Below are 1046309 nucleotides of genomic sequence, written 5' to 3'. Positions count from 1 at the left end.
GCACCTAAAGGTACTTCAAAACTGAGTTAATCCTAATGCAGTTATTTAGCTGACGTGTTTCCTTTTTTCTCTCTTCCTGTCCTTTTTCTTTCTCTTCTGGGGTAAGGGATGGAGAGTTAGTATTTATAAAGTAAAGACAAAAGGAAAAAAATTCCCCCTCTGATTCCATGTCTCAAAGATAAGTATTTTCAACCACAAGAGATGTTTTTTTTTTAATCTAAATTTGCAACATAATTTATGTAACATTCTCCAGTTGGGGATTTCCCTATTGTCTGCTTTTGCAAACATCACCGCAATGGGTGTGTGTGCATGTATATCTTTATGCATTTTTTTGCTGCTATTGGTATAAGATAGAGTCCGTGAAGTGGAATTTCTGGATCAGATGGCCTGGGTATGTGTATTTTTTATAGATGGTGATAAATTACCCTTTTCTAAAGTTGGAAGATTTACACAGGTTGACCAGGCTCTGGAACAACAGTTTCCCTTGAGGGCAAGTCTTGCTGAGGAGGACAGAGAGTGATGGGTGCATTTTATTTAGTTATTAATTAAGTTTTATTGGATAGAGTTGCTTTACAAAGTTGTGTTAGATTCTACTTTACAGTAAAATGAATCAGCCCTACATGTACATATATCCCCTCCCTTTCGCCTTCCTTCCCATTCAGGTCACCTCAGTGCCTTTAGTGGAGTTCCCTGTGCTATGGAGTATGTTCTCATTCCTTATCTATTTTTTACCTACAAACTATTGATATTATGTATGGGTACATTTTTAGAATAGTTACTTTTCCTCTTCTCAGGAGCAAGAGGGGATTTTTCTCCTTTCACAGTAAGAATATGGTAGGGCTCATGGAGATAAAATTGGCAAAAGAGTGGGGGTTGCTTAAAATTGGGTCCCTTCAGAGCTTTTTCCTTTTCCCAGGAATTTCCCTGGTGGCTCAAATGGTAAAGCATCTCCTGCAGTGTGAGAGACCTGGGATCGATCCCTGGGTTGGGAAGATCCCTTGGAGAAGGAAATAGCAACCCACTCCAGTATTCTTGCTTGGAAAATCCCCATGGACAGAGGAGCCTGGTTGGGCTACAGTTCCTGGGGTTGCAAAGAGTCCGACATGACTGAGAAAATTCACTTTCAGAGCTTTTAACTCTCAAGCTTGCCCCAACTGAATCTCCAGAGATCTATCAATTACAGTGTTAAGGTTTCCTACTCTATTGGCTACAGCTGTGGGCTTCTGCGCCTAGTAGGTTATGCTCCTCTGTAGTTCCCCATCTGTCTTTCCAGTTTTCAGGGCAGCAGTTTGCCCCATGACCTCACTTCTTTGATGCATCTAAGAAGAGCCATTGATTTTCAGTTTGTTCAGCTTTTTTTCTTATTGTGAGGATGGAAGTGATGACTTCCCAGTTCTTTACATGTAAACTGGAAAACTCAAACCCTTTATCTCAAATCTTTAAGTTTTCCTCAGCTCAGCTCAGTTGCTCAGTCGTGTCCGACTCTTTGGGACCCCATGAATCGCAACATGCCAGGCCTCCCTGTCTATCACCAGCTCCTGGAGTTTACCCAAACTCATGTCCATTGAGTTGGTGATGCCATCCAGCCATCTCATCCTCTGTCGTCCCCTTTTCCTCCTGCCCCCAATCCCTCCCAGCATCAGAGTCTTTTCCAATGAGTCAACTCTTTGCATGAGGTGGCCAAAGTACTGGAGTTTCAGCTTCAGCATCAGTCCTTCCAAAGAAATCCCAGGGCTGATCTCATTTAGGATGGACTGGTTGGATCTCCTTGCAGTCCAAGGGACTCTCAAGAGTCTTCTCCAACACCACAGTTCAAAAGCATCAATTCTTCGGCACTCAGCTTTCTTCACAGTCCAACTCTTACATCCATACATGACCACTGGAAAAAACCACAGACTTGACTAGACGGACCTTTGTTGACAAAGTAATGTCTCTGTGTTTTAATATGCTATCTAAGTTGGTCATAACTTTCCTTCCAAGGAGGAAGCGTCTTTTAATGTCATGGCTGCCATCACCATCTGCGGTGATTTTGGAGCCAAAAAAAAAAATAAAGTCTGACACTGTTTCCACTGTTTCCCCATCTATTTCCCATGAAGTGATGGGACCAGATGCCATGATCTTCATTTTCTGAATGTTGGGCTTTAAACCAACTTTTTCACTTTCACTTTTATTAAGTGAAATAAAACTTTCACTTTTATCAAGAGGCTTTTTAGTTCCTCTTCACTTTCTACCGTAAGGGTGATGTCATCTGTATATATGAGGTGATTGATATTTCTCCTGGAAATCTTGATTCCAGCTTGTGCTTCTTCCAGCCTGGCGTTTCTCATGATGTACTCTGCATAGAAGTTAAATAAGCAGGGGGACAACATACAGCCTTGACGTACTCCTTTTCCTATTTGGAACCAGTCTGTTGGTCCATGTCCAGTTCTAACTGTTACTTCCTGACCTGCATACAGGTTTCTCAAGAGGCAGGTCAGGTGGTCTGGTATTCCCATCTCTTTCAGAATTTTCCACAGTTTATTGTGATCCACACAGTCAAAGGCTTTGGCATAGTCAATAAAGCAGAAATAGATGTTTTTCTGGAACTCTCTTGCTTTTTCGATGATCCAGCGGACGTTGGCAATTTGGTCTCTGGTTCCTCTGCCTTTTCTAAAATCAGCTTGAACATCTGGAAGTTCACGGTTCACATATTGCTGAAGCCTGGCTTGGAGAATTTTGAGCATTACTTTACTAGCATGTGAGATGAGTGCAATTGTGTGGTAGTTTGAGCATTCTTTGGCATTGCCTTTCTTTGGGATTGGAATGAAAACTGACCTTTTCCAGTCCTGTGGCCACTGCTGAGTTTTCCAAATTTGCTGGCATATTCAGTGCAGCACTTTCACAGCATCATCTTTCAGGATTTGAAATAGCTTAACTGGAATTCCATCACCTCCACTAGCTTTGTTCATAATGATGCTTTCTAAGGCCCACTTGACTTCACATTCCAGGATGTCTGGCTCTAGGTGAGTGATCACACCATTGTGATTATCTGGGTCGTGAAGATTTTTTTTTGCACAGTTCTTCTGCGTATTCTTGCCACCTCTTCTTAATATCTTCTGCTTCTGTTAGGTCCATACCATTTCTGTCCTTTATTGAGCCCATATTTGCATGAAATGTTCCCTTTGTATCTCTCATTTTCTTGAAGAGATCTCTAGTCTTTCCCATTCTGTTGTTTTCCTCCATTTCTTTGCATTGATCACTGAGGAAGGCTTTCTTATCTCTCCTTGCTATTCTTTGGAACTCTTCATCAGACGCTTATATCTTTCCTTTTCTCCTTTGCATTTTGCTTCTCTTCTTTTCACAGCTATTTGTAAGGCCTCTTCAGACAACCATTTTGCTTTTTTGCATTTCTTTTCCATGGGGATGGTCTTGATGCCTGTCTCCTGTACAATGTCATGAACCTCTGTCCATAGTTCATCAGGGACTCTATCAGATCTAGGCCCTTAAATCTATTTCTCACTTCCACTGTATAATCATAAGGGATTTGATTTAGGTCATACCTGAATGGTCTAGTGGTTTTCTGTACTTTCTTCAATTTAAGTCTGAATTTGGCAATAAGGAGTTCATGATCTGAGCCACAGTCAGCTCCCGGTCTTGTTTTTGCTGACTGTATAGAACTTCTCCATCTTTGGCTGCAAAGAATGTAATCAATCTGATTTCGGTGTTGACCATCTGGTAATGTCCATGTGTAGAGTCTTCTCTTGTGTTGTTGGAAGAGGGTGTTTGCTATGACCAGTGCATTCTCTTGGCAAAACTCTATTAGCCTTTGCCCTGCTTCATTCCGTTATCCAAGGCCAAATTTGCCTGTTACTCCAGGTGTTTCTTGACTTCCTACTTTTGCATTCCAGTCCCCTATAATGAAAAGGACATTTTTTTTGGATGTTAGTTCTAGAAGGTCTTGTAGGTCTTTGTAGAACCATTCATCTTCAGCTTGTTCAGCGTTACTGGTTGGGGCATAGGCTTGGATTACCATGATATTGAATGGTTTGCCTTGTAAACAAACAGAGATCATTCTGTCATTTTTGAGATGTATCCAAGTACTGCATTTCAGACTCTTTTGTTGACCATGATGGCTACTCCATTTCTTCCAAGGGATTCCTGCCACAGTAGTAGATATAATGGTCATCTGAGTTAAATTCACCCATTCCAGTCCATTTTAGTGTGCTGATTCCTAGAACGTCGACATTTACTTTTGCCATCTCCTGTTTGACCTCTTCCCATTTGCCTTGATTCATGGACCTAACATTTCAGGTTCTTATGCAATATTGCTCTTTACAGCATCGGACCTTGCTTCTATCACCAGTCGCATCCAAAACTGTGTATTGTTTTTGCTTTGGCTCCATCCCTTCATTCTTTCTGCAGTTATTTCTCCACTGATCTCCAGTAGCATATTGGGCACTTACCGACCTGGGGAGTTTCTCTTTCAGTTTCCTATCATTTTGCCTTTTCATACTGTTCATGGGGTTCTCAAGGCAAGAATACTGAAGTGGTTTGCCATTCCCTTCTCCAGTGGACCACATTCTGTCAGACCTCTCCACCATGACCTGCCCATCTTGGGTGGCCCCACATGGCATGGCTTAGTTTCATTGAGTTAGACAAGGCTGTGGTCCATGTGATCAGATTGGCTAGTTTTCTGTAATTATGGTTTCAATAAGTTTTCTTATTGACTCCTAAATCCCTATAAAATCTCTCTCAACAAAGTATATTGGATATTCCCCTGTTCCTTTTGTGTTTTATTTGTTTCCTGGAGACATTTCTCCTGAAGCCATCTATCCTCATTCTCCCATCTGGAATGAGGGAGTGTGTGTTAGTTGTGTCTGACTCTGCGACCCCATGAACTGTAGCCCACCAGGCTCCTCCATGAAATTTTCCAGGTAGGAGTACTGTAGTCGATTGCCATATCCTTCTCCAAGGAATCTTCCACACCCAGGGATCTAATCCAGGTCTCCTGCATTGCAGGCAGATTCTTTACCCTCTGAGCCACCAGGGAAGTCCCCCACCCATGCCCCAGTCTGGAATGCTCTGCCCTAAATTGGCTGCATCCTGAGATTTCCTTTTGCTATAATCCTACAAATTCCCTTTGTATTTATTCTGCCTTCTGTCCTCTGTTTCATGCAATCTACATTTTCTCTTTTTTGGGGTTTACTTCCTTGTTTTCATGGAACACATTTTTATAACTTCAGGTACCTGGAAAACACTTTTAAAAGGACCTTTAATGTCTGAAATGTCTATTCTGCTGTCCCTCGTGATTATTAGTTTGGTGGGTACAGAATTCTAGGTTGAAAATAATTTTCCTTCAGAATATTGAAGGTGTGGCTCCACTCTTCTCTAATTTTCAGTGTTTCTTTTGAGAAGTCCAAGGCTACTTTGATTCTTGTTTGTTTGTTTGTTTTTTCCCTGACTTCTGGAAGCTAGAAAATCTTATCTTTATCTTTAGGATTCTGAAGTTCTACAATGGCGTGCCTTACTTTGGCTTTTTTTTAAAAAAAATCATTATTGTGCTTCTCAGACTGATTTAATTAGAAATGCATGTCCTTAAACACCAAGACATTTTAGATTTTCTCCATTCTCTCACTTGGACACCTAGAAGTTGGATGTTTGATTTCCTAAATTTGCCTTATTTTTTCTTTCCTCTTTTCCAATGCTTTATTTATTTTTTGTACTGTTTTCTGAGAGATTTTCTTATTTTCCAAAACTTTTGCCAATTTAAAATTTTTATTTTTACTTGTTATCATATTCTTAATTTTCAAGGGTTCTTTTTTTGGCTCTCCATTGTTCTGGGAGTTGGTGATGGACAGGGAAGCCTGGTGTGCTGCAGTACATGGAGTTGCAAAGAGCCAAACACGACTGAGTGACTGAACTGAAATGAATTGTCCCAGTATTTATCCGTATCCTTTTCTTGTATCATAGATGCAATGTTTTCTCTTGATTTAAATTATTAATGATGGCTTTTGGACTCTTCCATGAGGAGGTCCCCTTCACCTGTCTGGTGCTTCCTGCTGCGTTCCTTTATATTTAAGAGTGAATCACTATTCCAAGGACGTGGAAGCAACCTAGATGTCCATCAACAGATGAATGGATAAAGAAGTTGTGGTATGTATATACTATGGAATATTACTTAGCCATAGAAAGGAATGAATTTGAGTTAGCTATAGTGAGGTGGATGAACCTAGAGCCTGTTATTCAGAGTGAAGAAAAAGAAAAACAAATATTGTATATTAATGCATATATATGGAATCTAGAAAAATAATGATGAACCTGTTTACGGAGAAGAGATGGAGATGCAGACCAGAGAATGGACTAGTGGACACAGCAGGGGAAGGGGCGGGTAGGACAAATTAAGAAAGTAGCATTGACATATACACACTATCATGTGTAAAACAGACAGCTAGTGAGAAACTGCTGTATAACACGGGGAGCCCAGCCGGGAGCTCTGTAATGACCTAGAAGGGTGGAGTGGGAATGGGGCCGGGAGAGAGGCTCAAGAGGGAGGGGATACATGTATAATTATGGCTGGTTTGCATTGATGTATGGCAGAAACCAATATAACATTGTACAGCAATTATCCTCCAATAAAAAAGGAAGAGTAAATATATGTATTTTATATTAATATATTAAAGATATTTTGTATTTGATATAAAATAAGATTTATATATTTATACATGTATTTATAAACATTTATACTTATGTATTTATATTTAATATAAATACATTTATATTAAATATATTTTATATAAATATATTATAATATATAATGTGTTTATATTATATACATTTATATATATAATAAATATATTATATTTTAATATAAATATATTTACCTTAAATATATATTATATATATAAAAGAATAAATCACTAAGAAGCTGTCTGGAATCTCTATGTGTATAGGCATAGCTTGTAACAGATGGAGTGTTACTACCAGGTACCCTGATGGAGTTCTGGAACTAGCCTGGGAGAGCATTGGGGGTCCCACTGCTGGCTATGCAGAATCTGATTTACGTAGTTAACTTTTAGTTCCCTGCTTCACCCACATTCTTCTCCATACATGCTATTCCCAAGGCAGTAGCCTCTTTGGATCCATTTCTCCAGAGAGAATAAGTTTCCTGTGGAGCTAGCAGATGAGTAGAGCCAGTCTGTACTTAGGATGGAAAGCTGGGATCTAACGGCTCCATTTTCAGCCCTCCAGCTGCCCCTCTCCTTGCACAGTACCTCCGCTCTTGATCTTTTCTGGAGTGATGTTAGGTACACCATCTTGCTTCTCATGCACCTCTCCCTCAGTTAATTCACTCACCAGCCCTTCATCTTCATTTCCTTCATGTACACTAACCTCTCTCAATTTTACTGAGATGGCTATGTCTCTCCTTGTTGTATTGGGGTGGGGGAGTTGAGGAAAAAAAGGAAGTAGAAACATTTTCACTCTAGCAGTGCAATGCCCTAAGTCCCTAATGGCCATGCTCTTTGCTGCTGGACATGAACCTGGTGTCAGCATGTGTTCAGTTGGTGTAATAAGACAGTTCCAGGCTAGAGAGGCAGTGGTGTTACTTAGGAGGATAAGGGGAGGATCTGAGCCTTTGGACTCCCTGCTCCACTCAGAAGAGTTGAAAGCGTAGATGCGTCAGGAGCACACAGAGCCCAAAACAGTGTCTCCAAGGTCTACTTCAGCCCCAGAGAGCTCAGCAGAGCTGCAGCTTCCCGGGAACACCTTTGCTGTTGTTCTGACTTGACGACAACAAGATCCTCCTGTAGAGCACAGGGAGCTATATTCAATATTCTGTGATAAACCATAATGAAAAGAATTATGAAGAGGAGTGTATATATACGTATAACTGAGTCACTGTACAACAGACATTAACATTGTAAATCAAATATACTTCAATAACATTTTAAAATATGCATATTTGTTGAAAAAAAAAAAAAGACTTCACAGAGCTCCTTTTTGTTCCCTTTCTTTTTAGTGATTTTTTGTCTACCACTCCTTGTCTTTTGCTCCTTCCCCACCATTCCAGCATTCTAGCTGCACGATCTTGTTTTTCTGCTTTTCTTAATGTCTCCATGTTTAATATTTTGGGACCTGAAAAGCCCACAATCAGCTGCCTTAGGTCACAGCTATGACTGTACGCTTACTTCACCTTTTTCCTGAAACTTCCAATTCTCCTTCTCCTTCCCCTTTCCTCTTCTGTGTACAAAGGTGTGCAGGGTTTCTCATCTTGAAAATATTTTCTCTGAACTCCGAGAACCCTTTAAGTGACCATCGTTTCTCATTCGCTCTCCTGGCCAGCTTGTCAGAAGATTATGTGCTTGTGGCCTTTATTTTTTCATCTCACACTCACTCTCACTGTAATCTGGCTTAAGCCCTGTTACAATCTAAAACATCTGTCTCCAAAATCTCCAAATGATCTAATTTCTAGGTCAGATGTCTTTTCTCACCAAGTTTGATCATCTTTCCTTTTTGAAAGGCTTACCTCCTTGGCTTGAAAAACACATTACTCTAGGCTTCTGGCGCACCCTGTGTGTTCTCTTTTTCTTTTAATTCCACCCTATCCACTCCCTACAAATGGAGATAAGGCTAGCCCTTGGCTTTTAGTTGTCCTTGGATTTTTTTCAATATATATATTTTTTGATGTGGACCATTTTTTAAAAGTCTTTATTGAATCTGTTACAATACTGCTTTTGTTTTATGTTTTGGTTTTCTTGGCCAGGAGGCACGTGGAATCTTAGCTCTCCCTGCATTGGGAAGTCTTAACCACTGGACCATCAGGGAAATCACAATTTTGATTTTTGAATGTCCTCATCCAATATCCTGGGATCAAAATTTCTGATCCTAATCTCCAATCTGTAACTGCCTTCTGAGCTTCAAAGTGATAACTCCAATTATTTGCTTAATACCTGGCTTACAAATTTGACTGACACTTCAAATTTAACATATTTAGCACTGAAGTCATCTTTCATCAGAAATTAATTACACCTCCTGATGTACTCAGGAACATCAATGGTGGTGTCGTTTTTATTTTCAGCTCATCTCAAAACATTTAAATCATCATTTACTTTCCCCTCTCACCTACCTGTCACATGCAATCAGTTTTCTTTTTTTGTATTGTCTCTCATCTCTCTTTTTTTTGGATTTTTTTACCAGGCTAGGCAGAAGCCTTCCTTAACTCATTATGTACTTTACTATAGTTGCTTTTAAAGTGATCTTTCAGGTTCTAGTATCTCCCCCTCAATTTACTGACAAATCAATTGACTAATATTGTCCCCTTTCTTAAAATAAATTGAGCCATCTTGCTGTTTGCCCTTGTAGCTCCACTACAAAACTTTTCTGTGGCTCCTGAGTTGACTGACCACAAAAGCCCTTACAGATTTGAAGTTAAGCTGCTGCTGCTGCTGCTAAGTCGCTTCAGTCGTGTCCAACTCTGTGCGACCCCCTAGACAGCAGCCCACCAGGCTCCCCCGTCCCTGGGATTCTCCAGGCAAGAACACTGGAGTGGGTTGCCATTTCCTTCTCCAATACATGAAAGTGAAAAGTGAAAGTGAAGTCGCTCAGTCGTGTCCAACTCTAGCGACCCCATGGACTGCAGCCCACCAGGCTCCTCCATCCATGGGATTTTCCGGGCAAAAGTACTGGAGTTGGGTGCCATTGCCTTCTCCGGAAGTTAAGCTACTGGATTGTAAATCAACTTAGCTTTGTTTCAATGACAAATCAGCAGAACAAGGATAAAGCAGGTGGGAACAGAGCCTTGTTGCATTCCTAGTTCTTTAGGAAGGTGCATCTGATACTTAGTGGCTCTGAAAACCCCTGTGAAATGAAGAACTTACCTTACCAGCTCAGCGAAGCTCATTGCCCTAGTCTCAGTGCCTTTTCCATCTTGTGGAGCTTGTCAGAGGTGTGCCAGGGGAAGTGGGGATGTTGGCAGTTAAACTATTCCACAGTGACATTGTTTCGTGTTCTTTTTCCTGTTGTAGCATCAGACTTATCTGCAGTTTTAGTAGAGTGGGCCTGGGCTATTGCCCCCTGAAATACACATAGATGCAGGATATCAAATACGGCCGTTGCTGTGACCACGTCTCCTGCCTGTGCTAAGACAGATATTACTAATCAATCTCTTGATTGATTAGTAGACATTACTAATCAAGCCTCTTTTGTAATCCGGGATGTGGCTCCAGAATTCTCAGCATGTGCTTCAGCCTCTCTTACTAATGGTTTCATTCATTCATTCCATAAATATGAGTGCAGCAACTATAATGGATAGACATTATTCTAGGTGTTCCAGGTACTGCAAAGAAAAAGCCCCATGCCTTTTCTCATTGGGCTTACATTCTAATTGAAGATAAAGGGAAAATGTAAACCAACAAGATAATCTGGGTTAGTCCTAAACTCGACAAGAAAAATAAAACAGGACAATGTGATTGAGAGTGACTGGGGGAACTACTCTGGACAGAGAGTTAGAGAAGGCTGCTCTCAGAATGTGGCTCTTGTTCTAAGACCTGACAGGAGAAGCAGGTGGTTCTGAAAAGCATTCCAGAGAGACATTGCCTTGAGGTTGGGAGCCAGTTTGGCTAGTTCCCAGGACAAACAGGAGGTGTATGTGGCTGGAACAGAGTAAAGAGTGGTATGACAAAAAGGCAAGGGTTGTTGGTCTATTTTGTTAACTGTTAACTGTTGCATTCCCAGTGCCTAGAATAGTGCTCAGCACAAAACAAGTATTTATTTAATGAGTAAAAGAAGCTCTGATGTGATACAATAATAAAACCTGTTAAAGACTCTATCCCTACCTACATTTTCAGCCCACTATTTCCTTCCACTGACAAATAGACTATTTTTTTTTTTTTACCATGAATACACTGAGGACACTTTTTTCCTTCCATATTTTGCTTCCCCATATCCTTACTTCCCAGACTTTTTGCAAGTTTTACTATGTAACCCCAGATAGTATCATGTCTTATCTGTGAAACTTTTCCAACCAACTCAAAATAGAATACTTTCTCCTTCTGAATTCTTCAAATACCTGTCATAGGTGTCATTTGTTAACACTCAATGTAATAAACTGAACATTATTACCAACTTTGTTTGTCCTGTTTCACTACTGTTGTTTTTAAGATTTTTTTTTTTTAGTGTGGACCATTTATAAAGCCTCTATTGAATTTGTCACAATATTGCTTCTGTTTTATATTTTGAGTTTTTGGCTGTGAGGCATGTGAGATCTTAGCTCCCTGACCAGGGATCGAACCTGCATCCTTTGCATTGGAAGGTGAAGTCTTAACCACTGGACTGCTAGGGAAGTCCCCATCACTACTGTTTCTGAGGACAGGGGTTGTCACTTGTTTTGAAGGCTTGAACTCCTTGTGGTTGCTTTGCCCATGGTGGTTGCTGAGAGAGATTGTTTTGATGATCTCAGTATCTCCTCAGAGAAGCTAGTGTCTGTAGCTGGTGAGCTGGGAGCCCCCCCATTGGGTTGATGTTTTGTTTGTGAGTCAGTGAACCCCTTTCTGCTCCCTTCGCAGGCAAGGGCTCTGCTGGTCCCAGGAGCAGCCAGGAGAAGGGATGGGATGAAGGATGTTAGTCACCTTGACGACTCCCTTTAGGCTGTTGAAAATCATCATCACGACAAAGGTCAGTAAGTAAATTTAAATTTAAAAATCTCCTCCAATCTGTCCTCTGTACCTCAGAAACAAAAAAAAAATCTCCTTTCCTTCAGTGCATCAATAACTTTACCTTCATATTCAAAGCACAGCAAGTAATTAATCTCTTGTTTGTGGGAGAACAAAGCATTGAATGAAACCCACATTTTAGATGTGAAAGAATCAAAATAAAACTGAACAAATGCAAAGCAGCAGCAGCAATTATTTATACTCCAGGAATCCAGAATTTAATAACCATGAACAGAACCTTGATAAACAGCAAGTTCTGGAAATAAAGTTTAATTATCATGCAATCTTTATCATTGGGTTGAATTAACTATCACCTGGGAACATCCTTCAAATACTGAAAGCTATGATGTTCAACTGGAGATACATAGGCTTTATGTACCCCTCAGAGAGAGAACTTCAAATGTGAAGCGTTTATTAGTCACCTTGGTTCTATTTTTTAATCACTGCTTTAAAAATCCATCTCTTTAAATCTCTCTCTCTTTCTCTCACTGTTGGTTAAATAAAAGTAGCAATAAATACAATCTGCCCTGAGCAAACAGACCATACATCAATAAGTGAACACTTAGCCTAAGCTATTTTCCATGAGACCCATGAAGCATTTCTAATTGAAACTTAACAAGCTACAAGAAGCAGACACTCTAATCATCAGTTCTAGAAGGGAAATGTGAGCCTGGGTGCAGACATAGAAGCTTTTTAATTTATTTGGAAGAGAGTGTGACTGTATGCTTGCATGGTATAATTTTTTTTTAATTGCTGGAGTGTCATTGTTTGTTATTTCACATTTATTGAAAACTGTAGATGCCACATGTAACAGAATAGTAATGTCTTGTTCCGACCTGATGGCTTAATCTTACTAAACCACAATAATATATGCTGGCTAGAGTTGGGAATATTTAATAAAACACTGGAATAAATTTGTTGTGCTTACATTTTAAGGAAATTAATTGAAGCACCTTCATCTGAAAAATTTAAAACTTTATTGATTTTAAGTTTGTATGAAACAGCAGTGCAGGGGTGATAACTAGGTAAGAATAGATGTACCTCTAAGAAGATCTGAGTCATTGATCATAGGAGCAGGTGTGCCATGATGGAGGCATACCTGCTCTGCGTGCACATTTGTTTCATTTGAGCGTCACAAGTGTCTAAGGTGGCAGGGCAGACATGACCATCTCTATTTTATAAATAAGAAGCCTAAGGCTTGGAGAGACTGTCCCACCCAAGATCGCAAAGGAGGAGGAGCCCAGAGCGTCCAGTCCCCAGTTAGTCACAGATCAGGTCTACGCAACCTCACAGTGTCTCCACAATTTGTCAAAAGGGCTCTTTGGTGACCGGAAAGGCGTCATGATTCTATTTTGTCCTCGAAGGCGCTTGGGCTAAACCCCTCCTCCCTTTTCTCTTCACTGATCAGGGATCCAGAGTCCGCCCACTCCACCGGCAGCTGCGTGCACGGTTTGTTCAGATAAATTACTTGCCAAGCTAGAGCTGAAAGCTGAAACATGTGACTATTCAAAAAACAGATGCAAAAGGACAACAGAGGTGAATGAGAACTACTCAAAGTCCAAACCTTGGCGGTTCTCTTTCTTCTGGAAGAACAACCAACAACTGTCGTTAGACATTCACCAAGTCATTTTGCACGATCCAATTAAAGAACAAGTACTGGTTTGAAATGGTTAAAACATAACCGTAAGAGGGAGATGAAAGCAAAGTTCAAGGGAGCCTATGCGTCTCCCTTGTCTTCCTCGAAGGCGTCCTAGACTGGGGTCTTGCGGGAAGCGCCACTCGGGCTGCGCACGTGGGGCGGCTCTTCACGCGAGCATCTTCCTTAGAGACCGCAATGGAAAGTCCACCTCGGGTCCTTCTCTCCCAACATTTCAAGTTCCAACATATTTCTCCCCACCTTGCCCTCCCAATACAATTTCGGCCAGTTCCTAATCAACTCCAGTCTCATCAGTCGTTCTTCTCTGCCTCCGAGTAGGGAGAGAAGAGAATAGCAGGTGCTTTTCCTCTGGGCGCACCCCGCTCCCACAGACCCCGCGCCGAACTCGGGAAAGTTGGGGTGGCCGCCTCCCTTCCCGGGCTCGGCGGCTTCTTCCAGGAGGGGCGCGGATGGGGTGTAGAAAGCGAGCTCGCAGGGAAAGTCCTGCAGCGGAAACATCCCTGGCTGCCCCTGGGCGCAGAGAGGCACAGGTGCTTTTTCTCCGACGTCCGAGAGCCGCGCCCGCTGCGCCGGGCCCACGATCGCGCCCCCTGCGCGGGCTCCCGCTCGCCCTTTGCGCCCCAGTCCCCCCTCGCCCTCCCCCTCATCCAGGGAGGCGGGGGGAGGCGCGGGGCCACAGGTAATCATTGCCAGCGGGGCCCGCGGGGGGAAGCGGGGGTGGGCGGCGCGGCGGGGCGCGGGCATAAAGGGGCGCGGCGCGGCGCCCGTGCGCCCGGCTCCCGCGCAGCATGCCCGCCCGCGCCCCGCCGCGCCGCCTGCGGGCGTTTCCGCCGCCGCCGCCGCCGCTGTGGCTGCTACTGCTGGCCCTGGGCGGTCGCCCCCTGCGCGCCGAGCCCGGCGACGGCGCGCAGACCTGGGCCCGCTTCGCGCGCCCTCCGACCCCCGAGGCCGCGGGGCTACTCCACGACACCTTCCCCGACGGCTTCCTCTGGGCCGTGGGCAGCGCTGCCTACCAGACGGAGGGCGGCTGGCAGCAGCACGGCAAGGGCGCCTCCATCTGGGACACGTTCACCCACCGCCCCCCGGCGCCTCCAGGCGACCCCTCGGCGGCCGGCTGGCCGTCGGGCGCCCCGTCGCCCCCCCCGCCCGCCACCGGGGACGTGGCCAGCGACGGCTACAACAATGTCTTTCGAGACACGGAGGGGCTGCGCGAGCTCGGGGTCACCCATTACCGCTTCTCCATCTCGTGGGCGCGGGTGCTCCCCAATGGCAGCGCCAGCGCCCCCAACCGGGAGGGGCTGCGCTACTACCGGCGTCTGCTGGAGCGGCTGCGGGAGCTGGGCGTGCAGCCCGTGGTCACCTTGTACCACTGGGACCTGCCCCAGCGCCTGCAGGATGCCTACGGCGGCTGGGCCAACCGCGCCCTGGCCGACCACTTCAGGGATTACGCCGAGCTCTGCTTCCGCCACTTCGGCGGCCAGGTCAAGTACTGGATCACCATCGACAACCCCTACGTGGTGGCCTGGCACGGCTACGCCACAGGGCGCCTGGCTCCCGGCGTCCGGGGCAGCCCGCGACTCGGTTACCTGGTGGCGCACAACCTCCTCCTGGTGAGTGCGAGGGGGCCAGGTGGAGGGCCACGCCGGGGAGAGGGCCCCTGGAGACGCCAGGGCAAGAGGGGTGTCTGACTGGGGGATGCCAATCAGAGGAGGTTCCATTGGAGCACACCTGTGCGGTTTCCTGGGGTTCACGCCCAGGGAGGGTGGGGGGCGCTGAGCTTCTTGGGTTTCCCAGGAAATCGTGGAGTCGAGAATGGGAGGGAAACCCCGCGGTGGGCGCGCCAGGGGACTGCCTTTTTTGAGGCCACCGTCAAAAAGAAATGGGGATTCGTTTCTCTCATGAGAAATGGGAGCGCCTTTCTCTTGAGGGTAGAGAATTCCTAGAGGTGAAATAGGACTAGGAGCGGCCGCCAGAGCACGAGGAAAGAAGTTTGCTTGGAAGCCACACAGACAGCATTGCTCTCTGCTAGAGTTTGTGGAGATGTCACGAGTTCAGTTTAATCCAATAAGATCTGTCTTGCTTGTGGCACAAGTTCACACTGCAGCAAACTCGAAGATGTTAAAATCGCATCTCCTGCAGAGCAGAGTTTCAACTGTCTTTCTTTGGAAGTTCTTTCAGTGGCAGGATTGAGAACTACATCCGCCAACCTTACTTAATCAGCAGGAGTGTGAAGACCCCTTGTACAGTCTTAAAAAAAGCTACCTAAGATACAGAAACTACTAAAGGGCGGGATAGATTGTGTACTACAACAACTGTATGTACGCGATGCTGTCTCCAGTTGGAAGGATTCCCCAGGGATGAGATTATTAGCCTGACAAAATTGATTTTAACACCCTTGTGCAAAAGGCTTAATACATTTTGGCAGAGGAGGAATTAATGTGCCATGATGACGACGTCTTCCAAAGAATTATTTCTCCCTTTTCTCCTTTACTTAGTCTTCAAGATTAGGTTCATCAATTTGAGGGTTCCTTTATAACGTCAGTTGTTTGTACACTTCTTACAGTTTTGTATCATAATAGAATATTTTATATGTATATGTGCAAACCTTTTAATAAATGGGCTTAAATGTATAACATTTGGCACAGTATTTTGGTGACTTCTGCATTTACTGGAAGACCTATTTTTAAATTTAGAATTAAGCCACATATTTTGAACAAAGTCAAGATGAAGACTCACTTCTACACACTTTTAATCGAAGCCATAGGTAATTGAGGCAGAACAGTTCCTGGGTCATTGAGTTGACTTACCACTCAGAGCTGCTGATAGTGTGTAATAAGGGCTAATTAGATTGTGTGTCAGCTCCAAAAAAACCTGCTTGCTACCACAGGTCATAAAAGAATGTTGAGTTTGTTTGACCAAAAACTTGTGATTTAGTGATTCCATATTGGCATATATATATTTTTCAGTAAGATACTTTAGAGCAGTGGTAATAAACGTGTTCAGTCTGTCAGCTCTTTGAAGGAATCAGAAGACCCAAACAGCACCTGTTCATGATTGGTGATAGAAAACTATGGAAAAAGCTTGTCCCTCTTTTGGAGAAAACATAAGCAAATTTCAGTTCATGTCAGAAACAAGAGATTTGTAGACCAACTGAAGGACCAAATAGACTATTCCTGCAAAATTACTATTGTAGATTTAAATCGTATGAGTTCTGTTTTTAGAATGCATGTAATAAACTCTGTATGAATATAAAACTCATCAATTGTTATGATAACCACTTACCCATTCATTTCATACATAAGATAAGGAACTGGGACCACAGGAGCTTTCTGGTACTCTGGCATATTAAATAGTCAACACGCTTTTGACTCTTGTGCCCACTTTTTGCCTTTTGATTAACTTCCCAGTTATATTTTTGTCTCCTTACACAAAAACTTGCCAAACACTAACCATCCTTCCCAGTGGACTTTGTGTTCATAAGAAATTAGTAACAAATGGACAGTTGCTTTTGCTGATGTTGCAAACATAATTACAGTTGCTGTAAAAAATTAATTTTGCTTTCACATATCTTTGGTTCGGAGTGTAGTCATTCTTGTATCTTATGAAGAAGTAAGTTGTTATGATCAAAGATGATATCTTTAATTATATCCTATGAGATATTTTCATTCTGATGTTAATATTCTTTCTTGGTGTTTGTGTTATGGGGAGGGGAGTATGGAAGTTTTGATCTTATTTGAAAAGATAAATCATATTCCCAGATTTTGGTAATGGAACATTTTGGTGATATTAATAGAACTTTTCAGCCAGGTTTTAGGTATTCCTGGTAGGGGCTACTGAGCCCTTAGCACATTTATTTACATTTGGGGATCTGATGCTGGTGAAGGATTGATCTGGCCAGCACTCCTCCCCTCCCCATTCTGTGTTTCCACTAATTTACAAGTAGACTAAGGAGATGCTTTAGGGAGACTGGAAATTTGACATCCCCCCCCAACCCTGTCTCCCCTCATCCCAGCACCAGATTCTTAAGAATCATTGTCTGATGGCCTGGAGGCATCAGACAGAGGCAGGCCAGACAAACTGCAGGATGAATAATGGGATGGGGAAGCTTTGCTCGGAATGGAGGTCTTCCTGTTTTTTGTGGGGTTTTGGTACTGAGGTCCCCTTGATAGAAATAGCCTGTATGTGTGTATGTATGAGAGAAAGAGACAGAGCCTGACAGAGCCAGAACTGACAGAAAAATTTCCCTGCAGAGCCCATGGAATCCAGACCGCTTTGCTCATCCAAATATAACCCGGAAAGAAGACGTAACTTCTCTCTAGCTTGAAGAGGGACTGCTGTGCCTTCGCAGCTCTAGAAAGATGGGTCTTAATGGCTCCTGAAGAACTAGTGTTAAGGCTGGTAGTTGGAGTCCAGCTCCAATGGTGCCTGGGAGTTTTTGTTCTGCCCATGGGATTCTGGGGAGGACCAGGACCAAGTTCGAGATGCACATGGGACTCCCAGGGAGTCTTGAAAATGTCTGTTCAGGGAACCTGTGACAAAAAGACAACTTTTTGGGGGGCACGGGGGATATTTATTTATTTATTTTGCTGTGTTGGGTCTTAGTGCGGCACATGGACTCTTAGTTGTGGCTTGTGGGATCTAGGTCCCCAACCAGAGGTTGAACCCGGGCCCCCTGCATTGGAAGCACAGAGTCTTAGCCTCTGGACCATAAGGAAGTCCCAAAAGACAACTTCTTTCACTTAAGGAGGTGGGGCTGGGAGGTACTACTTTGCGCATTAGATACAGTACAGACCTGCCTGGTTCTGAGCATCAGTGCTCCTGTCAGCTGATCTGTCTACAGCATCTGTCCAACTGCTCTTCTCTTTCTTGACACACTTTCTTAGCTTGGCTTCCAGAACCTCACTGTCTCTCCCTTCTCTCAGCTCACTGGCAACTTCTTCCCAGTTCCCTTTGCTTATTCCTCCCTGTCATGTCTCTAAATGTTGGAGTGCTGGGGCCTCCCTCCTGGGGCCTAAGCTCTAGATTTGAAGACTCTTCTTTGAAGACTCTATATCCTGATGACTCCAAATTTTGAGTCTCCAGCTAGAACTTCTCCCCTGAGAAATTCTTCTTCTCCTATATCTGAGTGTAGAAGAAGAACTTCTCCTTCTCTATCTGAGTGTAGAGCTTATCCTCTTTGATGTCAAATAGACATGCCACATTTAACATCGAAAAGCAAATTCCTGTCTTCCCCATCTCCATCATGGTAGCTTTGCTCTTTCAGTTGGTTGGACACCAAAGCTTAACTTCTTCCTTTCTCTTAAATCTTATGTTCAATCCATCAACCAATCCTATAGCTCTGCTGCTGCTGCTGCTAAGTCACTTCAGTCGTGTCCGACTCTGTGTGACCCCATAGATGACAGCCCACTAGGCTTCCCCGGCCCTGGGATTCTCCAGGCAAGAACACTGGAGTGGGTTGCCATTTCCTTCTCCAGTACATGAAAAGTGAAAGTGAAGTCGCTCAATCGTGTCCGACTCTTAGTGACCCCGTGGGCTGCAGCCTACCAGGTTCTTCCATCCGTGGGATTTTCCAGGCAAGAGTACTGGAGTGGGTTGCCATTGCCTTCTCCAGCCTATAGCTCTACTTACCTTCAAAATGTATACAGAATCCAGCCACTTCTCTCTTTATCTAAAACTCCAGGTCCAAGCCCCCATCACATTCTGCCTGGATCACTGGAACAGCCTATGACGGATGTCCTTGCCTCTGCCCTTGCTCCTTGCAGTTTGCCATGGCAGATATTCCCAAGGATATCATTATGAATGAACAGGATAAAGTCCCCTGTTTATTAAAATCACATTTTTTTCTTTAAGAACTAGCTCACATGCTCCCTTTGGCCCTACACTCAAATGCCATCTGTTCCTTCTGTGGAACCCACAGTGCTTCACTCTGATGCCCCCTACCACACTTTTTCTTTCATTTAATCATTTGCTTCACTAGCCAGGTAATTCCTTAAATGAGGAAAACACATTCACTTCATCTATCCTAAAATGCCATCTTGCCCTTGGTAAGTGCTAAGTAAGTGACTTCTGGCTATTTACCAGCCTGACTTTGCCCTTATAAACTCATGTTCCTAAGATCTGTTCTCTTCATCAATTTTCTAGCCACTTTCTTATGGGACAGGGAGTATTAAATCCTAATCAGATAGTAAGATCAGTAACTATAATGGTGCAGAATCTGACATTTTCAGTAAAAATTTAAGGGTCATCATCACATGTATGACTCCATTGTAAAAGTTTCCAAACAACTTAAAACTGTCTATAATCACTATGAAACATTATGACAAAGTTTTCAGAATGGGAGATGGGGGAATTCTCCTGGCTGGTTTTAGGAGCATGTATTGGAAGTGGCTTTGTTATCTGGTTGAGCTGTCCTTCCCCAAGTAATAGTGGAGGCAATTTATCTATTAGATACATGTTCGAATTATAAGGCTATGTACTTTTGTGAAGCACTTTACCAATTTTCCGCTCATTAAAATTTTTTGGTACATTGCTGGAATAATCAACTGAGTTGAATGTTAATGTATTTTATAGACTACTGAATTCAATAGTGTATTTAATCAGAAATGGTTAAAATATCTCCTGAAGAGCTTGACTCACTCTTCTTTGAATATCTGATTGAACACAATGTTTTTTGAAGGTCACAGTCAAGTCCAAGAAAAATTTAAGAATAGGAAAAAAACTAATAAAATAATTTCAAAATCAAAGTAGTGTTTAACAGTGTCAATTCTTTTGAGTTGAAGAGGGAATACTAAGCATTCAAATAATGCCAATGTGCATTTCTCAAGTACAAAATGACTAAACGCACAATCTGAATATAGTCGTTAGTCATAAAGTTTGCACACAGAAGTCTTCTGAGTTATCTTATTTTTTCAAACAACGTGATGTTCCAAGCCAGAATTTTAAAATTAATTTGTACAAAAAGTATGTTTCTTTGTAATTATTTCAGCAGCATTTGACTAGATTTTCAAATCAGTTTTGAAATCACCTACTTTACATAAAACATATTACCAAATACCTTTTCTGGATGTTTAAAAGGAATGTTATCTTTTTAAGGCATAAAGGAAATTTTAGGTCTAGGAAGAGAATAAAAAACAAAATTGGGAGGACGAGAAATAAAGAGAGGGTAAGTAAAAATGCATACGGTTTCTGAATCCTTCAAGATCCACATCTCAGGAAACTACAAAGTGATACTTGCAATCTCAGTTGCTCAGTTGTGTCCAGCTCTTTGTGACACCACGGACTGCAGCACTCTAGGCTTCACTGTCCATCACCAACTCCTGGAGCTTGCTCAGACTCATGTCCATCAAGTCAGTGATCTATATTTAAACAGATAAGCATAATTTAAACATATAATTATGCTTTATTTATAGAAGTATGTATTTATGTGATTAAAAATAATTTAAGCATATATTTAAACAGATAAGCATAATATATTTAAATAGATAAGCTTAACTACCTTTTATATGCTCTATCTTGATATATTCTGGGTACAGAGATAAACTAAAGTATCACCATAGCTCTTCTATCTTGGGATAAACTCTTATTTATCCTTCAAAGACATGACTCAAGTACTCCCCTTTTGTAGTAACAAGAGGCAGAGAATCATTTACTCATTTGTGGCTCTTTGAGGCCACAGACTGTATATCATATTTTTTTTAGCACTTATCTGAGTCCTTGGAGCAGAAGAAATACTGATACCAGTTTTAATGAATGAATAAACACAGATATAAAATAATCTTTACTTATTTCACTATGTCCTTCTTTTCTTTTTTGTAAATTGAATATCTGCAATCTGCTTTCTCACCCAGTATCTGGGAAGGAGTTTTAAAAAGTAAGGAAGAGCAAAGGAAACAATTTCTACCCAGACAGGAATGTGACCTTTGTGCATTTCCAAGGCAGATAATATCTCCATTTTCATCCAGTGGATGGGGGATAGGGAAGGAGGAGTATGTGACCTTGTGGGAGCTTCACCTGAAGGCTGCACCATCTCTCGCACTCACCTCCCATTGACAGAATTCAGTCACGTGGTGCAGGGAGCAGAGGCATATGCAGCTGCGGAGCTGTGTGCTCAGCAAATCAATTGGGAACAGGTCATTAAGGACAAGCGGTGATCTCCCCCACACTGTCCACCTCTCAGATACATTGTGAGAATTAAAACAAAATCAGGTATGTCAACATGTTCTGAAAAATGTAAAGAGCTCTACAAAGGTGAGGTATGAATCTTTATAGTCAATAAAAGCAAAAGAACTTGAGAAGTGATCCTCTTGAGCTGTTTAGATGAAAGGAATTAGACAAATGCGTTAGAAATTGTTGCCTCACTTAACTTCATTCGTAACCCTCAGCATTCAGTGGGACAGTCTTTGCAGTTATTTCAGCAGCATTTGACTAGATTTTCAAATCAGTTTTGAAATGACCTATTTTACAATAAAACAAGTACCTTTTCTTGATGTTTAAAGGAAATCTACTAAAATTTATGACTGATATAATTTGGTATATTGACTTAAGATAAATGTTTAGTCAACTTGCATGGCTCCAGTCTGAATAGATTTTTTTTTCTTAATAACATTATTTGCAGTATGGATGTCAGAACATCAGCCATGAACCAGTATCATTTATAGTTTGATAAAATAGTCAAGGTAAACTGAAACCAGTTTTATACATTAAGCCTTCCCTGGTGGCTCAGATGGTAAAGAATCTGGCTGCAATGCACAGACCCAGTTTCGATCCCTGGGTTGGGAAGATCCCCTGGAGGAGGGAATGGCAACCTGCTTCAGTATTCTTGCCTGGAGAATCCCCATGGACAGAGGAGCCTGGTGGGCTACAGTCCATGGGGTCATAAAGTCAGACACAACTGAGTGGCTAATGCTTTAAATATAATTTGAACAGACATTATTTCCATGTCTGTAAATGCACTATTATTTGATAATTAGAATAAAAAGGCAACAGAGGAATCTTAGGTCAGATTTCTTCTCTGGACCAACTCCTTGCAGTTGTCCTGGGATCCTCTGGCTTCTGCTCAACTGTTTCTAGCAAAAGCAACCCAGCTTCTCTGAAGTAGCCCACTTGATTTTATCTTTCATATTGATTAGAAACCTGCCTCTATAGAGGACTCACCCCTGGTTGTGTCTGCCTTCCTCGTGTCAAAAAATAAAACAAATTGTTTTTTGTGGAGACAGCTTTTCAAATATCTGAAAAGGCCACTATGTTCTTCCTAAGTATTTTCTCCTTTATTCACATTCTGGGTCAGGCCTCCAAGAATTAGAGGGAGCTGCCATTTAGTCAGGGCTCCTTCTTGGGGAGATGCAGTGGGAGAGACAGGAAGGTGGTTGAATTCTGAGAAAGCAAATGTGACCCTTGAGAGGCCTCTTTATCTTCTCACCCTTGAGGAGAAGGTGGGGAGGGAGAAGGAACAATTGACCTTTCTATTAATATCTCCCCAGGGGGGTGTGTCTTTGAGGAACAGTGCAGAATGGAGTTGGCTGTCTGTGGGACCTGCCCATGGCCATCGTCCTTACCAAGGGGCTGCGGATGGTGGAGATGACTGAGGACACCTGGAGTTGGAAGGGTGTTCTGGGTTCTGTGTCCTGGGGGCCATTGCGCAGCCACACCAGGTGAAGCAATGCCCAATTCATGCCACAGGATCAGTGGCTGGAGGGGCAAAGGGAAGGACGCGGAGGCTTCTCTTAAGATTCGATGTGCAAACCAAGTTTCAGCTGCCCCCAGGATTCAGCACATATTTCTTGTTCTGGACACTGGATCCTTACCCTACTGTCCAAGATTGCATTGACGGCTTTGGTTGTCACCTTCCTGTGGACTCAGATTGGTGTGAGGTCAGCTAAAACCTCTCAGGTTTTAAAATTTTTCCCTGTGTGAATTGCTCTTAAACCAGATTTTCCCTGTCATCTCCTTTTGTTGTTTATTTTTGAACTTTTAATCTTATTAAATTTCATCCTCAATATGTAAAGGTGAGAGGAGGATTATGACAGATGGTGAATACTTCTTAAAAATTGAACATCACCTAAATATATTAGGGTGAGCAGTTAAAGGAGTAGCAGTGCGCAGGTATAGTGGAATAGTGTTGGCCATTAAAAAGTTAATGTATGGTGATTAAAAAGTTGCTCATGGTATGTTAGTAAGAGAAAAATGCCATTTGCTGTATTATGCTTCTTACATATCTTAGCTGTGTGAGTGAGTGTGAATGAGTAGAGAGCATTCTCCAGTTGTCGCCCTTTACCCCAGCTTTTTTCCTGACATGCCAAGCCTAGATTTGCTATCCCTGCTTTCTGCTCCATAAAATTCTGTCCTGCCTGTCTTATAATATTTCACATATTTTATTGAAATAATTTGTTTCTTGGTCTTCCCCCTGCAAAGATCTCAGCTTTGTGATGCCAGGAGTCATGTTTATATCGCTTACCATTTGGGGGTGTTTCTAGATAGTGTTACAGGTAAATTTTTTTTTTCTTCTGATTGTCTGGGTTTTTTTCCCCTAATTGTTCTATAAGCAAAATGTGGTACTTTTGTGGTGGAGAAGTCATAAGAAATGTTTCTGGGAAAAGATGGCAGATTGAATTTACCCATTGAATTCTTCTCTCTTGAAACCCCATTAAACTTCAGTAACTGTTGGTTGCTCAGTTGTGTCCAACTCTTTGTGACCCCATGGACTGTAGCCTGCCAGGCTCCTCTGTCCATGGAATTCTCCAGGCAAGAATACTGAAGTGGGTAGCCGTTCCCTCTCCAGGGGAACTTCCTGACCCAAGGATAGAACCTGGGTCTCCTGCTTTGTAGGCAGATTCTTTACCATCTGAGCCACGAGGGAAACCCTTTAATAAAGTGACCATTAGCAAAGAAACAGTTAAAACAAAGAAAGGGGAATGGGCAAGAGGACGGAAGGAGGGAAGGAGGGAAGGGAGACGGAGGAAGACATTGAGTGGAGATAACTGTGGAAACAAAACTTTAAAAGCTCAGAAGCAGATGGTGGCGTATTCCTGACTCAGTGGATCCGTGCAAGCTGACTACTAGATTGGCTGTGGGAGAAGCCAAGAACCAATCCTACGATTGCAGATTCTCAGAGAATAGCAAGAACAGGTGCTCTGGAAAGGGTGCTGAAGGTGGTGCTAAAATGAGAACTGGTTGAAAGCTGTGTAAGAAACAGCTAGATTTCCGGATCTTATCCCCATCATCCCCACTGCTGGGCGTATGTCACTTCTCCACTTAAGGAGAAAACTCAAAGTGGATTTTCTGGAGTGTATAACATGGAAAGCATCTGGACTGAGGGACCTCAGGCATATTTGAGGGCATGAGCACCACGCTGGAAAAAGGGACTAAGTGAACATATGAGCCTGGAAGTGGAGACCCGCACCCCCTTTCCCGGCCCCTCTTTTTATTCCATCCCCAGCCCTTCTTGCCCAACAGGCTCTTGGAACATTGGCCATGTGACTTCTGCTCTCCAGGTAGGGACTGGAAGCATCTTCTCCTGGGAATCTGATGAGCTCATGTGGAAAGACCTAAGACGCTGGTCCTAAAGGTTCCACAACAAAATGGCAGAGACAGAGCACTCCACAGTGAAGCTTGCAGTCAACACACCCCACCCACATGTTTCAGCTGGGGTTTTTGTTTCTCATTCTTAAACATGAGTAGACAATTAGGAATCAGCAGGATCTGAGGAAAGTGTCTAACATGAAAGACTGAGACCCACCTAAATAGAGAGGAAAAAAAGCAACTTTGGGGGGAGAAAACTTGGAGGAAACTGAGACTATATGGGGAGAAAAAAAGCTAAAAGGAAAAAGACAGTCAAAAGATAAAAATTCTAGTTATAAAAATAAGGAAGTCATAGGATGTAATGAACAGCTTTGTGATTACAGTTAGTACTGTGTTGTGTATTTGAGAATGCTAAGGGAGGTTGATCCTAAAAGTTCTTGTAAGAAAAAAAACTGTAACTGTGTTTGGTGATAAATGTTGATTAGACTTATGGTGATGGTCATTTCATAATATAGGCAATCTATGTTGTGTACCTGAAGCTAATATAACATTATATGTGAATTATATCTCAGTAAAGAAAAATAAATTTTAAGAAACCTCAGTAAACTCTTAAAGAGTTAAGAGAATATGTTGCATCTAGGAAATAGGAATAGGATAATACAATAAAATAGGTGGGGGGAAAGAACACATGGAAATTAAATATTATAGCAGACTTGAAAAATTTAATAGATTGGAAAATACAGGTGATAAAATCTCTGTAAGAATAGAGCAAGGAGGCAAATAGATGGACAATTGTAGAATAAAAGTAAGAAAATCAGTGAACCATCCAGAGGTCCATCATTGAAATAACAGGAGTTCTGGAAAGAGAGGGGTGCAAAAGTGTTGTGTCTGGGGACCCCACTGAACTATGCTTCTCAGTTCTGTATACTTGCATCCCACATAGTCTGTGGGCTAGAACATGTGACTTGTTTTGTTCAGTGGGACAGTAACAAGTGTGACGCAAGCAAAAACTTGATAACTACTTTCACACTGAAGTTTTTCTTTCTGGATCACTCCCTCTTGAAAGTGCCAGAGATAAGGGCCTCTCTGTAGGCTACCAATCAGACCTTCTGGCTCTTATATCTCTCTGTAAGGACCCAATACAATATAGCAGGAACCAGTTCATTCTTCTCTTTTCATCGGAGTTGGAATGCCTGAATCATTGCATCGGGAGCAGCATTCCTCCCAACTAAGACATTCCCCCAGGTTACTGCTGGTGAAATACTTAGCAATTAGGGCACCATCTTGTGACAGAGGTCTATCTGCCCCCCTGAATATCACTCAGAATGGCATTCGCTTTGCCTTCTGGGAAATCAAGCCTCAGTTGGGTTTAGTTGGTCTTCTGAGAAGCAGATGTCAAGACAGCATTAGATGTGCAGGACATTTATTGATGGGCAACAACAGTAGAGTGAAAAGCGGGGGAAGCCAGAGAAGGCAGATGAGCCTTTAGGACATGATGGCTGTCTGACGCATGAGCGTGGGAAGGAGGGGGCATGGGATGAGAAGAGTCTCAGATGGCAGTATAGGTCTAAGAACCATCCAACCAGGCCCATGAGGAGTTCTGAGCCATCATTCTGAGCCATCGTTGGAGGAGTCCATGGCTTGCAGGAACAGGTCTGCTTAGTACCCCTGGCTTGTTTCAGTTATAAGGGAGTAGCCATTGAGAAGCATGGCCTCAGGGCCATTGCAGTGGAGGGTGACGAGGGTAGCAACTGGCGCAATCCGTCAATTATGCTTCTCATGGCAGGAGAACTGAGTGACACATTTTCACCGCTACCAAAAAAACCAGCAAGTTATGCCATTTAGAAGAAAGGAATGAAAATTATTTCCAACCAGATGTATTTACCTCTACCATCAGTCATTCATGAGGGTAGAATAATGAGATTTCAAGACATCCAAAGTCTCAGAAAATACATCTTGAATGCCTTACAGAGAAGTTATTGGAGGAAGAACTCCATGTAGCATGATATAGATCAGACGGAAGAAGACATGGAATGTTCAGAGCGGTACATATAACTTGGGAGCATAATGATGAATTGAAAAATCTGCTGTGCAGCAGACCTAAGAGCAACCAGTCTGGAAGAGGGGAAGATTCCAGAAGTGTGTCTCCAAGAAAAATACTGGAGGCCAATGTGACCTTGCAGAAGTTTGTGCTATTGGAAAGTGTGAGAAGAATTAGCCATAGGTGCAAAGAAAACCAAGGAAGTGAAAAAGCAATGCAATAATTAACAAAATCAAGGAAAAAAAAAATAAGAATGGAAACTTAGTCTTAATTACCACATTAGATGCCCAGCTGTGAGTCATAGTCCTGTTGGCAGAGTAACGTCAGCACTGAATATTATTCAACCAGATCCTGCTATATAACGAAATTGCCTGTGTGAGACAGCTAAATCCTCATCCACCCTATCAGGAAGTCAATGGATCTAAAGTAGGGAAGTGTGGAAATGTGCTGTGTGCTCAGTCGTGTCCAACTTTTTGAAACCCCATGGACTGTAGCCCTCCAGGCTCCTCTGCCCATGGAATTCTCCAGGCAAGAATACTGGAGTGGGTTGCCATTCCCTCCTCCAGGGCATCTTCCTGACTCAGGGATCGAAGCCGTGTCTCTTGCATCTCTTGCGTTGGCAGGTGGGTTCTTTACCACTGAGCCACCTGGGAAGCCCCTTGGAAATGTGTAGATATCAAAAGAAAATGTCATAAAAGTCATAGATGGCTACCTCTGGGGAGGTAACTGGGGACAATGGGGGTGGGAAGTAGGGCAGGAAACTGTGATTATTATTTTAAGCTCCCTAAAAATTAAAAAAAGAAATAATTTTTACCATCACTTAATTTTGTTGTTATAGCACATATTTGCAGCATTTCAGCCTGGAGAATTATTTTTGAATCAAGCTTTGAGGTATTTTCCAATTTTCAGATTAATGCTGTCTGAGTTTTTCATCCTTTCGATAAAATAATAAAAATGTTGAAAAGAAACAGGGCCATGAGCAAACTCCATAGGGTATTGTTAGTCACCTTCTCCCAGCTGGACTGTCTCCCACTAATCATGTTTCAAACATCTATCAGTGTTTGACACCTAACAACAAATTAGTAAATTTTTGTTTAATCAATAAACTCTTAAAATATGGCCCTTCAAGCACTATTCATATATCTACAGTAGTATCCTTGTATCTGTCCGACTTTTCTTCTTCTTGACCCCAAGAATATTCCAAGAAGATCTGACAGTTGTCAAAACTATTACATTGAGAGTCTATTGTGTTTTCAGACAAGCTATAAAACTGTAAAAAAAATTAATTGGGTGCTGGTTTGGCATTTATTTTATGAATCCATGTTTCTTCCTCATTTTCCTCTCTTCCTGTACTGATGTGCTTTTATTAAGCTGTTATGTAATTTGCTCATGGGTCTGTTGTTTCTGAAATGCATATTTTATTCCCTGTTAAAAATTAAGAACATTTTCAACCTTCAGGCACCTTATGCTTAGTGATCCCTCAAAGTTTCATAATTTCATAATTATAACTGCAAATCCTTTTGGTAGGTCCTTTTTGGAGATGATGAATTTGGAAAAGCATCTAATCTCCTGGAGTGCTTTCCTCGTGCTGTGATTAGGAATCCAAGTCTAGAATGTAGTCTGAGGATAGATACGATAGAAGGCCAAGATGCAACAGAGTCAAACATGCTGGTGACAGTAGTTAAAAGGATTCTCCAGGATAGATAAAGACAATCTAAGAAAGATCTGGAAGATTAGAGCAGGCCTGGTGGTCTTCAGGAGACACAACACAGGCATTGGATTAAGGAAGTTAGATAATTGAAACGATCAGTCAACCTCCCAACGCAGTGCTGCCGTTGAAATCAACTTTATTATGTTGAGGGTAATAAACTGATTTTTAGAAATAGATGTCTTTTGTACAAATAAGCTCAACCACTCGAATATCATTAAGCGTTTGTGCCCGTTGTACAAGTCATGTACTGTATACGCAGTTTGTAATCCTAGATTTTATTTCACATAGATTCAGTTCTGCTGAGCAAGCTCAGAGTAACATGGGGGTTGATATCTTGATGAATTCATGCCTGGCTGGGCGCCCTGCTGAGAAGTGTAATGCCTAACAGGGCAAAGAGGTTGTTTCACTCGAGTGAAGTGGGCTGATGTGGGGGAAGCTGTGGCCCTTGGGGTGCATGTACCCCAAGTAAACCTCTGTCAGGAGGGAGAAGGGATGGCTCTGCCAGATTCTCTGATTGTAAAAGAAGCTAGAAACTTTGAATTTTGAGTGAAATTTCTTGATTTTTGAAGGTCATCTCAAAAAAATAAAAGTAAGCACGACATGGGTTTCCCAGGTGACACAGTGGTAAAGAATCTGCGTGCCAACGCAGGAGATGCAAGTGACGGGTTCAATCTCTGGGTCAGGAAGATATTCTGGAGCAGGAAATGGCAACCCACTCTAGTATGCTTGCCTGGAAAATCCCATGGATAGAGGAACCTGGTGGGCTACAGTCCATGGGGTCAAGCAGCTGAGCGCATACACAAACCCTAAGGAAGTGACTGACTTCCTGGTAAATCAACGTAGGGTATAGCTTGTTCCCTATAAGGTGTTCCCATGCCTGTCATTTTGACCAGTTTTTAAGTATTTTTCTCTTAAATATGAATGGATGGCAAATCATCAAAAGATATTTAAGGAAAGTGCTCAACATGAAACAGTGAGAATAAAATACACAGAAAAACAAACCAGGAAAAAACACATTATGCAGGAAATTGAATACATGCAAACTGAAAAACGAAGAATCAGAGAATATTAAAACATTCTTGAACATCAACAAGGTGATTGTTGATATAAAATGTTTAGTAAAAAGATTGAAAGAGAGGAAAAGAAACGCCTCCAAAGTAGTACAAAACGACCAAGAACTGGAAGCATTAAAGAACGGGGAAGAGATTTAAAATATGAAACACACAAGTCCGACGTCAAACTAACAGGAGTTCCAGAAAGAAAACAAGGCAATGGAGAGCAGGAAATTAAGAACTAATAAGGAAAATCCTCCAGAACTGAAGAACACAAGCCTTTAGCTTCAAAGATCTTTCTGAATTCCTAGCACGGTGGATGCACGGTTCTATATAGGGGTTTAGAAAGCTGCCTTCTGTGTAATCTTTCCCAAGAAGCTAAGGCATGTATCAACAAAATTACAGAGTAAATGGGGAGAAGTCGGATCTAGAAAACTATGACTATCATCAGTAAGAAATAAAGAAAAATCCTAGGATGAGAGCAGTTCTAGACAGCATCTAGTCCAGGTGGAACCAAAAGGATTCAAGAGAAGGAAGAACTCTAAGTGAAAAAGCAGAATCAGTAGAATAGAGGATATGGTAGTGAATATGATGGAGAATCACAAAAACATTAAAACACATAGGAAATATTACACAAATTTAATAATGAGGTGATTATTTACTCAAGGGAAAACAAGAAGCTGTACAAGAGAAAGGAAATGTTATAGACTCCTATCTGGCTCTGCAGTGAACAATATTTATATGAGATCCTGGGTATGGTTATTGATTAATGATTTGAATAAGAGCAAACATTTGGGAGAATTAGGGAAGAAAATTGAGAGGTGTGAAAGTTGGCTTTTCATTATTATGAAGAATTATTAAATGTTGGAAGAAGCATATTATTTAGAAATATGGTAGTACTTACTAAAAGAAACAGCAAAAAGTTAAATGTAGTTGTCTGCAGGGAGCAGAAGTGGGAGTTTGAGATGAGGTAGGAAAGATGTTTACTGTTTTTCATAAGCCTCTGATTTTTAAACTACATGAATGGATTTATTTAATTAAAATAATTTTGAAAAAACCTGTACCACTGAATAATGCTTTAAAGTTTCTGAAATGCTTTTGTGTTTTTTGGGGGGTGGGGCAGGTAGGTAAATGAGTTGAGAGGCTCAGAGTTTAGGGATTTAAACTACCAAGGGATTGAACTGGAATCAGAACTCAGGTTTTCTGAATTCCTGTTTCCAGTGCTCACTGCCTTACTCCAAGACTGAGTTCCCTCCTTGTCCTCACATTCAGTGCTCAGAATGGAGGAGTCACCAAAGCCTTCATTTATTTGTTTGTTTATTTTTTGGCTTGCTGGGCATCATGTGGGATCTTAAATCTCCGACTGGGGATCGAACCTGTGCCCCCTTCAGTGGAAACACGGAGTCTTAACCATGGGACCACCAGGGAGGTTCCGAGTCATCAATGTCTTTAACCTTCATTAACATCTGGAGACGCATCACTGCTAATTAAAACAAAACAACACTACTAACCCACAGACAACTGTTCTCCTTACTATTGCTGTGTAATATGCCCAAACTTATTGGCTTTAAGAAAACATTTAATTTTGTGGGTCAGAATTAGGGAAAGGCACATCTGGGCAGTTTTTCAGTGGGCTGCAAGTCATTTAGGGTTTGACCAGGCTGGGCGTCCAAAATGACCAGACGTCGCAGAGCCTCACCAACACGGTGGTCTCAAGTTAGTTTAGACTTACTGTGCGGAAGCTGGCTTCCCCCAGCAAGCATCCCAAGAGAACTAGGAGGATGTGGTGCTGACTTTTGATTAGCCTCGATGTCATGCAGTGTCAGCTTCTGGCAGAGAAGTCACAGCACCCCCCTCCCCCCACTCCCCCCCACCCTGTGAGGAGTGCCAAGGTCACAATGTTGAGAGCCTTGGGGGATGTGCTATCTTCAGAAAAAACGTTTTGGCATAGCATCTCAGGCTTTCTAGCTCACTGTGATCTGCTGGGAATGCCTTTTTTCCATCTCCCCAGGACCTACACATCTTTCAATATATGGTTTATAAACTTCCTCCTCCACAGAGACTTCTATGATGTCCCTCAACAAGAAGCACTTTTTCTTTTCTCTGAATCCCTGCTGTATTTTTAATTTTTTTTGATGTAGACCATTTTTAAAATCTCCATTGAATTTGTTACAATATTGTTTCTGTCTTATGTTTTGTTTTTTTTGGCCATGGGGCACATGGAATCTTAGCTCCCTAACCAGGAATTGAACCCACACCTCCTGCACTGAACCACCAGGGAAGTCCTTCCTTAATTTTTTTTTTTTTTAAAGATCCTTCTTATGACACTTTCATTCTGGTGTCATCATCATCACGTTGTTTACCGGTGCTGCAATCTCTGCATATTCCCTGCATAATAACTTGCCTGTTGTGTAAATATTTGCTTAGTGAGATAATGATTCCATGATAATTCAAATAATAGTCACGAAAAAGTGCATTTCAATTCAGAGCTCTTTTTTTTTTTCTTCACCATTCTCATTTCTGAAAACGGAAAGAAACCAAGCAGTCTCTGAGGAGGAGTTACAGCAGGAACCGTACGTGGCTGTTTCCTGGTATTTATTGCTACTCTGTGAGAAATAAAGAAGATGGGGGAATGAAAACCATGTCATTTACAATTTGATTAAAAAGGTTTTCTTCTTTTTTTTTTTTCTTTTCCTTTCATGTTTAAGCCCTGTGGTTTTGAATTTTCCCTTTCGTCATAGAGGAAGACAGATCAAGCAGTTAGGATTCCAGTTCCCTGTGCTGGACGCATCCTCACTTCACAGCTGTTTAACATATCCGGCCTCAGCTCAGTCCCTGTCCCCTCACCCACTGCTTTCCAGCTGCAGGAAGGACTTGCTCTTGTGCCTTGGGGCCCTTTTATCTGGTTTTTCTCTCTGCCTGGAATGTTCTTCCTCCCCACCCCACCTCCAGATCCATAGCTCCCTCACCTCCTGTAAGCCTGTGCTCAGAAGCCACTTTCTCAAATGAGCCACATCCTGAACACCCCATTTAAAATGCTTCTCCCAGCACCCCAGACTTAACAGGGACCCCTTCCTGGCTCAAGAAGCGCTTCCTGGGAACCTGGAGGAGAGAGGAGTTCATCAACTTCGTAGGTATGGCAGATAAAATGCGTGAACACAAATTTTTGGGGTTTGGTTTTTAGCTTCAGAATAGAAGACCCTAGAAGAGCAATTAAAAAACAAAAACAAACGCACGACCTCTGGCATCAGAGTGGCTATTAAAGAGGCAGCCTGCGATTCCTTATGCAGCCCCCCCACAGAAGCTCATTCTTTGCATTTAGTAGTTGAGCAACCCTGCAGGGGCAAGAGGCTTATGTGTGTTAATTAACACCCTTGATGAACACTGGTAAATGAATCTGACCAAAGCCCAAGTGGACCTGCTTTTTTTGTGTGTGATAAAGAATAATCTTTGGGGATTATTTATGATCACACAGGGAGACTGCAAGGAACATTTTCCCTAGACTTGGAAATGGGGCAGAGGGATTACTGGTGTCCTCCTGAGCACCTGCCCAGGTTAATCCCGTTCTCTGATTCTCTGCGGGTAAAGAAGAGAGTGCACCTTTGTTAGGTTTGCAGTTTACTGTGCATCAGGGTATTTTAAGTTCTATAAGGGTAGATGTTAATGGAAAAGATTCTTGCCTAATAGGCAATCCATATATGGATTTTGTCTTATTAAGATGGAAAATGAAAAGATTAAAATGACGGCATAGTCAATGAAAGGGAAAGGAAGACTCTTGTGAGTGTCACCAAAAACAATCGCATCTCCTCTCCTTGGCACCAGGCCTCCCTTGTTTTCATACCATTTATCACCTATTTAAAAAAATTATTTACTTGTTTTGGGCTATGCTGGGTCTTCATTGCTGCACGCAGGCTTTCTCTAGTTGCTGCAAGCAGGTGATACCCTTTATTGTGTGCGCTAGCCTCTCATTGCGCCGGCCTCTTTGGCTGTGGGCACCGGCTCTAGAGCGTGGGCTCAGTAGTTGTGGCGCACAGCCCAGCTGCTCCATGGCACTGGGATCTTCCTGGACTAGGGATTGAACCCGCATCCCTTAATAGGCAGGTGGACCCCACAACCACCGAACCATCAGGGAACTCCCCACTTATCACCCTTTAATATTCTTTTTTAGTTCACGTTTGTTATGTTTGTTGTTTGCTGTCCTTCCTCCTCCTGAGATGGAAGTCCATGGGGGCAGATGTTTTTCTCTGACTTGTTCACTGTTGGATCCCTAAGAACTGGGCCAAGCCTATAGCTGTTGTTTAGTCACCAAGTCGTATCCGACTCTTTCCTGGTGTCCTGGACTGTAGCCTGCTAAGCTCCTCTGTCCTTGGGATTTCCCAGGCAAGAATATTGGAGTGGGTTGCCAAATAGTAGATGCTTCATGAATACTTGCAGAAGGAAAATATTCCTTAATGTAGATCAGTGACTTTCAAACTCTTTTGACCTTGGCCCCAACAGTAAGAAAGGCATTTCACATGTTGACACATGCACAACAGAGAGGTTTCACAAAGCACTACTTAGCCTTATGACATGTGGTGCGCTTTTCTTTTCTTTTTTTAAATATTTGTTTATTTTGGCTTCGCTGATCTTAGTTGTAGCACGTGGAATTTTCTATCTTTGTTGAGGCCTGTGGGATCTTTCATTGCCGCATCTAGGATCTTTAACAGTGGCATTCGAACTCTTGGTTGTGGCACTTGGGATCTAGCGATCACACCCAGGTCCCCTGCATTGGGAGTTCAGAGTCTTAGCCACTGGACCACCAGGGAAGTCCCCTCATGTTTTCAAATCAGTTCTATTTTATTTCCATTTTGAAAATTGTTGTGGCTACACAGAACTTGATTTCACAACTGGAATCTGTGGTATGAAAAACGTTGACCTAAAACCGTGTAGAAACTGCTGCCACGTAAGGCAGATGGGAAAAAAGGGGAAAGGGGGCAGGCAGATTACTTTCATTATTGGCTAAATATTTCCTATTTCTGTAATCTTATCCTGTCTCACAGTATAGAAGCCTTCATGACACATCCACATGTCACTTTTTCTTCAGGTGAAAAATGTTCTCTCCTGCAATAAAAATGAGTTATTTCCAAAGCAAAGAGCTAGAAATGAGCCTGGGAGCTGAGAAATGATCTTAAAGTCTCAGAGAGAGTCAGTTGGTTGGCATCTGCTGTTGATAAGTCAAAGCAGGAGAATTAGAGGAGCAGACAGAGGTAAATATTTAGAAAGTAAAGGTGACTGTTATGGAAAAAAACCCCACTTTTCTCAACGTTGTTGAAATCAGAGAGTAGCTGTTTCATGAGGGTATTATAGGATTACTTTGGTGATTAGAGTGATAGATGTTTATTGAAAAGAGCCTGGTTGACTGATGGAACTTCTGATGCTTTTGCTGATCTTGTGAATATATCCCTTATCTGAGGCCTTGATCTTCTTGTCGCTTTTTCTCATCTAGCCTAAGGTCTCCCCTACCTGTTCCTTTCTCAGCTCTCATTTTGTTGCTGTTAGAAAAAACAGATGCAAACACCAGGAACTGGAACTCCTCTGTGTCTCTGATAATGCTGTGATTAATGGACCAGACAGATTCTGGTCATAAGCCGGATATTTTGTTAACAGCCTAGCATCAGTGATTTAGAAGGATTTTGGTAGCAGCGTGATTTAGTGTTAAATAGAATGATTTAACTGATGTTGATTGGTTCTGTACAGATAAATTAATGAGGCAAGAAACCTAATCTCTGATTTATTGACATATTTTCCCAGAGTGAGTTATGAAATAATTTTTAACTTCATTTGAAGTAAAACAAATGAATAAGGCCTTTTCTGTAACCTACTTTGGAAAAATCCAGACAAAATGATCATAAGTAACAAAACTCCAAAACTACATCATGGTTTTAAAAAATCTACCTTGATCTCTATCTTGTCTAGATGTAAAAGCATGCCTTTGAGTGGGTTCTAATAGAATCTCGTTTGGTTACATGTATATTAAGGAATTCTATATTTGCAAATGACTAAGCCCAACTAAAACTAGGTTAAAGAGGAAAAGGAACTTTATTAGAAAGATGCTGGAACAAGTCACAGAACTGAGCTCCAAAGACTTTGGAGATCGATCTTGAAAAGCACCATTACCATCAAAGAAGTAATAACTGGGGAAAACAGCAGTAAGAGTGGTGGTGGTGATGGTGGTTTAGTTGCTAAGTTGTATCCAACTCTTGCTTTCTTGTGGACTGTAGCTGCCAGGCTCCTCTGTCCATGGAATTTCCCAGGTAAGAATACTGGCGTGGGTTACCATTTCCTTCTCTGGGGAATCTTCCTGACTCAGGGATTGAACTCATGTCTCCTGCATTGGCAGGCGATGCATTACCACTGAGCCACCAGGGAAGCCCAGCAGTAAGAGTGATCAGGATTAATGAGGGACTGCTTCTTGGAAGAGACAAGTCTAAACAGAAGGCAGAGAGGGATATAGATAATAGAGGAAAAAGTAGAATGTTGTTTCAGGATTGACAGATTGTCATCCAAGTTAGGTACAGGCCTGGATGAAGGGTGATGAGAAATTGACCTGAGAAAGTAACCAAAGAACCGAGTTGGGGAGTGATGAGGTACCTGTTGATAGGAAAGTGTTAATTTGTGGGACTGTATGGTTTGGTGATTGAGCTAGAAATTTTACTTGTTTAAGTGCCTAAGAGGGCTTCTCAAGTGGCTCAGATGGTAAAGACTCTGTCTGCAATGTGGGAGACCCAGGTTTGATCCCTGGGTCAGGGAGATCCCTGGGAGAAGGGAATGGCCTAAGAAGTACAAAATGAAGTCAGGCAAGCTCAGATGCTTCCTATATCCATGATTTGTGTGACAAGGTGTCAGGGAGGGTGACACCCTGAGGTGCTGGGCACAGGTTACGGCCTGGGTGATAGAAGCAGGTTCCAGGAAACTTTTGACAAACTGCACACAGAACTACTGGTTATTTGGGGGGATAAAAGCTATAGATGGCTATTTTCCAGAAATTATTTATATGCACTATTAAATGGTTATTTTGGAGGGAGGCGCCTTGAAATTCTATCTTAATGAACTTCAGTTTATAATCCATGAGGCTGTGCTGATAGAAGTAAGAGTAATACTTTGGTCTACAATCAGGAATATTAGGCTAGATGGTGTGCTTGTGTAACAGTGCAGGGTAGCTATGACTTTGAAGAAAAAGTCCTTAGATATGTAATTGTGATACTGTTCTTAGTGGTAAGAGGATGCCAAATGGGGGAAAAAAGTCTCCAGGGCTCCCTGAAATCTGTCTGCTCCTTTGACCTTTCTCGGAAGAGTGCACCTTTATTTTAGAACCAAAACAACATCTTGAGGGCTCTTCCTGGGTAGGTAGTGGGCAGAAACTAGCCATCAGAATGATTTACTTTGGCCACCTGATGCGAAGAACTGACTCATTTGAAAAGACCCTGATGCTGGGAAAGATTGAACCAGGAGAAGGGGACGACAGAGAATGGTTGGATGGCATCACCGACTCAATGGACATGAGTTTGAGTAAACTCTGGGAGTTGGTGATGGACAGGGAGGCCTGGCCTGCTGCAGTCCATGGGGTCGCAAAGAGTCAGACACGACTGAGCAACTGAACTCTACTGAACTGAAAGATTTTCTCTTTATGGCCTGTATTTCAGTTATTTCATCATTGGTCTCAGTCCATTTAATTAAGATTATTTGTAGGATTAAATTAATCCTTTAAGAATTATTCCATTTCAATGTTTTAAAAATTTAAAGAATGATTTTAAAAAGTGACCCATTAAGTGTTACCTCTGAGGTACATTTGAGTGATTAATACCATCCATGTTTTCTCCAACTTCAGACTTATTTACCCAGCTGCCAACCAGGCATCTTCACTGAGATGAACCCATGACCTAAACAGAACTTAACATTTGTTAAGTGGAACACAGGGTGCCTAAGCTGAGCCTTGGTTTAATAATAGATCAAAAGAGAAATTGAAATAGAGAAGTCTGTCACTGACAGGTCCTGGAGGAAGTACGTGGACTCCTTGAGGGACCACACAGGATGACAGAGAAAGAGAGAGAGAGACAGGACCCAGGACACATGCCTTTAAGAGGGTCCATGTGTGAGTGCTTTGGGGTTCCTGGGCCAGACGGGTCAATTCAAACCAAAAGCGGGCTTTTGGTAAGCACCAGGGGAGTCTCACCTAAGGGGTGCATATGGCATGTAGATGGTGGGAGGCAGGGGAGAACTGTTGATCACAAGGGCTGGTGGCGAAGTCATATTGGGAACTCATAGTAATTTGTGATTGTGGGCTGTTATCCAGGGCATGTGCTACCTTGATGGGGCTAGTGCACACAAGGTTCCTGCAGGACTCAAGGTTCAACAAAAGGGACGCCAAGGCAGAACACCATGAGGTGGCTTAGTTAAACTCTTGACACGTATTTTACCAGCAATCTGGTTGGGTCCCTTAGCCCAGTCAATCAACACATAAAACTAATCATCACACTTTCCAATGCTACAAATTTATACTACATTTTTCTAAAATAATTGACCACTAGAAAAACACTTTGAATTGTTTCATATAATTTAATCCTTGCCACGTTCCTGTAGGAGAACAGATGCTATTCCCATTTGTACAAAGAAGCATGAGACAGGGCACTCAGGGCTGGGGCGCTGGGACAACCCTGAGGGATGGGATGGGGAGGGAGGTGAGAGGGGTTCAGGATGGGGGACATATGTACACCCATGGCTGATTCATGTCAATGTATAGCAAAAACCACTACCATATTGTAAAGTAATTAGCCTCCAATTAAAATAAATAAATAAATAAAAAAGAAATACCTGAGGCTCACACTGGTAATGGGAAGAGGATTTGGGAGCCCAACTTAAGAGTCTTCTAATGCAGACTCCAGGTCATATCGTGTCACTGCCATGGGCCGAATTCCTTAGCAGGTGGAATTTCCTTTGCCTGCTGTGTTTTTCTTTTTGTTCTGTTGATCCTTTAGGGAGAGAAGGAATAAGCATTCATGGAGACCCTACCGTATGGAAACTCTGTTAGGTGTTTTACATAAAGTATTTCATTTAATCCTCATTATAGCCTATTAGTGGAGAAGGCAATGGCACCCCACTCCAGTACTTTTGCCTGGAAAATCCCATGGACGGAGGAGCCTGGTGGGCTGCAGTCCACGGGGTCGCTAAGAGTCGGACACGACTGAGCGACTTCACTTTCACTTTTCACTTTCATGCATTGGAGAAGGAAATGGCAACCCACTCCAGTGTTCTTACCTGGAGAATCCCAGGGATGGGAGAGCCTGTTGGGCTGCCGTCTATGGGGTTGCACAGAGTCGGACACGACTGAAGTGACTTAGTAGTAGTAGTAGTATAGCCTATTAGTGGAGAAGGAAATGGCAACCCACTCCAGTATTCTGGCCTAGAGAATCCTGTGAACAGAGGAGCCTGGTGGGCTGCTGTCCATTGGGTGGCACAGAGTTGGACACAACTGAAGCGACTTAGCATGCATGCATAGCCTGTGAGAGACACATGAATGTTAGTCTTACCTACTCAAGTTAAGGTATATGGTCAAAAGCACACACAGAAAGTGATGGCACAGGAATTTTATCTGCCATCAAATACTGCATATGCACTTTTCTATAGCCAAGGTCATTTGTTTCCTTGCTAAACCTCCTCTGAGCCATGTCAAAGCACTCAAGCTTAGAAGAGTGCTGTGTGAGTGTAGATGTTCTACTGTATGGCTCTGACTCGGCTACCTGCTAAACGGACCCAGATTGGGAATTCTTGGCTACTCACACTTCTCCCTGGCCTTCTGACTTTCCCCATCACAGCATTTATTCTGTGGAGGTATGTCTGTTAGGTTTAGGTCATGACTCTCTGTAGGCTTCAAACCAGCCAAATTAGGAAATTCCTCTAGTCTAACATTCTGCCTACTGTAGCCTGAATTTCTCCCTTTCTGTTCTGTTTAACTCTTCACTGATGAGATTTCTTGTCAGCTGGGAAGGGTAAGATAGGTTGATAGAGGTGAGGAAGACAGAGAAGGGTGGGGCACCTCACAAATCCAGCTAGTTCCTTGAATCACACGGGCAAAGGCCATTATTCTTCTGATCAATATTTTATTCTCTTTTTTCTTCTTAGCATATAGATAGCTGCCTCAGGTCATAAATAAAATATATTTCATGAAATGAAGAATAGCAGGTATTTACTAAGAAAATAAAAATGAAAGAATGCATTATTTGATTCCATTGAAATGTTTGGCTGAACCCGTAAGAATGAGGATGAGGCCATTCTTGGACACTTGCATTGAAATAAACAAAGAGAAAAATATTAAGGGCAAGGAAGAGGATATTTGGCATATGAGTGCAAGAGCTTCTTCAGGACCAGGGAGTGGAATGAAAATTGGCAAGTTCATTGGGAGAATATGAATCAAACAGAATTAGGATGGAGTTTCCTAAGAGAATATGTTAGGAGAGCAAAAGGCTGATAAATAGCTCTTGTATTTAGATACAAACAGGGGGAGTAAATCAGGAATTCAAAAGTAAGAGAAACTTAAGGAAGAAAAAAACCACTATTCTTTGTAAATATAAGGGAAACAAATGAAAATAAGATATCAGAAGTCAGCAAGGTCTTATGGGAGTCTACAGCTGATCTTATGGAGGCCAAGCCCATTTCATTGCTATAGGAAACTCCCAGCTGAGTGCTGACTGTGGACATCTGATTTCCTTGAAGCTGCATTTAAGTGTTTTTTGCTTTTGGCTTGTGTCTTGCACTCTGCAAGGGTTGGCAATAAGTCAGCAGTGTCCCAGAGTTCTGGAGAGTGGGCCAAGGTTAGATATTGGAGTTGGTTCTTTAATTTAGTGCACTGATTCTTCTTAAAGAGAAGAACAAAGATTGTGAGAACACGTGTTAGAATTTTGTTATGAGAGATAAATACAAAATATTAAATTGACTCCAACAACTTGTGTCAACTTGAAAACTCCCTGTCTCTTAGGATAAAAGAAAATATAATCCTATTTAGAAATTCCTGGTGTAATCACACATGTGGAATTGGTTCTTTTCATGAAACCTATTAATTAAAAAAGTACATAATCCAAAGTCAGTTAAGTAGTAAGATATTACAAGTTCTTATTCCATTAACTTTTCAAAGTATGAATAATAATAATACGTTCAACACTAGAAATTCATATTTTTCCATGGGCTGCTAAAAAACAATGACAATGATTCCAGTTATGGTAGCAGCTCACTGTGACCTGACTTACCTCTGGAATTATTTATTGGTTTCAGGTGACTTTTACATTGAGGGATTAGTCATTAGTTAGACTTGATGAGAAACTAGAACTGGAATTTCAAATATGTGTTGTTTTTCTGCTCACAATCAGAGATAAATTCACCATGGTTTTTCTCTTTATAGGCTCATGCCAAAATCTGGCATCTCTACGATACTTCCTTCCGCCCCACTCAGGGAGGCCAGGTGTCCATTGCCCTAAGCTCCCACTGGATCAGTCCTCGAAGAATGACTGAACACAGCATCCAAGAATGTCAAAAATCTCTTGACTTTGTCCTGGGCTGGTTTGCCAAACCCATATTTATTGATGGAGACTATCCTGAGAGCATGAAGAATAACCTTTCATCTCTTCTGCCTGATTTTACTGAATCTGAGAAGAAGTTCATCAAGGGAACAGCCGACTTTTTTGCTCTTTCCTTTGGCCCGACCTTGAGTTTTCAACTGTTGGACCCTCAGATGAAATTCCGCCAACTGGAATCTCCCAGCCTGAGGCAACTCCTTTCCTGGATTGACCTTGAGTATAACCACCCTCAAATCTTTATTGTGGAGAATGGCTGGTTTGTTTCCGGGACCACCAAGAGAGATGATGCCAAATACATGTATTACCTCAAAAAATTCATAATGGAGACCTTAAAAGGTAGGGTTGAAGACGAAATCCTAATTTCCTGTCAAAATCCACTGGGAAAACAATCCTTAAGATGATCTTAATAAACTGTGTGAATTTATAGTTTTTAATCAGAATGTAGAAATTCATTTTGGCAACAGTAGGAATGCATTTATATAGCACCTTTCTCATCTGGGGGCTTGAGGAACTTAATTTTTTAAGTGTGTTTCATAAATGAGAAATGTTATAATGTTTATGTAATTATAAAGGTTATAATGTTTAAAATTACTTGACTTTCAGAGTTACTACTCCAGATTTTTACATTATATTAAAGATTAAGTAAATCCCAAGATATTTAGATCCTTGTATACATTTTTCCAGCTTAGATTGCTTGTACTGAATAAAACACTTCGTATTTGTTTTTTTTTTTTAAAAAGGGATATCAATATTTTCTGGCAAAGAGTAAGTAGTCCGTATCTTTAAAGACTTAATTCATTTACACCATCAAGCACAGAGGTAGGTACTTAGGATAGAAAAGTAGAACGAGACACCTTGGCCCAAAGAGCACCCATTAGAAATAAGGGAAATCCAAATAAAAAATTTTTGAAGATAAGCTTATTTGTGAGGACATTTATTTGCAGAGTTCTCTAGGTTCTACTAGCTTCCCAGGTGGCACAGTGGTAAAGAATCTGTCTTCCAACGCAGGAGACATGTGTTTGATCCCTGGGTTGGGAAGATCACCTGGAGTAGGAAATAGCAACCCATGCTAGTATTCTTGCCTGGGAAATCCCATGGACAGAGGAGCCTGGCGGACTACAGTCCATGTGGGTTGCAAAGAGTTGAACATGAGTGAGCATGCGTGAACTAGGTTCTATCAGAGCCCTTCATCAGTGAGAAAGGTCATCAGTTTACTAAACATTAAACATTATACTTAATTTATTTCCTGAAATAGTAAAATCCCCAAATGCTCTTGAATCATGTGGCAAGTGCCCATCACAGGGTCACGATGCTCTTGTCCTCTTTCCTTTGCAGCCATCAGGTTGGACGGGGTGGATGTCATTGGGTACACGGCCTGGTCACTCATGGATGGCTTCGAGTGGCACCGGGGCTACAGCATCAGACGTGGACTCTTCTACGTTGACTTTCTAAGCCAGGACAAGAAGCTGTTGCCGAAGTCTTCAGCCTTGTTCTACCAAAAGCTGATAGAGAACAATGGCTTCCCTCCTTTACCTGAAAACCAACCCCTAGAAGGGACATTTCCCTGTGACTTTGCTTGGGGAGTTGTTGACAACTGCATTCAAGTAAGTCAGCTGACAAAACCAATCCGCAGTCTCACCAAGCCCTATCTCTAGTAAGTAGTGCTTCCTTATTAGGTTGTCATGGCACGTGGTCCATTCCTCAGGCCAAAATGGTTCCTTAGTGAGTGCACAAAAGGCATCATTTGGAATGCTGCACACTTCTCTCCAAAAATGTTCTTGGCTTCATCTTGCACTTTAAATCAGCTTCGAAAGGGAACAGATTTAAAATACATCCATCTTTAAGATCTGATAAGATAGTAAAAGATAAAATACTCTCTTTAATACCGTGGTTTTCAATCCCTTTTAAAGTAGTTGTTGAGTTCTTCCATAAACAAGATGTAATACAGAACTCCACACTATCTGAGATCTCGCTGGAGCTGCTGAGAAGGAGGCAGGGACATTAGGCAGAGCCCTCCTGAGGCATACCTGTGGAACCCCCAAGATTGTGGAAATACCCCCGAATGAGAGCCCTTGCTCAGTGATGCACTGATCGGAATGCCATTTCTAACAGCAGTTTTCAAATTGAAATGGTAAGGAAGTTCTTCAAAATGGTCAACCAAGTATTTATTGAGCATCCTCTATGCAGTTAGCCCTCAGTATCATTCTTCATTTTTTCAGCTTCAAAGGAATCTGTTTTCTAGGGTTTGATTAAATACTTTAGTGAGCACTTTTTGGAAGCTTCGTGTGTATCTTGTTAATTGTGGGAGGGAAGAGGGCTCAGTTAAGGGGAGTACACAGTGAGATGAGGAAGATATGATTCCTGCTTTCAGAGGAGTCTATTGAGGGGAAATGATGGGTCACAAATAGTATGAGTGTGAACAGAGCGTGGTGGCAAGTGAGCAGGGTGGTAGGGGATGGAGGTGTTGCTGAACAGAGTCTGTGTGTGAAAACAGAGACCAAGATAGAAACAAAGTTTGGTGTCCACAGACGAACAGAGCGTTTATAGCACGTTGGGTGCTTCTAGCCATTTTGTTGGTTCTGCAGGGGAGGAAAAATAACTTCCCCTGTACCCTTCTGAGTGTTTAACTGAGACCCCTGTAGTAAGAGATAGATTCACATGAGAAAAACAAACAGAAGTTTATTAGTATGTATACCTCATTTATGTATGGGAGATACCCTGAGAAGAATGAGTAACTCGCCGAGCTGGCTTAAAATTTCAGGCTTAAATATCATCTTAATAGGAAAAGGGGAGAAGTAAGTGATATTTAGGAAAGATGAATAGGCCCTTAAAAGAAGAGATGGGAGCTCTGATAGCTTGTGACAAACTTTGCCTGAATGTGATGTTGACTTCGGATGCCCTCTTCTGTGATAACAGTCAGGCTTCCCTCATTGGCAAAACTCCCACAAGGAGATTTATGACAATCCTTTTGAGTTTCTTTTGGAGGATTCATCTCTAGCAGATAAGGGAAATTCAAAGAAAGCCCTTCGCTTGCATTTGCTATTTTTTCAAGTGCCTGAAGCTCAAAATAATATCCTGAAGGGGCATTTTAGGGGTGGTGTGCCTTGACTTCTACAGTCGTATTTTGGGGCATCATATTCTGTTACCTTTTGGTTCAGAAGAGATATTTGAAGAGAGTGCTTGGATCTGGGAAAAGGCCTTCTAGTTGAAACGAGTTGCTGTTTCCTGGTAAATATCTAGTTGAAATCTTTGATTCATTAGGAAATAAATCAACACGATCCTTAATACTTTTTTTTCCCGCTGAGTCATATTATGCTTACATCTTATTCAGACCTCCAGTTAGTTTTAAGGACAGTCTCGACTTTAATCCCTTCCTTTGTTGTTGTTCAGTAGCTCAATCATGTCCGACTCTGTGACCCCATGGATTGCAGCATGCCAAGCTTCCCTGTCCTTCACTATCTCTCAGAGTTTTCTCAAACTCATTTCCTTTGAGTTGATGGTGCCATCCAACCATAGTAATCCCTTCCTTAAGATTTTTTAAAGATTTTAAAAAATATGAAGCATTTTAAAAGTCTTCATTGAATTTGTTACAGTATTGCTTCTGTTTTATGTTTTGGCTTTTTTGGCCATGAGACATGTGGTATCTTAACTCCCTGACCAGATATCGAGCCCCACCCCTCGCACTGGAAGGCAAAGTCTTAACCACTGGATGGCCAGGGAAGTCCCCCTTCCTTATATTTCAAAGGCAACCAAGAACGCTATGTTCTCAAGAATATCTGAGCCCAGTAGCTTGTCCTCTGAGCTCTACCTGGCTCCTTTGGGGTTTTCCTCTGTCTGCTCCGTCTCCCTCAACCCACTGCTATTTAGAAACTCCCCATTCTAACTTCTCTCCTGCAAGTGGGATCCATGGTGAGGTTCAAGTAGGATCTGAAGGGACAGAAGAGGTGCTAGTGGTGGAGGAGAGAGGAGGAAGGTGATCCCGCAGTCCATCCTGGTTGGTCCCTGAACCCTGTTCTGCCTCTCGACCTTCTGCTGAGCCCTGCTTCCTGCTGGGTCCTGGGCCACCATAGTCACTGAGGACTTGTGCTCTGTCCCATTTCCAACAGCAGCCCAGCCAGGGCTGTAATTCCCAGCTTCATCCTTTGTGAAGGAAGAGAAGGCTCTGCCAGTGTTTCTGTGCAGATGGTGTGAACTCAGGGAGCAGTGGGGATGATGTGGGGAGGTCTCTTTTACTTCTGCTCTGTTCCCCATCCAGGGATTGTGTTTGTCTTGGGAACTGGTCAGTGGTGAGAACATTTTAAGAATATATCCTGTTTCCTCCAGAGAGAAGAAAACTGATCAGAAGCAACAAGTATGGCAGCAAAGAGGAAGGGAGATGGGGAGAGAATTCCTTTTTCTGCTTCCTAGAAGCAGTTGTTTAGACTTTGATCCAGTGCCAGCCACTCATCAGCCCTGGGGCTTTGCTCTCGGGTTGCACCGCTCAGGGTCATGGCTACCTCTACCTTGCAGAGCCGCACAGTCGTCTCCTTTGCTGACCCAGCCAGACACAAACCACCATGACCATGAACTCCTCCAGAAGCTCTCTAGTGGAAAAAGGCTGCAGTTGCTATTTTATTCTTTCTGCTTTTCACCTTGAGCTTTGTACTGTTTTGGCAGTGTGCTTTCTAAGCTAACTTCCTAACTGACAGAACAAAAATGAGTTTTTTGTTAGGGAAGTTCTGATAAGTATATGGGTATGTTTTAATTTACAAGCGGATCTCTATATTTTTAATGCATTATATTAGAGTCGTGAAAATTGAATTTTAAACCACTGAAATTTATCTTTTCACTTCTGGCTAGTATTTCAAAAATTCCCAGTATGAATGATGCATGCATTTCACCTGAAAAAAATTTTAAATTATATCTCACCTGTCTGAGATGACACACCTGTCTGAAGTCTGATCTTAGGCTTATTCACATGGATTGTCATTGTCCTTGGACCTAATTCCCCAGCAAAGAGGTTTGTTTTTCCATAACCACTAATGTTCATAGTAAATACAGAATCTGCTATGTACTGGGGACGGAGAGCTTTTTTTAACATTGGCTACTATTAGGGAGACATTTCTTCCATAATATACTAAACACATAACATCATACCCTTCTGAAAGGTTCGACTTAATTATTTTTTTATTAATAAATAAGTCAAACAAATTAATGGAGATTCTATTGCCTAAATACACATTTATAAATGACCTGTATTTTAAAGAAACAGACTTTTTGCTCAGAAATGACACCTTTGTATCTCATGTTTGTTTTCGGATGGACTGAATAAGAGCTGTTGTTTTGGAACAGTTATGGTAGAAAAGTTACGAATTTTGTCAACTCAGAGCTCTATAAAAATAATCCAAAGAATTCCTTCAAGCTATGAACAGTTTCACTTCCAAAGAGCATGCAAATATTTTTCTTGCGAAGTTGAGGAAACATGATTTGTGGGTGCATCACAGTGGAAAAATACTTCTGACAGCATTCCCACAAATTAGAGGAAATGTATGCGGGGGTGATCTACACAGGACAATTCTCCAGAAAAAGCAATTTCCCTCTGACACGCTGTATTTTATTACTTTCCTTTATAAACACAGCACTGACCCCTCTAGAGAAACAGAAGCTTATTTCCAACGGGCCTGAAAAGTGCAAGGAAACCTCTGCTAGAGATTCAAAACCAAAGTTTGACCTTTGCTTTTATATAGAGGGTCAAACTCAGGAACCAACTCTGACAGGCTTATTTCTGAGGAGAAAACTGGCTTAGGTGGTGGGTCCTTGGGAATAAGAGCTTCCCTGATAGCTCAGTTGGTAAAGAGTCCACCTGCAATGCAGGAGACCCTGGTTCAATTCCTGGGTTGGGAAGATCCCCTGGAGAAGGAGTAGGCTACCTACTCCAGTATTCTTGGGCTTCCCTTGTGGCTCAGCTGGTAAAGAATCCACCTTCAATGCAATAGACCTGGGTTCGATCCCTGGATTGGGAAGATCCCCTGGAGAAGGGAAAGGCTACCCATTCCAGTATTCTGGCCTGGAGAATTCCATGGACTATATAGTCCATGGGCTCACAAAGAGTCAGACACGACTGAGCGACTTTCACATACACACACACCTTGGAATAAACTTAAATTTTTGTTTGCAAGTGGAGGGAGGATTTTGTGATTTTGACTTTGTAGTTTGTCCAGGTTTCCTAAATACTTATTTTCATTTTGTAGTCTTACAGATCAGAGACTGAGAACCATTGTTCTCATGATCATCACAGAAAAAGAATTTAGAAATTTTTAAAAGCTATTTTAAAATATCCCATTATACGTGGATGATTTCCACATTCTCTGTCTTTTTCTACCATCAGTCAGAGTGAATTTGCTAAGTTGTATTATAGACACTAATGCCAATAAAGGCAGTAGTTTTGCATACTTCCCATGTCCTTGACCTTTAGCAAACCTCCATTTAGAATGTGATTTTAAGAAACACAATTTAATTTTAAGTATCATTTCATTTTCTGACTCTCACTCAGGTTTTAAGCTTTATCATTTTTTGTCTGTTTTTTTTATTTGAAAGTCTCATTTCATTGGTGATTTTTTATTCTAAAAGAAAAATGTCCAAAATACTCTGCTTGCTTAACACAGACCAGAGATGTGTGAGGATTATTAGTGTTTGTCATCTGAAGTGACCTCCAAAAATTCAGATTTCTTAAAGTAACAGTTCCAGACTTACAGAGAACTGTGGGTGAAACCAATGTGCACCGAACAAAGTGGAATATTTTCTTCCCCAGGAACTTAACTATTTATGAAAAACAGTTTAAAAATTCAGCTAGGAAGGTTTCTACAGTATTTTTGCCCACCGTGCTGGCTGGTTTGTTGACAGAACCAGAGCCGCACCGAACGACTTTTCAGGACTGTCCAAGCGAGGCTAACGGTTCCTCTCCTCCCGCCAGGTGGACACCACCCTGTCTCAGTTCATTGACCCCAACGTCTACCTGTGGGATGTCCACCGCAGTAAGAGGCTCATCAAGGTGGATGGGGTTCTGACCAAGACGAGGAAATCCTACTGCGTGGATTTCGCCGCCATCCGACCCCAGATCGCCTTACTCCAGGAAATGCACGTGACTCATTTCCACTTCTCGCTGGACTGGGCGCTGATTCTGCCGCTGGGGAACCGGTCCCAGGTCAATCGCACGGTCCTGGGGTTCTACCGCTGTGTGGCCAGCGAGCTGGTGCGCGCCAACATCACCCCGGTGGTGGCGCTGTGGCGCCCGGCCGCCCCGCACCAGGGACTGCCGGCCCCCCTGGCCCGGCACGGCGCCTGGGAGAACCCCCACACCGCCCTGGCCTTTGCCGAGTATGCCAGCCTGTGCTTTCAAGACCTCGGCCGCCACGTCAAGTTCTGGATCACGATGCACGAGCCGTCCACGCGGAACATGACCTACAGCGCGGGGCACAACCTCCTGAAGGCGCACGCGCTGGCCTGGCGCACGTATGATGAGAGGTTCAGGCGCTCGCAGAAAGGAAAAATATCCATCGCCCTGCAGGCGGACTGGATAGAACCCGCCTGCCCTTTCTCCCCGGAGGACCGCGAGGTGGCTGAGCGAGTTCTGGAATTTGACATCGGTTGGCTGGCCGAGCCCATTTTCGGCTCCGGGGATTATCCACGCGTGATGAGAGACTGGCTGAACCAGAGAAACAATTTCCTGCTCCCTTATTTCACTGACGAGGAAAAAAAGCTAATCCGGGGTTCCTTTGACTTTTTGGCGTTGAGCCATTACACTACCATCCTTGTAGACTGGGAGAAAGAAGATCCCATAAAATACAACGATTACCTGGCCGTGCAAGAAATGACCGACATCACCTGGCTCAACTCCCCCAGTCAGGTGGCCGTGGTGCCCTGGGGGTTACGCAAGGTACTGAACTGGCTGAAGGCCAAGTACGGAGACCTCCCCATGTATATCATATCCAACGGCATCGATGATGATCCGCACGCAGCCCAGGACAATCTGAGGGTGTATTACATGCAGACTTACGTGAACGAAGCTCTGAAAGGTAAGGAGCACTCAGTACAGAGGTCTCTTGGGGGTTATGCCAACTGAGAACCTGATACATAGAAACTCTCAAACATATAAACAGACCGTCACCCACAGAGCAGGTGCTATCCATTCCTTGACAACACTGAAACAGTCCAAGTGTTAGCTAGTTTCCCCAAGGAAAGAGGAGTTTGACTAAAAGTGGAAGATGAAAAAATAACTCGGAACTATTCTAGGCTGCTCAGATCCCTGACCATCTCTTCTCCATATTAGATGGCTTCATAGCAGTCTTGCCTACTTGACGTACTTAAAGATTGAACCCAAGTACATCATTAAAGTATGTAAAACCTACTATGTTAAATGTACCTAAGTATTTGTCTTGATGGTTGCCACTTTGTCTTCGGATAAAAGGAGCTTTACTGATGAAATCTAATTTTATCGGAAGTAGTTTGAAATGGTATTGACAGTTTCTCTGATGCACCAGGGCTTGGTAAAGGCAAAATGTTGTGGGCAAAATATTTTAATAACTTTTCTCCTGTCCTTTTGTTTTTCTAGCCTATATATTGGATGGTATCAATCTTTGTGGATACTTTGCTTATTCATTTAACGACCGCACAGCTCCGAAGTTTGGCCTCTATCGTTATGCGGCAAATCAGTTTGAGCCCAAACCATCAATGAAACATTACAGGAAAATTATAGACAACAATGGCTTTCCAGGTCCTGAAACTCTGGGAAGATTTTGTCCAGAAGAATTCACCCTGTGTACAGAGTGCAGCTTTTTTCATACCCGAAAGTCTTTACTGGCTTTCATAGCTTTTCTACTTTTTGCCTTTGTTATTTCTCTTTCTCTGATTTTTTACTACTCTAAGAAAGGCAGAAGAGGTTACAAATAGTCTTGATATTTTTCTTATTTGAAATAATTATACACACACATCAGCTGTTAACATTTGCACTTCTCAGTGTTGTGAGGTAGATTTTATATATCTGACTTCTAGAAAACCTTTTCATGACATGTGCTAGGTTTTGAAATGAGCGTGATTGTAGAATATTGAATAATGTGAATAGTGCCTGAATTTGTTCTATTTCCAGGGGAGGTATGTTAAAAAAGATTGATAAGGGCCATCATTTCTGTACACATTCTATAACAAAGCATGAAGAATGGAGACCATCTTGTAATATTTCTATATAAACTAAGATGAAGAATATTTTTATCTGTGCCCATTCCAGTGTGTAATGTTTGCCTTGAAATCATAATTGCAAGTATTGGAATCAAATGTTTAGTCCTGAATAACCATTCTGAACTGCCATGATATGCCTAATGGTCTCTGTGGATCCAAGTTTCCCTTGAAAAAGAAGATGGCAGAATATATAACAGATGACAAAGGGCCCTAGGTTAGAACGTTCCTTTTAAAAGCAAGGTTTCTATCAAATACTGTTAGTATTAATTTATATATCTTTTTAATGATGTGCTTAGCAGAGCAAATTACAGAATTCTGTATCTTATGTAAGTATAAAATATATTTCTTTGTATTTTGAGACACTCTCTAAGCCCCAAGTTCTTGAGGGATTTGTGTCACTATCGAGGGCCTGCACATAGGGGACTTTTACTAAATGTATGCAGAAAAATAAGCATGAATTATGCAATATTGGGCCCTTAAGAAAGCATAAACCGACTGTGAAATGCATTATAGCGCAGTGGCTGGAGGGGACAGAAAGGAGGAAAAAGTCCTTGTTATGAGCAACACTGCAATTAATTTGATTATAAACTCTTTTATTTAGAGAAGACCTTGGAATGAATGAGGTGACCTTTTCTGAAAGAATAAGAATGAAACAATAACTCATTTTATGAGGAGTGACTCCACTTTCTCTTCTTTAGAATGTGCCATAATTTCTTTGAATTGAGTTTTGAAATTCTTAATAGGTTCCAAAGCCTTTGGTCTAATAACCCTGGAAGGTTTGTTTCTGTAATTGCTGAGGTCCATTTTACATTTTTTGCTGCTACTTCTGTGGAGCTAGCTTTACATGAGTTTTGCTTTGAACTTTTATACTGCAACGGGCTACTGATTTTTTAGGAAGGGCTAATCGGGTCTTATCCTTTAATGCCCCTTAAATAAATCTTGCTGATTTTCAAACAGGGAAGTCTATTACACTGGAGTTGAGGATGATTTTATAGATAAGCCAAAATGATATCAAGCAAGATAAACCAATATCATATCTGGTATAACTAATCTTGCTGACACAGGGTTCTAGTGAATTTAAAAAAACTGTACTGTATTATATATCATCTTTAGAGGTGGTATGACTTTTTTCCATGAAAGATAAGCTTTTTGGTGGTACTCTTTTAAAAATCGGGCTTACCATAAAAATCACAAACTAGGGAATAATAGTTTATTTTATGTGTATATTTTTCTGATTATAATAGTAATATATGCTCATTGTAAAAAATTTAAAATCACAGAAACTATATGTACAGAAAAAATATTACGTGTAATTTCACCACCTTGAGGTAGTCACTATTAACATGGTGTATGTATGATATTTTGTATAGTCAGATCTTATTGTAAATAGTTACGTGTTTATTAATTTTCATTGTGTACATTTCCTTTGTCATTAGTCTTCAAAAGCGTGATTTTTAATAGTTGTGGAGTAACTCCACTATGTGAATTTATCACAATTTATTTAATCATTCCTATTTGTTAGACCAGTTTCTTATTGTTAATTACTGTGAAATAATGGATGTTGTTTAAAAATAATTTTCCCGCTACAGTATTTAATTTCCTTCAGTGTAGAGAGAAGTAATCTTGTCCCTTGATAAAGTCTTGTAATAAATCTACTTGCAACTTTGTCTTCTTACATGATCAAATGACTAGATAAATTTCTTAAGGGTTTTTCTTTTGAGTTACTTAAACCACATAGAATATGATCTGAGTGGTGAAGAAAGGGATCTGAAAACAGGAGGAGTGAACTTCGAGGTTGGAATAAGGTAAGGGTGGAGAGGGTGCCCCAGGCTAGTCCCTATGGTTGATCTGAGAGGGAATTTCAGACAGTGAAAGAGAGACCAAAGAACCAAAGGGAAATGATACCTCAGCACTGCTCAACAAAGTTATCAGGTGAGCATCAGGCTAGCTTTGAGACCCTTTGGTCCTCAGTGGGAGATTGGTGGTTCCCCATGGGCAGCAAAGAAGAGAGGGCACCTCCCAGATGAGGCTGGAAACGGGGGCGGCGGGGGGTTGGGGGGGGTGGGGTTGGGGGGGTGGCAGTGGGAGGGGCTAGAAAGCCTTTCTAGTCCAATGGGGTGAAGAATCCTCATTTCTTAACCGGCTTCTCTGGGCCTTACATTTTTCATTAATGCTTTATGTTGATAAATTTTGGATTTTTCACTACTTTACATGTGTTTTAAAACATATATATATATATATATTTTTTTTTATATATGTATAGAGAGAGACCATTCTCTATATTCTATATATATAGACATTCTATATAGACTGTCTATATATAGACATTCTCTATATTCTCTCTCTCTATATATATAGAGAGAGACCATTCTGCATCCCTTAGAACTTTTTGGGGTCAGCTCTGCAGGGGCATTAGTGGTAAGCGTGGCTCCCAAGGTCTCTGGGCTAATTTCTGTTATATTTGCTTTTCCCCCATATTGCCCCTGGTTTCTTCCTTTGAACTGGCAGTGGGGTGGGGAGGAAATGGAGGTGGGGGGCCCTGCACTTATGCCCCGTTCATTTTGCCTTAGTTTGGAAGGATGGACTTTCAGATTCATTTAAGGTCATTTTTCATTTTATTTTTTGACTTGCACAGATAGTAATTAGAATCTACTAATGCCTCAGAAGCATTTCTTAAAAAAAAAAAATTTTATAGAGCCCTTCAACAGAGATATAATACAAGCCACATATTTTAAATTTTCTAGTAGTCACATTAAAATATAAAAAGACACTATTAGTTCAAAAGATGTGGGAAGGAATGATGGAGTTAATGAATGAATAGAATCAGCTCGCTGATACCACCTTTGTCCAGAGACTGATTTAGTAGGGACCATCTGTCAAGAAAGAGAAACTGCTGTGTATTAGGTGACACACAGCTCGGTTCTTTGTATTCAGAGGAGCGAATGATGACTTACTTGTAATAACCTTTGATAACCTGTCTTTCTAGGTGGCAAGGCAGTAAATAGCTATCCTATCATCACTTCTAGACTAATAACTAGATGAGAGGATTATAGCTCTTCATCATTCACACTGTCTCTCAACTAGTCAGTAACCTTTTTTGTTTGTAAGACTTGTTATCAGGTTAAATTCCCTTATCTGTAAATAAAAATAGGGAGCTCATTTGGAAGGAATCTCTTTACGTCGTCTGTGGATACTTGTAATCTCCTAGAACATGTAGCTTTTTGCTCAGACCCATTACCTTTATCAGTTTTTATAACCATTAAATATTGTTGGAGTTTTATTTGTTATAGTGCAATTCCTAAACCATTTTTGTTTCATACATTTGTGGTAAATACCCTTTGATATCAAGTAGAAGTCAAGAAAAACCACAAGGAACCTTGAATAAAGAGTGGAAATGCCAGTAACAACTGTGACAAGACACCTAAAACATGGTGAAATCCCGTTTCACGACATGACTGTGACATGGTGATTGATATTCAGCTCCTTTTTTGATCCAATAGATTAGAGAAGAAAAAACACTTCAACCTACATATTAATGGAGTCAGAAAAGTATAGGGGAAAGAGTCAGCAAGACCCATGTTCAAAATTCACTGAGCCTCAGTTTCCTCATATGTAAAATGGGAATAACCTGCTGCAGCACAGTGGTGAACATAGTAAATATTCAGTAAATAAAGCACCTACCCTAGAAGTATTTTTTCCTAGACTAATTTCACTTAATGTGAGTGTGGTTTCCTTCTCGTTAATCAGATTTTTAGAGCTCAGTAACATAAAACCAGGGCCTATTGCAGTCAAATGATACACCCAGAAGCCCTTTAGTTATTTTATTTGTGGCTTTGAATATACATCTTCATAGAAAGTCCTTGGTAAAACTAAACAAACAAAAATCAGTGCCCACATTTACTTAGTAATACTAGACTCTTTTCTTGGATTTGAATTTTACAAATGTTGGATTGTTAGAATCCTGAAGATGATTTGACAGAAGATGTTTCTATATCAGATTTGTTGTGCCATCTGCCCTTTTGAAATAATCTAATGACAGGCAAAACACTTAAATTTGTTTATTTGTTATTTAGTTGGTAATAATTGGAGGCCCATTAGCTAAATTTTTATGTGATTCAAAAATGTTTGGTAGAGTTTCGGATTTTGGTATAGTCTTCAGTATGTTTATTTATGGTAATGCTAATTAATTTTAAATGAGTTTACTTATTTGATATAAATTATTTGCAACTGAAACATTGCCCCTTAATTAATTGCTGGAATAAGCTGACTTTTTTTTCCTTTTGAAAGGCTCAATTGATTAGTTTGTAAAATTCGTTTTCCTTTCAATATTATAGCGGTTGTCTAATTATGGCCGTAAGCATAAATGTTGCCTAAAGCATTTCAGCCTGTTTTGATCTCCATCTATATGTGAATCAAAGCTTTAGCTAGTTTAGTTTTGAGTTGTTAGATTTGAAAGTTCTATAGTGTTTCAAGGCTGTTGATGTTTCATCTAAGACATGGAGGCTTTATAAGTTTTTTTTTTTCCCCTCTTTAAATTATGGGTATTATAAGTCTCTGGCAAGTAGTCCAAAGACTTCAAAATAAAACATTTCAATCGACAGGGGCAGTAGTGGTAAGCCACGGAGCGGTGAAATGGAGATATAATTAGAGCTAAAGATTGACGAGTCAGGTGAAAATATTCCATTAGCGAAGGACAACATGACCAGATTTTCTTCCAAAGTGGTACCATTCTAAAATGTCCTTATTTTATCTGTGCCTGTCTTGGATTTAATGAACTAACAAAACCAACACAGTGGGGGTTACTGGTTCACCAGACTGACAAGATTAGAGCTGCAAGCTCCTTGCAGTGCAGGGGTCTGGGCAGAAGTGGTTCATAGACAGGAAGGGAGGAGGTGAGGGAAGCCAGGAAGCCCATGAAGGCTTGCTGGATTGGGGAGAGCCTGTGGGTGGAGCTGGGCCTCAGAATCAAGGGGTGCGATTTCAAAATGCAGATGACTTTTACCACAGTTCCCACTCTCTGAAGTGCCCTTGGGAAGATGGCTGCAGCACCTGCAGTTTGGCAAAGGGGGTCCCCCGAGAGAAGTGGGTGCAAGAAGGTGAGGGAGACAGAAGGACAAAAGGACTGAGCCAGTAGCTGGGATGTCAGAACTCACAATGAGTTTTGGGTTCGTATCAAGAGGGTCATGTGGAGAAGCGATGCTCAGAGAAGGTTAGTCCAGGGTAAAGGGAAGGGCGTTTATTTACAAAGAGGCTGAAGAGTCTGAGAATGATTTCAGTGCTATGAGACTGGGCCCAGTGGAGGAGGGGAGGGATGCAAAACCAAGATGAAAACTGTGAGAGAGGTGATAGCTCATTGTGGTTTTGATTTGCATTTCTCTAATAATGAGTGATGTTGAGCATCTTTTCATGTGTTTGTTAGCCATGTGTATGTCTTCTTTGGAGAAATATCTGTTTAGGTCTGTTTCCCAGATTTTGATTGGGTAGTTTGTTTTTCTGGTATTGACTTGTATGAGCTGCTTGTATACTTTGGAAATGAATCCTTTGTCAGTTATTTCATTGGCTGTTATTTTCTCCAATTCTGAGGCTTGTCTTTTTACCTTGTTTATAGTTTCTTTTGCTGTGCAAAAGCTTTTACGTTTAATTAGATCCCACTTGTTTATTTTTGTTTTTATTTCCATTACTTTAAGAGATGGGCCATAAAGGATCTTGCTGTGGTTTATATCATAGAGTGTTCTGCCTGTGTTTTCCTCTAAGAGATATATATGGAATCTAGAAAGATAGTACTGATGAAGTTCTTTGCAGGGCAACACTGGAGACACAGACATAGAGAACAGACTTACGGATACGGAGTGGGGTGAGGGGAAGAGATGGTGGGTGTATGGAGAGAGTAACATGGAAGAACATACATTACCATTTGTAAAATAGATAGTCAATGGGAGTTTGCTGTATGACTCAGGAAGCTCAAATCGGGTTCTGTTGACTATGCCAAGGCCTTTGACTGTGTGGATCACAATAAACTGTGGAAAATTCTGAAAGAGATGGGAATACCAGACCACCTGACCTGCCTCTTGAGAAACCTATATGCAGGTCAGGAAGCAACAGTTAGAACTGGACATGGAACAACAGACTGGTTCCAAATAGGAAAAGGAGTATGTCAAGGCTGTATATGGTCACCCTGCTTATTGAACTTCTATGCAGAGTACATCATGAGAAACGCTGGGCTGGAAGAAGCACAAGCTGGAATCAAGATTGCTGGGAGAAATATCAATCACCTCAGATATGCAGATGACACCACCCTTATGGCAGAAAGTGAAGAGGAACTAAAAAGCCTCTTGATGAAAGTGAAAGAGGAGTGTGAAAAAGTTGGCTTAAAGCTCAACATTCAGAAAACGAAGATCATGGCATCTGGTTCCATCACTTCATGGGAAATAGATGGGGAAACAGTGGAAACAGTGTCAGACTTCATTTTTCTGGGCTCCAAAATCACTGCAGATGGTGACTGCAGGCATGAAATTAAAAGACGCTTGCTCCTTGGAAGGAAAGTTTAGACCAACCTAGATAGCATATTCAAAAGCAGAGACATTACTTTGCCGACAAAGGTTCGTTCTAGTCAAGGCTATGGTTTTTCCTGTGGTCAGTATGGATGTGAGAGTTGGACTGTGAAGAAAGCTGAGCACTGAAGAATTGATGCTTTTGAACTGTGGTGTTGGAGAAGACTCTTGAGAGTCCCTTGGACTGCAAGGAGATCCAACCAGTCCATTCTGAAGGAGATCAGCCCTGGGATTTCTTTGGAAGGAATGATGCTAAAGCTGAAACTCCAGTACTTTGGCCACCTCATGCGAAGAGTTGACTTATTGGAAAAGACTCTGATGCTGGGAGGGATTGGGGGCAGGAGGAGAAGGGGCCGACAGAGGATGAGATGGCTGGATGGCATCACCAACTTGATGGATGTGAGTCTGAGTGAACTCTGGGAGTTGGTGATGGACAGGGAGGCCTGGCGTGCTGTGATTCATGGGGTAGCAAAGAGTTGGACACGACTGAGCGACTGAACTGAACAACCTAGAGGGGTGGGATGGGGAGGGAGGTGGGTGGGATGATCAAGAGGGAGGGAGCACATGTGTACCTATGGCTGATTCATGTCAATGTTCAGCAGAAACCAACACAATACTATAAAGCTATTATCCTTCAGTTAAAAACAAACAAACAAACAAACAAAAATGGTGAGAGAGGCTTTAAGGTGTGTCCAGAAAGCCAGACCAACAAAGGTCTGGCTAGTCAAAGCTATGGTTTTTCCAGTAGTCATGTACAGATGTGAGAGTTGGACCATAAAGAAAGCTGAGTGCCAAAGAATTGATGCTTTTGAACTGTGGTGTTGGAGAAGATTCTTGAGAGTCCTGTGGGCTGCAAGGAGATCAAAACCAGTCAATCCTAAAGGAAATCAACCCTGAATATTCATTGAAAGGACTGATGCTGAAGCTGAAGCTCCAATACTTTGGCCATGGGTGCGAAGAGCTGACTCTTAAAAAAAAAAAAAAAAAAAAACCTGATGCTGGGAAAGACTGAGGGCTAAAGAAGAAGAGGGCGACAGAGGATGAGATGTTTGGATGACGTCACAGACTCAGTTGCCATGAGTTTGAGCTAACTCTGGGAACTTTGTGAAGGACAGGGAAGCCTGGTGTGCTGCAGTCCATGAGGGTCGCAAAAACTTGGACACAACAGCAACTGAACAAGAACAAGAAAACCAGAACATTCCTAAGATGAGAAACAATAGCAGGTGAATGGAGATGTCTCTGGGGAACAAGGGTCAAGCCAGTTCCTCAGCTGGGAACAGAGGCCTCAATGTGGAAGGAAAGCCCCAAACCCGATCGGAATTTCCTGGTTTCTAGTCCTGTTCTTCAATTTTCTTTATAACCTGGAGCAAGTCACCAAGTCCATGGAGTCTTATTGTTCTAGTATGTATAGAGAGGGAGTTATCAACACCAGTGGGCTTCAACCTTGGTTACACATTAGAGTCATGTGGGAGCTTTTAAACATCCCCAGACTGATTAAATCTGATTCTCTTGGGGTGGGATCTAGACAGAGGTATTGTTTAAAGCTCCCAGGTGATTAAAATGGAAAGTTTAAACTGTGAATCAGAAATCTCTGAGCTTGAGAGTGTCTCAACAGAAACCTCCGGCAAACAGGAACAGAAGAAAACAACAACAGTACCTCTCCAACTTTATTATTCAAGACAAATGACTAGGGATCATGATTATTGCAATAGAGGATTGAGATTGGGCTCAGCACCAAATAGGTGAAGAAGGCAGGGCGTCATGGTCATCAAGCAGGATGAAGGGGGTCAGGAATTTTGGAATTATCAGACCAGGAATGTAAAACAGCTATGATTAATATCCCAAGGACTCTAGTGGATAGAGAATACAACATACAGGGACCAATGGGCAGTGTAAGGGGCGAGATGGGAGTCTCAGAAGGAACCTCCAAGAAGTGCTAGAGATCAAAAACACTGGATCAGAAACGAAGACCGCTTGATGGGTTTTAAGCCCTTCTGTAAAGTAGACTGGACACAGTGCAGGAAAGAATCTAAAATGATGATACGAACGATACTTGCTTATGTCTTTATTAAATTTAATTTTTCTATTATATTGGGGTATAGTTGATTTACAGTGTTGTGATATTTTCAGGTATACAGCAAAGTGATTCGATTATGCAGAAACATAGATCCATTCTTTTCCAGACTCTTTTCCCATTTAAGTTATTACAGAGTATTGAGTAGAGTTCCTTGTGCTATACAGTAGGTCCTTATTGGTTATCTATTTTATATACAGCAGTGTGTATATGTTAATCTCAAACTATATCCATCCCTCAAACAACCATATAGGAACCTCCTCTCCAACATCTATTAAACCAGTTAGTAAGAATCCCAAACTCCTAATCTATCCCCCCAACCAAACTTTCCCCCTTGGTAACCATAAGTTTGTGTTTAACATCTGTGAGTCTGTTTCTGTTTTATAAATAAGTTCATTTGTATCATTTTTTTAAGATTCCACATAAAAGTGATATGATATTTGTCTTTCTCTGACTTTCCTTAGTACGAAAATCTCTAGGTTTATCCATGTTGTTGCAAGTGGCATTATTTATTCATTTTTATGCCTGAGTAGTATTTCATTGTATATATTTACCACATCATCTCTATTCATTCCTCTGTTAATGGACATTTAGATACTCTTGCCTGGAAAATCCCATGGACAGAGGAGCCTGGAAGGCTGCAGTCCATGGGGTCGCTGAGGGTCGGACACGACTGAGCGACTTCACTTTCACTTTTCACTTTCCTGCATTGGAGAAGGAAATGGCAACCCACTCCAGTGTTCTTGCCTGGAGAATCCCAGGGCCGGGGGAGCCTGGTGGGCTGCTGTCTATGGGGTTGCACAGAGTCAGACACGACTGAAGCGACCAAGCAGCAGCAGCAGGTTGCTTCCATGTCTTGGCTATTGTAAATAATGATGCAGTGAACACTGGGTGTATGTACTTTTTGAATTATTTTAAGTTTAATTAGGTCCCATTTGTTTTTTTTTTTGTTTTTATTTTCATTATTCTAGGAGGTGGATCTAAAATAGAGAGTGGATCCAGTCTTTCTATTTCTGTCAAGGAGTGTTCTGCCTATATTTTCCTCTAAAAGTTTTATAGTTAACTGGTCTTACATTTAATATGCCAGAGTGCTCTGGCATATTTCAAAATGGTTTCTTTTCTCCTATGACGGGGTCTGCTTGAAGCTTTTTGGTTGGTTAGTTTTTGGCTGCACTCTGTGGCATGGTCCCGACCAAGGATCGAAGCCGTGCTCCTGCAGTGGAAGCGCGGAGTCTTAACTACTGGACCACCAGCAAGTTTTTTAACTCTCAGAGTTGTCCACCCGGAACCTCTGGCAATTCGTGAATTACAGTTCAGGTTTTCTTACCCTGTACTGACTTCCCACTCCAGTACTCTTGCCTGGAAATCCCATGGATGGAGGAGCCTGGTGGGCTACAGTCCATGGGGTTGCAAAGAGTCGGACACGACTGAGCGACTTCACTCACTTTCATTGACTCCTGGGGTGGTTTCCCTTCATGAGCCTCTGCTTGGGAAGGCGTGATGTCCTTTGTTTGTCTGTCTTCTCTCTCCAGTTGGGGGCAGCAGTGTGCCCTGTGTCCTACCCTGTTTTATGGATCCCAGAACAACTACTGAGTTTTCAGTCTGTTCAGCCTTTTACCTGTTGTTAGGATGGAGCAATGACTTGCTGCCCATCATCACTAAAGAGATAGAGAAAGAAAGGATAGAGTCAGTGAAATGCTGTAGAGTTTATAAAGCAAACTGTGAGACTGTTGTCAACCCAACTGCAATACAATTGCAAAATATAATCCCTAACATCTCAGCAAAGATGGGCACAATTCATGGAAGATGGGCACAATTAAGGACAGAAATGGTATGCACCTAGAAGAAACAGAAGGTATTAAGAAGAGGTAGCAAGAATACCGCAGAAGGCAATGGCAACCCACTCCAGTATTCTTGCCTGGAGAATCCCAGGGACAGAGGAGCCTGGTGGGCTGCCATCTATGCGGTTGCACAGAGTCAGACACAACTGAAGCGACTTAGCAGCAGCAGGAATACACAGAAGAACTGTACAAAAATGATCTTCATGACCCAGATAACCATGATGGTGTGATCACTCACCTAGAGCCAGACATCCTGGAATGTGAAGTCAAGTAGGTCTTAGGAAGCATCACTATGAACAAAGCTAGTGGAGGTGATGGAATTCCTGCTAAGCTATTTCAAATCCTAAAAGATGGTGCTGTGAAAGTGCCACACTCAATATCCCAGCAAATTTGAAAAACCCAGCAGTGGCCCCAGGACTGGAAAAAGTCAGTTTTAATTCCAATCCCAAAGAAAGTAAAAGGTGAAAGTTGCTCAGTCATGTCCAACTCTGCAACACTATGAGTTGTAACCCACCAGGCTCCTCTGTCCATGGAATTCTCCAGGCAAGAATACTGGAGGGGTTGCCATTTCCTTCTCCAGGGGATCTTTCCAACCGAGGGATCAAACCCAGGTCTCAAAGGCAATGCCAAAGAATGTTCAAACTACCCCACAATTGTATTCATCTCACATGCTAGCAAAGTAATGCTCAAAATTCTCCAAGTGAGACTTCAACAGTCCATGAACCGAGAACTTCTGGATGTTCAAGCTGGATTTAGAAAAGGCAGAGGAAGCAGAGATCAAATTGCTAACATCCGTTGGATCACAGAAAAAGTAAGAGAATTCCAGAAAAACATCTGCTTCATTGACTACGCCAAAGACTTTGACTGTGTGGATCACAAAAAATTGTGGAAAATTCTTCAAGAGCTCGGAATACCAGACCACCTAACCTGCCTCCTGAGAAATCTGTATGCAGGTCAAGAAGCAACAGTTGGAACTGGACATGGAACAACAGACTGGTTCCAAATGGGGAAAGGAGAACGTCAAGGCTGTATATAGTCACCCTGCTTATTTAACTTCTATGCAGAGTACGTCATACAAAATGCCAGGCTGGATGAACCACAGGCTGGAATCAAGATTGCCAGGAGAAATATCAGTAACCTCAGATATGCAGATGACACCATCCCTATGGCAGAAAGTGAAGAACTAAAGAGCCTCTTAATGAAAGTGAAAGAGAAGAGTGAAAAAGTTGGCTTAAAACTCAGCATTCAGAAAACTAAGATCATGGCATCTGGTCCCATCACTTCATGTCAAATAGATGGGGAAGCAATGGAAACAGTAAGAGACTTTATTTTTTGGGGCTCCAAAATCACGGCAGATGATAGCTGCAACCATAAAATTAAAAGATGCTTGCTCCTTGGAAGAAAAGCTATGACCAACCTAGACAGCATATTAAAAAGCAGAAGACAGTACTTTGCCAATAAAGGTCCATTTACTCAAAGCTATGGTTTTTCCAATAGTCATGTATGGATGTGAGAGTTGGACCATAAAGAAAGTTGAGCGCTGAAGAACTGATGCTTTTGAACTGTGGTGTTGGAGAAGACTCTTGAGAGTCCCTTGGACCGCACGGAGATCAAACTGGTTCATCCTAAAGGAAATCAGTCCTGAATATTCATTGGAAGGACTGATGCTGAAGCTGAAACTCCAGTCCTTTGGCAACCTGATGCAAAGAGCTGACTCATTTGAAAAGACCCTGATGCTGGGAAAGATTAAAGGCAGGAGGAGAGGACAGAGGATAAGATGGTTGGATGGCATCACTGACTCAATGGACATGAGTTTGAGTAAGCTCTGGGAATTGGTGATGGACAGGGAAGCCTGGCATGCTGCAGTCTGTGGGGTCACAAGAGTTGGACACCACTGAGTGACTGAACTGAACCGAACATCTCAGCAATCTCTCCAGCCCTGGTAGTAAAGCACAAATCTACAAAGTCCACGAAGGATCATAGCTGTTTATATGATGGACTTTTGGACAGCTGGATCTGGTTCTCTTCAACATCCATCATCCTGATTCACCCTTGTGATTTTGGTAAAGTTAAGTGGAAACTGTGCATATCTGATGCATGTGAAGATCACTCGTGGGTATCCAGGTGGCTCAGTTGTAAAAAAATCTGCCTGCCAAACAGGAGGTGCAGGTTGATCCTTGGATTGGGAAGATTCCCTGGAGGAGGAAATGGCAACCCACTACAGTATTCTTACTTGGAGAATCCCATGGACAGAGAAGCCTGATGGGCTGCAGTCCATGGAGTCACAGACAGTTGGATATGACTGAGTGACTGAGCACACACACAAAGATGACTTGCACTGATGTCTTTAAAAGTCTTTAAGAATATCGTGCTACCATGAATTTATGTTTTTATCCACAATATTTTGGAATGCAAATGACAAGTGAGTATTTTATTTCTGAATACCGTTACATAATGTCAAGATCATCATAAAATGACTTTGCAAACAGTGAGCGTTCTCCGTGCATTCATAATGGATGTCTCTTGTTGGATGTCTCTGTAGCCTTCTGTTCATTTTCTTTTCCTTCCAATGAACTCTTTTGTTTCCTTTTCTCCAGTCAGTCGGTGGAGACATTCAGGTATGAAATTCTGTGGATTTTTTTCATTCTGGTATTTCTAGCATCTACCTTCATTTGGATACTTGCTGCCATTGTCCTCTTTGAACTTTTCACTTACATTTTTTTCCAGTAATCCCTACATGGTTTCCTGGCTTGTGTCCATTCTGCACATCATTTTGATTCGGTCACTTCTCTCTTCAAATACTTTCAATGTGTGTCACGGCTCCCCACAGTCAGCTGACATTTGCTGTCAAGTCTGTCTTCTCGGGACCTCTGGCTTGTTAACCCTCAGCCTTGCTGAATGTTAGAATCAGCACCCACCACCTCTTACCAGGACTCATGCGATTGTCTGATTGTTTCCATTAGATTAGAAAATGCTCTGAGCGGGGGACTGCGTCTTAGCTGACTTGTTATTCCCTAGCGTGTATATTAGTTGCTTGAGAAATATTTCTTACATGAATAAATACTTAATGAAAAGGGATAAAAATGCATTATAGGTGGTTATTTGAAAAGAGTTCACTTTTTTTTTCCAGTTACTGAGGCTCAGTTGAACTCTATTACCTGGAGTTTTGCCAATCAGACTTCTTTTTAGTAATATTTATAATGATAATTGGTGTTCATAGTGATTACCCCAGGGCTGTACAAAGTCTTGAAATGACTTCTCAGTTATTTAAAAGAAGATCATATTAAGATGTTTGTTTCTAGTTAACAGATTCATTATATGTATCATCATGGATTATCCATTTAAAAATAATTAAAATGTAATTAAAATTCACAATAATATCACACTGAACATTAATCTTCCTTTGATGATTAGTTCATTCAACAAATAATTAGCACACACTAAATATGTACACGTTGATAGAGTTATTAAGCAGGATGTTCTATTTAGTCAGTTCATGTGTATTGGAAATGCCTTGTGCTTTCGCTGTGCTAGATAATGGCTCGCTGTAATTGATGCACAGTGAGGTATCTAATCACTTTTTTCGGTAGCCATTAAACAAAATATGGCTCTTTAAAACTAGATTTCAGGGGCTTCCCAGGTGGTGCTAGTGGTAAAGAATCTGCCTGACAATGCAGGAGATGCAAGAGATGCTGGTTTGATCCCTGGGTGGGGACGATCCCCTGGAGAAGGAAATGGCAACCCGCCCTAGTATTCTTGCCTGGAGAATCCCATGGACCGAGGAACCTGGGGGGCTACGGTCTATAGGGTCACAAAGAGTCAGACACGACCAAGTGACTAAACAACAACATCTATTGGCCTATTACCAATTACCATCTAATGGTGGTTACCCTTTCAGTACTAGTGGTAAAGCTGAAAACACCTAAGTGTGAATTTCTTTTTAAATTCAGAATTCCTTTTTACCAAATCCTGCTGTTGGCTTATGCTTGGAATATGTGACCAAACATCAGGTGTTTGAAAAGGCTCATCCCCGTTTAAAAAAAAAAAAAGCCAACTTCAGAAAATGCCTGTTCTTTGTCTCTGTGTATATTACCTTTGAGTGTTGTCCCTTTGGAACTCTGCTGACAGGTGCCGTATCACCCAGTGGAGCAATCGCAGACATCAAACAAAAGCCATGTGTGTTTCTCGGTTGTATACACGGACACTCACAGCCTGTTTTCAGGTAAACACAGGGCTGATCACATGCCAACTCATGGTCACTCATACACACACACTCACACACCCTCCACACCCTCAGCTGATTCTGCAGTAGCTTCTCCCAGCTGTACTTTCTGAACGACCTTCCTAAACTAGATTCTGTCTCTGCTCCCCCATGGACTCTGTCAGAAAGCAGCAGTGAACATCCTCTGCTGCTGCTACTGCTAAGTCACTTCAGTCGTGTCCGACTCTGTGCAACCCCATAGATGGCAGCCCATCAGGCTCCCCCATCCCTGGGACTCTCCATATATTTTACCAAAAATTTGTTAGTCAAAGCTAGCCCTTTTGTCCTCTTAGGAACATCCCTGCTGTAAACTAGGAGACTGAGCCCTGCTTATCTAGAATTGAATAGTAATAATAAACATTTGTCAAGCTTTATCTTTAAAAGTAAGCCGTTATCCCTGTTTTATAAATGAAAGAACCGGGGCTTGCAGAGGTTAATCACCCACCGAAGGCTCACAGCAGGAAGGTGGAGGATTTGAACAGGCAGGATTATTCCAGAGCTTGCATGCTGAATTATGATATGGACTGAATTTATTTCCATCATGTGGTGAATGGCTGGAAGAATCCAGAACTTCCCTGGCCTGAGCTAATTAGTCTCAGGGAAAATGAGGAGCTCAGAAAGAGACAGCCACTAATTTAAGTCATTAGTAACCATTTAAAGTTAGGGTTCACATTGGTTTTCTAGAAGAGGTGCCAACTGATTTACAAGAAGAGAGATGATTGCTGGCTTAGAGAGCTGCCGAAAGCCTCTAGTAGGACAGACTGTAAATGGCAGGTTTATGAGACAAATTACTGACTAGATTGGCAATAAAAAGTGCATTAAACACTCCAGTCCAAACCACCAGCGGGTGGAAAACCAGAAATCACCATTGCTATGTGTCTGGATTGCCGGGCAGGGCCTGTGTTGAGAAGGGCCCAGTGCTCGGTTTAATGTTCTTCTGTGACTGTCTTAAAATCCCTAATATAATTTTATCTTTGAACTTGTGTTTTGTGAGGAGGCTGATGGGCCAGTGCTCCACATAGGCCACGGAGATGCGCCAGGCAGCAGTGCACAGAAGTCGGTGGTTGGGGTCCAGTGAACAGTCCCGGCTCCTCGCATTTGGCTCAGGACACCCATGGTGACTTGGGCAGTTCAGGGTCCTGAGGGAGTGGCCAGGACGGTACAGGGGCCACTTAGTGGCAATAACGGGGACAACAGCAGAAGTGGCAACAGGCAACGCTACAAGTCAGAGGAAATGTTAGAGGAGATATTGGAACAACACTATAAATCCACATTTAAAGTGAACTTGACTATTATAAACAGTGCTGCGATGAACATTGGGGTGCACGTGTCTCTTTCCCTTCTGGTTTCCTCAGTGTGTATGCCCAGCAGTGGGATTGCTGGATCATAAGGCAGTTCTATTTCCAGTTTTTTAAGGAATCTCCACACTGTTCTCCATAGTGACTGTACTAGTTTGCATTCCCACCAACAGTGTAAGAGGGTTCCCTTTTCTCTACACCCTCTCCAGCAATTATTGCTTGTAGACTTTTGGATCGCAGCCATTCTGACTGGCGTGAAATGGTACCTCATAGTGATTTTAATTTGCATTTCTCTGATAATGAGTGATGTTGAGCATCTTTTCTTGTGTTTGTTAGGAAACCAGAAGGGAAAGAGACACGTGCACCCCAGTGTTCATCCCAGCACTGTTTATAATAGCCAAGACATGGAAGCAACCTAGATGTCCATCAGCAGATGAATGGATAAGAAAGCTGTGGTACATATACACAATGGAGTATTACTCAGCCATTAAAAAGAATACATTTGAATCAGTTCTAATGAGATGGATGAAACTGGAACCTATTATACAGAGTGAAGTAAGCCAGAAAGAAAAACACCAATACAGTATACTAACGCATATATATGGAATTTAGAAAGATGATAACAATAACCCTGTGTACGAGAAAGCAAAAGAGACACTGATGTATAGATTAGTCTTATGGACTCTGTGGGAGAGGGAGAGGGTGGGGAGATTTGGGAGAATGGCATTGAAACATGTATAATATCATGTATGAAACGAGTTGCCAGTCCAGGTTCGATGCACAATACTGGATTCTTGGGGCTGGTGCACTGGGACCACCCAGAGGGAGGGTATGGGGAGGGAGGAGGGAGGAAGGTTCAGGATGGGAAACACATGTATACCTGTGGCAGCTTCATTTCGATATTTGGCAAAACTAATACAATATTGTAAAGTTTAAAAATAAAATAAAATTAAAAAAATAAAAATAAATAAAAAACCCACTATTTTAAAAATTAAAAAAAATAAAAAATAAAGTGAACTTGAGACTTATATGAAACACATTTGTACAGACAGTGAAATCTTCTAGAAAAATCATTCCTCAACAATCAGTTCTAGATGTAATAAAATGGACATTTTGACAAATTCATCAGAAATTTATCCCAATGTAATATCCCCAAATAATCCCAACAATGTCACAGCCTAAAAGTTACTCTTCATAGCTCCGGTAAGAGTTGCATAGGCAGAAAGGACCTCAAAATTGAAAACTGTCAAGAAGTATTTATAATCTTGTATTTTTAAGAGCAACCAATATTGCTTTCAAGTATATTTACTAGAAATTAAATTGCTGAAAGTAAAGATTTTGATGATCTAATAAATTTTACAGAAAAGTGAGCCAGAAAAAAGAAATCTTAAAATCAAGCTATCACACTAATAAAGTATTATCATGTATTATATAATATTATGACACCAAAATGTTATTTTGAAAAAATTTCTAAAATTTAGTTGTTTCTCATGTATCACTATTACCCCTACTGCTCTTCTGAAAGTAACAAAATATTTTAAAGGAAAAAATCCTTTTGTTTTAGTACCTTTATATGAGCACATTGCCCTGCTTTTTAAACAAGGGGATTGCGTTGTCATTTTGTACTGACTCCTTCCAGCATGCAGCCCTGCTCCCAGAAGAAAGAGGTGATATTATAGGAGAACAAAGAGGGTAAGGTTTTCTACCCAAAGTCCCAGGTTCTTTTTCATCCTGACAAAAAAATACAGCCCAAAGCAGAGGGATTGGCCAGCTTGGGACTGGGGTGAGAGTGAGTCAGAGGGACTGGTGAAACTCAGGCACCTGAAGGGCAAGCCTGGGTTTGGAAGCAGTCTGCTTTTTTTCTGGTTGCCACAGCAGCACGTTAGGTGTGGAGTGACGTTGAAGAGGAAGAAAGCCTGAGGAGAACGTTCTGCTTAGTCACTACTCTGGTAAAAAGTACTGGTATATTTTATGTTTATTTTTATTTTCATCCTCTTTTTCTTCTCTCCGGAATTAGAACTGGTTTACTCAGGGCTTCCCTTGTGGCTCAGCTGGTAAAGAATCCCCCTGCAATGTGGGAGACCTGGGTTCGATTCCTGGGTTGGGAAGATCCCCTGAAGAAGGGAAAGGCTACCCACTCCAGTATTCTGGCGAATGGAGAATCCCATGGACAGCATATCCATGGGGTTGCAAAGAGTCAGACACAACTGAGTGACTTTCACTTCACTTTACTCAGGGGAGGGGGATCACCAAAGAGCCAGGTGTCTGACCCTGGGCTTGAGATTTTTACATGAGCCCAGCTTTGCCTTTTATTGCAATGAGACCTTTACAAACCATCCTTCAATTTTCTCATGTGTGGTGGTGAAGGGGCGATGACAGCTGATACATTTTTGGTGACACTGTTTTGATTCATGCTAAGGAAGCAGCCGTTTTGCCTACTATTATTGCTTTTGTGTTTGTCAGAGCAAATGTCAATACAGGGAAAAAGACACATACTGTGTTGGTATTATTATAAAAGTGCTTTGATTTTGTTGATCCCCTGAAAGAGTCTCAGGGATTCTAGAACTCAGCAGACCACCCTTTGAGAACCACTGTTCCCTGGTGTCGTTTGGAGACCTCCAAACAGCTGATGCTAAGCTCTAGCATTCAGAGAGGGGCCAGAAAGCTGAGAGAGGAAAATAAGGGAAACACACAGGACAAGCCCTGACATGAAAGAATTAAAACTCGAACCAAAATATAGAAACATGGAAGAGTCGTCAGTCATATTTTTAAAAGACTTTCTACATGATTTATGAAAAAAAATGCTAATAAATTGAAAGAGAGTACAAATCAGTGTTGGGACTCGACTTAGTGGCCTACAAACTCAACTGGAAGTAATATTTTTAAACATAGAGCAAAAAATATAAGGAGAAAACAATCATGAGTTAAAAGAAAGACTGTTGGAGGATGTATTTGGAAGAACTAACCTGTGAATCAAAGAAGATCCAGAGAGTAGAAAAGGAACAGATGAAGAAAAGGCACTAATTAAACTAATAAAGAAGAAAATGTCCTTGAGATTAAGAAAGATCTGAAGGTGAAACTTGAAGCTACTCACCAAGTTCCAAGCAGAAGGGGCAAGAAAAAGAAAAAGTCCCCTAAGCTTGTCTGGAAAATTCTTCAACTACCAAGAATGAAGAGAAACCGTAGACAGAGATAACCAGCTACTTAAGGAATCAGCCCGCCGTATTGTTTTGTATGAAGCGCCTTAGCTGGAAGATGACAGAATGGCAGCAGAGAGAAAAGGACTGCGGCCCGGATTCCTGTATCCCCTCAAGATGTCTTTCCCCTTTCAGAACAGAGGAGTGTGTGATGTGCGACACTCCAGAAGATACATCTCTCATGCATATCAGTACCAGAAGAGACTACTAGAGGGAGGACTATGTAACCAAATGTAACCAAATGACTGCCATAGCCAATACTCTGCCACCCTCCACCTGCCCCACCACCAAAGACAGGAGAACATGAGAGAGAGAGGGGAGTGCTCAAAAAGGAACATCTGTGCATGCTCAGTCACTAAGCCATGTCTGACTCTGCGACCCCATGGACTACAGCCCATCAAGGTCCCCTGTCCATGGAATTCTCCAGACAAGAATACCTGAGTTTGTTGCCACTTCTTCCTCCAGAGGATCTTCCTAACCCAGGGATCTAACCCTCCTCTCTCGTGTCTCCTGCGTTGGCAGGCAGTTTCTTTATCACTGGGCCACCTGGGAAGCCCCAATGCACATACAGTTAAATTTAAGTGGACAGTAATAGACCAGGAATGTATGCTAGCTACTCCAAAGAAGAATTCTTAAAATAGAAAGGAACTATATAAGGGTAGGAGAAGGCAATGGCACCCCATTCCAGTACTCTTGCCTGGAAACTCCCATGGATGGAGGAGCCTGGTGGGCTGCCGTTTATGGGGTCGCACAGAGTCGGACACGACTGAAGCGACTTAGCAGCAGCATATAAGGGTAATTCTAATAATAATCTAGGATGAAAAGTACTGGACTATCTCAGAGAAATCTAGAAGTTAGGGGTGAATGGGGAGAAAAATTATGAAGCAAAGTATGTGAAAGATTTTATTTTGGTCTGGGTGAGGGCACATTTGAGAAGAACAGCAGTGAAAATATTCTAAAAGGCTGACCTTATTAGTTAGACTAGCTGAGTGAAGGAAGTAAATTAAATCTTTTTTTAAAAGAGAATTACAGAAATATGTGTTTTGTTATGAGGTCCTAGAAAGGGGATGCAAACATTTAAGGTATAGAAAGTTACGAAACAACAGCACTAACAAAATTTAAAAAGACAGTGAAAAGAAACCCAGCACCACCCCCCCAAATAGCAAAAGAAAAAAGAGGAGACAACAAAGTAAACCAAAGTGAGTAAAAAGTAAACATAAAAGTAGAAGGAATAAAATAAACTACAAAAAAAAAAAAAAATACGAGGATTAAAAACAAGGGAAGAGAAACGCTAACAGCCAGGAGAGGTCTGAGGGGCGTGAGAACTAAACAAAATGCTATGTCCTGGATGGCATCTTGGGAGAGAAGATGGACATTAGGAAGAAACTAAGGAAATCTGCTTTTGTTTTTAGCTTCAGCAAAAAGTGGAATTACCAGGCTCCAGCAGGTCTCACGACCCCAAGGACTGGGACGCAGTGGGGCCTCTGATTCACTCATGTGCTCTCATGAGCCAGGGTGTTTTCTTTTCATCCGTCTCTCAACTCTGCTTCTTTCTTGAATGTCTGCTTCAAGGCTTATTGATGTGGTTGGAAACCACTGGGTGGAAAACTGCCAGTGACGGTTCCCGATTTGTGTCTCCTCTTTAACAGGCCATTCATCCATTGAGTCAGTTAAAGTCACATAAGAAATATATATTGCATGCTTACTATGTGCCAGGCACTCTGCTGTGTTCAACTATGTTTTGAGGATAAGATAAAGCAAACGTTATCCCATCCTCGTGGAGGTTACTAGATAGTAGGATATTTCTTTATTTTGTATACAAATACAAGGTAATGACAAATAAGACAACTTCCAAGAAGAAAACGTTCTTTGTATTGTCAATGTTTCCCAATCGAGTCTAGGGTGTGAAGGACTTCCTGGGGAAAATGACATAAAACTGAGACCTAACTGTAAATACAAGTTACCCAGCCACTGGGGACATGTGTGGTGAACACCTTTATAAAAACTTGAAGACAGGCAAAGGGAGAGAGGTAGAAATTTAGCCTATTTCTCCTAAGCCTATAGCTATTGTAAACAACAAGGAGGAGTCAATAAATTCCTGTTTATTAAACACAGATTTATTTATGTATTGAATCCTAAAGTACATGTAGTCTTTTAGGGTCCATGTAACATTTACAAACACAGTTGATCATGTTTTTGACCACACAGAAAATCTTAATCTCAGTAAGGTAATTTGGAAAGCTAGGTAACATCATTGATTTCCTAAGAAAATATAAATTGTTAAAATTCAGTTAAGAAGTAGAAATTTTGAATAGCTCGAGAACCATAGGAGAGATTAGAAAAGAGATTAAAAATCTATTATTGAAGAAGTTAACAGAATTTGAGAATTACATAACTGAACACTATTTAAGCTTAAAGAGCAAACAATTCTGATGTAATTTAAAGACTGTAGAAGAAGACAGACAAGTTCTCATTGTATTTATGAGACCAGTCTTATTATTAATACTTTGCTGTTGTTGTTGTTTAGTCATTAAGTCATATCTGACTCTTTGCAACTCCAGCCTGGACTCTAGCCTGCCAGGCTCCTCTGTCCTTGGGATTTCCCAGGTAAGAATATTGGAGTGGGTTGCCATTTCCTTCTCCAGGGAATCTTCCCGACCCAGGGATCAAACCTGCGTCTCCTGCATTAGCAGGTGGATTCTTTACCACTGAGCCACCAAGGAAGCTCAATCTTATTGCTATAACATGCTAAAAATAATACTGCAAAAAAATCAATAGTACACTAGATGCAGAAAATTCTAAATGTGATATTAGCTACAATAATCCAGAAATGTATTAACAGACTAATAAACTATGGCCAAGTAGTTTATTGCAAGCATGCAAGGTTGCATTAGTACCAGGAAATCAAGCAATGAGACTCATTACATCAACAGATTAAAGCAGAAACATAAGTGAACATGTCAATAGATGTTGAAAAGCCATCTTGATAAACATTCAGCAGCTATCCTTAATAATAATTTTAGGAAGATATGTACAGGAGGAACTTTGGTAAGTAAGATAAAGTTTATAAAACATTGGCAAGTTTAGTTCAGTCGCTCAGTCGTGTCTGACTCTTTGTGACCCCATGGACTGCAGCACGCCAGGCCTCCCTGTCCATCACCAACTCCCAGAGTTTACTCAGACTCATGTCCATTGAGTCAGTGATGCCATCCAACCATCTCATCCTCTGTCATCCCCTTCTCCTCCCGCCTTCCATCTTTCCCAGCATCAGCATCTTTTCCAATGGCATCAGGTGGCCAAAGTATGGAGTTTCAGCTTCAGCATCAGTCCTTCCAATGAATATTCAGGACTGATTTCCTTTAGGATGGACTGACTGGATCTCCTTGCCGTCCAAGGGACTCTCAAGAGTTTTCTCCAACACCACAGTTCAAAAGCATCAGTTCTTCAGAATTCAGCTTTCTTTATAGTCCAACTCTCACATCCATACATGACTACTGGAAAAACCATAGCTTTGACTAGATGGACCTTTTTTGGCAAAGTAATGTTTCTCCTTTTTAATATGCTGTCTAGGTTGGTCATAACTTTTCTTCCAAAGAGCGAGCATCTTTTAATTTCGTGGCTGCAGTCACCATCTGCAGTGATTTTGGAGCCCCAAAAAATAAAGTCTGTCACTGTTTCCACTGTTTCCCCATCTATTTGCCATGAAGTGATGGGGCCAGATGCCATGATCTTCATTTTCTGAATGTTGAGTTTTAAGCCAACTTTTTCACTCTTTTCTTTCACTTTCATCAAGAAGCTCTAGTTCTTTTTCGCTTTCTGCCATAAGGGTGCTGTCATCCACATATCTGAGGTTATTGATATTTCTCCTGGCAATCTTGATTCCAGCTTGTGCTTCTTCCAGCCCAGCGTTTCTCATGGTGTACTCTGCATATAAGTTAAATAAGCAGGGTGACAATATATAGCCTTGATGTACTCCTTTCCCAATTTGGAACCAGTCTGTTGTTCCATGTCCAGTTCTAACTGTTGCTTCATTGGCAAATGTGATTCTAAATAACAGACCATGCAAATCACATTAATTATTGTCAGAAACTAGATAAGACTGCTTATTCTTGCCACTATTACTCAACATTATTTTCAAAGTTCTAGCAAACACAGTGAGAAAAGACAGTAAAATAATTTGTCTAAATATTGAAAAAGAAAGGAAAGAACTCTTTTTCTTGATGATACTGTATGCTTGGAAAATCCAAACGACATAAGAAAAAATACTTGAATTGTAACATATACAGGTATAAAAATACATCAAAGGCAAAAAATGACCTAAACATGAAAATGGGAAAAAATAATCTGTGGTTATAATAAAATGAAAAGAAATACTGTAAGAGAATAACTGTCCTGAAAACAAGACTCAAACAAATGGAAAATCATACTAACTTCTTAGGTGTATAGGCTGAAAATAACTGAAATGTTAGAGTTTCTCAAATTCACTATATACATGTATATATAATATTTACATATAAAATTAATTATGATATATACTGCAATTCCAATTAGAATCATATAACATTTCAAAATAATATATAATGATCTTAAAGCTTATTTGGGAAAATAAAAAGCCCAAGAATAAAATGTATAAAAAAGACTAATGAGTGCAGATATTAATGGCAACTATTAAGTCATTATAATCAAATAAAGCATTAAAAAATTATTTTATTGAAGTATAGTTGGATTATCATATTGTATTAATTACTACTGTACAGCAAAGTAACTCAGTTATACATATATATAGTAATGCTCAAAATTCTCCAAGCCAGACTTCAGCAATATGTGAACCATGAACTTCCAGATGTTCAAGTTGGTTTTAGAAAAGGCAGAGGAACCAGAGATCAAATTGCCAACATCCGCTGGATCATCAAAAAAGCAAGAGAGTTCCAGAACATCTATTTCTTCTTTATTGACTATGCCAAAGCCTTTGACTGTGTGGATCACAATAAACTGTGGAAAATTCTGAAAGAGATGGGAATACCAGACCACCTGACCTGCCTCTTGAGAAACCTGTATGCAGGTCAGGAAGCAACAGTTAGAACTGGACATGGACCAACAGACTGGTTCCAAATAGGAAAAGGAGTACATCAAGGCTGTATGTTGTCACCCTGCTTATTGAACTTCTATGCAGAGTTACATTCACCATGAGAAACGCTGGGCTGGAAGAATCACAAGCTGGAATCAAGATTGCTGGGAGAAATATCAATCACCTCAGATATGCAGATGACACCACCCTTATGGCAGAAAGTGAAGAGGAACTAAAAAGTCTTTTGATGAAAGTGAAAGAGGAGTGTGAAAAAGTTGGCTTAAAGCTCAACATTCAGAAAACGAGATCATGGCATCTGGTCCCATCACTTCATGGGAAATAGATGGGGAAACAGTGGCTGACTTTATTTTTTGGGGCTCCAAAATGACTGCAGATGGTGACTGCGCCATGAAATTAAAAGACGCTTACTCCTTGGAAGAAAAGTTATGACCAACCTAGACAGCATATTGAAAAGCAGAGACATTACTTTGCCAACAAAGGTCTGTCTAGTCAAGGCTATGGTTTTTCCAGTGGTCATGTATGGATGTGAGAGTTGGACTGTGAAGAAAGCTGAGAGCCGAAGAATTGATGCTTTTGAACTGTGGTGTTGGAGAAGACTCTTGAGAGTCCCTTGGACTGCAAGGAGATCCAACCAGTCCATTCTGAAGGAGATCAGTCCTGGGTGTTCATTGGAAGGAATGATGCTAAAGCTGAAACTCCAGTACTTTGGCCACCTCATGTGAAGAGTTGACTCATTGGAAAAGACTCTGATGCTGGGAGGGATTGGGGGCAGGAGGAGAAGGGGACGACAGAGGATGAGATGGCTGGATGGCATCACTGACTCGATGGACGTGAGTCTGGGTGAACTCTGGGAGTTGGTGATGGACAGGGAGGACTGGTGTCCTGCGATTCATGGGGTTGCAAAGAGTCGGACACGACTGAGTGACTGAAATGAACTGAACAGATACACATTATTTTTCATATTATTTTCCATTATGGTTTATCACAGGATATTAAATATAATTCCCTGTGCTATATGGTAGGACCTTGTCATTTATCCACTCTGCATATACAGTTTGTGTCTGTGAATCCTGAGCTCCCATTCCCACCCTCTCCCACCCTCTCCCTTTGGCAACCACCAGTCTATTCTGTTTGCCTCTGATTTTGTTTCTGTTTCATAGAAGGTTCATTTGTTTCATAGTTTAGATTCCACATATAAGTGATATTGTATGCCACTTGTCCTTATCTTTCTGACTTTCTCTACTTTGTATGATAATCTCTAATTGCATCCATGTTGCTGCAAATAGCATTGTTTCATTCTTTTTCATGGCTGAGTAGTATTCCATTGTATATACATGTAGCATATCTTCTTTATCCTTTCATCTGTTAATGCACATTTAGGTTATTTCCATGTCTTAGCTATTGTAAATAGTGATGCTATGAACATAGGGGTGCATATATCTTCTTGAATTACAGTTTTATCTGACTATAAATATAATATAAGGGTATTAGTTTTTAAAATAAATAAAGATGGTAGTGGAATTTGAAGGCAAATCCCAATCTAGATCTCACAATATACACTACTTTAATCTATTATGAAGTTGACATTTCAATTCAGTGGGAGAAGGAAGATACAGGCTCATCTGACCATCCATCTGGACGAGGATGGAAGTGTACACATCTCTCAGCATTTGTAGAAGTAAGTTCTACAGATAATTGAAGACTTTAAAGCAAATAATTAAATGTGAAAATAAATCAATGAATAGATAATGAATAAATTACTTATAGAAAGAAATCTAGGAGCGTATACATACAATGTAGGGATTGTGGAGATTGTTCTTAAGTAAGACAAAAAACCGACAGCTATAGAAAATGTAAATAAGGTCAGTGGGAAATTATAAAGTTAAAAATGTATTTGTATCACAGATGATTAAAATAAAGTTAACATCTTTAAAATACTGAGTTCCTACTAAGGAGCAACAGATAATAGAAAATAGATATGAAAGAATAATTTATCCAAAAGTAGGTATAATGGCCATAAACACATGGATACTCAAAATTATCAGTAATCAGGAAATGCAAATTAAAGTAACAATGCATTTTCCCTTTATAACCATGTATTTAATAAAAGCATAATAGAAGGATAATACCATCACTGTCTTAAGAGGTAAGGATGCAGAGGAAAAGGAACTGTCATACTTTGCAAATTAAATGTTAGTTGCAGTATGGCACGGAGAAGACAACGGCACCCCACTCCAGTACTTTTGCCTGGAAAATCCCATGGATGGAGGAGCCTGGTGGGCTGCCGTCTATGGGGTCGCACAGAGTTGGACACGACTGAAGCGACTTAGCAGCAGCAGCAGCAGTATGGCAATATCTTCTGAAAATAAAAATTCACATACAGTTGGATCTACCAGTCTCATTCCTAAGAAGCTATTCCAAAGAAATGAAAACATAATATAATTTCATAAAAGTATATGGACCATGATGTTTATTAGAGCATTGTTCATACAATTAAAATTCTGAAACAAAGAGAGTCTCCATAGAAGAGTGGTTGAATTGATCTTTGAAAGAAACTTTAGAAAAATTTCATAAAATAGTATGCAGCCATTACAAAGGATAAATTTTAGCAGAGTCTGTATAGTTGGGTAGGATTCCTATGAAGTATTTTTGAGTGACAAAAATCTAGTTGTGGAGATGTATGGTATTCTATTTCTGTAAATAATACTAATACGCAAGGAAAAAGCATGCCATGTACATATATGTGTGTGTGTGTGTTTGTGAATATGGAGATGTGTTTACAGCACTAGGTTGCTAACCCAGGAGACTTAGTGTGGTTTAGGAAGAAAGGAAGAAATAAATAAGGGTTGAGGGGCGCGGAGGAACTAAACTATTTAAAAAGCCAGCATGATCCCCATTTATGTTCTCTCTGTGGAATAATAAAAGTAAAAGAATGCCAGGCTCCAACAGTCAGGCTTTCAGTCCGTTTTCCTAAGACCTGACTTTGCCACCTTGCTGTTCTTGTGGCTGCCATTCTGTCAGCAGTTACGTTCCAGTTGGCGCGCTGGGGAGAGTTCTTTTTCATCTCTGCAGCCTAAGTAAACACAGGCGCTTTGCGTTTCTTTATCCTTCCATTTGTCAGGTGGTGTTCCAGCCACAGAGAAAGACAGAGCATTGCGCAGACGTTCTGTTGTGCTTGACTTTTTAGTGGACCTGCCAACTGTTGCCCCGACTTCATGGTATTAAATACTTTAACAAAACTAGAAATCTATACAAGGGAACTTCTGGAGAGCTAAAATTCTCTTAATTCCTGGAGTTACAGCATAGTGGGAAGAGAAGCAGGAATCGAGCCTGTAGAAGGCTTTGCATGATAACTCCCGACGCTGGGAATGCCAGTAAAATCCCTGAGACCAGATCTTCAAGGCCAGCCACTCGGGTAATAAAGAGCATCTGCAGGGGGTGTTACTGACATCTCCAGGTGGTCCTGCCTTACAGTTACTCCCTCCCTGATTTTCTTCTTCCTATTGGGTGGTTCCTTCTTCTCTGGGGCCAGCATTATCTCCCTGGTTTCCTTGACTTTTGTCTAATGATCTTTTTGAAGACCCACCATGTCTCCTTACTGATAGATCACATGGTTAGTTTAAACCTTTTGTTGTATTAACTACCCTTTAAGGCAAATGTACTTTTTAAGGACGCTTGATACAGATCTTGGAAGGGAAACTCAGGCTTTCAAAGCTAAATGGATGGGACGATCCAGACCACACTGACTGGTGAAGGGGGTAGGGTGGGGGGTGCTCCTTTCTGCTTACGGGAAGTGCTGCGTTGTTTTCCGCCACAAATGCTCTCCTAGCAGACTCGTACCTCACTCCCTCCTTGCCTGTTTGTAGCCTGAGCGCCCTGTGATGAACATTTTTTGTGTGTGTTAGAAAACAACTCAATAAATTACTTTGGTGTTCATACTAATGTGGAAAGATGGAGGGTCAAGTCTGAGTATTGGGGAATAAACCTTTCATAGTTTGTCCTCAAAGGAAAAAAAAAAAAAAAACAAACAAGCCAAATGCCCAAAAAACAAGCTTTAGGAATTTCAGGTTTCTCAGAAACTGCACTTGACATTCTGCTTAGAACTGTTGTGTTCCTGTAGAGATGGGCAATTATGGGGAAAGTATTTCTGGGAGCATGGCCACATTAAACACCAGCAACAAAAGACTCCCTGTGGGTTTTGCCACTTTGCATGACCCCGCCCCCCCAACCCGGCCTTAATCTGAATTTCAGAGATGTTCAAATACCACCGAGAAGAATGGCTGCCTCAGTTTTAAATGTGCATACAGCATGATGCTTTGAGCATCTGTTCTTTGAAACCTGCCGGATTTTGAAGCTGTGGTTATTGCAGGGACTCAGTGTTTGTGACTCCTGAGATGTCCACTCTTGAGGACTCTACCTTAATCTGTGGGCTCTGATATTTGAGGATCTGCAATCATGCAAATGTCCCCCCAGGAGTGGAAACAGTGATTCTCTAAAGCTCCTGGTGCCCTGCTAGGCACTGCCTGATGTCTCAGTGCTTGGATGCTGGGGGAGGCACCGGGTGGAGAGGAGGCGGTGAGATGATGCTTTCGGGGACCTGGAAGCCCTTTCTGAGGCTTTTTCCCCATTCTATATTCTCCCCAATCCCTCTGTTCCCATTTAGAGCTGTGACTCTAATCTGAGGACCAAAACCAGCCTCCCACACTGGGCGTGATCTCCCCCCGAGGCTCCACTTTGGGGCAGGAAATCAGTCAGAAGGGTGCTCGTTGGGCACAGGACAGAATTCAACGAGATGGGGGACGGGCTGCTGGTGGCCCATGTGTCCTCAGGGAGAGGCCACTGGATGGGGAGGGAGGCTCTGCAAGCCCACTGCCCCGATGCCATCTTTCCCAGGCAGGCCCATCCGACGGGCATTGCCAGAGTTCGCCCCTGAACTTTCCTTTCTTGTGGTTCCAAGACTGACCAGCTGTCCCTCTGGGCAGAACATTCCTCCTGGTTTTATAGAACTAGCTTCCAGTCACTTTGAACTGGGAGCCTTTTGGTTGTTTCAAGGTGTCTGTACTGTTCTGTGTGGACCCCTGAGTGTGTTTCCCAATGGTGTTTCCCCGCTGCATGCTTAAGATTGAAAGGTTCCCCAGTATAGGCCCGGCCCCCCCATCCCCACGCACTCCCCATGCCCCTACCGCCTCCCACAGCACTGGAAGGAATGCAGTTGACTTTCTTCACCCCTTGCTCTTCTTAATTCAGTCTCTTGACTATGAGGTCCCGGGGAAGATGTGTTCATTTAGTGTGTTTCCCTATTCACAGGAAGGGCTTCCCTGATAGCTCAGTGGGTAAAGAATCCACCTGCAATGCAGGAGACCCTGGTTTGATTCCTGGGTTGGGAAGATCTGGTAGAGAAGGGATAGGTTACCCACACCAGTATTCTTGGGCTTCCCTGGTGGCTCAGCTGGTAAAGAATTGGCCTGCAATGAGGGACACCTAGGTTCAATCCCTGGGTTGGGAAGATCCCCCAGAGAAGGGAATGGCATCCCCACTCCAGTATTCTGGCTTGGAGGATTCCATGGACAGTCCATGGGGTGGCAAAGACCCTCAGCTACAGTCAGCCCCCGACACAGGCAGACTTGGCTCCATGGGTTTGTTCTGATAGTAAGAAAATCAGAGCAAGACCAAGTGAGAGTCTGGAATTGTTCTACCTTGCTTTGGGAATAATTCAGTTCCTGTTTCCAACCCTGTGATTGTTTGGACTGTAGATCTGAAATAAACAATGAGTGATTGAGTTAATTGAATTCTGTCATTTCCTGTGATCTATTAAAACTTCTATTTTTGCTTAAAGTTTAAAACAGTGACCAACATTTAAAACTGAATGACTTCACACCTACTTAGATGGATAAAGTCCAAAAGATGGACAGTCACAAGTTGACAAGGATGTGGAGAAACTGGAATTCTTGTGTTCAGCCACTTTGGAAAATAGCTTGGTAGTTTCTTAAAATGTTAAACAAAGATATACTATGTGGAGCATCAATTCTAGGTAGCTAGTGGAATCACCAGAGAAGGCGATGGCACCCCACTCCAGTACTCTTGCCTGGAAAATCCCATGGATGGAGGAGCCTGGTGGGCTGCAGTCCATGGGGTCGCTAAGAGTCGGACACGACTGAGCGACTTCACTTTCACTTTTCACTTTCATGCATTGGAGAAGGAAATGGCAACCCACTCCAGTGTTCTTGCCTGGAGAATCCCGGGGACGGGGGAGCCTGGTGGGCTGCCGTCTATGGGGTTGCACAGAGTCAGGCACAACTGAAGCGACTTAGCAGCAGCAGCAGTGGAATCACACTAGCATCTCCCCTCCCCTATGGTCCAACTCCTATTTCTATCACATTCTATTCCTTAGAAGGAGTCACGGAATACAGCTCACACTCAGGGAGAGGAGAATTAAGCTCCAGCTCTTGAAGGCAGGGGTCACATAATTTGTGGACACACTTTTAAACCATCCTCTGAGCCAGGTATGGTTCTACACTTTTCAGGAGGGAGATGTTTACTGTTGGCAAGTTGATGCTGTAAGGAAGAAATATTTATGCTTTCCTTTTGTCTTCAACTGATATAACATCATCCATGTTAAGCATGGACCCATCCTTTCCTTCTCTTTATTCTTGCACTAAATATACCTCCCACAAGTCTTCATTGCTGTTGTTTATTTTTTGCTGTCCCCAATACATTCTGAAAATCTCCATACACGTTGGGTTTCAGACTTCCTGGTGCTGCTGCTAGGTGTTATGCCCGTCTTTTGAATCTGTTCTCGGTGTTTTGGTAATTTTCATGCCATTAGATATTATGATTACCAGGGCCCTTGAGAATGCTGAGATCTTGATCGTCTCTTATGGATGTTCCTTCCCAGCAGGCTCGGAAGGCTCTCTGTGCACAGGAACAAAGGCAGAAATGAATCAAAAGATGTCTTGATTAACAGCTGTGCAAATGGCTGAGAATTATCGTCAAGGGCAAGGGCTCCCTTGCCACAGGGCTGGCTGGGGAGCCATCCGTGTATCTGGTTGCACTTACTGGGACGGCTGCGTGCACAGAAGCGGGGAGCATGTAGGTCTGGTACCACTTGGCAGTGCTGTGATCATGTCCAAACAGGGTCACAGGGCTCAGTGATCACACTCTCATCCTGCACCGCCCCCCCGCCGGCAGGGGCTGCGAGGGGCTGGACAGAGGGGCCCGGCCGGAGAAGGGGTGTGTGTTGTCCCTACCTTGCACGCCCTTCACCGTTTCCAAGCCTGGCCTCTCCAGCAGGCCTGCCGTGTAGCTTGCTGTGTAGGCTTAGTGGGCTGCCATTTCCTATTCCAGGGGATCTCCCCAACCCAGGGATCGAACCTGCGTCTCTTGTGTCTCCTACATTGGCAGGCGATTTCTTTACCATCTGTGCCACCAGGAAGCCCTTGTGATGGAGGCTATTTGCAATTATACTCAAAATGTCACTCTTTAGAAGGTCCACTCAGCCAATCCCTCTGAGTGTTCTCACAGCCAACAGAGCTTCCAGACTTGCACGCCTGGTCCCTGAGTTCATCATCCTGTCCTAGAGGGACCCTCCTCATTAAGGGGAAAAGCAGAGCAAAGTTCAGGTCGCCTGTGCCTCAGTCCTGGTTGGGTGATTTCAGGAAAGTCACGTGTCCTTTCTGCACCTGAACTTACTCCTGTAAAAAATAGAGATAATGGTATCTATTTCACTGGGTTGTGGTGAGGTTGACGCCTGCTATATTGTATATACATGTATTCATGTATGTGAGTATGTATGAAATCTCCTTGTAAACAGCAAGACCCGGATGGTGCATGCAGCTGTCATTGTCTTACCACTTTTTACTTAGTGGGAAGTTTATTCCATGTCTGGTTGGTGATGATCTGAAGTAGGAAGACAGAAAGCCTATAGCATACAGGGCATCAGAAAGTTCCCCAGATGTTTATACTTCTAGGTTTGAAGTTCTGGTTGACTGTGGTTCCCTCTCATTAGGCATCAAAATTCCACTCGGAATTCTGTCCTGGGAATTGCCGCTGTGGGAGAGTCTCTTCCCCGTTTGCATGGCTCACAGGATGTCACCTTGGGTCTGTTTCCAATCTCTGCATAGCATCTTGACCCTGGAATGTGGGAACATGAGGAGGTGTTTGTTTTACACTCCCTAATCCTTGAACACAAATTACAAAGTGTTCTCTGCCTTCTCAGAGAAAGACTGTCCCCATCTTGTTCTCATTCAGTTTGGAGAAGCGACAGATGTTGCTGTGTTTAGGATTGGTTAAAGTTCCTTCATTTCATGTAAAGGCATGCTAAATGCTTGCTTTGTGATTATCTGAACCCTGAACGGCGACTGTCTGAAAAGTAAACAAGGCAGCCAAACTGCAATGCTGCATCACTGCTTTAACGTTCTTTATGCTTCGTACATTCGCTGCTGGCTTTATACTGGAACACCGCGAGCTGATAGAAAACTGAAGACACATCTGTTCTCCTTTGCCACTTTCAAGTTTTTTGTTTTTTTTTAAATAATTTTATTTATTTATTTTTTGTCTTCACTGGGTCTTCGCTGCATGTAGGGCGTGGGCTTCTCACTGTGGGGCACAGGCTCTCAGCACTCAGGCTTCAGTAGCTGCAGCCCGTGGGCTCCGTAGGTGTGGCTGCCTCGTGGCATGTGGAATCTTCCCAGATCAAGGCTCAAACTTGTGTCCCCTACACTGGCAGGCGGATCTCAATCACTGGACCACCAGGGGAGTCCTCAAGTCTTATTTGAGTCGAATGTTCAGTTTCATGCAGTTCTAGGAGAGGAACCCTATTCTGGAGTATGTGTTTCTTGTGGGTGGGGTCCCAGAGGGTGGCTCCAGTAGATCCCAGTGGTGGGCAGTCTCCTCCCCAGTAACTGCTCTTTGGAGAGCACATTTAATTTCAGACAACTGAATAACTTAATTTCTCCAAAATAACTTGAACTGCCTATCTCTATGGAAGTCAGCACACTCTACTTGTGGCTCAGATAGAATCAATAGCTATGCCTGTTTCATTTTTCTCTGTAGATGAGGGAACTGCAGAGAAACTGGAGGACCGTGAGTAAAACCAATGATACCCCCATATCTCCAGTAGTCTTATTTTTCGCTCCAGTGCCCGCCTTGTCTCCTTGTCTGGCATCAGAGGCTTTCTTTCCCGTTATAAGGATTCAGACATTAGCAGGTGGGTGGGAGCTACTTTTGGAATGGGCTTCCCTGGTGGCTTAGATGGCAAAGAATCCACCTGAAATGCAGAAGGCCTGGGTTGGATCCCTGAATTGGGAAGATCCCCTGGAGAAGGGAATGGCGATAAGGAGGAGCCTGAAATGATACTACCACATTAAAAAAAAGAAAAAAGCCTAACCCTGAAAATCACCTGGTCTTGTTCTTAGATGGTTAAAGTGGGTGGGCGTCCTCACCGACTTTTGTCCATTTGGAGTGTGCAGGAATCCAGCCCCCAGAAAGGCAGGGTCCCTTCTCCCTGGCTGGTACCTCTGGATATGGGCACTGCTTTGGGTTTTCCTTGGGTACAAAGTTCCTGACAAAGCTGTGCATTACAGGATTGAGACAAAGCGGATACGACACACCACTTTGGATATTTCTTCAGAAGTGCTTCGAAATGAAGGAGTTGGGGGTGGGGCGTCTCAGAGAAGAAAAGATGAGAGATGAGGTTAGACAGCTTTGTGGAGGGAAGAGAGACGGGGGGAGGGGGCGGGGGTGGGGGGGAAGGCAGGGGCAGGTGGGAGGAGGCTCCATGGAAGAGCCCTCCTGAATTCAGGCAGAGCTCCCACCCCTGACTGTCCGGAGGCACAGCACCCAGCCTCCCCAGAGAAGCCGTGACCAGGTGGAGGAACAATCCTGCCTGCTTTAACCACCTAAGAACACCAAGATCAGGTGACTTTCAGGGTTACTTTTCTTTTTTTTTTTATGTCATAGTATCATTTCAGGCTCTTCCTTAGTGCTATTCCCTTCTCCAGGGCATCTTCCCCACTGAGGGATCCAACCTGGGTCTCCTGTATTGAAGGTGGATTCTTTACCATCTGAGCCACCAGGGAAGCCCATTCCAAAAATAGCTCCCATCTACCTGCTGATGCCTGAAATCCTTGTAACAGGAAAGTCCCTCATGCCAGGCAAGGAGATAAAAGACTTCATTATGCAAATCTCCAGTGGAGCAGCTCCATCTGAAACTTATTCACATGAAAATATCCTCAACCAGCTTTTCAGCTGATGGGGTGACTGGTAGCCCATGGAGATAGCATAGGTGTCTGCCACCCCTGACGTGAGGACAGGCACGGGAAAGGGAAGGTGAGGAAGCCCTCGCACAGCTCTGGCACCACTGTGCCGGCAGGAACCGCGTGTGGCTTCCCGAGATGGCTCGGGTTTAGGGCACATCTGTGAGTCCATGGTGTCTTGATCTTCTGGGCCTTAGGGTGGAGCCACACGGCCAGCGCGCAGATAAAGTGCTGGGTCTTCCGCTGGCTGAGTTCCTGTTTGTTGTCAGCGCTGGTTGTTCATCACATCCCAAACCTGGGGACCTGGGCATGAGAGCGAGGTGGCCTGGGGTCCCTCCGCCCGTTCCCTGCAGAAGGTGAGCACCTCTGGGGTCAGGTTTGGGTCCGTGAGCTGGAACCCGAGCCCTTTATGGTTGAAGCTTTAAGTTGCCTCTTACTTGGTCCTTTCCCTGATGTGTGTGTCGTCTTAGCATAAGTGACACCTGGTGTCAGGTATGCTGTGGGATTCAGGAAGGCACTCGGGCAGTATCAAGGAGGCATCAAGGGGAGAACTGGGTCTTCTTCAGGAGCGTTCCTCCCGGACCCTCATGCCACTGTGGGGCCCAGCAGTGCACCGACAGGTCACGGTCAAGGTCAGCCGGGGTGGTGTGAGGACAGCCAAGCCTGTGAGCTCACAGGCAGGGGGCGCTCCTCTCGAGAACGCCCCTAAGTATCTGGGGGGGCTTGGAGACAGGCTCGGATCTGGAACTCAGAACGAGGATTTGATCATCTAGACCTGAGGACTGAGCGCTCCCGGGTGGACAGGCAGGCGTCCAGCACGTCTGCGGTGCTTGCGGGAGGCCCACCTTCCTCCCGGGGGTGTGGAAGAAGGGGCCCACACCTGCAAGCCTAGCTCTCAGAGGCGCCGTTTCCGCCCGTCACTGTGCTGCTTTTCCCTCACAAGGAAGAGGTCTCGGCAAACTGATGAACTGATCATTCCCACCGCTGTAATTGTAGCAGCTCCGGTGGAGCCAGAGGGAAGATAATCAAGCGCGTCCTTTTGAGTAGATCTTTACTCCAGGCCCTTGCTAAGTGTTTCCCTGACTATCTCATCTGTCTCCTTCCTCTAATTTTATTTTCCTCTGTGGAGCTCCCCTGGTCAATTATTTATCTTGTTTCTTGGCTGTTTTCTCCTCTAGACCATAAGTTCTGTGAGGACAGGGGTTTTTTTTGTTTTTGTTTTTGGTCTGTTTTGTTCACTGATTTTATTCACTGTTTTATTTACTGAATACCTAGAACAGTGTCTGGCACATCTTGAGTTCTCCACGCATACTTGCCGAATGAATGAACTAATCAAACTGTCCTATTTTCTGCAAGCAGATGTTCAGCATTTGCTAATTTCAGAAACAGCCACATTTAACTTCTTGGAAGACCAGCTCATGCGCCATTCTCAGTGCTATGGGAGAGCTGAAGTAGCCACATGCAGAATGTGAGTTATTTCACTAGCCTTGGAATACTCCACACTAGGTTATGACTTCCAGAATGGCTTCTGTCATCTTTATGCCCAGTTTTCAGATGCCCAGTTCATTTTAAATACTTATAGAATGGTGTAGCATAAAGTGTCCTAAAAGATGGAGTTTCAGAGCCAAGACATGGTCCATGTTCCTAAGAGCCCACAGTCTAGTGGGAGAGTTAGATTTATTGCCAAATGATGTGGTTCATGCAATAAGAGTACTATTAAGGAAGCAGGTGGATTTCAGATGGGTGGTCAGCAAAGCCCATGGAACCAATGATGCCCAAATAGGGTTTTGAGAAATTGGTAGGCTATCACATGATCAACAAGATGGGCAGAAGGTCCATGCCAACTCAAAGAGACGTGGAAGAGTGGCTTGGTATCACTGGACCATTCTGTGCTTATCAGGAGAGGCAGGGACCACACAACTGAAGTGAGCGTGGGTTGTACCTCTAGCTGTGGGTCCTGGTCACTCTTAATGTTTCAGATGCATCCTGCTGGTGGCTGGTGGCTGGGCACCACCACCTGGGCAGTTCAGAGTCATTGCAAGTCATTGCTGGGTGAACAGACTTACTCCACTTGGCCAGGGTCTGTTTTATCTCTTTACGTTAACTTTCTGCGAAGAAATCAGATGACTGGTTTTGTTTTGTTTTTTTTTTTTTTTGTGGCCAGATATCAAAAGACAGTGAAGTAGAACAGTTTCACACCAAAGAATTTCATGAGGTAGACTCATAATGAAGTTTGAATTCATATACTCTAGGGTCCCTGAAAGACACTGGTTGTGTGTGGCTGCTAGAATGACGACCATGTTCTTCTTTCACAAAGAGGAGGGAAAGGGACAGTGGGAATTCCTCCTTTTGCCTATGAAAGCAAAACTTGCAAGTAATGGGAAAAGGCATGAAGGAGAGGAGCAGAGAGCAGAGTTTGGATCATTTCTATGGCAGCATATGGTCTTTTGGGGCTGCTGTGACTTTTTTAGCCTTAGAGGAGACTGAGAGCTCCTGCTGGCTTAATGAGAGGCTACCTTTGTCATCTTTTAGAAGTAAAGCTTAGAACAAGTACAGTGACCCCTCAGTGTATGCAGGAGATTGGTTCCAGGACCCCCTTCAAGTACCAAAACCCAGGGATTACTCAAGTCCTTTATATAAAGAGGTGTTATTGTTCATTGTTCAGTCACTCAATTGTGTCCAACTCTTTGCGACCCCATGGAGTGCAGCATGCCAGGCCTCCCAGTCCTTCACTATCTCCCAGAGTTTTAGCTCGAACTCATGTCCATTGAGTCAATGATGCCATCCAACCATCTCATCCTCTGTCGTCCCCTTCTCCTCCTGCCTTCAATCCTTCCCAGCACTGGGGCTTTTCCAGTGAATTGGCTCTTCGCATCAGGTGGCCAAATTATTCGAGCTTCAGCTTCAGCATCAGTCCTTCCAATGAATATTCAGTGTTGTAGTATTTGCATATAACCTACAAACATCCTCCCATATACTTTAAATCATCTCTAGATTATTTATAATACTTAGCACAATGCAAATGATATGTAAATAGTTGTAAATACAATGGAAATGCTATGTAAATAGTTGCCAGTGCACAGCAAATTCAAGTTTCGTTTGGAACTTTCTGAAATTGTTTTTCAATTTTTTTTTTGGCGTACTTTTGATTCGTGGTTGGTTGACTCCTTGGACACAGCACCCGCAGATATGGAGGGCTGACAGTACTGCACAAGGATGGAGAGCCAGAGGCTCAGACTCAGGTTTGGCTACTCTTCATGTTCCAGTGGTGCCGCCATAAGTTGCGTCATCAAGTCTCAATTTCTTGAGCACTCAAACAAAAGGGAATGTAGCTAGAGCTCACAGAATCCTTCATAAAATACTTTAAAGGTGTTCTTACAACTTCCAGATGTTAGAACAGTGAGATGTAAAAGAAATCCCTACCCATCACTATAATGGCTTAGATACAGGTTAAGGCACCCAGACTGTTAGCCTCCCTGGTGGATCAGATGGTGAAGCATCTGCCCACAGTGCAGGAGACCCAGGTTCGATCCCCGGGTTGGGAAGATCCCCTGGAGAAGGAAACGGCAACCCATTCCAGGACTCTTGCCTGGATAATCCCATGGACGGAGGAGCATTGTAGGCTACAGTCCATGGGGTCGCAAAGAGTCGGACACGACTGAGCGACTTCACTTCTTCACTTACTGTTAGTGAAGGTCTGTTGATAACAATCTATACTTTTATATAAATCTTTACATTTGGGAGAGATTTGACTACAATACAGAGGTGTGAAACTCATGGTGAGCTTTTCTCTTTTCTTTTTTTTTTAATAGCATGCTACTTTATAGAGAAATCTTCTTCAGGAAGCAGGTTTTCCATTTATATAAAGCATGAAACTCAACATGTATTATAGAGAAAAGAGGGGTATATTGAATGTATATAAATTTATTTGCCTTGGCAATTATTTATTTACAATTGATGATTGATACCAACAATCGAGGTAAAGATATACATGAGGTATAAATATATTATTTAAAGGCAGTATATTTTATTTCCATTGGCAAGATAACAATGCATAAAATACTGTGGCATTTGACAAACAAGCTTGATGCACCTTTCTCCTTTTTTGTGTTGTTTTTAAGATGCACTGTGTTGTAGGCAGCAGGGGTGTACTTCGTATGTGCATGAAAAATAAAAAGGTAATTTGAAGAGAAGGGGAGTCAGAAATCAAATCACGTTGTTTCTAAGTGTCCTCGAGATCTCGGCTTCTCAGGGTGTGGTCTTTGCCCTGAAGCTGGTTCAGAATCCAGAATCTCAGGCCTGCCTGATCCTGCCAGAATCAGAGGCTCATGGTAACAAGATCTCCAGGTGATCCGTGTGCTGCTGAGGCTGGAAAAGCCCTGCTCTCGGTGACAGGACGCTGTTCATCCTTGTGCGCCTGTCACACCTCCTGAAAACACGCGGGCCCATCTCTGGAGTGGGACCAGCATTAAGCTACATTAAAATTCACTAACGATCCTGTCTATGTAATCTGGCATATGTGGTTAAATTTAGGATGTGAATTTGTTTTGCTCACAGAGCATTGCGCAAATGGAAAACTATGAGTTTGCCACCACCTTCTTCGGTAGGCAAGGAAACAAAAAAATTCCTCGATTACAATTCAGACAGTATGATTTTACTTGTACCATCCAGAACTCATTTATAGCATTTTTATTCCTCTCAATAAAAGAATTGCACAATGCTGATAAAAGAAAACATTACAATATAAAAAGAAAACACTCAGTTTTTTTTCCCCTCCAACACCAATTGCTAAATTATGATACCAATCTCTCCCTGAAATCAAACACAATAAATTATCTTCCTCTTTAGAGTTGCTGAATTACAATTAAAAAAACCCAACTTAAAATCCATCAGCGATTGGTTAAGGATAGTCAATTTGCTTAGTCCATACAATAATAAATAAGGTTCGGTCAAATGCATAGCTAGCTTGACTGACTAATGAAGAAACATGGACTTAACAAACCTGTGTATATTTTCTAAAGCTAACTGAAGAACACAGTTTTGGTCTTAATGTTAGTTTAAAACCCTGTCTTTCAGATTGCAGAACTTTAATGAGTAATATCTTAAGAGCATCATACGTAGCAATATTAGAACTCCCTGAAGCTGTAATGGTCCAGGACTCTTGAGTGACCAGCATCTCCCTTTATCTGGTGTCCAGAGTTAAATTCAGTGCAAGACGTTGGTAAGAAAATGTCAATTAACTGTGACCATTAAATAGGCCACTGGTCAAATAGAATGACATTTAAGAACATTATGCAATGTATCTATGAAACCTCAACAAAACACAGAGGCTCCCTTTGGCTGTGAATATGCCAAGGCTATTATATTCAGCTCTAATCAGCAGGGAAATACAGGTTCTGTTTCAGTCACTGGAGCTGACTCCAGTGGTCCACGGGCATCTGGCATTTCAGTGAAACTGTATCTGCCGGCCCCATGGCAACTGGTAATATAGTCTTAAACCTGGTAACGACTACTCACCCACTTCTTGGCTTTAAAGAGGACTTTTTCCGCGCTTTATCCAACGCCCCACTCTCAGGTTTTGAATGATACAAGCTGACAACACGTGAGAACCATTTAATGTGTTTTCCTTTGGTTGGCTAATCTTTGGTAAAATATCAGGGCGGACAACTTGTTTTCACACTTTGGTGTTAGCAGCAGATTCTGCTCAGCTTACAGGGCAGCGGGGACACAGGGCCCAGAGAGGCTTGGAAAGAACCGTGTGCCGAAAGGGCTCACCTGATCAGATGCACTCCTTTTCAAAATACGCAATTATATATAAAATTGACATTTTACATATATACAGTAAAGATAAAGATATACACACATATGTACATACGCTCTACATACATTTATTTACAGTTAATGATAGTGCTTCTTAGAAGCCTTTAAATAGCAAAATTAGGCAACGCACAAGGAATAATCGATTTAATTTTAAGTAACATAGATAAATGTTCTTGATTTTTAAAAATATTATATTAGTAGGGATGTAGCCATCTCCAGGAAGGCTAGGAAAAGTTCTCAGAAATTCTTGCATCTTCGACATTCCGACTTCTCAGTGCTTCTGCTTTTGAGCAGTAACCTTGTCAATCGGTCTCTCTCTCTCCCTTGCTTCCTTGCACTCACACTCTCTCCCACAGTTTGCTTCCGCTTCCTCTTCCCTGAGTTTGATGTCACACTTGGGAAAACTCAGATTTTAGTCTCTGGACCCTCAGCAATGAGGGGCTGAAAAGAGTTTCTAATCCTGGCAACTTCCGCCGCACACAGATGTCCAAAGCCTTTATTGTACCATTCTGGGGAGTGACCTCTGTGGGGACAAAAACGGGCAGGGAAGTGGGAAAGCCTCTTCCACATCACAACAGTCTGTCACGGTCAACATGGCGCGCCCGTGCCCGGCCTGTCAGCTCGCCTGCCTTCCCCGAGGGGCTGCTGCTCCGAGGACCTGCGAACCTCATCCTGTCAATGCGGCCCGTGAAAAGCCTTCCTGGCTAAGGGTTTGGTCTGTCTTTGCAGCATTCACCAGGTGCTTTCAAATGATAGCGTACTCTCAGGGACGAGTCTGACTTAATTCAAGAATTTACAGAGAAAACCCAGTTTATATCCACCCAGACCAAGAACTCAGTTTAGCATCATGAATGCATTGAAAAAGGTTGGATTTAAATTAGTTCCTTCTCATAGGAGGGCAACTGGAGGGAGCAGAAAAGCGTACAGGCTGGAAAGAAACTTAAGAGGACTCGTATTTCCTGAGCATCTGCTATGTGCCAGGCGCCAGTGCTGGCGTTCGCCCCGTGAGAGCAGCACAACACACGTGGGACAAACGGAAAATAAAGACGGGCATGGGCCCTTCTCCTGAAAGGCAGAATTTTAGCACGGCTGGAACGAGAAGTGAGGGGCATGATTCGTAATCATCGAGACAATGTGTTAATGGTCAGGAGGAGGAAAGGACAGAGCAGTAGGGGTCAGATGGGAAAGAGGGCCCTGTGCCTGCCACCTCCAGGAGCCCACACTCACCTCAGGTCCACCCTGCAGATGTGGGTCAGCCGCGATTTGCCCGAGCCACATGGCTCTATCAAGTACTGGGAGTCCATCACCGCAGCGCGCACGCCGCCCATGAGCTGGGCTTCCTCGTGCTCCACGGACAGGGACACTAGGGTGCACATTCCTTTGGGCAAATCGGTCTTCCAGGTCCTGCAGCGAAACAAACCCACACGTGGGAATTACGGCGGAGAGAGAAAGAAAACCCTGAGCACGGCGCTGAGGCTTACGCTGACATTTTCTTGCTCAAATTCCTAGCCCAGTTACTTGGATTCAGCTAATGGTTCTCACAAGTGTGTGTAAAGCTTATACAGTGCGGTTCAAAGCAGGGGTCTCATCCCTCTGACCCAGAGGTCAGAAACGACTTTGCAATTTTTAGAGATTCTTTCCAAATTCCAAACTGAGGCTGCAGAGACTCCTGCACATTCCGGAAGGGCCTGCTGGTCCCACCATTTGGGAATCGGGACTTGCTCATTCAATTCTTTCACCAAACATCTACTGGATGTGCAAGCTATGAGAAGCCACTGAAGACACAAAGGTCCAATCAGGAGGAGAAAGAGACCTCCAGAGAGAACTCTGAAACACGCTGACAAGCACAGTGATAAGGCTGTGCAACGAGAACTGAGATCATGCACACGGGAAGGCTTCCTGGAGGAGGTGATGCTCCACTCAAGTCTGAAAGGATACATGAGCTGACGATGCTCAGTTAGAAGAAAGCTCGACACATGTGGACTGCTAACTGCTTTCAAATCCTTGAGAGGCTCTTGAGTGGGAGAAGAAATAAATACAGTTGATTTGACTCCAGAAAGCAGAGATATGAAGGTGTGTTTCAATCCAGTGCAGAGAAGAGCTGTCTCACAATGTGTACTCTTCAAAAATGGAATGGGCTGTATGAGGAGTAGTGAGCTCATTGTTATTGGAGCTACTTAAGCATAGAAGGGGGAAAGTAAGTGAAGTTGCTCAGTCGTGTCCGACCCTTTGCAACCCTGTGGACTGTAGCCTACCAGGCTTCTCCATCCATGGGATTCTCCAGGCAAGAATACTGGAGTGGGTTACCATTTCCTTCTCCAGGGGATCTTCCCGACCCAGGGATTGAACCCAGGTTTCCCGCATTGGAGGCAGATGCTTTAACCTCTGAGTCACCAGGGAAGATATAGAAGCGGGTACCACTTAGGAAAAGGTTGTAGATGGAAGTCAGGAGCATCTCTGTAGCAACCATTTCTACCACAGGATATGGGTTTGATTATTATAATCTCAGTTATTAAGTCACAAATCCTATCCCCTTGCTTAGTTATCTTATCTATAACTTCATCTTCTTCTACCACACAAGAAACATATTACCAAGAAACTTGGGAATAAGCAAGCCCAACAAATTTCTTAGCAACTTCTCCATGGGTATGAGCATTCTCTTTTCATGCATGATGCTATAATTAAGAACAAAGACGGAAAGTTGTATAGATTTGTGGGGATAAAATGGAAAAAGCCTTCAGTGACTACCACTGGAACCTCCTGAGGAACTAGAGAAAGGGATGAAGTGAGACATGAACGTGGTAATCTTGAAAGGAGACCATCCATGGCACTTTCTACCTCTTGTATCACAACCACAAGGAATTCCTGCTACAAGCAACATGTCTGGTTCATTATTCATCTTCTTGGGTGCCGAGTTTTCCTTCCTCAGCTTCATGGTCCACCCACCCTCTCCTTCAAGTCTTGGATCAAATATCAACACAGTGAGACTCTGCTCTGACCATCTATCTTACGTATCACCCTAAGATAAGTAACCCCTTCATGGATCACAGCCTTGTGAGAGCTGGGCGATAAAGACTGCTGAGCACCAAAGAACTGATGTTTTTGAACTGTGGTGCTGGAGAAGACTGTTAAGAGTCCCTTGGACTATAAGGAGATCAAACCAGTCAATCCTAAAGGAACTCAACCCTGAATATTCATTGGAAAGATTGATGCTGAAACTGAAGCTCCAATACTTTGGCCATCTAATGTGAAGAGCAACTCAACAGAAAAGATCCTGATGCTGAGAAAGATTGAGGGCGGGAGGAGAAGGGGGTGGCAGAGGATGAGATGATTAGATAGCACCACCGACTCAATGGACATGAATCTGAGCAAACTCCGGGAGACAGTGAAGGACAGGAGAGCCTAGTAAGCTGCAATCCATGGGGTCACAGAGTCAGAAACGACTTAGTGACTGAACAACAACAGAAAAGAAATCCTAGTCCCCTTGCTTATTCTTTATTGACTCTTCCTAATAAAATATAAATCTCAAGAGAGCAGGACTGTGGTCTGTTCACAGCAGTATCTTGAGTCTCCAACAGTGCCTGGCACAAGGCCGGGATGGAATGGGACTCTAAAAATGGCAGGCGGGTGGCACTGCAGGAAGAGTGGGAGGAGGGCTGTTCCATGAATGGACTCTGGCCCTCAGCCTCCTCTAAGGGGAGTGGAGAGTGGACCATGGCAGGGCTCTAACCTACCAGTTCCCAGGGCTGCCATCCTGGAACTATTTGACTTCTTGCTTGCAGCACTGAAGGTGTAAAATTTAACTTCCAATGAGCTGAGTAATGTCCCAATAACTGTGTCAAGAAGCCATGCTTACAATTTCCCACATTCTCCACCAGCATCCCATTGTGGCTAAGATAAACATGTATATTTGGGTGAAAAAAAAAAATGACCCTTGAAATTCAAGGTCCTAAGGACCAATTCCAAAGGCAGAAATAGCTCATGTGAAAAGCAATCTTTAGTTTGCCATCAAGACTAGTTTAATAAAGAAACTATTTTAAATATGCATTTGGGAATTTCACCAGTGATTTTTTTTAATACTGCTAATATATGAGAAGAGATGGTATTCACCATCAGTTATCAGTAAAAAAAATTTTTTTACTTAATTATATTTTATTTGGGTTTGTCAGTATCCTCCATCCCCATTCTTTCCGATTCAGTACAGACTCACCAGCCAACATACACAGCTCCACTGTCCCACTGCCTACTGTTAGTCAAGCATCCCATTCTAAATCCAGAGAACAGGGGTCTGGAACTCAACTCACAAATCTATTAGAAGCAATATTTCAGCAGACGAGATCAGAGTCTCAAGCCTTCTCAGGCCCTGAAATCTTTCTGGACATTCGAGTGTCTCAGCATAGTTGGATCTTCAGGGCTGGGCCAAGGTTTCCATGCATGGGGATGACTTATAAACACGTATGGGCTTCCCTGGTGGCTCAGAGGATAAAGAATTTGCCTGCAATCCAGGAGACCTGGATTAGATCTCTAGGTCTGGAAGATCCCTGGGAGGAGACCAAGGCAACTCACTCCAGTATTCTTGCCTGGAGAATTCCATAGACAGAGGAGCCCGGCAGGCTACAGTCCATGGGGTCGCAAAGAATTGCACACGACTGAGCATAGTCTGAACGTGTGAAGTTATACAGATGAATTCTGAAGTTACACACACTCTGGATGGAGAGCCACACCACTGAAGACTTGCCTTTTCCAGGCGGAGAAAAACAAAATCAAGAGAAAAGCCAGTGAGATTCAATTTGCATAATTTGGCAGAAAGTTCAGCTGGACAAACAGCAGCTCTTCTTGGGACTCTGTTCTAAGGAAATGAACGATATTTATGGCCTAATAAACCGTATGCTCCATAATGAAAGGGGCCATAAGAGAGCATGGCAGAACTGTGAATTGGGTGAAAGAAGCAGGATGTCGGGCATGAATACTGCAGTCAGTTTTCACTGAGGGAAGTGAACTGAGGGCCGGAGCCAGTGTTCCCGGTGGAGGCTGAACTTAGGTGGGAGAATGCAGTGACATGCTTCCATCTGCAGCTCTCACCCTGCTTTTGGAGCAGAGGGTCAGGCTTACCTGAGAACCACGAAGTCCCTGGAGGGGTGGGGTGCCATGCTGTTCAGCACGTACTGATAGACTTCAGTCTGTTTGTCCAACGTTTCCACAACCTTCCACTGCACGAAGTCCTCGTCCCACAGGTGGCGCTCCCTCAACACGCGGTTCAGAACCACCGAGGGGGGCGCCTCCACCTCAGCGGAAGCCTTCCACAGCCTCAGCGGGGGCCCGTCTCCCACCTGGGGAAAGACACCCGCAGCGGCTGAGAGGTCCCTGGCTCTTCAGAACCTACCAGGCTTCACTGGGTGTTCAAGAAGCCTCATCGATTATGGAACTTGACAGTGATTCTGTACACCTCAGGTTTAAAATGTTCACCCTTAAGCTTAAGAAGAGTGGCAGTAAAAACGATAACCAGCAGCACACAGTGCTCCCTGTGTGCTAAGCATTGTTCTTAGTTTTTTATTTTCCATTTTTTAAAAATTAATTTTTATTGCAGTATAGTTGCTTTCCAGTGTTGCCTTAGTGTTTGCAAAGTGAATCAGCTATACGTATACACATATCTCCTCTTTCTGGGCTTCCTTCCTATTTAGGTTGCCACAGAGCACTGACTTCCCGGTGCTACAGGGTAGGTTCTGATTAGTTATCTATTTTATACATAGTATCCACAGTGTATGTATGTTCTCTGGTAGTGGTCCTGTTATTATGTCCGTTATGCAAATGAGAGCATGGAGGCACAGACAGGAGTGTGACTCGCCCAACGTCACACAGCTCAGGGGCAGAGCCCGGCCTGGGTCCAGAAGGGTGGCTCCACAGTCTGCTACCTGGTTACACAGTCAGACTCTGGTGCAGAGCTTTGACCAGTTCCTATGTGTGACAAGCCCTGGAGACAGAGGGGCCACCTTCGAAGCAAAACAAATTCCACGTTGTTAGATGTGGCTCTTTGGGAGTAAATTATTTTTCCAAGACCCAAGATTACCTTTTTGAAAGCAAGCTCTGTGCTGTCTGTGCTTGGACATGTGACCCATCCTTTGAACTTCTCCTTGGCTTCCTTCTGGAGGCCCTGGACAAGATGTTCCAGGTACGTGTGGAAAGTGGCCCCGCTGTCCTCCAGCTGGGCCCCCAGCTCTTCCAGAGTTGGCGGATGGATCTCAGCCTCCACATACGAGTTATGAGACTGGGCCACCATCTCAAGCGGGACCTGAACCAACGGGCACACAGAAGAGCAACACAGAAATGTTGAGACTGATAGAGAAAGTGAAGTAGCGTCACCGAAAACCACTGTATTGGTGACAGGCCGGGTGCCGCAGGGCAAGAGGTGTTTGTCTGAGATCAGTGACAGCAGTTGGGAGAAAGGGCTTCTGAAAGTCAGGAAACCCAGATCTGTTTGAGGCTACATTTATTATTCAGAACATCGCCACGACTTCCCATTCATCCTTTCCATTTTTCTTTGATTTTACTTGTCATATATTTTTATTCAGTTTGGCAAAACTTGGACTAGGGAAATTTAAAAAGTGCACAGACTTAAGGGGAACATCAAACATGACTCAGAAAACAGCTTTACCTTTTTAGCACACTTTTTCCTTTTGCAAATGCCAGTTTTGCCACAAAAAGGATGCCAGAAGTCTAGTTCACTTACTCCTTTAGCATGTCTGTGGCTGTATTCATAAGCTGTCACTGATTCAGAGTTAACCGCAATTGTTCAGTATCCCCCCTCCACACACACACATACATTGAATCTAATCAAGTCCTGAGGTCACATTAAATATACTGTAGTTGGCTGGCCCAGAACCTGGCACGGAAACTTGATGCAGCCGTTTTTATAAACATCATCATCATGGTAAACCCAAGTGTCTTTAACTGTCAAAGCCTCAACTTCGGGGTTGCCTCCTCATATTTCTGGGAGGCACTATTCAGTGTACCATTGTCAAAAAAAAAAAACAACTCAGAAATAAGCCATAAATGCAGTAACCATTCCAACTGTCTTATCGAGTTCCAAGAGCGATAAGGAAGGAAGACGGTTGGAGCCTTTCACTCACCTCAAAAAGTCTGTCACATTCCATGATCATGTGGGCCAGCCCCTGAGCCGCGGCCAGATTCTCACTGAGGTCCTTTTGATCTGGCTTCCCAGCGGCATATTTTTTCTGGATGACTCTGTAATTGAAGGGGACAACGCTCAGCGGATCCCAAACCCCAGAGCATTTCACAGGACCCAGTTCACCCCTCTGCTATCTCTTCATGCCTGGATGCCACCCAGATCCCAAACTTTCTCATTTCCAAATAAAAACAGTGACCACACATCTTAGATATCCCGAGGCAGGTTACGAGTCTGACAAATGGAAAACCTTGGAAAAACACAAGGGCAGGAATAACTGTTGGGGGAGAAATTAATTCATTTTTCCCCAAGTTTGAAATTACTTCACCGCAGGCTGCCATGCTTGGGCCTGAAATCCAGTCTTTTCAAATTGAAGATTTTGTAAAACACATACAAAACAGAATTCCAGGTTTTCTGAATCACAGAGAATACTCTTCAATGTTACCTTGGTAATTCTCTGACTCTGAGCCGCAACTCCAAACATTTTCTGATTATAAACGAAGTGCTAACAGATCCCCAGGTTGAAGTGCAACGCATGTATTTTTTTTTTTTTTTTTTTTAGTAGCCCTGGGGAATACCTGATTTGGGATTAGCATTCCCGTCGAGAAAAACCCACCTGGGGGAGCTTTCTTTCTTCAGTAAATTCAGGTGGAAGAGGGAGGGGGCCAGACACACGGCCAGGTTCATGGGCGTCATCTGATTCTCTTCCACTGCGTGGACCACGTCGTTGAGGAAGCACAGCAGCGTCTGCAGCACCTCCCGGCTCTCGTCGGCCAGCAGCAGGACGGCCGCCTGCACTGCCTGCAGCCGCTGCTCCTTGGGGACATCTGTGAAAAAGTGGGTGCCGGGCTGTCAGAGGGCCAGCTGCAGAAGGAGCCGGCAGGGTAGGGGGAGAGTGCGCTACCTTCCTGCGAACATGCTTGGGGTCCTTGGGGTCCTCGTCGTCATCAACAGTGACCGTGAGGACAGCTAGGAGCACAGAGAAATCATCGCTTTGGACCCGGTGTCAGAACCCCCAGTCTCACTCCAGAACTCACGGTCTTAACGACGAGGCTGGACTCCCAAAGAGCACGCTGTGCTGGCTTTCGATACTCACCTGTCTGCTGCCTCTTGCCCATCGCCCCCCTTCCCTAGCTTGTGAAGTATCTCTCAGGATGCCCAGGGCTTGTGGGAAGGGGAACCAGGTCCCCCCTCCTCTCAAGCCTTTCTCCTTCTGGGTGGTCCCCGTGGTGATGAAGGTGGTGGTGGGGCAGGGGGTGGGGCGGGGAGCCCTGGTCATGCAGGCTTGAAAGAGAATTGGCCTGAACAGTAAGAGGTAACTAAGAGGGAAAAATCCTAGAAAAATGGGTGCTCCGTGCTGCATTTTGCTGCCCCCTGGCTGTGTCTATCAGTGATCTTTTAGGACTGTTGCTGCTGCTGCTAAGTCGCTTCAGTTGTGTCTGACTCTGTGTGACTCCATAGATGGCAGGCAGCCCACCAGGCTCCCCCGGCCCTGGGATTCTCCAGGCAAGAACACTAGAGTGGGTTGCCATTTCCTTCTCCAATGCATGAAAGTGAAAAGGGAAAGTGAAGTCGCTCAGTCGTGTCTGACTCTTAGTGACCCCATGGACTACAGCCTACCAGGCTCCTCCGTCCATGGGATTTTCCAGGCAAGAGTACTGGAGTGGGGTGCCATTGCCTTTTCCGCTTTTAGGACTGACTCACTGCCTTATTCCCCTCACTGTGAAAGACACCATCAGGAGCTCACTTGAGTTAAGAAGTGTGAAGTGATAATAGCTTAGTCATGTCCTACTCTTCCTGACCCCACGGACTGCAGCCCACCAGGCTCCTCTGTCCTTGGATTTCCCAGGCAAGAATACTGGGAATGGGTTGCCATATCCTCCTCCAAGGGATCTTCCCCACCCAGGGATCAAATCCGTGTCTCCTGCATTAGTAGGCAGATTCTTTACCGTCTGAGCCATCTGGGAGAAGTGGCCTCTTCCCCACAGACATTGGAAAACTCTTGACACCAGAGTCTATCCTGGAACGTTGTTATTTCTAGTCTGGCTACTAGAAGTCACCGCAGGTAACTCAGAGCCTCAATCAATGTGCTGGCTACCTGACCCTCCATTCTTGTCCTGTCCGGTAGCTCCTGTTCACCACTTCTGGATTCATGGGTCAAATAAGCAGTTCTGATGGACACTGGCCCTGCAGCACAAGCTTGGCTGCCTGGGATATATTTGCTCTCTCTTTCTTCTCTAAGAAAGGCCATCTTCTGTTCAGGTTTGGGCTGTATTGTGCTCAGGGAGGTTGGGCCCTTCCCTCTGACCCACACTGGCCCAAACCAAAAATGGTAACCCCGTTCTTCTCTCCAGTGATTGATCTAGGGGAGAAAAATGTATACTTTCTGGCCTGTGGGACCAAGATAAATGTTAGGTAGGCGCTCCTGTAAATTTATCTCCCTGATAGAAAGAGACACATGCCTGAGGAGACCCCTTCTGCTGACCTCCTGCCTTTGGATGTGATTTTGGGAAGACATGATAATGTGAAGTTGTGGCCGTCCTATTGTGACCGTAAGGGGATAACCAAGAGAGGCGTACTTCAGCCATGGTGTCCCTGAATTAACCAACTCTGGAATTACTCAACTCCAGATTTTCTGTCTTGTGCGATTACATGATGTCTTTGTTGTTTAAACAACTGTTTGTTGGATCCTGTGTTTATAGCTGAGAGCATTGTAACTGGTCATCTCTCTCAACAACGCCCAGAGGTTCTCCAGTGATTAATGAACCAAATATAAGCCCTTTGCTCTAATGTTCAGTGCCCTTCCTGGGTACAGGCCTCAGTCTAACTTTTGGAGTCATTTGATGCTTCACTGGACAGTTACCCTTCTGCAAGCCAGACGGAAATCCTATAATCGCCTGACACATGTGCTGTTCGCTTCACTCAGCACGTGCTCCTTGTGTATCTCAACCTTGAGTTGTCACCTCTCCATCAAGTCCTTATTCCTCTTCTCAACCCCATTGGGTGCTTTTTGTAACTTATCATGGAATGTCTCCAGTTTTGCTGTATTACAGTTATCTATGTATGTCTTGTCTCCCTAAGTTGTAAGATGCCTAAGAGCAGAGTTAAGTCTTACTCATCCATGTTCTCTGCAGTGCTCAGCACAGTGCCCTGAACATAAGCTGAACTCAGTAAATGATGTCTGCTCAGCTAAAATAAACCCTGCTTTGATCTTTTTTTTTTTTTTTTTTTTTGCTTGTGCGTCTCACAAAGAGCTGAAAGCATTTATCTCTTGGAAATAATCTGGCTTTAACCTTAGACTGATGTCAACCATAACCCAAGAACCGATTTCATGTAAAGGCTCATATATGCTACTTCCAAACCATAAGGGAGGTTTTACTGAAAAAACACAGCTCAACCTCTTATGGCAGAAACATGAATTCCCTGTATTTAGGCTCCAGCAACCTGTATCACTAACTTAACCTACTCATTTTGACAAGATAATATTTATTTAGTGGGTCACTACTTTATCCTGTTTTGACAAGTGGTACTTGTTATAATCCTTTTTGATTGCAAACTCCTAAAATACATTTAGTACAGAATTCTCAATAAGCAGGAATCCTCTTCGAGTTGGATCAATTTCACGTCAAGGTCCATTTCATGCATATGTTGCTAAAAACTCGAAAGTCCACAGGCTGAGTGTTTTTTTCCTGAGGAATTGAGACTTGGACCATTAAATACTTATCGCTGACCCTTGAACAACATGGTTTGACCTGCACAGGTTCACTTAACAGGCAAGTGCTTTTTCCTGATAAATACATAGTCAGCTCTTCCTATACTTGGGTCTTGAATTTGCAGATTCAATGAACTGTGAATCCTGTACTGTGTTTATGACCTAAAGTTGTCTGAATCCTCAGATGCCCAATGGAGGATACGGAAAACTGACGGTGGGACCTGACTGTCCTTGGGGAGTCCTGAAAGGAAGCCCATGCGGATGCTGTGTAAACATAACAGTGCTGCTGGGAAAAAGCCACGTGTTCATTTCTGCCCTTAGCAACTACCTTTAGCAGGGTGTGCCTTTAAATCAATAATTGCTATTTTTAATTATTAATTATAGGGGCTTCACTGAGCATTATCAACTTCACATCACTTAAAAAGTTCTAAGTGAAAATATAAATTAGTTGAATTAAGCTTAAGCCTTGCTTTGCTTACTTATCACCAGTTAAAATGCATGGTATTAAAATACAATTTTCCCTTGATTTCTAGTCATTTTAACACATCTGGATTTCATATATACCAAGGAAATGCTTTCTTTTTAAAAACACCTGTATGTAAAATAAATTCTATTGTGTCCCTTTTCATTTTAAGTTTATTAAAATTACATTGAAAGTTAGTTTTTTTTTTTTTTTAAATATATCTTACACAAACCCCTATTGAGAGAAGGAAGGTTTTTATGTCAAAAAGTATTTTCAAATGCATAAAATACAGCCTGGAGATTTTCATATCAAAGTGTGAACAAAGTTTACTCCTGTAACTTTTATATACTTCATGCATTGCGTGTAGGGTTTCCCTGGTGGCTCAGTGGTAAAGAGTCTGCCTGCAATGCAGGGGCCACAGGATGTGTGGGTTCGATCCCTGGGTGGGGGATCCCCTAGAGAAGGGCATGGCAACCAACTCCAGTATTTTTGCCTGGAGAATCCCATGGACAGAGGTGCCTGGTGGGCTACAATCCAAAGGGCTGCAAAGAGTCAGCTACAACTGAGGCAACTTAGCACGCATGCATGTATTACCTGTACAATTAAAATTCAATCTGTGTGCTTTTTTTTTTAGGTGAATGGATGCGCTTTAGAACAGTTTGGGCACTGTACCACTTACACTGGTAGATGTGGAGGAAGGTCTCACTGAGCTTGTTGGTGAAAAGAGGCTCGGGAAGGTCCCGGAAGAACTGCTTCACCATGTCCGCCACGTCGTAAGCGGACTGGTCCTCATAGCTGACGTTCTCAGGGAAGTTCTCATTCATTTGACGTAAGGCATGGATTCGAGATTTCACACCTGATTTTCGAAAAAGACCCACCTGAAACAAGCCACAGGGATGTGTCAGTGAGGCTGCCTTTGGCCCCAGATATTTTCTTCCTACGGCAAGCACCTGGGGGGTGATGGGAAGGCAGTGGGACCAGGACTTGGTAAGCTGGAATTGTGGCCAAACTAGTCAATTGTAAATTACTAATTTAGCTACTCTGGGCAGTAGCAGAACATTGACTTCCTCTCCCACAAAATGAAAATAATAATAGTACCCCATCTTACAGGGCTTCGGAGAAAATAGATGTGATTGTGCTTTGTAACCTGTCAAGTCTTAAAACACCACCGATGTTATTATTGTTTTATTGTATTGTATTTAGTTAACAAGTAGTGATTAAATACCCATTATGTATCAGGCATACTTATAACTTCTTGGAGTCATCAGTGAGCAGACCAGACAAAATTCCCTGTCCTCTGGTTGTGTGCACTTTAGTAGGGGTTTTGAAAAAGTTCCGTCAATGGAAGGTTTGATAGATACCAGATAAGCAACCATATCCAATGCCCCTTTGAGGGAAAGGTTTATTGGGAATGTGTTCATGAAACAAAATAATATCATAAGCATGTATTTTGATTGAAAAGTCTTACTTCTATGCTTTTCCTTCTCCAGAATCCTTGTGACATAGGTTTCTCGTATGATGCACCTACTACTCTAGCTGGTGAGTTGTTAGGTATGTAAGTTATGGCTCTGGTGAGAATGATTCCTGAGTGGCTTTTCTTCAGACTTCAAGACATTGTCTTATGCCTTTTTTATTTTTAAGCACTTACACTCCTCTGCTTGACAAATAAATGGAGCAGTAGGGCACCATGGGGATGATGCCCCAACAGGGATGAGCAAGGGGGAGCAGAGCCCTGTGGGGATGCAGGGTCCTGCAGTGGTTTCCAGGTTATGCTGTAGGCTCCCCTCGAGTGGATCTGCCGCCACCCCAAAAGAACTGAGCTTCTCTGGGAGCCCAGGCTTACAGTGCATTAGTATGTCTGTTATTTTTAAATGCCTGCAGGGCACTGAGTTTCTCAAAACCAGTTCTTCAACCCTCCATCTGCACTCTTCTCACTCCCCAAGGGCTCCCTACTTGGCCCGCTTCCACGCTCCCAGCGGTCAGAGAGGTGGGCAGTGGCCGGACCGGGAGTCAATGCTGGCTGCTCTTCTCCTGCTCTGGAGAGTCACGCCTCCCTGGCTGCTCCGTGTGCCAGGCCGGCCTCGACCCAAGCTCCGGCGTCTGAGGAGAGCTCTCTCAGTTGCTGCTATAAATGGAGAGCAGCCCTCACTCTTTCGAACTGCAGTAACAGCAAGGGAAGAATTCCAAGCAGTTGGGGAATACTCAGGGTTTTGTATACGTCAGAGGCACGGAACACAGGGGAAATTATACACCACTACTTTTTGTGGCAATAAAGACAGAATCCTTAGTAATCCTTCTCTGCATTCTGAGGCTTACCACCCCAATTCCACAGAATTGGATATTCAGGCGGAGTGTCATTTAAAACATTAATCACTTTCTTTTTGATTCTTAAGGTTTGGAATGCCTAGAAAATGCACAAACGTTGCCAAGAAGAATCTAAAGAACATTTCTCTTCCTCTGGCGACTACTCCAAATTTCATCAAAAGGCAGGAGAAGAAAGCATGTACTGTCAAAAGAAAAGTTCAAGGTGTCAGATAAGTGATTATCGGGAGTGAGACCCGGCCTCAGTGTGTTTACATCTCTAATTCTGGAAGGAGGCCCAGGACCGGGCCTCAGGGCCGTGATACACGGGAGTTCTCAGAAGCCAAGTGCCCCGGAGGTGAATTCCTTAGTGTGATTCACAAACAGGGCTCCTCCTGTGAGTTGGGAGTATTCCATCCAAGAATTCCTGTTATTATTGTTTTTGACGGTGGAGAAATACTGATCGTGTTCTATAAAAAGAATAATGCTGACAACTGTGTGTGTGTGTGTGTGTGTGTGTGAGTGAGTGAGTGTGTGTGTGTGTGTGTGTGTGTGTGTGTGTGTGTGTGTGTGTACGTGGCGGGACCAGGTTCCTCATTGTCCTCTGTGCCTCGCCGGCGTGGATTCTGGTGCACGTGAGGTGCAGGTACACACACATCCCAGGGATGCTTTCTTTGTACTGTTCTGTCTCCAAGTTTCTTTCTAGTTTCAGCAGATACTGTTATTTCAACGATTTGAGACGTGTCTGGAGCTCTCCAGCCGCCGGGTCTGTGCTGCTTGTTCCGACTTCAGATCTCACAGGATGTCCAGAGGGTTGTCAGGTATTTATTTGTTCAGCCTCAAATTCTGACAGTAACCTTCCCATCCCACCCTTATCTTCCAGGGGACATGGGAAATATCTGTGGGTTCTGTGGATTTGGGGCGCTTCTGTTGGAAGTGCCAAAGGAATTTTTTTTTCTAAGTCTAATAAAAGTAAAGGTGGTCTGAAATCAGATTCCAGATGGAGTACTGAGGATGGCAGAAGAGGCAGATGGGAAGGGCCCCTGTCGTAAAAAATGGCACTGAGCTGATGGAACAAGTGCCCTCCTACCTGCCTTGTTGTTATGTGACCATGGGAATTTTCTATTGTTTAAGCCATTTGGGGGCAGGGCTACAGGTCCCTGCAATGGAAAACTTCCTGGTGAGGTAAGTAGAAGCTTTTTCTGGGACCAGAGGGAAGAGCTTTTCTTATCCATCATCGTAGAGCAGCCAGGGCTAGGGGTTCCCAGGATTGCCAACCATCACTTCCTCTTCAAAAAGCTTTCACAGCTGCGATAAAATGCACATTTCTGACTAATTTCTTTTTGTAAGTAAAAAGTGGAGGACCAAATAAACCACTGAAAATGCGTTTCTTCTAGGGACACCATGGTCATTGTGGCCGATGGGAGGCGACCCCAGGCCCTTCAGCTTCATTATGAAGAAGACCCAAGAAGTGTGAAATGTCTTTCATTCGCTTCTGTGTCTGTCGCTGGCGGCCCGGTGACCTGGGTAGTCACATGTGGACGCACCTTTAGTTTAATGCTCTGTGGTTGCCATTTTGAAATTCTTCGTAATCTCTATGCACTTTTCATTTTGCACAAGACTCCACAAATTACACAGCAGGGCCTGCTCTCAGGTACCAGAAAGTATGGCTCCAACATCCTCTCTTAATAGGGAAGAGTAGTGGTCAGCAATGCAAAACCCATTTCATAAGCTTCTCTCTTGCACGTCATCTCTCATTTTCAGGGTAAAAGGATGAGTGATGAGTGTCCCTCTGGTCTGGTTTTACTGTCCTCTCTCTTTGGTCTTCCACCTAAACACTCAGCTTTGAAAAGCAAGGACTCAACGTGTAATTTAAAAAGACAGACCCAGGAACATCTCATTTTATGACGTTAGGTAGGCAGCAGGTTGAGGACACTTGTGCTGAGTATGAAGTGTCTTCACAGCATAATTGGGCTTTTAAAACTTGCTACTCCATTAGAAGGAGAGCGTGGGCATGAGTGCTGCATTAGAATTCAAGTTTCATCTAAATAATGTTAAATCTCCTACTTGGCATCCTGCTTATGCTAATCCTTTCAGCACTTAATGATGTTTATCAGGACTTGTGTTTCCTCTTCTTTAGGGATGTGCGCCACTAATGAAGAAAGGTTGGTTTTATCCAGAGAGAGAAAGATGCCTGAGAGCAGTATGTAGCGGGTTCTTATGTGGAGCCTTGCAGGTTTGGCCACTCACTGCCATGACTCCATACTCATCAGGAGCTGGGTATAACTTGGGTATCATCTACCCTTCTGTGTAGCTGATTTAGGGCAGAAATAAAAGCTCAGCCAACAGAGCCTGCTCCTTTCACACACTGCCATGTCTGCAATGATTCATAATCGAAGGTAAACATCCTTATTTCATCTCCAGCCAACTGCTCAGGTGAAAATGGATACACTGTGTTTCAGCACGAAGAAGATGTTCTGTACTTGGGGATGTAGGCGGCCCTGTTTCAGGCCTCTGTCTGGCTGTCTTCAGTCCTTTGTGACAACCTCCTGTTTGAGAAGAATGCTTAGCCTGAGGGGAAGGAGTGGAGCAGGGAGGGAGCCTCCCTGTCTGGGGTGAGAGGCTGAGCCTTGGGACAGCCTGAGAAGGTGGTTGGAGGGGACCACGTAAAAGGAGCAGCAGAGAAGTCGGTCAGCGTGCTTCAGAGGAAGGGCACCTTAGACCCTTTGGTCCTGCACAGTCGTGGGGCTGGGGTCTCAGGATCCTGTGTAGACCTGAGTCTTCGATTCAGAGGAGGTGCCATTGGTGAAGGAAGAACACTTATCTGGCGGGTTCTCCTTCCTTGTTCTTTGGTCTCTCTTTGTTTTCGGATTCACTGGCTTTTATTTGCTTGAGTTGGCTCTTAAATCTCTAGGATAGTCTTTCTCCTGAGCCTGGTTTTCTTATTATGTTTCTCTGCTTTCCCCTCATTTCTTACTGTTACTGCCTGCCTTCTTTGCAGGGACCAGAGGGGGCCCTCTGTGTGCCCCCCACACTCTTTGCTGATGAAGGTAGGGGGTCCTTGCCAGCACTGAGTGCTTCCTAAGGGAGGGACTGGCTAAGGTGAAAGTCCCTTTGGCATCTGACAGATTCTTTCTTTGGACGGAGACAAGAGAAGGGCTGACTTGGTCATTGTGTTTACATTTACAGTCAGTATCCACGTCCACGAAATGAGCCTTTTTCTTATAAAGCTTTGCCAGCATACTGTTTTTCAGGGTAGTGTTTGTCCAGATTAAAAAAGAAAGACAGAAAATAGTTACAGGCCTGAAACAGAGACAGGGAATAAGCATAAGCCAGGGAGCAGGGGTTGATGGGGATTTGGCGCCACTTTCCTTCTCTCCATTTGAATGACTTTTGCTTCAAACAGGAGACTGGCATCAATAACAGCAGCAGTGCTGGTGATACACGTTTATTCAGAGTCTACAGAGGGCAGGACTGGTTTCCGTTCTACATAAAGACTATGCAGTGAGTGGGGTGGTGATATTACAACACATGTGTAGCCAGTCTTGTATAGGAAAAGAATTCAAAGTGACTTACAGTGATCTATAAATTAAGGATCACAGATGAGACCATCAGAGCAATAGGAAAATAAAGACAGAAAAGGAGAGCAGGAAGTAGGAATGAGGTTCACACACAAAATTCACGCATGCCCCCATGTTACATATATTAACTACAGGCAGAATGTGCATTTGGTTTCAATAATTCTCGCAGCCAATGTAGAGAGGAAAACATATCCAGCTGAATGAGCCTGGTGTACCTAATATAGACAGGTCAGTTATCCCCAAAATAACAATGCTTTCAGGTGCTGGGGGCTGAGGAAGAAAAATTCTTTGGTTCTTACAGAAAAGACACCACATGACACAATGAATAACACCATCAGCACAATCCTGACACTGAATCCATCAGTAAGCTGTTTAGGGGCACTTCTGAAAGTGTCCCTCAATGCCAGAGGTGGCGTAACCCCAAAATCACTGGGGACAAGCAATTCTAACGGGTGGTAGTGAAATGCATTTGTTAAAAACTTGGACCCTGGAGATAGATTTTCAAGCAAATGTTGGCTCCACCATTGACACATGGGGGCTAGCCCTGGGTGATATGGGATTGAATGAGGCAGTGAGCACAGGATACCTAATATCCCTGAAACATGCTGGGCACTTAGGAAAGGTTACAGTTATTGAGTGAAGAGTGTAGATGAACTGCAGCATTTGCTTTAAGCATTCCAGAACAAACCCTGTTTTCTCTTAATAGAACATTTGCTGATAAGCATTAGAGCCAAAGACTCGAAGAGAATCAGCCAAGAGGGGAGATGGGTCTTATATACCTTTATGAAAATTGAGAAGTTTGGAAAAACGTGTCTGAATAGCAGGCAACTCTCCACAAAACACAATCCTGGGTCTATACTGCTGCTGCTACTGCTGCTAAGTCACTTCAGTCGTGTCTGACTCTGCAACCCCATAGACGGCAGCCCACCAGGCTCCCCCAATTCCTGGGATTCTCCAGGCAAGAACACTGGAGTGGGTTGCTATACTAATAGTCCAATAAAAGTACAGTTGAAGCTTCAAAGTCCTGTGCTGAAGGGCATGGTGGCAGTGCTTTCAGGACTGCAAGAGATTAACTAGAGTGAAAGTGGAGTTGCTCAGTTGTTTCCGGCTCTTTGCGACCCCGTGGACTCTAGCCTGCCAGGCTCCTCTGGCCATGGGATTTTCCAGGCAAGAGTACTGGAGTGGGAAGCCATTTTCTTCTCCAGGGGATCTTCCCGACCCCAGAATTGAACCTGGGTCTCCCGCACCCATTGCAGGCAGACTCTTTCCCATCTGAGCCACCAGGGAATTCCCAGGGTATTGGCAAATGTTTGAGCCCACCTCTCCAAAAATTTTTCTCAGTAAAATACCCATAGACCTTCTACTTTTGATTAATGTGTGCCTTTGGTTAAAGTTCTAAAATTAAAAAAAAAAAAAAAATCTAACGCTTAACTATCAGCTTCATTGGATTGCTCCATCGGGATGTTACTCACAAATCAATTAATGTTGGGGCATCTGCCAAAGATGAGTGCTGTTGGTTTTAGACAAGTGGTCTGTTGCTTTTCTTTCTGCGAAATAACAGGCAAGCCATCCAGGCCATTTCTCAACAAAGCAGCCATCACCACCGCAACGGTAACAGCAACCACGTTTACCTCCACTGTGACATCCAAATATGCAAAAATGTAGATGTGCGTATTATCTGAATTAAGAGTGGGAAGGGAAAAGGGCATGAGGCATTGAGTTCAATCAGTGATGGCACTGAATGAAGAAGTTACTCCTGTTCTTTTCCACTGAAAACTGCTATTTGATTCATCAAGAGACCATCCTGATTCTAAGTATGATCTCAGCACTGGGGTGGAGACGACATCAGTTCATGAGTTCGGGTGGCTTAGCTCATTCCTGTCTACTTAGCTTAAGGCCAAGGGTAAATCAATGAAAAGTGCAAATAACCTTAGGTTGGCACAGATTCTTCACATGGTATTAAAGAGTAAGATGAATAGAAGCCATTATAGAATAGTTACCTGAAAATACCCTCAATACTCAAGGTTGCAATTGATCAAGCAGAAACATGGCTTTTATTTTGGACAGAATGTCTAATAGAGAAACTAATGAGTATTAATTAGGAGGAGCAAAAGCCTGGCCTGGTTAATCATAGACTAGGTTGCACTCTGGGCCATTCATTGTCCACCATTGAGGCGGCCCCCACAGTCCTGGAGACGGAAAATGGTCTCCAAAAATTTTGTTCAGCTTGAGCTTTTTAATCAACTCCACAAGATGAAGGGACATTTAACTTAGCTGATATTATTTTCATGTTTTACTTGCACATTTAAAAAATATATAAATAAATTTAAAAATATAAACAGTTATGGTGCTGCTTCAAAAAAAAACTAATAAAGGGAGATATAAACACCTAATTCTAGTTTAAAAACAAACAGGGATAAAAGAATGCTATGAAATCAGTGGTGGCATTGAGACCGTAATTAAAAGGAAATGCAGTAGATAGCTTTACTCCCAGTTTCCGGGGAACACAAATTAGCCATCACAGGTACAAATGATCAGTGTTAGCTTTCTGCAGTCACTCCAGGGTGTCCTTCAAGTTGCCAGTGAGGAAACATCCTCGCATGGCTTGATGAGGATGTCACTTGGTCAAATTAAACAGTGACCTCTAAAGATGACAGTGCCTTTTCTTTCGGAGGCGCATGTCTTGTCTGACCCTGGACAGATCTGATCTGGCTGGTGCTCTGTGCTGCCTGGCCTGTGCCTGGGGCTGATGACCCTACCTGATCGAGGCAGTTGCTGCGTAGATACCTCAGCGCTTGCTGGATGCTCTGTGGCAGGGGCTGCCCAGTTCTCTGGACGTGAACGATGAGGGGAACGCCAAAGACCGCCTTGTCTCGATAATCAGGAACTTTCATCCTCTTCATGAACTTTGGAACTGCCCTAGAATTCACAGAAACCAGGTCATGCACGCCTCGTGGAGCACACTGCGGGGAGAGGCTGTGAAAGCAAGAGGGAAGCCAAGCTTTTGTTGGAACATCTGACAGGCGCCGGGGAATTCAACATTTCTCCCTTGATTATTCACATTACATTGGAAGGACTGTCTGTGCCCTGTGCCTCTAACTGTTAAACAGGGTGATTCACATTAGCAGAATGGATTTATGGCCCTGCTTCTAAGTGCTTGACATTCCAGTTTAACTGTGACGGACACACTTCTTAAATGATAAACACTTTAAAGTCCCCAATAAGACAAAACAAAACAAAATTAAAAACTACATCAGAAAGAAGAAATTTGGTTGGGGTTGGGGGAGAAAGAAGAGAAGATAAAATATTATGTTAATATCTTCCCTTACTTTTCTAGAACCAGTTGTACTTTTTAAAGAAAATTTTAATGCACAAGCATATGTTGATTTGACCACACAATTTATAACTTACTTATTATATTTTATAAAATATAAACTGCCGATTCTTCTTTGTGCATAATATATAACATATGACAATCAGCAGCACATCTTACGTTTTTCCAAATCCATCAAATTGTCTAAAATCGGTCCACATTCAAGTTCCAACATATGCTTTTGTGAGTTCCTTATTCCAAAGGTTTACTGCATAGTCTTGTTTTTATTAGCCAATGAAATAAGAGCGGAACTGTATTTGAAGAGTTCAGTGCTCTCAGAATGAAGCAATGCTCTAAGCGTGGAGCTCTGCATTGGGCCAGGAGGTACAAGAAACAGATGTTTTCTTTGCAAACTGCCAGAATTACTTTATGGCAAGTTTATTTTTAATGTCTCTGTTCACAACTAATCACTCTTTACTTGGAGCCTGACTGCCTTCCCTGGAAACTGACAGAGAGCTACAAATAAAGTAATGCTTCCTGTAGGCTACATCTCATCCAGGCTTTGGCAGCCCAGGGATGGACACTGAGGAAGAACTCTGGGCAATTTTTGTTCCAGAAAACTGGCAGTGAAGAAAACAAACAGATTCCTCAGAACTCAGAAAGCAAACACTGAAGTGCTTGCCATCACACACTGAGCCCTGGAATAAATGGTCTGCTCCAAGGCGAATGGGCTACGCACCACGTCCAGCCGTGCTTGTTGGACATGGAGTGTTTCTCCATGATGGCCGTGAGGCGGAGCAGCGAGAAGCGCTGGAGCAGGTTCAGCTGGCCGGCTGTCTGTCCGCTGATGTGGGGTGATGCCGTAGATGGCTGTGGCTGGTGTGAGAGCTGGAAGCTGTTCCACCGGAGTCGCCTTTACCGGAAAGACCGTCAGAGAAGCCGGTCACAAAAGGGATGGGTTTTTCAGAAAACATGGGATATTACCGATTTTTAAGTAGCTAATCAAAATAATTTCCGAGCCAAGAGAGTTACAGAGCAAATGGAGCAGAAAGACACAAAATGCACAGAACAAACAGAAGAAACTATTTTGGAAGAAGTCATTATCTGTTTCATTGGTGGTGTTAGTTGCTCAGTCGTGTCCAACTCTACGACCCCCATAGACTGTAGCCAGCCAAGCTCCTCTGTCCCTGGGATTCTCCAGGCCAGAATGCTGGAGTGGGTTGCCATTCCCTTCTCTAGGGAATCTTCCCGACCCAGGGATTGAACCCAGGTCTCCTGCATTGCTGGAAGATTCTTTACTGTAGGTGCCACCATTAGGAGGCTTAAATAAGTGATATAATAAATGTTATATGTTAGTTTATTCCTAAATCCATTCCCACAGTGTTGAAAGCACCTGAGACTGTGTGTGTAAGAAAGAGAGAGACGTTCAGACAGACAGAGGCAGAGATAGAGATTACACACATTTGGGAGCTGTAGAGTACAGTCACACTCCCGTCCTGACTCCACACTCTGACTTGTGACAGGTGCAGATGAAGCTCTCCTGACGTGACTGTACAGCAGTGAGCCCGAGAGACATCACTGCCTTGGGAGAGACCCAGCAACACGTACAGTAGGGCTGTTCCTACTGGTTACCCCCTTCCAGGCCATTTATCTAAGGTGCTTGTGAAGTGATCATAGTAAAACAGCTTTTATGTGCTTTGTATTCTGCATTTTAAAGTCAAAATAAACATATGAAGTACTGCATACACCTTAGATCTCAGAAATTTCTCATAGAACTTTTTAAAAATTTAAGATTTGGCAAAAGAGATGCTTGGCAAGGTCATGGGAAGAGCCTGTGCACGGGCAGTGGGCCTGGTTATCAGTGCTTTGCACATAAGAAGCTCAATTTTTTTTTTTTTTTTTGCATAAAACCAAGATTGAAACAAATGTGAGTTAACATGGATTCAATCTGCACAAAAGACATACTACTGTTCAAATAATTCCCAACCACGTACATCGCTTAGACCAGTGTTAAATATTTAGAAGGTACTCTATAAATGTTTGTTAAACAGACCATAATTATTATGAAATGGATTTAAACCTCATTTCACAGAGCCATGCCACCAACCTGTTTGGCCTGGTCAGAGAGGCCCCTACTCCTGAGTCCCTCCTTTCTCTGACCCCAGTGGCCTCTGACTCAGTAAGAGATGCTCCATCTCTTTCCATGTCACTGGGTGTGGTCCGACCTTCAGAGACAGAGTTGCCTTCGAAATCCAAGGTGATCTGATTGGGAGAGGGGAAAGGGGAGAAGCCAGCCTCTCCGGAGCTGTGTGTCTGTGGTTCGGGTAACACGTTTCTGGACCAGTCATCCACCACCTCCTGGAGCCCGTTGACGTGATGGAGGATGTCATCCAGGTGAGGGAAGAGGTCATCCTTTTCCAAGTCCAGAAGGTCCCCGGTGCTGGCATACAGGTGGGAGCCGGGGACGTTGTCGTAGATGCTGACCCTACTCGCCCTGTGGCAGGACCCCACGAGCCTGGGCTCCCTGGCCCCCGGGCCGGGCTGTCTGCCCAGGGAGATACTCCCGGTCCTCCAGCTCGCCCCGTGGCTGTTGTCTGTTGGTGAGAGGCTTTCGATAGAGAGCGCCTTGGGGAAGGTCCCTGGCTTGTGGTCCTTGGGGACGTGCACCACCAAGTTCTCTTGCGAGTGAAACTCGTGCGCGTGGTGCTTTCGGTCTCCCGCGTCCTGCAGCGCTGTCCCCGCCAGCACGTCCAGGTCTTCTAGGTACATGCCCCCGCGCTTGTGGGCCTCCTGGCACTTCCGCTCCTTCAGGCCGGGCGTGCTCCCCCCGCTGCTGCTGTTCTCCGAGGGGCTGCTCTCAGCGCCCCACTTGGTGGCGCCAGGAAGCCCGGCACTGCCGGTGGCGGGGGGCGAGTTCTGGAGGTGTCCGTTTGGGATCTGGACGCACTGCATGGCCCTGAAGGACTCGGGCTCCTGCTGCAGCACGGGCCCGCTGATCACCAGGCCCCCGGGCCGCCCCTTGTGCCTTCCCTGCGCGCCTTTCCCTCGCAGCGTTTCCATGCGTTTCAGGAACGACTTGGCTCTGGCCCGGCTGGGCTTCTCATTCTTTGGGTGCAAAGGGTGCTGGAGCCCGTCTTTGGAGGACGGCAGGAGGCTGTTGCCCACCAGCGCGGCGTCCAGCATGACCGGGCCGTCAACGCAGTACTGCCCGGGGCCCTCGAAGGCCTCCCGGCCGACGCCGTGACCACCAGGCTGGCTGCGGCCGTCGCTCCCACCGCTGCTTTCACTGTGAATGGAGCAGACCTCGGGCTCGCTCAGATCCGTGAGGACGCTTTCACTGCTGGTCGTGTTTTTCATCCTAATGTCTCCCGACGACCCATTTCTGTCTCCTCCAGGAAACAGTGTGTGGAGGTCGTCCACGCGAGACCACCGGCGGCTGGTTCTTTGGAAAGTCCATTTGTTGCTGATGCAGAGATCTTCCTCATCAGAGTCGTCACCCTGGAAAACAGCAGCAGGATGCTAATAATGTACGGGTGGCGGGGGTGGAGAGGGCAGTCTGGGGAGCGTGGGCATGGTACCCCTGCCTCCTCCTTCCCTCCCTCCATGGGTGGACCCTTTTGCTGGTTCCTCCACCATCTTTATTGTCCTGGATGACCTCTTCCTTCCCAGAAGCTGGAAGATCCCTTTCCAACCCGTCCAGCTCTCTTCCCTTCAGTTTTCCTTCCTTCCTTCCTCTCTAAGAAGCTTCGTGGACCAATTGCTATTTCCTTCTCCAGAGGATCTTCCCGACCCAGGGATCGAACCCCGGTCTCCTGCATTGTAGGCAGACGCTTTACCGTCTGAGCCACCAGGGAAGCCTAATCATCTGGCTAGACAGGCTAAATATAAAACACCTGCAGTTCTCCCTTTTTGAGTAGAAACTTAATCTTGCCATAGAAGGCACTCACTTCTTTCCCTAAATCTCTTTACGGAGCCCTAGGACCATATTTCTAGCTTTCCTCTTCTGAGCCTCAGAGTCACTAGATCTCAAGCCAATACTCCTTAGTCTCCCAGACTTGATTCTTAGCATATGTTCCCATGTAAGTTAACAGCCAAATTATCTCCAAATTCCTGCAAGTGGAAATTTGGGAGCCATTCTAGAGATTCCTGGTGGAGGAAGGTCCCATCTCAGCCAGCACCACCAGGCCAGCCTTCTTGTTTTTAATTAGCCCTGGATCCGAGTGCCTTCCTGGAACACGGGTATCTGGGTGCTATGGCCCCACCATTTTCCCCTGTCATACACCTCACACATTTCTCTTACGTCTGGGTTCTGCCTGAATTTGTAGCCCCTGAGATAGGAGAGTCTGGATTCCCTGAATCCAGAGATGGCTTTGTTTATCTTTGCAAATCCCTGGGCCTGGCCCAGCACAGATGTATAACTAATTTCCTTTCCAGATGAACTGGATCATCCATTCCTTCCTTCTCTTCATTATGTGTATTACCAAGATCCGACTCTGAAATGGTTCTCAAATCTGCTCCCTCGTTCATATCTTCACTCTCATTCCCCAGTGTGGGCCCTTGGCACCTCTGGCTGGGTTATTACAGTGAAAACCGGGCCAACATCCTCTCCATCTAAACGGCTTTCCACAGTGTAATCCAAGTATGATCACAGGGTTTTCCGGTTTAGACACTTTCTGTTCCCCTTAGCTCTCCGAAGTCTGGGTATGGCATTTTCAACCTGACTTTCAACCTGAAGCTCTTTCGACCTAACTCCAGTGTGCTTTTCTTATGTTAGCGGTTCCTCCCCATCTTCTGCATTCTGCTCCCTGACCTGCAACTAGGCCCAACACCCAGCTCTGCGACAGGATCAAGAGCCTAAAGGGTTTATATTGTCCCCTGTCCTTCCCTGATCCCTGACCATTCTTGGGTACTCAGCTTCATGGGTCTCTTTGAAGCCTTCCTGACAGCCCCAAGGCAGTGACTATGCTTCCACTGTGCTCCTGTAGCATTCGGTTTAGATCTTTATAACATTTGTTATAATGCTATCTTAATCTCATGTCCCAAGCACCTACTCTCAACTGTTACAGATAAACTGAGCAGGACCAGGGCCTGCTTTTCTGTGTTGTATTCATATTTATATCCTCCCCAATGCCGAGCAGAGAGTAACTGCTCTCTTTCTCTCTATGTGTGTGTATGTATATATATATTAATTGGACTAAGTGTTATTTCACTTTACTTTGGCATCCGGTTCCAAGCCCTGGTTGCCAGTGCAAGCAGTACCAGTTAGACTTAGGTGACTGTCTGAAAGTTGCTTACTCTCTCCGAAGTGCATTTCTACCATTTATAAAATGGGACTGAAAATTGGTTCTGCATCATAGGTTTGCTTCGGGGATTACATGAAATAATGCACTGACCAATCCTTCACTGAGGAGTATTTTGCTTATTGGTTATTTTCTCGTGTTTGTTCAGTTGCGTCTGTGCTTCCTGTGCGTGTAAGATAGACGGCTTATCCATCTTTCTATATATCTGGCATCCACCTTAACTCCTCTGGACATCGCAATTATTAACTTCAAGGAAAAGTAAACAGATGCTCAGTCAGTGAATGTGGGATTCTTCCATTCTTATTCCCTGAAAATCTAGGTTCACAGGGATTAGACTAAATGACAAATTTGAACTTTCAAGTATAAGGTAGAAGAAAGTAGAAAACCATGGCAATCACAGAGAATTTCATAGCTGTGGCAGCATGGTGGGAAATTAGCTTTGAGTTTTAAAAAAGTTGCATAAAACTTTAGCGAAAGAGCTTAAAAAGTTGCCCAAATGGAAAAAGGGCAAGACTCTAGGATGAAGACTCAAAAATATCCTTTCTTCATAGTATTTTCTACCTCTTCTTTCCCTGTGATGGATACAATAAACCCTGACATCTGAGGGCCATTTAAATATCAGGTCCTGTGACAGTTTGAAGGTTGAGTTTATTGGATTTTCATGTCGTATTTCAGGAAGCTAGGAGAAGTTGATATTAAGTAAACATTCTGAAAAAAACCTTTTAGCAAATAGTTTCTGAGAAGGCAAAAGAAGGATATGCTTTTAAAGAAAATACAGATATTTTAAAATAGAAACTACAACATTTAGTGTTGGCTCCAATGAGCTCTCTAAAGCAATCCCAAACTTGGTTACTGATGCTAGCAAACCACATACTAGTTGGAGAAGGACTTCTTTATGTTGGTTTAGAAAAGATGCCAAGCCGGGCACTGCGGGCTAGGGATGGAAAGCCCACTCCTGTCTGCTGGGCTCTAAGACCTTATTATACTGGCTCTGGGCAAAAAGAGATATTTACAACCCAACCAAGGCATGTGAAAAAGTGGTAAACTCCTAGGGAAAAAGGCAAACAGTTCAGGGAAATTTTGCAGTATTTAGATGGTTTGAACCAAAACAAACAAACAAAAATCAAAGCAATAAAAAACAAAAATAAAACAGAGAAAAAAGGAAAAGATATCTATCTTCTTTAGTATGCAATTATCAGAGTACATCCAGAGGGTACTGACATGATTCTGTGTCTGTTTTTTCCCACTGGTGCAGGATCTTTGAAACTGATAGTGACATACAACTAGAAATATATTGTTTAGTTATAAATGGATACTAGAGATGCAAGGTAAAACACCATAAATATAATGAACACTGTGTATGTTGTATATGAAAGTTGTTAACTGAGTAAGTCCTAAGAGTTCTTATCACAAAGAAAAACATTTTTTTTTCTTCTATTCTTTAGCATTGTATCTCTGGGATGATGGATATTCACTAAACCTACTGTGGTAGTCATGATGTATGTCAGTCAAATCATGCTGCACACTTTAAACTGATACAGTGCTATATGTCAATTATACCTCAATAAAACTGAAGAAGGAAAAAAGGAAGTAATACAGCCCTGATAATAGTATATGGAACATACTAAGTGCTCAAAACATGCTAGCTATTCATTAAAAAAAAAAATTCCAGCACAACTCAAGGCACATATACAAATTACACTAAAGCTAAATAAATAAATACATAAATTTATGCTGTCACAGTTATCTTTATCCTCTGATTTTTTATATTCTAGTTTAGTCCATTTCATTTTTTTTTTAAATGTTGTTTGCAACCCACTAGATTCACCTGATAACCTACCAATGGGCCTTGATTCACAGCATGAAAAACACCAGTTTTAGTTTTTTATACACTCATGGCCCAGCAGATGGTTAGGGACATAGCAGACTCTCCAATAATAAATGTAAGGTGTACTCTTTAGGAGATGATCAGATTTCATCTTTTTTTTTTTTTTTTCTTTTTTTGAGGCTAAACACAAATAGTTTGTGATTATTTAGAAATGCAAAATGGAAACCTCTAGGAGTCAGATGTTTTTATGAGAAAAAGACACACCAAACTAACTTTATTCTCTTATCTCAACCATTTAGTAAACCAGGGAAATACTAGGGACACGGTGTGTCTGGATTTCAGCCAGGAACTGACAAAAGGCCAAGACACTGAACTGCTGGAGGCTACAGAGCGTTTTGTGAGTAGCTGGTTGAGTACCTCCACCAGAGAGGGTGATGGAAAGACTGAAAGCGAATGATGCAGGATGCCTTCAGGCCGTGTCCATTTTAAGAATAAGTTGAATGACTCAGAAGGATTCATGTTTTTAAACTGTGAAGATGGCACAGATTATTCGCTAGGTGATCTTTTTTGTTGTTGTTTATTTATTTTTAATTGGAGGACGACTGCTTTACAATGTTGTGTTAGTTTCTGCTGGGCAGTGAAGTGAATCAGCTGTAAGTATAAGTGTGTCTTCTCACTTCTGGACCTCCCTTCCACCCCGCCCCCATCCCATCCATTCAGGTCTCACTAAGTGATCTTAAGCAAGGCACTCACTCTGAGGCTCAATTTTCTCAGCTGTAAAATGGAAATGATAACAACGCACATCTGGCATGGTTTGCCAATAGAATCAAATGAGATTATATGTGAAAATGCCAGATAAATCTTAAAGTGCAAGATGAAACTAATTATTGTTCTTAGAGAATACTGATTTGAGATGCGTAACGATCTGAACAGAATTGAAGGATGGCCTGTTAATAAGATGAAATTTCATGAAGTTAAACACGAAGAACTTAACTTCACAAATCTATTATAGAATGTGTGGGATGAAACAGTCTTCGTTCCTATCAACAGTCTTGAGAGTTGTAGCAGATTTAGGCTTAATATGAGTTAACCATGTAATGTGGTAACCAAACCAAGACATCCACCTTAGGATATCTTACCAAAAGCATGGATCTCAACATTTGGGAGGTGCAGCCCCATTGTATTCTGCATTGGTAACATATATTAGGAACAATGGGCCACAGCTTAAAGTGCACAGGGAATGGGATATATTTCCAGAGCAGAGTAATCAGGTTGGCCAGTGATCTAGACATCACAACCTTCTATGAAGGATGATTGAAAGGACTAATGGTTTGGTTTAGGAAAAAGGAACTCGAGAACAGTACAACTCAAAGTGTGGCCAAGGGGCTGACAGTCCCCTAAGCAGTCTTCAGAGAGGTGAGTTCAGACACTGAGAGTAAGTATTAAAACCATTTGTCACCATTTGGCATGGCTGTGTGATCCAAGTTCATGATCACTGGACTTATCTTACTAAATGGGGCTGAGACCAGCTTGTGTGTTGGGCTCACAAGGTCCATGTTACATGTGACATTTCAAGATCAGTTTATCTAGCATAACCCAAAGTGTATAATGTACAGGATCCATTGTTTTACAGAAAGACTATTGTAGAAACTAGCTAGTGACGTGGATTAAAGATGAATTTTGACAATATAGCATCACTTACTTCATTTTGGTAAAAGTAAAAAAGAATAGCCAAAGCTTTTAAAAATTACTTTAAAAACCTCTTTATTTTTATTTTTTTAATGTGTATCATTTTTAAAGTCATTATTGAATTTGTTGCAATATTGTTTTTGTTTTATGTTTTGGTTTTTTGGGCTGCAAAGCATGTGGGATCTTAGCTTCCTGACCAGGGATTGAGCCTGCACCCCCCAATTTGGAAGGCAGAGTCTTAACCACTGGACCGTCAGGTAAGCCCCACTCAACATATCCTGTGAGACTGGCTTCTTTATGATGGTTAATATTAAAACAAAGAAGCATATGAGATACACATTTTCCCCTGTGAGTGGTTTCTGTCAATCAAACCTAAATTTGAAAGCAAACAGAAAACTCACCATGGGGAATACTCATAGTCATAGTGTTTGATTGAAATGTGTGTATAGACATTTAATATGGGGAATTGGTATTTCAAAGTAAACTTTTTGTTTAGTTCTGACAGCTGAACAACAGAAAAAAAGTTGCAAATGCAATCATGATTCTGCATATTAATTGCCTAAGTATACACTTTTAGTAAAAATATGAACAATTTTTGTAATTCTTTTCTGTTTCCTGTTATATTTGTTCCAGTTATATTTATTGGAATGCAATTTTGTATCTGCACAGTCTTTTAAAACATTTAGTCTTGTATTTTCTCTAGTACAATTCTTAGAGATTATCTAATGATTGTATCATTCATATTTCTAATATTATTTATGTTTCTAATAATTGTTTTGTAATGAATTTTACAGAAGTATCTTGGTCAGTGGCAGGCTGGGAAGTTTTTAAAAAATCAATCATTCTCTCTAGACAGTTTAAGAAACTTTGTTCTAGATTGAATAGAGGTCAGAAAACTTTCTGTAAAGGGCCAGATAGTAAATATTAGAACATTACAACTAATCAACTCTGCCTTTGCAGCCAAAAGGATGGGTGTGGCTTTATTCCAGTACAACTTTCTTTACCACAGCAGGAGCAGTAGCTTGCTGAGCTCTCATCTAGACAAAGAAGAAATCCATATTCTGTGCCTCTCCAGAGAGAAGAGTTGGAATCAGACGGGCACATTTACATCAAGTCAACTTTTAGCTTATTATATGAAAGACTTCCAGTAGTTAGGAGAAAATAAATTGCCTTGCATTTTAATGAACTCAAGTCTAGATATTTATAAACAGAGGCTGAGTGAATTGTTGGATGCTCTGAAAGTAAATCCTGTCCTGGATAGGAGGTTGGAAAAGATGAGTGAAGCGCTCTTCTCACTCAAAGATCCAGGTTCGAGGATATTCACACTTAACACTCTTCAATGTAAGATGTACTACTTTTTAGCCGAGGGAATGATGGAATGAAAAGTAACTTCTCTCATTTGCTCTGCTGTTTGGAGCTGTCTGGTGGTGTCTTATTTGACGGGACATTTGAGGTTATGAAAGGCAATGGGGGGGAGGGTGCAGGCGGAGGCTCAGACCGGGCCCCCTCACAACAGCTGCAGCTCCTTTGAAATGCCCACGGCATCGAGGCCAGGAGGTGCTGGCTGCAACGTGGCGATTAGTCATGGTTTCTGTGTTGCTTTCCACCTTGGGGTCATGATTTCAGAGAGCTTTATTAAAACCGTGACTTTAACCAGGACCTTCTTTGGAAGCTGCTCGTCCTGCCTCAGGAAATCTTGGGTAGGAGTCCTGTGTGTGTACACATCTCTCTCTTTCTTCATTTAACAGAGATCCTTATTGGAGTCTTTAGTCTCTGACTTTAACTTTGAATAGAACCCACATCACATTAACACTGACTGTAATGAGGGGATTTCAGTGTTGTCATAAAGCAAGTGTGAATTCTGTAGGACATAATGAAGGAACAGTTTTCTGAGAAAGAGTAGCTTTGCATGTGCCTTGGCGTTTTTAATTTAGAGGAAACTTCAAACTTCTTTTGGCTTTTTCTAAAAAAGTGAGAAGTCATAGCTGAAATTAATATATGCTTCAGAGACAAATGCCAAAAACAGACACCGCAAAGGGAAGGATTTTGTCTTTTTTAAACAAAATCTGACCATCTCTTTACACTGGAAACAGGAGCCCATATGAGCCCACAGATGTAAGAGTTGGCTACTCCACAAGTACATGGAAATTTAGATGTGTATCTTCCATTAAAGTTGACTGGAGCTGGGTGGCTGAGCCATCCTGTTCAGAAGCACGGCCCTGCCACTTGCCGCATTGCAAGGGGAGGAGCCTGAGGCCAGTGGTGGGCAACGGCTGGGTCCTCAGGCTCTCAGAAATGCGGGGGTTTAGTAAGTCTTTCAGTGAGATGCATGGCCAAGATTGAGGACACTCTACCTGCTTCTCATGGGGAAAGTAATCTTGAATCTTTAGAGGACTGCTTTTCTCTTCTGCAAAGTGTAAGGTGCGATTTCAGTTGTCCTGGAGCTTTACGAGTGAGTGGTATTTGATGTACAAGGAAAGTGCCTGCCTAACTAAGTATGAGGCTTCACCATTGTCATCTATTTCTGGATTTTGTTTTGTTTTTTTCCCCTGTCTTGGGTTAACCCACCAAACTCTTCAGAATTAAACAAAATCAGGTGAGAACCAAATTCAAAGCAGAGCAATGAAACTCATGACTCTTTTACCACAAGAGATCCAAAGGTAAATTTCCACGAAGACATTACATAAATTGTGGACTTGAGTACAAAAAGCAAGAAATATCCCTCTTCTAAAACAACAATAAAAATACCTAATTGTATATATTGCTGAGGAAGCCCTTCCGGGTCTCAGGCAGAGGGCCAGAAGCTCATGACAATACATTTCTGAATCTCTCTCAAGGGCCAGGAGGGGCAGAACAGCTCGGTTCAGATCCTGCCTGTGCCGTTTCTGAGTGGCTCTGGGCTTCCCTGTCCTTCGATCTCTGCATCTGTGACGTGGGGTTAATGATGAGCAGTGACCTGGCGTGGAGCGGGCACTGTGGGCACCTTCTCATCACACCACAGAGTGCTAAGAAGCACACACAGCCTTCCTGAGGCCCTGGAGGGAGAAGCATGACCGCATTCCCGGTGGTGAAGCCATTTGGGGATGACATTCTGGGGAATTAAACACGTCTGGGCCTCTGCAGATTGAAGGTGAGCATTATATTTCTGTTTCTTGGATTGATTAAAATAGGGACAAGCCCAGAGGAAATGCTACTGTCTTTTTTTTTTTTTCCTGCCAAACTAATTCCACAGTTAGTTAAAGCTCTTGTGGTGTTTGGTTCTCAAGTTTCACTTTCTACCTCTGATCATTTAGCCTAGTCCTAGTCTGTATTTAGTTTTTTTTTTTTTTTTTTCCAGTAAAATAAAGGATTGGCAGAAGCTCCAATACTCTGGCCATCTGATGTGAGAGCCAACTCATTGGAAAAGACCCTGATGCTGGGAAAGACTGAAGGCAAAAGGAGAAGGGGGTGACAGAGGTTGAGTTGATTGGATGGTATCACTGACTCAGTGGACGTGAGTTTGAGCAAACTCTGGGAGATGGTGAAGGACACGGAAGCTGGTGTGCTGCAGTCCATGGTGCTATGGAGAGTTGGACACAACTGAGAGACTGAACAATGACAAAGGGCTGGTCTGTGACTTGTGTAAGGAGCAGATCGTAGGGACATGTGCCACCACCAGGGTCTCCTATGTAGCTGCTTAGACCACAGCCACCAATATGCATCACGGCTAAGATTCACGAGTGGGTGGAGATCACTCACTGGATTTATTTATTTCAAAATTCAGGCCACGAGTCCCTGTGTTACAGTGTGGAAAGCCCTGTTTTATTCAAGTGCCTGCATCTGTGGGGCCCACAGCTAAGTAGGGGCTGTAAGGGTATATGCCACCATAGCCAACGTAAGGCATAAATTAAGAATGTCAGAATACCGAAGGGACCAATTTACAGAGGAGCTTCTGTGAAGGTAACATGGCCTAATGCATGTTATTCAAGCCTGTCCCACATGTGGGTTTTGAAATGCTGGTGATAAGGGAAGAATTCAATCACACCACTTGGTTGAAAACAAATCGTGTCGTTAGTCTTCGGCATTTGTGTTTGTGATACATAGCAGCTAAGGATCTGCACTGGCAGCCGGACAGACCAGCCACACAGGCGTGGCTGCGCTTGGTTTAATAAGAACCATGTGTTACAACCAAAACAACATCTGACCTTCCTGCTTCAAACAGTGTGTGTACTTCTCAAGGGCTCTATTCAGCCAGACAGCTGTTGGGACATTTATTCCCACATTTTTCATTTTTCTTTGACCCGGACAAATTGCCCGTGTTTTAATATATTCTCTGGATATTGTTTTTCACCATTTTACCTCCTTAGCTTGAATCTTTGGTTCCTAGCTCAAACCCCAAATTGTTTTGAAGGTGAGGTCAACCAAAATTCATTTGCGCTTTTTTTGGGTGCTATTTTAGAGCAGAAATTCAGGCTAAAGTTATTTTTAAAGATTTGGTTACTCGGGAGTGACTTAAAATCCATGGGCTGTAATGACTTCTCTGTGTAGACCAGAATAAAGAACACTTTCTTACAACTCAGGGATGTTTTCTCTGCTTCTTCAAAATATAGTGCGGCTTGACTTGTTACATACTGAAGATGTGAAATGAAAAAAGTAGCTAACGATGTTAATTCTGAGTTTCCTAAAAGGATCAATTCAGTGAGAAAGAGAGGTCTTTCAGCACAGTGGTTATGAGCCTCAGTTTTGGAGTCAGACACACCTGAAGTTGAAACCCTGCTCCTCCACCAGCTAATAGATCACAGGCAAGGGACTTAGCCAGTTCAGGTTTTATTTCCCTTCTCTAGAAAACAGAGACCCTCTGCCACAATGCATGAAATGCCATAACATAGCTTGTGGAAAACAGTTAAGTCCTCAATAAAGTATAGCTTTGTTTCAGAACTGAAATCGCCAGCCTTACTCCTACAGAGGGAAAAATGCCTGCAAAGTCCTATAAGAGAGAGGAAGTGTAGTGATTCGGGAAACTGAAGGACGCTCCCTGTGACTAGAGAAAAGGGCAAGGGGTGAGAATGGAGAGATGGGGTGAGTTCTGAATCCTGTTGTTACCCTCTCCCTCCACCTGCTCAACCACGATGACATGAACCAGCCTGACAATGATCACATCCTGAACTGCACTTGAAATAAAATGCCATAGGAAAGAATGAAGCAGAAGACACCGGGCATAGCCCACCCCATAGATTCTGTTTTGCATTCTCTTAATCTACAAATCACCGGAGAACTTGAGTCTAATATAGAGTGGATATTTACAGCTAAACAAACTTCTGAAAGATTATCATAAACAAGGCATTTTACGTTTGTATGCAAACCCTCTGATCAAAACTAAAGCAAAGTGAAACAGATGTTAGCCTAGGTTCCTGTCGGGCTGAATCATGATGCTTATGATAAGACGAGATTTTTGGAGAATAAACACATATTACGGTCAGTCATTTCAGAATTTCGCTTAGGTGTGTGTTGTTTTTAATTTGTGAACGCAGCTCGTCCTGCTGGTACAGCCATGGTCTTAGTAAGGTATAGTAAATTGCACCTACCTTTTTCCTTTGGAAGTTCACATCAAGTTTCATTGAGGCACACTTGTTCAATGTATTTAGTCGTCTAAAAGGAAAGAAAAATGTGATCATTGCTATCACTAATGAACCTAAATCTTTCCAGTTTGATGATTCTCATTGGTTGCCAGTGAAGCTGAAAGTGCAGAAACAACCAACTACATCCCAAGAAAGGACTCTACCAAGAGATGGTACATGATAAAGTGTTCCCTTTTGTTCTCCAGACCTGAGAGGACCTTCCATGAAGCTTACCAAACCCTGCTGCTTCCCTTTCCATCATTCTTGGAACCCATGGGAAGTAATTTTAAGCCATATTTTCACCAGCCCCTCATTTCATCTGCCACTTTGACCTCTCCAGTCTATCCTGCTAGTCCCCAAATTTGGATCAACTCAACCATCTCTCTTCTCTCTTGCTCTTGTGTATAAATGGGAAAAGAACTCACATTATAGTGCTGAATTATATATGCCATGAACTGAATTGTGTCCTCCCCAAACTCACAGTTTGAAGCCCTAAACCCCAATGTGATTGTATTTGGAATATGAAATGATTAAGGTTAAATGAAGTCATAAGGTAGAGCCTTAATCCAATAGAATTAATGTCTTTAAAGGAAGAGACTGATTCAATGGACATGAACTTGGGCAAACTCCAGGAGATGGTGAGGGACAGGGAAGCCTGGCATGCTTCAGTCCATGGGGTTGCCAAAAGTCAGACACATCTTGGTGACTGAACAAAGGATGAGACACCAGAGCACTCCCTCCCTCTCTCTCAATCAGCCATGGGAGGACACAGCAAGAAGGTGGCTGTCTGCAAGCTAGGAAGAGTTCTCACCAGAAACCAAACCTCACTGGCACCTTGATCTTGGACTTCCCAGCCTCCAGAACTGTGAGAAAATAAACTTCTGTTGTTTAAGGCACCCAGTCTGTGGTATTTTGTTTTAGCAGTCTGTGATGACTAGTACATAGCAATACTTACATTTTGAAATTCTCCCTCAGCTGGGCTCCTCAAATTGCTACCCAGCATTTATTTCATTTTTTTTCTCTCTGTAGGCATTCATTCTCATATCATGAAAAATATCACAATTCCTCAACAGACCATTGCCAGTGAGAAAATACAGCTTAAGTCATTAATTACTTTAACAGTTCTTTCCTTCATCATAAGAAATGTTCATATTCTTTTTAAAAAATATTTTTCTTTATTTATTTGACTGTATGGCATGCAAACTCTGAGTCGTAGCATGAGGGATCTAGTTCCCTGACTAAGGATTGAACCCAGGTTCCCAGCATTGGGAGCATGGACTCTTAGGCACTGTACCACCAGGGAAACGCAAGATGTTCAGATTCTTTTTCAAAGCTAACCCTTTATCCTGTGTTTGACTGTAACATCCACCACATCATGTGGGTTCTTTTTACTCTGCATAGGAATAAAGAGATATCAGCTCTTAAAATAAACTAGATTCTGATGATGGTTATCTTCTTTCTCTAGCCTGGACACCCTACCTGAGCTCCAGAGCTACATTTTCAGCTACTCACTAGTCTCATTCATCTGTGGGGTCCTCCTGGCCCTTCAAACTCACCTATGAAAACTGAACTCACTGTATTCTCTTCAAAACCTGATTTTCCTGTTTAAAGTCTTGTCTTGATTAACAACATCACCAGTAAGTCAAGTCACCCAAGCTAGAAAACAGAGTCATCTACCTGTTAATTAGAGCTCCATGATGTCTTTGAATTTTGCCTCTTCTGGGTCGTAGTCAGTCTCGTCTCATCTTTTACTTAGAGTCAGGAGACAGACAGCCTGTTAAATTGGTTTCACTAATGCTTCACATTGAAACTAGTTCTTTTGTCAGCTTCTTATCGTGATATTTACTTAAAATATTTAATAACTATCCTCATTTTCAGCCATCTCCAGTTTCCCCACTTACTAGACATACATTAGTGTCAACTACGACGGGCAGTTATGGACTAGAAGCTGGTCACCTAGTCTGAAGCTATCTTCTGCAGGTCCTTTGCTCCTGTAGCTGATAGCCAGTTCCAAATGTGTTAAGGTCTCTACCTAAGAACTAAAAGTGTTATCTGAGGTGCATTATGTACAGTTGATCTTTGAACAACATAGGTTTGAACAGTGTGGGTTCACTCAACACATTTTTTTCCAATAAATGTACTGGAGGGACTTTCCTGATGGTCCAAAGTCTAAGACTCCATGCTCCCAATGCAGGGGGCCAGGGTTCAATCCCTGGTCAGGGAACGAGATCCCACAAGTCACAACTAAAATCTGGTGGAGCCAAATGAATAAACAAATAGGAAAATTTTTTTAAGATTTGCAATATTTTGAAGAAAGCTTGCAGATGAACCAACACAATACTGAAGTAGAACAATGTTGGAGAATTGACACTACCCAACTTTTAGACTCACCATAAAGCTATAGTAATCAAGACAGTATGATAGTGGTGAAAGAAGAGACAAATCATCAGTGGAATAGAATAAAGAGCCCAGAAATAGACCCACACAAATAGAGCTAAGCAATCTTTGACAAAGGAGTAAAGGCAACACAGTGGAGAAGAGATAGGTGTTCATCAAACAACGTTGAAAAAACTGTACATCCACATGCAAAAAAAAGTCAGTCTAGACACAGATCTTATACGCATCACGTAAATTAACTCAAAATGGATCACGGAGTAAATGTAAGCACAAAACTGTAACACTCCCGGAAGATAACATAGGAGAATATCTAACTGACCTTAGGTTTAGTGATGACTTTCTAGATACAACATCAAAGGCATAATCTATGAAATAAATACTTGACAAATTGGATTTCATTAAATTAAAAACTTCTGCTCTGTGAAAGACACTGTCCAGTGTATGAAAGGGTATGACATAGGCGTGGAGAAAATATTCATAAAAATAACATCTGATAAAGGACTGTTATCTAAAAAACACACAAAACAACTCTTAAAATCAAAATAATAAAACAATCCAATTAAAAAAAAAAAGACAAAAATCAGGATACCTCACCAAAACAAGATACACTAGTTGCAAATAAGCGTATGAAAAATGCTCCACATCATATATCATTACAAACTTGCAAATTAAAACAACCGTGAGATACCATAGCATGCTTATTAGAACGACAACACTCTAAAACACTGTATTACCAAGCGCAGGCCAGGATGAGGAACGGCAGGAACTCTCACTCACTGCTGGTGGGAGTGCAAAACGGTGCAGCCCCTTTGGAAGACAGTTTGGCAGTTTCTTATAAAACTAAACACCTTCTTACTATACATTCCAGTAGCTGCACTCCTAGCTATTTACTCAAAGAGTTGAAAACTTAGTGCACGCAAAAACTTGCACAGGAATTATTTTTTAATCCATAAAGATAAATATTGTATTTCTGAAGGACATATATACTTAAAATATAAACCATTGTGACCCAACTTTTGCAGCCAACATGCCCACAGTAGCAGTGGGTGTGAGGTGCTACTGCACAGGGATGTTTAGAGCAGCTTTATTCATAATTGCCAAGACTTGGAAGTGACCAAGAGGTTCTGCAGTAGGTAAACAGATAAACTGTGGTACATCCAGACAATGGAATGTTATTCAGTCCTAAAGAAGTGAGCCATCAACCCATAAAGAGACAGGGAGGAACTTTAAATGCATATTACTAAATGGAAGAAGCCAATCTGAAAGGCTACATGCTATGTGATTCCAACTAGATGGGATTCTGAAAGAGGCAAAACAGTAAAAAGATCAGTCAGTATAGGGACAGTAAAAAGATCAGTGGTTACTACTGGTTAGGAGGGAGAGAGGAATCCCAGGATGGACAGAAAGGGTAGAGGATTGTTAGAACAGTGAAATATTCTGTATGATACTATAATGGTGGATACATGACACTACACATTTGTCAAAACCCATAAAATGTATAAGACTGGGAGTGAAGCCTAATGCAAACTATAGACTTTGGGTGACAAGGATGTGTCAATGCAGGTTCACAGTTGTGAGGTATCACCTGGGTGGGGGATGTTAATGGTGAGAGAGGCTGTGTATATGGGGGTACAAGTGGCAGAAGAGAACTCCCCATACTTTGTGCTTAATTTTGCTGTGTATCTAAAACTGCTCTAAAAATAAAACCTATTATTTAAAAATGTAATCTTTGTTTTATTCATTTAAAAGTCATTTTATTTCTTGGAATTTGAAATTACTGATGTAAAGCGATCTGCATTTCTTTTGCTCTGAATCTACTTTCTTATTAGTACTCAATTCTATCTACAAAATTGCTATGATTTAAGACATCTTAGAAATTCTGGATACAATTTCAAATATCATATGCGCAATTATTCAGTTCTTCCTCTCATGACAGATACGTTTTTCCAATCATCATGCCATATACTTTAAATATCTTATAATTTTATTTGTCAGTTATACCTCAATAAAGCTGAAAAAACCCAACTGATTTTTTCAGCTGGGAACAAAAGACAAAGAGGGAAAACACTCTTTATGGTGATCTGAGACTAGGCAGACATTCTCAGCATGGTGTAGCATCAGTCTGTATTTATCTTCTATAATGTAAACAGTGGCTAGACTCTCCAAGAATACAAAATGGATAAAACATACACCCTGGTGAGATGGAGATGCCTCTTTAAGGAGTGGCTGCTTCAGGTAAAAGACCATGTCATGTAACAGAAGGATTCACAGCCCTTTATCAAAACCACCATGAATTCTGCTATGACTATAGCCAGGCTGCATTTAGGACAAATATTAGCATCAGTATTTGTTTCCCTCAGACTTAATGATGGGGCTTCCTAGGTGACTCAGGCGGATTCTTAATTGAGAATCCGCCTGCCAATGCAGGAGACGCGGGTTCCATCCCTGGGTCAGGAAGATCCCCTGGAGGAAGAAATGGCCACCCGCTCCTGTAATCTTGCCTGGGAACTCCCACGGACAGAGGAGCCTGGAAGGCTATAGTCCCTGAGGTCGCAAAGAACTGGACAGACTGAGCAACTAAACAACAAACAACAAAAAGCACTTAATGGTAAGTAACATAAAACCCTTCAGAAAACCTGAGTTGGTCTGTCACTGGTGGCCTGGAAAACTATCCCTGCATGAACAGGAATTATAAAATGTGTTTTCTTTGCTGCATGAACAGTGTGTCTTCCACTGGATTAGAGCCTCTTTTGAGAGGAACCATAATTTATTCTTCTAATCCACCTAAAACCTAGCAGGAAATTTTATACAGGATAGTCTCTGTAGGTTTTTCTTTTAAACTGAACACACTTTGTTTACATTGGTCCAATCAGCGACTGGTTTTAGTCACAATAGACCTTGTATAGTCAGAAGAGCAGAACTATTCCCCACTGAATATGACAGGCTGAGAGCTGCACCTCATTTGCATCTCTAATGCCCAGCACAGGCTCTGGTTCAGAGAGAATCCACTAGGTAAATGTTTGCTAAGGAAATACTAGAACCTGGTAGGCTCTGAGGACCGACTGGCCTGACCTCTTTTATTTTCAAATGAGGAGACTAAGGCTCTGAGAGAAAACACTTGCTCAGGGGAACCATGCATCAGCTAGACAGCTGGACTTGGCCCTGTCCAGAGATTTCTCCACTCCAGCCTCCTCAAGGAGGATCCAGGAGGCCTGGGACATGACAGCCTATGTCCTGGACCTTGCACAGGCTGGTCAATAAATGATAGTTTCCTTCCCCTCACTACATTTTCCATGGAAAGAGGAAACCCATGACGCATATTGAAGCTGTGCAGTTTGTGCTTTGGGCAAACTGGATTTACGTGTTGACATAAGCAAAGCAGTTTGACCCTTTCAGACGGACCGCCCACAATGTCCATGGCTACCAGAACCTGTTAATTTCTACTGTTGTCTTCAGAAGGCTTTAGAAGGGTTCATGCATTAGTAAAGGAGAAACAGTCAGAAGTCTCATTTTAAAAGTGAAACTTGAAGTTCTGGAGGGAAAGTCAACAGGAAGAGAAGAAGCTGAGATACGACCATCTGACAGTGGGCACCACGTTCCAGGAACAAGTTGAGGGGCTGAGAATGCAGAGGTGAACCAGATATGGTCCCTGCCCGTGGGGATCTCACAGTCCTGAGTGGGATATAAATATGATGAACAAAAGGAAAAGCAATTAACTCTCAGGACACAGAAAGACAAAGCCTCCCAGAGGAGGCAGTATTTAAGCAAGGCGATGAAGGACGGAGAGAAATTTGCTGCCCAGATGAAAAGGACTACAGGCAAAGCCAGCAGTCATTAACTGGAGCTCTCTAGTCTCGGAAGTGCAAGGATGTGAGCAGGAATCACTGGTGGGATGGGCAGGGGTCAGATCACGAAGAACCAAAATGAAGATGTTAGAGCAATCTGCAGCAAAGGGGAGCTACTGAAGGAGTTAGGAGAGTAATGTAATGCCACTGCATGCCGGAGACAAAACTGGGGGCAGGATGGAGATGGAACTGAAGAAGAACAGATGGAAGACAGTTAACAGTTTAGGTCAGAGATGGCAAAGAGGAGCAGAGGGGAGTGGGAACAGATGAGGACTTGGCCACTGACATAGAAGTGTGGGGGCCGGGGAGAAATAGAGGGTGACTCCTGGGTTTCAGGCTTTTGTCAATGTGCCTGTGTCAGTTAACAGAGAAAACCAAGCAGTAGGGAGGGGCCAGGGACTGGGATTCAGGGAAGAGACATGAGGTCATGTTGGGATGCCTTGTGACATCCAGACCCACTTCGGAATGATCAGCAAGTAGAGGATATACACAGAGGATACATAATCATTAAACCAATCTTCCAGGGAGAATTCAGTGCCCTGGAAACTGCCATGCTAAAGGCCTGAGTGGAGCAGGAAGAGCTGGGCTGGGGGAAGGTGTAGTCAGAGACATGGGAGGTCAACAGAATCAGCTCAAAGTGGTCCTGGAAGCCACAGAAGGAGCATTACACAGAGAAGGGAGCAGTTGGTTCACTGTATCAAATATTTAAGAGTAAGTGATACATAACATAAAATATGCCTCTTGGGTTAGCAGTCATTGCAGGCAGCAGCTTCAGAGAAGCCTGAGTAGAGGGCTGAGCTGTGAGTGATTGCCGTGAAAAAGTGTAGCTCTGGAGGAGAGAGATTTAGGGCATTTGAGGAGAAAATGAATAATTGATTGCCACACAATATCCTCTCACAGGTAGAAGCGTTAAAATAATTTGTGAACTGACAGGTTATTTTCTTCCAGGTTCCAATGCAATTTAACAAACATGTATTGAATTCCTGCCCGGCACATGGCCGCAGAGCACCGGGAGCCCATGACGTACCGAACGAGATGTGGCTCCTAGCAGTGAGCACTGTGCAGCCTGCGGGGCGTCCCTCGCCTCCCCAGCTAAACCCGTGTGACAGTGGGGCCAGCGCGCAGCGAGCTGTGCCCGGGCTGCCCTGGCTGACGGGACACCCGGGAGGGGAAGGAGGGAAAGGCAGGCAGGGTGCCTACCAGGGGCGTGGGGACCAGAGGGAGATGGGGAAGGTGGTCAGGGCCCGGTATGAGCGGTGTCCCACTCGGTCACTGTGACAGAGCTGGGGAGACACAGAGAGGCCCTCTGCACTTGGCACATGTACGGGAGCAGTGGCGCCCTTTCCTTCTCCTCTTAGATGCATATTTTACCTTTAAACCACCAGACTCTAGACGGCTCATGAGGTCTTCCGTGCTGACTTAATGGTCAGTTTCCTGGGCTATTTTTCTAATACTCCTGCCAAAAGCTCAAGAGGAATAACAGGCAGGGGTGCGGGTTCATCTCTGACATGCCATTCTGATTAAAGCTGAAGCCTGAACTTCTCACCCTCCTCGCCAGGGTCAGAGGTGAAAGCTCTCCAGCCCCGTCTGCTGAGGAGTGCCCTGGGCGTGGCCCTCAGAGACAGTCGAGAACAAGTCACCTGGTCCAGGGCTCAGAGGTGAGCGTCCCTGGGAGCAGCGGCTCCTCCTTGCGGGGCCTGGGAAAGGTCCCCTGTCTGTCTGGGGGTTCACAGAACAGACTCTGCAGAGCAGGGTGGAGACCTCTGCCACACACACGTGTCCGGTGTGTTCTCGGCCAGGGCGAGGCTTTTCAAATACCACAGGCCATCCAGCCGGACGGCTTTCTGGTGTCTGAGGGGAAAGAAAGGTGTCACCGGAAGTCACAAAGGGCTGTCATCAGGCCACAGCTGAGCCAGGGGAGGCCATGCCTCCCCCTTGCTGAGCTGTTCACTCTGGCTGTTCTTCTAGCAAGTGGTCCTGGGACAGCAGAAATGCTGGCTCCTCTTCCGGCCCATAACCCCACAAACTGGCCCTGGATATCAGTGGAGGTGTGGGAGAGGGATGGTAAAGCATGGACTGATCTTGCTATATGATGTCGTTCAAGGGGGAGAGGATGTACATGTGGCACTGTATGAGTTGCATAATATATATTTTTAATTGACTTACAGTTGACAGACAACATCAGATAAGTTTAAGGTGTATGACATAATGATTTGATACTTGAAATGATCATCATAATAAGTTTAACGTCCATCATCACACATAGTTACTATCTTTTTGTCCTGTGATGAGAATTCTTAAGACCTACTCTTTCAGCAACTTTCAAATATGCAATACAGTATTGTTAACTATAATCACCATGCTGTACATTACATCCCCAGAAAATAATCTGAAATTAGTAGTAGCCTCTAATGATGAGAGTTTTGGGGAAGAGTGCAAGCTCCCTCCGCAAACTGATCGAGGACATCAGCCACAGTGGCCCACAGGTAAAGAGCTAAAACAAAAGAATAGGGGCCTCACAGGTGGCACTTGTGATAAAGAATCCACCTGCCAATGCAGGAGACACAAGAGACGTGAGTTCCATCCCTGGGTCGGGAAGATCCCCTGGAGGAGGAAATGGCAACTCACTCCAGTATTCTTGTCTGGAAAATTCCATGTACAGAGGAGCCTGGTGGGTGACAGTCCATGGAGTCACAAGCAGTCGGACACGACTGAGCGACGAAGCACACAAAAACAAAAGAACAGGTTTTCTTGGACTTCTTCAGTTTGTGGATTTCAAAGTTTAAATTCACATATGCCTGTACTAGAGAAGTATAGCTTCTTAACTTCCTTAGCTTTTTAGCTTTTCACAAAAATTGCATCTAATCCAGATAAAATTTCTCCTGTGAGAATTAGGCTGGGTTGAAGCAAGGGTCATACCAGAGATTTCTGAGAAAACTGAAAGAAAGCAAAACTGGGGGGGAAGAAACACTCACTCCCAGGTGCCGAGGGGCATCTCTCGGCTCCCCCTCTGCCTGCCCTATAGAAGTGGAGTCCCCCTTGGTCAGCCCCGGTCTTCTCCTCCCTTGACTGTTTCACTCTCAGGACCTCGTACCTTTTGTGCGTGGATGACATTGCATTTCTGTCTCAAGCTGAGGGCCTGTCCAGCTCCAGCCCCACATGCCCGGCTGCACACTCGACGCCTTCACTGGCACCTCCAGGCACCTCAGCTCACCACCCCTTCCCCCACCTCGAACTGGACTCCTCTTGCCTCTCTCCTCGGCTGTCTCCTGACTCAAGGAAAGGCGTCACCACCACACAGCTGCTCAAACCTGGAGGAATCTGGTGCCCCTGAACTCCGAACAACAACAGCAATAATAATAATACCTGTTATTCATAGGTTCTGGTAAGAATAAAATGAAGTCAATGTCAAGAACTTAGTATGCTAGTCAGCACATAGTAAACACTCCCAAAATGATAACCATGGTCATCAATTTTTTATGTGCCAAAGCAAGTCATTTTAAAAAAATATTGCTAATGTTTTTTACATAATGCAATACAAATAGCTAAACACACATATATAGAGAGAGATATAAACTCCTTCTTTAGCCTGCTATTCTACTTTGTAGCTTCTTGGGTATTCTTCCTAAAGTTATTTTGCATAGGTGGTTGGAAAAGTTTATATAAGAGACCATTAAAAAATGTAAAGATCAATTTTTAATATAAATTTATACACGTATATATGAAATCCCTACCTTTGACCTTTCTATATCTGTACTTGTCTTGGCCACCCCCATTCTATATAGACTACCTTGGGGTGAGGTTTGTGATGGAAAGTGGGGGTGGGGATGAAGATGCCTTTTCTGCACATGAATTAGTCAAATAAAAGAAACAAAAGTGAAAGTTCAAAATAACCACATCAAATTTCATGTGTTCTTGACTGAGTAATTCCTACTGGCCTTTTAGGGTCATTTTTCCAGGAAGTTCTCCTGGTCATTTTTCTAAAACGCTCTCCCCCTTAGCTCTCCTGCACCTGTACTTATAGCGATCACACCACTTGTCCACGTGAGTCAGAGTTTACTCAATTCTCCACCTAGGTACTATGGGCATTTGGGGACAGATAATTCCTTGTTGGGGGGCACACTGTGCCTTGTGGGAGGGAGCCGCATGTCTGGCCCCCACCCATTAGATGCCAGTAGTATCACCACAGTTGTGACAAGCAAAAATATTCCCAGGCCTGAAGACAGGATCAAACGCTGCCCCCACCTCGGACTGAGAACCACTTCAGGTGAAAATTCTGTCTTATTTGTCTCCATAGCAAAGTAAGGCCCTCAAGACACAGCCTTGATGAAGTGACCTTAAGGAAGAGATGACACAGTGCCACCACTCTCCACAGTGAATCAGTTCTGAACTCTTCACAAGAGAACAGAGTGTGCTTTAAACTCTTACTCTAATTATTATTATTTTTAAAAGTTGAGGTCCATGATGGCACAAATGCAATCAGAATTTCTAACCTTGGGACTTATGAGTTAAATTCGGAAAAATCACAAGGCAACATAGATGGGGAAGAATTACCTTTAAAGGAAGAAATTAAAAACAAAACAAAAAACACTCCAAATCGTGTTTCACAAAAAGACCTAAGCTTTCTTTGGAAAATGCCAGAAGCAGCCTGTGTGTCTTTGAATCCTAGCACTGCTATTTACAAGCCATAAATGGGCAAGTTATTTCATACCTCCGTGCCTCTGTTTCCTCATTTGTAAGATGGGAATAGATATTACAGTCTATCTTATACGATTATTATGGGAATTTAATGAGTAAATATTTATAAAATGCTTAGAGGAGTGCTTGCCAAGCACTTTGTGGCTTATTTATTTATTTATACTTTGGCTGCTTTGGCTGCTCAGACGCGAGGGCTTCTCTTGAGGAGCTCAGGCTCTACAGTGTGTGGGCCCCATAGTTACAATGCACAGGCTTAGTTGCCCTGAGCTATGTGGGATCTTAGTTCCTTGATATGGAGTGGAACCTATCTGTTGCATTGGAAGGAAGATTCTTAACCACTGGACTACCAAGGAATTCTCCAGCACTTTGTGTTTTGAAGAAATGAAATCACTGCTTACTGGGATTTGTATTTAACTTATAGAGTTAGAATTTCAAAGGTGGAAGTGACTGTGATTATTATGTAATCATCTATATCCTTCTCCCCATGATTTGTCTGTGGTTTCAGTTCAGGTAATTGTCACAAATTATTATGTGCCATAAATGAGCTTCCCTGGTGGCTCAGATGGTAAAGAATCTGCCTGCAATGCAAGAGACCTGAGTTCGATCCCTGAGTTGAGAAGATCTCCTGGAGAAGGGAAAGGCTACACACTCCAGTAGTCTAGGCTGGAGAATCCCCATGGACAGAGGAGCCTGGTGGGCTACAGTCCATGGGGTCACAAGGAGTCGGACATGACTGAGCGACTAAGCACGGCACAGAAACACATTATACAAAATATTGTATTTTATATGATATTCTTTAAGAGGAAATTTAAAAGTATATTATCAATTTTCATAAAAACCACTATTATTTAAAATTATTAATGTTATTTAATTTACTCAGATCAAATGGTGTGCCTTTGTGTGTGGAGGTAAACTGTAAAAATCATTTTTGTCGGCACTCTCGGGCACAGTCTCCCTCGTCCCGCATGATAACACTGCCATTAGTTGTTCTTTTAAACGCAAAGGGCAGTGACAGATGAACTGTAACCTTAGTCAATTCCATATCTTCACGAAACAGCACTGAGCAAGGTGAATGTCTTTGTTTTATACATGCTATAATGAGTATTTATTAACAGCATAAGTTAGGCAGATCTAACATTAAATTAGAAATTCAGAGATCACCTTGGGCATCAAAGCTCTATGTTATTAACAGCAGTCTGAACAAATACCCCAAACCAAAATGCGAACAGAACATGCTACTTCTAAAAAGTCTCCTTTGGGAGCTTTCATGTGCTGCAGTTTGCCTTAAAGGTGACAAACCTAGCAAGGTATTGCGACACCTTGGCTATGCCTATATTCTGATACTGTTACAGTTTCCAGTAGCTCATCCAGCTATTTTAGATTTGCAATTAGCTTTTCATTACTCACAGGGGAAATTATTTTTCAACTAAAAATTCAATCAAAAACCATCAAAACAGAATTATAATGTGGTTGCTAAGATAGCAGAGACTGCACTACTATTCTGACTGGCAGTAACAGATATTTACAGACGCCTTCTGTGCACTGGTGCTGGCAGAGTTGAGAAGCAATGGTAAGGGGCGATCACCATTCTGGAGGTTCACCCCTTCACTAAAGACAGCAAACCTGTCCTGTCTTCAGCAAGACCTGAAAATGAGAGCCACACACCCACATGTACCCAGTCAGGCATGAGCCCTCCCTGTCAGCAATGTCCTTACTACCATCTACAAATTTTTTATAAATCTATAAAAGGCTAATACTACTCAACAACTCTCAAAGTATAAATGGGGACCCAGGACATTAATTGTCTGGCAGGACATTAACTGTCTGTCCAAACATGAGAGAAACTTTCAGAAAACCAAAGGTGAATAAAGTTCTTGTGGGTTACATTTACAGTAGGAGACCTTCAGACCTCTGGTCTCTGTTTATCTACCTGCCAGAAGCCACCTGCCCTCTGGCTATGGTTCCCTGTTTCCTTTAGGATTCTCCATTGGCTCAGCATTTCAAATATGCATGAGAAATGTGGAGCCCACAAAAGTTTTAAAAATAAAACACGAGACCAGCTCCATCACTGTGTCTGCAGTGCACGAGGAAGAAAACGAATAAAATCAGAAGCCCTTACTTCTCTCTAGGCATCAATCATAACATACCATATAAGTGGGTGAGTGTCTAATTAACCACTCATCAAACTCAAAATTTTAAAAGTGCTGTCACTCCCCTCAGGCTGGAAGTCTTCCTTCTGCCTGCTTTCAGGAAATCTGTGTCTTGAAGGAATTCATAAGGAAGGCAAGGAAATTCCGTGTGTGTTCCTTTAGCCAACCTACCTCCATCTCTGCCTTCCTATTCCACTGGCGTCCTTTGATCCACCTGCTGAGACTATTCCTTTGGCCTCTGCTCTATCCACTGCTCCTATGCCCTGAGAATCTCAGCTCACACACTGCCGGCCAAACGCTTTCCTTATATCATAATAAGGATGAAACAGCTGCCTAAAGAATTACTCCAATGATAACCTCCTGCCACTCTAATGCAAGCTGAGCCCTTATCAAGGGCATTGTGGTATCTGGTGTTGTTGCATCCCTGCTCAGTCCCTCAGTCGTGTCCGACTCTTTGTGACCCCATGGACTGTAGCCCACCAGGCTCCTCTGTCCATGGAATTCTCCAGGCAAGAATACTGGAGTGGGTTGCCATTTCCTTCTCTGGGGAATCTTCCCAACTCAGGGATTGAAGCCATGTCTCCTGCATCTCTTTCATTGGCACATGGATTCTTTACCACTAGTGTCACCTGGGAAGCCCTCTACAATATACGGCTTTCTGATTTTTCTGGCTGACAGCTATTATTATTCACAACCTTATATCTTGAAATGATTCCTGTACTGGCTAATCTATAACATGTCTGAAAGGCATGTTTTTTTTTTTTAAGTAGACTTTAATGGAAAAGTCCAGAACTTAGTCAAGGGACCTTAGATCACATGCAGCAGTGAGCAGATAAGGATTTATCACCCACATGTTTGACACTTAAAGTGTGGCCCACTCAGCCACATACATCATCAAATTAACAGAACTGCACATTTAGAAGCAATGTTCACTCCTGAAATCCTGATTTAAAAATATGTAACAGATTTGTATTCTTGATTTATAATGTAATCTTTGATTTATATTTCACAATATAAATTTAAGAATCTATGCATAAATTACTAGAACTAATGACTAATTTTAGAAAGGCTGCAAAATACAAATGAACAATATATATATATTAGCAGTGAATAATGGGAGACTGAAATGATTAAAAAAAAAAACCCAGCACCTCAAAACATGAAATTCTTAGGTACCTTCAAGTATGTATATTACCCATATGCTGAAAATGACAAGTCAGGGTTAAATAGAAAGAAATCAAAGGAGACCTAAATAAATAGGACTGTGTGTTATGAATCAAAAGACTTGTCTGTTAAGATATCAATTATCCCCAAATTGATCTGTAGAGTCAACACAATCCAAATCAATACTCCAGAGCATTTTAAAAACAGATATCCATGAATGGTTTCTAAATTTATATGGAAAGGCAGAGGATCTAGAATAGACAAAATAATCCTGGCAAATAAGTTGGAGGACTTACACTATTGGATTCCAAGACATACACAAAGCTAAGTAATCAAGTGCCATAGTGATAAAAAGAATAGACACGTGGATAAATGGAACAGGATAGAAAGTCTAGAAACATACCCATGCATATATGGTCAATTGATTTACAATACAAGTGGAAAGGCAATTCAATGAGGAAAGTATAGGCTTTTCAACATGGCGGTCAACCAATGGGATACTGATAAGCAAAAGTATGAATCTTGATCCATACTTTGTACCTTATAAAAAATTAATGGATCATCACCTTACACATAAAACACAAAACTGAAATTTCTGGAAGAAAAACAAAGGAGAAAATAGTGACCTTATGTTAGGTAATATTTTTTATGTGTGACATTAAAAACATGAAAAAAATGAATAAATTGGACTCCAGTAAAACTTAAAACTTCTTCGAAAGACATTGTTAAGAGATTGAAAAAACAAGCTACATGCTGGCAGGACATTTCAAAACTCAGTAAAAAAACAAACAACAAAATTTTTTAAATGGGCAAAAGACTTGAACAGACAAAAGAAGATGTATCTTACAAAAGAAGATATATGAATGGCAAAGAAGCACAAGAAAAGACATTCAGCATCATTACTCATTAAGAACATGCAAGTTTAAATCATGACAAGGAAACACTAGACACTTATTAGAATGCTTAAAAACAGAGCTAAACAAAACCAAACAATACAGAGTACTAACAAAGGTGTGGAGCAACAGAAACTCTCATACATCATTGGTGGTAATACAAAATGGTATGGTCACTTTGGAAATGTTTGGTGGGTTTCTTATGAAGTTAAAATATACTTATCAAATACATCCCAAAGCCCCATTCCTAAGAAATTACTCAAAATAAATGAAAACTTATGTTTATACAAAAACTTGAATATGAATGTTTATAAGGGCTATATAATCACCAAGAAAGAAAAGAAAGAAAGAAAGTGGAGTCGCTCTGTCGTATCTGACTCTTGTGTAGCCCACCAGGCTCCTCTGTTCATGGGATTTTCGAGGCAAGACTACTGGAGTGGGCTGCCATTTCCTTCTCCAGGTGATCTTCCCAAGCCAGGGACTGAACCCAGGTCTCCTGCATTGCAGACAGGCGCTTTACCATCTGAGCCACCAGGGAAGCCCATATAATCACTCAAAGTGGTGACAACTCAAATATTCATTTGGTGAATGGACAAACTGCAGTAGTATATCCACACAATGGAAGACTGTGACTGATACACACAGCACAGATGAATCTTAGGTGTATTAAGTAAACTGAAGCCAGACTCAAAAGCCTGCATAATGTTTGATTTCACTTACATAGCATTCTGGAAAAGGCAAAACACTGGGCACAAAAACCAGATCAGTGGTTGCCAGGAGTTGGAAGCAGGGGTAGAGTTGATGACAAAGGAGAACCAGGGAGTGTTTAGGTGATAAAGCTGTTTCATATCTTGGTTGTGGTGGTAACTACATGACTGTAGGCATTTGTCAAAACTCAAAGAACTGAAAATAGTGAATTTTACTTTAGATATATATAGAACACCTTGACTCAAAGAAGATATAGATTTAAAAATTCCATTGAGATGATTTTAAATTGAATTTAAAAATTTAATTGCATAGATTTCACTTATATGTGGAACCTAAAAACACAAAATAAATAAATACATCTAAATAGAAACAGAGTCAAAGATATAGAAAGCAAACAGGTTGCCAGATGGGAGGGGTGGAAGGAGGAGAGAAATAGGCGAGGGAGATAAAGGGGTACAAATCTTCATTTACAAAATGAATGAGTCACAGGTATAAAATGTACAGCGTGGGGAACACAGTTAATAATTATGTAATATCTTTGTATAGTGATAGATGACAACCAAACTTACTATGGCGATCATTTTGAAGTGTATAGAAATATAGAATACTAGGAACTAACATAGTGTTGTAGGGCTAATATTTCAAAGACAAACAAACAAACTTACAGAGGAAAAAAAATCAGATTTCTGGCAACCTGAGGTGGGAGGAAGGGGCAACTAAATCAAAGTGGTCAAAAGGTACAGACTTCCAGTTATAAGATAAATCAGTCATAGAGATCTAAAGTACAAAATGATAAAGATAATATACACTGCTGTGTGTTTTGTATCTGAAAGTTAAGGGAGTAATTCCTAAGAGTTTTCACCACAAGGAAAAAAACGTTTTTTTTCCCTACTTCTTTAATTTTATATCTATATGAGATGATAAATGTTCACTAAATCAATTATAAACATTTCATCATGTATGTAAGTCTAACCTTAAACATAAACAGTGCTATATGTCAATTATATCTCAGTGAAACCGGGGGAAAAACAACAAAAGGCATAATTTGACAATCAAGTAAATATCTATAAGTATGCAAGAAAATGCAATTGGGAAAAAGATAATTAATGCAATACAATTAACAATAAGAAATATTTCTTTTAAAAGTGTCAAGTGGCTTCTCTGGTGGTCCAGTTGTTAAGAATCCACCTTGCAATGCAAGGGACACGGGTTTGATCCCTGATCTGGTAAGACCCCATACGCCATGGGGCAATTAAGCCCATGCACCACAACTACTGAGCCTGTGCTCTAGAGCCCGCAACCCACAACTACTGAGCTCGTAGGCTGGAACTACTGAAGCCCGAGCACCTGGAGCCTGTGTTCCTCAACAAGAGAAGCCACCGCAATGAGAAACCCGCGCACTGCAACGAAGAGCAGCCCTCGTTCGCTGCAGTTAGAGAGAAGCCCACGCAGCAATGAAGACCTAGCACAGCCAGTAAATAAATCAATCTTTTTTTTTTAAATGTCAACTGATTAGTAAAAATACTCTTGGTTAAAACTCAGAGGGAAAACTCAGGATGAGGTGCTGGTGGAATAGTTCTGAGGTGAATGAAGGCTTGGGGTGTGCATCAGACATCCTGAGGAGAAAACACTGCTTTTCCAATTCATTGCCTTTAAAGAATTACAACAAAACTATCCAATCCTCTTATAAATGCTCACAAATGGCATTTTGTGCTTGTTTGTTTTCGAGTTCAAATAGCCCATCCCTGCAATTTGTGATTTGAAGAGTTAGTTCTCTTCTCTTCACCCACATAAGCAAACCCACAGCAATGCTTTCCTTGAACATTCAGAGACCATTTCCTAACACGACTCTATTTTCTCTTCATATAGCAACCCTAGAGAAAGCAGCTATGAACACAGAAATATAAATATATGTCTAAAGAATCAGCAAGCCTATGATTATTTCACAATATTCTAACACACATTTGTCTCTCCTATCTTGACAAGTTTCCTCATCACTACTTTCTTCTTAAACTGCTATCTTTTGTACGTCAAATGCAGAATGTACGAGAAAAAACATTGGACTACAAGTGACGAAAACTTGTTTAAGGTCAGTTCAGCCCATTACTAGCTCTGTAGCCTTGGAAAAAGGACTCGCCTCCTGAAGCTAATATTTATTTCCAGCTCTGACTTCTCTCCAGGGCTTTAGTTAAAAAACCTCCAAGCTAATTTCCTACAGACACACATGACCTCACATGCACATTTAATTGTTCAGAGATATTTGATTGCATTGGCATCTTTCATTATTACTCAAATTACAATTGTTTTATTTGCTCATGTATGCATCAATTCTTCAATTAGATTTCTTCAACCAGATTATATATTCTTTGAGGGGAGGGAATTATTCATATATACATCTTTGTCTCCTTTTATCACCTATCACATACTGAAGGTGTAAATTATTTCTGAAAGTAGATATAATTACTTGAGCTTACATATTTCAGTTTGCTGATATAATCATTTGTCTTAAAAAATACAGCTAAGTTTGACATACTCATGGAGTTTAACAACGCCTTCTCTGACCACTCATATTCTGGTCCCTCATGCTTCCTCCTCCCAATAATCCACTCACATTCCATCACTGTCTATAGCCTCAGCTTGTTTTACATTTTTAAAAATAGAATTTAACACTCTCTGAGATAATATCTTCTTCTCCTCTCTTTTTCTCTCACTCACCATCTCTTTGACTCAATCTGTAGTCTGAAGCTTCATGCTGCTGCTGCTGCTAAGTTGCTTCAGTCGTGTCCGACTCTGTGCGACCCCACAGATGGCAGCCCACTAGGCCCCGCCATCCCTGGGATTCTCCAGGCAAGAACACTGGAGTAGGTTGCCATTTCCTCCTCCAAAGCATGAAGCTTCATACTAGAACTCAAATTCTATGAAACCAGGGACTGATCATGCTCACAGTAAGACACTTATAGCCTGGCATACAGTAGGCATTCAATAAGGACTTACTGAATTGTTGTTGAACTCACCCCTTAATACAGTGACAACTATTATAGACATTTAACAATTGAAAGAAACAAAAATATTTCACATGATTTACCTGTAAAGAGGTTCTACAAGGTCCTTTTCAAGAAAATCATGATCGTTCTTGACAGCCACAATGTTGATGGGAAATTGCGAATCTGAAAGAGAGACAACGGAGTTTATGAGGCTTGTTTTATCTGAATCAGCAACGATATCTTCAGGCCACCACATTTCTGTACTCATGGCTAATCTTAACTGCAGTTACTCTCCACTGACGGGTGTGTTGGTAATGTTTAGAGAGCAGGATGCTTACTTTAACCCCAATAAATGTTTTTAAGGATACAAAAAAACATGCAATATGAAAATAACCAAGTGCTTGACCTTGGATAGGATTGCTAAATGCCTGTATTTTTATCCAGGCATGCGTCAGTTGCTCAGCCTTATCTGATTCTTTATGACCCCACTGTCCATGGGATTTTTCAGGCAAGAATACTAGAGAGAATTGCCATTTTCCTCCTTCAGGAGATCTTCCCAGTCCAGGGATTGAACCCAAGTCTCCTATGTCTCCTGTATTGCAGGTGTATTCTTTACCTGTTATAGCTCATCGTTATCATAGACATTTGCCTGCATGGAGAACTTCTACACTCTCACCATCTACCTAAGGTGGAGGTTGCTGACTTCTCTCCTGATCAGTTCATGAGATACTGATCAGGATAGAAGTTTGGCAGATTTCTTTTTTGAAGTTTCCAAAAAGACCTGCAGCTCAATGGTCTCAAGTATTTTATTTTGTAGCAAAACCTTTTTCTTTTTTTAAAAAAATATTTTATTTACTTATTTTTGGCTGTGTTGGGTCTTAGTTGCAGTGAGTACGCTTCTCTCTGGTTGTGGTACACGGTTCCAGAGCGCACAGGCTCAGCAGTTGTGGTCACAGGCTTAGTTGCATGTAGGATCTTAGATCCTGGACCAGGGACTGAACCCTTGTCCCCTGCACTGGAAGGTGGATTGGTAACCACTGGTCCACTGGCCCACCAGAGAAGTCTCTGTAGCAAAATCCTGTTCCAAACTTGTAACTTTTCTGTAGAAGTATTTGTTCTAATTTTTATTACATTTATAAAAGGCATATGAATGACTGGGATTTTAATTATGACTCTTCCATCTTATAATCTTGTAAAAATCACTTAACCCTTTTGGGCCTCTCTTTCATAATCAGTGTGTCGGTAGTAGAGGGTGGGAATAATGGTTGCTTAGCCCAAAACTGTAAGACCCTCTTTCTTGTCTAAAAGGCTATGATTTTATGAAAGTTTTTATCAGAAATTCTAGACCTCAAAGCACCCTCATAGATATGCTCTCTTTCATCCTCAAAGAATTTAAGAGAGAGAAGTAGGCTTTTTTAAAATAGAAAACTGAGCTTCTAGGTGAGTAGGTGTGATTCACCAGTGAGTAAAAGTTAACTTTGTTGATTCTTTCCATCCTATGTGAATTTTATGCCATGAGAAACTATATCGTTCAGTGTACTAGATAGGCTCTATTGAGCCCTACAGATGCATGCTCCGCTCTTCTGTAACCCGGTTTGTGCCCAGGATCAGCTGTGTGGATGGCGTTCAGTGGGGTCCATGCCCACTGCCTTATTTTGTTTGGCCAATGGGAAGCCCCAGCTGGAGATGGAGGGAGGAGGGAGTGTGACATCAGGGCATTGCCCTCCTGGGTCTTCTTCAGGGGAGCTGTCATCACAGCTGAATCCTCTACTCCTAAGCCTACTCTGAGATCCCCTCTCCTTCTGGGTTCATCTCACCTTCCGTTTATGGCTTTGGGCCTAGGGTACAAGCTTTGGGCTGCTACAAGCTTTGGGCTCCTGAACTGTTCCTTGTGGTCTCCTATGCCCTGCTCACACCTCCATCATGAACGCTTTTAGGAATAAGGCCTCCACAGATTGTCCTGAGTGTGCCATCGCTCAGTGCTGGGATCCTGAGTAATTCACTATACATTAGGACTCTCCAAGAAGGAGATGCGTTGGTTATAACTTTAGGTGTAGACAAGATATGGGGCTTCCCAGGTGGCGTGGTGGTAAAAAAAATCCACCTGCTAATGCAGGAGACACAAGAGATGTGGGTTCTAGCCTTGGGTCAGGAAGATCCTGTGGAGTAAGACATGGCAACCTGCTCCAGTATTCTTGCCTGGAAAATTTCTTGGACAGAGGAGACTGGTGGGTTACAATCCATGGGGTTGCAAAGAGTGGGAAATCACTGAGTGACTGAGCAGTGCATATTAGTAAGATATAGGAGAATAAGTTTATTAACTGTCAATGAAAACATCAATGGAACAAAGTATGATGCTAGCAATAAAAACATTTTACTTCTAAAACCCTGAAAAATAACATCTGATTCATGTCACGTCTTAAACATTTTCATGTGAGGTAAAAATCTCAAGATAAATTAGCTTTGTTATTTCTAAGAAATTCATTTATTTTACTTTCAAGAAAAATGAGAGCAGTGATGAAAAAAACAAGTAAGAGGATAGGGAGGAAGTGCAGAAAAAAACTGCTGCTGGCAGAACACTGGAAGGAAAAGGTAGAGTTGTGATTGGTGGTAAAGACATGAGAAGCAGAAAGTGAGAAGCAAAAGAAAAGAAAGGAGAAACAGGGAAGGGCAGAAGGTGAAGCAGTCTCAGGAAGCGACCCTAATTCCTAAACTGGCATCAGTTTATGTCCTGGGCATTGCAAAGGCAGGGGGAAGGAGAAAGCCAGGAAAAAATGGTTGAGAAAAGACTTGCAAGTCAAAAAGCACCACAGGAAAAAATTTGAATTTATTCTCTTTATAAAGAGAGAAGAAAAGCCCAACCTACCCTCGTATAGCTGAGCATACTGCGGGAAGCCAGCAGCGCGGAGCCAGTCACATGCTTCCTTCGCCTCGATTTCTGAAAAACACAAGAAAAGGAAACGCGTTGAGTCTCAGGCCACCCACTGGCCTCTACCTCCTCAATCAATAGGAACTGGTGGGCACTGTGCAGGTTATTACAAAGCAAAATTGTTCTCCAGTAAGTCTGTACAAGAAGCCTACTCAGAAATGGGTGTAAAATGAGCAGGCATCACAAAGGTGCTTGTTTCATGTCTGCTAAGATTATCTTCGATGTCAATCCGTACGTATTTGGATAATAGCAAAACCACAGACTGCAGAACCTAGAGGCTGAGTTTTAGGCAGGGAAAAATGTATTATTTATACACTAGGGAACCCGAGGACTAGGGAGAAGGAGGAAGTACTTCCTTAAGCTCTTTTTTTTTTTTTTTAAACTTTCATAGATAAAGCTAAGACTATTTATGCTACATTCCTTTATTCTTTTACTCTGGGGATAATGAAAGAACGAATACAACTGGGCAGGCTTGTGAAAATGTATTTTCTCATGAAGAAAGCTATTACAAAAATCCAGTGTTTTATTATTGCTTTAGTTTTACTAATGCTTTAATTCCAAATGCCTTGTAATAAGATGTTCATTCATCAGGCACATTTGAATGATTTCAAGCTGCAGAGTGCAGCAGGCAAGAGAGAAGCTGATTATCTGGAAATGAGACAGGTGTTTGATGGGGCTGCTAGAATCTCCGAGAGCCAGCCTCAAGCAGTTGATATGTCCTTTGGGTGACCAGTTTTGGTGTGGACATTCCAAGAGTGCACAGGACCACCTGCCTGGAGAACTTTGGAGAGGGATGGGAGAGTCTCCAGTATGTGAACCAGGTCACTTTTTGACCTTGTGAATCCTGGATCATTTCCCAACCACAACTCTTAGATAAATACGAATGCAAGGGAAAAAGAAGTTCATCTGTCAGAAGTCTAGGTTCTCCAAACAAAATTAAACAGCTGATTATAACAGGTCTCTACCCAGGCCCCTTTCTCTGCTGTTGGGAGAGAGCCCGGTCAGGTCATTGCATTTTCATTTACTCTGACGTTCATTTCTCCCTGTAGCCAAAGTTGGAGAGTACAGGGTGTTCTTAGGTCGCTGCACTGAAACAATCCATGCTAGCATCAGCTGTGGGCCAGAGGCTACAGTCTACATTGAAAGCTCAATGTCTATGCAGCACGATGTTCAATGTGACAGAGCTATCTGATCCATGTTAGGAAAACAGACAAAGGCCAGATCATCCACAGGCTCCAAGGGAAGAGGAAAAACTTATAGGCCCACTGATTTGGTTGGACATGGGTTGAGATATCGGAGAAGGCAATGGCACCCCACTCCAGTACTCTTGCCTGGAAAATCCCATGGACGGAGGAGCCTGGTAGGCTGCAGTCCATGAGGTCGCTAAGAGTCGGACACAACTGAGCGACTTCACTTTCACTTTTCACTTTCATGCATTGGAGAAGGAAATGGCAACCCATTCCAGTATTCTTGCCTGGAGAATCCCAGGGACGGGGGAGCCTGGTGGGCTGCCGTCTGTGGGGTCACACAGAGTCGGACATGACTGAAGTGACTTAGCAGCTTAGCAGCAGGGTTGAGATATATCATTAAATTCAGGGAGACACAGTGTGCTGTGGCCCCCATCCCAGAGTCCCTGCTTCTTTTGGCATCCTCTAAGCCCTTGCCATTTGAGAGACTGACAATTTCTAAATCTTGAGTTTCTTCCTCTGACACAAGGATTTTTTTGCATAATTACTGCCAGCACTGACCAAATAGGTACACATTCCTGCCTTGTACATATTATTCAGAATTATCTGGGGCACCAAGCTGGAAACAAAAGCTCCAGAAAGCTTTTCTATGAGGAGGGGTGAGCCCCATGACTGCAGTTCAAAATGAATTGGCTGGATTGTACTGTATTGGCTAACTTGGGTTTTCCCTTTGAAAGGTACAAAGGGCAATTATTATAAGTCTCCAAAGTTGTATTTAAGACTCATTTCAGAGTCCTTGGGCTTCCCTGGTGGTTCAGATGGTAAAGAATCTGCTTGTAATGTGTGAGACCCAGGTTCAATCCCTGGATTGGGAAGATCCCCTGGAGAAGGAGATGGCAACCCACTCCAGTATTCTGGGAAATCCCATGGACAGAGGAGCCTGGTGGGCTACAGTCCATAGAGTCGAAAAGAGGCAGACACAACTTAGCAACTAACACACTGAGAGTCCTTATGTGAAGGCTTCCACTTTGATAACTACACAAGTATTTCAGGGGAAGGAGAAAACACACATTCTGACTGTTACACGGAGAAAATGTGATTACTCTTGGTCAAAGATAGGCTGCTGCCTTCTACATTTTCAAGCTTCAGATTTGCTTTCTTCTTCAATATACTACAGTACCTAGTGATGAGAAAATACCCGATTTCTAGACATGCTCTAAACAGTCATGAGTCAGCAAGTCTCAGAGAGGAAGCACAAAATTCTGTTACACCAAGTAGCTGAATAGCATGCCTTTTTCTACTTTATTTTTGCTTTTACTGTCATCGAAATGCAGTGTTAAGCAGAAGAGCCCCAGAGAGACAGACCATTAGGAACAAATGGGGGAGACTTGGAAGGCAGGAGCTCTGCTACACAGGAAGCTCAAAGAGGAGCAGGAAGTGAGCTCGTAAAAGAGCACACACTCCGCCGGATGCTGGGTAAGGAGGACGGAGAGCTGGGGGAGAGGCGGGCAGCAGGGTCCTCACAGAAAGACTCTCTTTGGGACTGAGACTCTGGTTGGGCAGTGAAACAGGGCTTGGGCTAGCCTGGGAGATTTTATTTACAAGGCTCTCTACATAACTTTGTTTTGTTTTTTTCATAAGAGCAACACAGATAATGAACTGAAACTCTACCCATATGTAAACATGAATAGTCAAATCTTAATCAGAACCCAGTTAAATAAACTGATTGTTTTCAATGGATAGACATTTTGTTTTAAGTCTTCCAGGCAAACAATAGAAAACTGCAATTAGTAAATAATAAGAAGAAGCCATGTCCCAGTCATGATGGATACCTACTCCTCAACCATCACTTCCCATACCCAACTTGCTGTTCTATATCTGGAATATCTCCCGAACACATTCCCCCTACTTTTGATATTTTCTGGGTTTTGTTTGCTTGTTTATTTTGGTTTTTTTTTGTGTGTGTGTATGTGTTTTTTTTTAATACTTCAGTTGTGTGCAAGGCATGTGGGATATTAGTTCCCTGACCAGAGATGGAACCCGAGACCCCTGCATTGTCAGTGTGAAGTCTTAACCATTGGACCACCAGGAAATCCCAACTCTTGATATTTCAGTTTAAGGGCATAACACACTCTTGTTTACCACCAAAGCAAACAAACAAACAAACAAAAATGGAGCATAATTAACCACTATCAAAGATGATTTTGCCCATTAAGTTGAGTTGGAGGAAAAAAGACATAATTTCTACTGATTCTCCACAGTGCCTTCTAACACCTATCAGCCAAATGCTAATGTTTCCCAGGGAATGTCACTCTGCAATGGCCAAAATGACTGGAGAATTAGGAAGGAATCATTATTGACAGTTGTCATCACTTCACAAATATCTACCTGAAGAGATATAAACGACATTTGAGGAGAATGTGAAAATCTCTTTTCTGCTGAGCTGTTGATAGCCAGCACAAAATTATATTGTGACGGTTTTGTTTGTTCTCCATTTGCAACCCACACTTGGTCCTGCAGCAGGTCCAGGGCTATCAGGCAAAACACCAACCGTCTCCTGCAGCAAACTTAAGTGTGGGGAGGAACCAGAGAATGCCCTTGACAGACTAGCCTATTGATCTCAGGCATGGTTACCGCACTGTTACTACAGAAAATTGTTTGGCTCGGGATCATGATAGGATTTCAATAGAACTACTGCAATTATTACATGTAAAAATAATTTCCGTTTTACTCTAGAGTATCTATTTTTGCCTGCCCAATGTCCTTCCCCCTTTCTCCAATAACAGAGCCTCTTCTGCTGGTTCAGGTGGGGCCGCCACTCCTGGTCCCCTCCAACCACATTCCTTGGCTCTATCGCCACCACCCACATGGAATGATCTGCTCCTTAAAAGAACCCCTGATGCTGGGAAAGACTGAAGACAGGAGGAGAAGGGGACGACAGCGGATGAGATGGTTGGGTGGCATCACTAACTCGATGGACATGAGTTTGAGCAAGCTCCGGGAGTTGGTGATGGACAGGGGAGCCTGGCGTGCTGCAGTCCACGGGGTTGCAAAGAGTCGGACACAACTGAGCAACTGAACTGACTAACTGATCACCACTGCCCACATGGAATGATCTGCTCCCTAAAAGGGCCCCATTCCCCGAAGTCCAAGGGGACCAAGGAGCTTTGGGATCTCACATCAACAGTTGTTTGGGGGCTGAAATCAACTGGTTGAAAAGGGAGGTATTCAGTTTTTCTATCGGTATAGCTTGACGTGCACAAAAACCAAGCACACTTTTTCAGTTGATAAATCCAGAAGATGGTGTGGTGCTTGGCACGCTCTTCCATCACATATCTGTGATTCTGCTTGGGGGAAGGTCACTTACTTTGCCTCAGCTGCCTTTCCTACATGTTTGGACCCTGACAGGACCTCCAACCAGAGTCAGACACAGCAAAGGGACGCTGTCCCACTGGCTGCCCAAGTCACTGACCATCGATGGGCATGAGCACCAAGTCACCGTGGAAACTGTTGTGGCCGGTGACACTGTTTCTGCAAAGTATTATCATGTTTCTTAGTTACACATGTTCAGTGTTAAAAACTTATCATAACAAGGAAAGGCACAATGAAAGACAAAAGTCAACCCTTGCCCCATTGCTAATATATAATTAGATACATGTTATTTGTCAAAATGGTAATGATGGTAATATCTTTGGTTGACTACTTTTTGCATATAAGAAAATACACTATGAATATTTTCCCATATCACGGTGTTGTTGGTAAAAAGATTGTTTTGAGAACAACACTTATTTTTTAAAATACCTGTTCTGTGAATACTGCCTGTTGAGCTGATGACATCAAGGTAGCCAAGAGGAAACAGTTCAGGAGGGCTTCGTCAACACATTCTGATTGTAGTGAAGGCTAGAAGTCTATGTGAGTTTAAAGAGATTTACAAGCTGTTTCTTTGATGTGATGTTTGCACTTTCAGGTGGACAAGGCTCCAGAGGGCCTAAGTCAGGAGTTATACTGAGTGCAGCAGATTTACCACCCAGGTTTGTAGGCCTCCTTTCATGCCACAAGCTCGCTCAATTTTTAAACTGGTGTTTCCAAAGTGCTCAGAACAGTGTGTTCTCCCAGCTAAGAATTTAAATACATTTTTTTGGTTTACATTACTCTTGACATAGAAAATACTTTTTCCAGAGCTAACCCAAAGGGATGCTAGTCTTTCTAAATGACCAAAAATTCAAATTAGGGCCAAATTAAATGGTATTGTCATCAGAAAATTAGCTGGCTAGAAGAAACCTGGTTTACCATGGAAAGTTGAGGGCACCTGTATTGATGTTGTTCTTACAAATCTCCTGGAATGTTGATGGACAAACTGACCTCAGTTTAAAAATGTCTTAAACATTCTTAACATTCATTCTTAAATACTCATTAAAAGTACTCAAGACAAGTGGGGGAAAAAAGAATTCATGGCTCTCCATGTGATTTTAAAAAGTGGGCTTGAGAACAGTGGTTTTTTTTTTTTTTTTTTCCATTTAAATTGGCTGACAGGGTGGGCAACCTGCTTCTGAAAGATTATGGATGACTCAACCACCACAAGATGTCTGCAGTCGACACAATTATCACTATTAAAGCATATCCAAGGTATTAACATTTCAACAGGCTCATGGCTGTTGGCTTAGGATTGTTTACATGGCTGAGTTAGCTTCATTAGTAACGAACCTCTTCAGACAAATGACTCCTTTGTCTTCAGATGGAATTTCTCCAGTGAAGTCCCTATTTATTGAAGCTGTATTTATGTGGCCATAGGCTAGGCCAGGGCTTCCCTGATAGCTCAGTTGGTAAAGAATCCGCCTGCAAAACTGGAGACCCTGGTTCAATTCCTGGGTCGGAAAGATCCGCTGGAGAAGGGATAGGCTACCCACTCCAGTATTCTTGGACTTCCCTGGTGGCTCAGCTGGTAAAGAGTGTGCTGGTAAAGAATCTGCCTACAATGCGGGAGACTTGGGTTCGATCCCTGGGTTGGGAAGATCCCCTGGAGAAGGGAAAGGTTACCCAGCCTGGAGAATTCCATGGACTCTATTATACAGTCCATGGGGTCGCAAAGAGTCGGACATGACTGAGCAACTTTCACTTCACTTTAGGCTAGGCCAGATTTGTTAAAACCAATGCCAAAGCATCCATCCCATCTATATAGAGATGTGAATGATGCAAGTATTGATATTATATAGCACCAGGCACTATGACCACAGTCCTTCTCCTGGGAGGGCTTTATAACCCTAATCACAGGTTCAGGAGGAACATCAAGTTTTGTAGTAGCAATGGACTTTGATTTAGATTCCCTGTCAGGGCATCAAGATGCATCTTTTTTGCATCCTTTGAATTACGTAGTGCATTTACAACAATGTGTAAAAGGCCTGAATAAGTCTTAAATGTACACCAAATTTAATTATTTTCTAATGTGGATAACACTTTATTTCTATGAGATTCCAAGTTACTAATCGAGTTAAAATACAGGTTTTATTTAGAATAAATTTAAGACTATTCATCTCTGAATATCCAAATCAGTGAACCAAGTGATAATCACTCATTTTATCTCCCTATAATTTAAGGCAACCTTTTTTTCTGATGTGTAGAAAAGTATCTTGCACTCAGCTAATAGATAACCATAGAAGAAAGAAATAGGAAGATGTATATATCCCCAAGACACCTAATAGTACTCTACTAAGATGGAGATTCATGGCTGTATTTATGTGTACTTTTTCCCTGAAAGCAAGAGTTACAGACATGCTGAGACACACTATTCCATCACCAATTTTTAACACTAGTCTTATTTCTCAGGTTATGAAATATCTTTGCAAGCTGGATTCACAGCAAATCTAGTCACTTAAAAGTAATTTCTGTCACAGTGAAAAAGAATCAGGCAAATTCTATATCTAAATAGGAGGTCTATTCTTAGTTACTCAAAAGTTGTTTTTAATCTCTCTTTTTCAGCCTTTTTTTGGGGGGAAATCATATAATATATATATATAATTAATTATTTACTATCAAATTTTAAGATAATTATAAATTAAATTATATATTAAAATACATTTAATATAAATCATACATACATTTTTATATAAATCATACATACATTTTATGTAATCATAAACTTAAAACTCTAAATAGAATTCTGTATCTATGTAGTTACAAATATATAATGAAAACACACACACACACTCTAAAATGTTCTTAATGGTCCCCTACTCTTTCCAGCTGCCAGGGAGCTTGCAGTTCTCAGCTGACTGGGAAATGTGTACTTCCCATCCCACTGATGTCTGGGTTGGCCATGTGACCCACTCTGGCCGATGAAACATGGGCAGAAGTAATGAATGGGAGTTTCAAGCAAAACTCTTCAAGAGCTATCCCCTAGTTCTGTCAGCTCCCCTCCCCTTCCCTTGACCATGAGGTTGGAACATCTCAGACAGAGGCTGTTCTTCAGCCTGGGCCCCGGAATGATGACACAGGGGCACAAAGCCACAGCCAAGCATCTGTGGACATGTAATGTGAGCAGGCAATAACCTTCTGTTGCTTTATGCTACTACAACTTGGGGGACAACTTGTTACAGTGGCATAATCTGACTTAGGCTAATTTAGCACAGCTGCCAGCTGCTCCTTTTTATAAATGAAGCAGAGGGATGTGCTGAGAACTTCTATTTCAACTTGATGCTGTTCCTGGACATCCATTAGTGTGTCAGAAATGAACATGATCAGATTGCATAAGAATTTCCGCCTCGAAGTCTGCTTCCCTGTTGATGGTGCCTGATCTCTGCTGCTACTGATGCTACTAAGTCGCTTCAGTCGTGTCCGACTCTGTGTGACCCCACAGACAGCAGCCCACCAGGCTCCCCCGGCCCTGGGATTCTCCAGGCAAGAACACTGGAGTGGGTTGCCATTTCCTTCTCCAATGCATGAAAGTGAAAAGTGAAAGTGAAGTCGCTCAGTCGTGTCCGACTCTTCAAGACCCCATGGACTGCAGCCCACCAGGCTCCTCCGTCCATGGGATTTTCCAGGCAAGAGTACTGGAGTGGGGTGTCATGAATGTTAAAATGTAAACAATTCTTTCACACTCATCTGTCACGTGCATCCACATGTGTGTGCACACACATTACAAACATACACCTTCCCCTCACCTATACACTTACACCATAGAAAATCAAAATTTCAGCAACTGAACAAGGGATATAAATACTATTCCCCTGGCTCATATTCCTAAGAGTATGGAAAAAAAAGAGATTATACCCCTGGCCCCTCCAATCAATCTCAAAGAAAAAGAAAACAGAAAATATATCTTCTACTAGCCAAATAGTTTCTGACCAGATTGTTTGGACTTGAGTTTTCCATGAGGCACAGTAGCTCCTTATCCTCGCCTCTCATTTGGTACAGACTGTTCCCATCAGGCGTGTGCGGTATCTCTCAGGGAGGCTGCATGCACACACAAGCACATGAACACCCCCAGCTCTTCGAGTTCGTCGAGTCACTGCCTACCACTAAATCCCAGGAGATTCTTGGAGATGGAATCAGTTATGCAACTGAAAATGCAATGTAGAGGAACAGAGAGCGGATTCAGACAATTACAGATAGGGTTGTAATTTGCCAGCCTTGGTCAAAGTGCCTCCATATTGACCCACCAAGATAACAGAATCTTGGGACAAGGGTATGGGATTCTGGAGATAGCTTCTCTCTCTTACTTGGCTTCTTTGGCTTCTCTTGGAAAGGTGGAGACTAAGAGTCCCTGGTAGCTGACCTGATGCTGGCTCTCAGGAACAGAGGCTCACAAGGTAACTACCACAAGGTAAGCCCAGCTGCTGGTATCAGAAGGGACCCTACATACTCTCTGTGTCGTGCCCGTGACTTTCTGTTCAGGGAAGGGTGACAGTTTTGGACAAGTCCCACCACCACTAGGAAGTCAGGTATCCTGGCCTTAGACTGGTATTCTTCTATCCTATATAGCTTTAAGACATTCTTTAAATGTTAACAAAAAATTATTCATGTCTTTAGGGAATCAAACCCCTTCTCTTATCTATTTTCAGACATATGTGGAGGTCTATATTTATAAAGGCTTATCTGCTATTCCAGCTGCTTAGCCCAACTCTTTTATAGCTGTGGGTACTCCAATTACACCAGAAGCTTTCACGATATCAGGGAAAACTGTACCACACAGGCATCAGAAGAAGCACAGATCTGTCTGGATAAAATAACTGCAATAACCTTTTTATGTCTTTTTACTCCTTGAAGGGCTTGCACAGCAAGATACAACATCACCAAAGCTTCTGACTCCCAGCTTAGGGCTTTGTGCAGCTCTGATATCTAGATCAATCACAACTAGTGTTTACTTAATTTAATCCCAAGATCAGATGTGCACAACTCAAGTGTAATTTCACTATCTGACTATATATAAAAGCTTGATGGTGTGTGTATGTGTGTGTATTTTATTTTTAAATATTTACTGGGATAAAATATTTCCTGAGAAATTTTCAATATATCTTTGCCAGTTTTCTGGAATGCTCTCTACTTTTATGCAGTGGCAATGGTTCTGTGAGTGATTTTCTAAACATGTATAATTTATCCCAGAAAATCAGGGCTGGATTCAAGAAATTAGGTTTTTATTAGGTCTTCAGCTACAGATTCATTTTCCTCCGTGTTCTTCAAGGCCAAATAGGCCACCGAGCTTAGAGGTTCACGCTCTAAATATTGGGATTTCTATTTTGCAAATCATTAATAGACACTGACATTATATATTCCTTACAGAAAGCAATTTAAAATGAATAGAGGGAGTTGAAATATTTTTACCTGATTTAAAGTAGGGGTAGATTAAGCTCCCAATTAAAGGAATAAAAAACAGCTTGTACACCAAAACTCCCTTTTTCATCAAACATAGTGATACATTATTGATTTGTATCACACTATAATCTACCACACGGCCTATTGATATTAAAGTCAACTGAAGTGGGACCCCCTCGTGGCCCAGTGGTAAAGAATCGCCTTCCAATGCAAGGGATGTGGGCTTGATCCCTGATGGGGGAACTAAGATTCTGCATGCCTTAGGGCAAATAAGTGCTTGCACCACAACTATTGAGCCAGTGCATCACAACTAGAGTCCACACAAGGAAGATCCTTAGTGCTACGACAAGACCAGACAAGTCGACTAAAAATAATAATAAAATAACAAATAAATGTTACAGAAAAGTCAACTGAAGCATCCCGTAGATATACCATGAATGCAATCAAATAGGCTTTAAAAGTAATATAAACTATTAAAAAACTTTAAAAGTTTAAAACATGATAAAAGTTTTAAATCCTCTAATAGTTCAATTTGTATAGTAGATAACTTCTAATTTTGAAGAATTCTTTGAGCTTTAGTAATTATTGTTACAAAATCTTAATTGGACCTCTCCAGATTTTAAGAACATAGTAGGAAATGGTGGAAATATGTAGTTATGTAAACACATGACTACTTATAAACAGAAGGGGTCTGGGCAACTCTAACTCTTGTACAATATAACTGTAATTTAATTACTTGACTAGCTTTGGTGGTGATGGTTTAGTCTCTAAGTCATGTCCAACTCTTGCAACCCCATGGACTGCAGTCCACCAGGCTCCTCTGTCCATGGGATTCTCCAGGTAAGAATACGGAGTGGGTTGCTATTTCCTTCTCCAGGGGATCTTCCCAACCCAGGGATTGATCCTGGGTCTCTTGTGCTGCAGGTGGTCTCCTGCATTGCAGGCAGATTCTTTACCGACTGAGCCACTGGGAAGCCCATACCTTTGAGCATATAACAATTTTTATTAATGATGGCCTTGACTAACCTGCTCCAGTACTCACTGAATTCTGGTATAAAAGGAGTATTTCCCTTAAGAACAGAGTTGAATAAGAGATAAAAGCAACTTAAAATTTCCTCTTGAAGGAAGTCAAACAGAAGAGTATAAAAATCTAAATCTAAGATTTGAAACACCTGCAAGAAGGAAGGAAAAAATGAAAGAAAAATTGCTTTCATTCTACCATCTAGAGATCAACTAATAGTTTGTTGGCACATATATAATCTCTCATTCTTTTAATATGAAGATGTGTACATGTATGCAATAAAATTGCAATCTGCTTTTTCAGTTGACAATGCCTTCTGAACCTCTTTCCATGCCAACAGATATCCTTCTTAAACATTCTACTTGGCTGAATAAAATTCCTACTGTAGCCATGACTTTAAAGAGCATCTTCTTTTATCAGTTCAGGCTTCCGTAATCACAGGTTAAAAACAATAAATCCAGTTCTCTGGAGGCCTTCATTCTAAATAAAGAATTTTGCCAGAATGTGCATCCTGGTAAATGTACTTCAGGACTTTTGGGTTGATATTTCTCTATTATTCTACATTCCGGATTAAGACACATCTCATATGGTTTTGATTTATATTCTCAGCAGACTTCAAAAAGGAAATTCCAAGTGGAAGTTTATTAATACACCAGAACTATGTTTAAATGATGCTACAGGGATGTCTTAAACTAACACAAGTCAGGAAGTTCAAAGTTGAGGTTAGATCCTGGACCACGTTCCCACCTCTTCCTCCTTGGTATTTGGAAAGTGGAGATTTTATGTAACAGCTACTCTGCTTGTCGCTGACCTCCTGCGTATGTATTTAGATAATTCCCAAGATGAATTTCAAAACTTTATGTAATTAGCATTTTCTAAAGGCTGTTGCTGCAGTTTCAAGGTTACATCTAAAAAACAAAACAAACTAAAACTCCCCATCTTGTTTTAATGATTAGATGAATATGTGGAGTTCTATGTGACTCCTAAAATCTTTTAAATAATCAAAAGCAAAATGTGACCTAATTTCTAAAACTAACAAATTCATCAAGAGTGTGTCTCTTTAGAACAAAATAGCTTTATTTTTGTGCAGGGTTAATGTTATTGCTTTAAAGAGGAGTTCAAAACAAAGATACGTTCTGATTTCATTCTGCTCTTAACTAATAGCATATCTATTACTTAAAGAAAAGATTCTTCTCGTGTTCAATACATATACTTCATTTCATGAATTAACTTTTTAAAAGAGCCTGTCAATTTGTTTAGAAAACATTCCTTTATTTGAGGGCATACGCAAGCTAACTGAATATAAGAGGTAACATGGCTTGCAGTGGTTAGAAGCACTGACCCCCACCCCCTCATTACCTTCATGTCTCTGGCTGGATTCATTTCAGCATGCCTATAAGAGGGTCTCAGGGTCAAATACCACCTGTTTCCTACATACAGATTCTTCTTATGATGAGAATCCAACAGTTCTCAATTCATTTTTTAATTCTATAGATTTCGTTAGACTCTGTTAAGTAATATATCACACGAAGCCTTGCTTCTCACAATACAATGCTGTTCAACAAGATGTAATGAGAATCATAAATGAAATGTGGCACTTTGAAAATGGTATTAATAGTCTCTACCAGCTGCTGCTTTCAGGATATGAACACCAGATTGGGAAAGACAGTCTTGTGATTATAGCCTATGATACTTTATGATTTGTTCACCAGTTAATAAGTAAAATATTAACAATTTAATATTTTTAATTTTAAAAATTAGCTTGATATGCGAGGCTCTCAAGGGCAAAGATATGTTTAAACATACCAAACACATCAGAATCCTGGGAAAGAAATCTGTCTAAGACACATAGTCTTCATTAAGGGATATGCTGTCAGAAGGTTATTTTTCCAAGTTAAAAAAAAAACAAAATGCAAAAAAAACTGAACAAATAAGTAAATCTTGAGCAAGCGATATGAGCTTCCTGTGGATTAACTGCTGGAAGAAGTTGAGGGTTAATGTGGAGCCCAAGGTCACTGGCCTCAGGAGGTCACGAGTCTCCCAAAAAGGCTTCTTGTCAAGGTCATTCCCACTATTAAAAACATCCCAGGTGTTTTTTCAGGGATCTACTTTGTAAGGAGTCAACTGGGAAACTAGTTTAAATACCATTCAGATACTTCAGTCCCCACTTACATCCAAAAGAAAAGAAATATTTTACTCAGGCTAAAAATGATTATAATGGATGTTTCATGATCACTCAAATTATACCCAATGGTGAAGAGAAAATTTCAAAAGCAGTCTTCTTTGAGCCTTTTGTTTTTTCAAAATAAGGAACAGTTAGTACACATTAACACACACATATTTTTTAAATTGAGATGAAGTCTGTCTTCTTTAGGTTAATGCATGGATTGAAGGGCCTGAATCCAGAGGTTTTAGAAGGAACCGAGGTCTGGGAACTCCTTTGTATGTAAACATTTTTAAATCAGTGCTTTATTTGCTGAGGCTACATACCTTTCATGGAATTCTAGGATCCACTTATTCTACCACTAAGGAACTTCCATTTAGCCCAAGAAAGACAAAAGTTATGTACCTTAAAAGAGGGCCAGCCTTTTCCTGCTTTGTTCCCTGAAAGCAACTAATTTTTCATTTTGGAACTTAGAAAGTTAAATAATTTATTTCTCTGTCTCTGTCTTCCTCTCTCTCTCTCTCACACACACACACACAAACAGGCATATAGGCACACATATTAATACAGTCTATAAACACGTCACAGGTAAAACTACAAGCATCCTTAAATAAATATATAGATTTGTGTATCCTCTTAAATTATAACATTGCAAGTACACATTACCAGATTGGAAAGCATATTTGCATGTCCAGTTCTTGGCCCAGGGCTTGGCAAATGAATGTTGACTAAAAGAGTGAATGACTATATTATGAGGAAAATATTTATAGCTTTAAATATTTACAGGCCAATAAACACCTAAAGCGTTTTTCAGATATTCAGGTCCCTCCAAACTCACAGGGCCTGTTGTAAATGTGGGAACGTGTATTGTGACTGTACTTTGCAAACTGTAAAACTCTATGCAAAAAAAAGAAAAATAAGGTATTATATCCTAGAGCAGCAACATCTGTGTAGATGTCAATGTTGCCGATGTTTTCTGAAGGGCGGGGCATTTGGCACAGTCCCAGAATGCACTGGGAGAGTCCTTCCTGCTGGCAGCCATCCCTTTCCCTTTCCTCTGCATGGAATCCTTGGGAATTCCAAGGCCAGAGATTACTGCAAGATTTAGTCTTGGAAGAATAATGGTGAGAAAACATTTCCCTGTTTTTGCACAAAGGAATCACTCTCCCCTTGTTAAGATCAACAAACCTGATTGGGACATATTCATTCATACTTGAGAACAATCAGACAAAACCACAAAGAACAGCATAACATTTTCAAATGTTTTGACCACGGTCTTGAGTGAGAAACATCCTACATATAGGCTTCCTAGGTGGCACTGGTGGTAAAGAACCTGTCTGCCAATGCAGGAGTCCTAAGAGACGCGGGTTCGATCCCTGGAGAGGGGCATGGTAACCCACTCCGGTATTCTTGCCTGGAGAATCCTATAGACAGAGGAGCCTGGCGGGATACAATCCATAGGGTCGCAAAGAGTGAGACACAACTGAAGTGACAGCACTCATGCACACAACTACAGAGTTTTGAGCAGGTACTCACATAACCACAGAATGAAACAAAGTTTCACAAAGTAATAATTGCACTTTGTACATATGCAATGCCACATGACATTTTCTGCTCTCTTCCCTTCTATTAAAAATTGCTATGAATACCCATTAGCTGACTTCATGACCCTCAGTTTAAAGAGCGTTGCCTCAGATGACACTGTTCTGTGAGAAGCATCTGGTTAAATCAATGGATAAACTGAGTCTAGTGCTAAGAGTCTGACAGCTGGTGGTCTTCCCAGACTCCTTCCCACTCATGAATTCTTTGTATTCTCAGAAATTCAACCTCAAGACCTGTTGAGTTCACCTCTTAAATGTACTTCTCAAACTCCAACCTGCCCACCTCCATTCTCTCTGCCTTAGTTTAGAGCCTCATCGTGTTCCCAGACTACTGCAACAGACTCCTCTAACAGGTCCCCCTGCTGTAGGATCACTCTCCTTAGGACTCCTTCGTGCCTCTCTGTCACCCACAGAACAAAGTCACAGCCCCGTGGCTTGGCCCACAGTACCGCCCCTCACCTGGCCTCTGCCTGCTTCCAGGGGCTCAATGCCCTCTCTGGGGTCAGCTGCTGGAATGGCAGGGAGTTTGCCCACCAGCCCCATGGTGAGGTCTCATGTCCCACAAAAGAGCTTGTGCTAATTCTTCCCTTTTGTCTGTCACATTCTTCCTACTTCTTTTTCTCGTCTTACTCTTCTATCATGATTCAGCTAAGACGTCACTTTCTGAATCCCAGGTTAGCTTGTCCTTTTCTGGACTTTTGTACATTTTAGTCCTTACAAGTTTAGACTGAAATGCTCTTGTTAACACATCTGTCTCCCCATTAGACTACAAGCTTTTCAAAGGCAGATGTTGCCTGATTCACTTTTTGCCTCTAGTGCCTGGCAGACTACTTGGAACCTAGTGTGTTTCAGGCAAACATCCTTCAATAAATCTGCTGAAGGAGAGGAGCCGAGAAGTTCTGTTTCTGTTTCAGTATCCCTTGGGTACCCATATTTCACCAACATTGCTCGACATTCATCCTAAACTGGAATGGACTGTTGCTCCTTTTATTAATTCATAGTAAACGACCCCCAGGTACTGCTGGTCAAAGGTTTTTGGTGACGGTATCTCTGGCTCCTGTAAAAAGCTCTCTTGCTTTCTCCTTTCCTGATTTGACTGAAGTAGGCTGAGGGGCACATGCTGGGTTGTCATACCTTCCTGTTTCATTCCATTTGAGAAGTCTGCTGCTACTGTTGCTGGAGCTGAGGATGGGTTGAATGCCAGCTCCAATCTTAATCAATAACAAATCAATGACATGAGATCTCATGCAACTTAGGTCTTCCAGATGACCTTCTAGAGAAGGAGGGCAGTTCTGGTGATGAGCAAAACGACTTGGGTCTCCTCAGGAGCAGATCTGACCCTAGTTCTGTCTGGATCACCCAAGATCTCCCTGGATATGTCCTGGCAAACAGCCAGTTCCCTGAGGCTTCCCTACTCATTCCTCCAAGGGAATCATTCACTCATTCCATGACAGCACTGATAGGGAAGTGGGCATGCTTTCAGTCAGAGTAAAACGATGCCTCTCTTGAAATGTAACCACACTAGAGTAGAGAAATGGAGTAGAGTAATCTCCTTTGTTGAAACATAACTACACCCAGCCATGACTATTTCAGTTCTCAGGAACAGAGGAAAAATGTATGATATACTGAGGTCACCTTCTTTTGGGCAATCGATTTAGTTGGGTCTGCCTGGAAGACACTCCCCTTTATCCTGTTTAGTTAAAGGTTTTCCTTCCTTGAAAATGTGGCTTGTTGGACACCTCCTTCAGGAAGCCTTCCCTAAACCCTTACAGCACTTATGCTCTCTACCCTTGCATGATCTCTGGCTATCCTGAATTGTTATGTGACTTATTATATGGAGCTGTGACTTCCATTTCTTTGTAGACTTAAAGTCTGAGAACAGTGAATTTGTAAACAGTAGGGACTCAATATAGATTTGTGGCTGTTATGGCTACTGTTAATAACTAACAGAATAACAAGCTCATATATGGACATTGATTGATTGATTGATGATGGTAGTGATGATTGCTAGCCCTTGTTCAATTTCTAGAGACAGGAAGGTAGCCAAGGGGAAAGGAATGAAATTCTTTAATGAATAAAGTAAAGGCAGGAGTAGATATGGGAAAGTTGAGATTGACACCCCCATCTCCACCCCGAGTGCAGCAGTGGAGAGCAGCACAGAGTAGATGCTCCCTGCAGAGGGTCTCTGAACAAACTTCATTATGTGTGTAACATTACACACTTCAGAGTAGCTGGAAGCATGTGAGAGAAACTCCATAACAAGGAAGGGCATTTTGTATACAGCTACAGTTCTGGTCCCTGGCACAAGGCTTTGGACTTTCCTCTATGTTTACATTTGTTGGACAAAATGAATTATGTAAATTGACAAAGAGCAGGCACTTAAAAGTTGGAGCTATTATTATCAACTGAAATGAGTACTTTTCACATTTTCCCACCGACATACTCAAATGGCAGAAGAAAATAAACAGATGTCCTCCATGAATTATTTGCCATTTCCACCCATAGAGAGGACTGCAAAAAGCTTTCCCTTGAATTTTAAGAAGACCAATGCTCCAAGATGCACCATCACGGACTTTCTGGGGCCCTGAAGGGACTTAGATGTAAATTTAAAAGGGAATTTCATTTTTAGAGAGATGATTTATCATTATTTTAAAATAATGGCTTCCCCGAACACTAGGAACTGTGGAATTTGGGCGAATTCCAACTCCATTTGAGACGGGACGACATTGCTGGACCCGTAAGTCTGACTAGAATGAACCGCGAGTCACACAGGCATTGGGCAGCTGACAGCTAGTTGAGCTAGATCACAGGACGGAGGCAGAATTTCTGCTCAGCAGTGTAAGATGCTGGTTTGAAAACAAAGACATCTTAAATACATTTCTATAAAAGAGTACAAGAGCTCATGTTCTGAAGGCAATCTGTGCATTTTGTTCAGGAACGCAAACAACATCCTTCAAGGATAACTTCAGAGATGGAACCCAAATTTGATCCCTCACTCTACTGCATAAAATCCTTCAGAACTCATAAATCCTTCCAAAGTAAAATGCAAACTTCTGAGGACAGCGTACGATTCTTGAGCGCAGCGACCTCGTGAAGGACTTGATGTGTCCTCCTGCGTCTCAATTGGGCACTGAAACTGCCACCTCCAGCCACTCCCGTCTTCTGCTCCTGGTAGGTACTTTCCCTAAGTCTAGAAAGACTTTCTCCCACTTGATCTGACTAGCTAAGCCTTATTCTTCTTTTCCCGTCTATTTCTTTAATTCTCAGCTCTAGTTTTACCTTCTCTGCCAAGTCCTTCTTGACCACCCACTGCCCACCACTCAAGTAAGTAAGGGTCTCCCAGTCGTCTCTCCTTGGCACCCTCTGTGTGCCTCTGGCCCGGTACTTACCCTGGCACTGGAATTTCTGGTTTATTCTGCTTTTCTGTTTCCCTCCACAGGCATGGTCTTTGTCTCCCGTGCCAGTACAGTGCCCGGTCCCCCAAAGGGGCTTGATTAACGTTTGCATTACAAACCGAGGAAACTTCCAGCACAGAGGCTCAAAGAAACTTAGAGCAAGGAGTAAATGATAGTCTCCCCCATGCTTCTGGCCTCTGACAGCGAGGAAGAACCTCACTGCTCCCCTGTGACCTGTGAAGCAGCAGCAAAGATTCCAAACCTCCACACTTCCTTCCCTACTGTTTTCATTCACATTTAAAAAAAAAAGAAAAAAAAGGAACACCATGGATTTGCACCACAGCCTCAAAGTACAGTCACCGGGAGAGAGGATTACCTTGGGAACAGAAAGAACCACACATTTTCTCATGAATCAAACTCTTAAACAGAACTAAAATGTAAGGTGAAGTATGTTCCACTTACTCACATTTCCAACAGAGTGTTTTAGTAGCGAACAGAACTCTCTCCTCGTCAAGGAAGCACTCAAGAATTACGTTAAAATTCCAGTGGTTAATCTTTTCTTTGAAACTTTCAAATCTTTCTTACATGCCCTTAAAGAACCTAAGTATATAGTTTTAAAACATTCCGCAGTTGACTACAAGTAGGAAAGATGATGTTTCTAAAAGACTTCCTCCTTCTTGGTGCAAAAAATACCCTTGTGTGTCCTGTAGGTACTCATGTTCATAACTGCTTTAAATTCTGTGCTTCTCTTCGCCGTCAAGTGTGGTTTCTATTTATAGTCTAAACAGCATATTTTTAATTACATGTTCCGTAACTGTCACTTACTTCATAACACACTAATGATATCAGCAAATTTGAAGTTAATGGTCCCAAGACAACAACAAAAAACAAAAACAAGAACAAATCCATACCTCTTAGGTTCACGAGTTCTAGGTTTTAAAATTCTCTTTGGCATAACGGTTTCTATTAGTAAAACCCAGACTGCACTAATTTAGGAATAAATTCTGCCAGAAACATCCTATGAAACTCTGCTCCCAGGATTTGCAATCATTCTTTTCAGGCTTCATATTGACACCTCCTTGTCTCCAATCATGCTGTGAAAATAAATGGGGAACGACTCACAGCAGTGCTTGGAGATGCTCATCTGGGAAACTGGGGGAGGCTCCTGAATGCTGATGTCACTGTCATTTCTGAAATTCCAGCCCTGGCCACTCTCCCATCTGGGCTACTTTTCTAATCAGGAATTCTCTCTCCCAGCCTTCCCTCACTACCCACTCACCTGACCCCTGGGGGAACTATGAGTCACTTCCTGTCCTTTCAACTTGTGGCTGAACTTCCTCTTCTGTAACTGCCTCAAACTGGGGGGGTTGAGATGAGAAGAACTGGAAGGCAGACAGAGGGCAGAGGAGTCCCTCTCCATCCATATTAAAGTGAGCTGCCGAGCACAGACGACTCTGGATTTCTTAGAAGATAAATGGTCATCATTACAGTAATGTCCTGAATTGTGCATTTTTACTACTTGATTTACCTCTAGGGTCCTGATTCCATTCTCCACTTTTCTGCTGCTAATTTGCAACTTCATGAAGGATGGAGGGTAGAAGAAATAAAAAGCAAATTCATCAATCTCACATTCATGAAAAGTCTGATGGTGCAAATCTGAGACCTACTCAAAAATAAGTTATTGGAAGGGCATCTGTTTCATTGAAACTAACCTCTCTATTTGTCATTAATATAAATTGGATGTAGTAAAAGTCTTAGCTTTCCAGTTCAGCTTTTTACTAAGAGGATATTTTTACTATGGTAAATTTTTTAAATTAAGAATTCAAAAATTACAGCAGAGATAAGCTAAGTATTTAACAAACATACGGGTGGAGGGTGACTCCCAGCCTCCCTTGGAGGTGGTGACGGAAGTCTGTGCAAAGGCACAGGGGTAGTGATTTACCTTGCCCTGTCCTCCACCCACCAGCGGAAGTACCAGTGCCCAGGAGACCTTGGAAGCTTGATGCTTTGTCAAGAAAGCCAAGGTTGGCCTGCACCAGGAGCAGAGTATCTTGTCCTCAAGGCAAACATACTTTTAGTTGGCTGAGACTGTAACACTTTGAGGATAGGAATTGCAACCTTCAGATCAGATCAGATCAGTCGCTCAGTCATGTCTGACTCTTTGCAACCCCATGAATCGCAGCACACCAGGCCTCCCTGTCCATCACCAACTCCCGGAGTTCACTCAGACTCATGTCCATCGAGTCAGTGATGCCATCCAGCCATCTCATCCTCTGTCGTCCCCTTTTCCTCCTGCCCCCAATCCCTCCCAGCATCAGAGTCTTTTCCAATGAGTCAACTCTTCACATGAGGTGGTCAAAGTACTGGAGTTTCAGCTTTAGCATCATTCCTTCCAAAGAAATCCCAGGGCTGATCTCCTTCAGAATGGACTGGTTGGATCTCCTTGCAGTCCAAGGGACTCTCAAGAGTCTTCTCCAACACCACAGTTCAAAAGCATCAATTCTTCGGTGCTCAGCCTACTTCACAGTCCAACTCTCACATCCATACATGACCGCTGGAAAAACCATAGCCTTGACTAGACAGACCTTTGTTGGCAAAGTAATGTCTCTGCTTTTGAATATGCTATCTAGGTTGGTCATAACTTTCCTTCCAAGGAGTAAGCGTCTTTTAATTTCCTGGCTGCAGTCACCATCTGCAGTGATTTTGGAGCCCAGAAAAATAAAGTCTGACACTGTTTCCACTGTTTCCCCATCTATTTCCCATGAAGTGACTGCAACCTTATCTGACACCAAATCCCCCCTTGTGCCTGGAAAAGAGCAGGTATCTGGCCAGTGTTCATTGAATGCAATGATGAAAGTTGGATGAGTCATAAGAGTATACACATGAAAAATCAAAATGCACAACAGAAGTTAATTCTGAGAAAGTTAATTCTGAGAAAAATTTCTGGCATGCTTTGCTCCTACGTGCACATAATCAACTTCACTCTAAATATCACTAGGAAACTCTTTTGTCTTTTATGCCCATTTTTGCTTTCATGGAAAGCACCCAACTTTCAATATGCACCACACACTAAGATAGATTGTGAAATAATTTCTTGTGAAAAGGATTCAGTTCAGTCCCTTCTCCTTGACGTACCCACCTCCTGCCACCCCTGAGAATAAACCCAATCTCCGTTGACTGAACAGATTTATTTCACTGCTCATCAGCTTTATAGAGTACGAGGCATTTAAAAAGCAATTTGGTGTTATCAAGACTTTAATGAGAGGATGCTGACTGTGGGAAGGTTTCCTGGCCTCATGTTCTCACCATGAAGAAACTTCTTGCCCCCATCAGACTAGTCCGTGAGAATGACGGGAGGTTAAGATACTTTTGCCTTAATAACAATAACAAAATCCACAGATCCCTTGCTGCTGCTGCTAAGTCACTTCATTCGTGTCTAACTGTGTGCAACCCACTAGGCTCCTCTGTCCCTGGGATTCTCCAGGCAAGAACACTGGAGTGGGTTGCCATTTCCTTCTCCAATGCGTGAAAGTGAAGTCGCTCAGTCGTGTCCAATTCTTAGCGACCCCATGGTCTGCAGCCCACCAGGCTCCTCTGTTCATGGGATTTTCCAGGCAAGAGTACTGGAGTGGGGTGCCATTGCCTTCTCCGACAGATCCCTTACATATTTGTAATTATTTTCAGGCTCAACCTGATTTCTAGGTTTAAGACTGTGAAGTGACCTTTGGTGTTTCCTTTTCAAACTAACTGTGACTGGATCCAGGGACAGATGTGTAGGGCCTATCAAGGAGGTACCAACGACTCCACATCTTGTATTTATGTTTCTTTTTTTGTCATTCAAAGGGGCTTCTTCTCTGGTGGCTCAGACAGTAAAGAATCTGCTTGCAATGCAGGGGACCTGTGTTCAATCCCTGGGTCAGGAAGATCCCCTGGAGAAGGGAATGGCGACCCACTCCAGTATTCTTGCCTGGAGAATTCCATGGACAGAGGAGCCTGGTGGGCTACAGTCCATGGGATCCCAAAGAGTCTGACATGACTGAGTGACTAACACGTTTACATTTTTTATCATTCAAAAATGTTTCATTTCCTTCCTTTTTATTGTTTAGGAATTAACATCAGGAATAACATTCATAAGGAAGAGATACATATTGAGATTTTAAAAATTCCTTAGTATATTCACAAGAGGTGAAAGCAGGCACATTTACAATTTGGTTGGAATCTCCAAAGTGGCTTTTATCATCTAACACTAGTATTTAATGACTAGATATAACTAATTTTTTTTCTCTTTTTTTGGCCACAAGGCTTTTCGGATCTTAGTTCCCCAACTGGGGCTCAAACTCATACACCTTACAGTGAAAGCACAGAGCCTTAACCACTGGACTGCGAGGGAGTTCTCTGGATATAACTGATCTTTAGTTATAAAAAAAATGAGGCAAGGGGCAGAGGGAGGAATGAGAAAGGAGGGAACTACAGCAATAAGCTATCCTCTGGCTGGCACCTAGATGGTGAGTCCAGCACTAGTATTTCAGCACCCTGGTATTTTATGACCTGGCTGCTGTGTACAAGCCTCCTTCTAACAAAGAAAGGCCCTGTTGTCTTTCCTATGTATTGGTGCCATTATTATGGATAGTATGTAGTTCATAGCTATTTCTCAAGTCATAAATTTTGACTCTGTTCTCAACTTTGTCTTTCTAAGCACAATTTTTTTTGCTTGGCTCAGTTCTTCTCCCATCTACAGAACGGCTTTCTGTGCCCTTTGCTCCCTGTCTGCCCTGTCCTAGGTAGTATTCTGGATTTCATCGACTAAAATGACCACCTTAAGCTTCACCTCTCTTTCAACTTCCACCCACTCTAAATCACTTTAAATACTACTGCAAAAATGACGATTCCAAATCTAACTCTAGATTTATGTTATTTTGAAATTTAGCTGCCCAACTCCCTCCAGGATAAAACAAGCTTCTCACTGTACTAGGTACCCTGTGATCACCCAGTAAGTTCACATTAATCCATGAGTAAATATTTGGCTAAAGTTCTTTGTGGCTAATGAATGCCCTGTTTGGCCTTCATTTTGCCTTGAGCTTGTTTTATTTAACAAATATTTTAAAGATTTACTGAGATAGGCATGAAAACAAAACCCCAAGTGTTTTTAAGCCTGCAGCTTTTAGGATCGCCATCATGATAGACCAAAAATAGAGGATGCAGTTGTAATATTGCACTCATTTTTCAATGTGCCCAACATAAACAACATACTGTTTTAGAAAAAAAATCCAAGCATTCAAAACAAACATGCAAAAAACTGTGTTACTTCAATACATTATTATACTCAAAAAGACTTTGGAATTTTGTAAACAATTTACAAGGTATGTTTAATAACTTATGACTTAAACAGTTACTAAAATGAAGCCATGTTTTTTTTCTTAAACTATATACATGATTTTCAACTTTTTAAGTGTATTTTTCTTTAGGAAGCTTTAATGATTGGCCCACCACTGATTGATAGTATTAGATGGTAAGCTAAGTAATTTTGAAGGCCTTGAATTTTATTTTTAAAAACTATTTGCTTAGTCATAGTCCATCCTGTTGTGTACCAGGAGGTTTATAAAAATTTCCTTTTAAATTTTTTTGGGAAAAAAATGTATATATTCAGGAAATTAGAAAAAAGGAGAGAGAGATAGCCTGTAGGAATCAAAGATGTTTATGGAATAAGTTTTTGCTCCGAAAGAGAGTCAAGAGATGCCAAATAAAATAATCAACTGACCAGCTAGTTGTGTGACCTTGGGCACAACACGGTGACCTCCCTGATCCAATCTTCTCACCAATAAAATGAGGTCCCTTTTAGGGCTCTAAAATGCTATGATTTGTAAGATGAAACGTTATGCTGAGAGTATCTGAAATCAATATCTCCTTGGTACAGGGTCACAGGACTCCAGAGAAGATAAAGCATACGTACGTTCAGGAGACACGACCCTAGACTCTACCCACACCCCTGCTACCTGAATCCAAGAAAACCAATATAGGAAAGTTGTAGGAAAGTTAGGGTTGGTCTAACACTTTGTTGCTAGGAAACCATTGTTGATGAGCTCTAATCCAAACGTCTGTGTGATTTCATACTGTGGTCTCTGACACAGCAAGCAAAGCATCCCGAGAAACCGTGGCCTCTGCGGCTGCATCTTTGTCCTAGACATTAACCCCAACTGGTTCCTTTTCTTCAATTTTATCCTTAAATGTACCGTTTTTGATCTCTCTCTGTCTTGTCATTCAATTCTAATAGAGACAAGAAGACAGGATTCTGACTGGAGGGAGATGAATAAAAGTGCATTTTTAAAGGCAGTCAATTATTATAAGACAGTTATTAAAATGTCTGGGTAAATGACCTCACACTGCACGCAGCCTGCAAATCCACCAGGCAATCTGGCCCTGGGTGTGTGCGGCCCTGAACTGCTGTCTCTGAAATGGAGTTATAGGAATATGTGGACTGGAGTCTCCAACTTCTCAGCCAGTCCCACCACACCTGACACCATATCAGGCACACAGTGCTATAGTAAAACATGCTTGGGCAACTTACTAAATAGTTATTATTAGAAAGGCCAAAAAAGAAAAAAAAAATTCTAGAGCCTATGAAGGCTTTTAGGCATTTTGTAGTTTGACTGGAGATAAACATTTGCCATATTTGGAGTATTTACTAAACAGAGAATAAGCTACTTACAGGCTAACACAGTATATTGGTAACTTTGCTTCCATTATTCATTAACCTGTTCATCATAATCGTCCTTACTTGTTATTGGAATTTGCATTCTTTGAAATAAATATTGTCACTAGAATATTACAGTGTTCAAAATGCATATTCATGAATGTTCTCCCTGATACAAATTATTCGAGGAAGGTTTATAGGGTCCACAGCCTCCATTCGATTCTGGTTTTAATTCTCTCTTATGATGCTCGAATATTGTGTTAGAAGGTATCTGCATGATTATTGTTGATACTGTGTGCCAGGCATTGATGCTAAATACTTTATGCTCTGAACACAATGGTTCACTTCATCCTCACAACAACCTCTACAGTGGTATTGTCATCCCTGTCTCACACAGGAAGGAACTAATGCTCAGAGAGATTAAATAATGTGTTCAGGCCACACAGTGGAAGCACTATGAGGCAAACCACAGGTTCTGCTCCAGTTTTAGTCCTCAGGCATAACTAAATGGGAATAAGTGATACCAACAGAAAAGCTCTTCCAAATCTTTTTGAAAAAAGGTAGGGTTTAAATTATAAATGAAAAAAAGCAACCAAATGAAAGAAAACATTCACTCACATAATTTCTCCATTTATTTATTCATACCTTAATAGCCATTAAATGCATATGTCATCACTGCAACAGAGAAGCTGAGGTGCAAAAAGAGAGGCGATGGTACTTAAACTGATGAAAGTGAGGATTGTCAGTGATAAGGAGGAGGAGAAAAGCTGATGCATCAGGCAATATTTTCCTCAAGGTTTTGACTTTCTTCGGAAGGTTCTAGGTGGAGACATTAGGGTTCCAGGCAGGCTGAAGTCTCCAGGAGCTTAGGAAAAGGTGAGGAGCAGAAACAATGAGGGCATCATACTGACAGCATTTTTACAGGCCATACACCCAGAGGAAGCACAGAAGCAGGTTTTTCGGGTGTGACCTTGCACCGTCCTGACACTCTGAGGCAGACATCGCCATCACCACTGTGGGGACCAGCGGCAGCAAAGCGTGCACGCAGATGGGGACAGGGCCGGGATTCAAACCCTCACAGCCTGAAGCCTGAAGCACTCTTCAGGGAGCCTCAATGCTCCAAGTGGCCCTGCTGCGGTGTTCTAGCCAGGCAAGCGGCAAACAAGGAGACGAAGAGAAGACCCTAACTTGAGGGGGCAGAACAGAGAAAGTACACAGAGCTGTAAAATAAATGAGGAGGTTTATCTGACAATCTGTACTATTAATTAAATTTAGCTATCTACCAGCCAAGTACTCTGAGGCTCCATGGTGATTATCAAGCCAGTCAGAATTCCTTATAGCACTGCTAACTAAGTGTGAGAGGGATTATGCTCTTTTCCCCCCCTTTCAGGGCTGACGCAAAAAGAAATTTCTTTAAAGTTGAGGTTTTCATGTTGTTTTTTTCAGTTAGTTACTATAGTCCAGAATTATCCCAGAGGTCTCAGGGATTGTTAGAGCTTCTTTTCACTCATATAGGGAAAAAGAAAGAAAGAATTCTTCCTAGGTAGAAGCAAGAGCACAGAAATACTTTTTTCCTGTCCCTTCTTGCCTCAGTCTGGACTTATAGTCAATAGACTTAACTCAGTAGAAAAGCCACAGGAATGGGGCAATGAACACAGCCCATACCTAATAACCTGATAAATAAAAAAAAAAAAATCAGATGACTTGTGAACCATAAATATACTTCACTTTTTAAAAACAGATTGCTCAAAAACAATGCTATTACCTTAAAATCATGTGCTAAATGAACTTTTGTAAATAAATCTTAAATATGGAGGGCTAGTTAGTATTTCATTTTGGGAATATTCTGCTATGAAATCCAGTTTACGAAGGAGATTAACTTTTTTCACTTTAAAAAAGTGTTTTGACTGAATCTTAACACACAAGAACCACTCCCCTCTCCAATATATGTATCTTGTAAATGTAGATTCTTTTATGGGAAGAGTACATAAAATAGGTTAACGAGCATTAATTTTTAGGTTCGAAGGCGCTTAAACATCATGTTAAGGATTCAGAATGCTACAGCTTTATTATAAATTATAATTTGTATGTTTGTTAGTACAAAACTTTTCAAACTTATAATGGTTTGTTGGTTTGGGGCAGAATATAGTACAAATTTAAAACAGTTAAGAATTAAGATGAAAAGAAAAATGGTTCTCACTTCCCAGATACAGGCTTCTTCAGAAAAAGTGAAAATGAACTTTTTTAAAAATGAGAAATGAATTATAAACTGCTCTTTTTTTTTTTTTTTAAAGGATATTATGTATACTGTTAGTCATTAAAAAATGACTGTAGAGACTGAGTCACGTTTTTCTGGTGACACAGCCCCCTCTTGTAAAAACATATACACATACCAATATGCTATGTGAGCTGCAATCTTGCAGTGACTTCAAGGAAAAACTTGTTTTTGTAAAAGAACTCATATGTTCCCATGCTTCTTCATTTCTTGTGCAAGAACTTTTCTGAGATTTGAGTAAATTGTGTTTTATTTATTTTCCTTTGTTCTTCCCTTCTTACTGGAAGAGAACATTATCTGGAGATAATCATGTTCAAGGAGAATAAATCATGACTGAGGAGATGATTTAAGTCAATGAACAATAATTAAAGCGTCTAATGCGGCCACTACTTTGGATATGGCAACTTAATTTTACTGGGACAACACGTTTTATTCTAAGGCATTATATGAACTCACAGCAAAGGGATGTTATTTCAGTAGCCTCCAATTTCATCTTTGCAGATTTAGTCTGTCTCTAACCCAGCTGACTGAACTTGAAGTTGTGTAGTGGTGGAAACACAGAGTGAAAATCCTTGGCCTGTTTCATCAGAGTCCCTGGAGTTTTTGTTTTTCTCTCTGCTTACTACCCCGTAACTCGCCAAATCATTATTCCTATTCACTGAACTATCAGCAAGCCTGTCTGGTGTTCCAGCCACCTGGAGCTGACAAATATTTTCCTACTATGAAGGACGCCATAGCAACCAGGCTTGTGGCATGGATACAAACCAGGCACAATGCTGCTACAATTTAAGGTGAGAAACAGACATATAGCACCCATATCAGTATTATCCCAAAGAATGTCTTGAGAACTCCAAATTCTTTTATTTTCTGGGACTAAGTGTTTTAGACACAAGATGGCAAATTACCTTAGCCCTAAGAGAAGGAAGGAAGTAATTAAGATAGCAAAAATTTTATGTTTCATTTCTTATGTTTTCTTATTTCTTATGTTCTTCATTTCTTACAGCCAACGCCACCTTGCACACATTAATGAACCTCTCTGAACCTCGGTTTTTTCATCTGTAAAATGGAGATAGCAGTCTTGCCTCAAAGGATGGCTGTGAGGATAAAATGAGCTTGTATCTGTACTGTGGTTGGCAGATGAGAACCATATAATAACCAACAGCTTGTGTCACTAGGTTAAGGAGAGGGGCAATGACTCTTTATAGGGCATGAGGGAAATGGTCTCCAAAATAGGATGCAGATGAATATATTAGAAATTTCCATTTGTGTCTATTTTAAATATTTAAGTATTTTTTGATATTTTAAGAAAATGTTATGCCAGGATTCAATACCAGGATTTGATACAAGGCGTTAGGCTCCCCAGGTGGTGCAGCTGTAAAGAATCCGCCTGCCAACAGGACATGCAGGATCCATCTCTGGGTTGGGAAGATCCCCTGGAGGAGGAAATGGCAATCCACTCCAGTATTCTTGCCTGGAAAATTCCATGGACAGAGGAGCCTGGCGGGTTATAGTCCCTGGGGTCGCAAAGAGTTGGACCTGACTGAGCGACTGAGCACACAGAGCACACACAACGCAGCCAACCCCCCCCCCCCCCGCCCCCGCCTTAAGCTGCAGGTCTGCTAGTGTATTCTGAGGGAGGGCGAGAGTCAGAGTACAGAAGCGGGGCACTGGTCCTCATATGTCCATGCACATTTCCAGTACTGCCAAGCGTCACGATGTATGGCAGCATACATGTACCTGATTGAGAAAATACGTGGAATACATTGCTTGGTGGTGGTCGTTTAGTTGCTAAGTTGAGTCCGACTCTTGCGACCCCATGGACTGTAGCCTGCCAGGCTCCTCTGTCCATGAGATTTTCCAGGCAAGAATATTGGAGTGGGTTGCCATTTCCTTCTCCAAGGGATCTTCCTGACCCAGGAATCAAACCCGGGTCTCCTGCATTGCAGGCAGATTCTTTCCCAACTGAACTACAAGGGAAGCACAATACATTGCTTACTTTTAATCAAACTAACCTTCATAGAATGGAGAAGTCACTTAAAAAGATTCTTGCAGAGAAAGTATGGAGAGAAGATGATATTAATTACTAGCATAAGTAGTCAACCAGAAAGTGACAAAGTTGAAATTTCCCTCCCTCCAGTACTGGGACTACAGCAGATCACATCTACAAGGTAAGAACGATGAAAATATGTTCAGACCTGACAAGAAGTCAACTGGAATAATTAAAATTCTCTAGAAGATTGTTCGAAATGAAGATGTATGCAACTGTTGATGATCTTTGGCCTTTATGATTTGAGATAATTAATAACAGTGGAACATGTATTTTTTATAAAAAATGCAGGGAGCTCCCTGGCAGTCCAGTGGTTAGGACTCTGTGCTTTCACTGCTATGGCCTTGAGTTCAATCCCTGGTCAGCGAACTAAGATTCCACAAGCTGAGTGGTACACCCCAAAACAAAAACAAACAAAAAAACACCCCCAAAACAGAAATTACAGATAGCTATACAGAGAATACCACTCAAAATCTTGTTATTTACAGGCGTGTACATTCGAGAGTGTGAAGCCACTATGCTTGGAAACATGGGGTAAAGATCTGGCATATTGGAGGGCCGTTTCTGATCACATGCTTCCCAACATTTTCTTCTCAACCTGGCCTACGCTGCATTTTTACCACACACTGGGGTAAACGACCAGGCTGCTGGAGCCAGATGGAGTCTTTGGCTACCCCAGACCCTGCTCAGCCAGCCCAAAGGCTGAGGGGATTAGTATCTTCAGCATCCCTAGATCCATTTAGAGCATACCCACATCCATGAGATGCACCTCAGAGCATGCTGATTGGAAACTCAGTTTTACTGACAGGTTTAAGCAGGGCTTCCCAAGTGGCACAGCTGGTTAAGAATCTGCCTGCTGAGGCAGGAGTCACAAGAGATGCAGGTTGGATCCCTGGGTCAGGAAGATCTCCTGGAGGAGGAAATGGCAATCCACTCCAGTGTTCTTGCCTGGAGAGTTCCATGGACAGAGGAGCCTGGAGGGTTAAAGTCTATGGGGTTGCAAAGAATCAGACATGGCTGAGTGCACACACACACACACACACAATTGTTGAAAATTACAACTATTTGGTTCTAACTGAACCAACTCTATACAAGAGGGAAGAGAATATTTTTTGTTTTTGTTTTAATATGGACCTCTTAAGGATCAGCCCAGTAAAAGTTGTCTGTATTGTGAGTGGGCTTATTGTGAGAAGTTAAATATTACATTATCTCATTCTCTCCAATCTAATGGTGGTTTAGTAGCTAAGTCATGTCTGACTCTTGAGACCCCATGGACTGTAGCCTGCCAGGCTCCTCTGTATGGGATTTCCCAGGCAAGAATACTGGAGTGGGTTGCTTTTGCCTTCTCCAGGGGATCTTCCTGACCCAGAGATCAAACCTGGGTCTCCTGTATTGCAGGCAGATTCTTTACCAACTGACCTACCAGGGAAGCCCCCTCCACTCTAATAAAGGAATACATTCTGTATGTTTAGAAATGTTCTGTCCTCTCTGTCAGTAAGCACACTCCTCTTTTGTATGTTCAGCATTCAGTACAGTGCTAATCACACAGTAAGTGCTAATATGTGTTTGCTGAACAGATAAACAACCAACAAGTAAGCTAAAAACACTGTTCATCAGTCCTTATATTCACATGCTATAGAGTTCTTTTCCTATCCCTCTCAGCAGCTAGATCAAACTTTGCAACTGATTACCAGTTCCCAGCCCTCATCCCATGCTACTTACTCACTCGTGGCTGATTTCACTTCTTCCTTTGATGAGGTCATCCCGACCACCCTACAAAACTGTCTTAACACCAAATACTTGGACCTGAGTCATTTGGTGTAAACCCACGCTCCCCCTCTCCCAAGCCCTCTTTGACCTTTTCCTTATTAGCCAAACCCACCAGTCACAGAGGGATGCTTTTGTTGAAATATCTCCCCGTTTTCCTCCTCCTTCTTCTGTCCAGGACTGGCTCAACTAGACAGTCATCTGAGCACCCCAGACTCACCTGCACCAGAGCCTTGGCCTTTTCTGTTTCCTCATTTGACATGCTCTTGCCTCAGAATCCACATATACTCTCTTCCATTCTCCTTCCTTTGCATCTTCATTTGAGTCTCTTCTTCAAAGAGACTTTCCCTAGACACCTTTTCAGAAAACTTAATCCCTCTTGCTCACATTCATACCATCTTGCCCTATTGTACTCATTTTCCTTATTAATTGCCACTAAGATAAACATTAACGTTGTTCCCTGTATGTCTTCTCCATTAGAACATAAGCTCCATGAGGGCAGGAAATGTTCTGCTATTTTGCTCACTGATATGTCTCCATAGCCTAAAATAGGGCCTGATGCACAACAGGTCCCTAATTAATATTAGTTGATGGAATGGAGGGATATGGGCTGTGGATGGACCCATACATGGTATCATTGCTTCCTCTCCAATCTACCCTTTTACCAGAACATTCCTCCCAAATTACAAGTTAAAAATCACCTGGTAAAGAATCTGCCTGCAATGCAGGAAACCCGAGTTTGATTCTTGGGTCAGGAAGATCCCCTGGAGAAGAACATGGCATCCCACTCCACTGTTCTTGTCTGGAAAATTCCATGGATAGAGGAACCTGGCAGGCTACAGTCCATGGAGTCACAAAGACTTAGACATGACTGAGCAACAAACACTTGCACTAAAAATCAGCCTCCTCATAAACTGTCAATAACCATGTGTGACTTAGGAAATAATATCTAAAAGCCTTCAAAGCTCTAACCCCAACTGCCTTTTCAGCCCCATTTCCTGATGCAGCTGTCTCCTCATACCCCCCGAAGTCTAGTCATGCTGACCACTCAGGGGAAACCCTGTGTCTATTCTTGAACACGTACAACACTTTAAAGTGTTCATGTTTTGGGACCTCCCTGAAGGTCCAGTGGCTAAGACTCAGCACTCCCAGTGCAGGGGCCCTGGGTTTGATCCCTGGTCAGAGAACTAGATTCCACATTCCACAGCTGAGAGTTCATGTGCCGCAGCAAAGACCCAGTGCAGCCAAATAACCATAAATAGTTAAAAAGTAAAGATAAATATTAAAAATAAAGTCTTTGTGTTTTTTGACATATATTCTTTTATCTATGAATGTCTGTTTTCTATTTTGCCTTAAATTAACATCTCTTTGTGTTTCCTGGCTGTGCTCAAATGTCATATTGTCCATGGAGCTCTCTGATTCTTCCAGCTGATTTAAATGTGTGCTCCATAGTGTATCTCCTTATGCCTCTAATTAGTATAAAAGTCATTCTCCCTTGAACTGTGTCCATATTTGCCCCAAAGACGGGACTATAATATCCCTGAGCAGGTGTTACAGGTCTGTCTGCTTCTCATAGCTCCTCACACTTAGTCAATGATCAATAAATGTTTGTTGAAATGCAATATGCAATGTTACTAGCTATGGATTTCGAGACAAGAGAAATGAAGTAAGATAGGGATTTAGATCCTTTACAGAAGTAATATACCAACACCAAATCAGTGAATGTCAGGGTGACTGAAAAAAAAAAATAAAATTATAGCTTAAACCAACACAGAGTCGGAGACTTTGGTAGTAAACTCTAAAGCTACACATATCTTATTTCTCTCTGCTGTAATGCCTGGCACGGAGAAGTCCTTAGTTTAGAGTTCGACACTCTGCTGAAAATAAACTGCTTTTATTTAGACTGAGCACCCACTATTGTTGTTTAACCATCTTGTGGTTTTATTCAAGTACTTGCAAGACCCAAAGAACAGCAGACAGAATGCCTCCACGTTACATAAGGGTTCTTTTCATGGAATAATTTATGGTTAATTCAAGGGTATCTCATGTGCGTGCTGGGTTTCTCCTCCCCAGACCTGCTCATAATGTGTATAGTGGCTCCCTGGTCAGGCCCAGTACAAACGGTCCAATGTGCAGGATAATAAGCACATGTGGAAAGAACAGTGGTTCTTAGGAGATTGTTCTAAATCTTTGTTCTCTTGCAGCGAGTACAGAACCAGTAATTCCAAGAAGCTTTTAGAGCATAATCTTCTCTGAGGCAGTAGAGTGAGCTTAAATTCTAGACCCACAAGCAATAATTCAGACAGCATCCAGCTGCCTTTTGCAGACTGTAGAGTAACGGGCCTCCCAGAGGTTCCTGTGCAGAGGCTGAAGGGGAAGGGCACTACTGCCTTGAACTAACTCCCTCCCCTCTGGCTTGCTGTCTGCACTCACGCCCTTCCTTGGTATTCTGTCAGAGCTTCCTGCGCTGGGGATTTCAGCAGCTGGCTCTCTTACACGCCTCTAGCTCAGGCAACCAGCCTGGCTCGACTCAGGCTACAAAACTGACCACCTTCACTTGGCGTTCAAAAGCTGCCACCAAGGTGTAAACTGCCACGCCAGGGTGTAGGCCACCACACCCAACTACCCTGGGAAGGCGCTTCTCCTCACTCTCACAGCTTAACTAAGAAGGAAGCCACTTCAAGGAGCTTTCCTGATTATGAAGATTCAGATTTCCTCCAGGATTTCCTCTCCACTCTTCCCTGCTCCCTCCACCCATGACCTGATGCTCTGACATTTACTCCTGGGCTGGTTGTGGCCCATGTGGGGATTTATTCGCCTGTTTATCAACTGGGTTTGTATTCATTTTGAAGTTGGCATTCCTTCACTGTTTACACAGGGAGTGCTCTGAAGCAGGGATTGCTTTACTTGGTGGGCAGTATGCCCAACAGGACCATTTAGAAATGTCTTTAAAGAAGGCATACGCTTTTCTGCCCTTTTTAAGACAAGGCGGCCAGGCCCGCTGGGGAAATGTCCTGCCCGTCAGCAGTTCTTTGCTCCAGCTTCTTTACCAAGAGCTTCAGGGAACGGCATCACGAGTAGGGGTCCATTTCAAGGATTATCCCAAGAAGTGAAAAAAAAAAAAAAAACCCTCCCTCTTGAACAAAGAGGTGAGTGATGGACAATAATCTCAGCAGCGAGGCCCTCAATCAGTTTATTGCTGAAGCTGTAAAACTTCTAAGTCAGTTCAGGGTTCAACTGACTACAGGGCCCTGATTTGAAAGGAGATTATTTCCTGTATTCCTGTGGTTTATCCTGATATAACTTGCAGAAACTATTATGATACAATGGCTTTACTTCTGCCAGTTATTCCATGTAAAAGGAGATTAAATGAGGGATTATAAAAGGCTTCCACAATTTACATAGTTTTCTTCATAGTCATTTAACACGTAGATTCAAGTTTTCCCTTTTTAACTGTTTTTTAACTTCAGTTCAAGAAAAAAGTTAAACCAGTTAGAATTTCCATCTCTCTCAGTGACAGTCTACTTCTTAATAAAAACAGATAAGACAGGCCTTTTAGGCCTCTCCTGATGCTAAGATTATTGTTTCTTTACAGAGTTTTAAAACTGGCCTCAGAGATTACCTTATTTTCAACAATTTCTAAATTAAAGAAACAAGGGAGAGGAGTAAAATTATAAGCCTGGTAAGAAGTTGTAAGGAGAAGGCAATGGCACCCCACTCCAGTACTCTTGCCTGGAAAATCCCATGGATGGAGGAGCCTGGTAGGCTGTAGTCCATGGGGTCGCTAAGAGTCGGGCACGACTGAGCGACTTCACTTTCCCTTTTCACTTTCATGCATTGGAGAAGGAAATGGCAACCCACTCCAGTATTCTTGCCTGGAGAATCCCAGGGACAGAGGAGCCTAGTGGGCTGCCATCTCTGGGGTCGCACAGAGTCGGACATGACTGAAGCAACTTAGCAGCAGCAGCAAGAAGTTGTAAACTTGATGGCTTCAAGTATATTCCTGGTTCTTTACAAAGAGTCTAAAAAAGGCAGCATTGAAGTTAACACAATTATATATAATTGATCGGGTAGACTGTGGATCATTAAAAACTTTATTATGATTATTAAGATAATGCTAGTGTCAATTGATTTGCCATTTTTCATATTATTTATGAATAATCTCATGCTGTCTTTGGAAAGCTTTAGCTACTGTGTTTGTTTTTTTTTTTTAAAACCACTTCCTTAAGGTAATTTCCTAGAAGGGGATTTACTGGGTAAGAAGGTCTTGATAAATGCAGCCAAACTGCTTCTCAAAAAGATGACTATATTTTCTTTTTAAAACATATCTGCTAAGTCACTTCAGTCGTCTCCGACTCTGTGTGACCCCATAGACGGCAGCCCACCAGGCTCCCCAGTCCCTGGGATTCTCCAGGCAAGAACAATGGAGTGGGTTGCCTTCTCCAATTTCCTTCTCCAATGCATGAAAGTGAAAAGTGAAAGTGAAGTCGTTCAGTCGTGTCCGACCCTCAGCGACCCCATGGATAGCAGCCCACCGGGCTCTTCTGTCCATGGGATATTCCAGGCCGGAGTACTAGAGTGGGGTGCCATTGCCTTCTCCGTTTAAAACATATCTAGTCACAAATAAATCAAGGCTCTCTCCTAATAGAGAGAATTGATTGATAGCTTTAATTTTTAGTTATGTGCTGTGTGCTTAGTCATGTCTGACTCTTTGCAACCCCATGGACCATAGCCCACCAGGCTCCTTTGTCTATGGAATTTTTCAGGCAAGAATACTGGAGTGGGTTGCCATTTTCTACTCCACTGGATCTTCCTGACCCAGGGATGGAACTCACATGTCTTGTATCTCCTGTATTGGCAGGCAGATTTTTTACCACTACGCTCCCTGGAAAGCCCTGTTTTTTAGTTAGCTAAGTGCAGTTAGTAAGATTCAGGTAGGACTAACTCGGTTAACAGTTTGTCTACTGGTGATGACAGACACCAGACTAAAACAGTCTATATGCTATCACACTGTAATGAGTACCCACAAATGGGTACTCAGACTCCATCCTGAAGTATACCATGAATGAGATAATATCTTCAGAAAGATACCAAAAGATTGACTTGTTCATTCATTCCACAGACATTATTTGATCACCAGCCACTTATAAGAAGAGTGCCCAGAAGGATGGTTTTGTTTGGAGTGTGGTGGTATTGGCAGCTGAGATTGGCAGGTCTGACTTCTGATGCCGTTTGCACTATCCTAACTTGCTCTCATGTTCATCACTTCAAAAAAAATGGCTTAAAATGAAAACACACTAAGGGTCCTCTCTTTTAATATTTTATATGTTGTTGTTTAGTTGCTAAGTTGTGTTCAACTCTTTGTGACCCCTGATATCACAGACTGCCAGGCTCTTCTGCCACAGAATTCTCTAGGCAAGAATACTAGAATGGGTAGCCATTCCCTTTTCCAGGGGCTCTTCCTGACCCAGGGATCGAACCTGGGTCTCCTGCATTGCAGGCAGATTCTTTACCATCTGAGCCACCATTTATATGCATATATATATGTATATATATATATACACATATATATGTTAGAAAATATTAGGTAACCTAGTTTGCACTATCATTCATTTCCTTGTATCAGGAATTTTAAAAATTATATATATTTAAGCATACTAGACCAAAGCAGCATTGCACCAATCTTAATCCAACTTCTACAACTTCAACCTGTTTGGGAGAATGCCTGGTATTTCACAATGCCAGAAACTGTAATGAGAAAATCAAAGGATAATTCCACATAAAGAAAAAAGATCAGTACAAGTATCTTCAAGAGTAGGCTGTTGCAAACAAAAGTACTACTGTGTAAAATTACAGAATCTTCTTTCCAGTTACCCAGAATTTTTCAGCTTTTTCAGTCTAAGGAAACAGGCAACTTCATAAATGACATATATACTAAAAAGTAACAGAGCAAGACACATTATTAATATCTTGCTGACATTTAAAGTGTCTCTGGAAATCAGAGATGGCTAGAATTATTCACTGTATTTTTAAGCAGTGAAACAGATTTCTTAAAAGGTTAGCTATCTTTCTTAAGATCACCAAAGTAGCAGCATAAGGGTAGTGGCTGAAATCCAAGACTTCTGACTGTTACCTTGGTCCTTGCAATAAATTAAAAATGTCTTCACCCAGTCTGACATGGGTATTGTTAGAAACTGGCAAATATTCTTTCACAAGTTAGAAAAAGATCTGGATGCTACCCTGTTACAAGTCAGCATATGTCAGCACATGTGAACTTAGCTCTCCGGAAAATACTGGCTGGCAAGCTGATATCCTCACACACGGATACGAGTCTATGTATCACGAAGAGTATGTTCCAGAATTTCAGAAAGACTGTCTTGTACACATCTCTAAAATTTCACTGCCTAAGCTGCGATGAGCCTAAGGAGAACTGTGTCTACTGGTATTTTCTTTCTCTTACTCCTCAAATCTAATAGGAAATAGGTTAAACTTCTGAAAAGACAGTAAGACAAATGTTCAACTTTCAGTTTCTGACTCCCCGCAATGAGAAAAGACATCAATGTGGCATTTATTATGAAACGGGTGGAAAGGGCCCTGTAGAAACCATATGGTTGCTCGTAATGGCACAATCTCATTCAAAGGTGCTGGGACACTAATGAGATCAGGATGTCAGGAAAAGCAGAAATAGATCAATACTTCTCCCCCACTTGTGGTCGCCCCACCATCAGTCACTGTGCTTGCCCTATGTAAATGAAATCAATCAGCAAGGATTTCTGTAAAATGCATGAAGCAGTTGTCTTCTGGACTCTCCCAGAAGATAAATGATTCCAGACGTTGGACTGCAGCCATGTTCCCACACATGCTACAAAGTTCTGACATCCATATTGGGCCATAACACTGAGTGGTTTTGTGAGTTTACAGCCAGTGCTTCCACTTCTGGTTTGGACTAGACAGTTGGCTAACGCTGAGGCAAAATAAGCCCCTTTTGCCTGTGTGAATTGTAAGAGAACTGCCTTTTTCTAATACAGGGGCTCCTGTGATCCGCCTCAAACCTTCTTGCTATTGCTCATATAAGCTTATGATTCCAAAGCACTACTGTAGACCTGTCCGGAACTACACAAATCTCAGCGTAACAAAACATATGACATGTGACATCAAATGCAGACTACTTAGATATAACATACAACAACACAAACAGCACAAGTCCAACTTTGTTCTAAAACTAACACCTTTGAAAATGTATTAAACACACACAGCAGGATTGTTTTACATAGCAGCTTATAAAGAAGATTAAGAAGCAGCCTCCTTTAAAAACTACATCAACACAATAACGTTATTAGGAAAGGCACGTAGAAGTTTAGATCACATTTATGACTATTTATGCAACTGATCCCAGGGAAGTAAAGATCCAATAGACAGCATTTTCTGTCAGCCTCTTAAATCTGAGAGATGGGTACTTTCTCACTAAATTACCTTTAAGGAAAGATTCCAGTAATTTAGCCCATAGTTCAAAAAAATAAGACAGTTCTGATATCAGTATCTCTAGTCTATCTGAGATAAAAGCAATTCTCTGAGGTTAAATAGAGTAAATAAGTATCTTCCTGTAACTTTCCAATTCACTTTAAAGTGAATAATCAAAATGAGACACTGATTTCCATATTAAATCAAGTTCTTGTTAAACAAGATTGTCTTTCTAGATATCAAGTTTACTACAAAGAAAACTTTATGTATCAATAACAAAAACTCCCAGTACAGCTAGGAAGTAACTGCTGTCTTACCCACCGCCAGGACCTCTTCTATGAAATACAGGCTCACTTTGTTTAAAACGTTCTTAAGGCTGTGCTGTACCTTTGAAACAAAACCACTCTCTTCTTCATTTTCTGCCTTCTTGAAAATCGCTTCTCCGAAACTGACAGATGGTGCGTCTGTCACTGAGTGTTTCCTCTTCGTTATCTCTGCCAGCTAATATTTCCCCTGTGCTTAGCTGCTGTCTGTGAGGCTGTGTTCCACATCATTCTAGCCTGATCAATGGTGTGCCTGGTTTGAGGTTGGTTTTGGCCCCGCCTCCAGCTCTAAGAGGAAAAAAACCCCCGAAAACTCACAGCTGGATTTCCTATAAATCCTCTCCTTCCAATCTGGCTCTGTAGCTATGGCACATACTAGAGGGAAAAGCTGCCAGTCACAAACCAAGAGGGGCGATCCTTGCCTGAGGTCCCCTTGTGCCAGTGCCCAGTGTGTAGGTTATATAACAAACCCCATGGTTAGCTGACCTGAAACTTCACAGGGCAGGAGGAAGCATTTTCACCAGGCTTAGGTTTTTCCATGCCTAGTGAGTCTCAAAAGAAGATGCCTGTGACTGAAACACACACACACACACACACGCGCAGGAGGAAGCATTTTCACCAGGCTTAGGTTTTTCCATGCCTAGTGAGTCTCAAAAGAAGATGCCTGTGACTGAAACACACACACACACACACACACACACACAGGAGGAAGCATTTTCACCAGGCTTAGGTTTTTCCATGCCTAGTGAGTCTCAAAAGAAGATGCCTGTGACTGAAACACACACACACCCACACACACACACACACACGTATTGCACATGACTGAATATTTTTTAACATGTTAAAATTATGAAAACTGATTCCAAGGAGAAAATGGGAAAAAAAATCCAAATAAAAGAGTATCAGATTGGTATGCTTGCACTTTTCTATCCTAAAACAGAGGTCATCATTCACATTTAGATGACACTGTAGCCCCTGAAAGACAGGATCTGCCGGTACTCATACTACCAATGAATTCTGTGAGTCAAGAGAAGGCATGGGCTGCATTTCAGGTTCGAGAGAGAGAGAAGACTGCTCCACCAAGTATAGTTGACCATGCAACACCAGTCTGCTCTGGAATCACTAGGGCATAGGGAGCACTTTCGGATTTACATACTCTGCACAGTCCACAGTAGTCAAACCTGACCAGGTAGAAAGGCTAAATGTCTACTGCAAATAGCCTCGTGAGTGCTGTTAAAATAAGGCTAAGGATTTGAAGACTGCACCAGGACCCAGAGTCAGAAGACCTGGATTCAAGTCACAGTGGCTTGGACAGTGGCCCCAAACAAAAAAGGCACAGGGTAAAGATCCAGAGACCAAACAGGTGATTTCAAAATTAAAATAAGATGATAAAATATGCTGTTGTTACTATTTCAACTTTTGTATTGTTCTTTCCAACAACAGAGAGAATATTAAATACTATTAATATTGAATCTGGCAAAGGATGGTACCAAACAAAATACCACTACCTGTGGTAAGGAAAGATAAAGATAAAAAGATTCTGGGAATAGCATTCAGGATACCAAGTGCATGCTCAGGATAACAATAACTCAGATTTTGAATATCTGAACTCTATAGTGAGGGCAGACGTGGTAAGCATAGGTCAGAATGGGGTTGAGTAGTAAGTCTGAAACCTTAGTTGTCCTTCTGCATTTTCACAAAAGAATCTGGGAACCATCACGTCTCATCAGTCTTTGAGTCCCTTAAGAGCACGGATATACACAATTGGTGTTCACTAAATATGTGAATGAGTGAGAAACTGAACTAGATAAGAGCCACTCACTGTAAACGAGGAATTGCAGATGATAGTGAGAAACCCAGCTTGCAGTTGGAAAATCAGGTTCTTCAAGGCTGAGACTCCGTGTGTGTCCTTCCAGTACTGTCAAATATGAGGTTGGGATTTGTGGGGAAAGCAGGTTTCTGGGTCACTCAAAAGAGAGGATCTCTGCTTGTGGACCACTGATCCGATCCAGCCTTCTACGCTCACCCCTAACCATCTCCCCTTCCTCATTTCTTCCCATGAGAATGCCATCTGCTGACATGAGTGTGTGTCAAGAACCAGGATGTTTACAAACATCTCTTTAATGAAAGTATGTGGATTGTTAGAGTAAATTCTTCCTAATAGGGGATGGAAGTCCTTGTTGGCTGTGGCTGGCAAGAAGTAAGCTTTCCAAATCCAGAGGAACTCTGCTCTGTGTGGGCTGTGTCAGGGGCAGCTGTGGACCCACCAGGGGCAAGGAAAGGCAGATGCGTTGGGTTCCTACTCCTACTCCGCCTGCCTCCCACTGCCAGTGTGTTTTTGAGTTCTTGACCAAATGCACTGGAAAGTTAACCTACTTTGATAATGGCTTCAGGTGTTTGATCTCTTTCCCACAAGCTGAAAGATTAGATTAATTTGGGGTAAGAGAATTTACTGAGTGTGAAGGTTTAACCTAATGAATCCTTTTGCACATCTATGATATGCAAGGCATTCTATGAGGCTTTCAGCAGATACATGCTTGCAGTAGCAGGTTTACCACAGGCAACACGAAAGATTACAATCCAAAAGAGGATATGAGAACAGCGGGGGAGGGAGAGTGCAGCTGGGGCGCAAGGGGGAGAGATCACATCGTTTGGGGAGTGGGGGGTGGGAGAAGCAGAAAACACGACTGGGGTGGTAGCATTCAAGTTTGGGGAGGATCTGCGTGGGCAGAGATGAAGGAGGACACGTGAAAGAGGAGGGCTCTCCCGCAGGAAAGAATGAGCCCAAAGGCACAGAGGCAGGGACAGAGCAAGCTCCGGAAATGATGAACCATCTGCTTCTGCTGAAGCACAGAAAACATATGGGAGAATCACGGGGGTATGAGACTCCCAAGGCAAGGAGGAACCATACTGTGGTGTGGTCTTGAGCGCCGGGAGGGGGTGTGGCGAGTTTATACTAAGTTCAACCAGCAGTCCTGAGCCTTTGGAGATCTTTGAGCATAGTGTAACATAGTCTGAGCAGTGAAATCAAGAAACACTATTTAGGACACCTGGAGTCACAGGCAAATTTGACCTTGGAATACGGAATGAAGCAGGGCAAAGGCTAATAGAGTTTTGCCAAGAAAATGCACTGGTCATAACAAACACCCTCTTCCAACAACACAAGAGAAGACTCTATACATGGACATCACCAGATGGTCAACACCGAAATCTGATTGATTATATTCTTTGCAGCCAAAGATGGAGAAGTTCTATACAGTCAGCAAAAACAAGACCAGGAGCTGACTGTGGCTCAGATCATGAACTCTGTATTGCCAAATTCAGACTTAAATTGAAGAAAGTAGGGAAAAGCCACTAGACCATTCAGGTATGACCTAAATCAAATCCCTTATGATTATACAGTGGAAGTGAGAAATAGATTTAAGGGCCTAGATCTGATAGATAGAGTGCCTGATGAGCTATGGAATGAGGTTCGTGACATTGTACAGGAGACAGGGATTAAGACCATCCCCATGGAAAAGAAATGCAAAACATCAAAATGGCTGTCTGGGGAGGCCTTACAAATAGCTGTGAAAAGAAGAGAAGCAAAAAGCAAAGGAGAAAAGGAAAGATATAAACATCTGAAGGCAGAGTTCCAAAGACTAGCAAGAAGAGATAAGAAAGGCTTCTTCAGAGATCAATGCAAAGAAATAGAGGAAAACAACAGAATGGGAAAGATTAGAGATCTCTTCAAGAAAATCAGAGATACCAAAGGAACATTTCATGCAAAGATGGGCTCGATAAAGGACAGAAATGGTATGGACCTAACAGAAGCAGAAGATATTAAGAACAGATGGCAAGAATACACAGAAGAACTGTACAAAAAAGATCTTCATGACCCAGATAATCAGGATGGTGTGATCACTGACCTAGAGCCAGACATCCTGGAATGTGAAGCCAAGTGGGCCTTAGAAAGCATCACTATGAACAAAGCTAGTGGAGGTGATAGAATTCCAATTGAGCTATTCTAAATCCTGAAAGACGATGCTGTGAAAGTGCTGCACTCAATATGCCAACAAATTTGGAAAACTCAGCAGTGGCCACAGGACTGGAAAAAGTCAGTTTTCATTTCAATCCCAAAGAAAGGCAATGCCAAAGAATGCTCAAACTACTGCACAATTGCACTCATCTCACACGCTAGTAAAGTAATGCTTAAAATTCTCCAATCCAGCCTTCAGCAATATGTGAACTGTGAACTTCCTGATGTTCAAGCTGGTTTTAGAAAAGGCAGAGGAACCAGAGATCAAATTGCCAACATCCGCTGGATCATGGAAAAAGCAAGAGAGTTCCAGAAAAACATCTATTTCTGCTTTATTGACTATGCCAAAGCCTTTGACTGTGTGGATCACAATAAACTGTGGAAAATTCTGAAAGAGATGGGAATACCAGACCACCTGACCTGCCTCTTGAGAAATTTGTATGCAGGTCAGGAAGCAACAGTTAGAACTGGACATGGAACAACAGACTGGTTCCAAATAGGAAAAGGAGTACGTCAAGGCTGTATATGGTCACCCTGCTTATTTAACTTCTATGCAGAGTACATCATGAGAAACGCTGGGCTGGAAGAAACACAAGCTGGAATCAAGATTGCCGGGAGAAATATCAATCACCTCAGATATGCAGATGACACCACCCTTATGGCAGAAAGTGAAGAGGAACTAAAAAGCCTCTCGATGAAGGTGAAAGTGGAGAGTGAAAAAGTTGGCTTAAAGCTCAACATTCAGAAGACGAAGATCATGGCATCCGGTCCCATCACTTCATGGGAAATAGATGGGGAAACAGTGGAAACAGTGTCTGACTTTATCTTTCTGGGCTCCAAAATCACTGCAGATGGTGACTGCAGCCAGGAAATTAAAAGACGCTTACTCCTTGGAAGGAAAGTTATGACCAACCTAGATAGCATATTCAAAAGCAGAGACATTACTTTGCCAACAAAGGTTCGTCTAGTCAAGGCTATGGTTTTTCCTGTGGTCATGTATGGATGTGAGAGCTGGACTGTGAAGAAGGCTGAGCGCCGAAGAATTGATGCTTTTGAACTGTGGTGTTGGAGAAGACTCTTGAGAGTCCCTTGGACTGCAAGGAGATCCAACCAATCCATTCTAAAGGAGATCAGCCCTGGGATTTCTTTGGAAGGAATGATGCTAAAGCTGAAACTCCAGTACTTTTGCCACCTGATGCGAAAAGTTGACTCATTGGAAAAGACTCTGATGCTGGCAGGGATTGGGGGCAAGAGGAGAAGGGGACGACAGAGGATGAGATGGCTGGATGGCATCACTGACTCGATGGACATGAGTCTGGGTGAACTCCGGGAGTTGGTGATGGACAGGGAGGCCTGGCGTGCTGCGATTCATGGGGTCGCAAAGAGTCGGACACGACTGAGCAACTGATCTGATCTGATAAAGGAGAGAGTGAGGCTTCTCCAGCGGCTCAGCAGTAAAGAATCTGCCTTCAATGCAGAGATGCAGGCTCAGTCCCTGGGTTGGGAAGATCCCCTGGAGGAGGGCATGGCAACCCAATCCAGTATTCTTGCCCAGAGAATCTCATGGACAGAGGAGCCTGGTGGGCTACAGTCCATAGAGTCACAAAAAGTTGGACACGACTGAAGCGACTGAGCATGCACACACACATACAGATGAGAGTAGGCAGACTGAAACACTTAGGGGCCTATTGTAATAATTTAAGCGACAGGTCATAAAGACTCAAATTTGAAGGATGAGGGTAAAAAAGGAATGGTTCTATAGGCAGTTGCATAGCTAAGAGAGTCAAAGGAGATAAGTCAAAGAAAATACTACCTTGAGGGACTTCCCTGGAAGTCCAGTGGTTAAGACTCCATGCTCTCAGTGTAGGGGGCATGGGTTTGATCCCTAACTGGATAAATGAGGTCCCTGAATGTCGAACAGTGAGATAAAAAAAAAAAAATACTACCTTGATAAATTTTTTTTTGGAGATATTTGCAGGCATGTGTAAAAAAAAAAAAAAACCCAACTTTTAATTTCAGTAATATTTGTAATCACTGAAGATTGCAAACTACCTAAATGCCCACCACCAGGAACCTTACAAGTAAATTAAGGTACCTTCATAGAATGAAATTCTATATGCAGATATCTAAAATATACATGAGGCACCACCTGCAAGGCAGGAGACCCCGGTTCGATTCCTGGGTTGGGAAGATCCCGTGGAGAAGGAATAGGCTACCCACTCCAGTATTCTTGGGCTTCCCTGGTGGCTCAGATGGTAAAGAATTTGCCTGCAATGTGGGAGACCTGGGTTTGATCCCTGGATTGGGAAGATCCCCTGGAGGAAGGCATGGTAACCCACTCCAGTATTTTAGCTTTGACAATCCCCATGGACAGAGGAGGAGCCTGATGGGCTACAGTCCATGGGGTAGCAAAAAGTTGGATGTGACTGAGCCTGTACACGCACCGGGAAGCTGAGGCAGAGTCCGGGTGATAGGCACCAGACTGCCAGTGGTTAAGGATTATTTGTAGAAGAGAAGTTATAGGCAGGGAGTAAATTTATGTCAAAGAAAGAAAAATACTGAGGAGTGGAATGAGCACTGGGTGGGACTCAGGATTTGAATTTTGCTTTCAGATTGGCACCTGTCTTCCCCAGAACCAGGTCAACCTAGGCACTGTATGACCTAGCCACATGTATGTGTGAGTTCTGCCCACAACCATCAACTGGAAGATGCCAGAAACCTGTCTAATCCAACTCTGCCTATATTCATGGTCAAAAGACCAATAGCCACGTGTCCCAGGTAAATTAGTACTTGAAAAGGAACACTGTCCATGTTTGGGACAAAAATGCTTTTAAGGATCAAACCAGGTAGCATCGTAAAGGGCATGACATCTGAAGCTTCCCATTTTTATCAAAATTCTAGGCATAAGAAGTCATCTACGTATTACAAGTAATTTCCATGCCCATGTGTAAGTACAATGCAAGTTCATGTAGGAAGAACAGCAATAATAATTAGGCCTGATCTGCTGGCCCTCAGTTTTGTAATTCTTAAGCTGGGGACTAATACTTCAATCACCAATTCCTTTCTTTTCAACAATAGGACATCTTTAGTGATTACATAGGAAAAATAAAGTCTAGCCTCACAGGAGGGGTGTGGAACCTCAACAGCAAATCCTGGGGGTCTATGGCTGCTGTGTGTTGTTAGAAAGGCACTGATCCAAAAGGTAATGGATATGACTCCTTGGGGATGTTGTTTTCTTCGGTGTACAGAGCCAGGACAGACAATTAAACATTTCTCATCAGCTCTGTAGAGAGGAAAACACACCGAGGAAATGGGGACGTGACAGAGGAACACAGCACATCAATGGAAGAGCCTTTCCTACTTAACGCGTAGACAATTTGCCTTGTGTGCAGAATTTGTGCAAAGCAAATTAAGAGTAGGATTTCGCAGCTGGTGAGGGCAGTATGGCTTCATGAATTAGAGTATGTTCTGTCTTTCATGCAGTGAAACAAATTACTTTATGTCCCAAATGCTTGGGTTTTAATCTTGAAACTGCCCGGTACAAGCAGCGTGAGGATGGACAAGTGACTTGAGATTTCTCCTTGTTAAATGGATAACAGTAAGGCAACTGTTAGGGGTGCTGTGAAGATCAAGTGGGTTAATACATGTAAAATGCTGGTATAAGAGCGTGGAGCATGGTATAAGCTTTCAATAGGTGTTATCTACCATTCCAGAGGGAGAAAGTAAAAATATAGGTGATTACGACTACACTTAAAAGGCTGATTCTGACTAATTGCAATTCAAGTAACAGAACCCTCTGTAAGAAGAGCTAATTGCAGTACTCATCCGTAATGTACTTTAAAACACTTGAGCATATATGGTTGGTGCTATTAATACATGTGTGTTGTTTAGGTTAAGTTAAAACCCAGGTGCTGTCAGCATCAGATAAAGCATTCAGAGTCTGAGACAATCTAGCTGGCCTTCTGACAAGGGAGCCTGAACTTCAGAATTGGCTGTTACAACTCCTCCTTTGTAACCATTTCCACATCAACAATCCCCAAGTAGCATTCTGAGAGTCAAAAATGGGTTTCAATTGGTGAAAATTGTTACACTGACTAGCATGCTTGGTGGGATTAAAGTGTCCAAGAAATATATGTTGACATTTCAGTGTAAAAACCCAGTAAGACCTTGATCTGAACCTCTGTTAATAATGCCCCAGTCTAAAGCCCTAAATAGGCCTAGACCTGTAATCAGTATGATTTGGTTGTAAGATTTTGGAAAGAGTAGTAGTTGATCCTTTTTTAATTCAAAACTTGCTTCTTTGACCACCCTTGTTTACCAAAAAGGACCTAAGAATTGTGCATGATCAATCTGATAATCTTAGTTCATGTTCACAACCATCACTTTTAGAAGATTATGTTTGCCTGATGCAGGCTATAAGGGTGAGACAATCTGTTTTTGGAATCTGGGTGTTTGCCTCAAGCTTCTTTTGAGTCTTTTATATAAGGCTGTGGTTGAAGCATCTAAAAGGAAAGTGAAGAAGAGCTGGAACTTCTTGAAACTTGTATTTATCGATTTATGTTGGGAGGGGTGTGTTTGCTTGTTAATAAAAGTCAATATATCTGACAGAATTTGGTCCTACATTGGATTGTCAATATGACTCAGTTGTGACTTTGGGGGAGAGTAGTTGAGACCTTCTTTTGCCTCAAAAGTTCTTCTTTGACTACTATTATCTGGCAAAAAAAATCTAAGAGTTGTGCAGGACCAATCTGATCATTTGTGTTTACTAATAAAGATGGTACAGAGCTCGGAACCCATAAGGCATTTAAGAATACCAGCAAAAGTTCAAAGTTTGCTTGACTAAAGAGCCTAGGACACAGATGCTTCTTTTGATCATATTTGCTTTAGATATTGAATTCTAAGTAATCCACCAATTTCTTAGCAAAAAGAAACTAGGAAAAAAACACATCAGAAATGTACTACTCATTATTTGCTTTATGCTATGAATATAATTATAAGTATGAAATCTTATAGTATAGGTTCTTATCCTGTAGTATATAGGTTCATTCACTATTAATAAATTTTTATTATCTTCACAAAGTAAAATCAAAGACTGTAATACATTCTGCTGCTGCTGCTAAGTCGCTTCAGTCGTGACCGACTCTGTGAAACCCCATAGACGGCAGCCCAACAGGCTCCCCCGTCCCTGGGATTCTCCAGGCAAGAACACTGGAGTGGATTGCCATTTCCTTCTCCAATGCATGAAAGTGAAAAGTGAAAGTGAAGTCGCTCAGTCGTGTCCAACTCTTCTCGACCCCATGGACTGCAGCCCACCAGCCTCCCCTGTCCCTGGGATTTTCCAGGCAAGAATACTGGAGTGGGGTGCCATCACCTTCTCCAATAATACATTCTAATAACTGATAAATATAACTATAGATATTTTCTTTAAAATATTTTAATTACATCAAATAATGCTCATTGTAAAGTTTTAAATAAAAGTCCCCTTTTTATCCACAATTCCTAATTCTACTTCCCTTCCTAGAGCTAATCACTATGAACAGCTTAGTGTCTATTTTCTGAACTTTATATATATATATATGTAATATACACATATAACTTTTCATGTATATATAATATATACATGGGCTTCCCAGGTGGTGCAATGGTAAAAGAATCCACCTGCCAATGCAGGAGATGCAAGAGATGAGGGTTTGATCACTGGGTTGGGAAGACCCCCTGGAGGAGAAAAATGGCAACCCACTCCAATATTCTTGCCTGGGAAATCCCAGGAACAGAGGAGCCTGGAGGGCTACAGACCATGGGGTCGCAAACAGATGGCCATGACTGAGTACACATACACACAATATGTATACACACATATTTCATATGTGTAAAATACACACACATTGCTACATATATGTACATACATCCATGTTGTACACCCATTAGATAATTATCTTTACATAAATAGAATCATATTATATGTATTATCCAAAGACTTACTTTGTTCACTTAGCAGTCTTAGAGATGTTCAAATGAACAAATGTAAAAGCTACTAACTTAACCCAGTGGAATACCAATGACTATTTAGTCAAAATCTGGTACCAGTGAAGCAAGGCCAAAGAAGTCACGCTGCTCTAGAATGGAGTCAGAAACACAACTGTACTTTTCTAGATGGGTCATTTGTCAGATCTGTCCCTTCTGTTCCTCTCCAATAACTTTAAACCCTGGACAGTGTGGAAGAACAGATGGATGAATGAGTGACAACACAAAACTCACATAAATAAAAAATTAATTGCGTGGATGAATGAATAAAGAAATTGTGGTATGTGTATACAATGGAATATTACTCAGCCATAAAAAAGAACATTTGAGTCAGTCCTAATGAAGTAGATGAACCTAAAGCCTGTTATACAGAATGAAGTAAGTCAGAAAGAGAAAAACAAATACCATATATTAACACATGTATATGGAATCTAGAAAGATGATACTGATGAGCCTATCTTCAGGGCAGCAGTGGAGATGCGGACAGAGAGAACAGACTTGTGGCCTCAGTAGGGGAGGGTGGGATGACTTGAGAGAGCAGCATGGAAACATATCAATTACCATATGTAAAATGGATAGCCAGAGGAAGTTTGTTCTATGACTCGGGGAACTCAAACCAGGGCTCTGTGAGAACCTAGAGGTATGGGACGGAGTGGGACAGAGGTTCGAGAGTGAGGGGACATACATATGCCTATGGCTGATTCATGTTGATATATGGCAGAAACCAGCACAATATTGTAAAGTAATTATCCTCCAGTTTAAAAAAATACAATAATTAAAAAAAATTGAGTGGAATTTGGTTCCTGTACTTGCTGTAGGTGACAGACTATCCCTCTAGCATGCCCACAGGTATCGGGAGTCTGTCTGCTTTTTTTATACCCCATTTTAAGCAGAAAATAAATACCACCTTCTATGGTTGAGTTTCTTTTACTTATGGCACTGAAAACGTTGAGCTTTCAGATTCGGATACTGAGTTGCGTGGATGCATGTGCCTTCGGAGCACGAGCAAGCAGCGGCGTGTGCTAGTCTGCAGGGGTCCTGCAGTCAGGCACAGGCAGGAGCAGGTGTGCACAAAGAGGGCTCTGTGACTACCCACAGTCTCTGGGGTCATGGAACCCATTTTCAGGTTGCAACTTGTGGTTTTCACGTTCTCAGGATACTGTGTGTGCCTCCAACACAATTTCAGTAGCAAACATTCCAGGTAATGTTGAAAACCAAACAAGCTCAAGTTTATGTTGTGCTCTAAAAACAAACTCTCCCCAAATCCCTTTTCTAGCATTTAACATCCCTAAAGCTCTGTTTGGAGAAAGAAATGGCAACCCACTCCAGTATTCTTGCCCGGAGAATCCCACGGACAGAGGAGCCTGGAGGGCTACAGCCCATGGGGTCCCCAGGTGTTGGACACTACTGAGCGACTAACACACAAACAGGTTTAAAAAAACACAAAACTATCATATAATTTCTACTACATTAATCCCTTTTCTTTTTCTAGTGAAAAGTTACTTTTCATTACAAAATTACAAATTTTCTCTTTGTTTCTAGTACATATTGTTTAACATGGAAAGTTCTGCGAAGCCTGTTATGTTTTCAGGTAGAGGCAGCCTACTATAATATATTCTCAGTTTGAAGTAAATCAAGGTAACTGGCTGGAGCACTTGGATTACTGACTGTTTTTTTCTTAACTTTCTTTATCTGAAAAGATTACATAAGAAAAGTCTGAGGCACATAGGCAGCAGGAGGGCTCTGAATGAACTGAAGGAGCAATGACAGCTGTACATGTAATTCAAATGGTAAGAACTTAATTCCACATCAGGTACAGTTTAAAAATGTCAGCACTGCCTTATCTATGTGATGCTCCACTGTACGTGTAGGATTTCTACTTCAATCCTTGTAAAATTCCAAGTTATAAACTTCTGGTTTCTATTACATAGAGGAAAAAAAAGAGTAATAGAGGCAAAGCTTGTCATAAAAAGTTAGCTGTACCTTGAGAAGTCCTACTGAAAATGGAGAAAATAAAATCATGCAAGAATAATTGGGTTCACCACTGTGGGCTCAGAAGAATATAAGCCATGAGGAAAAAAAAAAAGAATATTCATCTTGGCAGCATCTCTCTGACAAATCTGAGGCTCTGGAGAGCTGGCTTGCGGTTTCTGTTGCCAAGGAATGGAACCTACTTTGGCACTCGTGTGGTAGGAAGGTATGTGGAGTTCTGGCATCCAGCAGCTGAGACCAGAGAAAGTCAACAGGTGGGCAGAAAATATAAACTACCTGCTGGGGCGATGCCAACTTCACAAATAGTACACGGGATGATCCCGCAAGAATGGACTTGCCTCTTGGAAACTGGCACCAGCGTGCTTCAGGATTGTCTACCCTAATTCCATGCCTGTCTTTTCCTTTCACTCCTACTGTTAAGTAACCCTTCACCTTATTATACTGGTTTACGTTTTCAACGGTGTTATCTTTAATTCTAGGTGGAGAAATCCACAATTCCTGGGTGTAACACAGGAGCCCGCTCTAATTATGATGCTAATGGCGACAACCAGGGAGCCCGGTTTGGAGGAACAAAGCCCCCGTCACATGACGGGTCAGGCTGATCACTTTCTAAACTGGATTTCTTCCACTGCTTTGAAGTCACCAGTCATTGAGGCTCTGGAGAGCTGGCTTGCGGTTTCTGTTGAAGTCACCAGTCATTGCCTTGCTCAATTTGTAGGCAGCCCAGAGTTCTGACTTTTATTCAGGGTTACCATCAGAAATCGGATTACGGAATTTTTAATGCATGTGCATTATAATGCAATGAAATTTCAAAAAAAAAAAAAAAAAGAGTCTCGGATTGCTCTTAAACTTTGAAATTTCAGAACAAAAGCAGACCTAAGTAGATTCTGAAACTATCATGAGCAGCATCTTTTTAAACCTTGCAAACCAAAAGCACATCCCTCACTTTTTTGCTAATATCTGATTGCTTTCTAATAAGCGCTCTACATGATTTGATCTAAACCAACTTCAGAACTAACTTGGAAGCCTACTTATCTAAGAGGCTCAGGCGTGCTCGGATCCTAAACTGGTTCCTCATTTTGCTGTGATGCGTGGGTGGCCGTGAGCATTCCTGGCAGCTATAAGGCATTTGCTAATGTATTTGGCTTTTAAAGTTGTTAATCATACTTATCAACACAGGCAAGCAGTACTGGCCACAAAAGATTAGCTACTCTACTACAATGGTCCCAATAGTCCCAACCCAGGAACATCAGCACCAAGTGATAACTACCTCAGCCAGCTACAACCATCAATGACTTCAGAACTTATTAAAAACCTTAGCTTCTAATAAATCCCAGATTTTCTTTTCCATCACCGTAAATACACACACACACACACACACACACATACACACACACACCCCCTCCCCTCGCTAAGACCATTTGCAGTGCTGTATATTGTTTGTATTTTTAAAACAGCTAGGATGCACTTTAGAATACCACACATATTTTGAGTTTTAAAGTGACCTTTACTGTTAAGGGTTTCAGGTGCTACTGAACTCATACGAAAAAATGTGTATAATAATCAGGACAGAGACTGCTTTCCAGGGAAACTAAGCCTTGTTCAAATCCTTTGAAAGCATTAGATGCTAACTGCAGTTTTTCTCCTAGGCACACAAAACATTGTTTTATTTAGAGAACAAGAAAATAATTCACCCAACTCAGAAGTGAGTGCATCAGAGGATTCATAAATAAAATTAGTATGGGGGGGGAATAGATACCTAGAGCTGAGCCTGCTAGTCTCTGGTGAAATCTGGTTTTCACTGAAAGACTCTTGCATAACAGACTGCGTGCTCATCAGCAGACATATTTTCGTTAAAGTGCCCAAGTCTGGGGCATGGTGTTCATTCTTCCCGGCCCATCTTTATCCCACAAGGCTAATATTAGCATAACTTCTATAAAACAAAACCAGTAAAGGTTCATCTTCTATTTCAATTCTCAGAGAACTTTCTACACAGTGACCTTGAGGTAACCTGTGACCCATCCACTTTGTAATATATCATGGTTTATATATATATATATATATATACACATATATATATATATATATATATATACACACACACACACACACAACCAAACCCAGTAATGCTCTATTCTGTTGACCATGGAAAAGTTGGAGTTTGGAACCATGCTGCTTGAACATGATAACAGTCCTCATATTTGATGTCAGTTTCATCACTTGGGCTTCCCTGGTGGCTCAGATGGTAAAGAATCTGCCCGCAACGTGGGAGACCTGGGTTTGATCCCTGGGTTGCGAAGATCTCCTGGAGGAGGGCATGGCAACCCACTCCAGTATTCTTGCCTGGAGAATCCCCATGGACAGAGAAACCTGATGGGCTACAGTCCATGGGGTCATAAAGAGTTGGACATGACTGAGCAACTTATATTGTTGTTATTGTGTTCATCACTTGAAGACGTGGTTACTTCATGGTTTATATATGGACTGAACCACTGTGGGAAACAGAGATATCTCACTTTCTAGGTGTCTTCAAAGGAATGCAGAATACTATTTCCCTAAAGTGTCTAAATGCAGGCCATTCCAAAAACAGAAATGGACCAGATAGCTTCTTGGGATGAAGAACATGATCAGTAATATTTGACTAGATGCTATCCAGGTGGCCCAGTGGTAAAGAATCCACTTGCGAATGCAGGGGATGTCAGAGATGTGGGTTTGATCCCTAGGTCAGGAAAATCCCCTGGAGAAGGAAACGGCAGCCTGCTCCAGTATTCTTGCTTGAGAAATCCCATGGACAGAGGAGCCTGGCAGGCTACAGTTCACAGGGTTGCAAAGAGTTGGAAATGACAGCTGCTGAGCAGCCATCCATGACAGCCCACAAGACAAGAAATTTGAAAGATGCCCCCCAACTCCCTGCCCAGCTCATTGTTTTTGGTGACATGTGCAAACAGTAGTGACAAAGCATCTGCAGAGGTGAGGACCAACTGGAGACCTTCCCACTCTTAGAAACTGAGTCTTCTATCTCTATCATTTCAGTTAAGTTCAGTCGCTCAGTTGTGTCCAACTCTTTGTGACCCCATGGACTGCAGCACACCAGGTTTTCCTGTCCATCACCAACTCCCAGAGCATGCTCAAACTCAAGTCCATTGAGCTGGTGATGCCACTATCTATCTCTATCTATCTATTACTCTATCTGTCACTATCTATCTCTATGGTGCCTTGAAAAACTCTCTCCATCCAGCCTGCTCCTGCCAAACGTGTCACTTGTCAGGCTGGGCAATGGGAAGAGCAAGAATCACTTGTTTTCTGGACAAGAAGCCATGTGGCTGCTCAGAGGATACAGGGACTTTTGCAAGGGATGTAGGGCCTATAGAGCCATCAAAGTGACCTCAGGGTTTCTCCACTCACTGCTGTGCTGGGTGATGGTGCCTCATCAGGCAGCTCTTTCAAAACAGTAAGATTCAAGGGAAAATCTGAGAGAGAGAGAGAGAGAAAGCAAGCAAGAGAGGGCAGTGCAGCCCCACTGGGAAGAATGCCACTGAGTCCTAAATAAGAAACACTTTGTTAAAAATATTTTCACAAACTTATAAGCTTTTGCACAGCAAAACAAAACAAAACAAAACAAAAATGACAAAAAAACTATAAACCAAAACAAAATGACAACCTACGGACTGGGAGAAAATATTTGCAAAAGATGTGACCAACCAGAGCTTAACTTTCAAAATATACAAACAACTCACATAACTCAATATAAAAAAACAAAAAAACAAAACAACAACAACAAAACCCCCAAAGAACCCAATCAAAAATGGCCAGAAGACCTAAATAGACATTTCTCAAAAGAAGACATACAGATAGCCAACAGGCACATGAAAAGATGCTTAACATCGCTATTATTAGAGAAATGCAAATAAAAACTATAATTAGGTTTCACCTCACACCAGTCAGAATGAACATCATCAAAAAGTCTACAAATATGAAGTGTTGGAAGAGCTTCCCTGGTGGTCCACTGGTTAAGAATCCACCTTGCAATGCAGGGGACGTGGGTTTAATCCCTGCTTGGGGAACTAAGATCCCACATGCTGCAGAGCAACTAAGCCTGGTGTGCCACAAATAGTCTCCGTGCTCTGGAGCCCACTCGCTGCAACTACCGGGCCCAGAAGTCACAATTAGAGAGTCAGCGTGCTGCAGTGAAAGATCCTACGTGACACAACAAAGATCCGGCATGTCAAATAAGCAAATATTGTTTTGAAAATGCTGGAGGCCATGTGGAGAAGAGGGATCCCTCTATCCTGTAGATAGGAATGCAAATTAGTGCAGCCACTATGGGAAACAGTAAGGAAAACAGCATCTCAAAAAACTAGAAACAGACCTACCATACGATCCAGCAATCCCACTCCTGGGTATATATTTGGAGAAAACTCTAATTCAAAAAGAAGATACATGCACCCTAACGTTCATAGCAGCACCATTTACATTAGCCGTGACATGGAAGCAATCTAAGTGTCCACCAACAGATGAATGGATAAAGAAGATGTGGTGTGTGTGTGTGTGTGTGTGTGTGTGTATAGATATATAAAGTGATGGAATATTACTCAGCCATTAAAATGAATGAAATATTGCCATTTGCAGCAACATGGATGGACCTAGAAGTAACCAAATAAGTCAAAGACAAATATTATATGATTTCACTTATATTTGGAATCTAAAAAATAATATAAATGTATTCATTTATAAAACAGAAACGACTCATAGACACAGAAAACAATCTTATGGTTACCAAAGGGGAAGAGGAGGAGGAGAGATAAATTGGGAGTTTGGGATTAATTGGCACACATTATTATATATAAAACAGACAAACAACAAGGATTTACTATACAGAACAAGCAACTATATTCCATATCTTGTAATAATCTATAATGGAAAAGTAACTGAAAAAACTATATATATGTCTATGTGTATAACTGAAACACTTTGCTATATACCTGAAACTAACACAATATTGTAAATCAACTATCCCTCAATAAAAAAAATTTCAAAATTTAACATTAATTTTTTTTAATGCAAGTTTAATTAAAAACTACCAGCCCAGAAATTATGCTGGTAATTGCCCAGAAAAGATAAGGTACTTTCTTTTCCATCAAGAAGCTCTCAGAGTAGCAAGGGAGGAACTGATTATTTCTAAAAAGAAAGGCAAAGGATAGCAACATTTATTGAGTGTCCATTGCTATTTCCTTCTCCAGAGGATCTTCTCGACCCAAGGATCAAACCTGCGTCTCTTGCATCTCCTGCAGTGTCAGGCGAATTCTTTACCTTTAGCCCCTACTGAGTGTCAAAGCTTGGACAGCAGTATTCACAGTAGTCAAAAGGTGGAATCAAGCCAAGTACTCATCAGTGGATCAGTGGATAAACACAGCGTGGTATATTCGTACAGTTAAATATTGTTCGGCTTTAAGATGGAAGGATATCCTGACATGTGTTACAACACAGCCTTGAAGACATTATGCTAAGTGAAATAAGCCAGTCACAAAATGACAAATACTGCATGATTCAGCTCATTTGAGGTACCTGCTGCAGAGAGAGAAAGTAGAATGGTGGTTGCCAGGTGCTGGGGGGAGGGAGAGATGGGGAGTTGTTATTTATTGCGTGCAGAGTTTCAGGTCTGCAAGATGAAAAGAGGTCAGGAGATGAATGATGGTTGCATAACAATGTGAACGTACTGAAACATTACTGAACTCAATGTTTATTTAAAGCAATGCTTTTTCCCATAACCGATATTTCCTTATTTTGTTGAATAAAATAATTGAAAATTTCTGAATGTTCATATATCTACACAATTTAACATTCACTTAATACACTAAAAAGAGGTTATGATGGTAAATGTTATGTGTATTTTACTAAGTTAAAAAAATTGTTAATAATGTCAAGATGGCAACAGCATAACATTAAACCAAGGCTGGGCCCTTCTAACATGGGGCTCTGTCATAAACTTCAGGGCGGCGTGCCCATGAAGCTGGCCCCCAAGTCCTTGTCATGCTCTTAGAGTATTCACCACTGCTGGTCCGTATGGGGGATGTCCTCCCATTAAACTGTGAACTCCTTCAGAACAGTTTGATTCGTTTTACATTCCTGCATCATCACACACATATATATTTGATGCTAGAAGGTATGTATTATGTTCTTTGAAATTAATTCATATTATAAATGAAAAAATATAGACAAATTGTTTCATTAAAAAAAACAAACTTACAAGCATTCATAAATGAGGCTAATATATAACTAGCAGATACAGAACGTTTCCAGAAATACTTTCTGCTGCCTCTCCCTGCAGCATATTTAATGTCCTTTTCTATTGTGCGTCTGTTTCCTTTTCTTCGTAGTTCTCTGTTAGGGATGAAGAAGGAGTACAATATATATGCTAGTCACATAACATGTATATGGTAAAGCCCCAATAACATGTATATGGTAAAGCCCTTATTCCTCTGCTGTTTGAAATAAGATTTCAACCATGAGATTCCTCTTTGGCACTGCCTAATGTGGCAGAGGGAAGGCACTGGTGACCTGAAGAAACACGGCTCTCAGTCTAACTACTATAATTCTTATTTGTTCCCAGGTTGACTCTCACTGAGACTGAATTAATTTCGTGTTGATCACTGGTCCGTAAAACAGTGATAAATTAAACGATTGGTAAATACAATGACTTTCAAAGAGAGAGAAGGGTTAGGAATCCCATTTTCCATTTGGGGATTACTACAGAATTTCATTTCTGAAAAGAGATCACAGATTAATTTAGTTAAGAGCTGATAGTCAACTAAAAAAAAGAAAAACTTTGGTGGAAGTCATCCAACTTGTCCTAGATTACCCAGCATTTATTGGCAGTTTTGAGAGTCTGGGGAGAAAGTTATTAAAAGTGTTATCTGAGGACAATAGTTCAGACAATGCACTACAGGGTTAATAGAGTTTTCCCCTTGGTTCTGCAAGGACAGTGGTTTTTCATTACTTAGTTTATATGTCTTTTCCATATACATGATGCTGCCACATACTGAATTTTGGATAAATGAAGAGTCACTGTATCATTAGCTTAGAGGTTATTAAACACTTAGCATTTTCATTTCCTTAAGCGTAAGTATCCTTGATATATTTTTGTTTTATAAGATACAGCCTTGTGCTCGTCTCTTAAATCTTTTCCTTAATTAAAATAAAATCCCTTTATATCAGTATGTGTCTTCCTTCTAGATTCATTTTACCAAGGTAATTTAGATTTGTGAATATTTAGGTCTATAGTTTAATTTTACTCCTTCCTTTATCTTTCTATGACTAGTGGTAACGTTTGATTACAAATTTAGAAAAACCACATAACTGAAGTAACACTTGTTCCCCATGACCTGCTCAAGTTCCAAATAATTTATTCTTAGAGACTAATTTTATCTGTGCTCTTTCACTCTTTTAAAAACAAATCATTCTTTCAACCCAACTAACTACTCCAATTCCTTCACTTTTGCCTCATAAAAGTACAGAAAGTATATTAAAAGGCTACTGCCTGGCTATTGCCAAAAAGCGGTAGGACATTTAGATAGTAGTTTTCAAATTTAATTCTATTATCCAATTAAAAGAATTTAGTAAACAAACAATTGGACAATATGTGTAAATGTAATATCCAGCCTTCACTGAATAATTGATGCTTTTGAACTGTGGTGTTGGAAAAGACTCTTGAGGGTCCCTTGGACTGCAAGGAGATCAAACCAGTCAATCCTACAGGAAATCAGTCCTGAATATTCATTGGAAGGACTGATGTTGAAGCTGAAGCTCCAATTCTTTGGCCACCTGATGTGAAGAACTGACTCAACTGAAAAGATCCTGATGCTGGGAAAGACTGAAGGCAAGAAGAGAAGGGGACAATAGAGGATGAGATGGCTGGATGGCATCACCGACTTGACAGACATGAGTTTGAGTGAGCTCCAGGAGCTGGTGATGGGCAGGGAAGCCTGGCGTGCTGCAGTCCATGGGATCACAATGAGTCGGAAACGACTGAATGACTGAATTGACAGACTGAATACTCAGCCTAGTCTAGGTAATGTTTAGATAAAGTCTATTACTCTGGTCCATACTATAAAAAATACTACCTTTCATATCTTGAAATAGTAATTTTTAACCTTTTTTAGGTTTCAGGAAAGTTCCACTAAAGGTATGGATAGGTATATAATTTTTTCTCATAATTTCTGAAGTTTTAAAGAGATAAGAGGTCTCTAGATTAAGAACCCCAGCTCCAAAGAATAAACAAAAACAAACTAATTTGGCTCTTTCAACAAAGCAAACACCATTCCACTTTAATAGCTTTATGGGGGCTTCCCAGGTGGGGCTAGTGGTAAAGAATTCATTTGTCAATGTAGAAGATGCAAGGGTGGCCGGTTTGATTCCTGCAGGAGACACCAGGGACACGGGTTTGATTCCTGGGTTGGGAAGAATTCTTGCCTGGAGAATCCCACGGACAGAGGAGCCTGGTAGGCTACAGTGCCTAGGACTGCAAAGAGTCAGACACGACTGAAGCGACTTAGCACGCACACATAAAATACCTCAGCGACACCTCAGTGATCAGCTGCTTGTAGTCGGTCTCATCCACTACCTGTGAGCTTTGCTCAAGCCTCTGATGTGAAATCTCAAGTTGTCCCTCAGCAGATAGATACCCAGAGAGTCATCCTCTTGAAAGTTTCATCCCCAGTCCTTTCTGTCATAGTTCAAGGTCTGATGGACCTTGCAGTGATGGACTCAAAAGGATCTCATTGCCCTCATACACAGCTCAAATATGATCCCCAGTGGTTCAGCTCTATACAGATTAAAACACAGGGCTAATTTGTTCCAGAACTACATTCCATGTCAATACCTTGAAAATATTTTGCAAGTTTAACCCCAGAGGCAGTATGAATGCCCTCTTCCAAACAAATGAAGCTAGTCTAATTCTCAGGGAGAAGAGACAGTCGTGACTACGTATCTGGAGCTAAGGATTCCATTCCCCAAAACCACTCTCTCACCAGCAGAACTGCTTGGCATTGGGCAAAGCAATTCATTTCAAGTTCAGGATAAGGTTCACACTTCTAATACCCTGAATAAAGTACTCCAGGACCTTAAATACACTTTAAGGGAATTCCCTTGTGGCCTACATTAAGAAACTGTCTTGAAATCCAGGGGACGTGGGTTTGATCCCTGGTAAGGGAACTAAGATCCCACAAGCCTCAGAGCAACTGAGCCCGTGCGCAGCAACCACTGTGCCTGAGTGCTCTGGAGCCTGCGGGCCACATCTAGAGAGTGAGTCCATAAGCCAAACAGAAAGATGACATGGTGAAAATCCCACCTGCCTGCAACTAAGACCTGACGCAACCAAAGGAATAAATAAATATTTTAAAAACAATAAATTCATTTTAAGTTGGAAGTGACTGTGGAGGGGGAACAAGAAGGGAGGTAAGATGCTGGATGCAAACAGAGGTACCAAGGACAAATGTGGCATACTTCCCCAACTACCAGTTTTATCCAGGAAAAGCACTGCAAGGAACAGCTCATGAGCTGACAATCTTTACTCAGTGCAGGAACTGTGCTAGCAACAGCAGACAGAGTGATGATGAGAAACTTTCAGAATACAACACTGTATTAACTGATGGGGAGTTCAAGTCCCAGCAGCATAAACTTACAGATCCTTTGCAAGTTAACTTAAAATAACAACGGAATGCATAGCCAAACATGTGATAGATAGCAAAACTGAAGAGCATAGAGAAGTTTTAATTCCCTTCTGTGGGGGTGGGGAGGGGAATTATAGATAAAAGATAGGATTTAACTTGGGTTTGTAAGGGTATGAAGAATTTTACCAGGTGGGGGAGTGGTGGAAGGGAGGGGGTACTTCTGGCAAGGGGAATGTAAGAGCGAGGCTCATGGAAAACCACTGAAGGCTGAGAGAAAACCAGGGTGGATTCTGGTCTTTGGAGAAGGTGGGGGGTTGCCTCTGGACAATATTACTTCCCACTTGTGTTTTTATGGAGGCATATTATTTTCAACTCTCTTGAGATGAAACACAAATTATTAAACTTAAAATGTCAGAGATTTAAAATTCTTGATAAAAAATGAATTTAGAGTACAGTTGATTTAAAATTATTATTCGAAGTTAAAATTCAGCTGCTGTTACAGAGACTAAATAGACAAAGAAACTCATTCCACTTGCTATCAGGCAGCAACTGACAACTTGATGATACCCTATGGTTAAAGTCACCCAAGAATTTGATTTCACCATTTTTCTTATCTTCTATGCCTTCAAATGGACTACTATACTATTAAATTAAAAACCCGATGAAGATCATGTTTTGGGACTGTAGGCGGATTCTTCATGGTCTAAGACACCAGGGAAGCCCATAGGTCACACCAGTTTCACATATTTGAATACAAGATTTCTGCAGTTCCATGGCAAGTCCACTAGAGGCCTGTGAAGAGCTTCTTTCTCCGAACACAATCATAACCAAAAAGGCTAGATTTAATACTAGAAGTATTGATCAAGTATAAGTAAGACAAAGATGGAATTGATAGATAATCTCAACAATAAGCACCTTAGTGGTGGATAAAATCAACAAAATGTAACCCTCTTTCAAAAACTCCAGGATACTGAATTGTGAAACTTACAAAATTCCTAATACGGAACTGGAAAAGCAGAGTAAAAAGAGGTAGGGTTTGGAAGTCTTCGCCAACAGTTCCAGAAGGACAGCAGGCCCTGGCCAGCTCTGACTAGGTGGCCGCAGGCACTGAGTGGTGAAATCAGCCTTTATAATGACGGCCAGGGCCCTGTAAGGGCTTCTGAGGAAAGAGGGCTTTCAGATCTTCAAACACACACCACATACAAAAGGCATGCGACAAAACAGAGGCCAGGTTCCTGGGTGGGAAAGCGTCTGGGAAAGTAAACAAAGTAGTGATTTAAGACAGATGAGCCAGGCAGGGGCTTCCTAAACAGTGACTCCAAGGAAGCAAACAGAGGAAGACAGATGAGCGATGGTGAGAACACTGAGAGACAGAGTGAAACAGGCCGTTGGCTTCAGGGGAGAGAGGGCCACTTCAGGCAAAAAGCACGCAAGATGTACTCGGCACTGGAGGACAGGAGCAGGACTAAGCACGCGCAGCAAAGATTACTAGGAAGGGTGAGATGCCTCGCGACAGTCCCCTCGCCATCCTGGCAAACTCAAAGCAGAGCTTCACGCACGTGTCAGAAAACACAAACAAAACAATCAACCACACCACACATACGTGCGCGTGCGCGCACACACGCACGCACAACTTCTATTTACAGAAATGGCTTGTTTTTCACAAGGTTTGGTTAATTAACAATCAGGAAAGAGTTGCACAGGGTTTGAAGAAAGAACCCTTTGTTCGGAAAAACCTGTGAAAATATTCCCTCAGCAGCTTGTAACTTTCCCTACAGATCGCCCTGGCCCTGAGGACAGGCCCAGGTGCCAGAGGCCCCTGTGATCCCACACAGAGCACACATTCAAAGGCAGCAGCGTTCTTTGTTGTCCCCCAGGAGTTAAGCCTTAATGGGTTTACAATTCACCGGGCTTTTTTGGAGAGTGGCTTGGCGGTTGCTGCCTGCTGCCAGAAACGGAGCCGAGACAAGGCCTGGTGAATCCCACAGCTGTTGTGGCCGCTCTGTCGCAGGGAAGAGCAGTTGCCTGGGGCATTTCAGAGACATGCAAGAACACGGGGAGACTTTATGAACCCTGGAAGGGAATCTGCAAGCACTGTGAGCAGATGGTCAGTCCACATGGTGGAGGGAGGATTTCGGAGCTGTGGTTCCTCACTGAAGACCATGGCAAATGGTGATTCAGAGTCTTCGATAAATCCTTTGTGGGGAAAAGTGTTCAACTATAATGTAATATGGCTAGTTAGCTTCATACTGTCACAGTCCTGACTTCTAAACCTCAACAATCACCATCTGGACAGGAATAAGCTAGTCCATCTTACCTCGATTAAAAAGAAAAATAGGTATGGCACTTCTGTTGGAAACAGGGAAGCTATTCATCCTGGTCCACTGGGTTTCAGGAGATGCCTGCCTGAAACAAGCCTCCACCATTACTCCCTCCAGCCCCGACTTCAGGACAAATCTTCATCTTAAACTGAGACACATGGATGGTGGGACAACACTGACACTTCTGAGAGTGGTGACTTCACCATCTTTTGCAAGCTGTACTCACTTTGTTTTCTTTCCCCATCATCCTTCTGATCAAAGGCTGCTTTTTGATACATAGAATTCTCTTTTGCTGAAATCTCAACTTATTTCCTGTTCTCCTGTTGACTCATCTGAGAATCACATGATCTCTCCTAAAAGGCTATTTATTTAGTCAGTTATGAGACCCAGGGTCAGTCTTTACTCATTTTGTATCTGAATGACTTATTTCTTCAGGTCAAGCAAAGTACTCTTTCTTTAAGTAAATCCCTGAGAAGGATCAGCTACATAACCATGGAGGAGACGAGGACCACAAACTGTGAGATGCTACAAATCTGATGAAGGAAACAGAAACACTGGGGAGAGAATTCTAATACCTGAAAAGGGCTAAGACTGAGGTGTAATCAGAAAGCTGTGGCCATATAAGGAGGAGAGAAAATAATCTTTAACTCCTACTGGAGAGATCGGGACATTAGTTTTAAAGGAGATAGAATTTAAGATGGCCATATATAGGGTGATCTATCACTCCAGTTTTCAAACTGAAAGTCTTGGGTTGCATGAAATCCTTCAATTGAACATTCAACAGTTAGAGATGAGAGTTTATCTCAAGGGTTTGAGACGAGGTGAGGGCGAGTCTCAACAGCAGTGGGCAAGCTGCCCCAGCCCTGGAGGTGCGGACTCAGTGGCCATCGGGGCATTAGGCCTTGGGGAAGGGGGTGATATCCCGTCAGGCAGGACGGCAGGTGCCCGCCTCTCATTGTGCATCTATTTTGTGTCCAGCGCATTGCACAAAGCTCTGTGGAGACAAGGCTCGGGGCCTGGCACACAGTGGTGGCTGAGTGGCTCTCTCTAGACTGGACATAAAGCCCTATAGCTTTACAATGGACCCCTGCAATGCACACAGGCTGACTTTCCCAGGCCAGCATCACTACCCTGCAGGCATATGGGTTTTGAGAGCCCTGCACTAAGAGTAAGGAATTGAAGGAGAAGCAGATTTGGGGAGTTGATAAGATGTTGTGGACCCTGAGTATCACCTTGAGTCGATGGTATCTAATAAAAAACGTACAGTGTGCTGTTATATTTATTATCTCACTTTCGAGCTTGACACAGACCCACGAGGTAAGAAACTGAAAATTTGAAGATGGCCTTGGTCACACGGCTGTAAGTAGCAAAGCTGGGATTCACACTACAGATCACTCTTTCCAGGACCAGTGGCATTTCTCTAACTTTTTAAGTTGACTAAGTTTTATCTGAAATTTGAGTTGAACAACCGATTCAGTGTCATCTGAACGTTTATACTCTGTTCAGTCATCTAGTGGCTGGATAGTACGTCAAATCACATAGACTCCACCACCAATTGAAAAAGCAGTCACTCAATTTACAACCACTCGTCACCTCTCTTTTCCTCTAGAATCTTACAGTCACACTCAGGAAACCCCAGTAATGTAGATCAAGTGCTTAACCTATGAGGCACTGTGGATAAGACAAAGATACATCGAGTTACACTGATATACACATGTGACTTAAAACTATGTGTCTCCATAGAAACCTTTGCTTGGCTGGCTGTATCTGAAAAAATTCTCTTTAAGTACCTGGCGTGGGCCCCCTCTGAAATAGTGATTCGATCAAGCAGAGGTGGAACATCTACTCTCAAGGTGTAGACTTTGACTATTACCTGCTTCTTTAGGCTTAAAATGATTTTTTTTCCTGTCATTTTGTCCTCAAGGGGCTTTAAATTTTGTTCTTCCGAGAAGATGCTCCTGAGGACACCAGCCCCAGTTATTGTCAAAGGTACCTGCCTGTCTTCCTCTCTCTATAGTTCCATGGCTTTGAACTCATCACACTGTCTTCCCTCTTTCCCTCAAATGCTTTAGGAACTCACACCCCCAAACACTTGCATGACTGGCCATGGATTTCTTGTTAGTCAAACAGGACTGCTTGCTATGAACACACTTCCAAGGTTTTTGAGAAAATTAATTATGAAGCTTGAGGGAATCTGACGTGAAATAACAGGCCAGTTTCTTTTCTTTTCTTATTTCTGTTTTATGTTTTTTTCTTGTTTTTTTTTTTTTTTTTGGGGGGGGTGTGGCTGTGAGACATGTGAGATCCTAGCTCCCTAACCAGAGATTGAATCCCCACCCCCTGAACTGGAAGCTGAAGTCTTAACCACTGGACTGCCAAGGAAGTCCCAGGCCAGTTTCTTATGACTTATTGTTTAAGGAAAGCTAAGATACTGTGATGTTAGCTTTCTATCTCCACCAAATTAAGCTCTCTTTAGCCTAAGGTAAGTCACCTAATCTGATATATCAGTTCCTGTGTGTAAAGTGAAGACAATAATCTTTACCTAGCTCACTGGGACTGCTCAGTTTAATTATGACTGAAAAATGGCTTAAAAAAACAAACTCCTTTGTAAACGTGCCATAACAACAACTGCACATAATTTTAAGTAATTTTAATTTCAAATTTTACTACTCTTTTTGTGGTATCTTTATTCATTTATTCATTCATTCATTTTCTGATTCCTTCCCTATCCAATTCTGCTTTCAGAAATAAAAAAATAAATAATAGTAAATTTGTGTGTAATTTTCTTCATTTCCTGCTTTACAACATTTTAAGAATATTAAAGATTGTCAAAAAAAATACGAAAGAGCTCAGAAAAAGATCACCCTTGTGATCTCTGAGTCATCAGTAAGATGACTTTCAAAGTTCAACCTTCAAACTAGCAGCAGCAGCAGCACTTAAGACCCAGTTCCCATGGTGTCCCAGGAGGTGCCCTGGGGCACCTAGTAAACATACAGGGGCATCTCGAAATATTTTAACATTTCAAGGGACTCACAGCAATGCCAGGCATCTATCAGACACTGAGAAAACTAGTAGTTCCAGGTAGCTGACAAGGGCAATACGAGCTCATTTCAACATTCCTTTCCATGAGGCCACCATTTGCGAAGCTGGGTTTTCGACAGCTGCTGTGATAAAAAGCAAGTTCCCTGTTGAAAATCAATGTGGAATAGAGAATATGGCGGTGACATCCAAACTGATTCCAAGGTGTGAGAAGCTGTGCAGTCTCCACGAGTGTACACATCCTATTATTAACTAGTTGTGGTTATTAATAATGAAATTTAAAAATTATTTTTTCCAATTTAAGGGTATTGTTTTTTAATGCCTAAGTTGTTAAGACATAAATATTTTTTAAGTTGTTGGAGTCTAACTACTTAAAATGGAACTGTGAGGTATTTCTTTCCTCCCAGAAATAGGGTTGCCCCAAAGGTCTGGCAGCCCAACCTATGGGCACAGTGTTTTGAGAGAACCATGGACCAAGAAGATTTGAGAACTTGCTATAAATGCAAATTCTTAGGCCCCACCGCAGGCTCATTGACTCAGAAACTGTGGGGGTGGGAGGAAACCATCTATGGTTTAACCAGGCCTCCTGGTGATTCTAGTGCACACTCAAGTGTGAGAACCACCAAGGCAGGGCATGTCCTAAAAGCGAAGCTATGTGGTAGGGCCTGTGGATGTTCAATTTGCAAAGTAATAATAGAACAATCTCAGTTTGCATGAAAAAGTACAGAAATGGCCCAAATGGGGCAAACAAAACAAAATAAAAAACCAACATAAACCAATCTGCATAAAGACACACACACACTGGTATCTAGATATATACGTGTGTGCTCAGTCATGTCCAACTCTTTGTGACCCCATGAACTGTAGCCCGTCAGGCTCCTCTGTCCATGGGACTCTCTGTGCAAGAATACTGGAGTGGGCTGCCATTTCCTCCTCCAGGGGATCTTCCCAACCCAAGGACTGAACCCGTGTCTCCTGCATTGGCAGGTGGATTCTTAATCACTGAGCCACCTGAAAACCTGCCTATAATCTTTCTGCTAGCCTATAATTTTAAAATAGTGAAAACTTGCTGAATTTTGAATAATCTGTGCTTTACCTTTTTCCTGTGGTGTTCTAGAGAGTACACAATCCCTTTTGATTCTGAAAACCGAATCATTTTATCACTGAGTGTTTCCAATTGTTGAGAATGAATCATACGGCTTCCTTCAGAGGACCAGATCTAAGGCTACTCTTAAAGTCATGATCCAAAGTTCTTGACAGAAATTTGGTTTTCATTCTCCTCTGCCTTAATAATACCCTGCAGGGCACACCTCACACAAGCTGTTGGCAGTTCTGTGGAGAAGAGTAAGGAAGAACGATAGGCGAGGAGACCACTGGGGATGGTGAAAATGCACGGCTGTCGGAGCGTTAGAGGTTTTGAGTAAAACCTTCTTTACTGAGGAGCAGATCTCAGTATTTTATCCCAGTTAATCCCATTAAGCCTTTGTACATATGCAGAGATTTCCCAACTTTTGAGTACTAAAGCAGGAGCTTTCTGCAACAATCTTCCTTGGGAGCTCCCCTACTTCCTTAGCAAGATGCCCGCTGAATGTTAAGCATAGGAAGAAAGCTGTCCAGAGAGTGCAGGAGAAGTGAACCTTTGTTAACTTGACACCTCCTGTGTTGGAGTCATTTCGCTGTTTGACTTTGAGGGGATAGAAAGCAAGCCCCATCAAGGATCAGCTGGGCCTCCATTCCTCGATTCCAGCGCCTCCTGCTCACAGTAGCAGCTCAACAGATATCTTCAGCGTTCTTACACAATGTGTTGATTTTTAGGAATTAATTTATCACTATCTTCTGAAGTCAGCACAAATTCATTTGCTTCTCCCAAATATTTCAGTCTCCTCTTCAAAGTTTAATGCTTTCTGACCATTATTTCATAACAGAAATTCTTTCCTCCCTTGGCTATGCTCTTATTAAATTACCCTTCATTTTCTCGGCGTAGTTCTTCCTTCTCCCTCTTCTCATGCATATGCTTCTCATGGATGCATAACCTCTTCTCTTTTATTCCTACACCAGCCTTTATAGCCTCATCCACACCGAGAAATTCAGCTTTCTCCATTTGCTGATGACATCCAGACCCATCTCTACACTCTGGACCTCTCGTGAAATTCCACCTTCCTTTGTCCTCTTTACAAGTCCCAGATTTCCAACTACTACCTGATTATTGAATTCACCCAGGACCAAACTAAATTCATTCTCTTTCCCGGGAACTAGATCTGTCCTCTCGACAAACTCAGGATTTTTAATGGGACCGGCATTCTTAGCTAACTAGGTAAGAAAAGAGAAATGCATGGAGATATCCCATAACTCACGGTTTTCCTTAGCCCTCACTATCCATGCACTCATTAATTCATAAAACATCTGTATATTGAGTAGCTGCCAGATGAAGGCACTGGGTCAGTGCTGGACATTGAAGACTTAGTCTTTTCTTTCTGGAAGGTAAATACATCTTGTTTCTTAATATTTTATTCTTCCTTTCTGTTTCCACCATTAACATAGTTTGGAGTAGCCTCCCTTTCCATTGGGACTATTTCGATTGACTCTTGTTTTGATTTTCCTGTTTCCAGAATCTTCTCCAAGTAGCCCTATACCTTGGTGCTAGATAAATTTTCCTAGGTCACAGCACTCATATCAGTGTGATCCTTTCATCAAAACCTTCCAATTTTCCCTTAACCTCTCCACCCCTGCAAGGCCCACTTGATCACCCTTGTCAAATTTTTCTAGGGAAAAACCTGTTACCATCTCTCCTGATACTCTGGAAGACACTGTATCTTCTCTGAAAAGATTTTTGCCTTTAAAATAAACTCACTGGGCTGAAAAAGAGTCTTTTGTGACCCAAAATAAAATGAAACTTCCTGTCTGGCAAAAAAAAAAAAAAAAAAAAATCAGAGTATTCCAGACTCAGAACTGCTTCAATACCAATGAGAGCTTTCTCACAAAGTGAGATAGATCAGATTATGTCTTTCAGAAACATATCTTGTGTAAAGCAAACAGAGTAATTAATCACTAGTAATTACAAACATACCGGTAGAAAGTAGAAATACATTCTGAGACTAGCTCTTCCACTGGCTAGTTGTGGGTGACCCTGGATTACTTCCAGCTTGGATATTCTAAGACCCTGTTAAAATAGCATTCAGTTTTCTCTGAGTCACTCATACAGAGATACAGCACCACACAAAGCCCTAGGAATTCACCAGCGAACGCAACAGACACAACCAAGCTTTCTTGGAACTTTTCTTTGTTGGTCCAACTCCTGGCTAGTTTCAAAGACAAAGTCAGATGGTAAAACTGAAGATTTGCCTTAAGACTAAGGCAAATCTTTCATTTTTCCTGAGGCACTGTAACAGACTAAGATGGCTTAAGACCAAGAGATTAAAAATGGGGTCAAGTGAGGTGAAAGATTTGGGGAAAACGAATACTCAGCTCCCTAAAGATAAAGTGAGTGATAAAAAATTTTGCATTGGAAGAAGAGCAAAATTCATCTTCTTTTGGTTTGTTTAGTAAGGAACATAGTGGTTTTGAATTTTGGGATCCCAGGACTTTTTTTTTTTTGCCATGAAGGGAGAAAGGTTCAATTTTAGGAATTAAAAAACAGTGGAAAATCCATGAGCTCTAGGATGAGAGAATCTCACTTAAGATCCAGTTTTATTATTCAGTAGTTGTGGAACACTGAGAAAGTAACTTATCATCCCTGGGCTTGAGTTGATTAATTTGTGGCAATAATAATAATTAACATATAAGTTCATATTATGAGTCAAGTGTTATTCTAAGCACTTTACACACATTATCTCTTTAATTCTGTGAAAGTCCAATGAGAAAGGATGACTTTTTTTAATGTGGTTAAAAAAAAAGCACACAACATAAAATTTACAATCTTAACCATTTTTAAGTGTACAGTAATTTTAGTGTTATCTATACGAACACTGCTGTACAATAGATCTCTATAACATTTTCATCTTGCAGAACTGAAACTCTTCACTTATTAAACAACTCCTCATCTTCTCCTCTAGGCCCTGAAATTGGCATTCTACTTTCTGTTTCTGTGAGTTTGACTCCAGGTGCCTCACATAAGTGAAATCATACAGTATTTATCTTTTTATGATTGGCTTATTTCCCTTGGTATAATGTCTTCAGGGCTATTCTATTTTGTACCATATGACAAGACTTCCTTTTATGAGACAGAATAGTATTCCACTCTATGTATGTGTCACATTTTCTTTATCTTTTCACCTGTTGGTGAACATTTATTTTGTTTTTTTTTTTTTTTTCACCTCTTCACTACTGTGAATAATGCTGCAATGAACACGGGTGTGCAAGTATCTCCTGGGGATCCATTTTCAGTTCTTTTGGCTACATATGAAGAAGTGGAATTGCTAGATCATATGGTAACTATATTTTCATTTTTTGAGGAAATGCTATACTATTGTCCATAGCAGCTGCACTGTTTTACATCCCACTAACAGTGCATAAGTGTTCCAATTCCTCTAAATCCTTACCAACACTTGTTATTTTTTATAGTTTTGATAATGGTTATCTTAATAGGTTCAAGGTGATAATACCTCATTTTGTTTTTAACATGAATTTCCCTGATGATTAGTGCTGTTGAGCATTTTCCCATGTGCTGATTGGACATTTGTATATCTTCTTTGGAGAAATGTCTATTCAAGTCCTTTGTCACTTTTTAATCTAGTGGGTTATTTGTTTTGTTGTTGCAGTTGAGTAGTAGGAGTTTTTGATATATTTTGGATATATAGCTCAGAACATTTTACTGTTGGTTCTATGGGGAAATGTCCCTCATTTGAATCCACTCATTTATAAACTTACTTGTTAGTAAACTGATGATAATTTATCCTAAGATGTAACATGTCACTTCATAAAAGCAGATCAGACAGAAAAGACAGAACGGTGAGAACTCAGCCAGAACATAATCGTCATTTTCATTTACATCCTTGCAGGGCCACTTATGAAAGAAAAAAAAAAATCTCTCTTGAATGCAAAAGACAGCAGATGTGTTTCTAGAGTCTTGTGTTCCGAGAAGAGAATGACTTTCAGCCATAATTGAATCATTTGGGGCCACACTCTGTGGGCACCCTAAGGTGATTATGCTCAGAAAGGAGGCTTTCAGAATGTCATTTAGCAAAGGAAAACATGGCTAGATACCAGTAATAAACTAATGCCCTTGAGCTACTCATTTTTTATTGCAACCTAATTGAAACGTACAAATTGCATAATGCTCCCTGCTTGTGAGAGGGGCAGGACTGAAATTCAGATGATTGATTCTGAAATTTAGCCACTAAGATAAGGTTTCTTCTTCAACAGAAAATATGTCAGTGATCTAATTTCCAAGCAGCCAAGATAAGTGGAACTGTCATTCTGTCCTCCGATTGGAAAGGTTCTTTGTCTTCCACATGAAAAGAAAACTGCACAGATACATTTTTGTTCCTAAAATAGATTTCTTTTCTTTCATTCATTCATTTTTTAAAAAGTTATTTAAAGAATAGATTAAATTAACTGTGTTAAACTCAAGGGGCCAGATTCTACGTTTAAATGCACACTCGCGGTTACTGCATGCAGCAGAAGAGAGATACGGCCTAAGGACAGCGATTACATTTTATTTGCTATACAAGTGGGGATATTTGGAAGATGCAGGAAGGGGGAAGGGAAGGCCTATTATCCAGAGGAACAACACAAAGTGTAAACTCAAGCTTGGAAAATTCTTAAAAATTATAATTCCTTTTGTGTGTATGTTGGTAGAAAGGAAACTATACTATACTTGTAGACACAAAGGCTTTGTCTTTCTGAAGCAGAAGAGAATAAATCCCAGGGTTACAATTTAAGACAGAGCATCAACATGAATCAAGAAGAAGTGACTGAAGACAAATAAGTGTCTGTCTTATTTCACAAAAGAGAAATACAGAGGAGTTATCGTGCTAGCACTGGATAAAACATGAGCTATTCATTCACTTTGTTTGTACCTAATGCACCCAGAAACACGCACATGGATCTCTACTCAACATCGACTGGAATGTATCAGAGATCATGACCTTCTTATGTCTGTCTTTGTCTAAGTCTGTATGTCTATGAGCACAAAAGCATCTCGGAAAACTGCAGATTTATTGTAACAAACACATCTGTCTAAATTTGTGTTTCATATCTCAATCAGTTTTACACCTCAATCACCACCTTTTTTTGATTTTATTAAATTCTACTGAATATATATTTGTTGAGAATTTTCTGTGCATAATAGTGGGGCAGACAGGCTCAACAAAGGATCCAAAGACACAGTCTCAACCTTCACTCAGCTTACTAGACAAATAAGATAAAAATATTCATGACCATAAAACAAAAGCAGATAAGGAGAGAGAGAGAAAATGGAACATACAGTGGGATTTCAAAGATAAGAAAGATTATATCTATTGGCAAGAGTGTTAAGATTGCTTCATGGGAGAAGGGCCTCGAAGGACAGATAAAATTTCGGTGAGCAATGATGAAATGACAGTGGTGTGGTTAGGCAGAGTTAGTTATAGATTGGTCCAATTTAAAGGAATGGCTGGGAAAAGGCCCAGAAGAGAAAGTGCATCGTGGCTGAATTCGGCTGGAGCTGAGATGCCAGGAGGCAGAAAATTAGAATGGAAGGAAGCTCCAAGTGCACAGTGCATCCATGCTCAAGTGAGCAGGCAACAGGACAACACGAGGCGTACTGTGCTCAGATGGTGGGTAAGCACGTACAGATCCAACATGAAGCTTCCACAACATTGTTTCTAAGACAGTTACTCCACATGACCAGCATCTCGCTCACTTTTTGGAGCTAGTCTTTTTATAACATTTTCCCAAGGGACTCAAGTCTTTCCTGGTGGCTCAGTCCGTAAAGATTCCACCTGAAATGCAGGAGACACAGGTTCAATCAATCACTGGGTCCAGACGATCCCCTGGAGAAGGCACTGGCTACCCACTCCAGTATTCTTGCCTGGAAAATCCCATGGACAGAGGAGCCTGGCGGGCTACAGTCCATGGGGTTGCAAAGAGTTGAACACGACTTATCAAGTAAACCACAACCACCACCAAGGGACACAAACGTTCTACCATATATGTAACAGCAAGTTGCCAAACCACATGATCCAGTTATATATACAAAGGCTATATAATCCCTTACTAGTGAGCACAAGAGCCCTAAACCATACATTTTGTTGCCATCTCCCCGAAGGCATGTTTCTCAACACTGGTTGCATTATCACATAACCCGAGGTGCTTTAAAAATAATGATAGGCAACTCCAACTCTGATCACCCCAGCCAGTGGGCCCAGACACCCTAGGTATCAACAGCTTCCAGGTGATTCTAATGTGCTTACAGGGTTGGGAACCACTGACTGATGCAAAGGACTTTTCACTCCAGTAATTTACATGATATTCTGAGGGGTCCTGATATCACAGCACTTCAAGACCTGACAAGGCTAAAAAAAATTAATTTCGAATAAATGGACATATAGCATTTTAAACTTAGATTTCTATTTTTAGAAATAAGTTTTGAGTTTCAAATGAGTCAGGGCTAAGGTCAGGAAGAAGAGAAAGATAGGGAAAAAAAGGAAGAAGAGAATGCAACAGTAAATTTTTAATGACAAAGGAATTGTTCAGTTCAGTTCAGTCACTCAGTCATGTCTGACTCTTTGCAACCCCATGGATGGCAGCACACTAGGCGTCCCTGTCCTTCACCAACTCTCAGAGCTTGGTCTAACTCATGTCCATCGAGTCAGTGATGCCATCCAACCACCTTATCCTCTATTGACCCCTTCTCCTCCTGCCTTCAATCTTCCCCAGTATCAGGGTTTTTTCCACGGAGTCAGTTCTTTGCATCAGGTGGCCAAAGGATTGGAGTTTCAGCTTCAGCATCTGTCCTTCCAATGAATATTCAGGACTGATTTCCTTTAGGATTGACTGGTTTAATCTCCTGCAGTCCAAGGGACTCTCAAGAGTTTTCACACCACAGTTCAAAACCATCAATTCTTCGGTGCTCAGCTTTCTTTATAGTCCAACTCTCACATCCATACATGGCTACTGGAACAACCACAGCTTTGACTAGACAGACCTCTGTTGGCAAAGTAACATCTCTGCTTTTTACTATGCTGTCTAGGTTGGTCATAGCTTTTCTTCCAAGGAGCAAGCATCTTTTAATTTCATGGCTGCAATCACCATCTGCAGTGATTTTAGAGCCCAAAAGAATAGTCTCTCATTGTTTCCATTGTTCCTCCATCTATTTGCTATGAAGTGATGGGACTGGATGCCATAGATCTTTGTTTTTGAATGCTGAGTTTTAAGCCAGCTTTTTTACTCACCTCTTTCACTTTCATCAAAAGGCTCTTTAGTTCTTCGCTTTCTGCCATAAGGGTTGGGTCATCTGCATACTGAGGTTATTGATATTTCTCCTGGCAATCTTGATTCTAGCTTGTGCTTCATCCAGCCCGGCATTTTGAATGATGTACTCTACATAGAAGTTAAATAAGCAGGGTGACAATATACAGCCTTGACGTACTCCTTTCCCAATTTGGAACCAGTCTGTTGTTCCATGTCCAGTTCTAACTGTTGCTTCTTGATCTGCATACAGGTTTCTCAGGAGGCAGATAAAGTGGTCTGGTGTTCCCATCTCTTGAAGAATTTCCCATAGTTTGTTAGATGATACTAAAATTGAATGTCTATGACAATCCTGGGCATGTGAAAATGTGTTAGAGATTCATGCCCTTGTCTTCACACAATAAAACCCCTGACTTTGGTCTTTAGATACAGCATCACCTCCTTTTGGGGTGATGAATGGCAGGTCAGAAGCAGGTCCTCTGGTAGGAAGTTCAGTGACCCCTATTCTACACTAATCTCACCCATTTTTCTGTTCCTCTTATTTTTTTTTTTTCCGTCTCTCTTGCTGCTGCTTATTCTCCTTCTTCTTCTTTGCATTCCTCTCTGCTTCTGCCTTTTTTTGGCCCCGTATTTTGTTTTCTCTTCTTCCTTCCCTTCTTTCTTCATCTCTCCAATCACTTCATTTCTTCTTTACCAATACCTACATCCTTAACATCTCAATTACACAATATTTTAAATTATTAGTTGTATTTAATGAACAAGCTTGACATTTCTTAGACTTTAGGGTGGGAAGTTGAACATATTACCTAGTTCTCTTTAAAATATATTTTAAATAATAAAATGTATTATTTTCTACTTTATACTTTCTACTAATACTTGAGGCAGTAGTTTCTGATAAAGAAGAAACTTGTCCCCTTGTAAGATACTGCTGATAAAGGAGGAGAAATGAACACTACATTTCATAGGAAGCTATCACAAGGGAATGTTCTTCATGCAAATTCTCATGATAAAGGTTTGACATTCTACATGGCATTAACATGATGGCTAGTTTTATAAATTAAAATGAGAAAAACAAGTTGATAACAATATGACACCATTCCCTAAATATAGGGAGGATTTAGGAGTAGGGAAATCAACACACACCCAGAGATTATCACCAGCCACAGACAGCTGTCAATGAATTTCAGTCTCAACAAAACACATTATCAAATGACAGCCTGGTTGACCAAAGAGAAATCACAACACCATTCCATACAAATTCTTAACCTTATATATTCATTTTGTCATTGTTTTTCTGTCTGTAATGGATTTCTTAAAATGAAGTCAATCTATGCCCAGGATTTCTTAAGAACGAATCTCAAAAACATTTCTTCCAAAAATCCTTCCTTGACCTTCCCCCTATTTTCTTTCAATGATTTATTTTCTTATTTATTTCCTTAGCCGCCTACAATGTGCCAGGCACTTTGCTGGTCAGTTTCCCAACTTTCATTTCTAATTGCTGTAACAACCTTGTGATACAGACATTTGTAGCACCAATTTATAAATGAGAGAATTAAAGCTCGAAGATGTGAAGCAAACTGTCTGTATCACAATGTACGTAAGCAGAGCTGGTATCCAAACTCATATGTTTAATTCTGATGCCAGTGTTCTTTCCACTTCCTGTACCAGTCTCACATCTCTCTTCCCAATGCCATCGTAAACTGATCATCTGTCATTTTAGTATTATCTTATTGTAACTTTGCATGGCTCAATTTTGTCTTCTCATTTAGACTAAAATAGTAAAAAAAAAAATTTTTTTTTTTTAGAAAATCATATCCTAAACAGTGTAAACAGTAGACATTACTAGACATTGTTAAGGAAAATCAGCTACTTTGGGATATCTATTACCCTCCACCTCAGCTCACACATTTCAAGCTGAATGTTCACTATTCACTGTCTAGTAATCAGTGTTGCCCTTAAAATAGAAGAGTTCAGTAGAGAGTTAAGGATGTGACATGGAATTAACAACACTTGTTTTACAAATAAAGGTGGTACAGATAAAGCCTAAGACTGCATCCTTTTAAAACCATTGCTTCATATTTCTGGGGTTCAAAACTCATCTGAAACCTTTTGAAGTCATGTCTTCCAATTCTGTATACATTTTGAGATAAACCTAAATAAAAACTTTAAACTATTCCTATTTAATTTTAACTGTTTTTGACCCATTGTTCCATCCTGCTGAAATCTTCTTAAAATTCTTAGTCTGCTAATGAATATGCTTACTACCCTCCCCAGAAAGCCAGCAACCCTTGTGTACTGCTACTTCCCTAGTCCGAATCCCCTGGGCCCCTCAACCTGTACTCTGGAAGCACTTCTGTTATTGTTCAATAGACTGTCAGCTACTTGAGGAAAAGGTTGTTGTCTGCCTTGTTCACTAGTGAATCCTGGGATCTAGCACGGGGCCTGGCATGGTGTGGAGGCTCAGTATGTTGTGAATACATGAATGAATAAATGGGGAAAATAGGGATAGGAAAGAAAGTGAAAGTTGCTCAGTCGTGTCCAACTCTTTGCAATCCCATGGACTACAGAATCGATGGAATTCTCTAGGCCAGAATATTGGAGTGGGTAGCCTTTCCATTTTCCAGGGGATCTTCCCAACCCAGGGATTAAACCCAGGTCTCCCGCATTGCAGGCGGATTCTTTACCAGCTGAGCCACAAGGGAAGCCCAAGAATACTGGGGTGAGTAGCCTATCCTTTCTCCAGTGGATCTTCCCGACCCAGGAACTGAACCGGAGTCTCCTGCACTGCAGGCGATTCTTTACCAACTGAGCTATCAGGGAAGCCCAATAGGGATAGGACTGAGACAGAAAGGGAAGGAAGGCATCCTAGAGAAAGGAGAGAGGGGAGGACGGGTTCACAGACCAGCAAGATGTGGAGTTTGGAATCTAAAGTGCTTTAGTTACAAGTTATGTCATATCTCCAAGCCTCATATGTTTAACAGTAAAATGTCATAATAGCAACCTCGTGAGACTGACCTGGGAATGAAAGGAAGTGTGTGTGTATTGTGTGTGTGTGCTCAGTCGTGCCCAACTCTTCCACTCCATGTACTGTAGCTCGTCAGGCTCTTCTGTCCATGGGATTTCCCAGGCAAGAATACTGGAGTGGGTTGCCATTTCCTTCTCCAGAGGATCTTCCTGACCCATGGATCAAACCTGCATCTCCTGCATCAGCATACAATGGCTTGTTACTTCTCAATCACCTGGGAAGCCCGAAAGGAGGTGGTGGTGTATGTGCAAATATCTAGTGTCCAGAGTGTGACCCACTGCAGGTTGACAGGCTGCCCAGGTTTCCCTGGCTCTGCTATCAGGGCTGCCAGTGTGATCAAACAACAAGGTTACGTGATTTGGAGCCCTCTCGGGCCCCTGGAGTCTTTGGGCCTTGTCCTCTTTGTTTTGCCTCTCTTTCCAAATGAATCACTTCATCAAAATGAAACATCTACGAACACAGTATGCAAGGTTCGGATGATTCATCCAGCCCAGCTGCGGTCATTGTGAGAAAACCCTGTGCCTTCAAGACAGTTACAAAGACTGAATAGTTTCTGCGGGGTTTTTGGTTTCAGTGTCATTTATTTTTGTATTTTCAAAGAGGAAGTGTGCAAGACATCATTATGTCAGCAGTGGGCAAAAGGCTGGTAGACTCTTAATAAGTGGACATACATGTTTACACTTCCCAAAGTTTCTCTTTCTGTCAAAAGGTCTAACCGGCTGTTGGTATCTCTAGGTTGGGTTATTTCTTCCCTTGATGGTAAGCTTAATAAAATACATTTTTAAGTTATAGGTGGAATTTTGAAAGCCTGTTTCTGCAAACCTCAGATTTGGCACCTTATTTTGCTTGTCAAGATTTCTACTTAAAATAAATAAGTAACATCTAATCCTGGACACGGATTAACAAGTTAATTCCTTTCCTTTTCAAAATGGACCAATTAGCAAAACCCTATCTCTGCAGATTTCTGATAAAGCCTAAAAATCAAACAAAAGTTGTATTCATCTTGAAAGGGCATAGCCATAAGAATAATCACATATTAAATAAAGTATTCAGATCATTGCTATATTTAATATTTCCCATATGATACATGGCCCTCCCGTACCTAAAAAAGAAAACATCATCATCTCCTAATTCAATTTAGTCTGCTTAAATATATGATTTAACCAGACTTCGAGCAGCTTTGATGTCTCAGAAGCTGCCCTTTATTTGGAATTCCCTGCCTTTAATCCCTTCTTGGTTACCACACCCCCACGTACTGCCTATTTTTGACAAGGGGGCGATGAGAACATGGGTGAGGCTGGCTGGCGTGGCCTGAGGGCCTCAAGAGGCTCCTCCAGCAGCAGCGATAAAGGAACGCTAGACATTCCATTAGGAACACTGAAATAGCTGCCTAGCAGTCCCCTGTCATTTGTTCTAACCACACTGAGTGACTAAGGTTTTCACTCTACGGGCTGTATTTAGTTTTCTCTTCCTCACACTTTAACATATACTAAACAGCTGGTTTCAGCTTTGAATAGTTCTCACTTCATAAATCCTAATGTTTAAGGTCTATATAGAAGGTTTCTAACACACTATTGGAGCTGCCAGAAGAAAACCAATTTTGTCACTGTAAAGAGTACTGATCTAGCAGGTATGTATGCTAGGATCACATACATCACAAGTGATGTATGTATCACTTGGATCACAGGTGACTTGTTCAAAATCAAACAATGAAAGATCTCATCCAGAAGAACAGTGTCTGTGACTTTTTCCACATCAAACGATTTAGCAATATTTTCATCTGAAAGTACTTTTCCAATTAAACTGGATTCCACACACATCACAGAAGTTTACAGTCCTGCCAGCATGTGGTGTGATTAGGATTGTAAAGAGCAGAATGTGTTTCCTTTGCAGAGAGCACCGGAGAGACTGTTGGCTTAGAGAAGCAGGTCAGTGTCTGCCCACCTGTGCCCACTCTACTCACTAAAGAGAGGGTCTGGCCCATCCTGTTCAAATTTCACATAGCTTTAGGGACACATAAAAAGGTCATAGCCAAGTAGTTTTTCCACGAAGCCTAGATCACAGTGGCTTATGGTATCTCTAAGAACCAAAAAAGAATCCTACCTTTATATTCCAGAACACCGTATTTGTGCCCTGCCCAACCCATCTCCACAGTCCTGTAGACAGCATGGCTTCTGGGGTCTTAAGAAGATGTCTGTGGACAACTTACACTTCCTAATAGATGTCTGAGACCCTAGTGGAAATATAGCTACTATATTTCTTTTTTATGCTACTATTCTTATCTCACTCTTCAACTTTCCAAACTAAAGATAGATTCTAACACAAAAATCATTTAAAAAAATACTTTAAGCTGACAGACAGCATAAACATGGTTGATCATGTCCCAACTGGGTTAGAATGTTTCATCTGGAAAGAACAGAATTATCCCAGTGAACATACAGAGCTGAGGTGGAGTGCTAAACGAGTGCTCTGCCCACAACGTGGGCCACAGGACTTATTTGTGACCATGATGTTGAGCATGATGTTTGGATGTAACCAAAGTGCTGGTGGGCAAGGAAGATGCTCTCCTGAAGGATGAGAGTGTGCGTCCAGCCATGAGGTCAGAGTGGTCTTCTCAGCCAGCTCTGTGGACAGGAGGCCTTGTGTGCTTCCTGGGGCCCCACTTATGATCCACCAACATTTCAGGTAAATTCTACTGATTTATGTCAAGTGTGTCTCTGATTTGTAAGCATATCATCAAACTCTGGAATGAAACTTTCAAAATAGTAATAATCTAAAGATGATGTTTGGATTCCAACTAGACTGAAAGGAATAGAAATAAAGTTCTCCCTCCAATGGAAATGAGTTTACTGAGTGATGAACAAAACACAAAGGGTTCCTTGTTAACAGGTCTGCCAGAGTCCTCAATGGAACTGCACACCCTAAGTGGGCTGCCATTGTGTATGTTAGTCACTCAGTCATGTTCAACTCTCTGGGACCCAACGGACTGTAGCCCTCGAGGCTCCTCTGTCCATGGGATTCTCCAGGCAAGAATAATGGAGTGGGTTGCCATTTCCTTCTCCAGGGCATCTCCCTGACCCAGGGATTGAATCCAGGTCTCTGGCATTGCAGGCAGATTCTTTACCATCTAAGCCACCTGGGAAGACCCCCATAAGTTGCTGAGAAAGCACTAATTAGTGGCCCTTCTGCTGACTTTCCCCCAAAATGACATTCATAATGATGGTCTACAAGTAACATACTGTCCTTCATAATCACCAAAGAAACAGTACCAGTATTGGGGTCAATTTTTATATTGTTGATGTTGTTCAGTCACTCAGTCATGTCCAACTCTGTGATTCCATGAACCGCAGCACACCAGGCATTCCTGTCCTTCACCATCTCCTGGAGCTTACTCAAACTCATGTCCATTGAGTCAGTGATGCCATCCAACCATCTCATCCTCTGTCCTCTCCTCCTGCCCTCAGTCTTTCCCAGCATTAGGCTCTTTTCCAATGAGTCAGCTCTTCACATCAGGTGGCCAAAGTACTGGAATTTCAGTTTCAGCATCAGTCCTTCCAATGAATATTTGGGGTTGATTTCCTTTAGAATTGACTGGTTTGATCTCCTTGCTGTCCAAGGGACTCTCAAGAGTCTTCTCCAACACCACAGTTCAAAAGCATCAATTCTTAGGCACTCAGCTTTCTTTATGGTCCAACTCTTACATCTGTACATGATTACTGGAAAATAGCTTTGACTATACAGACCTTTGTTGGCAAAGTAATATGTCTATGTCTATATTTATATACTTATATATTTAATTTTTACATTAAAATATAAGTATATAAATATAGACATATAAGTTTGATTAACTTTATCTGATCTCTTTTCAATTGTGTTAGTTAACTAGGCCTACAGTCCTAGTTAACTAAAGGAGCTGAATATACACTCAACAAAAGCAAAAGGATTCATTTTCAAAATTAATTTTCAAACCTGGTTTCAGGGAGTGCCAAGGTCTGATTTGCACCTCAGGCCTGTTGCCAGCCCTGAGCTGTAACAGCTCTGGTGTTTGGACCTGAACAGGTGAGGGACCTAAGAAACTCCCCTGGGTGGATGATGTGTATTTCATCAACGGTGCCCCTGCCTGTCCGGCCTCCCCACGAAGGCTCCTGCTGGCCTGGGGAGGTGCCAAGGCTCCATTCAACAGCGCTTCCATTTTGTCAACAGGTTTCTTGCAGATCACTGCCAGTCACCTTGGCTCCATACTCTTCAACATGGTTTACTTACATTCCTTCTGAACCCATTAACATTTAAACCATTTTTTTGAAATGTAGGTAACATTTTTCTTTCAGGTTTTTAAAATCTTCTATTTCTGTTCCCATGGTAATTTCAGCTTCCTAACTTTATGGATGTGAGTTGGACTGTGAAGAAAGCCGAGTGCCAAAGAATTGATGCTTTTGAACTGTGGTGTTGGAGAAGACTTTTGAGAGTCCCTTGGACTGCAAGGAGATCCAACCAGTCCATTCTAAAGGAGATCAGTCCTGGGTCTTCATTGGAAGGACTGATGCTGAAGCTGAAGCTCCAATACTTTGGCCACCTCATGTGAAGAGTTGACTCACTGGAAAAGACTCTGATGCTGGGAGGGATTGGGGGCAGGAGGAGAAGGGGATGACAGAGGATAAGACGTCTGGATGGCAACACCGACTCGATGAACATGAGTTTGAGTAAACTCCAGGAGTTGGTGATGGACAGGGAGCCCTGGCATGCTGCAATTCATGGGGTTGCAAAGAGTCGGACACGACTGAGTGACTGAACTCAGTCGAAATGAACTGAACTGAACTGATTTGAACTTTAAACCACTTCTCAACTTACAATTGTTGCTGCTTTTGCATTTATCAGATCAGAATTAGTTCAAATGACTACAAAAATTCTCCTTAAGCCTAATCATGACAACCACATCAACAAATGTGATGGCAGAAATGAAATGATGACCTCTTGATTCCAACCCATCTATCCAGGGTGAGCCAGACTGAGATTTCAATAAAGAATAATTTGTTTATGTATTAAAAATTTTAAGTTGAAAGTAAATAGAGAAGTTTCTGTATTTGAGCCACAATGTTTGCAGTGAAAATAAAGAACTCAATCTTTATGCCAATCTCAAATATATTTAGAATATAAAATGATGGTGCTTAGAGACTTACTATAAAGCTAAAGGTTAGAGAATTTTTTTAAAATGACTCTAGAAGATGAGAAAAACAGATGAAGTGCTAAAGGTTTAAGAACAGTGCTAAAGGACAGATGAAGGAAAAGGTTCCAGACAGAAAATTAGTATCACCAGTTATTAAACTTGTTGATTAGAAGTGACAATGATTATACCATTAGAGATGTTCATTAAGGCAATCTGAACTCTGGAGCTGGAAGAGAGGTGCAAGGTCTGACCTGCAGATGTAGATGTGGGAATCGTCCCTTTGAAATTGGTAATAAAAGCCATGAATGGGAACAAAATCTTGGAGAACACAGAGCTGGGGCAAGGAATAAGATTTGCTAGCAAAGGCATCAGTAAAAATGGTCAACAGAAGCAGGGGAATACACTGCCAGTACAGTGCCAAGTCAACACAAGAAGAACTTTAATAAGTAGGCTGCTGCTTCTGCTGCTAAGTCGCTTCAGTCGTGTCCAACTCTGTGCAACCCCATAGACGGCAGCCCACCAGGCTCTCCCGTCCCTGGGTTTCTCCAGGCAAGAATATTGGAGTGGGTTGCCATTTCCTTCTCCAATGCATGAAAGTGAAAGTGAAGTCACTCAGTCGTGTCCGACTCCTAGCGACCCCATGGACTGCAGCCTACCAGGCTCCTCCGTCCATGGGATTTTCCAGGCAAGCATATTGGAGTGGGTTGCCATTGCCTTCTCCAATAAGTAGGCAGAGACCAGTAAACTCAAAAGCTTTTTCTCATTTGCTCTACCATGGACTGAATGCTAAGCACTGAAGCTTAGCACTGAATGTGACTAACACCAGGGCAGCTGCCTCAGTGCCTTAGAGCTCAAATATCACTGGAGAGGGATAAACCAAAGTGGGGTGGGGATGATGGGTTGATTTGAAAATAAAAAAAAATGTAGATTATCATTAAAAAATAACTTGTAGGTAACTTATATAATCTATGAGCATCACCAACAAATGATTTTACCCTTATTTTTATGGATTGAGATTATGTCATCATGAGAGTCATAAATTTTATTAAGAAGGATGTTGGTTATTGTTATCAGAATCTGCCAGTCTTTTTAGTTCCACACAAGAGGGCAACAGAAACAAAGCAGTGAGGCCAAATATCAGTTTGAACATCTCTGGAAATTTGCATTTAACAAGAAAAGATCATCATTGTAAATATATTTTCCAATTTGTAACAGCTGAGACTCATAAATGGCAATGGTATGGCATATAACAGCTGACAGATTATCAGCATGTGTTGGCAAGAGCCCTTTGGCTATTAAAAGATAATTAAAACTCACTATAAGCTTCTAGCTGCTTCATTTAGTCATTTTGTTTTATATGCATGTGATAAGACTGATTCATTTGAAATGAACAGCTCCCCTTCATCAGCTTCTCGGGTTAAGCTGGTGAGCAATAGTCCCTCATCTGCAAATATCTTTCCAGCTTCAAAATTTATTCAAAGCATCATCCTCTGGCTGTAGCATCGATGGTTCCAGTTACCAAGGAGAACTGGGTTCAGCCTTCATCTGGCATAGTTAAAGCAATAATTATTAAGCAATAGCCGACTCTATTTTGTCATTGAAGTAAATGCTTTCATAACCATCTTCTTAAAAAATAGATGTACCATAGAGCATTTGTTCTGTGTTTTCAATTAAGAAAAAAATAAATAAAGAGAGCAAGTTTTTTTAACTGAATTTCAGTTAAACTTGGAAATAGCTTAATGACTATGAAGACCAATAATACAGGAGCACATTATCTCAAGGGACCATGAACCTTCCATCACAGGGATTAGGAATTTTAAAAAAGGAACGTAGAGGAAGGCAGTAAAGGACAGTCTTTTTAGTATGCACTGTTTAGACTCTTTAGCTAAAAGGAGTAAGGATGGATTAGCACTGTTTCTAAGTGTGGGGTAGAATATTCTGAGAACTATTCTTGCAGGTTTCAATGAAAGATTTCCAACTTAATTCTATGTGTGTGTGTGTTTTTTCTACACAAGGACCAAATAGAGGCACATACACTTTTACAGCCAGACTGAATTAGAGGAGTGCTCCTGTGACCGGGAATTATCTGTGCAGGGTTATTACAGAGCCACGGCGACAGATGCAGGTCTCTGCTTCCACAAGGAAAGCAAGGTTTCTCCTTAATTTGATGTTCCAAGAACAGCCTGGGCTTTTGCATACCTCGAGGCTCATGAGATTTTTCTTCTGTAAACTTCTTTCTTTTCTATCTTTGCCTGGGTGTCTCCTTCAGAAGCCAGCTGGAGTACCCCCTTGTCTGGGGAGCCTTCCCTAAGCACTCAGTGTAGACTCTGTGGCCCCCACGGCATCCAGCGTTTATACATATGCTGTACTTGTGTCCTGTGCTGTAATTACCTATGTACAGCCTCCCTCCTCATGCCAACTACAGTGGAGAGCAGCAACCTTGTCTTGTCTTGCCCAGATTATAAAAGGAGCTAAATAAACAATACATAAATACGTGAGGGAATGGATAAGACAAATGATCTTTTGAGGAAGAAACTGGTAAAAATTTACACTATTCTCATTTTCATAGGGGCTGATAATATCCTCTTTCTGAAAAGAGGGTATTTGGTAGAAATTAAAAATTAATAGAGAAACTTATTGATAAGGAAGATATCCAGGCAAGAATATTTACAGAAACGGAAGGGACCTCTTCCAAATAGGCCTCTCATCATTTTCTCCATGATTAAATTTCACACTTGCTTTGGTGTCAGTCCCCATGACTGGATATAATCTCAACCTTGGAGGATATCTCCTTTGTCCTTATGTTACAATCCTTGGTCACATGTGCATAGATGTCAGTCAAAGAGCACATGGAAAGTGGTCCGGACACATTTTTAATAAGTCTCTGGGCTCAAGGCCAAAGGCCTCTCTATGTATGCTTAAGTCAGGGCCAAGAAATCACCAAAAAGTGATACCATTTTCGTTTGAGTTTAAAAATCATTTCTGATAGTCCACCAGAAAGAAAACAAAGAGCTGGTTTATCTTTGCCTATGCAGGCCCTTCCTAAGCTACGATGGCCTTCCTAATCTCCCCTTCTCATCAGCATCAGCTCTTTAATCAATGATAAATACCACCTGACCTCATCAATACTGGCTTTACTCTGCCAAAGAAACTTCAATGGCATCTTAGCATCACAAGCAAAGTCAACTATTTTTGCTCTTTGGTTTTAAGTAACACATCTGCTCTGCAGACCTATAACAGATTCCTGGTTTTGTTCTTTTCTGCCTTTAAAACAACAGTTTTCAACCACAGGGTCACAGGCACACCAGTGTGAGGTATATGACAAGTAATATCTACTACAAGATTGCTGCCACCCTATTTGCTAAGCACTTATATCAGGTGTTTTTGAACATCTATAGTTCTTAAAGCAATCCTCTGAGGTAGCAGTTATTACACCAATTTCTAAAAGGAACCTAAGGCACAGTGGAGATAACGTGTCCAAGGTCAGATAGCTAGTCCTGGTAGAGTGCCAATTCTACCCTAGGTCTTTCTGACTTTTATGGATTAAATCACAGTCTTCCACATAGTTAAAACATACACCTGATTTTAAGTATAAATTTGCTCACACTCAAAATCATCACTTTTAATAGCATCTTTCACATTTGTTGAAGGAACGAGGGAGGGCAGATTTCCGCCTAGGAGACTACCTTCCATGGTGCAGCCCCAGTGGCCAACCATTGCCAACAGGGCTCCAGTTGCTGGGACTGGTTTACTCTGGTTTCATTTTACGGTCCTCCATGTTATATGGTGTATACTCAAGTCACTGAGATGTGTTCCATTAAATGGTGTGTACTCAGTTTCTCAGTCGTGTCTGATTCTTTTTGAGCCCACTGTAGCCCTCCAGGCTCCTCTATTCATGGGATTCTCCAAGGCAAGAATACTGGAGTCGGTTGCCATTTCCTCCTCCAGGGGATCTTCCCAACCCAGGGACTGAACTCAGGTCTTCTGAGCCGCCAGCACTGGCAGGCAGATTCTTTATTACCACTGCGTCCCCCTGGGAAGCTTCCATGTTATATGGGGATGCTACCAAATCTGAGGCCTAGAGAGGTATAAACATCCACTTTAGTCTGTTACTACTGAACAGAGATTGAAAACTGACTTTGAAGTCTGACAGATACGTTCCTGAGACCAAGCCTGGACAGTGTCCAAGGCACAGTGCTCCGCCAGCCCATGGAACCACCAAGAGCCGCTAGAATTATTCAGATGCTCTCAGGTATATGTTTTGTACATTCATTCATATCCATAGATTGGAGCATTTTTTTATCTACATTTGATAGTCTTTACTTTATCAATACGTTTACAGAAGAATTCACAGGTTTGGATTTGAGATTCTCCATAGTATAATACCTCGGTAAACAGGATTTCCCCCTAACTGAAACTAAAGGTATTTCCTGAATAAACGTGGAATCAAGAATTTCCAGGAAGTCTGGTAACTTGAATCAAAGTTAAGACTTCTTCCTCTGAACTCCCCAGTGGAATCCTGTATATTTTTATTAGAGTATATCCCTGATGTGATTATTTAAATTAAAATTTGTCTGCCTTGCAAATCCCTATAGGGCAATGACTATGACCTCTTCATCTTTCAATGTACAGTCTTCAGAGAAAATTCGGGCACACACTAGGCACTCAAGAGATACTTGTAAAAGGAATGAACAAAAGGATGGATTCGCTCATATCTAGGTAATTTTACATTTAAATCTGTGACTCTCAACCGATGATGCTTTCTTTTGCTCCCTTAGGAACACATGGCACTGTCTGAAGACACCAGACATTTCCAGTTTTGTTTCTCAAATTGCGGGGAGGACTCCTCTAGTATCTAGGGGATAGAAACAATACATGCCTCAACATACTACATACATACGGTTGTCTCTCACTGCAACACATGGGATAGCTCCCATAAAAGAAGACTTATCTGGGCCCCAAATGTCAACAGTGCTGGGGTTGAGAAACCCCAAATTAGATACTGAAGATCTACAAAAATTCCATAAGCAGACAAGAGACTGCAGAAATAGGCAGGTTTCCTACTAGGAAAAATGCTGTGGCACCCAGTCAAATCACTTACAGAAAACATTCCACAGAAACACAAACCCAACTGGAGCTCACAGGTGGTCATTTTCATCTCATAGCTCATTTCTGTTCTCCCCACAGAAGCCTCAGCCCGTCTTTGGATTTTCAGAAGTCAGCGTTTGTATGCTGACCCATAGCCCAGAATAACCCAAAGAACGAGACTTTCATTCAGTAACAGTGGCATTATTTTTTATTGTGGGTCACGGCTTATAATATGCAATTCAGCTAAAAGAGAGAGATACGAAACATTCGAGATGACTGGCAGGAGAAAACTCTAAAAATGCTCCAGCACAACAGGGAACTAAAATGTCACAGGAAATTTTTTTCTTGAAAATGGAGTGGCTTATGAATGCTTCATTCTTCCCAGAACAGTTAAAACACTGTGTGGGCTGGGCTGCCTGAGTTCGGAAGGCAGGCCGCTTGTCCTTTGTTCTCTTGCTCACCTGTAGAAGGCTTTCCCTGGTGAACTGGGGCTCAGGAGCAGTGAGGAGATGGGAGCAGAAGATGCTTCATCTAAGGGAAGATCTGGGGTGAATTTATTCTCCCTTTGGAAGTAAAGAGACTGCTTCAAGCTCGGGACCAGAGACTAAGCAGAGACAGCTGTGTCTCTCACTGCAGATCATATCTGCCTGACATTTTAACTATCATCTGTTACCTGAAGACTCATTTGTCCAAGGCAGAGGGAAGCCAGCTCTCGCACTGACATGGAATGCAAAGTGATGAATGGGCCCACCGGAGAGGAGGACTCACAGCCAGGCATTGGGTGGCATTAATCAGGTGTCCCGTCTGCTGGGGGCCTGCCTTTGCCAGACTCCCCGTGCTGTTTTCTCTCCAGTTAGAGCACGGGGGCCCTAGCGGGCGGTGCTGGACCGCAGCTGCTGTTTTTAGCTTGTCTCTTAGATGTGACTGGGACTCCAGAGGGATAATGAGCGTTTCTTTTTTGACAATCTGTGGACGATCCAAACTTTCTGGGATTTAGATTAATTTCCTGTTTGGCATGTTTGCAGGATGAGAAAACAATTATCTCCAAAATTACAAGTAATTAGCTGTTTGCTTGTCATTGTAAGATAAGATCTTACAGCCCTCCCACAACACAGCCAGAACACACACACACACACACACACACACACACACACACACACACACACACACGGGTACCCTGTGCTTCAGTTTTTCAGTTGTTAAGTCTCCTTCTGGGAGGTTAGAGCACAAATGCCACTCATGCCTTATCCTATAGTCTTAACCAAGCCCATGTGAGCACCGCACCCACCTCCTGAAGGGGAAAGAAGACACGGGAGCACCATGTCCTTCACGGGATTTGTGCTTATTAGCAGAGGTGTGATGTACATCGCATTGCCCGGGGCACGAGAAAAGTGCGAACGACCACTCCCCGCTCCAAGTTTGCTCTCTCTAGGCAAGTGCTAGGCTGGCTGGAGTATCAACAGGAGGTGAGAACATGAGACTGAGTATCTCAAGATGGCTGTCGAATTCTGGCTCCATCACTGACAGGCTGTGGACCCTATAGCAAGTCCGCGAGCTCCTCTGAGGCCCAGTTTCCTTATTTTTATAAGGGAGATTAGAAAAATCCCCTGTAAAGCAGAGTTTCCCAGCAGTGGCAGTATTGGCATTTGGGGCAAGATCATTCTTTGGTGTGGGAGGCTCTTCTGTGTATTGTGGAATGTTCGGCAGCATCCCTGGCCTCTATCTATTGGAAGCTACTAGCACCTACGCCCCCACCCCCAGTTGTGATCATCAAACTATCTCCAGATATTGCCAGTTGTCCCCAGAGGGTAAACTGTCCCTGCTTGACGACCACTGCTATTAAAAAAAAAAAAAAGCCATCTTCTTTAATTTCTTAAGAAAACAGCATCCAGGAACTTAAATTCTATCCCTAAGGATTCAGGGTAGCATTAAAAAAAGAAAAAGCAGAAGCAGCAGCTCTGAGTAAAATGAGAGAACTCAGAGTTCTCATCTGTGGAAAATAGGGTTTCAGATAAAACTGAGAACCATTTGACTTCGCTTGGAGACCCTTCTCCAGCCTAACCTTGGAAATTCTGGATTTTGTTCTAATTCTGGGCAACAAGTCGGGGTGGAAGGATATTCTCCTTTGCACAGGGTATTAGGGCTTAAACAATTTAATGTATGTATGGAACAACGCCTGTAGCTACTCATGATGCTATCACAATGAAAGAACTAGTGCAATGCAGTATACACAGGAATGTCACTGAGGCAGTCTCTGCACACCTGGGGGCAAAACCACACTGCATGATGACTCTAGCTGTAGCGCTTCTTCCAGCTGTACAATTCAGAGCAACGAATCAATGCGCCAAAGGCCGGCCACATGCCAGCAAGAATGGCAGGAACCCAGACTTTGGGCTTCCCTGGTGGCTTAGCAGTAAAGAATCCGCCTGCAATGCAGGAGCCGAAGGAGACCGGGATTCAATCCCTGGGCCAGGAAAATACCCTGGAAGAGGAAATAACAACCCACTCCAGTATTCTTGCCTGTTGAATTCCATGGACAGAGGAGCCTGGCGGGCTCCAGGCTGTGGGGTTGCTAAGAGTCAGACACTACTGAAGTGGCTTAACAGTAGCACTAAGCTAAGCTAAGTCACTTCAGTCGTGTCCGACTCTGTGTGACCCCATAGACGGCAGCCCACCAGGCTCCCCCGTCCCTGGGATTCTCCAGGCAAGAACACTGGAGTGGGTTGCCATTTCCTTCTCCAATGCATGAAAGTGAAAAGTGAAAGTGAAGTCTACTTGGCCAATGTGAGTTACAAAACCTATCTGTGAATTCTTTGGTCCTCCTCCCACCGAGTAGTGTTCTTTTCCCTTGAACCTGGGCAGATCTTTATGATAGAGCAAAAGAGACCCTATACAGACTTTGAGGGTCATCAAGAGAAGGCACGTGCTGTTGCCTTGCTCTTCCTTGCAAGGCAGTCTCCATGCTGTGAGGAAGCCTAAGCTGCCGCCTAGAGAGGACACAGGGAGATGTTGCTGGCAGCCTCTGCTGAGGCCCCACATTTCAGGCGGTCAGTCCCGGGAGTGAAGGAGGCTTTGGATGATTCCAGTGCCCAGTCATTGAGTCATCTACAGCCTGCAAGTTTTTTCCAGCTAAAGTCACAATCTTAGATTGAAGGCAGGAGGAGAATGGGACAAAAGAGGGTGAGATGGATGGAAGGCATCACCAACTCAATGGACATGAGTTTGAGCAAACTCTTAAGAGATAGTAAAAGACAGGGAAACCCGGCCTGCTGCAGTTCATGGGGTTTCAAACAGTCAGACATGACTGAGTGAATGAACAACAACAATAAAGTCACAATCATCATGGAGCAGAGACAAACCATTTTTATTGTATCTTTTCCAAATTCCTGACCCACAGAACCTATGAGTGTAATAATGGTCATTTAATGCCACTAAGTTTGGGGTGGTTTGTTACACAGCCACAGTCATATACCTCCATGAGTTCAACCACTGCCGCTCAATGAATGTATTCACTGGGGAACTTGGGTCTTGTAGGATTAGCTCAGCCGGGGGTTGCACCAGAAACAGAATAGGTTTCCACTGTGCATGGTGAGGAGCTTAAGGCCACACACTCACCAGTGCTATCTAGAAGTCTGTCTTGTGGCCTGGAAGTTGTAGAGGCTGTGATTTTTCCTGTGCGATCCACGTAAAGAGCAGACTGATCAGCAAGAAAGGGTTTATGTTTAACTATCAGACGAGAATGTTAAGTGTGAACCCTGAAAGGAAGACACTCCCTTGGGAAGCCAAGAACCTTCAGGAACTGGTAATTGGGTCAGTAGTAGGCTGTCCTAGAGAATAAGCTGGCGCTGACCCAGAGTTTGAACCATGACCTCTAGTTTTTGCTTCTTGGGAGAAGTCATGGGAATAAGTGTGGCCATTACCTTCTGAGAAGAGAGACTTTGCCTGACTCACCATGATCTTTTGCCCATCTTGTTGTGTAGAGATAGTCATCTTGATAAAGAAGGAGAGAAACAGACTGGACTTGAGGGAAATGGTGAAAAGTTGTTTTCTAAACAGGGGTTAAGAGACTGAGTGTGTTGAAAAAATAGAATGTGTGCTTTCTAGCAGAAAATTCAGTATCATTTGCACATTATCCGAGCACACAAACTCTGTCCCCTGGGGGCTCTTTAGGCATCTCATTTAATTGGAATTTAACCTGTGGCTAGATTCAGAATAGGAACTACAATTCAGGCAAAGAAGTAAAACTTTATATTAATAGCTCTTATAAAAAAACCTCTATATGAGTATTTTTATTCAGTACCAGTGGGGTGCCTGCCTAAGGCTACTATGCGCGATTTCACACTTCATAAAATATTTAAACATCTTTAAATTACTTCTAGAACAGTTCATATTTGAAATTCTTTTTTTTTTTTAATAAAATAATGACTGACTGCTTAAGAATTTGGTATAAATGAGATCATGTGCCCTATAGACCCATTTGTTTATTGGGTTCTCTACAAATTAATCTGGTTTCAAACTATTTCGGCAAACTGGCCCAATATAACTAGTGTTTTGGTTTACTCCTGTTTCTAAAATCAGGCACTAAATTTTGTTTGTATTTAGGTATATAATACTCTTTAAAAAGCCTTTCTTTGAGAAATGAAATCATTCAAGCCAATTTGTAATGCCTAGGGGTTTGGTAGCACTAGTAGTAAACAATCCACCTGCCAATGCAGGAGACGCAAGAGCCACGGGTTCAATCCCTGGATCAGGAAGATCCCCTGGAGAAGGAATGGCAACCCACTCTGGTCTTCTTGCCTGGGACATACCATGGACAGAGGAGCCTGGTGGGGCTCCAGTCCATGGGGTCTGAAAAAGCAAGACACGACTGAGCATGCACACACAGGAGTTCAAAATTTAAATCTCATTATTGCATATATTAAATTCATTTCATATTAGTACTTAATTTTATTTATTCCTTACTAGTAAATCGTTGAATATGTATCAGAAAATAGAATAGTTGAATAGTCTTATCAGAAAATTCAATTAAAATCCAGGGAAACTTCCATTGTAAGCTGACCCAGAATTTACTGAGCAAGAGTTACTGATAATATAAATCACTTGACAGGTGTCTCCAAGTAGAATAAAAATTTCTAGTAGAAGATATAGTAATAAATTCAAACCAATGAATTCTTAACATAGTGAGTAGGGGAAAGACATGAAGAGATAAATTGGTAATTGGGAACATTAAAGTTTTAAGGGCTTGTAAATATTCTGCTATTCTGAAAAGTTACAGAGCTAAATCCTATGTTTATCATTTCTTATCACCACAGTTAAAGTCCTCGGCCGTCGGGGTAAGGTAATCACTGTAACAACAAAACTAAACTATAATGCTTGAGCTGTGGAAGAAGATAGAGTCAGCAAGCCCTGGGTTCAAGTCCTAGTTATTTGGGTTAAATGTGAACAAGTAACTTTAGCCTGTCTGGGTCTCAATTATTTAGCCTTTTGCTGACTCATTGGAAAAGACCCTGATGCTGGGAAAGACTGAAGGCAGGAGGAGAAGGGGACAACAGAGAATCAGATGGTTGGATGGCATCACCAACTCAATGGACCTGAGTTTGAGCAAACTCCAGGAGTTGGTGATGGACAGGGAAGCCTGGCGTGCTGCATTTCATGGGGTCGCAAAGAGTCGGACACGACTAAGCCACTGAACTGAACTGAACTGACAATAGGAACACCAACAGTACCTACTATTATGAGAATTAAATGAGACAATTATTTATCATGCCTAGACACAGTCTGGCCAAAACATATGCTCCTTGATTATTATTCGCTCTCTCCATTAATTCTGACAACTTCAAACCCATGTTCACTTACTTATCATTCTAAACGACTGTTTACAACCAACTACTTCTCTACTCAAATTCTCTCAGTAGCACCCCATTACCTACCACAGAAATTTCAAATTCACTGAAGTCTGGCCTCAGGGTTCTTTTCCAACCTTATCATCTCATTTCCTACAACCACTCATTTCACCAGATTTAGAATACATTTTTTTTTTATTAAAGTATGGTTGATTTACAATGCTGTGTTAGCTTATGGTATACAGCAAAGCGACTCAGTTATATATATATTTCATATTCTTTTACATTATGGTTTATTATAAGATATTGAATATAGTTCCTGGTGCTATACAGTAGGACAGACTACATTCTTCTTTTTTTTTTGGTAGTAGCTAATTGCCAGCTTTTTTTTTTTTATAAATTTATTTTTAATTGGAGGATAATTGCTTTACAATATTGTGTTCATTTCTGCCATACATCAACATGAATCAGCCATAGGTATACATATGTCCCCTCCCCCTTGAGCCTCCCTCCCACCTCCCATTGTATCCCGCCCCTCTAGGTTGTCACAGAGCACCAGGTTTGAGCTCCCTGCAGCATACAGCAAATCCCCACTGACTGTTTTACATATGGCAGTGTATATGTTTCAATGCCACTCTCCCAATTTGTCACACCCTCTCCTTCCCCAACTATACAGTCAGATGGACTACATTCTTAATTACTTAAATGTTACTTTTCAATTCATTCTGCTGCCCTATTTAGAATGAGTTCCTCTGATTTTTGCCAGTGGAAACAGTCTCTTTCCATAGCTCAGGCCCAATAACCTTTTTTCCTTATATTACAGCCCTACTGACAATGCACTCAATATAAATGCCTATGTTTTGATAACCTGTTAGTCATTCTTTTGAACTGTCTATGTTAACGATAGTTTATGTCTTAACTCATTTAATTGTAATCTCCTTGAGGGCAGTGATCATGCTTTATATGTTGACAATTTTCCATCACATTCAATATCAGCAAAGATTGTGCAATTGACTTTGAACAGTTATTTGTTGAAATACTAAGTTAGAGTCTCCATCAGTTACACTAATGGAGAGGAAGTGATACTAATTCCCAAAATGTAGCCTCTTTTAAATATTTGTGTTAGTTATTGCAATGTTACCAAAGATGATTTCATGAGAAATTCTCCACCAACCCAGTCCTCCCAGGGGGAGCACAAATGGGAGTGCCGCAGCATTAGAGGGGTAAGTGCTCTGTAAATTATGTACCTTGACTTTTTGAGAACTGAGAAGAGCAACAATGTGCTTTTCACCAGAAGGGAGAGTTCCATGTTCTTAGACGAGTTGTTCACAAGGAATTAATCCACAGTGGAATGGACCACTTTCAGTTTCCATTCTGTTTCCTTTTCAGACAAATGAACGTACATTGAGCCCTGAGTAAGTGCTTGCCTCTGTGATAAGCACTTTGCATGGGTGATAACATTTCATTGCATTAACAACTCCAGGTCATGGATGCTATTATTTTTATTCCCATTTTAAACGAGGATACAGCCATACAAAGGTCATAGGACTTGCTCAAGATCACAGAGCCAATCCATGCTGGAACTAGGATCTGAACTCAGGTCTAGGAAACACCAAAGCCCAGGTTTTCGTTCACTGCACATTGTACCTGCAAACTACACAGCCTCCCAGAGCCAAAGGAAAGATGTCTGAGAGAATCCTTCTCTGATAAATTAAGACTCTGAAGACTTCCAAAGTCCCATGTCAAGTTATTTGTATCAATCACAAGACACGATAATTTATTTAAATGGCTAATCGTTGAGCAGAGCCAGCTAGAATCAAGAAATGTGTTCTGCTAAGATAAAGGCCACAGAGAAACTTAAGAGCATCAGGAATCTGGGTGGTGGTGGAGAGGCGCTAGTCTCACCCTCATATGCAAGACGGAAATCCATAAGAACAGGCCCAAACATAGGAGCCGTACAAAGCAAGCCCCAACTCTTTAGTCCAAATAGGTCAGTTTTGCTGGAGCAAAGGTTTTAGGAAGCCTTCACAGGCTTGGTTTATTCTCCATCAAACATACTCCTTCCTCTTAATTCATAAATGCACCCCCCAAATGCCACTGTACTGAAGACATTCAGCCTTTCCAAGTAAAAACTACACATACAGAGTATTCAACAAAAAGAGTTTCACAGTGGTCTCAGCTTAGTAATTGCCCTTCTTCTTGGAATCTAACATCATAAGCACACTCAAACACTGAAAACAAAACAAACAAAAACTTGGTATCAAAACTACGGGACAATCCCCCAACATCTAGGGATATGTTGATAAATTGTGCCTGCTTTCACCTTTCTTTCCCAAGGCCACGCAGGCCAGGCTGTGCCGGGCAAGGTCCCAGGAAAGCACTCGGCACATCCTTCCTTCATCAGATAATCTGGGCACATGACATCAGGTTCCTTCAGGCTTCTCGGACTCAGGCAGTCTGCTGGGACCATGGTTAAGATCTTTCAGGCCTCCAGCTCGACAGCCACACCAGGCTATCCCGCCTAAGAGGACCATCCACACTGCCCATTAGCCTTGGCAGAAAGCCCAGTTTATACTGGAGATTCTTAACATGGAAAGCATATGATCTATGACACATTGACTTGTCAAAGTCCCCGAGTCTGTCACACAGTATCTTTCACTTCAGAAGGTTTTATTCTGCTCATGACAATGGGAAGTTATTCTGTAAGAGTGAATTAGCTGAGTAAAATATACGACGTAAAATTCTTGACATCTCAGAAAGGCAGAAAAATAAGAGAAAGTGGAGTTTAAAATGATCCTAATTAATGATATAGATTACCTCACAGCACATCAAATATATAAAAAGAAAATATAAAATAAATTTAAGAATTAGTATACCTTGTCTATTTGGAAAACAACTAAAAACAAAACAAGACCACAGAGTGGCACATTACTTTCATATCCTGGAGGGGGATATAAATTATTATTCAAGGAAGAGAAGCAAGTGTGGTGATGTTTTGTGTCTAGCTGAGGACTAAAGAGTTGGGGCTTGCTTTGTACGGCTCTTGTGTTTGGGCCCAGATTCAGGTCCAGAGATCCCTAACAGGTGCCCTGACATCACTTAGCCATGTCAGAACTGAGGATGACAACTTCTGTTTGAACTGATTTCACACTGATTTTTTTCCCTTGATAATATCGCTGAATAGCAGGAGCTGGTATATTATTCCCATTTGATAGATGAAGAAACTGAGCCACTGACAGATTAAATAAAAGTATCCATGGTCATCAGGTCACGACAAAGTTGTCCTAGAACCCAGCCTCCTGCCTTCCAGTTCCCCAAGCTTGCCCTACAGTCCAGGTTTCTCTTTTCACTGGAAACATCTCTATTCTACTTAAGACTCATGGTAGTCCTTTGCTCTCAAGATTCATTTTCGCTGTAAAGTTTTACAGCTGTACATAATTTGTGTGTCTGGTTGTTTTACCCATGATCTAGACTGCTTGTATTGAAGAAGCAGTGCGATCTATACTATGGGTTATTTCTTTAAAAACCAATTATCTGAGAAAACTTCAAATCACATGCAATCAACTACCAAAAAATTAACCTTTTCTCCTTAGAAACTCCCTTCCCTGAGCACTCGCACAAGCACAGTCAGTTCATCAATCTCTTTACGTAAATAGCAGTCATGCAACAAGGGAGGAGGTCTGTTTATTATTTTTGATCCTGTTTTTGCTTCTGGCAAAATTTCACAAACAGCAGAAGTTGGCAGAACATTGATATTTTCTTCTGACTGGCTACTGTTCTCCAGATACAAGTGCAGAGCACAACCGCGACTATTCTGGTCTGCAGGCCTCAGCCATGACTGAGGTCAAAACTGCAAAATCTGGAGGGAAAAAAAATCTCCATCCAGGGCTTCTGTTTGGAAATGGAGACCCTGGTTTAACATAGGCTTTCCTTCCAGTATAGAACTGATGAGTTAGAGGTCTAGAGTCCAGAGAATACCACAGGTCTGACCTATTTCCCACCTGGATTCCCACCTGCAAAGGCCCACGGTTAAGATCACGTGAGCCACTGAGCTCAGGGGGTCCTAAGAGTCCTGGGGAAACCTGCGGGCCTACAGCATCCACCCTTAGCACTTTCTAGGAAGAAGGGCGGCATTTTGCAGGATGGGAAGTAGGGAAAGGAGGTTGGGGGTTGAGGAATCTGTTCTTTCCCTCTATTATGCTTGCTCCTACCTAATCTTGCTAGATTCCTTGCCAAAGGCCAAATGCTGCTGCCCCAACGTTTATTTTGGACAAAGGGTCCATGATGAAGAGCAGCCAGCCCTCAACAGGGTGGCGGGAGGGCAGTTAGTATGCAGGATGATCATGAGAAATTGCTGCTGGTTTTGGAAGTAAAGTCCTCCAACAACTTGAGGGGCTGGTTGAGTCCGGAGCTGGGGGTGGGGGTGGGGGTGCGGGTGGTGGTGCAGGGAACAGACAAGGTCCAAAGTGATGATAAAAACAAAACACACTGCTTGGATCCAGGCAGACTCACTTACATAATTATAAGGGTGCTGGGGTTTTCCGTAGTGAATGACGTGGGCTTCAGAATCACACAGACTTGAGTTAAAAGCCCAGCTCTGCCACCTACTTACTGGGAAACTCTGGGAAAGTTACCTGACTCTCTGAATCTTTGTTTACTCATTTGAAAAATGAAGGCCTGTAAGTGTAAGGCCTTGAGTATTAGGCCTTCCTAGTAAATTTAACTCTCGTGTCTTCATGAAAATGAAATAAAATAGTAATATATGTGCTGAAAACAGTCTTGGGTACCTAATAGGGAACCCTCAATAAAAGTAGCTACAAGTATACTGTTAGTGTTTTAAAATTTTTGTAAACATTTCAAGAGCTAAAATTTGAGCCATAAAAGTTTTAAAATGTCATACCATCAATCCCAGACCCAAATATTTGATCTAAATGCATAGAAACATTAGTAAACTGTGTTGCCTCTCCATGACAAACCCCGACTTACACTTTTCTTTTCACTTGGGTGACCCAGTGGAAAAGTTCTGCTCAGCCCAGGAGGCATGGCTCGCCTGTACCTCGGGACACAGCTGCGTAGACTCCAACAGTCAGAAGGCAGCATGACTGACAGTTAATGAGCTGAAAAGAACCTGTCTCCATTCCACAGCATTCCTGCTTTATGGAACAAAACAGAATAGAAGCTGCAGTGTCCACAGCCAGTTCCCCCAAGTAACCAACGATGGGACACAGAGACAAGAGAGAGAGGAGAAACCTTGTGTGAAACAGAAATAGAATGGCTCCAAGAAACAGAATTAATTGTAGAGCTGGAGGTAAGGAAGTAATTTTACTCTACGTGGAAGAGGGAAAGGAAAAAGTTGGACTCTGAAACCATCTCTACCCTACCAGTTAGTTAATGTTTTACAACCATATTGCTCACTGCCAAGTTTCCTCATTAGATCAAGTGAGTCTATATTTATCGATAGAGTCCACTCAAGGAAATGTGCTTTGCCGTACAGCAACACCAAGTGAAAATTAATCTGCTTCCAAAGGAACAACTTGGGGAAAGGAGACTGGAAACATTTCAAAGTAGGAAAGTTGCATATGCATTTGTCAGGTTTCTGAACATGGCTTCCTGATTTGAGATGATTAGGACTATCTTACACACTTATTCAAAAAGACAATGCACATGTGACCGCTCCACAATCTCATGCATTCTACCAGTGAACACATTACAATTATAATAGCTTTTCAGGGTTCCAGGATGCCGTATGTAGACATCAAATATTTAATCTTACAAAACAAGGCTTCTACAAAGTTCAAGATTAACATTTTAGTTATGATATAAAAGACTGGACTAACTAATATTTCTATTCCGTTAGTTTGGGGGTACCAAAATGGAGGAGGACCTAAGACTACATGTAATCCATAAACAAATGAAGCAAAAGAATCCATGTTGACTTAGTCCATTCAACTCTTAAGGACAAATTTCAACAAAAGTTAATGATCACATTCATATGCAGTCTTTCACCATGGAGGAATTCAACAATTATGAAGAACAGCCCTCAGTGAAAAGGAATGAAAGCTTTAGATGAAATGGGCAATGAAGGCCTCTTAAATAACTTGTTTGAATTAGTTTGAGAAACAGAGTGCTTAATTTTCAAATTGCCAACTGGTCATTAGAAAGTTTATTTACATTTTACAGCATTTCTTTTCTATGAATTCCTCTGTGCAAAGACCACTGTAATACTGAAAAGTTTCTACAAAATTAAGAAAAATCTCAGTTAACTCGCAAGTGGTAGAGAAACCGCCTGCCAATGCAGGAGACATAAGAGACGCAGGTTCAGTCCCTGGGTCAGGAAGATCCCCTGGCAGAAGGGCATGGCAGTCCACTCCAGTATTCTTGCCTGGAGAATCCCATGGACAGAGAAGCCGGGCAGGCTACAGTCTATAGGGTCGCAAAGAGTTGGACATGACTGAAGCAACTTAGCAAGCACAGAGTTAATAGTTTAGAAAAATCACATGATGACAGGGGAACTCGTATATTACAGATAAAACCATCAGCTATGTAGAGATAACCATCTACAGACTGGCCAGTGAGGCTTGTCTAGAACCTTGCTCCCACCCCTCCCCACGCCCACCCTGACGACCTCCCTGGCCTTCACTCCAGTCTAGCAAAAGCACAGCCCCCCTTCCCCAGCACTGCTGCTCTCTCTCCTCTTCACAGTTTACCACCAAGTCGTTCCCAGAGCCAGGAACATTTCCTGCCTCTTTTATTGGCGGAAGGTGGGGATCAACAGACTTTGCTATTTATCTTTATGAGTTGAAACTCGGCCTAAACCCACCACTTCAGGTCAGTTCAGGGCAACTGAGAGAGTAACTGCTGTGCCCAGGAAACCACAACTGGAAATGACAATGTTTTTCATTATGGCTTAAGATAAAAAACAAAATAATAACATCAACCCCTCTGCCCCCCTCAACACATACATCTTTTGTTTCAGATTTTGCGGTGGACACTTTCTGAGGACACAAAAACTGGGGCAGTAGGTATGCCTGCCTTAGCAAACTTGGTATACAGGACATAATTTATTCATTTGCTTATAGAGTACCTTGAAGGGCCAAATGTACATGGATGTTTCTTACTATATTTTCTTATATTGAGCCCTAGTCTTTATATAAGAATGGTTGGAATGTGATTGTCATTGGAATTGTGAATCTTTCTTATTTCTTATAGTGATTTTAAATATTATAGATAATTTGGGGGTAGGCAGTGGCAACCCACTCCAGTACTCTTGCCTGGAAAATCCCATGGGCAGAGGGGCCTGGTGGGCTGCGGTCCATGGGGTCGCACAGAGTCGGACATAACTGAGTGACTTCACTTTCACTTTTCACTTTCATGCATCGGAGAAGGCAGTGGTAACCCACTCCAGTATTCTTGCCTGGAGAATCCCAGGGACGGGGGAGCCTGGTGGGCTGCCGTCTATGGGGTCGCACAGAGTCGGACACGACTGAAGTGACTTGGCAGCAGCAGCAAACTTTCAGAGGAAAATGATTTTATGACTACTGTATTTTTCTTTCCAGTGTGCCCTCTGGTGAATACAAATGTGTATGAAATGCCACTGTTCACTTATAGAGATGGAATACTAATCAAAGGTTCTTGGCATCCATACGCATGATTTTCAAAATTACCAGGAAGAGGAGAGTAGGAATGCAAGGAGAGAATGCCTTCTTTAGCTCAAGATACTGACATGTAGATTAGTTATTTGGTGACTGCCAGTTCCTTTACAATCTCCACTCTCTCCTCTACATGTTTTATCAGAATGTTAGAGACGTGGCAATGCAAAACACTGGTATTTTAGTCAGCTCTGCCTCTGTCAGACCTCTACAATTGTTAGGATTCCTATGGTTTGTGAGGGAAGTCATTTGAGAGCCTAGCCGGACATTTTGGATGTATTTCTATTGATTTCTTTTTTCTAACAGCATTAGCATGTTCTCTAATTTTAAGTCATTTTCTAACCATTCCATTTAAATTCCTTTTGACCCTAAGCTTCTCCCCAAAAAGAGAATTCATGTCTTTTCAAATAATAGTGTAAACATTTTCACAATAATCTGTGTCTACCCTGCCCTACACTACACCATTCTACAGTGATTGCCATGACCCTGTATGACTTTATGGCATAGGGATTTGGGCGACATGATATGGTCTAATTCTTCATGCCTTCTGTTGCAGCCTCTTGATATTCTGTGGATTTCTCTCAAAAAGCATCAGTCATAATGCAGATGTTAATTCGTTATCTCTTTGCCAGCAGGAGGAAAAAAAAAAAAACCTTAAGAATATCTGTAGTCTTCACGGAAAACTTGGTAAGTTGCTTATACAACTGTACCAAACAGATTTTACTATTAAAATGACCTATATCAGGTCACTTTATTCTGTCGTTCTGAGAGGGACATTATGTAACCAAGGATACAACTGGACCCTGAGTTAGAAATTGACTCTGAGCCACCAGGGAGAATTTGTGACCCCTAAAGAGTTTCCTGTTTCTTTCCTGTGGGGCAGTGACTCCACTTCCCAGCAGTAATGGAATATTCTGAATTAGCTGCTATAATGTCGGACTCTTTTGGAACTCAACTAGAACTTCGGCTTTATTGTAGGTTAGACAGATCCAGAGCTAAAAAGCAATCATTTCTCTCTTCTGGCCCAGTAGAATGTATTTTGTAGGGTTACTTGAAGATTATTTGTACTATGATTATAATGGTTAACTCTGCCCATATACCTGCCCCTTCAGTTTTCTGCTGGGCAAATGTGCAGAGGCCACCTAAGCAGGTTAGGATCTTCCTTTTTATTTTCATGAAAGATATCATCCTGCATTTACCCAGCTGATTTTTAAAGTATATGGAGTTGGTCTTATTTGAAAACAGAATACTTGCAATGTTACTCTGTAAGATATAATCTCAAATTATTAATTCATGCAAGAAATATGTTCAAAGAAAATGATCTGAATGAACCATCCGGCCCTGCACTTTCCTAAACCAGACTTTCTAAAATGTGTTCCTTGGGGAACGTGGGTTTCACATGTGTCACTTCCTGGTATCCAGTAAAAAAATGGTTTAATGATGAAATATGTGAGTTTAAACAAGGTTAAATTACTTTCTGCAGGGTTTCTCTGAGCCTTTCATAAATATGAATTTCCAAGAAAGGAAAGGTGATGTAGTTTTTCTCAAAATTACTTAACCACAAAAACTTCTTCCTCTTGACTATCCATCTGTCTAAGTATCCATCCATCCATCTATGTAACTAGAGTTCTCAGACACAGTGAAATTGTCTCCAGTTTCCATGCTATTTCTAGGTCAAGCCAGGGAATCAGAGGATTACATACTGAACCCCCTTGTTGTGAGCCGCCCACTCCATCCTCAAATAGTTTTACTGAATTAAAATTTATTGTTATGCCCCTACTTTCACTGTGGGATGCTGTAAGGGGTTTGCTACTGAATCCATTATAAGAATGTTAAAAAGCACAATGGGATATTTTTATGAGAAACTGCTCCTGTATATCAAGGGTCAGGGAAAGCTGTGCTGCTATGTTTTCACCTTACAGACATGGCAAATCTTCCCTGATCATGTGTTCCTCTTTTCTTAGATTAGGAAGGCTCAAGCTAAGCCTGCAGCATGCTTTTAGTAGTTATTCAGGGCCTTACATTATAAATTTTTATATAATATCTCTGTCTATCTCTTTTTATCTTATTAATTGACCTACTTAAAACTCAACATTCAAAAAACGAAAATCATGGCATCTGGTCCCATCACTTCATGGCAAATAGATGGGGAAACAATGAAAACAGTGACAGACTTAATTTTGGGGGCTCTAAAATCACTGCAGATGACGACTGCAGCCATGAAATTAATAGACGCTTACTCCTTGGAAGAAAAGCTATGACCAACCTAGATAGCATATTAAAAAGCAGAGACATTATTCTGACAACAAAGGTCCACCTAGTCAAAGTTATGATTTTTCCAGTAGTCATGTATGGATGTGAGAGCTGGACCATAAAGAAAGCTGAGTGCTGAGGAATTGATGCTTTTGAACTGTGATGTTGGAGAAGACTCTTGAGAGTCCCTTGGACAGCAAGGAGATCCAACCAGTCCATCCTAAAGGCAATCAGTCCTGAATATTCATTGGAAGGAGTGATGCTGAAGCTGAAACTTCAATACTTTGGCCACCTGATGTGAAGAACTGACTCATTGGAAAAGATCCTGATGCTGGGAACAACTGAAGGCAGAAGAAGGGGATGACAGAGGATGAGATGGTTGGATGGCATCACCAACTCGATGGACATGAGCTTGAGCAAGCTCCTGGAGTTGGTGATGGACAGGGAAGCCTGGCGTGCTGCAGTCCATGGAGTTGCAAAGAGTAGGACACGACTGAACAACTGGACTGAACTGAACTGAATCAACCTACATTTTTCCTTTTTACCAGATTCATCTTTTTTAAAGCTGAGTTGCATCTTCTCTGAACTACCTCAAATCCTTTAATGAGGTAGAATGTAAATTAATACATAATGTCTTTACCCACACCAAAATCATATTCAGATTGCCCCTGAGGAGACAAAAGATGATTTTCACATGATCCTCATTTCATTCAAAGATCTGGTGTGTAATGCATGATTATCTTCTTGTGTCTTCTTCCCTAGTCTTAGCACCTCATTCTCACAGCTAATGAGATGCAGGGACAGAGCACATGATCATCTGTTCCACTAAATTTCCACCAATGTATTTTCCTCTATATGGGCTCAGTGGTAAAGAATCCTGCCTGCCAATGGTTCAGTCCCTGAGTTGTTAAGATTTCCTGGAGGAAAAAATGGCGACCCACTCCAGTATTCTTGCCTGGAGAATCCAATGGACTGAGAAGCCTGGTTGGCTATAGTCCATGGGGTCGCAAAGAGTCAGACACAACTGAGTAAGCATGCTTTTTCCCTTATATATGAAGTTTACTAAAACCCACTTGTTTTCTATCTAAGTAAGTCTGGGCTGTCAATTGCTCAGACCACTCCTGGTGATTTTCTTTCTTTTTTGCCCCCCTAACTTGTGCTTCTAATTAGCCACAATTAGCTTGCTGGGGAAATGGGGAACCTTGTTTTTATAAGAGTTAACCAGTGTCCCAAATTTACTAAGAATTAAAGCACTGATTATAGGATGGGGACGGGGGAGAAATGAGGAAAAAATGAATCAATGAATTTCTGTTCACTTCAACTAATGTCACAAAATCTGCATCTGGGAAGGGTGTTTATAAGCTCAGAACTAATAAGCTCAGTGGAGTGCAGCTATGAAAGTCACAATTTGGTTAAAGTTAAACTCTCAAGTTTTATATGTGTACAAGCATATTGCTCTTTGATAATTTCCTTCTAGTACTTATTTCTTGACTGCTCACAGTTTTACTATGTGATGATTTTTAAAGTGTTATTCAAAGTTAATTGACTTAATTCACTAAACAGATTTTCCTGTAACTTCTGGTTGAATAGTGTCCTTTCTGTACAGGCCCTTCAGTCCACCAGCACAGAACAGAAAGAGGCTCTGATTTCATGAAATGTGAATTTCTGACAGTATTTTTTTTTAAAGAACTTTTGACCAGCACTCTCGCATGACTGACACATTCTCACTCCGTTTTCTGTGTTCCATCTGTCTTTCTGTGGGTGTATTCATCCTCTATTTCTGAAAGTAGTTGACTAAGAGAATGCTAAGCACAGAGAAAGGGCAATTCCAAAAAAAAAAGAAAGAAAGCCAGAGAATTATTTAATTTTGGCTGATGCTGCTCAGTTGGTGGAGGTCTCTTACACCAGGGATGAGCAATGCCACCACTTAGGTTGGGCAAATCCCCAAGATATCATTTGATGGGCAAAATTCCAGCATATCATTTGACTTGATAGAGGCATGAGAGCGAATACATCACTAATGCCCAGTTCTATTCCTGTGAACATAAAAATGGCAGTTTATTCTACTCCAGTTGAGTTCAGGTGCTAGCTCTAAAAATAGTCTCAGATAAAAAGTCAATAAAAGTGCAAGTCCAATTTTCACTAATTCTCCTACTAGTGAAATTTCTACATTCTACATTTTCTATCAAGAAAAGAGTTTTTGTGTGTGTGTGTGTGTGTGTGTGTGTGTGTGAGCATGGGAGGTATACAATTCTCTGATCCCTACAATCCTTGTAAGAGGCCAGGTATTACAATAACTCTATGGTACAGTCCAGGACTCCTGAGAAAGAAAGGTTTTACAAGTTTCTTTATAATTATAACTAACCTTTACAGTTAAAGCTTATACGGACATTTAAATAGTCCACAAGACTGGACATCCTAATGTTCCTAGTAAATTGATAATGAGAGAATTAAACAGGTAACAAAGAAGCATGCCCGGGTAGATGTTGAATGACACAATAAGGAAAGTGTAAATAAGCATTATCTTTCTCTTAAGGAATAACCTGTGATCACAAAATACTAGAATTTTAGAGATGAAGGGAACTTCACGTTTATTTAATTCAAACTCTTTCATTTTATGGAAGAAGAAAAGAATGGCCCAGAGAAGTTGTTACTTTCCCCAGATCACACAATTAATTAGCATCAGAAGTAGAATTAAAATCTGATTTCCATTTCACTATTTCCTTGACAAGATGTAGAAAAATTAGACGTCATTGATTTGTTCCACATTAGATTGCTGCTCTGTTTCCCTTTTGGCTTTTGTCACTCTGGATTTAAATTTCCCAGCTTTATGCACTCTAGTTCAAGGAGTTACTGACTCAACCACAGAAAGATCCTGAGAACCAGAATCACAGTCGGACCATCTCATTTCCTTGTCAAGAAATGAAGGCCCAGTGAAAGTCTGAAACTTGCCAAAGTAAAAGAATAAGAGAGTGTCTAAACAGAGCCTGCATCCCTGTCTCCTCTTTTTTCTAGAGTTCAGTGGACTTTATTGCAATCAGGTCCATTTCATGCTATTTAAGGCATTAACATATTTTTTACGTTTAATAGCATGATGAATTCTTTCAGAAAGCAAGTAATCACACTTATATATCTGCCTCAGTTTGAATTTTCCTAGTAAGGTATGTGTGTACAGACTTAAGCATGTGCAGATGTAGCAAATAAATTGTAACCATCTAATGACACAAAATCCCCACTCTCCCCTTCCATGGCCTAACACGCTCTTCCTCTACTTCCTTCGCATCCTCCCTCTTGTCCACTCCAAGTGCCTGCCTGTGAGGGAAAAAGGACCATTATTATTTCCATCCTCTCTCCCTATAACAATTTCCCCATTGATTCAGCAAGATTGTGGGGTAAGGATTATGAGCAATATGACTTACGTGATAAGTTTTTACTCTGCGAAACAACACTCTATTTTAAACATTGCTTCTCTTTTTAATTGGACTTAAGACTCCAGAACTAAAGAGACAGCTAGAGAAACGGTGCATGTATATTTTAGAGCATACCCTTTAGATGAGCAAGTTTAGATTCATCCTGGGTTTTAGCAACTCATTCTGATCCTATGCATCATCAAAGATTCCTTTATTTCCCTTCTTTGTTTTTCCCTCCCATGAGTGGATCTACTGTTGAATCATGTCCATGCCATTCAATGATTATCTCATTGTAATGAGGTCAGAGAGGAGCAACTTACTCCTGTTTGCACTGTTCCCAACAGCCATGAAAGACTATGTCTTCATGCCCCCAAACTGTATTAATACAATGCCCAATCTTTCTTGAAATGTCTATAGCAGAGCAATGAAAACCATTTTCGTGAAGTGGCTGTCATTTCAAGATACCAATAAGTGAGCTACAAAAACTAATGATGCTATTAATTTAATATGCACTTGATAAGCTTTAACTGAATGACTGTAGGCCATTAGTAAAATAACCAGACATCATGTACTGTTGGGTACTAACTGCTCAAGGAAGGTAAAACATATAGCACTTTGTTCCACCAGAGAAATAAGACCTGACTGGAAGTCTCATGATGATTCTATGATATGGTTCAGTGCTATATCCTGAGTAGAAAAGACCTAAATATACAATTCAGAAATCAACCACAGGTTCGGTAGTTTAACCCTCACTATAAAAACTAAAAAATGGTTTAGAGTATGATTGAGCATGGTCTCTACAAATACATTCAAATACCAGTTCTTACTATGTATAACTTTGGAGAAATTATTTAAACTCTGTGTACTTCTGTTTTCTCACCTTTAAAATGGGTATAATAATAGTACTCACCTACAGGGATTTACTTTTTGAGGATAAAATGAATTGAAATACATAATATAAAACTTTCAGAGCAGAACATGATACATTATAAATGTTCAGTCAATATTCTCTACTATTACAGTAAATCAATGTATTCATACAGTAAACCCAGTAAAATCATTTTGCTTCTGCTTTCTCAAAGTCTTATGATACAATTGCACATTGTATTATTAACTCACCACCTAACTCATTATTAACAAATAACAAGATCCTAATCATTGGACTGTTGGAATTCTTTCATGCTTTACCTATGATCCTAACTGTCACTTAATTTTTAGGCATTCATTAGCTTCAAATATTCCATTGCCCAATATAAAAAAAAAGTAAGAATGCTCAAATTTTCTAATTAGACAAAATGAAACACTGACACAGAATACACTTTCAATGATCATACACGTGTTCATGACGTCTCAAGTCCTTACTGGAAAAATAATCTTCATTCCAGAAAGAACATCAATAATTTTTAATGAAATAAATCACTATAACTTCATTTAAGGAGATTTACAAAGATATTTCAAATTATTTGTATGCAATGTTTCTAACATAATACACTTTATGAGCATGCTGAGGAACATTTACAGAGCACAGACTATATAAGCCATCAAACTGTCACCAAACATTTATTGAGCCCCTATGTCCATAATGATGATGATGTCTGGTAAGGCACTATTGTTAGAAATCTCTAAAACTAAAATGGAGCTGGCTTTTATTCTAAGCCTGGTGTATTTTTAAATCAAGCCACAGGGAAATGATTACTTTTGTTTCTATTCAACCAAGACCTGCACACAGAGTTTATGGAATGACATAATATCCTTCCTGAAATCAGACCGGTATGTAGGACCAGTATCCTTCACACATAACCAGTTCCTGAACCTTTAAAAACAAATCCTAATTTCCAAGGAAACAATCTCATCAAATGCTGCTCACTAGAATACATATTGTTCCTTTTGGAAACATTACAATAAGATTTTCATGATTACGAACCCCAGCTTCCCCTCTAAAATTCAATATAATCTTAAACTCATTTAAGTGGAAGTTGTATTTTTGTAATGGCTCTAGAAAAACCTGGTCAATTTATGTATCACCAATATAATAATTTAGCTATTTAGTTAGTCTACGAGGGGCTGGTTATAAAACTTCATAAACATATTGTATGTGTTTAGGTATGTGTGTATGTCTTTTAAATGGGCAACTGAAGTTTCTTAGGAATGCTCATCTTTCTACTCTACACAAACCTATCCTAAGATAAACAGCACATTTTAAACTATTTCTGGAGCATGAAGAGTTTTTGTGATTTTTTCCCCCTTGAGAATAAAAAGGGACACCTAGCAGCTTGTAATCAGTATCCTCTCCTGTCTGCCTTACAAAGCTGGTGCTTCTGTCACAAGATTTGTTTTGAGGTTAGCAGACACTTTTATCTTTTACCAGAAGAACAATATCAACAGATCAGTGGCAACTGCTGACATAAACGTACAAATAGGCAGAGAATGTGATTTTGGTTGTCAGCCCAAGGGCCTTAAGAATAGAATTTTAACTTTCTCCCTTCACTAACAGTGTTCTAAAGAATCTTGGCAGGGTGGAAGTTAGTTCTTCCCCCTCTCCTAATTAAATAAACAAGTGTCCAAGTTTTAAACGTGACAGAGTGTGAGGAACCTGCTGAAAAGTTCCTAAAACCCGTACTGAGGAAACCTGTCTCGTACATTAAGTCTTGGAGATTGATGGTTCACTGTCCCATCCTGAAGTTTTCTGTGGACTTTACCGTTGAGTTATGTGGCAGCTAAGTGCTGTCACTGTTTGCCTAAAACGGCAGCCTGGAAGTTATTTCTGAAAGGTATGCGCGCCGTGGCATAGAAATCCATATATTGTAAAGTGAAAACAGTCATTTTTAAAAACGGGGTTAGCATGAAAGAGAGCCCACAGAAATCAGAATTAGCAACAGCCTTCCGCTACCAGCGACTCACCTTGTTGAATTTTAGTCACTAGCTGATGGCGTGCTAGAATCCGGCTCATCCTGTAAGGAGAGCGTCTCGTAGTCTGATCAAATCGCAAATACATCTCCTGGCCCTCAGGTGTCATGGCATTTAGATAGTAGCAACCTGAAGCTGGGGTCCGGGGTCCCTGACTCAACATCCCGACAGACTTTCTTCTGCCCCCTCAGTCTGCCCTTGTGGCGGTTTCCGTCTGCCTCCAGCCTCAGTCACTGAGCGAGGCACCCAGCCCTGCAGAGCTCAACCGACCCAGCGATTTTAAAAAAAAAAACAAAAAAGGAGTGCCAGGAGCTACAACTCAGAATTCCAGCCCTCGGTTCTCACGTGACCTCGCAGACCCAATCGCAGGGAGGCAGGAGACGGGACGGGGCGCGCCCGGCCGCGAGCCCCGGGAGAGGCAGGTCCCGCAGATCTGATCGCGGCGCAGTGCGGGAACCCCACACGAGCACTGCCCTGCCCTGCCTGGCCCTGTCCTGCCTCCGAGTTGACGAAGCCCGGAGAAGCGGCACTCACTGAGAGTTCAAAGGAAAAGAGAGAGGGAGGAGAATACGGCAGTAGAAGAAAAACAATGCCTGGGCACGGGAAAAATCATTCTGGTGGTGAAGGTTAGGGAAAGCACGCTCGCCTTCTCCCGGGCAGCTGCAGCCCAACCGGGTAGGAGATGGGTGTGACAAACGACGTACGCGAAAAGCCGCTTCACATAAGCATAAAGCTCTGAGTATAAATTACCACCCTTCATTACAAAGAAATAAATAAAGCTTTTCCAGTGAAGAGTAAACTTGAGGTGCTTTAACGCCTGAGTAAACGCACTCCAGGCCCCTGACCCTTGGCATGGGAGGTTGAGAGCTCTTACGGAGGAGACTGGCAGAGGTCAGCGTCTTTGTTGAATATCTACCCCTTTAAATTTTCCACTTCCCCAATTTTTTAACCACCCAGAGGCAAAATATTGATATTTTGAAAGTACCTCTCACATTTAAGACACTGCCAGGAATCACTGTAAAAATGCAGATTCATGCAAAGCTTTTGTCACCAAGCTGCTTGGGATCAATAGAGAAGTTATGCAGAAGTGCTAATACAGGTTTACAGGAAAGGGGCCTCAAAAAGACACAAGAGCAATGTTAGAGGAAGCAATATTATTTTTGACTGAGGTGATGAGAGCAGGCCACACAGAGAAAGAGACCTTTGGGTGGGATTTGAAAAAAAAAATGGGTGGGATTCTGACAGGCAGAGGCTGAGGAGGATCTGTGCCCGCATGTGTGGAGATCTGGACCCAGAGTGTGTGTTTAAGGAAACTGCCAGTAATTCCACTTGGCCGTATCCAAGTATACATATGGGAATAATTAGCGTTTTCCCTCTATTTTTTCTCTCTAATATTGTTTGATGTGAAGAGGAAAAAAAAATCCATAGAAAACATGTTATCAAATTCTGAGCCTGGGGCTGAAGGAATAAAGTTCTTTGAAAAAGAGGCATATGGCCAAATTGTTCTTATAGTTGGCTGACTCAAACTTAAATATAGCCTGGCCTGGGATTTCGAATCCTAATAATGAAAAACTCTCAATCGAAAGTTCAACAGGGCTTAAATTAGGGCCTCAATTCTTGCTGTGTGTGTCAGACCTAACATCTTTCCCTGTGGAACCTTCTGCAATTCTGGGAAGCAGCTCATTTCGCATAAATATCTTACTAGGTAAAAGTGAAAGTCACTCAGTTTTGTCTGACTCTTTGTCACCCCATGGACTGTAGCCTGCCAGGCTCCTCTGTCCATGGAATTCTCCAGGCAAGAATACTGGAGTGGGTAGCCGTTCCCTGCTCCAGGGGATCTTCCCAACCTAGGGATCAGATTGAACTCAAGTCTCCCACATTTCAGGTGGATTCTTTACTGTCTGAGACACCAGGGAAGCCCTATTAGGTAAATGAACACCTTAATAAAGATCCCTAGGACCTTCACTGGAATATATTCTCTCTCATGGCAATTGTGAACCTCTTCCGATAATCATGCAAAGAGGAGGTAAGGGTCAGATTTTCAAGTCAGCATTGATACAGGAAAGAAAAGGAAGCTCTCATGGGTCATGGTGTTCTTTTTCTATTGTTATTTAGGATTTGATCAGAGTTTTTCTATTCCAGGGGATCTTTTGTGGACAGTGAAAGGGATCTAATATCTAGTGCCGCTTATGCAGGAAGCCTGGGCATGCATGGCAGAAAGGCTTAGCACACCACTGCAATATTAGATACTCTGGAGGTCCACTCCCCCAGCTCAGATCCAGCACTGGCTTCTGTCTGATGGAGATAAAGATGTCAGCCACCTTGTGTACACCTTTTGGTTTGATAGTCTAGTGCTGAGAACGTCCCTGCTGTAAATACCCACCAGTTATTACTTTTCAATGGGAGAGTACAGAAGAGTAGAGAGAGCAAGAAGAAAGGACCTTGCAAACCTTGAATATGTTCTGGAAAACTAAGCAAAGGGAAGGAAACACAGGAAATGATATATACTTGCTTTTGAGCTGTGGATAACACTTAAAGAAAGACTGACCATTCCCAGTACCAACCTTGTAGTTTAATACTGATGTGGCTGCATTTTAAAAATAAATAGGAATGATTCTTACTAAAGCACTGCAGTGTATCCTGGCCAGGTTACCATTTGAAAAAATCACAATGCTTCCTTTGCACAATAACAAACACATGAATACTGAAAGTCCTGAGGTGTTTTGTTCTGAAAACATCAAGATCATAAATATGTATTCTTTGATATATGTAAACAGATATAAAATGTGAAACATAGTATTTCGTAGGAGATGGCAATGAAGAACAAGAATTGAAAGCAAATTAGAGGAAAAAAGGAATCTGAATTCCCTGATTAAAAGAAAGCCAACTTAGAAGACAGCCCAATTTCTCTAAAAATCAGTCTTGAGTTTTAATAAAGGGATCTATGAAGGATCATGTATAACATCTTTGTTTTCCCTGTGTCACATCCAACTTATTTTTTTATGGTTAAAGTGTGTGAATGCTCAGTTGCTCAGTCTTTTCTGACTCATTGTGACCATATGGACTGTGGCCCACCAGGCTCCTCTGTCCATGGGGTTTTCCCGGCAAGAATACTGGAGTGGGTTGCCATTTCCTTCTCCAGGGGATCTTCCAAACCGAGACTGAACTTCTGTCTCCTGCATCTCTTGCGTTGTCAGGCAAATTCCTTACTGCTGCACCGCCTGGGAAGCCCATTGGTTAGAGTAGTATCTATAAATCTATACAACTGCTCACCATGGTTTTGCCATTTTGTGTGTTCAGAATACCATATTTAAGGCAGGTAAGTAACATTATTTTCTCATTAGTATCATTAATGTCTTATTTTATGCTAATGTATTGCTATGAATCCTAAGCTCTTTCAATGAATTCTTTTATCATTTGGCCCCAGTGTTAAAAGAATCACCACTGGGTGGGCAGTTCTGCTTGTTGTAAATGTAAAATCAAGAAACTGCTGATAATTTTTCCCTGGGCTGAAATGCCCTCCATGCATCTCGTGGACAGAGGTCTTCCTCTTCACTGGTGAGTGAGTGGGTGAGGACCAAACGAATCAGAGAGGGAGAGGGTGCTGAAAACCCAAGATGCTGGATTTCCTCCTTTCCAATTCCTTCAAAAGTGAGGAAAATGGATGGCACTAGTTTTTAGTTTTCACCTACTTTTCCGCTTTCCTAATTTGGTCATTAAGAACAATCTTCACTCAGACTATTCAGGGATGGGATAAACAGATCAATATTGGGAACCAACAAGAACAGTGAACAGGGGAATGGAAACAGGAGAGTGGCTAACAAAGCTAAGCACCCACTGGTGCTAAACCTTATGCACTTTACATGTCACATCTTTAATTAATCTCTATGGAAACTCTCTATGCTACCCTATTGATATGATTTTCTGGAAAAGGAAATTAAGACCCCCAGAGGTGAGCAAATGTTCCCGGTGACACAGCGACCAAGTGTAGAGCTTCTGTGTATCTCCAAGCTGATGACATTTTAACTCTTTCCACTATTACACACGAGGGACAGGAAAGGGAAAACTGTGGCACTAAAAGGGTGCTAGGGAAATTGGATAAGGAGAAAATTTTAGGAAGAATATACTGAAAATCATCTTAATCCTATTTAATTGTATGTGATGGAAATATGGGTATATGGTAACTAAATTCTTGCAGTGGTTGAGATCAAGGTGCCGTTAGAGTAATATACACAGCCCAGAGCCTTTAATTAGACCAGTGAGAACTATGGGCTGCTTCTGGAGTAACTTCAGCCTGAGAGCTGGAGACCCGCCCATTCCTTCCCCAATCCTACAGTGAAGAGGCAGCCTGATGGCCTCTCTGTTTAACAGCTCCTCTTCTGAAGGGTAGGCTGTTTGCCCTCTGCTTTCTACTCGTCCTCAAGACTAACTCTGCATATTGGCTGGCCTCTTCAATGGCATTTCTTCCTAAGGCAAACACTCCAAATACAGCCAAAACTCTGAAATTTGACTTCTAAACAAAACTTTTGGTATTTAAAAATTTTTAATCTTTTGATAGATGATCCCAGATTAGCACTCAACAGAATTTTGTGTACACGTGGCAGAAAGTGAGGAGCGCTTTTACAGAAGCCAGGAATGTCTCATTGTGCTTTCATCTGTCTGCTGCTCCTTCTGTTCCTTCACGCACATTCCAGCCTCCTCATCAGCCTGTTCAGAGGGCGCCAAGGCAGTTCTGCCAAGTAGGAAAATGTTTGAGATACAAGTGGTTGGTGGAAAGAAAGCAGAACCAATCTGGAGGGTTGCTTTTGAAACTACTTGAATCCAAAGGTTGTGGTTTCATGTCAAAGCTTCCTGTGGGCTCTCAGGCTCATTTCAAGAATTTCTACCAGTTGATTTGTGATGTATGTGCCCCATTTTTTGTCAATAAACCTTTCCAATATGCATACACCACATGCTTGATAACCAGTGCAGGCAAGCCAGGGATATTAACATTCACAGCCACGACCAGGACCATGCACAAAAGGTGTCATTCTCTTCTGATTCAGTTTTTCCACCTCTAGGCCATGTCTCCCACTTGAAGTCCAGATCTTATTGCAAAAACTTCTGGGTGGTAATGGATTTCCTTTTTTTTTTTGTCTCAGCCCTCGTTGCTCTCTTTAGTTAACTTCATCTCTGTAGGCCTTTCAGAGCACATTCTCTGCCCTCATTCTATCCCCTGGGAATCCAGCCATCAGATCTAGTTCATATGGCCAGCGATTTGGCCTGACTTGTCCTGGGCTCACTGCCTACACCCATCCATTTCAGCCAAACCAAAATTCTTTCACTTTTATAAGTTGTTTCAAAGATCTGGAACTGTGTGCTTTCCTACTCTTTCACCCTGTCAAAACCTACTGCCTTCAGAAACAGTTTCATGACTAATGCAAAAACTTTAGTATTAACAGTCATGTTAATACCTGTAAATATTGGTTATGTGACACATTAATTAGATTAGATTGTTACATGCTAATATGGAGTCCATTTGTTCATTTCAACTATTATGCACATAATGTTTTTATATCTTGGATTTGGAAAAGGTATTAAAAATCTTCCAATCCAACCACCCAATTATTACACAGGTCACGGTCAGATCAATGAATGAATGCTCTACCCAACAAATATGAAGTACATTACCTCACTGAGGACTACAAGCTGTTTAAGAAAGTTTTTGCTTATAATTTCAATCCATTGGTTCTAATTCTGTCATTTGGAATTAGGACAAATCTATTCCTTCTTCCATGTGCCTGTTCTTCAGATATTTTTAGAAAACCAACCTCTTATAAGACTTTCCTTTCATAGGTTAAACATTTTCCATCAAACCACACAACTTCTAACTATTTAGCAAGCTGACTGCTGTCTTTTGGATCTGCTCCAGTCTGTCAGTATCCCTTTAAAAATACTGTTCTTACCCTAAACTTAAGCTCTAGACATGGCCAAGCAGAATAGTGTATGGTACAGGGTGTGGATACCTCCTGCTCTCAGGGGGTTGTACTCTTGTTGATCTAGTCTGAGATAATGAGAGTTTTTATTTTTTTAATCTATATTTACTCAATCATTTATTTAGATGGCTGGATGGCATTGCTGACTTGATGGACGTGAGTCTCAGTGAACTCCAGGAGTTGGTGATGGACAGGGAGGCCTGGCGTGCTGCGATTCATGGGGTGGCAAAGAGTCGGACACGACTGAGTGACTGATCTGATCTGATTAATGTTAATTAATTAATTAATGCCTGCACAGCACTGCAGTAAGTATGAAAGATACAATGGTGAATGCGATGTATTTGTCCTTGTCTCAAGGGACAGTCTGGCAGGGAAGACAGAAAAAAAAACCTCACTACTACACGAATGTTAAGTGCTATGTGGGAGGCTGTCTCTATCACCTCAGACTATGTTAGAGTCAATATAAGTGGTGTTTCTGTGTTTTCATAAGATCTGTTGTTAAATGAGTGTTCTCTATCCTGTAATTAACAAATGACCTTTCAAACTTAAGAGCAGGTTTTTAAGCTTATTAGAATTACTGTTGTAATGTTGTTTAGTCAATAAGTCATATTGGACTCTTTGCAACATCATGGACTGTAGATGGCCAGGCTCCTCTGTCCGTCGAATTTTCCAGGCAAGAATACTGGAGTGGGCTGCCATCTCCTCCTGCAGGGGAATCTTCCTGACCCTAGAATCAAACCGTCATCTCCTGCGTCCCTGACATTGGCAGCCGGATTCTTTACCAATAGCGTCACCTGTGAAGCCCCAAGGAATTGAGATATTTTTAATTCCTGATTTTCTCTTCCAACAGTTTTCAGTTCAGTTCAGTTCAGTCGCTCAGTCGTCTCCAACACTTTGCAAACCCATGGACTGCAGCACACCAGGCCTCCCTGTCCCTCACCAACTCCCAGAGTTTACTCAAACTCACTGACTTGTCCATTAAGTCGGTGATGCCGTCCAGACATCTCATCCTATGTCATCCCCTTCTTTTCCCACCTTCAATCTTTCCCAGCATCAGGGTCTTTTCACATGAGTCAGTTCTTCGCATCAGGTGGCCAAAGTATTGAAGTTTCAGCTTCAACATTAGTTCTTCCAATGAACATTCAGGACCGATTTCCTTTAGGATAGACTGGTTGGATCTCCTTGCAGCCCAAGGGATTCTCAAGAGCCTTCATCAACACCACAGTTCAAAAGCATCAATTCTTCAGCACTTAGCTTTCTTTATAGTCCAACTCTTACATCCATACATGACTATTGGAAAAACCATAGCTTTGACTAGATGGATCTTTGTTGGCAAAGTAATGTCTCTGCTTTTTAATATGCTGTCTAGGTTGGTCATAACTTTTCTTCCAAGGAGTAAGTGTCTTTTAATTTCATGGTTGCAGTCACTATCCGCAGTGATTTTGGAACCAAACAAAATAAAGTCTGTCACTGTTTCCACATCTGTTTGCCATAAAGTGATGGGACCAGATGCCATGATCTTAGTTTTCTGAATGTTGAGCTTTAAGCCAACTTTTTCACTCTCCTCTTTCACTTTCATCAAGAGGCTCTTAAGTTTTTCTTCACCTACTGCCATAAGAGTGGTGTCATCTGTATATCTGAGGTTGATATTTCTCCCTGCAATCTTGATTCCAGCTTGTGCTTCATCCAGCCCAGCATTTCTCATGATGTACTCTGCATATAAGTCAAATAAGCAGGGGGACAATATACAGTCTTGACGTACTCCTTTTCCTATTTGGAACCAGTCTGTTGTTCCACGTCTGGTTCTAACTGTTGCTTCCTGACCTGCATACAGATTTCTCAAGAGGCAAGTCAGGTGGTCTGGTATTCCCAACTCTTTAAGAATTTTCCACCAGACAGCCAAAGGCTTTGGCATAGTCAATAAAGCAGAAATAGATGTTTTTCTGGAACTCTCTTGCTTTTTTGATAATCCAACAGATGTTGGAAATTTGCTCTCTGGTTCCTCTGCCTTTTCTAAATCCAGCTTGAACATCTAGAAGTTCACAGTTCATGTACTGTTAAAGACTGGCTTGGGGAATTTTGAGCATTACTTTACTAGCGTGTGAGATGAGTGCAATTGTGCAGTAGTTTGAGCATTCTTTGGTATTGCCTTTCTTTGGGATTGGAATGAAAACTGACTTTTCCAGTCCTGTGGCCACTGCTGAGTTTTCCAAATTTGCTGGCATATTTCGTGCAGCACTTTCACAGCATCATCTTTTAGGATTTGAAATAGCTCAACTGGAATTCCATCACCTCCACTAGCTTTGTTCGTAGTGATGCTTCCTAAGGCCCATTTGACTTTGTGTTCCAGGGTATCTGGCTCTAGGTGAGTGATCACACCAGCGTGATTATCTGGGTCATGAAGATCTTTTTGTATAGTTCTTCTGTGTATTCTTGCCATGTCATCTTAATATCTTCTGCTTCTGTCAGGTCCATACCATTTCTGTCCTTTATCGAGCCCATCTTTGCATGAAATGTTCCCTTGGTATCTCTAATTTTCTTTAAGAGATCTCTAGTCTTTCCCATTCTATTGTTTTCCTCTATTATTTTCACTGATCACTGAGGAAGGCTTTCTTATCTCTCCTTCCTATTCTTTGGAACTCTGAATTCAGATGCTTATATCTTTCCTTTTCTCCTTTGCTTTTCGCTTCTCTTCTTTTCACAGCCGTTTGTAAGGCCTCCTCAGACAGCCATTTTGCTTTTTTGCATTTCTTTTTCTTGGGGATGTTCTTGATCCCTGCTTCCTGTACAATGTCATGAACCTCCATCCATAGTTCATCAGGCACTCTGTTTATCAGATCTAGTCCGTTGAATCTATTTCTCACTTCCACTGTGTAATCATAAGGAATTTTATTTAGGTCATACTTGAATGGTCTAGTGGTTTTCCCTACTTTGTTCAATTTAAGTCTGAACTTGGCAATAAGGAGTTCATGATCTGAGCCACAGTCAGCTCCCGGTCTTGTTTTTGCTGACTGTATATAGCTTCTCCATCTTTTGCTGCAAAGAATATAATCAATCTGATTTTGGTACTGACCATCTGGTGATGTCCATGTATAGAGTCTTCTCTTGTATTGTTGGAAGAGGGTGTTTGCTATGACCAGTGTGTTCTCTTGGTAAAACTCTATTAGCCTTTGCCCTGCTTCATTCTGTACTCCAAGGCCAAATTTGCATGTTACTCCAGGTGTTTCTTGACTTCCTACTTTTGCATTCCAGTCCCCTATAATGAAAAGGACATCTTTTTTGGGTGTTCGTTTTAAAAGGTCTTGTAGGTCTTCATAGAACCGTTCAACTTCAGCTTCTTCAGCATTACTGGTTGGAGTATAGACTTGGATTACTATGATATTGAATGGTTTAATCTAGCAGTTTAATCCTGCCTGTTCTTTAAGGTAGCTAGTGAAAATACCTACATTCTAAAAGTATAAAATAAACAGTTAAGTGTGCTTGGAAAAAGGTAAAGAACAGGTGGAAACATTAAGAAAGCCAAGTTTACAGACACACACATCATACAACCCTGTATATTTGCAGGAAGTGGCTAAAAATGTGGCTTAAGACTCCTAACAGACAAGACAAAAAGGAAATGAGTCAATTATGAGATTTAATATATTCACAATATCAAAACAGGGCAGTTATTCAAGATAAACAGAGATTACCAGGTATTGAGAAACTCTAACCACCCCACCAGGGAAAATTTTCCTGGGTTCTCACAAAGAATCGGCATCCTCAATGATGCTGGATATGGGCCATGGTTTCTTAACTGACACTTCAATGGCAATAATAGTGTGATAACAAAGCACTATTTAGGGAAATTAGTTCTAGGATGGTCCCCATAGAAAACATGATTTTAGTATGCTAGCCTGTGATCTTTAAGGTATGTGTTGAATTGTATCACTTCCCTGCTTAAAGTACTCCAAGTTTTCTATTCTATCTGGAAAAAATTCTGGACTTCTTACTTGGCACATGAGATCCTATGCAATCTATTCCCAGCTAACCACTTCCACCTCATCACAATCTCCTCACTCGCCGTCTCTAGACTTGGCTGCCTTAGAGTCTTCTTTCTACATGTGCCACTCCTCAGCCTGGAATGTTCTTCATGGAGTCCTTCCTATTGCTGGCTCCTTTTCAGCTTGTAAGCATCAGTTTAAATGATGTAATCTCAGACACGCCATCCTGTTCACTTTTGCTAAGCGGAAGCAGCACCTCATTTGTTAGCTCTATGATGGTGGCAGTTGAGTTGCTAAGTCGTGTCCGACTCTTGCAATCCTACAGACTGTAGCCCACCAATCTCCTCTTTCCATGGAATTCTCTAGGCAAGAATACTGGAGCAGGTTGCCAGTTCCTTCTCCAAGGGATCTTCCTGCCCCAGGAATCAAACCTGGGTCTCCTGCATTGCAGGCAGATTCTTTACCAAACTGAGCTACAAGGAAAGCACTAGTGCTTTCTAAGTTTGTATTCACCTAGTTATTTGCTCGTTCACCTATGCGTTACTTCTTCTTCTCGGTAGATTGTTGTGTCTGGACCATGTTTCTTTCACACACATTCTATGTACCCCACCACAAGGCCTGGCACATAGGAGAAAATCAGTAGCAATTGGTTGAATAAATGATTGAGTAAGAAACTGAATAAATGATGATTAAACTTTGCCAAAGATAAAATTTAGAATGTCTAGAGGAGTAAATGTATATTTTTTAGGCAATCATTTTAGATATTATTGTTGTTACAACAACTTGGATTGGATAAGAATTGGACAGCAGATAATTCAAGGTTATTTCCCCCCTTCCCCCAAAAGAACCTGAAATACGCATATTTTGCTTTGTTAGTTAAAGGAAGGAGGAGGCAATGGCAACCCACTCCAGTACTCTTGCCTGGAAAATCCCATGGACGGAGGAGCCTGGTAGGCTCAGTCCATGGGGTCGCACGGAATCTGACACGACTGAAGAGACTTAGCAGCAGCAGCAATTAGGGGCAAAAGTATATGCTTTGAGCACCAAAGAGAGGACAATTTAAGGCCCCTTGTGCAAACCAGGGAGCCTGGAGGAAATGAGAAATCCTTTCTCCACAGAGAGAGGCTGTGAAGATCGCTCAGTCGTGTCCAACTCTTTGCAACCCCATGGACTGTAGCCTACCAGGCTCCTCTGTCCATGGGATTTTCCAGGCAATAGTACTGAAGTGGATTGCCATTTCCTTCTCCAGGGAACTTCCCGACACAGGGATCGAACCCCGGTCTCCCACATTGTAGACAGACGCTTAACCATCTGAGCCACCAGGGAAGTCCACAGAGAGAGGCTGAAGGGCATTAAAAAATAAAAAGTATCTTCATTAGCTTTGAATCAACCTCAAATTTTGTAAGCATGCCTCCTGTGTCTTCAGTTAAAAAGTTTAACACCATTGGCCCAAGTGTTCTTCGGGGACCCATTCTGCATCTGGGTTATCAACCACCTCTATTTCTTCATGCTCATAAACATCTTAGATAATTTTTTCAAAAATTATCGTGGAGATTTTAATTAATTTGTTGTCTGATATTTCTAGAACCTATATATTTTTGCCTTGATTGAAAATAAGTGTAATTGCTAATTTGGGGTATTTTTCTTTTCTTTTTAAAAAAATTGCTTATATTATTAAAATGGATCATTCAGTCCCTTAGCGGAATTTGTCTGTTATTAGAGACCTATCCTCATCTGTATCCGATTTGATTTTCTAATCTCCTTTTCTTATCTCGAACAAGAGTGGATATATTTCCTTTGTGTTGACTCAAATTAGAATCTGAATATGAAAGGGAAGGTTGCTCATTAAAGAAATCCTGTGATGAATCCTTTGGTACATTTTGTGTTGATGTTCCACAGTATCTGTTTTTTAAATGTCTGAGCCTGCCCACAGAGAGGCCTGTCATTATTAAGATGGTATGCTGGAACCAGAAGGTTCATGACTGAGATTACTTTGCCAACAAAGGTCCATCTAGTCAAGGCTATGGTTTTTCCAGTGGTCATGTATGGATGCGAGAGTTGGACTGTGAAGAAAGCTAAGCGCAGAAGAATTGATGCTTTTGAACTGTGGTGTTGGAGAAGACTCTTGTGAGTCCCTTGGACTGCAAGGAGATCCAACCAATCCCTCCTAAAGGAGACCAGTCCTGGGTGTTCATTGGAAGGACTGATGCTGAGACTGAAACTCCAGTACTTTGGCCACCTCATGCGAAGAGTTGACTCATTGGAAAAGACCCCTGATGCTGGGAGGGATTAGAGGCAGGAGGACAAGGGGATGACAGAGGATGAGATGGCTGAATGGCATCACCAACTCCATGCACATGAGTTTGAGTGAACTCCGGGAGTTGGTGATGGACAGGGAGACCTGGCGTGCTGAGATTCATGGGGTCCCAAAGAATCAGACATGACTGAGCGACTGAACTGAACTGAACTGAATCAATATACAGGTTGCACTGAATTCACAGGACACAACTGAGCGACTGAACTGAACTGAACTGAACCAATCAATGAGAAGAATGTCCATGAGCTGATCATGCACCCTGCAACCTTCATGCCTAATGTTGTCTTTAAAACTGTTTCCAGAAATCTGAACACAAAGGAGTCTAGGTCTTTTGAGCATGAGCTGTCCTGGATCCAGTCCCCATTTTTACATACAATTGCTTTCCATCTGGTATCATTCAACAGTTGGATACTAAAGTAAAGTTCGGAAATAACTACAGCCCACAAACTTAGGGCCATTTGAAAAGACCCTGATGGTGGGAAGGAGTGAAGGTGGGAGGAGAAGGGGATGACGGAGGATGAGATGGTTGGATGGCATCACCGACTCGATGGACATGAGTTTGAGTAAGCTCCGGGAGTTGGTGATGGACAGGGAGGCCTGGTGTGCTGCAGTCCATGGGGTGGCAAAGAGTCTGAGTGACTGAACTAAACTGAACAAACTGAGGGGGATTAATAATGCAATTGCACTACTTATATATTTAAACCACATATGACTTCTTGGATAAATTCAGCTCAGTACACTAAGAATATGATAGAATGTTTTCCCTCTTTATTCCTAATGTAAGACCTTTAATCTATACTTTAAAGAATGGAAAGTGGTGCCAGGAGGAGCAATGACATTAGAATACATCCCATAAAGAGAGAAGCACTAGGAATTTGAGAAGGTAGCAACATAGCTCTCTCAGTCAGTCAGTTCAGTTGCTCAGTCATGTCCGACTCTTTGCGACCCCATGGACTACAGCACGCCAGGCCTCCCTGTCCATCACCAACTCCCAGAGTTTACTCAAATTCATGTCCATTGAGTCGGTGATACCATCCAACCATCTCATCCTCTGTTGTCCCCTTCTCCTCCTGCCTTCAATCTTTCCCAGCATCAGGGTCTTTTCAAATGAGTCAGCTCTTTGCATCAGGTGGCCAAAGTATTGGAGATTCAGCTTCAACATTAATCCTTCCAATGAATATTCAGGACTGATTTTCTTTAGGATGGACTGGTTGGATCTCCTTGCAGTCCAAGGGACTCTCAAGAGTCTTCTCCAACACCACAGTTCAAAAGCATCAATTCTTCGGCACTCAGCTTTCTTTATAGTCCAACTCTCACATCCATAAATGACCACTGGAAAAACCATAGCCTTGACTAGATGGACATTTGCTGGCAAAGTAATGTCTCTGCTTTTTAATAAGCTGTCTAGGTTGGTCATAACTTTCCTTCCAAGGAGTAAAGGTGTTTTAATTTCATGGCTGCAGTCACCATCTGCAGTAATAGCTCTCTAGAGCCCTAGATATTGGTTTGAGTGGAACTTGGAGGTGATTCGGAAGACAAATTTCAGGACTTAGGGCTGGGCAACAAGAGGAAGGTCCTCTTTCAGGTTTGAAAGAATGATTTAACAAAATGTGCTTCTATGTAATAGTATAATTTAAATATGATTTTTTTTCTGCTGATGTTTTGTTTGTCATAGAAACAAAGCCACTAATTAATTCATGTTACAGTTTCTTTAACTCTTTCTTAGTAAAATAGTTCTGATGTATATTTCATGCCAGGCATAGTGCCAGGCACCAAATGCCCAAAGATAAATAAGACACTATCCCACTTCTCAACAGTATGATTTATCACAGGAAAAGTTGAAGGTAGTTACAGTTATAGGGCTGTGTTACAGGTGCTAAGAAAGAGGTGTGCAGAAGGTGGGAAGCGAGTAGGGTCAGCTGAATCAGAACAAGAGTAGACTCACACACAGCAGAAAAAAACTGTGCTAAGGCTGGCAAGATGCAGAGCTGGGTAAGAAGAAGGGGAAGACGATATTGGGGGGAAATACCCACGAAGAGAATAAAAAACACAGAACTATTTTCCTTTGCTAAACCTTCTTCTTCAATTATTGAGAGATTAATATCTCCCCCCTTTTTTTGGCTGCTCCACATGGCATGTGGGATCTTAGTTCCCCAATCAGGGATCAGACCCATGACACCTGTATTGGAAGGGCGGAGTCTTAACCACTGGACCATCAGGGAAGTTCCTCTTGAGAGATTAGTATTTCAAGTTGCTGCATCATAGAGAACTTTCTAAGTTCAAGTTGGAAGGACGCACCTTTCTACCAGCACTCCTCCTGACTCGTGTCCCCTGGTCTCCACCAAAGCTCTAATGTTGGGGGGATATCTCTCTGCTGTGGCTATTTCCTGGAGGTAATTGTCCTTTTAGCAGAAGGACTATGATGGATGATGGTAAGAACAAAGAGGCAAACTGAATTCAGGGGTTACAGTCTTGGGCCAAAGTTAGAGGGCTCTACTGGGAAGGCAGCGACAGCATGAAGTCCTGAAACTCCCCTTCAGGCGGTCCTCTGGCTTGGGGAAACAAGCTATCCTTTGTCTGATCATCTTTCAAAATTGGTACAATTCTACTTTTAAAGGCAAAGCAGATTTCTAAAACTGCATCAGTAGTAGCTTCCCTTGAAGGTTCCTTATGCTGATGCTCCTTTGAAATAAGGGAATAAAAGGGCATTGCTTGGCTTTTACGCCTGCTCTGGATGGCCTTCCTGGGGGTGCGGTGGGGTGGTTCTTTACGTTAGAAAGTATATGTGTGTGTCTGTGTGTGAATATATAGAGGTTGTCCTGAGATTTCTCATGTTCATATTTCTTCAGAGCTTGATGTTTATCAAAGCACACGGTGGCCTCTGGCCAACCTCTGAGAGCACATCATTATCACGCTGTGTCTTGTGACACGGACCTGTTTAAACAGACCAGGTACAACAGAGACAGCCGGGTGTGGTTACCTTCTCCGCATGCTGCTCCACCAAAATGACTCAACTCTAATCAATCACAGAAAATACTTACGAAGCACCAGAAATGTGTCTGCTGCATAGAAGGACAGAACATACCAAAAGCTACTCTCAATCTTTGATGAATTTAAAATACCCTCTTTTCATTCTCTGATGTTGGAGCTTTCAAAGGCTGTCCTTAGCCTTGGCTTATTTCTCAACACGAATTACCTTAGAAAATCTAGTCCCATGTCATTTTGATAATCAATCAAGTGTACTGCTGCAAATCAAAAATGTAGAGCACAAAATGGTGTGGTATATGCTATATTACAATTAAAAAATTTTTTTATTCATAGTAAAAAAAAAAGATTAGAAGAAAGCACACCAAAAATGTATTTATGACCATTTTTAGAATAGTGGAATTATGGGTCACATTTTCTATATATTCTATCATATGACTAATTATATTGCTTTTATAAAGAGGGGATTAAGTCTAACAATTCACATCAAGAAGTGTGGAGAAGGAGCCTCAGACTGAGCTTATTTCCAGTTGCCTCTGTGTCTCACAGATGGAAGACAGAGACAAGAAAAATCTGCACGGAAGAGATACTAACATGACTTGAACTTCCTTAGTGCCTCACATGATATCAGGCAAGACCCCAGTGTTCAAAATAAGAGAAAAAGAGAGAGAGGAAAAAAAGTCTATTGATTTCCTTTTCAAAAATGCCTCTAATATCCATTCCTTCTTGCATTATTGCTCCCACCATGTAGGGACCAGTCCTCTTGCCAAGATGATTCAGTCAGTTCAACTTGTGTCCCCGTCTTCCCCTGTCTCCTGAATACCATCTTGCCTGAACACCATGAAACGGTTAGCCTCTCAGGATTCCACTTCCGTTGTATTTTTCTCCTGTTACAGAGCACTAAATAACATCCCAGGTCTACCACTTACTGTTTTAGTCTCTTAAAGCCTTCCTTTCCTCATCTACATGGGTTTATATGGATACGTATTACTTATCTCATACACACATAAGGGGACCAAGTACTATATGTGATTATCAGTTTATTTCAACCAAATACACTAGCTGAAAAGGATTTGGTGTCATACTTTCTGAATGTTGCCTTTTGGGAAAGATTCAGTGGGAGTGCTAAGAACTACCAACTATGCAGACCCAGTCTCTTGGAATGGAAAACTATCTTTTCAGCTATTTTAAAACTTGAGAGAAATAATATAAAATAGTTTTACAATCATTTACCAAGAGCTAATATTTACTTCAGCTTTAGAGATTCACATAAGCATACTAAAATTCTCACCAGCCCCCCCAAAACAAGCAAAATCCATTTAAATAATATAGTGGTGACATTGGGAAGCAATCAGATAAAGTGATCTATTCACTTTTAACCCAAATACTTCCTGAAAACTTACTCGAGTGCTATTTTTACTAGAGAACTTAAAATTCTAATTTAAAAAAGAAACTATTAAAAACATTATCCTTTTCTGAGAATGGAGGAAGATAAAGTGATTTTAGAGTTAAAAAAGCAAAACAAAATAAAATTGGCCTATAATTTCTCAAATCTTAACTCAGAAGGTCCCTTGGGGGTCTGAGGTCAGGGCTCAGAAGTCATTCTGCGGTTCTCTTGAATTTTATATCAAGGCAACCCTTCCACACTGTACTTGTATCATCCTGCTCTAAGAAATTAGGTGAATGGACTCAAGCATTTGGAATCAATTTTATTCAACAATTATTTTTTGAACTCCTACTTTGTGCCAGACAATGTTCTCAGTACTGGGACTGCATCAACAATTAAGATAGACAATCTTAATTGTCCTAATGAAGCTTGTGTTGTAAACAATGAATATAATAGCATGGATATCTTTACTTACGTGAGTCATCAAAACTGGAGCTGTTTGCAAAATTTTGTGCATATTTTCGCTTTTCACCTTTTTAGAGCATAGGTCTTTGGATTTCATCAGATTTTCAAAAGATGCTGTAACTATCAAAATATTTTTTAAGTGGCTTTAAAGTATAGTTCTAGAACCCTTAGAACTGTGGCTTTGGAGTCAAATCAGCTTGTACTCAAAGTCAGGCTCTGCTAGTTATTTAATATATGAAAGTGTTAATCACTCAGTCATGTCTGACTCTTTGCAACCCCATAGACTGTAGCCCACTAGCCTTCTCTGTCCATTCTCCAGGCAAGAATTCTGGAGTGGGTTGCCATTCCACTCTCTAGGGGATCTTCTTGACCCAGGTCTCCCACATTAGCAGGCAGATTCCTTACCATCTGAGTCACTAGGGAAGCCCCTTTTTAATATATGGGCTTGGACAAATAAAAATTAGCTCACTTTTCTGCATCTCAGTTTTCACATCAATAAAACTGAAGTTAGGTCTCATGAGGCTCCTGTGAGAGTTAAATTCGATTATGGCCATGAAGCACTTGGCACACTGTGAGGTTACCACCCTCCTCCACGCTCCCATCTCACGGGTTTTGATCCAAAATATGAGTGAGAAATCTGAAGCAAGTTCAAAGACAGGATGGATTGCCTTTGACAGCTAGGAGGTTCTCATCCTTAGAAGATCTCAATTTCAGTGTTATCAGTCATAGTGGAGACATCATAGGTTAGCAAGGAAGGTCCTAACTAAGAGTTTATGATTCTGTGAAATCACCAATATTATATGTACCAAACAGATAAGATGCCTAGGCTTTTCTTTGGAGAGGATTTTATGAGCCAGTATATACAGCCAAACTTTGATTCCATGAGTGAAATAAATGCTTATTCTAAGCTATATGATAATGTTTGGTATAATTCTCTTATTATAACCCAGAGAGACAATACTCTTTATTAGAATTAAATTATCTTTGATTTGTTTACAATTTGATAACTTTTAAAGATTTTAAATTATAAACGTAGGCTCTTTGTTTCACTTGGTGATGCAACAACCCTTTAAAACAATCCTTTGAAAGGACCTGCCAGGCATGGCTTGGTTTTTCCCCCAGCTGCTCTTGCAGCCTCAACAGTCACATCCTCCTTCTTGCTCTGTGTTCTTGGGACAGTGGCTTTCTTTCCAGGGTTTTTGAATGTGCAGTTCTCTCTTCTTGGACTGTAACACCAATATCCTAGAGTGACATGAGCAACTACTGCTCAGCACACGTTCCCTCAGGGGTACTCTTCTTGTCTCCCTCTGGAGCACCCTGTACTTCTCTGTTGTGGCTTCTGTCATAGCTACGTTAGCGCCACTGTGATGTGTTTTTTTTTTGGGGGGGGGATTGTTTGATTAATACCTGTCTATATCCCTAGTCTGTACATGCTATGAAGGCAGGGACCATGTGTATTTCTGCTCATTACTGGATCACAGCACTTAGCCCAGTGCCTGGCACATTTTGGTAGAATGGAATGCCGGATGAAAGGCACAGGCACAGATGGTATTTTCACCCTGCATGTGAGAAAAATAAAGTGATTTGCATAAGGGGATCTGACTACTTGGTGAGGACAAAGCATGGGGACTGGGGGACCTAATGATTAACTGTTACTTTATCCCTCCTCCCTGACATCATACCTTTTCTTCTGCATTGAACTCTAACTAAAGATGTCTAATATACCTTTTACTTTAGTATGTTAATCTAGGTTTAAAGTCAGGAGTAACCTCGGAAAATCCAAAGCTGTTGATACATGCCAAACATCACTCCCAGTCAAGTTCTTCTGCAGGGAATTTCCACCTTGAGTTTCTTTTTCTTAGAAAACCTGGACTCATCCATTTATTTTAAAATTGTTCTCAGAACTGCAGCTCTTCTTTCATTCTTGTGTCTACAAGCAGAACACATCCTCAGGAAAACTTCTCACATAGTAAATAGAGGAAGAATTAGCAGAGGAAAGATTGATGCAAGCAACAGTGCAACATTAAGTCAAAGGAAAGTCACTGTGCTGCCCTGTGATGGTAAGGTCAGAGAAAAGATGACACAAATGCACACCTCCCTGGAGGAAGAGCAGAAGAGGAAGGTGATGGCAACACCAGCCACACTGCCTAACCGTGATGACATTCCATGCATCTGGCGCTGTACCAAGAGGCTCTCTAAAGGAAGAGCTGACTCTAATGTTAAGTGTAAACAAACACAGAAATTAAGGTCATTCACCTTCAAACCTAGCTGATTTGATAACTCACTTTTTTTAAGCATTATATGCCAGCCACCCTAAGTGTCTTACAAACTGTATCTCCTCTAATTCTCAAAAAATCCCTAGGAGGTAGTTAGTATTTTTTACTGTTTTAATAGATGAAGAAACTAACTACCCAACTATCTTGCTGACTCCTAACTCTTCTAGCTCCAAGAGTTTCACATGCTTAGAATTTGTAAGTTTCACATACTTAGTTTCCAGAGTTATCTTTTAAAGTATTTGTTGTTGTTAGTTGTTAAATCATGTCTGACTCTTTGCAGCCCCATGGACTGTAACCCACCAGGCTTCTGTGACCATGGGATTCTCCAGGCAAGAGTACTGGAGTGGGTTGTCATTCCCTTCTCCAGGGTATCTTCCTGACCCAGGGATCTAACCTGTGTCTCTTGCATTGGCAGGGGGATTCTTTATTGCTGAGCCACCGGGAAAGCCCCTCTAAAGTATAGTTCTGATATATTATTCCTTCCACAGTATAGTTCTGACATATTATTTATAAACATCAAGAGGTCCCCCATTGATAAAAGGATGGAATCGAAATTCTTCAGTCATGGTGGACTCCCTTCTTATTGCCTGAAAAAGGTCTTGTCTGTGATGCACCTCTCTTTGTTCCCACTCATTTGTCAAGACTTGACTCAAGGCTGCCTTCTTTGGGAAGACTTTCTAGGCCATTCTTGCACTCAGTTTCCTCTCACTTCTGCATTACCACAAAAGTTATTTCTAAAATAGCCAGTGGGTACTTCACTTGGATATGCTTTTTATTATCTAATTACTCTTATATTAAAAACTTCCTGAAGACCATAATATGCCATGAACATCTCAGAACATTCCTCTTTCCAGTCTTATGTATGGCTGCCTCAGAGAGGCAGTGCGATGTGGCAGAAAGAGCAAAGCTTGGGACCTAGGAAGACTTCGGTTCAAATCTTGGCTACTCTTACTGGTTAGGTGGGCTTCCCTGGTGGCTCAGCGGTAAAGAATTTGCCTGCCAATGTAGGAGATGTGGGTTTGATCCCTGGTCCAGAAGATTCCCTGGAGAAGGAAATGGCAACCCAATTCAGTGTTCTTGCCTGGGAAATCTCATGGATAGAGGAGCCTGGTGGGCTACAGTCCATGGGGTCGCAAAGAGTCAGACACAACTTAGCAACTAAACAACAACTGGCTAGGTGGCCCTAGACTTCACTTATATCTCTCTTAGCCTCAGTATCCTCACCTGCAAATTAAAGCATAATGATGTATATCCTGGGTCAGGAAGATCCCCTGGAGAAGAGATAGGTTACCCAATCCAGTAATTTTGGGCTTCCCTGGTGGCTCAGCTGGAAAAGAATCTGCCAGCAGTGCAGGAGACATGGGTTCAATCCCTGGGTTGGGAAGATCCTCTGGAGAAGGGAAAGGCTACCAACTCCAGTATTCTGGTCTGGAGAATTCCATGGCCTGTATAGTCCATGGGGTTGCAAAGAGTTGGACATGACTGAGCGACTTTCATTTTCAACCTATGCCACTATAGGTAGTAGAGCTCAAGAAATTATTACTAGAATTTATGATTGATGGACAATACAATAACTGTTAGCCAGATTCCTAAAGGAGCCTGAATTCACACAAGGCTTATTACATTGAACACTGGTATTTATAATAAGTATCACGACTATCTGGCACTTGTCAGGGAGAAATGAAGGAAGAAGAGTCTACCATACGCCAAAGACATCCAGGGAAAACTAGTCGTATGAGTCGAAGTGGTAAAGTAATGCAAAGCACAGGGCACATGCAGTAAGAGGACTTCCAGAAGCCTTCTGTGGTTGAACCATCATTCCAGGTTATGTCTGATAACAAAGTTTTCATACTGAAAACCTTACCTAGGATGCTAGGGCAGCAGGAAGCCTCAACAGATTCTAATCCTTTGATACTCAGAGTGGCATCAAAAACTAGCAACGTGGGGTCATCAGCTGGGAGTTCGCTGGAAATGCAGAATCTCAGGCCCTGTCCCAGATGTATTAAATCAGAACCTGCATTTTAACAAAATTTGCAGGTGGTCCATGACTCATTAAAGCTTGAGAGGCATGGTTCTTTCTCATATAAGCCCCTTTTTCCATCAATAAGGACAATGAGTTTGTGGACTTCCCCAGGTTGTGAAACCTCCTAACTATAGACACAGGCACTGGGCGAGGGCCCTTGATTTTGAGGGTTTTGATCTTTCTGCGGAGACACAGGTGTCTTACAAGGTTAGGTGAATATTTTAGGCACCTTATTTTTAATATCATATCACAAAAAGTAAAATCATTTTTCTCAAATATCTTATTGATTTAAATGGCCTTTAGTTCTAAAAAGGAGCTAAATTCTTCTGTTGGTACTAAAATAGTTTAAAGCCTTAAAGGAATGTGTTTTAGTACTTAACATTAATTCTATGATTAAATTCTAAAACTCCTTACTTTTAAGTCTTAAGAAAAACATTTATCAGCATTCCACATGATTTTAAGAAAATCACCTTAAAAATAACTTGTTTTCCCTGCAGACATAAAGATAAGAATGCTGTATAATTTTTAAACTCCATGTCTCTGAATCAAGGTATAACTTTGAAGTAACAGTTAAAATAAAAAAAGAAGTCAGTGCTCTCATGAACATCTACACCTGTTGAAATTCTACCGGTCTCTTCAAGATCTCGGAGAAGGCAATGGCACCCCACTCCAGTACTCTTGCCTGGAAAATCCCATGGACGGAGGAGCCTGGAAGGCTGCAGTCCATGGGGTCGCTGAGGGTCAGACACGACTGAGAGGCTTCACTTTCACTTTTCACTTTCATGCATTGGACAAGGAAATGGCAACCCACTCCAGTGTTCTTGCCTGGAGAATCCCAGGGACGGGGGAGCCTGGTGGGCTGCCGTCTATGGGGTCATACAGAGTCAGACACGACTGAAGTGACAGCAGCAGCAGCAGCAGCTTCAAGATCTACCCAAAATATTATTAAAATTTATAAATTTTACTTATAAAACCATTGTGCCCCCTACAACAAGACATGATCTTGACCACAGTGAGCCCCTAAAACATTTTGTCCTATTTCTCTTTGGCTCCATGTTTTCTATCATAGCTATTCACTTTTCAAATTTCCTCTATAAAAACTTAAAATGAAACATTTAAAACTTCATCAATTCAGCAAATATTTACAATAATCTACTATGTATGTGAGTCTAAGAATACAGTGATGAACAAGATTGAAATAGTTACTATCCTGCCTTCAATAAGTTTCTATTGCAGTTACATATTAAGAATGCTGACTGCAATTAGCTGACAACATAAAGCCCAGGAGAGCTTCAAGTTATTTCATCAATACACTGAAGTTGTTAGTCTCAAGCCTTCGGTGTCAGATTGACCATAAGCATCACGTAGGTTTATTATCCATTTCTTCACCAAATATTTTATCAGTACCTACTGTACCCCAGTCACTAAGTCCTCAAAGAAGTGAGAGATGATGATTCAGCGTGAGTTTAAGAGAAGCGTTCCACATAAGCCTGGGGATAAAGTTAGGGATAGGTGGAAACTTACATCTTTCACTTTCTGTGTCCTCTACAGTGATTAGCACAACACCTTAAACCAAGTAAACACATAATTTCTTTATCAAGAACATAAAATTTACCTTGTGGTGTAGACAGCAAATCAGTAGTGAACGTCCTCATTGGTAAAACGTATCCATGTTGAATATAATTTTACTAGTGGGAATATTCATTAACTCAACTATTTACTTATAGTGAGTACCTATTATGTGCCATGCACTATATGCTAAGCAGTAGTGTAAAGAAATAAGATGCAGATCTCCCCGACATGAGGGAGAAAATAAGTAACTAATGAAGGTTCTTTCTAGCAAGTAGTAAGTACATTAAAGCACAGGATTCTACGGAAATACTCCGGCAGGCCTTGTCATCCATGAGCAATCTAGGGAGGGCTTCAGATCCAGTTTAAAGGTTGGTATATATTCTTTCTATATTTATCTTAGTGGTAGATGTGCACCTGGGATAGACATTACAGCTCCACATTTTATGTTCATTTATTTGTGCTTATGCCACATCTACCACATTTCCCTTTGGGAAGCACACATAAAAATGTAAACCTCCTTGGTTACAAGCTACCACCAATTATTCATTTATAATCAAATATTTAAAATGACTGGTAAAAGAGCAATTGTGGTGCTTCTTTCTTAGGCAGTTTTATCAAAGGGATCGTTCTTTGCAGAAGTTTCTGGGCAGACTTCCCTTGTTTCATTCCGGCATTGGGTTTCTTGGCCTTCAACACAAAGGGACTATATTTGGAGGGACAACAGTCCTGCTCCACAGAGCTTTACAGTAGCAATTGATTCAAGAGATCTGGCAAAACCCACTCTATTGATAGTCTCTGGAGGAAGAACAATTAAATCACAGCCATCTCCTCCTACGAAGACTGTCACTGTCTCTAGAATTAGTTCATTTCCCAATTAACTGTTCTTTATTTCTTCCTTTGATTATTCTAACTAAAATATTCCTGAAAATGTAAGTGAAACACAAACAGTGCATGGAGAAAATAGAGCAGGAGTGAGCATGCTTGGAATGGATGCAAGAACATAGCTTATGTCAGAAAAGCATCTATCAATTTGCACATCTGCATTTCTTGAAGGAATTAAACTTGAATCCTATCAATCATCTGTTTACTTTTTTTTTCAATTTTTTAATCAAATATCTTGGCAAAACATGGTTTGTCTTGTAGGATTACCAGCTTCCTCTCACATGGCGCCTGATGGTTGTCCCCAGTCTGTGTGTTGTGAGCCTCCTTTGGGCTCTGAGGTCAGCAAGACCACCAAGGATCTAACATTGGTCACTTTGCCAAGCTTTTACCAAGTACTTAATTCTGTGATTCTCTAATAAGCACAACTTCCTGCAGACGAAATACTTATCTCAGACAGCAATTTAAATTTAATGGGAACCACTGGTTGTATACTGGGCTTCCCTGGTGGTTCAGACAGTAAAGAATCTGCCTGTAACGCAAGAGACCCAGGTTTGATTCCTGGGTGGGGAAGATCCCCTGGAGGAGGACATGGCAAACCACTCCAGTACCTTTGCCTGGAGAATTCCAGAGACAGGGGAGCCTGGCAGGCTACAGTCCACGGGGTCACAAAGAGTTAGACATGACGGACTGACTAACACACACACTGGTGTGTATTAGACATAGTGCTGACTTTCAAGAATTCAGTCAGTTCAGTTCAGTTCAGTCGCTCCGTTGTGTCTGACTCTTTGTGACCCCATGGACTGCAGCACACCAGGCCTCCCTGTCCATCACCAACTCCCAGAGTTTACTCAAACTCATGTCCATTGAGTCAGTGATGCCATCCAACCATCTCATTTTGTGTTGTCCCCTTCTCCCCCTGCCTTCAATCTTTCCCAGCATCAGGGTTTTTTCAAAGGAGTCAGTTCTTTGCATCAGGTGGCCAAAGTATTGCAGTTTCAGCTTCAGCATCAATCCTTCCAATGAATATTCAGGACTGATCTCCTTTAGGATGGACTGGTTGAATCTCCTTGCAGTCCAAGGGACTCGCAAGAGTCTTCTCCAACACCACAGTTCAAAGGCATCAATTCTTCAGTGCTCAGCTTTCTTTATAGTCCAACTCTCACGTCCATACATGACTACTGGAAAAACCATAGCTTTGACTAGATGGACCTTTGTTGACAAAGTAATGTCTCTGCTTTTGAATATGCTATCTAGGTTGGTCATATGTTTTCTTCCAAGGAGCAAGCGTCTTTTAATTTCATGGCTGCGTTCACCATCTGCAGTGATTTTGGAGCCAAAAAAAAAAAAAAAAAGTCTGTCACTGTTTCCACTGACTCTCCATCTATTTGCCATGAAGTGATGGGACCGGATGCCATGATCTTAGTTTTCTGAATGTTGAGCTTTAAGCCAACTTTTTCACTCTCCTCTTTCACTTTCATCAAGAGGCTCTTTAGTTCTTTGCTTTCTGCCATAAAGATGGTGTCATCTGCATATCTGAAGTTATTGATATTTCTCCCGGCAATCTTGATTCCACTTTGTGCTTCATCCAGCCCAGAATTTCTCATGATGTACTCTGCATATAAGTTAAATAAGCAGGGTGACAATATACAGCCTTGACATACTCCTTTTCCTATTTGGAACCAGTCTGTTTTTCCATGTCCAGTTCTGTTGCTTCCTGACCTGCATACAGATTTCTCAAGAGACAGGTCAGGTGGTCTGGTATTCCCATCTCTTTAAGAATTTTCCAGAGCTTGTTATGGTCAACACAGTCAAAGGCTTTGGCATAGTCAATAAAGCAGAAGTAGAATTCAATAAGTTTTCTTAATATAAAAGTTCTATCTGGGCAGTTCTGATCTAAAAGAGCCTACATTACTGTGAGTTCAGGCTCATGGAGGAAGCCATGACTCTTGGAATGATACACTTATCCTTCTTTCTTTGAACACTTCATGAGTCTTAAGTGAGATTAGGGATTTGTGGATTCAGGTGATGGATCAGGGGATCAGGGCCCTAGAAGAAGCTGCAGAGCTGAAGGAGGGAAGTTAGAGTCTTCACAATAAAGGCAATAGTGAGAACTGGAGTTGTGGGTCAGCTGTCATAAGGAGACATCTGACCAGAGGAAGGCAGAAGAGAAGATGGTGCATGTCTACATTTACAAAGCACAGGCAGACACACTGAGGCAGACAGTGGGCAGAGAGGGAGGAGATCCGGAGGGAACAGTCACGGCCAACTGTTGTTTCATTCGAAAACACCGAACAGTGATGCTAAAAAGCGCTGGCAGGCAGCTGTGATAAACTGAAATAATCATCCTAGGCTTAGGACCTTTGTCAGAGTTTGTTTTAACTTTCAGAACATTGCTTTAAATTTCAGAACATTTGTCAGAGTTTATTTTAAATATGCAAGTTTTCATTGTGTGCAATAATAGCAGAAAAGACAGCCATATGGAGGTATCAATATTCTCAACTGGGAATGGATGAGACAGGAAGAGACTCTTTGGAATAAAAGGTTTCCCTCTCAGGAGAGGATTGAGGATGGGGACAGTTTATACTATTAAGCCCTGACCAACCTATTCCTAATTTTTGTATTTTTCTTCTATGCACCATCACATTTCTAGTAACTGACAAACATTATAAATTATCTACCTTGGGTTCATTTCTTAGAACCTTCATGTGGGGTGCACTGATATGCTGTACTGCAGAGAAGGAAGGGGATGTATGTGGAGAAATAATACAGACTTGTTAAGACCTTTGACTTCCCAGTCTTTGGACAATCAGGAATACAGAACACACAGAGAACACCATCTCTGCTTGTTTCAACTGCAAGTCTAGATGGCAGCAGGCAGCTGTCACTCACTTAGTTCTTGGGGGAGCATGTTGCTGGATGCTGGTGGTTTTTCTGGGTATAAATCAGTTAAAGAGAAGATTACACGAAAGGAAATCATTATGGGATTGAAATAGGGAAATACAATTTTTAAAAATACCTTCCTAGGATCACAATAGAATGCTTTGCACCCTCCAGCTTTCCTCTCTGTAAGTGAAAGTTATACATCTCTAAGCTGTAATTCAGTACCTCTGTACAGACTGATAAATAGCAGTAATTACATCATTGCAGGCACCCTAGGAGGGCAGGTTAATAAAATACTGCCAGTTCTTTTGTGATGTTAAACTCATATTGCTGGTTCTTTTTCTTTCATATTTATAAAGAACAAAAACCAAATGAATATGAGCATTCATAAAATGTTATTAATATTCTGAATTTTTCAAAAATAGAATATTTCCTTATTTCATCCTGAATAAAATTAAATATATTAGATATAATCTTTCAGCTGCTATTCATTGTGTATAATACTTTTAGAGAAAGTAGGATGTAGTAGAAAGCAAATGGAATTTAACAAAGATTGGGGCTCAAATCCCAATTAAGTGACTTCATCAGCTGGGCTCTTTAGAAGCCTACTTAACCTCTCTGAGCTTTTGTTTCCTTATTTGTAAAATAGAGATATGAAGTATCTACCTCATAGCAAGATTTTGAATTTTAATTCAGAGAACGTGCTTTGCTAACTGTAAATATTAATTGTAATATTACTAACATGTTTCATCATTTGTAGCCTAAAGTTATTCATTTCTTCATTCATTTAGTTTAAAAAAGTGGACTCCTTTTAGGCTCTGGGCATACAAACATGAAGTAGGCTCAGGAACAGTAGGCAGTCATGACAGGAAATGAGGCCAAAGGTGGCACCAAGTCATGGTCTCAATGTAGGTGGAAAATAACAGGTAAAAAACATTGATAATAAAGTGATTTTCTTTCATGTGGATTATCTTATGAAGTTCTATGTAAAAGAAGATAGTGTGATCATTTTTTTTTTACAGTCACTGAAAAACACTTTACTATGAGGAAAAAAAGAAAAATGCTATAAGATTTGTCCACTGTTGAATATGCAGTTACCCATCAGAACAAATGATTGATGGTTTTCTTTAGAAAGTTGTGCTTGAAGCATTGCATGAAATATCCATGTTTTGCTTTACAAAATATACATAAAAGCTACAATAACATCTAATCAATAAAACATTCTTACTGCTTATCTTACAGTTTCCTTTGCTTCGACTTAAATTCTGAGGTTCCATAATTTAAGTCCATGCATTTATTAAACAGAAACAACTCATTTTGCCTTAAGGATAAAATGCTCTATTCCTTTTTCCCTTTTTCTTTTTCTCTGAATGGCAATCATAGGTTCTAGATGCCACCTAGCTGGGGAAGATAGTCCTTCAAGTTGGAATTCCCTTATTAAGGGCATTTTCCCCTAAATTCCTATCTGGAGAACCTGTATCATGTCTTTCCTACTTCTTTTGTTTTTGATCCTTCCCTTGCCTTCACCCTACCCTATCCTCTCATTTTCTATGACTCTACATGTCAGCATCTGTGCTTGACTCATGGTGCAGGTAAAGATAAAGAGATGGCATCACTGAACAAGAAGAAAATGAGAACCCTGTCCATTTCAGTGTTTTGGGCATGCATGTATGTTACACTTTTTTCTATGTAGACTTGTCCCTTCCAAATGAGTCAGTTTCTATAGCAATGACAATTTATTGGAGTAGACATGTGGCAGCAAGACTTTCCTCTACAAATCAAAACAAACAAAAGCTTGGTTTGGTGAGTATGTGAATGACTGTTACTGGATTCAGAGACTTAGTAGGTAAGAGACACTGTTTACACTATGCTTTCTGGATTTTATCTTGGAACATCTCATTCAGATCAACGTGACAACAAAATCTGTATAATAAACAACCAAAATTCCATGAAGAGTGATCTCTTGAGCCAGATTTATTAGAATTCTACGAGAAGTCTTTTCTTAGGTAATGACATTCTCCATTCTCCCTTAGCCAACTGAGGTGGGTTCCAAAATATTTAGATCCCAGTTAGTAGAGCTGAAGTTTTCAACCCAATAATTTCTTTTTAATCACCTAGTAAGGCAATTATCTTTGTTGCTGAATATTTTCAAAGTACTGTAGGTTATCTGGAAACACGAATAAGTAAGAGATGTATAAGCACTTAGTAAAAAGAAGTATAATTTTAAAAATTGTTAGGAAGATTTTAATTTATCATAAGTTCATTGTCCTACATAGAGGGGTTTTGGGGGGCAGGGATGGGTGCTGGGGCTGGAATTTTTTGTTTGTTTTTTCGTTGGTTTCTCTCTCTCTCTCTCTCTTTTTTTTTTTTTAAATAAACAAGGCATTTAGAATGTAGAATCTGCTACCCCAATGGGAAATTACATTACCATGTAACATAAATAAATTCTTCAGTCAGTTTAGTCTCTCAGTCATGTCCTACTCTTTGTGACCCCATGGACTGCAGAAGGCCAGGCTTCCCTGTCCAGCACCAACTCCTGGAGCTTGCTCAAACTCATGTCCATCAAGTCAGTGATGCCATCCAACCATCTCATCCTCTGTTGTCCCCTTCTCTTCCTGCCTTCAATCTTTCCCAGCATCAGGGTCTTTTCAAAGGAGTCAATTCTTCACATCAGGTGGCCAAAGTATTGCAGTTTTAGCTTCAGCATCAGTCCTTCCAGTGAGTATTCAGGACTGATTTCCTTTAGGATTGACAGGTTTGATCTTGCAGTCCAAGGGACTATCAAGAGTCTTCTCCAACACCACAGTTCAAAAGCATCAATTCTTTGGCACTCAGCTTTCTTTATAGTCCAACTCTCACGTCCATACATGACTACTGGAAAAACCATACCTTTGACTCAACAGGCCTTTGTTGGCAAAGTAATGTCTCTGCTTTTTAATATGCTATCTAGGTTGGTCATAACTTTTCTTCTAAGGACCAAGTGTCTTTTAATTTCATGGCTGCAGTTACCATCTGCAGTGATTTTGGAGCCCAAGAAAATAAAATCTGTCACTGTTTCCATTGTTTCCCCTCTATTTGCCATGAAATGATGAGACCGGATGCCATGATCTTCATTTTTTGAATGTTGAGTTTTAAGCCAGCTTTTTGAATGTTGAGTTTTAAGTCAACTTTTTCACTCTCCTCTTTCACTTTCATCAACAGGCAAGATCTTTAGTTCCTCTTCACTTTCTGCCATAAGAGTGGTATCATCTGCATATCTGAGGTTATTGATATTTCTCCTGGCAATCTTGATTCTAGCTTGTGCTTCATCCAGGCTGGCATTTTACATGACGTACTCTGCATATAAGTTAAATAAGCAGGGTGACAATATACAGCCTTGATGTACCCCTTTTCCTATTTGGAACCAGTCTGTTGTTCCATGTCTGGTTTTAACTGTTGCTTCTTGACCTGCATACAGATTTCTCAGGAGGCAGGTAAGGTGGTCAGGTATTCCCATCTCTTTAAGAATTTTCCAGTTTGCTGTGATCCACACAGTCAAAGGCTTTGGTATGGTCAATAAAGCAGATGTTTTTCTGGAATTCTCTTGCTCTTTCTATGATCCAACAGATGTTGGCAATTCAATCTCTGATTCCTCTGCCTTTTCTAAATTCAGCTTGAACATCTGGAAGTTCATGGTTCATGTAGTATTGAAGCCTGGCTTGGAGAATTTTGAGCTTTACTTTGCTAGCTTGTGAGATGAGTGCAATTGTGCGGCAGTTTGAACATTCTTTGGCATTGCCTTTCTTTGGGATTTGAATACAAACTGACCTTTTCCAGTCCTGTGCTCACTGGGAGGCCCACATAATAAATTCTTACTTTTATTAATTAAAGTTCACACGAATCCAGGCAGAAGCTACCAAACCCCATTGAATATTTCCATTTGTATGTTCCTCAGACATCTTGATTTGGGGTCAGTAATCCTAGAATCTGTGCTTCCATCTTGCTATGGCTTCATGCCTAAAAATCTTTGTGCATGCTGCTGATCCTTGCCAGAGAATCCTTCCCTCCTTCCATCTTTGGTGAATTTCTGCTTATTCTTAAAAATTCATTTTGACGGTCACCAGTTTTGAAAAGCATTTTGCAACCTACTTGTCCAAACTTCCACCTTTATCTAATTTATTAGCTCCCCACAGAACACCAAGAAAAATTTTCAGCTGTCCAGTAACTGGATTCAAACCCGGGTCTGTCAGAATACCAAAGCTGGTGTACTCCTCTGATACTAGTGCTTAATTGCCATTTAATACCTAGTAATCAAGTTAAAACTAGAAGTTGTTCTTTTATAATCACAGTACCTGGCCGTATACTCTGTTTAGAATGTATGTGATTACTAAGAATATTTAGCTTATATCAATAGAATGAGACAGAGGGAGAGCCCACCCTTATACTGACATTACAAAGGTTTATGTAAAATCTGAATGATGTGTGTAATCTATAACATCCTTGGGAAGAAAGAACATAAAACACTTTCTAAAATACTTTTATCAAGCTAGAACTCAGCTCCCCTTGGATAACCCTCTTAGTAATGCAAATGTGAAACAAGAACTACAGAAATTTGATTTAGCACCTGAAAGCTCCTGGTAAACTGCCCTTCTCTACTTCATCCAATTCACCAAATCCTTCCATTCAGCTGAAATCTTGCAAGAATATTCTGTATGATCTAAGCTTCTGATCAACCTCCTTCAGAAGAGGTTGGGATTCACCAACTGTATTTGTATGCATATACCAGTCTTCACATTTTATATGCACAGAGACTTTCTTTAGGGACTTTCAAATGGCTGCCTGAGGCAAGAGAAGAATATCCTTAAAGACTCTTATGTGTCTCAGTGATTATCTACCAATAGCAATGGCATTTATGGACTCTTTATGGTCCCTTCATAATTAAGTGAAACAATGTTTACAGATTTCAGGGACAGTGTACTTTAAGACACATCATCCCAGACTTTGAGATTTAATAGACTGGGGGAAGGATTTTTAAAAACTGAAGTTATCTACCTTTTAGTTTTTTTTGTCATTTTTATATTTAAAAAATGGCATTTTAGGGATTTCCCTGGTAGTCCAGGGGCTAAGACTCTTGCTCCCAATGTAGGGGGCCCGGGTTTGATCCCTGGTCAGGAAACTAGATCCCACGTGCCACAACTAAAAGTTCCCAAGCCATAACTAAGACCTGGCACAGCCAAATAAGTAAATACAAATAAATACTAAAAATGACATTTTAAAATCAAAAAGAAGAAAGGTCAAAACCTTATAGTAAAGGAAAAATGATCAGTTAGAGGCCTCATATAACATTTTCCCCATGAAGTCATTAAATTTTCATTGGACTGTCATTCAGGCACCAGTATTTTGACGGCAATGGCTGATGCACCCAGATGGTTGTACATTTATCTTTAAAGTGAATGCCATGGGCTTTTGTGGTATCTTGAATCCTATTTAACATGTGGCTCTTGAAGTTAGTAAGTGTACCCCTTTAAAACTCAGGTTCATAGAGGCATTGAGCTTTGGTAATAAAATGGAAATAATTATCATGACGTACACCGTCCATAGGGTCACAAACAGCTGGACACAACTTAGTGACTAAACAACACAACGTTATATAAGATCACATTTATTTTAGTACGATTTATAAGGGTCTTCACACTCTACCTTCAGCCCTTCTCTCTAACCTGTTCTTATTTCAGGCATCCCCTGGACACAAGTGCTCTCTCTCATATGTGGTCCCCCATCAGATATATGTCATTGGACCTTCTTTCCCAAGAAAGCATCCAGTCATCCATCAAAACACAGAAGTGACTCCTCTTTTGTAAAGTTTTCCCAGTCATTTGGTTACAAAGCATTGGATTTTTTTTTTTTTTTTTTGATAAGCAACATAGAATACCAGCAGCCTTGGTTTTGTTGGTAATTTAAAAAATAATAAAAAGAATAATATAAAATCGACACTTTACAGTGTGACTGTTGTGCGCCAGAAACTATCCCAGGATGGGTTTTTCACTATCACTAGTCTTCATATCATTGTTGTATGAGAGGTATTATAATCACTGTTTTATAGATGAGGGAAAATAAAGTCCAATGACTTAACTAGTCACTTGCATAAGATCACCAAAAAAGTAGGTGATATTACTGGAGTTGAATTCAGGTGTTTCTGACTCCAAAGCTTGTGCCCTTTCCAATACATTGTGATCCCTCTGAATTGGATCTCAAATTACAAGCATCAATAGTGTTATCAAGCATATATTATAGCACCCCTGTGAGATTTACGTAGTACTTTCACTTCTTCACTTCCTCTCTGTCCTGAATAACCCACTTCTCCATGTTTTTGTTCCTACCACCCCAGCACAACCTCATTTCTTGTGGTCACCAACGACCTCCATCTTGCCAGTTCAATGATAATTTCTCAGTCCTTATCTTTCTAGACTTCTCAGAAGGTTTTGACACTTTTGGTCACACCCTCCTTCCTGAAATTCTTTATTCACTTGGCTCTGAGATATCACACTCTCCTGGTTTAGTGCCACTTCAGTTCATCATAGGGTTCTTCCCCTGTTGACCTCTGAGACTATAGTGCCCCATTCCTTGCCCTCCTCTTCTCTGCTCACAGATACATATCCAACAAAACTGAAAACATATGTTCACACAAAAATATGGACATGGATGCTCACAGGAGCATTATTCATCATGGCCGAAAAGTGGAGACAATCCACATGTCCATCAACTGATGAACAGATAAGTAAAACGTGGTATATCCATACAATATTATTCAGTCATAAAAAAGGAATAAATACTAATCCATGCTCCAACATGGATGAACCTTGAAAACATCATGTTAAGTAGAAGAAGCCAGACACAAAGGCACCCACTATATCATTCTATTTATATGAAATATCCAGAACAGACAAATTCATAGAGACATAAAGTAGCTTAATTGTTGCTAAGGGTTGGGAGAATGAAGAAATAGATGTGACTACATATAGGCATTTTGGGGTGATGAAAATGTTCCAGAATTAGATAGTGATGATGGTTGTACAACTTGGTGAATGCACTAAAAATTATACTTCATAAGAATGAATTTTATGTGGATTATATCTCAATTAATTATTTTCAAAGAATGTGATCTTAACAGTAATTAGATTATCTCCTGTGATATTGGAAAGGCAGCACAATGGAAAGAGCACTGACTCAGGAGACCTGGGTACCTACCACATTTCTACTACCAAGATCACTGTGATGGTGAGTCAGTCATGTAACTTTTCTGGTCTTTAGGGAGAACTTGTAAAAGAAGGATCTAGATTCAAAGATGATCTCTAAAGTTTCCTTCAGTCCCGTAGCTCACTGTTTCTAAGCCTATAAAACACCCTCAACAGAGAAAAGATGCATATTTCTATGCTTCTTATTATACTTCCCCAGTATAGATGAGGTGCTACAGCCTGAGCAGGGAGAGCACCCCTTTGGAGGAAACAGATATCCAAGTTGAAAGCCCTACCTGCCAGCTTGCTAACTGCCTGACCTGAGACAAGTTATTTCATCTCACTTCACCTCAATCTCCTCCTTTGTAAAATTGTGGAATAGTAGTGCCTACTACTATAAATATTAAATGAGCTTATACTTTAGAGAGCAGTCATCATGAAGCCTAATAATAGATGTTTAAAACAAAACGAGGTGAGGACAGCTTTTGGCTACATCTAAGAGCAATTGTTGAATATCTAGATTGTAGCAAGTCATGTGGAGAAGGCAATGGCACCCCACTCCAGTAATCTTGCCTGGAAAATCCCATGGACGGAGGAGCCTGGTGGGCTGCAGTCCATGGGGTCGCACAGAGTTGGACACAACTGAAGCGACTTAGCAGCAGCAGCCAGCAGCAGAGGTCCTGATACTTATTTAACATGAGAAAATAGAGTCAGCTCTGTTGAGTGAGATGGGCCAGGATCTCTTACTCTAGGGCTTTTTTTTTCCCTCACAGAAGCCACCCAGTGTGGAATCAGGGCACCCCACCACCTGCGCCGGGATCAGGGCAGCACAGGCTTCTTAGAATAGCGTGAGTGGGGAGTGGGAACTAGCATGAGAAAAGGCATTCTGAATGGGACCCTAGTGTGTCAGGTCCTCCTCCCAGGGCTCCTCACATGACTTTTTCAGAACCTGGAAATTCCCAAAGCATATTCATACTACACATTTAATGTATGTTTCTCCAGATCACATTTCTACCCACAGACTTAAAAAATGAAACTGGACTAGTGAACTTTGAATCGAAGTGTCACACCCTCCATCGTTTAGGTGAGTGAACACTCTCAACAGTGTGTTCTTCCATAAGAAACACATTGTTTAAAGGTGAGTCACGAATTAGTCGTATTTCTAATTGTGGAGGTATAGAATAACCTCTAGATTTTTAAGAGCATTTAAAAGTTACACAACTTTATGGGGATCATTAAACACTGGGTGTTTAAAATAATATTTAATATATTTAATCTGCTGGAAATAACACTTCCATTGTTTAAAATGGACTGACATTTCTCTGCAGGCTTGTTCCTTCCTCTGTGCTTTTCCTTCCTCTGTGCTTTTTCTGTGTGCCCAACAAGACTGATTCCTACAATTTCTATTCATGAATATAATAATAAATAATAAAGGCTGGCACTTTAAGTATTAATACGTAACCCTGTTCCATCACCATCCTCTTACATATATTAATTAATATCACACAACAAAATGATAATCCACCCTATTTTATAGATTATAAAATTGAGTTTGAGTGGTGATATATCTTTTCTCCAGCCACACAACTGTGAGAAGGTACTAGCAGACACAGAACCAGGGCTCCCCTCCTCTCTGGACCTCATCATGGCCACAGACCTCCCTCTCCAACCAAGTAAAATTTGTCTCTTTTCACAGGCCTCCTACAAATGATCTTTGCTGATTGGAATTTGCTTTCTTCTTTATTCTTTCGGCATTTATACACTCAGTTGGTAGAACATTCATTTGTGATTTTTGGCAATTTTTGGAATTTTTAAAAGCATCATCAAATATATTTTGTGTATCAGGCAAACTTTTTATTTATTTATAAAGAAGAGACTCTGTTTTCTCTCTCTCTCCTTGTTTATTCTGCTATGACCTGTGAGCAAAAGAATATTCTCAGTAAAGTAGGTGCTCAGCAGATCCCATCAATTCACCACTCATTAATCACAGTGTTGTGATTAGCATGAGTGCAGCAGCCTAACAAATATTCAGTCTCATTTTGAAATTGACTTCATTTACCAATTTCATACCACTACTCACCACTGTATTTAATATCCTCACTTATATTACTTTTCAAATCTGATGACAATGAACAAGAATGGCTTAAATTTCTTCATAATGTACACAGTGTACGAATAAACTAAAATTAAGCCCCAAGTCTTAGTAACAAGAGTCTTCAAAACAATGCAATCAGTAAAATCTTGTCCGACAGGTGGAAGGAGCCCTATGTCTGTGGTTTATGCTGTCCTCTGCATAGTTGGCTGAGAAGTTAAACCACCAGAGTGCATTAGAAAATGTATCTTGTATTTTCATTTCCTAAGAAATGAACCAGAAATTATATTTTGCAACTTGGAAAGGCGTGTTTTCCTCAAATAAAACTTGAACTCTTACATCTGCTCATAAAAATGTAGAGCATCTTAAAATATGAACAAATGCTAGAGTTTTAGGAATGACAGAGCAGCTGCTGCATATGCAGATGTGATGCAAAGGCTGTGGAAACATTATTCAGCTATTCAGAAATAGAATCTGAAAAGCCTTCTATTTTGGTACACAAGAGTTGATTTATTTTCCCTTTTTTAAACCAGTTCTTTAACCAGAAGTTAAAAAGAAGAGACTGTCATATTTAAAACCTAAATCGATATATACCATGATAATACAAGATAGCTCACGTTTCTACTAATCTGAACTAATATTCCAGTTTTTGAAATATATACAAAGCCACCGTAGATACTAAATTAAGCTTGCCATGCCATTATGAACAAGCAGTATTATGATTTTCTCATGAGACACAGAAAACAATTTTTTTTTAAGAAACAGGTGGAACAGAGACAGGTAAGAACTGTAACAGAATAAGAGAATTCAGAGGGAAAATGAGCATCACGAACCAGAGCCACCATGGTACACACAGAGAAAATGTGAAGGGGGTCTCCCAGGAATGTGTGATGCTGTGTTCACAATGCCCACCAGCTTTGTCCCCTACTGATTCTCTGTCTCCATCCACTCCAGTGGCCTTCCAATTCCTGTTCTAACCCAAGTAGGTGCTTTCCTGACTCGGAGGCTTCACAGAGGCTACTCCTACAGCCTTAAATGTTTTTTTTGTTTGTTTTTCTAAAAAACACCTTTCTGCTTAAACATTTATACTGCACTCTAGAACTTAGCTCAAAATGCTGTTCCTCAAGGAAGCATTCTCCAACCCTCCAGATGCTGTCAGTCTCCTTGCTACACTCCTACAGCACCTTTCCTTCTGTACAGCACTTTCCACAATTGTAATTAAATAATTAAAAGTGCTATTTGTTGTATAAAGTCATTGTATCCCCAGACAGCAAGTTTTAGGAGATCTTTGTTTTTCAATTGTCAAAGTTCCCTGCCCTCAAGGACAGTGCTCATACCTTCACCTCCAAGCACTATCTCTGATCTGCCTTCTCAGTTTCCTATACTCTCAACTTGAAACTCTGACCTTCAATTAAGTTAGTGCCAGGCAACAGACCACTGGACCCCACAAAATGGCTCTGGTGAGAAACACCCTCTTCCCTTGCTCCTTGGACCAGTCTGATTTCTCTTCTAATGTTATTCCCTTTTGGTCTAGTTTCACAGTCTCTACTGAGAAGAAAGTAACAACAACCAAAGGGATTTGCTTGCATTCCCTTTGGAAACTTCATAAGGCTATTTCCACAGTTGACGATCGCTTGGACTTTGGTGGGGAGGGAAGCTTTTTTTTTTTTTTTAAGTGCAATATTTCACAACAGCTGAAATAATTTTCTGCCAAAGTCTGTTCTAAATTCAGCATGTGTTTTCTCTGTATGTACAAGGCAGCCAAAGGTCTAGAGATATAATGTGATATATGAATTTAGCACTTCAATATGCAAAAACAGAACAGATATTTTTATATACTGCTAATGATAATAACAACTACTGACTCTAAAGTAAGCAAATCTATATTTGTTTTCAAGTTAAGGGTGTTACTTGAGAATATTCGAAAACATTTGCTAAAGGGGTGTGAACAGTGTAGACTCTCATCAAAATCCATCTGTCTGAATCTATTAACTGGCATTTCCCCAGCTGGGGCATTCCTGCATAACAAAAGCTCCATAATTATGTAGAAGGTGAGGGCTGATACCTAACTTAGACACTGGATTTATTTTATCCAGAATTAAAAGTTCTAAAAGAGTTTTGTCAATGTGTGTCTTTACGACTCAACTATATCAAACACAAAAACAAAAGGTGATATTGAATAGAGAATTCAAGTTCAAGCTTCAAAGTCAAGGTATTTATCAAGACTATTTTCTCTACTTAAAAAAAGGATGCTCCACAACTTGTTCACAAAAACATCTTGCAAATGCTCATGTAAACTCTTCAGGGAGAGGTATGTGCTGTTTCCTCACCTTCCTGTCCCCTACTGATCTGACTGCTGTCTACTTTTCACTCAGTGTTTAATGAAGACATATGTGATTTTTCAAAATGTGTTTTCCAGGGATTAATACATTTGGATTACCTAAATTAAACAAAAACAACTCAATTTCCATCATATTAAAAGGTTCTGTTTTTATGTGTCTATTGAGCACATTAAAGGTAGTAATAAATACTTGCAGATTGATCATCATAAGCCTACAATGCAGGAGACCTGGGTTTGATCCCTGGGTCCAGAAGATCCCCTGGAGAAGGGAATAGCAACCCACTCCAGCATGCTTGCCTGGAGAACTCCATGGACAGAAGAGCCTGGTAGGCTACAGTCCATGGGGTCACAAAGTGTCGGACACGACTGAGCAACTAACACTCTCACTCTATCGATCTCCTATATCTATGTCAAGTTCACGCCTAACATCTTCCCTTCTGAAAAGTGGAGTGCTTTTCTAGGCTCTGCAGGAAATGTTATTCTTACTGGCTCTGGCTGGGTCTGTCTCACTGTCATTAATTTTTTTCTTCCTTGTATATCAAAAGTATATATTATATATTTTCTCTTTGTAGTAAGTAAACTGAAAGGATTCGGAGCCTAACATCAGAAAGTCTGCCGTTAGTTTGTTTTGAGTATCGTAGGCTACTTGTCACTCTCTGAAAACATCATGGACACAACTGAGCTTTCAGGGCAAACAGTCGTACTTCCTATTGATGCTGTATCGTGAACGTTCAACTTAACTCTTATCTCTAGCCTTTATTCAACCCTAAAAACTGACATATCAGGATATAAGGCCTCAGTAGCTCCAGAAGAGAATGGGATGAGGCCCTTTCCCAGACACTCTGCTTGCTGTCACCAAGCAACAGCTCTGCCCATAGGCACCACCTGGTTATGCTATACACAGAGAACAAAGAAAATGAATAGACAAAATTCAAAATTAATATAAAATCGTGATATGAGCTTGAATCCCTTTCTTCAGAAAACCTAAAAATGTGAGATACTTTGAAGACTTTTAATTTGAATCCCCTTCTCTTGCCCGTCCTGTTATGAGCTGGATTAAACTACAGATGCTACATGCCAAAAGGACAGGAAAAGGAGCGGAGGAAGAGCCAAAAAACGTGTACACTGCCTCCTGAATCGTCCTCAGTCCTATGAAGTCTAACATTGTCTCTGTTATTGACAGCAGAGGAGTAAAGCTGGAAGAATACGTAATTCAATAACTCGTGAGATGGGCAAAGGAGATTTATCCCCATCTTCCTCTCCTCCAAAAACATAAGCACTACATTTCAACAGAGTTAAATATAAGAGCTTCCTTTCAGAACAACTGTAAAAATCACAGGATGTATAAAATCATTTTCGTTGGTAAAAAGAATAAACAGGAAATCCCCTGCATCCCCACCTGGCATTACTCTAGCTGCTCCTTGTGCTGGAGGAGTCTTGAAGAGATTTATCACACCAAAGCTTCTGTGGGAGCTTTCTTTACCCAAGCACCACTTTGAACACTGAAGTTTTACAGAGGCCATCAACGTAAGAGGTTAAATTTGAAATGAAGTTTCATTTTGGTGTATTTCAGTCAAGTAGAGTAAACCACACACTATTCTTTCTACTGAACTCATATCCTATGTACTGAACTTAAAATAAAACTGTTGCCATTGATTTTCTTCCTGTACTCAGGCATCTAGAGAAAAGAAAGGAGGCCATATTTAGAGCACCCACTATGTGATAAAATGGTGTCTTTGAAGTGTGTCCCACAGATTTAGACCTTCACAATTTTCTGGAAAGCATCTTAAAAATGCAGGTTCCTGGATCTTCTTCTGACTTTCTTGCCAGTGGATCCCAGATTATGTAAGTTGAAAGAGCACAGGGACCTTCTCCGTGGTCCAGTGGCTGGGACTCCACACTCCCAATGCAGGGGGCCCAGGTTCAATACCTGGACAGAGAACTATTAATAGATCCTACATCCTGCAACTAAAAGGTTCTGTGTGCTACAACTAAGACCCAGTGCAGACAAATAAGTAAATAAAACATTAAAAAAGAAAAAAAGGGCATCAGGTGATTCTTCTGTACTGAAACTTGGGAACTAATTAAAATGACTGTCTAAATGCTTTCACATAGGTTATCTTATTTAGTAATTTAAGAATGTATATACAAAGTAGAAATAGACCCACAAACATAGAAAACTAAATTAGGAGTTTGGGATTAACACATACACACTACTATATATAAAACAGATACCCAATAAGGGAGGTCTTTGTCATTAGGATAAAATAAAATAATGCTTATTAACACAATCAATGGCACGTGTGTGCGTGCCAAGTTGCCTTAGTCATGCCCGATTCTTTGTGACCCTATGGACGGTAGCCTGCCAGACTCCTCTGTCCATAGGGATTCTCCAGGCAAGAATACTGGAGTGGGTTTCCATTTCCTTCTCCAGGGGATCTTCCCAACCCAGGGATTGAACCTGGGTCTCCTGGAGTTCCTGCACTGCAGATTCTTTACCACTGAGTCTCAGTGTAGCTGTTGCCCTTTTTACTAGGAACCCCATGCTGCTGCTGCTGCTGCTGCTAAGTCGCTTCAGTTGTGTCCGACTCTGTGCGACCCCATAGACGGCAGCCAGGCAAGAACACTGGAATGGATTGCCATTTCCTCCTCCAATGCATGAAAGTGAAAAGTGAAAATGAAGTCGCTCAGTCGTATCCAACTCTTAGTGACCCCATGGACTGCAGCCTACCAGGCTCCTCCATCCATGGGATTTTCCAGGCAAGAGTACTGGAGTGGGGTGCCATTGCCTTAGTTATGACAAACCATTGCAATGGTTTCAACCAGAGTGGAAATTTCTTAATCATTTTGGAAGGTTGACCAGAGGGAGAAAAAAAAAAAAAGTAAGAGGAACAGGGTAAAGGATAAATGGGAGTTTTCTCTGTTTCAACGATCTCCCTAAATTGAGCTCATAATTGCCTTGAGGTCATAAGTACATTATTAATATTTCCCACATTCCAAATTGGGAAGTCGGGTCACAGTAAGATTTCTCAGGGGGCCAGTAAGTTATCAGTGGAGGTAGGAATCAAATTCAGCCTTGTTTTCAGTTGGGTTCTCCAGCAGTTCACTGCCTTTCATATGCAGATCATTCGTTATGCAATAATTTAATTCAATGCTTTTCATAAAGAATGTCACAGAAGGGCTGCTTCATGTGTGTTACTTTGTTGTTGCCCTGGTGACATTTGAGGAGCCCTCAGGCGACCATGGATAGCTGAGGATTCCAGAGAGCAGCTCCATGTGAACAAAAAGGGTGAGTGTTCCAATGCAGCTGTTCAGTGGAGAGTCTCAAGTTGTGCACCATGAAGTAGTACTTTTCTTCTGGCTTTTTTTTCCCCCTCTTGCCTCTAGTCAGCATGTTAGATAAATCCAGCTTTACATGAGCTTATGCATAATCAAAGAACTCAACTATTTTTTATGAAATTTTATAAAACCTTTTTAACCATTGACCTAAAACCATTCTACATATATACTAAAGGCAGAGAGTCATCAGATTTCTTATAAGAATCACTAATAGTTGGAAGCTCCTTAGAAGAAAATATTTTATCATATTCATTTTTGTGTCCCCTGTTCCAGGCACTGTAATTTTGCATAACGTGGGACATCAATAAATGTTTATGAATGAATAAATACAGCCTGTGAGATCTGTTTCAGATCTATTTTCAAGAGGGTCCTTTTAAAGTAACTACTGCCCAAAAGCCCTATGAAAAATAGATCAAGAACTCACATTACTTTCATTGCAGAAATTATAGACTATCAAGTGTCTGTAATACATATACCATGTATATTTCAGACACTCATTTTAACGTTAAATCTGAGTAACCGCACCGAGATTTGGAGTGAAAAAGCCCCAGTAAGTGAGGCTGAAAACTTGGGAGTTCACAGGAGCTGTTATAGGTTCTGCTAATTTAACAGAAGCCGTCTTTAAGAGCCACAGAAGACCTTAGGTTCTCTGCAACACCCAGGCAAGCAAAGAGGCTCTAACCATTAATCAAGTTGTAAAGCAAGGCAACTTAGAAAAGACAATATAAAATCAATAAAGGGGAGGAGGGTTTGGGGGAGAATGCGCATGTATGGCTGAGACCCTTTGCTGTTCACCTGAAACTATCACAACATTGCCTGTTAATTGGCTATGTGTGTGTGTGTTAGTCACTTCAGTTGTGTCCGACTCTTTGTGACCCCATGGACTGTAGCCTGCCAGGCTCCTTGTCCATGGGATTCTCCAGGCAATAATACTGGAGTGGATTGCCATGCCCTCCTCCAGGGGATCTTCCCAACCCAGGGATCAAACCTGCGGCATTCTGCATCTTCTGCATCACAGGCAGATTCTTTACTGCTGAGCCACCAGGGAAACCCTAATTGGCTATAACCCAATACAAAATAAAAAGTTAAAAAAAAAAAAACTAATATGATCAATAAGAAAAAAGGCATATTTTTCCATTAAAAAATCAATAAGAGCTTGTGATGCTTATACCACATGCTGGTGGAGAAAGGAAAATGGATTCACAAAATCATGAAGTCCTGGAATTAGAAAATAATTTATAGGCTGTCTATCTGATACAGCACTGGAAATCACACATGAGATCCACAAGTTTGTCATCTGGCCTCTTCCCACCTCTCCGGTCTTCCCTTCACCGGTTCTCCTTCCTGACCCATGGCCCCAGCAATACTGATTTTTGCTGCTTCATGCCTCTGTTTCTTTACATTGTACTTGCTCCTCCTCTTCCTTAGAGTATAATTTCTCTTCCTAGAGAGATCTTCTCTGACCACTGGATCCAAACCAGTACTCCCTTGCATTCTCCAGGTCCTTCTTTATAACACTTAACATCTTATGCATTTGTTTACTATTTATTATTATCTATCTTCCCCAGTTAAATGGAAGACCAATGAGGGGGCTAAATTTGTCTGGTTTGTTCACCACTGAACAAGTAGCTGGGACAGTATTTGCTGTAGTAGACACTTAATAAAAATTTGCTGAATAAGTTTAGGGCTTCCCTGGTGGCTCAGTGGTAAAGAATCTGACTGCCAATATAAGAGATGGAGGTTCGATGGCAACCCACTCCAGTATTCTTGCCTGGAAAATTCCATGGACAGAGGAGCCTGGTGGGCTACATACAGTCCATGGATTTTCAAAGAGTCAGACATAACTAAGTGACTGAACACCCACAAGTAAGGTGAATGAATGAAAACCTGGAGTCAGTCTCTGTAGAAAAAAATGAAAAAGCCATACGATTTAGAGGATTTCACCCCCCAAACCTATTTTATCTAGTGTTATGATTTTTATTAATGGTCAAGAAGGAACATTTCCATCTTAAATGAAAAATTAATATTTAAATTTCAACCATATTTTCTTCATTTTCCCCAGCTTAATATGTGATAACAACACCTGTGTTCATTTCCTTTAGCTGTAAAATGAAAAATGCCAATTGCACTTTGGAAGGATGCTGGAGGACTGGAAAAAGTTGTTGTTATTGTTCAGTCACTAAATCATGTCCAACTCTTTTGCTACCCTATGGACTATAGCCCACCAGGCCCCTCTGTCCATGAGATTCTTGAGGCAAGAATACTAGAGTGGGCTGCCATTTCCTTCTTCAGGGGATCTTCCTGACCCAGGGACAAACCCATGTCTCTTGAGCTGGCAGGTGGATTCTTTACCACTGAGCCACCAGGGAAGCCAGGGAAAGGTTTGTTGCTTAAACCCACAAAGCTGACAGGTGTGCCAAACACCTTGGGGTGGGCGTGGTTCATGATAGGGCAGGCAGAGTTTGAGGCCACCAGAAGTAAACTCAGCACTGGAGAGGGAGCAATCATATTCTTTTAATGTCCTCCAGTTATTGAAGCCATGAGTCAGGATGCCAACAAACACTTATATCTCATGGGAAAGGCTTTGCTCCTGAAGGTAAATAAGGCACCATCATTCCCTCAACAAGTTTGTATTCTAGACTGATTTCAGATACAGGAATTTTGCTTATGAAGGGTACAGTTACATTTGAATGCACCGGCAAACCCAAAAGTCACTTGCTGTGACTTGGAATCTAATCTTAAGTTTATGGCTAATGAGATATGTGACCTGGAAGAGGTTAACTGAATCTCTTCAAGGTTCAATCAGCTTGTGTGAAATGAACAGCCTGGACAAGATAATCTGCAAGCTTTCCACGTTCTCTAATAGTTCATGATGTCTTGAGCTAAATAGAAAGAAGAGAATGTTGGCCTAAATTTGCTCAAAATATTGAAGAGTTTGAATGAACAAGTATCATCTCTATCAATATCAGTCCACCTTTTTGAATCTTGCTAGGAAACTCCAATACTTTGGCTACCTGATGTGAAGAACCGACTCACTTGAAAAGACCCTGATGCTGGGAAAGATTGAAGGTGGGAGGAGAAGGGGATGACAGAGGATGAGATGGTTGTATGGCATCACTGACTCGATGGACATGAGTTTGAGTAAGCTCTGGGAGTTGGTGATGGATAGGGAAGCCTGGCATGCTGTAGTCCATGGGGTTGCAAAGAGTCGGACATGACTGAGCGACTGAACTGAAGTGAGGAACTGATTCACAAAATAAGAAAAGGCATTCATTCTTTTATTTCTTCAACAACTCAGTTATTTTACCATGTGGGTTTATAGTAAGAAGTAAAAGATTTTCCTTAATGTCAGACAAAGTTTCTCTCAGTTCAGTTCATCAGTCGTGTCTGACTCTTTACAACCCCATGGACTGAAGTACACCAGGCTTCCCTGTCCATCACTAACTCCCAGAGCTTACTCAAACTCATGTCTATCAAGTCGGTGATGCCATCTAACCATCTCATCCCCTGTGGTCCCCCTCTCCTCCCGCCTTCAATCTTTCCCAGCATCAGGGTCTTTTCCAATAAGTCAGTTCTTCCCATCAGGTGGCTAAAGTATTGGAGTTTCAGCTTCAGCATCAGTTCTTCCAATGAATATTCAGGACTGGTCTCCTTTAGGACAGACTAGTTGGATCTCCTTGCAGTACAAAGGACTCTCAAGAGTCTTCTCCAACATCACAGTTCAAAAGCATCAATTCTCTAGCACTCAGCTTTCTTTATAGTCCAACTCTCACTATTAAAGTTTCTCTAATTTAGGACAAAAGAACTCTTGCTGGTGAGGCAAGAACCAGACAAAGAATTCAGCAGAGTGAATGGAAAGGCACAAACTTGAAGTTGAATGAAACTGCACTTTACTAGCTGTTTTGGCCTCGGCTAAGTTTCTTCACTTACCCCATCCTTAAAATGGGGATGATAACCATGACCTCAGCACGTGGCTGTGATGTTTCACAGGATGATGGGGGAGAAGCACTGAATCAGGGCCTGACACGTAGCAGATCCTCATGGTCTTCCCACCCACCAAAGGGCACTCAGCTATGGAAGGGGGAGATGGTGACCAGGTGGGAAGGACTTGAGGAAGTCCTTGAAAGTGAGTAGGATTTAGGTAGGCAGAAGGGAGATAAAAGGATTGGGACTGGAAGACATTTGTGTAGCTTAAGGCATGGAGTCTGAAATAAACTTTAGGGCCATTTTTTAGTTACTGGTGAGAGGAGAGTGCCAGGCAGGCTGCATACACACAACAACAAAGAAAATCACCTAGGAGCCTTGTTAAAAATGCATACTACACACTCCATCCCACCACCTCCCCCACACATGGTGGTGGTTTCATCGCTAAGTCGTGTCCGACTCTTGTGACCCCATGGACTATAGGCTGCTAGGCTTCTCTGCCCATGGGATTCTCTAAGCAAGAATACTGGAGCGGGTTGCCATTTCCTTCTCCAGGGGATCTTCCTGACCCAGGGATCGAACCCAGCATACATACTCATATACACTGTCTCCTGGGGATGATTTTGACTGCTCAGGTCTGGGAAAAGTATTTTAAAGAGGTTTTCCAGTGATTCTGATGCTCGGTCAGGTTTGGGAGTCACTGGGTTGAATTAACAGCAACTGACTGAGCTTACAGAGCAGAGCTCACGCAGGGCAGCAGGAAAGTGAGCCCAAGGGCAAGCTCGAGGATAGGAGCCTGGATTCAAATAATCCCCTGGCCCTCTCTGACCTTGGGACCATGGACAGTCACACAGTATTTGCTCTGAAGCCTAGGTGTCAAATAAGAAAGCACATGAAACCTTAGCACAATGCCTGGCTTACAATTTTTATCCTCATTTGTCTCATAATGTAGTAGAAATCAGAGCACCCACCCTGCCTACCTTAAAGGACTTTGCTGCTGCTGCTAAGTCACTTCAGTCGAGTCCAACTCTGTGCGACCCCATAGATGGCAGCCCACCAGGCTTCCCCGTCCCTGGGATTCTCCAGGCAGGAACACTGGAGTGGGTTGCCATTTCCTTCTCCAATGCATGAAAGTGAAAAGTCAAAGTAAAATCACTCAGTCGTGTCCGACTCTCAGCGACCTCATGGACTGCAACCCACCAGGCTCCTCCGTCCATGGGATTTTCCAGGCAAGAGTAGTGGAGTGGGGTGCCATTGCCTTCTCCATAAAGGACTTTAGTGAGAACCTATTAATTTTAAGCCACTATTAGAACCCTTAGTGGAAAAACACAACTGTACAGTGTTATACAAATATTCAAGATCATCATTAATCATCATCATCATTATCATGGGGACCCTGTCTAGGATGCCAGAATGCTACGGTCAGCTCCCATCTATTAGACCCATTGGTAACTTTGAGGTGACACTGGGGCATGGCTGGGGAAATGGTTCTGCTTTGTCACTACAACACCCAGAAACAGTCATCCCTTCCTAAGTGCTAGACTGTGATTGGGGTGTGGGTCTTGGAGTCATCAGAATCTCACAGATCTTATAATGACCTGTAGATCATTCGAAATGTGCCCCTCTCATAAATCTATATCGGAGAAGGCAATGGCACCCCACTCCAGTACTCTTGCCTGGAAAATCCCATGGACGGAGGAGCCTGGTAGGCTGTAGTCCATGGGGTCGCTAAGAGTCAGACACAACTGAGCGACTTCATTTTCACTTTTCACTTTCATGCATTGGAGAAGGAAATGGCAACCCACTCCAGTGTTCTTGCCTGGAGAATCCCAGGGACAGGGGGGTCTGGTGGGCTGCCGTCTATGGGGTCACACAGAGTCGGAAACGACTGAAGTGAGTTAGCAGCAGCAGCATAAATCTATATAACGACAAGTAGTAGTTCCTTAACCTCTCCAAGCCTGGGTTTCCTCATGCATAAAGTGGGGACAATATCAGCACACAGGGTCACACCATACAGCTGGGTAAGCTGTGTGTGCCCTACACAGAGCAAGCAGCCAAAGGGGGCCAGGGAGGTGGACATCCCAGCCCAGGGTGCACTCACCTAGCCATATGCCCATGGGGCTGCACTTTCTAAGAGAAGGCAGTTTCTAATAGCTTTCTCATTCTTGGCCCGGAGTGGAAGGTTTTTTCTAAATCACAGCAAGCTTCTCTGTGTGCTAACAGGGACCCTGGGAGTACTTGCTCTGAAGCCTGGGCATCAAATGAGAAAACACGTGAAGCCTTAGCACAATGCCTGGCTTACAATAGGGTCCAATTCAGGGTAGCTGAATCTGCCTACTTTTTTCCTATTCAGGACTACACAAACACATTCTTGTTTGAAGTAGCTCAAGAGAAATGAAATGCACACACTCTTCTTTTTATTCAATTGTGCAAATACTTTACATTAAATAATGAACCTAACTTTCAAACACAGAAACACGTCTTCTTTTGTTTTTGGTTTTCTTTTTTTTTTTTACATCATTAAATGGGGACTTCTAGACATAGCAAAGGAGGCTCTAACCTATGCAACGTTATGAGCCTAGACTCCATCAACTTTAGTATTCTTCACAGAGATAGATGGACATCCTGATAAAATAAAATGTTTGTGGATATGTGCTGGGAATCCCTGGTGATAAATGATAGGCTTTATTACTACCTCTCCTAATTTCCTTTTCTTAGTAAGTAGTCCTAGGTGAAATCTAAACGGGAAATAGCCTTAGTGGTTTTAATAGCAGTGGTTTAATGAATAACCTATTATGGATATTGTAAATAAATTTTAAATTATGAAACAGATGAATTGTTTTCAAAAACAAGCCATGGATCTGAAAGTTTAGCGTACCACGAATGGGCAATTTGTCCCAACCTCCTATTTTACCTAACCAATACAATACTTTTAAAAAACTATTAAAATATTTGCTTCAATATACATAGTAACAAAATATAATCATTATAACTCTGCAAACACCAGGGGTAAAATTATTGCCTTATTTCATAATAATGCTGCCAGAATCAATGAATAATAAAAGAAAACAAATAACTTCTCTTTTGGGAGATCACCTTCCCAAGAGCATGGGGCACACAACCTATGGACTGTAGACTGTAGATGCTCCGGGAAAAGCTTGCAGGCTCCTCCCAGATCTAATGTCCTGTAATTTTACAAGTCAGTTTTATCTTAAATAATACAAAATTATCAATGAGAGTGAACTCACCAATCAAGACATGACTATACAAGAGACTGGCTTCTGAATGCAGGATTAGCTACATCATTTGCTCTACCCAGTATAAATAAAAATGTTGGCCCTTCATTCAACAATGATTAATAATTTCAAGATTGTAACAGTAGAGCTTAAACCAAGTGTGGGGCCAGTCTGAGCACTGGGCCCTGCCTGTGTGTGTTTCAGGGAGATTCTCCTGGTGACTGCAGGCCCTGGACTCCTAGCTTGTTCTCCTCCTCGTTCCTTTTCCAATTCTGGCAGATGTAGTTCCAATAACAGAAAGTAGCATTCCAATAACACAAAGTACCAATTAAGTTGCTGCAGTTGATGGAAGTTAGGTAACCAGAGAGGCATGGGAAATGACATCGGCAGGTATCCTGGGGTATACTTCTGGGCTTCTGCCCTTTCCTAGTCTATCGAAACATCCAATGAAATCCAGACAGAAAAGGAACTAAGACTCAGGGCATTAAGCTTCCTTTAGACACACAAGCTAGTTTTATAGACTCATTGATCTTTAAAGTTAAATACGGCCTTAGAGATTATCTAGTCCAACTTCTCTCATTTTCATTAGGCCTCCATCAGATTCCCTTTAGGCCAAGGACATGGAAATGAATCTTGGTTGCACAGCTTTAAAGCTGATGGTATTTTGATGAACAAACTGTAATTGATGATCTTTCAGAAAGATAAAATGTGAGTATAATGAATGATTCATGCTATAACACTAACAGACTTGCACAAGATGCTGCCAACCATACTAGCAACATATGTACTATTTGATTTATTTTTAATTCCATTCATATCAAACTAATCTTTTAGCTCTTTGAAATCCCTAAAATGGGATCTAGAATGGGTCCATTAAATATGGAAACAAGGCAGATGAATCCAGGTATGAAGCGAGTGGGTGGTTTAAGGCTAGAGCAAAAAGCATCTCTTGCTTATCAGAAAACATGTCTATTCTTCACAGAGGATGCATCTATGCATCTATATCCATCTGTCTATTTATTTGTCTTGTATTTTTTAAAATAAACTCTTATACAATGTTAATTAAGGAGTCAGACATTATGCTAAATCCTTTGAAAATATTAACTCATTTAATCCTCAGGAGAGCCCTATGAGATAAGTACTATGCTTGTCCTCCTTTTTAAAGATGGGGAAATTTAGGAACATCAAGATTATTTATCTTGCCCAAGGATCCACTGACTAAATGGTGGGAGCAGGATTTAAACCCACGTAGCCTTGCTCCAGTAACTGCTCTTAACCAGTGGTCCCCAGGCTTTTTGGCACCAGGGACCGGTTTTGTGGAAGACAATTTTTCCACAGATGGGGTGAGGAGGGGATGGTTCAGACAGTAATGTAAACAATGGGGAGCAACACATGAAGTTTTGCTTGCTCTCCAGACCAACGCTCACCTCCTGCTGTGTAACCCGGACAGAGGTACTGGCCTGCAGCCCAGGAGTTGGGGTCCCCTGCTCTTAACCACTATACCCTGATGTATGCCAGTAATCTTTCATCATGCCAGAACACCACTAACCCCCACCCTCCATTACATTGTACACAACAAAAGTAAAACAACATGGCTTCAAGATACTAGGAAATCTATGTTCCCAGCATTGTAGCCATAGCTATGCCAAACATTTATATCAACACTATGGCTGAACTGATGCTAATTTCACAGATGTTAATTACCATTACACAGCTGTGACTTTATACAAATGATGATATCTCAAATAGCTTCAATCCTTTTTCCACCACTACAGTGTTCTCTAAATGGTTAAGAGTAATTTTTCATTTGTCATTGTTGCTTTGATTTAGATTCAAGAATTAGAAATCAAATACTTACCATAAAGCCGCTCTTCTTTCTTTCCAAAAAGAGTAAAACAGCCTATAAGACAATGGTTGAAATATGTAAAAGCTTCTCTTTTTCCCACTTATCTTCATTCTAACAATTGCTCCTCTTTAAACCTATTGCTTATGAATCTTTTCTTGGGACTAAAATAAAGATGCAATTTATTTCCAAGACCATGGGGACAACTCCTCTTGGCTAAGATACGTGCAATCCATCATGTTTTTCAAGAGGTCTGCAATGAATGCAACTCAGCATCAGCCAAAAAAGAGAAGCCACCTTTGTGATGTCATTGTGACAAACCATACATTCTTATGCGGCAGTAGATAAGTTTAACTTACACAGTCACACCTTCCAGTTATTAAAATATTTGTACTTTAAGGACATTATTCTAATGGCAATTATTAAATTTCAGTGGAAAACACTTTTAAAGATCCTTCAAGAAAACTGGTCGTGTTTTCACTTTATCCAGATGTAGAGAGGATAAGAAGCATATAAGACTTCCAGTTAAAATCACTGCTGGTAAATATATCACTTTTCATGAGGTTGTATAATTATCTCTGTGGTCCATTTAATTTCATATATAGGAAGGAGAAAGAAGTATTCAACAACCATGGTATGCCATGATGAAATATAGATTAAAATATGCTCCACTACACAAAATAACAGAACCATAAGGTTCTGAACATTTTATCTTAGATAAAAATGTTACTAAGGAAATATTCTGCCTGAGAAGATAAGATAGCTTAACACAGCAGGTTTGCAAATACAATATTGTGTAGTCATGGTGCATTCTATACTGTCCTTTAGCATTTTCTGGAAGCCTGTTCTATTTCTGGTTAAACAGATGAGTTAAGTGATTTGGGTGGCATAATAAATAAAATTTGTGTGCTTTGCCAGGATAAAACCACAGTCCTGAATTAATATCCTGCACTACAGTCCCAACATGCTTTGACAAGGATGCTATTTAATGGCTCAATAAATACTTATTGACTAAATACAAACGTGACAAAAATGTTTGTCCTTCAACTCGATTGCTTTAGGACCAAACACTCAAGGATTTTGGGGGAAAAAAAATGGCACCCACCCAGGAACATTGCAACACTCTTCAAACCATGCTTGTTTTCATTTTGCAATATCCCTAAACTTGCAAAATAGGCTTCCCTAGTGGCTCAGATGGTAAAGAATTCGCCTGCAAAGCTGGAGACCTGGGTTCAATCCCTAGGTTGGAAAGGTCCCCTGGAGGAGGGCATGGCAACCCTACTTCAGTATTCTTGCCTGGAGAATCCCCATGGACAAAGGAGACTGGCAGGCTACAGTCCACGGGGTCGCAAAGAGTTGGACACGACTGAGCGACTAAGCACACACACAAATTTGCAAAAGGGAAGAATAGAAATATACTGTTGGATAAACCCCTAAGTTGTTTTGTTCAACAGAAGATTAAAAAAGAAAAAAAAAGAATATATATTAATTTCATTAGATGTGCTCCATGTCCAAGTAAGTGACCAGCTTGGTGACTAACAAAAATGGTATCAGATGGTCTTCTTAAGGAATTTTGGCCAACTGGTAGGGCTCCTGTCTCCTATTCAGAGAAATCACCCACAAATAACTAACATGGTCCTTTCTTTGCTCCAGCTCTAGGAAGAAACCGTTACTTCCAAGGGTTAGGCAGCATATTGTAGATTAGGTCATATTTAAGTTATCCTCATTAAAAAAAACACAAAAACTTAAAGACTTGGTTACCTATTTTTCTCTGAGAAATTTCCCTTCAATCATCTTTATTATGGAAAGACCATAATTGGTAAAAGTCAGCAAATGATGCAACCTTAGAAAATTCAATATAGTATAGAATCTTTCTTAAAAGCTAAACTTTGATTAGCCTATTCCTAGATAAAAAGATATTGGAGAAATCACCTTTCCAATATAAACTTCTTACCCCACCACATATGGGGCCAACAAGTCACAGTAACCATAGAAGTATTCCTTCTAACACCATTTTTATCTAATCAACTATATTTTAATTTTTATGGGGGCAACCTTAAGAAGTCTTTCTTTTAAATGTCATTTAAAATTTACTTTGCAGTATCATTTTAAAATTAAAAACGCATATTTTATTAATAAAGTGAGATATATTTTTATGATTATTTTTTATTCATCAACAGTTCTGGGATCAAGTAAATCTGTCACTAAAGATTATTTAATATATCACTACTATTATTCAGTCACCAGAAGGTTGAGTTTAGGAACAGGGCTGCTTTTTCTTATTCTCCAGAAATTTAGCACATGTATATGTACATACAGTATGTACAATATGTATGTACAGTACATACAGTACATACATATTGTGCTCTAAATAAAGGATACTCTAGGACTTGGTCCTTGGCATCTCCTCTTAACTATATTCTCATCCTAAGTAACCCCATCCAGTCCAAAGGCTTTACTCTATAATAGTCATATGCCAATAACTCTCAGATTTCTATCTCTGTATTTGACTTTTCTCCCAAAACTTTCCTTGTACATCTAAATCTTTGACATTTACTTAGGATATCTAATGGGGCTTCCCAGGTGGCACAGCAGTAAAGAATCTGTCTGCCAATGCAGGAGATGCAAGAGACATGGGTTCAATTCCTGGGTCAGGATGATCGCCTGGAGAAGAAATGGCAACCCACTCTGGTATTCTTTCCTGGGAAACCCCATGGACAGAAATGGGCTACAGTCCATGGGGTTTCAAAGAGTTGGACACAACTGAGCGACTGAGCACACACACACACTGGAATCTAATAGGTATCTTTGCTCTGCTGCTGCTGCTGCTGTTGCTGCTGCTAAGTCGCTTCAGTCGTGTCCAACTCTGTGCGACCCCATAGACAGCAGCCCACCAGGTTTCCCGTCCCTGGGATTCTCCAGGCAAGAATACTGGAGTGGGTTGCTATTTCCTTCTCCAACGCATGAGAGTGAAAAGTGAAAGTGAAGTCACTTGGTCGTGTCCGACTCTAGCGACCCCATGGACTGCAGCCTACCAGGCTCCTCCATCCATGGGATTACTCTTCATCTGGCTTATGCCAAAAAAAAAAAAAAAAAGTGTCTCTTGCAATTGCAAGATACAAATATGCCACGTGTCCCTATCTCAGCCCATGGCCTTACAAACCTAGGGGCTCTTGAACCCTCTCCATCAGCCTCCAACTGAAAATGTCAACACTGTCATCCTACCTTCAAGACATATCCCAAATCTGTCCCATTCTCTCCATTTCCATGACTGTCACTCCCACTCGTGCCACTGTTTCTCTCTCACCTAGACCACTCCAGTAGTAACTTATTCAAGTCCTGTCTCTCCTCTGTTTAAAATCCTTTGCTTATTGCTCAGTCATGTCCAACTCTTTTGACCCCATGGACTGTAGCCTGCCAGGTTCCCCTGTCCATGGAATTCTCCAGACAAGAATACTGGAGTGGGTTGCTATTCCCTTCTCTAGGGGATCTTCCCAACTCAGGGATTTAACCCAGCTCTCCCACATTGCAGGCAGATTCTTTACCCTCTGAGCCATCAGGGAAGCTTGCTTATCACACGCAGAACCGAATCCAACCTCCTTGCCCTGGCAACAAAGCCCAACTTGATCTTATAGCTTGGCTCTACCCATACCTCTGACATGATCTCCTACCACCTACTTGTACCACCTTTTTTCTTATGCTCCAGGAAAACTGGCCTTTTTTTCCCCCTGTCCCTGTATAATAACAAGCTCATTCCAACTTCACTTAAGCAAAACTTCTGTTAAGGACTTAGACTATGATCTTGCATCAGTACTAGACACAGACTTTTGTGAGTTATCATATGGTAGTTAACACAGGTCAGTGACTCTGAACCTGGACTGTGCACTGGAACCATCTGCAGAGCTTTAAAAAATACTGATCCCTGGACCCTAAGTGAACTGAATCGGAGTCTCCGTGAGGCACTGAAACATTCGTGTTTCTGAAAGGCTCCAGGTCACCCTGTGGGTAGCTAAGGCTGAGAAGAACCCTGGCACAGGTAATGTGCTCTCTTTCTCTGATTTTCATTGTATATTTGCCTGACTCAGATTTTTTTTTCTTGTTTCCCTTTTCAAGAGATGTTTAAAAAGTAAAAACCCAACAGAGTAGGATGGGGTGTTCTTTACAGTAAAGTGAGAATAAAAAGGAAAAACACATATAAAACAAATGAAAAGGATCAGCTAGTATCATCGTGATCCTATACTTCTTGCTATCATGGAACCCCTTTAGATTTTAATAAGGAACATTTTTATGGCCCGTGTTCTATTCTTGATCCCACTCTGCATTAAAGACCCAATCTCATGTTTACATCACATCACAGGATGCTGCTGTTGACTTTGAGGATGAATAAACCTGTTTTAACATGACAAGAACTCACTGAAATTTGGTGGAATTAGCATTTCTAACAAAACTCAAACTTTTCAGTGCTTTAGGTTAGTTTTATTTTGAGCAGCAATATAACGTCCTGTGTCTAAGAGAAATGATTTAGAATGAGACAATGAAAGAGATCAAAAGACTTCGACATCAATTAGTTTACAACCTACCTAAATATTGTTATGTGAGTATAAAGGAATCAAATATATGGATTACATCTCCATCAAAACAGTTAGGTTTCAATAAAGGAGCAGAAAGCTTCAGAAAACTCATTTGGATTTTTTTCAGACCTTAGCTTTTGAGAAGTAGTTCAAGCTGCTTGCATGAGTACTTGGTCGCTTTAGTTGTGTCCAACTCTCTGTGACCCTATGGACTGCAGGCCACCAGGCTCCTCTGTCCATGAGATTCTCTAGGCAAGAACACTGGGGTGGTTGCCATGCCCTCCTCCTGGGGACCTTCTTGACCCAGGGATTGAACCCGGGGCCTTCTCTGTCTTTTGCATCACAGGCGTATTCTTTACTGCTGAGCCACTGAGGAAGCTGCTTACAAAGACCAAAAGCTAAAGGGTGTGCTTCTGTCTAGAGAATTTAATGATGCTATAAAGGTCAAGAACTGTCATCAGTGGTGGCTGATTAGGGAACTGGAGAGGCCAAAGAACCTGTCACTCATCCACCTTGAAGAAACATGCATTGAGGCTTTATGACATTTCTTTCTTGTGGCCTTTGGCTTCTTGCAGCAGTAATAATGGGCTGAGCACACACATAAGGGCCCCAACAAGGCAGATATATGGCTGTTTGTTTGTTTCAACTCTCTATGAGCCCATACACTGCCCAGCCCAATAGGATGACTGGGGGGCAAGCACTTGGTGCATAGGGTTCTCCTCGTCACTGTAGAGGGAAAGAGTAATTTTTCCAATTAATTTACTTATTCTTTTTAAAACTAATTGCAAATGACAGAGAGACTTGGCAAAAGGAATTGAGGTCCATGTGTCTCCGTAAGGCCCATGGAGAGGCAGTGTGGTATAACACAAAGTGGGCACAGGTGACCTTTGACTTCTGACAACTTGAATCAGAACACTTGTTTGAACACTAACTAACTTTGTCATCTCAGGAATAAACAACAATTACCACCATTATTACAATGATCAATATTGAGATGACAGGTGAGAAAAACTCTCATTGACCCTTATGAGGATTAGAGTCTTAGGTAATTAAGAAGTACATGTTGGCAAAAACACCACAATCTGATGAAAATCTGGCAGCTACTCCAGAACTGCAAAGCCCAAGCAGAGCTCCCAGTATCAGTTCTTCTTTACCAATAATGCCTTTGTATAATTTTGTAATGAAGTGAACATATTTGAACATCATTCAAAACCTTATCCTTCTATCAGCTTCATTATTTGTATCATTGTGACGAGCATTAGGAGACTCTTTCCACACAGAAATCGACAGGCTTCAGTATGTTTAAACAGTTCTACTACTTCTTATCTTTTTGTCACATTGACAAGGCAGAACTTTCATGAAGAGAAAAGTGAGTTAGAATAAGGATTTCTTGCCTCAGGATGTTAAAAAGCAAAAGAGAGCATCAGATACCTTCAGAATGCTCCAGACAAAAAATACAAGTTTGTTATAAAGCACTTTGAATACTGTTCTATTGACTAAGTGTAATAGGAAGAAAATTTTAGATGGGACTTCCCTGGTGGTCCAGTGGCTAAGATTCCATGCTCCCAATGCAGGGGGCCAGGGTCTGATCCCTGGTCAGGAAACTAGATTCCACATACCTGCCACAACTAAGACCTGGCACAGCTAAATAAGCAAGTAAATACTGAAAGAAGAAAAAGAAGAAAATTTTAGGGAAATTAAAGAAGTACCAGCACAGTAGGAAAAAAAAAAAGCCAATAGCCCCATCACATCCCTTGAGGGGGCAGATTCTCTCTGGGGTACACTCATATAGTTGGTTATTATGACACTGTGAAGTAAACCATATAAAGAAGGCTTTTACAAATGAAAAACACTTTCACCTAGAATTGATGCCAACATTAATAACGTAAGTATTTCAGTGCCTCATAGCCAAAGTTCCATATTTTAGCTACCTTTGCAAGAAAACCCAAGAAAATCAATTTGCATCTAAAAGCTCCTTCATGGAGTTGGCTTGGTTTTGTGGCAGGCATCCCAGCTCGCTTAGAGAAGCAGAGGTTGAAGTCTCTTCACAGGGGATTGTTTGGTCCCAGTTGAATAACCTGCTGGCATCTGCTGTTAGCAGAGTGGTAAGCAGATTATGGGTGAGCAGATATTAATATTCTGATTAAACATTTTAAAACCTCACACCACTATTTAAAAAAAATAATTACACTACTCTGGGAAAACTCTTACACTTAACCATTCTGAAGCCACTTTTAGTCTTAATGTCTATATTTCATTATCTTAAAAATCTCTACCTATTGCTTACTTTCCAGAATCAAAACTTTTTCTCTCCACTGCCCTAACTAAACTGCAGTGTCTAAAATCAGTGTGAATATATGACTTCCCTGGAAAATCGCAATGGTTTTCAGACTTTACATTATGCTCTCTTCCTTCCCAGATCTTTTTAAACAGACAAGGCTGCAGTCATCCTTGGCCTCAGCTTCTATAAAAACCCAGTACAGCCTTGGCAGCCCTCCTGGAAAGACTTCTTGTTTCCTGAGGATCCATTGATTTAACAAACTTAACAAACTTAATAACAGAAGCTATGAAGGAGACATTTGCAGTAAGCATTCTGCAGTAATGAGCAACAAAATTTACTAGACCACAATAATTTCTCTAACACCATCCATCATGTAGATTATACAATTTAGCATGATAACCAGGAAAGTTATTAATTGTTATTAATTGAGGTCTGCAGTGAACATACAGGTCTTAAAAATCAACAGTAAAACTAGTGAGTTACCACAACTTATTTCTGGGTTCAGACTGCAAAGTCTGTTTATTTCTTGGGTGCTTACTAAATGGGGCCACTGTATTGGAGAGAAACTATGGGATGACCAGTCTATGCTGACACTACTGAATGTTGGAACCATCTATGATCCCCACTTCTAATTTGACCAGTTAGGTTGATAAAGATCCAGCTCAAGGAGACACAGACTTTGGGCATCTACTCGAGAATGCTGTCAGACTGATGGAGATATGTGGCTGCATGGGAGAAAGGGCAAAACATCTTGCAAAGGACTTCTATAGCTCTTCGAGAGAAACAAGGGGGAGGAGCCCAGAGGAGGTTAACTCTTCCATCCCACCCTTGGCAGCCCTGCCCTTTGTCCAGGCGTCACCCCTTTTTCTTCTCCTGACTTCTCTTCCACCCCTGTGGTCACTGGCCCACTCAGGAGATGCTGCTGGAGACAGAGTAGGCCAGAAGATCCAGAGACTCCACTAACAGTCAGCTCAGGGGGCCCTTCCATCCACATGCCCTCAATTCCAGAAATATCTTCCAGCTGCTAACACTTGGGGAAAGCAGTCCTAAATCCTACACTGCCTGGGGAGGGTGCTGTGGAGTAGGGTTTTCTTCCCTTATTGTGGCAGGTATGATGTGGTGACTGACCAGACCTAATGCTCCAGCATGGACTCTGAGAAGGCTCAGACCACTTCCTACATCCCTGGCCCTACAAGGTGGTAGCTCCAAGGAGCATGCCCAGAAGAAAGACCACAGCCAGGAAGCTGGAGAAAGAGCTAAGGAGGAGACTGGCCTTCTGACCGAAGCAAGGATTCTTAATGACCTCTTGGCTCGGAATAATCACCTCTTCTCTTCCTCTGATTCATGAGCAATGGATTCCAAAAGGGAGGCCCCTCTTTCGCAGCCCCAAAGTAAGGAGAACCTGATCCACAGCTGGACAGAGGTGGTGGGCAGCTATCAGCCAGCACCAACCACTGTCCATCTGTCTTTCCCCAAATCCTCTACCCCGTAAACATCTGTCTCCCAGAGCCTTGGGTATGCTCCCTGGCCTTGTCTGACTCCTCCTCCCACACAGGCAGTAGACGCGTCCCTCGTGGAAAAGGCGAAGCTGGGAGAGGAACCACTCTCCCGGAGGGCCGCTTGGGCTGGGCACTCATTCATTCACTGGGCTAGGGCGGGTGGATAGCGGCGGAGCCGGGGCCAGCCCAGGAAAAGCGGCCACTTAAGAAAGACTCCCCAGGTAACCCCCACGCCGGCTTCACGCCGGGAGCGCAGCGCCCTGCCAGACTGTCAGCGCGCGCGGGGCGGAGCCCACACCCACCACCAAGTCCAGCGCGCGCAAAGACTGAGCGCGGTGAGCCTGGGCGCTCCGACCCGGTCCAGCGAGGGGCTCGGAAAACCTGTGTCGGAGCCCAGAGCTGCGGCGGGACGGTGGGCCGGGGCGGGCGACGCGGGCCGCACCTCCTCCTGCCCCCGCGCAGTCCCGAGTCTTGGGGCCACCGACCTGCCAGCCGTCTCTCCCGGACGTTTTTCCACAGCCGATCCCAGGCTCTGGCAGTGGAGTCCCGCAACTGCTCACTGATTGACCGCCTGAGCTGCGTTTGGAGAGGTTTCCGCTTGCCGGTCATTTTAGATCCGTCCTCATAACGACCAGCGGGGCTTGCCACCGCCACTCCCGCGTGGCCCGCAGCTCAGACTCCCAGCGACTCGGATCGCCAGACGCGGGACTCACGCTGGGGTCCCGGGACCAGCCGCGGGCGCGACATGGGACCTCCGCCTTCCCGCGCAGCGGCCGGGATGCGTCTCCACTGCGCGCGCTACGCAAGGGCACCTCTGCGCTCCGTCCACTCCTCTACTCTGTTCCCACTTTCCCTATCCTCCCTCCCCTCGGCTCGGCGCTCCTCAGCTCCCGTCCCCTCCCGTCCTTCCCTCCCCCTTCTCTCCGGGACGGTCTGGCGCCCCACTCCTTCCCCCAGCGAGCTTTTTCTTCCTCCCTCCCTCCCCTAAATCTGACAGCATGGTTCGGATGGGCCCCCAGTTACGGAGTTTCCACCCCTCTTTTCACTCAGAGACCAGGGGCTGAACCATATTCTTCCCATTTCTCGATACTTTGCATTTTTCACTCACAGAAACCGCCACCATTACAACCATTACAAAAATTTTACACTAAGCCACAGCTGGTGCCGAAAAAGCTCATCATGGTTTTCCTGAATTCAAGTCACTTGAAATGGGCTCCTCAGTTTGGCCTTTATGGAGTTAGATACTGGTGCTCTAACAGAAGTCTTTTCTGGTTTCATGAATGAAATGATCTTCAGGCTGCAATCTACAATCAAACTAAAATTACTTATTCATTGCATAGTCATTGAGTGTGAGGAAACTAATCTGTAAATATTAAAGTCAAATCATGAGAAGCCTACATAAAATAAACTTGCATATTCTGGTAAAGCATTAAAATATGTATACAGTTAGAAAAGTAGGTATTATGAGGAAGTGAAATGTGAAAATAAAAGCGTTTTAGCCAATAACATGAAGTAGGCTTATAATTTGAAATCAACCCTGATTCTTGCAGGGACAAGGCAGGAAATATACCGAATCTTTTAAGAAATACCTGAGGAGGTGGTGTCCAAGTCATTTCTCTGGGCTCTAAAGCCTGCCTCAAAAGGTGAAGACAAGCCTCAGGGTGTCCTCCTCTTCTCAAAGCTTTGCTTTTAAAGGGCTTGGAGGACCTTTATAGAATGTAATTAAGACATCTGATGTACTCAACGATGTGAGATGTGATGAATGTCATACATCTCAAGTTTGGCTAGAGAAACTAAACTATTTCAAAACAGAATTTCTGAATTATTTAAACAGTAAAATTGCTTGAAAATCAATTTACAAAAAATACAAAATTGCCTTTGTATCGGATGCTAAATAAGAACAAGAATTTAGTCAGCTGTTTTGTTTTTTTTTTTAATTCAGATGCTCCATGTGAAATCTGAAAATTAAACTATCCAATCCTCTCTCTATTATATAAATTGCTATTGACTTAAGGAGTAGAAATTAGCGGCTTCCTAAAGTTTCCATCTGCAATTCTATACTTTTAGTAAATATTCCCTCCACTAATTTATACTGTTGGTAGAAAATGGGGGGGGGAAATGATGTTTAAAACCATTTTTATTGTCTTATATTCTCTTATTTTAAATATTCAACAATGTTCTCGACTGAAATACTTTGGAATGAGCTAGAAGGTAGTGGCTGAGCTGAGCTTTTCTGTGCCATCCTGGTAAACCTTTGAAATGATCAGCTATGAAGCAATAAGTCATGGATCAGAAACAGACTTGAAACTATGGCGGCCAGTTGTAAACTAATTCACATTGCTTTCTGGACTCATGCCAAATACCCTTTTGATTACATCCTCTGTTTTGTTTGCATGTAGTAGTAAGGAAATGCTCAGCAAGAAGCAAGATTTGTGTTATCTTAAAGTGACTGCTGTACAGTATAATGACAAAACGTTTCACAATTATGTTCCCAGGGAAGCGGCGTATTTAACTTTTAAAAAAGGATCTCTAATTGAATCAAACAGAGGCAGTCGTTGTTACATTATATGCACTGGAATAGAACAATACAAGGAGCATTCCAGCCATTTCACTGATCATTTAGCTCTAAAGATCCTGGGCCCTTACTTATTGATACTTTCTACTTTAATACATATTTTATATTCAGATGTCATCGATTAGGGGTTTTCTTTTCAGTGACTAATTTGAAGATAAATTCTGGCCTTGCAGATTTGTTTAGTTCTGTCTGTTGAAGGGGCCATGAATTCAGGACTGTGCAACAGAAGCCAAATGAAAGACTAGAGGGATATTCCCAGAACAGAACAGGTGCTACACAGCACAACAAAGTTCCCTGACTGCCCAGCTGCTGACCCTGCTGGAGGGAAGCTTACCACTGTGCAGATGCAGCAGCCACAAATGCAAGCTTTCTGAACTCAGTGGGGCTACTTGGAGACCTTTATACAGGTCCTTGTCTGTGGGGTCACACGGAGTCGGACACGACTGAAGCAACCTAGCAGCAGCAGCAGTATCCACTCCCATTTTCCAGGAGTCCTACTCCAAAGCTGAACCTTAAAGATTACCCTGCCTCCTGGGGTCTTCACCTTGAGCAGATGACAATACCACCTACTTCGAAGAAAAGAAATCAAGCAAATCCTTATTCCTGTTGTTGTTGTTGTTCAGTCGCTAAGTTGTGTCCAACTCTTTGTTACCCCTTGGACTGCAGCACACCAGGCTCTCCTGTTCTTCATCATCTTCTGGAGCTTGCTCAAACTCATGTCCATTGAGTTGGTGATGCCATCCAACCATTTCATCCTCTGTTGTCCCCTTCGCCTCCTGCCTTCAACCTTTCCCAGCATCAGGGTCTTTTCCAATGAGTCAGTTCTTCACATCAGGTGGCCAAAATATTGGAGCTTCAGCTTCAGCATCAATCCTTCCAATGAATGTTCAGGACTCATTTCCTTTAGGATTGACTGGTTGGATCTCCTTGAAATCCAAGGGACTCTCAAGGGTCTTCTCCTGCACCACAGTTTGAATTCTTTGGCACTCTGCCTTCTTTATGGTCCAACTCTCATATTTATACATCTGCATGGAAAAACCATAGCTTTGACTAATATGGACCTTTGTTGGCAAAGTGATTAAAAAGTCTCTGCTTTTTAATACACTGTCTAGGCGTGTCATAGCTTTCCTTCCAAGGAGCAAGTGTCTTTTCATTTCAAGGCCACAGTCACTATCCACAGTGATTCTGGAGCCCAAGAAATAAACTCTTACTGCTGCTACTTTTTCCCCTTTTGTTTGCCATGAAGTGATGGGGGCAGATGCATGATCTTAGTTTTTTGAATGTTGAATTTTAAGCCAGCTTTTTCACTCTCCTCTTTCACCCTCATCAAGAGGCTCTTATGTCATCTGAATATCTGAGGTTATTCATATTTCTCCCGGGAATTTTTGATTCCAGTTTGTGATTCATCCAACCTGGCATTTCGCATGATATACTCTGCATGTAAATTAAATAAGCAGGGTGACAATATATGGCCTTGTCGTACTCCTTTCCCAATTTTGAACCAGTCTTTTTCCACATCCAATTCTAACTGGCTTCTTGACCCATGCACGGGTTTCTCAGGAGATGGGTAAGGTGGTCTGGTACTCTCATCCCTTTCAGAATTTTCCACAGTTTGTTTTGATCTAGAAAAATACAGAAAGTCAAAGATTTCAATGCAGTCAATGAAGCAGAAGTAGCTGTTTTTCTGGAACTCCTTTACTTTGTCCATGATCCAGTGAATTTGGCAATTTGCTCTCTGGTTCCTCTGCATCTTTGAAATCCAACTTGTACATCTGGAAGTTCTTGGTTCACGTTCTGTTGAAGCCTAGCAATTTGATCTCTGGTTCCTCTGGACATCTTTCTGTTTGTTTGTTTACAGGCAGACCTTGAGCAATGTTAGATCTGTCTGATTCAGCAGTGTGTCCTCAGCATCTAGATCACCCCTTGACAGTTGTGCTCAGTAAAAACTTAGAGAATAAATGAGTGATTTTTCTCTGATACTATATATCATTTACTTTGCTAATGGATATTCCTGAAAATTTACCTCTAAACCTACGCTTCTGACTCTATGTCCTATGTTAGCAAAGTAACAAGAGACAAGAGAGAATCTTGAAGACATTCTGAACCTTTTCTCTGTCTCTCCATCCCCATAGTTACGTTCAGGTTTTCTTCTCCCCCCGCCCTCCACCCCTGCTGAATTTCAGCATAATGAGCTTCACATTAGAAAGCTACTGCTTTCACTCGGTTCTATGTCTTTATACATTTCTTCTGCTTGAACACCTTTCTTCTGATTTTTTTCTTCACTCAACCTTTAAGAGTCAACTCAGATGTCACCTCGTCCTGGAAGCCTTCCATGAATCCTGGTGGGTGAATGTTCCTCCTCTCCTGTGTTCCTCCAGCACCTTGGGCCCATCTCCAGAGAAGCACACATCACAGAGCACCGTAGGGGGGCAACTGTCCACTTTCCTCACAGCCTCCCCACTAGTCCTGAGTTTCTACAGTGGAGCTGATACTTTTATTTCTGAATCTCTTGCACCTTTTCTAGTGAACAGCACATAAAGGCTCATTTACTGACTAAATGAATTTAACATTATAGTTTTGGATGACTGGTTATTACTAGAGTCTGTTCCTTAGTATAAATACAAGTCTTAATTATGCTTGTGGCATCATTATCACTCTATTTACATAAAGTTTATTAATTTTAAGCAATTAATGTTGTTGAAATTAGTGTGTTGAAATTAGTCCTGAATATTCATTGGAAGGACTGATACTGAAGCTGAATTCCTGAAAAAGAAAATCAGCCCTGAATATTCATTGGAAGGACTGATGCTGAAGCTGAAACTCCAATACTTTGGCTACCTGATGGGAAGAACTGACTCCTTGGAAAAGACCCTGATGCTGGGAAAGATTGAAGGCAGGAGGCAAAGGGGACAACAGAGGATAAAATGGTTGGATGCCATTACCAACTCGATGGACATGAGTCTGAGCAAGCTCCAGGAGTTGGTGATGGACAGGGAATCCTAGTGTGCTACAGTCATGGGGCCATAAAGAATTGGACATGACTGAGCGACTGAACTGAACTGAATACGTATTGATGGTTATAGATTTTTAAACATAGAAAAGTATAAATAGAAACATTAAAAATATCTTTAATATTACCAGAAAGAGTTATAAATTTTCCTTTTCAGTTTTCTCTTTAGAACACATAAAAATTAGAATAACTTTTATATCAAATTTTGAAAATTTTCTCATTTAGCATTATATTGGGAGCATTTTCCCAATTTATTGTTGTCTTTTGAAATATAGACTTAAATGAATATATAGAATTTTGTTGGATAGACATAGCATAATTTATTTTTAAACTTTCATCATTTTGGACACTTTATTTCAAATTTCTGAAATTACAGACAATACTGTCAACAACTTTGGCAAATGGGGAAAAATTTTTTTTTCTTTCTCTTCTTCATGCTGTATGATCAAGGCCTGTCACCACTGTCACCCCCAACCATAGGTAATAAGCAGGTACTGCCACCTATCCTCCTATACATATGAAGCCAGTATCTCTGAATTCTCTTAAATTCTTATCTTTTCCACTTCTTCTCCCATGTTCAACTCATCTGTGCCATCACCCTTATGCCTAAGAATGGAGAAGGGCAGTCTACTGTTTACTTCAGTATTTTGTTGTCAGAGCCTTTGTCCCAAGCCAGCAATCCTTTGCCAGGAGCCTATGGTCACAATCCATTATCTCCTGTTTCTCAGCTTTTCTGTAAGAAACTGCCTGGGTTGCTATGACCCACTGCTGCCCGCCCCACACGCCCCAAACCCCCGCATAACAGAAGGGTGAAGAGCTTACGGGCCTCTCCCCCTGCACATTCCCTCCCCAGGAGAGATGAGATATAGCAACTGTTCCTTCCATGCTCCCTTCAGGCTACGTTTGAAATGAAATCTCGTATTATCTATTTGTTCATGAAAAAAAACCCAAAAACTGTTTCCAAAAGATCTAGAGAAGCTGGCGTTCATTTTGGGTCCTGAGCTCACAGTCACCAATCTGTGCTTGTCCCATTAATTAATTAAAACTTCACTGAACTATTGTGGAAGCAATATTTAGTGTTAGCTGTAAGCTCCAATCAATATCTTTGGCTGTGCTTAATATCTTCGTGATGTAGACTAGTAAATGCCTGAAATTTTCACCGTGTCTCTAGCTGAGTCTTGTTCTTGTTGTCCACTGTGACTGTCTCACCGTGTCACCACTCTCCTCAAGGCCCAGGCACACTTAAATTTTGTTTTTTCTTTTGCTTTATTGTGATAAAATATACCTGCTGCTGCTACTGCTGCTAAGTCGCTTCAGTCGTGTCCGACTCTGTGCGACCCCAGAGACAGCAGCCCACCAGGCTCCCCCATCCCTGGGATTCTCCAGGCAAGAACACTGGAGTGGGTTGCCATTTCCTTCTCCAATGCATGAAAGTGAAAAGTGAAAGTGAAGTCGCTCAGTCGTTCCCAACTCTTAGCGACCCCATGGACTGCAGCCTACCAGGCTCCTCTGTCCATGGATTTTCCAGGCAAGAGTACTGGAGTGGGGTGCCATTGCCTTCTCCGAAAATATACCTAATATATAATATATATCATTTAATTCTTCATAAGTATACAACTGAGTGGTATTAAATGCATTTACAGTGTTGTATGAGCATTACTACTGTCTATCTAATACTTTATTTCATCTCCAGTAAAAACCCTGTACTCTCCTTTGCCCTCTCTGTCTTCACCCCCTGGTAACTTTTATTCTCCTTTCCGTCTCTATGAATTTGCCTCTTCTAGGTACCTCACATAAGCCATGAACACTTTCTTCCTTCCCACCTTCCTGTAAACACTCTTCTGATGCTTCACAGAGAAAATAGAGAAACTGGCAGCTCCTTGAATGCACACACTCTCTGGCCTCAGGGCCTTTACACTACTTCCTCTGCCTTGACACACTGAGCTCCACAGAGTAACAATTTCATGCCCCCATTAGGTTGTGATCCCCTTGAAAGTAGGAGGTAAGCTTTTAATATCTGTGTCAGTTCAGTTCAGTCACTCAGTCGTGTCTGACTTTTTGCAACCCCATGAACCACAATATGCCAGGCCTCCCTGTCCTTCACCAACTCCCAGAGTCCACCCAAACCCATGGCCATCGAGTCGGTGATGCCATCCAACAATCTCATCCTCTGTCATCCCCTTCTCCTCCTGCCCTCAATCTTTACCAGCATCAGGGTCTTTTCAAATGAGTCCGCTCTTCCCATCAGGCAGCCAAAGTATTGGAGCTTCAGCTTCAATATCAGTCCTTCCAATGAACACCCAGGACTGATCTCCTTCAGGATGGACTGGTTGGATCTCCTTGCAGTCCAAGGGACTCTCAAGTGTCTTCTCCAACACCACAGTCCAAAAGCATCAATTCTTCAGTGCTCAGCTTTCTTCACGTCCAACTCTCACATCCATACACGACCACTGGAAAAATCATAGCCTTGACTAGACAGACCTTTGTTGGCAAAGTAATGTCTCTGCTTTTCAATATGCTATCTAGATTGGTCATAACTTTTCTTCCAAGGAGTAAGCATCTTTTAATTTCATGGCTGAAATCACCATCTGCAGTGATTTTGGAGCCCAGAAAAACAAAGTCAGCCACTGTTTCCCCATCTATTTTCCATGAAGTGATGGGACCAGATGCCATGATCTTCGTTTTCTGAATGTTGAGCTTTAAGCCAACTTTTTCATTCTCCTCTTTCACTTTCATCAAGAGGCTCTTTAGTTCTTCTTCACTTTCTGCCATAAGGGTGGTGTCATCTGCATATCTGAGGTTATTGATATTTCTCCTGGCAATCTTGATTCCAGCTTGTGCTTCCTCCAGCCCAGCACTTCTCATGATGTACTCTGCATATAACTTAAATAAGCAGGTGACAATATACAGCCTTGATGTACTCCTTTTCCTATTTGGAACCAGTCTGTTGTTCCATGTCCAGTTCTAACTGTTGCTTCCTAACCTGCATACAGGTTTCTCAAGAGGCAGATCAGGTGATCTGGTATGTCCATTTCTTTCAGAATTTTCCACAGTTTCTTGTGATCCATACAGTCAAAGGCTTTGGCATAGTCAATAAAGCAGAAATAGATGTTCTTCTGGAATTCTCTTGCTTTTTCCATGATCCAGCAGATGTTGGCAATTTGATCTCTGGTTCTTCTGCCTTTTCTAAAACCAGCTTGAACATCTGGAAGTTCATGGTTCACATATTACTGAAGCCTGGCTTGTAGAATTTTAAGCATTACTTTAATAGCATGTAAGATGCGTGCAATTGTGCAGTAGTTTGAACATTCTTTGGCACTGCCTGTCTTTGGAATTGGAATGAAAACTGACCTTTTCCAGTCCTGTGGCCACTGCTGAGTTTTCCAAATTTGCTGGCATATTGAGTGCAGCACTTGCACAGCATCGTCTTTCAGGATTTGAAATAGCTCAACTAGAATTCCATCACCTCCACTATCTTTGTTCGTAGTGATATTTCCTAAGGCCCACTTTACTTCACATTCCAGGATGTCTGGCTCTAGGTGAGTGATCACACCATCGTGATTATCTGGGTCGTGAAGATCTTTTATGTACAGTTCTTCTGTGTATTCTTGCCACCTCTTTTTAATATCTTCTGCTTCTGTTAGGTCCATACCATTTCTGTCCTTTATCGAGCCCATCTTTGCATGAAATGTTCCCTTGTTACCTCTAATTTTCTTGAGGAGATCCCTAGTCTTCCCCATTCTATTGTTTTGCTCCACTTCCTTGCATTGATTGCTGAGGAAGGCCCTCCTATCTCTCCTTGCTATTCTTTGGAACTCTGCATTCAAATGGGAATATCTTTCCTTTTCTCCTTTGCTTTTCACTTCCCTTCCTTCACAGCTACTTGTAAGGCCTTGTCAGACAGCCATTTTGCTTTTTTGCATTTCTTTTTCTTGGGGATGATCTTGATCCCTGTCTCCTGTACAGTGTCACGGACCTCCATCCATAGTTCATCAGGCACTCTGTCTATCAGATCTAGTCCCTTAAATCTATTTCTCACTTCCACTGTATAGCCATAAGGGAATCCCCAGTGGAATATAGTGCCAATACATGGTAAGTGTTCAATATATATTTATTGAATGAATACAATTTGGAGATTGGGGTTTTAAAGTGGCCGGGGAAACTAGGTGTGCCTGTGTGTTTGTTATCCATTGAAATGTTGAAATATTTAGCATTAATCCATAAAAAAGATAGAAATTGATAAATATGCACACACAGGTCCAAGTCACAACTGATAAAAGAACCAAGAATGACAGGACATTTAACATTACTATAGGTAGTTGTTATTAACCATTTAGAACATTTTATCAAGTTGGTTAATTACTTAGGATTTTTTTCCTCCCAAACTTGAATTTTACAGTTGAGAAGACTAATTTTGTCATAATTTAATGTCCTCTTTCCACCCAAACTAGGGTTGGAGTCTAAAGTTTTCAGAGTTAAAATTTAATTGCAGTCATCCATATCACAAATATACAGTAGAAATGAACTGGATTATCCTTAATAGGTAGGAGTGTTCTGTGAAGTTAACATGCAAGGTAAACATGTGACTCTCTGAAGAGGACTACAGTATTGGGAAAAAAAAGAAAAACCATATCCTATCTGGGGAAAAAGATAATATTTTGATTGATAAAGTATACGCTATGCTAAGTCACTTCAGTCGTGTCCGACTCTGTGTGACCCCATAGACGGTAGCCTACCAGGCTCCCCCGTCCCTGGGATTCTCCAGGCAAGAACACTGGAGTGGGTTGCCATTTCCTTCTCCAATGCATGAAAGTGAAAAGTGAAAGTGAAGTCGTTCAGTCGTGTCCGACTCTTAGCGACCCCATGGACTGTAGCCTACCAGGCTCCTCCGTCCATGGGATTTTCCAGGCAAGAGTACTGGAGTGGGGTGCCATTGCCTTCTCCGTGATAAAGCATACATGGTTTTAAAGAAGAATAGGATAATGATTAAGAAAAAGAAAGAAGCTATAGAGTATGGATAAGATCTGAAGGACAGAAGTTAAAGGACAGAAACCAGAGGAACAAAAAGGGACTCCAGTAAAACACATCAAAGTGTTGGGCAGAAAGAGAAGCTGCTGGAATTATATTTGGAGAGAAGCAACTGCAAGAGGTAAAAACCCTGGAATAAGAACCAGTTGGGCACCTTCCACGTAAGCGTGAAGTGTCACAAAACAAACTGATTTAGGTTCAACTGAGCCTCAAGCAGGAAGGAACTGAGTTCCCTGGAGAGTGAAGAGGGGGATTCCTAGGAATAGAAGAGGGTCTGGGTGTTGTTGCAAACAAAAATCCATAGCCTCAGAGGATTCTAATAGAGAAATCTAGAGGTTAATGGGATTTGAGAAACAGAGGTGCTGGAAAGGATTGTTCAGAGGCTTCAAACTGGGCAAGGGACACTGAACGATATAAACCCACACTCTTGATGCCCACCAACCATATACAGCTGGCGTCTGGCATTTCACTCCATTGTGACATTGTGAAACTGTGCATTAGAACAGTTCCTCATGCTGGACGACAGCACTTAGGGCTGGAGATGGGAGTCCTACCAAGGAAGTGAAGGTAGGGTGACAAGGTTGGAGACTCCCCTGGGTTTGCTTTCGGTGCAGCCAAAAGTAAACCCAGGATTTTCTAGCAGATGAAACATCACATATTTCATCAAGGGGTTTTGTAGATAAATCATGGGAGAGCTGAATACAAAATGCAATCCCTCAACTTTCAATATCTTGAAGAATAAATTGTGTTCTCTGGAACCCTTGCACATGAAGTATAATTCACTGAAGGTCAAATGTCTTACCAGGAAAGCTCTGTTTTCTCTCTACTCATATTTTTCTTGGTATAACTAGTAAACATAATAATTTTCACTTGAGACATTAATTATCCCTGTTCACAAATCTTGTTACTTTCTCTTTAATGACTTTATGTTATTTTAGCCACTTTCATGTTCTTAAATAACACCTTCATTTAAGATATTAACGGTATACCATACAATTCACCTATCGATTATTTTAAGCAAATGTTTTCTTAATACTATTGGTTGGAGATGTGCATCATAGGGTTCTATGGCTTTTATCCCTGTGTATAGCATCATAGACACAAAATAGTGTAAATTCATTTAGTAAGCAAGTGTACATATACTTTATATGCATATGTGCATCATGCGTGTGTACTCAGTTGTGGTCGACTCTTTGTGACCCCATGACCTGTGACCCAAGAGGCTCCTCTGTCCATGGGATGTTCTAGGCAAGAATAGTGGAGTGGGTTGCCATTTCCTCCTCCAGGGGGATCTTCCTGACCCAGGGATTGAATCTGCATCTCTTGAGTCTCCCTTGGCTATGATTTTATTAAAAATACTTGTGAATAATATTTCCTAATATTACATCATAGTTATCTTAAAAAAAGACAGGATAAAGGATAGAACCCTGACACAGATACTGGAGAGATTTAATAAATACTTCTAAGACTGATAAATATGTTTGTTTTCAGATTTACAGATTTACAAGATACAATGAATTCTTAGGGCAGAGTTATCTCCAAAACTTTACTTCATTCTTCCAAAAAAGATTTCTTAGAAATAAATATTTTAATGTCTGTGATCCTAACCTTAGTTCTGTTATTATTTCTGTAAGGTCATAAAAACCTAGCAGGGCACCTGCTTTTTATTTTAGGTTTCTATTTTCTCCTTTAAATTTCCTAAGCACCTGCCTAAACCACCTAACCAAGCTTCCCTTCCTTCACCACCATTCATTCTTGCCATATGACGCTGTTAGGTTTTCCCTTAGTTCACTTAGCTTTTCAAACACCTGCAGTTCAACAACAAGGATAGTATTGTCTGGCTTTTTCATTTAGCAATGAGTTGATTTACCTGTCAAGATAAACTTCACTGTACATATTACTGGCTCTCTGGATTAATGCCTTATAAAACAGCACATTTGCACTGTTCTATGCCCTTCCTAAGCATTAAACACTGATTTCATTTGATAGGCCGAATACTATATCAACATTTAGTGAAAGGAGCTTATTGCTGGGGGTTCAAAGATGAACTGTTATGAAAGTGAACCTTTTGTATTCAAGCTAAATGTTTATTTGTTATAAGGGACCTTCAGCAGTTAGGACAGGAGTTATCCATGTCCTGTAAAAGAATATTGTATAGGTATATAGTAGTCCAAGTTTACTTTAAAAATACATTAAAATAAATATACAGCTAAATGATTAATGACAACATTAACCGCATGAACACTCATCATCCTCTGCCACTATGTAGATAAATATATCAAGAAAAAGGGAAATGTAGAATTTTCATCACATCAGAGACGCACTATATCATTGTCCAAATGACTTAATTTTTTACAAAATGAATGTTAGACATAAAAAAATAATGTTTCCAGATCCTCTTTTAATTTATGTCTAATAAAGCAGATATATGGGTAATAATACCGAGCTGAGTTTTGAAACCTGAAGACAGTTCTCTGCCTTAAACAGTTAATCAACGCCACATACAAACTGGCTTCAGTTAAATTCAGTCTAAGATAGCTGTGATCTGGTTAACAAATAAACAAACAAACAAAAAAGTTACAATTATTTCTTCCCAGTGGTGAATAACACCTAAAAAATAAAAAGGACAAAAATGTTTTAAACTAGTAAAAGCAATAATAAATCTTGCTTACAATATTAAAAACTATTCTTTATGTCTTAATATCCATTTGGTTAAATCTTGAGTGTTGTATCCTTAAATTTACTAATTTAACCTGTTGTAGTTCTGCTTTCTTCTTGGTGGGAAGAATATACCATGGTGAAATGGCAGCTAGGCATGTATCTAATATGCTTTTACCTTATTGTGCTATGGAAGCCAATTCACAATGATTTGGTGAAAGACTCAATTGGAACTCACAGGATTTTTTTCCTTGCCAATATTAAACATTTTAGTGAAATGTGGTAAGTATTTCAAATTGAACTATATTTAAGAAGGTTTGTTGTGCTATGTGAATTTCAGAATTTAGTAATTTCTCACACTGTGGGTAGTTCCTAATGAATGCATATCAACAAAGATCTGTTATTTTCAGATATATAACCATTTGGGAAAAGTGCCCAAAGGGCCCAGTAGCTGTAAGAACTCTCCTCCCACTTCTGATAACAGGGCTTGTGATTTCCTTCCCCTTCCTCCTTCCATCACTGCTGTTTGGTATTGCTTATGTCCCCAGTCTCTCCCTGAACTTCAAATACTTCTTATTTTAGGGGAGTAAACCCTATGAGTAATCCCTTTCCCTACTTCCTCAAGGCACCCCTCCGCCAGCTCTTCTTCCCCATGTGTCCTGGGTTAAGCAACATCTAACCAGTTTCCATCTCACATCCTGGCCTAGCTTCTGTAATACAGAAAGACTCCTTCGATTAAGTGGTATTTGTAAAAAATGTAGACAAATCTAATGGCCTCTTTGTATTCAAATACTATAATTAGTCACTCAACAAGTCATTCAGTCACTCAACAAGTACTCATTGAGTACATCCTGAATAACAGACCTCGGAGGGGTCCATGGTGCAACTGTCCGTCCCTATTACAGGCTTTGAAAATGAGGAGAAATAATGAGAGTTTAGGAGGGAACAATTTATTCCTGTTTCCTGCTTACTATTAATTAGCAGGAAAACAATAACAAAAATCTTTGTAAGCTTCAAGTTTAGTAAACATTTTATTGTGTGTGCTTAGTCACTCAGTTGTATCCTACTCTTTGAGACCCCATGGACTGTAGCCAGCCAGGTTCCTCTGTCCAAGGGAATTCTCCAGGCAATAATACTGGAGTGGGTTGCCGTGCCCTCCTCCAGGGGATCTTCCCAACCCAGGGGTCGAATCCAGGCCTCCCACATTGCAGGCAGATTCTTTACTGTCTGAGTCACTAGAGGGCTAAAGATTTTATTAGCCCTCTAGTATGTTCTGGACTATGTGCTTGGCTCTGGAAAAAGCAATATTAAGTGCAAAAGACCCTGTGCTATGGAGGGTCTTAAATAAGGGTGTGGATTAGGAGAGCTCTGAGAATGAGAATGAGTTTATGTCTTGGACAGAAATGAGGTGCTGGCTGTGGACCTGAAGGCAGTCGATTAAGACCAGAGCCAGAAGAGGCATAGTGAGGAGTGAGCTCAACATTCAGAGTGTTTTCGAGGGGTTTCAGTAGGCAGGAGTTTCTAGGTTCCAATCAAGGGACCTCCTGGGAAACCCCCCCGCCCCCCCACCAGTATTCATTGCTAGAGATCCCATCACAGTCTGCCCCTTCCCATCATCACAAACATCCCCTATTGGAATCTCTGACCAAGACCTTGGAACCACCAGGGGCAGGCTTGGGAAGTGAGTGAGGCTGCCAGATTTAGAAAATAAAAGTGCCAGGTGTCCAGTTAAGTTTGAATTTCAGATAAACAGCAAGTAATTTTTTATTAGAAGTATATCCCATGCATTATCTGTATTTGTATTGGTCTGTATTTTATCTGGCAACACTAGAAATGAGATAATATTCTTGTCTCTGTTGCCCCATCAGGGTGACCCAGACACAAATTCAGAAATACTTTCTCCCACTTGCGATTCTCAGCTTCTCAAAGCATTGAGGCATTTAGCAGGAGTCTTTGTGGTTGTCTTTCTGTGCTGTAACAGATGAAATCCTACACATATACAATGCCCACTCCAAAAAGACTTGTATGTTAATAAAAAACCTTTTCTAATGGATACTTATTTATCTGTCCTCAGCAAAGTTAATGATCTGGAAATAACTCTAGTGGTTCAAGGCAAAAAAATAAAAAATCAACTTGAGACCATCTTTACTGAGTACATATTTGTCTTCTGATCAACTACCACTTGTTTGAAGCTTGTAAACAAAGAAGTATTTAAAAGTTTACTTTCTCTTTGTTTAAAGAATTGTGTCTATGTTCATTGACATAGACATACATAATATATTAGGTGAAGTTTATCTTAAAGGCAGTTGGGAGAAAAATCTCCCTTGTTTTGGGAACCACTTATCATTAATGGAATAAAGAGTCACTAGGCTTGGTAAATATTAACCAATATATTTGATAATATAAAACAATATTTTATAATAAGAATCAAATATAATATAAATAACATATTAATAATATATAAAATATAAACATGTGTGCTCAGTTGCTCAGTCGTGTCTGACTCTTTGTGACCCCGTGGACTGTAGCCTGGCAGGCTTCTCAGCCTGGTATTTTCCAGGCAGGAACACTGAAGTGGCGTGCCATTTCCTACTCCAGGAGATCTTCCCAACCCAGGGATTGAACTAGTAAATATTTAATAATTCAAGAGATAGCAATAGATTCATAATCTTTTAATTTTTCTAGAAGCTTGTGATTTTTATATTCTAAAGATAAACGATCATGACCTCAGCTTACTAGAAATGGATATAAGTTACAGGATAAAGTGCATAATCATATTGTTCGTGGCCTTTATTTAAGGTAACAGGCTTTGTCTTTTTCAATCTAGTTCAGCCACTTGTAGAACAAGTTATAGCTTCTCTGCGTCTCTGCTTTCTCATCTGTAAAACGGGGATAAATCTCTACCTCACAGGACTGTAGTATCGATTAAATAAGGTCATATTTATAAAGCATTTAGAACAGGGCCTGGGCACATGTAATTGTCAATTACAATGAGCGCTTTCAAATTAATTGATTACAGATAATTATACTTACCACTCTGACCCTCCTAGAAGAGGAAATACATTTTACTAGCTACTTTTGCTGAATTTGCTAGTTCTCATTCTTAGCTGGGTTTGGGCAATAGGGAACAATGGTTTGCATACACAGTTTCAGAAGGACAGCAAGAAATTAATATACAGCCAAAATCTGCTAATACCACTTAAGTTGAATTTCATTTTCATCATACCTTTCTCATTCTTAGCTGGATTTGGGCAGTAGGAAACAATGTTTTTCATACTATAATTACTTTCAGCAATAAGAAATTAATATACAGTGAATATCTGATAGGATCATTTTTAATATCCTAGGATTTATCTTAGTGTTTAGTTATAATTCAATAGATTTCTTGGAGTTTTGTGTAGCATTCACATGAAGAATGCAATTATTAGATAGAATTAAGAAATTACTAAGAATATTAAGGAATAATTAATTTCCTTTAAAAATCTCTCAAAAGGTTTAGGACCAATTTGCATCACCTCTAAATGAATGGGTGGAAGATGTGCTAACAGATTTCATATAGTCATTCTTTGTCAGTAGAAAGAATTTCATTATCTGTCAGTTCTCTCCTTTAACGTCAGTGCTTTCATCATCTGAGCAAAGAGAAATTTTGTAAAGCTAACAGTCTTATCTGTCTTCACCTTCACTGGTATCACAAATACTGTAGAAAGCTCAGTTCTGTTTTTTTTTCTTTTTCTTTCTCTATAAACTTTGCTTAAACATCTGTGAAACACTACATCCTCTCTGAAGAACTAATAAGAAAGTGTTCCGTCCTTGAGTCTGTGTATGTAGACAGTGACAATTATGTATTTCAGACTGATGTCATGGAGAATGTCACACTAGGTAGCATTTTGTAACCTTGTCAAATACATTCACATTCTATTTTTAGCATTCTTCTTTCAATAGTAAAGTTAGGATTCAGAAAATTTCAATATTTAATAAAGGAACATCATGTAGACTCCAACACTATGCCTGATTTGCTCCAATTAAAAAGGCAAGAATTGAGGAATATAGTGGTTATCAAAAGGATCAACTGAAGGAAGGCCACATGCAATAATAATAAGGACATTGAACTGAAATGCTGCCCAGCCTGAGTCTCATCCTGGCACTGCTGTTAAGAGCTATGCCATGTTAGGTCAGTCCCTTAACCTCACCAGTTTTCATTTGCTTCCTCATTTATGAAGTGAGAGAAACAGAACAGATATCCTCTTAAATCTCTCTTCTAAAATCATGCAATTTCAGGTAAATGTTTAATACCCAACATATGAACTCCTCCATTGCAATTAAAGGGTTTAATATAATACCATATTGCTTTTATTCCAGAAGTGAAACTAAGAAAAGTACTCACAAAGTTCACTTCTGTTTCAATTCCAACTAAGGCTCAGATAAATTGACTTAAAACAGTAGATCTTGTAGGAACACCTGCCACATTTGAGACTTAAGACAAACCAATCAGAAGAGGGAAAGTCCACAGATTTCCTGATCTAACCCTCTATTTCTTTTAATGTAAACAGCCAGATAAATCACTTAAAAACACCGGTTAGTGAACAAATCAACAGTAGTGCGGGTGGGGTGGGGTTAAGCACTAAATGTAAACAGTCAGAGGAAATTATGTAACCTTTATATATCTGAAAGGGCACAAAAAGTTCTTCCCAAATTGGATCGTTTATCATAAAGTCAGGGGTTTAGCAAATAGAGTAAATAGAGAGTTATGATGAAAGGCTAAGTATGACCCTCTTTAACTACCCACACATACTCTTTCAAGACACCTACTTATGTGCATAAATGAACCATTATTAGTTCTTATGTTAATCTAGTTGTCATTGAACTATAGTTACTCTGTCCTTATGTTTTGCACCAGGAATACTAAGTGTTTGACTCATGCCTTTGAAGCTGTTTCATAATTTAGAGTAAAAATGACCCCAGGAAGGCAATCTCTTATGCCTTCTTAAATGACCTTCTCTTGTCTGACCTTTTATTGTAAAATATCAAGTAACCCTTTGTTGGGATGCCCCACTAGTTACTCAATGGGGTTTTATGTAATCCTCTCAAATTTGAACCAACTAGAACAATCAGAATTTCCATTAAGCTACAGAGGGCACTAGATACCAGCAGTACACAACCAACATTACTCTATAGCCTTAAGACAATTGTGGTAGAAAGTTCTTGAACTGAAAATGAATCACGGAGCAGAAAGACCAGAATGCAAGTGAGTAAAAGAACTGGAATTGTTAATGGAACTATTGTTAGTAAAAAAAAAAAAAAAAAACAGTAAATGCAGTTCAGAAATAATAAAGAACCTATCACTCCTTTTTTCTTTGCCATGCTACAAATATTCATCAGCTTGTCGTATCAGTGATGCATCTGATCACAGTAGGACCAGCAGGAGTCAGGCTTCAGGGTACATTCTGAATTTTCATAAACATCCTTTCAGTTCAGTTCAGTCGCTCAGTCGTGTCCAACTCTTTGCGACCCCATGAATCGCAGCACGCCAGGCCTCCCTGTCCATCACCAACTCCCGGAGTTCACCCAGCCTCACGTCCATCGAGTCAGTGATGCCATCCAGCCATCTCATCCTCTGCTGTCCCCTTCTCCTCCTGCCCCCAATCCCTCCCAGCATCAGAGTCTTTTCCAATGAGTCAACTCTTCACATGAGGTGGCCAAAGTACTGGAGTTTCAGCTTTAGCATCATTCCCTCCAAAGAAATCCCAGGGCTGATCTCCTTCAGAATGGACTGGTTGGATCGCCTTGCAGTCCAAGGGACTCTCAAGAGTCTTCTCCAACACCACTGTTCAAAAGCATCAATTCTTCAGTGCTCAGCTTTCTTCATAGTCCAACTCTCACATCCATACATGACCACTGGAAAAACCATAGCCTTGACTAGATGGACCTTTGTTGGCAAAGTAATATCTCTGCTTTTCAATATGCTATCTTGAAGAATAAAGGTTGGTCATAACTTTTCTTTCAAGGAGTAAGCGTCTTTTAATTTCATGGCTGCAGTCACCATCTGCAGTGATTTTGGAGCCCTCTCAAAATAAAGTCTGACACTATTTCCACTGTTTCCCCGTCTATTTCCCATGAAGTGATGGGACCAGACGCCATGATCTTTGTTTCTGAATGTTGAGCTTTAAGCCAACTTTTTCAATTTCCTCTTTCACCTTCATCAAGAGGCTTTTGAGTTCCTCTTCACTTTCTGCCATAAGGGTGGTGTCATCTGCATATCTGAGGTTATTGATATTTCTCCCGGCAATCTTGATTCCAGCTTGTGCTTCTTCCAGCCCAGCATTTCTCATGATGTACTTTGCATAGAAGTTAAATGAGCAGGGTGACAATATACAGCCTTGACGTACTCCTTTTCCTATTTGGAACCAGTCTGTTGTTCCATGTCCAGTTCTAACTGTTGCTTCCTGACCTGCATACAAATTTCTCAAGAGGCAGGTCAGGTGGTCTGGTATTCCCATCTCTTTTAGAATTTTCCACAGTTTGTTGTGATCCATGCAGTCAAAGGCTTTGGCATAGTCAATAAAGCAGAAATAAATGTTTTTCTGGAATTCTCTTGCTTTTTTCGATGATCCAGCTGATGTTGGCAATTTGCTCTCTGGTTCCTCTGCCTTTTCTAAAACCAGCTTGAACATCTGGAAGTTCACGGTTCATGTATTGCTGAAGTCTGGCTTGGAGAATTTTGAGCATTACTTTAATAGCGTTTGAGATGAGTGCAATTGTGCGGTAGTTTGAACATTCTTTGGCATTGCCTGTCTTTGGGATTGGAATGAAAACTGACCTTTTCCAGTCCTGTGGCCACTGCTGAGTTTTCCAAATTTGTTGGCATATTGAGTGCAGCACTTGCACAGCATCATCTTTCAGGATTTGAAATAGCTCAACTGGAATTCTATCACCTCCACTAGCTTTGTTCGTAGTGATGCTTTCTAAGGCCCACTTGACTTCGCATTCCAGGATATCTGGCTCTAGGTGAGTGATCATACCATCGTGATTATCTGGGTTGTGAAGATCTTTATTGTACAGTTCTTCTGTGTATTCTTGCCACCTCTTCTTAACATCTTCTGCTTCTGTTAGGTCCATATATTTTCTGTCCTTTATCGAGCCCATCTTTGCATAAAATGTTCCCTTGGTATCTCTAATTTTCTTGAAGAGATCTCTAGTCTTTCCCATTCTGTTGTTTTCCTCTATTTCTTTGCATTGATCACTGAGGAAGGCTTTCTTATCTCTTCTTGCTATTCTTTGGAACTCTGCATTTAGATGCTTATATCTTTCCTTTTCTCCTTTGCTTTTTGCTTCTCTTCTTTTCACAGCTATTTGTAAGGCCTCCCCAGACAGCCATTTTGCTTTTTTTGCATTTCTTTTCCATGGAGATGGTCTTGATCCCTGTCTCCTGTACAATGTCATGAACCTCAATCCATAGTTCATCAGGCACTCTATCAGATCCAGTCCCTTAAAACTATTTACTTCCCTGAAAATTCACTTTTTCGAGTAACATTCTAATTCCCAAATGTCTTTGATCATGGGACAGCTCCTACCCAAAGACAGGAGTTGAAACTTTCATATGACTGTCTCACAACTAATTTCTCATCTGTTTCCTGTCATACAACACTAATTAATTTTCAAAGCCTCCCAATGGAGGTGTCAAAATTCTAAATTTAAGGACAATAATGGGAAATTTTCAGAACATAAAGCTTTGTTTATATACTCTAGTAGAGTTCAAACCTGAAAATGTTCACAATTTGAAGTTCATCAATCTCATTGGATTCATCCCAAATGATTTTAAAGCAAAGTCAATTTATACTTAGTTTCATTTTATCATAAACTTAAGGGCAGTGATACATCATTAATTAAGCATCATTTATGAGTAAGTTTAAAAATATGAATATTTATCAAACACCCTTTGAAGATACTGTAGAAGGGATATAAAAATAGTTCACACTATCAACAGAGTGAAAAGACAATCTGTGGAATAGGAAAAATATTTGCAAATTGTGTATCTGATAAGAAGTTAATATCCAGACTATATAAAGAACTCTTATGACTCAACAACAAAAACAAAAACCAAACTTGGTTTGAAAATGAGTGTGTGCATGCTAAGTCACTTCAGTCTTGTCTGACTCCTTGCAACCCTATGAACTGTAGCCTGCCAGGCTACTCTGTCCATGGGATTCTCCAGGCAAGAATACTGGAATGGGTTGCCATGGCCTTCTCCAAGGAATCTTTCTGATGCAAGGATCAAACCCACGTCTCTTACGTTGGCAGGCAGGTTCTTCATCAATTGTGCTACCTGGGAAGCCCCAAAAAATGCCCAAAGGACTTAAATAGACATTTTTTCAAAAATATACACCAGTGGTGAATAAGCATATGAAAAGATGCTCAACAATCATTAGGGAAATGCATATTGAAACCACAATTTCATACCATCCCATTAGAATGGCTATTATTAGAAACAAAACCCAGGGGCCTCCCCGGTGGTCAAATGGTTAAGAATCTGTCTGCCAATGCAGAAGACACAGGTTCAATCCCTGGTCCAGGAAGATCCCACGTACCACAGAGCAGCTAAGCGTCTGCATCACTACTAGCCCATGCACCTCCACTACTGAAGCTAGTATGCCTAGAGCCCATTATCCTCAACAAGAGAAGCCCCTGCTGTGGCAACTAGATGAAAGCTGGAATGCAGCAATGAAGACCCAGCACAGCCAAAATTAAATCAAATAAATAAATAAATCTTAAAAAAAAATAAAGCAACAAAATCCTGGAAATAACTAGTACTGGCAAGCATATGGAGAACCTGGAATCTTTGTGCAGTCCTGGGGGGGAAATAAAATGGAATGGCTGCTATGGAAATCAGTATAAAACTTTCTCAAAAAAATTAAAATTAAGAAATGAATTACCATAGCAATTTTACTTCTGGGTATATGCTCCAAGGAATTAAAAGCAGGGACTTAAACCGACATTTGTACACCCATGCTCATCGCCGCATTATGCACAATGACTAAAAAGTGGAAGTAACTCAAGTGTCTATCATTCAATGAACCGGCAAACAAGATGCAGTCTGCACATACAATGGGATACTATCCAGCCTTAAAATAAAGGGAATTCTGGCACATCCTACAATGCAGACAAACCTTACAGAAACTGTGCTGAGTGAAATAAGCCAGAAACAAATGGACAAATACTGTATGATTCCACTTATATGAGGTACTCAGAGTTGTCAGATTCAGAGACATAAAAGAGTGGTGGTTGCCAGAGTTTTAGGGGAGAAGGGAATGAGAGGTTAATGTTTAATGGGTATGAGTTTCAGTTTGGGACTATAAAAAAGTCCTGGAGACAGATAGTAGTGGTGGTCGCACAGCAATGTGAATGCACTCAAATTCCACAGAACTGTGCACCAAAAATGGCTGAAATTTTATGTCACCATTTTTTAAATTGAAGTATATTCAATTTATAATGTTGTGTTAGTTTCAAGGGTACAGTAAAGTGATTCAGTTATACATTTATATTAATATTTTTAATTGTTTTCCATTATAGGTTATAATAAGATATTGAATATAATCCCCTGTGCTATACTGTAGGTCCTTGTGTGAATATTTTACCACAATAAAAAAATAAATGGTTTGTACCCATATTGAGCTTACAATATAAGTGAGGAAAGGAGTGTGCATATAAAATTAATATCTGAATACCTTTAATATAATGTAAATGAAATAATAAGACAGTAGAAATTAAATACTATGGTGTTCAGAGAATGCAAAGACAGCAGTTGTTTCAGGAAAGTTTTATGGAGTATATAGTGGTTGAGGTTAACCTTTGAAAGATTAATACAATTTCATTGAGTGGAGAAGGTGGGAGCCGGTAGTCTACAAAAAGAGACCAGTATAAACTAGGTATGGAAGCCAAAATCTTGGGGTGTGGTTTTAAAACTGTGATTCTTCCCAGTTAGATTAAAGGGCAGAGTAGTGCTTCTCAAACCTTACTGTGTACACAGATCACTTGGGAATCTTGCTAAAATGTAGATTCTGATTTTACAAATCTAAAGGTAGGGTCCAAAATTCTTCATTTCTAATAAGCTCCCAGGAGATACCAATGCTGATTTGGGTAGCTCAGGTCTTGAGTATATATGCCTAAAATGTAGATCAGTCCAAAGCTGAAGACTTGGAAAATTAAAAGTCTGTTTCTGTACTTCAGAGTTAATAGAAAACCAATGAAACTCTTCTGGGTAGGGAAGTCCTATTACTGGAGCTGTTTCTTAGGAAGATTAATCTGTCAGCAATGTGTAGTGGGGCTAGAACGGGTAAAGACAGACACTGGGGAGACAGGTTAGAGGTCCATGAGAACTATCAGTATTAATGACTACTAAGAGGGCTTCCCAGGTGGTGCAGAGGTAAAGAATCCACCTGCCAGTGCAAAAGACTCAAGGGACATGGGTTTGATCCCTGCATTAGGAAGATCCCCTGGAGTAGGAAATGTCAATCCATTCCCATATGCTGCCTGGAAAATTCCATGGGCAGAGGAGCCTGGCAGGCTACAATCCAGGGGGGTCGCAAAGAGTCAGACATGACAGCACAAAACAGTAAGAGGCTATTAGTAGTAACCAGGCTAGATGTGGTGAAGCCTGAAACAGGCAAGTGGGAGTGAAGGTGCCAAGGGTGAGACATGGTGAGGGGACAGTGCAAAGGCAGATGTGTGACCTGGTGTCTGACATGCAAAGGGATATATGAGGAGGGAAAGTTTTAAAGTACCAATGGCTACAGTAAGCATACAATCAGGTTTCCCCAAGACATTCCAACTTTATGCCTGTCATCCCAGAAAAATTATTAATAGTGGCCACTTCCGCCCTAAAAATGCCCTGAAAGTGAAAGTTGCTCAGTCGTGTCTGACTTTTTGCCACCCATGGACTGTATAGTCCATGGGATTCTCCAGGCCAGAATACTGGAATGGGTAGCCTTTCCCTTCTCCAGGGGATCTTCCCAACCCACAGATTGAACCCAGGTCTCCTGCATTGCAGACAGATTCTTTACCAGCTGAGCCACTAGGGAAGCCCCTCAAGTGCCCTATATTGGGTAATAAATAGTATAACCACCATAGCATTATGTTCAGGTGACTAACAGGATGTAAAGGAGAGTTAGGCTGGTTTGTAGCGGGTAGAAATTGGGTGATAGTCATTCACTTATTCAATGTTTACCCAATGTCAACTATGTGCCAGGCATTGATCTAAGTGCTGAGGATACTTGAGTTTAAGTAAAAATGATAACACCCACAAGGTCTGTCCTTGTGGAGTTTATGATCTTGTGGAGACCAACACAACCCAGAGGTGGGGGAGGGAAAGAGCAAGCTAAAGGTGCCCCCAAGACTTACACCAGGGGTAGTATCAAGCATCAAGAAAGAGGGGTTAGAATTTGAAAGGGAGGTAGATGCAGGTTTAGATATAGATATGGAAATTTATGGAGGGATGAAACTTTGAGAGTAAGTGGGATGCCTCCCTGAAAATAGACTTGAGGAGAAAGAAGAGACTGTGGATAATGCCTACACTGAGAGGATAGACAGAAGAGTCCATGAGCCCATGGAGAAGCATTCAGAGAGGTAAAAGAATTTCCAGGTATAACAGAAGCTAGGGAGGTAGGGAGGTCAAGGGCCCTCTGGGTAACAATACCACAAGTTCTGAGAAGTCAAGGAGACAAGGTCTGAGAAAGGTGGGGAAGGGGGAGGGTCTGCTTTGGGAAAGAAAGCACTATGCCCTGGGAGGCAATCCATGAGATGCTACATGATATTCTGCATATGAGAAAGAGCAGTATGGAGAGTCTTAAAGTGCCAATTTATTCTTAGATGATAATTTGTTGATATAATATACGTATTTCTCACTGCCATTTTTTATTGTTAATAAAAACCTTCTTGTAGTTGTTGTTTCTGAAAGTTTGGAACAAGATAAAGCAAAGCTCCAAGCATCTCACTTCTCATCAATAACTAGGGCATAATTTTTCTCACAAGATTACTCTGAGAATGGATTATAAATGGCACTTACATGCTTTAAAATTTTAAAGTAGCAAACAAGAGGCATATTCTAGTAAAAAATTCAATTTTACTTTATATCTTTTTTCTTATATGAAGGGACATTTGGGAAGAAAGATTGAAAGTAGTAAGAGGTATGTGTGTGAACCTAAGGATACTGAATGAAAAATACTGAGCTTTCTCTGAGAGGTAAAAGCTAATTTATCTATCCAGAATTGTCAGTACTAAGACCATGCCTAATAATCCCAGTAGTTTTGGACTGTATAGTCCACAGAGTCCTTGCAAAGGGTCGGACAGGACTGAGCGACTTTCACTTTCACTTTCACCTGACCTCTTAAGGTACACTCCCCTCCACCTCACTCCACCCTGCCTGCTGCTGCTGCTGCTAAGTTGCTCCAGTCGTGTCTGACTCTGTGCGACCCCACAGACGGCAGCCCACCAGGCTCCCCGGCCCCTGGGAGCAACACATCACAAATACAGTACTTGAAGAGGATGAGAATACATTCTATTTGTGATACTTTTAAGGAAGATGCTACAATATTCCTGGATAATTTCTATCAGAATTGAAAAAAACTACACTTATCTTTTTAGCTTTCTCCTTGTCCTATGCACAGTGGTTGGACTGGGACAGAAGAAAATAGAAATTGATTGAATGAGTAAATTAGTAATGACACATCTAAAAGCCAAATGAATAAAGAACTGTTATTAAACCATTCCCAATAGCGAATACAATTCTGGTAGGAATGTGTGGTAACTTCTCAGTGGCTCAATGACTACTTTTATAGCTCTGGATCAATGCTGGGGGTGGTTATTATTTGTTGAGTGAAGCAACTGAGTGAAGCTTTATTTTGATTGGTGGGGCGGTGGGTTACTTAGTGTCTGGCGGTACATCCCTGGGGGTGTTTGGACTTTCCTTGGCTATCCTACTTATAGTTCATGGAGTAGATTCCCCAGGGAAGAGAATGGTTACACTTAAAATTCAGGATGCAGGCAGGCATGGGTTAGCACAGCATTCCAAACCCTCTCCGCTCTGGCTCAGACTTTCAGGTTTGGCTTTGACTCCCAGGACCAGCCTGAGCCTCCACTGCTGCCACGCTGAGCTCATTACTCCAAACATACCAAATGCATTCCAAACTCTGCCCATTCTCCTTCCTGACACGTAAGTAAATCTTACCTTCTGAGGTCAACCTAAAGCTCTAAATCCTCTACTATAATTTTACCCCCTGCTCTGGTTCTCAAGGAATAATTCCATTCTCTGAAACCTGTGTTTATTATTAGATACACACATTTGACACTTAGTAATATGCTATGTCAATTGTCATTTACTTGCACCATCACCCAGATGAAATATAAAACTAGATCAGTCTTCCTTATAGAGTACCCACGAGAATCGAATAAGACAACACATATTTAAAGCATCTTGTAAAGTAGCCCAAATTAAAAATATGCCCCAGAGAATTCCCTGGAAGTCCAGTGGTTAGTGCTTCCACTGTGGAAGAGAAAACTGGGCTGGACCCAGATGGTGAATGGCCTTATAGGCTCAGCTCAGAACTGTAGACGTAATTGCAAAAGCAGTGAATTGGCAATAAATTCTAGGACCAAAAATATAATGACTTTTTCCTAATTTTAGATCACCTACATGAGAATATAGGAATATTAGGTTCTGAGGAATGTGTAGTGTTTCTAGAGAGAAAAAAAGGTCTCTTCCAATGAAATGTTTGGGTGATAATAAGTACTATGTTACCTCACAATAATTTTACAATTTACATTAATACAAATTTATTACACATAGGATGCCTACTTAACTTTGTCTAATCTGCTGCTGCTGCTGCTAAGTCGCTTCAGTCGTGTCCGACTCTGTGCGACCCCATAGACGGCAACCCACCAGGCTCCGCCATCCCTGGGATTCTCCAGGCAAGAAGCTTTTGTTAATCACGGAACTCTTTTGATTCTTGTTCCCATAGAACACCTATGAAACACCTCATGTGAACGTGAACGTGAAGTCGCTCAGTTGTGTCCGACTCTTTGCGACCCCATGGGCTGTAGCCTACCAGGCTCCTCTGTCCATGGGATTTTCCAGGCAACAGTACTGGAGTGGATTGCCATTTCCTTCTCCAAGGGATCTTCCCAACCCAGGGATTGAACCCAAGTCTCCCGCATCGCAGACAGACGCTTTACCGTCTGAGCCACCAGGGAAGTCTAAACACCTCACAGTTGACCTATACTCAATAAAGATGGGCCCCAGCAGTGGCTGTATGTGTACAGGATACATATCCCTTTTTCAGAGAAGCATTCATGAGAGAACTCTCAGAATTTTAGAAATCATAATTCCTCAATTATTCAATATTAAGACTCTCTTTTAAAATTTTCTCAAACATTTTCAACATTATTTTTATGGAATATAAGTAATTTATTTCTGGATATGGTTTTACCTAATGATACATCAAGGTCAAAGTAGGGGACACAGCTGTCCTCTCTCGGGTTTATCCTATTTCCTATACAGAGACACCTGGCTTGTCTATGACTACAGAGGATTGTAGCAATCACGTCGAATTCTGTAAGTGTGCAGACTTTCCCAGCCCCCATGCAAGTGCAGAGACCAGGCTGCGCTGCAGGATCATAAATGTAGCAGGCTATACTTTATGGGCACTAAACCATGTGGAATACAAGTGCCCTTAGCAGAGTTATCTGAAGTTCTAGGTTCTCTTGGGTAACTGTAGGTCATTTACCCTAAATTTTAATTTTTATTTCTTCTGAGAAAATCAAATTTCAAGTTAAACTCATCCAGATACAGAAATTGTGCCCTCGCTCCCTGGGCCTTCACAGAGCTGTCTCCTACCCCTTCCCAACTACCTCTCTTTCACCTCCTCTCTCCCCACAGGCAACTCCTATTATGGCTTCAGCTGAAATGTCACCTTTCCTACCACCCTCTCCAGACTGTTAACTCTTGGAATACTATTTATCTTTTCATACTTTGCATTGACACAAGCTCTAAGTGTATAAATTGGCTACAACCTAGACCTCATTTTTAGAATTTAGGCTGGCTTAGATTTCATATTCGGAGAAGGCAATGGCACCTCACTCCAGTACTCTTGATGGGAAAATCCCATGAACCGAGGAGCCTGGTAGGCTGCAGTCCATGGGATCGCTAAGAGTCGGACATGATCGAGCAACTTCACTTTCACTCTTCACTTTCATGCATTGGAGAAGGAAATGGCAACCCACTCCAGTGTTCTTGCCTGGAGAATCCCAGGGATGGGGGAGCCTGGTGGGCTGCCATCTATGGGGTCGCACAGAGTTGGACACGACTGAACCGACTTAGCAGCAGCAGCAGCAGATTTCATATTATACAGAAATGCTAATTCACTGATAGCTTATTGATATAACAGCTTAATTTTTCTATTTGTGAATAAGTAGTTGCTATTAACATTACTATTAGTGAACGATCTAAATTAACATTACTATTGGTGAACAATCTAAATTACCTGCCTTTAATTGTATTCCATGATATCTAGCTTCTTAAGTAATACTCTATGTGTAATACAATTCTTAGTGATGGCAGTTATACACTTCAGTACTTCTAGCCTCATGTCTTATACTCACTATCACTTAACCACACTACACATAGTTTGTTTCTTTAATTTATTCCATAAATCACTCTTCCTATTCCTTTTATTATTCCTGTGGATCTCTTCAAACTTCTTTCAGTTTATCAGTCCCTTTGTTGCTCTGGAGGATTAAACCAAAGCTACGACTCTGTGTGTTTAGAACTCAGAGGTCTGAGCTGGGCTGAAGGGTGAGTGAGATCTAGCTGGATCTTCCATAATGAAAACAATAATATTAAAAAACAAAACTCAGGACATCAAATGTTCAGAACACATTTAGGTTTCTTCATAAGACATGTAATATTTCTCCCACCATTTCCCTTTGGTTGCCCCAGAGAAATGCCACACGCTTAGTGAATGTTTCCTTTGAGGTTGAGTTCCCATGGAATACTACCTTACATGGAGAGGAATCTGGCAAAGACAAGTGGAAATCACATGTGGTTAGAGTTTCATTTGAGAAAAAAAAAAAAAAAAAAACTAGAAAACCCTCTTTCTAGTCATACCCCTGTTCCACTTGCCTGGTCCCTCTGTTTTTCATGAGTTTGTTTTCCTACCAGAAGATTTCTCCCAGTGGGGGTGGAGGGCTGCACAGTTTGGACAGTTAAAGTACGCAGCAAGCAGCTTGTTCAAGGGCATATCATTAGATGATTAATATGACCTGACGGACCAAGACAACATAGAGGCTAGAATTCAAACTATGACTGTGTGGTTCTACTTAATGTGTCACCTGCAAGATAAATTAGCCCTGGGAGAGCAAGTTGGCTGGTGAGCCCAGCTCTAAAGCTGAGATGGTGAGTGTCTTAAGAACACTGCCTTGCATGATGCAGTCCAATCATAGACCACGATCAGATGAAAGGAACACTGAGATTGACTACACACACAAACATTTTGAATCTGACAACCAGTAATCACAACTAGATGGCCCTTCCTCAAGCTTTGATCCCTGCTCTTTACCACTTTGTGATGACTGAAGGGAAATAATTTTCTTCAGTTTTCTGAACCAATGGCTAAAGAAATGCAGTGTTGTCAGCCAAGCCAAGAATCAGGGAGTGTGTGTGTGCATATGTGTGTGTGTGTGTGAAAGAGAGAGAGAGAGAGAGAGAGAGAGAGAGAGAATGTTAAATCAAATCACATAAGACCATTCAGCATGGCTTGTTAAGCACTGACCAATCAATACTTCAATGCCCCTTAAGAGTATGTTGAGTCTATAGGCCAGAGAAAGCAAATGCTTTTGAATCAAGTGAATTAATACTAATAAGCTCCTAACAACTTAAAACATCTACCAGTAAGTAGCACAAGAGTAAGTAAACCTGTAAGTACCAACAGTACAATAGTGATTTAGCACAAAAAGAGATGTTGGATATCCTAATTTGAACTTTTGAATAAGAACTCAAAACACAAAGCGTTAGAACTAAACTAATGGTCAGTTATTACATCATTTTCTATAAGGATGAAGTCCTCAAATTCTCTAATCCTTTCATCTCCTGTGGCACCCATATCCTGCCCTCCCCTTAATCCTTACTCCAGACACCTCTACCCCAAAAGAATCTTCTGGGCTGAGGGAAGACTTGATTTAGTTGCCAAGTCCTTTCTGACTCTTGCGATCTCATGGACTGTAGCCCACCAGGCTCCTTTGTCCATGGGATTTTCCAGGCAAGAACATTGGAGTGGGTTGCCATTTCCTCCTCCAGGGGATCTTTCCCACCCAGGGATTGAACCCATGTCTCCTGCATTGCAGATGGTCTCCTGCATTGCAGGCAGATTCTTTACCACTGAGTTACCAGGGATGACACTCAAATCCTATCCTCTCCTTAAGCCTTACTCCAGCCACCTCTACCCCAAAGAGTCTTCTGGGCTGAGGGAAAAGAGAGGTGCTCTATGGGAAGACCCAAGATTATGAACCATAGCAGAGGGCAGGTGATCTACATATAGAATCAAAATAATGTCAGAAGAGAAAGAGGCTCATCCCGAATCATTGCTGGCTTTATAACAGATCCTCTCTACCGACGAGAGCTGCCTTCCTTACTCTTCTATATCAACCCTTTGAAAATTTTGAGGTTGGAGACTGGTTGAGAATAGAATGGCATTTTTTTTTACTATCTTCTCTGCAAATCCTTCTAGTATCTTGGTATGGAATTGGGGCGAGGGGTGAAGGGACCTAATGTTTTGACCTCTACAGGACAGAATCTTGGCTGAAACTGATTACAAGGGTTCTGCATTATCACAGAGTTACAATGAACAGAAACATCTAGTCAGTGCCCATGTTATGCTGGAGATTCAAAATGAAAAGACATGGTCATCTGTCTTGGGGAGCTGGCAGTGGAGGAAGCACTACCCTCTCCTCTGCACTCTGTTCAAGTGGTCTTTGCTCTCTAAATGCTCGAGTGTGTCCTGAACCGTGAAGCTGGAAAAGGGAAAAGCACATGCGTGAAGAGTCTGAGGGGTTAGAGTTTAAATGGTGTGTTTCTGTAAGGCTGGGACTGTGATGAGTTTCTCTTGCCCGACCAAGAGAGATGCCAAAATCGGGAAGTAAGCAGAGCCAATGGGAGGTGGAAGTCAGGGACCAAGAAGGCTCAAAGGATATCTACTGGGTTGCAGAACAGTAGGAACTGGAAATAACTATCAAGGCTGGGAGTTTGAGAACTAAAGGAAAACTTAGCAAAAATAGCTGAGTTTAGAGTAAATGGGCTGAGATGAGTGATGGGCTAGAATAGGCCATTGTTTGGGGCTTGCCCTAACTTGCCAGCAGGGGTGTAATATTGGAGTGGGTGGCCAGAGTCAAGGGGCAAGTGTAACCACAGGGCTGGTCTTGCGTGAGGAACACTGTGTAGGCTGGGTAGGGGGAGATCTTGAGCCCATGTGGTTGTTACTTGAAGCCTTTAGAGATAGGGCAGAGGCTGAGCTCCTCAGTTGGGGAAGCTGCTTAAGAGAACTCAGAGACTACTGGTGAGATTCCTACTTTCCTTCTGGGTTGGTTTTTTTAAATTCCACCTTTTCTTCAGAACTCAGTTAGCTACATCTTTCCTAGAACCTTGCTGTGATATCTGTTTCCTCAGAACTCTTACAGGAGCTTGGAGATTAGTAACATGCCACCCTGCATTGCCAATTTACCTTTGTAAACACACCCTTTCCTTTGACTTTCTGAAACATAAGGACCTGAAATAACCTCCATGGTTCTCTGCCCTGTGGCCTGGCAGCTGCACTGACATTACTCACACTGGCAGGCTGAGATCTGCCACGGCCTCGGAGATCAATCCTCATATCAGTAGCCTTCCAACAGGTGTTTAGCATTGTGCTGGTCTTGCTGCTGGTGATGCTGGTGTCCCAAGCTCCCAGTACCTTGCTGACTCTTAACACTTTTGTCCATATTATCGGTCCTTCAGATGGAAGAGACTCTGCTAAAATAATCCTTGCTAAATTAAGTGCATACAACTGGTATATAAGGAAAAATGACCCCACTGGTTAAACAGTTCTGGAAGGAAAAGAGGTCCTTTCCCCTCTTCACTCACTACAGAGAACTACAGCAGAAGGAACTTCAGTGGAGGTAGGCTGAGGACCCTTCTGGTGAAGGAGACAGGAAGGTGAGCTAGCCAGGGCAGACACAGATTGCATCATCTCCATCACCTACCATCCCTAGCTCTTTAGGTAAATATTATACTGTAATAAAGTGAAGTGAAGTGAAAGTCTCTCAGTCGTGTCTGACTCTTTGCGACCCCATGGACTATAAAGTCCATGGAATTCTCCAGGCCAGAATACTGCAGTGGGTAGCCTTTCCCTTCTCCAGGTAATCTTCCCAATCCAGGGATTGAACCCAGGTTTCCCACATTGCAGGCAGATTTTTTGCCAGCTGAGCCACAAGGGAAGCCCAAGAATTTTGGAGTGGGTAGCCTATCCCTTCTCCAGGGGATCTTCCCGACCCAGGAATCAAACTGGGATCTCCTGCATTGCAGGCGGGTTATTTACCAACTGAGCTATCAGGGAAGCCCCTTGCTGTAATAAAATGGGTATGAAAACTTTTTACTCATCATGTAAGTAATGACAACAGAGAATGACAACAATGAAACACTTCATTAATTCCCTTGAGAAATTAATCATTCTCTAATATTCAAATCATATGTTGACATTTAATTACTTACAGAGTTATAAATGAAAATTAAAAATTATTTCCATTAAAGTTATGTTACATGACCATATAGTCTAATAGTCATGTCAGTTGTAGGTAAAATCCATTTCTATATTAATCTCATTTTATCTTCATTTTTATTGTTCGAGTGTAGAAAACCTGGCATTCATGGTTAGGAAGAATGTCCTAATTCTTGAGGTAATTTTGACCTCAATATCTTCAGAAATTTGGAAATAATTCAAAAGGATGTTTAAAGTTACATTGTTAAATATCTGAGTTATTTCCAGGTCTTATTTTAAAAGATCAATCGAAGAAACAAAAACAACAGTGATCGACCCTTCTGTTGTACAGGAATAAATAAGGGTATGGAGGTCACTTTCAACAGCATATATTTCAAACTGTGAATGGAGCCTGTGAAATCCAGATAGAAAGGAAGGTGTTAGAGGCTAGAAAAGATAAGACACTCAGAAAAATCAATAAAAAGCATGTCTGAAAAGCTTACTTTATGAACAGTACTTCACAAGCTATTGCTAACAAGCACAAAAGAAAAAGAAGACACAATCTCTGGGTCTGATAATTTTATAAAAGCTAAAAGAACTGCTGAGCTCAATTTAATTTCCAAAATCAGAGCCAAAAAGCATACCCTGGCTTTGGTTACACGGTTGCTTTGTCCAGCATTAGCTCCAGAATGACTGACAGAGATCAACTGCGGCAGGGTTTGCTTTACTGTCAACCACGTGCTTCAGAAGAACTCGAGTTTTGCTATTGAACACCCTGTCCAACTAACTTGGGTAGAACAAGTTGAGGATTCCAAAGGTGCCGGTTTTGTCCCTTTTTACAGTGCGAGCCTTATTTTGTTTTACAATGACAAATGGCACTTGCATACACAACCTTTTCATAAATTTGTCACAAAGCAGAAACAAGAGGATAAGATGGATCAGAGTAAATCAATTATTGAAAATAGAGGTCAAGGCACATACTTTGCTTGTGCCAGGAATGTTATGCTCAAGAATGAGGAGGGGGTTATTATTTCTGGCCCAAGAAGCAAGGGAGTTTCTGTTTCAAGCACTTTAGAGAATAAACCAGACTAAACCATACAGCTTTAGTTCTGGTGAAAATTATGCTGGTGGCTAGGAAATCCTCTCTAACACCAAGATGCAAGAGTTCTTTACATTTTATATGCCACTTAAAGTGCATATTGAAAATCTGTGATCCTCTTCCACCTAAATGAGTATATGTAGAATATTTTCAGGTGTAGTTGCACAAACTAGTCTCGTCTGTATTTCTTTTCCAGTATGTATCCATTTCAAATGACATATCATTTGAATTCTTTAAAGCAGTCAGCAGGGTATGTTTTTAGTTCATGTGTGTGTTTGTGTATGTGTTACAGAAAAGTAGATTTTAACCCCTCTCAGTGATAAGAGAATATCAGAGTCTAGGTTATAATAAAAATACAACTAGAAAACATCATTAATAATGGTTAAGAACATTTACAAGGAAAATTCACTATTTCATTTTATGTGCAAATAAACCACGCTATCTTAAGATGTGGAAAACAACTGAGATAAATTTTAACATTGTTATTGCTTGCCTAGGTAAGGAAAATCAGAACCAACATCATGCACAATTGGCAAAATTATTTTACTAAAATCTTGACTGATTGGATTTTGTACAATTTACTTTAAAGTCAGACTCAAGGTTTTGTTTCCTTTGTTTTACAAGCTGGAACATTATTGTAACTCAATGTTGCAACAGTAGTGACTCTTTAGCAAGCCAAGTGTACAGAGTACTTACAGGATTGATACACAGGCCAAGCACTCTTCATATTCTTTAATATATAATTTGGAAATATTTCTTAAAAACCTCAACACGTCTAGGAAGGTTATTATAGATGTGATGGTGGTGGTGGTTCAGTGGCTCAATCGTGTCCAACTCTTTGCCACCCCATGGACTGTAGCCCCCAGGCTCCTCTGACCATGGGATTCTCCAGGCAAGAATACTGGAGTGGGTGGCCATTTCCTTCTCCAATAGATGTGACAGAATTTATTATAAATGACTTTTAGCTGGACTTTACAAATGATGGAACAGGGAGTATTTTGGTAGAAGTGCCCAGGACAGCTCAGGGAATCAGCATGGAGCACATACCCTATGTTGTCAATTCTGGGTCAATATTTACTGACCATCCACCGCCAATATCTCTATCCTGAACTGGGCTGTAGGAATCACTCAATGAGACTGCCAACAGCCTTTCAGAGCACCACCTACCCACCATGTGAGAAGGACTTCTTGGCAAGATACCAAAGAAAAATCTCAATGCTAGTATGATATTTTGAAAAGAATCCAGCCAACTATAAAATAACTAACTTCTGAAAAACTTGATAGTGTAATATCTTAGAACACTATTGCTCTAATGGGTCTTACTTAGCATAGTGTTCCACTAGACAATATTCTAGGATGGACCAGTTTTGGCATCACGTCACCAAACATATCAACTGTTTGGATTCTGTTGTGTGATTTTTTTCCTCAATATTTTGTATTGCAGGAGGAGAAAAAACACAGAGAAACTGCGTTGCTCATGATTACATAGACATCCCTATAGACCAGTAGTCTAATTCACTATTACTTGTCAGAAAAGTAAAATGCCTAACCCTAAGCATCCTGTTATATGCTCTGCTTCTCCACCGTTATTATTCCTCCACCTCAGTTGTGTTTGTTGATGCACATTCTTTGCTCAGTGCTCATGCCCAGGGACTCCATGTCAAGCAGGCTGGAAGTGTGGACAGGAAATTATTATACAAAGTGAAGGACTCATATTGCCTTTGAATGTGAAGGGTCCCATGCTCATTTAGCCTATCACCATGTTTGGTCTGATGTGGTAGAATGAATGCAGTAATCGAGTTTTGCATTTACTTAACCACATTATTATATTCTGTTTAATTAAGAGATATCAAGTCTTACTGTCACCTAATATGCACAGGCAGGAACACTTTTTTGAGTACTGATTGGGAGTCTAATCCTTTAAGTCTCACATGGGCTATCTTTCCACTGACTTCCATTTAAATTTTGCTGGCATGATAACACAGGATAGAGTCCTGAGTAAACAAAATGTAGAAATCAGGCTTTGTTTAATTATTCCAAAGCCCTTTGTCTCTTACTTGTAAGGTACAAAATGGCAAAGGCTCTTGGCAGATGCCTAAGAGCTTTTATAACTGATGTTGAGATCAGCTGAAACAAAGACTCATTTGTTGAGTTCTAACTTCAGATGCTGGCCTGGCTTTTCAGAGGTAAACCTTAAGTGTTTGCTCTAGGATATGGATAAGAGTTTTTTTTTTTTTTTTTTTAATTGACTTGCCAATCCTTTCACAAGGCACTACTGCATATTATGAAATATTTCTTACCTAAACATGAGAAACAAATTTAAAACACAACAGTAACATATGCCTAGAAAGAGAGGCAACCCTAGGGAGAAGATATTCCTGGGACTCAGGAAGACTTGCTAAAATCCAGATTAGAGTAAGCATTTGGAGATGAAGAAATGAATTAATTAGCATTTATATAAAGGTGGCAAAGTGATCACCAATAAGGAAGGCAGCATGGTGTAGTAAGCTGTGCACAGGCTTTGCAGTCTGTAGGCAGTTCTGCCTTTTGGTGCTTGGCCAAGTTGATTAAACTCTCTGAACCTCATTTTTCTTTTATAAAGTGAGTCTACCTATCTGCCTTGAATATCTACCTGCCTCTTAGGTAGAGAGTCAAATTAGATCATGTTCTGAAGGTGCTTTGTCGACTATAAAGATCTATACAAATGAGAATGCTAATAAAATAATATCTGATAGGATAATCACTATCAGAGTAACAATATTTGCTAACATTTAAATGCTGCTGTGCTATGTCACTCAGTAGTGTCCGACTCTTTGCAACCCCATGGACTGCAGCCCGCCAGGCTCTTCTGTCCATGGGGATTCTTCAGGCAAGAATACTGGAGTTGCCATGCCCTCCTACAGGGCATCTTGCCAACTCAGGGATTGAACCCAGGTCTCCCACATTGCAGGCGGATTCATTATCATCTGAGCCACCTTATTCCATCAGACACTGCTTTACAGGAATTATCTCAGTGGGCTGCATTTTATTTTTATCCTCATTTTACAGAAAGGAAACAGAAGGTTGGACAGGTTGAATAACTTAACCAAGGTCTCCTTGGAATCCACATTTGTGCTTTAACATCCATTCTGAATTGCCTTCTCCACTATAACCATTATGAATGCTAACTGAATTTATTTAGGGATGATTTCTGTGTTTTCACATTTTACATTAAAGTGATCTTTCTTGTCTGACATTTAATTGACTAGCCCAACTATGAACTCAATGGCATCTAATACATGTTTTCTATATGCAGCACACTCGTAAAGGTATAAGGAAATAATTAGCAAAATAGAAAGTTTGGATTTATATTCTAGAGTGACAAAACTTGCATGCAGAGGGAAGGTTGTAGAACATTTAAAAATAGATATAAAAACCAGTGCAAAATTATGTGGGCTGGATTGTATATAATTAAATCCTAAAGAGTGGATTGCATGGAATCCGTGCAATCATACAATCCTAGTAGTGCCTTAATTTTTATGACCAGTTATCTATTTGAAAAAATTCTTTTCTTACACTATTAAGAGCCTAATCCCTGGGATGATAGTCCTATGTGTTGGTCTCTAGTGCTATGAGGATTCTGGAATTGTACTCTCCATTATGGTAGCCACTAGCTACATGTGGCTATTTAAAGTAAATTTAAACTAAGATACGACTTGAAAATTTCACTTCCTCTATCCCACTCAGTTCAGTTCAGTTCAGTTGCTCAGTTGTATCTGATTCTTTGCAACCCCATGGACTGCAGCACACCAGGCTCTCCTGTCCATCACCAACTCCCAGAGCTTGCTCACTAGCCATATGTCAAATACTCAGTAGCTACATGTGGCTTGTGGCTATGGTACTGGACAGTGCAGATGAGTCTCCACCATGGAAAAAAGTTGTACTGAGCATCACTGCTCAAGAACATACAATCAGTAAGTATCTTTCTCTGCCTTAGTCTGGTGGAGCCTACAGAAATGTCAAGTTATCTATGTAATCACATCAGAGGATTTTTAGGTACATTTAGTTGTGGAAACTCTTGGAAAGAGGTGGGACTTAGTGTTGATCAACAGGATGGAAAATTGAGGCATCAAAGTTGGAGAATTATCTGAGTCCAACTCTTCTGTGCTCCTTAGTAAAGTGCAGGACTCACCAGTACCATGTTTATATCACCTGTGCAGAGATGAGAAGAGTGGGCAAACAATACTGGCCAGAGTGGTCAGAGCTGTTCAGAGAAGGCTTTTTGTTTGATATGGCCCAAACAAATACATGGAAACTTGAATGGCCTTCTGATCTGGTTATGGTGTAAAGTGATTTCAGAATGGTAGAATCTCTAAGTGAGACAATAGCAGGAAGCCGTGTTGAGATTACAACTAGGTTCAAATTGTAAGGGACCTATATTCCCTCAAATGTTTTGACATTATCTATTAGGCTGTAAGGATCCATCAGATGTCTTCAAGCTGTGGAGTGACATGACTGACACAACTTCATTTTGTAGGAAAATAACTATGGCAGAGGTGAGGAGGGTGTTTAGGTTACAGGTTGAGAAACAGCTTCTGGGTTTCCCCTTAGTAGTGTTATTGTGCCTAATCACCAGTTATAATACCTCATGGCTCAAAATAAGAATGACTTCAAAATTAGCTACAATTTTTTTTTTTACATTAAACAATAATGACACTAAAAGGACAAATCAGTCCTTTGTTAAATACATACTGGTAAGATGGATCATTAGCATGACCTGGAAAATTCAATCTCCTACTGAATAAATGAGAAAAATTTGAAAAGCAGCTTAAATCCATTCTTGATTAATGGATTTATATTTATAATGTTCTAAATTGGTTTGAAAAGATTATGAAATGAAAGAGTTGAAATAATGAACAATTATCAGGCTGGAAATAAAATGAGATGGATAAAATATGAAAGATGAGAAAAGATGAGAGCAGAGCCTGAGCACTCTCACTGTGCTAGTGTTTGGTTCCTTTGGGGAAACAATTTGGTAAACTGAGTAATACACTCTTCCTTCGATTTTTCCTGATCTACTGACTCAGTTCTGAGTTGTCAAAATAAGTGAGGCTATCCTGGAAACAACTTCTCCTCTGATCAAACCTCAGACTGAACCCTTGGTTTATGGATTGTGAACCATTCTGTCTAGCCCCAGGATATGGGTGTCCAATCCCCTAACTAGAAGGAGGAAGCCACCAGTCTTGGTAATCAGTCTGAGACCGGAGGTCTTGATTTATGAAGGAAGAAAGAGATACTTCTGTTCAGGCCTAAAAGATTTACTATTATGTACATTAGAGCATCAAAGAAGTCAATCTGACATTTCCCCAAAGGTTTAGATGAATTGCCTTTTCAAACAAGGGGGAGGGAGCAGCCACTAAGGCCTTTGTAATGCCTCCCTTATAACTATATATATTACTTGAGTAGCCTTGGTGTAGACAGCCTCACCCTGTTCAGTTCAGTTCAGTTCAGTTCAGTTGCTCACTCACGTCGACACTTTGCGACCCCATGGACTGCGGCATGCCAGGTTTTCCTCTCCATCATCAACTCTCGGAGCTTACTCAAACTCATGTCCATTGAGTCGGTGATGCCATCCAACCATCTCATCCTCTGTCATCCCCTTCTCCTCTCACCTTCAATCTTTCCCAGCATCAGGGTCTTTTCAAATGAGTCAGTTCATCTCATTCAGGTAGCCAAAGTGCTGGAGTTTCAGCTTCAGCATCAGTCCTTCCAATGAATATTCAGGACTGATTTCCTTTAGGATAGACTGGTTTGATCTCCTTGCAGTACAAGGGACTCTCAAGAGTCTTCTCCAACACCACAGTTCAAAAGCATAAATTCTCTGGCGCTCATCTTTCTTTGTGGTCCAACTCTCACATCCATATATGGCTACTGGAAAAACCATAGCTTTGACTAGACAGACTTTTGTTGGCAAAGTAATGTCTCTGCTTTTTAATATGTTGTCTAGGTTGGTCATAGTTTTTCTTCCAAGGAGTAAGCAATTTCATGGCTGGCAGTCACCATCTGCAGTGATTTTGGAGCCCCCCAAAATAATGTCTCTCATGTTTCCCCATCTATTTGCCATGAAGTGATGGGACTGGATGCCATGATCTTAGTTTTCTAAATGTTGAATTTTAAGCTAATTTTTTCACTCTCTTCTTTCACTTTCATCAAGAGGCTCTTTAGTTCTTCTTTGCTTTCTGCCATAAGGGTGGTGTCATCTGTGTATCCGACATTATTGATATTTCTCCTGGCAATCTTGATTCAGCTTGTGCCTCAACCAGCCTGGCATTTTGCATGATGTACTCTGCATATAACTTAAATAAGCAGGGTGACAATATACAGCCTGACGTTCTCTTTTCCCAATTTGGAACTAGTCTGTTGTTCTATGTCCAGTTCTAACTGTTGCTTCTTGACCTGCATACAGATTTCTCAGGAAGCAGGTCAAGTGGTCTGGTATGCCCTTCTCTTTAAGAATTTTTCACAGTTTGTTGTGATCCACACAGTCAAAGGCTTTGGCATAGTCAATGAAGCAGAAGTAGAAGTTTTTTTGGAACTCTCTTGCTTTTTTGATGATCCAACAGATGTTGGCAATTTGACCTCTGGTTCCTCTGCCTTTTCTAAATCTAGTTTGAACATCTGGCAGTTCATGGTTCATGTACTTTTGGAGCCTGACTTGAAGGATTTTGAGCATTACTTTGCTAACATGTGAGATGAGTGCAATCATGCAGTAGTGTAAACATTCTTTGGCATTGCCTTTCTTTGGGATTGGAATGAAAACTGACCTTTTCCAGTCCTGTGGCCACTACTGAGTTTTCCAAATTTGCTGGCATATTGAATGCAGCACTTTCACAGCATCATCTTTTAGGATTTGAAATAGCTCAGCTGGAATTCTATCACCTTCACTAGTTTTGTTCATAGTGATGTTTCCTAAAGCCCACTTGACTTTACATTCCAGATGTCTGGCTCTAGGTAAGTGATCACACCATCATGGTTATCTGGGTCATGAAGATCTTTTTTGTATAGTTCTTCTGTGTATTCTTGCCACCTCTTCTTAATATCTTCTGCTTCTATTAGGTCCATACCATTTCTGTCCTTTATTGTGCCCATCTTTGCATGAAATATTCCCTTGGTATCTCTAATTTTCTTGAAGAGATCTTTAGTCTATCCCATTTTATTGTTTTCCTCTATTTCTTTGCACTGATTACTGAGGAATGCTTTCTTATCTCTCCTTGCTATTCTTTGGAACTCGGCATTCATGGGTATATCTTTCCTTTTCTCCTTTGCCTTTAACTTCCCTTTAGTTGACCCTGTTAACATCCCTAAAAGGCATCTTTAGACTGTATCTCTGCTTCAGAAAAGTATCAATATAATGTTCTGTTATTCTGTCCCAGTTTATGTATGCAATTAGTTTTAGCTTTATGCAAAAATATATGCAATTTAAAGCTTAATTATTTTTGAAGACTGTTCCATAAATTGTTGAAAATAAACAAACAAACGAACTAAAAAACACAGGGACATCTGCCTTTATCATGCAAGGTAACTGGTACTGGGTTTATTATCTCATTGTAAACAAGAAAAATTGGACAAAATTTATAAAATCAATGTTTCAAACAATATAGAGGATATAGTGTAAGCTTGCAATCCCTGAGAGAATGGAACCAGGTAAGTTGAGCTCTACAATCACCCACAGTTTTCTTCTTGGAAACACTGTCAGGCTTGTCCTGCTTTAACAATTAGTACTAATATTCATCCTGAAACAACTACATATCCATATGGGAAAAAATTAACCCTGATATTACCTCATGACATTCACAAAAATGAATACAACATAACAGCTAAAACTATAACACTTTTAGAAGACAACATAAAATCAAGATTTTTTTAGGATAGGAAAGGAATCTTAGAACACAAAAACATGAACTGTATGAAATTGAATAAATGAATTTCATCATCAAAATTAAATTCCTCTTCTCTGAAACAAAGTGTTAAAAAAATGCAAGCCACTGAGTGAAAAAATATTCAAGGTATCTATTTCTGAAGATACATATGCAGAATACATAAGAACTATTTAACTTACTAATTAAAAAGACAGGAATCTTAACAAAGATCAAACACAAAGAACAAATACTAAAAGCAGCAAGGGAAAAACAACAAATAACACACTAGGGCATTCCCATAAGGATAACAGCTGATCTTTCAATAGAAACTCTTCAGGCCAGGAGGGAATGGCAGGACATACTTAAAGTGATGAAAGAAAATAACCTACAGCCCAGATTACTGTACCCAGCAAGGATCGCATTCAAACATGAAGGAGAAATCAAAAGCTTTACAGACAAGCAAAAGCTCAGAGAATTCAGCACCACCAAATCAGCTCTCCAACAAAAGGTAAACGATCTTCTCTAGACAGGAAACACAAAAAGGGTGTATAAACTCGAACCCAAAACAATAAAGTAAATGGCAACAGGATCATAATTACCAATAATTACCTTAAATGTAAATGGGTTGAATGCCCCAACCAAAAGACAAAGACTGGCTGAATGGATACAAAAATAAGACCCATGTATATGTTGTCTACAAGAGACCCACCTCGAAACAAGGGACACATACAGACTGAAAGTGAAGGGCTGGAAAAAGATATTCCACGCAAATAGAGACAAAAAGAAAGCAGGAGTAGCAATACTCATATCAGATAAAATAGACTTTAAAACAAAGCTATGAAAAGAGACAAAGAAGGACACTACATAATTATCAAAGGATCTATCCAAGAAGAAGATATAACAATTATAAATATATATGCACCCAACATAGGAGCACAGCAATATGTAAGACAAATGCTAACAAGTATTAAAGGGGAAATTAACAATAACACAATAATAGTGGGAGACTTTAATACCCCACTCACACCTATGGATAGATCAACTAAACAGAAAATTAACAAGGAAACACAAACTTTAAATGATACAATAGACCAGTTAGACCTAAGTGACATCTATAGGACATTTCACCCCCAAAACAATGAATTTCACCTTTTTCTCTAGGGCACACAGAACCTCCAGGATAGATCACATCCTCGGCCATAAATCTAGCCTTGTTGAATTCAAAAAAATAGAAATCATTCCAAGCATCTTTTCTGACCACAATGCAGTAAGATTAGATCTCAATTATAGGAGAAAAACTATTAAAAATTCCAACATATGGAGGCTGAACAACATGCTGCTGAATAACCAACAAATCACAGGAGAAATCAAAAAAGAAATCAAAATATGTATAGAAATGATTGAAAATAAAAATACAACAACCCAAAACCTGCGGGACACTGTAAAAGCAGTACTAAAGGGAAGGTTCATAGCAATACAGGCATACCTCAAGAAACAAGAAAAAAGTCAAATAAATAACCTAACTCTACACCTAAAGCAACTAGAAAAGGAAGAAATGAAGAACCCCAGGGTTAGTAGAAGGAAAGAAATCTTAAAAATTAGGGCAGAAATGAATGAAAAAGAAACAAAAGAGACCATAGAAAAATCAACAAAGCAAAAAGCTGGTTCTTTGAGAGGATAAATAAAATTGACAAACCATTAGCCAGACTCATCAAGAAACAAAGGGAGAAAAATCAAATCAATAATATTAGAAATGAAAATGGAGAGATCACAACAGACAATACAGAAATACAAAGGATCATAAGAGACTATTATCAGCAATTATATGCCAATATAATGGACAACTTGGAAGAAATGGACAAATTTTTAGAAAAGTACAACTTTCCAAAACTGAACCAGGAAGAAATAGAAAATCTTAACAGACCCATCACAAGCACAGAAATTGAAACTATAATCAGAAATCTTCCAACAAACAAAAGCCCAGGTCCAGATGGTTTCACAGGTGAATTCTACCAAAAATTTAGAGAAGAGCTAACACCTATCCTACTCAAACTCTTCCAGAAAATTGCAGAGGAAGGTAAGCTTTCAAACTCATTCTATGAGGCCACCATCACCCTAATACCAAAACCTGACAAAGATGCCACAAAAAAAGAAAACTACAGGCCAATATCACTGATGAACATAGATGCAAAAATACTTTAAAAAATTCTAGCAATCAGAATCCAACAACACATTAAAAAGATCATACATCATGACCAAGTGGGCTTTATCTCAGGGATGCAAGGATTCTTCAATATCCACAAATCAGTCAATGTAATACACCACATCAACAAATTGAAAAATAAAAACCATATGATTATCTCAATAGATGCAGAGAAAGCCTTTGACAAAATTCAACATCCATTTATGATAAAAACCCTCCAGAAAGCAGGAATAGAAGGAACATACCTCAACATAATAAAAGCTATATATGACAAACCACAGCAAACATTATCCTCAATGATGAAAAATTGAAAGCATTTCCCCTAAAGTCAGGAACAAGACAAGGGTGCCCACTCTCACCACTACTATTCAACATAGTTTTGGAAGTTTTGGCCACAGCAATCAGAGCATAAAAATAAATAAAAGGAATCCAAATTGGAAAAGAAGAAGTAAAACTCTCACTGTTTGCAGATGACATGGTCCTCTACATAGAAAACCCTAAAGACTCCACCAGAAAATTACTAGAGCTAATCAATGAATATAGTAAAGTTGCAGGATATAAAATCAACACACAGAAATCCCTTGCATTCCTATACACTAATAATGAGAAAACAGAAAGAGAAATTAAGGAAACAATTCCATTCACCATTGCAATGAAAAGAATAAAATACTTAGGAATATATCTACCTAAAGAAACTAAAGACCTATATATAGAAAACTATAAAACACTGGTGAAAGAAATCAAAGAGGACACTAATAGATGGAGAATTATACCGTGTTCATGGATCAGAAGAATCAATATAGTGAAAATGAGTATACTACCCAAAGCAATCTATAGATTCAATGCAATCCATATCAAGCTACCAATGGTATTTTTCACGGAGCTAGAACAAACAATTTCACAATTTGTATGGAAATACAAAAAACCTCGAATAGCCAAAGCAATCTTGAGAAAGAAGAATGGAACTGGAGGAATCAAGCTGCCTGACTTCAGGCTCTACTACAAAGCCACAGTCATCAAGACAGTATGGTACTGGCACAAAGACAGAAATATAGATCAATGGAACAAAATAGAAAGCCCAGAGATAAATCCATGCACCTATGGACACAGTATCTTTGACAAAGGAGGCAAGAATATACAATGGAGAAAAGACAATCTCTTTAACAAGTGGTGCTGGGAAAACTGGTCAACCACTTGTAAAAGAATGAAACTAGAACACTTTCTAACACCATACACAAAAATAAACTCAAAATGGATTAAAGATCTAAACGTAAGACCAGAAACTATAAAATTCCTAGAGGAGAACATAGGCAAAACACTCTGACATAAATCACAGCAGGATCCTCTATGACTCACCTCCCAGAATATTGGAAATCAAAAGAAAAATAAATAAATGGGACCTAATTAAAATTAAAAGCTTCTGCACAACAAAGCAAACTATAAGCAAGGTGAAAAGACAGCCTTCAGAATGAGAGAAAATAATAGTAAATGAAGCAACTGACAAACAACTAATCTCAAAAATATACAAGCAACTCCTGCAGCTCAATTCCAGAAAAATAAATGACCCAATCAAAAAATGGGCCAAAGAACTAAACAGACATTTCTCCAAAGAATATATACAGATGGCTAACAAACACATGAAAAGATGCTCAACACCACTCATTTTCAGAGAAATGCAAATCAAAACCACAATGAGGTACCATTTCATGCCAGTCAGAATGGCTGTTATCCAGAAGTCTACAAGCAATAAATACTGGAGAGGGTGTGGAGAAAAGGGAACCCTCTTACACTGTTGGTGGGAATGCAAACTAGTACAGCCACTATGGAGAACAGTGTGGAGATTCCTTAAAAAACTGGAAATAGAACTGCCATACGACTCAGCAATCCCACTGCTGGGCATACACACCAAGGAAACCAGAATCAAAAGAGACACGTGTACCCCAATGTTTATCACAGCACTGTTTATAATAGCCAGGACATGGAAGCAACCTAGATGTCCATCAGCAGATGAATGGATAAGAAAGCTGTGGTACATATACACAATGGAGTATTACTCAGCCATTAAGAAGAATACATTTGAATCAGTTCTAATGAGGTGGATGAAACTGGAGCCTATTATACAGAGTGAAGTAAGCCAGAAAGAAAAACACCAATACAGTATACTAACGCATATATATGGAATTTAGAAAGATGGTAACAATAACCCTGTACGTGAGACAGCAAAAGAGACACAGATGTATAGAACAGTCTTTTGGACTCTGTGGGAGAGGGTGAGGGTGGGATTATTTGGGAGAATGGCATTGAAACATGTATATCATCATATGTGAAATGAATCACCAGTCCAGGTTTGATGCATGATACAGGATGCTCGGGGCTGGTGCACTGGGATGACCCAGAGGGATGGTATGGGGAGGGAGGTGGGAGAGGGGTTCAGGATAGGGAACACATGTGCACCTGTGGTGGATTCATGCTAATGTATGGCAAAACCAATACAATATTGTAAAGTAATTAGCCTCCAATTAAAATAAATAAATTTTAAAAAGTTGACAAAATATTTGAACAAACACATCACAAAAAAGGATTATTATTGCAAATAATCACTTAGCACTTTAAAAAATGTTCAATAGCATCAGTATCAGGAAATTGCAAACTAAAATCACAATAAGATATCAGTGCACACAAGTGTTAGTGACGATGTGCAGCAACTGAAACAATCATGTATTGCAGGAAAGATATAAAAGAACACAAACACACTATAAAGTGCCCTGGTAGTTTTCATATACACTTAAAATATAACTCAGCAGTTTCACTCTTTGATATTTACCCAAGAGAAATGAAAACATATATCCTTACAAAGACATTTAAATGAATGTTCAGAGCAGATTTATTCATAATAGTCTCAAATAGGGAACTCAAAAGTCCATTGACAGGTGAGTGGATACACAAGCTGTAGAGGATGTATAGAAGGAAATACTTCTCAAGAAAGAAAAAGGAACAAACACCTCATGAATGAAAAAAACACAATTGATCTCCAGAACATTATGTAAGAAAGCCAGAACCAGGACAGAACATTCTATGTGATTTTGCCTATATTAAAGTCTAGAATAGGCGTAATTAATTCACAGTAGAAAAAGGCAGATTACTGGTTTCCTGGGGCAGCAACTGAAAGGGGGAAAATATCTGCAAAATGGCACCAGGCAACTTTTTGGATGGTTATTCTTGATTGTGATGGTGGTTACATGGGAGATACAACTGTCAAAGCTCATCAAGATGTATACTAAAATGGATGCTTTTCAGTACATGTAAATAGTACTTCAGTAAAGTTGATTTAAAAAGAAAAGACCCACAGGTTACAAAATAAGATTAACATGTTCTATCAAAATGACCCAGAACCAATCTTAATCATACACACACACACACACACACACACACACACACACACACACGGATGGCTCTGCCAAGCTTTCTCAGCTCCCTTTCCCCCATTTTCTCTCATGGGACTTTTCTTCTATAACATCCTTGCAAGTTTAATTTCAGCTTGATGTCAGTTTCTTGGAGAACCTTAACAAAAACACAATCCAATATTTGATCACCTTATATAGCAATCAACACCTACTGATGACTCCTCTGTGCTTATGTTTATCCCTATTAAATTTAATCATATTGGTTTATGGCCCATTGTTACAACACATCAAGATATTTATGGATCATGATTTAATCATTTTTTACATCTGTTATATTTTTCCACCTTTTTGACATCAAAAAATCAGTGAGTAGTTAATATGACTTCTTTGAGTTCTGAATAAAAGTATTGGACTGGAATAGCCAAATGATAGATCTTTTAGTCATGCAGTCAAAATCTTTAATAAGCTTAACAGTACAAAGAGGTTCATGTTTTCATAAATTGAATAAATATTAGAAAATTATAGGAATAGTAAAGTATATGTAGCTAGAAGGTAGATAGTATCCTTATACTCAAACTGTACATCTTCTCCTATAGCATTTTGCACACAGAAGGTGTTTATAATCATTACCAACAAGATAGCAATGGCATCAAAAAATGTAAAAAAATAATATTTGAAACAAGTGATCTTTTGTAGTTTGCTTTAGAAACAAGTTGTTTCTAAATTTTAGGGTAGAGAGCACAGCATAAAAATTTTAGTTCTTAGAACAGCAATAGCTACCTATTAAATGAAATAACTTTTAAAAGCAATGTAATTGAATTCCCTGAAATAAGGACTTAGTGGTTTGCTTCACTGTGTATTGTGATTGTTTAAAAAAAAAAGCACTTAGCTTTAATTCTTTCATAATAATGGCAAGTTTTGTTTGTGTTTAGATTAAAAATGATTGTGTGGGAGTTATGTGTTTTCTAAACTAATTGTTTTAAGAATAATTTGTTCAGAGGCCAAGGGAATGCCTGGCAAGCAAGAAAGAGAATAAACTATTCTGAAAATTCATTTTTATCATGGCTATCCATCCTCATAGTAAAAATACTTTTTATACCACACACTTCAGAGGATTTATCTTTCATTAGCTCATAGATTTCATGGGATTTTTAAAAAAAGAAATGCAATAGGCCAGAAATAAACATTTTGTGATCAATTTTGTCATTAATAAGAAGCTGAACCTAGACATGATTGCAAGTGTGTGCACCATTATGGTGAAAATAGTCATCATGCTGAAGGTTGCTGTTCCTCAACAAAGTTTCAGTCTAGTTGGGTATCAAACTACAGGATACAGACTGCTGTTTTCTACTCTACACTTTTAGAATTCATGAACATATTAAATATTTCATAAAGGGAACCAAAGCACCCATTAATCTCCATTTGCTATATGGATAAGAAAATCATAGCAGCTCAGTGGTTCAATTTTCTATGTAAATTCTGGTTAAAACTTTTCTCCTTTTGCTCCCTTGGATTCTACAGTTACTCTAAGTGTGATTAATAGGGATATTCTATTACATGTTTCTTTTCAGACCTCTTGAGTCATAAACAAACTTTCATCTTTAATTAGTTTAATAGCTAGTGTTATTGATGAGCAGTAATAATCAGAAGAGACTGATGATTGCTGGGTTTTCATAGCTGAAATAGATGATAATTAGGTATGTTTTTCCTATATAGAAGAAAATATATCTTATAGCTCCTGTGATACACATGAAGAAACTATACAAAAGTACCATAAAAGACATCTTGGTAAGTAGCAGATTCAAACAGGATAAAAAGGAACTGGATATCAGCTGACATAACTCTTTCCTCAACTGAATTATTTCTTTTTAAAGTCTTTTTTTTTAAAAAAACAAAAGTCCAAAAAAGGATGTGTTTTCCCATAAACAAAGAAGACTGAAGTAAAGTTCTCTTCTGTTATTTAGTTGAGAGAGAGAAAGACTGACTGACTGTCTGATAGATAAAAATCAAGAGCCTTAAGCAGAAATGGTACAATGTTTTCATACTGGCATGAGTACTTGTGATGTTTGGAATCCATGGGTCAGGTGACTGGACTAGGTAGTGATCCAGAAAGAGAATCTGAGATATGTCCCTTGAGCCACCTGAAGGCATGACTAAGAACAAGTCACTCTAAACAATAAAGTAAGCATGAGGGCTAAGAAAACACCAGATGTGGGCACTGAGCTAGAACTGAACATTTTGTGAAATGACAAGGTGTGTGCTTTCCTCTAACCAGACAGAGATGAGAAGAAAATGTTGCACCCTGCTGAGGGGCTGGGAGGACGTCAGAATCACTTCCGGGACATTTTTCAAGCCACATTTTTGCCTCAAAGAAATTTTGGCAACCTCCATCTCTCTCTCTCTCTCTCTCTCTTTCTCTGTCTCATTCTCATACACACACACACACACACACACACACTCACGCACACACACACACACACTACTCAAATTCTACGGATTTGACTGTTCACTTCTGTGAACGTGACAACTTACTGTGAGTCGAATCATCAGTATCTGTGTTTTGTGTCTCACTTATTTCTCTTAACATAATATTGTCAAGGTTTTCCATCTTGTAGCATGTGTCACAATTTCCTTTATTTTTAAGGCTGAATGTATACACCACATTTTGTTTATCTATTCATCTGTGGACGGACACTTGGGTTAGTTCCACTTACTCCTTTGTTTTAAAGTAACTAATATTTAGTGAAACAAAAGGATGACAACATATACCCTTAGAATGGAGTTTATTGTTATGTTCTATTTTTTAAAAATTTTAAATTAATTATTTATTTATTTGAGCTGCACTGGGTCTTCGTTGCTGTGTGAGGCTTTTTCTCCAGTTGCAGTGAGCGGGGTTTACTCTTTAATTGTGGTGCACAGGCTTCTCACTGGTGGTTTTCACTGTTTCAAAGCATGGGATCTAGGGCATGTGGGCTTCAGTAGTTGTAGCACATGGGGTCAGGAATTGCAGCTTCCAAGTTTTAGAGCACAGGCTCAGCTGTTATGGCACATGGGCTTAGTTGCTCCACCGCATGTGGGATCTTCCTGAACCAGGGATGGAATCCTAGTCTCCTGCATTGGCAGGCAAATTTTTTACCACTGAGTCACCAGTGAAGCCCTTACGCTCTCTTTAAACTTAGGAATTAAGCCTATTTCCTGGAACTAGATTATCTGACCATGGCTTATATGATCTTAGGCTATTTTATCTCCCTCTTCACCCCCCACTTCATTCACTTTTCTCTGGCTGTTTTTGCTCTTCATCTAATAGGCCAAATTCACTCTTATCTCCAGGCCTTCACCAGTGTTGTTCCCTCTGCTTGGAATGTTTCCTCTCTGCAAGTTTCTGGATAGCTCTCTCCCTTTCCTCAAATCTCTGCTAAAATGTCACCTAATCCAAAAGCCTTCCTCTGACCAGCCTCTCTACCAGCATCAACCAGCCCTACCTCTCTTTCGCCTGTTATTTCCATAACAGCCATCACCCTAATTCATATATTGCCTTCTTTTTAATCACCTACTTTTCCTGCTAGAAAGAAAGTTCTGTGAGGTCAGGACTTGTTGTTGTTGTTTTCATACTGTATCTCCATACCTAGATCTGTGTCTGGCAAATAAGAGGCTCTTTTATTTATTTGCAGGCATTATTTATATATTTCTTACTAAGTGCCAGGCACTGCTCTAAGTCCTTTACAAATGTTAACTCATTTCATCTTTATAATCATCCTAAGAAGTAGGTGCTGGGACTGTCTATATTTTACAGGTTAGGAAACTGAGGACATAGAGATATCAAGTAACTTATCCAATGTCACCCAGCTGGTATATGATGGAGCCACAGTACAAGTTCAAACAGCGTGGTTCTTTACCACAATTCTGTGAGTGAAGGAATAGAGAAAGTGACTCTTAAATTACAAAATAAGAGGGAAGGGGTTGCAAATTTTCTCCTTTCTGTTGTGTGTCTTCATGTTCTTTCTAGATGACAAACTATACTGTGAAATATAGATTCTACGGGGCAGAGGATGGACTAAGCAAATTTCTTTATTGCCTTTCCCTTCTGCTAGCAGAGAAAAGCCTTGGCACATGAATTTCCATTTTTCTCCACTCTTGGTATGACGTTCAGGGCTTGGTTATGGGCAGTGGAAGTTAGCATAGCGCTCTCCTGACTAACCAAAAGTCCAATTTGTTTCAGTACCTAGAGGTTGGGACATACTAACACCCTTCTTGTAAGAATTAATCATTTATATTAATATCTACCAGTCTTCACTGGAAATGCAAATACCTTACCAAAAAGGGAAGACACTTTGGAATTTCAAATTCCCTTTATGCTATACACCAATATCAACCTTTGGAGCCACGTTTTTTCCAGTTTATTCTCCTTACAATTTAATTGTTCCTGTTTTTCTCATTCAGTGTAGTTTCTCCTCTCTTCCCTGCTGTGTCCTTCACCATGTAGCTTTTATTTGATATAGTGTCTCGGAATTTCCCTAACGTGCCACTTCAGTTGAACCTGGAAAACACTGAGGTGATTACTAATTCATTGCTGTCTTCTGCTAAGTGCTTAATGCAAGCTTAATAAAAATCAATAGCTGTGTGTGCTTTCCCCTGTAGGAATATTCTTGTGATTTATGACTAGGTTCGGTAGTTGTCAGATGATTTATTGAAAATATTCTAAGATAATCTACCACCTCCATTTTATTGGTGTCATGGACGATGTTAATGGTCATATAAGTGGAAGTAGAAGCAGGGAGCAGCTGGAGAAAAGCAGGTACTATACACTCTCTTCTTCAACAGGCTTGTTGTGAGCAAAGAGCTAATGATGTGGAATAAAGACATCTTGCCTGATGTGAATAACATTCCAAGAAAATTAGAATTAGGATGTTAAATGCATGTCTAAGCACAAGGCCAAGGATATAAACTTATGTAGCCATCTGGCTTTATCTCCTACCTGAAAACTCCTTATTTCTGATAATAAAGAAGGACTTGTAATGGACCTCCCCATCTGCAGCACCACCCAGAAGGCTTGACCTTCTGCCCCCTCTGTAGTGGAGGAGACCCTTGCTCTATAGAGGGAGACCTCTATGCAGGATGGATAAACCTCTGTTTGTGCTAAGACAGAACTGCTGCTGCTGCTGCTGCTGCTAAGTTGCTTCAGTCATGTCCAACTCTGTGTGACCCCATAGACGGCAGCCCACCAGACTCCGCCATCCCTGGGATTCTCCAGGCAAGAACACTGGAGTGGGTTGCCATCTCCTTCTCCAATACATGAAAGTGAAAAGTGAAAGTGAAGTCGCTCAGTTGTGTCCGACTCTTAGCGACCCCATGGACTGCAGCCTACCAGGCTCCTCCGTCCATGGGATTTTCCAGGCAAGAGTATTGGAGTGGGGTGACACTGCCTTCTCTAAGACAGAACTAGATCCTTCCAATAAAATAATTTCAACTTTCTGTTTTCAACTATCCTCACAAACAGTATGGCACAAGGGGGTGGTAAACTGCCTGAGCTCAATTTTTCTAGATCCACACAGAACACCTCAATTCTCTGGCACAGAGCCTCTGCAGTCTGTGTTCTGCATGGGGCTTTGCAGGAGGTGGCATCTCCCAGCCCCAATTCAACACACGGACAGGACATTCTGCTATGCTAAAGGAAGAATACGGTTCATTTTCTTTACAACTCCTAGAAACATGATGTTTCTTTCTAGCTAGGCTTCCCTAACTCCAGCTGCTTTGAGTATCAAAACTGCCTGTAAACATTTAGTGTTCAACAAGGTTTTTCAAAGGCGAAACTCTTTCATTTTCTACTATTATCACCACAATACCTACATCTTCAATTAGTTCATGGCAACATCTGACTCAAAATATTTGAATTCTTCAAAATATTGGGACATAGGAGTATATATTATATTATTTATACGATTAGCAATAACTTGAGTAAACTGTAGCTTTTAAGTTCAGAAAATTCCCAAACAGTACACTCCTATCATTCTCCAGAATAGAAGGCACAAGGATGACAGATAGCAGGCCAAGACCTGCCATCACCATTGTCATGGTTTTCTCGTTTGTTTTCTTATTTGTCAGAGCTGGACTGATTTACTTTAGATGCCATGATTTTTACTGGGATTTCAGCAGATTGTTTACTCTTCAAGACAGCACCTTGCCTTCCCTGACAATGCACTTCTACTGTAATATCCTCCTCTTGATCCTTGTAAGGTCTAAGCATCCTGGCAGGCTGCTCCACTGTCAGTGACCAGGCTGATGTTCTGAAGAAATGCAGGGGAGGTGGGAAGAGCCTCCCACTCAGAAACAAGCTAAGAGAGCTCTTTATTTCAGCAGGCACAGAAAGTGATATGTTTCACTGGAAAGAAATTTTTTAAAAAATAAAGAAGCACTATTCTTTGTGAGTGTTAGCTGAAGAATCATTCTGATTCTTCTCTATATTCTTTAAACCAGGAGGCAGCTGCTAGCCTCATTGGTGCCTTAAAAATTCCTTGGTCCAATTTTGCATTCTGTACTGTTTTAGGTGACTTACAAAGCAGTTGGCAAATGGTTAAGGCCATTCCATGGGTTCTGTATTACTGAGGACACCACCTGTACAGCCAGCTTTGGGTTAGACTCTCTTCAGGTTTCAGTAGAGCACAGATGGATACACCATCTCAGCACAATTTTGTCAGTCAAGTGATAATAATCTACATGCTGTTTGTAACAACAGTCTCCCTGGAGGTCAGCAGAGGATGCTGGAGAGCTTTAGGGAAAATCTCAGTGGGCGAGGGTGCAGTGAGAATAATAACAGGGGCCAAGTGTTAATAGATCTTTAACTTCTGATGGCCTTCGACGGGGTGAGTGAGCTTCACTCATAAATTCCGAAGAAATAACTCCACCCAAAGCTTGATTCTGAATTTCCAAGTATGCACTCACTTTCCTGCAGGATCACCTCTTACTGGGTACACTGACTCACCTTAACTGAAAGTGTAAGTCTGGAGGAATCTGCACCAAGCCCAACATGTGAGTACTCCCCCTAAAAGCAGGGAGGGGAAAGTAAGCAAGAGCACTAGAATAGGATGAAGAGTCTGGGAAATTGGCATCTTGTCCTGGCTCTACCACTAACCACTCATTTGTGACAGTAACTCTAAGAAAGTCACCCAAGCAAGGTTTCAGCTTCCTTGTCTATAGGGTGAAAAGGATGGACTAATAATCTTTTATCCAGCTCCAGCATTCTCTGAATCTAAATAATTGATGATCAATCAAATTATCTTCCTGAGGATTTCTGTGAATTTTATATTTGGATCTCTAAGAGGTAAACAGAGAAAGCCTAAGAGTTTGGGAAGCAAAAGCAAGTTAGTGATTTACCTCCAGTTTTATCCATTTATGTGGAATCTTGTAGAAATAACATTGGAGTATTATAATACAAATTGGAGTCATAATATTTAGTATTTAGAAAAACCAATATTCTGACGTTGCTCTTAAAAATGCCAGGATAACTTTATATTAAAGATAACACAATATATAGAAAACTGTAATTAATCTTAACTATAAACATAGGTGCAAAAAACTAAAATTTAAAGGTAGCAGATATTCAGCAATATATTAAAATAATAATATTTTATGTTGAAACAATAAAGGAGAGCATATAAGAACAAGAAGAAAATATGAGTGAATTATGCTGTAATCTAGGTATGTGGACCTGTTTTCTACATTTGATCCAAAGTTCAGATGCAATATAAGAAAAGACAGATTCAACTCAAAGTAAAGCATCACAAGTAAAACAAACTTTTACATGGCAAAAACTCCTTGATGAAAGGCAGGTGACAAATCAGGGGGAAAATATTGTTAATATATATTACAGATAGAGGGCTATTATCCCTAATATATTGGAAACTTTCAAAATTCAAGAGTAGAAAAAGACAAAAAATGGACAAAAAGATGGGCAAAGGATAGGAATAATAATTCAAAAGACATAGAAAACACAAAACAACCATTATACATATGAAAAGACACTTATCTTCATTCACAATAAGAGAAATGTAAATTTAAAGTTCACTGCGATATCACTTTCACCTACCAGACTGGCAAAATTAAAAGCTTGAGAATATATTCACCTGGTGAGGCTGTGGGACCAAGCACTTTTACATATTGCTTGTGTGAATGTAAATAAATCAAAGCATTTTGACCAAGCAAAATTATTCTAATTTCAAAATTCAGACTTATATTGAAGGAAGTAGGGAAAACTACTAGACCATTCAGGTATGACCTAAATCAAATCCCTTATGATTATAGAGTGGAAGTGACAAATAGATTCAGGAATTAGATCTGATAGACAGAGTGCCTGAAGAACTATGGACGGAGGTTCCTGACATTGTACAGGAGGCAGTGATCAAGACCATCCCCAAGGAAAAGTAATGCAAAAAGGCAAAACGGCTGTCTGAGGAGGCCTTACAAATAGCTGAGAAAAGAAGAGAAGCTAAGGGCAAAGGAGAAAAGGAAAGATATTCCCATTTGAATGCAGAGTTCCAAAGAATAGCAAGGAGAGACAAGAAAGCCTTCCTCAGTGATCAATGCAAAGAAATAGAGGTAAACAATAAAATGGAAAAGACTAGATCTCTTCAAGAAAATTAGATACCAAGGGAACAATTCATGCAAAGATGGGCTCGATAAAGGACAAAAATGGTATGGACCTGACAGAAGCAGAAGATATTAAGAAGAGGTGGCAAGAATACACAGGAGAACTATACAAAAAAGATCTTCATGACCCAGATAACCACGATGGTGTGATCACTCACCTAGAGCCAGACATCCTGAAATGTGAAGTCAAGTGGGCCTTAGGAAACATCACTATGAACAAAGCTAGTGGAGGTGATGGAATTCCAGTTGAGCTATTTCAAATCCTGAAAGATGATGCTGTGCAAGTGCTGCACTCAATATGCCAGCAAATTTGGAAAACTCAGCAGTGGCCACAGGACTGGAAAAGGTCAGTTTTCATTCCAATCCCAAAGACAGGCAATGTCAAAGAATGTTCAAACTACCACACAATTGCACTCATCTCACACACGCTAGCAAAGTATGCTCAAAATTCTCCAAGCCAGGCTTCAGAAGTACATGAACCATGAACTTCTAGATGTTCAAGCTAGATTTAGAAAAGGCAGAGGAACCAGAGATCAAATTGCCAACATCTGTTGGATCACCAAAAAAGGAAGAGAGTTCCAGAAAAACATCTACTTCTGCTCCATTTACTATGCCAGAGCCTTTGACTGTGTGGATCACAACAAACTGGAGAATTCTTAAAAAGAAGACTGCCTGACCTGCCTCTTGAGAAATTTGAATGCATGTCAAGAAGCAAGTTAGGACTGGACACAGAACTACAGACTGGTTCCATATAGGGAAAGGAGTACGTCAAGGCTGTATATTGTCACCCTGCTTATTTAACTTATATGCAGAGTATATCATGAGAAATGCTGGGCTGGATGAAGCACAAGCTGGAATCATGATTGCCAGGAGAAATATCAATAATCTCAGATATGCAGATGACACCACCCTTATGGCAGAAAGTGAAGAGGAACTAAAAAGCCTCTTGATGAAAGTGAAAGAGGAGAGTGAAAAAGTTGGCTTAAAGCTCAACATTCAGAAAACTAAGATCATGGCATCTGGTCCCATCACTTCATGGGAAACAGATGGGGAAACAGGGAAAACAGTGAGATGATTTATTTTTGGGGGCTCCAAAATCACTGCAGATCGTGACTGCAGCCATGAAATTAAGACACTCCTTGGAAGACAAGTTACGACCAACCTAGGCAGCATATTAAAAAGCAGAGACATTACTTTGCCAACAAAGGTCCGTCTAGTCAAAGCTATGGTTTTTCCAGTGGTCATGTATGGATGTGAGAGTTGTACTATAAAGAAAGCTGAGTGCAGAATTGATGCTTTTGAATTGTGGTGTTGGAGAAGACTCTTGGACTGCAAGGAAATCAAGACAGTCTATCTTAAAGGAAATCAGGCTTGAATATTCATTAGAAGGACTAATGCTGAAGCTGAAACTCCAATGCTTTGGCCACCTGATACAAAGAACTGACTCATTGGTAAAGACCCTGATGCTGAGAAATATTGAAGGCTGGAGGAGAAGGGGACGACAGAGGATGAGATGGTTGAATGGCATCACCGACTTGATGGACATGATTTTGAGCAGGCTCCCAGAGTTGGTGATGGATAGGGAAGCCTGGGGTGCTGCAGTCCATGGGATCGCAAAGGGTCGGACACGACTGAGCGATGAACTGAATCCTGAATTTGATCAAGCGACAAGAAATCCCATTTCTGGAAAGTAACCTTTACACACTTTTGCCATATGAAAACACATATGTTTAATATCATGCTTTTCAGCATTACTTGTATTTGCAAAATTTTGGAAAGTACCTAACAGCCCAAACATAAGAGATAAGTTGGTTAAACTGTGGTTCATACACACAGTGGAGTGCTATGTAGCTATTTAAAAAATAAATTAATAAAGAATCTCAAACTGATAAGAAGCACTCTCCAGGATATACTGTTATGTGACACATGAAAATACAATACAGCAAAAATAGAATGCTAATTTTGTGGGAAAAAAAGAAGACAAAAAGTTCACATGTATTTGCTTCATTTTTCAAAAACAAAGGGTGAGTTAACCAGAGAGAGTGCTTTATCATTTGGTAAAGCAAATGGAACAAAATTTTTTTTAAATGATAAAATATTAAAAATTGGTCAGTCTAGGTAATGGTTATATAGTAAATCTGTCAATGAGTATACATGCTTTTTTGGACTATTTTTGGAAATTTCCTTTAAGTTAGAAATTTATTTCAAAAAGAAGAATATTAATAATAGTGTAATAATCACAATACATTACCACCAGTGAAATTATTTCTCAGAATGCAGAAACGTTTTAAATTAGGAAGTCAACTTTTAACAATGATAAAACAAATTAAAAAGGAAATTAACATTAATATGAAAAGGTCATTTGATAAGACCATGCAACTATTAATTAAAATGCTAAGATAATAATAATAAAGATTAAAATTTGATGAAGAATATTTATTGAAACTTAACAGGAGATTTACTCTAAAAACTGAAACACATTTAAACCATTGCAATCAAGTCAGAAATGCAATAAGACAGAAAAATAAAATATACTAGTATAAATATTGGGGGAGGGGAGATAAAACTAGCCATTTTCCCCCCAGATACTGTGGGTTTTATCTGCCTGTAAGAGAAAAAGATTTTACTTTCAATAAAATAAAATGACTGAAGAGTACAGAGTTAACTGAACTAGACTAAGCCCTCCTCAGAGCAAGTCTGGAAAGAAACACATCAGTTCTCAGCTCGGGCTATCTTATGTACATGAGTCCCAGAAGGTTCAATGGGCAGAGGTTGGGAGTAAAGGATCATTACAATGTAATTTGAAAAAAGAGGAGAGAAAAAGTTCACCAAAACCATATATAAATGTATGTATGTGTGTGTGTGCACATGCTAACTCACTTCAGTCATGTCCAACTCTTTGCGACCGCATAGACTGTAGCCCACCAGGCTCCTCTGTCTACGGGATTCTCCAGGTAAGAATGCTGGAGCCGGTTGCCATGCCCTCTTCCAGGGGATCTTCCCAAACTAGGGATCAAATGAGCCTTTTTAGTCTCTTGCAGTGCCAGGCAGTTTCTTTATCTCTAGCACCACCTGGGAAGCCCACATATGAGTGTGGGCAATATGCATTAAGAAACTAGAAGGTGACAGGGAAATTAGATCTTCATGATCTTGAGTATGTCTATAACATATTCTTAAGAAGAAGAGTTTTATAGTAATACATTATTATGCATTCATTTCATCTAGACCAAACCACACACAAAAAAGGTTTGAATGTTGGGTAGACTGCAAAGATGGCTGGTAATAATCCCACCTCACCTCTTTTGGGGTAATCTGTCACACAGCAATAGGTATCTGAGATATGTTTAAAGGTATGTGAATGCTTAAAGAGAAAAGAGAATATTCTAACAATATAACTATCAAAATTGGTTGCTTCACAGTGGCAGTAAGAATGAAAGAGGGGATGATTTACTTTTACTTTATATATCTTACATTACTTCTCCAGCTTGCCCAAGCATATATTATTTTCTAATTTGAAATAAATCAATTAAAGAAAATTTTTACAAGAAGAAATAAAGCATTCGATTTAGGTTTCTTCTGTTTCTTTTTTTTTTTTTTTCTTAGAATTGGGCCTGGAAAAGTGTCTTCCTCTTATTTTATGGTTATTTACTGTTATTTGCCGCAGCATTACACAGACCTTAGTTTCCGATAGCTGTGTATAATACTGGTCCCATAAACATCTTTATAAATCAATTATCTTTTAAAATAAGGGCCAATGCATGTGCATGGAAAATGGCTGTGGACTGGCAACTAAAATATTCTTAATCTTTTAAAAATATGCTATAAAAACTATGCGAAAGATATTAACAAAATCGATTTAAGAATATTTTTAGTAATGCGATCTGTAAAATACATTTTTAAAGTGCATTAGCTCACAAAATATTTTATCAACCTGTAAAATTTTTACTAGCTTTCTCTGTTCTTAACAGTGATATAGCAATGATAAGTCTGCAGGAAATTTATCAGGAGCATGAGAAATGATGTTTTCACTGTGGGTTGCAGTTTTCGTTTTATTAACTTTTATATTTATTGAACTCTTGATATCTTTAGGATCTTCCTGGATTTCTTATAGGCCCTAAAATTCCTAGCCAAGGCTATGTTCATTAATTCATTTCAACAGATTTAAACTTACAGTGTCTATAATATGCTGGACACTGTGCCAGGTGCTTGGAGAAAGAGAATGATAGTTTTCTTTAAAGCAGAAGAATTGTCCATAACTAGATAATGATCCGTATGACAAATAAAACATTTAGAAAAACTAAATAATGTGCTGCAGGTAAAGCCACAACAACTAGACAAAGTAGATTCCATTTAAGCTGGTATTCAAGACAGCAGACAAAATGGGAAGCTGCATTCAAGACAGACAGCAAGAATGGACGTGTGGAAGAGCACGGTATGATCGAAGAAAAGGTAGATCGTAAGGACGAAGGAACCTGATGGACAGACAGTAGAGATGACAGACAGAGCACAGTACTGCAACTAAGTACATAGGCTCTTTTTCAACAAGGGTGTCAAATCAGTAGAGGAAAGATAGTTTTTTCAGCAAGTTAATGCTGGAACAATTGGATATCCACATGGGAAAGTCTGGAGTTAGACTCCTTCCTTAGACCACACACAAAAAATTCCAAGTGATCACAGGCCTAAATGCAAGTGCTAACACCACAAGACTTTTAGAAGAAAACATAGGAGTAAATTTTCATGAACTTGGGTTAGGTTAGGCAAAGCTTTCTTAGATATAAGCAACATAACAAACAGAAGCAACAAAAGAAAAAATAAACTGCAACTCATCAAAGTTTTAAAACTTTGTATTTCAAAGAACGTCATCAAGAAAGTGAAAAGACACCTCACAAAATGGGAGAAAATATTTGCAAACCGTATACCCGATAATGTCTTGTACACAAGAATATATTTAAAAAGTCCAAAACTCAACACTTTAAAAAGACAATAACCCAATTTAGAAATGGGCTTAGGGACCTCCCTGGTGGTCCTGGGGTTAAGACTCTGCAATTCCACTACAGGGGACACAGGTTCAATCCCTGGTTGGGGATCTAAGATCCCACATGCCACAAGGTGTGGTCAAAAATAAATTAAAAAATTTTTTTTTAATTTAATGGGCTTAAAAATAATTTTAAAAAGCTTAACATACATTTCTTCACGGAAGATAATGCAAGTGGCCAATAGGCATGTGAAAAGATGTACAATATCATTAGTCATTAGGGAAATACAAATTAAAACTACAAATTCATACTCACCAGGATGGCTATAAAGTCAGATAATAATAAGCATTGGTGAGGATGTGGAGAAATTGAAACCCTCACACATTGCTGGTAAGAATTTAAACTGATATAGTCACTTTGAAAAACAGTTTGGCAGTTCCTTGAAATGTTTAACACAGAGTTACCATATGACCCAGCAATTATAAATATGTACGCAAGAACAATAAATACATGCGTGCATGTTCAGTTGCTTAGTTGTGTCTGACTCTTTGCGACCCCATGGACTGTAGCCTGCCAGGCTCCTCTGTCCATAGCATTCTCCAGGCAAGAATACTGGAGTAGGTTGCTATTTCCTCCTCCAGGGCATCTTCCCAACCCAGGGATCGAACCTGCGTCTTCTGCATCTCTTGCATTGGCAGGTGAATTCTTTACCATTGAGCCACCTGGGAAGCCCGAAAAACATATGCTCACACAAAAACATGTAGATGAAGATTTGTAATAATATTAATCATAAGCCAACAGGTGGGAAGAATCCAAATGTCTGTAAATTGATGAACAGATAGATTAAATAAGGCTTATCCATACAACAGAATATCACTCAACAATAAAGAGAAATGAAGTACTGATATGTGCCACAGTGTGGATGAACCTTGAGAGCATCATGGGGAGAGAGTTACAAGGCACAGGAGACCACATATTTTATGAGTCCATTTATATGCAATGTCCAGAATAGGCGACTAGAGGGTAAGATTGAGGGGAAATGCAAAGTGACTGCTAATAGGTGTGGGGGGATTGTTACTGGAGTAATGAATATGTTCTCAAACTGATTGTGGTGATGGCTGCACACCTTTGTTATTACGGTACAAACCATTGAGTTGTACACTTTTTTTTTGAGTTGTACATTTTGAATGAGTGAAACATTTGGTACATAAATTACATCTTGAGTTATTTTTTTAAAATCTATATCCTGTTTAAAAATAAAAGCACACACACTAGTGCTGGATCACTTAGGCTGGAATCTATGCTTTACACTGAACCAGTAATGAAGCCCCAAGCTACTTAGTTTCTCTGTATCCAGTATCTTCATCTGTAAATGAGTGAGTACTTTCAGCTAAGGTCTCAAGGGAAATTTTCACAGAGGTAGAATTTGGCCTGGCCTCAAAGACAGTGTTTTTATAGATTTTGAGATAAAGACCTTTAAAAGGAGGAGAGAGGGACTCCCAGCTCTGGAGGACCCACTGTGTGCTAGAGTCTGTGCTATGCATTGTGTACATTACATGATTTAATGCCCTCTGCTTTGTACTTATGAAAAAAGCTGACTCCGAAAGTAAAGTGATAACATGACAAAGTAGGGGTTCAACTGCAGGCCCAGAAGCAACTGTGTCTGGCCTGAATGATGTTTGTGAGGAAGGAAATACAGACAGCTAGAAGAGGGACTGAGGTGTTGTCTGACAGCGTGGGAAGGGAGTAGGGGTAGGTTGCAGTCAGACTGTTAAGGAACTCTGATGGCCAGACAAGTTTTCTGGATTTCATCCTATGGGTGATAGGGAACACAGAATTGCTTATTTTTTTTAAAAAAAGGCCATAAGGAGTAAGGATGTGGATGTATTTTACATGTAAAAATCTAAATTCATCCTGTATGTTATTATATAACTCAATTGTACCTTTCAGAAACCTTACAATATAACTCAAAATAGACATAGTCTAACAAGCATGTGTTTACTGAATTTTCCAGAAGAGAAATTGGTTTGCTTCCACAATTGGAAGATGACTTTCATAGATGAATTAAAATCCTATCCAAGGCTGAGTTTGTTAATTTGAGCTGCTGATTGTTATCAAATGTCAGATTGATTTTGATGTGAATTTTAGAGCTAAGAACAGATAGAATAGAGCTAAGAATAGAAGTTTTAAAACTCACTGAAATGCTCAAAAGATGAACAAAAGTTGTGGTCTCACTTTACACAGGAGTTCAGTGAAAAGGAAAACTACCATATATGTAACTATTTAAATGGAATAGCGGGTTTGCACTGTATACTCATTCATTCAGAGGTGTTATTTTTTTTGACTAGAAGCATGAAATTTTGCTTATGCCTCCTACTTGGAAAGAGATTCTTTCAAGGCCATGAATTTAAGCAGGGTGTCCAGCAAGCATCTGAAGTGTCTACAGACTGTTAGAACTAGCATGCCACGGTTGGCACCAGGCAGTTGGAGGAACAAGTTGCAAAATATACTCTCAGTCCCAGTCTACGTGGTATCCCAACCTCAAGTCATGCTGCTAGATTCGTGCCTGCATGTGGAAAGTCAAATGCACTGATGTGCTTTCCCTCCAAGCCAATGATTCTTAGTAAAGATCTTACATTTCCTAGAAGCGTGCATTTGGGGAAGGAAATGAAGGAGTGCATTTTTGTTTACTGCAATAATTAGGAGTTTCTAAAGAAATGGGAATACCAGACCACCTGACCTGCCTTTTGAGAAACCTGTATGCAGGTCAGGAAGCAACAGTTAGAACTGGACATGGAACAACAGACTGGTTCCAAATAGGAAAAGGAGTACGTCAAGGCTGTATATTATCACCCTGCTTATTTAACTTATATGCAGAGTACATCATGAGAAACGCTGGGCTGGAAGAACCACAAGCTGGAATCAAGATTGCCGGGAGAAATATCAATCACCTCAGATATGCAGATGACACCACCCTTATGGCAGAAAGTGAAGAGGAACTCAAAAGCCTCTTGATGAAAGTGAAAGTTGGAGAGTGAAAAAGTTGGCTTAAAGCTCAACATTTAGAAAACAAAGATCATGGCATCCGGTCCCATCACTTCATGGGAAATAGACGGGGAAACAGTGGAAACAGTGTCAGACTTTATTTTTCTGGGCTCCAAAATCACTACAGATGGTGACTGCAGCCATGAAATTAAAAGACACTTACTCCTTGGAAGGAAAGTTATGACCAACCTAGATAGCATATTCAAAAACAGAGACATTACTTTGCCAGCAAAGGTTCATCTAGTCAAGGCTATGGTTTATGGAGTTGGACTGTGAAGAAGGCTGAGCGCCGAAGAATTGATGCTTTTGAACTGTGGTGTTGGAGAAGACTCTTGAGAGTCCCTTGGACTGTAAGGAGATCCAACCAGTCCATTCTGAAGGAGATGAGCCCTGGGATTTCTTTGGAAGGAATGATGCTAAAGCTGAAACTCCAGTACTTTGGCCACCTCATGCAAAGAGTTGACTCATTGGAAAAAACTCTGATGCTGGGAGGGATTGGGGGCAGGAGGAGAAGGGGACGACAGAGGATGAGATGGCTGGATGGCATCACTGACTCGATGGATGTGAGTCTGAGTGAACTCCGGGAGTTGGTGATGGACAGGGAGGCCTGGCGTGCTGTGATTCATGGGGTTGCAAAGAGTCGGACATGGCTAAGCGACTGAACTGAACTGAACTGAACTGATCCTGCCTTTTATCATACACATAAGTCTGTTATTACTCATCTCAACCCTGGTTTTATTCTAATTCCATCCTTATCTCCACTCCTTCATATTCCTATACCTCTTCCATCAAGTGGCTTCTTATATTCTTACCTTTTTTAAAATCCAAACCTATTCATTATAAGTATCAGATTGCTTCATTATACCTTTTAATATCATCAAGCTGAATATTATAAATTAAGTACACAATCATTTAACTTTCTTTTTGGTTTCATTTATTATAGTTAAGTTATCATGTTGGTTTTTGAAATTATATGAATATCTCATCCATAAATTTCCTTTCAGAGTAGTAGGCTGGGTGTACTTATTCATTATGTAAAACTTATTATAAATTGTTACATTAAGTGGTCATAGTACTTCTACAATAATTACATTATTATAATTGAAACTTATTATAATTGTTACATTAAGTGGTCATAGTACTTCTATTACTGAAACAAAACACTTCTCATATTTTATATCTGAGGAAACAGAATGTGACTTATTCAAGATAACTAGTAAAGAATGAGCTTTGATATCTTAAAAGTTAGAACATCTTGACTTCTCCTTCTTTTTTTCGATTTATGGCCTTGTGTCCACCATTAAAATGCTTTATCATGCATCATTTGGGTACTCAGTAAACACAGGTTGTTGTTTTAGGTGAATATGGGAACTTTGAACAGATCTAATTATTATTAATAATAATAAGGCAAGTAATTGCCACCATGCACTGACCACATGTAGGCATCAAACTTAGTACTCTCCATCTGTTATCCATATAACCCACATAAAAATTATGCCCGAATGTATATTAGTAAAATGAGGCTTATTTCAGTAACTGAAGTTCAGTCAGTTCAGTTGCTCAGTTGTGTCCTATGCTCTGCAGCCCCATGGACTGCAGCATGCCAGGCTTCCCTGCCATCACCAACTCCCAGAGCTTGCTCAAACTCATGTCCATTGAGTCGATGATGCCATCCAACCATCTTATCCTCTGTTGTCCCTTTCTCCTCTGGCTTTCAATCTTTCTTAGCATTAGGTTCTTTTACACTGAGTCAGTTCTTCAAATCAGGTGGCCAAAGGATTGGAGCTTCACGATCAGTCCTTCCAGTGAAGATTCAGGCCTGATTTCCTTTAGGATTGACTGGCTGGATCTCCTTGCAGTCCAAGGGAGTCTCAAGAGTCTTCTCCAACACCACAATTCAAAAGCATCAATTCTTCAGTGCTTAGCTTTCTTTATAGTCCAACTCTCACATCCATACATGATTACTGGAAAAACCATAGCTTTGATTAGACAGACCTTTGTTGGCAAAGTAATGTCTCTGCTTTTTAAGAGACACTTTTTTTTTTAATGCTGTCTAGGTTGGTCATAGCTTTTCTTCCAAGGAGCAAGCGTCTCTTAATTTCATGGGTGGCAGTCACCATCTGCAGTGATTTTGGAGCCCAAGAAAATAAAGTCTCTCACTGTTTCCACTGTTTCCCCATCTATTTGCCATGAAATGATGGGACCAGATGCCATGATCTTAGTTTTTTGAATGTTGAGTTTTAATCCAATTTTTTCGCTCTCCTCTTTCACTTTCATCAAGAGGCTCTTTAGTTTTTCGCTTTCTGCCATAAGGGTGGTGCTATGTAGGACCACCCAAGATGGACGGGTCATGGTAGAGAGTTCTGACAAAACGTGGTCCACTGGAGAAGGGAATGGCAAATCTCTTCAGTATTCTTGCCTTGAGAACCCCATGAACAGTATGAACTGAGGTTAATAGGCATGAAAATGATTTGTTACAGCATATGCATCTATTAACTGACAAACAAAAAGATTGAAACTTTTTCCAAATGATTTGTCTGGAATACTATATTACTTACCTCAAAGGATTGTTACAAACATAAAAATGCACAATTATTTCATTCATTCATTCATTTGACGAAAATTTATCAACAATCCAGGATGTGCATGTGCCAAGGAAACAAAAAATGATCAATCTTGGTCTGATCTCAAGGACCTTGCAGTAGAATTAATTGACTGTTACAGGAGCCATGACAGGGAGCATCATAACTTGTCATGTGCTGGGTTTACTCTGCTTGGGGGAGTAAGGGAAAGTTCAACAGAGGGATTAGCCTCTGATCTGCCTCTTGAATGTGAAGAGGAATTTAGCAGGTGGGGAGGTCAGGGAACATCTTGTTTCTCCAAGGAGTGAGAGAGCAGAGTGTGCTCAGTGGACAGCATGGGAGATTAAGGTGCTGGCCAGCAAAGGAGCAGAGGGGCCACCATGTGTCCAGAATGGAAGGTTCTGATGCCGGGTGAGAAGAACCACAATTGCCAGCTCTTGGTGATGGTGCCCATACATTAATGTGATTTTGGAATCTCTGTTCCTCTCTTAGAGGAGGATGTTAACAAAAGATATACACATAAATTTGAGGGCTGTAACTGAACAGTATTCAACGATTAAATTCTGTAAAAAATAATATGGGGCAAAATATTCTTATTTTAAAGAATATGTTCAACTTTTTGGATTAGGACAATGTTTCATAAAAAGTCCCATATTTTCAAATAGATAATTTCAGTGCTGCCTAGGGGAAGGGGCAGCTTCACAAAACACCTGGAGCCTACAAGAAATCATTTAGACCTAGCAGTATTTCCAAAGACTGAATAATGGCTAGAGATAAATATACATCAAAGTTATTCATCTGTAGTAATGGTGCAGTCAATATGATTGAAAATTTTCCATGGGACTATATTTATTTATAATAAAAGTGCAGTGAAAATAATGGTGTGTGAAAGATGCTTTCAAGAGTATATATTTGAATACAGCATACTTATATAAGGCAATTTCAAAAGCAAAAGTTATGGCTGCCTTTTAACTCTGGTATTTTCCTTAATGCACTATTTACAGAGATTGCAGTTTTAAGAATAATAAATATAAACATTGACTAATCTCAAATCTATTTATAAGATGTGGGTATATTGTAAAACTGCAAAATGAAATAATACTTTATTTTCAACATTAACTTTATGTAAGAAACCAACATGCTATGCATAAAAGTAGAGAGATCCATTTTTATTAAAAGTAGCAAATAAAAACATAAAATCATGCTGTTATTAAACAGAAATTTTTTATATTTTCCTTTCAGTTCATGAAACAAATAGGGCATAAGGTGAAAAGGATAGGTTTTGGCTTAGGTCTATTACTTGCAATAAATGGTACTGAAAAACAAAATGCATTAATACTTCAATGCTCCTGATGGAAGAAATTATCCAGAACAAAGAAAGATTCTCTTAACAAGATATTATTCTTTCCCTGTTGCCAACAAATAAGTTTCCAAGTGCTGTAACTGCTTTTCTGCTTTCTGGTCATGGTCTCCTCTATTCCAAGTCTTTTACCCTCTAGAAGAATAGGCCTAATTTTCAAAGAAACAACAAAGGGGAAAATCAGGTACTGATTTGCCTTTTGTCATTTAGGATTTGCTCAAGTCTGGCTTCTTCCAAGGCACTATGGAAGCAACAACAGGGTCTCCCTTGGTGGTCCAGCGGTTAAGACTCCAACACTTTCATTGAAGGTGGCACAGGTTTCATCCCTGGTTGGGGAACTAAGATCCCACATGCTGCATGGTGCGGTCAGAAAAAAAAAAAAAAGAAGAAGCAACAGCAGCAGCCCTAAGATCAAACCTCTTGGTTTGCTTCAATTTTGGTCTCCAGAACTCATTTTTTATAAATGATTACTATTACTATTTATGAGGGAATTTTAAAATAAAATTTCATTAAATATTTGAAACAGTAATTTTTCTTAGATTTTAAGGATCCTCCTGTGTCCTTGCCATATTTATATTCTAAGTTGCAGAAATATAAATATAACAGAAAATATCCACATGTTTTGATCACTTTATGTATTGTTTATTCTCTTCCTCACAAACTGTGAGCACCTTGATGGAAGGCACTGTCTTGTCCTTCTTTGTATTCATTATGTAATGAATCATAATGCTTATTCAATTTAACTCAATAAATTTATGAATACATAAAATACAGTGGTTGAGTTTATGGATGGACAAGCAGTAGCAACTAACAACTCCCAGTCCCCACCCCCACCCGACTATACTCCTTGAGAAGTATTTGTTTAATGAAAAACATGGACAGAAGAGCCTGGAGGGCTACAGTCCATGGGGTTGCAAAGAATTGGACATGATTGAGAGACTAACTATTTGATTTACTTTTTTTTACATGAGCTTAAAAATCAGATAGAATCAAGTTTAAATTCCAACTTTGATACTCATTGAGCAATTTAATCTCATTGATCCTTATTTTTTATATGTGAAAACTGAGGACAATACCCCTTATGATATAGGGCTTCTTGAGGATTGAATGAGTGAATATTCATAGATAATCTATCATAATCTGGAACACAGTAGGCACTCAATAAACATGATCCTCTATTTCCCCCTAATACCCCAGACTTAATATTCCAGTTCTTCAAACTGGGTACCTAGCAATGTGCCAAGAGTGTCACAAAGCAGCTGGATAAACACAATGGTTTTCCTCCTGTATATATGTTTTTCTATGGATGGTACATAATTGTATCAATATAAAACAATTGTTCAGGGATTCTTCTACTCATCAAATGTTTTTGAGCATCTGTTATGTAGCAGCAGCCTGCTGAGCACAAGGGATAGTCTAATGGGAAGAAAGAAAGGAAGGAAGATGGAAGGAAAAAATCAAATTCCGACAAGTGCTGTGAGGGAAACAAAGAGACTGCAGAGATAAAAACTGGGGTTGGGGGAGCCAACCTCTTCAGATAGAGTGTGCAGAGAAAAGTTTTAAAAGCAGTGGATGCAAGTTGGATGATGAGAAGACAGCCATGCTAAGTGCTGGGGGACAAACATTTCAAGTGGAAGGAGTAGGAACACGAAAGTCACCTGAATTCTTCAGGTAAAACAAATGTCATCTTTGCTGGTTTGACAGTTTCCCTGACTTCCTGCTACATGGGAGTCTTTCAGATACTTAGGAAGCACTGCCCTGGAGAAGACTTTGAACACCAGCTGCAAGAGGTAGGAATGGTGGATAAAAACCACTCTCCTTTCCCTCGGTATTTAAGTTGGCAGCTTCCAAGGGCTATAACTAAGCATCCAGAATAAGCTGGCACAACTCAAATATGGAGGGAAAGAATGTGAACTAGATTTATATAGCTCTTAAGCTTTATGTGGCACTTGCATTTTATGATAAAGATTCATACAAATTAATATAAAATAAAACCAAGTTTCCTCTCCGCATACACTGGATGCTTTCCTTTTGCCTCATGTGGGCATACTGCCACAAATGGTAATGGCTTCTCTTTATATAGCCATAGGAAATCACAATTTGAAAACGTATTAAGTGATTGTAACTTTCACTAGTCACACATTTACTGACAAGCTCTGGTTTTGCTAAAGTAATCTTAAGAGAAGGAGATTCGAGTTGGGTAAGTTTCTTGAAGGAGGGATAATTTTATCTCATTTATCTTTGTGTTGCTAAGACCTTGCACAGTGCTAGGGACATAGTAGACGTTCATTACTCTGAATTAAAATGAAGCTATAATTTTCAGTTGAGATTGGTGAGGGGCACTGGGGATTTCTCGCTCTTGGGCATCTGTCACTACAGTTAAATTCCAGTGAAATGGAAGAATGTGAACATTCCATAGCATATGCTTCTATTCACGGTCACTGGATTTGGCTGCACTTTTGACTACCTGCATATTCTGCATCTCTAACACCTGGGAAAATTCTTTTTGAGACAGTCTTCATACTCTCGATAATGGGTCTAACAAAATGCCGTACCACATGAAGCTGAGGGGGCAGAAAGTAATTAAGTGCTTCCAGGAAGGAGGAATACTTATAGCCATGAAAATCCCTCTGAGACTGTGCTTAGAGGAGCTGTCCCTGCTACCCTAATGAAATTATGGAGAAAAAAATGTAAGCAATTTCTTCAGATGTGACCTTATTTTCCTTAGGTTTTCAAATGGTTTTCTAAATGGAAGAGAATTTCTTTTCTTTTTTACAATCTGGAAGCAAAAATATATGTTGTATGAGAAAAACAGCATGCCAGTGCAAGATTCAAAATTCTTGATAGTGAGCAACACTGGAATTTGGTCTCCTACTTACAAATTTGAAGAAAGAAAAAACACGCCCCATGAGAAACTGAATTTAAGGTCAGATTAAGTCAACCATAACCATATGGGTTAGCATTTAAACATTTATATTAACTTTTCAAAATGAAAAGTCATTAGGGAAGTCATACCATAGTATGTACCACTCATTTCCATTTTGACTTTTTATCTCACAAAGGTCACAGTATGACAGGCACAAACTCAGAATTTACTCCATTGTTATCATAGCAAATGTTTCTTCTATTACTAGGCTAAAATATTTTGTCCGGTTGGACAGTTTAAACTCCTTTAAAAAGAGTGTAGTTACTTGGCGACACCGTCTCTTAATTTGTTAGTGAGTGTAACACTGACTGGCCTTAGACCACTGCCTCCTTGTGCCTCCGCTTCTATTACACTGGGCTCCCCATTTATCCCTTTCCAGTGACTGAGACCAGAGGAAAATAGAGATCATACCATTCTAACACACAAGAAAGAATCATAAGGAATCACCTTACAAGGACAAACAGTGAGGTTGAGTCATGGCATGTCCTTCTTCTATGTCATGTTATATCTTATGTCCCTATATACTCAATAGCCTATTCTGTCTGACCTCCATATTGCATTTTGGTAAAGCATACAGATAGAAGCTCTTGAAACCTCCAGTCAAGAAGCAACAACGGGAAGCCAAAAACTAGGGGAGCTGACTTCACATCTTACAAACAGCAGGAAAGAATGACCGCTAAAAATTTAAATTGTTAATTTAATTTGAAAAATGAGATTAAAAAAAAGAGGGCAGCTGTGATTGAAAAGCCCAAACTTATGGATGGTTTCACATTTGCATGGAAATCTGAATTAGGCTTCAAAAATTCTCCTCTGATTTATGTGTGCAGAAAAATTGTCCTCAGACACCCTTCACCAATACTTCCTATTCCCAGAGCACTTTGCATAAATATTTATGTGAAAACTGACTTGACTCTTTTCTAGATTCTGCTGGCTTGCTTGCCAATGCCAATGCTTTTTTTTTTTTTTTATGTCAAGATGAAACACTAGCTGGCAGAGTAGATAAGCAGCTAAAAACTGAGTCTCTGGTAGACTGAACCCCCACTGCACGATACCTGGATACTGAAGGATAAGCTGCACATCCAATCTGGTACTTTTATACCAGATCACAGCCATCAAAGCTGAAATTCCTCATTGGAGATTTGTTAGAAAAGTACTTGTCATTTCTGGCCAGAAGTTAGTGGGAGTTGTTTCTTATTTACTCTCTTGACTGTAATTTTGTATGATGGAAAATATCCTTTAACTATAACAAGTTGGGTTTGCTTATGATAAAAAGAAAATAAATCTATCACATTTTAATTAAAACCTTAGCACGCTGCTTATTTGTGTAAATCCCCCATTTCGTGATTTCTGGACTGAAACAGTCTTTGCTGACGTAAATGCAAGATCGACCCCTTGAGCTTGAGTTGGAATTTTAACAAAAAGTGATGAAGCACAGAGTGTTCTACTTAGGGCATAGTTTACAATTTGGGACACATTCATAAGATTTTAAAAACAGGTGTTGCTTATATCCCACTCAGGTGTCAGGTGGTTGAGGGTTATGTACCATTAAGGTCTCAAATATAAAAATGCATGCATGCATGCATGCTAAGTCACTTCAGTTGTGTCCGACTCTACGATTCCACAGACTGTAGCCTGCCAGCTCCTCTGTCTATGGGATTCTCCAGGCAGGAATACTGGAGTGGGTTGCCATGTCCTTCTCCAAATATAAAAATGGATATGGACAAAATTGTGCATGCTTGATGCTATAAGCACTTCACAGAATGGCAGGAGCAACTCTGTTTGGTGATTCTTGGCACAGTTGGTGGGGCCAGCACATTATCAAGGATATTTTTGTGATGCATTTCCAGCCAGTCACTTTGCCTGGTGGTCCAGTGTGAACGTCTCCTTGCAAGTCTCCCCAAGAGATAGAACAGTAGATGACTATATCCAGAGACCTTTGCAAAGCTGAGGCTAATTTAAGCTGAAGCTGACATCTTGGGTTTTTGAATAGGAACTAAAAGTTTTCTCCAACAGATTAAAGAAAAAGAGGCCATTGAAAACAAAAATAATGATGGTTACCAAAAATCAGGGCAGCAATACAGTATTATTTTTAGTGGCACTATTTGACAAATTTATTTCAAAAAAGGCCCTAAAGATATTAACTCAGAAACAAGAAGTTTTAATTTTTTCATTGAAGTTTTCCAGAAACACATTATCTTCCACATGTGAAGAATGTGGATAATGGAATCACACGAAGTTTTTGAAGTGGTTTCCTTTCAAGTGTAAACATTTAAATGACCATATGAAGTAAGGACAAATGAGAAGATTCAGAATGATGTGTCCACAATGACTGGTCAAATAAAGAACTGTTCAAATAAAACAACAGTTGCTAAACAGATGGTAAGAAGTGATGGTTCCAGGGAGTTTTTCTTATTTTATGTAGTTATTGAAATAAGAAAGTCAATAAATTAAGATGCACTTTGATTTATGCATTACATAAATTTTGATTTACGTATAACATTTCCAAATATAGCAGATACAACAATAAAAATTGCTACTTTTCTTTATTTGTCAAGAGGACTTAGCAGTTGTTTTGGTACAGCTGTTATTTTCTTACTACTTTTTCTATAGTACATATTTCAAGACAAAGTCTGGTTATGCAAAGGAATTTCTTTTTTAAATTTCCTTAATTTTTTCACATATAACAGTATAGTACTAATAGCTTCAGATGTATAATGATTATTTTTTGCTATATATATATATATATTTGTATATATAGCAAAGTGACTACCAAAAGAGATATATTTATGCAAAGTAATTTCTGCATGTATGAATTAAACCCACTATATGTCTGCATGAAGACAAGGGAAAAACTAAGTGAACTGATCCAGTCTTCAAGATGTAGAATACACTCAGATTTAACATCATACTGTGACTATCAATTACTCTGCAAGACATGTGGTATGCTTAAATTTATAGCAACTAGGCAAGGCTCTTTAAACAACTTTCACAGACAATCAGTAAAACAGATTTCCTCAAAGAGACTTACCTGCTCTCTCTTTGCTTCGTTTGTCAGAGAGCACCTGTATTAAAAAAAAAAAAAATCAAGACTCTCTTAATATTTCAAATTTATGCTGCCATCATTAAGAATATCATCGAGTTTGAAAAAAAATCAGATTGTAAAATTAGAACTGAATTGCCTTCAGAAATGAAAGTAAAATGCCAATTAGGGTAATGCATGATTTTAGTGTGCACAAAGAATCTGGAATAATAAAAGTAATACTCATTGACAAGGAAGATGCCTGAATCTTATTTTTCTCAGATTTATGTACTTTTCTCAGGCTTATGTCAAGATTTACACTATACTATGCATCCATTTAGCAACTAGAGGAAGACTGATGTCTAGTTTTTGTCGTGTACTCTGCTGTCCTCATGTCACCAATAACCTCCAATAACCTCCTTCGTGCTAACCAGCAACAGTACAAAAACTGAGCCAGCTGAGCACTCCTCCCATCAGAAACTTGATCCTTCTGGGCTCCTGTTCTCCCACAGTGCCTGCTTGTACATTTCTAACCGGTCCTTCTCATTTTCTCGGTGGATTCCCTTCTTGCCTGGGATCTTTAGGCATATTGATTTAATTTACTTTTGTTTTATTTTGTTTTTCAGACATGTTGCAGGGCTGGCTTCTCTTCTTACTTTGCACTTTTTCCAGGGTGATCTCATCTACTTTCCATCCATACTCTGATAACCTCCAGATTTATATCTCCAGCCCACGTCTCTTAACTTGAGCTTCAGGCCAATATAGGAAACTGTTTATTGGACATCTGCATTTGGAGATTTCAGACACCACAAAACCGTGTGTTCAAAGCTCAACATTATCCACCCCCTCACATAGATACCCAACTCCCAAACCAATTCTTTTTCTGTGTTCCCATCTTAGCGAAAGGCAACATAAACTGAACGTATGTGTCCCTCCTCAGATTGAGTTGTTGAAGCCTAATCCCCAGTGTGATGGCATTTGGAGGTGGAGCTCTAGGAGGTAATTTGGTTTGGATGAGGTCATGTGGTTGGGTCCCCCACAATGGAGCTGGTGCCTTGTAAGAGGATGAAGAGCTCAGAGTTCTGTATCATGTGAGGACTCAGTGAGGAAAATGGTGATTTGTAAAGCAGGAAATGAGTTTTCACCAGATACCAAATCTGTCAGTACCCTGATCTTGGACTTGAAGACTCCAGAACTATGAGAAATAAATAATTGTTGGTATGTTGTTTAAGCCACCAAGTCTATGGTATATTTGTCATAACAGCTCCAACGGATAAAAAACAATCTATCTACCTGGTTGCCCAAATGGGAAACCCAAGGATCATCTTTTTGTTAAATTCTGTTGATGCCTACTCTCAAATCTTGCTTGAATCCATCTACTTATTTTCATTTCTACTTCCACCTCCTGGGCAACATTCAGGTCATGCTTAGATAATTGCAATAGCTTTCTAACTTCTAGCCTGACTCTAGTCTTATCTCCCTCCAATCTATTCAGCACCCAGTGTGATGTTTCTAAAATACAATTTGATCATGTCACTTTTCTAATTGGAGCTATCCAATTGTTCCCCAATGCCCTAAGAATAAATAGAGTTTAGAGGTTAAGATCTTATGCCTAGCTGCATGACCTTCAGAAAGTTTTTCAATTTCTCCAAGCCTCAATCTCTTCAGGCAAATGGGGTTGCTTTGTGTGATGTGCTGAGCAATAAGTATGGCATAGAAGAGACATACAGTAAATATTTATTGATTATTTTGAAGGAACTTCTTAAAAACAGAGACTTACATTTTGTTAACTCTTTCAAAGCATAATGATAATTTGAATAATATTCTTTGAGAGTCAAGGATGAAAGATGCAAAATGTTGATGCAGTTAGAGCTTTTTCCTCAATATCACAGTTCCTCCCACCCAATTCTTATTCTCTCTCATCTTATTTTATGTCTCCATTCACACTTACAGTGGGTAAGAGCAAATTCACAAGAAACTTGATGACTGACAATGAGAAGAGTCAATTTTCCCAAGGACATTCACATTTTAAAGGGCACCATCTGATGACAAACACCAAGTACTGAATCTCTAATGATAAAACTTGAGATAGTGTGAGACAGAGGAGGAGAAAGCTCTCTCCACATTTCTCAAATAATATCAAGTAGGTGACTACTTCCTGCTCTAAAGAGAACTCAGTCAATGAGAATAGTGCATCATATTTAAATGTCTCACTTGATTTGGAAGCAAATATATCTAATGACTATTTGACTTGGAATAGCAAGTAAAATAAAATTATGAAGTAGATAAGTTTTGTTACATGAACATAATAAAACATTAATAATTATTTAAAATATCATAATAATATTTTAATAGCCATTCAACATAGAAATAACCCAGCAGGATTCTTCAAGTTCAACTGTTGAAAAATTCTCAGTTATGAGCTAAGACCAATTCCTGCAGAGAAATGTCAGCTTGAGGGCTTAAAAGGGAAACAAAAGTAAGTAGACTTCCTCATCTAGTCCTTGAGATTGAGTGCTAACAGAGCTACTCACACATTAATAATGACAATAATAATAATAATTAACATAAGAAACTAAAAGTCAGATTACTTGATTCCAAAATAGATAAATGCGATAGGGATTTCCAGATAAACAGAAGTACTCAACAAATGTATGGTCAAGTATTATTTAGTTCTAAATGTAGAATGATGCATTAAAAGGTGCAGAGCTTGAATCTGGTAAATATATGTGCTTGTGTGCTTGCTAGGTCACTTTAGTCGTGTCCAACTCTTTGGATCCTATAGATTGTAGCCTGTCAGGCTCCTCTGTCCGTGAGATTCTCCAGGCAGGAGTACTGGAGTGAGTTGCCATGCCCTTCTCCAGGGGATCTCCCTGACCCAGGGACTGAACCTGTATCTCTCACGTCTCCTGCATTGGCAAGTGGGTTCTTTATCACTGGCACCATCTGGGAAGCCAATTAACTAATTTTAATTAATACTAAAAATATTAATGTTGTCATGATGAGAAAAAAGTAGAAATTAAATGCCTAAAATTAAAGCAACAAAAATTAGTGTTATTGAAAATAAAATAATGAAAAATATTACTAAATTTTAAAGACATTGGAGGTATTTGAAAGTGAACCCCTAATGCATGTTAACCATTTCAACAGTACATGACAAATTAGATGCAGAAGTATAGCTATGGACACTCCTTTCCCAGGAAAAATTATGAGACAAATATTAAATATACATATATATATATATATTTCCTATGCTATGTCAGCTCTAAAAAATTTATAAATGTGATGGTGAACATACATTTCTTTATGGATATTCAACAATATTTTCCCATAATCATTTTCATTAAAACTCACTAGGTGACGGGACTGGGGGGAGGAGGGAATGGGGAGCTGCTGTTTAGTGGGTATAGTTTTAAGATGAAAAGAGTCTTGGGGATGGAGGATCGCACAACAATGTGAATGTACTTATGCCACTGAAGGGTACACTTCAGTGGTTAAGATAATAAAGTTTATGTTTTATGTATTTTTCCACAATTAAAAACACACAAAGAAATCTCTAGATGCACATAGCCTATTGCTACTTGTTATGTTTAAACTCCCACTACCTTACACTTCAAACCCCTCTGTTTGGAAATCCAAATAGAATAAATCTAAGATCCAAAATATGACTTATGCGCAGATAATAAAAGAACTGCTACTAACCTGGAGATAATTATTTATACTCCCTAAAGTCATCATGAGATTACAGTCATCTCCAGAAGCATGAAGAAGGAAGAGAAAAGGAGGTGGGATAATGGCATTCACTGATGCCAGAGCAATTAGATGAAAAATCCCCAGGCAACAAATGGGTTATTTCTCTGGATATTTTATTATTTGTTGAGTGTTTAGCCAACATATAGAAACACTCATGTCTAGCACTATGCTGGGTGTTTAACCCTTTCTCTTTGTGGGATAGATGGCTAAGGGCAGGTAATTATCCCGCTGGAGATTCAGGAACACTAGAATGGTTAGAAGTGTAAGCTGGAATCAAGATTGCCACAAGAAATATCAATAACATCAAATATGCAGATGACACCACCCTTATGGCAGAAAGCGAAGAGGAACTAAAGAGCCTCTTGATGAAAATGAAAGAGGAGAGTGAAAAAGTTGGCTTAAAACTCAACATTCAAAAAACTAAGATTATGGCATCCGGCCCCATCACTTCATGGCAAACAGATGGGGAAACAATGGAAACAGTAAGAGACTTTATTTTCTTGGGCTCCAAAATCACTACAGATGGGTGACTGCAGCCATGAAATTAAAAGACGCTTGCACCTTGGAAGAAAAGCTATGACTAACCTAGACTGCATATTAAAAAGCAGAGACATTACTTCGCTGACGAAACTCCATCTAGTCAAAGCTATGGTTTTTCCAGTTGTCGTGTATGGATGTGAGAATTGAACCATAAAGAAAGCTAAGCGCCAAAGAATTGATGCTTTTGAACTGTGATGTTGGATAAGACTCTTGAGAGTCCCTTGGACTGCAAGGAGATCAAACCAGTCCATCCTAAAGGAAATCAGTGTTGAATATTCATTCGAAGGACTGATGCTGAAGTTGAAGCTCCAGTCCTTTGGCCACCTGATTTGAAGAACTGATTCAGTGGAAAAGACCCTGATCCTGGGAAAGATTGAAATCAGGAGGAGAAGGGGACAACAGAGAATGAAATGGTTGGATGGCATCACCAACTCGATGGACATGAGTTTAAGCAAGCTCTGAGAGTTGGTGATGGACAGGGAAGCCTGGTGTGCTGCAGTCCATGGGGTTGCAAAGAGTTGGACATGACTGTGTGACTGAATTTACTGAGAATAGTTACAATTATCTCATGGATACATCCTAGTAATGTTCTCTGAAGTATGTTTGAGTCACTTGCCTCATCTGGTGAGATTCCCAGAAGGTGTTAAGTTTTTGATACTGGTAAAGCAATAGTAATTATAAAGCCATGTTCACACAGACAGTCTAAGAATAACATTTTAGGAATTGGTTTTATGAACATGTATTTAGTAGACAATTGTTTTTTGGAACAAATGTATGAAATCTGGATGAAATGCAGATATGCATCCCTTGTCACACAGACAAATATGCAGATTAAATGAATAGAACAACTCTGCTGCTGCTGCTAAGTCGTTTCAGTCGTGTCCGACTCTGCGTGACCCCATAGATGGCCTCCTACCAGGCTCCTCTGTCCCTGGAATTCTCCAGGCAAGAACACTGGAGTGGGTTGCCATTTCCTTCTCCAATGCATGAAAGTGAAAAGTGAAAGTGAAGTCACTTAGTCGTGTCCGACTCTTCATGACCCCATGGACTGCAGCCCACCAGGCTCCTCCGTCCATGGGATTTTCCAGGCAAGAGTACTGGAGTGGGTTGCCATTGCCTTCTCCGAGAACAACTCTAGACAACCATAAAAACATCCAGATAATTTTTATTGGGAAGCAACGGCCCTTGGGGCTTGTGATGATCAATCAAGTCAATAAATACATTGACTATTATTGTCCAGGTGAAACCAAAAACCTGTTTCATCACCTGCTGTTCTTGAAATACAAAGGGCCCATTTGTTCCTAGTGCCCTCATAGTAAGCCTTTAAAACTAAAAGCAGCAGATAAAATCCCAAAGTAAATAAACTCTTACGAAAACATGTAAGCCATTTTACTATTTGCTCTTTACTTTGTCCAGAATACACCTGCTGTATTTCAAACTCAGTAAACCATATTTTGCAGTGACCCTGATTTAAACATTACAGAATAATGTCTAAGTAGAAATGAGCTGATAAAGCTAATCACCAGATTACCACTGGAAAGCTGGTTTCTTTAGACAAATATAAGGGATATATTATATACTGACTTTGGCTCAAATAACTTAAGACTCGTTGACTATGAGATAGCTGGTTTTATATCTCAAAAAAACAAAAATCCTTTTCCTAATCTCCCTCATGTTAGCTCCTTAAAAGATCATGCACAAACTATATGTAAAAATGAAAAAGAAGAACAAATATTTTAAAGTATTATAATCTGCGATTTCAGAGCTATTTCAAGGAGACCTAAAAGTTTCAATCGCAGTATCAGTTCATGAAGAAATAAGATGAAAATTTAATGGTCTTTAATTGCCATACTAAATTTTCATTATTGACTTTAATTTTGATTTCAAAATACTCCAAACAAGGCCTTGTAGAGAAGTTTCCAAAATTTTTGATTTCTGTAAAAATTCTTTATAGTGATTCTTACCGAATTGTCAAAGTTATTCCTCCCCTGACTCATGCTGAGAAAAGGCTGTAGTAATTCTTTGTGGGACTGTGGGAGAAATAGAAACCAACAGATTTCCTCACAAATAACTGCACTATGAAAACTAAAGAAAAAGCTGCTAAAAAGGCTAGAGAGAATGTATAATTCAATATTTACTCTTTGTTTTCATTTGATCTTCACTCATTTCTTTTACACCTGAGATATAGAAAGTAATTCTTGTTTTAGTGCTATATGAAAATTTCAATACATCTGAAACATAAGAGTCAAATGAAAATCTACTTTTGTGGATTGAAAAATATTTTGATTCAGCCCATGATGTATAAATCTTTCTACTTCTAAATGTAAATTTTGGTATATGTACAATAGGATTCAGATACTTGAACAGAAGTAGTCGGTAATGCATAATTTCAGACATTTAACCTAAATACAAAAAAAAAAAAAAAACCTTTACTAGTTCAGTGAGTATAAAATGATGCTATTTAATAAACTATGGCATTTTAATAAGCATGCCTGACATCTGGTACTGATAAAAAGGATTTTATATTTTATAGTTAATATTTAAATAAAAAACATTACTGTAGTTTTGCTATTTATCACAGGCCACAGATGGCACAGGTCGCATTTGGGTGGCTTCATTTCCTTTTTGAATAGTTTATATAAAGACGCCACTTGTTTTCTCTATTTCTGTGAATGCTTTATATAAGGTTTGGATCAAGTCCCAGAAATGAATAAATGAAGGAAGAAAGGAATGCATCAAATGAAAATGAAGTTTCTTAATAACAAAACTGATTATAGAATTTTCCTGGAACAAGTTTAGTTAATAAAGTTCATTCTAAAACAATGATCCAAGGAATTTGCATCTGGATAAATATTTGAAGTAACTTTTCCAGAACTGCAAAACCCCATAAGAACCTCTAAAAGTTCCATCTTTTGAACAACTGTATTTGCTCTAGGCAAAGTGGACTAATCCTTTGATTCAAGACAGGTTTGTCAGGAGCCTATGGAAGCAGCAGCTGAGCCTGATCCTGCTGAGACAGTCAGGCTGCTCTGGAGCTGTCCAGATGCTCTCCTTGTCTCTAGAGCATGCATCTTCTTGTCCTGCTTTCTCAGACTTCGTGTGTTCCACTCTTTAGATCCTTTGGTGAGGGTCCTGCTCCAACTTGGACATTGAACAGTGGTGTCCCTGACTCTTGACCCCAACACACCGGCTCTTGACCCTTTCCTCTAGAAGATGTCACTGGCATCTGGTCCTATCATTTCATGGCAAATAGGTGGGGAAACGTGGGAGCAGTGATGGATTTTATTTTCTTGAGCTACAAAATCACTGCAGATGGTGACTACAGCCATTAAATGAGAAGAAGATGGCTCCTTGGAAGAAAAGCTATGACAAACCTAGACAGCATAATAAACAACAGAAACATCACTTTGCTGACAAAGGTCCGTCAAGTCAAAGCTATGGTTTTTCCAGTAGTCATATATGGATGTGAGAGTTGGACCATAAAGAAGAGTGAGTGCTGAAGAATTGATGCTTTTGAATTGTGGTGCTGGAGAAGACTTTTAAGAGTTCCTCAGACAGCAAGGAGATCAAACCAGTCAATCCTAAAGGAAATCAGTCCTGAATATTCATTGGAAGGACTGATGCTGAAGCTAAAGCTACAATCCTTTGGCCACCTGATACGAAGTGCTGACTCATTTGAAAAGACTCTGATGCTGGGAAAGATTGAACGCAAAAGAAGAAGAGGGTGGCAGAGAATGAGATGGTTAGATAGCATCACTGACTCAATGGACATGAATTTAAAAAAGCTCCGGGAGATAGTGGAGGACAGAGGAGCCTGGCATGCTACTGTCCACAGGGTTGCAAAGAGTCAGACATGACTTAGTGACCATTATAACAGCAACAAATCAATGCAGTAGTATAAAACATACATCATATAATTTTTCATTAAATTTTGTTATAATAATTGAAAATCAATGAGTACACTTAACAAGCATTTATCAGATGATAAGGACAGAAATATTATGTTATGAGACAAATAAAAGCTCTGAATGCAAAGTCAGTGGACTAACCTGTAAGAACTGGGAGTGTGAATTAATTAGCTTAAAATCCAACATTTTTTTCTCCTTATTGGTTGAGAATTCTTGTAATCATAAAAAATGTTTGGTTTTATGATTTACCTTTGAATTTCCTAGCCCAGTACAATATCACAGACCTAGTAAAAACTGCAATGTCTTGATCTGGTTATCTAGATTTACAAGAGGCATGATCCACCCTAAGATAATTGGTAAAAGTAAAAGACTCCAAGATTTGATAATCTAGAAGAGTAGGTAAGGTGTATGCTGCTGCTGCTAAGTTGCTTCAGTCATGTCCAACTCTGTGCGACCCCATAGATGGCAGCCCACCAGGCTCCCCCGTCCCTGGGATTCTCCAGGCAAGAACACTGGAGTGGGTTGCTATTGCCTTCTCCAGGTAAGATGTGTATATGTATATGTATATATATATGTATATGTATATGTGTATATATATATATACACACACACACACAAACCCCAATAGAAAGCTATTCAATGAAGAATTTAGTATGACAAAGAATGAACTGATTTTAATAAGTGCAATTAACACTACTTTATGTATATCTTACAGATATTAGTGAAAGAAAATTCACTACATTTTCATGTGCTGTTGAAAATCCAGCTGGATGAAGATGAAGTTGAGTTCTCTACTCTGAATGAGATCACAGTCTAGAGCAGAAGACAGCCCCAAAGGGAAAAGATTGTGATCGTTTGGAACAAACATACCAGTAGAGGTGACTATAAGAAATGATGGTTGCTCAGAGAAAGGGTCTCATATAAAGAATCAGGGGGAGGTTTGTGTAGAGGGTAGTATTTAAGATCATTCTTGATGAATAATTTCACTGGGAAAATAAGGCGGAGAGGGGAATTCCAGACAGAAGGGACAACATGTACAAAGGAAAGAGGCAGAGGGGAGGGAAGCATGAGTCTTTGGGGAAATACTGTAAACTAATTATAGGGAAGAGTGTAAAACAATGGGGTTAGAAAGATAAGATGGGTAGATGATAGAGGAATTTGTATACTATATGAAGTCCTTGGGAATATGTATACTATATGAAGGCCTGTGGGTGATAAGGACTCCAAAACTATAGGCTTTATAATGGTAATTCCCAAAGTGACACGAGGGATGCACTTGAGGAAGGAAGAGTTTGGACACAAGCTCAAATAAAACCAAGACCTGCTGAAACAGAAGGACATGAAATAGACTATCTGTGATGACGCGGTCATTATGAGTAATATTTAGGAGGGGATGAAGAGCAAGGGAAGTGAGAGAGAGGGAGGGAGAGAGGTCATCTTGGGTAGTTTTCAGGTTTTGATGCAGGTAAGGTGGTTCACAGAGGTGTCATGCTAATGAAGATGAGCAATAGGGGAGGTGGTCAGGGGTTTGGAATATAAGGAATTCTACTTTTAGACACATTGAATTTGAAAAGACTGAGGGACACACAGTGGGGGCTGTATAAAGAAGCTGGAGTCCAGGAAAGTGGTCTGGACTGAATGAACACAAAATATCTGTGAGAATTCCAGCTCTGAAAGAAGATGAGCTGGTTAGGGAAAGTGTGCTTATAATCAAGAATAGGAGAGGCAGAGACAAGAGTCTGGGGGCATTGCAGTATTTACTACGCTGAAGGAAATGACGAGACGAGGGTGATAAAGAGTATGACAAAACGGGAAGATCTTAAGCAGGAGGAGTAGGTAGATTAATAGAAAGAAGTTGAAAATTAACAACCCAGAAGATTCTAAAACTTGGTAATTATGAAGTGATCTTGGCTAGATCCAGGGGATAGAAATTTGAACAGGATAAATTAAGGAATACAGGGGAAATAAAGTAATCTAATCCCAAGCAGCTTGATTTAGAGAGGTTGAAGGATGAAAAAAGTGCTAGTCTTGGAAAGCAGTTTCTTGGAGGGCTTTTGTAAATTTGAAGAGATTTTAGTACCTTTAGGGCCTGAGGAGGAGGAGCTCAGTGAAGACTGCAGTTGCAGTTGTAAGGGAGCAGAGATCCTGAGGAGGGAGCAGGCAGGCAAGAGGGAGGGAGGCGGGTGCAGGGCCTGATGGGGAAGAAGACAAGGAGGGTGGGGGCTGACAGCGTGGCTGAGGTGGACCAGCACGGGGACAGCGGATGAAGTCCGGGCAGCGAGCGGTGGCGCACCTGAGGGGCTGCAGGTTCTCGAGGGATGTGGAGGTCAGGACGAGGGAGGTCTGGAGCTGAAGAGGAGGCACAGGGGAAATCTATTTACCGATGCAGAAGCAGCACAGTGTTTCCTTCCTGCAGTCCTCAGACTACAGTCTCATACTCAGATATATTTATACTTCATATAAGTATAAAACTATGCTGTAGCTATTTCACAAATTTATCTCTCTTCTCAAGCAAACGGTGGATAGTGGAAAATTATGACGCACCTTTCTATTTCTTTGGAGGCATTACGGTACTGTATATCAGAAAAACCTGGGGTTTTGAGATAGACACATTGAGTTTGAGTCTTGAATCTGTCGGTGACTAGTTATACGGTTTTAGGCTACTTTTCTCCCCTGGCTGAGACTTAGTTTGCTTATCTGTAAAATGGAGATAGTAACACAGTCCTCATAAGGACACAAGGATTAAATTTAAAAATTGTGTGCCATCTCTCATCCATGGCATCCAGGACCAGATTGGACACACGATAAACTTCATTTGTGCCTTCTATGAGGAGCCTGGAACACCTATGTGCATACATGAAAATATCCTTCTCTTTCAATTACTATATTCACTTTCATCTCTAACTTTGAAAATACTGCCTTCCATTAAAGAAGGTATGGAAAAGCCGCCATTCCATCACACCTTAATTCTGTCCTTTGGTGATCATACCTTCCTCCTGACTGTTAGGTGTGCTCAAGTAAGGAATCCAGATCAAGAGTTTGGTTTGGCTCTTACCACATGGCAGGCCTCCTTCGGCAACATCCCCTCCAGGTTTGACTGCTTTGTAGGCCTATTTGCCTTGGCTTTCAGGCTTGTTTTTATAGACCAGTCCTGCCAACTTTTAAGATTACACAAGATTATAGTGGCATATTTTATTTAATGCTTCATTTTCTTTAGAAGAGTGGTTTTTGGTTTTTTAAAAAAACAAACTCCTCATAAGCCTGATGACTTGCTCAGCTGAATATAGGCCAACTGAGAAGAATTGGGTCACCAAGTTCTGGACACACAGCCCTGGAAAATGTCAGGAGTTGGATGGTCTACTCCTTTGTCTGGACCCAGCTCAAGTATCTTCCTGAATGAATCCTAAGTGCTTTAAGAAATAAAAGTACTCTTAAGAATCTGTTTTCTTCTAAGTATGGAAGAAGCACTGGTGATACTGGTTTGGGGGGAGCATCCTTTTCATTTTGAATTTGAAAACCACAGGACAATCAGTAGTTTAAGGAAATGCCAATAAAAGATGAAGTATCAGTTCAGTTCAGTTGCTCAGTTGTGTCTGACTCTTTGTGACCCCATGAATCGCAGCATGCCAGGCCTCCCTGTCCATCACCAACTCCCGGAGTTCACCCAGACTCACGTCCATCGAGTCGGTGATGCCATCCAGCCATCTCATCCTCTGTCGTCCCCTTCTCCTCCTGCCCCCAATACCTCCCAGCATCAGGATCTTTTCCAATGAGTCAACTCTTCGCATGAGGTAGCCAAAGTATTGGAGTTTCAGCTTTAGCATCAGTCCTTCCAATGAACACCCAGGACTGATCTCCTTTAGAATGGACTGGTTGGATCTCCTTGCAGTCCAAGGGACTCTCTCAGGAGATAATAATAATGTAGTATTGCTATTTTATCTGTGTTAATGGAGAACTGGGACTTTAAAACTATCTACCAAAATCTAATTTGACATCATCTTTAGATATAAATAACTGTATAGACACTTTGCGGTATGCTGTAATTTAAATATTAAGAAAAGAAAAGCATTTCCAAAAAATGAAAAGTTAGAAAAACAAAGATGAGGGAGGTCATATTTTTGGTCCAGCAATTTGGTCCTCAACAGCAGGAAAAAAAAATGGCCTGACTCCTTGCTTCTCTGTTCCTGCCAACCTCTGTGTAAAGGTGCTCATGAGTAGTGAAAAGAATAAAAGGAATGTAGCGGGAAGAAGAAACTTAAAAAGCAAGGCTGGTGAGTTAATGACATGAAACCCACATGGTATATAGATAGTCCTTAAACAACTATAGCTGACTTTTTTTTCTCATGTTGACTTAATGCCTGGTCTCCTAACTTTAAGGGCTTCTGACTTGCGGTGGCTGGAAATGTGCTGGTTGGATCTTCTGCTCAGGAAGCAATATCTCCTCTAGATCCACCACCTTCTTGGTGTTGAGGCCATGCTTCCTGCAGGCTGCTCCCACCCAGTGAGTGAAGCTGGTGGGGGTACTAACACAGCCCTTTCTAGTCAGAGGCAGGACACTTCCTATGCACGACTTTGTTACAGGACTTCCCACTGGTCTGGCCAAGCCTTTCTCGGAACTACACTTGGTCTGCAACCCCTCCTTCCCGCTCTCCTTCTGTAAGTGCCAGACCTCCAATATAGTAGGGAGGCTACTCCCAGGTTTCTCTGATCCTGTTCTCAACAAACCCCTTGCATGGTTAATCCTACCTTGGCATCTGCCTCTTGGCAGACATGAATTAACACATTCATCCAGTATCTTTTATTTGTTTTACACTCACAAGTAGGCATATACACAGAAAAAAGTTGAAGCAAAGAAAGATTTAATAAACTGCCAAAGGAGATATGATAACTCAAACACCAATCTCTGCTTCATCTTGAGGCCTGAGGCTCCTGAAGCCCCACAGTCTTTCACTTAACCAACATTTATTGAATGTCTCCTATATGCCTCCTACGGCTCTGGACCCTATCCTAAGAGTAAAGGACTCCTTTGAGTGGCATGCTCAGATTCGTGATATAATAAGATCATTCTGTTGCAAAGCATAGAAGTAACTCAAGGGAACAAGGCCAGAGGAGAGGAGGCCAGTTTGGAGGCTGGTGCAGTCATCCAAAGAGAAAACGGTAGCACGTGTGAGAAGAGCCCCAGCATAGATAAAAGAGGTGGGGAGACATTTAACTGGAAATTTTAGTGATTCAACATATATTTACTCCAGATCAGCCCTGCCCTTGGCTACACTCTGGGAAGACAGGAAACAACAGACACATTCCCAACTGTTCAGAAGCATTTGAATGACTTCTGGTCAGAGACGTGTGTGTGTGTGTGTGTGTGTGTGTGTGTGTTTGTGTGAAGGAACTTTTGCTCAACTCAGTCACTTAAAGCCCAGAGATATAATGGAAAACAGGAGGCGGGGGGACCTCCTACACCAATAAAACAAGAAAATGGCCTTGTGCCTAAACCACAGACTATGACACACAGAAGTCAATTACAGTGGGAAGCTCTGCCAGAACGAGGGTGCTGAGAGTGGCCCCAAACCTCAGACTCTGAACAGGATGCAGACTTCCCCGAAAATAAGTGTCACAACAGTAGAAGGTCTGACTAGTGACCCTCTGATTAGGACAACTAGTACAGGGCAGTTTGGGAGAAGTGAGGAGTGCCTTGGGTGATGTGTCTGTCCTATGGACACCCTGGTCTGGATTTCCCTTGGAAGGGCCCTTCTGAGTACTGAACTGTGTACACACCATGTTTATTATAATTATTCTTAATCTTGTGATTTTTCATTTTTACAGCTTTATTGAGGTATAGATGACCCAGAAAAAACTGCATAGATTTAAAGCATACAGTGTAGTAACTTTGGACATATGCATGTATCTGGGAAAACATCATCACAATCAAGATGCTAACCATCTACTCTCCAAAGTTTCCTTGTGCCCCTTTGTAATCATCTTTCACACCCTCTCTTGCCTCCCACATCCAGTCGCAGACAACCTGTGATCTGCCTTCTTTCACTATAGATTAGTCTGCATTCTTAAGAATTTGATATAAATGGAATCATGCAGTATTTACTGTTTTTCCTAGCTTCTTTCATTTAACAGAATGCATTTGAGTTCCAGTCCCTTTAATTTTAGCCATTCTAATAGGTATTAATTTTTTGTGGTTTAAATTTTCATTTCCCCAATAACTAATGATACTGTCACTTTTTCATACTTACTTACTTTGAACAAATTTCCTTTGAATCATCTGCCCATTTTTAAAATGGTTGATCATTTTTTCATCATTGCCTTTATGCTGCTGCTGCTGCTGCTAAGTAGCTTCACTCGTGTCCGACTTTGTGCGACCCCATAGACAGAAGCCCACCAGGCTCCCCCGTCCCTGGGATTCTCCAGGCAAGGACACTGGAGTGGGTTGCCATTTCCTTCTCCACATTGCCTTTATAGAGTTCTTCATATATTACGTATACAAGTCTTTTATCAGATAAGTGATTCGTGAAGATTTTCTTTTAGTCCGTGGCTTCTCTTTTCATTCTAGAAGTTCTTAATATTGAAAATGTCCAATTCTGTAACGGATTATTTATGGTTTCAATCTAAGAAATACTTGCTTTACCCAAGGTCAGAAAGATTTTTCACTTGTGTTTTACGGGTTTAGATTTTACATTTGTCTCTGATCCCTTTTGAGATAATTTTTGTTAGTAGTAAGTCTGAACCAAGGTTCCTTTTTTCACACATGAATATCCCATCATCTCAGTACCATCTGCTGAAGAGACTGTCTTTTCTCCATTGAATTGCCTTTACCCTTTTGTCTGTCTTCTTTTGCATTACTTTATATATTTTATGGTGCCATTTTAACTCCTCAATTGGTTTATAAGCTGTAACTCTGAATTTTGTAGTTGTTGTTGATTAGGTTCTTAGTCCTTAGATTGGGGTTTACAGTTTACATCTTTGACTTACTGGTCTACTTTCAAGTAGTATCACATCACTTCATGCATGGTACATAAAACTCAAAACACTTCTCCGTATTCCTCCTCCTTTAGGACTGTAACCTTCATACATTTTATGTCCACATCTGTTATAAACTTCCAAACACAATGCTGTTGTATTTGCTTTAAACAATTATTTTTAAAGAGATGGAGTGAGTGATAGTTGCTCAGTTGTGCCCGACTCTTTGCAACCCCATGGACTGTAGCCTGCCAGGCTCCTCTGTCCATAGAATTCTCCAAGCAAGAATACTGGAGTAGGTTGCCATTTCCTTCTCCAAAAGAGATGGAAAATATTTTAATTGCACTTACCTGCATATCCATCATTTCCCACACTCTTCATTCCTTTGTACAGATCCAGATTTTCATCTGGTATCATTTTCCTTTAACCTGGGGACTTCCTGTAATATCTCTTATAGTATAACTCTGCTGGTAATGAATTCTATGATTTTTTTAATGTAAAAGATAGTTATTTGAAAGATATTTTTTCAAGGTATGGAATTCTACTTTAAATATATTATGCCATTGGCTTGCATTGTTTCCAAACAAAAATCTGAGGTCATTTTTATTTATTCCTTTGTATTAAATATACCTTTTTCCTCTCTGATGGCTTTTAAGATTATCTTTTATCATTGGCTTTAAATAATTTCATTGTAATGTGTGTTAGTGTAATGTGCTTTCAGTTTTTTTATGTTTGGAGTTTTCTGTTAGTTTTGTGGGTCTGAAGTTTTCATTAAATTTTGAAAAATTAAGGGACTTCTCTGGTGGTCCAGTGGTTAAGACTCTGTGCTCCCAACAGTGGCTAAGACTGAGTTCTCAGTGAATGAGGCCTGGGTTCTATCATTGGTCAGGGAACTAGATTCCACCTGCTACAACTAAGAGTTCGCATGCCACAACAAAAGATCCTGCATGCTACAAAGAAGATCAAAGATTCCAAGTGCCGCAACTAAGCCCCTACACAGCCAAATAAATGAACTTTTTTTTAATCTGGAAAAGTTGCTATTCTTTTTGCAATTTTTTTTTCTGTTTCCCCTTTTCTCACTTCCAATTACATGTATATTAAGCTGCCTAAAGTTATCTTGTAGCTGATTGACTTTTAAAAGAATATATTTTATTTTTTAAATCAATTTTAGATGTATAGCAAAGCTGAGTGGAAGATAAAGAGTTTTCATATACTGTCTACATAAACACATAACTTCCACCACTATTGACATCCTCCACCAGAGTGGCACATGTATTAAAACTGATGAATTTACACTGACACATAATTGTCACACAAAGTCCATAGTTTACCATAGAGTTCAATCCTCGTATTGCACATGCTATGGGTTTAAATGTATGACATGTATTCAACATTGGAGTATCATAAGAGCAGAAAAAAACTTCTCTGTTCTGCCCATTCATTCTCCCCCCTCCCCTAAGCCCTGGTAACCACCAATTTTTCACTGTTTGCTTGTTTTTGCCTTTTCCAAAATGCCACATGATACTGCAGAGCTTTTTCAGATTTACACATTCAAATTTCCTCCATGTTTTTTCATAGCTTGATAGCTCATTTCCTTTTAGCACTGAGTAATAGCCCATTGTCTGGATGTATCACAGTTTACTTATCTATTCATCTATTTTTTCCATCTACTGAAAGATATCTTCAGTTCAGTTCAGTTCAGTTGCTTAGTCGTGTCCAACTCTTTGCGACCCCATGGACTGCAGCATACCAGGCCTCCCTGTCCATCACCAACTCCCAGAGATTACTCAAACTCATGTCCATTGAGTTGGTGATGCCACCCAACCATATCTTAGTTACTTCCAAGTGAATAAAGCTGTTTTAAACTTTCAGGTGCAGGATTTTCTGTGACGTAAGTTTTTAACCCCTTTGGATAAATACCAAGGAGCTTGATTGCTGGATCATATGATGAGAGCGTGTTTAGGTTGTAAGGAATTGCCAAACTGCCTTTCAGAGTGGCTGTACAATTTTCCATTCTCACAAGCAATGAATAAGGGCTCCTACGGCTCCATTTCCTTGTCAGTGTTTTGAATTTTGGCCACTCCAATTAACATGTAGTGGTATCTCATCATTGTTTTAATTTGCATTTCTCTGATGATGTCTGATGTAGAGCAGTTCATATGCTTTTGCCACATGTAGATCTTCTTTGGTAAAGTGTGCTCCCTCCGCATTCTTTTCTCTTTGAGTTTCACTTTTGATAGCTTTTATGTTTTCAGTTTCACTCACTGATTTTTCCTCTGTAGGGTTTCAACTATTAGTCAAATGCAGTGCATTTTTTTTTTCACCTCACATATTCATTTCTAGAAGTTTATTTTATAAATGAACTTTTATAAGTTCATTTTATATATATTTTATGTCTCTGCTTAACATACTCAATCTTTCTTCTAGCTTCTTGAACACATGCAATGTGGTTATAATAGAAATTTTAATGTCCTTGTCTAAGAATGCTATCATCTGTGACATTTCTGAGTTTGTTTCTATTTATTACTGTTTCTCCTTATTATGAGTCACATTTTCCTACATTCGTGATAATTTTTAATTGGATGCCAGTCTTTGTAAATTTTTCCCTGTTGAGAGCTGAGTATTTCTGTATTCCTATAAATACTCTTGAACTTTGTTCTGGGATGCAGCTAGATCAGTTGGAAATGATTTAATCACTTGTTTTTACGCTTTGCTGTGTGGCATCAGACTAGCAGCCTTTACTCCGGGGCTGGTTTTTCACCACTACTTAAGTGATTCCCTTTGAGTACCCTACTCAATATCCTGTAAATTACAAGGAGTTTTTTCTCTCTGGCTGAAGAGAACACAAACTATTCTGAATCCTGGGTAACTCTGAGATTGCTATCTTGAATCATTGTTAATGGTTCTTCCGCTGTCCTTGGGTGGTTTCTTCACCTGCATGTGCTGATCAGTACTCAGCTGCAGATTTGGGAGTAGTAGAGAAACTCTCTACAGCCTCTTAGAGCCCTTTCCTTCTGTGAAGCTCTTCCACAGTATTTTACCTTAAATTCTAGCTGAACTGGCCTCCCTGTGATACCAACATTTTCTTATAAGTCAGGGAGACAGTCAAGGTCCTACTTGGGTTCCCCCTCCCTACACTGCAGCCTAGAAATTTTCCTTAGACAGTAAGCAGGGGCAACTCTATGGCTCATCTTGTTTGTTTCTCATTTTCCAGGGTTCACTTTTCTGTGCTGTCTAATGTCCAATATCTGAAAATCTTTCTTTTATACATGTCATCAGTTTCTTTAGTTGCTTCCAACAGGAAGGTATATCTTGTTCTTGTTATTCTATTGTATCTGGAAGTGGAAGTCCCAAACTATTCTTGTAAAATTAGTTTCTATCATCTATCTATCTATCTATCTGTTAAGAGATTTATGAAAGGAAGGTCAATAGTGTTAGCAAAGGTTGTTTCCAGGTCATGGGCTTGGGGTAATATTTTACTTCTTTGTTTGTGTTTTTCTTTTCCTTAATTTTTAATGTTGACATACATAGCTTTTACTTTTTAAAAAGTTTGTGACATACATCTCATAAATTCAGAAAAGAGAAGAAATTAGGACATATTGAGGGCCTGCTCTGTGCTCAGTTCAGTTCAGTTGAGTCGCTCAGTCGTGTCCGACTCTTTGCGACCCCATGAATCGCAGCACGCCAGGCCCCCCTGTCCATCACCAACTCCCGGAGTCCACTCAAACTCACATCCATCGAGTTGGTGATGCCACCCAGAAATCTCATCCTCTGTCGTCCCCTTTTCTTCCTGCCCCCAATCCCTCCCAGCTTCAGAGTCTTTTCCAATGAGTCAACTTTTCGCATGAGGTGGCCAAAGTATTGGAGTTTCAGCTTTAGCATCAGTCCTTCCTAAGAAATCCCAGGACTGGTCTCCTTTAGAATGGACTGGTTGGATCTCCTTGCAGTCCAAGGGACTATCAAGAGTCTTCTCCAACATCACAGTTCAAAAGCATCAATTCTTCGGCACTCAGCTTTCTTCACAGTCCAACTCTCACATCCATCCATGACCACAGGAAAAACCATAGACTTGACTAGACGGACCTTTGTTGGCAAAGTAATGTCTCTGGTTTTGAATATGCTATCTAGGTTGGTCATAACTTTCTTTCCAAGGAGTAAGCGTCTTTTAATTTCATGGCTGCAGTCACCATTTGCAGTGATTTTGGAGTCCAAAAAAATAAAGTCTGACACTGTTTCCCCATCTATTTCCCATGAAGTGATGGGACCAGATGCCATGATCTTCATTTTCTGAATGTTTAGCTTTAAGTCAACTTTTTCACTCTCTCACTTTCATCAAGAGGCTTTTAAGCTCCTCTTCATTTTCTGCCATAAGGGTGGTGTCATCTGCATATGTGAGGCGATTGATATTTCTCCCGGCAATCTTGATTCCAGCTTGTGCTTCTTCCAGTCCAGCGTTTCTCATGATGTACTCTGCATAGAAGTTAAATAAGCAGGGTGACAATATACAGCCTTGACATACTCCTTTTCCTGTTTGGAACCAGTCTGTTGTTCCATGTCCAGTTCTAACTGTTGCTTCCTGACCTGCATATAGGTTTCTCAAGAGGCAGGTCAGGTGGTCTGGTATTCCCATCTCTTTCAGAATTTTCCACAGTTTATTGTGATCCACACAGTCAAAGGCTTTGGCATAGTCAATAAAGCAGAAATAGATGTTTTTTTGGAACTCTCTTGCTTTTTTGATGATCCAGCAGATGTTGGCAATTTGATCTCTGGTTCTTCTGCCTTTTCTAAAACCAGCTTGAACACCTGGAAGTTCACGGTTCATGTATTCCTGAAGCCTGGCTTGGAGAATTTTGAGCATTACTTTACTAGTGTGTGATATGGGTGCAATTGTGCAGTAGTTATTGCTGTTATCCCACCCTACATACATATTTACTACATATTAGGCATTGTGTTAAGCACTTTGTATGGATTATCTCATTTAATCCTCAGAATAATACTATGAAGAACATATTATTACTATTTCTTTTTTTATATAGAAAATGAAACTGAAGTTTATGTGGTTCAGGAAACCTTTGCTTCACAAGTAAGACTCAGAACCAGGAGTCAGCCCTGAACTGCCAGATCCAAGGCTCATCTCTTAACCAATACACCAGGATCTTTCTCACTTATAAAAATATAAACTCCAACTAATATGACATTGTAAATCAATTGCATTTGAATAAAATAAATATTTAAAAAACAAATTCTGGTAATATTAAGAATCAAGAGTTACAATGCCATGGTTTCTGTGTCTTTGCACCTTAAGACGGTAGGTGTTGTGAGAGTGCATCAGAGGGAAGAAACACTGAAACCATAATCACAGAAAACTAGCCAATCTGATCACATGGACCACAGCCTTGTCTAATTCAAGGAAACTAAGCCATGCCATGTGGGGCCACCCAAGATGGGCGGGTCATGGTGGAGAGGTCTGACAGAATGTGGTCCACTGGAGAAGGGAATGGCAAACCACTTCAGTATTCTTGTCTTGAGAACCCCATGAACAGTATTAAAAGGAAAAATGATAGGATACGGAAAGAGGAACTCCCCAGGTTGGTAGGTGCCAAATATGCTACTGGAGACCAGTGGAGAAATAACTCCAGAAAGAATGAAGGGATGGAGCCAAAGCAAAAACAATACCCTGTTGTGAGTGTGACTGGTGATAGAAGCAAGGTCTGATGCTGTAAAGATCAATATTGCATAGGAATCTGGAATGTTAGGTCCATGAATCAAGGCAAATTGGAAGCAGTCAAACAAGAGATGGCAAGAGTGAACGTCAACATTCTAGGAATCAGCGAACTTAAAATGGACTGGAATGGGTGAATTTAACTAAGATGCCCATTATATCTACTACTGTGGGCAAGAATCCCTTAGAAGAAATGGAGTAGCCATCATGTTCAACAAGAGAGTCCAAAATGCAGTACTTGGATGCAATCTCATAAACTACAGAATGATCTCTGTTCATTTCCAAGGCAAACCATTCAATATCACAGTGATCCAAGTCTATGCCCCAACTAGTAATGCTGAAGAAGCTGAAGTTGAATGGTTCTATGAAGACCTACAAGACCTTTTAGAACTAACACCCAAAAGAGATGTCCTTTTCATTATCAGATCAGATCAGATCAGATCAGTAGCTCAGTCGTGTCCGACTCTTTGCGACCCCATGAATCGCAGCACGCCAGGCCTCCCTGTCCATCACCAACTCCCGGAGTTCACTCAGACTCACGTCCATTGAGTCAGTGATGCCATCCAGCCATCTCATCCTCTGTCGTCCCCTTCTCCTCCTGCCCCCAATCCCTCCCAGCATCAGTCTTTTCCAATGAGTCAACTCTTCGCATGAGGTGGCCAAAGTACTGGAGTTTCAGCCTTAGCATCATTCCTTCCAAAGAAATCCGAGGGATGATCTCCTTCAGAATGGACTGGTTGGATCTCCTTGCAGTCCAAGGGACTCTCAAGAGTCTTCTCCAACATCACAGTTCAAAACCATCAATTCTTCGGCACTCAGCCTTCTTCACAGTCAACTCTCACATCCATACATGACCACTGGAAAAACCACAGCCTTGACAAGATGGACCTTTGTAGGCAAAGTAATGTCTCTGCTTTTTTGGCCCATGTACTCACTGAGATACTGGTTAACATGGAGTTCCCTTCACCTTCAGTATTGATGAATAATTATAAAATTGGAATAACTTACATTTCATTCGACAAATGTTTAAGGAATGGTGTTTACTAGGTACTTCTACAGACATTGCATACATGATTGTGAAGTGGAAACACTGGTGAAGAGATGATACTAGAGGAGAGGGGACAGAAAAAACCTAATAAAAGTTTATAAGTATTAGTTGCACGTGAGAATCTGTGTGACAGTAAAGGCAGGCATTTTTATCCCACTTTACATAGAAGGAAATTGAGATACCTGTTTTAAGATTAGTCTAATCCTATACAAGGAGCTAATGACAGAGCCAGAAATAGGACCCTGGTCACCTGACCACAGCATCCCGAATAATCTATTCCAAGCAAGATGGAAATGAAGGGAAGATGATGTTCATAAGACACCAGCTATACTGTTTTTAACAAGTCAGTGTTAGGTTGATCTAAAAATATACAGGAAGTGTTTCTGTTTTTCCATAGGAAAAAAAGAGTATGAAATTGCCCTCACCCTATAGTCACACACAGAGAAGCAGAGATCTGTCTTCAGTGATGTGTTACAATGATCCTTCTGTGTCATTCAAAAATAGAAACCAGCCATGCAGGGTAGCAGCTGCTGATTCCTCAAAATGCATGACAGTGATGGCTGAATCACAATATTTCATGCTTAGCTTCTAAGTACACAGATCAATTTAAGAAAACTCTCAATTCTTTTTTTATTTGGGTTCTGCTTCTAGAATGGGGAGGAATATCTCCCTCAGGAGGTTATTTCCATTCTAAAATATAACATGTGCACAACTGTGTTTCAGAAGTGATTGATTACCAGAGTGGATACATTCACCATTCAGTCACATTAGCTCCCTGCTTTTTTTGGCTCTGTGGGGAAAAAGGCACGTGACCATCGGATTTTATGCCTATCTGTAATGAAAACATGTTTCCACTTTTTAAGGTAAAACCCAATGACCTTCCTCTGAAATATTCAAGGATTTTTTTTGAAATAGACACAAATCTTTGTGGCATTAATAAGCCAAGCAGCATTAGAGACACTTCTAACCCAAATTTACTGTTTTCTACATAACTAAAATAGGAAATGAGGTTAACTCTACAGAAAGAATAGTCTTTTATTGTGGGTTCTTTACATAAAGCCAATTTGCAGAGAAAGATTCAATATTCTATACTGACGAATTCATTTTTAAAACAAAAGGCCAGAAAATGAATTTATATTACATACTCACCTTTAATCAAATTATAAAACAGATCCTGCCTTTATTTTTTAACCTATAATCTCGAGTGGATTGAGCCAGTCTTTTTTGTTGTTGTTTTTGTTTACTTTTTATAACAAGTCTTTTTTATTTAGAACTTTGTCATTAGCTTGTCATTATTTTCTAAGTTCAATCATTAAAAAATAAAAACACATGCCAGAATTTCTCAACCTTGGCACTATTGACATTTGAGGCTGCAACTATTTTGTCATAGTGGTGGGGTTGGGGTGAGGAGCTGTCCTGAGCATTGTAGATGTTTAGCAGCATCCCTCATCCCTATCAACCAGACACTGGTAGTAGCGTCCCCTAAACTGTGACTTGTATCAGTACAAGCCAAAATGTTTCCAGGCATTGCCAACTGTCTTCTAGCAGAAGCAGAGAAGCAAAATCACTCAGCTGAGAACCATGGGCATATACTAATGCTTTTATATAACTCAGTGCAGCTTATTGCTCAGTACTGAAAACTAAGACATGAAACAATTCATCATGCAGCAAAACTGCATCCAGGAAATGCCCTCAGCAGCTCAGCTTTCTAGTTCATTTAGGATAGTGCAGAATCACGTGTATGTGAAGGAAGGAGCTGGGGCTCTTTGAGTGAGAAGTTGATCTAACACTGCAGAGAATAAGTATAAACAAATTATTCACCCTGTGCTTTCCCTACAGTCCTGGGGTTCAATTTAATCCTGGCCAAGTCCATTCTGTTTCCTCTTCCTAGAATATCTTTGTCGTTATGCTAACTTCTATTTCTTCTTTATAGTTTATCTTGTCATTATCTGATTGGAAAATGTTGACTGTCTCAGACTGAATTAAGAGCTCTGTGCTCCAGCAACCAATGCTTGCATACCTCTGCCATAGCAAAAATAGCAAAGTACTGACTACATTTGTTTACCTGGTATAGCTTCTCTTAGTTCATGATTAGTTCCTAGAGGGTGGGGATCATATCTTATCTTTGAATCTCTACATTTAGCATAGTGCCTGATGAATATAATATAAGCCTATAATATACATGGTGGCTCAGAAGTTAAAGCATCTGCCTGCAATGCGGGAGACCTGGGTTTGATCCCTGGGTTGGGAAGATCCCCTGGAGAAGGAAATGGCAACCCACTCCAGTATTCTTGCCTGGAGAATCCCATGGACGGAGGAGCCTGGTGGGCTACAGTCCACGGGGTCACAAAGAGTCGGACACGACTTCACTTTCACAATATACATAGAGGCATACTATTAAATGAATGAATGGCATTCCAAACATCATTATACTAGCATGTAATAGCTCCTTTAGATTTTTATGCAGGCTGTGAGAAGGAAGTAGAAAAATCAGAGGGAGGTAATTTGATCCTAAATAATTCATAGTCTGGTAAGGCAAACTACACCTTTGTTTTGCTAACAACCTAAGCAGTATGAAAATATTTATAGTCTATTATATTGTAAACACATTGACATTATCACTTAATCTTCATAATGACCCAATGTGGAAGGTACATTATTGCCTCCATATATTGTTTATGGTGAAACTGAGGCTCAAAGAGGTCTGTAACTTGCCTGTAGTGACTGACAGAGTTAAAACTTCACCCTTTTAGACTACAAAGTCACATCATCTTTCCTGATACCTGACAGGCTCTTGTTCTGTGAGTGTCAAACTACTGAAATTATTGGTGAGGACCTAAAACTTTCAAATGTTGTTCCTGGGGTACCTTATCAGAAACTCCTAAAAGAATTTTGAAAATAATTATATGATACTACATGAGTTTGAGCAGGCTCCAAGAGTTGGTGATGGACAGGGGAGTCGGGAGTGCTGCAGTCCATAGGATAGCAAAGAGTCGGACACGACTGAGTGACTGAACTGAACTGAACTGAACTGATACTTTTTAAAGTTGCATATCTAAAAATTTTCACTATACATTTAAATAGCAGTGAAGGATATAAGTCCTGTAATATCGTAAATAGGGCTCCCCCAGTGGCTCAGTGGTAAAGAATTCACCTGCAATGCAGGAGATGCAGGAAAGGTGGGTTTGATCCCTGGATTGGGAAGATTCCCCTGGAGGAAGAAATGGCAACCCACTCCCCAGTATTCTTGCTGGGAAAATCCCATGGACAGAGGAGCCTGGTGGGCTAGAGTCCATAGGGTCACAGAGTCGGACGTGACTGAGCAACCGAGCAGGCATGCCCACACATATTGTAAATACTATACTTTATAATGAAATTGTGACATCACTCTTTTCAATGCGTCCAGTGGAATCTATATTCCATAACAATTCGATTTCCACCATTGCTCACTTTTAAAAAATGAAGTAAAATAAAAGGTCAAATAACAAATTGGGAAAATAATATTTGTGGCATATCACATTCAAAGGGTTTATATCTAATTAGGTGCCTCTGGGACTTCCCTGGCAGTTCAGTGGTTAATACTTTGCCTTTCAATGCAAGGAATGCGGGTCTTATCCCTGATCCAGGAGCTAGGACCCCACATGCCTCAGGACCGAAAAAAAAAAATACTCACAACATAAAACAGAAGCAATATTGTAACAAATTCAATAAACAACTTAAAATGGTCCACATCAAAAAAATCTTTAAAAAAGAAAATATTAGGTGTCTCCTAATGGAGGAAGACAATGCAATCTATGAGGTAATCTCACCAAAAAGTATTGAACCACAATCTATTTATGCTTCTAGATCCAACTGCTTACCAATTTACAGGAAATACAGAGAACAAAGGAAAATGCTAAATGCAATCATCAAAGTCCAGTCTGTATGAAGCTCTACAGAATTTTTTCAACAATAATTTGATAAGGAAAAAGTTGAGAGAAAGAGAGAAAAAATAGGGGAAGATAGAATCTATATTTTAAGAGACTTAAGAGCTAGAAAACCAATTTTACTATGTAGACTTTATTTGGTTTCTGATTTAAACAAACTTAAAAAAATATGGATTGGAAATATAACCACTTGGTATTTGATGATACTAAAAATTACTGATAATTTTAGGGGTGATAATGATATTGTGTTTATGGTTTTTTTTAAGTCCTTATTGCTTAGAGATATATATTAAAATATTTACACAGATGTGTAAAATATTTACACAGATGAGTTGACACAGATGTCTTAAATTTGTTTCAGAATAATATAGCTTGGGGAAATAAATGTGTGCCAGATTATAGATGAAACAGGATTGGCATGAGTTAGCTGGAAGACAGTTACATAAGTGTTTATTTTTACTCTTTCTAATATTTTATAGGTTTGAAAATTTTCATGATGAAGAAGTGAAAACATCCATCAGCTGGAAATATTATAGTGTTTCTTTTCCTTGAGATCTACCCCACCTACCCATCCTAATTGTATCCTAATGTAAAGAGAGATCAATAGAAAGCTTTTTATTGAACACATTCATATTTCTGAAGCAAAAATAAATATACAAACACAGGTTTCTAAGTTTTAAATTTTTCATTTTAAAATTTCTCTTACAGTGATAATGATGGTATTAAAAGTATCTCCTAGGTTTTTAAAATTATTGATAATATGCAATTGATTAAAATTTAAAAATGGACATTAAAAACACTGATGAATAACTGTCAAAGATAAAAGTAAAATTTTATTTAAATTCATCTTTTCATATGACGAGTGAGGAAAGGTTTTGGAGACTTGGTTAAGGAAGGCTTTGTATTTTTAAATGTCCCATTGCTTGGTGCACCAGACAAAATTCAAGCAGAATCCATTTTGAAGTCTTGCAATACTCTAATAAGGAAAGGCTTCAGATAAAAATTTGCCCACTAGTTTGTATTTTTAAATTTTCTTTTTCTTTTCTTTTTTTGGGGGTTAAGCAAATAGTAAGAAACTAAATAATCAAACAATAAGAAAGAAAATGCTAACCTTACAGCTGACCAAAGGGCGTACATTGATTTGGGGATATTCTTGACCACTATCGTGACTAGAGTCTGGATTTGGATTAGATAAAAAACCTCCTGGATGCATTTTCTTATAGAACCATCCCAAGGGATCCTTCCTAGCAGGTAAGTCACAAGATTCTGAAGTGAGTCAAGGTTGTGAAGTCCTTGGCTGGAGGGCTCAATGATGATCCAGAATCAACCAGAACTACCTAGAGGATTTTTAGTAATAATATGATTTTGGAATGAATTTTAACTGTGGATGAAAATCTAGAACAACTGTGGTATTCTAAGACTGTCTGGTCCAGACTAGAAGCCAATTAAAATTAAAACATGACATATATATATTAAGTCCCAGGGCCAAATAAATAAGTGAGCAATCAGAAAGAGAGATGAATAAAATTAGAGCTTAAAACATTGATAACTAATTTTGATCATATCTTAGAATGTTTAAAAATTACTCTAAATTATAGCTATACATAAAGTACATGTGTTTCCTTAGTAAAATGGAGTGAGACATTTACCTAAACAAAGGCAATTCTAAATATTTTAGAGTTATACACGATGTGTACATTATTAAAAAGAAATCCAACATGGCAAGTTCCATATTCCTTAGGATGTAGTCATTTCCAAGTTGAGGGGTTGGGAGTTAGGGAAGAAAAAAATCAATAAATAAAGATAATTAACCTCATAAGATAATACTTACTAGATCCAAATTTATTCAAAGCATAAATTTCACTTAAACCTCAAAAAATCGGTTTAAGGAGACACTTTCCTCCAACTCTGGTTTTATCCCTTTTTATTCCTTTTACTATTATAACTTTTGAGACAAGTAGAAGTAAACTATTTCAATATAGGAAGTAGAAAATGGCAGATTCACATATTGCAGATCTCTAATATTCTAAATGAATTATTATGAGACATTTGTATATTAAAACTATGGATATTTACCCACTAACTCCAACTTGGTAAGTTGCAAATGCAATTAGGGAAAATGCATTCAGATTGCCTTAAATTAAATGAGTGCCAAAAATAAGCAGATGACTAATAATTTTATTACTATTTAGTTCTTCTGAAATTCAAAGGCATTTTTAACTACCAAAGTGAAATGATCCATGATGTTACAAAAGGTAAGTGAGATGAGTTTGAAAAATTAAACATATTTGTATTAGAATACTTTTGACTTTCAAAAAGTGCTCCAGAAAATTAGAAAATTGTCATTAGGTATAACATAGCCACAATATTTAGTTCTGAAACATAAAAATAATGCTTTGTTGGCATAAATTCATTTTAAAAAGAAATAAGGATTAATTCTTTGAAAGGAAAACAACATAGATTATAAAGTCCTGGAAATTTTTTTGTGCTGTATGATAGTATTATAGAAATGGCTGAGTCTCACTAATTTCCTTAAATAGAGCTCAGAAATTGGTCCTCTAAGGGCACAGAATCCCCATTATTCACTTAAACTGAGATCAAAGGAGGTAATAGATATGCAATCACTTTGAATTTTAAGAATGTCGATACAAATATAAGGTACTATCATTATTACTATATAGTTAAATTCTCATACAACCTTTCAATTTCAAATTACCGCAAGGATAAAGAAGGTCCCTGCAGAGATGAGAGAAGGAAACAAAGGTGACAGTAAAATAAAATGAATTAATTATCAGGTATATTTTGGTGAGTCGGAACTAATAAAATGTGTAAACATAAAATTAAGTGTTCAGTTTAGACTGCTGAAGATGAAAAACATTCATCGTGGGCCCTTGACTGCAACATTATAAATCATAATCAAAGTGTTCTTCGGTGATTTCAGTCACACTTTAAGATCAGTCCTGACCTAGAGCAGTGCTAGGGACAGCACTAGCTGTCAAAATTTGGACCGGAGACTCCTGACCTCAAGGGCCACTAACAGAAAGTGAAGGGCTTTGCAGTTTAAGTGTGGTTGTCAGGCAATGAATGCACAAGGGCTAAGGTGGCACCCAGAAGACCAGCAGCTGCTTAATTGGAAGCTACAAATTCTTTCTTTTGTACATAATAAATGCTTTGCATCTTTCCTTATCAACATTTGTTTCCAGGTATGTGATCTGCTTGGCTTATGTCTTCTACGACTCTGTCCACTGACACATTTCTTTACCTCATTATAGCCACTCCTCTCCCCTACCAATTCCTCTTCCAAAGTATATTCTCATGTATTTTAATACTGCCTGCTTCCTGTCTGCCAGAAAAAGGGGGAATGCATTCAGATCAGTACCTCCGCAATGACCTTTTTTGGCTGAAGTAGGATAAGCAGTTCATCTTTGACCTTGGATGGATTCCCTCCATGTAGGTAGTGCTGTCTGCTCTATTGCACCATTGGAAACCTTTTTCTGTGAGGGAACCAGTTATTCAAAGGCATTTTTCTAAACTTATCACTAGCCTGGAATAAACATTTATTATTAAAACAACAACATTTAAAAAGTACAGTATCAGTCTCTGTCATATCATTTTGTGCAAGTACATGATAAGTCGCTTCAGTCATGTCCAACTCTTTGCAACCCTATGGACCATTGCCTGCCAGGCTCATCTGTCCATGGATTTCTCTAGGCAAGGATACTGGAGTGGGTTGCCATGCCCTCCTCTAGGGCCATGTCATTTTACCACTTATAAACTCTGTGACCATGGGCAACTTAGCCTCCCTAAATATGGTTTCTAGATCTGTAAAATGAAGAATTTAATAGTCCCTGCCTCATACCACTGTGGGGGGATTCAATGAGATAATCCATTGAGAGCTCTTAGCATTGTCCTAGCACAAAGTAAAAGAAATCTTAGCAGTAGCTGCTGTTGCTGTAGTTATAGTAGTAGTGGTTGCTTTCTATTTTGTCATCCTTATATATATAATAGATATGCTTTTTAAAAGCTCCTGGGATCTAGTTAGTCCAATTCCCACAATAATAATTTCATATATATATATATATATATATACACACACACACAAATAATTTGGGGGTATATATAGATACATAAAAAATAATTTAAATGTTAGAAATCTACGAAGTTACTTTAGCTACGTGCCTTATAAACAAAAGGAGCAATTAACATATTTCAAATAGTCCATAAAAAGGAATGAAAGAAGTTTCAAAACATGAACCTAGGGCAATGCTCTACAAGGGGGAGAGAAATTTCTGAGACTATAGGATATAGGGGAGTGAGCATCTTGTGAAACGTTTCATGAGATGTTGGTGTATTCACACTCCTAGAATGCTCTTAATTTGGGCACCTTTATAACCCTTTCTTGCTCATAGGTGTTAACCTTGGTCTATTGTGATACCCTTGCCCTCTTTAATATATAGTTCTTCCTTTCAGTCGGCTTCCATGGTGGCTCAGATGGTAAAGTGTCTGCCTGCAATGCGGGAGACCCAGATTCGATTCCTGGGTCGGGAAGATCCCCTGGAGAAGGAAATGGCAAGATGGTAAAGCATCTGCCTGCAATGTGGGAGACCCAGGTTCAATCCCTGGATTAGGAAGACCACCTGGAGAAGGAAGTGGCAACCCACTCCAGTACTCTTGCCTGAAAAATTTCACGGGCAGAGGGGCCTGGTGGGCTACAGTCATGGGATCACAGAAAGTCGGACACGACTGAGCGACTTCACTTTCACTTTCCTTTCAACCATAGCCACTTTCCTCAATTCACATACTTCTCAAAGTTTATACTTGTTAATTGTTATTCATCTGACACTCACCTTTTGTAATCTGGCTTCTGACTCCATCACTCACTGAAAATATTCTCTCCATGACCTCTCAGATATGTCCTCCTATTTGCCAAACTCAAAGGTCTCATCTCAGTTCTAGTCACCCAGGAATGCTTTAAAATGTCTACCTCTCCTTCCCCTTTAGTCATAGCTTCTTCCTTGGCTTTCATGCTACTGCCCTCTCTGGGATTCTACTGTGTCTCTGGTCGCTCCTCTTCTTCCTCTAGCTTCCCTTGCCCTCCTCTTCAATGTAGAAATGCCCTAAAGTTCTATCCTTAGTCTTCCTCTTTCTCATTATTCTTTCCTATAATTACAATAATCTCTATTTTAAAGACCCAAACTACCCAATCTCCACCTCCATCACTACAATTCCAGAGTGGCATGCTTACTGCCTCCTTAAGGCATCCCTCCACTTAAGGATGACCCCCTCTGTACTTTATTTTTAATTATTCGCACCTGCATTAACCCTAGCCTTCCAAAGTAGATATATCCATATTATATTTGATTTGCACTTATATCCCAACCCCATATAAATTCAGCCACCAAACCCAATTACTTCCATGTCTGCAATATTTCATTTCCAGTATCTGGTTCTTTCTCCCTCAAAAATCTTCAAAGGATCTCAACTGCCTCTAGAGAACAGAATGAAAATTCTTTAGATTAAGATTAAAAGATTACCAGTACTTGGCAAGAATCTTTCTTTTTTACTTCAATCTCCATTATCTTTCTTTGTGAATTCTTTGCTTTTTCTCCAACTATTTCCTGATAACATCAATCACTTTCAAGCTTTTGAATCTTTGCCCATGATGTTGCCTCAACTTGGAATATCCTTTCCTTCTTTCCATCTACTGAAATCCAACTATCTTTCATGTTCAGATATCAGCTTGGCTCTGTAGTCTTCTCTGATACTGACTCACAGAATTAATCATTCTTTACCCTATGATCATAAAGGATTTTGTGTTAACATGTATTCAAAACTTCAGGTCATGCTTCCTTAAATATTCTCTACTTGAATTTCAGACTCACATTTAATTGCCCAATAATCATCTCACTGCATTCATCCTCAAGTCCTTCAAATTTAATCCATTGCCACTTGAACATAACCCTTCCTGACTGGACTTGGTGTTCCTCCTGTGCTGGATGTCATCCTTGATTCTTCCATCTCCCCTAACCTCTCACCTTATGTAATTGATAAATGTAGATATCTGAAAACAACTAACCCATTAAAACTTCTTGTTACACTTTCTTTTTATGAAGTATTTCAATTTTAGTTGAAAGTACCAAGTGATTTACTTACTCATCATCTTCTAGGGCCAAAATTTAATGTGTTGATTTTATTAATCTGAACAGCATTGGCTTTGCATTTAAAAAATTCAAGAAACAGCCAAGGGTCATGGGGCTAATCACTTCAAATTACTTTTCTTTCCTAATCTCTACCCACTTTGCTAGTTTTCCTTATTTGCATGAGGATTCTCAGAGAATTATCAGATCAAAAATATGACCTACCACATCCCTTCCTTTTTGAAGGATGAAAATAATTTTTGAGGTCATTCTTGAAATTGGAACATTGCTGAAAAGAAAAAATCAAGTGGATTGATAATTTTGAGCTTAAGGAGAAACTCTGGGTTAAGCAAAACATGGATGTGTCATGAAATAACAACATTGCTCATTAAACATCCTGTTAAAACAGGATGTTTAAACTTTCATTTAAAATTATCATAGCAATAATTTTATCTGAGATAAATTATAACTTAAAGTTCAACTTTAATTATAATTGACTTTAATGATAACAGTGTGAAACCTTATTTCACAAGTTTGGGTATTTTGTTGTTGTTGTTGTTGGAATTTGAAATAAGGAATTTCAAATGCACATTTTGCTCTGGATTAATAATCTGAAGTCATATGCTGGTAGATGCTAGTTGGTATTAACTATGCCACATGGACAGGTGACATGCTTTTGATATATTAAAAAAATTTCCCAGTGGCAGATGGGCAGGCTGTTTTGAGTAAAAGATTAAAATGAAAGTTCTATGCTGAGGCTAACTAGTGACAGAAACAGACCTTGGACATTTTTTCATTGTATTCCTGGTGTCTGTCACTACATTAGGCACTCAACAAGTATTTTTGAATAAATGAATGAGAGAAGGTTGAGTCAGCTTAGGGAACATCAATAAGACACTGGAAATAACAGTGCTTTGATTAAGAGCTGAGGAGTCAAAATAATTTATTAGGAAAAATCTAAGAATTTATTAGAAGAGGAGATGTTCTAATCTAGAGAAATGTTTAGTTTGTTTTACTTTTTAAAATCCAATGAAAGGGTTTAGCAAAAATTTCCAAGAGAATTAATTATATGGTATGTGTAATCAGTGAACTGTGAGTTATATTTCTATGTCGAAGTTTTCTTTGGAAGTTTAAGAGAAGAGTTAAAAAAATCTGCCTGCAATGCGGGACACCTGGGTTTGATCCCTGGGTTGGGAAGATCCCCTGGAGAATGGAAAGGTTACTCATTCCAGTATTCTGGCCTGGAGAATTCCATAGACTGTATAGTCCATGGGGTCGCAAAGAGTCAGACACGACTGAGCAACTTTCACTTTAATCAGTATAAGAAAGCTAGCCCCACTCTGTTGTAGACTATACTCACCAGGACATCACACTACTAAGGTTAGCTGCTCACCTCAAAGGTCTCTTTACAACTGGGACAGAAAGAGCTACAGTTCTTTTCAGAACTCCAGCCCATAGCACAGATGGGCTGGACATAGCAGACATTTCCTCCTCATACAGACTCAGACACTGCCTTCTCAGTGTGGCATTCACCAACCACCCAACCTAGAATTGCAAACTCTCCACTTCCCCTAGCTCCCTACTGTTTCTCTCTTTCTCTCTCTTTTTTTTCCCCAGAATACTTACTGCCATTTGACATACTACATATTTTACTCAACCTTGTTTGTTGCTTTCTCACTCCACTAGTGTGTACTAGGAGGGCAGAGATCTTTTCACTGTTGTATTCCAGTCTCTAGAAAAGTACCTGGCATTCAGTATGCCTCCTGCACATATTTGTTGAATTGAATGACTGAACTAGTACTTGGAAGTCAGTCAGTTCAGTCATTCAGTCATGTCCAACTCTTTGCAACCCCATGAACTGCAGCACACCAGGCTTCCCTGTCCATCCCCAACTCCAGGAGCTTGCTTAAACTCATGTCCATTAAGTCGGTGATGCCATCCAACCATCTCATCCTCTGTCGTCCCCTTCTCCTCCCGCCTTCAATCTTTCACAGCATCAGGGTCTTTTCCAATGAGTCAGTTCTTTGCATCCGGGGGCCAAAGGACTGGAGCTTCAGCTTCAGCATCAGTCCTTCCAATGAATATTCAGGACTGATTTCTTTTAGGATTGACTGGTTTGATCCCCTTGCAGTCCAAAGGACTCTCAAGAGTCTTCTCCAACACCACAGTTCAAAGGCATCAATTCTTTGGCACTCAACTTTCTTTATAGTCCAACTCTCATATCCATACAGGACTACTGGAAAAATCATGGCTTTGACTAGATGGACCTTTGTCAGCAAAGCAACGTCTCTGTTTTTTATTTTATTTTAAATTTAAATTTATTTAATTGGAGGCATGCTGTCCAGGTTGGTCATAGCTTTTCTTCCAAGGAGCAAGTGTCTTTTAATTTCTTGGCTGCAGTCACCATCTGCAATGATTTTGGAGCCCGCCCACCAAAAACTTGGGAGAACAAGGTTTTTGGAACAGAGTACTTGGAAGAACAGGGTCTAAGGTACGCCAGATACCCAGGTTATGGGGAGCTGAGCAGTAAGAGCCCTGGTAGAAGCAAATATCAGAGTGCATGGAAAGAACTTATAAACCAAACTGTTGGAATTTAAGGCCTTCCTGCTCTATCTCCCCTGGCCTTTGCACTAGTTTTCTCAATGTATTTTCAACACATTGCATTGGGTCATTGTCTACTACCAGTAAAAAGGGCCGAAGCTAGACAGTGGCCAACAGGAATGAATGGTAGGATTGTAATCCCAGTAAAACTGGCTAAAAGTTTGGACAAAATAGCTTTTTGATTGAAATGGAGACCTAGCTTGGGTTCTTCTCTCTATAGTTAGCAAAATAAGGGTGACCAATTGGCCACTTAGGACAGCTACCAAATATAGAACTTACGTAGCGGTGGTATAGTGGTTAGTTACAGTTCAAGGTTTTCTCTGCTGCTACACCAAAAAAAGAATAATTATCCCAAACCACTTAAATACAGTAGGAAACATAAAAACAAATGCACCCCAAGAGGGTAAGGACTCTCCTTAGGGTTCCCACGACATATCTTCCAAAATCAACAGTGTGGTTTAGTTGAATGTTATCAAAGCTCACTAGCCATACATTCCCAAGACATGACTCAGTGATTCTCTATTTCCTGCCTAAACTTCCTTCAGCTCTGGACCTCACTGTGAGCTGGCTTTCATGTGTAGCAGTGCAGATATTTCTAGCTCAGCTCATGTAGACTATAAACGCTGTTCCGAGAATGAATACACAACATGTGAGACTAAAATGAGAAGTCAATGTATTTCCCAACTTTCTCCACTCTTGTCATTGTACCTGCCAATTAAAAAAATATTCAGGACTCTATCACTTCAGGTTTTCTTTGATTATCACTTAAAACTTTCAAAGAAGTATTTGTGTTTTAGAGAACTGCTATGAAAATGCCAACTCTAATCTAAATTGCTCTATACGTGGTACTATCTGAGAAACCCTCAATGATAAATGATAAACATTTACAAGGGCAACATGAGCTAATATTAAAGAACTGAAAAACTTGAACACTGTCTTCATGTGACTCTCTTACTTTCTTGTTAGTCTTGAGTAAAATATTTAAATATTTATGTCTCAGTTTTCCCATCTTCTAAACAGGATAGAACTGCTTGCTATGTATGTTACCTTTGAATAAAGCTGATAGAAAGGAGGAGAAGGTTATGGATGGTTTTTAATTGTTTTGTATTATTTTATCTTCTACCCTCCTCCTGTAATAAGTGATTTAAGTCAGACTAAGAATGTTTTTACACTTAATATGTTTTATTATTTTTAGACAAGGATATTTTTGAAGCAATTTTTAAAATAAGAAATTACAATAACATAGTAAATGCACATCCATCTAAAACAGTGCATTATTATTGTTACTAACGTGTGTGTGTGTGTGTGTGTGTGTCTGTGTGTGTGCTTAGTTGTTCAGTCATGTCCGACTCTTGCAACCCCATAGTAGCCTGCCAGGCTCCTCTGTCCATGGGATTAACAATGATAATTATTATTATTAAATTACTTTTAATAGTCAGTTCCTAAAATATATTCATGGTATAAATTTCCTTTGGGTCTCATTTTTAACATGCAAATCTCTCCCTAACATATCATCCTACTTGATTATGCTATTTCCCTATTCTCATACACAATATTAATATTATTATTCAAGTATTTATTCATGTCAGACACTTGCTGCTGCTGCTGCTAAGTCACTTCAGTTGCGTCCAATTCTCTGCAACCCCATAGATGACAGCCCACCAGGCTCCTCTGTCCCTGGGATTCTCCAGGCAAGAATACTGGAATGGGCTGCCATTTCCTTCTCCAATGCATGCATGCATGCTAAGTCACTTCAGTTGTGTCCAACTGTGTGTGACCCTATGGACAGCAGCCCACCAGGCTCCTCTGTCCACAGGATTCTCTAGGCAAGAATACTGGAGTGGGTTGCCACTTCCTTCTCTAGTCAGACAGTTGAGTCATGTTAATTCCTTTGTCCGAATCATCTGTATGCCCAGACACATATGATATGGTTTTAAGTGTTAAGCACATAAATGACTCCCACGTTTGTTAACTCTCTTTGTACAATACCTAGGACAGTAGCATATACAGAAAAGTGCTTTTAAATTTCATAACTCTGTTGCTGCTAATATAGTTTCTGCAGAGTCATTGCTGTTTTTAAATACAGAATAAATGCGAGCCATTTTGTCTCAATATCAAATGCCAAGTTTCAAATTCTATTATTTTTTTTTTTTTTGATTTTTTAAAACTAGATGTAGTCTCATTTCAGGATAAATTTTGGTCATGTGATAATCAACCATATTTTGCTGCTATTATCCTACAAGTATCATTTTTCTCAAATAAACACAATCTATATAAAAAATAGATGTCTTCTGGGAGAAATCTGTTTGGGCTTATTTTCACTCCAGACTTCCACTGTGGTTATTCTTTTATGACAGGAAAAATAAATGTTGGCTTTCCTTAGAGATTCTGAGAATAAAAAAAAAATATGCTTAGCTTAATTAGAATGACCTCAAATGAGTGCCATCATATTCTAAGACTTATAAGCTTCCAAAAGCATTCATCTAACTGCTGTCCTGGAAAAATTGATTAAGGCACTCTTTCATGCCCATATATAGTTGCTGATGTTATGGGCTGGACATTCAGATGTAACCAAAAACATACAGTCTGCTTCCTTTCCGTGAGGACTAAATGCATGGTTTGTTTCCTGAAAATTGTCAGTCGTCTTGAGGAGTCCCTACAGGGCTGTTCTCAGCCTGACATTTCATTTCCACTGTTAGCCAACAGTGCAGCTGCCACTGTGGCAACGAGCATCCCACCCCCAACTGCAGCTACGCCTGGGCTTTATGTCTATTACCTTGGGCCATCTCCATCTTGAGAAAGAAGTGTGAAAAGTTTTCCAAGATCATAAAAATATTTCGAAAACAGGTGGCGATACCAGTTTGTAGTGCTACCTCACAGCTAAATCACAAAGTCACCCCTCCTATCTATCTTTACATCGATCTATTTATTTACCTTGTCTCTTCAATAGGAAAACATTTCAAGTTCATTCAGTGGTCAACTTAGTTGATGTATTTGTTTTATGTATTCTCAGTTGTAAAGCCCTACTCTATTTAGAGTAATTACCATATTTCACATCCATCAATACAGCCAGGTATTGCTGTATCTTCTCACAGACCTATGAGTCCCACTCACTATGAAGAGGATTGAGCGTGGTGAAGGTGGAATTTAAAGTGTAAGGGTTCCTGGAGTGTATAATGCTTCAAACTCTGAAATTATAAATGATTTGGAAGATACACAGTTATTTTTGTGGTTCTAGTATGTTACTTTGGTACCATGGGAGTTCATAAATACAGATATACAAGGCTCTATGATATGAAATGATAAGTCCTTTCCCCATGTGCATCAGTAACAACCAACTTTTTAGTAGAATAATATTATATGTCATTAAAATAGTGTCCAATAAAAAAGAGGTATGGAAACAACAGACTGATTTCAGTAAAACCAACTAGAATGCCACTGTTAACTTCCACGTATTGTAACAGAAGTTTTAAAAGGATCTATTTCTCTGGAAACAGAGAAAAATAGCAAATATACTCTGAGTCTGGAGTCAACATAAAATATTTACAAGCACAGCATGACACCTGATATGCTTCAATTGTGGGAATTTAGAATTCTCCTTTGCTATGTTTGTGCTGGGAAATGGAATGTTGTCTCCATGTTGATGAACAGTTATAATGGAAATGATATGGGCTGGAGTTACATTAGAGATTCTTAGAGTCCCTTTATTTCAGCATATTTCTATGTGTAATGAACCCAAAATTTAAAAATACTTGCATTTTTGTGGTAGTTAAGAGATAAGGTAATAGGACTTCTATCATACTGAGAAAAAGGTTAGACTTGCTTCAGGTATAAAAGATAAGCAGTAAGACTGAATGAATCTAAATGCTTTCTAAGAAAGAAATTTTAATAACATAAAATGATAATTTCAAATAAAATCTTTGTAAGACGAAAGACAGATAATTCTCATATTAAAATGCTGAAAATTACAGAGAAAGAGAGAGGAATTAAAAGTAACAACTACATACAGCCGTGACCTAAAAGTTAAGGTAAAAATGATGTGGAGGATATTCATCGTGCTTTCTGCACATTTGCATATGCAGTGCTTTGGAAATACTAATTAACTGAGAGTAAATTTGTAATAGTTCTGAATTCTCCCACCACAACTAAACTATTTGAAACTGTATATTGCAGTTCAAACCCTGGCACATGAATTACAAATTATTGGGTCCAGTACTCTTATTTCTATGGATGAAAGAAGTGAGGCTAAGAGAAGTTGAGAGATTTGAATGAGTTTACAAATTTTTGATGAGTGAAAGTAAGGACATGGTTGAGGCTTCTTAAAACCTTGGCCAGCCATCTCTGCAGACCAAGTGGTTAGTTCATGCTAATTTCTATTATTTAACATTTACAATTATTTATGCTGCAATAAAAAAAAATCAAGGTAAAGTAAGCATTTGAAAACCACTTGAGAAAGGAAACAAGATGGACCATTTTCCATAGTACTGTATGAAATGCATATGTATGAAATTTTTTCTATGCTGTCTGGGGTCCAATTCATATCATTTAGCTATGTGTTTTTAAAATTATCAAACTTAATAGCACCTGAACAGAAGATTTTAGAGATGATCAATGAAAAATTCTGCTTGCTGCTAAATAAATCCATTCTGGGTGCTCTTTGGCTCGTTTATTTCTTTAGAAACGATCGATTGAGTGCTTAATGAATGCCTCAGACTGTGATGACTTCTTCCAACATTTTGTTTATATATTTAGCAGTAAAAGGAATCAAGTGCTGCCAAGTATTAATAAAGTAGAACTGACTACAGCAGGGCTTCTATCACGAGGGCAGCTTCACTCACAACAAAGTTAAGCAGTGAGTTGGAAAATTCTAACCATAATTCTAGTTTCTAGCTTCATGATATGAAGATATTAATTTTTTAACAGTTAAACTTATAGAATGAGAATAATGAACTTGTTTAAGGTTATTAAGTGATGCTTCAGTATGAATGTTATAATTATAGGATGCTTGCTCTTTAAGGAACACTATATTGACTACTGAAAAAAACAGTATGATGTTATTAATATTACGCTAAGAAAAATAACAACAAAAACGTTACCATATCACACTTCCTTCTACTTAATTCCCTTCCAAAGTTTCTATATATTCTCTTAGAAGATAAATTATATCAGGAGGATGGCAGCAAGAGCTGTTCTATTTGAGATATTGCTAGAAAGGTCCTACTTCTGTGATAAAGCCCTTCGATTACAACCTGCATCGTGGTCTGCCTCAAAGAAAGCTTGCTTCTCAAATCTGGCTCATGACAGCCAGGGTGTTCAAACCGAACAGAGGAAAACCAACACTCCCATCTTAACCAATGTGAATCTACAGTCAATGCTTGTTGCTCTTGTAAGTGTGGAAAGGAAAGAGGAAACGAATATTGAGTGCCCTCTATATGGCAAGTGGAGCATTGTTTCATATTTATTATACCATTGTAGCATTTGTACAAAATGTCCCCAGTTTTCCATGAATGGAGAAGCCAAGTTAAAAATCCAACATTAGTTAGTTGGCAAATTGTATTATAGCTAGAATCCAAACCTAGGGTTTCTCTATTTCTGAAAAAAAAAAAAACAACAACAAATTCCCTTTGTAATTAAATAAAAATATAAAATTTCATACTGAATGAATTCACAGATGTTTTTTACAAAAGCCACAGTCATTTCATAAAGATGCAATTTCATACACAGTAGGACAAAATTACTACAAACCAGAAAAATTGTTTATGGTTTTGCATACTTACAAAAATAATACCCAAATATTAATATCCCTTAAAATTATTCTTAAGGCAACCTAGTAGGGTAGAATAGGGTGGGAGGAGGGAGGGATGATCAAGAGGGAGGGGACATAAGCTTACTTATGGCTGATTCACATTGTTGTATGGCAGAAACCAACACAAGAATGCAAAGCAATTATCCTCCAATTAAAAATAAATTAAAAAATTATTGCTAAGGAACAAAACATTTTAAATAAAAGTAAGACAATTTTTAAATTTTTCTGGCAAACAAGTTTCCCAAGGATCAATATTTCCTGACTTCTGTTAAATCGACACTTCCCCCACAACTCTCTAAGGAAATGCAGAATATTTCAAGTCGAGTTTGACATGTATCACCAAAAATGACAAAACTGGAGTATTTCCCAGTGGTTAAAATTCTGTGCTTTCACTGCCGAGGGCACAGTTTCAGTCCTTGTTTCAGGAACTAAGATCCCGTGAGCCATGAAGTGTGACCAAAAAAAAAAAAAAGACAAAAATGGCAAACAAAAATCAGTGGATGAGCCAAAACAGCAGCTCAATCTCATGGTTCTTTTACAGTTGATCTCAAAAAAATGTCTTTATTTCAATTCTTACAAGGCTGAAGTTTTCAAAGTGTGGTCCACAGATTCCCTGTGATCTCTGAGATGGCTCATGAGGTTTGTGAAGTCAAAACTTTTTTTTTGTCTAACAATAAGATATTATTTGCCCTTTTCACTATGTCGATACTTGTACAGATGGTGCAAAACACTAAGTAAAACTGTTGATACCTACAGACTCCATACACGTCAATGCCATGGACAAGCTAGGGAAAAATACCATGCAAGTTTCACTTGAAGATGACCTTGATGAAACAAAATGAATTATTTTATTAAATCTCAACCCTGAGTATATATCTTTCTAATATTCCCTGTGACAATATAGGGCTTCCTATAGATAGGTGGTGCTAGTGGTAAAGAACCCACCTGCCAATGCAGGAGACACAAGAGATGTCGGTCCGATCCCTGACGTGGGAATATTCCCTGGAGAAGGGCACAGAAACCCACTCCAGTGTTCTTGCCTGGAAAATCCCATGGACAGAGGCGCCTACTGGGTTACAGTCCGTGGGGTTGCAAAGAGTTGGCCATGATGGAGCATAAATGCATGCATGCATGCATATTTTAAATTAGAACATAAATTTTTAATTATTTTTATAAATTTATTTCAAATATAGAAAATTTCTAATTTATAATATAGTAGATATCTGTACTATTGCCTGGGAAGTCCCACGGATGGAGAAGCCTGGTAGGCTGGAGTCCATGGGGTCGCTAGGAGTCAGACATGACTTCACTTTCACTTTCATGCATTGGAAAAGGAAATAGCAACCCACTCCTGTGTTCTTGCCTGGAGAGTCCCAGGGACGGCAGAGCCTGGTGGGTTGCCATCTGTGGGGTCGCACAGAGTCGGACACGACTGAGGTGACTTAGCAGCAGCAGCAGCAGATATCTATAGTTATAACCCATATAAACAAAAGCTCTGGTCCTTGATAACTGTTTTAAGAGCCAAAGGGTCCTGAGACAAAAATATTTGAGATTCACTGTGCTATAGAAATACTATGGGTTTAATGATTATATGATGATATATAACTAAGAATGAATTGTGTTTAGTATTTGCCTTTTTTCCTTTAAGCTGGCTTAACCGATGTAGGGGACATGGGCTTTAAAAATTATTTTTTATTAAGCTATACATGTTCAGTTCAGTTCAGTCACTCAGTCATGTCCAGTTCTTTGCAACCTCATGGACTGCAGCACGCCAGGCTTCCCTGTCCATCACCAACTCCCCGAGCTTGCTCAAACTTAAGTCTCTCAAGTTGGTGATGCCATCCAATCATCTTATCCTCTGTCATCCCCTTCTCCACCTGCCTTCAATCTTTCCCAGACTCAGGGTCTTTTCCAATGAGTCAGTTCTATGCATCAGGTGGCCAAAGTATTGGAGTTTCAGCTTCATCATCAGTCCTTCCAATATTTGAACACCACAGTTCAAAAGCATCAATTCTTCGGTGCTCAGCTTTCTTTATGGTCCAACTCTCACATCCATACATGACTACTGGAAAAACCATAGCTTTGACTAGATGGACCTTTGTCAGCAAAGTCATGTCTCTGCTTTTTAATATGCTGCCTAGGTTGGTCATAGCTTTTCTCCCAAGGAGCAAGTGTCTTTTAATTTAATGGCTACAGTCACTATCTGCAGTGATTTTGGAGCCCAAGAAAATAAAGTCTCTCACTGTTTCCTTTGTTTCCCCATCTATTTGTCATGAAATTATGGGATCAGATGACATGATCTTCGTATCAGGTGGGCAAAATATTGGAGTTTCAGCTTCAACATCAGTCCTTCCAGTGAACACCCAGGACTGATCTCCTTTAGGATGGACTGGTTGGATCTCCTTGCAGTCCAAGGGACTCTCAAGAGTCTTCTCCAACACCACAGATCAAAAGCATCAATTCTTCTGCGCTCAGTTTTCTTCACAGTCCAACTCTCACATCCATACATGACTACTGGAAAAACCATAGCCTTGACTAGATGGACCTTTGTTGACAAAGTTGCTTTTTAATATGCTATCTAGGTTGGTCATAGCTTTTCTTCCAAGGAGTAAGCGTCTTTTAATTTCAAGGCGGCAATCACCATGTGCAGTGATCTTGGAGCCCAAAAAAGTAAAGTCAGCCACTGTTTCCACTGTCTCCCCATCTATTTCCCATGAAGTGATGGACCGGATGACATGATCTTAGTTTTCTGAATGTTGAGCTTTAAGCCAACTTTTTCACTCTCCTCTCACTTTCTGCCATAAGGGTGGTGTCATCTGCATATCTGAGGTAATTGATATTTCTCCCGGCAATCTTGATTCCAGCTTGTGCTTCTTCCAGCCCTGTGTTTCTCATGATGTACTCTGCATAGAAGTTAAATAAGCAGGGTGACAATATACAGCCTTGATGTACTCCTTTTCCTATTTGGAACCAGTCTGTTGTTCCATGTCCAGTTCTAACTGTTGCTTCCTGACCTGCATACAGGTTTCTCAAGAGGCAGATCAGGTGGTCTGGTATTCCCATCTCTTTCAGAATTTCCCGCAGTTTCTTGTGATCCACACAGTCAAAGGCTTTGGCATAGTCAATAAAGCAGAAATAGATGTTTTTCTGGAACTCTCTTGCTTTTTCAATGGTCCAGCAGATGTTGGCAATTTGATCTCTGGTTCCTCTGCCTTTTCTAAAACCAGCTTGAACATCTGGAAGTTCACGGTTCACGTATTGCTGAAGCCTGGGTTGGAGAATTTTGAGCATTACTTTACTAGCGTGTGATATGGGTGCAATTTTGTGGTAGTTTGAGCACTGTTTGGCATTGGCTTTCTTTGGGATTGGAATGAAAACTGACCCTTTCCAGTCCTGTGGTCACTGCTGAGTTTTCCAAATTTGCTGACATATTGAGTGCAGCACTTTCACAGCATCATCTTTCAGGATATGAAATAGCTCAACTGGAATTCCATCACCTCGTTCTTCGCTTTCTGTCATAAGGGTAGTGTCATTTGCGTATCTGAGGTTATTGATATTTCTCCTGGCAATCTTGATGCCAAGATGCATGTATACATGTAATGTTGTACAAATTTAAGATGTACTAATGTGTTGGTTTCATACGTTAATATATTGCAGTTTGACTACCACCATAGCACAAGGTAACATATATATCAGGTCACATGAATATCATTTCTTTTTTGTGGTAAGAACCCTACCACGGAGCAGTAGGATCCCATGAGGACAGTGTACTGCTTCCCAGTTTGAGGTCCACATGGCTTAGGAAAGAGACAGACTGCTGAGAGGAAGAATCCACAAGGGCTGAAACCTGACTGATGGGCTTGACTCTGAAAAAAACCTATTTACGGAGAATTCAGGAAATAAACAAGTCTGTCAGGAGAGACAGCACATTGCCAGAGAAAAGTCCAGGTTCACCAAATAGCCCTGAGAAAGCCCACTTCGCAAGGTAATTCCAGCCCTCAAACCTGCACTAAAAAGAAGGGAGGAACTAAAATGTTACAGCTGTTAGAATAAAAGCCTCCCCAATGTCCATCTGCCATGAAGCTATGCAGGACAATGGTAAAGGGAGTTCCTCCCAGAAAGGAGGGAGAGAACAGCTAGATTCTTGAACAAAGAACTCCATCTACTGCCAGGCCATGTCCAGCATGAGATGATTGTGATGAACCTGAGATCACTATTTTAGGCGTTTCCCCTCTTTCCCCTTTTCAAATCGAAGTTTTATTGCAGCAATAGTGTTTTTCTTTTTCTGCCACTGCCTATTGGTAGTATTAAATGTATCATTTAGCCAAAGGATGCCAAGCCATGAAGAGCTACATTTAGACGCAACCAAGAAAAATGCTGTGACTTAAGAGATTTCACAATCAAAGTTGAAGGTGGTAACTGGATGAGCCTAAGAGTTGTCTTCCATTAAAGTGGAGGGAAAGACAATATTCCTGGTAGAGGTTATACTTGCGTTGTATTAGCCAGGGTCATCTTGAGAATTTTAAAATGGGAAAGAAGGTATATATGGATGATGGTCAGACAAGGGATGGAAACATAATGGGGGGTGTAGTTAACTTGGGTTTATCCTGCCCACAATCTGTTTGGGAACAATCTCTTCCCATTCTGAATGCAGGTGGTTTGAGTGGGGCCAATCACACCTCTGGGCTTCCCTAGTGGCTCAGATGGGAAATAATCCACCTTCAATGAAGAAAACCTGGATCTGATCCCTGGGTCAGAAAGATCCCCTGGAGAAGGGAATGGCAATCCACTCCAGTATTCTTGCCTGGACGATTCAATGGAGTTGCAAAGAGTTGGACACCACTGAGTGACAAATACTACTAGCACTGCTAATCACACCTCCTGGTTCTACGAGTAGGTGCATCCTAGGAGTTTGACCAATTAAGTACTCAATTTATTCAACCATACTGACTAAGTCCAAGGATGGTCACATGATCTAAGCCAGGCCAATAAAAGCTCTCCTTGGAACTTTTTGATTTTTTTCATTAGGAATGCCAGCTGCCAGTACACAATTTTTAAAAAGTATTTATTGAATTTGTTACAATATTGTTCCTATTTTATGTTTTGGTTTTCTGGCCACAAGGCATATAGGATCTTAGCTCCCTGATGAGAGATCAAACCCATACCTCATGAACTGGACAGTGAAGTCTTAACCACTGGACTGCCAGGGAAGTCCCTAGTACACAATCATTGCTAGTCATTTTTTTTCTACATTGTAGGGAGTATCTCCCTGATAATGAAGCCAAAACCTAATTTGGTAAAGCGGAGAGAGAAGTGAGGCTTATTTTGAGCTCCTGGATCTAACCATATACCTAAAGTTAGACAGATAAGTTCTGGCTTTTCAAATTATTTGAGTCAGGAGATTCCTTTTTATGTTTATATGGTTAAGCTTCTGACAGTTTCAAGCGAAACAATCCTAACAAACACAACTACATAAAATTATTTAAACATGTTTTTTATTCTTTCAAAGAGAGATAATTGAACTAAACAATTTCCTTTAAAAAAAGAACTGATATACTTCTGGATTCCAATATGTATTTGTTACTTTAGCAAATCTAGCATCTCAGTAGACAAACCACTGATTAAGGAATCAGTGGAAGAAAAAAAAAATTACTGTAACTTGAGATGGTAATCAGTTCAGTTCATTTCAGTCACTCAGTCGGGTCCAACTCTGCAACCCCATGGACTACGGCATGCCAGGCCTCCCTTTCTATCACCAGCTCTCAGAGCTTGCTCAAACTCATGTCCATCAAGTCAGTGATGCCATCCAACCATCTCATCCTCTGTCATCCCCTTCTCCTCCTGACTTCAATCTTTCCTAGCATCACAGTCTTTTCCGATGAGTCAGTTCTTCGCATCAGGTGGCCAAAGGATTGGAGTTTCAGTTTCAGCACCAGTCCTTCCAATGAATATTCAGGACTGATTTCTTTTAGGATTGACTGGTTTGATCTCCTTGCAGTCCAAGGGACTCTCAAGAGTCTTCTCCAATACCACAGTTCAAAATTAGGTTACTAAGGTCACAAAAATTTCTATTAGAGGATAATCTGCCTGGACAAGGTGATGAGTGCCAAGTCATTTTTTATATCCTACTTACATTCAGAAAAACTTTGTGTGTCTTTGCAATAAAAGGCACTATGTAATAAAACCACCAAAGCAAATTAAAAACAAAAAGATCCAAACTACAAAGTGAAAAAGGAAATAGTTGAACTGAAAATCCCAGGTTGAGCTTCAAGTGCATGACTTGTATCTGAGCCTCTGAAGAGGCAAAGCAAAGTGAATATTGAAGTTTTATGTCATGTCTTAAAGGAAACAGTTCATCAGAGAGAAATTATCTTATTTCTAGTGTTAAAGTCTAGAAATAACTTATTAGTTTTTCAGACACTGGCACCAAATTATATAATTGAATCTTTAACAGAAGCTTCATAAAAAATACAGATATATTCTTCTATGGCTATTGGAGAAAAAGTGAAAGTCACTCAGTCGTGTCCAACTCTCTGCAACCCCATGGACTATATAGTCCATGGAATTCTCCAGGCCAGAATATTGGAGGGAGTAACCTTTCTATTCTCTAGGGGATCTTCTCAACCCAGGGATTGAACCCTGGTCTCCCTCATTGCTGGTGGATTCTTTACCAGCTAAGCCACCAGGGAAGCCCACTGGAGAAAAAACTGACCCTTAATTAAAGCTCAGATGCCTTAGTTAAATTACAAATCTACAAAGGCAATTCAAGAGGGAGGTTAAAAACAAAAAAAAGATAAAGTATATATATTCTCTTGTTGTCAAATGGCTTGATATTTGAGCAGATTTTATCAAGTATTGGTATTATAGTGAAAGGCAGGTGAGCATGGCATGTCCTTTAAGACCACCCCCTCCAACAATCAGCAGTTGGTTCATAAGAGCTTGGAATAAAGTTATACAGCAAAACACTAGAAACTAAAGACTAAGACCAATCAAAAAAAATTATAAGAAATTAAGGGCCTAAAGCAGATTGCTGACTAAAAGGATTATCTACATACACATGTTTTACAATGAAAATCAAAACCTTACTTGAATTTCTTCTAAAATGAAGAGTAAGAAACATTCTAAGAACATGTAATAACGAGGTTTCAAAAAAGACAAGAATTAGAGTCTTTAGAACAGAGATTGTTTTCTACTTAATACTTCCTTTTCACTCTACAACCATAGCTGAAGTCAGGTTCTTGTAAACTTAATTTAGACTTCTGCATTACCTTTCTCTCTATGTTTCCTACTTGTGAATTTAGTTGAATTACTCTTTGTCATTAAATTACTTTGACCATGTTGATCAGTTTCTTATAAGACCTATTGTGTTTTCTAAATGCTATAAACTGAAGACTACATGTTACACTTGCAAATCTTTCTAATTTTTAAAATCTTTCTGTTTTTTTTTCTTTCCTCTTATTTTTGGCCTGCTTTTTAAATTCCATCATCCTTGTTAATGCCTCCCATTCTTCTTGGAATATAATCTGCTTTCAAGCTAGCCACAGTTCTTTGGGCTATATGATATGGATATTTATTATCCTGTTGCTAATATTTACACAGAGAGCAAGGAACTCCTCCTCACCCCTCTGGAGGGATTAGGACTGGAGGAACACTTTGGTCCCTTTTTTCCTTCCTTATTTAATCCTCCCCTCTAGAGAAGGAGTGTCTTATCTCAGAAGCTGGTAAACTACAGCCCAGGGCCTGTTTTTGTATAGTCCACATATATTTTCATATTATAAATGGTTGGAAAAAAATGAGAAGAGTATTTCATGCCACATAACATGTATATAAAATACAACATTGTATCTCCTTCAAATTTATATGTTGAAGTCCTAACTCCTGGTTCTTCAAAATGTGGCCTTAATCTGCTTTTGTGCAGATATCATTGGTTAATGCTGGTTATATGGGAATTGAGTGGGCCCCCTGATCCAATTTAACTGGTGTCCTTATAAAAAAGGGGAAATCTGGAAAGGTATATGTACACAGGGAGAACATTAGGTAAAGATGAAGGCACAGATCAGGGAGATGCTTCTACAAGTTAGGTAACGCCAAAGATTGTCAGCAAATCAACAGAAGACAGAATCAAGGCACGCAGCAGATTCTCCCCCTCACAGCCCTCAGGAACCCACTCTCTCTACACTTTGACCTCAGATTTTCAGCCTCTAGAACTGAAAGACAATACATTTCTGTTGCTCAAGCCACACATTCTGCAGTACTTTGAAGTCTTAGCAAATGAACACAACTGCCATTCTCACTTATCTACACATTGTCTATGGCTGTCCCCTGCAACAATAGCAGAGCTGAGTAGCTGCAGCAAAGACTGTAAGGCCTCAAAATCTAAAATGTTTACTATCTGGTCCTTTATGGTAAAAGTTTGCTGATTCTTGGATTTATCTGATTGATGAGGTAGGGGAAAGGGTCACTAGGCATACACAGCCCATTCTCCTTGTTTCTTTCGAGAAGTGACTGGTGACCCTTCCTCAGCCCTTCTCTCCTCAGCACAGGAGGCCTGGGAATGTCCAGCTGATCTATCTGGGACCAACAAGTGAGTTCCATTCAGGATAAAAGGAAGGTGGAAATACGAAAGCAATTTTAGGTCTAAGACATGGTCTCCAATTTAGATTTATCAGTGACAACACTTTTATTATAATCTCTTTCTGACACCTGTATATATTTCTCAGGTGATTTCATATCTGGAGGAGAGAGTTATAATGGTTCATTGGCCCCAACCAAACCTCAGCTTCTTCATCCTCATAGCAAGAGTGTTGGAAATCTCATTTCCTTCTTGGAGTTTCTCCAAAAAGGAAGTGAGTGCCGATTTATTTTTTAACCTGGCCATATCCTCTCTGAATATGCAATTCTCATGACTCATTCTTAAACTCTAAACCACATAAAACCACTTGCACTAATGGTCACACAAAGTTTAGATGACTTTTCTTTTTAACACTAAGACACTATGAATTTATGTATCTGCATGTCCCTTTACAGATCTAAATTACTCTAACCTTCCTCAGATTTTGAGCTCTTGAGCAGGTTTTTAACTTGAGGTCTGGGTTGATTAATAACCAACACAGTGTTCTGCTAATTAATGTGGTTTCCCTCATTAATAAATAAGACCCTAACAATCCCTTGCCAACAGTGTTATTATACAGACTCATAAGGAAAAGATGGAAAAGATGGTGATGATAAATACGAGCTACACAGTTTGAAAAATAATTTTTAAGCAAAAATTTAAAAATCTAGATATATGTCTGAGAAAGAAAAATCAGTCACCAGTCTGTCATCCAGAGCTCATTAGTTTACTCAATTAACCCACTGATAATTGTAGAAAATACCTATTACATACAAATAGTCTCTGATGTCCTGGGGCATGAAAAACAAGCTAAAATGAACAATTGGTGAAGGACCCTGACATTCAGGCAGAAAAATCTGATTTTGATCTGATAGATATTCATAAAGAGTAACTGAGAAAATGGAGTGTTTGGGAAAATCATTTTAGCAGTTAGGAATGTAGAGATCTCAGCTTGATAATCTAAACTGTGGACTTGTGTGACCAGTGGGAAGGAAGGGCAGGGTAGGCCCCACAGAGCCTGTTGGCTGCAGGATCTAAGGGTATTCAGGGAGACAACTCATTCAAAAGGAAGACAGCTTTGTTTGAATTCTGTGGGGGCTTGATACCTGGATGTTTTTAGCACTTATGGACCTCCAGGGACAGGGGGATACAAAAAGGGAGTGAAAAAAAAAAAAAAAAAAAAGAGCAGTTTCCTTAAAGACTCTGTTGAGGGCAGCGTTTAATAGCATTTGTAACAGTGGATGCTGGGGTGGGGCAAAGGTCACTCTCCCACTCAAGGGGTGATCTTTCAGCTGGAACCCTGAGCCGCGTTAGAGAACAGCCCAGAGCTGGACCAGACAAGTGAGCGAGCACAGTGCTTGGGCAGCCTCAGTACCTTCGGAGAGTTTCAGCTGCGCCACAACATGGGCGTGATAGATGACATCACGGACTCCAAACTGGATCATAGAATAATAAAAATGGTACTTGCCACCACCGTGTAGCCAACAAGTCAAGTGCCAAACATGAGCTTCTACCCGCCAACACCGTACCCCCACCAAGGTTTCTAGGAGAAAAAAGACCCTAAGACTTGTTGGCAGAAATTGTAGAGGTGGAGTTACAATAAATGGGAGCCTCAAAGCTCACTTTCAGTGTGGTATGTATGAGCGGCTACAATGAGTGTGTTGCTTCCGGGCTGCATGGCCTGGAAAACACAACTGACAAAGTGGAGGAGGCGATGTGGTACTGGAGTGCTGGTTGTATTAAATATCAGCTGTGTGACCTTGGCCGAGTCATTCAAAGATTCTGAACTTCAGGTCTTGCGTCAGAAACATGGAATCGTTCAAGTGTTCTGACAAGGTTATGGTGCAGCTCAAATGGACTTATGTGAGAGCAAACCCTATTGTTTATTTAAAGTGCTATAATTATCATTACAGGGAGTATTTGCAGAACAGGCTATTTATAAAAGGGTTCTGAGTGCACTGATTTCCAGCTGTCACCTGATATAAAATGCTTTTGCATCTTCCAAAGCCATTTTCCAAATAATTTTTCTCACGCAATTGTCTCGGCAAAATCTAGAGGCACTTGAAATGACTCCTTTTAGGGTATGTCTGTGTACCACTCAGAGACACAACTGAGAAAATACAGCTGTAGCTGGCACAGAAGAAATGAAGCATAGAAAAGCCTTTGGGGCAGTAGAAAGTGGGGACCATAAAAATATTGGCCTTATTTTAACATTTCTCAGAGTACATGAGAGTCAGTAGGTGATCTTGTTGGTAGTGATTGGTCTGCTGGGAAATCTTAACTTTAAATTGCCTGCCAATCTCTATTTTGGTGTCCAAGAAGAGCCATTTATCACTTTTATGAAGCCACTGAAAGCCCACATTGAGGGGGAGAAAAAATAATTATCAAGTAGTATATGCCCTCCCACTAAATACATAATGAGAGTAATGGGCTGAAGTTTCTAAGGATGGGCAATAAATGTTTTGATAAAACAAATCTAAGATTGCCCCCAATAGAAAGTTAGCCCTCCCTTACCTCCACTAACTCTCTGCCACCTGCCCAGGGGAGCAAGTTTCCAAGATTTAATGATGCGCTGGGATGATGGATTTTCCATTAGATGTTCCTAATAACTCTTCTCCACAGAACAGTCCTTTCTCTAGCCAATAACAATAAGCCATGTCTGTATGTGAATTTCACAATTAACAAAGCATTTCATACAGATACAATTTACTTTATTGCAGAAAGGAGATTTGAGGGTTCACTTAACCTCAGGGAAGCAGTTATACATTTTACTTTAAGGACACTGAATCCCCTTTTTTGTTAGGTTTACATGTTCATAGAGTTTTTAAGAGTCATCACCTTCGGAGTTCACCTTTACTTCCACTCTTGTGCCAGGGCAGAGCTGTTTTTTTCATTTACCTTAAGGAAACCAAGATCATTGTTGAATGAACTCCAGGCTCATCCTGCAATTCATGGTAAACCCTGATCCCTTTATATCTACCTGAAGTCTAACTCAGTAAATTCTACCCTAGTCTTCCTTAACCAGTCTATTTCTTGAGGATAATTGTCCAAAGTTAGGTAATTCTCTTAATTATTTTCTCTCATTATTTTGTTAATGCTCTCTCTGACTTAGATGTCATAAGAACTTTTACTTATTTGTAACAATTCATTTATAAATAAATAAATGAAGTGATTCAGATCATCATGTCTTTCCTCCTGGCTATTTCATATAGCTCCTCTATCCACCAGATCTCTTGAAGTGTGACTGATCTGAATGGAGACACACTGCTGATGCAAAATCTACAGCAGATTTAAAGGTCTTAGATCTCAAGAAGAAAAGTAACATTTCGGGGTAATTTTTGTGCATTGATTATGCATGACACAGGATGCTTGGGGCTGGTGCACTGGGATGACCTGGAGGGATGGTATGGGGAGGGAGGTGGGAGGGGGGTTCAGGATGGGGAACACATGTACGCCCATGGCAGATTCATGTTGATGTGTGTCAGAACCAATACAATATTGTAAAGTAATTAGTCTCCAGTTAAAATAAATAAATTTAAAAAAATAAAAAATAAAATGACAACATTTTAATACACTGGTTTCAATAAAACATATTATTAAATGAATTAATTACACTTGTTCCTTTTACTGTTGTTTTTTTTTTTTAAGATGCTGGAAAATGTAAATTTACATACACGGGTCAAATTATACTTCTATGGGCAGCACTAACCTAGAGCTTTTAACTTTACATTCTAGGTCTTTATCCTTCTTCCCCTCCTCCTCCCTCATGCTTAATTCAAGCCCAAATCTCCTGACCCATTTTCCTTTTCTATGGCACTAACATTCCCACTGAAGTAACAACTTTGTTTGATTACCTCTATCTTAGCCAAAGAAGAGTTTCTCAGCCCACATGTGATGGGGGATAGATTTAAGTACTCACTACCTCTCACAGCAAGTATCCTGGCCCTAAAGTCATTCTATTAGAAAAAAAATTTTTTTCCTTATTATGGAAATAATGTCTGGAGATTTAACACAAGGTAGGCAGAACAATGGCAGACTAGTCACAGGTATTCCTACTGGTCCTGGAAAGCAGAACTGACTTCCTGGAAAATCACATCCAGAAAGATAGTTCCACAGGGGGTGAAACAAATTTAGTCCTGATATTCAAGGGAATGCACAAAGATTCCTCTGAGAATGTGGAGTTAATAAAAATGGATGGTGAAACTGGTTGTGTTTTTCTTGAAGGAAGTTCACAGGCAGTATCAATCCAGCCCAAGGGAGCAATGGGGCTAAATATTTTCCAAGTGCTTGCTATAAAGAGCAAAGCTTATTTTCTCCATTGTGGTCTGTCATTATTTTTACACTTCTGATGTTTTTACAGCCAAATCAATCCACACACAGACATGTTTATAATAAACCATTACAAAACCCTGATGTTTTCTAACTTACAATGACCAGAATATAGAAAGAACCACTTGCCCTATCTTCATGTCTTCTCCACCTTCTGCTTCCTACCAGTCATTCTTTCTTTCTCCAGCCTTAAGTTCTGTCTGGGATCCATTAAGAAAACACTTAAGGCTTTGAGAAAATCAGTAAAAAGGCTGGGGGAAAGCAGGGACCCTTTAAGGGGCTGGTCTCCAGAGTTCTGCATCCCTCACCCATCTTTGAAATAGCTTTCTGTGCATTGCTGGATTTGTTTTTATCCCACTGTGTTATACGTCAGAATTACACCCCCACCACCCTCACAGATTTATACAGATTTATTTGGGTTAAAAAAGCATCTTTTTTTTAAGATAACACCTCTTTATTTCATTTATTTTGGCGGCACCATGTGGCCTGTGAGATTGTACTTCTCCGACCATTAATCCAACTGGAGCCCCCTGCAGTACCTCTGGACTACCGGGGAGGTCCAAAGAGAGAATCTTTTAAAAATGCAAAATATTCCTGAGAGTGTTAAAGGACTTTCAGATTTTTACCTATTGGTGTGAATTATTCAATCAAATTGTCTCTCTGCTCCTTCACCCCCCACAAGTGATCAGCAGCCTTCTCACTGCTGGTCTTCCTCAGTGATAAGCACAGAAATCTAATTTCAAAGTTAGGGAACAGAAAACTGCCTACATGTGGCTCCTCCTTAAATCTGCCAAGATATTAATATTTTAGCAGTTAAAAGAGCCATGTCAAGTCTTTCAAAACACTTTATGGCCAATTCACAGTGTTCTTTCTTGCAGAACACTGGAATTGCCTCTTGAATTTCCTCCAGTAAAATATAGTGAAAACTAGGAAACTTCATCTTTGCTTCATGAAAGTAGGAGGCAGTATGGGACACCAGGGTATGGTCCTATGATCTTAACTGTGCAGAAGGAAATTTCATCTTTGGCTGCAGCTGTTTGGAGAGGGTAGGTGATGGCCTAGTTCACTAACTTAATCACCCGTTCACTCTCCAGGAATAGTTTTGTAGTTACTAAAGAATGCGTACCTCAGGACACACTGACATTTTTGACCAGAAAGTCACAGTCACTTCTACACTCTGTGTATCTTTATGGAGACTTTCCTGGACGTTTAAAGTCCTTAGGACTTTTCTATGTTGTTTATGGACCAAATCCATCTAGATCACCTAATCAATGGCTGTGCCAATAAATGCTGTCTTTCATGGGTCACTTCACACATGCCCTACTCAAAAAGCCACAGAAAACATATCCTCGAAGATTAAAATGTTCTTAATCCCTGTTCCAAGTTCATAACACAGAAAATCAAAAGTGGAGAAACTTTGAAAAACTTAAGAAATCATTATTTTTTCCAGTTTTAGAGGAGATGATGTATTAGTAACACTTCTAAGCCCTACATCCAGGCTGCCCAACACCAAAACAGCAACCCTCACAAGGTTCTACACAGAGTAGGCACTGAGTAATATTTGCCAACTGACTCGTTCTATGTACTTTTAAAATCACTACTGTGAAATGCACATCCTGTCTTACTCGTAAATGTATTTTCTCTAAATGCCATCTTACTACAGATATCCACTCATTTTCAGTTGCCATCTGGTGTGCAACTCTGGCCCAGGTGTATATATGACATAGGTTTGCAGAGGGAAGGACTTATTACCATAGCCCATGCTGCTATCCATTCAAGCCATAGAGGAAATGTGTGTAGTCAGTAAAAGCTATAAAACAAACCAAACGAAAGCCATGAATTTTTCAGATGCGTCATGTTTTAAAATACTTTTCAATAATTCAGAGGAGAAATATGCTTGGTTGGTAGCTGGGGTGATCTCATGGGCAGACACATCTCGCCAGGGCTTTAGGAATGCAGTGGCCACATGAGGCTTGTGACTGCATATTTTCAACTCCACAACTGGGCTGTGGTCCTGAAACAGATGTCATTTTACACAGATGTGGCTCTGTATGTACTAGCTCCAGTAAATACTTTCTAAATCCGCAGGGGACAAAAAGGAAGAACCTAGAATAGTTAGTCATAGTTAATCATGAAATACAACATAACTACTAGTGTCTTATTCTCTAGGGTGTTACTTTTTTAAGAACAATAATGAGCATCTACTGTACATCTGCCGGACCACTATTTACATACAGAGAGTCCCTGGGAATTACTGCCTTAGTCTGGTGGCCAAAATAACTCTGCTTCCCCATAGCCGCTGCTATGAGGCTATGTTTCACACGTCCTTCTCATCATTCCTTTGACCATGCAAAAATCCTCTGAACTTCCCCACTGCAGACCAAAGCAATGATCCATGGAGTAGTTACGCTAGAAACGATGGCAGGGAGGAAGGAAGGAGAGGCTGGATATCTCCTGCAGCATCATCAACTGAGGCTTCTCCTCGCTTCCATTTCTATTGCTATGTCTCCTCCAACTAAGGCACAGGATCACGTCAAATCTCTAGCCCCTGTTCCATCCCAGCTCTTACACAGCCCCCAGCTATTTCTTAATTCTTGCTTAGCTTGTTAGCTTCCAGGAAATTCACTGAATACAGGTGGCCTCCAAAGTATAGATAAACATTATATGAGACCCACCACCTGTCTTATCTCCTTCCAACATTCTTTTGGGAAAAATAAAAAAGTATTCAAAGAAGGATTTTATGTGGAGCCCCTTTGCTCATAACCTCACAACTTCCAATGGAAACCCTTAGAAAACTTGCAAACCGTCATCCTTGCAAAATACTTTCTCATTCGTCAAGGATTGAAAGATGTAACAGTTGAAAATAAAGAAGGTGGCAGTGGAAAAGTTAGCAAGATACCCAAACTCCAATTCTCTCAGAGGGAAAAAAAGAGGGTGACCAGAAATCTGACCTGGGTAGGAAAAAATTCCTCTAGAAATGTCTCCTAGATTGAAAGTCTTCACCATGACAATGCTTCAATTTTTAACATCCTGAAACCCAAAACTTGTTGTGGTGTGAATGTATACACATCTTCCTTTCCAGTATTAAAACTCTGCCGAAACATTAGCCTAAATGTGTCTGAGTAGCAACTCCTCCTATTACTCCACAGTAGAATAGAGACCCTACTGAAATAACTAGAATATACTACAATCTGAACATTTAACGAATGCCTATAATTTTCAGTTACTGTGCTAAGTAAGCACTTAGGTTGCTGAGACAAGTGACACAGTCTGGACTCAAACTGCTTCAAGGTTGGTGAAAGGAAAAACAAAGAAATACATAAGTAACATTATTGTGACAACTGCTAGAAGAACAGGACTCTTCCTACAGACTGAGTATTGAGAACCTAGCAAAGGGAATCAATGTGATGAAGACAGAATTTTAAGTTAAAGGCATGAATGATTCAAGTATGAAGAATAAAGAATCCCAAAGTAATTTGATGTGGCAGGAATATTGAGCAAAAGATGGAGTAGACAAAAAACAGAGAGAGAGACATGAGAAGTGGGCAGGGCTAAATCATAAAGAACTTTGTCTAACATGCCCAGAAATTTGAGTTTCTACCCATCACCCCACCCGCCCAAAAAACTGAGGACATAGAAGGATTTTCCCAAAGAACAGAGATATGATCAGATTTAACTTTTTAAAAGGTCACTCTGTTTGTATTTTAGATAATGGATGAAGGGTATATGATACCAAAGACGAATTCATATGCATGTTAAGTCACTTCAGTCATATCCAACTCTTTGAGACCCTATGGACCACAGCCCACCAGGCTCCTCTGTCTATGGGATTCTCCAGGCAAGAATATAGGAGTGGGTTGCCATGCCCTCCTCCAGGGGATCTTCCCAACCCAGGAATCAAACCCACATCTCTTGGGTCTCCTGCATTAGCAGGCGGGTTCTTTACCACTAGCGCCACCTGGGAAGCCCCCAAAGATTAGTTAGTAGGCTGCATTTCAGATGAGAGATGGCTGAATCAGAGCAGTAGCATTAGGGATGCAAAGGAGATGAGTTAACACTTCATTCGAAATGCAGGCTGGAGAGGACATGGTGACAACGAATGTAAATTTAAGAGAGAAGAACAAAACTAGGGTGACTCCAGGTTTCTGGTTGAATGATGAGTTGACTGAAAGTGTCTTTCACTATGATATTAATAGAAAACAGTAAAATTCAAGACTGAGTTTGAGGTGCACCGGAACATGTAGTTTAAGATGCCAAGACATCCAGTCAGGCACAAGTGCCTGGGGCTCAGGAGGGAGATGAGGATATAGACACTGGTTATGGAGAACAGACCCAGTGGAGCTGGCTAGACCCCACCCCACCCCACCCATACTTCCCTGCCCAGAATATAACTCCTTGCATCACCCTGTCCTGTCCCTTCTACCCACCCACAAGTCTGGGAATTAAGCATAAATCAGAAGCTGCTTGTGAGTCACTGGCTTCAGAAATGGGCTTGACCTGCTCATGTAAGGTGACAACAGAGATCCAGAATAGCCCCAGAATTTCAACTGGTTGCTGTATGGCTTTGCTTTCTTTTAAATACCATTCTTAGCCTTGGCAACCTGGCTATCTGAATTTATAATCTGGTCCCTGGATTTTCTGTTTCTGTCAACCAAACCTGGACTGTCCCCTTAGTCAGGTCACAGTCTGCACTAGCCCATATGATATTTTCATAAAAATTGGGGAAAAAAATATCCTCTTTGGCTGGCATTCACCATCTCAAGGACTCACAAATTGGGGACCAGGAGATACCTTTGTGCCAATTAAAAAAGGTGACACTTGCACAGGGCATATCATCTGTATGTGCAGCTCTGAGCCAACTTCAGACTGAGATATCTGACCCTTTGTTGATGATGTTTATGCTTAGTTTAAGCCCTCAGCAGTTCTGGTGTCTCACTTATACTGGCAGCTACCATGAACAGCTTTCTTCACTTTCCCCCTAGGCACATGACATCTGAGATGAGTAGACAGAAATAGTCCAATGAAGGTAGAGGCCCATATTCCAAACTTTGGAAATGTTCTATTAAAAGTATATAGAAGTCTTGACAAGCAATAAAGGGTTTGACATCTTGATCCTTCATCCTTTACACAGCCTTGTGGGAAACCTGCCTCAGGCTTGCAGAGGCCTTGCCCTCAGTATTTGGCAGCCAGGGCTACATTTAGAAATGAGGACACGTTCCTCAGACATATTCCACAGGGTAGTGAATCTGGCACATCTTTATGAGTAAAACTGTTCTGCAGCCTAGCCTGAGAAAGTAAGAAGATTACAGTAAGTCAGATGAATAAATGTCCATTGCATTGACATAAATCTCTGTGGAAAGATTTGTCTCCTATCTTGGAAAAGATCTAGCCAGTGGCAAACTTCCTCTATTACGGGGGCCTCTGAGTTCATGACATATTCAGAGGAAACAGAAGTGAGTTGACTCTTTAGAAAGTATTCCCTAGAAAAGGAAAACAGCAGCGAAAGTTTTCAGAAACTTGTTTATCTACTCAAAAATTCACAGGTAGAACAGCAAAAAATGTTCTTCTGCCCAACTGACTCCTGTTTGCATGCTGCCCACTTATATGTGAACTTGGAAGGAATGCCTATGGCACATATTGATGGTGAACAAAAGAAAACAGAGAAAGATTTTTCAGAGGCAATATAAATCCCAGTATTAATATCTGAGGCTATGTATTCCTTTTCTCCACCACCTATGTCAGTGAGAACTGGCCGAGGACTCAAATTATATATTGTTCTGAATGGGCCAAAATATGAAATAATCTCAGATTTCTTACTTAATAGCTTATAAAGTTATCCTGTCCCTGTCTTAAATTAGCTAATGGAAATAAATTACCTGTCCTGGGATAATTAAGAGCTTACTGTAAAAACAAAGTAACCAGAATGAAAAAAAAAAGAAACATTAGAAAATCAGCTAAGATGGGTCCCAAATGCCTCTTTAATAAATTACATTCCCTTAAAAGGCAACAACCCAATGGATTATAGCATCACATTAAAGATAATGGCTTTCTCCTTTTTAACGTCCATTGTTAATCTTAAAAAAAGAAAATCAATAGATTTGTAATAAATCCTTTCTTCTTGGGCTGAGAAATGCTCTAAGAAAGCCTTGAGAAACAGTTTAATATTCTCAATCAGTCATTCTTCATCAAAAAGAAACAAAATGTGGATCACAGTAAACATAATTAAAGATGTGCTATATTTTTCTTTTCTTTTTTAAATTAAAATTAATTGTTTATTAAAAATATATTTTTCCAAGCAATTTTAGGTTCATAGGAAAACTGTGTAGAAAGTACAGAGATTTCCCATATACCCACTGATGGAGCCCACACACATACAGAGTCTCCCCCATCAGAGGGGTACCTTTATTACACTTGAACCTGCATTGACACATCAGGGCTTCCCAGTTGGCACAATGATAAAGAATCTGCCTGTCAGTGCAGGAGGTGCAAGAGACGCAGGTTTGATTCCTGGGTCCTACTCCAGGGAAGGTCTCCTGGAGAAGAAAATGGCAACTCTCATTAGTATTCTTGCCTGGGAAATCCCATGGAGAAAGGAGCCTGGTGGGCTATAGTCCCTGGTGTTGCAAAGAGTCGGACACGACTGAGTGACTGAGCGCACACACACACACACATTGACACATCATCATCTACAGTCCATAGTTTATCTTAGAGTTCACTCTTGCTGTAAATTTTATGGGTTTTGAGAAATGTAAAATGACCTGTATCCACCATTATAGTATCGTACAGAATGGTTTCACTGCCCTACAGATCCTCTGTGCTCTACCTGTTCACCCCTCCCTCCTCCCTAATCCCTGGCAACAACTGATCTTTTTACAGGCTCCATAGTTGTGCCTATTCCAGAATGTCATGTTGTTGAAATTACATAGTATGTGGCTTTTTCAGATTGGCTTCTTTCACTTAGTAATATGCAATTTTCCCCCAAAGGCATTACAAAATTCCCAAGGCAATGAATGATGTGGCAGAAAGGCAAAAAGCATACCAGACTCAGGTATTGGTTTTGCCCCTTTGGTTAAGTTATTTACTTTTCCAAGACCTTGGTTTGCTCATCTGTGAAACGAGGATAACATTAATACCTAACCCACAGACTTCTATGAGTTGTTAAAATCAGGTTTCTTTCCTTAAAAAAGGGAGTTAATAATGCCTACGTTGTAGGGTTGCTGTATGGATTAAAAAGGCAATGTGTGTGAAAAGGTTAGCACCGGGACAGGAACATATTACACATTTAATAATAGTAGCTGACATATCTCATTTTAATGTGTGCTGAATACTTTCTCTTTGACCTTCTAAATCACTCTCTGCTCTTTTCCGTCGTCCTTTGTGGGACACAATTGCTTAAGAATGCATTAAGTGAGTGCCCTTCCCTCCTGGTTTCCTGATAAGTTCAATATAGAAAGAAAAAAGGTAGAAGCTGGGAGAGAGATGGATGTTTTCTCCCTCTGCCTATTCTCTATTCTCTATCAAGCTGGAGTCTGGCTGTGGCTGCAATCCTCTTCAAAGGGCAAAGATTCTGCTGGGCAACCATCTTATAGTTGCTTAGTTCAGTTTAGTCACTCAGTCGTGCCCGACTCTTTTTGACCACATGAACCACACCACACCAGGTCTCCTTGTTCATCACCAATTCCCAGAGTTCATCCAAACTGACATCCACTGAGTCAGTGATGCCATCCAACCATCTCATCCTTTGTCATCCCCTTCTCCTCCTGCCTTCAATCTTTCCCAGCATCAGGGTCTTTTCAAGTGAGTCAGCTCTTAGCATCAGGCGGCCAAAGTATTGGAGCTTCAGCTTCAACATCAGTCCTTCCAATGAACACCCAGGACTGATCTCCTTTAGGACAGACTGGTTGTATCTCCTTACAGTCCAAGGGACTCTCAAGAGTCTTCTCCAACACCACAGCTCAAAAGCATCAATTCTTTGGCGCTCAGCTTTCTTTATAGTCCAACTCTGACGTCCATACATGACTACTGGAAAAACCATAGCCTTGACTAGATGGATCTGTGTTGACAAAGTAATGTCTCTGCTTTTTAATATGCTGCCTAGGTTGGTCATAACTTTCCTTCCAAGGAGTAAGCATCTTTTTAATTTCTTAGCTGCAATCACCATCTGCAGTGATTTTGGAGCCCAGAAAGATAAAGTCTGATACTGTTTCCACTGTTTCCCCATCTATTTGTCATGAAGTGATAGGACCAGATGCCATATTCTTAGTTTTCTGAATGTTGAGCTTTAAGCCAACTTTTTCACTCTCCACTTTCACTTTCATCAAGAGGCTCTTTAGTTCTTCACTTTCTGCCAAAAGGGTGGTGTCATCTGCATATCTGAGGTGATTGATATTTCTCCCAGCAATCTTGATTCCAGCTTGTACTATATCCAGCCCAGCATTTCTCATGATGTACTCTACATATAAGTTAAATAAGCAGGGTGACAATATACAGCCTTGACGTACTCCTTTTCCTATTTGGAACCAGTCTATTGTTTCATGTCCAGTTCTAACTGTTGCTCCCTGATCTGCATACAGGTTTCTCAAGAGTCGGGTCAGGTGGTCTGGTATTCCTATCTCTTTCAGAATTTTCCAGAGTTTATTGTGATCCATGCAGTCAAAGGCTTTGACATAGTCAATAAAACAGAAATAGATGGTTTCTGGAACTCTTGCTTTTTCGATGATCCAACGAATGTTGGCAATTTGATCTCTGGTTCTTCTGCCTTTTCTAAAACCAGCTTGAACATCAGGAAGTTCACGGTTCATGTATTGCTAAAGCCTGGCTTGGAGAATTTTGAGCATTACTTTACTAGCGTGTGAGATGAGTGCAATTGTGCAGTAGTTTGAGAATTCTTTGGCATTGCCTTTCTTTGAGATTGGAATGAAAACTGACCTTTTCCAGTCCTGTGGCCACTGCTGAGTTTTCCAAATTTGCTGGCATATTGAGTGCAGCACTTGCACAGCATCATCTTTCAGGATTTGGAATAGCTCAACTGGAATTCTATCACCTCCACTAGCTTTGTTCATAGTGATGCTTCCTAAGGCCCACTTGACTTCACATTCCAGGATGTCTGGCTCTAGGTGAGTGATCACACCATCGGGATTATCTGGGTTGTGAAGATCTTTTTTGTACAGTTCTTCTGTGTATTCTTGCCATCTCTTCTTAATATCTTCTGCTTCTGTTTCTGTCCTTTATCGAGCCCATCTTTGCATGAAATGTTCCATTGGTATCTCTAATTTTCATGAAGATATCTCTAGTCTTTCCCATTCTATTGTTTTCCTGTATTTCTTTGCACTGATCACTGAGGAAGGCTTTCTTATCTCTCCTTGCTATTCTTTGGAACTCTGCATTCAGATGCTTGTATCTTTCCTTTTCTCCTTTGCTTTTGGCTTCTCTTCTTTTCACAGCTCTTTGTTAGGCCTCTTCAGACAGCCATTTTGCCATTTTGCATGTCTCTTTCTTGGGGATGGTCTTGATCTCTGTCTCCTGTACAAAATCACAAACCTCTGTCCATAATTCATCAAGCACTCTGTCTATTAGATCTAATCCCATAAATCTATTTCTCACTTCCACTGTATAACTATAAGGGATTTGATTTAGGTCATATCTGAATGGTCTACTGGTTTTCCCCACTTTCTTAAATTTAATCTGAATTTGGCAATAAGGAGTTCATGATCTGAGCCACAGTCAGCTCCTGGTCTTGTTTTTACTGACTGTATAGAGTTTCTCCATTTTTGGCTGCAAAGAATATAATCAATCTGATTTTGGTGTGACCATCTGGTGATGTCCATGTGTAGAGTCTTCTCTTGTGTTTTTGGAAGACGGTGTTTGCTATGACCAGTGCGTTCTCTTGGCAAAACTCTGTTAGCCTTTGCCCTGCTTCATTCTGTACTCCAAGGCCAAATTTGCCTGTTACTCCAGGTGGTCTTGACTTCCTACTTTTGCATTCCAGTCCCCTATAATGAAAAGGACATATTTTTGGGGTGTTAGTTCTAAAAGGTCTTGTAGGTCTTCATAGAACCATTCAACTCCAGCTTCTTCAGCATTATGGGTTGGGGCATAGACTTGGATTACTGTGATATTGAATGGCTTGCTTTGGAAATGAACAGAGATCATTTTGTCATTTTTGAGATTGCATCCAAGTACTGCGTTTCAGACTCTTTTGTTGACCATGATGGCTACTACATTTCTTCTAAGGGAGTCCTGCCCACAGTAGAAGATATAATGGTCATCTGAGTTAAATTCACTCATCTAGTCCATTTTAGTTTGCTGATTCCTAGAATGTCGACATTCACTCTTGCCATCTCCTGTTTGACCATTTCCAATTTGCCTTGATTCATGGACCTAACATTCCAGGTTCCTATGCAATATTGGTCTTTACAGCATCAGACCTTGCTTCTATCACCAGTCAGACCCACAAATGGGTATTGTTTTTGCTTTGGCTCCATCCCTTCCTTCTTTCTGAAGTTTTATCTCCAGTGATCTCCAGTAGCATATTGGGCACCTACTGTCCTGGGGAGTTCATCTCTCAGTGTCCTATCTAACCCTGACCAGACTTTGGTAATTAATCTCTTAAATTATCTCTTTTGTGATAATTTAAAAATTTCTGTTGCTTCCTGTCAGACACATATTTTCCCTTATGTTTACTTGCAAAATTACTGTTACTCTTTTACTTTGTAAACAACCAGTGAATCATAAAATCCAAAACCATAAACAACCCTATAAACTCTTACATGTTATCCCTAATATCCCTCTATATCCCAATACTGTTCAGAATTTTATGAAGATCTACTTTTGGATTCAAATATAAAATGTGAAAAAAGTTTAGAAATTTAAGTTATAAAGATTAAAAACTGTAAAATATTTATAAAAAAGGCTAGTCAATTTTTTATTTATTAAAAATATACCAAACACAACAGCAAAAACAAATTCCTGGGAATTATTTAGCTTGGTAGAGCAAAGACAATTATTTAAATAAAGTGAACTTAGTGTTCATAAGTGATGTTTTACAGATGTATTCCCCAATCTGATGCCTCTTTGCTGGAATGCTTATCATTGAGACGTGTACTATCTTATTAGGGAAAAGCTTTATAATAGTAATTCAAGGAAATCTTCAACTGCATCAGGAATTTTCATTAATAATTAAGAAATTAATTGAAGTGTATACAATCCCCTGCTATAACTCTACATATCACAATGGACTACCAATTTTATCTTAAAATCACAGAATGCATTTTTTTGCAATTTTATAAATATTAACTATATATGTTTTTCATTACAAATCATGTTACAATAAAAAGAAAGTCAACCTTTATGTTTAACTTAAAACACAAAAAGTAACAGAGAATGTTCAAGTATGGCACTCTCTTCACTGCATGAGTGGGGCACTGCACTACACCCGGAATATTCTGTAAGAAAGCTACTCACTTGAGTTTTTGGCCGAGCTCCAGTTGACATTTGGTTTGGCACACCATCAAGATTCTGAATGTTTGCAGTTTTATTTCCACAAATTCCCTCCTTCTGATGATTTTTCTAAAAGATTAGTCTTCAGGTTTATAGAATTCTGTAGAAAACATTTTTAAACAAGTTTTACACACATGAAGAATTATTCTTAGGAATAATTCAAGTGAATTATTTAATAAAAACACATTTTTAAAAAACCAGGATTGTTTTGAAAGCTAACATAAAATGTGAGAATATTCCTAAATAGTAATTATTTTTCCAGAGATATTTATACTTAGGCTCAGTAAGATCAACCCTGGTAAAGCCTGTGAACTTGTAAATATAAGTTTATAAGTAAATATAAGTTTAAATTACCAAGGTAATACATAGTACTATATTGCCATGTATTTTAAAACTTTTTAAAAAACAAAACCAAAAGTTTGTTAAAAACTTGAAATAAGAGGTGGCTCATTTAGAGCCACAGTATTCTTTTAAGCTTTAAGATCTCAATTTATATATTTTGTACTGAAAGTGAAAGTGTTAGTCACTCAGTCGTGTCTGACTCTTTGTGAGCCAATGGACTATGTAGCCCATTAGGCTCCTCTGTCCATGGAATTCTCCAGGCAAGAATACTGAAGTGGGTTGCCATTTCCTTCTCCAGGGATTGAACCTGGGTGTCCTGAATTGTAGACAGACTCTTTACTGACTGAACCACTAGGGAAGACTTATATTTTGTAACAGCAGGGAACAAATTATAAAATTTTATTTTCAAAGGTTAGGTGTAGAAGTAAAACGAGTGAAGTAAAGTTGTCAGCATAAAGAGAATCCTAAACTTTTCAAATACAGAATGAGTTTCTTTTCCAAAATGTTAGATTAATTCTTATTGGTGTCAAGTTTTCCTTCACTAATTCTTTCCATCACCTGGAAGTCTGCCACATCTCTCTGTGTCCACTTGCCTTATGTAAGTTACCTAGAAGCCTCTACTGCAGTGTCCTGTCCTGGTTTATTGCTTCTGGAAAAAGGACCAATGTTTTCAGAAGAAGAAAAGGTTGGAAATGTGAATTTTTCACTTAACTAAAAGTTTAGTCACTGCTCATCAGGTTGTTCTTCAGGGTGGAAAATAATGTATCTAGAATACACTGGCTTATGTGTAAATATAGCACTGTCAAATACTGACTATATAAACTTTGACTTAATTTCCTCAAATCTAAATTTAATCACCTATAAAAGAATACCTTTGACTTCTAGTGAACACTTCTTTGTGCCCGGCATATTTGGCCAATGGAATGTGAGTACAAAGGAACATGCCAAGTCTGAGCAGAATCTTTAAATATTCTGCATGGAAATTATAGTTTTCTTACTCTTGATGCTTATAGAAATTCTACAGTGGGGAAAAGAAATACAGTGATGAGAATAATAATGATATGCTGTGCTAGTAATAATATGGTTTACATATTTACATTTTGGGAAGAATTCCCCATTTGATATTTTGAACAGAAATTTACTAACTCAAAACTGTCTAAGAAGAGTTTAAAGGACATAGAAGAGTGTATACACATTATACCCTTGAGAAAAGACCATGAAAGATCTAATGGGATCTTGTCTTAATTCACATGCACAGTGATTTTAAAAGGTATGAAAGTTATTAAATTGGGGGAAAAACACTGACAAATTAGAACACATTGGACAGGCAGTCAGGGGTGCTGGCAATACAGTGAGTTGACCAATGAGTTGGCCAATAAGAACTACACTCTTCTATTGATAATGTCTATTTCTGCTGGCAGGTGTGGACAGTTTGACCTAGTACCTAGAGTAATAACCACTGGGGGTTAATTTATAAAATGAGGATGATGCTGGCTCCTGTTTCAATAGGGTGCTACATGCAAATGAAAGCCCCTTCAGTACTGTTATGGTGGCTGTTGTAACACAGCCTCTTTTTCTTTGAGAAGTTAGGGACTGCATTTTATTCAGGAAAATCTAACATCTGATGACAGAATATTAAGCACAACAGCCTGTGTATGATACTTTCATATGGACTACCTCATTTTTTTTCTTCTTAGTAATTCTGTGAGGTAGGCCCTTGTTGGTTGAATTTTATAAAAATAATTCCTAAAGAGAACAAGTTGCTTGATTAGGATCACACAGCAACTGAGAGTGCTAAGATCTCTTGATTTCTTCTCAGTTACTTCTTTCTCCCTCCATATTTCTCTTTGTATCTTGGCCCAGTCTCACTTCCACAACCTCTCCAGTCTAAATCTCAGCAAAGGTCTGTTCTATCACTGTCTTCGGTCAGCTAGATAATGGGTTTGGGCTCCTGTTAGCCCTACTGAAGACAGATACCTATGAAGACAAGGAAATGGGGTTCTAACTGCAGGAAGGAATTAACCACTAAAACCCAGCTGTTTTGCAGGGTTCCTATGGCCCAGACATGGCCACTTACAGCACTTATTGAAAGTATGCTAGCCACTTTATAATTTTGAAGCTTGTTATAAATAAGATTCTTTCATAAAATTACATTTTCTTAGTCCTGTTTCTTGTATATAGTAATTCAGTTGATTTTTTAACCTGATGATGTTTCCATAAATATTTGTAAGCCTTCTGATCAGTTTTATATATTTTGGGGGGATTGTCTTTGTACTCTGACACGGGGGACAAATGGTAATTCTGTTTCTTTACCATTCCTCATATTTTCCTTTCTTTTATTTTCCTTATAAATAAGCTAGGCCTCCAGTCAGGGGTGGAAAGAGAAGACATTCTGCCTGATTCTATTTCTGATTTTAAGGAGAGTGCTTCCAATATGTCATCATTTAACCATGATACTGACTGTACTGGGTTTTATTTTTCTAAATCATGCAGTTTTTCTTTTTATAAAAAATTTTTATATGAAAGGATGCTGAATTTTACTGAATGCATTTTCTCCATGTATTAAGATGATCAAAATTTTCTTCTTTAATCTCTTAATTTATAAATTACATTAATCTTACCATGTTAAACCAACCATGCACTTCTGTATTATATTATCAAAGTACCCTTCTAGTTTTTAAGATTATTTATCATAATGAAGGTTGGAATTTGTCAAATGCCCTTTTGATAACTAGTCTTATCAATGAGCCATAGTAATAGATTCATAATTATTAAACTATCCTTATATTCTTGAGACCAACTGTACATGGTTGTGGGAAGCAGTTCCTTTTAATTTTTTTGATTTTCATTTTGGGAAGAATTTCTTTGGTCTTTTTGAACCCATATTCATTTTTTTGTCCTATTTTGTGTCAAGAAAACACTGGTTTCATAAAATACATATGCAAGTTGTGCATCTTTGTAAATAAGATATAGAAAATTTATATTGCATGAAAATTATCCATTTTTTGAAAATCTCAAAGAACCCATAGACAAAACTGTTTGACCCTTAGAGGTGGTTTGATAACTTTAAAGATTTCTCCTATTGGTTTATGGTCTATTTTGATAAGTAACTACTGAGTGAATTTTGACAAAAAATGTTATTATATTGTCTATTACATGAAGTTTTTCAAATTTATTAGCAGACCTATGTAGACTCTTGCACTTTGAAAATCATACTGTATTTGATATTATAGCCCTCTTGTTTCTGTTCTATTTATATTGTCTAGATGAAAGAGCCTAGAATTTAGGTTAAACAGACTCAAGGTAGATAAGCCAACTCACTTGTTAAATATCAGCTTAATCACCACTGCCTCTGGGAAGCCCTTCATCACTCCTGGCAGATATTTTTGTGAACTCCTATATTTCCCCAGCAAAACATTTGCCTTGCATAATTATTGTAATTTGTTTAATGAGCACCTTCTATGTTAAACTGTGAGCTCTAGGAGGGTAAAGAGGAGGTCTGATTAATTTCCCACCAAATACCTAGCACACTGTTTGAATCAGAATGAGTATTAAATAAATCTTTGTTGAATGAACAATACTTTTTCCCATGTCCTTCTCTGCTTGTCTATTCATAAAATCATAGTTATAATGGGTTTTTATTGCTACCATGCCAAGAGAGGAGAAGAGTGATGAAGTGTGAGCTCTGGAGCTAGAGTAATGGGTTCAAAGTCAGGCTGTGCCACTCACTAGCTGTGGGACTATAAATAAATATTTCTTCTTTGTATTTCTGTTGCCTCAACTGTAAAACCATAAATAAATAATTTTGCACTCACTAGATTGTAGGGAGTTTATATGTGTGAAACACTTGAAAGTGTGTCTGGTACATAGCAAGTTGTGAATTAATGTTAGCTATTGTTATGTTAGTACATCACAGGTAAATGAATGGATAAAAGAATAAAACTGCAAAAACAGAGAAAATACGATATGTGCTCTGCCTCTGGGCTGTTCTGAGGATCAAGTGATGTGAGTTTTAAATAATGACAAGCATTTGAGGTGTTTTATTAACATCATTACAAATGGGAAGCCCTAGTGGCTAGAGGAACATAACTGTTTTCTTTGGAAAAAATGGATAAAGGCAAAGAAATACTTAATTAGGTTTTGTTCCTTACTGGAATTTATTTTTATCCTCTACTACAATACTTTAAATACATAGTTTTAACAGTTTAATATTTTTGTAACTACAACATAACCAAACAAGAATTTTTCCTGAGACTTAGCTTTTTGAGAAATAATATCTGACTCTGAAATATTTTTTTCCTGGATCTTTATCCATTACTTACCTTTTATAGTTCACATTTTATTTAAACAATGTCTCTTTGTTTTTCCTACTTCAACAAGAAAACTTTTAAATGCTATCCTTGTAGTATTTTCAAAGTTTCCTATGTATAGGTATTAGCCCTAGAATATTAAACTTCATTGATGTAATAATCATTGAATTTTTTCTGCTACATACAACCAAGCCATGACACAGGATTGCAAAAAAAATAAATAAATAAAAACCCAAATAATAAAATTATCTTCCTAATCTTTGTTTGAATTTCATATAAAGAAAGTTTAGGAAAAAATTCCTAAGATAAGACATTTACGCTTATGCAAATATAGCAAGGAATGAGGTGGTTCACTGCTGCTGATTGTCCAAACTGGTGTAGCATGCCATCCTTTAATTTCTTTATTTGCAAAGAAGACTCTCACTAGCTAACTGACTTAGAGATTGAAGATAATTAATTTGATCTTTTTTGGAGGAAAGCACAACGTTTATAAAGAAACATCCATTTTAAAAACAACTAAAATATTTTATAACACTTAAACTATTAATATCTAGTTGCAACAGCATGTATAAATCATGTAACATGAATTTTGATCCCAAATATAAATGGTCAAAGCTATGCATAGGCTGAAAGTTGCCCTTGCCATTTATTTTTCAAGTAATAGATTAGTTCTGTATCTCAAAAAAGCTTGTGTAATTAACTTTCAAGGAACACTAAGAATACAAAGAAGAAATGTAAGCACATGTGAAAATTTTCCCAAGCTATGTAATTTGTATTAAATTTATTTTTGACAATTTTTGTAATCTGTTCTTCCCGTAACTGAGACTAATTAACTTATCCTGCTAAATGACCAAGAAAGACATTTGATTCCAGATCTATCTGAGAAATGAGAGACCTTCATTTTTCATATTCCTAAAGCTGGATACAAAGAGTCCCTTTCTCCATCAGAATAATGATAACTATCATTTATTTAGTGCTTGTATTCAGTGTAGTGAAAGCAGGCTGCTGGCTAAATTCAGGTCCTGATTTCTGTGCTTACTGTGGTGACTTGAGCAAGTTACTTAAATTCTCTATGCCTCTGCTGTCTCATTGGATTAAAATGGGAATATTAATAAGATCTACTCATAAAGTTTTATTTATTACTTCCCATTTAATTTTTGGCCCATATTTTACCCAGAGTATTGTCACAGCTTCAAGATGCCAGAGTTTTAACTGCATTGTATTCTCTGTGAGAGCTATGACTATACCCTTTCTGATCAATCACCACAATGCATCAGCAACATGAACAGACTAAGAAGAAAGCACCATACTAGTTGAAGAACTAATACGTCTCTTTTAAATCCTGTGATATGATCCATTAAAGATGGATAAAAGTGACAGAATAAAACATGAGATGTGTGAACACAGAAGACTCACATGATGCACAGTTCTACTTAACATAGTGACGTGTAAGACAAGCGTTTGTAGTCTCATGGCCTTTTGTTTGTTTTTCCACTTGTACATAGTTGATTAGGTAACTGCATCTTTTCCCTGCACCCAAAGGCTTTCTTAGGTAAAGTATCTTTGGAGCTAATCAATTTCCGGTCTCTTCTCATTCATTCACTCATATGCCAAGCACTGTCCAAGTGCAGTGAAAACAAAATAAACACAACATATTTCCTTTAAGAGCTCTAGTCTATAGAGAAAATGTCACGTAGACAGATAATATTACAGGCAGGGATTTAAGACAAAGTATCATATAAAATGATATGAGAACACAGACAAAAGAGTAAATAATTCTGCCTGGGGAAAAGGAAGAGTTCATAGAGGAAATAACCTTTAACTGAGTTTTGAAGGAATACTACTAGTATTTCAGAGAGAGGGAATCCCAAGGGCATGAAAACACAAAAAGAATACAGCATACTCAAACAATAGTAAGGATTTTTATCTGATTCCATCTATTGATGCCTAGGGGATATGGAAGCAAATGATGTATGAAAATGAAATGTGGTCCTCAGATAAAATGCTACATATTAAGGAATTTGACTTTTGTCTGTAGGTAACAGGAATCTTGTGGATTTTTGTTTTTGTATTATATTTTACAAGACTTATACTAAGAAATATAAGGAGATTATATAAATATCAAAAGATTTTAAACATGCATTATAGACATCAGTATCTCATCATTTCTCGTTGGAGTTTAACTCTCCCTTGCCGCTCTGCTCCCTCCTCTCTGTGGTCAGTTTTTCAAAATAATATTTTTATTGTAAAGGAAAGTACAAATATAGAAAAGTACACAAAACAGATGCATAGCTTAATGAATTACTCAAAGGTGAACAATCTAACCACCATTGGGTCAAGAAGTAAAAGTGTCCCTGAACTTCCTCTCCACAATGCAAAACACCTCTAAATACTCCACACCAACTGCAAGCCCATTCTTCCTTCTGTAAGGAATCATTATTTGTTTACATTAATTTCCTTGCATTTTTCAGTTTCAGCAGTCAAATATGTACCCTATAATGCTAGTCTTGCTCCTTTATATATTTTTTGGTATGTTTTTTAAGCCTCGTTTAATCCAAAACTTATTTTTGCTACAAGTTATCTGTTGAAAAACCTAAGAGTTTTTCTACATAGTTTTCCAGTCTCAATTTTACAAACTGTATGTCTTTCTGGTCATGTGATTACCCGAAGTTGATTCTCTAGTAGATTTCTTTAGAAAGGGATAATGAGCCCCTGTGCCGTTTTTACAAGTCAATTTTGCTAGATACAAAATGCTTGATTCACTTTTTTTTCCCTTGAGAGTATTAATAAGATAAACTTATTTTCTATGAGCATAAATTGTTGCTCTTGAAGTCTGATAATTATCTAATTGAAATGTCTTGTAAATCATGTGTTCTTTTCTTCTTTCTAGATAGTCAAATATTTTATTTTTCTTTAAACCCAGTACACTACAATATCTTGGTGTTAGTCATTGTGGATCAATATTCTTAAGTATATAATGAGTAACTTCAAATCCTTATTTTAGAAAAAATTTCCTGAATTATAATTTTCAGCATTTCTTCTGGTTCCTTCAGTTTTATTCTTTGATATCTTGCTCTTTTTCTCAGTCCCTTTTTAAAAGTTACCCAAAGTCCTTTAAAAATTACCCAAATTGGCTTAGCCAGTAAAGGACCTGCCTGTAATGCAGAAGACACACTGCTGCTGCTGCTGCCGCATCGCTTTAGTCGTGTCCGACTCTGTGCGACCCCATAGACGGCAGCCAACCAGGCTCCCCGTCCCTGGGATTCTCCAGGAAAGAACACTGGAGTGGGTTGTCATTTCCTTCTCCAATGCATGAAAGTGAAAAGTGATAGTGAAGTTGCTCAGTTGTGTCTGACTCCTAGCGACCCCATGGACTGCAGCCTACCAGGCTCCTCCGTCCATGGGATTTTCTAGGCAAAAGTACTGGAGTGGGGTGCCATTGCTTTCTCTGAGAAGACACACGGGGGACATCTATTTGATCCCTGGGTTGGTAAGATCCCTTGGAGAAGGAAATGGCAACCCACTCCAGTATTCTTGCCTGGGAAATCCCAAGGACAGAAGAGTCTGGCAGGCTACAGTCTATGGGGTTGCAAAAGAGTCAGACATGACTTAGCAACTAAGCATAACAAAAGTCATAAAAAAACGTTTTAAAAGTTTTAAAACTTTGAATTTTACTCTTGAGCACTCTTAATACACCTGCAGTTGAGTTGTGTGTATAGTGAGATGTGTGTACAAATTCTTTACCTGAAAACACAGGGTAAAAGTTTGTTTTTGGGGGGTTACCAAAAAAAGCTGTGCTTCTGAGAAATCATTTATTTGTATCTCATGAAATTATAAATTAATTTGATTTATATATGGTGTCTGACTCAGACCTGAGAAATGTAAAAGTATAGCAGTGGCCACATCAGCTTAAGGCAGCAGAGCAGACAGAAAGAGCCATGTTAGGAGCTCTTTTACACACAAGCAGGCCAAGAAAAGACAAGTGGTCTTACTAACCATACGAACATTGACCAGAGAGATAAGCCAAAATATCTTTTGGAAGTGGAAGTGTTAGTCACTTAGTCATGTCTGACTTTTTGCAACCCCATGGACTGTAGCCTTCCAGGCTCCTCTGTCCATGGGGATTCTCCAGGCAAGAATACTGGAGTGGGTTGCCATGCCCTCTTCCAGGGGAATCTTCCCAACCCAGAGATTGAACCCAGGTCTCCCGCATTACAGGTGGATTGTTTATCATCTGAGTCACCAGGGAAGTTGGAGAAGGCAATGGCAACCCACTCCAGTACTCTTGCATGGAAAATCCCATGGATAGGGGAGCCTGGTGGGCTGCAGTCCAGGGGGTCGCAGAGTTGGACACAACTGAGTGACTTCATTCACTTCACTCACTTCATACTTTATCACTGGAGAAGGAAATGGGGTCGCAGAGAGTCAAACACGACTGAAGTGACTGAGCATGCACGCACACACACACACCAGGGAAGCCAATGTCTTTTAAAAGAGATTCAATGCAATCCCTATCAAGCTACCAACTGTATTTTTCACAGAGCTAGAACAAATAATTTCACAATTTGTATGGAAATACAAAAAACCTCGAATAGCCAAAGCAATCTTGAGAAAGAAGAATGGAACTGGAGGAATCAACCTGCCTGACTTCAGGCTCTACTACAAAGCCACAGTCATCAAGACAGTATGGTACTGGCACAAAGACAGAAATGTAGATCGATGAAACAAAATAGAAAGCCCAGAGATAAATCCATGCACCTGTGGACACCTTATCTTTGACAAAGGAGGCAAGAATATATAATGGATTAAAGACAATCTCTTTAACAAGTGGTGCTGGGGAAACTGGTCAACCACTTGTAAAAGAATGAAACTAGAACACTTTCTAACACCATACACAAAAATAAACTCAAAATGGATTAAAGATCTAAACATAAGACCAGAAACTATAAAACTCCTAGAGGAGAACATAGGCAAAACACTCTCCGATATAAATCACAGCAGGATCCTCTATGACCCACCTCCCAGAATATTGGAAATAAAAGCAAAAATAAACAAATGGGACCTAATTAAAATTAAAAACTTCTGCATAACAAAGGAAACTATAAGCAAGGTGAAAAGACAGCCTTCAGAATGGGAGAAAATAATAGCAAATGAAGCAACTGACAAACAACTAATCTCAAAAATACACAAGCAACTCCTGCAGCTCAATTCCAGAAAAATTAACAACCCAATCAAAAAATGGGCCAAAGAACTAAATAGACATTTCTCCAAAGAAGACATACAGATGGCTAACAAACACATGAAAAGATGCTCAACATCACTCATTTTCAGAGAAATGCAAATCAAAACCACAATGAGGTACCATTTCACACCAGTCAGAATGGCTGCGATCCAGAAGTCTACAAGCAATAAATGCTGGAGAGGGTGTGAAGAAAAGGGAACCCTCTTACACTGTTGGTGGGAATGCAAACTAGTACAGCCACTATGGAGAACAGTGTGAAGATTCCTTTAAAAACTGGAAATAGAACTGCCTTATCACCCAGCAATCCCACTGCTGGGCATACGCACCGAGGAAACCAGAATTGAAAGAGACACATGTACCCCAATGTTCATCGCAGCACTGTTTATAATAGCCAGGACATGGAAGCAACCTAGATGTCCATCAGCTGATGAATGGATAAGAAAGCTGTGGTACATATACACAATGGAGTATTACTCAGCCATTAAAAAAAATACATTTGAATCAGTTCTAATGAGGTGGATGAAACTGGAGCCTATTATACAGAGTGAAGTAAGCCAGAAAGAAAAACACCAATACAGTATACTAACGCATATATACGGAATTTAGAAAGATGGTAATGATAACCCTGTATGTGAGACAGCAAAAGAGACACAGATGTACAGAACAGTCTTTTGGACTCTGTGGGAGAGGGAGAGGGTGGGATGATTTGGGAGAATGGCATTGAAACATGTATAATATCATATAAGAAATGAATCACCAGTCCAGGTTCGATGCATGATACAGGATGCTTGGGGCTGGTGCACTGGGATGACCCAGAGGGATGGTATGGGGAGGGAGGTGGGAGGGGGGTTCAGGATGGGGAACACATGTACACCCGTGGCGGATTCATGTTGATATATGGCAAAGCCAATACAATATTGTAAAGTAATTAGCTTCCAATTAAAATAAATAAATTTACATTAAAAAATAAAAATAAAAGAGACTAACTTACCCAAGAGATACACCTGAAGGAGAAAGCCACTTGAAAAGGCACTGGGGTTTCAACAGAAAGGATCTTGGTGGGGTGAAATCTGATGTCTACGACTAAGTGCTGGTTGAAGTCCTCAGTGGTCACTCAGGAAAAAGGACAATATTTGAATACTGTAGTTGGAAATTCCAGGCAGAAGAATCTAAAGAGCGTTCTTTAAATATCAGAGTCCCCAGACTGTCAGTTCCAGATTGTCACAACAGTGGCCATGTAAACCTGAGTCTTTTTCTCCAATCCTTTTAACAGTGGTCCATCCCTGGAGGATCAGACCCCAGAGCTTGCACACTGCGTGAGGAAGCAGTGAAATGAGAAAGAAACAAAGGAGAACCCAAACACTGCAAGTCTCTCAGCCTGAAACACTCTCAACACTGAGGATAAGCTTCAAATAAGGTAAGACTATGCAGTTGTGAGATTACGCATGGCCTGGAGATTCAGAATAATTAAGTGACACTTCTTGTGTCAAAAGGTGACCAAAGGATGTTTTTGTTTTTAATAATGATTGGAAAATCTATGAGACCCACCATGGAAATCATTTAAAAGGTGAAGAACTAGTCCATTCTATAGAGTTGAAGGTAGACAGAAAGAAAAAATAAAGCTTTCTTTTCACCTTATAAAGTTATTTCTGTTCAGGAAAAGATTATATTTGGTAAAAAAACAAATTAGTTTATGCTGACATAGATTGAAAAAGGTCAGGAATAACAAGATTAGGTCAATGTTAGCTTAAAACCATGGTCCTTGTTTACAATTGGAAAGTTTGATGTCAATCAAAGCTTCAAACTCCTGAGTAAACTTGACCTGTTCCATGGAGAACCCATCCTGATCTGACCATAAGGACTATTAGAGATGGTGTGTAGACAACTCTTGGCACATACTAAGCCCTTAACAAATGATGGCTCTTCTTATTCTGCCCTTCTTTGCTATACAGTCGAGACACACCACCTCACACTTGATCATAAGGTGTTTCCCATTGGGTGAGTGTCTTTTTTTTTCTCCAACTGATATCAAAATTATTAGAATACTGGTTAGAACTTTGAATCTAGAATTTTTCAACAATAATTGATGACTGATCAATAAGTAGATATAAGAGTTAGGACATCACAACAGAAATGTTTTGGGGTAGGCCAGGCAAACCAATAAGCAGCCCTAAAATTGCAACCTTTTGTTAGTCAACTTTTCACTTTTTCTGTCTCAAATTTCTCATTATTAATCAAATGTCTCTTTATTTTATGCCTTGAAGTCTTCTATTATTAAACATCAGGACTTTAAAAATTATGTTATTTTGTGGTATCAGACTTTTGGAATAAGACTATCTTCTTTGGAATGGTACCCAAGTTCGGTGAGAGCCATATGAATTAACTGGATAACAATACTTCTGTCCGTGTAAAGTTGCCTCGAAGCAATATACGAATATTCTGCACAAAGCATGGAAAGAGTTGGTGAAGAAGTAGAAAGTTACAACAGAAAAGAAGGGCGTTTTCTTTTTAGATTTAAATGTAATTCTACATGTAGACTTTTGAATTCAATGTTTTTAAAAGGTCTCTTGCTCTTCAATTACTTTAGTTATGTAACCTTTGTTTTAAAGATGCTTACAACTGGAAGTTTTATTTTCTTTCATACCCATATTTTGTGATCGTGTACAATGTTATATAGGAGAAAAAGAAAATGGGGATCTTCCCGACCCAGGGATCAAACCTACATCTCTTAGTCTCCTGCCATAGCAGGCAGATTCTTTACCACTGTGCCACCTGGGTATATATTTTTTCTAATATATTTCCTTTAGACACAGAATTCACTGCTGAAACACTGCTAAAAATGGTTACAGAACATTTACATGCTCTTTGGATATATTTTCCTTTTTAATCTAGTCACTAAGTGCCTACTACAAGCACCATGAGGGTAGGATTTGGATCTGTTTTAACATTACTTTATAAAAACAATCTTAAAAAAAAAATCTTGTTTCATTATTCCATAAGCTATGGCCTTCTGTTACGCAAACTATTCATTACATGTGAAACATTAACCCCAAAGACAGTAGGGAAAACTAAAATGAACTGTTTTCTCCATGAAAGAAGACATCATCCCTTTCTCATCTAGTAACTTTTTCAAATTCTGCACAGAATATAAGGAAAAGCAAAAATCAGTTTCCATTACTGTATATAAATCTGAATATGAGTAGCCAAAAGTTTTTTAACAAGTAAAAAAAAATAACTGGAAATTTTAGCTCCAAGTATTCCTTTAAATGTTGATATTGGTGACCTAAAAGCAGTGTAGGTTAGATGATTAAGTATTTAATCATGATAAAAATTAAATATTGATGATTTAAAATAAGTCTGACTCTTTGCGGCCCCATGAACTGTAGCCTACCAGGCTCCTCTGTCCATGGGATTTTCCAAGCAAGAATACTGGAGTGGGTTGCTATTTCCTTCTCCAGGGGATCTTCCCAACCCAGGGACTGAACCTGGGTCTCCGCCATTGTAGGCAGATGCTTTACCATCTGAGCCACCAGGAAGTCTCAAAAAATAAGTTTAGGAAGTAAAATTTATTTTTGAACTGTAACAATTCCATATTAATACATCTATGTAAAAATAATTTGCATTTTAAGTTTTATCAGAGAAAATTTTAGGCAATAAATTAAGGATATAATTTTTTGAAAAATTTAAAGCTTCAAGAGGTAGATAAACTGAGAGCAAATGTCAATTATTTTGATTTTTTAAATAATTCAATTATATGGTAAAAGGATATGACAAAGGTGTTCTTCAAAGTGTGTGTGTTTGGGAGGTATCTTAGAATATATCATGTTGTTTTGTACTAATGTCAACTTTATCTTGACTATATAAAGCTTATTCTTTTTCTCACCACAAAAACTGAGGTAAATACATTCTATCCCTCAACCCTCAATATGACTATTTGTGCTTTGGGGATAAAGGAAATTTTGAACCCTTATTTATGACTTATTATTTCTCTACAATAACCCTATTCAGGGAAATGAAGGGTACATTTGTTTTACTGATTCCATCTAAGCACATTATAAAAGGCAAGATGATGGCCAGAAGATCTATACTTAAATTATTGGAATGTAACAGGACTGAGAAATCCCTTATGGAACACATAGAGATCAGATCTGACACTCTAGCTCGACCTGATTAGGATCTAGAATAAGAGTATTTAGTGATTTTTAAGACATTAATAGAGCAGGGTTATGGGAAAGCTAGTCTAGATTTGGCATTTCATTTTCTGTGTGCCTGTAAGTGAACTAAACATATGACTGTTCCAAAGTAAATACAAATAAGTTTACCGATTATAGAAAAGATACAATTTAAAAAAAGGAAACCACAGTGATACAATTAAATAACTGCAAATTCAAACATGGAAAACAAAACGGTGCAGTATGACAGAAATGGTCAATAAGATGATAAAATTGTATTGTCATTACTTCTTTGTACATTTTTAAGTAATTAAATTAGAAAATTTAATCTATGTGATAATTTGGATAATTTTATGATCATAACTATGAGAATTAAAAAAATCTGTTCCAAGCTACATTTGTTTATTCTACTATTAGGAAAATGAAAACAAACCACTAAATAATAAAGCAAATCAGCCTCAGAAAACAGAATATTCAATTTTGAAAGATATTTTCTTATCATGGGAGAATCTCCTACTGGGTATGAGGATGTTATGAAATTACTCAGTCCATTCTTACTGTACAGCCATAATGCTCCCTGGTAGGACAGGAATTAGGTACACATTAGGGATGGGTATGAGCAGATATGATAAATATTGAAGACAAGGCTCTGTATTCAAGCAGTTTACAATTGTCTGTCAAGGCTCTGTATTCAAGGAACTTACAATTTCCCTCATAGTTCAGTTCTTAAAGAATCTGCTGCAATGCATGAGATCTGGGTTCAATTCCTGGATCAGGAAGATCCCCTGGAGAAGGAAATGGCAACCCACTCCAGTATTCTTGCCCAGAGAATCCCGCAGACAGAGAAGCCTGGCAGGCTATAAGTCCATGTGTTGCAAGAGTTGGGCACGACTTGTCGACTAAATCAGAGGTTAAAGCATCTGCCTGGAATGCGGGAGACCCGGGTTCGATCCCTGGGTCGGAAAGATCCCCTGGAGAAGGAAAACGGCAACCCACTCCAGTACTCTTGCCTGGAGAATCCCATGGAGGGAGGAGCCTGGTAGGCTACAGTCCATGGGGTCACAAAAAGTTGGACGCGACTGAGCGACTTCACTTTCACTTTAGCGACTAAATCACCACCACCACCACAACTGTCTGAACTAGAATCATTTAAAGAGCAGAGTTAAAAGGGAAAAGCTGGAAGATAGTTCTTTTAATGAACATTCAACTACAAAATAAACTAGTTTTCCTCTTTAAAGTAAGTCCTCCACCAGCATGCTGAACAGAACTTCACTCCATTGTTTGATAACAGCCTATTCTCTAATCTCTGGATGAATCAAGCTAATTATTAGTACATTAGAGCAGAATTCAAGTTCTATTTTATGACACTGCTTTAGTTCAGTTCAGTTCAGTTCAGTCACTCAGTCGTGTCCGACTCTTTGAGACCCCATGAATCGCAGCACGCCAGGCCTCCCTGTCCATCACCAACTCCCGGAGTCCACCCAAACCCATGTCCATTGTGTCAATGATGCCATCTAACCATCTCATCCTCTGTAGTCCCCTTCTCCTCATGCCCTCAATCTTTCCCAGCATTAGGGTCTTTTCAAATGAATCAGCTCTTCATATCAGGTAGCCAAAATACTGGAGTTTCAGCGTCAACATCAGTCCCTCCAATGAACACCCAGGACCGATCTCCTTTAGGATGGAATGGTTATATCTCCTTGCAGTCCAAGGGACTCTCAAGAGTCTTCTCCAACACCACAGTTCAAAAGCATCAATTCTTTGGCGCTCAGCTTTCTTCATAGTCCAACTCTCACATCCATACATGACTACTGGAAAAACCATAGCTTTGACTAGACGGACCTTTGTTGGCAAAGTAATGTCTCTGCTTTTGAATATGTGGTCTAGGTTGGTCATAATTTTCCTTCCAAGGAGCAAGCGTCTTTTAATTTCATGACTGCACTCACCATCTGCAGTGATTTTGGAGCCCAGAAAAATAAAGTCAGCCACTGTTTCCACTGTTTACCCATCTATTTGTCATGAAGTGATGGGACCAGATGCCATATTCTTAGTTTTCTGAATGTTGAGCTTTAAGCCAACTTTTTCACTCTCCACTTTCACTTTCATCAAGAGGCTCTTCACTTTCTGCTCTAAGGGTGGTGTCATCTGCATATCTGAGGTTATTGATATTTCTCCCAGCAATCAGTACACTGTACTGGTTTGTTAGTAACACAAGTCACTTGGAAGTCACTCATATTAGAGCTTCTTTAAACCAAATTTTACTCTAGGTTATTCTAATAAGTTTCATTCTAGGTAACAAACACTATTTCAGGATTTGTTAAATGGCAGCAAGAGAATGAAACAACAAAGTCTTGCATTTGAACACTAAGTAAAAGTAAAACCATTTCAAATGAACAGTTGGTCTTTCAATAATTGGAAAAGCTATACCTACACAGCTGGGAGGAAAGATATTCCACTATTTTTGCATCCCAGTGTACTGGTGCAGTGCTCAGTATTTAATAGAGGTTCAGTCAATGTTTACTGAATAAAATAAACTACGTGATGAGCAAAAATCTGCAAATATTGTGGATTCTTAAACATGGCTGCCAGACAGGGAAGTTATGGCTTACCACTTCCCCTTGAAGTTAAAATTACCTTTCTCCAGAAAAAAATTGTATAGGTAATAATAGAACCTATCATGTATCAGACATTACAAGCAGTATCATTTTTTTAAGCCCATCTTTTTTTTTTTTTTTATCCTGGAAAGCAGACATCTTCTTGGTTTTCAAATTAGGGAAACTGAAGCTTAGAAAACTTAACTTGCTCAATTTCACCCATGGAAGAAGTGGTACGATCTGGGTTAAAGTCTGGTCATTCTGGCCTTTCTATAGCACAAACTGGGGGGCAATGTATATAATTATTACTCGAAATTACAGTAAGAAATCAAATCCATTCTCTGTCAGGGAGCATATATATGTGTGTGTGTGTGTGTGTGTGTGTGTGTGTGTGTGTATTATTATCTATAAAAAATAACAGGATGCACTTCTTCCTGCCTGACTGTAACATGTACTTGTATTGTGAAAGCACCAATGGAGAGAGACTGAATTTACAGCTATAGCACAGTAACGTTTGGTTTGGCATGGAACAACAGACTGGTTCCAAATAGGAAAAGGAGTACGTCAAGGCTGTATATTGTCACCCTGCTTATTTAACTTCTATGCAGAGTACATCATGAGAAACGCTGGACTGGAAGAAACACAAGCTGGAATCAAGATTGCTGGGAGAAATATCAATCACCTCAGATATGCAGATGACACCACCCTTATGGCAGAAAGTGAAGAGGAACTCAAAAGCCTCTTGATGAAGGTGAAAGTGGAGAGTGAAAAAGTTGGCTTAAAGCTTAACATTCAGAAAACGAAGATTATGGCATCCGGTCCCATCACTTCATGGGAAATAGATGGGGAAACAGTGGAAACAGTGTCAGACTTTATTTTTCTGGGCTCCAAAATCACTGCAGATGGTGACTGCAGCCATGAAATTAAAAGACGCTTATTCCTTGGAAGGAAAGTTATGACCAACCTAGTAGCATATTCAAAAGCAGAGACATTACTTTGCCAACAAAGGTTCATCTAGTCAAGGCTATGGTTTTTCCTGTGGTCATGGATGGATGTGAGAGTTGGACTGTGAAGAAGGCTGAGTGCCGAAGAATTGATGCTTCTGAACTGTAGTGTTGCAGGAGACTCTTGAGAGTCCCTTAGACTGCAAGGAGATTCAACCAGTCCATTCTGAAAGAGAGGAGCCCTGGGATTTCTTTGGAAGGAATGATGCTAAAGCTGAAACTCCAGTACTTTGGCTACCTCATGCGAAGAGTTGACTCATTGGAAAAGACTCTGATGCTGGGAGGGATTGGGGGCAGGAGGAGAAGGGGACGACAGAGGATGAGATGGCTGGATGGCATCACTGACTCGAAGGACGTGAGTTTGAGTGAACTCCGGGAGTTGGTGATGGACAGGGAGGCCTGGTGTGCTGCGATTCATGGGGTCGCAAAGAGTCGGACACGACTGAGCCATTGAACTGAACTGAACTGAGAACCATCATCGGAGAAGGAAATGGCAACCCACTCCAGTACTCTTGCTTGGAAAATTCCATGGACGGAGGAGCCTGGTAGGCTGCAGTCCATGGGGTTGCTAAGGATCGGACACGACTGAGCAACTTCACTTTCACTTTTCACTTTCATGCACTGGAGAAGGAAATGGCAACACACTCCAGTGTTCTTGCCTGAAGAACCCCAGGGACGGTGGAGCCTGGTGGGCTGCCGTCTATGGGGTCGCAGAGAGTCAGACACGACTGAATCGAACTTAGCAGCAGCAGAACCATCATAGTTCCTCATTGGAAGGAAGCCAGGGCAGAAGACAGAGTCAAGCAAACCCTAAAGAGAGTTAAGAGTATTCTTTAGGAAGCCATCTGTAGCTAGAGGATATTACTTCTAGGAGGCCCTAGAGACACCTCCAGAAGCAAGAAAGCAAGTCACTGGTGTGTCTTCTGGTTGTCTGATGTGTGGGGACAAGAAGTGGTGACAATGGTACAGAAAAAAAGAGTACTACCTTTATTAGCATCATTGAGATTCTCAGAATAAAGACATTTATTTCTGCCAGTAATAGACTTAAAAAAAGTAGTCTCACCCCTATAAACTGTGATCTAGAAAAGCTGGGTAAAATATAAAATATATCTTTTTGATAGCATCTTGAAAGGACAAGATCCTAAGGAGAAGGTGCAGAGAAGTCTGCTATGTTCATCTCTGCTTTTCCCCTTGACTCATTTGCTAATTTGAAAGTTATTCCAGAGTCTGAGAAATCACTCATAAAGAGTGATTTAGAAGCAGGTAGCTTAGAAGCAGGGAAGCCAAGAGCTTTCAGGAGTCCCATAGTTCTGAGAAAATATAAATTGGACTTTAGAGGCAACTAGGAAGGAAGATGGTGACTGTAGCCATGAAATTAAAAGACGCTTACTCCTTGGAAGGAAAGTTATGACCAACCTAGATAGCATATTCAAAAGCAGAGACATTACTTTGCCAACAAAGGTTCATCTAGTCAAGGCTATGGTTTTTCCTGTGGTCATGTATGGATGTGAGAGTTGGACTGTGAAGAAGGCTGAGCGCCGAAGAATTGATGCTTTTGAACTGTGTGGTGTTGGAGAAGACTCTTGAGAGTCCCTTGGACTGCAAGGAGATCCAACCAGTCCATTCTGAAGGAGATCAGCCCTGGGATTTCTTTGGTAGAAATGATGCTAAAGCTGAAACTCCAGTACTTTGGCCACCTCAAGCGAAGAGTTGACTCATTGGAAAAGACTCTGATGCTGGGAGGGATTGGGGGCAGGAAGAGAAGGGGACGACAGAGGATGAGATGGCTGGATGGCATCACTGACTCAATGGGCGGGAGTCTGAGTGAACTCTGGGAGTTGGTGATGGACAGGGAGGCCTGGCATTCATGGGATCGAAAAGAGTCGGACATGACTGAGCGACTGAACTGAACTGAACTGAACTGAGGAAGGAAGAGCCTTTAAAAACACCTCAGGCTTTCAGTTGGGACAGAAGAAGGGCCACCCTAGGAGTAAGAATGAAGCTGAAATAGGCTAGACCTAACAGACTGAAAGCCATTTAAGCTAAGGTGTTTTGCTCTGAGCCTAGTTTCCTAACAGAAGCAAAAGTAAAATCTTCTCTGGAAGTAAAAAAAAAAAACATGACTCAGAGCCTAAAATTTTTCACAAAGACAGCATTCCATTAAGAATTTCTGGGCATACTAGGAAACAGAAATAAGAAAAGGGAATAGAAATAAGATCCATAGATGACCTAAATTTTGAAGCTATTAGGCCCATGTCAGAATTTCACTAGAGAACAATAATCTACAAATAAGAATCCAATACAAATTCTGAAGTTGAAAACTATGACTCAATAAACTAAAAATACAATTTAAGTACATTTATAATAAATTAAAAATTTTAAATTCATTGATAATGAAAGACATGGGATACTTAAGAATAAATTTAACAATATATGTGCAAGACTTCTATGCTGAAAATTACAAAGATCAAAATAAATAAATAGAGGGAGAGATATGACACAATCATAGACAGAAAAATTCAGTAGTTTTAAAATGTCAATTCTTCCCAAACTGATCAACAGATTCACCAGAATTCCAACCAAAATCCCAAGACTTTTTAGAAATTGAAACATCAGTTGTAAAATTTATATTAAAATGCAAAAAACACACAAAAACGTAGAATAGCCAAAACAATAATGAAAAAAACAAAAGGTGGGTAAGTTGGCACATGGATACATCATGCTTATCAAGGGAACTGAATAGACTCAGAAAATTAGTTGATTTTTGACCAAGGTGCAAATGTGATATCCAGCAGAGGAAAGGAGAATCTTTTCAACAAACGCTGTTGGAATAACTGGATTCTTATTTTTCAAAAATAAAGGTATCACCCCCTATTGTTATATTAATACAATATAGAAAAATTAACCTTCAGTGCATTCTAGGCCTAAATGTAATATACTGTGAATATTAAAAAGATAGTAAGAGGGCTTTATTTACAACTTTATGCTAGGGAACTTTAGTATTTGGACGATATGTATAAATTCCTAGAAAAATACAACCTGCAACAACTTTTCTTCAAAATGTTGTTAAGAAAATGAAAGGTTACAAATTGGAATAAAAATATTCACAACACACATTTTGACCAAAAAAAAAAAAAAAAGTATACAGGGGAAGGAGAAAGGAGAGGTATTATTCAAAGGGTACAAAGTTTGCTAAACACAATCACTAAGTCTTAGAACTCTATTGTACATATAGTCCCTACAGTTAAGAATGTTGTATTAAAATTTGCTAAGAGGGTAGAGTTTATGCTAAGTGTTCTTATCACTTAATAATAAAAATTGAAAGCAGGAGGAAATTTTTAGAGGTGATGGGTTTATTTATGGCATACACTGTGGTGAGTTTTGCGGATGTATACTTAACTCCAAACTTATTAAGTTCTATATATATACATGTACACATATAGGTGTTTACATAAACATGTACAGCTTTGTTTGCCAATCATATCTCAACAAAGAAAAAAGATGTGTTCATAGTATGCAAATAACTCCTACAACTTAATTACAAGGAAACAAACTCAATTTTTATGGGTAAAGTTTTCAACATACTTCACAAAAATGAAATAACACTATATACCCATTCAAATGGCTAAAACTAAAAACAATCTCAACTGTTGCCATGTGATTGAAAGATTCATCATTCTGTGAAACTAAAGGAAAGATAAAGAGGCAGATGCAAGTAGACTAGATGGTGGGAAGATGAGAGAATTCTTGGCGAGGCTCACAACTCTTTTTCCAATAAGGATGAGGCAAAATCACTGGTTGAGGAGAAAGTTAGTGATTCCAAAAGTGTAGAGAAAGAATGAGATACTTCGTTTAAAGCGAGCAAAATAACTACAGAAAAGAGTAGGAGAGACCATTTGGATGAGGTCACATTAGTCCACCCAATTGTTAAGCTGCCTAGGTGTAAGTACAGGCAAGAAAAGATAAACACGTGAATTCATTTATGATCTGGGTTTTGCCAGGAAAGCAGAAGTCAGGGACAAAGAGTTGAGGATATTCGCAGGGAACTGGCTTTAATGCCACTATTTGTGAATATATACATATAGCCAGAATTAATTAATAATTCTTTACAATGAAGCACTATGCAAGTTACTAGTATAATGGTGGCAAAACTAAGCATTGTCTCAATTTAAGGTTGGTTATATACCAGACACAGGGAAGACTGGAATGTACCGAAAGTTAAAATAAGCAGCTAAATGCAATATTTCCAAAACTGAACCATATAATGAACTTACTCCTTATTCTACGCATTCCATTTGAGGTGTAAAATCTATCTTTCCTGTCTTCCTAATCAGGCTTTCCACATCTATTTGCTTTAGCTCTGACCTTTTCATGGTCTTTACCTAATTTTATCTAAAGGAAGGCTAATATTTAAATATTAGTGTTTCCATTACTTCCCACTCCATCTTGCCTCCTTCTCACACTATTGGTGATGAGTCTTCAATGATCCTGTGGTATTGCCCACTTTTTGGAAAAAAATTTTTTTTGGCTTTTCACATAAATATAGTATCAAGGTACTCCTCAACCCACAATTGCTCTCTTTACAACACCTACAACCAAAACCATAAAAAGGTTTCATCCAAAAATTGTAAAATGGCTACCGCAGGCTATCTTTCTTGTATTCCCCAGTCTGTTTCTCTCAGTATAACTGCTGAAAAGTCTCTATTGCTCTGGCTTGCACAAGTACTTAGTTTTTATGTAGGCAGCAGACTGGGAAGAATTCTGAAATACAAAGTTAAAAGTGTTTACCAAAGCTGAAGAAATTTCTTGGAAGAACGGAGTACCTTGCATCTGACACTTTCAGAAACAGTCTAAAATTAAAATTGGGTGGGTTCACACAGATTTTATTTTTGCAACCTTCTTGGTTGTTTCCATGTTGCATCACAAAACAAAGGCAGTGAACTCTCACAAGTTTACCACGATCCGTCTTTTAAGTGGTTTGCCTCTGACTCGTAATATTGGAAAAGGGACATGCTGTTCCTTTCAAACACTTAGCACGGACAGCCTTAGTTTAGCTAAAATTTGATAAAGACCAAGACCACACCATAAAACACAGAATATGAAGTGTTTTTGACAGAAAGGGAAAATAAAGCTAATTAATTCCTTAAATTCTGAAGCACTGCTAAAAGACCAAAAGACATGCCTCCTTACATAATAAGAAGCGCTCTTATGTTCCTTATGAATAGTGTATTTGCCTGCATTCCTTTTTCTTAGTGACACCCCTACCGCCTCAGGACTGGTGCTTAAAGACACAGTGGGTGGGTCAAGCCGGTTCAGGAAGACATTTAGAAGGAAAGGCTGGGCCCATCCCAGCATTGGGACCGCGCCCAGCAGGCATTTGGCTCACATAATACTCTAGAGGAAAATACAGCTCGAGTATACCATTAATTTTCCACGAAGATTTCCAGAAACCTGACTCACAGCCAGAAACTCAAACCCTGTGGGCAGGAAGGAAAAAAAAAAAACCTACTACACCACCATTTCCGCCTTGCCGGGCCAGCAAACGTGCAAATATGGAGAAAGACGTACGGGCTGCGCATACGTCCTCACAATGCGCAAGCGCACGGCGAGGCCCCGCCCCCTCGCGCTCCCGCCGAGGCGCGCGCACCAGAAATCAGCCCCCCACTAGCGCCGCCCGGGGCTTCCGCCCCGAGGCCTGACGGTCGCCGTTCGGTTCCGGTTCTAACCCCGCCCTCACGCGGTAACCCTCCAGAAGTCTTAATATCCGGGACCAGAGGCTGGCGCCAGCGCGCACTTCCGGCGACGGACGCAGAGGAAAGAATCTGGTGACGCTTCTTCCCTTCTACCGTGCCGCCCAGGCTCCGGCTCTCGGTGCGGCAGCGCCATCTGGTGCTGAGTCTCTCGCTGCCCGCAGAGGGGGCGCGCGCCCTTCTCCCGGAATCTTCCAGAGAAAATGTGGCCTGGGCTTTCGTCACTCGCCCTCGGAAAGGGAGAGACCCGAGCTTTCGCCCTGCCGAGTTCTCACGCAGGAGGTACTTTGTAGGACTTCGCAGCGGAAGCGACTTGTACGTGTTAGCTATAAATACCGAAGATGGAGAGGAAGCTGAGTTCCTTCTCTAGTTTTAAGTCCAGAAAAACAGAACGTTTTTTTTGTTTCCTCATGACTTGTTCCTGAATGCCTCTCAGGCATTTTTCTTAGTTATCAATTCATTAGTCCCAAGACAAGAGTCCCCTATTTCTCTCTTGGGTGGGAAGATGGCACTGACCTTGTGGCTTAGACTGCTCTGTGCTATAAAAGCTTTTGTTTCCTTTTGCTTATTAAAACTGTTGTAAAAACATGCAGCATGTGTCTGGAGCCCATGAGTAAGTGGGGAATTTGCTATGAAAACAGGCTAAAGGGATTTCAGAAAGGTAGTCTCAGGAACACCCCTGGTGTATGTAGGTTTGTTTGCCTGGCGTGTTTCTATGAGATTAACAGAAAACGTCATTTCTCCCAAGTCAGCAAAATCAACGTAAATTCTCCCTGAATGATGCTTGGAAACCTCGATTTTCCTGGAAGTGTGTAGACCGGATGATATATATGTAGGTAGTATTGGGTGGTTCTTCTTTATTGGAATGGTGTGGTAACCGAGTATGGGAGTGCTCGTGAAAGCTGGTGAAGCAAGTTTCCTATAGACTCCAGCTCCCACTGTCTAGACTGCTCCACCGGGCGTTTCTCCTACTCGTGGTTCTCAAACTCACTAGATATCCGCTCATTAGAAGTCCATTGAAGGCTTATTAAACCAGATGGGTCTTAACCCTAAAGTTTTTAACTGGGAACGTCAGGGGGTAGAATTCTATTGGGTTGTCGCAATGTTCCTTCCAGTTTTCCCTTAAGATGTTAAGGAAAAAACCCTGAATGAATTTTTTTGCCAATCTAATATAATAGCTCTGATAAATTATCTGGTGATACTTAATACTTAGGTCCTTGGTACTAGGATCACACCTGCAATAATTTGGAGTTAAGGTTACTTTGTCAGCACATGCAGTCATGCTCGTTTGGTTGGATGCTAATGATACCAAAACTGGAGAAATCCATTGCTGAAAAGTAATGAACTAAGCACTAGATCCAGAAAATTCCACATAAACGAATATTCACAGTTAAAGCCGCTGCTGCATATAAATGTGTTCTATAAATTATAATGTGATAGAGGGTGCTGTGATACCAGGTATACTAAATATTTCAGTGATTTTTGGTGGAATTTCTGCCTTTCCCATTAGCTATTAAAAGTCAGTAAATCAGAAATGACTAGAATTAAGGACAAAGTTGATATACCCTAACTTTCTCATTTTGCTTTTTGGTAGACACCAGGCTTTTCCAAAGTCCTTTAGCATCTTGCCAGATTCTTTTGTTTTTCTAAATCCTCTACCAACTCTATTCCACCCATATTGCGCTGTTTATTCAGTACAAATATATACAATGTTTTCATTTGTAAACATGGTCATCTCATTTGTGAAAATTTTTTCTCTTCAGTTAATTCTGTCAAATCAGGACTATGTCACTGCATTTACTTTCAGTGAAAAAAAGTGCTGTGCACTGTGAGTTTTATCCTTGCACATAATTGAAATACAAATATTTTTAGAGAGGTTTTATGTTCAAAGCTGAAATTATTTCTAAAACTTTTAAAAAGTTTAGAGTGTTTGCTCTGATGTTTGATGAAAAATAACTGATATACCCTTGATTTGCAAATTAATATTGATTAAATATCAATGATTAAAGATCTTTAATATTGATTAAAGATCAATGAGGACTTCCCTGGTGGCTCAGGAAAGATGGTAAAGGATCTGCCTGCAATGCCGGAGACCCAGGTTGGATCCCTGAATTGGAAAGATCTCCTGTAGAAGGGAATGGCAACCCACTCAATTTATTCTTGCCTGGAGAATCCTGTGAATAGAGGAGCCTCGCCAGTTACTGTCCATGGGGTCTCAAAGAGTGGGACAGGTCTGAGCCACTAACGCTTTCACTTGAAAAGATCAGTGAAGACAACTGAAATGCTACTTTGGCAATAATTCAGTAAAGTTTTTATGAGTCAAAAGCGATTTTAATAATGGCCTTGAAGTAAATAAAGGAATGAATTCATTGTGAGCACACTGCATAGAAAACTTCTTGATACAACATAGGTTCCTGAAAAAGGACTAAGGCTATTGCTGTGGAGTAGACTGGTGAGGAGAAGGAAATGGCAACCCAGTCCAGTATTCTTGCCTGGAAAATTCCATGAACAGAGGAGGCTATTCTAATACTAAGAATTAAACAAGACTTAAATTGTTTTAATATACATTGTACTATACAACTGTTAGTCTATCTTCAGTTACACAAAAAATAAATGATGACCCTTAGGGTTTTAAAAACATAGTTAAAATGATAGCTAACTCAAATTTTCCAAAGAAGAACCAACATTTTCATACAATGAAATAGCCAGTAAATCTCAAAATGTGGATCCCAGCATGACTTCAGCATCACTTGGGAATTTATTAGAAATATAAATTCTAGAGCCAAATCTCGACCCTAATGAATCAGAAACTGAGGGGAGAGCCCAAGTTTTAAAATGTAAAAATCAGTGTTTTTTTCCTAAGTTCTTCAAGCTAGCCTGATGGGTGTCAAAATCTGAGAACCACAGAATTAGATAAGATATTGAAAGTTTAAACAAAAATTCAAGCCTCTTGGAATTAAGAAATAACCATAGTGTGTAAAAGGAAACAAAGACTACAGAAACAGATTTCTCTGAATGAATACTATGAAACTCCTCTGTGTGAAGAAGATACTGTGCTAGACGCTTGAGGATTATTAGTGAACAAAGGGGTAGAAATACAGCTCTCACTGAGTTTTCATTTTAATGGAATTATGTAATGCTGCTCTAAAAATATTCTGGCTAGATTTTTTTTATTCTATGAGCAAGACTTTTATTAAATAATTTAGAAAGTGGAAAAGGAGAAATCAAAAGGAAGACTACAGTAAAGATAAAAGCAATAATAGTAAAAGTGTTAGAAAATGGGGAGGAAAAGGTAAAGAAACCACAAAATAGTAAATGTGGAACATCCCATAAAGAGTAGAAGTGATGGAGGAGTTATAACATGTAGAAAACATGTTAAATGTGTACATATAATTTATCGCTATCAAATTTGAAAATCATGAAGTGGATGATTTCTAGGAAAATAAAAAACTACTTAAAAATCTAATGGTATTCTACCAATAGCATGAAAATATTTTTTAAAGTTATCCAGTAATTACTTCCCCCAGCAAAGGATCCAATTCTAGGTAGTACTGATGAAATCTTTTATCCTTAAGAGAAATAAGTAAAACCACATATAGAATATAAAGAAAATATAGAAAGCTACCCATTTCATTTTTTTACTTAAAAAAAATTTTAATTGAAAGATAATTGCTTTGCAGGATTTTTTTTTTTTTTTTCTGTCAAGCATCAACATGAATCAGCCATAGCAGATTATACATATGTCCCCTTCCTCTTGAACCACCCTCCCATCTCCCTCCCCATTTCATTTTACTAAGCAAATAAAATCAGCCTACTAAATCCTTGAGAAAAAAGCATGAAAAATACATACCCACTCTTACTTATGATTATGCATATGTGTAATAGCACATAGTTTATTAAAAGAATAATTTACCATGGCCTGAAAGGGTCTGTTCTTTGACTATAAGTATGACAGTTTGTATTACTTTTCACAAATATTCATTCTCCGTTCCCCACACTGTTGAAGGAGTTTATTTCTATGCCTCATTGATGCTGTGCTTGACCATGTGACTTGCTTTGGCCAGTGGAATCTGAATGGTTGTCAGATTAGCCATTTTCAAGCACAAGCATTAAGAACAGTTGCATGATTCACTCAGTCTCTCTGTATTACCCCCTCTGCTATGATTACTCTTGCTCCTTCAGCCTGAACACAGGGAGAAGACAGTGGAGCAACCTCCAGTCAACCTGCAGGCTGTAACAGAGCTTGCAGTCCACTGCCTTAATATAACATGTGGTTTGTTTGTTTGTTTGTTCTGGTTACTGCAGCAGAAGCTAATAAAGATGTTTCAGTATCAAGGAATGTATTGGTATCACATTGTATCAATAGGTAAAATAAGAAAATCCTGTATAATTTTATTCATTGTGTTTACAAAAGTCATTTGGGAAAATTCTGTACTTAATTCTTAAATATTTTTCCAAAAGCATAACTTAGAAGGCTAATTCCTTCATATGTTAGGATGTCTATTTCAAACCAACACCCGTTTAACCTTATTTAAAAGTAAAATACTGTCATTCCCTTTAAAAGTGGGATACATAGGGAATTCTGCTCTCACCAGTTTTACATTGAAATGTCCTGCAAATTCAAGAGAATGTAATAGGAATGTAGTGGGTGAGAGAAAGTATTATTAACAGAAGATATGCTAGTTTAACTTGGAAGTTGAAATGACTTACTGAAGATGGTTAATGATGCCTGTTGGGAGAACACGCCCTTGCTGCTATTTATTAACTAAGTGACTCTGGGCAAAACTGATCCTCTCCTTACTTCACAGATATCTTCACTTAAAAACTTGAGAGAAAGATATTAGGTCTTAATATCAGAATTCAGGTAAAGGGTTTTGTTGACTGTGATACTCCATCTTTAGTTAATATTAGGTTCATTTTTATAGTCTGACTTATTTCTGAAGACCCACATTTGGAGATAACCATGTTTCTTCCTCAGAAATGTACATGACACAACTGTGGCTGTGGAACTTTGCCAGACACAGGCTTCTTAACTAGGGAAGGAAGAACCATCAAAAGTAGTAACAAATGAAGGTTAATATTGTCATATATTTGCAGTTAAGACTGGCATTCTGCACAATATAATGGGCTTTCAGTATATAAGATTTCTGATAGAGAAATTCATAAAGAAATGGAAGTTGTAAAATCAAGATTCTTTGTTGTTCTTGTGGAATAATAATGGTTAGGTATTCGTAAAGGATGCTGTCAATGTTTATTCATCCCCTTCCTGCCTCCCTTATCTTTTTCTTTCTGTACTTTTATTTCTCACTTTTTTGTTCCCATTAGGAAAATTTCTTATAAAAAAATTTTAAATATTCTGGGTTTATGGGTCTGTCAACTTCCACATGCTTACATTATATTCCTTGGTAATGAGTTAGATATTTAGAGTCCTACTTCTTACTTGAAGTAGACATTTGGTAATTGATCATGTGAAAAGAGAAACAGACTTATCAAAGCAACACCCAGCTAGATGAAATCATCCTGCCTCTCATTCAGGTCTGTAGGGCACCATTGAGTATATAAGTTAACATGAGATAAGATATCTTGTGTAAACAAATCCTAATGTTGCTCCTTTAGCCATAGATACAAGTGTATAAAATAGGATACTATGTTGCTCTTTTAGAACTTTAAATAAACTGAACTTGATACTTTAAAATTCAGACTTGACTTTAGGCATTTTACTGACTTGTGATTATTTCCAAGAAATGATTATTTCCAAGTAGCACAGTAATTCTCCACAAATCTAGGCGGGAAAAAAATCTCCTTTTGAAATTTCACATAATATTCCTCAAAAATGTTTTGAGACCTGTAGCCATTAGTTTTATGAAGAGCTTATTCGGGGAAATGGTTTCTTGCTTTTTTGAAGCTTATGAATTTAAATTTTTCATAAGATTTACTATTTTATTATTAGGTGTACTTCTTGATGATATACTTGATGAAGTGATGGCATCCAGTCCCATCACTTCATGGGAAATAGATGGGGAAACAGTGGAAACAGTGTCAGACTTTATTTTTTGGGCTCCAAAATCACTGCAAATGGTGACTGCAGCCATGAAATTAAAAGACGCTTACTCCTTAGAAGGAAAGTTATGACCAACCTAGATAGCATATTCAAAAGCAGAGACATTACTTTGCCAACAAAGGTCTGTCTAGTCAAGGCTATGGTTTTTCCTGTGGTCATGTATGGAGGTGAGAGTTGGACCGTGAAGAAGGCTGAGCGCCGAAGAATTCATGCTTCTGAACTGTGGTGTTGGAGAAGACTCTTGAGAGTCCCTTGGACTGCAAGGAGATCCAACCAGTCCATTCTGAAGGAGATGAGCCCTGGGATTTCTTTGAAAGGAAGGATGCTGAAGCTGAAACTCCAGTACTTTGGCCACCTCATGTGAAGAGTTGACTCATTGGAAAAGACTCTGATGCTGGGAGGGACTGAGGGCAAGAGGAGAAGGGGATGACAGAGGATGAGATGGCTGGATGGCATCACTGACTCGATGGACGTGAGTCTGAGTGAACTCCAGGAGTTGGTGATGGACAGGGAGGCCTGGCGTGCTGTGATTCATGGGATCGCAAAGAGTTGGACACGACTGAGTGACTGATCTGATCTGATACTTTCTTCAGCATGGTCATTGTCTCATTCATCTTTGTAATCCTTAGTACTGGGCTTGTGTCTACTATATACTGGGTGCTCTGTAAATATTTTTTTGAACTGCTGTTATGTTCTTTATTGGAAACTCAAAATGGGATGCTTTGGGAAGGTTCTTTATATTGTTATGTCTTATTTCCCCAAAAGAGCACCTACATTTTTCAGCTAAAAGAAATCTCATTTAAGCACAAAACATGACATTCAGATACACCTTAGCTTTGGCAGGATTTGAGTACAATTGGAATACAGTAAAGCTAGTGAAGTCACTCAGTCGTGTCCAACTCTTTGCGACCCCATAGACTGTAGCGTACCAGGCTCCTCCATCCATGGGATTTTCCAGGCAAGAGTACTGGAGTGGGTTGTCATTTCCTTCTCCAAAGGATCTTCCCAACCCAGGGATCGAACCCAGGTCTCCTGCATTGTAGGCAGACGCTTTACTGTCTGAGCCACCAGGGAAGCCTGATCAGAGAATAGAGGAGTTAAGGTACTTCAAAATATCATGTAATTGGTATTATGGACTAAATGTGTTCTCCCTGAAATCATATGTTGAAGCACTAACACCCAGTGTGAGTGTTAGGTGGTGAGGCCTTTGGGAGGTAATTAGGTTTAGATGAGGTCATGATGGTGGAGTCCCCATAATGGTATTAGCGCACGTAAAAGAAGATGAAGAGACACCAGAGCCTCTTCTCTCTGCCATATAGGGACACAGGAAGAAGACAACCTTTTATGAACGTGGAAGAGAGCCCTCACCAAGAACCAAAGCTGCTGGTGCCTTGATCTTGGACTTCCAGCGTTCAGAACTGTGAGAAATTCATGTCTATTGTTTAAACCACCCAGTCTATTGTATTTTATTCTGTAAGCCTGAGTTACATGTGGGCATTATTTTCATGTTCTGAGAGCTTGATATAAACTATTAATAAGACAGTCACTCACATTGTAGGTAATATCCTGAGTTGGTATATATTTATTTACCTGTCTACTCAACTGCATCATAATGTAACATTTTTGAAAGTATTTTATATATAAATTTTTTCTCTAACAGAACTTTACCTTGGTTTACAAACTTAAATTCAAATTTATCTTTAAAAATGTCAAAACAGTCTCTCTATAGACTGTTTCAAAGCATAATATTTTAGGGAAACAGAGGAAATTTTTTTAAAGGGAAAAGGATTAGCCTTCAAAAGAAGAAAGGCCTGGGTTGGTTTGTTTTTTCCACGGAATCTAGTTGACTGAAAAAAATGGGAAATGCCACCTGAAAATGTGGGAGAACTGAACATAATAACGTGGGAATATTGGACCACAAGAAAGGGGTCCTTTCAGGCATCATTAAAATTGTTGCCAGGTGAAACTGAACAAATCTTGGCAGCAACAACCCAGAGAGAACCAACCCCTTTAGAGAGTATGTAAGTAAAGAATCATTTTGTGTACACAAGCTATCCACCATTGAAAAATTCTTAAAATCCCTGATTACTTGTCTTAAATATTGATACATATGTATTTCAGAATCGGTAATATTATCAGGTAAGTTTTAGCTTTATATTTTTATGCTTTGGTTAGAATGAAAAGATTTGGGAATACCAAATCAGAGTCCTTCAAATAAAGCCCCACACAGTTTAAAGCAATCTTGTGTTTGGTTTGAGTTCTTTCCGTCTCTCTTTTGCAGTCTGTTGATAATAGTTCCACAGGCTTGCGTTCTTTGTATGGATGGCATATTTTTCTCAGTGCCTTCAGTGCAGGCATCAATAAGCTTTAGAAAAGTGTTATTTCTCTCCAAGGCCACTGTTGATGCCACTGCATTAAAAAATGCTTAAGAATCTTGTCTTTGTGTTACCTTCTTACCTCCTTAACCTTTTTCAGTTTCTTCTTTGAGTTTGCTATAGAAGTTCATAGGTTTGTAAAGTTATTAATCCAGATAAACTTGGAAGGATTTATTTGTGTGTGTTGGGGGCTGTCTGGATTTCTGACAGATAGACGTTAGCTTTGCACAAAGATTAAATCCTGAATGTTGTTAATTTAAATTAAAAAAGAAAAAACTGATCTATAGAATTTAGAGTTCAAAGTGAAAGTTAAAGTCACTCAGTCCTGTCCGACTCTTTGTGACCCCATGGACTATACAGTCCATGGAATTCTCCAGGCCAGAATACTGGAGTGGGTAGCCTGTCCCTTCTCCAGGGGATCTTCCCAACCCAGGGATCAAACCCAGGTCTCCCACATTGCAGGCGGATTCTTTACGAGCTGAGCCACAAAAGCCTTTGCAAAAAACCTGAACATTTTTTTTGACACACTGATAAAAAATTATTTACTGAGTTCTTTTGTTTGTTCTACAGCTGTTTGCACCCAAATAGAAGGTGTTTTTCCTTTGAAACTGTGTATGTAGTCCTTGTGATTACTGCCAGAGATATTCTTTTTTGTTATTTTTAAATTTCAATTCTTAGAAATGCCTCTTTTCCTCCATTGCATTTTTTCTATTTTTAAAATGTCTTTGTGAATGACTTTAGATGTGTATTACAAATTGGACTTCAGAGGTCTGTGCTGGCGTACCTGACTGAAAGTCTTGATTGCCTCTTCCAGTGTATCAAGTTTAATTAATAGCCATGAAAACTTCAGACTGCTCTTCATTTTAAATTCTCCTAAATGAGTTGCTTTTCAGTGGTGCTAGCTAATCCCTTGTAATCCAAAGTCATCAAAAAATCATATGATAATGCTTTTCGTATAATACAGAAATAATTTACAGCATTAGTCAAACAGTTTCAAAGGTGTCATTATTTGATAATTACCCCACCCCAGGGCCATTATTGTACTACATAATGTGACTAATGCTCTGTCATTTTTTTCTGCTGAAACTACAGCCGCAAATTGAAGAGTAACACATTCTGGCCTTTGGTTTTCTCAGTCAGCCTGAAAAAATTGGTTGTCTTTTTCAACTTTAGCAGCTTAATATCTCACTTCAGGTTTTGTTGTTGTTTTCTTTTTTAATTCATAAATATGTGATGGTAACAGTGGAGATAACATTTCCACTGCTATCTGAGAATAATAGATGAGTTATATTCTTGAATGCTGTTTGGTTCCAAACCTCATTTCCTTGTTACGTTTTAGCTATGAGATCTAGAGCCAGTGTAAATTTTGGGATTAATGTACGTTAGTGGTGATTTTTTTAAGAACTATGTCCAAATTTAGAAAGTCAAATCTTCATATTTATTTCAGCTGTTTCCTATGGGATTGTTTTTTTTTTTAACTGAGAAAGTTCTGTCATCAGTGATTTTCTTAATAACCATGCCCCCAGGTGACTCACACCTTTGTTTATTCTTCAGTGTGGCTACATATACCTTTTAGCATATATGGCCTTATTTATTATTCTCTTTCCCTAGAACAACCTTTTTCCATTCCCATGTGTTCATTGTCAACACTTAAGCACAGGCCATATGGCACTTCCTCCATGATATCTTTCTGGATTCTCCACAAAAAAACAATAAATCTCTTTTTTCTTCTGAAATTATATGGTATATACTTTTAACTTCTCATGCTCAATAATTAGGAAAAGTACACCTAATTAATAAAATGTGTACCTCTAATTCTCCAGAGTTCAGGCATCCTGTCTTATTCATTCTGGAGTCCTAAAAAGCTATCACTATATATTTGTTAAAATAAATGAACTATGTATATAGCAAAACAATGTTACTTTTATGGGTAAAAGGATAAATTTAGCTCAGTTGACTCATTAAAAAAATGAAATCATGTTTTGCAAATATACTATATGATTAAAAATATCAATAATTATAAGTAAAATTGTATACATTTTAGAGGATTTCCTAGCATAATAGTTGGAAGTTGAGAAGACAAAAACAACCAAGGAAATCCTTGTAACCAAGAATCACACTGAGCATAAGTGTTGCAGAAGCTGTTAAAAATGAACAGGGTAAAATACTGCTAAGATTTTTTCCCCCCACTTTTTTTTTAACAGCTTTGTTGCTTTTGGTCAAGTTAAAAGATTTTTAAAAGGTGTATTTTGATGAAGTAGGTAATCTATTTGGTGATGTTAAATAGAGGGCTACACCAGTAAAATTTAAAGAAAGCAAATTACCCATGGATTCTGGAATCTTTGCATACCACTGTGATCAATGACCTGAACCTCCTAACCTGGGGATGGAGAGCACATGAGACCGTCAGTTGCCTATAGGCACCTGCAGATTCTCACTCAACCCAAGATCTGCCTCAAAAGCAAATCAAAGAATTATATAATTGATAGACATCATTATTGGCAACTCACAGCCAGGGATTTAATTCAAGACACCCTAGCTGTTCCCTTCTCTTTCCTTCTCTAATAATAACCTTCTTAGTTATTCATCCTTCAAGACCCAAATCAATGCCATTTCTTGGGAAGGCTTTGCCATGTGCAATAAATTACTTTCTCCTTTGTGCTCTTAAAGCACTTGTCCCTATATCTATTATAGAATGTACCACAATTCTTACAACTCCTCATTAACTGCCTAGATAGGGACTAAGTAAAAGAGATTGTAGTACAGGTTAAGCCACTAGCACAGTTTCTGTTATTTCTGAAGACCTATATAAGAAAAGATTTTCCCCTTTCAGTATAATCATAGCACTTCATTTTCTGATCAACATTCTATCCTTTGTTTTAAGGCTGCTCTCACTTTCATTTCTGTGGAACCTGCAAAGGAGAGCTGTGGAAGCTCATATTATCAACGGCATGGTGAAGAGTGCCAGAACCCCCATGTCTCATGAGAATTATTAGTCAAAGTAACCCGGGAGAAGTGAGAAATTTGCCAGGTCAGTGACACCTAGTTTCCCAACTGGACATCATTAATACAATTAGGCACTAAAAGGGGCACTGCCCTCAGGTACTACCTGTTACTAGGCAATCCTTGCAGTATCTGAAATTCCATCCATCCACAGTCTGTTTCTCATCTCCTGTACCTTATAGAAGGCCTGCAGTCACTTACCATATTATATAGGTTCTAGCGTGTACACTAAATAATTTTGTATTTTGTTTTAAGTTTTCAGCTTCTTCTCAGTTGTCTAATTTGATGGTTCAGTAATTTCTTATTCTTCTACATCTGAAGTAAGCCATTGAGTGCCCTTCCAGTATTTCCACAGTGCATTTCTTGTGCTTTACTGCACTGATCAGCTTTTCACAAACTATTTAAGCTTCACTTGGTCATCATTTAAAGATTTATTGCTGAAGCAGAATGCTTACACCCTGCCTGCTACCTACAACAGCCAGTAATATTTTTTGCTCCAAGAAATAAATATGAAGACTTTTAAATAAAACTCCTCTAACAAATATTCTGGTAAGAATAATAAACACAAAATAAGATTGAAAATGGCTAAAATGTAACTGGAGAGCACAGTGAAAACTGAGGACATCTTTGTGAAAACCACGATTAGTGACCCAGGGAAAATCACGTGCAGTGTAAATAATAAACTGTGGCAAAATACTATACAAAAAAGATGTTTGTGACTCAGATTACCACAATGGTGTGATAACTCACGTAGAGCCAGACATCCTGGAATGCAAAGTCAAGTGGGCCTTAGGAAGCATCACTATGAATAAAGCTAGTGGAGGTAATGGAATTCCAGTTGAGCTATTTGGAATCCTAAAGGATGATGCTGTGAAAGTGCTGCACACAATATGCCAGCAAATTTGGAAAACTCAGCAGTAGCCACAGGACTGGAAAAGGTCAGTTTTCATTCCAGTCCCAAAGAAAGGCAATGCCAAAGAATGCGCAAACTGTTCCACAATTGCAGTTATCTCACACACTAGTAAAGTAATGCTCAAAATTCTCCAAACCAGGCTTCAATAGTATGTGAACTATGAACTTCCAGATGTTCAAACTGGATTTAGAAAAGGCAGAAGAATCAGAGATCAAATTTCCAACATCCGCTGGATCATCAAAAAAGCAAGAGAGTTCCAAAAAAACATCTACTTCTGCTTTATTGACTATGCCAAAGCCTTTGACTGTGTGGATCACAACAAACTGTAGAAAATCCTCAAGAGATGGGAATACCAGACCACCTGACCTGCCTCCTGAGAAATCTGTGTGCAGGTCAAGGAGGAACAGTTAGAAGTGGACATGAAACAACAGACTGGTTCCAAATTGGGAAAGGCGTACGTCAGGGCTGTATATTGTCACCTGCTTATTAACTTCTATGTGGAGTACATCATGAGAAATGCTGGGCTGGATGAAGCACAAGCTGGAATCAAGGTTGCCAGGAGAAATATCAATAACCTCAGATATGCAGATGACACCACCCTCATGGCAGAAAGTGAAGAAACTAAAGAGCCTCTTGATGAAAGTAAAAGAGGAGAGTGAAAAAGTTGGCTTAAAACTCAGTATTCAGAAAACTAAGATCATGGCATCTGGTTCCATCACTTCATGGCAAATAGATGGGGAAACAATGGAAGCAATGAGAGGCTTTATTTTTTTGGGCTCCAAAATCACTGCAGATGGTGACTGCAGCCATGAAATTAAAAGATGTTTGCTCCTTGGAAGATAAGTTACGACCAACCTAGACAGCATATTAAAAAGAAGAGATGTTAGTTTGTGCCAACAAAGGTCCATCTAGTCAAAGCTATGGTTTTTCCAGTAGTCATGAATGAATGTGAGAATTGGACTATAAAGAAAGCTGAGCTCCGAAGAACTGACGCTTTTGAACTGTGGTGTTGGAGAAGACTCTTGAGAGTCCCTTGGACTGCAAGGAGATCCAACCAGACACTCCTAAAGAAAATTAGTCCTGAATATTCATTGGAAGGACTGATGCTAAAGCTGAAACTCCAATACTTTGGCCACCTCATGGGAAGACCCTGATGCTGGGAAAGATTGAAGGCGGGAGGAGAAGGGAACAACAGAGGATGAGATGGTTGGATGGCATCACCAACTCAATGGACATGAGTTTAAGCAAGCTCTGGGAGTTGGTGATGGACAGGAAAGCCTGGTGTGCTGCAGTCCATGGGGTCACAAAGAGTCAGACATGACTGAGCGGCTGAACTGAACTGTGGCAAAATATAACTTAAGTGACAGTAGGTAAAACTTCATGAGGTGGAATCAGCTAGAGACTATAAATCAACAGGAGAATTAAAGCTTGGTAATACTTAAACAATATGGGATTTCATAGAAATAGTGGTCAAAGGGGAAAATGACCAAGCTATAATTGATAAAACTTAATATGGACAAATCCAGGAATCAGATCTTCATTTAATTTATATAGAAAAGTGATAGCAATAGATCATTCCAGAAAAATTGAAATGAAAAAAGACAAAAGTGAAAATGGCTCAATTGCATTGTGTAGAGAATTGATCTGTTGGCTAAACTAGCTTAATAAAATTTGCTCTGACATATTTTTTCATCAAAATCAGCATACTTCTGACTGAAATATTTATACTTACTAACACAGGGTCAAAACATCCCCAGTGTCAGAATAGCTGTGTCAAATGCTCTGTGCACATTTCATGCTGGGAGTCCCTTTTCTCTTAAAATTGCTGATGCTTCGCTTAGAAGTCTGTGTATAGGGCCATGCATCACTAACTGTTAATAAGATATTAAAATGTGTTTATGAGCTTGCATTTCTTTAGGAAATGAGATTATTTTTAAAGATATTGTTATTTAGGAATTTTCTGATTTTACCATCACTTAAATGAATATTTGAGATACTTTAAAGCTTAAGGTGTTAGGGAGAAAATGCTTGGGAAACTAAACCAACTTTGTTGAACAGACATTATTAACTTAGAGGTGTTATTCCTGAATAGTTGTTCCCAGTCTCTTTGCAGTATGGAATCTTTTATCATGATGTGTGTTTTTATGGGGACTCCTGCCATCTTGCTTTCATACTTATAGTAAATCATCATAAAGACAGAGAGGAATTTTGGGCTTGCAGAGAGGGTAGTAAATAGGTATGAAAAACCTTGGATGAACTTTAGAAATGCCAGTGTTGAGTGAGGGCCTGATTTGGTAGCAGTGATAGGTAAACTACCATGTAGCTCACTGGGGCCAAATGACTTTTGTAAAGTTCTGTAAGGTGATTAGTGCACTTCTGGGACAATTATTTGTAATAAAACTCAAGAAAAAAAAAGAGCTTTGAAGCTTTTCTTAAATATTTCCTAGGGATAGCAAGCATTTAATAGAAATACTATATACTAGAGGTCAGCTATCAACTAATTTTACTTGTTATCCAGTCTAGTTTTGGTGTGGTGTCCCCTGTCTGAACAGGGCTGCTATCCAGCAGCAGGCACTAAATGATTGAGTAAGAATTAGTTTCTTGGGTTGTTGAATATATCAGAAAGTCCCAGCATATGAATGGGGAGATTAAAGAGTGAATACACTAAATCTATCAGTTCGGTCGCTCAATTGTGTCCAACTCTTTGTGACCCCATGGACTGCAGCATGCCAGGATTCCCTGTCCATCACCAATTCCCGAAGCTTGCTCAAACTCATGTCCATCGAGTCGGTGTTGCCATCCAACCATCTCATACTCTGTCATCCCCTTCTGTTTAGTATATTTGTAAGGCCTGGACATAATTTATAGAATTTTCATGTAGCTATATATTTATCCAAGGGAGATTTGTTAACATATTTCAAAAATATTCATTAATATATATATATATACACACACACACATATACATATGTATGTATATGTGTGTGTGTGTTTATCCAGCTAGTGATGATCAGTTGTTCCCTAATTACTGTATGGTTGCTTTCATATCAGATCAGATCAGATCAGTCACTCAGTCGTGTCCGACTCTTTGCGACCCCATGAATCGCAGCACACCAGGTCTCCCTGTCAATCACCAACTCCCAGAGTTCACTGAGACTCACGTCCATCGAGTCAGTGATGCCATCCAGCCATTTCATCCTCTGGCGTCCCCTTCTCCTGCCCCCAATCCCTCCCAGCATCAGAGTCTTTTCCAATGAGTCAACTCTTCGCATGAGGTGGCCAAAGTATACTTTCATATATGTCTGTATAAAATTCAGAATAAACTGAAGAAGAAATATATTTGAGCTTTACTTTTGGACAGAACGATTCTAATGACTTATTAAGCTAAGGAATTGAGTTTTCCTATATATCTACCTTATCATTTTTTAACTACCAATAACCATTACTGTGTTAATAGAAATCACAATTGTAACTGGGTAAGAGAAAATGAATATGGGAACTTCCCTTTTGGTAAACTAGCCATTCTGGTTTAACTGAGTGTAAACAGCACCAGGCACTAATAATTGAGTAAGAGTTAGTTTCTTGAGTTGTTGAATATATCAGAAAGCTCCTGAAAGACCTAAGAACCTCGGCTTCTAAGAATAAAAGAAAAAAACAAAAACTCATGCTTCATGAAAAAGCTCCTGGGTGAACAGATCAGGAACATAAGCTATCAGTAATACTAGCTTAACTATCTAAAGGACTTAGAAAAAGCAGCCCAGGGTGGACAACCCAAAAAGGCTGCTGAAGCATCCAATGTGTCAGGTAAAGAGACAGTATCTGAAGGTAACACAGCAGGTCTTCCCACCCAGCAGGTCCCAAAGTCAGTTACTTACAAATCTTGATCTTCTCTGTTTGACAGAAGCATGCTTGCCTTTTCATCTCAGATCCTAATCTTCATTGTTGTGCATGCAAATCTGTTTTACATTATTTTAAAAAGAAGCTTATTTAGCATTAGATCTAGAAATTTTACATATTGAAGGTGGGGAGAATATTAAGTTATATACATGGTGTATTAAATGATTGACTTAAATATAGTGAATAATCTTGTATATGATGTTATATCAATGTTATTCTTTATCAAAAAGCAAGAAGAGCAATATGCTGCTTCCCATTCATATCTCACTGGTAAAAGTGTAAAATGGTCAAATACTTTGAAGAACAGTTTGACAATATTAAATATGACCATGTGTGCTAAGTTGCATCAGTCTTGTTCAATTCTTTGCGACCCCATGGACTGTGTCTCACCAGGTGCCTCTGTCCATGGGATTGTCCAGGCAAGAATACTGGAATGGATTGCCATTTCCTCCTTCAGAGGATCTTTCAGACCCTGGGATCGAACCCACGTCTCTTGCATCTCCTGCATTGGCAGGTGGATCCTTTAGTACTAGTACCACCTGGGAAGCCCTAAATATGACTGTTCAGTTCAGTTCAGTCTCTCAGTTGTGTCCAACTCTTGGCAACCCCATGGAGTGCAGCACACCAGGCCTTCCTGTCCATCACCAACTCCAGGAGTTTACTCAAATTCATGTCCATCGAGTCGGTGATGCCATCCAACCATCTCATCCTCTGTTGTCCCCTTCTCCTCCTGCCTTCAGTCTTTCCCAGCATCAGGGTCTTTTCCAGTGAGTCAGTTCTTCACATGAAGTGGTCAAAGTATTGGCGTTTCGGCTTCAGCATCAGTCCTTCCAGTGACCGTAAATATATATATAAATGTCATGACATGAGCTTATGCAAATTCATAAGAAAAACACCATTTCCAGGAAGCCTTCCCTGAATCCCCTGTCTGGGCTGATTAGGTAAATTATTTATGAATAAAGAAGAGCTTATATTTAAAAATAGGAAGACATTTTGAGGATTTAATACCTTTACATGATGATTAAGTCATGAAGTTAGAGGAAAGTGGCATTAAATGAGAAAGTCAATAGAAGGCTATTTCAGCATATAAAGGTAACATCTCAATTAGAAGAGGAAGATTTAAAAAAAAGCCTGCATCAGTCAGGAAATGATAATTACAGCAAGTATTTCATCACAAATTTAAAATTTAATGGATTTATATTATTTGACTTTCAAACTATAATATACAGTATGCATATACCAACTATTTTTTGTCCTGTATTTGGTTATGATAAAATGGGAACAGAATAAATTATCAACTAAACTTTGAGGCAGAGATATTAATTTTCCTTTTGATTTAAGAGATTAGAATACAGATAAAATAAATAGAGTTACTCTTCTTATGTTAAAATTTTGCTATCCAAAGAAAAAAAAGCATGTGGCTGGTTTTTTCTAACCACAAGTTTAAAGTAAAGAATATTCTGTTTTATTGGCTCTTTAAGCTAGGCCTCCCTCTAGGTGCATCAGTAAAGAGATTAGTGAAAGAGTATGGGATAGGAAGTGACAGTTTCTAAAATCCAGCTACCCATTCTCAAGCACATGTTACATTATTTGAGGATATGATTTTTCTATCAATTAGATGGTAATACCATTCATCTTGGCACAAAATAAGCAAAATTTTGGATTGTATCAAGGTATCAATAGATGATTTAAACTTATAGTTAATGTTACCAATTTTATCTCCATATAAAAGCATGCTAATGACCTCTCCCCCACTTTTCTGAACTAGAGTATTACAATGTATTAAAAGGGAATGTAGAGGAGCCATACTTCAAACATTTATAAGAAGCATACCTATGTAATTATGTAACAACTCATCACTAAATGGATTACTTTTTCTTCATTTTTGCCCTTATCTAATTTGTTTCCAAAATGTTTACTGAAATCTCTTCATGATGCATATCTTTCTTACTTATTAGACCGTAGGCTGTTGACTTAATTTAAGGGAATGCTCCTGACTTAGATTCCTATGAAAGAGTTTCATAGAGGGGCAGCTGTGGGAAAACATAATCCCAGCTATTCCTCCTCTCGCACTTTCAAGATCTGTTACCTCACACATATTGAGTCCTCCATTAAAAGCAAGGGTTATAAAGCCATGGTTGGGAAAAAACAAAAACCATCATGCTGGGTTTTGTTCAGAATTTGTTTTGGAATTTTCTTTGAAGCTTTAACTGAAAGATGTTTAGAGAGACATGGCTCAAGGGAGGATATATAAATACTGTCTTCTACTGTTCCTGTGGTAGTAAATGATGTGCTCCCATTAGATGATGCTTCTTAACATCATTCATGATGTTCCCCCAGGCGTCCAGAGATTTGGAGGCATTGCACTGCACCTTGCTCTTGGTATCTCTAAGGAGGAATCCTTTGGTGGAGGTTCCAGTCCCCACAGATTGGCAGAATTTCTAGTCTGATGTCTGATAGCTCCTTCTGTGCACTTTTTAAAGTTTCTGGGCATTTAATAGATACATAAGGGAAGACATCTGCTTCTCTCTGAAGAGCTCAGATTCCATTCTGATGAGTATTATGAATTAAGGAATGACAAGTAGAATTACCTTCATTTTTGGTTGGCTTGGCAATTAAAATTCACATTACATCCCATCACAATTACCCAGGTGAGAAACTCTTCACAAAATGAACCAAATTCTTTCAACCCCTAAAATCTTTATCACAAATTCAACTTATTTTAGGGTTATTTTGCTTTTGAGAATGAACAAAATTTCCAATGTATTGGTAGTTAAAAATTAAGTGTGGTAGCTGCCTATAGTGCTTGTATCTTTCTGCATATTTTGTATTATTTATTAGTTACACAACTCAGATACTGAGCTTGCTCCCCAGTCAGAGAGACCTGGGCTATGCTCCTTGTTTATACTGTACCACATTCTTGCCCCCTGTTGTCAGCAGTAATTTTGTGTTCAAGTTCACTAACTCTCAAACAGAAACTTGAAGAGATTCTAATGCAGGGAGTGGTACGTTATACACTTTCCCTCTTTTCATGAGAGAAAGATGCTATGCAGGAGTCCAGAAATGAGACGTTACGTGGTCTGTAACAAGTGCCTGCCAGCCACAGAAATAATCCGCTCACCTTTTGTAGTGTGACTATGTGTTGTGAGAAGGGTAAAATTTAAGAAGACCTAGAAATATTCTTCTTCTGGGAATTAAGAGCATGGGAGCTTATGAGAACAGGGAAGGTAAAAAACCCAGTGCATAGATGGTTGAAAAAGAAAATAACAAGAGGGACTATTAGATTAATGACTGGAGGGTCTTAAGTCAGCAGCCTAGGAAATATTAATTAAATTTAACATCATAAACAGAGATAAATTTTTGTATATTTGCTCAAATAAACAAGCAAAGTGAAATATCTCATTTTTGCTTCCCTTGCCTGCAGAATAATTTCCTAATCTTCAGTTTTAAGTTGTCCCTAGCTTATCTTTCTGGATGCTAGGTTTTCTTTCATATAATGCAACTTCTTCAAATGACTCTGGGTTATAAACCACTTCTCTAAATACCTTCTCTACTATTTTCTAAATGTAAACTTTAATGTACTAAATGACCCAGGACATATATCCCATTTCTACATTATTGTAACAAAGAATCATGGCTTTGTAGCTTCTGTTCTTTATTCCTTTAGGTCTCTATAGTGAAAAGTGATGGTTATGGGGGTTCCTGTTCTAATTACAAGAATAGACTACTACAGCTCCAGTCAACCCTTGAGAAGCCTAAATAACGCATTTATGTAAGAAACAGCTCATTAGCCATAAAAGTTAAAAGTATAAAGTACAATGTGTATCTATATATAAAAAAAGTGTTAACATTTAAATTCACATAAAGGTTATAGAGTTCTCTGGGAAATGTATGCTCAAGTGAAGTATCTGATACTGTACATGGTAACCTATTTACTTATAAATCTTAAGTGAATGTCTGTGAGGTCAGTACTTCATTGGATCCATGCTTTATATACACAGTAAGTCCTAAAGAAGAGTTTCCCAGGTGGCACTAGTGGTAAAGCATCTGCCTGGCAATGCACAGGATGCAGGAGACATGGGTTTGATCCCTGGGTCAGAAAGATGCCCTGGAGAAGAAAATGACACCCCACTCCAGGATTCTTGCCTGGAAAAGTCCATGGACAGAGGAGCCTGGCAGGCCACAGACCATGGGGCCCCAAAGAGTCAGACACGACTGAGTGATTGGGCATAGAGCACAAGTCCTAAGGGGAGCTTACTGATCAATTTATTCTATTGAATAAATAATATGTATTTTAAGAGTTTCAAAAATACTTTGAGATATATTTTATTTTTCTTTATTTTTCATATTTTTTCTAGGGAGTTTCCTCTTTTGCCCCCATAATAAAAATCATGTAGACAAAGTATCTATTCAAATTAGCAACTTTAGCCTCTTTTTCTAAGATAACACCAAATTAAATGGAAAATTTTGCCTCTTGATCCATTGCCTGTTTTTGTTGCTTCATGGTCAGAATGCCCTGCAGTAGCACAACAGAAAGAAAAAAAAGAAAAACTTTGAAGGAATCTGAGCCTAGAAAGATTTTAGGTAGCACTTATCAAACAGCTACAAAAATATGTAACACCTTGTAGAATTTTTATATGAAAAAGAAAACCAACAGGATGAAAGGATTCTGATGCTAACTTTTGAACTAACATGAAATAAATTCAGTTTCATGGAATTACAAACCATTTCCACAGTTAAATAGATTGCACTTAATTTTGGTTCACCTTTATTAATTTTCTCTCCCCATCTAGTCTGGAAAAGCTTTGAAGGGAGGAATCCTATTTTATAAAAGATAAAGATACCAAATAATGAAATTAATTTATATATGTGGCAAATGTAAATCTGTCACGTTATAATTATGCATCCTACAGTTTATCTTGAGGCAAGCAAACAAAACAACATATACATGAGTTAATTCTACTCAGCAATAACAATTTTATTTCACCAAAACAACAGGCTAAAGTCGGTTTTCTCCTGAGCACTTTAGGAAAAAATAGAGTATTTATTCCACTATAAAAATCACAGAACATTTATTAAAGTCCCCGTAAGACTAGTGGCTGAAAAATCGGTCTGTCTTCATGTACGCAAAAACCCTTGGTTTTCCTGAAAGTCACTACATGTCTCTGATAACAATTATGGCAACAGATATTAGGCATGTTTTGAAGTAAATAGGTATTCTGAGACATCTGGAGTAAAAGAAGATAATCTATGAATTTTACATTATAAGAATATTAAATATAACTGAAGTAGATTGTTCTTTATATTAGTTCAACGTAGGAAACTGGATTCAGAAAATACCTATATTTAGGACACCCTCTGGCCTGGCTTTTTACCTTTCTCTTAACCACCAGTGTCCTGGAACCCTGCTGTTAGGCATCTGTTTCCCAAAGCATATTGTATATAACATTGGTGGGCAAGAACAATAGTTTTATTATATATCTAATCACAAACTGGAATCAAGATTGCTGGGAGAAATATCAACAACCTCAGATATTCAGATGAAACAACTCAAATGGGAGGAAGCAAAGAGGAACTAAAGAGCTTCTTGATGAAGGTGCAATAAGAGAGTGAAAAAGCTGGCTTAAAACTCAACATTCAAAAAACTAAGATCATGGCATCCGGTCCCATCACTTCATGGCAAATAGAAGGGGAAAAGGTGGAGGCAGTTACGGATTTCCTTTGCTTGGGCTCTAAAATCATGTGGGATGGTGACTGCAGCCATGAAATTAGAAGATGACTGCTTCTTGGCAGGAAAACTATGACAAACCTAAACAGTGTGTTACAAAGCAAAGACATCACTTTGCCAACAAAGGTCCATATAGTCAAGGCTATGGTCTTTCCAGTAGTCACGTACTGTTGTGAGAGCTGGACCATAAAGAAGGCAGAATGGCGAAGAACTGGTGCTTTCAAACTGTGGTGTTGAAGAAGACTCTTGAGAGTCCCTGGGACAGCAAGGAGATCAAACCAGTCAATCTTACAGGAAATCAACCCTGAATGCTCATTGGAGGGACTGATGCTGAAGCTAAAACTTCAATGCTTTGGCCACCTTATGTGAACAGCGACTCATTGGAAAAGACCCTGATGCTGGGCAAGATTGAAGACAAAAGGAAAAGAGGGATGAGATGGTTGGATGGCATCAATGATGCAATGGTCATGAACTTGAGCAAACTGCGGGAGATGGTGAGTGATAGGGAGGCCTGGTGTGCTGCAGTTCATGGGGTCGTGAAGAGTCGGACACTACCTGATGACTGCATAACAACAAAATATGCCTTAGAGTAACAAACTTCAACACAGCTTGATGAAATTTTGTTGAACCTTTTTCTTTGAAAGGCATTTATAAAGAGCATTCTTAGTGATTTTGTTATCTTTTAATGCTTTAATAGCTAACTTGAAACCATTAGCAGTCTGATGGCACCTAGATGTACTGATCTTTAAATTAGTTCTTTCAAGTTGTCACTTCAGTTCAGTCGCTCAGTCATGTCTGACTTTTTGCCACCCCATGGACTGAAAGACGCCAGGCTTCCCTGTCCATCACCAACTCCCAGAGCTTGCTCAGACTCCTGTCCATTGAGTCGGTGATACCATCCAACCATCTGATCCTCTGTCATCCCCTTCTCCTCATGCCTTCAATCTTTCCCAGCATCAGGGTTTTTTCCTGTGAGTCAGTTTTTTTGCATCAGGTGGCCAAAGGATTGGAGCTTCAGCTTCATCATCAGTCCTTCCAATGAATGTTCAGGACCGATTTCCTTTAGGATGGACTGGTTTGATCTCCTTGTTGTCCAAGGGACTCTCAAGAGTCTTCTCCAATACTGCACTTTGAAAGCTTCCAAGTTCTATTATTCAGTAAAAGCAACACCCAGCATCTCTGAAGGATTTCACATTTTACAAAAGTCCTTTCAAATACATTTTATCATTAATCCTTATCACAGTCCTGATTAGTACGCATAATTATTTTCATTTCTTAATTACAGACACTGATTCTTGATTACCTGATTTGCATAAAGTATGACAAGTGTATGCAGCACAGACCTTGGATTCAAACTAAACTGAACCAAGTCCACCTACAGGATATTTGGTCATGACGCTGGCAGTCATGATGGTGAAAGCCTCTACTCTATGGAAAAATAAGCTCAGAGTAAAATGGGCAGAGATCTCTTCAAGAAAATTAGACATACCAAGGGAACATTTCATGCAAATATCGGCACAATAAAGGACAGAAATGGTATGGACCTAACAGAAGCAGAAGATACTAAGAAGAGGTGGCAAGAATACACAGAACTGTACAAAAAAGATTTTCACGACCCAGATAATCATGATGGTGTGATCACCAATCAAGAGCCAGACATCCTGGAATGCTAAGTCAAGTGGGCCATAGGAAGCATCACTGTGAACAAAGCTAGTGGAGGTAATGGAATTCCAGTTGAGCTATTTCAAATCCTAAAAGATGATGCTGTGAAAGTGCTGCACACAATATGCCAGCAAATTTGGAAAACTCAGCAGTAGCCACAGGACTGGAAAAGGTCAGTTTTCATTCCAGTCCCAAAGAAAGGCAATGCCAAAGAATGCTCAAACTGTTCCACAATTGCAGTTATCTCACACACTAGTAAAGTATTGCTCAAAATTCTCCAAACCAGGCTTCAATAGTACATGAACTGCGAACTTCCAGATGTTCAAACTGGATTTAGAAAAGGCAGAAAAATCAGAGATCAAACTTCCAACATCTGCTGGATCATCAAAAAAGCAAGAGAGTTCCAGAAAAACATTTACTTCTGCTTTATTGACTGTGCCAAAGCCTTTGACTGTGTGGATCACAACAAACTGGAAAATTCCTCAAGAGATGGGAATACCAGACCACCTGACCTGCCTCCTGAGAAATCTGTATGCAGGTCAAGGAGGAACAGTTAGAAGTGGACATGAAACAACAGACTGGTTCCAAATCGGGACCATTACGTCAAGGAAAGGAAAAGGAGTATGGGAAGGAGTACGTCAAGGCTGTATATTGTCACCCTGCTTATTTAACTTATATGCAAAGTACATCATGAGAAATGCTGGGCTGGATGAAGCACAAACTGGAATCAAGGTTGCCAGGAGAAATATCAATAACCTCAGATATGCAGATGACACCACCCTCATGGCAGAAAGTGAAGAGGAACTAAAGAGCCTCTTGATGAAAGTGAAAGAGGAGAGTGAAAAAGTTGGCTTAAAACTCAACATTCAGAAAACTAAGATCATGGCATCTAGTCCCATCTCTCCATGGCGAATAGAAGGGGAAACAGTGAGAGACTTTATTTTGGGAGGGCTCCAAAATCACTGCATGGTGATTGCAGCCATGAAATTAAAAGACACTTGCTCCTCAGAAGAAAGATTATGACCAACCTAGACAGCATAGTAAAAAGCAGAGACATTATTTTGCCGACAAAGATCCATCTAGTCAAAGCTATGGTTTTTCCAGTAGTCATGTATGGATGTGAGAGTTGGACTATAAAGAAAGCTGAGCACTGAAGAACTGATGCTTTTAAACTATGGTGTTGGAGAAGACTCTTGAGAGTCCCTTGGACTGCATGGAAAACCAACCAGTCCATACTAAAGGAAATCAGTCCTGTATATTCATTGGAAGGACTGATGCTAAAGCTGAAACTCCAGTACTTTGGCCACCTGATGTGAAGAACTGACTCATTTGAGAAGACCCTGATGCTGGGAAAGATTGAAGGCAGTAGGAGAAGGGGACGACAGAGGATGAGATGGTTGGATGGTATCACCGACTCAGTGGGCATGAGTTTGAGTAAACTCTGGGAGTTGGCGATGGACAGGGCGGCCTGGTGTGCTGCAGTCATGGGGTCGCAAAGAGTCGGATATGATTGAGCAACTGAACTAAACTGAACTTAAGGTGGGCTTTCAGTTTTCAAAAGGTTTTCCCCTCATAAATACTACATTATGAAATATCAGCTGTTTAATATTGTTGTACTTAAAAAATCAAGAGGCTCATCAGGTATGAGAAGGGAAGGAGTCTGTGTGTTTTCCTGTATCTAAATTTTACCTGAATAAAACAAGAAGGGAATTATTAATAACCAATAATGCAATGAAGCAAAAGGATATAAATAATCACAATTATTGATAATAACATAAGCTCCAGAGTAGAGAACCCAGAAAAGACCCACACAGATTTAATCAACTGATCTTTGACAAGGGAACACAAGTGATTCACTGAAGAAATGATAGTCTTCTCAACAAATGGTGCTGGAACAATTGGACATCTGCATGGAAAAAATATATAAATCTAGAAATAGACTTTACAGCTTTTGCATAATTGACTCAAGAAGGATCATAGACATAAATTTAAAACACAGAACTATAAAACTCTTAGAGGGTAACATATAAGACAATCTAGATGACCTTGACTTGTATGATGACTTTTTAGACATAACACCAAAAGCATAATCCAGGAAAAAGTTAAAAATTCAAAACTTGTGCTCTGTGAATGACACTGTTAAGAGAATGAAAAGATCAGCTAAAAATAACTTGAAAAATATATATCTGATGAAAGACTGATATTTCAAGTAGAGAACCTTAGCATGCAACAGTAAGAAAACAACCCAATTTTAAAATGTCCAAAGAACTTGAACACCAAAGAAAATACACCTTGACAAAATTTCATAAATATATGAAAAGATACCCAACATTATCTTCCAAGGGGATCACAAATTAAGCCAATGATGACATGCAACTACATACCTGTTAGAATGGCTAAAATTCAAAGTATTGACAGTACTAAACAGTGGTGAGGATATGAAGAAAGAAGAACTCTTTTCCATTAATGGTGAGAATGCAAAATGGTAAAGCTTTGGAAGACAGTTTGACAATTTCTGACAAAATGAAACATACTCTTACCATATAATCTTGCAGTCGTGCTCCTCAATATTTACCCAGATGGAAAACTTATGTCCACACAGAAATCTGCATGCAAATGTTTATTTCAGCTTTGTTCATAATTGCCAAAACTTGGAAGCAACCAAGATATACTTCAGAAGGTGAATGAAATAAGCTGTGGTGCATCCAGACAATGGAATATTACACAGCATTTAAAAGAAATGAGGTACCAAGTCATAAAAAGACATGAAGAAACTTATGTATGTAGTGCCAAAGGGAAAGAATGCAATTTGAGAAGGCTACATACTGTATGTTTCCAGCTATATGACATCCTGGAAAAAACAAAATAATGGAGACAAATGAAAAGATAACTGGTTGCAAGGAATTCTGGAGGAAAGATAGAGCCATGAATTGGTGGAGCACAGGTGATTTTCAGAGCAGTCAAACTATTCTGTATGACACTATAATGCGGATATATATCATGAAATTTTTGTCAAAATCCATAGAATGTACGACAGAAAGAGTGAACCCTAATGTAAACGGTGGATTTCAGTTAATATTCAGTTAATATGTTCAGTGACTAATCAGTTGCAATAAATGTACCACATGAATGAAAGATGTTGATGATAGGGAAAATAGTGTTGGGATAGGGAAGGAGGGAGACATGAGGTATTTGGGAACTCTGTCCTTTCCACACAGTTTTTCTGGAAACCTAAAATTGGACTAAAAATAAAGCCTATTAATTTAAAAATGCATTTTAAAAACCACATGTAAAACCCACCCCCCCAAAAAAAAGAACTCCGCATTTATAAAAGAATGTGAAGGAGGTAGATGAGTTGTAATAATCGAAGGAAATCAGTTTGATTCAAGGCCAGTATGGCCCCACTTTGTACCTCCAGAAGCAAGATAGACTGTTGTTATCATGACCTTAGACTTAGAAAACACACACACACACACACACACACACACACACACACACATATAAAATGTCCAGCACCCAGGGGAATACAAAAATTATCGAAACTATCATAACTGAATACTTCTTAAGCCCAACTCTTAAGCTCAACTTTAATATTCATTCAAAAATTACAATTGCAGTGGCCTTAAGGACATATTAATGTTCTCCTGTTTAATTTTGAACTTGCTAAACAAGTTTAAATAAGTTAGAATTTGATATATTAAAATACATCATAAAGAAAAGTGAGAAAATTTTCTAGACAATTTTTTTTAATGTTAATTATTATATTTATTGCAGCTGAACACAGTTTTCTTTTTGATATTCAGAAGCAATCAATATTTTAAATATGTTAAATGTGTTTAATACAATACAATATTTTATGGCATCTTTAATCATTTTTTTAATATATGTAATATTTTGTAGTCAATTTTTTTATGTCACTACCTTTGATTAGAGCTAACATAACATTAAATGTAATTCATTGAACATGGCTAGGGGTGGGGAGTGGAGGTAGGATACAAACCAGTGTGACTGAAAGATTATTATATATTTAAGTGGATAGATAACGTGTTTTTTATACAGCCTGAGAATTGCCAGCTAAAATGTTGTGTGGGTTACTTGTTAAAATTACAGATTCTTAGTCCTGATAGAATTGTCATAGTTGTTTAGTCACCAAGTCATGTCCATCTCTTTTGCAACCCCATGGACTATACCCCACCAGACTCCCCTGTCCAGGCAAGAATACTGGAGTGTGTTGCCACTTCCCTCTCCAGAGGATCTTCCCGACCCAGGGATCAAATCCGCATCCCCTGCATTGGCAGGTGGACTCCCCACCACCGAGCCACCAGGAAACCACCATTATATTAATAGACTCAGTCCTATGAAATCAGAATCTGCAAGTATGGAGTATGGGAATTTGAATTTCTAGACAATTTTTAAATTAGCTTTCCCTCATGCCCATTTTCTCTGTAATTTAGCTTTTGAGAACAGAAGGCTATTTGTTAGACTATTTCAGTATTTATCACTCCTTCATTAGAATTCCCATCCCAAAATGATTATAGAAAAAATTTTCTGAGGATAGTCACCCAAAGCTTTCCCCACCATAATCCTGTAGGATTTGAAAAAAATTTGAAAAACTTTCTAATCAGTGTATTTTTAGGATATCATTGGACTCCCAGTGGACCCAAGATCAACTCTATAGCTGTTTTGGTAGTTAGTTATTGTAATACGGTAACCCTGTAACAGATTACATAAAAATAAAAGTTTACCAACAGTATCCTTTTGAATTTGTTAGGTCTCAGTAAGACTTTTATTTCCATTGCGTTGTCAAGGTATTTCAGTTGATGTATTTTTCATCCCATTTTACATATATAGTACATAATTTCAAACCATGAATATTTATAATACCAAAGTAACTAACTTATGGAAGGAGGAATTTATTATTAATTAACTCAGAAGGAATTGATTATTTTTAAAGTTACAGTACTTTATGGTAAAGATAATAACATTGAAAATGAATGATTTGATGAATAACTGCACTTGAGTACAACAGTGCTAGGCACATACATATAAATAGGTAATTGAAGAATGGAAGACTGAATGAGTGAACAAATATGTACTCCTTAATAGGAGAGGCCAAGAGGAGCTACCCCACGTCCAAGGTAAGGAGCAGCGGCTGCGCTTTGCTGGAGCAGCCGTGAAGAGATACGGCACGTCCAAGGTAAGAGAAACCCAAATAAGATGGTAGCGCTGAGAGAGGGCATCAGAGGGCAGACAGACTGAAACCACAATCATAGACAGCTAGCCAGTCTGACCACACAGACCATAGCTTGTCTAACTCAATGAAACTAAGCCATGCTGTGTGGGGCCACCCAAGACGGATGGGTCATGGTGGAGAGGTCTGACAGAATGTGGTCCACTGGAGAAGGAATGGCAAACCACTTCAGTATTCTTGCCTTGAGAACCCCATGAACAGTATGAAAAGGCAAAAAGATAGGAAACTGAAAGATGAATTCCCCAGGTCAGTAGGTGCCCAATATGCTACTGGAGATCACTGGAGAAATAACTCCAGAAAGAATGAAGGGATGGAGCCAAAGCAAAAACAACACCCAGCTGTGGATGTGACTGGTGTTAGAAGCAAGGTCTGATGCTGTAAAGAGCAATATTGCATAGGAACCTGGAATGTTAGGTCCATGAATCAAGGCAAATTGGAAGTGGTCAAACAGGAGATGGCAAGAGTGAATATCAACATTCTAGGAATCAGCGAACTAAGATGGACTGGAATGGGTGAATTTAACTCAGATGACTGTTGTTTATCTACTACTGTGGGTAGGAATCCCTTAGAAAAAATGGAGTAGCCATCATGGTCAACAAGAGTCTGAAATGCAGTACTTGGATGCAATCTCAAAAACAACAGAATGATCTCTGTTCGTTTCCAAGGCAAACCATTCAATATCATGGTAATCCAAACCTATGCCTCAGCCAGTAACACTGAAGAAGCTGAAGTTGAACGGTTCCATGAAGACCTACAAGACCTTTTAGAACTAACACCCAAAAAAGATGTCCTGTTCATTATAGGGGACTGGAATGCAAAAGTAGGAAGTCAAGAAATACCTGGAGTAACAGGCAAATTTGGCCTTGGAGTACAGAATGAAGCAGGGCAAAGGCTAATAGAGTTTTGCCAAGAGAACACACTGGTCATAGCAAACACTCTCTTCCAACAACACAAGAGAAGACTCTACACATGGACATCACCAGATGGTCAACACTGAAATCAGATTGATTATATTCTTTGCAGCCAAAGATGGAGAAGCTCTGTACAGTCAGCAAAAACAACACCGGGAGCTGACTGTGGCTGGGATCATAATTGCCAAATTCAGACTTAAATTGAAGAAAGTGGGGAAAACTAGACCATTCAGGTATGACCTGAATCAAATCCCTTATGATTATACCTATTATATCATACCTATCAAATCCTTATATGATTATGTGGAAGTGACAAATAGATTTAAGGGACTAGATATGATAGAGTGCCTGAGGAACTATGGACAGAGGTTCATGACATTGTACAGGAAACAGGGTTCAAGAACATCCCCAAGAAAAAGAAATGCAAAAAAAGCAAAAGGGCTGTCTGAGGAGGCCTTACAAATAGCTGTGAAAAGAGAAGCAAAAAGAAAAGGAGAAAAGGAAAGATTTACCCATTTGAATTCAGAATTCCAAAGAATAGCAAGGAGAGATAAGAAAGCCTTCCTCAGTGATCAATGCAAAGAAATAGAGGAAAACAACAGAATGGGAAAGACTAGAGATCTCTTCAAGAAAATTAGAAATACCAAGGGATCATTTCATGCAAAGATGGGCTCGATAAAGGACAGAAATGGTGTGGACCTAACAGAAGAAGAAAATATTAAGAAGAGGTGGCAAGAATACACAGAAGAACTGTACAAAAAAGATCTTCACGACCAAGATAGTCACGGTGTGATCACTCACCTAGAGCCAGACATCCTGGAATGTGAAGTCAAATGGGCCTTAAAAAGCATCACTATGAACAAAGCTAGTGGAGGTGATAGAATTCCAGTTGAGCTATTTCAAATGCTGGAAGATGATACTGTGAAAGTGCTGCATGCAGTATGCCAGCAAATTTGGAAAACTCAGCAGTGGCCACAGGACTGGAAAAGGGCTGTTTTCTTTCCAGTCCCAAAGAAAGGCAATGCCAAAGAATGCTCAAACTACTGCACAATTGCACTCATCTCACACGCTAGTAAAGTAATGCTCAAAATTCTCCAAGCCAGACTTCAGCAATACATGAATGATAGACTTCCAGATGTTCAAGCTGGTTTTAGAAAAGGCAGAGGAACCAGAGATCAAATTGCCAACATCTGCTGGATCATCGAAAAAGCAAGAGTTCCAGAAAAACATCTACTTCTGCTTTATTGACTATGGCAAAGCCTTTGTGTGGATCACAACAAACTGGAAAATTCTGAAAGAGGTGGGAATACAAGACCACCTGACCTGCCTCTTGAGAAACCTGTATACAGGTCAGGAAGCAACAGTTATAACTGGACATGGAAGAACAGACTGGTTCCAAATAGGAAAAGGAGTACGTCAGGGCTGTTTATTATCACCCTGTTTATTATCACCCTCCTTATTTAACTTATATGCAGAATACATCATGAGAAATGCTGGGCTGGAAGAAGCACAAGCTGGAATCAAGATTGCCAGGAGAAATATCAATAACCTCAGATATGCAGACACCACCCTTATGGCAGAAAGTGAAGAGGAACTAAAGAGCCTCTTGATGAAAGTGAAAGAGGAGAGTGAAAAAGTCGGCTTAAAGCTCAACATTCAGAAAACGAAGATCATGGCATCTGGTCCAAAAACTTCATGGCAAATAGATGGGGAAACAGTGGCTGACTTTATATTTTTGGGCTCCAAGATCACTGCAGATGGTGATTGCAGCCATGAAATTAAAAGACACTTACTCCTGGAAGGAAAGTTATGACCAACCTAGGCAGCATATTAAAAAGCAGAGACATTACTTTGCTAACAAAGGTCCATCTAGTCAAGGCTATGATTTTTCCAGTAGTCATGTATGGATGTGAGAGTTGGACTATAAAGAAAGTTGAGTGCCAAAGGATTGATGCTTTTGAACTGTGGTGTTGGAGAAGACTCTTGAGAGTCCCTTGGACTGCAAGGAGATCCAACCAGTCCATCTTAAAGGAAATCAGTCCTGGGTGTTCATTGAAAGGACTGTTGTTAAGGCTGAAACTCCCAATTTTGGCCACTTGATGTGAAGAGCTGACTCATTTGAAAAGACCGTGATGTTGGAAAAGATTGAAGGCAGGAGGAGAAGGGGACGACAGAGGATGAGATGGGTTGGATGGCATCACTGACTCAATGGACATGAGTTTGGGTAAACTCCGGGAGTTGGTGATGGACAGGGAGGCCTGGTATGCTCTGGTTCATGGGGTCGCAAAGAGTCAGACACGACTGAGCGACTGAACCAAACTGAAACTTAACAAGGAAAGATTACTGACATTTATTGAGTATCTACTAGGCAGAGGCATTCATTATCATGAAACACCACAGTCAGTTCTCATACAAGCAATTAAAGATGAGAAAACTGAGACTGAGAAAGGTTAAGCTGATTGTTCAAGGTTACACAGCTATTAAATAGCAAGGTGGAAAGCAAACTTGGAAGTGTTTTTGACCCTTATTCTCATATTTTATTTGTTCTATATTGCCTTAGAGAGTTGACTATGGAGATGTGAACATTTATGAATGAATGAATTATGAATTTATGAATGAACATTTATGAATTCTCAAATATCGGTTAAAAAAAGCCTTTTCTTCTCCATGTTTTGACCTCTGTTCTTTGCCCAGTAAAAGAAGGTTGAATTAAGAATATGCTAACTGTCCTTACATAACCTCAGAGAGCCCTGACCTCTCTGGTTCCACACAGCATATGGATGCCAATGTCCAGAGTGCCCTGAGATGGGCCCCCAACCTAACTTCTTTCTCAAGGAAGTTTCTAACTAAGCTATGAGAAAGAATTTCATTTTCAAAGAGAAACTTGTTAACCTACATCTATTTCTAATTGATGTAAAACAAGAACTGGGATCACGTTTCTCATATCTCTAACCTAGTTTCAGCCTCCACCAATTCAAACTTTTCCTGGAAAGGTCAGTATAGTGGGGATGAGCAGAGACTTTTCAGCATCACCTCCTCTAATCCACTCCTTTTTGCCCTGAAAGTTTTCTGTGAACTCTGTTTTGAGATGCCGTTCAAATTTCATTAATTTCATAGACCTACTGACACCAGAAAGATTGTTTCAGTTGCTTTGTGTTTTCTTTTGCTACTTGAAGTCAACAGAATTTACTTTACAAAAACTATCACTGTTAGTCAACTTTAATAATCATAAACCTAGTGATAGTCACATATCTATTATAATCCAAATGGGCACATGGAAACAAACATTATTATTGGTGTGAACCTTTGAACCCTGACTAACTCATGCATTAAGAGTTGACATTATGTGAAGGAATTATCAATGGAAAGATTGTCCTACCGAAGAATCTCTAGCTGACATTCCCATTTAGGACCAAAATGTGCCTTATTTCCCACTTTTCTTTCAGCACTGGGTGCTGAAGTGGCTTCTTAGTCTTTGCACAGCTTTATCTCAGACTTTTGATGGCTCTAATAGTTGAGTCTGTACTTCCTTTACATTTTGACAGACAGGCTTTTCTCTGTTTTTATACTTCAGCATCAGTCAACCCCTAACCATGATAAATAATAACCTTGTATGCTCCTTGTTCTCTTTCCTGATGTTTAGGAAAAGGCATCATTAACCCTTGACGTTCAAGAAAATACACCAATGCATCTATTTCCCTGTTACAGCCCCACTAGAGTGAATTTCAGCAACTTATATCTTCAAACCATATGCCACTGCACCCAAATGTGGATTAATAAAATGTGGCACATACATAGGATGGAAGATTATTTCACCTTAAAATGAATGAAAGTGTGGTATACACTGCACAGTGGATGAACCCTGAAGACATTATATTAAATGAAATAAGCCTGACTCAAAAGGACTAATACTGTAGGATTCCAATTATATGAGGTACTTGGGTGACCAGATTCATAGAGACAGAAGATAGAATGGTGATTGGAGAAATGGAGTGAAGGAGCCAGTGTTAAATGAGTACGGTTTCAGTTTGGGAATATAAAAAATGTTTAGAAATGAGTGGTGGTGATGGCTGCACAATAATGTGAATCTATTTAATGCTACAAACTGTACACCTAAAAATGGTTAACATGGTAAATTTTATGTTGTATGTTTTTACCACAATAAAAAGTAAAAACTTAAAAAAAAAAACAAATAAAAATACAACTGGAAATGACTAAAGAAATTTAAGAACGTATATTTAAGAAAAGCACTTTTGTTATTCAGTCAATAAATACTCTATTTTTTAAAGATAAGAAAGGGAAGAGATTAATATATTAAACCTTATTTTAATAGGTCAGAAGTGAGGCCACAAGAGGTTAAAATTCTGAGTTAAGAAAACAATATGGCAGAGCTACAACTAGAACTCCTACAGAACTAGGACAGCTACAACTACAACTGTGACTCCCAAACCAGAACCTTTCTATTCCCACAGAATCAATTCCCTTTCTTTTTGTAATAGCTGATATTTTTGATACATAGTCCTTAGAATAAAGGAAGGATGGCTAAACTTCTGGCAAAAATATTAGTAGGTTTCCTTAGTATTGCATTACTTACAGCTGAATAATGTTCCCAGGCCTGCTGCCCTCTTGATAGTCAGAATAAGGCATCTTGACCAACATGCCATTTAGTGGAAGAGCCAGATGTTAGATGAGCACACAGACCAGTTATCTGGTCCTTGTAGTCTTGTTAATTAGTTGGTAAATCAGACATCCAAAGTTGTGCAACGTATTTTGGTGAGGGATGGCCACAGTGTACTTATGATCATAATGTATGAATTCTAGCATGTGCATTGACCTCAGGGAATTTCCCCTCTCCCATCCTATCTTGGGTGAACTTGCTCTGACATTAGTTCTCACTTGAGACTTCTGTCAATCACTCAGAATTTGTGCTTGTGACAGCAGTGATGCTCTCCACTTCTCCCTATTTGATTAATTTTCATATAATATTAAACACGTTCCTTGTAGTTAAAATCTTGCAGCACTAGAGTCTTCATCTGACTCTTGATCAGCAGTAATGGAGTTATATAAAACTGCCATGTCCAGAAGCCAGGCCATCATGTGAATTGCTTTATCATCTTGTCTCTAATCCTAACGTCAGCCCTGCAAAATGGGCTGGATTATTTTCATTCTGAAGATTATAAAACACTCAGATTAAAATGGTTTTATCTGATTCCTTATAAACAACTACCTACATACCCTTGAATTCTTCTGCTTCTCACTCATTATAGTCATTGCTGGTTCTTAAACATTTCTTTAGTGCTCCTAACTCCCAGATATCATTCAGATCTTTCCTCTACACTACACCTGCCTAGACTCAGGTCAGTTCAGTTCAGTCGCTCAGTCGTGTCTGACTCTTTGCAACCCCATGAATCACAGCACGCCAGGCCTTCCTGTCCATCACCAACTCCCGGAGTTAACCCAGACTCACGTCCAGCGAGTCAGTGATGCCATCCAGCCATCTCATCCTCTGTCGTCCCCTTCTCCTTCTGCCCCCAATCCCTCCCAGCATCAGAGTCTTTTCCAATGAGTCAACTCTTTGCATGAGGTGGCCAAAGTACTGGAGTTTCAGCTTTAGCATCAGTCCTTCCAAAGAAATCCCAGGGCTGATCTCCTTTAGAATGGACTGGTTGGATCTCCTTGCAGTCCAAGGGACTCTCAAGAGTCTTCTCCAACACCACAGTTCAAAAGCATCAATTCTTCGGTGCTCAGCCTCCTTCACAGTCCAACTCTCACATCCATCCATGACCACAGGAAAAACCATAGCCTTGACTAGACGGACCTTTGTCAGCAAAGTAATGTCTCTGCTTTTCAATATGCTATCTAGGTTGGTAATAACTTTCCTTCCAGGAGTAAGCGTCTTTTAATTTCATGGCTGCAGTCACCATCTGCAGTGATTTTGGAGCCCAAAAAAATAAAGTCTGACACTGTTTCCCCATCTATTTCCCATGAAGTGATGGGACCAGATGCCATGATCTTCGTTTTCTGAATGTTAAGCTTTAAGCCAACTTTTTCACTCTCCACTTTCACTTTCATCAAGAGGCTTTTTAGTTCCTCTTGACTTTCTGCCATAAGGGTGGTGTCATCTGCATATCTGAGGTTATTGATATTTCTCCCGGCAATCTTGATTCCAGCTTGTGTTTCTTTCAGTCCAGCGTTTCTCATGATGTACTCTGCATATAAGCTAAATAAGCAGGGTGACAATATACAGCCTTGACATAGTCCTTTTCCTATTTGGAACCAGTCTGTTGTTCCATGTCCAGTTCTAACTGTTGCTTCCTGACCTGCCTAGACTAGTGCTTCTCAAATTTTAATGTGAACCTTTAGTATTACCTCCATATCTGGCTAAAATGAAGATTTTGATTCAGTAGGTCTAGGGTGGAACGTGAAATCTTGCCTGTCTCATGTTTTTTCAGATGCTGCCAGTGAGACTGATCCTCAAATCATAGCTTGAGAAGCAAGATTCTAAAGCTGTGCTTCCCAGTATGGAAACCTTTAACTACATATGGCTGTCAAGCATTTGCAGTGTGCTAGTCTGAAGTGATCACTTTCGCGTGTGTGTGCTCAGTCATGTCCGACTGTTTGCGACCGTATGTACTAAAGACCCCCAGGCTCCTCTGTCCATGGAATTTTCCAGGCAAGAATACTAGAGTGGTTTACCATTTACTTCTTCAGGGGATCTTCCTGACCTAGGGACTGAACTTGCATCTTCTGCATTGCAGGCAGATTCTTTACCACTGAGCCATCAGGGAAACCCAGTCTGAACTGAGATATGCAGCAAATGTACACACTGGATTTTGAAGACTTAGTCTAAAACAATGTGAGTAAAATACCTCATTTATATTGATTGCATGTTAAAATACTTTGAACATGTTGGGTTAAATGTAATGCATTATTAAAATCAACATTGCCCATTTGTTTTTTTTTTCCTTTTAAATTGACTCCTGGAATATTTAAATTTGCACATGTGGCTAATGTCTTTCCATTGAACAACACTGCTGTAGAGAATCCTGAATCTCCTCCACTCATTCAAATGTCTCTTCTTTAAGACCTGGATCAAGTAACCTTCCTCTAGTGTTTTCCTTATGTTCTCACCTCAGGTGACCTCTCCTACTCTTCTAGCTCCCAGGGCCCATTTGTCATTTAGCACACACTGCCTTGTGTTGCCTATATCTTGCTGGCTAGGCAGTGAGTTCCTGAAATTCCAAGCTTATATATCATTACTTATTAGATTGTATCTTATTCCTCTTTGCTTTGACAACCCCTAGAAAAGAACCTACTTTCTAATAGATTTTCAGTGGTGGCTGCCGAATAAATTAGCCCTAAAAATCTTCTGTGACTTTGTGTGTCTCAAAGTGCTAAGCATTATGCAATTAAAAAAGAAAGGTCTAAATTAAAGTGTGAATCAGTTCCAGCCAACCTCAGTGCAATGATCAGTGTGTTCTTGGGGCTGCCTGACCTGCTGTCCTCTCTGCTAAGAGAATTCTCCATAACTGTAATAGAAACCTAATCAAAACATAATTAGGAAGGCAAACTACTGTAAAAAGCCATCATATAATGCATTCCAACAAGAGATTGGGGGATTATCTGCACCACTGGTTTCCTCCTTTAGGATAATTAAACGTTGATTGAAAGAGAATTGCTTAAAAATAAAGAAGGTGACTGCTTCTCTTCAGTACGATTGTCATAATTGAAATGAGGAATTTGAGAAGGCCCTTGGCTAGAAGTAAGGGGCATGTTCCAAATGTTATGTCAGACAGGATTTAAGAAGCATTTACTCATCTTCAGTTTGAGGTTCAAGGATCGTTGCCTTCTAATGTACTTCCTGGTAAACATTCATTCATTCATTCGTTTATTCTTCACTCACCCACTTTCTCACTCACTTATTTACCCCTTCACTTAACTCAACAGGCTTACTTCTTCACCCAGCAATCTATGGAGCACCTACAGTAAGTCAGGTACTGGTGAACCAGGATTCATGAGGCAGTTCAGTGCAAGAGACAGACACCCATAACATCTTAAATAAAAACGAGCTTTCAGATGATTCTCTTTCCCTGCTAATTTCTGAACTAGATCTGGTACCTTGTTTAATTTTCTGACCAACCATTCATACCCCAGTATCACTATGCAGTTTGGAAAAAAATAATTTTATGTCCTCAAAGCATTTTGAAAGGGGCATTAAACATATCTAGTCCCAAAGATGCTTTGAGGACCTACTATTTTTTTTCCAGACTACAATTTTTTAAAAAAGGTCCTTGGCACTTGTATACTACTACTACTACTAAGTCATTTCAGTCGTGTCCAACTCTGTGCAACCCCATAAATGGCAGCCCACCAGGCTTCCCCGTCCCTGGGATTCTCCAGGCAAGAACACTGGAGTAGGTTGCCATTTCCTTCTCCAGTGCATGAAAGTGAAAAGTGAAAGTGAAGTCCCTCAGTTGTGTCCAACCCTCAGCAACCCCGTGGACTGCAGCCTTCCAGGCTCCTCCGTCCATGGGATTTTCCAGGCAAGAGTACTGGAGTGGGGTACCATTGCCTTCTCCGGGCACTTGTATAACAGCAATATTATGGAAAATAGTCCCTTAATACTTTTGTGTTCATTTCATTTTTAAGACATGCCTGATTCCTGTCAATAGCATCGTCCTCCAAGAGCTTTCTGCCTGCTCTGGTCTCAGTTGCCATAGAGCTCAAGAGGTTCTTCTGCCCCTGCAAGGCAAGGGCAGATAAATTAGTCAGAATCCGCATCTCAGAGAACTCTACCTGTCATTCACTGCATCCATCCACTCTAACTTCTGGGTGTAAGGTCCAGCTAATAGTACCTGAAGTGATATTGTAGACTACTAAAGAAAATTCTTACTGTTGGAACTTTATTTATAGAAAAGGAAAGAAATGCCAGTTTGAGAACTAATTTTCCATTAAAAAATGCTTATTTGCCTGTGTTATATGCATGTATCAGTGGATGAGATTGTATGACCTCTATTAGAATGTAAGTTCTTGCAGGGCAGGAGTCTTGTGTTTTTCCACATGTAGTGCTCAGTAAGGTTTTACACAGTGTGCTCAGAATGGTTTTATAAATTGAAACAATATCTATGACACATAAGCTAGGCATGATGGAAGGGAAAGGCATTAATATTTCTGAGTCTCATTTCACCACTGTCATCAGGACAAATTTAACAATTCTTTCTCAGAAAAAAAAAATCTATTTGATATCCCACTATAATCATATTCTTTGAGAAAAATGATTCTGTTCATTTTTCAGGGGCTACACATGGCTGTGTATTTGAGGAGCTCCCTGTAGCCAGGCTTCATATGACAGTCATTAATCCAGTGATGACTTTGGAACAGGAAAAAATTAATTTCTTGCCCTGAGATAGATGGAGAAAGAAGAGAAACATAAAAATCTATTATTTGGACAGCTTTAAGCTCTGACCTACTTAAGAAAGCTAATGCAATAGTGATGTTCATTCATTAATTAAAATTCTTTCAGCGTGCATTTTATATTAATCATGTATTTTATATTCATATTATGCATTAGGCTTGGATGTCCATATTACTAACACTGATAATTAAAGATCTGCCAGAAGCCTGCTTTTTAGCAACGTAGTTTGGAATCATAGGAAGCCAATATCTGGCATATAATTTGTTACCTATACTGAAGATTTTTTCCTCACCCAAATTTAATCAGAATTAGTTCACTTTATTTTAGTTAAAAAGCAATGAAGCCAAGTGGTTTGAGACTAGTGAACAGATTTTTAAAATTCAGCTTTAAAAGATTCTTTTTTTAGTTATTCAAGCATATAAATCAAATCATCTTTCGTATTCAAAATATGAAAATAATTATTAAAATTTGTACCAGTTTTCAAGCCATTGTTTTATACCCTATATGTTTAATTCAATTTTTTTTTTGCCATAATTTATCCCCAAATCTGAAAGGTTTATTTCAGATCTGAGATCAGGAAGGAGTCATAAGATGATTAGAAAGAAATATAGTGTGGCTTAGTAGACTGATGATGGGATAGAACCCTAAGGCTTCATGCCCTTGCCAGGGATTAACTATTTACAGGAAATGGGAGACCCCAGGCATCAGAGGTGCAATTGTGAGCCCCGATAATCTAACACTTTGGAACAAGAATGTCTTTTGAGGACTTAAAAGAATCATTTTATAAGGGGAGCAAAAAAGAAATACTTTAAGATCATAGGGCTTGTTAATAGCTAGCTCCTGATTCCATCCCAGGCCACCTTTTTGGCACCAGGGTACGCTGAGAACTTGAAAAAATCGAATACATTGAAAAAGTTTTGTTTGTTGAGAAAATTTTTGACAAAATTCAACAGATGTTTATTGATTACTTTCTACCAAGTGGAACTAATACAGCCCTAACTCTGAACCCTTTCAAAAAGTTCTGCCCTGTATATGGGCTGGAGTCTATTGGAAAGAGAACTAGATTGGGAATGGTTGGGCTCAGAACATTATCAGGAGAGCCAGTGGGACTACGGAATGGTGCCGGGCAGCTGATAGAGGAATGGGAAGATTCCTGAGATGCTTGGCAGCACAAGGGGTCAACATTCCAGGGCTGAGGATCTGTTTGTGTGTGTGTAAACCATGACAAGGACGTTCACCAAATTGTGGAGTGGAGGATGTTAACTTTTCTTAAACTCTCAAGACCTAACCTCAGCTTTTCCACTTCCTCTGCACTCAGGGCTTACCTGTTGGCTTAGACAGTAAAGAGCCTGCCTACAGCGTGGGAGACCCTGGTTCCATCCCTGGGTTGGGAAGATCCCCTGGAGAAGGAAATGGTAGCCCACTCTGGTCTTCTTGCCTGGAAAATCCCATGGATGGAGGAGCCTGGAAGGCTACAGTCTGTGCAGTCGCAGAGTCGGACACGACTGAGCGACTTCCCTTTCACTTTCACTGTACCCACAACCTCTGAACTCTCTCCTCTGGAATAATTAGACCCACATGACTTCCAACTGAAAATTCAGCCCCATGCCAGTCTTGCTTAAGTCAGGAAAGGATTTAAGAAGCCAAGTTCAATTCCAAGGGGCCACAGCATAAGTTACTACATTCTCTGAACTTGAGCTCCAAATACTAATACCAGTCTTCTTATTCCAAGACTACCCTCTCTTAAACTGCCTCCCAACCCCCACTGTGTGTCTCAGTCTCTGGATTGAATTCCTGTGTCAGATACATTTGCCCAGCACATCTCATCTCTCTAGAGATGGGATCAGTTCCTTTCTCCTTTATCCAGGACTGACAGAATCCCTGAAGGTGGTAATTGCCTGGGCTCTTCAGGTAGCAGCTGCTTCCCTAATTTCTGTGATGTCTTTCTATCCAACTTTGAAGATACCCACTATGTTCTGAGCCTTGCACGGGTTTTAGGTTCGACAAGACCTACCTACCAAGTTCTACGAGAAGTCTTGTTTGAAGTACTGACTCTGCCAAGGCTCTTTCCACCATAATTAATTATCCCATTTCTGGTTACATCACAAGATCCCACAAAAGGTAAAATAACCTCTAGGGTATAATTTGCTTAAACAGTAAAATTTAGTTTGTTTTCCAGCAGACCTTACTAAAATATTAGGGTTACTTTTTAAATCATTTATTTTTAAAATTTTGGTAAAATATAAATAAAATCCAAAATCACTGCATATGGTGATTGCAGCCATGAAATTAAAAAACAACTTGGAAGGAAAGTTATGACCAACCTAGACAGCATATTAAAAAGCAGAGACTTTACTTTGCCAACAAAGGTCCCTCTAGTCATGGCTATGGTTTTTCCAGTAGTCATGTATGGAGACTACATATATGGAGATATGAGAGTTAGACTATAAAGAAAGCTCAGTGGCAAAGAATTGATGCTTTTGAAGTGTGGTATTGGAGAAGACTCTTGAGAGTCCCTTGGACTGCAAGGAGATCTAACCAGTCCATCCTAAAGGAGATCAGTCCTGGGTGTTCTCTGGTAGTTCTGATGTTGAAGCTGCAACTACAATACTTTGGCTACCTGATACGAAGAGCTGACTCATTTGAAAAGACCTTGATGCTGGGAAAGATTGAGGGCAGGAGAAGAAGGGGACAACAGAGGATGAGATGATTGGGTGGCATCACCAACTCAATATACATGAGTTTGAATAAACTCTGGGAGTTGGCAATGGACAGGGAGGCCTGGTATGCTGCGGTTCATGTGGTCGCAAAGAGTCGGATATGACTGAGCGACTGAACTAAACTGAAAATAAAATTCAGAGATTCCCTGGAGAATCACATGGTGAAGAGTCAGCATGCAATGTGGGAGGCAATGTGGGAGACCCGGGTTTGATCCCTGGGTTGGGAAGATCCCCTGGAGAAGGAAATGGTAACCCACTCCAGTATTCTTGCCTGAAAAAGCCCATGGCTGGAGGAGCCTGGCAGGCTACAGATAATTAAATGAGATAATTATCTCATTTCTGGTTACATCGTGAGATCCCACAAAAGGTAAAATAACCTCTAGAGTATAATTTGCTTAAATAGTAAAATTCAGTTTTCCAGCAGACCTTGCTAAAATATTAGGATTATTTTTTAATTATTTAATTTTTAAATTGTGGTAAAATATAAATAAAATTTTGGAGAAGGCGATGGTACCCCACTCCAGTACTCTTGCCTGGAAAATCCCATGGGCGGAGGAGTCTGGTGGGCTGCAGTCCATGGGGTCATGAGGAGTCAGACACGACTGAGCAACTTCCCTTTCACTTTTCACTTTCATGCACTGGAGAAGGAAATGGCAACCCACTCCAGTGTTCTTGCTTAGAGAATCCCAGGGACGGGGGAGCCTGGTGGGCTGCCGTCTATGGGGTCACACAGAGTCGAACACAACTGAAGTGACTTAGCTGCAGCAGCATAAATAAAATTTAATATTTTAACCATTTTAAGTGTCTAGTTTAGTGGCACTAAATACATTAATATTGTTGTGCAACCGTCACCACCATCCACCTCCAAAACTTATCTTCCCAAACTGAAATTCCATACCCATTAAACACTAACTCCCCCAGCCCCTGGCAGCCACCATTCTACTCTCTGTCTCTATGAATTTGACTGCTCTATGAGTCCCATATGAGTGGAATCATATAGTGTTTTTCTATATATGACTGACTTAGTTCACTTAACATAATGTCTGCAATCCATGTTGTAAAAGGTAACTAAATTTCCTTCCTTAGTAAAGATGAGCAATATTTCATCACATGTACATATAGTCTTTGTTTTGTTTATCCATTCATCTGTTGGTGGTAACTTGGGTTGCTTCTACATTTTTGCTGTTGTGTGTGATGCTGCTAGGAATTTGGGTGTACAAATGTGTGTCAAAGTACATGCTTTCAGTTTTTTTGAGTGTATACCCAGAAATGAAGTTGCTAGATTATATGGTGATTCTATGTTTAATTTTTTGAGGAACCTTCATATTATTTTAGAATTACTTAAAAACTCTGACATTGAGTAAGAACATCTTGCCACCATCTCCTTTTTATATTAACATATATATGTATAAATATATGTGTATATATATGGTGATGCACAGGGAGGCCTGGCGTGCTATGATTCATGGGGTCGCAAAGAGTCAGACATGACTGAGCGACTGAACTGAACTGATATATATATAATAAAATCTTCAATAAACATAAATGAGATGTGCATATGTAGATGAACTCTAAACAAATGACTTAATGTTTGTCCTTAAGAACAGATTCACTCAGGGGAGCTAAATACCAATTAAAGCTTATTGCAAAATAATAGAGCAGTAATTTGGAAAAGTTTTTTTGTGTCAACATGACACAGATTTTAGCAATTATGGAGTGGCCAGATTTAAATCCCAGTGATTTAATCACACCCTAAAATACTCTACGAATTTTTGCAAGACAGCTCTATTAAAACCAACAAACACAGCTTCTAACTGGCTTTCTACAAATTATATTGAAACTTAAATGTTAGAACAGCCAATTCTTTATTCATTTCTCTCTGGGATTTGTAACCTGAGTTTGAAATCAGATGCTCTTCCAAATACTACCAAATTGACTGCAGGGACCATCAGCAAATCATATAATACGTGAATTGATAGTGTGTTCTAAGCTGTGATTTACTAAGTTGATGGCTACTGTCATTATTAGGGGTTGCCTGAACATGGAAACAGCATATATTTATCATAGAAATTGAAAAGTTATATTTGTTTCAATCATCTTGTTTTAAAGGCTAACTGTTGGTCTCTTCATCATGGTTTATGTCATTAACTCACACAGTGATATAAATGGCATATATGTCATTACTGACCATTGCTATGCTCCTGTGTTTCTATATATTGATTAAGAGAATTATCAAGACTCTTCCCATTTAGTCACACTATCTTTATTCCACTATGTGGTGGGTGGAACAGTAGGCACTGGTGAAATGTAGATAAATAAGATTTGATCCTTGCCTTCAAGAAGCTCAAACTCTAATCTGAAATTGGATTAATGTTAATGGCTCTTAGTTGGTAGATTTAAACTGTGACATGTCTTACTGACAGAAAAATAAATGAGTGAATACTGCTGTTTATTCTGCAATTTTTCCTCAATAATGTGCCTATTGGTCATGTCATCTTTACCACTGAAACCCAGCCTCTAGGGCACTCCTCACATGGCCATCAAGGAGCCCTTGATCTTTTCTCCCTGGGTTGGCATTAATGTTGTTTTTTGTTGTTGTTGTTGTTCTCTGAAAACATCAGTTATTTTATTAAAGTTCTGCCCAGTTGGAAACCCACAGCTATCTCCCACTTCTTGGAGAGGGAGAGCAGGCAGGCAGAGGGGAGCCCAGGGTCTTCAGTGAGGAAGTGAGGAGTCTCAATTTCTTCCTGCTAAGCTCTTTCTTCTACTGCTAGAGATTTTGTACCTATAACCCACTCACACGGCTTCCTTTGAACTTAGTCCTCCCTAGAACTATCACATAGAAAAACATGGTTTGATGCATGTCAAATTTCCTTAGGAACTTTTGATTTTAGGATAGAAACAAAAGGATAAAGGGAAGAGGTCCAAATTTTATATCAAGCTCTATCCACAAATGTCTCTGAAGGAAAATATTATAGCTGTGCCCTTAGGCTCCTAGTCAAACTCAAATGATTTTAGTGTCTTTTTGTTAATGTCTTTTTGTTCATTCATCTATCCCACTAAAACTGTCTTATATAATGATTTGCTTATGTATTTATCACCCCTGGTTAAAACCAAGGTCCTCAAGTGTAGAAATAATGCTGCTATCATATAATGTGAGAGAAGAAATCATAACTTTTTCATAATTTCCATCAGTAACTTCTCCTCCTTTTTTTGATATAAACATAACTGATGTTTTCTCAGTCTTATGTAGAGAATGAGTAAAGACATCTTCAAAAAAACTTTGCCAGTTTTTTAATTGACCTAAAACATATAATCTAAGTAAAAAAAAAAAAAAACTTCACCAGAATTGCAAATATAGCTTCATAACAAATCTCTTAGCTCCAAAATTTATTTCTTAAAATTCTAGATAGAAATTTTGGAGGTGCCATCAGGGGATGGGTCTTTTTCATCTTTGGTTCACTAACTTGTAAATCCATGCCAAGAAAGCAGTAACCCTCCTTAATGTTTCCTGAGTGATTCATGATCATAAGAAATCTGGATCTCAAGAGCTTTCTTTCCTTTATAACAAGTTAAGGAAATATTCACAAACTGTCATGATGTAAGAAAGTTTCTGGCAGTGATATCTGCAAGGAGGGAGTTTCAAAACGTGGAAACTTCAGAAAAACATCATCCAGTTGTTTTTCTTTCAACTTCACTTCAGAAACAGCCCCATCTTTGATCCTCTTGTGCTTGTTTTTATTTCAGACATCCTGACCTAAACTAAGTGTATGTTTTGCTCCCGTTAATTTATTTGAAGGGGCTTCCCAGGTGGTGCAGTGGTAAAGAATCCACCTGTCAGTGCAGAAGATGCAAGAGATGTAGGTTTGATCCCTGGGTTGGGAAGATCCCCTGGAGTAGGAAATGGCAACCTACTCCAGTATTCTTGACTGGAAAATTCCTTAGAGCCTGGCAGGCTACAGTCCATGGGGTCACAAAGAGTTGGACACAACTAACACACACACACACACACACACACACACACACACACTATTTGAAAAGCAGCAATTAAGGAAACATTGATGTCAGCCTTGAAACATTTCACATGTTCTGTGAACTCCTTCTGCAATGATTACACTCATAGCACTGGAAATAGACCCTTTCCTTTAAGGAGCCCAAAAACTTCCAAAGAAAAACACCTTGAACTCTTTTCTTTAGCTTGGTAATCTGGTGCGAAGTTTGAGAATTTCAGCAACACTCTTAAGAAAGATTCCTATCCTTTTTTTTTTATTTTTATAGACACTTCTCTATTTTCATTAGTTACTTAATAACCTTGTTCATCAGTTTCCTTATTAATAAGTAAAATCTGCATTCCTGGAAGCTCAGATGAAGATAATTGGCTCTACCCTTCTCATTAAGCCTTTGGAAGACACTGTGGACAAATAATCTTAAATTACTCTGCCTTGCCAACTGAACATTTCCTATAAGCAGGTCTTTTTATGGAGGAGTTTTTATCAAAAACAGCACTTTTAAAAGGCAGTGCACAGTGCCTGCTGAACTAGCAATGAGAGAGAGACAGACACAGAAAACCACTGAGAGAGAGAGAGAGGACTCATCTTTTAAACAGAATACCAGCTAATAAGTGTGAAAGGAATGGATAGAACTAAGAAAATCACCATTTTACAACTGTCAGTATTAATACATGATTCTGGCAAGATCAGGATCAGCAATAGATGCTAAAATTATCGGCTTAAAAGTTAATGTGGAACTAAATCACATAATCTCAAAGTTTCACAATTAACATTACTTAAAAATACCACAAATGAAAAATGTACCTTTATTATGAAGAGCTTAATCACCGTCTTAACTAAGTGATCAAACAGCCTTACCAGTAGGGAAACCACTTGATTTTGTTATCACCTGATTTTGTTTAATGTGATATAATAAGTACACAAGATCACTTATGTAATTTTCTTGGTAAAAATGTTTAGCCTATATCATTTCATAAAGAAATAATATACAAATTTAGGATGTGGCACTTTCCAGAAAATACTATTCTGGACTCAGAAAAAGTCAGTGTCATGCAAAACAGACTAGAGAGAGGACACTAGAGATAAAAGTGATCAAGAAGACCAAACCAAAAAAAAAAAAAAAAGGAAGATAAAAAAACAAATGTATAGTGCAAATCTTAATTGGATCCAGTATGTTAAACATCTTAACATACTGAAAGAGTATTAAGACAGTTGGAGAAATTTAGGAGACAAAGGCATAAACAACAGACTTTTGAACACAGTAGGGGAAGGAGAGGGTGAGATTACTTGAGAGAATAGCATTGAATCCTGTACATTACATTATGTAAAATAAATAGCCAGTGGGAATTTTCTGTATGACACAGGAAACCCAAAGCTGGTGCTCTGCGACAACCTATTGGCTTAAAAGTGGGATGGGGAGGGAGGCGGGAGGGGGGCTCAAAAGGGAGGGGACAGATGTATGTCTATGGCCTATTCATGTTGATGCATGGCAGAAACCATCACAATATTGTAAAGTAATTATCCTCTAATTAAAAAGAAGACAATTGGAGAAATTTAAATATAGGCTGTATTAGATGATAGTCAATTTACTTAATTTTCATGGATAGTTAATAGCATTTTGGGTGTAATAATATATATCATAAGATATATAATATAAAGTATTTGTAAGTTGCTGTTTCTCAAGTAACTAAATGTTGTTGTTTAGTTGCAAAGTCATGTCTGACTCTTTGCAACCTCATGGACTGTAGCCCTCCAGGCTCCTTGGTCCATGGGACTTTTCATGCAAGAATATTGTCGAGGGTTGCCATTTCCTTGCTTCCCTGGTGAATCAGAGGTTAAAGTGCCTGCCTGCAAAACAGGAGACCCGGATTCTATCCCTGGGTTGGGAAGATCCCTTGGAGAAGGAAATGGCAACCCACTCCAGTATTCTTGCCTGGAGAATCCCATGGACAGAGAAGCCTGGTGGCCTACAGTCCATGGGGTCACAAAGAGTCGGACATGACTGAGCGACTTCACTTACTTACTTACTTACTTCTTCAATGGATATTCCCAACCCAGGGACTGAACTTTCGTCTCCTGCTTGGAAGGTGGATTCTTTACCTCGAGCCACTTGGGAAGCCCAAGTAACTAAATAGTTAAGCCTAAAAATGCATATACACATACGTACAAAAAAAGCAAATGGATAAAATGTTAATTTGTGAATCTAGGTGAAGTCCATGTGCTATTCATAATCTATTTTTGCTCTAGGCTTAAATTTTTCTAAAGTGAAAACTAGGGAGAAACAAGGAAATTATAAATAAACCCTTGGCCAAATCATTATAATAAGTTAATACTGTAATAAAAATTATAAATCAGCCTTTTAAAAAATTATTTTTTCCCCCTGGATCTTCCATGTAACAGGCCTGAGAGCTTAAATGAATTCCTTAACCTCTGAGTGAATTTTTCTAATTTATAAAATGGAGACATGTTGCTCATTAAAAAAAAAAAAATAAAGAGATCAATGCTATCCCTCAACTTGTGTTTGAATATTTCCTCCATGTATTATGTTATGAAAGAAGAAAATACTCCCATTATTATCATTCTCCTCTCATTTATTTCCTTTCTCAAATAAAATGGTCACAAAAGGAAAAAAAAAGTCACTGGCACCTTTCAGTAAAATGGAAATTCTACTCTTGTCTTTTAGTAGACAATTGTCATGTTGCATCTCAGGAGACAGTGGAAGATTGAAGGTAAAGAAACTGGAAAATTATTGTTGCCCTGAAGATCACTTCTATTTGTTGCATCATTATAAAGAGTAAGGATTAAACTCAATTAACCATCTTTTCCCATGTTTGAAAGGATGTTTTTTACTCTGTTGTAGCTAGTGGACCTTGATTTCTGTTGCTAGGAAACCTGGATGACTCTTTTTAGTCCTCATGGAAACTGTACTTGTAATCACTTTGGCTGAGTATTGGCTGTTGGCTAGATGCCAGCTCAAGGAAAGTTCACCTCAAACCCTTGCAAGGTACTCTAGTAGTGGAAGCTGTGCTAGCCCTAGGGGGCATGGTGGAAGTGCTTCAGGGGCTTCCTAGGGGTGGGCTAGAATGGCACTTTCTTCTTCAACAGAATTATTCCACTTTGATCTGCTTCAGTGTTAGACTTAATTGGAAGAAAGTGCTTTATTGGAAGAGAGAGCAAATTTATCTATAAAAAAAGCCCTGACCTAATTTACCAAAAAACAGCTTGAATCTCTGAGAAGTGACTTGCCCAAAGTCGCGCAGCTCATAAACACCAAGGCTGTGGATTAAGCTGCTGCTTCTGACTAAATTGCTTTACATTATCTCACACTTCCTCTTACTAGGACTGAATACACAATATAGCCACACATACAATAGCAGTGTTTAAAGATAATATGAGATATCATGAACAATGATCCATGGTAATGGATTTGTGAAGTTTGACAAATGGATGATTTTGTAAAACAGTGCTGCTGCTACTGCTAAGTCGCTTCAGTCGTATCCGACTCTGTGTGACCCCATAGATGGCAGCCCACCAGGCCCCGCCGTCCTTGGGATTCTCCAGGCAAGAACACTGGAGTGGGTTGCCATTTCCTCCTCCAATGCATGAAAATGAAAAGTGAAAGTGAAGTCGCTCAGTTGTGTCCAACTCTTAGCGACCCCATGGACTGCAGCCTACCAGGCTCCTCCGTCCATGGGATTTTCCAGGCAAGAGTACTGGAGTGGGGTGCCATTGAGAAAGTTTTCCAGCTATCATTGTTTCTTTTCTGTTGGCACAAACTGAAAGTAGGGGAGGGAACACAGCTATACTAATTAGAAAGGCATAACAAAACTTTCAGCATTGATATGATTGTCCACACAGAATAGTCTGAAACTTATACAAATTATTGGAACAAATAAGGAATTTTGGATTTTATCAAGATAGTGTATAGAATATGAAAATATCATTTTCTTTTCTATAAGTGAGCAACAAATAATTAAAGTATATAATTGTAAAAGATATAATTTATATTAACTAAATTAATAAGCTATCTAGAAATAAATCTTAACAAAAATGTTCATATTTATAAAGAAAACATTTGTGAAAGTTTATTGAAAGATATAAATGAAGACCTTGTTAAAATCCATGTTTTTGTGTATGAAAAGATTATAAAGACATCAATTTTCTCCAAATTAATTCATAAATTCAATATAATTGCAGTCATGTTCTCACCAGGATTTCCTGAAGAACTGGACAAGCTGATTTTGCAGTCTTATGGAAGAGTAAAAGGTCAACAAAAGCCAGGAAAATCTGGAAGAAAGAAAAGTAGGGGAAGGAAAAAAAGGAAGATAAAGATAAAAATTACTTATACTAAGACTTTTAACAAAATTATTATAGTTTTAAAAGTATAGTATACTGGTTTAGAGATAGAAAAAGTGATCATTGAGAGCATGAAGACATTAAAAACATACTCCAGAGTAAACTTGGGATATGACAGGCAATGTTGTAAATCAGTGGGAAGAGGGTAGAATTTTCAACAAATTGTGTGGGCCAATTGATTACATACGGAAAAAAATAACATTAAACTTCTTTTTCATGACATACAAATTCACATTCCCAAGTGGCTTAAAGACAGAAAAAAAAAAATTTAGGAAAAACATGGAAGATGTATATACTCAAAGACTTAGGTTCATGGGAGTAGAGGGTGTAATAAATATGTTGATAATTTAAAGAGAGAAAACGTAGAAGAAATTTCAGTATGTAAACCTAGAGTTCTTTTTTTATAAAATCACAAAATACCAGTAAATTATAGAGAAAAAGATGAATACATCTAACTACTTTAGAAAACAAATTTAAACTACATTAAAAGTTAAGAGAAACCGTAAACAAAGTGAAAAGGAAAGTCACAGACTGGAAAAATCTATGGGAACCACTTATAAACCCCAAATTTATAAAAAATCTCTACAAGGAATTCCCTGGCTCTCTAGTAGTTAAGACTCCACCTTCCACTGCAGGGGAATGATGGGTTTGATCCCTGTTCAGGGAACTAAGGTGTCACATTCCAACTGGCATGACCAAAAAAAATTTTTTTAGTATGAATATAATTCTTGTAAACTCTTATAATACATCTTAATGAAAAATTAGAACTTAAACATTCAACTATTAAAAAAAAAAAGAGAGAGCTACAATAACACAGTAGAAATGTAGCTAAGGGGCTTCCCAGGTGGCGCTAGTGGTAAAGAAACCGCCTAATAAAGCAGGAGACATAGGAAATGGGGGTTGGATCCCTGGGTGGGGAAGATGCCCTTAAGGAGAGCATGGCAACCCACTCCAGTATTCTTGCCTAGAGAATCCCATGGACAGAGGAGCCTATTGGGCTACAGTCCTTAGGGTCACATAGAGTCGGACGTGACTGAAGCAATTTAGCATACAGGCAGTGTAGCTAAAAGCTTATTAAGAGGCAGTTTAAAAGCAAGAGACACACATGAGCAATTGCATATGAAAAATGAAAATACACTCAACTTCACTAGTTGAGCTCAAGTTTACTAGTTACCAGGAAATTGAAAAATAAAACAGTGAGCTGCCATTTGAGGCTATCAGATTAGCAAAACATAATCTATTGACATCAAGTTTTGGTAAATACATGTTTCTGGAGGGCTTGTAAATTAGTACAACTTCTTAGAAAACAATTCTGCTATCATTTGATTAAGTTAATTATGGTTCAGCAAATGTACTTCTAATTTATTGAGTGTTTACTTAAATAAATACTAGATATACATGCTAGAATCAATGCATAGCAGGTTGATTGTATTCTTTGTGATAAAGTGGGGAAAATGCATGCCCTTGAATAGAAGGCTAGATTTATTTTTTTAATTTGAAGTAATATTAAATAATCTTAAGGCTAAATTTACCAGTACTTGGAATAATAAACTTCAAAAACATTAGTTTCAGTGCAAAAGTTAATCTTAAAAGATAACTGTATTATTCATGTAAATTTAAAAAACACACAAGATCATTTTTATATACAATTTTATGAATAAAAACGTGATAAAAGTCCTAAAAACCACGTGGGAACAATCCATGTTAACTTCAGGTGGTACCTCCTAGGTAGGAAAGGATGAAGATGGAGATTTACTGTATCTTAAAATTATGTTTCTTTTAAAAAACAAAACAGAATAAAACAGATCTCTTTCAAATAATAGTAACACATAGAAATCTTGGGTGATGATTACATGAGTGTCATATGATTCACTGTATAGTTTGGCTATATTGTTCATTTGAAACAGAATTATTCATTTGATTTTGGCTCCTAAAAAGGAAGAAACAGGAAGTGGAAAATCATTTACACTCAAGGACATAGCCCTCGTCAGTTCTGCTGAGCCTGGACTGAGCTCAGGTTTTTCACCAGAGGACCAGCCGGAGCCCGGCCATTGGCTGATGATGTCTGTCAGGAAGCTGCATGGAGAGGGCCTACTGAGGAGACCACTGAGCCCTCTGCCTCTGCCCCTGGCAGCTGAGCCCTGCCCTTCTCCTCTGGGGAGCCCTGGAAGGCTTGATACCAGAGTGAGTGAGAGGACCCAGCGGTGGCACAAAGATTCGTGGCCAGATACCAGGACACACAGGAAGTTACAAGAGAAAAGCTTTCTGTTTCAGCTCCACCCATTGACCTTTGGTGGGTGAGTTTTCAGTAAAACAGCAACATCTTCTGAATGCTCGGAGGAAAGGCTTTATAATCTGGGGGTAAGACGCAGCTTCTAAATACAATTGATGTGGCTTTCCTGCCTTCGTTCAGGCTATCCTTTTTCCACCACATAATCTTCCCATTGTCCACACTGATTCCTGTTTGTTTTGGCAGGGTTAACTGCTGGCAGGCCTCCTCCAGCTGAGCTCCTCATCCTCCACTGTGCAGGGGTTACTGAAGCAAGAGCAAGCTTTCCCTCAGTCCCCGGAACAGGAGCCAAGTGTGACACAAATTGTGAAACTTGTTTCTGGTTACCAGGAAAACTTAAAGAAATCCTAATCAAGCAAAAAATTGACAAAAATCTTTCCAACATTTGAACAAAAAAGGTATTTTTCAGGTCTTAGATTTATGGAAGTCAGTTCTCCAAACCCAGCCAGACTTTCAAACCTCCTATTCTTTGCACTATGTTATTTAAATACACTGTAAATACCCTCTGTTGCTCTAATACCAGGTCCATATTGTGCAAGACGACCATGGTCTGAAGACCTTGTTGAATTTGAAAGAGGCAGAAGTTCCGTTTCTGGCGCATAAACTTGAATCAGGACTAGGGTAAGAGTGCCAAAGAAGTCCACACTCTGACAGCTAGACAAGCAGGCCATTTATTTGGAAAGACTTTGAATCCCTTCCCAGAGCAAAATGCAGCCCTTTATACTCAGCAGGCTTGGAATAAAATCGTCTTAACTGACTCGATCAGTGTCCTGAATTTTAGGTTGTAGGAAAATGCAGCTGATAACTTGGAAATGAAGAAAGAGTGGAAAACTAGGTCCTGAAAAGATGATTTCCTCATTAGGGTTCCTGCCATATTTTCTAACTTGTGTGTTGGGCGAGGATTTATATTGTTTGTTGAAAGTACTATCTCTGTGACAAAACCCGAAGTCTGGGAGGAAAACATAAAAGGAATGAAGAAAAAATGGAAAATATGACACCTCCTAATAAAACTTATAAAACCCACATTCATCAGTCAAACAACCAGATTTACTGAATAAATATTGTATGTCAGGTCCTGTAAATACATATGACCAAAATAAATAATGACTAAGACACAGTCCTTGTCTTTAAAGAGTTGTGGGGGGAGTGGAGGTGCAGGCTAGATGATAAAGGAATAGTGATGATCCAATATGTGTGTGCCCCAACAGTGGTGGTGAAGACACTTACTTGACTTTCCTTGGGCAGAAACTTGCAACAATAACAAAAAAGCACAAATTTAGTATGTGAATGATATCTTCCTACGTGTACTCTTGTTCAGTGTACAACCGGAATAGTTTGCCATGATGATCCAGCACTACAAGATGGAAAAGAAGCTGAATCAGAGGAAATCAGGCACAACTTCTCTTGAAATGTCCCTGCATCCACCAAGCCTTGGTACTTGAATGCAGAGACCAGATCATCCTTTAAAACTTCTCCAGGGAGCATCAGTCCAGGGAACCCATATTCTTATTCTCCTATCTAACCCTCTCCTAGAGGGGCTTCCCAAGTGGCGCTAATAGTAAAGAACCTGACTGCCAATGCAAGAGACATAAGAGAGGTGGATTCGATCCCTGGGTTGGGAAGATCCCCCGGAGGAGGGCATTGGCAACCCACTCCAGTATTCTTGAGAATCCTGTGGACAGAGGAGCCTGGTGGGAAGCATATTGTACACTATGGCCATCAAACAAACCTATACACATATTAATTCAAATGTCTCATTCAAGTTATCTCTTAAAGAGCTCTTGGGCGGGGAGCTCCCCAGACTCCTGGGGGCTGGACTTCTAAGAAATCTGAGAGACCCAGCATGGTTCTAGCTTCACAGCAGCCCTGTCAGGGGCTCATCTGGACCTACCCCCAGTTAATCTGTCATGCAGATTTACTGCTTTCAGTTAATAAATGCCTAATAACTTCTCTTTCAATCATTCCCCCTCTCCCCCCAACCTCTCCCAAGCCTGCCCAGATGTGAAAGAACTCTTCTGGGTAACTTGAAAGTTCAAGTTGAGGCACTGAATCAGAATGAATCCTTTCTCCTTTCTCAGAGTTTTGTTGAAATTAATAAACTCTGCTACATAGGCATCAGGGCTAAGAGGCAGGTACAAAGATAGATGGAAATAGTCCCAAGCAGCAAATAAGAACACTCACATTTATAGCTTCCAAATTATTTTCATATGTATCAATATTTACAACTTTGAGAGGTCAGTATTATTCTGTGTATTTTTGTAGGTAAAGTGGCTGCAGCTCTGAGAAAGAAGTCCAAACTTGCACAAGTAGTATGCGTTGACGTGGGACCTGCAACAGACACCTCTGCTCTAAGTCTCATCTCTTTCTACAAGTGCTGGCTACGTCTCTAGTCCAGAGAGGAAAATAGCATGACTTGTGTCACAGCAATGGTGCAAACAGAGTTGTGGGCACAGGGGGTGAGGGATATATGTCCCAGAAGGCAAGGTGAGGTGGGGGTGCTGAATGGGAAACCTAAGGGAGCACAGATGGTATTTCCACTGACAAGCTCAAGTGAAAAGGCAGGTCAGTATGAGGAATGGCCCTAGGACAGCCATATATAAGAAGGGAGAATTTCAGGTCTGGTTGGAAAATGTCAAGTGAATAGTTCGGCACAGCTGGTCTAGATTCTGTGCAGGCTGCAGAGACAGGGAAGGAAAATGAAGTAAGGGCAGTGGTCACAGGCCAGGCTGCTGAGTGCACCATGAGCTCAGTAGCACTGGGAGCCATAGGGAAGGGGCAGCTCAGATGTGGGCTTGGAAGGAGAGATGTTAATTTAAGAGCAGGGTGAAGAAGGGATTACCAGATGGGACAGAAGATACATCCAGATACTGTCAGGGCCAGCTAAAGGAGGGGGGTCTCTCAGCAAGAGCTGCGACAGTGGCACCAGAAGACAGTAGCGTGCAATGACTCGAAATGCCCATCTATTTTCTGAGGTTTTCAGTCAGTTCAGTCTCTCAGTCGTGTCCGACTCTTTGAGACCCCATGGACTGCAGCACACCAGGCTTCCCTGTCCATCATGAACTCCCTGAGCTTGTTCAAACTCATGTCCATTGAGTCGGTGATGTCATCCAACCATCTCACTCTCCATCATCCCTTTCTCCCCCTGCCTTCAATCTTTCGCAGCATCAGGGTCTTTTCCAAGGAGTCAATTCTTCGCATCAGGTAGCCAAAGTATTGGAGTTTCAGCTTCAGCGTCAGTCCTTTCAGTGAACATTCCGGACTGATTTCCTTTAGGATCTGAGGTTTTAAACGCACATAAACGTATGTATTTGCTTCCCTGGTGGCTCAGAGGTTAAAGCGTCTGCCTGCAATGCGGGAGACCTGGGTTAGATCTCTGGGTCGCGAAGATCCCCTGGAGAAGGAACTGGCAACCCACTCCAGTATTCTTGCCTGGAGAATCCTATGGACAGAGGAGCCTGGTGGGCTACAGTCCATGGGGTCACAAAGAGTTGGACACGACTGAGCGATTTCAGGAGAAACATATATATTAAGCAGTCCCTTAATTCTTTTTTAGTGGTGAATCCTATTTATCAGATATCCCTTCTTGTGGAAGCCAATTATATCTATTTTTAAAAAAAGCATATTAAAGCAGAGTTGCTCTGGTAACAGTGAGGTGCTTGGGAGCCCAGAGTACCAGCTTCCCTAGGTGCGCCTGGGCTTAGCTTGAAAATCACCTCTCAGGTGGAATTTAAGTGCTGCCTAAATGCACATTATCTCTTTGGACACATTGTCTCAGTTTTTGTTTCATTTTGTTTTTTGAAAAATTGAACTTAGATTCTTTTATACTGTCTGTGACTGATCCTGATCAAATATTGCTCTGTAAGAGTTATAAAATCTCAGGACTCAGGAAGATGCCTGGTCCCATTGATGCAGATGTTGGTCTTAGCTGCATTTCCAGCCAGTCAGCCAGTTACACTTCTACATGCTTGGGTGCAGCAGTGACCGTTGACAGTCTCAAGGAGTTTATAAACTAGTGGGAAGACACATAATAAGTTCACAGGAGCAAATAACACTTTTAGATATTATAATCAAGGACTGTGAAAAAAAATCAAAATGATATAATTGAGAAGAAAGGAGACTGGGAAATCTGAAGAGATGGTGTTTGAACAGCGGTCTGAAAGACATGAAGGAGGAAGTCCCATGTAGACCTGCGTTTTAAACGGCAGGTCCAGCAGGGGCCGAGCCGAATCACTTGGTGTGTTGAGTATCTCTGTGGCCTTACAAAGCCTTTGTGGCTGGAGAGTGCCTAGTGAGTAGGAAACAAGTAGTATATGGGGTTCTCCTTTGGCAGGAGCAGAACAGTAGATCTTATTTCATTCTAAATATTTTAGGAAGCTGTCGGGGAATGAATATTCTCGTGTGCATTGTTACCCAGGCTGCTGGAAAATTCAGCAGTGGACTTTGAAGGAACTAGAGTGGAAGGAGAGAAGCCAGTTTGGCAAGAGGATGCTGTAGGTGTCAGAACTTACTAGTCAACAGAACTGACCGGTGAATTTCAATGGGACGTTATAAATCAAGAGTAATTCATAAGAACCCTATGTTTTTCTTAAGGAACTTGGTAGATGGTGGTGCTCTTTACAAAGTTGAAGAGGACCTGGGGTAGAAGTTGATTTAGCCTATGGCATGGGTTGGAGAGTGTATAGGATAGGAATCGATAGTTCTGCTTTGGCTCCTGAGTAGCAGAGATCCAAGAAGAGATCCTGAGGGGGCGGTTGGAGGCTGGTGCTCAGAGTAAAACTGGGCTGAAGATACTGATTTTTAGATTTAAAAGGTCAATCAGTAGTACTATGAGTGTGGAAAAGTTGGCTTAAAACTCAACATTCAGAAAACTAAGATCATGGCATCTGGTCCCATCACGTTATGGCAAAGAGATAGGTAAACAGTGGAAACAGTGACAGACTTTATTTTGGGGGGCTCCAAAATCACTGCAGATGGTAACTGCAGCCATGAAATTAAAATATGCTTGCTCCTTGGAAGAAAAGTTATGGTCAACCTAGACAGCTTATTACAAAGCAGAGATGTTACTTTGCCAACAAAGGTCCATCTAGTCAAAGCTATGGTTTTTTCAGTAGTCATGTATGGATGTGAGAGTTGGACTATAAAGAAAGCTGAGCACTGAAGAATTGATGCTTTTGAACTGTGGTGTTGGAGAAGACTCTTGAGAGTCCTTTGGACAGCAAGGAGATCTAACCAATCAATCCTAAAGGAAATCAGTCCTGAATATTCATTGGAAGGAGTGATGCTGAAGTTGAAACCAATACTTTGGCCACCTGATGTGAAGAACTGACTCATTTGAAAAGACCCTGATTCTGGGGAAGATTGAGGGCGGGAGGAGAAGGGGACAACAGAGAATGAGATGGTTGGATGGCCTCACCGACTCAATGCACATGAGTTTCAGTAAACTCCAGGAGTTGGTGATGGACAGGGAAGCCTGGTGTGCTGCAGTCCGTGGGGTTGGACGTAGTCAGACACGACTGAGCGACTGAACTGAACTGAGCTGATGAGTGCTTACTCTATGCTAGGCACCACTGGAAGAAACATACTTTCCATTGCCAGAAAAGTGCTCCTCTTAGAACTGGTTCCTGGAACAGCACAGAGCTAATACAGGCAGGACTTCACCTTTGGGCGGGATAGTATGATGCAGCACCCACCTGGTTTCTGAGAAGAGATTTTGCAGGGTAACCATCTGGCATCCTTTGCGGAGCGCCAGGTCTTTGGCACAATTCTGATTTTAAAACCACCACAATTGGGCTTCTGTGAAACACAGTGCTGTGTAAATCTATGGTGTTAAGAGATATCATCTTGACATTTTAGGTACTGTTCCAACAGCATCGCACTGCACCCAAACAAAGAGGTCTTTCAACGTGGTCTGTGTTAAACCTGAGATGGAAATAGCTGTGTGGGAAAACAAATTTCTCATGGGTTGTACTACTCACACCAGTTAATACATACTGTGTATCTATGGAATGTCCAGGTGTTTAATTTCTTTGAACCAACACTTGTTGCTGCCAGTCCTTAAATGAACCAGTTTAATGTTAACACTGTAGTACTATTCGTTATTTATGTTATTTGTACTATTTATGTTGTGTTGTATTCTTTAACATTTCTAACTCCACAGAAGCAGCTGTGCCAAGCATATCGAAAATACATTTCTTGCCAGAATTAGATTTGCCTTTTAGAAAAAGGAAGGCAGGATGGCAAGAAAGAAAAGGAAGGAAGGAAGGGGAGGGAAAGAGGAGGTGAGAGAGAGAGAGAGAGAGGGAGGGAGGGAGAGAGAGAAGAGGGAAGGAAGGAAAGAAAGAAGAAACTCACTTAAAGGTGAGCTCTAATGGGACAGGTAGTATGCTGATGGTTTTAATAATCAGCACCAAAATATATTAGACAATAGAAACGTTCTGCTCTTTCTTCTGTATATCTATCATTCTTGGGATGCCAGTCTCAGAAATCTAGACTAGGGGAGTTTTGAGAATTGTTCATATATCTATCCATCCATCTATTAAGTCACCAAAAAGGGAATATTTCAGTGATAGTGGATCAGGGCATAGGAAAGTCTATGATATGCCAGGCAGGCACTGTCCTAGATACCGAGGTATTTGTTTATTCTCTCAGCAAATATTTATGTATGCCTACTGTGAGCCAAATACTGTGTGAGGCATTGATGATATACTTGTGAAGGAGAGAGATGGTATCTGCCCTTAAATTAGTTTGTGCGTGCCAAGTCACTTCAATTGCGTACGACTCTTAGTTCTTGCCTTAGTAACTAAATAAGTGAGTACCTGGATATTAGTAAGCAGCAGAATGTATAAATACAGGAATGTTCATTAATTGTAGCAATGCTACAAAATATGGTCATTTTCCAGTATATGTGGGTGATTGACTCCAGGACTCCTAAGAATACTAAAGTCTGGGATGCTCAAGTCCTTTATATAAAATGGCATAGCATGTGCATGCTCAAGGCAATGGCACCCCACTCCAGTACTCTTGCCTGGAAAATTCCGTGGATGGAGGAGCCTGGTGGGCTGCAGTCCATGGGGTCGCTAAGAGTCGGACACGACTGAGCGACTTCACTTTCGCTTTTCACTTTTTCATGCATTGGAGAAGGAAATGGCAACCCACTCCAGTGTTCTTGCCTGGAGAGTCCCAGGGACAGGGGAGCCTGGTGGGCTGCCGTCTATGAGGTCGCACAGAGTTGGACGTGACTGAAGCGACTTAGCAGCAGCAGCAGCAGCAGCTGTGACCTCATGAACTGTAGCCTGCCAGTCTCCTCTGTCCATGGAATTTCCCAGGCAAGAATACTGGAGTGGGTTGCCATTTCCTCCTCTAGGAGATCTTCCCAACCCAGGGATCAAACCCATGTCTCCTGCAGTGGCAGGTGGATTCTTTACCACTGAGCCACCTGGGAAGCCCCAAAAGGCATAGTATTTGCATCTGTATTTGTATTCACATACAACCTATGCACATCTTCCTGTATACTTTAAATCACCTATAGATTACTTACAATACCTAAAGCAGTGTTAAATTGCCAGTACATGGATAAATTATGCAGTTGGTTGAATCTGGGGATGTGTAACCCAAAGGTACCAATGGTGAATATGGGGATTGGAACCCGAAGATACAATGGCTGATAAGATTTCGTAACAAGAGGTCCTCACCTGGGATGGGACGGAAGTGCGGGTGAGGAAATGATGTTTCATTTGAGACCTGGATGATAAGTAAAATGGAACCAGGGAAAAGGGCACTGGGCAAGGACTAAGAGGACACAGTCCTAAAGGAACCATAGATCTAGATGTGGAAAAAGGACACACCCATTAGTAAGTGCATTATGACCTGATGTTATCAGTGTCATAGAATGGAACTACAGGCATAGAGTTCTTTTGTTCTTAGTTTATACTACTCCATTCTTGGTTTTCTGTTTTGTTTCTATTTTACTTTTGTTTTTTAATTTAGGCCACCTGGGGTTGACTACAAGCTCCATCACCTAGGTGTGTGAACTTGGATTGATACAATAGCATTGTAAGATTCTTGTGAGGATTGAATGAGACAGTCATGCCCAGCACAGTGTCCAGTGCATGTTAGGTGCTCAGTGTGTTTGGTTCTATTCTCCTTGCACATAAGCAATCAATGTACCCTCCATGCTTGTAAATGACATAGGAGAAGGGAACATTAGAGGACACTTAAGAGATGAAGAAGCATTTGCCTTAGCCTTGAACTGATGACAGGTTTTCAAATAGTGTCAATGATGCAGAAAATTGAGGAGAGGGCAGGTGAGGAGAGCCATTATATTATAATGAAAGGTATAGGAGCAGGATGGTATATACAAGGAATATTCCACTTATACCACAGTGCAAGGTAAATGGAGGGTCAAGTGAAGAATGAGGCTATATGAGTATTTTAGAACAAGATTATTTTGAATTTTGAATGATAAGCTAAAAGAATATTTACTTTATCATATAAGCAATAGAAGTCCTTTAAGAGTTTTAAATAGGAAGAAAAAATGGTCTTAGTGTAATGGGTAGGGAAAAGAAAGTTTTAAGGCATTGAGAACATTTAGGAGACTTTATCTGGGCATGACTTAAGGGTGAGTGTAGCAAGAAGGAACAAACGGGAAGAAATTACAAGCCAAGAGCTGGATGTATCTGGTAATGGAGTCTATATGAGTGCTGAGAGAGGAAAGGGTTATCTATACATCTAAGACCATGGCATCTGGTCCCATCGCTTCATGGGAAATAGATGGAGAAACAGTGGAAACAGTGTCAGACTTTTATTTTTCTGGGCTCCAAAATCACTGCAGATGGTGATTGCAGCCATGAAATTAAAAGACACTTACTCCTTGGAAGGAAAGTTATGACCAACCTAGATAGCATATTCAAAAGCAGAGACATTACTTTGCCAACAAAGGTCTGTCTAGTCAAGGCTATGGTTTTTCCAGTGGTCATGTATGGATGTGAGAGTTGGACTGTGAAGAAAGCTGAGGGCCGAAGAATTGATGCTTTTGAACTGTGGTGTTGGAGAAGACTCTTGAGAGCCCCTTGGACTGCAAGGAGATCCAGCCAGTCCATTCTGAAGGAGATCAGCCCTGGGTCTTCATTTGGAAGGACTGATTCTAAAGCTGAAACTCCAGTACTTTGGCCATCTCATGCAAAGAGTTGACTCATTGGAAAAGACTCTGATGCTGGGAGGGATTGGGGGCAGGAGGAGAAGGGGACAACAGAGGATGAGATGGCTGGATGGCATCACCAACTCGATGGACGTGAGTTTGAGTGAACTCCGGGAGGTGATGATGGACAGGGAGGCCTGGCGTGCTGCAATTCATGGGGTCACAAAGAGTAGGACATGGCTGAGCGACTGAACTGAACTGAACTGACTGATCCATCTAATGATTAAGCCCAAGTAGAACAGTGAACATTGATGGGGATGTCAACAAGAGCTGTTGCTTTCAAGGTGTTCTCCTTTCCTACTCCCCAGAAGAGTTGAGATAGGCTTTGGCATCAGAAATCTTATCTTAAAGAGTTATGACATACTGAGATAAAACCCATAACAGTCTGCTGAAATAAAGAGCTAAAATTTGGCTAATAGATTTGAGCCACCTAAAAAGATGAATTTGACCATCATCCATATGAGGTTAATGGTTGAAACTGTAAAAATCCATATATTCAAGCCTTGGAGCCCTAACATTGAGAGAACAAGAGGTAGAAGTTGGAAGTAACATGGGAACTAGGAGACCACTTAAAGATTTCACTGTTATGAAAACAGTTTTGTTTTTTTTTTTATTCTGACTAATTTGAGATGGCATGATAATGGTCTTGTTTTGATAATGTCAAATGCTTTATGGAAATGAAGGATAGTGAGAAGTTTATAAAGGCCAGTAAATAAGGGGTGTATAGTATGAAATTGGACTTTTTAGATGGCTCAGTGGTAAAGAATCCACCTGCCAAGCAGGGGACGAACGTTCAGTCCTTGGGTCAGGAAGATCCTCTGGAGGAGGAAATGGCAACCCAGTCCGGTATTCTTGCCTGGAGAATCCCACTGATAGAGGAGCCTAGCAGGCTACAGTCCAGGGGGTTGAAAAGACTCGAACATGTCTTAGCGATCAAGCAACAACAATATAAAAGCATTAGTGGGAGAGAAGCTGTAGGTGTGATGGTTCTATTTTAGATCAGGGAGAACTTCCCTGAAATGGTGAAATTTGAGTTGAGTTCTAAATGGCATAAGGAACTATATCCATGAAGAGCAAGGAGATGGTTCTAGATAGATGGAATGGCAAACCTTTCTAAGTCAGGAGAAGTCTGGCACATGTAATGAACAGTAAAAAGGTTGGTATAGCTGGAATGAATATTCCATTTGACAGGTCAAAATGATAGCATATTCTAAAACGACCCTCTCCCCAAAGCATTAACTATCCATTGATGAATTTTATACCTCTCAACTTAATTTGTTAAATAAAGTTGTTAAACACAAGTTGCCTTTGTGTAAATTGTCTCAATAGACAGTTTCACTTCTGAGATGCCAAGTCAACTCCTCTTCCAGTTCAGGCTACCACAACTGTGATGGCCAAATACCACATTAAAGTAGAGTCTATGCCTAGAAGTGCAGTCCACTTCTAATTATACTTCACTGATATTAATACAACAGTAAAGTCAGTCCATTGGCAAATTTATACAGAATCAACTTTTTTGCAGCTCTATTAAGGTATAACTGACATATAAAATTGTAAATAATGAACATTTTCACTGGAAGTTGCTAGTCATTATTTCAAATGTTCTGAAAGAGGGGTAAAGGTGTGTATCCATTTAAACCAATAAGTTTGCTATATGCTGCTCTTAGCTGTCTTTTTTGGAAGTGAAAATAGTGCTACCAGTCGGAAGTTTTTGTGTGTTCCAGCTTGTTTGTTAGAGATTTCTAAGCAGAGCCAAATTTGTGACTTGGCCTGAATGTAAACATTCACATCATTCATGATGATTTTTATTGAGCTATCACTTTGTCAAAGTCTAGAAACTAATACACATGTGTTTTAGGGAAACACTACAGTTTCTAGGTTAAATCTACTTTAAATTAGCTAAGTGACATATATGAGAATTATGGATGGCACTAGATGGCATTTTTTGGTATAAGTTTATATACCCTATAAGCTGGCACCTTCATATGGGTAAGAATATAAAACAAACAGAAAAGAAATACTGCTGAGTTTTAACATCATTTTTTGAACTCTCAAGAGCCAAAGAATTGCTGGGCAAAAAATATTGTCTCATTGCCTTTCTGCTTGGCCCCATTCTATCAGGAACAGTATCTTGTATTGTAAATCTTTTATTTGCTTCTAATGTGGTAACAATCTCAGAAGGTTTGCAAAGTCTTTTAGGTAAGTAATAAAGCTCGGTATCATTTCATTTATGAATATAAAAGGAATAAAATACATGTCAAAGGCAAATGAAAGCCTTTTATTGAATCAAGTATAACCTACATAATATATTCCATCAGTTCTTGTTCTTCTTTCATGTTTATATAATTTTTGTGTACTTGCAAGTTTTCAAGCTTGCTTTTATTATCTGTTACTCACAGCTGCCTCATGAGATAAGACTGAGTAGCTTGCTTAAAAGGCAAGGTGCCAGAGGAATAGAGAGAGGAAGTCAGTTTCCCAGAGCGGCCCAGCAAAGAAGTAGCTGATCCAGATTGCAAATTCTGGTCCCTCGGTCCCTTACTCATTAGTCACTAAGTCTCAGCTCCTCTCATTTCTTCACATCCTCAGAATTTCTTACTCCCTTTTAATGAGGCCCATGAGACTTTCTTTTGGTTGACTTTCACATACTATTCCTACCACGCCACCACTTCCCTACCCCTAGGAAGATTTACTCTAAAGCCTACGGAAAAGTTAATTTGCTGATACTTATTCCAAATCGGCCTATTCCAGCTGCTGAGTATTGCTTTTCCCTCCAGAGGTGTAGATTATGGACATTTCCTACAGTGATTCAACATACCTGGTCTCCAAGATCCAGTCCTGAGTCCTGGACTGCAAATCCCTCATGACCTTTATCCTCCTCTTTGACTTGCTAATAGAACCTTATCCAAGGGCAAAGTATGGAAAAAATAAAGAGGAAGGATTTTTGTAAACACCCAAGTCTGTGGAATTTTATCGTGTTCTTCACAGTACAAGATATGCTCTAGCCCATATCACTACCTGCTGAAACACGTTTTCTTTTTCTTTTTTTTAACACTGACCACAATTTTAATAGCACAGGTTTTCTTGTACATATTCTGTCCTGAAACTCCCTGAGTGCCACAGCCCTAATCTTTCTTCACCTTCTCTTTTCACTTTCTTGGCAATAATATGGTAACCATATTAATACCCCTTGCATCCTTACTGCTACAGATAATATGGTCCTAGAGTCCTGAGGTAGAAAGATTCAGATCTTCTTAGGCAAAAATGAATTCAGTTGGCATTCATTATGAATCCCTTTGAGATATAAACCTGCATTAAAAAAAAATATGTTCTCATCTTTGTAATTAGATGCCCAGTCCCTGCTGTCATCCCAGTGTGTATAATATATACTGGTGGAAATGATCAGTAGTTGGTCCAGGCCAGGGCAGTATTAAATAAATCACACTGATTTTATGAGCCTGGAGTTGTACTTGGTAATCTCTGGCACAGTAATCTTTGGCCAGCATAAGCAGTAGAGATTTATAATACCACATGGTCATCCAAAATATATCACTTTCCTATTAAGGCAATGCCAGGTGACATCCATCTATCCAAAACCATTAATTGAGTTATCAAAATAGCCAGGTGTTATGATAAATTAAAACCACAATTTTCTTGTGTCTGTAAAACCAGAGAGATATTAAACAGAGTTTGATTTCAACTTTATTTTCTAAAAGCACATAGAATGTCCTCATCATGTTCTTTGCTGGTTGATAGTGTATAAAAGATATGCTTTTATCTTGATGATTGAGGAAGTGCTAGCATTTCATGTCATAATGCTGACTTCTCTGCATCATTGTACAAGATATGTGGATACAACTGAGAGCTTTAGACTAAAAAAATGCTGAAGCTAGGGACTACTTGCATTTTTTATTTTAATCAAGTCTGAATGGAAGCTCTATCTTTTGCATTTTGATTAATATTTAGATTCCTAGGATACAATGGTAATTAGGATTCTATAGGCTACTAATTCTTACTTAATATCCTTAAATATCTATGTAAATATGAACACTTCCAGTATTCAAAATGCCATACTCAGAGATTAGGTTTAAAGTTTTCATGATGTCTAGTAAGCAGATAAAAGTAATTTGTGGTAGAAATTGTGGTTATAATAGTGGAAAGAAGGAATGTGATCATGATAACTAATTTTCACTAGATTTGAAGTAAAAAGAAAATCACCCATCACAAAAGCCTAAATAGATTTTAATGGGTAATAGTCACAGTGAAAATTCCTGATTACAGTGTTGCCTTATAGAAACCAGGCAACACTGGTCATTTTTGTCATTATAATGAAATCATGACTATTTGCATTTGTCCCCATAATTTATCGAATGGCACGCATTGATGCAGGTTGATTGTGATGCTATCATCCTGTAACTGACACACATAATCAACCAACTATAGATAAAGGGCACGTGAATTATTGAGGCTAGGCTCAGGCATCAACTCTTGAGCTTTGCACGGTCACATCTGGGCCAGTTCCATTGCTTGCTCACTCTAGAGTGTGTTCCTGCACATTCTGATGTTAAGCACTACTTAGATCAGATACATTATTTAGAACCTTGTAAATTAGTCTATGGCATCCTGTCAGAATTATATTTTGATTACAATATAATTGTGAATCATATTCAGAAAACCATTGGTAATAGCTTCCATTTCACTGTTACGTTTTTATACCTTTTTACATTAATTTTGAGGTATTTAGGAAGTAGTTTTACTCCAAAGGAAAAGGAAATGGCAACCCACTCCAGTACTGTTGCCTTGAAAATCCCGTGGACGGAGGAGCCTAATAGGTTACAGTCCATAGGGTCGCAGAGTTGGACACGACAGAGTGACTTCACTTTCACTTTACTCCAAAGAGAAAGTAATTTATCTCAAGTGTGGAAAAATGGGTCATAATCAAAGTGGGAGCTAAAGCTTTTATTGTTTTTTGTAGAAAAAACCATAATATTGGTAGAATAATTAGCAATTTTATTATTTCTCTTCACTGGTATGTATTTTATTTTTAAGCCTTATTACGTATGGTTTCACTCTGCTAGAAAAATATATGTTAGAGGGAAATAAGTCTATCAGCTCCCTACTTTTCTACAAGAAAAAAGTCTCACTGTTTTCTTTGTATCAGTCACTATGTCATGATATCCTATATGCTAATTTTTTCATTTCTATTTAAGAGACAACAAGCAAGGTATAATGTCTTTCAAGAGCACAATTCACAGAACTGAGTAATGATCAATGAAATGATATCCTAAGGCCTGAATAAACATAGCATTAGTGCTGGAAAATGTCAGTCTTCTTGCTTCAAAAGGGCAAAAGTGTTACTGGACCCAAGCTGGTATTTTTCATTTTGTATGATGGACTTATTCTGAAATTCACCAAGATCATTTAATTCCTATTGAGAGGTGTATGTTGAATTGTAAATGACATCAATGATGTAATAGTGCTCGATAATGTCAGCTATATTCAGCCATTTCATTCATTGTATTTAACCCTCTGTGCATTTAGGAAGTCCTTATCTTATACCTTCTTGTTATAAAATGCTGCCCAATGCTATTTACCAAAGGATTTGATGGTTACTTTTAATCATATGATACCCTCTTTTTTATGGCACATAAATGGAAGTCCTAAATGACTACTGGCAGATTCTTATAAACAGAATCATAGATCACAACCCACCTACCTTATTTATAAGATGGATCCAAGGTGTACTTAATACAAAGAAACAAAGTACACTGAAATATATATCCAAGAATATATTTTTCATATGTATTCCTTACTCAGTATCCAGTTTGTGTGTGTGCTCAGTTGCTCAGTCATGTCCAACTGTTTGCTACCCCATGGATTGTAGCCTGCCAGGCTCTCTGTCCATGGAATTTTCTAGGCAAGAACACTGGAGCAGGTTGCCATTTCCACTTCCAGGGGATCTTCTCGACCCAGGGATCCAACCCACATCTCCTGCATTGGCAAGTGGATTCTTTTACCACTGTGCCACCTGGGAAGCATGTATCCAGTATAATGGACATTAAATTGTGAAAAAGACAAAAGAAAAGTACTATCTTCCTTAACTGTCCTTCATAGGACACTAAGCTGCCTCCTATTTACACTCTATTGAGCTCCACATGGGGGCTTCCTTGGTAGCTCAGACGGTAAAGCACCACCTGCCTGCGATGCAGGAGACCTGGGTTTGAGCTCCACATGAATGATTGGCACAACTTATAAAGTGTAATCACTGCACAGAACAGCCAGGGGTTATTTGATTGCATCTTCAGAATAATGTTTAAAAGGGGGAAAAAGCATATGATTCTAAGTTTCATTATTCAACCATTTTCTGTAAAAACCAATTGCAGAATGGAAGAATTTAGCCTGGCATACAAGGTTGTGTGGAGCGGGTGATGTAATCTGGGACCTGCACTTGAGCCCTGCCTCTCCGCCCAGGGCGGTGTTGGTAAGTGAGCTGCTTAGTGAAGAGCTCATTCTCACTGCTGACCACCCTCGTGGGGATCCCTATCTGAACTCTGTGCACAGGGCCTCAGAAGGATCCAGAGATGACAAGACCACATTTGTTTCAGCTTTCAACCAAACGGGTTCTTCAGATGGTCCAAACACTACTCCTTTGTCCATCAGAGGACAAAACTACATTTGATAACTTAATGATAGTTTTTAATGGATTGAGAAGAATTTTTTTCAAAAAATGGCTACCATATAAATATGATTTGTTTAAGTAACCTCATTTCCCTCCTATCTTATGTCAGAAAGTTAGCCTTCTAATGTACCTTATTCATGCTACAACCTGATCTATATCCCTGGGCTAAGAACTTTGAGTGGCATCAATCCATAGCATCTGAAAGCTTTTGCCAAAGACATGTCAGAACTCCTTTAAGGAACACATCACCCATGAATTCTAGACTTACACAACACCAGTGACCTCACAGTTGAAGTATGCCTTAATGATCCAATGGTAGAAGCTGTTCTGTAAATACATGGAATAGTTCTTATTGTTATCAGTGGGCGTTTCCTAGAACTTCTGAACTGTTTCTAAACCCACAGCCCCATGGTGTTTTCAAGGTTTGATTTACAAAATAAATAGGCACCTAAAAGATTTTCTCTTCCAAACCTTTTAAAAAAAAAATTAGATCTGAGTAGATATCTCAAAGCCACTTTGTGTCACCAGAATCCTTTCTCTAGGTCTAAAATCTTGAAAGGAGCTATAACAGGTATATCAATTCACTGCACTGCTTCTACTTGGAACAAACCTAAATGATCTAAATCACTGTTGCTTTGCTTTAAACACACACACACACTTCCTTTGTTCTATTTCTCTTTCACATAGCTGGACTACCTCTCTGAAGGAGAGAAAAACAATGATCATTGGCCCCCGGGGAAAGTGTGTAGCTGCAAATGAAGGGTGGAGTGAGGTGGTGAAACAGTGGGAGTGCTTGTGTTGGCCTTCATTTCCTCCACGATTCCTGTGATTTCTGCTGCCAGAGCCTGGTGGATGGCAGACCTTCAGTGGGGACAGGGGAATGGCAGCTGTGTGCCAGCTCTCCCTCGGAGATATTACCAAAGAGGGCAGGACATTTGAGACACATTTTTTTCTTTTACCATAAATTATGAAACGAAAGAGTATGATATGTACCTCAAGAATTGAGCCAAATTCTTCCCTCTGCTTTAGAAAATTCTCCCCTACAGTCAGAGAAACCTTTTTACAGTACCCACTTGGTGAACTCTTCTCTCCATGCACATGATAAATGAAAGAGGAGCACAGCAGAGCAGAGCACAGTCTACGGAGCCATACTCCCCTGCTTCAAATTCTGACACCTACCATTTACTTTGTATCCTTGCTTTAATCTTCTTGCCTGATGAATGCAAAGTAAATTCTTCATTGAGATTATTGCAGTTGTTTTTGTTGTTTCAGACTTGTTTCACCAAGTCCTATCAGACTATTTGCTACCCTATTTACTGCAGCCCGCCAGGCTCCTCTGTCCGTGAGATTTCCCAGGCAAGAATACTAGAGTGGGTTGCCACTAGAGTGGGTCTAGACCCACTAGAAGTGGGTCTCTTCACCAGGGGACCTTCCCGACCCAGGGATTGAACCTGAATCTCCCGCACTGGCAAGCAGATTCTTTACCACTGAGCCACCCAGGAAGCCCATACAAATGCTCAGTACACGGTAGTAAATATAATTATGATGATACTTCTATGCCCTGACAAACACTTTCTCCTTAGTCCTCTGTTTTAAAGAACATGAGAAATAGAGTTTTTACTTATTTTTCCTGAAAAGGAAGATTTGTAGATTCTATAACTTCTCCTGTCATTACTTTTGTTGAGATTACACTTTGGGTAGAGAAATCACAAAACTCACCATCCAAATTGGGACACTTTTGAGAGTGAAATGGAGTGTTAATCTGATGGGGCACCAAGGCAACAGGCATAAACTGGGGCTTTCCCTGGAAAACTGAGAGTTTGGTGTCCTAATTTTGGCACTATTCAGGAAGCTAAGGTCCTAAACCTTCTCCTTGCTTAAAGGTCTGAAATACAACTGGAGGAAAAAGTGCTAATTTTCTCAAAAGTTTATTCTTGTTTGAAGAAGGCTAGGAAATAATTGCACCTGCTATTTTATCCAGGAACTCCATTTAAAAAAAAGACACAACTGAGTCAAAATCACAAAGGATTATTGCTGCTTTAATATGCCATGTCCAAAACTGGCTAGGAGGTCTTCAGGACCCCTGGGTTTTTTGTCCCACCCAGCAGCTAATTGGCTGTGTTATCACAGCCCAGGTCCCAGTTATGCCATCTGTACAATCAGGGAGTTGGATCAAGGGACCTCTGGGATCTCTAACAGTTTAGAACTGTTTTTAATCTCCTGTAGTATTAGTACTGAATAATAATTTCAGTAATATTATCTTTTCTAAACTCAGATTTTGCATCCTTCTTGAAAGTAGTTTTCAATTTAGGTTGTGAGCAACATGTTACTCCTGAAAGCACCATGAAGGAATAAAATAATACTCTTTTTTTTCATCTTTACTGGGAGTGTTTTATATGCCAGACATCACAGTTTTATTTAAATACCTATCTCTATGAGGTAGGTATTTAATTTTCATTTCTCATATAAGAAAATTAAGCCAAAGATATAGAGCAGTATAGGGCAAAAGTCAAATTTGAACCCAGAATATCTGGCTCCATGGTCTGTGCTCTGCTCTGCAATATACCCTTTCATACAGCCTGTGCATTTAAACCCTGCAATAAACCTTTGTAGTAGGTACCATCATCATCTATTAAGAGGGGAACCTGAGACAGAGAAGTAACTAACCTCTTGCAAGGTCTCACCAGTCTACGCTGAACCAACATGAATGACATTTTCCACCAAGCTTCTTAAGAAGCAGATCATGCTTATTATTTTATGGCTCAGGGGCTTTGACAATGACTCTGCCAAAGACCAAAAGACAGTTTCTAATCGACACACAAATTTTATCACTTGGAAAGAAATTGAAGGAAGCTACAACATACTAACCCAGATAATTTGCTTCCAGGAAATACTTTAAAAACCTGAGCTAAATTGATTTTAATTGTATTGTTACATAAGATTCATATGAAATCTGAAGTGGTGTTTGAGTTTTGATTCTTGCAGAGACCATTTTTTAACAGGTGAAAAAATATTCTTGAAACATCAGGTATGGGACTCGGTTTTCCAGACACCTTTAAATAGGAATTTGATTTACTTTAATCATAGTGCTAATACTGTCTTTTGTTTTACATATTGTGTAAACTTTTACACTTTTCAACCAAATTGTGTTTCTATGTATTTATTCGTTTTATTTAGCTAAACTTTTGAGGGCATCTAATGACTTCCTTCCATATTTCCTCTTACCATATTCTTTTGACAGTTTCTCCTGTGATAAGTAAATATGTGTTACTTCTTATTTATATAGGTTACCCTGTTTCAAACTCTGAATTTGGAAACTCAGTGTAAGATAGATGGTGCTGGTTATCTGCTCCAAGATTTTTATGACAATCAATTTGGAAATACTGTATACATAGACAGGCCTTACTTTTTAAAATATAGTAGCAATTCATTTACTTGAATTATTAGGAAAAGAAATAATTCAGATCAGCAGAAGTTATATGGATTGACCTTTCTGTAATAATACAAATTATAGATTCTATCCAACCTGATTTTGTTGTGACCACTGACTCTATACCTAAGTGTCCTTCTATAATATTACTCTGTCAAAAAATCAGGCAAGGGTAGAACAGTAGGGATAATGAGATAGATAATAATGTAAAATTGTTATATATTGAAAATGTAAGACTGAAATACAGAAGGGCTACCGTGGTCAACTGAACGATGAGGGCATTGGCAGTAAGCGCATGCCATACAGACTTTCCAGCAGGGCAAGCATTGCAGGAAGTCATCATCAGCTCTCTGAAGACATTTGTCTTTAGACATTTGGGGAGGTTGGCTGTTTCCCAAGTATGTTGTGAAAGGGAACCACTTTTCCTTTTCCTAAACTCAGAGATTATAGACTATGGGTGAACTACCTAAGCCTTTAGTCAGTTAGAATCACTGATTCAAAAACATTTGTGTACCAGCCATTTTTTCTTAAATGTTGAATATAAAGTAATAAATGAAACCAATAAGCTCCCTGCCCTCAAGTCTAAGAGGAAAAATAAAGTAAACAAGAAACAGGTGATCAGCTAAGACTGCCAAATGATGGCAGATGCTGAGAACAGATAAAATGGATGATATGGAGGAGAGGTGAGAGTGACTTGGAGGGGGATACTTAGGGTAGGTGGTCAGAGAAGCCTCATGACGAGGCGCTAAGAGTGGAGATAGGTCACAGGGACACTTGGGCAAAAGACCATGTGGGCTGAGGGAGAAGCAGTTCTGAGGCCTTGAAAGTCAGCTGTGTGCTAGGATTATGCTGGAGATGGGGACTTTGCTCTCATGAAGTTCACTGCTCTAATACGAAAATAAGACTCATGAATGACACAGAAAACAAACAAGCAAGCCATTGCAGCATAACAAAGGTCCCCTCCTATGGCTGTCATGGCAACAGAGAAAGAAAATGATCCAGTCTCCTTGGACAGAGCAACAGGTCAGAGGGAACCTCCCAGGGCAATTTGCCTAGGGCCTTCCAGGTAGGTCATCAGTGGCAAAGCCAGATTTCTCACAGGGTTTCTCAATCGTTTTCCAGTGTTTTCTATCGTTTGAATTTCATCGTATTCCCAGGGGACAGAGAAAACCGACTGAAAGTGAGAAAGCTAAGAAAAAATCCCTCAAGTAAAGCCAGAGAAGCACCTACATGATTTTAGAGATGGCACCGTTTATATTTATTGAGTCTAATGCTGTACTGAACTTGTAAAGAAAAAAAAATTCGAACATCATATATGGGGCTTCTGTATAGAAGATCAACAGTTACTATGCAAAAACAGTTATTCAGTACAGTTATAAGTCCAAAAATCTTTTTCCCTAAGACAAAGGGATTTTTCATGTGTTTAATTTTTTCCCATCTGAGTATCAACTGTAGTATAAAAAATCATCTGGAAACCTTACCTGGAGAAAGGAGTCAAGGATGGATGTTGGGTTATGTGGCAGGTTTCCTAAAGCTGTGTACAATCTACCATGAGTTGGTTTTTTCAGTTACAGTGAGAAATACCTCTTTTCTGGGCTGCTACCTAGTTTTTCCCTAACAGACCCACAAGGGTCAGGGCTTTCTATTTCTTAGGTACCACTTTTCATTTTGCTTTCCACATTCTGGGTCCTGTTTTGCCCAGAGGTCCTGACCCACTGCCCATTTCTTTCTTCTTAAACCACAGTCCTCTCATGAAAACAAATGAGCTTTCCCCACAAAAGGCCTGTAATTAGAATATAAATGCAATATTCAAATAGCCTGTAATTAGAATATAAATGATATTCTAATAGCTCATGCAAATGAGAATGTTAGTGTATTATGAGTCTAGGCGGGAAAGCCTCCAACCTGGCAAATCTATTTAATGTTTCACTGGAAACAGACTGCCCTTCTTTCTCTAACTAAGACAGGAGATCTGGAGTCTGCCATTTAATGATAGATTTGGCACATGGCTTTGTTATTTGTCAAATAACTCTTATTTTGACAATTACTCATGAGACCCTTCAGATGGCAGATCCTTAGGTTCCTTAGGTTGTATATGTCCCGCTCAAAATTTGATTTGAGGAAGATTCTTGAGGCAATGGGAGGAGGTCAGTACATCGGTGCCCTGGTTGGGACTGATCCCAATCTCACATCAAGAAGAAAAGAGTGGGAAACACACACTTCTTGGCTCCTTGATGGTAGATGGAGAATGGGAGCTGTTTTTCTTTTCTCTTTGCTAATTAAGGAAAGCAGGGAGCACAAACTTTACTGAGTGCCTACTGTATTCTTAGAATGATGCTGGGAGTTTGTTTTCTGTTTTGATTTTCAGAAAAAAACCTGTGAGATACTGATTATTATTCTTGTTTGTAGAGATCAGCAAACTGAATTTAATAAAATTTAATTGAGTTGTTCAACCTTGTAATTTTTTGGAGTAAAAACCTACTCTGTCCCAGAAAAGCTATCAGGACAGGGGAAAAAAAAAACACAGGATTTTGATGTTTTTGTTATACTAATGTGAAAAGGAAAAAAGCACACAGACTTTAAAAGTTAATATCAAGATAAACTATCGCATATCAATGACAGATTCATGTGTCATCCAACAATGCAGTACTCCTGCCAGGCTCTAGGCTCCAAATAGATAGTAGTTTGTTTTTTCACTTTTGTGTCTTCCGATCTTTCCTTTTTCATGATCCAACTTAACAAGTTGATATCAATACAGAGTACTCACAGGAGGGTAGTTGAAGGAATGGCTGAATTCATAAATTAATGAGGGTTATTGAGACAATCTTAATTTTTTATGGTTATGCAGGAGAGAAGGATAACAGTCTGGAGAGTCAGGTTTGGGAAGTGAATTGTGAATAAAGTTAAAGCTTAAGAAATATACACCTGGATTTAGAAAATATCATGGGGAGGGAGGTATGATTAGCAATGCAGGGAGAAGGCTATGTGTAACAGCCAACTTGAGAAAGGGCTTCTCTGATGGCTCAGTGGATAAAGGATCTGCCTGCAATGCAAGAGACATAAGAAACGCAGTTTTGATCCCGGGGTCGGGAAGAACCCCTGAAGGAAAATGGCAACCCACTCCAGTATTCTTGCCTGAAAAATTCCATGGACAGAGGAGCCCGGTGGGCTACAGTCCAAAGGGTCTCAAAGAGACAACTGAACAACTATGCATAAACACAACAGAGGCATTTAAAGAAACAGGGAGGATCTGGAGAAGGGAATGGCAACCCACTCCTGTATTCTTGGCCTGGAGAAATCCGTGGACAGAGGAGCCTGGCGAGCTACAGTCCATAGGGTTGCAAAGAGTCAGACACAACTGAGCAAGTAACAAGCACAAAAACCTGAGAAGATCTGAGTACAAGTCTGGGGACCTGGAAGGAGCCCCTGTGAAGGAAGAGAGTCAAGGTTGGGAACAGGCAGGTGGCTGCTCCAACAGGTTGCTAAAAGAACTATGCTCTCCCTGTGCTCTTTTCTTTGTTTGCTTAAACCTTACAAACAACTCTGAGGTGACTGTTGAGAGCTGCATTTACAAGTTAATCAACAGATGCTCAGAGACTGTAAGGAACCTGCCCTGAGTCACACAGCTATTAAATGACACAGGTGGGATTTGGTAGCATCTGGCTCACACCAGAGTCCCTGGTCTGTTGACCGCTTTGTGTTTCCTCAAAGGCTGCATGATGGTGGGGGCCGTGGGGTCCCCCAGATACTGCAGAGGGCCCAAGAACTCTGGGAACAAACAAGCAAACATAAATTCCTTCCTTCCTTAAGAATAAATAAAGCTGAGATCAAGGAAGATCAGATTTGGACTGAGGCATGAGGTCAGGGTGAACTCACACACAAGGACAGAGTTATTGAAAAGAATAAACATTTATTAAGCAATTACCTTGAGCCCAGGGCCTGGAAGAGATGGATTACTGCCTTAAGACTAAGGCCTTAGGAAGGAAAGACCTCTGATTTTATTACTAAGTATGCATGTGTGTTTCTATACAAAATATATTGCTTATTCCTTGAGATTCTCTTGCATTCCAGTAAATTGACTTGGGTAATTAGTGCACACACACATACATACATGCGCATGCACACACACAGAAACACACACACACATACACATGCAAAGGATGTTTAGGAAAAGCTGAGCATCTTCTGTGTCTGGCTCTGAGCCCAGTTCAGGAAGGCTAGTCCTTGTACAGATGCCTCTGATCAGTCCTCAGAGCGGCAGGGAATGCTGACTGTCTCCTTTTTTGCCTGAAACCTCCGTAGGGGAAGTTTCCTGCCCACTGTAGCTGCTGAAGGGGAGTCCTTCATTCAGTCCTTCAGTTCCATCTGTCCTGGACACCGCTGGCTGGATGAAAGCTGGGGCCCTTGGTACAAGCAGCCAATCCACGTCTGGCTAGAGACTTACAATGCGGTCTAGAACAAAGGCAGGCTTAACAATCAGGATTCTCTTTGGGGAATGAAAATTGAGAAATAGATCCTTGAAATCCATTTATGCATGAGGTTCAAGAAAGGAAATAGCTTTATTATTTTTTCTCTAACCAGTGCCTTCAAATACCTTCCTGTGGATTTCCCGTCCGTGCCTCTCTCTCTGGCTGATTCCTCAGGCAAATATCATAGGTTTCCATTCCCTTTCAGTTATTAAAAAGATGGCCTTATTTCCTTACTTTAGAGATTAAAATTCACTTTAATGTATTGAGAAGTGCAACACAGTTCAGTTTTAAAATTTCAACCTCACACCTAATTCAAAGCTGTCACGCACCCTCCAAACCCCAGATGGGGACTAACTCCAGGCAGAGGCTCCACAAGGGGAAGGGAAGCCTGGTCTATGTTTTCATTCACTGTTGCCACATTTCCTATTCTGTCTCCTTTTCCTTCTACCCTTGATGTGTTAGAGGCCTCAGAGAAGCACCAGGGGAAAAGAGCAAACATCTTTTACGTGATGGATGCTGCTGTAATTCAGTTATTAACATCAGCTGTACAGCAGTTTTTTAATGTTGCTTCCCCCAAAGGGCACATGTGTGGGTTCTTCACAGGGATTGTCCCCAATCCTAGGCAATGCACTTTCTGACCTCCTGAAACTTCCTCTCAACATCCTCCACCCCCAGCACACACACACACACACACACACACACACACACACACACACACGCGCGCGTTTGCTTCTCACTTCTAGTTCTTTCTGCAGGTAGCTTCTCGCTTCTAGTTCTCTCTGCAGGTAGGAATCCAGGGAGGGAAAACTCTCAGACCATGTGAGGGAGCTGCCTGTTTCTGCTGTAGTACATACAGTACACACTGGGAGGTGTGTGTGTTGGGGGGGGTCTCAGTTCCCTGCCCCCGCCACCCACCACTCAGCTGGGGTGCGGGCTGCTCTGCTGCCGCCTGCCTGCTCACTTGTGCTTTCTGGCTTTTATAGTCAGCCTCTGCCTTAAGCAGTCTTCAGGCCAGGAGCATCGACCAGGCACCACATGCTCAAGTGCCCAAACTCTCAGGGACTCACACCCAGTTTTCTCAGGAACTCTCTGCTGAATGACACCACAGTCCCTGAGCTGTCATGGGCCTTTGATTCTGCAGTTCACAGTGACTTCCAGCTGGGGAGGGACATGACAGTCTCTCTTGGGGGGCAGGAATCTTCCATTTCTCTTGGAGTCTTCCATTTCTCTTGAACTTGATTTAAGGTGGGGCTTTTTTGGGCTCCAAAATCACTGCAGATGGTGACTGCAGTCATGAAATTAAAAGACGCTTACTCCTTGTAAGAAAAGTTATGACCAACCTAGATAGCATATTGAAAAGCAGAGACATTACTTTGCCAACAAAGGTCTGTCTAGTCAAGGCTATGGTTTTTCCAGTGGTCATGTATGGATGTGAGAGTTGGACTGTGAAGAAAGCTGAGGGCCAAAGAATTGATGCTTTTGAACTGTGGTGTTGGAGAAGACTCTTGAGAGTCCCTTGGACTGTAAGGAGATCCAACCAGTCCATTCTAAAGGAGATCAGCCCTGGGTATTCTTTGGAAGGACTGATGCTAACGCTGAAACTCCAGTACTTTGGCCACCTCATGTAAAGAGTTGATTCACTGGAAAAGACTGATGCTGGGAGGGATTGGGGGCAGGAGGAGAAGGGGATGACAGAGGATGAGATGGCTGGATGGCATCACCGACTTGATGGATGTGAGTGTGCATGAACTCCGGGAGTTGGTGATGGACAGGGAGGCCTGGCACACTGCGATTCATGGGCTTGCAGAGGGTCGGACACAACTGAGCGACTGAACTGAACTGAACTAACTGAGCAGCTCACACTATACATACTTTCCTACACTTCTGCAGCAACTTACCTAATTCAAACTACTCTTTTACATCAGTGAACTCTCTGCTGCCTGCTGCCCACCACCGCCACCCACCCCATTATATTCTGATTTTTCATTTAGAGAGGCAGATGAAGAAGGGGATGGGGAGTTAGGGTTGAAAGACCATTCTGTCCACCTCTTATTAAGGGTTGGAGGGTGGAAGTTTCTGGCCGCTTTTCTGTATTCTCTCTAAATATCAGAGATTCTTAGTACCTGCTAGCTTCAGTGTTGCAGCTTTAGCTAAAATCCTAAACAAGGAAATTAATAAACAGAGAAAATCATCAGTAACCCTTTTACATAATGACAGGGATGGAACCTAAAAGGTTGAGAAGCTAGAGGGACAATGATGGACCACCCATGTACAAAACAGGGCTCTGGAGGAGGGCTGAAGTATGACAATCTTAGGATAAGATCAATATCTTTGTAGCCCAAATTTCTTTTATTCATAAAATGGAAAAAGTAATGCTATGTGCCATTGAGTTGTAAGGATTACATCAGGTAATTGTCATAAAGCATTCATTTCTCATACCATGCCTGGTATGTAGTGAGTGCTCAATAAATATTAATTCCTATGAGTGAGGAAAAGTATGTCTTGGCGGGATGCCCCTGCCCCTCAGGGTCCCTTTGCATGGGCTACAATGTGAATAGTGCCCATGTGGGGGCACAATATGGATGTACTCAAGGGTGTCTGAGACACTGGAGGATAGAGAGTAGGCAGCAAAAAACAGATAATATGACGGAGAGAGAGAGGGACACTGGAGTAGGGGAGGGGTGAAATTAGAGATTATCAAGCCATAGAAGACGGGGAGAAGTCAGTTTCCCCAGCTGGCTGCTGGTAGCTTCCCAGTTCCTGTCATTCTACCATTCCAAGCTGATGATTGACAAAACAAGACAAAATCCAGTTAGCAACTACTGGAGTCGACTTTGGTGAGTCTCTGTTCCAAAACAATGAGGGTGCCTCCTGGAACACTTCACTCCCTCCCAGGGAATCTCTCAGGTCAGATCTGAGGACAGCCATTCTCTGCAATACTTAGGGCTAATGGAAGCAACTAGAACTCTGGAGACTTCCCTATCCAGGTGCCTGAGCTGTTTCTGATGCCAGACTCTAAAAATATATATATCTTCCAAAGAAATAAGAGGAAGAAGTTATTTTCTGACTAAAAGGTTATTTTAAGGTACTGATAGTGTCTGTGAAACTGCCTGGACATCAAATTATTTTAGAGAATGTACAATATTTTCTATCATGTGCATAGCAACTTAAATATGGGCTTTTCTAGAAATAATAGCACTCAAATATTCAGAGTACTCAAATATTCAGATGGCTCCATTGTAATAATATCCATGTGATAAATTTGCATTTGCATCATTGGAGAACAAAACCCTTAAGTCAGAAACAATAAATTGAAACACATGGAAATTTTCTTTCTGGAGGGAATCTTGCCACCGCTTTATTGCAAGTTCTTTGCTGCTAGCTTCTGGTGATAGGTTGCTTGCAAAGATGGACACAGCAGTCCTTTGCAATGTGACCTTGCCATTCCCTCCATCAAGAGGTGAAGTTTATTTATCCTTCCTCTTGCCTCTCGTCTGGCCTCAGGACTTGTGTTGACCAATAGAATATGGCCGAAGCTGAGTCTTATGATCTGTCACCTCTGCTTCAAGAGGCCTTGCACCTTCCACTTTCTCCCCTTTTGCCACCCTAAGACCTTTATTTATGGTTAACCTCCTTGAGGTTAACCTTTCCCTGGAGGACCCCAGGGAAAGAGTGGCCTCACTGACAGGCAGTGAGACCATCACTACCAGAGGACTGTATATATAGGTGACCTCAGGCAAGACCAAGCAGCAGAAGAATCACCCAGCTGACCTTGGGGCAAGAATCCACCCAACTGCTGACCCACAGAATTGTTAGCAAATAAATAGCGTGTTCAAGCTGCCAAATTGTAGGGTGTTTTGTTACAAAGAAATTGATCATTGATGCAAGGATATGCCATTTTCCTCCCTGTGAACAGGGACTCTCTTGCTGTGAGCAGGAAGTAGGATGGTCCATTAACATCACTAACCAATAGTAGAACTGAAGAAACTTCAGTCTCAGAGGATTGTCTTGTTGGGAGATTATTGTCATACAAAACCATTTTGTTGTTAAACAATGTGAAGAGCAGGAGCTCTGCCTCCTAGAACTGGAGGGAAGTGGCATTTCAGTCGGTGGCAGTACTTGCTCTCTGAGTGGTGTTTGATATGTGGAAAGGTTGCCAAAAGAAATGCCTAGGGGAGGGAGGGCATTCTTCTTTAAGTAAGGATATCATCTAGGATGAATCTTATTTGCATATATCAGCCACGCCCTCACAGAGGGATTTCCCCTTTTCTTTCCCATCTGCCAACTGTAGCAACTAATTGGGAATTCTGTGACTTTTCCAGCTGGAGGGTATTACACAGGGCACACATCTGAATAATAACTGACACCAGCTGTTGTCAGAGAGCTGATAATAATTTTTTTAATGGAGAAAAAGTTTATCAAAGCCAGTGTAAAATTGGTTTATCCAGTTAAGGCCAATTGTAAGAATAGGACCACATGTGCTGACTTTTCAAACAGAAATTAAGTATGTTCCCGGTCCACAGTCCTGTTCTTTCTCATTGATGAGCTACAGTGGAATGCAGCTAGTCTTGATCCAACTAATTTTTCCTCCTTGACTGAGAAGAATAATTGTTGTGTTACTCATATAAAATCTCAAAATGCAGCATGGTGAAATAAATACCATGTTGTTCTTTTTCTTGTATCTTTCTATCAGTGGCCTCCTTGTCGGGAAGATATTCTGCCCCTGCACCTAGCATGTGTGAAAAGAGTATGTTAAGCATTTGTGGATTCAATATAAAGACATTCAAGGGCTCCAGAAATTTCTGCCCAAGAATCTTTCAAACTCCCACACATCTTGGCCATGAGCTTCTCGGCACCTGTGTTGGCCCTGGAAGACCTGGGTGATGGGAAAAGTCAGGGTGTCTCTGGGGATCAAAATGTTGGTGCTTAGTTTATTTTGTCATGCAAAAGACTTGCTTTAGCAAAAGGAATTAGAGCCTTTTATCATTTTGCACCATTCACATCATACTGAAGTTCAGTTTTAAAAAAAAATTAAATGTAGTTCAACTCTAACCAGTCCAAAATTCTAGTCAAAGGGCAAGGGCAGGAGTTGAAATGTTATATGCAAGTCCTTTAAAAAAGTAAAAAGTACCATCTAATACAGCAATTTTATTTGTTGACTTTTAAATAAAACTTTTTAACTGTAATTTCTTGGGCAAATAACAAATTCAATGATAAATTTTAATGATATGAAAGTTCTTCATACACAGCAGGTTGTTCTTTTGAATTTAATAATTATATAAAGAAGTATACAACACATTCAAAATATAAAATGAATGAATTCAGAGAAAAATGTACCTTGAAGTAAGAGGCTTTCACTAGTCTGAAAAATTAATTTTAAATATATCTGCATTTTATTGATGTTGAAACAGTTTCTCTATACCTCTGATATATATAGTTGTAAAAGGGTCTGGCTTGTGTCTGCCCTTAGAAGAATGCAAAGGGATTTGGTCTCTTTAGAAGAAGGTGAGGATCACGCAGAAATTCAAAGTATGTTTTTATTTTTATTCACATTTCATGAGACTCAAAAAAAATTATCTCAAAAAATATTTATTTCAGTCATACTAGTAATTCCACTGAGTTACTCTGTTTGGAGAAAGAATATATTCAATATTTACAGTTAACAAACAGCTCTCATAGTGTGCTTATTCCAGTTATGCACATGGTCCAAGGGGAGAATCTACTACTTTAGGTCATCAGAGGTCATTCAATAGCCCTGCTTGCTACCCTGCTCTTCCTATTCCAGTGCATGACCTGAATCATGAACTGTAGTTTGGCTTTCTATGTATTTATTTATCAAATTTAAATACTTAACCAAATCCTGTTTGTTTGTTTTTTAATTCTAACAATGACAGTCCTAGGTGGAAATTGTCTCGAAGGACCTTGAGCAATAAGCTTGACACATCTAGGTTATTGAATCCCTGTCGCATTATGTGATTTTTTAAAATTCAAGATGGTATAAATGAGAAAGATCTAGCATATGTTTTGTTCCCATAGAATTAGGCCTTACCATTTAGAAAAATAGTATCGAAAATCTTTTTCTGACTTATGTGGAAAATAAGATGATGTTTTTCATCATTATTTTCATTTTATTGTCTATTTCACTAGGTACTCAGTGAATATATTCATTTTTTAGAAACACTGTTATCTCATATAGGGTAATGGTGAGATGACTGTTTGCGGATGTAAAAAACTTAAGATCTGGTTCCATCTGCTGTGTAACCTTAGGGAAATAAAATGAAGACATCTGCCATTTATTAAAGGCTTACTCTGTCCAAGGAGCTAAGAGAGTACTTTATCAGCCAAGTTTTATATTAATCTTTTCAACACCCTATTTGGTAGGGTGATATTAATGATATTAATTTTATTTCCAAATGCAAAAACTGAATCTCACAGTGGTTAAGTAATTTTCCCAGGCTCATTAGCTGATGAATGGGTTTGAATCCAAGTCTTTTAGATGCCAAAGTCCATGCTCTTACCTGCTTCAGGTAAGTTGTAGAGTCAGCAGCTCTGGGAGCAAATCTCAGCTCTACCACTTATTAGCTAGGCAGACCCGAGAAGTTTCTTAACGTCTGTGTGCTTTCATTTCCCATTTGTAATATAGGAAGGGTACTATTTAGTCCAGAATACTGGGAGGGTTAATTAAGACATGTTAACAAAACAGTTTCCCATATAGTAGTCTGTAATCCACAATAAAAGTTCATTCCTTCAGTTTCCTCCTTCCCTGGGCTTCATTTTCCCCTTCTATGTATTAAGGAGGGCCTTAGAGGTATATAAACTTCAGAAAGCAGCTGGTGCAGTCTCTTCAGTGTATAGGTGAGGAAACTAGAAAAGAAGCAACATGCCCCAAACCACAGTTGGTTAGTGAGTAGTTAGTGTTCTTATAGCAATAGTTTTTATTTTGTTATTGGAATGAGACTTGGACTTAATTTGACCAAATTACATAAACCTGGGTAATCTAGAGTCTATATAATTAACAAAATTCTAGTTTTTGTATTTTGTTTGTTTTTGAGTTTTGGCCCAGGCTCCTTTACACAGTTATTGCAAATATACTACATGTAAAAGACCTATCTAGTTATTGCTTGGCAGAGTTGTCAAATGACCCAGCAATTCCATTCCGGAGTATATAAACAAGAGAAATGAAAACATATGTTCATGCAAAAATGTGTACATGATTGTTCATAATGGTCAAAAAGTGGAAGCAATATAAATGCTCTTTAGCTGATGAAATTAATAAAAAGTGATATATCTATACAATGGAATTATTACACTATAACAATAGAATGAAGTACTAATATGTACTATTACACAAATGAAACTTGAAAACATTATGCTATATGAAAGGAGCCAGGCACAAAAGTTGTATATCATATGATTCCATTAATATTAAGTATCCAGACTAGGTAATTTTGTGAATCCTAAAAGTAAATTAGTGATTGCCAGGAGATAAGGAAGGAGAAAATGGAAAATGCCTGCTAATGGGTATAGGTTTCTTTCTGGAGTGATGGAAATGCTCTGGAATTAGCAGTGATGACTTAGTGTTGGCAGTATACTACACTCACTGAATTGTTCAACTTAAAAGGGTAAAGATTATGGTATATGAACTAGACCTCAAAAAATCTGAATAACATAAAGAAAAGGGTTGAAATACAATTTGGTGAAAATTAAAACAGGTAAATATCTAAGAAATATTGTGCCCATGGTGCAAAAGCTGTTAGATTAATTCCTGATTTTACCTTGGTCAGTCAGATATGGAAAGTTTTGGAAATACTTCTGCCTGATTTTTACATACCTCCAAATCTTGTGTAGCTAACTAAACTGAAGGAGACTTTGATCAAAATAATAATCCTCAGGAATCAGACTCTGTGGCTTGTTATTTTGCTTCTCCAATGCCAGTCCTTGTGGCCCTTGACAGGCCACACCTCATGGAGGAGCTCATTTCTCTGTTTGTAAAAGAGTCTGCTTGCCCCGTCTCTAGGTCTGCTGGACGAATGCTGAGAAATAGGTGCACAAAATAACAGCATGGCATTTTACAGTTCTGAATGCTGTAGAAACACAAGTTAATAATAGGAATTTGTCTTTCTTACAATTAACTTTAATTGGACAAGCAGACCTAATCCCTAATGCCTTTCCAAATTCAGAATATAATTATTAGTGAGAACTTAACTCGAATTTAAATGTTACTTTATAGTTAAATGGGCATAAACAACACTAATGAACCTTAATAAACTTTTATTTTGAATAGCATGAGCTAAAATCCCACCTAAATATTATGCAGCTGAAATCAGGCCTCCAGCAATGAATACTTCTTTCAGAGAAGAAATATGTTTACTGACAAGAAATGATGATATTTTTCTATGACTGTCTGTAATATATCAACCCAGGAAACTAACATATTACAGTCAACATGTAATGACATACAAATCTGTAATAAATAGAGACTTTATTAATCACTACTATGCTCTCTCTGATCATCCCAGATAGGAATGATCCTATTGTATGTATATGCTCTTGTGTCTCCTTTATTGTATCTATTTATGTTTATATTTGTTTCTCAGTATTAGATGCAAGCCTATGAACAGCATCAACTATGGTTCCTCGTCTTTGATTCCCCAGCATTAAATATAGTGATTGGTACGTAGTAGATATTTTACAAATGAATGAATGAGTGAACTAACCAGTGTAAATTGTTGGTAAATTTCCATATGAGCTTGGTGTAGGCAACAGCCAGAGGAAGGTCAGGAATTGGTTCCTGGGATTGCTGCCATGTATAGCTCAGGTTTCAAGTCCTGAGGGAAATGCTGCTGCTTTTCAAGTCCTGAGGGAAATGCTTGATGAAAGTGAAAGAGGAGAGTGAAAATGTTGGCTTAAAACTCAACATTCAGAAAACTAAGATCATGGCATCTGGTCCCATCACTTCATGGCAAATAGATGGGGAATCAGTGGAAACAGTGACAGACTTTATTTTTGTGGGCTCCAAAATCACTGCAGATGGTGACTGCAGCTATGAAATTAAAATATGCTTGTTCCTTGGAAGAAAAGTTATGACCAACCTAGACAGCTTATTAAAAAGCAGAGGCATTACTTTGCCAACAAAGGTCCACCTAGTTAAAGCTATGGTTTTTCCAGTAGTCATGTATAGATGTGAGAGTTGGACTATAAAGAAAGCTGAGCACTGAAGAATTGATGCTTTTGAACTGTGGTGTTGGAGAAGACTCTTGAGAGTCCCTTGGACTGCATGGAAAACCAACCAGTCCATCCTAAAGGAAATCAGTCCTGAATATTCATTGGAGGACTGATGCTAAAGCTGAAACTGCAATACTTTGGCCATCTGATGCGAAGAACTGACTCAGTGGAAAAGACCCTGATGCTGTGAAAGATTGAAGGCAGGAGGAGAAGGGGACAACAGAGGATGAGATCGACAGAGAGAGGATAGCATCACCAACTCAATGGACATGAGTTTAAGTGAACTCCGGGAGTTGGTGATGGACAGGGAGGTCTGGTGTGCTGCGGTCCATGGGGTCACAAAGAGCTGGACACAACTGAGCGACTGAACTGAACTGGGTTTCTAGAGAGACTTAAAGTGCTGATGCTTGAAAATGGGCAACTTACTAGAAGCAGAGTTTTTTAGTGCAGAAGAATTTAAGAAAGTTAGCAATGCCATCCACTCATAGTCCATGCTGTCATACTCCCATCTTACCTTTGCATTTACTGTTTCCCCCCACTCTTCTGTTTAAATTTGCAACACCTTCTCCCACTCCTTTCCACTTCCCTGCTTTATTTTTCTCCATAGCAATGGTCACCATGTATTCTAACTTTTTATTTACTGCTTGTCTCCCCTTCTGCCCCACCAGAGTCTGAATTCTGATTTTATATAGCCTGCCTTTTTCCTGCTCTATATTCAGTGCTAAAAATAGTCCTTTGGAATAGTAGCTGCTCAGTAAATGTTATGGAAGGAAGGTGTGAAGGAAGAAAGGAAAGGGAAGGAAAGGAGGGAAGGGAGAGTAGAGGAAGGAAGGGGAGAGGGGGCTTGGAAGGAAAAAGAACATTAGGAAAGAAGAATGGAAGGGAAAAAGGGAAGCCTATTCTAAAAAATACGTGAACTCTTGGCAAGCTTTTCAATACATTCAGGTAAACTTGTGGATGACTTACAGATTTATTTTTCTTGGCTCACAAAAAAATTTTTCATTAAAAGAAAGCTGAAAATTTTCCATAGAATATCAGATTATGAGCTTTTCTCAAACAATCAGGTCTGGTTAATTGGGCCTGTGCTCCCATACCATGCCAGTCATCTAGACGTGGGGACATGGGCTAGAATGACTTAATAGGCCAGAGAATTTAGGGATGGAAGCTGATGTCTCTCCCGGATTTGCTGAATGGCTTGGAGCGTCTCACTATGGATATGTAGCCCAGGAAGTCCTCAGAATAATTTAGATTCTTATGGAAACCTGCATTTCCAAAGGGATTTCAATGAGCAGATCATGCCCAGGACTTTAAGTCCTGGTTCACTCACACCAGAGACCCCTGGGGCTTACCTGAGAGGGGCAGGTGTGCCCAGACAAACCCTCTACTGACCCTCTGTCCCAAGAATTTTCCCTGGAGAACCTGAACCCTGAAGCCTTCTAGTGAGGATGTTGGTGTAGATATGTTAAGACATGTTCACCCACTGCAGTGATGGTATCACAAATCCTATTTAGCTCTAAAATATGTTTAATATATGATTCCACCCCCATGCATCTGTTCATTCATTCAACGAATTCACATTGTGCACCTACTAGGTGCCAGGCCATGTACTAGGTACTGTGTATTCAAGTATTGAAGAAGACGCATGATCCCTGCCCTCACAGACCTCAGAGTATTACCAGGAAAGAGAAACGGGTAAATAATAAGTGATCGCATATTGCACAGGATGGTATCAAAACACAGCAGAGGCTCTGAGACTGTGGACTTAAAGTTCAACATGTAGAAAATATGCAGATGTTCAAAGCTTTTTCCTAAACTGCTTGAGGATAAGTTCTAGGGAAAATTGAGTCATTTTAAAATTTATTCTTCTAGGATACTTACAACATATATAAGCTTTCTCTGGAGTCCTTAATTTATTTTGAAATTTTTAGATGTAATTGTCTAAAGGCCACTTTGTCTCAGTTTACCTACACAAATATATGAAAATATTTTTATCTAAGTAGCTGAGCCCACCCTTTTGCATAAATCTGATCAATCTGAACACTTTCTCCAACCTACCTAAATTATTGCTATTTTCATTACTAATACTACTTATACCAGTAAATCTATCTACTATCATTTCTAGTTATTACTTTATTCTATAAATTATGTTTTTATTTTACAGTGTACACAGTAGTAAATATTATTTATTGTGGTAAATATATAAAACAAAATTTTAACCATTTTTAAATGTACAGTCAAATATATTCACATTTTTATGTAACCATCACCACCACCCAGAACATTTCATCATCCCAAGCTGAAAGTCTATACCCTCTAAACAATAATTCCCCATTCCATTCTTCCCCAACCCCTGGTAATCACTTTTGTTTCCATCTCTATGCATTTGTCTGTTCTAGGTGCCTTATATAAGTGAAATCATACAGTGTTTGTTCTTTTGTGATTGGTTTATTCTGCTTAGCATAATGTCTTTAAGTTTGGTCCATATTGTAGCATGTATCAGAATTTCATTCCTTCTTAAGGCTGAATGGTATTTAGTTGTACATATATACCACATTTTGGTTATCCATTCATCAGCTGATGGACATTTGAATTGGCTATTGTGAATCATGCTGCTATAAACATAGGTGTACATATGCTTATTATGTTCATGTAGTGCTCTTAATTTTTCAAAGTGCTTTTGTGTTTACAGCTCATAAGCTCTGTGGGAGATAGAGTAGTTAGTGTTTTCCTCTTCTGGCAGATAAGAAGTCCAAATTATTGAAAAATTAAGTCACTTATTAATAGAGGGATAGTTTCTGACTCAGCCTAGAGAATCTTTTTCTTATCATACTTTTTATTATTCACTCCAGTAATCCCTTCACCAGCAGGGATGCAAAAGGAAAAATATCCTCATTGAGTTGCAATTGTAGGGCAGAACAAAAGTCTTCTTTTAGTTGGACATGCTAAATGAAATCGGCCTGCAATTTGGGGGAAAAATCAGTTTTAAAAATTTATCTTTCAAATATCATTGGCAGCTATTTTTTCTAGCAAAATAACTCTGGGCTAGCTAATCCAGACCTAGCCTTCTCTCTTCCCCCTCAACTGCACTATCGCTCAAAAATTCAGATTTCCCATGTACTCAAACGTGGGAAGTATGTCTAGAACCCAAATAAAATATCTAAATCTTGATTACTCATGGGCTTAAATCATACCTGATACAGTTTCACATTCTGTTCTTGGATAACAATCTCCATTAAATTTCAGAGATACCAATGCTCTGTTTGAACAGAGATTTTGAGAAGTTGAGAGGCCCTCAGATGACCTTTGAGGGAGGAGAGTGGGGGTGAGGCACATATGTGGCAGGGCCTGCGGACCATGTCCCAGGTGCTGCCCTTCCCGGCGAGGGTCCTGCCAGTTTGTGCTGGAGCAGTTTGTGTAAACTAAATTCATATGCTCCTTTATGTTAATAATATTAGGCTAGATTTAGTTTTTTTGAAATAGGGCTATTATGTGTACTACTACTTGTAGTTTCTATTGGTTTAAAAAGATATTTCTAACAGTTAAAACTGCTCAAAGTAACACTTGTGTTAATTTGATTGTATATTGACACACTATGGCATGTATAAAATGACATTAAAATTTGCTTTGTCTTGAAAATTTTGTGATTGAAAGACTACTCGAAACTCTGGCAAAAACTATTTGAAATCATCAATACTCTTCTTAAACAAGCTTAGAATTCCATTCAGTCTGTGGCTGGTCAAGGGAACAGGATACCCTTAATTTGCTCTGTGGCCCCCAGCAAATCAAACCAAGTACCTTCACTTTACAATCTTGTCCCCCTCCCACCCTCCCACCCCCCACCACCTTATCTTAAGTCAAGAAGTCAAGTGTTTGTTTTATACCTCAGCATGGTCCAGGATTGGGCTGTTCTCCATTGAGGATACAAAAAAAGAGGATGAAATGCCTATTCTTGGGGACTTTCCAATCCAGTTCTGTTGAGAGAAACCTACCCCTCTTTACCAGATGTGACTCCTAGGTTTGTAGCTGTTTTCTGAGGAAACAAAGAAATAGAATTCCGTGGAAGTCAATGGCATGCTGTGCTGTAGCCCTTCTTGTAGTTGCCTCAGAAGAGATCATAAAGGGTTAAGATTAATGTTTAAAGCTCATACCCATTAATTTGAAAACAGCCACAACCCCATTACTCACATGGGTAAAGAGACATAAAATCTTCCTAGAGAGGAAATATAAAAAGCTGATGAAAATCTGAAAAAAAATTTTTGGTCTCAATGGCAGTAAACAAGAATAATACAAATTAAAATGAGACACTGTTTTCTCCATATACTTCATAAGGTTTAGAGAATATTAAATTCAGTGTTGGTGGGAGTGAGGTGAAGTGTTTATTCTCATTAACTGCTGATAGTAGTTTGAATTAGAACTATATTTCTAGAAAATAATTTTCTAGTATCACACAATATTGCTTTTAATGATAGAAATCTTAGAACCAGTCTCAGTAAATGATCAAAATACATTATGGACATAAAATTGATAGCATTTTAAAAAATAGAAAAGTTGTAAACAAACTAAATGTTTAGTTGCTTGGGTATAGTTTATTACATTTTATGTACCAATAAATGAATTATTATGCATCAAATATTCACATGAATCTTTTTATTATAAATTTTTAAAACATGGAGAAATATATTTGTCATATTTTAATTAACAAAGAGTAATTGTATTACAAAGAGTAATACAAATTATATATAGTTTGGGATCAATTATTTTGGAATAGTAGAAAAAGAACTACAGAAATATATAAAATGTTAACATTGGTTATCTATAGGGGAATGTTTATAAGTGATTTTTTTTCTTCTATTTTTAACCTTTTATATATTACGCAAGTATTCTATAGCAGTCAGAAAAAAATATGTAAAATAAGTGGTCAGAAAAAGAAAAAAAAAGTGGTCATGTGGATGGATATCCAGAACATGGTTCTAAGAATAGAGACTGTGAAAATATTGTTGACTTATTTATTCTTCCCATCTACTATCTGTCTGACTTTAGGGTAAATCACATAATTTATGAAGCATGTATTTTCTCACCTATAAAATATATCGTATTAAACCTCCTCCCAAGTTTGTTAGGAGAATCATTTGAAGTGACAAATATGAAAAATACTTTCAAGATTATAAAATACTAAGAAAAACCTAAAAGATGAGGTTGACTTTATGACATTTCTATGTGGTGACTATCAAGTGTGAGAGTATAGGCTGTGGCCATACAACATAAAGAAACCACAGGCTTAACTGAGGACAAATTCATAACCCACTAGGTACCTAGTCTAGGGCCTTTCTTTGTGCGGGTTACCGCCCATAGCATTGGTGATCAGGGAAAGTGGTGGTAAGGGACGGGCAATATAAAGCTCAGTTGGCAATGCAAGCCAGGCCATGAAGGGAACTAAAAGTCAGGCTGAAGACTTGATAGGTTTATCATCACTGGTTAGGATGGAGGCATATTAGGTGTTTCATTTGCTTTGGGCCTGGGTGAGACACCTGGTTTGGGGATAATGGTGGCTCAGACAGTAAAGAATCTGCCTGCAATGAGGGAGATCTGAGTTGATCCCTGGATTGGGAAGATCCCCTGGAGGAGGACATTCTGCCTGGAGAATCCCCATGAACAGAGGAGCCTAGAGGGCTACAGTCCATGGGGTCATAAATGTTGGAAACAACTAAGCAACTAAACATAGCACAGCACAGCATAAGAATGGCCAATCTGCTGGATAGACTTAATGTTCAGGGGAGTGGAAGAAGGAGTCTGGCTAGGTCAGAGTTTTGGCAGTTCCTGAGATGATGTTCTCAACAAGAACTTGGTAGGAGGAAAAGAGTAAATGTCAGAGAGATTTCTCAAGGAGAGAACTTGTGACAGACGGAACACAGAGGGTAAAGGAGAAGAAAGACTCAAAGATATCACTGATATGTCTTCTCTGGGAGATGGGAAAAGGGCTGCATTCCTTATCAATCCCGCCTAAGAGAGTGAATGTACAAGCCAACAATGGCTAGACCAAATGTAACAACCGAGCTCTGAGGCCAGCCTCTGAGCAGTGAGCTCATCAGAGTCAGGACTTGGCAAGAGATGGTCAAATTCCCTATTCTATTTAATCCCTGCTTCCAACTCAAGAGTTAATTAGCCAAAAAAAAAAAAAAAAAAAATGCTGTCCTAACCAATCATATGGGATGCTGCACTTCTAGCTAGCCCTCCTCCTGCTGTTGCCAGCAGTGTCCAGAAAAATCACACCTTTTCTCACCTTCCGATTTTCCACTATAGTAGATGTCATGTCAGAGAAGGCAATGGCACCCCACTCCAGTACTCTTGCCTGGAAAATCCCATGGAAGGAGGAGCCTGATAGGCTGCAGTCCATGGGGTTGCGAAGAGTCGGACACGACTGAGTGACTCCACTTTCACTTTTCACTTTCATGCATTGGAGAAGGAAATGGCAACCCACTCCAGTGTTCTTGCCTGGAGAATCCCAGGGACGGGGGAGCCTGGTGGGCTGCCATCTATGGGGTCGCCCAGAGTCAGACACGACTGAAGCGACTTAGCAGCAGCAGCAGCAGGTGTTATGTTCCTCTCCCTTCAAGTCCCTGAAGTGCATGTGATGGTGGCTGACTCCCTTGTTACAGTAAACGCTAAATAAATTACCTCTGTTCTCATTTGGATGGCCTTTATTTGTTTCTGTTCTCCCATATCTATCCTCAGTTCAGTCACTCTTCGCAGTAGTATTATCTGGCAGACAATTTGATGATTTGAGAAAAAACATCACTAGGAATCACTTCTATCCCTCAAACTAATTCTGTGGCTTTGGACCATCTCTTAACCCGTTGAACACCCATTTCCTGAATCTGTAAAATGAAATGTCCATCACAAGGTGATGAAATTCTGTGTCCTGGTGTTCAGAAGACATAGTCTGTCACACTGTAGACTAAAGTCCAACAGATCCTTAACTATCTACACATATATTTCTGCCTTTAATTTTCAGAAGGAGAAAGAGAGAAGGAAGAGGGAGGAAGGAGAGCAGAGAGGGACGAAGGCAGATAGGCTCTCTCAGATCTGATCCAGTTTAAAGCTTCTCTAACAGGGAAATGTCTGGCACCATTGTGATCATCTGGGTCATGAAGATCTTTTTTGTGCAGTTCTTCTGTGTATTCTTGCCATCTCTTCTTAATATCTTCTGCTTCTGTTAGGTCTATACCATTTCTGTCCTTTATAGAGCCCATCTTTGCATGAAATGTTCCTTTGGTATCTTTGATTTTCTTGAAGAGATCTCTAGTCTTTCCCATTCTGTTGTTTTCCTCTATTTCTTTGCATTGATTGCTGAGGAAGGCTTTCTTATCTCTTCTTGCTATTCTTTGGAACTCTGCATTCAGATGTTTATATCTTTCCTTTTCTCCTTTGCTTTTCACTTCTCTTCTTTTCATAGGTATTTGTAAGGCTTCCCCAGACAGCCATTTTGCTTTTTTGCATTTCTTTTCCATGGGGATGGTCTTGATCCCTGTCTCCTGTACAATGTCACGAACTTCATTCCATAGTTCATCAGGCACTCTATCTATCAGATCTAGGCCCTTAAATCTATTTCTCACTTCCACTGTATAATCATAAGGGATTTGATTTAGGTCATACCTGAATGGTCTAGTGGTTTTCCCTACTTTCTTCATTTTAAGTCTGAATTTGGCAATAAGGAATTCATGGTCTGAGCCACAGTCAGCTCCTGGTCTTGTTTTTGCTGACTGTATAGAGCTTCTCCATCTTTGGCTGCAAAGAATATAATCAATATGATTTCAGTGTTGACTATCTGGTGATGTCCATGTATAGAGTCTTCTCTTATGTTGTTGGGAGAGGGTGTTTGTTAGGACCAGTGCATTTTCTTGGCAAAACTCTATTAGTCTTTGCCGAAGTCAAGTGGGCCTTAGAAAGCATCACTACGAACAAAGCTAGTGGAGGTGATGGAATTCCAGTTAAGCTATTCCAAATCCTGAAAGATGATGCTGTGAAAGTGCTGCACTCAATATGCCAGCAAATTTGGAAAACTCAGCAGTGGCCACAGGACTGCAAAATGTCAGTGTTCATTCCAATCCCAAAAAAAGGCAATGCCAAAGAATGCTCAAACTACCGCACAATTGCACTCATCTCACACGCTAGTAAAGTAATGCTTAAAATTCTCCAAGCCGGGCTTCAGCAATATGTGAACCATGAACTTCCTGTTGTTCAAGCTGGTTTTAGAAAAGGCAGAGGAACCAGAGATCAAATTGCCAACATCCTCTGGATCATAGAAAAAGCAAGAGAGTTCCAGAAAAACATCTATTTCTGCTTTATTGACTATGCCAAAGCCTTTGACTGTGTGGATCACAATAAACTGTGGAAAATTCTTCAAGAGATGGGCATACCAGACCACCTGATCTGCCTCTTGAGAAATCTGTATGCAGGTCAGGAAGCAACAGTTAGAACTGGACATGGAACAACAGACTGGTTCCAAATAGGAAAAGGAGTACGTCAAGGCTGTATATTGTCACCCTGTTTATTTAACTTATATGCAGAGTACATCATGAGAAACGCTGGACTGGAAGAAACACAAGCTGGAATCAAGATTGCTGGGAGAAATATGAATAACCTCAGATATGCAGATGACACCACCCTTATGGCAGAAAGTGAAGAGGAACTCAAAAGCCTCTTGATGAGAGTGAAAGTGGAGAGTGAAAAAGTTGGCTTAAAGCTCAACATTCAGAAAACGAAGATCATGGCATCCGGTCCCATCACTTCATGGGAAATAGATGGGGAAACAGTGGAAACAGTGGCAGACTTAATTTTTCTGGGCTCCAAAATCACTGCAGATGGTGACTGCAGCCATGAAATTAAAAGACGCTTACTCCTTGGAAGGAAAGTTATGACCAACCGAGATAGCATATTAAAAAGCAGAGACATTACTTTGCCAACAAAGGTTCATCTAGTCAAGGCTATGGTTTTTCCAGTGGTCATGTATGGATGCGAGAGTTGGACTGTGAAGAAGGCTGAGCGCCGAAGAATTGATGCTTTTGAACTGTGGTGTTGGAGAAGACTCTTGAGAGTCCCTTGGACTGCAAGGAGATCCAACCAGTCCATTCTGAAGGAGATCAGCCCTGGGATTTCTTTGGAAGGAATGATGCTAAAGCTGAAACTCCAGTACTTTGGCCACCTCATGCGAAGAGTTGACTCATTGGAAAAGACTCTGATGCTGGGAGGGATTGGGGGCAGGAGGAGAAGGGGACGACAGAGGATGAGATGGCTGGATGGCATCACTGACTTGATGGACGTGAGTCTGGGTGAACTCCGGGAGTTGGTGATGGACAGGGAGGCCTGGCGTGCTGCGATTCATGGGGTCGCAAAGAGTCGGACACGACTGAGCGACTGATCTGATTTGAACAGGGAAATGAGAGGCCCATGGTTTCCAAACTCCCTTGAATGAGGAGACAAGTGTCTGTTTTACTTGCCTAAACCTGACGCTACAGCACCTGTTCCTCCTGCAGTCTGAGCAGTGATAAAGTCTGACCTCACCGCTCTGAAGAGGGCCTGGCACCCTGTAACAGGAAGGGACGTGTCCAAGTGCAGCTTCTGCAGGAGGAGGAATGAGAATTAGGCGGCACAGACACCACTGGGGACTAGTTTCTGTTCTGTCCTCACCCCTCCAGAGATGAAACAGACATTTATTTGACCCTAGCGATTACAGGTCCTTTCCAATTAGAACTCAGGAGCTGCGAGGGAAAATGTAGGAGTGCTGAAGAGGCACTGATTTTTCAACATCACATTGTATTCTACTTGGCACCTTTTTCACCACGTGAAACTACCCATGCAGGCTTTCTTGATTCTACATATTCCTGCATCTACATATTTTCTTGATTCTATGTATTCCTGTGATCCTTTGTCACTCATCACACACATTAAATAAGGATTTAGTTGCAGACGCATTCAATTCGCTTTCACAGTCATTGAGTCTTTGGTATCATAGTGAGAAAGAACAAATCAACATTTGGGGTTCAACATAAATAGTACATTTCTTCTGAGGTTTTCTTCTCTGAGGAAGCACAGAGCTACAATGACTGAATTCGGTTAAAAGTTTGAGGCATTCACAGCTTGCTGCATGTGATGGACTTACTAATACTCTTTCTCACCTGGAGGAAATAAGTTGCTTGTTTTGAATTTCAGTTATCAAATTGAAAAACCTTACTCCTCTCGACCAAAAGGATACAATGAGACAGTGTGGGAGAAACTGTTTATAAACTATGTTGTAAATGTCACAATGATGAGCGAACTGGAGGCCAGAAGAGATGGAGTCCCTGTTACCAGGCCACCCTTTCAAGGTCAGGCACCAATCAGTGAAGTATCCAACAACACAACTCAGGTTCCTTAAAGGCAAGTCCCTGCTCCTTATTCAAGGTAATTCTTGATCACGTTTTAACCTGTGACTCATTGTACATAAAAATCAGAATAGGACAACACCTGAACCCTTTGACAGCTTATGCAGTTTATGAAAATCTTCAAGAAAGCACCCCTGTGGCATTTTTCATATTCTCAAGGTATATATGCTTCCCCATGCCCACCCTCATAAAAGACAGAAAAAAAACATTAAGAACTCTTAATCTAATGCTATAAAACATGAAGGAGGATATCAAGTGAAGGACAAAAAATAAGAAAACAATCCATGGATACTACTTGATCGTATCATGGTCAAGAAATAATGGTTACTTCTGTACCTCTAAGTAAGTAATAAGAACATTCAAATTATTCCTTTTGACCAGCAGCTCAAGAGAAACGATGCTTTTTCCACCAGCTCCCTTCTCCCAGTTCCTTTGTACTATTTAATTTTGATGGAAAGACAATGCCTAATAGGATCATTTCAGAATATGGAGGAATTACTACCTAGGATATTTTTTCTCTTGCAAGGAAAAGTGCTTGTTTATTTTGGCTTTCCCATGTTTCTCCCAATAATGAGCCTAAGTAATGTTGTTGAACTAGAGGCTGGCCGGCTTTCAGAAGCAGCCATTGAGAAAGGACTGATCTGAAATGAGAGAAGAGGGAACCATTAAGCTAAAAATAAAATGAATGCCAAGCTTTGACTCTCTCCAGGGTTCTCTTATGTGTCATAACTTATGCTTCATGAAGGTCCCAAGGGGGGAGGTCATAAGTCAGTGTCACTTGGCTGGTTCAGTGCAGGCCATTGGGCTAAATGTGTCAGTATACTCTGCCCCTGACCACAGGGGCCTGGGATAAACCAAGACATAAAATAACCTGACTTGCCCCTGAAGGAAGAGAAGCTGCTGCTAAAATGAGACTTGGCCTTTTAGTAAGGTCTACACATGCCTTTGACCCCAGGGCTTTTGGCAGAATTTCTGGGAATGGCATGCCACAGCTTCTTAATCTATAAACAGCAGAAAATTTATGCACCATCTCCGTGAATCTCAGAAGAAATGGCCAACAATTCTCTGAATGCATGCTATTTGAATGTTACAGATATATGGTTCAGGACTCACTATACAGAATCATAGCATTTATGGGTAGCATTATGGATGGAATCTTAGACGCCATTTTAGTCTAGGAATTACACACAAGCTAGAGAGAAGACTCCTTGGCAATGTTAATTGAACACAGTGGTTACAAGCTGAGACACCTTGTATCCAGTTGCTTGGTTTTGAATGCCAGTTCCATCCTGCACTGTTCTACCTCAGTGTCAGCATGTGAAAACTAGGAATAATTCAAGTTTCTACGTCATAGGGAGCTCTGAAGAGTAAGTCAGGTAATAATATATTTAAAGTGTTTGGGCTATCAAATTAAGTACTATATAATGTTTGCTCTTATTGTTGGAGAATTTCACACAGTGCTACATAACGCTTATTATACAGCTTTTAGTTCTTATTAACCACAAAAGAACCTACATGTATTTGAGAAGTGGTAAATCATGTATATGGGATACATTATCTATTCAGTTTACACAGCGTTCATTGGAGAAGGAAAAGGCAACCCACTCCAGTGTTCTTGCCTGGAGAATCCCAGGGACGGGGGAGCCTGGTGGGCTGCCGTCTATGGGGTCGCACAGAGTCGGACACGACTGAAGAGACTTAGCAGCAGCAGCAGCGGGGAATATTCTTGGACCAGTTTTGGTTACTAGAAGTAAATTCTCTTTCCCAGGGTATATACAGGGTTGGAATGGAGGCTAATTAAAAGCAACAACAATAGGAATTAAACACTTTATTGAATGTTCCAGTTGCCATGCTAGCTGGCTTACCAGGCGTGATTTTATTTCATTCTCCTGACAGCCCTACCAGGTTAATACTATTATGATCTCTATTTTTACCCATGAGGAAACAGACTGATAACCCTTACATGCCTTTCCCAAAGCTGGCATGTTGCAGGGCCTAGCTCTAAATCTTAGGCCGTGCTGTAAGTCACACTATGTACTGACTTCTTTCCAGTGACTCTAAGAGCGATGGAAATCATAGGTTTCTGAGAATCACTTGCAGACCTGGGATAAAGACTCAGCCTTGAGCCAATCATCAACAGATGCAGATGGTAAACAGGAGCACAGACACAGGAAAGCAACCCTTGTAGAAACAAATGGAAAGGAACGCAGAAGTCTACCATGTAAACACAGTCCTAGCAGTGGCACAGGGAAAAGAGGTCAGCTCATCGGTGGTTTCCCTTCTCTCCTGAGTCTTTCTGTCATTCAGAGTGAATTCATGCATTTTCCAGCCTCTCATGCCTTGGCTCGGCTGGTGTGTTCCACACTGTCTCCTGGATCTCAGATGGTCCTTGTCCTTTGAGACTTCCACAATTTGTTCCACTGCATCTGAAATCTTTCTCCTGGTTGCTGACACAATTGAAGACTATTTACTTACCTGACCCTGTCCTACAGGGTCCTGACTGTCCAACCATACTTTGTTATAAAATTTAATCAATTATTCTTAATCTTGTAGAGACTTAAAGGTTTCCCCTGCCCTTCTGGGCTAACTACTACCCTCCTCTCTATATTCACCCACAGATGCCTCACTAACCTTGAAATGAAAAGATCCTTTGGAATAGGAAGTCTTAAAGTCATCATATGAATTGACCAATAATTTGGACTGTAGGATTCAAGGGTAGTTCAAGGATGGAATGTATACTCACAAGCAACAGAAGTCACGCGGGTTGGGCTGTAACTAAAGGCTTGCACTGTAGTTGGCGCAGGTCTCTGCGTGTAGCATGTCGCATGCATACTCCTCCATTATGTTTCTAACAATGTCACCAAAGGCCACATTGCCTCGTCTACACTGTATAGAATTTATTACTATCAACCAAAATTACAAAGTTTTATTTCACAAGCACAAGTTCTTCCAACTGGTATTTGTACATTTATATTTACAAACCAACTAAATAATCTTATATTTGTCATTATTGTAAAGATCTAGGGAGATTCAGATCATTATTCCAACATGTTAAGATCTGTTTGGATTTTGATGATGTCAAAGCAATAATATATTAAGAAATTTGTTAAACATACACTTATCTAAAGTGAAAATATTAGGATAAGACCAATAACAGAGTTTTTTTAATAAGCCAACACCAATCAGCTCCCCCTATCCCCAGTTGCTAAGAAGTATCTCTAAGTATGTTCATTCAACCAGTTATTAATCTTCTAATTGCATTAGCTCAGCTCATATTTCTTAATCTTGTCTCCAATAACATCATGAAAGAATTACACAATGCCCCACTGAAGTTCATGTGGTAAGTAGTATTTCGTCTATGGCATTTCCTTGAACAATGTTTCCCACTAATTTGGCCAGATTTAATTTAGCTAAAAGCAATTTGACAAAAAACAATTTGTTCAAGAAGACAGTTTTGTCAAAACAACGATCTAGTTAAAACAGAATAATGCCAATCGGCATTTTTTCAAAGTTGGTCATTTTTTGTATACTCTGGACAGAATTGTGACCCATTTTTCACCTTATATATTTTTGTTCATATTTTGCCTTTTCTCAATAGTTTAATTTCTTAAATTTCTAGCTCATTTCCAGTTAGTTATTCCTATTAAGCCTACTTATAATGTAGAATGAAACAATCTGACTATTCAGCAATTAATTAGAATGTAAATGTCTATCAACTGATGGATTATTTTTTAAAAATATACTAGGTTTCAAATGCCATATGGTAAGTAAAATATCATATGTTAGTCATCAGAAACACATATTAAAGCCTATCATACTCTAATGTGAAATCATTGGTCAGCCCTATTTGAATATCATTATGTTAAACAATTTTTTTCTGGTTTGTATTTATAATTTTCCCATAATGAGCATGTGTTTGCTTAAAAAGTCTAAAATAATACGTAAATCACAGTGATGGTCTATTGTTTAATTACTTCATTAGCTTCAAATAATTAGCTCCTTTTGCTTGATGCTTAGGTTTTCTTGAGTGATTCCTTAATTGTTCAAACTTTTTCAATAAAGACAGAGTAATTGTTTGAAGATAAAGGATGTACATAGTGATATAAACAAAAAGTTCTGAAAAGTGTAAAATAATGTTTACAGATACCTACAGCTTTATAAAGCTGTCCTATGTTTTGTCACCCATAATGGAACCTATAATGATGGAAGATCTTCATTTTCAACTAATTTATTGTGTTGACCAATTTGCTTTAGATCAAATTACCTTTGGCTATCTGCTTTTACATGCTGTCTACCAAGCTAACAATACATTAGAGAAAAGAAATGTGACCATCAAGGTGATTTTTTTTTTTTTTTAGTAAATCTATTCTGATTCTAGGAATCCACTAGCATCTCTTTCAGTTGTTCCACAAACCACTCCTTTAATAAACCATTTTTGAATCTTGCCAGTTTGCGAAAATTAAGCAATATGTCTAAGTTCCTCTTGAAACTGTCTAAAGACAGCAATGGTGAGTAACCTCCTACTTAAAATAAGTGCCGCCAAACGTGGCTAGGATGACGTCCAGGCACTTTATTCCAAGTATTTTCTCAAGGAAATTGCTCAACTTCTCCACCATCTGGCATCTCTACAGAATCACATCAAGAATATGACATATATTTAATATTCTCCCACCCTATAGGTATCCCAATGCTATTTTTCCCTTGACCCATCTTACTGTTACTACTGTGATTTTAAAAACCAGTGTGGTTCCCAGGGCCATGATTGCTGCTTGACCCTGTTCTTACCTCCTCGTCTACATTTATGGCTGTCTGAGAGGGCAGGCGTATAGGAGTCACCAAAAGCTCCTGGAAATTGCCATCCATGTCTCCCTGAGCCCTGTGGTGCTGCTACCGGTACCTAGGTGATAGGTTGCACTTTCTATTATTTTGCCTAATACACCAAATTACATAGATAAAATATTTAAATTATCTTCCATCTTGTCTGTGAAAGGATACAGTCAGGTTATTAACTTTTAAGTCATAGTCTTCAATGTCCTAGAGCTTTTAAAAAATAAATGGTCTAACCATATCTCTCAGGGTTTTTGTTTACCTAGATTTGCATGCTGGATAATCTCAGTAAAAACTTATAGAATTATTGAAGGAATGTGTGTCACATGGGATGTGAAATTGTAGAAGATAAATTCAGCTATTCCTTCAGCCTTCCATTCATTCAGTAAAAAGTGAAAAAAATAACAAAAGGCAACTATTAGCTCTAGAGGCAAATGAAATTCTTTAAATATGAGTTCTGTAATGGTGGTGATTTCAGCAGGGTTTGGTTGTTAACAGTGACAGAGAATTCTTGTTCTTAGTCTTATAATTCTAGTGCTTTTGTCTACCTTTTGGGAACTTCCTCCAAACATTGCGATGCTGAGAAATCAGAGTCTGAATGCAGCTATGAAGAAAAGACTCAAGATTTTCAAAGATGAAAAACACAAGAACTTCAGTGAATCAATAGAGGAGATGTCATCCTTAGATAAAGAGAGAAATCTTGAAAAAAAAATTATGATCCCTTATTAGGCAGTTTTTCCTGAACGGACATAGGCAATATATTTCACCTTTGTTCCTCCCACAACTCTTTTTTTTCCCTCCTGCTTTTAATTTTACTAAAATAAGAAAAGGAATTCCTAAGAACGGCTGTGATATAGTGTCTGGTTAACAAAGCTAACACATTGCCTAAATATTTATTCTCACGTACAGGGTATTTGGATTGCAGATGTGCAGAAATATTGTCAGGTTAAAAATAACTCTTCCCACAAGGCGGTGGTGCACTGGAATGCTAATCCAAGCCCACTGCCTATCCTTGTGAACCTTGCATCCTGGGTGTCCTAGCTGTACAAAGTAAACAGCCCCAGCCTCATTTCCTTAGGAACCTCACCTTTTCTCTTGAGCCATTTAAAAAAAAAAAAAAAGTGTGCCTAGACTAGCAAGAAACAGGGCAATGAGAGGAGAAAAATCCTCAGAGAGCCACTCTGCATTCTCCTACATTCTTTATTGTGTGCCTGGTGAGGGAATTTTCTTCTCTTCAGGCCAAAGGTAGCTTAGACATTCTAATCCTTAGAGTGAGTAAGTACTTTGCTTAAACCCTGTGCAGCTTATCAGTAATGTGGTTCAAAGGGTAGGCTCATGGAAATACCTGGGGCCAGGTTGGACAGCTTAATCCTGGAAGGGAGAATGCCTGGAAGGCAGATGGCGTCCAGGTCAGGTCCCACCTGTACTGCCACTTCAGACTTCAGGCAGGGTGCCCTCGCCCCTCTGGGGTTCACCTCCTCAGCCTGAAAACCGAAAGCAACTTGTATCCCAAGAATGTGCCCTGGAGGCAGTATAACAACATAGACCACAAGTCATGGGGAGAAAGACAATGATGAGCAAGAATCTAATTGATCTGTGTGGATGCAGGTTGGTGCTGTCCACGAAAAAGGCACAAAAAGAGGTTTGAAAATCTCAGGGAAAGTTTAAGATACTGACAGTTAACTTAGTCCTCATGGAAGTGCCAAAGGCAAACTAGGAGAGAAGAGGCACCTCAGCAGAGATTTAAGAGAAAAGAAGTAGCATGAATATAGGTGTTGGTCTTCTCCTTTATGGCCTGCAGAGCACAGACAGAAGATTCAGCATCTTCTCTTCCCCTCCAACAGAGAGAGATTTTACAGTGATTCTCTCTTAGATCATTTGGATACCTGAAAGCATCCCACCTGAAAGTATTCCACCCTTGGAGTCTGAACTTGAATGAAAACATTAAAAGCACCTATAAATTTCTACGGAAAGATTGGGATTTTTGTTAACAGCATTAGACAAGTAACTGCTTTACATGTATACTGTCGAACTTGTTCTGTAGCATCTTTTGTCTGACAAGCCTCTGACTCTTAGTCTGCATTAGAGTAACTTCTAGCCTCCCAACTTCATTTGCCACAATCACAAGCAACTGGCCTGCACACAGCAACACCTGATCCCAGCAGTTTCCACCTCTTGCAGAGCAGTGCCAACACCACTGTAACAGCAGGGTTTCACTGATTCCCCTCCCATGCTTAAATTAACAGGCAGCCAGCGACACTTAAGATACAGACCCGCAGACCTGGACTGACATTTGGTTACAATTCCACTGGGATTTTCTCTCTATAGCACTAGTCCTGCATACAGACCCACTTTCAAGTGGCAAAGATAATTTGATCCCATTTTAAAGGATACTTATTACACTGAGAGCAGAGAAAAAACCTGGCCTATCCTGGGAATGTTCACACAAGTTTAAAAGTATAACGTATCAATGTGACTATTTCATTTTGGAAGAATTTTTTTTTAAAGCAATGGGTTTGTGGGGTTTGTTTGTTTTTGTTTTTGTTTTTTTTGTCTTTTTAAATCAGAGCTATATGTGCATGTTTGACAGTGAGCTGTTATTCTTAAAGGCAGCAGGAGAAGGCAGCATGTTAAAGTTTCACATTAAACAAAAAAGAGTTTTAAGAAACGTCCTCAAATTACATTCACAGTTTGAAAGTTCAAGAATTGTGGCTGAGCCCTACTTACCTTACAGTTTCAGGTCCCAAGGGGTCTTTAAATTTAAAGCAGTACATCAACTGTGCACGACTGATTTTCTTGCATAAAAGTCTAATCTGTCATAGCACCCAGCTCACCGGGAGGAGCCAGCCTCCTGTGCCCGAGCACCAATGAGGGAACCAAAGGAGCACATGTGGGAAGTGGCTTCCCTGAAAACCTGTCACGGTCTGCACATGCTCTCTGTGACGGAGGTGCCAGATCAACCTTGGCTGGAAGCTCACAAAGCACCTCATTGTGAGTCCCGGACATCTCTCTGGGGAGAAGAAAAGGTTATTAAAAAAAAAAAAAAAAAGGCTCTACTCAATCTGAAGTTCTCATGTTTTTGTTGGAATGGGCCTCTCATTCGTTAAAAATATAGAGGAGCTATTTTCTGTTAATCAGCTTCCTGGGGAACAAGTATAACTAATAACAATACATCTATATATTGAGATAAGAGGGGAAGCTTATCTTTTCGAATTCTGCTACTTACTGGTCCTGGCTGGTGTGAAGGAGGGCTCCATCTCATTACTTAGAAAAGGGTCTACTCCGTAAGAACTGACAGGATGCTTTATTGGAACAAAACTCACATTTATGATTATGAGTGCAACAATAATGTTTGTTAGCTTGGACCCACCAGGCCCAAGGATAAAATGAAAATCTACCGTATCTCTGTTATAAAATCATCAGTGACACTGACATAATTCAACTGGACTCTCCCATCAAGTTAACTGGAAGTCATTGTGAGAAGGAATTGCACATCTTCTCATGGGACAAAGATGTACAACGACCAGAAAAACATTTGCCTGTGACCTTCATAGACACCTGCTTTAATGTGCTACAGAAAAGCATTATTGAATGAGGGGGGAAAATGTCAAAATACTCAAACCTCTTTAAAATCCAATGTTAAAGTCTTGATCCATGACTACCCTTTTCTTGGAGTTTGATGTTCAGTCCTTCTGCCATCTTTGCTCAGACACTAGCCTGAAGCAGTTTATCACAGTGAGCAGGTAGCTATGGATGTAAATAAGATAGAAAAGCAGCACCATGAAGTGGAACGAGGAGACCCATGTTCAAGTTCTGGTTCTGTTTGTATCATCAACTCTAAGCTCAGGAAAATCTTGAGGTCTCTATGGGTCTCATTTTTTTTGTTTGTTTTTTTTTCCTGGAAAGTGAGGGAGTTAAACTAGTCCAGAAATGGAAAAGAGAATGCATGCAGTCTCTGAGTGCAGTTCACTGGGCAGGGGCTAAAGTGAGATGGAAACATGAGTCTGTATTTCAAGGGCAGCTATTCCTCCCAAAATAACTGAACCCAATTGAAATGTGCACTGAATTATACTAAATCCACTACTTTTTTTTTTAAGCTTGATTTTCAAATATTTTAAAAATGTGAAATCTAGTTATTATATATGTGAGTAACTTATTCAAAATGTTTAAAAATACTGTGAATACCAAATAAAATCTGTCTGCTGGTTAAATTTGCCCTTCAGGCTATCAGTTTAAGTTTGGCAACTGCTGCTGCTGCTGCTAAGTCACTTCAGTTGTGTCCGACTCTGTGTGACCCCATAGATGGCAGCCCACCAGGCTCCCCGTCTCTGGGATTCTCCAGGCAAGAACACTGGAGTGGGTTGCCATTTCCTTCTCCAATGCATGAAAGTGAAAAGTGAAAGTAAAGTCGCTCAGTCGTGTCCGACTCTTTGCGACCCCATGGACTGCAGCCCACCAGGCTCCTCCGTCCATGGGATTCTCCAGGCAAGAGTACTGGAGTGGGGTGCCAGTGCCTTCTCCGAAGTTTGGCAACTAGGTAATCTTAAATCTTATCCTGCTGGAAAATAAATAATCCAGGGAAATTAGTCTCTAAAAGCAACTGTCTTTCAGCATGGTTAGCAGTCAAAGTAGGTCTTAAAGAAAAGACTTCCTAGTAATTTGGGGTGAAATTAGGGACCTTTGCTGCCCTGCTCTATGATGGTGACCACATGATCAGTGACCTCATGCATCCAGTTTTCCGTGGAAGAGGCTGGAGTAGGACCTAAGGGATCATTAACACTGTAAGAATCTGATGAAGGAAAGGAGGCAGGAGAACACAGGGGAGAAAAGAAAAGATCATTCCAGTAATATAAAAACCAACTGAAGGCAGGGCTATCAGTCTTATCTCAAGACTGAAATGCCAGAATTAAAAGTTCCAGTAGGGTTCACAATAATTAGCTAAATTCAGAAATTTAGAGGAAGAGAAGATTTCTTGACTTGAATAAAAGAGATGTTGGGTGGTTGAGTGGGGTGGAGATGCGTGCAAAGCAAAGTTGACTGAATAAGCCTTTTCTACATCAAAAGGCAAAGTTAACATTGAGATTACTCAGTCCTCAGGGTCTGAGCCATCTGAGCAATGCCGTCCTTTGTGAGCCACTGGATGAGCTCTAACTGGGTGGAGAAGGCCACTTTATGACTGCTGACTCATCCTTGTGAGGGAGAAGGTGCTGACTCAGCAAGGACCCAGGCCAAACTCCTGCAAACATGCTCAGTAAACATTTGTCCTGGCTGATGGACCCTGGCCAGGAGACTAGACCAAAGACCAAGACAGGGAAGTGGTGGTTTAGTCTCTAAGTCGTGGCCAACTCTTGCGATCCCACGGACTCCTCTGTCCATGGAATTCTCCAGGCAAGAATACTGGACTGGGTTGCCATTTCCTTCTCCAGGGGATGTTCTGGACCCAGGATTCGAACCCAGGTCTCTTGCATTGCAGGCAGATTCTTTACCAACTGAGCTACCAGGGAAGTCTAATCCTTCAAGACTCAGCTCTAATCTCAATCATTTTATTCCAGGAAATCCCTCTCTTAACCTCTTAGGCTGCCTTTCTTATAGAACATCTTTTATTTTATTTTATCTTGGTATAGTACTTAAATTGGATTTTTATTTTTATTTTTTTGTCTACTTTTCTGTCTACCATATTAAACTATGGATTGGTTGAGGTATGAATATCATTCTCATATTTCTTCAATCCAGGAATTTAGCACAGTCTATGTCTAGCTCATGTAATTAACTTAATAAATATTAGTTGAATGAATTAGTAAATAGAAGTAACTGGGAGAAATACTGTGCATTATAAATGCAGTGAAATTAAAGTTATAAGGCAAATATTTGAGAGAAAATTAAGTTTAGATGAATTTTTTCCTATGATAATTATTTTTTCTCAAAAGTATAGTTAATTTTTTTTTTCAGTTTCATGCTGTTGTGGGTTCTTATTTTGTATTTGTTCAATATAACATTCCTTATTACCATGTTTATTGCCTTTGCCATAACTCAAACTTTCTAAGCCTTCTTATTTATGCTTCCTAAGCATCTGAATGCAGAGTTCCAAAGAATAGCAAGAAGAGATAAGAAAGCCTTCCTCAACAATCAATAGCAAGAAGAGATAAGAAAGCCTTCCTCAACAATCAATGCAAAGAAATAGAGGAAAACAACAGAATGGGAAAGACTAGAGATCTCTTCAAGAAAATTAGAGATACCAAGGGAACATTTCATGCAAAGATGGGCTCGATAAAGGACAGAAATGGTATGGACCTAACAGAAGCAGAAGATATTAAGAAGAGGTGGCAAGAATACACAGAAGAACTGCACAAAAAAGATCTTCACGACACAGATAATCACGATGGTGTGATCACTCACCTAGAGCCAGACATCCTGGAATGTGAAGTCAAGTGGGCCTTAGAAAGCATCACTACGAACAAAGCTAGTAGAGGTGATGCAATTCCAGTTGAGCTATTTCAAGTCCTGGAAGATGATGCTGTCGAAGTGCTGCACTCAATATGCCAGCAAATTTGGAAAACTCAGCAGTGGCCACAGGACTGGAAAAGGTCAGTTTTCTTTCCAGTCCCAAAGAAAGGCAATGCCAAAGAATGCTCAAACTACTGCACAATTGCACTCATCTCACATGCTAGTAAAGTAATGCTCAAAATTCTCCAAGCCAGGCTTCAGCAATACATGAACCATGAACTTCCAGATGTTCAAGCTGGTTTTAGAAAAGGCAGAGGAACCAGAGATCAAATTGCCAACATCTGCTGGGTCATGGAAAAATGAAGAAATTTCCAGAAAAACATCTACTTCTGCTTTATTGACTATGCCAAAGCCTTTGTGTGGATCACAACAAACCGTGGAAAATTCTGAAAGAGATGGGAATACCAGACCACCTGACCTGCCTCTTGAGAAACCTATATGCAGATCAGGAAGCAACAGTTAGAACTGGACATGGAACAACAGACTGGTTCCAAATAGGAAAAGGTGTACATCAAGGCTGTATATTGTCACCCTGCTTATTTAACTTATATGCAGAGTACATCATTAGAAATGCTGGGCTGGAAGAAGCACAAGCTGGAATCAAGATTGCCAGGAGAAATATCAATAACCTCAGATATGCAGATGACACCACCCTTATGGCAGAAAGTGAAGAGGAACTAAAAAGCCTCATGATGAAAGTGAAAGTGGAGAGTGAAAAAGTTGGCTTAAAGCTCAACATTCAAAAAACTAAGATCATGGCATCTGGTCCCATCACTTCATGGCAAATAGATGGGGAAACAGTGGAAACAGTGTCAGACTTTATTTTTGAGGGCTCCAAAATCACTGCAGATGGTGACTGCAGCCATGAAATTAAAAGACGCTTACTCCTTGGAAGGAAAGTTATGACCAACCTAGATAGCATATTCAAAAGCAGAGACATTACTTTGCCAACAAAGGTCCGTCTAGTCAAGGCTATGGTTTTTCCAGTGGTCATGTATGGATGTGAGAGTTGGACTGTGAAGAAGGCTGAGCACAGAAGAATTGATGCTTTTGAACTGTGGTGTTGGAGAAGACTCTTGAGAGTCCCTTGGACTGCAAGGAGATCCAACCAGTCCATTCTGAAGGAGATCAGCCCTGGGATTTCTTTGGAAGGACTGATGCTAAAGCTGAAACTCTAGTATTTTGGCCACCTCATGCAAAGAGTTGACTCATTGGAAAAGACTCTGATGCTGGGAGGGATTGGGGGCAGGAGGAGAAGGGGACGACAGAGGATGAGATGGCTGGATGGCATCACTGACTCAATGGACGTGAGTCTGAGTGAACTCCGGGAGTTGGTGATGGACAGGGAGGCCTGGCGTGCTGCGATTCATGGGGTCGCAAAGAGTCAGACACGACTGAGTGCCTGAACTGAACTGAACTGAACTGAACTGAATGACCATCTATGGGAACGTTTTAGTCAACAATGAATGTACACCTGACAGTTCACACAAATTGGCCACCTTCAAATCTCATGTTGCTCTAACAATTACCACAGAGGGAGTGGAGGTAATTAACTCAGCTCTGAACTGTTACATGGCAACCAGTGACAGCAGCAGCTCATACTGCCACCAGTGTTCGGGGACCAAAGAGTGGAGTAGATAGAATCATTCTTTCACACATAGATTTGGAACTAACTAGAGAGAGCCTCCACTGTAAATTTTAAAAATACAAGATTAATTATTCAAGATTTCAAGTGAATTAAATTTATTCTGACCGCAAGATTCTATGACTATTTGAGAAACTGATAAATACAAAAAATAAAAGAATGAAGGCAAAATTATGTAGATGATTGTTTTTGTTATTTGTAACTGAATAGCAAACTATCCCTCAAACATAGTAGCTTAAAGCCTTTATCTTATTATCTCTATAGTTATATAAAATGATTGGGCCTAACTGAATTAGTCTCTTGCTCCTAAGCTGCAGTTATATGGGGTTAGATAACTGGTTATCTCTTGTCTTTCTTGATAATAGACATACTAAAGGTGTAAAGTGATATCTCATTGTGATTTTGATTTGTGTTTCTCTAATGTGGTGAGAAGGAAAAGGCAATCCACTCCAGTATTCTTGCCTGGAAAATCCCATGGACAGAGGAGCCTGGTGAGCTACAGTCCATGAGGTTGCGAAGTGTCAGACTTGACTGAGTGTGCGTGCACACACACACACACAAATGATTAGTGATATTGAAAACCTTTTTCTGTACCTTTGTATTTCCTCTTCAGAGAAACTCTATTCAGGTTCTTTGACTTATTTTAATTAGGTTAATTGGGTTTTTCTTTTTTGCTATTGAGTTGTGTGAGTTCCTTGTATCAGTTAATGACAAAATTTATTAATTTAATAATAATGGCTGAATGTTTGTTAATTTTGTTTACCTTTCTAAAAAATAGGTTTGAGTTTAATTGAATTTGTTTCTATTGTTTTTCTGGTATTTATTTATTTTCTGCTCTGTTTTTTGTTATATCCTTGCTTCTAATTTTGAGCTCAGTTTGTTTTCTAATACCTTACATTGTACAGTTAGGTTTCTTATTTGAGATCATTCTGTTTTCCTAATGTCAGTAGGCATTTGCCACTATAAATTTTTTTCTTAGTACTGCCTTTGCTGCATCCCATAAATTTTGGTACATTGTATTTCCATATTCATTTTCCTCAATATTCAAAAAAATTTTTCTCTTTTGATTTCTTCTTTGGCCCATTGATGGTTTAGAAGCATGTTGTTTAATATCTACATATTTGGGAATTTTCCAGTTTTCTTGTAATTGATTTCTAGTTTTATATCATTGTGGTTGGCAAAGATACTTGATATGATTTCAGTCTTCTTATATTTATTAAGACATTTTTTGGTAGCCTAACATATATATTTACCTTTACCAGTGTGCCGTATATTTTTTTATTCAGTTCAGTTCAGTAGCTCAGTCACGTCTGACTCTTTGCAACCCCATGAACCGCAGCACGCCAGGCCTCCCTGTCCATCACCAACTCCTGGAATTTACCCAAACTCATGTCCATTGAGTCGGTGATGCCATCCAAACATCTCATACTCTGTTGTCCCCTTCTCCTCCTGCCCTCAATCTTTCCCAGCATCAGGGTCTTTTCAAATGAGTCAGCTCTTCACATGAGGTGGCCAAAGTATTGGAGTTGCAGCTTCAACATCAGTCCTTCAAACCAGGACTGATCTCCTTTGGGATGGACTGTTTGGATCTCCTTGCAGTCCAAGGGACTCTCAAGAGTCTTCTCTGACACCACAGTTCAAAAGCATCAGTTCTTCTGTGGTCAGCTTTCTTTATAGTCCAACTCTCACATCCGTACATGACTACTGGAAAAACCATAGCCTTGACTAGATGGACCTTTGTAGCAAAGTAATGTCTCTGCTTTTTAATATGCTATCTAGGTTGGTCATAACTTTCCTTCCAAGGAGTAAGCATCTTCTAATTTCATGGCTGCAATCACCATCTGCAGTGATCTTGGAGCCCAAAAAAGTAAAGTCAGCCACTGTTTCCCCATCTATTTGCCATGAAGTGATGGGACCAGATGCCGTGATCTTAGTTTTCTGAATGTTGAGCTTTAAGCCAACTTTTTCACTCTCCTCTTTCACTTTCATCAAGAGGCTTTTTAGTTCCTCTTCACTTTTTGCGATAAGGGTGGTGTCATCTGCATATCTGAGGTTATTGTATTTCTCCTGGCAATCTTGATTCCAGCTTGTGCTTCATCCAGCCCAGCGTTTCTCATGATGTACTCTGTGTATAAGTTAAATAAGTAGGGTGACAATATACAGCCTTGACGTACTCCTTTTCCTATTTGGAAACCAGTCTGTTGTTCCATGTCCAGTTCTAACTGTTGCTTCCTGACCTGCATACAGGTTTGTCAATATTTTTATGTTATTATGTTGTTTCATTTCAGCTTGAGGAACTCCCTTTCACATTTTTTTTTTTTTTTTGGTAAAGCTGAGCTAGTGGTGATTAATTCCTTCAGCTTTTCTTTGGAAAACCGTTTCTTCTTCAGTTCTGAAGGACACATTTTCCAGATAGAGTATTCTTGGTTGGCAGATTTTTTTTTTCTTCCAGTACTTTAAATACATCATCTTACTCCCTTTTGGCCTGCAAAGTTTCTACTGAAAACTCTGCTGATAGTCTAATGGTTTCCTTGTACATAACCAGCTTTTCTCTTGCTGCTTTTAAGACTCTCCTTGTCTTCAACACTTAACACTTTAATTATAGCGCATCTCAGTGTGGGTCTCTTTAGGAGTCATCTTTTTAGGTACTTTTTGGATCTGGTGTCTGTTTCTTGCCTTAGGTTAGGGAAGTTTCAGCCATTATTTTTATGAATAAGCTTTCTTTCTGTCTTCTCCTTTTAAGATCTATATAATGTGTACATTTTTCTGCTTAATGGTGTCCCATGAGTCCCTAAAGATATCTTCGTTCTTTTTTCTTTTTGTTCCTCTAATTGGTTGAATTCCACAGTCCTGTCTTTGAGTTTACTGATCCTTTCTGCTGCTTGATCTAGTCTGTTCTTGAACCTCTCTATTGAATTTTTCAGCTCAATTGTTGTACTCTTTAGCTCTATGATTTCTGTTTAATACTTAAAAAAAATATTTTTAAAATACTTTCTCTTTGTTGAAATTCTAACTTTGTTCATTCATTGCTCTTCTGACCTTGCTAAGCATCTTTGTGAGTGTTATTTTGAACTCTCTATTGGATAAATAACTTAGCTCCATTTTCCTTTACTCTCTGCATCAGTTTTTATTCATTAGATAAAGCAGTCACCTTTTTAAGTCTTGACAAACTCGTCTTATGTAGTAGGTGATCCTTGTCAAAAACCCAGCCCCAGCTTCTGGTTGCCCCTCAAACCTTTACATTCCACCATCTTTTTCTTAGTGGTTCTCAGTAGTTGAGGCTGTGCCAAGATTCATCAGTGTTCCAAAAGTGAACATCACAGTCAGCACCTAGATGCAGGCTGGTTAGAAGCTAAACCCTTAGAAGCAGCTGGGAAAGTGTGTAATTTAAACCCCTCACAGGGAGACGCTGGGATATGAATGTTTTGCCTGTTCTCTCTGTACTTGACACAGGTGAATATCTGTGGGAGTTGCTTCCATTCCTGTTTAAAAGCTGCTTCTTTGTTTGCTATGATCTTGTGAGATTCATGAATATAAATCCTCTTGGCTATATAGCTGGGTGATTTAGGGGCCCATCTCCCAGGTGGCAGCCATAAGAGTTTGGGCACTAGATGTGAGCACAGTCTCATTCCAAGTAGATACTGGTGACTTGATTTTAATGTTTGAGCTAGGGATAGAAGGTAGGTAAAGTGCCCATTGGTTCTTTTGGGCACAAAAATGCATGCTAGTCAGAAATTGGATATTCAGGCAGCAGCTTGTAACATATGCAGTCAGACCCCTTTTTGGAGAAGAAAGACTGGGAGTGGGTGTTTTTGCCTGGTCCCTCTGCACTGAGCCCAGGGAGGATAGCCGTAATGAGTGTTTGCACACCCATTAAGAACTGCTTCTCTGATGCAAATTGTATATAAGGGATGAATATCCAAAATATAAAAAGGACTCTTACAACTCAGTAACACAAAAATAAACAAATTTTAAATAAGTTTTTTTTTTTTTTTTAATAAAAGCTGAGTAGAGGAACTGAGTAGATATGTTTCCAAAGAAGGCATGCATGTCATTAATAAGTACATGAAAAGATGCTCCACATCAGAGAAATGCAAATAAAACCTCATGAGTTACCACCTCATACCTGTTAGGGATGTCTGTTATCAAAACAATAAAAGGTAAGTGTTGACAAGGATTCAGAGAAAAGGGAACTCTTGTACACTGTTGATGGGAAAGTAAATTGATGCAGCCACTGTGGAAAACAGTTAATCAGGAAATTCAAAATAGAACTACCATATGATCTGGCAGTTTCAGTCTTTTGGGTATGTATTTGAAGGAAACACAAGCACTATCTTGAAAAGATATCTATACCTGTATTTTCACTGCAGCATTATTTATAATAGCCAAGACATGGAAGCAACCTACATGCCCATGATAGATGAATAAAGAAGATGTGAGAGAGAGAGAGAGATATTTATATTTATATGTGTATATATATGATTTACTATAAAAGATATATATGTTTATATGTATATATGATATACTATAAAAGATATATATATATATATATAAAATACATGTGATAAAAGAAGAAAATCCTGCCATTTGCAGCAACATAGATGGACCTTAAAGATATTATGCTAAGTTAAATAAGTCAGACACAGAAAGACAAATTCATACAATCTCACTTATATGTGGAATCCAGAAAACCAAGCTCATACACACAGAGAATAGATTGGAGGTTGCTAGAGCTGGGGGTGGGGCTTCCCTGGTGGCTCAGACGGTAAAGCGTCTGCTTACAATGAGGGAGACCCAGGTTCGATCCTTGGGTTGGGAAGATCCCCTGGAGAAGGAAATGGCAACCCACTCCAGTATTCTTGCCTGGAAAATCCCATGGATGGAGAAGCCTGGTAGGCTATAGTCCATGGGGTCGCAAAGTTGGACATGACTGAGCGACTTCACTTCACTTCAGAGCTGGAGGTGGGTAAAATGAGTGAAGGTAGGTGAAATGGGTAAAAGTGGTTGAAAGATATAAACTTTATGTAAGATAAAATAAGTCCTGGGGATGTAAGGTACAGAATGGTGACTATAGTTAATGATACTATATCATGTATTTAAAAGTTGCTGAAAGTAAATGTTTCAGCAAAAAATTATAACTGTGAGATGATGGATATTAACTAAACTTACTGTAATCATTTCTCAATATATACATATATCGAGTCATCATGGTATACACAAAAACCAATACAGTGTTATATGTCAATTATGCCACAGTAAAAGTAGCAGGGGAAAGAACTGCTCTTTGCTGTAGTTTTGTGCTACATGTGAATGCAAGCCCTATTGTCTTTCAGAACGTGATGTTTTGGGATACCACCCCTCAATGGGAGTCTTAAAAGTTTGGATGCTAGATGTGTGGTCCAGATTCTTTGTTCTTCAACAAGAAGTTGGAAGTTGGGGGTTCCATCCCAATTGTATGGCCTCGTGCCAGGGCTGGTGGGGTTTATGGTGAGATTGTGTCTCAGAGTTCCCACCCGTTTTGATGGTGTGAGCATTTTCTTATTTGCTTAATGTGTAGGAGTCACCAAGTCATTTCTGAATTTCTCTCAAAGGGACTTTCTGCTTGTATAGCTGTACATTCAGGTGTCCATGGCAGGAGGGAGGTTCAGGAGACTTCTTTATTGCCATCTTGGTCCACATTGGGATGATTCCCAATCTTGATCGAAAGTGAACATTCCAGGGAAGGTATAGCAGGTATAGGGAAGGTAAATGGGAAGTTTGTTCGGTATCACATCAGTAATATTTGAAAATAGTCCTGGTTCCATCTTCCACTAGCTAAATCTATTGTTTGATGGGGGAGGATAAGAAGGAGGAGATGAGGGGATGCATTTTGCAGGATAAATAAGAAATAACCCATACCTGACATAAAAATCTTGGGTTCAAATCTAGACTCTCAGCAACTAACTGTATCATCTTTTTCAAGTTACTTTATTTCTCTAAGTTTCTGGCTCTTCATTATTAAAGCCATGATAATAGGTGCCACAGGTACCTGCCTGTGGCAATTTTTTTTAAAGGACCAAAACTTCTTTGACACTCTTTCTAAGAAAAGATGGGATCTACATGCCTTACTCTTGAATCTGAGCAGGTTTGCAATTCCTTCAACCAGTTGAGTGTGGCAGAGTCAGTGCTGTGTGGTTCCTGAGGGTAGATCATAAAAGGTCTTGCAGTTTCTACCTGGTACTCTTGGAACACTCGCTCTCTGATGTCTTTCGCGGGTACACTACCTGTTAGAACCCAGGTGTCATGTTCTGAGAAGCACACATCACCTGAGAAGTTGTGCAGAGGTTGTACCAGTCAACAGTCCTAGCCAAACCCAGCATTTTAAGTCGTAGCTCGGGTGCCAGACATGTCTGTGAAGTTTTTGGTTGATATCAGTTCCTGTTTGACTCACCCCTAGACATTTTGAAAAACAGTTACCCCTGCTATATCTCTGCTGTATCAATTTCCAAGTCAGTATTCATGTGTGTCATAAAGTGGTTGTTGTTTGATGTTGGTAAGTTTGGAATAGTTTGTTGTGAAGCAGTAGATAACCAGAACACTACACTGCAGGGATGTGAGGGTTGAATGACACAGCGTCTAGAACTATCAGGCATACAATTGCATTAAATAAATACTGACTTTAAGGCACATGAGGGACATCTGGATAGCTGTTTCAATTGTGTAATAGTAGTATTACTAGTTGTAGTAGTATTAGCAATACCCACTAACATTTTCAAGTACATCCGATGTGCCCAGTACTGTCCTAAGTGCTTTACCTGCAGTAACACACAGTCCTCAAGTAACTCCACAGTGAAGGTACTCTTAGTGTTGCCATTTCACTGAGGAGAACACTGAGGCCCGTAGAGACGTTAAATCTCTTGTATAATTCACACAGCCAGCACGTCAGTTGGACCAGGTTTCAAACCCAGGCAGTCTGACTGCAGGTCCCCTGCTTTTAGCCACACTGTCCTGTGAAGAAGCGTGAGCTGGGCTGGAGATGGGGACCTGGGGGCTACTGATCCCAAAGCCTCGAGAGTGGATTTTCTCAAGAATGGATATAGGGTGATAAGAGAGAGAAATGTGGGCCCTGAGAAATCCAACTAGCAAAGAGAATGGCTTAGAAGAGGAGCAAGAGTGCTCACCAGTGGGAAGGGTGTGTGGCAGGAGTGTAAGGAGGGAGCAGCCTTGGAAAGGCTGGAAAACAAACCCGTCCCTGTCCCAAGGGGCCCAGTCTTCAGGGTCAGGGAGGAGGTGAAGTACCCCACTCAGGAGTCTGACTGTGAACACTGAAGGTGTAGACCTCAGTATTACTATATCTAAACCCATAGCTGAAACATGAAAACTTTGCTGGTGTATCTGATTAACATCTCATGGAACAACAGACTGGTTCCAAATAGGAAAAGGAGTACGTCAAGGCTGTATATTGTCACCCTGTTTATTTAACTTATATGCAGAGTACATCATGAGAAACGCTGGGCTGGATGAAGCACAAGCTGGAATCAAGATTGCGGGGAGAAAAATCAGTAACCTCAGATATGCAGATGACACCACCCTTATGGCAGAAAGTGAAGAGGAACTAAAAAGCCTCTTGATGAAAGTGAAAGTGGAGAGTGAAAAAGTTGGCCTAAAGCTCAACATTCAGAAAACGAAGATCATGGCATCCGGTCCCATCACTTCATGGGAAATAGATGGGGAAACAGTGGAAAAAGTGTCAGACTTAATTTTTCTGGGCTCCAAAATCACTGCAGCTGGTGACTGCAGCCATGAAATTAAAAGATGCTTACTCCTTGGAAGGAAAGTTATGACCAACCTAGATAGCATATTCAAAAGCAGAGACATTACTTTGCGAAGAAAGATTCATCTAGTCAAGGCTATGGTTTTTCCTGTGGTCATCTATGGATGTGAGAGTTGGACTGTGAAGAAGGCTGAGCGCCGAAGAATTGATGCTTTTGAACTGTGGTGTTGGAGAAGACTCTTGAGAGTCCTTTGGACTGCAAGGAGATCCAACCAGTCCATTCTGAAGGAGATCAGCCCTGGGATTTCTTTGGAGGGAATGATGGTAAAGCTGAAACTCCAGTACTTTGGCCACCTCATGTGAAGAGTTGACTCATTGGAAAAGACTCTGATGCTGGGAGGGATTGGGGGCAAGAGGAGAAGGGGATGACAGAGGATGAGATGGCTGGATGGCATCACTGACTCGATGGACGTGAGTCTGAGTGAACTCCGGGAGTTGGTGATGGACAGGGAGGCCTGGCGTGCTGCGATTCATGGGGCGCAAAGAGTCGGACACGACTGAGCGACTGATCTGATCTGATCTTCTCATTGAAGACCAAGATCCTTTCTCCTGGGAGAGCTCTCAAGTTTATTTGCAACAGCGAAAGGTCTAATTGTTTCTATAAATTGTAACACCCTAATGCTGGAGACATGCCAGACACAGAAAAGCCAATTTGCTTACCCCTTCTTCCCTCTGCAGTGATGACCCTGGGAAAGCTCCCTCTAGAGATACAGTGAGCTCTGCTGACAAGTTGACCTCAGGAGCCTCCCCCTTACTTCCTGACACACAGTCTACTACAGGATTAGTTATACAAACTGGGTCACGTGGTTGGAAATAGAAGAATGATACATATTTTCATCTTATATGTATAATCTTTTTATGTATGTTATTAAGGGTTGTGTCCATGACTTGAGTCCTTCAGTTATAAAAGAAAGCGTTGGAACAGTGACATTGAGCTACAAGTGGAGGTGGCGTTCTGAAGGGACTTCTGACCCAGGAAGGGAGGGAACTTGCCACCCATTCCGTGGCAGACAGAGTTTATCAGGAAAGGAGTTCTTGTGAGATTTCTGGGTGGGGGAATACCAGAGGTTAGAGGTGGGCAGGATCTAATTTTAAAACAGAAAATTCATTTTTAAATGAAAGTAGTCCTAACCATTGCTTTTCTTTTTGAATACACAATCTAGTGGGATCATTCATTTTAAACATTTTCTTTGAGGTCAACGACCTGGCAATGCAATGGTCTCAGACCTTTCCCCTAGGGCTATTCTTTCTCCCCAAACACTTTCCTCTCAAAAACTGTAAATTCTTAGGCTTTTCTGTCTCCCTGACAGCTCATTAGCTATCACAGGAAGATAGATTTTCATCTGCAGTCTGCCAGGGCAGAGAAAATGTTTATTAATAGATTTCTCCTCAGGACATAAGCTCTAATTGGCTCTCAGATTTGTTGCTTTAGCTCTCATATTCAACAGCCTGAATGAAGGCTGCCCTCAAGTGTTTTAAAGGCCCTAGTTTTGGGAGTGGTATGGTTGAAGGATGTTGTACAGTTAGTTAGACTTGAGTTTTCACCCTTGCACAGAATTTTTTTTTTTACCCGTCTGGACCTCTGGTTCCTCATCAGTAAGACAAGACAATAAATATGTACCCCACCAGACCCTTGTAAGAATTCAACATAAAGATGTAAATTAAGGATCCAGCACTTTGCCTGACAAACTCAATTCCTAAATTCCTGTTATCTGCCACTGTCCATTCTCCCGTTCTCTTTCTTCCTCAACCTTCCTTCTCTTATTTCTTTCTTCCTGACATTAAAAGGACCAATTTCTGATTGTTCCTTCTTGAAACAAATGAGCTATTCATGGAGAAGTAGGACAGTCCTATGGGAGAGAATATAAAGGAGCATCAGCCATCCCCTCTCATGACTCTTCTACAGTGGCCCCAGGTAATTCAGTCCCTGGACAGATGACATAGCGAGATTTTGTGAATTAGCATGTCCCCTAGCTGTCGTCCTGAAGGGGGTACCTCACTGGTGTCCCATTCCTGTGATACACAGTTCTTTTGCCGTTGAAGCAAACTTGATGATTCCTGTCTGCCTTTTGACTTCAGAGTAGCTGAGTGGATTTGGATGCTTTCCTCTCTGTGGTCATCTTCCTGGACACCCTGGGGAGACCTACTCACCCTGGGAGAGGCTGTGATAGGTTCTCCCTGTGGCTCTTTAGTGTGTCTTCATGTGGCCGGCCACTGAGACACAGAATCAAGAGGCAGGTTGCCATCATTTCTTTTTCATTGTCTAATGAATCAAGAGTAGGCATGTTGGCTCAGATTCAGTAGGATTCCCACATGGGGAGATACAGCTCCCATATGTACCGAACAATGAAAACTCATTGTAGGTCTCTAACCAACTTGATCTATCCTAAGGTGACTTTAAAACCCATGTTCTTTTTCTATCACAGGGAGTGGTGATTAGGAACATGTGTTTGTAAATCTGAAAGATATTTCCCACAGGTTTTGAATTAAGAAAATGAGAAAACTATGGGTACCATGGATTTTTCTGTTGGGTTGGTCACAGCCCCACCTAACAATTTTGGAAAGCCAGTGTTATGGTATCTGATTCTAGTGTTCACTTTCAATGTTACATCTGAGCCAGTTCAAAATGTTTATTTTTATACCAAGCATTATATGTTCCACATGTTCTATAGAGTTTGCTTCTCTAGGTAACTTCCATTCTATCTAAACTTATTAGTCACTGGTATAGTCAACCTCAAATATATTAATATATTGCTTTTTATTTAAGATCTATTATTTGTTTTTAATTTTCATGTAGAACTAACTTCCTCAAAGAGTTGTCTTTGTTTTATTCAGTTAATTGTACCTGAGATTTAACACATAGTAAAAAAGTGAATTTATAACTTCTTAATCTGAAGGGTGACAGCAAGATGGTGCCCTGGGCTATGATTCAGAATTAAACTTATTTATTCAAAAAATAAATGTAGCTTTTACACTTTATACTTTTCCCTCAGTGGTGAATTAATCTCTCTCTTCTCTCTCTGTTCCACGTGCTTTATGAATATTAAGTCATTTAATTCTAGTAATAACTCCATGTAGAGAGATTATTACTGCCCCCATTTTATAGATGGGAAGCTGAGGCAGAGACTAAGTAATTTACCCACTATCGTATAGCTAATAAGTGGCAAAGCCTGGATAGTCTCTTGTTCTTATTTATTTTAGTTCTGTTTCTATTTGTTTTCACTAGTCAGACCCTAACTTTCAGTATGATATAATTCATTCACATAACAAGATGTCCCTCACATGCGAGCGGATCAAGCCTCACTTTCCAGGAAAGCATGAATTTAGAGCTGTGCTGATCCATTTCACAAAATCCTCTGGTGACCAGAAGTAAGCATTTGCAAGACATCCAGCTTTATCAAGGGTGCAGGAAGAGATGCAAGCTGACAGGCCCCCAGGAGTCAAACCTGGAGCCCCTCAAGTGCTGTGGGCTCCGCCACTGGGCGCCCAAGCTGTGCAGCCACATGTGGCCTCACTCACAGCAAAGTTTAGGTGCTTTCTCTCCATTCTGTTCCTGTGTCTAACTCCAAGTCACTTTTTCTGCTAAGATGTATTTTCTCTTCTGTGCTTTGTAACTCAGCCCTGAACCCAAGTGCTTCCTGCTCTCGCTCACCCTTGCCTATTTATGAGCAAACTCCCTCTGTCCTATTTGCCAGCCAAGAGCACTCCGGTGGAGAGAACAGTTCTGGGCATTTTGCCTGGTGTGAGGCCAGCATGTGCTACTTGAAGAGGAGCTTCCTCTAATGCTCAGAAAACAACCTTTCTGGCTCTTTCATGCAGCCCCTGCCCTTTTTTTATTTCAACCGGTAAGAAAAGAAAGACATATACATTTGGAACTGGAATTCTAGAATCACTGGGCTGCTGGAACCCCATATATCCTGATTATTTAATCTGGCCTCTGTTTCTGGATGATGGACACTTGAGTATATCAGCCCTAAAATCATGAGATTCGGTCCAATTTGAAAAGACTCTCATGTGGGGATTGAGGACATATGGGAAATGTCTTTCCTGTATCCTCAATTTTGCTGTGAACTTTAAATTGCTCTAAAAAACCCACAAAGTCTCAGTACACACACACACACACACACACACACACACACACACACACGGTGACCAATGTGGCTAGAATAGAGGGAATAGAAAAAATTTCCTAGAAAATAAAGCTAAAGAATTATGTAGAGAAAAAGGCTCTAAGAAGAGAAATTCCCTTGTTTGTCATGTGACAGACATCTTTTATGTTTGCTGGGCTGAACCTTAGTCATCTCTTTATCTAGCTTTGACTCATTTATCAGATCTCAATAGAATCATAAATTCCTAAGAAAACCTTCAGATCCCCATGTAGTTTAATGGCCAAGTCAAGCACCCATTATACTCTGTACTCTTTCATAACACTCAACATGAATAAAATAGAATGATTAATTTGGAATTATTTGCTTAATGCCTGAGTTCCTCCAAATGAAATAAGTTCCAGAAGATCAGAGCTGCATCTCTCATGTTCATCATCTATGACCCAACACCTCTCGCTGAGCCTGACACTCATGAGTTGCTGGAAAAGTACTTGTCAAAAGAATATTAAGTTCAGTAGATTGAGGAGAAAGAAAGTGAAGCTTTTTGCTGATCTTCCACTGGTTCTCACACAAGGATATTAATGATCAGTTCCTTTCTCCCCTATCTCAGGAAGATACCTGGCCCAGAATAAGTATAAAAATAAATGCAGCACTTAACCCTTCTTATAAAGTGTTCCCTCGCTGTGAGTGGCTTCTTCTCAGGCTGAGCTTCTCAGACAAAGAATGACTCTCCAGTGGTTAGCAACCCTCAGTGAAGAAAAGTCCAGTAGGTGGTCACTACTTCATGACTGGAGGTCCAGATACCATAGAAGTAGCCACTTTAGATCAGTTTGTTGCCCCTATTCTAGTTTTTACAAACCTAAAACAGTGACAAACTTTATTTTTTTGGGCTCCAAAATCACTGCAGATGGTGACTGCAGCCATGAAATTAAAAGACACTTCCTCCTTGGAAGAAAAATTATGAACAACCTAGACAGTATATTAAAAAGCAGAGACATTACTTTGCCAACAAAGGTCTGTCTAGTCAAAGCTATTGTTTTTCCAGTAGTCATGTATGGATGTGAGAGTTGGACTATAAACAAAGCTGAGTGTCAAAGAATTAATGCTTTTGAACTGTGGTGTCGGAGAAGACTCTTGAGAGTCCCTTGGATGCAAGTATATCCAACCAGTCCATCCTAAAGGAGATCAATCCTGAGTATTCATTGGAAGGACTGATGTTGAAGCTGAAACTCCGATACTTTGACCACCTGATGTCAAGAACTGACTCATTGGAAAAGACCCTGATGCTGTGAAAGATTGAAGGCGGGAAGAGAAGTGGACGACAGAGGATGAGATGGTTGGATGGTATCACTGACTCAATGGACATGAGTTTGAGCAAGCTCCAGGAGTTGGTGATGGACAGGGAAACCTGGTGTGCTATAGTCCATGGGGTTGCAAAGAGTTGGACACAACGGAGCAACTGAACTGAACTGAACTGAAATTTGTCTTGATGGCCTTCTCTGATCAAACTCTACCTGTTGTGGTAATGTTTGATAACAGTGACTATAGTCTTTTATTGTTTCAGTTCAGTTCAGTCACTTTGTTGTGTTCAACTCTTTGCCACCCCATAGACTGCAGCAGACCAGGCTTCCCTGTCCATCACCAACTCCCAGAGCTTGCTCAAACTCACGTCCATTGACTCCATGATGCCGTCCAACCATCATCCTCTGTCATCCCCTTCTCCTGCCTCCCAGCATCAGGGTCTTTTCCAGTGGGTCAGTTCTTTACATCAGGTGGCCAAAGTACTGGAGCTTCAGCTTAAGCATCAGTCCTTCCAATGAATATTCAGGGCTGATCTCCTTTAGGATGGACTGGTTGGATCTCCTTGCAGTCCAAGGGACTCTCAAGAGTCTTCTCCAACACCACAGTTCAAAAGCATCAGTTCTTTGTCACTCAGCTTTCTTTATAGTCTAGCTGTCACATCCATACATGACTACTGGAAGAACCAAAGCTTTCACTAGATGGACCTTTGTCAGCAAAGTAATGTCTGTGCTTTTTAATATGCTGTCTAGGTTGGTCATAGCTTTTCTTCCAAGGAGCAAGCATCTTTTATTGTTTAATCTCCTCTAATTATAGAGTTCTTTTTTGTGCTGGTTGTTTCAAAAATCTGATTAAGATATTTTAGATTTAGCAGTTAATTGCTATGATAACATTTAATCTGATGATTCTTAAATACAGTCAGCTATGGAATATTGCTTGTTTCCATGCTTAGCGGCTTGGTCTGTGTTCTAATGTGTACTTTCCAACTTATTCTCAGGGTTTTTATGATGTTTGATTTTTGCTCTGGAAGTTTTATGAAGGGCTTCTGGCCGAGAGTGAAGCTCCTGACCATGGCATTTTTGAGTCTGGAGAAATTGTAGTTTCTCTCCTTAAAGATGAAAGTTAACCTTGTTCCCTTTTCAGAAGAATTTAGGAGATTATTACACATTCACCAGGCTTTATGAAATCTATTTTATTTCCTTTCATATTTCTAAAGTCTTCACCTTCAAAGAGAGCAAGTTTACATCATTTCATAAGAAAAAGAAATTCACCTCTGATCTGATACATTTTTGTCATCTTAGTATTTTCTGCCATATTACCTTTTCCATGGAGATCTTAAGGAGCAAACATGAACTCTGTGGCTTTGGGTATAAAAAGTGGGCTACTGCTGCTACTGCTAAGTCACTTCAGTCATGTCTGACTCAGTGCGACCCCATAGATGGCAGCCCACCAGGCTCCCCCATCCCTGGGATTCTCCAGGCAAGAACACTGGAGTGGGTTGCCATTTCCTTCTCCAATGCAGGAAAGTGAAACGTCAAAGTGAATTCGCTCAGTCATGTCCGACTGCTAGCGACCCCATGGACTGCAGCCCACCAGGCTCCTCCATCCATGGGATTTTCCAGGCAAGAGTACTGGAGTGGGGTGCCATTGCCTTTGTGATGCCTCCCACTCACAAGAATAAGAAATGGACAAGGACAAAATCCAGTCACATATACACTCAAGTTTGTCTCCTGGAAAATAGTAAATTCCTATTCGCCATGACTCCAGAAGTGTGTGTATCTCTACTTAGAAATAGCTATAGTCTATCTCTCAGGAAAACTGGAAAACAAACCTCACTCATTTTGAATAGTGTAAGGGGTAGAGAGGGGCAAGAAATCATCTTTCACAAAATGGACAGAAAGCGCTCAGAAATCTAATCAAGTCCCATCAGAAGCACAGACCCTCTGTGTTTGGAGCGCACATTTTCTTTCTCCAAATAAGAGTATTTGATGTGCCTTAGGAGGTGAGGGGAGAAAGTGGAGAGGAATTCAAGGCAGGTCCCAGCTCTCCTGGACTGTTTATGATCTAAGACATGTTCCCAAGGGGGGTTTTTCTAGTTCTGAGCCTTACATGCTTCAAAATATACATATCAAAAGCATCACATATTCTCTGTAGCAAACCTTGAAGCTAAAAGTCTCCCTTAAATTGAGGCTTTTCACCTCTGACACAAGAAACTGTTAAATCCCTCACAGCTTCCTGTGTGTAATGGAGTATTCCATCTGCCCTGGCTCCATGAGTGATAACACAAATCACCCACACTCAGCTCTAGCTTTTCCCAAGCAAACATTAATTCAGACTTTTCCCTTACATCTTATAAAGAACCCATAAAGCTGCCTTGACCACTCAACAAAGAGATGTTCAAAAGCAAAGAAAATGATACTAAAATTGCGTTTGTTTTCTTTTCCTTTTTCTTAGTTTTTTTAAGCCTCTTTTCAATGCTCCCCTCCCCTCCGCTGAGCTATTTTCCTGAATTATCTCAAGTAAGAACGCTCTGTCCTGGCTTCAAACATTTTTCATCAAAAGGGGAACATTTTCAAAAAGGGAAGTCATAAATATTCTCCTAGACATAAAATAGGCACTTTTGAAAAGTGAAAGACAGACTGGATTTTTACAAATAAGTTTGCTCCATATTTTAGAATCTTTTTCAAAGTAAGTTGTTCAAGAGACCATAGCTGTATTTCCACCCCAGTAGTTCAACGGTCTGCCCAATAGCATTTAAGCAACAGGATAAGTACAGGATTCCTGGCCTTGGAGACTCACATCTGAGACTATTCTTGTGAAAAACTGCATTTGCTTTGCTTTCAGAGAGCCAAAGAGTGTGATTAGGACTTCAACTTTTTCTTGACCAATGATTTTGAAGTATTATAATTTTTGACAGTGTTTGTATATAGGTAGTATATAGTATTTATTAAACTTAACTTTATTGCACTTTACAGATATTGCACTTTTTATAAACTGAAGTTTTGTGGCCACCTTGCATTGTCAGATGATTAGCATTTTTATTAGCAGGAAGTATTTTTAAATTAAGGTATGTACAATTTTAATTCATAATGCTATTGCAAATGTAATAGAGTATAGTGTAGTGTAAACATAACTGCTCTATGCACTGGAAAGCCAAAAAACTCATGTGACTTGCTTCATTGCGATATTCACTTTATTACAGTGGCCTGGAACCAAATCTGCAGTATCTCAGAGTGTCTGTATAAAATTGGTGTTCACATATGTACTGTAGATGTGTAACATTCAGAGTTGTGTTTTGTTTCTACCATGCTTTTCTGTTTAATATGTCCTTTTTTAGCATTGCTTTGTCTGGTATCTCAGAAAATGAAGGATGCCATTAAATTCATTAAAGGACAACATGGCGCATGACAGAAATTGCCCAGACAGCACATTAGGACTTGTGGCAGGAGTAGGTTTGGCCTCAAATAGAAATAGATTTGAACCAAATCTTAGCCCTTTTCTAATGCTATGTTCTAGAGGCAATTTGTTTAAACTCTATGAGCCTCAGTGTATTTGTTTACAAAATAAAGCTAGTAATTCTGCATGTATCATAGGATTTTTACAAAGATTGGACTACATATTTCTAAAATACCTTGATTAATGACTGTCATATGTGAGCTCACAAAAATAGTAGTTTGACTTAATACTAATAATCATAATGGCCCAACAGGAGTGTTGCAAGAGTGAGTATGCAGGTTTGGTACAACTTACTCTGTGAACCTGTGAGAGCCAGAGCTCCTAAGCATCTCATCCAGACTCTGATCTTCCACATCCTTGAGGACAGGAGGATGTCCATCCACCACAGGAGGGCAAATTGGTCCTGTGGCAGCCGTGACACACGCTGCAGCTAGCAAGTGGTAGAGTGCTTGTGAATAGCAGAAAACAGGTGTGGTACCTGCTGGTTTGCAAGCTCAGAGGAAGGCCTATTAGTCCCTGGTATGCTGCTGCAGCTGCTGCTAAGTCGCTTCAGTCGTGCCCAACTCTCTGCGACCCATAGACGGCAGCCCACCAGGCTCCCCCGTCCCTGGGATTCTCCAGGCAAGAACACTGGAGTGGGTTGCCATTTCCTTCTCCAATGCATGAAAGTGAAAAGTGAAAGTGAAGTCTCTCAGTTGTGTCCGACTCTTAGCGACCCCATGGACTGCAGCCCACCAGGCTCCTCCATCCATGGGATTTTCCAGGCAAGAGTACTGGAGTGGGGTGCCATTGCCTTCTCCGAGTCCCTGGTATAGCCTTAACCTAAGCCTCCAAGAACTTAGATCCAAAAGCACATTCTTAACCATGTCATTTCCCAAGAGAGACTCCTACGTTGCCTCCCAGAAGTGTCTGATTTTACATGCCCAGGCACTTGACAAATGCTCCAAATTTCCCATCACGTAGCCTCCACCATGCATGAGGCACATGCACAGATTGTTCCCAGCCATTACACTGGGCTCCCAACAAGCTGCAGATGAGTTCTAAATTCAAATAGAAACTTTGGATGAATGCCACTATTTGAGTATCCTATGGGATTAAATCATGCTGATTGTCACCTTAAGTCTTATTGAGAATGGAGTGGGGATATACGTCAACCAACCAGTCAGTTGATCAATACATACCACTACCTGACTGCACCAGGAGCGTCACCTTGCACAGAGATGTTTCCTGAGTGTGAGCACTCCCTATTCATTCCAGATCTTGACCCAATAGTTACTCTGCATTCCACAGCCCATGGGTCCATCTATTCTAGAGACCTTCTAAGGCTTTTGCTAAAACTCAACCCACATAGAGGGTTGTGATACTCATTCTAACCATTTTAGATCTTTCCCAAAGGTGGATACCATAGTCTCTTCTCTCGGTCACTGCCTAGAATTGGGCTGTAAATGCAGATATCCCAGAACCACAACCTAGTATTTATTTCATTGTCCACAATCTCTGTATCTTGTATATTAGATTGGAATTCCTAGTATGGATACTTCTTGAAATAATATCTACTGTTTGGATATAATTTTGTCCTGAGTTTCAGCTCTGTCTTACAAGGGGCAACAATTGCAGGTGGGTTTGTAGATGGGGGAAAAAAATGGAAACAGTGACAGACTTTATTTTCTTGGGCTCCAAAATCGCTGCAGATGGTGACTGCAGCCATTAAATTAAAAGGTGCCTTCTCCTTGGAAGAAAAGCTATGACAAACCTAGACAGCATATTAAAAGCAGAGACATTACTTTGCCAACAAAATTCTGTCTAGTCAAAGCTATGGTTTTTCCTTTAGTCATGTATGGATGTGACAGTTGGACCATAAAGAAAGCTGAGTGCCAAAGAATTGATGCTTTTGAACTGTGGTGTTGGAGAAGACTCTTGAGGGTCTCTTGGACTGCAAGGAGGTCAAACCAGTCAATCCTAATGGGAATCAGTCCTGAATATTCTTTGGAAGGACTGATGCTGAAGTTGAAGCTCCAATACTTTGGCCACTGATATGAAGAACTGACTCATTGGAAAAGACCCTCATGCTGGGAAAGATTGAAGGTGGGAGGAGAAGGGGACGACAGATGATGAGATGGTTGGATGGCATCAGCGACTTGATGGACATGAGTTTGGCAAGCTCTGGGAGTTGGTGATGGACGGGGAAGCCTGGCATAGGGTTGCAAAGAGTCAGACACTACTGAGCAACTGAACTGAACTTGTTCCCTCAAAGCATGCACCTTGCTTTTGTGAGCAGAACCTTTCCTGAGCTCAGCTCATTAGGCCCTCGTGTTGATCTGTGGTCCCTACCTGTCCCCAGTAGGTATGAACCTGTCTTATTATTACACCAGACAAGTTAGATATCTTTCTAATCAGCTCTAGATAAAAATTCTAACCATATGATCATTGCATGTAATGTTTGGCTTACAAACTCCAGTTAGCTTTCCCTAACCTCTTCCAACAACACAAGAGAAGACTCTACACATGGACATCACTAGATGGTCAACACCGAAATCAGAATTGATTATATTCTATGCAGCCAAAGATGGAGAAACTCTATACAGTCAACAAAAACAAGACCAGGAGCTGACTGTGGCTCAGATCATGAACTCCTTATTGCCAAATTCAGACTGAAATTGAAGAAAGTAGGGAAAACCATTAGACCACTCAGGTATGACCTAAATCAAATCCCTTATGATTATACAGTGGAAGTGAGAAATAGATTTAAGGGCCTAGATCTGATAGATAGAGTGCCTGATGAACTATGGAATGAGGTTCATGACATTGTACAAGAGACAGGGATCAAGACCATCCCTATGGAAAAAAGAATGGGAAAAAGCAAAATGGCTATCTGGGGAGGCCTTACAAATAGCTGTGAAAAGAACAGAAGCAAAAAGCAAAGGAGAAAAGGAAAGATATAAGCATCTGAATGCAGAGTTCCAAAGAATAGCAAGAAGAGATAAGAAAGCCTTCCTCAGCAATCGATGCAAAGAAATAGAGGAAAACAACAGGATGGGAAAGACTAGAGATCTCTTCAAGAAAATTAGAGATACCAAGGGAACATTTCATGCAAAGATGGGCTCTATAAAGGACAGAAATGGTATGGACCTAACAGAAGCAGAAGATATTAAGAAGAGATGGCAAGAATACACAGAAGAACTGTACAAAAAAAGATCTTCACGACCCAGATAATCATGATGATGTTATCACTGACCTAGAGCCAGACATCCTGGAATGTGAAGTCAAGTGGGCCTTAGAAAGCATCACTATGAACAAAGCTAGTGTAAGTGATGGAATTCCAGTTGAGCTATTTCAAATCCTGGAAGATGATGCTGTGCAAGTGCTACACTCAATATGCCAGCAAATGTGGAAAACTCAGCAGTGGCCACAGGACTGCAAAATGTCAGTTTTCTTTCCAGTCCCAAAGAAAGGCAATGCCAAAGAATGCTCAAACTACCGCACAATTGCACTCATCTCACATGCTAGTAAAGTAACGCTCAAAATTCTCCAAGCCAGGCTTCAGCAATATGTGAACTGTGAACTTCCTGATGTTCAAGCTGGTTTTAGAAAAGGCAGAGGAACCAGAGATCAAATTGCCAACATCTGCTGGATCATGGAAAAAGCAAGAGAGTTCCAGAAAAACATCTATTTCTGCTTTATTGACTATGCCAAAGCCTTTGACTGTGTGGATCACAATAAACTATGGAAAATTCTGAAAGAGATGGGAATACCAGACCACCTGACCTGCCTCTTGAGAAATCTGTATGCAGGTCAAGAAGCAACAGTTAGAACTGGACATGGAACAACAGACTGGTTCCAAATAGGAAAAGGAGTACGTCAAGGCTGTATATTGTCACCCTGCTTATTTAACTTATATGCAGAGTGCATCATGAGAAACGCTGGACTGGAAGAAACACAAGCTGGAATCAAGATTGCCGGGAGAAATATCAATCACCTCAGATATGCAGATGACACCACCCTTATGGCAGAAAGTGAAGAACTAAAGAGCCTCTTGATGAAAGTGAAAGTGGAGAGTGAAAAAGTTGGCTTAAAGCTCAACATTCAGAAAATGAAGATCATAGCATCCGGTCCCATCACTTCATGGGAAATAGATGGGGAAACAGTGGAAACAGTGTCAGACTTTATTTTTCTGGGCTCCAAAATCATTGCAGATGGTGACTGCAGCCATGAAATTAAAAGACGCTTACTCCTTGGAAGGAAAGTATGACCAACCTAGATAGCATATTCAAAAGCAGAGACATTACTTTGCCAACAAAGGTCCGTCTAGTCAAGGCTATGGTTTTTCCTGTGGTCATGTATGGATGTGAGAGTTGGACTGTGAAGAAGGCTGAGCGCCGAAGAATTGATGCTTTTGAACTGTGGTGTTGGATAAGACTCGTGAGAGTCCCTTGGACTGCAAGGAGATCCAACCAGCCTATTCTGAAGGAGATCAGCCCTGGGATTTCTTTGGAGGGAATGATGCTAAAGCTGAAACTCCAGTACTTTGGCCACCTCATGTGAAGAGTTGACTCATTGGAAAAGACTCTGATGCTGGGGGGATTGGGGGCAGGAGGAGAAGGGGACGACAGAGGATGAGATGGCTGGATGGCATCACTGACTCAATGGACGTGAGTCTGGGTGAACTCCGGGAGTTGGTGTTGGACAGAGAGGCCTGGCATGCTGCGATTCATGGAGTTGCGAAGAGTTGGACACGACTGAGTGACTGAACTGAACTGAACTTAACCACCAAAATGTCACATCTTCAATGAGTTAAGTCAGTATCACCAAATGCTTCCATTTTATATCCATCTTACTGCAGTTCTTTGTTTTATCATTAATTTGTAAGTAATTCCACTTAGAGGGTGAGTTCCTGGAGTACAGGCATAGTGTCTAAATTACCTTTACATCTCCAGTTCTATTCTAACACATAGTAGGTGCTTAATGGATGTTCATTAAACAAATGGATGAATAAGGTGCTCTTAAATTTCATAATTGTAGAATCTGTTACATAACTCATTTAATTCTGAAGTCTATAATTGCCAAAAGGTAGAGAAAGAGATTGCATACACTGTCTCTGTTTTCCACATGCTTTTTCCATAACAATGAGTGGTTGCTCTGTCTTTTATGAATTTTAAAAACAAAAACAGAATAGGGGCAGCTGCCATTTATTGAGTACTTGCTGTTAGCCATGTCCCACACTTAGGGATTAGATACATCAGCTCAGCTAATTGTCGTTCACATCCTGCCTTATTTCCATGTTAAGTAATAGGAAACAGTGATACTTCTGTTCTATCAATGCCTGAGAAACAGGGCTTATTGAGTGAGGGAGAAATACTCTCTTTTCCAAGCATCAGTGTGTCAAACTTCGTTTTCATTTGATACTCTGGGCAGGGTTCAATCCCTGAGCACACTAAACTTGTACTATTCTGTCTTCTTAGACCAGAAGCAAACAAGAATCAAGAGGTGAAACCAAGTTATGAATCTGATTTTCTAACTTTACTTCAGGATAAGACTTCTCACCCTACTAGTGTGTCATAGCTAAAGCTATTACACTTTGATTTTTGTCAGCTGTTCAGAGATGAAATGGATTTTCAGTCCATTTCCTTAGTGTCACAGGTATTAGACATCTTTGATCAGTGGCCATGTGAGTGCTCAGGAAGAAAGAAGTTAACCATTCAGTTAGATCATCTGGATAAAGCATGGCAATCAGTAATATGGAAAATATTGTAGACAGGTCAACCATCAAGCATAGTCTGCTGCCTGAGTTAGAAGACTGGATTTCCCTTGTGTGGATAAGAAATAATCTGGTCCTTAACTTTTATCTGAATATACTTTACAAGGGAGAGTTCAGAGTCTTCAGACCAAAAATATTACATACTAACTCTTAAATCTCATACCTGGAGTCTTAATGCAATTTTCTACCATGCAGAAGTAACATATTAGAAAAAAAATACAGTTTGCCAGGAATAGCTCAAATGTTAGTAATACAAGATCTCATATTTGTGTAAAGGTAGCACATTGGCTTTTTTTTTTAGTTTTAAATTTGACTTTGAAATCATACTTGCAAGCACAAAATCCATAAAGAATGTAATAACAAGCTGAGTCTAGGCTGGAAAGAGTCTAGCAACAGTATCCTTTCCCCTGACAGCAAGCCAGAACAGGTAGCTCCTGTGAGGTTGTGGAGTGAAATGGGCCAGTGTTGGGTAGCGACAAATAGCTTAATTTTGCTGTACCTTGGATTTCTGAAACCAGGAAAAATCTCGGCAGCTTTGCTATTGGCAAAGAATGACAACCTTGTTCCGCTAAAACAGCTTTTCACACAGTAGGCTCCAGGAGCTTTTCTGTGGAGCATAACTCATCTCTGCAGAGTGGGGCGAGAGCAGGCAGAAGAGGAACATCAGATCAGATGACTGCATTCAGCTGTCTTCTAAATAAAATACCTGTGCTCTTCAGTCCTAGGAAAAACCCCAGGCTCCAAAACCTCAACTTTGTTGTCAGTCTTGGACATCAAACTTGTAATCTTTGTTCCTCATTTACACATTTCTCCCCAAAGGATTAGACTTTGGATCAGAGAATTCCCTGCCTCTTTACCATGTCAGTGCTCGTAACCCATCCATCAGTTTAAGTCAGGAAAGGGCCTCGACTATCAAAAATAATATGTGAAAATGGGAAAAAAAAATGCATCCATATTAAAGTGAAAGAAGGTGAAAGTGAAGTCGCTCAGTCGTGTCCAACTCTTTGCAACCCCATGGATTATAGCCCACCAGGCCCCTCTCCATGGGATTCTCCAGGCAAGAATAGTGGGTTGCCATTTCCTGCTCTAGGGGATCTTCCAACCCAGGGATCGAACCCAGGTGTCCCACATTGCAGGCGGACACTTTACCATCTGAGCCACCATCCATATTACAATACTAGTAATTATGTATTTCAAAATATAACCACCAGATGACCTTCAGTAGTCATCAGCTACAGCCAAAATTTGAATCACATTGACCATTGCATATGTAATGTTTATTCTACAAATTGCAATGACCAAGAGTTGCTAAAACCCCTTCCCCACCCCACCACATATCTTATTACCAGTTGTCACGCAAAAGCCATGAGTAAATGACACTGAGTCCTTCTTCATTTTCCCTCTACTTTAGTTTTGTTTTCTGATTAAAAGAAACCAGAAACACTAACCATATGATTTACTACAAATCCAAATATAATGTATGCTGCTGCTGCTAAGTCGCTTCAGTTGTGTCCAACTCTGTGCGACCCGGTAGATGGCATCCCACCAGGCTCCTCCATCCCTGGGATTCTCCAGGCAAGAATTCTGGAGTGGGTTGCCGTTTCCTTCTCCAATGCATGCATGCATGCTATGTCACTTCAGTCGTGTCCAATTCTGTGCGACCACATAGATGGCAGCCCACCAGACTCCCCTGTCCACAGGATTCTCTAGGCAAGAAAACTGGAGTGTGCCGTTTCCTTCTCCATTAATATGATGTGTAAGTACATTTAATGAACTTACGTTTATGAACACACTATCTTACAATATGAAAAATAATGAGCTAAAATAGATTCATGCAAGCATTGCAGTTGTTTTTCATTTGGAATAAAAGTTTGGCCCAGCCTATAAAATCTATATTAAAAGAGTTAGTTAAATAACTTGAACAAAGGAAACTTGCTTATTATTAATAAAGGAGATAGACTCAAAATTGAGTGAGATTTGTATTTTCTCTGCAACGTGGCAACATTTTAAACAAGATAATGCCATTTCCTCCCCTTCAGTAAACAGCTATCAGTTCATGAGTCACTCTGTAAGCCTTCTACAACTGGGCTGATAAATACCATCCATCATCTGTTGCCCAAACTTATGAAATCCTTGCCAACGTCACTTTAGGACTTAAATTTCTACTTTATTATTTTCTTCCCTTGGAAGAAAACTAAAATGGTAAAATTCCTGCATAGACTTGTAGAATTTTATAACAGGGACAAAAACAAACTAAAACATTTTTATGCTAATTTGTTCTCAACAGTTATATTAATAATGTTTTTCTGATTAATGATAATGCTTTTCCAAAGGAAAACCACAATGAATCTTTTTTAGCCCAAGTTTAACCGAAATTATCTGAGGTAACTCCAGATGATTCATTTAGAATTACCAAGATTGTCAATATATACACACATATATAGTCATATATATAATATATATACACACATGAATGTGTATGTGTATATGTACATATATATACACATACATATATTTTCAGAAACCTCACAGATTTCACTTGACTACTAGCATTTTAATTGACCATAAACTAGTGACTGCTTTCTAATTTAATCATTAGGCCAGGCTCATATATTCAAATAATGTTATCATTCAAAGTGCGATAGTATGTTGGGAAGTTTTTCTTTTTCCCTTTTTGTATTAAGGTATAATTTACATACGGTAAAAATCATCACTCGTTTTAGTATACAGTTTCTATGAGTTTTGTTTGACAAGGGTGTACAGTCATGTCTCCACTACCATAATAAAGATGTGGAAAGGTTCTGTCACCCTTCTGCCTAAAATGTCCCTCATACTTTGTAGTCAACTCCTTTTCTCACCTCCTAGCACTTAGCTACCACAAATGTTTTCTGTCTCCATAGTTTTGTATTTGAAAAAAAGAATGTTATATAACTGATACATTAGAGTATGTCCCTCTTTGAGTCTGGCTTCATTAACTTAGAAAAATGGATCTAAGATTCATCCCAAATTGTTTCAAAAATCAGGAGGTCAAAAGGGCGGGACTGGGGTGCTGACAGAGGGAAGGCATACAAACTTGTGCAGCGCACACCACCCTCCCGGAAGAGCCGAAAGAAGAGCAAATAATCCCCGTGACAGAGTGCAGGCAGTGAGAGGAGACAAGTGCACATACACCCCGCAACACAGAGAGCGGGCACGGGGGACCGAAACAAGTCCACACGAGCCCCACGACACAGAGACCAGCCCAGGGAGCTGAAACAAGTGCACGCAAGCTCCTTGACGCAGACGGTGAGTTCAGGGGACTGAGGGATGTCCACACAAGTCTCTGCGACGCAGAAGGATCCACACAAGCACCTACCTAGCAAGTTTCGGCCAGCAGCACAGGGCGGGACCGGGGAACAGAAGTGCCGGCAATGATCCCAGGAATAAGTAGGGGACGGCCGCACTGCAGTTACGCTGAGAGCGCCACTGTGAAGCAGCTGCGGAAACAGAAGGCCTAGCACCACGAAAGCTGGAATGACTGCCCAAAGGCATACTGAAACCCTAGACACTCCAAAACCTACTACTGGACACTGCACTGCCCTTCAGAGAGAGGAGATCCAGCTCCATCAACCAGAACATAGGCACAAGCTCTGCCACCAGGGAAACATCCCCGGACACTAACTAACCCAACCCCATCCACAGGGGCAGACTCCACAAACAAGAACTATGACCTTGAAAACCCCTTTTTAAATTTTGTTTCCTTTTTCATTTTTTTCTTTCTTTTTTTTTCTCTTATAAATCACACTGTTTATTCTCCCAACATATCTCCACCTTCACACTAGCATTTAGTGATGCTGTGGAGTTTTCCTCTTTGTTTTTCGTGTTATCAAAAAAATAATAATTTTAAGATTCTTTCTTCTTATAAATCACACTGCTTATTCCCCAAGATAGTTCCACCATCACATTAGCTTTTTGCAGTGCTGTGGAGTTTTCCTCTTTGTTTTCCTTGTTAAAAAAAAAAAATCATTTTAAGATTTTTTTTTCTTTTTTTCTTATAAATCACACAGTTTAGTCCCCCTACATATTTCCATCTCCATATTAGCCTTTTGCAGTGCTGTGAAGTTTTCCCCTTTGTGTTTCTTGTAAGAAAAGCAAGAAAAAAATTCATTTTAGTTTTTTTTTTCTTTTTTTCTCTTTCTCACTTTTCTTTTTTCTTGATGAGTTTTATGGATTTGGTTTGGATATGTTCAACTGCTTTTCCTACTGTTCTTTACTGGCTGTAGCTATTCCTGCTACTGCACTGCTAAGTCACTTCAGTCATGTTCGACTCTGCAACCCCATAGATGGCAGCCCACCAGGCTGCCCCATCCCTGGAATTCTCCAGGCAAGAACACTGGAGTGGGTTGCCATTTCCTTCTCCAATGCATAAAAGTGAAAAGGGAAAGTGAAGTCGCTCAGTCGTGTCCAACTCTTAGCAACCCCATGGACTGCAGCCTACCAGGCTCCTCTACCCATGGGATTTTCCATGCAAGAGTACTAGAGTGGGGTGCCATTGCCTTCTCCAGTAGCTATTCCTGAATATATATAAATCTTTTCCACACACGTCTATTCGTCTTTGCTTTTCTATTTTTTCTTTTCTCTCTATTTTTTAAATATTCTTCTCCACCCCTTCCTTTTCTCTTTCCCTCTCTTCTCCTCTTTCTTTTCTCTCTCTCTCTTTTTATTCTCCCCTTTCTCCTTCACTCTTTCTTCTTTCACAAAGTAAGTTAAATTATTGAGCTCTGTATGCTATATTCTGCAGTTGCCTTTCTGCTCATGCTCAAATTTTCAGATTGAGCATTAGCTAACTCTGCTTTCAATTTGTTGATATCACCTCTGGTTTCCCTTGCTCACCAAGTCAGTCTCCTGTATTCTTTTCTTTAGAATGCTTTGGTTATAACTCTATATGTGGAAGTGTGTGTGTATATGTCCCAGTATTTATGTAATATCTACTGTATCTCTTACCACTGGAACACAGGCACAAGTCACCCCCAACAAGAAATCAACACAAACCACCCAACCAACATTTCCCTGCAAGGGCAAAAATCAAAAGGAAGAAATAATACAACCCTAAAGCCTGGGAAAAGGAGACCTCAACTGGAGCAAGTTAGAAAAAAAAAAGATGATGAAAAGACAGAGAAATACAACACAAATGAAAGGGCAAGGTAGAAACTCACAAGACCAAATAAACGAAGAGGAAATAAGTAATCTCCCTGAAAGAGAATTCAGAATAATGATAGTAAAGATGCTCTGAAGACTTGAAAATGGAATGGAGAAAACGCAAGAAGCATTTAACACAGTTAATACAATCGCCAAGGACATAAATAAACAATAAGCAGACAGAGATGAATAACACAATTACTGAAACTAAAAATACTCTGAGAAAGTGAAAGTCACTCAGTTGTGTCTGACTCTTTGTGACCCCATGGACTATACAGTCCAGGGAATTCTCCAGGCCAGAATACTGGAGTGGGTAGCCTTAAAAATACTCTAGAAAGAACCAATAGCAGAATAACTGAGGCAGAGGAATGGATAAGTGAGTTGGAGGATAGAATGGGGGAAATAACTGCTGAAGAGAAGAATAAGGGAAAGGAATGAAAAGAACTGAGGAAAGCCTCAGAGAGCTTTGGGGAAATATTAAACACACCAGTATTTGAATTATAGGGATCCCAGAAGAATAAGAAAAAAAGAAAGGCACTGAGAAAATTTTGAAGAAAGTATAGTTGAAAACTTCCCCAACATGGGAAAGGAAATAGTCAATAAAGTCCAAGAAGCACAGAGAGTCCCCTACAGATTAAACTCAAGAAGAAACACATTGAGACACACATTAATCAAGCTAACAGAGATTAAGCACAAAGGGAAAAGCAACAAGTAACATACATGGTAAATCCCATACAATTAACAGTGGATCTTTCAGCAGAAATTCTACAGGCCAGAAGGGAATGGCAGGATATATTTAAAATACTGAAAGAGAAAAACCTACAACCACGATTACTATACCCGGCAAAGATCTCATTCAAAGTTGAAGGAGAAATCAAAAGCTTTACAGACAAGCAGAAATTAAGAGAATTCAGCAACACCAAACCAGGCTTGCAACAAATTCTAAAGGGACTTACATAGCCAGTAAACACAAGAGAAAGGAAAGACCTACAAAAGCAAATCCAAAACAATCAAGAAAATGCCAGTAGGAACATATGTATCAATAATTACCTTAAATGTAAATGGATTAAATGCACCAACCAAAAGATACAGACGGACTGAATGGATACAAAAACAAGACCCATATAAATGCTAGCCTACAGGAGATCCACTTCAGACCTAGAGACACATACAGACTGAAAGTAAAAGGTTGGGAAAAGATATTCCATGCGAAGGGAAACCAAAAGAAAGCTGGAGTGGCAATCCTTATTTCAGACAAAACAGACTTTAAAGAATATCATAAGAGACAAAGAAGGACACTACAGAATGATCAAGGGATCAATCCAAGAAGAAGACGTAGCAATTGTAAATGTCTATGCACCCAACATAGGAGCACCTCAATACATAAGGCAAATACTAACAAGCATAAGCAGAGAAATCAACAGCAACACAATAATAATAGGGGGACTTTAACACCCCACTGTTATCAATGGACAGATCATTAAAACAGAGAATCAATAAGGAAACACAAACTTTAAATGAAACATTAGACCAAATGGACCTAATTGATATCTTCAGGACTTTACATCCAAATGCAAAAGAATACACTTTCTTCTCAAGTGCACATGGAACATTCTCCAGGATAGACCACATCTTGGGCCACAAATCAAGCCTCAGTAAATTTAAGAAACTTGAAATTGTATCAAGTATCTTCTCTGACCACAATGCTGTGATATCAACTACAGGGAAAAAACAGCAAGAAACAAACTCTCACAAATTATTGGAGATTAAACAATACATTACTAAATAACAAAGAGGTTACTGAAGAAATAAAAAAAGAAATCAAAAGATTCCTAGAGACAAATGACAACAAAAACACAATGACCCAAAACCTATCAGATCAGATCAGATCAGATCAGATCAGTCGCTCAGTCGTGTCTGACTCTTTGCGACCCCATGAATCGCAGCACACCAGGCCTCCCTGTCCATCACCAACTCCCAGAGTTCACTCAGCCTCACGTCCATTGAATCAGTGATGCCATCCAGCCATCTCATCCTCTGTCATCCCCTTCTCCTCCTGCCCCAAATCCCTCCCAGCATCAGAGTCTTTTCCAATGAGTCAACTCTTTGCATGAGGTGGCCAAAGTACTGGAGTTTCAGCTTTAGCATCATTCCTTCCAAGCAAAAGCAGTTCTAAGAAGGAGGTTTATAGCAATACAGTCATACCTCAAGAAGCAAGAAAAGTATTGAATAAACAGCCTAACTCTACATCTAAAGCAGCTGGAAAAAGAAAAACAAAAACCCCCAAAGTCAGCAGAAGGAAGAAGGTCATAAAAATCAGAGCAGAAATAAATGAAAAAGAAATGAAAGAAACAATAGTAAAGATTAATAAAACTAAAAGCTGGTTCTTTGATAAGACTAACAAAATTGACAAACCACCAGCCAGACTCATCAAGAAAAAAAGGGAGAAAAATCAAATCAATAAAATTGGAAATGAGAAAAGAGAGGTTACAACAGACAACACAGGAATACAAAGGATCATAAGGGAATATTATGAGCAACTATATGCTAATAAAATGAATGACCTAGAGGAAATGGACAGATAGTTATAAAAGATCAACCTCCCAAGACTGAACCAGAAAGAAATAGAAATTATGAACAACCCAATTACAAACACTGAAATTGAAACAGTAATCAAAAATCTCCCCAGAAACAAAAGCCCAGGGCCAGATGGCTTCACAGGGGAATTCTACCAAACATTCAGAAAAGAGCTAATGCCTATTTTTCTGAAACTTTTCCAAAAAATTGCAGAAGGAAGACTTCCAAACTCATTCTATGAGACCACAACCACCCTGATACCAAAATCAGGGAAAGACAAAAGAAAAAAGAAAATTACAGACCAATGTCACTGATGAACATAAATGCAAAAATCCTCAACAAAATTCTAGCAAACAGAATCCAACGTCACATTAAAAAGCTCATACACCATAATCAAGTGAGGTTTATTCCAGAGATGCAAGAATTCTTCAATATACACAAATCAATCAATGTGATATACCATATCAACAAATTGAAAGATAAAAACCATATGATCATCTCAATAGATGCAGAAAAAGCCTCCACAAAAGTCAGCATCCATTTATGATAAAAATGCTTCAAAAAATGGTCATAAAAGGAACCTACCTCAACATAGTAAAGGCCATATTTGAAAAGCCCACAGCAAACATTATTCTCAATGGTGAAAAGCTAAAAGCTATCCCTCTAAGATCAGGAATAAGACAAGGGTGTCTACTCTCATGACTATTATTCAACATAGTTTTGAAAGTCCTAGCTACATCAATTAGAGAAGAAAAAAAATAAAAGGAATCCAGATCAGAAAAGAAGTAACACTCACTGTTTGCAGATATGATACTATACATCAGTTGGGTTCAGTTCAGTCGCTCAGTCGTGTCCGACTCTTTGCGACCCCAGGAATCGCAGCACGCCAGGCCTCCCTGTCCATCGCCAACTCCCGGAGTTCACCCAGACTCACGTCCATTGAGTCAGTGATGCCATCCAGCCATCTCATCCTCTGTCGTCCCCTTCTCCTCCTGCCCCCAATCCCTCCCAGCACCAGAGTCTTTTCCAATGAGTCAGCTCTTCGCATGAGGTGGCCAAAGAGTGGAGTTTCAGCTTTAGCATCATTCCTTCCAAAGAAATCCCAGGGCTGATCTCCTTCAGAATGGACTGGTTGGATCTCCTTGCAGTCCAAAGGACTCTCAAGAGTCTTCTTCAACATGGACATGGAACAACAAACTGGTTCCAAATAGGAAAAGGAGTGAAGAGGAACTCAAAAGCCTCTTGATGAAAGTGAAAGTGGAGAGTGAAAAAGTTGGCTTAAAGCTCAACATTCAGAAAACGAAGATCATGGCATCCGGTCCCATCACTTCATGGGAAATAGATGGGGAAACAGTGGAAACAGTGTCAGACTTCGGCGCTCAGCCTTCTTCACAGCCCAACTCTCACATCCATACGTGACCACAGGAAAAACCATAGCCTTGACTAGACGGACCTTTGTTGGCAAAGTAATGTCTCTGCTTTTGAATATGCTATCTAGGTTGGTCATAACTTTCCTTCCAAGGAGTAAGCGTCTTTTAATTTCCTGGCTGCAGTCACCATCTGCAGTGATTTTGGAGCCCAGAAAAATAAAGTCTGACACTGTTTCCAATGTTTCCCCATCTATCTCCCATGAAGTGATGGGACCGGATGCCATGATCTTCGTTTTCTGAATGTTGAGCTTTAAGCCAACTTTTTCACTCTCCACTTTCACTCTCATCAAGAGGCTTTTGAGTTCCTCTTCACTTTCTGCCATAAGGGTAGTGTCATCTGCATATCTGAGGTTATTCATATTTCTCCCGGCCATCTTGATTCCAGCTTGTGTTTCTTCCAGTCCAGCGTTTCTCATGATGTACTATGCATATAAGTTAAATAAGCAGGGTGACAATATACAGCCTTGACATACTCCTTTTCCTATTTGGAACCAGTCTGTTGTTCCATGTCCAGTTCTAACTGTTGCTTCCTGACCTGCATACAGATTTCTCAAGAGGCAGGTCAGGTGGTCTGGTATGCCCATCTCTTCCAGAATTTTCCACAGTTTATTGTGATCCACACAGTCAAAGGCTTTGGCATAGTCAATAAAGCAGAAATAGATGTTTTTCTGGAACTCTCTTGCTTTTTCCATGATCCAGCGGATGTTGGCAATTTGATCTCTGGTTCCTCTGCCTTTTCTAAAACCAGCTTGAACATCAGGAAGTTGACGGTTTACGTATTGCTGAAGCCTGGCTTGGAGAATTTTGAGCGTTACTTTACTAGCATGTGAGATGAGTGCAATTGTGCGGTAGTTTGAGCATTCTTTGGCATTGCCTTTCTTTGGGATTGGAATGAAAACTGACCTTTTCCAGTCCTGTGGCCACTGCCGAGTTTTCCAAATTTGCTGGCATATTGAGTACAGCACTTTCACAACATCATCTTTCAGGATTTGAAATAGCTCAACTGGAATTCCATCACTTCCACTAGCTTTGTTCGTAGTGATGCTTTTTAAGGCCCACTTGACTTCACATTCCAGGATGTTGGCTCTAGATGAGTGATCACACCATCATGATTATCTGGGTCGTGAAGATCTTTTTTGTACAGTTCTTCTGTGTATTCTTGCCATCTCTTCTTAATATCTTCTGCTTCTGTTAGGTCCATACCATTTCTGTCCTTTATAGAGCCCATCTTTGCATGAAATGTTCCTTTGGTATCTCTAATTTTCTTGAAGTAATCTCTAGTCTTTCCCATTCTATTGTTTTCCTCTATTTCTTTGCATTGATCACTGAGGAAGGCTTTCTTATCTCTCCTTGCTGTTTTTTGGAACTCTGCATTCAGATGCTTATATCTTTCCTTTTCTCCTTTGCTTTTCACTTCTCTTCTTTTCACAGCTATATGTAAGGCCTCCCCAGACAGCCATTTTGCTTTTTTGCATTTCTTTTCCATGGGGATGGTCTTGATCCCTGCCTCCTGTACAATATCACAAACCTCCGTCCATAGTTCATCAGGCACTCTATCTATCAGATCTAGGCCCTTAAATCTATTTCTCACTTCCACTGTATAATCATAAGGGATATGATTTAGGTCATACCTGAATGGTCTAGTGGTTTTCCCTACTTTCTTCAATTTAAGTCTGAATTTGGCAATAAGGAGTTCATGATCTGGGCCACAGTCAGCTCCTGGTCTGGTTTTTGTTGACTGTATAGAGCTTCTCCATCTCTGGCTGTGAAGATTATAATCAATCTGATTTCAGTGTTGACCATCTGGTGATGTCCATGTGTAGAGTCTTCTCTTGTGTTGTTGGAAGAGGGTGTTTGCTATGACCAGTGCATTTTCTTGGCAAAATTCTATTAGTCTTTGCCCTGCTTCATTCTGTATTCCAAGGCCAAATTTGCCTGTTACTCCAGGTGTTTCTTGACTTCCTACTTTTGCATTCCAGTCCCCTATAATGAAAAGGACATCTTTTTTGGGTGTTAGTTCTAAAAGGTCTTATAGGTCTTCATAGAACCATTCAACTTCAGCTACTTCAGCATTACTGGTTGGGGCATAGGCTTGGATTACTGTGATATTGAATGGTTTGCCTTGGAAATGAACAGAGATCATTCTGTCATTTTTGAGATTGCATCCAAAGCCAAAAGAAACTATTAGAAAATTGCTAGAGTTAGCAAATTCAGCAAAGTCGTGGGATACAAGGTCAATACACAGAAATCACTTGCATTCCTATATACTAATAATTAAAAATGAGAAAGAGAAATCAAGGAATCAATACCATACACCATTGCAACAAAAATAATAAAATATCTAGATATAAACCTGCCTAAGGAAACAAAAGACCTGTATATGGAAAACTATAAGACACTGATGAAAGAAATCAAACATGGCATAAACAGATGGAGAGATATTCCATGTTCCTGGGTAGGAAGAATCAATATTGTGAAAATGACTATACTACCAAATGCAATCTATAGATTCAATGTGATCCCTATCAAATTACCAATGGCTTTTTTCACAGTACTAGAACAAAAATTTTCACAATTCATATGAAAACACAAAAGACCCCAAATAGCAAAAGCAGTCTTGAGAAAGAAGAATGGAGCTAGAGGAATCAACCTTCCTGACTTTGAATTATAGCACAAAGCTACAGTCATCAAGACAGTATGGTACTGGCACAAAAACAGAAATGTAGACCAATGGAACAAGATAGAGAACCCAGAGATAAACCCATGCACCTATGGGTACCTTATTTTTGACAAAGGAGGCAAGAATATACAATGAGGCAAAGACAGCCTCTTCAGTAAGTGGTGCTGGGAAAACTGGACAGCTATGTGCAAAAGACTGAAATAAGCTCACTACCTAACATCATACACAAAGATAAACTCAAAATGGATTAAAGACCTAAATGTAAGACCAGAAAGTATTAAACTCTTAGAAGAGAACATAGGCAGAACTCTTGATGACATAAATCAAAGCAAGATCTTCTATGACCCACCTCCTAGAGTAATGGAAATAAAAACAAAAATAAACAAGTGTGACCTAATTAAACTTAAAAGCTTTTGCACAGCAAAAGAAAACTACAAACAATGTGAAAAGACAACACCCAGGATGGGAGAAAATAATAGCAAGGGGAACAGCTGATAAAGAATTAATTTCCAAAATATACAAGCAGCTTATACAACTCAATACCAAAAAAGCAAACAACCCAATCAAAAAGTGGGAAAGGGACCCAAAGAGACATTTCTCCAAAGAAGACATACAGATGGCTAACAAGCACATGAAAAGATGCTCACCATCACTCATTATCAGAGAAATTCACATCAAAACTGCAATGAGATACCACCTCACAACAGTCAGAATGGCCATCATCAAAAAGTCTACAAACAATAAATGCTGGAGAGGATGTGGAGAAAAGGGAACACTCTTGCATTGCTGGTGGGAATGTAAACTGATCAGCCACTATGGAAGATGGTATGTAGACTCCTTAAAAAGCTAGGAATAAAACCACCATATGACCCAGCAATCCCACTCCTAAGCATATACCCTGAGGAAATCAAAACTGAAAGAGACACACGTACCCCAGTGTTCACTGCAGCTCTGTTTACAATAGCTAGAACATGGAAGCAACCTAGATATCCATCAACAGATGAATGGATAAAGAAGCTGTGGTACATATATACAATGGAATACTACTCAGCCATAAAAAGGAACACATTTGAATATGTTCTAATGAGATGGACAAAACTAGAACCCATTATACAGAGTGAAGTAAGTCAGAAAGAGAAATATAAATATCGTATAATGACACATATAAATGGAATCTGAAGAGATGGCACTGATGAATTTATCTTCAGGGCTGCAATGGAAAAACAGACATAGAGAACAGACCTATGGACAAGGTGGGAGGAGAGGAGGGAGAAGGGGAGACGTATGGAGAGAGTAACATAGAAATTTATGATACCACGTGTAAAACAGATAGCCAATGGGAATTTGCTGTGTGACTCAGGGAACTCAAACAGGGGCTCAGCAACAGGCTGAAGGGTGAGGTGGGAAGGGCGATGGAGGGAGGTCTGGGAGGGAGGGTACATGGGTGTACCTATGGCTGATTCTTGTTGATGTATGACAGAAAACCACAAAATTCTGTAAAGCAATTATCCTTCAATTAAAAAATTAAGAACAAAATCAGAAGGTTATTCCTTTTTATTGGTGAGCTGTATTCTATTGTAGAAATGTGCTACAATTTATCTCTTTTCCAGCTAAGGGATACCTGACCAGCCATTAATATTATCAATGAGAGTCTATATTTTTAATAAAAATATCCATGACTCCACCAACTCAAGGTCTTTGATTTTGAATGAATTTGATTTTTAGTGCAAAGGAAAGATTAAATCTCAGCAGAAACCAACTTTACTTGCTCCCTAGTTGACAATTTTGCCTTGAGCTAACTTTTTAAGTTTCTAGAATTTTGCTTAATTTGAAACAGTATCCTGATTACATTTCTCTTCTATACAATAGCCTAAGGATCTCTAGCAATTGAAACACAGTCCTTTTAGTTTTAGTTTCCTAAAATTAAAACAGAAACTGCAAATATAAAGCATTGAAAGGCACTCATACTATTCAAAACATCACATGGTTTATACCAATTATCCAGAAAATTGTCTCTTTTCCTTTTTTTTTTTTTTTGCTAATAAATGACTTTTTCAGAGACAGCTAATAAATGAATTTTTCCTGTCCCAGTTTCCCTGTTGAAAATGAGGACACTGGTACTTCTTTCTTACTTATCTCAAGGGACTAAGGCTATGTTTGAGAAAAATGAGATGTTTTGTGTCTAAACTTCAAAAAAGAGACAGTGTGGAGAGCCCGGAGTGTCATTAGTGCAGGGAGGAATCTTCATAGCATGTGAAATGCATGTTCTGATAAATAAAGAACAGACTAATTTTTTCAAATACAACAAAAATATACGAGAACACTATGCTGCAGAGAGGGGTACAATCAGCTTCTCTATCCTACATGTCAACACAGAACCTGCTTGGAACCAGGCATTTAGGACCATCACAAAATCTTGCCCTTTGTGTGACTTCTGCAAATTGGCAAATCGTTGCAAAGTCTCCTCTCTGCTCTCCTAAGGAAATGCTTATAGCCCTGTGATTGAAAACATCATCTTTTAAGGAGGAAACTCCTTGGTCTTACTTTTGAAGATGCATAAATACCATAGAACAGCAAGATCTACACCTTATTATAGGATAAGAACAAGTATAGATCTCTATATTTTTATTTGTATCTTTAAACAAAGAGCCAATGGTGAAATGATCCATTTTAGTACTGATTTGATTAATAAGGAAACTGGAAGACTGAAAGCTCTATATTGTCACTATTGTGTTTTTATCTCACTTCTCTTGTTTTCAAGCAATTGAAACCATAACAACAGAGATCATGAATCAGAAAAATGAAAATATAGCTGGTACATAAGTGAGGAGACGTTTATGACTTTTATATGCTTTGTCATTTCACTTTAGCTCTTGAATTCCCCTGAATTACTCTGGGGAAAAGTTGCTGTGAACAACACAAAGCAGAATTTTTTCTGACATTAGGTGTATCTCATAGTCATAAGATCTATAAAAAGAACAGCAGAAGAAAAATATTCTAATAATAAGTTTCACTTAGGTCAAGAAGGTCACTTAATGTAAAACTATTTGGGGGACAACACAGAGGGTTAAGTCAGTTCTTTGCCCCATCCTTAAAAATGAATGGGCTTGTTTTGAAAAGCATAACTCTTATTGGTAATTCTAGTGACCTGAATTTATTTTTGGTCCTAATTTCCTTATAAATATTATTGGGATTTAATTTGTAAGTCTATTGACTATCTCCAAATATTACATTTAAATTGGTTTAGGAAATATGTCGTCTATTTATTACTTATCTGGCTTAATGTCAAATATTCACTGCATTTGGGTTTTAATATCACTTCTTTGGAGTCTGTCACCCATAGGTGTCATGGTTCCTTCTCTCTCAGATACTTATTTATATGTCAAAGAAAACTGGAATTGTCTTCAAGCACAAAAGAAGAAGTATTTCTTGTCTCTCTTGCTTTATTTTCTGTTATCCAAGGAGCAAGCCATCAAAAATTAATGTTGAGAGATGACAAGTATCTTGGCCATTCAAGTCAGTAGCAAAAATAATATTTTTTTCATGGACTTTGTACTTCCATAAGTGTGAATTATTCATGAAGTGCCAGTTTGGGTAAAAGTCAGTTCAATGATAGATTTGAGCCAGCACTAGGAAATTTGCTAAGGAAAGCTACAATATCATAGGGCTTCAACATTTAGTCATGCAGTTAAAATGTACCTCTATTCTTTCACTTTTGAACTCAACTTCTTAAAGTTTGTAAGTTAAAATTTCATCAAGAACCAATCATTTTCTAAACTAGAATTGACCTTTAGTATTGAATTATTATAGATGATTACCCCTAGGGATCTACCAAGAAAAAAGAACAGCATTTTGCCTAGGAATCAGTTAACTTATTTTCCATGTCCTAAGAAAAGAGACAGAAATTACAAGCTAGCGCCTACTTTGCCCTCCAAGATATACATTTAGCTTGAGTCCCAGAAAAAAAAAGGAAAGGAATAACCAAGACCACAGTGGTTGATTTCAGAGAACAAAGAAAGGTCAGTCATTCATACTGTCCTCCAGAGAATTCCCTCCACCGAGTGTACTCTCATTTGTCTCAAGGTAACAAATATTCAACTAAACCTAGCTTTGGTCTTGGTCCAAGCCCCTGAAAAGAAACTAGCCACCATTAAGTCACATGACTTGCTTATGCTTTTCCAAGTGATTTCTTAGAGATAAGTTGAATTTCTTTGATCTGTCTCCAGTAAAGTACTTTTAAGCAGTCCAGCATTAAAATGATCAGAAACTAGTAAGAAAGGATTCAGTAAGGTAGCACAAAACAAGGCTTACTGAACGGTAGAGCTGAGAAGGTACAACCAGAATCACTAAAAGGAAAATGCAAGTGAATGAAAGGGGAAACTAGTTGGAGAAAGTTCACTACAGGTTTTCCACAGACATTAAGAAATAGCCCAGAAAGACCTTGTTTTTGTATGTGAAGTGAAGTGAAAGTCGCTCAGTTGTGTTTGACTCTTTGTATAGTCCTTGGAATTCTCCAGGCCAGAATTCTGGAGTGGTAGCCTTTCTCTTCTCCAGGGTAGCTTCCCAATCCAGGGTTCGAACCCAGGTCTCCTGCATTGCAGGCGGATTCTTTACCAACTAAGGCATGCTGCTGCTGCTGCTGCTAAGTCGCTTCAGTCGTGTCCGACTCTGTGCGACCCCATAGACGGCAGCCCACCAAGCTCCTCCGTCCCTGGGATTCTCCAGGCAAGAACACTGGAGTGGGTTGCCATTTCCTTCTCCAATGCATGAAAGTGGAAAGTGAAAGGGAAGTCGCTCAGTCGAGTCCGACTCTTAGCGACCCCACGGACTGCAGCCTACCAGGCTCCTCCATCCATGGGAGTTTCCCAAAGGGAAGCCTATTTTTGTATAGTTCAACAAATGATGTGGGAGTGGGGACTGTCATAAAATATTTCAAAATGTATGGCAAAAACCATCACAATATTGTAAAGTAATTATCCTCTAATTAAAATAAATTAATTTTTAAAAATGCAGGAATGTCTTGTATGAAACACATTATGCAAACCAAATTTAAGAAGCTAAACTTATATCTCTTCTGTCAATGTGTCTTTTCTTACTGCTTATTTCCCTTGTTATTTTAGGGAAAATTGCTTTGAAATGGAATTTTCCAAATTGCCATGACCTTCGGAATCATTCTTGAGGATAAGTCTCAAAGGAAAAAGCTGAAAATACATAAGTTATTCTAATGCTTTGGATTGTCTTTCACGCTGTTTATATTCTCTTCCGGGAATAAATGTAGATGGCTCAATCAAGAGGCTTTTTCTCCCAGTACATCTAAGAGGTTATTATCAGAGAAATGCAAATCAAAACCACTATGAGGTACCATTTCACGCCAGTCAGAATGGCTGCGATCCAAAAGTCTACAAGCAATAAATGCTGGAGAGGGTGTGGAGAAAAGGGAACTCTCTTACACTGTTGGTGGGAATGCAAACTAGTACAGCCACTATGGAGAACAGTGTGAAGATTCCTTTAAAAACTGGAAATAGAACTGCCTTATCACCCAGCAATCCCACTGCTGGGCATACACACCGAGGAAACCAGAATTGAAAGAGACACATGTACCCCAATGTTCATCGCAGCACTGTTTATAATAGCCAGGACATGGAAGCAACCTAGATGCCCATCAGCAGATGAATGGATAAGAAAGCAGTGGTACATATACACAATGGAGTATTACTCAGCCATTAAAAAGAATACATTTGAATCAGTTCTAATGAGGTGGATGAAACTGGAACCTATTATACAGAGTGAAGTAAGCCAGAAAGAAAAACACCAATACAGTATACTAACACATATATATGGAATTTAGAAAGATGGTAACAATAACCCTGTGTACGAGACAGCAAAAGAGACACTGATGTATAGATCAGTCTTATGGACTCTGTGGGAGAGGGAGAGGGAGAGGGTGGGGAGACTTGGGAGAATGGCATTGAAACATGTATAATATCATGTATGAAACGAGTCGCCAGTCCAGGTTCGATGCACGATACTGGATACTTGGGGCTGGTGCACTGGGACGACCCAGAGGGAGGGTATGGGGAGGGAGGAGGGAGGAGGGTTCAGGATGGGGAACACAGGTATACCTGTGGCGGATTCATTTTGATATTTGGTAAAACTAATACAATATTGTAAAGTTTAAAAATAAAAAAAAAAGACATTTGGGGCATCACTAGAAAAGTATAAATTAAATGTATTCACACTTCCGTGTGAAACCATGATTCTATGTACCTTTACCTCAACCACAATCCAAAGAAAGCCCAGAAGAGGACAGTAATAGGAAGACAACAGGGAGAAAGTCATATGGCATAAACCAAAACAAAATATGCTAAGTAAGGATGTGATTGGATTCAGTTTAGTCACAACTGGTTGATTTGAACAAGGGGGAATGGGATGCAATATTCTTAATGTAAAAGTTTACATCAAAGACCCTCTACCAGCCCGTTAGCATACTTTCAAGTTTCCTTGTTATCCAACCCCTTCTTCCCTCGGTAGGCACCAGGGTTCTCTTTCTCATCTTCTGTCTCCGATCCCACTTCCACCATACCTAAGTTCTAGCTGTCTTAACCTTCTTTCTGTGCTCCAGGTGTGTTATACTCTCCCCAGACTTTGATAGTATCATCTCTGCCAATTCTCAGTCAGTTGCTCTTTCATCTAGAACACTATCCTTGTGCACAAGATATCCCTTAAAGTCATCCTAATTTAAGGTGTCTTCTTAGCTCGTGAGGGTGTATGAGTCAAATTAGGCCAGTCAGATTCTCTTCTGGGAATTTGGTTTGGAATCTAAGGTAATAGTCCATTTCAGTTCTTACTGGAAATTGGAAGAGAGGTAGACTCATCTGGGCTTCCAGTGTGGGGCATTCACACTCTGCCATATGCATGTAGACAAAACAGTGGTGATGATGATGATAAAATCCAGGCTGCAGAGAGTGAAAAAGGTGCTCGAAAGAAGCAAATATGCTAGATCGTGTGATTTCAGTAAGATAGAGGAGAAGAACCAACTGCTTTTCTTCCTGACAGCTCTACTTCTTACCCTTTGGGTTTCCCAAGAATTACCTCTACCCATATGTTAAATAACCAATTTTTGCTACCCTCAGTGGGTTCCTGTTACTTGCAACCAAATAATTCTTGACTCAGACAGTCCTCCTATGTGTGCTTATAGCACTCTGTCCTTTCTCTACCTTTATAGATGCTACTACTTTGCATTAGCTTACTTATTGACCTAAAATTTTCACTGAGCTATGCCTCTGTAGGACAGGACTAAATGTGTCAGGGTCATAAAATCTATCATGGTGCATTTAAAATATAAGAACATAAATATTGTTGAATGAATGATTTCTTACAAAACCCATCTTGATGCTACTTGGCTTGGGTATACCATAGGGCATTCTCAATTTTCTTTCTTATGTGGCTGTCTAAGGTTTCATGAGGCTTCCCAGGTGGCTCTCGTGGTAAAGAACCCACCAGCCAATGCAGGAGACATAAGTGACATGGGTTTGATCCCTGGGTCGGAAAGATCCACTGGAGTAGGAAATGGCAACCCACTCTAGTATTCTTGCCAGGAGAATCCCATGGACAGAGGAGCCAGGGAGACTACACTCCATGGGGTCACAAAGAGTCAGACATAACTGAAGCAATTTAGCATGCCCAAGGTTTCAAGTCAAGTCATAGCCCTTGATTCCAAACATCATTCCAGTGTATAACAAGAAGAAAGCATTCTGTATATAGGAGTATTGTCTAAGAATTATTCATGAATTTGTGGGCGTAAGATTAGAGGGCTACACAGGCTTTTATGTTTTGTCCCCAATTTAAAATAGTGAAAATACAGAAACGTTGTCAATATACAAATAAGGAACATGAAACTTTTTAAAAGAAATCCAGTCTGTCTTAGTCACTTACCTGATTGAATATCAGAATCACCTGGACAGCATTTTAAAAATACAGATTTTGGATTCCACCACAATTTCAATGAAGATTGTTATAAAGCTTTTTGAATGATTCTGAGTTCCAGGGAATTTTCTTGCCTACATCATCCTGAGTTGCTCTTAGATCAAGTTGGAAAAAAACATCTTGAGGAGTTATAGACATCCACAATGTAAAAATATATAAATTAGACCTTATGGTAACTGCTACCACCCATTCAATTCATTCATAAATAATTTATCAAACATTTCCTCTATCTACTTCAAGAGTCTACTTAAGAACATGTTCAAAGTGGAATTGGAGTTTTGGGGTCAACCTAAGAACAGTATGATTGTAAGAAAACAACAGCAATTCTTAAACAATCTTCTTTATACCCTTAACTCATCAAATTTCTGCAGTGAATACTTGTCTGAATATGAAATTGTACCATTGCTATTTAGCTCATTAAAAAATTCCTCAATGTTTAACCCACCCCAAATGCCATTCTCAATAGAAATGTCTTGGATTGAAAAGAGCTCCAAATGAAAAGGGAAGCCAGTGGGCCCTTAAAGTTCCTGGGTCTCTGAAATAAATGTAAAACATAAAACTATAAAACTTGTAGAAACCAAAATGGGAGAAAATCTTCAACATCTAGGGCTAGGTGAAGATTTTCTAGTCTTGCCATTAAAAGCAGAATACGTAAGAGGGAAAATTGATCAGTTGGACTTAATCAGAATTAAAACATTTGCTTTATGAAGCTGATGTGAAGATGGCGGGTAAGAAACAAACTGCAAACTGGGAGAAAATACTTGCAAACCATATGTGCAACAAAGAACTTATATCTAGACCATGTAAGTTTTTCAAATTCAACAGTAAAAAATATAAATCAAACAATCCAATTAGAAAATGGACAAAAGATGTGAACAGCCATTTCATTGAAGAGAATACAAAGAAGCACATGAAAAGATGTTCAACATCATTAATTATTAAGGACATATAAATTTAAAGCCCCAATGAGATGCAACTACACACTTGTCAGAATGGCCACAGTAAAAATGAGTGATAACAGCAAATGCTCATGAGGATGCAGAGGAACTGAATCACTCATTTTTTTGCTGGTTGAAATGTAAAAGGGCATAGCCTCTCTGGAAAATGATTTGGTGGTTTCTAATAAAACTGAACTTGCCATATGACTCAGCAATTGTACCCCTGGGCATTTACCACAGAAAAATGAAAAAAAGTGTGTGTTACATGAAGTCATTACAAGAACTTTCACAGCATCTATATTAATATTAGTCCAAAACTGGAAACAATTCAAAAGTCCTTCCATGGATGAATTGTTAAATACCATGGTATACACATACTGTGGGAATACTATTGAGCAATACAGAGGAACAAACTATTGGTATATACAGTCTGGTGGACAGAAAAATGCACCCCCCAAAAAAAAATTGTATGCTCTCTGATCTCTGGAACCAGTGAATATGTTATATTACATGGCAAAGGGACTTTATAGACCTTAAAATAGATTCTTTTGGACTATTTGAGTGGGTCCCATCTAATCACATGAACTCTTCAAAGAATTTTCTCTGGCTGGAGTGGAAGTGATATGTCAGAAATCATAAAGCTTCCAAGTGTGAGAGGGACTCATCTGTTATTGCTGGGGGAGGGCCAAAGGGAAAGTATACAAAGGATGCAGGCAGGCACTCAAGCAGGGACTTCTCCCCGCCGACAGCCAGCATGGAAATTGGGACCTCTGTCCTACAAGTGCCAGAAACTGATTTTGATCAACAACTTGCACAAACTTGGAACCACTTTATCCCCAGAGCCTTACAGAAAGGCGCACAGCCTTGATTTATGCTTTGTCAGATTTTAAGCAGAGGTCCAGTTGTGCTGTTCTTGGACTTTTGACCTTCAGCAATGTGAGATAAAAGGTGTTTGTTGTTTAAGTGGCTGAATTTGTGGTAATTTGGTGCAACAACAATAAAAAACTAGTACAGTAATAACTTGGGTGGATCCCGAGGGAAGTTTGCTGAAAGAAAAAGCCCAGTCTCAGAGTGACAAAATTATGGAGATAGAAAACAGATAACTGCTAAAGGTTAGAAAGAAGTGGGGAGGGAGGTGGCGGTGACTGTAGCTAGCATGATGTGTTCTCGTGATAATGAGATAATTCTGTAATCTGCAGTTACACAAATCTACACAAGTGATACAGTCTACACACAAATCTACACAAGTGATAAAATTGCGTGCAACTGATTACATACACGCTCATGAATGCATGTAAAATTGGTGAAACCTAAAGAAGGTCAGTGGGCTGGGTCAATGTCAATATCCCAGTTATGATATTACCCGTCTAAGGGATTCTTGCCCACAGTAGTAGATATAATGTTCATCTGAATTAAATTCCCCTATTCCTATCCGTTTTAGTTCACTGACTCCTAAGATGTCGATGTCCACTCTTGCCACCTCCTGTTTGATCATGTCCCATTTACCTTGATTCGTGAACCTAACCTTCCAGATTCCTATGCAATATTATTCTTTATAGCATCACACTTTATTTTCATCACTGGACACATTCACAACTAAGCTTTATTTCTGCTTTGGCCCAACGGCTCCATTCTTTCTGGAGCTATTAGTAATTGCCCCCTGTTCTTCCCCAGTAGCCTACAGGGCACCTTCTGACCCGGGGGGCTCATCTTCCAGTGTCACATCATTTTTTTGTTTTCATGCTATTCATGGGGTTCTTATGGCAAGAATATTACCTTATAGTTATGGTGGTGCCATTGAGGGAAACTGGATTAAGGGTACATGGGGATCTCTCTGTATTATTTCTTACAATTGCATGTGAATCTACAATTAATTCAACTTTAAAAGGCTGATTAAAAATGATTTAATAGATATAAAATACATATGTTAAAAGTAATATTTTATTACTATCTATGTATTAATGATATAAAGCCACTATCTTTGCTTAAAAATTAATATAGTGAAGACAATAGAATTAAGTACATTAGAACATCACTCTTTTCATTTTAAAATGAGCTGAGGAGTAGAGTGAAGTTCAGTCCTGCCCATGTCTTGTCTAGTTACATTTTCAATATTAGAGTTGTCTTTCAGCAACACTTTTTCTGCAAAAATCCCTTTAGAGGACATTTGCCCTTCTGGTGACAAATAGTTAAAACTGGATCATAGAATTCACAAATCCACTTAACGTAATAAGTTAGCTTTTTGTTGTGGCTGTAACAAATTACTACACATGTTCTGGCTTGAACAATACAAACTTATTACACTATGAGGTTGGAAACCTACAATGGGTCTCACTGAGCTGATATCAAAGTGTCAGCTGGAACGTGTTCTTTACGGAGACTACAAGAACGATCCTGTTTCCCCGACTGTTCCAGCTTCCAGAGGCCACCACGTTCCTTGGCCTGTGGCCCCCTTCCAGCAGTCACATCACTCTGACCTCTTGTCACATCTTTCAGAGATGCTCCTGCCTCCCCAGTTCATTTACTATGAGGACCTTGGTGATTACATTGGGTCCATCCAGGTAATCCAGACACTTTCCCCATCTCAAGTCTTAATCAGATTGGCAAAGTTCCTTTTGTCACGTGAGGTAATCTGTTCCCAGGTGCCAGGGGTTCCTGGACAGGTTTGGGAGTCGGCATTGTTCTGCCAGCCACAAAGGACGCACACAAAGTGCAGCGTGTGCAGGATGCAGAACGTGTCCCAGTGTGTGGGGACTCCATGTCACCTAGTGGTGGTACCAGCATGCCCTCAGAACATCTCACTGCTAAGTTCCATGACCATTTCAGACGCAGACTAGAGAAAGCCATCAGTTTAATTCCTGTATTAAATACTGTCAAGGCATAATATCTTTTTTTAAAGTTTATACATTTTATACATAGACAGACATCCCAACATTCTCTCTCGAGGCCTCACCTGATTGCCGTGGACCTCTGAGATAGAGGGCTCCAGTCGGAGGCCACTGCTCTAAATAACCAGTATTTCACATTTCCTCATATCTGTGCAGCAACACTCAATTTACACACTGTGGTCATAGTGTTTCACTCTGTGGCATTGTTAATTTCACAGAAACAACACTGAGAAGCAGATAAATTTTACAGTTTATAGGTGCGGTTTTTTAAGCTCAGAGAAGTTCAGGAACTTGATGAAGGACAAAGCTATTTTAACTTCACTGCTAGGTGAAGAACCTCACTTCATACCAAAGCTCACACTGAGAATGGATTCTGGGTAAAGAAGGAACAGATTTTCAGTATTCGGGGAGAGCATCCTAAACCTTCGGAAGGCAGCAGTAGTAACAGCAGCAAAAGCAGACAGTCTGGTTCAAAATGCAGAGTAATTTCCTGTTAATTACTGAGATGGCAACTGATTTCCTGATGCACAAAACTTCTATATGACCAGGACCAAGTCCAGTAACAAAATCACTGGGGCTCAAAGAAGCTGGGACTGTGCAATAAAGAAAAGCTGTATTATTTTCAGCACATTTTCTTCTTTTGTATTTTATTAGGTCGCAAATGGTTCTAGAGTTTTTTTCTGTGGCTGTCTTTTGGAGAGGACATTACAAATGATAGTGATTCCATGACAGACATTCTTTCTTCCTAAATGGCTCAGAGAACTCCAGAGGACACAAGGCTATTTTTATACACTGGAGCATGGGCGTCAGTAAGACAGAACTGCTGGGCTGGTGTCCTTCCGATAAAGGGAACAAATGCATTTATAAGCCCTCTTGAAAGGATGAAATAAGCTCATGGAAAATCAGGGAGAAACAGATGTAATTATACAGAGAATCACAAGACACAGACTTAGAGATAATTTGGAACAGTGTGACTGAGCAGCAGAGGAATATGGAAATTTGTAACCGATAAACAACAGATAATGTGTGCATGTATGCTCAGTAGCTCATTTGTGGCTGACTCTTTGCAACCCCATGGACTATAGCCTGCCAGGCTCCTCTGTCCATGGAATTTTTCAGGCAAGAATACTGGAATGGGCTGCCATTTCCTACTCCAGGAGATCATCCCAACCCAGGGATGGAACCCTCGTCTTCTGCATTGGCAGGCAGATTCTTTAACACTGCACCACCTGGGAAGCTAAACAGTTGTCAGTTCAGTTGCTCCATCGTGTACAACTCTTTACGACCCCATGGACTACAAGCATGCCAGGCTTCTCTGTCTGTCACCAACTCCTGGAGCTTGCTCAAACTCATGTCCATTGAGTTGGTGATGCCATCCAACCATCTTATCCTCTGTCATCCCCTTCTACTCCTGCCTTCAATCTTTCCCAGCATCAGGGGCTTTTCCAATGAGTCAATTCTTCACATCAGGTGGCCAAAAGGATTGTCATTTCAGCTTCAGCATCAGTCCTTCCAATGAATATTCAGGACTCATTTCCTTTAGGATTGACTGGTTGGATCTCCTTGCAGTCCAAGGGACTCTCAAGAGTTTTCCCCAACACCACAGTTCAAAAGCGTCAATTCTTCGGCACTCAGCTTTCTTTATAGTTCAAGTCTCACATCCATACATGACTACTGGAAAAACCATAGCTTTGACTACACGGACCTTTGTTGACAAAGTAACGTCTCTGTTTTTTAATATGCTGTCTAGGTTGGTCATAGCTTTTCTTCGAAGGAGCAAGCGTATTTTAATTTCATGGCTGCAGTCACCATCTGCAGTGATTTTGTAGCCCAAGAAAATAAGTGTCTCACTATTTCCACTGTTTCTCCATCTATTTGCCATGAAATGATGGGACTGGATGCCATGATCTTAGTTTTTTGAATGTTGAGTTTTAAGCCAACTTTTTCACTCTCCTCTTTCACTTTGATCAAAAGGCTCTTTAGCTTTCTTCACTTTCTGCCGTAAGGATGGTGTCATCTGCATATCTGTTATTTATATTTCTCCCAGCAATCTTGATTCCAAATGTGCTTCAGTTGTGGCTGGGCTGAATTTTGAGAAGTGGTTTGAAAGATCTAATGGACAGGTTATCTACATGGTATTTAATGGAGTTTAGCTCCTACATGGACTTGTTTATTATTCTTTTAAATTAAAAATGAAAAAAAAAATTGGTCTGCACTGTGTAGCATGTGAAATATTAGTTCCCCAACCAAGGAATGAACCCATGCCCCCTGCATTGGAAGAATGGAGTCTTAACCACTGGGCCACCAGAGAAGTCCCTGATTTACTCTAATATTTAACTAAATGCTAATTTTGACCCCATGCATCATTTTATATATTCAATCCATGGGTTGGAAACACTGATCTTCAGACTGCTGAAGAGCAAATTAATTAGACCTGGAAATGGTTTTTAAGCTACAAGTAATAAGAACCAAATATTAGAAAGTGGCACTAAGACAACAGCTTGTAAAGAGTGTATAAGTCTCTGTTTGCTGGAATAATTACCCATATGCAAGAGTTGCTTACGCAAGCCAAATCTCCTAATCGATTTACTTCAAAAATAACAGTGAGGTCACATTACATTAGCAAGGGGAAATGGAAAGCAGAATTAATTATCTCGATACCATAAACTAGAGTAAACAAATGTTGCTTCAATTATCTGATTCTTTCACTTGGGATGTGAATGATCTGAATTGCATTGTTCCTGAATTTCACATTGCTGAATTAGACGGTCTGAAAGAGTCAGAAAACCAGATTTTCCTGGAGGATTTTTTGTGAGTGACTCCCATACCCTTGAATTTGCTAGAATGTGACTTACAAATAAGCTTACATACTGGCCAAGAATGTGGCCAGCTTCTTGACTTTCTAGTTTTATAAGAATGCAAGGTGAAATTGTCAAAATACTATTTTCCTAACTGTCAACCAATTCAGAGTTACCATTATAGGAAAATAAAATAGCCTGTAGGAAGCAGGGTGAACACATTCACTGTTACTAGATTGTTACCACAGTAATAGTTCTGTATCTTCCAATTTCACAGGTATGGAAAATTTAGAAAACACTTAATTTTAGATCTATATACGACAGATTGCTCAAAAGGCTGGGAATACAAGTGAAGAGGAAATCACTTTGGACCTGCTGCAGTTTACTTTTATTTTTCAAGGGCTTTTGTGTTAAAGATGACTGAAAATGTTAAAGCCAGATGGAATTAGAGTTACTTAATCTAGTGGTGCTTACTCACCAGTCATGAGAGTAAGTGGGCTGCTTGCCTAAAAGTTTCTAATTTCTCTATTTCAGATAGGAAAAAAGCTTTCCAGGGTTTAGGGGACTCTAGTTTTTATTTTTTAAGTGTAATTTCTAGACCCTGCCCTGGATTTTCTGATTAAACAATTCTGTGGTATGATCTTTAATCTGTACTTTTAAAAAAAGCTTCTCACTTGAACCAACTATTTGTGGAAACCTGGGATGCTCGCAGAGTCTCTTTAACTTTGGAAGTGCTGAATCTGAAGACTCCTAATCCAGGGTGAGGTCAGATGAGGGAGGGAAGAGGATCCATGCTCCCTGATTTCTAATCTCTTTTTGATTCTCACTAACCAGTCTGCTGACAAAAATCCTTTCTATCCCATGTGAATGTGTATGTGGAGTGAGAGGAGTGGGAGGAAGTGTGGAATTCGCAACCCCTTATCTTCACAGAGGGGAGACTATTGACAGTAGGGATTGATAATTTACCTTTTTCTCTTCCCCAGGAAATTTTAAAACCAAGGGAAAAAAGTTTAACTGGTTGATAATTTAATAAATGAAACCTTATGGATTAGATAGCATCTTAATGTCTCTTCTAGTCCTAATTTTCTATGCTTCCGTAATTTAGCAACAAAGGAACCCACTGGCACCGTCACTTTCTTTTGTTAAGACGGTTTCCCCCAGAAGCTTCCTCAACTGAAAGAAACTTACATTCCTCTTCTTTCTTTCTACTTAGCTTTTCTCATCTGAAAGGATAACTACCAGGTAAAGACTTAACATATGCAAAACCTTTCTCTCCCTGTCTTTGGCACTTGCTTAACACTTTCCAGATGAAATCTACAGACAGCTTCAGTGGCTGGGCCTGCAGCTGGTTTAGCATAAATGCAACAGCACCACCTTGTGTTGTGTTCCTGCGAAAATTTACCTCCAACAGGACAAAAGCAAGAGTGAGGAGGGGTGGAGCAGAATGTAGCAAGGAGACCCCAGTTTTCTCTACTGAAAACAGTACTGCATCAACTCCCTAGAAAAACATTTGTCCACTGTGTGCATGCCATGTCGCTTCAGTTGTGTCCGACTCTTTGCGATCCCATGGACTATAGCCCATCAGGTTCCTCTGTCCATGGGAATCTCCAGGCAAGAATACTGGAGAGGGTTGCCATGCCCTCCTACAGGGGATCTTCCTGACCCAGGGTTTGTCTACTACCAACCTATAATAATTTTCACCTATTTTATATATATGTATATATATATATACACACATATTCTATTAAATATACATTAAATACATCTATATTAAATATCATATATGCTACTGCTAAGTCGCTTCAGTCGTGTCTGACTCTGTGCGACCCCATAGACGGCAGCCTACCAGGCTCCCACGTCCCTGGGACTCTCCAAGCAAGAACACTGGAGTGGGTTGCCATTTCCTTCTCCAATGCATGAAAGTGATAAGTGAAAGGGAAGTTGCTCAGTCGTGTCCAACTCTAGCGACCCCATGGACTGCAGCCTACCAGGCTCCTCCATCCATGGGATTTTCCAGGCATATATATATATATATATATATATATATATATATATATATATATAAAATCTAAAAGGTGGTTGGGAATTGGAAGAGCAGAAATAAGCATGTATTAATACAAGTTTCAGTTCAGTTCAGTCACTCAGTCGTGTCCAACTCTTTGCAACCCTGTGAATCGCAGCACGCCAGGCCTCCCTGTCCGTCACCAACTCCCGGAGTTCACCCAGACTCATGTCCAGCGAGTCAGTGATGCCATCCAGCCATCTCATCCTCTGTCGTCCCCTTCTCCTCCTGCCCCCAATCCCTCCCAGCATCAGAGTCTTTTCCAATGAGTCAACTCTTTGCATGAGGTGGCCAAAGTACTGGAGTTTCAGCTTTAGCATCAGTCCTGCCAATGAACACCCAGGACTGATTTCCTTTAGGATGGACTGGTTGGATCTCCTTGCAGTCCAAGGGACTCTCAAGAGTCTTCTCCAACACCACAGTTCAAAAGCATCAATTCTTCAGCGCTCAGCTTTCTTCACAGTCCAACTCTCACATCTATACATGACTACAGGAAAAACCATAGCCTTGACTAGACGGACCTTTGTTGGCAAAGTAATGTCTCTGCTTTTGAATATGTTATCTAGGTTGGACATAATTTTCCTTCCAAGGAGTAAGCGTCTTTTAATTTCATGGCTTCAGTCACCATTTGCAGTGATTTTGGAGCCCCCCAAAAATAAAGTCTGACACTGTTTCCACCATTTCCCTGTCTATTTGCCATGAAGTGATGGGACCGGATGCCATGATCTTCGTTTTCTGAATGTTGAGCTTTAAGCCAACTTTTTCACTCTCCTCTTTTACTCTCATCAAGAGGCTTTTTAGTTCCTCTTCACTTTCTGCCATAAGGGTGGTGTCATCTGCATATCTGAGGTGATTGATATTTCTCCCGGCAATCTTGATTCCAGCTTGTGGTTCTTCCAGCCCAGCCTTTCTCATGATGTACTCTGCATATAAGTTAAATAAGCAGGGTGACAATATACAGCCTTGACGTACTCCTTTTCCTATTTAAGCAAGCATAACACCTTAGTGTATTTTTAGAGGAAAAATTATAGTCAGTTTTAATTCCAGAATGCTCAATAGTAAATGCACACTTAATACCAATTCTTTTTCTAAAGATTCTTCTATATTCAGAGAGGTAATTTTTGAATAATGCATTTGTCTATTAATCAGAGGAAAAGATTTTTCACAAAACCTCTGTCATAATAGTTTTGTCATGGGTAAAATAGGTTATTATGGGTAAAATCTTTATTTCCCAAGTACAGTTGTAGAGTATTATTTATATTTGAATCCTCTATGGGATAAACTGAAAAATTTATATCTATCTCTCTCTCTCTCTCTCTCTATATATATATATATATATATCACCATGGGACTGAAGGACTATACTAAAAGAGACACCAAAATAGAAATATTGCCCCACTAAATATGCTACTCTTGTATAATTTTTCCACCAAAAACAACATAGTTAATTAAGGAAAACTATTTTCAATTACAATTCAAAATGTCAATATTAGTATAACAAATTAGCAATTCTTTGTCCCTGAAGTCATCTGGAAAATTGAGTCTGAGTCCCTACAACCTACTCTTGATTATAGGATGGAAAGTTACAGGATTAGAAAGCAGAAAACTGCAGAGCCTTGCTTAGACTTGTCACACAGCATACCTTACCCCAGAAAGTCTTGCAGAAGGCTCAGCAATGCTAATTTTAGTTGCAAAAGGAAGATTTTGTTTTCTAAGTTTATATGTTACTGTTGATAGTCTGCAGAGTATAAATTTACTGTGCTGAGATAATAACTTTGAATGAAGACTACAAATAAGAAGGAAAAAAAAAAAACAAAAAAACTCTCTTAATTGACCATATTGTTTCTGGTGAAAAGATCACCCAAGCAGAATATTTGGTTGGGCAATATTTCTATTGTTTGGATAAAAGTTTTTATATACTCCAATTAAATTACAACCTGATTTATAAAAACTGTAAATTTATGGTTAAAAGCATGTAATATTCAAGTGTTAATTGTAAACTTGATTGGCATTCAGCATGTATCAGTTGACAAATATGATGAAAATGCTCTTCTTCAAACAAAGATATTCTAAAAAACCTCCAGGAGCTCCTTATTGGCCTGCTGATCACAGCTTCTTGACTTGTCTTTCTAACCACTGTTGTTTTCCTGCACAAAGCCTCTACCCCTTTCTCCAAAACTGCATTCAGGGTGACTCCCCACCAATGGGCAACTACCTTGAACAGAATGGGGACTTTATATTTGCTCCAAACCTTCTTTCTCTTCCATTAGACTTCCACTGAAATTTTATCTCATTCAAATGCCTTCCCTCCTTAGCAGAGAATTACTTCATACTCCTCACAAAATCCAAATGTAGTCAGCCTTTAGTCTTCACAAACAAACTCTCCATCTTGTCCATTACCCGCAGAAGCCAGGTTTATTTCTCCACTCCCCAGGTTCTATGGCTCAGTAACTTCAAGTGCATTTTAAATTAATTCAAATGAAACATTAATAGGAAAAGAAATAATTTTTAATTTCTGCAAATGTTTTTATTTTTACTCTGACATTTGATGGTTGGTAATAATAATCCCGTCAGAGTCTTAGAGGAATTGCCCCTCTGTCTTTTAGATTCTGGTAAGTGTGATGCCTGCTTCTTTGTATTTGATCTATTCATTATTATTATTATTATTATAGATCTTTTGTACTCTCTTAAAAACTTAGATTTTCTCATTATCTCTGCTGTTTTGAAACTTAATAATAATTGGCATTGTTAGGAAATCTCCTTGTAAAAAATCTATAATGCATCCCAAAGCAAAAGAGAATTTTTAAAAAATTGTTAGTTGAATTGTATCATTTGTTGTCTTTATCATGGCCATTAACTGTTTTATTTTTATCAAATAAATATTGAAAATATTGAGAGAGGTCTAATTTGTGTCCTAAGGAGATTACAGACAATTTTTAGTTTCTCTATTGCCAGCTATGTGTCTTCCTACTCAGGGGGCAAGATGTGACTATTTGCTGATAATGGAATAATACTTTTTTTTTTTTAATAATACTTTTTTAGAACGGTGGACCAATTTTAGAGAAACTATTAAGGTTTACTAATAGTGGTGGGTTAGTCTGCTTGGACTACTATAAAAAAACACCACAGATTGAATACCTTAACAGAAACTAATGTTTTCACAACTCTGGAGGCTGTAAATCCAAGATCCAAGTGCCAGCAGGAACAGCTTCTTGTGAGGCTGTCTTCTGGCGTGCAGACAGTCGCCTTCTCACAGGTGTCCTCACATAGCCTTTGTGCACACACACAAAGAGAGAGCTCTCTGGCGTCTCTTCTTATAACAACACCAGTCCTACATTTTGACTTTAGCATATGAATTTCTGGAGGCACAATTCAGTCCATAACATTTCACCCCTCTGAACTCCCCAAATTTGTGTCCTTTTCATGTACAAAACAAATTCAACCCATCCCAGGAGCCCTAAAATTCTTAACCCAGTCCAACATCAATTCCAAGTTCAAAGTCTCATCTCAATAGCATCTAAATCATAGATAGATGAGACTTGAGGTGTTATTCATCCTTAGGCAGGATGGAAATGTCTTTCCAGCTGTGAACCTGTGAAACCAGACAAGCTATGTACTTCCAAAATACAGTAGTAGGATAGGCATAGGTTAGCTAATCCCACTCCAAACTGGAGAGATTGTAAACAAGAAGAGGGCAAAGAGTCCTAAGCAAGTCCAAAACCTAGAAAGGTGAATTATATCCATCTTAAGACTTGAGAATATTCTTTTGTGGTCCAGTGATCTGCCTGCAGGGCTGCTGGGCAGCAGAAGCACCTCGAACAGTTTCTAGAACATAGCAGACTCCTAATACCACCTTACCCTCTTCCTCACTAAGTTTAATAGAAAGAACACAGTTTTCCATCGTCTGAAATCTCTAATTCTAGAAACAAATAGATCTGTATTTAAATTGCTTGCTCAGTCATGCTGACTCTTTGCAACCCTGCGGACTGTAACCTGCCAGGCTCCTCTGTCCATAAAATTTCCCAGACAAGAATACTGGAGTGGGTTGCCATTTCCTCCTCCAGGGGATCTTCCCAACTCAGGGATTGAACCTGAATCTCCAGTCTCCTCCATTGGCAGGTGGATTCTTTACCACTGAGACACTTGGGAATCCTGTATTTAAATTACGGTAGTTCAAATGTACATTTAGTAGAGTTTGGTGTTAACCTGTTGACTTCTTATTTTAGTAGAGAACATGCCACCCACTCTGTAGTGAGCTGGTCACTTAAATGACTATTATATAGATGTTTGAGTCAACCAATGATTGGAACTCTGAAAACAAATCCATGCAAATCAAGGAGATTGTGAAAGCCTTAAATTCTCTATAGTTTGACTAGTGAATTAATATCTACACCCTTCTTTGGAATGCTCAAATAACTTTGAAGTACATCAAGATCATTAGCAAGTTTGCTAGAGACAGGTCAACCTCTTCAGTTTTGGCCCTGAAGTTTCAATCTACTTTTCTCTATACCTAAAGGCATTAAATGGAGAAGGCAATGGCACCCCATTCCAGTACTTTTGCCTGGAAAATCCTGTGGACAGAGGAGCCTGGTAGGCTGCAGTCCATGGGGTCACCAAGAGTTGGATACGACTGAGCGACTTCACTTTCACTTTTCACTTTCGTACATTGGAGAAGGAAATGGCAACCCACTCCGGTGTTCTTGCCTGGAGAATCCCAGGGATGGGGGAGCCTGGTGAGCTGCCGTCTATGGGGTCGCACAGTCGGACACGACTGAAGCGACTTAGCAGCAGCAGCAGCAGCAAAGGCATTAAAATATATATATATATATATATATATATATATATATATATATATATATATATATAAATTAAATAGCAAACATTTCACATTTAAATTTTTTTTTTCATAATCTTGACAAAATAGTAAAATCTTGAACCTGCGTTGGTAGTGGGAGTGATAAATGTGGTATCACCCATACCCCATGCCAGAAACCATAACAGTTGGATCCGTGTAGTGTGACCTTGGCAAATATACTCTGTTTTGTCACTGGTATTTATAGGGTAGAAAAATATTAAAACCAACACAAATTACTACATCATTGAAAATATGATAAAAGCAATGAAGAAAAACACTCAGTTGAAGGCACTGTAATATAGGTTACTGCTGCATATGCTGAGCACAACACAGAACATCTTCTTTCCAAGGGTTTGACTACTTTAAATTACATTCCTGGAGTGCTCTAAGAAAGGCATCCATACTACAGGAGATGATGAAGGACAAGTTAGGAGAAAATATTGATGGACCATCCTTACTCTCAGTGTAAATTGTGGGGAAAAAATCCTTTACAAAAATTCCCATAGCCTAAGCTCTGCTGTTGAAGCAGACCACAGATCCATGGCAAGCTTCCACAGAGTACAGATTGAAAATTCTTGTGTAGAAGAATAGTCTGCTTGTTTTCAGAAGAAAGGCGGGAAAAGGGCCTGCAACCACACCCACCAATGATATCACCATTTTCCAGAAGACTTGTCGTAAAATGGTGCCTGCTTGACTGGACAGAGAAAGCCCAGTTGCATCCCCACTCCTGATGTGAGCCCTGTGCCAGGACCATGCAGAACCTTAATACTACTTTACAGGGCGGATCTCAGTCCTCCCACTTTCCTCCTCACAGTCCAAACTCAAATGCTAACTTTGACCTTCCTTTCTGCCCCTGCTGTCAACACACCCCAGCACTGAAGCAAAAGAAAGCTGAATCTTTTCCAGGAATAGCTTCAGTCTCACCCAGATGAAAGGCACGATGCCAGAGTGAGGCAGTCTTGTTATTAATCAACCTTGATTTGCAGAAGATGACACAGTTGCAGAGGCTGTGCTTTAAGTACCCTTTCAACCGTGATGAAAGTCAAGCATTATTCAGCCAAGTTCTAAGTGGCCACTTTAAATCAGTCTGAAGGCTGTATCATTTCAGTGCTAGAGGCAGGAACTGAAAACAAATAATGTGCTATTGGTAAACTACAGTGAACTCTGTGATTTTGAACCTTGAGCATCTATTCATGCTTATAAAGGTGAGAGTTCATGCCAGGGAAGCTTGGAGCTACTGGAATATAGCAGAGCTGATTCTGTCCAATTTGACTTCACGAGCATTGAAGTGAAAATTTACTTTAAATAGTCAAGGCTGAGGAGATAAAAGATCCTGGAAATCTATACATCCAATCCCTTGGGAAACATTTCCAGCTTAACTAGTTGTAAAGTGCATTGCTTATTTTAGAGCAGCATGTGCATAAATCACCCTTCCAGGCCATTCGAGTTCCAGCTCTTTACATAGCCTTCAGCAGTGCCGTTGGTTTGCAGTTGGTGCCCCTCTTCTGTCCTGAGCCCTCGTAGCGCTCATTTTCTGCTCAGTATTTTATTCAATTTGTGTTCCATCGAGAAATGAAAAGATCATGGGCTATAGTGTCAGGTGGATCAGGATTTAGACACCAGTTTGGGCACTTCTGAGCCATTTGCTTAACCTCTTTGAACTTCAGTTTTCCTCATTTGTACAATGGAACAATTAGGATAGTTCCTTGCGCAAGGTAAGGATTTTACATGGTGACCACTAGCAGAAGTAGCAGCAATAGTGACAGCAGAAATATTATGCATAGTATGTTGTCTTTCTCCTTGAAAAACACCATTCTTGAGAAAAGAATCACACCCTGTATTTGTTCGGTATCTCTCAGCATTGCTAGCGTGAGATGCAAGTGACACTGTGTAAGTATCAGTTGAAACATACTGACATGAATGAGTTGGGTATCAATACCTTTGCCCAGTTAGGATAATGGGACAAGAGGCGTGACACCTGTTACACTGAAACGGGGCTTCATTTTAAATATAAAAATAAGAATGTCCTCTTTCACAAAGTGTTTGAGTTACTTTAGGGTATGGAGAAGAGAAAAAAGAAAAGATCAAGAAGGAAATGAAGTAAAAAAGGAGAAATCATAGGAACTAAGAGAAGAGAACCTGTATTTGTTGAGCACTATATGTTAGCACTTTGCACAAAATCCTCACTCTGTGCTGAAATTTAAATCCTGTTAATCTCAGAGAGCTTAAATAAACTTGTCCAAGGTTCCTCAGCCAATACATGGTAGAACTTAAAACTATACTACCGGCTGTCTTCCTTCAAATGTGGGTTCACAACTCTGTGCTGCCACCCTCTTGGACCAGAGAGTTAAGAATTGCTGTATGCCAATTTTTATATGCTAACTTTCACCCTGCTCTTCACATAGAGTGATATATAACTTATCATTCAAAACAGGACAGGTTTGAGAGTAAGGGAGGGAACTATTGATAAGTTCTCCAGGACAAGAGCCCAAATGTGAACTGCCTTGGGTAAAACTTGACATTTGGCCACAACCACTCCGAAGAGTTGTCTACCCTCTGAGCTTCCTTAGCATTTAATGAGTCATGCTATTATACAATTCATACTATTCGCTCTCTGAATGGCTCTTGGGAAGATCATTAGAGATTCCTCCTTCCTGTCCTGCCATCCCTAAATCACAAGATACTTTTAGTCCTCATTTCATTTGACCTCTCATTATATTTTATTCTCATGGTGATTTCCTCTCTAATATTTTTTATCCTCTTGGCTCATGGGATGCAGTACCCTACTAGACATTCTCCTGTAGCTCTAGCTCCGCTGACATGTTCTATTCTACCCTACTTTTAAATACTGGCGTTCCCTAAGGCTTGGTCAGAGACCCTATTTTTTAAGATCTAATTTCTTTTTATGTGCTCTTCTTACCCTCATAGCTTCATATAACCTCTTTAATTACCACCAGATTTATATTCCCAGGCCAGATCTTTCTTCTGAGCTTCAGGCCAATAGTTTACTCAACAGTGATACTTGGATATTTAATAGGTACTTCAGCCTCAATAAGCGCAAGCCTCATTTCTATCTTCCACTCCCAGAAACTCAGTTTTTCCTTAATGATCACTAGTTCAGTGAATGACACTGCCATCTGTCCAGAAGTATAAGTTGGAAACATCCTTCTCCTCTTCACCCACTCTATGCAGGCGGTTGACCATCCGTGTTGAGTGTGCCTTCTATCACCTCTCCTCATCTCTTCTTTCACCATCTTAGTCCAAACCAACATTGGCTCTGTCCCCATTTATTATAATGGCTTCTAGACACTCCACATCCATGCTTGCTTCTAACTGTCACTCTCCAGCATCTGAAACTCTCTTGCTTTAACTCAACCCTCTTCCCCCATTGACTAAAAAATATAGTCACGACCTGAAAGTAGAGAGTTATTTTATTTGGTGGGAATAAATAAAATTTATTTATTTTAATAATAAAATGTTATTATTTGTACAGGGAGACAGCATCTCAGTAGCTCTGAGAACACTGCTCCAAAGAGGCAGGAGGGGAGTCAGGCTGTATACAAGCTTGCAACAAAGGGAGCAGGCAGTCTGAACATCAAAGATCAGGTATCAAGTTAAGGAATTCAGCATTCTGTGTATCGGAACATGCAAGCCTCTGAGCTCACTGAATTCATTTCCTTTCATAGGCACCTCAGCTATCTGGGGCCAATCCTGTTTCCTTGTTGTCCTATAGATGGCTGCTTCTTGCACTCCCCTAGCTCCTCAGCAGTCATCATGGGTAGTGGCAGCATCCACTGGATCACAGTTTGGGGAGCCCTCGTTCATATTTGGAGGCCAGAAATCACAGAGGGCTGTGACATTTCTTATTTATATCATATATCTTGATATGGCAAATCTTGATAATTTATATCATATATCTTATATCATATCTTGATATGGCAGGAGATACTTTCATTTCACATCCCTCTCTCTTCCACCCTACTAATCTATTGGATCCTCAAACATTCCATGATCCTTCTTGTTTTATAAGCTTAGAATGTTCTCTTTCTCCACCCTAGATAACTTATTTATTTCCCAGGTCTCAGATTAGAAGTCTTTTCCTCAGAGGAGCTTTTCAGAGATCCTGGACTAGGGTATACCAGCCTGTCAGACATTTTTGTGGCTCCCTGTAATCTTCTTTTGAGGCATTTACTAAAATGCCTCAAAGACTGTCCCAATCGTGCCTTATAGCACAACATAATTTATTAGATATTAGGGTTATTCTAATGGTCTTGGGCAGGTTCCACAACATCACTTAAGAGCTGTTATTAACATCCAATGGCCAGGATGGACCAGAGGCTCATAATCTTGAAATTCCATTGGTTCACTCACTTTGAATTTCATGTATGAGACAGTGATTTGTAGTGAGGCAGTTTGGTGATGTGACATGGAACAAGAGCCAAATAAAAATGTTGTGAGAGGCCCTCTAAACTCTAATCATGAACTCTTTCTCTGGTCAGAAAAAAAGAGGCAGACAGACCCAGAGTGCTGGTCAGACAATGAAGAAACCAGAAAAGACACAGGTAAAGTCAGGAGAACTGTGAAATGGCCATGCCTTATACAAGAATGAATGATGACATGTGTGAAGAGGTCACAGAGCTGGTTGGTGATCCCGAATCTTCTGTATATACACAGTTGTAGGATTCTGCACCATCCATAATGATGCTGTTAAATATAAAAGGTGACAATGTGCTAATAAAAGATGTAACCTTGAATCTGATTTCTCTAATGAGCACAGTTTGTTGAAATTTGTCTTAATACCACATAGTTACTCTTCATATAGTTATTGCCATTTAAATTAAGTATTAGTTTTAGCAGGATAATTTATCTAATCACTTGCATTTAATGTTCTTGATACTCCTAAGTACTTTAAAAACTCATTTGTGGGCAATTAAAATGCACTTTTATATCTCTAAATTGTATATTCTATTAAAAAACACTTTAAATGTAGCGATACACCATAAAAATTCTATTTGCATGTCAGGTTTACATCTATCAAAAATTGCTAGGATATATAAACTGAGCTTTGCATTTATGTCAGTGTTCTTTTCCTCAGAGTTTATTCTTCTTGGATATCCAGCAATGTAAGAGTTTCTGTCAAAACTGCACTGATATCCTTTCGAAAGAGGCTTTTCGTTTTGGAGCTGAAGTGAGATGGAGGTGAACAGAGGTTTCAAAGTGAAAGACGCACTTCTCGGCAGATTTGAGGAAAGAGTTGAGAAAGCGTGGTGAAAGGTGAAGGAAGGAGGTGATTGCAGATGACCGTGGGAGATCAAGTGTGGAGATTATTCCCTGACTTGTCTTTACATGGAACCCAGTGTAAAGGTAGAGGTGTAAAGGTGGACGGGCTGCAGTCATGGGGTCGCTAAGAGTCGGACACGACTGAGCGACTTCACTTTCCCTTTTCCTTCCATGCATTGGAGAAGGAAATGGTAACCCACTCCAGAGTTCTTGCCTGGAGAATCCCAGGGACGGGGGAGCCTGGTGGGCTGCTGTCTGTGGGGTCGCACAGAGTCATACACGACTGAAGCGACTTAGCAGCAGCAGCAGCAGAGAGCAATTAGAGGGTTTATCAGATTCAAACCCAGTTGGACAGCTAACCTGGTAACTAAGGCAAAGAGACTCTGAAGAAAACTACAATTCATTTTATAACTATTGAACTGGAAATAACTGTAGAGGTCATTTTGTTCAGCCTCTCTTAGATTACATATTTTAAAACTACAGCCAAGATGTATGGCATTATCTGGGATCTTGATAAAAGCAGAGAAAGATGTTTTTCTGGAGATACTCAAAGATGACTAAACACTCAGTTAAAAGAATGGATATTATTTAAATAGACAAAGAGAAAATTGAGAGATGATCTCATCACGATTAAAATAGTGATCTGAATACATAAGTCAATAATCAATGACACATGTAACATGTAACTATTTTATTGAACAAGCTTGATTTAAGAGGATATAGGCCAATCTTATTCCCTATCGCTATTCTCTTTTAATCTTTCTGTGTTGAGTAGTTCTTTACCTACCCTTTGATGAAATTTTAGGAAATTGTCATACTTCCAGTCCAGGCCAGTCCAGTGTAATAATCATAAAATTGCAAACTCTCTTCCAATGTAAAATATTGCTCCCTTTCCAGCTCATGTTGTCCTAGGCCACGTCTTCCCTCTCTTCTTTTTGCACCTCTCCAGAGTTAGCAGTGGAGAAGGCGATGGCACCCCACTCCAGTACTCTTGCCTGGAAAATCCCATGGGCAGAGGAACCTGATGGGCTGCAGTCCATGGGGTCGCTAAGAGTAGGACATGACTGAGCGACTTCACTTTTACTTTTCACTTTCATGCATTGGAGAAGGAAATGGCAACCCACTCCAGTGTTCTTGCCTGGAGAATCCCAGGGATGGAGGAGCCTGGTGGGCTGCCATCTGTGGGGTCACACAGAGTCGGACGTGACTGAAGCGACTTAGCAGCAGCAGCAGCAGCAGAGTTAGCAGAGCTAGAGACTAGGGCAGCTGAGGCATAGAATGGTCTAGCTTGGCTGACATCGTGGTCATCTGGTTTGGATGCTTTCTGAATATGGCAGATTCCAAATTCTGATTCTTTCTTTCTGATATGCTTGTTGGGTTCTCTGGAGAGACCTTCTTCCCCATGACCAGTGTCCTCCCTCCTATAGTCACATAAAGCTTGTGTGCTCAAAACTTTCTCTTTCCTTGTTCATTTTTCTTGCTAAGGACTGTGCTTCCTGTGGCCTCCTTCATATTCTCTATCTGGTGGAGCACTGTACTAGGGGCAGAGAAAGGACGGAAAGGATGTTCTTTGCTAGAAATTTGACCGCAACTTCTCAGGAAGAAAAGAGTTGGAATTTCATGGAAAAGTCAATGAATTGTGGAAGTCTTCCCTGAAAAACAGTTTATCTGAGAAATGACCACTTGACTAAACTGTTCTTCACACTGTGCTACCCAATCTGAGACCCTTAAACCAAGCCCTGGTGGCATTGTAGGCAAAAATCACCATTTCATCTGAAAACTATGGGATCTGACCTTTCTGGAAGTATCATACCTGACTCTTGTGTCTTATGAGCCTCTGTCGTGTATGTGGGGAAACACAGCCATCCTTATTCTCTATGAAGATCTGGTTCCCTCTGTTGGGGACCAGACTCCATATTGCCTGAGGAGCAGGTTAGGCAGTTTTTACTTGCTCAGACATCAATGAGTATTTGGTGATAAGCCAGTTTGACTGAAATGAGACAACCATGTCAAAGCTTTCTTAGTTTCTGCTTTTGGGATAATTGATAACCTTGGATTGCTCCCCACCTCCTGCCACTCCAGGTAAGATACCTAGAAATGCAGACATAGATTATGAAGGAACTTAAGAGTTGCCAGAAAGCTAAAACTTAGTTCTTTAAACACAAAATATAAGTACTTCAAAAGAAAATATATGAGGATTATCTTGTTGCTAATCTCCTGTTAACAACGTGAAATAATGCTTTCTAAAACCCCATGAAAGGCATGGGAACTGGACAATTCTCTTGACAGTTTGCATCTGGAAGGATGGCTGCTTTCATAGCTACAACAAAGATGTGTGTAGCTAGACTGTCTGTAGCTTCCAAATCTTAACACTCCTGAAATTTAAGTACAAGGACAGTAATGGAAAATATTGAGAAAATGGAGGGTATTAACTGAAAGTGTTAAGGAGAAAGAAGCCCAATGAATACAGCTTGCAAAAAAAAGTCAGAAATGGGAGTAAAAAGAACATTATCACATTTTGATTCATCTTCCACTGTATCATTCAGTGATTATAATTTGACCACCCATGTCGCGAAGTCTCCACAAGGAGCCTTTATAGAAAATGAAGATGGAAACAATGAAGTAATCCTGCCTTCCTGCCTTTATAATTTAAGGTTGTTTCCCCAAATTCTGTTATTGAGTGTTATGCCCACCAAAATTTCCTATGACTCAAACTATGGGATTATTATGCTTCCTCCGGGAAGCACTTTATAGAATAATAGCATTTATTATTAGGAATGCTTTTTTGAAAATCAGCCAAATTTTCTCATTGTCCAATTGAATCCAAGATTTTGGCTATAATTTCCCTGACCACCCCCAAACAAGTGCTTCCTTTCACTCCGTGTGGATAATACTTTAAGTTTCATTTAGTACTTGAAACAGTGTAAGTTCCAAAGAAATACTGGTTGAATGAATATTTCTAGATGAATGGATTGATGAATAGATGAATTATTTTTACTCCATGTCTTGAATCCTCAGTCTGCTTTCTAAAAGTCTTTGATAGGGATAAATTTTAGGGGGTGAAGGAGGGAAAAAAGGCATCTTCATGCCCACCACCCTTCAGGATGGGTCCCACTATCCAGCAGATTTGGGACACTGATCGTGCATTGGTTTGCTCAGGCTGTCATAACAACATACCACCAACTGGGCGGTTTAAACAGTAAAAACCTGTTCTGTCTCCATTCTGGGAGGCTAAAATTCCAAGATCAAGGAGCTGACAGGGTCCTACCTTCTGAGGGCTGTGAGAATCTGTTCCAGGCCTATTACTTAATGAGAAGTAGGTTTGTTGACAATCTTTTGGCATTCTTTGGGTTCTAGATGTGTTGCCCCAATCTCTGCCTTAATATTCACATGACATTCTCCTTCTGTGCATATCTGTGTTCAGATTTTCCCTTTATAAGGATATAAGTCATACTGGATTAAGGGCCTACTCTATTTCAGTGAAATCTCATTGTAGTTTAAACTAATTATCTGCACCCCTATTCCAAATAATATCACATTCTGTGGTTCTGTGGATTAGAAATTCAGCATATTAATTTGGGGGTGGGGCACAATTTAATCATAACAGATAGAAGCCATTCTTGATACCTCCTTCTTCCCTACTATCCCATGTCTGGGCACCAAAACAATTTATTTTACCTCCTAGTTATTTTAGTATTAGCCTACTTTCCTCATTTCCCTAGTCCAAGTTACCAGAGTATCTTGATTACTCCAGTATCCCCCGACTTCATCACTCTGCTTTCAGTTTTCCCATGCTCTATACAAAGTGGTAATTTTAAAAGGCATATTTGATCATGCCGCTCATCTTTGAAATCTCCCTGTGGGTTTGTGTTGGCTTTACAAGCCAGTTCCTACCATCTTCACCAACCTGCTTTCTTGCCCTGCACTGTTCACTTTTTGTTTCCAGTCATACTGGATCTTCTTTGAGTTTCTCCAATATACTAAACTCCAACCTACCTCAGGCCCTTTGTTACACGCTGCTCCCCTGCCTGGAGTACTCATTTTCTCTCTCTCTTTTGGGTAACTTCTTCATATTCGTCCAGTGTCAGCTTATATGTCACTTCTGTACAGAAGCCTTTCCTATGCCCCACAAAAGGTTGAGTTGCATTGTTTGCTTTTATGGCACACTGAAGTCACCTTTTTAGTACTTACCAAAACATAATCAATTGCTTTCCTAGTAAATACTTGTTTAATTAATCTCTCTGCTGTAGATTGAATGTTTGTGTCTCCCCACCCCAAAATTCATGTGTTGAAACATAACCCTTACTGTGATGGTATTTGGAGATGGGGACTTTGGGGACTGATTAGGTCATGAGGGTGGAATCCTCATGAATGGGATTAGTGCCCTCATAAAACAGACCTCAGAAAATTTAAAAATAGATAAAGAAAAACAAATAAAAAGCCAAAAGAGACCCCAGAGTCTTCCTTTGCCTCATGTGAGAACACAGTGAGAAGATGGGCATCTGAGAACAGAGAATTAAGCTCTCACCAGACACCAAATCTGCTGCGGCTTTATCTTGGACCTCCCAGCCTCCAGAACTATGAGAAGTAAATTTCTATTGTTTATAAGCCACTCAGTCTATGATAGTTGGTTATATGAACAGACAAAGACACTCTCCTATTAGACTTTAAACTCTTCTTCCCACATAAAAAGGGTACAGAATGAAATGTGTGTGTGTGTTCGTCGCTCAGTCATTTCTGACTCTTTGTGACCACATGGATGGTAGCCTGCCAGGCTTCTCTGTCCATGGGATTTTCCAGGCAAGATACTGGAGTGCATTGCCATTTCCTTCTCTGCAGAATGACACGTGGCCCTTCAGAAAAGATGGGGACTCTGGACAAGTCACTGATTCTTGCTGATACAGCTTCCTCATCTTTATCTGCCTCAAAGGATTAGTATGGGGGTCAATCAGTGGAAAAGAAGTGAGCTATGGCTAATGAGCTGCTTAGAGAGAGGCAGAGGAAGTGGGGTGAAATCCTGAAGTACCTCCAGAAGGACTGAGGCAGGAAGTGGGTGGGGATCAGTGCAGCTGTGTAGAACAGGGAATTCCCCTAGGGTATGCGAAATGCTACAACTTCCAGTTGGGAGGATCCACAACAAAGCAGATTATTTCCAGATTTTGCTATTTATAAACTAAAACAACCAAACAATGGGGGCATTCTTGTAAAGCTTCAGTTTTCTTTAAAGAAGAAATAAATACTTTTTATGTTCCAAAAACTGTTGTTACTTTCAAAAGGATGCCTGAAACAGAGATTTCTCCACTGGCCAGTGTGTGCACAGCCACTGCCTCTGCTGGCAAGACTGTTGAATAGAAAACCCTTACTTTTTTTTTTTTTTAAAGAAATTCAATCTTTGTACTTTTTACTGATCCACAAAATGGTACGTTCAGAACTGTTGTCTCCTTCCCAAGAGGGTATCCCAGGAGTCAGCAGCTGTGTAAACACACACAGTTCAGTTAAGCAATATTGGGGATTGATGATATGAGCCACATGTACATTTTTAATCTTGTTTAAAAAACCAAACAAAACAAACAAAAAAACCCCACCATAAGCACAAATATAAAGAATTGTGATGAGCCACACACCTGCAGGGAGCATGGTGACCCAGTGTGACAGAAATGAGGTACTCTTGCATAATGGCAGGTTGGCGGCCTCCTTAGAGGAGAGCTTTTCAAAGATGTGGCTGGAAGAGAGTCCATTATTATCATTTCACATAAAGGATACTGGTAGCTGGCCATTAAAAAAGGAAAATTACTGTTCCATTGTTCCTGTATGTAGGCACAAACCATTTGTTACAAATTTAGCCAGCCTCACTGCCAGCCTGCTCTGCAGAGCCAAGTCAGAATGAGCTCCAGCAGTCCAAGGCGTTCATTTGAATAAACTTGCTCCTGTGACGGATTGCCTCAAACTTGCTCACCACACATTTTATACAGTCTCCACCCTCTTTAAAGCAGCTTCTCCTTAAATGCCACTTCTTCATTTTTTGGATGCTTGGTGCTTTTTAATTGCCTTCTCTTGACTTAAGCTTCTTGAGGGCAGGGGCCACTTCATATCTACCTTTATATCCAAACATATAGCACATCCTTGTTACAAACGGATGCTCATTTTGAGAAACAATTTCTCACTAAATGTTCCCATTTTAACAAGAGCACATGTAATACAACAATGCTCTTCTCTGAGTTCTTGATGTCAAATTACCAAAGACTATGAGTGAGTAAAGTTGCTCAGTTGTGTACGACTCTTTGAGACTCCATGGACTGTAGCCTACCAGGTTCCTCCATCCATGGAATTTTCCAGGCAAGAGTACTGGAGTGGGTTGCCGTTTCCTTCTCCAGGGGATCTTCCTAACCCAGGGATTGAACCCAGGTCTCCCGCATTGCAGGCAGACGCTTTACTGTCTGAGCCACCAGGGAAGCCCACCAGGGAAGCTACTATACAAAATGATAATAGCAGTTTTGGCAGTATAGTACGGTATCACCTGTCCACAAAGCAGTTTAAAAATTAGCATATTCTTAAACTAGGAGTTCTAAAATTTATCCTAAAGGATAGGATAAATCTTGGATTTGTTCTAAGACTTAGCTACAAATAAATTCAATGCAGCATTGCTTATCTTATTTGAAAACTGAAACTAAACTGAATATCAAACATTTAGAGATTTGTAAGCTAAAATTATGTGTGCATGCTAAGTCATTTCAGTTGTGTCAGACTCTTTGCAACCCTGTGTACTGAGCCTGCCAGGCTCCTCTGTTCATGAGATTCCCCAGGCAAGAGTGCTGGAGTAGGTTGCCAGGTTGTAACCATTTTATATGAGACCAAACACGTTTGAAATCTTTGCAAATCACTCTTTTAAAGTGAGACCCCCCCCCCACAACCCCTCCATGGGTTCATTCTAGAATGCTCAATGTTACCTAGTTGAGAATGAACATTTTTTATTTTTTGTCAAACCACTTAATCATATTGTTGTCTGCCTATCTATAAGCAGCCTGCCAGTTTAGGCTTTCTGCCTGTACCTTTATTATAAGCAGCAATGCCTAGCACATCACTGCTTTGTTGTCTTCCCAATGTCCTAAATAGTTTTCAGGTAATAAATTAGATTCTCAAGAAAATGCAGTATTTTATAGCATAATCCTACCCAGTTTAAGAAGACATTAGCTCAAGCAGGCAAAAGGATGCTGTTCTTTGTCTGAGACCCTGGAATCCAGTCTTGACTTTACCAGGGCCTGGCTGTGTGTATCTATCCAAGGATTGATGCTTTTCTGAGGCTCCTTTTCCTTATCTATAAAACCAGGAAGTTGTCACAAGATGATCTCTTAAGGCTCCTTTCAGCTTTAAAAGCCTTTGCAGTGAAATTATATGGAAACTGTCATGTGGAATAATTCATCATCATTTTTCAAAGATCTGGGGTATAGATCATGGCATCGAGTGACAGCAATCTCCAAGAGGAAAAGTCACTCGGTGTAAAATTCACTTGTCCATTCTGCCTCCCAGAGGCCAAGAGACAGAACTCATGTAGCTTTCTTCAGTTTCCTTAGCAGAACATGTGGATAAATGCATAAACTCATAAAATAAAATGCAAGGGATTTGAAATGAGCACTTTCCACAAATCACAATTTATCAAACCACCCAAATGGAATGGTAGTTTTTTCTCCCAACACTCCCCCGCTGCCCCTGCCGCCCCCCGCCTTCTTTCTTTCAGCAAGTTGTAAATTCAAGACCACTTGCTGTGCCTGTATTTGGCCTGGGAGTTTCTCCTCCAATAACTCAACCCCTGTGATGTATCTCCTAGGTGCAGCTTTTGCAGAAATTACTTAATAAATCAGTGGTTGACATACATTTTTATTCCCCCTGGGGTTGTGCACTAAGCATTTTCTACAACCTTTGGGTTTATTTTGCTTGAAGACGTTGATCTTAGAGAAGGGATTACTTTCAATTCAGTCTTCAGTTGCTCAGTCATGTCTGAATCTTTGCGACCCTGTGGACTGCAGCACGCCAAGCTTCCCTGTTCGTCACCAATTCCCACAGCTTGCTCAAACTCATGTCCATCGAGTTGGTGATGCCATCCAACCAACTCATCCTCTGTCATCCCCTTCTCCTCCTGCCCTCAGTCTTTCCCAGCATCAGGGTCTTTTCCAGTGAGCCAGTTCTTCACATCAGGTGATCAAAGTATTGGTGTTTCAGCTTCAGCATCAGTCTTCCAATGTATATTCAGGACTGATTTCCTTTCAGTTCAAATGCGTGTTATATTTGGAGTTTTCCAATATATGGCAGGACGGTGTTACTTTCTTTAGAAGGCACTACCATAGTCTTGTTCTTTCCACCACAGTCCCTAGATAAGGGTTCATCTGCCTTCATTGTATGTACTTTGCTGCTGCAGCTGCTGCTAAGTCACTTCAGTCGTGTCCGACTCTGTGCGACCCCATAGACAGCAGCCCACTAGGCTCCTCTGTCCCTGGGATTCTCCAGGCAAGAACACTGGAGTGGGTTGCCATTTCCTTCTCCAAGTGAGGGACCTCTAATTATGTTTTAAGAGATTTAGCACTTATTATGTTCCAAATTTTCTAACTTAAACTAGTTTCCCCAATCCTTCTGGAAAACATTGGATAAAACTTTCAAAATAGCATATTGTACATGTAGAACAGGCTTCCCAGATGGCGCTAGTGGTAAAGAACCCGCCTGCCAATGCAAGAGATGCAGGAGACTCAGGTTCAATCCCTGGATCAGGAAGATCCCCTGGAGGAGGGCATGGCAACCCACTCTGGTATAGACAGAGGAGCCTGGTGGGCTATGGTCCATAGAGTCTCAGAGTCAGACATGACTGAAGCAACTTAGCATACACATGAAGAACATGACCTTAAAATGTTTCAGGGAAAAATATTATAGAATCAGTCTCCATGTCAATTTGAAGAGATAAAGAAATATCATCATTATTTTATAAAATTCAAACTGAGTTATAGAATTTGTCTAGTATTTTACTAGGTTTGAAGTAAATTAGGAAAAATACCAAGTCCTATTGGTTGCAGTGAATATTTGTCTTCTTTTATTAGACATTTTGTTTCTGTGTAGTTTCCCCATCCATCAGTCCCTCCAGCCACTATCTATTCAACGCCCACTAGTATGTGATACTATAATAACTATGATTCTATACCCAATTCCAGGATTTTTTTCCCCCTACACCAAGCAGTTCTCCATTACCAGCTGAATGCCCTGTAATTCAACTCAATTATGACACTATCTACCTGGAAATAGCATCAGATCACACAGCCTAAAGGGCTCAGTCCTACAAGACTGCCCACCCCTTTTCCAGACGCTAGTGTTCTGAGCAATCTACAATATGCTGGAAGTTCTCAAGACCCGCGCCTCGAGTTTGATTAATTTGCTACACTGACTCACAGAACTCAGAGAAATATTTTACTTACTAGATCATCAGTTTGTTGTAAAAGAATATAACTCAGGAGCATCCAGATGGAACAGCAAGCTATGGGGGAAAGGGCACAGAGCTTCCATGCCCTCTCTGAGCCTGCCACTTGCCCAGCACCTCCACATGCTCACCAACCTGAAGCAGCCTGTCCTTTAGAGTTCCTATGGAGGCTTCATAACATAGGCATGATTGATGAAATCATTGGCCATTGAACCAATGATTGAACCAGCCACTCTCCTTTCCCCTGAGGTCAAGGATAGAACTGAAAGTTCCTACCCTCTAATCACAGAGTTAGCTTCCCTGGCAACCAGCCTGTCCTTAGCTGCTTTCCAAAGTCAAACACCAAACACCACTGTGGGTGTTCCTGGGAGTGTGCAGCACAGTGACTTGTGTCTAGATATTTAAAACTTGAACCTGAACTCTGACAATGTCATAGTAGAGGTGAAATACAAGTTCTATGGATGTGCAAAGGAAGGGGAGGTGAAGAAATGGTAGTTGCGGGATGACTAATGATTGTAATATTATGGAAAATTGGGTTTTTCTTAGTCTCTATATAAACTCTTGGATATTAACTGAATTTGTATTTTATAGTATTTATGTGTGGATACAATAAGTATTATTACTGTGCCAGTTAAAAATAGATAGTCTAGTCTCTGAAGAAACTTTGAAAGAGTGTTCTTCAGAGCTACATGAGCTTATTAATAATAAATCATCTTGCTCCACTGTTAATTGTATTTTTCCCTAAATTTTTCCATGAGTAAAATGACTGCATCTCCATTTTGATTTGTAATTAAAAATTCTGAAAGAGCTCTAAACTCCTCTTGAATCTACCAAATCTGGCCTAGTAAAAGCCATCTTCAATGACTTATGTGAATACCTGTCAGAATTAATTGGATTGTTACTGAAAGTTCATGAAATGCCGTTCATTGCCTTTTAAAATATTCATAATTTCAAGTTTACATCTTGATGACTTTTGTTTCCTCCTTCAAGTTGTCTTTTCCCAGAGTTAACTCTTACTTCTCTGAATTCCTATTATAGCCTCTTTCGGAAAGTGCTTCTGCCATTCACCATGTCTTGTATTATATGTTCTCTGGCGTTACACTGAGAGGCATTATGTCTTCCTATTTAGTTTGTCATCATCTTGAGTGTCAGGAAGTAAAAATGTCTTCTATTTCTTAGCTATTTCTAATATGGTCAGCTTCTGCTGGCTTTGGCCATGTGGAAGTGTGAATGAATGAGTGCCATGAACCTGACTTGTCAGTGCTGGTCAGTGATCTGTTGATACTCTGAGGCTATAATTCAGTTTGGTGGTTAGGCCCCTGGGCTAGAAGTCAAGAGACTCAGATTCTATTTCCTGTTTTCTATGACTTTCAATGGCTCATCTAACCTCTCATTCCCTCCCCCCGCCCCCACCAATAACTTGAGGGAAGAATCTCTGTCTAGACCAGTGCTTCTCAGCCTTGACTGCACCTTGAAATCACACGGTCATGGACTTCTACCTCCAGAGATTCTGATTTTAGGGGTCTTGGCACTGGGGTTCTGGACAGGTCCCCAGGTGATTCTGTTGGGAAGCTGAGGTGCAGAACTTGTTTAGAGAACTTCAGAAATGTTAATGCATGCTGATACACTGGTGGAATGCTCTCCATCATCCCATATATGCTTTCTTCCAGGTTCTGCTGCTTTGCCTGTTATACCTCTCTGAGTCCATTCATCTCCTCCTCCGCATTTCACATGGTACTGTCCAGCAATTTTTTTAAACTTCCTTTTCTTCTTCTCAGATGCTTCTCTTGTCATGAATGCGGCTTTCCTAAAGCAAATATAAGCGTATCCCTTTCATGCTAAAACTCTTCACTGTAGAGTTGAGTACTTGCTCCTCAGAATTACAAGCCCTACATAATATACACCTGGCTGCCTCTCTAACCACATGCACGAACACATCCCCCCTTAAACACTGTCTCCCTCTGTGATGTTCCATGTCTCTGTTCTTGTGTACCTACTGTTCCAGCTATAGAGGGTGATACCCTCCTCCTCTTTCCCCACCATTCACTCGTTAATCACCTTCTACTCTAAGACTTCTGGACTTCTATCAGCAGACATGACCCTCCCTCTTCTATGTCACATATGTATTTTATACATACATCTTTACTCTTCTCATACTGTAATTATTTAAATACATGTCTAAAGTTTGAGGATAGAAACAGTGTCTAATTTATCATGTTTTCTTAGTGCAAAGCATGGAAACTTTTACAGAGTGGGAACTCAACAAAGTTACTTGAATTAAGTTAATTTATATTAATAAAGAGTTTGGAATTTCTTAAAAACAAGTACAAATATACTTGGCTTTAAAAAAAAAAGAGAGAAAGTCTACTCAACAGGAAAACTTCTCAGATCAAAATTTCATAATTTACGTACATCTGATACAGGCACTATAAGGAATTTGTAAAGTTAATTGAATTCCTATTTTTGCTTTTATAGAAACCCAAGTTATTAATTGAACAGATATTCATTAAGTTCATTCTATGTGCTACGACACTTGCTGCCCTCAAGGAACTCAGTGAGACACACAGACAGGTCCAAGAGAATTACAGTTGTAGAGTGACGCAATGCTATGACAGAGGTAGGCACAGACTTACCTCTGGGGTCAGCCAACCTTGTCTCTGGGACATTCTCAGTGTAATGGCTGAAAATTCACCCCTTTTCTTTCTCACTCAAGAAAGCATCAGTTCAGTTCAGTTCAGTTCAGTCGCTCAGTCGTGTCCGACTCTTTGCGACCCCATGAATCACAGAATGCCAGGCCTCCCTGTCCATCACCAACTCCCGGAGTTCACTCAGACTCATGTCCATCAAGTCAGTGATGCCATCCAGCCATCTCATCCTCTGTCGTCCCCTTCTCCTCCTGCCCCCAATCCCTCCCAGCAGCAGAGTCTTTTCCAGTGAGTCAACTCTTCGCTTGAGGTGGCCAAAGTACTGGAGTTTCAGCTTTAGCATCATCCCTTCCAAAGAAATCCCAGGGCTGATCTCCTTCAGAATGGACTGGATCTCCTTACAGTCCAGGGGACTCTCAAGAGTCTTCTCCAACACCACGGTTCAAAAGCATCAATTCTTCAGCGCTCAGCTTTCTTCACAGTCCAACTCTCACATCCATACGTGAACACAGGAAAAACCATAGCCTTGACTAGACGGACCTTTGTTGGCAAAGTAATGTCTCTGCTCTTGAATATGCTATCTAGGTTAGTCATAACTTTCCTTTCAAGGAGTAAGTGTCTTTTAATTTCATGGCTTCAGTCACCATTTGCAGTGATTTTGGAGCCCAAAAAAATAAAGTCTGACACTGTTTCCACTGCTTCCCCATCTATTTCCCATGAAGTGATGGGACCGGATGCCATGATCTTCGTTTTCTGAATGTTGAGCTTTAAGCCAACTTTTTCACTCTCCACTTTCACTTTCATCAAGAGGCTCTTTAGTTCTTCTTCACTTTCTGCCATAAGGGTGGTGTTATCTGCATATCTGAGGTTATTGATATTTCTCCCGGCAATCTTGATTCCAGCTTGTGCTTCTTCCAGCCCAGCGTTTCTTATGATGTACTCTGCATAGAAGTTAAATAAGCAGGATGACAATATACAAGCATAATCAAATGCAAACCATATAAAATATAGTATTATAGGGATGATCTTGCATACACTCAAGACTTTGACTTTTGATACACTAAAAAACAAGAGAGTTTTTTATAGGTGAATAATTCACAAACCTTGACACTTTAGCTATTATAGTAACACATTCCTTGTGACATATCCTATTAATAGAACTAAACTTGCAACATACAAGTTTATCATGCTACCTATTTTGGATGGGGGGAGGAGGGGAACCATTTCCTTAGTGTTTTTTTAATAATTTAGTCTTGCAAAAATTTAGATTTAAGTATATAATCTTTTAGGAATATATCCATGCATATTGTAACCAAGGTCATTTAGTGCTGGCAAGAACTCAGATTTAACTGGTATCACCAATGTAAGATGAGTGGATAGTTATTATTTTACTTCTTTGATGCCAATTCTATCTCCTCCCTTCAGTTCTTTTAGTCAATCTGACTTTCTGAGAAAGAAATCTCTCTACCATTAAATATATAAAACCCCTAATTTCAGACTAATTTCCTTTATCAACTTTGAACCTTAACACATTTTGTTTTATTTCCCCAAAAGAGCATTAGTGATTGATGGGGCAAGATATGGTAATAATGTAACATATATATACTAAAATAAATGAAAACAGCTACATGGAATCAGAACATGGAAGATTGGAATAAGCTGAGGTCCAGGTTCAATCCCTGGGTCTGAAAGATCCCCTGGAGAAGGAAATGGCAATCCTCTCCAGTATGTTTGCCTGGAGAATTCCACAGACAGGAGAACCTGGCAGGCTCAGTCCATGGGTTGCAAAGTCGGACATGACTGAGCAATTCTCACTTTCACTTTCAAGGTCATTACACAGAGACGATTTCACTTAATCTTAAGGTTCATCTGGTATGTCCTCTTGATTCTACCTGATCTCATTACAAGTATTTCATTAGGCTGAAGGCAGTAACTCTACTTCATACTCTATAACCCTCTATAACCCTCAAATCTACACTGTGCTACACCACTAATTCTTTTTGCAACATCAATTGCTAAAAAGATCACACATATATATATATATATATATATATATATATAAAAATATATAAAAGAACATATATATATATACACACACATACATGTATATATGTAGATACACACATATATATGCAAATATTTCCCATGCCTCTCTTGACCCACCTATAAAAACAGATTAAATTATTTATTTTGACCAAAAACATTCTGAACGTAGCACCTTAGACTGCTCGACCATCTTGTTGGCACCAAAATCATTCTGAAAATAAAACAGTTTGCATTTATAGGGTAAAAACCCAGTTTTCTTTTTTTACAGTAACAAATGTTTTAATGACATGTTCTTCATGGCAATAGAATATAATCTTGAGATGAAGGACCAATTCTTTTATTTCTCAACCCTATGTGTTATCTTATTCAAAATACCTGGTGACTTTTTGGCAACATAGATAAGCACAGCAAAGGTCTACTGTTACTGTTGTGAATCTAAAGGATTAGACTATGATCGGACTTCTGTAGGATATAATCTTAAAACAGATATTTTGTTGACTTGAGGTTTATTTTTTGAGGTTCTCCATTACATTTATGTTTTCTTTTGCGCTTCATTTTCTCATTTTCATTCTGTCAAAGCATTGGGCACTGACTTGCACATATGTTTGGGGCCTACATGAAAGCAATGTTTTACATGAACCATCTTGGTATCAGACCTATAAAGCAGTATTTAATTACCATTTAGGGGGAAAATGGGTATGTCAACTTATTTCATACCACAAATATAAAATTGAATTTTAATACTTTAAACCCAACTCAAAATTTACTTTTAGATGATAGCTGACATTAAACCAGGTCCTAGGAGAGAAAGAGGAATGAGCTATTACTTTCCCATTTTTGACCAAGTGGATTTTGGCCTTTTTATGGCACTGAGTCTCAGTTTTTCTCCCTGAAGACCATGGTCTCCTTGTTACAGTCATTTGTAACTAGCATGTAGGACGGACAGGGGATAAGTCCAAAAGTCTCTTACCACGGCCAAGTGCACTTCCGTTCCATGCATATTTAGCTCTGGGGATCACTCATTGCTGGCAATGAGTAAGCCCCGCATCCCCTCTCTTCCTTAGCTCTTGGATTGTGCCAGGCCTGTGCTAGGTGTGTGCATATGATATTAAGCAAAAGCAGACAGGGCTCCTACTCTCAGGAAGCTTGTAGTCATGTGGGGAAAAGAGACATTAACCAAGCAATCAGACAAATAAGTAATGCACTGTGACAAGTCCTAAGAAAGTGAGTCCTTGGTTCAATGATAACATTGCTATAAAATCTGACTTCACTTAGGAGTCAGCTGAGGCTTCTTAAAGAAGTGAGCATGGTGTCAGGGTCTGGGTCCCTAACCAAAAGGTTAAACAGAAACAGAAATCCAGGAAATTGAGACCAGAACTCTTTTTTTTATCTCCACTCAGAAATTTTACTTTTATTATCAGGATAATTGAAACAAAAGATTCTGAAGGGTCATTACTAAACTGAGAACTTGCCACAATATTTAGACCCTGAGCAATTCTTCACTCTAATGTGCTTGCCTACAAAAAGGAACAAAACTACAAAAATATAACAGATGACATTCAAGCTTATGACACAGAGGTCACCCTTAGCGCATTTTTGTGTTTGCTCTTTAGATAAGGTCCAACCTGCCCACTTTGTTTTCAGGCAATTTCTGTTCTAGCCCATGAACTCATGAACGCCACAGGGGGCAGTGGGCTCTGCACCGCCCCAGTGCACTCTTGCTCAGCTGAAATAATCTTTAGTTCACTGGCTCCAGTCACACATGACCTGCTGCTTAATTGCCATGGCTCTTCAGCAGCCTTTTAAATCACCTTCTACCCCAAAGTGATCTTTCAGTACTGTGGCATTGTGAAATGATGCCATAGCCAATTCTGTGTTTTGCTGTTTTGTCAATTTTTCATTATTATTCAAGTTAGCTTTGCTTAAGGAAACACTGTGCCCGTGGTTGAGTTCACAAAAAGAGGACAGAAGTAAATGGATTGTTAGAACCCGAGTACACTGAGGGCTAATGTTGTCAATGCGTTTTCCTTTCCTTTGTACCCAGCTCTCTGGTGCCCGAGGCAGGTGGCAGAGGCCAGCAGTGACCAGTCTTTTCAGAGATGCTTCAAAAGACTGAGCAGAGCTCATGGCATCAACAGGCCAGAAACAATAAAAGGCATAAGACCAGGACTTCTGAAAGAGGGAACATTGCGCGTTCAGATGCGTCACTAGATGGCAGTGTTACTGAAGTTCCTTCTGAAGAGGCCACGCTGGCATTATCATTGCTGTTTTCTTGACAAGTAGGAGTAATAAATAATAGCTAGTATTTATCAAGGTCTGATGTACCAAGTAGTGCATTAAATGTTATGTTCACATGAACATGATAGGAAAAATGATTATCCTCTTTTTGCAAATAAGAGAGTAGAGTTTTAAAATAGTTAAATCACAGCAGTAGGAACCAGGAACCTAAGTATTTTTGAGATTATATATAGTTTAGCTCCCAATTGCATTATCCTATAGGTGTTCCTGAAGCTTTCAGCTTGAAGATGAAGAAATCGAGAAGGAAAGGTGCTAGTTAGGTTTCTTGCTCAAGGTCACACAGCTGGGAAATGAGGAACCAGGATCTGAACCAGGTTGGTCTAACTCCAGAACTTACACTCTTAAACACTCCTTCCTCCCTTTTGCCTGCAAAAGAAAAAGGTTAAATTTACACATTATTCTTTCTGCCCTGCCTGGGCATTAGAGACTCTTAGAGTATCAATAACTTGTGAATCTCAATTTATTTTTGTGATGGTACTGGGGGAAATCATCAAAAGAAGAATGCTCTTATCCTAAAAATTAACTCACAACATTTCCTGAGGATTCAAGTCAATTTTCCCAGAATTTGAAAATAAAACCCTTCATACTTTAATAGAATGGCTTAAAAAGACTCATCTCCTCCATGAAAGAAGAAAGTACTCATCTCCCTTTCATTTCAAACTTGAAATTGGTAAGAAGCCTATGCCCTCTGTTCTTGTGCAAGTTTGTAAGCCCAAATCAAATTTCCCAGAACTGGACAATGAAGAACTGCTGCTGCCATCCTGATGAAACCTTAAAGACTTCTGATCCTCTTTAACAACATACTGTTAGCCAGTGTTTAAAATTATTCATCATAACCGAATAATTATAAAATCACACAGCCCATGCATTTTGGAGTTTTGTTTTTAGAGCCTCTCAGTGCAAGGTAGTTAGCTGACATTTTGTTAAGTATGGTGAACACTTACAGGGCAGTGCATTTATGGTAAGACAAGTTGTTTTTAGAATACAGTATAAAAATGTAATGTAATGTATAAGATCTTGGAGAAAGGATTGAAAGGGGATGGTAAGGCAATAAAGGAAATTTACCCACCTTGACCCAGTAGGTGTCAATTTTAATAGAAACACTTATGCTCATATGCCAAATTTTACTTTTCTCAGATATTTCTTATTTAAGAAATTAATTAATTAATTTATTTATTTTCTGGAGGATTGATTCTTTGTATTGCCTGCAGTCACCACTCTGTTCCAGATAACTATTAAAAGAAGCAAAGAAACTAAATCCAAGAAACCACTTCAAAATTTAGCCTCTACCAGTACCTAATCCAAGATATCAAGAGCCTTCCAGATTATATAATAAATTAGCTGGCACTACCTGCCAGATAAGAATGATGACCAAAATTCTAGTCAACTAGATGACAAAGGAGGGGAATGACTCAAAACTTCTCACCGCTTCTTTAAAATATCACTCCCTAACTGAGTCTTCTCCCAGTCTTTGAACCAAAGAAGGATGGTTTAGTAACAATTCGAAGTCATTAGAATTTGTTACTTCTTGGATTCCTTTTGTGTGACACGGGGTATGTGGATCACAATAAACTGTGGAAAATTCTGAAAGAGATGGGAATACCAGACCACCTGACCTGCCTCTTGAGAAACCTGTTTGCAGGTCAGGAAGCAACAGTTAGAACTGGACATGGAACAACAGACTGGTTCCAAATAGGAAAAGGAGTACGTCAAGGCTGTATATTGTCACCCTGCTTATTTAACTTCTATGCAGAGTACATCATGAGAAACGCTGGGCTGGAAGAAGCACAACCTGGAATTAAGATTGCTGGGAGAAATATCAATAACTTCAGATATGCAGATGACACCACCCTTATGGCAGAAAGTGAAGAAGAACTAAAGGGCCTCTTGATGAAGGTGAAAGCGGAGAGTGAAAAAGTCGGCTTAAAACTCAATATTCAGAAAATTAAGATCATGGCATCCGGTCCCATCACTTCATGGCAAATAGATGGGGAAACAGTGGAAACAGTGTCAGACTTTATTTTTTGGGGCTCCAAAATCACTGCAGATGGTGACTGCAGCCATGAAATTAAAAGACACTTACTCCTTGGAAGGAAAGTTATGACCACCTAGACAGCATATTGAAAAGCAGAGACATTACTTTATCAACAAAGGTCTGTCTAGTCAAGGCTATGGTTTTTCCACTGGTCATGTATGGGTGTGAGACTTGGACTGTGAAGAAAGCTGAGTGCCAAAGATTTGATGCTTTTGAACTGTGGTGTTGGAGAAGACTCTTGAGAGTCCCTTGGACTGCAAGGAGATCCAACCAGTCCATCCTAAAGGAAATCAGTTCTGAATATTCATTGGAAGGACTGATGCTGAAGCTGAAACTCCAATACTTTGGCCACCTGATGTGAAGAGCTGACTCATTTGAAAAGAGCCTGATGCTGGGAGGGATTGAGAGCAGGAGGAGAAGGGGATGACAGAAGATGAGATGATTGGATGGCATCACCGAGTCAATGGACATGAGTTTGGGTGAACTCCGGGAGTTGGTGATGGACAAGGAGGGAGGCCTGGCGTGCTGCGATTCATGGGGTCACAAAGAGTCGGACACGACTAAGAGACTGAACTGAAACTGTCTCACTAAAGCAATTCTCTAAATCTAGTTAATTTTGATCCAGCATAAAAGTAAACTTAGAAGAGATGTTTCATTTAAAAGAGTTTATTTCTGAGCAGCTACGATGATAGAGGTGAGGTATTAGAAATTCTGAGATTAAGGAGAATGTTTTCCTTACATTAATAATAGTTTCTTGGAGAATCACTGGTTGCCTCTTAAAACCTATTAGAAATAGCAGAGGAGTTGATAACTCTGGGAAGCCTGGTGTGCTGCATTCCATGGAGTTGCAAAGAGTCAGACATGAGGGACTGAACTGAACTGATAACTCTACTTATGTTTTTCTCTATTACTAGGATAGGCTCTGACTTTCTTTCTTTTTGGCATAGGTGGATTTTTTGGAAAACTTTAATTATATCACTTAATCAATAAGATGGTCAAATCAAAGAAGGGAGCTCCAGTCAAGGGCAAGAAAATACTTTTCCAAAGTATACATGATATATGGGTAATTTTGAATTCAGTGGTAGTCAGAGTGTAGTTTCCTCCTCAGTTACCTTGGACGTTAAGGCTCTGGGTCATTCTAATATGTATGAGCAAGCTCAGATGTTCAATCACATCTGACTCTTTGCAACCACATAGCCCATAGCCTGCCAGGCTCCTCTGTCTGTGGAATTTTCCAGGCAAGAATACTGGAGTGGGTCACCATTTCCTACTCCAGTGGATCTTCCTAACCCTGGAATCGAATCTGTCTCCTGCATTGGCAGGCAGATTCTTCCTGGGAAGGCTTACTTCTAATATGGATAACAATAAGAAATATATAGGAAAAAGTGACCTTGTATATGTGATTCCTGTAAACAAAACTACTGGTAGAATAGCTTTGTGTGCAACAAACAACAGATATTTTTTGCACGCAATAATTTTTCTTCCTGCCGAAGAACAGTTCACAGGGTATATATGTGTATATGAATATTGTAGGTTTAGTTTAGTAGTTTAGTAACTTTATGGACTTCCCTGGTGGCTCAGACGGTAAAGCATCTGTCTACAATGCGGGAGACCTGGGTTCTATCCCTGGGTTGGGAAGATCCCCTGGAGAAGGAAATGGCAATCCACTTCAGTACTATTGCCTGGAAAATCCCATGGACAGGGGAGCCTGAAAGGTTACAGTCCACGGGGTCACAAAGAGTAACTTTATGGACCATAACACTTCAGAAAAAAAGAATGATTTTGGGGGGTCATCTTCAGAAGGCCGTGACAAATAAATCTTGGAGACAGCCAGAATACTTTTTTTCTTAATTATCTCATTTATTGAATTTAGTTACTAGTTCTCTTCAAGAATGTTTGACAAGTGAGCCTGTGGCTAAATTTTACTTGGGCTCCTTCAGCAACTAGTTCTGGCCTAACCAGCCGCTGTTTTATCTGCTTTTCCTTCCTATTGTCTCTTCCAACTAACTCCTTCAAATGCAAATATATTATGTGTCTCCTTCTCCAAATATAAGCTTCCTAAGTGCAAGTCCTACCTGTTTAGATCCCTGTAGTAAACCACGGAAATGCCTCATACTCAAGGCTAGCCCCCAGCTTTCTTTGCACTTACCGCCTCTTAAAACTACACCCAACCTGTTAAGTGTCTATTTGCATGTTTGAAAGAGCTTAGTAAGTCATCTTGTCTTGGCAAAGTATACTTTTAATTTTTAAAAAGTAGTTTTATGAAATTATTTTTCATAGTGAAAAAATTTCAATAATATAGATGACCATAACATGGAGAAGTACAAATTGACAAGTAATACTTTTAAATCAAAGTTAACAATTTTAGTTTGTAGCATTTCTGGTGATCACTTCTGTAATATCAAGTAAATGCAAACACCTTGAAATCTTGTTTAAAAAATTGTCAGCAGCATCTCTTGTCTCACTGATGTGAAAGAAGCATTAGTTTTACTACCCCATCTCTTCTGCTTGCCCAGGTTTTGATGGTTACCAAGAGTTTTGATTCTTCTGGAGGTTTTCTTCTAAGTAATTCAGATAAACCTCTCTTCCTTGACTGGATAACTCTCTTTACTCGCAGTAAAGGTGAGGATGTTTTTGATCCTTGTACTCCTTTCTACTTTCTCACTATTTCTCTCCCACTCAAGTTTCTTCAAGCTATCTTGTTATTTTCTTTGTTAAGACAGGCCAGATTTGATGGCTAGTCACTCAGGTTTTCTACTTTTTTTCTCTTGCTCTAGATTTTAGGAGATTTCTGAAAGGGCATTTCTCAGAGCGTCTATTGAATTTTTCATTTTGGAAATCATATTTTTTAGTTATTAAGAAATATCTTTTTCTATGATCGCTCCTTTTTCATGGCAGCCTATGGCTTGTTTTATGGTTTCAATATCTTCTCATATTTCTCTGAGGATATGAAAAAGAAATTTTGGAACTCTCTTCTATCCCTAAATTACAAGTTTTCTCTGAAGTTAGTTGTTCTACTTATTCCTCTTTGTATTTTTCATTTGTGTAAATTTATTCTCTCAAGTATCTACTGATTATGTTTTTGCCTGAGCTTATTTGTGAATCCTAAGTAACTTCTTTGAGATCCTTTTGTCTGTGTTTTTATTCTTCGAGACACAGGTCCCCTTTTCAAACACTGTTTGTCTCCGCTGTCATGCTGTGGTTGCCTAGTATCCATTGATCTGACGTGGACGTGTTTGTGTATCTAGAAGCAATACTAATATCCACACTGGTACTATGCATGAGGGTTCTAGGGAGGTCTGTTGTGGCTCCAATATGAAAGAACTTCCTCACTTGCCCACAACAGACTGCGAAAAATGTCTTTATATAACTTTGTTTACATAGTTTTACATAAAACTAAATTCATTTGATTTATAACTTAGTCCCTTATTCTGAGATCATGTCCTTTGTTTTTCTTGGTATTAGAATCTCCTTCCTTTTATGAATTACAGTGTTGGTGAAAACAGTCATCTTTTAAATGTCCTTTCTTGGCAAAATAAAGGCTGGAAACACATTATTTGAAGCTTTATAGGCTTAGACATCCATGTAATGTGGAACTCCAGTTTTCCTAACTTCTAAATTATGTTCCAACTGTCAAATTATGTCAGATTTTCAAGTTGTTTATCTAGTCAAAGGATAAGAAGGAAAAGTTCATTTGAATTAAATCAGAGGATTATTTGCATATGTAGATTTTTATTGTCTGTATTATTTTGGATATTTTATCTTTTGTAAGAGGACGCTGAGGGAATGAACTGATGTGATAGAATAAATTAGGAGACCTAGAATCAAATTCCCAGCTGTGCAGTTAACTAGAGTTATTTGCTTATTCTGGTTCTCAATTCTTATAGTTTAAAAATTAGGTAATGAGCAAGTAGTAAGACTCATTTTGGTAATAAAATGCAGTTTAAAAATACATATAAAAATGCAAAAATATGTATAACTGAGTCACTTTGCTGTACACCTGAAACTGACACAACATTGTAGATCAACTATACTTCAGTTAAAAGAAAATAGGAAAAAATGTTAAAAAATACATATGGATAGAATGTATGTATATGTACATGCATATGTGTGATTATATGTGTGTCTATGTGTGTACTTGTATACACATACATATGTATACACATGTATACTTGTATGAATATACACACATGTATATTGAATTTTGGGAGAAATTTATCATTTTTACTAATAATAGAATACTTTTCAATCATTGTTTATAACTGAAAAGTTTATGGAAGATTTAAAAATCCAGGAGTGAGTTTCTGTAGGGGAGACCCAAAATTTGGAAATTTAATGAATATACAAGAATACTGCCAATATTTGAAAAGTAAAAAGAAATTGAACGATATGGGATGACTGGAAATTTTTTATGAACACCAATTTGCTGATGGGCTAATAAGCACTTACTTTGCTGATCTTGCAGTTAGCTACCTAATTACTCAATCTGGGCATGCGAATGCGGTCGTTTGTGTATAAGTGTATGCAGGTGCAAATCTGCGTTAGTAGTCTTAGGATCTCACTTAAAACTTGGTCATGATCTTTCATTTCTCTATACTTGAAAAGTCAAGACCCCAGTTTTCAAAAATAGTTGCTGAAACAAAAAGTGAAATCTGTATGGGCAAGATCGTGTTTTTAATGCAATTGCCTTCCCTAGATATCTATATTCAAATCTTCTAAAGCTATTGCCTTACAACAAGATTTCTAACTAATTGATAATAGTTTTTAAAAATGATGTGTTACATGTTATTGCCAACATGAATTCTTAAGAATTTTGGGGGTCTTAGAGACCCCAAATCAAAGACATAAGAACATGATTAAATGCAGTGAGGAATGCAGTTTGATAATGCAATTATACACAATTCAGTTCAGCTCAGTCACTCAGTCGTGTCTGACTCTTTGCGACCCCATGAACCGTAGCACGCCAGGCCTCCCTGTCCATCACCAACTCCCAGAGTTTACCCAAACTCATGTCCGTTGAGTCAGTGATGCCACCCAACCATCTCATCCTCTGTGTCCCCTTCTCCTCCTGCCTTCAATCTTTCCCAGCATCAGGGTCTTTTCAAATGAGTCAGCTCTTCGCATCAGGTGGCCAAAGTATTGGACAATTATATGCATATAATTGGAGAAGGAAATGGCAACCCACTCCAGTACTCTTGCCTGGAAAATCCCATGGACAGAGGAGTGTGGTAGGCTACAGTCCATGGGGTTGCAAAGAGTCGGACACGACTGAGCAATTTCACTTCATTTCACTTCAGATGCATATAATATAATTATACAAATTAGATTTCTTATATTTTTGCTGTTGTTGTAGTATGCCTGTATTGTTAAGCTATATTGTTTACAAGTCACTCAGTAGTCACTGTTTAGAAAGACTTTGAGGGGAAAGTAAAACGTATGCTTTAAGATTCAGCAGTTATAATAATATCTAACTGTTGTATGGGACTCTGAAACTTAAAGAACATTTTCCCACATATATTACCTTGCTTGATCCTGCAATACTCCCGTAGGCTAAACTTCATTTTAGAATTAAGAAAACTGAAGCTAACAAAATAAACTTAATGCCATGATTTCAGAAGTATTAATTCACATAGCAAGATTTTAAACCTAGAATACTGTTTTAAATTCTGGGATATTCCCAACATCATACTCAATAGTGAAATGCTGAAAGCATTTCCTCTAAGACCAGGAATAAGACAAGGATGCCTACTCTCACCACTTTTATTTAAGATAATACTGGGAGTTCTAGCCATAGCAGTCAGACAAGAAAAAGAAATAAAAAGAGTTCAAATTGGAACAGAACAAGTAAAACTGCACTGTTTGCAGATGACATGGTATATATAGAAAATTCTTAAGACACAATAAAAAAATAAAAGTAATAATAATAAATGAATTCAATAAAGTGGTAGAATATAATATTAATATACAGAAACCTGTTATATTTCTATACACTAACAAAAAATTATCAGAAAAAATTAAGAAAACAATTCCGTTTGTGATTGCATATGAAGTAGAAACAGACTCATAGATATAGAGAGCAAACTATTGATTGCCAGAGGAGAATGGGGTAGGGGAATGAATGAAATAAGAGAGTAAGATTAAGTACAAAATTCTAGTCAGATAATAAATAGGTCATGGGGATGCATAGGGAATGTAGTCAATAATATTTTAATAACTTTATATAATGACAGATTGGTACTACATTTATTGTGACGATCATTCTGTAATGTATAAAGCATATAATCCCTCTGCCATTAACCTATTAATATGGTAAATCAATTATGGTTCAATGAGAAATAAATGGATAAATAAGTTAATTGACTCCGGGCTCCTTCAGTAACATCACATTGCTTTAATTCTGTTGTTTGTTCTTGGTTTTGCATCTTAATTTCTGCAACCCACTCCCTCCCTTAACGTTACAGAATTCTTAATCTCAAAGAGCATGATTTCCTTTTCAGCATTTTGCATGGTACTTAGCACAGTTTTGTACATGAAATTAGATACCTTCAAAATACCTGTTTATTGTTTATTACTGAGGAGGTAGAGAGCTGGTGGCTAAGCAATGAAGTTCATTTCGTGAATTGATCTTAGCGAAGCTGGTGTTGGAGCTCAGCTTTCACCAGCAGCCTCATGCTCTCAGCCTCTGCATGTGAGGACAGTGTGAAAACCGTGCCCCAGGACGTGGTGAGGAAGGGCTGCTGGGGATGGCACAAGCTATGCATTTTGGCATTGCAGAATGTACTCAAGACATGACAAGCCCTTTTCATTTCTGTATCAGGTACCCGGATACCTCTAGTTTATAAGACTGGCATGTTTTTCAAAGTAGAAGTTATGGAAGTTATCACAGTAAAAACTCCAGAGTAATCTCTTATATAACAGATTCTCATTCACGAATGAACATTCGATTCTATTGAAACAGGGGCCTGAGGCAGTTTCATTTCTCTAAAGAAATTCTTCATTCTTTGGAGATCTGCTCTGAAATTCCCATTCAGGCACTTTTACCTCAACATCTAATTTTCTTCTAAGATGCAAGATTGAATAAATAGCTCAGGTTGTTTAAGAAACTATTTCTGGAGGGAATAAACATTCTCAGATCTTGCTAGTAAAGCTATTTTCATTGCATTCTGTGGACTTAACAGTTACGGCTTTACCAAATGCACCTGCAGAGGGCAGTGTGTGGGAGCAGCCTAACGACTGCAGCCGCAGATTCCCAATGCAAGCATGCTGCTGGGATGGGGGAGACCTCAATTTCCGTATATACACAATCGGGATTTTATGAGAACATCTGTCTCACCTTCTGGGCTGCTTTGCTTAATCATTTGAGTGCCCAAGAGAATTCCTGCTGAAGGCAGGTGACAGGGTACAAGGGGAGTAGGGTCCTATCTTCAGGACCCTTTTGGTTTCTCTCCTGAGTATATCTCAAGGCTTACAGGGGTGCTACTTGCTCCTCTATCCAGTCTACTTGCCAGTGAGTAGTTGAAAGGATTTACAATGAGACAGTTTATTTATCCCATTGACACCACAGCAATATTATGCTTAGGTGACTGTCAATAAAAAGAGATATAATGACAGCTGCAGTTATTGTGTTCTGACATGTTATGTTCCAGACACTGTGGTAAGTTCTTGTTATTTAATTCTCACAGAAACCATAATACAGGAAGGAAAACAGAAACATCAAGGTTTGAATAACTTGCCAGTATATATCCAAAAGGTATTAGCAGGATTTGTCCTCACTCCTGATGCCAAAGCCAATGCTCTAACCCTCTAGGTCGCACTGACCTTGAGTTTGGTAAAAAGCCTTCTTTGGGGAAAGAAATGTACTTATTTGGAAAAAAAAATAATTCTGCTGTTAATATTTGGTAGCCTTTTCTATGACCAGCTATGACCAACCTAGACAGCATACTAAATAGCAGAGACATTACTTTGCCGTCCAAGGTCTGTCTGGTCAAAGCTAAGTCTCTTCCAGTAGTCATGTATGGATGTGAGAGTTGAACTATAAGAAAGCTGAGCACCAAAGAATTGATGCTTTTGAACTGTGGTGTTGGAGAAGACTCTTGAGAGTTCCTTGGACTGCAAGGAGATCAAACCGGTCAATCCTAAAGGAAATCGGTCCTGAATATTCACTGGAAGGACTGATGCTGACGCTGAAACTCCAATACTTTGGCCACCTGATGCGAAGAACTGACTCATTGGAAAAGACCCTGATGCTAGGAGGGATTGGGGGCAGGAGCAGAAGGGGACAACAGAGGATGAGATGGCTGGATGGCATCACCGACTCGACGGACACGAGTTTGAGCAAGCTCCGGGAGTTAGTAATGGACAGGGAAGCCTGGCGTGCTGCAGTCCATGGGGTCACAAAGAGTCAGACATGACTGAGCGACTGAACTGAACTGAGCCTTTTCTACCTGATAGGTGAAGTTCAAATGGATAAATTTCAGAGAATTTTCAAAAAGGAAAGGGAAAGCATCTGGCTACTTTCAAAGATCTGAATAGACCAAGGTGCCTGGGTCCTCATGCCTTCTGTGTCACCTCCCACTTCCTCATGACAGATCTCCACACCCTCTTCCTTTATACTTCAGCAGCCTCTAATTGCCTCTGCTCATACCTCTGTGGCTCTGCTGTATCACTCCTTCTTCCCAGAGTGCAGCCCCCAAGTTCTTTATCATGAGAATTACTATCAATTCTTCAAAGTCCAGTTCTGACATCATTACTGGGGCAGTCTCCTATGACCACTCCATGTAGATGAGAACCCTCCCTGCCCTCCACCCACTGCCCTTTTCAATTTCTTGTAGCCACGCTTGTCATTGCATTTATCACACTGTGTTGTCATTTCTGCCTTGTCTGCCTCTCATATCTCCCCAACTGTAAAAGAAAATGCACAGGAACTGTGTTAAGTGTTATTCACCTCTGTATCTTTGCTGCAAAGCCTGAAAACAAAAGTGCTTAATGAATGTGGTAGAACTGACTTGAAAACGTTTCTATACTAGAGGCATGAGCTACTTCAATAGTATTTCAAGATGAATGAGGTTAGAATCTTGAAAGCAGTGCACTGTGCTTTCTTCTTCTTCAGTTGTAAGTGTATTAAGGATGAAAGATGTGTGTGTACTACTGCAAATGTTTCTGGAAATACCCCAGAAAGGAAGAATGAGACATACAGCCCACAGCTCACCATTACAGAGGCCTTTGGGTTGGGAATTAATTATAAGAAAAACAGCTGCATCCAATTGATGCGAAAATCACCTGTTTCCTTCCATGTTGTCATTAAGAATTGTGGGTGTGTGGCTTTTTATTTTTTATTTATTTATTTTTTTGCAACAGGCAAAGGATTTAATGCTACAAAATGATGTATGGTTTGTAGTTGCTTGAGCGGGTAAGCGTTGTTTGCCTCAACCACTGTGAACTTATTTGTTCATCAATCATTTCAACAGTGTGCTACACACAAGGAAGTATGTGGTTTAAAGAAGAATAATACCTTGACAGAATCTGCCCAGAGCCTTCTGATGTTTGTAAACCTCTGACTGCCTGGTTTGTAGACTAGTTTAAAGAGAAAGTTCACAGAATTCAATCATTTAAGACAAGATATAGATATTTTCTTTTTTAATTTGAGAAAATTCTCACCAATAATTAAGACATTTTTATCTATCGGTTCAGTTCAGTTCTATTGCTCAGTCATGTCTGACTCTTTGTGACTCCATGGACTGCAGTACACCGGGTCTTCCTGTCCATCACCAACTCCCAGAGCTTGCTCAAACTCATGTCCATCAAGTCAGTGATGCCATCTAACCGTCTCATCCTCTGTTGTCCCCTTCTGCTCCTGCCTTCAATCTTTCCCAGCATCAGGGTCTTTTTCAAAGTCAGTTCTTTGCATCAGGTGGCCAAAGTATTGGAGCTTCAGCTTCAGCATCAGTCTTTTCAATGAATATTCAGGACTGATTTCCTTTACGATGAACTGGTTGGATCTCCTTGCAGTCCAGGGAACTCTCAAGAATCTTCTCCAACACCACAGTTCAAAAACATCAATTCTTTGGTGCTCAGCTTTCTTTATGGTGCAACTGTCACATCCATACATGACTACTGGAAAGACCATAGCTTTGACTAGACAGACCTTTGTCAGCAAAGTGATGGCTCTGCTTTTTAATATGCTGTCTAGCTTGGTCATAGCTTTTCTTCCAAGGACCAAGCGTCTTTTAATTTCTTGTCTGCAGTCACCATCTGCTGTGATTTTGGAGCTCAAGAAAATAAATAATCTTTCTCTGTTAGCCCTTATCCTTTCTCCTAGGAGAGACAAGTGGAGCCACAGGAAACCAGTTTGAAATTACAACTATAGAGAAAACAGTGAACTTAACCAGCAAGTCTAGGAAGAGTTTAGGCCCTTTACCTCTCTCAGTGACATTGGGCAATTTCTGTCACCTATTGGAACCTCTGTCCACAGTTGTAACTTTGGGATAATATGTGTCATGATTATATCTCAAAGAAAAATGAGTTTCTGAAGACTGTGACCTTGAGGTCCTTGAAGTTGCAAATTTAACTTTCAACACTTCAAATCTGAGACATCTGCTCTCAGGCTGTTTGGAACGACCAGAAGAACCTGGGGAGAGTGTCTGTCTCCTGATGAGTGGAAGTGGAGAGGTGTGTGGAAAGCCACTTGCAATTCACACGTATTTAAAAAGCATAGGACTGAACTTCATGGCAGAGTGATGGTAGACAAAAAAGCTTGATTTAAAACCATCCCCAACTTAAATGCTTTTCTTTGCTTCCATATTTCTGGCTTTGCAAGGCCTTGATTATCTCTATTATTGGATATCTCCAAATCAAAGGCTATAGAGGTCACAGATACTGGTCATACGTGTTGAGGTGTGTAGCTATCTATCTATGTTTGCCCAGTTGGACTCATGACTTGGGTACAGCAGTCATCACTGCACACAGTAGCAGCTCAGTGTCCTGGACTGACTCTTTGACGCTTACTCTCCCTGCTGATCTACAGGTTACACAGGTAGTTGACCCAGGTACCTGCATAGCCAGGTCATGTTCAGTGCTACAAAAACTGCCTTTCAGGATACTTTTAGGATATCTCTTTCTCCTGCCCTCTACTCCATTCATTCATGGACAACATCTCTCCTCATTTTCTTCCAAAGTTTTAGGGAATGAAAAAGGCAGAAAGAAAACCACAAGTGTTAAGGATAAGCTAAGTATGAAAGTAACACTGGAATCATATACAGTGACCATATTTCCTAAAACAAGAATTGTAATTTGTGATCTGACAATAGAATAGGGTATTTAAAATCCAAACTCAATTAGAAGACTAGAATACATGGTTTTCTTGTTGAACACAGCTTCAGTAAGATGTCAATATATTTTCAAGGAGTAAAAGATGGTAGGATCGTTTACAAAGTTGGATAATTCATTGTCAGGGAGCATTAATGGAATAGGTAGGAAGATGGACTTGCTGAGATTTATTCTAACAAATTCATTTATTCCTTCATACATACACTCATTCAACAAGCAGTTATTGAATATGTACCACATACCGCGCTTACTCCTTGGAAGGAAAGTTATGACCAACCTAGATAACACATTGAAAAGCAGAGACACTACTTTGCCAACGAAGGTCCGTCTAGTCAAGGTTATGGTTTTTCCAGTGGTCATTTATGGATATGAGAGTTGGACTGTGAAGAAAGCTGAGCGCCGAAGAATTGACGCTTTTGAACTGTGGTGTTGGAGAAGACTCTTGAGAGTCCCTTGGACTGCAAGGAGATCCAACCAGTCCATTCTGAAGGAGATCAGCCCTGGGATTTCTTTGGAAGGAATGATGCTAAAGCTGAAACTCCAGTACTTTGGCCACCTCATGCAAAGAGTTGACTCATTGGAAAAGACTCTGATGCTGGGAGAGATTGGGGGCAGGAGGAGAAGGGGACGACAGAAGATGAGATGGCTGGATGGCATCACTGACTCGATGGACGTGAGTCTGAGTGAACTCCGGGAGTTGGTGATGGACAGGGAGGCCTGGCATTCTGTGATTCATGGGGTCGTGAAGAGTCGGACATGACTGAGCGACTGAACTGAACTGAACCACATGCCACGGACTAATGGAAACAGGGTTAAAATTAAGGTGAATTTTAGAAAACAAAAGTTACATCTTTTGTACCCTGAATTTGTGGACCCTTACATATGTATTACCAATCATGACTGTGAAGAGCCACTTACTTATTGGGCTTCCACAGAAGATTTTGTCAAGTTTGATTTCTGAATTTTAAGTCAGATATTTTGGAAATGATAACAAATTTTCTAGACTAGGACAAGAATGATAATTGAAGGAAAGTAGGATTCACGAAGACGTCACCAAGGCATTAACGATAGAGGTAATGGTGAAAGGAACTGCTGTTTACCAAGCACCTACTCTGTGCCTGTCACAGTCTAGGCACTTCTTGGATACAGTGTCCTATTTCAATGGCTGCCAGAGAGGGCAAGCAAAACATAATATTAACTGTGCCATGCTTCCTTAAAACCTTTCAAAGGCATCTAGCAAGTCATGAGGAAGGAATCTCGCTGATTTGTTAAAGCTAGCTACCTAAAATCAGTAGATCCAACTGAAAACCAGATAGTTCAACAAGTAGAATGCTATAAGAAGTCCTGTACCTGTCTCGTGTACTCCACACACACCACCTGATGGTTAGAGTAGACACTGATGATGAACTTTGTCTCCTAGTTCCACCAATAAACTGCTTTTCCAAACTTGACTTTCCACATCTCATCACTGACCCTAAAATTTATCAATAGAAAAGCTGAATTACCAGCTACTCAGAGTCTATAATTTCATACCTCTCTGACTTAACTTGCTCATCTTGCCCCCCACCCCCAGCTATGAATTCCTTTAGTGACCTAGTTCAATGTTGTCTCCTTAAGTTGCCTCCTTGGCTTCTTCAACTGTAGGAAGTCTCTTTCCTCAGAGTTCTATAGTGCATATCTTGTCCTCTTATGACAAGGACCTTGTTCCTCTTTGAATTTCAGTTGCAGGTTGTACTTGGTTTCTTCTCTATTCTCAGGACAATTGTTAGCCATCATCAAGCAGTTAAATCCTTCTTTCTACACCACAGAGTCCATATGGGAAACAGCTCTGTCACAAACCAATATCTGCAATTTGGAATGTCTGCCCTGATGACTTATGCTTTGGGACTTAATTTTGAAATCTCTCTGTATCGGTGATTTTGGTATTTCTCTCTCCATTAGAAGGGAGATGTCTGTGATATCAGTTGGGGTTCTTGGGTTGAAAGCAGCAGAAATGGATACTGGATGGAATTTTTTTGGTTTGTTTAAGTCTTTATTAAATAAAGACTACACAGAATCCCAAGGAAGGCAGAAGAACCAAATATAAAGCAGAGACCAGGGACTGCCACAGGTGTCACTGCCAGGAGAGGCAGGTCATTCTCACTCAAAATCTATTACTGGGATGAGCCAAGACCAGTCATTTACTGTAATTAGTTTTGGATCACTCTGATTAAGATTCCAAGTCTTGAGAGAGAGAGGCTGATTGGTCAGTCTCGGTTTACTTGCCTGCCTCTGGCTGCTCTTAGAGGTTGAGAGGCCCCTTCAGCATCTGTTGTGAAAGGATTTGATCCCTTGATTTGCCATCAAGCAGCTGTTTTCTACTTCGTGCCACTTTCGGACCATTAGTCCTTCAGCCTCATGTTAAAAACTATGTCTCTTAAAGCCTATACCCCTTCTGAGAGATATAAACTCTTGACTGTCATCTACACTTGATGGTTCTTATTTTACATGTGTTATTAAAATAGCTCTTCACATTGTTGACAGCTCCCTCCTTTTTCCCAACATCTTCCCAACCCAGCAGGAGCTGGATCCTATTGCTTTTCTACCCAGTCCTTCAAACTTCAAAGTTCTGGCTTCTCTTTATCTGCTCACTCAAACACATCTGCATTTCTCAGTATCATGGACACGGAGCCATGCTGCCCAGATCGCCTGGGGGAGGGACTTGCTGTCATAGCAGCTGTGAGTACAGACAAGAGACAGCTTTCAGCTCAACCTGGTGTGGCCTCGGCTGTCCCTCACATAGGATCTGTGCCCTTTCCAGGACGCATATCCAATGACTGACTAAGGCAGGATACAAAGGGCTGGTCATTGTGGCCGAATAAAGGACAGTTCCGATAGGTTGTTCCACCTAGAGAGACCCTCTTGGGGGCGGCATTGCAGCTCAGCTTCTCCCTTTGCCTAACCCTGCTTCTTCCACACTCCTTCTGCAGGTGTGTGTTCCAAGCGCACTCATTCCTCAGTGAACATCTTGAGCACACAGCTCTGTCTCAGAGGCCACATCCTGAAAAACCCAGACTCCAGCATGTGGGGTTTTTTCTTTATTGCCTCTCTTTTCACACTGCGTAGTTTTCCTTGCTCATCTCATCCACTGTGGCAATGTCAATTACCTCTGTTACACTCAAGTCCGTATCTCCTGTCTAGATCTTCGTAAATGCTGGATGTGCATATTTAGGCTTTTTCTTTACATTCTACTTGGATGGCCCATAAACGTCTTAGATTCAAGGCAACCAAGACTGAATTAGTTTTTTGTTTTGTTTTTTTTCCAATATGTTTGTTCATGGGGTTCTCAAGACAAGAATACTGAAGTGGCTTGCCATTCCCTTCTCCAATATTTTGGTCCCCTGATGTGAAGAGCCGACTCATTGGAAAAGACTGTGATGCTGGGAAAAATTGAGGGCAACAGGAGAAGGGGGCAGCAGAGGATGAGATGTTTGGATGGCATCACTGATTGAATGCACATGAATTTGAGCAAACTCTGGGAGATGGTGAAGGACAGAGAAGCCTGGTGTGCTGCAGTTCACTGGGTTGCAAAGAGTCAGACACGATTTACTGACTGAACAACAACAACGATTCTTCTTTTTAATCTTCATGATACTTTTTCTCTGATTTCTTGGGGGCAAATATCGCTCTCTGTGGAGGACAGGGGTTTGGATCACTGAAGTAGTAACATGATACTTCACAGGGAGATGGGCAGAGCATCATTCTTGGTGATACTATAGTCTCCTCATTGGCCAGTCTCGAGAAATTTCTTTCTCATCCACCAAAAACAACAGTAGAAATTTAGGTCAAATCTTATGTGCCTTGACTGCATGTAAATAAGCTTAAACCCATTACAACATTTTTTCCTTTTTTAAATATAATTTTTAAAGATTACTTTCCCCAATTGCAGCATTTTTTTTGAAATGTATAACCAGCAGTTTGGTAAAATGTTGAATCACTGTGACATTGATCTGGGTGTTACTGTAATCGCTGGCCAAACATACATGTTTTGGGAAGGTTCTGTCTTTGTAAAAGATTCACCCAGTTTTCAAATCTTCTCTCTTATGACATTTGTACTGGTAGCATTTGTGTTGTGAAAGAGAGTACAAATAAACACATACGTAACAAACTAGAATTTGTTAGTGTGACCTTAGCAACTAAAAAGGCAGCTGTACTTCATTGAAGAAAAACAGCAGCAGCAGCAGCCCTCTGTGACGCAGGTGAATCCTGAGTTGCTCTAGAGCTTCATGATACTGAAAACCATTTCCTGGACAACCGTGAAGGGGAATGGTAACATAAGACATAGCTAAGACAGCTGCCTGAATCTGCAGCTCTATGGGTGCTTTTTATCCTGGGACCCTCCTATCTAGCAGATCCTTCAAAATGACCATCACTGTCCTCTCCCAGCCCAGCCTTTGAAGACAGCACCTGATTATCTCATGGTTTCCCTGTGTCATCCACACAGTTTATGTCCTATCAAAATGTTTCCATTGGCAAGTGTCCAATTATGAAAAGTTTTACATTTTGGTGGCTCTTAAAAGTGTTTTATGGGCATAAATAATGAAGATTTAAAACTTTTAGTATCTAAAGAAGTACCAATAGACACATGCCCTTTACTTTTAATCTCACCACTCTCCGATACATGCCATCTTGAAGCATCTTAAAGACAGTTGCAGTCTTGAAAAAGCTAATTAAACTTGCATTATCTTGGTACTTAAAGGCAAAGTCCTGTTTCTAATGTAGGCGGTTTGCATTTATAAGTTCTGACAAGCTGTTTGGTACCAGACAGCCAAAAGTGATGAACATTCTCAGCAGATTAAAATGTAAATTTGATTGAAGAAAACAATCTACAAAAATTTATGCTTCTGTATAATCTATGTGATTAAATGTTACTTGTTTCAAAGCTAGTGTTTCTGACACTTCCAATTACAGCTTTTGGAAGTTTTATTCCACATCATTTAATCTATTTTAAATAACTCTCCCTTTTAGGCTCTACACATAGTAATGCATGTTAGGCACGAATCTCCAATACAAATTTAGAAATAATCTTTGTCCATTCTGCACCAAGACTCATTCTATAAGGAGATAACAAGCTTTAAAAGCTAAGTATTCAATCCTCTTTCTTATACTGGACCTCAGTATAGCTATAATTGTCCTTTTTTTTTTTTTAATTGTGGTAAAACACAGAGCATAACATTTATTCCCCTAACCACTTTTAAGTGTGCAGCTCATTGGTATTAACTGTAGTCACATTGTTGTGCAATTACATGTCTAGAATATTTTATTTTGAAAAACTGGAAATCTGTATCCCTTGAACAGTAGCTCCCATTCCCCACTCCACCCAGCCCCTGGCAACAACCCTTCCACTTTCTATTTCTGTGACTTTGACCACATTAAATACCTCATATACAGGAACTCCTACAGTATTTGTCTTTTTGTGACTGAATTATTTCACTTAGCACAATATATTCAAAATTCATGATGCAGGATTTGTAGCATTTATAAGCTTTTTTCTTCTTTAAGGCTGGATGATATTCTGTTGTGTGTATACGCTATTCTGTTTATCAGTTCATCTGGCTATGGCCATTTGGGTTGCATCTCTTGGCTACTGTGAACAATGCTGTATTGAACATGGGCGTGCAAATATCTCTTCAATTTCTGCTTTCAGGCCCTTTGGCTATACCCAGAAGTGGGATAGCTGGATCATATGGTAATTCTATTTTTAATTTTTGAAGAAAACCCCATACTGTTTTCCATAGAGGCTGCAGCATTTTATATTCCCTCAGAGCTATTGTCCCTTTTATTACAGATTACAAAAACTAAATATTGAATGATGTTAATAATTATTAAATAATAATAAAATACAGGTAAGATTATTCAGTTCAGTTCAGTTCAGTTGCTCAGTCGTGTCCTACTCTTTGCGACCCTATGAACCACAGCACGCCAGGCCTCCCTGTCCATCACCAACTCCCAGAGTTCACTCAGACTCACATCGATTGAGTCAGTGATGCCATCCAGCCATCTCATCCTCTGTCGTTCCCTTCTCCTCTGCCTTCAATCTTTCCCAGCATCAGGGTCTGGCTGTCATATAACTGAGTTTTCAGTGCTTTGCATTAGTTTGAAGCAGTACATTTGGTGGTATGCCATTTTGCCATGCTTTAGTTTAGTTTTGTTTTTATTCATGGATTTGGAATCTCAGAGCACTGCTCTACCATGTGCTGTGTGCTGTGCTTAGTCGCTCAGTTTCAGTGTGTCCAGCTCTTTGCGACCCCATGGACTGTAGCCCGCCAGGCTCCTTTGTCCATGGGGATTCTCCAGGCAAGAATACTGCAGTGGGTTGCCATACTCTCCTCCAGGGGATCTTCCCAACTGAGGGATTGAACCCAGGTCTCCTTCACTGCAGGCAGATTCTTTACTATCTGAGCCACCAAGGAAGTCCTGCTCTACCGTCAACTATTATAAATGAGACTTCCATGTATTTCAAAGAAAATTATAAGCCAAGGAAAAGAAAGAAAATTGCCATTTCCAACGGTTATCTTAGTCTGAGGAAAATTCTCTGTGAGCTGCTAGGGTAGAATTTGCCTGATAAAGCCCCATCAAGTGAGCAGGATCACCTTTTGGCATTGTTGTATTGACGTCTTACCTGGGATGTGACATTGCACCCCTGCCTGGTACTTCTGGGTCACTCCTGTTGCAAAAAAGCTTCCTGGATTCATCACGGCTTCACTTGGTGGAGACACCCAAGTATCGTTGGAATTTACGTGTGTACGTGTGTGTGTGTGTGTATTGTTATTGTCAGAACTTTACCATGGTTTTCCAGAAGATAAAATGATTTCACATATATAAAAACACTTTTAACTCCAAATTGATCTGTACAGTTAATGCAATTCCTATTAAAATTCAGCAAGGTTTTTTATAGACACAGATAACCTTTGAAAATTCACATGCAAAGGCACAGAATATAGACTAGATAAAATAGTTGTGTGTGTGTGTGTGTGTGTAATAAAATTTTATTAAAGTATAAAGGAGATAGAGAAAGCTTCTGACATAGGCATCAGAAGGGGGCAGAAAGAGTACCCACTTTCTAGTGTTAGCAATGAAGTTATATAATCTCCATTGAATCCAAAGAATGTCTGGAGGTTGTAAAGACCTCACCAGACCTACTCCCATAATTTACATTTTAAGATAACAGAATTGGCCAGAAGGTTTAATCCAGTGACTGTCCTCAGGCAGGATACATTATTGTTATATAATCCTTGTAAAGACCAGGTCTACTCCCATAATTTACATTTTAAGATAACAGAATTGGCCAGAAGGTTTAATCCAGTGACTGTCCTCAGGCAGGATACATTATTGTTATATAATCCTTGTAAAGACCAGGTCTACTCCCATAATTTACATTTTAAGATAACAGAATCAGAGAAGGCAATGGCACCCCACTCCAGTACTCTTGCTTGGAAAATCCCATGGATGGAGGAGCCTGTTAGGCTGCAATCCATGGGGTCGCTAAGAGTTGGACACGACTGAGCGACTTCCCTTTCACTTTTCACTTTCATGCATTGGAGAAGGAAATGGCAACCCACTCCAGTGTTCTTACCTGGAGAATCCCAGGGACGGGGGAGCCTGGTGGGCTGCCGTCTATGGGGTCGCACAGAGTCGGACATGACTGAAGTGACTTAGCATACTCCCATAATTTACATTTTAAGATAACAGAATTAGCCAGAAGGTTTAATCCAGAGACTGTCCTCAGGCAGGATACATTATTGATATATAATCCTAAGGAATGTAGAGAAGGAAAAAAAGTTTGTCCTTTCTTCCTCCTTGAGAATTCCAGACCCCTCTTTCCTTGAGGACCCCTAGACTCCTTATCAACCTGCCTAGGAAATGACTCTCTCATTCCCCCCTTTTCTTTTAGGAGAATTATGTTGCCTAGGGAAAAGGAGCATCGTTCTCGTTCCATTAACTGCTTCCGAGCTGACAAGGGGTGTTGTCCCTAAGTTGGTGAGGTAACATATTCTCCTAATCCTCATATTGAGGATATCTGATCCAGGGGCCCCAAATAGTAGTTGGAGGAAGCTACAGCAGTAGCAGGAGTTTGAGCAACCATTTGTAACTTAAAAGCTTTCATGATAGTTTTGAAAAAGAAGAATCAAGTTGGAGAAATTACCTAATTTTAAGACTTACTACATAGAGTCAAGATAATTGGCAGAGAGTAAGTACATAGATCGATGGAACAAAACAGAGAACCCCAAAGCAAACCCATACAATACACCCAACTGATTATCAAAAGCACTCTAATAAAGAAAAGCCCTGTATTATCACAAAACCCTATTTTTATTGATTTCAGCCTCTCTGCCTCTGGATTTTTATTTGTATCATCTACTTCAATTTGCAGTGCCACCTTCCCAGACTGCATGCTTCTCCCCACCTTCAGAGAAACCTTCCCTGATCATTCCGGCCTGAAATAGTATTTTCTACTTCTAACTTTAGGAAGAAGCGTTTAGAATTTCTGGTCAAGGGTCTAAAATGGGAAATTAAAAGATATTATAGTATCAAAGATTAAAGCAAAAGACTAAAGTAGGGTAAAACTCAACTGCAGAGGTTGCCATGGCCTGATTTTTTCTGCCAAGTTTTAAAACTCTTCTGACGAGGGCCAGTAAACGTGTTGAGGCAAAGAGCTATTTCTGTCTTATTCACTGCTAAATGTATCCCTTTATTTGGCACATGAATTTGCACATTGGGCTTACTAGGCATCTAGGCAAGCCCTGAGCCCAAAAAGGCAAGCAAAGGCCAAACACAACTCTTGAACTTCTGTGTTTTCACTACACCATCTAGTTCTCAAATCAATTACCCTCAGGAAGTATTTGTTGACAGACTGAATGGCTAAATTGAGGTTACAGAATGAGGGAAGCAATAGGAGTCACCCCACAAAGACCGAAAGACATTGCATAATGGAGTATTTTCTACCTAACATTTGTCTAGCCTCGACTTCCCAGAAGTATAGCATGCACGTTTCAGCCAAATCTTCTGTTTGAAATAAAAACAGGTCTCTGGCTACTAAACAGTCCCAGCATCAAGGCTCAAGTCTCTAGTAAAATGGCGATAAGACTAAAACAGAAATCTCTTTTCTTTGAGGTTTCCATGTGGCTTCACACCTGCCAGTCCCTGAATGGCTTCCCTACTGAGTGGGGTCAGACACACAGTGGATGTGCCAAGTAGACAGTGTACTGTAGCTAATTTTAAAATGCACAAGTGCCTTGAAGAATGCCAAAGGTGGAAATGTACTGCCTCAGGATACATCAGATAGAATCATAAACACTCAAACATCCAGAGCAGTGCCAAACCTGGTCTCCAGACTGAAGCCCTGAAAAGGAGTTGTGGGGCTTAGTTTCCTTAGCTGTTGTTGTTCAGTCACTATGTCGTGTCCGACTTTTTGTGACCCCCATAGACTGTAGCCTACTAGGCTCTTCTGTTCATGGAATTTTTCAGGCAAAAATACTGGAGTTGGTTGCCATTTCCTACTCCAGGGGATCTTCCCAACTGAGGGATTGAACCTGTGTCTCTTGCATCTCCTGAATTGGCAGGCAGATCCTTTACCACTGTGCCACCTGGGAAACCCCATGTAAATTATACCTGAACATAATTGATTTTTTAAAAAGAATAATGAGAACCATAAAAAAGAAAAACAGCAATGAGAGTGACCATTGGTTTGGTCTTGAATAGAAGCCAAAGCTTGACTTCCAATACAAATTAAAAATCTGACCATAACTTCAAGATAAGTATTCTGCTGGGCTGTTCTATCCAGGTGCAGCACTCAGAGACTGGCATAATACATTGGAAAGCCTTTTTTTGCTTCTTTACAAAAAATTAGACTTTTTTAAATCCTCCTCCTCCTTTAAAGCTTTTCAGGTCAATTTCTCCAAGCCCTAGGGACCACAGAGGTTTGATCATGATGCTAAGACCGTGCTGCTAACATCCCCAGAATCTATAGAGTAAAAATGCATCTGGGCATAGGACCACAGGCCTGGGTCTGGAATGCTTTCCTGCTGGTTTCTGGCCATACATATAATGTGTTTTCTGGCCATACACACTAGATCTATGATGAATCATCAGCTCGGAAACACTTTCTACTTTCAAATCCTGTCCTGAACCATTTGGCATCATTTCTTTTCCTTTAGAATTTTTGTGCTCATTGTGAGAGTGAATGAATTTGGTTTTGTTAATAACAATGCCTGATAAACAAAGGACTAATGCTAATAACAAAGGACTGATTCTGAAGCTGAAGCTCCAGTACTTTGACCACCTGATGCGAAGAAGTGACTCCTTAGAAAAGACCCTGATGCTAGGAAAGATTGAAGGCAGGAGGAGATGGGGATGACAGAGGATGAGATGGTTGGATGGCATCATTGATTCGGTGGACATGAGTTTGAGCAAGCTCTGAGAGTTGGTGATGGACAGGGAAGCCTGGCATGTTGCAGTCCATGGGGTTGCAAAGAGTTGGCCGTGACTTTGCGATTCACCTGAACTGAATAACAATGCCAGCCATTTCAGCAGTATTAAAAGAACCTTTTCATTCTTTAGTGTCAATTCTAACACCATCTCCTGAGGGAGGGCTCCCTTGATTACTTTAGTTAACGCAGGCACCTCTCCCCTTACACCCTTGAGCCACCCTCAACCACTTTGCCATGCGTGATTATCTTTACGGTGTTCGTCAATATCTGAAAGGATCCTGGTGCTTACTTATTGTCTGTCTCCTCCTTGCTAGAATGTCATCCTGTGAAAAACGGGACCAAGTCTACCTGTTCACAATATCCTGAAAACAGTGCTCAACTCAGAGCAGGTACTTGAGGAATATTTTGGAATGAATTCAACTATACAGTATGGGAAGACATTTAAACAGTTATGTAGAATCTACATTTGAATTCTCTCAAATATCTCTGTTTATATACTTCAACTGTAAATATCGTTAAAAATATAAAGTTAGATTCCAAGTTATTTGTCACTTACTGATGAGAGATCTGTAGACAAAAGTTGCCAAAATGCAAATTGCTTTTTAAAGTACTTTAATTCCCTTATAAAGATCTTTTAAGTTCTTAAAGTAAAACTAAAGTTTGGTCTCAGTGAATGTTCTTAATATTATTAAACTATTAAGCAGATACACATATTTGCTTGATCAAATATCAAATTTAGTTATCAAAGAACTTCAGCTGATTTTTTGCCCTTTTCATGGTTCAGAAAGTCCTATTTCAAAACTGTAAATAAAAGTGAACTGAAAATATGGAAATGCCAAGGTAAATTCACCAAGTAAATAAAATTGCAATAAAGAGAGGAAAAGATATGCAAACAAAACAGGCAATGTTCTATTTTCTTTGATTTATTGCTGAAGGAAAAGAAAAAAAGTAATGATGATTCAACACTTCTGAAAACCTTTGTCATTTTAAACTATTTAATGAAAAAGTTATAAAAATGCAGCATGAAGAAAAACATAAAAACAGAAATTTCCATCAGCTTAAAGAAGAAGTCTGAATGGAGAGTACAAAAGAACATTTTATTTTGAATAGAGATTTGTTTCTTTTCTTAAGTGCATGAGTTTGAACACTTACCCCAAGTTTGGGTCTCATTGTCTTTGGCCCCCTTGACATCACAAAAACTTGTTTTTCCACCTGGGATTGGTTGTTGTAGTGGGTTGAATTGAAAATTATATCCATGTCATAATCCTTAGTACTTGCACATGTGACTTCATTTGGAAATAGAGTATTTATTTAATTTAGTGAATGGAAGATGCTTCAAATTCTGTAGTGGCTGATAATTTTCAGAAGTTTCAAATATATGATTTCATATAACCTCATAATGGCCCCCTCTCCCTGTCTGCCTCTGTGCTGTCCCTCCCTCCCCACTGGTAATCACTACTTTGTTCTCTGTATCCTGTGAGTCTGTGAGACTGTTTCTTTTTTGTTTTATTCACTAGTTTGTGGGGTTTTTTATATCCCACATATAAGTGATAAATACAGTATTTGCCTTTCTCTGTATGACTTCTTCAACTTACCACGATTCCCTCTGAGGACATCAGTTTTGCTGCAAATGGCAAAGGAAATAGGACCTTTACAGATACAATTAAGTTAAAGGTTTCCAGATGAGATGATCCTGGATTTTGGGTGACCCCTAAATCCAATAATTAGTGTTCTTATGAGAAAAAGAAGAGGGAGATTTGAGACATACGGACAGAGGAGAAAAACCAGAGGGAAAAAACAGGGGCAGCAAATGGAATGATGTATTTAAAACCAAGGAATGCTAAGGATTGCCAGAAGAGAAGCTAGGGGAGAGGCATGCCGTAAATTCTCCCTCTGAACCTCCAGAAAGAACCAACCCTGCTGACAACTTGATTTCAGACTTCTGGCCAACAGTGAAAACTTACATTTCTGTTGTTTCATGCCACCAATTTGTGGTAATTTGTTACAGCAGTCTCAGGAAATAAACACAGTTGTACACAGCATACCTCATTTTATTGCACTTTGCAGGCATTGCGATTTTTTTACAAATTGAACGTTTATGGCTACCCTACCTCTCGAGCAAGTCTGTGCTTAGTCTCTCAGTCATGCTCGATTCTTTGTGACCCCACGGACTGTAGCTCCCCAGGCTCCTCAGTCTATAGGGATTATCCAGGCAAGGATACTGGAGTGGGCTGCCATGCCCTCCTCCAGGGGCTCTTCCCAACCCAGGGATTGAACCCAGGTCTCCCCCACTGCAGGTGGATTCTTTACTGTCTGAGCCACCAGGGAAGCCCATGGAATACTGGAGTGGGTAGCCTATCCCTTCTCGACGGACACTTCCCAACCCAAGAATCGAACTGGGGTCTCCTGCATTGCAGGTGGACTCTTTACCAGTTGAGCTACCAGGAAAGCCCAGTTTGTGTCATTTTTCCAACAGGACTTGCTCACTTCATGTCTCTGTGTCACATTTTGTTAATTCTAACAATATTTCACGGAGAAGGCGATGGCACCCCACTCCAGTACTCTTGCCTGGAAAATCCTATGGACAGAGGAGCCTGGTGGGCTGCAGTCCATGGGATTGCGAAGAGTTGGACATGACTGAGCGACTTCACTTTCACTTTTCACTTTCATGCATTGGAGAGGGAAATGGCAACCCACTCCAGTGTTCTTGCCTGGAGAATCCCAGGGACGGGGGAGCCTCGTGGGCTGCTGTCTCTGTGGTCGCACAGAGTCGGACACGACTGAAGCGACTTAGCAGCAGCAGCAGCAGCAGCAACAATATTTCAGAACCTCCACCAGTAAAAAGGTTGTGACTCGATGAGGCCCAGATGAGGGTTAGCGTTTTTTTTTTTTTAGCAATAAGTTATTTGTAGATTAAGGCATGTACAGGTTTGTTTTAAGTCATAATGCTATTGCACACTTAATAGACTATGGTATAGTGTAAACATAACCTTATATGCACTGTGCTGTGCTTAGTCTCTCAGTTGTGTCCAACTCTTTGTGACGCATGGACTGTAGCCTGCCAGGCAACTTGATCCAAGGGGATTCTCCAGGCCAGAATACTGGAGTGGGTTGTTATGCCCTCCTCCGGGGGATCTTCCCAACCCAGGGATTGAACCCAGGTCTCCTGCATTGCAGACAGTTTCTTTACTGTCTGAGAAACCCCCAAATTCAATGACTTGCTTTATTGCTATATTGGCTTTATTTCAGTGGAACTCAACCTGCAAGATCTCCAGTGTGTGTCTGTTATGACTTAAGTAAACATCTAGTCAAGGCTATGGTTTTTCCAGTAGTCATGTATGGATGTGAGAGTTGGACTGTGAAGAAAGCTGAGCGACGAAGAATTGATGCTTTTGAACTGTGGTGTTGGAGAAGACTCTTGAGAGTCCCTTGGACTGCAAGGAGATCCAACCAGTCCATTCTGAAGGAGATCAGCCCTGGGATTTCTTTGGAAGGAATGATGCTAAAGCTGAAACTCCAGTACTTTGGCCACCTCATGCGAAGAGTTGACTCATTGGAAAAGACTCTGATGCTGGGAGGGATTGGGGGCAGGAGGAGAAGGGGACGACAGAGGATGAGATGGCTGGATGGCATCACTGACTCGATGGACATGAGTCTGGGTGACCTCTGGGAGTTGGTGATGGACAGGGAGGCCTGGTGTGCTGCAATTCATGGGGTCGCAAAGAGTCGGACACAACTGAACGACTGAATTGAACTGAACTGAACTGAAACTTTTTTTGTCTAAAAGTTTGCAGAACAAGGCATCTTGTTACTTTGTAGACCATCATGGGGCACTGTAATCTGTATCTCTGGGAAGCAGCCTTTGAACGGTCCTTAACGAAAGCTTCTTTAGGCTCTGCTGCATTCTAGAATTTACTTTGGGGAACAACAGTGACAATTTCAAGACTCAGGAAAAAGAAGCTCAACCACCTGGGGGCCAATTGAAAGCTCTACTTTTCCACTTAATAACACTTAACATTCTTAGGGGACAAAAATCATTTAGTAACAACATCCCTAGGAAGTAAAAGCAAGTTTTCCTTGAAATGATTGCTTGGCAGGCTATTCTTTATTCAGTGGTTCTATAATATTTTGATTTTAGTTTGTCATATGAAAAATGTACTTCAAATTGCTAATAACTAAGTAAAAGTAGAGGAGGGGTGAAGATGAGGGCTGCATTCTTCAGTGTGTTTACTACATTCACTAAGGGCTTGGGCTATATAATATTGCATTTATAATTTTATTGTTGTTTTGTTTCTAAGTTGTGAAACAAAAGTTTGTGACCCCATGGACTGTATCCTGCCAGGCTATCAGCCCATTTTCCAGGCAAGAATACTGGAGTGGGTTGCCATTTCCTTCTCCAGGGGATCTTCCCTACCCAGGGATCAAACCCACATCTTCTGCACTGGCAGGTGGATTCTTTACCACTGAGCCACCAGGGAAGCCCGACTTTATAATGGACAGATAAAAATTTAGAGCAGTTCTATTTATTTAAAATGCACTTGAACTTTCAAAGCTCATAACTTTACCAACACCTAGTCACACAATGGCACCCCACTCCAGCACTCTTGCCTGGAAAATCCCATGGATGGAGGAGCCTGGTAGGCTGCAGTCCATGGGGTTGCTAAGAGTCGGACAAGACTCAGCGACTTCACTTTGACTTTTCACTTTCATGCATTGGAGAAGGAAATGGCAACCCACTCCAGTGTTCTTGCCTGGAGAATCCCAGGGACGGGGGAGCCTAGTAGGCTGCCATCTATGGGGTCCCTCAGAGTTGGACACGACTGAAGCGACTTAGCAGCAGCAGCAGCAGTCACTTAAACAAGAAATTTTAGAAACATTGCTGACAACACTTCTCTGTATCCTCAAATTCCCCAAGTATTTTCTAAATACTTGTCCTTTGTTGAGGTGTCTTAGAAATGGCTTATATCATATCAAGACTAGACGTTCATAGCATGCTTTCAACCGGTCTCCCAGCTTCATTATCTATTTATTCCAATCCTATTTATTATTATTTACTATTACAAATAATCTATTATTCTATTTAATCCACCATCCACACTATTTCTTGGGTTATATTCTTTTTCTAAAACAAGTCACATGATGAGATCACATCAGTTGCTCAGTCGTGTCTGACTATTTGCAACCCCATGAGTCACAGCACGCCAGGCCTCCCTGTCCATCACCAACTCCCAGAGGTCACCCAGACTCATGTCCATCTAGTCAGTGATGCCATCCAGCCATCTCATCCTCTGTCGTCCCCTTCTCCTCTTGCCCCCAATCCCTCCCAGCATCAGAGTCTTTTCCAATGAGTCAACTCTTCGCATGAGGTGGCCAAAGTACTGGAGTTTCAGCTTTAGCATCATTCCTTCCAAAGAAATCCCAGGGCTGATCTCCTTCAGAATGGACTGGTTGGATCTCCTTGCAGTCCAAGGGACTCTCAAGAGTCTTCTCCAACACCACAGTTCAAAAGCATCAATTCTTCAGTGCTCAGCCTTCTTCACAGTCCAACTCTCACATCCATACATGACCACAGGAAAAACCATAGCCTTGACTAGATGAACCTTTGTTGACAAAGTAATGTCTCTGCTTTTGAATATGCTATCTCGGTTGGTCATAACTTTCCTTCCAAGGAGTAAGTGTCTTTTAATTTCCTGGCTGCAGTCACCATCTGCAGTGATTTTGGAGCCCAGAAAAATAAAGTCTGACACTGTTTCCACTGTTTCCACTCTTTCCCCACCTATTTCCCATGAAGTGATGGGACCAGATGCCATGATCTTCGTTTTCTGAATGTTGAGCTTTAAGCCAATTTTTTCACTCTCCTCTTTCACTTTCATCAAGAGGCTTTTTAGTTCCTCTTCACTTTCTGCCATAAGAGTGGTGTCATCTGCATATCTGAGGTGATTGATATTTCTCCCGGCAATCTTGATTCCAGCTTGTGTTTCTTCCAGTCCAGCGTTTCTCATGATGTACTCTGCATATAAGTTAAATAAACAGGGTGACAATATACAGCCTTGACGTACTCCTTTTCCTATTTGGAACCAGTCTGTTGTTCCATGTCCAGTTCTAACTGTTGCTTCCTGACCTGCATACAAATTTCTCAAGAGGCAGATCAGGTGGTCTGGTATTCCCATCTCTTTCAGAATTTTCCACAGTTGATTGTGATCCACACAATCAAAGGCTTTGGCATAGTCAATAAAGCAGAAATAGATGTTTTTCTGGAACTCTCTTGCTTTTTCTATGATCCAGTTGATGTTGGCAATTTGATCTCTGGTTCCTCTGCCTTTTCTAAAACCAGCTTGAACATCAGGAAGTTCATGGTTCACATATTGCTGAAGCCTGGCTTGGAGAATTTTGAGCATTACTTTACTAGCGTGTGAGATGAGTGCAATTGTACGGTAGTTTGAGCATTCTTTGGCATTGCCTGTCTTCGGGATTGGAATGAAAACTGACCTTTTCCAGTCCTGTGGCCACTGCTGAGTTTTCCAAATTTGCTGGCATATTGAGTGCAGCATTTTCACAGCATCATCTTTCAGGATTTGGAATAGCTCAACTGGAATTCTATCACCTCCTCTAGCTTTGTTCGTAGTGATGCTTTCTAAGGCCCACTTGACTTCACATTCCAGGATGTCTGGCTCTAGGTGAGTGATCACACCATCGTGATTATCTGGGTCGTGAAGATCTTTTTTGTACATTTCTTCTGTGTATTCTTGCCATCTCTTCTTAATATCTTCTGCTTCTGTTAGGTCCATACCATTCCTGTCCTTTATCGAGCCCATCTTTGCATGAAATGTTCCTTTTGTATCTCTGATTTTCTTGAAGAGATCTCTAGTCTTTCCCATTCTGTTGTTTTCCTCTATTTCTTTGCATTGATCACTGAAGAAGGCTTTCTTATCTCTTCTTGCTATTCTTTGGAACTCTGCATTCAGATGTTTGTATCTTTCCTTTTCTTCTTTGCTTTTAGCTTCTCTTCTTTTCATAGCTATTTGTAAGGCCTCCCCAGACAGCCATTTTGCTTTTTTGCATTTCTTTTCCATGGGGATGGTCTCGATCCCTGTCTCCTCTACAATGACACGAACCTCCGTCCACAGTTCATCAGGCACTCTATCTATCAGATCTAGGCCCTTAAATCTGTTTCTCACTTCCACTGTATAATCATAAGGAATTTGATTTAGGTCATACCTGAATGGTAGGGGTTTTCCCTACTTTCTTCAATTTAAGTCTGAATTTGGCAATAAGGAGTTCATGGTCTGAGCCACAGTCAGCTCCTGGTCTGGTTTTTGCTGACTGTATAGAGCTTCTCCATCTTTGGCCGCAAAGAATATACTCAATCTGATTTTGGTGTTGACCATCTGATGATGTCCATGTGTAGAGTCTTCTCTTGTGTTGTTGGAAGAGGGTATTTGTTATGACCAGTGCATTTTCTTGGCAAAACTCTATTAGTCTTTGCCCTGCTTCATTCCGTATTCCAAGGCCAAATTTGCCTGTTACTCCAGGTGTTTCTTGACTTCAACTTTTGCATTCCAGTCCCCTATAATGAAAAGGACATCTTTTTTGGGTGTTAGTTCTAAAAAGGTCTTGTAGGTCTTCATAGAACCGTTCAACTTCAGCTTCTTCAGTGTTACTGGTTGGGGCATAGGCTTGGATTACTGTGATATTGAATGGTTTGCCTTGGAAACGAACCGAGATCATTCTGTCATTTTTGAGATTGCATCCAAGTACTGCATTTCAGACTCTCTTGTTGACCATGATGGCTACTCCATTTCTTCTGTGGGATTCCTGCCCACAGTAGTAGATATAATGGTCATCTGAGTTAAATTCACCCATTTCGGTACATTTCAGTTCGCTGATTCCTAGAATGTCGACATTCACTCTTGCCATCTCTTGCTTGACCACTTCCAATTTGCCTTGATTCATGGACCTGACATTCCAGTTTCCTATGCAATATTGCTCTTTACAGCATCAGACCTTGCTTCCATCACCAGTCACATCCACAGCTGGGTATTGTTTTTGCTTTGGCTCCATCCCTTCATTCTTTCTGGAGTTATTTCTCTCCACTTATCTCCAGTAGCATATTGGGCACCTACTGACCTGGGGAGTTTCTCTTTCAGTATCCTATCATTTTGCCTTTTCATACTGTTCATGGGGTTCTCAAGGCAAGAATACTGTGAAGTGGTTTGCCATTCCCTTCTCCAGTGACCACATTCTGTCAGCTCTCTCCACCACATCATGTGAATACAAATTCCTCAGCACAATACAAAAGACCTTTTCTTATCTTTAGTGGTCAATCTATGCACACAAAAGTATGAATTCTGTGTAGACAGAATAATAATTCTGAACTAACATTACACTCTTTTAATGGAGATACAGGCTAGTGTTTCTCAAAGTTTAATGTATATAAAAATCACCTAAGGATCTTATTAAAATAAAGACAAGAAGGATGGGTGAGGCCTGAGCATCTGTGTTTCTAATTAGCTGCTAGGCATTGCAGACGTTGCTCATTCAAGTACCAAACTTTGAGTGGCAAGGATAGAGTGAAGCCTTAAGTAAATGTCTAAGTAAACACTTCTCTCTCTGAATACAAGTGTGGGTCCTCTTCCATTTCCTTTTTGGTTCTCTGCCAGAATCTTCTATGAAAGCCCAGGTAATAGAGCAAAGTCCTTGAAGACAAAGACCACAAGTCCTTCCTCCTTGGGTCTCTACTCCAGGGTCTAGCACAGCGTTCTGACATACTGACACATAACAATCGTTCCACAAGCTGTCTACAACTATAATGACAGTTAATAGGTTATTTTATCACAAGAACTTCACAGACATAGTGCTGAGGGGCTGCAGATAGGACCTTGAAAGCGGGGGACTGTTTTTCCAGTTTCAGTTTGAGTCAGGTGTGGGTTAGCCACTGAGTCTAGCCAACAGGATGTGCCGTATGCTGCTCCAGACCCTGGCCCACAGGAACATTCCACGTGTGGTCCTGCATGGTCTGTTCCTCCATGGGCTTGATGCAGACCCGTGTAATGGCTGTGGAAGCCAGCTGGTAAAGATGGCAGAGACAAAAGAGGGAAGGAGTCTGTGACCCGGTATTACTGATTGGAAGAGAGCCACCTGCTGTTCAGAACCACTCATTTTTGGTCTTTCAATGGCACCCCACTCCAGTACTCTTGCCTGGAAAATCCCATGGACGGAGGAGCCTGGTAGGCTGCAGTCCATGGGGTCGCTAAGAGTCAGACATGACTGAGCGACTGCACTTTGACTTTTCACTTTCATGCATTGGAGAAGGAAATGGCAACCCACTCTAGTATTCTTGCCTAGAGAATCGCAGGGATGGGGCACCCTGGTGGCCTGCCATCTATGGGGTTGCACAGAGTCAGACATGACTGAAGTGACTTAGCAGCAGCAGCAGCAGCAACTAAAAAAGAAAAGTCTTGTCTTTTTTGAACCTTTATAGATTTGAGGGCCTGTTTGTATGGTAGATTGCTTATCCTACTTAAAGCAGTTGGAATTCTGTAATTTGGCAGAATGATGCATGATATTAGTGTCAGATCAGTGTTGCTTTTAAACTGGTTATGGTTTTCAATTTTGAGGGGAGGGATGCTTGTAAATATAAATTCCTGTTAAATTAGCTTTCTTTTTATATACCCACTTAAAAAGGTGTCTTAACCAGGCTAGTTGTATACCATAAAAACCATGTTCTTATTTGAATAGTTGCTGTTTTATTCAGAATTTTAAAAAACCCACTTTATTTAGAATGTATCTAGTTTTACCAGTGAAATGCAACATATAAATTGCAGATCTAATGTTTTTGTTACAATAATTAGTAGCAAAATTATGAGTAAATTTGAGATACTAAGGGTTCCTAGGGAAATATCTAAAATAGAGATGTTTTCAAACATGTAACCCACGAATAAACAGAACTGCTTTTTGAAACTATATTCTAGTGACTAACATTAAAAAGCACCATAGGAAAGGATATGATAATTCAAAGTCACCTCTCTGGGTAAGCAGTTTCTATAAAATGCAATCATTCCTCCAAGTTGGGAGTAGGAAGGATGAGGAATATAGCAGAATGTTTGAATAAAAATGTCAGACATAAAAAAAGTATAAGGAGTATAGGGAAAATCAAAAGGGTTCTGTTAGAAGTTATTACTAATCCTTGCAATTTTACTTATATAATCATATTGTTTATAATAAAAGCCTTTCATAATTATTGGCAGTAACATATATTGTCCAACTCTTAGAATAAATGAAACTAAGGGATTTCTGAGCCTTTTCATTCCAAAAATGGAACAGAGAAATTGATTTCCATATAACAGATTATTGTGTAAATAAATGTCAGATATGCTTTGCCTTACATCTGTGAGTATTATTTGTGGACAGGTTATTATTTATAGAAAACGTGATTTGTCTTAAAATATGAAAAATATAGGTAAGTGTGTTTTCTTATATTATACATTTTTGAAAAACAAACAAGCAAAACTGCATTAACCTACTGAACCAGAGTAAGAGTCTTTCAGATATTAGTTATCAGTTGCCAGGAATTCCTGATACTATGAGGCAGAGGATGTTGGCATTAATGGCCATCAAACAGACCCCTCCTTTCTTTTAGTCAAATGTTTCTGTTTCTGCCTTGACCAGAGTTTTCTCTCCCAGATCAAGCAGGGGGAAATAAATCAGATACTGCTATGATTTGAGTTTTCAATTTATTTCTTCTCTTTCTGAGGTTTGAACAAAATGTTACAAGGTGTAAGCAGAGTTTGCAAGCCAAGGAGGGAGGCTGAATCTGGCCTGTAGATGAGTTCTGTTGGTCTGGACAGTGTCCTTGTTTTTCTCAGGAGATTGTACAAAATCACTGTGGATGGTGATTGCAGCCATTGCTTGCTCCTTGAAGGAAAGTTATGACCAACCTAGGCAGCATATTAAAAAGCAGAGACATTATTTTGCCAACAAAGGTCCATCTAGTCAAGGCTATGGTTTTTCCAGTGGTCATGTATGGGTGTGAAAGTTGGACTGTGAAGAAAGCTGAGCGCCGAAAAATTAATGCTTTTGAACTGTGGTGTTGGAGGAGACTCTTGAGAATCCCTTGAACTGCAAGGAGATCCAACCAATTCATCCTAAAGGAGATCAGTCCTGGGTGTTCATTGGAGGGACTGATGTTGAAGCTGAAACTCCAATCCTTTGGCCACCTGATGTGAAGAGCTGACTCATTTGAAAAGACCCTGATGCTGGGAAAAATTGAGGGCAGGAGGAGAAGGGGATGACAGAGGATGAGATGGTTGGATGGCATCACTGACTCAATGCACATGGGTTTGGGTGGACTCCGGGAGTTGGTGTTGGACGGGGAGGCCTGGCGTACTGTGGTTCATGGGGTCGCAAAGAGTCGGACACAACTAAGCGACTGAACTGAACTGAACTGAACTGTACAAAAAAGAAATCTGGCCTGGAGCTTCTTTCAAAACATTAAAGTTCTATCATTAATGGTTCAAGATCCTGTTTGTGGGTGATAAAGTGAAGCTGAGGGGCTGCCACTCCCTTTTGGTGGGAAGAAACTTCCTGCCTTCTCTCCCTGTTTTATTCTCCCAAAGCGTAGATCTTGCACTTGCCTGTCTATACCATGCTAGCATTTTAGTTTGTAACTCCTATAAAGAGGAATGTAGAGGATATATGGAAATCAGGAAGAACACATCAAATAATATCAGTTAATGAGCTACTGTGATTACAGGAAAAGCATAATAATGCTGTTAAATTATTTTATCTAGTTAATAAAATATAATAATTAATTTCTGAGAGAAAAAAACAAATCTATATTTTCCAAAAACAGTGTTGCAATAAACTGACCTAAAGCTGACTGGCAGGCATCCTAGACTATCATCTCCACATCCCAGTTGCTAAAACCAACATTCGCTGGTATGCTGTTCCATTTTGTAGAAATATCTCAAAAACTGGGAAGTTTAGGAACTGATAAAGATCATGGTAAAAGAAGGAGTTTCACACAAAAATGTGAATTCTTTAAAGACAGGGAATTCTTCCTTTTGGCAAAAATACAGATAAAAGTGGAAGGTGAAAAGAGTGTTAGGGCTTGCAGGGCCCTTAGGAGTTATGTAGCCCAGCCTTTAATTTTGCAATTGAATCCATTCACCCAGAATCAAACTAGGAGCTAAGATGAAGTCAGGGGTAAGGTGAAGCCATGACCTGAGGCCCAGCAGAGAGCTTTTCATCACTGAGAAGATCCCTGGGGAGACTGCTCGGGGTTTTAGAACCATTTGGATGTTTGAGTTGAGAAGAATCAGCTTAATCCTATTACCTTACCTGTGAGGAGGTAACTGGAGATGATTCAGGACATAGGCCAGAAAGATCCTCATTAAAACCAGGAGGACCACTCAGCACAGTCTCTTCCTTGGCCTGTTCAGCCTCTTCTCATGCTTTTCTCCTCCGTGTTCACTCCTCTTTGGCAGAATAAGTGTTTCAGTATACCCCGGAAGCTTCCCTATTCAGGGCCCATGCAATACACTCTTCTCCCTTTCTGGCTCATTCCACTGCTCAAGCTTCATCCTAAATGTTACTTTCCCAAAGAAACCTTTCCTGACCTACCTGATTAGGTGGGTCTACCTAGAAGTCCCATTCAAAACTGTTAGCAAAAGAAATAACTTCACTTTGTTTGGCATTAGAGGCTAGTACATTCTTTGGGGTCACTTTGTTTTAATCACTGTATTGACTTAAACTTTACTTTTCAAATTATATAATGAAAATGTTAAAGGTTCCACAGTGCTTGTTATGCAAAATAGGATCCCTGTTCTGATCTCTGCTCAAACACCTTATTTCTGCTTCCCAGAAAAAAACACTTTCAACTCTGTGTGTGTGTGCATGTGTGTGTATGCGTGCGTGTGCATGTGTGTGTGTGCGTGTGCATGTGTGTGTGTGCATGTGCATATGTGTGTTGGTGTTAACTCTATATTTCTTAATAATATATATTGCAGTTTCTTGATTTTGAAAATTTAGCTGCTGATTGCCTACTATAGAAAGTGAAGTCATATCTCTTTTACATCCCTCCCTTCTCACACCTAGACACACTTCCCCTCCCAGTGCACTTATATCATAATTTCTGGTTAGATAAGTATATGGTGTTCTTACTATTCTGAATTTGTGTTATGCACAATTGAGCCACATGATAAAATGCTATAACATTTCCTTTTTTCAGAGACTACATATTCCTTTTATATAACTTTCATGTTCCCGGTTCTTGGTAACTGTCCTGTTTTCTCTTTGGTTAGTTTTTAGTGTACTTCTTGCTAATTTATTCCCAGACTCTCTTGCATATGTATAAATCTCATCTCAGGATGTGTGAGCACATCAGATACTGATTTCATCTTCTGGGGATAGCCATCCTCCTGCTCCAGTCTAAATAGCTCGTTTACCACACTGGCTCTGCCACTGTTGCCTGGAACTTTCCTGCACTGTTGTGTACAATGCCCTCTTGCTCTCTTCTACTGTGGGATCTCCTGATTTCTAGGTTCCTCTCCCAGAGGTTACAGATTACTCATTTCTAAAACATTAGGATGAAGTAATATCAGTGACAAGAGCCATAGAACCTCAAAGGAATAAAGGCACTGCCTCCTTTTTACACTAGATATTTAATCACATTTTGTGTTTTTAAAGTTGTAGTTGTTTTTTTTTTATGCCATTTCATGTAAAATAAATCTTCCCTTTTAACAGCTATGAGTGACTATTTTTAGTTGTAATATATTACCTTTCAGGAAGGTAGCAAGGGCAACTGAAGATATGTTAAATATATATCACCATCAAATCATGTGGATAAAAGTGCTTTTTCGCTTTTGAAATTACAGCTTCATATATAAAGGATTGAGTAACATGGGTGACAGGTTTGTAACGTGCTCAAGTGGGACAATTTATATTTTATGATTCCTAAGATCAAAGAGATGAAATGTACAGTATTCAAATATGGGCTTAAATACTTGTAACTAGCAATCCCAAATGGAATCTTAGTTAAGATTTGTAAAACAGTATGCACTAAACATCTTTTCAAAATAATATGCCCTAAGTGTTAGTTGCTCAGTCATATCTGACTCTTTGCGACCCTTTAGACTGTAGCCCACCAGGCTCTTCTGTCCATGGGATTCTCCAGGCAAGAATACTGGAGTGGGTTGCCATTTCCTCCTCCAATATGCACTAAACTACAGTAAAATTAAGAACTTCTGTTCATCAAAAGAAACCACTAAGAGCGTTCAAAGCCAAGTTACACATAGAAAAAGATATCTACAATACATATGTTTGAAAATAAGTCATTAAGAGACAAACTAGTAAAAAAAAAAACACAAAACCTTGAATAGCATTTTACAAAATAATATTCTGATATCCAGTAGGCATGTGATAAAATGTTCAACACCATTACTTATTCCTCTATCAACCCACCAGAATGGCAAAAATTAAAAAGGCTTACTGGTTGATGAGGATGTGGAGGTACTGTAACCTCAGTGTATTGCTGGTGGGAACATAAAGTGACACAACTGTCATGAAAAACACTGAGGGGGCTACTCAACAAATTAAACATGGAATTACCATATACTGTAGTAATTCCACTTCTGGCCATTTGCCCCAGACAATCTGGAATCAGAAGCTTGAACAGATATTTGCACACTAATGTTCATAGTAGCATCATTCACAGAAGCCAAAAGATTAAAACAACCCAAATGTCTATTGATGGATAAGTAGATAAATAAATTATGGTATATACCTACAATGGAATGTTATTCAGCCTTGAAAAAATGAAATTCTGATACATGTTACAACATTGATGAACTTTAAAGGTATGAAAGTACGTAAAATAAACCAAACGTGAAAAGATAAATACTATATGGCTCCACTTATAAAGGTACCCAGATTAGTCAAATTTATAGAGAACATAAAGTAGAATGCTGATTGCCATAGCCTGGGGATTACCAGCACAGGGAGTTACTTTTAATATGTGCAGAATTGCAGTTTGGGATGATGAAAAATTTCTGGAGACAGATAATAATGATGATTGTACAACAATGTGAATAAATATATTTAATGCTACTGAATTGTACACTTAAAAATAGCTCAAGTTCATTAATACCTGTGTTCTTGGAGCATAAGTGGATGAGGAAATAGATAATGGATAAGAAAAAAATGGTCAGATTCTTGTCCTTTGACAGCATGGGCACAAGCAGGGTCCTACTTAGTACATAGGCCCAGTACAGAACTGTGTATTGTGAATTACCATCCTCAGGGGAGAAAACCTCAACCAGTAGGGTATAAGAACATCTCCCCAGCCCACCTAAATAGATGATTCAAAGATATACTCTATACATTCCTCAAAAAGTCTCCAGAGGGGTCAAGCTCCAGTTGCTCCTTGAAGTGATCTTGATAATACAGGGTGCTCTGGCTTTACGTTCTCCTCTGTTTCACTTTTCTCAATCTCTCACTGATGATCCATTTGATCTTCTCCTGCATAAATTACCCACTTTGTTTGGGGGAGAGGGTGGATCACTCTGGCCTAAGATGAAGGAACTTGGTTTCCTACTATCAAGGGCCTCAACTGTCCCCTAGAGCCTCAAAACCCTCCTCTGGATTTTCTGCTTCGAACTGGCCAATGAACAGAGAAAGTATGCAGGAGGACCCAGGAGTTTAAATTGGATAGGAATGGAGGTAGGACTCATCATTGCAGACCTGCTTTCTATTGGCCAGAACTCAGTCACAGAATTCCACTAATTTCTGAGGAAGCTGGAGAAAGCATCCCTGTCTCCTCAGGAGGAACAGGAAAGAGGTTTGGTGAATACAGAGCATTGTCTCTGCCACAATTTACTATGAATTTTCCATTCATAATCTCTTCAAAATTTTCTCTTAGTATTTAATTTTATTTCTAAAGTGCAGAAAGGGATCTGCCTATTAATTCTGTGTTAAATGAGGGAATGGAATTATAACATGCTTTATTATAAGTTCTATTTACCAATTATAATTGATCATTGACCATAATCAGAGAAAATTATAAGAAAAAGGGTCAGAACTTTCTCATTTTTATTAATAGAGGCCGGACACCAGCAAATTTTTCTGGGTATGCTCTCTGAAAAAGAAGGTCCAAATCTGTCCAAGTATATGAAAAAAGAAGAAAACTCATAAGCACAGCGGTAAAGCCAAAGTTACATATATCCTTTTATGCCCTGAACTGGTCTCTCAGCTTCTTGCAACCATGAAATTTCTTCCTCTTTAAAGAAACAAAATTAGATCCAGCCTTAAGAACCTTACTCCTGATTCTGGCAAGAACCAGCTACAGGTTTGCCCCAGAGAAGTGCACTGGGCTGAAATCCTACGTGGAAAGGTCTTGAGGTGGATGTCTCATAGGTTGTTTCAGAAGTTTTTTGCGAATAGACTGTGTCTTTTACTTCATGTTGTTATTAATTGTGCCGAGTAATTTCCTGCACATATGAATAATTCAGTAAATATGATGATTCAGAGAATACAGTCAATTCTTGTGTCATAAATGAATGAGAGGGGGGACCTTGATAGAAGGTTATTACACATATTGGAAATTAATTTCTGTCCCGTTGCAGTATTTAGGATTCTGAACAATATGTAAAGTAAAAGTGTAAGTTAAACATGTAATTAAAATTACATACATCGAGAGAAGTGTATTTAAGAGGTGCAGTTTGCGTTGTCCCATTTCTGTAGCTTTTTCACGACCTTTTAGATTCCTTAGCTTTAAATCCATTAAGAATCTTGAGGAATGGAGGTCAGGAAACGTAATGAAGATTACATCTTAATTTTAGCGGTTTACTCAATAGAGCTTGTTTTGGTCCCTGCCACGTGAGACAAGTCCCAAGCCGGATATATTCTGGTGCCAAATACAGAACTCCACAAGGTAAATAGTTGGTAGGTTTCGATGGAAGGAACGAGTGAATGAATGAACGAATGAAATGAGTTCAGAATGGTGGTGTCTCTGAAGTACCCAGATTTGACTCCTAGAGTATCAGAGACAATTTTCCAGTTTTGCTTAATAATTCCTGTACTATGATAAGGGTGGGAGCAAAGAATAAATTATTAAATGAAACAATGAACATTAATAAATAGGCGGTTCCGACATTGCGACCAATTTTGTCCAAACTAGGCTTCCGTAGTCTTTCCGTGCCTAGCTACGCGAACACGCCGGTAGTGATGTCGCGAGATTTGAAGCTCGCGGGAAAACTTGTTTGCGGGTCTGTGAGGGGGGCGCGCGCGCGGGGCATTCGAGTGTCTGACCCTGGGAACTCGGGCTGGAATGAGCCTCTGGGTGGACAAATACCGGCCCTGCTCCTTGGGACAGCTAGACTATCACAAGGAGCAGGCGGCCCAGCTGCGCAACCTGGTGAGTCGGCGGGACGAGGCGGAAAGAGCCGGGGGAGGGGAGGTGCGCCACTCGGAGGTTTCGCGCCCCTCAAGAGCGGAGCTTCGCCCTCCGGCTTTAGAAGGTGTCAAGTGCTGTGGAGAAAAGTAAAACAGGGACGGGGACAGAGTGTGGGGCCGGGGACTGTGCTTGCAAACAAAGAAAGTCTCCTTGAGAACTGTCCTCTTTGATTTTCTTAACCATGGGATATATTTTATTTCCTTTGTCCCGTTTTTTATTGTATAGGTTTTGGAATAAATATTTGGACAGAGATTTAATATGTTAGTCTTGAGTTAATAGATTTGCTTTTCAAATGTATTCACCTGTTTACGTTTTAATCTTCAACTTAATAAAACAGAAACACTTGGAGCATAACTTTTATTTTTGCTGGGATCGAAATTTAAAAAATGAAGGCTGTATTTGTGGAGCACCTCCTTTTTCCATGCACTGTATTAGGTGAATAGTTCCTTTCCTTGACACTTTATTCTTTCAGTGCCAGCGATAGATAAGTTTGTAAAGTATTAAAGTTTACTTAACAGCACTTCTGTTGATACTTCTTTATTTTTAAATGGTTATTTATAAAATTACACTCCACAAGATTTTATGCTTTTCAGAAGGTTAAGGTCTGTGTCTTGTCATCTTTATAACCTTCACAGCACTGACCCCCAGGCCTGACTTGAGCATCAGAATCACCTGTGAACATATTTAAAACACATAGTGTAGTTCTGTAATACAGAACTGTCAGCATCCTACTCCATTCTTTTGCTCTTAACTTGTGAGATTACACAGACCTGACTTCCAGCTCCCTGCATCTGCACTTGCTGGAGGCTTTTTCTTGCTGACACCACTAAGCAGATTTGAAATGCCAGGGAATTAACACCTTATCCCCCATTTTCTTTCCCAAACTAGCAAAGGTTTGAGGAGAGGTAGTGTATCATACTGCAGCTTCCCCATTCCTTGGGTGGTTTAATACTGTAATGTATTTTCACACTGGCTTCAGGTGTATCCCCAGCAGGATCAAGCTCCAGATGTCCAGAGTGGTTTTTAAGTTGATAACACTTGTTGGCTACCTTCTTTTCCCCACTTTACTTTCCTTCTCCCCTACAAAGTTTTCCTTTACCTTCCAAATAAAACCAAATGCACTCATTTCTCATCCAAGGGACTCTTTGTAGAAGTGCAAACTATGGCAGTCATCACAGTCTCAGTTATTGAATCTTAATCTTGTGAATGGAGTCCTGGAATTAATCAGTCTTTTATTATAAGTATTTTTAAGCACATCTGATAGTCAGCCAGGTTTGGGATTTCTTGCTTTCTAGCATATAGTGTTGTATCTTACATGTACTGTGCTAGATATATATATAAGTTCAGTTCAGTCACTCAGTCGTGTCTGACTCTTTGCGACCCCATGAATTGCATCACGCCAGGCCTCCGTGTCCATCACCAACTCCCGGAGTTTACCCAAACTCATGTCCATTGAGTCGGTGATGCCATCCAGCCTATACAGCATTAATTCCAGGGGAATAATCGATTTCATAGTTAAAGATATGTCTGTCTCTATGTTCATTCACACACACGTGTTTTTGAACTTTCCTAGAGACAAAATATTTCATACATAGAAAGTAGTTTCTACATGTAGGAGCAGTGGCTTCTCTAGGGAAAATGCCTTATCCTTTTTATTCCAGGTACAATGTGGTGACTTTCCTCATCTGTTAGTGTATGGACCATCAGGTGCTGGAAAAAAGACAAGAATTATGTGTATTCTACGTGAACTTTATGGTGTTGGAGTGGAAAAATTGAGAATTGAACATCAGACCATCACAGTAAGCATTTCAGTTTGAAACAGAAATATATATGATTACCTCCTTTAAAAACAATTTTTATGAGAAACACAGACACTATTCAATAATGTGTTATTAATAGTATGTGTTTATTTTTGTGTATTAGCATGGAACAGGCTGTGAAAGGGCATATGCAGATTGTTTATAATGATCTGCTGTTAGCTGGGGATAGTTTGGAGGTTTCTGGAGGTAAAGGAAAAAAGTGATCCACGAAAAACAAGATGTGTGATATGACCTAGTGTATATAAAAACATGTTTACCTGCACATTAAGAATGGGGCTAACATTAGTGGTGATTATCTAAAGTTTTATTTCTTTAATCATAAATTGTTTATATAATTAAAAAAAACAATGAAATACAGATAATAGGAGAAATAGCCAATAAACATTAAAAAAATAACTATTTTCTTTGTCCACAGACTCCATCGAAAAAGAAAATTGAAATTAGCACTATTGCAAGCAATTACCACCTTGAAGTTAATCCTAGGTAAGTGGATACTACATAGAAATAAGCATTTTTAGAATAGTGGTGTTCAGACTTCTTTTTTTAAAGAGTAGAATGGTTTTTTGATATAAAATCATGTATCAGATCAGATCAGTCGCTCGGTCATGTCCCACTCTTTGCGACCCCATGAATCCCAGCACGCCAGGCCTCCCTGTCCATCACCAACTCCCAGAGTTTACTCAGACTCAAGTCCATCAAGTCAGTGATGCCATCCAGCCATCTCATCCTCTGTCGTCCCCTTCTCCTCTTGCCCCCAATCCCTCCCAGCATCAGAGTCTTTTCCAATGAGTCAACTCTTCGCATGAGGTGGCCAAAGTACTGGAGTTTCAGCTTTAGCATCATTCTTTCCAAAGAAATCCCAGGGCTGATCTCCGTATAGAGAGACAAAATATAAAACAAATGAAAATGAAGCTGCCCTGTGTGAAACAGGGAGCCTAGAACCTTTCCACTTTCCCTTCTCTCTGAGACCCCTCCCCCAAGTCAAAAATTTTTAATAATTAAGTTCTTGCTCTATAAAGCTCTGTGTGTTACACAAAGTACTTTGAATAGTCAGTAAATTTTTGTTATATTGACTTATTCAGAACTGGTGAGCAAAGTATGTCTAAAAAGTTTGTAAATGCCTGAGAAAATATTTTATAAAGTGAATTTGGGTTACTCGTTCATTCTTTCCATTTTCTTTCAGTTTTTGGATTAGAGGGTATATTGATCTAATAATATTGAGAAGGACATGATGGCTGTTTAAGAAAATAAACTAAAGCTGATTTCTTTGCCCTCTTTTTCTGATTAAGAGTTCTTCTGTAGCGCTAATAGTCAATTGGAGATTAAGCTCTTTGTTTTTCAGGTGTTTGGAATTGACATTCAACCTAAATAACCAGGTGACTTATTTTGGTTTGTGAGGTACAGGGCTTAAGTGCTAAAGCAATGATATTGGTATAAATGATTGGTAATGCCTATAAATCAACAGCTTACAGAGTTCTGTTTTGTATCCTGAACTTCATTTGCTTATCCCATCCCCTTTCTAAGACCTTGAATCAACTCTGCTGATACTGGGAACAACTTGTCTAGGCTTGTTCTCTCACACACCTTTGCTAGTTTGGGGATGGAGAAGAAGAACACAGATCAAATTTGTTTTAACAAGTTATTTTTATATTTTGAGTAGTTGTAGGCAACTAAGAAATTAGCTGTGACTAGGTATTAACTTGGAGAAGGCAATGGCACCCCACTCCAGTACTCTTGCCTGGAAAATCCCATGGATGGAGGAGCCTGGTAGGCTGCAGTCCATGGGGTCTCTAAGAGTCGGACACGACTGAGCGACTTCACTTTCACTTTTCACTTTGGTGCATTGGAGAAGGAAATGGCAACCCACTCCAGTATTCTTGCCTGGAGAATCCCAGGGACGGCGGAGCCTAGTGGGCTGCCGTCTATGGGGTCGCACAGAGTCAGACACGACTGAAGCGACTTAGCAGCAGCAGGTATTAACTATAGTGGATACAGAAGTGTCAAAGTATTTGGTACTGTTAATAGCTATGTCTCTTTTTAAGTGGCTTACTCCTTGGATCTAAAGTTATGACCAACCTAGACAGGATATTAAAAAGCAGAGATATTACTTCGTCAACAAAGGTCCATCTAGTCAAGGCTGTGGTTTTTACAGTAGTCATGTATGGATGTGAGAGTTGGACTATAAAGAAGGCTGAGCGCCAAAGAATTGATGCTTTTGAAGTGTGGTGTTGGAGAAGACTCTTGAGAGTCCCTTGGACTGCAAGTATATCCAACCAGTCCATCCTAAAGATCAGTCCTGGGTGTTCATTGGAAGGACTGATGTTGAAGCTGAAACTCCAATACTTTGGCCACCTGATGTGAAGAGCTGACTCATTTGAAAAGACCCTGATGCTGAGAAGGATTGAGGGCAGGAAGAGAAGGGGACAACAGAAAATGAGATGGTTGGATGGCATCACTGACTCAATTGACATGAGTTTGGGTACACTCTGGGAGTTGGTGATGGACAGGGAGGCCTGGTGTGCTGTGATTCATGGGGTCGCAAAGAGTTGGACACGACTGAGTGACTGAACCGAACTGAAACTTAAGAACATGTTTGGTGTTTTCAGTTATGTTAATCAAATTGTAGTTGAGTATAGGAGTATGTTTCAGTTTGGTTCAGTCGCTCAGTCGTGTCCGACTTTGTGACCCCATGAACCGCAGCACGCCAGGCCTCCCTGTCCATCACCAACTTCCAGAGTCCACCCAAATCCATGTCCATTGTGTCAGTGATGCCATCCAACCATCTCATCCTCTGTCATCCCCCTCTCTTCCTGCCCTCAGTCTTTCCCAGCATTAGGGTCTTTTCAAATGAGTCAGCTCCTCTCATCAGGTGGCCAAAGTACTGGAGTTTCAGCTTCAGCAACAGTCCCTCCAGTGAACACCCAAGACTGATCTCCTTTAGGATGGACTGGTTGGATCTCCTTGCAGTCCAAGGGACTCTCAAGAGTCTTCTCCAACACCACACTTCAAAAGCATCAATTCTTTGGCGCTCAACTTTCTTTATAGTCCCAACTCCCACATCCAAACATGACCACTGGAAAAACCATAGACTAGACAGACCTTTGTTGGCAGAGTTATGTCTCTGCTTTTTAATATCCTGTCTAGGTTGGTCATAACTTTTCTTCCAAGGAGCAAACATCTTTTAATTTCATGGCTTCAGTCACCACCTGCAGTGATTTTGGAGCTCAGAAAAATAAAGTCAGCCACTGTTTGCACTGTTTCCCCATCTGTTTGCCATGAAGTGATGGGACCGGGTGCCATGATCTTCGTTTTCTGAATGTTGAGCTTTAAGCCAACTTTTTCACTCTACTCTTTTACTTTCATCAAGAGGCTTTTTAGTTCCTCTTCACTTTCTGCCATAAGGGTGGTGTCATCTGCATATCTGAGGTTATTGATATTTCTCCCAGCAATCTTGATTCCACCTTGTGCTTCATCCAGCCCAGCGTTTCTCATGATGTACTTTGCATAGAAGTTAAATAAGCAGGGTGACAATATACAGCCTCGACATACTGCTTTTCCTAATTGGAACCAGTCTGTTGTTACATGTCCAGTTCTAACTGTGCTTCCTGACCTGTATACAGGTTTCTCAAGAGGCAGATCAGGTGGTCTGGTATTCCCATCTCTTTCAGAATTTTCCACAGTTCATTGTGATCCACACAGTCATTAGTGATCCTAAAACACTTCAGTTTTAAAGTTTTGTGAATGTAGTGTCACTCAGTTTGCTTAAAATTTTAATCACTGAAGATCTTCAAGATTTTTCTTAGCTTACAAGTAAGGGTTAGTACTTATTAAATATTTGCATGTATATATTTACCACTACTTTTATTTTATATAGTGATGCTGGAAATAGCGATCGGGTAGTAATTCAGGAGATGTTGAAAACAGTGGCACAATCACAGCAACTTGAAACAAGCTCTCAAAAAGATTTTAAAGGTATGTGATATTTTTTTTATTTTGGATGAGGCAGGCACTTAAATTATAAGTAATGGGTATAAGAGGAAAATATAATGAGGAATGTAAATTCCAACCATTTAGCAAATATGTTATTAACCTGTTCTGTGCCAAGCACTATGCCACCTTTTTTTTTTTTTTTAAAATATGTAGAAGTGAAGAAGAGAAACATAAACTCTGTGCTCCAGGTATTTATAGTCTAATGGAGTTGAATTGTGTCAGAAAGAGAACTGTTTGTGCCACCTATTTGTTACTTTAGAATTAATAAAATATTTAGATTAGTAATGGAAAAAGAATTTTAAAAGGGAATTGCATGATTTACAAATAATGATTCTTTGAACAAAAGTTATATGTTCATTATTAAATATATTGCTAAACAAAAGAAAATTCAAATCAGCTATAATCCCACCATCCAGAGACCATTACTTTTAACATTTCCAGTGTTTTGTACATAACACCATATATTTTTACAACAAATTTTCTGATATATATGCCAATATTTAATGTTTTTGACATATTTTGCCAAAATCTTCATTTGAAAAAAGATATAGATTTGTGCTACTGCCAGCAGTATTTAGGAATGCCCATTTCTGTCTAACATTTATTATTTTTAATCCTTGTCAGATTTAGTGGAGAAAATAAGCTATACTTTTTCTTTAGTGGATGTGATAATTTAACTTTTTTTCATTGCTCATTTTACTGTTGTGTGAATCATCTTACGTATTCCAGCCTATTTCTTATCTTTTCTCCTTAAACTGTACATTTCAAAATCAAAAATTTTTTTTTTCAAATATTCTTTGTGGTCTTATAATTTTTCTTCTTAGTTCTCATTATTATCTTACTGGATCATCTAATGAAACTGCTTTGTATTTCTGGAGTAATCCTCACTACAGTTTTTAAAATATTGTGCTGTTTTCTGCCTAGCAATTATTTAGTTTTGCATTATTTTTTTACTGCTATCCTGTCAGATATTGTGATTGATCTCCTTATTTTTATTTATTCTATTCAGTTTGTGTTCGATTTCCAGAATTTGTCATTGGGAATCATTGTCTTGGAAGAGAGCTTCATTTTGTTATTTTTAGTCCACTGGTCTGTCAGATCTTATTGCATCAAGGTCCCTTAGCTCTTGTTCATGAATTGAACCCTATGGATGCTGTTCTCAGATTGGCTCATATATTCAGTGTGCTTTTGTGGGTGATTTAAGGTTCTCCTGTTCTGAAGATATCAAAAAACTGGTGGATCCTAGCCACTTCTTCCCACACGTAGTTTCTTGTTCTCACTTACTTATATTTAGGGTTCTTGGGGACAGCTTGTCACCTAGTTTCAATGTAAATGTTGTCTTGGATCTTGGAATCTGTTCTTTTATGGGAGAGATTCAAATGCTGCACTGCTATCACTGTCATCTTCTTGAAGTAATTTAATACAATGCTGGATTCAGTCCCTGCATACTGAATTTCTCAAACACTTTAAGGCCAATCCTTGATTATGACCAGGTAGAATCTTATTATACAAGTAACCAGATATCTTTATCCCTTATTTGCTACATCTGTTGTGACAGTGTTTTCCAAAGTATATTCCTTAGAATGCTAAGATTTTGTACAGAAGTACACACCTGAGTGAAATATTTTGGGTAAATGCAGCACACTATATCCTTGTCTTGGTGATTTTTACTGCATATAAGTATAAAAAGACTACAGTAGATTCTGCAACAAAATAACCTCTTTAGCTTCATTATCTTAGTGTTTGATCTTAGATTTTTTTTTAGTATAAATTTATTTATTTTAATTGGAGGCTAATTACTTTACAATATTGTATTGGTTTTGCCATACATTGACATGAATCTTCCACGGGTATACATGTGTTCCCTATCCTGAACCCCCCTCCCATCTCCGTCCCCATACCATCCCTCTGGGTCATCCCAGTGCTTCAGCCCCGAGCATCCTGTATCATGCATCGAACCTGGACTGGCGATTCGTTTCACATATGATATTATACATGTTTTAATGTCATTCTCCCAAATCATCCCACCCTCACCCTCTCCCACAGAGTCCAAAAGACTGTTCTATACATCTGTGTCTCTTTTGCTGTCTCGCATACAGGGTTATCATTACCATCTTTCTAAATTCCATATATATGCATTAGTATACCGTATTGGTGTTTTTCTTTCTGGTTTACTTCACTCTGTATACACTAATAATGAGAAAATAGAGAAATTAAGGAAACAATTCCATTCACCATTGCAATGAAAAGAATAAAATACTTAGGAATATATCTACCTAAAGAAACAAAGACTTATATATAGAAAACTATAAAACACTGGTGAAAGAAATCAAAGAGGACACTAATTGATGGAGAAATACACCGTGTTCGTGGATCAGAAGAATCAATATAGTGAAAATGAGTATACTACTCAAAGCAATCTATAGATTCAATGCAATCCCTATCAAGCTACCAACAGTATTTTTCTCAGAGCTAGAACAAATAATTTCACAGTTTGTGTGGAAATACAAAAAACCTTGAATAACCAAAGCAATCTTGAGAAAGAAGAATGGAACTAGAGAAATCAACCTGCCTGACTTCAGGCTCTACTACAAAGCCACAGTCATCAAGACAGTATGGTACTGGCACAAAGACAGAAATATAGATCAGTGGAACAGAATAGAAAGCCCAGAGGTAAATCCATGCACCTGTGAACACCGTATCTTTGACAAAGGAGGCAAGAATATACAATGGAGAAAAGACAATCTCTATAACAAGCAGTGCTGGAAAAACTGGTCAAACACTTGTAAAAGAATGAAACTAGAACACTTTCTAACACCATACACAAAAATAAACTCAAAATGGATTAAAGATCTAAACGTAAGACCAGAAACTATAAAACTCCTAGAGGAGAACATAGGCAAAAGACTCTCTGACATAAATCACAGCAGGATCCTCCATGACCCACCTCCCAGAATATTGGAAATCAAAAGAAAAATAAATGGGACCTAATTAAAAGCTTCTGCACAACAAAGGAAACTATAAGCAAGGTGAAAAGACAGCCTTCAGAATGGGAGAAAATAATAGCAAATGAAGCAACTGACAAAGAATTAATCTCAAAAATATACAAGCAACTCCTGCAACTCAATTCCAGAAAAATTAACAACCCAATCAAAAAATGGGCCAAAGAACTAAACAGACATTTCTCCAAAGAAGACATACAGATGGCTAACAAACACATGAAAAGATGCTCAACATCACTCATTATCAGAGAAATACAAATCAAAGCCACAATGAAGTACCATTTCACGCCAGTCAGAATGGCTGCTATCCAAAAGTCTACAAGCAATAAATGCTGGAGAGGGTGTGGAGAAAAGGGAACCCTCTTACACTGTTGGTGGGAATGCAAACTAGTACAGCCACTATGGAGAACAGTGTGGAGGTTCCTTAAAAAACTGGAAATAGAGCTGCCATACGACCCAGCAATCCCACTGCTGGGCATACATACTGAGGAGACCAGAATTGAAAGAGACACATGTACCCCAGTGTTCATCGCAGCACTGTTTATAATAGCCAGGACATGGAAGCAACCTAGATGTCCATCAGCAGACGAATGGATAAGAAAGCTGTGGTACATATACACAATGGAGTATTACTCAGCCATATACATTTGAATCAGTTCTAATGAGGTGGATGAAACTGGAGCCTATTATACAGATTGAAGTAAGCTAGAATTTTTTTTTAATAAAAATAAATTCTACCATACCTATAACTTTTGTATGTCTTCTCCAAAGGGAAAAGTAGTATATTAGGCTTACTGTTTAGGATTTCACTCTGAATAATGAGAAAGATAAATACTCAAAAGTTTGTTTTGTTTCTCCTTCACTCAGTTGTGTTATTGACAGAAGTTGACAAACTCACTAAAGATGCTCAACATGCCTTGCGCAGAACCATGGAAAAGTATATGTCCACCTGCAGATTGATCTTGTGTTGCAATTCTACGTCTAAAGTGATACCACCTATTCGTAGTAGGTGCCTTGCAGTTCGTGTGCCTGCTCCCAGCATTGAAGATGTAAGTCAAGTTAAATTTTTCAGAAGAATTCAGTTCAGATTCCATGCATACTGTGTGTACATCCCTATTGTGTTTGTTCTTGTAAAAACGTAGTGAACTATGTCAGCAATTCAGAAATAGCTATGGCCTAGGTGCTAACTCAAACCATTATAGTAGTAAATACTAGATATCAGTATATAGAAAATGTTCTTTTCTTTAAATCATCTTTTTCTTTAAATAGGTAGTAATTGTGGATTTTATAAAACTAAGGGAAAGCTAGTTATTTAGTGGCTTCTACCTCAACCTGACTTAACTGGCTTATAGAGGAGACTTGAATATTTAGGAAATAGATTTTTCAAGAAGATGATTTGGGAATTCCTAGTCCCTAGTTCAGAGACCAAAGTTAGTTTGAATCAACATAAAGTGTATTTTTTTTTTTTTTTTCCTTTATCATTCTTAATGCTGCTGCTATGGCTAAGTTGCTTCAGTCATAGCATTCTTAACAGCTATCAGTAAAAATGCCAGTTTCTCACAATAAGCAAGTTTCTGCTGTTAATAGGTTTGGGGTGATTTTATGCAAAGTAGGGATAATAAGTGACATTGTATTGTGAGTTTCACTTGTAAAGATTTTGAGAGTTTTAGAGTTTAAAATGTTTATAAAGCAGCAGGACCACCAGGTTATGTCTCTCCCATGAGTACCATTCACATCTTGGTGCCTGAGTTGTGTCCAGTTAGGCTTGTACAGCTCAACTTGGCAGCCTTGTGAGCAGTGTTTTTGTCACCAACCTGTGGCCCTTTGTCTCCAACTCCCTGCTGCCTTGAGGCTGGCAGGTATGGAAGTGGGACCAGATCTTTCTCCAGGTGCCCATCTAGTTACTGACTGTACCTGATAGCTAGGTTAGACCCCTGGCTTCCTGCTGAAGGAACAGTGGATTAGGGTAGGGTAGTGACCAAAAAGGAAATGGCAACCCACTCCAGTGTTCTTGCCTGGAGAATCCCAGGGACGGGGGAGCCTGGTGGGCTGCTGTCTATGGGGTCGCACAGAGTCGGACACGACTGAAGTGACTTAGCAATAGCAGCAGTGACCAAAAAAAGAAAGGTTGGAGTTCTGTAACAATATTCTTAACAGAAATTGTCTCAGCATGCAGTTTGGCAGATTGCTCATTTTTGTTACTTTATTATTTTATTTGTAGATTTGCCATGTGTTATCTACTGTGTGTAAGAAGGAGGGTCTAAATCTTCCTCCACAACTGGCTCATAGACTTGCCGAGAAGTCCTGCAGAAATCTCAGAAAAGCTCTGCTTATGTGTGAAGCCTGCAGAGTGCAACAGTGAGTAAAAGGGGTCAGTTACTACGGGAATCATGTTGTGATATAAACCACTTTCGTTTAATTTATTGTGTTCTCTTTTTGTCATGTAGATATCCTTTTACTGCAGATCAAGAAATCCCTGAAACAGATTGGGAGGTGTATCTGAGGGAGACTGCCAATGCTATTGTCAGTCAACAAACTCCACAGAGGTAACCGCTATAAAAGATCACCATAAAAGTTTGATCACTGAGACAGTACAGATATTCTAAGTTGTAGATTAGCTGTTTTATACTGATACCATGCCATGTAGCATTATAATTAAATTTAAATTATAAAATACTATACTTCTAAAGAAAAAGTAGAGTTTTAGACATTTAATGGTTCAGAATAGTTGGTGTATGATATCATGGCTTTTAAGAAGCTACTGGCATGCAAGTATGGAACTTACAGATAAATTGAAACAAATTTTGGAAGTTTAAGGTTTTTTTTCCCCCTCAGAATCTTGGATGATTTAATATTAATGCATAGCATGATGTGTCTAGCTTTCTAATATTGAAGATAACACTGTATAACTTTGTAATTGATGTGTTATAGAAAGACACTAGACTGTGTGTAGACTTCCAAGTTCTTCTAATTTTTAGCTAAGTGTCCTTAAGCAGGTAACTTTATAAACTTAGAGCTTCAGCTTTTTCATTTGTATAATGAAGAGAGATTGTGTGATAGTGGTTTGAGAACTAGAAGACTCCGAGCTCATGTGTGGTGATAGGCTCCATTAAGAATAATACTGTGTATGTGCCGTCAGTATGTAGGAAGTATTTTGTGCATATCTGCTGCACAGATGTTTCTGTTTGCTTCTTGGGTCTCTTATTCAGTAGTAGACCACACTGAAAGTACTTCAACCATAGCCGGTTGGATTTGTTATGACTTTGATTGAGGAGGGCAATGGGCTCTTCTCCAAATCAAGAGTGACAGTCTTAAGGCTTGGTACTTTTGGAAAGTCTGGTGAAGGTTGTGTAAGCTCACTGAGACACAGTCTCCTACTTTTTTTGCCTGTCTGAAATGAGAAACCCATCTTTGGACTTTAGAGAGGGTTATTGATTGTTTTAGAAAACAGACTAGATTGAGTGCAGCCACTGAAATGTAAGCTTCCTTGGTTTACGTGAACATAATTGGGAGAAGGAATATACTGTGTTTCTCCTCTTGGGTGGTATATCTGAGAATTGTTATTTTTATAAGAAATTCTCCAAAGGAAATTGCAATATGTACTGTTGGACAACCATAATAGATTAGAGGAGGTGAATGGTCATAGAAAATCGGTACTTGATATTTTATCAAAGTTTGCATTGAATTCCTCTTCATCTATTTTAGTTGAAGAAATAGTTTTCGAAAAGTGCCAGATGTTTTAAGTAGATTCTTGAGAAAAGAAACCTTGACTTTAGGATAAAGTGTGCATTCCATTTTGTAAATACTGTCAGGTAGTGAAGAAATCTCAAGTTTTAAGGAAATAAAATTCAAATGAAGCATGTCTTAGGAGCTTTTTACTTTCATAAAATATTTCCACACCAAAGGTGACTTTTCTTGTTTTTGTTCTGATTTTAAAGAAGAAAAATTGATGATGATAGTTGAACTTTCCCACTCTTAAGGAGATTTAGGTACAGATGTTGCAATATTTGACATTATTAAATGTATTTTTAAGACTTAAGTTGATTATTACTTTTCTTAATTCTGCTGCTGCTGCCCATTCCTCCAGTTTCCAAACAAATTTTGACAGCTCATAAATGAATTTGTCCAGGAAGAAGTGCTGCTGTTCCCTATTTAGATTAACAGATTTGGGATTTGATGGCATTGTGTCTTTAAAACAAAATATTCCTCTTAATTTCCGAAAGCCTTGAAGCTGTCCAGAAATACTAGGATGGCCAGTGTCATTTTGAACATTGGTCCGCACAGTACCAATGACTCCTGATTTTTGACCCTGTAGTCTAGCTGTAATATTTATAGTCTTGATTCTTTTTTTGATACATGTTAGGAAATTTCTTATTTTCTAATGTGATATGTGTCTGTGATATGTGCTCAGAGTGTCCAACTTTTTTTGACCCTGTAGACTGTAGCCCCGCAAGCTTCTCTGTCCGTGGAATTTTCTAGGCAAGAATAATGGAGTGAGTTGCCATTTCCTTCTCCAGGGGATCTTCCTGACCCAGGGATCTGAACCTGCATCTCTTGCATCTCCTGCCTTTGCAGGCAGGTTCTCTGCTCCACCTTTCTCATGTGACTAGCAGCTTACATATGATGAGCAATTATTATGCTGACATTTACACTATTTCATTTAATTCAAATAACAGTCCTATGAGGAATGCATTATTACCATCTTACAGATAGAAAACTGATTCTTAGCAAGATTGTTGCTTTTTTTCAGGGACATTTGGTTAGTAAGAGGCAGAGGCAGTTCTAGAATACCATGTTTCTCTGATAGAATAATTTGTACTCATTATCACTTGTAACCTCCAAGAGATAATGACACCGGCTTAATAATGAATATATTAATGTTTTAGAAATGAAATCATATTAGAAATGAACTCAAACTAAGAGAAGCATGAGAACATGTGTGAGATGCACACAGTATTGTTAGAGTACAGTTTTATACATAAATATATTGTGAATCAGCTTTTTAGAAATAAGCTATATGCATTATTAAAATAATTTCATATCATCTGTCATTTATACGTTAAGAATCAGATTTTATTTGGGGTATATACTGTCATGTCCAAGAGACATTAAGGCCTTTGGAATCAGACTTGAGGTAATGCTGCTTCAGCTATATAAGTTTTGCTGGAAGCTTAACCTCTCTGAACTTCATGTTCTCTTCAGTGAAAGAGACTTGTGTTTGTGAGAAATAGTGTACTGCAGTGAACCTCATACAGATAAGAGATTAAATAGATGCTTTGGCAGACACTGGAAGGATATGGGCTAAGACAGATTTGTGCTTAAATCATGGCTCTGCTATGGTCAACTTTGTCAGGTTATTTAAACCATCCGGGCCTTAGTTTTTTCTTTAAAAAAAAAAAATGGAGATAATGCCTCACCATAGCTGATATGGTGACTGAGTTAAATTATTGTCATAGTGTCTTGTGCATAGCAGTTGCTCGAAAAATGCTAGTCTTTTTTTTACTTTACTTAGTTTTATTGTGGTACAACTTCATACTCCTAGAATCTCAGGAAGGGGGTCTTAACTTCTGCTTTGAAGAAATCTTTTAAAAATCACTTCCCTGCTTGATCTGAAATATAGAACATAATGTGGTCTTATTTTGGTAAAGATTCAGAACAATATTTTTTCTTTAGGGGTAGGTAAGTATATTTAGAAAGATTAAGTTACTTTTGTAAATATAATTTGTCACTTTTCTTCTTGCTGTTTTAATATGTTACATGTGTATTTCCCTCATTAACCCTTTTTCTTCCTGAAAGTGTTATGAGAAGGGCCTAGAATTATGATCTTACAGAGCCCTCCAACAAATGGCCATATTCACTTAGCCAGCCTGGGTTTGTGCCCACCTGTACCCTCTTGTACTGCCCTTTCAATGACAAAACAGCTTTGTTTCTCTGCCATAATTTTTTTTTTTACTTTGCAGTTGAGATGATAACATGTTATATTCATGGTTATATTTTCTTTTCTTCTGTAATTAACTTATTATTTAATATTTTCATAACCATTTTCTCATTTCCTATGTATCATCTATCTGGAGAAGGAAAGAAAAATATTACTTGATGTATCATTAAAGTATATTAAAATTCGTGGTGTGAATAAGCTCAACCCTTACTATGCGTGAAGTCTTCTGTATTTTCAGTGTATATATATATAGATACTGTGTGGGTGTGCGTCTATATATGTAAATGAATATAAATGTTGTCTGACTTTAAGACAGTTCTATAATTTTATTTTAGAAAAATGAACTAAAGTTAGGAAAAGCTCCCATATATGTATCTTAAATATGATAAGCCATTGAAGAAAATGTTTGTACTGGGATGTATAATTCTTAAAGTAAGATGGCACAGTAGGTATTTAGAAAAATGATCTCCTGTTTTCATTACAAAGTATTGTTTTGTTTTGTTCAGGCTCCTTGAAGTTCGTGGAAGACTGTATGAGCTTCTAACTCACTGTATTCCTCCTGAAATAATAATGAAGGTATTCTGATTTCAAATCTTGTACTGTCTATAACCATACAGTCTGGTTTGATTATGTGGTATCATGGCTTTTGCTGCACAAAGATATATTGTCAGTTCTTTCTGTCCAGCTCATTAGTTCAGCAGATACTCAGTCCAAATTGTATGGAGCTTGTAAGGTGTGCCAGTCACCGTTAGGAGTGTGTTGAAGGAAACGAGGGTGGGCCTCCTTCAGAGAAGTTACATTTTGGTGAAATGGAATGGGAAACAAGAAGCAAGAGGATTTCAGAATGGTCTAAGTATTATAAAGGCAGTGACCAGGTAAAATGATAAAAATGGAGGGCTGAGTTATGGAAGATCAGTGATGGCTTCTGTGGAAGGTATGTTTAATCTGAAACTTGAAGGATTGAAAGGTGGATCCATGCAAGTAGTCAGGGAATAGTATTAATATTTTAGACAGCAAGCCTCAGTGCACTTGAAAATTGAGGTTAAAGAAGGTGGTAGTGATTTGTGAGGGACGACTTTAGGTCTGGTCTAAACCTAATCAACTCTCTAGCTAGAAAGATATTGTAAATTGACTATTACATCTTAGGCAATACAAGACTTTTTATTTCTTTGTATTTATTAAAATTACATGAAAAAAATTCAAAAGTGAAGATTCCCCCTTCTGTTTTCATAAGACCTCTTTTCAAGTCACACTGAATTGAGTCCATATATGTATGTTTCACGGAGAAGGCAGTGGCACCCCACTCCAGTACTGTTGCCCAGAAAATCCCATGGATGGAGGAGCCTGGTAGGCTGCAGTCCATGGGGTCGCTAAGAGTCAGACACGACTGAGCGACTTCACTTTCACTTTCCACTTTCATGCATTGGAGAAGGAAATGGCAACCCACTCCAGTGTTCTTGCCTGGAGAATCCCATGGACGGAGAAGCCTGGTAGGCTGCAGTCCATGGGGTCGCACAGAGTCGGACACGACTGAAGCGACGCAGCAATGTATGTTTCACAAAGCTTTAGTGTCTTTTACACTACTATGCTTTTTAAATTCAGCAGTGTAGTATGGATGCTGTTTCATGACAGATTTACCTCATTCTTTTTGGTACATGACTGGGATTTCATTGTATGACTATACCAGTTTTTTGGATATAACCCCTGTGTTACAACCTGAAGTGTTAGACTTCAGGTTGTCTACAGATTATTATAATTAATAATGTTACAGTAAGCATCTTTGTACTTAAATCTTTGCACCCTTGTAGATTTAAGTATTTGAGGTTGAAATATGATAGATAACTACCACATTTTTACTCTAGAATAGTATGTTCTTTTGGATAAAGTCTGATGGTCCATCAAAAATAAAAAGGAGAACATATCAGTATTTAAGTTTCACTTCCTTTTTGAATGAGAAAAGTAAAGCGTGTTTAGCTAATATTTTTTTAATTATTACTTTTTAAAATTGCTATTTATCTTTCTTTAGGGCCTTCTCTCAGAACTTTTACATAATTGTGATGGACAACTGAAAGGAGAAGTGGCCCAGATGGCAGCTTACTATGAACATCGTCTACAACTGGGTAGCAAAGCCATTTATCACTTGGAAGCGTTTGTGGCCAAATTTATGGCACTTTATAAGAAGTTCATGGAGGATGGATTGGAAGGCATGATATTCTGACATCTCTCAGTAATTCTTCCTAATATTTCTCAATATCATCATTTATGTTCAGTTTATATTGGAAGAGCTACAGATAAAATAAACTAACATTGCTTAATTAAGTGTTATTTGTGTGGTTTTTTTTTTTTGGAAGGGGGAAGGTAGTAATTCCTCTGAATTATTAATCATTATTCTCTGAGTTAAATAACTGCTCCTGTACTATTGAAGTGTATTGAAAGGATACAACTGGAAACTGTAGAGTCTAGGAACATGATTTTAATTTACTTTAAAAGTATGTTTTCCAAGTATGCAGTATTGATCCTCCCATTTCCATCCACTCTCTCCCCTGCTGAAGGAAATTTACCTAAAAAATCAGGGTTTGTTTTCTTACCTCCAGATAACCATTTTTGGCCACAGGTACATAAATTTTTGCTTGGCAAGTCATTATCTTTAATCATATTTTCCCTCAACCAAGAATTATATTTTTGCAGCATATATAGGAATTAATTTTGAATTATAATAGCATGGGTATGGAGAAAATTGCATGAACCATCTGTTAAAACTATAGAAATCCAGCTTTTAATTCAGTGATTCAGATTTGGTATAAGGTTGACTATTAAGAAATAAAGATCTTTTCATTAATACTTGAGAGTCTTAAAGAATATCCATCATATAGTTCTGAAGCAAAGGTATATTACTGTTGAAATTATTCTTTGAACAAGTGTGCTGTTATATTATTGGTCCTATCCTTTGGAACATTCTTTATTCAGAAATCTGGTTCATGGAATACAGGGTTTGCTTGACAAAAGTCAATGACAAGCTCTATATAAGAATATTGGGAAGATCTGCTTTTGTAGCAGTTGGTGCTAAGTAATCAGGAAGTGTTTAATTGGCAAAGACACAGCTACACACTCACTGAAAAACCTAAACCTGGGAAACTGTTCAGATTAAGAGGAATGATGGTTGCCCTTTTTATGAGAGCAAGTGATACTAATCAGGCCCCATCTGGAAGTCTTAGTCCTGGTGGCTTCATGTTAGGAGGGATATTGATATTGTAATAGAAGAACTGGGAAAGTGAGGTTTGGGAGAGCTAAGACTGTTTTAATTTGTAGGGGGGAAAAAAGGGAAGTAAAAAGTATGTCCCAGAGATTAAATGCTCCAGAGATCATTGAAGTCTATCCTGAGTCACCAGGACTCATTGTCTTCCAGCCCTATGTGAGCTCTGGTAATTATTCAGCTTAGTTTCCAGCAGGTCTTTGCCTAGTTGTATTTTGTTATCGGCTTTTTTCTCTTTGAAGAAATGCTCAATGTGAAGTTATACTCAATGTATTTGCAGTTTATTAATTAGCCAAAGATGCAAGGCATGCATTATGCAGATTTCTGTTGAACTTTTCTGTGTAACTCTCCCCTTTCCACATTTCTGCCATGCGTATTCAGCCACCCCAGCCTCTGAATTCTCTTTTTCCCTCAACTCTTCGTTACCACAATTGTGTGAAGGTGTTGATTCCTGGATGTAAATCACTTATCTTCCGTAGTTCTTTAAAATGAACAGAATTAGAAGTTTAGCAAATGTTGATAGCAATACTGTTTACAATAGCCAAGACATGGAAACACAGTAAATGACTGAGCATGATTCCTCTCAGGTCCCTTGGTTTATGGTGCTGGATTCCACAGCTTGCTCAAAGGCATTTCTGCCCATGGGTGGATGTCAAATTTTGTTGTTGGCAGACAGACAAAAATGAGGTACATCTTAAGCTGCCATGATGCTGATATCACTCCCCTTTAGTTTTATGTTTTAATAATACAAATTTTTGTACATAAAATATTAGAAGTTGTGCAATATGCATCACACACACAAAAAAACTCTTGCTATGTTTTTTCCTTAAGTACTGTTTTTTACTTTGAATTATAGCAGATCTGAGTAATAGGAAATTTAAATGTTGTTTCCAAATTATAGCACTCCAAATCATGAAATACATTTCTTAAAAATTAGAAAATCAACCCTTGGCAGCAGTTTTCCTTGTACCTAGTTCTCAGGAAAGTCATAGTCATCATGTTTTTTAAATTGATGAACTAAATTTTACTAGTTGTTTGCTCTTAGGTTTCTTTCCCGTTTACAGTTCCTATGGAAATTTGTGGAAATATGAAATGTTATCATGAGGTGTTCTTTATCAGGTGTTTGTAGTATGCAGACTTAAATTGCTTTCCTCTCAGTAAAGGAAAAGTGATCCTTAAAAACCTTCACTCATGTTTAAATTACAGCCTAATGCTGGTTACGGACACTGTAGGGTACGTTTGTGGCTTGGTACTTTCTGTGCCTGTTTCAGCTCTTTTGATGCTGATTGCTTACTAAAGTTACTGTCTCTGTTAGATAGCAGCATAAGAAACTTTAGCAACTTCCTAAAGTGCAGCTGTGCAAGATAATTTACAGCAGTAGGCATGGAAAGAGCTTTACAGTCTTTCCAGAATAACATTAAATACCTTTATATGAGGCACTGGGTTAGATTCTTGACAGGCATTCTGTTATTTAGTTCTCTTAATCTTGAAGTTGTCCTTTATTATCCTGTTTTGTAGATGAAGAAACTGGATCTAGGTAGGTGAGCACAGACTCCCCTCTAATACATTCACAGCCACCAACCAAGATATAGGCCCTTAATACTGCCCAGCAAACTCAGCGTTTCTCTGATCAAGTCTCTTTAATGCCTTTGCCAAAACTTCATTTAGAGCAGATAACCTTATCTCCTTATCAGCCAACTACCAAAACAATATGTATGTATCCTGTATTACTATATGTTTATTTGTATGTATCCTGTTTACTCTGTGCATTCATATTTTCTCTTGATACAGTAGAGAAGCTGTTCATCTGTTTGTAATCCCATGCCTTGGATTTTACTGATTTTCACTTGTCTGTAGAAACCTACAATGTCTTCTATCCTTGTCTCTCTTGTCCTAAGACCCTCTCTCAAAATTAGATTCTTGCTTTGGTTTTTATTTTCCTTAATATCATCCTATTAAAGTTTCCAACATAACAAAATTTAAAAAAAAAAAAGACAAAATTCATACCAGTAGTTTATAGTGGACATGTAACTGCATTTGCTTTATCACATATCTATCCATCCCTCCATTTTTAGTCGTCTTATATTTTTGCTGGATTTCAAAGTAATTACATTTTCCCCCCAAGCCTTTTAGCCTTTAACTAGTCAGTTTAATAAGGGAAGAAAAATATATAACAGGCATAAGAAAACAAAACGATGGAGGAAAATTGGTTTTTTTAGCAGATGAAATTATAGTTTACCTAAAAAACAGTTCCTTTAAGAAATAAATGAATTTAGCAAGCTTATAAGATATAAAGTCAATATACAAAAACTAATTGTATTTTTATGTAATTGAAGTAAATAACTGGAATATAAGGTTTAAATAATTCCATTTACAATACATCAAAAAATCCTAAAATACTTAGTAATAAATTAATAAACTGCTCAAGACCTATACATTGAAAATAAGTGATTGTTAAAGAACATGTGTATAAATGTAATGCTATGTCTTGAATAAGTTGAGTGCATAACATAGGTATCTGCTGTCTTTACACAAAGGTCAGGCAAAAACGATATTTGAATTGTTAAAAGAAGTCAACTTCCTCATGTTGGAAAGGAAAGGAAAATCTGTTCTTAATTTTTCCCCACTGCCTATCTCCTGCTTTACAAAGATTGAATTCTTTAGTTGATAATACAATGCGTCTAACCATTAAATCAATCTGATTTCGGTGTTGACCATCTGGTGATGTCCATGTGTAGAGTCTTCTCTTGTGTTGTGGGAAGAGGGTGTTTGCTATGACCAGTGCGTTTTCTTGGCAAAACTCTTAGCCTATGCCCTACTTCATTCCGTATTCCAAGGCCAAATTTGCCTGTTACTCCAGGTGTTTCTTGACTTCCTACTTTTGCATTCCAGTCCCCTGTAATGAAAAAGACATCTTTTTTGGATGTAAGTTCTAAAAGGTCTTGTAGGTCTTCATAGAACCATTCAACTTCAGCTTCTTCAGTGTTACTGGTTGGGGCATAGACTTGGATTACTGTGATATTGAATGGTTTGCCTTGGAAACGAACCGAGATCATTCTGTCATTTTTGAGATTGCATCCAAGTACTGCATTTCGGACTCTCTTGTTGACCATGATGGCTACTCCATTTCTTCTGAGGGATTCCTGCCCGCAGTAGTAGATATAATCGTCATCTGAGTTAAATTCACCCATTCCAGTCCATTTTAGTTCGCTGATTCTTAAAATGTTGACGTTCACTCTTGCCATCTCCTGTTTGACCACTTCTAATTTGCCTTGATTCATGGACCTGACATTCCAGGTTCCTATGCAATATTGCTCTTTACAGCATCGGCCCTTGCTTCTATCACCAGTCACATCCACAGCTGGGTATTGTTTTTGCTTTGGCTCCATCCCTTCATTCTTTCTGGAGTTGTTTCTCCACTGATCTCCAGTAGCATATTGGGCACCTACTGACCTGGGGAGTTCCTCTTTCAGTATCCTATCATTTTGCCTTTTCATACTGTTCATGGGGTTCTCAGGTCAACACTGAAATCAGATTGATTATATTCTTTGCAGCCAAAGATGGAGAAGCTCTAATACAGTCAACAAAACAAGACCAGGAGATGACTGTGGCTCAGATCATGAACTCCTTATTGCCAATTTAAGACTTAACTTGAAGAAAGTAGGGAAAACCACTAGACCATCCAGGTATGACCTAAATCAAATCCCTTATGATTAAACAGTGGAAGTGAGAAATAGATTTAAGGGACTAAATCTGATAGAGTGCCTGATGAACTATGGACAGAGGTTCATGACATTGTACAGGAGACAGGGATCAAGACGATCCCCATGGAAAAGAAATGCAAAAAAGTAAAATGGCTGTCTGAGGAGGCCTTACAAATAGCTGTGAAAAGAAGAGAAGCGAAAAGCAAAGGAGAAAAGGAAAGATATAAACATCTGAATGCAGAGTTCCAATGAATAGCAAGGAGAGAAAAGAAAGCCTTCCTCAGCAGTCAATGCAAAGAAATAGAGGAAAACAACAGAATGGGAAAGACTAGCGATCTCTTCAAGAAAATTAGAGAGAACAAAGGAACATTTCATGCAAAGATGGGCTCTATAAAGGACAGAAATGGTATGGACTAACAGAAGCAGAAGATATTAAGAAGAGATGGCAAGAATGCACAGAAGAACTGTACAAAAAAGATCTTCACAACCCAGATAATCACAATGGTGTGACCACTCACCAAGAGCCAGACATTCTGAAATGTGAAGTCAAGTGGGCCGTAGAAAGCATCACTACGAACAAAGCTAGTGGAAGTGATGGAATTCCAGTTGAGCTATTCCAAATCCTGAAAGATGATGCTGTGCAAGTGCTGCACTCAATATGCCAGCAAATTTGGAAAACTCAGCAGTGGGCACAGGACTGGAAAAGGTCAGTTTTCATTCCAATCCCAAAGAAAAGCAATGCCAAAGAATGCTCTAACTACTGCACAATTGCACTCATCTCACACGCTAGTAAAGTAATGCTCAAAATTCTCCAAGCCAGGCTTTAGCAATACGTGAACCGTGAACTTCCAGATGTTCAAGCTGGTTTTAGAAAAGGCAGAGGAACCAGAGATCAAATTGCCAAAACCGCTGGATCATGGAAAAAGCAAGAGAGTTCCAGAAAAACATCTATTTCTGTTTTCTTGACTATGCCAAAGCCTTTGACTGTGTGGATCACAATAAACTGGAAAATTCTGAAAGAGATGGGCATACCAGACCACCTGACCTGCCTCTTGAGAAATTTGTATGCAGGTCAGGAAGCAACAGTTAGAATTTAACATGGAACAACAGACTGGTTCCAAATAGGAAAAGGAGTACATCAAGGCTGTATATTGTCACCCTGTTTACTTAACTTCTATGCAGAGTTACATCATGAGAAATGCTGGACTGGAAGAAACACAAGCTGGAATCAAGATTGCCGGGAGAAATATCAATCACCTCAGATATGCAGATAACACCACCCTTATGGCAGAAAGTGAAGAGGAACTAAAAAGCCTCTTGATGAAAGTGAAAGAGGAGAGTGAGAAAGTTGGCTTAAAGCTCAACATTCAGAAAACTAAGATCATGGCATCTGGTCCCATCACTTCATGGGAAATACATGGGGAAACAGTGGAAACAGTGGCAGACTTTATTTTTGAGGGCTCCAAAATCACTGCAGATGGTGACTGCAGCCATGAAATTAAAAGACGCTTACTCCTTGGAAGGAAAGTTATGACCAACCTAGATAGCATATTCAAAAGCAAAGACATTACTTTGTCAACAAAGGTCAATCTAGTCAAGGCTATGGTTTTTCCAGTGGTCATATATGGATGTGAGAGTTGGACTGTGAAGAAGGCTGAGTGCCGAAGAATTGATGCTTTTGAACTGTGGTGTTGGAGAAGACTCTTGAGAGTCCCTTGGACTGCAAGGAGATCCAACCAGTCCATTCTGAAGGAGATCAGCCCTGGGATTTCTTTGGAAGAAATTATGCTAAAGCTGAAACTCCAGTACTTTGGCCACCTCAAGCGAAGAGTTGACTCACTGGAAAAGACTCTGATGCTGGGAGAGATTGGGGGCAGGAGGAGAAGGGGATGACAGAGGATGAGATGGCTGGATGGCATCACTGACTCGATGGACGTGAGTCTGAGTGAAGTCTGGGAGTTGGTGATGGACAGGGAGGCCTGGCATGCTGCGATTCATGGGGTCGCAAAGAGTCAGACACGACTGAGCGACTGAACTGAACTGAACTGAACCATTAAATATTTTTGTGTAAGGTCGTCCTTAAGCCATTTACACATATGCTTCAAGCACTTATTCCTACTGAAGTTGAGCCTTTGGGAAATTAGTTGGTAGGTAATAATCTGGCCCATAATCTTGTGGGAAATCAATTTCCAGACATTTAAATAACAGACCTACTATGAATATATTCCCCAAATTGTGGAATTGGAGAAGACTGAATTCCAAAATTGACTTTTTGATATCAAATTTCATGAGAATGAATTAACGTTGATACTGTGAAACACTGATATTTGGAGTGGGCTTTATTAAATTGTAATGCAATATTGGAATATTATCCTATCAGAATTCAGAAATATCTTGAGAAAACTTGCTCTAAGTATGAAAACCAGTGAGCAAAGAATTTAACCTTGTTTCTAGGCATTGTTACCTGGGAATAATCATTCCCCATTTCTGATATTTCCTTCCTGTGAAGTAAGATCTATTAATGTATTAATGTCATTTGAGATCTCTTTCTGTCCTTTATTCATCCAGCTCTTAGAGAGATCAGGTGTCTTACTTGATTGTTAACTTTTGGAAGAATAAATAAACCTGCTTGACTTAGCTCCAACTTTCTTTGTTTTTGGAATGAACATGTGTGTTCTTGGTTCTAAATCTTAATTAGTCAGGCTTCCTGAATACATCCAGGAAGACCTATCTGTGTCTAGCATTGGACATCCTCAGCCCCCAACAAACTGTATCCTGCAGCCTGCCCTCTATCAGTAGCAGGTGATATTTGGCCTCCTACTTTTCTGTTTTATTGTACTTTTCAACTTGTTTTAAGCTGAATATAGATTAAGGGTGTTATTTATTGGGGAGGGGCCCTCAGAGGTCTCCAAATTTGGTTTATTCACCAGCAACATTCAGAAATAAAGGTAAGAAAATTTCAAGGGAGGAAATACGGGGAGAAGATTGTGCATCCAGGGCCCACATTGCCAATGGGTCTTGGACTTTACTTTGGGAGGAAAAAAAAAATTTCCTGGTTACGCTTATTTGAGGCCAAATATGCTTTTTATACTTTTGTACTTGGCTTTGAACTTCTGTATTCTGAGAATCTTTAACCGTCATGAGGTATTTTGAACTTAACAGGTGACTATGACTTATGACGTACTCAACTTACGTGAGAGCATAAGACAACACTCTTAACTTGTTAGGGGCTTCAGGTAGACTCCTTACTGCATAGGCCTTACTTTTCCTTGATTGAGGTGAAGATTCCATTGTAGAGAAGAGTTTTACAACTCTTAGACACACTTTGGCTAAAAGAATATCTGCCACTTATAAACCACAAGGCAGCTACATTCTGCCTGTAAACAGAACACTAGAGATGCTCTAGCTTTATACAGTTAGTACCAAGGCTATTTAGATGATCTTGATTGGAATTTCTAGGTTCTCTTTCTACTTCAGGATCAAGGAGGGCCCTCTGGAGGGACTGACAAACCTTTATTTCATGTGACACTTCCTCCAACAGACTCACTGTCATATCACAGAATCTCAAGTTGGCTCTATGTTAATGTCATAACCTGTAATCCTGGCTTGATACTGAGACCCAAATTGTCACTTCACCCTTGTCCCTGTATTTGATGGAATGAACAAATATGGGTTTTGAGCCCTTATTAGAAAATACCATCCCTTTAAAATAGAAAATCAACTAAAGGACATGATTACAAACCCAAAGGTAGAAAGAAACAAAGATTCTCTGTGCCTGGAATTGTTTGCCTCTTAATTCATTTGCTTAGGAAAACAGGAGAAGTGGCAATGGCTTCAAAAATGTACTTTAGTTTTACTATCAAACTCAGAAGTAGTGAAAGATTAAAAAAATGAACACAGACCAATTAAGCTGGAGGAAGAGATTTTAAAATCTATTTTAAGGAAGAGTAAAGAGGAAAATGGCATCTTAAAAATGAGGTTCAATTCAGTCATTCAGTCGTGTCTGACTCTTTGCGACCCCATGAATCGCAGCACACCAGGCCTCCCTGTCCATCACCATCTCCCGGAGTTCACTCAAACTCAAGTCCATCGAGTCGGTGATGCCATCCAGCCATCTCATCCTCTGTCGTCCCCTTTTCCTCCTGTCCCCAAATCCCTCTCAGCATCAGAGTCTTTTCCAATGAGTCAACTCTTCGCATGAGTGGCCAAAGTACTGGAGTTTCAGCTTTAGCATCATTCCTTCCAAAGAAATCCCAGGGCTGATCTCCTTCAGAATGGACTGGTTGGATCTCCTTGCAGTCCAAGGGACTCTCAGGAGTCTTCTTCAACACCACAGTTCAAAAGCATCAATTCTTTGGTGCTCAGCTTTCTTCACAGTCCAACTCTCACATCCATACATGACCACTGGAAAAACCATAGCCTTGACTAGATGGACCTTTTTTGGCAAAGTAATGTCTCTGTTTTTCAATATGCTATCTAGGTTGGTCATAACTTTTCTTCTTAGACCAATATAAAAGGGGATTGAAAGTGCTCAAATTCCCACTGCTTGAAAAGATATTTATGTTATTAGATCAGAATCACTAGAATTCAAATGAATTTAACAGCAGACCTGAGTTATTCCCTCAAGAAAGGCCAACTCACTAAGGGATGACTTCTGAAAGCCAAAGGTCCTCACTTGGAGCAGTTGGCAAATCACTCCTTAAAAGAGTGGGACAGCTGTAACAAGTGGTTATAAAAAAAAATTGGGGCAGAATTGAGGGAGGGAATCCTTGTGAAATATTCAAAACATTTCAGGCGGGTTTCCAAAAAAAATGGATGATGATGTGTTGAAACAGTTGAAACAGGGTGGCAGAAATTCCCATTTCTCTGAGGGAACTTACTTACCTTTGTCAATATATTTATGAAATGAGGATTCGAAAAGAAAGTAGAGACAAAATGTGATGATGTCTAGATGTGACAATCAGAGAACAAGTCCAGGATTTGATTAAATGTCATCTGATGGAAGAATATTTCTAGGTAGAAATTACCCATCTCATTGAGAGTAAGGTAGACAAAATTTGCACAGTGAACCCAGAACTTGCTGATTTCTTCTCTATGATGATGATGGTGAATTCAGAGTAGTTTTTAAAATAGCTGTCTGGACCACAAAGATGAAATAAGTAGAAGAGAGGTTGCCAAGTTTCAGCAAGCAGCATTAGCTCCCACATGGATTAGAGAAGGAAAGCGGCCACTTTAAGAAGTAGATTACATTGTTAAGAGGCTGGAATAACATTCCTCAAACTAGTAGGGAAATAGCAGAGGAAAATTCAATACCAATGGTATGTCCTAGTATTTGAGAAAAAGATGTAGTTGAACAAAAAAACTACTCAGACACTGGGACATTCAAAACTAGTTTCCCCAGGGGCACAGCTTCAGAAGCATCAGAATCACTTAGTGCAGGAACCTGTTCAGGGTGGATCTTCAGCCAAAACAAATCAGGAATGTAGGGGACCTTTTCTCTAGGGGTGAATTTCATTGCCCAGGCAGTCCCAGAGCCAGAGGCAGTGAGACAGCCACTGTGGCACAGGACCAAAAAAACCTTTTTCTGAGACATGGTACTCTAGAACCTGTCCTTGGGGCAGCGTTTAGGGGCCCAAGGCTTAATGGGAAAATAGAATTAAGAGGTCCTGGATATGCTGGATGTGAAAGAAACGTACTTGAAGTCCTATTATTAGAGCTGCTCCCATTACAGTTAATCTAAATGTGCAAGGAGGCAGAAATGCCTCAGATGACACTGAGGATGCAGGAAGCATAGTTTCTTTTTTTTTTCTCACAAAAATGTAAATGTAGAGAAATGTAAATACAAATGAAAGGGCTAAATGAAAGTGTAGTCTCAAAGTAGCTTCTTGCTGCTGCTGCTGCTAAGTCACTTCAGTCGTGTCCGACTTTGTGCGACCCCAGAGATGGCAGCCCACCAGGCTCCCCCGTCCCTGGGATTCTCCAGGCAAGAACACTGGAGTGGGTTGCCATGGCCTTCTCCAAAAGTAGCTTCTTGTTGGGAGTTAGGAGAATTTTCCTCCTTTGGCTTTAGTAAACAGGTCATAGAATCCAGACAGTGAGTCTTGAATGACAGACTTCCTAGTAGGTTGAATCCAAGAATATTTTCTTTTTTTTCTCAGACATCATCAGATTTTTCTTAGAGTCTTGGTAGCCCGGGTTCTGGGAATGTAGTTTTGTAATTGATGTAAGGTAGGAGATTGCTTCCCAAATTAGATGGATCTGAAAAAAGCCTGTCATCATTTTCTGTGTCCTGTTAACTGTTAGGGCTTCCCTGGTGGCTCAGATGGTAAAGAGTCAGGCTGCAGTGCCTGAGACCCAGATTCGATCCCTAGGTCAGGAAGATCCTCTGGAGAAGGGAAAGGCTACCCACTCCAGTATTCTGGCCTGGAGAATTCCACGGACTGTATAGTCTGTGGGGTCGCAAAGAGTCTGACATGACTGGGCGACTTAGGGATCTTTAGAAGTGAGGCTCCTGAGGGTCTAGGAGCTATTCATAGTAATTGAATTACTATGACTTCTGGGACTTTGGAAACTCCAAATCCATTCCAGAGAGAAACTATTGTAGTTGCTGGACAGACCCCACTCTACCTAGGCAGAAAAATACCCTTTGCTGAACCTCAGTACAATAACAAGTCGGAATGGTTTTTGTTTTGTAATTGAACTTTAACACACAAGAATTTAATTTTAGACTTTAGTTCCCTTGGATTTGCATTTGAATTTCAAGTTGTAAAAGAATTTAGTCTTTGGACTTTAATTTCTTTCTTGGAATGTAATAATAGAAAGGAAATTGCACTCAAATTGAAGCATTACTTTATAGGCATTTTATTATCAGAGTATCTTCAAGATAGGATTTAATCTCTGCAGAACCTTTGTCATGCTACATTGGACAGCATATATGGATGTAATTTGGGGCAGAAAATAGAATAGAGGATATGTTTTCAACTTTTGGTATGGAGTGGATTCTAAGTTGATTCTAAGTTGAATGTGTAAATCTGACCCATTTCAGATTCTTGAGGGGACAACTTTTAAGCTGCCTGCTGCTAGATCCAGGATAAAACCCAAAAGAAGAGAGACTGGTGTAGAGTTTGGTCTCATGAAGGTGGCCATATGAGAGGTCTCTTGAGGGAGACAGCTACAACTCTTGCTGACCATAGGTTTTGATGGAATAAATTTCCACATATTGAGGTATGAGGAAATCATTTTGGGTTTATAACATGATTTGGCTTGAACTTTATGCTGACTTAAAACAGTTTGTCTTACAGCACATCAAACATACATGTACATCTACTTTAACCATTAAAGCAAAGAGTGTTGGTTGTCATTCAGTCATACAAAAGGTTAAATCACAACTCACTGCAGTCACCCCACTGGCAGTTTGCCCTGAGGGGAATTCAGGAATGGAAAAGAACAAGAAAAAAACAGGTTGAAGCACTCTGCCCTTTAGATATATTGGAGCTCCTAAAAAGTTAAGATCCATCTCTGAGGAAAAATTTAAATGACCCCAGATTCTTGCATGCTTCTATACCTAGAAAAACACTAAATCACTAAGTTGAGATATCTGTTCTTTGTGATTAGCAGTAATTTTTTACCAAGATATATATTTGACTATGTGTATTTCCCAGCCAAAAAATTTATGTGTACTGACTCTTCTACCTCTTCAGAGCAGTTGCCTCAGAGTTACTGAGAAGCTCTTTTCTGGGCTGTAGTCCTCAGTGTGGCTTGAGTAAAGCTCTCTCCTATTCCTATTATAGATTTTTAATTGATTCTTTATATCCACAGCTTCTTGCTCAAGCCCCATGAGTTAAGGGAATCAAAATCTGGGGATTGTGCCTCGTCCCTACTCCCAGTGCTTTGTTCTTGTGAGAGGAGCTCAAGTAGTTAAAAGTTGTGGGCTTCCCTCTACGCCATCAATAACCCTGCCTCTGAGAAGATTCTTAGCCTATGAGTCCATTTTGAAGGAATAATTGCTTGCTCAGCTCAGCTCCTGTCTTTCTCCACTTGGAAATGAGCATGCCTGCTCCTCCATTATTCCATATGGGAGTCCTACCCTGGTCCAGTGCTTCTATGCCTAACTGGGTAAGTCTGCCCGATTCTGGACTTCATTGTTAGTGAGTCCCAAGATATAAGATGGATCTTCCAACTTGACCTTTACCAGATATAAAAATGATACTTTGGTTTCATTTTTTGACTTACAATGTAAACTTTGGTTTTCTTTGCTCTGTTAATACCTAGTTTGATTACTTTTTCAAAGTCCTTAATTTCTTAATCAGAAATGCAAGTCAATTCAATAATAGTTATTCAGCACCTACTATATATTACTGTGCTGGACACCAGTAATACAGAAATAAACAATAATACATTAGATGGTAAATACTTATTTACATATGTTAATATTAGAAAAATATATATATATATTATAAAGTTGGTACAAAGGGCTTCACTGATCACTCAGTAAAGAATTTGCCTGCAATGCAGGAGACAGGGTTTGATTCCTGGATTTGGAAGATCCATTAGAGAAGTGATAGGCTACCCACTCCAGTATTCTTGGGCTTCCCTTGTGGCTAGCTGGTAAAGAATCTGCCTGCAATGCAGAACACCTGGGTTCAATCCCTGGGTTGGGAATATCCCCTGGAGAAAGGAAGGGCTAGCCACTCGAGTATTCTGGCCTGGAGAATTCCTTGGACTGTATAGTCCATGGGGTCGCAAAGAGTCGGACACAGCTGAAGGACTTTCATTTTCACTTTTCAGTACAAAGGAAGAAGCAATCAGTGCCTGGTAGTTGGAGGTAGGCAGCTCTCATGGAGAAGATTTCTGAGCAAGATGGCTAAGCAAGGGAAGCATATTTTTAACAGAAAACAGTACAAAATAACCACATGGGCTTAATGATGTACATGTTGTATCAGATACTGAAAATATTTGGTAATTCCTGAACATAATTTCTATGGAAATCAGGATGGAGAGGTAGAAAGGACTGGATCATGACCATTTGAGAAGCTTAAACTTTGACAAAATCTTTTTTCTTTCTTTTTTTTTTTTAATTTTATTTTATTTTTAAACTTTACAATATTGTATTGGTTTTGCCAAATATCGAAATGAACACAGGTATACATGTGTTCCCCATCCTGAACCCTCCTCCCTCCTCCCTCCCCATACCATCCCTCTGGGTCGTCCCAGTGCACCAGCCCCCAGCATCCAGTATCGTGCATCGAACCTGGACTGGCAACTCGTTTCATATATGATATTATACGTATTTCAATGCCATTCTCCCAAATCATCCCACCCTCTCCCTCTCCCACAGAGTCCAAAAGACTGTTCTATACATCAGTGTCTCTTTTGCTGTCTCGTATACAGGGTTATTGTTACCATCTTTCTAAATTCCATATATATGCGTTAGTATACTGTATTGGTGTTTTTCTTTCTGGCTTACTTCTTGTGAGGAGGAGCCTTTGAACAGCCTTACCCTAGAGAATGATTGGTTTACAAAACAGACCAAATGACTTCTAGGTTTCTTTTTACCTTTACAGTTATCTGATTTGTGTTTTGGAGCTTGCTGTAAATTTAGAACACTTATCAGCTATCCTAAATCAACTCCTTACCATATTGTATTAGGATTAGATCGGATTAGGTTTGGTTGCATATACAGCCAAAAATAAAATAATAACAATGGGTTAAACATGACAATTTATTTCTCTGAAGTAAAAGCAATTTAGTAGGCTAGTCTTGTGGTTTTAAATGATTATTGATAGTCAGGATACTTCACACTCTTCATTCTATTAATACAAGCCCTAGAGTACATACTTTGTCCTTATATTTCAAGATGGCAGCTGGAGATCTGGACATCATGGTCATATTCTTGTATGGCAGCAGAAAGAAGGAAAGTTTAAAGATTTCCTAGAGGTACCTTCTATACTTTTACTTCTCAACGTTTGGAATTTATTTCTGTTGGTCACATCTTGGGTTGGAGAAAAACCAGGCATATGACTGTAACTGAGTAATTCTTTTTTTTTTTTTTTTTTAAATCAGAAAAAGTGAAAAATGAATATCGAGACAGGCAGTTAGCTGTCTCTTTTCCAATCATGGAAAAAAGAGGTATCTCTTTACCTATTTAAGTGGAAATAAAAAATTCAAAACCATAGGCTATTAAATACAGAGGAGAAAGTGTTGTTCACAGAATTCATTTTTCCAGTATTAGTTCTTAGTCCTACTTTTTTCTTTAAACTATGGCATCACAGCCTCTGAATTTGAAACTCCATTTATAACACACATAATATATGTCCTCAAATGCTGAATGCATGCTTGGCAATGGGTGGCCACGTCATCCTTCTCTAACTCCTGGCACTTTGGATAAGCTGTTTTCTTTCTCTGGGATACTTTTCCTTTCCTTACGTCTACTAATTCTGAGTCACTGCTGTTTTTCCTAGAAGAGTAGGTTAGGACTCCTTCCTTGTCATAGTGACCGCAGTAATTTGTTGTGATAGCTTCTTCATTGTCAGTCTTCCTAGTTGGAAGTCTGTTAAGACTGGGAACAGCATGCCCTTCAGCCACTGGGATGTGATGAGTGTGTATGTTCTCTTTCAGTGACCCCCCCACCCCACCTCTCAAGGAGGCACATGCAAAATTTTGCTCTGTGGAGTTTTCTCTGGTGCCTCTCATGCTATCGTCTCTACCTGCTGTCACCTCACCATGGTGATAAAGGGACCCATTATGGCTTACGTCTTGCATAGTCTCTATTGGAACTGGGCACTGGTCTCTATGCTCAGATCCCCAAACCTATCCGGGATTCTTTTCCCTCACCCACTACCAAGAGTTTTGGCCCTGGTGATAATGTTCAGAATCTGTTTTCAGAGACCTGTGCCATCTAACTCTCTAGCTTTCCTCTTATACTTCATACTTCTTTCCTCATAAATTGTTATCCCTTCTAAACTACTTTGCCTAATTTCACATACTTTCAAGTTTATTGTTCATGACATTATGGTTTTATTTTCTGCTCAAAAGTCAGGCTTTTGAGACTAAAAAAATATCTTTTTGCTTTTTTTTTTTTTTGCTGCAAGTTTCAGAAGTCTGCTTTAAAACTTGGAAGCTAAGGATGAACTATTTTCACCTGCCCTCTTATCCTTTCCCTAAGATGTCCTTTCCCTGAAACAGTCCTTTCCCTACATGATTAAAAGAGAGGGCCATGAGGCAAAAAAAGAATTTTGAGGGGAAAAAAATAGATGGATTAATAACAAATTAATCCAATATATTTATATGTGTGTTAGTTGCTCAGTCATTTCTGACCCTTTGTGATATTGTGGACTGTAGCCTGGCAGGCTCCTCTGTCCATAAAATTCTCCAGGCAAGAATACTGGAGTGGGTTGCCATTTCCTTCTCCAGGGGATCTTCCTGACCCAGGGATTGAACCCGTGTTTCCTGCATTGGCAGGCAAATGCTTTAGCATCTGAGCTACTAGGAAAGCCCTAATATATTTATAATAGGGATAATTATAATATATTTATAATAGGGATAATTATAAATGCTCCAAAAAGAATAGGAAAATAATATAAGGTAAAACTATAAAATTATTTAATATTTAAAAGTATTTTTATAACACAAAATCTTTATGTTTTAATGAGTGAAGAGACTTGTATATGAAAGCAACTGTATGCAAAGATCACAGCTTTATTAAAATACTGGGCGAGAAAAGTCATGAGGAAAATAAGCACAATTTTAGCAGTGATTAGGTAGTAAGACTATACATAATTCCTGTATTTTACATTTTCTAATTTTTCCCTATAAGGAACATGAAATATGTTTATAATCAAAACATTATATATATGATATATATACATATTGTACATGTATATATTTATGGTTTGACATAAGTAATAAAATCTCCTATAGACAGGCCAAGCAAACACCGTCCCTTGTATAATGATGGCTGAATAAGAATATGTCTCTATTTCTATATATTTTTGTACATCTATTTGTACATCTATTTTTTGGATGAGGGAAAAGAGCCAAGGAGGAAACCTGAAGTAACTAAGTCCCCCACAAGAAAATCAGGGGATGTGGAGGAGGAGGATAGAAGTTTGTGACTGCTTGGAGCTGGGCTGGGGGCTGCCCTCAGACACTTGCTTAGATGCAGATGTATGTTGTTGTCTGCCACCACACAAACACTTTTTAAGACATATTCTATATTACAGAGCTCTAAATATTGAAATTAGTCTTTGTAATTCTTGATTGTCCTCCTCTCCAAACTAGACATTCCCAGGTACTGCAGGTTTTCATCCTGTGACTTGATCTCCAGGCTCCTTGTCCTGCTGGTTGCCTGTCTCTGGATGTGCACCTCATTATCCCTCAGCTTCTTAAAGTGACAGATGACTCCATATGTGGTCCAGGCAGCTCTGAGGATAGAGAAACTGCTTGTTCTTTCCCTCTAGGCTCCAGCAAGGAGAGAAGAAAGAGAAATGAGCTGTGTGATGTTTGTCTGTGGCATGATTTGCCTGTCACGATTTGCCTTAAATCAGGGGGAGGTTACTTTGGCAACAACCATTTTACAGCTCTTTAAATAACCTCTTCCTGGTTAGTGATACTTCATTTTCATAAAATAAATAAGCCCTGCAGTGGCTTATTAAAGTAGCCAAACTCTTTTCTTCTCTCTCTCATTATTTGAGAAACATATTCAAACAAATCATATGCTATTTAAAAACATATTGCTGTGTAAGTGAAATATAGCAGTTAAAGACTATATGTTAATTTCAAGATTTGTTAGGGAAGTAATAATAAACTTGATTTTAACATAGCATTGAATTAATAATATCAGTAAAGTGGTCTCTTTTTTAACAAGCATGTTAATTAATGCTGATTGCAGGATGGCTTTGCAAAGGGAAGTGAACGTTTCTATATGTTTGAACGTAGAATCATTGTAGTTCATTGCTATGGAGGCAATTCATCTTGTAAGGACAAACACGACTCTGTTTAGAAGCTCCAAAAGTGATTTCTCACTTAACAATCTCTTGCCAACTCCAACTGAGCCATACAAAATACTGCAACCAATTACAGTTGGTGACCTTTACAGTAAAAGTAACCCTGAAAATGTAAGAAATTTTTTTTTACGAGAAGTAAAAATGCATATTCTAAAGGCTCAAAACAACTTTAAGTTTTACTTTAGATGTAGAAAAATGCCTGCAAAAATATGCTTCTTGATATTTCACATGTTATAATATGAAAAGATACTCCACAGGGTTACTGGAGAAGTGCTATCAAACAGTGTTATAGATTTATTTATTTCTATGTATCTCACCTTTGGACATTTTAAGATGAAGTGCTTGTCCTTTTAATTAATCAAAAGTGCTGTTCCCTTCCAGTTAGCTAGGTCACTCAGATCTCTATTCAACATTTCCCCCCAGTTCTTTGGTTTACTTCTAGTACTGAAGAATTAGGTCTGGTAATTAAATCCAATATCAGCAGAGTTTTGTCAGGTTTATTTAGGTTCCATGCAAAATGGAATCCCTTAGGGAGAGAGAATTAATATATTGTGAAATATAATTGCAGAGAACTATATTTAAGTTATTTTTGAAAAAAGAGCTTAGAGACTTCCCTTGACTTAATTCAGCTTCAGTATCTTTATGCAAATCTTTTCATTTATAGCTCCCATCCTTTATAATTAGATGTGTTCTTATATTTTTTGTGCTGACTTTCTGCATCAAGAAGCTGCTTTTGTCAATGATTTTATATAAATCAGTATGTCTCCCACTGATTCATGTACACATGTAGACATATGTCAACATATCTTGATATTTTAAATATTTTTAAAATGAGACAATTATTGATATAAAAAGTTAGAATGTATATATAAATATATAATGCATAATACTTGTAGTTATATCATATATGATTATGTACTTTTAACATTTTGTATTTTGATATGTGTATATTTTGATTCATACCTTTGATAGTTGTGTCTTAAATTTCTGAATACTTTTATCTGTTTTTACAACTGGCAATTTAATGTCCTGAAATTAGATAGGGAGTAGGAAAATCAGGGTCCAAAGATATAATGAGGGTTGCTGTTTTGAAGTCACTTCTAAGGTCTAAAATGTAAAATCTTAGTTCATTCCTCAAGTTTCCAGCTGCACAATTTCATCATAGAATGGAATTTACAAATGACTGTCAGATTCTCTTATCTATAATAAATTCTTAAATGAATTTTTCAAGAAGGGTTGTAAAAATGACTTCCTGGAGGTCCTCAAGAATAATGTTTCCCACAGAGAACTTTGGTTTGTTTTGTCTGTTAGTTGGTTTTGATTTTGCATGTAGGAGTATTTAGAATGATGTTCCTTCTAAACACAAACTCCTTTTTCAGTTCAGTTACTCAGTTGTGTCTGACTCTTTGCAACCCCATGGACTGCAGCATGCCAGGCCTCCCTGTCCATCACCAACTCCTAGAACTCACTCAAACTCATGTCCATTGAGTTGGTGGTGCCATCTAACCATCTCATCCTCTGTTGTCCCCTTCTGCTCCTGACTTCAATCTTTCACAGCATCAGGGTCTTTTCCAAGGAGTCAGTTCTTCTCATCAGGTGGCCAAAGTACTGGAGTTTCAGCTTGAGCATCAGTCCTTCCGATGAATATTCAGGACTGATTTCCTTTAGGATGGACTGGTTTGATCTCCTTACAGTCCAAGGGACTCTCAAGAGTCTTCTCCAACACCACAGTTCAAAAGCATAAATTCTTCGGTGCTCAGCTTTCTTTATAGTCCAACTCTAACATCCATACATGACTAACAAACTCCTTTTTACTGACAGATTATTTTTGTCATGATATTTATAACCACATTGTTATGGGCTGAATGTTTGTGTTCCCCTCTCCACCAGATTCATATGTTGAAATCTAATTCCCTATGTGACAATATTTTGGAGTTGGGTCTTTTGGGAGGTGATTAGGTCATAAGGGTAGAGCACTGAGGAATGGGATTAGTGTTCTTTCAAAAGAGATCTCAGGGAGCTCCCTTGCCCCTTCTTTCATGTGAAGACACAGGGAGAAGACTGTCATCAATGAACCAGGAAGCAAGACCTCACCAGACATTGAATCTATTGGTGCCTTGATCTGGGACTTCCCCACCTTCAGAAATGTCAGAAATACATTTCTGTTGTTGATAAGTCACCCAGTCTATAGTATTTTGTTATAACAGTGAGTGGACTAAGACATACATTGGTGACCTGTGACTGAAAAAAATTTATATATACACATACACATAATACATGTATGCAGATACGAATCTGAAACATAAAATCAGATGGTTAAAAATAACTATTTTTTGTAACTGAGTTTAGTTTCCATTCATGGTTCATACTCTGCTAGGTAGTAGATGTTACATCTTCATCAATTTAGCACCCATCTCCTCCCCAACCCAGGCTGTGTTCATGCGAGGAGAGAGGGATTTGGAAGAAGGCAGAGAGGCTTTGTGATGTTCAGGCACTGAGAAGGGCTATATGCTGTGTGAGTCTTTGTCATAAAGCCATTCTGGCTTCGGTTGAGACACCCTTATTCCCACTGATTTCGGGTCATTTCACACAGGCAGTTGCTATGTCTTCCTTGTTTCAACTTTCTCAGTCACAGAGGAGGTTTCAATGCTGAGTCCCCTCGGTCATGTTATTTGCTTCTTTAGTGCAGTGGAATAATTCTTTTCTTTGACACTGAATGTGCATCCCAGCCCTCTATGAGACCACCTAAGGCTCCTGTTTCAGATTTCTCACTTCATTGCTGTGTTGACTCTGTTCTCCCATGTATGCTGAGATTGGGAACCCTGGGATCTTGCAAATATTCATGGTTCTACTGGGCACAGGGCACAGAATTCCTTTGTTCTGTGTCTTTGAGACGTATATCTCCAGGTTTTTATAGTTTTCTCCCCTCCTCACTCCTGTGACTTAGCCAGGAAAGTAACTTGCTAATCCTCAGTTCCTCTATCCATGACCTCATAAACATCTAATTGTTGAAATCTCTCCCTCTGTTGTTTTTTTCCCCCTTACTGTATCCTTTAGTTCTTGGATTATTTACTTAGGCCAGCTGAAAGGGGAGGAATGGTAGTTACAAGATGGGGTAGTAACATATCCGAGATGATACAGTGAATTCAAGAAGACTGAATGTAAGAAATAGAACGTGCCTGTGGGGAGGCACCTTACTTTGGGGAGTATAGGTGGTGGGTCAAAGGGTCAACTAGAGATCTGCTTACAGAGTGGTGGGGCTGGGGAAAGACTGGGTGGATCACTGATAGCCTGAAGTTTATAGAATTTTTTTTCCTCAAAGCAGTGGGAAGCCTTTGAAAAGCAGAAAATTATTTAATCAAAGAAATGGGATAGATACTAGAGAATTTCCAGAAATATTGGAAAGGAATTGGCATGGTGAATGCAGGAGAATAACTCAAATATGACTCCAAGAACCCAGCCTAGATGATGTGAGCTTGTTCTGTTGGAAGACATGGAATACCAAAGATAGAGGTATTCTTTTTCAGTGGCAACTTTGAGATGTCTGACATGTAGTTGGAAATGTGGGGTTGGAGTTCAGAAGAGATAAAGCCTAGGCATGTGGCTATAGATGAGAACAAAAACATCAGTAATTGACTGTAGTTGAAACTGAAAAGAGATAAGAAGATAGAGAAGAGAAGAGATCATTTTCAATGTTGAAGAATGTTCAGACACTAAGGAAGAGAGGAAAAATTTGGAGAATGAAGGCACATATGGAAGGAGGGGGATTTTCAAAAGAAGAGAATGATTACTAGCATCAAATGTTATAGGAGAATTTTCCAGAAATATGGTGGCTTTGCTATCTACAGTAATCCTCTCAGTTCAGAACACCTGAAAATTCTGTGAAAAATGTGCAAAAATATTTCTATAAGCATCGTTGACTTCAGAAAGTAAAGGAAACTTATTTCACAGTACCTTTCCTTGAGGGGGTTGCCTTGTGGGAAGCAGTTCTTCCCTCTGCACTCACCCACCCTTGTGATGTCTCTCAGCCTGGAACATGAGTACATGCTGTGAGTGTGGGTGGTGGAGGAGTGGGGACTTGGGAAATTGCAAGGCAAACCTAGGAGTAAAAGGTAATGTTAAGAAAAGAACTGCAGGTCTTTGCTAGTTCACATCAGCAAAATCTGCAGGGAAATTAATTCTGAGGAAGCCCTATCAAGGAGAGGAGAGCATAATTACAGATCAGACTGGATTTATCAGTGCAAGCCCACACTTCAGAGATTCTGTATCTTGTTGCTGGACCAAATGACTAGAAATAATTTTAAATGTTGACTTGGCTGGTTGAACGAAAATGGGTTCACAGAAATCTAGAGTAAGTAAGCTTGATCTATCAGAAAATACTTGGTCTAATGTAGCCTACATCTACCAAAGATAGAAGTGCTTGAGTGGATTAAACAAGTATAACTTCAATCACGGTGCCCTCCTCGAGGTTTCAGATGAAACTGTCTTTACCACGGTCTTGAGTAATGTCAATGAGGTGAGTAATTTTGAGAGGTGGTTCAGGGGTTCTTTTCTGTAGGCTGAAATGGCAATGGGCTTCCCAGATAGCTCAGTTGATAAAGAATCTACCTGCAATGCAGGAGACCCCAGTTCGATTCCTGGGTCAGGAAGATCTGCTGGAGAAGGGATAAGCTACCCACTCCAGGCTTCTTGGGCTTCCCTTATGGCTCAGCTGGTAAAGAATCTGCCTGCAATGTGGGAGACCTGGGTTCGATTCCTGGGCTGGGAAGATCCCCTGGAGAAGGGAAAGGCTACCCACTCTAGTACTCTGGTCTAGAGAATTCCATGGACACAATCCGTGGGGTCACAAAGAGGTTTTGCCAGAATTGTGGTCTCATAAACTCAGTGGGATTGGGAAGCACCTAGATGCCCAAGCCGAGTAATGGCATTTAACTGGCAGAAGAAAAGTCACATCATTACCTCCCTGGGCAGTTGGAATAATAGTTGGAAGAGTGTGACCCATACAGATTTTGGAGGTAGGTAATTGATCATGGGATTACTGATTGGAAGCTCTCTTTGGTCCTTCTTGATGTGTTAAAATAAAAAAGAAATCTATCTCTAGGTGTGGTGAAAGGGGCCTGACTTGAGCTCTTATGATGGGAAGCCATAGATCCTCACCCAGTTCCAGCCCTGAGCCACATCTCAAACCTGATGGAGCCCCTTGCGTGAAGGCGGGTCTGGGGCCCTTCAGAAAGAAGATGCTGGAGTTATAAGTGTGAACTCTTTATGACTAGAATGTTACACACTAGTTGTGTAGGGTGTATAGCTATTTGCCATGGTAAATGGGCCCAGACATTCCAGGAAGGTTTCACAATGGTCCTAACTCAAGTGACCTGAATTCCACTGAGGTCCCAAGAAGAATGGGGATTTTAAAATGTCAGATAATAGAATTTGACCCAAGTCGACCTCACAGTAGATCCAGTGGGTTTCTAAATATGGTTATTTACCTAGTTCCTGTAAGTTTAGATACATATATATGAAAAGATGAATACGTGTATTATATACACAGAATAGCTATCCTGAGTAATTAGCAGGTGTCTTCATTAGTTTCTTGACTCAAGAACTGAAGTAAGGGCTATTATGGTAGGAAAGGCCAACTGGAAGTTAAGCTACAGTAAAATAAAACAATGGTTGATGCCCACAGGGTTAAGTGGATTTATCTCTCTTTCACTAGAAACAGTAAGCTTTACAGAACGGTGCAGTGGACTATGCAGTGCTCAGCCTTACTGCCAATACCTTGTGAAGCTGGACACTGTCTTACAAAATCAGAATGCACTCTGCACCAGTAACTGAAACATGCTGCTCTTTCTTCTGCAGTTAGAATGTGCATGTCCAGGACTAATAAACTGGAAGTGAGGGGCTGTTTTCTGTCCCAGTGTCTTGAGTGCATTCTGTTAGTAATGTTAGTGTTTTGGGGACAAATGCTTTTTCCAGACGGCATACAATGATTGAATTGGAAGCTAAGCTTAACCATTTATTATTTTTTTAGTTTTTTAATTTATTTTTAATTGGCAAATAATTCCTTTATAATGTAATGTTTGTTTCTAGTGTTCAACAACGTGAATAAACTGTAAGTATACATATATCCTCTCCTTCTTGAACCTCCCTCACACCCAACAGCCACACTTTAAGGTTGTCACAGAGCCCTGGATTGAGCTCCCTCATCCCATGTTATACAGCAGCCTTCCACTAGCTATCTATTTTATACATGGTAATGTATATGTTTCAGTGCTACTCTCTCAATTCGTCCCATACCCTCATCTTCCCCTGCTCAGTCTACAAGTCTGTTCTCTGTGTCTTAAGCTTAACCATGTAGATGACTCATACTTCTGTGAGAATGGGAAAAGGAGGATCATAGTGATAACTTGGATGATGGATTCTGACTCTCCAGAAGAAATGAGGTTTCATTTATTCAAAAGAGAAAGAGATAAGTTTAGATAATTCCCTGGGCAGCATCCTGTTATCACTCCATTGAGCAGTACGTTAATATAAAAATGCAGCAGACCCTTCTGGGTTAACTCACAAGGGCTGAGAACCCCCAGGCGGGAAAGAAGGTTTGTGTTGTCCATGTGACTACAGACCCCATGACAGTTACAGTGCTCGCTGAAGAATCTGTGCAACAGAGGAGAGAACCAGTAACTCCGCTATAGCCTGTGACTGGTATTTCCTTCCTTGCTACACAATGTGTAGATTTGTATGTGTTAGTCGCTAAGTCATGTCGGACTCTTTTGCGACACCATAGACTGTAGCCCGCTAGACTCCTCTGTCCATGGGATTTTCCAGGCAAGAATACTAGAGTGGGTTGCCATTTCCTTCTCCAGGGGATCTTCCTGACCCAGGGATCAAATCCACATCTCCTGTATTACAGGCAGATTCTTTACCTGCTGAGCTATAGTCTAACTAATTTTCTTTTTCTTTCCTACCTCTTTCTCAAACCACTTTAAAATAAGTTTTGTTGGTTAAATTTACAGTTAAGATCATACGCCTGTAGAACATTAAACAGACACCTAGCAGAAATGGAGGGAAAAAAGAACATGACTCAGATATTAGACTTGGAACTAAAGACAGTAACTGGCAAGGCTGAAGGTTGCCTGCCTTTGTTGGGAGGAGCTGAAGGTGTCTGAATTGTTTGAGGAGCATTGCATTAGTGTATGAGGTAGGAGTATTTTCCAGTGAAGAGTATATGTAGATATCAGATAGGAAGAGGACTGGGCTGTGTTAGACATCTGCTATTGTTTGGCTACCAGCATCCAAGCACTGTTGGTTTGTGGGAAATCCTTCAGAGAGTGAATCTTGGTGGAGGGAAGGCCTTACTTTCTGAATCTGATTTTCATAGAATCTGAAATGGCCAGCCACTGCTCCTTGGCTCTTGGCGCTGCGGTAGAACTCCATTACCTGGGCTCGAGTATTTCAGTGTTCCTGGGAGAATGGCACAAAATTCCATGCCAGTGAAAAATAGTCCTTGATGCTAGTTCAGTAATGACAGTGAGCTGAGCAGGGGCAGTGGTTAGTGTCAAACTGCTAGAGGCAATGACATGAAGTGTCTGGTGGTGGCAACACTGAGTTGTTTCTGTGTTGATAACCAGTGGTGGCCTCCTGGCACCCTGCTGTTTATTGTACTCTGGTCCTGTCCATTTTCTCAGCCTAGCCTCTCTAGCCTTCCTGTTGATGGAGTTAGCAACACAATATCCCTTCAATAAATGCCTTTATGCGTCATGAACTTAGTGATATTTGGTCTCTGTTGCTTGCAACCCAAAGCCTTGACCTTTACAAGACTGATTCAAATATAACATTTGATTTCTATCTAGGGACAACGAGCCACAAAAAATCTGCAGTGGAAAACACTGCAGATTCTTAAAAATTTTTGTATGATTATTTTCTTTACTCACCTACTTTTTCACGTAACAAAGTAAAAAGTAGAAAAAAGTGTAGAATAACTTCCACTCATGGAAAATTAAACCCTTTGCAGGGACATAAATTTTTATCTACAGAGAAGAATACTGTTGAATTTCTCTTGTGTTTAGTGGCAGCAGAGTTCTGCGTTTATGCCTTCCATCTGGGTTAGTCACCCTTTTCTTCATCTAGTTAGTTCCACTGCTGGATGGAGCTAACCTGCAGGCGCAGGAGAAGGTGAAGAGGGTACTTTAGGTCCTGCAGGTAAAGTGAGCAGAGAGAATAGGACTTCATTATTGTCTGGCCTTCAGGAGGAGTATTGCAAAGATCAGCACTTTCCACACTGTGAAGTTTCACTGTCCCCCAGCATACCTCTTATATATTAATATGCTAAAATAGTTTCTAACACCCTTTTAAAGTCGAATTTTGGAAGGCTTCCATTTTATTATTCAAACTTCCAAAGTCTCCAGATTTCTCAAAATGGTCCTTATTAAAAAACAAACAAGCCACCCTCTGTAAGTCTGAGAGAAAGGAGTATACCTCTCTCTTATCCTTATGCTTTCTAGCGTCACAAGGAAAGGAGCTGTCTTTTAAGTTGACAAAATACAGTGAATGCTCTCATGTCAGAGTAGCTAAATACCTGGAGTTTGGTTCTTAAAAGTATACTCAAATATTTTGGCCTCTATTTTGATTTTGGTGAAAATGTCCTCAGCGAATCCAGCAAGTTAAAAGCAATTAACAGCCCAATTTCAGTCGAAAATTCCTTTGCACAGGGCTAGTGAAGGTTAATGCATCGCCTGGCTGTTCCCCTCAGCCCACTTTCAGCACCAGGTGCCTGGGTGGACTTATGTATTCTGAAGAAGATAAACATAGATAAAATGGTGGGATTCCTTTAATCCATTTAATCTCTTATGTATTGAGAATAGAGAGTGGTACAAAGATCTATTTTGTTCAAAAAGCCAAGTCATACAACATCTCGAAGATGGCAAAGTAAGAAAGAGCTGACATCATGTTTCTCAATTTAAAACATTGTGCAACAACTACTGGAGCAAAAGCAGAAAGGTTTTCAAGGCCAAATAATGACTTTTAGTTGCTGGAAGGCATCCACGCTCAACAGTCTGTCAGGAAGAGACAGGTGGGGCTGGCTCACCACCTGGGGTGCAGGCTGGTACAGGGCTTTTATTAACATTACTGCACAGGAGCGGAGAAGATAAACACTCAGTGGGTGTAGTGAAACCACCAGGCCATATGTTTGGCCTGAATGGAAAGTCTCCTTCTCCAAAATAAACCTACCTAAGGCAGGCACCATCTTTAAAAAAGAAAATCTTGGGTACCAGGCAAATGCATTCCAGGATTTAGAAATATAATTTGTATGCTGCTGTGTCTTCAGTGCCAATGTCTATGATTTATGATCTTGCTATACAGTTGCCTGAGGTTATATTACGGCAGGGAGAGTGTAAACTGAATTTTAGATACCATCTGAGGACGAGAAAGATGTTAATTTAAGTGGCTCTGCCCACTTAGCATCATGTCCATCATAGACTTTCAATGCTAGACAGGACTTAAGAATTAACAGAGTAAAACCTTATGGTGCGGGGTAAGTTAAAGTCCTGAGAGGTAGTATGATTTGTTTACAGTCCCACAGCTAGCACTAGCAAATGTAAAACCACAACCAGAATCTCCTGACCCTCAGTCCTTTGCTCTCTTTAGCAGAGAACATAACTTCTCATTGTACTAGTTTCACATGGCTGCTGTAGCAAATTACCACAAACTTAGTGGCTTAAAACAACACATATTTATCATCTAGCTGTTGTGAAGGTCAAAATAAGTCTCACTGGGCTAAAGTCAAGGTGTCAGCAAAGGAGACTGGGTCCTTCCGGAGGCTCTGAGGGAAATCCATTTCTGTGCCTTTCTAGCTTCTAGAAGTTTCCTGCCTGCCTTGTCCTGTGGCCCCTTCCTTGCACTGCTCCAACTTTTTGCTTTTGTTATTCCATCTTCTATTGTTCACTCTGATTTTCCTGTCCCTTCTTATAAGGACACTTAATGATGACACTGATCCCAGCCAGCTAATCCAGGATTATCTCCAATCTCCAGATACTAAATCACATCTGCACAATTTGTTTCTAAGGTTTTGCACCACATAAGGTGCCATGTTGACAACTTTCAGAGATTAGGATGTAGACATCTATAGGGGGCATTATTTTGCCTGCTACTCCACTCTACCTTTCGTTATCCACTCTCCAGCTGTCTGAAACCAAACAAGATAGAAGGCAGAAGAGATTCCCGAGGCCAACCTCATGGAGCATTGAAGTGGTTCTCTTCACTTGAAGCACTTTTGCCTCCATGTCAGTTTCCCTCACCCCTGCATGAGTAGGGAAGGGGCAATATCACTATTTTACACATTAGTAAAAGAGGGAACACTTAAGAGGTTTTGTTCAATTAGAGGCCAGTCCCTAAGGCTTACTTGCTTGTACCAAATAATATTTAAGAGTACTCAGTGCTTACAACAGTATTCAAAGTTCTTAGGTTTCTAATTTTTTGTTAATACTCAGAGCAGGTGACTTCATTCATTCTTTTAATCGTTTTTTTGTTGTTGTTGTTGTTTCATCAGGAGATAAGAGAACATTAGCCTAGTATCTGTGTTATATCCTTGGGCAGAATATGTGGTAAATAACACATATTCATAACCTTAAGTATATATAAGTCGCTGGATCTGAGCATAGAGGTACCCGTTTTCAAAGCAATGGAGTGAGGGAGACATGGGAGAGGATGAGGCCTCATTAGGGAGGGAAAGTCATCACCTTGAAGAGTGATTTCTGTACTATTCACAAATGGATTAAGCTTGTCACTCTGAATTTCTTTCTTGGGGATTTATTGGGAAGAAAATAAAAATATTTAAAATTTATATGAACCATCCCAGTTTCCAAATAGTCTGAACACTTGGTGTTTTATTTTATTAAAACAAATATAGTAGGTGCTCAGTAAATGTTTTTGGTGTGTTGAATGAGTGAATTTCACCATTGGGTGATGGAATTTGCCTGAAAAATAAGGATGTTTTCATCTGGGCTTGTTTGCTTCCTCTACAGTCAGTGATGACTTAAAGGAGTCATTTGACTCTTAAATTTGAGTTAAACAAACAGACATGTGGTCAGAAAAGTGCCAGGTTTGTTTGACTAGGAGACAAAGTTGAGGGAAAATATTTTCCTGGACTCAGTGGGGCCTTCAACAGTGCTCAGAAATAGTCACAAAGTAGTTCCTTCTATCCACCCACTGTCTCAGTGTAACTCCTTACACCCAAGTTTCTTACATGGGGGCAGGGGAGCATCAACAATTACAGAGGGTACTGTGTACCCCAAGGGCAATTGTGGAATCAGAGCCAACAAATGTATGAACACCCACAGCCCTTTTTAGTCTCAGCCCTTTTTAAATAAATGGTTTCATTATACTCTCTCAACAACTTTGTGAAGCGGGTGTTGCTCCCATTGCACAGATTAGAAAAACTTGATGGAGGTTAAGTGACCTGATAGGATGGAAGATCCAATTTTCAATGCCCTTGTTTTTCAACTCCAATTCCAGTGCTGTTTGTCTTCACCCTGTCTTATCCTACCAGAAATTTCTATTAGGGAAAAGACTGAGGAAACATTGATAGAAGGTCTGCAAAGAAGTGAGGTCATAAATTTAACGTATCTTCAAAAGGAGGATTAAGGGTGACAAATGATAGAAAGCAAGGATTGAACTTTTCGTTTCGCAATGGGCCACAACAGCAGAAGCCCTAGCATCTTGAATCTTGGGTCCACCATTTGCTTACTGCGAGACTTTGAACAAGACCCTTACTCCACCTTTGCTCCATTTCCACATCTTTAAGATGAAGTTAGGGATGACACCTGTTCACAGAGTGGTGGTGGTTGTGAGGATAATACAATAATTCATGCAAATCCAGTTTATGGTACACAGGAAATGCGGCAATAAGTGCTAATTATGGTTATTTGAGGGAAGTCAAAGATGTCTACAGTGTTTAATTCATTTTTATCAGAACTAGTCTTTCTTTAAGCTTTATTCCTTGTTTAATGGTGCAAGATTTTGAAGTTTTAGATTATTATTTTCCGGATGAATATCCTGGTCTGTCAAAATTTAATGCTTTTGCATGTGAAATTTTCCACTTTAATTTCTCTGTAGAGCTTTAATGTTATTGCTCTTTTTCTGCAACATTTTCAAGATGTCCCGTTAGGGGTGTTGTTTTAATTTATGTGCCACCACCCTCTTCTGGACTGTTTATAGAGAAGTTATATACTAAATATGATGAACTGATTATTTTTAAAAAAAAGCCATCATCACTCATCCCACAGAACACTAGCTAATCATTGTTTAAAAGTGAAAGTATTAGTCACTCAGTCGTGTCCGACTCTTTGTGACCCCATGACCTGCAGCCCATCAGACTCCTCTGTCCATGGAATTCTCCAGGCAAGAATACCAGAATGGGTTGCCATTTGCTCCTCCAGGGGATCTTCCCGACCCAGGGATCAAACCTGAGTCTCCTGCATTGCAGGCAGATTCTTTACCATCTGAGCCACCAGGGACTTTTTCAATGATTGTTTAATTATTAACAAACACAACTGGGCTTTAGTAGAGGTTAGACCCTGGACCAGCAACCAGGTAGTTCGGGTTCTAGCCTGGCAATGCCACTTACTAGCTGGGTGCCTTTTCTCTGAAATATTGCTCTCTCCTTCCATCTGAGGTGTAGTGGTTCTAAGAAGGTTGTGAATCTTTAACTGAGAATGACTCAGTCTGTGAGAAAATATGTGTCTGGTTAATGTCCTTCCAGATGGTAAACCTGAATAAAATCTTTTGCTTCAAAAATGGAAGCAGGCAAGACAACTGATTTGTCAGGTTTGAGTGTTCTTTACTTTTATTTACAACCTTACTCTCAGGATTATTCCCTTCCCATTATTTCTCCTGCTTTGTGTCAACTAAGGATAGAAAACCTTGGCCTGGCAGGCAGGATCTCACTTTTGCTTTCCTTTCCTCCAGTGCTGGAACAGGGATTCTGAGTGCCCACCTGTGCTTTTGATATTGAGAACACAGCAGGGTATTACGACTTTACCGGAGTCTTCTAAAAGACCACAAGATGGGGATGTTACTCCACAAACTTAGGTCTTTTCACAAATAATAATCTTGAGTACCTACTAAGTGCTTGGCATTGTGCCAGGCTCTGGGATTACAGTGATGGAGAAAAGCAGACCTTGTTCAGTGGAGTATGCAGTCCCTTGGAGAAAGCAAATATTTGAATGTGAATTTCTCAGTCCACTTAGTTCTGTGGTAACAGAAATGCAAGGGGCTGTAGGCATGCATGGTAAGGCCCCTAAATACAATTTGAGAAGATCCGAATGGAGCTCTTGGAGGCTCCTTGAGGAAAACAGTGTCCGAGCTGAAACCTGCAGGAGGACTAAGCATTACCTCAGAGCAAACTTCTAATCTAGGCAGAAGAATGGTGTGCCCAGAGACTCTGCAGGAAAAGTGAAGTTGGGTTTTGACATAAGTGAAAAACGTCAAATTACAGTTGAAACTCTGGAGTGGAGAGTGGGGAGAGTTGGAGTTGGGCTTATCATAAAGGAACGTGGCCACATAGTTGTTAGGGCAGTGGGAAAGCAGGTCCTCTTATACTGATTTATCCACTTGGAAGGCCTTTCTTACCCTTCTCTAACATAACCCCTGTGTAGGTGTACATGTTGTGCTCTCTAGGAAATGGTCCCTGACCCACCAAGACTGGGCTGAGATCCTCGCCCGTGGGCCATGTTGTATGCTGTGTGCTTTCCACCCGTCATTTATGCCGTGGTTGTCACTGAACTCAGCTGACTGGAATTTGAGTCCTACCTCCCCTGCTTCCTGGTAAGCTTCTGGCTTCAGATTTCTCCTTCAGAAAATAAGGCCAGTAATAGCAGTGGTCACAAAGGGTTTTGTGAAACAATCTGGAAGCACTTGGCAGATTGCCCAGTGCATAATATGTGTTGAATAAATGTTAGCTGTTGATACTTATCATCCTAAACATTAGTTGTTGATGTCCATTATCCTGGACTGAAATTTCTTAATCTCTTGTCTGCTTATCATTTTATCTTCCAAGATTCTTAAAGATAAGAATCATATCTTATTTTACTATTACAGCTCCTGCTCCTACCACCATTCCTGGAAGAGGAAGTGCTCAATCAATAGTCATCCAATGAATGAGAATATTCATTGTCTTTTCCAGATAATCCTGTGTCACAGTTAAAGCTGTCAGCTGCATGGTGGTGATACTGTTGAAGACTGTGTGTAGTGAGTCCCTCTGTGATCTGTTCCCTTAGGAAATGGTATTTCCCTAAGGGCAGAAAACATATCTGACTCAGGGTTTTAGAATCCTTATATTCAAGTTCTGCTGAAATCCTTCCTTTAATCAATGTCCATTGCTTTCTGAATTTAATGACCACATTTATAAAACTCATTTAACCTTAAAAACTTTTAACTCAACAAGAATACTCATGTAAAGAATACTCAACTCTTTTTAAGCAACATAGACATATATTCAATAGCATGTAAATTTACTTTTACTTGATTTAAAAACAGCTATAGATAGTTTTACTTACTATAATTAGTTGAGCACTTGGGGATAATATGACTAGTGATTTATTTTAGAATTTCTTACATATGAAATTGTGCTTAACTGACTTCTAAAAAGGTATGCATTTCTCAGTAGTTGAAACAGCATGAGATTATAAGCTAGAGATCTAAATTCTACTCTTGGATCTGCCTCAGACAAGCTTTGCAACCTTGGGAAGTCAATTTTCCTTTTATGAACCTCTATTTCTGCTTTATTGACTATGCCAAAGCCTTTGACTGTGTGGATCACAATCAACTGGGGAAAATTCTTAAAGAGATGGGAATACCAGACCACCTGATCTGCCTCTTGAGAAATGTGTATGCAGGTCAGGAAGCAACAGTTAGAACTGGACATGGAACAACAGACTGGTTCCAATTAGGAAAAGGAGTACGTCAAGGCTGTATATTGTCACCCTGTTTATTTAACTTATATGCAGAGTACATCATGAGACACGCTGGACTGGAAGAAACACAAACTGGAATCAAGGTTGCCGGGAGAAATATCAATAACCTCAGATATGCAGATGACACCACCCTTATGGCAGAAAGTGAAGAGGAACTAAAAAGCCTCTTGATGAAGGTGAAAGTGGAGAGTGAAAAAGTTGGCTTAAAGCTCAACATTCAGAAAACGAAGATCATGGCATCCGGTCCCATCACTTCATGGGAAATAGATGGGGAAACAGTGGAAACAGTGCCAGACTTTATTTTTTTGGGCTCCAAAATCACTGCAGATGGTGACTGCAGCCATGAAATTAAAAGACGCTTACTCCTTGGAAGGAAAATTATGTCCAACCTAGATAACATATTCAAAAGCAGAGACATTACTTTGCCAACAAAGGTCCGTCTAGTCAAGGCTATGGTTTTTCCTGTAGTCATGTATAGATGTGAGAGTTGGACTATGAAGAAAGCTGAGCGCTGAAGAATTGATGCTTTTGAACTGTGGTGTTGGAGAAGACTCTTGAGAGTCCCTTGGACTGCAAGGAGATCCAACCAGTCCATCCTAAAGGAAATCAGTCCTGGGTGTTCATTGGGAGGACTGATGCTAAAGCTGAAACTCCAGTACTTTGGCCACCTCATGCAAAGAGTTGACTCATTGGAAAAGACTCTGATGCTGGGAGGGATTGGGGGCAGGAGGAGAAGGGGACGACAGAGGATGAGATGGCTGGATGGCATCACTGACTCGATGGACGTGAGTCTGAGTGAACTCTGGGAGTTGGTGATGGACAGGGAGGCCTGGCATGCTGCAATTCATGGGGTTGCAAAGAGTCGGACACGACTGAGCGACTGATCTGATCTGATCTGATTTCATCTCTAAATTTGGCCAAATTGAGCTGGATTTTAGCTCAGGTTCTCTCTGTATTCCCAAATCCTGTGATTTGATATCTTTCTGTTCAGATGATGATCCAGTTGAGCTTCTGGCAAAATAGACTGGTGTGGATTAAAAGCAGGCATTAATTTCTTTTTTTTACTATAAAACTTTTACTGCAACTCTGCTTTTCTGGAGAAAAGCTAAATGCTGAAAGTTAGTATTTATTGAGTTCCAACTAAATTATGTGAAGTAATTTACATGTATTATCCAATTAAATTCCATTGTAACTCCAAATGAGTATTGTATCATTAGACATATTTTACATGCAAGGGAGTGAGGTTCAGAGAGGTTGAGCAATTTAGCCAAAGTCACAGCTAATAAGTAGTAGCAATGGACTAATTCTAGAGCCCACTCTCTTATTAGCCATTTTGCTAAAAGAAGCCATTGACTGCTTTTAGAGAGGATCTACTATTTGTTAGGCACTGTGATAGTGGTGGTTTAGTCGCTAAGTCATGTCTGACTCTTGCGACCCTGTGGACTGGGCACCTACCAGGCTTAGTCCAAGGGATTCTCCAGGCAAGAATACTAGAATGGGTTGCCATTTCCTTCTCCAGGGTGGTAGGCAACAAATAGCCATTCCTTCATTTAATGCTCACAATTTTGTATATTTTCTTTGCAAGAGGTACTAGAAATTATACAAATGTATATTAGGGAGAAAGAAAGTCCACAAACATAAATAGAAAGAACCTGAGACGTTGATATGGAAGATGCTTAAGCAATATAAACACAGTTTTAAAGTCTCAAGTTTTTCTCTTAGACTTTATCATTGTCTACAAAACTAGCTGCTATTTTATTTGAAATTCTTTTATTCTGGAATTAATAGAAAATAAATTCAATTACAGATTTTGCTGTCAAGAATTTTGGGTTTATACTCCACTTAGGAATGCGAGATTGTGGCAGCTTAGTAATATCTCAGCCTCAGTTTTCTCTTCCATAAAATGAGCATAATTCCTATCTTGTAGGGCTGTTATATTTATTAGGGATAATGTATGCAATAATTTGGAACAATGTCTAGAATATAGAAGATGCTCAATAAATGATAACTGCAGTTGTTTTTATTATTGTTATAATTATTGTTTCCTTTCCCACTCAATTTTAAACTCCTAGATATCAGGGGTAGTATCTTTCCATGGTGATTTTCAGATAACAAGTATGCAAAAATATTTGTAAATAAAAAAAAATTAGGTGATGCCCTATAAATCCTTTTCATTATTATAAATAGTTATAAATCCTTTTCATTGACTGACTTGTTTAGAAGAACAGATTTGAACTTAGATGAGATCCAGCAAAAGTAATGGATGCTCTAGAAATGGATATGGAGGAAGCATGTTCACCAGAGCGATACAGAAGAGGAAGAATTGTAAGAATTTGGTCAGAAAGTGTAATGATGAGGGTGGAGGTAGGGAGTCTCTGAATAATTGAACTTCCAAGCTTTAATGAGTCAGGGAAAATGGGAGAAGCAAGTTTACGGTGGAGAAGAATTTAAATAGTTTAGTTTGAGACATGTTAAGTTTAAAGTGTGTGTTAGGTAGCTAGAGTTGTTTAGTCGCTAAGCCATGCCCAACAATTTGCAACCCCATGGACCTGTCAGGCTCCTCTGTTCGTAGTATTTTCCAGGCAAGAATACTGGAGTGGGTTGCCATTTTCTTCTCCAGGGAATCTTCCCAACCCAGGGATCTAACTTGAATCTCCTGCACTGGCAGGTGGATTCTTTACCACTGAGCCACCAGGGAAGCCCAAGGTAGCAAGATACATGAGTCTAAATAGATGACATGTAGAGTGTTTCAGAGGCTCTTGAGAGAGTGAACAAAGGAAGTTCAGAGCTTTTGGCAAGTATATTAAGAATAAGAAGTTTTAAAGTAGTTTTTTAGGCCTCATTAAATCATAGTTTTTTAATGGCTCATATGAGAACTCTAAGCTGTGCTTTAGAAAAAATCCTAAGAATTTCCTCCCACTTCAAATGTACGAGACCTACTTTTCTATTTTGATACTAACTTACAATATTTTACTGGCCTTTTGTTTTGAGAAGCAGGTTGAATTTTTTAAAAGTGACAAAATGGAAAATAAAGTCTCATCTGATAACATTAAATCCAAGTAATTTAACACAATAGAAAAATTATCATAGTGCTATTATAAATAGAACTGTGCATATTTTTCTAATGTTCTTAAAGATTATATCATTTCCTTGCCCTTTTCTTAAAACAAAATAGATTAGCTAATTTTATCCTCCATGATGAGAACATTAAGTGTCATTTTCAGGCAAACAACCACTCTGCGTTAGCGGCTCTCTTCATGGGGGCTTAGCTAAAGGTCTGCTCTCTTCCTCTGCCCAAATTTGCACTCCCTCCTACAAAGTTCTGGCTCAACTGGCCAATTAGGAAGCCTCAGTGTCTTAGGGGAAAAAACTTCTGGGAGCTGAAGAACCACTGCTTAAAAAAAAAAAAAAAATTCTGCTTCCCCACAACTACCAAAGAAGAAATTAAAAAATTAAAAGTTATATCAATTAAACTGAGTTTTAGGAAATTTGTATATGAGGTTCTTATTATTCCTGTGAGTCTTCTCTGGTGGCTCAGTGGTAAAGAATCCACCTGCCAATGCAGGAGATATGAGTTCAGTCCCTGGGTTGGGAAGATCCCCTGGAGAAGGAAATGGCAATCCACTCCAGTATTCTTGCCTGGAGAATCCCATGGACAGAGGAGCCTGGTGGGCTCCTGACTGCAGGCAGATTCTTTACTGTCTGAGCCATCAGGGAACTACATATCTGACTCAAATTTAATTTGTTTCATGCAGATTTTTTTTGAGAGGGATATATGATTTTATAAAATTTTATCATGTATGTAGATTTGTATAACTTCTACCACAATCAGGATACATAAGTGTTCCATCACTATGAAGAAACTCCATTGCTCTACTCCTTTATAGTCATACATTCTTCCCAATCCTAACTTCTAGTAATACTGATATATTTTCTATCACTATAATTTTGTTATTTTGAGACTGTTTTATAAATACGATCGTGCAAGATGTGTTTTTGGTCTACTTTTTTTTCACTCTGCACCTTAAGATCCATTCAAGTTGTCGTGTGTATCAATGTTCATTCCTTTTTATTGCTGAGTAGTATTCCTTTGTGTGGATGTACCACAGTAGGTTCACCTGTTCACACACTGAAGGATATTTGGGTTGTTTCTAGCTTTTCCTTCTTGCAGGAAAAGCTGCTGTGAATATTCAGATAGAGGCTTTTGGGAGGACATAAATGTTCATTTGTCTAGCATAAATGGCCAGACACATAATTGATGGGCCATGTCTTTTATAGTGGAAATAATTGTTAACAACTGAATGTATATATGTGTGTATTTTTTTTATTAAAATGATCGAGTATGCTTAGCTTTACAAAAAGTCACAATTTTGTCTTCGTTTTTGTCATTTTGCCACCAATGCATGAAAACTTCATTGTGAATAGTAATCAAAGTTTTTTCTTCTTTTTTTTTTTTAGTTCTTATAGTTATTATAAAATACTCCATATTTTATTCCCTTTGTTGTACAGTATATCCTTGTAGCTTATTTTATACCTAATAGTTTGCACTTCTTACTCTCCTACTTCTATATTACTCCTCTCCCCTTTGGTAACCACCAATTTGTTCTCTGTATCTGTGAGTCTGCTTCTTTTTTGTTATATTCACTAGTTTTTTTTTTTTTTTTTTTGTATTTTTAAAATTCCATCTGTAGGTGGTATTATGCAGTACTTTTCTTTCTCTGCCCTACCTATTTCACTTGGCATAATGCCCTCCAAGTACATCCATGTTGCTACAAATGGCAAAATTTCATTCTTTTTTGTGGCTAAGTAGTATTCCGGAGAAGGCAATGGCACCCCACTCCAGTTACTCTTGCCTGGAAAATCCCATGGACGATGGGGTCGCTAAGAGTCAGACATGACTGAGCAACTTCACTTTCACTTTTCACTTTCATGCATTGGAGAAGGAAATGGCAACCCACTCCAGTGTTCCTGCTGGGAAAATCCCAGGGATGGGGGAGCTCCATAGGCTGCCATCTGTGGGATCGCACAGAGTCAGACACGACTGAAGTGACTTAGCAGCAGTGTTCCATTGATATATGTACCACATTTTCTAAATCCATTCATCTGTTGATGGACATTTGGGTTGCCTTCATATCTTATCTATTATAAATATGCTTCTTTTAGCACTGGGGTACATGCATATTTTTAAATTAGTGTGGTTTTTTTTTTTTTTTCTTTTTTTTCAGATATATATCTAGGAGTAGAATTGCTGGATTATATGATAGTTCTGTTTTTAGTTTTCTGAGAAATCTGAAAATTGTTTTCCACAGTAGCTACACTGATTTACATTCTTGCCAGTGGTATGCAAGTGTTCCGTTTTCTCCACATCCTCACCAACATTTGTTATTTATGTTCTTTTTGATGATAGTCATTCTGACAAGTGTGAGGTGATATCTTACTGTGGTTTTGATTTGCATTTCCCTGATCACTAGTGATGTTGAGCATCTTTTCATGTGTCTGTTGACCATCTTTTCATGTGTCTGTTGACCATCTGAATTTCTTTCCTCTTTGGAAAAATGTTTATTCAGGTCTTCTGCCCATTTTTTAACCAGGTTGTTTGTTTTTTGATGTGGAGTTGTATAAGCTTTTTCTATATTTTGAATATTAACTCCTTATCTGTTATATCAATTGCAAATATTTTCTCCCATTCAGTATGTGTCTCTTTATTTTGTCGATGGTTTCGTTTGCTGTGTAAAAGCTTCTGAAACACTTTTTTTTGAAGCAACTACATAATACTCTTCCTGATCAAAGCATACTGAACAGTTTACAACTCAGAAACATGACATTCCACCACCTTTTCGGGTGCACTCTTTTGAAAAATACATGATGCCATCTTAGAGAAATCCTGTCACTGACCTTTCCTATTCATTAGAGGCATGCTACAGGGTTCGGCCTGAATGCATCTGCCTTAACCAAAGCATGCTCATTTTGGGGAAATTCTATTTTTACTTGTTTACTAATTCTTCATGTTGGAAAGTGAGGTCAAGTAAACACTTGGTCAGTCCTAAATTATAGTTATAGACACTGAAAACTGTTTAGAACCTAGCCTGATTTAGAAGAGTAGTCTTTGAAAGCCCCAGAAGGAAATGACCCAGTTACTGTGGTTTCTACTGTATCTTCAAAGGCACCATTTTTTGAATTGTCCCTGACTGTCAGAAATATGTTGGAGATGAGCCTTGTAAGGGTGCCAAGCCTCTTTTGTTCGTAAAGAATTTCTCCCTACAATCCATCCAGCTGAACCTTGTAATTATAGCCAGAGCCTCACTCACCATGGTGACCATGGCTGCTGTTATCAGAAATTAAATCTATTGATCTTGAGCAAAGAGTAAGTCTCAGAGTTTTCAAATGGCTCATGCAGTTCTTTCTCCAGGGATGAAGTATGTTTTAGCTTCTTGTGGGCTTCTAAAGGCTTATCTTATCTCTTGGCATAATATATTCTTTTGATTTGCAGATGTTGTTACTCCCTAGGTCCTGATGCAAACCAGGGGACAGAGGAAGAAGGTAGTCCAAGGAATGCAGAGTTCTTGCATTTCAAGCCACCTTTTTTTGTGCCCTGTAGCTCTCACAGCCAGGTCATTTCCTGAACTCTTCTAATCTTAAAGTTCAAGGTAATTCTTTTATTCTCTTAGGCTGTGTTGGGAACATAGTGGGCTCCTTTAAACCTTTAGTGAATAATCCCTATAGGCTTGTTCGTCTATCCTTAGGCAAAACTGGTCAGTTTGAAATACGGCTGAGATTAGCTATTGCACTATGTTATAGGGCCAAACTGTTTTATACTGTATGTAGTTAAAGTACTATATCATTATATTACCATGTAATATCATACTATGAAAATATACTCATTTGAGAACATCATACAATAGATAATTTCGATATTTTTTCAGTAACATGAGAAAAAGCTATATGTATTATCAGATTGTGATGGTGTTTCTTGATAATGTGTGTTGCGCTTAGTCACTCAGTCGTGTCTGACTCTTTGTGTCCCTATGGACTGTAGCCTGACAGGCTCCTCTGTCCATGGGATTCTGCAGGCAACAATACTGGAATGGGTTGCCATGCTATCCTCCAGGGGATCTTCCTAGCCCAGGGATCGAACCCAGGTCTCCTACATTGCAAGTGTATTCTTTACCGTCTGAGCCACCAATGTTTCATATGAATCAGTAGACTGAATAAAGCAGGTTGCCCTCCCTAATGCAGGTGGCCCTGATCAGTCGCTTGAAAACCTGAATAGAAAAAAAAGGGGCAGATCTCCCCCAGTGAAAGGGACTCCTGTCTGACTGTTGAGCTTAGACAGTAGTTTCTTCCTCCCTTTGGACCCAAACTGAAACATAGGCTTTTCTTGGGATTTCAAGCACACTGGCTTTTGTATTGCATCTTATGTTATCAGCTCTCCTGCTTCTCAACTCTTTAGACTTGGACTGAAACTATATCATTGGTTCTGCTGGGTCCTCTGCTTGCTTACTGCAGCTTTTGGGTCTTAGCCTCCATAATTGCATGAGTCAATTCCTTGTAAAGTCTCTCTCTCTCTCTCTCAATAGGTAGATAGATAGACAGATTAGTTCTATTAGTTTCTGGAGAACCTAAGAGTCAAATCACAACAAGCTTTCTAGATCAGTAAGCACCCAGTGAGCCACCTCAGAAAACAGAGAGAATGGTATCTCTTTTGGGTCTCAAGTGAGCATTTCCTGAAATTCCAGGTCTCCAAACCACAAAAGCCTTCTCTCTGGTTCCTTAATGACATGGAGCAGTTTCTGAAACTCTTCCCTCCAAGTCTACAGTGTGTTTCTCACTTTTAAGACTTTTCAGCAGACTCTCATCTTTCTTTTAAAACAAATGCCAAACTGGTCAATTTACCTTTTTTTTTTTTTCTAGAAAAATGCAGTGCAAATCATTAATCTTCTTAAGGGAAATATTTTGGAGAGTTCTTCAAGTAGTTTAATACTTGATAATTTTACCCTTTTTGACTTTTAGTGGGTCCAGAAAGAGAATGAAATTTTATTATCTGTAATTTTTTTAATTCCAAATACATTGGAGACTCTGTTACATATACTGTCAGGGAGAAAGTGACATAGAACATGTAGAACATGCGTATGCTAAGAGAAAGGAAAATAATTTTTTTAAAAATTATGGTCTGATTCCCAAATACTTTTCAAAGGTATCTAAAAGGGTTTGACTTTAATATAGGATTTGGCAGAAGAATTATTTCTGATTACATGCTTTTCTGCTTTGTAACAAGATTTAAATTGGATCACTGATTTAAAATATTCATTTTGAGAATTATTTCATAAAAAAATTAAGAAGATTAAATAGTTGGTGCTTTTAACTGTGGTCTTTGAAGACAGCCAGATTCTGTTAAAAGCTTGTTCTTCATTGTGTTTTTGTTCCAAATAATCTCTATTGGGATGATTATTGCTAATATTTAAATTAGCAAAAGAAGCAATTACTTCTATTCTTATTAAATTAGTATGAATTAAATCTATATGAATTTTTTCTTTCTGAAATTTTGCATAACAATTAAATGATGTCTCCTCCACTAAACAAGTGTTTTTGGTTGCGGATTTAAGTGTAATTTTAAAAATGATCTGCATTCACAATTTTTCATCAGTTTTATTTATCTTGGAGAGATTTAATTTTTGATACATAATAACTTAGGACAGTTAAATATGTCTCAGGACTTATTATTTCTTAATAAAAAATAGCAGATGCAGCAATCCCTAAATTTCTGGTCCAGGTTTAGGGATATAAAGATATTAGATTTAAGCAGAGCATAGAGTTTATAAATAATCTTCATTTTCATAGAATGAAAATATACTACCCAAAGTCTTTACCTCACAAATAGTTAAGATAATTCAATAAGTAGTTAACAAGGGCTTTGAGCTACTGTGGACAACAGAAAAATAGAGATCACAAATGAACTCAGGAGTAGCCCTTTCAGAAAAGGAAAGTATGCAAATAAAAATGACTGCCAACAGTAAGAAAGACTGACTATATAATTAAAGACTTACATTTCCATAGAAAGTGATGATCAGGACATGTAGTGTCTACATGAAACTGAGAAGGCCAAGTTTGATCATATGTATTGAGTTGGCTAAAAAGTTCATTCGGGTTTTTATGTTAGATGTTACAGGAAAACCCAAATGAACTTTTGGCCAACCCAATAGAACCTGGGTGTCTCCTAGTGTATTATTTCCCATGTATGTCTGCTGTTGGAACTACTACTAGGCCAATCAACACTTGAAGGTCAGTAAACACAGATATTGGAGATTTCTTTATATATCAGTTTACTCAATCTTTGAATCTCTCTTGATTTACTGACCCCGAGACAAATAAATAAGAATCACATATTGCAGAATAGTTTCCAATTTAATGTCATGGGTAGGGTTTTAAGGTTCTATGGCAATGTAAACAGTTGTGTCACAGCCAAAACCCTATATTTTGAGGTTGTGATCAGTGTGTCACTTACACAATCAGAACCATTAATCAAACAACAGATTAAGTAACACTATGTACACATCATTATATATACAACAACAAAACATAAGCCACCGTCCCTTAAGAACATCATTATTTTGATATTGAGAACAGAAGTAATTAGCATCATATGCAACTAAGCACAGCAGAGTTAGCAGAAGAGCAAGACCAATTTGAGTTTAAAATTCCTAGTAGCTTTTTCCCATTGGCACGTAAGTGCAGATTGCCTTGTCAGGCCAGATATTAGTGAAGTAAGCTTTCCAATCTTTGTTCCTAGTTTTTTTTTTTTGATGTTCAAATTTGGTGAACAATGTTAGTGGGTCATTTGACTTGAATATTAACAGTCACTGGAAACCCAGTCAACAATATTTAGTGTGCACCTACAAGGTGTGAGACACCAGGCTTTCTATTTTAACAACCATATTTACAATCTACTTTGACCATAATGAGGGAATAAATCAAGGGAATCTGCCTCAGGCACAAAGATCTAAGATCATGGCATCTGGTCCCATCATTTCATGGGATATAGATGGGGAAACAGTGGAAACAGTGTCAGACTTTATTTTTTGGGGCTCCAAAATCACTGCAGATGGTGACTGCAGCCATGAAATTAAAAGATGCTTACTCCATGGGAGGAAAGTTATGACCAACCTAGATAGCATATTGAAAAGCAGAGACATTACTTTGCCAACAAAGGTCTATCTAGTCAAGGCTATGGTTTTTCCAGTAGTCATGTATAGATGTGAGAGTTGGACTGTGAAGAAAGCTGAGCGCCGAAGAATTGATGCCTTTGGTGGTGTTGGAGAAGCTGTGGTGTTGGAGAAGACTCTTGAGAGTCCCTTGGACTGCAAGGAGATCCAACCAGTCCGTTCTAAATATCAGTCTTGGGTGTTCTTTGGAAGGAATGATGCTAAAGCTGAAACTCCAGTACTTTGGCCACCTCATGCAAAGAGTTGACTCATTGGAAAAGACTCTGATGCTGGGAGGGATTGGGGGCAGGAGGAGAAGGGGACAACAGAGGATGAGATGGCTGGATGGCATCACTGACTCGATGGACGTGAGTTTGAGTGAACTCTGGGAGTTGGTGATGGACAGGGAGGCCTGGCGTGCTGCGATTCATGGGGTCGCAAAGAATTGGACATGACTGAGTGACTGAACTGAACTGAAATATTGTTTACAAAGTTATGGGTAATTTTTTTTCTTGCTATTTAAATTTTTATTTTGTACTTAATAAAACAGGTCTTTCACACCCAGGTTTTTGTCAGTTATCACTATTATGCCTGCAAAAAAAGGAGGACATAAGTAAAAGAAGTTGGTTAACATGTTTCTCAGGTAAAGACAACTGCATCACAATTGTCATTGACTCTCAGCAATTGTAATACCATCCTGATTTCAGATGTTAAAATGCAAAAAACTATATATATAAATATATATAAACAATTCACTCATGTACTTGCTACCTTGCTTAAAATGCAGAGCAATTCTTAATATCACTAAAGCCCCTCGTACACACCTCTCTCTTTTCCACAGAAGATGACTACTAACCTGAATGTTGTACTCATCATTCCCTTGTTTTCTCCAGTTTTATCAAATATATATCATATATATATATATATATATATATATAGTTTGGACATATTTTTCAAGACAGTTTGGCTCTGAGAAGTCCTACCAAGCTCAACTTAGGCCAGCATTTCTACCCCCACTTATTTGGCCATGGAAAATATGTCCAGTGTAGTATCTATTAATTTCTGAGGAAGTAGTGTTCTGAGGAATTCACGTGGGAAACATCAGCATGTCAAATGTAGAAGGATTTGCTGAGAGGAAATGGTGGGTAGGCAGATTGAGGCCAGATTGTAGAATGGCCTGAATGGCACTTGAGGGAATTTGGATTTTATCCTGATGGTGTCAGAGCCATCTGGCCTGTTTTAAAGGATGTGGCATGATCTGACCTGTGCTTCAGGAGGGTTCCTCTGGCAGCAGGAGGATGGATGAAAGTGGTGAGAGACTGGAGGTAGGAAAACTAATTTGAAGACAGTTAACAGAAGCCCAGTAAAAAGTGATGAGGGTGTGAGCTAGGCCATAGAAAGCAGTTCAAAAAGATAAAAACGAGTAGAGGAAGGACACTTCAGGTACATTTACCAGTATTGGTTGAAGAGCAGGAGTGAGGAGATGGATGCTTAACAGACAACTCAGAGGGTTTGAGCATGGTGACGAAAAAATAATTGGTGACTTTAAGGGAAAAAGGCAGGAAGAATTAACTTTTTAGAACAAGTTTAGCCATAGAACAAGATACAATCATCCAATCATTCAGTAATTTTTTTTTAAATCTGTCAACTATCATGGCTGACTAAAATGTCTCTTGTTTGTATCTCCATCAACAACAATTTGATATTCACACACAGACCAGAGTCCTTTTGTGGAAGCTGTGGGATCCAGCACTTAGGCCAAGAGACCCAGGGTAGCCTAATGCATCCATGCATCAGTCTGTAGGCACACAGACTTGGTCCTGGCTGTGGATGCCGTATCCATCCATCTTTCTTTGTTACTACTGACCGTCTCCCTAGTCTATGCCTAGAAAGTATTTCCTGATGTCTCCCCAATTTCTCTTGCGTTCCTGTGAACTTCCTCACAATTCCAATCCTGTATATTTGGGACACAGAACTTTAAGCAAATTTATATGATGCAAAACTCCAGTATAATACAAAGACTAAAAATTCAGATATTTCCAAGTACATATATTCTATGTGTAGGTATGTACACATATGTATAATGTTGTGCTTATACATATAGATTTGACATTGTAGAAATGAGCGTCTGATATTTTCATCCAGATATTTATTTTATGTAAATATTTACATTATGTAGTGACTATAGTCAGCTGTGTGCTTTAGGTCACATTTTTTTTTTTTCTTTTTTTGTTCATTGATGGGTGTAACATGCATATAATCAAAAGATTTGCTGCAATCAAGATGGAGTAGATCTATCATTTCTCCTTGATCTACCATATTAGATTAGCTTAAAAGGATTTGGTTTTAAGTAGAACACATTAGTCATTATCCACTAAGTACCTTCTTGTCTTCAAGTTATTTGCAAATTGATTGTATCAGGGTTTCTGCCAGTATTTTCTTACGTATCCAAGTGAAGGTTACTTGTCTGTTCTGCTTGTTATATGACTCGTGACTTCATTTAGTCCTCTACTGGTCACAGATTTCCCTGTTAACACTTCAAGATAAAACCCTTAGGGAACCCGATATATGAATAAAAAGAACACATTAAAACCAAGGTTGTGGAGTGGTTTCTATTATTAGAGTTCCTACATATGAAATTCTGCTAGTATTTCAAATGCATATATGATGCTTAAAAATACCATTGCCATTCTTAGTTGTGTATTTAATATCAGGCTTAGCAAGCAAGACTGAAAAAGCCTTAGTTTGTTAATTTTTACAACCACAGAACATGATAGACTCTTCAGTTTTGTTAAGTGATCATGACCTAGAAGGAAAAAAAAATTGAAAATTTTAATTTTTAGGTTTTTCACTTTATTATATATAATAGAAAGTCAATGTTATTTCAAGAACTGTATGATTGATAAGCAATAGTATTCTGTTACTATGGATAAGTATCTCACTTAAATGTGTTAATTTTATATATTGATATACCTAGAAGAAAGCATGGTATAAAATTAATAGAAATGGATTTAGGAGTCCCATAGACCTGGCTTAAATCTCAGCTGGCCCACCTACAATCCGTGTGACCTTGGGCAAGGAACCCAAGCTCTTGAAGGCTCAGTTTCATCATCAGTAAGTTGATGGTGGTGGGGTATTTCCTATATCATCAGTTTGTAATGGTCTTAAAGAATACAAATTAAGCTCAGTACAACATTCCAAAAATTCATAGCTTTTCTGAAGAGAAATGGGAACTATAATAGGAAAACCTGCTGAACTATTTTGAGACAGTCACTTTGCTCATGTCATCAGCACAGGCGCAATACAGTGGCATCTGAATCACCATTGTGTGGTGTCCAGGATAGATTCAGGTCTAGTTTGAAGCCAGATTAACATTATATTGGTTTTCAGATTAGACAGAACTACCCATATAAGGTTGCTATACTACATGCATGAGCTGTGAGATTACTTTTAGACATGGACCGAATAGTATTCAGATAATAGAGACAAATAGAAAATTGGTACAGGCTGTAACCAAATCCATAATCTATAAATTAGCATCTTTCCCTACATGCCAGCTATATAAAGAGTAACACATTACTATGAATTGCACTAGCAATGACTCAAATCAAAGCTAGGGCCCTGCTCACCCTGCCCAGCTTAAAAAGTGACCCTCAACACTCTCTGGGACCTTTTTGTCAGGAGGTTTGTAGGATTACTCCTCATCCTCAAAATCCTCATCCTCAAAATGGTCACTATCATTATTATCAACATGTGAATAAATATATAAGGTCCATGAAGTTAGGGTCCTTGAATATATTGAGCACCAATATATCCTTAGATCTTAGACATCTAATTTATAGTGTGCTATCAAACAGTATTTGTTGATTAATAATCTTGAATAATAACCAGCCTGCAGAGTAAATTGAGCTGAAATTTTGCTGGCTGAGGGTTAAAGAGTAGCTTAGTCCTCTGTTGGTTAACTCTTATGATTTCTAAATGTTTTTCCAAATGTCTATATATAATTTCTTGCCTTACTAAGCACAGTCTAGTGAATGTAATTGCAGTCTCTCAATGATGTGATGTATCATTACAGTCTCAGGATTATCGTGCTAAATCCAGTCTCTTCTTTCAGCTGCAGGTATAGATATATGATGGGTAAGAGCTGGGATGAAGAAAGTGTGGCCCTGAAACATAAATTTAAGATTTTCATTAAAATAAATACCTATTATGAATAAATATTTTGTCACGTATCATGTTCTAAAATCCACATGGATTTTAGATATTTGTAGGCTTCTGATATACAGGATCTGGAAAATTTTTACCACAATGAAAATTCTGTTATCACTCAATAGGTGAAGTTTTGTTTTATTCCAGAAACTGTGAGTTCAGTTCAGTTCAGTTGCTCAGTCGTGTCTGACTCTTTGTGACCCCATGAATCGCAGCACACCAGGCCTCCCTGTCCATCACCAACTCCCGGAGTTCACCCAAACTCATGTCCATCGAGTCAGTGATGCCATCCAGCCATCTCATCCTCTATCGTCCCCTTCTCCTCCTACCCCCAATCCCTCCCAGCATCAGAGTCTTTTCCAATGAGTCAACTCTTCACATGAGGTGGCCAAAGTATTAGAGTTTCAGCTTTAGCATCAGTCCTTCCAATGAACACCCAGGACTGATCTCCTTCAGAATGGACTGGTTGGATCTCCTTGCAGTCCAAGGGACTCTCAGGAGTCTTCTCCAACACCACAGTTCAAAAGCATCAATTCTTCGGCGCTCAGCCTTCTTCACAGTCCAACTCTCACATCCATACATGACTACTGGAAAAACCATAGCCTTGACTAGACAGACCTTTGTTGGCAAAGTAATGTCTCTGCTTTTCAATATGCTATCTAGGTAGGTCATAACTTTCCTTCCAAGGAGTAAGCGTCTTTTAATTTCATGGCTGCAGTCACCATCTGCAGTGATTTTGGAGCCCTCAGAAAATAAAGTCTGCCACTGTTTCCACTGTTTCCCCATGTATTTCCCATGAAGTGATGGGACCAGATGCCATGATCTTAGTTTTCTGAATGTTGAGCTTTAAGCCAACTTTTTCACTCTCCTCTTTCACTTTCATCAAGAGGCTTTTTAGTTCCTCTTTACTTTCTGCCATAAGGGTGGTGTCATCTGCATATCTGAGGTTATTGATATTTCTCCCTGCAATCTTGATTCCAGCTTGTGCTTCTTCCAGCCCAGCGTGTCTCATGATGCACTCTGCATAGAAGTTAAACAAACAGGGTGACAATATAGAGCCTTGATGTACTCCTTTTCCTAATTGGAACCAGTCTGTTGTTCCATGTCCAGTTCTAACTGTTGCTTCCTGACCTGCATATAGGTTTCTCAAGAGGCAGGTCAGGTGGTCTGATATTCCTATCTCTTTCAGAATTTTCCACAGAGATGGGAATACCTATTATATACTATGGTATACCAGGAAAATCAATGTGCTAGCTGCTAGGAATAGATGACTGATAGGACATTGGTTTCTGCTCTTGAGAATAGACTCCTTGACATTTAACCATGATTTAATATATTATAAACATTTCTATATATCTCTATAAGAGATATTTCTACATATCTCTATAATAATATGTAATTATAAGATACTGTGTTTGACTAGAAGTGCTTATTCTTTGTACAAGAACTTCCCAGAAGAGGCAGTATTTGAGATAAGTCTTAAAGGATGAGTAAGTGTTCACCAAGGCCAAGGTCATCATGTTATACAACTCCAAGGAGCACCATCATGGTGCATCTACATGATGACCCCTGAGCTTGTGCTCCTGGGGAAGAACTCTTTTTTTGTATATGAGTTAGGATTACTTCAGATACAAATAAACAGAATGTTAGAGAAAGTGACTTACATAGTAAGAGGTTTTATTTTCTCAAAATCCAAAGGAATGTGACCCTAGGGAGGTTCAGGCGCATGGCTGTGTGAGCCAGGGTCCTCCATCATTTCACTCTGTTGTCCTCAGCATGCTGGCTTATGTCCTTAGCTTTATCATCCATGGTCACAAGATGGTTTCTAAAGCTCTTGGAAATCATTCAAATACAGGGGAAAGAAAGTGAAGCAGGTGAGAAAACTCTCCTTGAAGTTCTCATTTTTTTTTTAAGGGAGGAAAATCCTTCACAAACATTACCCAGAAGATTTATCCCTATGTCTCAGATAAAACTTATCCTATGACCATTACTATTAATAGCTACAAAGGAGATTGAGAAAGCAAGGAAATAATATTTTTTAACTCTATTGTGTGAAACAGCCTCTACTAGGAGAAAAAATAAGGGGAAGAAAAGTTCTCGACACATTCTGAGGACAATGTAGAATCATACACTATTGTTGTTTAGTTGCTAAGTCATGTCTGACTTATTATTTTTTTTGCAACCCCATGGACAGTAGCTCACTAGGCTCCTTTGTCCATAGCACTTCCCAGGAAAGAATATTGGAGAGGGTAGCCATTTCCTACTCCAGGTGATCTTCCCAACCCAGGGATTGTCCCCATATCTCCTGCATTGCAGGCAGATTCTTTACCACTGAGCCACCAGAGAAATTCATATACTGTTTATTAGGAGAATGAAAATATTAGATTTGTATTTTAGAAATATCCAGTTACAGTACAGTGACTGAATGGATAGCTCAGGCCAAGAGTGAGTGCAGGAGTATCAGTAGGGGACTTTTTCAATTTTTTAACCATGCTGTATGGCTTGTAGTATCTTAGTTCCCCAACTAAGGGTTGAGTCTGGGGCCCCTGGCAGTGAAAGCCTGGAATCTTAACCACTGGACCACCAGGGAATTCTCAGCAGGGGACTTTTATAGTAACTAAGGCAAGACATATTGCTGGCCTGGGGATGGAAATAAGTGGAAGCACGACAGTGGTGACTGGCCTGGTAATTGATGGACATGTGAGTGGATAAGGTAGAGGAATCGTAGACGAATTGCACTCGACAGGCTCTGTAGATCAGCCCCCCATCTGACAGTGCCACTCCCAAGCAGGGGGCTGTGGACTAAGGACAGTTTGGGGGTCTAGAGGGGGTCAGAAAGAAATAGAAGTGAGTTTAGTTTTGGACCCATTTGAGTTTGGAATTCTTGTACATCACCCAAGTGAATGCTGTCTAGCATAAAGCAGGCAAGTGAAAATGTCAGCTAATGTACAGAAGCCTAATGACTAGTTATTTTCCTAAAACGTTTTCTGGGAAGGTCGTAATACTCCCTGGACAAGGACATTTGCTATCTATGCTAGACTCTGGGGGTTTCTAAGCACCCAGGACAGTCCCCACAGGCCTTAGACTGAGCCCAAAGTTCTGAGCCAGGTAACTTGCAGGAGAACAAGGAATATCTCAAAGAATCTAAAGGAGGAAGCTGGAGACACTTTTAAATCTCTTCCTCATTATTAATCCATATGAAGTTTTTCTGAATGCACCAAGCTGCCCAAGTAGTAAATGAACTAATTTTGTGATCAGCTTGAAGGACACAGCGGTTAAGAACATGGGCTTTTGAGCAGATAACTCTGGTTTAGAATTCCAATTGTGTCATTTACGCTATGAGCTTAGGGAAATTAATCTTTCTAAGCCTCAATTTCTTTATCTATAAATGGGATAAAAGTACCCAGTTAAGTATAAAAATACCAAGCTCATCAAACTGTGGTAAGGATTGAGTGAAATAATGTATGTAAAGTTGCAGGAAGTTGCAGCATCTGGCAAGTAGTGAGTCTCTCTGGTAGTCACTGTAGCCATTGTTGTTATTATGAGACATCCAAGGAAGGCAGATATCCTCCTCCCCCTGTTTCCTACAGCAACTGGAAGTAAAAGGAGCACACAACCACACCCGTTCATACAGATGTATGCAGAGCCACACCCGTTCATACAGATGTATGCAGAGCATGTGACTATGTATTTATTTGTAATAACAGAAGACCATTATTTTCTTGCTTTAAAGCCATAACCATGTTGTTCCATGAGGATATGAAAAAGAAGTACATCCTGTTGCTAAGTGACATGCTCGTGTAATTACTGGGGAAACAGATGGCCGATCAATAGTAGACAGGTAATTGCCTTAGAGATGAATTTAGTTAAAGATTGGAAATGATGATAAAGTATACTGTTCTTATGATAGTGGTATTAAGGCAGTTCATGGTCAATTATAATAAAAAATCATGTTGAAAAGAGCATCTTATTTCTACTTTAAAGCTGATAGGAAGCCAGCATTTGCTCTATTATTGAGCCGAGCTTTGGAAGAAATAGAAGCACTTATTGTGTTAGACAAACGCATTGTTCTAGGCTACTTTTCCTTCCAAGGAAGGAGTTGACTATTGAAAATGTCCAGTTACCTATTCATTCATTCAACCAACACTTATTGAATACCCACTATTATTCTTTTATATACTTTGGCCACTAGATGCGAAGAAGCAACTCATTGGAAAAGACCCTAATGCTTGGAAAGATTGAAGGCAGGAGGAGAAGGGGACGACAGTGGATGAGATGGTTGGATGGCATCACCGACGTGATGGACATGAGTTTGAGTTAGCCCCGGGAGTTGGTGATGAACAGGGAAGCCTGGCGTGCTGCAGTGCATGGGGTTGCAAGGAGTTGGACACGACTCAGTGACTGAACTGAACTTTTTCCCTACTCTGTACATCCTTCCTCCACTTTGCCCTGACATACTCCCAAATAACACACAGATTTAGAAATGGGCACCTTACACACACATGTGGCTGCTGGCAGGGTAAATTGGAACAACCTCTTAAAAAGCAGTATGTGTGTAGAAGTCAGGCACAAAAAAATATGGCAGTTGAGCCAACAATTTTACTTCCTTGGAAATTTACTTGAAGAAAATAATTCAGAAAAAGTGGAGGGAAAAAGTTGTTTCTGTGAAGATATTTATTGTAGCATTATCTGTAATAATAAAAGAATTGGAAAAATTTAATGTTCAATACTAAATAACAAGAATGGAATCCTACATTAATTCTATATAATGTTATGCAGGTATTCATAATATTTGTAGTCTCCTTTGAAATCAGTACATAGTGATCTCTTAGATAAGATAGTTTGCAAGAATTCTCCTGTTCTATGTTTAAAGCTATATGAAAGATGAGCATGAACTACAAAATAACTGGGAAAGAGCAAACAAAAATGAAAATAGTACGTTAGGAGAAGGGAATATTTTTTTTCCAATGTAAAATTTTATTTTAAATTTATTTTAATATTATTTTATATTAAAAATAAGTACTACAAAGAATTGTTTTGTACATGGTCAAAATTCTAAGATGGCATCTTGAAAGTGGCAGATAAAAAGGCTTTACTACTTTTTGCATTCAAATAATATGAGAGAAATAAATAGTTCTGTTTCTTGGTGTTTTCTCTCTCTTGTTTTCTATTGTGAGCAGCATTTACAAGTATATTGAATTTCTCTTGCTTATGAATTCAACTGCTGCTGCTTTTCCACAAACAGCCTTAATCCTTTGTTTGGCTGTCATAGTTGCTACTGCCGGAATTATGATGCTGCCAACAGAGAATGCAAGAGCTAAAATGAAGAGGTTTTTAAAATGTCAATGCATACTTCCCCCCTTTTCTGGATATTATATATATGTGTATGTGTGTGTGTGTATTAATGTAGGATTGCCATTCTTTATATGTATGCTAATGCTATGCTAAGTCACTTCAGTCATGTCCGACTCTGTGCGACCCCATAGACGGCAGCCCAGCAGGCTCCCCCGTCCCTGGGATTCTCCAGGCAAGGACACTGGAGTGGGTTGCCATTTCCTTCTCCAAAGCATGAAAATGAAAAGTGAAAGTGAAGTCGCTCAGTCATGTCTGACTCTTAGCGACCCCATGGACTGCAGCCTACCAGGCTCCTCCATCCATGGGATTTTCCAGGCAAGAGTACTAGAGTGGGATGCCATTACCTTCTCCACTTTATATATATAAATATTATAAAATATTTGTACATATATTAATTCTATATAATAATAATTATATATATAAACTCCTGTTAAATGTTAACCTTGTTCAGAGTTGGCCTAGAGCAGAGACAATAAAGTTTACTTAATCTGAAAACATGCTCTTTACGCTATGTTTATTATTACACAATAAAATAAATATATTCACTAACTAGTTTATCAGCTAGCAATGAAGAGAGAAAGTGGAAATGCTGGCTTTCCTGAGAGTAGATTTCCATAGTTTTCCTCAGTTTCAAGCTAAGATTTTCTTTTCATCTTTTTCCCCCAACTTACTAGATTCTAATTTTTAATTACTCAGGATAGTTTCCCAATCAGTGTCAGGGAAGGAGAGACTAAAGTTGTCTACTTTCACAAATATATCACTATTATTTACTGATTGTGTGATTAAATACAGAAATCAATGACTAAGATTATTCATAATGATTGATTTTAAAATTTAGAGAGGATAACTCTGTCTCTAAATGAGAGAGCTTCATTTAGGCTAAAAACTTGTAAGGAAAGTGCTCACTTGCCAGAGATGCCAAGTTGCAGGTGTCTCGTATTTCCGAGCCGCTGAGGGCACATGCGACCCTCCGGAGTATCTTCCCAGCCACCTGCTACATACTGAAATGGTAATTCTAAAACTCCTTCTTGAGATACAGAATTGAAAGGAAAATATTTGAAAATATGTTTAAAGACAGGAAAAAAATAGCAAGCAATGGGCTTCCTGCTTGCATATTATTCTACTCAGAACTCACCCTAAACAAAGATCACTGCTGTCCTTTGGTGACAGAAGCAGATATCTCGAAGAGGTACGAATCACACAAAGTCAGACTTTGCCCGGGGAGGCAGGAGGAAGCATTCTTCATTGACAGCCATCTGGATTTTGACTAGACGAAATGTGATAATTCAAAATATTGCCTTGTAGTCCCCATGGAGGCTTGGCTAATCGTACCAGTGATGACTTCACCAAGGCCATTCATGGGGAGCAATTGCATTTATATGTATGTATATATGTGTATATATGTATGTGTAAGCTCATGTGTGTGTGTACGTGTTTGTAAAAATTTTTCATTTCATTTACCCAATGCTTTTTTGGCTTATAATACTTTCCTCACCTATAAGAATACTGACAAAGTTTAACACCAAAAGTCAAATTTGTTATTTTGATTTTTTTTTTCCCAAAATTAAAAATGCAACTTCCAAGTGAGTACAGGGGACTTTGAGACATTAATCTGTTAAATTTCAAGGCCCTGAAATTTTAAAACTCTGAGGAGAAGGGAAAGATACTGGATACATACCCAAGTTTTGAGGTGCTGGCAATGTGAATGGATTTGCGGAGAAAACGGTGGTCCACGTTTCCCCTGTACAGTCCTTGAGAGACATGATCACAGGCCAAAGCAGTTTCTTGTCAGCCGTTTCCTTTCACAGAACACAGGTGTGGTCCTAGGTAGGTAACTCTATGTGCAAGACAGGAGAGGCTAGGCTTCTGTGGGCCTCTTTATTGTAAACAGATTTTTAAATGAAACAGAACCTTAATTTCCAGAAAGATAATCACAGGCATGGAAAGGAAGTTTAGCCTAAAGTGCAGGAAGCAGCCCGCAGGTCTAATTTTAGGACTGTGAATCTCAGCAGCATTCTTTAAATATTGCAGAACACTCTGCTGTTTCTAGGGCCTCTTCAGGATCTATTTGAATATATTAGGATCAAAAGAGCCCTCCTGTTTCCTTAGAGTTAAGCAAGCGCTGCCAGTGGTCCTATTTTAGCTGCTTTAGTTGTGTTCCGTGCACCATATATGGCTCTTTATACAACCTCTGCACTCCAGGCCAAACACAACAAAAACTGTTTAATTTCTTCCTCAAACCATCTTGTTTCATATAAGTTGATCTTTTCATGACTCTAAAATTTCCTTATTAAAAAAAAATGACAGGATCCCTGGGATTAGAAACCTTACCTGATAACGCTGTTATAAAAGTGTCAGGATAAGATTTTCCTCATTTAAAAGTGAAATGAAAGCCCTTGATCAACTCCACTGGGAGGACTCGGAGCATACAGATAATCCACTTGGATTTTGCTAGAAAATCTTTGTTTCTTGAAGCAGCTGGTAGAACGGGGTTCAGAGATGGATCTGAAGGATTTCTGATTTTAAGAAGCTCAAAATAATTATGGACTCCACTCTCAGAGTGCCCCTTGCCCGTAAAGCATGTAACATATGCCACTGCTGGTATTACCCATAGCTCTGCGGGGTGCGTATTACAGTTAGGGACACTTGGATTCAGAAAGGTCCAGAAGCTTGTTCAAGATCATCTGGCAGTTGAGTTTCAGAGCTGGGATTTAAACCCAGGTCCCTGGACTCTGTTCTTTCTATTGCATTGTTCTCTCAGGCCAAATAACTTGAAAAAAGAAATGCCACGTAGACATGCTGCAGACACATTAGTTTGTGTGAATACATTCCATTAACAGTATCTATTTGGTCTGGAATCCTAGCAATTTCAAAACTCTGCAACTGGAGTAGCATGATTATTACTGCCAGTCCTGAGCCAGGAAGCTGAGATTGAAACCTTCATATTTATTTGGCCACTGGGCTGTGTGATTTGGGGTTGTTACTTTTTTGGAATTAGATTTCTTGAGTTTTAAAATGTGGACAATAGCATTTTCTTCATAGGACTATTGTGACAATTAAATGAGAAAATGCTTGCAAAGTGCTTTTAAGTAATCAATTCAAGGTAACTATTGTCACCAAAACTTGGAATTATTTTTGTTTCCCCCACCCTGTGTATATGGGGGAAATTTTTTTTACAGAGGAAAATTTTTGGAGCTAATTATCTTGTGACTTGTTACACAACCTCAAATAACTACCAAATAAATAAAGAAGGCTGATGCACAAACTTTGCCAGTGGCGAAGGGCATTGCAGCAGAGCATTTACTGGTGGATGGGAAAGACAGAGGCTGTCACGCCCCATTACTTCATAGGCTAACTCCGTGCTGATTCAGCCAAAGGCAGGCAGTAATCACAGCCAAGTTTATATGGTGGAGAATTGATGCGGTCATATTTCCTCATTCTCGAAAGCAAAGTCAAGAAAAAAGGGTGATCAGAAAGTTTTTATGGCTCTAATCATGATGCTGACAGCTTCAGCTTACTTGTTTGCTTTTAGCTCACCTCTGTAATTTGGAGTGGGCTGCCTGGTCAAAACTGCAGGTAGAGCAGGGGAATCCCCCCTGTCTTTTGACCATTTTGGAACAAAGAATGTGTCAGTTCTTATTTATCTTGCAGAGGGTAATTGATTTGGGATGGTGGTAAGTGTTCAGATGGGATTTCTAGAGAACATCTATCTTAGCACACTACCACCCCCCCCAACCCCACACAATCAATACTGGTTATGCTAAAGATGTGATCACCCCACAACCTCAGAAATTCTGAAGAGCATGTGCGGGAGCAGTCACAGTGCAGTATTCAGCTCTCTCTTTGTATTTCTAATAGTGGAAATAAATTAGAAGACCATGTATTTGACTACTGTTCTGAACTGACAAACCCATTGTTTTCTTGTTAAATGGTACTAATTGTGGTTGTCATGGAAACCTTGAGGTACTTAGGCTGAATTGTCCAATCTATTTTTTTTTTCCTCTGTGAGAGATTATTTCTTTGGCTGACATTGAAGTTCCCTCTCTAGAAAGCTATTATATATATATATCTATATATATATACTCAGAAGACACTGCTGTATGTTAAGATCCTCAATAAATCTGTTATATTAGTTTTACTTGTACAGTGGTTATGAGAATCAATTTGCTTCAAATATGAACTGAATACTTAGAACAATTAATAAAATCAGTTGGCAGAATTCTTTCTTCTTTGCCAAAAATTTTGATGTAAAACCTGGATTTTGAAAAAAAAAATCTACTTGCTTTAAAATGCTCGTATCATTTTTATTTCTATATAAATGCTTTAAAAAACACCATTTTGCAGTAACCTTTAAAAAAATAGAAAAATTATATTAAAGAATCCTGTCTGCTTCATATTAATCCCATGGGCAGATTTTCATGGAGAAAAGATAAATATTCATGCAGTATAAATGTGGAGAGGAAGAAATCTCTGGAGTCTAAGGGTCTTAGGGAAAATATTAGACCCACCAGCTATTAGTTGTAGGTACTTTACCTGGGTTTCAGTATCCTCGTGTGTAAAATGAAAGTCATGACTTTGTTGGATTGTCATAAATTTGAAGCATAGTAATACATGTCATACTCCTGGTGCAGTGCCTGACAGATAGCAAACACTCAAGAAACGTCGCTGCTGTTCCAGTCTATCACGTATTTGGTTCATATTATGAATCTTAAATGGAGTTTCCCTGGTGGCTCAGACGGTAAAGCGTCTGCCTGCAGTGCAGGAGACCTAGGTTTGATCCCTGGTTTGGGAAGATTCCCTGGAGAAGGAAATGGCACCCCACTACAGTACTCTTGCCTGAAAATTCCATGGACTGAGGAGCCCAGTAGGCTACAGTCCATGGGGTTGCAAAGAGTCGGACACAACTGAGCGACTTCACTTTCACTTTCACATGAATCTTAATTATTTAGTTTAATAAAAGTGAACATAGAGAGTAAATAAAATTTCCCACTGTATTTGGTATGTACCTCAATTAATAGCTTATGCATATACTTACCGTATGACATTGTTAGTCACTTATTAGTCACTCAGTTGTGTCCAACTCTTTGTGACTCCATGGATTATAGCCCTCCAGGTTCCTCTGTCCAGGGGATTCTCCAGGCAAGAATACTGGAGTGGGTTGCCATGCCCTTCTCCAGGGGATCTTCTCAACCCAGGGATTGAACCCAGATCTCCTGCATTGCAGGCAGATTCTTTATAGTATAATTCTTTACCATATGACATTACCATTGTTTAAGTATCTTTATCCCCACAGACTGAACAATTTACAGATAGGAACTGCAGTCTATAAAACAAAGAAAACGAAACAACACATTGAAAGCACCAAGTAAGGTTAGGCTACTCAGTGATGATTTCCTGAATATCTACTATTTCCTCTGCCCTGTGTTAGTTGTGGGGAACTAGTAGTGAGTGTGGCAGATGAATGTCTTTCCTCCTTGGCCATTATGGACACACCTACAAGAGTGGACGCTAAGTGCCCAGAGCAGTGGACCGCAGGCCCTCAGAGCACATAGCGGCTTCCTTACTCACGTGGAAAGGCATAGGGCAGAACCAACGCAGGTTTTCCCAAGATGACTTCGAAGCAGAGAAATGTAGATGTGCAGCTTGGATTGAAAGCAAATTGGAGAGAATATTCCAAACAGAAGGAAATGCAGTTGTAAGTGTTTGAAGGTCAGAAGCCAAAAGACAGTTTCTTGAATTTCTGTGGCTGCAAGTTCCTAGGAAAGAATCTCAAGCTTGTACAAACCCCACGCTAGTGAGATTGATCCGCTGGTGTTTTAGGAGATTGCATTTTTTTAATCAACTGCAGGATCATCTCTGTAGATCTGTGTCATAGGCTGAGGTTATACCTCTGATAGGCCCTGATTGTGCAGCCTTTCAAGATGACTTTGGAGCAACACACCCTTCTCCCCATGCACCCTTGGGTGAAGAACAAAGGCAAAATCCAGGCAAAATCCAGGGTTTCTTTGGGATTTCTGCTTGCTTATCTGATACTCTAAACTTCAAACACAGTTTCTCATGAGGCTGCTCACTCCTATGCTAGTTAGGCAAGGATTTGAACTAATTATTCGATATTTTAAATAAGGTGTTATAAGGGTACCCAGAATTAAGGAAATTGTAAAACCCAGCACTTGGTTGGAGTCCAGTCAGAGAATTCTGGATTTGCCTCCTGGCTCCTGCTCTTCAGATCTAGGAAACCTCCAGTGCTTTTCCCTTCTTCTGTCTGTCAGGCTTAGGAAAACCTACCCAGACGACTGCTGTGAGGATTACGTGAGATGACCTTCATTGCTTGTTTTCATTAGCAAATGGTAACTAATAGAGGAATTTTTTAAAGCCTCAGCAACATTTTCTCTTTTTTCTTCCATGTTTTATTATATACCTTTATTAGAATATAATTTATATACTATAACATCCATTTAAAATGTAAAACTCTGAATTTTAGCATATGCAGAATTGCACAGTCAGCATCACAGTCGCATTTTAGGATATTTCCATCACCCCAGAAAGAATACTTTTGAATTTCTTTTGTGTCTGTGGATTCCTAATTGTGTTCAGGAAATGTTGTATTTAGGATCCAGGATAACCATTCTATTTACTAAATAACCACAGGTTGTCATTTTGCGATTTATCATTTGTGATATTAATTCTTTTGGCTATACACCCTTGATACACTTCAGAATAACCATCTGCATTTTACTTATATGCCCAAGTATTTTGGTATTTTTTAGTAATTTAATGTATTTTAAAGAATATATCCTCTGATAACTTCCTTCCAATGTCTCTTTATGTATGAGTTAAGGAGACGTGAAAATCCCATGGACGGCTGCAGTCTATGGGGTCGCGAAGAGTCGGACACGACTGAGCGACTTCACTTTCACTTTTCACTTTCATGCATTGGAGAAGAAATGGCAACCCACTCCAGTGTTCTTGCCTGGAGAATCCCAGGGACGGGGGAGCCTGGTGGGCTGCCGTCTATGGGGTCCCACAGAGTCGGACACTACTGAAGCGACTTAGCAGCAGCAGCAGCAGCAACTCATAATACTTGTTGATATTATTAAGAGATGTTGAAATAGTCTTTAACATTTTGTACAAAGAATATTTCATTATTATTGGTGGTACTTACTCAAATACACAAGGTAGAAAAATAACAACAAATACTGTCATGAAACCTCTGTGAAAAATGTGTTTTTTTATTGTTTTATTATGAAAATGTAGTCACTGAAATCATCTTGTCACTAGAAACTCTTTGAAAAAGGGCAGACGCTTGTAGAATGGTGGTATGCTGTGGATTCAGGCATGTATCCAGACTCTGGTTCAAACTCAATCTTACCAGTTAATGCTATGCTTAGTCGCTCAGTCATGTACGACTCTTTGTGACAGTGACCCCATGGACTATATCCCACCAGGCTCCTCTGGCATGGGGATTCTCCAGACCAGAATACTGGAGTGGGTTGCCATTCCCTTCTCCAGGGGATCTTCCCAACCCAGGAATTGAACTGAGGTCTCCCGCATTGCAGGCAGATTCTTTACCATTCGAGCCACTAAGGAAGCCTTACCAGTTAGTAGCTGTGGGATTTTATACCGAGTTCCTTAGCTCTTTGGGCCATAGCCTTCTCGTTTATAAAACAGAGGTGATAGTAGAGTTGTGGGAATTAAGCTATCACATGTACATCAGTTTGGTACGGTGCCTGGCACACAGTAAGACTCAAAAAATGGCCACTGCAATTTTATTGAGTTGTAGACTACTAGGGTATCGATAAAGGAATTATTTACCAAGTTTAAGAATACGGGAGTGACTTCCTATTATGGAAATTATAAATGTGGATGAAGAAATTCCTTTTATCTTCAGTTGGGAATCAAGTCTCCCCCTCTGACTGGGAAATGACAAGTTATTCAACAACTTGTGCTTGTTCTCAGTCACTTCAGTCATGTCTGACTCTTTAGTCCACCAGGCTCCTCCGTCCATAGGATTCTCCAGGCAAGAATACTGGAGTGGGTTGCCATGCCCTCTTCCAGGGGGTCTTCCCCACCCAAGGATCGAACCTGTGTCTCCTCCATCTCCTGCATTGCTGGTGAATTCTTTACACTGAGCCACTGAGGAAGCCCCATTCAAGAACTAAAGATAAATGTTGGTGTACCTTCTCCATGGCACAGTGAGAGAATTATTGAATCATAATCTGATTTTGTTCTTTAGTTATGAAGGAGGAGGCAAGACTTCAGTATTTCCCAAGAAAGACTGGCAAATCACAGACTTGACTCAGTAGCAGAAAAGACTACTGGAGAAGCAAGCAGTACTCAAAAATGGGATATAAGGTTTTATATTTACACACTGAAATTCATGACTGTAAATATTATCAGTAATAACTGCTACAAAAGCTAGTCCTGTCCAAGTTGTTTGGTGATGACAAGATTGGTCTTCTGTCATGAACCAACAGTCAGGGACTTAGGGAGTGTTTGCTCGGAGGGTTTGCCCATGCCCCAAACTAGACATCCGTAGGTATGATGAGTTGGGCACGTTAAGGTGTGTTAAATATGCTGCTTATTAAATTTAAGGTGTCTTCTGTATCCTATCATGTTATCAGCTCACCTGTACTTCACCCAGCTCTGCCAGGAGGATGGGTCTGGAGCTTGGCCACTTCTCTGGTCTTGTAGGCTTTGTAGGCTGACATCCCAGGGCTCCTACCTGTTATCCTTTCCCTGCTTTACACCTGTACCTTCATCCTTAATGCCAGCTCCACCAGTCACTTATGCTTAAACGTGTACAGGATGGATTAGTTTTATGTTGTTGCTGTTGCTCAGTCGCTGAGTGGTGTCCGATTTTTTGCAACCCCATGGACTGCAGCACGCCAGGCCTCCCTGTCCATCACCAACTCCCAGGGCCTACTCAAACTCATGTCCATTGAGTCAATGATGCCATCCAACCATCTTGTCCTCTGTTGTCCCCTTCTCCTCCCACCTTCAATCTTTCCCAGCATCAGGGGCTTTTCTAGTGAGTCAGCTCTTCGCGTCAGGTGGCCGAATATTGGTGCTTCAGTTAGTTGTATGCCATCCAGTCAATTAGGCAGGAACATGTTTTGTATCATGTTTGAATGAGAACCAAGTGTCTGGGAGGAAATTGAACTCTTATCTGCAATGGACTGCTACCTTAGAAAACAGAGTTGTTCTTTGTAATTGAACATGCCTATCTTTGGTCCTGATTTAGGATTACAGCTAAAATAAATTTTTCAAGAGTATCTTGCAGGAAAGTTTTCAAAATCTATTTGTCCTTGCCTGTTCTGAAATGGATGTATAGGGTTTATAGTTTTTTCAGAATTTGAAACTTTGAACTAAAAGATATTAAAGGAAAGCTTGTTCAGTTGCCCAGTCATGTCTGACTCTTTGCAACCCCATGGACTGCAGCATGCCAGGCCTCCTTGTCTCTCACCATCTCCCAAAGTTTGTCCAAGTTTATGTCCGTTGCATCGGTGATGCCATCTAGCCTTTGACATCCTCCTCTCCTTCTGCCCTCAATCTTTCCCAGCATCAGGAACTTTTCCAATGAGTTGGATGGTCACATCGGATGACCAAAAAGGAGTGTATCTAATTGTTAATAAAATATGATATTGCATTTATTATATTTGATATTTTAAAATCACCAAGAAAAGTAAGAGAAGAGAGAAGTTTCAGGAACATTCCAAATTTGGGAGAAATCATCCTAGAGGATTTGGTGGTGATGACAAAAGCAGAGGGTACTCTGATGGATAGGAAAATACTGTTGGAGTGCTAATATACCTCTCTTCTCCACTCACAGCCAGTAAACTCATGTGTTTGCTTTTTTTCTCCCCAAATGTTTAATTATATATGATAGGAGAATTTTGCCATATAAACAAATCTCTGACTTTACATCATAAGCCAGTGTTTACTTACTTTACAGATTTAATTAATGCTAAACCTAATGGAATAATTATGTCATTAACACTTATTAAAGGTTATCCTGATTTGTAGTTTTTGAGAAAGATCACATAGTCTCAAATATTTCTCAAATATTCCAAATGTGGTTTTCATGAAGTAGCCTTAATCCCCCTTAAATGTCATTACTAATAGAAACTTAGGGGAATGTAGCAAAGTGAAAGAAAAAAAAATTACTCATAATCTTCATTCATCCTTGAATAATATTAACATTTTGATTTATGCATATACTTACTAAATTAAAATATTTGAACACATACTGTTACTCAATTCTTTATCCTAGTTTTTTCATAAAGAAATTTTAAATTATTTCTTATATTATTATAATTTGACAATTAGATTATTTTTAATTTGTGTTATTGTTAATAGCATCAAGGTAAATATCTTTTAGGCTTCCCAGCTGGCACTAGTGGTAAAGAACCTGCCTGCCAATCCAGGAGACATAAGAGATGCAGGTTTGATCCCTGGATTGGGAATATCCCCTGGAGAAGGGCATGGCAACCCACTCCAGTATTCTTGCCTGGAGAGTCCCATGGACAGAGGAAGCTGGCGGGCTACAGTCCATAGGGTCGCAAAGAGTCAGACACAGCTGAAGCAACTTGGCACAAACATCTTTTGGTCTAAATCTTTGTCTGTGTTCCTATTCATTTCTTTAGAATTGAGAACTGGAAGGAATTTCTGAGTCAGAGTCAGCATTTTAAAATTCTTAATGTAGCTTGCCAAATTGCCTTCTAAAATGTTTATGGTAATTTAAACTCTAAGCACTGAGCATTTTCTTCTAATATTTGACAATGTTATAAATAAAAACTGAATTATATAGGGTTAGCTTCCTGTTGTTCTTTACTAAAGAGGCTAGCTACTTTCACATTCATGAATGAGCTTTTAAAATTTTCTCTCTGTGACTTATCAATTCGTGATCTTTAGTTACTTTCCTCTTGAGGATTTGAGAATTATCTTACAAGTCATATACATTTTCACAGAGTCTTAGTGGAGATAAAATGAACTTTGGGGAAAGGGTGGACATGGATATCTCAAACCTGTCTTCCAGCATGATCCCTGCCTTCCTCACCTCCTTTATTTCTTCTGGAAAATGATCACTATCATTTAGCATCAACTGTCATTTCATCATGTATTTCTAATGCTACCAAGTGATATCTTGCCTTCTCTCTCTCTCTCTTTTTATCTTCAGGTGTTCTTTAAGAAAGAAAGTGAAATCTCTCAGTCGTGTCCAACTCTTTGTGACCCCATGGCCTGTAGCTTACCAGGCTTCTCGGTCCATGGGATTTTCCAGGCAAGAATACTGGAGTGGGTTACCATAGTGGTCATTTAAAATTGGGATGAATTTAGAGTTGGACTACTTAAGGATTTAGGTATTGTCATTGTTCTCCACATCTTTGATTTGTGAATTCTGTATCGTGAACATATTGTACTGTGAAAACTTCCTGAGTGCCAGCATGATCAGATTATCCTGATAAAAACAGATTTTTCAAGAGCTGATTGGCTGAATGGTCTGGTACAGGAGAACATGATCACTGGGTAGAAAAATGATACTTGCTGTTCATAATGGTAATGAAAGTGGAGTTGACTCAAGAAGTACCTGTGGATTCAGTTGTATTGTGGGTGGTGGTTTGTTTCAACCGACCCAGTGGTTTCCAGTCTTTAGCCTGCATCAGCAGCATCAGCACAGGTGCTGGGTCCCACCCCAGAGTTCCTAATTCAGGGGGTCCTGTGTGGGTCAGGTGATGCTGATGTTGCTGGAGAACTCCTGATCTAAGCTGAGAGCAGAGCATAAGCTTTCTGTGGTGCTGATCCATAAAAGGGATCTGTCAGTGCTCCTAAGTCTTTGCCAGCTGAATTGGTATCCTCCAGGAGGCCAGAACTACTGGGAGTGTGCTGTGGTCCAGCAGAAGTACCACGTAGCTCATCTCCAGGGGACCCATTCCCGTGAGAAGGACAGTTTCTACAGTTACGTGGGGCATGCATATGTGGCCACGCTCAGAGGCGCTGAATACTGACGTTGGAAATGATTTCTCCTTTATGATATCTGATGTTGCTTTTAAAACTGAAAGTCTTCCTCTCCTCCAAGAGGCTCCCCCAAACCCAATCCAAAGGTCAAATTCATATTTATGATTTTCTTTCTAGTTTTTTTAAATGGATTTTCTTTTTTTACATTGTAATTATAGATGAAGTCAGTATCTTTTCATGCTTTCTGTGAGGTGAAGATTAAAATAGTATATTATTTCTCCAAATGGCGATTTTTCTCAACACATTTTGAATAAAATAATTGTTTTTCACTGGTTTATCATTCTGTCTTTCTCATATGCTATATATGTATTTATATTCCAATACTATTTATATTGCCTTGACTTTGCTAGCTCATTTATTCTATGAGTGTTTGCTATGTTTCAGGCACTATGGAGACATCAGGATAAATAAAACAGTCATGAATAAAACACATGTGGGCTCTGCCTGCATGAAGTTTACCATCTCAATAGTCTGTTCTGTTCTCTCTATTCTTGCACAGTTAGCACACTGGTTTTAATTGTTGTAGCTGCAGAACATAGTTTAAATTGTTCCTCCTCATTAGCTTATTAAAAAAAAAAACGTAGTGATTTTTGTCTGTCTATTCTTCTAAATATATCTTAGAATCATTTTGTAAAGTTTCAAAAAGAAGAAGAAAACTCCTTGTAACTCTGATTGGAATTATAGTACATATTTATTTGGGAAAACCTGATATCTTCTGTAATATAGTCTTTCCCTCTCAAAACAGTATTGTTCTCTCCCACTTATTAGGGTCTTCTTTCATATTTCCTGTGTTATAACATGCAAGTACTAAAATATGTTAGTTAGGTTTATTTTATAAATATATTTTGTCAATGATGCAAGAGATTTCAAGAAGCTTAAGAACTGGGTCCCAGGAAGGAAAGAGAATGGAGGCTGTCGAATGGAGAAGGAAAAGTATAGAGAAAGGATTGCCCGAGCAAGCACGGTCAGCAAATTCTTACATCATCAAATAATTGTGTAAAATAGTATACGATCCATAGTGTCCAAATCGATATAAAATATCTGTCTACATCTAATCTTCTAGGTATAATTTCCTAATATTCATAAGTATCTCTGTATATATAGAGAGATCTCTCTCCATATCTCTATCTATGAATACTTATAAAGTACATTGTAATGTAATTTTTAAATAGTGGCCCCTGAGGAATTTTCCTGGGATCAGGACAATACAACTGGCTTTTGCTATGCAGATTTGCAAACATCGGTTGAGACTTGTAAACCGACAACTTTAAAGGACAATGTGTCCACAGTCTGCGTGCCAACTGGCACATGCTGATAATGTCTGACAGGCCTCTCTTGTCAAAGCTTTGAACACCTAATAAATATGATTGTACTCTCTTTACCCTTTGAAAAACCAGATACTCATTTTTCCCCTTTTGACTATAGATGGTGATATCCTAAGAGCTTTGAGCCAGCTGCTCAGCCTCGTTGATGCAAGTGCTTATGGAAGACAATAAATTCTTCAAATCTGGGGTTGTTTTTCTTTTTCCTTTTCCAGCTTCCTAATACCACACTGATAGCAGAGGATATAAACCTCAGTAGCAATTTCAATATTAGAGGTTAGAAAACCCATGGAGATCTGGGTGAACAAATGAAGAATGTGCAACAATCGCATTAAACCTGTCCTACATCATTTGGAAATGATGTCTTATTGTGTTAAAATGAACTGCTGGTCAGTGCCAAGGAAACAATGTATTCTGAGAACTTATTATTGGTTTAGTGATTGCTTTTTATTACCATGGCTTCTATGGCTACTGCTATTATTGAGCTAGATGCTCATCTCTTTTAACTGCGATGTTCAAAGAAACCTAGCTGCGGTGAATATAATTGTTACCATTTATAACAGCAGGCCAGGTCAGATTCTCATCTTCTCTATCTGTGGTGTAACAAAGAAATAGTAAATCAGTGCGATGGTAGAATTTAATAATGCATGAAGAACTTCATTGTTGGTGATGCTTTTTTAAACGATGGCTTAGGGAATTTGAAAACAAGTAGGGAAAAATTTCTTTTTCTTGTTAAGAATCACTGACACTCTTGGGGGGAAAAAAAATCTCCCAAGAAGTTAGATGAATAAAAAGGGAAATGATTTGTTTGCTTATATCTTTTTAAAAGAGAGAAATATAAAAAATTCTGAATATCTTTTGTAAAAGTTAACATTTGGGGTTTTAAAGCTTCACTGAATTGTTACATTCAATTTAGGGAAAAAAATATGTCATTTAATATGATGGGCAACAAGAGACTCCAGGATGGAGGAAAGGAAGGAAAGGAAAAGCACGTGGCAGAGAAAGGAAATGAGCTGTGCGGAGGAGACAGTGAGAGAGGCAGGCAGACCAACACTGAAGGGCAGGCGGCCGGGGCAAAGAGAAAACAGTGGGAAGAGAAACGGGACAGGTAAATCAAATCTTTAAAAACAGAGCAGAGACATGAAGAAAAGAATGTGTAAGAAAATAATGGACAGGGAGGAAGTCAGAAGGAAACGTGATGAGGAGGCAAGAAGAGGACGAAGGGAGCGATGGCAGGTGAGGAGGGGAAAGGCAGAGGGTGCTGTCACTGAGCTCTGGGATGAACCGTGCATTTGACCAGGATCCCAGTTGTTTTCTTGGGCATCAGAATCAATAACCACCAAATCCTCTGACAGCCTAGCCTCTGAGTCTCTTCTTTTTATGTGAATAGCTGGTGTGACTCGACTACTGGCTGCTTACTCCTCACAGCCTTGGCCTTTATGATCCATAGAGAAGTGATAGTGAAAGTCGCTCAGTCGTGTCTGACTCTTTGTGACCCCACGGACTGTAGTTGGCCAGGCTTCTCTGTCCATGCAATTCTCCAGGCCAGAATACTGGGGTGGGTAGCTGTTCCATTCTCCAGGGGATCTTCCCAACCCAGGAATCGAACACAGGTCTCCTGCCTTGTAGGCAGATTCTTTACCATCTGAGCCACCACGGAAGCCCTTATGATCCATGCTCACCCTAATTCGACTCCATATCAATCTTCCAACAGGTTTATCCATTTTATATATATTTAACAGTATCTTTCAGTGTTCTTGATTTTCTCTATTGAATTAATTGTCTTATTTTATTAATTTCCAATTTGACATATCCTTCCTACTTCCTTAAACTTGGGGAGAGGTGTTAATTTGTTCAGTTTTTATATAAGGTCTTGAGTTGAATTCTTAGATCATTGATTTTCAACATTTCTTTCTTCTCTGATATATCAATCGCAGGGTATGTATCTCTTTCTAAGGATGGCTTTAACTGCATTCTACAAGTTTTATTATGTCTTACACTTACTATCATTAAGTTCAAAATATTAAAAAATTTTTCATTGTGATTTCTTCTTGATCCATGAATTAATTTATAATTATATTATTTAATTTCCAAACAAAAGGGCATTATCTCAGCCAGAGAATATTCTCCATATGGTTTTAATCTTTGGAAAATATATTGAGAAATGCTTTATAGCCCAGTATATGGCCAGTTTTGGTAAATACTGCATTTGCGTGTGAAAAGCATACATATACAGCAATTAATGTGGGTGCTATTTTATATGAAATGTATCAAGTTTGTTAGTCATGTTTTTCTCATATTCATCATTTTACTATACTAACTTCTTTTTGAGTAATAGAACACTTCTATTTTTCATTTTAATCTCAGTTACTTTTGTCTATTATACTTTCTTTTATTATTATTTAATGCTTACCCTTGATTTATTGCAGTCTAATATAAAAATATTACTTTTCCCCAATTCTTTGATTATGCTGGAATCTTAGAATACTTTAACTCCATCTATTCCTATTTTGCCTTTCACATTATTGTATCATATACTTTTGGTAAATTTTAAATTCTGCAGCCCATTACTATTATTGTTTTGTACAATCAAATTTGATTTATATTTATCCCATTATTTACCACTTTCTGCCACCATTTCAGTTCAGTTCAGTTGCTCAGTCATGTTTGACTCTTTGCCACCGCACAGACTGCCGCAAGCCAGGCCTCCCTGACCATCTCCAACTTCCAGAATTTACTCAAACTCATGTCCATTGAGTCAGTGATGCCATCCAACCAGCTCATCCTCTATCGTCCCCTTCTCCACCCACCTTCAAACTTTCTCAGCATCAGGGTCTTCTCAAATGAGTCAGTTCTTCGCATCAGGTGGCCAAAGGATTGGAATTTCAGCTTCAGCATCAGTCCTTCGAATAAATATTCAGGACTGATTTCCTTTAGGATGGACTGGTTGGATCTCCTTGCTGTCCAAGGGATTCTCAACACCACAGTTCACAAGCATCAGTTCTTCTGCCACCCTTTTTTCCTTCTTAAATTTTATGTTTTTGTTTAGAACTGTTTTCTTTTGCCTGAGGAATTTCCTTTAGAATCATTTTAGAAAAGTCAACTGGTGATGTTTTTCCATTTTGTTTGTCTCAAAATATCTCAATTTTACCTTCATTTTTGAAGAATATTTTCATCAATTGTTTAATTCTAGTTCGAAACTTTATTTTTGATACTATATATATCCTTTAATTATCTTCTGGCTGCCATCTTTTTTGTTAAAAATTTAGCCCAATCTTATTTTTTCTTTTTTGAAAATAACGCAACTGTTTTCTGTGGCTATCTTTAAGATTTTTCTGTTTCTTTAGCATTTATCACTTTTACTATGAGATAAGACTAAGTGTGAATTTATTATTTTTTATGTCTTGAATATGTGGGTTGATGGTCTTCATTTGTTGAAGATTATAGGACTTTAATACCTAATTTAATATTGTTCCTGCTTCATTCTCTATGTTACAATTTTAGAACCCTGATTACATTAATCAATTTTTAATCTCACCTATATATTTCTTATATTGTTTTCTGAATTCTCCATAATTTTTCATGCTTTAATCTGCATATTTTCTATCTTTCTGTTCAGTAAAATAATCATTTCCACTGAGTCCAATCTACCGATGAACTTATCTCTCCAGTTGTTTATTTCAGTTGTATTTTTTAGTTACAGAATTTCTATTTGATTTTTAAAAATACATTCTACTTTTATTCCATAATTCTCTTATCATTTTTTTCGACATATTAATCACAGCTATTTTAATGTCTGCAGCTGATAACTCTCATGTCTGGATTATCTGTTGGTCTATTTCTAAATTCTATTTTTTTGTCTTGATAATGTTTCTTGAAATACCCAGTAATTCTTAATTGAATGCTAGACACTGTCTATGATTATAATAATTCCTTCATGGAGGGAATTAATTTTAGACTATGATAAGTTAAAAATAGAGGTAGATCTCTTTAATTCATTCAGGGATAGAAGTGACTCCAGTCTGGACGGCAGCATTTTTCAAAGCCTTGAGTATGTTCAGTCTGCTCTCAGGATGTTGCCCTTCAGAGGCTGCATCTGAAAGCTAGGGTATTCATGGTGACTTCACCTCCTTGATAAGCCCTGAAATTCAACTTTTGTCTCCAGAACACAGTGAGATTGCTTATCACTCTCTCTTTTAGCTGACACTTTGTTCTGGACTTCTTCGCCTGTATTCTTGCACTGCTCATGATTCAGCAAATGCTTCAAAGGGAAAAGCAGAACTTATTTTTGGTTTTACTTCTCTGCCCTTCCCTTCTCTCAGGAATTTTTGACCTTCAAGTTCTGGCTTCTTGGTCTGATGCTTTCAATTGACTTTAAAATTTTTATACGGTCTTCCTAGTTGTACTCGAAGGAGTGTTGATCTGCTGCAAGTTAGTGTTTGCACAGCCAGAAATTGTTCTAAAGTCTTTTTATGATGTTAATCATATCGATGATGTATGGTAGCATTTTGTGCTTTTTCTAACTCCAGCTTGTTTGTTCACATTATTATTATTTAAATGATGTAGCAAATAAATTTCATGTGTGATACTGTTGTGTAATTTATTTTACTGTTTATGTAATATATGAACATACTTTGTTTTATTTTGCTTTGCTTTATTATGATTCACAGATACTGCATTTTTTAAAAATTAAAGGTTTGTGGCAGCCCTGCATGCAGCAAAACTATCAGCACCATTTTCCCAACAGCATTGGCTCGTTTCATGTCTCTGTGGTACATTTTGGTGATTCTCACAATATTTCACACTTTTCATTATATTTGTTATGGTGATCTGTGATCTTTAATCATACTGCTATCCGAGCCCTGACGTCTCAGATGATGATCAGTGGGGACAAATGTCACCAGACCAACAGTCCATGACTGGTACAAAACAACTCAGAAACCTCGACAGCACTTAACTCAGCACCTCAGAGAGATCAAGTCACTGTCAGTGAGCTTTAAGTTTTCCTGAGCATAACATCGGGGAAGGCAATGGCACCCCACTCCCGTACTCTTGCCTGGGAAATCCCATGGACGGAGGAGCCTGGTGGGCTGCAGTCCATGGGGTCGCTAAGAGTCAGACATGACTGAGCGACTTCCCTTTCACTTTTCACTTTCATGCATTGGAGAAGGAAATAGCAACCCACTCCAGTGTTCTAGCCTGGAGAATCCCAGGGACGGGAGCCTGGTGGGCTGCCATCTATGGGGTCACACATAGTTGGACACGACTGAAGCGACTTAGGAGCAGTAGAGCATAACATATTTTGGTCTTGTTATTCTACCCTCCTGTCTTCTTAGGCATCTTTCTTCCTCATATACTAGCTTAATCCACACAGTTAGCTTTGTCTGCTCCTTCCATGATTAGTCCTCACATTTCTCTGTCTTGTTGATTAACATTCTACTTCCAAATGCCATCTGAAAGTACTCCTCATCCCATGACTTTTCATTTAAACTGTTCTTTTCTAATCCTATAATGTGAATGAGGCAACAATTGATAAGAAAGATATGGTATAAAAATAGACCCATAGAGTAATCATCCTTACCACTTTCCATATTCATGTAATACTTAGCACTTCATAAATGTTAACTAATTAGACTTCAAAATTTCCTTATAAGGAAATTCTTAGATACAGTTTCAAAGTAAGAAAGAGAATTAGAGGGGGAAAAAAACATGTGATAGGGTAAGAGTAACTGCTGGGTCCTTGGCTTGAGCACACAGCCCTCAGAAACTCCAGGCAATTGAAAATGCCTGCCATCGTTCACTTAGCCTTGATGGTGAAGCTGCGTACTAACTCTTCACCATAAAGTTAAAACACTGTAATGTTTTATTTCTCAACTGATACTGAAAAATAGATCCGCAGACCCCTTCTGATCTCTTGGAAGCAGAGACTGAAGAATGTTAAGACTGTGTCCATTTAGGTATCTATGGTACTTCAAAATACCTGTGAGATCTCAACACTTTCCAAGGCTGGGAATCTTGGAGTCGTCTTTACCTCTTTTCCTGTATCTCATACCTATATGATAGAGAGTCTTATTATTCTTTCATTTTTTGGTATGTATTTTGCTCTCTAGTTTTATTATCATAATTTAAGCCCAGATATTTCGTATTCCATGTCTGGAGTCCTGCTGCTGGCATGTAGGATGTGCCTCTCACTCTGGTTGTCTCCACTGACATAATCTGCATGAAGCTTCGTGGGAATATTTCGGAAATGACCAGTGTGAATATCACTGTCTGCAGAGTACAAATGCTGTGCTTGCCTGTCCAATTTCACTATTCCCTTATTCTCTCAATAACACTCTGCATTTAAAATGGAGGCTGCTATCACAGCACTGCCTTCTCCTATAAAAAGAGCTGTTCCCATGATCCAAACTATCCTAGCCATTGTCAAGGCACATAAATATTTTAAAATGCATAAATGTTTTCTAAAGCAAAAAAATGTGAGAAGAATGATACTGCTTTACATTTTTATAAATCTCTTTAGTATTTGGCTTAATAGGCAAACTTGGTTCTGCATTCAATCTGTATAATATATTGTTATAGTTAAATGTATATGTTGTATAAAGAAAATATGACCTCTGATAGATATGTTATTGGAAAAGGGATGATTATTTTAATAGCCCTTTTTATTATTACTGATATTTGTCTTTGATATTATACTAAAACTTGACAAGTGGTAGTTTCTTAAAGGTTAGTTGCAATGTGGGATCTGAAACCACATCAATGACCTTTTTCTACTCAGTTTTAATAAATTGCACTGACCTGTTATGTCCTTTGAATATGTTTTTACCTATATGTGACTTTATCATGTGTTGATCATTTGGAAAATATGAGTTCACTGAGATATGCAAATATTGACATACTGCATTATAAGATGCCAAAAAACCGCATTCCAGCCAACATCACCAGTGACCTCATCAGAAAAGTCTTTGTGTCATACTCACAATGGCACACACACATGTTCTAAAATTCAAAATGAGAAAGCTCAAATTTTATAATCTGCAGTAAACACTGTCCAGAAAATGTCAGATCTTAGTAACCACAGTTTATCTGTTGTTCCGTCAAGTTAAAACAGTATTCTGTGTAAATGTGGCTAGTCCTGCTCACAGCTCAAACAGTTGCCCAGGTACTTTTCCTTACCACTTGACTATATTTCGGTAAGAAGCAACAGTGTCTTGTATACACTTCCTATTTTGTTACACAGAATATTAAAAACTTGTGTTCTCGAGAGTTGAGATTTAATAAAATTGATAATTTTTACTGTTTTCCTCAATAGCAATTGTTAAATAAAAGTGGCTTTAATTTTTTTTTCTATGACCATGTGGCAGTAAACAAGTGACTTATTAGTACAATTTAGAGCCTCTGCTGAAGACACCAGCAATTTTAGCCAACATTGCACTTGCATCATTAGAGCAAATATCAACACAGTAAAACAGGAAATAATGTCTTAGTATTAGTATGAAAGTCGTTTGACCTTGTAGATCCCTGAAAATGCCTTGTGAACCCTCCAGGCATCTGTGAATCATACTTTAAAAAATGCTGGTATATAGAAATGCTCTTTTCACTGAAATTGCTAAGCTTGTAACCAGATATTTTGGGCTTGCCCCAAGCCATGTTCCTGGGCAACATGGAAGAAGGCTTCTAGAATTTGGAAGGAAAGAGGCCATCACCCAGGGAAGCTGAGCTGAGAGAAGAGACAGCTCTGACAATATCTTTCCCCATCCAGGATTTAGCCTTGCCAGAAGATCTGAACTTCTGGTTAACACAGACAGTATATTTTCTTTTTAGCCTAAGAAAGTTTGAGTTGGAGTTCTGTTCCTTTTAGGCAAAAGGTCACCATTAGTTGGCTCTGATTATGCATCCAGTTTCCTCCACTATCTTAGTCCAAGGTACCCACCCACATGTTTATTCCTACGTTTACCTCTTACACGTGTGCATATTCTTCAGGATACCTCTCATCTGTGCCATTCAAATCCTGAGGCTACCAGCGTTCTTGAAGACTTCTACTGATAGCTCCCTTTCTGAAATCTATCAAGCTACTATCAGTATAATAATTTTTAGTAGTAACTTACTCTCTGATTCTTGCATGAGTTTTGATCTTACCAATCTAATTACAAGGTTAGTTTCCTGATGACAGAGGTCATGTTTTAAGTTCTATTTATGTGCTCAAGGCACACCACTGTGGGTACTGTAAATAATGCTTTTTTGTAAAAATCCAATAAATTTTTTTTAACATCTTAGTCAAATAAATGGAGCAGTTTCCTTCAGAAAACTGCCAGCTGTCAACCTTCTGGAATAAAAACAGGTATATAGTGAAACATCAAACAGTAGAACTACTGGCAAAATCTCTTTATAGTTTCAAACTCATACAGGTACCTAAATATCATCAGAAGCTGACAAAGTGAGGATAACTGTGCATGCTCAGTCATGTCTGACTCATTGAGACCCCATCTGGGCTCCTCTGTACATGGGATTTTTCCAGGCAAGAACATGAGTGGGGTTCCATTTCCTTCTCCAGAGGATCTTTCTGACCCAAGGATCAAACCAGCATCTCCTATGTCTCCTGCACTGGCAGATGGATTCTTTACCGCTCAGCCACCTGGAAGCCCAAAGGATAGTAATAGCTACTGTTTACTAAGTGCCTTCTATGTGATAAATGATAGCCTCAGTATTTTATGTTAAGTTATCTTTGATCCTCACAATAACCCAGAAGGGTAGATGTTACAATTAATATCTTACATATGAGGAGTTAGATTCAGAGAGATTAAATAAATTTTCCATGTAGCACAGCTTATCAGTGGGGTAGCCAAGATTCACAAAGTCACTGGCTTTAAGTCAAGTAATGTATTACTAACATGCATAAACACTCCCAAGAATAACATTAGATTTAACTGAACATTTATTTGTTGAGTGCCTCTAGTAGAAAGCGGGGGGCTTCCCTCATAGCTCAGTCAGTAAAGAATCTGCCTGCAATGCAGGAAACCTGGGTTCGATTCCTGGGTTGGGAAGATCCCCTGGAGAAGGAAATGGCAATCCACTTCAGTACTCTTGCCTGGAAAATCCCATGGACAGAGGATCCTGGCAGGCTGCGGTCCATGGGGTCGCAAGAGTCGGACACGACTGAGCGACTAAAGCACCAGCAGAAAGCACTATGCTTGGTGTAGTAGAAGATCGCAAAATGAGAAAGGAACCTCTGGCCTAGCCTAGTGGTGTTCACTGTTTATGTGTAGAGAGTAGTTTGCTCAGCAAGCAGTTAGACTTGAACACATATAATGCACAATCCTTGTTAAAATATAGACAGTTCCCAAGGAACAGAATTGAATGGCATATGCCTTGAGGGTGCATCTTGTATCAAAAAGTCAGTTGGAAGCAGTTCTCTTTAAATCTCTTTCTAAAATTGGTCTGAAGACAAGTGATTATAGAAGTAATTAAAGAGAACAGGTAAAGAAGCTGTATTACTGTGGAAGTAATATCCATTCACCTGTGTGTGGACATTTAGGTTGCTTCCATGTTTTGGCTATTGTACATGGTACTGTTATGAATATCAGGGTGCATACATCTTAAAATTAACTGGTTAATTTAAACATAAGATTGTGATTGAATTTAAATATGAATGGACTGCTGCTTAAAGTATATCCTTTGATTAACATGGGTTATCCTAAATATGTATTTATGTGTGTGTGTGTATGTATATATATTATGTATATATGTGTGTGTGTATATATATATATGTATATCTTTTTGTTAAATAGCTTCATGACACTGGGCTAAAAAAAGTTAAATCCCCCACAACTCCCAGTGGTGTCTTGGAGGCACAGAAGTTTCACACACACTGTTATTCTCCCAGCATGACAGAGTATATGGTATCTCTCAAATATTTGCTATTACAATCCCCAGTTTTCAGAGAGCTTACTGAGGTCCGTGGTCTACAAAACTTTAATTCCTGATGAGTCTTTCAAAAAATAAATGCTGTTTCTCAAACTAGAAAAAGCAGCAAAGTTTAACAACTGTGTCATTCACCAGTAATCTACCATTTCTCCTCTTTTTGTTGACTTATGTGCTTTCCCTTCAATTCCATGAAAAAAGGCAGACTTCTCTTTGAGTTCCCAACAGTGGGTAAAAAAGCCCCTGCTTACCTACTTCTTTTGGGAAAGACAAAAAGGAGAAGAAATTGAAGTATATTTTCTTTCCCTGAACTGAGATCAATTAAAAATACATCAAGAATATTGAAAGAAAAGTCAGATCAGTGTGTGGAAATTAGCAGTTGGATTTCTAGGGAGAATGGCCTAATGGACCAAGTGTTATTTAGTTCAGTCTCAGAAGTAGTACACAGTGGTGATTTCTGGGCTCAAGTGCTGCAGAATATTTCCTGACGACAGTTTGTGAATACAGATGAACACAGCAAATTGTGTACCGTCTCAGGACCGCTGAAAACAAGACTAATACATTTCCTTAAATTCTGCTGAACCAGCATATTAGAAACGCTGCAGAAATTTTTCTAACTTAAAAAATATACCAAAAACCACTTAAGGTACCCAAACCTTAAATCAGTGATAATATAAAGGTAAAAGATTTTGTTTCTTAGAAGAGCTTCTGCATCAATAACGTATAATAGAAAATGTAGAGTCACAGAGAATGAATTGGCATCCCAGGAGGCTCTTCCACACTTGAGTGTGTGACCCTGAACAAAGCACTAAATAGCTATCTAGTCTTTGTTCTTATTTATAAAATGGGAAGATAACTCCTGCGTTAACTATCCATGGGTATGTTCTAACAACCACATCAGAAAACTTGTTACATGGTGATAAACTGTAAAGTTCTATATGTATGTTGGTTACTGCTGCTGCTGCTGCTGCTAAGTCGCTTCAGTCGTGTCCGACTCTGTGCGACCCCATAGACGGCAGCCCAGCAGGCTCCCTCGTCCTTGGGATTCTCCAGGCAAGAACACTGGAGTGGGTTGCCATTTCCTTCTCCAATGCATGAAAGTGAAAAGTGAAAGTGAAGTCGCTCAGTCGTGTCCGACTATTAGCGACCCCATGGACTGCAGCCCACCAGGCTCCTCCATCCATGGGATTTTCCAGGCAAGAGTACTGAAGTGGGGTGCCATTGCCTTCTCCCATGTTGGTTACTAACAACATATAATCTTGTGCTCCCTCTTTCTTCCTTTCTTTTTGTGTATGTGTCACTAGGGGCAGAAGTGAAGTGAAGTGAATTGAAGTCGCTCAGTCGTGTCCGACTCTTTGTGACCCCGTGGGCTGTAGCCTGCCAGGCTCCTCCGTCCATGGGATTCTCCAGGCAAGAATACTGGAGTGGGTTGCCATTTCTTCCCCCAGGGAATCTTCCCGACCCAGGGATCAAACCCAGGTCTCCTGCATTGGAGGCAGACGCTTTAACCTCTGAACCATCAGGGAAGCCCCACTAGGTGCAGAGCTGTGCAGATTTATCATATACATCTGTTTCTATATATCTATTTGACTTCCCTCCCTCTCTCCCTTCCTTCCTTCCTTTTCTTTTTTTCTTTAAAATTGTCCTTTATTACTGTACTTCTATATATAAACAAGTGTATTGGTAACTCTTTTCCAGTGTTGAAAGATGTGGGTAGGTTATTTCATTCTTCCTCTTTTCCAGTTTTGGGAGATGTAGGTAGATTATTTTATTCTTTCTTTTAATATTATGCAGCTTCCCAAGATTTTGTTTAAAAAAATCATGTTGAAAAGCTGAAGAGAGTAATTCATTTGCGTCAGTTTTTCCAGAGCCCCATTGAACAACCCAACCTGTATTTCTTCTTTGCAAGTCATGACACCTAGGAGAAAAGCCTAACTGGATAAGCCCTGAGATAAGGGAGGGGTGGGCCGTTGACCTGTAGTGGCAAAGGTCCTGCTGCAGGATACAGGTGAAGCTTTCGGCTTGATAAAGACTCGGGAGCAGTAGGAAAGCAGGAGGAAGAAGAGCTCTGGAAATATTTGCACCTCCTTTCAGCTTTTATGGTAAAGTAGAGCTTTTCAAACTGGATGTTTCAGTATTTTCACAATTAGCCTGGGCTGTATGACAGAAAATTGGGTGAGTATCAGCCTTGAGAATTGGTGTTTTCCTAAACTCGCTTTAGAAACAACTGCAGATAGCCTTCTAGACCTTTCTGCCATCCATTCTGTTTAGTTAGTATTCATTCATTACTATTAAGTATTTTGAATGTCAGTTTACTTAGTTCTGTAGACCTATTTAAAAAAAAATATGTGTTCAAATATGTTTAGACATAAAGAGAGATATGTAACAGTCAGTGTCTCCAAACATGCTTAGGAGCCTCTTTTCCCCCCGAGTAGCAGCTCATGGGCCCAGAGATTCACAGAATTAACTTCAGAAGCACTCCTGATATGTTTTAATGATCCTACTTGTCTTCTGGCCTTAAATTCCTCCTCTTTGTAAGCATCTCCCTCCTGTTGCCTTAGCTCACTTTCTAAAACACAGTTGCTGCTGCTAAATCGCTTCAGCCATATCCAACTCCGTGCGACCCCATAGATGGCAGCCCACCAGGCTCCTCCATCCCTGGGATTCTCCAGGCAAGAATACTGGAGTGGGCTGCCATTTCCTTCTCCAAAACACAGTTATGAAGGGGTTATTCTCCTGCTTACAAAGTTGATAACTTCTCATGTCTGCAGAATACAGGCCAAACTCCTAATCAGAGCTTCCAAGATTCTTTGCCCACTGCTACCTACCCACTTGCTTACACTTGTCACTCTCAATCTTTCCTACAAGGTCCATGTGTGACCTTGACACGTGATGACTTTGAACACAACAAAGGTGTCATGGCTCCTCTCTCATCCTTGTCATCAACCCCAATCCTGCAGAGCCCAGTGCAGATTGCATTCTTTCCATGAGGCTCTTCTCAGTCTCCTCACTCAAGATGAATCTCTCCACCCTCCTCTCAGCTCTCATGGCAGTTAGTCTACATTTAGAGGATGGCCCAGGCCACACTGTCGTTTTGTTGGGCAGTGGTGCCCATTTCCATCTCCTCCATCTGACAGCAAGCTCTACTGGAGGCACACTGTGCTCATTCCCTAATAGCCCATCTGCTCTCTCCTGGCTGCCTAGTGTCTGCCTTCGCACCTCACTCCGAAGTTTGCTATAATTTCTTTCAACAACCAAGGATAACTGAGAAAACAAATCATGTCGTTGAAAAGCCCTGGATCAAAAGGTCTGTGCTCAGAACCAGCTGTTAGCCCTGAAGGGTCATGGAGGCCGGGCAAGTTGTTTAAGATTAGAGGCTCTATTTCTTCAAACGATTAATGAAGAGTCCAGCCCAAGTCCAGCTTCTCTGCAGTTTGTCTAATCTAGTATGTATTAAGATCTATTGGAATATATATATTTTTTAATTTGTGCCATCATGCCCATCTGACAGTCTCAGAAGAGTTAATCTCCTTTCCCTCTATTGTAAGTGCATTCTCTAGGGATAAATTATAGGTGTCTTTAGTCTAAGCTTTCTGGCCACTTTGGATCTATAACAAAGGTGTTCTAGGAAGCTCTTTCTGTAAATGAACTGTCAGAACAACATGGGAGAAGTCAGTACACAGACAGGGAGTGACAGCAAGAAATCCCACTGCCTTGAGTCCCACAAACTTCCTCCTCACTCAGTTACCTTAACAGCCTGCCCACCTTCCTTCAAGCCTCACATCCAGGCACAGCTGGCCTTTAACATGTGAATATGGTCATTACTACCTGCCATAAATCTTCTAATGATCACTTTTAAGATCATGCTTAAATGACTGGCCGAGTGACTCTTCATGATATGATCCCTGCCCCTCTCTTTTGGCCACTCGTTTAGTCACTTCTTATGCTGTCCATAAAATCACTAGCTGTCCCCTCTAAAATATGGGACTACAAGTTAAATTTTAGTTTCAGATGAAAAAAAAAATGTTTTAGTACAAGTATATTCCCAATATTGAATGAGACATATGAAAATATTATTTTTTGTTTACCTTAAATTCAAATTTCACTGGGCATCTTGCATTTTTATTTGATAAATATGGCAGCTCTACCTGTTACACTATGTGGTCTCATGGGCCCCTGCCTTCCCCCTGCTGTCACTTGTCCTTAACATTCTCTGCTCCTCCCTCACACCCACAGCTCATTTACGACTCCCTCCATTTCCTCTGAAGAGTCCCCATCACCTCCCATTTTAATTTAGATATTTCTTTGTGGTACCCTGGGTCCATTTCTAATATGTACTTATACAAACTTTTGCAACCGCTTATTTGTATGTTTATCTGACTCACTAAACTAGACATTTCTCAAGGGCAGGATCCGTGGTCTATTCTGTATATCTCTAGAAACTAACAGTGTCTGGCACACGGTAACTCTTTAATAACGTTTGTTTGACGAGCCAAATGGTGCCATTTTATTAGCATTCTAAAGCACATGCAGAGAAACACATGGCTAGAGGCCTAGGTTTCCTGGTAGAAGAAGAGGGTGCCAGATGTGAAAGCTGCTAGCTAGTTTCCAGATGGTCACCCTCCCAGCGCCTTTCAGGGGACGGAGGTGAGCATGCAGACCACAGACACAGCAGGAGGGCCACCCAGGAAGGCAGAGTCAGGAAGGTCATGGCCAACTAGCAGAGACTTAGAACGCAAGCATGAGATAGGGGACAATGCAGTCAGGAAGCCTTTCATCTCGGTCCTCACAGAATAAGTCAGAATAATAATTCAACAGGAAGGGAAAATTGGATTGCTTAGCTGATAAACATGGGCTAGCCACGAAACCCTTTCCTCTAAGAATTTCAGCAGAAGAAAGGGATTGGCACTGTCTGGCCACACCTGTTTTAACAAAGCTCAGAACACAATAGGCATGAACAAGCGGCTTCAGAGCTCACAGCAAGCCCTCCTGCTGGGGATACTAGGAGAGTGGCAAATACTTTTGAAGGCAGGTGGCAGCTTTCCTATTTCACTCTGTGAATTAGCAAGAGAAGTGAGGAGGGTTATGCAGGCAGAGACCTGGTGAATCTGCCACGAAAGGGAAAAAGGAACACTGGCTGTCAACGTTTATCAGTGTCTTAGGAGCCCAGCTCACCCTTGGTTTAACTCATTTCTTAATCAGAAGCTTTTCCCCGCATTTCTGTCAAGTACTCTCCTTTTTCTTCTCATCAGTGTATTTCTACCCTTCAGCCCTACTCCCCAGGTGAATGGATTTTAGTTTAGTGGACCTTTAATGATCTATATGCTACTGTCCTACACTTCCAGAATAAATATTAATAGCCTGAAAAATATTCATAGCTCTCACAGCATACTTGTTCTAGGAATTATCCTAAGGAAATAATCAGAGGCTTAAAGAACATAAAGATTTATGTTCAATGACACTCATTACAATATTGTTAAAACACATAAATCTGAGACATTCGTGCAATGAAATACTAAGGATTCATTAAAATAATGTAAGCATAGTTAATAGTAGAGGGAAATGCTTGTGATTGCTATTGTAATGAGAGAATAAAAAACACATGTAACATATATATTACACACACGTGTATATGTGTATATGTTTACATATAACAAATACAGTGCCAAATATATGGTAAATGATTTGAGTGAATAAGAAACAATAAAGCATGCAGTTAGAAGCATTTGGCTTAGAATCATAAAGACTTAGGTGTACCACTTTTTACCTAATATCCTGGGAATTTACTGGGGCTTAGGATGTCATTGCAAAATGAGGGAAATAGTAATTGTCTTACAGAGTTATTTTGTGGGTTTATATGAGAAATCATTTGTTAAATGCTTAGTACAGACTTATCATGTCAGTTTAGTTCAGTACAGTCATTCAGTTGTGTCTGACTTTTTGTGACCCCATGGACTGCTGCACACCAGGCCTCCCTGTCCATCACCATCTCCCAGAGTTTACTCAAATTCATGTCCATCGAGTTGGTGATGCCATCCAGCCATCTCATCCTCTGTCATCCCCTTCTCCTCCTGCCCTCAATCCCTCCCAGCATCAGAGTCTTTTCTAAGGAGTCAACTCTTTGCATAAAGTGGCCAAAGGATTGGAGTTTCAGCTTCTGCATCAGTCCTTCCAATGAATATTCAGGATTGATTTCCTTTAAGATTGACTGGATGCATCTCCTTGCAGTCCAAGGAACTCTCAAGAGTCTTCTCCAACACCACAGTTCAAAAGCATCAATTCTTCAGTGCTCAGCCTTCTTCACAGTCCCACTCTCACATCCATACATGACCACTGGAAAAACCATAGCCTTGACTAGGTGGACCTTTGTTGGCAAAGTAATGTCTCTGCTTTTGAATATGTTATCTGGGTTGGTCATAACTTTCCTTCCAAGGAGTAAGCGTCTTTTAATTTCATGGCTGCAAATCACCATCTGCAGTGATTTTGGAGCCCCCCAAAAATAAAGTCTGACACTGTTTCCACTGTTTCCCCATCTATTTCCCTTGAAGTGATGGGACCAGATGCCTTGATCTTCGTTTTCTGAATGTTGAGCTTTAAGCCAACTTTTTCACTCTCCTCTTTCACTTTCATCAAGAGTGATTTTGGAGCCCCCCAAAATAAAGTCTCTCATTGTTTCCATTGTTTTCCAGTCTATTTCCCATGAAGTTATGGGACTGGATGCCAAGATCTTTGCATTTTGAATTTTGAGTTTGAAGTCTGCTTTTTCACGCTCCTCTTTCACTTCCATCAAGAGGCTCTTTAGTTCTTTGCTTTCTGCCATAACGGTGGTGTCCTCTGCATATCAGAGGTGATTGATATTTCTCCAAGAAATCTTGATTCCAGCTTGTGGTTCATCCAGCCCAGCATTTCACATGATGTACTCTGCATATAACTTAAATAAGCAGGGTGACAATATATAGCCTTGATGTACTCCTTTCCCAATTTGGAACCAGTCTGTTATTCCACGTCCAGTTCTAACTGTTGCTTCTTGACCTGCATATAGGTTTCTCAGGAGGCAGGTAAGGTGGTCGGGTATGCCCATCTCTTTCAGAATTTTCCACAGTTTTCTGTGATCCACACACTCAAAGGCTTTGGCATAGTCAATAAGGCAGGAGGAGATGTTTTTCTGGAACTCTCTTGCTTTTTCAATGATCCAACGGATGTTGGCAATTTAATCTCTGGTTCCTCTGCCTTTTTTAAAACCAGCTTGAACATCTGGAAGTTCACAGTTCACATATTGCTGAAGCCTGGCTTGGAGAATTTTGAGCATTACTTTACTAGCGTGTGAGATGAGTGCAATTGTGCAGTAGTTTGAGCATTTTTTGGCATTGCTTTTCTTTGGGATTGGAATGAAAACTGACCTTTTCCAGTCCTGTGGCCACTGCTGAGTTTTCCAAATTTGCTGGCATATTGAGTGAAGCATTTTCACAGCATCATCTTTTAGGATTTGAAATAGCTCAACTGGAATTCCATCAACTCTGCTAGATTTGTTCCTAGTGATGCTTCCTAAGGCCCACTTGACTTTGCATTCCAGGATGTCTGGCTTTAGGTGGGTGTGATCCCACGATGGGATCACACCATCATGGTTAACTGGATCATAAAGATATTTTTTGTATAGTTCTTCTGTGTATTCCTGCCACCTCTTTTTAATATCTTCTGCTTCTCTTAGGTCCATACAATTTCTGTCCTTTATTGTGCCCATCTTAGCATAAAATGTTCCCTTAGTGTCTCTAATTTTCTTAAAGAAATTTGTAGTCTTTCCCATTCTATTGCTTTCCTCTATTTCTTTGCACTGATTGCTGAGGAAGGCTTTCTTATATCTCCTTGCTATTCTTTGGAACTCTGCATTCAAATGGGAACATCTTTCCTTTTCTCCTTTGCCTTTTGCTTCTCTTCTTTTCTCAGCTATTTGTAAGACCTCCTCAGGAAACCACTTTTCCTTTTCGTATTTCTTTTTCTTGGGGATTGTCTTGATCACTGCCTCCTGTACAATGTCATGAACCTCCATCCATAGTTCCTCAGGCACTCTGTCTATCAGATCTAATCCCTTGAATCTATTTGTCACTTCCACTGTATAATCATAAGGGATTTAATTTAGGTCATAGAAGAATGGTCTAATGGTTTCCCCTACTTTCTTCAATTTCAGTCTGAATTTTAAAATATATAATTCATGATTTGAACCACAGTGAGCACCCAGTCTTGTTTTTGGTGTGTAGAGCTTCTACATCTTTGGCTGCAAAGAATATAATCAATCTGATTTTGGTGTTGACCGTCTGTAGAACATCGAACATCGAACATCATCTGTTCGGTGATGTCCATGTGTAGAGTCTTCTCTTGTGTTGTTGGAAGAGGGTGTTTGCTATGACCAGTGCATTCTCTTGGCAAAACTCTATTAGCCTTTGCCCTGCTTCATTCTGTACTCCAAGGCCAAATTTGCCTGTTACTCCAGGTATCTCTGAACTTCCTACTTTTGCATTTCAGTCCCCTATGATGGAAAGGACATCTTTTCTGGGTGTTAGTTCTAGAAGGTCTTGTTAGTCTTCATAGAACAGTTCAGCTTCAGCTTCAGCTTCTTCAGCATTACTGGTCAGGGCATAGACATGGATTACTGTGATACTGAATGGTTTACCTTGGAAATAAACAGATATCATTCTGTTGTTTTTGAGTTTTTGAAATGCAGTACCAAGTACTGCATTTCAGACTCTTTTGTTGACTGTGATGGCTACTCCATTTCTTCTAAGGGATTCTTGTGCTGACACTAGTAGACACAATGGTAATCTGAATTAAATTCACCTATTCCAGTCCATTTTAGTTCACTGATTCCTAACATGTCAATGTTCACTCTTGCCATCTCCTGTTTAACCATGGACCTACATTCCAGGTTCCTATGCAATATTGTTCTTTACAGCATCATACTTTCCTTCCATCACCAGTCACATCCACAACTGGGCATTGTTTTTTCTTTGGCTCCATCTCTTCATTCTTTCTGGAGTTATTTTTCCATTCTTCTCCAGTAGCATATTGGGCACCTACTGACCTGGGAAGTTCATCTTTCAGTGTCATATCTTTTTGCCTTTTCATACTATTCATGGGCTTCTCAAGGCAAGACTACTGAAGTGCTTTGCCATTGCCTTCTCTAGTAGACTGCATTTTATCAGAACTCTCCACCGTGACCTTTCTGTCTTGGTTGGCCCTATAGGGTATGGTTCATAGTTTCATTGAGTTAGACAAGGCTGTGGTCCATGTGATCAGTTTGATTAGTTTTCTGTGATTGTAGTTTTCATTCTTTCTGTCCTCTGATGGATAAGGATAAGAGGCCTATGGAAGCTTCCTGATGGGGGAGGCTGACTGTGAGGGAAACTGAGTCTTGTTCTGATGGGCAAGGCCATGCTCAGTGTATCTTTAATCCAATTTTCTGTTGATTGTAGGCTGTGTTCCCTCCCTGTTGTTTGACCTGAGACCAAACTATGGTGGAGGTAATGAAGATAATGGCGACCTCCTTCAAAAGGTCCCATGCACACCCTGCTACACTCAGTGCCCCTGATTCTGCAACCGGACACTGCTGACCCACGCCTCCACCAGAGACTCCTGGACACTCACAGGCAAGTCTGGGGCAGTCTCTTGTGGGGTCACTGCTCCATTCTCCTGGGTCCCGGTGTGCACAAGGTTTGTTGGTGCCCTCCAAGAGTCTGTTTCTCCAGTCCTCGGAAAATTCTGTAATCAAATCCCACTGGCCTCCAAAGTCAAATTCCCTGGGGGTTCTCAATCCCTTTGCCAGATCCCCAGGTTCAGATATCTGTTGTGGGTCCTAGAACTTTCCTAACAGTGTGAGAATTTCTTTGGTATAATTGTTCTGCAGTTTGTGGGTCATCTGCTCAGCTGCTGCTGCTGCTAAGTCGCTTTAGTCAGGTACGACTCTGTGTGACCCCATAGACGGCAGCCCACCAGGCTCCCCCGTCCCTGGAATTCTCCAGGCAAGAATACTCGAGTGGGTTGCCATTTCCTTCTCCAGTGCATGAAAGTGAAAAGTGAAAATGAAGCCGCTCAGTCATGTCCAACTCTTAGTGACCTGATGGACTGCAGCCTCCCAGGCTCCTCTGTCCATGGGGTTTTCCAGGCAAGAGTACTGGAGTGGGGTGCCATTGCCTTCTCCAGCTCAGCAGCTCTATAGTGGGGTTAATGGCAACCTCCTCCAAAAGGGCTTATGCCACAGGCTGTGTGATGAGCCTTATCACTAGGAATTTAATAAATGACATTTTTATTAAAAAGCATGAAGTCCAAAATATTACCCTATGTATACCAAACTATTAACGTGTTATCACTAGATAATTATATTACATGTTTCAATTTGTTCTCCATGCATTTTTATTCTTAAAATTACCCATAGTGAATAGGTATTTCTTTCATGTTATAATTAAGCTATTATAGTAAATAAGTTGGCATAAAGCTTGCAACAGCTAAGACATTTCTTCAGCAATAAAGAATGCTTTGTTTTCTTTTATCTTTAGAGACATGGTGAAAAAAATCTTAGGGATATTGTCAAAAATATGGCATGATCAAATAGGGATCCTGTGTAACTCAGTAGTTCCTGGCAGAATGTGAAAATTCAAAATGGCTCTAGCCTCCTTAAGCAAAACCTTAACTCTGAAAGCCAGTCTGTAGGCATTGTGTATGTGTTTGTGTTACACTTATAAAGTTTAATTAAAATTACCATACACTGAGATCGTGTAGTTTCTTAGAATCACACTCAGCAGCAAGGCCACCGAATTATGTCTGATGAAAGACGGTAAGAGTGGGAGCCATACTTAGTAATGCAGGACAGGATAAATCTTCTCTAGTTACACACCTGATTAAACCCTTGAACAGCCTTATAGAACAACCTGACTCATTTAGGGATATTTTCAGTTTGCTTGTTGATGTTTTCTTCACCCTCTGTTGCTATCATGGACTTCTGGGTTTAGCAAACTTGTTGTATCTGTTCTTCTGCACTCATTTCTCTCTGAGGAATGACAGTTAATAACGAGAAAATGAGTGTGTTGTCACAAACAACATTGAGATTGAGGAGGGAATTGACAGGAGCTGCAGTAGCTGAAATCTTACCAACAGGAATACCACTCTCAAATAAAGGCAATTTTATTTGTCCAATGTGACAAAGGTTCCTACTAGTTAATTTATAATAAACTCTAGGTCCATGTCTAGTGTGATGAAATGACAGAGCATCTTAGTCCAGAAATATTTTCACAGAGAGATGCAATTTTTGTTATCAGTTATACAAATAGTGAGAACAGAGACTGAAGTATTTTCTGACAAGTGCCCTTTTGTCAGCTATGAAAAGACTTCTCCTTTCTGTCCTCTGCCCTCAACCATCATGCTAGTCTTAACATCATCCTAGTCTACTAATTCACAGAATCACTGCCCTCTCTCTAGAATTGTTTGTTCTGCTGTTGGCCTCTCTGTATTAGAACCAGCAATTCTGCTGAGGTTCAAATATGTTATATGTTCATGACCTTAGTTACAGTTTATAATTTAGACAATGTGATAATTTAGGAAGCATTAACAAGTAGAATGTAAGGAGGCAATATCATAATTATCCCAGAAGGAGGTGACTGTGTGCTTAGAGAACTCATGAGACATAGGAGAGACACGAGATAATATTCTAAACCTAGAACTTTTGGCAATAATTGATTATATTAATTATTATATATTATATAGAAATTATAAATTATATTTTATTTTAATTATAATTTGTAAAAGATATGATTTGCAACAGTTGTTCTTCTATGAGCCAGATGGATGCATATTCCATTCAGGTGGGGGAATGACATGTTACCAAATCCCTCCCCTCATTTTGAGCCCTGGGCCTCTAAATCATTCAGGCTCATTCAGAGTTTCACAGTGTGGATTTTGAAGAGGTTCACACTAGTTTGTGGACATAGAATTTCATCACAGTGGATGAAATCCATAAGGGAATAAACATCATAACATCTTCCCCATCTTCCTCATCTCCTCCCAAGGAAAAACATTCTCCTCGAATGTTACCCAGACTGGTTGCCTCCAGGTAGACCATCTTTTATATTCTCACCCCAGGGCTGCTTTGGCCACTTCACTACCTGGAAATTATGTTTTGTTTAGCAAGATGGTAGTGAGTTGAATCGTAGCCTCCCCAAAGGATATGTTCCTATCCTGTTCTCTAGAACAGGTGAATGTGACCTTATTTGGACAAAGGATCTTTGTAGATGTGATTAAGTTAGGGATCTTGAGATAAGATCATCCTCGATTACACCAGTGAGCCCTTAACCCATGGGAAAGTATTCTTATTAGAGACACACCGAAGAGACAGACAAAAGAGGAGGCAGTGTGCCCACAAAGGCAGAGAGAGGAGTGATACAGCCACAAGCCAAACAATGTGACCAGAGCTGGAGTGGGCAGGGAGAAGAATCTCCTCTAGAGCCTCTGGATAGAGCACAGCCCTGCTGATGCCTTGAGTGTGGATTTCTGGCCTCTGGAAGTGTGAGAGAGTAAGTTTTGTTCTTATAAACTACCTAGTTTGTGGAAATTTGTCACAGCAGCCACAGGAAACTAAAAGAAGCAAGTTCTAGAGTTAGCCAACCAAGATTCTATTCCTGCTATGACCCTGGGGATGTTGATAAACCTCTCTACAATTCTTATCTATAAAGTGGGGATGATAATAATAGTATATCATCCAGAAGGCTACTGTGACGAATAAGCTGTCTATATATTATTATTACTGCATCTGTATAATTAAAAGGTCAATGAAGGGGGCTTGCCACTGTTAAGATATAAAATGAGGCATATTAAAAATGTTGACTTGCTTTGAACAAAACATTTCAGTCTGGCAGCGCCAAACAGGAAGTGGTTAAGAGTGTTCCTCTAGCAGGAGATCTGGGAAAGGCATTTAGAGAAGTTATGGAAACAGAGTAAGGAATTATATGATTGGCTACAGCTTAAAGCCTAGTTGGCTGTTCGTGATGGGTTTTCCTCTGTTTCAGTTTCATAACCTTGAGGTATTTACAGGCTTAGATTTTGGTTTGCTTACAAAGCTGCCATGGCATTAGAGCCTCCTTAGTCTAATGGGACCCTTATTTAACTAATTTAACAGCCTGTTGGAGAGAAGGGTGTCTCTAAACATGTATTGCAGTCACCACCTCTTACCAAACAGAAACTCTTTTTGTCATTTAAAAGTCAGCTTTGCTTCAGCTTCTGCTCAAACCACTTTCAAATATCCTGGAGTCTGTGTTTCACCTGAGCTCCCCAGACAGAATTTTGCTAGCACTCCTCCTGACCTACAGCCTCACTTTGACACACTAAAAGGACTGACCTTGTTTCATGATGATCTCTTATCAGCTGGATGCTCTTTAGTGATGTTGAATATTTATCTGTCTTGGCCTCATTCATTCATAGCTTGCTATAGACTGTATATTATGTATTTTTTATATCCTTTATGGAATTTGATACATAGTAGGCCTGTGATAAATAATTGAATGCCTATAAATGCTTCGCACAGGCACAAAAGGAGGAATCAAGAATATGTGATAGCTCAGTTGGTAAAGAATCTGCCTGCAATGCAGGAGACCCTGGTTCAATTCCTGGGTTCGGAAGATCCCCTGGAGAAGGGATAGGCTACACACTGCAGTATTCTTGGGCTTCCCTTGTGGCTCAGCTGGTAAAGAATCTGCCTGTAATGTGGGAGACCTGGGTTTGATCCATGGGTTGGGAAGATTCCCTGGACAAGGGAAAGGCTACCCACTCCAGTATTCCGGCCTGGAGATTTCCATGGACAGTATAGTCCACGAGATCCCAAAGAGCTGGACACGACTGAGTGACTTTCACTTTCAGGCACTTTGGTTGGCTGCTAAATCCTGATAATGCTAAATAATGTTTTGGCTTCCCTTGTAGCTCAGTTGGTAAAGAATCCACCTGCAATGTGGGAGACCTGGGTTCAATCCCTGGGTTGGGAAGATCCCCTGGAAAAGGAAAGGCTATCCACTGCAGTATTCTGGCATGAAGAAGTCCATGGGGTTGCAAAGAGACGGACACAAGTGAGCAACTTTCACTTTCTCTCATGCATGTGAATGTTTGCATGTACTTTCCATTTTGCTTGGAATATGCTGACTTCTACTCTTCCTGTATGTGGCTCAGATCATGAACTCCTCATTGCAAAATTCAGAATTAAATTGAAGGAGGGAAAACCACTAGACCATTCAGGTATGACCTAAATGAAATCCTTTATGATTATACAGTGGAAGTGACAAATAGATTCAAGGGATTAGATCTGATAGACAGAGTTCCTGAAGAACTGCGGAAGGAGGTTCATGACATTGTACAGAAAGCAATGACAAGACCATCCCCAAGAAAAAGAAATACAGAAAGGAAAAATGGTTGTCTGAGGAGGCCTTACAAATAGCTGAGAAAAGAAGAGAAGCGAAAGGCAAAGGAGAAAAGGAAAGATGTTCCCATTTGAATGCAGAGTTCCAAAGAATAGCAAGGAGACATAAGAAAGCCTTCCTCAGTGATCAATGCAAAGAAATAGAAGAAAACAATAGAATGGGAAAGACTAGAGTGTCTTCTTGAAAATTAGAGATACCAAGGGAACATTTCATGAAGAGATGGGCACAATAAAGGACAGAAATGGCATGGACCTAACAGAAGCAGAAGATACTAAGAAGAGGTGGCAAGAATACACAGAAGAACTGTACAAAAAAGACCTTCATGATCAAGATAACCACAATGGTGTGATCACCCACCTAAAGCCAGACATCCTGGAATGCTAAGTCAAGTGAGCCTTAGGAAGCATCACCATGAAAAAAGCTAGTGGAGGTGATGGAATTCCAGTTGAGCGATTTCAAATCCTGAAAGGTGATGCTGTGAAAGTGCTGCACTCAATAGGCCAGCAAATTTGGAAAACTCAGCAGTGGCCACAGGACTGGAAAAGGTCAGTTTTCATTCCAATCGCAAAGGCAATGCCAAAGAATGTTCAAACTACTGCACAATTGCAATCATCTCACATGCTAGCAAAGTAATGCTTAAAATTCTCCAAGCCAGGCTTCAGCAATATGTGAACTGTGAACTTCCAGATGTTCAAGCTGGATTTAGAAAAGGCAGAGGAACCAGAGATCAGATTGCCAACATCCGTTGGATCATTGAAAAAGCAAGAGAGTTCCAGAAATATACCTACTTCTGCTTTATTGACCACACCAATGCCTTTGACTGTGTAGATCACAACAAACCACGGAAAAGTCTTCACGAGCTGGGAATGCAGACCACATGCCCTGCCTCTTGAGAAGTTTGTATGCAGGTCAAGAAGCAAAAGTCAGAACTGGACACAGAACAACAGAGTGGTTCCAAATCGGGAAAGGAGTATGTCCTGGCTGTATATTGTCACTCTGATTATTTAATTTATATGCAGAGTATTATTATTGTTATTAAAGTCACTCAGTCATGTCTGACTGTTTGCGACCCCATGGACTATACCATCCATGGAATTCTCCAGGCCAGAATACTAGAGTGGGTAGCCTTTCCCTTGTCCAGGGGATCTTCCCAACCCAGGGATTGAATGCAGGTCTCCCACATTGCAGGTTGATTCTTTACCAACTGAGCCACCAGGGAAGCCCAAGAATACTGAAGTGGGTAACCTATCCCTTCTCTAGCAGATCTTCCTGACCCAGGAATCAAACCAGGGTCTCCTGCATTGCAGGTGGATTCTCTACCAACTGAGCTATGAGGGAAGCTTCTGTATATCATACAAAATGCCAGGCTGGATGAAGCACAAGCTGGAATCAAGATTGCCAGGAGAAGTATCAATCACCTCAGATACACAGATGACACCACCCTTGTGACAGAAAGCAAAGAAGAACTAAAGAGCCTCTTGATGAAAGTGAAAGAGGAGGGTGAAAAAGCAGACTTAAAACTCAACATTCTAAAAATGATCATGGCATCCAGTCCCATCACTTCATGGTAAATAAATGGGGAAACAATGGGAACAGTGAGAGACTTTATTTTCTTGGGCTCCAAAATCACTGCCAGATGGTGACTGCAGCTGCAAAATTAAAATATGCTTGCTCCTTGGAAGAAAAAGTCATGACCATCCTAGATGGCATATTAAAAAGTAGAGACATTACTTTGCCCACAAAGTTCCAACTAGTCAAAGCTATGGTTTTTCCAGTAGTAATATATGGATGTGAGAGTTGGACTATAAAAAAAGCTGAGTGCGAAAGAATTGATGCTTTTGATTGTGGTGTTGGATAAGACTCTTAAGAGTTCCTTGAACTACATGGAGATCAAACCAGTCAATCCTAAAGGAAATCAGTCCTGAATATTCATTGGAAGGACTGATGCTGAAGCTGAAACTTCAATCCTTTGGCCACCTGATGTGAAGAACTGACTCCTTGGAAAAGACCCTGATGCTGGGAAAGATTGAAGGCAGGAGGGGAAGGGGACGATAGAGGATGAGATGGTTGGATGGCATCACTGACTCAATGGACATGGGTTTGAGTAAACTCTGGGATTGGTGATGGACAGGGAGGCCTGGCATGCTGCAGTCCATGGGGTCACAAAGAGTTGGACACGACTGAGTGACTGAACTGACTGCCTGGCTCTTCCTGTAGCTCAGGCTTCAGAGGCTCCACCTGCTAATCATATCCACAAAACCCTCCACCTCTCCTTCAAAATACCCATCTCACAGTTTAATTTGTGTCTTTTTCAGAAGACTATAAGCTCCATTAATTGGTATCAGAAAGGTTTATCCTTGCAGGGATTCCTACATCTAGCTCCTCTTCTGGTCCTTAGTCAGTCAGTCAGTTCAGTTGCTCAGTCATGTCTGACTCTTTGCGATCAATGGATTGCAGCATGCCAGGCCTCCCTGTCCATCACCAACTCCTGGAACTTACTCAAACTCACGTCCATTGAGTCAGTGATGCCATCCAACTATCTCATCCTCTGTCATCCCCTTCTCCTCCCACTTTCAATATTTCCCAGCATCAGGGTCTTTTCCAGTGGGTCAGTTCTTCACATCAGGTGGCCAAAGGATTGGAGTTTCAGCTTCAGCATCAGTCCTTCCAATGAATATTCAGGACTTATTTCCTTTAGAATTGACTGGTTGGATATACTTGCAGTCCAAGGGACTCTCAAGAGTCTTCTCCGAAACCACAGTTCAAAAGCATCAATTCTTCTGTCCTCAGCTTTCTTTTAGTCCAACTCTCACATTCATACATGACTACTGGAAAAACCATACCTCTGACTAGATGGACCTTTGTTGGCAAAGTAATGTCTCTGCTTTTTAATATGCTGTCTAGGTTGGTCATAGCTTTTCTTCCAAGGAGTAAGCATCTTTTAATTTCATGGTTGCAGTCACCATCTGGCAATAATTTTGGAGCCCAAGAAAATGAAGTCTCTCACTGTTTCCACTGTTTCCCCGTCAATTTGCCGTGAAATGATGGGACCAGATGCCATGATGTTAATTAGTTTTCCTGTATTTAATAAATAGATATTGAATAGATATTGAAATAGATATTGTGTCAGCATGTAACAAAAATAATAGTTATTTTCTCTTATTTATCTTTGATCTGGTATTTTTCTCATGAACATACTTTTTCTACGCACAATATTTTGTCAGGAGTAAAGCATAGGACATGTTTATTACACTTTTATTAAGGATTTAGGGACTTAATGAACTAATGGAAAATACTACATTCACAAGTGAACACTTTGAGTTCTCGGTCCTCCTTTTGGATACTTCGTAGCCCTGTAGTGCTAACATGAATTTCAAGGACAGCAAAGATATAAGGTCTTAGTTTTCTGATAAACCAATATGCAATTAAATTTGTTTTCCAGGGGAATTTAATGGGAATAATACATAAGGAATGAGCTAAAGTTACCCTGTGATGGACAGGGAAGCCTGGCATGCTGCAGTCCATGGCGTCATAAAGAGTTGGACACAACTGAGCAACTGAACTAAACTGAACTGAAAGTTACCAATTGTATTGGCATAGTGATGAGATAAATGCAAGAGAAGAAATAAAATTTCATTCCCTTCAAATACTTTGGTAGAATTTCCAATCCTGTATGCTGAGAACCCAGTCCCTTGAGATGATCAATGAAAAAGAGCTTACTGAGCAAATTAGTTTCAGAAATACTATTATTTATAATCCCCTTTGGAAAGTATAATGTGTATTAGCATATTAAACACTCAGCAGTGTCCTAATGTTAAGAAATTGACTTAGTTTAAGCCAGTGATTCCTAAACTATTCAAACAAGGTGTTCTCAAACTTACATGACCACAAACTTTTTGTGTGTGACAAGTCATACCTATCAATCTTCTGAGGAAATTGTGTTCTTTAAAACACACTTAGAGAAATTCTGTAGTAGTATAATGATGGGCATAAAAATTTTAATTATAAGATAAATGTGTAACAATTATTACCACACTTGATTTGGTTGTACCTCCTAACCATTGTGTAGGGTCAACACCTTACCTCTAAATTCACATATTTAATCTTATCAAATGTGGCCAAGCATCTATAATAATTTAACTATCTGACCATAGTGTAAGTTTATAGAATGAAGAACAGCCACACATTTGTCTAAAGCTTAAATTACTTTGTCTTCAGTCACAATTAATAGTTTTTCTAAGTACTTTCTATGTATAATTACTAATAATCAGTAGAAAGATTAATATCCAGCACTGTTGGAAATGTCCTCAAATTCATAAAATTGTTATGAACATCAAGCTAGCAAAATTAAGAGATGACACTTTGTAAATTGCAAAGTACTTCACTAAGTGTTTCACCACTACATTTGGTGCAGACCTTTCCACAAGGAGGATCATCATCAATATCCTTAAAATTACATCTCACGTTGTCTTCAAGTTCTGGTTATTAGAGAGAAGAGACACAGAACAAGGCCCTGAAATTTTATCTTGACAAATTGGGCTGCAAAGACCTGAAATTTCATCTGAATACTAATGCTTGTATTGTGTTGACTCTACCAAGTCAAGCTTGAACACTCAGGCTTGCAGTTCACCCACCGTACAAATTTTCTTCATTACCACCATGTCCTCACATTCTAAAAGCCTGCCTTGCAAGAAATTACACACATTTGAACACTGTCAACAAATGAGATCTGACAAGTAAACATTTTGCAGCAATGGGATTTTAAATCTGGACTTTGATTGCCTTCAATTCCTGATGATATCATATCCAGATTCCTCATGTGATGTATTAAAAGTGTCCTTCCTCCTTGAAAAGCCATGGGGAATCAATATAGAGTGAGAATTTTTAACAAGCTGCAGCACCTCAAAGCTGAAGCACTTAGTTGGTGAAGCTTGGCACACTACCTCTCTTAAGGTGAACCTTGAAAATGGTGAGAAACAATCTGCTGTATGAAGTCTGTTTCACCTGCCATTTTCCTACAGAGACTGTTAGTGACTCCCAAAGAGTAATCTAGATAAGTGCTTTCACCAGCTGGCACTCAGGAAAATCCCAGAATTATCTTTAACGTGCATAGGACAAAGGCCCCTCATAACACCCCAGTGACCATTTTCAGGGAGTTACAATAAAATCACAGTGCATCATTTGTTACAGACTTGAGCTCTCATAACTTCCATTTATACAGTAGAACTGGAGGCCTGAGAATGATGTTCTCAAGTGGTGCTGCACCATAGAGAGGTTCGAAGTCAAAAGGCATTTCTAAGTCCAGATTCTTTCTGTTACTTGCTAGGGACTCTGGTTATCACTGGTGGTGGTGGTAGGAGATTAAACTTCCCTGGGTCTTAGTTTTTTCCCCAGTAAAATAGGAAAAAATGCTCTGTCCAACCTACTTCACAAAGGTACAGCAACAACAGAAAATACATGTGTGCTCATTCTGTGAGTATAAATGGTTGTCTTAGTTTGAATTCTCCTAGAACCAAATCCTGAGATAAGAATTTGGGGTGCAGTAAGCTCCTTGGAAGGAAAGCCATGACAAACCTAGAAAGCATATTAAAAAGCAGAGACATCATTTTGCTAACCAAGGTTCATACAGTCAAAGCTGTGGTTTCTCCTGAAGTCATGTACAGATGTGAGAGTTGCACCAGAAAGAAGGCTGAGAGCTGAAGAACAGATGTTTTCAAGTGGTGGTGCTGGAAAAGACTCTTGAGAGTCCCCTGGACAGCAAGGAGATCAAACCAGTCAATCCTAAAGGAAATCAGTCCTGAATATTCATTGAAAAGACTGATGCTGAAGCTGAAGCTCCAATACTTTGGCCACCTGATGCTAAGAGCCGACTCATTGGAAAAGACCCTGATGCTAGAAAAGATTGAGGGCAAAATGAGAAGGGGGCGGCAGAGGAAGAGATGGTTAGATAGCATCACAGACTCAATGGACATGAGTCTGAGCAAACTCTGGGAGACAGTGGAGGATAGAGGAGCCTGGCGTGCTGTAGTCTGTGAGGTCACAAAGAGTCGGACATGGCTTAGTGACTGAACAACAACAATGCCAACAATTTATTCGGAAGATAATTCCAAGAAATAACAGTAGAGGAAAGGGAAAAGAGACAGTGTTGGACTTGGCTTCCAATAAATTATCATTGTGCACAACTGACTTAATCTCACTCGGGAACTCTAGGAAGCCGTGTAAGACACGTCTCAGAGTTGTCTCACCTGGGAACTGGTGCTACCGTGTGCTTACATACCAGCTCTGTTCAGCCATTAGGAAGGCTGTCCTAGGGGAGGGGAAATTAATTCTTGACACTTCAGCCTGTCAAATGCATGAGTTGAGTGGTTTCAGAGGAATCCAAGGAAAGCCCTTAGGCAAAGAGCTGTTGGTCCTAGTATTTGGAAGTAGCCTAAAGTGCACTTAAATGGAGAGGGCCGGGGAATATGAGCTGCATATTGACGTTATACAATGAAAAAGCCCTCATGTACAGCTGAATTCATCTTCGCAATCTTCTTAGACCTTTTCCCTCCTATTCCTCAGAATTTGAGCCACCATCATGATGTTTGTGAAACATTTCACCTTTGAATTTATATAAAATTTTTCAAAAAATACCTATGACCAACTTATAGTACCGTGATGCTTATTTTGCAATTTAATGGGAATGGTACAAATTGTATACACCATTCTGAATTACTAATTTTTGTTCAGCAATTACCTTTGAAAACTATTCATGTTGAAACATTTAGCATTTTCAGTTGTCTGTAGCGAGAATCAGCAACTGTTGTCTGTAAAGGGCCAGATAGTAAATATTTTAGGCCTAGAAAGTCATATAGTCTGTCTTACCAGAATTTTAAGTTTTAATGTGATTAACCATCAATTTGTTTCATGGATTATGTTTTTGAGGGTTTTATAATTTATAACCCTCAAGACGGTGTGAACATTTTTTCAATATTTTGTTCTGGTAGAAGAGTCCCTTCCAGGGCCCATGTTTACGGACAGAGTCCAGCTGCAGCTTCACATTTAGCTCGGAGCCCATAACCTTTACTTTCAGTCCTATGTTGGCATTGAAATCTACTGTCTGAAATGCATACCCAGCCCTCAAATTTAAGACAAACATTTATATTCAACTGTAGTTCTCCTCAATTTAACAGTTATATACAATCATTTAAGTTTTAGATTCCACACTAAATGCTAACATACAGTATTTGTCTTTGACTTATTTCACTAAGCTTACTGCTCTATAGATCTGTCTGTGTTGTTGCAAATGGCAGAATTTCATTCTTTTTTATGGCTGAGTAACATTGCATTGCATATACATACCACATCCACTCATCTGTTAATGGATATATAGGTTGCTTCCATGTCTTAGCTATTGTAAATAATGCTGCATGTATATCTTTGAATTAGTGTTTTTTTTTCCTTTGGATATACACCGAAAAGTGGAATTCCTGGATCATATGGTAGTTCTATTTCTTTAGAATTAATTAGCCTAATCCTATAAACTTCCTGTGACATCTGTTTTTCTGTTCTTGCTTCTACATTTCCCATTAAAGTCACCAGAGCTGTCATATAAGCTCTTACTATTCTTGCCTGAAATTTTTAAGTGGCCTCTTTGTTTTCAGTCTATTTTCCCTTCAGTCCATCTTTCTCTGATATGAGTGGAATTTTTAAAAAATTAAATCATTTCATGCTTAACCTCCTTCAGGAGGAGATTATAGAGTAGTCATGCTTCTATCTTAGGACCTAAAATCTTCACCTAATTTCTACTTGCTGCATCTGTCAAGATACTACCGCCTATGGGCATGTTTCCTTTGTTCTCCCCTTCTTCCTCACCTAGCCTTCTTAACCATCCACACTTTTTTCATTTATCTATGCTCTGTAATACCATAGCATTTCTGCATACCTTTATCATAGCTTTTACCAAAGTAATGTGTGATCAACCATGTGCTTATTTCAATCTTCATTAGACTGTAAGTACCTCGAGGTCAGAAAGATAGCTTTTTTGACTTTATATTCCCATTAATTAGCTCAGTGCCTGATATTCAGTCAGCACTTAAATTGGATGACACAAATAGGCACCTTATTCCTTTAAAAACATATCATATGTGGTATATGTTATCACCTCCACTTACCTACTTCAAAAAGGCTTGATTTTCTTTCTTCTGTAGGAAATTGTTTGCAACTAAACAGTTTTTATTCAGTCAGCAAACCAATAATAGTGAAAGGAAAAAGAAATGAATTCACCCTGCAGCCAGTAGAGAGATTGATATTATGGGTGGCCATTAATACAATTTCTTAGCCAATTCCCAGAATTTTAATCAAATTGTATAAGTATAGACAAAGGAAAAGGGTGATTTTGCTCTCATTATTAAAACTAAGCAAGGGCAAAGATTTCAGAGTCAGAAGAGGCCAACAAGCAGCAGCCTTCTGGGAATAACAAAATGTGGAAAGAGGTCAAAATCTAGGAGAAAAAGAAGATGATTTTCATTTCAGGCAGAAGCCTTTAATTTTAATGATCTTTATTTATTAAAAAGATCACCTGCGGTCTTTTTAAGTAGAGTATGTGCCACTATGATTGACAGGGAGAGAATGAAACTATAAGAGGGAATGACTTGGCTAAAGAAAATTTCGAGAGTTAAAGCTGAACTTTGAACTGGTTTTTTAAAGTATTAGGGTTGAATAAGGTTGTTATTCATAATTCTTAATAATTTATTGAAAAACAAATTATTTAGATGATGAAAAGAGCAGCTAGCATACTATCAAAAATCTGTCTGGTAGCACTTGAAACACTTTGTATGGTATCAGAAGTATTACATTCACTACAACTACTGATGTTATTGTTATTAAAAATGAAAGTCCAGGTACTAGGCAAATAAGCACTAGGGATGCAATGTATAGTTATATATATATATAACCGCAGCTTACTCCTTGGAAGAAAGTTATGACCAACCTAGATAGCATATTGAAAAGCAGAGACATTACTTTGCCAACAAAGGTCCGTCTAGTCAAGGCTATGGTTTTTCCAGTGGTCATGTATGGATGTGAGAGTTGGACTGTGAAGAAGGCTGAGTGCCGAAGAATTGATGCTTTTGAACTGTGGTGTTGGAGAAGACTCTTGAGAGTCCCTTGGACTGCAAGGAGATCCAACCAGTCCATTCTGAAGGAGATCAGCCCTGGGATTTCTTTGGAAGGAATGATGCTAAAGCTGAAACTCCAGTACTTTGGCCACCTCATGCAAAGAGTTGACTCATTGGAAAAGACTCTGATGCTGGGAGGGATTGGGGGCAGGAGGAGAAGGGGATGACAGAGGATGAGATGGCTGAATGGCATCACTGACTCGATGGATGTGAGTCTGAGTGAACTCTGGGAGTTGGTGATGGACAGGGAGGCCTGGCGTGCTACGATTCATGGGGTCACAAAGAGTCGGACACGACTGAGCGACTGAACTGAACTGAAACTTAACAATAGAGATAATGGATGTTAACTAAACCTATTGTGGTCATTCCACAGTATATGTAAGTCAAACCATCATGTACATCTTCAAATTATACAGTGATATATGTTAATAATTATTTTACAATGAATGTGGAAAAATAACATAAAAGCTTACCATGAACACTATAGTGCATCAAGCAGAACAAAAAAATCCATGAAAAGATACACATCAAGTAAGTTATCGAGACCTAGAAAAGTTAATGGTACTAGATTGCAGCTGCAATATATATATGACACAGCAAATGTTTTGTTTCTTTCTTCAGAGAATATTTTATGTCAGACATCTCATTTTCCACCTCCAGCAAAGAGGCCAATCACATCAACAAAGAGAAAAGGCCATGGATTATACAGTTTAGAGAAAAGCTTTCATGTTTGCCACACAGGACATTATTGTCTATGGATTCAGAAAATAAAGGTTAACCCTTTTAATTCTTCTAATGTATACTGAAAGATAATTTAAATGACCATGAAATAGACTGAGATGGCCCTCATCCTTTATTTGTTTAGTCAACAAATGTATATTGAGTATGTTCGGCATAAAATACACCCTCAAGCCCTAAGTCTCTTCCCTTTTGGAGCACATTCTCTAGTTAGAGTGGAAGGGATTCAGGAAGTAAGGAAGCTGAAATAAGGGAAGCACATCCAGTTCGCATCCCAGCAGCCCTTCTCCCCTCAGTGCAGATGTCCCTGCACGCTGCTGTCAGCCCTGGAGCCTCCGGGTGTGGAGGCTCACCCCAGAGCCTGCTCTGTCTGGACAGGTGGGAGGCCAGGCATTTCTGGGAGCATCTCTCAATAAACTGACAGACAGTTACTTGTAAATATCCCAGCTATGTTGACTCTCAGGTGGGATAACTCCGAAGGCTGTGTTCTTCCAAGGTTTTCCAAGTATGTGGGGCCCCAGTTGCTCCACAGAGGAGCTCACCCTTACTGCCGCGTTTTCTTTGCAGTCTCACCTATTACCCACTATTTGTCTGTGTTTCTTTGTAGTACCTCCCAAACAAACTGTTCACACTGGATTCTTTATCTTAGAATTTCCTAAAGTAAGCCAAACAAATCAGAAGGTCATAGGTTAAGAAAAAAAAAAATCAAACAGGGAAGGGAGACATGGAGAATGTCACTATACGTCCTGGTTTTATTGATGTTCTAAGCTGCCTGGGCACTGTGTTCCCAAATATTCCCCACTTTAACTTTAGTTTCCCCCAAAGCAATTCTAAGACAAGGTTTGATGTGAGTTATTTACTTGAGAAGTAGTCAAAGGAAGCACAGGAAAGGAAAGGAAGAACAGAAGGGAAAGAGAAATTGAGAAGGAAGGAGAGTCACTAGAAGTTATGTTACTTAGAGCGTTGCCTCTCTGGGCGCTTCAGGCTCTATGCCTGAGGAATGGGGTTGAACATGTTTCAGATGATATTGGGAAAGCCACTCTGGCAGCAATGGGACTGGAATTTGAATGAAGAAATGCAAATATGGATACTATTTATGTGACTATTGCACAAATACAGGTGTGATAAGATCTTGAACCACAGTGGCAATCAGTAAGCATCACTGAGTTTGAGGATAAAAGACTCCAATTGATGAAACTCAGTGCCAATAAGTACTTACAGCTGAAGGAGAGAGACACTGAAGATTCCTCCAAGATTTCTGATAAAGTATGTGGGAGAGCAATTGCTGATATAGAGAAGTCAGTTTGCTGGGTTGTGGGTGGTGATGATGAGTTCATGTTGGACTTACTGAGTTGGACATGTAGAAATACAACCCACCCAAGTATGAAGGCCTTTCACCTCTTATCTATGAAAGAAAAAAAAAAAATGGGAGGGGCAGTTGATAAATTTGAAGAAAATTATCAATAGTTTTAAGTGCTTTAGAGGGAAGTCCTGTTACCATTAAAACAAACAAAACATATTCCAGGTTAAACCCTATGAAATCGATAATATTTGAATGTTTTTGATCTGTATGAAATATCAGTTTCTTATGGTCTATCAAATATTCATAGTTCACCGGCTTTGGGAAAGAACCTTACAAGGGATCTTCCTTAGATTTCACTAAGGAAATAAAGATTATTGTGTTGAAAATAACCTTCCAAGGGAAATAAAAATTGGTGACAGAAAATTTATCAAGCCAAAATATCTTCTTTTTATTACTTCCCTTTCCTGTCTCATAGGACAGGCCTGGGTAAGCCAGTAAAGAGCTCTGACCTGGGAGGTAAGTGGTAGTGAAGGGGGCCTCTTATTGGAATTCTACTCTCAAGAACTCTGCTGGAGAAACTGGATTTTCTGTAGAAACCAGTATTCTATAGCATTTCCCCCATGGACCAGCATCTCTTGGAACTTTAAAGATGTAAGGCTTCGTGAAAATATCATTTATCTTTCATGTAAGTTAAGCTGAAGAATTCTTCTTTGTTAGCAAAAGGGAAGAGTAAAACATTTTTGTATTTTTCAAATAGAAGGGGAAAAAATAGGTGGAGAAATGATATTTTCCTTGGTGACTGATGCCAGGAACATTTTGTTTTGATAAGTTCAATTCTGCCATCATTATATTACAGTCAAAATAGAGTTTTTGACTGCATTATGCATTTCTCTTCTAAGCTGCTCCTGCTGTCTGGAACTGAGATACTTCCAGTTCAAGATTATTTCTGCCTTTCAGATTTACACTGACATTAGTATAAACCAAATGAAGAAAAATGAAAATATATTCATGCAGCTGTTTCTGCATATCACCTTTAATCTTCCATGTACTTTAAAATATGTGCTTCTCAGAAGAAGAGAGAGATCTATTTTTGCTTTATGTGAGTATAAAAGTAACTTGTTACCATGGCGATATATATTTTTTCCATCCTGTATTTTCCAAACACAGTCTTTGCTTCAAGTTTTGGGTAAACAGTCGCTCTCTCTGTCCTCCATTTATAGTACCATGCTGCACTGACCACTTCAGGTCAAGCACAAGCTAGTCTACAAGATCAAGTACCACATTTGACAGAGATTTTCATTTTTTGGTGCTTGTGTCAATATGAGCCTGTTGACAGAGTCAGGAAGAGGGCATTTTATATTCTGAGACCCTTGATTTGGTAAGTGCTCAAGTTTAGTGTTCCAATTTCCATGCCTTTTTTTCCTCCCAAAAAAGAATCACTGCCTATTTTAACCCTATGTAATCCCAAATCCAACCCAGTCAGTATTCAGGTATCATTGCATTCACCAGGCTGGCAATCTTTAGTGGCTGCTTTTCTATTAATTCTGTAAAATGTTAGGAACTGGCAACCTTTTAGTTGTTTTGTAAGCAAAAAAAAAAAAAAATCAGAGGCCTAATTATTTTCAACCTAAGGAAGTTGCAGTAGAAGAAATAAAGTAAATAGAACCTGGTGAGTCAATTTATAGGCTCAAAGGAATTAAATAAATCAACAATGAAAGAAAATTGCCTTAAAGACAAGACAGATAAGGGAAGATGGAGAAAGAGATGCACCATCAGAGAACCATTTTTAGCCTAAGTTCTGAGTATATACTGCTTGTATGGTGGTGAGGGGAGGTGGGAGAGGCGGATTTGAAGGGGGAAATGGAGAAGTATGTGAGGAGGAAAGGCAGCGGCAGATAAGGACACTGTGAGATAGGAGGCCAAGTTTAGTTCTGGTATTTGTTATGAGAACAAACCAAATATTAGTGTGTCAAAGTGTGAAATCCCCAAGCAACATCAAGCATCACCTATAAATTTGTCCACATAGCCTGCTTTGGATGGGACAAAAGGCAAAACACAAGAATAGATCATTTATGTATAAGTTAAATGTTGAATGTCTACCTGGGTAACGCATCAGGTAAGCCTTGAAGGAAGTAAACAGGAGTAATGTAAAGACTGAATAGACTGAAGTAAGCAGTTTTATGTAAACACATAGAAAATAGTTAATAATTCAAAACCTTATATGAGCTGTATACATGTGCTCAGTTGCTCAGTCGTGTCTGACTCTTTGCAGTTTCGTGGAATGTAGCCCTGCCAGGCTTCTCTGTCCATGGGGTTTTCTAGGCAAGAATACTGGAATGGGTTGCCACTTCCTACTGCAGGGGTTCTAGATAGCTCAGGTTTATTGCATTTTGGAGGCAGTGGAATTTCCTTCCACTGTGGGGGATTGCAGACCAAGATTAGAACCACCTTTTGAAGAACAGGCTGACGGTAGAAAGATGCAAAGAAGAGGGAAAGGAACCCCCATTCTCCTCTGGGTACTGATGATAGAGTACACATATGAAGGAGATTGTTGATGGAATAGGATGGGTTGGACACCACGTCTCAGAATCAAGGCTGAAATAGGCTTCATACCCTCTTTTCTGAATTTCGACATCAATACCCACAGAGATCCCACTGGACTTGAAGTACAGACTCAGAACCTTCACACCCAACCAGCTGGATAAATGAGGACCTCAAGATTGCCATAAATACCCACTTGGAGACAGAAAATAAAGTAGTTAGTGCAAGTGAAGAGACAGTGCATGTTTGGCAGTGCAGAACGTGCAAAAGGAAATGTGAAATCTGTTCTGGCTTTTGGCACCACCAACAGAACCACCAAAAAAAAAAAAAATAAATGTGTTTCAACAGATGCTGACTTCTAACAAAATTCACCACTGCCCTTTGCTTTATGAGGAGTATGGGCAACAGAGATGCTGCATTTTACCTTCAGTATTCTCCTAGATAGACAGCAAAGATTCGGAGTTTTATCCTTAACAGATGGAAGTAGAAACAAAAGAAAAAGGAATCATATATTCCCTCTCTCCCCTCAGGCCTGCCAAAAGCCAAACACTGTTGCAGGTTCTTTCCATATACCAAATTACTTCACAATAACCCAATGATGTAGGTATAATTGACTCCATTTATAGATTCTGTATTCCTGACTATTCACTCATTGGAAGAACTGACTCTTGACTTTGTTGGAAGGACTGATGCTGAAGCTGAAACTCCAATTCTTTGGCCACCTGATTAGAAGAACTGACTCACTGGAAAAATACCCTGATGCTGGGAAAGATTGAGGGCAGGAGGAAAAGGGGATGACAGAGGAAGAGATGGTTGGATGACATCACTGACATCAATGAACATGAGTTTGAGCAAGCTCCAGAATTTGGTGATGGACAGGGAAGCCTGGTGTGCTGTAGTCCATGGAGTCTCAAAAAATCGGACATGACTGAGTGACTGAACTGAACTGAACTGATTATACAGATAAACTGAGACTTTGGGATTGAGATACAGGAATTTAGCCAAGGTCAAATAACAAATAAGTGGGCAGACCCAAGATCTGAATCCCTATCCATAACTCCAAAGCCCACATTCTAGACATATACACAAATTACAGTCATCCAACTGAAGTTAGGCAACACATCAGAAACTATGGCTAATCTACAAAGGATCATGGCAAGGCTAAGGAATTAAATTTATTTTCAGGCAACCCAGAGCTTCTGGAATATTTTGTTTGATCAAGGAAGTTGCACAACATGGTATACTTTAATTTGGGGTAAAATTCAACCTAGAATATATATAATAATGTGAAAATAAGCCACTTGGCATTTAAAAGTTGTTTTGAATAAACAAAGGACATTTATTACTGCAGGTTGGCAGGACGTGGCTGATTGAGGCTGGGCTTGGCTGGATGGTTCTGCTTCAGACTGAGGCTCCTGACACCTCTGTTTCTTACTGTGCACCTGTAGGCTGAGATGGGATGTCTCTGTTGCATGTGTTTCTCATCCTTTTTGTACCAGTGGTTTAGACAAGAAATGTTATTCTCATTGTGATGGGCGTGGTTCAAGGCAGCAAGCAGAAACCCACTGGCCTCTTAAGGTGCTGGATCAGATCTGACTCACACACCATCACTGACACTTCACTCTATTGGATAAAGCCTGTCACTCAGTTTAACTCAAAGCCAGAGGGCAGGGAAATATATCCCACCCTTTTCCTGGGAGAAACTTAAAGGTCACATGGCCAAGGGTGTGAATGTAAGGAGGACTGAAGAACTGAGCTGATAATGAAATCATCCCCATCCGATAATCTTTATGAATCCCCACTGTAAGTACTGGGTAGGTTCTCAGTTTATAGCTTCTATTAGAAAGATTGTTACTTTCAGTTAAACTCAATGTTAATAATAGAACAAGAATAGTAAAATCCAATTTTCTGCACCTGGGTCTTGATTTTATATCCTCAACTGTAAAACAAAAAGGTGTGGCAATCTCTGTGGTCCTTTCTAACTCTGTGATTCTAGGTTTTTATTATTCTCCCTCATCCTGTTGCTTTAAGTTATAACAAATACAAACATAGTCAAATGAAATTTCTACTCTAATGTATATTCTATAACAAATTAACAGAGAAATACTTAGGAAATTTTTCAAAACTGTAAGTTTCAAAAACTCCGAAGATACGCTCAAATTTCATTTTGATTTGAAAATTTGAGCTGTACTCATCACAGAATAATCACAGCTAAAACCTTTGAGATACCTGTGTCTAATACATATTTAATATCTTCTTTATATGGAGGAAAAAACACGGATGCAATATCATTATTACAAAGCCCAATAGTTCAAAAGTTCTCTTTTAACAAATGTGGAGAGACTTTTTGAGCATTACTTGAAACAGCAGAATGCTGAGAAAATACATTTGGGCAACCTCAGTACGAGTCTTTTTACATCTCTGGACTCCTTCCTTATCCCAAGCCCTCTCTCCTTTACAGCAAGGATTATCTTTTCTTGGGATGTTTCTGACCTGTGGGGACACAGAAGCGATGGATGGAAGCTGTGGGCAGGGCTTGTGAGGGAAGTGATTGGCAGCTGTTGCTTCATGAGGCTTCAGTGACAGGGAGGGCTGAAACAACTGTCTACCACCTGCCCCTCTTCTTGGTCCAGCTTCAAGGCCACTCCCCTATTTTCTTCCATTTTCTCTTAATTTTTACTTACTTAGTTGGTAATATGGCATTTCACTTGAGCTTTCATGAATAGATATTTTGCTCATATATCACCTTCTTGTATATTACCCAAGTCCTTTAGCTTTCTGGGGTTACTATATCCTTTAAGGTTGAATTAAAACTGATTCATACCCGTAACATACATGGGGGAACCCAGCATAATTGCACCAACTCCAGGTGTTCTGGGCTCTGATTTCCTCCCAGCCACTCTGGCCTCGAGTCTCCACTGCCCTGAATCTTTGAGCTCCTTGAGCCCCCACCTCTAGGATGTGCCTTCCTTTCCACACCGTGTCGACCTGCTGACCCTCCCTCTGTCCTTCTCTCCTCCCCAAATTTCCACAGACACAAGGATGGGGATTAAGTAAACTTTGCAAATGCTGGGAAGATGGAGGAAAAACTCTGTAATTATAAGTCCCTCAGCCGTGCTCTGTGACCAGGTCTTTCTCATGGGGAATATTTCCACTTCATCTCCTGGTTCTCGTGAAGCTCCTCTCTGCAGTGCACCTTGTCTGCCTCTCAGAAGAGAACAATAGGCTCCTGGCTACTACACCGAATGACTGTCTGTAGTCCTTACCCTAAACCAAATTCCAAGGGACTTTATGTACACACAGACCATAAAGTACTTTACTAAACCAAAGTTTTTTCTTCTAGAACGATTCACATCAATTTCAGCAGCACAAAGCCTTGATAAGGCAGTAGTTCCTTAGTCTTGGTTGACTTGAATGCTTTGGTGGGACTGTCTTCTTTGAGTATGGACACCGTCGATGCTACCGATAGCCAGTCATCACCCCATACCAACATTCACAGCAGGAGGGGCTGCAGTCATTTTGTTTTCATTGTTGTTTTGAAAAAATGTTTTTATTTCTTATACAGATGAATATGACACCTAAGATACAGAAAAACATGGTGAAAAGCACTCCAGGTGGGTAGAACAAGTTGCCATAGTCCAGTATAGAGGCAGGGATGCTGGGGTAATGCTATAGAAGCAGTCCAGTTTGTGTTTAGGAGCCCATGGCCTACAGATGATGAGGGTGAGAAGTCTGGACGTGTGTTCTGGATCTGGCTAAGGGGAGCCTGGATGAAAGGCATTTGGGCTTTTCTTTGTGAGGGATTTCTGTCACTCACAAAACCAGTGATCACTCAAGCCAATGATAGTTCTTCAGTAGAAGCTTTGATCTTTACCATTTTGCCTTAGGGAAATAGTTCATGAATAGGATGAAATCAACTGTGGTGGCCAAGTGGGAAAAGAGAGACACAAAAATCCATAAAAAGACTATTGCAGACATTTCTCTGTATGCATTGTGTGTAATAAATACAGAACTGAAGCCGTTTCTTTTAATACGTCAGTTATGTGCTGGGCATCTACAAAGGACGTGGAGCCTGTTTGGTTTATTGTTTATCGTCTCAGTGAATATTCTGTGGGTTGAAAAAGTCAGTGCTATTATTTTGGGTGGTAATTCTCAAAGAAAACCTGATAAGAAATTTAGCAGTTAGAAAGAGCTTTTCTACTCATATTTGGTAATCAAAATACTTTGGTATTTTCTACACAGTATCAAATTTGGCTTCAACAGAAGTAAGTTGCACGTTTGCCAGTGTTTGTATCGCAGTTGCAGCGTGGGTATCTGAGCCCCTCAAGGTGGGCCCAGCCAATACAAAGATCAGAACTGACTTTCCTTTAGAACCATCTCCCGACAAACGTTGTAACCTTGAGTTTTGTGAATAGTTAGATTGTCTTCCAGAGGAATGGAATTTGCTTAATTCAGTGTCACCAATTTCATCTAGAAGTCAGCCTCCAAATCCATCATGCACACACATGCGGTCTGGAGTTTGGGGAGAAGGGGAACAGCAGACGATTATAGAATGTATTTACTTTCTACTTCACACTTTTCTGTAATTGTTTTCATTTCTTCACATGCATAAATTAATTTTATAGTAAACATAATATCAAAATAAATAAGCAAAGCAAGTCATTGTAGGGCACAATGTTATTCCTACTGCTTAATGGTGACTTGACTGGGGTATCTAAAATTAAGTTGAGAAACTAAAGTGTAACAGCTGTTTCAGACTTCTGGTTCAGTTCTGTTGAACTATCTGAAAGTAGAATGGAGGTTAGTAAGAATTAAGGGAAATTACATCTAATACAGCATGTGGAGCTTCAGTCTATATTCTTAGGTCTATTTCATTTCTCTCAAGAGCTACCTGCTAAGATAAATCAACTTTAGTAGTTTAATACAATTAGGATGAAGTCAGAGTTTGAGCTGCCTTTTAACAAATTCTCCTTTAACATTAGAGTGTTGAATCTACACGATGGGTTCTGGTCCACACAGAAAACCCTAGAAAAAAGGGAAAAGATAGCGGCATAGTTACTAGACATTAGTGAGGGATTTATTACATACTTGTTTTTATCCAAGCCCTGCAATGGGGCTTTACTTATGTGGACAAATTAATACCCACTGATATTCATTGTATAGATAAAGAACTGAGTACAGAGAGGTTGAGTTATTTGTTAGAAATCATGGACTAAGTGATGGAGTCATTTCTTAGAAACTTTTTGTTTCTGAAGTCTTGCTTTCACCCCATAAAGTATGTTCCTCCTGATTAAGGTATAATCAATCCCTTGAGACTTATCTGAAGTAACTGAGTGTGTATAGCCCAGAAAAGGCAGAGCCAGGATGGTGGGCACTGCATCCCTTTCCTGCCAAAGCTCAACTTGGCAACATTATTCCTAGAGGTTGGACTTCAGGATGATAATGCAGTCACCAAGTAAGGTTGATTTATTTACTTTTAATGAATTGGTGCAATTGCTCAGACTGATCAGTAAGTAAACATCCTGCCAGAGAGAGATGCAGACAGGGAGAAGCAATGAAAACAAATTCCTAGTTCCTTTAAAATCGCTTGATGTGATTTTGGTTGGCAGCCCTGGGAGGAAGCCCTTTTCTGGTCAAGTTCTGATTATGATTGCTATGCAGTTGTTTGCCCACCTTTCTTGCAGTGCTCGCTGCTCTTTGGGTTCAGAAGTAATCACTCTGCTGCATTTAAAGTGAGGAGGAGGACTACCAGAAAAATTCCATATGAGTGAATATAAGTGAACACATTCTATCAGCAAAACAGGAGTATTGAGTTGGTGACTTGCAAATGAAAGACAAGCAAATCAGCATGGTGGGCAGAGTAGCCATCCAGACCTAATCCTCAACAAGAATGTGCTTTCCTGCTGAGTCCCTTCTGCTCACAGCTTTCATCCATGTTGCCTGGATGATGACTGGCTCAGCCTTGGTCCCACAATGGCCTGGTCTCCGTGGCCCGGGCAGAGATTTGCAGCAATCATTGTACCTCAAGAGAATGGAGATGGAAGTGTTTTTCCCCTAAATTACTTGGAAAATTGCCTCCATTTCCTTTTTCATTTTTGCTAGAGCAGGGCTGGCCCTTAGCTGCGAGGGTCTAACCACCTAGGCCATTACTGGGGGACTTCTGCAGGGCTTTTTCTAAAGGCCATTTTGTAGTCACTGTCGCCTAGTTTAGCTGCTGGAACACTACAGCTTTGAACTTTCTTAGTTTTCTTCTCACTGAAAGCCCAAGCTACTTGTCAGATTTCAAAAGGATTCAGCATATGCCAAATGGTAAATGGGGAGCATGATGAAAATTAGCTGCTCCATATTTACACACTTGAATATGCTCAGTTCAGATGTGTTTTTCATGTTACGTTTTCTGTGAAGAGAGTCCTTGATCCCCTTAAATAAAGGGTCCTCCCTAAGGAGAGCAGGCTAAGCTTTCAGGTAAGATCTCCTTGAAGCTACTGATATTGATTCAGTTGTTACATATGCAAATTTATAAAGATCTAACACATTGAATGTAATATATATTGAGTGCCTACTTTGTTCCACATGCTCTACTTATTTCACTAAATTTTGAAAGGAATCTTATGGTCAGGCATTTTCCTTACGGTTTTGTAGATGCCTAACTCTGGAGAAGGCAATGGCACCCCACTCCAGTACTCTTGCCTGGAAAATCCCATGGATGGAGGAGCCTGGTAGGCTGCAGTCCATGGGGTTGCTAGGAGTCGGACACGACTGAGCGACTTCCCTTTCACTTTTCACTTTCATGCATTGGAGAAGGAAATGGCAACCCACTCCAGTGTTCTTGCCTGGAGAATCCCAGGGACGGTAGAGCCTGGTGGGCTGCCGTCTATGGGGTCGCACAGAGTCAGACACGACTGAAGCGACTTAGCATCAGCAGCAGCAACTCTGGATCATATCTTTATTGATGCCGAGATGGTATCCAGTTTATTCACATCTTTATTTCCAGGAGAAAACACAGATCTTGCTTAAGACAAGTAGTTAATGAATGTTCGATGAATTAACTCTGACCCTCAGTGGATGTTTGTTAACCATTGAACTGAACTACAGTACTTGAGGAAACTGAGGATTGGAAAAGTCAAGTGACACGCTGAGACCACAAAGTCATTAAATAGCGGGTCAGAATTCAAACCGATCCTGAACCTTGTTTAGGAACCGTCTATTCAGGCCCGAACTGTCAAGAAGCCTTCCCACAAATCATTGATCTTGCTTCTCTCAGCACCTCTGTGTGGAGGACCATTACCGATGGATTACCAAGCCTGTATGTCTTCTCTGGGACACGCTGCCTCCCAACTCACAAATCTGGTTCTCCCTGGTGCCAAAGCAGGGACCATTCCCAATTTGGGGACCCTCGCAGAAGTGACTGATTTATTTCTGACAGGACAGAGATGGGGAAGAACATTTTTCTTCTGTGATGGGGGGATAGTTGGCCACTGTGTTCCCCCTTCCTTGCCTTGGCAGACAAAACAACGCGACAGCGCTGAGCACACAGAAAGCTAATCCGTGGTGGCGCAGAGGCCTTGGCTGGGAGTAGCTAACGTGTTCTCCTCAGAAGGAAACTGCATCCTGAAGTCCCAGTGAAGTGGGAGCTGAGCTGTGCATTGTTTCGGTATTTGATCAAGAAGTTGAGAACAGTCTAGACAGGGAGAAAGTCAGCCAGTGACAAAGGCTACAGGAATTCTGACTCACAAGAAGATTTGGTAGGAAATGCAAATGCCTGAAACAAGCAGATTCCAAGGCAAGAGAAAAATCAAGAATGAGGAGGAATGTGGAAGATCAGGGAATGACTCAAAATGTCAATGTTAGTCAAAGGAGTTTTGTGATATAACTTAGATAAATTGTCGTATGATTTTCAGACTTAGGTCCTGACTTATCCAAGTCAATACATATAACTCTTGGAATGTTTAATTCTTCTAATGAATTGATTTTATTTAAAATATATGTGAAAGTTGCATCCAACTCTTTGTGACCTCATGGACTATAGAGTCCATGGAATTCTCCAGGCCAAAATACTGGAGTGGGTAGCCATTCCCTTCTCCAGGGGATCTTCCCAAACCAGGAATCAAACTGGGGTCTCCTACATTGCAGGCAGATTCTTACCAACTATCAGGGAAGCTATATATATATACAATATTGAGGAGAAAATCGAGCTAATCGGTTAAGCTTCTTTACTCTAACATTTGATTTCTAATCACTGGACTAAAAGTCCCGTGTTTTAGTACAAAATCTTCCCTTGCTTATAGAAGGTCTTTTGGTCTCTGAAGCTCAGCTCCTGAGATGGTGGTGCAGCACCCTGGAGCCTGTGTCTTTGGGTTCTTAACTTGCCTCTAAGCACCATCTATCTGTCTGACCTTGGGCACGATTCTTAGCTTTTTTTCTGTGCGTTGGTCTCCCTGTTTCTAAAATGAAAAGGACAGTGGTAGCGACCTCATTATTTATCTGTAAGAATGTCATGTGTCACAACACATACCGCGTGTTGATCAGAGCACGGCAGGACGAACGTGTCACGACGGGGAGATGAGAGCTCGCGTTGCTCCATCCCCTAGTTGTTGTGAGGATCAATCGACTGAAAGAATGCATCAGTGTGTATATAATGCACGTGTGCTTAAGTAAATGAGATGCATTCTTGTCATTATCAAGTCATTTTACTTTCTTTTTGGTCTGCTTGCTGATTTTCCTCAAATTGCTTGATGAATGTGCAATTCTCCCTAAAGAAACAGGGCCCTCATGTCAGGATCTCTCTGTTTAGAATTTCTTTTGTATTCTTTCACGTCATTTGACAATGTTTGTAACATTGGGCTGTTTTCAAAGCCCCTTCGGAGACATCTGCATTGCTACACCGGAAATGGTGCGTGCTACAATTCTCCCTTCGCAGATGAAGGAACTGGGGCTCAAGGAAGTGAATTTTCCTGCAGCCCAAGGAGGGAAGAGGGTGTGTAAGAGGCAGATCTATGTTATGAACCTAGTTTCCATTCCATGGTCCATGCTGTCTCCACCTTAACTGGGCCTCTTGTAAGTGATTACCTACTGCATCCCTCAGTCCTTTCAGTCTGGACCGCTCACCCGGCTCACGTGCCGGCTCCGGGGCACTTCTCAGCCAGGCAGGAGTCTACACCCACCTTGTGACTAACTGGGGGAGTCTCCCTGAGCCCCCTATTCCTCACCCGCCTATTTCCCTCGGGTAGGGGCTGACCCTGGTGTTCACCTCCCCAGGTACTGTGCACGGTCACGCCGGGCAGCCCAGGAAAGGCCGGCGACTCAGAGCAGCAGCTCCATCAACCTCTTTTTAAAGCTCCCCCTTTGCTGAATGATTGCAATAATTGCACCGCCATCTCTGCTGTGTGAAGTTGCCCTCCCAGGGCAGCAGGTCAGCAGCTAATCAGCTGTCCTCTGCCCCTCGGAGACATTTGGGCAACCTGCCGCTGCAGCTTTCAGCTGCCTGCACGCGGGGCTCGGACCGATGTCCGCATCTGTATTCCCAGCCAGGCGCGCGCGGCTCGGTGGAGCTGAGGGTCAGGACGCTCCCGCGCTCTCAAATCACTCCACAGCAATACGCTTTATAGATCCTATTATTGTCAGTAGAAAACAATTTTGAGGCCTGTATGTGATTAGGGCATATGGCCAGCTGGAGGCATTTGAAGAAAATATCTTTTTACATTTCCTTTTATTGAATTCGGAGAATTTGTGGTTTAATGCCGTTTCATACTGCATTTCAATAGAGCAAAACTTGGCCGAAAGATTTTTTTGTAAAGCTACAGATGGATCGTGTAACGCTTTGATTAAACAGTTGTTAGTGAGTCGCATTTCCCTGAACTCATCCAGGGCTTTTCTCTTATGATGGTAATTCTCACCTTTGATTTCATTATTTTATGAAGGAAGACAGAAGGGAAATGAAATACAATTTAACGAGTTGTTTTTTTTTTTTTTTTTAACTCATCCAATATGCAAAAAGAGAAACCTAGAGGACGTACAAAAAATCAGCTGGCTTACTGCCAAGCTTTCTAGGCATGAGGTTTTTTATAATAAGATCTAAAATCACTGGTTATAAAATTAATAAATTGATTTTCTGATTAAAATGTAACCAACCTTCAAAACCATTTCTCCTCTTTACCCCTAAGACACTCTTTCATTCTGTGTGCGTAAGGCAATGTATCAGGAACGTGTCAGTGACAGCATGCTGCTTTCCTTATTCTTATAATGAAAGGATATTTAACAGTGTATTGTTGTATCACTTTTATTGAGTTTATGATTTTGCTTTCTCTTTTCTGGAAACTCAACTGCACAGCCCTAGAGAGCAGAGGTCTTGTGTTTGGCATCTTCCATTTTCCCCCTACTTTGTAACAGGACTGTATCTCACAGGTAGGAGGCGAGATAGGCAGAGGTGTTCTAAGTCCAGAAAGGCTGGTAACACACAAAACCCAAAACTATGTGACTTATACTGAAACACAGCTATTTAGTACTTTAACATACTGGATGAGTACTGTGTAGGGTTTTTGAAGTAGAAAATAGAAAAAAAAAAAATGTAGAGAAAGAGGGTCTGTTTTTTCCAATAGGATCCCCAGAGACAGTTGATCTAGATGGTATTTCTTCCCATCTGTGGTGAGACTGCTAGCTATTTACCAAAATCTGTTTCCTCTCCTTCCCAGCACTCAGCCAGAACTCATTTTCCAGTTGCCCTTACAGTTTGGTGTGGCCAAATTATATTCATAGCAAATGGAATATGAGGAGAAGTGACATTTTCCTATACTGTCCTGTCCCTGCCTAAGGCCTGGCATCTCCCACACATGTTCTTCCACATTCTCCCCATTTTTTGCTGACTTTGAAAGACATCTGTCAGAAATGACAGTCATTACTAGCCTGGTGCCCTGAATATCTGAGTGGAACAGATTGATCCCCACTGACCTAAACCACTCTAAGACGCCCTAACTGTCGTAAATGAGAAGTTTCTGTTATTTGGAGGCATTGCATGCTGGGCCTGTTTGTTACTGCAGTTCCACATACTCTAATACACTGTTGGGTCAGGATAAATGCTACATCTAGCTGAAAAATGAGAGCTCATTGGAATTAGATTCTCAGTCACATTGGTAGAACATATTATCCAGAGAGACAGATCAGATAATGCTGATGTGATATTACAGGTTCTGCCCTACATAACTAGTAAGAACCTTCTGTATAGCACAGGAAACTCTACTCAATACTCTGTAATGACCTATATAGGAATAAAATCTAAAAAAGAGTGGATATATGTATAACTGATTCACTTTGCTATACAGCAGAAACTAGCACATTATAAATCAGCTACACTCTAATAAAAACTAATTAAAAAAAATAAGGTTCTACCTTTACTGTAGCATTTCTCAAAGTGCTATTCAGTAAACATCCAGAACAAACTCAGTGGGCCATCAGGTCAGTTCAGTTCAGTTGCTCAGTCATGTCTGACTCTTTGCGACCCCATGGACTGCAGCACGCCAGGCCTCCCTGTCCATAACCAACTCCCGGAGTTTACTCAAACTCATGTCCATTGAGTCGGTGATGCCATCCAATCATCGACTGCCAAATACTCACTGCCAAATTAATGATGATGCTTGGAAAAAGCAACACTCTAGACTTTAGCAAGAAGGACAAAATGGATCCCAAATGAATACATGCACCATCTGGAATTCTGCATGGGGATAGGAAAGGATTTTTGGAGGCTCAGAACATCTTTGAGACTTCTGTGTGTATATGTGTCAGTGTTTGAGTGTATGTATGTGTATGTTCAAAGCCTTAGACTTTTCCTTACTTTTCTTACCACTGCTTTTGATATCAGCCCTCTGTGATGGCCTTCTCCCAAGTAGGTATGCCTAAGGGAAGCAAGGGTTGCATATTAACTATTATAATACATCCAGTAAAAGCAGAAGGTAGGACTCAGAAGTTATGTGCAGCCATTTTTTTGTTGTTGTTATGGAGGATGTGGAATTTGCATACCTAAGATGGGCTTCCTGGGTGGCTCAGTACTAAAGAATTTGCCTGCCAATGCAGGAGATGTAGGAGACGCGGGTTCGATCCTTGGGTCAGGACGATCCCATGGAAGAGGAAATGGCAACCCACTCCAGTGTTTTTGCCTGAAAAATCCCATGGACAGAGGAGCCTGATGGGCTATAGTCTATGGGATTACAAAGAATCAAACACAAGTGAGCACTTGGCACCTAAGATTTATTTAGTGCATTTGCTTGTTTTTTCTAAAAACGTCTGAAGTTTTCTGCTTTCTAACTTTGTACTTTTAACCTAGAGAATTATAGTTTCATCCAAGGCTCAAAATAATGATTCACTGTCATGTCTAGGTTTATTTGGCTAGTTATGAGATCTAGAGGCAATTCAGGATTTTCATTTTTATCACTATACATAAAAATCTGATTAGCAAGTACTTTTCAGTGATCTCATTGTCTTTCAGAATCACCTCTGCTTTCCTACATTTGAAATTATGCACTAATTTTTAAAGGAGCCTGCTTTTTTGGGGTCTCTTTCAAGCTGTCTGTTGGTCTATTGATGGAAATTCACAGGAATTTTTTTTCTTTGCTTCTGATTGGCTAAAGAAATGAGTGAGGGTTTCTGATATGCACACATGTGTTAATCTTAAGCTTTATTGTTTAATTTGAAAGTTAAAGTTAAAAACAATGCCATGTATGAAACGAGATGCTAGTCCAGGTTCGATGCACGATACTGGATGCTTGGGGCTAGTGCACTGGGACGACCCAGAGGGATGGTCTGGGGAGGGAGGAGGGAGGAGGGTTCAGGATGGGGAACACATGTATACCTGTGGCGGATTCATTTCGATATTTGGCAAAACTAATACAATTTTGTAAAGTTTAAAAATAAAATAAAATTAAAAAAAACAAAAAACAATGCCCAGCAAGTGTTTCTTGTCTTCTTTTTAACTGGAGCTAAGTCTTTAAAAGAGAAGGAGCCTCAAGAGGGAGGGGATATATGTACACATGTGGCTGATTCATATTGTTTACAATAGAAAATAACACAACATTGTAAAGCAATTATACTCCAATAAAAAATACTATATCCTTCAAAAAACATAATGGACTATCTGGCAGCACCACACTCACTTTTCTGCCTGCAGTATTTGGATCGGAGTAGTGGTTGATCCCTTGGAAGGCTGGTGAGCTTCTCTGACAGAGAACCTGCCACTTGTTCACTGTACACAGAGGCACTTCATAGGTTGCTGCATTTATGTGTGATATTTTTTTGGTCTGTGTACATATTTGAGTTTGCAACCTTGGATTTAATTGTTAAACTGCCTTTGTATTTCAAAATGTATGAGAAACCAATTAGAAAAACTGTATATCTGAAGAAGATTTTAGTCTGTTATTCATATATTCTAGGTGGTTCAGCACCAGAAAAAAAGCTCTATGCCATTCATTTATGAAAAAGAGTATAAAAACTCAAAATAAAATATTAACCATGTTTTAAAAGACCAAGAAGTATTTAGTCAAGCATTGCAAGAAACATTAACATGGGGAAAATACCATTGTAATTCATTATATTGACAGATGAAAAGAGGAAAAATAAGCCTAATCATTTTAATAGATACTGAAAAGGAATTTGACAAAATTTAATACCTATTCATGATTTCAAAAAACAAAAAAAAAGATTATTATCATATTAATATAGAATAAAATTTCTTTAACTCCAGAAAAAATATGTACCAGAAATCCCAAACTGATGGCACCTTAAATGGTGAAATGATAGGTGTGTTCTTCTTAGTTTCAAAAGTAAGATAAGGAAGCCTGTTGTCACTGTCAGTAGTCAAAATTGTGTGAAAAGTCCTAGCTGTGCAATGAAATAAGGAAGAGAATGAATGTGCATGAATATTGGCAAGAAAGAGAAAAACGCATTGAATGGATGTACTGTCTACCTAGAAAAAGAATAAAATCAATTAGCAGCCTCCTAAAACTATATTTAGCAAGGTGGCCAGACACATCAGTGGATAATGAGTTCATCAGTTATACTTGTGTGCTTGGTTACTTAGTCGCTCAGTCGCGACTGACTCTGCGACCCTTTGGACTCTAGTACAACCAGGCTTCTCAGTGCATAGATTCTTCAGGCAAGAATACTGGAATGGGTTGCCATGCCCTCCTCCAGGGGATCTCCCCAACTCAAGGATCAAGCCCACATCTCCTGTGTCTCCAGCATTGAAGGTGGATTCTTTACCTGCTGAGACACTGGGAAAGCTCATCAGTTATGCATATGTAATGTATAATAAAACTTTAGTTAAAACCCTTGAACAATTTGGACAATGAGATTAGAGGCTTCTGGACTGGTGAATGCATGGATGTCCTAGGAGGGTGGCGTGTCCAGAGGGAACATGGAAGCTCTATGTCTCCTTTCCCCGCCTTACCACACCATACATCTCTTCCATTTGACTATTCCTGAATTATGTATTTTATAACTAAAATGTAATCAAAAGTACAATGCTTCCCTAAATTCTGTGATTCATTCCAGTGAATTCTCAAACATGGAGGGCTTAGTTGGATGTTGTTCAGTCGCTTAGTCATGTCTGACTCTTTGTGACCTGATGGACGGCCGCATGCCAGGCTTCCCTGTCCTTCACTGTCTCCTGCAGTTTGCTCAAACTCAGTCCACTGAGTCAATGATGCCATCCGAACGTCGTCAACTGGGCAGCAGTGTGAAGGTGTAGAGGCTGCATTCTCAATTGGTGTCATGGAACAAAGCCTTTAATGGAAGGCATGCATGCTGACTCCAGGTAGTTAGTGTTAGAAGTGACCCGGATTACAGTACACCCAGCTGGTGTTCAGAGAATTAGAGAACTGGTTGGTTGTTGGAAAGACATAGTAATGGTTAACAAAAAATAGTAAAAGTTTTGTAGAGGAAAAAAAAAAGTTAAATTGGCATATGTAAAAAATTGAGCACACTTACAGGCCTGCAAAAATTAAAAAAAAAAAATGAGTTTGAAACAGCTCTCATCAAGAGTTCCCTCTGAATGTCACAATCAAACTGTCACGTGTTCACTTTTGCAGTCATTATACTGTCCAGTGGTTAAGACTTCACCTTCCAATGCAGGAGGTGCAGGTTTGATCCCTGGTTGGGGACCTAACATTCCACATGCCTTTTGGCCAAAAAGCCAAAACATAAAACAGAAGCAATGTTGTAACAGGTTCAATAAAGACTTCAAAAGGGTCCACATTTTAAAAAAATCTTTAAAAAGAAAGAAGAAAAGGAATCATTATAACCAGAAAAAAATTATTATTAACTAAAATGCTATAATATTATATAAATATTGTCTGGAATATATAGAAAGAATGAATACACATGAGCATATCCATTCTTCACACATGTGCATGTACACATGAGCAAAGAATCACTCTGGAAAGGGACTCACAGAGACGCAATGGAGAAGCACATCTTCTCTGTATCCTTATGCACCATTTGATTTTTTCCCCCAGTTTATCATGTGCAGGTGTTACCTTAAAATTAAATAAAATAGAGAAAAATTAAAGCCATATTGTTACTCATATTTTGCAAATGAGGAAACTGGAATTTTAAGTAGTTTGGGGCTTACTTATAAAACCAGGTTAGACAGATCCTCATCCAGAGCTCCTGCTATACTTTCCAGCATGAAAATCATAAATCATTCATATCAAAGCTCAGGACCATCACGGAAACATATGTATTTTAGATAACAAATAGCAACATGAAGTCCTGATACCCTTCTATGCCATTAGGAGCGCTTAGGATCATGAGACTGTTCTCTCAGCCTGATGAAGAGGACATGAGACTGCATCATCACATATGTCCATAGAATAATAATTATTCTTAATAAATAGCCTGGCTTTGGTTCCAGTGCGTGGAATCCTGAAAAGGAAGATCTGGTGGTTTTCATGCAGCATTTTGGGAGTCTGTATGTAGCCTTTGAAGGGGGAGATCTTTTCTGCCTTTTCTATGGATGAGTACTAGATGTACACACAACATTTGAACTTGTCTTTCCTATTTCCATAAAATGCAATAGAGTGCCAGGTGCCAGGCTAAAAGGGTTTGCGTTTGATGATACTCTTATTTTTTTTGACGATAAAGATCAGGTAAAAACAAAAGTAGCTGTATTAATTATGCCATGCAGCAGGTGAACCAGAAATTGTGTAGGTGGCACATTTCCATCCCTGGGGTATTTTATGACAGCTATAAAGCTATAAAAGGACTGATTTGCGAAGGAAACACTGACAAGCTTTCAGAATAGTGGTGCAAATGACACCACAAAGATTACAGCTATATGACATGTTTTCTTCTCATAAAATTTAAAAGTTTCAATTAAAAGAAAAAAACCAAAACAACCACCACTTTCTTTTCTTTACTTGGGCTGCTGAGGAGATTCCCACCAGAGCTTGAAATGCAGAGAATAAGTAAACTGCCACTATCATAAGTGAGTAGCAAAGAACGACAACAGCAAAAACAAAAATCCCCACCGTAGCGATCTATGTACACAGCTAGAAGTGAACAGAGTAACAGTCACCGGACTACACCATTTGCCCATGCCAACATCTCGAGATTTCCCCAGCTGCATAACTGCTCACTTTCCCTCAGCCTGTCTGCCGAACCCCCTCCCAAGTATGCCTCAGTGCCTTCCCAGATGGAAAACTTGTGACGAGTTATTTTCTGGGAAAGAAAAAAACAAAAACAAAAAACTGGGCCCTTAAGGGCTTTCCAACAAGTGTTCTGCAAACAGAACAATATTACTTCTTAAACCCCAAAGCTGTCTCATCAGATAGCCTTCCTCACCTGCTCTTCACCATCAGTGCAGGTCATGCTGAGTGCCCACTGCCTGCGTTCATGCTGGAGATTTGCAGTGAGGACAAGCCTTGCGGTTCTAAAGAGGTAACAAGCAGCACTTGACCAAATAAAATCTACACGTTGCTGCTTTCTATTTTATGATGTCCTTGTTGTTGTTGTTCAGTCACTCAGTCGTGTCGGACTCTTTGCAGTTTCAGGGACTGCAGCACACCAGGCTTGCCTGTCCTTCACCATCTCCCAGAGCTTGCTCAAACTCATGTCCATTGAGTCAATGATGCCATCCAACCATCTCATCCTCTGTTGTCCCCTTCTCCTGCCTTCAGTCTTTCCCAGCATCAGGGTCTTTTCCAAAGAGTCAGTTCTTCATATCAGGTGGCCAAAGGATTGGACTTTCAGCTTCAGCATCAGTTATCCTAATGAATATTCAGGACTGATTTCCTTTAGGATTGCCTAGTTTGATCTTCTTACAGTCCAAGGGACTCTCAAGAGTCTTGTCCAAAACCATAGTTCAAAAACATCAATTCTTAGTGCTCAACCTTCTTTATGGTCCAACTCTCACATCCATACATGACTACTGAAAAATACATAGCTTTGACTAGATGGACCCTTGTCAGAAAAGTAATGTCTCTGCTTTTTATTATGCTATCTAGATTTGTCATAGCTTTTCTTCCAAGGAGCAAGCGTCTTTTAATTTTGTGGCTGCAGTCACCATCTACAATGATTTTCGAGCCCAAGAAAATAAAGTCTGTCACTGTTTCCATTGTTTTCCCATCTATTTGCCATGAAGTGATGGGACTGGATGCCATAATCTTCATTTTTTTGAATGTTGAGTTTTAAGCCAGCTTTTTCACTCTCCTCTTTCACTTTCATCAAGAGGCTCTTTAGTTCTTCGCTTTCTTCCATAATGTTGGTGTCATCTGCATATCTGAAGTTATTGATATTTCTCCCAGCAATCTTGATTCCAGCTTGTGCTTCATCCAGCCCAGCATTTCGCATGAGGTACTCTGCATAGAAGTTAAATAAGCAGGGTGACAATATACAGCCTTGATGTACTCCTTTCCCAATTTTGAACCAGTCTGTTGTTCCATGTTTGGTTCTAACTGTTGCTTCTTGACCTGCATACAGGTTTCTCAGGAGGCAGGTAAGGTGGTCTGGTATTCCCATCTCTTAAAGAATTCCCACAGTTTGTTGTGATCCGCACAGTCAAAGACTTTAGCATAGTCAGTGAAGCAGAAGAGATTTTTCTGGAATTCTCTGCTATTTCTATGGTCCATCACTGGCAATTTGATCTATGGTTCCTCTGCCTTCTCTAAATCCAGCTTGAATATCTGGAAGTTCTTTGTTCATGTACTGTTGAAGCCTAACTTAGAGAATTTTAAGCATTACTTTGCTAGTGTGTGAGATGAATGCAATTGTGTGGTAGATTGAACATTCTTTGGCATTGCCTTCTTTGGGATTGCAATGAAAACTGGCCTTTTCCAGTCCTGTGGCCAGTGCGGAGTTTTCCATATTTCCAAAGGATGTTCTTACTTTCTCATTAGTATTTGGGGGTGGATGACTGGTAAAAGGAAAAAAAAAGTCAAAGAGGAGAAAAACTGTTTTGAAAAATGTGAAAAGGGAAAAGCAAGCTTTATTTCTAAAATGAAGAGGCACAGAAACTGGGGTAAAAAGGTGTGAGGAGGATGCTGAAGAACAGTTTTTTATGACTTAATTTTCTATTAAATTTCTATTTCCTTTTGACAAAAAAGAAATAAACACAAATTGTTCAGGCTTCTATATCTGTTCTTGTAATCCCACTCTCCCCAGAGAGCCCATGCTGGAAGTGGGGAGACCTGATAAGGAGCTTCTGCCAACATCCGAAGGAGCTTGAATTAGGAGAGTGATGCCAGAGCAAGGAGATGGACCAATAGCTGTTTATGAGGTAGAATGGCCAGGTGTTTCTAAAGATCATCACAGGGAAGGAATCCAGAAAGCAGACAAAAGGCAAATATAAGGGCTCAATTTCTGGTCTGGACAAAGACATGTTGGACTGGCAGTTCAATGCCCTGTGATACTGGGTAAGGAACTCAGAGGAAAGAGTAGGCTGACGCTGAAGGGAAAGAGACTATTTCAGCTTAGAAAAGAGCACATATGTGGTGGTAATGGTAGACTGACCAAGTTTCAAGTGTAAGGGTGAAATGATCAAGCTCACTTTGTGTACTGAAAAGGAAGGAAGTGGCTTCCTCCTTAACTCTCCCCTCCTCAGGGTGTCTCCTTGAAAATAGCAGGAGTCCTCATTAAACTTCTGACCTTGAATTTCACAAGACAAGGTCACGAGCCTTCTGACCTTGGAACCCTTAAACACAACCTCTAAGATGAACTTGGAAGTCTCTCAGAAGGAAGTGTGTCCTCTTATCTCCAATGGAGATGAGAAAAGTTGTTACTGTTTTTCTTTTTTATAAATGAAATTATGTGAAATTCTGTTCAGACTTAGAGACACATTCCAGCTACCTTTTTTATGAATGTAAAACTGATAGCACTCAATTTTAAACTGTTTTCTCTCCCACTTCCGTATTGTTATGGAGGGGTCTGGTGTTGGTAGGATCGTTTTACTTCTCCAGCAAGTAGTCATGAAATGCATGAGTGCAGATGCCCACAAACATTTGATTATATGGACATGACATTATTAACTTATAAAATGTCAGAAATCATCCCCAGAATATAAAGAAAAGGAGAGTGGGGTTGGATCCCTGGGGATAGGATCAGGCCATGATACGATGCTCACAGGAAACATGCAGGAGTTGATCGAGGAGGAGGAAGTGAGAAGAAAGTCTGGCGCCTCTTGTTCACTGTGCTTAGACACACAATAGTGTTTGCTGAATGAATAATGAATATTGTCAACCATCTCCCTGGCTTGAAGGTGGGAGAAGACACTGATCTGTAGTAGAGAAACATTTTACTAAGGCTTGGTTTGGTTGTTTTTCATAGCTCAGGCTATCACCTTTCCCTATTAGCCAAGATCTTTTGTCATTTCTATGTCAGAGAGACAGAGAAAAGATGACACCAGTGCAATAGGAACTCCACTGTCTGATAGCAGTTTTTTTCACCTTTATAGGATCCAGTCCAGAATGGAAAGTTAACTTTAGCTGATTATATCTTTTTGCTTTCCTTTATCCAGCAATGATTCCTCAGACTTTGTTTATCTTTGGTGATATAGATGCTTTTTAAATATTAGGCCAGATATCTTGATTTAGGTTTGATGTCACTTGATTTGGGTTTGATGATAGTTCATGATTTTCATTGGAATGTAACCCAGGTGAGATTTTGTCCATTATATTATTATAATGAGAGATATTATATTCAGATATTATATTATTATATTATATTCAGAGACACAGAATGTCTGGTTGCTCCTTAGTGGTGATGTTAATTTTGATCATTTATTTAAGGTATTGTACAGTTGCTCCACTGTACACTGATTAATTTCCCTTTTGTGATTATTAAGTGCTTCGTGGGGGTACTTTTGACAACTGTGTTTTTCCCTTAGATTTAGAGGCTATTGAGGATTCTTACCTCAGTCAGTTTTAACTATGATGTTTGCAATGTAGTGATTTGTTTATAATTCTATCATTTCTCCAGTGTTTATTAGGCAGCATTATCTTATAAGAAAGAATTTTCCATTCTCTCTCTCATTAGTTAATTCATTCATTATCAGTACCATCTCATGGGTTCTTATTTTATCCATTGGCTTATAATTTGTCATGATTTCCCATATTTGGTCAGAGGAGCCTCTTAAATCTTTCTTTTGTTTCTCTTTTTATTAAGGAATTTACGTGCATATGATAAAATCCTCCCATTTAATTTATACAGGGTATTTGTCACCACAATTAACATTAGAACAGTTTGCTTATCCTAAAACATTTTTGTGCCTGTCATGGCTGATTTCTTCATACCAGCTCCAACTCCTGGCAACCACTGATACGTTGCCTTTTTCTGGACGTACAAGTAAATGAAATCAACTTGAATCCAATTTGGTAAAGATTGTTTTAGAATACCCATTGCCGAATTTGCTAGCATTTTGTGTAGGATTTATGTATGTATATTCATAAGTGAGACTGTATTTAAATTTTCTTTCTGATTCTGTCCTTGCTGAGTTTGAGAATCAAGTTGTTGCGGCCTCATAAAATTATTTGGAAAATACCACTTTTTATAATTTTCCAAAGAATGTATCAGACATAAGAATGATCCATTCCCTGAAATGTACACAGAACATACCTGTCCCAGCTTGGTGTCTTCCCTTGTGAGAAGGTTTTCAACTACTCTTTCGGTTTGTTCAATTATTATAAGACTCTTCAGGCTTTTTATTTCTTTCTGAGTTAGAATTGGTCAATTATTTCTAGGTCTCTGACCTAGTATGAAAGCTTCAAGATTAATGACACAAAGTTATTCATAGCATTCTCTTTGAATTTTGTAATCTGTGCTTTATCTGTAATTATGTTCTCTTTTTAAAATTCCCAATGTAGCTTATTCATACCAATTTCTCTGATGAAAATTTGTCAGAGGCTTATAATTTTTACAGAGTGTGTGTTTTAAGAACCAGATATTGAATGTGTTAATCGTCTCTCTTGTATGTCTGTTTTCCTTTTGAAACCATAGTGGAGAGAATAAAGATTCTTTAAAGGATCTCTTCTCTGGCAGGTGGATTTTTTTTCTGGCCCATTTTTTACAATATAGTCATCTTCATGTTCCTGACCTAATGTCACAGCCCACCTTCGGCTTTGCCACTTTGAGTGGTTCTAAGGTTTTGTTCGATTCTAAGTCATCTCCACAACTCTCCTTTTGCCCCTAGGACAGACAGATTCTGGGTTAAGAGGTTATTTCTCTCATTTGCTTTCAACTCATTTTTGCCCTGGGAGGTGTTTTACATACTGTCCTGCAAGCTCATCAATGAATTTTAAAATGTGCTTGTTATAAGTTATCCAGAGGATATTATAAGCAGAGGGCTTTCAAAGATAACTAGCCTGCATGCACTTAGGAGCTGAGAAGTCCCTTTAATTAAAGACAAATTTAAGCTGAAAGTAAAAGTAGAAAAGAAAAAGTGATTCTGTGTAGCAGTGCTGTCCAATAGAACTACAGTGTGAGCCATATACGTGATTTTCACTTCTCTGGTAGCTACCTCAAAAAATGGGAAATAGGTGGAGTTAATTTTTAAAATAGATCTTATTTGACTTGGTAATATCAAAATATTACTGTTTCAACACAATCAGTATAAAATTATTAATTAAATAGTTTACATGTTTTTGCACTAAGCCTTCAAAAAAAAAAAGTATTTTTACACTTATAGCACAGTTCAGTTTGGACTAGTCACATTTCAAGTACTCAGTGTCGTAGTGGCCACAGTACTTGATCGTGTCATATATGGTGTCTTCACCATGTTTTTATTATACCTATCTAGCCTGGTGGGCTGCAGTCCATGGGGTCGCAGAGAGTCGGACACGACTGAGCGACTTCACTTTCACTTTTCACTTTCATGCATTGGAGAAAGAAATGGCAACCCACTCGAGTATTCTTGCCTGGAGAATCCCAGGGACAGGGGAGCCTGGTGGGCTGCCGCCTATGGGGTTGCACAGAGTTGGACACGACTGAAGCGACTTAGCAGCAGCAGCAGCAGCAGCAGCAACAGCGGTCTCTCAAGTCTTCTAAATCTTCTTTGCCTTTACCTCTAGAAAATAATGCTCATATTCTCTATATGGAAAGAGAAAAACTTTTCAGAGCTTTTTGGGTTTAACAAATTTAATTCATATAAGACCTTCATATTGTCAAAATATGTTTTCATTGGTCTCAACAATTATGCCTTGTTAAAAGCTACTGCATACCAAGAATGGAGGTGACATTTCAGTTTTGGAGTTTAAGGCTTTGGAATAAAAAAAAAACAAACAAAAAACAGCCATTTGGTATGTTTAGAATTTGTATCCATTATGGTAAAATGGGGAAGCAAAATACTTCAGAATATTTGTGAGTGCTCTATTTTAGGAGCTGAAAGATCACGCTAATGAATTTAAGAGATAACTTCATACTTATTATCACGCTGAGTATTCCACTGGATGTTTAAAAAGCAAATGACCTATCACATATGATACCTGCCATGTACTGGGCTGTGTTTCAGGGAACTGGAAGTAGGAATAATTCATTCCTGATGTTGTGGAACATCTCACAGTGGTGAGATGTATTGTGGTTCCAAGTATTGCAATGAACATAATTAGTGTTATTATTTATATGTTTATTATCAATGTGTGATATTCTTACGTAGACATGAAATAGAAGGTGTACAATTTTGCCTATGTATATCGAGAATTTGGGAGAAATTTTCCTAGAGAGGCTGTACTTGATCCAGGTCTTGAATAATGTTCCAAGTCATACATGTACATTGACAATTTTGTCAATGACCACTGAGTAAGTTTAATGTATGGAGGCTGAGTGGTATTCCTAATGCAACCATTTAATTATAGCTTAATTTTTAAAATATTTACTTCTTTGCTTCAGTTTCTTTTTTAGATATAGTCATGATCATCGAGAAAGCAAAGTAAAACATTTTAGAATGATTAAAAATGTTTGCCTTTCTTGACAGAAATTTATAATAGTTTAAACAAGCAATTTTTCCCCCTGAGGAAAGACACTCATTTTAATAGTATGATGACTGAAAATAATTGACTCAAGATTTTTGGAATAACAGCACTGTGAATTATCTGTCTTTGTGTATGAGGGTTGTTTCCTAGAGCAAGAAACTTAATTTTTTCTTCTTAATTTTTAATTTCTTCTGAAATAAAGTTGGTATAGAATTCCAATCTTTCTTTAGAATTTATGGACAGTCTTTTTTCTCTCTGCCTTTCTTCCTTCTTTTCTTTCCTCCAACTAAAAACCAAATGTTGTCCCTTAGTGTGAGGATTGCAGCTCCTTAAGTGGAACAGGTATGTCTCAGTGATAGTACTGTTGAGTAAAGGCAAGTTACAAACATTTTCACCAGAATGGAAAAATGCATAAGAGTAAAGCAAGTTGCTTGTCATTGACCTTCAGTCATTTTTAAGAGTCAAGGACAGTGGTTAGTATTTCAATTAACACCTTCAGAAACTGCCGCTGATGAATGAGTAGCACCGTTGTAAATGAAGGTGAATCTTCCTTGGCACGTTCTGTGCAAAGCAGTCTTTTTGTCAGGGAAAATTGAAAGCTACCAAAAATCTCAGAGCAGAGAGGACAGGAGACTACCACATCAAGGCATTTCAAATGCCTGAGTAAAGGCACAGTGGAGTAATTTCAAAGGCATTGAAATCCTTTGATCTGACTGTGGTGAGGACCAAAGTGTCATTTGGCCAGTGGGTAAGGAGATCACTGCCATGGGTCTGTGCAAAATAGCAGCTCTTTGGAGTGAGAAGAATAGAAAAGCAAACTATTCCCTCTCTGCTAATGTTGCTCAAAAGGAAAGACTGTATGTCACTTCAGGTGGAGTTATAGAGCCCTAACAGTGGTTTGATATTGGATTTTAAATGCTCTCTAACTATATATTCACAATGTAAAGTCTAATGATAAATAATCATTTAGCATACAACTTTCCTAAATGATTATTGAAGAGATAAATGCATAGCATGATGCAGCTCTACTAAAGCCAGAATACATAATTACCTCTTGACCCCCTTCACTAAAGAAGCCATGTGTTTCACAAAGTGAATTTAGGAAGAGCCCCATGTCCAGTGGGGTGTGCCTGGAAGGTGCTGACCTTTCTCTCCAGCACAGTGCTGGGTGTGGGCAGGAATTCAGTGAGGTGCAGGATAAAAATGCTGAGCAGTTTTCCAGCTCCTCTGAAGTCAAGTCTTGGCAGTACGACTTCATTAGTTTTATTAGAGCATCATCTATTCCCTAAATGGCACATGGATCTGAATTCAAATGTAAGCAAAGAAATATAATACAAAGACAAACATAACTTGTTTGGTGATTATCCAGTGTTTATAAATATTCACACCCTGGCTCTCCTCCAGGGAAAATAAGAGCATGGAAAGCTAATTGTATGATTCATGTTTCTCAGTTCGGAGAAAATCATTAATCTGCCGTGGACTAAATTCCCTTATGCTAAAAAAGTGGGGAGGAGCATTAAGTTTTGTATTAGATTGACCTCTTCTGAAAAGTTCTGTTGATTTAAACTCTGTGACTCTAATGCATTAATATCTCAGGGATATCTCAGATGTCAAAATGATTCACCTGACCTGGTCTTGGCCATTTTGGCTATGCCAGTAGCTAAACATGGTTTGGTTCCATTTTCTTCATGCCCCAGCTGCTGGTATAATTGATTTTCTGATAGAACTACTATCCGTTCAGTTCAGTTCAGTTGCTCAGTCGTGTCCTGACCCTTTGCGACCTCATGGACTGCAGCACATCAGGCTTCCCTGTCCATCACCAACTCCCAGAGCTTACTCAAACTCATGTCCATTGAGTCGGTGATACCATCCAACCATCTCACCCTCTGTTGTCCCCTTCTCCTCCCGCCTTCAGTCTTTCCCAGCATCAGGGTCTTTTCAAATGAATCAGTCCTTCGCATCAGGTGGCCAAAATATTGGAGTTTCAGCTTGAGCATCAGTCTTTCCAATGAACATTCAGGACCGATTTTCTTTAGAATGGACTGGTTGGATCTCCTTGCAGTCCAAGGGACTCTCAAGAGTTTTCTCCAACATCACAGTTCAAAAGCATCAATTCTTTGGCGCTCAGCAACTCGTCTCATTTACTTCATTGTGCTTAGTCGTGTCCAACTCTGCAACCATATGGACTACAGCCTACCAGGGTCCTCTATTCATGGAATTCTCCAGGCAAGATTACTGGAATGGTTTACCATTTCCTACTCCAGGGGATCTTCCCGACCCAGGGATTGAACCCACATCTCTTTTGTCTCCTGCATTGGCAGATGGATTTTTCTTTTTTTTAACCACTGAGCCAGCTGGGAAGCCCAAACTAAAACTCTGCACCTGTTAAACACTAGGGCAGAGTACCTGCATGCTCGGTCATGTCTGAATGTCCTAATCTCTTCTTAACACTCGCAACACTTGCAATGTCCTAGCATATACTTTAGAACCCTAATCCTATGAGTTATTTGGTGAAGAGAAAAACAAAAGGTTTCTGTAGTGAAATAAGTGGGAAAAGTTACGTATCCCCTTTCTTGGAGAAATAAAACAAAGATGAACAAATTAAAGATTTTGAGAAGTTTAAGTACACTTAAATAGTTTAAATATGCTGAATCCATCATTTCCCCAAACTTATGTGACCAGAAATCATTTTAAGTCATTAACTCTTAATGTGCCAATGTTCCTAGGAAGATTCTTTGCAAACATTGTGCTACATTTTTGTTTGTGATCACTCTAAGGTATTATAATTGCACTTAAATTGTGGTTTTTCATTTCCCATAGGGTCAAGTTCAAAACTACCCAGCAGGGTACAAGGCTCTTTTCTGGTTACCTCTTGAGCTCATTTCTAAACACTCCCTGATATACTTCCCCATTTTCAGAGTACGCTCTGCCCTCTAATACCTCCTGTGCTGTGCTCTTTGTTTGGATTCCCCTTCCTTTCATATCCTGATAGAAAATTCCTACACAGCCTTTATGTCTAGTTCAGGCATGGCCTCCTTGTGGGAGATTTCCCTGGCCATCACCCCCACCCATCCCATAATCAGCAGGCTTTCTGTGCTTGTTCTCCCTGCTTCTAGGACACTCTGTGTATAACTTCTCCTGGTATAGATGTTTCTTGTTGCAGTTGTTTTTTTGCACTTGTCTTTTCCACTGTGGTTCAAAACTCTTGACAGCAGGTGTATTTGTAGTAATATCTTTTAAAAGTGGGTTAAAGTTAGACTTCAGTGAAGTTTGTTAAAAGAACAAATTAATATACGAGGAAATTGTCAAATACATAATTGTAACGGTAAATGGAATTTCCAAAAGAGAGTTAGATAAAATTCTCTTGAACTCTCCTTGGTAAGGAGAATGTAGAAACTATCTTTATTTTTATTTTTTTGGTGCTATTTGTTTTATTTCCTGCTTTAAAGCAGTAATTTATATTCTTATAAGCAGACTCTATCTGGTGAATTTGTGAAAATTTTACATAAGTTGGAAAATACCTTACAGATCTCCCAGTCCACTTATTCAGACATGTGGACAATTGCAGCAGACTCTGGTAAGGTCTATTATAGTCTTTGTATGGGTATTTAGGGAGCCCAGAAGATCACTATATAGCTATTTTTTTGTGGTGTGTAGGTGGTGTAGTGTTTAAGACAGCATGCAATAGACTGTGATATTAAGCATAACCACAGGGAGGATTCAATTCACCATGCTTAGAAACAAATGCAAGCGCTGAAGGGAAATTTGAATTTTAGGAGAATGCTGAAATGCAATATTGGAAGCAAGATCAATGTTTCCATTAGTACAGAATCATCAAGTAGAGACAAAGCAAAAACCAAAATATAACTTTGCTACAGCATAACGGGGTATCTTTGCTCAATACCCTGTTTATCTTCCTGCATTAAAGTGATAAATGAATTTCTAACTGCCTTTGAGATTTCATAGCTCTCAGATGCAGTGCTTTTCTCTTTTGAGATAATTTCAAAGGAAAAATCAAATATTTCAAAAACCATGCAGGCAATGCTTAGAATGTGTGGGCAAAGAAATGAATCTCTTTACAATTAGTTATAAAAGAAAAAGTAATTTCACCTTCTATCTGTTCTTCCTCCAAGATTTTTTTTCTTCAGAAAACTGAGCATGGTTCAATAAGGATATCACCTTAAAGAAACATTTCCCAGTGATGATAGTGTTTGATAGTACGTGATTCAAGCCCTCCTGATTGGTGAAATACGCTGCTTTTAGACTCAGCGATGGTGTTACTGTATCATGTCACTAGTCAGTCATGTACTTTGAGTCCCTTCCTAGCCATCTGCCGGGATGCTTTCAGGAAAAACAACACTCATTAATTTTTCTCTTCAATAAGAATGCACTGAGCTCCACTTTGTGTTAAGCATTGTATCAAGGATACAAGATGAATGAAGATTGTTATCAAGATCAGAGTGGGGGAAGAAAAAAGTAGCTTTTGCAATGCAATGGTATAGTTTTGTTTCAGGCATAAGAGTAAGGGGCTATGGGAGTGAAAGTGAAAATATTGGAATGGGAAATATTCATCCAGACAACACACATCAGAACAGCTTGCTGACTAGCTGGGTTACATGTCCAGTTTGTGGCTAGGTCACATAGTCCTCTATCAACCTGTTCAGCAACTCGATCTTGTTAGAATGATGCTAGACAGGCCCCACTGTGGGATGTTGCGTCTTACTTGGATGGAAAGTATCCAGTTAGAGTTGCATCTATTTATGAAACCAGGCTTTTTTCTTTCATGGCCAAAAAATCTATATTTTACCACTTTTTATGAGAAACAAAGAAGAACAGGAAACTTGAGAATGATGGATATGTGCATCATCTTAACTATGTGATAGTTTCACAGGTATATACATATGTCAGAACTTACCAAACTATGACCTTTAAATGTTTGCAATTTATTGTGTATTGATTATACCTCAAAAATCTGTAAAAAGTAATACGCTAGGTACACTACCACTATAAAGAAAGCTGAGTACAGAGGAATTGATGCTTTTGAACTGTGGTGTTGGAGAAGACTCTTGAGAGTCCCTTGAACTGCAGGGAGATCCAACCAGTCCATTCTAAAGGAGATCAGTCCTGGGTGTTCATCAGAAGGACTAATGTTGAAGCTGAAACTCCAATACTTTGGCCACCTAATACGAAGAGCTGACTCATTTGAAAAGACCCTGATGCTGGGAAAGACTGAAAGCAGGAGGAGAAGGGGATGACAGAGGATGAGTTGGTTGGATGGCATTACCAACTCAATGGACATGGGTTTGGGTGGACTCCAGGAGTTGGTGATGGACAGGGAGGCCTGGCATGGTGCAGTTCATGGGGTCGCAAAGAGCTGGACATGACTGAGCAACTGAACTGAACTGAACACCACCACTAGACAAATCTGATAGATCACTAATATTTTAATAAACAATTTCCACTAATCAGAGATTTAAACTTACTGGGTACCCTATCTCTCAATCTTGTCTTCTATTGTATCAATCTTGTCTTCAAATGTATCAAGGGCTGCACTAGATTGGATTTCAAAACTTCTCTAGACAGAGATAAAGACACTGTTCATTGGGGTTCCTGTGATAGAGGGGGCATTAGTTTGAGTGGGGGTGGGCAGCAGATGGTGAATTGCAACTAATTCCTTGGAAGACTTTTAGAACTGGGAGGCCAGTACACAATAATTTGAAGGCTGTTTCGAGCTGAGATTAATTTTCAGTAAGATATCAGGGCTCAAGGCCCAAGATGGAGAGAGAGCTAGTTTGGAATAATGGAGCTGGAGACCCTAGGAAGGTGCTAGTTCAGCAGGGGCTAGTTTTGTCTTCTTAATCATTTAAACACATCATTGCAGCACAAAGAAAGAAATCAGTGTGGGATGAAGGGATGTAGATGAGTACAGGTTGAGACCTCCTCATATCCTTTCTAATCCTCAGAGACCTAATGACTCAAAGATTAGGAGAAAAAAGAAAACAAATAAACCACCACGCAAAAGAAGCAAAAGTTCCTGTAGCTTTCCCTTCTTGTCACCAGAATTGTTCCTTAGTGCCTTGGTGACTCCAGCCCAATAAAGCAGGATGTTCTCATGACGTCAGGGAACTTTTGTGCAGACACTGAGGGAGTGTGCACTGATGGAGTGCACACACTGTACTTCATACCTGTGAGGCACCAAGGGGGGAAGGGCTTTTCTGACGCCTGTCACAGATGTTTCTCCTTCCTTCCCTACACACTTTGTGGCCAGCGTCCCATTACTCTGTTAGAAAGAGGCTATGCCTCACCTGGCGTACGTCAAGCTGGGCTGGGGTCAACTCAACCCCTTTGCTCACCTCTCTCAGAGTTCTTCTCCTTCTGGATATAAATGCCTGTTTTCTTGTCTACATTCTCCATGAGGTATGTGCTTGCTCAGAGGAGGGACCAAGTTTACTTTGCACCCTGCTGTGTCCTTAGCACAGTGTTAGGTATGCAGTAGGTACTCAGTTAACATTGCTAAATGAATGGATGGATGGATAAACAGATGGATGTGTGGAAAAATCTTTCTTATATATCCTTTGTTGTATATCCAGACATGTGAATTGACTTCCCAATGTCTCACCAACATTACATTGGCATTCCATAACAGTAAAAAGCAATGAACAGAACTAAACAACTCAGTCGGCAGAAATGTTGTCTTCAGCCCTTTGAGATTTGTGTAACATCTCTAGACCAAATCTCAGCAGCTAAATGAACTCCAAAGCAGGGACACCAGTAGTCACTCCAAAAATTCCACTCAGGAAGATGTACCCCGTATTCCCCTTGACAATGGAAAGTTTCTTAAACCACTCTCAGTAATTTAGTTCAGGGAAATTTAATAACATCTGAACCCAATAAGATTTTAAATTATAGACTAGTTTTAAATTATTAACAGAAACACTTCAAAGTTTAAGGGTAACTGTAGTTCTTTCAGAGATGTGTCTCTCTTTAAAGATGAGGTCCAGGTACATTTGTTTCTTTCCTAAAGTTAATAAAGGATAAAGGATCAGCTTAATAGTTATACATCAAACACTGGAAAGTATCTTTGGAGAAATCAGGATACTTTGGTGGAGGACATTGCTATAACAGATATTCTGCACTCATTTCCCTGACTCTAGGCTTCAAGATGGAGAAGGCAATGGCACCCCACTCCAGTACTCTTGCCTGGAGAATCCCAGGGACGGGGGAGCCTGGTGGGCTGCCGTCTATGGGGTCACACAGAGTCAGACACGACTGAAGCAACTTAGCAGCAGCAGGCTTCAAGAATGTCCTCCAGCCCCTTCCAAAACCCTAAACTCATCTCTTACAACTCAGCTTAAGTATCTCTTTCTCTAAGAATCCTTTCCAGACACTGACCCTCCTGTTACCCAACATGACCTTGTAACTGAAATCTCTTCTTTGAGCTTCTGCTTTTTCTTATCCAAATGTCAACCACAGCAGCAGTAACATATAGTGTACATCTCCCAACAAGACCATAAGTCAAGCCCTTAAGTGTGGTAATAAAATTTTATTTGATATTGTGTTGTCAGCATTTTCAACAACATTCAGCACATTAGAGGTGCTTAATAGTGCATTTGAAATGATTCTCTTTAGTCCTCCCTACCCACCAGTCAGTACTGTACTTTTTTTTTCCTTTGAAATATTTTTAAATTTTTAAATACTTTTATTTTGAAATAATTTTAGATTTAAAGAAAGTTGCAAAACTAGTATGGGGCTTCCCAGGTGGCTCGGTGGTAAAGAAACTGCCATTGTAGAAGACATGGATTCAATCCCTGGATCTGGAAGATCCCCTGGAGAAGGAAATGGCAACCCACTCTAGTATTCTTGCCTGGAAAATTCCAAGTACAGTGGAGCCCAGAGGGCTGCGGTCCATGGGGTTGCGAAGAGTCAGATGCATGCGCACAAAACTAGTATAGACAGTATCTGTGTTCCATTCGTTCATCAGCATCTCCTGATGTTCACATCTTCCATGTCCATGATACCATTACCAACATTAAGAAATTAACAATACCCTTGGCGCAATACCCTATAGATTGTATTTGTATTATCTACTCAAGTCATATTTTATGCATCTGTGTCAGATGTTTCTGTCACTTAGAGAACTACAAAGGTTTTAGGAGCTTCGTGTCAGGAACCAGAGGCAGAGATCAACTCACGTTTTTCTATTATTCCATGTCTAATGTGTGCGTGCTCTGTCGCTCTGACTCTTTGCAACCCCATGGGCTATAGCTGACCAAGTTCCTCTGGCCATTGGATTCTCCAGGCAAGAATACTGGAGTAGGTTGCCATTTCCTTCTCCAGGGGATCTTTCCAATCCAGGGATCAAACCTGAGTCTCCTGCATTGCTGGCAGACTCTTTACCACCTGAACCACCGGGGAAGCCTACTTCATGTCTACTTATGACAAAAACATAGAGCTATTTCCTTAATGCAACACAGCCTCCATCCCCTTGCATAAAAAGATGCCTGCCCGTGAGCTTTTAGTCAAAAGCTTTCAATGAAGTTATCAGTGACATCTGCTTGCCTTGGGACAAGCAGAATCATGATTTATAAAGAATGAAGAAAAAGTGTGCTTATTTTATAAAAATGTGCCTGTCAAACTCCTAAAAAAATAAAGAAGACTGAATGGTTGTGTGTTTTTGCTCTGAGTGGTTTGGGCCACAGGTCTGCCCCCAGCAGGACTTTTTACTTCTATTAGTTTAGTCTATTAGATTGAAATTGCACAATGAGGTCTTATCACTCTAGTGCATCTGAGACGACCAAGGGTTAGTCCTAAATGATGATTCTGGATCAGGGCTGTTCTGGGGTTCCCTGCTTCCCTGCTCGTTCTTCTTAGGAGGCATTGCTGGTGCTAACACCTGACTTCTTTTTACCTTTAATCTATTACTTCAATCTCCCTGAGTGTGTTTTCAGTAGCTCAGTCATGTTGGACTCTTTGCACTCCCTTGGAGCCCACCAGGCTCCTCTGTCCATAGAATTTTCCAGTGGGTTGCCATTACTCTATCAATGTCCCTGCTGCTGCTAAGTCGAGTCAGTCGTGTCCAACACTGTGTGACCCCACCAGGCTCCCCCGTCCCTGGGATTCTCCAGGAAAGAACACTGGAGTGGGTTGCCATTTCCTTCTCCAATGCATGCAAGTGAAAAGTGAAAGTGAAGTTACTCAGTCATGTCCGACTCTTCGTGGACTGCAGCACACCAGGCTCCTCCGTCCATGGGATTTTCCAATCAAGAGTACTGGAGTGGGATGCCATCGCCTTCTCCATCAATCTCCCTAGATGTGCCAAAAACAGGGATGTCAAGTTATGCCAAGGGGGAAAAAAATTTACCCCTCAATTACATCAAGAGAGAGGGAGAGGACAAAAAACAAAAAAAAACTGATGAAACAAAAATTTAAGGCTGCAGATCCAGAAAGGTTTACTATAAAGCATATAGTGAATTCAAAGCATTTCAGCCAAAAGCAGAATGCATATGCCTCCAGGTGGAATTCATATTGCACCTCAGCTTGATCTCTGGCAGTGGCAAATCCACACCTGTTGGAAGCAGCAGGGAACCCAAGTTCAGGGGCACAGCCTTCTCTTACTCAGAACTAAAGGAAGAGCTTGGGAAGAATACACAATAACTCTCAACCACGAATTTGCATCAGAATTTTTAAAAATCAACTAGAAAAGCAAACAGAAATGTTTCTGCATCTGGATGAACAAAGGGTGTAGTCTTGTAGGGAAATATGTTATTTGCATGAATATACAAGCCCTGTAGTAAATTCTTTGTTCAAACCTCTATGGAGAACTACTGAGCAAATAGACAGAAGCGAAATAGGAAATGAAATGCTTCGGTTGCAGCCGTTCTTTAAAGAATATGTTAATTCCTTAGATATTGGGCAAAATTTCAAAAGGCTTCTGGAAGAAGCAACACAGTGCCCTGGAGGTTGTTTTCCTGGGAGCAGAAGCTGGGGAAAGTCATTGATCTTGGCCCATGGGGGCTGGCGGCACTATCCCTGCAGGCACTGTCTCTGGTCACTGGGAGAGGCAGCCAGCCATCCACTGGAGTCAGTGCTTTCACGGTCTCTTTGAGACTCAAGCATTCCTCACTCTTCAGAAGATTTTTTTTTTTAAACTATAGTCAGAGTGTTACTCAAGGATAGTGGCCTGGTCCTATTTCTTTTCTAGAAGTGCCACTTAATAGGGGTATGATTTTACACAAGTCATAATCTCTCTCACTGCCTGTTTTTTCAAGTATGAAATAGTGATAAATATACATATTGTATGAGAAAGAATGAGAATATATGTGATCTAGCATATGAAAGGAGAAGGCAATGGCACCCCACTCCAGTACTCTTGCCTGGAAAATCCCATGGACAGAGGAGCCTGGTGGGCTGCAGTCCATGGGGTCGCTAAGAGTCGGACACAAAACTGAAGCGACTTAGCAGCAGCAGCAGCAGCAGCAGCAGCATGTGAAAGAGTCCAGTAGAGTGCCTGGAATAAACGGGTACTTTTTCAATTTCCATTGTGTAAAGAAGGAAGAATGCTTAAGTATTTAAAAGGGACTGATTATTTCCCAAGTGAGAAATAATTGTGATCTACTAATACACATATCAGATGGGAGAACTATTTTTAAATTAGATCAATGATATCTCGAAAACAAAATCTAGAACAAAATGCTCCATACATACTTAATACATTTTAATGTTTATGGAAAGCAGACACTGCATTTTGCTACTTCTCTTCCAGGAATTAACAGAAATGCAAATTATATAATTAATCTTTCAAGTTCAAGGCTAGTCTAGCCATTCTTGCCTCCCATTGTTTCACTTCTGGGATGCCAAAGTTGCTAGGACTTAGACAACCAGGACTGATTGTTTTTTAGGCAAGATAGTCAATGCCAAGTATGCATTTCATTTTTAGTTTTTATTGTTATTTTAAAACTTAATTTAGAGAAGAGCCAAAAAATCGAAAGGAGTGCATTTTCAATAAACTTTCAGACTCTTGAGAAACTTTCATAACAAAATTAACAAGGCCAATTGGACAGAGAGTTGGCATCAAACGAACTCATAACAGGAAATGTATTTGTGTGTTATTGTGTTTATTTTTAGGAAAATGGAGCCACTAATGTTGACTTCTGCTCGAGAAAATGAGTTTCCATTTACTGTGATTCATATATTGAAACTAAGAGTTTCCATTTGTAGAACTGTCATTGTCAGGCTTTATGTAGTTCATCTCATTTGATCCTCACCACAAACTTTTTATTATCTCCATTTGACAGATGAAATCATATCTCATAGCTGTGGCTCCTGGGATGAGTTCAAGTTGAAAAGTAGAGACCTAAGATAGTAATAAGGAATTGAGTAGGATAAGCATAAATTTGTTAATATTGGGGTGCTATTTTAGGTTTTTCTTAAGTAAAGTAAAAATTATAGGTTGTTCCTCTGAGAGAGAAATTTTGAAAAGAATAAATTTAAAACATTAGAGTTTGGGACATCTGCCTTCATCCACAAAGGATTAAGTGCTATGAGCTTTGCTCTTCCACCATAACAACCAGAAAAACAAATAAAATATAGAAAATAACTACTTTTGCACCTTAAACAGATGATGTGATCCTAACACAAGGGAAGTAAATGAGATGAGCCCTATAATTGCTCCAGTTAGGAGGCAGTTTGAAGGTGTAACACAAAGAGGAGGACCCAAACAAAGTCCAGAGTTTTTACTGAATTGAAGAGACAGACATCAGAAATCAAGCAGCTGAAATTGGAAGGGAAAAATAGCAGAGCAAATAGATACAGAGACAGAGAGAGACAGGGACAGAGAAGCCAGAAGAGAAGGAGAGAGAGTGCTGGGAATTTTCAGCACATCTTCTGCAATCTTTGACTGAATATCAACAAGTGCATGCAAACATTGAAGTTCTATGAGGCTAGGAGGGAAAGCAGTAGACAGAATAATGCCTGGAGTTCACATAGAATCCATAATATCAGAACACCGTCCTGAATAGGTAGAACATTCAGGAAGATGTTGCCTCAGTAAATGGACTAAATTAGCCCTAGACTAAAGGTTGCTCTGAAAGTGAAAAGTGAAAGTGAAAGTTGTATAGTCATGTCCAACTCTTTGGGACCCCATGGACTATACAGTCCATGGAATTCTCCAGCCAGATTACTGCAGTGGGTAGCCTTTCCCTTCTCCAGGGGATCTTCCCAACCCAGGGATTGAACTCAGGTTTCCCACATTGCAGACAGATTCTTTACCAACTGAGCCACAAGGGAAGCTGAAGAATACTGGAGTGGGTAGCCTGTCCCTTCTCCAGTAGATCTTTCCGACACAGGAATCGAAATGGGGTCTCCTGCATTGCAGGTGGATTCTTTACCAACTGAACTACCAGGGAAGCCCAAAGGTTGCTCTAGGCCTGCCTTAATCAAGCTTAAAGCAACTGTTGAAAGAAACTGATCTCAAGGAAATTAACTACATGCCAAACAAGTTCAATAATATAAAATCTGCAATATTTAACATTCAATAAAAATTAGCAGAAAAGTATAAAAGCAGGAAAATATGACCCATAATCAATCAAAAGTAACAGAGCTAGAAATGGCAGAGATGGTGTTATTAGCAGACAAGTACCTTAAATTTTAAGGCTTGAAAGAGCTATCATAAGTGTGTTCCATACACTCAAGGGGTAGTGGTTTATTTGCTACCTTGTGTCTGACTCTTGCAATGCCATGGAAAGTAGCCTGCTAGGCTCCTCTGTCCATGAGATTCTACAGGCAAGAATACTGGAGTGGGTTGCCATTTCCTTCTCCAGGGTATCTTCCCAACCCAAGAATAGAACCCGGGTCTCCTGCATTGCAGGCAGATTCTTTATCAACTGTGTAGAGGGAAACATGAACATGCCTAGAGTAGAAATGGAGTACATTAAAAACAACAACAACAAATAGAACCTCTGGATATGAAAAATACAATAAAATGAAAAAAAAAAAATCACTGGATGGGATTAAGTAGATTAGATACCGCAGAAGAAAAGATCAATGAATTTGAATACATAGCAATAGAAACTATCCAAAATTAAGCACAGAAAGATAAAAAGATTGGAAAAAATAAATGAACAGAGTATCAGTGATCCTTTGGGGCCATATTAAGAAGACTAATGTGAAATTTGAGTCCAGGAATGGTGAGGAGTGTATTTGACAAATAAGATACAGATGGGATTTATTGACACATAAAGTCAGGAGGTGGACCTTCAGGCTTACTATATTTAAGTGCTCAAACAATGTCAGGAATATGTCTATTTCTTCTCTTATTTCTACTTTCTCCTGAATTTTGGCTTCAACTGTAAGAAGGTTCTCTTCCTGAGACAGGAAATGGCCTTTCACAGCCCTGTGTTTATTCTCATCCCATTTTCCCATCCCAGGAGAGAAGAGCTACTCTTTCCCAGTCTTTCCCAGGACTTTCCCAGTCCTTCCCAGAAATCCAAGGAATGACTCTGATTGGCTCAAGGTGATCTAGGTGCCCACTTGGACCAATTCCTATTGTCAGAGGCTGAGGAACCCTGACTGACACATCCTGGATCGGGTGCCTTACTGTGCAGAACTACTATTGGACGGCCTGCAAGACCATGGGAATGGGGAGAGGAAATTTCTCCAAAAATTATAAGGGTACTAAGTGAACAAAAGCAACAGATGTTCATAATGCCATTCTTTAGATTCAGCTCACCCAAGAAGGACTTATTATTCACAGTTTGCCTCTGAAATACTGCAGCGCTGAATTTGGCAATTTGTTTCCTAAGGCTTTGTGCCATTACGTGTGTCATTGTGTTGAATCCATAAGTGAACTTGTATAAACATTTCCCTCCAGCTAGATATTAAGTGCCTTGAGAGCAGTGACCATGTCTCATATTTTTTTAATCTTTCCCAGTAGCTGGCAGAGTGTCTCTCAAATGACAGCAGAATGAATGTTTACTTTGATGAATTTATTGCAGGGACTAGTCAAATGCTCCCATTAAGCTGAGGAGAAATTAGATTGGGTAAATACCCTCACCCTTGTATTTCCTGAAAGAAGAATAAATTGTTCATTAAAAACTAGTTGGTAAGCAATTTGCACATGAAAAACTGGTTTCTTTCTTTTCCCTCTTTCTTTTTTTTTATTTTCCCTCTTTCTTGTGGGGATCACCAGATCTGTAATGAAAATGCCAGGGGCCAAGAGGTAGATTCTTACATTTCCATTTGACATTTCTTGCTACCCAGAATCTTTGGGCTCAGACAGAGCATGTGGACACCTATGTGATGGGATTTGATGGATACTAATATGCTCTTGCTCTATTATGTCCTTCCAGATGTCCTGAAGATCCCTCAATTCAAAGGCAAATGTTTTGAATTAAGATATTGTGTGTCTTCCAGAGCTCTTTAAAAATGCAAACACTCAAGGAGAAAGAATATTATTACCTATTAACATCTCTGCCTAAATTTGTTTCTCCAGGGTAGCTTTGGTCACCTTACAGAGCCCTGAGAATGTGGGGGAAGGTCAGGGAAGTACTCTGGGAATAATGGGGAAGGGCTGGGCTGTAGTGCTGGGGTAGTTTGGCGGGGTGGTGGAACCCCAGTGGTCTGAAGAGCAGATTAGACATCTGAGAAGACATATATTTAAAAGCAACATAAAAGGTAACCAGGAAAGTGCCCCTAATGTCCTCTCTTGTGTCGACAAAGACCTTTTTCATCTCACTACAGCTCTTGTGGGGGAAACAAAACCAAGATGAAGCAAACACAAAGCAGAAGGACACATGTGTGTTTAGTTCCCTGATTCTAAGACCATCACCATCCGGTCACAGGAGACTGCAGGCCCCACCTCCTTGGCCTTCACTTGTCTTGGATATGCAGCCCTGAACACTTCCTAATCATTTCATCCCTTGCAGCCTTAGGGGCTGGAGGCAGAGTCTCAATTCTATTAGCCAAGATAACCTATTTACTCATTCCCTCCTCTTCAGAGAAAAGAATTGGGAATTACTCCATCAATTCTAAGACCCATCTCAGTTTCATGGGGTTCTTCATGGGGTTCGCTGACTCAATGGACATGAGTTTGAGTCAACTCGAGGAGATACTGAAGGACAGGGAAGCCTGCCATGCTGTAGTCCATGGGGTTGAAACAGTCGGATACCACTTAGCTGAACAACAGCAACTCAATTTCAGAGATTTTAAGCTGGAAAAAGTCTATCTCAGAATAAGAAAGCACAGTAGTAAGTAACAGTAGGAGGAAATGGGCTGGTGGCCCTTACTGGGTAGATAACACAATCTTTTGGAGTGAAGAACTCTCCTATTTTCACCCATAAGTCAGGCACACAGCAGCTCCCCTCTGCCCAAGGGTAACAGACAGTTTACTCAGAGGTTGCTGAAAACAAAGTGCTCACCACACTCTGTGTTGGGTCACACCAGATTTCTGGGACTCAGAGGCTCAGGCTTTCTGGGCTCAGTATAGAGCCTAGAACTCAGAGCTTTCATTAGTGCATCTTCAAAGCTGGGACCTGGGAACACTTAAAGAAAGACAACACCTGCCCAACGTGGTGGTTAGTTTAACCTACAATGAGGAGAGGCATTGAGGCCCCTCTGTCTCTTTCCTCTGGGCTGGCTACCAGCCAGATGAGGAATATATATTAGAATATTTATTTATTAAAAAATTTTTTTTATTTTAATAGAGGCTAATTACTTTACAATATTATATTGGTTTTGCCATACATCAACATGAATCCACCATGAGTGTACACATGTTCCCCATCCTGAACCCCTCTCCCACCTCCCTCCCCATACCATCCCTCTGGGTCATCCCAGTGCACCAGCCCCAAGCATCCTGTATCCTGCATCAAACCTGGACTGGCAATTCATTTCTTATATGATATTATACATGTTTCAATGCCATTCTCCCAAATCATCCCCTCCTCCCTCTCCCACAGAGTCCAAAAGACTGTTCTATACATCTGTGTCTCTTTTGCTGTCTTGCATACAGGGTTATCGTTACCATCTTTCTAAATTCCATATATAAACGTTAGTATACTGTATTGGTGTTTTTCTTTCTGGCTTGCTTAGCTCTATATAATCAGCTCCAGTTTCATCCACCTCACTATAACTGATTCAAATGTATTATTTTTAATGGCTGAGTAATACTCCATTGTGTATATGTACCACTGCTTTCTTATCCATTCATCTGCTGATGGACATCTAGGTTTCTTCCATGTCCTGGCTATTATAAACAGTGCTGCGATGAACATTGGGGTACACGTGTCACTTTCAATTCTGGTTTACTTGGTGTGTATGCCCAGCAGTGGGATTGCTGGGTTGTATGGCAGTTCTATTTCCAGTTTTTTAAGGAATCTCCACACTGTTCTCCATAGTGGCTGTACTAGTTTGCATTCCCACCAACAGTGTAAGAGGGTTCCCTTTTCTCCACACCCTCTCCAGCATTTATTGCTTGTAGACTTTTGGGTCGCAGCCATTCTGACTGGCGTGAAATGGTACCTCATAGTGGTTTTGATTTGCATTTCTCTGATAATGAGTGATGTTGAGCATCTTTTCATGTGTTTGTTAGCCATCTGTATGTCTTCTTTGGAGAAATGTCTCTTTAGTTCTTTGGCCCATTTTTTGATTGGGTCATTTATTTTTCTTGAATTGAGCTGTAGGAGTTGCTTGTATATTTTTGTATATTGAGATTAGTTGTTTGTCAGTTGCTTCATTTGCTATTATTTTCTCCCATTCTGAAGGCTGTCTTTTCACCTTGCTTATAGTTTCTTTTGTTATGCAGAAGCTTTTAATTTTAATTAGATCCCATTTGTTTATTTTTGCTTTTATTTCCAATATTCTGGGAGGTGGGTCATAGAGGATCCTGCTGTGATTTATGTCGGAGAGTGTTTTGCCTTTGTTCTCCTCTAAGAGTTTTATAGTTTCTGGTCTTATGTTTAGATCTTTAATCCATTTTGAGTTTATTTTTGTTCATGGTGTTAGAAAGTGTTCTAGTTGCATTCTTTTACAAGTGGTTGACCAGTTTTCCCAGCACCACTTGTTAAAGAGATTGTCTTTTTTCCATTGTATATTCTTGCCTATATTTAATATTTAAATTATATATTTTAATTTATACTATATATTTAGTTTATTATATAGAATATATCATATTTCTATAACTAATTAGTATATAATTAGTTATAATTATATTAATATATTAATATAAGTGATCCCATTCCATCTTAATCATCTATTTGGGGACATTGCCTACCATGATCCTCATGATTTCTGGAATGTCTTTTACCCTCATTTGTAAATAGCTTTCAGAAACCTGAAATGAAATTGCATCTACTTTTCCTCTCCTTCCATCAGTCTGGAGTCAGCTTCACTTGGAGTCAATTGTGGACTTCTGGCCCCTTTAAAAAATTATTACTTTCATGGAGGGAGAAAAATGATCACTTTGCAGGATATCGTGGAATGTCAGGGAACTGAGCAGGAAGGCAAGAAAGAAGCCACTGTCTCCACCTTCCTCGGTGGGCTCATGTCCTCCATTCCATTTAGTTACAAAAACATGCACCAGATCTTCTGCCTTAGATTAAAATGCTTGCATATGATTTCCTCACACACATTTTAACCTGGTTAGTACCGTCCTAGCAGAGGGCCCTTTTCTTTCCCTGCTATTAATGTGTAATAGTTGCACTCCCTAAATCGTTTCCGCCCTGCATTGACCTTGCACAATTTCAGCTCAGGACAAAGGGAAGGAAATCACCGAGGTAACCCGGGCTGCCCACTCTGCCGTTTTGTTTGTTTTTTAATAGAAATAACAAGCAGATAGGTTGTTTTCTCTTAATGTCTCTAACAGGTTCCAAGTGGCCGAGCTTCTTCTTTTTCTTAAGATGAAAGAAAATTAAATTTGAGCTACATGGGAGGAGGTGCCGTTTGGGTGTGAGTGACCAAGAGAACCCACCCCTCGGCAGCACGACCTCACAGGGGCTGTCTGAAGCCAGCAGAAGGCCGCTGTCTAATATGGACCTCAGTTCTCCACAGGTCGCAGGTCCCCTTACATGGAGTTATTTAGCCAATGTTTTTACATAGACGGCATGTTGGGAATATTTTCAAATCTCTGTTTTAGGTGTCTGACCACAAGGCCTCTGTGTACTGAGTTTATTGAGATGGAGCTGACCTGGGGTATGGAAGGCAACAGTTGCTTCTGCTCTGGTTCCTTGTAGGAACAACACTGCCATTTCGCTCTTGTGCCTCGCCAGGTTCTCAGCACCTTTCTGTCTCTACTTGTCCCGGACCTGGTTTTCCTGAGTCCACGTTTTCTCCTTGCCTCTGCCCTCCACACGTCTATCCAGATAGACTCACCTGATGGATGGCCCACTCTTTCTGTGCCTTGATTTCCCCTTTTTTAAGTAACCAAAATAACAACCATACTCCTCCGTAGCTAAATACAATTAGCTCTGAAAGGGAAGTATTGCCATTGCAAAACTTGGAACTTGGGGAATTCCTAAGAATTTATAGGCTGGTGTGTGGAAAGAATGTATAACTAAGGTTCCGAAGAACTAGAATAAAATCCTGATATTGCTAACTGGGTGTATAAGTCTGAAGAAGTAAATTAACTAATTTAAGCCTCAGTTTATTCATCTTCATAAGGTGTTTATTAATTTGAATCTCATAGGGATGCTGTAAAAATTAGGTTATTTTTGCAAATGTCCTATTTTCAGGACTTGGTACAAAGTTATTACTTTACATTAATATTGGAGACAAGCTAGTCACCTGGCTTCCTAACCTTGTACCAGTCACAGTTTCCTAAAAAGTTATTTCGAATGCCATTATAGGTTTCAAATGCTTTTAAGATGATAACAGAATGCTTAGGTTAAAATAAGATTGAATTATTATTTCATTAATTATCAAAACAAATAACTATAAGTCATTAAAAAAAATTCTTTCCTTATTTCATCCCCAACATCTAATCCATTAGTGAGACCCATTGGCTTTAATTCAGGATACATCCCTTAGGTATTGGCATCTTTTATTTCCACTGCTGTCACCCCCGGCTAAGCCACTCTAACAGCTCTTATGGATCTCTCTTTGGGTACTTGAGACCAGTACTGCTTTACAGACACTATTTGGGGAAGATATTTGTATTCGCAGAAGAATGCAATTCTCATGGATCCACCTTCTGGAAAACATAGAAGCCATCTGATCTATGCTGAGAGCAGTACCAACCACATGGAGGGCATCCACAAGGATTTTGTGAATGAATTACACTTATTAATGTTTTCTAATAACAACTCCATGGGGCAGGTATTATTAATACATTTTACAAATAAGAAATCCAAGTATCTTTATGTAAAGGATTTGTCTTTACACAAGAGAGTGGAGATTGGTTGGATCAGTGCATTTTGAGGAATTTCATGAAGCAGAGCTATACTTAAAAAGAACAATAAATCAAACAAATAGGGCTCCACTCTGCCCTCAATGGCAACACTGCCATTCCCAAATTCTCTTCCTTTTACATCTCACTGAAAATGTCTACTGGATTTTCTCTTAAATATTTTTTATCTTACTTTTCCTCTACTAAATTTCAGTGGTGATGGATGGAATTTTTATTTTGTATAAATATAAAAAATAATTAATTAAATTATTTATTTTCAAAATTCTAAAAGACCAGTGTATTTCCCACTCTGCTAATATTCTGAAGATAAACCCAAACAGGTTGTTATGTGATTTTAAATGCAGAGATTTGTTTTATAAGCCTTTAAACATGAGTGACATTATATTAGCAATTTTTATTTCCATTGTCAGTGTTCTCAATAGCAGCAACAATTTTCATTTGCACCTACTTTACATTAACATTGCATTACATTAACACGGTATTTATCGTATCAGAGTATGTATTTAGAAGCTGAACAGACATTCAAGTAGGGTACTTCAAATAGATGGCAGATTTTGTAACCATTAAAACATTTTAGAAAATCAAATATTTGTGTCTGAACTCTCCAATTATTATTTTCTCTGTCATCCAAATGATTAGCATAAATGACCATTAGGACACATGAATCAAAATCAATGCAACATTAACTCGCTAGAGCAGAGTACTACTCAAACCGAGTAGCTGATGTGGTAGGTAAATGGGAAATGGGTGAGAAGTCACCCAGATACAGTGAGGTTATCCTCCACCCTCACCCTCATTCCCCAGATGCTCAAGATGATAACTCAAGGTTTTTTTCTTATGTGGAAGAAGAACTGGTAACTCTAAGACCTATCAAACCTGGATTGTTGGGAAAATTTGAAATTTAGCTAAGGCTCATTGGATCAGATTGCAAACAATAAAATGATCATGAATGCCCTTGACGAGAAGGTCACAGTGGAGTGGCTTAAATTCAGTTTCCTAGTAGACCATTTGCAGCAATGTGGAGAGGTACTGATGTGTGAAAGGGATGCTCATGTTTGAATACACATGACTACCCACTACCCATGCCTGCAAGACGGCAGTGATATGGCTTTGCTAATATTCTCATCTGTAATATTCTGCTTTAATAGAACATAGATGTTTGTTTATACCAAAGACCGTGACTGTGAGATCATTAGCTGTTCTATGTTTTTAAGTTTACACAATGAGCATGAATTACACTAATTGAAAAGCAAAACAACGTATTATTTAACATTTTAAAACTAGTTTTTGTATGTCTTAGCCATAAATTATTTCAATAAACTTGTTTCCATCAAGAATCCAAGAAGCACAATGATAACAGGAGTAAACATCTAAACTGATTTTTCACAAGCTGATCATACATTTTTTGAATGTCAGGCTATTCTCTTTTCTAATATTTAAAATTAAAGTATAATTTAGCAACAGTGAAATATGCCAATTTAATAATGCAGTTTTATCATTTGAACAATGTACATGCTCATGTCTCTACAAGCCTATCAAGACAGATTTCCAACTTCTTAGCACCAGATAATCACATCAAACCCATCAAGCAACCACTAATCTGATTTTTATCTCTGATTTCTAGGATAGTGCTGCCTATCTAGAACTTCATATAGATGGAATCAACATGGAGTATGTACCCTTTTGAGGGTGGCTTCTTTCCCTAAGCATGATGTTTTTGAAATTTACTGATATACTTGTGTGTACTACTACTACTGCTAAGTCGCTTCAGTCGTGTCCGTCTCTGTGCGACCCCACAGACGGCAGCCCACCAGGCTCCCCCATCCCTGGGATTCTCCAGGAAAGAACACTGGAGTGGGTTGCCATTTCCTTCTCCAATGCATGAAAATGAAAAGTGAAAAGTGAAAGTGAAGTCGCTCAGTCGTGTCCAACTCTTAGGGATCCCACGGACTACAGCCCACCAAGCTCCTCCATCCATGGGATTTTCCAGGCAAGAGTACTGGAATGGGGTGCCATTGCCTTCTCTGTGTGTGTACTAGTAGCTCCTTTTTATTGCTGAGTAGCATTCCACTGTGTGTATATACCACAATTTATTCCGTTACCTCGTCTCTTAACGACAAAGTAGCTAGTTCAGTCAGTCGCTCAGTCATGTCTGACTCTTTTCGACCCCATGAATCGAAGCACGCCAGGCCTCCCTGTCCATCACAAACACCCAGAGTTCACTCAGACTCACGTCCATGGAGTCAGTGATGCCATCCAGCCATCTCATCCTCTGTCTTCCCCTTCTCCTCCTGCCCCCAATCCCTCCCAGCATCAGAGTCTTTTCCAATGAGTCAGCTCTTCGCATGAGGTGGCCAAAGTACTGGAGTTTCAGCTTCAGAATCATTCCCTCCAAAGAAATCCCAGGGCTGATCTCCTTCAGAATGGACTGGTTGGATCTCCTTGCAGTCCAGGGGACTCTCAAGAGTTTTCTCCAACACCACAGTTCAAAAGCATCAATATTCGGCACTCAGCCTTCTTCACAGTCCAGATCTCACATCCGTACATGACCACAGGAAAAACCATAGCCTTGACTAGATGGACCCTTGTTGGCAAAGTAATGTCTCTGCTTTTGAATATGCTATCTAGGTTGGTCATAACTTTCCTTCCAAGGAGTAAGCGTCTTTTAATTTCATGGCTGCAGTCACCATCTGCAGTGATTTTGGAGCCCCAAAAAATAAAGTCTGACACTGTTTCCCCTTTTTCCCCATCTATCTCCCATGAAGTGATGGGACCGGATGCCATGATCTTCGTTTTCTGAATGTTAAGCTTTAAGCCAACTTTTTCACTCTCCACTTTCACTTTCATCAAGAGGCTTTTGAGTTTCTCTTCACTTTCTGCCATAAAGGTGGTGTCATCTTCATATCTGAGGTTATTGATATTTCTCCCGGCAATCTTGATTCCAGCTTGTGTTTCTTCCAGTCCAGCATTTCTCATGATGTACTCTGCATAGAAGTTAAATAAGCAGGGTGACAATATATAGCCTTGACGTACTCCTTTTCCTATTTGGAACCAGTCTGTTGTTCCATGTCCAGTTCTAACTGTTGCTTCATGACCTGCATACCGATTTCTCAAGAGGCAGATCAGGTGGTCTGGTATTCCCATCTCTTTCAGAATTTTCCACAGTTTATTGTGATCCACACAGTCAAAGGCTTTGGCATAGTCAATAAAGTAGCTAATGTTTTTCAGCAAAATCTTTAGACTTTTAGCTCTACCCTCAAGTAAAGTGAAATTCTAAACAATTAAAAGTGGTTTGAACTTAATAAACCTGATAATTACTTAAAAGTTTCACCTCATTTTGCAAATATGGTTGAAGTCAATCATCTTTGCATTTCAAAGTTGAGAGTCACCTTAGAGATCATAAAGTTGAGCCCTTTGTTTTATAGATGAAAATACTGATGCTTAGAAAATTTCATTTAGTGGCAGAAGAAAAATACAAGTCAGATTTCCCCCTTAGTCTCTTTCCTCTATCACCATTTATAAACTTATATTATTTTAAGCTTACTCAGAGGATAAAACTAATTAATTTATTCCAAAAGTAAATGTAAAATGTGATTGTTTTATACATACCAAAATAGAATTTTGTTGTATAGAAAGCTCACTGAACCAATTTAAAATCTGATATCATTTTCAAGTGTATGTTTACACACAATATCTAGGAATATCCATTTTTAAAAATAAAATTGAAGTATCACAGAATTCAGAAAAGATACTTCTTGTTTTTCCCTTGATCAAAGTGGCTGAGTGTGATAATTAGCATAAGCACTTTCAAATTTAGGCCGCTCAAATACCTTCTTCTTTTTCAATAGTTGCTATTAGTATTTTTCCTGAAAAATGAACTTTTTCTAAAAATTTGTGGTACAGTAAGATTGGGAGGAGTACGAATCAAAGCTGACTTACTCGTCTTGTGCTTGTTTCAGGGGAATTGCAGTTATTTTTGTGGAAGTCACGTTTGAGGGAATTCAGTGATGTTTTCAGCATTTGCTCATTTCCATGGACTATACAGTCCATGGAATTCTCCAGGAGTGGGTAGCCTTTCCCTTCTCCAAGGGATCTTCCCAACCCGGGAATCAAACCCAGGTTTCCCGCATTTCAGGCGGATTATTTACCAGCTGAGCCACAAGAGAAGCCCAAGAATACTGGAATGGGTAGTCGATCCCTTCTTCAGCAGATCTTTCTGACCCAGGAAACAAACCCAGGGTCTCCTGCATTGTAGGCAGATTCTTTACCAAATGAGCTATCAGGGGAGCCCATATATACTCCCACCATGGCCAATCTCAAGATATCAACATGATGTCAAATGGTTCGTAAAATCTCTGAAAATTTAACCATCAGCTTTCACAAGGCTCTCAGAAGAGAACTTGCTGGAGGAAGCAAAGTGGTTAGCTGTGTTCAGCTCTCAACCTCTAAGAGTTAAAAAAGGAAGGAAAGACAGAGGGAGGGAAAACTAAAGGAAAAAGAAAAGAAAGAAAAGCTATCATAGAAGCGAGTTACATTTCCTTAAAGTATGGCCAAGGAAGTCCTTTTTAGAAACTCATTAAGAATTGAAGAAGGAAGTGTATCACCGCCGCCCACCCACCATGACCTCATCTGGGAAGACCCAAATGACTGGAGGCTTGGGTGACTGGGGTTGGAAGATCTCCTTCCAAGGTGTCTTTTCACTTGCCTATCTGGTCCTTGGGCTAGGATGTCTAAAGACAGGCTTAGCAGGGACTCTGAGTCTGTCAACCAGCTATGTGTTACTTCTTCATATGGTATGAGCTTCTCATGGCATGGCAACTGACATCCCAGAAGAAATATTTTGAAAGAGACCCTCATGAGAGTGAATGATCAGTGATGACCAGGCAGAAGTGGCATAGTATAAATAAGATGGGTTGCTTCCACTTTACTGTTGATCAAACCAATTCCAGGCTCCCTCTGATGCAGAGGGAAGGGACATAGTCTTCAAGGGGAGGAGTTTCAAATCATTTGCAGCTGTTTTTTTTTTTTTTTTAAACTTCTCTGAATAGTGGACTTATGAATAGTGTGGCAGAATTATATAGTCTATCAGTTGTTTAGAGATAACTTATGGAAGAAAGCAGTTGAAATGCATGGTATTTGCATGATTGAGCGGAATAGCCTAAGTGGCAACAGTAAGACATCCTGTGCACAGAGAAGGGCTGCCATCAGGAGTGGAGGTGGTAAGGGAGTCGTGTACAGCAGTGAGAGAAGTGAGGCTGGGTGGTCTCAGGAAGAGCTCCACACAGTCATGGACCGGAAGTCAGTTTTCTACATTGAATAGCAGCATGACTTGTCCACCCCGGAAAGTGATTTCCCCATGGTGCCGATCCGTTGCTGCACCTCTTTTTACAGAAACAGTCAACAGAGTTTAGTGGGATGACAGCTGAATTTAGGAGGTTGGGCAAAATGCATAGATTTCTCAGAGGTACAGTTAAGGCTGCAGCGTTCATCAGGTTTGAGGCAGGCAGAATACTGCTTCTTCCCTCCCCACAGATGTGCACATCCTAATACATAGAATCTGTGAATATGTTAGGTTCCATGACAGGGGAATTAGGGTTGCAGATGGAGTTAAGTTTGTAGTCCTGGGCTGAATAATGTCTCCTGGCCCCCCAAATCCACACCCACTTGGAACATGTAAACATGACCTTATTTGGAAATAGGATCTTTGTAGATGTAATCTACAAATTAGGGGGGTCCTTAATCCAGGATGACTGGTATTTTTATGAGAAGAGGGAAATGTGGGTATGGAGACCCACACAGATTGAGAAGGCTATGTGTAGATGGAGGCAGGGATTGAAGTGATGCATCTGTAAGCAAAAAATCCAGAGACTTCCCTCTACCACCAGAAGCTAGAAAGAGGCCAGGGCAGATGTCCCTCTAGAGCCTTCAGAGAGAGCTTCGCCCTGTTAACCCTGAGTTTGGACTTCCAGTCCTGAGTTTGGACTTTCAGTCCTGAGTTTGGACTTTCAGTCTCCACAAAAATGTTAGAATGCAGTTTTGTTGTTTAAAACCATCCAGTCTGTGGTCATTTGTTATGGCAGTCCTAGAAAACAAATACAGTTTCTAGTCAGTCCAGTGTAGTGACAAGGGTCCTTATAAATGGAAGAGGGAGGCAGAAGAAAGAGTTAGAAATTTAGCAGTGAGAGAAGGACTTGACCTGATGTGGGTGGCTTTGGAAATGAGGAAGGGGCTATGGGCCAGCAAATACATGCACCTTTTCTAGAAACTGGAAAAAGCAAGGAAATGGATTCTCCCCTAGAACCTCCAGAGGAACACTGCCCTGCTTACTTCTTGATTTTAGCCCAGTGAGATCCATTTTTGACTTCTGACCTCCAGAACTATAATATACATGGTAGTTTAAGTCACTAAGTTTACAGTGATTTTTTTATAGCCAAAATAGGTAATTAATACAAAGTTAGTTGATACTTTGGCTCTAAGGAGATGATAAGGTTAATTTTGGTGGGAAGAGGCTAGACAACATCAGTCACTGGGGATGGGGCCAGAGTAGGATAGAAGGTAGGCAAGTGGGACAGTACTTCTTGGTCAGAATCTACAATTTATGATCCTCAGAAGGTGATCATATTTAGAACAGGGCCTTTAAAGAGGTAATTAAGATAAAATTAAGTCACATAAATGAGCCTTAATGCAATATGGCGGATGTCATTACAAGAAGACCGCACACAGGGAAAAGGCCTCATGAAGACAAAGGGAGACAAGCAGTCATCTGTGAACCAAGGAAAGAGGTCTCAGAACAAACTAACCCTACTGACACCTTAATCTTGAACACTTAAGCTCCAGATCTGTGAGAAAATTAGTTTCTATTGTTTAAGCCTCCCAGTCTGTGGTGCTTCCTTATGACAGCCCTAGTGAACCAACATATACCCCCGATCACTCATTCCCCTCATTTTCTAGATCAGGACACAAAGACTCAGTGTAAGAAAAATGAATGACTCACAGAATCAGTGGCTCTGTTGGGGCTGGCATCTGTGGTACTTGGTGGTGACACAGGGACTAATGAGCACTCTGGGGCACCCACAGCGTTTTAGGTGAGATTTTGCAGTGCAGCAACCTGTTTTTTAATCCCGTCACCTCTGAACATTCAGAACTCAATGTGTTTATGTTTTCAGTCATTTCTTCCTAGATGAATAAAGTTCGACTGATTAAAAAAAAAACTAACTGAAAGTGAAAATATTCAGGTGGTCACAAAATTTGAACCTGAGAAAGAAAATGTTCATTGGATATGTCAGATATGATTTTCTTCACAACAGTCCTTTATGAAAAAAATGTACTTTCTCACCTATATTGCTGATCTGTTTTTAAAAATACCTTTATCTAAGGATGACAGGTTGCAGAAGAATGGACCAATTAATGGTAAACATGTGTGTACAATATGACAGTTCAATGTAACTCAAAGTAATTGCTTTGTAGTTAACTTCATAACAAGGCCATCATTCACACAAAATCTATACAGTGGACTTCACTGGCAACCACTTCTTTGCTTTGTCTTGTCGTCCTAATACACTGCAAGGTATGGATATATTTACGTATTTAATCCAATTGCAAATAGAAATTAATAATAGATATTGCTAAATAAATTACTGCATTGCAGATTAATGGGAATTGGGTTTTTTCATTTCAGTTTATTCAAATAAATACCCTAAGCCTCAGGTCTTCCACAAAGAATAAGGGTTGCCTTCCATCCTGGATATAAGAGAGTAATTCTAAGCAGACTATAAATTATTTAAGTTGGTCACTTTGCTCTAATACATTTTAAGTAGCTCTTTAAATCATTAATGAGGGCATCAGATCCTGCAATCTGGGTGGCAAATTAAAAAAGAAATCTATGCTGCCTTTAATTACTTTTAAAAGAGTATAATCAGACTCTTATTAAAATCAGATCACCATAACCTAGAGTAAGAAAAAAGATTAGGTTTTATACTACCCAAAGTTCCAAAACTTTAACCCATAATATACTGGCTCGTGTAATGCCTGTGGCACCTCCTTTGTTCCTGTAACTTTCTACATCACTTCGTTAGTCCTGGTAACAGTATTGCAGTATTTGTTGTTATACCTCCATTACAGATGAGAACACTCATTTAAAGATTTAAATAACTTGCTCAGCTTTAAGTCTCTGAACTGAGATTCATTCTTCGGTTTATTTGATGGCAAAGCCTTAGCTTTCCACTATATCATGCTGAATTTCATGGTTTACCAAGTGCTTTCAAAAATACTATTCTATTTGAGGCTCCAAAAGCCCAGTGAGGTAATTCCCTGTTTTATGGTTAAGAAAGCTGAGCATTCTAGCAACTGACCCCACATGACATAATGGCCTTTGAGTGCTTTCTTCTCTACCCCAAGCCATCATACTTGTGTCCCCACACATTTCCACACATGTGTAGAGGAGGGAAAAAAAATTCCTTCTATTCTTCTAGGTTCTTGACTGAGACTCCAGATATAAAAGACAGAGTAACAGGAAAAAAATAAACAGGATATATTAACTTGTATACTTCCTTCATGCATGGAAGAAATTCAGGCATGAGTAAACTCAAAAGAGGTGGCTAGAACATGAGCTTAAATACCATCTTTAGCTAAAACAAAGGAAGATGGCTGTGGGGGAAGCAAGTTATGGGAAGGTGACCAGGAAAATAGGCTAAACAACTGTTTGTTGTGCAGATTTAATCCACAGCCTTCTCCACTGATAAGATTCTTTTGTGACTTAGAGTCATCCTTCTCTTCCTGATACAGGGAGGTAGACGTTTTTACGAATGGTGATTTCCTTTATGAAAATGTAATGTATGCTCTACTTCCAGTTCTTCTCCTGTATCTGCTATTTCTCAAAATAGTCCACTCCTAAAATCCTTATGCCAAAGAGGTATATTTAGGTTGGCATTCTCTGGTCTCCTACATGTACATATAAGTAGCTCACACCCAGCCCTGCCTCTTCTTCAGTACACGGAGTGAAGTAACTTGGAAACCCGTGGTGAGGAAAGAGATGGAAACAGTCTAGTACTTCACCTCCAAAGCCACTTATTTGTAAATCGTTTCATTAGTAATGAAGGATATGGTAGAAATACTCACTAGTTTCTATTACTTCATAGAAAAAGTATATGTGTTTGTACTGAATTGATTTAAATTTGAGAGCTTTCTCCTGGTCATGCTCTCCACTGTGCCTGGGTGTAGGGCTGCCACATAAAATACTCTGTTAAATTTGGATTTCAAATAAACAGTGAATATTTTTTAAACAGTTTATTTTTCAAATAAACAGTGAATATATTAGAATAAGTATATCCTAAACATTGCCTGGGACACACTTGTAGTTAAAAAAGAAATAAGTTGTTTACCTGAAATTCAAATTTAATATTTCTATTGGCTAAATCTGGCAGACAGTAAAAGAGGAAGGAGGAGTACTACTGGAGGAGAGAGGATGTGAGCAGGGGGTGTAAGAAGTCTCTAATCTACAGATCAAAATGTTGAGAACCTTAGCACTTGCCACTGTTACCTGGCAAATCATATGACTTGCATAGTGTTTGAATTATGCTGTAATTCTCATGGAAAGTAGTAGCCACAGTTCTATCTATATAGCTAAAGAAGAAAAGGAAGATAGAAAATTTTGGTTAAGAAACCAAACAAACAGAAAATCAGACAATCACAGAAATAATTCACATTATTGGAGAGATGATAGAATTTCCAATACTATAAAAATTAGTTAGCTTTTATTTCTAAATCAGTGACTCTGAAACCTTAACAAGCATCAGAATTACCTGGACAGCTTGATAAAACATAGATTGATAGGGCCCATTCGTAGCATTTCTGATTCAGTAGTGTGTGAGGAGAAGGGTGAGAATTTGTATTTCAAATGAGTTCCTACGTGACCCTGATGCTGCTGGTATGGAAATTAAACTTCCTCCAATAGTGCTCAAATTAGTGATGAAGTCACCCATAGCTAATTGAATTTGACTGATATCTGGCTGGATGCTAAGGCAGGGGTTCCTATTGTTAGTAAGCTGCAATGTAATAAACCCAGAAGGAAAAATAGCTTCATACCACTCTTCCTTGCCTGTTCTTAAATTCTGAGCCAAGGGAAAGATATGCCTGCTGGTGAGCACATATTCATTCATTGTCTTTTATTATCACTTGAGGCTATGCTTATTATGCTGCAGAATCACAACCTGAATAAAAGCCAGGAAACACTATCCAGAATGTCCTCTTCCTATAAGTCTAGGCTCTTTAAGCAATTGTGTAGGAAATGCAAAAGTATTTCCTAGAATTAAGTTTTCCACAAATATTTCTTCCTGTTTTCTCAGTAAATCTGCTGAAGTGGTCTACTCCCACTTAACATTTTGAAGGTGGCATGTTTGGATGGCAAAGTTGGTACTCTTGATAATGCTCTTGGCATTTTCCTGTACTTCTTCTGTACTTTTACTGTCTGCCTTCTTCCCCCTTCTTCTTTCTTCTGACATTTTAATGCCTTACAAGAAAACATGTACCAAGACAATATGGTAAGAGAGCATCTCATAGAAGTGTGTTTGCATTGTAGTTCTGAGACACAGTCTTAGAGCTAGCAAGTTAAAACACTAACATGAATGGGGCATCTTTAAGTAATTCACATATGTGAATTTTCCAGTTAAAAGGAGTTTGCTTTTTTAAGCATCAGCGCCTCCCTACTACTTTAGAAAATATAAGCATTAAAAAAATGGTTGTGTACTATTCTTCCCTCTTCAGCTGAATATACTAAATTATATAATGTCTCGTTGATTTAAGGTCATCGTAATATATCTGGTGTTTGTACTTGGCTTTGATAGTTTTGCCTGCAAGGACAACTTAAGTATGATGGTTGATGGTGGATAGTGGAGGTTGGGGACTGTGGGGGGCTGTTATCCAGCCGTTTTTCGAGTTCCTGGTGTGTATGACTTTCTAGTTCTGCTGTCACCTTATTTTCTGGTCAATTGTTCCTTCTACTGTTGTTAGTTTCTACTAATTTTTCAAATTTCTCATGTTAATTTACATAGTAGTATTCAAATCAGCTTGAAAATTGGTCAGGTCTCTAAGAGGAATGATGTATCTGGGCTTTGTGACTTTTTTTTGTTAATTTCTGAATTTCAAGCTCTTCTTCAAGGACTAAACATGTGACCTCTGATAAATTGTGTTTAGTGGCATAAGTTCTTTACATGTGAAACAGATGCTGCCAACCCACTTCTAAGAAAGCAGAGAAGTCAAGTGCTCTGCCAGCCTCAGGAATGTTTTAGCACTGAAGCAGTCATGTTCTTCTATGTAAGGGTAAGGGTATGGAATACTGACAAAATAATGGGCTGAAAAGATAATACTCTTCAGTAAATAAATGTTTTTCTCTATAGCCCCAGGCTGCTTTTTAATAAATTTTCCCAACTAGGAGTTACCAGATTAAATATTTATAAGAATCTCAGTTCAATTTGAAATTCAGATAAATGCCTGATATTTAAAAAAATACAGATCCCAAATATTGAGTGGTACATACTTATACTAGAAAACATTTGTTGTTTATCTGCAATTCAAATATAACAGAGAATCCTGTATTTTCATTAGCTAAATCTGCCCCAACCCCAAATCACATTAGCTATTTTCTTTCTCCTCTACCAAGCCTACTTCTAAGGGAAGATTCAAAAAGTTAAGATTATGGTGATCATGATTATGTTCAGTTAATAAAAGTAGGATGTCATAGAGGAGAATTATCAGTGGAGTGGTACCCAGGGGGTTGGGAATGTTCCGGGCAAATTTTAAGGTTCTTTCTTTGTCACAAAAGCAAAGCAGGAAGGTTAAGAAAGTAAAGTGAGAGTTTATTTAAGCAAAAATACAGTCTTAGAGAAAGAGTGGGCAGCCAGGTGAGGTGCTGCCGCCCTGGATTCCTTTGGAAGCTGATTATGAGGGAACACACAAACAAACGGGCAGAATAGTCACGGGGGAGGAGGCGTTTGGGGGTTGTACTCACATGCTCATCTCTATTTCCTGAGGGCAGGTGGGATCTTTGGCCTTATTTAGCTTAGATCAGAAGTGTTGTGTTGGTATGTAATGGGTACATCTCATCTGTAAGGCTAACTTTGTTGTAATGAGAGCATAGTGAGCATAGAGGTTACATTCCCACACAGAGATTCCTGCCTTTCCCCACCTTTCTTTGTCTGCTTCCAGGACATTTATCACCCAAAATGTCTGGTTTCCTGTTAGTCTGGAGGTTCCTGTTTTTCTGTGTCTTTGTGACTTCCAGCCAGGGGGTCCCTTGCCCCCTTTCTCTGCTCATACCTAGCTACCTATAAGCTCCAGTTCAGTTCAGTCGCTCAGTTCTATCTGATTCTTTGCGACCCCATGAACTGCAAAACACCAGGCTTCCCTGTCCATCACCAATTCCCAGAGTTTATTCAAACTCATGTCCATTGAGTCAGTGATGCCATCCAACCAGCTCATCCTTTGTCATCCCCTTCTCCTCCTACCTTCAATCTTTCCCAGCTTCAGGGTCTTTTCAAATGAGTCAGTTCTTCCCATCAGGTGGCCAAAGTATTGAAGTTTCAGCTTGAGTATCAGTCCTTCCAATGAATATTCAGGACTGATTTCCTTTAGGATGGACTTGTTGGATCTCCTTGCAGTCCAAGAGACCCTCAAGAGTCTTCAACACCACAGTTCAAAAATATCAGTTCTTCGACACTCAGTTTTCTTTATACTCCAACTCTCACATCCATACATGACTACTGGAAAAACCATAACTTTGACTAGATGGACCTTTGTCGGCAGAGTAATGTCTCTGCTTTTTAATATGCTGTCTAGTTTGGTCATAGCTTTTCTCCAAGGAGCAAGCATCTTTTAATTTCTTGGCTACAGTCACCATCTGCAGTGATTTTGGAGCCCAAGAAAATAAAATCTCTCACTGTTTCCATTGTTTCCACATCTATTTGCCATGAAGTGATGGAACCAGATGCCATGATCTTAGTTTTCTGAATGTTGAGTTTTAAGTCAACTTTTTCACTCTCCTCTTTCACTTTCATCAAGAGGCTCTTTAGTTCTTCGCTTTCTGCCATAACGGTGGTGTCATCTGCATATCTGAGGTGATTGATATTTCTCCTGGCAATCTTGATTCCAGCTTGTGCTTCATCCAGCCTGGTATTTCACATGATGTACTCTGCATATAAGTTAAATAGGCAGAGTGACAATATACAGCCTTGACGTACTCCTTTTCCTATTTGGAACCAGTCTGTTGTTCCATGTCCAGTTCTAACTGTTGCCTCTTGACCTGCATATAGATTTCCGAGGAGGCAGGTAAGGTCTGGTATTCCCATCTCTTGAAGAATTTCCCACAGTTTGTTGTGATCCACACAGTCAAAGTCTTTGATGTAGTCAAGAAAGCAGAGGTAGGTGTTTTTCTGGAACTCTCTTGCTTTTTTGATGAGCCAACAGATGTTGGCAATTTGATCCCTGGTTCCTCTGCCTTTTCTAAAACCAGCTTGAACATCTGGAAGTTCACATTACATGTACTGTTGAAGCCTGGTGTGGAGAATTTTGAGCATTACTTTGCTAACATGTGTGATGAGTGCAATTGTGCAGTAGTTTGAGCATTCTTTGGTATTGTCTTTCTTTGGGATTGGAATGAAAACTGACCTTTTCCAGTCCTGTGGCCACTGCTGTGTTTTCCAAATTTGCTGGCCTATTGAATGAAGCACTTTCACAGCATCATCTTTTAGGATTTGAAATAGCTCAACTGGAATTCCATCACCTCCACTAGCTTTGTTCATAGTGATGCTTCCTAAGGCCCACTTGACTTTGCATTCCAGGATGTCTGGCTCTAGGTGAGTGATCACACCATCGTGGTTATCTGGGTCATGAAAATCTCTTTTGTATAGTTCTGTGTATTCTTGCCACCTCTTCTTAATATCTTCTTTCTCTGTTAGGTCCATGCCATTTATGTCCTTTATTGTGTCTATCTTTGAATGAAATGTTCCCTTGGTATCTCTAATTTTCTTGAAGAGATCTCTAGTTCCAATATGCTATGGGAGATCTGTGGAGAAATAACTCCAGAAAGAACGAAGAGACAGAGCCAAAGCAAAAACACCCAGTTGTAGATGTGACTGGTGATGGAAGTAAAATAAAAAAAAAAAAAAGAGAAACATTGCATAGGACCTGGAATGTTAGATCCATGAACGAAGGCAAATTGAAAGGGATCGAATAGGAGATGGCAAGACTGAACATTGACATGTTAGGAATCAGTGAACTAAGATGACTGGAATGGGCGAATTTAACTCAGATGACCATTATATCTACTACTGTGGGCAAGAATCCCTTAGAAGAAATGGAGTAGCCATCATAGTCAACACAAGAGTCTGAAATGCAGTACTTGGATGCAATCTCAAAAATGACAGAATAATATCTATTCATTTCCAAGGCAAACCATTCAATATCACAGTAATCCAAGTCTATGCCCCAACCAGTAATGTTGAAGAAGCTGAAGTTGAATGGTTCTATGAAGACCTACAAGACCTTCTAGAACTAACACCCAGAAAAGATGTCATTTTCATTATAGGGGATTGGAATGCAAAAGTAGGAAGTTAAGAGCTATCTGGAGTAACAGGCAAATTTGGCCTGGGAGTACAAAATGAACCAGGTCAAAGGCTAACCGGGTTTTGCCAAGAGAATGCACTGCACTGGTCATAGCAAACACCCTCTTCCAACAACACAAGAGAAGACTCTACACATGGACATCACCACATAGTCAATACCAAAATCAGATTGATTATATTCTTTGCAGCCAAAGATGGAGAAGATCTACACAGTCAGCAAAAATAAGACCGGGAGCTGACTGGCTCAGATCATGAACTCCTTATTGCCAAATTCAGACTGAAATTGAAGAAAGTAGAGAAAATCACTAGACCATTCTTGCATGACCTAAATCAAATCCCTTACAGTTATACAGTGGAAGTGACAAATAGATTCAAGGGATTAGATCTGATAGAGTGCCTGAAGAACTATGGACAGAGGTTTGTGACATTGTACAGAAGGCAGTGATCAAGATCATCCCCAAGAAAAAGAAATGCCAAAAGGCAAAATGGTTATCTGAGGAGGCCTTACAATTAGCTGAGAAAAGAAGAGAAGCTAAAGGCAAAGGAGAAAAGGAAAGATATACCCATTAATGCAGAGTTCCAAAGAATAGCATGGAGAGATAAGAAAACCTTTCTCAGTGATCAGTGTGTCCTGTAACAGGGACACAAATGAATTCTTGCTTTTGAAGCCCTATGGTGAGTAATGTCAGTATTTCCTTTTAAACATGGCCCAGGAACTGCAGGTTAGAAATCTTGTCTTTCTTCTGGCTTGGCTATGAAGGGGCTCTAGTTCTAGAAAATACCACATAATCTCCTTGCCACAGTTGTCTATTGCTATCTACCAAACCACCCAAAGCATAATGGCTTAAACAACAACTATTTTATTATGTCTCTCAATTTTATGGGTAACTACAGAGAAACTCAGGAATGATGTAGTTATCTGATGCTTAGATATAAGCATTTTGTCTAAAATTGTCCAGATAGTTTCAATGATTCATGAGAGTCCTTTAGTTGTGGAAATTTGGTCTACAGTTGGACAACCAGACAAATCTAATGTAGATCATCAAAATAAGACTGAAAATCAGTTGTAGATAATACAAAGAAGATAAGATTACTCTATGACCAAATAACCAGAATTCTGTAGGGCTTTGTTTGCATTTCACTATGCCAGAAGAAACAAATACCGTTGTTTTTGCAAGAAATGGTGGCAAATGGAACTGAAGCAATTAATAATCACCAGTCATTGGGTCAAGTTAGTTAATACATTTTCCCCACATTTTAGGTATATGGGGGAGGGATAAGAGGCCACAGTTAACTAATCAAGTTGGAGGAAACATCACCTTGAGAAAAAATGAAAGATCCGTTGTGGAAGTCTCAGTGTCTTTTGAGACTTTCTCCTCAGGAGGAAGATCAGAAGCTTTGTTGGTCAAGAAAAATGCAGTTGTTTTAGGTAAAGTTGATTGTTCTCCTGACACTGAAGCTTGTCAAATTGTGGTCTGTGTTATTTGAGGCTACCCTTGGAGATCTAGTGAGAGCCTGGCAGCTGGTGTTAGAAATACAGAATCTGTTTCATCAAGAGACTTTATTGACTTTTAGAAACTTCCTGGGGACAGTCCCAGATGGCCCACTTAGCAGGAAACTCATTTATTTGTAGCTCCAAACACTTGCTAGAATCCCTAATGGCCTCATGAATAGGACCCGAAGCTTGTAGTTGCTCCCTTGTGGTCAATCTACAAGCCACATTAACTATTTCAGGCTAAAAAGAGTACCTTTAGGAATCATGTGGCTCATATTGCTTATTATAAATTCACTGGGTTGGATTTTAAATTAATGAAATTAATTCAGTGGGGAAGCTGGCTTAACAAGATGAGAAGCTGTGAGTCAAGGGCTTCTTAGGCTGGATCGTGTTCTGCCTGGTGTGGGATCCAGCCCCAGCCAGACCTGCTCTTCCAGACATTCTGATGTCTAAATAGAAGAGGTTATAATTCTAGGAGGTTAGAACATAAAACTGGATGGAAACTGTTAGAAAATGTGAATTATTCTGAGAGAGGCTGGGTTCATGGGAGGAGTCGGAGGTTTTGTGGAGAATGAGGAGTAGCTTAAACACTAGAATGAAAGGGAGAATAAAGCACATATGATAAAGTGGAAAGAATGCAGTATCTGTGACTTGAAGCATACTTAACCACTTTTATTTTTATTCTATTTGTTAGTGAGATGCTCAACCATAGAGTTCCTGGGCATCATGTGGGAATGGTATTGGACAGAAGCCTTAACAGGTAGGCAGGATCCAGATCACAGAAGTCCTGTAAGCTTACCTAAAGAGTTTTTCTCTGTTTTCTTTTTCTCTTCCTTCCTTCCTTTTAATTTTTATTTTGGCAGGCAATGGGAAGTAAATATAAGTCTTTAAACGGGGCAGTAGAATCAGTAGGTCTTCTGTATGTGAAACACAAAATGATGATGACAATAGATCAAAAGACAAAGCCTGTTGCTAAGGAGATGAGAAAATGATGCAACAGCCCTGATGGAAGACTGTGTGGAATAGACCATGGCAGTAAGGATGGAGAAGAGAGGCCATTCATTCACTATTTCAACAGGTATTTGCGGAATACCTATTATGTCCTAGGTGCTTATATTAAGAATATGGAGGTGAATAAAACAGACCAGTTACTTGATCTCAAGGAGTTTATATTCTAGTGTGAAAGACAACAATAACGACCCAAATTAATGACAAGATTCTTTCAGCTTGAGAGAAGTACTTTGAAGAAAATAAAACTGGGTGTCATGGGAGAGTGACTGACCTAGGGAGACTCTAGAAGGAAGTAACATTAGATCTAGGATATGATTGTCAAGAAGAAGTGAGTCACATGCTCTAGAGGAAGAACATTCTGGGCAGAGGTGCAGCCAATGTAAAGAGTCTAAGGATCTAGACATATGATAGGAAGAGTAAGAGTGGCTGGAACAGGTAATGGAGGAAGAAAGAATGGTAGGGGATAGGGCTGAAGAGGAAGATTTTATAGCTATTGGCAAATTTAGAGTCTAAGCAATGGGAGTGATATAATCTGGCTTATATCTCTAGAACATCACGGATTGCTGTGTGGAAACATAGAAGCCAGTTATGAGGCTACTGCAGTAGCCCAGATGAGAGATAATGGTGGCTTAGATCAAGGTGGTAATTGTGAAGATAGAAGTGTTGAAAGTCAGGATATGAAATACTGCAAACTCTCAGTTTTTGAAAGAAAGATATTCAGAGAATTATTCACAAATTCTTCAGTATGAAAATATCACTCTAGCATATGATTTATCCCAAAATCAAACAAACAATATGAAAATCACATAACTCTTTTAGTCCCTTAAAACAATTGCTTCTTATGCATGTTGAGTAGAGAACAATAAAACCCCAGTGGAATATGTCTGCCCAAGACCAAAACCGATGAATGTAGATGTGTTTAACATAAAACATTATTTACAACCACAGTTACCTTTGAAAGAGAGTGTTTACTATAAAGGGGTGAATTTTGTCTCAGCTCCTTGATGGCTTTGATTGGAAAATCTTCACTTGGGTAACTTATTTCATGGTAGAGTAGTTGAGAGTCAGCCCTCCCTGTTACTTCTTAGCTCTCAGTATTTCACATGTGTGAAGTTACAGGATGTTTTGTTTTTTTTTTAATTAATTTTTTTATTGAAGTGTAGTTTATTTACAGGGTTATATTAGTTTCTGCTGTACAGCAAGTGAATCAGTTATACATCTACATATATCCATTCGTGTTTAGATTCTTTTCCCATAGAGGTCACTACAGAATATTGAATAGAGTTCCTTAGCAGTTTCCTTATTAGTGATCTATTTTATGTATAGTAGTAAACTAGTGGAGGTGATAGAATTCCAGTTGAGCTATTTCAAACCCTGAAAGATGATGCTGTGAAAATGCTGCACTCAATATGCCAGCAAATTGGGAAAACTCAGCAGTGGTCACAGGACTGGAAAAGGTCAGTTTTCATTCCAATCCCAAAGAAAGGCAATGCCAAAGAATGCTCAAACTACCGAACAATCGCACTCATCTCACACGCTAGTAAAGTAATGCTCAAAATTCTCCAAGCCAGGCTTCAGCAATACATGAACCGTGAACTTCCAGATGTTCAAGCTGGTTTTAGAAAAGGCAGAGGAACCAGAGATCAAATTGCCAATATCTGCTGGATCATGGAAAAAGCAAGAGAGTTCTAGAAAAACATCTATTTCTGCTTTATTGACTATGCCAAAGCCTTTGACTGTGTGGATCACAATAAACTGTGGAAGATTCTTCAAGAGATGGGAATACCAGACCACCTGATCTGCCTCTTGAGAAACCTATATGCAGGTCAGGAAGCAATAGTTAGAACTGGACATGGAACAACAGACTGGTTCCAAATAGGAAAAAGAGTACATCAAGGCTATATATTGTCACCCTGCTTATTTAACTTATATGCAGAGTACATCATGAAAAATGCTGGGCTGGAAGAAGCACAAGCTGGAATCAAGATTGCCAGGAGAAATATCAATCACCTCAGATATGCAGATGACACCACCCTTATGGCAGAAAGTGAAGAGGAACTAAAAGGCCTCTTGATGAAAGTGAAAGAGGAGAGTGGAAAAGTTGGCTTAAAGCTCAACATTCAGAAAACAAAGATCATGGCATCCGGTCCCATCACTTCATGGGAAATAGATGGGGAAACAGTGGAAACAGTGTCAGATTTTATTTTGGGGGGCTCCAAAATCTCTGCAGATGGTGACTGCAGCCATGAAATTAAAAGATGCTTACTCCTTGAAAGGAACGTTATGACTAACCTGGATAGCATATTCAAAAGAAGAGATATTACTTTGCCAACAAAGGTCCATCTAGTCAAGGCTATGGTTTTTCCAGTGGTCAGGTATGGATGTGCAAGTTGGACTGTGAAGAAAGCTGAGCACCGAAGAATTGATGCTTTTGAACTGTGGTGTTGGAGAAGACTCTTGAGAGTCCCTTGGACTGCAAGGAGATCCAACCAGTCCATTCTGAAGGAGATCAGTCCTGGGTGTTCTTTGGAAGGAATGATGCTAAAGCTGAAACTCCAGTACTTTGGCCACCTCATACGAAGAGTTGACTCATTGGAAAAGACTCTGATGCTGGGAGAGATTGGGGGCAGGAGGAAAAGGGGACGACAGAGGATGAGATGGCTGGATGGTATCACTGACTCGATGGATATGAGTTTGGGTGAACTTCAGGAGTTGGTGATGGACAGGGAGGCCTGGCATGCTGCGATTCATGGGGTAGCAGAGTCGGACATGACTGAGCGACTGAATTGAACTGAACTGAATATATGCTATACTTTATTGTATACATTGCTATACTTTACTGTATATTATAGACACCACTCAACAAATGGTAGCTGCTTCATGACTATTTAATCTTAAAGAATAAGATAATCTCTAAGAGGCTTTTTTTTTTTCCCTAGTGCTCTCTGTGCCATGTAACCTTTTGGAGATTAAATCACGTAACATAAATTCCACACATGCGCGCACAGACACACACAAACACACACACACACACTGAATTAAATGAAAAGCACACATTATATGGGCTTCCCAGGTGGCTCAGTGGCAAATAATCCGTCTGCTAATGCAGGAGATGCCAGTTTGATCCCTGGGTCTGGGAAGATTTCCTGGAGAAGGAAATGACAACCCACTCCAGTATTCTAGCTGGGGAAATCTCACAGACAGAGAAGCCCGGCAGGCCACAAATAGTCCATAGGGTCACAAACAAATGAGCAACAGAGCACCATGCAGGCACACATTGTATGCTTATAGTGAGCTTCCTTCTTGAAGTGAAGGAAAGTCGCTGAGTCATGTCCGACTCTTTGCAACCCCATGAACTATACAGTCCATGAAATTCTCCAGACCAGAATACTGGAGTGGGTAGCCTTTCCCCTCTCCAGGGGATCTTCCCAACCCAGGGATTGAACCCAGGTCTCCTGAATTGCCGGCAGATTCTTTACCAGCTGAGCCACAAGGGAAGCTCTTTCTTGAAGGAGATAGAAACTGAGCTGGGGAGAATTTGCATGGTGCTTAAATGGTTAATACAATTTCCCTATGTACCTCATTTACAATAGAGATTAGTTTAGACACTTGGGTGAATATGACTCATTTAAATGCTCAAAATCATGAATCATTCAGAGTAGCATTGTGGGTAATTTTAATGAAACATCTTTAAGGTCTTCATTCCTTTGTTAACTGCTTCTATTGAATTTAAACAAAAGTCCCATTTCATTCCAAATTTAAATCCAAAAGAGATTTGATCTTTTCTTCCTGCCATTTTGCAACCCAATGTAATTTCTAACAAGTGCCTGGAATTAAGATGTGAGTCAGATCAGAAAACTGCATTTGAAACTAAATGGAATTCCAAAGCCAGATGGGGATGAAGGGGAGATTTTAGAGTGACATAGCTGGTTGAAACCATTTGAGCTGAACGTCCTCAATTCCTAAGACCTCCTATACCCCCAGGGACTTGCAAGACCACTAATGTTCCACTGCTTGGGACATTAACTGTGAAGTTAGGGGGAAAAAAAAAAAATCAAAACATCAAAAGTGGCTCAACCATGAAGACCAGTATGTAAACATTAATATCAGATTTATTCATAAAGCTCCAAACTGGAACCCACTGGTAAATGAATATAAAAGTTGTGGAATATCCACAATGTAATGCCACATGGATAGCAGTTAAAAGAAAAATCTGCTGATATCAGTAATAGCAAGACTGAGGCCCCAAAGCTTAACATCAAATCCAGCACAAAAGACTGTTGTATACTATATGATTCCATGTATATGATATTCTGAAAAAGGAAAAGTATAAGGGCAGAAATCAGTTCCAGGTTACCAGGGATTGGATTACGAATTGATAGGAAAGAGGGAGAGGGAATTTTGGGGGTTGGAAATTGTATCACAGTTGTCCCTTGAACAACACAGGTTTGAACGTCAAGGGTCCACTTATCTGTGAGTTATTTTATGTATCTATATATGAAGTGAAAGTGCTAGTTGCTCAGTTGTGTCCAACTCCTAGCTACCCCTGCGAGGCTCCTCTGTCCATGGGTTTTTCCAGGGCAGAATACTGGAGTGGGTTGCCATTCCCTTCTCCACAGGATCTTCCCAACCCAGTAACTGAGCCCAGGTCTCCTGCATAGTAGGCGGATTCTTTACTGTCTGAGCTACCAGGGAAGCCCTTATATATATACACACACATGTGTGCGTGCTAAGTATCTCCTGCACTGCAGGCAGATTCTTTTACTGCTGAGCCACCAGGGAAGTTTGTATATATAATAACTCACAGATAAGTGGGCCTTTGAAGTTCAAACCTGTGTTGTTCAAGAATCAACTTGATACATATACATATGTATGTAGGGCTTCTCCAGTGGCTCAGCAGTAAAAGAATCCATGGACAGAGGAGCCTGGCAGGCTACAGACCCTGGGGTCAAAAGAGTTGGACACAACTGAGCAACAATATTTCTTTAGTTGGCAATTGTCCTCCCTATAAGGAACAATGCTCCTGCTTCCTATTTCTCAAATCTTATCTCTTATTTCTTTGTGGTTAATGCATTCATTCTACTTGCTGCTATCTCTAACACACACACACACACACATACACGTCCACATACAGTTTGTTAGGAAGAAAAAACTTTTCCCTCTATTCTTAGGTTCAGTGCCTGGCATCTGTGAATTAAACTGACAAAAGACGTATTAATAGAAGAAAGAGTTTATTCATATGCACATAAAAGCTAAAAAATAAGAAACTAGCTAGTTAAATGGTTAGAGTTGAAGACTTAATAATACATGCTTGACAGGAGAAAGAAAGGAGGGGAGAAATAGATTACATATTAAAAAAAAAATAGGTTTCATTAGGAAAGAAAACTGGGTGTTTATGTTACTGGTCCAGCTTCTTGCCACTTGAAAATCAATACCCATTACTAAAGGGGAAGATAGGGAAGAGGTTTGGTCATCTAATAATTACTTATTCTTCATTTATACTTCTTTAAGGAAAAACAAAAAGGTTAAGGCATGACATTGGGTGCACTGAATGGAGTGCAAGTCAGAAGTTTGGTTAAACTACTTAACAAACTAAGTTTAAATACCTGGTGATCTCATTTCTGTAATTAGGTTCTTCTAAGGTTAGAGGAAACAGAGATAGTCCAAGAGTGAAAGGGCCAAGGAGTGCTTTCATTTAGAAGAACACATTAGAGAAAAGAACTTTGTGATAATGTTTGTCTAGGAAGGTATGATTTTTCCATCTTCTCTGGGGCCATGAAATTCCCCAAAGAAAAGGGATTTATGATAGGTTTACTCTTGGTTTCTCTCCTGGGAGGTGACGCCTCCTCAAAGAGAGAGATTTTGTCAGTCCTCATTTGTGAGAAGTTTCTGCTTTTTGTCAGATAGGGGGAGCTGGGAGGCTTTCCTCTGCATCTGCTGACTCTCAGATGTCTTTAGCTTAAAGAATCTGTACCACCTCTGAAGTTCTGAGTGGATCTCCACAGCACATACTGCTGTTTCTTGCCTCAGCACTGCTTTTCCTCCAGTGTGTCTCTGCTGGAATGTCCTTTTCTCCTCTTTCTCTGGCCAAATCCTAGTTAGTACTTAAATCCCAGCTTTCTCTGACATCCCAGGCTACTCCCACTGCCAAGCTGACTTAAGTGCCTCCTCCTGGAATCCCCAACACCCTGGCAAAGTCTCCCTGGTACATGACCACTATTTGATTACTATCTATTTATACGTGTTTAGACAGAACTCTTGGGTGAGTATAGCTGATGTCTCTTCCCACCTCTGACATCAGCTCCAAGCTTGGCTCTTCTCAAGCTGCCAGCATGCCGCCTCTGACTCTGTGCTCATCCTTTCCTTTTTCTGCCCCAAGCTCTTCTCCTGAAGATCTGAAAGGAATGTTCTGGAAAACTCTCCACTGATAGGAGAAGAGAGTCAGTGAATGAAAGCTTTTCCCTTCCTCTCACATTCTCTGCTTCCCACATGCCCTCTGCCTCTCTTTAGATGGTCTGAGAGACATTCTATACACAATACTGTTAAAAGGAATTGACATATTTCTTCATAAAAATGGATAGAAATCTGCAAAGTCAAGCCCAGATTATCTACAACAGCAAACTTCATGAACACAATCATATTGGCTTTCCTCCTTTTTTGTGTCACTCACTTTTCCCTTTCTCCTCAGATCCTACAATCTTGACATCAGGCCTCAGATCAATACTCCACCCAGGTCATTGTTTATGGCTCTGTTTTGGGCAGAACCCAAACTGAGACAAATATTTATTCATTCATTTGTTTATTTTTGTGATAGCAATTTCCTTGTATTCCTCTTTATTTTGCAATAATTCCAACCTTACAGAAAAGTTGTACTAAAAGAATTGTGCAGAATACTGTTTACAATAGCCAGGACATGGAAGCAATTTAGATGCCCGTCTACAGATGAATAGATAAAGAAGTTGTGGTACATATATACAATGGAATATTACTAAGCCATAAAAAAGAACACATTTGAGTCAGTTCTAATGAGGTAGATGAAACTAGAGCTGATATTACACAGAGTGAAGTAAGTCAGAAAGATAAAAACAAATATCATATATTAACACAAATAAATGGTATCTAGAAAGATGGTCCTGATGAATCTGTCTGCAGGGCAGCAGTGGATACGCAGACCTAGAGAGCAGACTTTTGGACACAGTGGGGGAAGGAGAGGGGGCACAAATTGAGAGACTAGCATTGAAACATACACATCACCATATGCAAAATAGACAGCTGGTGGGCATTTGCTGAGAGCTCACACCTGGCGCTCTGTGACAACCTAGAAGCGTGAGAGGTGGGAGGGAGGTTCAAGAGGGAGGGGACATATGCATACCTATAGCTGATTCATGATGATGTATGACATAAACCGACACAATATTGTAAAGCAATTATCCTCCAATTAAAAAAAAATGCTGCAGAATAACTCCCACAATTCTCTCTGCCCAGAGATTCAGTCATATTCCCAGGTCAGGCAAGGATTTAATTGATAGGCTCTTCAGTGTGCTCTTTCTGGACTAGACCTTATTAACAGTAATCAAAACCTCTGGACCACCTGTCATGTTAATTTGTTACAGTCCAGAAAATGGTCCCTTCTTGTTGCTTCTTCCCATATCTAGAGTTATATTAATACGATCATTGATCTCATATGAATATTATATCTGGTCAATCATTTGAGGTCACTTAATCATCATTAATTTTACTTGAGGCTCAGTCACATGTTTGGTAATGCAAGAAACAATAGTCTTGTAAGATAGGCAAAGTACAAGTAACATAGTAACATTAATAAGGTTCTAAATATTTAGCTAAGAACTTCCATTAGGTGTAGCCAGATATCTCCCAAGGTCATATGACTAGTCTGTTCTGCACCAATCTCTATCTTTAAGGGAAATGATTTCTTAGCATTGTATATTAAGATCACCAAAGATGTCTACAGTACAAGGCAAGTAGTGGGTCATCATGAATCCTTCAGGATTGAGAAAGAAATGCTGTCTTTTAGGAGCTGAAACCTATATGCAGGTCAGGAAGCAACAGTTAGAACTGCACATGGAACAACAGACTGGTTTCAAATAGGAAAAGGAATACGTCAGGGCTGTATATTGTCACTCTGCTTATTTAACTTATATCCAGAGTACATCATGAGAAATGTTGGGCTGGAAGAAGCACAAGCTGGAATCAAGATTGCTGGGGGAAATATCAATAACCTCAGATATGCAGATGACACCACCCTTATGGCAGAAAGTGAAGAGGAACTAAAAAGCCTCTTGATGAAAGTGAAAGTGGAGAGTGAAAAAGTTGGCTTAAAGCTCAACATTTAGAAAAAGAAGATCATGGCATCTGGTCCCATCACTTCATGGGAAATAGATGGGGAAACAGTGGAAACAGTGACAAACTTTATTTTGGGGGGCTCCAAAATCATTGCAGATGGTGACTGCAACCATGAAATTAAAAGACGCTTACTCTTTGGAAGAAAAGTTATGACCAACCTAGATAGCATATTTAAAAGCAGAGACATTACTTTGCCAACAAAGGTCCATCTAGTCAAGCCTATGGTTTTTCCTGTGGTCATGTATGGATGTGAGAGCTGGACTGTGAAGAAGGCTGAGCGCCAAAGAATTGATGCTTTTGAACTGTGGTGTTGGAGAAGACTCTTGAGAGTCCCTTGGACAGCAAGGAGATCCAACCAGTCCATTCTGAAGGAAATCAGCCCTGGGATTTCTTTGGAAGGAATGATGCTAAAGCTGAAACTCCAGTACTTTGGCCACCTCATGCGAAGAGTTGACTCATTGGGAAAGACTCTGATGCTGGGAGAGATTGGGGTAGGAGGAGAAGGGGACGACAGAGGATGAGATGGCTGGATGGCATCACTGACTCGATGGACGTGAGTCTGAGTAAACTCCGGGAGTTGGTGATGGACAGGGAAGCCTGGCGTGCTGCGATTCATGGGGTCGCAAAGAGTCGGACACGACCGAGAGACTGAACTGAACTGAACTGAACTGAAGGAGTTACATGGCTGGCACTAGAAGGAGAAAAATTGATCTTTATGGTTCAGTGGGTATTTCTGCTGTTTGGGGAGTCTGGTTAACACATAATGCAGATGCCTAAAGTACATTAGAGGGTAGGGAAGAGGCCAAAGGGCAAAGAAAAATTTTATGTTTATGCTTTTCTGTCTTGCTTTAAAATGTGAACTTTTATTTCATTAGACAGATTCTGCAGTGCAATTGGTGTTTAGGTGAGGAGGCAGATTTCTGATGCTTCTCACTCCATTGATTTCCTAGTATCCAGGAGTATTTATTTTCATTCTTACAAATAGATTCACTGATTCTTTGTCAGGCCCTAGGGTTATGAAAAACAAAGTTCTATCATATAATCAGATAATTATTAAGCAATGTGTTGCATATCCTAATTGTCCTACGCATGAAGTATTGTGTGCTTGAGAGGCCCAGAACCAGGCTATCCTTCCTGCCTGCAGTACCCAGGCATCACTAATCCATTCCAGCTCTCTTCCACCCAGAGCCCCAAATGGTTTTTTGGAATCATTTCCATCACAATGCTGCAGTTATCCACTACCAAATACACCACAGTTTTCATTCTAACTTTGAAGTGTTAAAATTAAGCTTTCTAAAGGTCTAGGATCCTTTGAAATTACAAATCAGAAATTGTAGTACAAGAGATGTTATTCTGTGTTCTTCCTGCCTGTGTAGGCTCCCCTCTTCCTCCGCTTAGCTTTCTTTTACTTTTGTGCACCTTTAACTGTGACTGCTTTGAGTTGCCTGAAATTTTTAATGATAACTGGAAGATTCCTTGTAAATCTTGCTCTAACATGACAAACTACCCACTCCAGCTTCTTGCTTGCAAGTTGCTGTTGAACAGCTTTTACTCAAGGAAATAAAATTTCAGCAGTCCTTTCCTCCATGTGTGGTTAGATAGCATCACCAATTCAATGGATATGAATTTGAGCAAACTCCGGGAAAGAGTGGAGGACAGAGAAATCTGGCATGCTAGAGTTTGGGGTCGCAAACAGTCAACAGGACTGAACAACTGAACAACAACAGCAAGCTCAAATTATTGCTTTTAAGCCTATTGTCCCTGGTGGCTCAGACTGTAAAGCGTCTGCCTACAATGCAGGAGACCTGGGTTCAATCCCTGGGTCAGGAAGATCTCCTGGAGAAGGAAATGGCAACCCACTCCAGTACTCTTGCCTGGAAAATCCCACGGATGAAGGAGCCTGGTAGGCTACAGTCCATGGGGTCGCAAAGAGTCAGACACGACTGAACAACTTCACTTTCACTTCAAGCCTATTGTTCTCCATACTCAGAGAGAAATATTCTATATGTTAGATTAACATCGTGCTGTGTTTCTGTACAATTCTTCGTATTGAAACCTGTTAATTTCCTATACTGTCCTTCAAATGAGATAGGAAAGATTACACCATCATTTCACGTTGCCCCTTTGATTTGCCACATTGGCCTGTAAGAAATTCTTTTGGGGATTAAAAAAAAAAAGAAGAAGCAAAATTGTTTCTCTTTTCAAAAGAAAAATCTTGTTTAAGAAAATGAAATGCTTCCTTACGAAGACAGATTAAAATAGGCAGCTGTCTCAGAGATGGTAACCTCTCCTGAGATTTGCTGGCTCCCCTTCTTAAGGCTAATGGGGCATATAGACAGGTATGGAACCACTGCTGTTGTTATGAGTGAAAGCAGAGGTTTGAGATTCAAGATTCCCCTACCTCTTACTTAATTCCACAGGTTGGGGACCAGTTCTTGGGAACTCAGACTCCAGCCTAGAGAGAGCTGGAGTGATGCTGGTGGTGGATGGGGGACCACCTTCCATTGTAGCCACTGAGAGGAGGGAGGAACCTTTGGGGGAAGTCTTGCTAAATGCTACGAGCTTTATTTCTCTGTCCTTTTAACAATCCTACAAACTTTATTTCTCTCTTAACAATTTTTTCTTTTATTTTTCTCTTTTAACAATCACACACACACACACAAAAGATTTTTTTTCCAGATATGGAAATTGAGACTCAGAAAGATTGAGGAAATATTCAGATATTCTGAAGCTCAGTAGAGGTTGTGTTGGAATTAAAATGTCCAGATCATAGGTGAATACTGCTTCAGTTGAAATATTTTGCATGAACCCTGCAATCTCTTGGAGATATCCATCCTGAAATGATTATTCCTGACTAATCTTAGGTTAGCATAATATCCCCCATGTTTCTCTATTTGTACTCATAGCCTAACTGTAGATTACAATGTCAAGTACTGGGATCCCCTTCCCCAGTCCCTACAATCCAGTCATCCAGGTGAGAATGGGTTTTAGTGGCATCTAATACTTTAAAGGAGGCAAAATGGTTAGATAGCATTATGACTCAATGGACATGAATTTGAGCAAACTCTGAAAGATAGTGGAAGACAGAGGAGCCTGGCATGCAGTATTCTACAGCCACAGGGTTGCAAAAAGTCAAATGTGACATAGTAACTGAACAGCACCACCAGAGTATTAAAGAGCTTGGGGGGTTGGGAAGGGGTCTGCTCAATTCTCTTAGACCAGCTTAGGTAAGAAAGGAATCAGATGTCAAGGTCACATTCTTCACTTTCTTCTAGTATCTCCCATGACTTATTAGCCATTGCCATCTTTTCCTTCCAGAAAAAAAAAAAAAAAAAAAGAAGGTCCACATGTGTGTATTGAAAATGGAGGGCACTTGGGACGAGCTAGGAGTCTGAAGCATGAAGAATGAGATATTCTAAATAAAGAGACAGCAGGGCAGGGTTCCTGAGAGAAATGGCAAAGCTAGTTTGCACTGTCCGCCAGCAGTTCAAAGTCACCGTGCTCTGCCTTCCTAAGGCCCCAGGCACAGGGGACAAATAGGCGTGAATCATCTGTGATGACTAAATATTTCCATTATCCAGGATAGGACAAAGAAGGACTTTATGTAAATAAAGGCTGAAGGGAAGTGCTGACACGGCTCAGAAATGGCACCTTTAGTGACTTTCCAGTGACTGACCAAGGACACTCTAAGTCCCCTTTCTGTAAAGCATGTTGTTGTAATCAGTCTCTCAATTCAGTGCTCAGAGGCAGTAAACACAAGATGAAAAAGATGACAAGCAGCTGGCTAGTACCATCTAGTGGCAGCAGAGAAACAAGAACTTTTTAATGACCTTTTAAAGGGGGGAAGAGAAGTGAAGTGAAAGTCGCTTAGTCATGTCTGAATCTTTGCTTCCCCATGGACTATGCAGTCCATGGAATTCTCCAGGCCAGAATACTGGAGTGGGTAGCCTTTCCCTTCTCCAAGGGATCTTCCCAACCCAGGGATCAAACCCAGGTCTCCAGCATTACAGGAAGCCGGGGGAAGGTGAGACTGAAACTTGGCTTCCTTTCTGGACCACTGATGGTTTATCAAGGTGCTGAGCTTGCGTCTTTTCTCCATGGGAGATGGAGAGCAGTTCAATTCCCAGGGCATTTGTTTGAGAGACCAGAGTGAAAAGATTAAGATGCACTTCAAGATAAACTCATTTCAGTGCTGCTCTGGAAGAGGGGCACACTGAGATTTATACAAACAGCTCGTTTTCTGTTTCAATATTTCTGGTGGTTGCTGATGGTGTGGCTGATCTCTGTGGAGAGCTAGAGGTTTCCTGAAAACCAGCTGCTTTGCATACACGCCTTGTCAATCCAAATCCAAGTCTTGGACGAGATTCTGGCCATAACGATTGGTTTTAGGGCCTCTATTGCTCTAGCACCTGCCTCTTTGTCTCACAGGCAGACTGTCAGAGCAGTAAATGCTCTCATCACACTTCTTCAAAGGTTTTTAGCCAATGCAGCTGCATTCTACTCAGGAAAGAATCACAGTTACCACAGTTTACTCAACCCCTACAGTGTGCCGGCAACCATGGTACTCACCACGCAGGTATTCTTGATCTCCCTGCATATGAGGAATGAGGCTCAGAGAAATTGCATGACTTGCCCCAGGTAACCAAGTTCACAGAGGAGGCTTGCATCCTACTGGCCACTGTGAAGGATAAACTCACAGCTCAAAGCATTGTCTCTGTCCTCAGAAAGCTTATGGCATTTTGAGGAAGGCAAGACACTCACCACAACAGGCATATACCATGACAGTGTCTGCAGAATGCATATATTTCTGGAGATTGCTGACTGACAGACAAGGCTAGACAGGCTGACACATCATTCCTCCTTTCTCCATTAAAATATCCTCATTCTATAGCCAAGAGGCCCAGAAATGTTCTCAGTCTGCCCCTCCTCATTCAGTGGCCATCATTTAAATGCACCCAGCTTGCTGATAACCAGTGAGTTGACAGCAGGGTGGAATAAGGAAATGCAGTTTGTGCTAAGATTAATCTGGTGCCGGGGCAGCAGTCAGGGTGATCAGGAGGAAGCTGTGATCATCGGGATGATGACAGATGAGTCTAGACTGAAGGGAAAGGCTGTGAAAATGTCAATAGGACAGACATTGCAAAGGAACCAGAGAGAAATTGGGGATGGATTGTTTGCAAGAGAAGAGAAAGGAGAATGACTGGTGATAGGAGGAAAAGGTGTGTGTGTGTGTGTGTGTGTGTGTGTGTATGTGTATGGACTCTGCATTTAAAAAAAAAGGTCCCACAGGGTCCCTACGTTAGTTACTGGAACAGGACATAGCTTATCCTCTCTAACCTATCCCTATGGGTTGATCTGATGGAGCTCCGATGAAGTTGGTTTAATAAAGTTTGTTAAATATTTTTAATCTCCTAAATGGGTAAATTTTTACTATATAGACTCAAGATCATATTTTTCTTCATTTTCTTTGTCTCATTTTGATATCCAGATCTCAAAATACCTTTCAACACTTTTTAAAGCATTATATGCAATCCAGTAAGTCCATATTAAATATAGTTCTTAAGACATGGGGGAAAAGTTTTATGTTCTATGTAATACGAAATGTCTGTATCTGTTTTCATTTAAAGGTAGTGGATAGAGGAAAAAAAAAACTGTTTCCCACAGTCCTTTTGCCCTACTGCATCCCTCCAATTCTAAGACAGAATGATCTCAATTCAAGACAGTTCTCCTGTGGATTCAGGAGGCTGGCGGTGGACATGATGGGGTGCAGAGCAGAGCTATAGCCGAAGAGCAAGTTGGAGGTTCACCAACTATACGGGTTCCATTTTGACCTGGGTTGAGTCTTCTTACAGTGCACACACAGACACAAATACACATGTACACACACAAACACAAGGGGCGCCTATGTAAGCACACACATATTCAAACACACAAATGCATACATGTGCATACAAGCACACATGTATAAAAACACTCAGGGTAGTGCTCACTCAGTATTACAGCAGCAAGAGGCATTTTAATTCTCACCTGATACATACTTAAAAGGTGGTCAGAAAAACAAGTATGACATTATTATTAGTTCAATTTTCAAAATCTTGCTGGAGGGTACAAAATTTAGTAACACAAAAAATTGAAATTATTTTATGACCAGTTCTTTCTGATCTCTACAAAGCAATTAATTTACTCAGACCCAAATATTCTAAGTTAAAAAATATTAAGTGTAACTTTCATTCTCTTTTCCCAAGGTGAGATGATGCAAAAATATCCTTTAGAAAACTCTCCACACAAAGAATAAATGGTGACCCATTGCTGTGCATGTTGAGTTTGAGGGGACAATGGGACATCCTGGGGTTTGAAATGACCTCCACGGAGCAGGCCAGAGTGTATCTTGGGTGAGAATCAGGGCTAGAAATAGAAACTTGGAAGTGAGCCGCACAGAACATTTCCATTAGGCCTTGGAAGAACTCAGAGGTATTTCAGAAAAACATTACCTTAGGGAATGTCAGGTGATATCATTAAGTAAATACCACTCAAAGAATGTCAGTTTTTAATGAAGACCCCTGGATGTACTTTTATTAGATTTTTGAGTGATATACTCAAGGGGTTCTGAGTGTGTTGATTTAAGTTTGGTTTTTAGTCGCTTGGAAATAAACTCTCCCTCATTCATGAGCCATGCCCTTAGAGAAAGGCTATATTGATATAACCCCAAACTACCAAGTCACAATTAATTTGGTGCTTGCAGTAGGCCCAGCAGTGATATAAATTGCTCTGGAATTGAATTATAAATAGAAATCAAATATAGGCAAGCAAGGGGAAAGGTGAAGATTGAGGCAGGAAGGAGAGACATTTGTTATTATGCCTTGGCTGACTTCATCATACTGTGAAGATATAAGCTCTTTGGAATCATTAAGAAAAGCAAAGGAGAAAAGGAAAGTTATAAGCATCTGAATGCAGAGTTCCAAAGAATAGCAAGAAGAGATAAGAAAGCCTTCCTCAGAGATCAATGCAAAGAAATAGAGGAAAACAACAGAATGGGAAAGACTAGAGATCTCTTCAAGAAAATTAGAGATACCAAGGGAACATTTCATGCAAAGATGGGCTCGATAAAGGACAGAAATGGTATGGACCTAACAGAAGCAGAAGATATTAAGAAGAGGTGGCAAGAATACACAGAACTGTACAAAAAAGATCTTCACGACCAAGATAATCACGATGGTGTGATCACTCACCTAGAGCCAGACATCCTGGAATGTGAAGTCAAGTGGGCCTTAGAAAGCATCACTATGAACAAAGCTAGTGGAGGTGATGGAATTCCAGTTGAGCTCTTTCAAATCCTGAAAGTTGGTGCTCTGAAAGTGCTGCACTCAATATGCCAGCAAATTTGGAAAACTCAGCAGTGGTCACAGGACTGGAAAAGGTCAGTTTTCAATCCAATCCCAGAGACAGGCAATGCCAGAGAATGTTCAAACTACCGCACAATTGCACTCATCTCACATGCTAGTAAAGTAATGCTCAAAATTCTCCAACCAGGCTTCAGCAATATGTGAACTGTGAACTTCCAGATGTTCAAGCTGTATTCTGAAAAGGCAGAGGAACCAGAGATCAAATTGCCAACATCCACTAGATCATGGAAAAAGCAAGAGAGTTCCAGAAAAACATCTATTTCTGCTTTATTGACTATGCCAAAGCCTTTGACTGTGTGGATCACAATAAACTGTGGAAAATTCTGAAAGAGATGGGAATACCAGACCACCTGATCTGCCTCCAGAGAAACCTATATGCAGGTCATGAAGCAACAGTTAGAACTGGACATGGAACAACAGACTGGTTCCAAATAGGAAAAGGAGTACGTCAAGGCTGTATACTGTCACCCTGCTTATTTAACCTCTATGCAGAGTACATTGTGAGAAACGCTGGGCTGGAAGAAGCACAAGCTGGAATCAAGATTCCCGGGAGAAATATCAATAACCTCAGATATACAGATGACACCACCCTTATGGCAGAAAGTGAAGAGGAACTAAAAAGCCTCTTGATGAAAGTGAAAGAGGAGAGTGAAAAAGTTGGCTTAAAACTCAACATTCAGAAGATGAAGATCATGGCAACTGGTCCCATCACTTCATGGGAAATAGATGGGGAAACAGTGGAAACAGTGTCAGACTTTATTTTTTGGGGCTCCAAAATCACTGCAGATAGTGCCTGCAGCCAGGAAATTAAAAGATGCTTACTCCTTGGAAGAAAAGTTATGACCAAACTAGATAGCATATTCAAAAGCAGAGACATTACATTGCCAACAAAGGTTCATCTAGTCAAGGCTATGGTTTTTCCAGTGGTCATGTATGGATGTGAGAGTTAGACTGTGAAGAAAACTGAGTGCCAAAGAATTGATGGTTTTGAATTGTGGTTTGGAGAAGACTCTTGAAGAGTCCTTTGGACTGCAAGGAGGTCCAACCAGTCCATCCTAAAGAGATCCATCTTGGGTGTTCATTGGAAGGACTGATGATGCTAAAGCTGAAACTCCAATACTCTGGCCACCTCATGCCAAGAGTTGACTCATTGGAAAATACCTTGATGCTGGGAGGGATTGGGGGCAGGAGGAGAAGGGGACGACAGAGGATGAGATGGCTGGATGGCATCACTGACTCGATGGACGTGAGTCTGAGTGAACTCCGGGAATTGGTGATGGACAGGGAGGCCTGGCATGCTGCGGTTCATGGGGTCACAAAGAGTCGGACACGACTGAGTGACTGAACAGAACTGAACTGAATAAGTCTCTTTCAAGCTCTTGGGTTCTAGAGGCAGGTTTTTGCACTAGGGAAAGAGTTACAATATGTGCCTGGACTTTAGAGTTAAAAAGATATTGTTATCTTAAAACCTACAACAATTTGACCTTGAGCTCATCATTGAAACATCTGAGCTTTGGTTTTCTTACTTTTCCAGTGGGGGTTTTCCTATATGTACTAGAAGATTATAATGAGGACTGAATGAGATGCAGATATAAGAAACATAATGAATGTTTTGACTTCTTCCGCCATACCAAGCTACCCTCAGAGATGGCATCACAGATCGGCTTATCCAAGGATCTGGGCTTGTGCAGGCCTGGAGTAGCTTAGATTTAAGTTCACACTGGTTCTAACAAGAGACTTAGCACCAAGGTTGTCCATCACACACCTGGGTTAGGCCCAGGGTAACCTTGACCTCACATCTTGGATTGGGTCCTTTGAACTTGGGGATGGAGCAACCTGAGAAGATGATTTACTTTCTGGAAAAGAATGAGGCAGTGACTAGGAGCAAGCTCACGCCAGTCCTTTTTGAATTCTCCATTCTTCCCCCTCATTTTGTCTCCAAATCTCCCCAGTCCTCTCATTGGTCCTCTCCTCATCTGAAACTCTTCTGGGAGACGACAGAGGTCTGCTGCCACCCCCAGTTTTCCGCCTTAATCCTCATGTCATTTCATCCGTCAGATTTGATGCTGTGGACCTTTTCAACTGTGAAGTGTTTCTACCTTGATGTCTCCTGAACTTCTCTGATGGGTTGTGTCCTTCCTCTCGCCTTGCTTTTAAACATCTTTTGTTTTGGTCCTCAGTCTTTTATGTTCTGACTCTGTGCTTCCCTTTGTATAATCGTGGGGGGTCATCTGTTCCTGTGAGTGTGACTATCATCCTCTAGCATCTTCCTCCCAATCCATGTTCCATACAATGCAGTGATTTTATTTTAAAAGTCATTCACCAGTACTGCCAGAGTACACGTGTGTATCAGAGAATGACTAGGAGATGGCTTGAGAGGTAGGCAGGGATGAAATTGCCAAGCTTTTTGTACACTTGTAGTCTTGATCAGAACAAATCTTGATCCTTGTACACTTGATAAGTCTCAGTAGGGTCAGAGAAGTTTTATGCTGGCATAAAAACAACCTGGCAACCTCACTGGCTTAACAAGAACTTGCTCAAATCAAACTCCTTCCATGGATCAGCTTCAAGCCCTGTTTCACATCATCATCATCCCTACTCAGTCTCAGGCTGCTGAAGTGGTCTTCGTCTGGAGCATTGCCTACTGCCTAAGCAGACAGAGAGGACAGATTGCATGCTGGCTCTTAAAACACCTACCTAGAAAACACAGCACCACTGACCAAATTTAATGGACTAGGGCGTGTCATATGAGCACATCCACTTTCAAGAGTGCAGAGCAATTGCTCTCCTACCATATGCTGCTGTCCATACGGTCGCACAGAGTTGGACACGACTGAGGCACCTTAGCATGCATGCATGCACTGGAGAAGGAAATGGCAACCCACTCCAGTGTTCTTGCCTGGAGAATCCCAGGGTCAGAGGAGCCTGGTGGGCTGTTGTCTATGGGGTCACAGAGTCGGACACGACTGAAGCAACTTAGCAGCAGCAGCAGCATATGCCTGAAGGGGAGCTGGAAATATCTGGTGGACAACCCTGATGACTACGCAGTTCTGTTCCACAATGCACAGTCAGTTCAGTTTCCTTCAGTCATTAAAAAAAAAAAAAAAGTGCCCTCTTTATAAGGGATTATAGACCAAAAGTTTAACCAAGCCAATAAATCTCCAAATCCCCTTTGGTCCCAACTTGTCTCCTCTTATTGCAGAGATCTAAAAACTAATAAGGTCAGTTGTCTGTCCCCCACACCCCGTCTACAACAGCATAACAGGGGTGGGGTAGCCACAACAGCACTGAGATGGAGGAAGAATGAAGCACTACAACTCTGAAGGTGCCCTGGGTGGGTGTTGCAACAATGCCTGACCCTGGAAACAGGGAATGTTCTACGTGATTAGGGCCTGCATCCCATCCTTTGGGAAGGGCTCAATGGTATCGTTTTCTACAGCTGTTGGCTCTTCCTGCAATGAAGTTTTTCTACTTTTCCTGGATATTCAAATATTCTTCCTTAGGATAGCATTTTCTCAGCTCACTCACAGACTACTGATGTTTGAAGGCTTATGGATCATTTTAAGTTGCAAAAAATCAAAGTATTTTTTAGTCTAGGCTGGTATTTTTTGTGTGTGTGATTCTCTCAAAATCTTAGATTCTTACCTTTTCACTTCTAGTCAGTTTTATCTACCAATGACAATACACACAGTCCTCAAGGCTCAAGTCTTAAGTTGCTTCAGTCGTGTCCAACTCTTTGCGACCCATGGACTGTAACCTGCCAGGCTCCTCTGTCCCTGGGATTCTCCAGGCAAGAATATTAGAGTGGGTTCGAACTCACATCTCTTACGTCTCCTGCATTGGCAGGTGGGTCCTTTACTACTAGTGCTACCTGGATTACTTGGTTTTCATATCACGTATATTTCTTTACTTTGGTGTTCTCATGAGCTACCACGGCAAGCCCTCCTTGAGTTAACTGCCACTTCTTCAGACTATCAGACACAGGTGGAAAAGCCGCCTTGAGGTTCTTTTCCCTGAGCTATCTTAACCAACTGAAAAGATTTACTGGATACTACATCTTAATTTGATATTTGCCCAGATGTTCTTTAAATCGTCCATCGATCTTCACAATGGCTCTAAAGACAAATCCTTAATTTGGTTCAGATACGATGTTCAGTTTCAGTGAGTCATCTTTACTCAAAGTCCTTCTCATTTTATTTCGTTTGAGCATAAGCAGTTGCCTCTTCAATGCCAAAAGTCTCTGAATTTCTAGGCCCTCTCCCTCAAATCCTTTTTTTTTTTTTACATTCTGCTTGCAAACTGGTCATTGCTTTTTTTCAGCTCGTTTCTTTCTCAGAGTACCATGTCAAATACAGTCAACTGCAGTCAACATACACTTCTGATTCTGTGTTTCAATCATTTCCCATATTGCTACAAGTTCATTATGTTCATGACCTGCCTAAAAAGTTAGCATAGGTTAGGGCTTTTAACTGTTTTTCTCCTGTTTAACATGAGTTACCATATCCGTATTCTTCATTATATTTCCTCACCACTACCATTCAGCCCTTCAACTAATTGCCACGTCTTTTAATTTTCTTTGTTAGGAATCATCTCATTTCTGGTAGCAGTATCTGTATCTGTCAAAATAGGCAAGATTCTGCTTAAGTTAAAAACCAAACAGAACACTCTGTGTCTTTATACAATATAAGTTCCCCAACGTCCACTACAGACCTGGGCAAAATAATAATTCACTAGCAGGCAAAATAATAATAGTTCATATTCAGTGAACACATAACATGTGCTAATTAGTTCTTATATATTATTTAATTTAGTCTACACAGTAACTCCACAAGGTAGGTCTTATTATAACCATTTTATACATGTGAGGAAAGTGAGGATTTCATTTAGGCAACTGGCCCCAGGTCATAGTTAGCAAGTGGTAGGGATAGGGTTCAAATTTAGATCAGTGAAGATCCAGTGTCTGTGGTCCTAACCACTCTGCAGGCTCCTCATGACGTGATCTCAGTGTCATGTGTATGTCTTCTTGCATCACACTTTTTCATGGTGTGCTGTGCTGGGCATTTTCTGCCCCTCTCCTTCTCCAGCTGCAAACTCCTCAACTGCAGACATTATGTATTATACTCCAGGCCAAGCAGGGGGCAAGGTATTTGGAGGCATTAAGGAAATATCTGTTGAATGAATGAATGAAAGAGTGAATGGATTCCTGAGTTAAATTAAGATTCTGTAACAAATGTTTACATTGGGTCCCTGTATTAGTTTTCTGTTGCTGTGAAAAGAATTATCACATGCTTAGGGCTTAAAATGGCATATAATTTTTATTTTCCAATTTCTGTGATGTCAGGAGTCTAGGCATGGCTTAACAGGTCCTCTGCTGAAGGTCACAGAAGGCAGCAGTCAGGCTGTCAGCCAATCTGCAGTCTTTTCCTGGGGTCCTCCTGGTAGCTTAGACAGTAGAGTCTGCCTGCAATGCAGGAGACCCAGGTTCGATCCCTGGGTCAGGAAGATCCCCTGGAGAAGGAAATGGCAACCCACTCCAGTATTCTTGCCTAGAAAACCCTATGGATGGGGGAGCCTGGCAGGCTACATATCACAGGGTTGCAAAGAGTCGGACATGGCTGAGCAGCTTCACTTTCTTTCCCCTTCTGAGCTCATGTGGTTGTTGACAGGATTCAGTCGCTTGTAGCTGTAGGACTAAGGACCTAATTTCTTGCTCATCAGGGTTCCAGTCTTATGTTCTGGAGGCCTCCACACTTCTCTGTCACATGACCCTTTCACGGGGCCACTTAACAACAAAGCAGCTGACTTCTTCAGAGCCAGCAAGAAAGTTCTTGCTCTGATCTACTGAGACGGAGTATTATCTATGTTAAGAAAGTTAAGGGAGTGACTGTGCCATCACCTTTGCCATCTACTGTTGGCCAGAGGCAAGTTAAAGGTTTTTCCACATTCAAGGGGAGGAATTGTACAAAGGATATGATTCACTGGAGGTTAGGGAATGATGCTAAAGCTGAAACTCCAGTACTTTGGCCACCTCATGCCAAAGTTGACTCATTGGAATTCAATGAGTCAACTCATTGGAAAACACTCTGATGCTGGGAGAGACTGGGGGCAGGAGAAGGGGACGACAGAGGATGAGATGGCTGGATGGCATCACCGACTCGATGGACCTGAGTCTCAGTGAACTCCAGGAGTTGGTGTTGGACAGGGAGGCCTGGCGTGCTGCGATTCATGGGGTCACAAAGAGTCGGACACGACTGAGCGACTGATCTGATCTGATCTGATCTGATCTTAGCATTCTGCCACCATAGTTCCTTTTTTTTCTGAGTCTATTTATTTTTCTTTAGAGACAGTCTTCCCATTCTCTATTACTCAACCAGTTTTCTCTGACTCTATTTTTTTCCCATAGATTTTAAGAACTATTTGAACACTTTCCAGATTGCATTGGTATAATAAAGCTATCTAGGTCCCCTTAACAGTGAGACATAGCTATTGTTAATACAGTGATATAACTTCGTAACGCCACTCACTATTTATATATAATATATAGAAAATCACAACTGTGTAATTTTAAACAAAAATTGGTTCCACTGCCATCTTGCTTTACAATTTACTTCTTCACTTAACAATATATGATGAACTTTCCAATGCCATTCAGTATTCCTTTATAGTATAATTTGTAATTGCTTTGTAGTATTGTATCACACAGACCCCTTATGACTTATTCAGCTGGCTTACTCTTGTTGGACACTTAGATTGTCTCCAATATTTTGCTATCATGAAGGTTTTAAAATAAACTTTCCCACAGTTGACTTCCCTTGTGGCTCAGCTGGTGAAGAATCCGCCTGCAAGGCAGGAGACCTGGGCTCAATCCCAGGCTGGGAAGATCCCCTGGAGAAGGGAAAGGCTACCCACTCCAGTACTCTGGCCTGGAAAATTCCATGGGCCGTATAGTCCATAGGGTTGCAAAGAGTTGGACATGGCTGAGCAGCTTTCACTTTCACTTTCCCATAGTTAGCTTTGCCTATAACTGTAATTGGTTTTGGTGGGGTAAATTTCTAGAAGTAAATTTTTGTGCATCAGAGAATATGTGCATTTAAGACATTCTATTTGAATTACCAGATTGCATCCAGAAATTTACAGTTTAACCAGCAGTGTGTAAGGAGGCCCAATATGGAGAATTCTGTGTGTGTGTGTGTGTGTGTGTGTGTAGTTTTCCTATTACTTTTCTAGAATATTGCTATTTTTCAAGTTACATAACTAATACATATTGTTTTAAACAGATAGGAAATTTCAAAAATCTCTCATACAGAATTAATTTACTCTTTATTCTTCTAATTTCATCTCTCTGATGTAGCCAATATTAATAATTTGCTGTGAATACTTATAAACCATCCTCAACGGATGTGTCTATATCATTTCTAATTGAATAGTTGAAAAACTGGTATCTCATCATTGCTTTATTTCCCAAACTTACTGGTGAGGCTAAACTCTTGGTAATTTGCATTTTTCTTTTCCTAGTCACCAGTTCATTTCTTTCCACTGGTCTTTAATCATGGTGTCAAGCATTCTTTACATTTAGATGATTCAATTCCAATATTGTTCAACATAACCTTTACATGTGAGTTTACTTCCCTTTGCTGTGCAAAATGTCTTGCTGGTACATTGGTTCACAGCACTTAAATGTAAATTTGAGGAATAAAAGCTACTTTAATATAGATCAAAGACCACTCCAAAAATATATTTTGATTGCAAAATATTTCAATTCCCAAGTGATGACTCGTGTATTTCAAGTAAAATTCCGTGTCACTTAATTCCAATACACTTAAAATGTTTAAGATATTCCCAATATTATTGTAGTGAGATTCTATCTATATTTTAAAAATTCATAAAACAATGTTCAAAAGACAATACCATAATTGTACTTTTGCATGTTTCTTCTCTTGGATATCTCACACATCTGTTATATTCTTTAACACCGAAGACACAATCTTTGACTAGTATTTAAGCCTGAGAGAGTTTGTGTACTTCCTAAAATTGCTCAGACACAAAACTAGAAATAAAATGTATACTGTGTAAGGTTGACATATTTCTTATTAGCATAGTAACAAAGCAAATGTAAGAAGGCATGGGGCATTTTCAGAGAGGATTTCCCTTTCGGTTCTTTGAAACATAAAACTCCTAAGTGCCTCTGTGAAGAGCTTCATAGTTAGAGAAAGAGATGAAAGGGAACAGGCAGAGCTTAATAGAGTTAGCTTTCAAAGACGTTTCTGTTGTGCTTTTCCTTTTCCCTGGAAATGAGTTACAGGATCCAATTTACAATTTTATAAATCTATGCTGAAGACAAGGAAATAAGGGCTAGCCTGTTCTTTACTGATCACACTGTCTCTTCACTGCTGCCTGAACCTGCACCAGGGTTTTCCCTCATTCTCCAGTTTTGTGTAGAGTCCGTCAGCATACCTTCTTTTTAACAATTTTGTTTTTAATAGCAAGACTACTGATTATTGATAAGAGTTATTGATTTTAAGTGTAAGAACGCTAGTGCCTATGATCAGTGACTAGGAGATACGCAAATTCGGCATAGAGAAAAATGGGATCACAGAGCCCAGCACTTCAAACAACCAAGAAGAAAGCTGGGAGAACAGATTGTGTTCAGCTTTAGAAATTAAGGAATCTTCTGTGCATGGTGACTGAGAAGAATACCAGAGCCACTGAATGGGAGGAAGCAACCACCATCTCAAACAGATTTGTTAAATGTAGCGTGGAAGTATACACAGATACTATGAGATTTGTATGTACAGATGTATATTTGTATATATTGTTTGTATATCTATATCATTCCTCAATGAAAATAAAGGATTCTTTTAAATGTGTATAGAGAAAAAGAGAAAGAAAATATAGATAATGATGTTCTCCCAACAGTAACCTTCAGTGAAAGAACATCTTCTTGATAATCTCTTCTGGATGATAACTGCGCTTGGTCATTCTTCTCGCTTAGTGAGACCACGAGACTGTGGCCCCTCCTCTCACAAACCCAGCATTCCTTAGAAGCCACACCAGAGGACCAGCTCAGTGTAACTACAGGTGAGAAAATTAATTAGGGCATGCTGAAAGTCGAATGAAAACTGGGCCAACCCTAAAGGTAACCATCACCCCAGAGGAGTGAGGACAGAGAGTCAGCGTGGTTAAAAACTAGACTAAACCAAAGAATGGGATAAAAAACTCTAGCTCCTTGGAAGACAACCCCCACCGTTAGCCTGTGTCTCAGGCAGAAAAGTGATCTCATTTCAGTCAGCATGTGGGTGTTTTTCCCTCTTCTACTGGCAAGGGGATGACTAATCTTCTGGGTAATATTCATCTGACTGTGCAAGATGTTTTATTTGGGAGATAGAAAATATAACATTTCTTACGGCAATCATTAAGCAATCATTGCTTCGTGGACTTTATACTTAAATGTTTTTAAAATATCCTGCTGTATGCTTTTGATGTCCAAAGAAAATCTTAGCCTACCCAAAGTGTTTACTCATAGGTGTTCCATGGGTTTGGCTTTATGGTTAGGTCTATATTCTGTACTGAATTAATTTTAATGTATGGTGTGATGTTGGAACACATGTTTTGTTTATTTTTTCTCAATTGAATATCCAGTTGTCTCACAATCATTTGTTGAAAAGCCTGTTTTTTTCCCCCGTGGAGCTACCTTGGCACCATTGTTGGAACTCTATTGACCATAAATGTGGGTCTACTTCTAGACTCAGTTTTGTTTCATTGATACATATGTTCATTCCTATTCCATCAGAGTGAAAAAATCTGCTAAATGAATGACACTATTAAGAAAATGGAAACATAAGCCACAGACTGGGAGAAAACGTTTCACAATACACATATATGACAAAGGATGTGTATCACAAATACATAAAGAAACCTCATAATTCAGTAGTAAGAGGTAAAATAACTCAATAAAAATGGGCAAAAGATTTTAACAGAAATATCACAACAGAAGTTATGCAAGTTAAATGCTCAATATCATTAGTCATTCAGTTCAGTTCAGGTCAGTTGCTCACTCGTGTCCGAGTCTTTGCGACCCCATGAATCGCAGCACGCCAGGCCTCCCTGTCCATTACAAACTCCCGGAGTTCACTCAGACTCACGTCCATTGAGTCAGTGAAACCATCCGGCCATCTCATCCTCTGTCGTCCCCTTTTCCTCCTGCCCCCAATCTCTCCCAGCATCAGAATCTTTTCCAATGAGTCAACTCTTCGCATGAGGTGGCCAAAGTACTGGAGTTTCAGCCTCAGCATCATTCCCTCCAAAGAAATCCCAGGGCTGATCTCCTTCAGAATGGACTGGTTGGATCTGCTTGCAGTCCAAGGGACTCTCAAGAGTCTTCTCCAACACCACAGTTCAAAAGCATCAATTCTTTGGCGTTCAGCCTTCTTCACAGTTCAACTCTCACATCCATACATGACCACAGGAAAAACCATAGCCTTGACTAGACGAACCTTTGTTGGCAAAGTAATGTCTCTGCTTTTCAATATGTCATCTAGGTTGGTGATTAATTTTCCTTCCAAGGAGTAAGCGTCTTTTAATTTCTTGGCTGCAGTCACCATCTGCAGTGATTTTGGAGCCCAGAAAAATAAAGTCTGACACTGTTTCCACTGTTTCCCCATCTATTTCCCACGAAGTGATGGGACCAGATGCCATGATCTTCGTTTTCTGAATGTTGAGCTTTAAGCCAACTTTTTCACTCTCCTCTTTCACTTTCATCAAGAGGCTTTTAGTTCCTCTTCACTTTCTGCCATAAGGGTGGTGTCATCTGTATATCTGAGGTTATTGATATTTCTCCTGGCAATCTTGATTCCAGCTTGTGTTTCTTCCAGTCCAGCGTTTCTCATGATGTACTCTGCATAGAAGTTAAATAAGCAGGGTGACAATATACAGCCTTGACGTACTCCTTTTCCTATTTGGAACCACTCTGTTTTTCCATGTCCAGTTCTAACTGTTGCTTCCTGACCAACAGAGGTTTCTCAAGAGGCAGGTCAGGTGGTCTGGTATTCCCATCTCTTTCAGAATTTTCCACAGTTTATTGTGATCCACACAGTCAAAGGTTTTGGTATAGTCAATAAAGCAGAAATAGATGTTTTTCTGAAACTCTCTTGCTTTTTCCATGACCCAGCAAATGTTGGCAATTTGATTTCTGGTTCCTCTGCCTTTTCTAAAACCAGCTTGAACATCAGGAAGTTCACGGTTCATGTATTGCTGAAGAATATTGCTTGGAGAATTGTGAGCATTACTTTACTAGCATGTGAGATGAGTGCAATTGTGCGGTAGTTTGAGCATTCTTTGGCATTGCCTTTCTTTGGGATTGGATGAAAACTGACCTTTTCCAGTCCTGTGGCCACTGCTGAGTTTTCCAAATTTGCTGGCATATTGAGTGCAGCACTTTCACAGCATCATCTTTCAGGATTTGAAAGAGCTCAATTGGAATTCCATCACTTCCACTAGCTTTGTTTGTAGTGATGCTTTCTAAGGCCCACTTGACTTCACATTCCAGGATGTCTGGCTCTAGGTGAGTGATCACACCATTGTGATTATCTTGGTTGTGAAGATCTTTTTTGTACAGTTCTTCTGTGTATTCTTGCCATCTTCTTAATATCTTCTGCTTCTGTTAGGTCCATACCATTTCTGTCCTTTATCGAGCCCATCTTTGCATGAAATGTTCCTTTGGTATCTTTAATTTTCTTGAAGAGATCTTTAGTCTTTCCCATTCTGCTGTTTTCCTCTATTTCTTTGCATCGATTGCTGAGGAAGGAGAAATGCAAATAAAAACCAGAATGTGATACCACTGCACACCCACTAGAATAACTAAAGTTGAAAGTATCAGTAATAGCAGATGCTGATGAGGATGTAGGTTGAGTTTTGTGTATTGATCTTCATTAATTTTGTTTCGAATGCATACGCATGGTGTTTTGGATGAGAAGACCAGATTTGCCTATTGTTTATATAATACCAACTATACCAGGTCTCCTTGACCCATGAATTACCCCTGAAGCAATGAGATGAAAGTCAGATGGAAAAATCTCCTATACAAGTGCACCCACACCCCAAAGGCAAGAGACGGAGAAACATGGACTTGAAAAACAATTAATTTATTTATTTTAATTGGAGGCTAATCACTTTACAGTATTGTAGTGGTTTTTGCCATACACTGACATGAATCAGCCATAGGTGTTCATGTGCTCCCCATCCTGAACCCCCCTCCCACCTCCCTCTTTTCTCTGCTTATGAAGAGGAGAAAGGGACAGCTCCTGCCTCCTCCTTTCCCAGAGGAAGCTTTTCTCCTTGGAATTGGGATAGAAAGACACTTGGCTCCTCATTCTAACCATTTAAAATACAAATGCATCTCTTTAATAACCATATAAGTAACTTCGCCTCCAACTTTTATGATTTAGAGATGTCTCCAAAGTCAGAGATCTCATTTCCCCCTGAATAGTAAACATATATGTCCAAAATTAGGTAATTCTCTCGGTATCTCTTACTACCCACACATTGCTGAATTAACTGCCCAAAGCTGGTTCTTAACTCAGCATCTCATATTTTTAGCTCCAACAGAAACATAAAAATGTTTTCTCTACATCCCATAACGTGAAACAATTGGAACTTATATACTGATGGTGGGAATATAAAATGACACAACTAATTTGGATACAATTTTGGCAGAATATTTATTCAGTAAGGTTAAATAGATAAGTAGCACATGTCCCTGCAATTTCACTCCTGAGTATTTGCCCAAGAGGAATGGAAGCATATCTGTGCAAAGACTTATATACAAATATTGTAACACTTTTATTTACAATAGTGAAAAACTGGAAACAACTCAAATATTCAGCAGTAGGTCAGAGGGTAAATATTTTGGGTATATCTATGAGAATACCACTACCCAACAATAAAAAGGAATGAAGTACTCAGGCACTGAATATGTATGAATCTCAAAACAAATTTGCTGAGTAAAAGAAGGCAGACACAGAAGAGAATGTACTTTATGATTCCACCATGTGTAAACCTAGAAAAGGCAGTACTAGCTGATAGTGAGGAGAAGGCAATGGCACCCACTCTAGTACTCTTGCCTGGAAAATCCCATGGACGGAGGAGCCTGGTGGGCTGCAGTCCATGGGGTCTCGAAGAGTCGGACACGACTGAGCGACTTCACTTTCACTTTTCACTTTCATGCATTGGAAAAGGCAATGGCAACCCACTCCAGTGTTCTTGCCTGAAGAATCCCAGGGACGGGGGAGCCTGGTGGGCTGCCGTCTAAGGGGTCGCACAGAGTCGGACACGACTGAAGCGACTTAGCAGCAGCAGCAGTAGCAGCCGATAGTGACAGAGCACTCAGTGGTACTTTGAGGCTGGGGTGAGAGTAGAGTTGACTGCAAAGAGGCTTAAGGAAATTATTGAATTGACTGAAATCTTTTACATCTTAATTATGCTAGTGATGACATCTGTCAATGAGTGTTTACATTTGTGACAACTCTTTAAATTCTACACTTTAAATATATGTATTTTATTGTTTGTGAATTTACCTCAGTAAGATTATTAAATTAATGATTTATTTTTATACTGCATTGACTTAGTTTAATTTTGAATATATGTTTTTAAGTAAACATGGAGCAACATAGTTACCAAGCTGCATCTCATAAAGTTGTATTTAATGGGTTACATAATGTATTGTTAAGTTAGGGAATGAATGGTCAAGATAATAAATTAGTTTTAATGTGCTGAAGAGTCACTGGATCTCAAATGGCTATTTTGAGTCTTAGATTTAATTACAAAAAACAAAAAATTCTGGTACTGAGAATGTGATGAACTCTAGTGGTAGTTTGGATTTCAAATACGTAAGTATCATGTATACAAAGAAAAAATCTTTTAATATTGTAGATTTTGGTATCAAGCCCAGAGCTGTAATGCCCTTCTGTTTGGCTACTATTTAGGTGAAAGTTTTTTGACCCTTGGCAGTAGAATACCATACTATGGTTAGAGAGTAAATGAAAGATATTTTAGCAGAAATACGAACTGTTGTAGTTATGCAGTTGTTAAGTCGAGTCCGACTCTTTGGCACGCCATGAATTGCAGCACGCCAGCCTTCCCTGTCCTCTCCTGTCTCCTGCAGTTTTTTCAAATTCATGTCCACTGACATGGCAACATAAATTTTCATATCATGAAGTCACAGGAGAAAATTCCCAATAAAATGCAATTTAAAAAAAAGCCAAGTGAATGTTGATTTTTAAGCCATGACAGTTATAAACAGCTTGATTGCTGATACTTAGTTTTCCCACCAGGCTCCCGTCCCTGGGATTCTCCAGGCAACAATACTGGAGTGGGCTGCCATTTTCTTCTCCAGTGCATGAAAGTGAAAAGTGAAAGTGAAGTCGCTCAGTCGACCGATTCTTCACGACCCCATGGACTGTAGCCTACCAGGCTCCTCCGTCCATGGGATTTCCCAGGCAAGAGTACTGGAGTGGGTTGCCATTGCCTTCTCCATAATACAGGGAAGGGGCAGGTAAATAGATGTTGTTACTTTCATTTTCACATAAAGCCACCTATGTGATTCAAAGGAGCCTCTTCTCAGCTCAGTGGTAAAAGAATCCACCTGTGGAGGCAGGAGTTGCATGAGACTCCGGTTTGATTCCTGGGTTGGGAAGATGTCCTGGAGAAGGAAATAGCAACCTACTCCAGTATTCTTGCCTGGAGAATCCCCATGGACACAGGAGCCTGGCAGGCTACAGTCCATCAGTCACTTCAGTCCAGCTCAGTCACTCAGTTGTGTCCAACTCTTTTCGACCCCATGGACTGCAGCATGCCAGGCCTCCCTGTCCATCACCAACTCCCAGAATTTACTCAAACTCATGTCCACTGAGTCGGTGATGCCATCCAACCATGTCATCCTCTGTCGTCCCCTTCTTCTCCCGCCTTCAATGTTTCCCAACATCAGGGTCTTTTCAAATGAGTCAGTTCTTCACATCAGGTGGCTAAAGTATTGGAGTTTCAGCTTCAACACCAGTCCTTCCAATGAACACTCAGGACAGTCTCCTTTAGGATGGACTGGTTGGATCTCCTTGCAGTCTAAGGGACTCAAGAGTCTTCCCCAACACCACAGTTCAAAAGCATCAATTCTTCGGCACTCAGCTTTCTTCACAGTCCAACTCTCACATCCATACATGACCACTGGAAAAACCATAGCCTTGACTAGATGGACCTTTGTTGGCAAAGTAATGTCTCTGCTTTTTAATATTCTGTTTAGGTTGGTAATGTCTCTGCTTTTTAATATGTTGTCTAGGTTGGTCATAACTTTCCTGCCAAGGAGTAAGCGTCTTTCAATTTCTTGGCTGTAGTCACCACCAGCAGATTTTGGAGCCACACAAAATAAAGTCTGCCACTGTTTCCACTGTTTCCCCATCTATTTGCCATGAAGTGATGGGACCAGATGCCATGATCTTCGTTTTCTGAATGTTGAGCTTTAAGCCAAGTTTTTCAATCTCCTCTTTCACTTTCATCAAGAGGCTTTTTAGTTCTTCTTCACTTTTTGCCATAAGGGTGGTGTCATCTGCATATCTGAGGTTATTGATATTTCTCCCTGCAATCTTGATTCCAGCTTGTGCTTCATCTAGCCCAGCATTTCTCATGATGTACTGGGCATATAAGTTAAATAAGCAGGGCGACAATATACAGCCTTGATGTATTCCTTTCCCAATTTGAAACCAGTCTATTTCATGTCCAGTTCTAACTGTTGCTTCCTGACCTACATACAGGTTTCTCAAGAGGCAGGTCAGGTGGTCTGGTGTTTCCATCTCTTTTAGAATATTTCACAATTTATTGTGATCCACACAGTCAAAGGCTTTGGCACAGTCAATAAAGCAGAAATAAAAATTTTTTTTTTCTTCTGGAACTCTGTTGCTTTTTCGATGATAGGTTCATAAAAAATCAGACACGACTTAGCATGCACATGTGACTGAGCACATGATTCATGATTTAACTTTACAGTTTACATGATTTAACTTTTACTTTACAACTTTACATGATTTAACTTTACAATTTAAGTTGTAAATATACAAAAGGGAAAGTAAGAATTTTTATATAATACTTTACGATACTGTAGTCTATTAAATATATCTTGATAAGATTGAACATGATTACTGTTACCGTTGTGTATGTGAAATGTTTATGTTAAATTATGCTAACAAGTCTGTATATTTTATGTAAGGTCGGTGATTAAACTTAGCATTATGATCATGCCTAAATAAATTAGATGCTAGATACTTATTAGTATTTTAACTTTCTTCAGTATTTTTTCCCTTGGAGAAAATAGATGTTGTTTTTTAAATGTTATGTGATTTCAGCAAAAAGTGTTCTGACAAGTATCTATCCACATACAAAAAAAAGTAAAATTGGACTCTTACCTCATGCCGTATACAAAAGTTCACTCAAAATGTATCAAAGATGTGAACGAAAAGCTAAAACTATAAGACTTTTAGAAGAAAACTAAAAGGCCTACATATTTATGACCTTAGGACTTAGAAATGACTTTTTATTATGACATGAAAACCTCAAGCAACAACACGACAAAATTATAGATAAACTGGGCTTCATATTTAAAGAAATATTGAAAGGGCACTCTTTAAGAAAGTGAAAAGATAACACACAGAATGGGATAAAATATTTGGGAGTTATATTTGATAAAGGGCTTGTTTCTGGAATATATAAAGAACTTGTATTGAAAAGTTTTCTGCTCATGTAGCACAAAATCAAACACTCCCTTGATTGCCAGGAAAACAAAACGCAAACACTGTACCAAGAATGCCAACATGGTGCCAAATGGCAATTAGACCCTAGACTTGGCCAAGATCTGGAGGAATTATATAGTCAAACAACCATTGAAAGGTCACAGGAAGCCTACAAACCTGGCCTGGTATATAGTTTCACCAATGCAACTTCAGATCATCACTAGGAATGAAAGTTCCATCCTGGCACACAGCTCCTGACCGGCTGGAGATGATGCCGAGTGAGGGGCGGCAGCACACCCAAGCTGCTCCTGGACAGTGTGTGCAAACAGGGCCCCCTCAATGAGGAAAGACAGAATAAACAGTTTAAGGAAGCCCTGAGGCTCAGTTTTAAACCACATGGCCCAGCTGTGGACTGCTGAGAAACAGCAGCAGCCAACAGAGGAGGCATCTGTGAAGAGGAAGGAGCTACCGCTGAACAAAGGCTTCAGACTGGGTCCGGTCTGAGTGGCCAGCTCTCAAATACCTGTGGGCTCAGCAAACAGGATTTGCAACTATGAATCCAAGCTCTGCCTTCTTGTGGGCAGAGCATGGGCAGAAATGCTTTTGCCTGGGTATCAGTCTTTTGAACTGCACATGCTCACATCGCTCGAGTCACCTTTGGATCTGCAAGACAGCATTTTATTTGGGGTCACCTCGGGCATGATTTTGATGTCTTTAATATTTTCTTTTGCCAGAGGGTATGACATTAATGATTTCTTCAGATGTATTAAGAATTTTTTTTTTTAAACTAAGGGGATTTCCAAAAGGTCCACCGTAGCATTTATCTACCTGCAATGTGTACTAGATATTGTTTTGCAAAGAGAAATTTTCTAATAATTAAAAAAAAGGAGAAATTGGACACCTCTTGATAAATATATCACTTTGAAAATTGCTCTAAGAATGATGAATATAATTATTTGATCATTATACACCAGAAAAAAATCATAGATTTTTTTTTTTAAGACTCAGGTTAGCATTTTGAAAACAAGTAAAATACTGTGATACCCAAATTAGGTCCAGCTATTTATTTCTTTTCTACAGATATTTCAGTTATATGGACTGTTTTATTGAAAAATCATTTGAGTTTTCCTAGAGGCCACTGAAAAGATCAAGCAGTTATCTGTATAGGTTATCATGTCCTGAACAGAAATAATTACCTAATCACTCTTGAGCCTTGCTTTCTTACCTGCTAGCTGGTTTCTTTTTTTTGTGTAACACATTTTCCCCAGATGAACTGAATAAGAGGACAAATTCTTAAAAAGATCCGAGTCTCACAATGACTTTAGTAGAGTCTGTCCTGTTTCCCTTTCTGAACTGCTCGACCGTCTCAATCACTAAAGAGCAATGGATTTAATGAACAGAAGGCTTTAATTCACACTCCACTAGGTGCTCTTTGTCAAAGAACGTCTTTCTTTTCACGAGGAGGGAGTACTGAGGCAATTATCCTGAGAATTTTGGCCCTAAACTCGCTTCTGCAAAAAGTCAAAATTTCCCAAGAGAAGTTGTCTTTCCGTATCCTAGTGTTACTTATCTTTCTCTGATGAATTTTGCACAGGCAAAGTGGATAAGAGAATCAGAGCACTTAATTATTCTTCAGGGGGAAAAGGCAGTCTTTTCTCTTTGATAATTGTCTCAGTGTTCAAGTTAATTTTGACAATGCGGACTTGGTCTCAGGCAGAAATTTTAAAATAAAGCTGGAAAGTTTTACTAGAAATGTAAAAATGCTCGCTACTAAGTTCAGGCTATTTCAAAAGATAATTATTTGTCTGATAGCTGACACACTAATTTGAGAGTTGTAATGTTTTATTTCTATCCATTAATATACATGCATAATTTTAAAGAGGAAACACTACTATTGAATTGAACATGAAAAAGATCCATTAGCTCCCTGTCTCTCATCATGACTGATTTCCATTCCTCAGAGACAACCACTTTCAACCTGTTAGCTTCTTCAGGCACTTTATTACCTTTATAAAAATGATAATTCTGTTTCCTGAATTTTAGTTGTTTTGGATATTATTCATTAACTCTCTTCCTTGGTTAGAGTTTAACTTTCTTACATGTACCTCCTCCACCTCTTCCAAGAACTTATATGCTCTGTCCTCTCAATATAGTTTTATCACAAATTTCATTAAATTAGTCATACCCTGCCACACGGTGTCCATGATTATATTTTCTCTCTGGTAAAACTTTTTTATTTCCTTGACACTGGTGATTACCTTTTCGTTTTAAAAGAATACATTAGAAGTATTTCATCTTTGCTAGAGATGTAACTCTCCTCTCAGCAGGTTCATTGAGCAGGTAATGTAGCCCCTCATTGTGTGTGCATGTGAGTTTTATTATCCTGTATTCTTGAAGACTCCTGAATTCCTCTGTTCTTCAGCATGGATTTATAATAGTTGTTCCTTAAGCTTACGAAGGTTTATACATTGTCATCACTGGGATTCCCTTCTTTCTCCTGTGTTACACTGTGTATATCCTGAAACTCAATTTTCCACTTAATATTTAGGACTCCTCCCATATTTTCAGGAAGTACATCCTCCAGTAACCTCATAAGGAAAAGTACCTCAATGATAAAATCTTTTGAAATGTTAAATGTCTGAAAATGTTTTTTATTATACCTACACCTTGATTGATAGTTTTGCCCAGATATATAATTCTACGTTGAATATTGTTTTTCCTCTGAATTTTGAAGGACTTGCTCCACTGTCTTCTAATTTTCACTGTTGCTTTGGGGAAGTATGTAATTTTTATTTGTGACTCTTTAAGTATAACCTATTTTTTCCTTTAGAAACTTTTAGTATTTTATTTTTGTCTAGTATTGTGAAATTTCATGAGGACATGTACTTTCAGGGAGACAGGTCTTTTTAATTTTATTGTCCTGGGCCCTTTCAATTGGAAATTTGTTTTATTCAATCCGAAGGACTTTTTCTTGAAATATTTTTAAATCATTTCCTTCCCTCTCTTTTCATTCTTTTCACCTTCTGGAGTTCCTACGAGTCTAGTACTCGAAGTCCTAATCCACTAACCTTTTTTTCCTGTATTTTATATCTTTTTGTTAACTTTTTATTCTTTCTGGGATATTTATTAAGTAGCAGCTTTCAGGTCTTCTGTTGAATTTTTGCCTTCTAATTTTATTTCCCAAGAACTCTTCATTCTCTGAATATTCTTGTTTTTAAAAGTATCCTTTCCAGAATGTAATTTCTTTTCTTATATGAATATTATGGTTTTAAATAGTTTTTTTTTTTTTTTTTCTGTTCTATTTGTTGTTTTGGAGTTTTCCTATTTAGTTGGCTTTGTTCTTTCCAATGATTAGGTTGAAAAGGCACAAACAATATTACTTGGAAGTTTATGTTTGTGGGAGCACCTTGTCAGCTATGGACTTGCGATACCTTGGTAGCAGCCCAAGTCTTTTATTGCAGGACCCTCAGTTGTATCTCTGAAGGTCCTTTCCAACAGACAGATCAGCTTTTCCAATTTTGTGCTTAAGGGGCATAGATATCCTGCTTTCTAACTTTCTGGGAGCTGAGTTTTGAAGGTTGCGGAGTACGTCAGTGCGTCAGCGTTCACGCAACTTTCCTCTTTTAGTATAGTCACCCATCTTTGCCCTCAGCAGTATGACTTATGAGCAACACCAGATTCTTTCCAGTTCAATTCTCCAGAGAGAAAATCTCTAGCTGTCATCTGTATTGAGAAAAAGATAATTGCAACAGAGAAGGTCAATTTTCCCTTTAAAAATTTATTTGCTTCTTCAACTCATCTTCCTATTTCAGCCCCTGCTCCTGCCCTTTAAGAAGAACTTCTTACTGCCATTTCCAGAGAATTTCAAAGGGCAGTAAGGTGGATGTCACCTTGCTCCTTGTTAGATTCTGTTCAGTAGACTCAAGATTGTTTTCTCAGGCATCGGAGGTCAGGTACCACTCAATCTTCAAGCTTCTTGATTTTGTTTCTGTCTTATGTTCTATCTCTGTTCTCATTCTTTTTGTCTTTGTGGGTTCTCTTCTTTGTTTGTTTCTTTACTTTTTAAAAAAAATGTGGTTTAAAAAGTGGAAGGATAGACTCTGTATTCAGTTTGCCTGTTTACTCAGAAGTCCTGGCCTGTGAGAACAGCAAGTGTTGCTTCTTGAAAATTTTGAACATTTGGGGAATTCTCTCCTTAGGCAACATGGAGGTAGTTTCATGCATCCAAGAAAAAATAATTTTGTGTTAAGTTGGAGATTAAAAAAAAAAACATGTCAAACTAATGACTGAAAACAAAGATGCAGATTCACAGATGTAGAGAACAAACTAGTGATTACCAGTGAGGAAGAGGGAAAAGGGGAGGGGCCACACACAGGCAGGGATTAAGAGGTGCAATCTATCATGTATGAAATCAACTACAAGGAGATATTGTACAACACAGGAAGTATAGCCAATATTTTATAATAATGTAAATGGAGCATAACCTTTAAAATTGTAAATCGCTATATTGTACAACTGTAACATATAGTACTGCATATTAACTCTGCTGCTGCTGCTACTGCTTCTGCTGCTAAGTCACTTCAGTCATGACCAACTCTTTGCGACCCCATGGAGTGTAGCCCACCAGGCTCCTCTGTACGTGGGATTCTCCAGGCAAGAGTACTAGAGTGGGTTGCTATGTCCTCCTCTAGGGGATCTTCCTGACCCAGGCATTGAACCTGCATCTCTCACATCTCCTGCATTGACAGACAGGTTCTTTACCACTAGCGCTACCTGGGAAGCCTACTCATTAACTGTACTTCCATTTTTTAAAAAAGAATAAGTGGGAGAGAGCCCATTTCACATGGGGTCTTGTAGGCCATGAGAAAATCTTTGGATTTTATTCTGAATGAAATAGAAAGCCATTAGAAGACCTTGTGGAATAGAGTCACATGAAGTGCTTTACCTTTTAAATGACTGCTGCTGATTGGTGGTGGGGGAATAAAAGCAGAATCAAGGACACAGATGAGATGCTTAGGCGATGGTCCATGTGAGTAATGAAGGTGTTTTGCGGGAAGGAGGGTGGCAACAGAAACTGGAAAATAGAAAGCATTCCGTCAGTGTCGGCTCTAGTGTCATCACTGCCTTTATTTCTTAGATTACTGATCCTCAAACAATTATACACCTAAGGATTGCCAGGGGTGCTTGCTTTAAGAACAAAGATCTACCCGCCCCCCACCCCCACCCTTGGGAGAATGATTTAATATGCTTTGAGCGTAGAGTGGTAGAATATACATCTTCGTTTTAAATGGTGAACTGATAATTCTGATGCAGGGTGTGCATAACTACTTATATTCCCTTTTTTATTGTTATTTTTCACAAACACAAAGTAAATGTGACAGAATGCTCCCTGCCTCCCCCCCCCCAACCCCCGCCCACCCCTTGCACACACCCACACTCACAAACACGAGGGAATTCCTGAAGCCATTCTCCAGTCATGTTTGACATGCCTACGGAGAAAGGGATGGTTTCGTTGGGAAGAAAATAGGGGCAGGACGGCAGAGGGGAGTACAGCCCCAGTCACTCTCCCCGCTTTCTATAAAGAGAGAGTAGAGTGGGGGGATAGACTTAAATTTTCCCCTAATTTTTCCTGGTACCTCTATGAATTCAGGCCTCCAAATGTGCCTCTGTTTTAAACAAACTTCAGAGGTGTCTTGAGAAAATTACCAATATAGGTACTGAAAACCAGAATCATGTTTCTTTCATGTGGTCTTGACAATGCAGCAGATTGTGTCTGACATGTTGTTAGTGACACAAAAGTTTGAAATATGGCTTAGACGTGTGATAAACTAGGCATGCTGCTTGGACCGCTCATTCTTACCGATAAGATGAATGAACTGAGCCTCACTCAAGCCAGTGATGTTTGTGTTTGACTTTTCCAGTGTATGTATGTGTGTGGGGGGGGGAAGAAATTTTGGTTTTTTAAATAAAAGCACTTCAGTTCAACATCACGTGATACTTTAGAAATTACTAAATTAGAAATCACACCTTTATCATTTCCCTAATCCATCCCCATTTCATGTTATGTTTAAATTTTGCCCTTTAGTCTCTAAGTTGTGTCCTACTCTTTTCAGCCCCATGGACTGCCCACCAGGCTCCTCTGTCCATGGGATTTCCCAGGCAGGAGTCCTGGAATGGGCTGCCATTTCCTTTTCCAGGGGATCTTCCCGACGTAGGGATAAAACCTGCATCTCCTACTTGTCAGGTGAATTCATTACCACTGAGCCACTTGGGAAACCCATAACTTCTTATAGCACTTTCCAGATCATTTTTAAATTGTCTTTTATAATTAATAATTTTAAGAATAAGAAGTATCTTTCACCCACTCTATAACACCAGTCCCACTCTTTATAGGTAACTAATATCAAGGTTTTGTGTATCCTCCTAGAAATTTTCCATATGTGTACAATTTCTTTTCTTTATTCAAATAGAAGCATGACATATACCTTGTTTTATGCACATTTTTTCTATATTATTTTTTCCTTTAGAACCATTAAATACATTTTTCTTTGAATAAGAAAACACATTTTAAAGTGACTCAAATATCACAAAAGGTGAAGCAGTGTAAAGTAAGGCTCCCTCCTACATTGTCCTGAATTGCCAGTTCCCCTCTCCAGAAGGAGCCACTTGTTACCCAGTTCTCGTGTACCCTTCTAGAGCTGCTCCATGCATGTACATGTATGTCATCCTTTAGGTTATGTGCTGTGTTTTAAAAATCGCTTGACACTTCTGTGCAACTAGGTCAGAAGCACTATTTGTAAGTAAAGGTGAGGGACCTCTCTGCTTGCCCAAAAGAGAAACAATGGGCCTGGGTTTAGGAAAACTGATGATCAAACAAGAATCCAAGCATATGAGCTCCCCAGACATGTGCAAGGAGGTGGGGGAGGTTTTTAGTTTAGCAGAAGCTTGGCCAGAAGAAATGGAGATGAAAGGAAATCTCTATGACCTTATCCTAGATCAGAAATAGATTAATATGCAAGAAATCATTCTCACTAATTGAAATTCTGGAACAAAAATGGACTGTCACCTGTAACCAGATAGAAGGTCTGGTCTCCTAGGCCAGCTCCATTTGATTTTGCTTATCATTACTGGTGATGTGCAGGTGGTGTCCAAACAGAAACCACATGGCAGCCTTTCTGAATGTAATACAAACTTGGCTAGTCTTTCTAAGTTAGATGGAAACAATTTTAGTATGACTTATAAGATACTTAGTGGAAATAGAGAATATCTTAATGAGGACAACATTTCCAGAAACAGCCTTTAAAAATTTCAGTTCAGTTCAGTTCAGTTCAATTGCTCAGTCGTGTCCGACTCTGAGGCCCCATGAACCACAGCACGCCAGGCCTCCCTGTCCATCACCAATTCCTGGAGTCCACCCAAATCCATGTCCATTGAGTCGGTGATGCCATCCAACCATCTCATCCTCTGTTTTCCCCTTCTCCCCCTGCCCTCAATCTTTCCCAGTATCAGGGTCTTTTCAAATGAGTCAGCTCTTCCCATCAGGTGGCCAAAGTATTGGAGTTTCAGCTTCAACATCAGTCCTTCTAATGAACACCCAGGACTGGTCTCCTTTAGGATGGACTGGTTGGATCTCCTTAGAGTCCAAGGGACTCTCAAGAGTCTTCTCCAACACCACAGTTCAAAAGTTTAATCAGAATGAAAGCAACAGGTGTGTGACACCTGTTATCTGACTAAAATTCTGAGATTACAAGTCTCAGTGGTACATACTCTTGGAGTTCATTCTTCCTTTGCTGGTACTCAGGTTATTGTTCATTTCTATGGGCAATAAAAGCTTAGGGTAGGGTGGGTTCCTATTTATATACGTTATCAAATACATTCTGTATTTGATGAAAATACAGAAATTGATGTCACATCAAAATACTGTAAGTACCTTGAATTCTAAGAGCTTACATTCCAATAGTGACCTGTTGCCTTGTAATTGTAGGTAATCACTATAAGAAAATAGGATTTGAAAATGACAAAGAGAAGTCCTTGATGGAAGCTTGAATTCTAATTGCCTCCTGGATCAGACAGTTTTCCTAACAGGATTGTCTAAAGAGGTTATTGACTTACTTTTCTAACTTTTCAAACCAGCCCATAAATCATAGGGAAGAATATATACAGAGTTTTTATTTCTTAAGCCAAAGAGTGAGTGAGAAAGAGAGAGAAAGATTAAAACATTAGTTATTGATTTTTTGGCAGGCAAAATTAATGGTGATTTCTCCTCCTCTACATTTAAACCCACGTCCTAAGTATAACCTTTCTTTCATTGTAAAGCCTGAGAAACACATGCAGAACCTTGGGACTACTTCTTTGATTGAACCAATTAAGTCAAAGTATTATTCTTCATAGGCGATTGGATTGGTATTTGGACTGCTGCTGTGAAGTTTTCCACCTTGACTATTCCCTTTGGGAGCTCTAGTTCAGCTGAGAGTCGCCCTTCTCTCCTCAGGGAACCAGTTTTAGAAGGAAACCTGATTAGAATAGACAAACTGGCTGGTGAAGTCCACGGACACCTTCTAAGTATTTATATGTGACAGATATGATATTCGATTACTTTTGCCCCAATATGCTTACTAGAAGTGATGCATACGCCTGATACAATTTTCCTTATATGCATATATTAATGGGCACAGGAAAAAGACTTTGAAATACATTCCATTGTTTCCAAGTCACTTTTATGGAAGACTTTGTTGTTTTGCTATTTATGTTTTCTCTTTCAGAAGATCTGTGAAAATGGGTTGAGATTTATGTGAAGTAGTGCTTGGAAAACAGACCTGTTTACAGCAATAAAATGGAAAAGAGGGGCTTGTGTCCAGTTGTCCACATAATCTGTGCTAGTGGTCTTCTTGTTCCTATAGTTGCTCACCTGTTACACTCATTCTTTTCAAGTACTTTCTGTCCATGGTTCATAAGTTTAAGCAGGCATATTCAGGTTTGATATAAAGATGCATTCCGACATCTAATGGGCGTTAATCTCACTGGGATGATTCATAGGTAAAACATTGCTGGTATCTGGAAACAAGCTTTGGGCCAAATATAAGCCAGCAGAGCAACCCATCATTTTTCTCTGAAATGGTGAGACCTGGCCCCATTCAATTTCTTAAGCAGTTTCTCCACATTCATGAGATACCAAACCAATTGTGAAAGTCAAGATCTTGGGCCCAGTTGTCCTTGGCTAAAGTTGTTTGTGGGTCCAACTGGTGTTTTAGGCTGTGGTTGAGTAGACAGTTAGAGTGAGCACCTTGGAAATACCTACCGCTTGACTTTCTGTGCTGCAGCTCCTCTAAGCAAAACAGGGAAATATGAGCCTCCTCTGTTTGGAGCTGGCTTTCACTATGGCCAGTGTTTGGCCAAGCCTCTCATGTTTCAAATGAGCCACTGTATGCTGTAGGTAGATCTCAGTCGCGAGCTAAACTAAACTCATCTCCTTCGTGGAATGGAAATAAGCCCATTACTGTTAGGTTATGCCCAGCATCATGGTTCTTGCTAACCTGACCAAATTCAGAGGTGTTCAGTGTATCTACCCTTTATGTGCCAGCCCCTGCATTGGAGAAAGTTGGTGTCTCTGTTTTTATCGATGGTAATAAATAATTTCTAGTATTATTTATTCTATACTGAAATAATTTCTTTATTAAAAAAATAATTCCATTGGATCATCGAAAAAGCAAGAGTTGCAGAAAAAAACATCTACTTCTGTTTTATTGACTATGCCAAAGCCTTTGACTGTGTGGATCACAAGAAACTATGGAAAATTCTTCAGGAGATGGGAATACCAGACCATCTGACCTGCCTCCAGAGAAATCTGTATGCAGGTCAAGAAGTAACAGTTAGAACTGGACATGGAACAACAGACTGGTTCCAAATTGGGAAAGGAGTACATCAAGTCTGTATATTGTTACCCTGCTTATTTAACTCATATGTAGAGTACATCATGAGAAATGCTGGGCTGGATGAAGCACAAGCTGGAATCAAGATTGCAGGGAGAAATATCGATATCCTTAGATATGCAGATGACACCACCATTATGGCAGAAAGCAAAGAAGAGCTAAAGAGCTTCTTGATGAAAGTGAAAGAGCAGAGAGAAAAAGTTGGCTTAAAACTCAACATTCAGAAAACTAAGATCATGGCATCCGGTCCCATCACTTCATGGCAAATAAATGGGGAAACAGTGGAAACAGCGACAGACTTTATTTTGGGCTCCAACATCACTTCAGATGGTGACTGCAGCCAAGAAATTAAAAGATGCTTGCTCCTTGGAAGGAAAATTATGACCAACCTAGACAGCATATTAAAAAGCAGAGACATTACTTTGCCAACAAAGGTCCTAGTCAAAGCTATGGTTTTTCCAGTAGTCATGTATGGATGTGAGAGTTGGACCATAAAGAAAGCCGAGCACCAAAGAATTGATGCTTTTGAACTGTGGTGTTGGAGAAGACTCTCGAGAGTCCCTTGGACTGCAAGGAAATCAAATCAGTCCATCCTAAAGGAAATCAGTCCTGAATATTCATTGGAAGGACTGATGCTAAAGCTGAAACTCCAATCCTTTGGCCACCTGATGCAAAGAACTGACTCATTTGAAAAGACCCCGTTGCTAGGAAAGATTGAAGGCGAGAGGAGACGGGGACAACAGAGGATGAGCTTGTTGGATGGCATCACTGGCTCAGTGGACATGAGTTTGGGTAGACTCCGGGAAGTGGTGATGGACAGGGAGGCCTGGTATGCTGCCGTCCATGAGATCGCAAAGAGATGAACATGCCTGAGCGACTGAATTGAACTGAAAATAATTTCTAGTAAATATCTGGACTTGTTTTATTAATAGATTTTTTCCCTCTGAAATAAAATATCAGTTTCATTATTGCCAGCATATTTATTTTATTGACACTAATCTTTCTGTAAGTTTCATTGATCCTATATTCTTTTCACATGTTTTGTTATGCAGTTCATTCTGTCCATAGTTATAATTTTTGCCTTTGTTTCTGCTCTGGTTGAGATCTAGATAATTGTTTGTTTCGTGTTAATTCCTTAAAATAGTTTGCTTAGAAAATTCTCATTCACATTCACATTGGATACTCTATTCATATATGCTCCCTGAAGACATTCTGTAAATGATGCTTAATATTTATAAAATACATTTTGCTTTGGTTCAAATCTCAGAGACCTATGAAATAAGAAAGACCCTTAGGTGTATTGCCAGACCATCAGTATCTTAGCTGAGTTTCAAATACTGATCTGTGTCTCAAACCTTGTCTTATTTCCGGGCTTTCAGTTGACTGTGTACCTTTGACTTTACATGTGATTCTTCTTATGTTGTGGAAGAGGAAATCATACTCCCTGGTCTTTCTGCCTTTCATACCCTCCATGTCACTTCCGGGCACTGACAGGTATCACCTGTGAAATGAGAGTGAGAAACGAGGGGATCCAGACATCTACTTGTAACTATGGGCCCCAGTGATATCAATGCACCACTGCACCTTGACTTGCCTTTCAGTCTAGATACTGGGGTTGTTGCTGAGTCTTCTCCTTTCTTCATTGTCACCTCATCCAAATGATTATTTCCTTTAAAATGCCTCTGATACCTTTCTTTCCCTCCATTCCTGCTGTCACTCCATTGGTAGGAGGCCTATTCACCGTATGTCTTAAGTATTTCAATAGCCTCTTATTCATTTAAAAACATTTTTCTGAATGCCTTCTAGTGTCAGGCTCAGATCCCTGGGGATACAAGTCTGTGGAAGACAGCACATGTTTAGGAAGAGCTCTCAGGCTATGGTGATGGTAAACATGAAAACAGAAAAAAACATAATACAGTTTGGTTTAGGAATGGCTGGCTACCCATTGCAGTATTCTTGCCTGGAGAATTCCGTAGAAGGGGAGCCTTGTGGGCTACAGTCGATGGGGTCACGAAGAGTTGGACACAACCGAGTGACTAACACACACACACAGGCACATTATAAATAGTACTGTAATTGTTGCTATTATCAAATAATATTTATATTATTAATAATAGCAATAATAGTAATATTTTTCTCTACTATAAATTCTGTTATCATCGTGGGAAAACTCAGTGTCCATATGGTGGACTAATAATTCAAATATTTATTCTTTCTTGAGTTTGAATTCCAGTTGCCTTCATCTCCATTCTGTTTGATCGATCGTTGCCATTATCATGCTCTGTTTTTTGCCCTTATCTAGAATTTTCACATTGTAGTCATTGCTAACTCGAATATTCACTCTATCACTTAACCAACTAAGCAACTTTCTTCTATTCTTTTCTCTTCCATCCTTCTGTTCTTCCACCATCTCATTCTTTCTTACCTTTTTCCTTCCATTTTTTTCTTTCTCCCAATTCCAATAGTTCCTTATCATTGCTCAGTTATATTTTTAGTTTTTCCTTACCCATCTCCCTTTCACAACTCTCCCCAGAATCTAGAGTTACTGTTTTCATACATCCCTTCCTCCACAGCTTTGCCATTCTCAACATGTGGCCGCTTTGATTTAAGGAATAGAGAGCCCATTAGGAAATAATTGCTTCTTACATACTCACCCTCTCTCTTTAAAATCAGAGAAAATCTGTTTCTCCTCCTCTGAAAATCTAACCTCTTTGTCTCATTTCTTTCTGAGTCCTCTTATTTCCAATACTTTTAGTTACTCCATGTTCATCATTTTTTTTTCCCTCAGATATCTCTCTTAGTCAATCTGAGCTGCTAAATCAAAATACCACAGACTGGGTACCTTATGAACAGCAGAAATTTATTTCTCATGGTTTTGGAAGCTGGGAAGTCCAAGATCAAGGTGCCAGTACGGTTAGGTTCTGGTGAAGGCCCTCTTCTGGTTTACAGACTGCTGATTCCTTACCGTGCCCTCACATGGCTGAAGGGGTTAGGGAGTTCTCTGCAGTCTCCTTTTGAAGAACATTAATCCCATTTGTGAGGACTCTACCCTCATGGCCTAAGCACCTCCCAAAGGTCCCACTTCCTCAAACTATCACATAGGGCCTTAGAATTTCAACACACACATTGTCAGGGTGGAGCGGCGGGGCACACAAATATTCATCAACGGCAGTGCATTCAGCATCATTGCTGTGTAACAGATGGTCTCCAAACTTAAGACAGGAAGGGGATTATCTCACAATTTATGTGGGTTAGGAATTTGGATGCAGTTTTAGGTTACTCGGAATGCTGTAATTAAGGTGTCACACAGGGGTGCGATGGTCTCATCTGAGGCCAAGGGACAGGCATTTCCCAAGTTCCCGCCTCAGAGTGGACTTTAGGTCCTCATGGACTGTTGGACTTAGGATCTTAGCTGCTCATCACACAGGCTTCTCCATAGGGTGATTTACAAGCTGGTAGAAGACTTACCCCCAGAGCAAGTAGGGGAGAGAGAACAAGCAAGATGAGTCGTCAGTTTTTTATAACCTAATCGAGAATTGACATCCCGTCACTTTACCATATTCTGTTCATTAGAAACAAGTCATTAGGTTCAGCTCACATCAGAGGAAAGAAGATCACACAGGGAGTGTGGGGGCCAGGAGGTGGGGATCATCAAGGGCCACTTGAGAAGCTGGCTTCTGCAAGATCACACTGATGACACATGATTACTACAGGGTGACACACGCCTTTTTGGTTGAACTTCTTTTAACCAAGTTCTTTCAGTCCAAGCCCACTGTTTCCAATTCTTCTTCACCCTGCTTCTGTCTCTACTACTGTTCTTATGTGGCTTCACTAAAGTCACCAATGACTACCTCATTGCCAGACCAAAGAAGGAGTATTTTTGTCCTTAGATTATTTCTGATTTTCTGCAGAATCTGACAATTTGACATAGCCTCTCATTCCTTCTCTAACCTCTTCCCTCTTGGTTAGCTCATTTCCTAGTCTTCTCCGCCTTCATTATCATCTTACATGATAAGATCGCTCAGGGTTTCTCAGCCCTCTTTCTACCCTTCCTGAGAAACCCCTTTCACATCCTTGGCTTCACTGCCCTACACATACTCATGACTCCAGCCCAAATTTCTCTTTTGTCCTTAAGGCATGTATATTCTAATAAACTGCTTAGTGACTACCCCAACCTTGCCAGTGCAAATTTAACATGTCTCCATAACTTAGCCCCCACACCCAGGCTCCTGTGTTTCTCTCTTGATGGACTGTACTCTCGCCAATTCTGTCTCTCCAGCCGTGATTTTGGGAGTCAGTCTACGCTCCTCTCTCTCACTTCCACAGCAAGGTACTGAGTGCCATCCACTTCACACCCTCTGCTGTTACATTAACTGGTCCCTGCTCTCTGTCTCCACTGCTGTTCTTGCCTGTTCAGCCCCTTATCATTTCTCTTCTGGGTTATTAATCCATCTCTCCGCCCTCCAACCCCTCCCTTCCAATCTAGCCTTGGCACAACTGTCTAAGTGATCTTCCTAAGATGCGAATATGGTCATATCATTGCCCTGCTTTAAAAGCCTCCCTGTCTTCTTGGATCAAATCTGAATGCCACAGCATGCAGTGATCTGGCCTGTGTGCCACTCTCCTCCTACTTGCCCCTCCTAGTCTACTGCGAGTACTCTTCTCCAGCTGTACTGAGCTACTTTGATTCCCCCACTACACCTTGTTTTCTTACCTTTTTTCTTGGGCACATGCTCCTCATTTTGTATTAAATGACCTTCCCCTATGAGACTAGCTAACTGCTACTCTTCTGGAGGCCCAGCTTAACAGTCACCTCCAGGAGCCCTTCTTGGAGATGTTTCTGCCAGTCAGACTCATTTTACTTCCCTCATTTTATGTTCCCATCACCTCTATGCAAACCCAAATTACAGTGCTATTCCATTAGCTTATAAATACTGATTCCTAGAATGTGAGCCTGTAAACTCCTTCCAGGCAGGTACAGATGTTTTACCTTTGAGCCTTCCACAATGCCTGGTACATAGAAGACATTGAATAAATGTTTGATGAGTGAATAAATATTCATTCAAAGCCCTCAAGCCAAACTGACATTCCCTGCATACTCACCATACCTTTCTATCTTCTTCCCTGAATTCTAACTTTTTTTCCACTCCCACACTGGAAATTAGGAGTAACTTGTAAACAAAGGTGCTTTTGGTAGGGAAAAGCATTACGATATTTAAATTGGAAAATTAACAGTTGGAAAAGAAAAAGAAAAAAAAGAAGAAAAAAAAAAGAAAAAGAAAAAAAAAGAAATAAAAAAATAAGAATAAAATAAAATAAAATAAAAAATTAACAGTTGTTATTGTTTTTGTTTTAATACACGCAGGACTCAAGAGAAAATAAAATTCAAATTTCTGCTTTGGCAATGTAAGTATATACATGTATAGTTAATGTATCTCATATGCATATATAAAAAATAATAAGTCATCAGTCAGTGGACAATACAGAATAGTTTGGAAGTCCCCTAAGAGGGGAGAGAGGTCAGCACTGGTCATCATTACTAGACAACCACAGAGGTGAAATACCATCTTGGCTGAGCATTGACCACCGGGTCTGGTGGGTAAAGAGAGGGGACATCATGGTTGTGGGTGAGACTGAGGGCGATGGGCCTTTCAGAAAGGGTTTGTTTTAGGGGTGGACTAAAATAAGGTCATATGAAAGAGAGGTTTGACTATTGCCTTATTCAAATTTTGACTTGATCATGTAGTTAAAAGAAAAGCTGTTGAAATGTATGAACTGAAACACACTAATATGCTCAAAGTACTATTGTAATCTTCTCTGGCAGGTCAGGGAGCCAGATATGTTCATAGAGTCATGGCCGCTTCATTTCTATTTTTGAGAAAAATTTACAAATACTACTTAAAAATTTAATATGTAACTAGTAGAACTCATGCTGTGAAAGTGCTGCACTCAATATGCCAGCACATTGGGAAAACTCAGCAGTGGCCACAGGACTGGAAAAGGTCAGTTTTCATTCCAATCCCAAAGAAAGGCAATGCCAAAGAATGCTCAAACTACCGCACAATTGCACTCATCTTACACGCTAGTAAAGTAATGCTCAAAATTCTCCAAGCCAGGCTTCAGCAATATGTGAACCGTGAACTTCCGGATGTTCAAGCTGGTTTTAGAAAAGGTAGAGGAACCAGAGATCAAATTGCCAACATCCACTGGATCATGGAAAAAGCAAGAGAGTTTCAGAAAAACATCTATTTCTGCTTTATTGACTATGCCAAAACCTTTGACTGTGTGGATCACAATAAACTGTGGAAAATTCTGAAAGAGATGGGAATACCAGACCACCTGATCTGCCTTTTGAGAAATCAATATGCAGGTCAGGAAGCAACAGTTAGAACTGGACATGGAACAACAGACTGGTTCCAAATAGGAAAAGGAGTATGTCAAGGCTGTATATTGTCACCCTGCTTATTTAACTTCTATGCAGAATACATCATGAGAAATGCTGGACTGACACCACCCTTATGGCAGAAAGTGAAGAGGAACTCAAAAGCCTCTTGATGAAAGTGAAAGTGGAGAGTGAAAAAGTTGGCTTAAAGCTCAACATTCAGAAAATGAAGATCATGGCATCTGGTCCCATCACTTCATGGGAAATAGATGGGGAAACAGTGTCAGACTTTATTTTGGGGGGCTCGAAAATCACTGCAGACGGTGACTGCAGCCATGAAATTAAAAGACGCTTATTCCTTGGGAGGAAAGTTATGACCAACCTAGATAGCATATTGAAAAGCAGAGACATTACTTTGCCAACAAAGGTTCGTCTAGTCAAGGCTATGGTTTTTCCTGTGGTCATGTATGGATGTGAGAGTTGGACTGTGAAGAAGGCTGAGTGCCGAAGAATTGATGCTTTTGAACTGTGGTGTTGGAGAAGACTCTTGAGAGTCCCCTGGACTGCAAGGAGATCCAACCAGTCCATTCTGAAGGAGATCAGCCCTGGGATTTCTTTGGAAGGAGTGATGCTAAAGCTGAAACTCCAGTACTTTGGCCACCTCATGCAAAGAGCTGACTCATTGGAAAAGACTCTGGTGCTGGGAGGGATTGGGGGCAGGAGGAGAAGGGGACGACAGAGGATGAGATGGCTGGATGGCATCACTGACTCGATGGACATGAGTCTGGGTGAACTCCAGGAGTTGGTGATGGACAGGGAGGCCTGGCATGCTGCAATTCATGGGGTCACAAAGAGTCGGACATGACTGAGTGACTAAACTGAACTGAACTGAGTAGAACTCAGGTCAAACCCAATGCTGTTGTAGTGAACCAGAATCGGGGAAATACTGTGTAAAATAAGCAGCAACCCAATTGCATCCAGCTCTACTTTTTGTATGAAAATATTCTAAAATAATCCCCTTTTATCAATTAAAATTTTTGTCTCCTACTTATTTTTATTCTATTTGACATAGCACTTAGTTACAGAGTGATTTTTTTTTGGTAATGAATATGTCTGGTGAATTATCTAATTTTAAATGAGTGGAAATCTATTTCTTCCTACTCCAATTCTTTTTGCCTAGTGGAGGAAAAAAAAAAAACAGTTTAATTTTGATAACATTTAAAAAAATAACAAATTGGAATTAATAAAGGTTTTTCTAATATATCCACATTGAATATAGCTCTAAAGAAAGGAGAGAAATTTTGTGTTTATATTCAATACAATGTACCTACATCTTTGCTTTAATTTAAGGGACAAAGGACCTTGGATTATTTTTCAAAAATAGCAACCTCGGATAGTCATTTTTTCAATAGAACTCTATTATATCATTCTCATTTTTCAATTGAGTTTCTGTTGAGTTGAATTTTATAGCATTAATTACCAACCTGTCTGAGTTGGATTCATTAAAAAAAAAAACAAAAACCTCTAAGTACACACCTGACAAGCTATATACATTAATCTTGGGCTTTATTTCTTTTAAACCACTGGTATAGGTGGGAAACCTCTAAATATTGATTGCCTCTTGGGGTGTGGGGTTGATATGAGGTAGGAATAATTTCCTGCAAATGGAAAGAGTCAATTAACTTTTATAACGACTCTTCAATTAAAATAAAAATAGAATTCTTTGGGGATAAATCTAACCAGGAAAATCACTTCACTGTAAATAGACCAGTCAATTTTATAGAAAAAAAAGCCTCTAGCACCTAGCATTCATTCCCGTATCTATTGATTTATTTATTCAACCAATATTTGCTGAGTACTTATGATGTCCAAGGCATATTGTGTCCATCAATTACATTTTATACACACAGTGTTATGAATGAGTTTGGCAACAGAGCAAGTAAAACAAGAACTGGTAATAGTACTACTACCGCAGCAGCAGCCGTCAATGCCTGTGAGTCTCTAATGTGCCAGGCATTACTCGAGAAGCCTCATTGTCAAGACTGCTTTCACCAATGTGGCAAGAGAGAGATCCCAATGTCCATTTTACAGACAAAGTATTGAGACATTTATGCTTATCATGAGGCCGTCAAATGTGTATGTAGTGGTATAAAAAAAAAAAAAGGTCAAAGTTTTCATTTCCTGTTCAGAGAGATGTCATTATCAAAGTAATGATAAACAAAGAGAGGACTTGAAAAAACCTGAAATAAGAGTATCCTTATTCTCAAAACCCAAAGAACATGAAAACTAGAGCAAAAATCAGGATTACATCAACAGTTAGTTTTTGCCTTTTATCTTCTAAACAGATTCGTTGTTAGTGGGGAAGAGGTAAGTAGAAGTGAGAAGAAAAATGAAGACAAAAGTGATGTTTGGTTCTAACCTGCTTCCCTTTGATTTAATTTGACAATGTTTTCTTCGTTTTTTATTTTAGTTTTAAATATCATGCATTGACCCCCTAACAGGGCTTAATTTTCTTTCTCCACCAACACACACCTATACACTTTCTTTACCTCAGCTTCTCCAGAGTCATAATAGATTTATACTATGTATTTAGTTTTTATATTTTTATGACTATAGATATTGCTTATAGCCAAGTCACAGAATGTATTATAATAAGATTTATTTCCAGTAATTAAATTTTTCTTTGTAGTAGTTACAATTGTTTCTTTTGCTTTGTATGTGCCTATTGCTTAATTGTTCCCAAATTCTCTGGGAAGTAAAAAAAAAAATTTCTACATATTTTAGTTCAGTTCAGTCACTCAGTTGTGTCTGACTCTTTGCTATCCCATGGACTGCAGCACACCAGGCCTCCCTGTCCATCACCAACTCCCAGAACTTGCTCAAGCTCATGTCTATCAAGCCGGTGATGCCATCCAACCATCTCATCCTCTGTTGTCTCCTTCTCCTCTGGCCTTTAATCTTTCCCAGCATCGGGGTCTTTTCCAACAAATCATTTCTTCACATCAGGTGGCCAAAATATTGGAGTGTCGGCTTCAGCATCAGTCCTTCCAATGAATGAATATTCAGGACTGATTTCCTTTAGGATTGACTGGTTTGATCTCCTTGCAGTCCAAGGGACTCTCAAGAGTCTTCTCCAACACCACAGTTCAAAAGCATCAATTCTTCGGCTTTCTTTATACTCCAACTCACACATCCATACATGACTACTGGAAAAACCATAGCTTTAACTAGACAGACCTTTGTCGGTAAAGTAATGTCTCTGCTTTTTAATATGCTGTCTAGGTTGGTCATAGCTTTTCTTCCAAGGAGTAAGTGTCTTTTAATTTCATGGCTACAGTCACCATCTGCAGTGATTTTGGAGCCCCCCAAAATAAATCTCTCACTCTTTCCATTGTTTCCCCATCTATTTGCCATGAAATGATGGGGCCAGATGCTATGATCTTAGTTTTTCGAATGTTGAGTTTTAAGCCAACTTTTCACTTTCCTCTTCCACTTTCATCAAGAGGCTCTTTAGTTCATCTTAGCTTTTGAAATGCCGTAAGTGTGGTGTCATCAACATATCTGAGGTTATTGATATTTCTCCTGGCAATCTGGATTCCAACTTGTGCTTCATCCAGCCTGGCATTTTGCATGATGCATTCTGCATAAGTTAAATAAACAGGATGACAATATACAGCCTTGATGTACTCCTTTCCCAATTTGAAATCTGTCTGTTGTTCCATGTTCGGTTTTAACTGTTGCTTCTTGAACTGCATAGAGATTTCTCGGGACGCAGGTAAGGTAGTCTGGTATTCCCATCTTTTGAAGAATTTTCCACAGTTTCTTGTGATCCACACAGTGAAAGGCTTTGGCATAGTCAATAAAGCAGAAGTAGTTGTTTTTCTGGAACTCTTTTGCTTTTTCTATGATCCAATGGATGTTGGCAATTTGGTCTCTGGTTCCTCTGCCTTTTCTAAATCCAGTTTGAACGTCTGGAAGTTCTTGGTTCATGTACTGTTGAAGCTTGGCTTGGAGAATTTTACAAACCATGTAAACTAGTTCTACCTCTACCTACTCTGGATGCATCTAGAAATTTCTATTTGTCTCCAATGTTCTGAAATTTAAAACTAATGTGACTTAGTGTAAGACATTTCCCAGCCTTTGGTAAATTCATTAAATCAGAAAATTTAAATTCATTAAATCAGAAAATCACAATCCTGCATTTTGAGTATTTATTATTACTTGGCCTCTTGTGTCTTCTCTCTGTTCTCTCTTCTGAGATTTTTATTTTTATGTTTTTCTGACTGTGCTGACCCTTTATTTTTTTTATTTTTATCTTCTACTTTCCCTCACTTTATCTTTTCCTTCTAGTTTCTTGAAGATTGTATTCCACCATTTTATAGGGTTTTGTATTTCTGCTGTCATGAATGGCTAAAACTGTTTATCAACTTCTATCAACAATCTATCAAAATTTCCATTGTCCCATACTTTTACCAATGATTGGTACTCTGTAAGAATCTTTTTTATTCTAATTTCATCAGTGTAAAGGGATCTCTTATTGTTTTAGTTTAAATTTACCTAATGATTAGTGAGGATAAACACTTCTATATTTTTAGCCATTGAGATTTTCCTATCATATTTTTTATTGTCTTAGTGTTTATTTTTGTTGAAGTGGAGGTTCGAGAGAGGGCACATGTATCCTTATGGCTGATTCACCTTGTTGCATGGCAGAAACCAACACAATACTGTAAAGCAATTATCTTCCAATTAAAAATAAATTTTTAAAAAGTAACTAGGAAAGTATAGACCTTTTCAAAGAGCAGTTGCCTTGCCTCGTCCCCAAGTTCTCTAGCCCCATACGTTATTTCTTCAAAGTGCGTGTGACTTCCTAACATTGCATTTGTTATTTGTTTATTGCATTCTTTTTAACTAAAACTCTTACTGAAATGCACTTCCCTTGAGGGTGGAAGACTTTTACTGTTTTCCTCACTTTTGTATTTCAGTGCCTAGAAAACAGTGACAAAGTACTTGATAGGTGAGCAGATAATCTTTATTAAGTAAATACATGATGGAATAAGTAAAGAAAACTGTAAAGTCTTATTTGAGAACATAACACAAAACTTGAATCAATGAGATGGCAGATTGTGTTCTTATTTGGGAACACTGACACATTTTAAGGTCATTTTTCCTACCACATTGAAAGAAGGAAGGAAGTTCCAAAAATAGAATATGGATATCATTTTTAGGCTGATGCAGTCATCTTAGACAGTGTAAAATCAGGACTAAGGTAGTAGTAGAGATACAGAGTGAAAATGTCAGGCAAAGAGCTATTTTAGCAAGAAAATCCAGCAAGACTTGTTGTGTTGTATTGCATAGCATACATCCACAATTTTATTTTATTAAAAAATTACTTATGTTTTTCCTAATGAGGGATATCTCAGTTGCCTTCAACTGCCTACCTCTGTAAGTAATGCTATGTTGATAATCTTTAGGTAGGATCCCTCATAGACTTGTGGGATAATGTCTCTGAGTTGCTAATACTGAAATATGAGCTACAATATATCTGAATATATAAATATATGTGAATTTTTTCTGAGGCTAAAACAGTTTATACTTCTATCAGCAATCTATCAGAATTCCCATTGTCCCATATCTTTACAAATGTTTGGTACTGTGTAACAATCATTTTTATTCTAATTTCATTGGTATAAAGAGATCCCTTATTATTTTAGTTTACATTTATCCAATGATTAGTGAGGATAAACATGTCTGTATTTTTAGCCATTGAGATTTTCCTCAGCTTACTCATAGCCTTTTGCATGTTTCTATTCAATTATCTACCTTTGTCTTGTTGATTTTGGAAGTTGTTTGTGTGGTTAATAATTGTATCTTGTTTTTTGGTATCTTTCAGTCTGTCACATATCTGTTAATGTTGCCCATGATTTCCACTGTACAAAAAAAATTAAAATCTTTTCATTCCTGAATTCAATAGAAATAATGGAATCTTGGCTGGCAGGTGACAGTACTTAATCACCGCAAGTAAGATGGACAGGTTACCATAATGGATGGCAGAACAAAAACGTCATCACAGCAGTCTTAACCCACAGAGATTATCAACATTAACTGTTTGTGTTGTTTCTAGACTGGAATACTTGAGCAGTGTATTTAGTTTCTTAAGGCTGCTGTAATAAAGTACCACAATGTGGGTGGCTTTAAACAACAGAAATTTATTTTCTCCCAGTTCCTAGGTCTAGAATCTGAAGTGAGATGTAGACAGCTCCACGTTGTCTCTCGAGGGGAGAGTCTGTTCCATGCTTCTTTCTTGGCTTCGGGTGTTGCCAGCAATCAATCTGGCCATTTCTTGGCATGTTGATGCATCATTCTAATCTCTGCCTCCTTCATCCTATAGCATTTTCCCTGTGTTTCTGTGTCTCCCCATTCCTTTCTTTTTGGCCACACTGTGCGGCAGGGAGGTTCTTGGTTCCCCAACTAGGGATCGAACCCGTGCCCTCTGCAGTGGAAACTCAGAGTCTGAACCACTGAAGTATCAGGGAAGTCCCTCTTCTTTCATTTTAGAATAATATCATTCACATTAGATTAAGGACCTATGCCACTCCAGTGTGACTTCATCTTAACAAAATTTTAATTAAACTGCAACAGCCTTATTTCCAAAAAAACAAGTCACATTCATATATATCAGAGGTTAGGTCTTCAATATATATTTTCGCAGGATACAACACTCAGTGCACAACTGACAGCTTATTAAAGTCTTGTTTGATGTATGTAAGAAGCTAAGAAGCTCCAAGTGTGTTATAAGAAGCCTGACTTGAATCACCACGGGGAGTTGTGGTTCTTTAATCAATTCCAACACTTAAGCCAACTGACAAATCGAGAGTCTTAAGTGAAGGGAAGGTGACATCCTCTTGAGAAGGAACCCTACTACAAAGCCAAAAATGGTTGCTTCTTCTCAGCTGTTGCTAAAGGGACTTGTGGCCAATTGCCAGGATAGGGTCATCATGCATCGAGGAAGGGAAAAGAATCATGCTCAATTGTCATAGGAAACAGCTGAAAATCTTCAGATCTGAATTACAAATGGTTCTGCATTATTCGTTGGCACCAACTGAAAATGGATGGCTGTAGCACTAGAGCTGCATTCAGATGGCCTTGAAGGAGAGTGGTGAAGAAGAGTTCTCCCATTTGTTTTAACTTTGAGCTGTGTATTTGATGGTTAAATTTTTCTTAAAGGAGAGATGGCCAAAGTACAGATATACATATTTTCCTGGTTGTGACCAACGGTTTGGCTTGGTGGTTGGAGACTTGGAAGAATTAAAAACATTTGTGAGAAGGAGGTCTCGGGAAGAAATGTGGACTTATATCTCCTTTTAGATACTAAGTGTGAAGATACTTTTGTTTCACACGAATGCTCAGCAAAGGGCAACTCAGAAGAGAAGGCTCTTAATACATAAGTGGACAAGATGACTTGTTTTGTTGATATCAATCAGCCTTTTTTCCTATCTGACCTAGAAACTGAAACTGCTACCTGGCCATTTTGGGCTCTTAATGACATTGAATAAATAGGCAAAAATGATGACTTTAGAGGCTGGAGTGATTGATCCCGACAATGAAAGGGAAATCATGTTGCCTACATGAAAAGAACTCATCTGTAATTCCAGAGATCCTCTGGTCTGGCTCTCAGTCCTCCCATGTCCTTTGATAAAAGTCAGTGAATCCACACAAATACTTGTTCATGATTGTTCACAGTAGTATTATTCATAGTAGCCAAAAGGAGGAACAAACTGCATGTCCATCAGCTGATTAACAGATAAAATATAGAGATTTTTTGTTTGTGGTATATTGTGATATATTTCATACTGAATGAAATAGTATTTAAGCATGAAAAGGAATGGAGTACTAATGCATGTTACAACATGGATGAAACTTGAAAACATGATGTTAAGTTAAAAAAAAAAAAACAGACACACAAAAATCCCACCTATTATATGACTTCATTTATATGAAATCTCCAGAATAGGCAAATCTGTACTTTGGCCACCTCATAAGAAGAGTTGACTCATTGGAAAAGACTCTGATGCTGGGAGGGATTGGGGGCAGAAGGAGAAGGGGATGACAGAGGATGAGATGGCTGGATGGCATCACTGACTCAATGGATGTGAGTTTGAGTGAACTCCAGGAGTTGGTGATGGACAGGGAGGCCTGGCGTGCTGCGGTTCATGGGGTCACAAAGAGTTGGACACGACTGAGGGACTGGACTGAACTGAACTGAACTGAACTGATAGATATATAGGGAGTATATTAGTGGTTACCTAGGATTGGGTGACTTGGAAAATCCCATGGACGGAGGAGCCTGGAAGGCTGCAGTCCATGGGGTCGCTAGGAGTCGGACACAACTGAGCAACTTCACTTTCACTTTTCACTTTCATGCATTAGAGAAGGAAATGGCAACCCACTCCAGTGTTCTTGCCTGGAGAATCCCAGGGATGGGGGAGCCTGGTGGGCTGCCGTCTCTGGGGTTGCACAGAGTCGGACACGACTGAAGCAACTTAGCAGCAGCAGCAGGATTGGGTGACTTCGGGTAAGTGGGAGTGCCTACTAGGAGGTACAAGGTTTCTTTTCAGGGTGATGAATATGTTATAAAATTGCGCAGTGTACAGTTGTATGAATATACTAAAAACCATTGAGTTGAACACTATAAATGGGTGAATTTTATGTTATGTGAATTATATCTCAATAAAACTATTTTTCCCAAAAAAGGCAATGGAAAAACTACAATTCAGCTGAGATGAGAGACTGTTAATAACTCAGGCTCTTTAAAGTGGAAAGCTTGGGTCTCCTTATCAGGCAAGGGAATATGGCCAGCCAGTATTATTGCTTTATGGCAAAAAATATATGGTATTTTATTTTGTGGCTCAAATTGTTTCCCTTTTGGCCACTGTAATTGTCCCATGCCTCCATCCTTTTGTTTTTTGAGCACTGCTTCTGTTTCTGACTCTAGACGACGCTCAGGTTCTTCTTGTATGATTTTCAGTGCCATTTTCATTTGATCTAATTTTGGATGTAATTGAGTTTATAGATATTATATTGATATTTGCTTTCTATTTTCTCATCTGTTTTGTGTCATTCATTATCTCTTTCTTTCTTGCTTTTGGGTTTAACAAGTATTTTTTTTATTATTTTATTTGCTCCTCTTTAGCTCTTCAGGCATATTATCTGTAATGATTGTATAGCTTGCACTTGAAATTACAATATGTATCTTTGATTCATTGTAGTCTGCTTTAGATTAGTATTGTACCATTCCTCAAAGAGTAAGAAGCTTACAAAAATTCAAGTTCTCTTTCTCCTTCCCTTCCCTGTGCTATTTTTGTTATATGTTACTTTTACATATCTTATAAATCTCATATAATTGTTGTTTTAAGGAGTCAATATTTATTTCTATTTGTCCATATATCATTTCAAGTATACTTCATTCTTTCTTATAGTCGCTTATTTCTATTTGGTAACATTTTTCTGAAAATTTCTCATTGTTATTTCTTGTGTGTATACCTCCTGGCAACAGATGCCTTGAGGTTTTTTTTTTTTTTTGATTAGTTTCTTTGTTTATACACTTGAAAACATCTTTCTTTTAAGATGTTTAGGTTTTGAAGGATACATTCACTTAATATAGAACTGTAGGTTGACAGATTTTTAAAGTTTCAGTGTTATAAAGGTGTCATCCTACTGTCTTCTGACTTCCATGATATTTTTTTGTGTGTATTTTTTCCCTTTCTCAAGGATTATGTCTAGAGAGTTTAATAATATTCTTGACCAGCTGTTATAGTTGTTTATAAAGGATCCCAACTCTCCCATGATAAACATAACTGGAACTCATCTCTTCTTGGCTTTTGCGTTAATCATGACATAAACCATTTATGTACTGTAATGCAACTTTGTCTTGCTCTTAAGAGCTTAAAAAGGAATGTATTTGAAATGCCTCCATTAAGTATCAGTTCAGTTTAGTCACTCAGTCGTGTTCTACTCTTTGCGACCCCACGGACTGCAGCACGTCAGGCTTCCCTGTCCATCACCAACTCCCAGAGCTTGCTCAAACTCATCCATCGAGTTGGTGATGCCATCCAACCATCTCATCCTCTGTCGTCCCCTTCTCCTCCTGCCCTCAATCTTTCCCAGCATCGGGGTCTTTTCCAATGAGTCAGTTCTTTGTATCAGGTGGCCAAAGTATTGGAGCTTCAGCTTTAGCATCAGTCCTTCCAACGAATATTCAGGACTGATTTTCTTTAGGATTGACTGGTTTGATCTCTTTGCTGTCCAAGGGACTCTCAAGAGTCTTCTCCAACTACTCTCTGTCAAGCTGAAGAAAATTCCTTCTATTCTTTTCTATCAGAGAATTATTTTTAATCATAAATGGATGTTAAAATCTTTCATTCACCTTTTCCAAATCTGCAGAGATGTTATCATATGTGGTTTTCCTCTTTTATTTCACTGTTAGTAGTAATTTCCACTGATTGATTTCATAGAGTTCAGCGTTCTTTGCATTTCTCAGATTAACCATGCTGATAAATCCTGTTGATCATGACGTGTTCATTTTTAGAGCTTAATTTTTGGGTTATATTTACCTGGTGTATTTTTTCCATTACTTATCCTTATAATTTATATATCTTTTGTTTATATATGTCTCTAGTAAACAACATATTACTGGATTTTTTAAAGTCCAATCTGGAAAACTGTTAACTCTATATTATGAATATTGGGAGGATATCTTTTTGTTTTCATAACTCCTGGAAAATATGTGGGCTCTACTCTTCCCAGTGAAGCCTGTAGTCCAGATGACCCAAAGCCTTAGCAAACCAAGAAATATTCATTCTGATCCTCAGTGAAAAGATTGCTGTGAGGTTTCAGTACACACTTCCTTCCCCTTGAGATTCAAGGGGAAGTTGTATCTCAGACTCACTTTTCTTTGTCATAGAGAAACTGCTCATGATTCAGAGAGTAGTTGGGAGGCAAAAATTTAGGATGCCGTTGTTGTCTAAAATTTATTTTAGATTCATATTACCTCCTAAATTCAAAATAATATTTGTTTATCGTATAAACTTTGGAAAACACCAGAGATACTTTGGATACACAGAGAAGAAATTGATAATACATGCAATCCAGAGATAATCAGTGTGCGTCACTCACTTGGGGACATGGTGTCTTTTTAACTTGAAAGTGTCAAAGGAAATTATTTAGGCAACAACCAAGACTTGTCCTCCTTTCTGTCTGAGTTTTGAAGGGTTGTCTTAAAAAAAAAAATCATTAAAATAAATAAATAAATAAATGGTGTCTACAGGGGCTGGATTTCTCCCCCCAGTTCCTCCAAGAGCTTGTTCTACCAGGCCTAGGCCTCCATGCCATGTGTACCTGAATGACACCCAGTGACCAAAGCATAGGAAGGAGCCAGGATCCTGCAGTCTGCCCACCCCATGCTCAACACCCTCTGTCCTCTGCACCCACACATCCCCTACCACAGCCCTCCCTGAGCCCCAGTGATGCTCTCTATCCTGGTGGCTCAGATAGTAAGGAATCTGCCTGCAATAAAGGAGACCCGTTTCGATCCCTGGGTCAGGACGTTCCCCTGGAGAAGGTAATTGCAACCTACTCCAACCTACTCCAGTGTTCTTGCCTGGAGAATTCCACGGACAGAGGAGCTGGCGGGCTGTAGTTCATGGAGTTGCAAAGAGTCGAACATGACTGCATGACTAACACTTGCACATTCACCAGGAATCTTAGCCAATTTTATGTAGCTCTAAGCAATAGACGGGCTTCCCTGCCAGCTCAGAGATAAAGAATCAGCCTGCCAATGCAGGAAACATGGGTTTGATCTTTGGGTTGGGAAGATCCCCTGGAGGAGGAAATGGCAACCCATTCCAGTATTCTTGCCTAGGAAATCCCATGGACAGAAGAGCCTGAAGGGCGACAGCCCATGGGGTCACAAAGAGTTGGACACGACTTAGGAACTAAACAACAACAACAACAACAAAGTAATGAACAGCCCATCAGCGTTACTGCGTGGCCAGAGTGATACTTCACATCATATAAAGTATATATGATGTATATACATCTACGTATATATCTCTACGACATATCCCAGTCGTAGAGATGCTAAAATGCGAAAAAGAGTCTGTTAGAGTTGATGAAAAACAGTTATTTAAATTGAAAAGCAGCATGTAGACTAGAAAGCTACTTAAGTCTTCCCATCTTTATCTTTTTATCGATTTATCCTTCAGTTCTGTATATAAATAGAAAAATGCCTCAATAATATTGTATTGGTAAAATTTGAGTGGTTTTAACTTTCTTTACATTTTTATCACACTGTAATTTTAAAATAATGAGTAAATATTATATAAAACTAATAAAGTTATTGTTCTTAAAAGCACAGCAATCAGAAAGCAAGCAAAAGCTCTAATAACAATAAGGTGAGAGGGAGGCTACTGAAATTTGAGTAAATTATTTTGGACTTTATACTACTCTTATGTTTATAAAGTAGACACTTTGGAAATGTACTTTATACTTCTGATTCATAGAAAACTATTCCTATACCTCTATCAAAGTAGGAAAAAAAACAAAGTAGAGTCTACGCCGTTAGATGGTCATTTAACATTTAGAAAGATGCAAACACAAACAGCCAAAGAATATGCTTGAGGAATTAGGAAATGTGGAGAAGGAAGAGGAGACTAAGGTATGAAAACCACAAAATATTAATGAAACTACTCTGAAATACTGAAACACATAATACAGGAAGTTGAAGGATACAGGTCAGAGGGCGAATGTGGGAAGTTGGGACAAGATGCTCCTCAGTTTATTAAACAAACAATTGATTCTTGAAGTAAAAAAAAAAATCAGGGAATAAAAGTACACATTCTAAATAGTATTTTCAGAGAGACACTACAGTTATTGGTGGATTTTCCTCTACTTTTTTATTATCCCTCACTCTTCTAATCTTGAGAAGAAAAATATTGTTAACAACAAAAACAAATTTTCTTCTCTCGCTCATAAATTCTCTCGCACTGCCACCCTCCCCCACGCCCGACCACATTTCCCCTCACCCCTACACAAACTCCACCAGCCCATCTTCTGCTTCCTCCACAGGGCTTCTTTTCCTGCTAAGATTTTGGTTTTTTCTCTGTTGTATAACATTATAAGGAACATTTCTCATGAAGAGCTCTAAAATATGAGTTCTTTGGGTATCTATTTAGATTTGGTTTGGCAAGAGCAGTTTCTTTTGATTTTCTCTCCCATAGATCTAAGGAAGGTAGCTTTATGTCTCCACTGAGGGACTACGTACAAATATTTATATAACATCACATTAAATTTTAAAACATTGAGTGTATGTATATTGCTAATGTGTGCCAAGCATAGCTAAGTCCTTCATTTACTTTGTAGGAGTGGAAAACAGACCTAGACAGATTTAAACAAACAAACCAGCCCCATGCGGCAGAAACTCTTATATTATGTCCATGTGCTCGTGCACCTTTTCCCAGCCTCCATTGCAGTTGCCTTGGACGTGTTATCTGATGAAAAGTGACTAGTCCTGGACAATAGTTACACATCCAGAGGGCCTTCCGTCCACACGCTCTCTTCCCCTTCGTCTGCCCGGAGGATGATAAGGGGGCATCCTTACAGCCGTAAGATGGGCGCGGCCTGGATCCCTAGTCGTTGGTTGGAGGGGAGCTGCTCTACTGCACTTCTCTGCGACGACAGCAAGAAACAAGCCGTTACTGCCCACAGACCCTGAGATTTAGGGCAGTTTTATGTCGCCAAAACTAAGTTAATGGCTGTGACTAATGCACCCACCACTGCACAGCTAGTATCTATAGAGGATGTAGGACTTGAAACTGCTCCAGGTTCATTGCCTATGCTGAGAGAAAGATAAACAGGGGAGGAAGGAAGGCACTGACTTGCTGTGTAAATAAAGACACCCGGCCCCATCTTACTGGAATGGCAGTAAGATGCAGTAGTTAAGACAAACCTGACGTGCCTACCCCTTACTGGGGTGTTAGCACAGGCAACTTCCTTACCTTTTCTGAGCCTGACGTCCCGCACAATGAAGATAATAAGCAGGGAGTGGCATACAGTAGATAATTTAGCAGTCAAATATTATTTATTATGATTATCTGCCCCTACCCTTGATAGAATAAGAAGAAAATCAACGATAATAAAGAGAAATGTCATGCTTAGTAGCCACACATTGATGTCTGTTTTGTAGTGCATAAGAAAATGACTGAAAATTGTATGTGAAAATTAATGTTAAAAAAAAAGCATAATTGAGAGAAATAGGAACATTTTGTGTCTTTTACCAGAGGCTACATAAAGCCTTGTAATATCTACACAAATTTAGATAATGTAATGAAATGAATGCATCTCACACTGGAATAATTGTGAATCATTATTTTCAAAAGCAATAGGGCAATTATCAAATGGGAAAAAAAATCTTAAAATTATCCTGCTACTCTATTGTAATATCAATATGGAATTTATGAAACACAGCTTTTTTAGGCAGCAGTGGAACATTTGAAAATGTGGCTGTCACAGTGGAGGACTTTTTAAGAGAGGCTTGAAAGAATTAGAATTCCAGAGATGTGTTCAAAATGAACATTAATTATTTGATATTCAACTTGTGTTACCTTATGTTCATAATAAGAAGTGATTTGGAGTTCTGAAATACAAAGGTGCTTCATGAAATCTCATTTTATTTTCTAACTAATCACAGTGAGCCTGAAGCAATTTATTATTCTTTTTGCTTGTGTAACCTCTGCTTCCCTGGCCGCCACTGCAGGACTGCAGGGTTTCAAAAGGGAGGGTGAAGGAGGCTTGTGGAGGTGCTGTTGTGGGAAGCGGGGTCTCAGGCTCTGTGGGTCTCAGTCACAGAGAACTCTTGATCAGTGCAGCCTGCTTAGATGACATGGCCCCAGATTCTAACTATGGCCTTTATGACCTTCCCGAGTGACTCTCTAGCCCAGTTTACACCATTTAATCCCAGTGAATTTACTCTGACGTTAAGGATTTGATGACTGTGTCATCTGCATAAAAAATGGGAACCCTTGATTTCCCATGTGTTCATTCTTGGGAGAACAATGAACTACAGTATTTGAAATGTCACAGTCCTGGAAAATCTATAAATTATAGTCTCCTGAGGGATGATTAAGTATTTTCTCCGTATTCGCAACCTGTGGTCTGTTGGGTTTGTGTTTTCCTGTAGCAGGACTTGGCCCTCAGTAAGCAGAGCTGCTACTACTTACTTCATCGAAGTATCCCTGGCAGACAGAACTTACTATTTCCAAGAAAATGATATCTTGAAATATGTGATTTTGATGTTTTTTATTATTTTGAATTTTTCTCAGTGTTAGGTTCCTCATTCGTAAACTGAGTGTAAAAATACCAGTCACAAAATTTGCACACCACACATTGGGAGTACAAAAAAAAGTTCTCTGTTTTCCAAATCTAATTTTATCTTGCTCTGGATGCTCCTATCCTGTTGCTAGCAAAAATAAACAAATAAATAAATAGACAACAAAATACCACCCCCAAATCCTAAAGCTTCTCATTAATGATAAATTCATCTCTTCCAGGCTAAAATAATTTCTTTCCAACTAAAAAGTCTCTTTTGGATATTGGCTCTATCCAAAATTTGAATCTTCCAGAAGAGCTGTTCCTCTTCTTCTGAGTTTTCCCTCCCCTTTCTTCTTTACAAGGTATCACTTAGGTGACAAGGGGTGTTTGTGTGCTCTGAGAACTGACTATAGAAACAGTCAGTGGCAAGACCATGTATTAAAAATAGAACCCTGACCCAAAACCTGCAGTGGCCTGCCCAAGAGACCAACTTTACTGCAGCAGTTTATCTGCAGTTAACTGCTCAAGAGGACAGCCTGCTGTTAAGCCAGACCTGAAGGAAGCCTAGGTGTTATTCCTAGTGACAGCCCAAGAAGCTAAACAATGTTTTCTAACAATTCACTCAAATGGCCAGGACTTGATGCATAACTGACATCTTCCTTAATTTTTCTCCCGGCTTCAAATTTAGGATCAACTAAAGAAAGACAAGTACCCACCTAACCAACCACAAAGGATGCCCCACTGCAGTCAGCCTCTTTACAGCACACCCAAGCCAATAGCCTCCGTCTAATCAGGGCACACACAAAGCCTTCCCTCTCTTCCACTATGAAGCTTTCCTACTTCTTTACCAGGTGTTGTTCAGTTAAGTTCAGTCACTCAGTTGTGTCCGACTCTTTGTGACCCTATGGACTGTAGCATGCCAGGCTTCCCTGTCCATCAGCAACTCCCTGTCCATCAGCAACTCCCTCAGGAGTTTGCTCAAACTCATGTCCATCGAGTCAGTGATGCCATCCAACCATCTCATCCTCTGTTGCCCCCTTCTCCTCTGGCCTTCAATCTTTCCCAGCATCAGGGTCTTTTCTAATGAGTCAGTTCTTCACATCAGGTGGCCAAAAGATTGGAGTTTCAGCTTCAGCATCAGTCCTTTCAATGAATATTCAGGACTGATTTCCTTTAGGATTGACTGGTTTGATCTCCTTGGAGTCCAAGGGACTCTCAAGAGTCTTCTCCAACACCACAGTTCAAAAGCATCAATTCTTCAGTGCTCAGCTTTCTTTATGGTTCAACTCTCACATCCATATATGACTACTGGAAAAACCATAGCTTTGACTAGGCAGACCTTTGTCGGCAAAGTAATGTCTGCTTTTTAGTATGGTGTCAAGGTGGTCATAGCTTTTCTTCCAAGGAGCAAGCATCTTTTAATTTCATGGCTGCAGACACCATCTGCAGTGATTTTGGAGCCCTCCCACAAAAATCTCCCTCTGTTTCCATTGTTTCCACATCTATTAGCCACGAAGTGATGGGACCAGATGCCATGATCTTATTTTCTGAATGATGAGTTTTAAGCCAACTTTTTCACTTTCCTCTTTCACTTTCATCAAGAGGCTCTTTAGTTCTTCTCCACTTTCTGTCATAAGGGTGGTGTCATCTGCGTATCTGAGGTTATTGATATTTCTCCCAGCAATCTTGATTCCAGCTTGTGCTTCATTCAGCCCAGCATTTCTCATGATGTACTCTGTATATAAGTTGAATAAGCAGGGTGACAATATACCAGGTGTTAAATAAACAGTTAAATATACCAGGTGTTAAATATACCAGGTTTTAAACATACCTTGTGTTAAATATACCAGTTGTTAAATACATCTGGTGGTAAATATACCAGTTAAATATAGAGGTATCAAATTAGCAGGGTGATAATATATCAGGTGTTGAGACCCTGTCAAAATGCACGTGACAGTGGATGGCTGACTCCCTTGCTAGAGCAAGCTCTGAACAAACAGCGATTGATTTTCCCATTTAGTTGGCCTTTGTTTATTTCCACAGCTCCTACAGCATCAGTGAGGAGTGACCAATCTCATGCCATCCTTTCTGCTGGGCACCCACTTCCCTCCTGCTAAGACATATTGGAAGTCTTTGGACATTACTCTTTTCCTCGCTGCCTCTGCCTGCGCTGGTGTACTTGGAGGTCTGTGCATTTGGCATAGTGGGGACCAGCTGAGTTGGCCTCACCCTGGCTCTCTGGTGTGCAGATCTCTGGATTTGTAGTGAATTACCCTATCTAGTGCCTGCCTAAGCTGTGTGCCCCACAGTCTCTGCGGTGGACTGTCTCAGCCCTCGCCTCAGTTAGGGTCCCAACTCTCAGCTACCTGACCACAATCCCTAGCGTGTGTGTCTGTCACATAAGAGCTAAGAAGGACGGAGGGACCTTCTCCTGACCTCTCTCTGCTGAAACATGCCACGCTACTGTTTTATTCTGTCATGCTTGCACGTGGCTTGAAGGCACCCTGCTAAGCAGTTTCTGAACAGGAAGTAAGAAAAGGTCCCCTTTACTTTTGTTGCTTCTTTGTACTATTTGGGCTTCTTTTCTTTTCCTTTGTTTTCACTCCAAGGATCAGGTCCAGGGAGGTTGATGACCTACTTTCCAAGTCCTGGTTATACCTTGTCCTTTGTGGCTTGCAAACCTCTTCTCTTCCTTGCACTATCGGCCTGAGACGACCTTCCCCCTGTGTTACAGCCTCATTTTCCAGCCTGTGAACCTCTCACCTCTAGGTGGTTCATTCACTTCTCTTCCTTGAGGGCAATAAGCCTTGTGATTAGCATTAACAGGGGAAGACATGCAGACAAATAAACTTGTGTACAGGTAAGGGATACTACACCAGGAAATATTATAAAGATCTTATCTCATCATTTCTCTTCTGTTTATTCCATAGTGTGGTAGTGAAGATCAACTGTGGTCAAGTATGAGGAAATACTTTGCAGCTATAAAGGGAAGGCAAACATGAATTTGTTGTTTTATTTGAATCAGAACTTAGTCACTTGCTCTTGTCATTAAAAGAGGTTTGCCTCCTTGTTTATTGAAAAAACATTCGTACTTATTTCTATCATTTTTAAGGAGAAAGAGTTCAGTTTAAACTGAGGCTTTTTCTTTTTCCCCCTCTGTGCTGGTCAAAGGTGTGAATTTATATCAGTTTTCTTGAATTCAGTAGTTTCTCATGGTCATTTTCATTTTCACCAATAGAAACAAAAATGTGAGTTCCAAAGATTTTCACTGGATATTTTTTCCTGATAGGTTAGAGATAGAAAAAGTCCTCAGGGTACTCAGAGAAGATGTTATCTGCTAGCTGGCAGTATTTCCTCACCAGGTGTGGAACTGAGGTTAAACCTTGAGGATGTTGACTGTGGTTGTCCATAAATATACAGGAAAGGAAGAATATTTCATCGTCCTTAAAGAGGGTCCAAGAGAACTCTCAAAGCTGAATTCCTCCCAATAAGTGAGGACAGTCTGTGCTGATGGTGAATAAAAACTAGAACTGATATTTACATAACACTATATCATTTACAGTTTTTTATTTGCTATGTCTTATTTGAGCAAATAAAAGTCTTCTGAGAGCAATATTATTATCCTTCCCACTTTATAGATGCAGCCAGACTCATCCTAATTTGTTACATTTTGGCTATTACTATAGTTCAATGTGATCTTTTTTTAGCCAGTTTCTTTACTTTTAAATGTGTGCATCCAGGGGAATGCCAACTCTGCTCATCTTGAAATGGAGAAGGTGGGAGAATTTCTTGTTCCACCTTGAAACCCTTCAACCTGGGGCAGCTGTGGAGATGAATAGGATTCCTATTACCTTCCATCATCAAAGCTCACAACATGTGAAAAACTAATTTATAGTCAACATATCCACCAATAAAATCCATAAATACATAATTTGGAGACAATGTTTCTATGGCAGTGTAGTATTTATCCAAGCAGTAATTATGGCAGCGCTAATGCACTAAACGGCTGGTTAGAGAAATCACACCTGCTACTAAGTGGGTTGCAGTTACTCACTATCTTTTCTTTGCCAAATTTTATTGCTCAGATTATATGCTCTTTGTGGGTGAATTCATCATCACCACTTTTATCATTTATTATTTACTGAGTGCATGTAATGGACAAAGGGGGTGACTTTTGTCAGGTTTTAAATGAAAGGGAAAAAAAAATTGGCTTTGGGAGTGGAAAACTTTGCCAAACACAAGGGCTGGTTTGGACAAAGGAGACATGAGGCTGGATTGTATGGAGCAAATGAAGAAACTGAAAAGAGTGATTTTATGTGAAACGTCACTGGGAAAGAAACTTCTTGTGTAGTTGGGAATAGAAAAGAAAAGAAGTAGGAAGTAGTATAAAGGAAGTAGGAAGTAGTATAAAGGGAATGCTGCTGCTAAGTCGCTTCAGTCGTATCCGACTCTGTGTGACCCCACAGACGGCAGCCCACCAGGCTCCCCCGTCCCTGGGATTCTCCAGGCAAGAACGCTGGAGTGGGTTGCCATTTCCTTCTCCAATGCATGAAAGTGAAAAGTGAAAGTGAAGTCTCTTAGTCGTGTCTGACTCTTCACGACCCCATGGACTGCAGCCTACCAGGCTCCTCCATCCATGGGAGTTTCCAGGCAAGACCACTGGAGTGGGTGTGCCATTGCCTTCTCCATAAAGGGAATAGGAAGTTGAATAAAGGAAGTAGGAAGTAGTACAAAGGAAGTAGGAAGTAGTATAGAGGGAATAGGAAGTAGAATAAAGAAAGTAGGAAGTAGTATGAAGGAAGAAGCATGAACTAGGAAAAGGAAAAAAGGGAGACCAAAGCAGAATATGAAACAGAGATCATTCAACCATTCACTAATTAAACAAGAACTGAAAATCTGTTATGAATCTGGGAACTCTGAGAAGTTAATATCTTTTGATGGGGAAACTGAGGTCCAGGAAGTTTAAATGAGTTCACAGTCACTAAACTGCTGACGTTAACTTTGAATCACAGCTTCAATTCTGAGATTTGTGTTCTTTCTACCATACTGATGCTGCTATACCTCATGGAGGCCTTGTTTTTATCATTTTTCTTACAGATTTTTACATTTCCTGAATTGAAAAAAAATTAAAAAGAAGTAGATATGTGGAGTTCTACATGCTAGAGAGGCTGAAAACATTGCTAAACTTGGTTGGAATGAAATCATACTGAGAATAACTTTTTGGCAATTATTTTACAATGTATATGTATGTCAAATCATTACACTGCACAATTATATTTTTCAAGTATATTTCAGTGAAGCTGGAAATAAGAAAATAATTTTCAACACCACGTGGTGGAAGTGTTAGAAATAGTGTTGGGATGTGTTGAGGACAACACTGAATGACTGAACAAGACAATCCAGACACCTGATTATCATTTGGTTTTGTTTTCTTCTCCTTTGATTCATTTGTAGATATGTTGGCTTTTGAAGAAAATTCTTATTAGCTGCATATACTTTGATTTCATAATTATTTTGTTTTCAATCATTTAGTATGAGGATGGCTTATTAAATCACAAAGCTAATACTTAGTATTTGTGTGAGATAACTCTTGACAAAGTATCATCTGAATAGAGTCATTTTGTAATTTGATGAAATGTCCTCCCAAAGAAAGTGTTCTCAACCTTAATGCAGTGTGTCAACCTGACAAATTAACAAAACACATCAAATAATAAAACACTGAAAGTGCCAATTTGATCTTCACAGCAAATTGTCCAAAAAGATTTGGTGATTTTTAACACAACAAGTCAGTATGTTCTGTATTCTATAAATGACCTTCAAGCAGAAATAAACTTTCCATCTGAACTTCCTTAAGTAATTTTAAGAACAGTTCGAAAAGGGCCTAATAGCAAAATGAAATGGGAAGACATTTGTCTAAACAAATCAGCTCCATTTCTCTTATATTTTTATAAATAAAGAGAAAGTATTGTCTGCTCAATTTACATTATCTGTGTGTGTATCATTATTCTATTGTCTATGACAATCCTATGCTGGTCACATGCAAAGCTCAACTCCTTTGGATCAAAGTGTGCCTTATACATAGTGGCTCCTTTGCACATGAATACTTGGGGATCCTCTATCAGTTATGATTATGGATAATCATGAAAAATATGTAACATTTCCAAGTAATTCTCCACATTTTGTGTTTGGTTGCCAGTGTCTTTTTTAACAGTAAGAAAAGTTAACTAGATGTTGCAGAGGTATTTTTGTCCCAGATGCAAAATTTTCTTCAACACATTACATACTTATTAAGTATCTTCTATTCACTTGGTGCTGTGTATCCTGAGGTTGGAAATCCACGGGATGTTATTCTTAATTGCTTAAGGAAGATTTACAGTCTCATTTAGGAGGTGCATCCAAAGAAAAGGAAACAAAGAGGTAATTGTTCAATCAACATGTATTCAAATGCTAAGCTGTGTGACTCAGACAGTATGTACCCCAGAGATCAGAGGAAGGGGAGGTCAAGTTGAATTCCACTGATCTATGAAGTGAGCCTTAAAGAATTCTGAGCAGTGAACTTAGGACATACTAATGGGCTTAATGAAATTAGTTGAAAGAATGGATAATGTAGGAACAAGGAGCAATGGTGGGAAGGGCAAGAACAGCCCCTGGAAGGTGCCTTCCTTACAATGCTGACTGAGTGTCAGTATGTGGATTTTCACTGCTCAGGAATCTTTATTTCCTCCAAATAATTGCTCTGTCTGCTCTTTTATTTCCAACAAATTTGCAAGCCTCCTACCTCCTTGCTCAAAAGCCCTCCAATTATTCCCATATGTCTAGTGGTTTAACTTTTAGGGGTCCCCTCTATGTGCTCTCCCGTCCCTTCACAGGGACTGAACTTGTAAAACACAGTGATTATCTCAGCTCCGCAGAGAAGGAAATTGAAACTCAGATGTAAGGAAGCCAGCTGGGAAGTCTCTGCACTGACTGTGCCCACATCTCCAAATTATTATTTTTTAGTGGAAGATCACTGGAAAAAAGTTGTTTCTGCAGTAAAATAAGTTTGAGAACCACTGTATACTCTCATCAGTATAGGTTTTATAAAGCACATTCCTGTGTTACAGTCTCTGAGACACTCTGTCATAAAGAGTCCTGTTAAAGTGTGTTTAATGCAGCATTTATGATTACAAATCTTTTTATCCCGTCATCAGTTATCAGTTTCCCAGAACACCTGAGCATATATTTCAACTTTCTTCACCTTTAAACATGGGCTCTAGCATCTCTTCAAATCCTAGCCTTCACCCTCCTTTCCTACCATTTTTAAAATTATAGACACTCTTTTTTTTAGCTGCACTAGGTCTTCATTGCAGTGCTCAGGCTTTAGAGCACAGGCTCAGTGGTTGTGGTGCACAGGCCTTGGTTGCCCCACAGCCCGTGGAATCCTCCTGGACCAGGGATCAAACCCACATCCCCTGCACTGGCAGATGGACTTCCAACCACTAAACCATCAGGGAAGTCCAGACACTCCTGTCTTAAAAGTGCTCCCTCCTGTGCTAATATATTTGACTCCTTTTCTAAGATATGACAGGGTGAACTGCGCCCTCTCAAAATTTATATGTTGAAATCCTAGCCTCCAGTACCTCAGAATGTGACCTTATTTGAAAATAGGGTCGCTGCAGATGTAGGTGGTTACATTCAGATGAGTTCATTTTGGAGTCGGGGGCCCTAACCTCCAGTATGAGTGGGATCCTTATTTAAAGGGGAAATGTGGACACAGAAGTGCCAACAGGAAGAATGCCACATGGAAATGAAGGCAGAGACTGGGATGATGCTTTTGCAAGCCAGCTTTCATCAGAGGTCAGTTGGTAAAGAATCCACCTGCAATGCAGGAGACCCTGGTGATCCTTGGGTTGGGAAGACCCGTTGGAGAAGGGATAGGTTACCCACTCCAATATTCTTGGGCTTCCCTGGTGGCTCAGCTGGTAAAGAATCCGCCTGCAATGCGGGAGACCCCGGTTCGATCCCTGGGTTGGGAAGATCCCCTGGAGAAGGGAACGGCTACCCACTCCAGTATTCTGGCGTGGAGAAGACCATGGACTGTATAGTCCATGGGGTCGAAAAGAGTTAGACGGGAAACTGGGCGACTTTCACTTTGTAAACCAAGAAAGGGCAACAATGGCAGCAAATCGCTGGATATTAGGAGAGTTTCAGAACAGATGCTCCCTCAGAGCTCCATGGGAACCAACCCTGCCTGCCCGACACCTTGATCTCAGACTTCTGGCCTCCAGAACTTCAAGACAGTCAATTTCAGTTATTTAATCTCCCCCCAGTTTGAGGTACTTTTTACAGCAGTCTGAGGATACTCTACATGCGGTGTTTTCCATGCTCACTTCTCCAGAACATTCCCCTCTTCCTTTCCATTCCTCCAGTCTTAACCTCTGAATTCCCTAGGCCTTAGCACCAATGTCCGCACCTCACTGACGCTCCCTTGACTTCCCTAGAACAACACATTGCCCTCCAGCCTGTATTCCCACAGCACTTTGTTTATTTCTCTACTGGTTTGTAACCCTCTTGGAAATGGTCTTTTTCCTCTTTGTATTCACAGCACTAAACAGAATGGCAGTCAGCCTTAGTTAGGTTCCCAGTATGTATGTTTGAGGGAACAGCTGAATGACGAACGAGTCGTGGCGCTTGTTCTCCTGACTTACTGTGTGTCGCAAGGCAGTGGAGTGGTGCGGTCACGATGGTCTGGTCTGAGATGGCACAAACAGCTTTTGATGGAGTAAGTCCAAGCATAGGATAAGGTGGTCATTAGCAAATGCTTTGCTAGAGGCTCAGATGACAGCATGTCTTGAGCACCTTATGACGTGGTTCTACTGCGGGTGCCATTACGTCCAAGCATCCTGGCTCCCAGCATGAAGCTTCAGTCTCATATTGATGCCTGGGGGGATGAAGCTGGGTATCGTGGGGCAAATACTTCATGATTTGAATTGGAACATTCAGGACCCTTAATACCTGTGATGGCTCTGTGAGATGTAGGAAGTTTTTAAAACTTTTGCTATGGATTTATCTCCTTCCCACCAAAATAGGAAAAAATATCCTGGTTTTCATAGTTACATTGAAAGGAAATTTATCAAAATTTTATTGTTATTATATCAGAAATGGATTTCTGATTAGACCATTGAAGATTTATGTATAATTGTGTCTTGTTATTTTACTCTGATGTTCATGCCTATTTTGTTTTTGAGAAGTATATTTTGCCAAATTTGTAAATTTACAAAACAAAGCATCCGTTTTGTTTCAGGATACTACATTCTACTCCTAGGGTAACTGCCTGTCATCATTTTCTGAGGATAGTCCAGTTTAGCGTTGAAATCCCCGCATCCCTCAGCTGTGGGTAGTCTTGCACAGTTGGTTGCTTTGTCTGCACTCCAAAGTTTGAATTTTTGTGTAGCTTAGTTCAATTCAAAAGTCTGTGTGAGAACTTCCACCGCATTATACGCTGCAAGAGAGAGAAATGAAATGCAGACGTTACCTGTAAGCTTCACATCTAGTGAGCATAATGTTGGCCACATACACTGAAAGTCGTAAGGGAAACATGACACTCAATTGGACCAAGAAAGAAATAGCTTTCTGATAGGTTGTGACTATATTTTTTAATCAACAATATGTTATCCTCATTCTATATAAGGTAAATGAGGCTTAGAGCGGATTTGACTTTGAATGTGCAGAACCAGAGCCAGCGTGATTGCTTCACACTAAGGCCTTGTTATTTCCACCTCTGATTCATAAGGAGCACGTGTGACCTCAAACAAATGCTTCTGATATTAAGATTTCCTAAATAAACAAATTATAAATAAGGCATTTATAAAAATCACAACATTTAGGGAGTAAAGTTTAAATATAGATGTATGTATATATACATATATACATTATATATACATGTATATATATATATATATACATTATATAAAATTTGCAAACGCATATATAGCAAGATGTGTTGTGTGTCTACGTAAGTTTTCAGCCTGTTAGGGTCTCTGGACTTGGCTTTATAACCTTGAACAGGATAGTTCATTCCCCCATGTGATTTTCCTCATCTGTAAAATGGGGATAAAAATACCTGACTTGTTTGGTTGTTGTGATATAACTGAATTATCTTTGTAATGTTGCTGGCACAATGCCTGGAACATCGTATATATTCAGTAAATACTAGTTATCTTCCCTTCACTTCAGGCTATCAGGGCATAAAAGAAAATGGAAAAAAGTATTTGAGTGTGGGGTATGAGCTGTAAGGGCTTCCCTGGTAGCTCAGCTGCTATAGAATCCACCTGCAATGCAGGAGACCTGGGTTTGATTCCTGGGTCATGACGATCCCCTGGAGAAGGGATAGGGTACCTACGCCAGTATTCTTGGTTTTTCCTGGTGGCTCAGATGGTAAAGAATCCACCTGCAATGCGGGAGACCTGGATTCCATCCCTGGGTTGGAAAGATTCCCTGGAGGAGGGCATGGCAACCCACTCCAGTATTCTTGCCTTGAAAATCCCATGGACAGAGGAGTCTGGCGGGCTATAGTCCATGGGGTTGCAAAGAGTTGGACACAACTGAGCGACTAAGTACACTCACAAAAGCTGTAAAGATCATTGCAAATTTAACTTGTTCTTATTATAAAACTGTATTATTCAGAGTCAAAAATGCAAAAATTTAATTATTCTGAGAACAATAAGATGCAGCTTTCAATTATCCAGGATGATGAGGTAAAGGTTTAAATGGATAATCCAAAACAAAAGACTAGTAGTTAACAGAATAAGGAAATTAGATTGCATTATATTCATATATTATTATCCTTATTAACTCCGATAATCACCAATTAACATACAGTTTGTTTCCAGAGAGGAGACAACAGGGAACAGTGAGCAAACAGATGATGTCTCCTCAGATGAAGCTCCTCCTCTGTGTCCAAAGGTGCCTTCCAGCTCACTCATACTGAGGGGTGTAGAGGGTGACCGGGTTGACTTTGGGGTCTTCCCATGGAGAAAGTGAAAGTCGCTCAGTCGTGTCCAACTCTTTGCGATCCCATGGACCATGCAGTCCATGGAATTCTCTAGGCCAGAATACTGAAGTGGGTAGCCTTTCCCTTCTCCAGGGGATCTTTCCAACCCAAGGATTGAACCCAGGTATCCCACATTATTGTGGATTCTTTACCAGCTGAGCCACAGGGAAGCCCAAGAGTACTGGGGTGGGTAGCCTATCCCTTCTCCAGCAGATCTTCCTGACCCAGGAATCAAACCGGGGTCTCCTGCATTGCAGGCGGATTCTTTACCAACTGAGCTATCAGGGAAGCCCCCCCATGGAGAGGTCCCAACTTAACTCATAGTCAGCTGTGTCAGCTCAGCAGAACCTGATGGGGCACCGGCTTGCTTGCTCTCAGTTAGTTCCTTCTCTCCTTTGGCCCTGTTCTGCTCTGTACTGTAGGAAACAATGTTTCCAGGCTCCCCAGATTACTTGGCTTCCAGGTAGCCTTGACTAGTGGGACCAGTGGGAGTCACTGGAGAAGCTGGAAGGTGGAAGGAGGGGGAAAGTGAGAGTATTCCTGTTTGCCTCTTCCCTGGGTGGGTCTCCAGAGCTGGCAGCGGCTGCCTCTTCCTCACAGTTCCTACTCCTGCCAGGAGGACCTCTCTCTTAGCTCCCAAATGCCACTTTCGCCCACAGTTCTGTTTCCTGTAGGCAGCCAGCCTGCTCTTGGACCCTGAAAACACCAGCCCTGCCTATTGTCACTGCAGTCTTCAGCGGTCACAGTAATTTCTTGATGCTGCTGTTTCAAGTTTTATCACAGTCCCTGGTCTGTCTTAACTTTTCATCACCTTTGTAACCAGTTTCTTGTATTCAGTTCCCTTTGTTGAAGGACCCGGAGAGGATTCTGTGCTCCGACTGGATCCCATGAAATGTGTCTGGCGATATTCTGGGAGAGACCCCTTATCTTGTGGGAAGTGAATGGTCGGGATCAGCATGTCATTCCCACACCAGCTCCCACCGCACCTTCTTCACTTTACCCTGCAGGGCCCCATCCTCCTCCCAGCTCTGGGAGATGTTATGTTCCTTTCTGCTGGGTGGGTATAGAACAAATACGTCCCTTTAGTTTTTAAAAATCAGCACCAGCTGGCCACGCTGCACGAACAGCAGAAGGCTGAGTATTAATAACAGAATTTAGGGAAGTAATCACATTAAACTTAAAGCAAAATGAATGTGCTATGTATTAATGTTATGCAGAAACATCACTGCCCTGCTCTGGGGACTGGTCAGGCATATGACTGCTTAGAAATGGCTGCTGGCTAACTGACACTGTTTTTTTTACTTTCACAAAACCTAGCCAGTGTTCCCCAGGGTTTTGGTTTAATTGCTTAGTTTTCTGGCCTTCATAAAACAGCATCGATGCTTACATTGGTTCCTTAATTCTCTGTTTTTGTTTTTGTTACAGACAGACACTCACGGAGTACACTGTTTGCTGACACCCTGCCTTGTGTGTGTGTGTGTGTGTGTGTGTGTGTGTGTGTGTGTTTCTTCTCCACATGTAAGAAGGGCCCTCAAGCACAGAGGAGCAGCCACCATGTTAGAGTTTCTGCCAGGCTTAGAGAAAGCCACATTTAGGCTATTGGTGTCACAGGCATTATCTCATTTCATCTTCACAATAGTCTTGCAAACCAGTTAATATTAGTATGTCTAGCTTAAACTGAATCTCTGAGAGGTTAAGTAATAACCTTACCCCAAATCATATACCCTGTTAAGTCGTAGAGGTAGGATAATACCCCAAATTTGTCTGATCCCAATAAAATATGTTCTTAATTTGTATAGGAAGCATGGCCTCAATGCGGGTGGCAGTTGCAAAGTTACATAAAAGATAGTTTCCAGATAAAATAAAAAGAATCTAAGAAAGAGTGGGTATACATATACATATCACTGATTCCCTTTGCTGTACACCTGAAACTCATACAATATTTTAAATCAACTGTATACCAATACATTTTTTTTTAAATAGCCAAAACTTGTAAAGTACCCATCCCTTCCCAACCTGAAAAACAAAACAAAACAGCTCTTTTCCTTTGATTGTCCCTGCCAAATATCCTCCCCAAGTCTTACTCTCCCAAGTGATCCCAACAGATACAGTACCACTTAGCACCTGAAATCAGATAGTTGACATTCATCTTTATGTGCAATTACTTCCTCCAATGAAGCAGAGGGTGCATGCTAATATACTTCGGGTGGAAAGCAATTCTTCGTGAACTGTACCCAATTCCACACCTCTGTGGTAGATACAACCGTGTTTCTGACTTTCTCTTCGCTTGTCCTTTTCAGAAGCAATCTCCCAGGGAGGGGCGAGCTGTCAGCAGACCCACGCTGTTCAGCTATTCTCAGAATCCATTACTGAAGTCAGACTCTCTCCTCGCTCCTATTCAGAGGCTTGCCTGCTAATTCTAAAGAGGAGAAGGTGGAGGGCTATGAATCCCTTCAATTACTTGCTTCTGGGTGAACACGGTTCAGGGAATGCTAATGGTACCTTCTTTAAATGCCCTTTCCAGGAGACAGCATGAACAAAAGTCTGAATTCTCGTCCTCAGGGGCTCCAGTCACGCTTGCCAAAGTGTAGATTCAAAGGACACCCTCCCCCAACACCTGCAGAGCTGTCCCCCACTATCTCGAGTTCAACTTATTGTGCATAAAGACTTCCCCAAGCTAAAAGAATTTTCTTTATTGATGTGTTTTTCTCTCACCTCTCTTTTTCTAACTGTTTCTGCAACATTCTAAAATGTGCATGTGATGAAAATCCTGTTCTCTAGGGTTACAGTTATTTTTCCTTTTTAGTCCATCAATAAAATAAGATTAAAAAGCAAAATTATATTATTTAAAGTCAATTAGTGAGGCAGTTCTCTTAGAAATACATTCTTTCCCCATTCCAACTTTAAACTGCTGAATATACTTCTGGGATTCTAGTTAAATTTTGGTTTTTAATCCTAAAATCTTAAATTTACTAAAATCTTAAAATTGTAAATTTGGGGTGGGAGATCATTTCTGAGAGAGATGGGTCTTTTTGCTTAAGTATCAGGATGAAACTGCAAACCATCTTCCTTGAAGAGGAGACAGGGAAGTCAGTATTAGCTTTTCCTCCTCCCTTCATTTTTATATCTGTCTTATTTCCTTTTCCTTTCCATGTTTATTCCCTTTTCTTTTCTATTAATACTTGATCACATTCTGCAAGAACATTATTAATTAAAACACTTTTACAAGGACAAATGGCATATAGCATCAAATTTGTTGTACATGACTATTAAATTATGATTCTTCAAGTATAATTTCACAATAATGTATTTGTAAGACTGGACGAATCAAAAGTAGCTTCCTATTAGGACAAATTTTTAAAAATATTAAATCATAACACAGGTCAAACTTTACAAGTTTAAGCCACCACTTACATAACATGTAGAAAACTTGGTAGAACAAGGATGTGCAGCTGAGTTTAAGGCAGGGAAGTGGTGGGTTTCATCAAACATTTCTCTGTGTTTCAAAATCTGATGTGTCTTATGAAGAACTGAGTTTCCTTGTGATAGTATTCCCATATGTTTTCTTTGAAAAACATTCTTTTCTGTTTTATTTGGTTAATAAACAGATACCTCCTGGCTAGTGAAAAAGAGTAAAGATTCTTGACAGCTGGCCATCCCTCAAGTAATTAGTGCCCTTACACTGCAGATGAATTGCCTACGTGGAATATGGAGGTGGGAGTCTGTCCACCGGGGACTGTCCCTCCTTTCTTTTACAGGTTTTGCAAGTAGAATGAGTGCCAGTCCTGGTTATATACCCCTATCTAGTCTCCTTCATGTGAGTCAGCCGTCAGCGGAACCAACCTACCACCTGGGGCTGCTCCAGTAGTCATATGGCACGTTGAAGGAGCCTGTGAGAACTGGAACTGATTTAGGCGTGGGCAGAATATTTCCGCTGGAGAAGGCAATGGCAGCCCTCTCCAGTACCCTTGCCTGGAAAATCCCATGGATGGAGGAGCCTGGTAGGCTGCAGTCCATGGGGTCGCTAAGGGTCGGACACGACTGAGCGACTTCACTTTGACTTTTCACTTTCACGCATTGGAGAAGGAAATGGCAACCCACTCCAGTGTTCTTGCTTGGAGAATCCCAGGGATGGGGGAGCCTGGTGGGCTGCTGTCCATGGGGTCGCACAGAGTCGGACACGACTGAAGTGACTTAGCAGCAGCAGAATATTTCAGCAGCCATTGTTCCTTCTGAGTGCCCTTTTTCTCCCCATTTTACAGACCCAGGGTGTCTGTCTTTATTTCTCCAGTTTGAACTCTTCTAGGTAATATCCTCCTCCTCTCATCAATCCAAATTCATTTGACCTAGGAACCATGTCTCAGGGACCTTATTGGGAATCTATGAAGTCAACTGAGTCTGTGAACTAACAATCATATTACCCCTTGCAAATAACACAGTTTGACTTTGATTCATTTAACCAAATATTTATTGACACCTACTGTGTATCAGACAGTGTGCTAAAATTGAATATAGCAATAACTCAGAAGATATGGGCTCTGACCTCATGGATTTGAAGTCAAGGGTAAACAGGAAGCATGAAATACAGACAATGTGAGAAGAGTTCTGATAAGGGATAGTGGCCAGAGTGTATGACTAGTGGACCCAGGCTTGTGGAGTCAAGAGGACTTCCTGGAGGCAATGTCTTCTGAGACCCGGAGTGGGCACTCAGGCAAGCATAGAAGGGGCCTCAGGAGAGGCTGAATAAAAGGGAGCACAGAGCATGGGAGGAGCCAAGAAATCTGCTATTGCTGCAAAGCAGAATGGGAAGGCAGAGTGGTGAGAGCAGATGCAAAGATGTGGTGAGAGCAGATACAAAGATGTGCCTTTCTTACCATCTGCATTAAACCAAGGGAACTCTTTCAGTGGTGGATGCAAGACCTAGTCACAGCCAGTGGGGGACAAATTTGGAAAGAAGTGCATCTTCTGTGGTCCCTCCATACCCCAATACATAAGTGAACCTTTGTTCTAACCTAGGTAATCAGCAGGTTCTGACTTAGACTCTCTGAGGGCTGTTTAGTTATCACATTCATGCATCTCTCAACCCAGGTGTCAGTAAGTTTCAACACATACCATTCACAGATGAACAGCCAGAGAGGGCTTCCCAGATCACAAGTAAATTTGTTAGACGTAGGAAACACCGCTTCTTCTCCTGGTCTTAGAGACTCAGTTTGATCTCTTTCTCCTACAACTCCTTAGAAAGAAGCTGTCCCATTCATGGGCATAGCTTGCTTCCTTCTTATGTTCTGAGCTAAGCAACCCTGCCTGTGGTTCAGAGCTGTGCAGCTGATGGAAGGGAAACCAACCACAGATTAACTCGTGCAGCATGGCACAAAAAACGATCTGGTACAATCAGATTCTTGCTTTCTGCAACCTAAGCTGAGAAATGGAAAGACTGGATAATGGAAGTAAAGGTGAAAATAAGCTAGTGTTTTAGTCCAGATTGTAATAAGACCAATTCATATTCAAGTCAGAGTTCACGGCAGTTGTTCCAAGGATCAAATAAATTAACATACGTGAAATACTGAGAATAGTGCTTGGCACACAGAATATACTCAATAAGGGTTAGCAGTTACTATTTTTTATCTTGATGCTGGCAACATGGTGGGAAATAGCCTTTCGGTAGAGAGAGGCATGTGGAACAAGCAGATTCATGGAGAGAAACTGAAATGCCATGGGGGAGAGGCCAGACCCAGGCCTGATGCCAATTTAGTTTCAATTTCAAATCACATGCATCCCTTATATAGATACACTGTCCCTTAAGGTAGCTTGGGAGAGATGCTCTCCTTTACAGCTAAATAAACCAACTGCAAAACTCCCTAGTCAAGGTAATGGATTGCCAAAATGAGTTACTGTTCCTAAACTGATTTGTAGTGTTCGGTACATAATGTCATGTCAAAATAATGAGCTAAGTCCTAAAGCTCCAGAGCATTTTTTTCACCCAAGTATATGTTAATCTATCAATTAATGTAATAACTTCAGTACCTTCCTCAGTACACAGATGAGCTGATACAATTCGGCCTGTGAATTTTCGGATTCTGCTTTGTAAAAGGTTGGAATAATGAACTAATTGAAAACTTTCCCCCAGAGGCCAATTCTGTTGCAAATCCCTTTGGCAGCCCAGCTCCTGGAGAGGCAAAAGGAATATTCCATGGTATGAGACACTAACAACAGGTTAAATCATTTGAAACTTCCAATTAAAGAGGAATAAAGTAAGCAGGGAAATAATAATGATTCCAACACTGTGAAATACTTTGTTATGAATGAAAATACAAACACTATTTTCTTAAAACTGAAAAGAATATTATGTTCTCAGATGAGAGTCAGAATGAGGTGATGAAATAGGGTAAGCAACCCACTTGGCAGCAGCAGCAGAGGAGGGCCAGATAAATAGAGAAATAATTGAGACTTATGTTTCAGTCAGAATTGTCTGCCTCTGCCTCTAAAGCATGAATTATGTTCTTGAGCAATGTAATCAATCTTTTGGTGTCTGAGCTCTGTCTTCCTTCTGAGGTTTATCTTCATTCGAATCACCATGCTATAGTTAAACTTTCCCTTATTTCATGAGGATGTTCCTGTTTTCCTGTGGCTGCTGATTATCATCTTAAATGGACTTCTCTGTTTAAGAGTTCAGGGTGAAGAGTTCAGGGTGAGGCTGTCATCATAGTTCTTAGAAAGGGGCTTCTTCACTTGTGCCAAGACTGATTAAGCCACTACTCTTACTCTGTGGAGGTCTTCGTAGGGGACTTTTCACAAACATTCACAAAGGAAGAGAGGCTCCAGCAATGACCTCCCAGTTATCCACTGCATGACTCAACCTCGGATAACATTTTGCCAACACTGCCTGATCTGTTTCCCCAACTTATTGATTCACTTGTTCATTTTTGCTTGAGTGTTAAAAGCGGATCCCAGACATCTCACTCCCCTCGTAAATACTTGGTATACATAAAAGGCATCAAATGACTTTTTAAAAAACAGAAAGGAAACGTTGAAAAATATTGGCTTCCAAGTATCCAAATTTTACCCCTCCCTCAGGCCTGCTTCTGGCTTATAAATCTCCTTCTCAAAAGGGGGATTCATCATCTGACCTAAACACTTGAAAATACATTTCCTGCTGTCTTGTAGCATGTGCTAAATTGGCAAGATACAACATTACATTTTGTATTTTCATTTAACTTCTCAGGAGTTTATGTTGTTTCCCAAACTGGAATGAGGAAGCAACGTGGGATAAAAGAAAACTCACAGACTTAGTCCCAGGTTCTGATCGAGATTCCGTTATTTTACGTAAGTCTTCTGTACCTCAATTTCCATAGCTGTAAAATGGAGATGAAACCAGCCCTGTTACATAAGAGACCCATATTGTTACCCACATTTTCAGTTCAGTTCAGTCGCTCAGTCGAGTCCGACTCTTTGCGACCCCATGAACCGCAGCACGCCAGGCCTCCCTGTCCATCACCAACTCCCGGAGTTCACCCAAACCCATGTCCATCAAGTCGGTGATGCCACCCAACCATCTCATCCTCTGTCATCCCCTTCTCCTCCTGCCCCCAGTGCCTCCCAGCATCAGGGTCTTTTCAAATGAGTCACTTCTTTGCATCAGGTGGCCAAAATATTGGAGTTTCAGCTTCAACATCAGTCCTTCTAATGACACTCAGGACTGATTTCCTTTAGGATGGACTGGTTTGATTTCCTTGCAGTCCAAGGGACTCTCAAGAGTCTTCTCCAACACCACAGTTCAAAAGCATCAATTCTTTGGCGCTCAGCTTTCTATAGTCCAACTCTCACATCCATACCTGACCACTGGACAAACCATAGCCTTGACTAGACAGACCTTTGTTGAGAAAGTAATGTCTCTGCTTTTTAATATGCTATCTAGGTTGGTCATAACTTTCCTTCCAAGGAGTAAGCGTCTTTTAATTTCATGGCTGCAGTCACCATCTGCAGTGATTTTGGAGCCCAGAAAAGTCAGCCACTGTTTCCCCATCTATTTCCCATGAAGTGATGGGACCAGATGCCATGATCTTCGTTTTCTGAATGTTGAGCTTTAAGCCAACTTTTTCACTCTCCTCTTTCACTTTCATCAAGAGGCTCTTTAGTTTCTTCACTTTCTGCCATAAGGGTGGTGTCATCTGCATATCTGAGGTCATTGGTATTTCTCCTGGCAATCTTAATTACAGCTTGTGCTTCCTCCAGCCCAGCATTTCTCATGATGTATGCTACATATAAGTTAAATAAGCAGGGTGACAGTATTCAGCCTTGACGTACTCCTTTTCCTATTTGGAACCAGTCTGTTGTTCCATGTCCAGTTCTAACTGTTGCTTCCTGACCTGCATAAAGGTTTCTCAAGAGGCAGGTCAGGTGGTCTGGTATTCCCATCTCTTTCAGGATTTTCCACAGTTTATTGTGATCCACACAGTCAAAGGCTTTGGCATAGTCAGTAAAGTAGAAATAGATGTTTTTCTGGAATTCTCTTGCTTTTTTGACCCACACTTTAATATGTACTTATTTTAATAACTTGATTTTTTTTAATTGTTAATTTTTTCTGGCTGTGCTGGGTCTTTGTTGCTGAACGCAGGTTTCTCTAGTTGCGGCGAGCTGGGACTTCTCTTCCTCGCGGCCGTGGGCTTCTTCACTGTGATGTTCTCTCCTGTTGTGTAGCTTGGGCTCTGGAGTGCGTAGGTGTCAGTAGTCGGGGCACACTGGCTTAGTTGCACCACAACATCTGGACTCTTCCCAGACCAGGAATCAAACCTATGTCCCCTGCATTGGCAGGTGATTGTTAATCACTGGACCACCAAGAAAGTTCATAACCTAATGTTTAAATCTGGGATCAATTGTATTTAAAATATGCAATATATCCAAGTTTCATGAATATATTTCAGCAAGATCAGAAGCATTGACTGTGATTTTTTAAAAAATTCTTTATTAAATTTGCTACAATATTGCTTCTGTGTTCTGTTTTGGTTTTTGGCTGTGAGGCGTATAGCTCCCTGACCAGGGATTGAACCACATCCCCTGCATTGGAAGGTGAAGTCTTAACCACTACACCACCAGGGAAGTCCCCTTGACTGTGATTTTTAATACAATAAAATAGCATAAATCACATACACACATATACACATACAAACACACACCAGATTCCTGTGAAGATTGAGTGATTAATGAGATAATAAAAGTGAAATGCTTGGTTCATAGCAGATTGCAATAAATGGGACCTAATATTATTAGCTTATGACCTTCTTCCTGGAAGAAGAGCCCATGTCTTACAAAATGTATTTCTTTCTTGTCCCCCTACCCCATCCCCAAGATTTAATCCTGTGAATTGCACACAATTGGGATAAGCTCAATTAATATTTGGTCTTTTGATTTGTTGATATACCAGGTAGACTAGTGTTTAAAATTAGAAAGAAAAAAAATCTTTACATATGGAGTATTTACTATGCTGCTGTTGCTGCTAAGTCGCTTCAGTCGTGTCCGACTCTGTGCGACCCCATAGACAGCAGCCCACCAGGCTCCCCCGTCCCTGGGATTCTCCAGGCAAGAACACTGGAGTGGGTTGCCATTTCCTTCTCCAATGCATGAAAGTGAAAAGTGAAAGTGAAGTTGCTCAGTCGTGTCCCTCTCTTCGTGACCCCATGGACTGCAGCCCACCAGGCTCCTCCATCCATGGGACTTTCCAGTCAAGAGTACTGGAGTGGGGTGCCATTGCCTTCTCCGAGTATTTTCTATGGTATGTGGCAAAAAGTTTTGACATGATTTAGAGTCACAGATAAAAGGATGAGACAGGATGTGTCCTGAGAGTCAGGTATGAATCACATTCCAGCCACACAAACAAGGATTTTGAAACTTGCCTCAGGCCACAGAAAAGGGCCTCACAGCTGTAACTCAGCTCATGGTTATAACATTCTGATTTCTCTTTCTCTAACCTCTTGAAACTCTGAAAGAGTCTACTGGGCAATTTAGCAGAAAACATAGACAACTTTACCAAGACTTTTGCACTCTGTTAATCCTCCTTGAAACATGCTAGCAATTTCCCAAGTCCCACCTCATTGGATTCATCTAGTTTCAGTATAAACGTCGTAGAAAGACTTGGGAACCAGACCAGGTATTCGAATGATCTCTCAGGTCAGTGTGCTACCTAGAGATATGTGACCACAGCCCCAGAGAGCCCTGTGAGGTAATTGGAGATTACCTCTGTTTCCAACAGGAGTATGCACCTAAGGAAAAGGTGCTCAGAGGCTCAGGCATGTCCAACTCTTTGTGAAGGAAAATGTAAACAGGTTTAATTGTCAGCAGTAGGTCTCAGCTGCTCTAACACTTTATGCTCCATGCACTTTATCCTCTCCCTGGAACCCAGAACTCTGTACTGTTTGTCCAAGAGCTGCCAAGAGGGGCCACTGGTATTTCCCTGGGGGTCTATCAGTTCAGTTCAGTCCAGTTACTCACTCGTGTCCAACTCTTTGTGATCCCATGGACGGCAGCACGCCAGGCCTCGTTACCAACTCTCAGAGCTTGCTCAAACTCATGTCCATCATGTCGGGGATGCCATCCAACCATCTCATCCTCTGTCGTTCCCTTCTCTTCCTGCCTGCAATTGTTCCCAGCATCAGGGTCTTTTCCAATGGGTCAGTTCTTCACATCAGGTGGCCAAAGTACTGGAGCTTCAGCTTCAGCATCAGTCCTTCCAGTAAATATTCAGGACTGATTTTCTTTAGGATGGACTGGTTGGATCTCCTTGCAGTCCAAGGGACTCTCAAGAGTTTCCAACATCACAGTTCAAGAGCATCAATTCTTTGGCGTTCAGCTTTCTTTATAGCCCAACTGTCACATCCATACATGACTTCTGGAAAAAACTATAGCTTTGGCGTCTCTGGCTGGTGACAAATCCCTGCCTGTTCTGTATTATTAACCAGTATGAGTTGAGATTAGCAAAACTTCTCTCCCTCCATCTGCCTTCTCACCTGTCAATATTTATTGATTCTCTGTAGTGTTCATGGCTTCATTTAACTTTGCATTTCCCCCTCTCAACCTCTCCATGTTAACAGGGTTATCCTCCAATTCTGGGTTGAACAAATGGAAAGACAAGACTCTGGATCCTCTTCCCCTCCCATTATTACATTATTTGTAATGTATTGAGAGCCACTGCACATTTGGCCCCTGTAGACAAGATGCTCAAAGAACAGAGAAGGGAGGAGCTTGGCAGAAAACAAGACTCAGCTTGAAGTTCATTAAAGTTCTTAAATTGAAAGTTGAGGAAGACTCAGGGCTTCCATGGTGGCTCAGACAGTAAAGAATCTGCCTCCAATGCAGAAGACCTGGGTTCAATCCCTGGATCGGGAAGATCCCCTGGAGAAGGAAATGGCTACCCACTCCAGTATTCTTGCCTGGAGAATTCCATGGACAGAGGAGCCTGACCGGCTACAGCCCACGGGTTCTGAAAAAGTCAGACACGACTGAGTGACTAATACTTTCAATTTCTTTCGGGGATGACAGCTCCTCCATGGAGTGTTTCTTCCTAGAAGCAGGTGTACAGTGTCCAGCATTACTTTGGGGCCTCGGTAAGCATTCACCAAGAGGTAATGTGAATGAACTCTACACAGAGAGACGTGGGAGTAGGCAGGGATGAATCAGAGGCACAGGGAATTGTGAATTGGCCCTTTCCGAATGTGACTCACCTCCCTGCTCAGCTTACCTGCCACCCAGATTCCCTGCAGCCTCGTTGGTTTCCAAGGAGACCACTGGGCGCTAGGCAGTAGCAGACTGTGTTGACACTGTGCTTCTGTGGTTGTGGATCCCATTATCCAGTGATCCGCACATATGAACCTGTTAGCTGGGGGCTTCCCAGGAATGCCTTCATGTCTTTGAACAGCATTAGAGCAAGAACGCAAAAAAGAAATATTTCTAAGGTTATTCACAGACTCAAACACCTGCTTGCAGTGAAATCCTTTGTCTGCTCATAATAGGCACTTGATTTATGTTCTGGCCACAGAACTGTGCTGAACACCAAACACGTTTAGAATAACTGGGTTGAGGGCACAGGGAAAGGATGCATCAATAAATAAATATAAAAAAAATGAGGAATATTCCAGAAGGAAATGCAGGTCTATGGCACATCATTACGTAATAATGGCTTACGTATCTAGTGCTTACTATGTGACAGATTCTGAGAATAAGATCAGTAAACCTGGTCCCTCCTCTCGCAGAGCTAGCGGGTTTGGAGGCCCTGACCTTCACAGGCAGCAACTCTTCTACTCCTCACAGCAGCCAAGATAGTGGGAAGGTGGATCAGCCCAAAGTGAAACCCAACATCTATATCACATAGACAACACCTGAGGGAGCCTTTCCACTCCACCAGGCTGCACAGAATCTAAATTAGCCTCCTAAACCAAGTGGTAGGTCCTCATCCAACTTGATTGCTTAAAAGAGTAAATTTAAGAATAATTTTAATATTGTCTGCCAGTAGAGGGATGCTTCCACAATACTTTAGAAGTTTCTTCCCTTAAGGAGTGAGCTCTTTTCCCCCGTATCTTTTGTATGTACTAATAACTTCAAAATACTTTATCATAGGCAATAGGGAGGAAACCATCAACAGAGTCAGTGTCAAAATTATCATACATTCTAAACTAGTGGGTTTTAAATTTTAATGAGTTTTTATTAAGTATTTTGTTCTCTTAATTTTTTTATGCCACTGATACTTTTCATCAAAAGGGCATGGAAACACTGTATATTTTTAAAGGGTAGGAAAATCTGAGGAACTAATTTTCCATTTAACCTTAAGTTCAGGAGACTTAAATCTTTGCAAAGGAAGTATTTAATTCTACCATCAAAATCAACCTTTCACAGATTCAGAAGTTTTAAGATGGTCTAAAGTGACCTGATCACCTTAAAATGAATTTCTGAGAAACAGTAATTTTTTTTTCCCCCAGGGGCCAATTTTAAAATACGACTTGATGTTACAGTTGTATGAATGAGCATCTGAGGTACTAACTTCTTATATTCATTGCCTTTCCTTTTCCTCAGAAATTACCCCTTATTGAACAAGTCTATTGTGTGTAAAGGATGTCTTGCACCTTCTCTAGGCCTGGGAGGCAGCAGAAATGGAACTTTGATTGTAACTGCTCCCCCGCTTTCTTCCTTTATTGCACTCCCTTCCTCCCACTAGGAAGCAGTTTTGAACTCCACAGTTGACCGCTTATTTAGACTTCTATGTTTACTCTAGGTTTCTTTGTAAGGTGTGAATAAAAATGGGATCACAACATCCTACCAAAGAGTCAAGACAGCAAGGATCCTCCATAAATGAGTAGGGGAGAACTGAGGAGTGGAGAGAGATGAATTCCTATTCTTCATCTTTTTACAAGTGTCACCAACCTAGGAGTTGAGAGATCATACATTTACAAAGCGGGTACTTACTCTTGGGGGTATGGCATGGCAGGATGGGGGGAACCAGGCAGAAGAGTCTCAAGAACTGCCTACAGTTGGGCAAAATCATCTAACCCAATGGTTGTTTTATAATAAAGTGTTAAATAACTCATGTAATCTGCTGAATCCTGTTCTGAAAGTGAAGAATAGAATGGCTGTGTGTGTTCAGAATGATTGTAACCATACTGTTGTTGACCCTCCTCATAGCATGGCTGATTGGGAGCGGCTGCTGGCACTGTCCAGTCTCACAAGAGAGTATTGATTGCATTATCAGTAGCCCAGGAAAAGATCCAAATTCAATTTTCAAACAGCGGTTTTAGCTCTGTGATAAAGTTGAAAAATCTCTAAGTTGAACAATCATCATAAGTTTAAACTATCTTTAGTCTCCAAGAAACAGTAAATAGTTACTCCAATTAAAAATGTAGGTTGTGTTGGGAGGTTACAGCAACGTGGTGAGAGATAAGAATGAAAATACAGAGGGTAGGTTGTGATATATCCTGAAAGAGGCTGGCAAAGGGTGATGGAGAGCCATTCATTTCTCTTTTGTGGGGGCAGGGGGAGGGCAGAGTGAGGAGAGGATAAGCAGGCAGAGTCTAGCATCAAATATCTATTTTCTTTTTGTTTTTGATGTGGACTGTTTTTAAAATCTTTATGGAATTTGTTACAATATAGCTTCTGTTTTATGTTTTGGTGTTTTGGACACGAGGCACGTGGGATCATAGCCATCTGACACCCCTTGCATTGGAAAATGAAGTCCTAACCACTGGCCTACCTGGAAAGAAAGAAAGAAAGTGAAGTCGCTGTTGTGTCTGACTCTTTGCGACCCCATGCACTGCAGCCTACCAGGCTCCTCCATCCATGGGATTTTCCAGGCAAGAGTACTGGAGTGGGTTGCCATTGCCTTCTCCAGGAGATCTTCCCGACCCAGGGATTGAACCCGGGTCTCCTGCATTGTAGGCAGATGCTTTACCGTCTGAGCTACCAGGGAAGCTGGAAAGTCCCACAAATATCTACTTTCAGTACCTTTTGCAGGCATGTGGGAGATGATGTGAGGGAGACCTCTTTATCCTTGAACTCTAGCTCCCTGTTGTAGGTTGGTCCCAAAAAGCAGCTTCAGAGATGGAGACCTACAGGCAGAAGTTTGGGGGGCTTGCCTTCAGGATCCACTCCTACAAGAGAATGATGGCAGCAGGATTAGGCAAAGGGAGAAGTGCTGCTGCCTTCAGGACAAAGGCCTCAGTTTATCCCAGAGGGAGCCCCAGAGCTGGTGTGACTATTCAGGGTTGAATCCGATTCGGCCAATGGGGTCAGGCTTTATCCCTGTATCAGTAAGTCATTGGACAAAGAAGGGAGTGTGACCCTGTTCAGCTGAAGCCAGTCAGCTGGGGCAGTGAGTGTTCCATTTCAACCCCGTCCCCAGTCCGTCCAATCTCTAGAAAATGGCACCACAAATTACCTCATTAATCATGCCAAAGCCTGGGGATTTCCTTGACTTCTCTCTTTTATTTTTACATCACATCCACTCCATTAGTAAATCCTTTTCTTGTCAGCTCTTCCTTTAAGGTGGTTATAGTCAGAGTACATTTGTCATAGTCCTCACCCCCTCATCTTCTACTGGGGCACTTATTATAGACTCCCAAATGGTCTCCCTGCTTCCATTCTTCCTTGTTTATAATCTCTTCTCTCTGTGTCATTATATCAATTCCTGGAACCTAGTGATTACTCAACATATGTTAAATGAATGCATAAATGACCTCAGAAGGTAGTGATCTCTTTAGCTCTGAAGGAACCATTATTATGGTAAGATGGAGAATTTGCTAGTCCATGGGTAATGTAAGTAGCAAAATGAGAAGAAATTAATTTTTTTATATTAAATAATTTTTAAGTGATAAAATCCTATAAATATCAACATATGTCAAACATATTTCAAAGATTTTAGTTAATTTAATAACTAAGAACCAGTAAGAAATCATAACCAATTCAAAGATGAATTCAGAGTAACATAGATATAATAGTAATAAACAATGCTGAAATGAATTTATAAACAGTTGTGAAATGATCTTATTGGAAAGGAGGCAGGAGGAAATCAATTGTATTTCCATCTTTTTTTAAACTTTTATCTCTGCAGACAAGAGGCATTTCCATTTCTACCAGTTATGTGTAACTCAGAGGGAAATATAATGGTTCAAAGACAGTGAAAGTTGTGGGGACCCTATAATATCAGCTAATCTGGAAGAGTGTTTAGGAAACAGTTCTGCATTGAAGATACCCAATAATGTTTCTGGGTCATTTCAAAGGCTTTCACATTTTTTTTTCCTTTCGTGGGTAAGAAGAAAGAAAGAGGGGGAAATTTTTTTTAAAAAGAAAATTTCTTAGGCAATTTTGCTTATGCCTGTTCTCCTGGAGAAATTATTAATAGCAAGATTTTTATTCTCAAAAATGCCCTGGTTTGGAAGATAAGATATGTAATTACCCTATTTGAAAATCTCTTTAATTTTATTATTATTCCCTTAAGCCCACTTGGTGGAATTCCTTGGTGGTCCAACGGTTAAGATGCTGTGCTCTCACTGCCAAGGGCCCAGGTTTGATTCCTCATGGGGGAACTAAGATCCTGCAAGCCCAAGGGGGAAAAAAAAATCTCTCTTAAAAAAATACCAGCAGATTCCAATCAACAGGCACTTGACTATTCACCTGAATAGAAGACAGGTAAGGCTTCCCTGGTGGCTCAGACGGTAAAGCGTCTGCCTGCAATGCGGGAGACCCGGCTCAGGAAGATCATCTGGAGAAGGAAATGGCACCCCACTCCAGCACTCTTGCCTGGAAAATCCCATGGACGGAGGAGCCTGGTGGGCTACAGTCTATGGGGTCACAAAGAGTCGGACACGAGTGAGCGACTTCACTTTCTTTCTTTAAGCCCACTTAAACAACAAAAGAATGTCATTGAGAGGGAGCTACACTGTGAAGGATTAACAACAAGTCAGTTAGTATTTTATATCTAAGTGGTTGGAGTTATGGCAACAAGTCAATGGTGTGAGTTTTGAAATGGGTAGGGTTTAGAGCAGCCATAGTGCTGTCAGGCTGTCTCTTGATCCGGAACCCTGATCCATTCACCTGGATAGATTCAGTCAGGCTCTGATTCCATTAGGCCTGGGACCTTCTCATTCTGGGTGGTAGTCAAAAGCTTGGACAGCTTCACTTTATAAAACAGTGGGAATTTTGTGCTTTTTCATTTAACACACCAAAGGAAAAACCCATAATAATGTTGTTCAATTCAGTTCAGTCACTCAGTTGTGTCCAACTCTTTGAGACCCCATGAATCGCAGCACACCAGGCCTCCCTGTCCATCACCAACTCCCAAAGTTCACCCAAACTCATGTCCATTGAGTCGGTGATGCCATTCAGCCATCTCATCCTCTGTCGTCCCCTTCTCCTCCTGCCCCCAATCCCTCCCAGCATCAGACTCTTTTCCAATGAGTCAACACTTTGAGGTGGGCAAAGTACTGGAGTTTCAGCCTCAGCATCATTCCCTCCAAAGAAATCCAAGGGCTGATCTCCTTTAGGGTGGACTGGTTGGATCTCCTTGCAGTCCAAGGGACTCTCAAGAGTCTTCTCCAACACCACAGTTCAAAAGCATCAATTCTTTGGCACTCAGCTTTCTTTATAGTCCAACTTTCACATCCACTCGTGACTACTGGAAAAACCATAGCCTTGACTAGATGGACCTTAGAGAAACTACTACAAGGTATTAGTATCCTGTGGCTATCCTATTCTGAATTCATCATTTCTCAAGCTAGACAAGCTGAATGAATGTCTGATGGACTAATTTGCTTTAGATTTTGTTTGTTTTTAAAATATTATGAAATTTTTTCTTGTTTATATAGACTGAGCATTCTAAGAATCGTTTCTTTGCTCCCTTCCCTCTGGTTTACCCTTTGGAGGGGTTTTCGAGTTCTGTCACCTCTGCCTTCTCCTTTGTGGCTTCACGCTGGCAAGCAAGTAGCTTAAGCACGCCCCCAGAATTTTTAAGAAAGCTCATGAAATAGAATGTGCTTTCCTCTAAGTGTTAGAGGATTTGCTTATTTTTTTTTTACTTTTTCAAACTAGGAAGTCACATTGTGAACCATAAAAGGAACTCATTCCCAAAGGGATTAAGGCTAAACTTAGAACCAACTATTTATGAGCTGACTGTAAATGGAATCACGTTTGAATCCGTTCTATGAACAATAGTAAGAATAAATGTAAACGTAGCTACTAAAATGTTTGCCATTTGCAGGCTATAATCAGAGTGTCCTTTATACTGACTGAGGGGCAAATGAGGACTCCGCAGGAGGTTTCGGCTCACCATTGGGAAGCCCTCCTTGAAATATAAGGTCAGAGGGAAAGTCCTAATGTGGGACTGGACAGGAGTGTTTGCCTCAAGTATCAGGAAATTCTAACTGAGCCTCTGACTTGTATGTGGCTAGAATCCCCCTTAGAAATATTTTTGAATCATTGACATTTACAGATCAAGTCATTTTCCAGAGAGGGCAGGCCTCTGAAGTGTGCTCTCAAAGACAAAGAAAAACAATTCGTGCTGCACCAACCCAGCTGTACTGAACTCACCTTCTCAAATGGGAAGGTTCATGCCCCAACCACTTCGAAAAAGATTTCTCTGAATAGTAATAATTATAACTAACATTTCCCTTGCCCTTTAGGGTTTGCAAAATGCTTCCCACCCAAGATGTCATTTCAGAAGCTCTCAGCTTGGACCTTAACAATATTACCTTGGAGGGCATGGAAAGATGGGTCAGCAGCCCGTGTCACAAGACTACCATTTCCAGCTACCCTATTCCTAACCTTTGTGCTAGCACGTCCTCAGGGATAAGATGCTCCTGGAAAGGGTTATAAACTGCGATTGTTATTACTCTTCAGAGTTCTTCCCTTTCAGGTGATTGTCATACATAAGTACTCACTGAGTTATTATGTTAGAACCAGTTTCAAAGAGTAAGTGCTAATTAAACTTGAAGCTGTTTTTTAAAACATCACAAAATAGCCAGGGATCTATACTTAATTTGGTTTCACAGTCAGATCAGTGGTATGATGGGTCAGACTTTCAAGCAAACAATCAGACTTCATGTGTCTCTAAATTCTGAAAATAGTTACTTCATTTAAACATTCAGTGAATATTAAGTACCTATCCCACCATTGCCTCCCATTTTCAGAATATACAAAGATGAGTAGAGACTCTGCCCTCCATCAACTTACAGTCTATTAGAGGAGAGAAGATAGTCACACAACTCAGGCAAAATGTCAAAAGTCTAAAAAGATGAATTAGACTCTACTTCTGAATCAGTATAATTAGAGGAATCCACAAAAGTTGGGGTTGAATTGGGCCTTGATGAATGGTAGGCTTTCTAAAGATGGATGAGAAAAGATACACCAAGGGGAGGAAACAGCAAGATGGGACAATATGGGATGTGTATCAATTATGGTGGGAGCACAAATGATGATAAAGAACCCCCTGAATGGACAACATTCTTGTGTAGCTCTGTCAGATATTTTCTGTGCACAGCCAGGAAGAACAATAGTTGCAGATAAAATGAAAACTTCCTATACCACATATTGATATGGAGTCATAGTCACATATATATTAATAGATAAATATTTATGAATGGCTCTAATAATCTATAATTATGTATGCACACAACTGACATATACTTATTTTCATAGTTTTATTTTCCTCTTTTTTCTTTAGAGAAAAGAAAAACAGTTTTCTTATTATAAAAGTAATGCCTTTTCTTATATTATTAAGCAAAAAAGAATAAAACAAACAGCCAAATCTTATCACCCAAAATAATCTCTGTCCACATTGTATGTATATTCTTATTACCCACCTTATATACATATTTTACATATACAATGCATATGAAACACTTTTCCTGTCCTTAAACTTTCTCTACAAGTATTTCTTTTGCTAATGATATTCTATTATATAGTAGTACTATGATTTTGTAACTTATTTATAACTGTTAGATATCTGGGTGGCTTATGGTTTTTCTCATAAAATATAGACAGTATTGCAGTGAACAGCTTTATAATTAAACCTTTGCAACAAACACGAGTATTTCCTTAGGATAAATACCTAAATGCCTAGAAGTGAGATCCCTGTTTCTGGAGCACGTGTGTGTGTGTGTGTGTGTGTATGTGTGTGTGTGTGTGTGTATGCACACATGCATGTGTAGTCAAATTCTATTCCAGAAAATTTGTACCTTTCTTTCTTGACTCCCACCTGCAGTAAAGCTATATTACTTCTGAAAGAAAATGACACAATCCCTTAGGAAGACGGGATAGTCTGGAGCACAGTGTGCTGTTGACATTTGGGCAGAGACATTAAATCACTAAGACCTAGGTGTAGGAACTCCTCCAGCAAATTGATCTCTCACCCAGAGAACCACTCCTTTATCCATGAATAAGCATCAGTTGCTATTCTCTGCATCATGGATTCCTCTTCATTACCACCTCAGCCTTGAAAACACTTCTATCCATTCCTGATATAAGCCATCTGAAAAGCTAAGCTTTGCTGCTATTTTTCATTATGCTCAGCCTGATCACAGAGGCATACTGTGGCAATCATGAGTTCTAACCAGGCAGTAAGTACAGGAGATTTCATTACAAGAGCACACTTGCATTGCATACCCCTTAATCTCTGTTACTACTCCCCCAAGTAGCACATGCCCTCAGTTCGGACTGTGACGATACTTTCTTTGTCAGAGGAATGATGCTAAGAGAGTCAGAGACGCTGCTGTTGCCAGGAGCCTGTTCCCTGGCACCCGAGGCAAAGGTCATTTGAAAATCCCACGTGCATTTACACTTACACCATTGGCACAGGCAGACTTACTCAAAAGAACCATGTTAATGCGGGTTATGGTCCCATCCAGCTCACTGGCTTTATATTTCCATTGCCTCTGGATGTTTAATGAAGCTTCTCTTCTACCCTTCTCTCCTGGTTGTATTAAGGCTGAGGGTACAGTGGGAAAATGCCCTGAGACCTAAGTCATCTGAAAGGCCCGCTTGCTACACTCTGATTCTTTTCAAAGCATCTATTAGCCTGGAGTCATGATTATTGAGCAAGGATCATAAATTAAATTAAATTGAATCACATGTAGGAAACGTCTGACCTGTCTGAAATATAGCCAAATGGAAATTCCTGAATGAGAGCGATAAGGAAATCAATTCCATGGCTGCTAGTTCATTAAACCCAACTTCAAGGTATTTCCCTGATATCCAGCTCCCGGGTATAGTATTAATATTTACAGAGAATCCCTAAGCAAGATGGGCTGTCAATGGGTCATGTGCCAAGTATTGTGAATGTTCTTCAGAACTGTGTTAGTCTAGTAGTGCTTTGAGTGGGATGCTTCTTTGTGGCAGGTGTGTGCTGATGGAGAAAAGTAGAGCCATTAGTTATAGGAGGTTACCTACACTGGATAAAAATGCATAAAACAGTCCCACAACACTTATGGGCAGGAGTGTTGTACAAAATATCTCCCATCTAAAATAGCAAAGCCACCAGCCAATCAAAATGGACACTGGCACAGTCAGATCGTGCAGCTATAAAGAACTGGTACTCGTGCTGACACGCACTGCCCGGGTCTCAGCCCTCGTGACATAGAAGCTGTAATAGCAATATAGTAGTAGCTGCAGTAGTAGTAATAATAATAACTATCATCTATTGAGGGCTTACTAGGCACTGCTTGTGGCTAAGTGGGCAGATACACCAAAGCAACACTGTGAACGAGTACCTACCATGTGCTGTTACCGGGGATGCACTGGACATCGCTTATACGGATTTGATTTAATCTTTCCAACAACTCTATAAAGTAGGCATTATCAACTAGATTTCAAAGACCAGGTAACTGAAGCTCTGGGATATTAAGTAATTATTCCAAGTCGGCTCAGCTGGCCATTACCAGAGTGGGAATCCAAAGCACTCTCTCTCCAGCAGCCCATGTTCTCTCGGCTACATATGTTGTTGCATCTCCTTGGAAAACAGCACTGGTCTTTATTCTGCCATCAGCTGACCGCTTAGTCTCTCTACTGTCAATACCATTATCATAAAATTAGGATAATATGTCTTCCTTAACTATTGCATAGATTTTTTTTTGAGAGAGGAAATAGGATCGTATAAATGAAAGCACTGGGTAGTAAGGTTCTCAATCACGGGAGCCTCTTCTTGTCATCATGTCCTCATATCCTCATGTTGAGTACCGCCTCTGCACATAGTAACTTCTACTATATTTTAAATCCATGCTTACGAGTCTTAAGTCCATGTGATTTATTATTAAAACCTGGTACCTTTGGTATCTTTGTTGGTGAAATAGGATTTATATATTGTCAGGATAATATTCCAAAGTAACATATGCTAAGTTTCAAATAAGTTGATACAGGTGTCAAGTGGGGCAATGATTTTTTGGCATGGGTGATTTGAGCATTGAAGCAAGCAGGTTTTAGGCAGGGCTTGTCTTGCTCCTTGGGGTGGGTGTGCAGGTAGACCAAAGCTGTGGATATGTGGGGAAAATAGGTAATGGCATTGCAGAAAAAGAGAAAGGGATGATTGAAGACGTAGGAGTCAGAATGTTAAATGTGTTTGGAGATTAATAAATAGATCTCTTTGAGTATATCAGAGTAGGTATTTTTCAATAGTACAAAACACCAGGAGGGACAAACATCAGAGAGTCATGGAAACAGTATCACTCAAAGCAAATATGCTCATATTACCAAAGTTGGTGCTTCCATAATATCATAAAGGTATCAAATAATGCCCTTATCCTTGTCTTAAACAATGTTCTTTAATGTGAATATACTTAACACTATTTAATTGTATTTTAAAATCATTATGATGGTCAAAACAAAAGACAGAAGCCCTACGATACTCTTCAGAGATGTGTCCAGAGTACCCGAAACTCTATAATGATATCAATTATGCCACTTATCACCCTGCATTTTAATTGGTTGTTTTCTTTCCCCTCTCCTGCATTAGCCTGTAATTTCTTTCTTATTGATCTATCTCTAGGATTTCGTGCCTGGCAAATAGTATATATTCAATAGTAAGTGAATTAAGGGCTTCAAGTAAGAAAAGATTTGATTGAAGTAAATTGCATTTATCTCAAAACATTAAAACCTTCCTAAACACTATTCAGAATGAAGCTGAGGAATAGTCACATTAATGAGGATACACAGTCCACTTGCTGGGCATGATATGGTTAAACAGCAGAGCCCCAAGCTACTGCAGCCCCTGGGACATTTTGATTATTCATCATTGGAAGTACAGTAGCACAGTCGATAATTTCTGTGCAGATAAGGAGACTTTTTTCCAAGTGAATTCAATCTCAAAACTGTTCTATTCTAGGCAAAAAAAAAAGCACAGAGATACCTACATAATTTTCACCTTCATTTCAGCTGAAAGAGCACACAGAATAAAGCAAGCAGAGAAAGAGGACCAGACAGGACTCCCCAGGTGAAAGGCATCAGACACACTGAATGTCTTAGCATTAATCCGTGGCCAACTCGAAACAAAAGGAAGTACAAGCTAGAGACATAGAGACATAGAAATAGAATTGATGAAGATGCTGCTCTCATAGGAGAAAGAGAATTCCCTACACTGCATGGAAAGAAGAGAATATTTCAAAGCAAACCAGCTCACGCCATGGAAGACAAGAGACTCAAAACTGAGAAGCCAAAGTGATTGCCATCAGCCACGTTTGGTCAAATGATTCACCAATTTCTTAGGAGGAGTATTAGGTTAATATTAGAGCCAAATATGAGGATATGCATAAATGCTCAGAAACATTTGTTGTCTTTGTTTACATTCAAAGCATAAGTTCTGCAAGGTCTCACCAAATTCTCCTGTCATCTTTAGTAGATCCTCGGTTAAGATAACCCCTGCAAGGATTGTTATACTGGTTTTCAGGGTTACATCTGATTCTCTGCACATTTTTCTCTGGCCCATCCTTAACTTTGCTTTGAAAGATCCTTGAAAGCACAGAGAAAGCCTCAAAGGTATACTTATTAGTCACTAAGCAAACTGATCAATGATTTCAAAATACTTTGGAGAAATCTCTCTGAGGTAAAGTGTATTTGGGCTGGATTGAAGATGGTCTGAGAGGGGTTCATCCTGGGGTATTTCCTGAGCCCTTTTCCTGCAGCAGGGATGGAGGCAGCAGTTGGCTTGTTTCCTCTACTGCACATCTCGTAACAGAGACTTCACTCTCCCGCCTTCTCTGCCTCCCAAAAGAGGCTGCAGTAGTCACCCACATGGAATGACCCGGCAGGCAAGGGCTCTGGGAGGTTGTGCATGACATGCTTTTCCTAGAGGTGGAAACCAGTGGTCCATTCACTCATCCATTCAGATTTTAATCCATTTGACAATGACAGTCTGAATGAATTCCATCATGTTTGGTGCTAAAGAGACACTGATGAAAAGAATAGATTTGGTCTCTGCCCTTATCATACTGACAGCCCAGCAGCGAGACAGAATCACAATTAAACATGAATAAAAGTAAATGTGGGAAGTGCTTTAGTAGGGGGAAAGTGGGATACTATGAAACACACAGCAGGAAAATAATGTATTGGGGATTTTGGAGTAGGAACTGGGGATTAGGGAACTTTTTGCAGGAAGTGACTTTCATACCAATACCAAAGGCTGTTAAAAAGTGTTGGGGTGTAACAAGGAAAGAAGAAACCTGGAAGCTAGAGTGATTTTTATTTATTCTGGTAGTAAGTTTCAGCTCCAATTCTCAGAAAGTCACACCCACACCCTCATAATTACTGTTAGATAAAACTTGACCCAGAGCTCTGTATACTGATATGCCCTGATTTATAACCTAATAGGTGGACTGTAGAAGTACCCAAAAGGAAGTAAAGGGAGTCAAAGGCAATTAAAAACTCAACTCAGTGATTCAGCAAACACTTAGTGAAGTCGTCCTATGCGCCAGGCACTCCTCTAGCCCTGCACACACAGCAGAGAACGAAGTGAAGCCCTTGCTCTCATGCACTTATGTTCTAAAGAGAGAGAGAGAAAAGAAATACATACAGATGCCAAGTGGTGACCATGGCTACAGAGAAAAATAAAATCGTAGAGCAGAGAGAAAAGGAAGAGAGTTACAGGGGCCAGGGTGACCACAGAAGGCTTCTGATAAGTTTGACATTTGATAAATTTGAAGACCTTTCTGAACTGTGTGATGGTAGTCCTGCCTGAAGGAAGAGCATTCCAAGCTGAGGGAATGATGTGTGCAATGATCCTGAGGCAAAATTGTGCTTGGCTTATTTGCTAAACTGCAAGGAGGAGAGTGATGGGGGCTGAGGGATAGACACTGAGTTCAGAGCCCTTAGAGAAGAAGACTGGGACCAGATTACATAGATTCAGTCCACCAGAGAAAGGGCGATATTAAGGGAATGAGCAGACCTCACTTAGATTTCACTAAAAGAATCACTGTGGCTGCTGCGTGGGCAATTGAGAGCAAAGATGTAAATACAAAGATCCTTTAGAAGGTTGTCAAAGTCATCCACAGTCATGACAGTCTGTGAGTAGGGAAGGTGCTGAACGATGGTTGGATCCTTACAAATGTAGCACCTTAGGATTTTCAGAAGACTGAAAATAAATTGAGGGAAAGGGAAGAGTCAAAGATGACACCCATAGTTCTGGAAGTAGTCATTTGCCAAGACAGGGGGTTACTATGTCAGGCAACATGAATACTTTTAAGCCTTTTGCTATGCATTGCCAAAGCATTCTCAAGACATGTTGTATCTTGGTTGATTCTGCTGCTGCTGCTGTGCTGCTGCTGCTAAGTAGATTCAGTCGTGTCTGACTCTGTGCGACCCCATAGACGGCAGCCCACCAGGCTCCGCCATCCCTGGGATTCTCCAGGCAAGAACACTGGAGTGGGTTGCCATTTCCTTCTCCAATGCATGAAAGTGAAAAGTGAAAGTGAAATCGCTCAGTTGTGTCCGACTCTTCGCGACCCCATGGACTGCAGCCTACCAGGCTCCTCCATCCATGGGATTTTCCAGGCAAGAGTACTCTGGAGTGGGGTGCCATTCCCTTCTCCAGGAAACCCCTTCTAGGTTAGTGTAAATTTACACCTGTAAGGAGTAGCTCTGATGAACTTTTTATATGAACTAGGATTGTGGTCCTCTTGTGTCAGGAGGTGGGGAGACACATGGTTAAGAATTATTTAGCATAAATAATAGTCTATTTACCTGAACTTAACATTTCTCAAATATTGACCTAACCAATGCATTTTTTAATGGAAATGTTTGTCTTAAGCTATGTTAACGTACTATGCATTTACCCTAGACTCTATCTTCAAGTTGATGCCGCCTAAAAGCTCAGATTTTGGCTCAGAACCGACTTGACAAACCAGTTTGTTATACTCAGACGTTGTTCTCCTAATCTATGTAAACTAAATTATTGTTTTTCCAGTGGTCATGTAAGGATGTGAGAGTTGGACTGTGAAGAAAGCTGAGCGCTGAAGAATTGATGCTTTTGAACTGTGGTGTTGGAGAAGACTCTCGAGACTTCCTTGGACTGCAAGGAGGTCCAACCAGTCCATTCTAAAGGAGATTAGTCCTGGGTGTTGATTGGAAGGACAGATGTGGAAGCTGAAACTCCAATACTTTGGCCACCTGATGTGAAGAACTGATTCTTTGGAAAAGACCCTGATGCTGGGGAAGATTGAGGGCAGGAGGAGAAGGGGTTGACAGAGGATGAGATGGTTGGATGGCATCACTGACTTGATGGACATGAGTTTGTGTAAACTCCAGGAGTTGGTGATGGACAGGGAGGCCTGGCGTGTTGCGGTTTGTGGGGTCGCAAAGAGTCAGACATGACTGAACAACTGAACTGAACTGAATCTGCCTTTCTACAAGATTCAAATCAATCGTTTTATGGCCCAGGATGACTCGCCTGGGGCCAAGATTATCTCAAAATACATCTTGTGGGTGAGGGGCCTGGTGCCATTCTCTGATTTTTGAGACATTCCTTTCATTAACAGACTGCTAGTAACTTCTCCCCTGGAGAAGGAAAGGGCAACCCACTCCAGTATCCTTGCCTGGAGAATCCTATGGATGGAGGAGCCTGGTAGGCTACAGTCCACGGGGTCGCAAAGAGTCAGACATGACTGAGCCACTTTTTACTTTTACTTTACTTTACTATTTACATTAACTGAAATACTGAGAAATGAAGAAAAGCACAGATAAATATACATGATATCCCTTATTGAGCTTTGCTGTTCTCTTCTACCCAGATGACCTTAGCCATTCTGTGGCTTCTCGTCTTTCTTAAGAGCCACTGTTCTTGGATTTCAGGCCAAGAATCCCTCTTTCAGAAAGACCATGTCAGATAGCCAATCTGTTACTTTGAGGAGTTGGAAGGTAGAAGGGGGAGAAAAGGGTAACACGAACATAAATAGCAGAGAAAAGAGGGCTGAAGAGTTGGTGTATGTACAAATTTAGCTGGGCATGATCTGATCTAAGAAGAAAAAGAAGACAGAACCTTCAGAGCTTAACCAGCACCATCTGATAACGTGCAGCACAAACTGAAAAGTAAGCACTGGGGAAGGAATCCAGTCTGGCCCCCGGGAGTGTGATCCAGTCCTCAGTTTGGTTTCAGCCTCAGTTAGACCCAAGGGTTAGTATCTCATAGGGCATCACCAGAACTTACGGCATTCCTAAGATACTAGGAACTTCCCGGCAGTTCAGCATAGATCTTCCAGATGTCTAATTTGTCTCAAACTAAACCAATAAGCTGTTACACAAGTCTAACCAATATTCAGGCTCCCGTGTTGGCTCAGATGGTAAAGAATCTGCTTGCAATGAGGGAGATGACCTGGGTTTGACTCCTGGATTGGAAAGATTCCCTGGAGAAGGGAATGGCATCCCACTCCAGTAAGCTGGCTTAAAGCTCAGCATTCAAATAGCTAAGATCATTGCATCCAGGCGCATCACTTCATGCCAAATAGATGGGGAAAAAATTAAAACAGTAGCAGATTTTTATTTTCTTGGGCTCCAAAATCACTGCAGTGACTGTAGCCATAAAATTAAAAGATACTTGATCCTTGGAAGAAAAGCTATGACAAATTTAGCATATTAAAAAGCAGAGACATCACTTTGCTGACAAGTTCCCCTGGTCCATATAGTCAAAGCTAGGGCTTCCTTGGTAGCTCAGCTGGTAAAGAACCCTCCTGCAATGCAGGAGACCCCAGTTTGATTCCTGGGTCAGGAAGATCCCCTGGAGAAGGAATAGGCTATCCACTCCAGGATTCTTTCCTGGAGAATGCCCATGGACTGAGGAGCCCAGTGGACTGCAGTCCATGGGATCACAAAGAGTCAGACATGACTGAGTGACTAAGCACAGCACAAGCAGTCAAAGCTATGATTTTTCCAGTAGTCACATACGGATGTAAGAGCTGGATGATAAAGAAGGCTGAGCACCAAAAAATTGATGTTTTCAAACTGTGGTGCTGGAGAAGACTCTTCAGAGTCCCTTGGACTGCAAGATCAAACCAGTCAATTGTAAGGGAAATCAACCCTGAATACTCATTGGAAGGACTGATGCTGAAGCTGAAGCTCCAATATTTTGGCCACATGATGCAAAGAGCCAACTCACTGGAAAAGATCCTGATGCTTGGAAAGATTGAGGGCAAAAGGAGAAGAGGGCAACAGAGGATGAGATGGTTGGATAGCATCACTGATTCAAGGGGCATGAGTTTGAGCAAACTCTGGGAAATAGAAAAGGACAGGGAAGTCTGGCATGCTGCAATTGACAGTCTGATACAACTTAGCATTGAACTACAATGGCAATAACCGTTATTCGAAAATTGCAGTTACATATAGGAGTAGCCTCTGAGATCTGAGTCTTCCATAGTCACAGTGAAACTTTTCAAAGATTATTAAAAAAAAAAAAAACTTCTAAGTTTCCAGTTTAATACTTAATACCGTATCAGAATCGGAGAAGGCAATGGCACCCCACTCCAGTACTCTTGCCTGGACAATCCCATGGATGGAGGAGTCTGGTGGGCTGCAGTCCATGGGGTCACTAAGAGTCGGACATGACTGAGCAACTTCACTTTCACTTTTCACTTTCATGAATTGGAGAAGGAAATGGCAACCCACTCCAGTGTTCTTGCCTGGAGAATCCCAGGGACGGGGGAACCTGGTGGGCTGCAGTCCATGGGGTTGCACAGAGTCGGACACGACTGAAGCGACTTAGCAGCAGCAGCAGCAGCAGCAGCAGCCGTATCAGAATACTGAGTCTAAACTAGCCCTTTGTTCATCATCCTCACCATTGGTAACTATTTTACTTATTCATTCTCTAGTGTTTATCTGTCACACCCACTAGAGGGTAACCCAGAGGAGGCTAGGGACCATGTGAATCCTATTCACCATTAACTCCCCAGTGTGTAAGATATAGTAGACACTCAATAAATGGTTGTTGGCTGCTGAATGAATGCACTGTTCATCCATAACAGAGGTTTGGGGCAAAACTGAGGACAATCTTTTAGCTGCATGGGAGACCACAATGATATTATTTGACATAGCTTTAATCATTTAAGATTTACACTGTACTTACTTCCAAACTAGAGATTAAAATATACTATAACACCTTTATCTGCAGGGTGTAAGTCAGCATATAAAGATGAACATTTTAAGACATTATTTTATGAATATTTAACTGAGCAGTGCTCTAGTTTAGTTTTTTTAAAGGAATGCATGCAATTTGCATATGTTATTTTCTAAGTCATCTTCTAGCTCATGCCCCTCAGAAGTAAAGATATTTATATGAGTTGCAGTGGCTTCATCTTTTCATCATAAAATGTAAGTGACATGTTCATTAGAGTTTTGAAGTCTTCGTGGCAAAAATACTGGGTTCATGAATTTACATTTTACTGTATTTCAGCAGTATATTCATACACGTGGAATTGATAGCAGACAACACCCTATCGTTTAAATCCAAGGTCTCCTAATAAGCATTGGAAAATATCAGATTAACATGTTATTTATAATGATGTTTGGCCTCCCATGTCAACATTCAACATTCATTGGTTATTTTGAGGTTAGTAACTGTTGGTTATTTATTCCAGAATAAACCAAACTGTCAGGAAGTCTGGAATCTTTCTATGAAATCTGTTGACCTTTTCTTCAGATACCACTTAACCATTTTTAAGGAATGAAAAACAATAATTGGATGAGCAAATTTATATTCAGCGTAATGCCTATCACTGGGCATTACCACGAAGAACTTCCGGTAGAAATATCTATTAAATTATGACATTCTTGATGGACATCTTTTAGAGATGATGCTTCATGGTTCCCGTTAGCATGGACACAGTTAGCGACAACCCTGGCTCGAGGCCCTTTGTTTACAGCAAAGGCCTTCTGGCTACTCTGCTGTCCAAGGTCCTGCCTCTTTACCATAGGACTGGCTCTCAGTCCCAGGCAACCCACAACTGAAGAGCCCCTTCACCTCAGTTCTGCTTCCAGAGCGGACTCTGGCCCTTAACTGTCTCTACGTCACTTCTTTGGCACTGAGTTCCATTACCTGGAGGTTCTTAGGGTGGAAATTTGTCTGGAGGGATCTACATGTTTTTCTTTCTTGTAGATTAGTTGTCAAGTTGTGTCTGACTCTTTGCAACCCCTGTCTGTAACCCACCAGGCTCCTCTGTTCATGGGATTTCCCAGGCCTGGAATGGATTGCCATTTTCCTCTCCAGGGGATCTTCCTGATCCAGGGATCGACCGCAAGTCTGCTGCTCGGCAGGCAGATTCTTTACCACTAAGCTAACTCATCTCTGTGTCTCTCCATTTTTCATTTGTTTTGTTTCAAATCACATATTGAAAAGGGCAATGCTCTGTAATTTTGTCTGCCTTTTTTAAACCAAATATCACTTTATGAGAGGTTTTTTCCCTGTCATTAAGTGTCTTCCATAAACTACTTTTAAGTGGCAGGATATACTGTAATTAAACCATCTCCTGTTGTTGTGTGTATGTGAGTGTGTAATATATATATATAGTTGTAATGAACTTTTTTGCACATATTTATTTTTTGAAGTTTTAAATTTTTTTCAAGATTTCTTAAAAGGATGATTGTTGGCTACAAAGTTAGGAACTTTCCTGAGCTACTTGATAGATTATGAGCTAATCACCTTTCAGAAATGTGAACTCTCACTTTCACCACACCCTTGAATATTGATGGTTATCTTGTAGAAAATTTTGTCAGTTTAATAAATGAAAAATGCTGTTTTATTTTGATGCAAATTGAGAAAAAAATGTACATTTCAAGATGTTACACACATTTAAAGAGGTTCAGACTCTTTAATAACCTATATATTATAACCCGGAGGTCACGTCTGAGCTGCTGACCTTTACGTGGTCTTCATGTCCCATTAAGTGCTCTGATACTTAAAGCCTCAGGTCACTTTCAGTCTTAATTGTATTTTATTATTCTCCATTGTTGCAGAATGTTTCGGTCAATTTAGCCAGAGGGTCTCTCTTCACCTTTTCTTCACTGGTTCATTTCCAGTTATAACAATGACAGATTTCCTGAGCGATTGTATTAATTTTATTATCATCACAGTGATTATTTTTACCCAAATGGAAGTAGGAGTACAATGTTAGGCTTAGAGGAGAAAGAGTTTCTGTTGTTCACTGAAGAGGTATATATTCTTTTTATAACTTTGAGTGAAAAGTGCTTGGGCAGAAACTAAAGGTCAGAGATTGTCAGGTTTAGCAACAATTGTTTGCATTCCATATCATGTCAAAAAATAAATAGAAGGTAATAAAACGTCAAATTTCTCTGACATTTGCTGAGGGGGTGTCTGCTGCACTATTTTAAATTAAAGATCAGTCACCAAAATGCCTACTGATTCATCACCACTCATGTTCAGGAGGAGACGTGTCTTTAGTACCCAGATTCTCCTTTTTCCCCTTCAGCGGGACCCCAACTTCTGAAAAGGATGCTTAGCTGCTTCATATCCTCTCTCCTTGTATTAGAATTGACTGTTAGTCAAGTTCTGAAAAAATGTTTTATATTAAAATGTTGCCTCCATCAGAATTATGTATCTTCCAATAATATGAACACTTCTCAGGTATTCACAGGTGAACACACTCTTCAGGTAAATATTTAGTCATAGCCAACTTCCCAAGGACCATCCAACATTTTATTAGCCGTGGAATGAATGACAAGTCTGTACTTGTTGAAGTTTTTTTGCAGTAGAAGCTGTTATCCTCTCCATGGGAGGAAACTCTGTGACTCCACTGTGACAGTAGCTGCCATATGTTGAATGTTGAGCAGGTACCAAGCACTGTTCGTATTATATTTAAGCCCCGGCACCCCACTCCAGCACTCTTGCCTGGAAAATCCCATGGACAGAGGAGCCTGGTAGGCTGCAATCCATGGGGTCGCTAAGAATCAGACACAACTGAGCGACTTCACTTTCACTTTTCACTTTCGTGCATTGGAGAAGGAAATGGCAACCCACTCGGTGTTCTTGCCTGGAGAATCCCAGGGATGGCTGAGCCTGGCGGGCTGCCATCTATGGGGTCGCACAGAGTCGGACACGACTGAAGCAACTTAGCAGCAGCAGCAGCAACAACATTCATGTAACAGATGAGGAAACTGAAATTCCAAGGAAATAAATAAGTTCAGCCATCAGGTGGTAGAGCAGAGATTTGAGCCCCCATTTGACGGTGGTTCACATGGTAAAGCGTCTGTCTACAATGTGGGAGACCCAGGTTCGATCCCTGGGTCAGGGAGATCCCCTGGAGAAGGAAATGGCAACCCACTGTAGCTCTCTTGCCTGGAAAATTCCATGGACAGAGGAGCCTGGTAGGCTACAGTCCATGGGATCTCAGAGTCGGACACAACTGAGCAACTTCACTTTTTCTTCACTCTCTTACTCAAGGGCTATTCTTCACTATTATACCCTTTGATGCTTTCAACTGAATGGTAGACAAGACATTTGACAGTCTTTCTTGTCCCACACACTCTGGATGTGCACTTGCCAATATTCCTTAAGTTTGAGTATATATCCTCTCTCCCCAATTCTGGACTGGTCCTGTAACTGATAAATAGAATGTGTAAAAGTGATTCTGCATACTTCCAAGAGTGAACCTTAAGAGATATCCAGCTTCTGCTGTGGTGTTCTGGAACCCCTGGAATCCAATTGCTGTAATGTTAGAAGACCAACATGCAGGAGAACAAAGATTCCCCCAACCCTAGGAAAGGAGACCAGCATCCAGGGCTAGCCACATCATTGTCAGGGTCCAGTGCAAAATCAAAATGTGGTCCCCAGCCAGGGTCAGAGTCAGTCTCCTTCCCTCACATCCAACACCCTTTAGAGGAAGAAAAAGTTTTCTTTAACCCTCTTAGGGTCCTTGGCTGGGTCTGAAACTTAAGCTGATAAAGATAGATTGGCAAGAGAAAAACTTACAGATGGTATTACATTTTTACTATTTAATAATATTACTTCACTATTCTTACTATTTAAATTTTAAATATTTGTGGAAGACTTCACAAGAGAATGAAGACTTGGAGTAACCAGAGCAGGAAGCTTTTACACCTTTTAGACAAAGAAATAATACATTTGTGAAGAATTGACAAAACAAAGAGGTCTGAGCTAGGGTAGTAGATGGTGAAGAAGTAACTAGAAAGACAAAAGTTAGTATAACAAGGTTTGTTTGCAGAAATTCCTTGGCACCCAGTCCCCCATCTCTGGTGATAAGATTGTCTCCCTTCCTCTGGTCCAGGCAGGGTATCTTTCACCTGGGAGTTTTTAGATCTGTTTCAGGGGAAGGTGAAGAGGAGGTAGGTCAGAGTGACCTTTCTGCTTTCACCATTAAAAAAAGAATTCCTTCAGGTTAAGAAATTTAACTCTTAAGAGTCCCTTGGACACCAAGGAGATCCAACCAGTCAATCCTAAAGGAAATCAGCCCTGAATATTCTTTGGAAGGACTGATGCTGAAGCTGAAACTCCAATCCTTTGGCCACGTGATGTGAAGAACTGACTCCTTGGAAAAGACACTGATCCTGGGAAAGATTGAAGGTGGGAGGAGAAGGAGATGACAGAGGATAAGATGGTTGGATGGCATCACTGGCTCAATGGACATGAGTTTGAGTAAACTCTGGGATTGGTGATGGACAGGGAGGCCTGGCATACTGCAGTCCATGGGGTCACAAAGAGTTGGACACGACTGAGCAACTGAACTGAAGATATTTATTATGCTAAGGTGCCATATTTGTGGGTAGCATATCCTAAACTCTTTTAGGTCCAATGGACAGTAGTTGGGTCATCCCAAAGGACTGCTATCTCCACAGTGGGGCATGTTCAAAACCTGGGCTAGCAGTGGTCAAGAGTTGTCTACCAAACTCTCCATGGTCCTGCCAACCCAGGCAGGACTGACGCCTTCCTGGGGTGCCCCAAGATATTGCATGACCCAAGATGACAGCACCGTGGGCTCTCCAAGTCTGCTCCTGGGCTCCTGCCAGGAGCAGAGGGCAACAGCAGAACCCTGGCGTTCCTCTCACAGATGTGACAGGGCAGAGGGCGAGGTTTGTTGGGGGCAGGTATGGGAAGGAGGAGACAAGGAGTGGGAGCATACAGGCAGCCAAGAAACCATCCTGGAGCTTCGGGGAGATAGAAATGAGACCACACATGAGCTAAGTCTCCCATCCCTGGGGCACCTGTACTCAATTTCCCTTCCTTCTTCATGTACCAGATACAAATGGAAAGAAAAAAAAATATGAATTTTAAGATGCCAAGAATGGAGCAATAAACTCCAGATGTGGAACCCTTCTGATCATGGGACCTTCTGTGATGCAGAGATCACACACAGACCCAGTTGGGCTGGCCCCACCATCAGCTGCCAACCTGTGAACTGGGACATTTCGGTCCTCTAAGCCTTCCCAGAGTCCTAGGTAGAAAGCCACCCAGTCAACCCACAGAACCATGGGAAGTAACAAACAGTTGATGCTTTAAGAAACTGTTTTTGAGGTGGTTTATTACACACACTTGATAACTTAAACAGCTGCCTTTGTCATCCTCGGCATTTATGGAGTCACTGAGAAATACAAGATGCAATTTCCACTCTCAAAAACTTAGTATAATTCGCTAGAAAAGGACGCATAAAAGAATTATTGGCTAATGCTGCTGCTGCTGCTAAGTCGCGTCAGTTGTGTCCGACTCTGTGCGACCCCATAGACGGCAGCCCACCAGGCTCCCCCATCCCTGGAATTCTCCAGACAAGAACACTGGAGTGGGTTGCCATTTCCTTCTCCAATGCATGAAAGTGAAAAGTGAATAATAGACAGCATATGATCAAGTAAGAAGGAGAAAATTGGAAAAAGTAAAGACAGTTCAGGACTTCCCTAGTGGTGAAGAATCAGCCTGCCAATGCAGGAGACAAGGATTTGATCCCTGGGTTGGAAAGACCCCCAGGGGAAGAAATGGCTACCCACTCCAGTATTCTTGCCTGGAAAATCCCATGGACAGAGGAACCTGGTGGGCTACAGTCCCAGAGGTTGCAAAGAGTCAGACACGACTTAGTGACTAAACAACAGCAACAAAGACAGTTTAAGTCAGGAAATGCCTGGAGAAAGGTAAGTTAGTATATTCAGAGAAAGGCTGCCTCCTCAAACCCCTGAGCCAGACCTTGAAGCCTGTGTAGTATCTGGATGGTCGACTACAGGGGACCCTGCTTGACTGACTACTCCACTCACCAGAAGGCAACCTGAATACACATTTAAACACGTAAAATCCATTTCCTGGATTAGAAGCCTGAACAGTCCAGCTTCCCAGACCTCATCCTTACCTCCTCCCTTCTCTCTGTCTCTTGACCAAAGCATGATTTTTTGCCTCTGGCTTTCAGTCTGATGCACAAATCAATTTCTGTCCGCCTCTGATCTTGTTTTAGCTTGCTGCTCACAAGTCTTTCTTTTCTCCACAGCTCAGAGACTTAAAACCTCTGCGATCCTCCCCTGCTGGAGCTATCCTACCTTTAGGACCCTATCTGGTATAAATAGTTCCTTCAGTGCATGCACAAATTTGAAGCTCATTAGTATATCAACTAAACTTGGAGGATTTACAAAAGCAACATTTCCCACATTTATTTGTCCATGGCCATAAACCTCTTTTCCCAGATCCTATTTCGGTTCTTCAGATTATTCAGGAAATGCTGCTTTAGACTAAATTTCTGCAAGTTGACTTGTAGCATATGTGTTTTTAGCAAACTCCCCAGATGATTCAGATGTGCGCCAAAATCTGAGAAACACTGCTTTAGAAATAAGTGGAATTGAAGTTACAATAGTCCTTTGGTAACTTTTGATCAGTCTCACTCACTCATTCTTTAAGACTCAGATATAAAACCTCAAAACTCCATAACCTTTTATAACTACAACTGAATTTCTTTGATACTTGACAGTTACTGTAATTTAAATCTGAGGCATATACTCTTCGCTTAAACATTTTACATATTGGAGCTTTATTTCCTCTGCCTCTGCATGGCACTGGGATTCATGAAACATGAATTCTTTTAAGGCTATTCAACTAAGTAGTTTGACCTGTTTTTGTAATATGGTTTCTAACATTCAACACAAACAGCCCGATATAGTAGATTTTGGAATGAGATGGGCCTGGGTTTTAAATCTTGGTTGCAGCACTTACTGACTATATGACATTGGACAAATAATTTAAGATTTCTAGGCCTTAGGTTACCTGGAAGAAAATAAAATTAGTAATATCTACTTTGAACAAACTCCAGGAAATAATGAGGGACAGGGAGGCCTGGCGTACTGCAGTCAATGGGGTTGCCAAGAGTCAGACAGAACTTAGTGACTCAACAACAACAAATCTACTTCACAGGCTAGTTATTAAAAGAAACTCAATTAATAGCTAATAAAAATACCAGTGCTTCAAGGAACACTGGTTTGCTCTGTCTCCTCTCTCAGGTGCCTTGGTCCCATGAAGGGCAAAAGTGGCTCAAAATATTGTTTTACCTCTCTGCTAGGGAGTCATATAAATAAATACGATTTCATGGGTTGCAACATGCTTTGAAAAAGTTAAAGCCATTTTATAAATGGAGGTAACAGTATTTTCTGCTGATGAGATCTGAAGCTTCTCGAGGGAGAATTATTTCCATTTTAAAATATATAACAGTTTGGTTTCAAGTTGAAACCAAAATAAAAACATTTAAATGGTGTATGTGTCTGTGTATTCATTAAATATTTATTAGTGATGGTGCTCAATTAAAAGTTCTTAGCTCTAGACTAATACATTACTATACTGGTTTTGTGTATGTTTTCCACTTTTTATCTTATGTATAAATTTTAAACAAATCTGTGAATACCCTTCCCCTGCCCCTACACACACAGGGGAATTTTTCACAGTCTCACTCCAGTTTTAATGGAGGTTAAGGTTTACATGTATATCTTATCTCACTTCTGGGTTTGTGCAAGGTTAGGGCAGTAAATATTGAAGGGAAATGGAAAATGAAACTCTTGGTTATGGTCAGTTTGTTTAATATAAATGACCCTCATGTATTTTTATTTGAATTTAAATCATACCAGCATGGATTTAGCATTCATAAACTCCATTTATAATTCTCACAGATTTCGTTAAGTGAATACAGAATCCCACAAAGACAAAATAATACTATTATTAAAATTGATAACCAAGGACTAAAAATTTCATTACCCCAATATATCACCTAATGTTGAAAAACGTAATGCAGGTTCTCTGAGTAAGATTGTATTGATTGAGTATATAATTTGGTCTATTAGTATGCTCCATTATTTTGAATTTGTTAAATCCTTGAATAAAAATCTCTGTGTTAGCAGTTCTTGGCTAAATTATAAAAAGTAATAACAGCTGCATTATCACCTCCTAGGGAGAAGGAGGTTTGTCACAATGAGTAATGTTCTTCCTACCGAGGCGCTATCAAGCACTCTTTACACATCCCCAGCATCAGGCACTGATTTGATTTTCCTTGAACAGACGATATATATTATCTTCAGCTTCTGCTGAGAAAAGGAATGTGGTCAGTGACTTCATTTATTAAGTTGAATTCAGGGTCTGTGTGCCCTGCCAATCTATTAACAGTTAAACATGTGGAGACATGCCTTACTCCAAGAATAGAGGCTGTAGTACTTTTCCATACTCAGTCTAATAAAAATATATATATATTATTTCTGTTTACAGGTGCAAGATCAGAGACAAGTTGGTGGGAGAGGCACACAGCTACAACTCTGTCTAGATTGCTCTCCTCGGAGGTGGGGGGAATGACTGGGAGAACTCTTGGCTCCTGGGTGGTTACCTGAAGTGGAGCTAGTGAAATTAAGCTGCTGGTGCATGAGGAACATCGTCTTTAATGGGACCCGCATGTCTGAGTGGGCAGGTTGGGCGATGCTGCCAGGAGCTAAATCAAGAGTGTCTTCGAGTGGGGAGGCAGACACAGTTTGCATTTCACCTAGGGAACACTCACTTTAGGGAGCTCTGCCAGGTGATCTCTCTGCATGATCACCCTCAAGTCCTCTTGGGAGAAAGGAACTCAAAAAACTTAAGACTGAGACTGGTCCTAGGACATCAGTACTAGAATTTTTTTTTTTTTTTTTAAATTCTGGTGAGCATACCTATGGAGAAGGCAATGGCACCCCACTCCAGTACTCTTGCCTGGAAAATTCCATGGATGGAGGAGCCTGGTAGGCTGCAGTCCATGGGGTTGCTAAGAGTCGAACACGACTGAGCGACTTCACTTTCACTTTTCACTTTCATGCATTGGAGAAGGCAATGGCAACCCACTCCAGTGTTTTTGCCTGGAGAATCCCAGGGGCGGGAGAGCCTGGTGGGCTGACGTCTATGGGGCCGCACAGAGTCGGGCATGACTGAAGGACTTAGCAGCAGCAGCAGAGCATACCTAACCTAAGATCTGCACCTTCAGATCTCAGGGCACAGATCTTTAAGTGCACAATATAGTATTGCTAGTATAGGCGCAATGTTGTACAGCTAATCTCTAGAACTCACTCAGCTTATATAATTGACACTTTATACCTATTAAAATGCAACTTCCCATTTTCTCCCCTCTGTCCCTAGCCATTGACAACCACCATTCTATCTCCTGTTTCTGTGAGTGTGAATATTTTAGATACCTCCTATCAATGGAATCATGCAGTATTTATACTTCTATGGCTAACTTTACTTCTCATAATGTCTTCCAGGTCTGTATATGTTGTCATAAAGGTCAAGATTTTCTTCTTCTTTTTTAAGCTGAATAATATCTGTGTTTGTATATAGCACATTTTATTTATCCAATCAGGACTTCCCTCATAGCTCAGTTGGTAAGGAATCTGTCTGCAATGCAGGAAGACCCCGGTTTGATCCCTGGGTCAGGAAGATCCACTGGAGAAGGGATAGGCTACCCACTCCAGTATTCTTGGGCTTCCCTTGTGGCTCAGCTGGTAAGGAATCTGCCAGCAATGTGGGAAACCTGGGTTCAATCCCTGGGTTGGGAAGATTCCTGGGAGAAGGGAAAGGCTATCCACTCCAGTGTTCTGGCCTGGAGAATTCCATGGACTGTATAGTCTATGGGATCGCAAAGAGTCGGACATGACCAAGTGACTTAAAAATAAACTTATCCAATCATCTGTTGATGGGCATTTAGGTGGTCTCTCTATCGTGTTGCTGTTGTCAAGCCACTAAGTCGTGTCCAACTCTTTGTGACCCAGAGACTGCAGCATGCCAGGCTCCTCTGTCCCTCGGTATCTCCCAGAGTTTGCTGAAATTCATGTCCATTGAGTTAGTGATGCTATCTAACCATCTCATCCTTTGCCTCCCCCTTCTCCTTTTGCCTTCAATCTTTCCCAGCATCAAGGTCTTTTCCTATGAGTTGGCTCTTTGCATCAGGTGGCCAAATTATTGGATTGCAGGTTTTCATGTTGCTGTTTTAGCCAATCTTTTGTTTCAGCTGAAGAGCTTCCTTTAACATTTCTTGTAAAACAGGTCTAGAGATGATGGATTTCCTTTTTCTCTTTTGCCATGGGAGGTCTTTATCTCTCATTTTTGAAGGCAAGTTTATTGCTATTCTTGGTTGATAGTTTTTTTTTTTTTCTTTCAGCACTTTTTATATATCATTCTACTCCCTTCTGTCATGTGAAGTTTCTTGTGAGAAACTAAAGATCCTGCATGCCACAATGCAGATCGAAGATCCCAAGTGTGGCAACTAAGACCAGGCACAGCCAAAAAAAAAGAAAAACAAAGGTCCCAAAGGCAAAAGGTAGAAGTACTTGATTTCATGCTCCCACTTGGCATGCGTGTGTCACTAAATTGTGTCCCACTCTTTGCCACCCCATGGATTGTACCCCACCAGGCTTCTCTGCCTATGGGATTTTCTAGGCTGGAAAGAATGCTGGAGTGGGTTGCCATTTCCTCCTCCAGGGATCTTCCTGATCGAACCTGAGTCTCCTGCATCTCCAGCACTGGCAGGCAGATTCTTTACCACTGAGCCACCAGGGAAGCCCTTCCCACTTGACAGCACAGTAGTGACCTCTGACTTATCCTCTGTCTAAGCTCTGATAGATCATGTCCTAAGTTGCTAAAAAAAGGAAATGATAAGGAAGTTGAAATGCCAGGCTTTGTTTTATGAAGTTAAAAAAAAGAGAGTTAAAGATGAATATGGATGGAGAAGCTTCCTATATTACACTGGGATAAACACATTTAACTCTGAGGCAATGAAATGAGATAAACTCCTCCTGCTGTTAGTGGTGGAAGAAGCCCCTGCCATATTAAAGAACAATGGAGAGGCAAGGCGTTTGGAACTAGTGGAAAAAATGCAATGGCCACTGTGGGGAGACTAGCAAGTGGCGGGCTTGGGTTTGCTGTCAAGTAATCCTGGGACAGTCAGATACCACCAGGCCATAGCCACACAATTAGTCTTCCCAGTTTTGTTGTCTTGAGAAAGTGAAAGTGTTAGTTGCTCAGTCATGTCTGACTCTTTGCAACCCCATGAACTGTAGCTCGCCAGGCTCCTTTGTCCATGGGACAGAGCCACCAGGGACCCACGTTTTGTAACTGCTCTATTGGGTACCCTGATCTTGATTCCCCTTCTCCTCCCATTGTCTCCAACATTGGTGTGGCCCAAGATCTAAGACCACTGTGTGTGACCCCATGTGAGCCCCTTTGGAGAAGCAGAGCCAGAAATTCATTCAGCAAGAGAGCTGACCAAATTTGGAATTCCTCCCCTACAGAACTCTAACAAACACATTTTCACGCTGCTTCAGGCCAACTTCTGTCATATATCCATGGCCACAGCTACAGACCCAGCCAAGGCACTACTCCAAACCCGTCCACACTGCTTACCAAAGGCTGTCAAATGAGAAAACAACAATCGATGGCTTTACAAGTTTTTGCTGAAAGCCCTGTCCATAATGATATTTATTCTCTAAACCCTAGAGCACAAATAAAACCTATCAGATATAACTTGACCTTTAATCATATTCTATCTAGTAGATAAAACAGCACAATAGCTGGCATTGGAGTCAGAACTGGACCTGAATTTTATTTATATCAATGTGTGTGTGACCTTGAATGAGTTTCTCAAACTTTGTATCTCTGGTCAACAAGCACATTATAAGGGAAGGTACACATTTAGTGAAATACTGTATATTAAGAATTTAGCTGAATGTCTAGCATATGGTAGAAACTTAAACATTATTAACTATCATCATTACTATTAATATTGGTTCCTGTTTCCCCCACTTAGATTATGAATGCTTAGAAGTCAGGGTCATGTTAAACAGTTTTTTTAATGACCATCACAGCATCAGAAATAGCACTACTGTGCTGCCAAATGGGAACATAAAATCAAGTATGTCTACATGTTGGAGGTAATTTTTAAAGGTCACACTCCACCTGGAAGTGGCAATATTGGTCTCATGGCCAGTCCTTTATTTCTGCTTTCAGTCCATTCCTCCTGCTTCCCCGGGACATTGATCCATCAGTGTTCTACCCTATCCCTCTCAACTACTAAAACTCGGTCTCTGCAAGCCCCTCCCCTTCCATTTAGAATGGACTCATCTCTCCTCTGTATCAAAAGTGTCATCTCATAGTCCTTTTTCCCAGGGCACCGTTCCATTTCCCTCTTTACTTGTGTCCTCGTATATAATGGAAGATTGTTCCACAGGTATTGCTATCATATTTGCCCCATTCAATCACTTTTTAATTCTGTTACATAAAAGTCGCCCTACCCCCATACTGAAAATACTTGTTCATCTTTTACAAGTAACCTCTGACTTACCCAATTCAAAATCTTCTTTCCAATCCTCTTTCTCTATGAACTCAATGTGTGATACTGTTGACTTTTATTTCTGTCTTTTGATTTTCCTCTTGTTTTGTTTCTACGCCAAAGTATTCTCTGTATCCTTCTTGAGTTTCATGAACTATTTCTTCCAGGGTCACATACCTAATAAACGGTAAATAATTCTTTCCTCAGGAAACCTGTTTTCTCTAAACATTTGTCTAATTCTACAGTTTATTTTACATCAATGCAGATAATTCTATTATAAAATCAGTGTTTCACTCCTTACTTGTGGTTGTAATTGCAGTTATCAGTATTCTGGCATATTGTGCTAACTTGGTACCAAAATATTTATAGTTTGGTTGTTTTTATGCCATTATTTTTGCATTTTAAAAATCTGAGTTATTTATGCTTTAAAATATGCTCATAGAGCTATATGCTGCATTACATTTTGAATTAAAGAGGAACTGATTTTAAAAGCGTCCTGCCATCACTGATTTTGCTTAAAACTGGTTTAAGCTATTTCATTATTTTTATTCGAGTTTCTCAGGTTATTTGTAAAGTTTGACATCTTATGTATTTTGGTCACTTCAGTTTTACCCACAATCAGGACACAACCAGTCTATATCCAGAGGTCCCTCATGAACTTATCTTAAAATGGGTAGATATGAAGTTATACCAAAGTAGAAGGTAGAGGGAGAAAATAGAGGAAAAAAGGAAGCCCAATTCTTCTCCTGGATTCTGATCATGTTATGTGCCCAGTACAAGAATCTCTCCATTCCATAAAACCTTGGCCACTTGCAATATTAAAGACATTCATTTCACAATTGGATTTTAATGATATCCCCCAATTAAAAGTAAGTGCAATGTCCCCTCTAGTCCCGTCCTCAAGTTCTGGGCACAGAGCAGCTACTTCTGCTGTAATATGAGGACATATCTGCAGCCCCACACCGCTCTTCTTTTCCCTCCATAGTGATGTCCATTCTCGAAGGGCTTCTCTAGTCCTCTCTTACATTCATTTATTTTAAACAGGATATTCTTTCCCAATCAAGCTACCTACTATGAGTCAGACTAGAAGGAACAAGACCTTAGCCTTGGGTCTGGTCCCTAGACCTCTTTCTGCAGGATCAGAGAACAAGTGTTGAAGATACCTGCCTTGTGAAAGTAAGTTTCCCAAGCTTACTGTAGACCCACTGCATTATCCACTGTTGAAGTGTGTGCAATTCCTTTCTCAGTTTTAGCTCTTGTTCTCAAATGGCTCCCTGAGCTTTGCGGTGAAGACTTGTTACTTATTTTGGTGTTCTGAGGTCCATCAGGTGCTCTATTGATTTCTTATGTTTTCTTCTGTGCAGATGCTGGTATCATACAAGTAAGTAGTGGTTGGTCCCCACCTGCTCGGCTTTCTGGGTTCATGAGTACACTTCATCATCTGGATTTTTGTAGATATTGGCTATAGATTTTGGGTTTTGTTATCCTAAGTTCTCTATATTTATGTGGAGATTTGAGGAGATTTAAAAACCATGCTTGGATAAGGCAATGGCACCCCACTCCAGTACTCTTGCCTGGAAAATCCCATGGATGGAGGAGACTGGTAGCCTGCAGTCCACAAGGTCGCTAAGAGTCAGACACAACTGAGCGACTTCACTTTCACTTTTCAGTTTCATGCATTGGAGAAGGAAATGGCAACCCACTCCAGTGTTCTTGCCTGGAGAATCCCAGGGATGGGGGATCCTGGTGGGCTGCCATCTATGGGGTCGCATAGAGTTGGACACAACTGAAGCGACTTAACAGCTGCAGCAGCAAAAACCGTGCTAATGCTGCCATCTTTTCTAAAATTCAAAAGGATTTTAAACCATATAAACATAGCACCTCTTAAAAATTTATGTTAAGCTACTTATAAACAAGATAAAGGAGTCTTCTATCCTTGAATATACACAAATTCTATCCTGTTACCTTATTTTCTTTTCTTCATAGTCTATCAGTGCCTAAAATTAGAATTTTTCTTCATCTTTTCTTTTCCTATTAATTTCATGATTATAGGAGATTTTTCTCAGAAGACATTTACTTAACTACACATGTAATATACTATCTTTTCAGTAGACTAACTGGTAGACAGTACACCATCCAAGTAACCAAGTATTAGGACAACAGATATATCATATAGATCCTAGTATTGTATATCAAGGATACTGTATCATTTCTGTATTATTCCTCCCAAAACATGCTGAATTTAAATTAGACAACATCAAACAAATCCAAATAAAGGGGCATTCTATAAAGAAATGGCCAAAACTCCAAAAATGTTTAAATGTCATGAAAGATAGAGAAACTGACCTAGATTAAAGGAAACTAAAACACCAGGATTAAAAGATTCAGTGTGTGATGAGGAAATAGACCAGAAAACAGAATATTTTAATTTTGTAATAATGGACACCAGTGAGACAAATGGAGAAATCTTAATCAGATCAGTAGATTATATAATAGCACTCTATCAATTGCAATGATTTGATTTTGATAATTGTGCTGTGGGTGTGTAAGGAAAGGTTCATAATTTTAGGAAGTGCACACTGAAGTATTAAAAATAAATTGATGTTATGGCTGTAAATTACAGTTGTTATTCACAGAAGTTATGTTCTATAAAGTTTTCATAAACACTGAATTGGTAAATACTTAGCATTGCTCCTAGAGATATTAATGGGTTATGTTCCTACAAGCCTCTGATTACAACATTTCCATCAACTGGCCAGCATATGATCTGGTTTTAAGTCAGTTTCTGTTTAAAGATTATTTACTATATATAGTATACACTGGAGATATGGGTTCAATCCCTGGGTTGGGAAGAGCTCCTGGAGAAGAAAATGGCAATCCATTCTGGTATTCTTGCCTGGAAAATCCCATAGACAGAGGAGCCTGGCAGGACAGTTCATGGTGTCCCAAAGAGTTGGACATGACTGAGCTGCTGAGCAAGCATGCACACACACATGTATATACTATGTATGTTATATAATATGTTATAAATATATTCTATATATAATGTAAGATATATATGGTATACTATATAACATATGTATGATACTATATAGTATATAACATATGTTAAACATATAATAATATCTAAATATTTTTATTGACCCATTAGCACTGAACAATGCCAACAGCACTATACCTCATGCCTGAATAAATTTTATCTAGCAAAAGTATTTTCTCCCTAAAACATAAATATTTATGTTTATGTTTTATAAACATAAACACACATATATATGCATTATCACTCTACCTCTTTATATGTTACTATACATTATACTTATATAGACATATTTTATTTATTTCAATAAATACTTGTATAAAATAAGTTCATATAAAGTATGTGTAATCTTGTGTATAAATATATCTATATATAGAGAGAAAGAGAGAGTGATGATCCACATGAGATAAATATTAACATTTTAGCACTCTGGTTGAAAGTATACAAGAGAATTCTTTATACTGACTTTCCAACTTTCCTATAATTCTGAAATGATTTGAAAATTAACCATTCTTTAATTGAAATTTTATTCCTCTTGCTTGTCCATATAACCCAAGCATCTAATAGAGGACTTGATGTATGCTCAATAAATACTTCTTTAAAGAAAAAGAATTTCAAGCAAGTCAGGATTAGGAAAGCTAGAAAGTTAGGAATACTCTCCATGAAGATGATGGGAGTACATGGGAATCAGTGATCTCTGTACATGAGGACAAGTGTAGAGAAAGGCTGATTTAGCATTGTTGTTTTCATCATTGATTAGAAAAATGTTATATTCTCCGTCCTCTCATCTTCTCCTACAGAGATAAATTATGATTAGTACACTCTTTCTAGAGAATCCCATGGACAGAGGAGCCTGGCGGGCTGCAGTCCATAGGGTCACACAGAGCTGAACACGGCTGAAGAGACTCAGCAGCAGCAGCAACAGATTAATTTTAGTAATGGTCATGTGTATCAATTATTGCTACTGACCTGAACTTCCTTGAAATTGCAACTTTTTCAATTATTTATTACATGTTGCGGCATCCACATGACCTTTGTTTGATCTCAGATACAACTTGTGATAACTCCAGGTCTGAGATGAACTTGGCTCAGGGTTTTACTTATTCAATGCATGTCATTTAGTATTCTGCCCATCTAAGCATCTTATTTTAGAATCAACCATATGGAATTTTGATGCCAAGGCTTATCTCAATTCTGAGGTATCTGATAGCATGGTAATTACTACAAAGCCATCAAGTACTAGCAAACAATTTGCATCTCCTTAGGGACTAATTCTCCTACAGGACAAATAGCAGTTGTCAAAGGACTAAGAATAATTTTGTTTACAAGCACAGATTTAGAAGCCACTAAACAAGTTTGAACATGCACTGGAGATGTGACTTTCACTCTTAAGTATCTGACTTTAAATCATTAAGTTTTAAATGCTCGTAATGAAAAACAACAGCATTTCAGCTCTTCTGATGAGCAGAAAGAAATTAGGCCTCTGTGATTCTTCTTGACCCATTAATGGGAATGCATTTTTAAGAACTCTTATTTGTTCTCACCAACTTGGTTATAAAAGCACTCAAGACTAGGAAGGGAACACTTTCTTCCTTGAATTAATTCATTTTAGTTCAAACAAATTCTGTAACCGTGAATCAATCACTTCTTTGTTCAAGACTCCATGCATACAGGCTTAAAAATATTCTTCTTGCTTTCAGAATACCTTGATTGTCACTGCCTCTGATGCAGCCTTAATCTGAAGCAGCTATGTGTGCCCCTTTGAACTGCTAATATTTACTCAACTGCCTGGTTGCTCTTTCTCAAGTGAGATACTTTAGATTTTTTTAAAAATTCAATTTATTGCTTGAAAATCACAATTTATTCCATCCCAGACACCAACATTATTGTTCTGTTTGACTGTGTAGAAATAATTTTTGCTATAATAAACATTGTCCATTAATAAATTACCCTACTGGAAAGAGCATAAAAGATTTATCTCATCAGAGACTGTTATGTTGCTGAAGCTGCACACTCATTGTATAATTTCTTACCCTAGAATTGCTTTCAAAAATAAAATAAATTAGTATTTAAATTATGCATGGCAAACAATGTTTTGATGTTTCAAATTGTAGCGAGCCCTAATGTTCGTAAGGTTATTAAATACAAATTTTAAAGTTAGTCTAGGTACCTGCTAGTCATTGAGTTTTTTAATTGACCACTTTTTTTCTTTTGGCTTACAACATTAATTAAACACCCTCATGCTGAGAGGTTTTTGCCTCCCTCAGTGACTTTTCCTGGAATTGATGTGTTTTGACAGACAGGGGCTATATTGCAGTAGTTATAGAAGTAAAGTTGAATTAGCTATGTTCATATTCCCTGAAAATTTTCAATATCTATACACAATCTGAGCTTACATGATGGCTGTCAAAAAGACTGTTGCCTAAGACAAAGAATTGCCTTATCATTAGAGCCGATATCTTGCTAACTCATCTGTTTTATAAATAGCATCAAGCTATATCTAATGAAGTGAAAGTATCATATTTTAGAGCTCCAATGCTAGTAGCAAATGATCATGTAGAATAAGGGTTTGTAAACACAGTATCAAGCAGAGATGTGGTAGTTATTCAGATATGTGAATAATTTTACGTATTAAGAATCTGCATGAGAGCAGTAATTTGCTAAAATAAATGATCATACTTTTTTGTTTTGTTAACACATTTTTGTAATAAGGCAAATATTTGTAATAAGATTAAGACTGGACTTTAACGAAACCTTCTTGGCAAGGTAGCAAGTTTATCTAGTTTCATGATTGCTGTGGTTATCAACTGCAGCAGAATCTCCATCAACTGTGAAAATATCTCCAAAAGAATGAATGTGTCATGACACTATCCATTCATTTACTGTATTAAGACCTAGTTAAGACAAATGCCAACATTTTTCCTCACTATCTCTAATTTGTCAGTGTGAGGAGAAATGTTTTTCTTCACTATGAATTAGGCTTCTGGAGCTTTATGGTACATAAAATTGTATGTATCCTTTTCCTTATCCTTTACTGTTTGATCCCAAATCTCCAGATATTGATTGCACTGCCTCATAAATCATTCTCCCTAAGATTTGGGCCCTGCTACTAAAATTGCTATTCGCCAAGTCATCACTTAATGGTAAGAACAAACTGATATAGTTTCAATTATCTGTAAAAACATCTTGAGCAAAACCACACGGGAATGTGCTAATTTGAATATTCATACTTGGTGTCTGATTTGAAAACTATTTGTTTATATATTTTTGTAGGTGGAAAGCATTCTCTCAAAGGTATTATTTTCAGATAATTACAAAATTCAAAGATTTTAAAGGAAAATAGAAAAGCGGTTAATTAAGTAGCTCCCATGGAAACCAGCAAAAAAGATTAACCGGAAGAGAGTAGGGTAGCTCAGATAGGACTGGATATACCAAGCTAAAGCTCCACTCTTGCCTTTGAACGAGTATATTTTTCTGCATACTTAGCTATATAACACATAGCTTGAATTTGCTTAAAATGATCTACTGTATCATTTAAAGGGATGTGGAAGTTGTTCAAGTGTAAAGTTTGTTTTTCCTGACATAGATATTAAAAATAGATAAAGAAAAAGTGATGGGATAGAAGGCTGTTTTCTAAAACATGGCAGTTATTTTGCTGGGAAGAAAATATGAGGTCAAAGAACACTGTGTCTACTCTCCTATTTAATAAACATAAGTCTTCTCTGAATGGCCGCCAGGGCAGTCTACTGAAATGTTGGCCAGTCTAAGTGTAGAGAAGTTCCCATCCCATGAATTATTTCTGCATCGCTTCAAAATATTGATGTTTCTGCAGTCTTTTTCTTTGAGTTCCAAAGTTGACAAGAAGAACTCATTCACATCATTTCTTGAGCATTGGTAGGATGCCGCAGAATGTAGTCAGTAGTTGTCTTTGGCACGTGAACGTCCAAGGTGACTCTAGATATAACAGCCCAAAGAGCCATGCAGTCTCTGGTATCCTTACTGAACCTTTCTCCATAGCCTTTTTTTTTTTTTAAATGGAGAGATTTCCCTCTCCTCCACTTCCTTCCTTCTTTTATTCCTTTCCTTCCTCTCTTTCTTCCTCTTTGCTTTCTTCCTTCCTTCCTCTTGCTCGTATTGAAAATATGGGAATAAATTATGTTATTGCCTTTACAACTCTTTATAACAGAGGGGGAAAGGGTGACTACCAGCTAGTCTCTTCTTTCACTTGCATCCCAGGTGGGCACTGAGGGAGAGAAGGGCCTTACCTGGCTGGTGCCAGCTTTCCTGAGTGTGGGTGTGGCTCCTTGGTGTTGCACACCCACAGCTGTAAGATGTGACCCTGTGTGGAGCAGGCCTGGTTTCAAGATGAACCCAAGAGGGATGCAGAGGAGAATTTTCTTTCTGTTGAAGTTTTAAAGTCACACCTCCAGATGGCAAAGGGGAGAATTAGGCAGATGAGTAATAACAATAAATGTTTATGGCTGTGCTAATAAAGCTGCATTCTGTTGGTATGTATCAATACTTTATGCACCAGGAGAGTGGAGCTAAGATTCTAGGAATTCAAGAACCAAAATAGAACCTCTCTCACTTGCTGACTAGCATTTGAAGATAGAACTTTTAATTCTGCAGTTGAGGCTAAAAGGCATGACTGACAGATACTACTGGGAAGGAAAACATGTGGCTATTACAAATTATTCATGTCTGATCCTTTCTTAATGGCAAATTTTGAGATTACAAGAATAGTTGGTTTGGGGACAGGGATTCACAAAAAAGAAGGAAAGCCTAAAAAGTAAAGTCAGAGAGCTTGGTAGGTTGATGGAAATTCTCTTAGAAATTTAGCCTGTGAATAAATGAAGATTTTTAAAAATCAAATATATATGACTTTCCATGCAGTAAAGCATTATCACTCTAGTGTTTTAGTAGGACATGGTTAAGAGAGACATGATTTATGAGGAATAACCACCTATTAAAATAGTAATGGCTGTGGAATTGCCATTATTAAAATGTACTCTAAAGCTGCCAATTAAAAATGGTTACTGTGACTCTGATTCTAGAATCGACAGACAGAGAAGTGGAAGTAAATAATAATTTAGAAACAGCCCTTAGTATATATAAAAATGTACTACATGAGGAATGAGCTATTAAATATCCAAAGCTATATGATTAGCTTATACCTAGTCCTGAGATATTTAATATATGAGAAATAATTTGAGGAAAACTCTTGTTACAAAACATAGGTGAAACATAACAAACATCCTCTCAAATGCATAGTCGAGTTCCCAAGTAGGTGAGGGAAATCTCTAAATGTTCAAAATAAAGCCAAAGCTAACAAAGGAAGGACGAGACAGGATTGACTGCAGATATTCTGCTTGAAAATTTCCTTCTTTTTTTCCCCCTTAATTAGACTTCTTCTCAACCTTGAATCTTCAGTTTTAAGGAAACATTCCTCCTTTACTCTGTTTACCTGTATCTTAGCTCTTAAAGTTTCATTGAAATGATCTTTTTATACATATTTGTCAGTCACTAGACAGTAAGGTCCTCAAGAATCCTACTTTTTAAAAATCCTTGCATTCCTAGAAGTTCACAGAAGATATGAATACAGCAGGCGCGCAAGACATGTTTGCCAAAGTACAGATAAGTTTTAAAATACAAGTAGAGATCTTAGAGCTGATAAATGTCTGTATCTGGTGTGCTTCAGTTGGACACTATTAGCCCCTCTATATTTATGGTTGGTGTTCTAAGCATTTTTTTTGGCTGCTTAATTTTTTCACTTATTTACTTTTTTCAGCTTTATTGATATATAATTGAATAGAGCACTGTATATGTTCAAGGTGTAAAGCATAATGATTTGACTTACATATTTTATGAAATGATTGTCATAATAAGTTTAACATTCATCATCGTATATAGACAAAAAATATCTTTTCCTTGTGATGAGAACTCTTAAGATCTATTCTCTTAACAACTTTCAAATATATCATCAGCAGTGTTGAATTGTACATTATCTCCTGTACTTATTTACCTTAGAGCTGGAAGCTCTTAACTTTTCACCACCTTTATCCAGTTCCCCCTTCTTGTCCTTCTGCCCTCAGGTAACTGCAAGTGATTTCTTTTTCTAGGAAATCTTTTCTTAGATGGCTTTATAGCTCTGAAAAGTCTTTCTTTGATGGATCCAGTCTGCTTTCCTCAGCTTCTATCATGGGTCCCAGTCCTGCCTTCTGGAGCCATGGATGTGGTCTCTCTTCTATGGAATAATGCTTCTGTTAGGAAAAGTTCATCCCCACTTGGTCTCCTCATAGCAGGTTCAATGTACTTCACTTGTCCATTTCTTCTTGACATCCTTTCTCACCTTTCCACACCCACGTCATCATTGTATATAGCTGTTGGTCAGCATTGTATATAGGCTGCCATAACAGAAAGCATGACAAAAGTGGTGTACACAAAATAGCTGCTTGTTTTTCTGTCACATGGAAGACTAAAAAAGTGGCAGCCTCGGCGGTGCCGTCAGAGGCCCAGGCTTCCCTAGTCATCCTTAGCTCGTGGACTCTGTCCTCATGCTTGATGCTGTCACGTGATTACTTCATGGCTGCTCCACCTTCAGGACGGCATCTCCATTCCAAACCAGAAGAGAAGGGTTGGGGGAAGTAAAAGGAATGTGGCTGCGGGATGTGTGCTCTTAACAGGCCTTTCTCAGGAGGCTCATAGTCTCACAGAAGTCTGATTGACAGTAACTGTATCACATAGTTGCAAGGGATGCTGGGAAGAATAATAATTCAGCTGGGCACACTTTCTTCTTCTGACTGATAGTCTTGAGACAGGTATTAAACTAAATACTCATTCTGGAGAGATTTTTTTTTTCCCATACTTGTTTTTTAAATTTATAATTGCCTTTTTATTCCATCAACAGTTAAGTTAAAAAAAAAAGATAAGACTAAATAATTAGAGCTCTTCCTTCTTCTGGACCATGTGATCTGATTGCCTTCAGATGTGATGGTGATATGTCCCACTTTCTAGGACTCTGAATTTCAAATCACGGATCTTGTGGCTGCTCAAAGTATTCTTGGACTTGTCAGTCCATGTATCCTGATTTCTGTTCTAGAAAATGTAGTTGGTAGACCTCTGATTACATCCTTATTCTCTTGTGGGAGATGCTCTGATGGTTCTTCAGCTCTTTCTTATCAAGGGAGATATCAGATCTTCAAGGAGAATTATGGAGTCAGAGAACACCATGCTTGCCATTCTATTTAATGACAATGAGAAATTCCAGTAATGAGAGGGGTAAGCAATAGCACAGTCTGTAAGCTTGTATTTTTAGCCTGTGTACAAGAAGCTCACAACCTTAATTTTCACAGCAACATAAATATTATGACTATAATTAACCATGAATATTTGATGAAGTTGGAGAGCATTATCTACACTTGCTTAATATCACTGGGTGTCATTCTAAATTTTGGATGCTTTTTAAGTATGGAAATGTTCTCTGTGTGCTGCCAAATTTCTAAACAAATGCCTGGTGGAAAATTACACCTTAGCCAAAACAATAACCCAAGTAAATAGGTAATAATGGGTATGTATTTTGCACATTTAGCTCAACACACAGCATTAAAATGTCCCAGGACATTAAAGACTGATTTTTTTATAAAGATGATTAAAATAAGCATAATAGCCATGCTTAACTGAGAGATTGATGCATTGTAGAGAAGTACAATTTTTTTTGCATGTGAAAAGGAGAGTGGTGCCTTGTTAAAATGCCAGGGAATCTTAAGTCGGTAAAGGGTGTTTAGTCACTCAGTTGTGTCCGACTCTTTGTGATCCCATGGACTATAGCCCAGCAGGCTCCTCTGATAATACAAATATTGACTCCTGTATATATTAAGAGTATGTTTTTTTCCTATACATACATGTCTGTTAGTTGCTCCATCATGTCCAACTCTGAAACTCCATGGACTGTAGCCAGTCAGGGTCCTCTGTCCTTGGAATTCCCCAGGCAAGAATACTGGAGTGGGTACCATTCCCTTCTCTAGGGGATCTTCCCAGGGATTGAACCCAGGTCTCCTGCATTGCAGGCAGATTCTTTACCATCTGAGCCACCTGGGGCATCTTTGACAGGCACCAATTTGCAGGTGGCATTTGAGTGTTTAAAGGTGATCTAGGGATCCAAACTCTGGTAATCCACTATGTCTCTAAGGCAACTTACAGCCAAAAGGCCTTTTTCAGGGGGAAAAAAAATTGTGTTTACTAGATTTTTTTTCTAATTTTGCCTGTTTAAAAATTAGAAAAACATGTTCTTCAAAATGTGAATTTTCTTTATTTTACAGTAAAACTGTAAATTGCCGTGAAGAGGATCTCTGATATCATGTATTTAAAATATTAAGGCAAATATAGCCAGGTGCACTATAGCAGGTTCTCTTAGTCCTCAGAGGCGATTTCCTTCATGGTATAAGTCGGTAATTTAGACTCTTAAGCCTGTGGGGTAGCACTTGGCACTTCTGGGGTCATCAGCACTGAAGACTGGCAGGCATTGGTAGACATGGCAGATTCATAATGGCTGTAGGTTCTTTGAGAGGAGGAGTCTAACAGCCTCCATCAGAATACACACTAACCTTTGACTTGCTTGACTGATACACATGGAGGAGGTGATACTACATTGGTTCTGAGGTTAGCATTTTCCAGAAAAAAAAAAAAAAGGAAAATAAAAAGGTTTTGTGATTTCAAATGCAATGTGGCTGAGTACTTTCTCAGCTATATCCTGTGTAGCCTGCATTCACTAAAACTCCCCAGTTTCCCTATTGTAACACATTATTGACCAGAGGTGTATTAATACATCTTTTGTTACTCAAGCATTATTGACCAGAAATGTACCAATACTGTTTTAGAGAGTGATACAAGTAATATCACTGTATGAAGTTGTTAGAGCTTAAAATTGATCAAGGTTCATTATACAGCTAATAATTGTCATTATTCTTTACATTTACATTGTCCTTATCATTTATCATTTACATTTTGCTCCATTATATTTTTGTTCCAAACTTGTGTACATTATAAACATAAAATTTTCAAAAAATTTTCAAACATCGCAGAATTTTCAATGAAGAAGACTTTTTTTGGTGAACTTTATGTAGATTCTTTCTCTGTCTGAGCATCATATATACTAGTGTCTCAGAAAATGATAGTCCTTTAGAATATAGTTCTGACTCAGAAGATGTGAATATTAGGCTAACAAAAAGATGAAAGTGTTGGTTCTGACACGGAGAGTGAAAATGAAACTCTTGGTGCTGGGGAATGAGCTGTTCCTTCTACAGAAGAGTGGACTGAAGACAGCATTTCATGAAAATCAAAAGACTTTACAGGTGGGTCAGGTGTAACTATTGAATATAATAACCTGGAAAGTCTTAGTGAAACAACAGGATTAATTTTTGGCTAGCCAAAATAAAAATTACTGGCCACAGGCATTCATTTCTGCAAAAATCCCCTGGTTAATAATGAGGTAGCAGTGTAAGGAATGACTTAAATAAGTATTAACTAAACTCTAACTAAACTCAAGACTTCTAGCTTGGAAACCAAGCAAGAGTTCTTTGGCAGTTTGGACTTTAACCATACGTCTCAGCTTTGAGGGTTGATTCTGATGGAGCCAATAGTACCCAGTCCTAAGTCAGTGACTGCAGAATGCGTTCCAGTGTCTGTAGTTTGTGGTATGGTGTGGTGTGTTGGTGTGGTATGTGTGTGTGTCTGAGAGGGAAGGAGAGCAGTGCTGCAATGTGCTTGGCTTGTCCCCAGGCCCTGCTTCTTGTGCCCCTGCTCTCTGCCCTCTTTCCACGCCCTTTTCATGCTGAGACCCAAGAGCAGGGTGGTAGCCTAGGGTTCAGCAGTCAAAATGGGAGAGAGTCAGGGCCCTCAACATGGCTTGAGGAAAGATAAGAGATATGGAGAGAACGAAACACAAGGACAGAATGTTTTCCTGTGTTTCCCTACATTTTGTAAAAACAATGACTACTGACTAAAAACAGAATTCCAACTGAGCTGTTTCAAATCCTAAAAGATGATGCTGTTAAAGTGCTGCACGCACTATGCCAGCAAATTTGGAAAACTCAGCAGTGGCCACAGGACTAGAAAGGTCTGTTTTCATTCTAATCCCAAAGAAGGGCAGTGCCAAAGGATGTTCAAACTACCATACAACTATGCTCATTTCACACACTAGTAAGGTTATGCTTAAAATCTCGCAAGCCTAAACTTCAACAGTACATAAACCAAGAACTTCCAGATGTACAAACTGGGTTTAGAAAAGGCAGAGGAACAAGAGATCAAATTGCCAACATTCGTTGGATCATGGAGAAGGCAAGGGAGTTCCAGAAAAACATCTACTTTGGTTTCATTGAGTACACTAAAACCTTTGATTATGTGAGTCACAATAGACAGTGGAAAATTCTTAGCAACAGGAGTACCAGACCACCTTCCTTGTCTCCTGAGAAACCTGAATGTGGGCCAAGAAGCAACAGTTAGAACCAGACATGGAACTGGTTCAAAATTGGGAAAGGAGTACATCAAAGCTGTATATTGTTACCTGGCTTATTTAACTTACATGCAGAGTACATCATGCAAAATGCAGGGCTGGATCAATCACAAGCTGGAATAAAGATTGCCAGGAGAAATATCAACAACCTCAGATATGCAGATGATACCACTCTAATGGCAGTGAAGAAGAACGAAAGAGCCTTTTGATGAGGGTAAAGGAGAAGAGTGAAAAGGCTGGGTTGAAACTTCGCGTTGAGAAAACTAAGATCATGGCATCCAGTCCCATCACCAAATGGCAAATAGAAGGGGGAAAAATGGAAACAGTTGCAGATTTTTGTTTTTTGGGCTCCAAAATCACTGCAGGTAGTGACTGCAGCCATGAAATTAAAAGATGCTTGCTCCTTGGAAGGAAAGCTATGGCAAACCTAAGCAGCATATTAAAAAGCAGAGACATCATTGGAAAGGACCCTGACGCTGGAAAAGATTGAGGGCAGGAGGAGAAAGGGAAGGCAGAGGATGAGGTAGCTAGATAGCATCACCGACTCAATGGGCATGAATTTGAGCAAACTCCGGGAGATGGTGGAGGACAAAGAGACTGGCAGTCCATGAAGTTGCAAAGAGTGGGCCTGGACTTAGCCACTGAGCAACAACAACTAATAAAAGTGCCCTAACAGCACACTTAGCACAATAAAACACACATCTCTGGCTCCAGTTTTCTTTCATTCGGCCTCTGTCAGCAAAATTGTTTTGGGTTGAAGGTGCACATGAGAAATATTCCAACTGAACGATTTGCCTGCCTTGAGCCCTCTCAGGACTCCCTGGCTATCCAAATGTATTTCTGATGTTTCCCAGGAGGCCAATGATTTACACAACACATCCTTCCCCAGACCCCAAAGCCGAACACTGACATATTCCAGCACTCATTTCACATTGCCTTCATCCAGGAAGTTTTCTTTGTGCACTGAACTCGAAGAATCTCTCCAAGTGCCCTCAGATACATCTGGGCTCCTTAGTAGTCTTGGTTTGAGATGTGTGCTATGGCACGGAAGTGTTTTGCTAATGCTTAGCACGACACAAAGCTGTTTCTGTAATTTCCCGTCATACATTCCTCCTGTCTTGAGCTCAGCATCTCTGTGCTGTGGGGAGAGGTACCCACAAGCACAGATGGAGCGGGAACCGAGGGAGATTTCTCTGGGGCTCAAAACTCATTCTGCCATATGCTCGCCTCTCTCCTTCCGAAATCTGTCAGCCACACCGGCCACTGGCTGGCAGAGTGACGAAGACAGAAAGGCTTTAATCACTGGGCGGGCTTCCATGACTAGCGGTCTCAATAACTTCTTTCCCTGAAAAAGACAAGTGCCAATTAGTTATTTATTAGGGGGGAAAAAGTGTATTTCTCTCTACTGTAAATTAATTTTTCCAGGAATTCTGTGTGATCCCAGAAAAGCACTGTAAATTAGCCTGTTTTATGTAATAGAGAAATGACTTTAAAATCCCTGACAGATTAAGATATAGTTTTATTACCTGTCAGTCTTCCTTTCCTTGAATGTCTCAGTGAGCATAACATTCTGTATGCATCCCTGCACAACTCAAATTACAGGCTTGCTTATTTTTTATTTTAAACATAAATAAAATTTATTATCACCAGAGCAGTCATGAGTCTCAGCTTTTTATACTATCAGACCTGTAGAGTGTGAAAGAAATTTTATTCTTATGCCTCTGGTAGCTTTACAAAATATTCAAGCCCATCTTCAGTTTTTGTTCCTTCTTTATTTCCTCCTATTCTTTCCCAGTTTGTGTTAAAATACAATAAAAAGGCCCAAATTATCTTAATTCAATATCCCTGTGTTTAATACTTGCTTCCAGATAAATTACAGTTCGATGAATTTTAAGGAATCAACTTTTAAGTTTCAAATGGCACCCCACTTTGGTCAAGTTAATGTTATTAAAATGGCAAATAAAAGACTTTTCCAGACAAAAAAGGCAGCTCATCCAAGAATCCCTTACTGGATGTCTTCCTTCAGCTCAGGGACCATGACATGAGTTCACTCCTACAATCACAGAAGCAATCATTTTGGCCAAGAGTAGTGACTCTGTTATTGAGTAAAAATGGCCCAAGAAGTGTTTCATGGAATAGGCAGTGATTGTCCCCCACGTCTACTTAAGAGATGAGAGGTATCCCAATGATGTTACTTCACACTGTCTGAAAAATGACCTGAAGCTTAGATATTGATGAAGAAGTCACTGGATGTTCTTTCTGCTCTTGGCTCTCTATTGGGTAGGTTACTTTGCAACTTGCAGGGACAAGATCAACTGTAGACTTTTGTCCACTAGAAATGCAAATAATCTCTGTCCAGTGGACCAGATAGCCCCCAAATTATGGCTGATCCCTCTCCAAGTCATTAATCAGGTTTCTATCTAACCCAGCACTAACCTTATCTTAACAGTTTCAGGTTCTCCACGGCTCTGTGGACTGGGCTTTACGTTATGCTGTTTCCCTCTTTAATAAATTAAATATAATTTTTGACACATTTTTATTTTACATCTGTATGAGAGTCACAGTTTTACCTTTTTAAAACTTACACTTTAATAATTACTTTATCCCATCATGGATTCAATATCCATCAATTTATTTTGGCATTCCCCCTAATCTATTTATATGCCTTTGTTTGATCTGTTCTCTAAATTCTTGTTTTATTTTTGTGTAAATTCTGTGCATCTTGTTTATCATTGTATTCAGTTCAGTTCAGTCGCTCAGTTGTGTCTGAACCTTTGCAACCCCATGAATAGTAGCACGCCAGGCCTCCCTGTCCATCACCAACTCCTGGAGTTCACCCAAACTCATGTCCATCGAGTCAGTGATGCCATCCAGCCATCTCATCCTCTGTCATCCCCTTCTCCTCCTGCCCCCAATCCCTCCCAGAGTCTTTTCCAAAGAGTCAACTCTTCGCATGAGGTGGCTAAAGTACTGGAGTTTCAGCTTTAGCATTAGTCCTTTCAAAGAACACCCAGGACTGATCTCCTTCAGACAGGATGGACTGGTTGCATCTCCTTGCAGTCCAAGGGACTCTCAGGAGTCTTCTCCAATACCACAGTTCAAAAGCATCAATTTTTTGGCGCTCAGCTTTCTTCACAGTCCAACTCTCACATCCATACATGATCGCTGGAAAAACCATAGCCTTGACTAGACAGACCTTTGTTGGCAAAGTAATGTCTCTGCTTGTATTACCTTCTTAAATTTAAAGAAATGCTTTAAAATTCTGCTTTGCTGATAGTGTTCTATTTAATTCATATCATATGCTATACCAGATTCAATCTTTAATGTCAGAAGAGTGCTAGATGTGTGTAGTTGGACACCATTAGGAACCACCTCTCTTTTTTCTAACTGCTTTTCTCTGGGCTTTTCTAAGCTTTGATATGTATTTATGAAAGCTGGGTGAAGAGAACTTTTTGTTTCTGAATGTAGTCAAGAGCAAAATTATCAGAGAGGGAAAAAGTGGAAGAATTTTCATGCTGTACTAGATGCTTGACATACTTAACTTGACATAATCGTCAGGACACTCAGTAAATTATATGTACTATCACCATTCACAGTTGAAGTAATTGATACTTAAGCCAGTACATCTGGGGAGTGGTAGACCCTAGATCCGATCCTAATTCTGTCCAAAGTCCATGTACTTTCTGTGATTCAATATGACTTAAATGAACTTGACATTCTCATTGCAATTAACACACTGTGGGTACAGTAAGATAAGGTGCCCCTGTGTGGGCTGACAACACACTGAAAGTGCTGTTCAGTTCAGTTCACTCGCTCAGTCGTGTCCAATTCTGCCACCCTGTGGACTGCAGCACGCCAGGCCTCCCTGTCCATCACCAACTCCAGGAGTCTACTCAAACACATGTTGGTTGGTGATGCCATCCAATCATCTCATCCTCTGTTGTCCCCTTCTCTTCCCAACTCCAATCTTTTCCAGCAGCAGGATCTTTTCAAATGAGTCAGCTCTTCGCATCAGGTGGCCAAAGTATTGGAGTTTCTGCTTCAGCATCCATCCTTCCAATAAATAATCAGGACTGATTTCCTTTAGGATGGACTGGTTGAATCTCCTTGCAGTCCAAGGGACTCTCAAGAGTCTTCTCCAATGCCACAGTTCAAAAGCATCAATTCTTCGGCGTTCAGCTTTCTTTCTAGTCCAACTCTCACTTCCATACATGACTACTGGAAAAACCATATAGCTTTGACTAAACGGACCTTTGTTGGCAAAGTAATGTCTCTGCTTTTTAATATGCTATCTAAGAATATGCTGACCTGGTGTCAAAATCACCAGGTCAGGTCAGGATTGTGTCTTCAGGGTTACTAGGCTTGGGAAGCATCAAGCTCTGCTATTCTTTTTCTTGTTTTAGCCTTGATACCTTTTGATGTGTTTATAAGCCTTTAAGATCACATACATGGATGGGCCCAAGTATTGCTGCAATTCGAAGGACTCATACAGTGGTAAAAACTGGGCATTAGTAGATGCTGGTGAATTAAACCGGGCAGTCCCAACAAATAAGTTGGTCTGTACATGGGAGAAGTATCAAGAAAACAAAATGAGGTGTCCAGATTTATTAGATACAGTAAGATGGTTGGAAGAGCAATAAAAAAATAGCACCATTCATAATCATTATTCACATGTGTCTCTGGTTTGTGGATCTGATTGGATATCTTAATTTCCCTTTTGATTCTTTTTTATGGGAGGCAATCTTTATTTGCTGAAAGAGCCCCTGCAGACCCAAGTGGTGATGTATTAATTTGTTTCCTTCAGCATCACCCATGATAAGAGATGACTTTGCTTTTCCTCTATTTTATGCAAATATAATTGCTAAATTATTGAATTAGCAAATAAAAGTAGTTGGATTAAAGAATGTAAAGAACACACTGTTTATTGAATATACATCAATATCTGTGCTTTCAAAGAATTCGAGTGAAGTTCTAAAACCTAATGTCCTTTCAAATTCACATTTTTGCCTTTCCACTCAATTTTATTTGCTGGGTTTAAAAAAAGAAAAGACTTTCACACTAAGGACAATAAAGTAGAGATAATGTGCAAATTTTCTTCTTTCAGAGGATGTGAATGGATGAATATATGTTTCTAATTTTCAGAATAAATGTGTTTCTTTTCCAAGACTCTTAGTAGTTACAAACCTTGCAACTTTGCTTAGAGAAGATATTCAGGGCAAAAATATTTCTATGAGATTCATGGAAGAGAAAAATGATGAATCATCTCAATTCTAATGTGGAAATGATTTTTCTCTAGCTTTCCTTGTACTGTGAAGAGAGAGCTCTACACCTGCCACAAACTATATTTTATCTTGTGTTTAAGAGAATAGAAAAGATGCTGCTATTTATTCCTGAAAATAGGACTTTTGCATTCACATCCCTCTCCCTAACAGAAATTCAGCCCAGCCTGAAATGAAGGTCACATCAAGAACCAAAGATATTTCAATTCTAAAGATGGATAATCACAACAGTTTTTTTAAATTTCAGTTATAAAAAAGTTTTGCATGAAATCACGCATGCGAATCTTGTACTGGAGAGCAAGCCTAATATTTGCCATCAGGGTTTGGGAAATACTGATATCTTGAGAGGATTAATGTCTTAAGATCTTGCTATCTTAAAATCTTCAGCTAATTAATAAAAAATGTAGTGATATTAAATTACTTGACACTAACAGCAAATAAGACTCCCTGTGGAAAATACAGGGAATTATTTGATCTAGATTCTGACAACTGGGTGAAAAAGCTGAAGTGTGTAACTGGAACAGAGCCCACATGGAAAGGTTGACCATAAAGTCCTCATTTTATGTAGCCCAGTTCATCCAGGTTGCCAGAACAACCAAATTTGGGCAGACTGAATTTAATTAGTATTTGAAGACATTTATTAAACATCCATTTCATCCAAGAGATACAGTGGTTCCCCCTTATCCATAGGGTATACGTTTCAAGATCCCCAGGGGATGCCTGAAGCTGTGGATAGTACTGACTCCTGTATATATTAAGAGTATGTTTGTTCCTGTACATACTTATCTGTGTTAAAGTGAAGTTTCTAAATTAGGCACAGTAAGGGAACATCATCCAAATTGCCAGCATCACTACTCTCGCTCTTGGGGGTCATTATGAAGCAAAATAAGGGACTTGAACACAAGCACTGTGATGCTGGGACAGTGGCTCTGATAAGCAAGATGGCTACTAAGTGACCGATGGGTAGGATGCGCCAGGTGAAGGGATGTTCCATGTCCAGGTGGATGGAGTGGGCTGGTGGGCATGTCATCATGCTCCTCTGAACGGTGCTCACATGAATTGTCTATCTCTGGAATTTTCCATTTAATATATCTGGACTGAAGTTGACTGCAGATAAGAAGGGACTATATTATACTTCTCATTGCATGAAGATCACTAGTCAGCTTCTTTGCTGTTACCCATGAGGACTGACAAGTCTGCTACCTGCTGACCTTTATCTCTGAATCTCTCACTTGCTCTGTTGTAATCACATAACCTCTGTCCTTGAATATACCAAGTTTTTTTTTTCCCCCACTTAAGAATATTCATAACTGCTCTTTCTTTGCCTGGAGGCCTCTTCCCAGTCCATGGGGCTGACATCTTCTTATCATTTCAGATCAGATCAGTCGCTCAGTCGTGTCCGACTCTTTGCAACCCCATGAATCACAGCACGCCAGGCCTCCCTGTCCATCACCAACTCCCAGAGTTCACTGAGACTCATGTCCATCGAGTCAGTGATGCCATCCAGCCATCTCATCCTCTGTCATCCCCTTCTCCTCCTGCCCCCAATCCCTCCCAGCATCAGAGTCTTTTCCAATGAGTCAACTCTTCGCATGAGGTGGCCAAAGTACTGGAGTTTCAGCTTCAACATCAGTCCCTCCAATGAAAACCCAGGACTGATCTCCCTTTGGATGGACTGGTTGGATCTCCTTGCATCCAAGGGACTCTCAAGAGTCTTCTCCAACACCAGTTCAAAAGCATCAATTCTTCGGCGCTCAGCCTTCTTCACAGTCCAACTCTCACATCCATACATGACCACAGGAAAAACCATAGCCTTGACTAGACGAACCTTTGTTGGCAAAGTAATGTCTCTGCTTTTGAATATGCTATCTAGGTTGAGCTTAAAACATCTCTCCGGAGAGCCATTCCTTGGCCAATGAAATTGGACTCCCCACCCCGTCTATAGTCATCCTTCACTCCTTTCCTCTATTTAATTTTATTCTTATGAGTTGGCAGTATTGAAATTAGTCTAGTTTACTTATTATGTATAGTTTGTTTCCAGACTAAGATGAAATTTCCAGAAAAAAGGGATCTTATGTATCTTATTCACTAGGCATCCAGGACTATGCCTCACTCAGGGTGTGCTCACAAAGAAACCTGGAAAGATACAGCTCAGAGCTTATAAATTTAGAACAAGAGAGACAAACAGACATTTATCCTAAAAAGGAGAAAGTTGACAGTTTTGCAGGAGAATAGAATTGCCAGTGGGGATTCCTGTGAGGAAATAATCATTTCCAATTGCAGAATCAGGTATCTTCACCAAAAGAGTAGGATTTCAAATGTGCCGTGAAATGGATATATTTGAACATACAGATAGAAGGGAAGGATGATCTAAGTCTTTTCAGATAAGCTATAGTATGAAGTAAGCCAAGATTGGAGAACAAGAGTGAGCTTATTCAGGGACAGGAAGATACTCGAGTTGTAAATGAGTAAGTGACTTCAGACGGAAACAGAAATGTCTTACATCTTGGCTCCCGCGTCCCACAGGTGGATTACTATTATAAACTCAACTGTGTCTCTTCCCCCAAATTCATATGTTGAAGCCCCTTGACCCTAGTACCTCAGAATGTGACTGCATTTGGAGACAAAGCCTTTAAAGAGGAAGTGCAGTCCAAGTGGAATTCTTGGAGTAGATTCTAACCTGTATGTTTGGTGTCCTGATAAGAAGAGGAGATTGGAACACAGACATGCACAGAGCTGAAGAAAGACCTTGTGAGGACTCAGCAAGAACACGCCATCTGTGAGCCAAGGAAAGAGGCCCCAAGAGAAGCCCAACCTGCCGATACCTTGATCTGAGACTTCCAGCCAGTAGAACTGTGAGAGAATAACGTCTTATTGAAGTCTCCCAGTCGGTGGTATTTTATTAGGGCAGCCCCAGCAAACTAAAACTGTCACCTTGAGAATTTTAACCTCTCTCTGTTCTGTTGCCTGCAAAATATTCGTAACACTGCAGAGATAGTGAAAGAATCAAATGAGATAAGAATCATTAAAGTTCTTTTAAAACTAGAATACATTTAGAGCCAGAAGATAGCCAGAAAATAGTCACAGTAGCTGCTGTTAGTTTCTCTTGCTTTTCCCCCCTTGACTTCAATAGTCACAAGAACTATGGGGTTAGTCTAGTTTAAGACATTTGTAGCACAGTTGACAAGCCCAAGGCTTTCCCTGGAAGGAGATGTATTACACAGAGAAAGGCTGGAGGAAACAGAAGAGAAAACAGCTCTTTGGTCTGTGCTTTGTTTCTGCTCTAACTTCTTCCACAACCACAGAGCCGGGTTTACACTGACCAGAGACCAACAGTGTGCCTTCTGACTGACCCTCTCACCAGGCTTGCACTTGAGTTTTTAATGTTTATTTTTAATTGGAGTCTAGTTGATTAACAAAGTTGTGTTCATTTGAGGTATACAGCAAAGTGATTCAATTATACATACATGTTTCTATTTTTTTTTCAAATTCTTTTCCCATTTAGGTTATTACAGAATATTGAGCAGAGTTCTCTGTGCTACACAGTAGGTCCTTGTTGATTATCTGTTTTAAATATAACAGTATGTACATGTCAGTCCCAGCTGCCAATCTATCTCTCCCCCAACCCCAAACTCCCGCCCTGGTCACCATAAGTTTGTTCTCAAAGTCAGTGAGTCTGTTTCTGAGCTTCTTAAGGACTGTCTATTCAAACTTCCAGCATCTGTGCCTGGCTCAGGGCTGACCCTCAATCAGTCAGTTAGCGAATGTCACTGAAGTGTTTGCATTGCCTTTTCTTACCGTTTATTATCACAAGAGATAGTGTAAAAAGTGGAAATTGGAGTCAAACTCAGGCCTGAGTTTGAGTTTAGGATTCAGACTTTTCCAACCTTGTGACCGTGTGTATTTGCAGGTCCTGTTGGAGACCTGGTTTTCTCCTTTTGGCAATGTGAGATAGAAATGGCCACCTCATCATTGGTTTTAAAGATTAATATCAGCAATACATGTAAAGTATGCAGTACAGCCCTAGCACTTAGCTGATGTTGAATGTTGTATTTATTATTGTTGTTCTGTATTTATTATTGTTGTCTACTCTCTTTGTACCGGTGTGATCTGCTACACCAGCTCTGCAAGGCAGGGTCCTTGTTGTTCATTTTATCTGTACTGTACACTGTGAAACCAGCACTCATCATTGATTAGTTGATCTTTTTATCGAGCAGACTAGTAATGAGGACTGCTGAGAGCTCATTTCTCCTTGTAAATAAATCCATAGGTAATCGGGAGCTCAGAGCCTATTTGGTAAGAAAGCTTTCCTTGATCAAAGACACTTATCAGATTTGCAATGCCAACCAACGCTCCTGCTTTTCTTTATGGTTCTTTGATTCTTTATATATAATTTGCATAAACTAAACCAGACAGCCAGATCACAGTGAATTTTGCTTAATTGCAGGCAGGCTTTTCACTTCTACGTTTTAGTCTGTTGAGACAATCCAGAAGCTACCCTGGGGTACCTATTTGCTTATTCCTCTAATTAAGCAAAGCTGGCTATAGCCTAGAATGCCAGCCTCAAACGGGGGTTCTGTTTCTGCAGCGGTGACCTCTGCTCAACCCCGCAGCACATTACGGCATTCGCATTGTGGGCGGAAACCGCTGCTGCATCGTGCGTGCTCCAGGCTGTGTTTCTGGACGGTCACGTCGCCCGGGAAGTCAGGCTAATTTATCATCCCTGCCAAGCGCTTGCAGGGCCGCCTGAACAGAAAAATATCAGAAGCAGGGAGTGATGAAGCCACAGAAGAATCAGGAGGAAGGGACGGAAAGGAGGCGTGGGGGAGGAAGTGCGGAAACAGGAGCGTCTGAATGCCCAGAAGGACAGGCCCTGAGTCATATTTCTGTTTCTGATGAGACGGCATCGCGGTGACAAATCTGGGCCTCCTGGATCCCCATGTATCCTAGAATCTATTTTAACACACAGAGTGTTGCAGTTACGGCCCGCATTTATTCACTCCTCCCCGCATCCTCGCCCTTAGAATCCCTCCCACACTCAGGGGATGGTAGTCAATGGGACATAAGCAGAAACTTGGAAAGCGTTTGTGCTTTGGGGTGTGTCCTCTTATTGCTCTTGGAACCCTGAGACTGTCGTGTGAAAAGACCTGGAATGAACTCCACATGGAGGCAGACCCCTGTCAACCCCGCTGTCCCATCCAAGGCCTTGTAAACTAACGGGCCTCAACTGGCCCAACAGACACGTCAGTGAGTCCAGTTAACAAGAGACAAGCCTGCCTCCAGACCAGAAAAGCCCAGCTGAGCTCAGTCCAGAGTACCAGCCTGCAGAAAGTTTGTTACATAGCAAAAGATAACTGATCAATGCTCTGATGCTTGACTTATCTGTCCAAGTCAGAAATCATCTTAGTTCAGTGATTCATGAGGGTTTTTAAGACTCCAGTTGAAAAATTCCATTCTAAAATAAGAAAGCAGTTTAAAAAAAAAATAGGGCAACCGAGTATATTATCATCATTTGATAAGGGCATTTTCCAGAATAGTCTCTCCTTGTGACTTTCAGAGACATCCATGAGGTGAGATGGGTATGGGGGAAAGACTTAAAATAACAGTGCTAAAAGGAAGTGGCATTGCTGAAGCACAGTGGCATTTTGAAACCAGAGGATCTTGAAATTCCGTAGCTAAGTGGATCACAAACGTGATGCCATGGACACTTGCACCATCGCAGGATAATCCACCCTGACTCTCTTGCCTCCCAAATATAATGTTTAAAGGAACTCCATTTCAAATTCCTGGCTCCTTTCTCATGCTCCCCGTGTTTTGAGTTGAGGTGGTGAGTGCGGATAAAAGCAAGAAAAACAGATTATTTCTTATTTGCACTTTAGGGTTTGTTCATTCAACTCATTCATTTGCTCAGCAAATACCTTATGAGCCTCTGGTTTCTGCCAGGCTCTGTGCTGCTTTGGAAAGCCTGCCGATAACTTCACTGGATGGGCCGAGAAAACAGCTATCAGAAAACTGGTTCACAGCTGCTAGCAAACAACCTGCCAGCCACTTCAACTTCATAATTAATTAAAATAAGGGCATTTTGCATATTTTCTGACAGTCCTTCCTAGGGAGGACTGCCCTAGGGAGCAGGTGATCCTGGATAAGGGACCTGGCCAGGGTCTTTTCCTCTGCTAATGTATTGATATTCACATGAAATAATGATACATGAGTAAGCATTTAGACAGAACGCACCCTGTGGCTCTGCATTGTTAGGACACTTTACCCCCCCTAAGTGATCACCGAGGTACCTTCAATCAGTGAAGCCCTATGAGGGGACACACCAGGCAGTACTAGAGAGAGGAGACCCATCTGGTATCACAGGGCCGCCCATGAAGGGACCTTGGAGGAAGATTAGAGATGCTGTGACTGCTGGTCCCCAGGAGGCTGCCCCAAGTGTGTCTTAAGATGTCTAAACAAATATTCCATTATCTTCTAGGGCAGACTGACCCTGAAGCCTGATTCAAAACAGCCACATTTTTATGGCTCACAAAGCGTCATCTGAGAATTACCAGTGCTGTTTCTTTTCCCCCATAACATGACGTTAGAGCCTTTGGTACGCATCTCTAGAAATGAGAAGACATTGATACTTGTTATTTGTTGGGAAGGGAGGAGACTCATTTTTTAATGTATTTTAGAATTTATATGTGTTATTACATATTTTCATCCCTATGTATCAAAGAGTTCCTATGAAAATAATAAGGGAATCACGTAGGGCCAGGAGACATATCCTTCTCCTTCTTACTTGAGAACAAGGGCACAAGAAAATCTCCCTCCTCCTGTTCATTTTATGTGTCAAACTTGACTGGGCCACAAGGTGGCCAGACGTTAGTCAGACGTTACTTTGGTGTGTCTGTGAGAATGTTTCTGGAGAAGATGACCATGTCATCTATAGACTGAGTTGAGCAGATTGTCCTCCCTAATGTGGGCAGCTCTCGTATCCACTGAAGACAAAATGGCCCAGTAAAAGGGACTCCCCCATGTGACTGCTGAGCTGGGACATTGGCCTTTTCCTGCCTTTGGACTTGAACTGAAACTTGGGCTCTTCTTGGGTCTCGAGCTGTCATACTAGAACTATGAGAACCATTCGGTCGGCTCTCCTGGGTCTTGCTGACTTGCTGACTGCAGATCTTAGACTTCTCAGCCTCCATATCTTCACGTGAACCCACCGTACTCAGTTGCTTAGTCATGTCTGATCATTGCAGCCCCAAGGACCCTAGCCCGCCAGGCTCCTCTCTGTCCATGGGATTTTCCCGGCAAGAATACTGGAGTGAGTCGCCATTTCCTTCTCCAGGGGATCCTCCCGACTTAGGGACTGAACCTTGGTCTCCCTCATCTCCTGCATTTTGGGTGGATTCTTTACCACTGAGCCACTGAGGAAGCCCATGTGAGCCATGCTTTTATAATAAATCCATATACATTTTCACATATATAGGATATGCTATATATGTACTTAATGTGTGTGTTGCATATAATACATAATTTACATACATATATGTACTTATGCATACACATACCACATCTTGTTGGTTCTGTTTCTCTGAAAAACCCTGGCTAACATACTCCCTTTCCTCAGAGGAACCTGACTTCTGAGCTCCCTCACTTCCTCCTTGTCTCCTGCAGGTGTTCTGTCGCTCACACTTCTTTCTGCCCACTCCCTTGCACCTTTGCCTTGCAGCCCATCCCGCCCTCATATGAGGGCACTCGTGACCACACACCCAGGCCTGCTCTCTGCTTCCTCTGAGATCACAGCCTCCCCAGGAGGGGAGGTCGCACAGCCCAGGAGTGACTTGAAGGCTACAATAGAATTGAAGCTAACCCCCAGGGAACAGGGGCAGAGCCCAGAGTGAGCAGTTCTGGTACGTGGGCAATGATGTGTCCATGCCCCAGCAAAGGAAACCAAAGGACCTCTCTGAACCATTTGCTTATTTCTCTAGCAAAACCCTTTCTTCCAATTATTACAAGGGTGTATGGCATTGTATTTTAGCCACATCAGATTCTGAATAGGTAGAATTAAGATTGATGAAGCTTTGATGAAACTATGAGCTGTATATTAGAGGACAGTGCCACAGGATTGGCTGAACTTCAATTTATGTTACCATGAATATAAGTACTGGTATATATTGCATTGTGAAATATATATACTTACCAGTTTACATGTTTATTATGGATTTTCAAGCTAAAAATTTCCCCTGGAATAGGGATTATCATTCCCACCATATTCCCTTTTGCTGCTAAGTCACTTCATTCGTGTCCGACTCTGTGCGACCCCACAGATGGCAGCCCACCAGGCTCTGCTGTCCCTGGGATTCTCCAGGCAAGAACACTGGAGTGGGTTGCCATTTCCTTCTCCAATGCATTAAAGTGAAAAGTGAAAGTGAAGTCGCTCAGTCATGTCTGACTCTTAGCGACCCCATGGACTGCAGCCAACCAGGCTCCTCCGTCCATGGGATTTTCCAGGCAAGAGTACTGGAGTGGGGTGCCATTGCCTTCTCCGATATTCCCTTTTTGGGATGTCAAACACCACAGAGGTGACTTGACAATAACTATTCTTCATCATATCAGTGGCATCATTATCAATATCATATTCAGAATAACCAAATGGTATAAGCTCAGAAGTCATACTTCCTGGGTTTGAATCCTGGCTTTGTTTTGGGGCCATGTAACAATAGACAATGACTATACTCAATCTGAGTTTTCACATGGACAAAATATGGATGCAAATAATACTGTACCTAGGCTATTGTAAGGAATAAGCAACATAAAACGCAAATGGGTTAGCAGAATGTCTGATATGTGATAAATAATCAATAAATATTAGCTGCTATTTTTATCATTACTGAAATTTATATTTACATAATGCTTTACAATATAATCCATTCACATTTAATAATTGTTGATATAATTGATATATTTGATTTCTCTTTTTTTTGACATGTTCTTTGTTCTTTGATTTCCTCTTTTTTGCTTTTTGGGTCTATCAAATCTTTTTAGAATTCCATTTTGTCTCTTCTATGGAATTTCCAGATAAAACCCTTTGTGTTTATTTTTTACTACTTCTTTTAGAGACTACAATACTCAACTTCAACTTTTTACATTCAAATATTAAACTATTTCATAAACACTGTAAAATCTTACAGCAGTTTAATTCCATTTTCTCCCTGCTCTTATGCTTTTCTTGTTTCATAATTAACTTCTATACATACTATAAAACAAAGGATACTTTATTAATTTTGCTTTAAAGTTAAAAAAACCTCTTAAAATATGTACCTATGTATATATAAGTATGACATGTATATAAAGTTTTAAAAATATTTCAATAACTTTTATAAACAATTTAAAAATAAATTTTCATGATTTTTCTCATATTTGCCCTTTTTGGTTCTCTGCATTTCTTAATATAGACTTGGACATTCTTTTGGTGTCATTTTCCCTTTCTGTGAAAAAGTTTCTTAGATCTTTCTTTAGGGCAGTTTTTCTGGCAAAGGGTATTTTGGTTGTTTATATAAAGAAAATTATAGTTTTGGACTTTGTTATTGTTTTGGCTGCGTTGGGTCTTAGTTGCAGCATGTGGGATCTTTGTTGCATCATGCAGGATTTTTCGTTGCAGCACTAGGGCTCTCTAGTCGTGACATGCAAACTTAGTTGCTCTGTGGTACATTAGGATTTTAGTTCCCGGTCAGGGATCGAACCCGTGTCCCCAACATTGAAAGGTGTGTTCTTAACCACTGGACGACCAGGGAAGTCCCTGACATTATGTTTGCTGTGCTGTTGCTAAGTCACTTCAGTCATGTCCAACTCTTTATGACCCCATGGACTGTAGCCTGCCAGCTCCTCTGTCCATGGGATTCTCTAGGCAAGAACACTGGAGTGGGTTGCCATGCCGGTCTCCAGGGGATCTTCCCAAACCAGGGATCAAACCTGAGTCTCCTGTGGATCCTGCATCGAAGGCAGACTCTTTACTGCTGAGTCACCGGAGAAGCTAAAATTATGTTTATTTTCATTTAATTTTTAACTATAATTGCATTGATATAAAATTCTAGGTTGACACTTTTCCCCCAGCATTTTAGAGATGTTCCATTATCTTCAGACCTCCACTGTTTCTGAGAAATCAGTTCTGAATCTTATTTTTGTTCCTCTGAAGGTGGTAGATCTTATCCTGACTGCTCTTAAGATATGTTCTTTATCTTTGATTTTCAGCATTTTAACTATGATATTCCAGTGTGTGGTGATTTTCTTTTCTTTCTTTTTTTAACTCAAGATTCACTGAACTTCTAGGGTCTGTGGGTTATGTCTTTTATCAATTTGGGAAAATTCTTGGCCATTATCTGTTCAAAATTGCTTCACCCTATTCTCTCTCTCATCTGCTTCTGGGACACACATTACTCGTGTGATAGACCATTTGCTATTATCCCATATATCTCAGATGCTGTGCTCTTTCTTCTTATTCTTTTCACTCTGTGTCCTTCAGTTTGGATAATTTCCATTCTTCAAGTTACTAAAACTTACTTTCGTTTGACCAGTGTGTTATGAAGTCCATTCAATGAAGTCTACATTTATGATATATTTTCTATCTAGAATTTTCATTAACTTTTTTTAAACTACTTCCTCTTTGCTAAAATTCCCATTTCAGCATGTTCATTTTATCCACTACATCTTTGAACATTATTATTATAGTTATTTTAAAGTCCTTTCTGATCATTACAATCAGCCATCTTGAGTCTATTAAAACTATTTAACTATTTACTCTTCTGACCATGATTCTCACTTTCTTGCTCCTATTTGTATAATATTTTTTATTGAATATATAACATTGTATATAAAATAAAAGTTGTAAAATAACATTTACCTTAGAAAAAGAGCATAAAAAGAGTTGCCAAGCTACTAGTATGTGTGAGGAAGGGATAGTGTAAGGTCAGTTTAATCTGCAGTTAGGCTGGGTCTGCTGAAGGTTTAGTTGAATGCAGTTGACTACGTTTTCCAATGTTTCGAAGGGAGGATCAGTGGTTCCACTTCAGAAAGGCTTGGGATCTGAGCACTGGCAGGATTCGAGTGGTCATTTTTTGCTTTCCAGCTCAACTGTCAAGTTTTTGGGTTGCTGGTAACTCTTTTTTCTCTCTCCGGCTTTCTGCACCTTTTGAGACCTCTCCCTGCCTGGCTTGCTATCCTGTTCTTGCTTCTGGAAGGTCACTGGAGTGTGCTTAGTGCAGACCTGGAATGCCTGAGGGCTTCTCTCCTGCCCACCCCTGCCCTGCCCTGTGCCTTTGGCGCATACTCCCAGTCTCCCAGTTGGCTGTGTGTTAAAACCTCACTTGTGGCTAGAACTCTTTGGAATTTTAATCTTGATGCCAGCCGCCATGCAGTCATTAAAAGTTTGACACAGTTCCACCTGGCTTCCCTGCATCTCCTTCTATGAGGAATCTTTTTTTTTTTTCTAATTTTATTTTATTTTTAAACTTTACATAATTGTATTAGTTTTGCCAAATATCAAAATGAATCCGCCACAGGTATACATGTGTTCCCCATCCCGAACCCTCCTCCCTCCTCCCTCCCCATACCATCTCTCTGGGCCGTCCCAGTGCACCAGCCCCAAGCATCCAGCATCGTGCATCGAACCTGGATTGGCAACTCGTTTCCTACATGATATTTTACATGTTTCATTGCCATTCTCCCAAATCTTCCCACCCTCTCCCTCTCCCACAGAGTCCATAAGACTGTTCTATACATCAGTGTCTCTTTTGCTGTCTCGTACACTGGGTTATTGTTACCATCTTTCTAAATTCCATATATATGCGTTAGTATACTGCATTTATGTTTTTCCTTCTGGCTTACTTCAGTCTGTATAATAGGCTCCAGTTTCATCCACCTCATTAGAACTGATTCAAATGTATTCTTTTTAATGGCTGAGTAATACTCCATTGTGTATATGTACCACTGCTTTCTTATCCATTCATCTGCTGATGGACATCTAGGTTGCTTCCATGTCTTGGCTATTATAAACAGTGCTGCGATGAACATTGGGGTACACGTGTCTCTTTCCCTTCTGGTTTCCTCAGTGTGTATGCCCAGCAGTGGGATTGCTGGATCATAAGGCAGTTCTATTTCCAGTTTTTTAAGGAATCTCCACACTGTTCTCCATAGTGGCTGTACTAGTTTGCATTCCCACCAACAGTGTAAGAGGGTTCCCTTTTCTCCACACCCTCTCCAGCATTTATTATTTGTAGACTTTTGGATCGCAGCCATTCTGACTGGTGTGAAATGGTACCTCATAGTGGTTTTGATTTGCATTTCTCTGATAATGAGTGATGTTGAGCATCTTTTCATGTGTTTGTTAGCCATCTGTATGTCTTCTTTGGAGAAATGTCTATTTAGTTCTTTGGCCCATTTTTTGATTGGGTCGTTTATTTTTCTGGAGTTGAGCTGTAGGAGTTGCTTGTATATTTTTGAGATTAGTTGTTTGTCGGTTGCTTCATTTGCTATTATTTTCTCCCATTCTGAAGGCTGTCTTTTCACCTTGCTAATAGTTTCCTTTGATGTGCAGAAGCTTTTAAGGTTAATTAGGTCCCATTTGTTTATTTTTGCTTTTATTTCCAATATTCTGGGAGGTGGGTCATAGAGGATCCTGCTGTGATGTATGTCAGAGAGTGTTTTGCCTATGTTCTCCATAGATGCAAAAATCCTTAACAAAATTCTAGCAATCAATCCAACAACACATTAAAAAGATCATACACCATGATCAAGTGGGCTTTAGCCCAGGGATGCAAGGATTCTTCAATATCCGCAAATCAATCAATGTAATACACCACATTAACAAATTGAAAAATAAAAACCATATGATTATCTCAATAGATGCAGAGAAAGCCTTTGACAAAATTCAACATCCATTTATGATAAAAACTCTCCAGAAAGCAGGAATAGAAGGAACATACCTCAACATAATAAAAGCTATATATGACAAACCCACAGCAAACATTATCCTCAATGGTGAAAAATTGAAAGCATTTCCTCTAAAGTCAGGAACAAGACAAGGGTGCCCACTTTCACCATTACTATTCAACATAGTTTTGGAAGTTTTGGCCACAGCAATCAGAGCAGAAAAAGAAATAAAAGGAATCCAAATTGGAAAAGAAGAAGTAAAACTCTCACTATTTGCAGATGACATGATCCTCTACATAGAAAACCCTAAAGATTCCACCAGAAAATTACTAGAAATAATCAATGACTATAGTAAAGTTGCAGGATATATGAGGAATCTTTTCTCTTCTCATCTTGCTGCCAACAAGGAAAGCAGCTACAAATCTCTTCTTCTTTAGGAAGGGTTTGTCACCTCCTGGAATGTAGTTCATTTAGGTTTTCTTCTTTATTCTTTTTCACATTCAGCCATCTGGTGATTTTTAAAAAGCCCTGATTTTGTAAATTAACTGGCTTGTTCTAGCTGTTAGCCTAATATTTTTTTATACTCACAATCTCCTGGTAAATATATGAGACTATTTCTCATATAAAACACAAAGGCTTGCAATACATTTTTAAATGAATAATGAGTGAATGAATGGATGAATACAGAAATCGAATGAGTGAACAGATAAATTAAGAAAAGACCACATTAGTTCTCCAAACCAGGGGGTTTAGAATAGAAAGAATATTTCCACTGTAAGTTCTCCCCTAAAATACAACAAAGTATCGTGAAGAGTGCAAAGGTCAGCTGCCACCTTCTCACCATGCGTGGCCACCCTTGCAATCAGACTTGTCAGGCCTGTTCCAGAGGCATTGCCGGAGAATTTGGTCTCCCCACAGGGCAAGCACTGAGCACGTGATTATGCGTTGGAAGGAATACCTCAAACAGAACAGAAAAAGAGTGTGTGGTAAATTTTAGAATAGTTTTACACTTTTTGGACAGATGTGTGCTTGTAAACTAGGATCGTCTCTATATTTCTAATATTCAACCATAGTTCATAATGTGTCAGTTATAAAATTCTCACTCTATGATGAGGAAGGCAGATTCAGAGGGGCCACACAGCCAGTAAGATGCATGCTGCTGCTGCTGCTGCTGCTGCTAAGTCGCTTCAGTCGTGTCCGACTCTGTGCGACCCCATAGACGGCAGCCCACCAGGCTCCCTTGTCCCTGGGATTCTCCAGGCAAGAACACTGGAGTGGGTTGCCATTTCCTTCTCCAATGCATGAAAGTGAAAAGTGAAAGTGAAGACACTCAGTCGTGTCCGACTCTTAGTGACCCCATGGACTGCAGCCTACCAGGCTCCTCCATCCATGGGATTTTCCAGGCAAGAGTACTGGAGTGGGGTGCCATTGCCTTCTCCGAGTAAGATGCATAGTTGGACTTAAATCTTTGCTTTTCTTGCTAAGTCATGAATGCAAGTTATCCTAAGTTTAATTCCTGATGTGTAGCTAACACCACAAGCATTTTTAAAAAACACTGTCCAGTGGATTTGCAGACAATCCATTGAGACAACTGTACAGGTGTTATTATTTTCTTTTAGAGAAAGAGAGGCCACATTGATACTAAATAACTTGTTCAGTCCAGAACCCAGGAAGCTCTGATCCAAAGTCAAGTGTTTCTTCTTACACATCTCACTGCTTCTCATAGTCTCTAGCTTAAAGGTTCAAATAACAGGACTTCCCTAGAGATCCAGTGGTTACACCTTCACCTTCCAATGCAGGGGCTAGGGGTTCAATCCCTGGTTGAGGAGCTGAGATCCCATATATCTTGTGGTCAAAAAACAAAAGAGAAACAAAAACAATGTTGTAACAAGTTCAATGAAGACTTTAAAAGTGATCCATATCAGGAACACACAAAAAAAAAAAATCTAAAGAAAAAGATTTGAATGATGACAAAGAGCTGATAAATTAACTTACCGCAAGTTAATTGACCTGCTCTCTTCAACACAGCAATGGCAATGAATGCCCTTTTAATAAATCAATTTTCATAGTGTGGAACCATTCACCAATTAACTATCTACACCACGGTAAAAGTCAAGTAGCCAAAAAGCAGTCTTTGTTGTTATATTAATACTATTCAGCTAGAGTGAATCTGGTTTTGTTGCGGAGAAGCTTATTAACCTCGACATTTTTTCTTAAAATTTGTTATTTTATCATGTGCAAGGTTAAAAAACGCCAAATGTCATATTAGATAGCTGCAAGCAATTAGAATGCAAAGGTCACCATCTTACTCAGATTTAGAGCGCCATTCCAGCATTTTCCTCTTCTGTTTCACTGGGACTTTTATTCAGCACTGAAAAAGCCATTCATTTTGTAAAGGTTAATTCACAACTCTGGACTTGATAAAGAGCTTTGCCAGGATCGTCTGCATTTTAACACCACATTGGTGTCCATCAAACCCTCTTCCTTGCTCAGAGCTGGCTGCCCTCCGTCAGAGAGTGAAAAACATACCTTTCCTCTCCTGAATCTGTCCTCCCACAAAGTTCCACCTGCAGTTATATCCCATAGATTACATTCCCTCCTTTCCTAGTCAGTGGTAGACACAATTGTTGCTTTTCATTTTAAGAATTCATTTTCTTTTGGGCAGTTACCTTTCATTTTCTCACAAGCAGTTCAATTTTTTTTTTTCTTTTCTTTTCTCTCTTTTACTACTTATTTGGCTGTTCTGGGTCTTAGTTCCTGGCATGTGAGAGATTCAGACTTCACTGCAGCATGGGGGATCTAGTTCCCTGATCAGGGATGGAACCTGGGTCCCCCCTGCATTGGGAACATGGAATTTTTTCTTTTAACTAAACCATTTTTGTCGAGTATTTCGGTGCCCTAGTCCAATAGGGAGCAGAAACGTATCGGTCATTCTAGGGTCTCTCTTACCTAGTGTTGCTTCTATGCACCCAGGATGGGACTGGTCTACAGTCCATATCATTACTGGCTTGTCACGTGTTGTCTGCATTCTTATCCATTCCTTACAGGCCACCTGTGCAGACACTGGCTCCAGATGACCACCGGCTCTCTGGCATACACTGTTCTTGGTTATACTGATCGTGATGCTGCTCACATCACATAAGGGTTTGTATAGGGTCTTCAAAGCCATCTCGGGATTATGACCCACGCTCAGCAGACAGATGTTTCTTCTACTGCCCTTACGTCAAGACTGAGAACCCAGAGCTCAGGGTTTAACACCTGAGTGGCATCATTTGAGCTCTTGAACTTTTCCACCCCTAGCACGGTCGATTGAATGGATATTCGTTATTTATTGAATTTACCATATCTTGCTTGTCTAGCATCTAAACTCTCTTCTGACACTAGGGCACTCCCGCACTGTGTGTGCATTCCTTTACGAAAGATGAAAGTGAGTACTACAGCCAACACAAGGACACGTGACCCAGCCTGGGCTGCTCAGGCCCTTCCACAGGGGAGTGCCAATCATCGTGGTCCTTGCTGCCTTGCCTTGGCTGGTTTTGGCTGATTTTCCTGAGTGTAATTCTGTTTCCTGTGAATCGTGTGGGCCACCTGTTAAACTTCTGATACATTCCTTTTTCTGTTTAAATTGCCAGAATCGGTTTCTATTATTTATCCATAACACAAACTCTTTTGGGCAGGCTGAAAGATGCCTGCAGCATGAGATGCTGAGGCAGATGGTCCTGAAATAGCCTCCGAGATTCCTTGCATGGGTGCGTGGGGAGCAGTAGAATATTTATGAAGCCAGACATTCGCAGCACAGATCATTGGCACACCTGAGGGGCCTCACCACTAACAAGGACCTGCAGAGGGAGATTCTTGAAGATTAGACAAGAATGAAGAGCCCTCAGAGATTGGTGGGGTGGAGCGGTGAGCACACCCGACAGACAGACACTTCCTCCCCATGTCTCACTTTGACAGGCACTGCATCCTCTAGATGCCGATCCAGAGGAAAAGGTTAGTGAGCGATCTTGAAAGAATATGGGCTTGAAATACAAATTAAGTTCAGTTATAAGTTGATTAGGTTAGTTTCCTGTACACTTGAACTTGGTATTAAATCACATATACCAGAAAGAGGAAAGCCAAGACAATTCAGAGAAAGGAGATGCATTCCTTTACATACGCTAAACTTTTTGCTGTTGTGTTTATTTATAATTTCAACCTGCCTCCTTGGCACAAGGGATTTGAGGCAGCTGAACCTTGCTTGACATTCTAATGAGGCAGGAGCCCGATGAATCACTGCCTGCCCGCAGCGCTGTTCATTAGAGACCCAGGGAGACTTGGGGAGCGCTCCAGGCAGGCCCAGCCCGACGTGGCCATTAAGCGACTCCGCAGCTGCTCTCCTATCATTAGGGCCAGGCTGCAGCCACAGCCGCAGAAACTGCTCATAACCTGTCCAGGTTCCAGAGAGTTTCATCTCCCAGGACCTTCTCTTCGAGGCTTTCTGTAAGTGGAGTGCAGTTCATTACATTTCAAAAACACCAGCTTGTCTGTTAGTGACAACAGGGTTTTCAATCATTTAAGGGGGATGTGAAGGTCCCTCAGATGGGCTTTACGTAAACAGATGGATTTTACACAGGACTCTTTCCTGTTAAGGTCACTTCAGAGCCTCTTGGGAAAGGGGATCTCTTGGATGTGATGCTGAGGAGAGGACTGGAAATAGTGTCTGGTCAGTTCAGTTCAGATCAGTTGCTCAGTCGTGTTCAACTCTCTGCGACCCCATGGACTGCAACACGCCAACCTTCCCTGTCCATCACCAACTCCCAGAGCATGCTCAAACTCATGTCCACTGAGTCGGCTATAGTGTCTGGTACAGAGATACATATGCAAATGGACTGCATTGTAAGAGTGAGCCCACTAACCTCGAGCATTTGTGGCTGACACTGTACTAAGAACTTGACGAGCTTCACTCAGATGTCGGCTGGGCCCTGGCCTTCTCCCTGGTCTAGCTGAAATTTCTCTGGCACCCCATCATACACTGTAAGCCCTGTAACCTAAGCCTAGTCAATGTGCTCCTACGATTTGGGGGAACTCCTGTGACCCTGCAGTCTCATGACCCCCACAGCCCCACACCCCTGCCAGTGTGTCTGTTGTCTTTGGTTCATTAACACCTCCCCCCGCCCAGATCAACCAAGACACAGAAATCCACCCATTTATAACTTTCCACGAGACAGCGGAGTGAGGGATGGGGGTATTATTCCACCTACCACTTACACCAAATTTCTTAGCATTATTAGGTTAAAAATGTAGAAGTATTTTGTGGAGCCAATAAGAAGCATAAATCTTAGGAATTTCTTATAAATATCTCATAGGAGACATCAGAGAAGTGAATGCCAACAGGAAACGATCCATGGCTCTAACTGAAATTCTGTTGTCAGTGTTTCTCAAAGGTAGCTCCCTGCGAAGTGCCCCTCACCCTTGGTTTGTGGTGGAGCATGTCTAGAGGGAGATTCCCAAGATAAATAAGTTTAGGAAACAGGAAATGATTCCTCTCCCTCAGAGACTCACAGATCACATTAGCAAATCCAGGCTTTATGAGGCACCCCTTCAAAAGATTTTGTTTAGCCCAAAAGATTTATTTCCCAAGTCTATTTGAGTGTTGTTTTTTAAATGAAATGCCTATAAACATTCCACTGTCCTACATTAACTAGGAGAATAAAAAGGTTAAAACAGAAAACACCACATCCTTGGAAAAATGGAAAGATGTCTCCAGTGAAAGGGGGGGCATGAAATAAGCCATGTCTAAAATAAATATTTTTTCTAATATTTTAAGAAATTTATTAACTTCAGAAATTTAAAAATTGCTGTAGTAATCAATGGCACCATTGACTAGAGAATCAAAGCCACTTCTTGATACTTGCAGTTAAGGAAGTAAACTCCATTTAGGCCCCTTCTCTTGGTAAGTTAAAATTTTATAGGCAAAACTCATAGCTCCTTGGCTGACTGTGGCCTGGTTATCTTGTGAGCTTTTCTGTACCAACTGGTAATTATGAAAGGTTCTAGTATGTCCCTTATACAAGTTAGACAGTTGTTTAAAATAATAAAAAAAAATAAGTTTGAAACATCAAAAAAGAAGTAAACTCCATGGGGAAAAGTGAGGAAGGAGGTTAATGTATGATTTACTCTTTACTCATGGGGTTGCAAAGAGTCAGACACGACTGAGCAACTTCACTTTCACTTTTCGCTTTCATGCATTGGAGAAGGAAATGGCAACCCACTCCAGTGTTCTTGCCTGGAGAATCCCATGGACGGGGGAGCCTGGTGGGCTGCTGTCTGTGGGGTTGCACAGAGTCGGACACGACTGAAGCGACTTAGCAGCAGCAGCAGCAGCAGAAAGTTTGGATCTCTTCCTGCTACACGGCTGTCTTTCAAAACAGAGAAGTTAGAAGTAATCAGATCAAAAAATGGTCCAAAACCAGGGTACTCTAGACTTTGTTGACAAACTAGGTATAAATACATCACCAGGGCAACTAGCTGCCTCTCTGAACTGGAAGGCACCCAGGGAAATGTGTGTGTACACCTCTCTCTGCATTGCAGGGCGGGGGATTAGCTAGTATGAGTTTCATCAGAGGATGTGTTCTATAGGACCCTCTGGCCATGTACTGGTGACCCAATAGCCTGTCTAAACATATGGAGGCAAAAAGACAAAATGATTTAAGTAGAAATGATGACTGGTCAACCCCTTAGAGTGTTATGGAGGTAGAGGGGTAGATTAACTTGTGAACAAAAGGACATGACAGGAGTTTTTAAATTTTCATTATGATTCTTTTACAAGGTTGTATAACAGAAGCTCCTTAAATTCACTCTTTAAAAGTTTTAGGAAGAGCTGGTTTAGAAATGAGACAAACATGAGAGATAAACATATATTTTAGGAGGCAAATTCATTGGCTGAGGGGCACCCCAGGGATTTATACAAGATGACATTTTCTAAGGCTCTAAATGATATAAAAAAAGCTCACAACTAAATATTCAACTTTGTATTTGATACTAATAATTCAGGCTGACATGCTGAGTTCAAGGTAATGTACAACAAAATCTCTCAAGGGACTGAGTAGGCAAAGAGGAAACTTAAATTTAAGTTTTTTAGCAGACATTTATTTTTAAGCACGTATTGTGTGTAAAGTATTGTGACTGATGGTTTGGGGGGCTTTGGAGCTGAATGAGATATGGTCTCTGACCTCACAAGAGGTTCAGAATTTAGAAGTGGAGAAAAATCTATGCACAGGAAATTCTGGGAGTGAAGGAAGGGATAGGTGATGGTGGAAGTTTGGTTTGAGGGTAGGTTGCATTTAGAAATGGAATTTTAGTGATGGGAACTGGAGCGGCTGATTTCAAATCACATCCTAGGTGATCATATCCTGAAAGGGAAGCCCCAGTAATAATCCATTTCTTTGGCCAACTTTCTAAGAAGTCCCTCTAGATATTAGGAACCACAGAACTTTAAACATTTTATTATGGTAATTCACAACCCCGATCCATATTAAATTTACCTCAGTGCTTAGAAAGAAAAGTGGAATTCAGATACTGGGAGTCTTCAGGGATTTTTATTTAATTAGTCTGAGGTGGAGCTTGGCCATAAGCATGTTTTAAAATCTCTGGGTGAGTCTATTGTACAGTCTGCATAGTGGATTAAAGAGTTAGAAAAGTTAGATGCCTGACCTTGGGTGAGTTATGCAATTGCTCAGGATCTTAATCTCCTTTTTTTTTTTTTGGTAAATATAGTGGATAATACCTTTCCTGTGAAGTTGTCTTCGGGTTAGATAATGCATCCAATGTGAAAGCCACAAAGAGAACTTCTGGCACATAACTACGCAATGAAATCCCATGTCCTTCCCAAGTGAGATGCTAAGGATAAGGGGTCAAGACCCAGACTCTGGCGCTGATACCCACAATGTGAATGTTGGTTCTGCCTCTTACAAGCTGTGTGATCTTAAGCAAACTGCTTCAGTTTCCTCATCTGAAAAGTGATAACAATAGTTATTATGAGGGATACATAAAATGAGGATTGAATGTATCTGGCACAAAAGCACATAGCTTGAATATGATCATGAGAAAATATCAGACAAACCCTGCAAAATAGCTGGTGTGGACTCTTCATAAAGGTCAATGGCATGAAATAAAAAAAGGAAGATTTGGAAATTATTCTAGCTTAAAGAGAACTAAAGCAACATGAAATTGAATCCAATAGATGTTCTTGGATTTTCTTTTGCTATTAAAGGCATTGTTGTGATAATTGGTGATAATCTAAATAAGATCTGTATACTGGATAACAGTATTGTAATAATATTCATTTCCTGATTTTGATAATTGTACTGTGATTATGTAAATGAATATTTTGTTTTTAGGAAATATGCATGAAAATAGTTAGGGATAAAGAAGCATTCTGTCTGCTGAGAGGGAGAGATAGAGAAAATAAACCAAATATGATCAAATAGTAACATTTGGGAAATCTAGATGTGGGATGGAGAAGGCAATGGCACCCCACTCCAGTACTCTTGCCTGGAAAATCCCACTGATGGAGGACCCTGGTAGGCTGCAGTCCATGGGGTCACTAAGAGTCGGACACGACTGAGCGATTTCACTTTCACTTTTCACTTTCATGCATTGGAGAAGGAAATGGCAACCCACTCCAGTGTTCTTGCCTGGAGAATCCCAGGGATGGGGGAGCCTGGTGGGCTGCCGTCTATGGGGTTGCACAGAGTCGGACACGACTGAAGCGACTTAGCAGCAGCAGTAGCAGATGTGGGATATCTAGAAACTCTTTGTTCTATTCTTGCAACTTTTGGATAAGTCTGAAATTTTTAAAAAGTTCCTGTCCCTGAAACATATTAGACATCACCTGAGAAGTGGATAAAATATAGGTGTCAGTGAAAACTGGAGGAAGCAAATTCATCAAGGAAGGCCAGCTCAGGTGACATGCAGTGTGTTCTGATTAATTAGGCCTCTCCCTGTAGACCAGACTGGATTCCAGGCACTTCCCAGGGGTTCTGTGCTTTCATCAGTTCCCCTGTCTTTAAGGGAACAGCTAGTCCTTCAGCCCTCTCCTCAGCTCACACTAGTCAGGTGCCTGGTACATGTCCTGTTGGTTCTTGGGAAGTAAAGCTGGGGGTCTCACTGGGGTCCTAGGCCTGGGGAGGAAGCTGGGCCTGGGGGACCAGAGATTGTCTCAGGGAACTGGGGTGCTGTGACCACAAAGTTAGCAAGCTATTCGTGTTGGACTGAGGAGTAGGGCTGAGGGAAGATCAGCCCGTATGGATCTGATAGCTGTGAGGAGGGCAGCGAAGCAGAGAGGAGGGCAGTGGGCCAGTTCCAGGGACCAGAGCAGATATCAGCAGACCCAGTCCCTGAGGAATCACTACTGATTTCTCTCTCTTTTCTTTCCTTTCCTTTCTTCCTTCCTTCTGTTCCTTCATACTTCCTGTTGTGATTTTAGTCTTGAAAGCAGTATTGTAGAATACTACCTCTCATTTTAATTTTATTTTATATATATATATTTTAATTTTAAAAGACTTTTTTCATTTTGCTTTCATTATTTGGCCTGGGTTACATATTAAATTCATGAATGACTTTGATTTCTTAGTAATCATGAGGCACATCCAAGTTAAGTGAGAAAAAGCTAACCTACAAATTGTTTTCAATACCTCTCATATAAAAACACTCAAATGCAACAGAAAAAACTTTAAGGGTTAAACCACTCAAAATCCCATTCCTCAGAAATCTTTTTTCTTCCCCTATCAGTGGGGAAGAGCTATAGTTCTGTGCGTAGTCTTCTTTTTTTTTTTTTTTCAAGATTGGGTTTTGTTTTGTTTATTTTGGTTGTGTCAGGTCTTAGCAGCGGCACGTGTAAACTTTGTTGCATCATTTGAGATCTTCCAGTCGAGCTGTGTGAGGAGGAGAAGGAGGAGGGGACGACAGAGGATGAGATGGCTGGATGGCATCACTGACTCAATGGACGTGAGTCTGAGTGAACTCCGGGAGTTGTGATGGACAGAGAGGCCTGGCGTGCTGCGATTCATGGGGTCGCAAAGAGTCGGACATGAATGGTCGACTGAACTGAACTGCACGGGCTCAGTAGTTATGGCATCGGCTTTCTAGCTGTGTTGCTCTGGCTTAGTTGCTCCACGGCATGTGGGGTCTCAGTTCCCCAAACAGAGATCAGACCTGCATCCTCCACACTGCCAGGGGAATCTGTAACCACTGGACC

At 40.1% G+C, this 1046309-nt stretch overlaps 3 protein-coding genes and 2 long non-coding RNA genes across 20 annotated transcripts; 4 read left to right on the top strand and 1 right to left on the bottom strand.

Annotated features, from left to right (window-relative positions):
- Positions 1–14132: 14132 nt before the first annotated feature.
- KL (klotho) lies at positions 14133–50199 on the top strand. The gene is given in 5 exon segments (NM_001191195.1): positions 14133–14954; positions 41097–41607; positions 42607–42875; positions 48224–49325; positions 49862–50199. Coding segments are annotated over 5 exon segments (3042 nt in total).
- A 38854-nt stretch (positions 50200–89053) lies between these two features.
- STARD13 (StAR related lipid transfer domain containing 13) lies at positions 89054–582379 on the bottom strand. Of its 12 annotated transcripts, none has more exons than XM_024999929.2 (18): positions 582238–582379; positions 528830–528907; positions 455226–455361; positions 390422–390455; positions 307879–307920; positions 147541–147612; positions 144776–144857; positions 125803–125866; positions 113529–114919; positions 112161–112334; positions 110868–111084; positions 102906–103104; positions 98668–98878; positions 97996–98110; positions 96936–97157; positions 95981–96198; positions 92096–92272; positions 89054–91391 (listed from the first exon to the last, which is right to left on the bottom strand). In XM_024999929.2, the coding sequence occupies exons 3-18, from the start codon at positions 455253–455255 to the stop codon at positions 91274–91276; spliced, it is 3366 nt and encodes a 1121-aa protein (XP_024855697.1). In that variant the 5' UTR covers positions 455256–455361; positions 528830–528907; positions 582238–582379; the 3' UTR covers positions 89054–91273. The 12 variants fall into 12 exon arrangements, with proteins under 12 accessions (XP_024855697.1, XP_024855701.1, XP_059748069.1 ...); XM_024999933.2 differs by having other exon boundaries at positions 110868–111027; XM_059892086.1 differs by lacking the exon at positions 582238–582379 and adding an exon at positions 532494–532579.
- On the top strand, positions 478905–532500 carry LOC107132979 (uncharacterized). Of its 5 annotated transcripts, XR_009496693.1 has the most exons (5): positions 478905–478990; positions 486056–486156; positions 515234–515331; positions 531453–531664; positions 531790–532500. It is a non-coding gene; the product is annotated as an uncharacterized lncRNA (long non-coding RNA). The 5 variants fall into 5 exon arrangements; XR_009496692.1 differs by having other exon boundaries at positions 531453–532500; XR_009496695.1 differs by lacking the exons at positions 531453–531664; positions 531790–532500 and adding an exon at positions 527304–528569.
- Positions 582380–706324: 123945 nt separating the features above from the next.
- On the top strand, positions 706325–723549 carry RFC3 (replication factor C subunit 3). The gene is made up of 9 exons (NM_001038547.2): positions 706325–706445; positions 708146–708283; positions 708720–708787; positions 712179–712276; positions 716164–716345; positions 717518–717654; positions 717744–717842; positions 721741–721810; positions 723261–723549. Exons 1-9 carry the CDS (start codon positions 706359–706361, stop codon positions 723450–723452), a joined length of 1071 nt encoding a protein of 356 aa, NP_001033636.1. The 5' UTR covers positions 706325–706358; the 3' UTR covers positions 723453–723549.
- A 163252-nt stretch (positions 723550–886801) lies between these two features.
- Positions 886802–935265, top strand: LOC132346704 (uncharacterized). The gene is made up of 3 exons (XR_009496620.1): positions 886802–887394; positions 912011–912172; positions 935158–935265. It is a non-coding gene; the product is annotated as an uncharacterized lncRNA (long non-coding RNA).
- The last annotated feature ends 111044 nt before the right edge of the window (positions 935266–1046309 follow it).

Source organism: Bos taurus, chromosome 12 (genome assembly GCF_002263795.3).
Source record: "Bos taurus isolate L1 Dominette 01449 registration number 42190680 breed Hereford chromosome 12, ARS-UCD2.0, whole genome shotgun sequence".
Taxonomy (NCBI): Eukaryota; Metazoa; Chordata; class Mammalia; order Artiodactyla; family Bovidae; genus Bos; species Bos taurus.
Note: the sequence above shows the minus strand (reverse complement) of the source record. Positions and strands in the feature narration are given on the sequence as shown.

What these genes read in the sequence shown, in the direction of transcription:
- RFC3 (NM_001038547.2), top strand. Translation starts at nt 706,359, where the DNA reads ATGAGCCTCTGGGTGGACAAATACCGGCCCTGCTCCTTGGGACAGCTA. An exon ending in CGGCCCAGCTGCGCAACCTG is followed by an intron (nt 706,446 to 708,145) that starts GTGAGTCGGCGG and finishes TTTTTATTCCAG; the next exon opens with GTACAATGTGGTGACTTTCC. An exon ending in CTCTCAAAAAGATTTTAAAG is followed by an intron (nt 712,277 to 716,163) that starts GTATGTGATATT and finishes TCCTTCACTCAG; the next exon opens with TTGTGTTATTGACAGAAGTT.
- STARD13 (XM_005213667.5), bottom strand. Translation starts at nt 257,295, where the DNA reads ATGTTGAGTCAGGGACCCCGGACCCCAGCTTCAGGTTGCTACTATCTA. An exon ending in GCAGCAACTGCCTCGATCAG is followed by an intron (nt 103,105 to 110,867) that starts GTAGGGTCATCA and finishes GGCTTGTTTCAG; the next exon opens with GTGGGTCTTTTTCGAAAATC. An exon ending in CTTCCTCCACATCTACCAGT is followed by an intron (nt 98,879 to 102,905) that starts GTAAGTGGTACA and finishes ACTTTTTCACAG; the next exon opens with ATGTCCCCAAGGAGCAGCGG.